This window comes from Mus caroli, unplaced genomic scaffold (assembly GCF_978045245.1).
Source record: "Mus caroli unplaced genomic scaffold, Mus_caroli_1 scaffold_7, whole genome shotgun sequence".
Taxonomy (NCBI): Eukaryota; Metazoa; Chordata; class Mammalia; order Rodentia; family Muridae; genus Mus; species Mus caroli.
The window spans coordinates 55,429,357-56,548,082 of record NW_028227262.1 but is presented as its reverse complement, the minus strand read 5'-3'; the positions used below and the strand labels follow the sequence as shown (position 1 = coordinate 56,548,082).

Sequence of the window (1,118,726 nt, the reverse complement as noted above, 5' to 3'; positions counted from 1 at the left end):
GTCTCTGATGAGATTCAAAAGCAGCCTGCCTTCTTTGCATCCTCATTGACCATTTTGTAGCTCAGATTTATACCCACACCCAACCCAGACCTACTTGGGCCCTAATTGGCTGGATGTAGACATGCAAATAGGATGGAGAAAAAAAAAAGGACCAACCACAGAAAAAACTTACAGGTGGTTGGGGAAGGAAGAAGAACTGTGGGCTCACCAGAAAATGCTAAAATCACAATCAAGCCACAGGTCTCTTGTGTCTGCAGAAGTAGAAAAACTTTTAAAAATTCAAGCCAGGTATAGCAGTGCCCACCTTTAATCCCAGCATTTGGGAAGCAGAGGCAGGTAGTTCTCTGTGAGTTTGGAGCCAGCCTGGTGTACATAGTAATTTCAGGACTCCAGGACTGCAAAGTGAGACAGTCTCTCTGTCTCTCTGTCTGTCTCTCTTTCTGTCTCTCTGTCTGTCTGTCTGTCTGTCTGTCTGTCTGTCTGTCTCTCTCTCTCTCTCTCTCTCTCAACAAAAACAATTCAATGACCTTCTTTGTTCATGCGCTGGGGGAGTATTTGCTTCAGCAAGGACTGGGAGAGTTGGGAAAGGTGGGCGTGTCTTTATGTTTCTTTGTCAGCAGCTGCTGCCCTATCAGCTGTCCCTAGTGAAAGCTTCACAAGGCTGGTTACACCTACCCCTGACATTTGAATATATCTAAGACACCAACGCCTCAAAATGGATGTTCACTTCCAATTGTCAATAAATATCGTTTATTCATCCACGTACTAAATGTGTGTGTGTGTGTGTGTGTGTGTGTGTGTATGTATGCATGTAGTGTGCTACTACAGGTTTTGTTTTTGAGAAGCGTCTGAGTGTGTAGCCCAGGCTGGTCTGAAACTCAGGCTCTTCCTTCCTCATTATCCTGAGTGCTATGATCACAAGCTGCCCCTCCCCCATACACAATTTCCAAATGCATATGTATTAAGTGCCTACTGTGTGCTTAGCCTGAACTAGAGTTATAAAGTGGGCATGAAAAATGCCTGTGTCACAGGCTAGTGTGAAGCCAGTGGCAACAAAAAACAGACTAGACACCAAGAACTTCTGAATCCGGTAGTTAGTGGAGGGAGGGAGGCTAAGGGAAGGCGTGCTCCTCCCACCAGGGGTGAAGATGGTATAGAGACCATCTGGCCTGCGGAGACACTTGCTATGGGTTTCGAGCAACAGTAGAATGGAACCAAGAGAAGAGAGAAGTTGTATTTTTCCAGATCATGCTTGGTGTGCTTAGCAAGAGCCCCATAAAATTTACAACGTGCCGATAAGCAGCAGTTTGATTCTCCAGCCCAGCAGGTTCCTGCCTGACAGAATTGGGACCACGAGAAGCTGATGAGAAATAGATGAGACAGGTGCCCAGACTTCTTCTTTGCCAATAAAAGGAAACAACACTTTGAAATTGGTGGTGGGCCTGCAGGGAGTAGGAGAAGAACCTGGGGTGAAGGTAATCGTTCTGCCTCAACCCCGTTAGCAGAAGGCAGGGCGGCCAGACACTAGGGCACTCACAGTACAGCAGAGTGCTGAGCCTACACTGACAGGTAATTTAATGGGGCCTTGCAAACTCAGAGCTAGCTTTCACAGGCCTGGACCTGCTTGGTGTTTCTCAACCTCTGGGGTCCACTTTTTCAATTACTTCCCTCTCCCACAGGGGGCCTGGGCACTGGTGTCTTGTGAGTGAGGGTCCAGAGGATGCTGGGTCAATCTGAGGGATATGCAGCTCTTCAATCAAACTTCAAGGGTCCTTCTGCCCCTAGATCACCCCAGCTCTAGCACGAAGGAAACTGAGAAGGTCCTGGTGCCATGGAGGAGATCAGGGAAGGCTTCCTGGAAAGGGAGGTGTCTATGATGATTGTGAACATGGGATTTTCCAAGAGAAACAGAAGAGTCCTGTGAGTCAGGGGAGCGAAGAGAGAGCAATGCATGGGTCTAGGTCTACGTGGCCTTCCTGAGGTGCTGAGAGTATAACTGGGGGGATGGTAGGGGGCAGCCTTGACTTTCAAAAGAAATCTCTTCCCCAAAACATGTTCATCCCCTGTACCACCACCCACTCTGGCCCAGGTCTCTCCCAAGCCTAGACCAGAAGTGGAGCCGTACCAAGTATGCAAGATCTTAGAGCAGTGCAAAACCCCAGCTGTCCCTCCTTGTTAGGACCACTTTGTATTTGGCAAAGAACTGGACCTGGACCTGGGGATCCCAGGGGTGGGGTGACACAGTGCTAGCCCCTGGGGGAAACTGTTCTTGAGCTGTTGTCTCTACTTGGCAGCTACAATGTTCCCTGGCTCCTTCTGGCTCTGCTTTCAAGGTTAATAGCATGAGGCCCATGGACAGCTTAGGAGGTCAAAGGACTCAGGCCTGGATGGAACAGTAAAAAGGTTGGAAATCAACTGTGCACGATGAGGACACTGCCATGCCACCCTCAGAACAGCATTGCTTCACACATGACCCACAGATGGGTGAATGTTGACTGTAGCATCCTCCACCAGTCAGAGACTCCAGCAGTTCTCATGACCCTCAAGCCATTACTCTTGACCTGGTTCTATATTCCTCTGACATTTTAACAGCTCAAAATCCTTGATCAGTAGAAGTTAAACACAAATTGACCACATTGGACAGTCACTTTCAATGACTTTTATATATCTGGCAACCAACTGACATCTAAGTGCCTGGCTCGATTAATCTTCTACAAGTCTTCTTCTGTCCCCAGTTTGCAAGTGGAAGGACGAAGGTTGCTCTCCTGCTGGCACAGTCCAGGGATGGGGGTCAGGGGCAAGGTGTGGACTGACATGCTTCTGGTTGGTCCTAACTGCAAATAAGGAGCTGGTAACACAGAGGTTGACCACCCCAGGGTGTGAGGGAAAACGCAGCCCAACATGACCTGAAACGTCAAACATTCTGTCAAGAAGCATGGTAGGGAGGCAGAGGTAGGAGGGCATCTGTGAGTTTGATCCCAGCCTGGTCTACATAGGGAGTTACAAGTCAGTCGGGGTGATATAGTGAGACCCTGACTTGGTTGAGACAAAGCACAGATGACTTGTTTGAAGTCACCCTGGTCGCTGTCACCTATTCAATCCATTGTGGACTGAAGTGCAAGTTAGAGACTTGCACTAAAGTAAAGTACTTTAGAATGGTGACCTACCCAGGGGATATAAAACACAAGCTCTTAAGACAGCTAAGGTTACAGCTTTCAGTCTTTCTGGCCTCAAGATTGTTACTTTCTTCAAAAATTATTGAAGGCCCAAAGAAAATTTTACTGCGTGGGTTATAGCTATTGTTCTTTCCCATATTAGAAATCAAAACTAGACCTTTACATGTATGTGTGTTCCAGTGGAGGCACTTATGTGCCACAGTGCGTGAGCGTGGTGAGCCGAGATGGTGGCTTGCAGGATGCAGTTCTCTTCTCTTCCATGTGTGCCCCGCGCACTGGACTAGGCCTTGGCAGCAAGTGCTTTTACCTGCTGAGTCTTCTCTCTGGCCCTTACAATTTTAAATTTGTTATCAAAAGTAAATCATGACCGTGGGGCTGGAAGGATGGCGCAGTGGTTATGAGGACCTGTATGTATTCAGTTTCCAGCATCCACGTGCCAGCTCACAACCCCACAGAACTCTAGTTCCGGGGCATCTAACACCTTCTTCTGACCTCCAAGGGTACCAGACTTACACATTGTACACATACATTTTATGCACAAACACTCAGGAGGATAAAATAAAAACAAATAAATATTTAAAACTAAAGAAATCATGACCTATTAACATAAATTATATATGTTCATGAAAATACTAGTATTTCTCAAAATTTGCTATCTTTTGGCACTGGTCTATATTTGTGTAGACTGTTAAAGATTTTGTACAAGGTGGGACTTCTTTGGGTGTTGTCAGTTTTCTCTTGTTGCTTTGAGTTCCCAATAAACAAGGAAAGTACAGACATGGAGGAGCCCCAAGGGTCCCGGGGCAAACTCTGGAATTGCTGTGTTCATGTAAAGCAAGAGATCCAGTTCTGCCGCTGTGTGCCTCAGTTTCCTGTGGTGTGCCTAAGGCTGAGTAAGCACAGGTGGTGTTAACTGTAGTCCTGGAGACTGTGTAGTGAGAATTCTGGAATTTTGGTTTCTTTAAACACACACACACACACACACACACACACACACACACACTTTAAGAACATGTTTTTGTTTTAATCCCAGGTGTGGAGATAGGAGGCTGCTTCACTGTCTGAAGCAGTTGACTATGATTTGCCTCGTGCTCTAGCAGAGGTATGGTTTTGCTAGCTGCAGATAGTTTCTGCGATTGGGTGATGTTTGGAATTCTGGGAACTTTTCAGAGGATATATAATGCTAGGGTCCTGAGAAGTGGGATCATTGGGCAGGGGCTGTGGTTTGTTAGTATTCATGCTCGAAGAAGAAACAAAGGGAAATAAATTAGATTCAAGGATCTTTCTTTCTCCCCATTCTATCTTCCTTTCTCCTATCTAGTGATAGAGGGTGAAATGGGGTGGGTGTGGAGAGGGATGGATAAAGAATGGGAAAAAGAAGAACCCACAAAGTATCAAAGACCTACACTATAACCTCAGGAATGCCTCACCGGAAGATTTGTTATTGTGAGACCATCATAGCAACTTTATATCTACGATGTCACCGCTAAGTGATGTAATCATTCTTTAAAGATTCTTCTTCTTAGAATTGGGAACAAAACACCCATGGAAGGAGTTACAGAGACAAAGTTTGGAGCAGAGACAAAAGGATGGACCATCTAGAGACTGCCAGATCCAGGGATCCATCCCATAATCAGCCTCCAAACGCTGACACCATTGCATACACTAGCAAGATTTTGCTGAAAGGACCCTGATATAGCTGTCTCTTGTGAGACTAGGCCGGGGCCTAGCAAACACAGAAGTGGATGCTCACAGTCAGCTATTGGATGGATCACAGGGCCCCCAATGGAGGCGCTAGAGAAAGTACCCAAGGAGCTAAAGGGGTTTACAACCCTATAGGTGGAACAACAATATGAACTAACCAGTACCCCCCGGAGCTCGTGTCTCTAGCTGCATATGTATCAGAAGATGGCCTAGTCGGCCATCATTGGAAAGAGAGGCCCATTGGTCTTGCAAACTTTATATGCCTCAGTACAGGGGAATGCCAGGGCCAAGAAGTGGGTGGGTAGGGAAGTGGGGGCGGGAGGGTATGGGGGGCTTTTGGGATAGCATTGGAAATGTAAATGAAGAAAATACCTAATAAATAAAAAATGATTCTTCTTTTGTTTTAATTATATATGAGTGAGTAGGTATGTGCATATGTGTGCAGCACCCTTCAAGGTCAGAAAAGGGTATCAGGTCCCTGCTGGAACTAGACTTACAGCAGGCAGTTGTAAGCAGCTTGACTCGGGAATCAGGAACCCGACTCAGGTCCTGTGCACGAGCAGCATTGCCAAGCGCTGAGCCAGCTCTCCAGTCATGATATAATCCTCTATATTTTTCTTTCCCCCTGAATTTAGTAATTCTAAAGACGGGACCCAGAACCTCATACTTGCTCTCCATCCTGTGGGTTACAAAATCTGAAGGGATAGCAGCAGACCTGCAGCTAATGGTTGATTGATCATCTGTTTACATGACACATGGCTGTTTTCAGCCCAGTGTCTAACACTGCCATACAGTTTTCTTCCCAGGCCAGCATCCACAGACAGCATCTGCAAACTTCCAGGAATGGTTCCATGGTTCCAAACCCTCTGGGGCATCCCCAACCCCTTGAGTTCCTCCCAAGGGTGCCCATCTGAGTCACAAGTGTGCCTTGTGTCACCTACCCTTAGGCCATAGGCTCAAAGCAGCAGTGTAAGTCCCATGCCAGACTCCAGCATGTCACATGGGGCGTACCTGCTAGTGTCTGGACACTCTTCTCCCCAGCATATGGCGATTAGGAAGTCACTCTCCATGTGGGACGAGATCTAATCAGCCTGCCGATAATCACCAGGCCCAGAACGTGGCCGCAATTCAGGAAAGACGATCCCTGAAGACAAGTGCCACTTAAATCCTGGCACTGACCACAGTCCCCTTGGTAACCTGTGCTTTTGAGCACGATTTAGCCAGTGAGCTAATTGATGTTCTCCCGGGCAGTCAGCTCGTGCCTGGCGATCGAAATGGACACTAATTGCTGACATCCTTCAGGTAAGAAGCCCTTCATGTTCTCAGGCCACCCAAGAGGCCCAGAGCAGGAACTGAGTCTCTCAGCAAATCAGTGCCATGATTGCAAATAATTAATCGAAACAAGGTTTGCAGAAAGAATTAATTATAGAACCTATCAGAAGAAATAGTGACTTCACTGGATGGGAGAGGCTGCCTCCTTATGGAAGCTCTAGCTGGCTTCTTACAGAAGCTCCAAACAAAGATGTAGGTAATACAAAAATAAGCATTTTTTAAAGGCCTTGCTGTACTTGAAGTTTTACAGAACTGCACTGTACCTTTACAATCTTATTTTTCTTTTCTTTTCTTTTCTTTTCCTTTTCCTTTTCCTTTTCCTTTTCCTTTTTCTTTCCTTTCTTTCTCTCTCTATCTCTCTCTCTCTCTTTTTTTCTTTCTTTCTCTCTTTCTTTCTTTCTTTCTTTCTTTCTTTCTTTCTTTCTTTTTTTTCTTTTTGGTGTTTTGAGACAGGGTTTCTCTGTGTAGCCCTGGCTGTCCTGGGACTCACTCTGTAGACCAGGCTGGCCTCGAACTCAGAAATCCGCCTGCCTCTGCCTCGCAAGTGCTGGGATCAAAGGCATGCGCCACCACTGCCCGGTGCCTTTACAATCTTTTAAAATTATTACAATTTAGTTGGTGTGTGTGTGAGTGTGCGTGTATGTGTGCTCGTGCAGTGCATGCTGGTCAAATAACAACGCCTGTTAGTCAGTTTTCTCCTTCTATCATGTGGGTCCTGAGGATCAAACCTAGGTCTTCAGGCTTGATAGCGAATTTTTTACACACTAAGCCATTTTGCTGGCATTTTGGCATTGACTGTGCCCTTTTAAAGTCATGTCACATCTCTGAGATAGACATTTGTCATTTTAAAAGGAGGGGTCAGCATTTGGTCACTGTGACAAAATCCCTGAGATGATCAATTTATAAAAGAAGAAGGTTGTTCAGCTTAGTATTGGAGATTCTGGTCCGAGATCCTTTGTCCCTGGTTGTTTTGCTCTTGTGGAGGCAGCCCCATGGCATGGAGCATCACAAAGCCCAAGAAGTAATAAGAGAGAGGAGGAAGCCCCTGGGGCCCATAATCCTCTTGAAGGACAGGCCCTCAAAGTCCCAAGAACCTGCTACTAGGCACAATTTTCTAACAGTTGCACCACTGTGAGGACCGTACCTTCACCATGTAGACTTTGGTACACTCAAGATCCAAGGAGCTTAGGAAGTGGCTCAGCAAGTAAAGGAGCTTGCTGCCAAACCTGACAACCTGAGTTTGATCCCCGAGCCCCACATGATGGAAGGAGAGAATCCACTCCTGAAAACTGTCTTCTGACATTTATAAGCATGCAGTGGTGTGTACAGTCCTTCCTCTACACACACACACACACACACACACACACACACACACACACACACACAGGATTTTAAACCCTCAAGATCAAAACTAGAGGGTATGTCTTAGGGTCTTACTGCTGTGAACAGACACCATGACCAAGGCAAGTCTTATAAAGGACAACTTTTAAGTGGGGTTGGCTTACAGGTTCAGAGGTTCAGTCCATTATCATCAAGGTGGGAACATGACAGCATCTAGGCAGGCAGGGTGCAGGCAGAGCTGAGAGTTCTACCTCTTCATTTGAAGGCTGCTAGTGGAAGACTGACTTTCAGGCAGCTAGAATGAGGGTCTTAAAGCCCATGCCCACAGTGACACACCTATCCCAACAAGGCCACACCTCCAAACAATGCCACTCCCTGGGCCAAACAAATTCAAACCATGACGGGGTATAAATATAAGCTGGAAAGAGACTTGCACAGGGGCCAGATCACTGTAGCTTCTTAGTGCCACAGGACACAGAAGAAAGCCAGTGCCCAGTGTAGGGCCATTTAATATCCTCTGAGGTGGTATGTGTGTATTTGTTTGTGTTATGTGTGTGTGTGTGTGCATGTGTGTTTGTGTTATGCATGGGTATGGGGGGTGTAATTGTGTATGTGTATATGTACACTCACTATGCTTAGCTACCCATGGGCCTTCTCAAAGCAGTTTCATGGGGTCAGCTGGCTGTGGCCAGAAGGGCATCCCCAGAGAAGAGCCCTCAGCCTCTGACTGGATAAAACTACAAAGCATATTCCCAATTTCCACAGTCTATCAATTCGGGCAACTCAGAGATACAGTTCACATCTCCCAAGGATCCCTAACAAGATGTAATCCCATTGCCAACCTGTTCACCAATAAAGCCTGTGTTCTTCCCTCCCCTTCCCTTCCCTCCTCTTTCATCCCATGTATTGTCTCCCTGCCCAGACTACTGCTTCCTGGGATTTTTGTCCATATATGTAAATTGTATTCAAATCTTGTCTCAGGGCTGGTGCTTGGGACACCCAGTCTCAGGCAGGTGTAATTATAGAATGCGAAGAAGGAAAGGACCTCAGCACTGCAGTGTCACATAGTGACAAAGTGATGACTGAGGTGACGGCTAAGGAAGAGCAAACAGATCTTTAGGACAACACACTGAAGCCTGGTAACCTGCAAGCAGGAAGTGGAGCCTAGCATGACAGTACTCAGCTTTCCCCACTGCTGAGCCTTACAAGTGCAAGGAGTCAGAAATTAAACATTCTGATTGGCCAGGACATGTGTGCTGATAGGCTAATGTCTGCTGAGTGATTTGAATATTGCTCTTGGAATTGGATGCTTATAATTTTTTTTCAGGGCCAGCAAGGGAAAGGAGGTGGTGCTGGCTGGCAGGTTGATGGAGCCAGGTTTTGAAGGCCACCATGGAAGTAGAGAGCAGGGGAGAGATTCGATGAGCCATTCCTGTACTCACGCTGCATGACTGACTGTCAGTGACTGTACTTAGTAAAGCCATTTTAAAAATTACTAAGGCTAGAGAACACAGCTCAGTGGTAAAGTCCACTTGCTGTTTTTGCAGAGGACCTGGGTTTCATTTCCAGCACCCACAAGTTCCGGGGGACCTGATGTCCTCTTCTATGGGAAACAGACAAGCACACGGTGCACATTCATATGTATAGGAAAAACATACACAGGTTCTTTTGGGCAGCTTAGGGAGACTGTCTTTAGGGACAAACGGATGAATGAATGAACGAACAGACTATACCTGAAGTAGGTCCAAGGATTGTGGGGGGTGGCATTTCAAGAATTTGGTCTGGTGCTTTGTTTTGTTTTTGTCTTTTTATGGACCCCACAGCTGCTCAGGCTGGCATCCTGTTCCTGGTCTTCTGAGAGCCGCCTCCTCCTTTACCCTCCCAGGAGCAGAGACTACAGTAATGCACCATTTCACGCCGAGGCTCTTGTTTAAGTGCTGCAGTGTATTGGAAACAGAGCTTCATGCAAGCCAGACAAGCTCCACCACTAAGCTGCATCCTTAGCTATAAAATAGATACACTTTATGTCGGAGTCCCCATCACTATAAGACAGTACTATTGAGCTACAAAGAAGGAAATACTGTTACTTCTATTATCTGAGTAGACTTTTAAAAGTTTCTGCTGGGCTGGGGTGTAGATCAGTAGTAGAGTACTTACTGAGTATGTGAAGGATCCTGAGTTCAATGCCCAGTACCAGAATCAATCACCCCTCCTATCACACACACTGTAGATGTGAAATTGGCCAGGAAGCTGCCATCAGCAGCTAACCTTAGATACAAGTTAGGGCTTGTACACTAGAAAGCTGCTTCAGACACACCCCGTATCATGACAGCTCTGTCTTTTACACCCAAAGTCTTCGTAAAACTTCAAAATCTCATTTTTAAAAGTCTCCCAGGGCTGGTGAGATGGCTCAGTGGGTAAGAGCACCTGACTGCTCTTCCGAAGGTCCAGAGTTCAAATCCCAGCAACCACATGGTGGCTCACAACCATCCGTAACGAGATCTGACTCCCTCTTCTGGAGTGTCTGAAGACAGCTACAGTGTACTTACACATAATAAATAAATATTTAAAAAAAAAGTCTCCCAACTGTGGGCTCCTGTAAAATAAAAAATAAATGAAATACTTTCTTATTTCAAGAGGGATGAACCAGGGCACAATCACACTTTGAACAATGTAAAATTAATTCCAGCAGTGTAAATAATTCAAAGTCCAGTATTTGGGATCAACTCACGATTCTCTGGGCTCCTCCAATGGGGCTTGGGTTACTTCTCTGGCTCTGCCCTCTGCAACACACACAGCTTGTCTTCTAAGCTTAGGCAGGTGACACTCCACTGCTGCTGCTGTTCTTGGTGGTCATCTCATGTACTGGCATCTCCAAAATGCTTCTTGGGTCTTTAGCTGCAACTGGGCTGCACCTTCACCAATTGCCTCCCTTGGACTTTCTTCATGACCCCTTCAATCCTGGGGCTTCAACTGCTCCTGAGACTGCCCCTTCACCAGTGACCTCTCCTAGCCTCTTACTGTGCCAAGCCTCTCCATGACCCCTTCAGGCCTTCAAAACCTTGAACATTACCAAGTCTACTTGGGAGACTCTTGCACATGACCAAGTTTGGCTGCCAGCACAAGGTACAGCCTAGGCCACCTCTAGAACACAGTTTCTGTGTGTTGTCTCTCAGGAAACACTTCCCAGAAGATTTCACCACAATGGTGCTAGTCCCTTTTTATTCACTGCCAATTTATCAGCTCTAGCTGAGCAGGATAATTATCCCAGCAAAGCAAATCTTACACTTTATGTTGTTCTGATCTCATGTTAACAATGGTTGATTCTTCAGCCCCAGCTGGCTAGACACCATGTTGTTCCCATAAATGACCTCGTAGACTCTGTGTTTCCTTCTGAAATATCACTACCCGGGCCTCCCTCATCTCCACTGTTCTCAACACTCATACTTTCCAAGCTCCTAAAGAACATTGCTCAGTGAGCTCTCAATACTCAATGGCTCCAAAGTACTAAAGTCCTTATACAATCCTCCCCAAACAACATAGTCAGGTCTGTCACAGGTATACCCATGACCTGTTTTATTTACTATTGATATGATGAACACTTTGCTCAAAAGCAACTTGTGGAAGAAAGGGTTAATTTGGCTTAGATCCCAAGTCATAGTCCATTGTGGGAGGGAAGCCAAGACAGGAGCTCAAACAGGGCAGGAACCTGGAAGCAGGAGACACAGAAACCATGGAGAAGTGGCTTGCTCAGCCTGGGTTCTTATCCACTAACACTCCACCCTCAATGGGCTGGACCTTCTTCTCCCACCAATTAAGAAAATTAAGAAAATATGCTACCAGCTTGCCTGCCTATAGCCTAACCTTTGGAGGCATTTTCAATTAAGGTTCCCTCCTCTCAGATGACTCTTGTGTCAAGTTGACATAAAACTAGCCAGCTCACTCACTGAGTCATCTTGCAGGCCCAAGGAATCAAAGCTTCTGTGTGGGAACTGGACTGAACCTGAAGAGGTTACCTGCCCCCCACTGCTGCTCAGGCTGGCATCCTGTTCCTGGTCTTCAGAGAGCCTCCTCCTAGGAGCAGAGACTACAGTAATGCACCACTTCACGTGGAGGCTCCTGTTTTAAGTGCTGCAGAAGGCTGGAAACAGAGCTTCATGCAAACCGGACAAGTGCTCCACCACTAAGCTGCATCCTTAGCTATAAAATAGATACATTTTATGTCGGAGTGCCCATCACTACAAGACAGTACTATTTAGCTACAAAGAAGGAAATACTGGACAGCAGAAGATGTGGGGCTTATTTCTTCAGGGACGGAAGAGACTGGAAGAGAGGAGAGAAGATCCCACACATTTCAGATTTCCCATGCTCTCCCAGGACACACGGTCTCCCCCACGGGTCTTTGCTGGTGTGCTACCGTTTTACCTGGGTGCTTTTTCTCTATTGCCTCTTGGGCGTAGAGAGTTCTTCTTGTAGGAAGGCCTCTCGCCAAGCTGACCTCTTTTGCTTTCTTGTCTGATTTTTCCACTGGTGGAAAGTCAGGTAGGGAAGCTAAAATAGCAGTGATTTGAAGCTTGTAACTTCCATGAGAGGAGTATTTATCATATCCCTACTCCAGGCCAAGCCCTGATCGAGGAGGCTTTGGTGGGAAACAAAAGTTGGAAAGGGTTTTTTTTTTTTTTGTTTTTTGTTTTTTTTTCTGTTAGGAAAAGGGAGGCTGTGCTTGTCATAAGTAGTTAAATTTGGTAACACTCTTTAGTGACTCTCAGTGACTTAATGTAAGTTTGTTATGCAGGAAAATCTGGCATGGTGACTCAAATATAACGTCTATCAGGTAAAACCAGGACCTCAAAGCCTTCTATCATGTCCCCTAGCAAATACACCCTCAGCCTCAACCACCACAATAGGGGGGGCGGGGGGGGGGGGGGAATTCTGGTACTGTCCTGCTCTAGCCACCTAGACCAGCTATGAAGCGTTCTAACAGCCCATTGGCCAGAGCTGTGCACGTGACTCTGCCCTACCCGCAAAGGAGGCTGGGAAACGTAGTTGCCAAATGTACAGCAGCTTGCCTCTAACACCCGCCTATACTGAGCAAAATGTGTGCGCCAGTCTCAGGCTGAAGGCAATGTCCATATATACCCACACAGAGAAGTAGGACTCAGTTGAAAGTAGCAAAGGGACAACTCCTTTAGTTGGATAATAATATCACTTATGAGGACTGTGAGGTATAACAGGTGAACTGAACATGTTCAGGACAGTGATCAGGGGACTCCTGTCAGTTTGTCCTCTCTTAAGCTTGCTTCCCAGGACACACTCCAGAAGCCTCCTACTTTTAGTATCTTGACGGTATCCTGATCCTTTGCCTGGTTCATGGTACTATCACAGGACCACCCCTCCTGCACACCCCTCCCCACCCCCAAATCTGGCAGACTCAAGGACCTACAGCTGTCTTCTCTAGCTCTTAATCTCTACCTACCACACCCAGACAATCAAAGACTGCAGAGTCAGACCCTTGGCCACAGTAACATTGTGTTCTGAGAATGGTAACAGGCAAGAGGGTCCTGATTTTCTCAGTTAAGAGGGAGCCCCTTTAATGCCCTCTGGGCAGAGCTTGTGGCTGGAGACACCCCTCCCCCCCAAAAAAAAAAAACAAAGAAAAAGCTTAATCTAGACAGAAGAGCAGAGCAACAAATGACCTGGATATATTTTATTGTCATTGAGATTAACAAGAGCGGGGTTATATACAAGATGTGACCCCCCCTACCCGACATATCTGAATATCCCCCAAACTGCTTAGGGCCCCCAACCTTGGAGGATGCGCTGAAGTTATACCAGGTCAGTCTTGCCATATGGGGCAGATGACAGAAGTTGGATTTTAACACCCAAACTTTTCAATCCTACCCTTTCTGAGGAGGTCCCTTAGGAGGTGTGGAAGAACCATCTTTGCCAGTGTGGAAGGGGTGAGAGACTGTGGGGCTGTCAGAGAAGAGGGGCCCCCCACATCCTTGCTTGAAGGGATAAATAGGGTTTTAACTTCCAGACTGGCTCTTTGAAGTTCCTGAAGTGGGTAAGGGAGGGGTTTGGGTGGATGCTATGTACAGAGGACCCAGGGTTAGCATCTAAGAAGAAAACCAGTGAAGGGAATGGGATAGGATACACAGGGCTTACATCATCCTAGACCTAAAGCCTGACTCTAACCTTACTCCTCCAGAGGTTCCCTGACCCAGGCTTCCAGTTGTGGGCTTTGCTTTGCCAGGGTCTCCTGGCCCTTGCTCAGGTCACCTAGAAGCTGGAGCAGGCCTGTTTGGCCACAAATCCCCTGGGGCCCACAAGGGCGACCCACTGCCCTTTTGCCAGGATGCTGGCGTTTCTCAGGCATTAAGACACCCTCCTCTCCCTCTGCTTCTTCCCAGCTTCTTTGGAGCTCAGGATCTATGAACCTCCGGCCTGGATGCTGCCTCTTGGTGACATCAGACTCCATCCAGGGGAAGGATCGCCTGCCAGGGTGCTGCCGCTTGACTTGGGGGGCATCTGAGAACCAGGAATCCAGAAAGAAATCTGGTAGCCAGGACGGGGGCAGCCAGTCACTGTCCCCCTCATCTGACCATGAATCCTTGTCCTGGTTGGCACGTCGGCCAGGGTGCTGTCGTTTGTGGGGTCTCCAGGCTCCCACTTCTCCCAAATCTCCCCTCTCTTCAGCTTCCTCCTCCTCCTCCTCCCTTTTGCCCGGATGCTGGCGTTTTGTGATCCAGGAATCTGGAGAAGTAAAAGGCAGTGTGGGAGAGCCTGGCCCTGTCATCAGGGACCCTTGCTTGCAGGCCATGGACCACTTCAGACTTCTACTTTGTCATAACTCTTAGAGCAGCTCCTCCCTCCCATTGTCTGCTCTGCTTCCCAGCTCTTACAGACACCCCTCATACCAATGGTGAAGGGCACTGCTGCTGGCTTCCAGCCCCCAGCTCTCTACTTTCTTGCTGGGTGACCATAAGCCACCTCTTACTTTTATTCTCTGAATCTCAGTTTCCAGGACAAAATGGCAACATGTCCTTATAGACAGGGCCTAAGCTGTTAGGGATAGGGACCATTGTGAAATTGTGACTACTGAAAACCTATCTTCTGATTATTTCTAACACTGAGAATTATTGTGGCCCCAAGGGCTGGTAACCTCCCTACCCTATGGAGAAAGTGGCTATAAGGCTATACGCTTCTTAAATCTGGAACAGGGGCACTGACTGGTGGCTCCCCCAACCCTCTCCAGTTGGCTCCCTTCCCCCTATACTCACCTAAGGCAGCACCGAGGTCCCCTCGCACGCGCTGGAGGTCTTTCCTCAAGAATCGACGTTCTGGCCGGACCTGGACTTTCTCCAGGCCTGGAAGGTCAGGAGTCAGAGCACCTTCCTCCTGGGCTGCTTCCGGCAAGGCGCAGGATTTGGGGATACCAGTTAGCACGAAGATCAAAGCCAGAGCCAGCAGCAGCCAAGGTCTCTGCATCTTGGATTCTAGGGTCAAAGGCAGTGGGTGTAAGGGTAAATGCACCGCCTGCTCTGAGGTTGTCCCCTTCCCTTCCCCAGAACAAGGTCATCTGCCACCTGTGCCAGGTGCATCTGAGCCTCTGGTAGCTTTCCTGGTCTCAGGGTGCCAAGGTGCCTATCCAAGCTAGGAGGCGATGGAAACCCCACTGTCACCGCCATCCCTAACTGTCTCCCGAAGTTGGGGGAGTCCGCGCTGCATCTGACACCCCTACCCCCGTGTACCCATTAAGGTTGCAGTGCTGACAGGAGAAGCTAAAGTTATAGTGGCCAAAACTGTCTCCAAGGCTCCATCTACATTCTAACCCCAGCCCTTCACTGCAATCTCTTTACTCCAGAGCTGAAATTCTTGCTCACATACACGAACTCCCCATGTAACCCTTTGCTCCCGTGTCTAGGCTAGAAGACTCTCACTGGACACCCACATCCTAATTCCAAAGTGAAGGTTCTATTTCTAACGTTAGTGTACAGATTCGAACTCTAGGGTGGGTCCGACCGTCCTGGTGTAGACCTGCTGGCCGACCTCTTCCACCCAGAACTCCCAGTGCCCTGGCCAGTGTGCTACAGGAAGGCGTCGAGGCAGGTGGAGGGGACACCTGTTTGGGATCCCAGGTCAGAGACATTACCTGCAAGGTGGAGACTCTGCGGAGCTTGGAGCTTTCCAAGATGCTGAGCTGAAGAGTGCAAACTGGTTGGGTAGAGTCTGCAAGCCTCCGGAATCCAGAGTCGACTGCGCGCTCCTCTGAGGGGCTGAGGCTTATATGCGCTCGAGAGAGCGGCGCCTGTGAGGTCAGCGGGGAGGGGGCGCAGGCCAAAGGCAGGGGTGCTGACGACAGAGCTGGGGGACCCGCCCGCTTTCCGGAAACCTGGTGGGGGCCGAGCGAGGAGGCGCGGCTGGCGCAGGTTGGCGCCCAGCTCCGGAGGTCTATTGACTAAGAGAACATCTGACTAGGGAACAAAGGGAGGGAGAGACGTCCCGGGAATAGTTCGCGATGGAAAGGAGACAAGAGTGGGGACCAAGAGACAAATGCTCGCAGACATCCAAAGACAAGACAGATGCAGGGTGTGGGCAGCAAAAGAAAGGACATAGCGTCTAGTGGCACCTGTGCTTGACTGTGTCACTGGCCGAATTCCCCTCCTCTAGTTTCCCTATCTGTGCAATGGGAGAGGGCAAGGCAGAAACCAGTTCCTCGATGATGGCTCTAAGGCTACAATGAATGATAGGGCTGTTTGGCTCAACTCCCACAAGGTCTTGAAAGTACATCTCTTTACATCTTCCTGTCACCAGCTGGAGAATCATGGCCCAAGGAGTGATAGTCCCACTTTACATATAGGAGTGAGAGCTCAGTCTCTTTCCCTCTGGAAAGCTGAAAGGCAGAGGCGGGAGGGAGGGAATATTTAGATTTCAGCTAGAGTCCTTGCCTTAGATGAAGATGCTAAGGGTCTGGGGACACGTCTAACTCAGCTTCCTGACACCGCGCCCCCCTCCCCCCAGGCACCTCTGTGTTTCTGGGTCATGAGTATCATCAGACAGATGTGAAATCTAGGACCCCAGTTTGACCCCTGCTTCCCAGCCAGACTCCAGGGTTTGAAGAATTTGTCACCCTGCCTGTTGCCTCCTGGTTGGATATGACCATGGCTATTCTGATTCTGAGCAGTTGTGACCACCCACAGAAGATCCTTGCCAGCTAAGGCCTGTTAACATGTCCTGACGAGGGGCAGGAGACGGCAGCTGTAAGTTGCCCCAGGGTACTTCCTAGTGACATAGCTGCCTTTGAGTCACCCATGTAACGCCAACAAACTCCTTGGTTCACCTAGCTAGACCTTTCTCTCTCCCCGCCTCCCCCCATTGGTACCCTCTATATCTGGGGTAAAAGAATGTTTCTCTCACCCCAGAAAAGCTCATGTGACACTTTCGGACCTGTTCCCTCATGCAAGTCACAATGGATCCTTAGCCACAGACAGGAGAGGTTACCAGGGTGTTTCTCCCCACAAAGACAAATTCCCCTGTACAGATTCTCAAGCCTGTGCTGAGGAAGCCACTCAAGGATATGCCAGGCAGTACGGCTTCTAGAAGCCACGATTGCAAGTGGTTAGGTGCCTGCCTATCAGGAAGGGGCTGCTTAAATCAAGTGGGGCCTATCCAAGATGACTCTGGGGTCTAATATAGTGTCTAAGAGATGGAGGCAGGTCTGGAGAGATGGCTCAGCAGTTAAGAGCACTGACTGCTCTTCCGGAGCAACCACATGGTGGCTCACAACCATCTGTAATGGGATCCGATGCCCTCTTCTGGTGTGTTTGAAGACAGCTACAGTGTACTCACATACATAAAATAAATAAATCTTAAAGAGAGAGAGAGAGAGAGAGAGAGAGAGAGAGAGACACTGCTGCCTCTCTCTCTCTCTCTCTCTCTCTCTCTCTCTCTCTGTGTGTGTGTGTGTGTGTGTTGTATGGTAAGCAGCTAAGTGATCAAAGCAGAAAGGAAGAAAGCGTGTGCACAGGACAGACTGCCAGTGGACCACTAAGTCTCTGACAAAGAGATGGACGGGAGGGAGGGTAGATTACATACCCTCAGCGGGATGCAGGAGGTTTGCTTTTGTTCACTGTTTCCACACACTGGGCCCTGCTGACCTTGGAGAGGCCACCCGTCTAAGCTTAGCCTAGGAGACCCTTTCATATGCAAAGTGACCCAGACCAAAGCTCTTTCCCATCTCTGGCTCCTAGCACCCAGGTTCAGGTGCTCTAAACCACTTTCATCTACCCTATCCCTTAAGGTGGGTACTAGAAGAAAACTATTGTAGAGTTTATGCCCCAGCTCTGAAGTGACCAAAACTAGCCCATTCTGTTGACCCTGCCTTGACTAATCTTTCCTGTATTAGAAGTAGGCTTCTAGCCTGCATTATGCTCCACGATCTTCACCTTCTAATTAATGCTGGTATTGCCCTGTACAGCATCTGAGGTGGGATGGGATGCTCCCACTCTGTTCTGCTCATTTCCTTCCTTCCTTCCTTCCTTCCGTCCAACTATCTATTTATCTATCTATCTATCTATCTATCTATCTATCTATCTATCTATCTATCTATCGATCTACCTACCTACCTATCTGTGTGTTTTACTTTGAGACAAGATCTGGCTAAAGCTACCCTGGTATTACGTGGTTCAGGGTGGTCTCCAATTTGAGATCCTTCTGCCTCACTCTCCTTTTGTGCTGGGATGACAGGACAGCGCCACCATGACTACTTATAAAATGTTTAGTCGTAGCCATGTCCTCCTGACCAACTGGCCTCACCTTATCTGAACATACCAAATAAGACAACCTATCTTGTTATGAGTCCTGACCCCACGGGTGTTCTCTCTCCCTCTCCCTTTCTCCTGAGGATCCAACCCAAGGACTCTCCCATTGAACTCTATGAAGGACATTGCTGGTTTCCTTGATTCTCAGATTGTTAATGATGCTGAACTTTTGAAAATAAATAGTGGGGTTATTTAGTAGTAAACATGCATCCCTCCAGGACCCTAACACACACCACTGCAGGTGTGCTAAGTCTGGGTGTCCTTAGGTGGGGGCCAGACAATCAACAAGCCTGGTGGTCATTAAAATGGCCCTTCCCCTTCACAATCAGCTTTGCGCCATACCTCCTGTTTTCCCACACTAGTTTTAAGAAAGGGGACAATGAGACAGTTACCCTTCTTAGAATTTTAAATACCCTGAGAAAAGAGAGAGGAAGAACCACAGTTGTCCCTCCCCCAGATTTCAAATAACACAAGAAAGGAGAGAGGGAGTTAGTGGGCTTTGTAGATGAGCATTAAGAAAAAGCCATTTCCTCCTGGGAAAACGTGGCTACTTTGTGGATTTAGTCTTTTATTTTCCTTTCATTCTCTTTAGTTTGCTCTGTTAAGTGATTTCTGACCAAAAGAAAAGAATCTGGGTCCTCCAGTGGCCCCCTGTGGAGACGTGACATTCTAAACCACCCAAATCTTTATCAGGTGACAAAGGCAAACTTTTGTCTTTTGTCGTAAGAGTTAACCCAACTGTACAGCACTACTCAGGAAGAGAGCTGGGCCCCTGAAGATGCTGAGAAAGAGGGAAGCAAGACTCTCTCCCTGGAGGACTGTTTATCGTTTATGCAGTCTGGAAGCCCCCCTTTGCAGTTGCCCACAGGTCCTCCAGGACCAGCTTGTCAGCTGTTCTGAGTTCTAGCTAAAGCCTCACTTTTCTCTTCCTAAGCACATATACCCAGACGCTCCTCTCTGACTGGCAGTGTTCTTTCTCCCCCTGTCTCTGTCTGTCTCTATTTGTCTCTGTCTCTCTCCTTACTTCCTCCCTCCCTTTCCCTCTCTTTTTCTTTCTCCCTCCTCGCCCCTCCATTCCCAATGTAAGTGCCTAAACTTACCTCTAGTCTCAGAGTGTGGCTTTCTCTCTTCCTCTGAGCCATCTCCTTCCTCGCAGAAATCTTCAGCCTGCCTTGGTTTTTCTCCCTAACTTTTTTTTTTTTTTTTTTTTGGTTTTTCGAGACAGGGTTTCTCTGTGTAGCCCTGGCTATCCTGGCACTCACTTTGTAGACCAGGCTGGCCTCGAACTCAGAAATCCGCCTGCCTCTGCCTCCCGAGTGCTGGGATTAAAGGCGTGCGCCACCACCACCCGGCACCTCCCTAACTTTAATAAGTGGTCTGTTTCCTTCTCAGTTGGCTTCATTGTTTTTTTAACCCTTTGAGCCCACACTAGCATGAGGAAGTTCCCAGTGACACCAGGGCAGTGCTGGCTTCCAGAACCCACCTCTGTTTCCCCAGCCTTCTCCCTTTTTCCTTGGTGTCTGGCAGACACCACAGCCCCTATCAACACTGAGCAGAAACCAGGACCCCTGGTGGCTCCATTCACTTACCTGTTCATTTTGTAAGTAATAGGATTGTTTAAAGATTTGTTTTATTGTAAGTTATGTACACGTGTGTGGAGATGTGCACATGTGTGTGTGGGTCTCTGCTGAGGCCAACCTGTAGCCTGACTTACAAGGAGATGTTGATCCTGACATGGGTGCTGGGAAGTGAACTCACCGATCTATAAGAGCAGTAAAAGCTCTTAATTGTTGAGCCATCTCTTTAGCCCCAGTGATAGGCTGTTTTGAGGGTTAGATTTGTTTTACAATGTTTATATTGTGTAGGAGAATTCCTGGAAAGACGCTGTGTCTACAAAGGCTTGCAGAACTAGAGTGATGTGGAAAGGTTGGAATGTTACAGGTCTTGAGGGTAATTACTATTCACCTTAGGCTAGCTTTAGCCCCCTAAATAGCCATTCTTGCCCACCTCTGAGCCAGACCTAACACGCAGTGAGTAACACATACGACTTCTTTGCAATGTACGAACAGACTCTTTTGTCTATGACCTAAAGCAGAGTTCTTCCCACTTTGCTATAACCACCAATGTATTCGCCTCTCTTTGTTCTGTAACTAGGAAAAGCTTTTATGAAACTGCCTCCATGTTAAAACATGGAATTTGAGATGGCCTGAATCTGTGTTCCTGGGCCACGGTCAAGCAAGTTCGGAATAAACTGTCTCTCATCCCTTTGAGGTGAGAGTTGTGTTTTCTCATGAACTATACCAATATCATCATAGAGTCATCATATGCTGTCATAAGAAGAAATACAAGGGTGGCTGCTGAGATGGCTCAGTGGGTAAACGTGCTTGCTGCTAAGCCCGGTGTCTTGAGTTCAATCCCTTGAACTCACATAGTGGAAGGAGAGAAATGACTCCAGCAAACTGTACTCCAATCTCCACATGTGGGCCACAACTCTTTTCATGCAAATAAATCAATAGTTAAAATTAAAGAAAAAAATTACAAAAAAAATCGTGGGTGGAATGTATGTATACATATGTGTGCATGTGTATATATGTATGTGTGTACAAAGGTGGTTAGTTCTATGTAACTTTACCATGTTTTTCAACCACAAAATGGGGTGGGGTCTAGGGAGATGGCTCTGTGGTGAAGAACACTGGTAGCTCTTCTAGAGGAACTGTGTTCAGTTCCTATTATCCACATGGTGAATTATAATCACCTATAACTCCAATTCTAGGGGATCCAGTGCCCTCTTCTGGCCTCTGAGGGCAGAACATGCTTGTGGGACATAGAAACTCACATAAGAAAACATACATGCACATAAATAAAGGGTTTATTTATTTTACACTTTTGAAACAGGGTCTTACTATATAGCTCAGGCTGCCCTCTATCACAGTGATCCTCCTGCCTCAGCCTCTCAAGTGCTGGGATGATAGGTATTCGCTATCACATCCAGCTCCGGAATGTCTTTTTTTTTTTCTTTTTTTTTTTAAATGAGTACTTTGCCTGCATGTATATAAGTTCACCGCATGCATACTTGGGGCCCTTGGAAGCCAGGAGAAGGTGTTAAATTCCCTGAAGCTGGAGTCCCAGACAAGACAGTTGTAAGCTACTGTGTGGATGCTGGGGATGGAACTTGGGGTCTCTGTAAGCGCATCCAGTTCTTTTAACCACTGAGCCACCTCTTTAGCCTTAAAGTGGGGAGGCAGAGGCAGGAGGATCTCAGTTGAGTTCAAGGCCAGCCTGTTCTCTACATAATGAGTTCCAGGACAACTAGAGCTACATAGTGAGACCTTGTCTCCAAAAAAATCAAAACAAATGAACACGACATAAAAATGTCGTGGACATATACTCAGTCCTTTTCTTTATAATTCCTTTTGCTATGAAAAATAATGAATATACTTTTTGCCCAAGATCATAAAAACCATCTTCGAAATCCTGGCAAAAGTGGTCAATTCCATAGAAACCCCACCCAGAAGCCTCGCTCTTCCAGGCCCCTCCCCTTCCGTGGGAGAGCGTGAGGGAGGTGATCTATGGCTCTCTGATGCTGAAGCCACTGGAAACATTTGTCAGTCTCATCTTGGTCACCACTTTACCCCTTTATTGAGCAAGTGTTCGTCTCACTGCACAGCCTCAGGCAAGGTTCTGCACCTAGGGTCCTAGTAGGACATCAGCAGGTTGAAGAAGAGGGAAAGAGGGGGGCCTAGCAGATCTCACTCCTCCTTGATGGCCTTGGAGATGTTTGGATTCAGACAACAAAACAGTTTAAACCAGGGAGAGATCCTGTCTGACTTATCTCTTCAGGCATGACGAGCTCTGAGGGCACAGCTGCCTCAGTTTCCCTCTTGTTCTGCTCTTCCTCCCCTCTTATGCTTACACTCTGCCCACTTCGGAGTTACTTATACTCTGCCTGGTCCAGACCACCTCTGCCCTCGCCCCATGCACATTCCCCAGGTGCCCTGAGAACCAATTTATCCACAGAAAACTCCAATCACAGGAAAGGAGCACCCTACCCTGAGATCCTCCGTCCAGCTGTAAGTCTCACTATGCAGCCCTGGCTGGCCTGGAATTCTCTAAGTAAACCAGCTGCCTTCAAACTCACAGAAATCCACCTGCTTCCACTTCCAGAAGGTTGAGATCAAAGGTATGCACCACCATGCCCAGCCCACAAAGAAACTTTTTAACAGAAAGTCGTGCAAAAGATTTCTCTAACCCAGAATCTGAGATTTTAGTTTGTGGTGGTGAGGAGGTGAGACTCTGTCTTCTGAAAGATACATTTGAAGCTGGCCTTCAGATAAGCTCCAGAAGGCTTATGCTAATTCTGATGAGGGCGGAAGCAGGGGGGGGGGGTGCGAGACATCTTGCTGCCAGGAAGTCACACTTGCTTGGCGGACCAGACACCCCATCATCCATCAAGCCTGCCAGAGATAACAAGCCCCCAACCCTTGCTGTAGCTTCTTATTACAAGAACAAAATAAAAACCAACTTGGCAATCACTTGGCTATTTGGGTGTATTTATCTTGCTGTCAGCCACAGTGGGCTCGATCCTGATGTTCCAAGCTAATTAGAGCTTGCCTTCACTTAAGTGGCATCTGCATCCTGAATATTGGAAACGGGGAACAGGGATGAGTGTGCTAATGCTGAGCCGCTGAACCATGAGTCAGGGTGACGGAGGTGGAGGAGGAAGGGCCCAGCTGATGCTGATGTGACCTTCAATGCAGTCTATATACCCCAGAGCCCCCAGAACCAACATACCTTTCTGTCATCCTGTGAGAGTCCATGGGTACATCTAGGGTGAATCTGTGCTGTTCCACCTGCTGGCATCTGGCTAATGATTTTGAAAGAACCTTCCCTCTTGAGCATATGCCTCAGCTTAGAGCCCGCTCTTCCTAGGTTCTCGAGGGCAAGATGTGCAGGGATAGCAATGGCAGTGGGACAAGACAGTCTAGGCCCTTGCTGCCCAGCTGGAATTCTGTGGGCCTTTCTAATTGGTATCAAGATTGATCCTTAGGTCTTCTCGCTAAGCAATACATCTATCTCTGTTTTTGTTTGAGGCAGGGTCTCACTATGTCTTCCTGACTAGCCTGGAATTCTCTGTGTAGACGTCACAGGGATCCTCCTGATTCTGTCTCCCAAGTGCTGGGAATAAAGGAATATGCTACCAGCCTGGCCAATAAATCCCTTCTTAAGGTGAGTCAGCGCTCTGGTTTGGTGGTAAAATATGCCCTGTTGGGTCAAGCCTTGGCTGCTTGTTCTCTTTGGTGAGTTGTGGATCCTTGGTGGGGCCCTAGAGGCAGGAAGATTATAGCTGGACCCTGACTCTTGCCTCCCCTCCCCAACCCCCACCATTCAATGTCTTCCCCTCTCCCTCTCTCCCTCCATCTCCTTTCAACTCTCTCTCCCTCTCCTCCCTCCCCCTCCCTTCTTCTCCCTCCCTCCCTCCCTCTCTCCCTGCCTCCCTCCCTCCCTCTCCTTTCTGGTTCACTGTGATGTGTCCATCAGGCTGAGAGGTACTCTTCCATTCCTTTACTACTATGACTAAAGCCCTCCGAAGCCTTGAGCCACAGCCATTCTTTCCTCCCTGAAGTTGCTTCTGGCGGGAATTGTGTTCACATAACTATCCGGAGTTGGGCTCTGTTTGCAGTCCTGGTTGATAGGCCTCTTCCTCTGCTCTGGGACCTTTGCACAGTCACAGACTCAGGCTGTGGGGAAAGGACCTGCCAAGGACTGAGACAGCTGTAGGGAAAGACCACCAGGGGCAACAGGAAGAAAGCAGTTTCCCTTACAGTGCCCAAGGTGCTGGAAATGTTCTGTTTATCCAGAAATAGTTCAGAGAAGCTTGAAACAAAGCTCTATCTCCCCTTGTCTCAGTGGCTATATGTTTATCTGGTTCCCCTCTGGCCCCTTCCTATAACAGAGCCCTGGTCAGAAAAGGAACACTGCTGTCTCCTGTGAGGCCTGTCTTGAGATGGGACTGTCCTGAGCATGGGAGAGGCCACATGACCAAGGTCTGAGCAGAGAGATTCAAACTTTCTGGCTATAAGGACTGGCTCAAGACCAGACCTATGGTCAAACTGGGCCAATGAGACTTTTACATTTAAGATTTAGGGGTTTTTTTGTTTGTTTTGATAAGATCTTTATAGATAGCCCTACGTGGCCTTTAACTCACTATGTAGACTAGACTGGCCTCAAACTTATAGATATCTGCTTGCCTTTGCCTCCTGAGTGCTGGGATGAGAGGTGTATGACACCACACCCAGAAAAAAAACATTTAAAAAATATGTTTATTTACACTTGTGCCATGATCTATGTATGAAGGTCAGAGGATTGCCCAAGGGAGTTGGTTTTCTCTGCACACCAAGTGGATAACTGAGTCAAAACCAGGTAGTCAGGCTTGGTCGCAAGCACCTTTATCTGCTGAACTGTCTCACTGGCCTCACACTTGAGATCTTGGCTGAAAGCATGTATCTTTACTCATTCTGGTTTTGTGGGGTTGCCTAGTAGGAGTTTCTGTTGCTGAGAGTAAGATGCTGTGACCAAAAACAACTTGGGGAGGGAAAGGTCTATTCGGCTTACCCAAATACAGGCCATCATTTAGAGGAACCAAGCTAGGAACTCCATCAGGCTAGGAAGCTAGAGGGAGAAACTGAAGCATGGACCATGAAGGAATGATGCTTACTGGCTTGTTCCCTATGCCTTGATCAGCCTACTTTTTTGGGGGGGGGGAGGGAGGTTGTTTTTGTTTTGTTTTTCTGAGACAGGGTTTCTCTGTGTAGCCCTGGCTATCCTGGAACTCATTCTGTAGACCAGGCTGGCCTTGAACTCAGAAATCCTCCTGCCTCTGCCTTCTAAGTGCTGGGATTAAAGGTGTGTGCCACAACTGTCCAGCTCTCAGGCTACCTTTTTATATCTCTCAAGATCACGTGTTGGCAGATAATGCCATCCTCACTGGGCCGAGCCCATCCACATTAATCACTATCTTAAGGTTTTATTGCTGTGAACAGACACCATGGTCATGGCAACTCTTATAAAGGAAAATATTAGTTGGGGATGGTTTACAGTTTGGAGGTCTAGTGCATTATCCACATGTGGGAAACATGGCATTGTGGAGGTAGGTATGGTGCTGGAGAAGGAGCTAAGACTGCTGCATCTTGATCTGTAGGCAGCAGAAGGAGACTGTGTGGGCATAGTTTGAGCATAAATGACCCCAAAGCCCTCCTTCGCAGTGACAAACTTCCTGTATCAAGGCCACACCTCCTAATAGTGCCACTCCCTATAACCAAGCATTCAAACATATAAGTCTATGGAGCCATACCTATTCAAACCACTACAACCACTAAGGAAGAAAATGCCCCACAGACCTGCCTATAGGACAGTCTAACAAAGTCATTTTCTTAATTGAGGTTCTCCCTTCCCAGATTACCCTGACTTGTGTTAAATTGACAATCAATCAATCAATCAATAAACTAACCAGAACATGGATACCAGCCCAAAACTCCTAGGGCTATTTTATATTTATTTTATTATTTATTTCCATCTCATGAGAAGATTCTAGGTCTAGCTGATATCCCTGTTAAGTTAATTGACTCAAGAAGTGTTTCTACAATATTGTGTGACTGTACTGTTACACTCTTAGGTTTTATGAAATAGTAAATTAACTCCTTATTGCTCAAGTCAATTTGAGCTGCCATTTCTGCTACTTGCAACCTGTAGTGATTTAAGTAAGAAATGTCCCCTTAGGCTCAGACATTGAACATCTTGTCCCAAGCAGGTGGCGCTGTTGGGAAGTTTTAAGTGGTACAGCTTTGTTAGAGAAAGTGCATTTCTGGGGATGGATTTTGAGAGTACCCAGTCCTGCTATATTTCCAGTTTGCTCTCTTTGCTTTGTACTTTTTTTTTTTTTTTTTTTTTTGTCTTTTTTGGAAGATGTGAGCTCTTAGCTCCCTTCTCCTTCCACTGAGCCTGATGCCTGCAGCCATGTTCCCCTATTGGAATGGACTCTTATCCCCCTGCAAATGTAAGCTGAAATAAAACACTTTCTCCTTTAAGTTGCCTCGGTCATGGTGTTTTATCACAGCAGTAAAGAAATAACTAATACACAACCCAATGACAAACAGGTGAAACTTAAAAAAATGAAGGAACCCCAGAGCCGAGCCATAGCAGGGAAGGCAGGGTAATAGCACATGTCAGCAAGGAATTCCCCAGGTCACTGAGGACCCACACTCAGCATCAGCTCTGCCGTAGTCCCTGGACCTCCTTCATCTCTTCACACCCTAGAGTTGTTTTATCTTCCATGACATAAGGATTTTGATAACACATATAGATAACAACACACTTTCCAAGCTACTAATCTGATGCTACATTATAAATCTTTTTTTTTTTTTTTTTTGAGGCTGACACTCTGGATTTTATTGTTATCCTGTGTTTGGCTTGGTGCAAAAATGCCCTCATCACTGCCAGGCCCCACCAGCCTCCCAAAAGGCATAGGCAGCAGGTGTTCTGGGTTACTCTTAGCTGCTGATTTGGGTCTCAGGCAGGGCTTGCAAAAGGAGCACAGTGGGGCTCACCCTCCAATATGAGGTCTATACACTTAAATCACAATCAGACTCGCACAGGAGGAAGAGCAGGTACATTCTAATTCTTTAAAACAGTTTTTAAATTACATTATTCATTTTGTGTCTCAGGGGAGGGAGGGCGGCGTGTAAGTGCCACTGCATGTGTCTGAAAGTCAGAGAACAATTTGAGGGCATCGATTCTTTCTTTCTACCATGTTGGTCCCAGAGATGGCGCTCAGTTTACCCTGCTTGGTGGCAAGTGCCTTTACCCACTGAGCCAGCTGGATGCCTACATTCTGGTTCTATGCGGCACTTCTATGCTTCTTCACAAAAGTTGAATAGTGTAAATATTACAGTTATTCCTATTTTACAGATGAGAGGTATGAAAACTAGAAGACAGATAACTGTTCAAGGTCATTGGGTGGAGATCAAGTCTTTGCTTCTTAACCATGTTGAAGGTTTTGTTTAACACCACTTCTTGAGTATTGAATAGTAGGCAATCAGGAGGCAGGCAGGGAGTCCGGAGTTCTGTCCTAGCTACAGGGGCCCCAAGACTGGCCACATTTGAGCTTTTTCTGCCGAGTCCTGATGGAGAAGAGTAGTCTGCTGGGTCTCTGGGACAGAAGTGAAGGTGACCGGAGTGTCTTGAGACTCAATCCACTTGAGGACAAAGTGTGACCTCAAAAGGTCTTCCCTAGCCTCATCTGCTGTCTGATGCGCTCAGAGGGAGGCTAGAAAGCCTCTTTAAGGATAACGCTTTTCTGGCTGAGTGAGCAGATGCGTTAACCAGGAGGAGGAAGGGAATAGTCCCTGCCCATAGGACACTTACAAGGCAGCAGTGAGGCAAGACAACACCAGCACAAACTAGGAACAATTCCATGCCAAGACACAGCACAGCTGATGACGTACTGTGTGGGCAGGTGTCTCCACGGACAGGAAACATCCAATCTAGCCTGAAGTATGAGGTGAAGCCGACTCCCGTACCTGAGGGGTGGCTGGAATTGAAAAGCTGGAGAAAAGCCCTGTCCCACCCCCTTGCGCAGGTGGGCAGAAGACTCATTCGCTCCCTGCAGATTGGCCTCGCCCTCACCTCACTATTTCTGGCACTTTCATCAGCACGTGGCCAAGAGTCACCTGTGATCTAGGGCATGGATACCAGGGGAGAAATCTGAAGTAAAAAAGAATGACTGCTTATAACTCTGACGCACAGCTGGACTAAGAAGCGAGGGCCAGAATGACCCAACCTGAGTATCTTGGCTCTGGCCATGCTAAAGGCCAAGGCTGGATACTTCGGGGGCTGCTCTAGGTGCCCATCTAGCCTCAGCAAATGGATTTTCCTTTATTGGGTTTGAAGCCAGAGATGAACTCAGGACAACCATGATGGAGGCTCAGACAAGCAAGAGTTCTGAGGAGGGGGCCGAGCTGTGGGAGAGAGCAGGATTCCATGGATTCAGTTTCCCTGGTCAGCCATTAGTTTAAGATTGTAGGGGAAGCAATTGCCCCTTGCTGGGTCTTGGATTCCTCTTGGATCCAAGAAGCATAGTAAATTACACCTTGTGTGGGTATGGGAGGGGGTGTTGACTGGCATGGCATGGCTTGGCATGGCGTGTGCCTTCCTAATTTACCCCCCACTGGACATGAGAAACAATTACAGTTGGAAATATTTATTTTTTTAATTAAAACAATGACAGTGTCGGTTTATAGTCTAGAGAGAATACATCTATTACCAGTCAGAATCCTTCCAGGAGCTAGAAAGTGCCCTCAAAATAGAGAGTTGAAGGATCATTTAGCAAAAAGGACAGCTTAGAAAATGACTAGGCTGGTGTGCATGTCAGAGACTGCTGTGTTAGTGTGAGACACATTTTTTTTTTTTTTACATATAAAACTAATTTTTAAATTACATCTTTTCCTCAATTACATTTCCAATGCTATCCCAAAAGTCCCCCATACCCTCCCCACTAGAGACACATTCTTAGTTCCATCCCAGCACAGAAAAATATGGACACAGCATGGGTTTGAGGAGAAGAGGAAGTGAGCCATTGCTGAAGCTCCAAGCCAACAAGGGTGAAGCAGTCTACAGTTTCCGGAACCAGAGAAGGCAGGGCTGCTTGAAAGGGTCTTGGCAGGAACTGTAGCCTCCAGTTGAGAGAACCTCACAAAGAATAAGTTAGGACATTAATCCTTTTCTCTCTTCTCCAGCCTTCCCTTGACAAAACCCACAGGGAAACCAGGGGCTGGGGATATAGTAAGTGGCAGTCTAGCACGCACAAGGCCCTGGATTTGACCCCAGCACTGCATAAACTGGGCATGGTAGTTCATGCCTGGAAACCAAGCACTTAAGAAGTGGAGATAGGAGGATGGGAAAGTGAAGGCCATCTTTAGCTATGGTGATAGTTGAGATTGCCAGTTTGAGCCTATGGTGTGGTAGTATACATCTTTAATCCTAGCACTTGAGAGGGAGAGGTGGGCAGATCTCCGTAAGTTTAAAGCCAGCCTAGTCTACATACTGATTTTTAGTCCAACCAGGGGTACATAGTGAGACTTGTTTCAAAAAGAAAAACATTTTTTCCCCCAATTTGACACGGTCTAGAATCACCTATGAGGCAAGCATTTGGATATGCCTTTGAGAAGTTATGTAGATTAGATAACCTACCCAGGTCATGGGTGTCACCATTCCACATAAATAAAAGAAGAAACCAGCTGAGCACGACACTCATCATTTTAGCTTCTTGTCTGCAAATGCTCCGTGACCCAATGCGACCCTCCATTTCTCACTCCATCACCACGATTTTCTGTCATGGTGGTACTGTACCCTGGGATTGTGAGCCAAGATAAATCCTTCTCTGAACTTGCCTTTGTCAGGAACTTTGTCACAGCAACAAAGTAACTAATACAGCTACATCGAAATCAACCAGGGATACATGAGAGCCTGGCTCAAAATACTAAAAACACTAAAACAACAAACCAAAAGGCAAGGTTGCCGGAGAGAAGGGAGAACTGATAAGATCAGCCTCCCCAGCTTAAGGAAGGTTAGAGAATGGATCTCTGAAGACGAAATGGACAAGCCAAGCCAAGCCAGAAGGTATTCTAGCTACCCTGCTGGCAATGAACTTGAAGACCCCTCTGGAGAAAAGTGCTCTGGACCTTCCTCTAGGGCTTTCAATAGCATCGAGGAGAAGGTAGTCCTGACAAGAAGGATGTGCTTGGCCTAATCACAGACACAGATGGAGGGTGGGGCTAGCATACAGGCTTTCTGGTAGGAACAGGAGTGGCCGGATGTTAAGCAGGCAGCGAGATGAGGACCCAGCGCACGCATGGATCGCCCGTGATTGATGAGCCTCTGGAGCCTAAGAGGTGGGGGAAATTAAAAGAAATTAAAAAACGAAAGTTTAATAAATCCTGGCTGGCCTCATGCAGACAGACCTGCCTTACCCACTCAATTACTAAGCGTCATTTTTTTTTTTTAGCTCCTATCCAGGTAAGTCACAAATAGATTCACCACCACAGTGGGGGTGATGCAATTAATGGAGACCTTCGCAAATGAGTCACATTTTTCCTCCAGGGCCTGGGGAGTGGGTCAAGTTCCAGTCATCAGCCTGTTCCATGCCAGAGACAAGGCTGGTGTCTCTATGGATGGAATGGATTGCTCAGAGAGGATTGGTGGAGTACAACGTATGATATTGCGGAGACTAACACACCATATTATCCTCCATGCTTCAACAAATACACCTTAAGAGGGGGCTTATTTTGCTTATAATGTAAGGATCACAGTTTGCAGTGGTGGTGGAAAGGCTTGTTATCCAGAGCATGAGGCCACTGGTCACATTGTGTCCCCAGGAAGTGGATCTACAACGAAGGTGGTCACATTGTGTCCACAGGAAGCAGAGTTACAATGAAGGTGCAGGGTTTGTCCTGCTTTCTAGTCAGCCTGGGACCTCAGCCCACTGTGGGTGCTGCTCCATGTCAGGGTAGGTCTTCCTACCTCAGTTAAGTCCTTCTGGAAACATCGTCATAGACACCCCCAGAGGGTGACTCTAAATCCTGTCTAGTTGACAATCAAGAGCACCTACATGTGGAAACAGACATTGAGGGTGCTGTGTAATAGGATTCTCCTAGGGAGACACAACACATATGTTTACTTACCCAGGAAAGGGAACCCACAGCAGATCAAGTGAGCCAATGACTCCGGTGAGACTCCTAACAGGAATATGCATGAGGGAGGGATTACTTAACAGGAACAGGGATGTCTCAAAAGCAGCTGCATTGGCCAAGAGCCCACTCCAGCACAGGTGACAACCCACAAGAGCTAGAACCCTGCTGTTCTCTGCACTCACAGGCAGCCCCAGAGGTCTGGGAACATCTCACAGTTGTGTTGCTCAGTCTCCTCCCCAAGGAGTTATATGGCTTGGGAGGGAACTTCTAGAAATTTCCTGCTTTCCCAGATGTGTGTTTTGTTTACCTTCCGGGTCTAGTGAGCCTTCCCCTCCCTCTTGAAAGGAATATTTTAATTAGAATATCAGGTATATTGTTCTTATCACTTTCCTTCATATGTATGGTGGAAATATAAACATAAAATATAAACATAAAACACCCATATGTCTATATGTATGCAGTATGGAGGTCAGAAGGTATCAGATCCTTTGAAACTGGAGTTATAGACAGTTGTGAGCTACCATGTAGGTGCTGGGATTTGAACCTGAGTCTTCTGGAAGAACAGCTAGTACTCTTAACCACTGAGCCATCTCTCCAGCCCCTGTGCCCAGTATCTATCTATCTATCTATCTATCTATCTATCTATCTATCTATCTAATCTATCTAAAGACCAGGGCAGTGAGAGTCCAGAGGAAATGGCCTGTTGTAAGTGCTCTGCAAATGTTAGTATCTGTGTGCAGGGAGAGAGGCCATCCTACTACAGGTGACCAAAGGATACCAGGAAGTAGAGTCAAAGAGTGAGGGCAGGGAGAGGAACACAGACAAGTATGTCTTACGGGTGTGGAGTCTGGAGCTGAGAGGGCCCAGGCCAAGCCATGAGTTTAAGTGCCTATCAGGGAAAGTTGAATTTTATCTCAGAGAGGCTATGGAACAGGCCAGGAGCAGGAGGTACTCCTGCATGGATCCCCTCCGAGAGTCATAATTCCAGTGCCTAGGACCAGCTGACAACCTTCCCACCTCCAGGATGGTGGAGGGATGAAATAGCCAAACTCTCCCCAGAAGGGTAACTTCTTCCTGTCCCACAAGGTGAGGCTGGATCAAACAGTCTGCTCATGGTGGCTGCTGGTTCATTTCTTGGTGTTGGCAGGAAGCAGCCAAGTGTGTAATGACTCTCACTGCTTTGGTAGCAACGCTATGTCTAATTTAGATAACTTCATTGCTTGGCAGAGGAGAAAGCTGAAGCCTTGCAGAGTGGAGGAGGGGACATACCTGGCTTTCTTCTGAGCCCAGCGAAGTTTCTTGCACCCCATACCCTGCATACCTCCACCCTGTCCTCAGCTCTATGTGGAGACTCTGATTCCCATCTGAGAGTTCTGGGGGAGACCTGAGTAACTGTACTGTAGGGGCCACAGGATTACCCCCAGAAGTCTGGCTAAGGCAGGCAGAGGACTGAGGTTAGGTTGAGGTTGTGAAGGTAGAGTTACAAGGTTAGTTTTCCTTCCCCCACATGTGGGGACACTTGGGATGGGCCTTGGGGTATAAATAGGAGTTTGCCAGGGTAAAGAAGGTAGAGTGGAGAAGGATGGGGCAGAAGAAGTAGATAGGTAGTCTAGACTCTCATTTCCACTGGGTTCTACTGGTCTGGTGTCCCTCCCCACAGACTTCTACAATGGCCTGGCTTCTCCCAGATTCCCAAGTCAACCCTACATCCACCCCAAGGTGAGCTGTTTTGAATCACTTGGCTGAGTGTCAATGTCAGAGTGACAGTCTTTTTTACTTTATAGACAGGGTCTCATGATGTAGCCAGGGTTGGTTTTTTTTTTTTTTTTTTTTTTGGTTGTTGTTTGTTTGTTTGGTTTTTGGTTTTTTGAGACAGGGTTTCTCTGTGGAGCCCTCGCTGTTCTGGAACTCACTCTGTAGACCAGGCTGGTCTCGAACTCAGAAATCTGCCTGCCTTTGCCTCCCAAGTGCCGGGATTAAAGGCATACGTCACCAATGCCTGGCTAGCCAGGGTTGTTCTATGTGACCAGTGGCTTAGAACTCAGAAATCTACCTGCATCTACCCCCTGGTGTGTGCATGCGTGTGTGTGTGTGGGGGGGGGGCGGAAGGGGGTACATAACTGAGTGTTGGGACCAAACTCAGGCCATCAGCAAGAGCAGCTCAGGTCATCTTCCCAGCGTGATGTGCAGCCTTTCTCATTGTCCTACAGTTAAAGCTTCCAGCCTCCCTCCTTGGAGGAAGTACTTTTCTTCCCTGGGCTTTATAACTGTATTTTCTTTGATTTCTGAGACTATTATTCTCACATTTAATTAATGTTCTAATTGAGTAAGAAGCTATTAACAGAAGCCTCTGACTTCTCCTGGAACTGGGCTAGATTAATTGCACATCATGGGAAGGAGGGGGGAGATACTGGGGGCTCCAGGCTTGGGGAGCTTCTGGCATGGAACAGGCTAAGTGAGTCACCTGGGCTCAGCTCTACCCTAGGGTCCTGGTCTCTTGGACCTTCCGGGGCGTCTTCCTTATCTCTTCATAGCTTACTTTCCCCCTGGGATCTTTACACTCAGGACACCCTGAGCCATGATTCTCAAAAGTAGGGGAGTATGTGAGTGTGTGAAACCTCAGGCTCCAGGCTCCACTCCAAGAACCAGGGACAGGGGACATCAGAGTCTAGGAACCAGCATTCCTGCATCGCTACAGGTGGAACCTGGGTAACCACAACTGAGACAAAGGGCTCCCTTCTCAACTGCAAAAGGGGTGTCATGACATCACTGTCACCTTGGTCCCCACAGCATAACAGGAAGCAACTGAGGGAACCCTGGGAATGTGGTGCTTAGCCTTGGAAACATACCTGCCATGGTCAAGGCCAGTGTTGATGCTGCAGGCATGATACCTGTCTACGCTCCTGCTGTCTTAAGCTCAAGGGGAGCAATTGGTAGACACAGAGAGTGGGTTCTGCTGATTTTTGAGACGGGGCCTCATTATGTGGTTCTGACTGGCCTGGAACTTGCTATGTAGATCAGGTTGGCCTCAAGATCACAGAGACCCATCCGCCTGCCGCTGCCTCTCAAGGTGAAGTTAAAGGTGTGTGCCTCCACACTTAGCTCTTTGTTTTGATGCCTGCTTTGTGCTGTGCTGGGGATTGAACTCAGAACCTCACACACACTAGGCAAGCACTTCTTTGGCCTCGGGCTCCTATGCTGGGATGGCAGATGGGTGCCAGCGAGCCTTGCTTTCTTTTCAGGTTTTTTGTTTTTGTTTCTTTTTAGATAGGGGGTCTTGCCATGTTGCACAGACTGTCTTAGAACTTCTGGGCTCAAACAATCCTCCTACCTTTATCTCCCTAGTAGCTAGGAGAGTGCCCAGAGAGAGTACTTTTCTCTGAGTAGCCCCAGGGGGTGGAGTGGGAGCAAGCGAGCGAGCAGCTGAAAATTATTAGAGTACTAAACACCACCCGCTCCTGAATGTCTTTAACAGGAACACATGTTATCTTTATCCTTTTAAAAAATTGTTCAATTTCCTATCAATTAGTTAAAGGACTAAAATATCTTTAAGCGTTTGGACCTGGTGAACTCTCTTTGCAAGTTTGTTAGTTAAGAACAGATTGGAAAGGCTGGAGTGTTGGTGGAGAGCCGGCCTGCCATGCTTGCAACCTGGGTCTTATCTCTGACCCCCAGTGACCCCCAGAGTGGAAACAGGAGACTCAGGAGCTCCTGGCAGCCTTGAGCAACAGGAGACCCTGTCTCTGAGGAAAAGGAGCCGAACAGAGAGCACACTGAATCCCATGCAGCTCACTGGTTATTCCCTAGGCTGCCCAGCTTGCTTCTTATCGTATGTTCACGTGTGCCTGTGTGTGTGTGTGTGCCTCTGGGTTTGCTCACAGAGTATGTAGGTCAGAGGTCAACTTTAGGCATCTTTCCTCAGGTGTCATCCACCTTTTAAAAACCAAAACAAAACCAAAACAAAAAACCCACAACTTTTATTTATGGGGGTGGGTAGGGTATGTGTGTTTGGATGCCCACAGAAGCCAGAAGAGGATGTCAGATCTCCTGAGTTAGAGACAGTTGTGACTCGCTACGTGAGGTTGGGAATTAAACCCAGGTCCTCTGGAAGAGCAGCCAGTGCTTTTTTTTTTTTTTAATTACATCTTTTCCTCAATTACATTTCCAATGCTATCCCAAAAGTCCCCCATACCCTCCCCCCTACTTCCCTACCCACCCATTCCCATTTTTTTGGCCCTGGCGTTCCCCTGTACTGGGGCATATAAAGTTTGCATGTCCAATGGGTCTCTCTTTCCAGTGATGGCCGACTAGGCCATCTTTTGATACATATGCAGCTAGAGACAAGAGCTCCGGGGTACTGGTTAGTTCATAATGTTGTTCCACCCATAGGGTTGCGGATCCCTTCAGCTCCTTCGGTACTTTCTCCAGCTCCTCCATTGGGGGCCCTGTGATCCATCCAATAGCTGACTGTGAGCATCCACTTCTGTGTTTGCCAGGCCCCGGCATAGTCTCACAAGAGACAGCTATATCTGGGTCCTTTCAGCAAAATCTTGCTAGTGAATGCAATGGTGTCAGTGTTTGGATGCTGATCATGGGATGGATCTCTGGATATGGCAGTCTCTAGATGGTCCATCCTTTCGTCACAGCTCCAAACTTTGTCTCTGTAACTCCTTCCATGGGTGTTCTGTTCCCAATTTTAAGGAGGGGCATAGTGTCCACACTTCAGTCTTCATTCTTCTTGAGTTTCATGTGTTTAGCAAACTGTATCTTATATCTTGGGTATCCTAAGTTTTGGGCTAATATCCACTTATCAGTGAGTACATATTGTGTGAGTTCCTTTGTGATTGTGTTACCTCACTCAGGATGATGCCCTCCAGGTCCATCCATTTGCCTAGGAATTTCATAAATTCATTCTTTTTAATAGCTGAGTAGTACTCCATTGTGTAAATGTACCACATTTTCTGTATCCATTCCTCTGTTGAGGGGCATCTTGGTTCTTTCCAGCTTCTGCCTATTATAAATAAGGCTGCTATGAACATAGTGGAGCATGTGTCCTTCTTACCGGTTGGCAGCCAGTGCTCTTACCATTGAGCCACCTCTGCAGCCCCAGGAAGTGCTTTTAATTGATATGCTATCATCCCTACCAACCCTTTTTAGTTTTGAGATAAAGCCTCTCGTTCATTGTGTGGCTAGACTGGTTGGCTGGAAGCCTCAGGGGATTACGAGTCTCTGCCTACCCAGTTCCGGGATTACAAGTGCCAGGTAGGGTTTTTTTTCCCCCCCTTTCTTGTTTTTTTTTTTTTTTTTTTTTTGATTTTTCGAGACAGGGTTTCTCTGTATAGCCCTGGCTGTCCTGGAACTCACTTTGTAGACCAGGCTGGCCTCGAACTCAGAAATCCGCCTGCCTCTGCCTCCCAAGTGCTGGGATTAAAGGCGTGCGCCACCACCGCCCGGCCCCTTTCTTGTTTTTGTTTTGTTTTATTTATATGGGCTCGGGGAATTGAACTCAGGCCACCCTGCTTGTACAGCCATTTTGCCATCTCCCATTTCTCTAGAGTGCTTCTTTAACACACAGGCTCTCTGGCCACCTTTGTGCTTTAGGTGGTAGGTGCCTACCAGCAATAAACAAAACACTGGTGGCAATGACCCTAGCCTCCTCTTCCTCGCTGCACCTGCCCCAGCCTTGTCTCCACTCTAGACATTTAGGAACAAAGAAAGACTCCCACATGCTGAAGCCCAGAGACAGCTAGTGACTCAAAGAGGCCACACAGCAGGCCAGTGGGGGCAGCAGAGGAGGGCGGACTGGACAGAGCTCCGTTGAAGTGCACTTTTCTAGCCTAGCATACCTGAGTCCTGAATTCTATCTTGACACTGCAAACAAACAAACAGACAAACACTCAGGCTTTGGAGTCAAGACTTCAGATTTCAAAGAACAAAATGGGGCTGGAGAGGTGGCTTAGTGTTTTACAGCTCTCGCCACTTTTTCAGTTTGGTTCACAACTCCCTTCCATGAGCAGTTCAAAACTACCCTCTGGCTTGTTCAAGCATGTGCACACATGGGGTGCACATGCAAGCATATGCTCCGGCATGCACAGGTATACATTAAAAAAAAAAACATAAGTTTAAGAGTTCTTGTTGTTTTCATGGTAGACCCAAGTTTAGCTTCTGGCGCCAGTATCAGGTGGTTCACAGGCATCTGTAACTCCAGTTCCAGAGGATCCAATCTCCTCTCTGGCCTCCTAAGGAACCTGCACATATATGTACAAACACACATGCACACACATGTACACATAAATTAGACAGATATGCTTCCTTGATAGGCTGAGTGGCCCTGAGCAGGCGTCTTCCATTGGTAGCATGGGCACAGCCCTGTGGCAGTGAACTGGAGGGAAACGAGGTACTGGTGTAGAGGCTGCCTCTCTCACGCCCACCCTCGAAACCCACAGGTGCACAGGACAGAGGGTGGTCAATGCCTGGGCTAGAGAGCCCCTGACCCCATTTACTACCTGAGCATACTTGGCTAAGGCTCTTCTTCCCTTAGTCTCTCTTGGCCTGCCTGGTGTGAGGGTGGTGGTATATGACACCCACCTCCCAGACCACTTGAGCTGGCATTTGTCATTGGGTCTGTGAGGGGATAGCATGAGGCACACAGGAAGTCCGAGCAAATGGTGGCCGTCATCGCTCGAGGCTGGCTGTACCAGGATGAATCGTGCTTCCCTCTGTGCCCCAGTCCTTCTGGAGGTCCAGACAGAAGCCGCCTCTCTAATGAATGTACCTCTCAGCCAAACACGGCTGCCACCACATGGCTCCCCTAGTCAAGGTTCTGGCTCTAGTACATCTCTCCAGTGAAGCAGTTCTGTATGCTAGGCAAGAGGATGGCAGCTACTGGCACTGATTTCCTGCTGGGACCACAGCCACAGCCCAGGGAGCTATGGGAGCTCTGCTGAGGTGGGAGATGCTGGGCAAGACTGGAGCCTCAGAAAGAGGCATGGCTGACACTTTGGTGCCCCAGAGCCTGGGCTAAACAGTCCCAGCTCCCCAGGATACCCACGTGTGTGCCCACATTTCATGATATTGGTACGACACAGGATTGACCACACAAGCATCCATAGAGCATCCTTAACATTTAAACACCTTCAGAGACAATTTTGTTTTTTGTTAGTTTTTGAGACAAGATTTCATGTTTCCTAGGCAAACCTTGGGCTCATGATTGTAGTCAAGGATGAGTTTAAACTCTTGATTCTCCTGCCTCCACCTCCTAAATCCTAGGATTTTCTTTTACTTACAAGTTATTTTCTTATTATTTTTGAAAAGGGCTCCATTATGTAGCTTTTTATTTATTTAATTTATGTACTTTTGAGGCAGGGTCTTACTTTGTAACCCTGGCTGTCCTGGATCTTGTTATAGAGATCTGGCTGGCTTCAAACTCATAGAGACGTATATACCTGCCTCTGCTTCCCAAGTGTTGGGGTTAAAAGCTAGGGCTAGTACAACTGTCTGGTATTTTATTTTTATACACGAGGGTCTCATGTGTCCCAGATTGTCCTCAAGTTACCTAAGACCTTGAACTTCTGATCCTCTGGGCTCTACCTCCTGAGTGATAGGATTACAAATATATGCCACCATGTCAAGTTTGCACAGTGCTGAGGAGTGAACCCAGCCCTTGTGTATGCTAGGCAAGCATCCTTTCCACTGAGCTACAACCCCATCCTAATATGAGAGTTATGTATGTGTACTGCCATCCCTGGTAGGGATCTCTTCACAGACGGAGGCTAATTCTCAGAGAAGTAGAGCTATCGACACAAAATCATTCAGAGTTCAAGTCCAGGTATGTCAGATTGCAAAATATTTGCCATAGTACCATTCTACCATTTCCCATTTAACGATTGAGTGATTTCCTTGCTGGACCCAACTGTGAGGTTGTCATGGGTGACTGGGCAAGATGGTGTGTGTGCGCTGTGTTTTTTTGTGTGTCTATTTGCAGGCAGTGTGTGGTGTGTTAATTCTTTTGGGTCTATTCACAGTCAATAAGGATGAGCAATCTGTGAGCTGGGTTGAATTCCAGTTGCTACTTCTCACAAGGCTTCTTAAATCCACTGTGGCCCAAATAGTAAGTAATTTGCCTGTGGCACATGCTAGCGATCTTAACACTCTGGAGGCCAGAGCAGGGGAGTCATGAGTTCAAGACTAGCCTGGACTACATAATTCAGAGTCCTTGTCTCAGAACTGTGTCTGGCCAACTGGGACTACCTCACTCCAGTTGCCCTTCCCACATGGGCAGTACTAGTATTTGGCAAAAAACAAAACAAAACAAAACACCTATGGTAGACAGGTGATGGTGCAGACTCCTTCCTGACTCTGAGGTACCACTACAGCCTAAGAGCCTACAGGAGTGAGTGAGTACTATTTTGAACCTGATGTCATATCCAGCTAAAGAAACTGAGGCACATTATGGCAGCCTGGTGCAGAATCAGTTAGGACAAGAGAGGACCAGGTTTCAGTGGCTCCTCCCTGACACCCACTGTCTCCCCTTCTGAGACCCTCTCATGTTTCCTTTGGAGACTGTTGCCCCTCCCACCCCCCATGTTCAGTTAGAGGGAGGAGACCATCTCTCACAGGCAGCGTGGACACAAAACAGGTCATCAAGAGCAGCAATGGTTTCTGGATGTTTGGGTAGCACAGCCCCAGCACATCAGAGTAACTCCCAGACATTTGGTAGAAGTCTTGAGAATGAGGCTATCTCCATGGTGGCTTCTCGGCAGTTTGGGCATCTGCTTGTAGCTGCTGATGGCTATGCTGCTGCAAGGAGCAGAGTCGAGAGGCCCTGTGACAGGACACAGTGACACAGTCGGAGGCCTTGGATATGGTTCTCCCTGAAGGTGTCTCCTGGAGTTTTTAACTATATGGGAGGGAGTTTTTTTTCTTAAGGCAGTTCGATGTGAAGTTCTAACACATGCTGAAATACTGGCTTGAGGACTGTGCCAGAATCTTAGGTCTTATTATATTGCCTCTGGAGCAAGCTTGCCTACCACCCCCCCACCCCCCACCCCCGCCGCATCTTTGTTCGATGTCTTTTTTCTTTTTCTTTTCTTTTCTTTTTTTTTTTTTTTAAAGATTTATTTATTTATTACATGTAAGTACACTGTAGCTGTCTTCAGACACACCAGAAGAGGGAGTCAGATCTCATTACGGGTGGTTGTGAGCCACCATGTGGTTGCTGGGATTTGAACTTCGGACCTTTGGAAAAGCAGTCGGGTGCTCTTACCCACTGAGCCATCTCACCAGCCCCCAATGTCTTTTTTCTAGAGGACATTTTCAGACTTCAAACCCTGTCTAAAGCATGACTCAACAACTCCTAGAAACCTTCCTTGATCCATGTATGGCTACTAATTCCTCTCATCACTTTTCTGGCACCTTGTGGCTCCCAAAGTCCTGTTCTGAATCCTCTGTGTCCCACAACCTGTAACAACACTCAGGACATTTATGTAGCTCTGCTGCCCTCTGGTGGCCAACAACAGAAACGCATGAAAACGCATCCTGAATCCCAGCTCCTCCCCATATAAAAGGAGCAGGTTCAGGCAATGGCCACACTGGATGCCCTGTGGTCTTCCTTGCTAACTCTGGAAATTCTGCTCCACCTCTAGAGGCATTCCTACAAACCTCGGTCTTGTTTGTTTTGTTTGTCTGGTTAGTTTGTATCGACCTTGGAACCCAGGAAGTCAAACATGATAAATGTGGTGTATAGTCTGAGCACACGTATGTATCCATGCCTGGAGCTTAGATTTTCAAGACAGACCGTTCAAGGGTCCCAACATATCTTTGTCATGAGGGAAAGGGCAGCTCCTTGCTCATAAAGGGAAAGAAGTCTAGCTGAAGTTTCTGAGTTCACATACAACTTCTAAACGAGATAGGATGTTGAAGAGGCAGTCGGCAGAGCAACAGAAGCCAGTATTGGAATTCTGGGACCGAGTCGTCTATTTTTTTCAGACCAACAAATCCAGAAGAGGAAATGGGCTGCATGGACCCAATGCCTAGTAAGTAGCATGCAGGTCTGAAAAAGACCACTCCTGGGTTCTGGCAGCTCCTTGTACTTACCCTTCCTTTGGGGTCTGGAAAGAAGAAGCCTAGCTTGGGCCCTGATTCCCTATTCTTGCCAATGCCGGGATTTGTGAGACGATGGGTTGGGGCTTAAGCCATGCAGTTTCTGGTCCTTTGTTTGGTGGTCTGAGCTGCAGAATTGCTGGAAGACCAGGCTGAGAGCCAGAACTGCTGGCCTCTTTAAGGCTCTCCATCAGAACGTGTGTAGGAAGAGCTCAAAGTGGCTTGCTACTCTCCCGCTTTCCTGGCCCACCCCTGGCCTATCCTATACTGCTGAGGGAAGGGCCTCCCATTCTCACCCAGCTCGCAGTTCCCTGACCCTACTTTGGATCAGGGAATCCAATCCTCAGAGAACACTCTGTCCTTATATCATGACCAGGACTGGGAAGAGGCCCAAATAGCACCAGAACGTTAGGTCAAAGAATTCTCTAGCACTGAGATTGGCTGTCTTGTGTAGAAAGGGGAGTGGCTAGGCAGTTTCACATCCATTACTGTGGGCCTATACCACAGGGTGTGGCTCAGATTTAGGGTGTATCTTTCCACTTCAAATGATCCAAGAAAATACCTCACATGCCATGCCCGGCTGGTGGGTTTTAGTTGAATCTAGATGTAGTCAAGATGGCAACCAAGGTCAGCCATCATGCATAGATGTGTTGCTATGCACATGTGGCTTCTCTCTGTCTGCTACTTACACTCATGTAGAACTATACACCACTGGGCTAGATCATTTTCTAGACTACACAAAGCCTGTCTTTAGTTGGGGTTTCTGTTGCTGAGATGAAACATAATGACCAAAGCAACTACAGAGGGAAGGTTTTGGCTTTTTAGCTTACATATTCAGAATCAGAGTCCACTGAGGGAAGCCAAAGCAGGAGCTCAAATCAGGCAGGAACCTGGAGGCAGGAGCTGATGCAGAGGCCACGGAGGGCTGCTGCTCATTCATAAGGCTTGTTGATCATGGCTTGTTCAGTCTGATTTCTTTCTTTCTTTCTTTCCTTCCTTCCTTCTTTTCTCTTTCTTTTCTTTTTTCTTTTCCTTCCTTCCTTCCTTCCTTCCTTCCTTCCTTCCTTCCTTCCTTCCTTCCTTCCTTTCTTTCTTTCTTTCTTTCTTTCTTTCTTTCTTTCTTTCTTTCTTCCTCTCTTTCTTTTCCTTCCTTCCCTCCTTCCTCCCTCCCTCCTCTCTCTCTCTCTTCCTTCCTTTCTTCCTTCCTTTCTTTCTTTCTTTCTTTCTTTCTTTCTTTCTTTCTTTCTTTTCTTTCTTTTCTTTCTTTTCTTTCTTTTCTTTCTTTTCTTTCCTTTCTTTCTTTCTTTCTTTCTTTCTTTCTTTCTTTCTTTCTTTCTTTCTTTCTTTCTTTCTTCATGTTTTTATTCTTTGTGCACAAAAACTAGCATGATTGGTTCCACTTGGTAGACAGTCGAATAATCCATTCAAGGTCTCTTAGTCCAACTTAATGAAGCCTATCTCCTTCACGTACTGACAGAAGCACTGACGGCACATGTTCAGCCCATATTTGCAGATCAGACCGTGGTGGTTAGAGCACACATGGCAAGAGCCAAACCTCCATGGGTGACTCCAGTAGAGCTGCTGGTGACCCATCTTGTCTTCAGACACCCAGCGAGGAAAAAGGTCAGTCTGCCTTCTTATAGAACCCAGAAACACCAGCCCAGGGGTGGTCACACCTGGGTTCTCCCACATTGATTACTAATTAAGATGTCCTATACCAGTGGTTCTCAACCTTCCTAATGCTGTGACCCTTTAATACAGTTCCTCATGCTGCAGTGATCCCCCCCAACCATAAAATTATTTTTGTTGCTACTTCATAACTGTAATTTTGCTAGTGTTATGAATCACAATGTAAAATCTGTTTTCTAATGTTCCTAGGTGACACCTGTGAGAGAGTCATTTGATCTCCCTCCCAAGGAGTCATAACCCACAGGTTTCGAACCACTGTCCAGTAGGCTTCCCTGCTTACAGCTTGGTCTTCTGAAGGCATTTTCCCAATTGAAGTTCCCTCCTCTTAGCAGACTAGAGCTTGGGTCAAGTTGACATGAAACTGCCCAGCACAAAGCCCACACAAACAAGATTTCTAACCCTCTTGGTTTCATACACTGTTTACCTGGGATCTTACAAAGCCCCATAGTTCAGCAGTTTATACACAAGTAAGATTAATGTATGACCCCATCCTCTGCATGTATATTGTTGGTATTCAACTTTCTCTTATGAAGGCCGTGCTGCCCAGCACTGTTTGCAGTCACACCTTCCATCTCACAACCTCAACCATGTTTGCTTCATCACAGCTGGGCTTCTTATTGGCTTTTTCTTCATAGAAAAGGAGGTGGGCGAGGTTGTTGTTGTAAATGCTATTAATTCTTACTATGACCTGGCCAATCCATCCCAGATAATCAGGACAGAGTCCTATGGGTTTATTTAATCTGTTTTAGCACAATTACTGGGTGATTACCCCTAAACTATTTTTCCCAGCTGCACTAAGTTACTTTCTCTCAGAGCCCCTCCAACCCCCTGCCACCCTCGTTATTTCTGCTCTGTTAGTCTGCCCTTGGGCCACATTTCACTTGGCCACATGATTTGGTCCATCTTGTCTAATGAGACTTCCTGATCTCCATCTTCTGCCCACTTCTCTCCTCCACCTCCTGGTCCCTACCTTCGGCTCTCAGCCTGGTAATGGAAACCCACTGATCTCTATTCTCCTTAGTAATTGACTGTAGCCATTTTCACTTAACCAGTCAGAGAAGATTGGTGAGCAAAGTTTATACAACATCATTTGATGTAAGTGAGAATGTGCTCGAGGGACTGCAACCAGATCTTGGGGGCCAGTATTTAGCATATGAATACATAGCAGCACCAGGCCAACCCCCAGCACAGGTGATTATGTCTTTGCTCAAGTCTCCAGTCGCTCATGCCAGCCAGTTTTATGTAATCCTGCTCTAACCTGATACAGTCCCATGGTCTTTGGGGAGGAATTAAGCTGTGGAGTTTGGGGATGAGCAGGATGAGGTGGGACTTACATGGGGAGTCGTCCAGGCTGGGGAAGACTTCTCAGGGCTGCTGCTTTCAGGGCACCGTGCTCTGTCTGGAAGGCCACTGAACTCATTGGTCCCACAGGGGGAACTTGGCTTGTCATTGGGACTTTATGTGGAGAGGTAGACACCAGATAGTATCTCCTGGGAGAAAATTCTCACAACAGATGACATACAATTGTTCATGTCATTAAAACAGGGGAGAACAAGAAGATGTTAAAAAGAATGTGAAAATGGAATTATTTTTAGGAAAGCAGGATTTGTATATGAAGATTAAAATGGCTAAATGTTTCTGGGTGGAAAGAAAACTAAAAAGCATATGTAAGTTATGATGGTATGAGTAAGTTATTTGAGGTATGTAAAAGGTGAGACTTAGAGATATAGACCAGGCTGGTCTCGAGCTCAGAAATCCACCTGCCTCTGCCTCCCAAGTGCTGGGATTAAAGGGATGCGCCACCACTGCCTGGCTGAAGGGACATTTCTTAAACTCTTGGACCTCTCCATGATGTTTCTTGTAGGGAACAATAGTGTCAAAAGCAATAACCAACTGACTCACTGACCACCATGACAAAGTCTGCCAAAGAATTCTTTGCATGGTTTTCTTGACCATTCTCCTTCTCTGATAAGACAGAATTGCTCCAACTGTCTTCCTAACTACACCATCAGTAGGAATACAGTTATCTGAATAGTCCCCCTTACCTATTTACAGATGTCACCTCACCCACACAGCGTGCATGCTCCAAGGATACATACTTTTGCCAAACACCCTGTCATATACTACTTTTTATCATGTCCTTTTAGAGATACTATTTCCCCTTCCTATCACTCCCTTAGTCAGCTTGAAGAGTCTGAGTGATCTGATCACCGAAGCCCCAACAGCAGTTAGAGTGACCTCTTAGAGGGGGCAGTGAGGGACTAGGAGGTATAAAGATCCCTAGGTGCAGAAGGATAGGGAATGTGCCACAGACAGATAACAAAAAATGGTGAACGACTTCTTCATAATCTGACTCAAGACAAAGTCCTGGCAGGCCTTCTCTCTCGCCAACAGGACCCTCCTCTTTGGATAACTATTCCTAGCTAGAAAGGTAGGTTCAAGCTAGTCCTGTCTAACTGTTTAACTGAATCTGTGAGCCTATCAGCTTCCCTTTCTTTGTCTAAGTTGACCAATCCAAGATTAGGAGAAGGAGCCCTGCCCTATACCACCATGAATACATACTTATCTGAAGCCATGGACTCTGCAGCTCCCTGTCCGTTATCTAAGCCAATCCAGAATTAAGGGAATAGGACTTATTCCAGGCCAACAACAACATTTAAAGTCCCCAGCCCTCCAAAGGAGAAAGTGGATAGCAGTCCTTTCTCTGCTCTGAAGGGAAACTTTCTCTCGTGTGCTTTGCATTCTCTCTGTCTCTGTCTCTCTGTCTCTCTGTCTCTCTGTCTCTGTCTCTGTCTCTGTCTCTGTCTCTGTCTCTGTCTCTCTCTCTCTCTGTATGTGTGTATGTGCACACGAGTGCAAGGATTTCCCTGGAGCCTGAGCTGTGGACTGAACAAATACCAGATTCTGTCCTTTCTGGTATGAGATTATCTGGACAGTATCTTGGAAGCTAACCTAAATCCCTTTAATACGGTATATATATCATATATAATATTAAATATATTTGAGATATAATATAAGACATATTAATATGAAATCAACAATTCAATGATTAAATTTAATTATAGATAATAAATAATAACATCATATATAATTATATGTATATTCATCCATTCTATTGGTTCTGTTCGCTTAGAGAACTCTGGCTGATATGGCAGAGAACTTGATCCATAAGTTACCACACTGCTCCATTATCTTACTGGTATTTTTCTAATTGGACCAAGAGAACAGCAGGAAGCAGCCAATCTGAACTTGTTGGTAAAGTCTATGTGCATGAGAGAATGAGAAATAAATCCAAACAAAATTCAGAGTTATTCCATATCGTAATATCTCTGGCAGTTTGGTGGTGTAGGGCATGCAGAGACATTCCTTCTAAGATAAAAGTTACGTTGTGCCTAGTGCCTCACACCCAGGCAGAAGCATAGTGTTCAGTGTGCATGCTCAGACAGAAGCGCAGTGTTCACTGGGTATGTCCAGATTTAGAGGCAGCACAAACCCTACCTGAGTGTCAGTGAGTCCAAGCTTCTATGCAGTGTGCTCTGTCACTTGGGCCATATAATCAAGGAAGCTTGATGGTGACTGTGGCATACTGGGACACTGTTTGGAGCTTTTGTAAGGCCTGCACAGGTTAGTCACAGAGGAGGCACTTGGGATTTTTGGATGAGACCCTGCAGTCATAGGCAGACTCTTTCTCCTTTGAGTGACAGCTCTTGGCCTGCCCTCTATTAAGCCTTAATGGAAAATGGATCACTTGACAATGGAAAACCAAGTTACTATGTGACCTGAGATGTCCATCATAAGTGTTACCTGACCCACTAAGCCATAAAGTCAGATGTGCACAACAAATAGAAGCGGTACATGTGTCATAGTGACTGAGCAAGTCCTGTAGGCAAAAGCAAGTTACACGAAGAATTTCCCCAAATGCCTATAGTTCCTATTATAGTTCCAACACCTTCTGATTCATAGTCGGAGCCCATGGCGACATGGGGTATGCTTTATGATTGGTTGATTGAGGAATAGAAGACTAGGGCCTGTTTTATAGGCAGTTCTTTATGCTATGCAGGCACTACCTAGAAGTGGATGGCAGCAGCATTACAATGTTGCTCACTCCTGTGTATTTGTTTAGGTCACATGAATGTGTGAGCACACATGTGCCAGTAATTAAATGGATCTCTTCACCTTAGTCTCAGAGAGACTCTCGACAAGGGCAAAGAGCAGCTACCATCTTCTCCAAAATATTACAATGCAGTCTCTAGGTCACATGCTAAAATATTTCTCCTATAAAACCTCTAGAGCCAGGCTCCCACAATTCAAATCTCCCTCAGCAACACTGTCTTCCATGTTTTTGCTAGTATGGCCCATTGACTCCCACATAAAGCATCCCACTGCTTTCCAAAGTCCCCAGATCCATCCTTCTCCAAACCAAACCATGGTCGGGTCTATCACAGCAATAACGTACTCCTGGTACCAACTTCTGTCTTAGTTAGGATTTTATGCTACGAAGATACACCATGACCATGGCAACCTTTACCTGTTCTTCTGTAATTCTTTAAGGGATTTTTGTGTTTTCTCTTTAAGGGCTTTTACCTGTTTAGCTGTGTTCTCCTATATTTTTTTAAAGGGAGTTATTAATATCCTTCTTAAAATCCTCTATTGGCATCATGAGATATGATTTTAAATCTGAATCTTACCTTTCCAGTGTGTTTGGGTATCCAGGACTCACTGTGGTGGGAGTACTGGGTTCTGATGATGCTAAGTAGTCTTGGTTTCGGTTGGTAAGATTCTTGTGTTTGCCTTTCACCTTCTGGTAATCTCTGGTGTTAGATGTTCTTGCTGTCTCTGGCTGGAGCTTGTTCCTCCTGTGAGTCTGTAAGCCTGTGTCAGCACTCCTGGGAGACCAGCTCTCTCCTGGCAAGACCAATGCAAAGAGGGCTGTGGAACAACCCCACCTCCTGGCTGCAGATGTAGGCCCGTAGGACCCTGTCTCAGCTGCTCTGTCACTTCTGCAGCCTGTGCACTCCTGAGTGGACCCACCTTAGAGAGACACAGGAGAGAAAATGGCGATCTCCCTTGAGTCCCAGGATCAGAGCACTCCCTGGAGGTAAGCTCTCCTCTGGCAGGGAAGGTGCACAGAGTGTCAGTATTCAAAATAGAGGCTGATGAGGAAGCCCAGTGCAAAGGCACTTGGTACCAAGTTTGACATCCCGAGTTGGATGTGTGTGTTCCACATGGTAAGAGGAGAAAACTCCCACAAACTGTCTACTGACCTGAACAGGTACACTGGGACATGTGTGTGAGCCAGGTTCAGAGGTGCAGTTCATTATCATCAAGACAGGAGCATGGCGGCATCCAGTCAGTCCTGGTGTAGGTAGAGCTATCAGTTCTGTATCTTCATCTGAAGGCTGTTAGCAGAATATTGACTTCCAGGAGCTAGGATGAGGGTCTTAGGGTCCACACCCACAGGAACACAACTACTTCAACAAGTCCATGGCAACTTTTATAAGAAAAACATTTAACTGGGGCTGGCTTAGAGTTCAGAGGTTCAGTCTATTATCAGCATGGTGGAAATATGGCTGAATGAAGGCAGATATGGTGCTGGAGAGGTAGCTGAGAGTTCTACATCATGATTCACAAGCAGCAGAATGAAGACACACTGGCCAGACTTGAGCTTATAAAGCCTCAAAGCCTACCTCCATAGTGACACACTTTCTCTTACAAGACCATACTCCTAATAATTCCACTTCTTATGGGTCAAACATTCACACAAACAAGTCTGTGGGAGCCTTTCTTTCTTTCTTTCTTTCTTTCTTTCTTTCTTTCTTTCTTTCTTTCTTTCTTTCTTTCTTTCTAATTAGGTATTTATTTCATTTGCATTTCCAATGTTATCCCAAAAGTCCCCCCCACTCCCACTTCTTGGCCCTGGCGTTCCTCTGTACTGAGGCAGATAAAGTTTGCACGACCAATGGGCCTCTCTTTCCACTGATGGCCCACTAGGCCATCTTCTGCTACATATGCAGCTAGAGACACGAGCTCGGGGGGTGGGGGGGTACTGGGTAGTTCATATTGTTGTTCCACCTATAGGGTTGCAGTGTGGGAGCTTTTCTAATTCAAACTACCATGCATGCACTCAACTACCACATATGTTTACACACTCATGCACATTAATGCTCATACACACTCTTGCTCACAGTCTTACACACTCACATATAATAACACACACACAGAGCCATAAGCTTACACACAGAACTCTCAAAAACATATCTACATTCACTTTCCCTCATATTTGCTATGTTTACCCATGCTAAAATAGCCACATTAACTCATACATTTATACACACATGTTGTCAAGATCACACACCTTCATACACTTTTGAGTACCTTGGACACTCATACATCTACACATTCATTTGTGCTAACACTCAGAGTAAAAAAGTCAGACTCCCCACCAGAAAGTAGTAGAAGGCTACACAGAGAAAGCCTGTCGCAAAAACAACCAACCAACCCTCCAAACAAAACCAAAAAACCAAAAATCAAGAAACAAAAACCAAATCAAACCAAAACCAAAACTCAGACTCCCATTCACACAGATTCACATCCATACACTCTTCCTTCCATTATACACTCATGCAAGCATACTCTTTACACACACATACACACACAAACACACACATTGACATCGACTCAGCCACACACAATCTCAATAACACACTCATGCAAACTCACAGTTCCTCACACAATCATCATTTTGCACACAATTATGCACTCTTGTACACTCACATGCACTTTCATATTCACACTTTGTACACTCATACGCAAGCAGACCTACAAACACTCACACATTAATACAAAGTAATACATGGATATGACACAGACAAACATACAGACTCAGTCACACAAGTTCATATATGTCCAAACACTCATGTACACTTACAAACATTAACATTAACCTAGCTCTAACACTAATCCTAACCAATAACAGACTAACCCAAACCCTAAAGTTAACTAAAAAATAGCACTAACTCTAAATCTAAACCTTGTTCTAACCGTATCCATAACAATATCTATATCTCTAAATGAAAACCTAAGCCAAGCATGTACCCAACTCTAACTCTAGATCTGTTTCCCACGTCTAACCATAACCTAATGCTAACTTTAAGCCTGTCCTTAACACCACTTTTATCCCTGACTCTAACAAAGACCTACAACTAAATTTAACTTTATCCATAGACATAACTGTTTTCCTCATCAAATCATAATCTTATGATTAAACTTAACCTCTTTATAAACATAACCCTAACAGTAACTCTAACCTTACAGCATAGCCCTAACCATAGCCTTGACCCTAACTAAATATTACACTGAGAAAGATACTAACTCCGTTCCTAATCATAACTCTAAACCTAAACCTAATCCTATTTCTAAGATTTTCCTTAACCATATTCCTAAAAATAATAGCTTGTTGCTAACTTTAACCCTTTCCCCAACCAAACCCTAAACATAATACAAGCACTAAACCTAATTCTAACGCTAACTCTAAATTTTCCAAACCTAATCATAACCCTAACTTTAAACCTAACTCCATTTCGAACCATAATTTTAATCTTAACTCTATCATAAACACCTGATAAACTAAACCCAAAGAGCCCCATCCTAACCCTAATCCTAAGCCTAACACTATCTTAATGCTAAAGTTAGCCCTAACTTAACTCCTAGCCATAGCCCTCACCCTGTCTGACCCTAACACTGCCATAGCCTTCACAGAAACCCTATTCCTAATACTGAACACACCCCTAGCCCTAAATTGAACTGCAATTCCAATCCTTACCACAGTCAACTACAACCATCAATCTAACCCAGCCCTAACAGTAGACTAGTGTGAACCTAAGCCCTGACCCTATTCCTAACAGAGTTTATGTGCGAGTGGCAATTAATTTGAAGTTCAAAGATTTTGAGATCAAGGCCCCATGCTCATTGTAAGGCAGGGCCATCGAACCCAAAGCTCCTGTGCACAGGAAGTGGGAGGGGAATGAGGTCCACTAGCAGAATGAAACCTCATAGATTTTGCTTTGCTCCTAGGGTTTGAGATGGGGCCAAGGACCAATCGTATGCTAGATAATAAACACTCTGTCCATGAGCTACACCCAAGAGCTTTGTGTGAGCATTTTCTAGTGAGCCATTTACCTTAGGGGAAGACGTTCAGCATTCCATTTTTAAAACACAGGTAGAGGAAGAGGGTGGATTGAATATGCTTGGCCCATGGGAACTGGCACTACTAGGAGATGTGGCCTTGTGGGAATAGGTGTGGCCTTGTTGGAGGAAGTGTGTCACTGTATAGGCAGGCTTTGAGGTCCTATGCCCAGGCTCTACCTAGTGCAGAAGAGACCCTCCTCATGCCTGCATGCAGAAGACAGTCTCCTTGCCTGTCTTCAGAACAAGATGCAGAACTCTCAGCTCCTTCTCCTGCACTGTGTCTGCCTGCATGCTGCAATGCTTCCTGCCAGGATGATAATGGACTGAACCTCTGAAACTGTATGCCAGCCCCAGTTAAATGTTGTCTTTTATAAGAGTTGCCTTGGTCATAGTTAGTGTTTCTTCATAGCAATGAAATCCAAATGGAGACACTGGCATTACTAATTTCTTACTGTACTGACCTGTGAATGGGAACACAAGGATCCTGGGCTGTGTGATGTAACTTGTTTATAGCACTGAACGAATGGAGAAGCCAAATGCCCTCAAATGAGGTGATGGTAAACTGGCATAACTCCAAGTGGAATGCTGTAGAGCAGTGTTTCTCAACCTGTGGGTCACGGCCCTTCGGAGCCAAATAACACTTTCACAGGGGTTGCATATCAGATAAACTGCATATCAGATATTTATACTACGATTCATAACAGCAGCAGAATTACAGTTATGAAGTTAACAATGAAAATAACTATGGTTGGGGGTCACCACAACATGAGGAGCTGTATTAAAGAGTTTCACATTAGGAAGGTTGAGAATGCTGCTGTAGAGGCATTGATTAGCCAAAGCAAGGGCCATATCCCCTGATATGCCCATCCCATCACCTCATTGGTACAGATTTGAGTATTTACTACACCCCAAAGACTATTCTAGGCTACGGGATGGGAGAAAGGTCAAATGCCAACATCCCTGAAGAATCTCTGTAAAACATGTTAATGAGTATACTTATGCAGATAAGCCCTTCAGATTGCACACAGAGGGGAATACCCAGGGACAGCAGAAAGCCAGTATAGCAAGGCTTGTTGTAGTCAAGAAAGAGCATAGAAGGACAGTGTGGCCTGAGTGGAGGAGAAATGAGTAAAGCTGGATGAGACAGGTCCTGTGGTGCTTTATGGCTCACATGGCATATACACATGGTCCATATGGTAGGCACTGTCCTTTACCACAGACTCCATCACTCACTGCCATGAGCTTCCCATGTAGGGTATGCAAATTGGCTCACACATGGAGACACCAGCCTTGGCATCTTAAATAAACTGGGACTCTAATTTTATATGTTGCTCACGGGAGGACAAATGAACAGGTGAGTGAGAGAGAAGGTGGAATCTGGGCACAGCCATAACCTGAACTAAGCTGTAAAAGTGATATTCTCAAGTGAGCCAGCAGAGGGCACGATTGGACTTTGGAACAAGCCTGGGCTGAAGTAGAAAGCAACCTGATATTTGTCCTCTGAAATTGACAAATACCCCTTTTCCTAAGATGAGGAAAACAGGGCATTGTAGAGGCATTGTAGAGGTGGGTTGGGATGGTAGGAACGAAGATTGTCTCACATGCATCAATGCTCTTAGACCTCTGCTATGTGCATCTAGCTAGCATCTAAGTGCGGACGGAGAAGTAGGCTGACCCATTCTCAGTGGGAACAAGGAGTAGATGTAGTCAGAGCTGAGAGGTAAGGGTGGAGGTCTTCAGGGACACCTGTATGCTTAGAAATGGGCCAAGAGTCTATAGCCAGAGCACCCTGAACCGTGTCTGACCTTAGAAGATAAGCAGAATCAGGCCTTGGATGGGAGAAAGTAGGAAGGGGAAGTCACACAAATGCAGAAGAGAGCTGCCACTGAGGAGGTCCCACCAAACACAGAACAGGACTTAGTGGGGGAAGATGGTGTAGGGTGACCACAGGTCAATGAGGGAAGTAACAGAGCCTTCAACGTGGACAAGATTGAGATCAGTAGCCCAGATGGGGCAGGCATATTGACACTTCCAGGGTCAGGGAGGATGAGTTTATGAAGGTAAGTGTTGGGATTTTTTTTTCCCCCAGGGAGTAGAAGAATAAGGTTGATGCATAGCATGCCAAGAGTCTGAGCTTCGAGACAAAGAGCCTCACTGCATTTTGGCATTCAGAAGGGTCTAGAGCCACACAGAGAGAAGACACTCAGGCTGGACATGGGGTGTCGAAGGACTGCTGCAGAGTCTAGGTGCTGGGAACTCCACATGGTGGAGAAGGGTGGACAGCAAAGATTAGAAATGGTGCTAAAAAAACCAAAAGTCCCATGGGTGTCCACTGTGATGGGGGATGAGGGATGGGGCTCATCTGAGGTAGCACTGTCAAGTGCGAGTGGATGGCTAAGGAGCAGGTTAGGGTGCTGGATAAAAAGTGAGTAAAAAGAGGTATGAGGAGTGGATGGATAGGGTTTAACCGACAACCACGATCTTCACTGAAAGCTGTCCAGACTTATTACAGCACCCGAGGAAGTCTACAGGCTGAGGAATATAACTTGACCCAGCAAAGACTCTCTGTTGGAAGTTCCCTTCAAAGAGAAGAGGAACATGGAACCCCTGCATGGAGCGAGCAGTGGTGCCTGAGATGGGTGTCCTTCAACGCACTCTTGACTTCTCTCCCATTGAGGTGGAACACACAGAAGTGGCTAGCTGGACATATTAGAGTTTGCTAGGTAAACAAGACATCCAGATTGCTGTAGTGGTCCTGAAGGTTAGGTTGGTGAGCAGGGAACAAGAAGCTGGGGAAGTATAGAAAGAAACTGGTCAATGATGGTTGCCTTAATCATAGTCCTACAATGGGCACCCAACCCACAGCCAAGAGTCCGACTCAGGTGTCACTCGATGAACTGATGAGGGCCTAAATCAAGGGTAGACTTTTCTGTGAGGAGACATGGGTTAGTGATGGGGATACCCTAAAAGGCAAGAATGGGGACAGAGATAGAGCGGGGAATCCGCTAAAGAGTCAGGCACCCCCACATTTTGAGAAGCTCCTTGGACAACAGAACTTTAGAAGTCATGAGAGTGAATGGCCTGTTTCTTTCTTTTGTTTTACAGCCTGTGAACAACTCAAGTGTTTCCCAGGTCTCATGCCCAGTCTGATCATAAATGTGCATATTCATAAAGACTGAACCCAGAGGCAGGGGAGGCTCTTCTTATCTCCCCTGGTATGGTGCTTGCAGCTCACGGTACATGGCACGGTAAGGCCCTTTCTGACCCTTGACCAGCAACAGGTCAGTATCTGTTCTGAGTAGGACACCATAGAGTAGGATTTGAATTCAAACACCTGGATCTAGGTTCCATGAGTCTAATCATGATGCCTTGTTTCCTGTTATCACACAATAACCACACACTCCTCCATAACGAACTTCCATCACTCCCCACCCCACCCCTGTGTTGTACTACCAACCCTCCTCCTCCTCCTCCTTCTCATCTGTGGTTTTTTTTTTTTTTTTTTTTTTTTTTTTTGAGTCAGGGTCTCTCTATGTAGTCCCGGCTGTCCTGGAACTTGCTCTGTAGACCACGCTGGTCTTGAACTCAGATCTGCCTGCCTCTGCCTCCCAAGTGCTGGGATTAAAGGTGTGCATCATTACCACTGGCTTATATTTACTTCTGAAGGAGTCTTTACTTCTTCTTCTGAATTGTTGGCTTTCTTTTTCTTTTTTTAAACAGAAAAATTACATCCTATTCTGCCTTTTATTGTTGTTGTTAATTCTCTTTGCTAATATCTTGAAATGACTATTTCTGTGACTTTTAATAGAAACTTAATTTAAATTGTGTTCAAGCTGTCTTTTAAAACCTAATCACTCAAGTTACAAAAACTGAGAACATCTATCACTCTCCCTACCCCCACCCTACCTCACCCCGTCCTCAAGGCGTGAGGATGTGCCAGGTCATGTGGTATCTTTCTAGATTCCTCTGGTGTGTTCCCTACATGCCTCCTAAATCTTTGTTTCCATTTTAATAGAAGCTGGAACACTCCTTACTCTAGCCAGAGCTTTTGAAAAACTACTTAATGGGTCTCAAGACCTCTATCCATCCCATTAAACTACCACTCTGGGGGTCTTGGATGGGGATGATCATCTGGGGGTACCACTGAGTTCATTTTGTGGGCTAGACAAAGAATTATACATCTTAGAAACAAGACTCATGCAGGGAAATAAAAGCCAATGGGAAGCTGGAGTGACAGGTGAAGAGAGGGAGTCACAGATGCTGACTGTGAAGGTGGCTACCATCCAAGAGTGGAGGTGACAGTCAGAGATCAAGGTGACTGCAGATGCTGAGAACAAAGTGCCAGCTGTGCATGCATGTGTGTGTGTGTGTGTGTGTGTGTGTGTGTGTGTGTGTGAGAGAGAGAGAGAGAGAGAGAGAGAGAGAGAGAGAGAGAGAGAGAATGATAAAAATGGCAAACCATTAGAATAGACAAACAGCTCCCATGAAGGGGAATGGGAGGGGCCCCAGAGGTAGAGTATATCCCAGAGCTCTGAATCGGATGTTGTGTGGGCTCCTTGGGCCCTCTTCCTTCTGGTCTCCCTTTGCCCTGTATTGTTTATGCCCTGTGGCTAATTGCAGCTTGTAATATTTGCAACCTGTAAAGCTTACAATGTTCTGAGGAGTGTGTGTGTGTGTAAACAATCCCAAGAGCAAGGAGAAGCTCCTCGTAAAGAGGCAAGTCTGTTTTCCACAGCAGCCTGCTTTCCCTTGACCATCCTCCATGCCCCTCTCAGAAAGCAGCACTGACTGTGGTCAGGGATAGAGGCAATGACTTCTGGATACTTACTGATGAGATAGATAGAGGAGGACCCTTAAGGGAAGGTCTCTAGGGATGATCCAGAGTGAGATGGTAGAGCTCAGTTGCCTGTGTCGATCTGGAGTGCAGGACAGTCATTTAATGACAGTGTGTTAAGTGGTTGGGGTAATATTCATGACATAAAGAATGAACCCATAAGAATAACCATAACCGCCTGCAAGATTTTGCTGAAGGGTTCCTGATATAGCTGTCTCCTATGAGGCTATATTTGCCAGTGCCTGGCAAATACAGAAGTGGATGCTCACAGTCATCTATAGGATGGAACACAGGGCCCCCAATGGAGGAGCTAGAGAAAGCACCCAAGGAGCTGAAGGGGTCTGCAACCCTATAGGTGGAACAACAATATGAACTAACCAGTACCCCCAGAGCTCGTGTCTCTAGCTGCATATGTAGCAGAGGATGGCCTAGTCGGCCATCATTGGGAAGAGAGGCCCCTAGGTATTGCAAACTTTATTTGCCCCAATACAGGGGACTGCCAGGGCCAAGAAGTGGGAGTGGGTGGGTAGGGGAGTTTGGTGGGGGGAGTGTATAGGGAACTTTCGGAATAGCATTTGAAATGGAAATAAAGAAAATATCTAATAAAAAATAATACAAAAGTAATCATGAAAAAAAAAAAGAATAACCATAACCCCTAGTGAGACTATGATTGACAGTCAGCTGGGGAAGATGTGCTCTTATTGGAGAATGGGCAATAAAACCGTGTAAACCCCCTCTGCAGGCCGCAAGGCTGGTGGTTTCTTTGCTGCTTTTGTCTGTGCAAGGTATGCACCATGGAGGAGGAAGGTTTGACTAAGAAGCCTCCCGCCAGTCAATTCAAGTTCAGAGGTCAGCAATTGTGCATCTTGGATCTCATGGGAAACATTAAGAGACAAGGCTAACGAAGAGAACTCTTCAAATGCCATAAATAATGTGTCTTGTTCAGCAAGGTGAACGGTGTTGTGCAACAGGCTGAACCATACACCAGAGCCTTGTAGTATAGAGGGAATGCTGACACATTTCCCAGCAGAGATCAGTGAGTGGGTGTGTCATTAGTCATTCTTTCCCAATACCAGACACGCTCTTTGATAGAAGTGAGCACCGGAGGCCATGCCTGGGTGAAAAGTCAGGGTTATATTCTCATGGGGGTGGGGAGTCAGAGGTGATAATCTGTTAGAGTCTAAGAGGGAAATATAATTCCACTGGGTTTGTTTTGTAGGATTGCACAGAGATAGCCCATGGATAAAAGACAGGTATTCAGGACAAATGAACTCTGTTTGAGTTTGATGACTGGGAACTTAATCTCACTCAATTGGGGGATATTGCCATAGAGTACAGCATGTCATCCTATAGTTATAAGAGGTTAGTTTACAAAAGTACAGTAGCTAGAAAGGATATTGTTAGAACTCACCTCCATGTTCAGGACAATTGTGGTCCTGTTTGAATTAAGATAGCTAGCAGACCTGTTGAACCTGCGTGTAAGCTCTTACTGCATGTAAGTAATGATGGAGGCATGTTCTTGGAAAAATCCATTCTGTATTCTGTATCCATTCTTCTAATCTTGAATTTTATTTCACTAAAACAGTTTAGCCTTTTCCCTCCTCCTAAAACAAACAACCCCACCAACTCTATGTTCTGCTCCAGAGATAAAGACATTTTCTAACAAACTCTCTCTCTCTCTCTCTCTCTCTCTCTCTCTCTCTCACTTTACTTTTATGTACATTGGTGGTTTGACTGCATATATGTATGTGTGAAGGTGTCAGATACCCTGGAGTAACAGGAGTTACAGAGTTAGGAGCTGCCATGTGGGTGCTGGGAATTGAACCCAGGACCTCTGGAAGAACAGCCAATTCTTGTTGAATGAATGGCTGAGCCATTTCTCCAGTCGCACAAATTTCTTTTCTGAAGTGGCTCATTCTATTTTCCCTGCAATCACTAGGCCTGAACTGATTCTATTATAAGGCTAAAACCACTGGGGATACTTGGCATTCCATTTCTCTGGGCCATGTCTGAGGTAGGCACCAGGGAAATGGTCTTCTAGAATATAATGGCTAGAGCATAGTCAGAGTAAATGATAGGCCCACAACCTGGAAGTACCCCACTGGAGTGTAAGGGTAGTAGGTATTACTCCAAGGCAAGCAAAAGTCTGGGTGTTCCTAAAAGGCTCCCAGTCTACAAAGTGAGATTAGTCCTAGAAGGCTTATGGATTTACTGGGTTTTGTGCAATCCAGCCAAAAAGGTAAATTAATTGTGAGAGGTGAGTTGGCCTACCAGGTTGTTCCAGGAATCATAACAGCTACCTTAAAGGCTGTTAGGCTGGATGGAATGGCAGGATAAGGAGACTTCCCAATGTAGACTCAGGAAGGGGCTCTCCCTGAGGACTTTAATCAGGATCAGATCTCAAGAACAGACTAGGAGAGGTCTCAGCACTCTTCCATCAGGGGCTCTTTCCAAACCAAGAGGATTTAGAACCTGGCCAGAGAGGCCAGGACATAGATGCTAGCTGGGTAGTCTTGAGGTCATGCATCAGGTCTCTCAAAAGGAAATGCCCGTCATACAAAGAACTCAGTGGCCCTGGGGTACTCCTTAATGGCACCCAAACTACTGGCAGTAACGTTATCTAGGCAGCTAGGGCCTCCTGAATCAGTTTAGTGAGTCTGTTTATTGTCTCTACCTCCCAGGAAGACTGGGGATGCTAGGCACAGGGGGAGGCTAAATTGTATTCCTAGGGCCAAAGAGACTCCTTGAGTGACTGCTGCTATGAAGGCTGCTCCACTGTCAGTCCACATGCTTCTTGTTATTCTGAATCTGGGAATGATTTGCTTCTTCTTTCTGATTGTCAAGGAAAGGCTTCAACCCACTGGGTAAAAGTATACACACACACACACACACTCCAGTTTGATAAGATCTACCTTCCAATCTTCCTCTGGAAGTCTGGTAGAGAGAATAAGTTAGAGGGGGCTAGATTCCATCAGAATTCAGGCTTCTTTAGTCTTTCTAATGACATTTCCAACTGTGGAAACCAAGGGTTACCTTATGCTAGTTACTTTTCTGTTGCTGTGATAGAATGCCATGAGCAGGCAAAACTTAGAGATGGAAGAATTTATTTGGGCTTATGGTTCTTGATGATAAGCATCCATCATGGGTGGGGGGTAGGCACAATGGCAGTGACTGACATGAGGGCAGGAACAGGAAGCTGAAAGGTCACATCCTCAAGGGCAAGCATGAAGTCAAGAGGGCAAACAGGAAGTAGGTGAGAAAGCCTGTCCCCAGAGATGCACTTCCTCTAGCAAGGCTGCACCACCTAAATCTCCAAGCAGCACCACCTACTGGGTACCAAGTGATCAAATAACCAAGTGCTCCTTCCTTCCTTCCTTCCTTCCTTCCTTCCTTCCTTCCTTCCTTCCTTCCTTCCTTCCTTCCTTCCTTCCTTCCTTCCTTCTTTCCTCTGTCTCTGTCTCCATGTCCCTGTGTCCCCGTCTCCCTGTCTCCCTCTCCCCTCCCCTCCCCCTCCTTCTCCACCTCCCCCTCTCCCATTTCTTTCTTTGGGACAAGGTCTTTCTATGTAGCCTTGGCTAACTTGGAACTATCTAGATCAGGCTGGCCTCAGACATACAGAGAGATATTCCTGACTCTGCCGTCCAAATGTTAGGATTAAAAGAGGGCACCACTATGCCCAGTTGTTTGCTTCCTTTTTACTCCATGGCTTTTTGTAATTTGTTTTCACCATTGCTGCTCCCAGATCTTTATGCCCTTTGTTTTTCTAGTTTGTGCAGCAGAGGCTAGTTTAGCCTTGCCATGCTCTTGGCTTTGAATGAGTGCAAATGGCAAAAAGAAGTGTAAGAAACAACACAATGTTCTCAAAGCTACATTTACAACCTTCCCCACAAATCAAGGAAGAAACACCTGTTAAAAAAAGCCATTGTTAATGAACTAACCTGTACCCCCTGAACTCGTGTCTCTAGCTGCATATGTAGCAGAGGATGGCCTAGTCAGCCATCATTGGGAGGAAAGATCCTTGGTCTTGCAAAGTTTATATGCCCCAGTACAGGGGAATGCCAGGGCCAGGAAGCGGGGGTGGGTGAGTTGGGGAGCAGGGCGAGGGGAGGGTATACGGGACTTTTGGGATAGCATTTGAAATGTAAATGAAGAAAATATCTAATAAAAAATTGTTAAAAAATCCCTTTGTTCTAGAGTTACTGATTGAGAGATTACCGTGTATCAAGTCCTCTGTTTCATCTGTGGATGGACATTTCATTATCTGCTTTTACTATGAACATCTTTGTGTCATGAGATGAACAATAGCAGCTTCTGTTGGAAGTAATTTTATCCTTTAGCTGTCATTAAGGGCACTATGACTTTATTCTTGTGCTGTTCTGTTGTCCTCGTTTTTTTCTTGTTAGAATGAGGGGGTCAGCTTGACCCAGGACAGGGGCTCTGAGTGACACTTTGAGACAAACATAAGTGGGTCTGAAGTGGGAGGACCATATTTTGTCGCCAGAACCAGCCACCCAGGAGATTAAACAGCACATGGCAATTCACCATAGTGTCTACAGCCAAATGACGCATGCTTCTCTATACACGGAGCTCAGTGTTTTACACTGTTCAGGGAACTTGCTTTTGAGTCCAGAGCCAGCTAGCTGAACACAAAGCATTCACCTTCCTTATGACTTTCCTAGAGTGTCCCAGGGACTCTTATCTGCTGGGCCATTATTAGAAACAACAACCGACAATTGACAGAAATCACTTTTTTCTCTTCTAGAGTGCTTCAGGAGACAATGCTTACCCTTAAGCAGGTCACCCTCTGATCTCTTCAAACTGTCTAAGGCTTTATGATGCATGGTGCTCGCTCCTATGTCCAATCTGGATGAAGTTGACAGAGGTAGATATCTTACCAGCATCTAACCTGAGAACACCCCTGCCTAGTCTTCAGATGAGCAATTGTTTAAAAACCTGTATCCACAATCTATTTGTGTGTATCTGCAAATGAAGGCAGACAACCTGAGAAAACTCAGTAAGTATTCTCTTGCTTACAAAGAGAATGAGCTGTAGGAGAAGTTTGCTTTCCCCATGCAGACTGGATATCCTAGTACCCCAGAAGGGAGGTTACAATCTGGTTGGTCCCTGTCTTAACTGGGTCTACTATTCCTATGATGAAACATCATGGCCAAAAGCAAGTTGGGGAGGAAAGGGTTTATTTGGCACACTGGCTGGTTTTGTGTGTCAACTTGACATAAGCTAGAGTCATCAGAGAGACAGGAGCTTCAGTTGAGGAAATGCCTTCATAAGATCAAACTATGAGGCATTTTCTCAATTGATGATCAATGTGGGAGGTCCCAGCCTATTGTGGGTGTTGCTATTCCTGGGCTGGTGTCCTGGGTTCTATAAGAAAGCAGGCTGAGAAAGCCATAGGGAACAAGCCAGTAAGCAGCAATCCTCCACAGCCTCTGCATCAGCTCCTGCCACCAGATTCCTGCCCTGCTTGAGTTTCTGTACAGACTTTCTTTTGGTGATAAACAGGAATGTATAAGCTAAATAAATCCTTTCCTGCTCAATTTGCTTTTTTTTTTTTTTTGGTCATGGTCTTTGGTTGCAGCAATAGAATAACTAAGACATTTGGTTTATGCTTCCACATCCATAGTCTATCATTGGAAGAAGTCAGGACAGGAACTCAAACAGAGCAGGAACCTGGAGGCAGAAACTGATGCACAGGCTATGGAGAGGTTCTACTTACTGACTCACTCATCCTGCTTTCTTATAGAACCCAGGACCACGTACATCAGGGAATAGCTAGTACAGGCTTGTCTGTCCCAGGGAAGAAGGGGACCCAGGAGTAAACCTTCCGTTCTTACCTATGGATCAGCCCCCAGAATCTCCCAATTCCCTTTCCTTTCTGCCCATTAGGCCTCTGCCTACAGTTCCCTGGTCCCCATCATTTCTCTTAAAGCGCAACTATGTGTGGTAGCACCACCTTCTGATAAAGTGAAAATGATAAAAGCCATTTGAATCTTGAAGGAGGGGTTTTATGAAGTAACAGAACCTGATTCAAACTAAGCTAATAGTTGTTAGCCTGAAGAGAGACTAAAACAAATCTCTCTGGCCCCTGAGGCATTTATTTAGGAAAAATACACATCCATATTCTCAAGGACCATCAGACACAAGATGTCCCCAGTGACCGTAGGATGCTGAGCTACTATAATAACATCATCCCTTAAGTCTCAATTCTTTTGGTCAAGTCGAAAAGAAGTAAGGCTTGGGAAGCACATAATGGCTGAGGTGAAAAAGGAGCATCAAGGAAAGGGGAGACTGGTAATGAGGAATGACCCAAGACAAAAGGACTGCAGACAGGACCCTTGGAGTCTGGATGATGCGATGATGCACTAGAAGACAATCAGAGAAGGAGTGCATCCTTCATGGACCTCGCTCTGGCTTTCATAAAGAAAGCTGCCTAAGTGTCATGTAGACAAAGAGATGAGCTAGGTATTTCAGAGCTGGGTTCAGAGCTTTCCCACCTGGCAACTATGGCCATTTCCTAGAGAAAAGTGGGTGGCAATGCTCATTATTTTAGAAGTGGTGATATAATCCCACCATGGTTTCCTGCTGTTACAGGTAGGGAATATCTGGTTAGATGTATAAAGCCCTTTGATATCCAAAGGATTAGGTCCCCTACTCCTCCTCGTATCTTCCCAAATAAAGGGGGCTCTGACTGGGAGAGTTGGCCATGCTAATGGTATCCAGTGGGTTCCTCAGCTGTACAAGGTTATGTGGACTACCAGAGGATCGATCACAGTCATCTCTGAGTCATCTATCATGATCTTTAGTCAAGTGGGGAGAGCTTTAAATCTTGGAATAGTCCCCACAAACAGTAGGGGTGTTCTTGGGTGAAGGATGGTTATTGGTACAACCAAATTTGTTCTGTGGGATGGACAAAGAATTGTATTTCCTGGAGAAAAAAGAAGGCCCACACAAAGAAAATGAAAGCCACAGGCAAATGTCAGATGAAGAGAGGAGGAGGGAAACCTGTAAAAATGACAGTTTGTAGAACAATGAAAGTAAAGTCTTAGAAAGTAAAGTAAGAAAAGTATTAGTCACTGTTCTATTGTTGTGACAAAACCAAGACCAAGGCAATTCCTATAAAAGAAAACATTTAGTGAGAGTTTAGCTTACAGTTCTAGAGGCTTAGTCCATTATCATCATGGGCAGGGAGCATGGCAGGAAGGAGTGGTGCTTGGGAAATATCTGAGAGCCATACCCTGACCTACAAGCAGAAAGAGAGAGAGAAAAAGAGAGAGAGAGAGAGAGAGAGAGAGAGAGAGAGAGAGAGAGAGAGAGAGAGAGAGAGGAAGGAGGAGGAGGAGGAGGAGGAGGAGGAGGAGGAGGAGGAGGAGGAGGAGGAGAGGTGGGGAATCAGGCCTGGCGTGGTGTTTTGAAACCTCAAAGCCCACACTCCCAGTGACACTCTTCCTCCAACAAGGCCATATTTTCTAATCCTTCTAATCTTTTCAAACAGTGCTACTATCTTGTGAGTGAGAATTTAAATATATGAGCCCATGGGAACCATTCTTATTCAAACCATCACAGACAAATAGCTCTCACTGGGACCGGCCTAGGAAGAAGAGTACACACTGGGGCTCTAGGTCAGGCTTCTTCTGAGGCCCTATCCCTTCCAGTTTTCCTCTACTTCTCCCTCATTGGTCCTAATCACTAGACATTAGTAATTTGTAAATGTTGCAATGTCCTTGGAAGGGGGAAGGTGAAACAAGCAAGGAGGAGAGAGGAACCCTTCTTAAAGGGACTGTTTCTTTACAGACTGGTCCAAGTTCCCTTGACCCTCCTAGAACACCACCAGACAAGACATCCTAGAACACTGCTCCAGACAGTATCATTTCTTGTATCAAACTGACTGCCTATAGAACTCAGTGAATCAATCAGGAATGTCTTTGACCAGGCTCCACCTCACCTTACTGGTTTACAGTTCACAGTAATAGTTCAGTGTATAGGTGAATTCATAGAGACAGAGTTGGATAGAGGTTCCCAGGAAGTCTGAGAAGTTAGCTCATAATCGTTCCTGGTGCCAGTGCTGAAGCAACTTAGAAATAGTAGTGATGTACACACAACATGGAAACTGATAACAGAATTGCAGACTTAGAGATGTTTAGCTAGGCATGGCAGTAACTTCTCCAGGAGCTAGTTGTATGATTTTTCTTAGGGAGAGTTGGGAAAATATCTATTCACCTCAAATATAGGGCTGATGATATACTAAAGAAACAATTCCACCCAAGTCTAGGTTATTGAACTAATGAGTTAGTGTGATGGTTTGTATATGCTTGGCCCAGGGAGTGGCATTATTAGGAGGTGTGGCCTTGTTGGAGCAGGTTATGTCGCTGTGGGTGTGGGCTTTAGGACCATCATCCTCACTGCCTGGAAGCGAGTCTTCCACTACCAGCCTTCAAATGAAGAGGTAGAACTCTCAGCTCTGCCTGCATCATGTTCCCACCTTGATGAGGATGGACTGAACCTCTGAACCTGTAAGCGAGGCCCAAATAAATGTTGTCCTTATAAGAGTTGTCTTGGTCATGGAGTCTGTTCATAGCAGTAAGACCCTAAGATGTGGGGATATAGGAACACAGGGAAGGCATTCCTTTCAGGATCATGGATAACTCAAAGCTGCATCACCAAGAAGCCAACTCTAACATGAGTGACAACACACAGAAGCTATATGCTAGATCCTTATCTGAGTTGCAGGAAATTTAGCTGCTTACAGAGTCTTTCTTCCAGCAATTGCTACTGAGCTTATACAACCATGGGGCGGGGCCTTTTGCACTTGTAAGTTTCAAGAACTTCAATGTCAATTTGTTTATTTCCCCACTCCCACAAGTTTCATTTACTTATTAGATATATTTTTGTTTGTTTGACAGGGTTTTTCTATTTCTATGTAGCTTTTTTTTTTTTTTTTTTTTTTTTTTTTTTTTTTTTTTTTTTTGGTTTTTCGAGACAGGGTTTCTCTGTGTAGCCTTGGCTATCCTGGAACTCACTTTGTAGACCAGGCTGGCCTCGAACTCAGAAATCCGCCTGCCTCTGCCTCCCAAGTGCTGGGATTAAAGGTGTGCACCACCACCGCCCGGCTCTATGTTGCTTTGACTGTTCTGGAACTCACTGTGTAGGCCAGAATGGCCTTGAATTCATAGAGCTCGGCCTGCCTCTGCCCCCGAGTGATGGAATTAAGAGGTGGTGGCTACTTACTGAATCTTAAGGAAGAAAAGGTTTAATTCAGAGAAAATAGCTATATAATCATTGAGGCAGGAGGATTGCTGGAGGCTGGAAACTGGAGACATAGTGAGACCTAAGGGGATAAAAATGGTTTTAAACACTACATTTTGTTACATATATTTCAACACAAAAAAGGTTCAGCAAAGTCTACTTTATTCCAGTCACATTCATATAAATTGTTTCATCTTTGACTACCCTCTCCTATTTATCTTCTTTTCAGTTTTCTACAAGGCAGGAAAAATATTTCCTCATATTGTTGACAATTATTTCTCAAACTTAGGAAGACTTTTTGCTTCTGAACAATCAATGAAATATTAGACTTTAAATCTTCAAATGCCTTGGGTGGCTTTTATGGCCTTCTTGTCACATTTATAGAAATATATTTTGTCTTCCTTCCTGCTAAGTACACACCTTTTGAAAGCACATAGAAATAGGCAGTCATGTCAATTTCACAGCTCCTGATTTTGTAAATCGGATAATCTCTCACGAAAAGGAATATTTCTCAGGGGACGGGTAACTGCTCAGTCTGCCATACCATACTGTACCCAGTAGCCTTATCAACTCCTTCTGAAAATAGACTGTGTACAAAGCCAAAATATAGCCTGAAAAATGAACATTCTTCTTTTTAAAAATGGAGACACTGGTATCTATACATCTAGTTGAATTTCAAGGGAAAATAACAGCAGTTAATCTGTTTCTTTCTTTTTTTCTTTTTAAAAAAGATTTATTTACTATTATATGTAAATACACTGTAGCTGGCTTCAGATGCACCAGAAGAGGGTGTCAGATCTCATTACGGATTGTTGTGAGGCACCATGTGGTTGCTGGGATTTGAACTCAGGACCTTTGCAAGAGCAGTCAGTGCTCTTACCCACTGACCCATCTCACAGTCAATCTGTTTGTTTCTTATTTTTTGAGACAGGCAGGGTTTTGTGTATCTCGTACTGGCCTTACACTCACTGTGTACTGAAAGGGGACCTTGAGTACCTGATCTTCCTGCCTCTATTACCTGAATGCTGGGATTACAGGCATTCACCAACATACTTAGTTCATAGTGTGCAGGAGATCTAGCTCAGAACTTAAGGCATGCTAAGCAAGCTGGCTACTAGCTGAGACACATCCCTAGCCTCATAATCTGTTGTAAATGGTGCTAAGTTTATTATAGAATGGACGCATCATCATGCAGATCTCCACATTTGAAGGGCTTATACCTCCAAGTCAAAATTCAATTTTTAAAAATATTTTCAACTGTTAATATTCAATAAGCAAAATAAATGTTTTAAGGTATATCTTGTTATTATGTCTTCCTTTTCATTTCTGACCTTATTAATTTGGATACCTTCTCTGTGACCTCTTGGTTAGTCTGGCTAAAGGTTTATCCATCTTGTTGTTTTTCTCAAAGAACCAGTTACTGGTTTTGTTGATTCTTTGTATAGTTCTTTTGGTTGATTTCAGCCCTGAGTTTGATTATTTCCTGCTGTCTACTCCTCCTGGGTGTATTTGCTTCTTTTTGTTCTAGAGCTTTCAGGTGTGCTGTCAAGCTGTTAGTGTAAGCTCTCTTCAGTTTCTTTTTGGAGGCACTTAGAGCTATAAGTTTTTCTCTTACCACTGCTTTCATTGTGTCCCATAAGTTTTGGTATGATGTGTCTTCATTTTTATTAAATTCTAAAAAGCCTTTAATTTTTTTCTTTATTTCTTCCTTGTCCAAGTTATCATTGACTAGAGTGTTGTTCAGCTTCCTTGTATATGTGTGCTTTCTGTTGCTTTTGTTGTTATTTAAGGCCAGCCTTAGTCCCTGGTGATCTGATATGATGCATGGGATTATTTCAATCTTCTTGCATGGGATTATTTCAATCTTCTTGTATCTGTTGAGGCCTGTTTTGTGACCAATTATATTGTCAGTTTTGGAGAAGGTACCATGAGGTGCTGAGAAGAAGGTATATTCTTTTGCTTTAGGATGAAATGTTCTATAAATATCTGTTAGATCTATTTGGTCCATAACTTCTGTTAGTTTCACTGTGTCTCTGTTTAATTTCTATTTCCATCATCTGTCCATTGCTGAGAGTGGGGTGTTGAAGTTTCCCACTATTATTGTGTGGGGTTCAATGTGTGCTTTGAGATCAAGTAAAGTTTCTTTTATGAATGTGGATGCCCTTGCATTTGGAGCATAGATGTTCAGAATTGAGAGTTCATTTTGGTAGATTTTTCCTTTGACCAGTATGAAGTGTCCTTCTTTATATTTTTTGATAACTTTTGTTGAAAGTTGATTTTATTCAATATCAGAATGGCTACTCCAGCTTGTTTCTTGGGACAAATTGCTTGGAAAATTGTTTTCCAAACTTTTATTCTGAGGTAATGTCTGTCTTTGTCACTGAGGTGCATTTCCTGTATGCAGCAAAATGGTGGGTCTTGTTTACATATCCAGTCTGTTAGTCTATGTCTGTTTTTTTTTTTTTTTTTTTTTTTTTTTTTTTTTTTTTTTGAGGAATTGAGTCCATTGATGTTAAGAGATATTAAGGAAAAGTGATTGTTACTTCCTGTTATTTTTGTTGTTAGAGGTGGAATCATGTTTGTGTAGCTATCTTCTTTTGGGTTTGTTAAAAGATTACTTTCTTGCTTTTTCTAGAGTGGAGTTTCCCTCTTTGGGTTGGTGTTTCCATCTATTATCCTTTGTAGGACTCGATTTATGGAAAAATATTGTGTAAATTTGATTTTGTCATAGAATATCTTGGTTTCTCCCTCTATGGTATTGAGAGTTTAGGTGGGTATAGTAGCCTGGGCTGGCATTTGTGTTCTCTTAGGGTCTGTATGAGATCTGCCCAGGGTCTTCTAGCTTTCATAGTCTCTGGTGAAAAGTCGGGTGTAATTCTGATAGGTCTTCCTTTATATGTTACTTGACCTTTTTCCCTTACTGCTTTTAATATTCTTTGTTTAGTACATTTGGTGTTTTGATTATTATGTGACAGGAGAAATTTCTTTTCTGGTACAGTCTATTTGAAGTTTTGTAGGCTTCTTGTATGTTCATGGGCATCTCTTTCTTCAGGTTCTGTGTTTTCTTCTATAATTTTGTTGAAGATATCTATCTACTGGACCTTTAAGTTGGGAATCTTTGTTCCCTTCTATACCTATTATCCTTAGGTTTTGTCTTCTCATTGTGTCCTGGATTTCCTGAATGCTTTGGATAAGGAGCTTTTTGCATTTTCTTTGACTGTTGTGTCAATGTTTTCTATGGTATATTCTGCACCTGAGATACTCTCTTCTAGCTCTTGTATTCTGTTGGTGATGCTTGCATCTATGTCTCCTGATCTCTTTCCTAGGTTTTCTAACTCCAGAGTTGTCTCCTTTTGTGATTTTTTTTTTTATTGTTTCTATTTCCATTCTTAGATCTTGGATGATTTTGTTCATTTCTTTTGTCTCTTTGATTGTGTTTTCCTGTAATTCTTTAAGGGGTTGTTGTGTTTCCCCTTTAAGGACTTCTAGCTGTTTACCTGTGTTCTCTTGTACTTCTTATGACCTTCTTAAAGTCTTCTATCATCATCATGAGATTTTAGATCTGACTCTTGCTTTTTCAGTGTGATGGTGTATCCAGGATTTGCTATGGTGAAGGAATTGGGTTCTGGTGATGCCAAGTAACCTTGGTTTCTGTTGCTTATGTTCTTATGCTTGCCTCCTGCCATCTGATTATTTCTAGTGCTACCTGCCCTTGTTATATCTCACTGGGCCCTGTCTTTCCTGTGATCCTGGTTGTGTCAGAATTCCTCAGAGTTCAGCTCTCTCTGTGATCCTGTGATTCTGTGATCCTGTGATCCCGAGATCCTGGGTGTGTTAGAGCACCTGGGAGTGGAGCTGCCTCTGGGAGTTATGGGACTGTCTGAGGAGTCTGCACTCAAGATCTGCTCAGGGCACCACCTCAGACCATAAGGAACCTGTGCCACAGATTGGGTGGAGTTCCTGATACTTGGGTTCCTCTGATCCAAGTTACTCCTGGTGTTGGGGTAGATGTTGTATCCTCCTCATCTCTGATCCTCCAAAGTAAAAATTCTAAGCAGTAAATTCTTACTAAATTCTTACTAAAAAGTTCTCTCCAAGGGAGGAATAGGAGACATTCTAGGAATATGGACATTACAAAGAAACTTCTGTCCCCTTGTTCACTCTGACTCAGTGTCTGGTATTGGCATTTTTCTGAAGCCTAGATACAAAGAAAATAGCAGTTAATCTGTTTAATTCTTATCTTTTGAGACAAGGTCCTCTGTATCGCATGCTGGTCCTGAACTTGTTATGTACTCCTGGCTATTAGAACCATTCAATCTCTTGCAGAGAAAACCAGTGGAAGAATTTTCCATTTACGAGCTGAAGAAAGTACCTAGAAACCTTGCTTTGGTTGTTGTTGGTAAGTACAAGGCTCGGAGAGAAGAGAAGGGCTCTGAGCCCCAGTTGCCTTGATTCTTAGAATGGAATGTGATAATTCTGCAGTCTCCTAGAACTGTATATGGTGATGACCTTTTTTGATGTGATCGTAACCACTCTCTTATTGAACACACACACACACACACACACACACACACACACACACACACGAAGATAAAGAGGAGGAAGGAGAAGAGTCATCGGCGTGACCTAAGACCTTTCATGTGCAATGCTAGCAGTCAAGATCTGATAGAAGCATGTAAAAGGATAATAATCTGAGAATCCTATGTTCAGATCAACAAAAGATGGGCAAATGTTAAAAAAGTATAATGCCCCTCTCAAAAGAGTAAGTAAGGTTCAAAACCAACCACAAATGAACAAAGACCTCATGATAGGAAAGGAAGAGGAGGGATGGAAAACACTCACAGGATACACATAGCCACGGTGTAATCACAAACCTGTATTTATTAAAGCAACAGGACAGATCCAGCCTTTGTACACAGATGACAGGAGCTAAGTGTATACAGGAAAAGTCATCACAAAACCAAGGAGGACTTTGTGAGATCATTGTTATAACCATGTCCTTGTAGATTACTGTTACAACCACACCCTTTTAGATCACTGTTACAACTGTGTCCCTGTAGATTACTGTTATAACCACACCCTTGTAGATTTTTGTTTTAACTGTGCCCTTGTTGATGTTTTATTAACTTATTTAGCAGAGAGATAAAAAGAATATAAAGGTATAAAAAATATGTTTGACAAATAGGATGTGATTTGTACTTAAAGAATCTTACATCCATCGAAAAAGTGAGAAACACACCCTTTCCAAAGGCTCAAGAATACCCATAAAAAGTGACCTTTAGAAAGTGGGATACGTTAGCAATTATAATCCAAAAATTTTCAATAAATAATCAAATAAAATTAAATATAAAAGATCTTAGGTGACCCAAATTCTACCTCCTTGGAAACAAAAAGGCAGCTGTTACTAACCTTTGGATAAAAGGGAAAAAATCAAAAGATAAACAACCAGTTTTCAAGGAGTAAAACACAAGAAATGTCAGCCCTGAGCAGAATTTATAGCTGTGAATGCCTTACTGCCAAATAGACCAAAAAATTGTTCAAGGATGTTTTTTAATATTTTTTTGAAAAAGACAAACAAAATAAACTCTCGAAAAACATCAAGAGGAGGGATGAAACAAACTCAGAAGTAATAAAGCAGTATGAGGGGAGGGAACCCTGTGTAGATCCAAACCCTGCTTCCCTGCAAGGACCGATGAAAACGACAGACCTCTCAAGGTTCTAATTAAGATGAACAAGAGCGATAAAGGGACTGTGAGCAAAGCCAAGCAAGATTGGGCTGATGGAAGAAGAGAGCTAAGATACAGGCCTGACTCAAAGAGCCTCAGAGTGTAGAAAGAAGCTCTGGTGACAGCTTTTAGTACTTAGGAGGATAACTTGCTAGAAGGAAAACCAGGAACATATTATCTAAGAGAAGCCGGGGACACTGATAAGAGACCTACCACATCTTTAAGACAGCCATTGATGTTTAAGAGACATTAGCAATATTTAGATAAAGATATATGGAAAATGATATTATAGGGTTGCCAATAATTCTTTTTTTTTCTGTGATGAGCTAAAACTTTCACACTAAAGTACTTAGGGATGAAATATGATGTTTACAGTTTTATATACCACAAGCTCCCTCCTTGTATGTTATTTTCATTATAAAATCACAGTAATCAAAACAATATGGTATTGGTGCAAAGATGGGTGAAGTGTTTAATAGAACAGACTACAGAGCCAAGACCCAAATCCATACACACAGAGACAACAGAAATTTGATAAAGGCACATAAGGTAGTTTTCACTGAATGATGATTAGATTTATTTATGCTAATAGCAAACCTGTATCTCTGCCTCTGTTTATTACAACCCAATGCTATAAACCCTATAGAAGAAAATAAAAGAGAAAGTCTTTATGATCTTAAGGTAGGCAAAGATTTATTAGATACAACACTATAATCTATAAAAGAATGATTTCTTCATTGATTTTTATCAAAGGCATAAATTTATATTTGTATAATAAACCATTCTGTGAAGAAATAAATAGGTCAAAACTCTCAATACACAGGTTATGACATCCTAAGAAGAATGGTGTTGAATTTAATGTCTTTGATGTTCCCACCTCACCTTTCAGCATCTGATTCTATTATAATCATCTCACTAACAAGTTCTCTGTAGATGTCAGTCACAGGAAAGGACTTTAGTTAATGTAAGAAAAAAAATAGAATGTATTCGGGGAAGAAGTGGGCATCTACTGGGCATGGAAAGCCTGTACCAATGCCCTTGTTAGGACTTTCCACGATACTTTTATAATCTGGTGAGCTGCTTCAGGAAGCCAAAGCTGGGATGACATAGTTCCAGAACTTGCCCTGCCTTCTAGCACCTTGCACTTGGAGTAAGTAAGAGTTATGCTTGTTTTTGTTAACTCAAACTCTGTCATTCATTCAGGAATATTCACTTAGCACATATAGGGGAGATGAAGTCTTCCAAAAGGCACCAGAGTTTGTTACAAGGAAAGGCAGGGTGATAGATACTGGGCAGGAACCACCTCAGCTTCTCTGTTGTGCTTGGACTTTCTCCAAAGTTGGAGAAACTTTCATGGGTGTGGCCTTCTTCAACCAATAGTCTATCCTACTGAGAACAACCACAGCATTAACTGTTAACTCTGTGAATTCATTATAGTATTCAGACCGTTGTAAGTAAGTCATATTTGGAGGTATTTGGAGAATGGAGCCTTGATGCATGAATTTGGAGGGCCCCCAATTTGTCCATATCACACAGAGATGAAAGGAAGAAATGCAACAAAAGAAACTGCTGTCCTTAATGGATTATCTTGGGTAACTTCTCAATTGTGTCAGAAGCAATACAAAGACTGTTCCTCTATCCTCATCTCTTGAATTCTGCTCTGTCTGTGTGTTTTTTGCATGAGTCAAGCTAGACTATTGATAAGACAGGTCTGATGTGGTCAATGCATGTGTGTTAGTTATGAATTTGAGGAAGGAAGAGTAGGGGAAACTGCAGTAAGATGCATTATTACCCAAGGCAGGCTTCAGGTTCTAAAGACTCACAGAAACACTGAGTGAATAGGGACTGAGTCTAATCCTGTTCTTTAGTCAGATAGAGCAAAGTACCTTTGCCTTACTTACCTGTCTCTTATGGTTATAATTTGTGGCAGAGTGTTAACACCATAGGTTTGGGGGCAGGCTATGTTTTAATCTTAAGCTTTGTGTTGTCTTGGGAACATCAGCTCTTCTGTGTCTTTGATATTCTACCTACAAAATGGGTACTTACCCACTCTATAGGGCTATTGTGCTAAGACCAAGTAATATATGAAATGCTTACAACAAGGCTAAATAAATACTAACTCTCCAGTAAATGCTATCATTTCTAATATTGTCACCAATGATGGAAAATTCTACTGGTATGGTGTAATATGGTGCTGGGATCAAACTCAAGGTCTTGTGCATACTAAGGAAGCACTCTAGCACAGAGCTACATTTCCAGTCAAATCTCTCCCTTAAAACTTCAGAACCTGCCATGTAAGAATGAAGATCTGAGTTTAGGTCCCCAACACTCATGGGAAAATCAAGACACAATGGCCTGCATCAGTGCTTGGAAGGAGTGACAGGCGGGTCTCAGGAACTTGCTGACCTGGCAGTCTAGATAAACCAGTGAGCTCAATGTTCAGTGAGAGTCATTACCTCAAGAGACTAAGATGAAGAACAACTGAAGATACTTGATATTGAGTTCTGACCTCCCTACATACATTCACATGTGTGCATATGCATATATATACATATGAACACGTACAAATACTACTAAAAATTAAATTCAGAGTAACTAAATAGCTAGGAAAAAACCCTATTTTAGCTTTAAATAGATAGCAACAAGAATCTCCACAGTTAGCTGAGTGCCATGACTTGAAAAGCCTAACCCATTTAAATATACAGTAGATAGTGCCAGCACAAAGCCCTGTTCTTTATAATAAGCAACATTTCCGGGACCAACCCATGTTTCCTGTAGACTTTTGCTTCATATTTATTCCTAACAACCTCATGTCTCCTGCTCCCTAGAAGCTGAAAATTAGAAAGTAAAGGGAGAAAGAAAGTTCTCAGAAGCAAGCACATTGACAGTAGCAAGAAGTCACAGCTGATACCTTGTCAGTTGAAGAGGAGGAAAGAAAATTTAAAAGGAGAGTCAAGAGTGCCATATGGCCTAATAGCTCCCAAAGGCTTCCCTGCCCATCTTAGTGATTGATGTTGAAAAAGACGACCCAGGAACCCTTACTTCCTATTGCTAATGGCTCCTCCATTGCCTTAGAAGCCCAGCTTTAGAAAGACAGTGACTTCTTCCTTTTCTCTTGCATGTCACTGATTCCCAAGTCTCATCGATTCACTAAGATACCCATCTAGAGGCTCTGATGCCTGGACACAGGGAATGGTTTCTTAATAGACAGTTTCTGATACTGCAGTTTAACCGCTTTATTGAATAGCTGTACAAAGGACATCTAACTGGTCTGTCTGCTGAGCACACATAGTAAGGTTGTTGGGTATCTACCATGTGTCAAATTATATAGAAGCATCATTCTTCTCAAATGAAATAAAAAAGGCACATCAATATCATTATAGACACAGAAGAACTTAATAAAAGTATGAACGTTTTCTATTTTACCTGAATGAGATAAGGAAGATAATTTGGGAAATGAACACGGAATTCAATGAAGAAATAGCAACATTGTACAGAACACGAGCTGGAATGGAGATGGAACAGAAAACTCAATATACCAATTAGAAAACTTAGGGAAAGCCTTACATGTAGAATGAATCAAGTAGAAGAGAGAATATCATGACACAAAGATCAAGTAGAGGGCTGCACAAAATCAGCAAAGAAAATTAAAAAAAAAAAAAGCAAAGGATAGGAATGTACTAGAAATGTATGATACCATCAAAAGCTAAATCTTCACATTAGCTTTTGATTGTAGCTTCAAAAAGTGGGAGATGAGCAGAGATCAGGTCAATGGCAGAGATCAGATCTTTAACAAGATAATAGAACAAAACTTCCCCAAACTAAGGGAAGGAATACCTATAATGATACAAGAAGCATAAATAAGAAAAAAAATGAAAGAAAGAAAAAAGAAACACCTTGTGGCATATCATAGACAAAAACTACAGAGGAATCTTCAAGAGAAAAAGCACAAGTCACATATTAAAGAAAACTCATTACAATAACACTTGATTTCTAGGAAAGCCAGAGGAGCCTGGAACAATGCACTCTGAAGTTCTAAAAGTCCATGACTGCAAACCCAGACTATTGTAACCAGCAAAACTACCCACCGGAGTTGAAGGAGGAAAAAAAAAAACCTGCCCATGATCCAAACAGCCTAAAAATTCATATGCAGCAACAAAAAAACAAAAACAATAAAACAAAACTGTTAAACAGAATAAAATCAATACTTGTAACTGAAGAGGTAAGCAACTCTAGAAAGAAAACAAAGCTATGACTTAATGAGAAACAAATCATAACTAAGGACACAAACCAGCAAAAACATCAGATGGCATCAAAACAACACACACACACACTTCTCAGTAATAACTCTAAATATTAGTAGCCTCAAATCTCAATCAAAAGACATAGGGTAGTTGAATGGATTAAGAAACAATATCCACCTCTCTGTTGTGTGTAAGAAACTTATTTCTGTTTTTTAAGACAGGCACTGCCTTAGAGTGAAAGGATAGAAAAAGTATCCCAAAGCAAATGGGATTAAGAAGCAAACAAGCATTGCCATCCTCACATCTGACACAATAGACTTTAAACTAATCAGAAGAGGCAAAGAAGGCATTTCATTCTAATAAGAAATCAATTAACTAGGAAAATATCCAAACAATAAATATATATATGCAACAAATTCCAGTGCACCCAATTTCATAAAAAGCATACTAATGGAATTGAAGATGCAGATTTAACAGAAACCCAATGATAGCAGGAGATTTTAATATCTATCTCTATCTAGTAGATCATTTGGACAAAAAAGTAAATGGTGAAACCGTTAGAATTAATGGCACCTTACATCAAAGGAACCTAACAGACATCTACAGAACATTCCACTCAAACTGCAGAGATTATGTATTCAGCTCAGCAGCACATGGAAGCTTCTCTAAAACAGACCACGTGCTGAGACACAAAGCAGAACTCAACATATAAAAAAAGTTGAAATAATATCATGTGTCCTATTTGAACATTTTGCGATAAAACTTAAAAGTGAGAACACATAAAACTCTAGAAAGTGTATAAACACACAGATATTAAACAACTTATTATTGAATTGTGAATAGGTCAAAAGAAATAAAAAAGAAAGCAAAAATATTTTTGGAATTAAATAAAAATGAAAACATGAGACAGAACAAAAAAACCTCTGAGACATATTAAAAGCAGTTCTAAGAGGGAAGTTTATAGCCATAAGTGCCTAAATTAAAGTCAGAAGATCACAAATAATGTAATGATACAATTCAAGAATTTGAAAACAAACAAACAAAAAAATAAGAACATACTAATTCCAGACACAGTACATGGCAAGAAAAAATAAAAATCATATCAAAAATTAATTAAGTAGAAATTAAGAAAACAATACAAAGGCTCAATGAGTCTAAGAGCTGGTTCTTTGAAAAGATAAGCAAGATGCACAGACCCTTGGCTCAAAAGAAAGAGATGACTCAAATGAACAGAATCACAAATGAGCAAGGACACATTACAACAGACAAAACAGAAATACAGTATATCATCAGTGAATACATAAAAAAAAAACTCATACTCCATTAAGTTGGAAAATCTAAAACAAATGGATGAATTTCTTGATTTATCCAAATTGCCAAAGTTAAATGAAGAAGAGGACAACAATCCAAACAGATCCAAGACTAAAGGTCTGTTTATAACATCATAAAGGCTGTAGATGACAAACCCACAGCCATCCAATATCAGGAGTGACACAAGGCTGCCCACTAGCCCTACTCTTTTTCAATATAGTGTTGGGAACACTAGCTGGGGCAATAAAACAAGGGAATTAACAAGATACGAATAGGAAAAGGAGTCTAATTATGTCTATTTGGAGATGACATGATATTATGCATAAGAGATCCTAAAATACCACCAGGAAGCTTCTAGAATCAATCAACAATCTCAGCAAAGTGGCAGGGTACTAACCCCAGTAGCTTCCCTATACCTAACAATAACACACCGAGACAGATATCATGGACACAGTCCCATTTACAATAGCATCAAAGCCAAGAATAAAGTATCTTGGAATAAGCTTAACCAAGAAGTGGAAGATCTCTACTATGAAAACTTCAAATCCCTGAAGAAAGAGATTAAGAAAGACACTAGAAAATGGAAAGGCATACCATGTTTCTTGATTGATAGAATTGATATGGTAAAAAATGACCGTTCTACCAAAGACATTTACAGGTTCACAATCACAATCAAAATACCCACAATGTTATACACAGAAATAGAAAAAAAAAAACGTAAAACTTATATGAACCAGAAGAGAACTTGGACAGCCAAAGCATTCTTGAGCAAAAAGAATACTAGAGGGATTTCTATCCCACACTTCAAGAAATGTTATAGTGCTATAAAAATAAAAGCAGTATGATATTGATTTCAAAAATAGATATGCAGACCAGTAGAAAAAAATAGAATATTATAAAAGGGGAATATGTAGGTTTTGCTACTTGATATTCAACAAAGAGGCCAAACCTATGCATTGGAGGAAAAAAAAAACCAACAACCCAGCATCTTCAACAAATGGTGCTGGGAAAACTGCATAGCTATGTGCAGAAGAATAAAATCAGACCCATATCTATCACCTTGAACAAAATTAGATCAATTTGAAACCTGAGACATTAAAACTGCTAGAAGAAAATGTAGGCAGTGCCCTACAGGATAGAGGTGTAGGAACGACTTTCTGAATAGGACTCCTTTAGCCAATGGACTAAGGCCAACAATTGAAAACTGGGACCTCATAAAAGCAAAAAGCTTTAGGACAAGCAAGGAAACAAGACAATTAAGTGAAGATGAAACCCACAGAACTGGGAAGAATTTTTGCAGCTATGATGGATAATCATGGTTGTCAATTTGACTATATCTGGAATTAACTAGAACTCCCCAAATGGAGGGGCACCTGTGGGATGTTTTTTTCCACTTAATTTGAAGTGGAAAGATCCACTTCTAATCTGGATCTTTAGGGTGGGAAGACACAACTTTAATCCAGATCTTTTGAGATGGGAGGATCCGCCTGTAATCTGGGCCACACCTTTTGCTGGAAGCCTATATGAAGACATGGAAGGACAAAACCTTTGCTCTTTACCTGATTTGCTCTTGCCTTGCTAGCAAGACCATTTCTTCACTGGCATTGGAGCCAATTTCTTTAGAGTTCCAGTGTATATTGAAGAGTAGCTGAGACATCTAGCCTTGTGGACTGAGCAACTATTCGATTCTTAGACCTTCTATTCATAGACAGCTGTTATTTGATTAGCTGGATCACAGCCTCTAAGTTATTCTAATAAATCACATAGATATGTATATATACACACATAAATATTCTATATATTTTATTACTCTAGAGAACACTAATACACTAGCTATACATCTGTCAGAGAATTAATATCTAAATTATAATAAGAACTCTAAAAAAATGAAGAGTAAAGAAAATGAATGACCCAATTTATGGTCATTTGAAAGAAATGGACCCCATAGGTTTATAGGGAGTGGTGCTATTAGGAGGTATGGCCTTGTTGTAGTAGGTGAGGCCTTGTTTAAGGAAGTGTGTTACTGGGGATGGGCTTTGAGGTTTCATATACTCCAGCCAGGCCCAGTGTCTTACAGTTTCTTCCCACTGCCCTCAGATATGAATGTAGAACTCTCAGCTACCTCTCCAGTTCCATTTATTTCTGCTTGCTACAATACTTCCCACCATGATGACAATGGATAAATCTCTGAACTATCAGCCAGACCTAATTGTTACCTTTACAACAGTTGTTGTGGTCATGGTGTCTTTTCACAGCAGTAGAAACCCTAACTTAGACACAACTAAAACATGAACAAGGTATCTAAACAGAGTTCTCAATAGAAGAAACAAAAATGGCTAATACCTCAAGAAGTGTTTATAATCCTTAGGAATTAGAGAAGTGTAAATTAAAACAATTTTGAGGTTTCATCTCCCTCCAGTAGGAATGACAAAGATCAACAAAACAACTGACAGCAAATGCTGGTGTCGTTATGGAAAATGAGGGATCCTCATGATGGAAATTGGTGCAGTCACTCTGGAAATTAGTACTAAGAATCCTTGAAAAACTAAAAACAAATCTACCATATATCTGAGCCATGCCACTCCTCGACATATGTCCAAATCTCATCTTGACATCTGTGGTAGATTGAGGATGGCCTATATAGGCTTATACATGGGATAAAAAGTCCATAGATGGCGGTACTGTTTGGGAAGGGTTAGGAAGCATAGTCTTTTGGAGGAGGTGTGTCACTAGGGGGTGGGTTTTGGGGTTCAGAAGACTTGTGCCATTCTCAATGTACTTTCCTTCTTCCTTCCTTTCTTAAAGATTTACTTATTTATATGTGTGTACACTGTAGCTGTACAGATGGTTGTGAGCCTTCATGTGGTTGTTGGGGATTGAATTTTACGACCTCTGCTTGCTCCAGTCAGCTCCACTCGCTCCAGTCAGTCCCTGCTTGCTCTGGCCCAAAGATTTATTATTATACAAAAGTACACTGTAGCTGACTTCAGATGCACCAGAAGAGGGCGTCAGATCTCATTAGGGGTGTTTGTAAGCCACTATGTGGTTGCTGGGATTTGAACTCAGGACCTTCGGAAGAGCAGTTAGTGCTCTTACCCACTGAGCCATCTCACCAGCCTCGTACTCTCTTTCTACCTTGTGCTTGTCAATTGAGATGTGAGCTCTTAGCCGTTCCTGTCACTATGCCTCTGCTCCATTATCATGAACTTTACTGCTCTGAAACTTAAGCCCAATTAAATGTTTTCTGTTATAGGTTGTCTTGGTCATGTTAGTGTGTCACAGCAATCAAAAACTAAGGCAGAAGTTGGTACCAGGAAGTGGGCCATTGTTGTGACAGACTTGTCCATGTAATTTTTTTTGTTTTTTTTTGTTTTTTGTTTTTTTTTGACAAACATGGAAGACTGGGACTTTGGCGTAGAAAAGTGGTTGAGTACTACAAGAAGAGCTGAGTGGGCTGTTCCAGGAGAAGCTTGATAGTACCAGTCGATTGCTATGTAGACTATGGGGGTCCAACTCAAGATGAGGGACATTCAGTTTGAGGGTGTTTTTTTTTTTTTTTTTTTGAGATGGTGCTCAGGAGGAGAACTTCCTTTTGGGGTGTTGGCTGAGGAGGAAGGTCAGTTGAATGCTTTTTCTGCCTCTCTGAGTTAGGAGGCTTTCACTCTAGCATCTGGCTCCTGAGTCTTTATTGGTAAAAATCCAACCATCGGGGTTTTGTTAAAAACAACAAAGATGAAGCCATGAAATTTGCAGGTAAGTGGATGGACCTAGAAAAGATTATACGAGTGAGGTAACCCAGATCTAGAGAGATGAACACTACATGTTCTTCCTTATCTGGGGCTCCTGACTCCAAATCCTCAGATGTGAGTATACAACATGAAGTCATTACAGAAAGCAGGAACACATAAAGTGACCATAGGTGGAGAGGCTTTGGGAGGGGGGTAACAGGGTACACGTGATATGCAGAGGGTAAGAGAGTAATGAGGAGGGGGCTCCAAATGGGGAGGAGGGAAAGAGGTCGATACAGAAGGAAAAAAGATGGATTAGGGACAAATGACAACAATGTTGTTTGGTAAAGCCATTACAAATCATAGTATTTTATATTTACTTATATATTATATGGTATGTAATGTATATTAATATATAGTATAAGAAGGTAAGCCACTGGGGTTGACAGGATCCCAGAAGAACCACAGACAACAAAAATCCCAGGAGCAGGCAGGAGAAATATCCTTTCAAAGAATTCTTCAGGGCAGTCTAAAAGATAAAACAATCTAGATTATAGAGGCTGCCCCTCAGCAGTTAAGAGTGGGCCCCTCTTGCAGAGGACACTGCACATAGAGGACATAGAACTTGGATGATATGAGATGGGTCTGATCTGAAAGCCTTTCTCCCAGCGGTCTAGCTTCTATGTTTCCAGAAAGTACTATGCTAGCTGTCAAGGGAGGGAAGTTATTTAATAGTCGTACCCAGCTGCAGTACCCATGAGCCACAATTGTCAGCATGGCCAGGTGCAATAAGAGGTCATCACTTGTCAGTGGTAACTAAGAGTTTTTAGTGTTACTTATATGTATGTACACACACACACACACACACACACACACTCACACAACCTGCCAAGTCTGTATTTGTAGGTGATGTGTATATAGTTTCAGGACTCACTACTCTGCATCCAGCAGACAAGACAGAGACTCATTCAGGTGAGAGGCTAACTCTCCTTCTCCCAGCAGTCATTAGCCACCCATAGTTCTTTGTGTAGGGATAGGGGCTACAACCAAGGGCTACATCTTTATTCTATACTCTCTTGTCCCTTGAACTACCCTGAACTCAATAGAGGAGATCATCCTTGGTACTAGAAATTTAGCAAACCTCCCAAAGCCAGGGAGGTTATGGACCTTAGAAAAGAATTTACTATTGCCGCCTTGCTAGACCACCATAATTCCTTACCATATTCTAAATCAACCTTCTACCCATAGGTGAATGCAGCTACCATCCCTCATTAACCAAGCCTGCCTTTTTAGCAAAAGGAGACCATCACGGAAAATCATGACTGGAGATCCACAGATCCTGGGACATCCAGCCCCAACAGAAACATCTGAAACACAGCTTCTGTGTCTATGGCTCAGGAAACATCATTGAAGAAGGAGTGGAAAGCCTCTGAGAGCCACAGTACCAGGAAGTATGATAGAATCAATCTTTCCTAGAATTGGCTGCATAAGCCAGACCAGAGCACCGCAGTATCAAGGGCATGCTAACATGTATCAGGGAAGTTTTTACAGGTTCCCATTCCTACAAAGATCTAAAGGCAGCAAATGACTCCTGGTAGAGGAATTAGCCTCTCGTGTGGATGAGTGTTCTTGTCCAATGCAGAGCAGTCATCCCTGAAATTATGTACACATCTACAAATATTGACTTGGCATATATATATATATATATATATATATATATATATGCATACATGTAACATAATAATAAAACAATAAAAGAGGCTATCAACTTGAGTGGGATGGGACTTGGGAGATGCTTGAGGAGGATAACTGGAGTGGGGTTGGAGAGAAAAGGGATGAGTAAAGGGTTTAATTCTATTTCAATTAAAACACATTAACAACAAATTACATTTATTTTGGGTTTTGCTTGTTTCACATGTATCAAATCTCCCCAGGGACCATCTTGTCTTCCTTTTCTCTTGATTTACAAATTCTTCCTAGAGCACTGGAGCTGTGAGGCAGGTGTATACTGTGTTCTATGCCAGGTGTGTGTGCAGATTTGCTGGCACCAATACCGCTCCACGACAGTCCCTGACTGCGGGAACCTCTGTGTTAGGGGGCAGGGCTCACCTTCCTATCTCAGTTGTTTTTCTCCTGCCCCTTATCTGAGGCTAAACTCCAGGAGAGCTATGAACAGAGACAGATGCCACCAAAGCCATCAGGCAATCCTTATGAGTTTCCCTTCTGCATACATCCAAATGGAATGCAAATAGGCTGTGTTATTAGTGCAGGCATTTCTCATAATCAGCAGCCTCCTGATCATTAGGTTGATAAAATATTTTCCAATTATGAACCTTAAATGGAACCTTTTGACTGCTTAGAAGCAAATTGCTATTTAGCTAAAAACCCTTTAAGTGAAAATATTAGTGTGTCCCATTTATGGTGCACTCTGGTTGTTTTAGGGAGCATCGTTTATTAACAACCCCAGGCCATTAGCAACATGATACCAACACTGCTTCCCCCTTGATCACTGAGACAACAACCTAGATTCATTCTCTTTGTGCCTTATGTATGCTGCATAATTCCTCATTCTTGTTCAAAATACTGCTGCTATCTGGTGTACCCTATGCTTAGATCAATAAAACTCAGTGTTTGCTTCTGATGAGTCACTCAGCTACCAAACACCACCTCGGCTGGTCATGGTCCATTGCCTTGCGACAGACTGTTCTTAGACAATGACATTTTACTTGCTATCTCTCACAGCTTTGAGGCACACAAATGCCACTGAACCAAACCAGAACACCAATTCCCTGTCAATTCTGAGTAGAGGTCCAGAGCCATAACACACACAATCTATACAACCAAGGAGGAAAGATTTTTAATATTTGTTCATATATCACCTTCACCCTTCTCTTAACTGCCCAGATAATGCCTGCTGAAATGCCAGTAGTGTTATCTGCTTCACTGTAGTCTAACCAAGATACAGAGGAAATAGGACAACTTCTCTTTTTCACCCCATCACTGTGGGACAATTTTACATTGATATGGAGTAGAAGTTCATTTCATAAACTACTTTAAATTGTCAGGGTTTTCTTGTGTTTGTTCGTAGTGCATGGCCTTTGACTACTTTTTGGTCAAGTAGTTATACAGACCAATTTAACACACCTTCAGGCTTTACATATTCTGATAATAACTTTTTTTATGTGTCCACACAGTTCCATTGTCTTTCCCCCTTTTTAATGTGGAATTTTCATTAACAATCTAGAACATGTGTGAGAAATGCCAGAAAAAATATTAACTTTCTCTGAAAATCCTGGAACACAAATAAGTCTCTTCTTGCTCCTTATTAAAGAAATATTTTAAAATATAATGTTTTGTTCTCTAGTTAGATCTCTTGCTGTTACCCAAGAGAAGAAATTAAAATAGCCTGTAATTCTTTCTCTAAGGTAATCACTATGACATACATGAAGAGCATTGTCTTAGTTAGGGTTTCTATTGTTGTGATAAACACCATGACCAAATGCAACTTGGGGAGGAAAGGGTTTATTTGGCTTGCCCTTCCTGGATCACAGTTTGTTGAAGAAAACCAAGGCAGGAATTCTAATCAGGAACCTAGAGGCAGGAACTGAAGCAGAGGCCATGGCAGAATGATGCTTCCTGGCTTGCTCTCTATGGATTGCTCAGTCTGTTTTCTTATACAATTCAGGACCACATCAGAGGGCTAGCTCCACCCCCCCATCAATCATTAATCAAGAAAATGCTTGACAGACTTGTCCATAGGCCAATCTTATAGAGGCATGTTTTCAATTGAGAGTTCCTCTTCCCAAAGTCCTTTAGTTTGTGTCAAGTTGACATAAAATTAACCAATCTAATTTCTTATAGTCAGAGAAGATTATAAGTGTTTTGCTTGTTTGCTTTTCAAGACAGGATTTCTCTGTGTAGCCCTGGCTGTCCCATTCTGTAGACCAGACTGGCCTCGAATTCAGACATCTACCTGCCAGAGCTACACATTGGGGCTGTCTTACAGTTTCAGAGGTATAGTCCATTATAGTCATGGCTTGAAGTATGGCAGTTTGTAGGCAGACATGATGCTGGAAGAGCTGAGAGTTCTACAGTTTGATTTGTAGGCAGCCCAGAGGAGACTGGATTCCACACTGGGCAGATCTTGAGCATATATAAGACCTCAAAGCCCACCTACACAGTGATGCACTTCCTCCAACAAGGCCAGACCTACTCTAACAAGGCCATACCTCCTATTAGAGCCACTCCCTATGGCCAAGCATTCAAACGCATGAATCCATGGTGGTCATACCTATTCAAACCACCACATGCACATACCTCCATCATGCTAGTTTGAATGAATTGTCCTCCATAAGTTTCCGGTGTTCGAACACTTGGTCCTTATTTGGTGGCTGTTAGGGAAGGATTAGGAACTGTGGCCTTGCTAGAGGAAGTATTTAAACTCTCAGCTGCTGTTCCAACAGAGTTACTGCTCAGCTTTTACTCTGCCATCACAGACTCCAACCGTCTGGAACCATGGGCATAATTAAACCCTTCCTTTATAAGTTGTCTTGGTCACTGTGTCTTATCACAGCAATAGAAAAGCAATTAATACATAGACACATACCACCCAGTGGAAAGGAATCTGTGCTTGGTACCATTAACTTTGCCAACTATCCATGACTTCTGAGGTAATAGACACTCTAAAGGAGACCCTCCTATGTGGGGATGCCTGACTCGCCAGCAAGAAAGATGCCACAGCAGGATCCTTCTGCAACACGTTTATTGGGAGAGCATTGACTGCGTAGGCAAAAGACCCCTGAGCCCCAGAACTGGTGCTGCTTATATAGGCCTAGGAGTGATGTGTCCACACCTGATTGGTTGTGCCCTCAGCACCTCATTCACGTGCCTCCGGTCAGGCAGTGACTCAGCAAAAAACTCTATGGCACATGCGCACATTGGTTGTTTACCCATATTCATGGGCGTTGGCTTATTGAAACCAGCGTCATTTTGTGATGGCGTTTGCAGCTTCCCACATCTCTTGTAATGGCGTTTGCGGCTTCCCACACTCCTACCTCCATTTTCCTTAATCAGCATAATCCTAACTGCACCCTAAATACTTATCTTGAAGCCACAGACAAATGTAGCTCTCACCCCTCATCAAAGAAGCTTCTTTTAGTAGTAGACAGAGATCATTTCAGAAATGCATACGTGTTCAAAATATAGAGAACAACTGACTACAAATGGTTCATCTACAACACAACCTTTGCATCTAAGGTTCAGGGAAAATTGCAGAAGAGGGGGTAGACATGACCCAAGAGACAGAGGCCCAGGACATCTGCTGTGAGCCAATGTCTTCTGTAGATGAGAGGGAAGCTGCATCCATGAGATCTCAACAGTTTGGTCACCCAAACAAGATCTGTACAATGGTACCACCAGCTTACATGTCAATATGGGTTGGAGGAAACTCACAACACCAGTCCTAGATGAAAAGCTACAGGCAGTGAATTGAAGAAGAATCAGTCCTCACCAGGGATGAGCCCCTGATAGGATATCCAATCTCAAGTGTTCAACCCTAAACATAAATGCATATGAACAACACTAAATGGACTCATCAGGGTGTGTGTGTGTGCATAAAAATAATAGTTAATGAGGGCATAGACTTGAGAGGGAGTGAGAGCCATGAAAGGAGCTAAAGTGTGGAGCGATAGAAGGGTGGAAATGATGGAAATACAGTATTAATTTATGGAATTCTAAAAAAATTTAATAAATTAACTTATAATGAATTTCATATTGAAAAGCTAAGGCCAATTCTGAGAATACTATAGATGATTACCCAAAGGACACAATTTCCTAATAACAGTATTTAAGCTAAGTGTTCTCTAGTAAACATGAAAAGTTTTTAATCTCTAAAGGGTAATAAGGTTAGAGACCTTCAAGATGACTGGGTTTGTGTGTCAAGAGGAGAAATTAGTAACCTGTAAGAAATGGTCCACCACTGAATTGTCTTTTATGATCCCTTTTCCCTGCATGTCATATCTTTTGGCTGATGTTGTCATTAAATGCAATTATAATTCCTGTGGGGAGGGGTGTATTTATATCCCTCTTTCTCAACAACTATTTCTTTCTCCAATAGGACAGTACTTGAAGATAAGAACATATGCCTAGAATTTGATAGGAATAGCTGATCTTTTTACATTTGTGAGAACCCAGAGGATGCTACATATTCCTCTAGATCCAGACTTTCCCAACCACAGCAGAGATTCCAATAGAGCTACATCAGTAAAAGATACATACCCTCAGGACCTTTGTGGTAAAAATCAGTAACCCAATCTATAGAATTCTGGTACTTCATATTAACATTATATTCCAAAGAACATTTACACCCTTGGTTTATAGAAAAAAAAAAAGAGACAAGGAACAGTATCGCTCTGCTCTTACTTCCAATTATTAATTTGCTCTTTGAGCCAATAATTGAGTAAAGAGTATGACTAAAGATGAGGAACCTAGCAGAAACATGTGTCTACACACATATGATACCTGAAGAGAACATGGATGATCTACAACTTCACTTATGTGGGAGTATTATATATGTGATGAGCTGAAAGACACTTAAATTTCCCTACAGGCCATGGCTTTTTGCATCCAGTCAGCCAGACACCCTGCATAGAATCACTGATGCACAACTAGGACTTCACATACTTACGGCTACAGGCACTGTCACATTGCTTTAAAGAAATACAGTTTGACAGCTGTCAACATCAAAAGACGATTAAATTCTTACACAAGGGAACATCAAATAAGAGAGAGCATTTTTCAGGCAAAGCAATTTTTCTCTACAAAATCTCTGTGGGTGAAACCACTCTGCTTCAAACCTTGCATGCTCTGACAGTGATTTTTACTTAAGCTATACCTGTGCTCCCTCAAAGCCTTGACAATGTATCTCAAGCCAAACTTCTTCCATGGTGACCTCGTCTTAATGCCCTGCCTTATTTTCTTGTTAGACAAACCAAGCACCCTCCCCCCACTTCTTCCTTGTTTCTTTATCCTAATATCAAGGTTATTTATAAATTTTACATTTTGATTTTTTGATTATACAGTTACATAAGTCCATTATTACAAGCATACAATATACCAGAGCATATCCCCTCTAGCCCATTTCCCTCCCTCTTTCTACCCTTTTTGTTTCCTATTTTGAATTTAATTTTTAATTAATGTATAAAATATGCATTAGTGGGGTATCATTATTGTTGTTTGATGTGTATATGTTCTGCAATCAGGTTAAAGATATCTAATCTCCTCAAACAGTTACAACAACAACAACAACAACAACAAACCCTCTCACAAAATTTTCTCTTCTAGTGTCTACAATATACAGTTCTTAACTACAGTCATTATTCTGTGAAATAACACAGTAGAATTTCTCAATTCCTTATAGAAGTATAACTTGGTGCTTAGCCAATTATTGACTATTTCATAGCCTTCCCTGTTTTTCACCCTTCCAGCCTCTGGTAACCACAATTCTACTCTGAACTATGAGAACAAGTTTTTAAAATTCTCTATATAGGCCAGTCTCTGTGATCACCTGACTTCATTTCTTCCTATGCCACATCCTACCTCCTAGCCCAGCTGAAACTCAGACATCTTGTGTTTGGGTCCAGGCAGGTGAGCTTGCCTGATTCTACCCTTCTGTGCATGCTCCCCAACACTCAGCTCTAGCCCCAGTCCCACATCCAGTGCCCAGTTTTATCTGGTGAGCCCCATTTGTGTTATTCCCAGTTTCCAAGCTTGGGCTGGGACCTACATTCTGTACGCCAAGCCTAGACCTTAGGATGGCTATCTGACTTTCTCCCTCCCACTCTAAATCCCATCTCCAGGCTCAGCTGGGTCCCAGATGCCTTTTGTTGACACTGCGACCAGACAAGTCTGCCTGATTCTATCTTCCATGCACTCTACCCCAATATTCAGATGTAGCCCCAGTCCCACATCTAATGTCCTGGTCTAGACTGGTATGCCCTCTTCTCATCTCCAATATTCAGGATTGGGCCAGGATGTGAATCCTGCATGCCAGCCCAGCCCTATGTCCACCTGGCTTCATCCCACCTGCACCATATCCAACATCCAGGCTTAGCCTAGTCTGTACTTCCTGTGCTCTGTCCAAATGTGCCATGTCCACATAAGACACAGAACCAAGAAAATAAGTCTACATGCCTATGTCTCATTCCAAAGATCGAGATAGTATGTGTCCACAGACCCACAAGTCCTACAGAAATGTTCCTCCATTAGAATTATCTAGATGAAACCTAAAGTAGAGAATTTAAAATGAAGAATCACAAACTTAGTCAAAGAATTCAAGGAATTTAGAGAAGGTGCAAAAAAGCAGCTCACTGACCTGTACAGAAATAATGTAAAAAGTTGAAGAAAGAGATTGAGGTAGACACTAGGAAATGGGAAGACCCCCCCCACCCCATGCATACTAATTGGTAGAGTTAATATTGTAAAAGTGACCATTGTACAAAAGCCATTTATAGAGTCAACAAAATTCCAAGCAAAAAAAAAAAAAACCCCACAACATTTCCCATAGAAATTGAAAATAAAATCATAAAAATTATATGGAACCACAAGAGACCTTGGAAAGCCAAATGCAATCCTGTGAAGACAAAAGGAAGAGAACAATCCTGGAGGGATTGCCTTTTCAGATTTCAAGTCATATCACAGAGCCACAGTAATAAAAATAGTGTGGTACTGGCACAAAACCAGACATGTAGATCAATGGAACAAAAGAAAAGAGCTCTCCCCCAAACGAGTACATGTAATTACAGTCACTGGCTATTTGACAAAGATGCTACAAGCATACACTGGAGAAAAGGGACCATCTTCAACAAATGATGTGGATGTCCACATGTAGAAGAATGAATTAAGACACATACCCACCTCCTAGCATGAAACTGATTCCAAATGGTTTGAAGCATCGAATATACTTAGAGCATCCAATGTCCAATATCTAATATCCAATATATAATATACTTAGAGCATAAAAGTATGAAACTCCAATGTGAGACTTGAAATGTTGGAAATGCTTAAAGAAAATATAGTCAGTGCTCAACATGATATAGATGTAGAAAAAGACTTTAAAAATAAGACTCCATTTGTCCAGGAATTAAGGCCAACAATTGACAAATGGGACTTCACAAAATTAAAAAGCTCGTGTGCAGATTAGTGGAGAGATTCTCCAGACTGGGAGAAAATCTTTGCCAGCTAGATATCTGACTGAGGATTAATATCCAGAATATATAAATATATGCCATATATTTATAATGTAATAATATATTATATATAGACACATATCCAGAATACATATTAAAAACAGTTAAGAAAACAGCTGACCCAACTTAAAATGGGCTTTGTATTTGAACAGAATGTTCTAAAAGAGGAAATAAAAGTAGCAAGTAAATAACACAAAATGTAGTCGTCATTCTTAGAGCCACAGACCATCTAACAAAACGCCGGCACCAGGCATGAGAATCACCATCTTGAGATATTGGTCAGAGGGCTCCAAGAGCCTCCCAAAGAGGAAACCATCAAAGATGGTGCTGCCTAAGTAGGCTGAGGAGATCTTCTAAAGGCGTTTTAAGGAGTGGTGAGTTTGGGTTCAGTACCATGCCCTCTACTTCCCCATTCACCCTAGCAGAGATCAACATTACAATATAAACATTTCAAAATTTAAAAGCCCCACAGTTTTAAAATCCAAAAACTTTGCGAAATCCCCAAATCTCTTTAAAAGTTCGAACTTTTTCCAACTGTGGGCTCTTGTAAAATAAAAAATAAGTCAATACTTTCTTACTTCAAGAGGGAAGTCATAATCCAACAAAACCACACTCCAAAAGCATAAATAACTCAATGTCCAATATCTGGGATCTACTCACAATTTTCTGGGCTCTTCCAAAGAGCTTGGGCAACGTCTCCAGCTTTGCCCTCTGCAGCACACAGGTAGTCTTCTAGGCTCCAGCTGGTTTCACTTCATGACTGCTGCTGGTTTTTGTGGTCACCCCCGTGGTACTGGCATCCCCCAAAATGCTGGCATCTTCTATGACAGCTGTGCTGCACTTTTACCAATAGCTGACTCCCTGGTGTCAAGCCTCAGCTTCTCTGTTTGACCCCTCTATTCCTGGACTTTCAACTGCTACAATAGCTACATCTACAACTGCTACAAAGGCTGCATCTTCACCAGTGCCTCTCCTGGCCTACCACAGTGCCAAGCCCCAGCTGTTCCCCATCACCCCTTTATACCTTCAAAACCAGTACCACCTGGTTGACTCTTATACTACCAAGTTCAGCTGCCAACACGAGATGTCATCCTGGTTGCCTCTGAAACTCAGCTTTTATTCATTGATCTTGAGGAAACGCTTCCCAAAAGATGTCACCTCAGAGGGGCTGGTTTCTTCTTAATCACTGCTAATTTCTCAGCTCCAGAACCAGCATCAACTGTCCTAGCAAAACAGACGTGTTACTCTAGTGGTTTTGGTCTCTTGTTAATCACAGCTGATTCGTCAGCCCCTAGCTATCCAGAGCCACACACTCTTCACACAAAATAGCAAACCGTCTTGAAACAGTCATTAAGGTGCTCAGACCTCCCTTTGAAGCTCCACAAGCCAGGCTTCCATCGTTTACACTGCTCTCAATATTATCTTGTAGCTCCTACAAAACAAGCTTTTACACTTCATGGCTTTTCCAACCCAACATGTATAAATGACTGTGGATATGCATAAATACTATGTCAAGGAATTAGGGGAGGCACCCAGAAGGAGATAAAATCTGAGTTATAACATGAAGTATATGAAAGGAAAAATGTTTTAGGCAGAAGGGATGAGATTTGCAGAAGTTCTGCTGAGCATGAGGAAGAAAAGAAAGAGATATCAAAAATCCCCCTTAAATATGTGGCAGGTGCTCACAGGGCAGGGAGAAGATGGCTGGTATGACGTCACTTGGCTGAGAACTGGTATGAACAAGAAGGAAAGGGGAACTTAAATGTATTGAATCTGGAAAACTTTCTTTTATGCGGAACAACCTGGACACAGTTATCATAATAGCAGCTACTTACACCGCATGTACTACGTGCTAAGTGGTGTTCCAAGGGATTCACAGTTGAGCCACCAATTCCAAATGCGCAAGACCTGATGGCTTTCAGACTTTTGCCAGATTAGGGAATGCTTGCATAGCAAGATACCTAGGGGAAGGGCCCCAATTTTTAAAAACTAATGTATTTATTTTAAACTTCAAAATTTATTCCCCTCCAGGTCCACCCTCTGACTGTTCCACATCCCGTACCTCTTCCCTGATACCCTGTCTCCACGAGGATGTCCCCACTCCCCACCCCTACCCCACCAGACCTCTAAACTCCCTGGGGCCTCCAGTCTCTTGAGGGTTAGGTGTATTTTCTCTGACTAAACCCAGACCTGGCAGTCTGCTGTATATGTGTTGGAGGCCTCATATCAGCTGATGTATGCTGTCTGTTTGGTGGTCCAGTGTTTGAGAGATCTCAGGGGTCCAGATTAATTGAGACTGCTGGTCCTTCTACAGGATCACCCTTCTCAGCTTCTTTCAGCTTTCCCTTAATTCAACCACCGGAGCCAGCAGCTTCTGCTCATTAATTGGGTACAAATATCTGCACCTGACTCTTTCAGCTGCTTGTTGGGTCTTTCAGAGGGCAGTCATGGTAGGTCCCTTTCTGTGAGTGTTCCATAGCCTCAGTAATAGTGTCAGATCTTGGGGCCTCCCCTTGAGCTGGATCCCACTTTGGGCCTGTCATTGGACCTTCTTTTCCTCGTCTCCATTTCCATCCCTGCAGTTCATGCATGCCCCTTTGGGGAAGGGCCCCAATTCTTGATATGAAATTCATGTTCATTTCAAAGACATTTCATAAATATAACTGAATTTAATGTCACACTATTTTAATGCGCCTATGTTTGTAACTGTGACCGATCACGTGAGGTCAGGCATGCAAATTTCCATGTGTGACTTCGGTCAGTGCTGGAAAAGTGTTGTATTTTAGGACATTTTGGACTTGGGATTTTGGTATTATGGATTCCTCAAAGGCAGAATGTATCTCTGGGAACGTGCAAGGAGAAGCCGGAGGGGCAGGAGGAGATGCTAACTCACTGTGCTGATTGGAACAATCCTCTCCATTAGACTCCCTTTATGGACACTTTGCTTTTGTGATTATTCTTTATGAATAAACATGTGTGCATTTATATTTATAATTATGTGTTATATGTAAATATGATTATACATGTTTATAAATATGTATACATTTAATCTTTCTGATAGCATTCTAATAATTGGTAGGTACATAATTCAAGGCACAATGATATTAGGTAACATATCCAAAATGCTACAGCCAGTGATTGTAGGCCCTGCAGTTTGGCTGCAGTGTCTGTGTTCTTACTCCTCTCTATGGTAAATTCTTGCCACTGGAAGACCGTGAATAAAGACTGGGTGATACTTCCCTGGACAGGCTTCTAATGGGCTTTCTGCATTGAATACTGCTGAACTATATCACTACTAATGCTCTTGTAAGTACATGCCTCAGTGGCTTTTTTATTGCTGTGACAAAACCTCATGACTGAAAGCATTTTGAGAGGAAAGGGTTTATTTCAGCTTACACTTCCAGGCAACAGTCTACTCTGAGAAAAGTCAGGGCAGGACATCAAGGCAGGAACTGGGGAAACACTGCTTACAGGTTTCTCCTCATCGCGTGCTCAGCCTGCTTTCTTACACTGTCTAGGACTTCCCAGGATTGGCACTCCCCCACCATGAGCTGGGCCCACCTACATCATTAATCAAGAAAATGCCCCACAGGCTTGGCATGGGACAATCTGATGGGGGCATTTTCTCAATTGTGTTTCTCTCTTTGAAATGACTCTAGCTTCTGTCACGCTGACAAAAACAAAACAAAACAAACCAGATCAATTGATACCTTGTCAACATGACATACAAATACATCACTATTAAACTACAGCCTTTCCCTTCTTTGGCTTATCCACAAGATCTCATATTTTTAAAACATGTTTTTGATGAAATAGAATTACATCAACTTTCCCTCTCCTGTTTCTTCCTCCAACCCCTGCCAGCTACTCTCTACACCCCTTAATGTCCAATTATTCTCTATTTGATAGACTCTTTTTTGATTATTGTTGTTATATACATACCTATGTGTATATGCATGTATCTGCACAAACACACACATGTTTAACCTGCTGAATCCATTTTTGTTGGTGTGTATATGGTTTCAAGGATGACCACTTTGCATTGGACAACCAATAAAGGGACTCATCTCTGAGAGGGTCTAATTCTCCCTGTAATCATTATTTGCCTATAAGTCTTTGTCTAGAGAAAAATTTCTCTTCCATGTCAACATGTCCATTGATATTTTCACTATTCTGATCTTGTTATGCAGCTGTCTCTAGGAGATATTGTTTCACAGCAGACTTCCTGATATTGTGACACTTCCAATCTTTTTACCCCATCTTCTGTGAGGTTCTCACAGGTGTAGATGTATCCATTTGGATGAGGATTCCCTGGATCTGTTGTGATCTCTGCATTATGTTCAGTTGTGGTTTTCTGTAGTGGTCACCATTTGCTGTAAAGACAGGAATCTTTGATGAGGGGTGGCAGCTACACTTAACTGTGGGTATAAGGGTAAGATTTAGCATGCAGGAAGGCATTATGCTGGTCTAGCAAAGTGGCAGCAGTAGATCCTTTTCTAAATTCATGACCTTGCTAATCCCAGGAGGTTGGCTATACTTCCAGTACCAGGGACGATTTCTGTCCTATTGAGTACAATAGACAGCTGTCAGTCACCCCTGACATGTGAGTGCCACTTATTTATTGCACCTTATGCACATTCTGCCATGTTGGTAATTGTTATGGTTCATAGGTATAGCAGCAGGTATAGACTAAGAGTGTTAATTACTTCCTTCCTTGGCAGTTGGCATAGTATTTTCTGGAACCATGGTAGCTAGACCACAGGGGAAAGGCTTAAAGATCAGACCCAGCTTGTATCATCCAAGTCCTATGTCCTAAGTATGCATATATGTATTATATATAATCTTTGCACACATATATGTACATATATAAAAACATACATATGTGTGTATATTTATACACATACGCTTATATGATAATAAACATAAAAATCCCCAAAGTTCTATCATGAAGATTCTGGAAATAATAAAAAATTCAACACAGTGGCCAGTTACAAAATCCATTTACAAAAATCAGTAGAATTTCTATACATCACCAACGTACAAACATACTGATAAAGAGATCATAGGAACACTCTTACAGCAGCATCATAAACAATAAAATATCTTGGAGTAAACCTAGTCAAGGAGATGAAAGACTCCTACACTGAATTTCAAATCTCTGAAGAAAACGGTTGATACATACACTTGTAGGGGGTCCCACAGGCTTTCTGGATGGCAGGGCAATGGTCTACCAAATGATAAGAATGAAACTGAGTTGAGCCTGACTTGAGTTCGAGGCCAAAACTTCTAGAGTCTGACTCCAGTTTATTTATTTTAGCCATATTTAAGCATAGCCCAGTTTTGGGAAAGAAAGTTTTCTGGTAACAGTTAACTCAGTCCAGTGAGTGCAAAAAAGCCTAAGACATCTTTACATGAAAGCTCTTTACACAGAAGTCCATATGACTTCTACAAAGACAGGTTCTGTTGACGTGGAAACAATGCACAAGATAAGGGTTTGGGAGAAGGACTGGGACAAACTTAATGTGTGTGGGAGTCAGGACTGGCCTGGCTCTAAGGTAACACAGAAGTAACTTAGGTTGTTATAAAGTATAAGTATGAAGAACATCTCTTACAAGGATGAATTTTATGGCCTAGAAGCAATGCTCAGGATTTTTTGGCTGGGGGGAGGGAAGTCCGGGATAAACAAACATAATATTCTGGGTGATATGGGTAGAGCCTGGCTCATCAGGTAGCAAAAGATTACCAGGGCTGTAAACTACATTTTCCCCAAACCTTCTGGGAGAAGAGCCAAATATCTTCTCTCTTTGGAGAGACAAGTTGTGTGTTTAACTTTTTCTGGCTTCTCCAGTATATTATCTATATGCACAAGGACCTTTTGCCTTCTATATACACTAAAAAAGGGAAAGGTGGATCATTGGGATTAATATTGTGAAAAGGACTATCCTATCAAAAACAATGTACAGATCAATGCAAGCCTAATAAAAACACAGCATTCTTTGCAGAAATAGAAAAAAGATCCGAAAATTCACATGGAACCAGAAAAGAGTCCATATAGCTGAGTAAATCCTGAGCAAAAAGAGTACTAGAGGAATTGCTGTTCCAGACTTCAAGATATATTATAGTGTGGTAGTAATAAAAACAGTGTGGTACTGATTAAAAAACAAAGATGCAGACCAATAGAATAAGATAGAAGACCTAAACATGAGTGCTGGTAACTACAGCTGCCTGATATTTGACAAAGAGACAAGAAACTTACACTGGAAAAACCAAACATCTTCAACAAATGGTTCTGGGAAAACTGAGTGTCCACATGCAGAAGAATGAAATCAGACCCATATCTATTACCCTGCACAAAAGAAAGAGCCACGTGGATCAAAGCCCTCAATTTGCAACCCAAGTCATTAAAACTTCTAGAAGAAAATATGGGCAGTACCATATAGAATATAGGTATAGGAAAGACTTTCTGAACAGGACTTTATTTGCCACCAACAATGGAAAGCTAGGATCTCATAAAACTAAACAGCTTCTGTATAGCCAAAGAAACAGTCAATCAAGGGCCCCCAATGGAGAAGCTAGAGAAAGCACCCAAGGAGCTGAAGGGGGGTCTGCAACCCTATAGGTGGAACAACAATATGAACTAACCAGTACCCCCCAGAGCTCGTGTCTCTAGCTGCATATGTAGCAGAAGATGGCCTAGTCGGCCATCACTGGAAAGAGAGGCCCCTTGGTATTGCAAACTTTATATGCCCCAGTACAGGGGAATGCTAGGGCCAAGAAGTGGGAGTGGGTGGGTAGGGGAGCAGGGCGGGGGGGTATAGGGAACTTTTGGGATAGCATTTGAAATGTATATAAAGAAAATATCTTAAAAAAAGAAAAGAAAACCACAGAATGAGAGAGCATCCGTGTCAGTTATACATCTGACCAAGGGTTAATATCTAGATTATACAAAGAATATCAATAAAAACAACCCTAAAAACCTAAAAATCAACCAACCAACCAACAAACAACAACGACAACAACAAAACCAAAGGAGTTAAGGAAACAGATGACACAATTAAAAATGAGGTAAGGATCTAAACTGAGATCTCAGTAGAAGAAACAAAACTAGCTAAGAAACACCATGAGAAGTTGCTCATCCAGAATGGCCAAGATCAACAAAGCAATGGCAACAGATACTGGTGAGGCTGCGGAGAAAGAGGAACCTCATTCACTGTTGGTGGGGATGCAACGTGGTCCAGTCACTCTGGAAATCAGTCTGGAGAATCCTCAGAAGACTAAAAAAACGAATCTAACTATCTGACTCAGCTATACCACTTACTGACATATACCCCAAAGCCTGGACATCCTTTCATAGATACTTAGCCAGCAATCTTCATTTTCTCCCTACTCTCGATAGCCACGATATGGAAACAACCCAAATGTTCTTCAGCAGATGAATGGATAATGAAGACTGTGATACATAGACACTATGGAAGATTATTCAGTTGTAAAGAAAAATGAAATTTGAAAAGGTCCATCTAGAACCTAGAAAAGATAAGCTGAGTGACTCAGGGAGACAAACTCCACAGGTTCTCTCTCATCTGTGGTTCCTAGGTCCAAATCCTCAGACATGAGTCTAGAACAGGGAGTAACCATAAAGTCCAGGAAAGTATAAAGAGATCTCAGGTGGGGATGGGGCTTGGGAGGAACATAGCAGGGAACAGGTGATATGAAAGGGTAACAGGATAATGAAGAGGGAGCTCCAGCTGGGCAGGAGGGATGCAGGTCAGTACAGGGGGAAAACAAGGGATGAGGACAAATAACACCACAGGTGTTTGATAAAGCCTCATGATAGCATGTTATTTTATATTTACCAAGGTCTTACATAATATAAATATCTCAATATAAAACACATTCCAACTCTTCAAAGTTCCACAGTCTTTAAAAATTCAAACACTTTTAAAGTTCAGTCTCTTTAAAACATCTAAAATGTTTTTCAAAGTTCAAAGCCTCTCTAGAATATCCATAGTCTCTCTAGAATACCCACAGCCTTTCTAAAATATCCACAGCCTCTCTCAACTTCCAGCATCTCTTTAAAATTCAAGGTCTCTCAATTGTGGACTCCTGTAAAGTAAAAACAAGGGAAGAACCAGGGCAGTTACATGGGAACAGGTGGGAGAGGGGAATGAAAGGAGAGAGTACCGGAAGATGCTTGGAATTAGGGAGCATTTCAGGAGTGAGGTAGAAACTTAGAGCACTGGAAACTCCCAGGAATCTACAAGGGTGACCGTGCTAAGTGAGGGATACTGAGCCTGACCCAGCTATCTTCTGTTACTAGGCAAGGCTTCCAGTGGAGGGACAGGGAAATCAACACAGACACAAACCTTTCAATCTACAATGTATCCTGCTTGCAAGATGCGCTGGGTAAAGGTGGCAAGGAACTTGCACGATTGGCCAACAAATGACTGGTCCAATTTGAGACCCATTCCAGAGAGGGGGTCCACATCTGGCACTGCCTGGAGGGTCAGGAAGCAGAGGCCGGATAGCCCAGAGAACTATGATAAAAGCAAACATTACTGGTTTTTAAAAAGTGAATGACTCCTAATTGTACCCAGCTATACTTGTTACCAGAACCCAGCATAATCACCACCAGAGAGGCTTCACCCAGCAACTGAAGGGAGCAGATGCAGAGACCCAAGCCAAACATTAGGCAGAACGTGGGGACATTCTGTGGAAGAGAGAGAGAGGAAGTATTGAAGGAGCCAGAGGGATTGAGAACACCACAAGAAAAATGGCCCACAGAATCAATTAACCAGGGTTCATAGGGGCTCAATCAGGGAGCCTTTCTGGGTCTGACCTAGGTCCTCTGCATATATGTTACGATTGTACAGCTGGAGTTCTTGTGGAACACACCCAACAGTGGGAGCAAGGGCTGTCTCTGACCCTTGTGCCTGCTTTTAGGACCCTTTCCCCCACCCCTGAGTTGCCTCTTCCAGCCTTGATACGAGAGGATGTGTGTAGTCTTATTACAACTTGATGTGCCATGCTTGATTGATATCCCTGAGAGGTCTGCCCTTTTCTGAAGGAGAACAGAGGAGGAAGTGACTCTGGGGAAGAGGGGAAGTTAAGGAGGAGGGGAGACTGCGCGGGGGGGGGGGGGAGAAACTGCAATCAGGATGTAATCTATGAGGGAGGAATAGAATAATTCAAGAGCTGTCAACTGTGGATTCCTGTAAAATAAAATGATCCAAGGCATTTGCTCTTCTATTCCAAGAGGAAAGAACCAAGGCACAGTCACCATCAGATTAAAGCAGAACCAATGTCCTATAGACTTTTAGGACCCATTCACAGCCCTCTTGGCTCCAGAGGGCTGAGACAGTTCCACTTGTCCATCTCTGCACACACAGCTCATCTCATAAGCTCGGGGCAGCTGTAGTCCATAGGCACTGTTGCTCTTGGTTGTCCCGTGGTACTGGCATCTCCCAATGATGAGTTCTCTGCTGCAGCTGGGATGCATCTTCACCAAAAGTGTCTCCTGGCCTTCTTCAGGGACTCTGATCCTGTCACATGGTTCCAAGTTTCAGCTTGGATCTCCATGATCCTCTCATAGTTTCAAAACTGGTACCACCTGAGATTCTCTTATACATTACTGAGTTTGGCTGATGGCACAAGGTACAGCCTTGCCCCGCTCTGGAACACAGATTCTGTGTGCTGACTGCAGAAATACTTCCCAGAAGATTTCACTTCCATGATACTGGCTTCTTATTAATCGCAGCTAATTCCTCAGTCACAGCTGACCAGTATTAAGTATCCCAACAAAACAAAGGTTTCACTTTTGGTGAAAGATTCTTAAATTAAAATATTACACGAATAGCCCTGATAGGGTCTTTGTTTTTCTCCAAAACTCAGTAAGCCAGGCCTTTATCATCTGCCCTGCTCTCTGCATTATCTCCTAAATTCTCACCATAATAGATTATTAACCTGTGAACACTCCATGGCTTTTCAGCCCTATGCCCCAAAATCTTTCCACAACCCTCCCCAACCAACCAAAGTTAGGTCTGTTACACCAGTACCCCATGACCGGGTATCAAATTCGGTTCCAGTTACTTTTCCTTTTTTGCTGTGATAAAGCACCATGACCAAAAATATCTTTGGAGGAAAAGGTTTCTTTCTGTTTATACTTCCAGGCAACAGTAGAGGAAAGTCAGGGCAGGAACCTGGAAGCAGGAGCGGATGCAGAGGTCATGGAGGAGCACTGCTTACTGGCTTGCTCCTCATGGCTTGCTCAGCCTGTTTTCTTATACCATCCAGGACCACCTTTCCAGGGGTGGCGCCATCCTCCTTGGCTGGGTCCCCCATGTCTATCATTAATCAAGAAAACACCCCACAGGCTTGCCTCAAGCCAATGTGGTGGGAGCATATTTTCTATTGATTTCTCTCTTCTCAAACGACTGTAGCTTGTATCCACTTGACAAAACCAACCAGGACAACCTGGAAGACTGGAAAGTTGTCTCCAATGAAATGACAACTTTCTCATAACTACATCCCCACCATTATTCTTTCTTCTTTCATCATTACCCAAGAACACAACCATGCTGAGAACATTTAGTGGGTCCGCTCCGCTTCACCTCGAGGTATTTTTTTTTAAAGCTCGTTGAGAATTCCATACGATGTATTTTGATCATAGTTACTCTCCTTCCAACCCTTCTCTTCTTTACTCCATTCCCGAACCATCAACTTTGTGTCCTCTTTGAAAAATAACATGAAGTCCACTTTTTTTCTGCCTGTACACTTTGGGGTATGTGGTCTTCCATTGGAGTGTGGTCCACTGATCAGTGGCTATATCCTTATAAGAACTGACTCTCCTTCTAACATCCATTATCTCCCAAAAGCCCCTTTAGGGGTAGGACTTCATGCCTATTGCCCTTTCCTATGCTGGGCTTTTTGTCTGGCTTGAGCTTTCCTGGATCTGTGCCTGTCGTTACAAATCCTGTGAGAACATATGTGTATCTGCTGTGCTCTGTCCAGAAGTTTCCTTGTAGTCATCCGAAACCCATGGCTTTTACAGTCTTTCTACCTTCTTCCCCAGGAAAGGTTTTCTCACACAACAACTGTGTAGGCAGGGTAACCCAGAGAATTTATAATATTCTGTAATGTTTGGGGTCTGTAGGACCTCATAGGCCAACAACTCTAAAAGAGGTAACCCATTCCTGGCAAAGAACTTTTTATTTGTCAGCCTACAGTGTTCAGTCAGGTAACTCCATTTAAGCTCTTTTAATATACATGTAAGTATATATTTTCCATATAACTTTTTCAAAGGTATAGTATTAGTTATCCCTTCCCAATTCTCTCCTCTATCCTAACATCCCCCTTCCAGTTTAATCCTTTATATTCCATTATCTAACTTCTTATACTAGTACGTTCAACCTCCCCTACCTTTAAAGCACCCCCACCTCATTGACAAAGGCCGACAGTACCAACTGGAGAAAAGCACAGCATCTTCAACAAAAGGTGTTGTTGGTCAAACAGGTTCGTAGCATGGAGAAGAATAAAACCAGGTCCTTATCTCTCACCCTGAACAAAACTCAACTGCACATGGATCAAGGACCTCAATATAAAACCTGCAACCCTGCTCTTCCGGTCTGACCAGCATCGGGATAGCTAGGGCACAGGGTCGGCTGACACCCGCCAGCTACCCATGACACCCGCCACAGGATTTTGAGACTTCTGGTGAGTGGAACACAGCTTCTGCTCCAGTCCAATCACGCGGGACCTGAGACTGCTTTGGTTGGGGAGGCAGAAATCCGGCCTGAGTAGGGCCACAAGCCTCTTCCGGTCTGACCAGCACCGGAGTAGCTAGGGCGCAGGGTCGGCTGACACTCGCCAGCTACCCACAACACCTGCCACAGGATCTTAAGACTTCTGGTGAGTGGAACACAGCTTCTGCTCCAATCCAATTGCGCGCGGGACCTGAGACTGCATTAGTTAGGGAAGCAGAAACCGGCCTGAGTAGGGCCACAAGCCTCTTCCGGTCAGACCAGCACGGGGGTAGCTAGGGCGCAGGGTCGGCTGACACCCGCCAGCTACCCACGACACCCGCCACAGGATCTTAAGACTTCTGGTGAGTGGAACACAGCGTCTGCTCCAATCTTTAAACAGTGACAACGATAACAACTACCCCAGAGATTACCAGATGGCGAAAGGTAAACGTAATAATCTTACTAACAGAAACCAAGACCACTCACCATCATCAGAACCCAGCACTCCCACTTCGCCCAGTCCAGGGCACCCCAACACACCGGAGAAGCTAGACCCGGATCTAAAAGCATATCTCATGATGATGGTAGAGGACATCAAGAAGGACTTTAATAACACACCTAAAGAAATACAGGAGAACACTGCTAAACAGGTAGAAGACATTAAAGAGGAAGCACAAAAATCCCTTAAAGAATTGCAGGAGAACACTGCTAAACAGGTAGAAGACATTAAAGAGGAAGCACAAAAAACCCTTAAAGAATTGCAGGAAAACCAGACCAAACAGGTGATGGAATTGAATAAAACCATCCAAGACCTAAAAAGGGAAGTAGAGACAATGAAGAAAACCCAAATTGAGGCCACGCTGGAGATAGAAACCCTAGGAAAGAAATCTGGAACCATAGATGCGAGCATCAGCAACAGAATACAAGAGATGGAAGAGAGAATCTCAGGTGCAGAAGATTCCATAGAGAACATCGGCACAACAATCAAAGAAAATACAAAATCCAAAAAGATCCTAACTCAAAATATCCAGGAAATCCAGGACAAAATGAGAAGACCAAACCTATGGATAATAGGAGTATATGAGAATGAAGATTTTCAACTCAAAGGACCAGCAAATATCTTCAACAAAATTATAGAAGAAAACTTCCCAAACCTAAAGAAAGAGATGCCCATGAACATACAAGAACTTACAGAAATCCAAATAGACTGGACCAGAAAAGAAATTCCTTCCGAAACATAATAATCAGAACAACAAATGCTCTAAATAAAGATAGAATACTAAAAGCAGTAAGGGAAAAAGGTCAAGTAACATATAAAGGCAAGCCTATCAGAATTACACCGGATTTTTCACCAGAGACTATGAAAGCCAGAAGGGCCTGGACAGATGTTATACAGAAACTAAGAGAACACAATTTCCAGCCCAGTCTACTATACCCAGCCAAACTCTCAATTACCATAGATGGAGAAACCAAAGTATTCCACGACAAAACCAAATTTACACATTATCTTTCCACGAATCCAGCCCTTCAAAGGATAATAACAGAAAAAAACCAATACAAGGACGGAAACCACGTCCTAGAAAAAGCAAGAAGGTAATCCCTCAACAAACCTAAAAGAAGACAGCCACAAGAACAGAACACCAACTCTAACAACAAAAATAAAAGGAAGCAACAATTACTTCTCCCTAATATCTCTTAATATCAATGGACTCAACTCCCCAATAAAAAGACATAGACTAACAGGCTGGCTACAGAAACAGGACCCAACATTTTGTTGCTTACAGGAAACTCATCTCAGAGAAAAAGATAGACACTACCTCAGAATGAAAGGCTGGAAAACAATTTTCCAGGCAAATGGTAGGAAGAAACAAGCTGGAGTAGCCATTATAATATCTGATAAGATTGACTTCCAACCCAAAGTCATTAAAAAAGACAAGGAAGGGCACTTCATTCTCATCAAAGGTAAAATCCTCCAAGAGGAACTATCAATTCTGAATATCTATGCTCCAAATACAAGGGCAGCCTCATTCACTAAAGATACTTTAGTAAAGCTCAAAGCACACATTGCACCTCACACAATAATAGTGGGAGACTTCAACACACCACTTTCACCAATGGACAGATCATGGAAGCAGAAACTAAACAGGGACACAGTGAAACTAACAGAGGTTATGAAACAAATGGATCTGACAGATATCTACATAACATTTTATCCTAAAACAAAAGGATATACCTTCTCAGCACCTCACAGTACCTTCTCCAAAATTGACCACATAATTGGTCACAAAACAAGCCTCAACATATACAAAAATATTGAAATTGTCCCATGCATCCTATCAGATCACCATGGACTAAGACTGATCTTCAATAACAAAATAAATAATAGAAAGTCAACACACACGTGGAAACTAAACAACACTCTTCTCAATGATACCTTGGTCAAGGAAGGAATAAAGAAAGAAATTTAGGACTTTCTGGAGTTTAATGAAAATGAAGCCACAACATACCCAAACTTATGGGACACATTGAAAGCATTTCTAAGAGGAAAACTCATAGCTCTGAGTGCCTCCAAAAAGAAACTAGAGAGAGCACACATTAGCAGCTTGACAACACACCTAAAAGCTCTAGAACGAAAGGAAGCAAATTCCCCCAAGAGGAGTAGACAGCAAGAAATAATCAAACTCAGGGGTGAAATCAACCAAGTGGAAACAAGAAGAACAATTCAAAGAATCAACCAATCGAGGAGCTGGTTCTTTGAGAAAATCAACAAGATAGATAAACCCTTAGCCAGACTCACTAGAGGGCATAGGGAAAGTATTCTAATTAACAAAATCAGAAATGAAAAGGGAGACATAACAACAGACCCTGAAGAAATCAAAAACACCATCAGATCCTTCTACAAAAGGCTATACTCAACAAAACTGGAGAACCTGGATGAAATGGACAAGTTTCTAGACAGATACCAGGTACCAAAGTTAAATCAAGATCAGATTAATGATCTAAACAATCCCATATCCCCTAAAGAAATAGAAGCAGTCATTAATAGTCTCCCAACCAAGAAAAGCCCAGGACCAGATGGGTTTAGTGCAGAGTTCTATAAAATCTTCAAAGAAGATCTAATCCCAGTTCTTCACAAACTATTCCACAAAATAGAATCAGAAGGTACTCTACCCAACTCATTCTATGAAGCCACAATTACTCTGATACCTAAACCACATAAAGACCCAACAAAAATAGAGAACTTCAGACCAATTTCCCTTATGAATATTGATGCAAAAATCCTCAATAAAGTTCTCGCTAACCGAATTCAAGAACACATCAAAACAATCATCCATCCTGACCAAGTAGGTTTCATCCCAGGGATGCAAGGATGGTTCAATATAGGAAAATCCATCAATGTAATCCATTATATAAACAAACCTAAAGACAAAAACCACATGATCATCTCGTTAGATGCTGAAAAAGCATTTGACAAAATCCAACACCCATTCATGATAAAAGTCTTGGAAAGATCAGGAATTCAAGGCCCATACCTAACCATGATAAAAGTAATATACAGCAAACCAGTAGCCAACATCAAAGTAAATGGTGAGAAGCTGGCCCACTCTCTCCCTACCTATTCAACATTGTACTTGAAGTCCTAGCCAGAGCAATTAGACAACAAAAGGAGATCAAGGGGATACAAATTGGAAAAGAAGAAGTAAAAATATCGCTTTTTGCAGATGATATGATAGTATACATAAGTGACCCTAAAAATTCCACCAGAGAACTCCTAAGCCTGATAAATAGCTTCGGTGAAGTAGCTGGATATAAAATTAACTCAAGCAAGTCAATGGCCTTTCTGTACACAAAGGATAAACAGGCAGAGAAAGAAATTAGGGAAACAACACCCTTCTCAATAGTCACAAACAATATAAAATACCTTGGTGTGACTCTAACTAAGGAAGTGAAAGATCTGTATGACAAGAACTTCAAGTCCCTGAAGAAAGAAATTAAAGAAGATCTCAGAAGATGGAAAGACCTCCCATGCTCATGGATTGGCAGGATCAACATTGTAAAAATGGTTATCTTACCAAAAGCAATCTACAGATTCAATGCAATCCCCATCAAAATTCCAACTCAATTCTTCAACGAATTAGAAAGGGCAATCTGCAAATTCATCTGGAACAACAAAAAACCTAGGATAGCAAAAACTCTTTTCAAGGATAAAAGAACCTCTGGTGGAATCACCATGCCTGACCTAAAGCTGTATTACAGAGCAATTGTGATAAAAACTGCATGGTACTGGTATAACGACAGACAAGTAGACCAATGGAACAGAATTGAAGACCCTGAGATCAACCCACATACCTATGGTCACTTGATCTTTGACAAGGGAGCAAAAACCATCCAGTGGAAAAAAGACAGCATTTTCAACAAATGGTGCTGGCCCAACTGGTGGTTATCATGTAGAAGAATGCGAATTGATCCATTCCTATCTCCTTGTACCAAGGTCAAATCTAAGTGGATTAAGGAACTCCACATAAAACCAGAGACACTGAAACTTATAGAGGAGAAAGTAGGGAAAAGCCTCGAAGATATGGGTACAGGGGAAAAATTCCTGAATAGAAGAGCAAAGGCTTGTGCTGTAAGATCGAGAATCGATAAATGGGACCTCATAAAGTTGCAAAGCTTCTGCAAGGCAAAAGACACCGTCAATAAGACAAAAAGACCACCAACAGATTAGGAAAGGATCTTTACCTATCCTAAATCAGATAGGGGACTAATATCCAATATATATAAAGAACTCAAGAAGGTGGACTCCAGAAAATTAAATAACCCTGTTAAAAAATGGGGCTCAGAACTGAACAAAGAATTCTCACCTGAGGAATACTGAATGGCAGAGAAACACCTGAAAAAATGTTCAACATTCTTAATCATCAGGGAAATGCAACTCAAAACAACCCTGAGATTCCACCTCACACCAGTCAGAATGGCTAAGATCAAAAACTCAGGTGACAGCAGATGCTGGCGAGGATGTGGAGAAAGAGGAACCACTCCTTCATTGTTGGTGGGATTGCAAGCTGGTACAACCACTCTGGAAATCAGTTTGGCGGTTCCTCAGAAAATTGGACATAATACTACCAGAGGATCCAGCAATACCTCTCCTGGGAATATATCCAGAAGATGTTCCAACCGGTAAGAAGGACACATGCTCCACTATGTTCATAGCAGCCTTATTTATAATAGCCAGAAGCTGGAAAGAACCCAGATGCCCCTCAACAGAGGAATGGATACAGAAAATGTGGTACATTTACACAATGGAGTACTACTCAGCTATTAAAAGGAATGAATTTATGAAATTCCTTGGCAAATGGATGGATCTGGAGGGCATCATCTTGAGTGAGGTAACATATTCACAAAAGAACTCACACAATATGTACTCACTGATAAGTGGATATTAGTCCCAAAACTTAGGATACCCAAGATATAAGATACAATTTGTTAAACGCATGAAACTCAAGAAGAACGAAGACCAAAGTGTGGACACTGTGCCCCTTCTTGGAATTGGGAACAAAACACCCATGGAAAGAGTTACAGAGATAAAGTTTGGAGTTGTGAAGAAAGGATGGACCATCTAAAGACTGCCATATCCAGGGATCCATCCCATAATCAGCTTCCAAACGCTGACGCCATTGCATACACTAGCAAGATTTTGCTGAAAGGGCCCAGATATAGCTGTCTCTTGTGAGACAATGCCGGGGCCTAGCAAACACAGAAGTGGATGCTCACAGTCAGCTATTGGATGGATCACAGGGCCCCCAATGGAGGAGCTAGAGAAAGTACCCAAGGAGCTAAAGGGAACTGCAACCCCATAGGTGGAACATTATTATGAACTAACCAGTATCCCAGAGCTCTTGACTCTAGCTGCATTTGTATCAAAAGATGGCCTAGTCGGCCATCACTGGAAAGAGAGGCCCATTGGACTTGCCAACTTTATATGCCCCAGTACAGGGGAATGCCAGGGCCAAGGGGTGGGGGTGGGTGGGTGGGTGGGGGACTTAGGGCGGTGTGTATTGGGGACTTTTTGGATAGCATTGGAAATGTAATTGAGGAAAATACCTAATTAAAAAAAAACCTGCAACCCTGATTCTTATAGCAGAGAAAGTTGGGGATATACTTGAGCTTGTTGCCCCATGAAAGGATTTTCTAAACAGGCAGTTAGACAAACAATTAATACACTAGGCCCCCTAAAACTACACGCAAAAGACATCAGCATTTGAGTCAAGGGGCAGACTACAGAATGGGAAGATTTTTACTAGCTACACAGCTGGTAGAGGACTAGTATCTAAAATATACAAAGAACTCAAAAAAAAAAGAAGAAAACAAAAACAAAAGCAAAAACAAAATGAGAGAGAGAGAGAGAGAGAGAGAGAGAGAGAGAGAGAGAGAGAGAGAGAGAGAGAGAGAAGAAGCATCATGAAAACAAACAACCCAGTTTAAAACTGGGGCATGGTACTAAACAGAAGTTTCTTAAAAGAAGAAACCTCTTTTTGATTTTGTTGTTTTTGTTTTTTTAATGTTCAATATGACCAGGAGTAGTTGCCCAACACAAGATGGATTCTGTGTGTGTGCACACATTTGGTTTGATTTTTTGTCTTTTTGTTTGTTTTAATTTTCTTGTTCTGTTGAGAGAGAGAGAGAGAGAGAGAGAGAGAGAGAGAGAGAGAGAGAGAGAGAGAGAGAGAGAGAGAGGAGAGCACAAAATTAGTGTTGTATAATAGGGAAGCTCCTTAAGCAGGAAGGCAAACTACTCAAAATAACTTCAGGAAGTTCCTGAAATTGACCAGATTCACTCAGCCCCTCCCTGCCCGATTAAGTAATAAAAACTGAGAGGTCCTCTAAGATTAGAACAGAGTTGCAAAGAAGACTATCAGACAAGCCAAGCTGCAAAGAAGATTCTGAAACCAGACCAGCTAGCTGCCTGGAAGAAGCAGAAGCTGTTGGAGTTGTCTGGAAGAGGTTCAGAATAACTGAAAGACACTTTCTCATCTGTTGAGCTGCCTGCAGGCTGTGCAATGTGCTCCTGGTTCCCAGCTTTGTGAACTGTTACCCATGCTGTGGTGGGATTTGATAATGCAGTTGTTTGTGCCATTCCTGTTTCTATAAGAAACCCTGTCACCATCCCATATGTAACCCCTCATCCATATTTCTGTAAGTAACTCAAATAAAAGTCTTAGTTCATCAAGTTTGACTTTGGTTGTAATTATACTTTGGTCTGTTGTGGGTGGCCTATCTGGGGTTAGCAGATATATATTATATCTCCCCAGAAAAAAATTGTCATGCAACAATTGGGTAGGTGGGGAGGCAGGTAGGATCTTGGAGGAATTGGGAGAGGTAAAAAAATATAATCAAAGTATACTACATGAAAATAAATTAAAACAAAGTTTTGTAGCCTTAGCTATCAGGGAAATACAAATTGAACTACTTTGAAGTTTCATCTTTACCACAGTCAGAATGGCTAAGATCCAAAACCAGATGATGACAGATGCTGGCATGCATAGGAAAACACTTCTTGACAGATGGTAGGAGTGCAAACTGGGGTAGCCAATACGAAAAAGCAGTGTGGACGTTCTTCAAAAAGCCACACATAAATCTACCATAGGGTTCTTGGCACATACCTGCATCCTTTAAAAATAAGAATCATTCTTTTATTTTTAATTGTGTGTGTGTGTGTGTGTGTGTGTGTGTGTGTGTGTGTGTGTGTGTACTTGTGAATGCAGTGTCACCACAAGCTAAAAGAGGACACTGGATCTACTGAAGCTGTAGGTACAGGCAGTTGTGAGCCTCCTGAAGTTGACGCTAGGACCAAACTGAGGTCCTCTGCAAGAGCAGAACATGCTCCTAAGCCTTGGTCCATCTTTCTAGCCCAGTACTTCCAAACCTTTTGTTCCTTCTTAAATATCAGTTACATAGGATGACCTGGTGTTTGCAACTCCCCACCTCACTGCCTGCCCTCCCCTGCTATAGCTTTCTTAGTTCATATTTGGTCCTTGTCTTTTCTATCATATCACCCAGGTATAGGAACTAGTCTGGCAAAGGTAGCTTTGCCCAGGATAGTGTGCAGAGATAAAGCATGGGGTGAGTAGAGAGGGGTGTGGTTGGCCATACACTAACTGTATTATCCTGTCCATGACAGGCTCTTCGGTGGACACTCGCTGGGCATTGAGAATGGAGCAAGAAGACAGACAAGAGGGGAGAAAATGAGCTGGGAATGCCAGGCATAAGGCTTCTTGGGATGAAGGGCTTTCACCTTGGTGTACACAGTGGGGGCCTTCTCCCATCTCTACAGGGCAGGAAGCATTTTTGCTTCTGATTGTCCTATGGAGAGCTGGTCCCTTCTGTGTGATTCAAATCAAGCATCCTCCTGGCTGCAGACTCTTGGGATTCTATTTTTAAATTACAAATTTTCCCAAAGTGTGAAGGCTATCTTCAGACACTTTATTCTCATATTCCATTTTGTGGTGCAGGCTAAATCTTCCAGAAACTACTCCAACCTGAAGCCTAACCCGGTCAAGAGTTATTGGTGAATCCAGCATGCCAACTGTCTGAACACAGCGCTGCAGACCAGACCTCTTGCTTTTTTAACCCTGTCATATTGGTGTTTCTCACCTTTTCTTCTGCCAATCCCTCCCCAAACTGATAAATGTCACGGAGAAAAGGAAACCGATCACATTTCCCTCTGGCAAACGAAGGGAGATTGCAGCTGCATTCTAGTTTAGAATTGATCCTGACACTGGGACCTGGGTGGGTTTTGTTCCACCCTTCGGAGCACTTTGTGAGAACTCAAGGCATTGCTTCGTCCCCTTCACTGAGACCAAAGCATGTTTTTTAAGGCAGATAATCGGATGACTAATTTGGAAAGGGAAAGTGGGAATAAAGGGAGGGTAATGACTATGATGCCTATTAGGGTTGTCACTAGGTATAACTTTATTTTTTCCCAAACATGCAGTGTTCCTTGAATTAATGACTGAGGTATGCGCTGATAAGCTAATTGGAAATTGCAAAAATCAGCAAGCCAAAAGGGGCACTTAATGCCCTAAACTCATAGAGCCTCTTAATTAATCCACACAGCACAGCACAGCACAGCACAGAGCATTGTTGATTTATTTCTCACAGTTTGACAGGTGGCTACATCTGAAGCTCGCCACTGCCCAGCATTGGGAACAATGAATGCATGTCACCATGGGCCCTGAAAGAAAGCCACAATGAAAAGACCTGAGCGAGGAATGATTTCTAATGTTGTTGTTGCATCATAAGATCCAAAAATCAAAAGCTGAGAATTCCCGTGTCTGACCTTTTTATGCTGGGGATCCTTCTGTCTACCTAAACCAAGCAGTTCCTATAGAGAGGAGGATTCTCTCCCACACTGCCCCTCACTGCCACAAACACTAAAACATTTAACAGGTAGAGTACTTTGTGAATGGGAGCAGAAATCAAAGCCAGAGGGATCCTTCTTACTTCTTACTAAGGGACTTTTAGACCTAATAAAAAAAGGTTTAAAATTAAATAATAGGCAGGGTCGGCTGACATTCGCCAGCTACCCACAACACCCGCCACAGGATCTTAAGACTTCTGGTGAGTGGAACACAGCTTCTGCTCCAATCCAATTGCGCGCAGGACCTGAGACTGCATTAGTTAGGGAAGCAGAAACCGGCCTGAGTAGGGCCACAGGCCTCTTCCAGCTGGACCAGCACCGGGGTACCGCCAGCCACCCACGACCCCCGCCACAGGATTTTGAGACTGCTGGTGAGTGGAACACAGCTTCTGCTCCAGTCCAATCACGCGGGACCTGAGACTGCTTTGGTTGGGGAGGCAGAAATCCGGCCTACGTAGGGCCACAAGCCTCTTCCGGTCAGAAAAGCACCAGGGTAGCTAGGGCGCAGGGTCGGCTGACACTCGCCAGCTACCCACAACACCCGCCACAGGATCTTAAGACTTCTGGAGAGTGGAACACAGCTTCTGCTCCAATCCAATTGCGCGCAGGACCAGAGACTGCATTAGTTAGGGAAGCAGAAAACCGGCCTGAGTAGGACCACAGGCCTCTTCCAGCTGGACCAGCACCGGGGTACCGCCAGCCACCCACGACCCCCGCCACAGGATTTTGAGACTGCTGGTGAGTGGAACACAGCTTCTGCTCCAATCTTTAAACAGTGACAACGACAACAACTAATCCCAGAGATTACGAGATGGCGAAAGGTAAACGTAATAATCTTACTAACAGAAACCAAGACCACTCACCATCATCAGAACCCAGCACTCCCACTTCGCCCAGTCCAGGGCACCCCAACACACCGGAAAAGCTAGACACGCATCTAAAAGCATATCTCATGATGATGGTAGAGGACTGCAAGAAGGACTTTAATAACACACTTGAAGAAATACAAAGGAACACTGGTAAACAGGTAGAAGACATTAAAGAGGAAGCACAAAAATCCCTTAAAGAATTGTTCTTGCTAACCGAATCCAAGAACACATCAAAACAATCATCCATCCTGACCAAGTAGGTTTCATCCCAGGGATGCAGGGATGGTTCAATATACGGAAATCCATCAACGTAATCCAGTATATAAACAAACTCAAAGACAAAAACCACATGGTCATCTCGTTAGATGCGGAAAAAGCATTTGACAAGATCCAACACCCATTCATGATAAAAGTCTTGGAAAGATCAGGAATTCAAGGCCCATGCCTAAACATGATAAAAGCAATCTACAGCAAACCAGTAGCCAACATCAAAGTAAATGGTGAGAAGCTTGAACCAATCCCTCTAAAATCAGGGACTAGACAAGGCTGTCCACTTTCTCCATACCTATTCAACATTGTACTTGAAGTCCTAGCCAGAGCAATTCGACAACAAAAGGAGATCAAGGGGATACAAATTGGAAAAGATGAAGTCAAAATATCACTTTTTGCAGATGATATGATAGTATATATAAGTGACCCTAAAAATTCCACCAGAGAACTCCTAAGCCTGATAAACAGCTTCAGTGAAGTAGCTGGATATAAAATTAACTCAAACAAATCAATGGCCTTTCTCTACACAAAGAATAAACAGGCTGAGAAAGAAATTAGGGAAACAACACCCTTCTCAATAGTCACAAATAATATAAAATATCTTGGCGTGACTCTAACTAAGGAAGTGAAAGATCTGTATAATAAAAACTTCAAGTCTCTGAAGAAAGAAATTATAGAAGATCTCAGAAGATGGAAAGATCTCCCATGCTCATGGATTGGCAGGATCAACATTGTAAAAATGGCTATCTTGCCAAAAGCAATCTACAGATTCAATGCAATCCCCATCAAAATTCCAAATCAATTCTTCAACGAATTAGAAAGTGCAATCTGCAAATTCATCTGGAATAACAAAAAACCTAGGATAGCAAAAGCTCTTCTCAAGGATAAAAGAACCTCTGGTGGAATCACCATGCCGGACCTAAAGCTCTACTACAGAGCAATTGTGATAAAAACTGCATGGTACTGGTATAGTGACAGACAAATAGACCAATGGAATAGAATTGAAGACCCAGAAATGAACCCACACACCTACGGTCACTTGATCTTTGACAAGGGAGCTAAAAACATCCAGTGGAAGAAAGACAGCATTTTCAACAAATGGTGCTGGCACAACTGGTTGTTAACATGTAGAAGAATGCGAATCGATCCATTCCTATCTCCTTGTACTAAGGTCAAGTCTAAGTGGATCAAGGAACTTCACATAAAACCAGAGACACTGAAACTTATAGAGGAGAAAGTGGGGAAAAGCCTTGAAGATATGGGCACAGGGGAAAAATTCCTGAATAGAACAGTAATGGCTTGTGCTGTAAGATCGAGAATTGACAAGTGGGACCTCATGAAACTACAAAGCTTCTGCAAGGCTAAAGACACCATCAATAAGACAAAAAAACCACCAACAGATTGGGAAAGGATCTTCACCTATCCTAAATCAGATAAGGGACTAATATCCAATATATATAAAGAACTCAAGAAGGTGGACTCCAGAAAGTCAAATAACCCCATTAAAAAATGGGGCTCAGAACTGAACAAAGAATTCTCACCTGAGGAATACCGAATGGCAGAGAAACACCTGAAAAAATGTTCAACATCCTTAATCATCAGGGAAATGCAAATCAAAACAACCCTGAGATTCCACCTCACACCAGTCAGAATGGCTAAGATCAAAAATTCAGGTGACAGCAGATGCTGGCGAGGATGTGGAGAAAGAGGAACACTCCTCCATTGTTGGTGGGATTGCAAGCTTGTACAACCACTCTGGAAATCAGTCTGGCGGTTCCTCAGAAAATTGGACATAGTACTACCGGAGGATCCAGCAATACCTCTCCTGGGCATATATCCAGAAGATGTCCCAACCGGTAAAAAGGACACATGCTCCACTATGTTCATAGCAGCCCTATTTATAATAGCCAGAAGCTGGAAAGAACCCAGATGTCCCTCAACAGAGGAATGGATACAGAAATTATGGTACATTTACACAATGGAGTACTACTCAGCTATTAAAAAGAATGAATTTATGAAATTCCTAGGCAAATGGATGGACCTGGAGGGCATCATCTTGAGTGAAGTAACACAATCACAAAAGAACTCTCACAATATGTATTCACTGATAAGTGGATATTAGCCCAAAACTTAGGATACCCAAGATATAAGATACAATTTGCTAAACACATGAAACTCAAGAAGAATGAAGACCAAAGTGTGGACACTGTGCCCCTTCTTAGAATTGGGAACAAAACACCCAGGGAAGGAGTTACAGAGACAAAGTTCGTAGCTGTGATGAAAGGATGGACCATTTAGAGACTGCCGTATCCAGGGATCCATCCCATAAGCAGCTTCTAAACGCTGACACCATTGCATACACTAGCAAGATTTTGCTGAAAGGACCCAAATATAGCTGTCTCTTGTGAGACGATGCCGGGGCCTAGCAAACACAGGAGTGGATGTTCACAGTCAGCTATTGGATGTATCACAGGGCTCCCAATGGAGAAGCTAGAGAAAGTACCCAAGGAGCTAAAGGGATCTGCAACCCTATTGTTGGAACAACATGATGTACTAACCAGAACCGCGGAGCTCTTGTCTCTAGCTGCATATGTATCGAAAGATGGCCTAGTCGGCCATCACTGGAAAGAGAGGCCCATTGGACTTGCAAACTTTATATGCCCCAATATAGGGGAATGCCAGGGCCAAAAGAATGGGAATGGGTGGGTAGGGAAGTGGGGGGCGCTATGGGGGACTTTTGGGATAGCATTGGAAATGTAATTGAGGAAAATATGTAATAAAAATATTAAAAATAAAAAAAAACCAAATAAGATCCAAAAAAAAAATAATAATAAAATAAAAAAAAGAGACAATTTGTAAAACACATGAAACTGAAGAAGAACGAAGACCAAAGTGTGGACACTTTGCCCCTTCTTAGAACTGGAAACAATCACCCACGGAAGGAGTTACAGAGACAAAGTTTGGAGCTGAGACAAAAGGATGGACTATCTAGAGACTGCCATATCCAGGGATCCATCCCATAATTAGCCTCCAAACGATGACACCATTGCATACACTAGCAAGCGTTTGCTGAAAGGACCCTGATATAGCTGTCTCTTGTGAGACTAGGCCAGGGCCTAGCAAACACACAAGTGGATGCTCACAGTCAGCTATTGGATGGATCACAGGGCCCCCAATGGAGGAGCTAGAGAAAGGATCCAAGGAGCTAAAGAGATCTGCAACCCTGTAGGTGCAACAACATTATGAACTAACCAGTACCCCGGAGCTCCTGACTCTAGCTGCATATGTATCAAAAGATGGCCTAGTCGGCCATCACTAGAAAGAGAGGCCCATTGGACATGCAAACTTTATATGCCCCAGTACAGGGGAACACCCAGGCCAAAAAATGGGAATGGGTGGGTAGGGGAAGTAGGGGGGAGGGTATGGGGGACTTTTGGGATAGCATTGGAAATGTAATTGAGGAAAATACGTAATAAAAATATTAAAAAAAATTAAATAATAATGCAAAAGTTGCAAATCTGAAACTATATGTATCTGTATATATATATATATATATATATATATATATATATTATTTTTTTCTTGTTAAAAAGAGAGAAAGAGATGCAAGCTGGAGAGTGAGCTCAGTCTATGAAGTGCTTGCCTCATTAGCATAAGGACTTGAATCAGATCCTCAGAACCCCCATTAAGCAGACACCAGGCATGGTGGTACGTGCACATAATCTCTATGCGGGGGAGGCTAAGCCAGCTATCCTCAGGCTCTCCAGCCATCCAGCCTAGCCTCCTTCATGCCTCCATTGTGGCGAGAGAAGCCTGTTCCAAAACTAAGATGGACGGTGCCTGAGGAATAACACTCCAAGCTGTTCTCTAGCACCCACAAGCACGAATAAACATATGCTCCTGCATACATATGAGCATGCACACACAAAACAAATAACGTTATTTTTTAAAAAGCTCCCATAACTCAGGGCACGAGGCTGTATGTATACCAGTGTCCTCATATTCATCCAAGCAGGGGGTGGTAAGGGGAGGATGGGAAGGAACAGCCTGGAAAGCCACGCCAGAATACAAAGCCAGCCTAGAAATAGTAAAAAGGGAGGAAGAGCTTCTTCAAAGGCCAGGGCTGCTGGCAACTCCACAGTAACAGGGCTGTGTGAATATAAATGGATATTCCCTTATGATAGGGATGTAGATGTTGACTGTAGTTGTATTCTGTCTTAACAATAACTAATCTCACCAGGTCTCACTCTGTGGACAGCGAATCTTGAATCACAAGGTTTAGGCAGGCTCAGGAAGTTCCCACAGCTTTTTATGAACTAAAGTCCAAAGGGCTCTCTAACAGACTGGAGCAGGGAAAACACAGTGCTGACAGATATTGCCCTTTCCCCCTTCCCCTCTCTCTTGTTAAAAACCACTAGAGTATATTCGTAAAGCCACCCCACGGCCTGTTCTTTTATTTGGCCACTGACTCACTCCTGAGACAAAATGTGAAGGTCCAACAATCAAAATTCATTATTTGGTTAACATGTCCAATCAGAATTTACCAACTCACCCTTCCACAGACTCTCCCTGTGGTGGACTGAATATGTTTGGCCCATGGGAGGTGGCACTATTAGTAGGTGTGGCCTTATTGGCATAGGTGTGGCCTTGTTGGAGGAAGTGCATCACTTTGGGGATGGACTTTGTAGCTCTGCCCAGTGCAGAAGAGCCAGTCTTCTCCTCTTTGCCTTCGGATCAAGATGTAGAACTCTCAGCTCCTCCAGGGCCCTGCCAGCCTGGATGCTGCCATGCTTCCTGCCATGATGATAATGGACTGAACTTCAGAACCAGCAAGCCAGCCCTGGTTAAATGTTGTTCTTTATAAGAGTTGCCTTGGTCATGGTGTCTCTTCACAGCAGTGGAAACCTTAACTAAGACAACACCTTTTCTTCCTTAAAAATCCACTCCTGCCAAAAACACCTGCTTGCTGCTGCTACTTGCTATCTGCCTGATCCAGAGGCAGCCCTACACTCCCCCAGCCCCCATTTCCCGTCCTGGGTAATAAATCTCCCTCATGCTGAGAATTTGGTGTCTGGGTGTGTCCTGTACAGATTCTGAGGGGCTACCCTTCCTTACAGTCTTCCTCTAAATCCACACCTATGTTGAAGATTCTTCAGTGTTGATTGGTTAGAACTCTGTGGCTGGGATGTTTCAGATCAAGAGATGAATTATTTCAGACTACCTTTAACTTCCTAAATATCCACTCATATCAGACATCTATGTCTGACCTACCTTCTTTTCAGCTATCACATAAAACCTTTGGAATATACCAGCCCCAAAGTTAATGATGTCGACAGGGGGCCAAAGAGATTGCTCAGTGGTTAAGAGCACTGGCTGCTCTTACAAAGGACTTGGTTGGGTTTAATTCCCAGCACCCACATAGCAGGTCATCATTGCCTGTAACTCTAGCCCCAGGAGATCTGACACTTTCACACAGACATGCATATAGAAAAAAAATCATTTTGTAAAAAAAAGACTGTCATCATCTGAAAAAGTAGATTTCACTATCTAGCTGAAACCCATCTACCTGTTGTCTCTGGCAATGTATTTGGTAAGTGCTTTGGTTTAGACTGTCTTTTTTTTTTTCCTCTTGTGAATACAAAGGAGAGCATAGCCATGCCCAAAGTTGGGCAGTTTAGGAAACTCTGACTTTGTTCCCAGGCCGTAGTCACTCAGATCTGGCTCAGATTAAGTTATCTCCTATATCAGAGCTGTGCTTTATGTTGACATTTTTTTTTCCCGAGTCAGAAAAGATTTTCAAGGATCCTGTGTGTCCACAAGTGATAAAGTTTATTGTGTGACATGGAGATGTCAGCCCTACCTTGGGTTGTCATGATGGCAAGCCTCTAACTTCTTAGTTTTCTAAATATGTCTGTGAAATGGAACAGCCCGCAGGTGCAGAGGAACAATGGGAAGCTGAGCACGCCTGTCTTCAGGAATAGTGAACACGGACTCAGAGAGTGGGAAGAGGGAAAAACGGGCCAAAGAGTTAGAGATCTAAAGAAAACTGGGACCTAGCATGGCCACAAAAGGCAGCAAGACAGATAAACATCACTGGCAGTGAGAGAAGCCGCTGTAAAGCAAAGACTCACCATAGTGAGGAACTTTCTTAGTATACTAACTGTCTTAAGTTGGGTCTCCATTGCTGTGAAGAGACACTATGACCAAGGCAACTCCTATAATGACGAACATTAAATTTTGCTGGCTTACAGTTTTCAGAGGTTTAGTCCATTATCATCATGGTAGCAAGTAGTGCAATGTGCAGAGATAGTGCTGGAGGAGTGGAGAGTTCAACATCTTGATCAGAAGGCAGCCAGGAGGAGACTCGCTTCCATACTAGGCAGAGCTTGAACATAGGAGACCTCAAAGCCCACCTCCACAGTGACACACTTCCTCCAACAAGGCCACACCTACTCCAATAAAGCCACACATCCTAAGAGTGCCATTCCCTATGGGCCAACCATTCAAACACGAGTCTGTGGGAGGAGCCACACCCACTCAAACCACCTCACTGACATATCATTCTTGATATTCTGTTATTGATTACATGATATCTTGAAATCCTGGGCCAAATCAATAGCCAAGGTTGATCACATGCATTATATTCCCTGAGCACATCAAAATCATGTTACAGAACCTATGACTAAAAACCCCAACATCAATTTCACTTCCTGTCCAAGGAGGAACATCCCCACACAAGCACCCTTTACTACTATAACTATCAAGACTTCTGTCCACGCCTTCTCTTAGTTCCTTCAACCCCTGCCTGGCATTGTGTTCTCCTCTTGGGAGCTGGGAGTAACAAACTCTTTTTTTTTTTTTTCAAAAGCAGTTGTCTCTGTGCCTGCCATTTTACCATATCTGACTAATATAAACCTTAAGTACATTTTAAAACAGCTGCATAAAATCCTTCTGGGTCCTCAGCAGTGTGGGCACCGCTAAATTGTGTTTGTAAGAGCAATGGTCTATGAGACACATTAATCATCCTAAATGATTTTAATTTTAAAAAGATATTCTATTTTTATGTATATGATGTTTTTCCTGCATGTGTGTCTCTGTACCACTTGCACCCCATGATTTTAAATTCATCACCCAGTCAATTAGGAGAACAGCTAATGTGATTTGATCACTTGCAAAGAGGAAGGAGCCCACATGATCCAACACATTTTATCTTCACTTCAGCTCTATGGGGCAGGCACAGTCACTATTCCCAAGGCTCTGAGATTGGTTAGAAGCTTAAGGTGACTCAGCTGGTAAGCAAAGAACCTCAGAGGCAGTGTCACCAAAGAGGCTAAGTGAATGTAACACTAACACTTAATTTTGCTGCATGGCCACTTGCTACAATTTCTTTCTGATTGTGACCCTTATAGACTCAGAAATATCAACCCACATTTACCCAGAGCCAGTACACAGATCACACTATCTTAGGCACAAAGGGCTCCTTCCAAGAAAGAAAGGAGCTCTTTATTTTAAGGAAGGGTTGTGGAAATAGAACAGATGTATGGCCAATACAACAGATGATTGTAAAGATGAAAGTGGAAAAGTCATAGGCTTTTGGACAGGTGGGTTGGGGAGGAGCTGATGTTAACAGAGGGCAGAATATGAACAGCTAAAATGAGAACATCTGTACAAGATTCAAAGGGGGAGAAGAAAGTCAGAAGAAGAGGGGAGAGGGCACACTTGCAGCTTTGCTGCAGTGAGACTTCTTTGGTTTGAGGAAGGTATGCCATTGAGATGGAAGAGGTGATGAAAAATCAACATGTGGGCTTTGTGTTGTGGGTAATGTACACATCATGGGAGTTGAAGGCAGCAGCAGAGGTGGGAGGTCAGAGTAGGATGATGGGGAACTCTTGAGTTTGCAGTTGTGGTTGATAAGCTACACAAGACACAAGAGAGAAGAAGGCGATGAGGTGAGACAATTACTCGTAAGCAAATGACAGGGCACAGATATGGTTATGTTATAACATCATATTTCTATGTCAATTTATAAATCTGTAAATACATGTAACTATCCAAGCAAGAAGATAACAGATAGCCGTTTGTTCTGAGTTGATCTTTCACCTAGATGTAGCTCAGATAGAAACAGGGAAGGAAGAGGGACTCAGCAGACACAGATCCACCCACTATATGAAGACAATAACAAAGGTAAATGCTAGAGACAATATCAAAAGATGAACAAACACAATGAATCTCAGAAACAAAGATACTAATTCGACCAGAGGGACAACTGTAAACTTTGGAATCACTAATTGTTTGTTCTGACTCCCCATAAAATAAACTAGCTGTCTCCCCATAAAATAAACTAACTATCCCAGGGGAAGGCAGATTTTAAAAGGATACTCCTCTAGTTTCCTGGATAACCATTTTGGAAGGTTCAATTCCTGTCTCACTTCATTGGCTTACATAGTGACAGTCCACACAAATCATTTCCCAGCCATCCAAGGGAACCTATGGTGGGTGGGTTTAATATGACTGGTCCCCGTGTGCTCATATGTTTGGATATTTGGTTCCCACTGGTAGAACTTTTTGGGAAGGTGTGACCTGGATGGAGGAGGTGTGTCTTGAAGGCAGACTTTGAGGCTTCAAAAGCCTCCTTCCATCCCCAGTCCCCCCCCACCCCCTCCTGCCCTGCACCACAGTATAGATGAAGATGTGCACTCTCAGCTGCCGTACCTTTGTTCTGCCATCATGAACTCTGAAACTATAAGCTCATCTAAATGCTTTCTTTTATATAGGTTGCCTTGGCTATAGTATTTTGTCACAGCAACTGAAAAGTAACTAAGACAGAAACTGGTACCAAGAAGTGGGTTATTGCTGTGACAGACCTGACTATGTTTTTCAGATGAATGTGGAAGACTTTGGATGAGAAGATCTGCTGAACCCTGTAAAGAAGCAGAGATCAAGGGGCCATCCTAAAGGGGCTTGGAAGACAGCAGTGCTGAGAGCAAAGTGGATCGTAGAGGCCCAGCTCATGAGGTTTCAGAGTAGTGCAACTTTGGTTAGCTGTTGGGGAAGAGACAATGCTTGTGTTATTTGGATGAAGAATGTGGCTGCCTTCTGTGCTGGTCTTGGGAATTTGCCTGAGGTTACATTGAAAAGTAATGGATTGATTTCTTTGGTGGAGGAGATTTGAAGACAGGCTAATATTGACTCTATAACTTGGTTATTAGTAATTAGTTTTAGGCAGGTCTAAAATGAAAAAGAGCAAGTAGGACAAAAAGAAATACAGAATATAAGGTTTGAAGAGAATTAAAAAAGCACCAGGAAGCTTAATGTTGGAGGCTTGTACTGAAAGACATAAGAAGATCTGATCTACCAGAGATAAAGGGAGGGGTACACCCAGAGCAAGATCCTATCCAGCTAATCCTGCAAACCATGAACGAAAAAGGCCTAGGGGGATTTTCTGTCCCTAGAAAGCAACAACAAACAAAAGCTACTGCAAATGTAATTCAAGGGGCTAGACTCTGTCCCAAAGCAGGCAGCTTCGCCCAGCAATGCCATCCGGATGTGGCTCATGATCATGAGGAATACTCCATGGGTGGTGGAGTTTTACTCTATGGTTAAGGAGAGCTACTTAGGCTAGGCAATGTGTGGCAGAGCATGAAGGTCCTAAGAAGACAAGAAGCTCCTAGAGACCATTGCATGAACTTGTGAAAGTGAAAGCTGCATTGTTGTGGAGACCCCAGGGTTTTAGCAGTGCCAGGGCCATAGGCTATATGCTAAGGAGGGCTGCACACAGGGAATGGAACTAGCTCCAGAGACTATATTGTAGTCTGCAAAGCTGGCACCTCCACCTTTGCTCTTCTGGGTTTCGATCTTGTCTTGGTCAAGTTTTCTCACTACACATCCATCCCTCCATTCTGGAATGGTAATGTATATTCTGGGCCATTTTATGTTGGGAATATGTAGTTTCTTTTTGATTTTATAGGATGTTGTAGTTAAGAGATTGCCTTGAGTTTCAGAGGAGACTCTGGAGTTTAAAATGGTATTGAGGAGTTGGAGATGGCTCAGTGGTTAAGGGAACTGGCTGCTCTTCCAGAGGTCATGAGTTTGATTCCCAGCAACCACATGGTGGCTTACAATAATCTATAATGTGATCTGATGCCTTCTTCTGGCATGCATGTGCATACATACAGATAACATAGACATAAAATTAAATAATTCTTTCAAATGGTGTTGAGACTGTAAAAGGTTGCAATTAGCTGAAAATTTTATTTTCATGGCCATTAGCAGAAGGTCTCAGTTCCTTATTGGCTGTTGGCAGAAGTTCATTCCCACACAGAAATTTCCACAAAACTGATCAGGTGTCTCTACAACATGGAAACTGGCTTTTTTGAGGTATAGTTATTCAAGAGAAAGAAAGGAGGAAGCCCCAGTACTTCTGATGACTTTATACCACAGTTCTGTCATTAAGTAAAACTTATGGCCATTGAAATAGGAATCTCCATACATAAAATGTAAAGGGAATGCCAGAGCATGTGGACATATTTAAAACCCATGCTGTACGGAGTTTCTCACCTAAAGAAGGAAAGAAGGAAAGAAGGAAAGAAGGAAAGAAGGAAAGAAGGAAAGAAGGAAAGAAGGAAAGAAGGAAAGAAGGAAAGAAGGAAAGAAGGAAAGAAGGAAAGAAGGAAAGAAGGAAAGAAGGAAAGAAGGAAAGAAGGAAAGAAGGAAAGAAGGAAAGAAGGAAAGAAGGAAAGAAGGAAATGAAGAAGCAAACAAAGAAACAAAGAAATAAAAAAAAGCATAAATGCTAGAAAGGAAATGGGAGAAGAAATAAAAAACAAACTACAGCAAATGTAATACCGCACAAACTAAACTACAGCAAATGTAATACCGCACAAACTATGTAGATAAATATCAGTTCTAATAATAGCTGTGTATCGATTGGAAACTATTTATAGCACTTTAGGTGAGCCCATTTCATGGAGGAATGGAGTAAAACCGTACACAATGTACAGGTTCACCCTCTTCTTGGTTCTCACAAGCTCTGGGAGAGTCCTGGCCTTGTTCTACAGAGAAAGGGGATAAGAAAAAGACCAAGAGGGATCGGAACAGGGCAGGAGGAAGGAGTATGAATATGGAGCATACTGGTTATCCCTGGCTGGTGACATCCCTAAATATATCAAAAACAGAGTTAGAGTAATTGCCGAATTAATATCCTCTTCCCCTCTTCCCCGTCTAAAATTGTTTCTCTCTAAAACTCTTCTCCTTAGCCATGGATGAGATCAAAAGACACACAAGCTCTGCTTCCATTCTTCTTTAGTACCAAGGGCCCCTTAAACAGGACTGATATTTATAGGAATCAAATAATCTATCATTTTTCACCTCTGGACTAGAGAGAGAATGGTAACATTTAACTCTGCTTCTAAAGGCAAAGGCAGAAGATCTAACGCACACATGCTATAAATAGCTTCCAATCGATACACAGCTATTATTAGAACTGATATTTATCTACATAGTTTGTATGGTATTACATTTGCTGTAGTTTGTTTTTTATTTCTTCTCCCATTTCCTTTCTAGCATTTATGCTTTTTTTTATTTCTTTGTTTCTTTGTTTGCTTCTTCATTTCCTTCTTTCCTTCTTTCCTTCTTTCCTTCTTTCCTTCTTTCCTTCTTTCCTTCTTTCCTTCTTTCCTTCTTTCCTTCTTTCCTTCCTTCCTTCCTTCCTTCCTTCCTTCCTTCCTTCCTTCCTTCCTTCCTTCCTTCCTTCCTTCTCTACCTCCCTTCCTTCCTTCTTTCCCTCCCTCCCTCCCTCCCTCCCTCCCTCCCTCCCTCCCTCCCTCCCTCCCTCCTTCCTTCTTTCCAGACAGGGTTTCTTTGTGTGGACCTGCTTGCCCTGGAACTCGCTCTGAAGACCAGGCTTTAGTCAGAAATTCACCTGACTCTGCCTATTGGGATTAAAGGCATGCACCAACACTACTAGCTGTTTTGTTTGTTTGTTTTTAAGCTTTTTATTGGTTCTTTGTGAATTTCACATCATGACCTGCAATCCCACTCTTCTTCCCCTCCCCTCATATCTGTCCTCCATCCTTGCAACCTTCCCTGACAACAGAGAGTGAGAGAGAGAGAGAGAGAGAGAGGGAAAAACCTCATTGTAGAAGCTGTAGTGTGTCACAGTGTGTTCTACAGTATTCCCTTTTGTCCTCACTTCTTTGCTTGCAAATGTTCATTGCATTGAACATTGGTCTGATATGAGGCCTCTGGCTTCTGCTATGCTATCAATACTGGATCTTCACTGGGACTCCTCTCAGATATCCTGTTGTTGCCAGTGTCATGGAGACCCTGTAGTTTTGGATTTTCAGGACCAGCCCCTTCACGTACTCCAGCACTTCATGGATGGGGTAGATATTGGGGTGGGCCAATTCAAAGCCCTGGATCTGGGCCCAAGAGCTATTAGAGCTAGTCAGCCCACCAACTCTCCTGCACTCTTACCACCAGGCCAAGCTCTCCTGCCCTGCCCCAGCTGGCCCATCCCATAGCACTGTCAGCAAGGGACAGAGCCAGCTTTCCCACTCTTATGCCCTCTGGGCTGTCTCATCTGCATCCCTGCCACCAGGGTTAGCTCTACTATGCTGGTGCAGGGTTCACTGCTGGGTGCTGTAACTGGTAAAGGTCAGGACTGGCTCTCTTGCTTTCATGAACCCAGGGCCAGGTCTCCTGCCTGCTGCAGGTAGCAAGAAGGAGGGTATCTCTCCCTTGTCTATGTCACCACTTGGGAGATGAGTGGCAGGACAAGCTCTCCCAAGCTCATATCCTTGGGGCTAGCTCACCTGCCACTCACACAACCAGAGCCAGCTCTACTGTACTTCCTGGATGATGTTTGGGGCCCATTGTTCTAAGTATTGCAGCTGGCTAGAGGTGGGATCAGCTCTCCTGTTCTCCTGCCCCCAGGACCAGATCTCCCACAATCCCCAGGTGAGGGTTGAGGTCAGTTCTGCACAGCCTTCAGACATCAATATGTCTCCAGGCAGCAGCCCAGACCAAGGACATCCACCTGGCCTTTGGTTGTAGAGACTCCTGCTCCTGCAGGCCTTGAACCCCACCTGGTCCGAGGAAGCATCACATCAGGCTGTTCCTTGCTACCCTCAAGTATCCAGTCCTGTCTCTCTTTGTTCTTCTGTTTCTGTTTCTCTTCCATTTCTCTGCCACTTACTTGCTCCTTTCAGTGGCACTTGGAGTTTCTGGGGTCATCTCAGGAAGGCTTTCAGGAGTTGCTATGGCAACAGGCAGGGGTCATCTTAGGCCTGGTCTGTCTCCCCAGGCTTGTACAATTCAGGACAAGCTCCCTGTACAACAGGCTAGCTCCCTGTCCTGGCTCCATGGTGCCATACTGGTGGTTATCTTGGGGCTTGGTTCTCACCTGGGCTGCCCTTGTGGACCCATGAGGGGGTGGTCTATCTCAGGCTCACTCCAGCCCAGGGCCTGGGGGGGGGTTGTCTATCTCCTGTTCATTCCTTGCTGGACTGGTCCTCTCAGGCTAGCTTCCTGTCCAACCTTCCTGGCACAGGTCTGGTGGTCATCTCAAGCTCACTTTTTTCAGGGAGCATTAGGCTGTTGATCATTCAGATATTCACAGGTCAGGTCTCTTCTCTACTGTCACACAAATGACATAGCAGCCACACCTGCAATGCCCTAGGGGCAGGGTCCCTTTTTTCCTTCTTCCTTAATGACAGCCATTTTGACTGGGTGAAATTGAATCACCTGATAGGTAAGGTGTTGAGCTTTTTTTTTTTTTTCATTTGTTTACTGGTCACTAGTATTTTATTCTCTGAGAACCATCTGTCCATTTTATTAGCTTGATTTTTTTTTTCATTTTTCTACTGGTCACTAGTATTTTATTCTTTGAGAACCATCTGTCCATTTCATTAGGTTGATTGATTGGTTTTTTTTAAAGTTGTTTATATATTCTATATATCAATTCTCTGCTAGATACATAGCAAGGGAAGATTTTTATCCCTTAGGATTTTTCTTCATTCCAAGCCTTCCTTTGCTATGCAGAAGCTTTCTAACTTCATGCAATACCATTTGTCAGCCTGGTTCTATTTCCCAAGCCACCAGCAACCTTTTCAGGAATTCCTTGCATAGGCCTACATGCTTAAATGTTTTCTCATAAGTGTCCATTTTTCAGGTTTTACATTAGGGTCAAGGATCCAACACAGACCTGTGGATCCATGGTGAACTGACTTGTGGACAGGGTGAGAGATAAGAACCTAGTTTCATTTTTCTGTACGTGGATAATACAGTTTACTCAATACTATTTGTTTTAGGGCCTGTCTCTTCTACCGTGTATGTTTTTGGCATTTTTGTAAAAACAACACCACCAGGAGACAGTTGCCATATAGCTTTCACTCTGGGTTGTCCATCCTGTTTCTCTGACTTACGTGTCTGTTTCTCCTCTGTCCCTTGGTAGTGTAGTTTGAAATGACAACGTTGTTCTTTTTGTTCCACCTAGACGCTAGGTAGAATCTTTTTTTTTTTTTTTGCTAGGTAGAATCTTATTCTAAGATGCTATGTCTTAGAATCTTTGTGATTTTATATAAATTTTTATATAAAGATATATAAATTATAATATATTATAAATATATATAAAATTGTGTTTTCCATTTTAATGAAGGGTGGAATTGAATTTGGCTGATAGTGTATGAGATTCTTGTGAACACTATCAACAGACATTGGTTTTTATTAGCTGTGGTAGAAGAGGCTAGCCAGATACTGCTCCTTTTAAACTTGCCACACCAACAGTGTTTTACTTGGGTACATTAGTGACTACTATCTTTTGATGTCTTAATGGCTTTTAGTGAGGAAATAATGTCCAGAAACAAAGGCACTGAATCTTAATTAATGTGCTAGAGACATGTTTGGTATCTTCTTGACCTCATGGACTCCCCCAAAGGTATGGACAGCCAGCTCCATTTTTGTGCCAGATTGCAGCAAATGTGAGCACTGAGAACCATGACTGCCCTCCTGGGTCTTTTAATTTGCCACTGAAAAGCCCAATTTAGACTTTGCATTTCAGAAAAGAAATCAAACTTTATTGCCAGTGAGAGCAGAGCTGATGTCAGCAGTCTTTTTCCAGGCAGGAAAGGAACGTGATATTTTCTCTGCCTCTTTTTTTCTCATGCCGATGAGTCTTGTATATAATCCTAGATGATGGATTTCCACTGTGCATGTTCAACTTTATGGCTGCACAGGTCAGATAATACTGCTCATAAAGGAAGGTCAGGTCAAACGATAACCTGGTGGACTACTGTCAAAGGTTTGATTTCCACCAATGCCCAACAATAGGCCAAGAGCTATCTCTCAAAAAGAAAATAATTGTCTATAGATGATGGGAAAGTTTTGCTTCTAACCCTAAGGGTCTCTGCTGTGACCTACTTATGCGGACCCACCAAAGCTCCAAACAGCATCTCTGTCTGCCATTGGCACTTCAAGTACCATCAGATCTGCTGGATCATAGGGTCCAATGGCAAAGCAGTCTGCACAGCAGTCTGGACCTGTTGAAGAGCTTTCTTCTTTTTCAGACAACATTCATAGCTAGTAGATTTCTGAGTCACTTTGAGAATATGGCTGGAGTAACACACCCATGTGAGGAATGTGCTGTCTCCAGAATCCAAATAGGTCCACTAAACATTGTGCTTCTCTTTTGATGGAGTGAGGGGTCAGGTGCAGTAAGTTATTTTTTACCTTAGAAGGATACATCTGCATGTCCCACATGACTGGGTTACTAAGGATTTCACTGAGGTAGAAGGCCTTTGGATTTTGGTTCGATTTATTTCCTATCAATATAGTGGGCTGGTGTAATATCTTGTGGAGGAGACAAGTGATCAAGGTCCCTTCAAACTACGTTATGATGCAGGACTGAAGATTTAACATACCCTTGAGGTAAGACCATAAGTTATACTGTTGGCATTGCCAGCTGAAAGAAAATTGTTTCTGATAATCCCTAGGGAAAAGTATAGGGAGGAACGCATTTGCCAGAACAATAATTACATACAAATACCAGGAGATGTATTAATCTGCTCAAGTAAGAATGCATTTGGCACAGCTGCTGCAACTGGAGTCACTACTTGGTTAATTGTGTAGAGAGTCAACTGTCTCTTTCCTTGACCCATCTGTCTTCTACACAGGGAAAATAGAGTTAAAGGGAAATGTGGCGGGAACCCCACCTCCCAGCCCCCACCCACAAGATCTTAATGGTGGTGCTAATTTCTCCAATTCCTCTAGGGATGAGATACTGGTTTTGGTTCACTCTTTTTCCCATTAAAGGAAACACCCAAAGCATCTCTTTGTCCTTTTCAAGAATAATAAACCTTCATTCCACAGCTCAGGGAACCATGTGGGGATTCTGTCAACTTCTAAGTGTATCTATCACAATTACACATTCTAGTACTGTCGAAATAACCACATGAGTTAAAGGTTCCATTGGCCCCCATTGTGGGTCAGATGCTAGGCTAGCCAAAATTCCATCAATGTCTTGAACTCCATAAGCCCTACTTTACCTGGAAGAGTTATAGTGTTTTCTGGGGTCTCTTTGGAATCACTGTCAGTTTAGAACCAGAATCCAATAGCTCCCAAATGTTACCCCCTTCCCCTAATGTGCAGTTTCCTTAGTAAAAGGCTATAGGTCCTTTCTAGGGAGAATAGGAGAAAGGCTGATGGTGCAATTTTTTTTTTTTATATTGTCACAGTCTTTCCTCAGGAGGACTTTCCCTTCATTCAAAGGGTTCTGATTGGCTAAATATGGAAATTGGTTGATGGGATGTGATTCCCTATTCATTCAACACAACACAGGCTTAAAAATTGTTCTAGTGGTTTCCTGTGTATGTAGATCAAACAGAAACCAGGTAGGCTTCTTATCCATTTTGTTCCAGGAAACACCATAATTGATCAGCCAGTTCCAAAGGTTCATATGAGTCATACTGTTTTAAACATCTCTGCCTGTGCAAATGCATCCTGTGCTCCCTTCAGTCCTCCTCAAGTTGATAGCCTGTTTTTACTATTGTTACACACATATAAATATAATCTACGGAGTCCATTTAGTGTGCTGTATGTGTTTGTGATTATACATTTTTTTGTACTGGATACAATCTCTCTACTCCTTCATCCACAATACTCCTTGAGCCTTAGGGCAGGAGTTGTACTGTAGATGTGTTTGTTTGGGTTGGGTTCTACATGATCCATGGATCTCCGCATTATGACATGGTATAGGTTTCTGTAATGGTCTCCATTTGCTGTAAAGAAAAGGGTTTTTGTTTTGTTGTTGTTATTGTTTTGCTGAGGGGTGAGAGCTGCACTAATTAGTGGGTATGAGTTTTAGAACGTAGTTATTTATTTATTGTGGTCTAGTAGAGTGACTATAGTAGTTTCTCTTCTAAAACTATGACCTCACTTGCCCCATGGAATTGCCTGGAATTATAGTAGCAGGTATGATTTTTCCTCCTGTTGAGTGGGCCTTAGGTCTAATTAGACATCTATCTGTTAGTAACCACCAAGACATGAATGCCACTGCTACACCTTTAGTGATGTCTTGCTCTTCTAGTCATTTTGGCCATAGTGACATCACAGCTACCTAGGACTGATTATTGCTTCTCTCCCTGGGCAGCAATTTCTGGTACTGTGAGATATACTGCAGGGAGAAGGCTTTTAGGTTAGATCCAATTTGAATCTTCTGAGTACATGTCTAGCGTGTGCTGTGCCATCACAAATAGGGGCTTCCTTCAATCTCTGGAAGGCAACCAAAGGCAACCACAAAAAGCTTATATTGTTTTGGAAGCCACTTGGACCACTCTGGCTAACAACTCTTGGTTGGGTTTTCAAGCCTGGTACTAGGGTTTTTGTTAGTCTATTTTTCTGTTAGCACAAGTGGCATAACTTCAATATACAGATCGAAGAATTAATATACCCTTGAGGTAACACTGTAAGGTATACTGCTGGACTGTTAACTTTGCATCGGTTTGGAACCCAAGGTAGAATATGATGAGACAAAGGAGAATGCCTGTGAGCAGCAGCCTTCTTTTTCAGTTTTCTGCGCACAGCAGAGTCAGTAGCCTTTGCCACATGCCACCATGATGTTCAGCCTCAGCAAGGGCCCAGAAGCCATGATGCCAACCAAGGACTGTGGACTGAAATAAGGTGCCAAAATAAATGCCCCCCTCATTATATTTATTTATCATGGGGACACAAAGTCTGTCTAATATACATATTTCCTGACATAGTTTCTGCTTTGTCTATTATTGCTTACAATTCATTCCCTAAAAAAATAATGAAAAAAAAATTAACTGTTTCTAAATTAGAGTACACTATACTCTCCAACTTAAATATCTGTAATGGTTTTCTTGCCATAGGAAAAGACTCCAAGACCTAAAAAATATACAAGCTGTTAGTGATTCGGCCACTCTTCTGTGTTTCTACAAGTCTTCTGTCCCCATGTTCTTAACCACTACCCACATCCCATCCTCACTGTATCCACACGGGTGCTCCCATCTTCACTGTATCCACACTGGTGATCACATTATTACTATTCCCTTGTCTTACTCCACCCATACTACCGTGCTATACCTTGCTCACACTGGAGTGCTCCTCTTTGTACCATACTGGTGCTCCTCAGCTCTCCCAGCACCACTCTCCTTGTTCTAGTCACCTGGTGTTCTCTTCCTGCTCTGTTCATATTGGTGCTGTTCTCCTGGGCGTTCCCTACATGGTGGGTCCCTAGGCTCTCCCCACACTATGCTATCCTTGCTCTACCCACACAGGCATGATATCCCCTACTTGGATGCTGTGAGTGTGCCTCCATGTACAGCTGATTCACTCTGAACTCTCCCTAACAGATTGATTTCTCTGTGTGTCAGCTGTCATATTACATACCCAGAGAGGCCTCACTTGACATCTCAACCTGAACCTTTCCAATTCCATCCCTCTTGGGCTCTTCATTCTTATTTCTGAGTTCCCAGAGGATAGAACACTATGTTGCTGTGTGTGTCCCAGAATTCCTGATGGCCAGTCTTCCCATATATACTTATAGGCAGGGCAGACACACTCTTTTTCTGCACTGGACAATCATCTTAATTCCAAGGAGATGGCAGGCACTCTAAGTTGTCATTGGCTGAGTCTCTAAATGGAATGCATTTGTTTGGCCCTAAGGGACTTGAACTTGAACAAGTCTAAAGGATGTGAGACTCACTCAATGTATATAATTCTCTCTCCCCAAATCTAGCACAAAGTCATGAACCTAGAATTATATTATGTCAGGCTCAGGCAGTCATTTAGCTATGCACAATGGCACACACTTCCCTTCCTCTTATATAGAATGGTCTCTCCAAGTCTTTCAAGCTCAGCTGTTCTGTGCTGGGAGAGAAATGTCAAGTGGCTGTTCCCTTGTCATTCAGTGAGTTAGGTTCATAAATCAAACATGAATAATGAAGCATTTATTGGCACAGGGGGAGAATAGCTCTTGTGTTGTAAAACAAAACCAAAGACAATCATAAAATATTGTCTTTTAACTTTCTGACTCAAAACAATGAAAATAGAAAGCTCCAACTCCTCTTTTCTGGGAAGAACTCAAATTTCAAGATGAGAAAGTCACTCTCAGGGTTGTAGTGTGTGGTCCTGAGGGTGCAGACTGAAGGTGAATGTGCTACATGCTTACCGACGGGCTGGAGCCGCGGGCAGAGGACACAGCAAGAGGCTTACTCAGTTCCTGAGCTTCTCCTTCCTGAGCTGTGTGCATGGCACAGTTCACGTTGGCTCTGATGTGTGCAGAGAGACGGAGAAGACTGGAGGATCCTCTCACTGCCGGTACTGCTGACATCTGCCTTTTTCCCTCCTAATCAGAGTGGGATCCTAGAGTTTAGGGGAACACACTGTCCTGATGAACTCTAGCAAGATGCTGGGGAATACGAAGGTCAGATGCAAGGACCTGATGGCAGATATCAACCCTAGGATGAACCAAGCATGGACATTATGCCTGTCCTTCCTGGGATACTCTGGACACAGCATTCTGTAGCCTTACACCAGAGGCTAATCAGTTTATATCCAGATGCACTGTAAAAATGTGTCATCAGTTGAAAGCCCTATTCTAATTACAACAAAGCTACTTTTCCCAGTGCAATACATAAAATGCACAAGCACAGGAATGGGTCTGTTATTGTTTGAATAAGATACTGTAGTTTTCTTCTTGAGCACAAAGTCCAGGCTGAACAACTATTGTGTGTGCTTGGAAGAAGTGGGGAAAAGCAGAGAGGATGGGATCAGCTTCATCTCGTCTTTCACGACATGTGCCACAAATGCTCTCTCTCTCTCTCTCTCTCTCTCTCCCTCCCTCCCTCCCTTCCTCCCTCTCTCTCTCCTCCTCCTTTCCTCTTTCCCCCCTCCTTCCTTTCTTCCTTTCTTTTTCTCTCCTCCTTTGGTTTTGCAAGACAGGATTTCTCTGTGTAATAGCCTTGTTTGTCCTGGAACTCACTTTGTAGACCAGGCTGGCCTCAAACTCACAGAGATCTGCTTGCCTTTGCCTCTCAAGTGCCAGGATTAAAGACGAGCATCACTGCTACCACCACCAGATGCTGTTTCTTAATGCTTTAAAAGTCACTTGCTGTACAGACCTCTAGATTCAAGCATGTGTGCATTCATTCTTGTTTGTTGAGAACTAGACATAATAACTATAATTATCACATGTTGAAGAATGCCCCAAATACTTTCTTAAGCTCTCAGCACAGAGCTTACTGTTTGTAATAAACACCCCAAATGCTGAAGGTCTGGTCATCATCCACCAATGCTATTGGGATGTGGTAGAAACTTGGGGGTGGGCAGGTGGCTTGTGAGAAGCAGTGAGGTCACTGGAACAGGGGACACTGGGACTCTAGCCTCATTCTGTCTCTCTTTGCTTCCCAGACACCATGAGGCACACAGACCTTCACCATGTGTTTCTGCCATGATCAATTGTGGTATTGCTGACTCAAAACAGCAGGCTCAAGCAATGACAGACAGAAATGTCAACCACAGGCTAAAATAAATATTTCCTCATTATATAACAAGTTGTTTATTTCAGGCATTCTGTCACAATGATAGAATGCTGACTAGCACCCATGCTGTGAAGCTCAGGAGCTCCTGTAAACTCAATGGCCTCTTCTAGCCTCTGAGAGCATCTGTACTATTCACATGCACCCTCCAACACACACACTACAAAGAAAAGATACCCTGAGATAGAATCAGTCAGCATGCACAAAATATAGATGATTCACTGAATTTTACTTTATTTAACGAAATCCATAGACAAATTAACAATGCTTACTGCTTTGGAGTTTAATCATTTATCACCTGAGGTTATCATATAATCTCCATCATTCTCAAGATGGGATTTTCTTTGCCACTGTCATCACTGTGGTCAAAAAATCCATCAGGGGAGAAGCAGAGGGGTGTGCCCTGCTCTGATTCTGGATTTGGAGAACCATAAGCTAGAAAGCTAGCCTGTGTGTGCCTTGGCTTCTCCCTGTACCTCAGGTCCAGAGTTACTGAGGTTCTGAGCCCAGACCTCAGCAGGGGAACTCTCTGGTCTTGGCAAAGCACAATGAAGGTCCCTTCTCTACCAGTTAACATTTTGGATGCAGTTCTCTCATTATTATGCTTGTTCTTGACTTGAAGCAAGAGGCTTCCAATAGTCACCATGGGTCATAGGCACATGTTCAAAGGAGGAGATGGGAGCAAGAAGCATGCAGGCGGCAGGGTTAAGACCCAGTGATCCCCGATGCTTCGGCTCCCCAGAGCCCTATTTCTTTCCATACTTCCTGTAGAGTGTGTACTGTCCAAAGCATTTTACGGCCAACTCTAAGGACTTTATGTACAGATGTCAGCCTGTGAGGTTGGAACCTCTTCCTGCTCTGAACTGTTGTGTCCCACACTTGGCCTCAATATTAAAAACAAGGCATTTATAAAATACTTTGCATGGCATCAGCTTCTTAAGACTAAAAGAGTCAGGAAGAAAAGAAAGGAGAGGGCTTCTCTGGTGAAGTCTGCTGTTACAAAAAAAAAAAAAAAAAAAAAAAAAAAAAAAAAAAAAACCCGTGGTTTGGAGGCATTCGTGTCTTGGGAAAGGCTGAGCGTTCTCAAAACACTCAGAGGCTGCTGGGAAGTCACCTTCCACCCCAGCTCTTGAAGGTAGCCAGCTTGTGTTCACAGCTGTGTAGTGACCCTGCAGTGAGGAGAAGAGAAGCTTCACGTATGTATGACAGCTCTGAGGAGCCTTGCTGCTCTGAGTGATCTCAAACAGTCCCATAAGGAGTGGCCTAGGGGCAGGGATAGGAGCCTTTCATTTTTCTAGAGTCTTTTGGCAGGTACAGTGAAACTTTCAGTTAGGTTGGCTGGAACATTTCTCTGGGGACGGAGACCCTCTTGCAAACACCCATTCTTTGAACTGGCTGGAGGTGTGACTACGGAAGCAGCGGGAAACAGACCCAGGCAGTGGTCAAGCAACCATAGAAGGAAGCACCCTTCTTTAGCATGAGGTTGGAGGTTCTCAAGATAAGGGAGGAAGCTAGGAGTCACAGACTCAATTCAAAGGGAACCTAGGGAGGAGAGGACTTCCAAGGAGACCCACACAATGAGGAAGCAAGACTGGTTAGTTAGGAGTCAAGGCTCCAGACAGGTGTGGTTTCTTAAGTGGGCTCATAGCTCTTCCATGGGTTATTTATTTATTTTTTAATAACTCAGATGATCAGATAAAGCCAATTCTACATTTGGATAAAGATATGAAAATGCAGAGCAGCCCCCAGTGAGACTGGTGATTAATCTGACTTACTGTTTTGTCCTATCTGTTACCTTAGAATAACGTCCACTGTGGGGACTCAATAATTGTCTGATCAGTGAATATGCCACCTAAGGAGCTCAACTCTGACATTTCCTTCCATAGCCTCTGCCATTCTATGGAGGGGGAAGTCTTCCTTCACCTTTCAAGAGGAGCCTATGGGTGACTTACAAACTCAATGCAATTTTTGTAATCTTTTGCATGGTCACTTCAATTGTTTAATTAGTTCTTTTAAACCCTGGATTCACTGAGCACTTGACTGTAAATTCAACAGTGAGTACTGTGAGTGAGCACCTCCTTGATGCTTATTTTCAGGTAACAAGATCTGTATTCCACTTGATAAAAGAGGTAAAAAGATTCTAGATGGCGGGACAAATGGACAGCCTTACTGTCTACAGAACTTTGGGTGGCAGCATTTTCCAGAACAACATTTGTTCTTTCTAGATCATTTTGTTATTGGGTAGAAAGCATCATTATTACACCCCCCCCACACACACACTGTGCATGTTTCTGCCATTGGGGCTTTATTAAACCATGTGTAGCACGCAGCTCATTTCTAATTCAGTACAGAGTCCTATTTCCCACTAAGTGCGCCCTGATTCTGTCCTTGCTTGCTTAGGCACATTTTCCAATAAACAATGACACTGTAATTAGCACTAGACCCATGAAGGAAGGATGTTAAAATATGATAATTTATTCCATTTGCTAATATAAATTTATTTCTCAGTAACATTTTCCCAATCCATATGGATTTGATTATTCTTAAATCTTCACTTCTTTAATGATGGTTCTTTCATTATATTATAAATCATCTGATTATAATTCAGGGCCATGAACTCTTGATTTTTGCTTTCTGCGTTTGCAGTTGATAGCACTTGAAACACCAATGACTTCATTATGGAGTCCAAGGCACTATTATTCCTTTAAATTGGAAAACGCTGTTGTCTAGCTAGACTTCCTACATACCAATAACAGATTGAAAAAGAAATTGGGAGAATAATACTATTCACAATAAACACACACACACACACACACAGGCACACATGCACAAAATAAAAGAAAAAACCCAATCAACTGCCCTACCAAACAAATACAAACAGAAGTCCAACTTATTTCTAATTCAGCATAGAGTCCTATTATTAAGTGTGCCCTGATTCTGTCTTTGCTTGCTTAAGCACATTTTCTAATAAACAAAGACACTGTAACTAGAACTAGGCTCTTCACCTTCACCCCCCACTCCAAAGGAATAAACTTAACCAAGGAAAAGTAAGACATGTACAATGAAAAATTTAAGACACTGAAGAAAGAAATTAAAGAGGAGACCAGAAGATGGAAAGACTTCCCATGTTCATGGACAGGAAGGGTGTAGGAGCAGTGAGTCAGCACATTCTGACTAGTGATCTGCAGTGGCCCAGGCATGCACAGCCGTCACTTCCGCATTTGCTAACCTCTGAACCTGCCTGACTCCCAGAGGCAATGATGATAGAGCATGTGACCAGGGCAGCCCATCAACTGGTGCTAATCATGCAGAATGAGCAATCATGAACCAACAGGGCGTGAGCAGAGAATATAAAGGCTCTCCCCAATTCTGTAATAGACTAATCTATTTTTGCTTCCTTGTTGTTGATTCTACTGCGCCTTGTTACTCCCTACCCCCAAGGATCTTCCCAAGGGGCTGACGGCTAGGGCAACAGAAGGGTTAATACTGTAATTATGACCATCCTTTCAAAAGCAATCTATAGACTGCTGGACAGGAAATTACTTGTATTGTTTATTTTCTAACATAGTTTCTACTATTGTTATTTTCAAGTTTCTGTGTGTAGCAATCTTATTACTTACTGCTTTACCCCTCTTGGTTACTGGAACTGTAAGTTTGTTTTGTTTTGTTTTGTTTTACAGACATAGGAAGAATAGTCTAAAAAATTGCATGGAGCCATCATAAGCAAAGGCAGTCCCAAAGACAAAGAAAAAGTTATAGTATGTGATATCATCATAACTGGTTTCAGATTATACCACAAAGCCATAGTTACAAAAACAGCATGGTACCAGTACAGAAACAGACATGCTCAATTGCAGAGGGTTGAGGATGCAGTTATAACTTCATGCAACTACAGTTACCTGATTTTTGAGAAAGGCACACAAAAGTTCATACTGGGAAAAATTGCATCTTTAAAAATTAGTGCAGCAGAAACTGGATTTTAACATACAGATAGATGAAGCTAGATCCTTATCAAACAACTCTAAATAGACCAGGGATGTGGGGAATTGCAGGCTTGTCTTCAGTTGAGCTGAGGTCTGAACCCTGAAGTCATAATTCAACTATATGACATGGCAGGCATTCCCTCATGCTCCTGGAACTCTGGCCCCTGCCTAAGTTACCGCCCGTCCCCCCACAGCCCCCACAAGAGAAGCATGGTCAGTAGTCACATAGGCAATGGCCCAAGCTTCTGACCTTCAGGCTAAACTCCTCCCCAGTTACCTAGCAACAGTAAAGGCCTACAAAAAGGGCTGTTCAGCCCCACCTTGCTCTCTTACTCTCTTACCTCTTACACTCTTACTTGTCTCCTTCTTATCCCTCACTCTCACCCCCTCTCTCCTCTCTGTCTTCTCCCCTCTCTCCTTTCTCTTTGTGTTCTCCTCTCCTCTATTCCTTTTACTCTCTTTCTCTCCAGCCTCTCCTCTCCTCTCCTCTCCTCTCCTCTCCTCTCCTCTCCTCTCCTCTCCTCTCCTCTCCTCTCCTCTCCTCTCCTCTCCTCTCCTCTCCTCTCCTCTCCTCCCCTCCCCTCCCCTCCCCTCCCCTCCCCTCCCCTCCCCTCCCCTCCCCTCCCCTCCCCTCCCCTCTCCTCTCCTCTCTCCTCCTCTCTCCTCCTCTCTCCTCCCCTCTCCCTCTCTCTCCCTCCCTTCTCTCTTCCCCCGGCATTTCTACAATAAAGCTCTTAAACTATAGAGAGTCTCTGCTCATCAAGATCCGCTGCACACTCTGGTCAGTGTTGGGAACCTCTTCCCTCATCCCTCTCTTCCATAATCCCGGTGGCTTTAGCAAGGTAGCGCCAGGGATCCCCAGGTAGGGTTGCCCCTTGGCCACCCCCTGAAGAGTGGGATAGAGGAATGCCCACCCAGGGATGAGTGGAAGGTATTTAGCAGCCCTCCCATGCCTGACTGACTAGAGATTAGGTGGAACTCTGGCAGGGCGTGGGTCTTTCCTCTTCCCCCTCTTCCCCTGGGCCTCCCTTTTTTGTTCCAAACGCAGGGACTCTGAAACCTTTAGAGCTAAAAACAGGTAGCACACTTCATTTTATAGGCACAGGTAAGGATTTCCCAAATAAGACTCTAGTAGCACAGGAAATAAAACTACAATGAGCAATGGGACTTCATGAAACCAAGAGGCTGCTGCACAGCCAAGGGAACTGTGAACAGGAAGCCAGTCCATACAATGGGAGGAAATCTTTATCAGCTTTCATTGGGATTAGTTTCTACAATATACAAAGAACACAAGACACTAAACATTAAAGAATAAAAAAAAAACAATTAAAAAGGGGTTAAAGTACTGAACAGGAAATTTTCAAAAGAAGAAATGAAAATGGCTAGGAAATATTTTTAAATGTGCCTAACATCCTTAGCCATCAGGCAAATAAAAATTAAAACTACTTTAAGATTCCATCTCAACCCCAGTCAGAATGGTCATCACCAGGAATACAAATGACAACAGATGCTGGTGTGGATGTGGCAAAGAGGGATTCTTATACACTCTCAAGTGGGAGCTCAAGCTAGAACTAGGCATCTATCTTGTCGGTTCATCACATTTGAACCAAAGAAATGTCTGCTAATAGCTACTAGTGTAGCCTTTGGGTATCAGTCTAGAAGTTTTCAAAAAACTAGAAATAGGCCTGCTATGCTATATACCACTATACCTCCTATACCACCCCATGGCATAGACCCAACAACTTTATTCTTACTGCAGAGACACTTGCACACTCGTGTTCACTGTCTGTCTATTCATAATAGCCAGAGAATGGGCTCAATCTAGATGTGCACCACAGATGAATGGATAAGAAACATGTGGGATATATGTGCAGTGGAATACTACTCATCTAAAGAAAAATGAAATCAGGACATTTGTAGATAAATAGATGGTGTTTGACAAATTATACTGAGTGATGTAACTCAGGCCCCAAACATCATATGTCTTCTCTAACCAATTTCTAATTGGATTTGAATCTCACAGGAAGGAACTTTATGCCTGGTACTGTATCATGGCCAAAAGTCCATGACTGGGGAAATCCCAGTCCCTAGGGTGGGACCTGCTATCGTTATTTTGATGGATGATCATTTTGTCAAATCAGGCTCAAGTTCTGCTGTAAATATCACTCTCTGACACACTTTTTCTTGGTCTTTTCCCAAAGGCCAAATCCACTCCCCAAATCTGGAACGAGAGCGAGGACAGAGAAGAATGACAACATTCCTTTTATTCAAATTTTTTTGGAAGTTTACAAATGTATTACAGAATCAGTAAAACATCATATCCACTTTACAGGGCACGGATCTCAAGCAAAGTGTTCAGAACAGTCTCTGGCAGAACCCACGCCAAAAGCCCGTGACAGGCCTTCCTAACAAACAGCTCGACACTTGACAGATAACACAGACTCCAGCCTGCTTCACCTTCTTGGGCCCTCTGAGGTTTTGTTTATGCATGTGGAATTAAATAGGATCTGAGCAAAGCAACTCTGCAGGAACGAACGAGTTTAGGGAGAATAAATGCTGGCCTACTTTGTTGAAGATTACAGAAGAGTCATTGGTCTTATGTTGTTAACTCGGGGTCAGGATTAAACCAGAATACTTTATTGAAAACTATGGAAACCAACTAGATAAACATAAGAGAAGGTCATATTGGCAAATAACCTCCTAAAATTTAGAAACATTTGTTTGGTGACCTATTGAACACCAATGACCAAATGCCTAGACCATGAAAGTTTTCTTAGAAAATGCTCAAGATAGAACTAGACATCTATCTTGAGTTTATCACATCTGAACCACGGAAATGTCTGTTAATAGCACATGACCTTTTCAGCCTCCATTTTATTCCTCTGAGGGAGGCTGGTTCTGGAAGCCAGAAATGAATTTATATAACAGCCATAGCTTCCAATAGTTGTGCTCTATAGGGGTCTTGTGTTGACTGGGCTTCTACTATGAGGAAACAGAAAAAGAAATCAATTCTTCCTCCATCCTGACCTTCATGGCTTCTAGATGGTCATACACACATACGCTGGAGTGAACCCTGACAAGAAGGCAAAGGTCTCATTCCTATTTGCCGTTTGCTCAAAGAAATGTACTTTCCAAAAGGTGTTAATGTGTAACTGTCTTCAAGATCAGTAATGGAAGCCTGTGGAACAGGATCTGCAGAGCCTAAAGGTGCCACGCAGGTGCCAGAACAACTCTGCTTGCATGTGACATTCAGGCCACTGGCTCAAATTTCTACTTTCCTGGTCATAGGTGGATCTTTGTGAAGCACAGCGTCTGGTCTCTGTTAGGAGTATGCAAAGTATGAATTCCACTCTGCTTTGGAATTTAAGTGTCCTATGTCCCTATAGTATGGGCTGGGATGAGAAAACAGACTCTTAGCTGACCTCTGTAAAGTGAGCAGGAACTGCCCACATAACTGGCAAAGACCCTGAGCATGAAAAAGGAGGCCAAAAAGAGCCTTATTTGGCCTAAGAGTTCAGCTTCCTGTAGCTTCCACAGTGTGGGAGGAAGAGGAAATGGAGTCTCCCAGTTCTTTGTGATGGATGCTCCTTAAATGTCTGGTGTACTGCTCCTTTCCCAGGGATCCGGGAAAGAATCAGTGTATGAATAAGATTTGTCATAAGACAGAGGAGACCGGCTCTAGTCCATTAGCCCTGGCTTGTTGCAGTATTGTAAAGATACCTGGGGTGAGAATCCACTCTCCTTGGAAAGTGCAGTAATCCACTGCTTATCATCCACTGAGGTGGCAGGTAGAGCATACATAGTAAGTGCTGCATTCATGCCACCATGGGCCATAAGAAGTAGGAACTCCTAGAAGATGTGCAAAGAACGCCATCTTCCTACAGCTCTGTAGGAGGAGCATTCTATAGGAAAAGATCATGACTTTTCCTTTTAGAAAACCCAAATCTGTTCAGACAGCTGCTTGGACAGTAAATGAAAGATTATAGGATGCAGAAAGAGGGTTTCAAACAACCGACACCAGCAATTCTGCTTTATGCATGTTAAAAACCAGGAAACGAGGTCTGATTTTCCTCACCTCATTTACCTGCGCACAGGGTAGAGAACCTACAACTATACAGGACAGAAGGGCGGGCCTCTGAATGCTGTGATGGATGCTCAAAGCTACCAATCATCAGCATGAGCCCTTTCCGCAGGACCAGAGGTGGAATGTGCTAGCCAGAGCACTTGGGAAACTTTCAATGGCTTTTATACACTCCTTGACCTGGAGAATGGGGCTGGCTTAGCTGGTGCTGGATGTAGCAGCAGTGTGACATGAACTGAACTCTAGAGCTGCAGTTCTAAACAAAGTCAGCCCAATCATAGGAGAGGTGGAAAAAGTCTGCCAGATCATCATCAAAGAGAAAAGGGCAGAAAGACGGCTCTTCTGAAAGCCGGTCTACAGAAGATAAAACCTAAGGGGACTGAGTACAGGCCCCACTCCCACCCAGGGAAACTTGGCCAATAGGAGGGAAGGGATACACTGGAGGAATCTGGGAGGGCCTTAAATTCTCACCTTAGGAAAGAATGTACTTGAATTTGGGGAATGAGATTCTGGGTGTTATATCTTGGTTGTGACTTCAAGGTAGAGAATTTCTAGTTTACTGTCACGCTGCCCACTACTGTGCAGTGGCTTTAAGGAACTACGACTATTGTGAGGAGCTGGCCTTCCTCAAATGACATTCTCTGTAGAGCACCTGGCTGCTTTTAGAATGAGAAGAAATCTTCACTGGTTCAATAGAAGGGGGATGATCTTGCTGGTGGACAGTTTGACTCTGAAGCCTGTATGTATCACATTATATTTTAAGTTTTGGTCAGAGAGATCTTGAATGTTTTCTGGACAGCTAGACTTGATGTTACGTAAGCAGCTTCTATATTGCTTTCTTCTTGGGGCTGAGGGCTAGTCAAACCAAATCTGGGAAATGTAAGAGGTACCCTGCCAAGGACAGAGTAAGAAAACAACTTTCAATGGGAAAATTTCATTCTTTTGATTTGGGACCAGAGAGGATACATGGTTTCAACCATTTGCTAAGTGATCTACTTTCCCTCTTTTTTCTCTTTTCTTTTCTTTTCTTTTTTCTTTTTTCTTTTTCCAATAATGCCTTTTAATTCTCACCAATCAACAAACTCAAAGCTCCAAATTGGACTCACCCAGTGTCTACCAGAAACCTGCCACTGGAGTGGCACAGTGCTGCATATTTATCTCTTAAACAGTTTGCTAAGCATTTTTATTAACTTACTATACAAACGTAATAGAGTTAATTCTCCAGAGGCTTGGATAATTAATGAAACATTTAGATATGAAGATAGCATGCGGAAAACAGCCACAATCAACATTTGCATTGCTCCTTTAAAAAAATCAGTGACAATGACAAATGTCGTATTAATACCTATAAAGCAAATCATTTTAATACATCCTGGATGGAGTGTCATCATCGCATCCTTTGCAGTCTCCCTTGACCCCAGACCCATAGAGGATGGTGTCTGAAAAGCCACGCTTTACATTCTCTCCATTTAAAAAAAAAAAAAAAAAAAAACAACCCTAGAAAATGTTAAGTACTCTACTGAGAAGAGACCATGCTCACCTTATCACGGCAAATGGCCACTGAGACACACTGTGCATATGGGGACAGCACATCTCACACAAGGTGGGTCCTCTGATGGATTTTTGCCACAATCCACTGAGGAGAGGGAGAAAATGGACCAAGAGCAAGCGCTTCACTTTTTTTTTTTTTTTTAAAAAAAAAGTTGAAGCAAGGCAAGAAGTTTTATTTCACTGTGTATTTATCTCACCTGCAGTGAAACGTCTTCTTGAAGCAAACTCACTCTTGAGCCTTCCCATTTGACCAACAGTCCTCAAAGTTCAAAATGGAAATCTCTCTTGCCACAAGGTCTGTTTTTCCACGTTGTTTCCTATCATCTCAGCAGCTTGACCCTCCAGGGTAAGAAGACAGCCCCTGTGGTGACTAAGCTTGTCAGATTGGATTCTCTCTAAAGCACTGGGGACTAGTCAAGGTGGCTGTCACCTCTCTTTCTTTCTACTAGTTCTTTCTCCCTGACTCCATTCATATTCCACCACTCCTTTCAACATCTATCTGCTTTCTGTTTTCAAATCTCCTTGTGTAGTGTGCACCACGCCAGTGCACCCAGAGCCCCTCCCCCCACTATCTTCTTGTCCCTCAGTGCTAAATGCTGAAGCTCATTTGCTGTGAGGACAAACAGTTGTCAGGCTAAAGGCAGCAGCTTCGTCTGCCTTGGAAGAAGAAAGCAGAAAATACAATCCAGGAAACATGAGCACCAGACAACTCCACACTCAAAACAACACCATGCTGACACACACACTGGCACCGCTCACAATCACTGTGACTCCCCCCCCGAGGGACAGAGCGACATTAAGCAACTTCAAGGTTCCAAACAAGGATGGCATTTCTCACAGAACTGGACTGACACTGGCTGTTATCTCTAATCAGCAAAAGCGATATTTGTAATTAAAAAAAAATCTACTTACTTTGTAGAGAATAAATTCTACGGAGGGTGGGAGTGGACTTAAAGATGGACCATTAGATGCCCTAGAGCATAGAATGCCTTGGGTAGAATAGTTAAAATTTTCTTTTTCAGCCACAAAAAGCCAAATTGAATATACTCCTTTGAAAATAGTCTCACTGACATGTAACAGATTTGTATAGAAAGAAAACCAAACCAAATCGAAACAAACAACAAAAGCCAGGTGGTCCTGGGCCACCGTTTACTACCACTCGAAGGGATTGGTGGCCATGCATGCAAGTCCCCACGGAATCCTATGATATAGAAATTCTGTTGTTATTACAAAATACAAAAATATTTTATCAGAACTCTCATTTACATAGCATTTACAATGAACATGTAAATAACTTAGTCTGGGGTCCTGGCTAATAAAGTATTTACTGGAAAAGGGGTCCTAAAAGGAAGAGAACCAGAAAGAAGATAAGTGGGCAGGTTACAGTGTGTCATCTGGTTAATGGCCACTCCACCTTGGAAGGACATGACCTTCCCTGGCCTCCACAGCCTGTGTTTCCAAAGTGAAATGTGCAAATCATATTTAACATGTCCCAAACTGTGACACCAAGTGTATCTACCAAGCCAACCTGCAGCCTTGCCTCCCTCAACTGAGAGCATTCTCCATCTCTCCTCCACGAACCATCCCCAAGAGCACTTGAGAATTCACAACAGTGCACGTTTCAGAGTTTACATTCTTAGCTCCCATCTCCCCCATTCCCCGACCACTATCACATTACGAAATGATACAGTTTTTGCTCTTCTGTCTTTTCCTGCTGTGCAACTGTCCTCTGCCACCTAAGGTGGAGGATTTGGGGACACCGTAAGAGCTGTACTTGTGCAGGAGCTCATCACTTGTGACATATCGTAGGCGGGCTGGCTGCGGGATAGGTTCTCCTAGGAAGTAGCCCTCGTTGTCGGACTCTGAAGAGGAGGAGCAGGTGGAGCACCAATCATACTCCGTGAAGTAGGGTCCCCATCGTTCCCCAAAGGCATTCTGCAAAGCCAGGTCCGACACAGTCCTGGGACACTGGCCGTACAGATCCCGCCGGGAACCCTGCCCCAGGCTCTCCTGGAAGCTGCGTTGGCGCATGAACTGATCATAGTCCTCCCTGGCTCTCAGAGGGGGCCTTTCCTTCAACCGAGCGATGACCTCTCGCTCGCTGGCTAGGTGCAGGGCGTTGTCTGAGCGAGAACGTCGGGACCTCCTGGACCGGTGAGGGCGGAAGCGGCGGTTGTCATCCCTGGAAGTAGCTCTCCTCCGGGTGCGCTCACTCATGGGCTGGATGTGCACACCTTCCTGTCCTGGTAGCTTGCTGCTCGCTATGCCACCATCAAAATCAAAGCTCTGGTGCATCCTTCCATGGGACTGCAGGTCCCTGTATCCTAGGGGGTTGCTGAGCTGGTGAAGGTTCCCCTCCATCTCCTGGTACTGTTGTGCGGACAGCAGGCTGCGGACAGACTCTGCGCTCCTGAACTGCATTGAGGAGTTGAGAGTACCCATGTTGCTCAGCTTTTCCGAGACATTCATTCCAGAGTCTTTGCTGAGGTCAGGCATGGAAAACCGTGATAGGTGCTCCTGGCGCTTGGCACCACCTTCAGCAGACAGACCTGTGGGTGGGACAGGGGATAAGAGAGAAGAGTACAACTGTAGTTAATACAAACGTACAGGAATTGGGGGAAGTGTCACTACTACTTTCAGCCCGGGGTCTCTTTTGGGTGAAATAATAGCTGTGAAATATTTCACAAAGGCTCTCATGATGTCTACTTGGTATGGGATTCTCTACACAGAGAAGGTATAAGCTTCAAACTGTCAATAGACATGAACCTTCCTAGTTGCTGATTTCTCCAAAGGCTTACTAAGGGCTCATTGAGCATCCTATGTGCATTTCCTCTGTTTAGAACTTCCCATCACCAAATGCTTCTGTTGGATCTTCAATTCTAACCATGCTCTATAAAGGATAGCTATCTAGCCAGTGACTGGCCAGGCCTAAGCTGTTTCTTACTAAAATAAGCCTAGACTCTCATTCTAAAGTACTGCACTAGTTTGCTTCTTTGCTGGCCTGAAGCACTTTCCTGCTTGGCTTGTTTCCTTACGTGGTAGGTAGCTGTCCATCTCAAATGGCTTGGACACTTTGCGACTCCCTAGATGGAAAATAAGAGATACTGATTCTCTTGGCTTGGTCAGCGATTGACTGCCCTAGGATTATAAATAACTCTCTAGCAGCCAGAAGATGTGAATTGTGCGTGAGACATTCCTCTGTCCCCCAAGGAGGTGCCTTTGAAAATAAAGAACTGACTTTAATCACTACTGGTACCCAAGAAATGGGTCTCCATTCCTGAAGTGCTTTCACATTGTTAAGGCTTGAGACAGAAACCATTCTGAAGATGGTGGGAGATGTACACTCTAGGATTTCGCTTTTGCATATCTTAAAATGGTGCTCTATGGAGATGTTCCTCATCACAAAGGAAACGTTTGGCTATGTTGTCATTTCTGGACATGGACTGCAATAAGCCACCATTATCCCACTGCTGATTACCTGGGCCTCTCAGTGGGATCCAATATGTCCTCCTCCAGACAGACCTAAATCAATGCTGCAAGCTCTTAAGAATATGCAGTAACATCTAAAGCCAAGTAAACATGTGCAAATATACATAAATTATTAATTAAACCATTCTGTGGGGGCCTCTGGTATCATCCCTCCTGTGCATAACAACCCCACGTGGAGAGGCCTTGATTTCCCACTGTCATTTCCATTCCATTTCTGGTCATATGCCCAATAAGTTAGTAAGTACCTTCCAAAAATATACAGGCACATTTAGATAGTGGAACTTTCTTATAACAGCCTGGAACTGGAAATAATTTAAGTATCAATCAATGCAAATATAGATAAATATATTGTGATTCTGGTTGTCATTACTTGCTAAACTTTCCCTGGGCTTGTTGGAGAAATGGGTTTCAGGACAGAGTAGGAAAGCAAAAACATGAGTCTAGAACATCTTGTATAAAAAAGTAAATGTTAAGGAAAAAATGTGATGAGAGTCTGTTGGAAGACCACTTGGTCCCAACAGCATGTTCTGGACAGTTTGAACATTAAAATATTTATGGAAAGAAGCTATTTACAAACCATTGAAACAAATAGAAATTTGTAACTTCATACTGATAACAGCCAAGAAAAACATCAATGTGTCGGTAAACTGGGGAATGAGTGGGGATCTTGTATACAGCAGGATGCTGCTCACTGTCAAGGGAGGAAGGCTAGCCAGCCAGAGCTGGAAAGCCAGTTTGCAACTAACAGTATTGAAGGTTCTTAACACAAGAGCCCACCCCTCCCCCAACTCCTCTCAGATCCTCTCAACATCTCTATCCACCCAACTCCATGTTCTTTCTCTTGAAAAAACAAGCAAAGAAAAAAAAACAAAACAACCAACAAAACTGACAAGACTCCCAAATCATAATCTTTCCTTCCTCCTTCCCCTACTCTTCTTCCTCCTCCTCTGCCTCTCTCTTACACACACACACACACACACACACACACACACACACACAGTGAAACTCAAATATACAAGCAAAAGGCCAGTAAGACAAAAAAAAATGCAGAAACAAAGGCTATTTGAAACAAAAAGTCTAAAAAGTACAGTTTAGCTTGTTCTGTGTCAGCACCTACTGCTGGGCGGGAAGCGAAGCCGATCTGAATGTGTTTCCCTACGTGGTGCTTATGAATTACAGCAGAATTAGCAACTCTATAATAGTGAACTCCAGTGACACTGACTTGAGATCACCAGCGAAGGATAACTGGACAGTATGCGTGCGCCTCCAGGGTCCTAAGGGCACACTATATGTGGTATCTTAGCCAAGAAGAAAATTCAGGTCCTAGGTACATTCAAGAGGAACTGTGAGATGAAGGACTCCATATTAAGAAAAACAAGGACAATACAGTACAGAAGAAAAAACTAAACACAGGCTGAGAGAATATTCTATATGGCTCACTTAAATGTTTACTAAAGGCTCCTGTGTCAAAGGCATAGGTCCCAGCTTGATGCTATTAGAATGTCATAGACTCTGTAAGAGGTGGGTACAGTAGAAGTGAGTCAAATCACTGAGGGAATACCCTAGCAGGAGATACTGGGACCCTGGGCTTTTTCTCTGACCCCTTCCTTCTCTGCTTCTATGAGAAAGCTGCTGGTTTTACCACATGCCTGCCCTGGTTGCTACAAAGGACTAAATGAAAGCAGAAGGGAACCTCAGAAACTGCGAGTCAAATACACAGTTTGTCCTTATAACTGACTATCCTTGGCATTTGCCACACCAGTGGAAAGCTGACTAACATAGGCATGAAGGAAACATGGGAATTACATACAGTACTTGACCCTGATCTGAACTTGTCTCTTTGGAAAAATCAAAAACCAAATGGAAAGGTGTTGGTCTCTTACAAAGTTTAAACACAGACAAAAGGAAAAATGTATTTTGGCCATATGTAATATGGTTATTTGATAGTTGCAATAGTGTTGGCATGGGTCCTTAGTTTTAGAAACTACACACAAGAAACTACATTTAAAGAGCTAAGGGTGAAGTTATGCTCAGGTGGTTCTGAATCTCCCTGACACTAAGTTAAATCCAAAGAAGGCAGCAAATGTTAGCACCGGGTGACTTCAGTTAGGAAGTATACTGCAGGTAGTGTTTCTTCTCTTCCGTAGCACGGTGGTGTTTGCATGACCCCCCTTTACATCATGTTTAAGGATAAGCTAAGGCTGCTTATGGTGAAGGAACTGAGGGAAGGATGCTCGAGAACACTGGGATTGCTAACTAGACCTGGATGGAGTCTATAAGAAAATCTACAGGTTCAAAAAATTCAGGTGGTATCCTTTGAAAATATGTTTGCTTCATTTTATGTAAAACATACCTCAATAAAGCAAAAAAAAAAAAAAAAACCAAAAATAAAAAACAAACAAACAAACAAAAAAAGGAACCTTCATGAAAAGTCAAATTTTAATCTTGGAAATACCTACAGAGAAACTTCAGAGGTCTCTCTATCCCCATGAGGGACTGGTTATAGGACCTCCTTACATATCACAGCTGCTCAAGTCTCTGTGTAATAGGATGTAGGATATACTTTAAAACACCTGTATGTTATGTACAATCCGAAATGCAATGTACATTCAATGTAAGTAGCTGCCACACTATTCTGGGTAAGGAACAAGATAAAAAGGCTATCCCTGGTTTCATACAGATGCAGCCATGAGGTCTAACTGGATTTCTCACTAGGGGATTGCTGGACACACAGGTATGGAACCCATATGGAGCACCAACTGGGTTCTGCATCATACTCTCCAGGAATTTTTCAAATGGTTTAATTACTAATAACTGTCAGTGCAAGAGGAGCTGGGCTCCAGTGCCTGCTTTTCTCACTGCTTCTCCCCAGCATATAAATCATAAAAATTGACCTACAACCATTTAGTCACTTTCAGAGCCTCGTCTCGCTGAAGATGGGGAGAAGAACCTGACATGCGAGCTGATGGATGACCTATCTGAGCAGATGTGGATGAAGTCTCCCAAGGAAGAAAAGGGAATCTTCCAAAAGTTACCCAGCGGGCACCATTATCTTTATAGGCCTCTCTATGTAAGTTATTTAGTGGAACGAAGGTCAGCTTCAACAGCCTAGAAAATACCACAAATTCTCATGAAGGCTTTCCCCCAGCCAGTCTGGCAGTAAAACACTTCTGTGATACACGTGGACTGGTTCTTAGTTCCATGCTGAGGTAAAAGTGAGAAAGGTGGCTTCTACTCTGTTCTAGGAAGAAATGGGGCAGGGGAGCCTCTTGGGCTGTACTCCTACAAGATCCTAGTCCAAGGTGATCTGTGGGGAGTGTGTGTCATCATCTCTGTGCCCCCACCATTCCCATGAGAAGTGTTCTGCCAGGAGAAGTAGTTATCCGTGTTCAGGCCCAGTGTCCACAGTAATCCTGTCAGACAGACGTTACAGTGCTGAGGGATGTGACGTGAGATCACTAGCTTAGCCCGCTGCTCTTGAGAGAGACTGCTCTTGTGACTCACCAGCTCACATTTTCCTTTAGGGTCTTCTTGCATGCAAGGGCAGCTCAAAGATGAGCAATGCCTGTGTACTTGTTTCCAAAGAGGGTGGTTCTGTGGTTAGTTTCTTTATTGGCAAATCCAGAGTTTTAATGCAAACTTCAAGGCCCAGCTTTACTTGGCTCCTAACCTCTCCATACACATCAAGTCCGTGCTTCCTCGCTTACTCTACCTCCACCATGACTGCAGACGGCTTCCTCCTTCTGCACACCGACGTGCTCATGCGTACCCTAGGGAATCTTTCCCCTTTGCATGGCTGACTTCTGCTTGTTCAAGTCTACACACAGATGGCAATTCCACAGCACTGGGGGCATCACTCTTTAAAAGGTAGTTTCACCCCACGAACAGCCAACTCCTTTTCCACTTGATTTTTATTTAAGCTGTCCATCCTCTATTGCAATTTTTAAGAATCTGTGTATAAGGTTATAGCTGAAATGGTTCTGTGAGGGAGCAGCAGTCCTGTTCTCTGTATTTTCACAGAACTAGTAGGATCAAGAACCCTGTGGGTACTCAGTGCATGCGTTTAGAATAAAGGCAAATAAATCTCTGTGCAGCCCACAGCTTGGGTAAAGTGATCACCTTTGGCCTGGTGTGGGCCAGGGATGCAATTCCAATGTGTAAGATTGCAAACACCAGGGACAAAGCACTACAATCAAGCTTATCGGTCTTGTGGTCTCTGGCAAAGCATTGTGCAGCTCGGCACTGGGGCGTTCCTGATTTGAAGCAGATATGATTTATAATTAGCTCCCTGAACTGTGAAAATGTTTTTGTCTTATTGATCACAGCTCTGAAGGTTGGTTTAAGTTAGCAGTTCTCAGGTCCCCAAGACAGAATAATATCCCCAGAGCTCATTCCCCATTGAGAAACATTTCCCCCTTTGCAAACAATGCATAGTAAGACAGCTACCTTCTGGCTGGGTAACGTTGACAACCCTGTGAGCTGTATAATTAAAATGGGCACAATGATAATATCTGGGTAAGAAAGTGGCAGTAATGCTCAAAAGGGGAAGAAGGAACTTTCTGTTTAAAATATATTGTAGACTATGAGTTTTTGTCCTGTCAATCCTTCTAGTGGGGCTAAGCCCCCAAGGTGGGAATATTATCCTTTTATCTGTCTCCCCTCACCTGGCATCTAAGATGGTATACAAGAGAGAAAGCAAGGCCTGAGAGTTCCCAAAGAAAGAAATCACGCCCCTAAAATTTTATACCCACAAAACCAACCAACCAACCAACCAAACAAAAACAAACACTGGCTAAAGGTGGTTTTGCGAGAATGAATGAATCTGTGAGCTACAACCCATGCTGTCTGACACATTGTAATGTTCACTAGACTATCAGAATAATTTGACTCTCCTGTGATAATCTGGGATTTCTTCCTGATATTGCTGACATTGGATTATTGACTGTGTGTAGAAAGACTCATTACTAAAATTTGGAAAATCAGTATGACGGAGTCAAATAATGAGTTCCCTCAAATGTCCCTCCACTTTCCTGAAACACATGCACTTTTCTTGCCACTAGAGCACTGGTGCATGTGTGTGTATGTATGTATGTATGTATGTGTGTGCACAAGTGTGTGCATGTATGTCTGTGTTTGCATATGTGTATATATGTGTTTCTATATATGCATGCATATCATATGTACCTATGTACCAGCACACATATGGAAGAGTGATACATTTTGTAGAAAATGCTGGCTACAGAGAAGTCTGGCCCCACATTTAAAACTGGCATGATTGAGTGTCCCCGTGCTAGAGGACCTGGTTAGAGAATCCCCTCATCACTCAGACAAAGCTGCCAGGCCTTTTCCTTCCAAGTGAAACTCTGTTTTATCAGTAGACAGGGTTTTCTTCTTCAAATCATATAGACTTTGTGAACAGTATCTGATGGGGATGGCTGGGTGAACGGATTTGATTTGTCTTTTCTGAGAGGCTGTGGCATACAGGGCCACAAGTGGGATCCTTTCAGCACCTCCAGGCCTCACTCCAGCAAAAGGGGGTCAGGATGGAATTTAGCTTGTGAGTCTCTGCGGTTCATTGGTATAGCCAGGATTCTGTAAGTGACATCAGCATTTTCATGTGGGCAACGTTCTTGTCCGCTACAGAGAGGAGACGTTCACAGAAACTGTCAGTGGTGAGAAAAGTCAATGCCTCAATGCACTGCCACGGTCCGATGGCAGAGAGATGCTGCCTTTGCTGTGTTCCCCTCCCCCACACGTAGAAGAAGATGCATGCTTAAGAAGAAAACAGACTTAAATTTAAAGGCAGCCTGTGGGCACAGTGTTCTGTTCCTTATTTATCACCCTGTCTTGTTCCACTCCCTGAAAAAGAAACCTAGCAGGAGAAGACAGAGAATTATGACTGCGCCAGCTTAAAAGACATGCTCACACTTCACATTGCCGTGCGGGAGAAGAAACGGAATCTGCTCGGCTTTGTCCTCTAGACATTTGCTTCTCAAAATGATGATTTAGCTCCCCTTCAACAAGGTTTCCCCCTACATTATTTTTGTCTCTGCTGATGAAGAAATAGGAATTATTTTAGATAAAAATTCACAGATTACATGTAAGAACCAGCAACATGAAAAAAATTAAAATACTTAGAATAAGAATTTGCAAACTTTGTCTGGGTCCCCAATTCATTTCTTCGCTTGTTTTTGTAAATAAAATTTTATTAGAATACAATCATACTTACTCATTTGCATATTATCTATGACTATTTCCCAGAATCCAATTGTTCGCTACAGTTGATAAAGAGTACATGACCTGAGAAGCCAAAATCATTTTCTCTTTGGTACTCTATAGAAATGACTGTGTTATAGCAATTTGCATGCATCAGTATGTCTCAGACCATGTGAGAAAGGTCTTAGAAGTTCAAGATTGTTTGGTGTGTGTGTGTGTCTTGTGGGCACGCGGTTTGATCAGGCCCCTTAGGATCCTTTTTTTCCTACTGAGTCCACTGATTTCATCAACATCCTGAACTTCAAACAGGCAGCAGCTGCTAAGGAACTGTCATCTAGGCAGTGGAGTTTAAATACCACCATATGTTTCTTGATGACAGGCCCTGGAATGGTTCAAAATGAGTGTGACAGGGCAGGCTGGAGGAAGGGATGGCAATAAAGGGAAATGGGGCGGGGCAGGGTATTCACACACACAGTCCCTGATCTTCAAGATGGGGTCTGTAGACAGGGGCATATCCTGGGGCCTCCCAGACCCTAACCAGAATTGCAGAATCCCAATCTATGTTCAAACAAGATAGATCCCATGGTGACAACTTAGTGCTTTCCAGACATGATTAACAAACAAGTAGACCATGCTGGAGGTTTGACTCAGGCAACAGCAGATACCAGGAGATGTGAGCTCAGTGGCTTCCAGTGATGGAGAGTGGAGAACCAAGGGCTTGGAGATCCATGTAGTTTTCTCAAAAATGTTAACCTAACCCTGACATTGACAGGCACGGTATGTATAGGTGTGAACAGGAGGCTTTGGGATGACACCATGCCAGAATATTACACTGTAGGGGAAAAGGGTCTAACCAAGACACCAGAGCAACACAAGCAGGGCAGGGGACAACCCTGGAAAGGAAACAGCAGGATCCTAAGGTAGATGACGGCATGCTGTATTAATCCTGACAGTGTGGGCCAAGAACTCCATGTTAGTGATAATTAGGGCGAGACCTGGAGGATGAGGAGAGAGCCAAGCCAAGGGTGAGGAAAGTATTCCAGGCAGAGGGAGCAAGAACATTTTGTGACAAAGAAACTTTTCTATGTTCTTGCATATGCCAGCAAGGTTTTGCTGAAAGAACCCTGATATAGCTGTCTCGTGTGAGGCTATGCCAGTCCCTGGCAAATACAGAAGTGGATGCTCACAGTCATCTATTGGATGGAACACAGGGCCCCCAATGGAAGAGTTAGAGAAAGTTACCCAAGGAGCTGAAGGGGTCTGCAACCCTATAGGTGGAACAACAATATGAACTAACCAGTACCCCCCGGAGCTTGTGTCTCTAGGTGCATATGTAGGAGAAGATGGCCTAGTCAGCCATCATTGGGAAGAGAGGCCCCTTAGTCTTGCAAACTTTATATTCCCCAGTACAGGGGAATGCCAGGGCCAAGAAGTGGGAGTGGGTAGGTAAGGGAGCAGGGCGGGGGGAGGGTTTAGGGAACTTTCGGGATAGCATTTGAAATGTAAATAAAGAAAATATCTAATAAAAAAGGCAAAAATTTAAATAAAATGTATATTGGTGAAAGTAAAAAAAAAAAAAAAAAAAAAAGAAGTACCAGACTTGGCATTAGATAATGCCATGTCCCTAAACCTTTGTCAACACCTTCTTTTAGAAATGTTCTTACCAGAACATAGGATACAACCTGGAGAGGAAGATTCATTTAATTGAATTGTTTTTCCAACCATGTCTTTGTTTCTGATGCAGTTATTCAGCTGTCACTAAGCTGAAAGACAGGGTAGTGGGTAAGGCCTCTCATGGATGCTAAGGGGTCATGCTAATATATTTCTAACCCCCCCCCCCACACACACATATACAGACACACAGAAGTGGCAGAAGGAAAATGTACCTGGAAGATTCTGTGTGAGGGAGAGAGAGGCAAGATGAGGCTGAAGACATAAACAAGAGCCCAAGGAAGTGTCCTTTGTCTGACTGCAGGTGGGGATAAGACTTCTGAGGGATAGCTCAGTGAAGGGCAGTGACTTTGGATTTTACCTATCAGCTCTCTGCCCCCTCAGTTAAGATTTGGGGCTCAATGAGAGATTGATTTCAAATGCTCTCTCTCAAGTGGAATTATGGCTGAGCCTGATCCCTGAGACCAACATGGTGGAAGGAGAGAACCAGCTCCCATGTCATCCTCTGACCTCCACACATGGGCTAAGGCACAGGCACACCATCAAATGCATATATGCACCCACATGCTCTCTCATACACATGGGAAGTGTAAGGAAAAACAGTACAGGCATGTTTTATAAAATGGTTATAACTATAATCTAGGGGTAAAGTCGCCAACTGGATTAATGCAGAGAACCCCAAATACCGCTGGTGCATTAAGATTATGTGCATGCTAAATCTTACTGGCCCTCACTCCATATTGGTGACTTGAGGGAATTCTTACACGTGTTGTCATATCTCCATATGAGATTTTCTTTTTTTTTTCAAATGAGTAATAAAGTGCTGGGATAGCCTGCTCAGGTCACACAGCAGCTACTCCACAGGTTGCCACATGCTTGCCTTTCAGTACTGGGACCACAAAAGAGAATGTGGCCTGGACACCTGTATTCAGTATGGAGAAGCGTAGATAGCAAAGAGAGAGGTTGACATTCGCCCATACCCTGTTAACTCAGAGGCAGCAGTGATGAAGTTGGTCCTTTGTACTAATATACAGTTTCATGTACAAATACAAATCATTTCTACCCATGACATGGGGGACTCACACAAATACAATAAAGTCACTGTGGCCAGATATAAAGAATACACAGAATGGCTCCATGTCTGTAGAACGAATTATAACATTGAATGTATCTGTGCTGTTAGGTGTTGGGAAGGGGCACAGTGGGGTGAGGCACAAAGCAACTTTTGGGTGCTGGGCGACTCTTACTGTGAACATGGCAGCATGAGTGTAATAATTCACGGAGCTTCAATATTTCTGTTTGTATAATATCTATGATTACTAAGTATCACTCTGCCTCCAAAAGGCAGGGACTTAATTATGACTATTTTACATGCAAACTGGAGAACTCTCCCCTCCCAACACATCCTTTTTCAATGGTGTCCTTCTGTTATGTGATGCAAATTGGAAGCCAATACACTTCTTGTGGTGCTGGGGATGAAAGCCAGGGTTTCATTAAAGCTAAGAAACTTCACATCCACTGAACTACAACCCCATTCTCTTTTTGCTCTAAGTTGGCATGTTCTGGGGATTTCACCATCAATGGTCAGATGTCTGGCCAAACTCATATTTATTATACTTGCCTGTCTACCCTATTGCCTTCCCCTTTAGGCATATGCATTTCTTTCTTATGTACTGCCATCTAGAAAAGGATAAAAGATGTCTGGATGAAAGTGGTTTACAGACTTAAGAGACAGTGCATAATGTTCCCTTGTTAGCTTTGGATCTTTGGTTCCATGATCCTACTTCACCAGAGCTAGAGACTGACAGAGCGTCACTCATGACTGTATTTATGATGAAGCCGGTTTTCTAGACTGCCTAAAAGATGGACTCAGGGATATAATAGACATGCCTGGGTGGCATGCTTTAAAAGAGATTGGTAGGTCAAAGAAAGGAGGTGGGCTAATTGAAAAAAAGGTGTGGATTAGTTAGGGGATGGGATTCCGAGGGGAGGCAGGAACAGGAGAGTCATGGCTCTGAGTTTTCTCAACTGTGTCAAACTTTTATAAAATACAAGCAGTAGAATATAGTTATAGGAAAAAAATAAGTTTTTAGAGAGCTCATCCTTTCGAGGGCACATAACAGATTGTTATGCAGGAGATGCCAGCAGTGGTACTTCCCCTTGACAGAGTAGGAACTAAAGATAGAAAAAGATGAGCATGGTACCCAAGGTCACGGGTGAGAGGGGAGTCAACGGTGGAAGCAGTGACTAAACTGGTCTTCCAATCTTCTGAGACAGCCCATTTTATAGCTTTATCAGGCATGCCAGTCATCCAGGGATGTCCTAAAAACATATCTAGGTCCACTGAGTCTAAGGTGGGATCCAATATTCTGAATTATCTAACAATCTCCTAGAAGATGCTAATAAGAGTTGTTATTAGCCACATAGTTGAAGATGCCACAGTGGTCTTTGTTTTTTAATTATTTTTTCATTCATGTATGTATATATGAATATAAATGTGTGCACATGCATGCGTGTGCATGTATGTGTGTATGCATGCACACATGAGTATGTGTGCGCATGCATGTATGAGTGTTTGTGTGTATTAGAATATGGAGGTCAGAAGACAATTTGCAAGAGCCGATCTCTCCTTCTACCATGTGGGCTCTAGAGATCAAATTCAGGTTATCAGCAGTCTCCTTTGCCAGCTGAGTCTTCTTGATAGCCCCTGTAGAATAATATATTTGAAAATTCAAGAGTATGAGACCAAAGCCAAGTACCATGTCTAAGACACTGTGTGTTCTGGTGACCAACCAAGATGCTTTTTTTCTGGGCATATAAAATCCCCCAAGGTTCTGGTTAGGGAACCATACAGGGACGGGCTCTAGAACTAGGACTTGCTCTGCCCTGTTTCCTTCTTTTTGTTGATGGCCATGAAGCTATCACCCACCTAGCCCCTACTTCTGCTGGGATGAGTAAAGCTAGGACTAGGTTCCTAGAACAGCATAAGGATGCCAAGCTGGGCCACAGGACCATCTTCCCCTGCTCACATTCTCCAGTTCCCAGCAGCCCTTGTACATATGCCTGGCTTCCTCAGTTAACTTGGCCTTGGCAGGGTTCAACAGCTGCATGGACAGAATAAACAGCTGTTTCCTGGTAGGAGCTATATCCCCACAGAGTTCCCAGGGCTCTCAAATCTTTCTTCTTCCTTCTTGAAAACCTTCCCATGAATGCAGCTTGTGAGTTAAGGAGGCTTCTGATGGTATCCCCTCTCCGGATTATGTTGAAAAGAGTTTTTGTAAAAGCAAGAAACTTGTGGAACTTTTATAGGACCTCTCAGACACGGGTGCTTTTTTTTTTTTTTTTTTTTTTTTAACTTTTCTTGTGTGTGACACAACACCTGACAAGGAGCAGCTTAAGGGGGAAAAGGTTCATTTCAGTTCACAGTTCAAGGGAGTACAATCCATCATGGAAGTGAAGGCACAGGGACGGGAGGAGGGGTGGAAAGAAGCGCAGGGTATGGCTGGTTCCAGTGTCTGCAGTCTCCACACGGGGAAAAATGGGAAGCAGGGCCTGCTACAAAACCTCATCACCTATTTTGTTTAATGGCGGATTTTTGTTTGTTTGTTTGTTTGTTTGTTGGTTGGTTGGTTACAAATTGTGTTTCTTAAATCAATGTTCCTTTTCAGGATTGCTGAGGGTTTTGCTTGTCTCTGTCATGTGGCCTCTTTGCAGTCCCACCCAGTCACTTGGCTATACTCTAGCTTTGTTAGATCTTTGCATTTGGGCAATTCCATGTGTTGTCTGTTTACTGTTTGCTAGGCTCCCCAGGGTACTGGAAAAGCACCTGGCTTTGAAAGCAGGCCACTCCACTGCCAAACAGCCATGGATTCGTCCCCACACAAATTCCTCCCCTGCCAAACCTGGCTTGCTCCCCTGGTTTTTTGTTTTTTTTGTTTTTTTTTTTTTAAATCAGAGTATCTCATGGCTTCTCCTCACTGATATAGCATGTGATTTCTATTAGGTGGTGTTTCTAGGCCGGCGACCCTACCCTCCTTCAGGCCAGTGTGGATTCCGCTGAAGGAGCTTTGTAAAGCACAAGACCCCAGCAAAAGGCAGTTGGCAGAGTCTGTCTTGACAAGAAAGGTGAGTATGGTAGACACCAGGGAGGGAAGACACAAAAGCATTTTGCAGGTGGTCAGATAGTTGGGAAATGTTTGGCTGAGTTGTTTGTATGTGGAGTGGGGAATGGATAAGAAAAGTTCATTGTTTTTCATCAGTTCAAACCTATCACTGCATTGCATGTGGACGTGGGGGCCTACCTACCCTTTGCTCCTCCAATGTGTCAATGTATAGCCCAGTTGGACAGCATCAGCAGCACAGGGGTGCACATCATATGGGCTCCAGGGCCCGGTCCGAAATCTACAGTCAGACTTTCTGGGAATGCCACTCAAGCATGTGCAGCTTCTGTAAGTTCTCCAGTTGACTCTTATGCCCGTAGCCATTCAAACTACCACTTCCATGCACTGTAGGTATGAAAAGATATCCAGGGTCTTTGAACCAGGCTCTGTACTTTGGGCAACCACTGATGACAGAGCTGGGAACACTGCCTGGCCTTGCTGGCACCAAGCAAGGTAGAGAGATTCTATAACTGGCAAACCCAAGGGCTGCAGTCAGAGGCAGGATTTCCAGGACAATTTGTGCCACCTCTCCTGCCAGATCCTGGCTGGTGAGGACTGATGACTTAATTTCCCTGCTCCTGTAACTAAATGTGGTCCTCACACCAATCTACCAAGAATGGACTCAGCAGAATAGATTGCAACCCGGTTCCCTGGAAACCATTCAGATGGCTGGTACCCGACTAGGGTTGCAGAGATCTGGCAGAGAGAGGGACTTGAGTTGATCCACCTCCAGCATGGGCTGTCTGGGCTCTTCTCTGCCTAGAGCCTGACTAGTCCACTCTACTAGCGCAGCTCCTACCCCGAAGCAAGTATCGGTTTCATATAGCATCTAATTCTGAGTTCCTACTTTTTCAGTGATGAGCAACTGACATGGTAGTGGTTATTATATTCAAATGAATTTATAATGCACATGTGTCTTAGCTCAGCAATCCCATGCCTAGGAATTTATAGCAAGGAAACATTTTTGTAAGCATGCAAATACAAGTCAGAAGTATATTTCAATACAAACCGAGGCATGAAGACTGAGGTGGGGGGAATAGAAAAGTCTAGCAATATTGGATGGGTTAAAAGAGCTAGGGCCAGGGCCTGGAGAGATGGCTCAGAGGCTCAGAGCACTGGCTGCTCTTGTAGAGGACCTAGGTTCTATTCCTAGCATCCACATGGTGGCTAACAACCTTCTATGACTCCAGTTCCAGGGGATCTGGTGCCCTCTTCTGGAACTTTAGCTTACTGCATGCACACTGTACACAGACATACATTCCAGCAAAACATTCATATGTAAAATAAAAATAAATAAATTTTAAGGAAAAGAGCTAGGCCAAACGAAATACTGAATAGTGTTAGATGACTTAGAGCCTGCACATCAACGGACAAAGATAAAGTACAGACTACTTAGGAGAAACCCCCAAATTATAAAATGTTAAGACCTTTTTTATTGTTTCTAGTTATGAATCTGTCAGCAAATGCCTAGAAACAAATGCCAATCAGAATAGCAGGTTGGGAGGGAGATTACGGGACAATCTCAATTTATAAAATATATACTTATCAACAACATTTTTGTTCTTAGGGAAAATAATAAAGTTGTATGTAAAATAGTCAGAGGCCTGTCTCTTTCTCCTTGGCCCACCCCATGAGAGAACAGGAAGCTCTTTCTCTGGTGTTGACTCTGAATAGAGGACAAGCAGATTTGTTTGGGACTAGGTCTGCCACTGCTAAGTTTGGCAAAAGTAAACACTCTCCCTGCTCATTTGCTCTCCGAGTCTTGGGGGATGCTATGTAGGATTGGTTTTTTTTTTTTTTTTTTTTTTTTATTACTGAACACATCTGGACTCTTGGGGAGGTTTGAGATGCCAGGTGGTTTCAGATCTTGCAGGAATCTCAAGCCATTCTAACTCCACCTTACACCTTACGGCTCTGAACTCTAATGTCTCTGCAACTAGTTTGCAGAGCCGAGGGGTCATTGCCACTGGTGAAACAGTGCAAGATGAAGTTTACTGTAGCTGCTAAAGGCACCTCCTTTTAGTCATGTGATCATGGGCAGAGTCTTAAGCCCCTCATGTCTCTGTGAAAGAGAGGATATTCATTTAACAAATAGTTTATGAATGCCAACGAGGGCCAATTTTATGAAATGCCCACTGTGTGTCATTGCTCAAGCTGCTGGGACAACAGAAGAAAACAAAACAAAAAGAAAAAAACCAAAAAAAACCTCAAAACCCAAAAGCTCAAAAACTAAAACAAGCAAGCAAGCAAGCAAGCAAGCAAGCAAATAAACAAAACCCCAAACAAACTAAACCAAAAACCCCTGTAATTCCTGTTCTCTTAGTCACTTTGTTATTTCTAGGACAAAATACAGACTAACTTAAGGGAGGAAGGGTATATTTTGCCTCACACCTTCAGGAGGATGCAGTGCATCATGGTGGAGAAGACATGGCAGCAGGAAAGGAAGGATGCAGAGGGAGGGGCAGGAGGCTGGTATCCACACTGTGAAGCAGAGAGAGAACAGGAGGTGGGCTGGCTACAAAGCTGTCTAGGAAGTCTCTGTCTCCTAAATGTTCAATTTTCCCACTCCTAACCTCATCTGAATTCAAGGGTAGCAGATACCGTAATTCTTACTTTCCAAAAGAGCAATCAGAGTCCAGGAGAGGCTGGGAGTGACCCAGGCAGAACAACCAGGGTATATTCAAGTCCTGGCTAAGGAGGATGAAGGCTTCGGTAACTAGCTACCTCCCAGGCATGAAGGTACCAAGCAGCCATCTTGGAGCCACTCACTTTTCCTGAGACCTCAGTGGGCAGCCCGTGGTACTCTCTGTCACTACTCTCTCTGCTTGGTAAGCTGCTCTAGAATACCATTCGGGACAATTTGTTTCCTCTCATGATCTTAGTTTATGATCTTAGCTCCCTACATCGAACACCTTCAGCTGATCCTCCTTCTCTTCCTTCTTTTACATCAAGACAGGCTCACCATATAGCCCAGGATAGCCTCAAACATACTCTTCCTATTTCAGCCTCCTGAGAGCTAGGACTGGAAGTTGTGCCCTTGCATTCCGCTCACCCTAGTCGAGTTCCCCTTCAGGCAGCAGGCAGGGATTTAACTGGAAAGAAAATGGGGGTTGATGGAGATGCTCCTCGTGGTTTAGAGGATTATAAAAGTTCATTTTTCTCCCTTTCACAGCAACAGGTCTGCTACCATAGGGAGAAGAGCCCACAGTCTGCTAACAGAGTGGAGGAAGAGAAAAGTTGCATTCGAGCTGCAGAAAGGGTTAGCCTGGTCTGAGGTCACCTATGATAGATTTAACAGGGGCAAGGGCACACATTTGCCTCATCCACACCCACAATTGCTGCTGCTGCAAAACAGACCTGAAACATCCGTGCTGGCAGAGAGACACTTCTGAAGGTAGGGTCTACCTGCTGCAATGATAATGTCAAATGTTGGGATTTACAAAAGGAGACATGAATGGCCAAGCTGTCCCCCACTAGAGGGGACATACTACATTATGTCAGCAAACTGTCCTGTGCTATTTAAGTTCACTGAGAGGTAGGGGTGATCTACTTCAGACCCAAATATGTTTAGAGTGTGTCCTCCAAGACCCCTGGTCCAGGATGTGCTGCCCCCAGCCCTATGAGAAGGAAAAGGAGGCCAGCAAAACAGTCCAAGAGTGAACCTACTGCAGACTTGAGAACAGGAGAGTGAACGGTTGGCTTGAAAGCCTTGTGTCCTTGAATGCAGCTGGGAGGTAAATCGTTCCTAGGCACCTTCCCTAAGCAAAAGACTCAGCTACTGTTTATCCCACAGCATACAAATGCCTGTGGTGGGGATGGCACATCAGACACATCACCTAGAAGAAGCCATTCTGCTCCAGCTGATACTTTTGGTCTCCCAGGTGTCCCCACTCAGTTCTGTGACAGAAAAAATACGTGTCTTATTGGAAGCTCTACCATCTTCCTGCTGCTTGCTGTTTTCTACCCACTTGATCTCAATAAACTTAGTCTTCAGAACCCAAAGGATGGCTACTGTGAATCATTCGCCATGTGAAACAAGAGAGGGAGGCGGGGTAGTCAGGGCTACTTTAAAAAGCCTACTCAGTATTATGATGCCATATTACCTTTTAAAGGAAAATTGACAATATAAATTTTCACAATACAACTTCCTCACAAAAGATAATTTTGTCGCAGGATTTTGCTTATGAGATTATATAGCCCTTGTTAGCCTGGAGCATGCCATGTAAACCAAGCTGGCATTACACACAGAGATCCACCTATCTCTGCCCCCTGAATGCTGGGATTAAAGGTATGCACTACCTCATCCAGCCTGCGGCAGGGTTCTGAACCTCATCTCTATTGACATTTGGGGCTGGACAATTCTGGTGGGACTGTTCTGTGTACATATACTGCCTGGCATTGCTACAAAAATTAACTGGGATAATTATACAGTAGGCGTTAACATGGTGTCCCACTTAGAAGGCTTGCCAGCTGTTAGCTCCACTTATGACAGTAGATCTTGGTTGCCTTGGGGATGTACAGAGGCGACACTGTGGACAAGGGAGTGGGAGTGGAAAGAGTCAGAAACTCAGGATGGGGATGTGAGAATCTCATGCTAAGTCGTTAAAAAAAGAGACTGTAAAGGTGGAGAAAGCAAGCTGAGAGCTCGCATGCACGCACCCACTGCTCTTTTCCTAATCGTGGATACAATGTAATCAGTGCCTCAAACCCTTGCTGGTTTGTCATTTCCACTATGACAGGCTATACCTTGAGGCCAAATAAAGACTTCCTCCCTTAAGTTGCTTTTGTAAGGGTATTTTTTTTTTAATCATAGAAAGAAGAAACTAAGACAAGTGGAAGGATGCAGAACTTTAAGAGATGGATGAAAGCCTGTAACTATGGCAACCCTCATATACAGGGAAAATGTCAACTATTTAATCTTTCTTCTTAAAGACAAATAGATAGGTCCAAAGTGCTTGGAGCTGGCTGTCCATAGCCAATACTGGCTTGTTTGTTCAAGAGAAGAAGATAAATAGTGGGACTGTGTGAATCACACTTCTGTTTAGCTTGCTTTTAAAGCTTACTGTTCATCTAAAGGGAAGCTTTTGCTCTAGTTAGATTTATAAATCAGTTGTTTGACTAAGGTGGTACCTGGGATAAAATGAGAATAAACTGTGTATGAAATCCAGATCTAACCAGGGCATAAGGCAGTCCTAAAAAAAAGGTAAACTCCATCAATACAAATACCCACAGAAGGAGTTCATAGATAGTTTTTTTTTTTTAAATTCTTGTTTCCACTTTAAATAGCAACTTCTCCCTCACCCAGCATAAGTGCTATTTTTGATCACTGCTTCCGTATGGTCTTAAATATGCTTTCTCAGCCTTCCCTGCAAGTCCTCTGACTTTCCACGGTACTGCACCTGACTAGAGAAAACAGGAGCAGGGTGGTGCTGCCAGAGGAGCAGAGCTGAGGTTCACAGTTCCAAAGGAAGCTATCTCCTCCAAGGTTCCCTCAGCCCTGGGCTCCGCTGAGCTCCCAGGACTAGGCAAGTGCTCTCTTTGCACGTGTTATCTGTGACCGTGTTCTCCTTTCCTCTTCCCTTGCATTTCAGAGTGCTTGCCTGACCATTCTCTATGTAGCTGAACATAAACATTTTCTTCTCTAATCTGGCTCATTTCTTTCTTTGTACTTACCATAAGCTGTTTCTCTCTCTGTTTGCACATCCCTCTTAGCTACCAAACCAATTCTCTGCTGCACTCTGCCTGAGAGCCACTCTGGCGGTTTCCTTTCTCTCTGGCTCCCAGGTAAGTTTGATCAATGGGAGAGGATGAGAGACAGAAGACCAGAGGCCAAGGTTTTACTGGTCTGGCTCCTTCCTACTAGGCTACAGGTACTTTTCTTCTTGAGACTAGATTTGCAGTCCAGAGGCTGCATCTAGCTTTCCTTAATTACCTCCTGAGTGCAGCAGCTGTTTCCTGCTGGGGCTCTGACCCGAACACGGAGTATATCAGACTTATTCATCAGTGTGTAGTTGGCAACTAGCAGGGTGCCTGACACATGGTAGGCACTCAATAAATATTTGTTGAATAAATGAAAATATAACAATTCAACACCACGATTCCATAAGATACATTTTCATTTTCTCTAATTTTTCTCCTTCCAAACACATCTTGGACCAGATTTTGGTTTGAAAAACAGATAAAGCAGAGTTGATAAGGCTGTAGGTTAGTGAGCAGACCTGCCAGCAAGGCACACCAGAAAGCTGGTGCCTTAGAATAGATTTGAGGAGGGAGGGAAGATGCTGTGTTAGAGAATGTGGCATCTTAGGCCATTCCTGCAAATGAGATATACAATATTAGGGACTGGACTGAGAGCAAAGACTGTCTACCAATGAATGTTCCTGAATGGCCCCTGAGCTTAGCGGTGGAAGACAATGGGGGTGGGTGGAGCTGAGATTCTTTGAGACCACAAAAGGGGTTAAAAATTCTTTCCCAGAAATTTTAGGGTTCAGAAGACAGCTGGAATAAAATATGCCCTCTTCCTTCACGTGCTCTATTGGATATAGCCAGATGGAAGTGTGTCACTCAGATGTCTAGCTACCAAATGATCCCTACAACAATTAGGTTCAGAGGACAGAAAAGATAGTGGAAGCCGTCTGCTTCTTGGGAAATCCTAACTTTCGTGAAGAGAAAGAACATCAGACTCAGTGAAGTCCTGTTTATCTCAGGAGCTGAGTGGCTCAGGGATAACGGGCGTTGTGTTACAGGGAGCTGGAGGGTGGCAGCAGCAGGACATGGTGCCCTTCTCTCCTTACAGATGGTGCAGCTATTGAAACAGACCCAATGCCTAGGGACACGATAGGTTCACTTCTATAGCTGAAAATGATCTCTAAGGGAAATGTCTATTGCTGTGTTGTCTCTATTGTCTTCCTGGTTTCCTACCCTTAAGCCAGGCCAGTTTATTATTCATGGATTTAAAGAACAAATTAATTTCTCTAAGCTGTATCAAATGAGAATTTTCTGCAAAGTTAATTAATACTGGTGGTGGCAATGGTGGCAGTGATAAGGAAACCAGAGCTCTGAGGCTACAGCCATTCTCACCGGGAGGCTGGCGGGGTCAAGATCAGGCCTGGGTTCTGGTAGCCTCTTCTAGCTCAGGAAAGATAGGAAAGCAGGTCCAGTGAAAAGGGCTCACCTCTTGAGCTAAAGAGAATCCTAAAACCTCCAAACAGTAGGGCTGCCTGGCGTGAGAGTTCACACAGGTCTGAGCCACTGACATCTTCAGATGGGCAAACCTCACATGCACTCACTGACTCTGGCACTTGCCTTCTAGCCTTTCCTGTTATAGTGGTTCCTAAGTGGCATTCAACTTCCGTTCTCTTGTTAAACATACAAAGCAAGGTGGCAGGAGGTGGGCACCCAGGGTGCCTAACAATAAAAGCCACAACAGCTCTTCAATATTGACATCGCCAGGTGCCACATGAGCAAGCAAAGGCTTCAGATGTATCACCTCCTGTGTCCCAGTGGCCGTGTGTGGCAGAATTGACATTTGGCCAGCAAGCAGAAGGCTTGCGGGCATAGAACATAGAGCTGGAGAGGAAGAGATGCGAAGGAGATGCCTTCTAAGCTCAAGCCAAGTGGAACAGATGAAGACTGAAATGGGGCTCTTGCCAGTGACCATCTGGGAGGATCCTTCACATAACATCATGCCATCTTCCAAGTTGGTCCAGAATGATTTAGGGGAAAGATGAAGATTTTCAGTGCAGTTCCTTATAGCTAGTCTAGTCTTTTTGTCTTGACATTTCTTATGGTGCCAGGAAATGCTTTGGGGCAGCAGATGTGGGGCTGGCTGCTGTTCTGCTTACTATACGACGTCTGGAAGCCTCTCTTGCCTCCACCTATTAAAAGCCAGTAGTACCCAATAGTGATACTCAAGGTGTCTCCAAGCTTACCCTCTCACTGACAGTCTCTGATCTAGGCCACATTGTTCCTACCAGGCCAGTGCTGGTGGAAGATGGTGCATCTCCCATAAAGAGAATTTACCCCACCATCTGGTGGGCAGTGTGGTCGTTTGGTGTGGTGCAGTGTGGCAGTGGCGGTGAGGTGTGTGCACATCAGGTATGCAGGTGTGCATTTCACACATGTGAACATTCATGTGGAGGTAAGAGAACAGTCTCAGGTATTAGTCTTCAGGTGCCATCTTTTGAGACAAGACCTTTTTCTGGTCTGGAGCTCACCAAGTAGCTATGTTAGATAGCCTGTGAGCCAAGGGCATCTCCCTGTTTCTACCTCTTCAGCCCTGTGATTGTAAGCACATGCAACCATGATTGGCCTCCCTTTTTACTATGGGTTTTGGGGATCAAGTTGGGCCCTTATTCTGTGAAGCACTTTATCAGCTAAGATCTCCCCCTACCCCATCCTTCCATAAGCCAATGTTAACCAGCTTTCAATGCTTGTGAGCCTCTCCTCTCAGATACTTTGAGTTTTTACTTCGATTCTAGAGCCAAAGAGGACCCGTTACAAGATCAGAGTGTGCTGTCCACACTTTCTGTTGCGTTCATTTGGTGATATTAAAGTTATCAAGTGTTCCTGGCATGCCACCACACTCTTTTATACTTAATCTATATATTGTATCTGAGAAACACATCACTCACATGTGATAGACAATGAATCTTTTCTTTATTCATTGAGAGGCTATTTATTATACCAGGAGTGATTTGAAGTTGAATCACTAGAAGGTTTTTATTTTGGTGTGCGTGCATGGACATCTGTGTGAAGGCACGGACATCTGTGTGGAGGTCAGTGTCCAGTGTTTTCACTCTAAGTTTAGGCAGTACCTCTCACTGAATCTGGAGTTAACTGGTTGGTTAGACTAATTGGCCAGTCTCCACTTTCCTACTGCTGGGATCACATCTATATGCCAACACACTCTGAAGTTCTGAGACATACTTTAATTTTTTTTTTTTTTTTGTCATAGAAGGATGCTGGACCATGGGCAAAGAGGGCATTATAGCAAAAATGGAAGTTCTAATTCCAGATGAACTAGTAAGCAGGGACATTTATCTGTACGGTGAATGCTGGTTTAGGTTTCTACAGCCTGGTGGTCCTTAAACTCAGTGGGTCTATGAGTTCTCTGGGACACATGCCAAGATGCTGTCTCCCCAATGGATCCACAAGAGATCCTGTTTGTGAATTTTAGATGATGCCCAGAATTTGCATGACAGACAAATACTCAGATATACATAAGGGGATACTTAGACTACTCTGAAGGCTAGAGTAAATGGTTGGTTATTTACATGGAGAAACACATTCTCCAAAGTGCTGGGGAAATGTTTAATCAATCAAATGCTTGTCATGCAGGCATGAGGATATGAATTCAGATCCCTAGCACCAACATAAGATCCAGGTGTGGCAGTGCACATCTGTAACCTCAGCCCTGGGAGGAAGAGGAAGAGGAGGAGGAAGAGAAGGAGAAGGGGGAGGGGGAAGGGGAGGAGGAGGACTGGTGGTGGTGGTGGTGGTGGTGGTGGTAGGTGGGTGGGTGGTACTAGTGTGGTGGCAAGTGGTGTTGGTAGGTGTCGGTGGGAGGTGGTGGTGGGTGGTAGTGGGTAGTGGTTTTGGTAGGTGGTGGGTGGTAGTGATACAGCATTAGAGGCAGGAGGCTCGTGGGAACTCATTAGTCAGCCAGTCTCACTGAATGGATGAGCTCCAGGTTTAATGAGCAACTTTGTCTTAAAACATGAGGTAGAGAGATGGAAGAAGACACCTGATGTCAGATGTCAGTCTCCAGCACATACCCACATAAATACGTACACAGATACCCCTCCACACATATAGAAAGAGAAATATACTCCTTGAAGCTGGATCTAGGTTTGAATTACATTATAATTCCATTGCTCTGGGAGAAACTTCCTGTAAGGTGAAGGAGGGGAGGACAGACAGGAGGCTTGGGACACACCCACTGGAAGGTCTTGTGCTAATACCAGAATGGATGCAAGGGATGCCACAGGTGACCATGAGCAGGTCAGGGCTGTGCAAGCTTTGGAACTGTTGATGGCTTGTCTTTACAGCTGGCTCACTTTACTAAGAAAAGGAAAGGGGCCAAAATACATTTTTGTTGGGTCAATTTTTCCAGTGTCACTCCTTTGGTGATCAAATGAATAAAAACAGCAACTCGTTCCTTCTCATCAGCATCCATGGTTACTTATTCTTGGCTGAGTTGACTGTACCCCAAAGAGGTTATATAAATGTGCCTCCCGAACAGTTAGCAAACACTGAGACAATCGACGGTCTTCCCCAGATCCAGAGAATGCTAGCCAGCAAGACCATGCATGACATGAGGCAGAGGTATACTGAGCACTCTCTGGACTGGACTCTATCTCCTCTGCCTAATGCTCTTTTCCTCTCTCACTTGTTCTGAGACTGTCTCCCCTGTATACCAGAAAAATGACCTGGAAAGGAGAGTCAAGAACAGATCTGCCCATGGCTTTTATTCTGTTAGTTGTTTCCTGCCCTGCTCTCTCTGTATGTGAGTAGGGGTGATTTCAGAGCCTAAAATGCCAACGAGATAACCCAGCTTCTTTGAGGGCTGACAAGAAGTTACCTCAGGTGAAGGTGTGCTCTCAGGCATCTCACTTCAGTGAATCTGAGTCTGGGCTCCACCCAACCCCCCTACCAAACATTCTGGAAGCCTATATTAAGATCTCTTTAGGATCATCTCTCTCAAACCAGTGGTTTTTCTTCCCCTCTAGAAAAAAAACCAAACTGTCATACAAAATAAAATACTTGATATCAAATTCAGATGATAGAGTTCCAAGAGGATAGGATCAGTTTAAAAGGACAAGTCACCAAGGGGAGGAACACAAACAGTAGATTAGAAGTCACTGGCTTCACCTTCCCTCTAACTTCATGGCCCGGTTTCCCTTTGAGAATGCTTGTAGTGAGACTAAGAAATGTCTCCCAGAGCATTTGAACACTCTATTCCCTGTTAGTGGTGTTATTTCAGGGGAGCTTATGGAACCTTTAGGGAGAAGAATAATGACTGGAGGCAGGCTTTGAGGGCTTAGCTTTGCCTCACTTCCTGTCTCCCCTATCCCACACTTCCAGTATCTGGTTAAGAATGTGCTCAGCCGGATCCCTGCTCCTGCTATGCTTTCCCTGTTGGTTAGCTCACCTTCTCACATGATGAGCTCTGGTCGCTCTGGAAACGTAAGCCAAGATAAACCCTTCCTGCCATAAAATGCTCTTGGTCATGGTGTTATATCACCCCAGCAGAGAAATAACTAGCATAACCCCTCATCTCCCACAGTAACAAAGGGTTGACTTCCCTGCTTAGTCCTGGGCTGTCATTCATTCCTTCTGTCCATGGAGGTCAATTTAAGAATTGTTAAGTCATCCAAGTCAGACCAATGAGATTTAATTCTGGACTTTGGGGCTGTACTACTAAAAAAAAAAAAAAAAAAAAAAAAAAAAGAAAGAAAACAGCAAGCCCTTATGGGATACTAAGGGAAAGGACTGCTGACAGCTATCTTCATCATCTTATTACGTAACTTAGCAACCTGATTTGGGCTATGCACACATCCCTCTCCAAACGAAACACCTAGCAACCTGTTGGCAACTTGGGTTCCCCACTTGCATATAGTCTCACACCTGCTTCAAACAATGGGGACAAGCTACTTCTATAGCAAATGCCTCGATCACACCCCGTTTCTATTCACACACATCCTAGAACACAAACTGTTCTAGGGCAAGGGACCCACCTAGTCTTTTCAAGTTTGGATGCATGACAATAAGGGCAATGGGGTCTTCAAGTCAAGGGTCCTTTAATTACCATTTTAGGCTTAGGCATAATGAGCACGCATTAAAATCAGATGCGTTATGGGAAAGGATATGAGGAGTGAGCAAAAATTATAAAATGGAATGCCTTGATCACATCCCGTTTCTATTTAAATACATCCTGGAACACAAACTGGGAACTATGGGCAAGGAACCCATCCAGTCTGTTACTCAAAATAGAGAACCACCCAAATTATGTCCCTAGAAACCTAATACCTCTATCTCCTGAACCCCATAAAGGGGAACCACAAACAATAATCAGGTACCTTGAGTACCCTTCCTCATGGGGCCTACTGTCAATCTTGACAATGTACTTCTTTCTTCTCTTTCTCTTCCTCTTCCTCCCCCCCCCCCATTTCTTTTGAAACAGGGTCTCTCTGTCTAACAGCCCTGTCTATTTTGGAACTTGCTGTGTAGACCTCAGAGAGATCCACTTTGCCTCTGTCTCCCTGCCTCCCTGCCTCCCTGCCTCCCTGCCTCCCTGCCTCCCTGCCTCCCTGCCTCCCTGCCTCTCTGCCTCCCTGCCTCTGCGTGCTGAGTACTGGGATTAAAGGTGTGCTCTACCACACCTGGGATATTTATTACTTTCTAATCTGTATTGTGGCTTTGCTTTTGAATAATTACCTTGCTACCTTATAATCTGTTTGGACTTTTATTTCACTCTAGAGTAAGGGCCCAAGACCTTGAAATCATACAGTGCAGAGCGAGATCACTGGTAATACAAACAAGAGTCTATATGCCAGCACACTGACAATCCTGAAGTATTTCCCAGGTTCATCCCAGGCTGGCCCTCCCTGGGGCCAATGGATAGTGCTCAAGTGGGTTCTAGGTTTTTAAATGCACAACTCTAAACACCATTTTCTGGGTTTGGGTCCTACCTAGACTGAATAAAAAGGAGAAAACAAACCAAGCCCCAGTATTCATCCGCTTCTGCTTCCCGACTATGGGTACAATGTGGTCAGCTATCATGAGTCAGGCCTCAGGTATCATGAGGTCCAGCTGTCACGATGTCCCTGCCATGTGGGATTATACTCTGGAACTGTGAGCTAAGATAAAGCCTCCCTCCTTTAAGTTGCTTTTGCCCCCAACAAGACTGGAAATTAATAAAAAAGAAAGGGCCAGACATTTCCTGAGCATGTCTGAGGTGTGGCCCCTCAAATGGTGCCAACCAGTTAAGGAGGCTTTGCTTAACTATTTAAATAAAGAAACTGAGCTGGCGAACAGACGACCCAGTTATACCGACCAGAGGAAATGTTCCACCTCAAGTGCACTGTGGAACCGTTCTGCATTCTAAGGATTAAAAAGCCTTTCAGACATTCCTGGGAGAGTAAGCTGTGCCCGTGGTTGCTTTGGACTCTGAAACTGTCCTTTGCAACTTCTCCAGTTTGTCAGCTACACTGAAAAAATTACCTTCAACCCACACACACCCCCCACCCCGGCCATCACACTGAACAACTGAGCTGCCCCTTCTCTGGGTAGGGAGATGAGCCTGTCCAAGGGTACGAATGACATAATGTGCCACGGGTGTGACAAGAAGCCCTTCAGGCCTCTCCTTGAAGCCAGGCCAACCACACAAGCACTCTTGGCTGATGCGGGCACAGGTCAGCAGTTAGGAAGCTGCAAATCTCACCTGGATTCTTACTAGTGCTTCACAAGTCAATCTTCCTCTGGCTCTAGGACCCATTCCCTGCGTCAATGCAAACCTTTGCCCATTTTTTATTCCCAGCACACTACCCTGGCCTTCCTCTTATTTTGAGCTTTACCCTGGTTATATCATGGACACTGGAGTCTGGGCTTCCTCCTAGACTTCCTCTGAGGTCACACTGGCTCATTGCTAGTTACATGCTCATAAAACTGCTATGGCCATCTTGTCAAGGTATAGAGCAGATGATGTCTCCTTGCTCCCTTCTTGGCATGGCATTTTAAGGGCTATCCATGCCCCTTGGAGGTCTATGACCTTAAATTAGCCCCGAATGGCTCAGACCAATTCTGTTCTTGCCCTCTTTACTAGGCTTATGACTGTGCTCCATCCAGCCACAAAACCTTTCTTTAGTTCATACTTTACATATACTTCTACCACAGGGCCTTTGCACATGCTATTCTTCACACTGCTTACAGCCCTTCCCTTATTCCCTTATCTTTTTTACAGGATGCCCTCCCTGATTACCCACCCACACCACTATTCCTCTTCTGCACACCTAGTAAGCCCCATGCTTACCACCTGCAACTTTATACTGCTCACTTGAATGGTTACTTTCAGTTTCACTAGATTATGGATACAGGCAGAGAAGGTCCAGGATTACCTTAGCTTAGTTTTACATCCTTAGCAATAAACACGAGCAGCTGTCCCTACTAATGCTAGAAGCCACTGATGTCCTATGCATACTTTCAGAGTGCTGGGCACTGTTCTAGATTTTTTTTTACAGGAATTAATTCAATTCCCATAGCAATTCTGACATTACAACTTAGAGATGAGGACACTGAAGCAAGACTAGGTAAGCCAGCCTGTGACTTCAGCAGACTGTTTATAGTCTGTGCTCTCATTCAGCCAGCTGTAATTCACAGAGCAGGCACTCAAGTCATATATGCTGAATGGATGAGAGGGGTAATGAAGAAGCTATTTTCTCTTTGCCCAACTCCATGCACCTAGATGGTCCCACTAGCTCGGGCTCTTGCTCCTCTAACCACCTCCTGTGGAAAATAGTTACTCCTTGAGGACCATTCTCAGCCATATACTTCTTCATCAGAATCCTTCAAAAGGAACCATTTCATAGACTATAGATGTCCAGTAGTAATGGCTTCTGACAGAGGTCTCCAGTCCCAGCTCCATCTCTGCCACACATTTGGGCCCAATGTAGAACTTAGCCCTTGACCCCTAACTTGTAGCAATGACCTTATTCCATTATCTCATTTGTGATTCTTGCCTGGGCACCAACTCCCTGGACCATTTGTCCTGATCTCCCTTGTCTTCCTAAGGCTGACCAATCTTGGCACATCATCGCTCACCCCTCTGCCTTGGCTTTATTGCATGCTTATGCTCCCGTGCTTCATTTCCAGAGTCAGACTGACAGACACAAAACAGCTTGAGGGAGCCTCGTTCCTTCAGATAAAATCTCTGTGCAAATCCTTTGGCTGTGATCACAGCCCTTCTTGTGAGGACTTGCATCAGCACTCTGCCACGCCTGGGTTCAAGTCTTTGCCACTTGTTAGAACTTAGACGAAAGAAAGAAAAACTTCTATTTGCCTATGCCTTGAGTGTCAGCAACTGACAACCTCTATGAACATTGGTGTCCGCATCTGTGAAATGGCTGTAGAGTGACTTTTTTCTGAGGGCTGAGAGCTTTCAGAAGTATGATGCATGTTGGCTGCTTCGATGACCATTACCATTGTGAGCAGCTTCACATGCTATTTGGGCAGAGCAGGGTTAAGGAGCTTCACAACACTCTCACGTTGCTGTTTGCACGGTGGTAACTGTGCTTTCCTGAGTCAGTCGGCGGTAGCAGACAGCTAGGGCTATGTTTTCCATGGAGAAGGGCGTGCACACTCCCAGTTCTAAACAATCCAGGCAGTGCCAGGGCCCAGATCAGACGCTGGCAAGTGGCTGAGCTGAGCTTTTATAAAGATCTGTTCTAAAGAACAATGTTGTCCACAAAGGATCATACCGTCTGCCAGATTAAACACTGAACTTGCTCCATAGCATGAGTTACCATCCTCAGAAGGAAAAATATATCCATTATCTTGAACCAAGCTTCAGAGGCATAACCAAAGGGGTTAGTGAATTATGCTTGTAACCCAGTCTATGACTCTAAGGCTTAAAACTACATGGATGGCTTAGATCATTGTCTCCTTAAAAGACTACTGAATGTTCTGGCAGACTTCAAATGCATGACTGGGGATTAGCAAAGAGAAGACCAGCTCTCTTCATCTTTCAAAGCTGTATCTTCAGTGTGGGACTGTGTAAGGTCGGATCTTAAGCTGTGCTACAGGGAGGACCAGAAGGTGTGCATGTAATAGAGCTACAGTTTTTCTACCTTGCTGTCATGTCTGATGGTCCCATGGAAAAATCAAGGGCACAAAACTACGCTCTTTAATCCCTGTTTTACATGTTGCCCTCTGCTTCTCGGAGAAAGACGAGGCCACAGGGACAATTCTACAACAAACCCACACACTGGTGGACACCAGGAGAGGGGTACAACTGTGTCATTGTACAATGTGTTTTGGAGGAAAAGGAGCAATACAAACTTTCCAGTAAACATTACAGAGGGTCATATGTGTTTCTTGAATTTAATTGTACCTATAATTTAATGGTCACAAAATGCCACAAAGGAAGTATTAATAGTTATTAAATTCCAATTTCTAGGGAAAAAAAGAGTCTTAGAGAGTTTAGTGACTTGTCTTAAAGCTGCAGGACTGCTCAGCAATGAAGTGGAGTTAGGTGTGGTTGCAGAATCCCAGCTGCTCAGGAGGCTGAGGCAGGAGGATTACAATCAAGACCTGCCTCAAATAATCAGTGACAAGAAACAATGGGCGGGGCACAGCTCAGTGGGAGAGCACTTGCTGTGCAGGTGTGAGGCCCTGGGCTCAATCCCTAGTCGCACATTTAAAAATAAGCAAAAAGAAGACCTGAACCTAGAGACCATCAGAGATGTAGCTCAGTGGGTAGAGCGTGTTCCCAAAGCCCTCGGTTCAGTGCCCAGCACCTCATAAACTAGATGTGGGAGCATACGTCTGTGATTCCAGCAACAGGAGGCAGGAGAGTCAGAAGCTGAAGGTCATTCGCAGCTATATAATGAGTTTAAGGTCAGCCTGGGATAAGGAGACCCTGTCTAAAATAAATAAATAAATAAATAAATAAATAAATAAATAAATAAATAAATAAATTTTAAGGAAAAATAACATCAGCACCATAAATTCCCAACCTACTAATTTAAACTAGTGGCTGAAAATCTAGACCCTGTCTAAAATAAATAAATAAATAAATAAATAAATAAATAAATAAATAAATTTTAAGGAAAAATAACATCAGCACCATAAATTCCCAACCTACTAATTTAAACTAGTGGCTGAAAAATCCATAAAACCAAGGCCTGTCTAAGAGCCCCCAGAGGCTGGCAGTGGGATTATCCCGCCCCTCCCACCTCTGCCCATCCCCCGCCACACACCACACTCCTTTCATCTAGCAGGACTGCCATGAGCCTAATGCAGCTAATGCAGTTTAAATTAATGAAGAGGAAATGTAAATGGCAGCCTGCTGCTGCTGCACTTGTGATGGTGCATCTTGGCTGTCAATTTGACTGAGTCTGGAATTAACTGCCCGGCACTCCCGTGAGAGATTTCTTCATCAGATTATTTGAAGTAGGAAGTCTCACTCTGAGTCCGGGTGGCGTGTTCTGGAGGATGCTCAGATGAAAGGATGTGGAAGAAGGGAGCTTTGCTATTTCCCTCCTTGCCTCACCTTCAGTTCATCTGTCCTGCCGCCGGGACATTCCTTTGCAAGTGCTACAACTGGTTTCTTTGGGAATGAGACATAGACTGAAGACCAGCAGCTGCCCAGGAATTCTCCAGGCCTTCAGCACTAGGTCAGGACTGCTCAGACATCCAGCCTTATGGACTGAACAGCTACTGGATTGTGCCTTTCCAGTGTGAGACAGTCATGGTTGGACTACCTGAACTACATCCTTTAAGCTAGTCTAATAATTCCATACACCCTCCCTCGTATGTATGCATGTGTGTGTGTGTGTGTATGTATGTGTGTGTGTATGTATGTATGCATGTCAGTTCTGTTCCTTAAGGGAACCCTGATTAATACAGCATTTATATCTTACTTGTAGACCAATGGCCTGTGATGTTACTAATTAATCTTAATCTAATTTGAACAGTTACACGTGACTACTCGCTACTATATTAGACAGTGCTGATATCTGGACACTTTGTTCTCAACCTCCTCACACATAGCTCAGTGCTTCCTTTCAGAAATCAGAGGCAGAGGGACACTGTCCACCGTGATCCTCTGAGAATCAAGGGAGTTAACACCCCATCACCCCTATCTTAGGAGTGGAGACTGTGTTCTTCCTTTTTTGACCTTTCCCAGATTCTCATTTTGACCCCTGATTTCCTCATAAGGTCCCCTAATGTGAGACAGTTTTTGTCACAACAGACGATCCCAGAACATTTGTTCTAAGATAAACAGCATACATCATAACAGCAAGGAGCTGGGAGAAACCCCAGATTTCTGGGCTCCACCTCTGCCGAGCTGTGCCACAGAGGGCCTGGGAGGAAGCTGAAGAACACACATCGTAATCACACGTCCCCGGTCTCAGAGGTGGAAGCACATATTTACCTATCGTCCTCTTGAATAATTACAGCACACGGATGCTTCCAGGCACTCCTCACTGTACTGACTGCTCATTTCTACAATGTCAGGGAAGATGCTTATTCACCAAAGTCCCTTTTTTTCTAGCTGAAATACAGGAGTGGGGCCGGGCTGGGGGGAAGAATAGCTGAGCTCTGTCTTATGGGACAAGTGGGAACACAGTAAAAGCCTTTGAGGAGAGATAAAAGGTAAAACTCCTTGTATAGACAGCCCATCACTCAGGCTTCGGTTTGTCTAGGAGGGAGTTTAAATGGATCCTGCATCTTTTAAAATCTGTTATTAATTGCTATGAAGGATCTAATCAAGTGGGGCTCATATGGTGGCAGCAGCAACTGGATTAAGAAAAAGCATGGTTCTGAAGTCAAGGGCAGCTCCTTGTCTCATCTCTAAAACACTTGGGTCAACATCTAGTCTTGGATGGATGGGAGGGATCATGCAGGCCCTACTTCTCCCTGCTCAATCATTGGCTACTGATGGGGATAGATGGATGGAGAATCATCTCTAGATATGTATCCTGTTATCTAGATGTGTAGCTATTAGACGTGGACCTGCCAGGCTCCACTGGATAATTCTATTCTCATGGTCACTCATGGTTATCCTGGTTAACACTCAGTGGGTCCCAAATTAAAACAAAAAGATGCAAACATGGAAAAGGGACCTATAGGGAGGAGGGAAGTTAGCAGGAGTGGGAGGGGGATGAGAAATTGGGGCATGAGAGTCATCAGAATACACTATACACATGTATGAAATTGTCAAAGGGCAAATTTAATTAATTTTAAAAAGCTGGATAATTCTCAAGCCCTCAGGCTCTGATTTTCCAACTCATAAATAAGAAAAATAATGTTTTCCTTGTAGTGTTGTGACAATTAAATTAATAGCTAATATTTGTGTTGTGCTCAGAACAATGGCTGGCATGTGGTATGGTTGGCTTGTGGTAAGAACTGTGTGTGTTAGCTAAAATGTTTATGTTTGTGACAACTGGTAGCTGCGGCGGAGCCCATCAGATGGCACTGACAGAGTTTACCACTTATATCCACAGTCTAAGTACGCCTAACCCACAGCCTACAAGACTTCATGAACCCCAGGATAGCTATGAATGGCTTTATACATTGATAGATGCCATTATGTTGCAAGGTCAAAACATTGTAGATTCCCCCCACATCTTTGAGTGTAGGACCAGCTGTGAAGGTACACCCATGACACTGGTTTTTTTGCTAGTAGAGGGGCAGGCATTCGGCACATCCTACAGCATTCTTATTGAGCTGCAGACTAACACGTGCCTCTGCTGCGCTTGACTGAAACACTCTAGACAAGTGACTCACCAGCTGAGTCTCAGACAGCACTCTGGCTGGTTTATACATCCTGATGAATAAGACAAGCACACAGAACAGGCACTTGGATAGTAAAACCATGGTCATCTCATGCAACGGTCTTAGCTCTACAGCCACCTGGAAAACTGTTGGAGACAGTATCCTGAGATGGTCTCCCTCCCTCCTGTCCATTTTAATCAGCCTGCTTCCTCATCTGTTTATATATGTTTTACATATTTACTTGAGATACTGGGGTTCAGAAAACTCTTGGAAACTGGGTTCCTCAAGCAACACCAGGCTGGGGCACTTACATTCCCAGTTGTGTGGTGAATACCACCACAACCTTTCCCACGAATGCTGCTGGCTGGCATGACTTCTTACCCATAGCCACACCTTATATATCCTCCACCCCCATACACAGACATTACTTCTCTCTAGTAGTCCAAAGGCAACGATGGTGGGCATGGTAGGATGACACATCGGACTGAATGTCACCAGAAGAAACGGACTAGCCACATGATCTCTAGAGTTCTATGAGGTAAGCTGAAGCCAGACCCCAGAGAAGATACCATTCCTCACTTGGCTCCTCCCCTTCTACTGGTAGTATCTGCCCACCTTTAAGCCTTGCCATATATCACAGGCATCCAGACTTTGGACTCGGACTTTCTCTAGATCCCATCAAAGACAGAAGCTATCTGACACTTCCTCAGCAGCCAGCTGGAGGAGGCCATTGTATAGGAAGATACTGATGTACTCAAGCCCAGCCTACCTGTTGCATTTGACAGGGCCAGTGATTCCATAGAGCCACGAGGAGTCTGTTCCGTGGGTGTCATGTCCTCTGTGTATTTCAGGGAACTGAGTGGACGACGGGGCCGGCACTGCTGAGTAGATATGCCACCTTCTTCCTCCTCCTCTTCTTCCTCATACTTGGGAACTGGGATGCTGCCTCGAGTTTCATTAAAGCTTTGGCTGGACATATCACTGTAGCTCTCCTGGGACATCAGCCTCCCCGGGTAATAGTCCTCACGGCATTCCTGGATAAAGCTGCCTCCATGCCCCTTCAGGGCCATTGATGAGCTTCTCTTAGGGTTGCTGAAGTGCTTGGCCCACATGTCAGGCTGGGCTCCTGCTCCCTGCCCTCCTGGACTGTAGGACGTTCTGATGTTGCACTGGCTGAGAAGCTGCAAAGGACTCTGGGATTGGTTCTGCTCCATCTTATTCCCATAATGGAAGGGCTCTTCCCGGCTCCTCCAAATGGGGTCCCGGTTGAGGCTGGGCGTCTGGCTGGACAGACTGAGGAGATCCATCTGCACTGACAGGGGGTCCACATCAGCTGAGAGCCGGTTAGAACTCACCTGCAGCTGGCTGTGCTGGTTCAGCATGGCTTCCTCTGTCTTGCCCTTGTTCTTGCCGATTTTGGCACTGCGGCGAGACTCCTTGGCTCTGGCGTTCTGGAAGGCAGAGTCAGATGAATCAGAGCCATTGGGGTCCTCCCCAGCACTACAGGCCCGTGAGCAGAATATCTGGCCTTGTTTTGGGAGGAATGGCCGCCCCAGAAGAGACTTCTTACAATGAGCACAGCAGAAACAGGTCTCTGTAGCATGCCAGTGTTGGCCGTCGTAGGTCATTTGACCTTGGTCAATTCCTGGGAAGCAAGAAACAGAAAGGAGGCTGAGGAGCTGGCTGAGCACCACAATACCACAAGAAACATCACACCACAAAAGACACTAGGCCAGTCGCTCCTCCATCAGGCCCAGTACAATCAGTGTCCACACTCTGTTACAACATAGTCTACTAGTCAGCAGACTTCCCAACTTCCCTTGCTAGCAGCATGGAGAATCTAGATCAGAAGAGCTTAGCCCTGAATTTTGCCAGAGATCTATTTTCCCCAAATAGCAACAGAAGTTGAACATCCCTAATCGAAAAATCCCAACTCAAAATGCTTCAAAAGCCAAAACTTTGGTGTCAACAAGACGCTGCAAGCAGAAAATTCTCTATAATAAAACTGCTTCGCACATAAAAAGTATTTAAGATGGCAATAAAAATATCTTGAGATTATATGCATAAGCTCTATAGGAAATATAAATGAGTTTCATGTTTAGACTCAGATCCTAACCCTCACGTGCCTCATTATAGAATGCACGGTTCTAAAAGCAGAACTAATTCTGCCTCCAAACACGTTAGCTAAGGGATAGTCCACTTATGAGAATACTAATCTGCTGAAACTCTTGGTTGTATGAGGTGAGTTCCTACCATTATTTCTGTTCTCCAGATGAGGGAATGGAGACACGGAAGGTTACTGACATGCCCAAGGTAATCCAATCAGGCATCAGAGACCAGAACTCTTCCTCTGAACAGCTATAACAGTCTTGTCTTCTTTACTCTACTCGGTAGCTCATGAGCTGTCTCAACAACCTTCTTGGCCACAAGATGATGGCAGCCTTGGCTGCTTCTCCACCTTTTCTTATAGTATTTATACTTCCTTACATTATGCCATCATATGTATTACTTAACTCTTTCACAGAAAGTGGTGTTCTATGGAGACAGGGTCAGAAGTTTCCATGGTATCTCCAGGACCAGTGTAATAGGGGTTTTTCTTACTAATAGTAGGTAGATAGATGAACTGTATCACCACTCATTGTCAATCAAAGGGCAGTTACTGAAGCAGGTTGTTGGATGCTGTAGTGGATCTGTTTCCTCCTCAAACTCTATGCTCAGTCCCTAACACCTACCATGCTTGCAAGAAGTAGGATCATTGGAGAGCTATTTAGATCATGAAGGGTCTGCCCATATGAGTGAAATAATATTCTAATGAAAGAGACCCAAGGGAGCTTGTTCATCCTCTCTGCCATTTGAAGACACAGCAAGTGATCAGCTCTGAGCCTGAAAGTGGATCTTCTCAGACACCAAATATGCCAGGTCCTTTATGGTGGCCTTCACATCCTCTAGAACTATAAGAAATGTTTCTACTGTCTAGAAACTGCCCAGTCTGTGGTCCTGAATAGACAAGATCAGTGGAAAGGAAACATAGTGGGCTTCAACTCTCAGTGGGGAAAATCCTGATGGCTCTCAGTAAGGAAAGACCATGGGTGTATAAGATGATGACATCCCCATGGGTGAACACTCTTCACCTACTGTCATCAGGAAAGGAAGAGACACAGTTCCTCCAGGGAAGGACTCTGCTGCACAGAATCCCCATGGTCCTATGTGCTAGGAACCTCCCACATTTCTTTTTTCTGCTCTTGTTTCTCACTATTTCCTCTGCCCTTTTTTTTGAAGGAAAGAGAATCCTGTCCCAGGGGATGCCATCCCTATGCCAAGCATCAGCTTAGGGCATTGAAACCACCTTTGTAACAAAACCTTGGCTAGTAGTCAACAGTATCTCCTAGTCCTGGGGTCTGATCTATATATAGATGGCTCATGACCAGGGCAATGAGAGGGTCACCTAGGGCTTCTGAGGGTGATATAATAGGCTATAAGCAGGCAGTCCCTGCTCCAGGGACAGCCTATTAGACTAGAAACCCATGGACAAGAACAGATCTCATAAGACTGTCAATGCATGATGATAAAGGTCTCTTCAGGAAGACAGCACAAAAATGAACATTCACTTTTAGTAGCCAGAAGGTTACGAGGGGTGAGCAAGAATTGATGGAGAAAGAATTTCTGGAACCAAAGTGCTGTTAGAAACAGCTTATCTCTAGCTGGCTCTGGCTTTGCCTCTGCCCAGGTATAGGCAAGAAAGAGGCAAATTCTTCTTTTACTAGATGTTCTCCAAAGTGGGGAAGGAAGTGTCTCTTCCCTTAGGCACCAATCCCTAGGACAGCAAGAGGGGGACTTTGTGAGGACAAGAGCTGTTTCAGAGCAACTCCAATTGAGAGGGCCACTGTGAGACTCAACTCTACCCTCATGACCATCAGCATTCTCAGGTATATTGAGGAAGGAAAGCTGGGGTGGGGCTGGAAATAGAAATCTCTAGGCTGGAGCTCCAGCTAATGCTCCTGCCTAGGCCTTTGGGAGAAGCAGTGGGCTGTACAGGGATGCAGAGATATGTACAGAGAGTGGGGCCAATTCAGCTCCACCACTTGTGTGTGTGTGTGTGTGTGTGTGTGTGTGTGTGTGTGTGCTGTAAAACTGCCAAAGCCCATATGTTGGGGTTGAATCTTAGTTCTGTGCTTTCTGTTGGTGTGGTGCCAGGCAAGGGGCTTCACTTCTAGGCTTTGCTTTCCTTGGGGGAGGCACAGGGACGAACCTATGCTGTTGTGAGTGACTATGTAGAGAGCTTAGTCCCAAGCTATTGAAATGGTCTTTCCTTCAGTTTGATTAGGTCTAAAAGCCTAGTTTCCTCTGTGCAGGAGGCCACTGTCTAGATGCTGTCCAAAAGCAACCCCTGAGACTGTATAGCCTTCTCTTTCCTCCTCTGCAGTTTTCCTTCTGTGTCAAGAGTCCTGAGAGCTCATTTTGGTATCTCCAGCTGCCTGGGATCGTTGACTACAGGCAGTTACTTAGTGTGGTATCCCCACAGCTGAATCCTTGCCCCTCTCCACCAGAGAACTTGGAAGGGTGGGTCCTTTGCCCTGTCCACCACTATGCTGCAAGGGAATGTGCTCAGAGGTATCAGAGGAAGGCCAGGCTTTCTGGGATAGGGCCTCACAGGACAGCATGGGGAGAGGCGGGAGTGAGGGGGAGGCAGATTACAAAGCAGCCCAGCAGGCAGCTGAACATTGCCTCTGATAAACATCATCAATGTGAGATGGCGCTCTGAACTACTCCTGAACTCCAAACATCTGGAAAAGGGCTCTGTGTTCAACATCTAAGCATGCCTTCTTAAAAAATCTCCCCTCTAAGCCCTTTAAGCACTTCTCTAAAGGAGCATGCATCTGCAGCCACCACAGCCTCATCTGTTTATAAGACTGTTTACTCTGCTAAGCACAAGCAAGAGTCCTGTTGCCTTGGTAACGGCTGCCTGATGTAGGATCTGCTCTGAGCAGCTGCATAAATATGGAATATTTGTACAGTATGGTCAGAAGTGTGACATCAAAGACTGGGGTATACATGATACACACAACAGGATCTTGCTGCCCTAGAGAAATTATGTTTTGCAGAAAAGTAGCCTTTAAAAACTCAGGGACAGCAACTTAACTATAGCAGCAGACGGACTGCAGGAGGGAAATGTGGATGGATGCCTTTTATGGATTCAGGAGGAAGGGGGGGGGATGCCAATAAAAGCTGTGGACAGCTGAACGAAGACAGAAGACAGAGAGAGGGGCCATTTGAGGTACACATGAGCTAGTCATAAACGAACTTTTCTCTTCTAAACTTCTGGGAGAAAACTGCAAGTAGCCATTTGTGGCAAGACTCATGGCCTCTGTGGAAGGGAAAGGATGCAGAAAAGCTATGGAAAAGGTGGCATCGATGCTGTGGGTCAAGCAGCACTGTGGGTAAGTCCTGACCAGCAGACTTAAAGCTACGCATTAATAACCTGGGACCGATACATGGCACTGCTGTTTCTGCTATGGTCCCACCCACTCCTCTGCCTTATATGTCCAGTCACAAGTCCTAATTCAAAGCACCAAAGAACATCAGCATGTCTGTCTGTGACAATCCTGTAAACAGAAGGGTTCCTGGGTACCTTGGTCAAGGGGCCGTATAGTGAGATGGAGGGAACGTGGGAGAAAGGGTCTTGCCATCACTTAAGTCCTGAAGGCAATGTTAGGACTGTCATTTCTGATGAATCCTTTGGGATTCTTATAAAAGATAATTGGAGGGGAAATGGAGTCGTACACGGAGGGCTCCCACATCTCCTCACTGAAGGTATGACATTGGCAGCTTCCAAATAGGCTCCTTGGAGTTTTATGACCAGAGAAAGGTCACACTATGACCACAGACATTTGTCCACAGACAAATTCTTAAAACATTTCTTAAACAGCATGGCATTCCCAAGATGCTAGAAAAGGCAAGGCAAAAGCCTGTCTGACGAACAGGCTGAAGGGTTGAACAAATTGGGATGATTCTTATGGCCTCCAGTCTGTCACAAACTGGAAGCACACAGCTTGTGAACTGTTTGCTTCTTCTCTGCCTTTGGCTTAGCTCACTGTTGTTTCGGTTTTTAGAAGGCACACTTGCTGGAAAGCCAGGGACCACCCTTCTTTACCAAAGGGCCCCACACCCCATTCTTCCCTTTGCCCATTCCCAGCCTTGTCCAGAAGATCATTGAGGGATGTGTTTTCTCCCCACGTTTCCTTTCAGGGCTTCACACTTTTCCCAGAGCATGGAAGAGTATACCACATAGTCCCACTTGAAAGTAGACCTATGGCTAAGCCAGGACTGATAAGATTCCACCCAGAGGAGCTGACTGGGAGATTGGTATAGCCAATTCCTTCCTCCTTTTGTGAATACAAGTGTTAAGGTATGTAAAATGTGAGCTGTAAGGCATAACTTGAGAAGCATCCCAATCACCACGTGATTGCTTGCTCCTGAAAGATGCCAAGAGAAGGCAAACTGAGCTGACACAGGAGAAAAACAAAACAGCAGGCATTGTTTAACCCTTCATCCACCTCTACCTGAAGTAAACACTCTGGCTTTTCTAGTAAAATGAGTGAAGAGATTCCTTTTCACTTAAGCTAGTAAGAGTTGGCTTTTTATTAATTGTAACCAAGGGGATTCGAACCGTGGCATATTGAGGCCACCTGGGAAGGATCAAGCTAAGCGCCAAGCACAGCCTTACCTATATGTTGGGCACAGGTATCACAATATTCTGCATACAGGGACTCAAAGCAGTGGCAGCAGTAGGGTCTTCCCTCCTTCATGATGTAGCGCTGGCCCCCCAGCACTGTCTCACACTCAAAGCAGCAGAAGTGTCTCATGTGCCAGTGTCGTCCCTCAGCCTCTGTGCACTCATCTGCAAAGATGATCTGGAGACAGGAAGCCATCAGGTCAGTGTGTAAGACACCATGAGCCCACCTTGGAGGAAGTTACGAAGCCCCAAACTAAAGAGGCAGAAAGCAGGGTGACCCACAAATTGTCAAACAACATCGCATCTATGTAAGCTTATTCATCATATGGTACAAGCTCCACAACTTCATCTTCCTGAAGCACAATTAATTTGGTTCCACATTTTAGTGGAGAGCTAATGGTGTACCATAGGGCAAAATGAAAAATAGCTCATATATTTGGCTGATGCATAGTGTTCTCTAAAGTGGGAAATGCCATATGAATCCTTGGAACTCTCTTCTCTTTCTTCTTGAAACCATAAAGCTGGGCAATGCTTGGAATGCATTTATTCATGACAGTAATCTTTAGCTAAGGAAAGTGACTGTTTCCTCCAGTGGCCAGTTGGGCAGCTGGTCATGGTCTTCACCACGCCCCAGTGCCTCGGAATCGGTCACCTTCATGTCTAACACTCTCCCCACCATGAGGCGTTTTAGGTTTTGACAGGTCAGAGTTGTTTTCAACTTCAAAGCATGTATGTCAAAATTTATTATGATCCTATAATCATCAGTTTAGTGGGGTACTGCCCTAAAAACTAACAAACAGATAAACTCTCTGAATTGAGAGATCAAGAATTGTGGGTGTGCATGTATATGTACATGTGTGCACATGAGTGCATACGCATGTGTGTATGTGTGTGTATGCATGGCACTTGGTTGTCAAAAGTTGTGTTCAGACTACACTATGGTAGAAGAATAGTGTTCAGCAAATACGGCTGCGATAATCAGAAGCCTTGTGTAATAGAATCCGTTGAATCCCTACCTCTCAACATTAACAAAAATTAACTGAAAGGAGATCAATGACCTAACAGGAAAAAAAAAAGGAATAAAATTCTTTTAAAAAGCTATAGTTATACATCTTCTTGATCTTGGACCAGGCAATTGTTTTGTAGATATGGAAACACAACTGCACATGACATATGTAAATAATAGGTCAGGTGGACTTCATCCAAATTAAAAATTTCTATGCTTCAAAAGATATTAATAAGAAAGTAGAAAATACAGACAGAGAACAAGGAGACCAGATTTGTGAACCAAATCTGGTTCTGTGTACCTGATAACAGACTTGTATCCAGATCCTATAAACACCCTCACAAGTAGTTAAAAAAAAATTAATCTAACTGCAAAAAATGATCAAAGGCTTTCAGATTTATAGTTTCCCATCCCAAAATGAATAAATGCATAGACAAAAATATTTAAAAGATACCAACATTATTAGTGATTAGAAATTTATAAATTCAGATAGCTTTGTGGTATCATTTTATATCTAGTAGAATGGCTATAATAAAAAAAGAATACAATTACAGAAACTAAAGAGAACATGTGGGAACTGGAATTGCCTTCTGATAGTGAGAGAGAGAGAGCAGGCAGCTGTTTTAGAAGATAATTTGACCTTCTCTCAAAAGCGAGGCTTAGAGTTGTCATGAAAAGCATTTGAAATGTAAAATTCATGTATACCTAGAAACTTACACATGAATGTTCCTAAGTAGCGTGCTTCATCACAGTTAAAAGCAAAAACAAATAACCCTCAGTTACTAAATGGCTATGCCAAATGCTACATAGTCATAAAACTGTTCATGTAGATTCATTTAATTACTCAGCCACAGGAAGGAATGAAGAGCTAATATTTGCTATAACATAAATTAACTATCAAAACACTGTGCTAGGTGGAAGCAGCCGGATACGAAAGGAAACATTACATAATACTATTCATTTGAGATGTCTAGCATTCTTGAATCCAGAGACAGGGACAAAGCTGGGAAAACGGGTTAAGAGGAAGAGAATGGTATCTAGTGGATACAGGTTACTGACTTTTTGGTTGCTGAACACGATTCAGGATCAGGCAGTAGAGATACTTGTTCAGCTTCATGAATGTGCACTTGTGTGTCTGAGTCAGAAGGCGAAAAGACTGCCTCAAGTCCCCAGAGTTTGGCTCATATCCAGTTTTCTAGCAAGGGCTGGAGAGTTGAGCACTTCAACCTTACCATCAGAATCTACATAAATAAAGGCTCGCCAAATCTCTAGAAAAGTGGACCCCTTCAGGCAGTTCATAAGAGACAAATACCTTGTCCTGGTGGATCTGACAGACACAGAGAGTGCTGCTTCCAGATCTCGGTTTATAAGCTCAGCCAGAAGCACAGAGCTACTCTGTGAATTGGAGTCCCCTGTCTAAGACCTTCCTCTAAATGGTTCCTAGAAGGGGTCAGGTTTAGAACACTCTTCTTTCTATTCCTAGCTTCTACAGTGAAGGCAAGCTTTCTACTCTGGGGTGCCATGGTTACTTGCTACTTGGGTATGCTTCTAGTGGGGAAAAATTGCCAAGCAGGAGCCTTGCATGCCATTCTGATTTCTTAGGACAAGGCTTTCAAACACCTGTAGCGGCAGGGGTGGAAGGATCCAGATAGGTATCCATCGACCTCTAAAGCTTTTGTGGGAGAAAACCCAAATACTACCACCCACTTTATTTCCCTCTCTAGACAGTTTTTTTTTTCTAGAGAATCTTCTAGAAGTGGAGCTCTATTTCAAATGTGGACTTTCCAGATTTTTAGCTGAAATCTAAAGTTGCTCAAAGGCTTCTGTATGTATGTATGTATGTATGTATTGTGTATATGAATGTGTGTATATGTCTATATGTTTAATTATAAGAGATCTTGTACCAGTTACATGCCATTTGAAAATTTCGGTGGCTGTACCATGTGTCCCCCCCTTACCCTATTCCTACACAAGAGTCTCTGAATCCATCATGATGAGTATGGTTAGCCAGATCCACTGTGACTGGGGCATGGGTGATGTTTCTTTCTGAAAAGGGTAACATAAGTGAGTAGAGTCACCTATGGCTGCCTCCCTGTGTAGGAAGTTAAAGGTCATGAGCATACATATGCTGTGGTGCAACATAGGGATGGTGGGGGAGGGGTGAAGACACAGGGAATGGTCTATGGGAGATGTAAATATGTGTATGAGAGAGAGAGAGACAGACAGACAGAGAGAGAGACACAGAGAGAGAGAGAGAGAGACAGAGAGAGGCAGAGATGACACTGAAGGTGTCACCCCTATCTTCCAGGAATATACTGGAACAGTTAAAATATTCACACGTGGGCAGGGCTCTAACCTCATCACAGGCTGCACAGCGTGGCTTCAGGCACTCCGCATGGTGCCTGCCACAGTAGATCTTCCCATCTTGGTAAAAGTAGATGAGGTCAACCAGAAGCTCATTGCAGACGGTGCATACGAAGCAGGGTGGATGCCAGCAGATGCCATGGCCAGCACGTGATGCAAACACAGCGATGTCGCCGCCCTTAATCTGCCCTCCGCACTGTGAGGGGAACAAAGGGCAGCAGCATCAGCGGGAGCTCTCACAATAGTGAAAGAATGACCCAACTAATACCAACGGCTAGCTACTAGGGAGGTATGTGGATACTAGTTAGTCCCTTGCTCTACATTCCTCTTGTTCTTTCCAGAGGCCCCTGCCCCAGGGCCTAAGTAAGACAACTTGAGTAACAGAGAGTGAGAAACTTAAGGTGTGAGAGATGGATTCTCAGGATGGTAGTGTACAAGGGGATCAGCAGACATCAAGCCAACTTACAGAGCATGAAGCATCTATTACATATCTCTTACAAAGCCTAAGCATCTCTTACATATCCCAAAGCATGTGCTGAGGCACAGCCAAGTTAACATCATTAGGAGACGCTACGGAGAGGGGGCTTGGCTGGGGCGAGGGACTGCATTGCTGAATGAGAGGGGACTGGGTACATAAACCCATTTACTCTTAAATAGCTTCTTCCTTTCAGGCATGCTTTTTTAGCTCTCTACTAGCATCTCTTCATCTAATCTTGATTGAACAGCACTACTCTTCAAGACCAGAGTATACAAAGCAGAAATGACAGATGACTCATGCTTACAGCTAGGGTTAGAATACAGTTATGTTCTGAGGGTCTTGGAGGAGAAGGAGGAGGGGTGGGCTTATAAAGATGCTCTCTGTTCATCATGGTGTTGGTCATGAGGTCATGGCACGTGTCTAGCAGGATGGCTCACATAGGTGGATGGGCTCTACAGACAATGACTGGAGAGTAAAAATGGTGCCTCCAAGTGCTTCTCCCAGTGTGGATTTTGTATGATTTAGTATGATCCATAGAATGAGGGCACAGACTTGAGGAATGGTTTCTAGTAGGTTGTGTATGTGATACTACAACACAGAAGGCAACAACCCTCTCTTCCATGATTATGAAAGAACGGCTAAAGTAGCCACACACATAATCATATATAATCCCCTCCCCCAATCATTTCAAAGGTTTTGTATGGAAGGCCTTTCTGCTTCAACACTCCTGACATTATTCTGCTCACATGTGGGCCTGATTTTTCTTCCCCTTTAAGTAAGCCCCAGTCATGAGGAGCCTGATCTGAGAGTGGATGAGGCACTGAATTGAGCACAGTAAGTCTGATATTCCTCATGAGCACCACCCATTTACATCTCGGGAATTAGTCTCAAGGACTCATTTCAAGGATAATGACCCATTGCCCCCTCACTGGTCAAGCAGTTTTGTGATTCATGACCAGATTTGTTCGGTTATTCCTGTGAAATCTCAAACTGGAGTTCTAAAGACTACCCTACTCCTCTCAGATCGTCTCCAGCTTTCTCTCAACAAGCAGCTAGCCTCTCACCCAGAGCTTGAGTTAGAAGGAGCTGCACAGAGACTGGGAAGATTGAGAGAAGGGTAGGCAATGGTGGGCTTCCCTGGAAAGCAGGAATGGGAGGGAGGAGGGGTGAGGTTAGTTGCCTAGGCATATGACATGCCTTTCCTCTACCACACCCTAAGCTTGCTACAGCAGAGTAGGCAAAAGGTACATCTAGATCCTTCAACTCAGTGATGTCCTAAGGAGATGGCATGGGGTTTCTTAGACCCTCAAACTCAGACTAAGGTTAGGTGCCACCCCTCATATGGTCCCTTTAAAGGTCATCCATCCATGCTGGGATGATCCTGAATGAGAAACTGACTCATGGTCCAGATAACTCTATTTTCAAAGGATGAAGCCATCACTCTGTGTGGTCCTTCCAGTTGTTTATATGGCTCTCCATGAACTCTGCCTCCATCTGCCACGCCTGCCCTTTATGCCTCTGGATCCAGCCACAGGCCAGCTCACTGTTTCTTAAGGCAAGGTCTGCATGCTTCTTCCTCTGTACATCTCTGCATGCCTTTGCTCAAGATACCACCTTCTCAGTGTGGTCTTTTCTGACCATCTTGTTCAAGGCTACAGCCACCCTGCCTTCCTAGCCCTTCCTACCCCATTCCCTGCTGAAGTTTTCCTATTATACTGATTTGGTGTTTGTCTGATGTCTTCCCCTGGTGCATACCTCTTTTCATGAGGAAAACTAAGCTTTCATGTCTTATGCTCACTGCTGTATCTTCAAGGCCTAAAAGAGGGCTGAGCAGATAACAGGCATTTGCTGCAGTCACTGTATAACGAACCTCTTCCCTGTCCCAGTCCATCCTCACCTGTTCACAAATAGCTCCTGTCATGGTGACGGGGAAAGGCCTGACATTGCCTCGGCCCAGGTTCTCACGTTTCCTCTGGTTGCTGAACAGCTTCAGTTCCCTCTTTTCTTCCTCATCCAGGGAGTTGCAATACCGAACCTGAACATACAGAGGACGACAGCACAGAGGAGGCTTCATTGCTCCAGGGAAGTACTGACATCCCCACCCAGGGCTCACAGAGACTCTGCTACTTGGTTTGACACTTGCTGAACATTACCAAGTCCAGGCTTGGAGCTAACCAAGGTGAGCCAGCACCAAGAAGGGTGATAAGCAAATGGGCTTTCTAAAGGCTGTGAACTCTGGAGTTCATGCTTCAGGCAGGCTAGGTGTTTGAGAACTGCTCCTCACCCTTTACACTCTTCCCACATGTAGATCTAAGTCACCAAGAGTGGCTCAGAGATGACAACTTCTGGGAACATCCTACTTTCCAAACTGTAAGGAGCAGAAGGTTTCCTGTGTCTACGGGAACGGCCCCCACAAAGAGGAATGGCTGCAACTTGGCTGTAGGCATGCATGCATATATCATCTGGCCTCCGTCTCCTTTGGGATGCAAGAATAGGTGGACTTTTGCCTGGATTTCTACTAGTGTGACAAATATGAGAGAGATTTCTTTCTTCTTTTTAAACCACAGAGTGTCAAAGAATTAGGGGAGGGACAGTGAGGGTATACATATCCAGAATCTGTCGTTCTGTGCCACTGTTTATGCCCTTTGGTGATTGTGTCATAATTCTGAAATATTGTTTATTGATGCTACTTTTACCTATGACTCACTTTTGGATGCGTTTATTTAAAAGGAAGGCAGATTGCAGCTACATACAGGAAAATCAGTCACCCACAAAGATGGGAAGGTAACTCTAAAAGCATAGAACGAAACCACAGTTTCCCCCAGGTGATCACGGCATCTTCAGCAGATGTTAAAACTGATGTGCTTGCTTAAAATGGGAGAACAGAACGGGCTGCAGGGGCACTAGGATGCCTGCTAGGACCAGGCCAAGTGCTCCTCCTTATCCGATTATGGCAACACAAAGAGGAAATGTGATTTAAAAGGAAGTAAAACTCTCATTACAGATTCAATGTCATATACTGCCATGCTCAACTCCTACCCCAAGTCATGCTTATGCCTTCCTTTGGGATATGTGGTCCTAAAGCTCTTCATGGTTTCTTCTGGAGTAATCTATATATTAGAAATGTTGGCTGAATTGTGCCAATAATCTTTCATAAAGAAAAATGACAGGAAGCACTTTCAATGAGAGGACTGTTGTGTGCTAATCTGAAAGTCAGGACAGCTATGTCTGTTCAAATCGTGTTGTCTACATGAAAAGAGAACCATTAAGTCTTTGCTTCAGAGTCCATCTCTGTCTTCAGAAGCGGCCATGCTACCATGCCAAATGAATCCTGTCTCCTGGCTTTCATCAATCACATTCTACCAACATGGAGTCGTGATCCAAGTGATGTCTATTTAATGAAAGTACTGTTAAGTATAAACAGAATGAACCACTACAAGCATGGGACAGATCATTGTCTTCTCTCAAGTGATAGTTAAAAAAAAAAAAAAAGAAAGTCTTCAGAGGAATGTTCCAGAAACCTAACAGCCCAGAAAACATGGTTTCACCAATGACATTTTATGGGCTTGCTTTTAAAAACAGGCACACCCCTCCTGCTTGTAAAAACTTGCATTTTCACCTCCAGATTAGTTAACTGGGCATCCGGTTACAATGTTTGCTTTCATCTTTAAAGGAGCCAACTTTTGTGTATGTTTTATGAACTATGAAATAAGCAGCAGGAGAGAGAGATGCAGCTTTCTAGGGAGTCGCCTGAGTTTTTGAGATGTTGTCTCACTTATTCAGATTCATATATTTATTTTTGCAGTGAGGAGGATTAAGCCCAGGGCTTTTCACATGCTAGGCAAGGGCTGTGCCATGATCTACAGTCTCAGTTCCTCAGTAGTAGTGGCTCAGACTGTCTCCTTTGGGGCCAGCAAGATGGCTCAGTGGGTGGAGGTGCTTGCTGCAAAGCATGATGTTCTGAACCTGAGTTTGATCCTTCCACATGGTGGAAGGAGAGAGCCGATTCTCACAGATTGTTGTCTGACCTTCACACGCATGCTGTATTATGTGTGTTTTACACACACACACACACACACACACACACACACACACACACACACACACACACACCATAAAAATACAAAAACAAATTCCTCCCTTTTATGTAAAAATGTCACCTGGGACTCAGGCCATGTATGTGATGAGCTGGTAGAAACTGGTATCCAGATCTCTACAGGGGTAATTTTTTTCTTTCAGTTTAAAATTAATTATACTTTTGTTTTAAATATAGACTAACTAGTGCAAATCTGTAAGATTCTTGATTCTTGAAACCAGATACCTACAAATTAATTTCTAGCTTAGAAGCCTGACTTCCTCCCACACAATCTTTTAAAAGCTTGCTTACAGACTTCTTCCTGAGGATCAATGTCATTTCAATAATAAGTGACGCTGGCCAGGCACGGTAGGTCATCTGTAGCCAGCTCTCAGAGAGGGGAGATCTGAGAGGTCACTGAGCTGCGGACAGCATTTTGAGTTATCCTGAGAAAAGTGAAAGCCAGCCTCAAAAAAAAAAAAAAATCAAACTAATCAAACTCAAATAAATACATGCCTGCTTACCGAGCTGTGTTTCTGGGACTAGAAAAAGGGAATGCCCATAATACTTCCAAGACAAAGATGGGTGACTCTAACAAGGTTGACTTTGGCTTGATAAAAATCCTAGTGAGAGCTGCCATTCTAGACCTGTAACTTCGGCTGCCCTTGACATGGAGAGCCTGCTCATTCGCCTCTTAGGAAACAATCCTGAAAATTGGAGAGACTCGCAGTGTTTCTTCTGGGCATGAAGTGGTCCTTAGTCATCTTCCCAACTCCCACAAGCAGCTGGCAGGACACAGTCGAGTCAGAGAGCATGGGCCTGGGCTCTCAATGTTAGTGCTTCCTGTTTCCTGAACTAGTCAGTTGTGCCAGGCTTGGAGGCGAACCCAGTCCAGGATGAGACTGGTTTTGGGGAGAGGGGTAGGAGGTGGGGTGAGGAGCGGTCCCCAGAAATATCTACTAGTTTCTTTAGATTCTAAGGAAGCCTAAATTTAATATCAATAGCCGGAAGTTTTTTGGCAGCAATCTTACTGATCACAATGATTAGGAAGAGGGACAATTCACAGAAGGTCCTGGAGACCAACAAAAGCCCCCTCCGAGCACCTTACCTCATTGTCATGGGGTGGCAGCTGGTGCAATAGCTGCTTGATTCGCAATTTCTCTCCGGGACTGTTGACATAGGGAACTTTCTCTTCTGGGAGGCAGCTATAATACTGGTGCACCTGAGGGACAGAACACACAGAGTGCTTGCCCATTATTCACACCACGTGCCACCACCCCTCACCACCCTGAGGAAGGCTCACAGTGGAACGCCGGCTGCTTCCGTTGCTCCTACCACCCCTCAAGACAGTCAACTGCTGTCTCTCCTACCGCACACACAGAAGAGCATCCTAAAAGACAGAGCCAAGTGAATTGCCCCTCACTTGGGGCTATCCCTCTCTGGAGAGGGAAAAGAAAATCAAAGAAATTCCTTGTCAAAGGAGAATTCACAAATGCACAGGTGAAGCCAGAGGGCAAGGCTTTCCCAGCCGACTCCCAGTATTGCTTTACCATTTTTCTGTGCTGCTGTCCCGCGGGAGGCACCTCTCTAGCCAAGGGATGTGTCAGCGCCTGCCTAAATACTGCTCTCAGACCTTTCTCTGGCACTCGGCAGGTTCCTGGGTGTCTCAGCCTCCACCTACGTCAAAAGCCCTCCAGGTCTGAGCTGTTTTTCAATGCAGGCAGCACTGAAAAGAGAGACTCAATGCCGGGTTGCAGAACACAGAACTGAACAGCAACAGCACAAGGACCTTTGGTCTCCTAAATGCTGCTCATTAGAATAGATACATCCCTGCAGCTTCTGATGTCTGCTCATTCTTAAACACTGGAGAAAGTATCAAGCATTCAGTTTTGGCTAAGAAAAGAAGGCAGATATTCTACTGAGGCTATGGACCCCTAGGATGTTGAAGGAGAAACATAACAGGCCCAGCTTAATTATTTTCTCCCAGCAGCAGGCAGTAAGTTTTTTTTTTTCACTTCTTTGTGAATTAATATATATTTAAATACATATGTGTGTGTATATATATATATATATATACACACACATACATATATATGTGTATATATATTACATATTGGAGGAAGGAAAGGGAAGACAAATGGTGTAACTTTATTTTTAATTTAAATATTGTTATATGTTTATGTTTATGTGTCAGTGCTTCCAGAGGGTAGAGGGAAGTCATGTGGGTGAAGCTTTATGGGTGTAGCTTCTGCTATCCTATTAGACTCAGTCTCACAGCAAACTCCCCGATCCTCTGGTCCTTAGATATGGCTGTGCTCCTGGACAGAGACAAAGACCATGACCTTCCTACAGAAGTGACACACAGACATTTTACAGTGGTAGAAACAGGAAAGAGGAGACTCTCTAGGTAGAATACCCTGAAGCCTTGTTGACCTGAGAAGTCTGTAATGCGTATTTGCCTATACACATCTATGCACTGTGATGTCTTCCTGTATTTTCATTTAACTGATGAAGAAAAGAACCCATTTTCTAACTAGTACCATCACCATCAGGTCACATGAAAAATAAACAGGACTAAAAACTGACAGGAAAGGGCCTGGAGTGTGGCTCAGTCGGTGACGAGAATAAGGACCTAAGTTTGGATCCCCTGTGTCAGTGTAGAAAGCAGTGGAATAGCATGCATCTCCATCCCAGAGTGGGGTTAGGGAGATAAGTAGATCTCTGGATCTCACTGGCTAGCTAGTCTAGAAATTAGTATGTTCCAGGCTCAGTGAGAGACCCTGTCTTCAAAAGCAAGTTGGAGTGTGACCAAAAAAAGAGATACCCATAGTTGACCCCTAGCTTCATATATGCACATATATGAATATACCCACATAAACAGATACATATATCCACCCCCAAAGACAGACACACAGATGTCAGCCAGACAGGGTGCTAATAATTCAAGGTATGTTATTTTATAGAAGAGGAAAGAAATCCCTAGAGGCTCAGACACCATGGAGGATGCTTCCAAGATCTCCCACAGAGCAACTCTTGTGAAACAACATGGATATCTCATGAGCTGGAGTCAGAGACCAGGCTCTAATAATATCAAATGCTCACACTCCACATTGCCCTCCTCAGGCTTCCTTTCAGTCCTTGGCATTAGGAGTGGTGGATATGAACCAATGTCCCAGGAATGCCAGGGTGAAGAGCTGTAAAAGCCCTGCCTACTTGGATCTCTAGAAACCAAGTTATGAGTGTCAGAGGGACAAGCAGATGACAAGGTTTGAGATGACAAAGCTTTAAGAAATGTGAAAGTCACATTTATTTGTAAAATAAGGGGAACCATTCACCATGATGTGCCTATAATCCTCTGAATCTAGCCCTGAAGGTAACCACAGACTTCATGTTGCTGACTAGCTGGTTTTTGGGAAGGAAGTCTGGGTTGCTGTAATCTCTCCTTAGAGGTGGCTGGCAGGGAGCCACGTCCTGAATGAATGGAATGGCTCTGGGTTTTGTAGGCAGGTCACAGATGGCTAGCACTCCTAAGAAGTGACAGCTCATATCACAAATTAGCTTGAGATTAGTGGCTGGCTATCTGGCCATCTGACGACCACACTATTCTGGGAATGTCTTCTGAGAGTCCTTGTACCATATGCCTCACTGGGCATCGGCCAGATGTAAGGAAGAGCGACCCAGTGTCTGTAGTTTGGCACTTGAGCTTCGCCCCTGAGTCAGAACACTATTTGAAGATCTTCCAAGACGCGCATAGTGCCACACACCTGTAACCCTTGAACTAGTGAGGCTGAGTGAGGAAGGAAAATTGGAAGCTTGAGGCTAGCTTCAGCTGTAGAGTGAAACCCTGTCTCAACAGTAATAGACGAACAAAGAGGAAGGGGGGAGGTAAAAATAAAGAAAAAAAATGCAACTTTGCTCTAGTCATTCCTAAAATTTTCACAATTGTAAGAGCTAACAGGAATCCCCTGCCATGGTCGGTAGTATAGACAGCTGGGGCTCCCTTGACCTTCCTGTCAATCACTGCTCATTATCTTCACATCAGCCATTCCCAGGGGCCGTTCTTTAGTGGTACATCAAACCAAGCCTGCGGTGAGGCTGCTCCTATTTTTCCAGGGCAGAATCCTCTCTGTACCCTGCACAGCTTGGTGGATAGGTGTGAACCTCTAGCCCTGGCTCTGTCATCTCCCTTCTACAAGGTTCCCAAGCACATTATGTAAGTGTTCAGGTTCATCGTAGGATCACGAGGACTAAATGAGAAGTGGATACATATGACATAAATGCATAGCGATGGACCTAATCAAGATGGAATACTCCGGATGTTTCACAGCCATAATGGCTGATCTTGACTGCCAGTTTGACTACATCTGAAATCAAGGAAAACTCAAGCAGCTGGGCATGGCCACGAGAGAGATTCCTGACTGCTCATTTGAGGCAGGAAGACCTATCCTAAATCTGGGTCACAGCCTCTGATAACGCATCCCATAGAAGGACACCGAAGAAGGAAGCTTTATGACTGCTTGATCTCTCTCTCACTGGCAAGTTCTCTCCTGTCACCGAGGCATTCCTTTGCTGGGCTGGTATTAGAATCTAGTTCTTTGGGATCCCCGTGTGGACTGGAAACCAGCAGCTCTCTAAGATTTCTCTGGAACTCCAGCACCAGATGGTGACTGCTGAGACATCCCATTTCATGGACTGCACAACTACTGGATTCTTGGCCCATCTAAGAGGAAACAACCATTGTTGGATTCTCCTGGGACCACGGCTTATAATCCTCTAATTCTAATAAATCTGGTCTACACACACACACACACACACACACACACACTCACACACACAATTTGCACCATTCATTCTATCAGTTCTTTTCATTTTGAGAGCCCTGACTAATACAATGGCCTTTCTTTCATGTTAGGACTTGTAGCAATACTGGTAGTGTAGAGTGAGACAGAATCTGGAAACCACCTGTCTAATAAGCCCAAGCAAGAAAACGCGGCTGCAAGAATATAGTCCTACTAAAATGAATTGAACTTCTAAGGAGAGAATGCCAAATTATAAAGGCATGTGTTTTCTCCTCAGCTTCTCAATCTCTCTCATCCCAGAATCCTCTGACCTCTGCTCTCTTCTCTTTGTAAAACTTCCATTGAGCTGAAGGTTCCCCCCAGCACTCCTTCAGTTCAACAGACTGTTCCAAATTGACTAGCTTTTCTTAATCATAAATTCCCTCAGAGAAGGGTCCTGGGTCTTGGGCTGGGTCTGCACTGGGAGATGGGATGCAAGGAGCTCCACACAGCAGAAGACTAGAGGACAAAGGGATTCCAAGGTGAGGTGGGCACTGACAGAGAACTCTGAAGATATTGAGTCTACAGAGGCAGTGATGGCTTTCTGGTAACATAGCTCTTTCTTTTCTGGACAATCACATCTGTTACAATTTTCTGTTACAACTCATACCTCATGATCACCACTGAAATCCATCCTTTCTCCTATTATCTCGATAAATCTTCATATACAGAATCGACTAAAATACTTTCTTCCAAGGCCACCAACACTTTGATGGAGGACTGAGTACTCTACCTAGCCAGCTGACTCTTCTTAAAACAAATTAAGTTCATGTCAATTAACAATCTACCAAGTTACTGCCTATCCTGAGGCAGGTGACCCAATGGGCTCTGAGGAGAAAGATGACTTAGCCTTTCATTGACTTCTAACCCTTTCTAAAGCCTGTTGAGGGCCTGCCATATTGGTTTCTCCATCTCTGGAGGGTTGGGTGCTAGAAGTTCTAGTGGGGATAGGTGTAATGATGGTCATTAGCTAGGGGAAGGGACAGTTCTTGTGAGTCCACAGTCAATAAAGGGTGCACACATTCTCTCCGGTCACCCCCTGCCATAAAGTCACAGGACAGCCCCAAACAAGCACCAACCAAAACAATGGAAATGAGAAACTATGGAGTCTACTTTTCTTTATATATATATATATATATATATATATATACACATATTTTATTACGTATTTTCCTCAATTACATTTGCAATGCTATCCCAAAAGTCCCCCATACCCTCCCCCCTCCACTCCCCTACCCACCCATTTCCCACTTTTTGGCCCTGGCGTTCCCCTGTACTGGGGCATATAAAGTTTGCGTGTCCAATGGGCCTCTCTTTCCAGTGATGGCCTACTAGTCCATCTTTTGATACATATGCAGCTAGAGTCAAGAGCTTCGGGGTACTGGTTAGTTCATAATGTTGTTGCACCTACAGGGTTGCAGATCTCTTTAGCTCCTTGGATCCTTTCTCTAGCTCCTCCATTGGGGGCCCTGTGATCCATCCAATAGCTGACTGTGAGCATCCACTTCTGTGTTTGCTAGGCCCCAGCCTAGTCTCACAAGAGACAGCTATATCAGGGTCCTTTCAGCATATGCTTGCTAGTGTATGCAATGGTGTCATCGTTTGGAGGCTAATTATGGGATGGATCCCTGGATATGGCAGTCTCTAGATGGTCCATCCTTTTGTCTCAGCTCTAAACTTTGTCTCTGTAACTCCTTCCATGGGTGATTGTTTCCAATTCTCAGAAGGGGCAAAGTGTCCACACTTTGGTCTTCGTTCTTCTTCAGTTTCATGTGTTTTACAAATTGTCTCTTATATCCCGGGTATACTAAGTTTCTGGGCTAATATCCACTTATCAGTGAGTACATATCATTTGAGTTCTTTTGTGATTGTGTTACCTCACTCAGGATGATGCCCTCCAGGTCCAACCATTTGCCTAGGAATTTCAAACAATGGAAATGAGAAACTATGGAGTCTACTTTTCAAAACTACAAAAATTCAATTAGACAGGACCACAAGAAAACCCCACACAAGGCTTATTTTAGCCCAAACATGTTCACATATTCATTTTATAAGTAAATACACAAACATAACAGTTTCATCAATAATGATCATTACCAGGCTATTAATCAATTGGCATGTTGATAGCACTGCTAATTGCATTGCCCTTCAAAAGTGACTATGCTGAATGTGCTAGAAGTTTTGCTCTACTTAGGTGTTCCTAGGTAAGGGTGTCTGGTGATTCTGCCTGGGTTACGTCATCCTGGGTTCAGTTTGCCTGCACAAAAGTGATGGGAACACAGTAAATTGGCTCAGGAATTAAGCTGCTGGAGACTTTTATCTAAGACATTACTTGAGGTCTAGGCAGCTTGGCAGCAGCTTCGGTCTGTCTTGGATGGATGGTAAGAGCTTTACCCAGTGTGCAAACTCATTCTACAAAGCAAGGCCTCACCCAGTTGTGAAGACTGGGCTTGTCTGATGGACTTGCACATTTGACAACATCTCTGTCTGGGTGGAGATGGGAGCTAGTGTTAATGACTGCGTTTGAGAGAAAATCGTCCACTGTTAAAAGAATGCAAAATAAAATAAAATAAAATAGCAGCTGCAACAGGAGCAGCAGCTGCCGCCTCTGCAGCTGTGAAACACCTGGTTTAGTGCAGCAGGTTGCATCCTGTAGCTTGCACTGGCCTCACCTGGGAGGCTTGTGAAGAGACTGATTTCTAACTTGGCAGGTGTGGGGCCTTGTGATGTGCATTTCTAACCATTGGGTCATCCTATTGGCCCACTCTCCACGGTCTCAGAGTTTTACAGCAATCCCACTGCTTCCTCTCAACAGCCACAACAGGAAACATCCTGTTTCCCCCAAGACATCCAGGAATTTCTAAAGAAGGGAGAATTTGTTGAGCTCCATCCAGCTATCCAGGAGCCTCCTGGGCATATGACTGGGCAGGGAGAGCCCACAGCCCTGGTAGGAACTCAAAGTGCTTATGTTTTGAGGTGGGAACACTTTTCTATCTAGATCTGCTTTTAGCGGGAACTCAACAAAAACAAGGCACATGCACTTGCCTGGCCCCAGAATCCATCCCTCTTCAGTGCCTACTTGAAGAAAGGGACCCATGACCTTTATTTACTGAGTGGCTCTTGGGCCTGAAGTGTTTGAATGTGTAGTATTCCATGAGCCCTCCAAGCACCAGGATGGGAGCGTTTCATATTCATCAGAGCATGCCATTAAAAAGAAAATGCTGGGGCTAGCAAGACCTGTATTGGACCCTCGGAACTCTCATAAAAAGTTGGGTATCATTTGATAACCCTAGGATGGGGGAGTCTGAGATAGGATGGTCCCTGGGGCTCACTGACCAGACAGTCTGCCAAGCCAGCAAATTCCAGGTAAAATGAGGAGAACTTGTTTTTGAAAAGAAAGTAGATGGAACCTGAAAATGACACTCAGGGTTGACCTCTAGCCATCTATAAGGACATGCACACATGTGCATGTGTACCTGCACGTAAATCTGCATGTATGCATGCATGTGTACACACACACACACAAACACACACATGCACATGCATGCAGGCATGCACACACCGAACATTGCTTGTGAACACCTGCTTCCTCATCCCCTTATTCTGGTCTTTAGGGATTCATCCATTGCAAAGATGGATGGGAAAAAGAACCAAAAGTCCTTCATGTAGCTCATTCTCATTATGTCTGTATTGTTGACTATAGAAATGAAGAATATATTTTCTTTTGGTGTTCTCCATAATATAGCAACATAGGACGTCTCAATAAATTCAAAGTGAACTGTGGTGAGCACAAATGTTCTCCGCATGAAACACTCGACCACAATACCACGGCTTGATGATGTCAGGATGTTGTAGCAGTCTCAGCTGCCACACTTGCTTATTTCCCTTTTTCTCAACAATTTTACTGAACATATCAGTGTACCTGCCCAGGAACACCATTTCTGTACACCCTTCCACTCGGAACTCCACACACCCATTTGGCTGTAGTCTGGCCAACAGATGGCATGGATATGACTTCTGTGGCTCGCTCTAGGATGCCGCTTGCCCCCTTTGTCTTGTATAAAAGATAAGTACACAGAATGGCTGGAGTTACAGCAGCCACAATGTACAATGAAGTAAAATTAAGAATGGAATTTGTGGCCTAAAAATAGTATAGAAAGCTAGAAGCCAGAGGCAGAGGCAAGGGCAGGTGGATCTCTGAGTTTGAGGCCAGCCTGGTCTATGTAGCAAGATCCAGGACAGCTAGGACTATGTAGCAAGCTCTAAGACCCCGTCTAAAAAAACTCAAATACTACTACTACTACTACTACTACTACTAGTACTATAGTACTGACCATGAACCAGTGAAAAATTAGCTTCCTTATTTATGGTATCTATTAATAGGAGTGACTACAATTCTTTCCTGAGATAGAGGTATTTTTTTCAACATTAGCATACTTCAGAGTCATCTGACACCTTTATTGACCATCATGGCCATTATCACACCTCTGTGTTAGAAAAGGAGCCTGTAAGTCTGACCAAATAACTCACATACTGGGAGACAGACAGGTTTAAGAATAAAGTAAAAATGACTCTGCAAGGCACAGGGAGAAACTCTTAAACTGTAATCTCTGAAATCACCGATGTGAGCCAGTGCTATGAAGGCTTAGGGAAAGCTCATCCTAACTCAGGACTCACCAGACAGAGCACAGGCCTCTTGCTTCCCATTCTCCAAGAAGCTTAGAGCCTTGGCTCATCCTCAACCTGGGGCGGTGAGATCTGCAGCCCACAGGAAAGTCTCAATAGGCAGGCAGACGCTGGGACGACATGGCCAGACTTTGGGGGACATGGTGAGATTTATGAAAAGTACACGCTGGTTCTCAGAAGAGGACCTAGGAAACAATTGGGTTCCATTGTAGCTATGGGGACACAGTGCTTCTGAAGGTCAGACTGCTTATTTTGCTCCTATTTGTCAGAGCTTCATCATCCAAGAAGTAGGAGAAAGTGTCATGAAGTGATGTCTAGGAGAAACTCACCTCCCCTGCATGTCTCTTCTCCCCTGGAGATGCACATTAGAACTTTAATTGGTTTGCTCAGAACACAACTGGGGAAACAGCGGTGGAATCCCCAAACATCTCCATCATGCTCAGACTCCTGCAGGACTGGAGTCGAATTTAGAAGCGCAAGCTCATTTCAGATGTTTTCAAAGATGAATCTCATTTCTTGCTCGTGCTAGTGCTAAAGTTCAACAACAAATCCTGACAGATGTAGGCTCTGAAGACTGAGAACATGTTTGCAGGATATTTACTCCCTCATGGCTAGCCACCCCTCTCAGACCAGCTTGGCTCCTCAGTTCTGGCTACGACTGCTTCTGGACTTACTGCTCTGATCTTTGATAGCCTATCTGCAATTCCTATGCAATGGGAAAACCATCTTGCCTGCATATAACTGAGATAGGTCCCCATGTTCCTGAGCCTTTCAGAAACACCTCTTCCTGCAAATACAAGGGCACAGTCCTCACTGTAACACTATAGTCCTTTCTCCAACACCGCTACTGGACTCTTCAGGTCCAAGTCTATTCAAGATGACACCTTTACTTCCAACCTGGGGCCTTCCTCTTCCTGGGACACAACCTTACTTTTACTTTTTGCTCAGGGGTCATGCTAAAAGTGACTTACCTCCACTATACTATTGGTCAGAATCAGGCTTTCTTATACTGTTTAGTCCACTGCTTCTAAACTGGGTGTTAATGACTCTCCCCTAACCCCCCCAAAAAATGTCTAGATATCTATAGACATGTTTTTTGGCTGTTAAGGATGTGTGCATGGAGGTGGGGTGGGGGAGCTGGTGGTGGCATCCAGTGGGTGGAGACGAAGGATGCTGCTAAATTTCCTACAATGCTGAGATCACACCTGCAGCAAGGACACTTCTATCAAAACATCAATACTGGGGTTTGGAGAGATGTCTCAGTGATTAAGATAACTTGCTGATCTGGCTTCAGTTCCCAGAACCCTCTGATGTCTTAGAACCACTTATAAATTCAGTTCAAGGAAATGCAGTGTCCTTTTTCTGGCTTCTGTAAGTGTTGTGTGTAAGTGGTGTACAGACATGCATGCACACAAAGCACACACACATGTACAATTAAATAAATCTAAGGAAGAAAAATCAACAATGGGGCTGAGAAGAGGCATCCATGGGTGAATTACTTGCTGCATAGGTATAAGAACTTGAGTTTGGATCTCTAGTAACCATGTAAAAACATGGGCATGTCTGTGTGTGCCTATACTCTTTGCCCTGGGAGACAGAGGCAGGAGCATCCGCACGACTCATTGGCCACCTAGGCTAGCCAGCCAATTCGTAAGCTTCAGTTCAGTGAGAGATCTTGTCTCAAAACATAGAACAGAGATGAATAGAGGAAGACATTTGAGTTTGTTCTCTGGCCTGCACACACATACAAAATGTACACTTATCCAGGTGCACACACTTGCAGAATCAGGCGTATACACTGGCACATACCACATTACAACAGTGATAACAAAAAACACCAATAATGACAGACCGAATAAGCTCTTGGCCTGTGTGCCTTTCAAGACTTTACTGCTGACTGTGAAGCTGACTCCTTGCCCATTGTGTCTTCTCCAGCACCTGAGATGGAGCCTCTAAGACTCTGTTTACTCCACACCCCTGGAAGAAGATTTGGCTGCCTTACATTGTTGAGTAAATGCATACTGTTTCCAAACCTCACATGCCTAGCTGTCTGATCAATGGTGATGAGAGGGTTTCAGGAGCACTGGGAGAAGAGCAGGAAGATTCCCTTCTGTTCATCCAAGCAGTTGTGGTTTTCTCCAGAGATTAATGGCTAAGGTGTGTGGATCCTAGATTAAGGATGTTTAGGGTAACCACTGACATGCCAAGAGAATGAGACAAAAACATTCATACTTGAAGCCAGATGTTTTTTAACATTAGCTTAATTTTTTTCATTTTATGTACATGAATGTTTTGCCTGCATGAATGCCTGTGCACCAAGTATGTATCAATGCCTACAGAGGCCAGAAAGAGGGTACTTGATTCCCTGAAACTAGAGTTATAGATTATGAACCACCACGTGGGCTCAGGGATTAGGACTTTGAGCCATCTCTACAGCCCCTAAATTAACATCTGAAGAAAAAATTATAAAGATTTATTATTATTTTTTATTTAGGTGTATATGTATAAGTTTATGCACACTGTGTATGTGTATATATAGATGCATTCAGAGGCCAGAAGAGGGAGTCAGAGTCCCTGGAGCCAAAATTATGAGCAGTTATAAGCTGACTGACATGGGTGCTAGGAACTGAGCTCTGGTCTTCTACAGGAGCAGTAAGCATTCTTAACTGCTGAGCCCCAGAATCTGAAGAAATTAAGAAAAATAACTGGGTTACTCTTTGGCAGGCACACATGACTCCAGTCACTCATGCTGTCCTGCTTTTCTAAGCTCTTATGTGCTTCCTCTCATCTCAACGCTTGCTACTTTAAAGTGTATAATATTAGACTAAATGTTTAGTTAGAAAATACTTTCCAGTTCACTAAGGACATTATCTACCAGCTATCTATTGTCCTAATGGAAAGGTCCATGGTAAAGTCGGTGAAACAGACCCATAATCTAAGTACTTCAGAGGCTTAGGCCAGAAGGTGTCAAGTTTGAGGTTTGCCTGGACTAAAGAGCTAGTTTAAGACTAACTTGGATCACTCAGTAAAACCCTATCATGAAAATACAAAATAGAAGGGTGAGGCTGGGCATGTGGGTCAATAGTTGGAGCCTGGCTAGTATGCATGAGACCTGTTCAAGTCCCAGGATGGAAAAGAGGAGAAATGAATTGGCTAAAGAACGGGAAGAACAGTTTAACTGCTTTCCAGATAAGCCACACCTATCACATCAGTCTTCACCCCAAAGTAAACAAAACACTGTCTAGTGAACGTTTACACAGTTGTGTGCATGTCCCCCGCTTTGACAAAAGTTTCCATACTGACAAAAGTCACATCCATGTACATAGGAGAATCCATATGGTGGCTTCCTACAACAGCTAAGTTTCTGGGCTCAAGTTTGTTTGTTTGTATGCAAATGATGTTTAACTTGCCGCCATCTGTATATAGCCAGGGAGTTACTTTATCTCATGGTTCAAAGACACCAGCAGCGGCAGCAGCAGCTTCTCTGTGCACTGTTTGCTTTGTTATTTTTTGTCATTGTTTAATTGATTTTTTAAAATCTGTTTTAGTTTCTACTCTTTTTTTTTTTCTTCTTCCTCTGGGTCTTTGTAATAGGGAGGAAGGAGGTCTATGAGGGAACATGAAGTAGGATGGGAAGGGAGGTGGAGAGGTTCTGGGAGAAATTCCTGGAGAGGAAGGAATATGACCAGAATATATTAGATAAAAAGTTTTAAATAAAAACTAAAAAGAAACTTCCAATGACCAGTTTCTTTGGCAAATATCTGAAAATAAAATTTAAAAAAATGGGTAAGTTAAGAATGAAGGGTCTGAACTGCTAAAGGGTCCTTCAGAGGCTATGCTAACAAGTGGCCTGTTATCTAACTGAATCCCGTGGTCCCCACAGATCCCATGGGCAGACAAGTTCATGCACTGAGCCCCATGTGACCTTCAGACTATACTCTTGTCTCTAGCTCTAAGTCTGTTTCACAGAACCTACGCTCCACCTCCCCAAAGTCTCCCTTTCTCTCTGGGGCCTTTTCCTTTTTCCTTGCCTGCTTCCTTCATAAAACCCTTAACGAAATATAGAGCAGAAGAACACTTAAAATTATTGTGTATTGCCAGCTGTTTGGTTCCCTAAAGTTAAGGAGGAAGTTGAACATTATATGCCTTCATGAATAAGAACAAGTCCCCAAACCTTAATGTAACTTCTGTTTCTAAGCCTCATATGATGATCAGTCTGTGTTAGGGTAGTCAGTGGCTCTCCCTTAAAAGGGGAAAATAGCCTCCACTTTGCAGATAGCTACTCAAGGATAATCAAAGTTGATGCTTGCCCAGAGTGTGAGAGAAGGGAATTGCATTGATGTTAAATGTTGAATCTTGGTTATGGCAGAGGCTAAGCCTTCAGCTTCAAGGCCATGCAGCCCGTGTTTCTGAATTTCTGTGCACTCCTCTAAAACCACAGTAAGTGAGTGTGATGACTAAAGGTTATCAGAGAATGAAAATGCACCAAGAACTATAAAGACTGCATAATTATCAAATCAACTATCATTATTATTGAAAGTGACAACCTTGGAGTTGGAAATTGTGCTGAGCTGTTACTGATAGCCTGAGAAGAGTGGTTTAGGGTGGCTCAGTACCTTGTAGAAAGGATCAAGGCATTGCATTCATCCTTGCTTTTCTGTACCCACTGTGATAATGTCATTTATTCTCAAAACTGCAAAACGGCTGCTAGAGGACCAGCAATAGGCATAGTCTAGGTAAGAATTCTAGGAACAGAAATACACAAACACACACAAGCATTCATTTTATCCACATATTCATCTGCTGAAGGAACTTGGGCTTTTTTTTAAAAACCTTTTAATTGCTCTAATTAATGCTTCAGTGCATTTTGTTGTGTAGCTATTTGAATGTGTGCTTCTAGCTGTTTGGTTATATACCTGGTGGTGGACTTGCTAGATTGCATGATGTTTCTTTAAATTTTCTAAAGAACAACCAAATTGTTAAATTTTCTAAGAAACTGTCCCACGGTGGCTACACTATTTTTCTTTTCCCAAAGGTCCCAATTCCTCCCCATCTATACCAACACTTGTTATATTCCACTTTCAAAAAAAAGATAACCATTTTAGTGTCTGCATAAAGTGGAATCATCCTGAGATTTTGACTTGTGTCACCCTATGACTAATGACTGATCATCTTTTCAGTTGTTTATGTGACATCTGTATCTCTTCTCTGGACAAGTATCTATTTCAATCTTTTCCCCACGCTTCCTTCAACGTTCTTTATGTTTGGTGGCTGAAGAGGGTCCTCATACATTCTGGGTATTAAAATACTATACACACCCCAATTTCATTCTCCACTCACAAAGCATCTTTTATGTGGGCAGGCAGAAGCTAGGTGAGGAAGAGGCTATAGTGACCTGTGCCTACCTGGTGTTGGTAGCAGAGAGGAGGGAGGGTTGAGACAGACACTTACACAGAAACACTTGCTTTTACCTGTCTGTGGAACAATGTGCATGGCTCCTTTCACATTTCGCTAGTTGTATTATGCCACATGTGCCTGTCTAGCTTTAATGGGACCATAATAAAATGCATTCCTCCCCTGTCTATGAAAAATAGGGGGCCAATCTTTAAGCATCTATGCACCCTGCCACAGCACAGACAGACAAGTGTGCTTGTAAGTAAGGTGGATTTTCTTCCTTCATAGAAGCTGAGCTCTAAAACACTGTAGCAAACACTGAATGAATGAGTGTCACTCTACTCTTCCCAGGGAGGAAAAGCTGGGAGCCCACAAGCTTCATCGGTGATTGTTCCATTACCTTGGTTCATGGGGATTTCTGTTTAAGAACACTTTTTAAAGTATATCATGGATTCACTAATCCACTGTATAAAGTGCATTGAGCTAAAGGCACACCTGACTAAAGAGTATCTAACATACATATTTTCTCCAAAAAACAAACAGCAGCCTTCTTGCCCTTGGGAAAATTAGATACCTCACAATTCTCCACAGCACTTTGAACAATAAAGCACCTGCAAAACCCCCAAGTAACCAACGCAACAAACAAGCCAAATAACCTCCCAAATGTGAAAACATAGTACCACTTAGACCACTGATATGATCTCAAGTATAAAGGCCGAATATTTGGCCTTGGCTTTGTCTGTTAATGACCATGAAAACACTATGCATGCTGATTTGGGGATTGCAAAGAAATGTTAATGAGGAGGTAAATTTGTGACTATGGGATCACAAACAATGGGGATCAACTAAATTATAAGCTATCTGCCATGCCCTAGAGTAAAGGTGGATCCAGGATTTAAATTTATAGCTGATGTCAAAGCTCATTCTTATCATCTCCAAGAATATGTCAGGATTATACTCTGCCCGGTGTATTGATGGATTATAAGCAAATGTGGTCACCTTGCATTCTTTGAGCTTACAAGTCTTGCTAAAACCACAAATAGGAAACAGGGCAGCTAGAGTTCTAATTGTGAAAATCTTGTAGATCATTTTGAATTCCAAAGGTGGATATCAAGTGTGTGGCCTGGCTATGCATATACTTTGGAAGTATGCAGATATATCTTGCTATGAACATCATGCAAATCGACTTGGACTTGACAAATGTTTTCCCCTGGAGTTACAGGGTGAGAAGTTGGTATATCTTGGTTCATCCCCAACACAGATCATGGGGCCTTTGAGGTGACCAAAGCAATTTTTCACAGTGATTTTATCCCTTGAGTTATTTCACTTCAATTTTGCATTTACTTATTTTGTGGTAAAATGCACATAAAAAGTTACTACTTTCTTAGTTAAAATGCACAGTCAGTGGTTTGAAGCATCCCAATACTGTTCATCCCCACCACCACCCATCTCCGGCATTGCTCATCTCTCCCCGCCCCCCCCCCCCCACACCGAATAACTAACTCTCCACTTCTCCCTCCCCCTATCCCCTGACAACCACTGTTCTTCACTGTATCTCAACAAGTCTGACAAGTTGAGAGTGATTTTCATTACATGTTGGGACCAAATGTTCTCCTTTGGTAACACTTCTCTGGAACTATGGTGAAATAGGAGTCAGATGATCCAGCCACAGTGACATTTAGGTTCTATAAGCAACTTCCTTTCTGTTTTCACTAAGACAAGGAAAGATCACAGGCATGAGAGCCCATAGCAATAGAAAGGATCTGAGGACTCAGTTGTTCCTGCTGTGTCTCCATGGAAACAAACCACTGGGGATAATGGGTCTGTTATCTCTTTTGAATATTCTAGTCTCATCTAGGCCATCAACTCTATACTGAATTCCCATTACAGAATTCCCATTACAGCTCATGAGCTCCTTCCTCTTGCTCAAGAAGTGCAGGAGAGGCAACCTGACGTGAAGTCGACAATCATATAGAAGGGCACCCTGGATGAACAAGAGTCTCTCGATAGAAAGGCAGTCTTGGGGAGAGGTCCTCTTCAGCAACCCAGCTTGCCCCACTTCTTATCTCAAACCTTGCTCCTCCTGTGACATACTAATAGGCCCTTGGTGGGACAAACTGCAGCAGCGCCCTCTAGTGTCAATTTACTGGGGCCCCTCCCCTCTCCTTTTCTTGCTTGCAGCACTGTGCCTTTTCAGGTATTTTACTGAAAGTTCTCCTAAACCCTGCTTGGACCTTGGTAGAAAATACTTAAGAAAGAAAAACAAAAAACTTCAGTCATTCCTTTTTCTTTTTCCCCCTCCTCTCTACCCTCCTCCACCTTCTCCTCCTCTCCCTCCTCTCTCTTCATTCTCCTCCTCCTCATCATCATGAAAGGGACCCAGGAAAGCCTGAAAATCAGTTCTTATCTGTGTCCAGTGAAGGGAGCAAAGGATTGGAAAGAGGGCTCAGTGGTCAAGAGCACTTGCTACTCTTCCAGAGGACCTGACTTTAGTTGCCAGTACCTATATTGGGAGGCTCAAAACCACCTACAGTTCTAGCTCCAGGGAATCTAATACCCTCTTCTGGCCTCTGCAGGCTCTCACACACATATGGAATAGGGAACATTCCATACTCTCTTGTTCTGTCTGTCCATCTGTCTGTCCATCTGTCTCTGTCTGTCTCTGTCTCTCTCACACACACACAACACACACACATACACACACACACTAAGAGAAACTAACACTGAGGTTGGTGGTGCACACCTATAATTTATTTATTTATTTATTCATTCATTTATTTATTTATATTTTATTTATTTATTTTTAATTTATTTTTTAATTAGGTATTTTCTTCATTTACATTTCAAGTGCTATCCCAAAAGTCCCCCAGACCTTTCCCCTGACTCCCCTACCCACCCACTCCCACTTCTTGACCCTGGCGTTCCCCCGTACTGAGGCATATAAAGTTTGCAAGACCAAGGGGCCTCTCTTCCCAATGATGGCCAACTAGGCCATCTTCTGCTACATATGCAGCTAGAGACACGAGCTCTGGGGGTACTGGTTAGTTCATATTGTTGTTCCACCTATAGGGTTGCAGATCCCCCCAGCTCCTTGGGTATTTTCTCTAGCTCCTCCATTGGGGGCCCTGTGTTCCATCCAATAGCTGACTGTGAGCATTCACTTCTGTGTTTGCCAGGCACCGGCATAGCCTCACAAGAGACAGCTATATCTGGGTCCTTTCAGCAAAATCTTGCTAGTGTGTGCAATGGTGTCAGTGTTTGGAGGCTGATTATGGGATGGATCCCTGCACACCTATAATTTTAACACTGAGGAAACAGAGGCAGGAGAATTGCAAGATTGAGTCCAGTCTGAACTGCGACTCAAAAACAGAGAGAGAGAGAGAGAGAGAGAGAGAGAGAGAGAGAGAGAGAGAGAGAGAGAAGGAGAGAAGAACTTGGCAAAATGGCATTAGGCACAGACTTGAGCAAATATAAATTCACAACCTAGTGAGGCTGTTCAGAAGTATGTTGAGGTTCAGGGTAATTAAGATGGGAGAAAGCATCTTCCATGGGCCTGCTATGTAATCACAGTCAAACATGTGTCTCATAAGGTCACCATCACTCTGGAAATAAATATTCTAAGTAACGGGATGATTGGTAAAATAAGTAAGGAAAGAAGTCATCCGTAAGCATCCCAAGTAAGCGACACTGGGGCTCAAGGGGACTTGGAGTTCTTCAAAAGTAACACCTTGCTACTCATAGTAAGTGTGGTCCCCAAATTGAGGCACCAAGGCAACAATGATGGGTGGTAGTGCTGGTGGGAGATGTTCAGGCCTGGATGAATAAATTAATGCTGATGTTTGAGGTGCCCAGAAGAGCGAGATCACTCTCTTCTGTTTTCCTGCCATTGGGACCACTGTGTTCATCCCTTGTCTTGCCCTTCTGTCATGTAAGGTGAGATACACACATACACACACACGTACACACACACACATATACACACACACATATACACATACACACACACACATATACACACACACACACACCTACACACACACACACACACACACACAATCCCACCAGCTGCCAGTCAGTGCCAAAATCCTTAAGTTGCCAGGCTCTGTGAAAATATATAAGAGTGTATATGGCCATAAGTATTTTTTAAAATTATGAAAATTATTTTTATGTTAAAATAAGTTAAGTGCCACCCCCCAAAAAAAAAATGAAAAAAGAAAGGCCATTGCTCAGTGGAAGAGAGTTTGTTTTGCATGCCCAAGGCCCTATGTTTGATCTTTACTACTGCCAAAAAAGAAGAAAAAAAAAAAAGTCGTTCCAAAATAAAAGTAACAATCTGTTTAATATCTAATGTAATCATGAGCTTTCAAGCATCTCAAAATAGCTTCAGGAAAAAAAAAGCTGAAATACAAAAAGAAACAAATCTATAACCACCATAAGATGACTCTTTGTGGCTTTAATAGATCAAAACGATAAACGTCACAGAGGTTATGGAACACGCCACAACAGTGGTAATTATTTTTCATGATCTCTTACCACCATTCTGCTCTGAACTGTGAACACTGTCTTGTTTATTCTTGTTTTACAACGAATAGGAAAAACCTATTTCATATCCTCTGAGTGCAAGTGGCCATTGGGAAACTGAAGACTTTCCCTTGACGTCACAAGAAGAGAGGCAATGTGAGCCATCTGTTCTTTACCTCTGACAGTCTGAACACGGGGCATGTTTTGTCCTTTCTTAGAGACTGCCCTGACTGTCGGATGGAAGGCTTGGGCTTCGTGGTTTCTCTTCTGTATCACTCTGCTTATGCCCTTGCAGTCTACTGTTCCTGCTCTGCCACCTCTGGACGAGATTTTAAGACTTTAATTTTCATTCTGCTTCCTTAGTTAGACCTTGCCTAGAAAAACATTTTCACATCAAACTGCTGACCATCTCCCAGCAATAATAATTCTAGAGGTCCCTGAAATGCCAGATATCAGTTGGTTATTCCATTAGGCAAGAGTCCTTGTTTCATTTTATAGATTTACAGCCGATTTGTTTCCGAAGGACTGCCCAATGGCTGTATCTCAGCAGAGCAGTTACTTACAGCCCATCCATCATCAAGACGTACTATTGACTGGTTACACTCAGTAATGGCCTCCAACAAAAGATGGAAATTTCAAAGCCGAGCCTCAAATTTATCTACATTGCTTGACCTCTTCTTAAAACACACACACACACACACACACACACAGAGAGAGAGACAGAGACAGAGACAGAGACAGAGAGAGTCAGACAGACAGACAGACAGACCAAATGGCTGCGGAAATTAGCTGGTAGACACTGAGGTCCTTCCTCTTATGCCTCTCTGTTCAGAGTGTGTGGTACCTACAACAATTTGCAGAAAGATGGAACATGCAACAGAGACTCTAGGTGTTCCATCTGGGTCATCGATTCTGAAGGAAATCATAACCCTCTCGAGAGATACGAGTAAGGATGGAGGTGTCATCTCTTTTTCGTAGGATTCTCTGAAAGTGCTGGAATTGAGTTTTCCAGGGACCCTGAGCTGGTAGGGAAGTCAATGTTCCAAGCTACTACTAGGCTTTCATGTAAGTTTGAGATATAGGGCATCCCAACTACAAGGGAGAAAATGGGAGTCGCAATGAAAGCAGGTGGAGCCCTGCATCAGTCAGGGAAGCTGTGTGGTGTCATATGTCAAGTGATGTACTTCTTCCTGAAGTCACCACAGCCCAAGTGAGAATCGGTTTCCCATAGCGCCTTCACCCAGGCACCTTTATGCAGCGCACAGGACTGCATACCTGTGTGTTAGACCTGGCTCCTTTCCAGCTCCCAGCCTATGGATTTATCCTTTTGCCAGTGAAAATTCTGGAATCCTCAGCTTTTCTGACCAAGATCTGACTGCCGAGTCTTAATCAATCTTCCTAACTTCCATCCCATAACAGCTAGAATCATTAGTTACCGAGTGCCAACTACATGTTACACACCCCCCTCAGGAATTTACAGATGATGAAATGAGCAAGTTTGTGGGGCTGAGGTTTTAGTACTGTCCATTTGGATACTGTTGAGTCCCTGCCTTCATTTCCTCTTTTTATTGTGCATAATTAATATTGAGCAGGTTTTTCTGACAGTAATTGGCCAGAAGTAATTGGCTCAATTACTTCCTGAGGCAAGTCATAGAAACTTAGGAGGATTTCACTGGCAGGCCTTCCTGTTTGCTGAAGAGCAATTTCACCTCACCTCACCAGGGTATTTGACACATAACAAACTAGTCATATTTAAAGTACATATTGAACTGATTAACATATGCATACTCTCATACTTGTATTAGCATATCTAAGACAGTGAACCCACCTATCACCTCCTGAAGTTTGCTCTTTTTTTTTCCCCTATCTACTTCCCATACCACCCGACCTCCAAGTGGCCACTGGCCTGCTGTCACTGCGTATTGGCACTTTCCAGAGTTTTATGTGAATGGAATCATAATGTTTATACCTTTTTGTCTCAGGGTGGTGTGTTTTTTTGCATAATGATATGAAATCCATCCACGTTGTTGTATATATCAAAAATTCGCTCCCTTTTATTGCAGATAGTAGTATCTCACAGAAATGGAACTCATTTGTTAATCCATTCACTTGCTGACAAACATCTGAGTGATTTCCTACTGTTGTAAACAGTAGTCATTTTGAAAGCATCAGTCCCTAAGACATTGTCCCTCTGGATCCTTGTAACTATGCTACAGTTAGGTGATGACATTCTTACTTGCAGAGGATGAGTTAAAAGTCTATGAAGGTAAATTCACATGGCCAACATCAGACAGTAGCACAGCCAGGATCTGAACTCAGTGCAAACAAGTCAAAGCTATGAGCCTAGAGGGATTCCAGTCCAGCCTGGAAGGACAGGCACTTGATGTTAGAAACCAAACATGATAAGCCCAGAAATTGAAGTCAGTGTGGGTCTTCCCTCTATAGCTCCCTGAGAGGTAGAAATTTAACATAAAGTAAAATCATAAGGCTGGGAGTGTCCTATTGCATCTGGAAAGGAGTCACCTAGACGAATGACATGTGCATAATGTGTACTTAATAAACAACAATTGGAGGAATGAATGGTTAAATGCTTGAGTGGATGGATAAGTGAATAGGGAGAGAGGTAGAAAGATGAGGAAGGAAGGTAGTTATCTGATGGTTTGATGGTGGATTCATCTAGCTATCCCATAGTTACTAAAAATATCTCCCGAGTCCTAAGATTGAGCAGGTCATCTTGAGAATAAGTCAGCTTTCTTCCCAGCTCAGTTAGCAGAGAGTGTGTGTACTGTGAAATCACATAGGGAAGTCCAAGTCCTGGGGCCCACACTCACTCCTTGGCATCTGAGGATGCATTCATGGAGAAGGCTAGAGTTATTTGTATTGAGAGCTGAGAACTCCAACAGCAGGCTCCATCCTGCCCTTGCAAATGCTCCTTGGCTTCCCCAGGCCTCACATTCTGTCCATGAGCTTTGACAAGTCCCTGCTGGTGGAAGCCACGTTGTTACTGACTTCATCTGGCAGAGGCCCTGAAGCCTGGGAACCCAGGTTCTAGCCTCATCTCTGAAAACTCTGTTGAAGACAAATTTATTAACAGGCTGTTGTGTTAAATGCTGCACATGCATGCATATTTCCCATCTTCATCCATTGACATCAGGGCCTCTCTGGAGCCAAGATAAACACACACTGCTCACATGACAAATTTCCTGAGAACTACAGAGGAGATTGCTTAGCAGCCTCCTCCTGTTTCTTTCTTGCCTCCCTTACCCCATACATCCCTGGAACCACACTGAGAACATCGGAGTGAGTGACAGCAAAGCTTAAGCAGGAACTACAGCTTTGGGGAGAACAGAATCTACCAGTTCAATTGCAGAATCACACAGCTCACTACAGCCATGGCATTTCATCTGGAGCTCAGCGTGTACTGCTGGAGTAATGAGATGAAAACACCATTCTAGAGGTGGTTGGCTAGTCTAATGATAATTTTTACAGAGGTTTAACACATCGGTATTCTCAAGTAGGCTGTCCCCTGCACAAGGGTAGACACACTGTGTCTTTATCCATGCCTTCCTTTAGTGAATAGGATAGTGCTAGGAAGATAGTTGTCAGAAAGCATGTATATCCCAGATGACTTCTAACAGACAAATACCCCTTTTATTGTCTGCTCTGGCTTCTAAAGTATGAACCTATTATACGGGGTTCTATGTTTTCTTCTTCACCACTATAGGCTCAAAGCCCAACATCAAATGCATGTTTACCATCATTAACCAGCTGTTGCATGAATAAACAATTGAATTTAATGGCCCCTCAGAAATGTTGAGATCCAAAGTCCCTGCTGATGTCCAGATATATGACTATACCAGGAACAGAAGAACATGATGAGGAGTAAGGATGCGATGAGAGATGGCGGAGAGCCAAAGAAGATAAGACATTGACAATGGGGACAGGTCTTGGAAGGGTGGACTGCGCTGCTTCCTGTAATGATGAGAGGGCTGAGCTGCTTCCTGTAGTGATGGGAACACTTCTTAGTCACCAAGGCCAATCTGAGCTTAGGGGAGATTTCCAGCCCACAGAGATGAAGCTGGTTGAAGGGACACTGTTCTACTCTTTCACTACACCTGATCTCCTGGGTGGAGCACCCAGGGAGAGGCAGAGTGGAGGATAAAAGCCCAGTGTCTTGGGATGAGGCAAGACAGATAGGAGATTGTAGATCTGGTTCTTGGCTTACCAGCTTCTTGATCTATTTGAATCTCAACATTTATGAGGGGGCATTAAATACAGTTGTTTGTTCATGCAACAGCTGATTATTGATGGTAAACATGAGCCTGATGTTGGGCTGTGAGCTTATAGTGGTGAAGAAGAAAACATAGAACCCCGTATAATAGGCTCACACTTTAGAAGGCAGAGCAGATGATAAAAGGGGTATTTGTCTGCTATAAGTTCACCCTGTGGCAGTTGCTGTTTAGGTCTTCCATAGCCCACTCTGAGTTAAGTGTTCTTAGCTGTTCTACTCCCATATACCATAGAAACATCCCGGCACTAGAGAGTAAACATACAAAGCAGTGAGGCCTCTTACTGATCTCTTTTCACTTCTCTCCAAATTATCCATCAACGTTCTCCTCAAATGCTTTTGTATAAAGTAAGTGCCAGTCTCATTTCATTTCTAAGCTTCACTCAAAGGAACACACAAACTAGGTTGGTGTTGCAAAGCAGACAGAAATGTCTTCATGTCATTCAGCAGCATCTCAACAGCTACTTCCTGAGAGATCAGGCCAAATGAGCCAACTTTTCAACACTCAGGACCATACTCAGGACACTGGAATCAGTTCCTAGTCTTATATAGATAGTTTGAATAAGGCTCAAGTGAAATGGCTGCTGTCTGACACTATTGTTCACTATTATGGATATTATCACACTTTCTTAAAGACTAACAAGCTGGACTTATTTTTATCATGTATTTGTTTCTTAATTTTCCACCATCATTCTTACAACTACAGTATAGTAGAAACTTTAATGATCTTTTTCAGTTGTTTTATCCCCAGTGCTCAAACAAAAGCTGAGGCATACTTAGTGTATAATAAATATCTGCTAAAGAAGTAAATTAATAAATAAAATGCCTGATAGCCATGTCTATTCTACATTATTTTGTAGGAAATGCTTCCATTTATTTATTTATTTTTTTACACATTTATTAGGGAGAAACATTGAGTAATATGGTCCCAGTGAGCTCACTGACCAGCCATTTAAGACAATGACTACACAGGGTAAAATGGGGAGCCAGACAGATGCTTCCTGCTGACCTATTGATTTTCCTTCCACCCAGAAAGGTATGTAAAACACTCTTCTTCGTGGGCAGACACCCTGGTAGCCTACTGAGAATGTTCCTGAGGGCTTCTAGGGTATGAAGCCAAGACCTCAAGATCACAAGCACCAAGGAAGGTGTACGGTGGCTTTCATTTCTTAAGTGGATGGTCCTGAAGCTTGCCTGCTGCACTGGATAATCCAGAACCACGTGGCTCTGCCTGGGCCCTTGTCAAGCAGCTCAGACCCAGCAGGGGTCAGGGAAAATGGTGAGCATTAAGTTGTGCAGTCCTAGGAGTCAGACATATCTCTGGCAAGCAGACAATCTGGGAAAAGAGGCTTTAGGTAGATTAATATACGCAAACATTTAATTTCACTTAAACATTTAAGATGACCAGCTTTCTGATTCTGCTCTCCCAAAACAAAGACTTGGTGGGCTTCCCATTCTGAAAGAAGAGACCTCATGCAGTTACCAAACATTAAAAACCCCTGATCCTCCAAGCAGATGCAGACAGCTCTGTCTCTTCACCGTGTGTGTGTGTGTGTGTGTGTGTGTGTGTGGTGTGCTGTGTGTGTAGTGTGTGCGGGTGTGTGTGCAGTGTATGTGTCTGTGCTGTGTGTATGTGTTTGTGCTGTGTGTATGTGTCTGTGCTGTGTGTATGTGTTTGTGCTGTGTGTCTGTGGTGTTGTGTGGTGTGTGTGTGTGTGTGTGTGTGTGTGTGTATTTACTTTTGCTTCTGATTTTAGTAAAATATGGCTGAGCTCTGAGACCTTGCTTTTCTTGCCTTATTATTCCTTAAATGAGTAGAGAGAAAGAATCCATTCTTGCAGCTCTAGGTGACTCACTCTGATGGCATCAATATCCCTCAGACACAGCAGCTGAAGAGTAGAGTCCTGTACTGGGAAGACTTGAAGTTTTTCTTTTAAGCCCTTCTGCATCAAGCTAGTGGCACACTCTAGAGGGATGCTGAGCTACACAACCTCGGAGAGAGCTGAGAAGAAACTGAAACCCAGGATTCCCATAAAATCCTATGCTTGTTCCCTCTCCTACATCCCACCTAACCTTGTTCTTTCCTGGACAGTCAAACATTACTCTTGCCTCTGTGAGTCAACTCCAAGCAGTAGTAATCATTTAGTGGATAGCATCTTCCAGGAAGGGTGGCAAAGAAACAACTATTTGATTGAGCAATGTCTTTGTGCTTCATAAGTCTTCATTTAGAGCCAGGCCAGTCCTGGAACTGACAAGTCTGAACATGTTGGTTTCAGGGTCTGGCTATCTGCAAGTTATTTAACTTCTCTAAGCCTTGTTAACTCATTTCTACAATGGAGACCAAATAAGGTTGTTAAAAATGGTGGTGACACGCAAAGGACTCTAAGTCAGCACACAACAGAAATCCTTGTACATTGATGATTATCATGGCACTGCTTATAACTGCTAAGTTATGGGGCCAACCTATTTATCCTACAGCAGAGGAACAGATAAAGAAAATAGAATATATTTTATATACCCAATGGATTTTGTTTTTAGCCATAAAAAAGAACAGTTAAGTCATTTGCAAGAAAATGGTTAGAACTGGAGATAATAAAATTAAACCAGTCTCCAAAAGAAAACTATTTTATGTTTTCTCTCATTTATGGATCCTAGGTTTTATATAGCTACATAAAATCATATGACATGAAAAGCAGAAGAAAAATAGCTTAGGAGAGGAAGAACTATCAAGATGAAGGAAAGGCAAGAAAAGAGAGGATGGCTGGAACTATGCTCAATATTTACTATATCCTTGCACAAAAACTTCAAAGGTAATACTTTTTTAAGTGGTGGTGAGGCTGGAGTGACAGCTCCATCTGCATAGTGCTTGTTTTGCAAGTGTGAGGACCTGACTTCGAGCCCCAGAACACACATGAAAAGGCCGATAGTGGTAGGTATGGTGGTAAGTGCTTAGAACTGAGCAATGGGAAAGCAGAGACAGGTGGATCCCTTGGGGTTGCTGACCAGACACTCTAGCCTACTTACCAAACTCCAGGTAGTGAGAGACTATGTGAAACAAAGCAAAATCAAACAAACAAACAACATAGTGGCTTACATCTGAGGACATCCAAGGTTGTCCTATAAGCTCCATACATGTGTACCTACTTACACGAACATGCATACATGCACACAGGCACATACACACACACACACACACACACACACACACACACACACACAAATGGTGGTAAACACACAAGTCTATACTGAGAGCCAAATAACACTGCCATCACCACCACCCTCTTCCTCAAGGGGGGACCTAGGCTCCTGGGAGCTGAATAACTTTCCTGAGGTCAGAAAGTGACAAGTCAGGCATCAAGATGTGTCTGACTGCAGAAGCTAGGCTCCCTCACTGGGATGGGCTGCTGCTTTTGCAGGCCACAGCTTTATAGAGCCAGAGACTTAGACTCAGACACAGATGATGCCTTAGTTGGGAAACAGTGATCATCTGCCAGCCCTCAGCTTCTCCCCCACTGCTCCAGACCCTGGTCTTGGAGCCAGCAGTGCTGATTCAGGTCTACACTAGAGCAGAGGCCTTACAGTAAGCATGTTACCCTCTCCCACCCTTATGCAGCCTAACAAAGTCTAATGTGACTAAGATGGCTTGGGAATCTGCCTAGAGTGCATATATTCAGAGGAAACACAGGGGATGAAAACAAGAGATAAGAAACAATCTTTCAGGGGAAAAATCATCTTTTTGATGTTATGTATCCATGAACACTTTTCCTTCTGTTGGGAACTCGTGTCTGCCTGACTCTTAACAGCATCTTGTTTGGTGCCTATAGGCAGTGTGCACTATAACCTGGTGTTGGTGTCATTTCCTAAAGAAAAAAGCAGGCAAGGTCTCCGCCTACCCAAGTGCTAAAGCCAAGCGAGGGGAGAGAAATATTAAGCAAGTCATGATACAAATAAATACCCAGCTGTGAGTTTGATACACATTAAGGGAAATTGCAAGATTTCATTACAAAGCTTATAACTGGGGACCAGACCTTGAAATCATAGCTGATCAAAAATGTCTCTGAGGACATTTACTCTGATGATTAATGCATAAGCAAAGATCATGAACATGGAAACAAAAAGGATTTATAATCTCTCAATAGAGGTAATTTTATAAAGACCAAAACCATCTAACTCACTTCATCTACGGGAAGTATTGGGTGTTTTATTTTTCATTGGAAGACTGCTTCAAAAGTCCAAAAGTGGGCAATTACCCCTGGCATCTGTTTTTCATTCTTGCTTGGATAGTCTGAAGAGAATGTGGAATGATCTGGAAAAAATAACTGACTTTCCACTTTATGCACTGGGACAAAGTTAAGGTCAGGGGAAGATTACTTACTAACGTTGGAGATTAAGGATTTGGCATATTTATATGTGAGACTCTGTTGTGAATACTTGGGCTATCCAAAATGTCAATGAAAAGGACATTCGGGAGATAGCAGGAAGCCATTCAGATTTTCAGGGGGCAGCCAAAGGGAGAAATAATACAAACAACATTGCCTTGTACACCCAAGGAAGACTACCTGGTAATGTGCAGTTACAACCTCACAGGATGGCAGTTTGTCGTAATGAACAAGAGCCTTTGGCTATCTCTCATGGGATGCTCCTCTTCCAGGACTGTTCTTAAGGGGAGGAGCAGGGATAGTTATAAGATCCACAGAGTTAGCTACTGCTATTGTACCGCATTCAGCCGTAAACTAACAACAAAGCGGTGGTCAGATCAAGCCTTGAGCTCCTTACATCAATAGTGGCCATTCTCCTTTGTCCTGGGTCGTCTGGTTATTTTTCAGGCTGTTTAATATCTCCAAGTTCCACTCATATCCTGTTAGAATCTGTCAGTCCTTTAGAGAATTGACACCTTCCAAACCCCTCCCCTGATATAGACTTCCAAATGTTTCAGTTTCCTCATGGTGGGTGACACTTAAGGTTAGACAATGGAAAACCCAATTTACTACAGAAGAGAGTTTGCTCTGAAGTAAACGGATACTGAAAAATGTTCACAATACAAGAAAAGAAAGAGCCACGCCAGGGAGGTAGAGTACATCACCACACACTTTCATCCAAATCCACACAAAAGATATTGGCTCTCTCTAGACAGATACTTGAACATACTAAAAAGTTTGGGATACAATTTTCTCCCTTTGGTGGAAAGGATCTTCATTTGCTGGTTTAGATGCTTCTTCTTTTCTTTTAGAAAATATTTGTTTTATTTCGTTTGTGTGTGTGTGTGTGTGTGTGTGTGTGTGTGTTGCACATGTCTGTGTGGTACAGGCACACACGTGCATGCAAGTGGTTGCAGAAGGCAGAAGATCGATTTGGATCCCTTGGGGCTGGAGTTATGGGTGCTTGTGAGCCACCAGACATGGGTGCTGCCATCCAAACTCTGGTACTTGTAATTGAGAAGCAAGTGTTCCCAACCACAGTGCCATCTCTCCAGCTCCCACTTTCTTTCTTTTTGACCACAACTCTCCCCTTTATAAAAGAGGAAGAAAGTTATTCCCAAGCTGGGGAAACACTCACAACAGGCTCCTTGTTTTGACTTAGTGGAGAAGTCGGGGCAGCCTCAAAAACAGTGAGTGGGTCACAACTCTAGTACTCTACTAAGCACTTGAGCATATTACAAGATAGCAATTGGTATGCAGGAGCCAAAGTATGATGAGTGTTGGATGATCATGTGCTAAGGACAGCCATCCTCTTTTGTCTTAATTGGAGCAGAATACTGCAAGCATCTCTCTGTCTAGAGATACGTTTATTTTATTTGGATGTATGAGTATTTTGCTTACATGTATGTATGGGAACTTTGTGTGTGCCTGGAGCCTGCAGGGGTCACAAGAGGGGATCAGACCCCATGGAACTGGGGTTATGAATGATTGTGAGCCACTACCAGATGCTGAGAACAGAATCTGGGTCCTCTGAAAGAGCAACAAATGCTGTTAGCCACTGAGCCATCTCTTTAGTCCCCACACTCTGTCTTTTAACATGACTTTCATCTAATTGCTATTTAGTTCTTTAGAAACATGTGGCAATGTTGAAGATGTAGTTGGCTGTCACAACTGAGAGATGCTCCTGGCATCTGGTAGGTGGAGGTGAGGGGTGCTGCTAACCATTCTATAATACAATGAACTTCTCCTAAAACAAGAATTATCCATCTAGACATGCTGACAGGGAGAAATCTTGCTTGCTAGTCACTTTATTTGACTTGTTTATGATTTTCTATTATAACCTTGTCAAAAAGCATTTATAGAAGATGGCTACAATTATTAACTGAGTCTGAATGAGAACCGGAGCCTTAAAACTGACTTCCAGTGGCCTGGTTAGGGTAGAGTGTAGTGGACTTTTCTCCTAATAAAGACAAGAAGCCAATCACTGGACAAGAAGGAGGCAGATCTTCCGGTTCTGAGAGAGGAAGTGGGAAGGCAGGAGGAGGGGACTTCCTTTTGGACAGTGGGAGCAAGGCAACCAAGATTTAGGCCCAGGCCTGTTAGTTCGGGTGGCAGAATCCACCAGGATCCTCCACCAGAAGATTTCTAACATAGAATAGTTGGTGAATTTGGGATTCTAGATTCCGCACCCAGCGATTGTGTTATCTGTTGAATATAAACTAAGATTGCCTGGTGCTTTCCATTTTGCTGCGATTAGACTAAGCTCCAGAGAATGGTAACTATGCAGAGGTTTTCAAGAGTGCGCCCCAGCTAGCGGCAGAAATTTGGGAGTGGTGAGTTGGGTTTGGCAAAAGCCAGCCACAGGTAGGAGTGGGCTAACTTGGAGTTCTGAAAAAGCCTTGGCAAGGGAAAACATGCTGTCTCGTTCGTACCAGGCTGAGAACAGAACAGACCAAAACCGCCCGCTAGGCCAGCAGCATTAGCATGGATTGTTTTTTCATATTACACGCAAGTAAAGATTGCAGCTCTCTGGCTGTCTATCTTAGGATTCTCCAAACGATATCAACCTCCTTAATACTGAGTGAGCTGATGCAGAGGATTTGAATAATCACCACCAATGAGTTTTTGAGTCATTTGGAATCACGAGGTGACCGCCTTTCCAACTTCATCTGTCCCATTTACTACTTCTACACTAGTGTGAGAAGGGTCCGTTTTGAAGCTCACAGATTTTTATGACACTAAATGCCTATAGTCAAGAACACTTCCCTGAATGTGAGATGAATTTCACATGCATTCCATAAAATTGAAGGAATTACTGAAGAGAATGAGTAATGAAGAATATCACCTGAAGGTATACCGTCAGCTCTACGATTGTGGAGTGAGAGGAAAGATTCCAACCCAAAATTAAAGAACATTACTCTCCACCCTAATTAGTCTTTAATATTTTGCCTCTAGTCAGAAGCATTTTCATATTCACCACAATTTCTTTTGATAGAAAAATGGTTCCCCTCAATTCATAGACAACTAATATGATATTAACAACAGAACTTTCATTAAGGGAAGGCAATTAGGGATTTTGTTTTTAAATCTAAGTGCATACCAGACATCTCTTAAAAAAAATCTTTAAACCTACAAACATCTTTGTAAATAATAAACTTTAAAAGATCTCAATATTTCAAACCTGAAGCCCATTTCTATCACACAACATGGCCTCTTCAAAGACTTTTAAATAGTAGGACTCACATTTTATTGAGCAAATACAGAAATGGCCAAGTATTCTGATAGTCTGTCTCTGGAGGGTGCTTTTCCTTTCTAGTTATGTGCATCAGAGAGGTCCCATGAGTGCTGGGAACAAAGAAGACCTCCTGAAGAATAACTGCCAGAGAGGGGCGCACCCTTTTACCTGGCAAACTTCCCACCATTTGTTTAACAGTGTTCATCATTTTCTTTCAAAATATACTTAAAAACTTCCATTTAACATTTTCCCAGGACAGCTGAATGAGTCAAGTGGTTGACAGTCATTTGTAATTAGAACTGGTGGGTTTAACCAAGATCCTAACTTCTCTAACTGCCTGCTTTCTTCAGTCAGCATGTGTAGAAAGTTTTCCTGCAATCTGAGCATCACTGAAGACAGTTTGCAGCCTTAGAGAATAAACTTAAGCAGAAACGTTGGAAGATTCAGGGCCTAATTCAGCAGGAAGCGACGCTGTCTAGGTGAAGAATAAGATGACACAGATGGACCCAAAAGAAGCTTCTAGAAATGAGGTCAGCAGGAAAATGACACAAGCTCCCAGATCTTCCCAGGTGCACAGACTCATCCCTGAGAGCAGCAACTTTGCCAGTGGCATTCCACCAGCAGCACCCTCTCTGAACACCTCGATAAATATCCCCCTCCTTTTAAGGTTAATTCCTCAAGAATGCAATCTTTAGAGAGAGTAAAAGAAGTAAGGAATCGCAATCCACAAGTGATGAGAAAGCGCTTTTTGTTGTTGTTGTTTTGCTACTATCCTAAGAAAGCACTGCCTCATGGAAAGGTTCTCTCTGATTGTTTCTCACTCAAGGTATTTTCTATGTGTGAAGAGAAAAAGAGATCACAAGGCTGAAGCACATATAGAAAAACAACGTGAGAAGCTTAGCAGTGACAGAGGATGCCAGCATCAGTGCATGAAGAAAACAGCTAGTGCTCGATCCCATGCAATTGTATCTCTGCAGGAATAAAACTTCTGGATCCTCAAATATTTCAGCTGGCAATCGAAACTGGTGGGCTGGGATTGTAACTCAGTGGTTGTACTGGTTAGTTTTGTGTCAACTTGACACAGCTGGAGCTATCACAGAGAAAGGACCTTCAGTTGAGGAAATGCCTCCATGAGATCCAACTGTAAGGCATTTTCTCAATTAGTGATCAAGGGGGAAAGGCCCCTTGTAGGTGGGACCATCTCTGGGCTGGTAGTCTTGGGTTCTATAAGAGAGCAGGTTGAGCAAGCCAGGGGAAGCAAGCCAGTAAAGAACATCCCTCCGTGGCCTCTGCTCAACTCTTGCTTCCTGACCTGCTTGAGTTCCAGTCCTGACTTCCTTTGGTGATGAACAGCAGCATGGAAGTGTAAGCCAAATAAACCCTTTCCTCCCCAAGTTGCTTCTTGGTCATGATGTTTGTGCAGGAATAGAAACCCTGACTAAGACAGTGGTATAACATTTAGCCAGAGCACATGGCGCTATTAGTTCATCCTCTAGCACTACAAAAAAGAAATATAAACGTACATATGAAAATTCCTACATTTATATGATATTTCTCTGGCTAGACAAACCATACCTATAAGACAGCAATTTGGTACAGCAAAATAGATGGGAGAGCATTAACAGTCAAGTTGACACAATTTAGAATCACCTGGGAAGAGTTATTATGAGGACTTGTCTGCATTGGGTTGGCCAGTGGGCATGCCTCAATTAAGTTAATTGGTGTGGAAGCACCCAGCCCACTGAGGGAGGCACTGTTTGCTAGGCAGAGTCCTGGAGAGCATAAGGGTGGAGAAACCGAGCTAAGCACACGCCTATTCATTCTCTCTCGGCTTTTGACTGTAGATGTGATGTGACTAGCTGTCTCAAGCCTCTGCCGCTGCAGAGTCTTCTCTGCCATCTGAGCTGAAATTGTGAGCTAAAATAAACCTTTCCTCTCCAGCCCTGCACCCCATCCCCTGCAGAGTATTTTATCACGGAAACTTGAAATGAAAGCAGGACAATAGACAGAGAAAATGGAAAATGGCTAATCAGGGACTCCATAGAAGAACCACTTCTCTAGTTATTAGTGGATTCTTGGGTCTTAATTACAAAGTACTTTTCCTGAAAGCATTATCACACTTAAAGTTTCTGACACATAAAGCCATGCCATTTGAGCTTCTTCTAAATACTTCACCACAGAACTCTCTCACGAATTTAGTGGTTCAGGGGAAGACAATAGTAGTTAACACTTTTAAGATCCTAGCTGTCTCTGAAAGTCATTATCAGGGAGATGGTAAGAGGCTCCAGCTTACAGATGTGCTGCTAGGCTGACTTGGAAGAGAAAACACCAAGTACCAAGGAATGAAAGACAATGCCTGTTATCACTGGGGAAAAATGCAAAACAGAAAGAAGCAAAGAGAAGAGATATTCTGATCAGGCCAGTAATGTTTACAGGCTGTGAGTGGTGCCAGGAATATCTTAGGGAAAGGCAATGCCTTTATAAAGGAAGGTCAAACTTAATATTTAAAGATAGCATACACTGTTGAGAGAAAGGCAAGTACTCATTTGCCTTTATAATAGCAATTCTCAACTTCCCTAATGCTGCAACCCATTTAATACAGTTCCCCAAGCATAAAGTTATCTTATTGCTACTTCATAACTGTAACTTTGCTACTGTTATAAATCGTTATGCAAATATCTGATATGTGACCCCTGAAGGAGTCATGGCCCCCAGGTTGAGAACCACTGCTTTATGAAGCCTGACTGTGATGACTCATGTTGGGGCTCTGGTGCTTTTTCCTCCCTGTGCTCCAAAACATAACGTTTAACATTCATCATTTCTAAGATGTTTCCAGACAGTCTACAAACAGTTGACATTGATAATTCAGAATGAATTAGTGATGGATTATTCTAGGCTTGACTCCATTTCCCATCGGGGCCTAGAATATCTTTAACTCATTTATTGCCACACAACCCTGAGTCAGCAGAGCCACCTTTCCCTTCTAAGCTGGGGTATGGAAACACTGGAAAGACACCATTTAAAATTAAAGGCATGGGAAGACTCCCGGGAAGATGGCTACCTGCTCAGGCTTCAGCCCTGGGGGAACCCAGGCATACTCTTCCAAAGCACAGCCCGAGTCATCATCTGAGGTTGAACTCCTCTGGAAGTCAAACATGAGCTTGCTGATGGTCTTCTCCATCTCCAGCGGCATCACTGTTACCATGTGCTCCTCCTGGGGACACTTGCAGTGCAGGCAGATCTTCCTGGAGAAAGCAAATACAACAGGTCAGAAGAAAGATAAAAAAAGCCACTTATTTGTCAAGAGGCTACCTGCCAGTCACTGTCCTGGATTCCAACCCATAAACACAGTCACCAGCTACAATCTAGAGAACACTGGTTTACAAAGGACATAATATGCGTGCCATATGAAAGCCACTTAGGTGATGATCAGGAACTACCAGGTGAGTGTGCTGACTCACAAACCCAACCTTCTTACACACACACACACACACACACACACACACACAATGTAGATCAACAGATATGAACCATGACCACAATTCCCCTCACTGTAATAACCACTCTAATAGCATTAAATATATAGAATCCACACACTAAATATCATCAGACTTAACAAACACTGCGATGTTTCTATTTTTAAAAGTTCTTAAATCATGCAAACAGAAAAAAAGCTTACAAAAAGGTTATAAAAAGAACCATGGGTATATTATTATTATTATTATTATTATTATTATTATTATTATTATTTAGGAGTAAGAACAAACATTTTCCCCCTAAAACAAATGTGGCCACAAGACCTTCATAGGAAGATAATTTCACCATTAAAGGTCCATGATTTAGAGTCTTAATTAGAAACTCAAAATGTAACATTGCTTGTAGTTATTTTATATGAGTTCACCCTTTTTTTTTTTTTTAGGGAGGGGGAGATGGGGGTGAGCTAGTAGTTTTTTGGAGCTATTTACTTTGTTTTGTGAGACAGGGTCTTTTGTTGGCCAGCCTAGAGTTCACCAAAAAGGGTAGACTGGAAGCTGGCAAGCCCCAGGGATCCACCTGTTGCAGCCTCCCTCTACCTCACCAGTGCTGGAATTACAAGTGGATGCTCCCATGCCTAGCTTTGTTCCTCCTGGCTGAGCACTTCTTCCAACCATGAGTTATTCCATAGCACCAGTCAAGAATGCAAATTCTTCAAACTGAGCATCTCCTTCAAGGTTTCCAGCCACTTCCTTATCCTTGTCCCTATCTAAATATTGTAGCAGAGAAAATGGCAAGGTCAAGCAACACACACACATCTTTCTCTCTCTGAACAATAAAATAAACAGAACGGAATGGAGGCAGCAGACTCTAACAAGCTATTCCGCGTGTGTGCTGATCTTTTTGTAGCACACTACAAAGGCAATGAAAGAGCCCAGAATTCTAAGCTCCATGTGTGTTTGAATTTTGTGACAACAGCTTTGTTAAGATAATTCACATAGCACAGAACTCACCCTTCCAAAGCATATAATTCACTAGCTCTTAATATAGTCAGAATTTCACAATCACCACTAATTTTAGACACCCCCACTAAACTCATGAGCACGAACAGTGACTTCTCATAGCCCAAGCTCACGTACCATGACAACCACTAATCTTTCTGTCTCTGTTGGTTTTGCCTATTTTGGACATTTCACATAAAGGAACCATGCAAAATATCATCTTTTGAAACTAGCTTCTTTCCCGTGAAATAATGGCATTTGTTTATCTATGCTGCAGCATACGTACATCAGTCTCTTGAATGTTTGTACTTATTGCTGAGGAATATTCCATGGTAGGGACATATCATATTTGTGCATTTATCAGCTGGTAGATATTTAGACTCTCTGTTCTTTTGAAGAATTCTAATTTCAATATTTAGATTCAAGATTATAATATAGATTTATGCTATCATTTCTCTTAGGCATATACCTAACAAAGGCATTATGGCGTCACACGAAAATTTTGTCATCTTGAAGAACTGGCAAACTGTATTCACAATTATCTGAGCAATTTTAAGTTCCCACCTTCAATGAAGGCTCGTTATACTTTCTCTAACTCTTGCCACAAGTGTTATGGTCTAACGTGTCAACAGTGGCCACCCTAGTGGATATGGCCTGGTATCTGATTGTGGTTTTTTGATTTGCATTTCCCTAAGTGCCAGGCCAGGAAAGGTGATCATCTTCTTAAGTGATTATTATATGCCTTCTTTAGAACTTGTTGGAAGGAATCCCTAAAGGGAGGGCAGATTGAGGAGCTAAAGGAAGGCCTGGTGAGCCCCAAACACAAATATTTCAGAGGGCACACTGGATTGCACATGAATAGCTGTTCACTCCAACAACAACAACAACAACAAATCACTCAGAAAAAGCAAAGTCAAGGAGAAAAAAAAAAGAATGAAAATAAGCCCAGTAAATCAAAACCACAAGGGCTTTCACTGTGTCTGCTAGCTGCCAGCCTTCCAATCCTCATTTATAATTAACTGGAGCTCCCCCAGCAAGGCATTTTTATTTGCAAAGAATCTGCAACCTTTGAGTGACTCCCTGACAACTGGAGAAGCTAATTTAATAATCTCCATTTACAAGTTGGAAACCCAAGTCTGAGGTGCTTTGAAAGGCGCAGTGAGACAGAGGTAAAGCCAGGAGGGATCTCTGGGCCCTCAGTCTCTCGCTTCCCTTTTGAAAAAATACAATGGCAGCAAACAGCTTTCTCTTTTAGCGCACTAATTAAATAATTTCACCCAAATGAAGCATAACCAGGTGTGTGTGTGTGTGCGCGTGCGAAAATAAGAGATTTGTTTTTAATGAAAAGATATACATTTGTGAACATAGAGCCTGATAGTAAAGCAGGATTTCATTAAACACATACACACACACACACACACACACACACACACATAGAAAGAGAGAGAGAGAGAGAGCATTGGTTTCATTCTGTCAGAGTTGACATTCTACCTGTACATAATTGGATTTGACAATGACAGGTTTCCAAGAAATCATCCCTGACTCAGAGAGTGGAAATGCCATGTTCACCTCCCCTCCCAGACTTCACCCAAATAACCTCTGCAAATGCCTCACCATAGCTGCAGTGATCAATTTGTGTGGTTCTGCAGCATGGAATCCACAATCTCTTCTTCTATAGGTTGTACAATATTGCCAGGTAAAGGCCATTTCCTCAACTATCTCAGCATAGACCAGTCATTTCCTCCAGTGAGTACAACATTTGCATGAAGACTAGTGATTTATGCCAATGAACTGACTTGCACGATGTGAAAGAACTCATTATAAATGGGTGACTTGTGAGAGCAGAGACTCCACCTCGCTTGATAACATTTCTGACCGGTGCAGAGCGACTATAAGCAGCACTAAGTCTTCCTTTTCTCCCTCCTTTAGCCAATTTTCTTTTAAGAATTTTTTTTTTTTTGGTAAAAGGAATTATGTGTGGGAAGGCTCATATATAAAATTGAGCTGTCTAAATTGATGCTATGAGAAGAGATGGCAAGCCAAACCTCTCTCATGTTCAAACTCTCCATGGCTCTCCCATGTTTGGGGTTTCAGAGACGAAAGCCTGAAGATCATCATATGTCCTGGATCCTCTAAGTAATTCTTAAGGTCTGCCACAATAAGAACTATGGGATTTATAATTTGAAAGACGAAAAGAAATAAAGCAAGGGTTTCTGATAGATAACACACACACACACACACACATTAACTCTGAATCATGAAAACCTTTATAAATGATACATCTGGCCATGGGAAACTATTCATTTGGTTGCCAAGACATTGTAACAAGAGAGACTCCGGGAGTAGAAGCCATATCCCTGTGATGGATTAGTCACATCTTAATCAAGTCACCTGACTAGGCATGTTCATAAGAATGTCAGTGGATCACCATGAAGTATTCTTTTGAATGCACTTGGAGGGATGCTGTTTTAGGTAGTCTCTTAGATGGAAAGAAGACTTTTAGATTACAGTCTGAAAACCAGTGTGAATTCTAACAACAAACATGGTGGTCCAAGGAATCCAGGCAATAATCATTTTTGAACTTTTTCAAGAGGATTTATGTTAACTCAAAATAATTGCCACGTTGAAAGCTCTTATAGCACTCAGCCTGCCTGCCACTCGTCTGGGTATCTCCTGTGTAGAAGCATTCCCATTGAGAGGCAGGACTACATAATCTACAAGAGCAACATCTCTGCTTGCAACTCTGCCGGCTATTCTGCCTCTCACCTTCCCTGGTGTATGGGTTCCTTGGTCTCAAACCCAAGGCTAGATCAGGCCCAGGCTGCCTGCATATGTTTAGGGTCAGGCAGGCTGCTTAAACCACCTTAGGTCCACTGTAAACCAAATGACACAGGAGGATCCAACAAGGCCATGTCTCAGGCAGCCAAGGGAATGGAGGGCAAGTATACCTCTGTTAAAGTCAAAAGGCTAACGTTACCCAGAGGTATCCATCCACAGCTTTTCCCCAACTGACAGATGTGTCCCTAGTATTTAAATTCTTCCATGACTATCATAACAAAGCCAAAAGAACCATCCCTTCTCTTCATAGTAACAAAGAAGGCATTTTTCTGCTTATTATACTTAGAATTTAAACTTACTGCATTCTTTTCCTTAACATACAATTAATGTAGAAAGAAGTCACAAATTACAGATAAATAAAAAGAAGGAAAAATTCTAAATACTCACAATCCCAAAGATAATCACTGCTAAACAGAAACAGCTGCTGGACCATTTTTCCTTTAATACTAAGAGGCTGGAAACCAGACTTCATCTATATGTACCCCATGAGCCAAGGGAGAAGACTCTGGCCTGGACAAGAAGAAAAGAGACACAGACACCAACACAGACACAGACCCACACGCACAGAACTAAACATAGACAGACAGACAGACAGACATACACACACAAACATCACACCCAATTCTCAGCAAATAGATGCACATTCTTCAGCACAGATACCAAAGTTTGTTCTAACCTAGTACCCTGATCCAGGATCCAGACTTTACTTAGTATGAAAGATAACTGCTAGTGTGGGAACTGTATGTATAAAAATGGGTACCACAGACTGAAGGCTTGGGTGTCTCAGATAAAACACATCTGAAAAACTGATTTCATTAATTGTCAACTTCCAATTTTCTAGGAAAGAAGAGACAGCTAAAACACAAACAATTTAAGACCAGTAAGATTTGCTCTGAATTGCGTATTTATCTATCAGCCACACACTCACCAGGGCTGTGGTGACTTAATCACTTAAAGCCACTAGTGGAGCTGCCTGGTGGGAAGGAGCCCGGCTTCCTTCACCAACTCCTCCACCCACCTTCCCTGCGTTCCCAGCCTCGGTATCAGCCTTCACGTGACCCATCCCGTCTGTCTTCAGCGAGCCAGACATTCATTCACATTTTCTGACCTTTGGCAATACCAGGTTCCAGGAGGTGATTCATTTGGGGTATTTTGGGTAAAAAGACGTTTCCGTGGGTATAGAATGCCCAGAAGTAAACAGATAAATCATGTGATGCAGAAGGACAGGCTTTCTTGTGCTTGACTGAGTCAGTTAAGAATGGAAGCAAAACCTGCTGGCCCTGAGGCAGTCATGTGATCTGGAAGTCAGATTCAAAAGTGTAGGCATAAGTGCACAAGTATCCTGTGTCTACTATACCTTAGAGCCTATGTCATCTAACTCCATGACCAATCTTTCCCATAATTCTGTTCTCAGTCAAGGCCCACACTTCCTGTCCTCCTCTTCATCCCTCCTTCATCCCGTCTACTCATTAATCAATCCATATATATCCACCAACTTACCTCCTCACCATTGATCTAACAATACAGAGTAATAATTGACCTGTGCTGTGCTAGGCATTGTTTTAAGTTTCTGGGTATTAGATAAAAGTCTGCCTTTATTATAAGGCGGAGATTCGCTATGCCCTTGTGGAGCATCAAGGTAAGAGAAGATAGATAACAGTGAAGTGAACGAGGAGAAACTTTCCTTTGTTAGATTGTGATAAATGTTATAGCAGAGAGGGGCTGGGGTAGGTGGGGAAAACCCTCTCCACTGAAGGGACATCTGAGCTGCCCTTAAAAGCCCACTGACTGCCAACATCTAAAAGATGACAACTGGGGTGGAGTTTTCCCAGCACAGAAAAAGCAGGCGCCTGAAGGCACTGAGGTGGAGGGTGGCTCCTGAAGTTGTTCACAGGAGCCTCCCTCTTCCCTCAGCAGCATTGTGGCAGTGGCCAAACTGGTTGGACAACAGCCTGTCCTAAAGCCCAGGCTCAAATGTAAGATTTGGGAGGCGTGCCACTTCAGTGGGCATCTGGAAGTCCTTTCTTCTAATGCACTTCTCCCTGGAATTCCTGGATTTCTGTCCTGATACCCAGACGTCAGCATATCCGGTTCTATGCAGCCTTTCTGGCTCCTTCGGCTCCCCCCTCCAGTCACAATACTTTGTTTATCTCTTGTTTGGCAAACGTTCAGACTGAATGAAGGACATGAACCCTGACACTTGCCATGTCTGGAAGAAAGATTTCTATCTCTGTGAGAAAGGAAAAAAAGATTTCCTAATGAATACAGAGCTGAAGGGTGGAGACCGTGACAAGGCCAGCTGGGTACTTGGCTGAATGCATGCTGAGTGCCAGAATCCTGCTGCCTGGTTCTGTTCCACTTCCCTTCCTTGCCTGGCTGGTGACTCCTGCCATCTGTACAGAGGTGCCCCTCTCTCCCAGCATAGCCGATGGCAGCACTGAGAAGTTCCCAGTGACAGGTGGCCCCTCTTAATATGCCAATTCATAACAGAGTCCTGCTGTAGACTACTCTGTAATTCGGGAGGCATGGAAGCATGCCACCACCTCTGAAAAACGGCCCATCCCGGTGACTTTGCTTAGAACTCACTCTTAAAGAGATTTCTTACTGCATCTAGATACAATGTCTCCGTGATGGATGAGCCATAGTTTAGAACGAGATCTTCAAAAGATCATTAAAATCCTTTGAAGATAAATAAAAAAAATAAGAAGAAATGTGGGAAAGGGCCCCATGATACAGTGGAGGGTGGGACAATGAACAAGGTAGATTGGTGCACCAGACAACCAAGGTCCTCTGTATTAAACTTTGGGAAGAGGATCTAATTTTAAGTCTTCCTTAGATAAGGCTGCTTGAAGGAGAGACAGGGCTGCTATCTCCCAATTCCTAGCAGTCTTTGGCAGAAGACCACATCTGGGCCCTTAGCACAGGAAAAGATAAGCAGCCAGGGGCAGAACAATGCATCTCCTGTAGCAGTGGGAACCATAGGCTAGAATCCACTGGAGTGGGAAGGCCAATGAATTCAGGCAGTGATAGAATGTTTGTGGCAAGGCAGCTCCACTGTGTGAAAGGTCACCCACAGAGCATCTCCTTTCTTTGTCCTGTGGGTCACAGTCAAGCTGCAAGGTGCTGTTGCAAAGGAATCTCTGTTGGGATACAAAAGGATCACACAGGGCCAGCCCAAAACTTTCAGGAAGGCAGTACATAAGTTATTTAAGAGATCATTCTTATTCTTAAAAGATACAGACTGTATAACTAGTCTAGGATGGTTCAGTGGAATTAAGATATGTGAGATAGGAGGGGGAGGGGAGGAGCAAGGGAAGAGGAAAAGGAGAGGGGGTTAGAGAAGGAGGGAGGAAGCAGGGCCTGTGGATAGGGCTAAGAGAGAGACAAGGGAAGGAGGGGCTGAGGAAGAAACTGAGAAGGGAGAAGGAAGGAGGGGGGAGAGAAAAGACAGGGAGAGGGAGAACAAGGGAGGAGAAAGCACGTCTAAAGAATATATCACAGATGTGACAAAATGTTAACAGGAAAATCTAGAACTGCATAAGCAAGCTAACCTATCCCATCCCTGTGACTTCCATATGTGGGATTTTAAAAGAAGAAATGTCCCCATAGACTCAGGTATATTTGACCACTCTGGTCCCCACTAGGTGGTCCTGCTTGGGGACTGTTATAAAACCTAAGGAGGTAGAGTCTTGCTGCGGCACCCAATGGAGGAGCTAGAGAAAGTACCCAAGGAGTAGAAGGGGTCTGCAACCCTATAGGTAGAACAACAATATGATCTAACCAGTACCCCCCGCCCCAGCTCGTGTCTCTAGCTGCATATGTATCAGAAGATGGCCTAGTCGGCCATCATTGGGAAGAGAGGCCCCTTGGTCTTGCAAACTTTATATGCCCCAGACAGGGGAATGCCAAGGCCAAGAAGTGGGAGTGGGTGGGTATAGGAACAGGGTTGGGGGAGGGTATAGGGGACTTTTGGGATAGCATTTGAAATGTAAATGAAGAAACTATCTAATATAAAATTAAAAAAAAATTAAGGCACTGGGGTTGGGCTTTGGATCACTGCATCCCTAATACAAGGCTGTCCTGCTTCCAGTTTGCTCTCTCTTTTTTGTGTCTGTAGTTGAAGATGTCATATCTCAGCTCCCTGCTCTGGCTGCCTGCTGTCACACCTCCACCACTGGTATGGATTGTCCTTCTCGAGACATGAGTCAGAATAAACAGTCCCTTCTCTAAGCTGCTTTGGTCATGGTGATTTATCACAGCAACAGAAAAGTGTCTGATAGACCATAAAACACTGCAATTTTTAAAAATGGAAAAATCTGAAACCAAGTGGAGAGTTCTATATCTTTGTCCATTAAGGGGTTCTCAATTAATGAGATGTCACAGAGGACTCCCTTGAGGAAGCAGCATAGAAAGTTTTAGGCAAAAGGAAAAGGAAAGAACATTCCTAACAGTTGGATAAAGGTAGAGGTGGGAGAGAACATGGTGCCACTAAGATACGGAGATGACAAGATGGCAGGTGGTGAGTGACACATACAATCTGTTAGGAGTTTTGGCTTTGTTAAAAAAGCATCCACAAGCCATTGTGGAATATGCCTACCAAGCTCACAGATAGCTAATTCAGCACCATTATGAGTAGACAGAGTGATCTCTCAGAGGACAAGAGCTTGGCCACGGATGGTGTCTCCATGGCAACACTGCTACTTGCATCACTGCATCCCTATGCAAGGCTGTGGGTATCCAGAGATGCTCTGATTTTGTTAGCTGTCAGACTTGCTGCTCTGCTAAGAATAAACTAGGACAGACAGTATAGGTTAGTCCTCTGGACAAATGCCTCCACTTCTCTTTATATATGTGCTAACTGGAATTTTATAGTATATACGTTTTGCTTCACTGGATATTGGAAATACTTTGGTGTGGGCAATGCAAGATATTGATCATGATCCTTGTTAAGGGATTATACATCTTTACCATAAATTTTTATTGTTTCCAGGGCCATTCAAATGATGTTCTTCATGTCTTAACACATAATAAAGAAGAAAAATTAGATATTACTAATCTCTTGGGCTCGTCAAGTGCTCTAGAGCTCTAGATCAAATGCAATCAATTTAAGTAATATGTAATTTCTCATACTCTCTTCTAGGCTAGTCAAAAGATCAAAGCTGTCATAGCTGAGTACAGTAAGGCCCAGAGATGCCCAACGTTGTATTTATTGGCCTTTAGGGTTAGATGTGTCTGAAGTGCCACATTACTTTTTTTTTCCCCCTGAGTCAAAGGAAGGGGAGTCAGTTTGGTTTCATGTCTGGGGACTTTATCTTGACTTTGCTTTTTAAGGAAACATTTGGTGAGTATGTGTTAAAAGAGTCTGCTAAGACCTCTCCTGTAGTCATTGCTTAATCCTCAAACCACACTATGAGATGGGAATTATTATCTTCACTTTATATATGGGACAACCAAGACTGAAAGAGTTTCTGGAACTTATCCAAGCCTTCACCCAAGACCTCAAGGGCTCTGTACGGCCCCTGCAGACAGACTACGTCGATCCCTTAATCCATGTAAAACAAGCAGTGTTTTTCTCTCTGCTCACACAGAGGCCCCCAAATCACTGGCAAGTCATAGGAAATTCTTAAGTGGCTGCTTATTAATAACATTTTCAGTTTATATTAGGCCGCCTTTCATCCAAGGGAACTTGGCCAGCTCCATGCACAGAGAACCGCAGAAAGTCAAACCATCTCTGGTGGGAATGGGGGCCAGCTGGCAGCCATATCCTTCAGGGGCTTGGCTTGTAGGGATTCTGGCACTGGTCACACCCTTCAGAACTTGACAGGGGCCCTTTAATATCTATACTGAAGAGCTCAAGGCAAAAACTTCCCAGAAATCCACGTTTCTTGGTGATGGAGGCCAAGGGCTCAAGATGACCCCAGTGGGTTTGCGAAACAAAAGTATCAAGAAATTGTGAGTTTATAAAAAATCCCAATGCTGGATGGAAAGCCCATCATTCATTCCGAGTTAGACACAACAGGGAAAGATGGTTTGTTTTCCCCAAGAGAGGCCTTAAACACAAACAAAACAACTCTCAGGGTTTCCCACAGGAGAGGGATAGGAGAAAAGGGAGATAAGAGGCTAACTTCCCTGCACCAAGCTGGGTTTTGTGGTTTTGTTCTTGGCCAGAACTCATTTCCTCTTTCTGCAGGAGAGAAAGGAAAGAGTGAAGTCCGTAGGATGAAAATAACATTTCCTGGTTTCGTGCTTTATTGGAAAGAAGCCTTCAGTGGATTGGATTCACATGGTCTGCAGCAGGAAAGTTTTGAAAATGTGTTACATTCAGAGGTGATGAGGCGCTCAGAGAAAAGATGGATGCTCCTGACTCCTCCTCCTTCAAGGCTGGGAGGAGGCTGGGAGGATGTGGTGATGCCCATACTCCGGAGCACAGCAGATGAGATGAACAGCTTGCTGGGGGTAAGGGATGGATCTCAGTACTTATCCTACCCTCCCCCACCTCAGGCCTGGGCTGCCCCAGCAGCTTGCTCTACTCTCTCCCGCTCCACCCCTTCTAAAAATCTCCTTTCCACCACCGTTCATACAACAACAGTGCTAGTGATAACTCAACTCTCTAGCTTGCATGATCTCAGCAGTAATAAAACAAAGGACAAGTTCCCTAACTGCTGTCATCAATCCTCATGGTCTCTGTCTCCATCCTCTCTGTCCAATTGTACTGCGCTCCACTCACAGTCTTGGTTAATGCTAAAGCCAGGTTAATGCTGCAGCCAGATTGGCCTGTATTTGTCGTTTGAACTTGCTGAGGCCAGCTCACCCTTGGACCTTTGCAGCTGCTATTCTGCCTAGAAAATCTTGTCAGCTGGTCTGCTCAACATCACTTGTGATGTCACTCAAATAGACAGACTTTCCTATATTTAAAAAAAAGAGTGTGCTCACCTCCTCATTCCCTAGTCTATTATTTTAATTTTTCCTCCGCAGTTGTCACTATTTGAAATTGTTATCTTTGTGGATATGTCTCTCAGATTCTTCTTGTGGAATGTAAATTCCCTAAGGTCAAGGATCACGTTAACTAGAACAATCAGCACCCAGCAAGTCCTTCATGGAACAACTTGAATCTCTAATTCGTGCCCAAATCTGGTTTGGTAGTTCTCAGTGAACCATATGCTCTTCATAGCTATGCAAACAAGATATTATTGGCATGTAAATGGTCTGTCTGGCCAGCCTTGGTGGGAGAAGATGGGCTTAATCCTCAAGAGACTTGAGGCCCCAGGAAAGAGAGAGGCCTGGTGGTGGTGGTGGCTCTCCAAGGCAAGTGGGAGAAGAAATGGGATGAGGAACTGTGGGAGGGGAAAGTAAGGGGGTGGGCAATGACTGGAATGTAAATAAGTAATTTAAATAAAATTGTTATATAGTTATATTTTTCAATAACTTAAAATGTGTCCTGTTAGGAGGCCACAGTTGTAGTGCAAGTCAAGCATGTGCCGAATAGTAGTGTATCACAAAGATCCTATCAAAGAAAGCTAGCTACCTCTGGCTTCTGCTAACGAAGTACACAAAAGAATAATGACAGCGACGACGGTCATTACTGTTGGGACAGTATGATGTCAGCATCCTTTGATCACGCTATATGTGCTATTGAATATTCAATATATAAAAGTTCAGAGACTAAAGTGTTCAGAGAGCGGATAAACTAAAAACCTCTGGCCTGCCCACTATAAATGTTTAAAAGCATTGTGAAGTTGTGAAGGAGCCAACAAAAGTATCTGAGAGAAGGAGAAAGCAAGGGCTGCCATGGCTATAGCATTGAGACCACAGCTCTTAACAGACCCATCTATAACATGGAAGGAAATCATGGATCTCCTTCTGGTCCAACAGGGTGGAGCATTAGATTCCACGGAGTCATGGGCACAGGAGGCACGTTCTTGACAGGCTGAACACTACATGGCGTTTAGTCTTCCATTAATCAAGGAGACTTCCCTGAACTAGACTTCAACCATGTATCCCTCAGTTGAGTAGCTCCTAAGTGGGAGTGACTGATGCCTTTAGGAATAGGAAGAAAGCTGAACACATACACATTCTAAATGTGTTTTTCTAAATGAACACATACACATTCATAGAAAATTTTGTACTTAACTTCAAAAAGGTCATCAAGTCCTCTCAGTATTATGGTGTACCTAAGAAAGCTTGGTTTCTTGAAGTGCGTAAGTGTGAAAAATCCCTTCTCTGAAAGAACATGAAGTTGGGCAAGTAAAGAGGTGGGGATCTGGGAGGAGTTGGGGGATGGAGAAAGAAGACGATAAAAATATCCTGTATAAAACTCTCAAAGAACATACTTATTTTTTAAATGTATTTCTTTTGAAATACCATATATATATCTTACATTCCCAATAATATTTCATATTCATTCCTGAATATCCCGATGGAAGAATATATTTTCAGCACTTTAATGGGTATACTGAAGTCATCTTTTAATTATTATTTTATATGCTTATGAATCAATTTTTAAAAATGGAATTCAGTAATAAAAGATATCTTTCCTTTCAAACTTGGCAATACTCTTCACAATATAGAACAGAGACAAGCACATATTTATTATTTGATACATACTGTTGGCCTCAGGACTTCCCAAACCTATGATATCACATAAGCAACAGCATGACCTGCGACCTGCAGACCCGTTGCCAAGACAACAGGCACCATATTCCCAGCACCCACTTGGCTCACCTCCCACCTTTATCTGTGTTATGTCACTTTCCATATAAATAAGGAGAACACCCCTCCCTCGCTCTCTCTCCCTCTCTTCTCTTTCTGCCACCACTTTCTCTCTCTCTCCCCAATAAAACCTCTTTCACGTGGAACTGCCTTGACCTACTGTGCTGTTGAGATGCTACCCGCCATTCTAACACATCACATATCAGTTTCCATTGTAGTCTTCATGAATTTTTAAATAGAAAAACACAGGCATACATTTTACAAACATTTTTTTGCACCTTAATTTTTTTTTTAAATTGTGGTAAAACATTTTAAAGACTTAGCTTCACAGGCATTTATCAGGGTGAAGTCCAGTAGTGTTGCATGTGTTCTCATTGTTGTCGAGTCAATCAGTAGTCCTTGCTTTGTTTTACAAAGCAAAACTTTAAATTCATTAAATTAGAAAAAAAGAAATAAAATACCTTCTCTACTAATTTAGACTTCCCACAAGGCCTCCAACCTTGTCTTGCACCCTGAAGATCCTGAAAAGCTACGGCTCACTCTCTGTAATGCTCTTCCAAAAACTTGAATTAACACATGATACGACAGTGACCAGCCAGGAACACTGCATGACCGCACTTCCTCAGTGAAGGATGTAAAACAGTTCTAAAGTGCTGTAAGGGCACTGTGGGGATAGCCTAGGCAACCATCTGACAGAGGAAAAGGAAGACAGCGTCGGTGCTTCCTGATTGGCTCTGCCCAGTAACCAGCTTTCCACCCCCTCACCTCCCAGAAGGCATTAGTTCCAACAATTGAAGAACCTGATGTTCAGACAGGAAAAGCACCTGAGTTGTTTGGGTGGTATTTTCTTTTATTGTGTATATATTTAGTGTGTCTATGTTCATGTGGGTGTCTACAGGTATTCTTATGAGTGTGCCCATCTGTGAAAGTGGAAAAACATGCTTCTGTTATGAGTGAGTGAAAGACACAGGTCAATACTTGACATCTTTTTCTATTATTTTCCACTTCAGTCTTTTTTTTTTTTTTTTTTTTTTTGATACAGGATCTCTTCGGGAAATCTGGAACTCATCTATCTATTTGGGGATAGAGTTATGTGCCTTGATTCCTGGTTGTCACATGGATGCTCAGGCTCCAAGCTCAGGTCCTCATGTTTATGTGGCAGGAACTATACTGACTGAGCCATCTCCCCACCATCTCCCTGGATCCAGCTGAGCAGTGAGTGCTTTCATACTGCTTCCCAGTGAGACAGGCATTTCACCTGGACCCAGCCTGAATAAGACACAGAGAGACAGAGCATCACTCCAACATGTGATCAGTATCTTGCACCTTCTGAGATAATGGAATGGAGGAAGCATGGAACTCTTTCACTGCTTTTATTACTCAGTGAGGTATAAGCCAAGTACTGAAGCAGCTAAATCAAATAAAGAATAAAACCCAGAGTCTTCTGAACTGAGTAGTTTTCCTTCCTGTGGAGTCCAGGGTATCTATGACAAAGGCAATTTAGTAGCAGCCCCAGGGAGCTTTACAGAACTGCAGAACCTGCATTCTTGCAATGCCTCAGGCACATGCAGGTAAATATGGAAGCCTGGTCCCCAGCATAGTATAGTCTCTAACATAGGAGTTCTAACATCCTTGTCATGAACATCCAGTAGTGAAAATGACAGCACTTCACTGACAAGATCAGATTTACTTAGAAAGCTCACATTCACGCAGGCCAGGGCTGGGAATGAATTTACTGATCAGCTGACTCAGGATCCCTTGTTTCAAGAGAAAAGAATGAAAGGAAACCCAGCCCTTGACATTAGACAAAAGGTCTTGAGCAACAGCCCTGGCCCCTCTCTCTCCAGAAGCCAAGGGGCATGCACATAGGCAAAGCATAGCTTGGCAGAATTTTCTCTGTTCCCCATCATCCGGTTACAAGTCCTCCTTGGCCTTCCTACTCTCCCACCCATTCTCCCACTCACATTCTATAAGCCAATTAAAAACAGTAGGTGTCAAATCAACTACTATAGTCTCCTTTGTGCCAATCTTTTGAATGCTTCCAATCCAATAGTTATAAAACAAGATTATTTTGAATTGAGGGGTCCATAGAGAACATTTATGTTTTCTTTTTTTTTATTAGATATTTTCTTTATTTACATTTCAAATGCTATACCAAAAGTTCCCTGTACCTTCCCCCCACCACACCCTGCTCCCCTACCTACCCACTCCTTCTTCTTGGCCCTGGCGTTCCCCTGTACTGGAGCATATAAAGTTTGCAAGACCAAAGGGCCTCTCTTACCAGTGATGGCCGACTAGGCCATCTTCTGCTACCTATGCAGCTAGAGACACGAGCTCTGGGGGTACTGGTTAGTTCATATTGTTGTTCCACCTATAGGGTTGCAGATCCCTTCAGCTCCTTGGGTACTTTCTCTAGCTCCTCTACTGGGGCCCCCGTGTTCCATCCAATAGATGACTGTGTGCACCCACTTCTGTATTTGCCAGGCACTGGCATAACCTCACAAGAGACAGCTATATCAGGGTCCTTTCAAAAAATCTTGCTGGCATATGCAATAGTGTCTGGTTTGGGTGGCTGATTATGAGATGGATCCCCAGGTGGGGTAGTCTCTGGATGGTCCATCCTTTCGTCTTAGCTCCAAACTTTGTCTCTGTAACTCCTTCCATAGGTATTTTGTTCCCTATTCTAAGGAGGAATGAAGTATTCACATGTTGGTCTTCCTTCTTCTTGATTTTCTTGTGTTTTGCAGATTGTATCTTGGATATTCTAAGTTTCTGGGCTAATATCCACTTATCAGTGAGTGCATATCAAGTGACTTCTTTTGTGACTGGGTTACCTCACTCAGGATGATATCCTCCAAATACTTTGCCCAAGAATTTCACAAATTCATTGTTTTTAATAGCTGAGTAGTACTCCATTGTGTAAATGTACCACATTTTCTGTATCTATTCCTCAGAGAACATTTAAAAGGAAAGAAATAGCTACCAGTCATGGAACCACATAGGTAGAAGGAGGCCTTTTAAAAAGGTGAACACAGCTCAGTGTTGGGACTATGGTTATGTTGGATTGGAGCCTCGTCTTTATTCTTCACTACTTATGAAACCTAGAGAAAGTTCCTTAGCCTCTGGGAATCTTACTTGTCCAGTTGTTTAGCATACCTTTCCCTCACTTTCTCTGGCTTCCCCTCAATTTTAGGATAACAAGTCTCAAGACTGCTCTGTTCTGAGCACAAAATATATTCAATGGAGAGGATTCGGTTCTTCCAGTGAAGGAGGAAGAACCAGAATGCTGACTACTCCTATGAGCCATCTCAGATAACCAAGTCAACATATATGTTCATCACATAATTAATAAATTAACTAGATACATGAGAGCTGTATGAATCAGGTAAATTATGTGACTCATAATTCATGTTGAGTAGCAAGTAGTAGGTCCTCATGTCATGATAGCTATTACTGTTTATATAACCCAAAGACTAGAATACAGACAAGCAAAAGCATTTATATCTATGTACATTATATTCTGAAACTGAAAATATATGTTTCTCAGTTGAGTAGTGGAACTTTCATGAATCGATATCACCAAGGACTCATAACTGATAAAGAGGCCCAGAAAAGAGTTGGGAAAATGGCATGCTGCCTAGGTGAAATGAAATGCTAAGTATCTTTGTCTTAGCTACTCTTAATCCTGAATTGGACTGGGCAATATTTATAAAGTTTGATTTTAAGGAGGAAAATTGAGGAGGAGTTGAGGCCAATGAAGTTCCCAGTGCAAGAGGAGAGGCAAGGAAAGCCAGGCATCTGTCATATGTGACAGGCTGGGTGATGGCCTGCTAAAGGTCCAGCAGAGAGTTCAGCTCTCACCACATCCTAAAACAGAAAGGGCTCCACTAGTGCCTGCACTGCTTACATACCAGTGTGGAAAGAAGGGAAGGAATAGAAATCTCTGGTACACCCTTAATATATGTGCCACTGCTCCGCCAGCGGGCACATCTTGCAGATGGCTTGCTATTTGTAACTTGTAGGGTTTATAGCCACACTCCAGAGCAGGCCCCTTTCTTAGGAGTAGTTGGCCAATACAAATCAGACTTCATAGCTTGCTTGCTTTTTCTTTCTTTTCTTTGATGGAGAGAGAGAGAGAGAGAGAGAATATTAAATGGCTAGGGAACTACAGGAGGATCTAGGAGGAGCTGGAGGAAAGGAAAGATTATGATGAAAATATATTGCATGAAATTCTCAAAAAAGAAGTTAAACATAAAAAAGTAAAAGAGAAAAACAATAACTGTCTAATATGCCTTCGTGCTATAGATTCCCACTATGACTCGAAGCAAGTGTGACTCTAATGACATGTTCCCAAATAGGTCACCCCTCTCTTTGCTCATGTCCACTGCCAAACAACAGCATCTTATGTTCTATACTTCCTTACAGAGTTACTTTTCATCTTCCGATTTGGCCTTCATATTTGTTTTTCTCGTCCAAATAATTTTTATTTTTGCAATATTTTTAAATTAAAATATAAATATATCATTACCTTCCCCCAATCCCTCCCCGGCTCCCTCTCAAATTCATGGTCTCTTTTTCTTAATTATTATAGGTATGTGTGTATGTGTGTGTGCATGCATAAATATATAAATACAATCTGATAAGCCATTTGGTGTTACCTGTATGTATATGTGTGTGTGTGTATATATATATATATATATATATATATATATATATATATATATATATAATTTCAGGGTAGCTCACTTGGCATTGGGTAACCAATTAGGGGGCACCACCCTGAGAACACCAAATTTCCCTCTCATCAGCTGCCTATATTCTTTGCCTTGGGGTGGGGCCAGGTCGATTCCTCCCTTGCACTTTAGCATGTCCTTTGGTGCTATTTGTGTTATCCAGGCAGCCATGTTGTTGAGGCACCATGAGTGTCAGCTCTCCTATTTGAAAGGAAGTGTTGAGCCAACTTGATTCTCACAGACTTCAGGACCAAACTTGTGCTGGAAGCTCATCCTGTCTTCTACCACACAAAGATAGGCTCAGAGCATTCTTGCCAACAAGGTCCTTCAAAAGGCGGATGGTGCTGTAGTGCAAAATATGTGCTGGGCCAGTGAAAGGAGTCAATATCTCAGAAGGCTTCCCTCTGGTTTCGGTGCACAGATGAGAAGAGAATCTTCTTTCCTATCCCTCCCCCACTTTTTCTTCCCACCCTTTCCCTTTGCAGTTGCCTTTGGTTTTATATCCCTTTGGCATTGGTGCTAGTGATGAAAGTAGGGCCTCATGAGTTCTGGACAAGAATGCTACCCCTGAGCCATATCCCTGCTCTGGTAGTCTGGCTCCTTCTTTCCTCTGAAATAACAAAACAAGCAAATGCTTGGTTTCCAGACCCTAATTAATCAAGCACTTAAATAATACACCAAGAGAACAGAAGACTCAGCCTCCAAACCCAAGTGACCAAGATTCTAATAAAGATGGTTTACTTTGCTTGATTCAACATGTAAGTGTGTACACACTCACACTCACTCTCACACATACACACAAGCATGCACACACACATGTAAGTGGGAGATTAGGGTGTTAAAACCAAAATGTTGTGAGTTTTTCTTTCTGTTGTTGTTGTTGCTTTTGTTTTATAAAACAGGGTTTCTCTGTCCTAGAACTCCATTTGTAGACCACACTGGTCTTGAACTCACAGATATCTGTCTGCCTCTACCTCCCCAGTGTTGGGATTAACAGTGTGTGCTATCACTGACTTAAAAGTTGTATTTGAGCCGGGCGTGGTGGTGCATGCCTTTAATCCCAGCACTCGGGAGGCAGAGGCAGGTGAATTTCTGAGTTCGAGGCCAGCCTGGTCTACAAAGTGAGTTCCAGGACAGCCAGGGCTACACAGAGATACCCTGTCTCAAAAAACCAAAAAAAAAAAAAAAAAAAAGTTGTATTTGAAAGTTGGGGCAAGAACAAAGTATCAAGAGCTTGATCAATCAAAATCAAAATCAAGCAAACAAAAAACAGATTTTTGCCATAGTTCTTATATAAGCCATTTCTTGGGCTACAGTTCATAGGCCCATCAGTTTATTGAGTAACAACATCACAGAGAGACTCAGGGAAGAAAGGTATCAGTGGCCACCACACACAAAAGAAAGCCATCGTCTAAATGCCATTCAGAATCCTATCTGAGACAGAGCATTCGACTCTGTGTACCTGATGACAGCAGTAAACAGAAAGTACAGGCTTAGAGGATGTCAGAATGAAGAGTCTGGCCTCAGGACAGACAAGTGAGTGGGTAGGCAAGAGCCTCTCTCACTCCTGTGGCACTTGGGTTTAGAAACCAGAGGTTGTCACTCTCTGTGTCACCCCTGCTAAGCTGTTTTCCCTCTTAGCAGTTCAGTATTTTAGATGAACAAGTCTTAAATCTACTGCCCCCTACTGTTCACTGTTTGAGATTGAATGAGAACTAATAAAGTCATGGTCACCAGGAGGAGATCAAGGCCAATATCCAGGACAGGGCGGAGGCTACAGTCATAGCATCTCAACATTTGGAGGGATTTATTTCCAGGGTTCCTATGACAAAATTTCACAGAGGTGTCAAGCAATTCTCCCAAGATCACATATGCTTTCAGAAGGCAATGGAGGCAGGCTACTACCAAAGCATTATACATTATACTAATATTACGTTCCAGGACAAGTATACTTTTTTCCATGCTTATACTAAAGATCACATCAACCAGGAGGTACAAACTCTCATTTCTGAGTTTCTGGAAAACGGATTTTATAGCAGACATCTCTCTGGATCTGTTGATTCCTACCCTACTCCACCACCATGTTTTTGTGATGACAGGGACCAACCAAATACCTGCTAGGCAAGTGCTCTGTCACTGACCAAATCACTAGCTCTAATTTTTTTTTAAGTATCAATTTTTTATTAGATTTTTTTAAATTTACATTTCAAACGTTATCCCCTTTCCTAGTTTCCCCTCCCCCCTCCCCCTGCTCCCCAACCCACCCACTACCATTCCTGGTCCTGGCATTTCCCTATACTGGGCACTAGCTCTAATTTAATAATTGTCTTATAAAAGCTGACATTGGGGTTATATTTCTGGAAGGAAGAAAAGGAAGAAGAAAGGGAAGGAGAAAAGAAAGAAAGGCCCTGAGAGGGCAGGGAGAAACAACAGGCCAACTATGTGTGGCTGCATCAAATCACTGGGAAAGAAGTATCAGGGCAATGGATGAATGGGGACACACACACACAGAGACACACACACACGGGGGGGGGGAAGCGGGGGGAGGGAGGAGAGGCCTAAACAGGCAAGCAGACCCATTATTTTCTGTTTTCCCATAGCTCAGAGGCAGAAACCACCCAGATGGTGGCACCAGTTCCACCCTGGAACTTCTGAGGAGTCATTCTGCAGGTGAAACACAGATCAGAGGCCCAGCCTGGGCAGAGAAGAGACCAAGCATCAGTGCAGGAAAGGAAGAAGGGAGAAGACCTGCCTTTCACTGGCACAGCTGGAGAAGAACAGAGACCCTAAAGGGCCTTGGTTCTAATGCAGACCCCATAGGTCCCTCAGAGTGACCCATCCAGCTTCCCAGACAGGGGACCTTTTGGAGGGGGCCTAGTCAAACTAGCACTGGCTGATTTTCCTTAAACTATCTTCTAGGTGCATACAGCACAGTAGTCCTAGTTGATATACTTCATTATATCAGCTCCATCAGGAGGAATGGAAGAGTTTGGCTTCAGCAGTGACTAGGACCACATCTTTTCTGCAGCCTTACCTCACACCAGTAAACACCTGACCTTTTCAGTGGTTTGATTTGTTTTCGGCAACAGTAGTTATGATGCTCATGCCAGTGAAGGAACAATACCAACAGCTAGCATTTGCTGGGCACTTACAGTGGCTGACACAGATCTGGGGGCTTTTTATATGTCACCTCACTAAAGCCTACCCACAGATCTCATGCCTCTTCTCCCTATTTCACAGAAATGGGTACTCCAAGAGATACCCAAGTCTCTCCAGCTCTCAGGGTCCAAGCCCTGCATAAGCATCTTCTCATATTCTTTTACCTCTGAGTTCTTTTCCCTCCCCTTCCACTTCTATAGAGCATTGTCTTTCCTGTATTGTTAACTCTCCCCACTACACCCCAACCCACACACATTGCATGGGGGAAATCTTTACAAAAATAACTGTACTGTTCAAAAATGCTCTCTTTTGCTGATTGCTCTGTAACATGTTAAAGAACACAATGTCTGTTGGAGCCAGTGTGTTTAAATTCCCACATTAGAAAAGTCCCAAGGGGAACGAGCATTTGGTGAAAGGAAAAAAACCTCTACAAGTACCCCACGAGGCACTAAAACCCCAATTTTCAGAACGTGGTGATTTTTATTGAAGTTGTAACTTACTCTTGAGCTCCACCTTGCTCATCTGTGGAAATCATCAGCTGTCTCCTAAGGGGCAGGATAAGAGCAGCCAATGTGGCCTCTAGCAAGAAAACAAGGCTGTTTCCTATATGAAAGCCTTACTGAGATAGGTTAAAACTGTCTTCAGGAAGACATAGAAAGCAAAGCAAAGAACACTGCAGGCCTCCGATATGTGGTACCCACATCTCTATATTCAAGGCATACTAAAGCCCTCCCTTACCCATGATTCCACACATGGTCACAGTGGAAGTAGACCTCTATCATTGGGGGGAACAATCTTTAAGTCTCGGTAATTCTCCACCCACTCTGGAGGATGTTGACATACCTGGCACATATGTTTCTAGTCCTATACATCTGGCACATGTATTTCTAGATCACAGCACAGTACCAGACCACACAGCAAACAACAGGGAGATTAAAAATCAGAACTTCATCTCCAAACCTCCATGGTGGATCAACAGTGCTATGATTGGTCCTGGGGAAATCAAAAGCCAGTGAGAGGCACTAACTGTGAAGACAGGCCCGTAAGGAACAAACACAGTCATGTGCCACAGCAGGTTATGCAGTCAGATTCGGGAGCTCTGTCACTGTTTTTGAAGCCAAAAGCACTAGCTAAAATTAAACCTCAATCATTTGAGAGCCTTTTTTTTTTTTTTTCTTTTTAAATCTGGAAGATTTAGTGAAGTGTGCGTCCCTCAGCATCTCTGGTGTTTCAGATATGTGCTGAAATGGGCGCATCGGTACATGAATGAATGCTACCAGTATTTGCTTTTTAACACCCCCTCCCACTGTTGTTGCTATTAAGAAAGGGTCACTGTTAGAGAAATACTGTTTCTTAAGCACTAAGACTTGAGGATGCCTATTGTATATCTGTGCCATATCACTTTGCAGTTGAACTTTCTAATAAGCAAAGGAAAGATAGAAGTGCCAGACCACCAAAGCCACCTCTTGGCCTTAGAGATAATAGCTTCCTCAGTCCAGAGACTACTAAACACATTCCTGCTTGCTTTGGGAATTAACAAAATTTCTTACCCACCTCCTAGAGGATGAGCCGCGAAGCTTTAGAGGAAGCCGCCACCGAGTCTTGATCTGGTCAGTTGCCCCAGTTCACTTTCCCCCTGGAGCTGGTATCAGAAAATGCAAGCAGGACTCCAGGCAGCCCAAACATCTCCTTTACTGAGTCTCTGCAAATCTGAGCCCTTCCGGAGGCAGGCAGCAGGCTCAAACCCAAACCCGTCTGCTTTTGCATTCCCTCCGAGAGAACGCCCTCCCTGGAAGTGGCCCCAGCTGGAGAGCCACACAAGCCGGAGAGTGCGACTTGTGCCCTTGTTCTAGGCCTGCCTGGGTCCTAGAATTGTCTTCTCAAGAACCCGTCTCCTCTAAACTCGCCGACTTCACGATTATCTGAAGGAAGTCACAGACCCCAATCTCTGCGTCATCAGCTGATCCTGAGCCAGACCTGAGAGACCAGTCAGCTGCTCACAAAGCCTGGGCCACTGAACCAGGAAATGTGCAGCTCATCCAAAAAATAATAATAACTGTCACGGAGCGCCTGGCAGAGCTGGAGAAGTCGCTGTTCGCAGTTCCAATGCTTGCATCCTCCGCATGCTAATGAGGCTGTGATGTCAGCAAGTCAGTCACAGCATCTGGACTTCCCAGTCTGGCCGCCCAGGGTTGAGATTTATTTACATGTAAATTAGCCTCGCCTACCAAATCAATAATCCCTAAACCAAAGTGTGTGTGTTTGTGTGTGTGTGTATATGTGTGTGTGTGTTTGTGTGTGTTGGGGGGGGGGTACCTTTGCTAATGCAAAGGCTCAGCTCAGTAGCTTCCAAAAAAAATCACATCTCAGAGAGGCTTGAAAGACACAAGGCTGTTCGCCCCCACCTTTTTTTTTTTTTTTTTTTTTTTTAAGCAACATACCAGAGATCTTAGCTGGGCACAGTTATAGTTTGGGTGCCTGGTTCAGATCAGAAACTGTACCAGCCCTACAGCCAGAACTAGATCAATCTCTCTCCTCCTCCCTCCCTTCTCCCCTCTCTTTCCTCCCTCTCTGTCTGTCTCTCTCCCCCTCACTCCCCTTCTCCTCCCTCTTTCTCTCCTCACTCTCCTTCTCTTCTCCTCTTTCTCCCTCTCTCCTTCCCTCTCACCCTTCCCACTCTTTCCTCTCTCTCTTGCTGTGCTCTCTCTATCTCTTCAAATGCTGCACTCCCCCCCCCAACCCCCTTTCAATGTTCATTTCATGGTGTCAGCTGTTAGCTGCTCCGGATCAAGTCGCCTTTGGGATGATCTGAACCCCAGAATAAAATGCATTCAGTTTTCCCTACTAGCTTGGGTTGTATGACTCCTTAACTCTAATTTCAAGTGAGCACAGGAGACAACATTGTCACAAACCTGGCAGGAGAGTCTGAGGACCCTGGGGCACTTAGACAGCATTGTCCCCTTGGCTTCTATTTCACAGGTCAGAAAACAGGCAGAGTGCAGACAGGCTTTTCCCCATGTCCCCCTGGGATTTCAGCAAGGGTGAACCAGGACTTCCACTGCTGGGCCTTAGAGGGAACATTTTTAAATACCTTGAGCTCTCTATCCTCCTGCACCACAAGAAGAAGCTGTTCAATTAATCAGAAGCAAAGAAGGAAAAACAAAACAAAACAAAACCAAAAAAAAAAAAAAAAAAGCCAGAGTTGAAACACTTAAGGTTTAGATTCTGCTTTTAGTTCCTGGTAGCTAAGTGATCTTAGACAAATAATTTTACTTGTGAGGTCTTCAGATCTAATGTGCGTACCATTCTCTCATCAGATAAACATTTATGTGTCTGTGTGTGCTTATGTGTGATTGTGAGGGGGTGAGTGCACATATGTATGCATGTGGAGATCAGAGAAGAACCTTTGGAACTGCTCCTCAGCTGTTTGTTTGTCTGCTTGTTTGTTTTTTGCCTGACACCAAGTCGACTAGCCTGGCTTGTTAGGGAGTCTTATGGTCCATCTGTCCCTGCTGTCCCAGTACAAGGATTGCAAGCTGGAGCCTCCAGGCCTGACTTTTTTCTGTTAGTCTGGATCTGGGGTTTAGGTCCTCACTCCTGAAGGCAAGCACTTCATCATCTGAGCCATCTCCTAAGCCCCACAGGTAAAGGGTTAATAGACATACACTTTATGCCACACAGGCTATAGGTGGTTGGGCATCTCCATAGCCTCTGTACTCACTGAGTTTATGTACCAACGTGCAATAATGCAAGTACAAACACAGACTAGTCAACTATGGCGACGGCGGACAAAATGCCATTCAGTCTAATAAATAATGAGATTTGCTGGGCTTTTCAAAGAACAAAGAAAAAATTACCTAGATGTGTAATCTACCAGGGTTGTCATGTTTTTCTGAATATTTTTCTCCATTGTCATCTCGTATTGCTTTAAAGTAATTTTCTTTTCATGTTCCCTGTTAGTCCTCAGGCCAAGTAAACAGTAGGTACAAAACAGTAGTCTGGACCCTGAGCCTCAGACAATGAAAAACTATGGCCAAGTGCTGTGTGTGTGTGTTTGTGTCTGTGTGTGTTTGTGTCTGTGTGTGTACATGTGAGAGGGAGGGGGCTGTCAGCTGCAGAGGCTGAGGGAGGCCCAGTCCATCATGCACAGAGGTCCCCCGAGGACAAAGCAGCCAGTGCAGCTCCTCGCCCCCAGCCCACCTCTGCCAGAGAGCCCACTGGGACAAGACCTGCCCTTTCAGCTGGAGCTCCTGAAGCTTCAAATGAATCTCTTTGTTGGATGTGGAGAAGGTAAATTATGTCTTTTGTTATACATAATTGTATTAATAATGCTTAATCATTTCTTCCAGAAGGCTTTTTTTTTTTTTCTGGTTCACAGAAGACCTTTATCATTAACAACATAGGACGTGGACAAACTTTTTACCCAGAGAAATGGCATATGAGACACATTCTGTTATAGGTCCCCACTGCACAGAACTCAAAGCATGTGGAGAGTCCTATGGCCATGCCCACCCTCATTATTCTTCAAGAGGTCACTTAATAAAATAATTTGGAGCCACCAATGGCCCAGTAGAAGTGGTGCCATCTAACTTCCGGGTGGCCAGGGACAAGTCTTTTCAACTTGCTTATGGCCCAGTTTGGTCAGATGAAGATGAGCTCGCCACACTCTGACCTTCTCAGCATTATTACACGAGGATCGTGAGATGTGATTGGCAAGTGACTGACAATGAGGAAGAAAACTGGAGTGAAAAAAGTGACTTGAGACTCATCTTCAGCTGGAACAGATCTGACACAAGGCTAAAGGCTACAGATTTCAGAAGAACTGATATTGTAGCATGGAATTTGTAATATGGTATAGAGCTGGTAGCATAGTGTGGAACAGCAGAATGGATGATCTGGGGTTTATTTTTCTGATTTGGAGCCTGAGGCTCTCTTGCTGCTAGTGATAAAACTCTGGGTGGGCCTTGCACATGCTAGGTAAGTCATGCATCACTGAATAATACTGATGGTCCCTAAGCCTGGGGTTAGGGACTATAAAATAGGATGCTAACAGTACCTATCTTCATAGAGCTGTTGGGGGAGTATCCATTTAGCTGGTTGATTTCAAGGGTTGAAAGGAAGACTTTAAAAGACAGTCCCACTCCTAAGGGTATACCCTCAAATTTCCACCTAATGTGGATAAGCTTCTGACATGCCCAGTTCTATATACTCTAACACAAACAGCTTTGACTCCTAAAAATCTAGGTAAGAAAGCATAAAACAAAACAAACAAATAAACAAACCCAAAGCAAAACAACAACAAAAATCTGCAAAACTGATCAATACCAAGAGGGAAACATTTCTGTTTCTGAAACTGTATATTGGGACAAACCAATCACACACAGTGAGGTGGGGCCTAATAAACCAGAGCTGAAATGTAAGTTTAAATGCATCTGAAATGCATGACCTGCCAAGCATCCTAACTATCCAAATGTGGCCCACTCCAAGTGGCCGTGTTTCTTCTTATGACCAAGAGGCTGCCCCAGAACTGAAGCTCACAGCCACAGCCAACATCACAAGAAAGTACCAAACACCCATCACTGTCTTTGGAAAAGATTGACATTCAAAATTCAAAGTCAAGGCTGTTTGGTTATTAGGAAGTTGAACAAACATCAACTCTCTCCTATGCCAGTGTCTACCTGTATATTTCTGAAATGTGTGCTTCATCTACCCATTCTCTGGTGGTGCTGAGAACCAAGCATTGCACAAGCCCCTTCTACTTGTCAATCGCTCGGGATTCTATGGTCACTAGGACAGAAATGGGTCCAGCCTTCAAGAGCTTTGTAATGAAAAGTGAAGACAATGAAATCAGCCATTAGAGTAGGATATGACCTGTGCTATGAGAAGACCTACGTGGCCCTTAGGAGATCTAGTTACTGTCCAAGGGACGTTCCAAGGCTCAGTGTTTGGAGGAAGCAGGATATCTATGAATCAGGAATGCACAGACTGTTAATGTAATGGTCTTCCTTATGAGATTGTTCTTCATTCGGGAGACAATTCTGTTGAGGAGTTTTTGAAAACAAAATTTTTTTTTATGTATTCAACAAGATCATGAAAAAAACTACTTGGGAAAGTTCGGAGGCCTGGTATACTGATGAGCTCGTCCTGTGTGGATTGTGCTCATAAACACAGAGGACAACTCTACACTGATGAGTAGATTCATGGGCAGGTTAGAGAAGAGCAGGCAATATGTATACAAGGCATGCAAACCCATCAAGGATCCATTACAGGCCGGTAAAATGGATGCAGATGCTGACATTTAGAGCTCTGTGTTTAGCCTGGGAGATGGAAAACTGCCGAAGTGACAGTGCCTTACAGGAAAGGGGACGGGAGAGTGAGACTATGTACAACCAGATAAAAAGGACCAGGGAAACTAACTTGAGCTATGCTTTGGGTCAAAGCAATTCTTGCTTTTTTGGAGACAATTTTCTATTTCTTAACATATCCCAAACATGATATGATATTTAGAAGCTATAAATAGAAGAAAAATCATGGTGAAATTGCCAAGGTCAAATTTTAGTAGCTAGGAAGGGTATCTAGGCGGGAGGGAAAGCAGTAGCAGGACAGACTGGCATTAATAACAAATAGAGAATTAAAAACCTTGGCAGCATGGGTGTGGAATACAGGACAGCACCAGGATAACAATGGCAGGTAATAAAGAGACCGCTCCATGACCAGGAAAGCAGATCACTGGACTCCAGTGGGCACTGGTTAGAACCACACTAGAAAATTACAAGGGAAGGCTATGTAAGTCTTTCTGGTTAGCTGGTTAGCACAGAGAAAGGAAGGTTAGTGGCAACAAGAACCATGGCAGCCTAAAAGGTCTGATAAGGAAGGGTGCAATGAGTAAGTTTTCATCTCCATCCCCATATGTATTGAATACCTAAGGGATGAATGGAATGAAGAATGAACTTCAAATGAACCTATGTAAGGCTTTTGAGCACTGAGATAAGAGCTGGCGTGGATCACTTAAATGATGGTACTTCCACTTTTTTGGAGAAATTAAAAAAGATAAAGACTATCATAGCTGGTTAAGGTCAGGACCTTCCATGAAATCCTAGTTACTACTAAAGACATTACAAAGGCTTTAAACCACTCGCTAATAAGAATCATTTAACTTTTTTTTTTACAAGTATGTACTGAGTATGTGTGTGTGTGTGTGTGTGCACATAGGCACTCATGTGAATATGTAATTTAAAATAGTCTGTTCTGGAGGTTTTCTGATAATCAGACATCATTGGGAGTGGGGAGCGTAACAAGTAACTGTCATATTAATAGGGACAGACCAGATGATAGCAGAATAGACAATGTCAGATTTCTGCAGTTTAACACAGGAAGCATTGATTTCTTAGCCAGGCAAGGCTGATGGCGGGGAAGAACGGGGGTGGGGATAAGGGTAGGGCAAGGAACATAGGCTTTGTAGATTGCTCCCCTCCAAGCTGTGACTCAAAGATTTATCCCAGTTTCCTGTTGTGTCTCTGATTTCAACCTGTAATTTCCAAGTTCCAACAACACAAGAAATGAGACATGAATAGGTTTCCATGTGATTCATCTTGAAGATGAATAATATCACTTTGATTGATCAAACCAGTTCTATGACGTCATCCAACTGCAAGGAGTCTGAGAAGCGTATGTACCAGAAGAAGAGGAAACACAGACAATAAAAACATCTGTAAGGCATATCACAGATCAACTTTAACTTTTGCTGTATAAAGACATTTAAAAAGCACAATCTATTAAACTAGGATGTTATAAAACAATGGGATGTTTAGCATGTGAAAACAGCCTGTATTTATTGGGTAGTTCCAAATCAATACTTGGGATCAAAGCAGCACGTGCTACAGGCCAACAGGGAGACAATGAAAATATATATTCTGACTTTTTATTATCACGCAAGCAGCAGTCTCCACACCAAGTTACCTTTCAGGAAATGCATGCTTGAAGTGTGTAGCATTTCTGCTGTGGAGGCAGAGGCAGAGGGCACCCACAGTGACACAGCTAGCTTCTCAAAAGGAACTGTTCAGGAGAGATTGTCCTCAATGGCTTCTGACCACTTTTCCAACTGAGATTCATAATGCTTTATGCAAGAGCCTAAAAACATGATCTAGATGTCATCTAGCTCTTTTGCCTCCAAGGTACAAGTCTGTGGTGATGACAGCCTATCCTAGCCGCAGCTTCTCCACTTACAATACAGAGACGGCTATCATCCAAGCTTAAGCCAAAAGGAGGTGGTACACACCTTTGATCCCAGCACTTGGGAGGCAGAGGCAGGAGGATCTCTGAGTTTGAGACCAGCCTGGTCTACAAAGAGAGTTCTAGGACAGCCAGGGCTACACAAGAGAAACACTGTCTCGAAAAGCCTCCTTCCCCCCACCCCCCAAAAAAAACGGAAAGAAAAAACTTATATAAATGCTTTGTAGATTAGTTTATGTGTCAAACTATAGCTTTCACTTGGTTTTCAAAGAAAGGCACAAATGGATTGTTGCTACAACACATGACACTGTTCATGATAGACACAAGGATAAACGCCCACCTTCTCAGGCCTTTACTTTGTCCATGTATGAAAAACCCCTATTCTGAATACTCCACAGATCACTGACATTTCTAGATCTTATGAAAAACCATCTGCCACGTTTTAAATTTAGAAAAACAATATCCTGTATTTTTCTTATCATCTTAGGAATTGCCACATTTCATATACTTTAATTAGCCTTGGTTCCAATAATGAAATGCATGCAATTCTAACATCAGCTTTTATCCAAATTTAATTATATTAATTAAAATATGAGATATAGACAAGGTATACTGTACATATCCAAATAAAAGGCTACTAAATCCTATGCTTACTCACACCAAAAAGTTAAAAAATTATGTCAATGGTTTAAACAGGCTTACTGCTGCATGCTTTCATTAACATATCATTAAATTGACATGATGTGCTAATAATTAAATAGGTTTTTAATTAAGGAAAAAAATGTAGCTGCATTTATTCTGGCAGCTTTTTGAATTACTGGTTCCATCAACCAGCTGAGTAGAAATTCAGGCTTCTACTGTAGAGAATAAGCCACTCACTATAGAGGATGCTTCTAACACCTTGCAATGGCATCTACACTTTGGGTACCAGCCTGGTGTTCCTGCTGAGGTCCAACTGTGGTTCCACATCTTCAGCTTTCTCCCTCTCAGGGTGTTCAGGTGTCCCTGCACAACAGGCTGGAAGGATGAAGCAGAGTCCAGAATGGGTGGGGGTCTGCACGACTCCAGTCCAGCTGGGAGTTAGTGTCAAAGGGCTTGGAGGGTAAGAGAGAAAAGGCCTTCTGATCTTAGTGTTATAGCTCTGTTAGACAAAGGCCTTCTCTGATGATCTTCAATGAAACAGCTCTCTTAGCCAGGCTTAGCCTCTACACATACCTTTATTCAGAGTGGGCTTGCACACACACACACACACACACACACACACACACACACACACACACTTTGTTCTGGGTGAACCAGGGTTATATATGGACCTTAGAGAGTGGGAAGGAGTTTTCAGGGTAAATGAGAATCATTGGTGAGAGTTTAAAATTCTGCAAATACGTTTTTTTGTATGGAGAGGTGTTCCAGGAATCCCAGGTAGCTGCTGGGTAGATTCTTATTGAGAAAAAAGGAAGTTTGTGGGTCTGCCAAGGACCGTTCAACCTTCTCCAAATAGAGAGGGTATGGGATTCAGGAGCCCCAGACAAGGTCAGAGAAGAGGAGACCCTGCTGTTAAAGGGACACTTCCATTTTGCGAAGAGCTTGGAGAAGCTATCCCATCATGGTAGACTTAGACCTTAATTAGCAGGGTTTCCCCACAGAAAGACTTCTCTTGAGAGAACTGTGATAAAATATAAAGTATCTTAGAAGAAAGACTATCTGCCTCACAAAGAAGTGAATAGACAGTAAAGATTTTCCCTGGAAAAATTATCCTGGGAGGGAAAACATCACAGATGGACAACCTGACATGGCTTTTCACAGGGAATGAGAAGGATCCAGTTGCCAGGTGCTCTATGCACAAGATGTCACTTAGTCCTCATCTAATAGCGTGACTTTTATCATCATGGACCATACAGACAGAGATGCTGAGTTTCAAAGAGGATATACTAATAGAACAAGGATCCATAACTGAGATCTACTCTTGGGTCATTGCAGCATCCATGGTCCTTCCTTCAATTCAAGCTTCACAGCATTTGAATCCCAGGTATTATCATACTCAGAGTATAAAATGTTGAAAATAATTTCTTAAGAAGAACATAGAGCACAGTCTGTTCTTCTAAATGGTGGGTTGCTTTACACAAAGAAAGAACACACAGGGTTTACCTCGGAGGCTCCTTCCTTTAGAGTTCTTATTCTATGGCACAGCCTTTCATTCTTAGTGGCGGTAATACTCCCTTAATAACAATGATAGTGGTTTGAAGGAGAATGGCTTCCATAGGCTTTGATATTTGAATACTTAGTCCCCAGCTGGTGGAACTGTTAGGGAGGATTAGGGAGGAGTGTCACTGAGGGTAGGCTTTCAGTTTTCAAAAGCCCATGCTATTCCCAGTTAGTTCCCTCTTTCTGGTCCTACTTATGAATGCATAGCTCGCTCTGTTACTGTCCCAGTGCCATGTCTCCTGCCTTGCTCGCCATCACAGACTCCAAGCCTCTGGAGCTGTAAGCCCCAATAAACTCTTCTGTAAGATGCCTTCTTCCTCATGGTATTTTTTTTTCACAACAATAGAAAAGTAACTAAGACAGCAACAATGATTTAACTAATGCTACTCTAACTAAACTCATGTTACTTGGAGCAGGTGCTATATCTTTGTTGCTCTTTAGCACTCTGTCCCAAACACCTGACACCCTGTGGTCTGACAACCAGTGATTACTTGCTGAGAAGTGTCTGACAATTTTTCCTGTCTAGAAACTGTAGGGCATTTGGGGTTACTTCTGTAATAACATCTCCCTGATTACTACCCTCTGACAAGTTTTGGGGAGTGAGAAAGAAAAAGGTGGGTGCCATAGTCTCCTGTGGCTCAAACTTTTGGTCTCTTTCCCAGGCTCATCCTTGCCTCACTGAGAGCTCCACGCAGAACTCCTAGTTGGCTCCAGTGTGGGGCTTCTACTTTTTCTATTCTCATTCATTACTTAGATCTGGTCTAAGGTTATAACTTGTGTCTTGATGCTAGTGAATTAAGCCCAAACTGTTTCCATCTACTCCAGGAGTACATATCTACTGCTACGTCATATCTAAATGTCGATGTCAACTACCATGTTTGTACTATATCCCACACAAACATGCTTTAGCTTCTGACATTGAAATATTAGCTAATGGAAACTCCATCATCACAATGGAAAAAGCAAATTCCTTTGAGATTGCATTTATATATTTCTTCCTCTTACCCATCAGCTTGTAAGTGGTATGAGTGAAAAATCTATATCTCATAGACCAAATACAATTTGTCTCATGTCTTCTCACAAATGCTAGAGTACAATCATACTATCCATATATCTACATATCATTTATGTATCTACATTAGGTATCTATAGCTATATTCATGCTACAACAAACTTGAATAGTTCCCAACAAATACTTGGCGGCTTGCCAAGATTAAGGCATTTACTAATCTTGTTTTGAACACTAAATATTTTCCAGCCCTTACATAATCCTATGGAGGTAGATGTTGGCTCTACCCAATGTCTTTCTTCTGCTTCTATTGTAGTCCGAGCCACTGCCATGTCTCTCTTGTATGCAGACCCAGGTTATCATCAACAGCCTTCCTCTTGGTGGATTGCTGCCTCTCTTTAGTGTATTCACACAATGGCACCTCTGTGTGGGTCTCTTTGGGAGTTTGGATTGTGTCAGACTTCTGCACAAAATCCACAAACTCTGCTTTTGTCTGATGGTGCCCTTGCAGATCTGGGCCACACACTTCCCTAATACCCTCTCCTGTGGCTCTCAGCCTTTTTATACCCCAAATACTGGGTCTTGAACATGCTAGCCTCATGCCTCCCTCTGAGCTTTTACATTTGTTCCACCTCTGAAATGGCCTGTCCTGTGGACAGTAGCATGGCTCATTGTCAACTTTTTAAATCCAGCATCACCCTGTGAGGCTTTTGCACTCTGTGAGAATAACCTCCTCCTCATTGTTAGCCTTTTGTCTAAGCTCCGCCCAACAGTTGCCTGGTAACAGTCAGGTGTGCCTGACTCACTATAAAAGGGGCTGCTTGCCCCCTCAGCTTGCTCTTGCCTTCTCCCTGCCCCACCAGCTCCACTCTGTCCTCTCACACCTACCTTCCCCTTTCTCGATCCCTAATCCCCTCCCCCTCTCTCCAAGTGCTCATGGTTGGCCTCTACTTCTGTACTCTTCTACCTCTCTACTCTCTCTCTCTGTTTCTACTACCCTCTCAACTCCCCTCCCCATGCCCTGAATAAACTCTATTGTATGCCATTCCTTTGTGTGGCTGGTCCCTCAGGGGGAAGGCATGCCTTATCATGGGCCCGTGAGGCACCCTCTCCCCCCACACCTGACTGCATATCCACCAAACATATTCCCTCTCTCCTTTATCATTTTAAAAACACAACACTCATTCCTAATACTACCAAAGCTTTTCTGACTTTTTTCCCTTTGACATTCTCTTAAAACCATTTTTTTTTTTAGACATGCTCTACACAGTATACAACTCACACATTTAAAGTGAACTAATACATAGTTCTAGCATATTCACAACCTTTACTATGGGCTAATTTTGGAATTTTAACTGACCTACAAAGCAACTCTCTAATAAGTTGCTCCCTGGTGGCCTCTCTATCCTGGATTTACACAAACATTAATCTATTTTGTATATGCAAATATTCCTATTCAGCACATTTCAGACAAATAAAATTTATCATATGCAAACTTTTGTGAATAATTATTTCTTTAGTATAATATTTTTTAAAGAAAAATTATTCCAGGTTGTAGCTTATATTAGAACTTCATTCTTATTGTCAAATTCAATGTTGTATAGTATAACGTCATGGTTTAGAGATGAAGTAGCCCTCAAAAGAGACATTGTTCCCCATCTGGTGGTACTACTGAGAGGATCATAGGAATTGGGAGGACACTCACTTCAACAATGAATGTTGTTATTAATTATACATTGATTATATATCCATATTAGTTATACATAATTGTTTAATAATGGGTTTATTATATTTATATATAAATTTTTGCTTTTATCTATTTTATGGTACGAACTGTGTGTGTTCTTGTGTATGGATGCATGCCTGTGGAGGCACATGTGTGTGCACATACGTGATGTTATGTCTTTCTCAATTGCTCTCTATCTAATACACTGAAGAGGGTCTCTCTGTGAACTCAGACCTCACCATGCATTTGGATAGCTTGGCTTGCTCTAGGGGTCCTGTCTCCGCCTCCCACCAGCTAGGATTACCGCTGGCTGTCAGGCCCACTCATCTTTCACACGTCTTCTGAGGATCTGAATTCTAGTCCTCACACTCGCATACTAAGTGTGTCATTCCCGAGGCACCCCAGAGACCTGACTATGACACTTTCCTGGCTGTACACAATGAGTTTCACTCATTTGCTTTCACTCTCACTTGTAGTTTCTCTTGTCCCTCTCACTTCTGCTGGTCTCCTCCTCTTCTCAACTTGCCCTTTTCTGTTTTTAGGGGTTTTTGTTTGTCTGTGACCTAATGATTTTCATCATAGCTATTTTCAGAATCATAGACTCTTACCAGTAACTACAACACTGGAAAAAAAATTACTTCCTTCCCTAGAAATCACCACTGCTTCTAGATCTGCAGGGCAAGGAGGTCTTGATGACCCCACCCCCACCCCCACCCTGTGGTACTCCATGGCATCTTACTCACAGGCCCACTCTCACACAGGTCTTGTTCAGGCCGTCACAGCTGCTGTGAGTGTAAGAGGGCCACAGCCCTCCTCCTGGAAGACAGCATTCTACAATGTTCCATCCCTTGTCTTCTTTCTGCTCCCTCTACTGCCAGGTTCTCTGGGTCTTTCAGGGGGTGATTCAGCGTCCCATTTGTGGCTTAGTATTAAACAGCTATTTCTTTGCAGCACTCTGACCAGTTATAAGCCTCTTCAGAATTAAATGGTGTAACAAATCGACCTAACAGACACCTAACAAGAGTCTTCCGCCCAAACCCCAAGAACGTATGTTCTGCTTCTCATATGACACCCTAGGACATAAAACAATTGTTAAGAAATTCAGAAAATTAAAATAAATCCATGTACCCTACCTGGCCACAATGCAATCAAACTTAAAATCAACAGTAAACAAGTCTTTAGAAAGTCTCAAGAAACAATCTAATTAAAAAGTGAGCCATGGGCTGGTGAGATGGCTCAGTGGGTAAGAGCACCTGACTGCTCTTCCGAAGGTCCGAAGTTCAAATCCCAGCAACCACATGGTGGCTCACAAACACCCGTAATGAGATCTGATGCCCTTTTCTGGTGTGTCTGAAGACAGCTACAGTGTACTTACATATAATAAATAAATAAATAAAATAAATAAATAAATCTTTAAAAAAAAAGTGAGCCATGTATCTAAGCAGAGATGTCTCAAAAGGAAAAATCAAGAAACAATCTAAATTGTCGTTTCTGATCTTACTCTGTTATTTATGTTAATATTCTGAATATTAACCTCTATCTAATGTATAGCTGACAAAGACTCTCATTCAGCAATGTCCCCCAAACTCAATAGCCTACTCCACAGATACTTGCTCAGCCATATTTATTATAGTTCAACTTACAGTAGCTATACAATATAAACAACTGAAATGTCCTTCAGCTGATGGAATGGATAATGGAAATGTGGTACATACAAAAACACACACACACACAGTGGAATTCAACTCACTAGTGAGAAAAATAAAATCAAGAGATTTCCAGGTAAATGGGTGGAACTAGAAAATATGATACTGAGTAAGGCAATCCAGGCCCAGAAAGACGAATGCCACACGTGCTGCCTTCTTTGCAGACCCTAGTGCTTTAGATGTGAATGTGGAATCAAACTGATGTCAGAAACCAGACAAATAAAAAGGGACTCAGTGTGTGTGTGTGTGTGTGTGTGTACATGCCCATGCACGTGCATGTCTATGTCTATTTATGTCTGTGTGTGTTGGAAAGAGTTCTAGATAAGGGGTTAGTAGGACGTAGGTGCTATGAAGGGGGAAATAGGAAAATGGGGGGACTTCAACTGAAAAGAGGCAAAAGAGTTCAATAGAGAGAGAAAGCAAGGGAGGAGGGATGAAGAACTCTATGGATGACTGAAAAAGCAATAGGAATCATAATATTTTATGTTTACTTAAAATACATGCAATATGTATATACATTTATCATATATATACACATTTATATACATATATACATACACATGCATATATATGTGTGTGTATATACACACACACACATACACACACACACACACACATATATATATATATATGTATGTATGAAGTGTACACTTGGGATAATAATGCTTTGGGGGAGGAAAGAGGGATAGAAGATGCTAAGGAAGTTTGAAGTCACATTATTTCATGTCTGCTTAAATTTCCACATATATAAAGTATATATATGTATATAGATAAATGGATAGATAGATAGTTTAAATAAAATTAGAGCACAGAGTGACAATATTTCTCTAAGAGTCATAGACTATCAACCAAAACTCCAGTGCCAGTCAGGGGAAACCACTCTTTGAGTCGCTTGTCAGGGAAGTTCAAGAAACCTCCAAAACAATACAGGCTGTCATTATAACCTTTGGTTGTCTTACAGTAGAGTAAGACACTACTGCTGAAGACATTATACAATTTGGACCCAGGATTTGGAGGAATCAAGCTAGAACTGACCTCTATGCCCTGTGGACTAGCTCTTATAGTATCCAAAGGTGGTAGGCTAGCTTCCATGGGAAGAGAGAATCAATAATCTCAGTTATCAGTGAAGCCCACAAAGTACAGTGATGACCAGCAGGGCAAGACATCCCCAAGGGTGCAAGAGTGCTACTTACATTATGGAGGGTAACCAATATAGTTGCCAAACAGACCTGTACAATGACAATACCAGTTGGCCTGCCAACATGAATGGGAGAAATCTCAAAAAGTGTCATCCCTAGAGGAAAAGCTATAGGGAATTAATGGCTGCTGAGTGAGGTGACTCAGTCCTCTCCAGGGGCAAGCCTCCAATGGATTATCCCATCCAAAGTGGTGAGCCTGACCCACACATATATAAGAGCAATGATAAGTGACTGTGTCTGTGTGTAAAACAATAATAATTAAAGAAGTCATAAATTTGAGAGGGAGTGGAGGGACATAGGAGGAGTTGTTGGGAGGAGACAGGTGGTGGGAATACTATAAAGACAGTACTTATGTTGGAAATTCTCAAAATTACAAATGGAAACTATTTAGTTGCAATGGACATTTTACATACTGTGATGGTTGTGACTGCCACTCCTCCTCCCCTTTATCCTTTGTTTGTCAGCTTATTTTTTCAGTGACTGGTTAGGGAAGTTAAATGGAGTTGTTTCTCCTGCAGTGGTGGTTGGCAGAGGGCCTGAGCACAGTCTGCTTGAGCAACTGCACTGGTCTGTATTTACTGGTTTCACAGTTAGCTGTTAGCTAGTATTCATGGCTAAGTGATTGTTCTATTGTTCTTGAAGGTTCCTTTTGCAATGAATTGCCTAAAAGTTTTCTCTGATGAAAGAGAGGTTTCTTTGCAAGGGCAGGGTGTTGTCCATCCTTAAAGCTGCCCCGCCCAAAATAAAACAATAGTTCTAGACTTCTGGTTCTTGGATGTATACTTGCAGAGTTCCCATTACACTAATCTGTGTTACAATGGGAAAAGCAAGGTGAGCAAATCACAGTTCAAATGCCACAGACTATCACCTTGCAAGGTTTAGTAGGTTTTCTTGGTTAGATGTTTTATTATCAGGCTTCATGCCTTTAGGAAATGTTCCAGAAGCCTTAAATGGTTGCTTTTAAAATATGTATTAATATGCTTTTCAGCAAATTATTTTGTCAATCAAAGGGTCTACCATGTTCTTCACGCTGCCACTTTGAAAGCTAAACCCAATGTTCATGAGGCATTAGCATAGTTTACTCACTCAGGCTGCCTGCTTTATGCCCTCACTGTGGAATTAGATGGCTTGTCAGTTCAATTCTGCCTTTTCTAAAAGGCAAGGCATGCAGGAGTCCTGGGGCAGGAGAACCGAACAGGAGGATGCTCCAGAGATGAACATATGAAAGGAGGGTGGAACTGGCAGCCAGGGGAAGATGCTGGGAAAAGCCTATGTTATACAAACTGGGGAGAGGCAAGTACTATGTTAATGCATAAAAGGCCACTGGAGACCTCATCTCAGCCTTTCTTGTCCTCTTGGAGCTAGGCCACAGGGGAGATATAGCACACTTCCAGGCCACTGTTTCTTCCCCTTAATGATCTATCTCCTTTCCTGTAACTATGGAGGAGTTTCTGTGAGAACCCATCCATTCCAGGGCCTGCTTACTAGGCTCACAGCTGCTCTTTTCACAGGCCTTTGATAATGATTGGCTAAATGAATGATAGGTTAAACGCTCAGGACCTGCTGCCTGGTTTATGGCTGGCCATAAGATCTAATAGCTGATGGTGTCTTCATGTGACAGAGTAGCAACAGAAAAAAAAAAGAATACATCAAGGTGAACAGATGAGGAAAGGCAGTTTGCAGCAGAAGCTGGGGAGCCTTCTGTATCCCAGCATCATCCAAGGAATGCAGGACAAGAAGCCCCAGATATCCAAGTGGGAAGGGGCAGGTATTAAAGATGCTATAGGGGTCTTTCTTCAGCTTAGGAGCCCACTTCTAGTCTTGGGGGCACTTCTTCCTTTCTTAACAGGCTGCCTCTATTTCTCCTCCATCCCTAACTTGAAGACATAACTTTTCTCCAGATCTTTTTCTGGCAGCAGCAGGAAATTTTCACCTACCAGTAAAAGAAAAGAGCTGCATTTCTTTCACACTCTAATAAGATGGTTCCGGACTTCTAAATCTATTTCTAAATCCTTTATTTAATGAGACTAAGAACTTCGCAATGGCACCCCTGGTTTCCCAGTGACACTCATAGGAATGAAAATGGCAAACCACCACATCCCTTTATTTCCATACAACTTAAAAACAAAACAAAGCAAGACAGCTTTAGGTTTTTATTGAACATATTAACAAAGAGGTTTAGTCAAAACCACCAAAACCCACGTCACAGACCCTTTAGATGCCTCCTTCCGGCTTCCACTTTTTTCTGTCCGCAGAGGGGGCAGAACTGCCTGTAGGCGAGGCTTCTGTGGCTGGACCAGGCCTATGTCCTCCACCCCAAGTGCAGATGAGACCTCCAATTTGGCACTGGCGAGAGCCTCTGCCAACAAGCCAGGCCACAAAGTTCCATGCTGACACCAGCTGCTTTAATGAGGGCACTGATCTTAGCCTCTGCAGCCATTATCTTGCATAGGCTGAGGGTGGAGGGATGCAGGGAGCTCAGAGGCTGAGGCCATGGTGCAGGCTGTCGGGGTAGTGCCAGTCACTGATGAGGTGAGCATCTTGTACCCCCCGAGGCTTTAGCTCCCTTGGAAGGGGGGAGGACCTTGGCAGAAGCTGGGGCTAGGGACCACATAACTTATTTGTGTTTTGATTACAGAACAGTGAGACTGTCACACCTGTGGTTGGTGACTGATGGAGACAAAGAAAACCAAGTACAGCTGTGGCATCTGCATCTTTGAACCTGCTGCCTCTTAACCTGGAGTCTGCCTTCTCTTCTTAACCTTAAATATTCCTCTACAGCTATTAATAGCTTGCTGCAGAAGGTAAATTATTTATTTTTGTTTGAAACAAAGTCCTGCTGTATGGAACTAGCTTTTAAAAAAAAGTTAAAATCAATAAATATATGTCTATTCCTGGCTTGCTTGCTTTCCCCTACCTCCCATTTTGCACACACGCACATGTTTGTGTGTGTGTGTGTGTGTGTGAAGTTAGACAAATTGGTTACTATTTTCTCTGAAGAATCCTTTTATTTAAACATATGGTAGATAAGCATACTATGCTTACAAAGCACCCTGCATAGTATCAGATAGATATACCAGAAGCTCACAGTGGATATTAACTAATTACCTGCAAAGTAGGTTCTGTATAGACCCCTCCACCAACTATGATAGGCCAAGTGCATCTTATAAGAGTAGCTGAGAAGGTAGACTTCTCATGATGTATTATGGAGTTGTCTTAGTTAGGATTTCCATAGCCATGAAGAGACACCATGACCAAGGCAACTCTTGTAAAGGAAAACATTTAATTGGGGCTGGTTTACAGTTTCAGAGGTTCAGTCCATTATCACTGTGGCAGGAGGCACGGCAGCATCTAGGCAGACATGATGCTGGAGGAACCTAAGAGTTCTACATCTTGATCTGAAGACAGCCAGGAGAAGACTGGCTTAAGGCAGACGGCCAGAAGAGGCTCTCTTCTGAACTGGGAGGAACTTGAGTATAGGAGGAGACCTCAAAACTCACCCCCACAAGCCTACACCTCCTCCAATAAGGCCACACCTCTCATGTCACTTGCCATGGGCCAAGGACATTCAAACCATCACAGTATACAAAAGTTGTCTTCTTAAAATTAAGAAACTAAGTACTCCCAGCCTATCTTTTATTGGTACATCTTTCCTGGTATATCTGTCTCCTCCTCTGGGTCTGTGTTTAACACTGTTCTATGCCATGCTAAATTGAGCTCTGCAGGAGATTCCTGGAATTCCATCTAATAATACACATCTTCCCTCCACACAGGAAGTTGCCGGTACAAGACATTATTTTGAAAAAGATCTTCTAGTTACCACTTTGATCGGTAAATGACCAGGTCAAAACGTAAAAGAGTAATGATAAAATGAAAGCAGCTGCCTGAAACAATTGAGATGAGTCCTAGGAGGGCTTATTAACATGTGCCACAAATATACTTCTGGGAAGCATTAGGACTAATGTATAGGATATTATGTATAAATTGCCAAGATAGCCACAGTCTAGAAATCTTAAAAGTATCCCCAGCTGCCAGGGACCTCTGTCACAAGCACTGTGTCAGATGGGAGGTAGACTAGGGCCATTTCTGGCTCTGCCCCTTACCCGTAGTGTGGAATGGGACACACCCTGTTTTTTCTGTGAGCCCATTCAATAGTTTCTGCCTTGCGGACCTGACAGGTTAAGATAAGTAAATTGTCAAGCACACAGTAGCTGCCTAATAAATGCTTGACTGTAACCACAGCATCTCGTGTCCTTAGATTGAAGAAGCCATCAGTACACAGTAATCATACTACCTACTCTGGCATCTGGAGAGTTCCAGACAACAGGGGCAAGCTCCATGCTGAACCCCACCCCTACCCCTGAGACCATAATACTGCTAATAGGAGCCTATGTATATACATCCTGGAGGTCATCAGGGGACAGGCTAGGACAGATGTAAGAGCAGGCTGTTTTGGTGAATTATTTAGCACCTTCTCTGAAGGGCCCTGGAGTGAACTTCACAGACAGTTCCACACACAGCAAGGTAACAGCCTGTGACTCATCACCAAGAGCCATGTCTGTCTTCCCTTAAAGGGTGCGCACAGCAAAACCCTCCTGGGGGGAGGGGCTTGGCTGATTTTTCTCCACTCAAGTCATCACAATGAAGAGACTGCAGTGGGATGTTAAATGTCTGGCCAAAAAAGGCTACAGAGAGGGAGCTCAGGGAGCTGAGCTAAGAGAAGGCATGAAGTAGCAATGGGATAGAAATAATGAGGGATAAAGTTTCCTCCAGGGAAAACAGGACAGTGTCCTGGACAGAACCACTGAGCTCAATCTTAGCCACCAAGTAGTATCCACAGACATCCCTAAACCCACAGTTCTTTAGGAATCTCCATGTAACTAAGATGATTGCTAGCAATTCAGGCCACAGGGAGAAGAGAGTTATAAGCCTGATTTGTAGGTGACATTTACTGCATATAAGGAAATAAAAGTGATGGTCATCTAAGTAGTTAGTGTAAGCATCTATCTAAATTTTAAATCGATTTCTTCTTATTTCCATTTATTCCTGTTCTTGAAATAGCCACTTAGTCTGTTAAATCTGAACTTCTCTTTCCTTATTAGGTTTGGGTTGATCTTGATGCAAGGGACACCTGGTATGGACCACCAAGACACACTCTTGAAGAACAAGTCCCAAAGAACTAATAATGGTCAAATTCACTGTGCTTATTGTGAATGAAGGATTAAGAGCTGTAACTCACACTCATAGCTACCATAATGGAAACCACTGAATACAGACAGCCATTTTGCAAGCCAAATGAAGTTAGGTTTGGAAGGAGCCCATGGAATACAATTAAAATTGAGGGAATAAAGGAACTTTGTGGAACACTGGGGACCCATGAATTCTTTGCCTAAAGTCCTATGTGAGCTGAAATGTCTCAATAAGTCTGTCCCAAGAGTTCTGCAGCATTTTTCATTTTCTCTGGCCAAGCCATCTGCTTTGATGGTTAGGTGCTGGGAGTTCTCCCCAACGGCATGGGACACCTGATCTTGTTCAGCACCACCACCAGGCCCCCTGCTGAAAATTCAGATTTGTGGGCTTCCCCTCCTTCAAGACCTTCTGAATCTGCCCTCTAGGTATGGAACTCAGCCACTGAAGTCTATGCATGTCCTCCAGGGATTCTGCATATAACTACCATTGGCCAAAACGAAGAAGAGAGCGAGCAAAGGTAGGAGGGTAGAGAAGCCTCTAACGGTTCTGTATGGTCAGCTGATGCCTTTCACATGAAATCTGACCCACACTTGAGTTGTACTGGGTTTACATTAGAGGTCAGGAAACAGTGTGATGTAAGTGCCAAGAAGCAGGTGTGTGTGAGGTTTTGGAGGTCATATGGTCTGGGCCATTCAGGTTGTCACAATGGCTCAGCTCTACTGCTATGGAGTGAAAGTTATCCTAGCCAAGAACAGTATACTGGTTACTTTTCTCATTGCTATAATAAACTGTCTCAGAGAAGCAATTTAAGGTAGGAAGGGTTTATTTTGGCTTGTAGTCTGAGGGGGATACAGTCCAGACCGGTGGGGCAGGAACAGTGGTAAGCATACGGGGCAGCTGCTCATATTCCTGTACTCGGGAAGCAGAGAGAGACAGATGCAGATGCTCAGCCTTCTCTCTCCTCCTAGTCAGGCTAGGGCCCACACCTAGGAAGTGGTTCTAATCACGTCTAGGTAAAATGTAAACCTTCCTAATAATATACTCACAAACAGAGATATAGTCCCATGGTGAATCCAGTCAAAGCGATAATGAGGACCCACCCACACAAATGGTATGGTAACTATATCCTGATAATATTTTATCAAAGCAGGCTGTGTGTGTGTGTGTGTGTGTGTGTGTATGTAGTTGGGGGAGGGAGTGAATTTGGCCTGGAACTATATAGATTGTAGACTTCATAGCCAAATAATTATATTTTAATTTTTACCGAAATTTAAGGGGAGGCATGCTACAGCTGGTGTGTGTGTGTGTATGTGTGTGTGCGCGTGTGCACACGCAGGCATGTGTAGCAGAAGACAACTTGCAGAAGTCATCTCTCTCTTAAACATACAGTCTACAGAGACCAAACTTGGGTCACTAGGCTTGGTGGTGAGAGCCTTTACCCATTAATCCATCTTGCCAGTCCCCTAAACAATGGCTTCTCTTAGGCCCCTTGGTCTTGCAAACTTTATATGCCCCAGTACAGGGGCAAGGGCCAAGAGGTGGCCATGGGTGGGTAGGGGAGCAGGGTGGGAGGAGGGTATAGGGGACTTTCAGGGTAGCATTTGAAATGTAAATGAAGAAAATATATAATAAAATATTGAAAAAAAAATGAAAAAAAAACCCCAATGGCTTCTCTTAAATATTTTTAAAGAGCAATAAATAAAATGACATCATAGCTTCTGACCCAGGGGTGCTCATGCCCAAGAGGCAGCTCTCATCTGGACTGAGTGGTCCTTTTTTAGCTGATGATACAGTTCCTGGTTTTCTATAGCTTCAACTTATTTGTCCCCAGTCACCAGAGATGACAGGAGTTGTGTGTGATTCTTCTTGCTCTTATGTGCTTACTTGAGACACATGGAGATGTGTACCTACAGAAGTGTTTTTGAGCATGTGTACTCGGTATGGTCACATCTAAGTATTTTCCATCTTCACCAGCTCATGACAGAAGCTCCTTCATCTCTAACTTATAACAGCTTAATTCCAGGAAGGAATCTGACAAATCTCCCTAGGACAGCTGCTGTGGTGTGCTGTTAGCTTCACACTGAGGGCATCTGGGAACTTAGAGATGCATTAAGGGCTGCCTCTGGGCTTCCCTTGACTAAGCCAGAATCTCCAGAGAAAGCCACTTGTCATAAAAACCATCCATGGCAATGTTTTCAAAACTCCATTCTCATGATAGGAACATTAACCCATCCCAGGAGAGGAGACCGGAAGTGACTCCTCAATCAGATAATTTATTATCTACCTTGCTGAGGACTCAGTCATTTGTTTTCCTTGAATTATTTACTTGCTCACCTCCAGCTTCCCTATGAAGAAGGTAAATAAACGTCCTGGGTACTCACTTTTCTTTCCCCTGTGCCGCTGAGTATGTAATAAATGTGTCTAGGTCACCTGCTAATCTATCAGCTGCATATTTATTTCTTAGACTAAAACACCGAGCCTGCAGATTGGCAAGAGGGTTTGGCCTGGTTTGAAATTCAGGGATGCAGCCTCCACCTCCTGATTTGTCCTTCTTGTTACTTGACCAAGATAGCTGATCCTCCAAGAAGCTGCTGCCTCTTGTATTCAACCGCAACAACCTTTCACCTCTCTTGTATGCCTTTCATGGGATTCTGATGAGATCAGGGTCATAGGAATAGTCTGGAAAAGGAGACATGTAGCATTGGCAAATCAGGGAGAAAGGGTTGTTTTTGTTTTCCCCTATAGTAGGTGTCTAACTGTAAATCTACACAGCCTACAAAAGAGAGGCCATGGAGAGAAATCCCTGTATGCGCGTACCTTGGGTCAGATCCCTGTATGTGTGTGCCTTGGGTAAGAATAGCTGAAGGTTCTTTGGAAAGCTTAGGTAAGTACCATGCCTAATACTCCAGGGTGAAAGGATTTGTCTTACACATCCTGATCCCAATCCACCACTGAGGGGAGCCAAGGCAGGAACTGGAGAAGGAAGTGAAGCAGGAGCCAGAGAGGAACACTACGTATTCGCTCGCTCCCCTGGGTCCCTTTCCGTTGCCTTTCTTCTACTTCCCAGGGCCACCTGCTCAGGGTGGCACAGCCCACAGTGGGATAGGTCCAACCTCACTAATCATCAATCAAGAAAAGGCCCCACAGACTGCTTATAGAACAATCTGATTGATAGGGGTACTTTCTTAGTTGAGAGTCCCTCTTCCTAGATGACTCTAGTCTGTGACAAATTGACACACTAAACAACTAACCAGCATACCTTCTAATCATCTTTTATTTCTGCAAACAGTGGCTATGATCAGTGGTCTTTCTTGTAGCTTTCCACCTTGATTCTGCTTGCTTTCCTTGTCTCCCCATTTCTAGATGCCCGACATAGATAAATAATGTGCACTGGATGATAATAACCGTGTCCTTAAGAAGAAAAAGGGCATATCTTATGTCATTCCCCCCCCCCTCTCTGTGTGTGTGTGTGTGAACCTTGGGTGTCATTTCTCATGATATTATCCTCTTTGGTCTTTGAGGCAGGGTCTCTCCCTAACCTGGAACTTGTCCATTCATCTAGGCTGTCTTGGCAGTGAGCCACCAAGGATTTAGCTATGTCTGTCTCCCTTGTCTCTTCCCAGAGCTGGGATTCCAGTTGTGTGCCACCATACTTGGCCTTTTTATATGGCTTCTGGGAGTTGCACTCAGGTTCCATTTAGGTATTGCAAATGCTTTAGCAACTGAGCTACTTCCCTAGCTCTATAGAGGCTTCACTTTGGGAAGATTCCACCAACTCCAACTTCTGCATTTTAAGCCATTAAGTAGAAGGTTGTACAAGACAATCTGCTGCCTACCAGCATTGATAACAGGGGGCATGCCAACCTTGTGGAAAAGAAGCATAGTTGGATGGATGGACTTACAAAAGGAAAAACAAAGACTAAGGAACAAAGGCTGTAATGATGAAGTGAGCATTTAGTATAGTTTCACTATCCCAAGCTCAGTAACGAGAACATTTTCATTGATAAGGCTTAGAAGTGTAAAAGATATTCCAAAAGAAAATAGAAAGTGATAAAGAACTTTGAATGCAGATCTGTCATGTATCAAAGTCTGTGATGCTTAATGTCATATCATAATATATGGAGATTAGACTTGAGCTTTAATGCAAAAATTCAAAAGCAGGGATTCCATTCCTAAGGGTGTCTTTATCATCTGTGAGCCATGGTGATATTGAGTTTCAGTGAGTTACCTAGATGGGGCCTAGAACCTTCCTACTTTTATATTATAAATTTGTTTTTGCTACTGGCACCTATGTTAAATACAAATATGACACAATGATGCTTTAGTCAATGATAGGTCACATATATGACAGTGATCCCATATTGTTTTACCATCTAGAGATACAAGACAATTTGTTTGAATAACTACCCTCTGGTATTTTCACAATAACAAAATCACCTAATGATGTGATAATTACTGAGCAGCACATGCAGGAGTTGCAGTGTCCAGGATCCTTTCTGGCCTCTATCCAACAAGGGCTACTAGTGAATCTTTCCCCAAGCCCAAAACCAATGATGCCTCTAGAAAGTGACAATGTCCTTTCAGGAACATAATTGTCCATGTTAAGAACCACTGGTCTAGAATCAGTTCAGAATCCTACTTTCAGGCCTTCATAAGCCTCTTTGCCGGCCACAGAAGGGGAAAGAAGAGTAGCAATTTCAGTGTGAAATGTATCAGAGTAGAAATCTCAGCTCAGTCCCTTATGAGTCTTTGGGGAAAAAAAGCTATTCAGCCTCTGTGAATATTTTAGTATAAAATGTGGGCAAATCTTCTCAAAAAACCAGAGGAGATATTTAGATGGTGCTCTGAACAAAGTACCTAACACACACAGTAAGTAGAGTAACAATAGTTCTTACCTATGGTATGACTATGAAAAGGGGATGTTGGTAGATATCAAATTTAATCATCTCATCTCACCCACAAGTAAACTAAGGCTCATAAGTGGAGTTATTGACCATGAACACAACTGTTTTAGCTAGGGTTTCTATTGCTGTGATATAATACCATGACCTAAAGCAACTTGGAGAGGAAAGACAACTTATGAAATAAAGAGTTTACTTGGGCTTACACTTTCAGGGGGTTAGAGTTGATAATGACAAAATAAAAGCCTGGTGGCAGGAGCAACATGGAGTTCACACTGGGAATGGCACCAGTCTTTTGAGGACTTGAAACTCATCCCCAGTGACACACTTTCTCCAACAAGGCCACACCTCCAAATCCCCTTCTCAAACAGTTCCACCAAGTAGGGAACCAAGCATTCAAATATATGAGCCTGTGGGACCTTTCTCATTTAAACCACCACACTCCTCCCATATCAAACATCAATCAGGAAGATGTACCAGAGGCTTGCATATAGGACAATCTGGTGTGAGCAGTTTTTCCAAGTTCCCTCTTCCCAAATATCTCTAGCTCTTGCCATGCTGACATAAAACTAGGCGGGGCACAATGGAACACACCATTCCTCTAAGAATTATGCATCATTTGCCTTTGCCTTCTGTAAGATGACTTCTATCCTTCTACCTAAAAGTGTCTCAGAGTGTCCTAAAGTGTTATTTCTACATCATCCATGTTCTTTCCCATCACAATTGGAATATTCCAACCTGTGCTGGCCACATTATGGAAAATGGCATCTTAAGTTGAAGTTATACTACCCGTCTAGTGGGAACAAAACCACAGACAAAGGGGACAGAGAATCCCATAGCATTAGTTTGCACAGCATTGTACTAGCAACTCTGAGCAATGCTCTTATCATTTCAAAAGTTGAACCACGTTGGCCTTGATGGCTGACCTTCATCAACTAAAGCCCTGCAGTATCTTTGTGTTTGATGGAAATAAAAGGCCTGCAGGCAAGAGGAAAATGCAGAATTCTGAACTAATTCAGTGAAAATATTTGTGCCATCACTAGTAATCAAAGCTAGAAACCATGGGATCTCAATCCCAGTGGGAAAACCCCATACCAAGAGGCTCTGATCTGTATTCCTTTGGCTTTTATCATTTTTTTCTGGGAACAGATGAGATGCCCTGGCTGGCAGAAGAGAGTCATGTAGTCACTGCTGCAGTAATTAGTTTTCCACTTGAAAATGTCAGGGTTAATTATCAAGTCACACGTAGAAGCAAGTGAACTCTCCCTAACTAGTGTTGACATTTAATCATGCTGGATTTAGTAGACGTGTGCTGGACGTTCTGATGTCTACTAATGTGCCTACTAGGTAGTGACAATAAAAGGAAAAATAATGATAAACCTAGAGGAGAAAGGGTGAATAGTATGTCACTCTGGTAGGCAATAGTTAGATCTGATCGATTTCTTGCCTTCAGCAAAGTAAAATTTAGCATAATCTGGGCTTTACTTGATTTTCAGGATATAGGAGAAACACGATAGAGTCCTTGGATCAAGTGAGTCATGGTTTAAAAAAGAAGAGATAACTGTGTAGATAATACTCATGGATGATGGATGGTACAGAGGTTGTGTGTAGGCTGATGACTCTAGGTCAGTGTGCTGCAGTATATAAGAACATATATGAATCCTTTAAACCTAAGCTGTTACATTTTGTGCTGATTGCTTAATATAAACTTTTAACACTGACATCTACCCTGGGTGAGGTAGCACTAGGTTATTTGGTCTCATCATTTCAATGGGGTGACTTATAGTACTAAGAGGCATGAAGCACAATCTAATTTCAAGCCAATTTTCTAAGAGAAAAGCTCCTCACCAGGCAGATCATGTTCTATCTCCCCTTCATGCTCTAAAGCATGCTTTTAAAGAGAAGTTCAATGCTGCTTCCTTAAAATATCCCACCCAGATGCCTAGTGTGTGACTGGGATCCACAAACAAAAGGTTGGATGCTAGGTGAGTACAGATGGAAAGCCATCTCTCCTGGTCTCCTGGGTTTCTCAAACTTGGACAAATAGACACTGGGTTCAAAGACATTTTGAGTCAGGGCAATGGAAGTGGGCTTCACCCCTACTACCTGCCTTCTATTTTTCCTTTTTTAAATTTTTCATTGTCTTGGAGACTACATCTAGGACCATATACAACAGGCAAGTATTCTATCACTTATCCGCATTCCCTGTCCTCTCTGTACTTCATTTATATTTTGAGATAGACTCTAGTAGGTTATCCTGGCTGGCCATGTGCTTGTGATCTTCCTGCATCAACACCTTCATGTAGTTTGGATAATGGACCCAAACCCTCAAGCTCTGCTTCATCCTACTTCAAGAAAGAATGTTCAGAAACTCATATTCTAGCTGTAGATGGCTTCTGTTAGGAGACTACCCCACTAACAGCAGGAAGTTTAAAGGAGAAGACCCTGGGAGAGGTAGTTTGTGTTTACACACACCAAGCAACAAGGCTGTGGGCTAGACGACAACACTAACACTATCCTGACCAATCATCCTCTTACAGAGAGATCTAGGAGTTTCCTTTTGTTATTAATGGATCATTTCCAAGAAAGATTTTAATTTGGGATAAATAGCAGCTAAACATTCTTTAGCTTTATTCTTTTATTTAGTTTGAAATATATACTTGTTCTTGGAGCAGCCAGTTGACGGGAAGGCAGGAATGAGAGGACCAGCTATCAGAAAAAGCCCAAGCTCTCAACTGCTGAGAACCCAGTTATTTCTGTAAATAAAGAGAGGACACGGGGTTCTCTCTTAGTAACCAATAGTTCATTAAAACAATTCTCATTGGTTGGGGTTTTTCTGAATATCGCAGAACAAAACCCTTTTGGTGTCTACTCTTGTTCTCTAGCGAACATCATCATCAAGTTGCCATTTCTAAATTGTTGCTTCAGAGATCTTGATGCCTCTATCAAGACAGCTTTAGAACCAGAAAATACATCAGGGACCCATTCAGAGAACCCTGACCCAACCGACAGCTCTCCTCACGCCTCTCATCCTACCATTAAAATAAGGAAAAAAATCTCTTTGGTCTTTTTTGATCTTGTAGTTTCTCTGTGAGCTGACATCTGTGATCTGGTTTCATTAGATCGGTGGTTCTAAAAATTTAAAGAGCAAGGGCTGGAGAGGTGACTCATTAGATAAAGTGCTCTCCTTGGGGGCACAAAGAGCCAAATCCAGTCTCCAGAACACTTGCAAAGTAAGCCGGGCAGGGTGGTCCATATCCTTGTAACCTTGGGGCAGGTGGAGACAGGCTGATGGATGGGGCTCCCTGGCCTGCAGCCTTGCCTACTGGTAACCTCTGGGCCAACAGTGGACTGTACTTGGGAAACATCTGAAGTTGTTCTCTGGCTTTCACATGAACACACATGTAAGTGCACACATGCATAAACACATTTTGATGTGCAACAGAGTCATCTGAACAGCTTATCACACACAGAAGGCTAGACCTAGGCCTGAGTGTTTTCTGGTTTGCAGGTAGGTAGAGCCTGAGAAGTTTTATCTCTACCTAGCGTGATGGTCTACTCTGAGGATGCTTGAGTTAGATGTTTAAGCCCGAGTGGTGAAGGCATTTCTTCACTGTTTGATTCATCTCACAGCCAAGTGTTTAGCTTTCCTGGGCTACTCCTGCTACCTGCCCCTCACCCCCCCCCCTTCATCACACTTGAGTTTCTGGTAGAAAGTTCCTTCATATATTCTATGGCTCCCCAAAGTTCCTGCTGACCATGAACCATGGAGGAGGAGGGCCCATGATCTACTCACTGGATCCAGTCAAAGGCTCAGTACTATGTTTACATAGGAAGCTTGAAACTACAGGCCCCATGAGTTGAAGTGACTCTGTAAAAATTACATATTGGGAGGCTGAGAAGATCTCGAAGTCAGTGAAGTGCTTGCCTTGTAAGCATTAGGGTCCGAGTTAGACCCCCCAGAACTTACATTTTAAAAGCTAGATGTAGCGCATTGCTTGTAATTTCATCAGGGGGAAGATGAAGATAGGCACTTTCCTGAAGCTCCCTGGTCAGTCAGCTTACCCTGTTTGGCAAGTTCCAGAAAAACGAGAAACATTTAAAAAAGGCGGGGGAGGGGGGCGGGGTGGTGTCTGAGTTAAATCTTCCAAGATTGCCCTCTGACCTGCACACACAGACATGCACAGGCACACACATGGCACCGACACACAGTATATGCATATCTAAGAATTACAAATTAAGTATCTTGTTTATGTAGATCCTGAAACCAAAATAAGTCATGTGACCCATGCACTAGCAGCTACTAACAGAACAGAGCGGTGTCCAGGATCTGTGACTCCTGATTGTTTAGCTTCTGTCACAGACCCTTCCTCTGTAATGCCAGGCTCCAATCACAGTTGGTAACTGCAGCTCTCACTATGCATGCATTTAATGTACACAAAAGATACAAGGAGTTGTCTTTAAGTGTCAGACAGTGACAGTGCTCTATTTTTACGTCCCTTCCATGTATTTATAGTCTGCAGATCACCTTTAAGCATTCTGATCTGAAAGGAGTAAGTGACACTCTGAAGTGACTATTATTCCCAGAGGCTCTGGATTTTGCAATCCCTTTGTCTTACAGCACACATAACCTCCTGTATCATCCTGAATCAGGCTGTAATTGTAGGTGGGTTTTTTTTTTTTAAATCCATTGTTTAACTATGCAAAATTTTGCAGCAATTAAGAGCAAGGCAGGAAGTTCTTTTGGTAATCAGATACCCTTTCAAAAGGAGTGAGAGGGTATGAGCAGTAGAGGTCAGAACTTAACCTGGGCTGTGATCAAGTTGAAAAAAAAAAAAAAAAAAACCCTCTTCTTCCTAGTCCTAGTTTCTTCAACAGTAGTTTGAGTTTTAAAAGACTTTGTGCAAAAAAACAAAAACAAAAACAAAAAAAACCCAACCAAACAAACAAAAAACCTCTGATGTAGAATACCATATGGCTGATAACTTAAAATGATTCTTACTGAAGAAAAGACATCTAAATAAAAATTTGAATAAGGAGTTTCATTCTTTAAGGGTCCTCCCAACACAAGGGGTTGTAAGTCATCCAAAGATCAAAGTGACTGTGGGGTCTGGACTCATTTTCACCAGCTTGTCACCAACTAGGAAATCAGTCACCCCTTCCTTAGATGTCTCAAGAAAATGCAGTCTTCCCAAGCTCACTCCGTGCCAGTCTGAAAAACTAACATCCAACTTTATCAAACCTTTGCAAGTGACTTTGCCCTCCCTGAGTCTTCTGCAGTGGAAGCTGAACACACATACCCTTCCCTAAAGAAGGCAGTCTGTCTCAGCAGAAGAAAACACACATATACATACATAATTCACTGAACAGTCAATTTTTGTAGGTCATTCCCATTAACTTCCTGCTAATGATCTACCTTAACAGATTAAATTTCATCTAACTCTTCTTTATCATCTTTATGTATTTCAAGGAAAATATTTAATGGTGGCAATTGCTTGGAAAAAACAAAACAATATATATATCATATAAATAAGGTATAGATATATACACACACATATATATTTGTTAGTCAAACTCTAAAGGAAAATTGCTTCCTTTCCCTCATAAGTTTCCAATCAGAAAGAACCAGGGAGTTAATTAGCAGGCAAACAGCCTGTGTACACAAGACATCATCCACTCCTTTATGAAATTGTAGGCTAATAATTAAAGTCCACCACAAACAGAAAAAGGCTAACCTCCTGAGCTGTCAAGAAAGAACCGTAGATCAATCACCATTCACATCAAAGGAGTAAAAGATGAAACCAGCAAGCCAAACACAGCTGGGGAACCCGGTCCCTTCATGTGCTGAGGTAGCACCTCTTTTGGAGAAGCGTTACCACCCTCTCTGATACCCCACCCATGAAGTGTGGCAAACCTTTCATCCTAATGGAATTCCTTTAGCAAACTAAGTCAAATCTCAATACTAGACGCTACACAAGTCAGGGTAATATATTACCTTGGCCAGCAGGATAACTTAAATGAAGCTGAAAACTGAGTAGAACTTATTTCTTAAGGGAAATTATTTTTATTCCCTATGGAAAGCCATAATTTAAAACTATGATTTACCGTAACCCCCTACAGTTTTTAAGTCTTTTCCACCATGATTTACTATCTCCAACATACTATCTTTGCTCTTTCCTGAAAATAAATATAGTAATAAACCATGGGAAAAATTATGTTAAGTAGTAGACCTTTAAGATAGAGTCTTCAGTTCACAGGTTTTCTAAGAGAAGTTCACTGTAAAGCAGCAATTCTCAAACTGTGGGTTGTGACCCCATGGGGGTGGGGGTCCCATTTCAGATATTTACATTGTGATTCATGGAACAGTAGCAAAATTACAGTTCTGAAGTAGCAAGAAATTAATTTTACAGTTAGGGGTTATCATAATATGATGAACCGTATTAAAGGGTCGCAGCTTTAGGAAGGTTGAGAATCACTGTTTTAAAAGATTATCTCTCTCTCTCTCTCACACACACACACACACACACACACACACACACACACACCACAGTTCCTCCCCACTGCATGCCTCAGTCCCCAACAGAGGACAATTATCTGGTAGCTACAACATGTTACAAGGTTCTATCAGGAAACCTGTATCTGCTCTATCACACAGCTACAGTGTTCTGTTGCCCAAGTCTGAGTCTCTTGCACCATTTTTTCATTTTCTTCTTCTCATGTGAATGTGTGTACACACACACATATATATTCTGTGTTCACCTGTGTGTGGGCCCAAACAGGATCTCAGGATCCTGTTTTTTCTACCTTCATCGAGAAGCAAGATCTCTTAATAAAATCCAAAACTGGACCATCTGTCTAGAGCCACTAGCCAGCTTGCTCTGCCTTTCAAGGGTGGAATTATGAATGAGTCACCCCATCTACTCAACATTTATGCAGATTCTGGGGACTCTAACTCTGGCCTGTTGCTTGCAGAAATGCTTAAATTTAGCCACTGGGAGCCCTTCTCTACCTTTCAGGAAACTTTCCTACTTGTCTTCAATCTTGGCATCCCATTATGCAGGAAACCCTCCGAGGCTGGAGACTGTTCTACAGAAAACATGGTGCCTTACCTAACACATCAGTTCCTTCAACACACCAGACTGTTCACTAGAAGGCATTACTTATGTCGTGTGCCACTTTATATACGGCGTCCACATGGAGCTTCTAATTAACTCTGGCGGGGACTTGGAAGAGGGTTCTAGAAGAGGGTTAACATTTTGCTCAAGAGCTCAAAATTGCCGAGCATCAGGAGTAACTGAACCTAGGATGGTTAACACCCTAGTGCTTTCCTTGCCTTACCAAGGCCTGATTTGGCTTTCTCCCATAGTGTCACTGGTTGGCAATGTTATGGAAACTGGGAGAGGAAAGTTCTCCTGCCTGGACGGACCAATGGTGCTTCTCACAGAGCGATAGATCACTCCCCCTGCAGAGTGGTATTAGAGTTTCTTAGCCTCAACACCACTGACAAAGTACAGGAGAGACTGCTCAGCAGAAAAGCTTGGGCATCGTAGGACATTCAGCAGAACCATTGGCTCCACCCACTTGATTCTAGGAGACCTCTTCCTTCTCCAAGCTAGAGCAATCAAAAACACTTTAGATATTCCAAGTTTTCCTGGGGACCGGGGAGAGTTATTAAATCACATAGAGGCCAAGTCTACCTCGCCTCAGATGGGCACATGGCAGAAACTGACAAACCAGAGCTTCCCTCACTGCTTCTTCCTCCTTTATTAGTCTGTTACTGTGAGTGATAACAATGTAAAGTTGGATAGTATACTTGGAAGAAAGGGGCTTGATATTGAACATTGGAAATAGGAGACCATTGCACTCAGTCAATCAGAGCTGCTGAGGGTCACTTAAGGGTAGGTGGTGAGAACTTGCCTAAAAAAGCATATCGCTGTTAAGTCAGGAGGTCCCTTTAAATGCTATATAAGAATGCTTATCCAGTAGTGTCAGAAACCAGGTCCACGGCACAGACTTGCTACTTGCATGTCCATACAGATTGTTTAGGCTGATCCTGGTTTTACTTGCAATCTAGAGACACCCAAGTGCTCTGCCCACAGCATCCCTGGAGCACAGCTAGGAAGGCCCACAAACTCCTAGTACAGAGTGAAACCGAGTGCCCCTTGAAGCAACCAGCCACCACCCCCAACCCAGAGTCTCCCTCTTCCCTCATCCACTTCCCTTGTTCTAGGTCCCAGGGTCTTTCATTCTGTTCTTGACACACTTGGGCACTTGCCATACATGCTGGCTCCAGGTAAGACACTCCACCCTTGCCAACATGCTGAGCTACCTCCAGATCTATACCCAGCATGGCCTTCATGATTGCCCCATGCTTAACAGCATTGAAGAAGTCATCACCTGACATGCCATGTTTACTTTCTGTGGCCTGTCCCTAGGAGTAGGGACTTCATATCTTCATTGTCCATATTAATAAGAAATACAATAAAGATCCTCCCATATGGCTGGAGAGACAGTTCAGCCAGCAAAGTGATTGCTGTACAAACAGGAGTAGCTGAATCTGATTCCTACAAGCCATGGGGGCTGGGCGGAGGGGGAGCTAGATGTGGTGGTTCATGCTTGAAATCCTAGGGCAGACAGACACAGGCAGATCCCTGGGGATTACTGGCCAGCCAGACTAGCCTAATCCACAAATTCCAGATTAAAGAGAGATCTTGTCTTAAAAACAAACAACAGCTACAAAAATAACCAACCATAAAACCAAATAAAACAAGATGGAGGTCTCCTGAGAAATAGTACCTAAGGTTCTCTGGCCTGTACCATAACCTGCGTGCACACATGCACACACACACACACACACACACACACACCTTTGAGGAAGGAATAAACAAAATATTTCAAGATGTGGAACCCAATCTGAAAGCAGCTGGCCCTCTCCACATCCTTACCTCTAAGACTTGCAGGTGATGGCAATTTCAAACATTTAAAATGAATTTAAACTAACTCTGCTAATAGAGTTCTTTGGAGGACCATGCTGAAGCAGGAGAGTCCACAGGAATTTCTAAGGCTTGTCAGTTCCTGTTCTGCCATCTTTTCCTTATCTTCTAACCAATTCAACGAGCACTGAACTGGTTCTTCATTAGCAGGAGGCAAGATCTCTGAGCTCCCACCACCCCTGTCACATTGAACCAGTGTGCACAAACGTTGAAACCTGATGCAAGGGGGACCAGACAGAAATGGGAAGATTTCTGTGTGTTAGAAAGAAGTTGCACTTTGGTCTTCATTCTTCTTGAGTTTCATGCGTTTAGCAAATTGTATCTTATATCTGGGGTATCCTAAGTTTTGGGCTAATATCCACTTATCAGTGAGTACATATTGTGTGAGTTCCTTTGTGATTGTGTTACCTCACTCAGGATGATGCCCTCCAGGTCCATCCATTTGCCTAGGAATTTCATAAATTCATTTTTTTAATAGCTGAGTAGTACTCCATTGTGTAAATGTACCACATTTTTGTATCCATTCCTCTGTTGAGGGGCATCTGGGTTCCTTCTTAGAATTGGGAACAAAACACCCATGGAAGGAGTTACAGAGACAAAGTTTGGAGCTGAGATGAAAGGATGGACCATCTAGAGACTGCCATATCCAGGGATCTATCCCATAATCAGCTTCCAAACGCTGACACCATTGCATACACTAGCAAGATTTTGCTGAAAGGACCCAGATATAGCTGTCTCTTGTGAGACTATGCCAGGGCCTAACAAACACAGAAGTGGATGCTCACAGTCAGCTATTGGATGGATCACAGGGCCCCCAATGGAGGAGCTAGAGAAAGGACCCAAGGAGCTAAAGGGATCTGCAACCCTATAGGTGGAACAACATTATGAACTAACCAGTAACCCGGAGCTCCTGACTCTAGCTGCATATGTATCAAAAGATGGCCTAGTCGGCCACCACTGGAAAGAGAGGCCCATTGGACTTGCGAACTTTATATGCCCCAGTACAGGGGAACGCCAGGACCAAAAAAATGGGAATGGGTGGGTAGGGAAGTGGGGGGGAGGGTATGGGGGACTTTTGGGATAGCATTAGAAATGTAATTGAGGAAAATACATAATAAAAAAATGTTAAAAAAAAAAAAAGACGTTGCAGTTGACACTTCCCTTGATGTCACTGATAGGAAGCAGAGCATCTACTCTACACACGAGATAGGAGGGAAGCGTGGATCGACACCACGGACAAGGACTTGCTTTTTCACCTGGGGGCAGGGAATCTTTTACTGGTGACCATTCATCCTGATGTGAAAGTCTCAAGTTTCCTATTTCTGATCTGCCTCAGGGATCTTTCTTTCCTTGGCTACATAGTAATCCAGCTAGCTATATGTGAATACATACTCAAGCCAAATCCGATTCACTTCTTAAATTCTAGGTCATCAAATCCTCAAGGAATGCTATGCTCCTAGAATGTGTCTCAATCTTTCCTAGGCACTGGAGACATGTGAGATTCATAGGCCTTAGGGGTGGGGTCTCTTGACACTTTGCACACAGTTTGTCTCATGAGATTTCTTTTTTTTTATGGATGAATTCACAGTTTAATAAAACACAATGGTTGTTTAATAGCAATATGTTTAAGGATGCATTTCAATCAACCCAAAATAGTCCAAAACAATTAACAAGCAGAAATAACCCATACCCTTAGTTTTCCACCTTACATCAGGCTGCCGGGGGAAATTAAATGAAGTGTTTCAAATAGGAAACAACAAAACGAAACGTTGAGACAATCAGCTTGACTAGTTGCTCTTAAGGAAGAAAGCCCTTTGCAAGCCACTTCCTAACATAACCTGCCTTAGAAAAATTTAAACTCAATCACCATCAAATACACCTATCACATGCCCGAGGGTCCATCTAAAAGTACAGGGCCTCCGAGTGTATTGGAGGCTAGGTTGGAAAACCTGGCCTCCGAGTGTATTGGAGGCTAGGTTGGAAAACCAGCAAGCATGAGGATGGAACTTCAGGTGATGCAGTAACAGGGATGGATGCTGCTTGCTCCAATATTGACCCTTCACATCTGTTGACTTGAAAGCACTGCTGCTATGGTTTCTTATATACCAGTGACTTGGGCTTTCCACTCTACTCCATAAAATACTTCCTAGGGGAACCAAGACACAGCAGGTATAAGAGTGGGAAGTCATCACAGTATGAGAGCATTTATGAAGGACACACTGGGCTTCTTGGCAAGTCATTTCCTTTTTCCATAGTCTTGTTTTGCTCAAAGGTATCTTACTGGATTACATCAAGGACCAACGGACTTTTTCTGAATGGGCCAGGTAGTGAAAATATTAGGCTTGGTGGGCTATGTGGTTTCTATCATGAATATTCGTTCTGCTCTTGAAGAAAAACAACCGAAGACAACCCAAATGTTCAAGGAATATGCTTCAACAAAACCTTATCTTTCAAGAAACCAGACAGGTTCCACCAGAGTGTCACTGTGGACAGCCTTTTGGGGCTCCTGGCATGTTATACCCTATTTCTGAATGCCCGTGACTTGATTATTCACCTTATCTCTAGCCACATGGAAACTCCTTTGGTTTGAAACTTAAAGTTTATAAAATAGCAGTAAGAGCGATCATTTATTAGATTGTAACTGTATACTAAATATTACACTGATGGCTATATGTATATTCTCTCATTTAATCCTTAGAGCATTAGGATAAATGATGCCATAATTAATGTATCTCATAGGTAATGAAGCTGAGATACCAGCAGTATAAATGATCCACTGAACATTACAGGTCGGCAGTGCTGGGAGCAACTGTTGGGTGAACTCTTGTTGGGAGCCCTTGTTTAAACTGTCACAGAGTTGTTCAGACATTTTACCCCACCTCTCCTAACTACCTCCCCCTCCTTTCTTGTTTCTCTCCCATGAACCTTCCAAAAGTTCACTTGAAAAGCCAGGTTCTGTGTACCACATAAATTAAAGGTTGGCTTAAAAATAACACAGGAGTTCATGACTCCAGATGAAGAACTGCTTTTTAGTACACAATAATTGATTTCTTGACCAGCTTGAGACCTCACAGCAGCTGGAATATGTATGGCATGCCTTATTTGGAGGTGACCATGGGACAACTGTTAGATTTGCTGATGCAATCGGCAGTCTCTGGGGAGGGCAAACACAGCTATTTGAAGAATTCTTTAAACTAAGAGAGGGAGAAAAAAAATCAAGGACTTGTATATCACCAGAGTTTTGTCATCATTAATCAAATCATAAACAAACCTCTCAAGACACAGTGGCCTTAGGAAAAATCAGAGCCACTTGGAATGTGCAGAGGATCCCTTGGTCTACCTCACAAGAGTCGTCTCAAGGTAAGAGGCCTGCGGGGTCTCTATAGGTGACTGTGAAGAGTCACACTCAAACCTCAACACACATTCCTATGCATACACACTCAGAAAGTACTTCGGCTGGCTGCAAGTTCAGGATCACACAAGGAAATGCCTTGCCTCAAAAATGACTCCCTCCCTCACTTGGTACTGGATAGCTGCATCCTCTGGAGAGCTCCAGTGTCTGCAGGGAGCACGGCAGAAATGTTAATGCAACGGTTTGATAAATATTTTATGGCTCTTTCTTTGGCCTGCTGGTGTGATTAAGCAAGAGACTCATTACCCAAACCTCCTTTTGCCCCCTCTTTTCTTTACGAGCTTTGTTCTCTCACACAAACACGTAGCCAGGCTTAGACAAACTGGAGTCATGAATGTGGCGGGAAGAAGCCCAGAAAATTCCACGGAAGGCCTTTAAAACTCCGTGCAAGTCATCTTCTGGCCAGAACTTTGCTTCTGCAACTTGGCATGACATAGAAGACAGCGCAGAGCTGACTGAGGAGAGGCCTCAAGACTGAACGGCAGTACTGATAGTGATGCAGAGGAAAGGGAGCAAAAAAACAAGGTCCTGGGAGCCATTTCACATCTCCTAACAGCCATGCCTACTTCCTGATGATTATGGTATATTAGAGGAAATTTTTGACTAGCCACAATTTATCTCAATGGACTTTTACTCTCCTTCCCACACCGCTCTTATCATTTTTTGAGTTGAGCTCAAAATGAGACTGAAATGAGGCTTTCAGCTCAAATGTCACTACCTCTTAGAAGTTTCCCCTGTCCTTCTTACCAAGCCAAAAATTAATCACCACAAATCCCATGTTTCTCTATAATAGTATTATAGCTTTTATCTCACAGGGTGACTTAAGCATTCTAGCCATGAACTGTACAGTTGAAAATGAAGACTTGGTTCCAACTGCCTGAGCTTGAGTCCAATTATGAGCTGTGTGGTCCTGGGCAAGTTTCGTAAGTTCTCAACAGAGCATATACTTATCCTCTGATGGAATGATGATGGTACCCCACAGGACTGCTGTGAGATGGTGCAAGATGAACCCAGTGCTACCTGGCAAGCACCTAATGTTCTCCTTCAGGGCCAGAAATACATGCAGACGCATACATGTAGAAAGAACAGGGACAGTCCTATCAGCTTTCCTCCAGCTTCCCATTTCAGATAAGATGTGCACTTTCCCAGACAAATTCTACGACATAGTAGTAAGTGGGGTCACTGGGAAAGGTCACATGTCTGGTCACTGTTTCCTTATTCTCAAGTCCTTCCTTCCATGAAGTTTGGTCTCTGGGCGTCTGCCAGCTTTCTCAGCTTGCATGCCCCAGCGTGCTGATATCTGCACTTGTCTCCTGATCCCTATGAATGCAAAAAGGTTTGATATGATCCAAGTACTTCTGTGTTTAGGTAAAATTGCCCCATTTCAGTGTTATTCTCAGCCAGCTCTCGCTGGACCCAGCTCTAGCTTTTCCAGGGCTCTCCACAGAAGGGTGATGGTTCCCAACCTCCCTCACAGGTTTCTTGGGAAATGTCTTTGAGGAGCAGGGCATGAACAAATCAAGCCAACACCTCATTTCTAATAATATGCATGGGTACCTGCCCATTATGCTTGAGGGCAGGAGAGGGAGAGAGGAGAGAAGACCGAGCTAGGGAGACTTTCATTAAGCAGTACTCTGTTAGCAGAAGACCTTGGGGAAGATGGTTATCTGGGGTTCATGTTCTAACTGAATTATTCATGGCTGAAAACTAGTTACAGTATTTCCTGCTATATGCTGGGCCTAAGCTCCAGAACCACTGATGAATGTCTGAAACCATAGATGGTATTGGCGCTGACTAGTTGTTGTTGTTGGGCTCCCCCCTCCACTTTTTGTCAACTTGACACAAATTAGAGCTACTTGGAGAGAGGACTCTCAATTGAAAAGATGCCTCTATAAGATTGGCCTGTGGGCAAGTCTGTCATGCATTTACTTGATTGGTGATTGATGTGAGAAGGCCCAGCCCATTATGGGTTGTGCCACCCCTGGGTTGTGGTTCTGGGGTATATATATAACAAGCTGAGCAAGCCAAGAGGATCACGCCAGTAAGCAACATTCCTTTGTAGCCTGTTCATCAGTGCCTGCCTCTAGGCTTCTGCCTTGAGTTCTTGCCCTAACTTCACTGGATGATGGACTACAAGCTGTAAGATGTGAATAAACCCTTTCCTCTCTAAATTGTTTCTTTTCATAGTGTTTTATCACAGCAATAGAAAACCTAAGACAGTACTGATTATGGTTTACTTGGTGTGTGTGTGTGTGTGTGTGTGTAGCCAGAGAACAACCTTGGGAGTCTTTCCTCAAACACTATCCACATTTCTCTGAGACAGGTTTTCTCAGTGGCTTGGAACAACCAAATAGGATAGGGTGACTGGCTGGGGAGCCTGAGGGTTATATCCATTTCCCTCCCCAGCACTGGGACTACATCAATCAGGCCTAGATACTCTTCTAGTTTAGTTTTTTTTTTTTTTTTTTTTTTCCCCAAGGGGATTCTGGAGACAAGCTCGGCTTTCATGCTAGCAAGGAAAGCACTTTACTGACTGGGCTATTTCCCTATTTTTGAAACCCATATATTTCTTAAATACAAATGCATCAACATGACAAACAGGTAACAAAATGGTGACTAAGTGAGCACCAGGCAGCTGTCACATATGGAATGGATGCACAGGACAAAGGAACAAGCCTCCTGCCTGGTAAGACAAAGTAGGTCATGAGTCAGCACAAAAGCTGTCAGAGCAGTCACAGTTCGAAACACATAAACTGTTTAGTTCTGGATTTGCCCTTGAATATTTTTAGATCACAGTTGGCCAAGGTAACTTAAATCATGGAAACTGAAACTACAGAGAGGAGTGGACTGCTTTCATTACCCCTGCATGTCCTCTTGTACTACAGTACAGGATTCTTATCCAAGCATAGTAACAGCTGTAACAAACAACTGTATCCTCAGCCTCATTTAACACATGATGGTCCTATGTCCACGTTCCAGCAAAGCAACGGCATTGCCAGTAGAATGGAACTTTGGGAAATCTCCTTCCAAGACATAAGCCAAGACAGATTTATCTCCCTCCATTTTGCTTCTTGTAGCCTGGACTGCAGATGTGGTGGCAGTGGTTGGTCAGACTATGCCTGTGGAGTGACTTTGAAGAAAGAGGCCATATGCTAAGTTGGCAGGGCAGGACAAAACAAATCTGGGTCTACAGGACAGTGAAGCAGTGAGACCAGACCTTTACAGCTGCTCTCAGGCAATAATGTAAATAAAACTAAGGTCTATGGGGGTGAAGCCAGCCCGCCACCTGCTTTTGTGACTCTTGAGCTTCGAGAGACTTTTATAGATGAGCATTTGCCATCTAGGAAATCTAGATGCCCTTTATCCTTTCCTCCTCACCTTCCCAAAAGAATATCACTTACCTCTTAGTATTTTTAATTTAATCAACCGAATTCTGTGGGAATTTGTTTTTTCTTTAAATAAGTACACCCTTGATTTTACCTCTCGATTTGAAAAAAAAAATCTTTTATTTTTTTCATGTGGATCTTAACAAAGCATCCACTGACCCATGGTGTAGAAAAGTCCCTATCACACTGCTGGTTATAAAGAAAAAGCTCAGTAAGTGACAACTGCTATTATAATCGTACCTCCAGAAGGCAGAATAACTTCATCATTGATTCTCTTTTGTGAGCTATTGCATTCCCACAGAAAAGCATAGCATAATTGTTTATTGATTTGAAGAGAAAACAAATTTCCCAGAGTCTCTTGCTTACCTGTCCTAACCATTTCTCTCCCCTTCCCCCAACCTCACTTCTTGGTTATTAGGTAAGAAAAACTGACACAAGAGCCTACCAGAGACATTTAAACTACATTTTTCCCAATGCCCCCTTCCTCACTCATCTATCACAGAGGCGTTTTAAAGGCCACCTAAGAAGAAAGTGACAAGTCAGTAAGGAGTGTGGGGCACTGAGCCTAATATTATTTACACTTCTTTGGAGTGTTTTGGTAACTGATCCCAACATGTAGCATTTTTTCCAACTAACACAACAATTGCCAAAGTGACACAAATGAATGGAATCCTAGGCCAAGTCACTCACATTTGTTATTACCCAGTTGGCACATCATCTCCATGCTTCATTTATGATTCTATGACCAAAATCAGCTTGAGGATCCAGGAAGTATGTTGATCCGACCATACTAGCCGAGGAAGCATAGGTTTTAGTTTGCTGGGCAAAAGAAGAATCATATGGCTGAGCTCGCCTGGCAGCTCCTAAGCCTTTTGGAAAGTGGCACCAGGTTTCTGGCTCATGTCCATAGCATTCTGGCAGCCTGTGCCAGCTCCTCCCACTAACTGCTGCCTCTGCCCCAACCTTCAGCTATCATCTGCACGACAGTCTGGGTTGCTCCAAATCCAGTCTTTGGAATTTGAAATGGGAAGGTAGGAGCTGTTCGTGATGGCCATCCTCTTTCTCCTCAAAAGAGTCAGAGGAAGAAGGGGTTGGCAAATGAGCAGTATCAAATGGGAATCCGGGAGGCTGAGCAGGTTCACACATCCTATCCCCATTCTACTACAAGGTAGGAGAGGGTGCATTTTGAAAAAGTGGTTGTTTAAAACATTTCAGCACATCAAGAACATGCAGAGGATGGCAATAATAGCTTGGGAGGGTGGTGGACAGGAAATCCATAGAAAGAGAACAGTCCCTTTCAATCACCCAATTCATTGTGTTGTCTATACTCCCCAATTCATTGTGTTGAAATCTTAACCTGAGGTGACAGTACTAGGAGGTAGAAGCTTTTAGATGGTAAACTAGGTCCTCGGGATAGAGCTCTCTAGGTTGAATGGGTACCCTATATGAAGGGATCCCCAGTGCCAAGCGCAGCGGTTCACATCTGTAATCTCAGCATTCCAGAGGCTGAAGCTGTAGGATCTGTTGAGTTCAAGGACAGATTGGGCTACACAGTCAACTCCAGGCAAGCATGTACTACAAAGAGAGACCCTGACTCACAAAGGAGAGGAGGAAGGAGGGGGGCAGAGAAGGGAAGAGAGGAGAGAGGGATTGAGGGAGGGAAGGAAAGAAAGAAAGAGTAAATGCTCTCTCAAAAAGCTAGCTCGCTCTTCTGTCCATCATATGAGACACAGGTAGCCAGAAGGTATCATGACAGCAGCCAGTGAATTTGCTAGATGCCCCCAGCTTCCAGAACTGTGAAGTTTCTGTTTTGTAAAAACTATTCAGCTAAGATTCTTTTGTTTTTAAAGTTCTCCATGTGATGCAGTAGCTGGAACAATTGATTATGGGGAAAGTTAATGGTTAGAAGAGCAAAGGGTTGTGTTTTGACATTATACATTCTCTTGAAAGCTAAGTTGCTAAAATGTCCATGATAGAATGCCCAGCTTAGAACACCAAGACAAAAAGCAACTTCGGGTAGGTTTACTTGGCTTGCAATTTCAGGTCACAGGCCACCCCTTCAGTAAAGCAAGCCAAGAACTTAAAGCATCTCCCCCCCAGCCATGTGTCCTTGCTCACAGGCTGCAGAATGTGCTTTCTTCGCTCTTACGTAGCTCAGGGTGTGGCTCGTAGACTGGAGCTGCCTACATTGGAGGGCAGTCTTTACCTCAATTAACAAGCAAGACAAGGCCAACTTGATCTAGATAATTCCTCCTTAAGAATTTCTTTCCAGATGATTCTATGTTGTATCAAATTGGCAGTTAAGATTACCTGGCACCAGCACTGTCTGTAGTGGCATCTAACTAGAAACCAACCGAAATCTTATGCATAACTAAATGTAAAATTGTGGTATCTTTTCTTTTCTTTTCTTTTCTTTTCTTTTCTTTTCTTTTCTTTTCTTTTCTATTCTTTTTTAACAAGTTTTTATTTTGAGAATTCTCATGCCTCCTGCCACACACTTGCTTTCAAATTCATAACCTCTTCATTAGTTATTATTGTTACACATACACAGAGATTTATAAATACAATCTGTTGATTCCCTTTAGTGGTATGTGTGTGTGTGTGTGTGTGTGTGTGTGTGTGTGTGTGTGTGTGTGTGTTAGGGATGACCATTTGGGAATGGATGGATAACCAGGGGTAAGCCTGACTATCCCTGTCTCAGCTCAGTTCCTCCTTCAAGTGTGTAGTCCAAAGTGTGTCATGATTTCAGCACCAGATATTACATTCATATGGGAGGCAACCACGGACAACGGCAATAACCTGTATTGTTCTGGGAGTCTCTTGAACTCCCCTGACCAATAGCTCAAAAGGAAGTTCCCCGTGCCTAGCGTTGGGGATTTTGCTAGACAGTCTATAGGTTTATTTTGGTGGTGGTTGTAGAATAGCGTTATCATTTCAAGTGGTGTAATTATCTCTATCATCTTATCTATCTATCTATCTATGTATCTATCTATCTATCTACCTAATGATCTGGATAGATACAGTTAGAGCATGGTATATTTTATAATAGCAATACATAGCAATTAAAATGAATAATTTGCAAGTATATATAACAAAATAATGAAAACTCACAAACAAAATACTGATCAAAATGGATAAAGAAGAGTACTTTTATAAAATACAAAACAGGCAAAATATGTGCTAGAAATAATAATGTGAAGGACATGGAGGAAGGTCAAAAGGGGACATCTGAGGCACTGAAACATTTTGTTTCTTGACTTGTATATGGGTCAAGAACCGCATATCTAGGAACATCTGGTGAGCTAAGAAACTATGATGTATATACTGCTTAATATTGACTGTCAACAGGATCTAAAAATCACTCAGACCATCAGCCTCCAGCTACATCTGTGAGGTATTACCTAGATTAGGTTAGCTTCTAGTCCTATCTGGAAAGGGTTATCTAGATTAGGAGGGATGGGAAGACACACCCTTAACGTAGGTGGTTCCGTCTCATGGGTGGGGTTCTGGAATTCATAATAAGAACAAATCATGGTAAGTACTAGCCTTCATCACGTTCTTTTTCCTGACAGAGGATGCAAAGTGACCAGCTTTTTTCCAGCACCTGCTGCCATAGTTCCTCCCCCCCCCCCATCAGGATGGACCAAGACCCTGGAACTCTCAACCAAAATGAACCGCTTTTCATTTGAGATGCAGCAGTATTTACTCAACTACCTGTCCTACATTTAGTATTTTAGCTCAGACATTATTTTTCTCAAAAGCACGAGGACCTGTCTTCAAGCTCCAAAACACATGTAAAAAAATCTAGATATGGTAGTGTTGGGGAGTCAGAGATAGGTGGATCCCTGTGGGTGCCTGGCCAGTCAACCTAGTCTGGGGAGCTCAAGTCTAGTAAGAAACCTTGACTCATTAAAGAAACAAAACAAAAGAAAAGGAAAATGAAAGCTGAATGGCGCCTGAGGAACAACACTGGAGGTTGTCCTCTGGCTTCCACACAGGCAGGAACCCATGCATGCATGCGTGTCTACGCACTCTCCACCACACACATCTGTGAACTACTGAAGCTTCTGTAATGAGATCTCACTTTTTAAATCTGGGGATACTGAGACTCCAAGGAGATACTGGAATGGGGCCTGACTTGTGACGTAGGTACACTGTGACCAGAGGAGTTCATGGCAAAGCGGGAACGTGATCCAGGTCTCCTGACTTGAAGCACTGTGGTAGACTGAAAATGTATCTTTCAAAGGTCTGTCTATGTCTTAATCCCTAGAACCTGCAAACAGAACCTTATTTGGGAAAAGGTCTTTGGAGATAATTAAATAAAGGAATTCTGATGAAGACGTGGCTGAGAATTATCCAAATGGGTCCTGTCACCACAAGCACTTTACATGAGGAAGGCAGAGGGAAGTCTGTCACAAGACAGAGAAGTCAGTGTGTATATTGAAGCAGTTATGGGAGTGGTCTGAGCACAAGCCAAGGACTGTCTGAAGTTACAGAGACAAGGAAAACGCCTCTCCCAAAACCTCTGAAAAGATGTACAGCTCTGCTAGCACCTTGACTTGCAAAGTCCTGCCCCCACCCCCCAACCATGGGAGAATACATATCTGTGAGTTTTCCTGATCGACCAGGCTGTGGCACTCTGGTAAAAACAGCCCGAGGAAAATCACATACTTCCCATTAACCACACCTCACCCAGCATCATCTAAAAACTCCCTGGGGTCCCAGAGGTTAGAGAAGCCACACAAAGTTGGTCTATTATGGTGGGCTTCTCAAGGCCTCTCTTCTTCCTTGAGAAGGGGATTGAATAATCTATCTATGTCTTCAGTGTTGAGTGACTCAGGACTGCCTGGTGAGGCTCCACGAGCCCTGTGAGAAAGTACTGCAGTAGACCATGCTATGCACACCACTAGGTGGAATGACCCCCACTGTCCCTCATAATACCCAAGAGGAACAACGGCCTATGAGGTCGAGGGCCTGGGGTTGGAGCTCATTAATAGAGCATGGGATTAGCATAAGCAAAGCCCCAGGTTTAATCCCCAGCAATCAAAAGAGAAAGATTAAGAGTTACCATCTGTCAAGTTTGCATTTTGTCTATAGCCTTCTTACTGCACAGCAGTTACATAGCAAGAGCCTGATTGGATGATGTCCACAGACCCTTCCAATTCTCACATTCCCTCTCTTTACATTTTTTAAAATTATATTATTTTATATGTATGTTTTGCCTGCATGTGTGTTTATGTACCATGTGTGTGCCTGGTGCTCATGAAGGTCAGAAGAGGGCTTTGGCTCCCTGGTACTAGAGTTACAGATGGTTGGGATGTGGGTGCTGGGAATCAAAGCTGGTCTTCAGCAAGTGCTCTTCACTGCTGAGCCAACTCTCCAGCCCTTTCACATCTCTTATATATGCACAATAGTGGTTTCTACTATTTCAGGCATTGCCAACTTTACAGCATTATGAAGGGGACCCCTCCTTTTCAAACCACAGCTCTAAACAGTAAAGCCGCTGGACCGTTCCTATCCCAGTAACATGAGGAGCAGTATAAACAACTAAAACAGGCTAGAGGGTTTCCAGAAACGCTGCCATGTTATTTTCCTCTTTCTTGGGGAAGGGTATACACACTAGTATCTGCTGGCTCTGACAGTTTTTCAGTTTTCAGACCTACAATCCTTTGCAAAGTGCTCCAACAGTGATAGTGGCTAAGAGGTGGGAGCGAACTCTGGTGGCAGTACAAACAGGAAGTTTGCAGTTCCATGCTTACAGTTCAACTTTTGTTCTTGGGGAAGCTCTTTGTCTAATAGACTCAAACATAAATATATGTTTATTGCAATCTTAACTTCCCTAGGCATTTGGGGGGGGGGTGGTTTGTAGTTGATGTTAAAAACTTTGGAATTCTGAGTAAATTCCCTAAACAGCTGCATCTGATGAAACCTCCTAGACAAGAAAGCTCCAAAGCTGAGGCTTCAAAGAAAGCCATTAGGCAGAGTGTACTTTTTCAAAGGTGAGGAAACATACACCCACAGCTAGGACACCTTCCTCCAGGGGCTACAGACCTCCACCCGAGGTGATGATCGCTGACCTCATTTTGCAATTAAAAAAAAAATGAAGCTCAGCAATGTTAAGTATAGAAACTTAACAGGGCCAGGAGACACATTAATTTTTCCATACCTCAGGAAGTGGAGAAAAGACACAAGAAAGAGAAGGGAGTAAATAATAAAATTTTTAATTAGCCAACAATTTTCTTGCAGTTGCTATGTCAGGCGCTAGGCAAGGGAACAGTCAAAATCTAGTTTGGGAGTTACTAATAATCGGCAAGTACTGTCAATGGTCACAGTACACACAAGACATGGCCACTGGATTTAAAGGACTAGTGTTTCAGACCCTGAGAAGTGCCTTGGAGGAAGGTTAATAAGAGAAAGCAGACAAGGAACAGGTGAGCTATGAGAGGTGGAAATGAACTAGCAGCAAGAAAGGGGCTCTCCTAACAGATTGGAATCTGAGGTCTCAGGGGTGATAAACTGCCAGCCAGGCAACAGCTATAAGATCTTTCCAAGCCCAGAATGGCCAGTGTGGGAAAGAGAGTGCTCCCAAGCCCATGTGGCTGGAGCCTAGGAGCTAGTGGCTTGAGAGAGAGATGTCCTCTAGGAGAGGCTGTGACAGAGTCTCAGAGTAAGAGCCATGGAAGAGGGTTTGGATTTTTGTCCTTATTGCAATGGGGAGCTGACTGAGGTGTAAACTGGGGAGTGTTATGATCTGAGTCAAACCTTGATGCCAGTTAGTGTGAAGGGATATAGTGAGTGATCAAGGTGAGATCTTATGAATAAGTGGCAGAAGGCTGGACATACAGATAAATACTGCTTCCTGGTTATAATCTGGTGTGGAGGTGGTGAGCAGAGTCCACTGGAACACATATCCCTTCTCTCCTCATGGGATCTACATGCAGCAAAATGCATGGCTCATATGTGTAGCATTTGATATATTTTGACAAATGCCCAAGTTCATGCAACTTGGACCTTGTTAAGACATAATATATTCTCAGCACCCCAGGGAGGAACTTCAAGCTCCTTTCTATCTAGTTTTCACCCTCTTCCTCTCACCCAGACTGTCCCAGTTTGGAGTGCATCTTAGGATAAGAAGTTCTTCAGCTGAGGCACCAAGGCAGCTGGAGGTGCCATAGGCTGACATAATGAAGCCCCGGAGATGGAGATAGGAGCAGATCCAGGATCACAGAGCACTAAATTTGAGAAGCCTAGTGAGTACTTAATGAAACTATCAAAAACAGACAAGAAGGTGTATAGTCAGCCTTCTGAATCCTTGAGTTCCATATCTATAGATTTAGCAAAGAAACAGATTCAAAGGATGTTTTTCAGTTATTACAAACAGGTGCATAGAATAGGCACATCCCCAGTTTCCTTTATTATCTAAACAGGACAGCATTTGAGCCAATTATTTGGTTTTTATACCACTTTCGATGTTTTAGAGCATCTAGAGATGAGCTAAAGCATCTCCTACATCAGTTCTCAACCTATTGGTTACTCCTTTGGGGGTCACATATCTGATACCCTGCCTTTTGGATAGTCATACCATAATTCATAACAGTCACAAAATTATAGTTATGAAGTATTAATGAACATAATCTTATGGTTGAGGGTCTTCCCAACATGAGGAACTGTATTAAAGGGTTGCAGCATGAGGAAGGTTGAGAACCACTCCTCTAGGTGGATGCATGTAGGCTTTATGCAAACACAGCACTTTAAGAGAAACGCTGATCCTGGCATCCATAGGAGTACCAGAGAGAGTCCCCTGCTAATATTATGAAACAATGGGACAAATATGGAGCTCAGGAGAGCGAGGTCCAGGCTGAAGATATATGGACCTGCTGGATATTACTGTATGACAACATGAAGCCCACAGAGGAAATGACATCAGTGACAGGGCATTAGAAACAGAACAGTCACCTCTTTTCAGAAGGAAAAGGGCAGGGCAGTCCAACTCCTGAAGGACTTGAAGAGGGGCAGGAGGAGCAGATACACTGGATTAAAAGGAGGTAAAGCAAGTGTGGGGCTCTGACATCTACAGAGAGGCAGGAAGGGGTGATGCCTCTGCTCAGGCACAGCTCTCAGGCAGAAGCCCATCTCTCTGTTCCTCAACTCATTTTAGCCTCTCCAAAGTCACTATTGTTTTCCACTACAGACAAGGAAACTGAGGCTCAACGATATGGCCTGTCACAATGCCACTTAGCTTGGTAGGCAGCTTCCCCTTCAGTGAGCTCTGCAGCTGGGAAGAGGAGACGGCAAATGGGGCAAGGGCCATCCTAGCCTACAACATGCAAAGCCAAGGCTAAAGAGATTTCTATCCTCCAAGGCTTCTCGGGTTTCTGCTGTTGGGATAAACAGCGAGGCCTCAAGAGAGACACAGGGGAGGCCACACTTGTCAAGAATCCACGAAGCCTTCTCTGTTTTCTGTTGTAGGAGCAATTCCTTAAGCAGATGCCTTCTAGATCACAGGGAGGAAACCACGGCCACAAGGCATCCCTGACAAACTGTGTTGGAACATACACTCTGTCACTCCTACCCCCAGGACAGAGGGTGACGTGGGCTTTTGATTTCACAGGTGGTGAAAGCAAATGCTCTCAAGGGGTTTTCATGGATGGACATCTTACAGCGACGAACCCTTGTGTGTCTGCAGGATTTTCCCCAGAATGGAAGAGCATACAGAGATAGAGGAAGAGCAAAGCCTACATTGGGACCCCATCATGTCATGCAAGTAAGTCAAGCAGGAGGGCTCTGCACGGCTGGGTGGATAAAAGGCCTTCAAGCAGTTGTTCTGTCCTGATGGAGAGGAGGTGACATTTGTGGAAAGGACTGTAGAAGGACAGAGAGTGCTAAGATTTCTAAAGTTGGAAGACTGAAAAACACACACATGGCCATCCATTCTGCCTTGAGCTGTTTCCATTCAGCCCTTGAAGACTTCAAGACAAGGTAGCTATGATCTGAAATATTACCAACTTCGCTTTGTATAGTCTCCCTAATTTCCATGTATCACAGCAGACTGTGAGATATGGGGCCCTCAAGGACTGCTGTCTAGGAAATGTGGGCATCTTAGAGAGTATCCCTCAGCAAAGGGAGGTGGGTATTAGATATAGTATCTGAGAATTAAACACCTGAGGTTTTGCTTGTGGGTTCAGACAGTCAGAGGGCCATGTGCTTTGGGAGGCAACTTAGTAGACTATTAACCTAGGGAAGTGATTGGGCCTCCCTGAGAAATGAGACTTTTAATAGCATGGACCTCTTGGAATTCTTGGTCTTGTGATGGTTTTAAAATGGTAATGAACAAAGTGTTTGTGAAGATGCAGTTTAAGGCTCTCCCCTGGACAGGTCTTAGAAAGCAGACTTCCAGGCCATACCATAGACTTGCAGAGGCAGAGAACTCAAAGGACATTCTCATGCACAGGAAAGTCAGGCAGCATGCTAAGGCATTTGCTCTGTGCTTGGGAAGTACACAGCTATCATCCTGTGTATTACTATTATCATTTATAACAGGCCCGGAGGAGGTCTGTTCTCCCAGACTGGATTTCCTAGTGTTCAAAATTAGGATTGATCTGAGATCCAACACAACCAATATTTGTTCATGCCTGGAAGCTTGAACGCAGCCTCAGATCTTAAACAAAGCAGTAGAGATAGGAGGAACAAGAGTTTGAGGTTACCCCGTGTATATAGCAACATCCCATTTCAAAACATAAAGTAAAAAAAAAAAAAAAATTAAGAGACTAAGGATGATAACCCTGGTGAATGCAGAATAATCTTGCACCAAGACTACTACAGATCTTCTTAAAAAGTAAAGTAGGTGGGCTAGAGAGATGGCTCAGCAGTTCAGAGCACTTGCTGCTCTTCCAGAGGTCCTGAGTTCAATTCCCAGCAACCACATGGTTACTCATAACCATCTGTAATGGGATCTGATGTCCTCTTCTGTCATGCAGGCATACATGCAAGTAGAGCACTCATACACATAAATATATATATATATATATATATAATATTTAAGTAATATATATTTAAGTAATATATATATATTGAATATATATATATATATATATATATATATATATATATATATTGAATATATATATATATTTAAGTAAAGGGAATAAGCTTTCAGGGTTATGATGAGCAGTGTCGTGTTTACCCTTGGATGGACTGGCAGTCCCGGCTGGGAAGGTGCTCTGTCAACAGGCTGAGCTGGTGAGAGGCACATCGATTCACACACACACAGATCTTCCTGCTTAAGGTCAAATGTAAAGTACTTCTCCAAGGCCTTCAGTCTCCGCTCGCAGAATCATTCATGACTTTTGCCTGACACTGATGTATCTGTCCCTTCTACTGCCCCTGTGCCTTTCAAGATCAAAGTCTTCTTTGCCCGTCCCACAGCAGGACATAAAACAGCAGTTCTCAACCCTCCTAGTGCTATGAGCCCTTAATATAGCTCCTCATGTTGTGACCACAACCATAAAATTATTTCATTGCTACTTCATAACTGTAATTTTTCTACTGTTATGAATCATAATATAAATTTCTGATGATGCTTTGGGGGTTGTGGCCCACAGGTTGAGAACAGTTGTTATAAAAGAACACACAAAAAAGCAAAAGCCTTGCATTTTAACCAAATATTAAATATCTTAGAAAAATTCTATCTATATTTTAAAGCAAGAAAATATATCAAAGAAACCCTTTTACATTACATTGAAATATGAACTTCCACAAAGTATCATCATATTTAACTAAGATTGCCAGTCTGTGATTTAGAAGCAAAATTCACTGTTCCCTCTGCTTCTGCCCACTGACATAAGAACACCACGCTGTGTTTATGATCTCCCAGTGTGTCTCATTTTATGACAGAGATAGGAAGGGCTTAATGTGCCTGGGTATTTTTCAAGAATGATTAAGAGAGATATCTTGGGGAATACAGAAACTCCGAGATTTGTTTTTCCAAATTAAAAAGCACAGATCTCTGCACATATAACCACACAGCCCTGAGCTGCACTTCTCCGGTATACCTGGGGGTGGTGGTGGTCTTTGAATTGCCAGTTCTTCTCATGGTTGATGCCCTTCTGGGTAAATCCAACACAGAAGCACTTTGCTGCTTTGCAAATAGTCATATAAAGACCATAAACACCACCACCGAGTTGCTGAGTCCCGGTCAAGCCTTTGCACGGTTCTCATTCCTGAAGATGCCTGTGTCCCCGTGGATAGCAAACACTGTATAAAGGAAATATGGCTAAAGGAAGCCAAGAGTCCTTCCTGCTGAAGATGGTGAGAGGAGGCCAGTGGGAAACAGACTCGATATTATGGCTTTAGAAATAAATTCTCCCTTACAAAGACCAGGCAGGAGCCATACAAGACAGCAAGGCATGGCATCCTATCACTTGAGAGGCTAGGGGTTAGGGATCTTGAGTTCAAAGTCAGCTTGAGCCAATAGGGGAGGCTGTGGATGGGGGAGGACTCAGGAAGAAAGTGTGAGAGGTGAGATGTATTTCAGTTTCTTAAATGAAAGTACAATTCCCAAAATTAACAATAAAGAAAATAAAATAAAAGGCTCATTGATGGAGAAGCTGGAAAGACTTCGTGAGGCTAAAGAGATCAACAAGGAAAGACTGCCTAGTAACAGGGCTTGCTTGTATTACGTGCAGAGCTTCGTACCATCTGAGGCTGACTTGGGAAAATGCTCAAGTCTCCTGGCAATTTCCTGCAGACAGGATGTCCATCGTCTCCAGATACACACACACACACACACACACACACACACACACACACACACACACACCACAAAAACCACATAAACCAAACTCAAAGCACACACACACACACACCACAAAAATCACACAAACCAAACCCACACCACACACACACCACAAAAATCACACAAACCAAACCCACACACCACACACGCACACACACACCACAAAAACCACACAAACCACACCCACATACCACACACCCACATACACACAGAGCCTTCATCAAATGATTTACACTCTAAAAGTCTATCTGCCTTCAGAACAAGAGGTTTTTTTTTTCCTCTTGAAAAGCAGCCATGATTTGTTACTCTAACATAGTGTTCCTTCCTTCAAACAGAAATAAGTCACTTAGGGAGGCCATCCTGATTTCTGCTCTGCATTTCTTGAAACTTTTGTCCAGTTAACAGTTTCCCCTGGCAGCTCCTGAGATGTCCGCTGAGAGCTGGGAAGCCGCCGACTAAGAGCACAGGCTTGTTTTTATATCCCAGAACCTCCTTCTAGGCCCCGTAGGAAGATGTTTTATGGTAGGATGAGCAGAATTAGCTACACATAAATTCTTTACTACTCAGGTCAGTGACACCTTTATCTGAATTGCTTAGTGGTTGGATGATTTGCCAATTGATTTGAAAGAAGAGAGGCACAGATCCTCCCCAAGTGGATTTTTTTTTTCTGTCTCTACAGACTGAGCCATGTCTATCTCTCTAATTACTCAACTAGCTGCCCAGATAAAAGCACGTGTGTGCTCAGAGCAGGGAACCCAAAGTATACAAATGATTCACACCACCTAACCAATTTCGAATACAAGCCAGCCTACCAAAAGAAGGCTGCTGAAGCCAAAAATAATGTAATATGGGAGGAAATGGAACTTGGCAATCCATGCATCAGACGTTACTCCAATTTTGGAAGGCATGTCTTCCAGCTGCTTCCTCTTTAAAAAAGAAAAATAACATAAATAAACTCTGACCCTTTGTATTACCTTCGGACATATTGCTCAGGTACAAACAAGAGAACAGATCGGAGGTGAGGAGCTGCCTGAACACATCTTTTAAATCTAATCTACCCAGAGAACCACCGTCTCTCACCATTAACTTGGCTTCAATTTTCCAGGGTGCAGTTGCCCAAGCCCTGGAGGCTGGAAGCACTGCAGGCTTTATTATTCCCTGCCTCTGAGTCAGCTAACAGGGTGTATGAGATGCTCTGGGCAAACAGGACTGAGCTCCCCATTTCTGCCAGCTGTCTCAAAAAGAGAATGCGTGCACACACACACACACACACACACACACACACACACACACACACACACCCCTTGCAGACAGCTAGGAAGGGCAGGAGGAGGGGGGACAGCCCCTTCTACCTGGATTCAGAGAGAATACATGTACAAATCTACAGTTGATTAATGCTGGACAGCCACACCAAGGTCCCAGGAGAAGAATTTTTAAGGTCCTAGCAATACTTTCACTTTTAGGGACTGTAAGCTCCAGGCATAAAGGTATGTGGAAAGGCATAAATAATACTGTAAAGGTGATTTAAGAATATGTCTGCCTGTTTAACGGAGCAAGTTGTAAGTTGTTAGCAGTACATACATTTGAAAGTATTTAAAAGAAAGGGAATTATGAGCAAATAAAATACTATTTAAAAATTAAATACCAAGATTAAGCCCCCTTCCCCCAACACACACCAAGTTCTAAAGTAATGCTAACCCTTTCTGGGGATCTTAGGAATCTCAGTGTTGGTTTACAGAGTGGCTATAGGAATGGTGGTGGAAGCGCAGTGGTCCCCAGGTTCTCTGGGCAGAGTACACCACTCAGCTTTTGGGTGGAGGACACTTCTCCTCTCCCCTCCCCTCTACTCTTTCGCCAAGTCACTTTCTTATTGCTAGGTTCCTTCTTGTCCAGGGGAAGACCCTGGGGCTAGAGCCTCTGCTTATGCATCCTGTCTTTATTATTCCCCTATGCCGGGGAGGATCCACTTACCAGGCTGTCTAGCTTGATCCGCTCGCTGGTCACCACTTCGTCTTCACCCCTGAGAAACTGCAGATAGGCAGAAGAACCACTAGGGACCAGCGACAGGGGCAGAGGCTAAGGGTCCCCACGGGATGTTGGCCGCCAAGGGTGCAGAGCCTGAGAGGGCTCTGCAGGGACTGCTAGCGAGAGTGAGGACATTCCCGGGACAGCAGCTGCTCAGGGAGCAGCCCTGGATTCTGAAAATTTCCAGCTCCTGGGAGAGAAGGTCTCCAGACTGCTTGTGGGCAGCTTAAAGGGACTCTGCCCCACCTCCTACAGACGCTCATTGGTGAAACTTCCCAGCTGCGGGCCAATCATAAACCTGTTCCCAAATTGAGATTTAAATCGAAGGGAACTACTGCTTTAAAATTAGAAAGAACCTATGAGCACTCAAACACCATAGTGAAGCAGGACAGAGGCATCAAGGGCCCAAGCGTGCTTAGGTAGCAGAAGAGGCCAGCTGGCTGGCAGAGCAAGTGAGAAGGAAAGAGGGCAGACATACTGGACCAAGTTCCCCACTCCTCCTGGCTACTACAATGTACAATGTACATGCCCTTCCTTTGGGGAAGGAAGCAGTGTGCTCCCAAGTATCTGCTCAATCTGCTTACTCGTTCTCTATACAATTTCACTTTTTTCGTGGCATTGCACCAAGGATGAAAGTTTTACATCCGTCAACCAGATGCCTCACTCTTTCTTTCCCTGTAACACAGTGAGCTACACGTCCCAAGGACATCAGTGGGTGCACAGAGAGACGACTCAAACCCCAGGAGCTGCCCTGACTACAGGCTTGAACTAGAGAATCTAAGTGAGGAGATTAGGTCTGAACACTGGTTTTACTTTCGAGAAAATGGACCCTGGTAAGATAAAAGGAAATAAGGATCGATTGCTGAAAGGACAGCTGTGCTAGGTCATGGAATGATCAATGAAAGATAAAGTCCTTGACCACGAGGAATTCACAGTAGAGTAGAATGATGCGGAATGGGGTGGAAAACAGAGAGATAAATAAGGAATCACATTAAAAGATGCTCAAGGCAAGGCATCTTTTATAGGGCTAGGTGGATTTGCTATAAAATGAAAGTAACTGAAAACCATTATTCCACAAGGGACCTTGGTACACAAATCATGCTATAACCATATATATAATGGGATGCTATATAGCTATGAGAAAAAAAGAAGCAGAGCTAAAACCAATAATGTTAAGTGAACTTCAAATGAACTGTGTTATATATATGCATATATACACAAACATATATATATATGTACATACATATTTCAGAGAGTGAAATGAATAGTTGTTGGCATAAATAAACCTTCAAGTTTTATGCATGTAGATGCATATTATATATGCATGAAACAATTCTAGAAATATGCTTAAGAAAATGGCAAAATTTCTAACAAAGTGTTTCAAAGGCTGAACAGATTCCAGATGGAAAGAAGATTAATATTTTAACACACACTCCTATGTTAAATGCCATGAAAGACAGCTAGAAAATTCTAACTTTTCAACTACCTAGACATGTTACAGGTATACCCAGCCTTTGCGACAGAACACGGCCACCTACAGAAGTCATGCTCAAGAACCTTGCCATCAAATGACAGAGAAAGTCCTCCCCACCCAAATTCTCATCTCTTGGATATGTTTATTTATGACTTTGGGTTAGTTCAATCATAGTTTTCCTGGGGTACATGCAGCCCCTGGGTCAGATGTTCCTGTCAATTAGATAGCAAAAGTTCTTTTAGATTCTCAGCTAATTTATAATAAGAACAGGAAAGCACTCGTGTGGTGAATTAACCTTGAAGAAGCACGTGAGAAACATCCCAACATGAGCAGCGGATATGAGGGAGATGGAGGATGACTCTCTGCTGGGATGAGGTTTGTCTTGGCTCACTGGGAACTGTGATGACCAATACCATCAACTTTACAGCATCTGGAACTGATTAGGAGACCAGAAGACCATCTTCTGGGCATATCTGTGAAGGGCTATCTAGATTATGTTAGAATTTGTCCTTGTCTTTGAGGGAGCTGCTTGATTAGGTTAACAGTGGTGAGAAGACAGGTGGGTCTATCCCTGGGCATAGATGCTAGACTACATTAAGAGGAGAAAGCCGGCTGAACATCAGTATTCACCAGTCCCTGCTTTCTGATTGAAGAAGTGATGTGACCAGCTTCTGACCCCATTCCAGGCCCTTTCCACCATCATGGACTGGGTCCTCAAACTATAAAGCCAAAACAAACCCTTTCCCCTGAAGTTGCTTTCTTCAGAGTACCTTATCATAGAAACAGGCAAAGCAACTAAGACAGGTCTGGATTTTAACGACCATGCAGGAGATCGACAAGGTCTTCCAGGAAGACTCACTAAGGGCTTCACCTGCAATGAAGACTATTAACCAGGCGAGTGAAATCCCTGTCTCCACATGGGTTCTTGGTGACAGATAAATTTTACTCCAAAAATTAGGAGCCTGGGGCCCAGGGCATTTAGGAATTTGGAGTGTGAAAACTAAAATGGCTGAATCAGGGATTTTTGAAGGAAAACTAACATCAGATCTAGTTTTGTTCATGAAATGCCAAGAAAACCCCACACAGCAATTTTTTAAAAGTGCCTTTAGGGATCTAACTCTCAAATCCGGGCTATGTGCAGATAAGGGAAGCATTGGTTCCTACTGAAAAGCCCTATAACATGCAGAGAACTAACAAAGCCACTAACAAAGTCAGCTCAGAGTATCAGAGACTCAAGAACCAGAGGTCACTCTAAGAAACTGGGGGAAAGGAAGCACTGAAGACGAATAGCTCCAAGAATTTTTATAAAAGGCATTTATAAAACTCACAAATCATCACAGTTCAAGAAGCAGGATGTATCCAAACAAGATAAACAAACAAAGAAAACATTCACATGTATTAATCATTCAAGTAACTATATAGTACATTAATAAAAAAGAAGTAGGGAAAAGTGAGACTGTTTCATAAGGAAGTGTCAGAGGTGAGTGAAGGGGCTCAACGGTTGGGAGGTGGGCAATGGCTGCTCTTCCATACGTGGAGCTGGAAGACATTTCCCTGCTCTTCCATCTGCAAACAAATGAAAATGAGCACCAAGTGACAGCAGGTGCTTATACCCGTACTTCATATAAGGTATCCAGATGGACACCAAAAGGATACAGAGAGCAGAGGGCCATGAAACCAGAGCTCCCTACCATTGGAAATGAAAGATATGCAGAGGAGGTCATCTTGCAAGCCTTATAAGGAAAGGCAGCTTAGTAAAGGCTCCTTAAAGAAAGTACCGAACAAAACACCCATGGAAGGAGTTACAGAGACAAAAGTTTGGAGCTGAGACGAAAGGATGGACCATCTAGAGACTACCATATCCGGGGATCCATCCCATAATCAGCTTCCAAACGCTGACACCATTGCATACACTAGCAAGATTTTGCTGAAAGGACCCAGATATAGCTGTCTCTTGTGAGACTATGCATTGGCTTAGCAAACACAGAAGTGGATGCTCACAGTCAGCTATTGGATGGATCACAGGGCCCCCAATGGAGGAGCTAGAGAAAGTACCCAAGGAGCTAAAGGGATCTGCAACCCTATAGGTGGAACAACAATATGAATTAGCCAGTACCCCCCGGGAGCTCGTGTCTCTAGCTGCATATGTATCAGAAGATGGCCTAGTCGGCTATTAGAGGAAAGAGAGGCCCATTGGTTGTGCAAACTTTATATGCCTCAGTACAGGGGAACACCAGGGCCAAGAAGTGGGAGTGGGTGGGGGAGCATGTGGGGGACTTTTGGGATAGTAAATGTAATGTAAATGAAATAAATACCCAATTAAAAAAATAACAAAAATCAATTTAAAAAAAAAGAAATAAACCCAGATACCAGGCCAAAAAAAAAAAAAAAAAAAAAAGTACCAAGCTGGTATCGCTAGGGAACACTTCATTGTTAGTTCTGGCTTGAGACCCCAGTATGGGCATTTATTATCTTCTGAGTTTTGCTGAGTCACATGACTTACTTCTCTAAGCTCCACTTACCTTAAAATGGCATCCATAGCACTACTCTTCAGGGTTGTTTGAAATTTAGGAGAACATACACAAAGCACTGAGCAGAGTATCTAGCCTGTACAACCTTCTTTTATTAAATGGACACATATTATTATTATTATTATTATTATTATTATTATTATTGTTGTTGTTGTTACATAAACCCCACTGACTGGGTAGGAAAGTAAGTGTTCTCTGTTTGCGAAGATCTATGTATTTTTTTCTAACTGCTCTAGAGGACAGAGGCTTCAGTCTATTTTCACAAAACTACTCCGAGAATTGGAAAATACTTACCAACTAGCAATCTTCTAAAAGCGAGGTTATCGTGGCATCAACACCCAGAGTCTTCCCTCTAAAGAACCATGAACTAACCCCCAAAGTAAGGGGCAAGGTCTGCTTATGTTTGATTTCAAGGAAGTGATTTTCTGCTCTGTCTAAAGCTGAGAACATAACATAATTCTATGTTCTAATTTCCAACTACTGATTTCTTCTAATTTCCAACTACTGATCACAGCGGCATCGTTCAGAATCAAGACAGGAAAGGATTTGATGCGTCCTCCACAGCACTGCCCTGGGAAGTTCCTGAGTGACGAGGACAAAGCGTAGAAAGGGAACTCAAGCGCAGCCAACAGTGCTGTGCTGCCTGTCGGGTAAGATCATAAAGCAGGGTCTCTGGCCAGTCTGGAGGAATGGACTGAACTAATAATGTTGATGACAGTCAAAGTAGAAAGTTGTGTGCCTGCTCTTTGCAAGATGCACCTAAGGCTGAAGTCTTACAGAGAGGGGGAAGATTAGCAAGAGGCATAGTCTTCCATTCATTCTTTCGTGTCACATCTAATGGATGTGCACAATATGTTACAAAGAGAAAGGATTTGCAGGAGAGGGTAGGTAAAAGCAAATGTGAATAAAGCATGGTGCCTGCCCTCAGAGGGTATGACATGTTGAAATCTACGATTGTCACCTTAATTTACCCACAGCCTCCTACACTTTCTGTATCAGCCAATGCCTCTCCAACTTTTATAAACCATTCCCACTTTATTTTAGGATGTAAACAATACTTGTTTCAGAATGGTAATCAGATTTCATCTCTTAGGTAACAATGCTGATCAGCAATGGCTTCCTGGAGTACTGACTTAACACGAAGTTGGAGTGTATATTCTGGTAGAAAAGGGTGCTATGATTGATTAGTGATGTCTGGCATGTTACTGGATAAGGAGTCACGACAGCCCCTCTAAAAACTCCTAAATAATCCAGTCATCTCACCCCTCAGATGAGAAAACAGAACTGATCTTCCTTCTTATAGCATTTTCAATGCAGCAACACTAACAGAGGCAAGCAAGAACATTCATATTTAAAATATGTGATAGATATCACACATATACATGTATGTATGTATGGTGAAAGAGTGAACTTGAAATTTTCTGATGGATTGTTAAGACATGAACTCAAGTCTGCATTCTGTGACAAACTGACTAAAAGTAAAACTACCAATTCTGATCCCTCCAAGAGCTACATAACATAACTCCAGTTCCTAAACATACACACACACACACACACACACACACACACACACACACACACAAACACACAGAGTGTGTGGGGGGGAGAGACACACTCCATTAATAATCTGAGGATGTTTGAGGATTTAAAGTACATGAAGGAGAAGGAATTAAGTGAATACATTTCAGAAACACAAAATGAATACACAAAACATCAAATGACATGGTATTTAAGAAAGGACAAAGGTTTTCATCCGGTTATTCCATTAAATGCTATAGATATTATCAGTCCAACAAGGGAAAGAAAAGCTATTATTTCTTTTCATTCAGACACTTTATATCCTCGGGGCTCTGTAATACTATCTAGAGCGATAGAGCCTGTCGCTGTCAAGCCATTCCACTCTCAGTCAACACTCACAACCATCACCCACCCAGCCACAAAGAAGCCAGGTTCACTGCTGCAAGGGACAGAGTGATACAAATGACAACCGATAAGCAGTGAGCCTGACCCACCCTGGACTGATTCAGATACAAAGGACAAATTGTAGCATTTGATTAATTTGCCAGCTCTTCTGTCATGCCAACTGCAAAATGAACTTCATGGAAAACTAGCTCCTTGAGAAACAGGTCTAATTAATTCAGTTACATAAACGCCAATGGAATATGGGGTGGGGGCTGGGGAGCAGAGAGAGCTGGGGAGCAAAAGCTTATACAGAGGAAAGTAAGGGTGAAGGGGAACAGAGAGGGAACGGATTAAAGGGAATAATGTGGAAAGGAGGCTTTCGAAAACCACCGAGTTCAACTTTACACTCCAAAAGCTGGGTTTTGGCATGAGATGACACGAGTGGGTCATGTTTATATTTTGATAGGATCCACTACTGGTGATGTAGATAAATTAAAAGATTACCTGTGGGGCCAATGAGATGGCTCAGTAGCTAAAGCCACACTTTCCTGACAACTTGAGTTTGATGCCCAGAGCTTATGTGCATAAGTACACGTGCACACACATACATGTGCGTGCACGCACACTCATGCATGTATGCACATGCACTCGGAAATGTTTTAAAGATGGTCTATGGCAAACAACTCTGCAGTTCCTACATTGGTGAAGACTTGACTCACTCTGACCATATGCATAATGCTGGAAAGATTTCTACCAAATATGATTTTACTAAATATCATTTTCATGATACATATGTTATACCTACCTTCAATCATTCACAATAAATGCTGACACATCTAGATACTAGACTACTTACTACCCAGTAATTCAGATGCAACCAAAAGGAGAATGTCAAGTACACCATGCAAAGCTAAAGCAGACAGACACAGAAAGCTACCTTCCAGATGTTTCTATCTTATGATAGCCCAGAAAGGGCAGAACCAACCAGAAAGCAGATCAGTAGTTCCTGAGAGCTAAGCAGGAAAGGTGATATAAAGTAACATGAAAAAAATTTGGGGGAAGAGATAGAACTGATTTATATGCTGATTGCAGGGACAGCTACGTTTGTCAAATTAAATGAAATTGTGAATCTGTGAGTGGATTTTGCCATATGAAATACAAATAAATCGAAACCTTCCCTCCAAACACAGGACAATTTCCATGTGTCATTTTGGTTTTCATTTTTCCTGTATTGAGTATTTTTTCCTTTATCTCATTCATTTTTTTACAAAGATCTTTAAAAATGACAAAGATGTAAAGAGCTGTTTTAGAAAACAACATAGTTAATTAGGACCCATGGAGTGACAAAGGCTGTTGAAGGTGCTCCCTCTGCATTCAGAGAGAGCTGAAGTTTTGGAATTCTAGCCTCCCGTTAAGTTCCTTGAGCACTGTATGATGATTTCAGCTAATGAATGGATTGGCACTGTAACACCTACCTCTACCACCTCCCAGCATGGGAAATCATACGACACAGTGAAACTTCTTGAGGGGGAAGAAGTAGAACTCATTGCATTCCTTTCACTTCACACAGCAGGCACTTCACAAACATCATCCCATAAGATGAACAGAAACTTTGTTAGTGTACTCGCACTTCATCCTCTAGGCCTAAAGTTCCTCAGGGTGCCCACTCAGTTCATCCCACAACAGCTGGGTCCTTCATTTAGCTCTGCCATGCTGGGAACTGGTAACCATCCCTCTCTTAGATACAGATCCCAGTGTGCACATCCCATCTCTATTCAGCCCTGTTCACTACCCAGCCTTGTCTTCTACCAATCTATGCCTAGTGACTGCTGCTTATGGGACACAGGTTCAGAACTTCTGACCAACCCAGGTGCTGCTAGGTGGGATGTAATTATGCTGGGAAGCATCCAAGCATTTCAAAGAAACATACGTAGATTCACAAGGCTAAAGTAACATGACACCTGAGACTTGCTTTGGCATACTTAGGAAAATGGACAAAGGTAAGGAGAGAAAGCATTGTTATACAACAGAACAGGGTCAGAAATGAAGCAAATGGAATTCTGATAATTCTTTATCATGGAATTAAAAAACTATTAATAAAGGACACATTTTAAAAAATCCACCATTTCTAGTATGAAGCTTTTAACTTAAGTCCCCCCCCCCAGGACTAAGCCTATTAGTGCTCCTGAATTTACTAGCCAGTCTATGTGCAGCAATTATCATGTGTCAATTAATATGACTCAGGTAATTATAATGTTGAGGGTTATATCTCAAACATTTATGTCAAAGGAAAAAAATGATTGTGGGCAACCCTGATAGGCTGGGCTTTACAAGCTATTGGGGGCGCGGGGTGGGGGGGAGCAATGTTCTTAGACAGCATGAAAATTATTAGGCTGTAAAAGGCCATCTTCATGCCCATGTGATTTATCTCCTTAGCAAATCATGCCAGGGAAACCAGCAGGAGGATCACAAGCTGTCCAGCAGAAGACCAGAGGCTCAGGAAGCAGAATTTACAACATTTAAAGAGTGTTTTCTCTCTCTCTCTCTCTCTCTCTCTCTCTGTGTGTGTGTGTGTGTGTGTGTGTGTGTGTGTATTTTTCTGGAGGATATGACTCAGACTAATTGATTCCCTTGAATAAAGTGGTGGCTGCCTGTCAGCTCTGACACAGTCCATGTCTAGGTCCGTAGCAAAGCACACTAACGATCACAGCACTCTCCAGCAGGCCCTGGAACAAGCCCTTGAAGGTTTCCCAGTGCACAGCTCTCTGGAAGGAAGCCCTGACCGATCCAACGGCTCAAAAAGAAAATCTTTTTGTTTCCTGCATAACTCAAAGGACTGAGTCATCTTTCTTCACCTACGCTTACAGCCAACTTGTCTTTGCATATGAAAAGTATTTTTAAGTGCAGAACATGAAAGAGAACAAAGAAGAGATGGAAGAAGTAAAAGAGGAAGGAGGGAGGAAGGGAGGCAAAGGGGAAGGAGGAAAAGAAGTACAGACTCAAATCTCTTATGCCTATCATTTTCAGAAACCAACCCATCTTCAGGCCTGTTCTGTCTGCATTCTTGGAAGTTCTAAATGCTAAACACCCTGCCATTCATGCACATGGTGGCTCCCTCCGATGATACCCTCAGAACAGAGAGGAGAGGTACCAGGGTCAGTTTTCTCTGTGGCAGACACCCAAGTCTATTCTTTCTCAAGTCTGTTTGGGGCCCCTTCTCTTCTTAACACCTCTACTTTGCAAAGTTGACTGTGTTTTCCCTCCTTTCCAAGACATAGCTCCCCTTCCTTCCCCCAGCCCCTAGTTCTGTCTGTCTGTCTCTGTCTTTTTAAAGACAGAATTTCTTTATGTAGCCCTGGATGTCCTGGAACTTGCTCTGTAGACCAGGCTGACCTCAAACTCATTGTTCTGCCTGCCTCTGCTTCCCAAGCGCTGGGATCGGAGATGTGCACCATCATGCTTGCTCCACAGCATCTCTTATGCTCTCTGCAGGCACTGTTCTAGGTGCGAGTCTTTTCTATAAACTAAACATATGGTTTCCTTGCCATGCTTGCCTTAGTTTCTACAATGGTACAAAAGGACAATAAGCACAATGAAGTAGCTGAGGAGGAGAAAAGGGTGAGGAGGACATGGCTGACTTCACAGCCTGGTTCCAGCCTAGATGGATTCCCTAAGTTTCATTATCATGTAAACAAACAAATGATCTGCTGGATATGCCCACTCTCAAATCATACAGACCCAATCTTAATCTTCCCACTCAAAGCTGGTATACCATCATCTTCCCTTAAGTTTCCTTCCTCTGTGGAGTAATTTACCCAGAATCCCCAGGCATGCAGACACCGGACACTACTTTCAATTCCTTTTATTCATTTTCACAATAGAATAGTTTCACAATGCCCTGAATACTGTTTATTTCTCCGTTTCTGATGTTGTGCCCTGTTCCAAGCACAGTCTCCTCTTTAGTAGACTTTGGTACCAGTCAGCCTAGCAGGATTCCCTCAGAAGTCTTGTCTCTTCTCTCTTCGGCCAATCCCGATCCATCTGTACAGACCGTGGCTATAGTGATTACATTTAGTGGCCCATGTGAAAATATCTACTCAACACTTTTTCTGGCTCCTCAATGTCCCCAGTTCCTAATCTTCATGCTTGTGCTAAGCTGTCGTCCTCTGTGCGGGTCTTCTGGGTTGTTTCTTTCCTCGCTATGACTACCTGAAACACAAAGCAGCCCCCCTAAGCAGTGCCTGCACACGCTCCAACTCTCACCTGGGCTGCCTAGAGAGTCTCCCTTCACTGTAGAGAGCCTGTTGAGCCCTATCTATGGAATAACATAATTGTCAGCATGCTGCCAGGCTCTCAGGCAGTATCCAATAAATATCTCTTGCATAGATGAGGGTCAATTTACAAAGTCAGTGAAAATATCTAATGAATGGAATCTATGCAACCAAATCAACTTGTGAAACTGTGGTCAATTTTTTTCTTTGAAGTCTCCGAATCCTGGTGCCATGCCTTTAGGGAGCTGAGGCTTTGAAGGAAGAACTTCTATGCCTGGGGCAGATCATTTCTCTCTAAGCCTCAGCTTCCTCGCTGATAAAAGGAAAATGATAAGTTCTGCTTCACGGTGTTGTTACGACATGAAACTAAGAGAGGATTGGAAGAGCCGGCAGAGTAAAATATACAAAGTGTCACAGCAGCTCTGCAAATGGTGACTTTGCAAGTTAGGGTGGGAAATGCTAAGAACGGGTGGCATTCTACAGAGGGCACAGCTCAGGGAGAAAATGGGGAAGCCAAAGCAATGTGAACCTCTGTACCCAACATCCTCCCTTCCGGTGGAGATCTGGCACTGTGGACTTGCCATCCCATTTTTATTCCGAGTTCATTTAGCTTTAAGATCACAGTCTTTATTTTAATACACACTGCATTTTAACAAGTAGGTCAAAGCCATTTTATACTTGCAATATGATTACCATAGTAATCGCTGTATTTTATAGCCTGCAAAGTGTTCCCAGGGAGACCAACAGGGACAGCTACAGTTTGTAACAAAAATAATAATTTCAGCTCTGCAGAATAAGCTCCTCTTAAAAACTCTCTTGTTGCAAGTATTAATTTTTGAGGCTCCCACAATATTTGGAAACAGCAACACTAATGACTAACCAAAGGCATACTCAAGAGCAGTTAATTTCAGGGGCTTTATGTTTAGAGCGATGATAACAATAATACTGACAATAACAATAGTGGCTAATGCTTATGTAGTGCTTGAAGGAGAAGGCCTGCAAACTGCTTTGCACAGGTCCCCTTCTTGCACTTAAGTTCCTCAGTGGTCCCCTCTCATGGTGACTGAATTTGACACTATGACTTGCTCTGACCAATGGAGTGTTGGCAAACGTGCCAGCAACAGAGGCTTGTAAGGACATTCTATATTTGAGCATTGTTGTCTAGGTACTGAGGCTAATGTTGTAACTACAGCCACATGTTTGGCCTGCCATCACATGACACAAAGGAGCAAAGCCACCCTCAACTATCAATCTCCAGCCAAAGTAGTCCAGGACAGTTTAATCAAAATCTCAACTAAATTTCAGGGTGTTTTGTTATGCAGCACTAGCTAACTGATCCATCTACTTACATGGAGTCTGATAGCCTTCAAAGAATTTTACATAAATTAACCAATTTATTCTTGTATAACATTTCTTTGGGAACAATGTTGTCATTTAGCACATAAATGGAGAAATTTAAATACACAGAGATCTGGTAATTTTTTGCCCAAAGTCAAATGGCTACAATATAACAGAACCAGACTTTGAGCCCAGGCAGTCCTTGTTCTAGAGTACTGATTTTAAACTAGACAATACTGTCTTTCTGCTGCACTTACTTTCGTCTTAGGAACACTTATTTTGAGGAGTGAGGAGATTGCTCAGTGGGTCAAATGCTTGTCATACAAGAATAAGAACCTTAGGTGGAATCCTGTAAACATACAAAGCTAGGTAAAGTCATGCAGGTGTCTTATGCACAGTGCTCCTGTGGCCAGATGGGAGGATTGACAAGAGAATCCCCAGAAGCTCATAGGTCAGCTAGCCTGCCACACGGAATGGTGGAGAACAAAGGGATCTTGCCTCAAACAAGGCAGAAAGTAAGGAACAGATACTCAAGGCTGCCCTATCACCTCTACATCCACATCACAGCATATTCAAGCCTGCACACCCTCATACCCTTCATTTTCCCATAAAGTTATGGAAACATTACATAGTATGAACAATTGTTTCAATTATCAAGACCACAAAATACTATTTCCCAAAAGAAATCTCATAAAAATAACACCCCCAAAGCACATCAAAATATTCCCAATCATCTATACACCAAATTCCATTTAAAGATTCTATTATAGATCACTTTTAGAATGAGCTTTGAAAATATAAGATGAAAAATAATCTTCAACTGTATTTCATTAAGTTAAAAAGTTTATGAAATTCATTTATTTATCATATATTTCTTTTTAATTAATTCACAGAAGCAATTCAAGCTTTTAAAATTCCAACTATATTGTATATCAAGTAGAAATCCTTCTCTCCTCCCTTCACCTTTACTTCAGGACTGTAACAAACTATCAATATCCTAAAGTGTATCTTTTTATGATTGCCCTTTAGTTATGCAAACATTATTAAAGGTCTATTTAAATGCCCTGCTTAAGAAAGGAATGTCAGAAAAATATCAGTTGACTAAATTTAACAGCATAGTTCAATATCCTTGTTATTAAAAAAATACTATATAAAAGCCTTTAAGTTCATTATAGTCAAATACCTATACTAATTGCATTGTAATTCTCAAAAGTGACAATTATTCCTTTATCTGTTCTCGATGAACAAAAATGTTAAGTTATGCAACACATTTATGGAAGCCAGTTTTATGGCTCTTTGGGGGCCTAAAATAGAATCCTCATTATTTGTTATTTATCTAATTCTTATCTATGGTAAAAGTTTTACAGTAGTTTTCAAAACAAAACCCAAATGCTTAAAATGGCCATGCTAGATGCAAACTAATATATATATTTTTTTAAACCACGAACAAACAAAACAAGAACAGAAAGGCCAGCACTTGCACAAGTACAATAGTGAGATGTCAGGTAGTGCAACTGCTTGAGACAAACTCTCTAAGAAGGACGGATGCTAAGAATCACACTACATAAAGACTATGTGACACCTGCTTCTATTCAAAGGGCAAGATCACAGCAAAACCACATATTTCTCACAAAAAGCAAAGGTGTCCAATTCTTGATTTTTCCTACTTCAAGTATCCTTACTGGAATCAAAAGATTTTTCCCCTATACCTAAAATTTGTACATACTATAAAAAAGGTAAACACCAGTACAAGAAACATTATTCTCTCATCTGCTGTCCCATCTCCCCCTTCTTATATGCTATTTTAGAGAGAGTCAGATTAAGGAATGTGATTGATGTAAATGCCAATACTGGAAGGGCAGGTGACCCTCCCTGACCATTGTGTGGATAAAATGGACATAAAGGAGGCACACTAAACTTTCCATTATAGATAACACTCTATATTTCCAAAAGGGCACTAAAGCCCTGTCACAACTCAGAGTATTGCAGCGAGCTATATGTGAACACACACATAGACATTTATACATGTATACACATATGATAGTCATGCACATACATGTCACAATACATCAAGAGTGTTCTTAAAGTTACCACCCACAGTCTCTAATTTGAATAAGTAAAGGATGTTGGCAAAAAGAACCATTGACATAGGAGTCAGCACTCGGCCTTTGAATTTTACAGTTCATGCAGGTAATGCATACTTACCATATTGCATACGTACTGCATACCAGACCAAGGAACAGGTCTTACAGATACAACGTGAACAAAAGATACAACAAAGTGAAGTCCAGAGAATAGACAAGTTAAAAACCATCGCATGGTTGCCAAGGCTTCCCCCTTCTGTCAAGTCTGATTAGAATTCATGCTATGAGATTTCACTGCTTTTGTTCATTCATTAAATGCTCCTGTGGTATAGTGCTAGAAGTCAGGAGGTGCTCTATGTTTGACAGGATATGCCTCTTTCTCCATAGGCTCGCCAATCAAAGGCACACGTGAGCAGCGACACAGTAGAATGATGTCTTAGGGAAGGAGGCCAGCCACAGGTACCATAATTCTAAGACTCAGGGAGGAGGCAAGCTAAGAGGGTCATGAGGTTTAAGGCTAGCCTGGGCTATCTAACAAAAATTCTGTATCAAACAATGACAACAACAAAAGCAAACACAAAGTGAAAAAAAAAAAACCTACCAATAATTCAAATGTTTCTTTTGTATAAAAAGTGATCATTCAAAATCTTGTTAAAATGTTTTAAGAAAGATGGGGTGAGGCCTGGGAGTCTGAATGCCTACCTAGATCTCAAATGATACTGAGGCTACTGCTCTGGGGACTTTTGGAACAGACTGGTCTAAGCCCACAGGATCCTTCTGGTTAACAGATAAGCTGTTTGGTTCATCTTATTCCCCAGAAATCTCTACCAGTTGCCAATTTTAAAAAACCAGGACAACACACACACACACACACCACACACACCAGACACACCACACATACACCACATACACCACACACACGGGGGACGGGGGAGGGAAACTTAGAGGTCTGTTGAGAAATTTAAAATCAGCCACTCTAGGTCCTAAATTCTATGTAGGTCCAGTCAGTCAGAAGCAGGCAGAAGCCTGTGATCTTCACCTGCAACCACTGATCCTGTGAGAAGTTCTTTTCCCTCTTCCACATCCTCCTCCATTCCAGGCACACATCTGTTACTGTGGACCTAGACAGACTGAAAGAGTCAAGAACTTAAGAACCCACTACCACCCAACATTTTCTCCAAGGGACCCTGCTCACCTGACAGCCATTGCTGCCGTTTGTTTACACAGGTAAATAGCTTTGGTGTCTGCTGCCAAGTTCCCTTGGTTAGTAAATACCCAAACAGCCAAGGGGGCATTCCAGTCTACCCCAATGAAGAGATGACAGGACACTCATGCTAGGATGTGCAATGCAGCAAGGACGTGTTTACACTCTCACAGGACATTCAATGCCAGTCTTGGTGCAGCCCAGGAAGCCCTTTCCCCCTGACAGACGTCAGCACCTGAAAGCATCTGGAATCAGTTCTCGAATGAGAATCTTGGCCAGAAGTGGGGGAGGGCTCCACCTGGACCAAATGTGTTCGTCAGCAAATGTGTGCGTGGGCACAGGCAGACAGAACGCACATCTTTTCATCGTGCAACATTACTGTGTGCACTGGCACACAGCTATTTTTACATTATTTTTGGATGATGTGTCTCTGTGTGGATGACATCGAAATGTTCGACTTCACTGCTCACGTTTCTAGAATTGCCAAAAGCCCTCACAATATATTCCTGCCACCGGCAGCTCAACACACAACAAAACAGACTGGTAAACATTTTAGTATCAATTGACAAAAAAATTTACTTACTTCTGTTTCTGTTGCCCAATTTGTCTGTCACTGCCTATATCAAGAAAGACCTAAAATTACTTTTGAGAATGACTGTCTGTAACCAGTTAATGATGTATAACTAGAACTATAGATCCTGAAGAAAAGAACAACTGGCTTGGTCCCTTCTATTTTTGACATCTCATTGGTCATTACTTTTTCTTTTCTTTTTAAAAATATGGTCATTCTTCTGAGCCTTTCTGAAATTTACATCTATCTTTGCCTGTCATTGATGAATTATGAGACTAGAACTTGGTACTCCTAGCCAGTGGTCTGAGGTAGAGTCAGAAAATTAAACACACACATGAAAGGGGGTGGTGAGTAAACACCTAACAACCCCGAGAAGAATGATGGAGCTTAGAAGATATGTGTGCTAATTGCATTCATATAAGCATATCAGAGAAAGACATGATATTTTTTGCAGTAATAACAGGAAAATCTATACCCCTAGACCCCTGACAGAAAGGTGAGAAGCATCAGACTAACATGCAGTTGTTATGTTCATTAACTTGATAGTATTTAAATCTCATTTTTTGTAATTTTTCAAAACTGAAATACTGATAAATGTATTTCAAGTGGAGATACTGGGATGAGACAAACCACAGCAGTTTTAACCCTAGCATGAACAGAGGTAAAGGCCCTCCCTCTTAATTTCTTTTGGGTATGACAATTACATTTAGTATCTATAATACCACTAACAGGTTTTATTTCTGGAAGTCCAAAGCATAAATGGCTAAAAACTTTCTTTCATCGTAAACCACAAAATAAATGATGTCCAGCAGAGAAATCCCTGTTGGTATGGGGTGCCTGACTCTGGATTCTACACAAAACCCTGATTCCTTGGTGGTAAGAGAGTAGATGTAAACAATGAGATGTTATTCTCTTGAAAATATTTAGCTCATGAAACTATGTATTAACCAAACGAGTTTATATACTAAGAAAACAAGTGTGGCTAGTGTGCACATGAACTTTAGTCTGATCCCAGACAGCATCTAAACCAGATACTCAAGGGAAGTATTTATCAAATGGTCCAAACTGAAGTGATACTATTTATACAAAAGTCTTTTAAATTAATTAAAGCAATAGAGTCCAAGACATGCTTATAGTTTTTAACTAATAAAATTCAGGCAAAAATATAAGTACCCAGTAACCTCCTTTCACAGCAATTATGAGAAACATCTATGAACAAGTTGAGTCTGAAAGATGAGGACTAAGGATAGCACTGAACAACCAAGAAGTGGTCAGCCACCACATCTAGCTCATAGTACTGCAAGTCTTGGGGGTTTCTCACTGAACCTGAACCATGATTCAGACTCTGATTCAGACAGTCTCAATCAACGGCAACTATATTGTTTCCCTTTATGACTGAGCTGGCCAAAGACTCTACATACACGACATTTAACTGTCATGGTAGCCTTTAGTTGCAAAGCAGTTAATGACCTGGGTTAACCTTACAGTCACAAAGTCTAAGCTATAAATGCATATCAATCAAGAGACCTAAAATGAACCTGGCATCATTTTAACCCTGTAAGAGTCATTGCCCAAGAAATAGGAATCTACCTTCCCTCCTTCCTCCTCTTTCCCCATCTCTTTCCTTCCCTTCCTATCTCCCTTCCTTCATATCTTGTTCTCTCCTCTCCCTCACAGACATGCTGCTTTTCCAATAACTGCAAAAGGTCAGTTACCAGGCAAGACATTTAGATGTCATAAAAAATTAACAAATTCAAATCCTGTGTAGTGAACACAGAGCAAGTGGGAGAATTATTGCAGGTTAATGTCTATGAAACCTAAGTGATAGGCTGCCCACTTTTAAATTTATGTTATCAATGGCATGCAAACCGTGAAGAGGGTTAGAACAACCCAAAAGCATGAAAGGAAACAATTTAGTCTGTGTCTCACATAGAGATTCTGAAATCACAAATGCTCAACTGGTTGCCAAGACACCTTCTGAAGGCGTTGGAATGGCAAGAATTTCCTTGCCAGGTCAGCACATTTCAACTTTGGTCAAGATTCGCAATGAAATATAGAGATCTTTAGAAGAAACAAACCCACAAAAACCCCTTTTACTGTTTGTGCTTTGAGACATGTAAATATTGGGTAAATTGTTTTAATGTTTAGGAAAACCCATCCTGTTTGAATAACACATTGTTCCTGTAATTCTAATTGAAACCATTTAACTAGTAGTTGCTACAGACTTATTTTTTATGAACCTTACATACAGTATTAAGATGCTTTAAATCAACAATTCTTACTTTAGCTATATACTTAATTCATTAAAAATACAAGAATTATTAAAGGTGCGTGTTGGTTTGAATATGTTTGGCCCATTAGAAGTGGCACTATAAGGAGGTGTGACCTTGTTACTGTTGGGGTGGGCTTTGTTTTGTTTGTTTGTTTGTTTTTAGATATTTTCTTCATTTACATTTCAAATGCTATCCCAAAAGTCCCCTATACCCTCCCCTGGCCCTGCTCCACTACCCACTCACTCCCACTTCTTGGCCCTGGCTTTCCCCTGTACTAGGGCACATAAAGTTTGCTCTACCAAGGGGCCTCTCTTCCCAATGATGAAGTCCTCTGCTCCAGCTCTGTCCAGTCCAAAAGAGAATGTCTTCCTGGCTGCCTTTGAGTCAAGATGTAGAACTTTCAATTTCTTCAATACCATGTCTGCCTGAATGCTGCCATGCTTCCCACCATGTTGATAATGGCCTGAACCTCTGAACCTGTAAGCCAGCCCCAATTCAATGTGTTATGTTTAAGAGCTGCATTGGTCATGGTGCCTCTTCACAGCAATAAAACCCAAACTAAGACAAAGGTGAAGGAAAAGGTAATTTCTTGGAAAAGGGAGAGAAAGCCCAGTGATGTCTTAGTTCTATCAGAACAATGGAAACCTAACTATGCTCAAAACCAGCGTGGGGGTAACGTCACCTTACAGTTTAGTCCACCATGAAGAGAAGTCAAGGGAGGAACTCAAGGCAAGAGTCGGAGGCAGGACTTGAAGCAGAGACAGTGATGAAATACCGCTTGCTGGTTTGTTCTTCCTAGAGCTTGCTTAGCCTGCTCTCTTAATCAGCCCAGGATCACCTGTCCAAGGGTGGGACCACCCACAGTGGGCTGGGCCCACCTACATCAATAATTAATTAAGAAAATTCCCGGCAGACTTGCCTACATGCCAATCTTACGAGGCATTCTTTCAACTGAGAGTTCTCTTCCCAGACAGCTCTAGCTTGTGTCACCAACCAGGAGAAAGGACCTTAGAAATACTTTGAACTCATAAATACATCTTAAAATATAAACTGTTTAGTAATTTCCATTTCTAAGTGAGGTCCAAAGATTTATAAACATGCCAGAATAGTAAGAACCTGACACTGAACTTGAGGAAGAAATGAGTGTTGGTGATAGGCTATCATGTCTCTTCTGGTCCATGGAATCCCATAGAGCCACAACTCACCAATTTCAGGTACTGCGGGGTTTATTTGCTATTATATGGTGTATGGTTGGGGTACTCTGCTTTAGGGTAGATCCATTAAAACTCTTTTTACATGTTGTTCTTCTAAGGTACTAGGCTTCCCTGTAACTTTCTCAATACACCTTTAGTGTTCATTATCCCTTCCATCCTCCTCCCTCAGCCTGCCCCCTGCCCCACTTCAGTTCATCCCTCTTTGTCCCCTTATTTTCCTTCAGCTTTATACCACTGTGTTCTGTCTCTTCTCCTTGAATCCACCCATTTATGGCCCCTTCCTAATCTCCAGGGCTCTATGGGTATAGGTTATATATCCATATATAGGCTATAGGCTGATCACCAAAGTAGCAGGATTCAAAATTAACACACAAAAGTCAGCAGCCTTCCTATATACCAATATAGTGTATATATTGTCCTATATATCAGACACGCTGACAAAGAAATCAGGAAACAGACGCCATTCACATTACTACAAAATTAGCCAAATTAACCCCATGTTGGAATGAACTGAATCAAGCAGGTGAAAGACCACTACGGTGAAAACTTTAAAATACTTAAGAATCTAAAAAAGATCTGAAAAGATGGGATCCCATATTCATGGATTAAAAGAATTGGTACTGTGAAATGATCATCCTACTGAAAGCAGTCTACGGATAGATATAATGCAATCAAGCTTCATCAGAATTCCAATGTAACTCATCATAGATATAGAAAAAAAATCCTAAAATTCAGATGGAAACACAGAAGACTCCCGATACCCAAAGTAACAACACTAGAAGTCTCCCCATAGCTGATTGTGAGTTCTACTGCAGAGCCACAGCAACAGTGTAATACTGGCATAGAAACGGACACACACACTGGCAGGACAGAACCAGCTCAGCTAAGGCCAGGACAAACATTGGAGAAAAGGCAGCCTCTTCACCCAATGGTGCTGGGAAAACGTGTAAGAAATTACATTTACATGTAAGAAATGAAACTAGGTCTGTGTCTCTTACACACACACACACACACACACACACACTTTTGTGTGTGTGTGTGTGTGTATAATATTAGAATATATAATATACATAAATGTACACTTTAGTATATCAATAAATCAGGATGGCTCAAAAGCTGAAGAATTCCTAGGCCAATTACTCCACAGTGATTAAACATGTTGGACAGCAGTTCTGGGAGGGAATGGCTTCTCCTCAGACGAGCCCAGGCTTGCCTAGGAAGCCCTCACTTATTGCTCAACTGTGAGGAAAGGCTGATTTCAAAATCTCTCTTTCCACCAGACATTACCACACAAATCTGAATGTGATGCTTAGAATAAACAGTTACTGTATTGTTTCCTCCTAGCTCCCTTTCCTGCAGCCAGGAAGGAAGAGGCCACCGAAACTTGGTCTGCTGACTTATGAACAGAGGTGGAGGACCTGATTCTGAGAAGATGCAAGAAAGAAAGAACTTGGGAAAACATGGATGAAGTGAAGAATGAAGGTATCCAGGCCCCACACGGGACATGTATTGAGTGGTTCTCAACCTTCCTCATGCTGTGATGACCCCATCATAAAATTATTTATTGTTGCTGCAATTACTTGTGGCTATAATTTTACTATTGTTATGTAACTATCTGACATGCAGGATATCTGATATGCAACCCCCATGAAGGGATTGTGACCAGGGGTTGAGAACCCCTGGATTAGCATAATGCATAAGATGCCGTGTAGTCAAGCCTACACAGGAATTCTCTCCCGCTTCATTTTGTCACAGGGTTGTGAAGAAAGCACCAAAATAAAATGAATTGAAGGTACCAAGAGTTCAAAGAACTGAGACTTAGATTTGAACTGGACTTCTGGACACGAGTCTGGCATACTGTATCCCTCAGCAGTTCATTAATGATATTCCCTAGTTCTCTCAGGATTGTGTGCTCTACCCATTGCCACTGCCACATTAGAGATGGCATCTGAACTGGGGGAAGAATTGACCAATGTCCTGTCAAACTACTTTCTGAAGACACCAAAGAGATCTTTTCAAAATCCAGGTCTATTCACCTCAATTTTTGTGTTGTTTATAGCCCCTCCACAGATTTGTGCTCTTTATAAAATAAGTCTTCTGTGATCTACAGAGTCCTCTGTGCTCTGCCCAACCCAAACTCTGAAGCCTCAGCCCGTTACTTGTGTCACTGCATGGAAAGTCCGTGGTGTCCTACCTGCCTCTGGTTTTAGCATATGCTCCTCTACTGTATGGAACATCACATGTCTCTCACCTTGCCTGTCTTCACTGTAGACCTAAGCCTATGTATTGTTTCTTCCTGGTCTGAAGCCGGTTCCTGCATGAAAGGTTGCAATAGAATCACGTTTAATTTCTCTCTTAACCCTCATAAACATGACCACTAATAACACAAAAGGGAAGCCTGCCACCCACTGTGTTCACTATTATAGCCCCAAGTCTGGCCAGTGCTGGCTGCTCCATGGATGCTTGATTAATATAGTTGAATAATCACTTGACTAAGAATGTCTGCTTCAAAGATACACAGGCTCTATGGATAGCAGACCTGGAGGGAAGGTGATTACACATACAAGTTTTGTGTATGCACGTGCATGTTTTTATGTGTGCTGATGCACTTGTGTATGCAGGCACCTGTGCATGTGACAAAGGACAACTGTGGGTAACTTTTCTCAAGTGCTCTCCACCTTGTTTTTTTGAGACAGGGTCTCTCACTAGCCTGGAGCTCACTGAGTAGGTTATACTGCCTAGTCAGGGAGCACCAAGGATCCATTTGTCTCTGTCTTCCTGGCACTGAGATTACAAGCACTTGCTACCACAACGTGATATTATTACATTTGTTGTATTGTTTTTTATTCCATGCATATCCACTGGTATCATTCACTCTTTCTCAAATCCATGACCTCTTTCTTCTATAATTAGTATTGTTTTACACACACACACACACACACACACACACACACACACACACCCCTGCCAAGTCCAGTTAGTGTTGCTCATATGTACATGCATTTAGGGATGAACACTTGGCACTGGATAACCTATCAGGGGGCTCATCCCTAACTAGGACTGATTTTTCCCTCTAAGTAGCCATTGATTGCCTGTAGCTCTTCATTTAGGGGTGTGGCCTTGTGAGATTTCCCTTAATCACATTGGAAAGTCAGGGTGTTAACTGGTATTGTCATTGTGCCAGCCTTGCTTAGGCAACCATGTTGTTAAGCTTTCACAAGTGCAGCTCCTAGTCATATACAGAAGACAGCTACCACCCAGCAGACATCTTACAATCTTCCATGATGCTCTCTGAGCCCGAGGTGTGGGTGTTGTGCTGTGTGGGGTTGGACACTCACAATCAGTTATCCTCTGTCTTTTGACTACTTGTGCATGCATGTAGTGATCTCTGCCTGCTGAAAAAATAAAGCTTCTTGAATGAGGGTGAGAGCTACACTTATCTGTGAGTACCATAGGTATTTGGAGTGTAGTTGGGAATTAGACTGGTTTAGGAAAGTGGCTGCAGCAGTTAGTTTCCTATAGAGCCTATGACCTTCCCAGCCATGGAGAGTGGCCTCAGGTTTACAGAAGAAGGCATGAATTCCTTTAGATTGAGTAGGCCTTAAGTCCAATTAGACAGCTGTCCGTTATCCCCGAGATCTAAGTGCCATGCTGCACCCTTGGGGATGCCTTGCCACACTGTGAGGTTTGTAGGCCTTACTGCTGGGTAGGATCGCTGGTTGTTTTTCTCCCCTGGCAGCTGGCACAGCACCTTTCAGATACCCTGAGAGCTGGTCCTCTGAGAAGGGGCTTCCAGATCACTTCCAGCTTGTTTCTCCAAGTCCTGTAGCCAAACTGTGTGGTGTCTTTCACAATAGCTTCCGATACTGGATGGCATCCAAGGGTGACCTCAGTGGCCTACATTGATTTGGGAGTCTCTTGGACTCTTTTGACCAGCAGTTCAAAGGGAGGTTTCTCATGCCTGGCATTAGGATTTGTGTGGGAAAGTCTATGGTTTTTAGGGAAGCAGTATCACTCCAAGTGGCATAGTGCTACTTAAATTATTTATATATGTATACACATATACTTTATATATTGCATACGTATTTTAAGTAGACATGATGTTTCTCTATGACTTTCCCAGTCACCTTTAGTGTTCTTTATCCCTGCTTCCCAGATAAAGTCCCTCTCCTCCTGTTTTTCCTTTTCATAGTACCTGTGTCCTGCTTTCTGCCTTTCTAGATCTCTTTCTACTCTGCCCCCGCTCCCCTGCCCTCAGCCTGGCCCCTTTCACTTTTCTTCTTTCTACAAGTAATCAAGGTTATAGGCTCACATCTAAAGAGTCAGAACCAAGGTCTATGGAAATGAGTGTGGAGGAATTCTCAAAAAGCTAAAATAGGTCTACCATATAACCTGGCTATACCACTGCTGGCATTTGTCCAAGGAATTCAACATCCAACTCAATGGATACTTGCTCATCCATATTTATTGCCAATCTAGCCACAACAGCTATGAAATGGAAACAACGAAAGTGTGGTATACAAGGGAATCTACTTGGGCATAAGGAAAAATGAAAGTATAAACTTTGCATGTAAGTGGGTGAAACTTGAACATATTATATGGAGTGATGTAATCCAGACCCAGGAAGACAAATGCCACAACACTCTCTTTCATTTGTGGACCTTTGATGTTTCAGTTCTACATGGGTTCTAGTGATTAAAATCAGGTCCTTATGCTTGGAAGGCAGCGCTGTACTGACTGAGCCATCTACCCATTCCACATGCATGATTTATGGAGTTAAATTGACTCAGTTCAAATTCTAACAGCGAAGCTTAATAGCTATGAGATTTTTAGATGGAATACCTGAATTCTCTTTAATTTTTCTCACTTTCAAAGTAAAAAAAAAGTACTCTCAGGGAATCTTTATCTATAAAGAATATGATTTACAGATCTAACTTGTTGCTAGGGCCACATTATAAACCCTTGTCTTTTCCATCACATGCTATATTTGCTGCCAGTGACCCTTAAGGATTTTCTGCTATCTATATCATCATCATCATCATCGTCATCGTCATCATTGTCACCACCATCATCATCATCATCATTATTATTATTATTATTATTACTGGTTGTGATGGTATTTTTATGTTTAAATAATAGCTGAGGGCCAGGCATTAGCTCCCTCCAAATCTCAACAGAGATGACCACGACAGCCACATTAGTAGCTGGAGAATACAATTCTTCATTCTTTAGATTCTTATGTAATCCCCAAGGCTTCTTTCAGAAAACTTCAGTTAGGTCTCACATGATCAACAGTTTTTGAAGTTCCTGGTGACAACACAGCTTCCTTCATCAACTATTCACCTCTAGAGCCAAAGGGAAACAGACCTACAACAGCCATCAGAACCCTGGCCAGCAGACTTGGGAAAGACTGGACTTGTTCGCACTGGTAATTAAAAGCTGCCTCTCTGGAAAGTCAAATTCACCTCGTGGATCTTTTCCATCTACAGTCTTAGGAAATATAAGTTGAAGTTTCATTTAATCTTTCCTTCACTCAGCAGACAGTTCCTGAAAGCAACTCAGGTGCCAGTGGCAGAGATTAGCAGTCGCCGTTTGTTCTAAGCGCTCCAGTGGCTGCTCATATTTCATTGAACAGCTTTTATTAATCTCCTGGATGTGTACAAGGACTCATCATGTTATTAGAGGGCTGCTCTGGTTCGCTGGTAGCATATTGCAGAGAAACACAAATGAGGCCTTTTCCTTTTCCCATTCATGCACAGAATCATTCCTGAAGCTCCATTCTGGTTCCAAGCATGACTGCAGGTCAAATTCCATTATGGAAAAGTCCTAATACTCACGCAGTCCTGGGAATTTATGACCTGTGATGAGCAGGCCATTGTTGGTTTGAGATCTCGAAGTCCAATTTTTACTCAAAGGTTTTGCTGTGTTGCTATTTGTTGTTGTAATGGGAGCTGACCTATAAGTTAGTTAACTGAGAACTACCAAAGGGTCAGTTTTCTTTCCTGAATCCTATTGCCAGAAGATACAGGCACAGGAACAGGCTTTCTCCTAATGAGGTAATTAGTGACTCAACATGGTCTGCCTAAGACACACTTTATGTGCTCCTTGTCAGAAGGCAGGGTGAATAATAAACTAAACATCAAGATAGGGGGGAGAAAAGCTGTCAAAAGAGGATAATTTTTGTCAACTTTTATGCAATGTAAAACCTAAAAGTTTTGTGTCTGTGTCTAAGTGTGTACATGTGCAGGGTGTGCATAAAGGTGTGCTTGTGTGGGCCAGAACTTTAAGTCTGATATCTTGCCACCCTATACCTTGTTTTTCCAGACAGGTTTTCTCATTGAATCTGATGCTCACCAATTTGGCAAGAATAGGTGGTCAGCAAGGCCTGGGAACCCTCCTGTCTCTATCTCCCAATACTGGGATTACAGAAACACTATGCAATGCCCTACTCTTTATATGTGTCGTAGAACTGAACTAGGATCCTCACACCTATACAGCAAGCACTCTATTGTTGGGCCAACCTGATCCTATTTATTGTTTTTTAAACTGTTTATTTTTTGGAAGGGCAGTCGTTAGGAATTGAACCCAAGGCCTCATGTTAAACATACTCTAAATGCATGTAAATGCATGATTGGACTGACTGAGCTCTACTTGTAGCCCTGTTGAGGGTGGCAGCTGTTGTAACAGGTTAGGTGTAATGGTCTAATAACACCAGTAATCTTAGTACTTAAAAACAGAAGCAGGGGATTATGAATTCCAGGCCAGCCTGGACTACATAGCAAGTAAGCAAGAACCTTATCTTTTAAAAGTGTCTTCCACAATAAGATACTTTTTTCTTTTGAAGGGGAAGTTGTAAGGGTAGAGAGTAGGTATGAAGGGACGAGGAGATGAGTGGGATTGGAGTGCGTGATATGAAACTCAAAAAGAATCAATAAAATGGTAAATAACAACAACAATAAGTAAAACGTGCTACAAACACTCTGTTCTACAACTGTCTAACTTTCATCGAATAGCCAGAAGAATGTGGGTGATAGAGGTCTAGTGGCTAAGTCCCTTGGGTAACACTTCTTTATAGAGTCTAACATCCTTCTAATGCTTATTTTAAGAAAGACCATAGTCACAAGAAATCCAGGCTTTCAGTTCAAAGAAAGTTTTGGCCATTTAGGCTGTTCACTGGTACAGATATATCATGTTTAAATAAAATAAAACATCTAGTCACTGATGTGCAACATGTCCAGAAACTATGCATGCCTTACAATTAGCCTCCAATGCTCTAAACATAAAGATATTTCAACTAAAAGGCTATCAAGAGAGGTGGAGAGATGGCTCAGTACTCAGTTTAGAGTACTTTCTGTTCTTTCTAAGTTCAGTTCCCAGCCCCTATACAGTGTAGCTTGTGGCTCCAGTTCTAAGGAATCTGATGCCCTCTTCTGGCCTCCTCTGGCACCTGCACATAGGTGGCATATTCATTCACACAGACATACAGACAAAAATAAATCTAAAAAAATATTTTAAAAGATGTCAAAAAAGGTAGAGAAAATTTTGTTTTAAAATTATGCTGTTTCTACTTCTCAAGACTCTCTATAAATAAAGGTTTTTTGAAAATAAAGAAGGATCAAGAATAAATTATAAAGGAAATTATCCCCAACTCTCACGTTACAAAGACACACAAAAAATGTTACCATAATTGTCCGGACACCTTAGCTATTGAGTTTGCTGAAACCTGACCTAGATATATGTCTAATAACCTACCTGGACCACAGTCAGTAGCCGTGAATGACACATGAACTCAATATTCCCCAGGAATAAATCACAAAGGATCGCTACAAAGGGAACTAAAAGAGGAATGGTTCTCTGTTCACGATGTGTGGAGAATTGGCTACAAATGTCCTCAAGTGATCTCAAATAAGCAGGAAAGAATAAATCAGTCCTTGAGTTATCGTGCACATATAACTTCCATCCTTGTAACCCCCTCCTCTCATTCTCAACTCACTCTCCAGAGGACTCATGATGAACTTACTAGCATGCAGGTTCAGAAATTAACTTTGCTTGGAGGAGCATTTCCAGAAATGACAGAGCCAATATTTCCAAACGCATCCACCAGAAAGGCACTGACAAAAACATCAACATACACTTCTTTTAAAATACAGAAACCAGATCAGAGCCGAGGATCACTTATTTCAGAAAAGCAGTGGGATCTCTGCAGGCATCGCAAGCATTGCAAGCGACATGCTTTGAGACAGGTGGATAAGGACTGTTATCACCTCCTTCTCAGCTCTGTGCAGCCTTGAAAACCTATAGTCTTTCCATAAAATAACTGGAGTTGGAGGTGGGGGTTGTTGACAAGGTCTAGGAAAAGACAGAATGAGGCAGAAAACTAAGAGAAATGCCCCTTCTCAACCAGGCTGAAGGGTTCCCTGGAAAAACACCATTAATGGGGCTTGACAGTTGTCCTGGATTAGAGCTAATTAATGGGAAAGCGTTATATCCATATGCCTGATTAAAAGCCATTATCAATAAATGTTTAACAATGAAGCTATTTGAAACAACAACAAAAAATCATTGAGAGGGAGGCAGGGCTGAGAGGGAAAAAGAGGCTGTAACAACAAGAGAAAAAAAAAATCACTCCACGTTCCAACAATCTCCTGCTGACCCAGAATCTACAAACATGGAGAGAGCTGTGCATGAGTCTGTGACAAAGCCCAGAATAATGCCCATTTCTCCTCAGTACTGATTCCAAGGTTCCTGACAAGTGAGAAACTTCGTATGTTATAAACTGCCTGACTATTAAAGGCTTGCATCTCTCCAGTACACTGGCAAAGGGGGAACTCTAACCCCACATATTTATTAAGCCCCTGTCTAATATTAGATAAACCTTAGGGTAATGGAATAGACATATCTTCATTTGATGTATATGACAAAGAAATTAGAAATATCATGAGACTACATCTAAGGGAGTCACAACACCAAACTTGAGGGTGGGACACATAGAATTTCCAGATGTAAAATCATATAATTTCAAATATCCAGAGTATACTCCATATTATAAGATATGAAAAATCTAGGAAACTGTGCCCAAGAAGGGGGGGGGGAGAGCATTCCACATAACCTGTATCCAAAAAGCTTAAATTTTGAGATGATGAGACAAATACTTTAACTTATCTCTATATTAAAAGAATGAAAGAAAAACTCTGCTTATTCCTGTTCCTAAGATAGCCACATATTCTTGCCGTACTAGCCTTGTAACTTAGACACAATGGTGAAGGTTGAAGTGAATGGATTTGGCTGTGTTGGGTGCTTGGTTACCAGGAATGCCTTCTTATCTGGCAAAGTAAATATTGTTGCTATCATGACCCCTCATTGACCTCAACTGGTCTACATGTTTTGGTATGATTCTACCCATGGGAAGTTCAACAGCACAGTCAATGCTGAGAACAGGAAGCTTGACATCAATGGGAAGGCCATCCCCATCTTCCAGAAGCGAGATCCTGCTGACATCAAATGAGGTGATGCTGGTGCTGAGTATGTTGTAGAATCTAGTAATATCTTCACCACCATGGAGAAGGCTGGTGGGGTTCACTTGAAGGGTGGGACCAAAAGGGTCATCATCTCCACCCTTTCAGCTGATGCCCTTATGATTGTGATCGGTGTGAACCATGAGAAGTATGACAACTCACTCAACATTGTCAGGAATGTTTCCTGAACCACCAACTGCTTAGTCCTCCTGGCCAAGGTCATCCATGACAACTTGGGCATTGTAGAAGGTCTCATGACCACATTCCATGCTATCACTACCACTCAAAAGACTGTGGATGGCCCCTTTGGAAAGCTGTGGTGTGATGGCCATAAGGCTGCCCAGAACCACTTTCAGTATCCACTGGTGATTCCAAGGTTGTTAGCAGGGTCATCCCAGAGCAGAAAGGGAAGCTCACTGGCATGGCCTTCCGTGTTCCTACCCACAATGTGTCCATCATGGTTCTAACATGACACCTGGAAAAAGTTGCCAAATGTGATAACATCAAGAAGGAGGGTAAGCAGGCATCTGAGGGCCCACTGAAGGGCATCCTGGGCTACACAAAGGACCAGGTTGTCTCTTGAGACTTTAACAGTGACTTTTACACTTCCACTTTTGATTCTGAGGCTGGTATTGCTCTCAGTGACAACTTTGTAAAGGTCATTGCCTTGTATGACAATGAAAACAGCTATAGCAACAGGGCAGTGAACCTCATGACCTACATGGCCTCCAAAGACACACCCCAGCATGAATGTGAGAATGAGAGAGAAGTCCCCCAGCTGCTGAGGAGATCCTATCCCAACTCAGCCCCTGACACTGAGCATCTCCTTCACAGTGTATATTACAGAACCTCAGAATAATGGGAGAGGCCTAGGGAGCCGCCCTACTCTCTTAAATACCATCAAGAAAGTTCACTGTATACATACACACTCACACACATACACACATATACATACACACAAAGAATGAAAGAAAATCACATACAAACAACTGGAGCAAAGTACACATATAAAAATTCAACATGAAAATGCTCGAATTGCAAAATATAGTAAGGGAGATTTAAAAAACAAAAAAACCTGTCATCAGGTTAAAGAACACATCTGGGCTGGCAGGAGAATGGATCATAACACTGAGATGTAAACCAGTTCCCCAGTCTTACATCTTAGCCCAATGAAGAAGAAAATTAAAATAAAATGTTGAGAAAAATGAACCACCTTAGTGAGACTTTCTCATGTGTATTATGCTCCAGAGTCATAACAGGAATCTCAGAAGAGACCAGGAAAGTACAAAAAAATAAAATAAAAATGTAAAGAGTGACATTAATTAGTCTATGTATCTGTGGGCCTGTGGACCAGAGGCTTTCCAAGGAGATCTCTGGTCTGGCTGGGTGCGAGGGTCCCGGCAAAGGGGAGAGAATGTGAGCAGGAAGCAGCCGACTAGCCAGTGAGGAGTGTAGGGAGCTTCAGGTGACACTTTGGGAGAGCAGACCTCTTCCCAAGTGTCAGTGTTACAGCTCTTATGACGGAAGTTCTCAGACGATGGAGTAGTTCTCACACACCTTTATTCCTTCTGGGTAAAATTTTATATACAGTTTTGGGATGGGTCAGGGTCTGACAGCAGGTACTTCTCATTGGCTTGGTCTGAGAGCTTGGAGATAGCTAATCTGCATGTGGGAGTGCTCCTGTGTGACTGATGGCCACAGACCTCTCTGTGGGGGGTTGTGGGAGACTGCAACTATATGACAGGAGACAGGAGCTGAAGGGGTATGTCCAAATGCCTACCATCCCTTGCAGGCAACAGTCACCTGCTGGGTCACCAGGGTTTTTAAGCCTGAGTTTGACTAGGGACCAGGCTGCCTATCACAGCTCACCACCCTACATGTATCCAATACTTTCAATAAGATCCGAGGATGATGGGTTAGAAGATCTGTGCACCTTGGCACAGCAGAACCACAGTAAGGGTGCAGAGAAGTTGAAAGTAGCAAGAACATAGCTGTGCCTAGATGCAGATGTTCTCAAGACACTGCCAGAGAGAGAAACAGAGAAAGGCTTTGCTGCCAGCATAGCTTCAGTGTAAGGTGTGCCAAGGGGGATTCCTGAGGGTAGGGTACACACACACAAGAATGAACTGGTGTGGCCTTCTTACAAAGCACAAAAATAAAGACTTACTAAGCACAGACAACAAAAGAAAACAAGGAATTAGAGTTCATAGAAATAAAAGCAAAACTCTGTGTGCTTCCAAAGATGCTATCAAGAAAGAGAACAGATAACCCATAGAATGAGACAAAATATTTATAAGTCATATACACAGTAATAACCTGCATTTTGAAGGCATAAAGAACTCATAAAAACAAAAAAGAATTAAAAATGGCAAAATAGATTTAAGTATGTATTTCTGTAAAGAGGACATACAAATGGCCAACAACACATGAAACAACTCGGCCTACGCAGAAAAGGTAGTGAGGTGGCTGGGGAGGGATATAGAGGAGGTACAATGATATCTATGTATGAAAAGGTCATAAAAATAACCCATAATTTTGTGATGTTGAATGTTATTTGTCATTAAAGAAATAACAACAATGAAGTATCACTGTATGGGATAGCTATGCTTAATAAGACAAATGTCATTGAGGTTGTAGAAGCAACTGGATCATTATATATTCATGATGAAATTAAAAATTCTATCATCTTTGCAAAGTGCTGGTCAGCTCCTCAAACTATTAAACACATGCACTCACTATGTGACTCAACAAAGCTCCATGTAAGTGTACAAACAACTAAGAGAAACAAAAACATATGCTCATTACACTTTTTACAAACGGACAACAGTATATAAAAAGGGAAAAAATAGAAGAAATCTAGTTGCCACCAGCTAACAAATAGATTAGTAAAATGGAGCAAAAGTGAACACTAAAAGAGGGATATAAAACTTTTTTATTTTGATCCAAGTTATAACATAAATGGACTCTGGTAACACATGAAAGAAGCCAGTTTTCAAGAAAATGCCACATTTTTGTATTATCCATTTACATTAAATATCCAGAAAAGGAGAATCCAGACTCATAGAGCTTGGTGGTTAGGAGAAGCTGGGGACAGAGAGGCACCGGGATGACTATTAACAGGAACAAGGCTTGTTTTTTTATGATGAAAACATTTTGAAATTAAATTTTGATAGTGGTTATACAGCCTTTGAACACACTAAAACCACCAAAATGCACATTTTAAATGGCAATTTTGTGAAGTGTGAGTTATAGTTCAACTTTTAATAACATTGAAAGGAACGCTGGAGGATGGGGCTCACCCGGATTTGGGAAGCAGACCACAGAGAGTGAATTTACCTCAGTTGTGAAACTTAAAACTGTCTGTGTCATAATACCTAAGAGAAAGAAGGGAACACAACAATGCTCCAGAACAGGAAGGTAAGAACGATGACCCCTTAGCCCGAGAAAGAAAAATCAATGAGGACATGTGCTAATAAACATGCTTATTTGATTTCATTTATTTCAACATTTTGTCCCTAAGCTCTTTATTTTCCCTTCCCAACCTTAGCCCTATTCTTCTAGGGAAACCATTTATAATAGCATTCAGAAGTAGAGGCCCAGGAACCATCACTCTATGTTAAGGCAAACTTATCCATAACAGACAAGCAACTAGAGGCCAAAAGAGGGAAGGCAGCTTTTTACAGTAGAGTAAGGGCAAGATCTCTATAGAGACTCTCTGTTTTGTTCCTTTGCATTCTGCCAGCTAAGTGGTTTTCCTCCAGCACAGCTCATGTGAACCTTTCTCTTCCACCCAACCACTAGACAAATGCTCTACAAAGGCCTGGTCCTTTATGACATCATGGCAAGCATATGTAACAGATTACCAAGAAATGTGGGGACACCGAGGACACATAAACATGAAAGAGAATAAAGTTTGCTAGTCTCAGGATGTCACTGACTGTGTCAGACTCCCCTTTCCAGTTGGGTAGATGGTTCTGTAAGTAAATATCTTAATCCAACTCTAAAATTTGTTAATAACCTTGAACTATAGGAAGCATCCCAACCTTGAACCATAGGGAGCATCCCAACTGTTCTATTTTCCATGACTACCCTCTAGACTTTGCTAAACTTTAGTTTTGTATTTGCAAAAGTCCTTCCCATCCCTTTATTACATGTAGTTCAAAAGCTTGAGGTAGAATGGTTTCCTTTACATAAACATCCTTCGTTGACTTACCTTACTACAACTGTGCACTTGGGATGAGGACAAGATAAGAAATGATATTCCTATTCCCAAAGAAGATGAGATAACTTCTCAAAAATATACTTTCTCCCATATAATATACCTCCTTAAGAGGAGCAACCAAAGCCTCATTGGTGTTGGCGTTGGTCATGTGACTTCCCCTTGCCTTTAGATTATAGCAGATATAACATATCGGTCTTAAGAGCATGCATAAACACTGTAGCTTGCTCTCTTCATTCAATGTCCTGTGGAAGTATTGCCTGAAGTAGTTGCTGCCCTTTCATTTTGGGTATAAGATTAAACGTTGCAATCTGGGAACCAGAGATGATCGATCACCAGACTTTGCCTTGGCTTCACAATACAGAGTCTGTGACTGGTAACTGAGGTATGTCCAGCCTTTGCAGCTCATTCTTAAAGTAAGAATAATCATCTCTTTTGCTTTCGGGAAATGAAATATTACTATGACTACCATATACTTGAACATATGTAAGCATATTCATGACTTCATGAATGTGCCAGTAGGTTAGTCTTTAAGGGTTGTGAGGTATTAACATACTAACAATACACAGATTCAGTGAGGTCAGTCAATACCACATTGGAAAGGACCATCGTATAAGATGGCTAATCTATGCACAAATCTCTCAACATAGCTTGGTCAACAACCAGCAGTTGTTAATTAGCATTAAGAAGGCTGTCTAGACAATTTTCTACTGCCATAGTTGAATAGTACAGATGGGCTAGTTAAAAAAAAAAAAAGTTGATTTGTCTCATGGTTCTGAAGGCTGGAAGGAATCTGAAGACTGGAGAAGATTTTATCTATTGAGGTTCTTATTGTTGGTGGGGTCCTTTGCAGAATCTCAAGTCAGCCTAGAACATCAGGTGAGACAGACCATCTAGCTCAAACCTCTCTTCTTCTTATATGGCCACAGTCCTATTAGATTAGGGTTTCATTTAATCCCACCCCTAAATGCACTGTAAAATTCTCTACACTCTTAATACCTCGCAATGAGGAGTAAATTTAGAATATTCACATCCCAGAAGACTCAAAACGAGTTCCTAATGTTAAAAGCACTGCTGTGTTAATCACTAACAAAGTGGCAGTTAGAAATATGTTCTCAATGGTGAAACTCAAGTTATTTAGGATGCGAGTAGTCACTTCAGGAGCCAAAAGATATTTCCCACTCTTCCAAGAGTGAGGTAAAAGAACCTATCTAGCCTGGTACCCCACACCCTGTATGATGATGCCTATCATTTCATCCCAAATGCAAGTCCCAGGCATTAATTTGTTAGCTTTTCAGACTAAAGAGATGTGAGCTGAGAAAATTGAGCCATCTCTCCATAATACTTGTGGGTTGGCCTGAAGTGAACCTTTTACAGAGGGTGTGGTTGGAGCATCTCAAAAATCTAGTTTTCAAACTTGGCTTAACATGAGTGTGGCAGGAAGAGCTTTTACATAAATAGCAGGCTTCAGCCAGAGGAAAACCATGTAGAACTGTCTGGAGGTAGGGCCAGCACTAATGTTTTCTGAAGGCTCCCTGATGGCTTCAGCACGTGGGCAGGGAAGAGCTGCACTGCCTGACAGACAGCAAAGCCAGGACTTCGCCGGGCATGTAGGGTGGATTTCTGAACTGTTCTGAGCTTGCTCTACTAATGCATATTCATTTAGTAAATGTCTGTATGTGTGGGTGAACTTGGTCTGAGGCCTGCTTTTATTAACATACAAGGGAGATTATAGAAGAACAGCTAACACTCCCTAACTTCATTAGCAGCTTCACCATGAATCGAAGAGAAATCAAAGTGGCCTTGGTCTGCCCACAACAAAAGAAAACTCTCAGCTGCTTTATAGGAGAAAAGTGGGGACTAATAGCTCTCCCTAATAAAAGCCTTTGTCTCTCCATGAACCCTACTTTATATCAGCTTCGATTTGGGGTAATGCTGGCAAGACCCATTCTTTTTCAGTTGGACTCTGTGACCATCCTTGAATGAAAGTGACTACTGAATTTAGAACTGAAGGGCATCTGTACCTTTTGTCTCTACTTTTGGGCTGAATCAAAAATTTGGAATAATAAAGAATAACCTGCAGCAGGGGTCCTAATCTCCAACCATCACAAAAGCATATGGGCCAGGTGAGCCGAGAGAAGAATTGAGGCCAAAAGAAGTTACCTGGGAAACGCCTCAGTGCATTCATATTCCATGTAAAATTAGGAAGAAAGTCTGGAGTCCCAGCCCTGGTCTTTTCTCCCCAGTGTCTGGATAAAGGCTTGATTGCTGAACACAATGCTAATCTTCACACTAAGCAAACCTCAGCACCCTGGGAAATCGCCTCTGTCATTATCACTTCAGGGCCTGATCCACTTTAATAACAGGCATCCATCAGAAAAAGGCCGAGGAATAAGCAGGCAGTTACAAATAGGACAGGCTGCATTCATAGCATGGGAGAGGGAGACGGAGAGATAAGATTAAAATTTTCAGTGCTTTTCATCTTGCATGCCGTTCTCACCGGCTGAAGCCGTTTACTGTGTCCTTTCTACACCCCCGACCTGCTAGCTGCATTCTCCTGAAGAAACTATAGTAGACAAGGGCACCACGTGGATAGGAAGCACAGAAAAGGCTTCCATCTTAGCTTTCTTGAGGGAAGAAAAAAAAACCCTTCTGATTATTATAGCACTGTGTTCCCTTATAATTCATATGTCAAAGCCCTAAGCTGCAGTGTGACTATATTTGGATATGGAGATGGTGTATATGAGAAAGTAATAAAGATCAAATTAGGTCATAATGGTAGAAGTTTAACCAGACCTCTGTCTTTGTAAGAGGAGAGAGATGGCAGCTATTTCTCTTTCTGTATGCATAGACCCACAAAGCTGGGGAGATAGTAAGCATGACACCCTAAGTTAGATCCTTATAGCCCACATAAAATACCAACTGTCACAGTCCATACTTGTAATCCCAGCAGTGGGGAGGTGGAGGCAGGAAAATCCTTGGGGGTCGATGGGCAGCCAGCCTACCCTACTTAGTGAGGTCCTGGCTAGTGAGAGACCCTGTTTCAAAAAACAAGATGACTGCATTCTGATAGGTGATGCTAGGGGCTGTCCTCTGACTTCAACAACACACACATATGCTCACACACATACACGCATACGCTCATACACATGCATGCACATGCACACACACTCATGCACACAATACACACGCTCATGTCAAGACCCAGAGAAGTTGTCATCACGCCAGGACAAGGGGCCTAAACCAACAACAAATGCTGCTGGTACCTTGATCTTGACCTTATCAGCAATGTGAAAAAATAAACATTTACTGCTGAAGCCACCATAGCTGTAGCACCTTGTTGTGGCAACACACACTGACTAACATTAAATATCGGGTGTTGGCTTCCTTAATAGAGATAAACAAGTCTTCATTTTACCAAGTAGTATTCTTTAACCACAGCAGGGAGATCTTGTTTTGTTTTTGTTTTTGTTTTTGTTTTTTCCTCTAATAGGATCCAAGTGTAAAGTACAGAAGCTTTTTTAAAAAAGTATTTAGGATTGGTATCAAAAGGTGAATTGTAAATAAGAAGTCCACATTGATCAGTCAGTTAGTTCTTTTTGAAGACCATGCAGAACTCCAAGTGAAAACGGAACGCAAGCCAGTGAGTGCACGTTATGCAGTTTCCAGCACTGAATGCAAAAACCTGGAGATAAAAGCTTCCAACTGGTTGTAGAAGAGCCAGTTCCCTCTGGTTTTTGCACTGGAGCAAGTGAGCATTACAGTGTCTTGACCAAGAAATTGATCTGTGAGTGTTTGGGTTGGAAAAGGGAGCCTCAAAGGAAACAACCACCCCCCACCCCTAACCCCAGCAATTCAAAATGAAATCTTCAAGGAAAGAATAATTCAGAGTGAGCTGTTTTTGACTCTTGGAACAAATGGAAAAATAACTGAATTCCCAAAGCCTGGGGAACAACTAAGTAGGCTTTACTAAGTATAAGCTACATTTCCCCTATTCTCTTTAAACAAACGCTTCACAGCACTTAATAACACTAGGTCACAACATAGGAAATGACTGAAAGATCCTTTTAAAAACCCGAAACAGACACCCTGTGCTGATAATAGCATCTCGGTTAGTTCCCGGGGTTTGGGTTTGTTTTTTAAACATTGCTTTTCTTGCAGTTTAGGTGCATCAATCACAAACTAGAGCTGGTGGTAGCTTGGCAGTGTGGGTACCGCTGACACTCATTAGCCACACACTTTGATACGGCCCTCCTAGTTAAAGCCACTGCTGCTGCTGCCACTACTGCCACCATTGCTATTGCTGCTGTCATCACTGCTGCAACCACTGCTGCCACCACAGCTACCACCACCACCACCATTGCCAACACCAACACCACCCATTTGTTTCTCATTCATCAGGGTGCAGCATCTGCTAGTTCCCTGGACAGCAGCTGTGTGTCTGAAGGCAATACTGAATGAAAGAGCTGGGGTGCTTAAGAACCATCTGGACAGGAAAACATTGACTAGAGGGTATATCTACAGGGTGGGGTGAGAGGAAGGAAGGGATCCAGCTTGGCGTGACTCAACCTCAGCATAGCATTCCTTGGAAAGAATCAAAACTTCTCCGAGCCATTGTGCAGAGCAGGCCAAGGCATATTGGTCACTGTGCTTTTAGGTCTCAGGTCCTTATCAGGGACGAAACAGTCGCTCAATAGGATAGCACTTGCCTAGAATCTGTGTGGCCCTGGGTTCAAGTACGCAGCCAAACACACATGCACTTGCACACAGATATACACGCACAGAGACACACATATACACAGATACACACATGCACCCATGCACATAAGCATGTAAGCATCCATGTGTACACAAAGAGTTGAGGAACAAAAAGAAAATACCCAAGGTTCTTACTACAAAGTGGATATAAAAATAGTTTTCTTTGGACCACTCGTGTCATTTAAGGAAAACCCAGCAGGTGAACTTTGACTGCTAACTTTAGTGCTTTTCTGACGCTCTCCTGGAGAAATCATTCTACCCTTGTCTCTTCTTTGCTCTGAACTCATCATAAAATTATCAGAAAAGGAATAAGTGGATTGTGCAGTGTGAAAACCCCTGTAGGTCCTCAAAATACCTCCCACAGTGCTATTTCCCAGACCAACGCCATAACAAACTAGACTCAACCCCACAGGGTTACTCCTCTGCCACCACTCACACTGATGGTTGTGCTGGGAAAGATGATGTGGAGAATTGTAAGTAACAAAAGTCTGATTGTCATATACAAAATAAATTAAACATTTTAAAACAGTGTAAATTATGCTAACTTTTAGTGAAACAAGAGACACTGAGAACACAAACTCTGAGGTTCTACAAAGTCTACAGACCCTGGAGATATAGCTTTAGATTTAGGTTCTGCTTCTTTCTAAGAGAACTGGCCCAAAGCTTTCTCTCTACTTTGTTCCCTTTCCGTAGACTGGGTATTGGTCTGACCCCTACTACTCCTCAGGAGATTGTCAGAATTAGATGAGCTAATATATGTAAAGATTTAAAAAAAATTATTCACAAGAAAAAATCCCAGTGCCTAACATATAAATCAAGTTGCTGAAACTGTTATAAGTGAAAAGTGTAGCACAGAAATGCTGCATGCAATTGTACAATTCTCCTATTATTTACTTTCGAGCAGTTCCCTTCAGCAGCTCAATTCTGAGTACTTACTAGCTGTAGCAGTTTATCTTTCACATCACTGGGACATCTGGCATAGACAAACTAGAAGAAGAGAGACTTATTTTGGGTCACAGTTTTGAAGATGCCAGTGCACCCTGGCGGAGAGGGCGGGCAGAACACTTCATATTATAGCAGCAGGAAGCAGAGCAAGGGAGAGAAGAGGCTAGCCCAAAATACAACCCCCTGGCAGACATCTCCCTCTGTACTACTTCCTCCGAGCAGGCACCAGCATCCTAGTTTTCACTACCTCTCAATAATGTCATCATGTTATAAATCCATCAAGGGATTAACCCGCTCATCATTAACTTAGAGTTCTCCTCAGGATCCAATTGTGCATGGGGATGCTCTCACAGACACACCCAGAGGTGTGTGCCACTAATTCCCTAGGTGGTTCTCAATCTAATCAAGTTGAAAATTAAGATTCCCCACCACATTCTCAGGAAAGTCTGTGCATTCACACATGAAAAGAATCTGGCTATGCCCGAAGGGAACTCTTAATAAGAAGAGATAGTCTTTGTACCAGGCAACGGTGCTTCACTTTCAACTCTGTCTACTGAGGGATACACTGCTGAACTGTGCATTCTGAATCCATAGTAACTTAAACAAATATTTAATAATTTGATCAAGGTCGTACAGTTATTTAGAGCAGTCCCAGCTGTAAGCCCAATATGCCGAACCATGAAGTTCTCGGTGTTTACTGGAACCCTGAAGAGTTTCCCCGTGTATTTCTACTTGCTGTGACCAAATACCTTGCAAGAAGCAATTTGGGGGGAGGGGGGAAGGTTTAGTCTGGCTTGCAGTTTGAGGAGATACTTCTATGGTGGCCTGGAGAGGAATGGCAGGCAACAAGAACAGGAAGCATGCATTTATAGTGCTGAAGCAGAGGGAGATGAAGTCTAATGCTCAGCTTACATTTCCCCTTTTGATTTAGTCCAGACTCCAGCCCATCTCAATCGATGTAACTTGTATAGCCCCTCACAGACAGACCCACAGGGTAATCTGATCTAGACAATTTCTGGTAGACAATCCCTAGGTTTTTTCAAGTTGAAAATCAATATTGACAGCCACACTATGACAATGGTTAAGTTCTGAAAACAAAAATTTGACTCTAAGATGACCTTCAAAAGACCATGTGCTTAGTCCTCATTCTCTGGAGGCCTGAACACACCCATGCATATTTGCATTTGTGGTTTCCCTCCCAGTCCTGAATGCTGGAGGAATATGAGGAATACAACCATCCCTGTTAGCCTGGGGTGGAGAACAGTACTGCAAAGTCAGGTTAATCTTTTCCTTAAAAATCACAGATAGAATCCACAGTATGCATCTTTACAATGGGACTCTTGTTTGGGGGTTACTACCTGCTTTCAAACAACGCCTGTGAAATGGCCAATAGTCTTCTTAGGCAATAATAGAGATAACCACCAAATAAGATACAGAAATGTCACACACAATTTGTAGCCCAAATTATAAGTTATTCTCCTTACACAGTCTTGCAGAGAAAATGAAATGTGCCCCAGGGGGATGAATAATCACCAGAGGTAGCCAAAAATATGGCCTTTAGGAACAGAGGCAATACAGCTTCAATTATTTTTAGCTATTTCCCATTGTTTTGTCTTGGAAGGGTACTGTATTCTCTGTTTTTATCCTTTCTTTTTCTCAAAAGATACATTTTCAGATTAGTCATAGAGGGCTGGCGGGAGGGATGCTGGGAAGTTGGAGGTATTTCAGAGTCAGCTTCTAGGGTGAAGCTGCAAAGCTTTTCAGGGACAAAGAGGCCATGTGAGCCTAGAAATCCGAATGAGTGGTGGTGCTTAAACCAAGCAGAGAGCAGACCTTGAGTAGCGACCTTGCCACCTGGCAGACTTTCTCTGTGCCAGAGGGAGTTTTCTTGCAAATGATGAAAAACCTGACAGGAGCTCTCTAGGCCATACGTGCACGTGGGAATGGAAAGGAAGAATGTGTTTTAAAGAAAAAAAATTGAGTATCTTCATTTGTTTCAGCAGAAAATACTTTTAAAAAAGTTCCTTATAAAGGTAGTCAGTGTAGTCTCTTCTATGGTGTTCTGGCCAGGCACAAAACACTTCCATTCTCTAATGCAGACCAGCTGGCATGGGATTTGCTATTAATAGTCCCTCAAAATATTAAAAACAGAATTAAGCTGCTCTAAAAGTTCCATTTCTGGATCAATATCTAGAAGAACTGAAAGCTGGGACTTTGACACCTATGTTCCTAGATGCATGATTCACAATAGCCCAAAGGTAGAAGTACTCCTTCTACATAGTGGTGAATGGAGATGGAGATGCATACATACTCTTCATCCTTAAAAAGGAAAGCCGAAGAGAAATAGCATGCTAGGTCTAGGCCACTCACAAATGTAAATCAATGGGGCTGAAGCGTTGGCTCAGTCTGGAAAATGCTTAATGCATAAACAAGGAGACTCAAGTTCTAGTCCTAGCACCTACGTGAAGAAGCAGCATGTGTCTGTGCACCCAGTAGGTGGAGATAAGAGCCTCCTTGGGGCCTGTCAGCCAGCCAGTCTAGCTGACTCTGCAAACTCTCAGTTCAAGTTCACCACTCTCAAAAAAAAAAAAAAAAAAAAAAAAAAACAGATGGAGAGGAACTGGAGAAGATTCCAGGTATCAATTTCCAGTTTCCACACTCACTCAAACACAGGTACTGAAAGTATAGCAAAGTAAAAACAAAATTCTAGGCCTTTAGGTCAAGGCTCAGGAATGTGACCTTTGTGACTCATTGCTCCAAGGTATGCTAATCATACCTTGATAGCAACATTCCTTCCTCCACCCACCTGCTTCCTGGGTTCAAAGAGTGTTCATTCAAAGAAAGTCACCCTGACCGAAGCCCCGGAACCCACTATGCAAATGTGCTTTTGTTAGGGGCTCTTAGAAACTGTGTTGAGAGTTAACCGAACAATTACCACTTGTGACTTTGCACTTCCTTGTGACTCTTAACTGGTACCTTTGGTATTTTCCAACAACGCCCTCCCCACTTCATTGAGTTGTGGTTTCTTCCTTTAAATACCCCCTTACTCAGCTACTCAGGGCCCGACAGTCCTCTACCCCTGCGTGGTGTATGACCATGGGCCCGAGAGCGCTCTTGAATAAAAATCCTCTTGCAATTTGCAGCAAGACCGTTTCTTGTGGGTGATTTCGGGGTGTCGCCTCTCCTGAGTCAGAACGTGGGGGAATCCTCATATTGTGGGTCTTTCAGTACAAAAGCCAACGTCTGCCTCACCTGAGTTGGCTTTGACCCATAGCATGTTCTGGAAGCAAAAGCTTTGGAATTCAGACGCTGGAGTTCTGAGAGGCCTTAGAGCCCCCACTTTCACTCTGGAACCTGAGCCACCAGGTGAAGGAGTCCAGATGATGTGGCTGGAGGGAGAGAGCACATGATGGACAGGCCCTGACAGGATGAGAGGCTGCCAAAGGCCAGCCTTGGCTTAGAGAGGGGTTCTGAGGAAGGGGTATCTAGGAGCAGTGAAACACACAACTTGAAGTCAAATTGTGAGCCCAAGATGAGGCCTATGTTGTACTCAAGAAAGCTTGTCAGACCTCTCTCTCTCTCTCTCTCTCTCTCTCTCTCTCTCTCTCTCTCTGTGTGTGTGTGTGTGTGTCTGTGTGTCTGTGTGTTTGTATGTTCTGCTCAAGACAGCTTTCTTTTGCTATTCTAAAAACACTGGATAGCATCTCTTGCAGATCAAAAGCCCAGTCTTTTATTTGCAAATCAATTCACCTATTACCCCAGGTTCCCTTTTGATTAGCCCATGAATCAGCAATCCTGGACTTCAGTCCCTTCATTCTTAGAAAGAGACTGACCACAAGCCCAAGCACTGACAATAAGATAGCTGGATGGGATCCCATTCTGAAATTATCATTCATACCAAGTCTAGGCCTGGACCTAAACTTTCTCTGTCCCAAGCTGATCTTGAACTCAGGAATCTACCTGCATTTTTAAGTATAAATTTAAAAAAAATTTAGCTGGACAGAAACTTGCCCTGTGATCACCATTCCCTAAATCTCTTTAATCTCCTTCCTTAGTATCTTTCTGATGAGCTGGTTCATAGTGCAGCTGTCTCTGTTCCTTTAGATCTCTGAAGTTCCTTATACAATTTATATTGCATACTTATAATTTGCATAGTTGAGAAATTATAAATTTGTGAATTCATGTTTTCAGAGTTCTTTCTCACAGCCTTAAGGGCTGTCCTAAAAGTCACAGCATTATATCATTTTGCTGAGACATTAGCCATACCCTCGCCTCCAGTACTTATGTTCTCTCTGATTCTCATTGGGTCATTAACCTTGGGAGAGAGGACATTTCCTCTGAAGGAGAAGGAACATGGAGGAATACACACACACACACACACACACACACACACACACACACACACACTCTTTATGCAGCCTTATGCCCTTAACCTCCAACTCCAACACTTGTGGAGTTCCATGATCTGCTGGCTCTGTTCCAGGGGCAGACAACCACGTCATACTGTCCCTTACATGGCTAAGCCAGACTTGGCAAGAGGCCACTGCAGACAGTTCATATGTGGTGAGACCAAAACACCTAAACCAATAGCTGGCACCAAGACATTACCCAGTTTTTATTCTCTGGAACCAACTAAGCCATCTCAATTAATGGTTCTTTATCATGGGAAAGAAAGATACTTTATCCATCTAAGAGAGGACCAAATCCATGACTCACAGAATAGGAAGGAAGGAAAATATGAAAGGGGAGGAAGGAAGACAACCTTTGAGGTTTTAAGTCACTCCACTTTAAACTCTGTTTCATAATAGCAGATTTCTGAAATATTTGTGCAAATATATGCCCTGGTCTTAGACAATTTTCTCCCATCTCATTCTATATCTGCCTAATACATCAATGAATAAATCCATAAGTGTCTATCACCCCCTATTATGTAACTCATCTCTTATCATTTGAGAATTACCAAAGCCTGAAAGAAAAAGTCAGCCCTGGGGTGGGTGGGAAGACAGCTCTGTGGGGAAAAATGCTAGATATGCAAGTATGGGGACCTGAGTTTGAATTTTCAAAACTATGTGAATCTGGGTATGGTGGAGTGCATCTGTATACCCCAGCACTCTCACAGCCAGTGAGGCACAGACACAAGAGACCGGATGCTCGTGGGATGGGCTAGCCTGGAACATACATTGGTAAAAAACAAGAATGAGACAATGTCCCAAACACAGCAAAAAGCAAGTACTGATGCCAGATGTTGTTCCTTGACCTTGTCATGTTGTTCTTTGACCTCTTCACATGTGCTATAGAATGTACACATGCACATGCAAACATATCATACACATGTGTATCACAAACAGAAAGGGTTTAAAAAAAAAAAAAAAAAACCAAAGGGCTATCTCCAAAGGAGCTCATGTTGTAAAGGATCAGATAAAGAGAAGTAGATACAATGAATAATGGGCTGGCCCAGAGTGTCAGTGACAACATACATTACAAAGGAGAAGGTAAACTGACCCCTGGGGCTCAGCTGTGCTAGGTGGGAACACCTGAGTTCTTCTTGGTAGGTCCCAGACTCTATTCTGTGAAAAGAGAATTCCTCTTTTCTATCCTGTTTTTGTTATCTGACCTTTTCTGATGATGTCTTAGCTTTAATTACATGTAATCACTATGCTAATGGGAATAAATAGAGGCAACTCAGTTTCATTATCTTGATTACAGGGGAAAAAAGTGGTATGATCTCTCACATTGCTACTGATACTTTAAAGAAACCTCATTTGCAAGGAAAACCTTGACCAAAGACCCAAAATCCAAAGTATTCCAGAATTTGCACACCAAATTAGAAAGGAAGGTGTGGGATACATACATACATATAATAAATATTATATATATATTATGTATATGGTATATATAATATATAATCTTCATGCTGAACTTGCACAAAACACTGACCTCTTGAGATGCTTAATGATAAAGAGCATGGCTTAATGATAAAGAAAAGAAAATAAAGATAAATAAACAAACAAATAGAAACAGAACCTCTAACTGCTCACACTCTATCAGCTTTATATCAACATGTGGATAAGACCACAGCTCTGGTATCAGGGTCAAGTTTTACCACCTGCAGCCTGGTGACCTGCTTCCCAAGTCTGTGTCTTCTGATTTATTACTTGGTGATAATTATACTAGGCTTGAGTTAAAGAATAAATAGGTGGTGTACAACAAAAAGCTTTTAGCCAGTGGTCACAAAACAAGCATTAGATAAATGTTGCCTATTATTACATGAATGTTTCTTTAAAGACACAAAACCACAAAGAACTATTGGCAACATTCACCTGTATAGCTCTAGACCCGTTTATTACCGTTTATAACATTTTACAGGTATCTGCAGATCTTATTAGGAAGCTGAAGATCATTTGGGAATCATATTAAAGCTCAGGCCTACGGGTAGATTCCTGGTCCAATCAAATTTTGCTAGTAGATATATAACATTAAGATCATTTCTAACTTCTGTATAGGATTCAAAAAGGAATCAGTCTGAAAGTCCGGATTTGGCAGAGGACAAGACTCCTTCCAGTCTATCTGAGTACTTAAGGCTCCATGGATCTGCTCTCCTACCTGAATCATTCTGAGACAATCCCACAGCCTCCTTTACCCTCCTCAAGCAGAGGGCTTCTGATCCAGAATTAGCAATCTAATGATGAACACGAGCAATTTTATGCTCTTAGGGGGAGGAGAGGTATATTGTCTGGTATCTACACTCATTCTTATATATGAAGAGCATGGAGGTGAAAGATGGAGCTGGACTTGTACCAGAGAAGCAGCAAGACAACTTGTCTGTCACCAGCCCTGCAGGTAAAAGCAGCATGGGTGTGAGCAAGGACATGGATTTGTCCAACATCTTGAGTATAGTTCCAGTGATACCTAATAAGCAGGAAGGGACAATGGCATCCACCTTTCAAATGGGCATAGCACGAGTTTCTGGGCTAACACTGCAGGGTGGTATTTTAGGTAGGTACATGAGCTAAGAAGCCCTTACAAGACCTCACATGGACCAGTCCTGGAACTTCAGTTAAGAGTCATGACAGCTTTTGAATTAGAATCTCCCTGTTGTACCTTCTCAAGTTCATGATTGCCTACTTCTGACAATTTAGAACCCAGATTGATATAAAAATTTGAAAAAAGAGACTAGAGAGATGACTAAGTAGTTCAGGGCACATCCTACACTTGCAAAGGACTCCCAGTTCCCAATACTTATTCCATATAGCTTACAACTATTTGTAACTTCAGCTTCAGGGGCTCTGTATGTAGCCCCTTTCTGACTTCTGTGGGCACCCTCACATGTGAGTGTTTGTGCACACACACACACACACACACACACACACACACACACACACACACACAAATGTTTTCAAACTTAAAAGCCATTCCCACTAGGTGAATGCTGATCGGAGCATCACTGGACTCTGTCTTACTTTATATTAACTACTTTTGCACTATTGTGATAAAATAGCCAGCAGAAGCAAACGGTTTCTTTTGGCTCACTGTTTTAGAGCTTTACAGCTCATGAGTGTGGGGAATGCAGGGCAGAGCAACTCAGTTTATAGTAGGAGGAGGAAATGAAGAGGCCAGCTCAACAGGAAGTAGAGAGTAAGGTTCAGTGGCAGAAGCCAAGCTTGTGCCTTCAAAGCCCTGCTACTGCTGACACACTTCCCTAGCTAAGCCCTGTCTGCTAAAGGTTTCTCAAAAATAGCATCACTAGTCAGAGAAAAAAAAAACATTCAAATGATGATTCAAACCATGATACAGGCATTCTACCTCAATGAATCCTCACAACCATGTTGTCAAAAATGTATTCTTGCCTCTGTATCTAAGATGAAGAGACTGTTAGGTAAAAGAACAAAATCGATTTCAGGACTTTTTATTTATTATGATAATACATTTCCCTAACTAGTAGGCTATTCTGTGCCAGTCTTCAGCTCAAGAGAGTCCATCAAGCATCTGCTCTATGATAGGCCAAACGCTCTTAGATCCATTGAGAAGTACAGACCGAACAAGCAGAATCCATGCCTTACCAGGATCCATAGTCTGGTGTTAGATTTGAATGATGCTGTTTTTCTGACTGATTTTTTTTTTCTTTCTTTCTTTCTTTTTTTTTTTTTTAAGTGATTAGTACTCTGGTGTGTATGTGTGTGTGTGTGTGTGTGTGTGTGTGTGTGTGTGTGAGAGAGAGAGAGAGAGAGAGAGAGAGAGAGACAGAGAGAGAGAGAGAGAGAGAAAGAGAGAGAGAGAGAGACAGACAGACAGAGAGAGAGAGAAAGACAGAGACAAAGAGTCAGAGAGACTCTGTGTGTATGTGTGTGCTTAGGAATGATTCTCTTTTGAATTACTCCCTATTTTAATCTACTAGAAAAGGGGCTGTTGCAATTGTTCAGTGGGCAAACATGTGTGGCACTTGCCATGCAAACCTAATGACCATGGCCTGATTTTCAGTTATATGTGTCTAACAGCAGAAATAGTCTCAAACAGCATGGGCCTATTAACTAGGGCAAACATGCAGTTACTTTTTCATGCTGCTTTCCCAACATGTAGCCTGCATGCCCGGAATTCTCTCTACAATGCTGCAGACATGCATTCCTGAATGGTCAGATTGACCCTGAGAGATCCACTCTATTTGCCTTCTGTACTGGGTTTCCATTTTTCTATAACAAATGGCCACATATTTAGTCCCCATAACATCACTCATTCATTATCTCATAGCTCAACAAGCCAGAATCCACAGGGCCTATTTAGGCTCTGCTCAGGGTCTCATAAGATAAAAAGCTAGTTTTGGCAGGCTGGATGCTTACTAGGAAGCCTCGAGGACCAAAATGTTTCTAACCTTCAGTGTATTGTTGGTAAAATGTACTTCTTTGGAGCTTTAAAGCCAAGTTTGCATTCACTCAAGTATCAGGAGTCAAGTCTCGGCTCCATTTGGCCTTTAGAGGTGATATGCAGCTCGCAAGAGTAGGCCAGCTTCTTCTGTATAAGCATGTTGTTAACTTTGTCATAGGATTGGCTCAGTCCAATCTAGACTCACTCCTTCTACTTTCTACCACATATTTAACACATCATGCAACTAATATCAGAGCCCAAAGTCATAAGAACAAGTTTACAACTCTTATCAGACCATGCTTTGCCTAAACCTGCTGCAAAATATTGATGTTACCAATATTATTTAGGTGGGCCAGACTCACTGAGAGGATTTTTCTAAATTTGCTTAAAAGGAGGGCTACTCTTAAGGTGACATAAGAGAAATGACCAAAACAAGAATGAAGGATACATGGAGGAAAACCATTGTAGGTAGAGGGCCCTGAAAGAACTGAGTTCTGGGGAGAGAGCCTCTGCTAATAGTACAGAGGTCAGACAGAAGGAACTAGGTAATGAGCAGGAGAACATGAAGTCTCTGTAGGTACAATTGGAGCTCTGGATCTTCCAGGCCCTGCACTGCAGGCTAGAGTTGGGACTCTGGCTTTAACAGCCAAAAGTAGGAGAGCCCTAGCAAGATGGTGCTCTGTGTCCACTTGAGAGCATCATTCTGGCTCCCATGGTAAACACAGACTGTAGATAGGAAGCCAAGGGTAGCAACAGAGACACATGGGTGGAGTGGTTACAGTAACCCAGACAGAAAACCACAATGGCTCAGGCGAAGACAAGTGACAGAAAAGCTGCCTTACAGATGGTGCTCAGAGGCCGAATGTACTTTGAAAGGGGAATTGAGGTTGAAACCTGATTTCTAGAGTCAGTAAGGCCAGTTGTTAATCCTGGCATTAGAGTCAGCAAGCTAGTGTCTTCAAGAAAACCATGGAACATATCCATGATTTGTCTGTTGAGTAGCAAAATAAAAAGGGGTTGTCACTTATACTTGCAATGACACTTACCTATGACTACCATTAAGGAGGAAGGAGAAATGTTCTGGAATCCTGTAGCACTAAAAACCAGGATTTCCTTCCTAGCTCTTCTGTTGTATACTCTTGCTGCTCAATCCCAGACCCCCCACCCCTCCCCCAGCTCCTTCTGGAATCTCTTCTCTCCCCTTTCCCTACCCCTAGTTCCAGCTACATATTTAAAACACAGCTCAAATTGGTGTCTCAATGATAAGAGACTTGGAGACAGAACAGAGTCACATGTTACATTTTAGTCAAGAGTTAAATAAATAAGGGTACAATAAACTCAACTAGATCCCCAAATAGAAACATTTTGTCTAATGTATATAAAAATTAAAACTAAAAAGTTGGTTTTCTTAGTGGGGTACTAAGTTGTTAAGGTAGATATGTTTTTGAGACACAACTCAATAAATAACTGTTCAGTGAAATTTGGGGAAGAAGAGGGTCTGCACTCGGGGGCCAAAATCAGAGCCTTGTGCATACTTAAAAATGCTTGATACCTCTGAATCCATTCCTAGGCCATTAAATGAATACTAAGACATACTCAAGCCCCTGCTCTGGGGCTTTCCCATGGGCTCCTCACCACAGCTTGCCTTGTTCCAACAGAAGCACTGTGTTCAGATAGCAGAAGGCATTGAGATCAGACACCTGACATTTAAGCAGCACTAATGTCACCATTACCATTATCCACTGCTCTTTAGTCCGTGAAGTGTAGCCCCTTGGAAGGTATGTCTGATCCAGTTTTCTCAGGTACATTTCTTCAGGCAGCAATTGAGCACAGACAATGAAAAACCCTGAACATGAAAAGAATGAGTACAGAGTCCAGTAACAAAGTCATTGAAGAATGGTCAACTGTTCTCATTCATATTGCTATTAATAAGTGTGGCTTCTGGGCATGGGAACCAGAACTTGCCTATTGAGCTGTGCTCAGACCAGAGCTGTCCATGCCTCACCCACCTATTCCTTCTCTCTCTTCTAATTCCCACTTTCTTATTTCTTCCCGGCCCCCTAATCTTCCTCCTTCTCCCTTATCAATTTTCCTACAGAAATCCAATAGAGAACTCGAGGCAGTTTTGCAGAAAGCCATTTCACAGCACTGTTGCCTGAAGTCTGACTTTCCTCCTTCTGGTTAAATATGCTCCTTCCTCTCCCCATACTACCTAATGAGCAGACTCTCTGCTGACCCCTCTGAGTGACTCACAGCTTTTCAGATGGCTGCCTTCTCCAAAGCCAATGAAGATATGTGTCATCAGCAAATTCCACCAGCTTGCCAGGGAGAGCATTGGCATTTACATGCCCACAGCTCCAGGCAGCAGTGACCAAGCTGATGAATTCCTAATGAGAAAGATATTGGCCTTTGGAGATAAATATTTGATGACTGAAAATTTCCAGAATATATCTAATCATTTTAGGCAATATTCAGCCATTTTTGTCTTTGTTTGCTCTTTCTTTTTAAAGTAATTTTTATATAATATACCTTGATCATCTTTCCTCTGTCCAGCTCCTCCAAGATCCACCCTACCTCCCTACCCATGCAAATTTATGAGCCCGTTTCCTTAAAATACAAGAAACATAAAACAAAACAAGAAACAAACAGACAAAGATCATAAATACACAAAATGAAAATCAACACAAACAGGCAAAAGACCAATAAGACAAAACCAAAGCAAAATGAAACAATACTTTTGCATTCTTTTTGTGTTGTCCAGCTACTCCTGAGCATGAGGCCAGCCCTCAAGTGTGGTTGATATACACAATGAGACTTCACTGAAGGAAACAGATTTTCTGTTTGCCAGTGGGTGTGTCAGCCAGTCACAGATAGCTGCTTGTATGGTTTGGGAGCCAGTGTCCACTTCCCAATCTCACTGCTGGGACCCCATCTGGTTTGAATCTGTGTAGGCCCTATGCACATTGCCACAGTCTCTGTGATTTAATATATGCATCATTTCTGTTGTACCTGGAAGACACTGTTTCTGTAAAGTCATTCATCACCTCCAAGTCTTATGATCTTTCTGTCTCCTCCTCCACACAGATATTTGAGCCCTGAGGAAAAGGCTTTGGTGAAGACATCCCATTTAGGACTGAAAGTTTCAGAGTCTCTAATTCTCTACACACTGTCCAGTGTTTGTTTCTGTGTTATTCCCAATATACTACAACAACAAGAAGTTTCTCTGATGCGGATTGAGAAAGGCACTGATCTATGGGCATAGTGGTGTGTCATTAAGGGTCATTTTATTGCTATGTTCCTTTAGCAGAATAATAGTAATAAGGGTTTCCTCCAGGCCCATGACCTATCTAATCTTAGAAGAACAAACAAAAGCAATCTTCAACTTCTTATGGAAAACACACACACACACACACACACACACACTCACACACACACACACACACACAGAGAGAGAGAGAGAGAGAGAGAGAGAGAGAGAGAGAGAGAGAGAGAGAGAGACACTCAGGATAGCTAAAACAATTATGAATAATAAAACTCTTGGAGGTATTGCTAACCTAGATTTCAAGTTGTATTACAGAACTATTGTAATAAAAACAGTATGGTATTGGCATATAAACAGACATTTGATTCAGACATAGTTCTATATACCAATGGCTACTTAATTTTTGACTGAGAAGCCAAAATTATACACTGGAGAAAAAAAAAACAGCATCTTCAACAAAGAATTCTGATCAAACTGGATAGATGCATGTAGAAGAATGAAAATAGATCCATATCTACTACCCTGCACAAAACCCAACTCCCAATGGGACAAGGACTTCAACATAAGACCAACAGTGAGTTGGAGATAGGTTTGAACTTGTTGACCAGGAAAGGACTTTGTAAACAGGACACCAATAGCACAGGCACTAAGACCAATAATTAATAAATGAGACCTCATAAAACTGAACATCTTTATATTGCAAAGGGCAGCATTATTTGTGTAAGGCAGCAAGCTAGAGAATAGGAAAAGATCTTTTCCAATTATGCATCTGATAGTGGGTAATGCCTATGGCAGGAAGTAGAAGCAGGGGTGTTGTGGGAAGGAAAGGGACCAAGAGAAGGTAGGCAAAGAGGATGGCTGCAACGCAGGGGATGAAGAAAAACAAGATAGTTATGGAAATACCATAATGAAACCAATTACTTTGTATGAAAATTAATTAATAAATCAACATACAAGATCTCTCAAATTACCAATAAAACTAATGATCCCATAGAGTAATGCACTAATATAAGCATGCCACATAAACTGAAAATCATAGTACACCACACGAGTACATACACAAAATTTATTTCCTATTGTTAATTACAAAAGAGAAAACCAGGAACCCATGATGGAAGCACATGTGAGCACTGATGGTGCAAGAGACACGTGGATTCCCTGAGTGCAGCTGCACATTCCTGCCTCCTGCATCACCCAGGCATATGCTTCATGAATGGGATGGTCAGAGTTGCTTACCGTCTCTTATGAATCAATTTTACTTGTGGAAGTGGGTTGATAAGGTCTTAATTAATGTAAAGTGGAAGGGTCTGCCATACTACCTATGACCTTAGAAAGTCATGGCTCTATCACAAGGACTTAGTTGTCCAAACTTGTCACCAGTTTGGACAGCACTTGGAAATGTCACAAAATGTTTAGAGTTAGATTTTCTCCGGGTCTTAAACACCAAATATGCAGCTTTTGCCTTCATTGACAAAAACAAATACAACCAAGTCCCTCACCCCCACCTGTGTACATACAGATGAGCAAGGCAGGAGCTGACAGTAAAGCAAACATGAGAGAATCTCATGGAAGGCTGCACTAGTAACTTTACTGTTGCTGTGATAAGACACTATGACCAAGGCAACTTATAGAAAGAAGGGTATATTTGACGCATGGTTCCAGAAAGGTGAGTCCACAATGGGGGAAGTGAGGTCGCAGGCTGCTGGTGGCAGGAGCAGCAGCTGAGAGCTGAGAACTGAGAACTCACATCTCAAACCATAACAAACAGAAAGCACAGAGATGTGGGACTGACTGGACGCTTTGAAACCTCAAAGTCACACTAAGTAATGCACTTCCTCCAGCAAGGGCCATACCTCCTAATCCTCCCCAAAGAATGCCAGTACACTTAGACCATGCAACCAAATGCCCCAAAATATGGGCATCTCATTCAAACGATCGCAAATGTTGTGGGGGTATTTCTGGTGCCATTATCTCACTTAAATAATTTAGATATTTCTTTATAATTATAAGGTTGAGGGGATGTGGCTGTTCTAGCCAGGATTTCTATTGCTGTGATGAAACACCATGACTGAAAAGCAAGTTGGGGAGGAAAGGGTTTGCTTGGCTTATACTTCCAGATCTATACTCCATCACTGGAGGAAATCTGGACAAGAACTCAAGCAGGGTTAGAACCTGGAGTCAGGAGCTGATACAGAGGCCATGGAGAGTTGCAGTTTATTGGTTTGCTTCCCATAGTTGCTCAGTTTGCCTTCTTATAGAACTCAGTATCACCAGCCAAGGGATGGTACCACCCACACTGGGCTGGGCCCTCCCCCATTTATCATTAGTTTAGAAAATGCCGTTCAGTTGGATCCCATGGAGGCTCTTTCCTCCCTGATGACTCTAGTTTGTGTCAACTTGACACACAAACCATCAAGTATAGTGGCTCAATTTGTAGAATGCTTTCTTAACATACTTAAAGTCTTGAGCTTGATCCACAGCACAGTATAAACCAGGTATCCTGATGCATACAATCCCAGCACTTAGGAGGTAGAAGTGAAAGGATCAGAAGTTTGAGTTTGCCAGGCAGTGGTGGCGCACACCTTTAATCCCAGCACTTGGGAAGCATAGGCAGGTGGATTTCTGAGTTCAAGGCCAGCCTGATCTACAGAGTGAGTTCCAGGACAGCCGGGGCTACACAGAGAAACCCTGTCTCAAAAAAACAAAACAAAACAAAACAAAACAAAACAAACAAAAAAGAAGTTTGCCTTTGTCCATACCTATAGAAGGTGTTTGAGGCCAGCCTCAGCTGCATAAGATCCTGCTTCAAATTTTAAAATAGAGGGAAAATACTGGGGAGAACAAAGTATAGACGGACCTTTCTTTACATGGCACCCAAATCATTGGCTCTATTTCCACTCAGTAGCCCTTTGCTTCCTGTCTTAGTTACAGTTTTACTGCTGTGAACAGACACCATGACCAAGGCAACTCTTATAATGATAACATTTAATTGGGGCTGGTTTACAGGTTCAAAGGTTCAGTCCATTATAATCAAGGCAGGAGCATGGCAGCATCCAGACAGGTGTGGAACAGAAGCTGAGAGTTCTATATCTTCATCTGAAGGCCACTAGAAGACTGCCTTCCAGGCAGCTAGGAGACAGGTCTCAAAGCTCACCCCCACAAAGGGACACATCGCTCCAACAAGACCATATCTCCTAATAGTGCCACTCCCTGGGCCAAGAATATTCAAACCACCACACTTCCCCTTAGGCTTGAAGGATAGTTTTCTTAACTTAGAAGTTGTTGTAAATCAAAACCTTACAGAACTCCAAGTACAGAAGTCAAAGAGCATTTGTTATCAGAACACGTAAAGTCCATATACAACTCAGTAATAAAAGTAGCCTAATTTAAAAATTGACAAAGGTGTTTCTCCTTTGGAGAAACAATAATAGCCAACAAGTATGTGAAAACCTTCGGTATGATTAGCCACAATCAAAACCACAAGCAATGCCACTTTTCATCAGTTGGAATATCTCTAATCAAAGGACAGAAGACAACAAGAGCTGATGAAAATATGAGAAAATCAGACCCTAACCATGGTGTTCAGAGAATGTGAAATGGTGCAGCTGACCTGAAAAGCAGCTGGACAGTACTACAAAGTTACCAAAGGGTTGTCATAGCACCCACTGGTTGCACCCTTAACTAAGTACTGTGGCAAGTGAAAACTCACAGCCACAGGAAACCTTGTAGGCCCATGTTCATGGTAGAGTTTATGCCGGTGGCAAAAGGTGTCCCACCTATACTACATGCATACAGGGGGGAATGATTTAATTTCAGCCACACAAAAATGATGTGTTAATCTGTGAAGTCACATCAGCTGGACATGCTGAGGGAAAGAAGCAGATCATGAGAGCTACAAGTTGTTCATGAACAACCTATGGAGACAGAAGTGAAGCGGCAGCCATGGGGCTTTAAGGGAAGAGGAAAGTGGGTAGCAGCAGCTGACAGGTGTGTAGTATCTCTGTAAGATGAGGAGAATGTTCTCAAATTAGGCTTTGGGGTTTCACAACCTTGTAAATATGTTTAAAACATCGGACTTAAACTGCATGGGTGGATTTTATGCTATGTGAATTAAAACTTAATAAAGATATCTTACACACACACACACACACACACACAGAGAGAGAGAGAGAGAGAGAGAGAGAGAGAGAGAGAGAGAGAGAGAACACAATTTGCCTACCCCCAGCATCAGTCAGCATCAAGACACTTTGAGTTCCTTCCTCCCACACAGGGAACATAAGTGTAAGGTTGTGACTAATCAGCCAGTGCCACGTTGTCTCTGGGCAATGATCACACTCACAGGAGCAGGCTGGAAGCTGCTCTCTGAGGAAGCTGGTTTCAGGAGCATCTGTTTCCCGAGATGAATTGGGAATTGTAAAATGAAGAGAGCATCCATATATTCAAAGGGACATACAATGCTTTGTGCACTGTAGAGGAGAAAGAGGGGGAAAGAAGCAAGGAAGTAAGGAGGCAGCAGGCAGGGAGGAGCAGAGGCATGTTGATGTTAGGTACTCCAGCTTGTCCAGCATCCTGTTATACTCTGAAAGCATCATAAATTTCTGATTCCCCAGCCACAAACACTCATTCTCTGGGCTTCTGTCCAATTGGTTTGGGTAGGGCTGACCTCTGCTCTAACAGAGCAGGCTTTGAGCAAATTGCATTGCCTTCCTCAGTGGGTAAGCCTTGTCTCAGCATCTGAATAGTTTGCTAGGAGAAGGACCTCCCTACAAAGGAGACAGTTCAACTGAAGGGCCACCGGGCTAACTGTAGATTTAGACTCGCCAGCTTCCACAGCTGCATTAGTTGTTTTCTTAAAATCCATGTTCCAGGAGGAATTCAGTCTATCAGAATCCCTTCAGCATTAAGGACTGAATCCTAGTCAAGGCAAAGAGACTAAAGGGTAGCACCTTGTCCAGACAGTGTCCCATGCTTGCCAATTGCTGTTCTAAGGATTGAGACTGGGAGGTTTTGTGTAAATTTTAGTGGACACTTGATGGTATATACTTTGGGGTCACAGCATAACATGTGTGTGTGTGTCTATAAGGATATCATATATCCTCAATACTTATTGATTGTATCCAGAACACTCAAATTCCAATTTGCTGTGGCCAAACGTAGTTCTAGTGAGCTATTGAGCATTTGTCTGCATAGCAAGAAACTCACAGATTTCCTTCATTGCCTTCCTATAACTTGTTCCTCCACTGAGAAGCTCTAACCTCCAATTTCTTTCTACATTCAAGACAGTATATAAGCATCAATCATCCGTCCTTTCTTTTCCTGTAGTTTGAAACTCTCATGCATATACATGTCCCACATTTGCATGCCTTTTCTTGTGTTCATCTATTTTCAGTTTATTCTAGACTCAACTTGTCAGACCTTAAACGAACAGTGAGAGTCTGTTGCCTCCCCCAGATCAACAGATCACCTTGAAGATCACAAATTGATCATAGGTTTAACTCACTTCTTGTTTTATGATAATATTCCACCTGAACAAGTATTATAGAGTGACTAAACATGAAAATCACTTCTACTAATTTTAAGTAGAAAATTAATGCATTTAAATGTTATTCAGTTTTACTTGACACCATCTTAAACATTACCACATTGGCACTCTTTTCTTTAAGAGACCTGTTAGGGGTTGGGAAGACAATTCAGTGATTTAGTGCTTACTGTGCAAGCAGGCAGACTTTCGTTTTGATCAGCTATGTAAAAGCTAGACTCAGCAGCGCACATTTATAACCCTGGTTTGGGGAGTAAGGGTGGGGTTGGAATGGGTAGAGATACACCCTGAAGACTCACTGGTCAGCCATGTCAACCAAAGTGTCAAGCTTCAGGATCAGCGAGACACTGTCTCAAAAAAAGTAAGATGAGACATGATGAAGAAATCACCAAATGTCAAGTTCTGTACTTCACATGCACACACATATACACTCTGCGCGCACACATACACCCATATCATAGACACACATAAATAAGTAAATAAATAAATACATTAATAAATAAATAACCTGTTAGCACTAGCTTGGACTTTCCTTTCCAGTTTGCCAAAGATCTAAAATATATTATTAATGTGTTTATTGTGTACTTTTTTTTTGCAGAATTTTATAACAGCTAAAACCATCTTCCTTTCCACCTAAAACATTCTCAATATCACATGAAATCCTTCACAAACTACTAACATAAATGCTCCACATGTTGAGAACACAGATGAACAGGAAAACTCTAAAATTTAATACCTGTGTTTGTTTCTTCTGTTACCAGCTGTATAGATTAAGAGAAATTACCCTTTCTGGATCTCTAGTTTTTCCATCTATAAAGTGAGCATAGTGATATTACTGTCAACTCAGATTGTTACTTTTGAATATGAAAAGAGCCCCTGAAGTCATTGGTTGAAGGCTGGGCCCTGAATGCAATGCTCAGACCTGGGGCTGAGGAAATGGATTGTGTTGTATGAGCATCAAACTTTAGAGTGGTGGTTCTCAACCTTCCTAATGCTGGGACCCTTTAATATAGTTCCTCATATTGTGGGGACCCCCCACCACAACATTGTTTTGCTGCTACTTCATAACTGTAATTTTGCTACTTTTATGAGTTGTCTGTCATGTAAATACTTTTGGAAACAGAGATTTGCCTAAGGGGTCATGACCCGAGGATGAGACCCACTGCTTTAAACTAATGGGCTGATACACTGATAGATCCATAACTTGATGGCATATTTGGAAGGTGGAAGAAAGAAGGAGATGGGAACCCATCAGAGGAAGTAGGGAAGCTGTGGGTGTGCCTTTCACAGTCTCTCTTGTGAGTGATTGGCTTCTGCCCCACCCCCTTTTCTAGTTGCCTTGATCTGAGAAGCTATCCTCAAGCTATATATCTGCCTTGCTATGAGCCCAAAAGTGATGAAGCCGAACGACTGTGGCCCCTCAAACCATGAGCCCAGTTAGACCTCCAACCCAAGAGAATTTTTGTCACAATGACAATAAAGAGATCCTGGCAACTAAAAGAGGATAAGGTGTGTTCCGGGCCCAGCTTATCACCTGCTTTGTAGCTGGCTCGTCAACATTGTCACTCTTTAATGGGTGAATGTGGAAACAGGTACTGATGCTGGTTCTGTGGATTCACATGAGAGATGATAGCCCCGTAGAGGAGGGAAGAGTATACTATCTATATAGAGACCTAGTGTTGCTTCCATCTCATGGAGGCAGCACTGGTTCTGATAACTGCAACTACATCAGCAGCACATAACCTCTGCTTGGCTTGTTGCTTTGTACGACTTTCATTTGAGCCTCACATTCTTACAAGGAGGCCCTATGGATCCTTGGCTATAAAAGAGCAGATGGAGCCACCGTGAGATGGTGCACACTGTGTAGTAAGGAACTGTGACAAAGCTCAAAGCCTGACCCAGGATTTGCTGTCATAGAAGACCAAGCCTCTGTAAACAATCAGGGTAGGAAGTGGGTGTCACACTGTAGGGAGCACTAGATTTATTTGAAAGCACTGGTTGATGAGACCAAGAATTTGCGTTCTTTCTACTTAAAAATGTTCTAGTCACCTCTCCTCATTCTGGTCCAGTGTGGAGAGGTTTTGACTGAACAACAAGAAGCCAGAAGCATAGTCTTTTGTATGATGCACTCTAGACTCACAGGCTGACTGCTAACTCACGATCTTTATCCTGCAATGCTTTTGTGCAATTCAAACAAAGAGGAGGCAAGTTAACAAGCTAAATTTATCCAGTGGGCATTCAGTTTGTGTTTTTTGCTTCATGGATCCAGGACACTTTTAACATATTTATGTAACTATGTTTATTGAGCACGATATGACCGGGCTCCCTTCTGGGAGCTGGGCATACAAAATGAGTTCAAGACATACAAGAAGGACTCTCACCATGGGTGTTACATTTGCAGTGAGAGAATGGGCAGGTGAAAAGACTCTGCGCTCTACTAAGGTCTCAAAAGGAGGCAACGGAGGAGAAGGTTTGAAGGTAGTAAGTAGGGTGTCAACTGCCCTGTAAGGAGGAGGGGCAAGTGTAATAGACCTTGCTCCTAGAGGAGAAGTACCCAGTAAAAGCAGAGTAGGGGAGAAAGGGCTGCAGAGATGGACCGGTTGGTAAAATACTTCCTATATGTCTTAGTTAGGGTTTTACCACTATAAACAGACACCATGATCAACACCACTCTTATAAGGACAACATTTAGTTGGGGTTGGCTTATAGGTTCAGAGATTCAGTCCATTATCATCAAGGTAATGGATGCATGGCAGCATCCAGGCAGGCATGGTACAGAAGGAGCTGAGAGCTCTACATCTTTATCTGGAGGCTGCTAGCAGAATATTGGCCTCCAGGCAGCTAGGATGAGGGTCTGAAGCTCACAGCCACAGTGACACACCTACTCCAAAAAGGCTACACTTACTCCAACAGGGCCACACCTTCTAACAGTGCCACTCCCTGGGCCAAGCACATATAAACCACCATACTATACAAGCATGAGGATCCATATTCATATCCCAGCACCCATATAGAAGTCAGATAATCTAACACCATACAGAGAGTAAGGTGAGAGAAAGATGGGCAGAGATACATGGAGATCACTGGCCAGCTAGTCCAGCTGAATTGGTGGTGAGTTTTGTGTTCAGTGAGAGATCCTGTCTCAAAATGATTAGGAGAATGATTGAGGGTGACCGCTGACATTGACCTTTAGTTTCCACACACATGCATGCATATGTATACACATCTGAACACATAAGAAGACATGCAAAAAGATGGGGAGTTGAGCTGAGTGCTGAATATAACACCCCTCAGGCCATGCAGGTCAGAAGGACAGCACTGGATTCCCTGCCCACCGATTCCATGACATCACCCTACCTCCCATGGGTTAGTTACCTCATCCCCAAGTGTGGAAGGCCAAACCACCAGTATTCTTCAGTCTGCCTCTGTGGGTGGAAATCTAGCTTTAATTGTCTAATTGCTACTCTGGCAACGGCTGCCACGGATTCATTTTAGAACTCGGCACAGGTGTGCTCCGTGGCTGATGTTCTATTTTCAAGGACGAAAGGAAGGAATTAGAGAGCCTGATGTCTTCTGCTTCAAGAGTTAAGATGAAGTTATTTTCTCCCCCCAATCAACTCATGTTATCGCATTTCAATTTTCCAGAGCGTCTTATCATAAATTAAACTGGGTTGCCAAATCCCACAGCAACCAAAATGAAAAGGTAGTTGGGAGGAGGAAAAGGGAAAGGGTTGGAGTTTATTAAAGAAAACTGTTCTCACGTCCTTGAAATAGTCATTACATTAAAAAAATCTGGATAATGATAATAAAGAAAATATGAGGATAAAGATAAATGCTTTTTGGTTTGATATTTTTCAAGAAAGGGTTTCTCTGTGTAGACTTGGCTGACCTGGAAACTCGTTCTGTAAAGCAGGCTAGCCTCGAACCTATAGAAAAATGTTTTTTGACAATGACAAGAAAAACAAAACTGAAGCTGGATGTGGTCCTAGCATTTGGAAGACTGAGGCAAGAGGATTGCCACAAGTTCAATACTAGCCTAAACTACAGAGTGAAAGTCCTTTTGCCACTACCCCAAAATATGAGTGATGGAAGAAGGAGGAGAAGGGAGGAGAAGGGAGGAGAAGGGAGGAGAAGGGAGGAGGAGGAAGAGGATGAGGAAGAGGAGGAGGAAAGATGGTGGTGGTGGCCATGACTGCACTTACATATATGCACTTACTGAAGCCACAGTATTTTAGTCTAAGGCAGGCAAGCAGCCTTAGGCCCGTTTTATGTTTTAAAAAACAGAAAAGCAAACTCTGTGCATCTCCTAAAATAGTTACTGATTTGAGCAGCTAATTAATTCAATTTCAATAAGAGACTTTTTTTTTCTTTTTAAATACTTAAGGAGATGGCTATGCTGACTTTACATGTATTTTAATTATGTTCAAGTCAATGCTAAAGAGTTGAGCTGTAGCCAGTGGTAGGTGCATCTGTAAACTTGGCATGTCGTGCAGTGAAAAGGCAAGGCAGAGAGTGCTCGCTCACAGAGAGTGCTAATGAGGTGGCTCCATTGCACTTCCTACAGTGTGGTCTATTTCAGACCTCAGCAAAGCCAAACCTGCTGCTTGGAAAGAGCACACAAAGGGGCTGAGTGTCTAGAAGCCAGCCACCAAAGCGCCAAGGTGTGCATCTGGACTTGTGTTCTGCTTCCTGGGTAAGAAGGGCAGCACTCCAAGAATTCTGGGTTTAAGTATTAGCTGTAGTGGTCAAGCTGAACACTCCCCGAATGGAGGATGGAGGTGAAGATGGGAGCCAGCTTGTCTGCCCCACCCCGCCCCATGCTCAGAAGATGAACAAGACCACCCGGGAAACTGAAGGTCATGATCAAACAAGGCAAAGTCGTTAGATGTTAGAATCCTCTCCCCAACCGGATGCGTGAGATACTTGTGCAAAATAAATAAATAAATAAATAGGGCAATCCCAGCTTGCATCTCCTCTTAATCTAATTCTACAAGGCTTTTTCCTTTGTGAGTTGCTAATTTGCAAAAACTTTGCTCTCCTATGAAAAAGTTTGTGTAAAATATTCTTTAGCCAACTCATATCACACATTAAAACATAATGTGCTCATTCAAGAAATAGAAAAATACAACTTAACCAGCAGAAAAGAATGCTGTTTCTTTGAGACTCTGGCAGTATTGTCCACAAGAAACTCTAAACAGTGTGCTCAAGTTTGAACAATTGATAAGAAGGAGAGGGAAGGTGGGGCTCTGATTCTGTGAATCTCAAAGCTCATCCACTTCCCCAGGGCCATGGAGCTATGAGGCTCACGAGAGTTTTAGAAACTATTGTTTCTAAATACCATCCTGGTTGTATTGAAAAAAAAAAAACATAGTGTCTTTTTATATATAAACAATGCATTATTTTTGTTTTATTTCAAAAGGGGGGTCTTACCATGTTGCTTGGGCTGTCCCAGAACTCATTCTGTAGACCCAGTTGGCCTTGAACTCACAGAGATGTGCCTGCCTCTGCCTTCCAAGTGCTAGGATTAAAGGTGTGTGCCATCACACGTGGCTACAAAAGTATTCTTATCAAAGACACTCAAGAAATGTTTTGGATCAGAATTCAAAATACATCCTTAGTCCTGTAAGAATGCCAGAGCCCCTCTGCATTCATTCTTCAAATTCCAGGCCTTGGTTGGGCAGGGATACGCAGGAGCAGAACGTTATTACAGAGACCACAACCATGATCACCCTGCATAAGCTTGTCTTACAGAATAGACACCAGGAACCTCCATGATGTTCTAAGGGTGCCCAGAAACATGACTTTTAATTACTTCTCTCATTATTCAGCTACAGGTGGAGCTCAAGAAAACACTACACTTACCAGGTCCTGGAGAACAGTTAAGGAATGGAGAACCAAGAATCTACTACTTTGGCACATATGTCACAAGTCAGAGTCAATTCCTCCAACTCTGCTGGATTTCCGTGTATGGAAAGAAACAGTCTTTCTTGGGTATCTCACTCCTCATCCCTTTGAGACTGACTGCACCTCCTTTATATTCAGAACATCTGGATGAACAAGACTAATGTGAGCTGTGGGGATACTGTGGCAGCTATCATACACCAAGACTGCCTTGGCAAGGCAGTAACTGTAGCACACTAACAGATAAACACTGCAAGGAGCCATAGGCCTGTTACAGGATTTAGAGAATCCAACTGAGATCACAAAGCATCCTTGGAGGATAGAGTCACTAGGGAATGGCCAGAGAGAGTTTAGTTTTCTTCCATGGCAAGTATATGTCTGTAAGAAGACAGTACAAAGAGCAGGCTGATCATCAGTGGAGCCTATGCATGCATGCTAGCTCTCTCTCTCTCTCTCTCTCTCTCTCTCTCTCTCTCTCTCTCTCTCTCTCTCTCACACACACACACACACACACACACACACACACACTCAATTTACAAATAAGGGTCCCCTGAAACTGGTGGCCAGGGGAGGATCATCTAGAGACTTGCCTTCTTTCCTTTGAGGCTACAGTTGCTAACATCATCTGTGTATTGGAAACAACTATATATAGACTTTAACAGACATATGGTCTTTCTTGGATTCTATACCTATTTAAAGGGACAAGGGTGGGACTCCCAGCACGAGTGCTTTTCAGAAGTTCCCTTAGGCAAATTCATGACAGAAGTGCAACGACTGTTGTATTTGTTTCTTTTCTTGCTGCTGTGACAAAATATCCAATAAAAGAATAGAAGGAAGGAAGGAAGGAAGGAAGGAAGGAAGGAAGGAAGGAAGGAAGGACAATTTTAGAATGGATACAGTCCACTATAGATGAGAGCGTATATGATGTGGCTGGTCACTTTACTTTTATATCCACAAAACAGAAAGTAGGGCGGGGATATAAAATCTTCAAAGGCCCGTGCCACTGGGACTTCCTCCAGCAAGGTTCCATATCCTGAAGATTCTATCGTCCTTTAATAATGACACCACCGAGGACAGGTGTATAGCACAGGAGCCCACAGGAGACATGCATATTCAAACCCTAACAGCTGTCCCCAGCATGAAGCTCACCATGCTGGCATTAGGAGGGTCAGAGTCTTCTCATTTTTACAGCCTCAGGACAACTTATGTATAACCCAATGTTTAGTCCTGCAGCAGCCAGAGAAAGTGACGATATTACAGTTCACCTTAAACGTTTACATAAAGTGTAAGAAATGAAACTTTGAAGCTACTTAATATTGGGGTCCTCATGTAATATTGCTGTCAGCTGATCATGGTCACACCTCCTGGGTAGCACTGACAGCCCCCAAAGAGAATACAAAATTGTCACAGTATGGAACATGTGACAATGGTGACATCCAAGATTAGGTTTTAATGCATTGTGACTGAATATTACTGAATTTATCAGGTTAAGGATATTTGGATTTGTAGATAATATCACTCAATTTTAACAAATGACCTACATAGATTGCTACAAAAAATCCATGGAATAAACTGTAATTATGCAAGCTACAAAAACAAGGAAAGGATTGGGCTGTTGCATGTCCTACTTCTGAGATAGGCTCTGGATAACAGTACTATAAAGAAAAAAACAGTAACAAGAAATAGTCATGATAATTTGACTTCAAAAATAAAAATTAATCAAGGTGACTGTTTAAAATATGGATTTTGCATAGCATGCTTTAGTGTAAAGGGTGGCAGTTTACATTCAATAGTTTGGGTCTGTACAAATTTCAGTTTCCATAAAGTTAACGGTGAACCATTAGCTTAAAGGACAAACCTCACTGCTTCAGGTCTCAAATCACTACTCTTGTAACCAATGCATGTGATAATCAATGGCCAACATGTCCATCTTCTAAATCTGCCAGTGATTGATCGCTTCATAGCTATTGCTCAGTTCACTCTGGGATAGCAAACTGGGGGCTGCGCTGCCTCTTCATTGGCCATGAGACAATATTTGACCTTTCCCAAGATTAAGTGACATGGCCACCAAAACTGGAAACGTAGTAGTCTCCAAACGGAAAGGCAATAACTCTGGGAGTGAAATTCAAATAGAATGTAAATGAAATTATACAAGAAAGAGCTGACCACAGAGTCAAGAAAACCTAGTTACACTGTCAGAGGAATTTAATACAGGTTACCTTGTCCAGATAGAAGATAAAATTGGTTTTGACAGAAAGGATGAATTTGTCCCAGCATAAGTGACTTTTTATAAAGCTCCCCATCAAACAAGCCTCAGCGGTATTTCAAGGTACTAAAGCCACAAGGGTAATGTATTAGAAGGTGCTTCCCTAACTCAAGAGGGGTATGACAAATGGCCAAATTCTAGAAAACATGCTTACTCGGTACTCTAGTCATATGACAGAAGAAAAAAGATTAGCTCAAATGAATCTTGATAAAAACCTATGAGAAAATACAATTTTAATTTTCTATGTTTCTTATTTTAATTTGAAGTGCACTAAACAAATATTAACTTTTCCATTTCTCTCATTTCTCTATGCAAGCATAGCCAACAATAAGATAATTTTTTAATGGCTTGTGTAATATTTTAAAGGTCACATTACAGCTGAAATTTTTTTCACTGCTTATTAAGATTGCTTTGCAAACTTCTGGTTTTTGTGGTTATGTTCATTGTCTCACCCTGCTGTGCAAAACAAGGGCTACTTGATTTAGATAATTATACGATATTTGCATAATCTATTGATAAGTAACTATGCATTGATTGGCAGTCTATATTCAAATATTTTCTCTTGAGAGGGTGCAATTACAAAGGTATTGGCTTAGTGGTTAAGGGCACTTATTATTCCTGCAGAGCTCCTGGGTTCTATTCACAGCACCCACATGGTGGCTCACAATCACCTGTAACTCCAGTTTCAGGGATCTGACATTCTCTTCTGATCTCTGTGGGCACCAGGCATTCACGTGGAGCACATACACATACGTATGCAAGACACTCCTGAACATGAAACAAATAAATCTTTGGCTGAATATCCCAGAGACCCAGGATAGAACCAAACATGAGTGGGGAAAAAAGTCAACAAAATGATTCCTAATGACACTCTGTCATACTCATAGGTCAGTGCCTAGCCCAGCTGTCCGCAGAGAGGTAGCATCCTATGGTTGTGCTGCTGGGTGTTCTCCTGGGATTCCTAACAGTGGCAGTGGAGGGCATCTCTGACTCTTTTGCCTGCTCTTGGGGCCCTTCCCTCCTACTGAGTTGCCTTATCCAGCCTTGATGTGAGGGTTTGTGCCTAGTCTTATTCTAACTTGTTAAGCCATGTTTGGCTTATATCCCTGGGAGGCCTGTTTGTTTGTTTGTTTGTTTGTTTGTTTTGTTGAGTGGATTTGGGAGAAGGTTGGAGAAGGAATAGGGGGTGGGAGGAGTAAGGGAAGAAGGAGGTGGGGAGAAGGGGAGGGATGGCTGTAGCTGGAAGGAGTGGAGGGAGGAAAGTGTGGTCAGAATATAACATGTAAAAGAAAAGAAAAAAGAAAAAATGTGTAGCTGGACTGGGGAGATAGCTTAGGGGCAAAGCATTACCAGGGGAAGATTCAGAGGCTGAGTTTAGCCAGATCCCTTGCCACATAAATCCAGATACAGTAGCAATCCTAATGTTCCTGTGGCAGGATGGGAGACAGAGACAAACTCTAGAAGCTTATGAGCCTGCTAGCCTAGTATATACAATATTGAACATCAAGAAACCTTGTAAGAATGCCTTCTGATTATGTGTGTGCACATGTGTGTGTGTGTGTGTGTGTGTGTGTGTGTGTGTGTGTATGGTCAGGTGGGTGCCCACCTCGGGGCAGTTGGTCTTCTGTTATATAAGAAAGCAAACACATCACTCACTGGACAAGAACATACCCTCACAGACATGCCTACAGGCAAAGCTGACGAAGGCAATTCCACAGTTGCGGCTACTCTTCCTAGGAAGCCCTAGTTCATCTCAAACTTACAAAGGCCAACTAGCACACATATGAATGCATCCTGAAAAGTATGCTAAACTCTGAACGAAGCTAGTCGAAGCTGACCGTTGATGACTTACTGTGTATAAAATCTGTACAACAGTCAAGACTGCGAAGGCAGCAGATAGACCAGGAGCTCGGGAAGATGGGCTGGAAAGCAACAGAGGAGGTGACTGTGTGGATGAAGGATCTCATTTCACTTTTCTACAGACCAAAAAAATAGATAAATAAAAAACAAAGCCAGCCCCCTCCCCAAGAGTGACAATGGTTGAATGATCCTGCTAAAAATCATAGAACTGTCCATTTTACAGCAATGACTTTTAAAGTGTGCGAATTCTGTCTCAAAGGTGTTGAAAAAAGCTACATGGGTGGGTGTTGAGGATAACTCCTATAATCTTCCCACTTTGAGGGCAGTTATGACGACTCAAGACGAAGTTTCGGGCTCTTTTTGGCCCAGTCCTGCCTCTCGTCTGTCTGCTGCTACAGAGTAAGACATGGCTTTTGCTTTGCTTTGGAGGAATGAGTGTGGTGAAGGGCAGCAAGGCAGGGAAGTCCCTCCAGGAAATGTGTGTGCAACAGAGCCACCAGCTCACACACCAGGTTCCCTTCATGTTTTGAAATTCTCTGTGGAGTAGTCCCTGTTTTGAGAGCCCTCTTTCGGTGGATGGGAATACTCACAAGGGGGACTATTTTGTGTCTTGGTCTTTAAAAAATAATTTAGTCAAAGGAAGATGGCAGAGAAGGAACTGGCTGTGGGTGTGGGACAGCGGCATCTCTGAATTGTTCCCCTTCTCTACAACTAATTAGAGTCTCCATTTAACTAGCTTGCCTCCATCTGCTGTTCCTTCTTAAATTCACATACTAACAGAACACAAGATTGCATCAGAATCCAAACTTACCGGATGGGTTCAAACGGCAAAGCATTCAGGGAAGTTTGACGGTGAGAGGGGCTTGTCCAATTAAAAATTCAATTAGCTGAGAGATGCTATGGGTAATTTACATCTTACTTATTATATCCCTCCTGCCTGAGTTAACCCAGGAGTCAAATGCTTTAGCAAGTGCTAAAAATAACATTTCCATGTACCCTGGAGAGTCTGAGGACATCACAATTCACCAGGGAAAGCCAGGCGGAAAGCTACATGTAGAACCCATATAGCTTTGGAGTGTGAAGCGAAGTTCTCGGGGGGGGGGGGTGGAATGCACACCTGTATTAGGTGTTTCAAATGAATGACTGACCTGCATGACTGTAGAGAGTTCAAATGTTAGAGACCAGAAACAAAATTGCCTTGAACTCTCTTTAGCCCTGTTGAAAGCCACTCCTTGTGACTATTAAACCCTTTAAAATGCATTTTAAAGTATATATATATGTGTGTGTGTGTGTGTGTGTGTGTGTGTATGTTTTGCCTGCATGTATGTGCACCACATTGGTGCCTAGTGCCCATGGATACCAAAAAGAATGCATTGGATTCCCTGGAACTAAAGCTACAGAAGGTTATGAGCTGCCGTTTGGGTGCTAGGAACTGAACCCAGGTCCTCTGGAAGAGCAGCAAGTGCTCTTAATCACTGAGCCATCTTTCTAGCCCTAAACTGCATTAATTCCAAAGCTAAGAATGTCAACATACGGCATATAGTCTCCACGAATGTAACTGGTGAATGCCTTGATTAATGAATTTCTTTGTTCTATAATTAATAAAGTCTCATATAAACACTTCCATAATGAACATGGTATTTGGGGTCGTCTGAATCTCTGTTTCAGGGGCGTGGCCACTCACATTTGGCTCCAGAATAAACTCTCTCTTAGTCCCTTTAAGGTGAGAGCTGTGTTTGCATTGAGAAGGGGGAAAGAAAGCGTTCAAATACCGAGTTTAACATAAATACATCTGTTCCCTGTGCACTTTCTAAACTTTAAATGTTGCAAGTTCTTTCCAAACTTCTAGTTAAAAGAAAAACATAAGGTTAATAGCTCCAACACTCACCACCTCCCTCAGGCAAAAGACCCAGGCAGACTAGTAAACGCATACACACATAAACAGACGCACTGAGCACCTTGCTCTAATTTCACTTGTATATAGATTTCTCCTCAAGTATCTACAAATGCGTTGCTTTGTTCTGTGGCCACTTCAGACCTGCAGCCATCCCTTCATGGTTACAGTTGGTTTGTGTTTTAGACTTACAAAGATCTCAATGACAGCTGACAATGTGTAAACAGCACAAGATCTGGAGGAGGTCATTCATTTGAACACCAGAGACACTGTCCATAAACTAGGAAATAAGAGGCCATAAAATTTTTATCATGCTAAAGTTTCATGGCTCTTGTGAGTTAAATGAAAATATTAGTGAAGGCTTTATAATGAGGCCTACTTGTGCTAGGGGTGGGGTGGGGTGGGGTGGGGTGGGGTGGGGGTGTAATTCTTCCTCCCACTTGGTGTTCCAAATGACTTCCTAATTCCTCTGCTTCTGGGCTAACCACCCCCACCCCGCTCTTTCTTCCTAAGAACCAAATGCATCTCAGCCTGTTCCCAGGGCTGTGGCAGAAGGGAGCCCTCCTGTGAGGCTGGGACCACCCACAAACAGTTGGCTCCCTATGGACAGGAAAACCCAGAGCACATAGGGAACATGCTGCCTGTTTCTGAAAATGGGCAGGTCACTTAAGTTGAGGCAGTCAGCTCTCCCAGCCACAGTGCACAGCCCTCTCTTACAATGGCCACCTCACATGGCCAGAGTTCATGCTACCTAGAATAGCTGTTCCCATGTTTGGCTTACCAGAGCACAACTGCTTGTATAGATTAATAAACTAAACAGACACCCTGGATATACCTCCACAGAAGTCTGGACACAGCAGGGCCTGCCTAGCCAGGTCACTGCAAATTTGCATTCAGAGAAGTTCCCCAGATAATGTGGATGACAGCCAGGACTGAGGACCACTAGTAAAGGAAGGAACTCCTGGAAGGGAGATGAGGTGGACATGTGAGGAGCAACATGTTGTTCAACACCAGCAGTATAGGATTCTTTCTGCGTACCTTTGGAAAGAGGATATGCATCCTAGGGAACATGAAGTTGGCCAGAATATAATTTTTTTTTTAATTTATTTTAAGCCAAGTCTTAGAAGTAAATAAGCTTGGCTTCTGGAACTGGCAGACCCAAATTCTAGTTCTTCCTCTGCTACAGGGAGCTGGGGAAGCTCAATCAAATCTGAGCTTCGGTTTCCTCCAGTGGCAGGTAAGGATGGTGAAGATGGAACAGGATGGTAACAAGGATAACCACTCTGGCACCAGCTGCTGTTCTAACAATACAGACATCGGTTTTCTGGGATGCTGTATGAAGTTGTACTTCATACACTTAGAACACTACTTTATGTCTTTTCTTTCGTCAAAAAGACAACTGTTCCTATTATCTCTTAAGCAGAATTGATAAGTTCTAAGTAGCTCTAACCAGTAGCATCCTGGCCACACAGCCTCACCCACCTTGCCCTAATTTGATGGTACCCTTGCAATGCAGGCCTTTAGGTCAGGCATGGACAGCCTGGTTCAAATAAAACTGTATGCACAGAACAAAACACTTTTATGACAGACCTGAGATTTAGTGCTTCAGATTGAATTCATTTTTCCAACCAATTACTTAACAGGTTGATACTAAGACATTTAGGATAAAGAAAGGAGGCAAGAGAAAGCTCAAGGCAAGAGTGTAAATGGGAGTAAAGTCTACATATCCTTTTAAGGGAACCATCTTCATCTTAGGATCACAGACATTCTGTAAGGACTGTTATAATCCATGATCCTCTCTAGAAACTCTCACTAAGACATGCACATCTACATACATGAATAGTCTACATGAAACTTCAGGAAACTCATATCACTAAAGGCCATTAATGGATGTTCCCAGAAAATGGTGGCAAGTTAAACATTATTCCTTTACACTAGTGGTTCTCAACCTTTCTAATGCTGTGACCCTTTAGTATAGCTCCTCATGTTGTGGTGATCCCCAATCATAGAATTATTTTTGTTGCTACTTCATAGCTGTAATTTTACTCCTGGTAGGAAATGCAATGTAAGTAGTTCTGGAGCAAGAGGGTTGCTAAAGGGTTCATGAGCCATGGACTGAGAACCACTGCTTTAGATCAAGGGTTGAGAAGTCTCAAAAAGGCCAGACAGGTCATATAGTGTTTGTCATAACTACTCAACTTTACTACTACAACATGTAAGCAGAAACAAACCATAAAGGAGGGGTGTTTCAATAGAGCTTTATTTAGAAGAAAAAATTAGCATTGAGAGACTTGGTAGATAGCTCAGTCAATGAAGTATTTGCATCGTTGTATACATGGGAACAGATGTTTGAGTACTGGAACCCATGTGAAAACAGAGGGTTTAATAGTCCATACTTTAAATCCCAGAGCTGGGGAGATAGAAACAGATACTAACTGGCCAACAAGCATAGCCTAAAACCAGGGCAGATGGCTCCTGAGAAACAACTTCTGAAGTTGACCTTTGGCCTCCACACACAAGTACACATACATATGTTATACACACACACAGACACACACACACACACACACAGACACACACACACACACACGTAGGTTGGAGGATTTGGCTCAATACTCATGGGTTGATGTTTCTTACTTTGCTTTAGAGTCATATCACATAGTAGTCTATGTAGGACCTGAATCTTTTATCCCTGAAAGTCCTCTTAGTTCTGTTTTAGCATCTTTATAGACCTAAGACACCCTATGAAAGCCTTACCCACATTATATCCAACTCTGTTTCCTACATCCTTAGAGTGTGACTGTTGTATGGAGACTGCCTCCATGCAAACACATCTAGCTACTAAAACAACATTTTTATCCCCAGAAGATATGGTGCTACCTTTATTTACACATCTACAGGACTACATTGAGAGGGATAGCTTGGTGTCATAGTTCATTCCCAGTAGGCTTGTTGGTGGTAGGGAGACAGTGTCTTGGTATGTAGCCCAGGCTGTCCTCAAATTCAAAGCATCCCGCTTGCCCTGGCTATTTGAATTCTGAGATCACACCATATATTATGATAGCACCAAGTAGAACTTGAAGGCAATGGAGAAAGAAAACATGAAAATCCAAAGCCAACCTGAGTTGCTCCTAGTAATTACATGAATTCCCTAAGGGAAGAAGTTGTTATAGGTTTAAAAATTGCCTTATTAGTTTTGACAATTTTTCTCAGAAAACATCACATCTTTCCATGTAACGTGATTAAAACAATCTGTAGACAGCAGGAGACCCGCCACTCCATTTCCTCCCTAGCTCATGTTTTGTTTTGTGTTGTTTTGTAAGCTACTTTAAAAGAACATACACGGCTGTAATCAAATGCTAGCCAGAGAAAGCTGTGACACTAACCATGGCAAAGTTTGCTTCTCATCTCTCATCTGCTAGAACTGCATCGCCAGTTGCCCAGGATGTACACCTGGGTTGGTAATGAGCCACATTTCATGCTCATGATGGCTTTCCTGCTGCCCTTGTTGCTGCTGGCTGCCTTACATGTCCTCAGCGTGGACTTCCTCTCAGCTTGAGTGGGACTGTGGGGGAAGTCACCTTGCCAACCAGACAGAAAGACAAAAATCACTTGACTCAAAAACCATTTGGAATTTTTCAACCGAACTCCACATTCTCTTCATTTCCTGAGGAATCTCTTTTTAATGTAAAATCTCTTCCTGTCGACATGACTTGGGGGAGGGAGAAGGCTGCTTTCCATCCAGAGAAAACTGTAATGTAAAGCAGAAGAGTCTGAAGCCAGCAGCCTCATGTGTGACAGGACAAGCTCTTCAGTTACTATTTTCTCTGTTAGTCCGTCCGATATCTTAGTTCCCAGGCAGGTATCCTCAAAGTCACAACCGTCAAACTGCAATACCCTGCCGTCATCTCCCAACTGTAAATTCTTGAGTTTATTCGATTAGAAACATTCCAAGGAACTGAATGTGGGGTTGTTTCTGTGGTACGACAAAGGAATGCAGCACACTGCAAGATACATTTGCCAGGACGACATGAATTGCAATTGTCAGAAACCTCCTCTCCTAAGCAGAACCCATGACTGTCCTATAAACACTTACATTGACTTGCTGACATTGTCCAAGGAACGGTAGGTGAAGGAAGCAAGCCTAAACTAAATCAGTGTTTGGTTTTACTATGAGAACTGGCCTTTTAATGAAAACAAACCCAAGTGTTGCTCACCATTTTTGGTTTTAGGGGTGAGTATAAGAGGTGTCCCCATGTCATTGCCCACCTTGGTACTGTGGGCTTCATTCAGCATTGGATACAAGGACAAGGAATAGTTCTGCCTTGTGTTCTGTGTACACAGTACAGCTCCTCCTGTACTGTAGAGTCATGTTTGGTTTGTTCTTTGAGATAAGCCAGAGTTTCCTAATTAGGAAACTGTCTGGAGAACATCAAGAAGTCAGATGTTCCTTTGCTGCAGAGAAGGGGCCAGGTTTATGAATCGCTTGCCCCAGGGGCTACCAGGATGGTCAGCTGCTGAGTGCATAAGTGACAATCTCAGGGCTCAGCATCTTCCTTGCCAAGCACCAGCACCTCTGACTCTACAGCCCATCTAGGGGTTCAGTGGGTGTGAGGGTTGCTTCTCTTCCATAGAGCTGATACAGACCACCAGTGGGCTTGTACAGGTTATCACCTGGAAGGATGCTAGGGATGTACAAGATGCATCATCAGCACTGCAATCTGGACCGGGCTTCCTTGGCTCCAGAATCTTATTGTATACTGCCTGCAATCTACTTACTTTCTATTCTCTCCACAACCTCTCTCTTTTCTTCCCACCCCACCCTTGTGTTTTTACCCGAACTTCTAAGTGCCTTTAAATAAAGCTATGCACTCTTTCTTGGTCCTTAATCTTTCACTAAGCAGCATCGGTATTTTCCAGTTACAAACAGTATGCCTGTGCAGTTCTAGAACATATGCTGACAAGTCATTTGGCAAACACTTTCCTTTGTTGCAACGAGCAGCACTGTGGAGGACTGTAGCATTGGCAACCAAATATGTGCACATTCTTAACGAAGAAACAGAGATAAGGAATCCATCTCAGCGCTGGCTATGGGCTCTGGGGATCCAGAGCCCTATTAGAAAGGGAAACAGTGATCTATTATATAGAAGGGATGTTGGTTAGAATGATTTCCAGATGGCTCTGGGAGGCTCGAGGACAGAGGTTACTGAAGAGCTGTGTAAGGGTCACACGGAGAGCACTGTTTCAGTCGCAAACGATTGACTTTGGAAGAACCAGCTCCAGTTTTATCAACGTAATGAACACCTTCAAGGACATTATTACAGAATATAATAATACAGAATATTATAAAACCAGACAGGACTGCAGGGTAAACGACAATAAGAAATGAAAGCTGTTCTCACTTGAGAAACCAGACTGCTTCATTCATTAATGCAACCAAGATAACGGAGAACAGTTCTGGGCCCAGAGGATAGGTCACTGCTTAAGACAAAGACTCTTCTGCTTCCATTTAGTGCAGGGGATGAAGGCTTGCACTTAGAATATATGTATATGTATCTGTCAGGCAGCAGAATGGGTGACTACTGATTATTTTGAAAATTATATGGTACTTCTAAAGGAAAAAAGATAATGGGAAAACCCAGCGTGACATCTAGAGCCCCACTATGCAGCCCAAACAAGCAAAATAACCAGTTACCAAAATTAAGTTCTTCTTAAATAATCTCAGCTGAAGGCATATTTCCTGTGCTGATGAGGAGTCTGGGTCTTGCTGGAGCTGTCTCCTACGTTTCTCCCCACTGGCTCCCTGGGGCTTCCAGAGCTTCCCAGGGAACTGCTCCCTCTGTGAGGTAGGAGGCACTCACAGGCTTTATACTTCAGGGGCTTCTCTTCACCTTTCCACATATTCATTGATTGACACTTTGCCGTGCTTTAGTGAGAACTTAAGGCAGCTATGAGGACATATGAAATATAAGATGGCATAAATTTAAAATAGGAACAAAAGAAGAAGAAAAATGAGGACAGGGATGTGAAACAGATCCAAGAACGAGGCTGCATTGCCTACCCAAAAGACGTATGGGCCACGAATTTGGCTCTAATTTTATAGCAGTCAATGTGGAAAAAAAAGTTATACAATTACAGAACTGTCTCTGAAAAGTAAAATCAGTCCAGTATTTCTGGAAAAATTAAAATACGTCTATGTCTGGCAATTATCACTCTGTTCCGGCTCCTCTTTGGGGCCTCTGCACTAGGTCCTGTCCACAGGAGTTATTTACCAAGTATCTGCGGAAAAGTGAGAAACAAACCCATCTCCCCATTCATGTGTCAGTCAAACCATGAGAATTTCCTAAGCATAAAAGATACAAAAAGCTCTGAAGCAGGAGCTATGGGCAGGCTGGTGAATGAACCCAAAAAAAAAAAAAAAAGGTTCGTCATGTGACAGTAAGAGAATGTGACAAAACACAAGGGAACAAAGAAATAAAGCAGTCATAAAATGTATCATGTTATGAATAAACATGACAAAGAATAAGAAAGATGCTTCATATGGGTGCCTACAGCTAAGGCCTCCTTGAAGAAGTGAAAACAGTAGAAGCCCAAAGTGAGAAGAACTAGATCCCAGGAGAGTCTGAAATTGGCACAAGAAATCTTCTGCAAAGGTTCTAAGGGATTAAAAATGTCCATCCCAGCGAGACCAGAAATCACTGCAACTCAACAGAGTAGGCAAGGCAGAAAAGTGGCATTGGGCAATGGCTGTCGTCATCTCACACAGAGCAGGGCTATGCACAGTGATGGCAAGGAATTTGTTTTATCCCAAGTGAAGAAAAAGGATATAAATCAAGGAAATGTCACAGCGTGCATATTTGAAGGCAACTCCAGCCACACCATGCACACCATGGAGGAAGGACGAAGAGTGGAGGAACAGAGAGCATCGAAGATGCTGTGGCTGGAATGAACTGGAAGGACCGAAGGAGAACAGGGACAAAGCCATTAGAAATAAAATTTTAAAATATTTGGAGCTATCCAGAATTAGTTAGTAGTTTGGAAATAGACTAAAAGGAAGAGCCCAGGGTTTCTAGGTCAGGTAGCAGAGAGGACAGTGGTCACAGTAGCAATGACAACAACTTATAAAACAGGTTGCATCCTTGCTGGGCACAAGGCTGGAAGGATCTCAGGCTATGTCACTGTCCTTGCCTTCCACTGGGGGGAGGTACCAGGAGAGAACACAGGGCTGGTTTCTGTATATTTGTTCTCTCTGTGTGTTTCTGTGTCTCTGTGTCTCTGTCTCTGTCTCTCTCTCTTTCTGTGTGTATGTGTGTGTGTGTGTGTGTGTGTGTGTGTGTGTGTGTGTGTCTGTGTAATACTGCTTACTGGGCACCTCTTCTAAGATCCTGGGTCAGCATTCACTATTTCTAGGAAGCTCCAAGTCTCCTCCTCCACACAATGGTTTTGCAGTGTGGCCGAGAAACAGAAGCCCCATGACCTGGGCTTGCTTTCTCTCTCCAGTAATGAAGTCACACTGAAAGCACACAATGTAAAAGCTGGCAAACTCGGCTGACTACTTCTCTTTTATTTTTTGCTTTTGCCAAGGTCTTGGTGATCAAAATTCCACAACTGCCCCTCCGATTCTTTCTTCAGGATATGCGGAGGAGGAGAAAGAGCCTCAGAGTCACAGGAGACAAAGGGTAAGATTCTCGGAATGTCCCAGGATCATTCATAGAAACACAGATCCAAAGTGAGGCTGGCAGATCATTCAAGGGTGAAAGCACAAGGTTTGGAAAGCTTCCCAAAGAAGTCTTACTCCAGACTGTTCCAGATCAGTGACTTTCTAGGCTTTGACTTCCCCAAGAAAGGCCTTCTATCCCTGAACTGGCAGTGAACTCCCACTGTTTGCTAGTTTTGCCTGAAACTTCCTCCTTTTATCTAACTGAAGTCCAAAGAGCTGTTATGTAAGCCCATCTCCTTCTCAACTGTTAGTAGGTTTTTCAAAAGATTTGGCCTTGATTGGCAGTGAAGTAATCCTTTACACTGTATAGGAGCATCAAAGGCCTGCCTGTAGAGGGGGAGAGAGATAATGAAGAAAATCCCAACACTCTCATTCTAAAGAGTTACCTTCCATAAAAATATAAATTGCTTTATCACAACCTATATGGATCAAAAACTAAGAATTCTAATTATGATTTGATTGGTTGAATTTGGGAGGATGAAGGAAAAGACTGGTTAAAAACATACAGAACACACACAGTATTGTCAGAGCTTGTTTTTGCTGTTGAGATACAGCACTGGCCAAAACATTTTGGTGAGGAAAAGGTTTATTTGATTTATAGGTGACAATCCACTATGGAGGGAAGCCAAAGTAGGTACTGAAGCAGAGGCCATGTAAGAACACTGCCTTGCTTCTCATGGCTTTCTCAGTCTGCTTTATTATACAACCCTGCCCAGAGATAGCACCACTCATGGAGAGTTAGGCCCTCCCATGTCAATCATTAATCAAGAAAATGTTCCGGTTAAGAGCACTGACTGCTCTTCCAGAGGTCCTGAGTTCAATTCCAGCAACCACATGGTGACTCACAACCATCTGTAATGGGATCTGATGCCCTCTTCTGGTGTGTCTGAAGACAGAAACAGTGTACTCATATGCATAAAATAAAGAAAGTGTTCCACACACTTGACCAATGTGATAGTGGACATTCCTTAGCTGAGGTTCCTTCTTCCTGGGTAACTCCAGTTCTTGTCACACACTAGCTAGGACATGTGTATCAAGCCCTGACAATGATGTCCTTTGCTTTTCTCACTCCATTCACTGAACCGCCACGGGGACAGGGATCCACTTTCCCTCTTAGATGCAGAGGAGAAAACTAAAGAAGCCTATGACAATGGCAGTGGCAGCCCAAGACATCACAGCAACACAATGGCCAATAGTGGTGGCTCTCAGCCAGGAGTGTTCCTCATCCCAAGGGACATTTGGGAACTGCAGAGATATTTTTGGCTATTGTACCAGGAAAGTGTGGCTAGGGTCAACTAATGACGCCGTGCAGCATTCTGTATCACTGAAGACAGGCCTCCAAATGTCCGAAGCACCCAAGCGGAGAAGGCTGGCCTAGAAAACTGTCTAGTGAATGGTTTCATTTTGCCACAGAGAAATAGAAGCAAAAAGCTTAAGTGAAGGAATGTATTCACAGTTCAATATCCTGTCTAATTATTACCTTCAACCTCCTGGAGAGTTTACATTTCCACAAAATATAGCTGATTCTTTTTGACCTGGCATTTCACAGAGTTAATGACACCTCAAACTAAAAAAAATTCAAAGTATAGGTGATTCATTTCTTCTGAGGCCAGACTGAGATACTCTCCTGCCCTCTAGTCCTTATAGGAACAATGGCAGATGGCAGAAGGGACATAGGTCTGTGATCCCAGCACTTGAGAGACTGGGATAGAGAGCATCCTGAGTTGGAGGTAAGCCTGGGCTACAGTGAGACCTTATCTCAAAGCAACAAGCAAGTAAACTGAAGAGAGGCAAGCTGGGTCCAACTGTGAAAATGTCTACAGAATTACTGCCCGTACAGTTCAGTCCATGGTGATAAAGCAGAGGTCTAAGTTCCAACTCTACCATGATAGTCTTGAGCAACTTAAACTTACTAGGGACTCTTTTTACTTCATCTATAAAATGAGTATAGGATTTTTAAATTCCATAGAGTTACCAAGATCAAATAAATCAACTGGCCCAGTTGGAATTAAGAAATTGCTGCTCCTCTTTGTTACTGTTCACTCTTGGTTGGTGTCTGGTTGCCTCTGTCTCCTTCACCCTGGGAACAAAAGCCTAGTGTAATTCATGATGAACAATGGTGAATTGGTTTCCCTCAGATGGGACACACACTGTTCTTTAATGTCTCTTGTTTGTGGGGACTTGTATTTTCCATCTAGTCTTTCCACCAAGTGCTATAGCTTGAGGAAACCTAAATAAAGCATGCATTTCTAAAGACACCTGTTGAGATGCCTTCTGGAGAATGTTTGGTGTGCTCAGTCCTGGAGAACAAAGGAGGGGTTGTGTTAACCTCACCATCTGAGAATCTCCACAAGAGTAGTGTCATGTAAAGGGCAGCTCTTGATGGCAAGGTGCTAGAGGTATCTCACTGCCAAGTCTGAGGTTGAATAAAGAGGCTGCTATCTGGAATTCTGTGTCCTAAACACCACCTCTGTCCCCTCAAAGAGAACTTCCGTCTTTTGATAACTCCATGCCATCAGCTTACTCTGCAAATCATCCAAGGACAGGCATTGAAGAGCCAAGGCAAAAGTGGCCGAGAGGGAGCAGCCGGCCTTCAAATCCCAGACATATGTTCTTAACAAGTCCAACTGGCCATGAGCAGTGTGACCAGGGAGACTTGTAAGTCAGCTGCTTCCCTGGGACATGCAGCTCTCACAGCTGGACGTTATGCGGGGCTTTCCAAAGCCACAAATCCTATCTGTAATCTCCAGAGTGCCCAGACGATGCCAGGTTTCATGGTCAATCCAAGAACAGCATGGAAAGGACAGATTGTCCCTGTATTTCCAGGTGGTACCCAAAGCAGTGGGAGAGGTTGCACGAGACACACTGGTACGGAAACATCTTTCTTTTCAGCACAACACTGGCCCTCAACATGGTTAGACTGAGTTGTTTCTGCTCCTGAGATTCTTATTGATGCTCTTAATATTTTATAGCTTAAAGTACCTTGTAAAACATGTGCTCAGTGTATAAAACTAAATATAAAAACATAAAAAACCCTAAAGGCACAGATTTATAACATAAAAAAAATCATTTTTAATTCCACTACCTGGCATCATCTTTCTTAAGATATTTAAACATGTGTGAGTATGTATATGCATAGTTTAAATATAAATCTCTGTATATATGTTACTCTCTCTCTCTCTCTCTCTATATATATATATATATATACTATTCTTTTTACTGGAAACACATATGCATATATCCATTCATACCACCATATATATTTCTCTCTTTATATTCATACATATATATTTTTCCATGTGTGTGTGTCTTTGTGTGTACATACAACAATTTTCCAGAAACATGGCAAAATGGTTTCAAACAGCAGTTTCTCTCACAGAAGGTATATTTATCCTTTTCCATATACAGCCCTACACATAGTTTCTTTTGGTCCCTAAAATAATCCTGTGACATATATAGAGGAGAAAATTGAGATCAAGGGGTAAAGTAGCCCAGCTAAGGAATAACTAGTTTGGTGGTAAAGGAGGAACAGACTCATGTTACTGTACCAAACCCTGTCTTTAATTTACTGAGAATCAGAGTCAGCAAGCTTTTCCAGGGAAGAGCCAGCAGGAAAGTATTTTAGGGTCTGTGGGCCTGACTATTTCTGTCTCTGGCTATCCAACTCCACTGATGTAGCGGGAGAGAAACAAAGAGGGATGGATGGATGGGTGCATGGGTGTGAGCAAAGCCTGAACTGAGGGTTTGCTGACACTGAAGTCTGAGTGTCACATTATTGCTCATGCCACCATGCACCAGATTGGCTTATTCTAACCACCACAAGTAGAAAACACGTTCTCTGTAGAGCTGACAAAGATGGCAGGATTTGGCCTTGGGCCAATGGGTCCTGAACCCTGACCCAGAAAATCTGCACATCTATCGTTTTCTAAACTGTATCTTTTGTTTGTTTAATTCTTGAACTTCAGGAACAAATCAGCTGATGTCAGTGGCATTTGCAGATCCTAGTATACGGACAGTTGAGGACTCCGGAGACTTGAAAGATATGAAAGAGAGGCTGTGCCTGTCAATTTTCACATCACAGCAGTCTCTGAAGACAAATCCTCTCCTCCATTTGACAGTTGTAAGAAACTAAGGCCCAGAGAGCTAAGAAACTTGCTGTGGTTGTGCAGTTAATTTTATCTATATCTATATGTCTTTATGTCTATATGTCTATGTATACCTATATATCTCTATCCATACAATGATGTGACTAAAGAGAGTCTAGCTTCAAACCCCTAGCTTCCTTTTTCTGTCCACATAAGACAGATAACACAGGCCAACACTGAAAGGTTGATGCTGACTTTCCATATACATGTTGATTTGCTTTGGCCCCAAAGAAACTAACTCTTCATTAGATGGTATATGCTCAAGGAATGGCTAAAATGCTTTTGAGGGAGGCCTTAGGATCTCAAGGCTCAAAGAGGTTAGTTTACTCAAGACACATCGCTAATGAGTAGCAGAGCCAAACCTCAACCAGATTTTTCTAAGTTCAGATTCTATCTCTCAAGTATCTTAGGAAGCAAGGTATGTGCATGCATGCAGCAAGCCACATTGCATGCATGCATGCAGTCAATCATCCTATACCACGGCAGCAGTGCTTCTGCAGATAACATTCCCTTTGGTCTGTGCAACAATCTGAGTTTGTGCAGAGCCAATGTGACTGCACAGTACCAAGGACTCAGACTCCTTCCCAGTGGCACCCCCTTCTGTTCAGCATCATCACAGGTCAGTATTTCACATACACTTTCTTAGTTACTTTTCTGTTGCTGTAATAAAGCATCATGACCAAGGCAGTCAATAGAAGAAAGAGTTTAATTTAGTTTACTGGCTCCAGAGGTTTAGTGTCCATGATAGGAGAATGAAGGCATGGTGGCAGAACACCTGAGAACTTACCGATTAACGCATGGGCAGAAGGCAGAGAAAAGCACACTTGAAATGATTCAAGTTTTCTAAAGCCTCAAAGCCCACCCTCAGTAGCACACCTCCTCCAATGAGCCACATCCTCCAATCCTTTCCAAACAGTTCCACCAAGTATTCACAACTATGAGCCTATGAGAGTCATTCTTATTCAAAACCACAGACTCATTCCATCTACTGGAGGGAAAGAAGTGGTGTGCAACCCTTGAGATCCACATAAAGGCTGGCCCTAAAGGAGGGGCCTGATCCACCCTGCTGCAAAGGACACTGCTCCCTGCAATGGTATCTCTTCATCCTCAGTTTCTGAATAGGAGACAGGCAGAAGGGATAGTGGAGGAAAATGGAGCAGATTGTGTGTGCCCAAGGGACTGGGGCATAAGTCTTCATGTCCTGCTTTGAGAAATCAGAAGAGCATCGGCATTGCTTCCTAGCCCCATGAGCACTCTTCCATCAGCAGCCAGACTCTTCACTCTCAGCAAAAGGGAAAGCAGAACAGAAAGTGGAAACGCCAACATAGAACTGTGGTGGTTTGAATATGCTTGGTCCAGGGAGTGGCACTATTAGGAGGTGTGACCTTGTTGCAGGAAGTGTGTCATTGTAGGGGTGGTCTTTGAGACCCTACTCCTAGCCACCTGGAAGACAATCTGCTTGAGGCTTCCTTTGGATGGCAATGTACAACTCTCAGCTCCTCCAGTGCCATGCCTGCCTGGATGCTGCCATGCTTCCTGCCTTGATGATAATGGACTGAACCTCTGAACCTGTAAGCCAGCCCCAATCAAATGTTGTTCTTTGTAAGAGTTGCCTTGGTCATGGTATCTCTTTGCAGCAGTGGAAACCTAATTAAGATGAGAATGAAGCCCCAGTGCCTTGCTGGTCATATCACTTGGCATCCACCCTGGTCTGACACAGAAGTAGGGTACAAGAGTTCCTGCGGTAACCATTCCAAAGTAGGTGCTCACTTCTGGACAATCTCTCTTAGAGCAGTCGATGCCCAGACAATAACCAAAGTCCACATCCATCCCCAAATGCAGGCTGCATGTTCAAACCACTCCCAGACTGTATGCTTTCCAAATACGATCACTAGGAAATGCTTGTAAACAATGCATTTTACTAAACATAGTGATCTCCTGTTCTTGCTTCCATCAGAAAGAACATGCTAACGCAGCAGGGCACTGGCCTCTCAGATGAAATGAAAATTTCCAAGGAATATTGGAAAGTAGTGAGGTCAGGAATGAGAGGAATTTCAACAAAAGTTTTTGGGGGATTACCATGCAGGGAAAAAGTATAGCTATAATAAGGGAGGTCACTCATTCCAACATGCCTGGCACCATGTTTAAGTTCTATATACAGAAATAGAATATTTGCTTAGTTTAAGTTCTATATACAGTAATAAGTTTGTGTATGCACACAGGCATGTTAATCCTCAAATAATTATCTTACAAAAAGTGAAACAGTTCCAAAGTATGAAGATATGTAAACATGCCTAAGTAGCCACCTAAGAGCCAATATCTGGGAGTCAACCACTCCATTACTCGATACTAGCAATGTATATATACACTGCTAAGGCAGGCAAGGCACCTCAAATAGCAAACCCCGAACACAGGGGGACAACTCGTTCTGTTATGCACGTCTAAGAAGCTGCACTATATCGTCTTTAGAAAAGGGCTGTGATGTGAGTGAGCTCGTCATTGTAGGGAATGTTCTGATGAAGCCTCCTGGAAACATGAGGCACAGTGTGTACCTGAGAGTGTTTTGTACATTTTCAGATGTGGCATTCAGTGGCTCTGGGAGGGAGAAGGGTGGAGGAGGGTGTTTACATTTGTAGTGCTTTCAAGTTTATTGTCTCTGTGCTTACAGCACAATCACTCAGGAACCGACTGTCCCATTTTTACAACACCGGAAAGATTAAATTCTTCTTTCCACTGGAGGACTAATGAGAGGAGAGCTGTGAAATAGCAAATCATACAGCAAAATCCCTTGTAGAAGGGCAGCAGGCATTAAAGCACCACCGGGCTCTCAGTGTTATATGCCTCCCCTGTCACTGTCCATTTAAAAGAACATTTGATTAGTACGTACCAATTGCACAAATCAACGGGCTTCATTGCATATAACTATACATGCGTACAATGTACTTTGACCACAGACACCCTCTATTGCACTTACTTCTCTTCTCCCCTTCTTCCTTTTATATTCCTAAAAATTACCCTTTTGATTTCTTTTTTTTTTTTTTATCAATTACATTCAGCACATGAGACAAAGCATACTTGTCTTTGTGAGACGGGTGCTTTTTTATGTAATATGTTAATCTCTGATACCATCCATTTTCTTGTATAGGGCATACTTTATTCTTTTCAATAGCTCAATAAAATTTCATTATGTGTTTCTAAGCGCGCGCGCGTGCACACACACACACACATACACACACACACACATACACACACACACACACACCAAACCCTAAAGCATTCTTTAATTTGACTATTGGGATAACACTGCAGTAACTGTAGCTGGGCAGGTACCTGTGCTTGCAGAGATTCTTGGGAACATATACCCAAGAGTGGTAGTTCTAGTTTTAATGCCTTGAAAAGCCTCTAAAATCATTTCCATACAAGATAGACTAATTTACACACCTACCATGAATGCACAATGGTTCTTTTACCCAATCCTCGACATCCTGGCCAACAGCTGTATTTTAATTTTCCTGATAATACTCAATCTGACTGAAGTAATGGAAACTTGATGTATTTTACTTTTTTTTTTTTTTTTTAAGTGCTTGTGTGTGAATGTGGGCCATGAGAGCCACTTCCAAGCCTGGAGGCCAGACAACCATTTTCAGGAGCCGGTTCTCTTCTGTCAGCTTGTTGATGCAGTCTCTCTCATTTTGGCTGTTTTGTATAATCCAAGCAAACTGGCTCAAGGGGCGATTTGGGTGATCCTTCCGCCTCTGCATCCATCTTCCATCAGGAGTGATGGGATTACAAATGTGTAGCACTAGAGTTGGAGAGATGCCTTTGTGATTGGTTAACAGCACTGGTTGCTCTTCTGGAGGACTCAGAGTCTATTCCCACACCCACACAATGGCTCATCACCAGTTGTGATTCCAGTCCTAGAGAATCTAATGCCCTCTTTAGCCTTCAAGGGCACTGCATGGACCTGGATCACAGACATACATGTAGGCATAACACACATACACATGAAAATAAAAAAAAAAAATTAGTGCACACCACTGCATCTGTCTCTTTCTCTCTTACCACATTGAAGGCAATGCACTCCTTGGAACAAAAGGATTAGCTAACCTCAATCATCCTAGTCTAGGGTTTTTGGATAAAGCTTGCCTCAACACACTTACAGTTCTCCCAGGTACAATCACATTGCCTTCAAGTCATGTCATTCCAACAATTTTTTCCACACCTACTATCCACTCTTCTACACGGTTGTTGGCTCCTCCTTTCAGTCCTTTACATGCTGTGGTACCTTCTGATGTGAGGGCGGGCCGGCAGCACAGTGAGTCTGAATCTCAGTACCTGCTGGTTTGGGCTTTGTTTCCTTGACGACATTCTTGTGAGCATTTTCTTACAAATTCTGCACTTTCAGCATCTATTACATATGGATTTCTTTGACATTTTCATAGCACCTTTAGCACCATTTCTGCTTGGTGGGGGAGGGTTAGGGTGTGAGTGCAGAAACCCCCTTAGGCCAGATGCCTCACATTACCTGGTTGCTGGAACCACAGGCAATTGTGAGCTTGGTGACATGGGTGCTTGAGTCTTTTTCAAGAGCTCTGGACTACTAAGCCATTTCTCTACCCCACCCCCCCACACATACACACCGTTTCTTAATGCCATATGCCAGTTTTCAAGTTAGTATTTATAAGACTGTGAAATACTAGCAAACGGAAAACAGATGAGAGGCTGACAGCACCTTCACCATGAGGACAACGCAAGAGGCCACACCATCAATGAAGGCTTAATCATCCGACAGTCACTTTCAGAGTTGTCACCCATTTACAGATACACAGAAACGAAGTTACCTCTACAACAAACACAGCTCTGATCAATCAGAGCTGATATGTAATCAGCACCTGATCAACATTAATTATTTAAAATAAATGCTGGAAAGAATTTAATGAAAGAAGCAGACACAGAAACTTTATTGACAGGGGGAGGAGCAGAATTGATAAGAAAATGTTCCACCCTGAAGCAATCATCATTAACATTTTGGCACATTTCTTCTTACATTAAAAAAAATATGTGGGAGAAAATTGTACAATACTCATCTTTAATATAGAATTAGCTTTCCTAGGGTGGCAAGATGGTTCATCAGGCAAAGGCACTTTTCCTCCCACCCAAGCCTGAAGGCCTGTGTTCCATTCCTGGAACTCACAGGATGGAAGGGGAGAGCCAACTCCTGCAAGTTGTCCTTTGACTTTCACACATTGGCTGTGCCACACAAATGCGGGCAAACAAGAGCACACATGCACACTCATTCTTGAGCATGCACGCACACACACACACAAACACATACACAGGTGAACACACACACTGAACAACTGAATGCAATTGAATAAGCTTTGCCTACATTGCAAAAGTTTGTGCAAGCATCACTCTAAAAGCTACATTATTTCAGCATCACGCCCCTGACTATCACAAGGGTGTTTCATACCCGAAGGCTATACATGGCTATATTATTTCTAATTTGCAATTATAAAAAAATAATATTAGCATAAACACTTCCTTTTCTCCCCTTTTCTGACGATTTCCTAAACAAGACTCCTGCAAATGACATCAATTATTGAATCAAAAGGTACACACATTTCCTGGCCTTCTGATAACAGTGGGTCAGATTTTGAATTAATGTGTGTCCCTCATACTATGGGAGTCAATCACCCAGCCTTTCATCAACACTGAGCATCAGAGACAAGCAACCAATCTCCTCCATACTCCCAAACACCTTCCCTATGGAACAGGCACAGTGACCCCCCCCCCTTATTTGAATTTGCACTGCTTGTGTTCCAGTGCACTGAACTTTTGAAATTCCCACTTGCCTTGTGAATCTGACTTCTCTGCAACTCCCTGCTTCCTGTGCTTCGCCCATTCAGAATGCATTTTCAAAGCAGTTATCATTTATGGAAGCCAATAATGGGTCCTGCTTCTGTCCTCTACTCTTTCTTGTTTTAAATTGTCTTCTCACTGGCAAGGGTCATAAAAATCAGCTAATCATTTCTGATAAGAGATTGTCCTATATGCCCCGGGGGCAGAGCAATGATTGTTGGCACCCTCGTCCTACACGTGTCATTCCCTGTATCATTTTTAACCCAGAGTTCACAAGCACCACTCAGAGAAGAAAGCTGCCAGCACCACAAGGGGAGGGCTTGAGCTCAGAGGGGGAGGGCATGGACTCTGATGGGGGAGGGGCACTAGTCCCTAGAGAGCCCTCATGAGGACTACCTCCAACAATAGCTTGCAATTAGAAGAAAAAGTAGAGATCCATCAAAGCCTCCACACTAGCCTTCATCTGCCTAAGATACATGGAGACTAGGTCACAGGATGGCTCTGCCATGCTCACAGGCCCACCATGCAGGATCCCCAGGGAGCTGTCATAGGACAGGGGGCAACCCAGTTCAGAAGAACTTGGTAGCTAAGTGAATGGCTCAGTAAACGTCCCCCTGTAGCAGAGTTAGGTATTCAAATCCTTCTGTACTGGGGAATTGAGAGCAGCATACACACAGTGCCTGGGCTCGACCAAGCTGCAGAAAGGTGAGTGTTCCAGAGACAAAGCAAAAAAGACTCCAGGACTAAACACAGAGTTTCAACTAGAGACCTGGAGTAGCATTTGTAAGAGCTGTCTAGTTACATCTCCTTGCAAGAAGTGGTCTCACTGTAAATGACATTTCCCACAGGATGGCCCATGGGGCCTACAGAAGCTCTGGGACAACTATGTCAAAGTCACCTTGACTAGAAGGACCTATTGTGACCAACCTCAGAGACAGTTAACAAGGGCCTGCCTGTTTGTTTGGCCTTTTAATTCATAAACCCAGCTTCCTAAAATAGGGGGCTACTGTATTTTTCAGCAATGCATCTTAAAGTGACAGACAACTACAAGATCAGGGCCACCAGTATCACCACCGGTGTTTCTATTGTCCCTCTCTACCAAGGTACTGCTAAGCACATTATTTTCTTTCCCTCCCTCCCTCCCTCCCTCCCTCCCTCCCTCCCTCCCTCCCTCCCTCCCTCCCTCCCTCCCTCCCTTCCTTCCTCCCTTCCTCCTTTTTTATTCGTCTCTCATACAGTATATCCCGATTGCAGTTTCCTCTCCTCACCTCTCCCCAGTCTCTCCCCTTCACCTTCCTTCTTCCCCAGATCCACCCCTACCCCTCTACCTCTTTTCAGAACAGAGAAGGCCTCTCAGAGACATCAACTGAACATAGTATGACAAGGTACAGTGAGACCAGACAGAGACCATCACATCAAGGCTGGGTAAGGCAACCCGGTAGGAGGAAAAGGGTTCCATAAGCAGTCAAAAGTCAGAAACAGCTCCCTCCTCCACTGTTAGGACTCTCACAAGAACACTCAGCTACTCAGCCATGACATATATGCAGAGGGCCTAGCTGAGACCCCTGGTCTCTGTGAGCCTGCATGAGTTCTAGTCCCCTGATTCTGTAGGCAGTGTTCTCATGGTGTGTCCCTGACACTTCTGGTTCCTCTGATCCTTCCCAAGCCTCCTCTGCAGGGCTCCCCAGTCTCCAGCTAGTGTTTGCCTGTGGGGCTCTGCATCTGTTCCCATCAGTTGGTGGATGAAGGCTTTCTGGTCTCTCTGATGGCGATTATGCTAGGTTCTGGTCCCAGAACACTCTGCAGACAGGACAAACTGTGGTTTAAAGGCTGTGTGACTGGGCTGGTGACCAAATTTCTCCATGTGAGACTTGCCTAGTTTCAGAAGATAGCTGGTCAGGCCTGCTAGGCACATTTCTATTGGAGCCTGACATGGGACAGAACCTTCACCTGGCTCTGACACATATGCAGAGCTGACTAAACACAATCTTTCAGCCAAAACAATTAACTGCAGCCTGGGCATATGGCCTTTACTTCCAACTGGCTTAAGTTTAATGCCCAGTTTTGTGTTCACAAGTTGTAAGTCAGTGGGAGAATGATAATATTTTCTCTGAGCAAATATATTAACAGAAAATGAGTTCAAATAAGATTATTTTGACGGTACCTGGAGCATGGTAAGAATTGAATAAATTGCTATTACCGCTGCATCTCTTCATCTCTAAAATCAATATTTATTTCAACCCAGGCTACTATTCAAAGGCTAAATCGTGAGAATTGAATAAAACATGTAAAAATTTTAATAGAACACTTGGCAAATAGTGACTATTCAATAAGAACAGCCATTGTTTGTAATTAATGAAGATTTGGAATTTATAAAGATGTGCACGTACTATTCAAATAACTCAGTTTTATTTCTGGCTTTATCTCTAACTCTGGGATGTAACTTCATTCTAACTTCCACTAAAGACTGTGGCATTTGTGAGCATGTATTTATGACGTCACATATAATTCAAACATGGCTTCACATGCATAAAAGCAAAGTCCAAAACAGATGTTAGTAAGAGAACAAAAAGCAACAGAAGCATTGGTCTCCAAGCCTGGAGTATGCTAAGAGAGTCACTGCAGGAGAGGCCAGCTCCCAGTGAAGAGACAAAGCTCAGATCCTTCCATGTTTCCTACCAAGCCCAGCACTGCAGAACCATTGCCACAGTGGCTCCACAGCTTCTAGAACTCAGCCCTAGAGAGAATTACCACAGCGGCTTCTCAACCTGACGGATCTTCTGCTAAATCAGATTATTGACTAATCCTCCAAAACCGCTACAAGAAAAAGCTATGTGGAAAGAGTATTTTCAAGATTTTTATTATTACATTATGCTCACCCATTTACTTCTTTGTGTATGCAGGCACAGTGGCATACACGAGGAAGTCAGAGAACAATCAGAAGGACCCGGTTGCCTCCTTCCACCGTGTGCACTTGGGGGATTGAATCGAGGTTGTCAGGCCTGGCAGCCAGTGCCTGTACCTGCTGGGCCAGCTCACTGGCTGAATTTCCATTTTTCAATCATGCATGAAGCTGGGGGCGGGGAAGCTAATCTATGTCTACACTTCATAGATGATAAGAGTCCAGGAATAAAACGTGCTTGTGCATCCTTCCCAGCATAGTGTGGTAAAATGGGTTGCATCTCCTATAGCCAGGTAAGTAGGACTGGATGTATTCTGGCTTTCAGATTTTAGAACAGTGATATAAACATGGAGATTTCCTGAGGATGACATAACAAAGAAATATACCCAGACTTCAGATATTCCTTAAGCATATGGGTTAAAAGGTAATTTTATGTGATACCTTTACTAATTTTGTACATGAAGCAAAGTACTACATTGTGGAATCCTCTACTTGTAAAATCATATTAGTGTCCAGAGTGTTCTTGGTTTAGAATATCCTGGATTTGAGATTTTCAGTTAAGGTTGTTGTTCATCTAGTACTATAAAGCAATCTTAGGATGTGACCATGTTGTGACCAACTCTGCGTGGGACTGCTTGTCTGATTAGGTCTATATTCTAGAGTCTACATGACAGAAATTGGCAGGAGTCTCCATGGCTACTAGGGAATAACAAGGCTGCAGAGCTGTAAGGTGAGAGCAGTTCCTGTGTCAGCATGAAGACCCGAATTCAAACCCCTAGGTATGTAAGGATGGGGCTACACACATGCCTATAACACTGGGGCTGTGGGAGATCCAGAGAAGAGAATCCCAGAGGCTTGCTGTGGCCAACAGCCTGGTGTCACATTCAGTGAGAAGTTCTAGTTAGAGGAATAAGGTGGAGCTTGGGAAAACATGTGACTGTTGGTTTTAACTGTTGTCTTGACACAATTTAGAATTGTACCTAGGAAGGGAGTCTCCTTGAGGAATTAGACAGGTTGGTCCATGAACATGTCTGGGGAGGGGAGGGGAGGGGCACATTATGACAACACAGGTGGGAAGATCACTGTGAGTGACATGGATCCCACGCTATGTAAGACTTGAGAAATGACTGACCATTGGGAAATATAGCACATTCCTCTCTGCTTGGCTGTGGATATAGGTGACTAGCTGCTTCCAATTCACGCTGACTTGACCTCCTTGCCACGATGAACTGCAATCTGAAACTTTAAGCTAAAACAAACCCTTTCTGCCCTAAGTTGTTTTTGTCAGAGTATTTTACCACAGCAATAGGAAATAAAATGAAGAATAGGGCAATTGGAAGCTCCTCGGCCTCTGTGTACATGGAGTCGTATGTACCCACACATGCCACCTACATAGACACAAAAGTTCAATAGTGAATATACATATTTTTCATGTACCAGGAAGCATTTGCTCTCATATCATAGAAGTCTCTAGGCCAGAGGTTTCACTCAGGGTCCTTTTAAGTGGCTATTTCTGAAATTATTTTTAAGATTAAAATATAACTACATTAATTCATCATTTCTTCTCTTTCTAGCCCTTCCCATGGTTCTTATAAAATTCTTTTCCTTTCATTTTTATTGTTACACACATACACACACAAGTGTGCATAAATATATAAATATAATTTGCTGAGTCTGTTTATGTTGTTTATTTTAGGGCTGACCAGTTGGTGTTGGATAACCAACCAATTAGGGGGCCCAATTCTGGGGAAGACTATTTTTCTTTTAGTAGTATTTAGTTTCCTACAGTTCTTGTCTAGTAGTGGAGCCCCACGAAATCTCTCCCTTCCATGTTATCATGTCTTTTGATATTGTCCTGGCCTAGGCCTTATTTACCAAACCATATTGTTGAGATGTCATGGATAAAGTTTCCCTGTCATGCTAGGAGACAACAGTCTTCCTGATTCTCTGACTCATATAATCTTTCTTCTCCTTTTCCCACGATGTTCCTAAGCCTTAGCAGTAGATGTATCCACTGAGGCTGGGTATGACACAATCAGTTGGTTCCTACATTTTGACCAGTTGTGGGCTTCTGTAATGGTCTCTGTCTACTGAAAAGAAACTTTCTGTGTAGAGGGGTGAGAGCTATACTTTCCTGTGGGTATAAGGATACACATTTAGAATGTAGTGAGGAATTATCTGGTGCCCTAGAATGGCAGTAGTAGTATCTTTGGAGGCATTTAAAAATTCTCCATGCCCATGTCACACCACCTGCTAGACTCAGGGCATTGGATCCAAAGACCAGAACTTTTAAACATCTTCAGTTTGGTGGCTGATTATGGGATGGATCCCCAGTTGGGGCAGTCTCTGGATGGTCCATCCTATAATCAGCCACCAAACCCAGATATTATTGCATATGCCAGAAAGATTTTGCTGAAAGGACCTTGATAATAGCTGTCTCCTGTGAGGCTATGCCAGTGCCTGGCAAATACAGAAGTGGATGCTCTCAGTCATCTATTGGATGGAACACAAGGCCCCCAATGGAGGAGCTAGAGAAATTACCCAAGGAGCTAAAGGGGTCTGCAACCCTATAGGTGGAACAACAGTATGAACTAACCAGTACCCTCAGAGCTCATATCTCTAGCTGCATATGTAGCAGAAGATGGCCTAGTTGGCCATCAGTGGGAAGAGAGGCCCCTTGATCTTGCAAACATTATATGCCCCAGTACAGGGGAATGCCAGGGCCAAGAAGTGGGAGTGGGTGGGTAGGGGAGCAGGGCGAGGGGGGGGTATAGGAGGCTTTTGGGATAGCATTTGAAATGTAAATAAAGAAAATATCTTAAAAACAAAACAAAAACACCTCTTCAGGTGACTGCTGTGTACTGACACCCTACATATAGAACAATGTTAAGCATTTATCTGAAGCATGTAGGCTATTATGTAGACTTGTAAAGTGGCACATAGGATTTTAGGGATAGTTCAGAGATTAAAGCACTTGTTTTGCAGAGAACTAGAGCTTGGTTCCCAGTACCTATATCAGGCAACTTACAACTGCTTGTGACTCCAACTTCAGGGAATCCAGTGCCCTTTTCTGGCATCCATGGCACACACATACACTCTCTCTCATATGAATAAATAAATAGGTAGGTAGATAGATAGATAGATACGTTTCTCTTTTGACTGGGACAATGAATCCTGGACACAAGAGGAAAAGCTTAGGATGTAGCATCATGTGACAAGAGTGTATGTAACCATGGCTCTATGAGGCAGCAGAAGAACGCTGTCTTTTCTGTGAGTCTTTTTTCACCCACGGAGCCCAAGTCTTCAGCCTGTTGATTCTGGCAGTGATGTGCCATGCTTCCAAAAGTCATTTGCATATTCTTTTAAAATAGAGTATTTGTAAAATTATTTGTGAGCCATTATTAGAAGTGAGTGAGTATATACACGATTTAAAGAAAATGGAAGTTATACTTGGTCTAAGACCACATGTATAGCATAGAGTTTGAGTAAGAGAATAGGTCTATCTTTAATTTTATCAAGGTTGTTACACAGAAGGCACAGTAATAATTATTGCAAACAAAAGTCACCACTGTTGGGTAAAATGAAGAAAGGAAGTATTTTGAAAAATGGGGTACTTACAGAAGTGTCTCCCTATAGTTGCATATAAATGGCATGACAGAAAACATACCTTTACTTTGGAGGACCCTGCACACAGCAATCTAAATAAGCAGTGGAAGCTTATATCACCAGCAATAAGCCCCAGGCACATCCCGTACCCTGGTCATTGCACTGAGGTCACAATGTGGCTTCTATGGCTTGGATTATCAACTGAATCCTTCAGTTCAATTTATCAAAATGCAAATCACAGACAACCCTGCACAATCACTGAGAGGTTGTCCTGACATGCTTCAATCATGAGAGAGACTAAGGAAGTATTAGTGATGGAGGAGGAGATGGAAAGTAGCTGGGACAAGCAATGCATGGCAGGAGATCTGGGTGGAATCCAGAACCAGAAAAGGGGACTTGGCTGGAAAAGCTGTGAACACACGCACAGGGTCTGTCTTGCAGTATTGTAGCAATGTGAATTTCCTAATTTTGCTTATTGCACAATGATTTCCTAAGATATTAACAAAAAGCAAGAAGGGGGACAAGAGCTCTCAGCTCCTACAGCATCCTATATAAATCTAAATTATTTCACAAGTTTTTAAGATTAATAACTGTGAAGAAAAGTTTTACTATTTTCTCCACTCCCATGGTGGGCCAATGTACAGTATGCTTCAGAGATGAACAAATGGGGTTGTGAATGCCTAAGGAGGGTGCCTGGCATCTCCCAGGAGAGATAGCTGGGCTGACCCTGCCCATGCACAGGTTTCTTTTAAGGCCTACACTGATGGTCTATGAAAAAGTGCAATGCTTCACCAATAGTCTAGAAGTCAGCTCATACATCTTGGTAGAAACACTGCTGGATTTTGAGTCAAAATGACGTGTACCAATGCTGAAGTGTTGGTTCTAATAAAATTTAGCTTTTTGGCCTTGACTCAAAATTTGTATAAATGGAGTTGAGCACACTTTATTAATTGTGTGTGTGTGTTTCATTGGTATATGAACCTGTGCACACTAATTCAGAGGTCAGAGAAGGACACCGGGTATTCAATTCTATAGCTCTCTGCCTTAATCCCTTGAGACATAGTCTTTCACTGAACATGACATCCATCACTTCAGTTGAGTTGGCTGATCAGTGAGCTCCTGGAATCTGCTCATCTCTGCACCCCTACACTGAAGTGAGAGGTGTCTGTAGCTAGGATCAACTTTTACATGGTGCTAGAGAGCTGAATTTAGTCCTCAAGCAAGCACTGACTCACACCCATACACACACACACACACACACACACACACACCCCACACATGTACTCCACACCCAGCTACATGTGGCTTTTGAGTTCTCTGAATACTCCTCCCTATGGTGCACAATTTTTTTATTCAGTTATTTATCCTTATAAAACACTCTCCACTTGTCCTTCATTCTCCACATAGTATCCTTTTCCTGTTATTCCCACTTGGTCTGTGATTTTCTGAAACTGGCTGAACTCCAGTCATGGGAGAGCTTGGTGCATGTAACATATCATACCTGTTCTTCTCCCATCATGAGTTCTTTAGGAGTCAGGACCACACCCATCCCGTTCAAGGTGAGCAGTGACCAACACATAGCAGGAATTACATAACTAGCTCGGATCTGTATGACTAACAAAGCATCCCCCTGTAGCCTGCCTGTCCCAGCTGCTGTGGGTTACCCAGGCTCTGAACCTCAGGTATGATGCTTTGCAGATAAGTGTGATCACACTAATTAGGTGGTCATTGGATCTTCTGCTAAAATTCCAGAGGAATGCATGGTTTCTTTAGAGGATAACAACCAACAGATGTACAACATAATCTGAGATAAATGGCAGGGCCCTACTGTAAAAACTTGCCAGATTTATCAAGATTAACTATAATATCTAGTTAACTATATCAAGATAACTTTGTGTCTCAGTTTCAAGTTAGAGCATCCTAGAATCTCATACTACCAAACTGTACTGCCTGATTTTATGTGTCAATTTGACACAGGCTGGAGTTACCACAGTGAAAGGAGCTCCCTTGAGAAAATGCCTCCATGAGATCCAGCTGTAAGGCATTTTCTCAATTAGTGATCAAGGGGGAAGGGCCCATTGTGGGTGGTGCCATCCCTGGGCTGGTAGTCTTGGGTTCCATAAGAAAGCAAGATGAGCAAACCAGGGGAAGCAAGCCAGTAAGTAACATCCCTCTATGGCCTCTGCATCAGCTCCTGCTTCCTGACCTGCTTGAGTTCCAGTTCTGACTTCCTTTGGTGATGAACAGTAGTGTGGAAAGTGTAAGCTGAATAAACCCTTTCCTCCCAAACTTGCCTCTTGGTCATGATGTTTGTGCAGGAATACAAACCCTGACTAAGACACAAACCTATATGGAAGCAAGTATGTGTTTGCCTGACCTTGAACCTGGGGACTGCCTGTCTTCACGTGTGGCCAGTATTAAGAGCTATCAGTCCCAATCTAGCAATCTTTTAAGTTTCAGTCTCACTGCTAAATCCTAAATAAATGCAAACTGGCAATCTATCCCTTTAGCTTTGACACTGGGTGAGTGGCACTCACCTTGTAGGTGTTTACCCTTCTATACTGTGAGATAAATACCTTCCCAGCATTTTTTATAGGCAATTAGATGCGATCGATTCTCTTTTTTCTTAAGATTTCTAAATAGATAGGAAAGGGGAGGGAACAGCAAGACTGGGCCTTGCTGCAAACCTGTCTTCCTGCTGCACAGCTATTCTCTATTCCCTTCTGCAAAGGGCTTTGACAGTCACTCTGATGCTGAGCTAACTTAGGTCATCTTGCTTACTCTGATCCATGTGATTGTATCACACTGAGAGGGAACTATGTGTTCCAGCATATTCTTATCCTTTAGTTGCTTCAAGATGCTTTCCCAAGTGCAATTTCAGCTCTTAAGTTTGTTTTCTGGGGGGGCCCACCTTTAGTCTCTGAGCTAGGCAAACTGGCATCTCTTGCTCTAATACAGAAAAAGCCATGATTGGTCTGAGAACTCAGGGACAGGCATATCCCCCCAACTTCAGTGCAGAGATATGCCATGATGCTTACAAGAGGAACCTGGAAGGAAGATTCTTTCTTTCACTGGGTACCATTTGAATAGAATATAATCCCAGGATATTGAGGGCCTCCTATCACAAGGAAAGGTCTGTCATTCAAGATCACACCAAGGAGCAAAAGAGGCAAAAGGGGAAAGAGATGACAGGAGCAAAAGAAAGCAAAGAGACAGATAGACAGACAGACAGACTGGGGCAGGTAGACCACTAAACAAACCATTACACTTGGGTTCCATAGCTGCAGCCACTGGCTATTTAGGGACATGGCCCAATTTATTTTGATTTCAGTTTGCAACTCACAGTCCAAAGGTGACCAGACAGAAACCCAGTAAATGGACACTACACTACCCTTTCTGAACAGAAGATGCTGCCTGTACTGGCTAATTTTGTGTCAACTTGACACAGCTGGCGTTATCACAGAGAAAGGAGCTTCAGTTGAGGAAATGCCTCCATGAGCTCCAACTGTAAGGCATTTTCTCAATTAGTGATCAAGGGGGAAAGGCCCCTTGTGGGTGGTGCCATCTCTGGGCTGGTAGTCTTGGGTTCTATAAGAGAGCAGGCTGAGCAAACCAGGAGAGGCAAGCCAGTAAAGAACATCCCTCCATGGCCTCTGCATCAGCTCCTGCTTTCTGACCTGCTTGAGTTCCAGTCCTGACTTCCTTTGGTGATGAACAGCAGTATGGAAGTGTAAGCCGAATAAACCCTTTCCTCCCCAACTTGCTTCTTGGTCATGATGTTTGTGCAGGAATAGAAACCCTGACTAAGACACTGCCAGTATAAATATGAAGTCTTTCTGGTGGTAGGAACTGTTGCAGGTTTTCCAGGGAGATCCAGAGATCTCACACCTCTGCCCTTGAGGTCAAGAGGTGCCACCTTCAAAGGTACAAACAGGTCTGAGGAGGCATCTGCATGCCAGGACAGAGGTTTTCCTTGTGGAGTAGCTCATACCACATGCAGCCCCAGATTGATTCTTGCGGCTGTCCACTCTTACCTTCCCTATTGTGGCCCCTACCTTGGCCTCTTGGCATCTCCTAATCCATCCATAGCAGGTGCTTCATGCTGCCACACTCTACACTGCTTTGTAACCACTAAGTTTCGACTCTAAGATCTCCTCTGTGGGTTTCCCAGGACATCTCCAGATCCACTTGGTAGCCTTTCCTGTGGCTTTCCATCATCCTGTGTGTGGGTACTATAGGACGAGGGCTAGGGAAAGGAGACCCCCAAACTGTGTTTCTTTGACTGGAGGAAAATTATCACCTTGGCAATGGGGACTTAGCTTCACCCATCTGCAACTGAGGTGAAAATCAAGCCATCTGTACACCAAGAGGCAAAAAGGCAGAAGCCACAAGTCCCAATTTTCCTAGCAGATCTGCACAAAGTTCTGCTTACCACCCCCATGCTATTTTATTAAGCTATAATAAGCCTCAGATGAAAACTGTTGCCATAGGTGAAGCTTGCTCTAACATATGGTTGATCTGACCAAAGGAAAACATGTTAAAAGCAGTTTTAAAATCCCACTTCACTGGTAGAATGTTTTTAAAAGAAATCATTTAGCATGTTTCTGGTTTGCTGATGCATTCCAAATGTTGAGGTATGGATGTGCACACATGCCTTCGGGTCACTTTGTAAGCCCATAAGGAACCGCTCTGCCCACCGCAGAATGGGGCTTGCAAGATTTGATTGGATACAATTTGCAAAAACATAAAGAAGTAACCTGTGGTTTTGTCAACATGGTTAAGGGCAGTGTGCTTGAAACTTGAAAGCTGGCTGGGACGTTTGAGCAGGAAAACACAGCTACTCAAATACCCTCAGCTGAGCAAAGCTTTTCTTTGCTTAGAAGTGAGTACTCTTATACACAAACCCTGCTTGGGAGGTGAGCACAAGGCCTGTAAGGAGGGGGCTGAGGGATGAAGCTAGGAGTGTAGTTCCATTGGCATTGTGCTTAGATAGCAAGCATGAAGCATGGTTTCAATTCATCACACTACACACACTCAGCATCCAGAGGTAATTCTAGCACTTGGTAGGTTGAGACAAGAGCATGGAAAGCAGTTCAAGATCATCTTCAGCTACATAGCGAGTCAAGGCCAGCTTGGGGTACATTAGACTTTGTCTCAAGAAAAACAAAACTCAAAGAGGATGGAAGATGGAGCAGATCTGAACATCCTCATGACTGTGGTTGAAAATGGCCAGTAATTTGGGCTGTGCTATCCCTCTGTCAATGACTTGTCCTTACTGAGATCACAACGGTATGAAGCTCTCGAGGCCCATTAGCAAATTGGAGTGCTGATGTACAATGTCACAGTTCCCTAGGGGCATTGGCTCCTGGGGGATGTGTGTACCTATAAATTCCACTCCAAAGATGGTGTATTCTTCTGGACCATTCTAGTCAACAGGAGAAGTATTATCAGCCACCTTTCCTAAAACAATGGCTCTTTCCATTTAGCGAGGTAGATGCCTCCTGTTCAGAGGACACCACAAAACTGTGGTGACCTCAACCTTGTCTGCCCACATCACTATTACTATTGCTATATAATGTTGAAGCTAACCAATGTTATTTCTATTAAAAGAAAACTTTACATTCCTGAGAAAAACCAATAAATTCTGAAGTAAGTGGAAAGTAGCCAGTGTTTTAAAAATATAGGAAATACTTTAAGTAGATAAAGCACTAGAGACAATGTATGTATATTAGTGGTTGCTTATGCATGGGTTAGGGAGAGGTATCTAAAGGATGATGGCTTAGGATTACAAGGTTTCCTCTTGAGGTAATAAAAGTATTTGAAAAATTTCATGACAAATGCACAATTCTCTGAATATTATCAAAAATCACCAAATGATACTATCGAAAGGGTGAATTGTGTGGGTTGTAAATTACATCTCACTAAAGCTGTTTTTAAAAAGTCAATATAATTACTTGACTACTAAAGATAAATTAAAGGAAGTTTTAAAAAAATTTTTCTTTTAACAAAACCACAATCAAAGTACTTAGATTTGTTCATTTCCAGCTAACAGCTCTCAGGGTTTACCTCCTCTGTAAACACAAAAAGTCAACAATGAGTTCCCATTTGTATGCACCAAGAAATCATTTTTAAGAGTCTGTAATCAAAAAATTAAAACGCAGACGCTAGTAAGTGTGAAGAAATGGTGACTCTTGAATGTGGTTAGTGGGAATGCACAGTCACTTTGGAAAAATTATTTCATGGATCTTCAAAAGCCTTAACCCCTGTCCCCAATGCCTGACCACACAAAAACATATGCATAAATACTGCAGTATGACTCATCATAGCCAGAAAAGGAAAAGAAACCAAGTGTCCATCAAAAGTTGAATCAAAAAACAAAAAACAAAAACAAAATATGGTATATTGAGACAAGGAATAGAGCAACATTGACACCTGCTGCAACAACAAGACCATCCTAATAATATAATGCTGATGTAACAGAGATCAGATTCAAAAGGATTCATATGTTATGGTTCCATTTGTAAAAATGATGAGAAAAATCAAGTTTACAAGACAAACTTGATTAGTAGGTATCTAGACTAGACTATGGTAGAAGATGTTCGGGTTATGGGAAGTGGCCCCTAGTGTGTTTACATTATAGGGGTGGTGAAGCTGCAACCTCTGAAGTTTACTGTTGAGTCAGTTGAGCAGTGATGGGATACCTTTAAACACGGGGCTTATACCATTTAAATGGGTCAATTATATATAAATATTACTGAAACAATCTATGACAGCATTGCTAAAATTTGACAACAGTAAATCCCCACAGTAACTTAGATGTAATTGTTATGGTTTAAAGACCACCCCTCAAAAAACCCTCCACATTTTGAAAGCTCTATCTTCAGTGCTGAAGAGTTGGGTGGGATGATAGAGGAGGTGTCAGGTTCTGAAGATGGAGAGAATGACTGTCATCGTCTCAGGAGTGTGTCTGTTATAAAATGCAGAGTTTAGGTTTCCTTTGTTCTTGCTTTTATACTTTTCTTTTCTTTCATCTTCTGTTACAGACAATAAAGGAAGTAGATATGAGACATCAGTCCCCCAATGACCGGATACCAGCCCCCGACCCCCATCCCAGAATTGGACTTCCTGACCTTCAGATCTATGAGCCAGCAAAGTTTTGTTCACTAGATTCAGTTTCAGGTATTATGATAAAGAGTTGCAAACAGACCGTGACAGTTTTCTTATAAATAAAACATCTCAAAATACAGTCAATAAGGTTTGTATAACAGAGAAAATATATTAGGCATGGCAGGGATGGCTTGTTGAATAATTTAAGGAGTTATCAATTCAAGAATACAGAGTTTCTTAGGAAAGCCAATCACTTGCCTTTTCTCTGGAAAGCACAGGACATCATGATTATCTCTACAAAATTAAGTCAATTTCTTCATCTATATATTATGAAGACATTATAACTCTTAGGATTCACCTTATTATTCCAGCCTTTCACTGGTTAATACTCTTAATACATATTTATGGATTCTTAGCATGGTGCAGACAGTATTCTAAACTGTAAGTACATAGAAGCTAATAACTTAGAAAATACCCCTGTCCTTTTGAGTCTACATTCTAGAAAACTAAGCTTCCTTACCACATAGATTATTAGACTTCATAATAGGATATTATGTTATGAAATTCTATAAGAAAAAGTCAACATGTAAACAGGATGGTTTGGTGTATGAAAGGTCATGGAGAGCAGGTGCAATTAAAACCAAGAAAACCAAGAAAGTAGAGTTCTCTCTGAGGAACCCAAGTTTGAAGAGACCAGTATGTAAGAACATCCCACAATAAGATCAGAGAGACTGTGTCTGAAGAGTTGACTCATCACTGAAGGATGGTGGCTGTTCTTCCAGAGGACCTAGATTCACTTTTCAGCACCCACATGGCAGCTCACAACCCTTTTTAACTACAGTCCTGGGGGATGTGACACCCTCTTTTGGCCTCTGAGGGTAACAGGCAAATATATGGAACATAGACATAAATGTAGGTAAAACTTCATAAGCACACACACACACACAAAGTGGTAGAAGGTATCAGAAAGAAAGAAATATTATTTATAATAGCATCAAAGCAACAGTAAATCAAAATCAAAACACAAACTTATGTGCACATTTAAACATGGAGGTTAAAGAACTGTACATTAAAACCACCCATAACAACTGGGAAAAAAAATATACAAGGCACCCAAATTAGACTAGAAGGAGTAAATTGCCTGTCTGGAAATACTATGACCTTATATGTAGAAAACTTTGATTCTATTAAAATCGAATAAGAATTAAGTAAAGTTGCATTTCTATATATTAATAGCAAACTATCTTAAAAAGGAACCAATACAATTCCATTTATCAAAATAAACAAAACTAACCAATTTCATAAAGAACCACGAAAGACCATGAATAGCCAAAATCATCTGAAGCAAAAACAGTAAGGCTGGGCGGGGGGCACAGTGCTGTCAATCAAGATCTATTACAAAGCACAATACACTGAGACGAAAGGATGGACCATCTAGAGACTGCCATATCTGGGGATCCATCCCATAATCAGTTTCCAAACGCTGACACCATTGCATACACTAGCAAGATTTTGCTGAAAGGTCCCAGATATAGCTGTCTCTTATGAGACTATGCCAGGGCCTAGCAAACACAGAAGAGAACTCTCACAATCAGCTATTGGATGGATCACACGGCCCCCAATGGAGGAGCTAGAGAAAGTACCCAAGGAGCTAAAGGGATCTGCAACCCTATAGGTGGAACAACAATATGAAATCACCAGTACCCCCCGGAGCTCGTGTCTCTAGCTGCATATGAATCAGAAGATGGCCTAGTCGACCATCAGTGGAAAGAGAGGCCCATTGGTCATGCAAACTTTATATGCCTAAGTACAGGGGAACGCCAGAGCCAAGAAGTGGGAGTGGGTGGGTGAGGGAGTGGATGGGGGAGCATGTGGGGTACTTTTAGGATAGCATTGGAAATGTAAGTGAAATAAATACCTAAAAACAAACAAACAAACAAACAAAACAAAGCACAATACTACCTGTGAAAACATATTGATCAATGAAATAGATTGACAGTCCAGAAATAAACCCATAAAATTGGTGGTCAACTGATTCTTGTGAGAGTTGCCACACACAAGCACATGTAGCTCTCACTGTACTTAAAGGGTTATTTTTTTCTAGAGATATGCAGTTAGGAGGTATATGTTTGAGAAAGTTTGGGTAGAGTTGGGGAGGTAACTAGGGGGATGAGTGATATTTCATCAAACTCATGTATAAAATTCTCAAAACCAAAAGAAATAATGTAAGATTCAAACATAAGACTAGAAACTGAAATACTTCTGGGGAAATCAACATGGTATTAATCTAGGGAGTAATTTCTTGATCATGCCTCTTAAATCATAGGCAATAAAAGCAAAAATAGATAAACAGCATCTGCAGCAAATGAAAAGGCACCGTGCAGGAAAGAACACAGTGAAAAGAATAGAGAGACAGCTGACAGGGCAAAACAAAGGGTTTGAAAATCACACATCCCACAAAGGGGCTAACACCTAAAATGAAGAAGAAACTCAAACTTTTCAACAACTGAAAAATAATCTCATTACAAAATACAAAAGGGCCTGACTAGACATTTCCCCAAAGAACAGCAGAATAGACTAGTGGTTATAAATGATCAAGACACACTCAGGAAAAAATGTTCATCATTAAAGCCACTGTACAAGATCAACTTACACTTATTAAGTGATATACAATATAAGTGTTGACAGGATGTAGAGAGAAAGAAATTCCTGTGCACTCCCGGTTAGACTGTGAATTAGAACCATTTTGGAAAATAGTGTTGAAGATCCTCAGAGGACTTGAATAGAATTACCACATAACCCAATGGTCCTGCAGACCCAAAGGAATGGAAACACTTTCCTCAAGAGGTGTCTCCACTCCATGTTCTGTGCACCATTATTCACAACTGCTGTGTAGAGAATGCAACTAGGCCACTTAAAATGGATTTTAAATGTGACATAAACACTCTTAACCTTTATAAAGGGCAGAAAAGGCTGTCATTTGTAACAATGTGGATAAGCCCACAGTACATTATCCTAAGTGAAACATGGCAGATGCAGAGATGCTAATGTCAGACTCATAGGATGGCACTTACATGTGCATAAGTTGAGCTCTGGGAAGAAGAGAATAGAATAGTGGATAGGGGCAAGGGGCAGGGGGCAGGGGGATGGGTCAGGAAGGAGAGAATAGAATGATGGAAAGTGGAGGTGGGAGGGAGCATGCATGAGAGGTGAGATGCTGCTCACAGGGGAGAGTGTCAGTTATACACACATGTTCTAGTGTTCTACAGCCAAGTACGCTGACTGTGCATGGCTAATAACAACAAATATTGTGTTTCCAAATAACTACAAAGAAAAAGAGCATCTTAAATATTCTCATGGGCACAGGGCACAGCTGAGGGTGCTTATAAATGCAGCATTGAGATGGGCAGATCCCTAGAGGCTTCTAAACAGCCAGTCTGGTTAGCAAGGTGAACTTCTAGTTTGGAGATAAACTGTCTCAAGGTAATAATGTGGGACATGATGGATGAAGGCACCTGATGTCCTACTCTGACTTCCATGTACATTCCATGCACATGACTTCTGCACACTCCTATACATGTGTGCCCCCTGTACACAAAGTGGGGAGGGGATGGGGAAGAGGAGGAGAAGGATGGGCAGGAAGAACAGAGAGAAAGCACACAAGGGTAACTCCTATACATGTGTGCCCCCCCTACACAAAGTGAGGGGAGAAGGAGGGGAAGAGGAGAGGGAGGAGGGGGAGGGGAGGGGAGAGGGAGGAGAGGAGGAGAAGAGAGAGGAGGAGGAGAGGAAGGAGAAGAGAAGAGGGAGGAAGAGGAGGAGAAGAGGAGGGAGGAGAGAGAGGAGAAGAGGAGGGAGGAGAGAGAGGAGGAGAAGGAGGAGAAGAGAAGAGAGAGGAGAAGGAGGAGTGAGAGAAGGGTGGGCAAGAAGAACAGAGAAAAACCACATAAAGGTGTAAGGAACCCCATCACAAAACAAGTATCTCCCATCATGAGATGTTACATAAATTGTGAAAACTACTTCATTTCTAACATACTCTTTGCCTACATCCCCAACATACTTATATGTTTATTGTAGTGTTTTCAGTCTCCACAAAGACCTTGTCTTCACAGATGTTCGTCTGTTCTATAAAGTATGACCACCTTCCAATTACAAATAGCCTAAAGGATCTCTCAGAACTTCTGGAATGTATGAAACATTCACAGCTTAACTGAGCATTTTAGGTCAACAAAATGTAAGCAACGCGCCTAACACTAGCGTTAGCCTACAGCTGCTATGTTCTATAAATGGAATCCCCTCAAAATATACTAACTGAAGATGCAAATCTCTAATCTCTGAGGGAATCTTACATTCAAAATATATCCATAATGCTTGCTCCTCAATTCCAGTTAGTTTTCTATCTGCTGACTGTTGAGGACTATTTATTTGGGATCAGGCCAGGAAAATCCACATAGGCACAGATGAATATGATGAGCATTAAGCAGGTAGACAGAAAGTTCAAAAGTCAGGTATATGAAAGAAGGTGCCGTGTTTCCTGATTCAACCCTTGATCAGTGGTTCTCAACCTTCCTAATGCTGTGAGCCTTTAGTACAGTTCCTCATGTGTGGTGACCCCCAACCATAAAATTACTTTCATTGCTACTTTGTTACTGCAGTTTTGCTACTGACCATTGGAAATACATTTTTTTTTTTTGATGTTTGAGACCCACGTGTTGAGAATGGCTGCCCAAGATGCTGAGTAAACCTATTTATCCCCACATGTGTTCTGATCACAACCTGTCTATTCTTGGGTATAGGTACCACTCCTTCTCCAAACTGCACTGCTATATAATATGACTGATCATGCAATGTGAACAAGATTCCAGACCAGGAAGACCCCAGAGCTAGGCTTGTAAGAGCAAGAAATCATTCTGCTCTTAGATAAGAATGAGAATGTCTACTCAGAGGGGTGGGGGGTGGGGGGCGGCAGAATTTGGAAAATCATCTCCTTTGGAGTTTAGAGACTAATTGCTCTTGGTAGCTGCTTGTGAGCTTTATTTAGTATTTTTTTCCTCTTTTCTTTCCTTCTCTCCTTCAAAGTAGAACACAAGTGGTAAATGTGAATGCTGTTTCTCCAAGTTTCTTGCTTTTCTTTCCTGGATTAGCTGTCAATACAGCTAATCATCTTGAAAAGGGAAGCAAATCCCTTCATCCAAGACCAAATCCACGGCAATATTTTGGAGATCTGGGCGTGCATGGAAAGGGAAGAGAAATGATGACTTTTATCCACTGAGCAAAACTCCTTATAATTAGGTTGGTGGTTTCTATGGTAACGAATAGCTGACTCTTTTATTTGAAATAAAAAATAGCAACACTCCAGCTGTCCTCGCTGTCCAGACCCTCCAAAGCAAACGAGAGGTTTGATTTCACATTCGCTATGACTGCTGACAACTTTAAACCACATTTTTTACTTGCTGCCAAGTTTTGTCGAGACACTGAGTTCCATTCCTTTGAGAATGCAGGTGTGAAAAACAAAAGCAAAAAAAAAAAAAAACAACCAAAACAAAATACCTTTCCCTCTCTGCAACCAATATGGTGTTTGCTTCTCTCTTCCTAATTATCATTGTTTTTAAAAATCAGCTCCTCCTAGAAGAAAATTATTGGTGGTGGTTCATCTTAGAAACAACATTGAAGGTCTCTGGAACATTCTTCTACACTTACATAACAACATCAATTGTCACCTGGAGCTTTTCTTGCATCATCTCACAAATCCACACAACCTTGGGACAAGCTCTATTATCATGTCCATTTGGCCATAAGGAGAACTATGAGGTGCCAGAGACAGTAGACTACACTAATCTATTTGTGCTGTCATTGCATAAGCTACATCAGAAAATGTCATTTACATATGGAAATCATGCTAGAAATTCTCCCCAGTTAGGACTGTCAATGTTCTGAGCTATTTATAAGAAGGGTCATCTTCCTCGTCTCATCCCTCCATCTCATAAGGCACCAGGATGCCAATAAATTCTAGAAGTTCTATATCCTCTGAGAAAGATCAACCTGTCACCCACATTTGACAGTCAGGAAGACAGAATAGTTGTCAACACTTACATCACCAAAGACTTAAAGAGCTCAGGGTAGCCTTCCCTGGATGCTAAGAGAACTTAGAAGAGTGACATCTTTCAGGAAGACCATCACAGACGATGACAAGTGAGCCAAGTTTGGAACCAAATCCAGGTATACCCTGGGTAACAGCAAAGACAGACTTGGAACAGAGTGAATACCATATGGAGAACTCAATGCAAGGGAGTAATAGCACCTCCAGGGAGTCTTGGCAATAGGATATGGTGGAGGTTGGCCAGCTACGTCTAGAGAATTCTGTGACATGAAGTGACTTGCAGGTCTCAATGGGCTAAGAATGTTAATGAAAGAAAGGAAGAAACAGCCAGTTCTGGAGTAGTTTTTATGTCTCTTCCATAACTCTTCTAGAGTTCTAAACTAGGTTTTACTGGTAGAAGAGTTTTCGAGTAGTCTGAATTAGTACAAACTGCCATTTGTATGCACACTACACACAACTCTGGGAATGAGCCACATGAGCCATGGATTATAGGCATAGCCTTGAGTTATCTGCTTACAAGATACTTCCATCAAGAAGCAAGGAAGCCCTTTAGAACCAAAATTGAGCATGAGGCCAAGTATCCTACAGACTGAGCGAAGGAACACATTCTTGTTTATAATCGTTAGTTACTTCATTCAGCTTATTAGCCTGCTGCTGTGCTAAGCACGCTATACACAGCATCTCATTGAATCCTAACTCTTGCTTAATATGGGAGGTCCCACACTAGACTCATTTTATAAACAAGAAAAGTAAGACCTAGAGGGCCTGGAAACTTACCAGAATCGACAGGACCAGTAAAGAAGAGAGACAGATTTGAAATCCATTTTCACTGTCTCAAGGCCTGACATGCAGTGTACATGATGACATATTAGGGTAATTATTTTTTTAATGTTGTGTTGAGGCCAGACAGGTAGCGCAGTCAGCAAAGTGCTTGTCATGCAAACACGAGGACACAAATTTGATCCTAGAACCCAAGTAAAAGGATGGATGTGGTGTCATGAGCTTATAATCATAGTGCTAAGGAAGGAGAGACAGAAAAATTCCTGGGACTACTGGTCAACCAACAGAGCCAAATTGGTGAGTTCCAAGTAAAATTGAGAGACTCTATCTCAAACAATAAGGTATCCTGAAGAAATATACCCAAGGCAGACCTCTGGCCTCTGTGCACACACATGTACAACAACAAGAAAACGGCAACATAAACCTGGTATGGGCTATGAACTAGTTTATATCCATGAGTTAATATAACTTGCTAATTGCTTCTTGACAGTGGGGAACTCACAGAGAAATGGCTTTGGAAGTGCAGAGGATAGGACCTAGTTGGAAGTAAACTATACCCTACAGTATGCAAAAGAAGGATAAAGAGAAACTGATTAGATAACTGGCAAATGCTTCCTACAAACAAACAAATAAACAAACAAAGAAACAAATGGATATTCCCAAGACAGTGAAGAAAACTCTAACATAGCAGAAATGTTCTCCCATTCTATGGGGTTCCCCACACTTGATTGTCCCTGCTGTTGTTAGGAACACTTTTACTTTCATAAAAACCCATTTGTTGTCTTTAGTTATTTTGAGCAATTATAGTTCTTTACAGAAAGATCTTGCCTATGCTTATATCTACAGCTGTCGCCATCGATATTAACCTATCTATACTTATCTATACCTTGGTTCAGGGAAGCCAGATTCGAAGTGGCAAGCCTGTTATCTTAGCACTTGGAGATAGTAGCGAAAGGGTCAGGAGTTCAAGGTTAGCCTCAGCTACACAGCAAGATCAAAGCTACCTGGGGTCATATGAGATTTTATCTCAAACAAAACAAAACAAAACAAAAACAAACAAACAAAAGACAGAAAGGAAGAGAAGGAAGAAAATACCCCACAGGTGAGAGAAAGTAGTAGAAGGGGTCTGCCACTTATAACTCAGGGGATATGCTTGACTTGGAGAAGCTAAGTCAGATGTTCCGTGCAAAGCCCCTAGAAATCTGCACCTTCATTGTGTGCCCACCCAAAAGTCATCTACCAACTTAAGTTTGGGAGCTACCAAGTTCTAAGAATTGATCCTCTCAAAAATCCATATGTTAAATACTATGTGAATGTCCTAAGAGGTAAGCTCTGTGAAGAAGTGACAAAGTCATGAGGACTCTTTTCTCACAAATGGGGCAAACAAGAACTGAAGGGAGACTGGCTGCCCTTTCTGCCATGTAACCTGGAGCAGGGCAAAGCCCCGTCTGAAGCAGAGAACAAGTCCTCACCAGACAAGGACTCTGTTGGATTCTGCTTCACTTAGATTTTACAGCTTGGAGAAATTTTCAATATAATTTTTCCTTAAGAAAATCTCATACACACACACACACACACACACACACACACACGTATATATATATCTACACACATACATATATATATTTGGATAGAAAATAAACTGCCAATAGATACATTATCAGTTGAAAAAAATACAACTATTAACACAGGGAAACACAGGAGTCATACACAGAGATAGGTAGGCATGGGACAAGCAAAAGAAGGGTGAAATGATTAGAATTTAAACTCCGTGATTACGTACAGAAAGAAAAAAGGGCTAGACAATGGAGACAACATAAATTATGACAAAGTAGGAAGAAATGCATGGATAAAGAGTTCCTGTTTTGAGACAAAGCTTGGAGCTAAGATGACAGGATGGACCATTCAGAGACTCCCCCACCCAGGGGTCCATCCCATAATAAGCCACCAAACGCAGACACTATTGCATATGCCAGCAAGATTTTACTGACATGACCCTGATATAGCTGTCTCCTGTGAGGCTTTGCCAGTGCCTGGCAAATACAGAAGTGGGTGCATACAGTCATCTATAGGATGGAACACTGGGCCCCCAATGGAGAAGTTAGAGAAAGTACCCAAGGAGCTGAAGGGGTCTGCAACCTTATAGGTGGAACAACAATATGAACTAATAAGTAATCCCAGAGCTCATGTCTCTAGCTGCATATGTACCAGAAGATGGCCTAGTTGGCCATCACTGGGAAGAGAGGCCCCTTGGTCTAGCAAACTTTTTATGCCCCAGTACAGGGGAATGCCAGGGCCAAGAAATGGGAGTGAGTGGGTTAGGGAGCAGGACGGGGTGGGGTGGGGGTATAGGGGACTTTGGGGATAGCATTTGAAATGTAAATATAAAATGTAATTTTTATATCTAATAAAAAATTTTAAAAAAGAGTTCCTGTTTTATAGATAAAATCTCCTGGATGATGGTCATTAAAACCCACCCATCTGGGCCATCTGTCTGAACTACCACTCCAATCTCTTTCCCTATGAAAAGTCCTCTCCTAAGCAGATAGGGAAATCACAGACATAAAGGCTGATATCTGTACATACTGTTTACCCATGAAGATGGATATAAATTTCTTTTTACAAAAAGAGTCAGCTTTTGAGACACATTCCTGGGTGTGTAGTTTCAATGAGTAACCCATTCAAAATATGCCAAAAATCCTGAAAAAAGAAAAAAAAGGAATGGTACTTCAGAGTTATACTACAGAGCCATAGTAACAGGTTCAGCGTGGCACTGAAAGAAAAACAGATGCATACCACTATAGAAAAGAGAACTCAGATATAAATCCTCGTAGCTACAGCTATTTGATCTTAAACATAGACAAACAGATAGACAGACAGACAGACAGACAGGAGTGATGGATGGATAGATGGATGGATGGACACACAGACAGATAGATAGATGCATAGAAAAATGGCAGTTTCTTCAACAAATGATGCTGAAAAAAATGGATATACAAAGATAGAGAAGGAAACTAGATCTTTCTCCCCCCACCCTGAGAAAAACTTAAACAAGTGTACCAACAGCCTTAATGTTAGACCCCAGACTGTTAGAGGAAAACATATATAGAACATATAAACATTGGCAAGGGCTTTCTTTTTAAAAAAAAAAATCTCCAGTTGTTCAGGAAATAAAGCCAGCAACTGATAGATGGGGTCTTACTAAATTTAAAGTCTTCTGGACAGCAGAGCAAAGCAGTCACATGAAGAGAACTTACAGAATGTAGAGATCTTTGCAGAAGCCCACAACTGATAGGGGAGTAATATTTGAACTACACAATCAATAAGTGGGCAAACAAAACAAACACACACTTCTCAAAAGATGAAGCACAAATATCTGATAAACACAGAAAAAAGAGTTCAGCACTTCTAACATCAGGGAAACTAAGGCTTTTATTATTATTATTATTATTATTATTATTATTATTATTATTATTATTATTTGTTTGGTCTTTCATATATTTTTCTATACTCCCTAAGCATTTCAAAGTGAAAATTCTAACATTTTCTCCTGCTGACTTCAGCTACCCACCTAGGTCTTCTGAAAACTAAGATATTGTGTAGGTGCTATATTATCAGACAACCTTGTTTATGTTTGGGGTTAGAAAACATCCTGAGAACTAAGCCACATCTGAAATGAGAAAGGTCCTGATGTGTAACAGGGAGCTATGACTGGGGTTCTAGGAACATTATAAACTCTTATAGCTGCATGCCCTGAGCAATCACACAGACGTTCTCAGCATTCCTTATGCTCTGACCCTATAGTACAGATCCTTGTGTCCTGGAAACCCTCAACCATAGAATTATTTCATTGTTACTTCATGACTATAATTCTGCTACTGTTCTGAATTGTAATATAAATATCAGATATGTAGAATATCTGATATGCAACCCCTATATGGGAACCAAAAGGTACCATGACCCACAGGTGGAGAACCACTGCTAGGATATATTGATTCTCAGAGACCCATGTAAATGCCCCTACTAAATCAGTGCCAATCATTCATTTTCTAAAAGGAGGCCCAACCTTGCCATAGTGGCTAGTCATAGGTCTATAATTTTTTGAGTAAGCTAATGGCAAACAATGTAACTTATTGTAGGATTATCGAGTGCTAATGTTGAATTAAACATAAGGTGATCTGTCAGACATTGTAGAAGCAAAACAAAAATCACTCAGTGAAGCACGTGAAAAAAAAGTTCTGTAAAAGAAACAAAAACCTATAATGAGGCTCTAGGGAGATGGCTCTGGGCAAAGCACTTGTATCTTCCAGACATAACAAAATGGATACGAGTGTAAACCTACAGAGACTGTGACAAGACCTGCACAGGTTCAAACAAGATACAAGATTCCAGCACTGAGAAGGTGAGCAGATGCAGTCCCGCCCCTCTCCCAGAATCGGTTTGTAATCGATACCTGCTGCAGAAGGGACACGTCGGTTTTTTCTACAGAAGTATTACTGGATGACAACCAGACTTCAGGACAGGTACTATGCCCAGGAGTAGGTGATCAACACAGAATAGATTCTATATTTTTATGTGTGTGCTTTTTTGTTTTTGTTTGTTTGTTTTGGGGGGTTTTCTGTCTTACCAATTTTCATTTTTTTATTTTTTTGTTTTGTTTTTTTTATACAAAAAATAATTTGACCATGAAGAAAATAGCAAAAATCTTAAGAAGAAATGGGGTTAATCTGCCAACCTTATTTCCCTTTTTTTCCTCTGAAGTCCTAGCTCTGCTCATGTCCGCCACTACTTAAGATTAGTTTGTCCAAGCACCGGATTTTTACTCTTTTGCAGGGGTTGGGAGTAGGGGGAAAGAGAGAACGAGATTCCCAACTCCAGATCTTCGCACTCATGGAAAACAGGCAGTCCTTGGTCACTCAGCACCTGATGTCACCCTGGGGCATGACAAAAGAGGCAAGAGTCCAAGAAAAGTACAGGAACAATTGAATGGAAGGCCAATGGGGAGGAGACAATGATGTTGTGTATTTCACATGATTACAACAGTCCTGAAGGAAGGCTCATCTATCCATCAGTCAGTCCTAGGACCAGGGAGAGACACCAACTCAGACAAAGCCTCTCTCCAACAACAGTCAACCAGCTCTTGGTCATGCTGAATTTCATATTCTCTCCCCTTCCCATGGGATGCTTACATACAATAGGCTGCTCTGAGGGGACCTGGCTCCCCTTCCCTTTTCCTTCATTAACAACAGCAGGGGTCAGAAGCTGCAGACAAGGGATCTGCTCCAGACAAAGATGATTTAAATAGCAAATAAATACAGTATGTGGGAGCAATCAAAATCAGCACCACGAAGGCCTCACTCTGGGCCCAGAGCATTTTAAAGCATGAGCAGAATTGTCAACGAAGTATAAAAGAGAAAAGTAAAAATAAAACCTACCACCATCGGGGCACTGCTGGGAAGGAAAATGTTTTATATTCTCCCTAACTGGAACCGCACCCTGGACCATCAGTGGGGCAGAAGCTGAGCTACAGTGGCCTTCTGCACTATCTGAAGTTCCAACAGAGGAATTAGGTTCATCTGGAGCTTTGGGGCTTCAGCATGGTCAAAGAGCTGCAGCATATGGATCCTCAAAGAAAAGATCATGTTCCCTGCAGAGCTGTTCCTCCTAACAGTCCACCTCCTACCACTTAACTGTATTCTCCCACTTGGTGTTCCAAAATACCTTCTTTCTACTGGTTCAATTTCTGATGCAACAAAGGAAAAGGAAAAGACAGATGGGGAGGGAGTAAGAGAGGAAGGGAGGAGAGGGAAGGAAGAAAACAATGATAAAGGGAGGAGATGGGGGACAAAGAAAGCAACAGAGGGAGGACAAACCCATACAGCAATTGAGGATGGGTTTCTGCCATATGCAGTCTTGCTCTATTGGGGGCCTTATTTAATGCATGATTTATTGGTCCAGGGAATTTTAGGGTGTCTGTTCTTCTTTAACTATACAAACAAGAGATTGGACTGATCTAGTGACTTGTCTTCTTGTTGCATTTCACTACAAACACTAAATCAGAAGAATAATAGCACATATCTTGGAAGGACTACACTCTGAAAAGGGATATCTCTCTCTCTCTCTCTCTCTCTTCTCTCTCTCTCTCTCTCTCTCTGTGTGTGTGTGTGTGTGTGTGTGTGTGTGTGTGTGTGTGTTTAGGTCAGAGGAATTTGTCAGGTGTTCTACTCTAACATTCTCCTGAGACAGGGCCTCTCACTGAACCTGGAGCTAGGCTGATTGATAGCTAGTAAGCACCAGGCATCCTCTTGTCTCTGCCTCCTCTGCCCCCGTGTTGGAGTTATAGGTATTGTGTGCGTGCCTGGCTTTTTATGCAGGTTCTGTCTGGGGATTTAAGTTTATGTCCTCATGCTAGCTCACATGCATCCTGTCCACTGAGCCATATCCCAGCTCTCACAAACTTAGGATCTTAACCCCAGCTGATTAAGAACTTTCCAGCCAATGATGGTAATACATCCGCTACTCTGTCTCAGGATTCAACCAACTCAATCAATTTTAAAAAAACTGTTTGTGGTGGTTTGAATATGTTTGGCCCAGGGAGTGGCACTATTAGGCAGTGTAGATCTTGTTGGAGTAGGTGTGGCCTTGTTGGAAAAAGTGTGTCACTGTGGGCATTGGCTTTGAGACCCTCCTCCTAACTCCCAGAAGCCAGTCTTCTGTTTGCCTTCAGAACAAGATATAGAACTTCCCAGCTCTTTCTCCAGCACCATGCCTGCCTGGAGGTTGCCATGCTTCCTGCTTTGATGATAATAGACTGAATCTCTGAACCTGTAAGTCAGCCCCAATGAAGTGCTGTCCTTTATAAAAGTTGCCTTCGTATGGTGTCTCTTCACAGCAATAGAATCCCTCCCAGAACAATGGTCTTCGCAGATTTCCAGGCACAAAGAAAACACCTTAGTTGTTACAGTTGCTTTAGAGAAAGGGTCTCTGGCTATGTGTATCTTGTTGGTCTCAAACTCATGGAGATCTGCCTGCCTCAGCCTCCTCAGGCAGGGAAGTGCTTTCCTTCCAACATGAGAATCTGAAGTCTATCCCCAAACCCACATTGAAAATACAAGTATGGCAGTATTATTGAAATCCCAGTGCTTGGAGATGGGGTGGGGTGGTATTTCCACATAAATAATAAGAAATTTGGGTGATGATATCTCTAAATATGAAATCATTATGTATAATTCTCAGACCTCATATACATAGACTGAAAGTCACTTTCTACAAAGCTGTCAATGTGCCCACATTTTGACTCGTCAAGAAGTCAGGTGTTGGAATTTTCCATCTGTAGCATCATGCTGGTGCTGAAGATAATTAAGATGCTGGAATATTGTGGATGCCAGATATTTGGATTAGCGATCTCCCTTTTACAACTTAACAATTGTTTGGGTTTCTCCCACAAGAAAATAAAGATCATAAGTTTCAGTCTCCTGCAGCTATGGGGCAATTGAATCAAAGCACTTAGCACGGCAAACAGTAGGGAGTCACACCACTAAGAGTGAGGGCCATTTCTACTATTTCTGGTTTGTAAATTTCTACCACATTTCATCATAATGTAGAAGTGTGTGCTGGGCTCCTTGTACACTCTACTTGGAGTGGGCTCCAGAGCTTCAGCCAGTCCATTTCCAACATTCTTTCCCATCCTCTCACTCAGTCCTTTCTTCTTCTCCATCCAGTATCATTGCCCTTGCACAAAGCCTCTGGTTGTCTGTACCTGCCATCTTTACACTCATCCTCGTGGGGGAGGGGGCTTTCAAAAGAGGGTTTGGGAACAGAAAGCAAACGATGGCATGAGACCACAAGAGGAAGAGGAAGGGAGAAACACAGGCCCTTCTGGTTCTTCAAGAAAAACAGACTAAGCCACATTAATCATCACAGAGACTGTTCCTCAGTGACAGCTTATATAGGGTGCTGATTTGTGACAAAACCATTATCTGCTTAAAGCTTATCCCTTGTTTCTGACTAGATTTAAGGTTACATCCATGGGAAAGAATGATGCTGTAAATCTGACAAAGAAACAACAGTTTTCTAAGCCCTGATGTTGGACCTACTACTGTTATTTTGATAAATGGGCACAGCCCCAAGCATCCCTTTAAATATGTATCTCTCTACCCATGGAGTAGTATGGTTTTCAGAGCTCATTAGAGAATGTTCTTTGTGTCATGGATGACAACTGACATGGAAACTCACATGGTCAGCCACAGAAGTACATCTATCTATATTGCATGCCTTCAGCTCAAGGCTTAGGGACCATTAGAAGGGCAGAAAGGTTGTAAGAATCAGAGATCAGGGAAAAGAGAGTGAAACAGAGCCTTCTGCACAGGACAGGTTCACTGCACTCGTGAGCTCACTGTGGCTGCGGATGCCTTCACAGGACTATACAAGATCAAACCAATCAACCTTCCCAGCATGGAGGGCACACAAGCCCTGGCCCCTAGATGAGATGGCTTCTGGGAGAGGGAGAGTCAGTTTTCTTAAAGAATATGGCCCCTAGTAAGTTATCAACCATGCTTCCGTGGATGTCCCAACACCCATGAGTATCCGAGCCATACCAACTGGAGTAGACAAATGCTCTAGTCTACTTTTATTTCTGTGGGGAACACCCTGACCACAAGCGTCTTGGGGATGAAAGGGTTTATCTGACCTTACAAATTAGAGTTCATCACGGAGTAAAGTCAGGGAAGGAAGTCAAGGCAGGAAATGATGCAGAGGCTGAGCAGAAATGCTGTTTACTGGCTTGCTTTTCAGGCTAATGCCTGGCTAACCTTTCTATACCTCCCAGGACTACCTGCTCAAGAATGGCATTGCTCACAGTGGGCTGTGTCATCTCACATGAATCATTAATCAAGAAAATGTTTCCATGGATGCTCCCAATGGCCAATCTGGAATAAGCACTTTCTGAATTGATGTTCCTTCTTCCCAGTCACCCTAGTCTATGGCAAGCCGACAAAAAACTAACAATTATACTAAGATATAAATTTATTTTTTAAAAAAGTGCATGGATTTTAGAAAGGGTAGGGTGTGAGGAGTATGATCAAAGGGTATTGTATAAATGTATGACATTCTCAAACAATTAATTAAAACATAATATTTTTAAAAGTTTGGACTGTCGAGATGGTTCAATGTTTAAGAGCATTTACTGTTCTTCCAGAAGACGCAGGTGTGATTGCCAGCATCCATGTGGTAGGTCTTTAACTCAAGTTCCCACCTCCTCTGGCCCCCATGAGCACCAAGCACACATAGAGTACTTGCATTCAGGCAAAATATCCGTGTACATAAAATAAAATTTAAAAACTTAACCATGGGCAAAGTTTCAATAGTACAGGCCAATATAGAAATGACTTCCTGAGGTTTTTTAAGTCCTCTCTGGAGACATAGATTTCTCTTTGGGAAGGCAAGTTGACAAATCAATTCTTTTCACCTAAATCTAAGGATAGTGATGCCTGACTCACAGCTTCAGGAATATTTGCTCAACAGTCTGATGTGAAGTTCTACCACCTCATACATATTATTCTTTCACATGCTAACTCCTGTCTCTGGGTTATAATTAGGATAAGTATCTCCTTTTCATGTTCTTATTTGGGATTTTGGTGATTATTAACTAGATTCAACAACACCCATTCTGCCCTGAAGTCCTAAAGAGCCTACTATAATATGCCAATTAACAGAAATCTAATACACATACAGATTTATAGTCGTCTTTGTACACACAGAAGGCACCAGGTAAAAATATTCCCACCAAGTTGGAATTAAAAATGGATATCAAACCAAAAACAGTGGTTCTCAACCCTTCTAATGCTGTGACCCTTTAATATATTTCCGCATGTTGTAGTGACCGCCCCTAATCATACAATTATTTTATTGCTACCTCATAAGTGTAATTTTGCTACTGTTATGAATCATAATGTAAATAATTTTGGACATAGAGCTTTGCCAAAGGGGTCACAACCTACAGTTTGAGAACCACTGAAATATAACATTAAACACATAAAATCTGAACAGACATCTGATGCTGCCAATATTCTCAGGACAGAGACTAGGATTACCAAAGAAAACCAATCTCCAAAGGTAGCAATTTGTAAAAGAAGAATGTCAGTTAACTTCAGAAAGTTCTGTTCAAGCTATCTATGTATATCACCACAAAATGTTACTCTGGATAAAAACCACTGAAGTTACAACACTAAGCTCAGATGCTGGGTGTAGATTCCCAGAGAACAGACTACATCATAAGGGTTTGAAGCAGAGTAGGGCCATGTGTAGAATGACAACCATCTAAGCTTATGTAGAACGAAGGCTGGAGAGATGGATAAGAGAATGCAAGCCTTTACTGCTCTTCCAGAGGACTCAAGTTCAGTCCCCAGAACCTATGTGAAGAAGAGACTCACAAAGACATGTGATTTCAGGAGATCTGACATCATCTTCTTCCCTCTGCAGGCACCCATTAATGCATAGCATGCATACATAGACATATACATAATTAAAAAAAAATCCTTTAAAAAATTACCAGAAAGCAAGAGGACTAGCTCTCATAGTATCAGAAGGTACTATGCAAACTTCCCAGGGATAAAAGCAAGCCACAGTCTTATCCCAATCATGCCCCCAAAACCATAGCAATGACCAACATGGTATGATATCCTCTGAGGGCACAAGAGTGGCACTTATATCTTGGGGACAACAGCAGCTGTCTAATTGGACTTAGAGTCTATTACATGGGAGGGAAATCATACTTGGTACTGTAAACTTTAACATCCAAACTATCCATAGCTGGTAATGTCACAGACCCTGGAGGAGAGCCAACTACTATTTCCTAACTCAGTATAGTTTCTAATTGCATTCTAAATAAATACTTACTCTTATACCTTTGGATACATACAGCTTTTACTCCTCGTCAAAGAAGCTGCTTCTCCTCTGTGCAGATGGTGACTGCTAGATAGATTTGCAACTGGTCAAAATGCAAAGAATGTATTACTGGGATGTCCAACAACTCCAATTGATAGGCATACAATGCTATTCCTCCAAGGCTTAGGGAGCATTGTAAAAGAGGGTGAGGAAAGATTATTAAGAGCTAGAGGACGAGTATATTTGCTGCTCTAAAAGCTTAACAACATGGTCACCTAAATAAGGCAAGCACAATGATACCAGTTGACATGGAAACATTGATGGGGAAAATCTCACAAGTCACTACCCCTAGATGAAAAGATATAGGCATTCAATGGCTGCCCAGAGGGGGAGAATCAATCTTCTTTAGGGATGAGCTCCCTGATAGATTATCTAATCAGCTCTAAATATGAGCAACACTAAATGGGATTATCATGTTTATATATATATACACCCACATATATGTATACATACACACATACATATACACACACATATATATGTATATATATGTATACACACATATACACACACACATATATATAAAGACAAGTATATATATATATATATACACACACATAATAATAAATCACAAATTTGAGAAAAAGAAGGGAGGTGGAAGGTGTTAGAGTAGGAAGAAGGAGGGATTGAAATGATGTAAACATAGTCCTCATGCATGAAATTCCCAAAGAAATAAAAGGGTGAGCAGAACTGTTTTACAATATGAGGAACATCACTGGCTTCAGAATGTTTTGCATTCCTGTTCATTGCCTATGATGTTTACCCTGAATAACTGGACACATCCACTATAATGTATGTGTATAATGAATTTGAGTGTCATTCAACAAGGAAACCTGGCTGCAGGGTGAAATGGCAAGCCACCCAAAGGCAAGAGAGATTTAGCACAGGACTTAGCACTTAGAGGCCTGGGAAACTTCCCCATGTGTGAAGAAGGAGGGTCACCAGGCTTGGCCCACAAGCATGACTTTTTGGTGGTCAGCATTCACATGCATACCTGTTGCAACACAGTGATAGGACTTGGTGGCAAACAGCAACCCATTTATACCTTCTGCAAGATATCCTCACCACACAAAATGTTTAACTTTGGGTCAGAAGGGTTCCTCCAAGACTCACTCTCAGGGCTATTGTCGACCCAGGTTGTCAGCACTGGGCATCTGTGCCAGCATTTATTAAACATTTTGAACATTTATACAACCATGAAATGACTACAAATAACTCCCTTTGTTTCTTATTGTATACAAACGTAAAAAGAATAAACCCATCCTCTGATATCCATAGGGATAGATGTTGCTTTGTGAAATCCCAGATAAATGAGATAAAGTTCCATTTCTAGAATGAAATAGGAAAATACAATGATTAATACTCATCATCAGAACCACCTTAGAGACAAATCTCAGGGCGTGCCTGTGAGGGAGATTCTACACTGGATTAACTAATTCTGTCAGTAGCACCAGACCTTGGGCTGGGCCCTGGGCTGGATTAGGAGAAAGCACGCTGAAAGCAGCATTGGCCTCTCTGTTCTTGACTTTGGGTCCAATGCCATCAGCTATCTCAAGCTCCAGTCGTCATAATGTCCCAACCTCAGTGGATTGCACCTTCAGACTGTGAGCCAAAGTGACTTTTTCCTTCCTTATACTTTGTCATATATTTTCTGACACCAACAAGAGAAATAACTACTAAAGAAGGTAATCAGAAGTTCTCTTCCAAGGTTTCTGTTGCCTAACACTCTATAGCAAAAGCATTAATACAACCTGAAGGGCCTATGAATGTGAGCCACTGAAAGGGAAGAGTATCACTCACTTTACAATCCAATATTAGCCCTTTCTTTCCTCCTAGGACCTCTCACACAAGTCCTTCTCCCATTCCACCATCCCCTTCTCCTTTGAGAAGGGGAAGTGCCCCTCTGAGTGTTACTCTACCACTAAACACCTCCCCCCCTTACATCAAGTCACTATAGGACTAGGCACATCCTCTCCCACTCCACTGACAGGCAGGCCACAGGCTCAGGGACAACCCCTGCCCCAGGTGTTGGGGAACTTGCATGAAGACCAAGCTGTTCTTTTGCTAGAGAAGTGCAGGGGCCTAGGTCCAGCCTCTGTGCTCACTCTTTGGTTCGTGATTCAGTCTCTGGGAGTCCCCCAAGGGTCCAGGTTAGTTGATTCTGTTGGTGTGAAGTTCCTGTCCTCTTCGGGTCCCTCAATCCTTTCCCAACTCTTCTGTAAGACCCCCCCCCACACACACACACACACTCTATCTAATGTTTGGGTGTGAGTCTCTGCATCTCTTTCCATTGGCTGCTGAGTCAGGCCTCTCAGAGGGCGATTATTCTAGGTTCCTACCTGCAAGCAAAACAGAATAGGGAAATAATTCCATACTGCTGGTGGAAGTGAAAACTTGTACAAACACTCTGGAAATTAATTTGTCAGTTTTTCAGAAGATTGAGAATAGCTCTACCTCAAGACCCAGCTATATCACTCCTGGGTATATACTCAAAAGATGTTCCACCATCCCACCAGGACACTTGCTCAACTATGTTCATAGATAGCAGCTTCATTTGGAATAACTAGAAACTGGAAACAACCTAAATGTCCTTCAACTGAAGAATGGAAAAAGAAAATGTGGTTCATTTACACAGTGGAATACTACTCAGCCATTAAAAACAAGGGCATCATGAATTTTGCAGGCAAATAGAAGGAACTAGAAAATATCATGCTGAGTGGGATAACCCAGACCCAAAAAGACATGCATGGTATGTCCTCACCTATAAGTGGATATTAGCCATAAAGTGCAGGATAACCATGCCATAATCAACAGACCCAAAGAAGCCAAGTAACAAGGAGGGCTCAAGGAAGGATGGTTGGATCTTTCTCACAAGAGGAAACAAAATAGATAGTGGCAGTTGATTGAAGGAGAGAACTGGGTGGAAGAGGGGATGGTGAGGGGAACAGGGCAGAGGCAGAAGATCATATGTTAGGAGAGCAAGGGAAAGAGAAGGGTGATTGGCCTGTGGGCATTGGGGGCATCTCTAGGACATGACAGAGACCTGGGATGTGGGGAGGCCCCATAGGGTATATGGGGGCAGCTCTAGCTGAGACTCCTAGCAGTGGGGGATATGGATCCTGAAGTGGCCACTTCCTATAGCAGGGCAGGACTTCCAGTGGAGGGATAAGGACACCAACCCACCTTCAAAACATTTGACCCAAAATGTGTCCTGTCTACAAGATGTGCAGAGACAATGATAGAACAGAGACTGAGGAAATGGCCAGCCAATGACTGATCCAAATTGAGACTTATCCCACTGTCAAGAACCAGTCCCTGACACGACTAATGATACTCTGTTATGTTTGCAGACAGCAACCTAGCATAACTGTCCTCTGAGAGGAAGAATACATCTTAATCCCAAACATGCTCCCAGCACCTGGTTGCCGTGGGGAAACTCACGAAATAGCTAAGGCCTTCTTGCCACCTGTGAATTTTAAGAACTGAGTGGCCAATGTTCAACTGTTGCTTTTCTTAAGTAGTCCTGTCCTTTGTAGTACAACACACACACACACACACACACACACACACACACGGAGAGAGAGATAGGAGAAAAGAGGGCAGGGGATTGATCAATAGTTCCTTGGCTAATCACAGGATTCTAAGAAGGACATATCTAGAAATGTTTAGAGGACTTTTTGGTATTTCTCCATGTAGCCTATGTGAGTACCAAGTCATATCCCCCAGGAAACCTACACAGATAAAGAGAGAAGGTGCTCTCTTCCAGAGAAAAGTCAGGCCACTTAGAACTTTTGGATCTAAACTGGTTGTCAAAGGGGACTCTTGTAGGGTGAAAAGGCTCCTCTTTACCTAGATGGTGGAAAGAATAAAAAAAGAGGAATACTTGCTCCTATCAACTCAGAACCCAGCCCAAATTTAATATTACCTTTTGTTGCCTTCCCAAGAACTTCCTCAAGTAGGAACTATTTTTCCATCTCATAGATGGAAAAAGAAAACAAGTTTTAAAAAAAAGCAAAAGTATGCTTTTGAATAAATAAGCAGGCAAACAAACAAAGAAGCAAGCAGCAGCATCTGAACCTAGCCCTCAAATCTCTCTAAACTCAGTCAGGATGTTTTATGGATTGATGGAAAGGACTGGTAGATACAGAAAAAGGAAGAAGAAGGACAAAGCAAAAGAAACAAGGACTGTTTTTTTTGAGCCGCATTCTATCTATTCAGACCTGGGAGTAAAATCACAGTGTTCAAGAAGCAAGACCAGGCTTTCCCTAACTACTCCCAAGGCAAACTACTCCCAAGGTAAGCTTCCCTTACCTAACTCTTCCAGGTCCCTTCCTAGTGGACCCGAACCTTCCCAAAATTCCATAAAGACCTAAAGTCTGTACCATCTAAGGTAGGCCTGACTGTCCTTCAATTGTCACCCACCTTAGGTCCTTCTCTGCCCAATCTGTGCTTCTGTGGCCCTCTCAGCCTGTCCTAAATGCAGTAGGATGCTCCAAGCAGCTAAGTCCTCCCCACGATTCCTGTTGGGACCGGTTTTCTCATGGTGTTGTTTATATCTAAGTAATCCCACGTGGATTCTCTTTGGGAAGAGTGTGTATCTTTAAGTATAGTGTATATTATCAAGCTATACATTCCATTGGCATCAGCAGAACCACCAATTTAGTGTCCGTTCTGTATATACTACTCCAGCTATTATACTAAGTCCCTTGGGGCTGATTAAACAATCCTCATTCCAATCCTATGAGACAGGGGCTAAGCCATATTGCTTCTTATGGAAAAATAAGATTGAATAGATTATGTAACATGTCTAGCTTTACACACACCTCTCTTTTGACAGTCTTCAAAGTACACACATACATGTAAGACAAAGCAGCAAGTTGTCAATATTTAATGAACCTTTTTCTTTACTTTCCTCCCTTCCTCCCTTCCTCCCTCCCTCCCTCCTGTGAGTTTCAAGTATCTTCTAAATGCTTCATAAGTAAAAGAACAAGTCCCATTTGCTGCCCACGGAGGAATCATAATCAAGTGGAAGATGCCCACACATCAGACAGACAGTAAATAGAAAATGAAATGTTCAACACACAGCTACAGGATCATGCATGCAGAAGATGGGAGACCCAGGGGTTCTCCAGCAGCACACTCAAAGCAAAGGTGACTTATCCCTCCTCACAATCCTGTACCCTTAGCAACGGAGTGCACTGCGAGTCTGCATTGGTACCAGAGAGATTCTGAGTGCGTCCAACAGATTATGCTTGGCAGCAATGTGAGGACCTAGGCTCTTACTGTCCTGAGCAATGATCAGTGGAATTCTGCAGAGAAATACACTCTCCTTCCTTATTTTCACAGATGATTGTTCATGACACTTACAAGCAGCGTCAAATGAGTACACAGGTTTTATTTCCCTACAGACTTTAAATAACGATGTCCTGCCACGGGCTGAGAATCGGGTTGGCACTGCTAAGGACATGTCAGCTTGAAGCTACAATACCTTTGAGGTATCAAACATATTTGGGAAATAAAAATTTTAAAAGGGGGGAAAAAAGCTATTTTCCCTGTGGAAATTTCGACTACTAGAATATACACTTTCCCCCAAGCCTGAGTGTATCAGTTACCTATTACAACGAGAATACTGGATGTAAGAGCTGTGAGTCATTGCTCTGAGTCTGTCTACAGGGCTTTCTTTAGCAGCTAGGTTGGCAGACCTGAAACACTGGGATCTATCCTGATCCCTTCGTGTCTGGGACCAGACAGCTAACAACCAGATACTTTTTTTTTTCTCATGGCAATGGCAAAGTAGAAGATGACAGCAAATCACATCTACATTCCTAGTCTTCATTTGCCTTAGGTTGACTGACATCTTACTGGCCCAGCAGGCCCATGGCCTGCTACCATGCTCCCTGACATGATAGCCATAGACCCACCCTCAGACCATAAGCAAGCCGGTAATTAAAGGTACTCTTTTATAAGTTGCGTTGGCCATGATGTCTTTTCACAGCAATAGAAAAGTAACTAAAACATTAGTTGGAACCAGGAGTTGGTGGCCTATGGGGGCCATTCTTATTTAAACCATCACAAGCTCCAGGGAGTAATGTAGAAAGAAAAATAGCCTGACATTTGGTGCCAGACAACCTTCTTTGCTTTTCCACAAAATGAAACAATTATCAGTTATATTCAAAATAATAAACGTAATGTACATTGATCTAAAAACATACCCTGAAAAGTTGAAGCACTTTTGTTGTTGTTCTTCTTCTCCATATAACACTTATCTATGCAGAAAAGCAAGCTGTTGACAAAATTGCTTGGTGATATCCACTTGACTGCATATTATGGATCAAGCCATTTCCCAAGCCATTTGTTGGTTTGGGGATCTGCTGGCATAACCTTCTGTTTGGTTAAGTTCTCGTTAGCAAATTATGTCCCTGTCTAAATGATGGCTGACATGGCAAACATATTCTGCTCTTTCAAAGACATTTCATCCCCAGTCACCAGGCCCCAGCCTCAGGCACTTTGTTGTACTGAGAACAAATCCAGATGCCATTGTGCATCTTGGCCAGTGAGCAGGTGTCAGCTCCTTCCACATGACCTAGAGGCAGAGACCCAACCTTGGCCTCAGTTAGCATTGTCACCTCCGACGCTTACTGTTTCTCTGAAGTCCCACCTGGCACTCTAGACTAGCCAATGCCATGCCTTATCTGTGTCCATATGGCTGTCACCTCACCTCTCAGACCTTTGTCACTACCTCACTGTCTCAGTATTGTCGGTCAGCACCTTAAATACAGCACAGCTGTGCTGGGGTCTCATGACTAAACTCCAACCCTGGGAAATACTTATTTTTATACCTTCCAGGGATTCCTGAGCTATTTAAATTAATTAATTCACCAGAAGCTGTCTTTCAAAACAAACAGCAAATATTTCTTAAAATAGGTTTTGGGGACACCTTTTAAAGCTACTGAATTGTACTTGGTAAAGCAAAGAAAGCAGAAACATGATTCATTTTCTCTTGCTTTCTGTTCATCAATTTTAAACAAACAAACAAACAACCCAACAACCTGCAAAGCATACTTGAAAAAGGAAAAATAAATTTTAAAAAGGGCGATTGTCAATCATATAACTACGATTAGGCAGAACCCAAGTAGTTATCAGGAGAGGGTCCAAAGCAGTGTTCCATAGTTAACATAGGCCTTATAAACGTTTATGAAGGGCAGCAACCCCAGCACAAAGGGCTGTGCTGTAGAGGATGTGACAGTACTAAGGCTTCCACCCGGTTGAGCATGTTTCAACAGAACAAATAGTGTAGCAGTCAGATCCTACCAGAGCCAAGGCCTCGGAAGCTCATGTAACAGAGAGACCCTAAAGTACTGTTAGTCAGGGTTCTCTTTGAAAGACAAACAGGAGATAAACACATGAGACATGTAAATCAGCAGACAGAGGAAGGAAGGCACAGGGACTAACGATAAGAGATCAGCTCCCACAACCACAGAGGCTGAGAAAGCCAAACCTTACAGTGTGTGCTAGTGTGCAAAAGACCCCAGTAAGTGCACTGTCCCCATTGAAAGGCTACCAGGCCAAAAGAGCCAGTGCTGAGCATGAGGTGGGGAGGCTGGTTAACTCCCTCACACTGTAGGGAGGGTCAGTCCAGCTTGCCGGGTAAAGCTCACCTCTATTTTGAAGAACAATCTGCTTTACTGAAGCCCAAATGACTTAAATGTTCATCTCATCCAAGAATACCATCACAGAAAAACCTAGAATATGGTAAGATTGACTATCGGCGGGTGCACCTTGTGGCACAGCCAAGTTGACACACAAAACAATCCATCACGATCAGCCCAGTGGATTTAAAAATTCTGGAGACCTTTACTCAGGCAGATTTTTCTAGATAGGATGTGACAATTTCACTAAGAGCAGGTATGTGCTAGGAGGAAGAGAGGGAAGCCAAGGGGAGAAACCATTAACAGACAATGAGTCATCAGATCAGCAGCCCCTGGTACTCCTTCATCTGCATCCCTAGATGAGGCTAACCAGCAGCAAGGAGGGTTACGTGGGAAAGCAATCAGAGAACAGGACTTCTAGCTTGTGCAAGTACACGCACATCTATGTACAATCGAGCTCATGACTAGGGTGGATGTTTTTCTCGGACATGTTTCTCTCGTTTATAATTCCTTTGGGGAGGGGGTTCTTCTGTGAATCCTCTGAAGGCTGCAGAGCCTCAGGCTGTAGCAGCAGGCTCTCAGTCCCAGCCCTACCTCCATTTTCTCCTTAAGTGATCTCATTCACAGATTTAAATACCATCAATATGCCTGTGCTTCCCAAATTTATGTTTCCCAGCCCAGATCTTCCCTAGCAAACAGCGATTTCATATGGTACAGCTTAATATAGCAACCAGCAGAAAAAAAATTCTCACTCCTACCATCAGCTAGCTAGCGCGCTCTCTCTCTCTCTCTCTCTCTCTCTCTCTCTCTTGCCTTCTGGTCACATGGTTTGTAAGCCCCAGAACACCCATTAACTCTGCACCCACTGCCATTTATAACCTCTGTGAACTAGCTGCAAGGTGACTGTTCTGCCTTTTTTTTTTCTTTCTGTTGCTGTGACAAAAAAAAAACATTCTGATGAAAAGCAACTTAGGGCAAGGAAAGATGCATCTGACTCATGCTTACAGGTCCCAGCCCATCATTAAGAGAAGCCAGCACAGAAACTCAAGCAGCAGCTTGAGACAGACACCATAGAGGGACAGACACTCCTTGCTGATTGGCTGCTTTGTACTTAGCTCTCTTTCCTGAACCACCTGTCTAGGGATGGTTCTGCCCACAGTGGTCTGGCTCTTCCTACACCAGTCAATCAAGACCATCTTTACAGAGTCTATGGGTCAGCCTGATCTAGGCAGTTCCTCCACTGCAGCTTTCCTCTCAGGTGACTTCAGAGGCTAACCAGGAGAGTGACCAAGCTGTGCCTGTATTTACTTCAGAGGCATTTAGACTGTGGCTTTTCACTCCAGCATCTGTCCAACTTCTATCAAATAGCTCCTGGGACCTGGTCCTGGATTTAGAGACCTGTGATCCAACACTGGCTAGAAATGCTCAGAACAAATCTGTTGGCTGATTGATGCCTCAGAGAATAAGACTCCCGTTTGGTAAAAATGCCCACCCAGGTTGGCATACCTGGCTGTTGCCAGGTAACTGTGGGGTGGAGTTTAGACAGAATGCTAACAAAGGTTGCTGTGTAAGCGTGAAGACAAGAGTTTGATCCCCCAAGCCCATGAAATAAAATACAAAAGCTGAGTGTGTAACACGTACTTGTGATTCCAGAGACAAAGACAGGCAGATCCTTGGGGCTCACTGCCAAGCAGTCTGGCCTTATTGGTAAGCCCCAGGTTCCCAAGAGACACACTCCAAAAAAACCAAGGTGGACCACTCCTGAGTTTGTGTTTTGTATTCTGGGGATGAGCAGAAGCGCATAGGAGCTGGCCAGGCTTGCAGAACCGGGACTGTAGCTACTATTGCAACATTCCTAGGGAGCAGAAGCAGGTTACTGCTAAAATTGGATCAGGCTCAGCACAGTCCTGATGGATATGCTGACCCAGCTTCAACCTTCTGAGGAGGCACAGGCTCAGCTGGGGGTGGGGGGCGGGGCACTAGAAAAAAGTAACAAAGCTCTTTGTCAACAACAGCACCTCCACCCCCAGACACACCCATTTTCCTAGGAAATCTGTCCTCCAAGCTTCTGTCTCCAATGGAGAGGAAATAGGGGTTTCAAGAGCAATTTACCTGATACTCCCTGTTTTAAAACACATGACCAACTTAAGGCCCAGAGAACCACACAGCAAACCTGTCAGTTTCAGGGTCTCCATCTCCCCATGTGTGAACTGGCAATAGTAAGCAAATCCACTTAATGGGGGATCTGTGCTCATTTAAAGAGTACATGAAACGGCCTTGGGAGAATGCCTGGCAGGAGACAGAGTGAAACACACATTTGGGATTCATACCCTTCTTCCAGGCTTGCTTCCTCAAGAGGGGACCGAGAAAATCTGACAGACGGAAACTGGCGGTGCCATGCGACAGTGTCCTTCCTATTCTGCATATAGAACAAAGCAAACAGGGGTTGCTTCTCTAAAATTAACCCCTTTCTATCTTTGAGCTAGAGAAACTAGACCTAACAGTTGTAGCAGGGGACAAGAAGGGAAGGCGGGCGCGGGGGACTCTTCACTTCAAGAACAAATGGCCTTCTTTAAACAAAAGATGGGCTGAGGGGCAGCTAGGGATTTGCCTCTCTTATGAAGCCAGGCTAATTACTTTTCTGTAGGTTTTTCAATTAAATAAGCTCAGGGCCAAGCACACCTCGCCATATGTGGGAGACTGCCCTCTGCTGTGGGTTTTCGTTACTGCAGGACGTTTGGGTGTTTGGATTTTTGAGGTCCAGGAATTCTAGGACTGTTGCCAGGAGAGGATGCTGGCCTATTCAACTCTGCCCTCTGCCCTCCAAAGAGGAAAAAAGAACCCCACAGTGCTTGTAACCAAAGGAAGAAATGTTTGGGGAGCATCCCAGACCAGAGGATGTCGTTAAGAACAGAACTACTCACACCCCTAATGACTCAGCCTTAAGGTCAGGGAAAGGCTCTCATGAACAAAGGCAGGGCAACTGTGGAACCATCCCTAAGGCTCATGCACACAGCAAGCTGTTACACAATACCAAGTGGTGACCCGGAGGAATCAGCAAAAGGAAGCTCAAGCGATCAGAGTACACATCCTCTGTCCCTGGAGCGAAGTCTGGGTAAGGCCTGACAGACAGGGAGAAAATTCATGACTCTGGCTTGTTGTGTATGGAAGATGGGGCACACACACAGAGCACAGCATTGTGTGGCGATCAGAGGACAGGTCTGTAGAGTAAGTTCTTGCCTGTGCCTACATGGATTCCAGTGACCCAACTCAGGTTTCCAAGCTTGTATAGCAAGCACCTTTCCTGCTCAGCCATCTTCCATTGCCACGTTGTTTATTACTTCTAACTGATTTTCTGTAATATTGTCATTTTCACTGGCAATTATTACAGATGTTCTACGGATATTCCCACATTCGTGAATAGCACGGATAGCCTACAGTTGCGAGAAACTTGGAGCTGCCAACATATCAGTTCCAACTTCTGCTGGGAGGAGCCTAAGCTGGTGAAATAAACCTTATCTCTACAGCTTAATAACTTTCTTTTGCTTGGGGATGAGGGTTTCAAGACAGGGTTTCTCTGTGTAGTCCTGTCTATCCTGGAACTCTCTCTTTCTCTGTAGATCAGGCTGGCTTTGAACTCAAGAGCTCTGCCTGCCTCTGCCTCCCATGTGTGGCACCATGCCTGGCTAACAAATTAATAACTTTAAAACTTGTGCAAGGCACAACTTTATGAGCCTGTTTTCTCATCTATAAAATGGGATTCCCACTTACCTTAGGGGGTTGTAGAGACTAGAACTCATATCTATATCAGTTAGCTCTGGAAGATAGTCATATTAGCCTGCGTTGACCTGTGGCTTGGAGTTCAGTCTAAATGGATTTTACATGAAGGTAGGAAGCTGAATGTTCTACAAGCTTTACTTGAGGAATGGGGATGCCTCGTGAGGCAGAGACAGGGGCTCACGTTTCACCTGGCTCTGTCATATCACAGCTCTGTTAGGCAAGCCTTTTCACCTCCTGGGCCTTCATCCTCCACAAAATAATAATTATAAAACAACAACAACAACACCCACAAACAACAACAACAAAACATACTTAGAGAATAGTAATAGGCAAAACATTTTTTCTAAAACATGCAAACAGAACACATAACCACAGTGATAAATATATTCAAGGGGCACTCCTGTCTAGTGGTGTGTAACAAAGAGAAGGTGAACTAACAGTACTTAATTATGGGTCCCCAGTCATAAACACTGATATTCTATAGGTTAGAAAAATATGAGTTCCAATGGGATCCATTTATTGAGAACTAACAATCAAATGAGATTTCCATTTAAAGGGGTTTTTCAAGAGAACAGGAAGCTTAATGTCCTATTATCCCTACTATTATGATTGATGCTGCTCTTAGTCTAAAGAGGCCATGTTCATGAAGTCATAGCCTAAGATCTGAGAGAGTGAATGCAAGATTCAAAAGTATCCTCAAATTATGTTAGGACAGGATGGGTAAACAGAGGCAGAAGGAATCTAGCTTCCAGAGAGAGAACACAGCTCAAAAAGAAAAAGAAAAAAATCAAAAAACCAAAACAACAAAAAACCCTGCTCTCTAAAAATGAAGAGCACAGTCTAACTGAAGTTATGAAATGGCTTATAATCAAGCCTGACTTCATTCCTGTACTGAAATGTATTAAACATACGGGTCAGCTTTCAAAAGAATGGCTCCGTTTGCTTTATTATTCTTGCATAGCTCTGGGCTGATACTGCAGGCTCTCCAACTGGGCATCAGCAGAGGTGGGATTCCAATAATCTCTACAGCATAGTCCTGGAATCTGTATGCAGGAATGGCTCCAGGATGTCACAATTAGTTCCATGTGTGAGAAAACGTGAGATATGATACATTTATGCATGGCCCTGAAAGATGTCTTGTTTTCTTTCCTATTGTTATGTAGTTTTAAAGAGAACCTTTATATCCCTGCTGTGGGGCTCAGATTCCCAAGGATAAATGAAAGGGTTAGAAACAAAATATGTAGATAAAAATGTGTCTATCAGGACTCTGGTCATGAATAGCCTTAAATCAGGGGATACATCTGAATATGGATATAGGAAACTTTTGAAAGGAAATCAGTTAACATTCATTTAACACATACCACCTTTTCTTACTTAACTGTTATTTGGTCAGGCTAAGGGAAATAGCAAAAAGGAAACAATCAGCTGTTAGAAAAACTTCTTCTCATTACAGGAAAGTTGGGTAAGGCCTCTTTGTTGACATGGACTCAAGTTCAAGAAATTAAGTACCAATCATAGCATCTAATAACAGCTTTTAGCCAGTGTTAGGATGTATGCTTAAGCCTCCATATGCAGTTAGCTTTCCATGTCTGAGAGTTCTATGCTTGAGATACTTAGTTCACAAGGCTACTATAGAGACTAAATAATGATGACTACCACAGTCTATGGTTGATATTCACAGGCTGCTGTTTCAAAGACCATGTGGATTGAAAATTCTGAGGAGATGGCAGTCCTTTCTGTAAATTAGCATAGCATTTGCATTTAACCTGTACAGATGCTCCTGGATACGTTCAGGCATGTCCCACTACAGCTTCAGCCCTAGATATGCTGCAGGGTAGCTAACCATATGGCCCAACGCAATATTGTAACATTAACATTATGGTTAATTTTTTAATGATTTTTATGATTTTATTTTGCATCTTAATTATGCAGTTCTCCTGCACGAACTTAGAAGACTGTCATGCCACAATGTCAAAAGACTAGGCACACGTACACCTTCCTCGCCTGTAAATCACTTTTACCAACTGGATCCAAGAGGTATGCCACATGCTGTCCTTAGTCTAAGATACTTCATGACAAAGAAAGGACAAGGAGTTTATGTTAAAGTAACGTTTTGAGTAAAAATCTTCTGTTTTTCAAGCATTGACCAACAGGGTATGTGAGGGCAGAAAGTCTTCCATGGAGGAATTTCTCAAACTACCAAGGGCAGATACACACTGAAAAAATAAATGAGCCCAATTACACTGTAAAGGTGCAGAGGTGGCTGTTATTTAAATGTTAATGACTTAAGAGAGGGACATTTTTCTCAAGGCCAACTTAAAGAAATTCCAAGTCTATGGTGCCAGCAAGGAGGCTGTGTGCAGCCCAGTGTGGAGGTGGGAGCTGGGGTGGGCTTCAGAGTTGCTACTGCCTGCTAGCCAGGCAAGCTGCCCTGTGTCACACTCTTGTGCCTGTGTCACACTCTTGTGCCTGTGTCACACTCTTGTGGACAGCTTTTGGGGGAAGGGTTACTTTCCAGCTAACTGTCTTTACTGAGAGCAGAAATTAAACCAATTCCTCTGACCATGAGCCACAGGCCTCCTGGAGACAAGCCGAGGGAGACCTCTTATCACAGCCACATCAAGAATGGTTCTCCCAGTCAGACCCCACTGCCTTCCCTCAAATCAACTTCACAAACATTTAACAGGATCCAGGAGCTGACATTTATCATGTTATGTTGCTTTACCACAGGTCCATCTTACTTAATTTTTATAAGCACACTCCCATCAAACACACAGATGTCAATCAAATTGAAAACAACAAGACAAAACACAACACTAGAAAGGAGAGGCCCAATTTTTAGTACAAATTTCTAACTACCAGCATGATGGTCTTGACTGATTGCCAGGTCCCAGAGGACCTTGCTTGAGAATATAAACCCAAACAAACAATGACAGAAGATAAGTCCAGCTCAACAATAGTTGCTCATTATTTTTATAAGGGAGTTCCGGAGGCAACAGGATACCACCATGTTGGCAAGAGGCTGCTGAGTAAAGAAAATCTTCCTCAATCTCTAGCACACACAGAGAGGAGGGAGAAGGAACCTGGCTATCTGGTGACCCAGAGAAGAGCTGAATACAAAACCTGCCCTCAGCTGGTTGAACTCAGGCAGTGCATACCCAATGTATTTTTCAAACATTTTGGAAATGAGAATGCTTCAGCTTCTTTTGAGATTCCTCTCTCAAGCTCTTCTCCCAAGTCTCCCCAAAGGCAAGCACTACTCCTGTCTATTAACTTCTACAGAAGCTTCTGATTCCATTCAGTCACGGCTGGGTTTCATGAGAATACAGTCATCAACAGGAAAGTTGGGTAAGGCCTCTTTGTTGACATGGACTCCCTGACAGGAAACTCTGGCCAGCTCAATTTTGTCTTGTACCCAGCCTCAGTAGAAGCACTGGACTAGAAACTGCACTTGAAGCCCTGATCGTGATGACATAAAATTTCCTAGTGGGGAATTACACGTTCCTGGTAGTATTTTGAGCGTCTCTTTAATTATACCTGATCCCAACCTGTGAACCATGGCCCACACACATCTTAGACACCTATGACTTTAGCCCAGAACGCATCTGTGGATGACAGTATCATGGCACACTGTCAAAAGGTTAGGCATGTCTATAAATCACCAAGAGACATCTCATTGCCAAGAGCATTCGAGAATGAAGTAGATGAGAAACTAATGAAAAGCTACTTTTAATGCCCCCTTTAAAAAAAAATCAATCTTCACATACTTCAAAATGTATGCTGTTCTTGAGTTGTCACACACCTTGATAAGTGACAAAGGTTTGGGAACCTGGGCTTGTATCCTCTCCAGGACTCTCCACTTGAGTTTCTCTAACTGTGAACAAAGGAAGGTATGTGTGCAGGACGTTTTCTTCTCCCCAAATCATGACGGGATGAAGGCAGAAGTCAAAGGCAGATGCTCATCTCCATGCGCTATGATGAAAAGAGCTGAACAGGAACCCTTGTTTCTCATTAACTGACTGAGAGCTAACAGGGCACTGTGGAGTACAGGGGTGGGAGTTAGTCTGGAGGTTTCCCATGGTTACAGCTACCATGGAAATCATTTTCTTCTCTGGGGCTTTCAAAGATCTGGAGCCTGGCTTCAATCACAGTTTAAAGGAGAACAAAGGTAGAACATGGACAGGAATTGCTTTTTTGTTGTTTTTTTTTTTCTTTTTTATTTGAAGATTTAAAAGATTCCCAACTGGGGTCCTTGGAGGATGGGCACGGGCACCAAAGGCAGCAGCAATGTCAAAAGGCTCCATATCCAAGTGGCCCAGCAGGGAACAAGATGAACCCTCATGGCCTTGGGGGAAACTCACACTCTCTGGACCCAGGCAGAAATAGATTGATCTTTTTAAAGTACCAATCGAAACATGTCACGTCACTCCTGTATAAAATTGTTCAGTGGCTCCCCACTGCTCTTAGGATAAAATCGTTACTCTCCATGACAGTCTGGCTTGGACAGTTCTGTTCTGGCTCATCTGTCTGAGTCTGCCTTGTTTCCTACATATTAAGTAGACTGGCCTGAAGTCCATTAAATGTGTGAAGCTGCTTTCTGTTTAGGGTTTTGGCATAAGGACCAGAGACACTCTTTCCTTCACTTGCCTTCTATGTATGTATCCTCCGCTTCTCAAATTCAATGACATCTTCTCTGGGCCTCCTAGCTCTGTCAAGCTGTGTCTTCCCCACAGGGCACCTTTTATTTGATGTTTCATACTTTGTGAGCACAAAGAAGCAACATCTAACCTTAGTGACAGCCTGTGCTTCATCCTACAGTTCTGAGGCCTTCTGGCACATGTGTTCAGTAAAAGCTCGGTCAATAAATGATTGAAGGGTGTGCTGTGAGGCAATCCATCCATCTCTACCTGTCTAGGATATCACATCCACGGCCAGTTTTGAGTAGTCTCATAATAAAAGCCTCATGTTAGGAAAGGCTCAGGTTTTAGAGTCAGTATACAAGGTCAGATCAAGGACAGCAGTAATTCTTGACTTGGGAAAATTTGCCCTACAGGTGACATGTAGCAATGCCTAGATATACTATTGATTGCTACAGTGATGTCTAAGAGACCCATGCTGCTACTAACTGTCCTATAATATCCAGGAAAGCCTCCAGCAAAGGAAAAATCTAGCTCAAAATATTAGTAGTGCTGAGGTTCAGAAACCCTGCTGCACAGGATCATGGTCCATTAGAAAAAGGTGTTGTGAAGATGAATGCCATCTTAGAGAATAAACACCTCTTCTAGTGTACACTAGCCACTTTCCTCCAATGATAATACAGACATTGATGCTTCTACTAAACACTACAGAGAGTCACTGGCTTGAACTGAAGGATTACAGTGCATTAAAAGACATATGTCCAAAAGTTCGGAATACCCAAGATACAATTCACAGACCACATTAAGCTCAAGAAGAAGGAAGACCAAAGTATGGATGCTTTGGTCCTTTCCTAGAAGGGGTAACAAAATACTCAAGGGAGCAAATAAGGAGACAAAGTGTGGAACAGAGACTGAAAGAAAGGCCATCCAAAAACTAACCTACCTGGGGATCCATATACAGTCATCATATGCAGTCACCAAACACAGACACTATTGTGGATGCCAAGAAGTGCATGCTGACAGGAGCCTGATATAGCTGTCTCCTGAGAGGCTCTGCCAGAGCCTGACATATACAGAGGTCAGATGCTCAAAGCCAACCATTGAACTGATTGATCATGGGGTCCCCAATGGAGGAATTAAAGAAAAGAATTAAAGGAGCTGAAGGAGTTTGCAACCCCATAGGAAGAACAACAATATCAACCAACCAGAGCTCCCAGGGTCTAAACTACCAACCAAGGAGTACACATGGAGGGACCCATGGCTCTAGCCATATATGTAGCAGAGGATAACCTTGTCGGGCATCAATGGGAGAATAGGCCCTCAGTCCCATGAAGGCTCGATACCCTAGTGTAGGGGAATGTGAGGGTGGAGAGGCAGGAGTGGATGGGTGGGTGGGAGTACACCCTCATAGAAGCAGGAGGAGTGGGGATGGAATGGGACTTTCTGGGGCAGGAAAGGGGATAACATTTAAAATGTAAATAAAATATCCAATTTAAAAAAAAAAAAAAGGCGTGTGTCCTTAGGTGCTTTATGCTTACATAGAGTGGTGAGCAGTCTACACTACCAGAGACTTTCAAAAACTAAGTCCAACAATAGTCAGAAGATCCTTTTCTCTCTGCTACGATGCAGATTTTAAGTGTCCCTAAGGCTCATGCGTTTATGGATTAGTCTACAATACAGCCATGTTCAAAGGTGAGATTTGGGGGAGGTGGCGGGATCATGAAGGTTCGGACCTCATCAATAGGTTACTTTTTTGAGAGGTAGTGAAAACTTTACAGTGTGAGGCCTAGGAAAGCCAATGAGGAAGCAAGTCATCGGAGGCATGCTCCTGAAGGGTACGGTTTGTCCCCAGCCTTTGCGTTTTCCTTTTGCTTCCAGCCACCATGAAGTGAGAGTATAGCTCCACCACACACTCCCCGCCATGATGAACCTTGTCCTAAGTACCAAAACAATGTAGCCAGACAACCATGAACACAACCTCTGACTATACAGGAGTCATAGTAGATCTTCCCTCCTTCATATTGATTTTCTCATGTGCTTGTCATGAGTGGTAGAAAGTGGACTAACAGGCTTGGCTGGTGGAATGCTTACCTCGCACACACAAAGCTCTGGGCTTCATCCCCAGCGTCACATAAAGCAGGTGTGATAGTGCATGCCAGTGATCCCAGCATGTGGGAGATAGAAGAAGGATAAGAAGACAAAGGTTGTCTTGAGCTGAGGCTAGTATGAGCAACATGAGACCTTGCCTCAAAATTAAAAGAAACAAAACAAAACAAAACAAAGCAAGCAAACTCACTCACTGAGTAAGACATCCCAGTTATGTTCACACCAGGGATAGATAGCCTAAGTAGAGGAGACATAATGCCTGTATTTCCATTACTACAGCTTTTCTCTGTCTTCCCAGAGAACCCCACCATGACATCATCAACAAGACCAATTTTCTCACAGTGAAACTCTCCTTCTTCCACTCCAAAAGCTTCCTACTTTCATTTATTAAAGATGTACAAATTCCTATATAAAATGAACCTGTTCACTTATAAAGCAAGAGACCACTGGGGTTTGAAGGAGAGGAAGAAGCAGTATCTGAGAGGGTGGAGTACATGCAAGCCTGTGTTTGAATGGTCAGTAGATAATAATATGTTCCCATTAACATTTGCAGCACCTGGTGAGCAACTTCATCTCCCTGAGCCTCATCTTTCCTGTATAAAGGCTATGACAGTGCCAGCCTGGAGTGGTGATGGGGAAGAGCAAACACAACACTGGAAGTTAAGCACTTATATTAGGTTGGGGGTGCCCAGGTTCCCATGCTCTTGTTCCATCAAGAGCTCTGTAATCATCATTTTCTGGAGCTGACTCCTCAGGCAGGACATTCAAACAGTAAAAGACAGCTGCCATGTTTCTCAACACAAGGCTTCCACAGTTCAACAGAGAAGGCCATTAGTCCAATTACCCAGGTCATTGAGGCTGACATATTTATCTATTCTGCTGTATGTTCCCATCGTGGGCTCTTCAGGTATTTGATGGTAGTTTTGACAGTATATTTGTGTAGGGACAATACTTGGGGAGCCACCCGATATTCCCTACCAAATGGAAACATTCATCAAACTATTGTTGAAGGATATAGATTTTCTATCTCCTAATTCTTGCTCACATTCCACTAGGATGAACTCAAAATTCCAAATGTTTACGAAAGGTCCAATGAGGTTGGCCACGCAGAGGACCATGAATAGTGCAGCTTCCAACAAGGCAATGACAAACGGCTTTCCATGACACAGTTAATGTTGCTCCCACGGCCATCTCTGGAAATACCAGCCAGCTTTTGGTACTAGACGTGCTCTTGGGAATAACACCAATCCATCTCTGCTGATCTCCTCTGTGATAACTTCATAACTATTTATGGGCAGTTTCAAAAGCTAAGAAATGCTAAACAACACGGAGACAATTTGGTGAAATGTTAAACATTTGTCCTGGCTGACCTGACATGAGTTTGCTTGGACAATTCTGTGGCCATGTAAATTATCAGTGGAAACCAGATTCTGTGATAACATCTCTTTTAAAAAGAGAATCATCCTGGGCTAGACTGAGGAAGCACAAAGCCAACACACGGCTATTTTTAGAAGGCTGGCACTTGAGAAGAGATAAAGATTTTTAAAAGAAGAAGAAGAATATGATTACAAGATGAGGAAAAATAAAACCTAGATCATCTTTCTTCTCAAACTCTTCTGACCTTTTCTGCCCTAACCTGAGAAATCTGGGGAATCAACAACAACAAAAAAATTGAATTACAAATCTCAGCTGACATTTCCGAGCCAATGAGGGTGCTATGCCCTTAAATTTCTCAAGCAGACCCATTTCATTTTTCCAGAGGTAATCTTTCATAATAGTTGAAAGTGGGTAGACTATCACAAAAATTTCCCCCTCTTCCTAAGCAGATGAGGTTGAAATGGTTTTCTAAGAGATCACATTCTTTTTTTCTTTTCATTATTCATAGTGAGGACTGATGTGAACACCAAGACAAGAAAAAAAATAATCCACACCCTTTAAGGAAGAGCAAAAGCAGACTTTTCTTCACAGAACCTGTGTCCACTGTGGCAGAAAACGGAAATTGAAATTGAATGCTTCGTTAGGGGAAAGAGCCAATGGATAAGAGAGGTTTCAGTCCCATCAGGCATCACCATTAAGTGGAATCTCTGTGTGATTAGATGCTCTAGTCCCAAGGACTACAGCATTACCTACTAACATTAAAGACACATGTTCAATAATGAGATTGAACAAACACTGCCGAGCACGCAGGCCTGACAACAGCAGAAGGTAACATTTACTAAATACCTCTATTGGGTCACTATAGTAATTCATAGTCGAGAAAGAATTTAATACATGCCAGGCACTTATCTAAACATTAATATATTAGCTCATTTAATCCTCACAAAACCATGAACTTCACAAAATTCCTCCCTCTGGGCTAAACCTTTTCAAAGTTATTTTAAGAATGGTTTCATGGTTTTCAAGTAGGAACCTAGTGAACAATTACCTTCTTCTTATATTATCTTTTTCTTATATGATCACGTTTATTGTTTTGCTTTGTGGGCAAATGTGGGGCACGTGTCATTGTTTCCATAAACTGCTGAGCACAGAGAAAGATGTGCACCCAGACCCAAGTCCAGCTAAAGTACCAAGATTGCGCCGTGGCTGTGCCACAAATTTATGCTCCCAAGAGCCTCCAAAAGATTCACACACACGCCAGTGATGAAAGCTGCACTTGTAGGCGAAGCCATGCTGTTTTTTTTTTTTTTTTTTTTTTTGGCATGGGCGCAAGTGTGCACAAGTGTGCATGCGTGTGTGGAGGACAGAGGCCAATCTCCAGTGTCATTCTGCAAGTATGTTCCCTTTTTTTTTTTTTTTTTTTTAGATAGGATTCACCACAGAGGCTAGGCTAGCTGGCCCATGGGCTCTGTAGATGTACCTGGTTTTGCCTCCTATCTCACCATTGCTGGTCTTACAAGCAAGCACTATTGTACCCTCTTCTTATGTAGGTTCTGGGGTGGGGGGGGCAGCCTTCCACACTTGTGTAGCAAGCACTTTACCAACAGACCAGCTAGCTCTCCAGCCCTCTCATGCTGTTTCTTATTATTGACACCTGCTGCTCACTTGGTGGGGGGGAGGGAGGGAGTTCACATCCTCTATGATTTGCATAAATCTGCACGTGCTCTGTTTCAACGTCGTGTTTTTAAACAGAATATCTGTGCTTCTACATCTCTGAAAAGATCGTCACGAGCCTTTGGATACCCACACTCTAATCCAAATACATTCCTTATTCCACAGGCCCCATCAGTTCCAGCCCCTACCCCTTTCAGCCTCCCATTGCTTGTGCCCTCATTTGTCAGGTTCCCTTCGTGTTCCATACTGCCCCTCCTTTGCCCTTCCATAGGCTCACATTTCCCACCATCCTTCATCCTAGCAATAGGCACCAGTTTGGATGCTGTACCACCCAACTCAGCCCCTTGCCCATCATCTCAAATCCAACTTGATGCAAACTCAGATGGGTAGTCAGATGCCCCAGATCAGCACTGCCAGCCTTCTGCTTTAGCCACTACCCGTCTTGCTACTCCATGCCTATGCTGTGCCCACTACCAGCCTTGCTACTCCAAGTCTACTCTGTATCCATCACCCTCATGCTCCCTGAAGCCTGTGCTGTGCCCACCACCCTATTGCTCCACCAAGCCCACTCAGTCTAATATTTCTACCTCCCCCACACACAATTTTTCCTCCATTACATACATTACCTTCTCCATTCATTTCCTGTCCAAGTTATGCCATTTTTGATAGCCAGTGCTTAAGTGATTGTTCGATGTCGAATGCTGCTCTCAGCACTACAGGTGTGACTCACTTTACCTTCACAGTAACCCCGAAGTAAGCACAATTCCAATCCAGATTTATAGACAAGGAAATGGTCGCCTATGATGCTTAACACAGGGTGGATAAGCACAGTCAGATGCATGCTCATATACCAGGGCTCTCAAACAGAACCACAGCATAGAAATATCTCTCAGCAAGGAAGAAAGGCTCTTAGATGTGACAAAAGTCATGGAGGAGGACAGAGGAAAATTCGGTCCCAGTACCTTGGAGGAAAAGCCAGGGCTGCCAGGCCTTGTCTCTTTGCCAGTGGATCTCAGCAAATCTAGTTCTGCCCTCTTTCCAAGCTCAGGCTGAGAGGAGGAAAGGGAAAGAGTCCAATGCCCATTGAAGATTTGAGGAAGACAGAGCAATGAGATGCTCTGTACCATGTCAGGGACTATAAAAAGCAGACTCACTCGGATGTAGAAAAACAGAGCCACCAAGGTCCTTCAAAAATTTCTGGTTCTTCTCTGAACATTCTCATTCTGTCTGTATCCTAAGAGACACAGAGGATGGACAGGATACCTCACGCAACAGCTGCATGCTGATGTTCCTCTTAGAACAAATTCTTCCTGCCCCTCCTATCAGGCTGAGGGGTCATAACTCTGTGTTTCATGCCCCAGCAGTCTGGGAACATTAATGCACCTCATATCAAAAAAATGAGCAAAACAAAATATTCAAAGTGTAAAGGGAAGGAATTACATTAAAACTGTGATTAAAATGTTTTTAAGCTTTGATGGCATAATTTACATTTCTCTCCTAAGTTAATATACAGTATGTATATATATACATACATATACATACATATAAGATTTATATACACACTTTGTAACAGTTTAAAGTATTTATTATGTAGACAGAACATATATCTGTCATATAGATGTATACATGGGATGAATACACACATATACAATATACTTTATACAACACCATACATATACAACACTATACATGTGTCTCATATGGCATTAATGTTTTTATTAAAATGATACACAAAGGCCTAGTAACAAGCCCAATGATTACAGCCATTTCCAAGCAGTAATGCCACAATTATTAGATGATTTGAAAACATCTGGAATTTTATTGGCAACAAAGCCACAGGTATTCCTAATGCAATGACCATGGTTCGTTCTTAATTGAGGGAAATGCCCAAGTTCAAATTGGGGTTAATAGGAGCAAAGACCAACTTCTCCTACCCTAGCTTACCCAAGCCTACCCAAGCCTAGGAGGAGTTCTGAACCCTATGAGTAGACTTGCAGTTGACGTATTCTGGAAAAATATGTCAAGAAATCTCAGGGCTGAAAAAGAAGAACTGGAGGCTTGCAGTAGGTGCCACTCTGAAGGACACATCACACTAGCCTGCCAGCTCTCATCACACTGTGACTGACAGAGGTACTGCCTCCCAGCTGCAGTCTTAGAAGAGGTCTGCACACATCACAAGCAAGGGCCATAGAGCATCCCCCAGGCCTCTCCCCTTCCTGCTCAGAGACAGCTGAGGGTCTGGAGTTCCTCATAACATCCTCTCACTTCTTGGTTCATTTTTAACAGATCTTCAAAGCCATTCATACTCTAGTCTATAATCCCCAATTGTCATTCTAATTCTTCCATTTTCATTTTTTAGTAACTAAGAATGTATTGGGACAAAGAGGTCTGTCTTTTCAAAATTTAATATCATATTACATATGATATTAGGTTTTGAAAATACGATATATATGATTAATATATGACACACAGACACACACAGTAGCCTAAATAATACCTTTTACATACCTTATGCAATTTACTCTGTCTTTTAAATGGCATTGAGGCTTTCCACTTTAATTTTGTATCCTGTTCATTTTGGAAACATCTGGCCATCATAGGACAATGTCTTAATACACAGGAACATTTCTTTGCTACAAAATTTTATGTTTACATACTTTTGACATTTCTCTCTCCTACTGAATAATTTCTTACTTTATTTCATTTTTAATACCATGAGGCATTGTATTACAAGCAAATAAAAGTAGCATCTTATTAAAAGATAGCTGAGTTCAAACCACACACATAGCTTAATGTAATAAAATAAAATGACCTGCATTTATACTGTAAAATTGTTAGGTTCTTAAGTTTCCAGAAAAATCCTATTGAAAACATAAGAGAATCAAAAGTTTTGTGTGTTTTCTGTACAATCAGAGAATGAGTATAAGAAGAGAGAAAGATGCTGCAGATAAATAGCAAAATATCATCAGTTGCTTTTGTTTACAACATCCAGCAGAGATCGTCTAAGGCTGTTAATGCTGAGAAGCTGGAGTTACTGATTAAGAATTTCTGGGCAGAGTCTTCTCCATGGATTTCATCAGCTGTTTCTACTATAGGCATCTTTATAATAGTGACATATCTCTGTTAGCAGCATACCCTTTAGCTGTTCTTTTTTTAAAAATATTTTTTATTATTTAAAACAATTTTTAAATTTAAATATATTTTGATCATATTCTTTCTTTCCCCCAAGTTTTTCCAGATCCCTCCAACTTGAAGTTCTTTCTATCCCAATACAACAAGAAAGCCAAGAAAACAAAATAAAACCACAACCACCCCCAAATAAACTCCATACTGTAACCAAATAAAAGCACACACAAAAACTGTTGTGTTCATTATAGGTTGGTCAACTACTCCTGAACATGAGGCCTGTGTAAAGATGCAATACCTGCACTTTTAGGCTGTTTTGTTGTTCTCCTTTCTCTCTGTCCAGAGTTAAGGCCAGACTGACTCCGGAGAGGTGATTTTGAAGGCCACGTTGAGAAGAACTCATGTTTGCATCTGAAGTAGGAAGGCCAAATCCCATCATCAGAGTGAGTGTCTGGGGAGCTCAAACAACATAAGACAGGCTATCAATCTAAGTAGACACAAAAGATGAGTGGTTCTCTGTAAAGCTGAGGAAGGTAGCAAATTACCTATAGATGATATTAAACTTTCAGAGGTCAAAGTTCAAGACACTAATGTTGCTGCCGGGACGAACACTCTCCTCAGACACAACTCGAGGTGTTAAAAGTCTATTTACTTTCACATCACTAAGGGAAGCCGAGGCAGGAGTTCGAGGCAGGAACCTGCAGGTAAGGAGTGAAGTAGAAGCCGAGGAGGAACGCTACTAACTGGCTTGCTCTCCATGCCTCACTCAGCCTGGTGTTTGTTTGTTTGTTTGTTTGTTTGTTTGTTTGTTTTATACAAGCCAGGACTACCTGCCCAGGGATGGCACCATGCACAGTGGTCTGGTTCTCTCTTATTAATTCATTGATCAAGAAAATGCCCCATAGATTTGCCCATGTGTCAATCTGAAGGAGACATTTTCTCAGTTGAGGGTCTCCCTTTTCAGATGGCTCTAGTTTGTGTCAAGTTGACAACAAAAAAACCAAAACAAAAACAAAAACAACAAAAAAGAGAACCACCAACTAACCAGTGCAAATGACCTTGATCCCTTGTCAACCTGACACACAAACACATCACAAACTATAATTCTTCCTTCCTGTTTATCCACATCTCATATTAATATCACAACATAAAATACAGTTCAACTTTTAAAAGTTTAAATCTTTTAAAATTTTTTGGTAACCTAAAATTCAAAATAACTATAACTATAGGCTCCTGGAAAAAAAAAATCACATAGTTCTTATTTCAAAGAAAAGACCCAAGACACAGTTGCAGTCACATCAAAGCCCGAGGATATAAATAGCTCAGAGTTCAACATCTGGAGACTCTCGCTCTCAAACTTCTGGGCTTCACATGGGGCATCCTACTTCTCTGGCTCTGCCATCTGCTGCATACCCAGCTTGTCTCATAGGCACAGGTCAGTTCAACTGCACACAGGCCGTTGTCTTTGGTGGTCTTCCCTAGTACTGGCGTCCCCAATATGCTAGGGTCTCCAATGCAACTAAAGCTGCATTTTCATCAATGGCTTCTCATAGTGCCAGGCTCCAGCTGCTCTGTCACACCACCTTTCATGCCTTTAAAACCAATCCCATGAGGGAGACCAAGTTCAAGTACCAGCTTGAGATACAATCTTACTCCCTTCTGGACCATAGCGTTGTGTGCTCACCCTGAGGAAATACTTCCCAGAAGATTCTGCCTCAAGGACTTTGGACTCTTAGTAATCGCTGATGATTTTTGAGCTCCAGGTAACCAGGATCAGTTGTCCCAATAAAACAAAGGTTTCCTTCCTGCGGTGCTGACATCTTGTTCACCTACCTCACTTAGGAAATGGGCTGAAACTGGGTAACAGACATAACCCATTTTTACCATGAAAATCTAGAGACCCAGTTTTAAAACCCTTCACTAAAAGGAGTTGTCTGAAGATCAGTCTTCATTTTGGAAGAGGCAATAAACCAGCATTCCCTCTGGCATTCCTGGCAGAGCCAAGGGAAGTTCTGGAGCTGCAGCTTTGGGGGCCCCTGCTCGCAGCTGCCTGCCTAGTTTCTGTCTCCTGTTCTCATCATCCCCAACTACCAAAGAAACTTCCATTTAGGGATTGGAGTGTTGATCTGTCAATGTTGAGATGAGTGGGGTTGACAGGTGCAGCAGCTAGGGTGCCTTTCCCTCCAGTGTTATTTATCTAGGGATGCCCAAAAGTATATCAAGAGTGTAATCTGTTTAACAGCCAGTTATGGAAGTCCCTGTCTGGTGCATGAAAATAGATTTGAGAGTAAAGGCAACACATTCTAGCATTACAAGCCCTAGGCAATATACATGGAACAAGTAGAACAAAGGACAATTTTTAAAAGGCTGAGTGAGTTAAAATCCATTAGATCTCTTCATAGGCCCATAAAAGCATCTATGTGTTGGGATCTTTTTCTGACTTTGTTGTTTAATTTTGTCTAAGGCTGGACTCAGGGTTCACTGAGGTTCACAAAAGATTGATAGCTTTTAAAAGGGCTAGACTCACAGTGAAAAGTTCTTCTTGGATGGCTTCTAGAGAGGGAAAGGGAAGAAATTTAATAATTGTATGATTTTCAAGTTAGAAAAATATTGGGCCTGTGCCTCTGTACTATAGGTACAATAGTAGTGGTAAAACTGAACCAAGATCACTTTCTTATAACTTGGCAATATTTTTATTAGTAAGAAAATCATTATAATAAATAGTTGTCTCAATAAAATCTCATATGAATTTTGGTGTAGGTCTGGAGAGTGTGATACACTGGAGTGTTTTCTAGAAAAGCATAACAATATTAATTAGCCTCTGATGGGTATACTTTCCTGTTGAATGTTTAAGGCCACCCATGCAGCCAAACTCATGATCTTTCCGTTTTATTGTCAGGACCAGTTGAAATTCTGCTTCTTTGGCATTGTGTGGGCATGGAGGGGGGGGGGTGGTCTTTCTGGTGAACTTTCTGGTGATTTCACATTTACTAACCCAGAGCTGGACAAAGTAGGAATTGTAGTTGCTTTAACTTTCTGCATCTCTGAAACCAGAAACTCTTAATGCTACTAAGTACGAAAAAGACAATCCGTTCCTTATCACTTAGCTCTGTCTAACTCTGGCTTTTATTGTTTGTAAATATAAGAGGAGAACTAAACTATATGTAAGTTAAAAAAAAAGTTAAAGCACATGTTTACACAGTTTAATTGAGAGAGGCTTGATGTGGTCAAGTTTTCTCAGTAGAAATTTATAGAAGATTATTAGATAAGCACTGGGCTCTGGGCACAGTCTCTTCAGCACATCCCCCTACTCCACCATATAGGACATGTGGATTACAATCCTAAAACAGAAAAAGTATCTGAGAACTTTCCACATGCTGAGTACTATGTACAGTGGTTACCGCTTCTATATCACTGTTCCCTGATGGGAAACTGTCCAGGTTTCATATTTCCATGTCACAGATGAAGATACCAAAGTGCATGCTAAGTGACTTGCCTGAGATTACAAGGCCAGACAATGAGCAAACGGAGCCTCCTATGATAGAGCCTCTTATAGAACTCGTGGGCAGTGCCCTTTCTGCTAGAAATATTAAGCACCCATCACTTTCCCCACTCCTTCAATTTGATGAAATGATGTGTGGAGAAGACTCTTCCAGCTGTAAGGGATTCATTTTAATAGGACCTACACCTTGCAGATAGCACCTTGCCTCTATCTTCCGAGGGACTATGTCATCTCAATCCTGGATGCCTGGCACTCGGCTGCACTGTACAGCTTGGCACACACAGCTCAGGCAATGTGCAGCTGTGAGCCTGAAAGATTCCAGTCCCCAGAAGCACACGTAATGGAACAACAGTGCCCATAAACAAATCTGAATGGTCACCAGCAGAGCCTTGACTCTGACAAAACCATTCCAGGCTGCCCATCTGGACTCACTTAACTTGATTTGTATTTTCAATGTAACGCTGGTCAGATCATAGGTGAACACACACCCAATGCCTCCCCACTAACCTCCTTTATCTTTAGAGACAAATAGGTACATAACTCTTGCATATTTATCATCTGGGTGCTTATTTACTTCATCTGGACATCCTTTGTAGTGTCCCTTATTAGAATGTTCTATTCTACCAGTATAGCTTAGCTTCTATGGCCCTTTGAAGAAGGTTTCACATAACATCATCATGAGATGGCACTGAAGCCAGAGGCCCCAGACGCAAGTCTCCATTAACCGTTTCACATCCTTATCCAATTCAGTAAACAGAGAACTGCTAATTAGAGAGGACTTCATTCAGAGCCACTTATTTATTTTGCCAGCTGGATTCTAAGCATCTACCATGTCTAGATGTGGTGCTGTACTTGGGGAATCCAAGGGACATGGGCATAGCCCTCCCTGGAGCTTAGTCTTGGGGCAAGGAGAATATAGCACAAGAAGGGTTCTCAGAAGGTGATAATTGAACACCAAACCTAGAAGGTTAACATGAGAAACTCTTAAGAGATACCATGATCACAGCAGCTCTTATAAAGGAAAACATCTAATTGGGGCTGGCGTATAGTTTCAGAGGTTTAGTCCCTTCTTGTCATGATGGAAAACATGTCAGAGTACAGGCAGACAGGGTGCTGAAGACAGAGCTAAGAGTTCTTCATCTTAATCTGAAGACAGCAGAAGGAGACTGTCCCACTGGCTATGGCTTGAGCACATAGGAGATCTCAAAGCTTACCTCCATAGAGACACACCTTCTCCAACAAGGCCATGCCTCCTAATAGCACCACTTCCTAGGGGCCAAGCATAAACACATGAGTTTATGGAGGTCATTCCTACTCAAACCACCTCACATGCTCACATAAAAAAAGGTAGGGAAGGACAACCCAGAAGGAGGAAACCATATGTAAAAAGAGGGCATAAAGGTGTGGCATGATTAGATACAGAGAAAGATAAGGAGCAAATAGAATCTTATCTGCTAATGGGAGCACAAATGGATAAATGTCCTTGGAAAAGAATGTATCTTTATCTAGCAAAACTACAGGCTCATATCCTATGACTTCACAGGCCTACTGCTGGCTATACATTCCAGAGATGCTCTTGTGTATGTGTCCCCAAAGAACACATGAAGAAACAAACTATCAAAGAAACATTTTCAACAAAAGCATTAATCAAAGCAGACATCGTGAAAACATAATTGAAGATAGTGGTACCTTGACGGCAGGATGATAATATAAGCAGACAATATAACAAGAAGGCTCATTTTCCTAATGTGAGTAGGAGGCTCACATGTCTCTGCTGTCTATTGTCTGCGTGTTATACATATTTTATCAATATTTTTGCATCCATTCAATATTTCATGGAACTACTTCTTTGTATTTGACTATCACGTGGAAAATGGATTAAAGTGGAGACAGCAGTTATGAGAAGAACAAAGGTTCACAGGAAATTATCCATGCTTGTTTGGGCTCTTACTGATGGATACAGTAGGGGCTGGAAAGGAAGCACCTTCAGGCTCGAGAACCTATGACTTGTTTTGTGTTTGGAATGGTTTTTGTTTAGTTTGGTTTGGTTGCTGTTTGCTGTTTGGGGGTTCTTTTTTTATGTGTTTGAGGTGGGTCCCACTATATAACCCTAGCTGACCTGCAACTCATGGTGTAGACCAGGATGGCCTCAAACCTTTCTCTACTGACAGGCAGGATTAAAGGTGTGCAATACCAGACCTGGTCTTAAACCTGTGACTTTGTTGTTGTTGTTTTGTTTTGTTTTGTTTTTTGAGATAGGGTTTCTCTGTGTAGTCCTGGCTGTCCTGGAGCTTACTCTGTAGACCAGGCTGGCCTAGAACTCAGAGATTCACCTGCTTCTGCCTCCCAAGTGCTGGGATTAAAGGCACATGCCACCACTGCCCAGCTAAACCTGTGACTTTTCAAGCTAGGTTCAAACTTCATTGTGAAGAGGTAGCTCTGGAAGGGCTCATGGAACGAATGAAGGACAGAGGTCTTATTTCCTAATTCATTTAACCCTTTGACTTCCACAAATGTCTAAATCCTGATTCAGTGATGGGAGGGATAAAAGGGGGAGGCAGAATAGACCAGTACCCAAATCCTAGTTGCCTGGCTCCTCCCAGCAAATGTTATGACCAAACAACTCATCCTCCGATCCACCTAAACCCCATAAGCACGTGTACTATCTACAGGTAACTGCCCACACACTGGCCCATGTCTATCTAAGTGTACTATCTACAGGTAACTGCCCACACACTGGCCCATGTCTATCTAAGTGTACTATCTACATGTAACTGCCCATTCATTGGCCCATGTCTATCTAAGTGTACTATCTATACGTAACTGCCCATTCATTGGCCCATGTCTATCTAAGTGTACTATCTACACGTAACTGCCCATTCATTGGCCCATGTCTATCTAAGTGTACTATCTACAGGTAACTGCCCACACACTGGTCCATGTCTATCTAAGTGTACTATCTACACGTAACTGCCCATACATTGGCCCATGTCTATCTAAGTGTACTATCTACAGGTAACTGCCCACACACTGGTCCATGTCTTCATTCAGACTCTAAGTTGTATTCTCACAGATACCAACAGGATAATATTCAGCAGAAGTTATTTTAATAAGCTTTTAATGGAATTTTAAAGTTCACTGAAGTTAGGTTCTTTTCAGACATTTAGAATTGGATAGAATTCTTCCTCATAGAACTCGACAGGGTTATCCATGTTTGAAATAACAGGGATTTTTTTTTCTCCTTTTACGAATAGCCACTCTTTGAAAATGTGCATACTCCTTGAACCAATCAGTTACTTGTAGGAATTTGTCCTATTGACATTTTTCACTCATCAGAGCAGTGGTGATACACAAAGCAAAATGATTGGAATATCATTTGGAACAAGTAGATGCTTAAAACATCCATAATGACCATTGCCAGAGAACTGGCAAAAATACAGTGTAGCTGTAATGACATACTACAGACTTTGGAAATTTTAATATTATTTATGTTTACAGATGCGAAAACAACTATAAGACCTACTGTTAAAGAGTCTAGGGTTTCACATTATTTGTAGCAAAAAACAAAGCATACACACACACACACACACACATATGTGTATATACATATATATACACATATATATGTGTATGTATATATACATACATAGACATAGACACAGACATAGACACATACATTCACATTGACCTTAGTCTTATTATACATGTATAACTCATGTACATTAAGGAAAAATATATAACTACATCCAAACATATAAACTTCTCTGTCATTTTTGTCATATTCCATGGCATATAAGGCTAGGGTAAGCACATAAAATTTTTCTTTAATTAATTCCAAGTTTCTAATAAGCTAATAGTCTAGGTTTAAAATTTTCATTTTTAAATTTTGTGTTTATGGGTGCTGTCTTAGTCAGGGTTTTAATTCCTGCACAAACATCATGACCAAGAAGCAGTTGGGGAGGAAAGGGTTTATTCACCTACACTTCCACGTTGTTGTTCATCACCAAAGGAAGTTAGGACTGGAACTCAAGCAGATCAGAAAGCAGGAGCTGATGTAGAAGCCATGGAGGGATGCTCTTTACTGGCTTGCTTCCCCTGGCTTGCTCAGCCTGCTCTCTTATAGAACCCAAGACTACCAGCCCAGAGATGGTCCCACCCACAAGGGGCCTTTCCCCCTTGATCACTAATTGAGAAAATGCCTTACAGTTGGATCTCATGGAGGCATTTCCTCAACTGAAGCTCCTTTCTCTGTGATAACTCCAGCCTGTGTCAAGTTGACACAAAATTAGCCAGTACAGATGCTTTGACTGCATGTATGTCTGTGGACTATGCATGTGCCTGATGCTATTGGAGGTCAGAAGAAGGTACAGACCCCCTGGAACTTGAGTGGGAAACAGTTTAAGCAGCCAAGTGGGTGATAGGAATCGAATCCTCTGGTAGAGGGTTTTACCCTGAGTCATCTTTCTAGTCCTGTTTTCTCAAGTTTTTATTACAAATTTGACACTCTTCTTGAAGAAAGCGGCTGATAATAACCACCAGAAAGAGAAACCTTAAAGATTTTCACACACACACACACATTATCTTGGGTCATAAGCAATAAGACTGACTTCCCAGCGAGGAGATTTTCTGGGTGATGATTATTGAATTAAGAGGTTAAAAGGCACATGCCCTGTTGCACACACACAAGGCGATGGGGTTTCACCCTCACACATGCTCATACAGTAGCTCTCAGGCATTCTTCTCTGCATACGTAACATGAACTTGATCCCTTTGCTTAGCTGGCTGGTAACTCAATAGGGGCTATCAGAGGGATTCATAGTGTTCCTTCGTTCTATACCCTTTAATCCTAAAATAAGCAGTCCCAAATGCATTCTAAGATGCCATATGCACTTCCTCAGATGATGGAAGTCTGTGATACAGGATGACATTCCTAAGATGGTTCAGGTTATTCTTTGATAGGTAAGGGCCCATATTCATGGGGAAACTGACTATGAAAATAAGTCATCTTCTAATACCCGATATATCCAAATTTATTAAATTTTCTCTAGCAACATATGAAAGCTAAGGGTTCTGATGACATCATTCTAACTCAAGCATTATGTGCAATAGCATATTTGTCCTCAGCCAAGGTTTCCAAATTATGTATTTGTGCATTCATATGTGTGTGTGAGTGTATGTGTTTGTGTGTATGCATACATGTGCGTGTTACAATAATAACAAAAAGAAAAGGTGCTATCAACTTGAGGGGTAGCGTGGAAGGGTAAGGTGATTGTCTCCAAGGGGGGCTGAAGAAGGGAAAAGAAAGGAGTATAATTCTATTTCAGTTAAAAATATTTTTTAATGTATGAAAAATATAAGAAAAAAGAAGGTTGATTTTAAATTTCCAAGCACTACAAACCCATAGCAGGCACAGCTAGAAAAGACAGTTCTGGGCTGCAGAGATAGCTCAGTGGATAGGAGCTATCAACTCCTTTTGAAAAGCTTTCAACTGCTTTTCCTGTGGGTCTGGGTTCAATTCTCAGCTAGCACACGGAAACTCACCACTCTCTGTCACACCAGTTTCTGGAAGATCTGATGCCTTCTTCTGACCTCTTCAGGCACTTCAAACATGTAGGACAGAAACATGTATGCAGGCAAAACACACAGAGAAAATAAAAGTAAATAAAAATGTTCTTAAAAGGAAAAGACAGTTATGGCCATTCTGTTGAAGCAATGGAATTTAGTTCTTAACCCTCAGGCAGTATCTGCTATGACGGAGTCTTTGTCTAGCATGATCAGCATCTGCAGTTGGTTTGTTAATTTCTAAGAATCCAGCTGGAATGAAATTTAGCTATAAACAAGTAAAACCAAAAATCATAGTGACTTCAACAAAATGGAAACTCATTCCTCCCCCAAGTAAATGTAGACTAGAGATTTGTAGTCTAAGGTTAATATGGCATCTTTCTGGTCCTCACAAACACGCTCCATGCTTTTCTGTTTCCAGCACTGGGCTTCTACTTCCTTGCAGCTACTTAAAGCTTCAACTATCTCACCCATGTTCTGGTGGGCGGGAGGAAGAAGGGAGAGAAAAGGGTAGCTTGCTTTTCCTGGAAGCCTTAACTGTAGCTTTCACTTCTACCCCTCTGGCTAGAACCTAACTAAAGGGCAAATCCTGGGAGAAATAAATGAGGGCTAGGAAATGTGGTCTTTGTTCTCAGGTCACACGCCAGGCAGCAACTGGAGGTCAGATTTCTTTGTTGGTTTTATTTTTTGTTTGTTTTTCTTTTGGAAAACAAACAAGGATATAACGGAAAGATATAATCCTAAGAATAGAATTATAGAAGCAGGGATAACTAGCAATAATTGTCACATTAAAGAAACACACACACACACACATCTTCAATCTCTACCTTTTTGTTGAAATACACAACTTATAGACTCAGTTTAATCAGGGAATGGATTTTATACATGGCTTTTACAGATTCAAATAGCGTCTATTTCTTGGATAAAACATACCTATAATGCAAATTCTTTAATTTTCAGTTCAGGGTTTGTTTTGTTCTTTTAAAAGAGCATTATCTGAATTTAAAGATACTGTGTTAAAAAAAAAAAAAACACTTTCAATCTTCATTGCTAATCTTTTACATTTCCAAAATGTTAATTTCACTCTTTTTAACATTCTCTTTTAGTTTTTCCCAAGAGCTCAGTTTCCACAGAAAGAGCAAGTTTTATTCTTCTCATGCCTGTGCTTCCTGGGTTTCCAGGGGTAGCTGGGGGCATAGCAGCAGGTGGCCGGCATGACAGTGTACTACAATTTTCAATGGGGGCTTTCAAAGAGAGCCCTGGAGAGAAACTTCTGAACTTGGTACTTTATGGTAGGTCCATGATTACAGGGCCCTGCCTGATTCTATCATCTCTTTCCAGTTATAGGTTTGGAAGACCATGGCCCAGAGAAGTTAGTCAGGTTTGCAAATCTCAGAAGTGTAGTATGTATTCTTGCAAAAGCACCTGCTTCTGTCAACTCTTTCCCACACTTCATCCTGGATAGAGGCTGCCATTATTCGGGAAGTACTTTCCACTGTGGAGGTGCTTTCACAGGGACTCCATGATGCTTAATGTTCCTGGGCCTGGCCTACTAAATGGCAGGTACCCCATTCCCAAACAGCATGGTTGGATGGATGGAAGGAAGGAAGGAAGGGAGGGAGGGAAGGAGGGAGGCAGGCAGCCTTGAATGCCCAAATCTATGGGTCTCTAAATGCAAAGGTGGTATTTCGGGACTAGGAATATAGTTCTGTTATTGCTTTCTTACCACTCCTTAGATCACAAAATCACAATTATCAATCTTGTTACACCTATGAACAATTCCAAATTCTTTAGTACCAGAAGTTGCTTTAAAATCTTGACAGAAATTAGTCAAGCATAACCCCAAACATAATATATGATGTATACTATTTTAACAATTTCTATGAAAAGAAATGTTATAGTTCACTAAAGACAAGAGTTCACCATGAGACATGAACACAGACATAGTAGTTCTTGACTGGATTTGCAAATTAACAGAAACAAGAACAACAGTCACATTCCCATTGAGAAAACAAGTAAGATTTTCTTACACATCCACCCGCTGAGACCTTTGCAAATTGCAGGATGAGGTGTCTCATGCTTATCTGTCATTAACAAGAAATGTTTCCTCATTTTAAAAAAGACTATGCCTCTGCATATTACAGGTGATCAGATAATTTGTTCAAATTTTCTCTTGACTTTCAATTTTCAAAAACGATTACTGTCAAAATAATCCATTTTCCTTTCTGACCTTTGAGTTCCATACCCTCCAGCAGTCAATGTATCTGCACGGAATGTTTGCTAGACCAGGTACTGCTCCAGGTATCAACGACTGAACAAAAAAAGCAGGCAACGAAACGACCATGTGATGCTGATATGCTTACATAAGTTAAACTATTCCTGGGGACAAACACAAAGCCCAGAATTCATTAACATATGGTTTCAGGTAAGGCACGAGCTATGAAAAGTCTGAAAGCTAAGAAAGAGAAGAGGGGGCTTAGGGACTGGAATCTTATTTTAGATCAGCGGGAAAACTGTTCTCCAGAAAGAACAAGCAAGCAGAGGTAGGAAAGGGCCAAGCTACACAAACATACCCAGGCAGTGCCATTATGTGTAAACATATAAGACAGAAGGTACCCACTGTCTTGGCAGTGCAGCTCCAGGGTAGGGAGGGAAAGAAGGAAGGAAGATACAATGTCTACATTAGATAAACCTTTTACTTCCAAGTTTGTAAGAGGTAATCCCCAATAAAAGTATGGCATTTTTTAAAGCTTTAGATTCATCTCTCTTTATGCCAAGCCAGAGGGAAAGCTGGGTGTTTTCCCTAGTAATGTTGATCAAATCAATTGGATCATTTCTCCACTATTTGGAAAAACTACCAACTTCTCCAATGGGTCTAGTTTTCTAGGTGTTCTGCTCTGTCACAGGCCTCTCTCTGCTCCTGTCCAGGTCTATAATATTTAGATTTCGAAAGATGTCCATTTTACTACCCAGTAGAAGGTCTCATTTATGTTTGATCATTGCCACAGAGATACCATACTTTGGTTTGTTCAAGTCTACATCTGACCCAAGATCCTAAAGACCACTGTGCTATACTCCATAAATCTTAAGTGAGAGGAAAGGAGATGGTGAGAAAAACCTCCTGCTCAAGAAAAACTCAAGGCCAGGTTTGGTACATGTCTGTCATCCCCTGAACTCAGGAGGCCAGATGAACTACATAGAGACCCTGAGGAAAGTGGTGGTGGTGAAGAAGGAAGGAAAGGAGAGAGGGAGGGAGGGAAGGTCTACTTCTAGGTTAATTTCTTTGACACCCCCATTCCATTTCTTGCCATCACCCCACACCTTTAACAGGTGGTTGAAGTCTACACACACACATACACACACACACACACACACACACACACACAAAAGACAAGCTATTGGGCAGCTGGACTAAACTGATGTTCATTTAAGCTGTGTGATTATTTGTGCAGGCTTTCGTGTGTGTGTGTGTGTGTGTGTCTGTGTGTGTGTGTGTGTCTGTGTATCTGTCTGTGTGTTCATTCTTATGTTTTTTCTGGTGTCCTTGGCATGGCTATCAAATCCTGGAAGGCTGGGCTAGATTTGAAATACATGAAGTTTCCAACCACACTTCCAGGCCATCAGCTCCTGAGAACTTGCCTATTCTAAGTCCCAAGAAAAACTAAATAAATGGACAGCAATGGGATTGATGGACAGCCCTAGGACATTCTAGTGGGTTAAAGTCTACATCCATCCCTCCAGAGCCTGAGGAGAACACATAGATTAAGGGTCCAGACTGTACTCAGAGCCAAAAGACATACATTACTGTTGGTGTCAACTTGCTCCATGGCCAAGACCTGTAGCATTTCAGTTTCTGCAGGAAACAATAGTATTTGGCCTGTAAGTGGTTTCAAGGATTATTAAGAGGTTGGGTTTGGTGGTGCACACCTGTAATCTCAGCACTTGAGAAGCTATTTGGAACCCTGAGTTCAATGCCAGCCTGGGCTACACTTATCACTGTATAAGACTTCAAGTAATGTGATTCCTATAATACTCCTGGCACATTGTAAATGATCAATTAATGATAGCCATATGATAATGATCACAATGAAGAAACTGCCACTTATTTTCATGTTACTTTAAACGAGCTGTTCTAGTAAGTCTAGATCCCTTCCTGGAGTTGAAATGAGACAACTGGGAAGGAGTATTAATGCTCCTCTTCCGTTTCTCTTTGTGGAGTGGGTTTTGTAGGGACTGACTTGGCTCCAGCAGGATTTGTAAGAACGGCATTCATTTCTAGGATTACTAAAAACTTAATTTTCTAAGACAAGACTATTTTCTCTCCCCTTTGAATGTGAATCCAGTATACGGCCTTAATTAAAAGGCCAAAAGGTCAAATGCTCTTTCCACAAATAACTCTCTCTCCACTACTAGTTCATTTCCTATGCATTTCCCTGGCAAAGCTATTAAAAAAAAAAAGCATTAAAAGAAGACAGATGGATTCATAGGGTGACCCAGGGTGGGTCAAATGATTCAGGCCTCACCAATATGGGCTGCAAATTCCATCGCAGAAGTCCGTCCACCAGTAGCAGCTTCAGCGATCCTTTTCTATTGTAAGCCCTCAATTGTGCCTTAAAAGAGGTCAAGTGGGTTCCTCATAAAGTTATCCTAAAGTCAAGACCCAGATATTCAATGCAGCCACACGGTTTTGCAAATAACACATTTAAAAAGCCATTTACTGGGGGCTGGAGGGATGTCTCAGTGCTTAAGAGCAATGGCTACTATTACTGAGGACCTGAGTTTGGTACACAGCACCCACATGGTGGCTAATAACTCTCTTTAACTACAGTTCTAGGGATCCAAGGCCATCGTTTGGTTCTATGGGCACTAGGCACATACATAGTCTGCATATATACATGTAAGTAAAAGACCCATATACTTAAATCAACTTCTTTTTTTTTTTTAAAGAAAGCCATTATTGAACAGGATGCTTAAGAAAGGAATCACATAATTTTTTCATGGCTTACTATAGTGGCATCAATACAGAGGCCCCTAAAAGATACATGAATTTGATGGGGGAGGGGTGCCCTTATTTAAAAAAAAAAAAAGGTTTTTGTAGATGTAATTACAAATCTTGAGATGAGATCATTCTGGATTAAGGTGGCTCCCAATCCAAAAATAAATCCTTAGATGACACATCAGGCAGGAAGAAAGCCATGTGATGATGGAGCCGAGAAGGGAGTGGTGAGTCCACAAGCCAGGAACACGAAGAGTGGTTAGGGGCCACCAGAATCTAGGAGAGGCAGCAGCCAGATCTTCCCACGAGTCTTCAGGGAGATCACACTCTACTCATACCGGATTCTGGACTTTTCTAACCACAGGAGTCTCCGGAGTTGCTGTTGCTTTAAGGCAGTCATTTAGGAATCTGTTCCTTTCAGCTCTAGGTAAGTCATGCAACTACATGAGACTACACACAAAGGAAACAGACTAGAAGAAAATCATACCTTACTGCTAGGACTACACATTTCTGGCTGATGGAATCACACTACTTCTCTTCTTATTCATAAATCACCTTTCCTGAATCTTCAAAATTGTCTAAACTACACACTAGCTACCTGGCATTTCAGCCCTAACTAAAGCAAGAGATGACTTCTACCATAAAATGCTGTTATCCATGACTATATTAAATAACAATTTAAATATCATACTGGTTACCTTTCTTGTCATTGTGACAACATCTGACCAAAGTCATTTAAAGGGAGAAGGGTTTGCTTTGCTCAGTTTACAGGGGGCAGTCCCTGCTGTCAGAGAAGGGTCTGTTCTATTTGTGGCAGTAGGGGCTTGTGGTGGTTCTTGTTCATGTCTTGACAGATTAAGAATAAGAGAGAACCAAATATAGGGCCAAGTTTTCTCAAGACTCATACCTAGACCCTAAGGGTTCTGCAACCTCCTCAAACAGCACACTAGAGAGGCTCATTTAAGTACCTGAGACTATAAGGAATAGTTTCACATTGAAACCATAAGTATAACCCCAAATCACAGGAAACATCAATTTTGTTCTTCCACTCCTAGAACCCACAAATCATCACCATGCCCTTTTCTAGGACTATTAATATTACAAGCCCAAGAGAAAGCAGGCATTTCCAAGTTCATTTACTGCCTCCAACGTTCAGATTCATAAAGATTAAAAGGAGCCTGGCATGGAGCTTTCTAAACAACTCAACAAGTTGTTGGAGGAGCTTCAAAAGCCAAGTCATCAAAGAAACAAATGAGAAGGAAAAGCCCTGGGTGTCTGATTGTAAAGCAAAAGGCTTTGAAAATTATGTCATCAAGGCAATGTTATAGGGCCACTGAAAGAGAGAAACTACTTGCATTCTTTTAATAAAACCCCCTGAGGCCTAACTCCTCAACATTTGAAGTTGGAGCATGCATTCCTATGCTATATGTACACATGACGAGTCATCTCCTAAGCATGGGCAAGTCAGTTCTGTAACATCTCACACTCTAAAAAACACAAAATCTCATAATGGCCACATTAAAGGCTTTCACTGTCCGCATGTGATTGCATTGGTTTTGCCATTGAGACACCTAGATTTCCAAAGTGTCAGGACACACATTAAAAATCCTGAATACAAAGACTTAAAATGGTTATATGGCACGTCGTCATGCTTGCTTCAATCTGGTCACAGAAAGCATACTATGAATTCTCTCCTTTCACTGGCCACTTTTGTGGATTCCTTCAGGAAACATGAAAATAGTTATGACCTTTCTTGATTCTTATGCATATGGTTTAGGTTGTGTGTGTGTGTGTGTGTGTGTGTGTGTGTGTGTGTGTGGTGTGAAGGTGGGTGCCCACGTGCCACGCATAACATACCTATGGTGGTCAAAGGACAACCTATGTTGTTGGTCCTTATCTTCCACCTGGTTTGGGGCAGGGACTCTTGTTCATAGCTCTGTGGAATCTAGCCCAGAAATTCTCCTGTCTGTCTGTCTGTCTGTCTGTCTCTCTCTCTCTCTCTCATCTCACCATAGGTGTGCTGGGATTACAGGTCCTAGCTGCTACTGCCAGCTTTTACATGGGTTCTCAGGATCTTCAGTTTTGTACAGCAAGACCTTTGTGCTCTGAGCCATCTCCCTAGGCCACGATGATCTTTCTAAAGACTTCCTTCTCAGACTTCCAGTCTGTCCAACTAAACCCCAAGCTATTAACAAACTGAATGAAGCCCCATCTTTAATACACACAGATCTGGTCAAGCTACCATTCCCCTTATACGAAGCTTGGAATCCTGGAGGCATCTTTCAGAGACCCTAACATACAATCACCATCTCCTCTGATCTGATAGGAGTTTCAAGTGAAAGGTCCCAGCCTCAAATACACCAGCTAATCCAGGGTTCTTCAGACAGGTTCATTTACAGACAGAAAGCAGATTCCATTCCCAAGATACTGAAAACAGAAGATGACATCACAGTACGGTTTCGTATTTAGACTCCCCCCCCCCCCAAACCAAAATGTTATAACAAGTCTTGGTTAAACAACTTGGTAGCTTGAGCCTGAAAGACCTGTGACCTGATGTCTGAGTGAACTAGACTTTGCTATCTAGTGCTACATCCCTTCCATGTTACCTTATGTTTGAAAAATGGAAGGTCAAAGATGCATCTCAGAAAACTGCTTTACGTATGACATGAAGTGTTGCATGTAAGTCACCAGGCACACAAAGTTTCCATAACATTGGTCCCTTCTCTATGTCATCTTTCAGACATGGAGGACTTTGTTGCCTGAATGTCTGTCGTGGTTTGAATGGCTGTCCCTGCCAAGGAGTGACTTAATATTCCTAGCATCCTTCTAGCCATCCGTGGTCATGGTCTCTATTAAATCTGTAGCCACAAACTCAGCTGTGTACTGACACTAGCCATCTGTTTGTGCAAGCAAGGCAGAGCAAGTGTGAGTGTAGAGGGGTCAGTAGGGACTGTGCCCGCCAGACACACATGCTCCATCTAAAAGGAAAGTTCTGTAGGAGACGAGCTGTCATATATTTTCGGTTATCCCAAGAAAACAAAAATTTATATTTTTGCCCATATCAAATGTCAACTAATTCAAGATTTAAATCCTGCATAATGTTTACAAGATATAAACACAGATCTTGCTTTAAGAGGTTTCAGTACCTGATCTCAGGTTCAGACACTTAATAAATGTTCTTCCTTTTTATGCCACTAACAGGGATCTTTGGATTAAGGACTAGTGCTCATATAAATGGAAGTGCTTAGAAAGGCCAGAAAGCCACCGAACTCATTGACTATTATTAACCAGGCCAGGGAAAACAGTCTGTGTATTGTACAGTTTAGTTCTCATCTTGAACCTGAGTTTTCACAGTGCAGCTGGTGAGACAGGATACTCACAAGGGGCCCCTAGAGGATGAGTTTGAAGGTTACCTTCCTCTTAGCCTTTGCAAACTGTTTTTATGAACACCTTGCACATACTTCACTTGGGTGGAGGTTATGAAGGTATAGGGTTCAGTTCTACCAAGACCAGCTCATGTCATGTGCAAATCCCCCTGTCCCCACTCCAAGGAGAGTCCACAGGCAATAAGGGTCTAAATCTGCCTTCCACAAGATCTCATTCTGTTAGTATCACTTAAGGTCCCTCCTAGGAGCTCTACACTGTCTCTCTGATCATAAGAGGAGAACCATCACTCCCACTGAGACTGATAGGCTTCCGCTCCCAAGGAAGTGGCTTTTGAAAAATCTATCTTATAACCTGCCATTTCTGGGGCCTTGAATCAAGAACATCTCTCTCTCTTCATACAGCCCTGTCTCCACTAAACCTTCTTGGGACCTGTGAATTCATGGAACACATACTCTATCGAAGACGTGTGTTTCAACCCATAAATCCTACAACCACCTCACCAGGTGAACCATATTACCTCCATTTCACTCAGAAAACCAAGCTTGGAAGGGTTACATCCCTTGATCAGTGCTGCTGTTCTACCAAGAAGCAGAACCAGGGCATTTTTTTAGGGGGTTGTTGGTGCTTTCTACAAAAGCATGAGCACCTGGGTTACATCCACAAAACCCAAGTAAAAAGATGGGTATGGTGGTATACACTTCGGCAGTCTGTGCTGGGGAGACAGAAGCAGGGGATCCCCGGGGACTCACTAGACAAACCAGCCTGGTGAAATCAGCAAGCCACAGGTCCCAGTGAAAGGCACTGTCTAGAAAACTCAAGTGATGGCTTTTGTGGAATGACATCTGAGTTAAGCCCTGGCCTACACACACATGCGCACATTCAGGCAGACAGCATCCCAACAATCAGCATTTAAAAATAGCCCCTTTAGCCACTCTACTGTAATATTCCCCAGTAAGTCTTGACGAGCCTCAAAGAAACAGTCATGACACTGGCTGCAAACAGTCTCTGGCTGCCCCCAGAGACTGTACCTATTGCTGTCCTATATGTAGGTAGATAGAAAACCTTTGATCTCAAGAAGCTGGGGGATCTGGGAATGATTCCCAGTAGGCGATGCTCCTTTTTCTCCACAGGGAAATCCCTCTGGGGTACTCATTAACGGCAAGGTTAAAGGGTAACCTTTGAGCCTGCAGAACCAAAAGACAATAAAATAGCAAATTTATTCGGTTCTCCTTCCTCCTGCTGACGGGAACTGAGGAAATATTGGAGTGAGTGGCGCTCGGCTCAACAGAGCCTGAGCATCACAGGCAGGATTAAAGGCAAATTAAAATATATGGTGGAAAACGGGTGACTGACACTGATGTTCTGTTGTCTCACTACTCGTCAGACACAAACTGTCACTTGGGGCAATTAAGCAAGGATTAATTACCAGGTTGCCATACAAGCTGAGATGTCTCAACATCACAGCCCAAGGAGTGTACATTCTGTTGGGTTTTTTTGTTTTTTAAGGAGTTGGGATGGAAATTGGCAGGACAATTTGACAACTGTGTTTGTTTGTTTTTTAATTTTCCAGGTCCATATCCTCTGACCTAGTAGTTCCAGTTATGTGACAGAAATATAGAACTATGCAAACACACGAGCATAGAACAGTGACAGTGTAAGAGCATTCAGTAAGAAACAGCAAAAAACAAACAAACAAGCAAAACAAAAAATTGCTTGCTGAAAGTTAAGAAAAGTATGCTCTACATAAACGAATGTGGAAGATAGCCACAGATCATTTCAAAGTATGGGAAAATGCAAGCTCTAAATGATACTATGAAGAATATATGTTAGTAAAATGACATGACTGAATCTGAGAAATACTTACTAAACCATAATTAACATATATCTCTGGTTTAGCAGTTGAGAGACTGGTTCTGACCGGCCTAAGGTCATAACCACTTTCAGCTCTGCAGGACATAAGGCCTGCCTTGTAACTCTGCCTCAGATGTCACCAAAAGAGTGGGTGGGCCTGGTTGCCAGTGAAACTTTATTTACAGGCTTCTAAAATGGAATTTTCATATAATTTTATGTGACCCAAAATGTTTTCTTTTTATCTCTTTCTGACCATTTGAAAACCATCTAAGCATGAAACAGGTAGCAAGCAGGCTTTGTTCCACAGCTGCACTTTCCTCCTCTCTGGAATGATGCGTGTGTGTGTGTGTGTGTATGTGTATGTGTGTGTGTGTGTGTGTGTGTGCATGAGTGAGATTACAATTCCTTTCATAATACCAATATCTATTTCCAAATAAGAGATGCCAAATATATTGAGATGGACTAGTTTTGTTTTTTGTTTTGTTTTGTTTGTTTTTTTCATAAGAAACCCCTATTAAAAGACTCAACTTCTATCATACATCTAAGCAAATCACATACAACCAGTACCTTTCTTAGTCCTGTCTGGAAGAAGATCCCAGGTATAAGTGTCTAAGCCTTTCTCTGTCTCTGTCTCTCTGTCTCTGTCATTCACACACACACACACACACACACACACACACACACACTTTCCCTTTTCTAGCAAATGTATTGATTGAGACAGCACAATAGGTGAGAAACTATTTCATAGTCAAATAACAATCCACTAAAAACCAAGCCAGCATCACCCCAAATTATGGCTGTAGTTAGAAGCCCAGGGTCGCCAAGGCAACTAAGGAAGGATGCTTTTCAAGGCACAGGCATGGCTGCCCCCTGAGGGCAATGCCTCTGGAGCAACCGTGGTCCAGCCAAAGCATGTGCCTGGAAAAGCCTCCTTATCCAGAGACTAACTGTTCTACATAATTACAATGGCCTCACCAAGTCTAGCCCTGCTGTGGACTGCCCCTGTCAGCTGCTCATGAAAATGGGACTCCAGGAGGCTGTTGTAAAAGTCTACCTCTTCCTGCTCCAATTGAACCTACACGTATACATAAAGTTGCAATGTTAAAGAGATTACAAGGGGGCTTAGAAGCCCCTGGAGGGTCATTGATCTGGCCTTGCAAACCCTGTTGACAGCCTTTAGAAAGAGCTTTGGTCTGTGCCCTGCTTCTCTGGCTGCTTTTATTTTTACCTCTGTTCTCAACTAGGTTGGCAGGAAATGTTTCCTTATGGCTGTGACTCCAGCGGTTCTCAGACTCCTCATTTCTAAACTAAGTATGCATGTACTCTAAATAGTAAGTAATCTAGTCTAGAGGCCAGCACCCATTTTCTATAGAGTTAGATACTAAACAGTTTAGGCTATGCAGTCTATGGTCTCTCATCTTCAACTACTCAACCCCACTGCTATCACAATAAATAAACAAACAAATAAGATGAAATGTCAACAAATGAGCTAGGCTTTGTTCAGTAATTTCTTATATAAGCATGGAAATTTGAATTTCAGACTACTTCCCTAAATTGTGAATTATCATTCTTTTAATTTTCTCCTTGCTCTTTTAAAATTATAAAATCCATTTTGATTTGCTACCATACAAAAGACCTGAAGCTTAGATGTGACCAAGAGGTCAGCATTTGTGAGCCATAGTCTTGATGTTTGCAGTGCACAGTGTGGTCCCTGGAGCAGCTCGAGCAGCACTTCAGAACCTCTCAGGAGGACAGAATCTTGGGTCCTCTCTAAAACCAAGAGAACCAGAACCCGAGTTTGAACAAAATCTCCAAGCAATTTATAAGCAGGTAAAATCTGAGAGGCCTTGGCCCACAGGAAAATGCTTATAGTCAGACAGATCTGGATGATCATTGACTAGCTTGGCTGTGAAAAGCCAGGCATCTGCTTGAGTTCTCTGGGACTCCCACTACAAAAACTGAACAGTCACGTCCACATCCAAGAGTGGCCACGCCTGAGAGATGGGACACAAAGCATTTGTTTGGTTGTCACCGTTTTCCATGGTATTAAAGCAGCTTAGTGTTTCCAAAACTTGATTGGCAGAGATGAAGCACTCACTTGGGATTTCTAGCACAGGACAGGTAACCTGGATACTCAAAGAGGTCCTGCACTAACCAGAATTCAGGGAACTGAGGTAGGTCAGACTCAATACCATGTAAATGGAAACTACTCAAGAGTCGCCAGGAAGAAAACTGGCCTGACAGTATCAAATAGTTTTGTTTTTCCCAGAAAAGCCAGAAGGTTGAATTTAATATAGGTGGTTTACTTGTCTAATATGCTAAGCTGAGGAAACAGACCCCACTAACAGTTGGAGGACTCAAGCCTTTGGTTGTTCTCTGTTTTATACTAAGTCACAAGAGACAGATGAATCTCCGGGGATGAGCATGACTCTCGGTGGCCCAGGGGCCTTAGCTAAGTGATATAGCAACTGGGAGCGTTGATTTCCTTATCAATAAAATAACCACACCTAGCTCAAAAGGTTTGGTAAGCTTATATATTACACGCGGGAGCCTGACACCCACCAGTCAGTTCTTTCTATCGTTGCATGTGTTCTGTTTTCTTATTGGTGTTTCATGATGGACATCTGACACTGCTGTCCTTAGTAACCGAACGAATGTGCAGAGATCAAACCATTGTGCAAATCTCCCTGCCCCTGCCCCAGACTAGATGCAAACCTGCAAGCATAATTGGCTCCCCAGTAGCCCTCTTGTCGCAGATGCACTAAGTACCAAGTCATAGCCCATGAAGCTGCCTTCATCTTCCTCCTTAATATCATCCTCTCAGCAGCCTGAAAACTCTAGGGTTTCCCACTAAGCTGCCATGAGATGACGATTTCCTTTCACTAGGTCACCTCTAGCAAGCAGAGGCCGCCAATGCTTCCAGTGACTCCACACAAAGTGCAAGAATTGTGGCTCCTGTTTTCCAAGACACATAACCCCTTATTTTTATTAGAAATCCCCCCCCAAATATCCACATTTGCTGCCTAAAGGAAAACAGAACAGTAAAGTGGAAGTGTAGCATTACTCAGCAAAGTCGTCCTTGTGATAAAATACAGTCATTTTAAGAAGAACTACACTTTTATAGATGTCTTTTATCCCTCATGGTAAGACCCAAAGTGAAGAGAATAATTTTGCCGTTCATTCTGCAAGGTATATTAACTCAGTGCCTCTTGATGCTAATGTACATGCAAGTCAAGCCAGGTGCCTCGCTCCAGTTTAAGACTCAGTGGGTCAAGGGACGGGATTCAGACCACCTTCCTGAGGAGCTTCCAGGGGCTGGAATGTTGGTTTCCTTATCAGCTCCAATCAGCAAGATTCTCCTCCCTTCATTTAGATCTCTACCCAAATGTCATATCCTCAGAGACTTCACATGAACCACTTTATCTAGGCTTTAATTATTTGTGGAATGGGGCCCGGAATCCTGATTGTCTGTCTCTTGCTGGGTCGCCACCACCAACAAAACACCTGGCATACAAACAGCCATTCAAATATTTGTGCTGTAGAGTCTTCCAGTGAGACAGGAAAGGGAGCCCAAGTCCTTTTTCCAAGGTCACAGAGCTAGTCAAAGAACAGATGCCAGCTAGATTTTTGGGTGTACTTCAAAGCCCCAGGTCTGAGCACTGTGCCAGAAGAAAGCAGTTTGTTTTCTCTGGGCTTCCTTCCTGGAACTCACAGCCCTTTGTGCTAGGAGGCAATACCTTACTTCTATCTTACTCTGAAGAGATGCCTGTGTGGGCTTTGGGATGGAGGAGGATCAGGCTGGATGCACGCAGACCAGTTAAATGGCTGGGGTCACAAGGGAAGCTCTTAGGGTTTTGTTGTTGTTGTTGTAATGGTTAATCTTCATGGTCAGGTCGCTCGGACTTAGAGTCACCTAGGAAATGTATCTCTAGGTTTGTCTATGAGACTGCCTCCAGAAGTATAACTGAGGAGGAAAGATCCACACTAAATATGGAAGACACCATCCCAAAGGCCAGAGGGCCAGCATTCATCTCTCTCTTGCTTCCTGGCTATGGCTACAATGTGACTAGCTGATTTGAGCTTCTGCCCTCATGTCTCTCCCATCATGACAGACTACTATCGTTGGAATGAATGTTTTAATAAGCCCATATAAAAGACAAACAATCCAGATGTTTTATTCATAAAACAAATGCCTAGCTTGGGCAGATCTAGGACTACTGTAACTTCTTCCCCAGTTATAAAATCCCTTGTGACTTGCTGTTTCTCCTGGCCACATGGTTCTGGTCTATGGTGGCTTCTTATTCCATCCATTCTCTTCTCTCTCCCCACACCTACAACCTCCTCTTGAACCTCCAGTCCCACTTTCCTCCCTCCATTGCCCAGTCACAGGTGCTAGCCTTCTATTGACCAGTTATACTGGGGAGAAGGTCCACATGGCATCACTTGAGTACATGAGCATCTGCTCACTGGGGACAACCACACCTTGAGGAACCAGTTTTAGCTATATAAGCAGCATCAGACTGAACCACTGCAGACTACCCTCAAACTACAATTAAAATAAACTATTCCTTCCTTAAGTTACTTGGGTCAAACAGCTTGCCACAGCATTGAGACTTGGCATCTTGGAAAAGATGTGTGTTCTTCGTGTGTCAGAACAAAAACAAGCTTCTGATGCCTGACACTCCAGCCCTTCTTTATCCCCAGGCACTGGTGTCTACCAAAGGGCTTAGGACTCCCCAGTAAAAGAAGGTAACAGGACCATTTAAAATAAGACTACAGAGATTACTAGAACCCCACAAATGATCAGGCAGAAGGTCACCCAAGCTGCTTCCTGTCCAGTGATGGGAGGAAACGCTATGAAAACCCTATTCATGGCACAAAAGGGAAGCCTTTTTGCTGGTGCTAGTGGGAAAATTACTTCCATGTGAAAAATCCCTCAGTTTGATGAAAAGGTCTCTTTTCCTTCATGGGCTGAAAATAAAACCCTTGTTTTCCCATCAAAAAATCAGCTGGGTTAAAATGATGTAAAGTTCTAAGAAGCTATGACCACAAAGGTCAAAACAACCCTGGTAATCAATCCAGCATCCTCAAATAAGTGAGTTATATCTCTTCCTTCGCAGCCCTTGGAAGGAAGCTGGGACCGACAAAATTAGTGCACATTTACTCTGGGCCTGGAAATAATTCTTTCAACACCGCACTTTAACCCAGGTAAGTGTCCTTGTCACTCCTGTATAACAGTAGAGAAATTAGGAACTGTAGACTCTTAGGGACTGAACGTTCAGTGGTCACACAGCTATATACCCTCACTGAGCCACTTGCCAACTGGCCTCTGGTCAGAAGGTGATCCATAGGCAAAGAAGACAGGGAGACTGCAAACCACCTGCCCTGCTCATCACTTCCATTACATTGCCAGATGGATCAAGAGAAGCCATGAGCTATTCTATCACACTGAATTTAGCTTACAAAAAGGTTTCAATATCCACGCCCATGTGTAAGCCACTTTCATACCTGAGACCCCCGAGGGCCTGCCCAGAGCATATCACCTTGAAGACAGCACTGACACTATTGACAGATGCTTATGTCCAATCACATATTTATAATGTTGCCTGCCTGGACTCTGTCACACTAGTCATTAAATGCTTGAAAGCCCCAAGTCTGTGCTCATTGCCCTGAAACAAAGGCAGAGAGCCTGCCAGGCTCATCTGAGGTGGGAACAAAAGCACTTCATCTCTGAAGAAACCAGCTGGGGGTTTCCTTATCATGGAATGCCCAGCATGTACCAGTGCTCTAGGAAACTAGAGATGTGCAGAGGTGGTGGTGGTTAGGGGGTAGGAGGTCACAAATAACTTTTCTCTGTTGTATCCAAAACAGTCTCCTTCAAAGGACCCTGGGAGTGGGAGGAAGGATGCTTTAATCCAAGAATGATGCTGGCCAACTGTCCACTGTACCCACTTTTTCCTTTTCATCAAGATGACAGGGAGAGAACTCACCTTTATATCAGCAAGTGGAGTCTGTAAACCCACACCCCAACTTCCCTCAATCACCGCCCTACCAGTCAGATGCAGTGGGAGGGTACCCGAATCCCTCCACTCCCAAACAAAATCATTGCAAGCCAGCTGAGGCTGCCTGAAAATCAACATTCGAGGCACATTAATAAGAAACATCTGGCCACGGGAAGAGGTTGACACAGCACAGGCAGGCAGTGGTGGATTTGTGGTTGGGACCCAGAGTTACAAGGACTGAACTGAAAGCACAATTGGAGAACACCAGTTCGTCTAGGCAATCCTCCACCCACTGCACCACGGAGCCTGGCAACAGCGCCATGCTCCGGGTTTGAATTGTTTGGGGCAGAGTTACCTAGAGACTTCCCACTTAAAGCTCTGGCATCAGGAAAATGCATCTCCTGCATCCTCCAGTGTCTGGCCACCACTTCCACCTTCAATATTTGTAGCAGATGTAGCTGGGCTCTTAAAGGAACAGTGTTTGCATTCTTTCCATGTGACTTACAGGATAGACTTAAAAGGGGGAAAGTGTATTTATTTTTCTTCCCTAGTGTTGTGTGTTTAAGACCATCCTACCTCCATTTGTGCAAGGCGAACCCGGGACACTGGTCACCACAGGCGTTACATGGCTGGCCTCTCTCAATCCGACCCAGTCCAGTCAACTTCAAAACAAAAAGACAACACAAGCGTGTCCACCACCAGGGCTCCCCTCAAAGCCCCACTTGTCTCCTAGGCAGGAAGGCCTGCCCCTCCCACCCCGCCTCTGTGATTGGACTCAACTGTTTTCTGATGTTGGGGACTTGGGACCAGATTCTCCCACCTGGAGAAGGGCATGTGATCCCAGGTGGGCTGTCTATATAGAGAGCATGGGCACCAAACCACCAAGAAATGGCTTGGCTGGGGCTTTGTCTCCCCCAGACACCTTGGTCACCGGTTTCTAAGAAACAAAAGCAAGACCTTTCCGTTCCCTGGAGTTGCGGGGACCACCTGGTGGCTGTCCTGGACTAAGCCAGGGTTCCCTAGAAGAGGGTAGCTGGGACGCCCAAAAGCCAGTCCCAGGTCCTGTTTCTCGGCTGGGGTTCCCATATTCCTTACGAGAAGAGGAAAAGAAAAAGGTTCACCCTCGGTGCCCCGAACTATGGCATTTAGGGTCCAGGTCCCTGGTGGCACTGTCGCCCGGCCTGGGGTAGGGCCCAGCCCCTCGCGCGCCCGCGGGGCCAGCTTACCTGGGGCCACAGGTGCGCGGCCGCGGGGCGGAGAGGGGCTGGGCCCGGGCGCTGGCTGCCGGCGGTGGGGACCGGGCGGGCGGTTCCACTCGGGTGGAGGACACTCACCGAGCGGCGGGACAGTCTTTTCCGCGAGCTCCGGCTGAACATGGCCGGGCGCTTCCCGCACGCAGCGCTGTCGGTTGAATGTGTCCGCGCTGCAGCCGCCGGGAGGGCGGGTGGACTGGGCTGGTGCGGTCGTCAGCCGGGCGGTCTCCGCCTAGCTGTCCCGCCTGGTTCGGGAGAGCACGTTTCCCCTCCTCCCTTCCCTCTGCAGCTCGTTCCCCGCCTGCTGGTCCCTCCCCTCTCCCCGCCCTCCCCCAGCCAGTCCCATCCTCTCTGGCACCAGCTGAGGCCACTTTCTCTTTTCTCCTGCTTCCTTGCCCTCTGGGGAGAACTCTTTGGCTGGCCCAGCCCCTAAAAGCTCTTCTGCTCACTCTGGTCCCTGAAGTTAGGAGGCAGGGGACATTTCACAGACGTCGGGCGGAGATGCAAAGATGAGAGATTTTCATATTAAATTTAAACATTTAAACTCTTCTTCCACTGTGTATTAATGATCTCTCAAAATTTGTTAAACTTCTGTGCTTATCAATATATGTGTCTAATATAAATGTATGCATACAAATGTATGTATCTATATGCAGACAGACAGATAGATAGATAGATAGATAGATAGATAGATAGATAGATAGATGGGTCGATAGATGGGTGTGGGAGTGTTTTACTATGTAGCCCTAGCTGGTCTATGTAGGACACACTGGCCTTTAACTCACAAATACTGGCCTGCCTCTGGCTTTTGAGTACTGGGATTAAAGTCATGTACCACCATTACCTGCCCTCTTATCAATCCCTTAAAAAAAAAAAAAAAAAAAAAGATGTAACAGAAGCCTTTATCTTATAGCATGGTTGAAGGATGATGAGTCGGGTCATGTGCAGTGGTTGTAACTGGCACAAACTCAGGGCTGATGCAAGATTAGGGATGGAAAACAAGGATGTTGTTCTAAGAGGCAAGACTATGGTGTCCACTAGTCATTGATACTTCTGCTCAAATAACACTTCCCCTGAACTCTCTCCACTACCCACTAAGCCATCCCTTACACATTCATGACATACAAACCATGTGTTGACATCTGTTCTCAACCAAACCCAAATGACAGAAGGGCCCTGTCTTCTTTGCTTAGGCACATACGTAGGCTTGCATACTCTGGATACTCCTGCAAGTCAAAAGAAGACAATTTGTCATCACTGAGAAGAAGATGGTCATCTTCTGGCTTAGCATTTTATATCTGGGCCATTGAAGTTGAATGAAGAGAAGGCATCTCCACCTGGAATAACCCAGCAAATGGGGGTGGGGGCAAGATACCTATATATCAAAGTCAAAGGAATAGCCAGATGCAACTCAGACACCCCCTTCTTCATCAGAACAAGCTGTCTACCTTCACCAATAAGACAACAACGTTTAGTTTGGTTCTAAGGAGAGGCATGTAAGGCCTTTGCCTCAGGAGCACAATTTACAGAGAATAAATTTAGTAATTAAGACAAATATTTATGTACCATGATCAAAGAATCAGAATGAATACCAGATATATCTGCTGAATCCTGCCTTATCCTGTCCTGCCTCACCCACGTCACCATCCTCCCTGCCCTTATAAAAATGCTCTGAGAGTCAGAGGGCTATGGTGAGAGATCAGCTTATGACATGCTTCTCCTTCAAGTATGAAGTCTGCCTTTGAGCCTCAGAACCCACGTTTCAAAACGGAAAGAAAACAAAAGCTAGGCATGGTGGAAAACACATGTAAACTCAGAGCTGGGGATGTGGAAACAGGAAGATCTTTGGGGTTCACTGTTCTGCTGGTCTAGCCTACTCAGTGAGCTCCAGAACAGTGAAAGGCCCCATCTCAAAACAAAACAAAACAAAACCCTAACAACGACGAAGTGGATAACCCCTGAGAGAGCAGAGCACCTGCACACACTTGAACATGTACACGCAAAATGTTCTGAAATTCAGACACTAAAGACTGATTGATTATCTTCTATTTCATTGAGGTAAGTGGTGACCACCCACTATCATCTTTGGTAGCAGTTGTAGAGAATAAGCCATGACGTATGGAGTGATGTTGTCTTCTGAACATAACAGAACCACTGTACTTACGAATGCACAGCAGCTGAAGTTGTCTGCACAAGATCAAGCTATCAATATTCCAACCAATGTGCAGAAGGGAGGGCTTCCTGATCTCCTCACCCTTAACTGGGGAGCTACTGACACTCGGTGGCATCCAGGGGGAGAGAGAGAACCAATTTTCTTTAAGGGTATGCCCTCTGGCAGATCTACCAGGATCCAGTGAGTGGCCTCATACCTATGAATGGTATATGGGGAATATGGAGTAGGAGAAGGTGGGAGCATGGGGTGATCAGGATTGAAATACAGGCATGCACATATTAAATCATAAAATTAATAAGGCAGTAGCTTCAGGTTTTTTTGGTTTTTGGTTTGTTTGTTTGTTTTTTGGCAGGGGGAGGGTCAGGATAGGATAGTAATGGAAACGTCTCAGGGCAGGATGCTCACTGGATCCTCTTGAAGAGTTACTGTACTCTCATGTCTGCCCTGTAGGAAAAGGTCATGAGGAACAGCATTGATGCTGTAATTATGAATGGTGTCTACATGTATTTTAACTGCAAAACTTTTTAGGGCAACACAGTAAGAGCATCAGTGCTGTGTAAGTTTCCAGGAGATGGACAGCAGATGTCCAGAGAAAATGAAACCTGCTATTTATTCCCCAAAAGTAGCTACAGGAGCTACTGGAAGGTGCCCTGTCCCAGGTTTTGCTCCTAGATAAATGTGGCTGATAAAGAATGAGCAATAATGACATCCTTGAGAATATGAGTCTATGAAACGTTTGTTGTTTAGACAAAGAGATGTAAGAGTGATGCGAATGAACCTCATGAGTTATTGGAATAAGCCACATTGTCACATAGTTTCCTCCAGATTAAAACCTTCCATCTTGGATGGAATTAACATTAAGATGTTAAAAAGGAGGTGAAACACAGGCTGGTCTAAATGAAGGTGATACAGTGCATCTTGCAGGGAAGCTAAAGAAGTAAATGCTGGGAAATGCTCTTAGTCAAGCTGAGCTGCCTGGAAGCAAATCACATCTAGAAAGGACACTCTCTAGCTTGTTGAAATGCCTGCAATCTATGCACTGTGATCCAGGTTTCCAGAACTCATGAGTTGTCACCCATTGTAGGGTGGGCTTTTGGTGATGGAGGTTTATTTGAGTCACTTCTGTTCCTGGACGTAACCCCTTACCCATAGTCCCTCTAAGTAAATCCAATAGAACTCACTTGTTCACCAAATTGGACTTTGTTGGTATCCATCCTTTGATCTGTGGTTAGCTTCCAATGACTCTGGTGAGTAGACATTTATTTGTGTCTCCCCAGGAATAGTATCACACAACACAGGCATGAGCCCTAGCACACCCCACAAATCAGGCTGCAGGAGTGCTTTCTCCGTGCATATTTTTATAAGAGCACATTTTCATGAACCTGGAACCTACTGATGCATTCCTGCCAGACAGGTGTAAATGTCCTGCAGCTTATAAGATCTTCTCTATATACTCATCAGTTACTTTCTCTTGATTAGGAAGATGAAGTTTAGGAAGGAAGGAAGACAAACTCTTGCCATCAGCTGTATGCAGACAGCAGGCAACTTTGTGGTGCTGTACCTTTGCATTTGTGGTCTTTGATCTATGTTCCCTCCTAGTCTCTCCAGGCAATGCGATTACTAACAGAGCGTGAAGAAATCTTCATACACATTTGTCAGCATGGGGGTCTCTGCTGAAACATGAAGTGGAAAGCCAAAACCTAGGCAGAGTAGCTTTGATTAGGAAAGACACACACCACACCCTAGGATGAACTGATGTAAGATTTAAATTTTTTCTCCTTTCTGCTCCTGAAATATAGTTCCTGTAATGAACATATGTTCATTCTATAAGCAGAAATCGAAAAGGATCTAAAATTGAGAAATATGCCCTTGTTGCTTGAGAGGATTTTATTTTTTTAACATCAAATCTGGACCAGGTATAGCAAACACTGTGCATCTCCCCTCACCTTAACCTATATAAAGTCCCTAAATTATTTAGTTTGACTTTTCTATTTTTTCTCTTATATAAATCTGTGGCTTTTTAAGTCAAGTGAAGCTTCTCTCCTGCTGTGCTGGCATACCTGCAGAAGACCTCAAAGATGTGTCCATAAAGAGCTTCCTATAACAGGAATGAAGAACAGAGTGTGTAAGTGCAGCCTCACCAGGGGTACATTTATTTGTGGAATGTGCTAGTGACAAATGTGGATGCTGTACAAAGGGTAAAAATCACCTGAACAGCAGTCAGCATGTACAAGTACCATCAGGATGTCCTTGGAATCAGGAGTCTACAAGTGGTATTTTGCAAAAGAGGTTTTCAGGCTTAGAGTGCTGGGGAAATTGAGGAGAGTGACCAGGGAGACTTAGAGAGAAATTTCTCTTAGTGATTGAATATACAGATTTTCCTCTTTCTTTCCAAGAAGCCTTTTTTGTACTCTACACATTTTCCCATCTGAGTATAGACCACACACACACACAGATTGTTTTATATATAATATATATATAGCATATATATATATATATATACACACATATAATTTATATTGTAGACATACACTCATATATACAATTTACATATATGTATATGGGATATATATATATATATACATATATATATATATATACACACACACACACTACACACACACACATGTGTATAATCAGAAAACAAATAGGAAAGAAAAGAAGAGAGTACTTAGGCTAAGTACTTCACAAAGCATTAAATAAATAATCTGGAATTTATAAATATACTCTAATGCATTTAGAAAAAGTAAAAAGAACTAAACAATGTACATACTTCGCATTGAGAAGCATTTTTAGAGACACAGCCCCAACTCATCCTAAATGTTAAATACCAAAAAAAAAAAAAAAAAAAAAAGTACAGATCTGTGGCTAAAGGAATAGTTCAGGGTTGTTTCTGAGACAAAAAAGCCACCATTTATCTGAATGTCTAAGCACAGAAGATTCCCTAAACAACAGGAAATACTAAATAATTAAGAATATGGTGTCTTATTCTTTGAATTTTATTCTTCTTTCATTGCAAATGTAGAATATGAGACACTTTACCTGAGTATTATTTCATTTGAAAAACAGTTTACAAAACAGTAATTAAAACATACATGGAAGATATGGGGTACCTACTATACTAGAAATAAAACACATGCATTTGTAAATAAAAATATAAATACATAGATAAATAAGAGAAAGACCAGAAATGACAATAAACAGTATTATTAGTTAAGATAATTAGTTTGACTTTCAAATGATGGGATAGTTTACTGTGTGACTAGTACTCTTCTCTGTCTACTTGACTCGATTTAGAATCACTGGAGAGAGCTGGAGAGACAGCGCAGACATTAAGGGCTAGGCTCACAACCAAAATTGTAGTCACTATAAAAACATACCTCTGACAGTTTCTTGGAGTCTGTTTTCAGAAAGGCTTACAGAGCAGAGAGGACCCACCCTGAATGTGAACGGAATCCCATGGGCTGGAGTCCTAGACTAAATAAAACAAAGGGTGAGCTGAGCACCAGCCTTCGTCTCTCCTGCTTCCTGACTGCAGATCATGTAAGCAGCTGCTGCCTGGTGCTCCTACCACTGTGACTTCCCCATCATGATGGACTGGACCACACGCTGAGCCAGAATAAATCCTCTGCCTTAAGTTGCCTTGCTTAGGTATTTTGTCAGTCATCAGAAACTTAACACAACTATCTAATTTTTCTAACATTAGTTTACATTTTTTTTAATGAATAAAGCTAAAGATAGTAAATTAGTTCTTAGTTTCTTTGATTTTTTTAAATTCTGTAGTAGCCAAGGTATCTTTGGTATAAAATAGAGAATTTTAAAAAAATTATGTGTGTATTTTCAACCAAATGATTTTATACCAAAATTTTATATCAAATTTTATTTTATAGCAAATTATATTTTATACCAACAATTATATTTTACACCAAAATTAAGATTCCCTTTTAAACTGAAAGTATGCATTTTAAATACACAAATACAGTTGTCTTATGAGACAAATATTAGGATTTTTGATGGAGATACTTCATATATTTTCTTTGCAATTTTCTATACTTTTTGGGTTACCATTCTTATAAATATTAAATGTTTTTTTAATAATAACAGAAAACTATGTCTTTGGTCTCCTCTTCTGGCTTTACAATGTATGCATGTTTGCTTAAAAAAATCTCTCTAAAAGCACATTGATCCAAAGCTAGCCTTTTAATCATATTTTCTTACTTATATCAGCCATCTGCAGTAGAGCGCATTCCTCAGTGGTAAGGTCAGAGGGGACTGCAAGAAAGATTGTGACTTGGCTGGTACCGGCTGTGGAGAGAGAGATGAGCTTAAGTGTATTGATCCCTTAGTATCTCAAGGTATAACTTCATATGAAAGTCTCTCAAGGATTGTTCAGCTCCCACACAGGATCTGATATGAGGTCTGGATGCATCCACGAAAGGACACTGCCTTCTAATTCACCCAGAAGTGTGCTTAAGGGACCAGCATGCACTAGGGAGGGCAGCATGCCAGGGCAGGGAGGAGAGGAGACCGGCACAGTCTCCCCATAACTACGTTTGCTTCCTGATGAGCCCTAACCCTTTTCTCCAGCTCTTCACCTGAGTTGTGCTGTTTCTCTACAGTGTCGAAGTTGTCATAACTGGATTGTTCACGTAACTGGGGGGGGGGGGGGGGGGGCGGGGGGGAGGAGCTAACTAAGGAAGAAGAAAACGTCCATGCACAGCATTGCCATGATCTTCCTTCATCCGTCCCTGAGAGGCATGAAGAAATGAAGATCAGTGTTCTGACACAGAAATCTGGTGTGTCTTCTCAATCCTAGTTAAGAATTAAATCTCCCCATCTCACACCCCTGCTCCCAGAACTCTGTCAAAACAAGGCTCAGAACTGGGGGCTGGAGAATGAGTCAATGGGTAAGAGCACTTGTTGCTCTTGCCTGGATGGACCCAGGTTTGGTTCTCAGTACCCATGAGGCAGCTAACAACCATTTGTGTGTGTGTGTGTGTGTGTGTGTGTGTGTGTGTGTGTAAATGCATATATATGCAAGCAAAAACAGTCACATACATCAAATAAAATAAATAAATCTTTAAAAACAAATTCAGAATTACAGCGTGGCTTTCCACCTTTCTGTGCTTCTGATGGTAAAATTGAAGGTTAAACTGAATTTCATCCCGGTTAGTGGATTAAAAGCTTCCAAACAAAACCCAAAGTAGGTCAACTACAAGGACATGACCATTACAACATAAACATCAACTGTCATTCTCCTTTCCCTTTGACAAGTATACCTAAGCAGCTTAGAAAGTATCTCCTAGGAAGAGCTTGGAGAAGTTAAAAAAAAAAAACCTCATAAGCGCAGTCCACATTCTGGATCAATTAAACCTGAATTTTGGGTGAGAGTCATGACCCAGGTGTCCCACACTTTAAGAATTTCCCAGGTAAGGGTTAGAGGGAAAAAAGAGAGGGGGGAAATAATAGGACAATAAGCAGGAAAAAAAACATTATTTAAAAAAATTCTCCCCAGCTGATTCCCTCAAACAAGCATTACGTGATAGCTTTGCCCATGTTATAACAAATCTTCCCCTGGTCAGTTGCTTTAGCTGAAATACCTGCCAGGGTCTTTTTTTCTTACCAGAAGCTCTATCCAGTTCTACTGTCATCAGAATGACCCGGTCAACACCCTGTGATGGTTACCATGGTATCTAAGGAGACAGAGTCTGGTCTCTATAAGACTTTGTACTTGACATACTTGGACTCTGGAACCAAGAAGCTGAAAGAAACAACTTAAGGGAGGGAGAGTTTGTTTGGTTCACAGTTCTTCTTGGACACAGAGGGTCTTGGTCCATCATAGTGAGAAAACATGGTCCATCCAGTCTGTGCCTGCAGGAACACATGGAAGAGGCTGGGCACTGGGAAAAAAAAAAAAAGACCAAGGAGCAGAGAAGCTAGGCATTTGGGTCTGTGATCTGTGTTTGCCAGCTAGGTTCCACTTCCTCCTAAAATACCATCAGTGTCTGAGAAAGACCCATAACCTCCTAAAATACCATCAGTGTCGGAGAAACAAGCATTCAAAACACGAGCCTATGGGGAACACTTCAAGTTTAAACCGGAAAGAGACAGGCAAGTGTGCATTGCTTAGAAGAGATGATGCTCTCACTGTCTCTTAAAGGAACAGAGGGGTGAGTGCTTTGGGGACCAAGAGAAAGAAGACTCAAATAATTGGCGGAGTTAGGGTTACTACTGATGCAATGAAACATTATGACCAAGGCAACTTGCAGGAGGAAGAGGTTTATTTCACTTAGTTTATCATCAAAAGCAGTGAAGTCAGGTCAGAAACCCAAAGGTAGGAGCTGATGTAAAGGTCCTGAAGGAGTTCTGCTTACTGGCTTGCTTCCAATGGCTTACTCAGCCTGCTTTTTTATAGAGCCCAGAACAAGCAGCTTTGGGATGGTCCTCCCACCACAGGCTGGGCCCACCCATCAATCACTAATTAAGAAAATGACTTACAGCTGAGGCATATGGAGGCATTTTCTTAATTGGGGTGCCCTCTTCACTGATATCTCTAGCTTATGTCAAGTTGACATAAAATCAGACAGCACACTGGCTATGTGATTCAAGGGAGATGTATCTAGTGGGAATTGTTAAGGTAAGTGTTGTTTGGTTCCTCAGTCAGCCTCATTCTGGTATATAGTCATAACATTTGCAGATGCTTGCCATGACATGATCTTAGAGCATCCTAGAAGGGGCCTGAGCTGTATATATGATCTGGGAAAGGGCACTGTTGAACTGTCATCTGCCAGCATGGAGGCAGTCTGTCCTTGGACTTCAAGAACATAAACCTAACTTGTACCAAAATCCATGAGGTTCCTGAGTTGAAATTTGTTGGATCGCCTGTGCTGAGCTGTCTGTCGCTCTGAAGCAGAGACCTAGTCTTTGATTCACTAGGCTTGGGAGAACATGATTCAAAACTCTCAGTTCCTAAGGTATGGACTCTAAAAAAAAAATCCTGCCTGAAGTATTCCTACATCCTTGATAGGTTCCCTATCAGAAGTAAAACGGAGAAAAGTGAATGCTTTTTCTCATGCTAGAGGGCATGTGACAGATCCAAGATCTTGATAAAGAGTTGTTTGATTCCAATGTTGATTTTCTTCACGAGAAATCAGAGGTTGGATCACTTTAACCAGAAGCAGGTCGGTACACACAGTAGGTAAGTAGCTAGTTTGATACCAACTTATCTTGCTTTGGACCAAGACTTGAAGAACTCTTTCTGAGTTACTGTGACAGGGAGAGAGAAAGCAGGGCCCCCAGAGGTCTTGCACCAATGACAAGTTAAATGCCTCTCTTTGGAAGTGACTGAGAGAAATGTTTTGCTAATGTTCACTACCCCTGTGGGAACTGCCCCCAAAGATTCCCAGAATAGAGCAGCTTATATATCCTAATTAAAATCATTCCCCAGTCTCAACAAGGACAGAGTATGACTAAATCCACAATCTAATGAAATAAGCAAGTCCAATTTTAATAAATATAAATTTCATTCTTTCTATTCACGCTTGGCTTCTCAACAGACAAATCAGTTTAAAGGTCTAGGGCTAAGTGTCTATGATTTCAGTTGAATTGGAGATTCAGTGGGTTCCCCCCCCAATAAAATTATCAAATTAATCTGATTGTTTGAGATTTCAATCAATTAGCTTCTCCTACCTGTAATTAACAAGCAGCCTCCCCAGCCTAGCCCTCACAAAACCTACTTTGACATAGTGTCTGGATTAGACCTTTCCCTGATTCTTTCCAGCTGGGGAAGTCGCCTCTTAAGCCCAGCAGTTCTCAGACCTGGCTGCGCACTAGAGTCAGCTGGGGAGCTGTTTTATTTAATATGTCACAGCTGGCCCCATCCCAATGAATTAATCCAGTATCCTGAGCTGGGACCAGACAATGATAGTTTTTAAAGTTCTCCAGGTGAGTTAGAGCCCAACCAAGGTTGAGAAATCTTTCTTTCCCCATGTTTTCTTGACTCACCAGCCCAGACACTGCTCCTGGGCACTACCCCACATCATCCTCTTACAATGCTTCTCAGCCCCACTCCCCACAGTAGACTGTGCTCCCCCCTTTATGTAGCTGAATAGAAGAGAGAAACAGACCAGAACGAGGCTTTTAATTCCTTACCCCTCAATTGTGATATCAGAGACCTAGCAGCCTTAAAGTCACCCACGTGTTCCCTGGTCTCGCTTAGTCTGATCACCCAGAATCTGTGTTTAACAGAAGACAGAAGCTTTGCAGTTTGAGCAGCACTATTCTAATGAAGGTTTAAACCCTCATCTGCAATGCAGGGACATCCAGAGGCGCTCTCTTCCTTCACAGGGTTTGGAACTACATGGTGTAAACCCTGTTTTCCTAAGGTATTATGGACTCTACAAAATCCTGCTTTAAATGTTTTTCTTTAGTATTCTCTCTCTCTCTCTCTCTCTCTCTCTCTCTCTCTCTCTCTGTCTGACACACACACACACACACCTGTATTTAAATTTTTTGAGACAGGATCTCACTGTGTATTATTGCTGTCCTGAAATTTGCTACATAACCCAGACTAGCCTCAAACAAACAGAGATCTGCCTGCCTCTGCCTCCCAAGTGCTGAGATTAAAGGTATGAACCACCTCTGTCAGCCTGCTTCAGTGTTCCTGTGTGCTTGATACCAATTTTTATGAGGCAGGCTTATTATTATTCTCCGTTGAAAGAAAGTAAGGCTGAGGAGAGTGAAGTGACTTGTCTGTGCTAGTTTACTTCAGGATGTGAGGGAGATCTGATGCACACAGTAGGCCAGCAGCTGGTGTGATAGCAATTCTTCTTGCTTTTGGACTGACACTTCAAGGACTTTTCTAAGTTACTGTGAGAGAGTATGGGAGGGAGGGTGAGGGGAATGAGAAGGGGTTCCCAGAGGTCTTGGTCCAGTGGAAAGCTAAACATCTCACTTTGGAAATGACCAAGAAAAATGTCATGCTAAATGTTCATGGCCCCTGTCGGAACGGCCCCCAGAGAGTGCTGTCTGGCTACTCAGTGGCTCCTGGACATGAACTCACTTCCTCTCCAGCACAGACTCTCATCCCCTGGGCATGAAACTTCTGGCTTTGTTTTCATGTGCTCTTCTTCCATACCATACGTAGATCATCAAACTAGATGCCCCCCTCTCTGTCATGTGTGGGGCACGTGCAGTTTAAAGGGGTTATTTAAAAAAAAATAGCAGAATTTGGTTTTGAAAAAAATCTAACCTTCATTTGTAGCTCACAATTGGGGTCAGTAGGCCAACTGCTCAGTGTCCACTTTGCCACTTAATTGAGATAATCAGTGTCATGGACTAAGTTGGAAATGAGACCCAAATGGTGGCTCCTGGCATTCCGTGGGCTTGTAAAACAGATGCATAATAGACTGGATTGTTATTTCTTCATAAAAGTGGTTGAAAGGATTTGGGCCTGTATAGTTAGGGCAGGCTTCTGGCTTTTCCAGGACAACTAAATTCTATAGAACTACCAAAAGAATGGGGTGGTTTTATGTCTGCAACAATGGAGCAGGTGGAGAAGGGGTCGGAGGTGGGGAGAGAGGGTGGGAGAAATTGAGAAGATGGGAGGTAGCACTTAGCCCTACCCAGACATTTGGGTCTGAGACTTACTAGTGGCTGTGTCTGCATCACCCAGGACTTCAGTTTCCAATACGGTAGTCACTGGTCACATGTGACTATTCAGTTACATGAACTAGAAGTAAAAGTGTACCTTCTCAATCGTATTAGCCACATGTAACCAAATGATACTAGACAATGCAGAATAGAGGCTTTCCATTATTCCAGAAAGTTCTGTTAGATGGCTGGCTCTGAATACTCCTCTCCACTGGATAGTATGAACCCAACAAGAAAGAGGCAAGAAAGAGGAGACGGTGAAAGGTTATCGAAGAATATCAAACTTATTTCACCGCTAATGCTATATTCAAAACTTGAGTCGTGGCTTGTGTGATGGGAGGAGAAGTAATACAGTCTGTGCTTAGGGAACGTAAGCATGGGCTGGGCATCTCTACCACAGTGACCTGAGCAGAAGTGCGGTGCTGTTTTAGACACCCCACCACCATCACCACCAACACATTCCTAATAGTACCAGCCAAATTTCTAAGGGACTTTAATTCATCCTAGTATGCAGTGTTGCAAGTATTGCTGGGAACTGACCACAACACTTTGTGTCTGTTATACAAGGACTGTGCCTCTGACCTACATCCCAAGTCCTCTTATATCATTCTTAATTGAGCCTCATGGATATTACCTATTACTAGAAAAACAAAGAATCTAAATATTAGTAGGGGTTGGCCATTAGGTACAGAGGAATGCCTAATTAGTGGTTGACAACTTTACTTGACAGGAAAAAAGCCAGGTTAGACTTCTCATCACTGAGGAAGGCAGGTGTCATATAGAAAAGCTATTTTGTTTGTATGTTCTAAGCCAAGCGATGACAAGACTTTTTTTTGTAAAGGGCCAGATTAAGAAATATTTTAGGTCATGTGGGTCATACAGCTGTTTATCAGTCTCAGCCATCACTGTAACGTGTGCCTGTGCTTCACTGAAGCTTTTCAGAACAGGTGGTGGGTTGAATTTGCTCCTGGGCACATCTGTTCTAAGCTGTTTCCCAGATCTCTTCTTTTCTACCCTGATTCAGCTTGGTCATCAAATTGACTGAAGTAAGAGCTCTCTAGGGGATTGGTAAAATTCGCTCCTGCCTGTGTCTGAGGGCTTTTCTGGAGAGGGCTGACATATGGAATAGCCACTGAGGGCATAAGACCTTCCTGGAATGTGGACAGCAGTGATCTGAATGGAGTAAAATGGATGGAGGGAAACCCAGCCAGCTGGATGTATTCTTCTATAGAACTGCTATAGCTTTTGCTTTTTTTGCATCCTTTCCCATGGGGATGCATTCCAGAAAGTCTCCATGGAGCATCCAGACTGTCAGTCTTGAGTTAGGACTCCATCACTGGACCTCTTTTTCTAATGCTTTTATCCTGGACTAAGAAATTGCTGGGCTCTGTCTCTCTGGTGTACACACTCCAGTGTATCAGGACTCTCTAATCTCCAGTCATGTAGTCCAATCCAGTAAATCCCCTATACATATGTATAAATAAATATTTATATACATATTATTGGTTATGTTCCTCTAGAGAACCCTAACAATTCACCTTCTTGGCAAAATTACACTTCTCTTCTTATTCCCTCCAGAAGAGTAGTAAGTGTAAAAATGGAAATATTGGGGGTGTATATATAGAATTAGCTTTTTCACTGGGCACAAAAACTCTACTTGAGTTAATTAAACTTAATTTTCATGACACTTTGAGTTTGATTTTATGGTTCTCGGCTTCCAGAAGGGGAAGCTGAGGTGATGTGGGGTGACGAGGTGTCACACAGCAGACAGAGCTGGGATCAAAGGCCAACTTTAGTTCATGAGCAGAACTGGATCCAGAGTGCAATGGTATATGTTTCACTCTGAGCCAGTGTTGCACAAAACACCACTGTTTAATATTCCCCAGCATGGTAATCAGGGAGGAACTCAGCCGGAGCTATTCCCAGAGGGTGGAAACAAGAGCAGGGGCTGAAAAAGAAATTACATAGACAGTAGCTGGATGTAGATGGGTTTTGTCTGAAACACCTGTGTGTTAAAATGGCTCGAGGAAGACGTACACTGTGTAGCAGCCCGTGGGCTCTGGGGGCATCCAGAGAAGTCAATATTAGGATGAGCAGGAAGGCTTATTAATTTGCCCGGCAGTCACTTTTAGCCCTGTCTTGTCGTATTCAATAAAGGGATATCTGTCTTTGACATCAACTTCACTTCTCTTTAGTTCCTGTCTCTTAAAAAAGAAAATCACAAAATCAGGAAGCTGCATATAGAAAAACAGGCCCCACTGGAATAGAAGAGCAGGGGCCAGATTTTGTTTGTTAAGCATTTTGTGGATTCTCCTTTGTTGTAGGAAGTGTGGGTGTTAAGGGTGGTGAAGAAGGAGCCAGAATGAAGAAGAAGCAGTGGGGGAAAAGATTGATCCGCTGTGTTGCTGAGAGCGAATGCAGGTGAGAGGGAATGAAGTAAACAGGCCTGTGGGTTGCTCTTAGAGAGAACTGGGGTGAGGCTAGTGGGTGAGATGCTCTGGGAGTCTGAGGAAGGAAAGGTAAAATGGCCCTGAGAAATTCTATGAAGGTCACAAGTTGGATGCTGCACACCATTCTGAAGCTGGATGTCAAGTTTCCATTGAAATCATTTCTGTTCTGCAAGAGACAACTCAACACAGACATCAGACCGTACTGGAAATGCACTAGTGAAGTGACCCCATGTATTCAATTCTGGGAATCTAATGCCTTCTGATTCCATGGGCTTTTGCACACATACATTAAGGCACCTTCAAATACACATTGATAAACTAAACAAATAAAACTTTAAGGTATCTCTGAGAACAAAAGAGAGAGGAGGCCAATAGGCACCATCCTCCCATGGCCTGAGCTTCAGTTTCAATTCCAGGTTCCTGCCTTGAGTTTCTGCCTTAGCTTCCCTCCTTAGTCGAGTGTAAGCTATAAGATGAAATACACTCTTTCCACCAAGAGTTGCTCTTGGTCACGGGGTTTATCACAGGAACATAACCCCAAACTAGAACAACACACATTCAGTAACTGCCTATTGGGATATTAAGGGGAGAGAACACAGACAGTGTAGAAATGTTTCTTCATGCTCAGGATTCCAACCCAGGTCCCTTCTAGTTCTGTGATGTCAAGGAGCTCTGACCTTTACAATAGCTCTACAGGGGATGCCGAGGTTTTATGAACTCAAGATGCCTAGAGCTGGAGACTGGAGTCCTGACAGCACACTCCTCATGAGTCTCTCCTTTGTAGAATAATACATTGTAGAGTCATTTAACCAATCAAAGCCTCCTCTGAAAAGAGTGTGTGCCTAAAGGATGCCTCAGATAAAGAGAAGGAGAAAAAATAAACTCACCATGAAGCAACATCTTGCCCCCTTTTTGGGTCATATTTCTTGGATGATATTTTGGACACACTAAACTAGTCCATTTGTTTATTTTTATCGCTCTTTTCCCAGACCTATTCAATAGTACCTGTTCTCCAAATTCACTCTCTAACCCCTTTAATGGGAACTGAGAACCACAGAAAAAGAAAAGAGAGAAGAGGGTCTTAGACCGCACACACACACACCTAGAACACAAGTAATAATGCTGAGAATTATATTGGGAAACTGTAAGTTAAAGTTTTTTAAAATTGTGTATTTGTGTGTATATGTGTATATGCAAATGCAAAGGTATGGGTGGTCAACCTAGTGTGTTGGTCTTGGTCTTTCACTTTGCTTGAGACAGAGTCTTGCCAATGTGTACACCAGGCTAGTTGGACAGGGATTGTCTTATCTTGGTGTTTTATCTCACCATAAAAGCACTAGCAGTGCCAGCATGTCCTATTGTGTCTGGCTTTACGTGATGTGGTGGTTTGAATGAGAATGGGCCCCATAAACTTATATATTTGAATGTTTGGTTCTTAGAAGGTAGACTCTTAGGAAAGGAGTCAGGGTGTAGCCTTGTTAGAGAAGGTATATCATTGTGGGTGGGCTTTGAGGTTTCAAAAACCCATGCCAGGTCCAGTCTTGCTTTCTCTGCTTCCAAATTGCAGACCAGGTGTAAGCTCTTAGCTACTCCTCTGATACCAATGCTTGCGCGCCTGTCATAATTATTATGGACTAAGCCTCTGAAACTATAAGCAAGTCCCTAATTAAATGCTTTCTTTTATAAAGTTGCCTTGGTTGTGGTGTCTCTTCACAGCAGTCAGACAGTAAAACACATGGGTTTCAGGGGTCTTCAAGCATAAGCATACAGTTTTCCCACTGAGGCCTCTCTCTAGCCCATTGCCATTCCAGTGAGAGTAAAGCCGTTCTTGTGACAGATACTAAAGTAAAGGACACTCTTTACAGATTTTTATGTCAATCTTCTCCTGATTGCAAGCATTTAAAACAAAGAAAAACAGAAGAAAAATTTAAAGTAAAGTATGTAATTTCACCAAGAAATCAGTAACTTAAAATATTTTGGAATACATTACTTAGATGACTACATAAGTATGAAGATAAACATACACATAATATGCTTCCTAAAAGCTTAGAACAAAACAATGCGTATTTCCTTGTAAAATGCTTTTGCTTTTCTTCATCCATCATGCATGTTTTCTTACAACATCAATATTTTTCTACAGCAATTTCCAAAGTGTGTATAAAATCCTATTATAACCAAACCTTTGAGATTATTTCCCGTGTCTGATGTGATGGGTAATGCCACTTGTTTACATGCGTATTATTTTAAGTCAAAGCAGGTGGATAGAAACAAGGATCCTAAATAAAACAGGGCCTTGCTAACTGTAAGCCCCCATGTCATGTGGTCTAACGTGTGAGTGTCGAGTGGGAAACCACTGCCTTCCTCAGCACATGCTGCTGTTACTGAAGGCTGGGTCAGCCTTTATGGGTGTCAGGAGATAAATACATGCCCTCAGGTTCTCCAACATCCTGTCCCATACTCTGTCTCCAGGATGCAAGAGACCTCTCTCAGCCACTCCGATACTAACAGCGATATTACAGTGAAATTAATAAAAAAGGAAATGGATGGCTTCTGTTGTGGATTGAATTGTGTCTCTCAATTCATATCTTAAAGTCCTAGTCCGTAGTATCTCAGGATGGTTTTTTTTTTTTTGAGCTATTTATTTATTTATTTATTTATTTTGTATCTCAGGATGTTATGGCTTGAGTGTGGAATGTCCTGAGTGGGCTCGTGTGCCTAAACATTCAGTCCCCACTTGTTTGCACTATTTTTGAGAAGCTGTGGAACCTGTAGAAAGTGGGGCCTCGTTAGAAGAAGTGGGGTGCTGGATGGTCATATGACTTTATAGGCTGGTGCTGTTTCCTGATGGAGATGGATCCTTCTTTATTTCCTGATCTGCAGTTGTAAACAACCATGTGCTCCTGTCACCAAAGCTACAAGCAGATCTAGCTGCCATGCCTGACCCACCATGATTTTAAATCATTTTGCCTTAAGTTGCCTCTGTTGAGTATTTTGTCATGACTGCATAACAAAGTAACTAATAAGTATTTATTTGATAATAAGATCTTTGAAGAGGTAAGCTATTATGAAGTCTCAGGGTGACCCTAATCTACTAGGATTGGTGTCCTTCCATGAAGAAGAGAGACACAGACACGGGGTATATTAATCCTCAGTTGGCATCCCCTGCAGAAAGGCCAGGGCTCCCCAGCATCACAGAACTAAAAGGGTTTGGATTCTGTGCATGAAGAACCCTTTCTGCACCGCTCATGCTTTCGTCCCTTAACGCCCCAATAGGCGGCTACTGACCACGTGTTGTCTTAGTTTGGTTTCCTGTTGCTGTGATAAGCACTGGTAATCAAAAGCAACTCTTGGTGGGCAGTATCTAATTCATCCTACCACTTATACTCCATCACTGTGGGAACCTAAGGAGCAACTCCAAGTAGGAGCCTGGAGCAGAGACCGAAGCACAGACTATGGAGGACTGCTACTATTGGCTTGCACTCTCTGCTTGCTTAAATACCTTTAAATTATTTTATTTTTATTTTTAAAGAAACTGGGTGTTCCTGTTAGACAAGCTTATGTCTATTTCTCATGAATCATCATTAACTATATAACTTCTTCACAAAATAGTTACACACACACACACACACGCATGCATGGGACAGGGACATGCCATATGTATGTGTTTCTTTTTAATTAGTCTATTTTTATGTGCATTGGTATTTTGCCTGTAGGTGTGTCTGTATGAGGTCTTGGAATTACACACAGTTATAAACTGCCATGTGGATGCTGGGACTAGAACTCGGGTCCTCTGGAAAAGCAGTGAGTGCTCTTAACCTCTGAAACATCTCTCCAGCCCCCTGTGTATGTTTCTTGAGTTACCTGTGGCATCATGATTTCAACATTGTTGCTTTTACAAAATTAACCTTAACCTTAGACACATACATACCTTTGTTGTCCTGTTCAACAAAATCAATATAAGCACCCTGGGGTCCCATAACGCCTAGAAATGAGAATAAAACTACAATCCTCTTATTGACTTCTAATTTTACATATGAGGTCATATAACCAATTTATGGCCCCAAATTTTAGCTTGGGAAAGTAACTCAGAGCCACCTAGTATAGGCCAGATGGGTAGTGTATGCCTTAAGCCCAACCCTCGGGAGACAGAAACAGCTGGATCTCTGTGAGTTCAAGCCCAGATGGTCTACATAGTGAATTCCCAGCCAGTCAGAGCTGTATAGTGGCACCCTGCCTCACTGTCTGACTCCCCTCAAAACACACACATACACACACACACATATACACACACCCTAGTTAGTCTTTTTAAAAGCCCTCACTGTTGTTAGACACCTAAGATTAACAAAACACTTTCATTATTGTATTTACTTTTGCTAAAGACAAAACAACAAAACTAACAACAACAACAAGAACCTTGAACATTTAATTATCAAGTTGATTTTCTTTCTTTCCCTTTTTTGTAGTCTCCAAGTATTATTAGACCACCCCGAGGCATTCCTGAAACAGGTTTACCTCCACCCAGCCCAGTGAACCTCAGCCTTGTCTTAGATCAGTTGCTAGGTAACTGAGGAAGATTTATGCACATCTATTGTTAATTTTGAAGACAGTTTTCAGCTCTGCCATAAACAGCACTGGAAGCAGACACCACACTTGCACTGAGACACTCCTCGATATTTCCCTGAGGTAGGGTATTCCAGGGCACCTCTCCAAAGGTCCAAAATATGCTGCTGGTAACAAAAGATTATGTGGGTGAATTTACAGCTGTCTGAAAAGGCAGTTCAGCACATTTGAGAGCATCCCCCTGCACTTGGCCTGCATGAAATTTAATATTGTGTTTTCTCTCCCTCGTTCTTCCATTAGAAACAAAATGCAGTCTTTTTTGTTTTTATTCCAGAAGCATTTTCAAAATTGTTTCTCAAGTCAGTGGCTTCATTACCATCTTAAAAGCATTTTTAGGGATAAACACCCTTAATATCATTGTAGACCACATGGGTGTTTTTTATTTTCACTGCCTAGGTAAAGTAATAAGAAGGCCAAGTACATCATTTTCTCCCTTTGCTCTCCTACCTTCAGTCCTTGTCCTCTATTCACCCCCACCTAATCTCTCTCAAATTAATCATGTCATCTATTTCTTTAATTGCATACATATATACACACATGCACACACACACACCTATTCAGTCTGAATAACATTACTTGTATGATGATTTCAGCACTGACCACTCAGTATTTTATAACCAGTTGGTGTGATGTTCCCTGGGGAAGACAATTTTTTTCCCACTGTAGCATCCCTTAGTTGCCTATAGATCTTTGTGTAGGGTCGGGGTCTCATAAGATTTCCCTTCCATGTTAGCATGTCCATTGGTGTCATCCTGTTCTGGTCTTGTTGAGGCAGCCTTGTTGGTGAGACTTCATGGGTAGAACTTCTCTGACATTTCTAGGAGATAAATTCTCACAACAAACTTACTGTTGTTCCTCAGGCATTTACACTCCTTCTGCCCCCTCTTCCACTATAACCTCTTAGGTGCAAGAATTATGTAGATGTATCAGTTAGGCCTAGGTACCACATAGTCACTTCTTTCTGTATTTGGATTGGTCTATGCTTATTTCAAGGAGATGTTTATTTGATGTGCAATTAAGACCGTTGCTTATCTGTGAGTATAACTATTTAGAATGTAGTTAGGAATTATGCTGGCTCAAGAAAGTGATAATAGTAGGTTCGTCAAGGTCCATGACTTCATGAGCCTTGGGGATTTGGCTGGGTTTCCAATACCAGGTCTGATTTCCCTCCTGTTGAGTGGGCCTTACATTGAATTGGAGAGCTGTTGGCTACCACAAAAGTGGGTGTGTCACTTTAGCATCCTTAGGCTAGCAGGCCTTGCTGGCACGAGTCAGCATGTGTTTTAGTTTGTAGGTGTAGCTGGGTATGAGTTCTGGTTGCTTCCCTCACTTTGGAAGCTTACCCGGCCCCTCTGACATCATGAAAGCTAATCTTCAAGGAAGCAGCATTTAGGTCAAATCTAGCTCAGATAGGAGGCAGAGTTTTTGTTTTTTGTTTTTGTTTTTTTTGTAATGGGCTCCCAAATTCAGCTTTTATAGAGTGGCCATAATTATACTGACCCTGTACATACAAAAGTGAGTCCTGCTGCTCTGGGCTTCCAGGAGCATCCGGTCACTAGATTGTTACTGCAATTCTGAACAAAGCTTTGTTCCTGGCATCTTTCCTTCTGGCTTAGATGGCTTCCTGACTTCAGTAGTCTGACAGCTGGTGGCCTGGCTTGGCCTCTTCCTAGTTCATCTTCCACAGTGACCTCTCTCCAGAGAGGTCATTCTGGACTGGAAACCTGTACCTGCCACTCCACTGCCTAAGCTCAGCCACTGGTGACGGTATTGGTGATGTGCTGATTTCGGGTTCACGTTCCGAGGCCTCTCCTGCCTCTCCAGCTCCATCCCAGGTCACTCTTGCCTCCCACTTTGTGACCCTGTGGAGCGATCTTTCCTATAACGTCCTGTGTTCTCTGTTTTGTCTTATATTTGGATCTTTGTTCACAGCCTCTTCTGCTTCAGATGCTTCTACTGTACAGTGAGTTCAGCAACAAGAAATAATCCTTTCCAATTTTACCTCTATCTTGTTAGATGCCCCTTCTCTGTGCTCCCAGAACAACCAATGGCTGTCTATCGGCATGCCTGAAAATTTGCGTTGTAATTATCTGTTTATTTTTCTGTCTCCTTCACTAAATGCTTGCATTTTTGCCAGATCAATGTCTATATATCTTTCCATTCCCATTAGTATCCCAGTCCCTAGCATGCTGCTTACCACCTCATGGGCACTCATTTGCTGGAGGAAGTAATAGACAAAGGAAACATGATCGTAAGAGGGGGATCAATAGCTCCATCAGCTTAATTCACAAATGAAGCAGCCCAGACCCCAAGAGAGTCAATAATCCTAGAACCCCTGTTTAGCCAGAAGGGAGACAGAACTTCAGCAGGGTAAGGAACCTGACCTTCTCCTTTCCTGGAGTGGAGAGGCTCGGCTTGCTCGCACACCTGCTGAGAAGGTATTCAGCGCGTCTGTTTCGACAGCCCTCCCTGTGGTTGCTCAGCCCTCCTGGTGTCCTGGGAGACTGTTCATTCCTTCTTGGGTGATTCTGAAACCAGTTTTCTGTGATTTACTTTTGTCTTCTGTTGTTAGACATTTCCTCTTGTCGGAGAAGAAACCTTAGACTTCCTACTCCCTGGATAAATCACCCTCAAATTGCCCCTGCCTCCTTCAATCACTAGTAAAAATGCAAAACTAACCAGATTCTTGGCTAGAATATAGTATTTTCCGTGCACTATCTAATCCAAACCTCCCAAGGCACAAGTTAAGAAACACACCCACGATTACACATGGAGGAATCCACAGATCAGCCTTAGATACCAAGGAGTCCCAACTCCAAGATCATGGCCTTAACCACCTCACGGTCTCCCTGCCTGTCTGAATCCTTCTGCTATTCTGCAGGGAAAAGCCAAGCTCATTAGAGGCTCATGGTCCCCCCACCCCCACCCCAGCCCCAATCTCTTCCTCCTGTAATACCAGCTTCGTGGAGACCTAGCAGATAGCATCCTCTGAGGATTATTTTTAAAAATGAATTCCTTTCTCAGCTCTCCTCCCTCCCAAGCCCCATATGATGAACAAAAGTTGCCAGGTTGCCGGCTCCACACATGGTATGTTATTCACGGGCTGCTCTGCTGCGATGAGCCAACTCATTAGTTTCAAAGCTGCAGATTAATCTTACATTTCTGTTTCCTGGAGGTGAAAGGTCATTTTTTATCTCCTTAGCTTTATCCACCACCCAGGAGGAAATTGGATCTTTAAGCACGAGGGACCTTTCTCCCCACGAAGCAGCTGTTCGAGCTTCTCTTCTATGTTTTGAGTGAAAAACGGATACAGAGAACTGGAATTGTGTGTTTTGTTTTGGTTTGTTTTGGTTTTGTTTTGGTTTTTGTTTTTTTTAAAAACCAAACCAAACCAAACCAAACCAAACCAAACCAAACCAAACCAAACAAACAAACAAACAAAAAAAAAAACAAAAAAAAAAAAAAAACGGAAGAGCATCTTTTAAAAGTAAGAGAAATCTTGTAAATTGTGGGGCAGGGAAAAAAAAAAACAAAAACGAGGAAGAGGCTAGTGCAAGTAGTGTTGAGAACGTTAGATACAAAACAAATGCTCCCAGAAAGATGAAGTTGGTATAAGATTTAGAAGGCGAAGGCCTCCCTCCCCTCCCCCAGCTCAGAGCTTTGCACTCACCCTCTGATGCCGCCTAGTGGTGAAATCTAATATGGCACCAGCCTTAGATTCACGCACCACCTCCCAAAACACGGGTAGATTTGGGCCTGAGAGACAGCAGCCGGATGGTTAGCTTTAGAAATCATACGTGTACGATTGCTAACAAAAGGTAGACTCTTGTAAGGGGGCTCTGCTGCTGTGGAAGTGGTTCATGTCCATGAAACACTTCAAGCTTGGTCTCCGTTGCTTTCCAGACCCGTTGAGGAGACGACCCTAGAGAACAGCACATGATTCCCAGGTTGTGCTGCCCCAGTTAGATCGCCGTTTCTCCTGCGTAGCCATGGCTGAATCAGAGTTGCATTGAGGAGGGAAGAAAGCTGCATTGACCTCTGCTTGCTTGGGCTCACTGCAGCTATTGTCTGGCACTTAAGGCTGTAATCAGAGTGAACACACTGACCACTGTTTATTTTCCCCACCGGGCTTTCTCCCAACATTTTCCCCCATCTCCACAGGGAGATTTGGCATTTAAAGAGAGCGTGGGGGAGGGGAGAGTGTGGCAGGAGGGTCGGGTTCTTCCAGAGAATAAACAAAGCAAAGCCTCTTTATAACTGTAGATGTTTCTATGTGGCGAATGCCCTAGAGGAAATACAAGATGCTTTGGAGCATTGAGATAGATACTGTCCCATGAGGCATAACGTAACCTTCCTGCAACACAGCATCCACCAAAAATGCCCCATAATGAGGCTGAGATGTCTCAGTCGGTAAATTGCTTCCTGCACAAGCATGAGGACTTGAGTTGAGATCCCCAACACCCATGTAGAAAGCCAGATATGACAGTGCATGCTTATAATCCCAACACCAGAGAGTCTGAGATAAGAGGATCCTGGGGCTTGCTGGCCCACCAGGCTAACTGGATTGATGAGCTCCAGATTCAATGAGAGACCCTGTCTCAAAAACTAAGATACTGATGGAGGAGGATACCAGAAGTCAACCTCCAGGCTTCAGAAGTGCACCCCACCCACCCCAACCCACACACAAATAAAATAATAATAATGCCCACCGTTATCTTAGAACTGAGTAGTGCCCCTTAAAGACACCAACTACTAAATAAAGCAAGGACAAAGACGGGGATAGGAAAGTGGGAGTTGGAGGAAGAAAGCAAGCTTGGCACCTGCAGCTTTGGATCACTTAGTTTAGCACTATATTCAGAAGGGACTTAATGATCACATGAAGCATGGGCACAGAGTCATGTTTATCACTTGTCATGCCCCCAATTCAGATCTGCTCTCCTTAAAGGACAATCATGGAGGGATATCAGTGTACTGGAGAGAGACCCCTGTGTCCATGCAAATCTTGGGGCTGGCAAATAAAGGACTGGGCTAATTGAGAGCCAACCATGGACTCAGCAGCTAGCCAATACTTTTCTCCTCTGGTTGAACTGTACTTCGAGGAAAGATGTTGCATTGCCAAGTGGAGCCCATTAGCGAGCCAAATCTACCTTGCAAGGGAGAGCAGTCAAGGTACAGACTTTCTGATTTTGATTACTGGAGTCAATACATGGTCTTGTGGTGATTAGCTCCTAGCTCTTATTTATACCCTCTCTAGCTACATGGAGATGAGAAACATCTGAGTCCTGGCTTAGTATAGACTTACTATGGATTTAATATTCTACAATCCATTCTGGGGATGGTGAAGGAGAATAAGTCATTTTGTCTGCTCAGCATCCTTTATATTTCTTTCACTGCCAACACCATGATTTCTTCTTCACATTCGGCCCTATGGTTTTCTACAGGGTCCTTTCCTTTATTTACTATCCGGGTGCTAGCGTCTGGTTCATATCTGCCCAACTGAAACTGGACTATCCACAGGAAAGTCTCTTTTGACCATAGTTGTTAGCAGATAGAATGTGTGTTTATCAACTGTGATCTAATAATGACACTTAACATATCTTCTCATACTTCAGTGTCATAGGACAGTATTTGTTATCACATTCACATGTCTCCAGGTATCCAGAGCACCACTGCTTCTGGATGTACCCTTGTGGTCATGAGGGGTAGCTCTCTTCTCACAGTCTTTGCTTCCTACTGAACTAGCTGGCTAGGTGTGGTGTTTGCTCATGACAATTGCTCACATACAAGCAAGCAACAGAAACAAAAGAAACCAGGAGATTTCTCTTAAGACCTAGGCTAAGAACTAGTGCCTTGTGATTTAGAACAATATTCCTTCAGTTTAACTAGATGATCGGGCTCCTTACAACATGGGTAAGAAGCCAAATGTACTCTCCTGTGAAAAGAAACTGCAAAGTCATAGGTAGCGAGCAAGGATTCAGGAAGGGTGACAGCTCAATTCAGTCATGCAGTCAACCAGCGCTAAGCTAGTTAGCTCTTTTACCACTGGATTAGGAAAGTACTCCAATAAAACCAACAGGAAAAACAAACAAACAAACAAACAAACAAACAACAACCAACCAACAAACAAACAGTAGAGGTAAGCAACATAGACAGAGACTGACCAATATTGTCTGGGTCTTTAAATTCTGCTGTGTCTTGACTTTGCAATTATAGTTGTTAAGGTGACCTCAATTGGGTTTCTACAAAAAGAAACCAGATCCACTTGTATCAGTCAGGAAGCAAGGTAAGTCTACAGTGTCAAGTGCACAGAATCCTGGCAGACTTCAAAGGGAAGGCAGGGCAGAAAAGTGGGTTCTGAGGCTGAGCCCTGCAAGGTTGCCAGGAGAACTAGCCAAGAGTGATGGAGTATAGAGTTTGAGCAGGCTGCCCTTAGAAAATCAAGTGGTATGGAGGGAATAATGACTCAACAGTGTGTCATCGGGATACTCCTGACCAAATATCTGACTGAAGAGAGTGAAAAAAATATTGGCGTGGTCCATGTGCATGGCAGCCACATTGTCAAGTCCCAATTCAAACCATACGTTCTGGGGAAATGCCAAGGGAGTTCTGGGATCATAGATAATGAGAGAAGCCCTTGATCTTATGATCTTGCAAAAAGAACAAAAGAATTAAGAGAGGCCTATGAGGAAGAGTGCCCAGGACTCTGCTATTGGAATAGCTTTAGCAGCAACATTCCTGACAGCCATTACCATGGACTAAGAGTACACTGTATTCTTAGCCATATGCCAAGCACCAGGCCAAGGCTTTGCCTTGTATTAAACCATTTAAATTCCTATCAATACACTAGATATTTTCATTTCCATTTTGCAAATAAATAAATGGAGTTGAAGAGAACCTATCCCTTTATTGTTCTTGGAATGAACTGCTGGTTGTCCTGCTTCCAATTCCTAGTAGTGAGCTGTAGGCTGTGATTCTCTCTCCAATGTACAATGCTTCGGTTTTTCTGACCATAGAACCCAGTAGGGATCTTTTAATTATCATGTCCTTCCTATGAACTTTTTATGGATAGCACCCTGTCTTTTGAAATCAGGGCCCAACTTCTGACTGCAGAGGAAAAAATACCCTCTGTGTTAAAAACAAAACAAAACAAACAAAAAGACCAGAAAATAAAACAACAACAACAACAAAAACAAAACAACCTTTCTATAGTCTCATCATGGAGGGAACTTGTATGGCACCCACACCCACTTCTCCAGAGAGGAACACTGTATTTCCCATAGGAAAAAACCTTCCATACCTTCAGTTTCTGTAACTGAAGTGCTACTAAGTTGAACAGAGCCTCTTCTTTATCCTGTTCCTCATCCCAGACATAGTCACAGCTGCAAACCATTACATTCCAAGTCCTTAGAGAGGCACAGGGCTTATGTAGAGTCTACTAGCTCTCTGTCCTGTGGTCACTTCTCCGATCATTCTCTGTCTTAGTATCTTTTCAGTTTTTGTAAAATGGGTGATGAGGATAGCCCTTAATTTTTAGAGCTGTTGAGAAGAATGAAGAATAACAAACGTCAAAAACCTTTGGCCACAATGCAATAAAACATAACCATCAGCAAATGAATCTCTAGTAAGAACATAGCTCATGGAGGTTAAACACATTATTAAATAATGAATGGGTCAAAAATTAATAAATAATAAATGAAATCAAGAATGAAATAAAAGACTTCCTGGAACTAAATAAAATGAAAATTCATTACAACAAAATCTTTGGGAGTACTTTAAAAGTAGTTCTACAAGGGAAACTTATAGCTCTAAATGCTTACACAAAAAAACCTCAGAAGAAGCATAAATAAGCAACTTAATGATGTCACTCTAGGATTTGGAAAAACAGGAACAAACCAAACCCCAATTCAGTAGATGGCAAGAAATATTTTAAAAATCAGAGTAGACATTCATAAAACAGATTCTAAGAAAACAGCACAAAGAATCAATGAGTCTCAGAAATGATTCTTTGAGAAGATAAACTAGATAACCAAAGAGAGAAAGAGAGGTTGCAAGTTAACAGAATCAACTAGGAAAAAAGTCAGAATATTAATAGGCAAAACTTTAAAAACCTACACTTCATTAAGTAAGAAAGTTTAAAGGGAATACATTTCTAGATTCATCCAAACCACTAAAGTTAAGCCAAGAAGAGATTGACAACTTAAACAGACCTATAACAATAAGGAGATCCAAACAGTGATTAAAAAAAACAAAACAACAAAATCCGGCCTGAGTAGGGCCACAAGCCTCTTCAGGTCTGACCAGCACCTGGGTAGCTAGAGCGCAGGGTCTGCTGACACCCGCCAGCTACCCACAACACCTGCCACAGGATTTTAAGACTTCTGGTGAGTGGAACACAGAGTCTGCTCCAATCTTTAAACAGTGACAACAATAACAACTAATCCCAGAGATTACCAGATGGCGAAAGGTAAACGTAAGAATCTTACTAACAGAAACCAAGACCACTCACCATCATCAGAACCCAGCACTCCGACTTCGCCCAGTCCAGGGCACCCCAACACACCAGAAAAGCTAGACCCGGTTCTAAAAGCATATCTCACGATGATGGTAGAGGACATCAAGAAGGACTTTAATAACACACTTAAAGAAATACAAAAGAACACTGGTAAACAGGTAGAAGACATTAAAGAGGAAGCACAAAAATCCCTTAAAGAATTACAGGAGAACACTGCTAAACAGGTAGAAGACATTAAAGAGGAAATACAAAAATCCCTTAAAGAATTGCAGGAGAACACTGCTAAACAGGTGGAAGACATTAAAGAGGAAGCACAAAAATCCATTAAAGAATTGCAGGAAAACCAGACCAAACAGGTGATGGAATTGAATAAAACCATCCAAGACCTAAAAAGGGAAGTAGAAACAATGAAGAAAACCCAAATTGAGGCAACACTGGAGATAGAAACACTAGGAAAGAAATCTGGAACCATAGATACGAGCATCAGCAACAGAATACAAGAGATGGAAGAGAGAATCTCAGGTGCAGAAGACTCCATAGAGAACATCGGCACGATAATCAAAGAAAATACAAAATCCAAAAAGATCCTAACTCAAAACATCCAGGAAATCCAGGAAAAAATGAGAAGACCAAACCTACGGATAATAGGAGTAGATGAGAATGAAGATTTTCAACTCAAAGGACCAGCAAATATATTCAACAAAATTATAGAAGAAAACTTCCCAAACCTAAAGAAAGAGATGCCCATGAACATACAAGAAGCTTACAGAACTCCAAATAGACTGGACCAGAAAAGAAATTCCTTCCGACACATAATAATCAGAACAACAAATGCACTAAATAAAGATAGAATACTAAAAGCAGTAAGGGAAAAAGATCAAGTAACATATAAAGGCAAACCTATCAGAATTACACCGGATTTTTCACCAGAGATTATGAAAGCCAGAAGGGCCTGGACAGATGTTATACAGAAACTAAGAGAACACAATTTCCAGCCCAGGCTACTATACCCAGCCAAACTCTCAATTACCATAGATGGAGAAACCAAAGTATTCCACGACAAAACCAAATTCACACATTATCTTTCCACGAATCCAGCATTTCAAAGGATAATAACAGAAAAAAACCAATACAAGGACGGAAACCACGGCCTAGAAAAAGCAAGAAGGTAATCCCTCAACAAACCTAAAAGAAGACAGCCACAAAAACAGAACACCAACTCTAACAACAAAAATAAAAGGAAGCAACAATTACTTCTCCCTAATATCTCTTAATATCAATGGACTCAACTCCCCAATAAAAAGACATAGACTAACAGGCTGGCTACAGAAACAGGACCCAACATTTTGCTGCTTACAGGAAACTCATCTCAGAGAAAAAGATAGACACTACCTCAGAATGAAAGGCTGGAAAACAATTTTCCAAGCAAATGGTAGGAAGAAACAAGCTGGAGTAGCCATTATAATATCTGATAAGATTGACTTCCAACCCAAAGTCATCAAAAAAGACAAGGAAGGGCACTTCATTCTCATCAAAGGTAAAATCCTCCAAGAGGAACTCTCAATTCTGAATATCTATGCTCCAAATACAAGGGCAGCCTCATTCATTAAAGATACTTTAGTAAAGCTCAAAGCACACATTGCACCTCACACAATAATAGTGGGAGACTTCAACACTCCACTTTCACCAATGGACAGATCATGGAAACAGAAACTAAACAGGGACACAGTGAAACTAACAGAGGTTATGAAACAAATGGATCTGACAGATATCTACAGAACATTTTATCCTAAAACGAAACGATATACCTTCTTCTCAGCACCTCACGGTACCTTCTCCAAAACTGACCACATAATTGGTCACAAAACAAGCCTCAATATATACAAAAATATTGAAATTGTCCCATGCACCCTATCAGATAACCATGGACTAAGATTGATCTTCAATAACAAAATAAATAATAGAAAGCCAACACACACGTGGAAACTAAACAACACTCTTCTCAATGATACCTTGGTCAAGGAAGGAATAAAGAAAGAAATTAAGGACTTTCTGGAGTTTAATGAAAATGAAGACACAACATACCCAAACTTATGGGACACACTGAAAGCATTTCTAAGAAGAAAACTCATAGCTCTGAGTGCCTCCAAAAAGAAACTAGAGAGAGCACACATTAGCAGCTTGACAACACACCTAAAAGCTCTAGAAAGAAAGGAAGCAAATTCACCCAAGAGGAGTAGACGGCAAGAAATAATCAAACTCAGGGGTAAAATCAACCAAGTGGAAACAAGAAGAACAATTCAAAGAATCAACCAATCGAGGAGCTGGTTCTTTGAGAAAATCAACAAGATAGATAAACCCTTAGCCAGACTCACTAGAGGGCATAGGGAAAGTACTCTAATTAACAAAATCAGAAATGAAAAGGGAGACATAACAACAGACCCTGAAGAAATCCAAAACACCATCAGATCCTTCTACAAAAGGCTATACTCAACAAAACTGGAGATCCTGGATGAAATGGACAAGTTTCTAGACAGATACCAGGTACCAAAGTTAAATCAAGATCAGGTTAATGATCTAAACAGTCCCATATCCCCTAAAGAAATAGAAGCAGTCATTAATAGTCTCCCAACCAAGAAAAGCCCAGGACCAGATGGGTTTAGTGCAGAGTTCTATCAAAACTTCAAAGAAGAACTAATCCCAGTTCTTCACAAACTATTCCACAAAATAGAATCAGAAGGTACTCTACCCAACTCATTCTATGAAGCCACAATTACTCTGATACCTAAACCACATAAAGACCCAACAAAAATAGAGAACTTCAGACCAATTTCCCTTATGAATATTGCTGCAAAAATCCTCAATAAAGTTCTCGCTAACCGAATTCAAGAACACATCAAAACAATCATCCATCCTGACCAAGTAGGATTCATCCCAGTGATGCAAGAATGGTTCAATATACGAAAATCCATCAATGTAATCCATTATATAAACAAACTCAAAGACAAAAACCACATGATCATCTCGTTAGATGCTGAAAAAGCATTTGACAAAATCCAACACCCATTCATGATAAAAGTCTTGGAAAGATCAGGAATTCAAGACCCATACCTAACCATGATAAAAGCAATATACAGCAAACCAGTAGCCAACATCAAAGTAAATGGTGAGAAGCTGGAAGCAATCCCACTAAAATCAGGGACTAGACAAGGCTGCCCACTCTCTCCCTACCTATTCAACATTGTACTTGAAGTCCTAGCCAGAGCAATTAGACAACAAAAGGAGATCAAGGGGATACAAATCGGAAAAGAGTTGGGATTATGCAAGGTAGTACATTGACATAAAGAATCTATTGTACAACATGGCATGTATAGTTAATAAAATCCTGTTATTTACTGTAAAAAAAAAAAGAAACTTACCATACATCTCTCTAAATGGGGCAATCGTTTATCCCTTCTTGTCCCTAGGAAGCATCCCAATTTTCAAGTCAAGAAAAGACTGCACAGAGACTCAGACCCAACCTTTTTTGTAGATTATCTACACAACAGATATTTTTCATTATGTACTTAATTATTTTCACACTTAAGGCCACTTAATTCTAGTATAGTAACAAGGGAATCCTGTGGGTTTTGACCTACCCCAGAGCTCTTGACTCTAGCTCCATATGTATCAAAAGATGGCCTAGTCAGCCATCACTGGAAAGAGAGGCCCATTGGACTTGCAAACTTTATATGCCTCAGTACAGGGGAACACCAGGGCCAAAAAGTGGGAGTGGGTGGGTAGGGGAGTGGAGGGGGGAGGGTATGGGGGGACTTTTGGGATAGCATTGGAAATGTAATTGAGGAAAATACCTAATAAAATATATTAAAAAACAAAACAAAACAAAACAAAGTCTGGGCACAAATGGATTCATTTGCATCAGAATTCTACAAGATTTTCAAAGAATACCTAGTGATCAATACTTTTTAAAATAGCCAAAAGAACAGATATGGAAAGATCTCTCGAAAACTCCTGAGAGAGGAGTAATATCCATAATATATAAAGAGCTCAAAACACAAAGAGTCACCAAGGCAACCCAATAAAAACATAGGTTATAGATCTGAACAGAGATTTCTCCAACTAGAGACAAAAATGACTAAGAAATATCTCAAAATTGCCCAACATCCTTAGTCATTAGGGAAATGCAAATTAAAGCAATTTTGAGATTTCATGTAACTGCAGAAAAAACACCTGAGAACAAATGCTAGCACCAATGTGGAAGGGGGAGGGTTCTAACTAAATGTTGGGGGGGGGTGTGGCAAGCAGCCACCATGGACATTAATGTGTAGAATTCCCAAAAGGCTAGAAATAAAGTTTTTCTTTTCTTTTTCCCCAGCAGAGTCATTACAAAAAAACCCAACCAACCAACCAAACAAACAAACAAAAAACCAGCAGAGATCAACTGACCATAAGGTGCTTGCCTCAATAAATACACTTGCAACACAGCTCCTACACTTAGGGCTTAGGGGGCACCATGGAAAGGGGTGTGAAAAGATCATAAGAGCCTGAGGACCAAGACAGTCTCTCTCTCTCTCTCTCTCTCTCTCTCTCTCTCTCAGATCAAAAGCCTAGTCTTTTATTTACATATCAATTCAGTCATTACCCCAGGTTCCCTTTTGATTAGCCCATGAATCAGCATCCCATTATCCTCCCCCTGGATTCTTAGATGAGACAGCAAGCATTTTTTTTTTTAACATTGCAAAAGAATTCAGAGATCTGCCTGCCTTTGTTGAACACAGACAATAAGATAACTGAGTGGGACATCACTCTGAAATTATCATTCCTACCATTCTCTCTGTCCTAGGATGACCTTGGACTCAGGAATCTTTCTGCCTTTGTAAGCACAAACAATAAATTTAGCTGGATGGGATCTTGCCCTGTGATCACCACTCCCTAAATCTCTTTATCTCTTTCCTTAGTATTTTTCTGTCAAGTGCTCATAGTACAGCTGCCTCTGTTCTTTTAGATTTGGAAGCTCCTTATACAATTCATATTGCATCCTTATATTTTACATAGTTGAGAAATTATATATTTTTGAACTCATGTTTTCAGAGTTCTTTCCCACAGCCTTAAGGGCTGTCCTGAAGGTCTCAGCATTTACCACACACCCTTGACTTCTGGACTCAAGCTGTTTCTAATTATCATGGAGTCATTAACCTTGGCATGTAGAACATTTCCTGAAGGAGAAATATGAAAGAATATATATATATATATATACACACACACAAATAAACCTTATACCCACAGTAACCACTGACACTCTTAGAAGCCCATTGCCCTGCTGGCTGTTTCTGGGGCAAGAATCATGTTATACCCTTATTCTTTTAATTTTTAATAAAATTATCAAATGCAAAAAATGGGAAGAATATTTGGTATATCCTCAGGGAGAGAAGGAAGGGAGGGTCCACCACTGCTCAGGCCTTGATACATGGTATGGTAGGCCAAATGGACTGCTTTGGAAACACCTCATATTCTATTCTCTCCGACCCTCCCTTCCCAGCAGTGTGGTTGGCCATGGGGTGTGGACCTACCAGTATTAACAGGTGGAAAGAAGATCTGGTACATCTACACTAAGATTTTTTTTTTTAAATCTCAGTACTGTTGAAGGGTCTGCCTGGGTGAATCTAGAGGTTTCAGATGGGGCTAGGGTGGGAGTGGGTAGCAGCATAAGAAGGCCATACAGAAGCTTTTCAGACCTTGTGTATTCTCACAGTTCTCTCATCTCTGAACCCACAAGTCACACAGACTGGTCAACAAGGGCAGGAGAAAGAAAAAAGGACCTTTGTGGTAATTACTTCTTGCCTCCCTCCTCTCCTCTCTTTTTTTCCCTCATCCATCAGAAGAACAGAACTTCAGTCCTCCATGGAAATGGGTAGGAATCTCAGTTCAGCTTCTCCCTAGTCATGAACTGGGACCAGTTTTGCAAGGCCTACATCCCCTATAGAAAAAAAAAATAATAACATTAGTTCCACTTTATGTAATTAACATTCTGTATAAAACTGTGATATATTGACAGTTTCACATCATTCAGTCTAACAGTGCTCATCCTGTGTACCTCTGCAGAGATTCAATGAGGAGGCATAGGTAGAGAGAGCCCTTGGTGCCACGTCTGACAGGGAGGTAACACCTCATGTACTTGAGCTTGAATTCAGTGTTAAGGAAGACAATGGGCAAGAAACAGAAGCACAAATGAAAGACAGCAATAAGACCTCATGTTTCTGATGACAGCCTTTGGACTGGACCTCCAAATCTGCTTATATTCCTTTAAACCTGGCCCGTCACTCCTTTAGGTGTTAGTGCCTCCACCAACAAGGTGAAGCCTGAAGCAGACCAGGGCATATCAGGACTCCCTGGTTTTTGCCTCTCGTGAGGTCCCTGAAGGTCTGAAGATCTGATCACTGGAGAAGGAACAGATCCGGGAAAAGCAGGAAGGGGCTATTTTAAACTTGCCACTCATATTTTTAAACATCTTGACGTCAATAAAATGCTTTCCAATTCAGTGACAACTGGGGCATTTGTTTTGATCGTGGGTTTCTCACCCACCAGCCAGTTATTTTGGTTCCAACAGGGGAGCATTTGTTTTCTGAAAAGGCGACAGTTTGGTGCATGATTTAGTCTCCTGGTTTCCTAAGCCTCCAGGATGTGTCTGTCCCCTGAGTTATCGGGTTCTTCCTGTTGACCAAGGCCCTGTGAGGGAGACACTTTTCCCTGGACCATCTTTCCTTTTCTCTACACGGTAGACTCATACAGAGTACTTAACTTCAGTGTGACTGTCTCTTTCCTGATACTCCGAACCCCCTGACCCTTTGTTATATGTCCTCATTGGTGCTGGTGATTTTTCTCATAGTATGGATCATACACAGTCTTATTGTTCTCTGTGCTCCTCTGTAGAGCATCTGTCATCCCCATGGGGCTAAGATGATATACACTGTCAACTATATTTTCTAGTGCCCTCCAGACCCAGTCTAATGCAATGACATGTGAAAGTCAATGCTAAAAAAAAATTCATCACTGTGTAAGTCATAACAATTAACTTTATAAACATTAGTTATGAACAGAAGTTTGGCTACAAAGAATGTGACCTGTAAAATATCCATTAATAAGAAATAAATGTTTGTCAAATGTCTATAATATACCATTATACCCTAGCACCTTTGAATCCAGGGCTGAGGACAAGGAAAGGGTTGTCTTTTGAGGATCTGAAAAGCATAAATGCTGACATAATTGGCCCTGCAGATTAGTAATACCTACTCCTCATTTATATTTCAGGAAGTGCCAAGTACTATTGCAGGTGTCTTGCCCAGGTCACTTTTCAGTTAGTCATTAGCAGGCATAGAGCTCCTGCTGCCTGAAGGGCAGTTTGCCAGCCCACCCAGTGTGTCTAATCTGCCTCTTCCCTTCCTAATTTCTTCTTGCTTGTTCTGAAAAGCTGCTGAATTCATGGTAGCACTGGGCAAGCTTTGGATAATAGTGGTGCTAATAGCTTATGGTGTCCTGTGGGGGTGGATGGGTGAAAGCACCCTATAATCCTTCTCAGTGCAACTTCCATCAGCATTGAGCAGTCAGCATGGGATGCCAAGAGATTCAAAGCAGGAAGTCCATGAATAGGGTTGAGCAGATGAGCTTTCTAAGAAGAATACAAGTGCAAAAGTTTGGCTAGGGAAGAGGGGTGTTAAATAAAACAGCCACTGAACACCTCCCCCCGCCCGGTCCCCAACGTTTCATTATACCAGCAAGAGGTAGTAAAATGATATACTTTTAAGGTGGGTTTTCAGAACTGGTAATGATTACACACACCTATAACCCAAGCACTGCGGGTTCAGGCAGAAGGATGAGGAGCTGACCTTCTGGGCTACACAGTGATCCCTTTCTTCAACAAAACAAAGAGCAAGCAGACATAAAGATACCAGTCATCAGTGCTATTGTAGCTCTTCCCCTTCTCCAGCCGTGGAGGGTTGCAGCTCATGGTAACCACCAAGGTTGCTGTGGCTGCAGAATTTGCTTTGGACACTGAAAAGTCCACGGAAGAGAGACATGGTGCTAAGGCCTGGCACCCCAGCAGAGGACTCGCCCATTGGTGCACCAAAGTAGGGATGTAAGAAACAGGAGGAAACTTCTAGTCAGGCTGCTTGAAACCCCCTGAGGAGGAGGTCTGACTGAGTGACCTTGAAGCAGCCCAGGACTCCCCAGCTCCTGCCACACACACATATATTAGGTAAGTAGCAAATGAAACAAACTTTGCTGAATTAGGGGATGGGAGAAAGAGAGCAGGAAGGAGGGAGGGGTGAGACAGGGATGCTGCCACTGTCTGTTTAAATGAAGGAGGTCCTGTCCTCTGGTCTTCTCAGCTGCAGTGTCTCCTCCTATGAATGTGCTTCTTGGGATGTAAAATGTATGTTTATGAAATCTTTCCAGTTTAAATTGTACTACATTCTTAGTGGGAAATTTCTTCTTAATGTTTTTATTAAGCATTGCTAGGATGGAAATAAAAGTAAAATAAATTTTTAGCCACATTACATTGTTTCCCTTTCTGACATATATGCATTATATATATTTACATGTCCATGCAAGGACACACATTGTATGGGGGCGTGCACAGGTTGACATTGAGTGTCTTTTTCACTCATTCTCCTCCACTTCACTCAACTTAGAGGTTACTGATTTGATTACCCTAACCAACTAGCCCACAAGCGCTGGGCTCCCCCTCTCTCTGCCTCTGCAGTTCTGGGATTATAAAGTCCCTTCAGTCCCTTGGCACTGGGAATTCAAGGTCAGAATCCTGTGCTTGCATAGAGACACTTCACTAAGCCATCTTATAGTCCCCACTTTATGTAATTCTTCAATTGTGTGTCATACAAAGAAATGGCTCTGACAACTTCCTACTCCCAAGGGAAAATAAACAACAAGATACTCAGCAGGTCTTTGGTCTTAGGGATCTTCCAGAACATGAAACCAAAGAACAAAACTATAGGAAACAGCCAGAAAAGCAGACTTGAAGAAAAACACTTGTGATTTACTTTGTGTGTGTGTAAATGCAAATTAAAAGGTCTGCAAAACTACATTCTAAATGTATAGTGTTTTCACCTCCAATTTAGGTAATCAACATTTAATATTAAATAGGGAAGCCTGTCTATGGCATGATTCTCTAGAAAGCTCCAAGAAGAAGGAGGGGGAGGAGGGAGAGAAAAAAGATTAGCTAGATGACTTTGTTGAGGGTTAGATCTAGGTTTAGATCCTAACTGTGATGTCCTGGAACTTAAGAGGTAAGGTCGTGAACTTTGTTATCAGCTGAACTGAAAGAGTGGCTTTCTGGAGCTTGGAGATTCATTTTTACATTGATATTAATATGAAGATATCAACATGACATCTTCTTCTTCTTCTTTTTTTTTTTTTTTTAAAGAAAGCATCTGGCTGTGTTTTCCCAACTGTTATTAAAGCAAAATTAGATGAGAAGACAAATGTGCACAGATTGCTATTTTAGGAAACTGTTGAGAAAATAAAAATATGAAAAAATATGAAATCAATGGAGCATCGGGAAAACGTGCTCAGCTGTGGGTGTTATTGTAACTGCATCTTTAACCCTTTGTCAGAGGTTTGTGTGAACACACACACACACAAACACACACACAAACACACACACACACACACACACCCTCCTTCCTGATACATTTCTTAAAATTCTCAGGTGCTTAGAAATAGCAAATTGTATTGCCAACCCTTCATAAAGCCATCACTGGTCACAGATCTTCCCAAATGTCCAAGGTAACTGCTGTAACTGGTGATGAAATCCAATGCAAAGCCATAAGCACTCAGTGTTCTCTTGTGCTGTTTCCTCTCTCCTAAGTCTGCTAGAACTTGGTATCAGAATCTCCCTCTTGCTCTGCCTAGTTTTGGTAAGAAGAGAGCTGCATGCATCTCCTTCTTAATGCTTCCCTCTGTGACACTGTGTATAGTTGGTATTTGACAGGAGATCCTAAAAGTAATAATGCAATTTAAAACTCCCTTCTGTTGTCCTCTACCAGTAAGTATGGGTGAAAGGCAAACTGAGGTATAAGAAGCAGGTGAGAGTTTGCTCTCTGGTTATATTGGGGATGGAAGGATTTCTTTGTGGATTAGAAGATAAAGGATTTCTTTAATGATCAGAACTCACAAGGTTGCTTCAGAACCATGGGTAATATGGATGGGCAGGGGTGGGAGGGGTGGGGACAGAGACCACATAGAAAGGCAAAGAAGTGAATCCTTGGCAACCTAGTTAAGACAATGGAAGGCGATAATGGCACCTTGAGTTCTTGCTTAATTGTTGTGACAACCTGAATCACTATCTCTATCTGCCAGACGTGAAAATTTAAGGTATACAAGGCTAGATCACAACACCAGTAGGAGATGACCTGGGACTTAAGCCAAGGCAGTTCAGCTCTGGGGTTTATATGTGTAACTGGCCAGCAGAAAGAGCAGAGGGGAAGACAGAAGGGAGGGCAGGATATGAGGAGAAAGCAGAAGGAGGATGAATACGTAAAAAGAACAGAACTGAGACACTCAGATGGTGGGAGATTTAGCAAACATCTCAACCCCAAACACGAAAGGAAAAATGGTGGTAGGAAGGTTCACGGAACAATCAAAACCAGCAAGAAAGCAAAGGCTGAATATATCAACATGCCAAAGCAAGATATACTAGTGAGGGACCTGAGAAAGCCAGATGAGCCACGCAAGCTAAGCTAACTAGAGGTAGATAAAATATGCACTTAGAGGGGTTACATGCCGGAGAAACTTACATACTGAGAGAAGCATGAATTCAAGGGTAGAGGCAGCAAAGGGGCCCGCATGCTCAAAGGATGAGGGGTAAGAGAAAGGAGCTGCCATCAGCACCTGTGAGACAAGTATGACAATTGCAGTCTGAAGCAGCAGAGACCTTAGTGTTGGGCCACTGCCTGGCTAAGTGGAATCTCAAAATATAAGGGTTGAGGAATCCATATCCACTTCTTGTTCTTCCCCGAGTCCCCTGACTCTGCATTGGCTGAGCCCATTCAACACCAAAGGGCTATGACCGATAATCAGTCACCATGGGCCGAGGAGGGGTCTGGAGTGAAATATTTTAAGATGCCAAAGCCAGAATATGAGGGTAGGACCTTTCTCCCTTCTCTTGAGACAAGGTTGAAGTAGTTCGTAAGGGCAAGAGAGGGGAGGCAGGGGACGAGGCTGCAGGATGATCCTGATGTTAACAAGCAATGATATAACATGAAAACCCAGCTCACCACCAGGTCGTTTTAAGGAGCCAGCTAAGCCTGGCAGAAGGTTGCTGTGTCCTGTAGAGCCTCAAACTGTGTCTCAGTGCTCTATGGCTGTGAAAAGACCCTGTGATCATGGCAACTCTTACAAAGGAACTCATTTAACTGAGGCTGACTTAAAAGTTCAGAGGTTTACTTCATTATTGTCATGGCAAGAAGCATGGTGGCATGCGGGCAGACATGGTACAGGAGAGGTAGCTTCGAGTTCTACACCCAGATCAGCAGGCAGTGGGAAGAGAGAGACTCTGAGCCTGGCTTGAGCATTTGAAACCTCAAAGTCCACCCCAAGTGACACACTTCCTCCAACGAAACCACGCCCCCTCCAACAAGGCCACACCTCCTAATAGTGCCACTCCCTGTGAGCCTAACGGGACCATTTTCATTCAAACCACCACAGACTCTGATGCTTAGTTCACTGACAGTGAGATATGAACAAAACCCACAACAATCTGGGGATGATGAGAACATTAAAGTGACTTCTTATTCGTCAGTCTGTAAATGTCTTTGCTTCTAGTACAAGGTGGAGTCAGAGAGGCAAGGTGCCCTTTATTTTTATCTGAACCCTATGTAGCCCGAAGGGACCTTAGTGGCACAATTGGCAAAGCACTGTGTCAAGAAAAAGAGTCTTAAAAGGCAGAAGGACATTTGGGCAGAGGGTTCTCTACCTTTCTGCAACGAGGAGAACAAAGCAACTGAAAGAAACCCAAACCTGGGGAAGCAAAACCAGCTCCTTTGCTTGAGCTGTTCACCATCAGCCATCAATCTTTCTCCAATTACCGTGATCAGGGCTACATGAGGTCAGTATCCAGGGCACCCACAGGGAATGCAAGTTTTGGGGAGGTGAGAAATGATGCAGGGGCGTAACTGGCCACCCAGAGAAGGACCTGGTGAGCCAGCGGCAAGAGTGTCTCTGGAAGACAGTAGCTGTGTAGTAATTGGGCCAGGGTCAGATGAAGGGCAAGGTAGCAGCTCAGGGTATCTGTCTGCAAGGAACGCGGCTCATGGTTTAGAATATTCTGGGAGTAATGTGCCTGCTAATTCAGGTTTCTTTATACAACTGGAGGCAAACTGAGCCTGAGAATGTCAGAGGACTGCCCCTCAGGGAGACATGAATAACAATGTCCCCAATGCAAACTGACCTTTGCAGGGTAGTTTTCTGCCAGTGGACTCTAGATCCCACCAATGGCCACCAATTAAAGGCAAAGTCCAAATACCTATAGAGACAGCTCTGAAACTGAGATTGACACAGTGGAATACTGTTTGAGGGGGCCAATTATTTTATTATTCACACTTGGAACCTTTAGGAATTTTCTGTGACACCGTCTGTCTATAAAATTGTAAGAGTAAATGGAAGTGTGAGAGGCTTCAAATGGTAGGCTTTCTTTAGGCAGCAAATAGGTGAAGGGGAATTTGTATGGAACACACACACACACACATTGTGGCTTTGTTCTGCCTTACAAATACAAGGTGAAGAAATGTTTAAAGAATTCTGCTTGAGGCAGTGTGTGTGGGGGGGGGGGGGCTGGGAGCAAATAAGACTGTCCATCACATCTAGTCCCTTCCATGTGCTGAGCTCTGCTGGGCAGGGGTGGGTGGGGGCATCCCTTAGGAAAGTCTAGCCCCGCCCTTAATTCACAAAACCTGCCAAGCACAAAACCTAACAATACTTATAGATTTTCCGTTCTCTTATGTTTCTTCCTTTCAAACTCAAATGCACCAAACCCTTGTTGTAAACCAGACTATAAATGGCGAGCACAGTCTATTTTAATTTAAACCCAAGGGGTTCCCGGGGATATGTAGATTTTTGAACTTAGATACATTACAGAGCTGCACTGCTAACAGCATGGCCAGTAGCCAAACATGCTTATTTAGATTTAAGTTCATTGTAACTGAAAATTTAAATTCAGTTCTTCAATTTCACAACCTAGGTACCAAGTGCTCTTAAAGTCACCCATAGCCAGGACTTGTCTACTGTACAGCACACAAAGAACATTCTGGAATGTTATGGATGATGCTTATAGAAAACACAGTGTTAGGATCCACAAATGGTATCTGCTTACTGTGAAGGCATTTAGCTCAGGAAAGTGGCTTTTCAGTGAGGCTGTCTTCTGAGCCAGACAAGGTTCCCCGTTAATTCTATAGGACTGTCTGACCACAGGCTCATTACCTCACATGTGACCTCATTTTAGATGTGTGGAAACTTCAGAGAGGCTAAATAACTCACTCACCATCACACAGCAAATGTGTGCTGTAAAGCCAGATTCCACAGCCTTTCCTTATATAAGCTGGTGATGCTACCTTCCACAGCCATCTCCCCAAGAGAAAGAAAATACTACCATGGGCAAGGAGCTACTGGGGAGCCAGCATTTGTTGCTGACACGTGTTTAGAGTCAGATAGACTGGAGCACAATTCCATTTGTGTCTCTGCCTGGGTGACACAGGCAGTGAGTGTCATTCTAACTCGGAGTGTGCGTAACACGGGGGCACCTAATGAGGATTAAATGAGAAAACATCTGATGCACTTGCGCAGAATCTAACGCGCAGAAGCTGCTCAGTAAAGTGCACGTGATTCTGATTTCCCTGCGAATTCTTTTCTACCTGGTAAACCCCAAACTGCAAGACTTGCCTTGCGCCTGGCAAAGCACATTTCTGAGTCTTGCTCGCCCCCTGATGGTCATTTCCCCCACTTGAGTCCTTTGCTAGCACAGAGGAGCTGTGAAAGAGCCAGGTAGAGGAAGGGAGACTGGGACTTTGAAACCTCAGGAGAAACTTAAATGTTCTAACCTCGTTACTGACGTCACAGCCTTTACTTCCAGGCAGAGGAAGGAAGTGAACTGGTTTGGTCTCTATTTTCTGTATGGCCTAATAGCTATGGTCCCAAGGTGTCTAGGGGCTGGCTTACCCACAAACGTGAGACAGCATTACTTAATCTCCCATCTGATGCTGATTGCAAGTGCCACTTCCTGCCCCCATCAACATAAAAGGCACGTTGAATTTTCCACCAGAATATGTTTACAGAGGTCCATGTACTTCCTGTTATCTGATACCATCTTTGTATAAGCTTCCATCACTGCTCCCTTATATAAGCTGGTGATGCTACCTTCCACAGCCATCTCCCCAAGAGAAAGAGATGGCTGTGGAAGGTAGCATCACCAGCTTATATAAGGCTGGGGCGTTGCCTACTTCCCTGGCCTGTTGTCTTCAGAAGGGAGTAGAGCAATGGTTCCAGCATCTGTAGCCCTGGGAATTGTCCAAGAACTAACAGAGCTAATCCTCAACTAAAGATGTCTTGAAGATGCCAAGCAGAGTCCTAATATTCATGGTTCCTTAAGCTTCTAGATGATTCTTCTGTACAGATGCTAGACAATCACTCAACTTCTAGACCAGACTAGAAGCTCTGGAACCCCCACAGACCCCTGAGGCTCACCTGTAGTTTCTGATTTAGTGATCATGAGAATTTCCATTCCTCACAACCCCCCAAGTGCTGCTGTTGGCCTGACAACAGCACTAAAAATCTGCAATGGTAGCCAAACCTGTGGTTCGGTGGTGTAGCACCTGCCTAGGACACACAAAGCCCTGGGTCCTATCCCCAATACCACAGTAAGTAAAAATAAAAAACAAAACCTTAAAATTTCACATCTTGTGACTCATGGTCTACCAGGCAGTATATGGTCCAGCTGGTCTTGTAGTTTTTCACTTCCTCTGCTCCAGCCCCACTCTTGTCTCCTGCCTGCTATTGTCCACCTAGAGATTTTGACACCAGCTACTCTCTTGGCCAGATGAATTCACCTATAGCTTTGCCAACTGGGTACCCCTTGGTTTGTGAGACTGATAAAAGGCCACATCCTTTGGGATGCCTTCCCTGACTTCCCTATTCAATATGTGCCTCCCCTTTCTCTTTCCCAATATTCTTTTCCTCACCAGCCTTATTTCTTTTACTGAAATTATTTTACAAATCTGTTCACATAGAACACATTTTCCAGTTGCTAGATTTCTAGTCTTCTGAGTGCAGGGACTTCATCTTGAGAACCCAATGGGTGCTCAAAACATGACTGCAGGAAGAAAGGGTTAGTAGAGACCCTGACCAGAAAGTGTGACATTTAGACACGAGGGCTTATTACTGTGCTGTCATCTTTTAATATTGTGTCCACAGGAGGACTTGGAAAGGGAGGTGATGGTATATCTTCAACAGAGATCAAGGAAAGGAAAGAAACTTGGCTGAGGCCACACTCCTTGAGAAGCAGAATTGGTCATGGACCCTAGCTAGCTGCTTCCACACTTGCCACCACACAGAGTAAGAAAGAAGAAAAACAAAAAGATGAGGACTTTTCCCTGTGGAGATTTTAAACTTTACATTCTTAACCAAAACAGAAATGGCAAATGGAGCCAAAACAACAACAAAAACAACAACAACAAAACCAAAACACCAACCAACCCACCAAACAAACAAACAAATAAAAAACCACTTGTCTTTCTCTCTGGACCTCTGGTTCTCCCAGAATCACCTCAGAAGAGATTGACGATTCAGTGACAGGTGGCTGAACACTTCACGTCTTTAAAAAGCTCACTCGGAGACTTTAGTAGCACAGCACAGACAGGAAGTGGTGAAGGCAGAACCAGAACACTTCCTGCCCAGTCTGTACTGGACTCATCGTATAGCATCAGCACACAGTGTTCTTTCTCAGCAAGCTCCTGGCATCCACAGGGGAATTAATCTAGACCCTTCTATAAAAACTAAAATCCAAGTGTGGAGTGTTTGCACATTCTTTCTGTATATCCTCCCAGATATTTTGACTTATCTCTGGACTACCGAGAGTACCCAGTTCAAAATCAGTGCTGTGCAAACAGCTCTTGCATTGTGCTCCATAGAAGATGATGCCATTAATAGAAAGTGTAATGTTCAGCACTCACACAAACATAAGCCTAACTCTGCTTTTGACTGATGGTTGATTGAGTACACAGGTAGGGGAACCTGTAGATACAGAAGACTGACTGTGTTTCATTCAGCTTTCTTTTGTGGCACCACCTCATTGCTGTAATAGCTGAGGTAACACTGGTTATGATATCAATGGTAAATATCTACCTACCCAAACTCAAAGCCTTAACAAAATAACAATTACATCCCACTTCAATAAATGATCTTCACACTAGGTTGTCTCTTTTGAGTATCATTTCAAAGACACAGGCCACTTTCTTTCTTGGGATTCCTCTCTTTGGAACAGGTGGCCTCTGGTAAGAGATGGGGAAAGGGAAAGATAGGAAAGTTGTAGTGGATCAAACCTAGAAACAGGGTACAGCTTCTCTCCAACATGCTGTGTCAGAGATACAACAGGTGGATACACTTAGCTGCAAGGGCAGCTGGGAAATGCAGTCTCATGGTCAAGGTTATTGAACATTCAGCAGTTTTTACCTTATTTCCTAAGTCTGTGATGATTTTTCCACCCTGATGCAGGCCCTCTTGCACTGCAATTTCCAAAATTATAGAGATGACTTCAAAGGCAACTGGTCATAGGAGAGGTGTCCTCGATCGATCTCCAGTTCATATTACAGAAAAGTTCAGTTGTCTGGGGTCCTCTGAGAAAAGGCTAGAGGAAGAAGAAGAGTAGGGGCAGAAGATGAGAATGAAAGTTTGTTTTCCCAAGTCCAATTCTAGCTAAGAAGAAGACAAGTGAAGTTCTCAATTTTTGAACTTGAGATAAATTCCAGGTCTTTCAAAATTTCATTGCCCAAGTGAACCCTTATTGAGCATCTTTTTTTGTTGTTGTTTTTCTTGGTTGGTTGGTTTGTTGGTTTTTTGAGACAGGGTTTCTCTGTATAGCCCTGGTTGTCCTGGAACTCACTTTGTAGACCAGGCTGGCCTCAAACTCAGAAATCCACCTGCCTCTGCCTCCCAAGTGCTGGGATTAAAGGTGTGTGCCACCACTGTCTGGCAGCATTCATTGTTTTATAGGAAGTGTCCTAGCTTACAGGAATGCTAGGTAAATGAACCAATCAATAAATGAATATAACATCAGCTCTACTCTTCCTTTGATTGAGACTTTGGAGACAATTGTAATGAAAGACTCACACAATTATATATTATAGATAACATAATAATCAATATTATAAATTATAAATATATAATACCCAGACTGGCTTTCAACACATAAATTTTCATTTAATATTCACAATAATCACATGACATTACTGGTGGCTCCATTTTACAGAGGCAGAAACTGAGACCTTAAAAGATGAAATGACTATTTTCCAACTCTTGTTTCCAAGAGACAGGCATGATTCTTAACTGCATAATGCTGTTCCTATTGTTAAGTTGCAGGGTTTTTGCTGTTTTGTTAGCTTGAAGCTTTGTTGCTGTTGTTTTATTTTCTAAAGTATCTGTTTATTTATTTGAGGCAGGGCTGCATGTATCCTGTGAACTCACTACAACTTGACCTTGAACTCCTAACCTTCCTGCCTCTACCTCGTAGGTGCTAGAATTATAGGAGTGCAACAAGCTAGGACTGAATCAGGGTTTTGTGTATACCAGACATCTAAGCTCATCCTCAGATTCTTTGAAGATTTTATTCAGAAGAGAAAAGGGGAAGCAGACACTTAGTGACCTTCAATGGCACCACTCCATAGTCCTACATGGTCCCCACTCCATAGTCCTACATGGTCCTCCACTCCCCAGCCCTCCATGGTCCTCACTACACAGCCCTCCATGGTCCCCCACTCCACACTTCCCTACTGCACAGGGAAAAGACTGAATTCTGCATGTCTCACAGGGCCTAGATTATTGTCTCATGCCCTCACTTCCCTTTGGGGTATTGGCTTCCTTTGGGTTTTTCAAATGCCACCCAAGGTGTTTTGTCCATCTGTCCCCTTGATGAGATACATTGGCTTCCAGTTTGTGACAGTGTCAGCTGCTCCTTCGGGCTCAGGTTACATATTTCCAAGTTAACATAATAATCCCCAACCTCACATCTAACAACTCTCTCCTCTTCCTTGTTTCTTGAGTCTCTTGTTTGCTTCCTTCATTATAGCATAAATGACAGTTGGAAGTTCCCTTCAGTGATCTGATAGAACAAATGCACCATGGGTGTGGAGTCTGGTACCTGCTAGCCTCTGTGCTTTGTGTCTCTTACTGGAAAAGAAACTCCATGCGGGCAGGGAGCAGGGGGTGGTTGGGCAGAAGACTTATGTTTCTGAGAAGATAATCTCGTCAGATGCCAGATGTTCGTGAGATAGCCCAGTGAGGAAGGACACTTGTCTTGTAAGCCTGGAAGCCTGAGTTCAATTCCTGGAACCCACGTAAAGGTGAAGGAAGAGAATTGATTCTTAAAAGCTGTCTTCTGACTTCCACATGTGCATTGCACATGCACACCCATACACATACATCATACACACACCACTACCACCACCACCACTACCACCATGGCAAACAACAATATTACAAGACTTCTCACAAGAGTGTCTCTTCATGCTGGGTGGTGGTGGTGGTGGCGCATGCCTTTGACCAGCACTTGGGAGGCAGAGGCAGGTGGATTTCTGAGTTCGAGGTCAGCCTGGTCTAAAAAGTGCTTTCCAGCACAGCCAGGGCTATACAGAGAAACCCTGTCTTGAAAAAAACAAAACCAAAACCAAAAGAGTGTCTCTTTACAAGTACTTACCATTCCTCCACTGTGTTGGGGAGGCTTAGTAAAACACAGTCAGATAAAAAAAATTGTTTGCTTTTGAGGTGCAGATTGTCTGATAGATGAATATTGAGGTTCAAGTACTGAGAGATGAAGGCTCATGAGCCCAGCAGAGGTGGGACACACTATTCACAATCTCACAGCAGATCTGCAGTAGCTAGAAATGTGATTGGGACCATTTTAAGTCTTATATCTGCTTCTATCCTATATCTCCACCTATGTATATGCTCTTTAGCTTTGCATGTGTGTATGTGTGAGAGAGAGGGGGAGGAGAGAGAGAGAGAGAGAGAGAGAGAGAGAGAGAGAGAGAGAGAGAGAGAGAGAGAGACTATGTGTGTCCATGTGTCTAAGGGACTATGTTCATGAGTGTGTGACTGTGTGTGTACATATGTATACTTATACACGTGGAGACTAGAGGACAACCTTGGGTGGTATTCCTCAGGAACACCCTTTGAAGACAGGCTTTCACTGAAACTGGCCTAGGCTAGTTTGGCTGACTAGTGAAGCTCACAGGTCCACCTGTGTCTGCCACCCTAGCACAGGAGTTGCGAACTTCTGCCACCACGCCTGGTTTTGGTGCCAGGGCTGGGGATCTAACTCAGTTTCTTGAGTTTGACTGGTAAGTACAGTACTGGCCCACTGAGCTAACCCCTCACTGTGGGTAATTGACACACACCTAGAGCTTTTTTGTTTTTCCTTGTTAACAGCTTCACAGTCTGTCTAGAAGAGGGTGAGGTATAAGTAACTAAACGAAGCCAAGATGACATATGATCCACTTGCCAGGAATAGAAACCCACTCCAAGCAGTGCCACATGTGTCTGAGCTGGAACCAAGGAAGTTTCCAAACGTCTGCAGCCTGCAGCCTTATCCTCTTGAGATATCTTAACTCTGGGCCTGTCCTGTGACTTGGAGCACTAGGAGATACGCTACTAGTATCTCTGACCTCTACCCATGACACCCCGCAGAGCAGAGCCCTAGCCTTAGCTGCTCAGGCCCAAATGTCTCCAAACATTGTCAACTGTCTCCAGGAGCTGAAGATCCCTGGGATAGAGCAAGGATTTACTTCCCTGATTCTGTAGCTCACATCTCACCTCTGCTATGCAACATTGTCCAAATTTCTCAATATCTTTGGGCCTACAGCACACTCAGCAAATAGAGAAAGCCACAGTCACTTCACTACACAGAATAAAGTAACGAATGTGGTTTGGTGTGGTTTTTTTTGGTTTGTTTTTTTGTTTGTTTGTTTGCTTGTTTTTGCATTCATCACAGTGTTGATTTCAGCCATAGGTTGGATCTTTTGCTCCATTTCTCTAAGGCACCATTCTCTTTCCTACCCTGAAGGTCCTCTGCTTGCAACCTCCAACAAAGCTACTTCAGGGGCCTTTTCAAAATAAAGACACAGCACATCCTTGACAGAGTGGCAATTTAAATGATTGAGACAGACAGACTTGCTCTGTTTGGTGGGTAGAATGTTCATTGCCAAGGGGACAAGTAAGTACTGTAACTCATCCCCAGATCTATTGTCCAGCCACAGACTACTTCAGAGCCTCTGTCTCCAAAGCTGTTTGCAGAGTGGTATTTCCTGAACAGGTATAGTACGCCTGCTTGCAAGGAAGACATTATATAGTCTAAGAGCAACTGTGTAGTTAGAGTACACAGTAGGGGGATAGTAGTAGGGACACCTTTGTGTGATGAACATCTCTTACCATGGCAGAGGTACAAAATTGACAAAGACAAGAGACCCATAACACTGCATGAGCGTGCTCCTGAATTTGCCTCCTTTGTACACTTAGGAAATGGATTATCCTTGCCCCCAGGTAGTGCAGTAGAACTGACTTTCAAGAAATGGTCCTTCACTTAGTGCATCCAGAAAGTGGACACATTTTAAATCCTGGAGTGACACAATTATCACTCCCCATAAATTAATTTATAATAAAGTGTATACCTAGAATTCAATATCTTCTAAAATGAACTATTCTTATTAACCTCATGCATCCATTTCATTGAAAAAAAAAAGTGAACCACGCCTAACCATAAGAACACATCCTAGCCAACGGAATTAGCACTGAGTGGCTATAACATTCCAGAGTCAGAAGGGGCCAGGGACTTCGGAGATATTTTACCTTTGCAACAGGAATCTAAGGCTCAGGTTGGAACAACCGTACAACCCATGTCACTCAGGGGTCAAGAACAGCATCTCTAAGAGGACTCAGGGGTTCTTGGGACCAGGCCAGAACTTTGGAAGCAAAACAAAAAGGGGGAAAAATGTTTTGCTTACTCTCTTACTTCTTACTGGGTTGTGAAGATAAACAAAGGTGACCTTTCCAAGCCCTGTTCTGCATACTGGCGTGCTTCTGCATGTGGGGACACTGCATTAACTCTGATTCTAATCAGTATGAGCAGTATTGGGTTTGGGATGTAATAGACTTTGAGGATATCACTTTCAGATACAATCTTAGTCCTCAGCTGCCGTGGCAAAGACATCTTTCTATTGTTCTCAGTTCTTTAGTAGGGTTGAGGCCTCTGGAGCTGCGGAATGTAAGCTAACCCAAGACCTGTATGTTTTCAGAATATAAAAATAAACAAGTATTTTACCTGAAGAATTGACATGAAGACTCTGGGAATATTTTTGCTGTGTTTAATTACATAGAAATTAACTTTAAAACTCTTTCCTATCAATTTGAGCTTTGGGCCAGAGAAGTCAGCTGTGCCTGACAAGAACACAGAGTGTCCTAGGGGACAGCAGAACTGATGGGGCCAGAGCAAGCTGTGCTGTGGCTCAGACAACTTGAGTTCCAACTCTGACCATATTACTACTGATTGCCACTTTGTCCAAGTTGCTTTATGTTGGTAGGTGGGAGCCTGGATAGTTACCACCCAGAACTAGGAGGACTAAATAGAATAATAGACATGGAAAACCATGCACACTTAAGAGGGCCCCATCTTTTTTATGCTGTTCTCTAAAGCTGGGAGATATGTTAACTTCTCAGCAATGATGTATGACTCGGTTTGTAGTAGTCAATATGGAGTCACCAATAATGTGTATGCCTAAGCAGTGGCTCTTTACTTCACAGCTAAGGGGATATGGAAATGGCAGTATCTTTTCTTATGTGTAAGCACCACAGGATATAATAGGCTCGATAGTGGAGCATCCTCCAAAAGATCTCATACACTCTGTCTCCCAGGACTTGTTAATATGGCTTTACTTAGAAAAGGGGTCTGTGGAGATACAATTAATTTAAAGATCTGGAGTTGCAACCATCCTGTGTCACTCAGGTGGGACCTAAATCCAATGAGAAGTATCCCTGTGAGAGAAAGAGTAGACTACAGGAAGAGAAAAAGGCTTGGGAACTTGGCAGTCAAAATTGAGATGCTGAAGCAGCAGAAATGCTGGCAGCCACTGCAATCCCTTTGAATCTCTCCAGCAGAGGGGCTCTGCTTGCATCTTGATTCTGGATTGTGGCCTCTGGGTCTAGGAGAGAAAGTGTTGGCACTTACTAAGCCTCCCCGAAAAAGAAGACATCAGCATGTGAGAAGCACCACCATGATGCCAGAAGTTGTCAGGTGGAAGGACTCACATCAGGATTCCATACTGAGTCCTTAGTCTGTCCCATGCTCAAAGCATGGGATCCAATAGGCTTAGACTGAGCTGGACATCTGGCACATGTTAACCTTTGAAATCCCACTACAGAAGTAGTTAAGCATTCTAAAACTCCATGCAGAAGGCACTGTCTATTTGTCTTAGTCGAATGGACCAGGTCCTTGCTCTAGGGCCCTTTCCCACCAGACACCCAAGGAAGACAATGCTCGTGGAGAGTCACTGCTTCCTGCTGCAGGTCACAGATGCCTCTTAGACACCCAGACGAGGCATCAAAGTACAGCTGGGCACCACCCTGAAACTCAGAGTGAATGGATGAGAGCTGATGCCGACTGTGGATTCTGCCTCCATCCCAGCTTCAGCTTCACATGTCTAAGTGTTCCATGGTGTCTCTCTCTTGAGTGCCTCCCACCTGACAAGTCTCAGGCTCAGAAACAACCCACTTCTTTCTTCCAGGTGTGATGGTTCTCTCAGTTCCCTCCACTCGCTAATCACCGTGTTGCTATGAAAACATGTCTAAGAGCTAGACACTGCACTGTCTCCATGGCAACCACAGACCACCTGCTTTCTGGACTGGCTTTTTCTAGGAAGATCATTCAAACTGTTTCTCCTTCTATCTTGGCCCTGGCCTCCTGTTCTCTAACAGGCAGAGAAGGGTTCTTACAGCTGAAGTCAAGTAAATGTCTTCTTGCTTACTTGGAAAAGACCTGATTGTTAAAACAATGCATAAATGGCCCTGTTTTAATTTCACCCCTCCTACTCTCCCCTCATGTGAGTCCCTCTTTATGTTCCTTCTAAAATGCCAAGCACAGTCTGCAACCTTGAACACTACTCTCTCAGGCAAGGATGTCCATGTGCCTGTATCCATCCATTTCAGTTAGTGATCCCATGGCTAACCCTGGCCACCTATAAAATGTCAACCTTCTCATTATCCACAATCCTCCTGTTCTCTGCCACCATTTATTTTATATATATACATATATATGTGTGTGTGTATGTGTTAAGATGGTCAAATTCATTGCAATATATGTTAATTATTTTATGTGAGAATATGTTTTATATGCTCATATTTAATAATTCTATTAAAATGTATAGGCGGGTCCAATAGAACCCACTCAAGCTGTGTAATTGAGCAATAACTGATCTTGACTCAAGATTTTAATTTGAAATCTAATTAAGCTGATATATTAGAGTATTCAAGACACTTTAAGGATCACTGTATCAATTAGCTTAATTTAGTAGATTTATAAAGATTAAACACCTAGGAAGGTTTATCAATAACACAAATGAGCGACTAAAAATGAAACCGAATAGAGGGTTTTAAAATGTGGCTTTAAAATGTCAGCTCGTTCTTCCAATTTGGTAAACGGTGAGGAATTTTTCCAAACCACAGTAATTAGTTTTCCAAAAGTAAATCCCAGGTCCCAGACACCCCGTAAACACACACACACACACACACACACACACACACACTCCATGTCTGGCCATAATAGATAAAGCCTGACTTCCTGGTCCTGCCCGAGAGGTTCCCATCAGTCACCTGGCATTCTCTCATTCACTGTTCTGTATTCCATTAACTTCTTTCTGCACCCCAAGACAGATGACAGGGGGAGATCTCTGATTCATCTTACCAGGTGCAGTAGAGGCCTGCACTGTCTGGAGTTTTTGAACCTGTTTCCTAGTGTTAGCATTAATGTTAAAAATGAAACCAAACATTATTCCAAAGAGTTTGAAAGACAGTAAGACTTACAGATAGATACATGAGTTGAAATCAAACCTTCTGCTTCTCTTTTCCTTTTTTTTTTTTTTCCTTTTTCTTTTAGGTTTTTCAAGACAGGGTTTTTCTGTGTAAAACTCACTTTGTAGACCAGGCTGACCTCAATGGGATTAAAGATACCACACCTAACTTAACCTTGTGTCTTAAAAAGGAGACATTAATAAATCAGCAATTAGTTTTAAAACAAGAAAACACACTTCGGTATTGTCTTTTCTGTACACCAAATCCATTGAGGACTCTACATGCTTTATCTCATGTATACTAGACTCCAAGCTCTCCCCAGCTCCTGACTCTGTGTGTGTGTGTGTGTGTGTTCTGACACACACATGTGTCTTTACATATGATAGCTGCTCAGGAAAATTCCGCCGAGTGAAGGCAGAAGGTTCGCCCTTGGCCCTCTCTGGTTCTCAGACTCAGCACCCAGAGCATCCTAAGTGGACTGAAGCAGAGCAGCAAGGCCTGGCATCTGTCTTAAACCCACATCCAAGGAGCACAGCACATCCTCTATGCTTTGAAAGAAAACACGGAGATCAACCTGCTTGCCTGATGAAGGGAGAAGCCGCCCATCCTCTCAGTGGAAACAAATCTGTTTGTTTACATGTCCCCAGAGAACAGAAGTGGACGGGGCAGACCTGCCAGGAAACATGATGAGCTCTAGTGTAGTTTACATGTCAATTTCAATGTTTGTAAATAGCACAAATCGGGAGGGAAGGAACTGGGCAGATACACATTAGATAAATATTTCAGGAGGCACCGAAGCTGCTTCCTGAGTTGGGCTCTGAAGCGAAACAATGGCAGTGGCTGGATCCAGGCTGGAGGGTGGAGGGGGAAGGAGAGAAGAGTTCGGAAGGGTTCAGATAATCTCTCCTCTGACTGGAAGATGCACTTGAAGGAAATGGAGTCATACTAGATGTCCATCAGCAGGTTGGTGGATAATGACACTGTGCCACATACACATAGTAGAATTTTATTCAGCTGTAAAAACAAAATTATTAAACTTTAGGAAAATTAATAGAACTAGGGGGAAAAAAACCTTTGAGGTAACCTAGACTCAAAAAGACAAATAATGCATGTTCTCTCTCTCTCTCTCTCTCTCTCTCTCTCTCTCTCTCTCTCTCTCTCTTTCTCTCTCATAGACCTTAGCTTTTATTTTCATATGTGTATCTTCAGGGACAATCAAATGTGGGCAAGGCCAGGAAACTAGAATGGGGCCTGGGAGTTGGGGAAAAAAAGAGGGTTAAAGGGAGGAGGAGGATTGGGCAATAAAACATGTGACAAAATTAAAAGTGTCATAATGAGGTTGAAGAGATACAGTGGCAGAGCTGAGTGGGGGTGAGGGCTAGTGAGTGAGAGGTGAGAGTGTGGGCCACAAGGAAATGGCGAAGTACACGGGTATAATTGACTTAAGCTAATGATGAATGAAAGTGCATGAAGATATGTATTGAAAGATGGCCTAGTCGGCCATCACTGGAAAGAGAGGCCCATTGGACTTGCAAACTTTATATGCCCCAATACAGGGGAATGCCAGGGCCAAAAGAATGGGAATGGGTGGGTAGGGAAGTGGGGGGGGGGGAGTATGGAGGACTTTTGGGATAGCATTGGAAATGTAATTGAGGAAAATACATAATAAAAAAAATTGTAAAAAAATAAATAAATAAATAAATAAATAAATAAATAAATAAATAAATAAAGTGCATGAAGAAATCCATTACTGTCTATGCTAATTTAAAACTAAGGTAAAAATTAAACAAATAGAAAGACCATAATATGCTATAATACAAATAAAAAGCATGTGCTCTCCCCTCCCCCCCGCGCGCGTGTACACACACACACACACACACACACACACACACACACTGAAACTTCTTCATCTTGATTGTGATAAATCTCAAAGGAACATAAAACAAGGTAATGGGTTAAAGGATGGTTTGGGAAGGAAAGTCCTTGGGAAACAGTGAAAAGTAGGCAGCCATACTAAGTTCTAGCTCCATTCTCAGTGTGAGGTGTACTGTACTCAGAGCTCATCAGAGAGTCACAGCTGAGAAGGGGGTCCAGGATCCCATCTCCCCTTGCTGGTGACGGCTGCCTGCATCTCTGAACTCTGAGAGATGAGAAGTTGCTGGCAGTTTGATCCCCATCAGAAGTCCCAGAACATTCATTAGAAAGAGTTTTCCTGGCTGTGGTGGCTCAGTATTTGATAGGGTGCTCTGTGCTATTGATCTCTGGGAGTTCAAAGGCCAGCCTTGTCTAGATAGTGAGTTCCGAGACAACCAGGGCTACACAGAGAAACCCCATCTCAAAAAAAAAAAGTTTGTATCCTGAGCCAATGGGATGGGGAAATTGGGGGGAAGGGGCTATGCTGGAAGATTGTAATTTTCTGGAGTACCAGCCTATAGGAAGAAGGTGGGACTTTACTGCAATCGAGGACTTCAAAGACCACTGTCCTGCACCAAATCCACATGCCAGCCATTTTGCTTTTTCTCTATGCTAGGGTCCCTTTTGTACAGAAGGGTGCATAGAGAACTGTTTTGCTTTCACGAGAGACTTCTGAATTTAGTGAGGACAGGTACCCTGTTCACACAGTACAATAAGCCGTCAGTTCAAAGGTGCTAAGCTGAGAAAGAACTTGACAGGTTCAAAGGACAATAACTGAGCATGCTTGAGGTTCAGTGACAAACGGCTAAAGTATTACCCCGAGGCTGGATTGGGGTGAGGGGCTTTGATTTTATTCAAAGTGGAGTAGGGATGTGTGTGTGTGTGTTGAACATGTGTATGTTAGGAGTGCAAATGTGTGTGTTGGGGGTGCACATATTTGCAGGATACAGGTACCTCTGTGTGTGAAGGCCAGAGGACAACTTCTGCTGTTTTCCTCAAATGTTGTCCACTTTGTTTTATGATACAGGGTCTCTCACTGGCCTGACACTCATCAGGTAGGCTGGCTTAGCTGGCCAGGGAGCCCCAGGGATCCACTTCCTCAGGCTGGAATTACAAACCAGATGGGAGTCAGGAGGATTTATAGGAACTACACAGTTTCTGTGGGATCAAACTTAGGTCTTCATACTCACTTCCCCCTGCACCCCCCTCCGTCCTCATACTTTCAAGGCACGAACTTTACCAATTGAGCTATCAACTCAGCCTGGGACTTGAGCATTTATAAAGATCATCTGGTCCATTTTAAAGCTTCAAGTAGTAATGAAAACAGTTATTCTGCATCTCCTAGAACTGGAGGAAAATGATAGCACTTAGGAAATAGCTCTGCCAAATGCTAAGATTCAGTATCAATATACTAAATACAGGAGTTAGAGGAACAAGTTTAAGAGTGTCTATGGAAGTGCTCAGACAAATCCACAAGATGTTGGCGCTACAGACTTCTTTCCAATACAGTCTTCTTTATATGTGGATTTCAGTTGGAACATGGATGTAACGAAACATCTCTAAGGTGAATTAATTTATAAAATCCTGAATGAAAGACACACACTCAGCTTTTCGATTTTAATATGCCTTATGTAGCACAGTAGCTGGGCCACTTCCTAACCTCCATGTGGTTAGTCCATCTCCCTTCAACAATCCTGAGCTATTAGTTACTAAACTCTCTATTCTATCTAGGCTGCTCTGGGCTGCACTCTTCCAGTTCCTTCACATGGAGGCCATGCCTCTCTGCCCTGCACTCTTCACTGGTATGGTGTCTCTCCTCTCCTCCACACTCCCCAGGCACAGATCTCCTTCTCCCCTCTGTCCTAAGCCCAGGAATTATAAAAGCCCCACCTCTGTCTTTCCTCCCCAGCTATTGGCTGTTGGCATCTTTATTTACCAATCAGAACCAACTGAGGGCAGGTTCCCAGAAGCTACCTTCAGACATTCTCCTGTGTAAGCAGTTTTGGGGACCCAAATTAACATCAGAATACAAGCAGCATTAGGCCAAACCCACTACAAAAAGATGTTTGGGGGACAAGCATTAAGATGAAAATGGGGTCTAAAGTGACAATAAGGGATTGCTTTAGTTACACCAGATGTCATGATTGTATTAATTACACTAGATGTCATGATTGCACTGTGGTTGATGAGGTCAAGGTTCTTCCTCTTCAAAGATGAATGCTGAATAGTTTGGAATTGAAAGCTCATGATGCTAGAGATTTCTAATGAGTTGCTTTTAACGTCGAGAATTCAGCAAGAAGCTGGGAGGTCACCTCCAAGATTAGTTTATTATACACACACACACACACACACACACAGAGAGAGAGAGAGAGAGAGAGAGAGAGAGAGAGAGAGAGAGAGAGAGAGAGTCAGACAGACAGACAGACAGACAGAGACAGAGAGATAGAGAGACAGAGACACACACAGAGAGACAGAGAGAGTTCTTTCCAGGACCTGCTCTGATATAGCAAAGTACCATGTCTGGCACCGCCCTCTGAGCCAATGAAGAGAGCAGTCAGATCCTTAGGACAAGGAGCCCAGAGAGTCAACTGTCTATAAGGAAACAAGTCATACCCAAGCCTGTGGGCATGTGCTTGGAAGTGGCCCCTCTCCAGCCAGCCCAGACATCACACCTACAAGTCCCATCACCATCTACCTTAGACTTAGCTGAGCCACGCCTGGTTGCCAATCCACAGATACTGTGAGAAAATAAATGTGTGTTGTTTGGGTTTCTTATGATTGCTTTAAACTGGTACATAATTGGGCAGACTGAAGCTGCTAAGTCTTGGCTGAATTTGTTAAGCAGCTATGAGCAACGGATACACCATTGTGTAGCTTACAGCACTTTATATAACTCATCCCCTGTTGAGAAACATCCAAGTTATTGTTCCATGTGAATAATGATGCTCTGTAATTCCTGTTTTTTTTTCTTTTTTTTTAATTAGGTATTTTCCTCAATTACATTTCCAATGCTATCCAAAAAGTCCCCAATACACTCCCCCCCCAGTCCCCCACCCACCCACCCCCACCCCTTGGCCCTGGCATTCCCCTGTACTGCGGCGTATAAAGTTGGCAAGTCCAATGGGCTTCTCTTTCCAGTGATGGCCGACTAGGCCATCTTTTGATACAAATGCAGCTAGAGTCAAGAGCTCTGGGGTACTGGTTAGTTCATAATAATGTTCCACCTATGGGGTTGCAGATCCCTTTAGCTCCTTGGGTACTTTCTCTAGCTCCTCCATTGGGGGACCCGTGATCCATCCAATAGCTGACTGTGAGCATCCACTTCTGTGTTTGCTAGGCCCCGGCATTGTCTCACAAGAGACAGCTATATCTGGGTCCTTTCAGCAAAATCTTGCTAGTGTATGCAATGGTGTCAGCGTTTGGAAGCTGATTATGGGATGGATCCCTGGATATGGCAGTCTTTAGATGGTCCATCCTTTCTTCACAGCTCCAAACTTTATCTCTATAACTCTTTCCATGGGTGTTTTGTTCCCAACTCCAAGAAGGGGCACAGTGTCCACACTTTGGCCTTCGTTCTTCTTGAGTTTCATGCGTTTAATAAATTGTATCTTATATCTTGGGTATCCTAAGTTTTTGGGCTAGTATCCACTTATCAGTGAGTACATATTGTGTGAGTTCCTTTGTGAATATGTTACCTCACTCAGGATGATGCCCTCCAGATCCATCCATTTGCCTAGGAATTTCATAAATCCATTCCTTTTAATAGCTGAGTAGTACTCCATTGTGTAAATGTACCACATTTTCTGTATCCATTCCTCTGTTGAGGGGCATCTGGGTCATTTCCAGCTTCTGGCTATTATAAATAAGGCTGCTATGAACATAGTGGAGCATGTGTCCTTCTTACCGGTTGGAACATCTTCTGGATATATGCCCAGGAGAGGTATTGCTGGATCCTCTGGTAGTATTATGTCCAATTTTCTGAGGAACCGCCAAACTGATTTCCAGAGTGGTTGTACCAGCTTGCAATCCCACCAACAATGAAGGAGTGTTCCTCTTTCTCCACATCCTCGCCAGCATCTGCTGTCACCTGAATTTTTGATCTTAGCCATTCTGACTGGTGTGAGGTGGAATCTCAGGGTTGTTTTGATTTGCATTTCCCTGATGATTAAGGATGTTGAACATCAATTACTTCTCTGCCATTCGGTATTCCTCAGGTGAGAATTCTTTGTTCAGTTCTGAGCCCCATTTTTTAACGGGGTTATTTGATTTTCTGGAGTCCACCTTCTTGAGTTCTCTATATATATTGGATATTAGTCCCCTATCTGATTTAGGATATGTAAAGATCCTTTCCCAATCTGTTGGTGGTCTTTTTGTCTTATTGACGGTGTCTTTTGCCTTGCAGAAGATTTGCAACTTTATGAGGTCCCATTTATCGATTCTCGATCTTACAGCACAAGCCTTTGCTGTTCTATTCAGGAATTTTCCCCCTGTACCCATATCTTCGAGGCTTTTCCCTACTTTCTCCTCTATAAGTTTCAGTGTCTCTGGTTTTATGTGGAGTTCCTTAATCCACTTAGATTTGACCTTGGTACAAGGAGATAGGAATGGATCAATTCGCATTCTTCTACATGATAACCGCCAGTTGTGCCAGCACCATTTGTTGAAATGCTGTCTTTTTTCCACTGGATGGTTTTTGCTCCCTTGTCAAAGATCAAGTGACCATAGGTATGTGGGTTGATCTCAGGGTCTTCAATTCTGTTCCATTGGTCTACTTGTCTGTCGTTATACCATTACCATGCAGTTTTTATCACAATTGCTCTGTAGTACAGCTTTAGGTCAGGCATGGTGATTCCACCAGAGGTTCTTTTATCCTTGAGAAGAGTTTTTGCTATCCTAGGTTTTTTGTTGTTCCAAGTGAATTTGCAGATTGCCCTTTCTAATTCGTTGAAAAATTGAGTTGGAATTTTGATGGGGATTGCATTGAATCTGTAGATTGCTTTTGGCAAGATAGCCATTTTTACAATGTTGATCCTGCCAATCCATGAGCATGGGAGGTTTTTCCATCTTCTGAGATCTTCTTTAATTTCTTTCTTCAGGGACTTGAAGTTCTTGTCATACAGATCTTTCACTTCCTTAGTTAGAGTCACGCCAAGGTATTTTATATTGTTTGTGACTATTGAGAAGGGTGTTGTTTCCCTTATTTCCTTCTCTGCCTGTTTATCCTTTGTATACAGAAAGGCCATTGACTTGTTTGAGTTAATTTTATATCCAGCTACTTCACCGAAGCTATTTATCAAGCTTAGGAGTTCTCTGGTGGAATTTTTAGGGTCACTTATGTATACTATCATATCATCTGCAAAAAGCGATATTTTGACTTCTTCTTTTCCGATTTGTATCCCCTTGATCTCCTTTTGCTGTCTAATTGCTCTGGCTAGGACTTCAAGTACAATGTTGAATAGGTAGGGAGAGAGTGGGCAGCCTTGTCTAGTCCCTGATTTTAGTGGGATTGCTTCCAGCTTCTCACCATTTACTTTGATGTTGGCTACTGGTTTGCTGTATATTGCTTTTATCATGGTTAGGTATGGGCCTTGAATTCCTGATCTTTCCAAGACTTTTATCATGAATGGGTGTTGGATTTTGTCAAATGCTTTTTCAGCATCTAACAAGATGATCATGTGGTTTTTGTCTTTGAGATTGTTTATATAATGGATTACATTGATGGACTTTCGTATATTGAACCATCCTTGCATCCCTGGGATGAATCCTACTTGGTCAGGATGGATAATTGTTTTGATGTGTTCTTGAATTCGGTTAGCGAGAACTTTATTGAGGATTTTTGCATCAATATTCATAAGGGAAATTGGTCTGAAGTTCTCTATTTTTGTTGGGTCTTTATGTGGTTTAGGTATCAGAGTAATTGTGGCTTCATAGAATGAGTTGGGTAGAGTACCTTCTGATTCTATTTTGTGGAATAGTTTGTGAAGAACTGGGATTAGATCTTCTTTGAAGGTTTGATAGAACTCTGCACTAAACCCATCTGGTCCTGGGCTTTTCTTGGTTGGGAGACTATTAATGACTGCTTCTATTTCTTTAGGGGATATGGGATTGTTTAGATCATTAACCTGATCTTGATTTAACTTTGGTACCTGGTATCTGTCTAGAAACTTGTCCATTTCATCCAGGTTCTCCAGTTTTGTTGAGTATAGCCTTTTGTAGAAGGATCTGATGGTGTTTTGGATTTCTTCAGGTTCTGTTGTTATGTCTCCCTTTTCATTTCTGATTTTTTTGATTAGAATACTTTCCCTATGCCCTCTAGTGAGTCTGGCTAAGGGTTTATCTATCTTGTTGATTTTCTCAAAGAACCAGCTCCTCGTTTGGTTGATTCTTTGATTTGTTCTTCTTGTTTCCACTTGGTTGATTTCACCCCTGAGTTTGATTATTTCTTGCCGTCTACTCCTCTTGGGTGAATTTGCTTCCTTTCGTTCTAGAGCTTTTAGGTGTGTTGTCAAGCTGCTAATGTGTGCTCTCTCTAGTTTCTTTTTGGAGGCACTCAGAGCTATGAGTTTTCCTCTTAGAAATGCTTTCAATGTGTCCCATAAGTTTGGGTATGTTGTGGCTTCATTTTCATTAAACTTCAGAAAGTCCTTAATTTCTTTCTTTATTCCTTCCTTGACCAAGGTATCATTGAGAAGAGTGTTGTTTAGTTTCCACGTGTGTGTTGGCTTTCTATTATTTATTTTGTTATTGAAGATCAATCTTAGTCCATGGTGATCTGATAGGCTGCATGGGACAATTTCAATATTCTTGTATATGTTGAGGCTTGTTTTGTGACCAATTATGTGGTCAATTTTGGAGAAGGTACCGTGAGGTGCTGAGAAGAAGGTATATCGTTTCGTTTTAGGATAAAATGTTCTGTAGATATCTGTCAGATCCATTTGTTTCATAACCTCTGTTAGTTTCACTGTGTCCCTGTTTAGTTTCTGTTTCCATGATCTGTCCATTGGTGAAAGTGGTGTGTTGAAGTCTCCCACTATTATTGTGTGAGGTGCAATGTGTGCTTTGAGCTTTATTAAAGTATCTTTAATGAATGAGGCTGCCCTTGTATTTGGAGCATAGATATTCAGAATTGATAGTTCCTCTTGGAGGATTTTACCTTTGATGAGAATGAAGTGCCCTTCCTTGTCTTTTTTGATGACTTTGGGTTGGAAGTCAATCTTATCAGATATTATAATGGCTACTCCAGCTTGTTTCTTCCTACCATTTGCTTGGAAAATTGTTTTCCAGCCTTTCATTCTGAGATAGTGTCTATCTTTTTCTCTGAGATGAGTTTCCTGTAAGCAGCAAAATGTTGGGTCCTGTTTCTGTAGCCAGCCTGTTAGTCTATGTCTTTTTATTTGGGAGTTGAGTCCATTGATATTAAGAGATATTAGGGAGAAGAATTGTTGTTTCCTTTTATTTTTGTTGTTAGAGTTGGTGTTCTGTTCTTGTGGCTGTCTTCTTTTAGGTTTGTTGAGGGATTACCTTCTTGCTTTTTCTAGGCCGTGGTTTCCGTCCTTGTATTGGTTTTTTTCTGTTATTATCCTTTGAAATGCTGGATTCGTGGAAAGATAATGTGTGAATTTGGTTTTATCGTGGAATACTTTGGTTTCTCCATCTATGGTAACTGAGAGTTTGGCTGGGTATAGTAGCCTGGGCTGGAAATTGTGTTCTCTTAGTTTCTGTATAACATCTGTCCAGGCCCTTCTGGCTTTCATAGTCTCTGGTGAAAAATCCGGTGTAATTCTGATAGGCTTGCCTTTATATGTTACTTGACCTTTTTCCCTTACTGTTTTTAGTATTCTATCTTTATTTAGTGCATTTGTTGTTCTGATTATTATGTGTCGGAAGGAATTTCTTTTCTGGTCCAGTCTATTTGGAGTTCTGTAAGCTTCTTGTATGTTCATGGGCATCTCTTTCTTTAGGTTTGGGAAGTTTTGTTCTATAATTTTGTTGAATATATTTGCTGGTCCTTTGAGTTGAAAATCTTCATTCTCATCTACTCCTATTATCCGTAGGTTTGGTCTTCTCTTTTTGTCCTGGATTTCCTGGATGTTTTGAGTTAGGATCTTTTTGGATTTTGTATTTTTTTTGATTGTCGTGCCGATGTTCTCTATGGAGTCTTCTGCACCTGAGATTCTCTCTTCCATCTCTTGTATTCTGTTGCTGATGCTCGCATCTATGGTTCCAGATTTCTTTCCTAGTGTTTCTATCTCCAGTGTTGCCTCAATTTGGGTTTTCTTCATTGTCTCTACTTCCCTTTTTAGGTCTTGGATGGTTTTATTCAATTCCATCACCTGTTTGGTCTGGTTTTCCTGCAATTCTTTAATGGATTTTTGTGCTTCCTCTTTAATGTCTTCTACCTGTTTAGCAGTGTTCTCCTGTATTTCTTTAAGTGTGTTATTAACGTCCTTCTTGATGTCCTCTACCATCATCATGAGATATGCTTTTAGATCCGGGTCTAGCTTCTCCGGTGTGTTGGGGTGCCCTGGACTGGGTGAAGTTGGAGTGCTGGGTTCTGATGATGGTGAGTGGTCTTGGTTTCTGTTAGTAAGATTATTACGTTTACCTTTCGCCATCTGGTAATCTCAGAAGTCTTAAGATCCTGTGGCGGGTGTTGTGGGTAGCTGGCGGGTGTCAGCCGACCCTGCGCCCTAGCTACCCTGGTGCTGGTCTGACCGGAAGAGGCTTGTGGCCCTACTCAGGCCGGTTTTCTGTCTCCCCAACCAAAGCAGTCTCAGGTCCCACGCAATTGGACTGGAGCAGAAGCTGTGTTCCACTCACCAGAAGTCTCAAATTCCTGTGGCCTGTAATTCCTGTTTTAAGGAAGTTTTTTTTTTTTTAAGTGTGCTTAAAACGTTGGTGTTCTAAGATTTCCTAAGCTAACTTCAAGCGATTCACCAATTTACACCTTCATCAATGCTGCTTTCTTCAAAGTGTTGCAATCAGCTATGAAAAGTAAAAGTAAAGGTGTTGCAGAGGACACTCTACCAACTACGGGGCAGTCATAACTTCTCCTTTGATTACTCATACTTTATCATATGAGAGATTTGAGTTCATGGGAGCAGCATCTTGGCCATGTCCAGAAGACACATTTCAAAGCAGTCACCCTGGCACTAACTGCAAAGGCTACAAAATGTAATGTTAGAGTCCCGTTTCTGCTCAGACCTCCTCTTACAGATATAAACAGGCTGCCTACTAGAACACTCTCTGTGGATGCCCAGCTAGCAGACTGGCACTGTAGCATCTCACCTGGGTAGGCCACCCCCACCCCCACCCATCCCTACCTTCAGCCAGAGAACCAGAGGGCCTTCCCTTGTCTGTTGCATGGGCTTGGATTCTCTTCAGGGACACTCACCATGTCTTCTGAGGTCCAAACTCTCCTTGGAGCCTTTCCCATACCATTGTCACCTTGTCTACCTGTCTGTCCATAGTGCTAGTTCACTGTCCTAATAAACATCATCAGTATCCTCTAAAATAGCCCATCCCATCCAAAACCTAACGTAGGTAAGACTAGCTCCAGTGAACCCCAGGGAATCTCCTATCTCCATCTCCCTAGCATCAAGCTGACAAGGATGTACCCACTGTGTCTGGCTTCTCTCCCCAGGTGTTCCAGAGGTTGAACTCATCCTCCAGCTTGTAAGGCAAACACTTCAGTGACCAAACTTTTTCCCCAGATCAACATTAAACTACAAACACAAAGACAAAGCTAGGTAGCTCTTCTCTGTCCATAGGAGTAATGCCTTGGATCTGGCAAAAGTGTGCAAAGCATTTTTTCCCCCTCCCTATCATCTATCTCTGGACTCAGTTCTCGATGGTTTCTTTCTCTTGTGTGTGATTTTAAGCTTTTTTTTTTTTTCCATGTTCTTAAACTGATTGCGTTTTCCACCGTTTCTAAAAAGGGGCCTTTCCTCAAAGACGAGGATGAAGATGACGGCAAATGCAAGTAAGGGAAAAGTGAAGTCAAGAGGAGAGGATTTATTCCCTGTCCCGGGTGTCACCTCTGTTCTAATGAAGTGTGTATTATTCTATTAATCCTTGAATCACTGTGGTCGACACTGGACTATTCTGACAAATAAGGAAACTGAGGCCTAAAGGGGAAAGATTTGCTCTGCTGTTCAAGGCTTCTACCCTTGAACACCACCTCTGCCTATCCACACCATACCTCTTCCTGAATACCCACCATGCCCACATCCATGCAATCCCTTCCCACACACCCATCCTCACACACCCAACCCCTCCCACCCATCCACACACACCCACCCCTCCTCACCTCCCCCCCACACCTCCTTACTCCCCTCCCCACTGACAAAGACTGTGCTTCACAATGGGTCCTCTGAGATTTCATGGCAACACAGAGCACCTTCATCTGGTGGCAACAAAGCCAATTCCATTTCTTGGGCACCAGGGGTGAGTGGTAATGTGTTTTCATTACCAAGGAAACTGTTGAGTCCACAGAAAAATGGAGCCTCGAAATGATTAGCACATACAAAAAGGCAGAAATGGAAATGCTTACCAGGAACTAGCCCCTCTTGGAGCCATGATTGAGTCAAGTCCAGAAGTGTGTCGTTTAGAAAGCCTCACATCCTGTACCAATTAAGTGTTTGGGGAAGCTGACAATGGCTTCCTGGTGTGGGAAATCACTTTGAAAGTGTTGGGTGGTAGTTAAAGCCATTAGTCCCACTTGGGCTTCAAGGACTACTACAAAGAAAATATTTTGTAAATTGTACAAGAAGCATGGATTTGCTAACCCCTGGGTTAGCCTAAACCAGCCATGCAATTGCTTTAACACTGTACTTCCTACGTTGAATAATATCTATGGGGAGTCAGAAAACAGCCCTCACCTCAGAAAGACAACGCGGGGCTAGTTAACAGCCACAGGGGTCTTCACAGCAGCCAGCTGCTGAGGGAAGAGCTGGGCTCTTTCCTTGGACAAGAAGTGTTTATTTCCCTCCCATCGCTGAGGGGTGCAAATGAGCCTGCACTTTTTGCTAGACCTTTCTGTACCAAAGAACAGTCTGGAAGGGCACCAGGAAGGCATTTCTAATGACTTCTGAACTGTATTAAAAGTGGAGCCAAAAGGAGCAAGTGAGTGGGCAGCCGAGCTAGCTACCTAACTAGAAAATTATTCGATCTTTAGTCTTCGAGGAGCCTGGAGTTTTTAACTGTTAGTTTCTACTGCAGAACAGTCTAGAGGTACAAGAAATGTTCTCTGAGGACCGATGGTCTCTTTCTCCATGGGATCACAGGAAGCACAAGGTTCTTCATTTAGCCTGTCAGGGCTCAGGGGCTCTGGCCACAGGCTTATGCTGAAGCTCAGCGTTGCTATAGGCACAGTGACTTTGGAGCTCACTTAACGCTGACTGATTTGGGTAGCAGGTTCAGGTCAGCTCAATTCCCATCTTTAAAGTGGGAATAAAGATAGCAGATCTAGTTGGGAGGCGTCGTAAGGATTTCATAAGAGGATAGGAGCCCGGGGTTCAGCACAGCTTTTAGAATTTGAGATTTGGTGGTGCATGGCATCCTCTGGGAGGAGAATAAACCCTGGTCTTTGATATGTGGTATGGGTCAGTGCCAGGATCTCCATAGAGGGAGGACCAACGATATTCAGATACGCAAACAATGTCATCCATAGCTAGAGCCATGTCTGTCTGTCTCCTGGAAAGGAACTGTATCCACAAATGCTGAAGAAGTCATTAGAGTGTCAGTGGCATAAAGGAGGGATGTTCAGGTCCAGAGCCCAAGTACAGTTTACCTTGGGCTCTCTTTAGGCCCTTAAATAGCCAGCTCTTGCCCACCTTGGTGTCTTTCCTGGCATCCTAGAACTAACAGATAAAAACCTCTTGGAATGGCTTAATAAAGCCATAGTTTATAGTTACAATAAACCAGAATACTGAGACTCATTGGGTAGCACCTGATGTCTACAGGTGAGATTTCTTAGATTTGTTGTAACTGCCTACCTAAGATATCCACCAATGCATTCGAGAAGCACATTGATTTGTGACTTTCTTTGTTTTGTTCCTATAAAAAGTTCATGAAACAGCTTCCGACTGGTGACATGGAATCCGGGGTAACCTAAATCTGTGTTCCTAAGCCACAGTCACTAATAATCAACTCGTGAATTAAACTATCTCTTATCTCCCTTTGAGGTGAAAGTTGTATTTGTTGTTGTTGTTGTTGATTATATGTACACACACACCATTATCATTTCTGTGTTGCTCTGTATAGCAATGGCCGACCAACGGGGTGGGAAGGAATCCCGTGACAGTTGGACCAGGCAGTTGGGAATCTGAATGGTGAGAGGATGTTCAGCTGGAGCAACAGTATGAAGGTGATGTCTGTAAGTGTTGCAGCTCTGAAGGGAAAGGCTTCCCCTACAGAAGTTGTGCTACCACTGGGAAAGGTTCCCCAGTGCAAGTGTTACAGCTCTGCTCTGGGGGGCGGGGGTGAAAGGGTGAGAGGGAATTTTTCCCAACCGCTCTGCTCTGGCAGGGTGAGGTTTCCCCAGGGAAAGTGTTACAGCTCTGTTTGGAGAGGTATTGAAGCAACCAAGAGCCAAGTAATACCACAAAATCACACCACACAACAAACCTCAAACAAGAGATTTATTGGGAGGGAAAACCCAGGAGGGTGGCTGCCTCTTCTCAGAGGAGAAACATTGGAAAACTGGGCAGAATGCAGGGTTTACATAGTGTTTCTTAATGGCGTGGGGGTAGGGGTTGGGACGGGGCTGGGGTCTTTCAGGGTGGCCTGATCTTTGGAGGAAGCTCAAGGATTGGTGGGATACCTTTTTTCTTGTAGGGTGGGGCCTGGCCACTCTCCAGCCTTGTTAGAAAATATTAGAAAAGGACCTTTGGGGCTGTTAGGGAAGGAAGTCTGGAGGGCACAGCCTGGCCACTGGTGCTCCTGAGGAGGGCTTTGACCTCTTTGTAAACCCTGCCTTTACTATGCCTACAAAGTTTACAAAGCCTTCCCTGCTGCTCCAGTTGGTGTGAATAGCCAACAGTGCTGAGTCTTGATTATGGAGGTTGACTTCGTAATTTTATGGTGAACTATGGTCTTTTTCTCTAAATGTCCTCAGCTGGTCAGATAAAGCCCAATGGAGGGTCACCAGCTTTACTCTGTTTTGATTTAAATGTTAATCACATATTCAAAAGTACAGGGGAACGCCAGGGCCAAAAAGTGGGAGTGGGTGGGTAGGGGAGTGGGGGGAGGGAGTGTATTGGGGACTTTTTGGGTAGCATTGGAAATGTAAATGAGGAAAATACCTAATAAAAAAAAGTACTTTCATTGCAACATTGAGACTGCTGTTTGACCCCCCAAACTGGATCCTATAGCCTATGCAAAATTAACACAAAAATTAACCACCATAAAATCTACTGTTGTGCTGGTTTTGTTGACTTGACATAAGCCAGAGTCACCTGGTGTCTTAGTCAGGGTTTCTATTCCTGCACAAACATGATGACCAAGAAGCAAGTTGGGGAGGAAAGGGTTTATTCAGCTTACTCTTCCACATTGCTGTTCATCACCAAAGGAAGTCAGGACTGGAACTCAAGCAGGTCAGGAAGCAGGAGCTGAGCAGAGGCCAAGGAGGGATGTTCTTTACTGGCTTGCTTCCCCTGGCTTGCTCAGCCTGCTCTCTTATAGAACCCAAGACTACCAGCCCAGAGATGGTCCCACCTACAAGGAGCCTTTCCCCCTTGATCACTAATTGAGGAAATGCCTTACAGTTGGATCTCATGGAGGCATTTCCTCAACTGAAGGTCCTTTCTCTGTGATAGCTCCAGCTGTGTCAAGTTGACACAAAACTAACCAGTACACCTGGGAAGAGGGAGTCTTAATTTTGGAAACTGCCTTTAATCAGACTAGCATTTTGGACATGTCTGTGGGCCATTTTCTTGATCAATGATGTGTGAGGAGCTGTAACTTCTGGGAAGGTGGTCCTGGATAGTCTAAAAATGAGAGCTGAGTGAGCCAGTGAACAACATACTTTCATAGTCTCTGTTTCAGTTCCTGCCTTGGCTTCCCTTCATGATGGAATGTAACCTACACGCCAAATAAATGCTCTCCTCCTCAAATTGATTTTGGTCAGTGACTTGCATAGCAACAGGGAGCAAAGGATAGCTCCTGCTCTTTTTCTTTTCTCTTTCTTTCTTTCTCTCTTTCTCTCTTTCTCTCTTTCTCTCTTTCTCTCTCTTTCTCTCTCTTTCTTTCTTTCTTCTTTCTTTCTTTCTTTCTTTCTTTCTTTCTTTCTTTCTTTCTTTCTTTCTTTTCCAATGACAAATACCATAATCAAAAACAACCCAAGAGAAGAAAGTTTCACTGCGTCCTACACTTTGGGTCACAGTCCATGACTGAGGGAAGCCATGGCAGGAACCATGGAGACACATGGTTGGCTTCCTCCCTGGCTCTCTCTCTAGTTCATACTTTGCTATTTTTTTTTTAAATACAGCCCAGGACCAGCTGCCTAAGGAATGGTGCTACTCACAGAGGGCGGCCTTCTATGCCAATTAATAATCAAGATAATTATTACAGACATGTCTACACAGCAACCTGATCTAGACAATCTCTGAAATGAGGTTTCTCTCAGGTAGCAAGGATGTGTCCAGTTGACAGTTAAGATTAACCAGGACAGCTGCAGTTGGTATGTTTGTGCTACTGCTGGCAAGTTTGTATATAGAGATCTTCACATCCAAAGAGATGCTACTAGCAGTTGGGATTCTTGGAAAATGATTATGTCGTGGGGGTACAGCCTTTATGAATAGTATCAATGATCCAGTAAAAGGGAAAGAGACTCCTCCCCATTCTGTTGTCTGGGAATGAAGAGAATCTTCTGGCATCTTAATCTCCAACTTTCTAGTCTGCAGAACTAAGGAATACATTTCTGTAATTTATAGCCACCAAGTCTATGGTGTTTGTTTTGCTACACTTCACACGGGGTGAGACATAATTCACAAACTCAGTTTTAATTATTTCTATGGTACAGTTACTATCTTCCTTGCTTTATATGTCACCTTTAGGATCTTTCTGGTCCTAAGGTCCTCTGATTTACAACCTTCATTCATATTCTTGGAAAACCTCCAGAAAGAACTCTACTATATTATGTATGAATGGAATCTTAGAGGTATATTCAGGAAAATCCAGGGTTTTTTTTTTCAACTCTGGGCCCCTGTGGTGAAGTTAAAATTAGAGTCAAGAGTGTCCACATGATAATCTTCTCACAATCAAATAAGGGGTGATATGTAGACATCATTTGTTAATTTATATCTTTTCTAATAATCAAGGATTTAAAGTCATACTGAGGAGTTACTACATGCCATGCTAGTTTCTAGATGCTTTAAATGTGTTAGTGTATTGATTCATGTGTAAGAGTCATAGTCCAGGCTCCACAGGTAAAGATTAGAGGAAATATCACAAGTTAATGTCATCTGCACATTCAATTATAAACAAAAACAAAAGAACAGAATGACAGGATGGAAGATCTCATACTGCACAGATCACTACACTGTGTGAATAAGGATGCCTTGAGAGGTGGTCCTCTGTAGTGTGCATAAGGCTTCTGGGGGAGTCTCTCAGTTAGGGTGATTCTTAGGCCCGCTTCCCAAATAAGGCTGGATATGTTCAGGAAACCCCAAAGATCATTTTGAGGTCTTGTGGTCTGCTTTGCTTATGATGGGACCTAGGAGACTCCAAGATGTGCAGCTGCTGTTATGAGGCTAAGAAGTAAGTGATGGCTGTCTTACAGGTCACCCAGAATGATGAAATCTCTGCTACTATATATACCTATGGGAGTTTCTGCACTTAATAACCGCCCATCTCCTAAAAGACTGACCTGTCACAAAGGGCTCTCCAAGCCTTGACATCAGGACAGATAGAACAACAAAAGGCATCTAGCATACACTGGATGACCCCTTAACACTCAAGAATTCTATGCCCTGGAAAGTATATTAAAGAATGTAGAATTTTATAAAGTTCAAAGGTCTCTGAACCCAGTACTATTTTAATTTTTCCATGTTCTGTATCCAAAGACTGTGGTGTCTCCAGCACTAGAACCTTACTATCAAGTTCTGGTGGGCAACCAAGATCAATGGCAATGGCCTGCATTAGCTTGGGGGAGGAGGGCAGCTCCAGCACAGCCAGGAGTCAAGGTGAAGCATCCTAACTGGGTTTGTTTGTTTGTTTGTTTGTTTGTCAGCCTATGGATGAAGGGAGAATTATTCTCAGTGTAAGTTAACTCTAATTAAATGTGTGTGTCCTATAAAATAGTATATTCTCATATAGCTTCCTTAAATATCTTTATTGCTAGTTATCTCTCACACCACTCCTCCTTTGCCCTAACCTTCCATCTTTCTCCTCACTTAAGCCCACCTCCCCATGATTCTACCTTCCTTTGCCTGTCTTCCTAATTGGCTAGATTTCACAGCACTAGAAAGGGCTATGTAGGTTTCCTATGGAGAAAAGTCATCAACAGTCGTATCCAGCTGTGACTATTGTGAACGACAATAACAACTGGCCTGGTAAGCTATGCCTGTGAGTGCATTAGTGGCATGGATGTTATTGGAGTAGCCAACCATTTGCTGATTATATTTAAGGCCTGCTTCATGGAGGAAATACATGTTTTATGGGTATTAGAGTCCATGAATTGCTGAAGAATGATGTAGCATGTAGTTTTGTCTTATACCACTTTGCATTCTTTAGTACATTGCTCATATACTAGCTGCTTCACCAAAGGCATAGCTGTATCAGGGTCTCCAAAAATTCTAGCGGCTGCTTCAACAAGGCGTGCTACAAAATCTGAAAATGGTTCTGTGGGACCCTGCAAGATTTTTGTAAGATTGCCTGAGACTGCGCCTTTGTTTGGCAATGCCTTCCAGGCTTTGGTAGCTACCTCATTTATTTGGGCATAGACTGCTTCAGGATAATTTGTTTGATCTAAAGCAAAATGTCCTAAACCCAGAAGCATATCTGCATCCCAATGTCTCTGAGGATCTTGTCCTGTGGCTAAATTTGCTGCTGCCTGACTGTTTGCATATTCATAGGACAAGGACTTCCAGTCTAAATACTGTCTGGATGACAAACAAGCCCGAGTAATATTATTCCAGTCCCCTGGGGTGAGGCAATATCTAGCAAGTGCCTCAACCTGTGCAACTACAAAAGCTGCACTCACCCCGTAGGTATGGACTGACTCAGCCAGTTGCTTAATAGTTTTAAAATCTATTGACTCATGATACCGTCATCCCTGGCCATCTAAGAAGACAGGGAAAGTCAGTCCAACTTCCTTCCAAACCTCTGGGCAAAATGAGGTATCTTGTTTACCAGCTTTTGTGGATTCCTTTTTCCCTGTATACTCAGGGTTAAAAGGTGGAGTGGTCGGCACTTTTGATTTTACTCTTTTGCCAGCCGCCCCCCACCCCTTTTTAAAGGATTGATTTTGTATGACCAATCTGGATCATACCTATCCCTCTCATACCGAGCTTCTTCTTCTTCTAGGTCAGCTTCCTCATCTTTATCAAGCTCTGAGTCACTGGAGTCAGAACTTGCTGAACTTATTGTTAAGTCTTTTAATGAGGGATATATTTTTGCTATTTCCTTTTCTTTCTCATTATTTCCTTTTCCTTTTGAATTTGCCTTTTCTCCCTTCTCCTTTTCTCTCTCTTTTTCGCCCCTTTTCTTTCTTTTGCTTATGCGTTTCCTATCTTCCTCTGACATACTTTCTTGTTGTTCCATAAGAATTTTCTGACTTGCCTTAACTGCTTCTATCAAACAAAAGCAGAGGCTAGAAATTACAAAAAACGAAACAACAAGGATAAGAGCTACCCACACTGGGTCCACGGGTGAGAAAAACATATCCCCCCTTTTAACAGGGGATCAATTTGGGAGACTTACTGGTACTGCCATTCCTCAGCTGAAGAGTTCTGAATCCACGAGATCCTTGGGTCCCCGGGCGAGCCACCAATTTGTTGCTCACCTTGTCTGGCAAGAAAAACACAACACGGTCGGATTCTTCTCAACAGCTTTATTGCAGGAACGCTTCGATGCTACAGGAACCCTGGGAACCCAGGGAGAACTCCTTATATACACCCCAGCACAGGGAAAAGCTTTGTGTCCTCCTGGGATTGGTCAGTCTGCCGGCACCTTAATTTGCATGTACCTGCTCGGGAGGGGTTTGCGCCAGATTCGGGCTAGCAGTGGTGGTGTTTACTGCGATGGTGTACCAGAGACCGGCTCCATCTTTTAGGCATCGGCTGCCTACAAACCAGGTCACACCTATTCCAATAAGGCCACACCTATTCCAATAAGGCCACACCTCCAGATGGTGCCACTCCCTGGTCCAAGGATATACAAACCATCACATTTGGCTATGTTCTATGAAAGGCCCCATGCTTACTCATATATGACAGAACAAGTTGGACACACTTCATGATATAGACTTAATGAATAAGACTCTAGTCACCCAAGAAATACGATAACCATCATTAAGCATAACTTCATAAAATTAAAAATTTTTCTTTACTGCAAAAGAAACTTTTGTTTTGTTTTGTTTTGTTTTGTTTGAGACAGGGTTTCTCTGTGTAGCCTTGGCTGTCCTGGAACTCACTCTGTAGACCAGGCTGGCCCCAAACTCAGAAATCGCCCTGCCTCTGCCTCCCAAGTGCTGGGATTAAAGACGTGCACCACCACTGCCCAGCTCAAAAGAAACTTTTAATCAACTTAAGATGCAGTCTGCAGAATGGGAAAAAAATCTGCTATGTATACATCTGATGGAGGATTAGTGTCTCTGATATACAAGAATCTAAAAAAAACCCAAACAACCCAATAAAACAGTGGACTATGGGGCTAGGTGTGGGGCACATGCCTTTAATCTCAGCACTCAGGTGGCAGAGGCAGGAGTATCTATATGAGTTTGAGGTCAGCCAGCCGGAGCTACAAATTGAGTTCAGGGGTATGTAATGAAGCCCATTTTTTAAAAAGTGGGATATATAACTGAACAGAAAATTCTCAGGAGAAAGACAAATGGCTAAGAAATACTGTTAAAGGTGTTCATCATCTTTAGCCATCAGGGAAATCCAAATTAAAACAACTTCAATATCCCATCTCTCCCCACCCACCACCAGAACAGCCGAGTTAAGAAAACAAAAGGCAACAGGAAGTACTGAGGAGGATGGGTAGTTATGGAGACCCCTCATGAGCTGACGGTAGCCGTGCAAATTGGTGCCGTTACCAATTGGTGGAAATCAGTGCGGTAGTTCCTCAGAAAACTAAAACTAGATCTACAGGTTGACACAATTCTACCTATCCTAAGCATATACCCAAGGGACTGTTTATCATGAAGATACCTGGCCATCCATATTCATAGGTGCTCTCTTCACAAGAGGTAGAACATAGAAATAACCCATATACCTATCACCTGATGAAATGTGATACAGTGGCATGTATTCAGCTGTCGAGCAAAACGAAATTATAAATGGAGGTAGACACTATTATACTGAGTGAAGCAACCCAGACCTAGAAGACAAATTACATTTTCTCTCATCAGAGGCTCCTAGCTCCAAAAATTCAGATGGAGTACATATCCTGTGGTAACAGCAGAAACCAGGAACATTAGAAAAAAGAGACCATTGCCAGGGTAAGATGGACAGGGGAGTGACAGAAGGAGAATAGCAGGTTACAATTGATCAGGGAAATGAGAAAAATGGGAGATTTAATAGGGGATGGGAGGAGGATAACTACAGACGAAGGAGGGTAAGATAGTAAGACTGTCTGAAAGGCCATATTATGGAGATCATAATTATTATCCATGTACCTAAATAACGACTATACTACACAAAAGCTTATGTATAAACATTTATATAGTTTTTGCAAGAAGCCCTCTTTCGTATCATTGATAAGGGCTGTCCAAGAGACTCCCCAAATATTACAAACTATTGCTATTGCCCATGGTTGCCCCATAGAAGTGGAAGATGATTCCCTATAGCTGAAGACACCACGCACAGGCATCTTCAGACATAAGGCTTGACCTGAAAGCCTCCTTCCTGAGGACTGGCTTTCATGGTACCAGAGGCCCTGCACAAGCTTCCAAAGGAGGGAAGCAATCAGCAGACTTATCCAGCTATGATGCCTGCAAATCATAACAACAGCCAGCATGGTGCACTAACCCTAAGGATGCAGTAGTGGTGTGCATACCTTAGTGTTTAGCAAGAGCTTTTATGGTGAGCTTGAGATCTGCTCAACAAGCGAGAACCATGCCTGGAACCCAGGGCTAGGGAAGTCTTGAATTTTGGAGGGGAACCTACAGCCATCACTTCACTAATTCAACATAATCCTTAATTATATTCTAAATATTTGGCCTTATACCCAAAGATAAGTGTAGTCCTCATTTGTCAAGGGAACTCCTCTTTGCAATAGATGGATGCCTTTGCAGATAACCACAAGCAACCAAAATGCACAGTTGTGGAGCCCATGCCCAGCGGACATGTCTACAAAACATTTCCCACATGTGAGGCTGAGGGGACATCATAGAAGAGGGATGGAAAGATTGTAAGAACCAGAGGATCAGAGAGCTGATATGGTCTCCTAGGAGTGTCAAAAGCTACGCCCATAAAAATCTCATTAGCCTGATGACCTAAACATGAGCTAAGGACAAGACAGACATGGCAAAATGGATGGGGGAGAGGCCACAGAACCTCAGTCTTAGCTGGTTATCCAGTGTCAAAAGACCATCCCTGAAAACGAACATGCAAGTAACATTCTACAGACTGAGCAAGTTATATGTATATATGTAACAACAATTAATAGTTTAAAAAAAGAGGCCATGAACTTAAGAGAGAACAAGGAGGAGTATATGGGAGGGCTTGAGGCTGGAAAGAGATGGTAAAAATGATGTAATTATATTATAACCTCACCATACATATATTATAAACATTGAGGTTATAATATATTTTATATACAAATATACATATATACATATTATAACATGTATGTAATACATGTATATTTATATTGAGGTTATGACATATAATATTATATATATATATATATATATATATATATATATATATATCCCTAGAGACGTTCGTATTTGAACTTTAATCAAGAGTCCAGAAGCCAAGAGAAGCATCTATGATCTATGGTTTGGATGTGGTCACAATATTTATTTATAATATGTTTCACATGTATTAACAATAGAAAAATGACACTTGTTCAAACACCAAGTGCTCTGGCATTTCTGTGGAGTTGGAGAATACTGTCAGGGTTTTCCTAATCTCTTTGGTCTTGGAAAGCTTGGTCAGGCTTTCTCAAGTAAAATGTCTTGTGACCACTGCCTCAGCACGTTCATTCCTGAAAGAAGTAACAAAAGGTGGATTCGTGGAAGATCAGAAAGACCTGGGCATCTTAGACACCAGTTTGTTTTTTCACACAAATGCTGAAGATCACAGGAAACCCGGCAGGGTATTAGGCTCCCAGCCTCAAGGGAAGTCATATCATTGGCCAAAGTTTTCAGGTAAAAGGTGGTCGATCTCCTGTCGTTCTCTGAGTATGCTGAGGGGTGTTAAGGCCATACTCCTGTGGTAGATCCTTTGTCTTGCTGCTCATAAACTTGGAGGATATCGTGACAAAACAGCAGAAGAGCCTCCTTTCCCAGTGTCACTCTGTAATGAAGCTTTTGGTGGACCCTCCCAATGATTGACAGGAGTCCAAGGCACCATGGAGTAGAGTAGAACATATTACCAACAACAACAGTAAGAAAAGAGTCCAGCTACTATTAAAAAAAAAAGACAGGTCTAAAAAGAAGAGTAAATAGTAGGTCTTACTCTAGCAAGTGATTTTATCCATTGGGGATAATCTATTTCTTGCTCCCTTTTGTTAAGTGTTTACAGTTTTGACTCTGACAATTACTTTAAAAACATAATATTAGCACCAAGGCAGCACAATTCTTCCCAGAGATCACATGAAACGGAATAAAGACTATGATGAACAGTTGGTACAACCTGTGATGTTGCTAACTTACTCATTGGCTAATGAAACGTCCCACAATTGCCAAAAATACCCTTATTCAACCCACATAGCACCTTGATGTCAGCTAGGTTGTTAAAAAAATAATTACAAAAATTTTCAAAATGTAACAGTAAAACACATTTCCAGGTAAAAAGTAAACAACAGTGTACCGTGATAACGAAGAGTCACTTTGTCATATACTACATATAATGTAGAGTACGTAAAATGCAGCGGTCTGACTGCAAGGGGGAGGATCATGCACAGGCAGTCATAATAAAATCATTTTACGTACAAAAATATTACATCACAATAAATAATTTCAAACATAAATATTAAACTTTACATCATTAGGGTGTTCCGCAGGTTGAGAATCCCTCATTGAAATGCTTGAGACCATCAGTGTGTATTTCAGACATTATGAAGACTTGGTGATATTTTCATATTTAAGATGAGATCTCTTTGGGATGGGGCTCATCTAAACACGCTATTAATTTATGCCTCTTCCTTTTGAACGGAGTTGTAGTTTACTAGGAGATTTTAGCGTAGGGTTTGAGCAGTAGGGAACTCAGGAAGAGAGCAAGCCGTGCCCAAGAATGTGGGTTGTGTGTTTCCTTTGTGTTTCTTAGGCACCTTTACATGTGTGGCAGAAATATAATTTTATATGGTACTTATAAAAATTTGTGTATGAAGCAAAATTTCATGGCATGAAATTTACCATTTGAGATCTCATGCTAGCACTCAAAAGTTTTCAGAATTTGGAGCATTTCAGAGTTTAAAATTTTAAATAAGGGATGCTCAACCTGTATATATATATAATATATATATATATTTATATATATGCATATGTACACACATATACACACACATTCACACACACACGCAGACAGATCCACACACACGCACACAGATGCACCCAAATTCAAGGTGGAGGTATTGAATTACTATCCTTCATCCATCTCCTATGGCTTCCTCTTCAGAGCCCCTGAAATAAACAAACCAGAAGTTATAAGTCTTCCATATCAAAAGCTGAGAGTCAAGAGTAGGTAAACTAGGCTCTTCCATGTGCAGAAGTGTCACTTAGGATATTCTCTAGGTTAGAAAGTGAACTCTTTTATCTATCTATCTATCTATCTATCTATCTATCTATCTATCTATCTATCTATCTATCTAATCATATATCTATCTACTATAAGCAACACAGAAGTGGGCTGGGGATGTAACTCAGTTGTGGAGTGCCTGTTTAGCAGTGTGAAGTCCTGGGTTTGAACTCCAGTACCAGAGAAAAGAGAGAACAGGCATGTGGAGATTGAGGAGAGACACCAGCAGGAAGGCAATAACTGACTGCAGTGAGTCGGTCTCAGATCCACGGCCCAGAACGCACACACATGAACACATGAATGTAATTTAAAAAGAATAATTATAAAAGAATGAAAGAGAAAAGAGTCCAGTGCCTAGAAATTTCATGTGGGATAACATTCGAATGTTAGAATATTTCTTTCTAGTCTTCTTACATATGTGTACACTCATGTTTTATGACACAACAGACACAAGAAAAGAAGACATAGAATGCATACGAAAATGGGGTCTTTAAGTATGTCTGCTGAGTTTTGCCTACTGCCGCCCCATCTTTTCTTTTTGGATCTCAAGTCTTTCTTCAACTATTGTGATTGTGTGTATGTGTGTGGTGTGGGTGTGTATGATGTGGTGTGTGTATGTATGATGTGGTGTGTATGTGGTATATGTATGTGTGTGGTGTATGCATGGTGTGTGTATGCATGGTGTGTGTGTGTACTGTGTATGTGGCATATGTGTGTGTGTGTGTGAGTGTGTGGTGTGTGTGTGTGTGTGTGTATGGTTTATGTTTTATTCTCTAGCCCAGGCTGTCTTGCAACTCACTCACAATTGCTTTGTTCATTGCTCTGGTTCTAAGGGGCAAACCCAGCCTTGTTCATGTTAGGAAAGTGCCTTACCACTGAATATTCCCAAGTCAAGCCTCTCCTTGTTCTGTTAGAAGTGACCCTCTTCCAAATGCAGCTGTCAGTCACCTGACTCTGGAGGCACAAGATCTCAGGCCACCAGACACTTATTGCTTCAGAACTGACCAAGTGATCCATCCAGAGGTAAGGAGAGGCTTTTGGCTGTATTTTGTGTATGTGTGCTTTGCCTGACTATTTGTGTGCCATATGTCTGCCTGGTGCCCTGGGTGGCCAGAGGGAAGTATCAAACCCTTGGAACTGGACTTATAGATGGTTCTGAGCTGCCATGTGGGTGGTGGGAATCGAACCTAGATCCTCTGGAAAAAGAGCCAGTGGCACATTTATCTACTGAGCCTTTTCTTTAGCCCAAGGGTTACTTTTCAGAATGGTTGCAGAAAGCATTTAGTTGAACCAGGAGCTATAATGATGATGTAATTGTAGGTATGGGGAAGATGACATGTTAAGGGAGAAGTGCCATGAGGGCTCGCAACTGATCAATGGAGCACAATACTATGGAGCTGTGCCTGAAGAAGGCCCAGCTTGTGCACATCCCAGTTATTAAACACATTGTCTTTGCCTTTTGCAGCACAACTAATACTAATTTAAGATGGCAATTTTGCCTATGCATGGTGGCATGTGACTGTGTGCAGATGAAATCCCAGCACTTGGGAGACAGAGACACGAGAGTTTCAAGTGTGAAGCTAGCTTGGGCTAATAAGCAAGAGCCTGTTTAAAAAAATACTTAAAAAGTACTTTTTAATACTGATGTTTACGTAAGCATTTGTCAAATAGTAACTCATGTGTCAGAGAATGAATGAGCTATTGGGGGAACTGAATGGGCCACTGGACAGTATAGGGTAGGTGTTAGAAGGTCACACAAGTTGGTTGAACTTTTGTGTCATGCAGCTGAAGGAACCAGGATGATGAAAAGTGACCGGTTTAATCTTTTGTCCAGCAGAGGGAGCACTTGCTAGCATACGAATGAGTCTCCTGTGGATTTTGATAGAATAAAGATTCTGGTTTCTCATGTGCATAGAGGGTCTAAGATCTGCATTTATAATAAGATCTCAGATGACACTGAGCTGCTGGCCCCGCCTGCTGTGAGTGGTACATAGGTGACACTACAGTGATTGAGAGCACAGTCCTTGGTGTAAGGTACCACTGGGGTCTGCAAGGGACTTCACTGTGACCTTAGAAAGCTTCTTAACGGTTGTGGCCTCAGCTTCCTCTACTGCAAAATACGGACAAGTGCTCTACCTCATGACCTCCTTGTGAGAATCACTGAAAATGGTTCCTATAAGTTATTCAGAGCAGTGGAAGCTCAACAAACCTCAGCACTACTGTAATTATTATATTCCTGGTATTATTATATATAACATACTATATATATTTTACTTTCATAAAAGTAAAAATATATGTATATATTATATGTATTCCAGAATATATATTATATCCAGAGATATTATATATCTCAGCCCCCTACTTCACAATTTCTAATATTTAAAACATGGATTTCTGGATCTTAGAAAGTAAGACTCTCAGAGATGAAACACAGAAAGCAGCATTTTCAGCAGGCAGTGAAGAGAAAATGTATGCGGCCTGAGGACCTTGGGTTCAGGGGTGAGGGACAGATGGCTTCAGACACAGAAAGACAGACAAACAAGAATATAAAGGGCAGAATATTATTGGGTCAGCTTCATGATGCTTGACAGTAGCTCTGTCTGGGGGAGAGGTGGTTTACCCACATCTGTTTATCACAAGGCTATAGATTAAAATGAAAAAGTTGATGGGAGAACTTACCTTAGTTATGAAACTCGCACCTCCAGGCCAGTGCCGGAGGATGGGGTACACTTTCCACAGTAACCGCCGCATTTCCCTACGACCCGGGTACCATCCTGCAAAAACATGAGTCGTCTTAGATGGCTTGTGAGGTTCCTGCTTTCAGGGAAAGTAATTCTTGCACCATTGTGTATTGAAATGAAACTCAACACACTCATAATGGTCTGACTGCATGGGTCAGCGGACAAGGCTCACAGGGTCAGACCCAGACCACCACCTGTTTCTGGATGACCTAAAAGCTAGAGTGGCATTTTTGTTTTCATTTCAACCAAGGGTCTTGCTATATATCCAGGCTTGCTTCAGTCTCCTGGGTATGGGATTAGAGGTATACATCTCCAGGCCTGGTTAGTCTATTATAGGTATACATCTCTATGCCTGGTTAGTTTACTATAGGTATACATCTCCATGCCTGGTTAGTTTACTATAGGTATACATCTCCATGCCTGGTTAGTTTACTATAGGTATACATTTCCAGGCCTGGTTAGTTTACTATAGGTATACATTTCCAGGCCTGGTTAGTTTATTATAGGTATACATTTCCATGCCTGGTTTGTTTATTATAGGTATACATCTCCATGCCTGGTTTGTTTTGCCTTTCTACAGAGGTGAGAAAAACTATGACGAGTGTATCTTGACACCTAAAAACTGTATAAGATTCAAATTTTGGCATAGCCAGCATCACTCATGTACTTAAAGCCTAAAGCTGCTTTCATGGTGCACTAAGAGGAATGAGTAGTTTCTAGCTTCAAGCTACTGCTCAATACACCATGAATCGCAGTGACGCACCTCTAACTCAGCTGTGTTGCGAGTGTGAGGTGCATTGCTAGATCATAATATTTTCATTATTTTCTTACTACAATTGTGATGGTAAATCTTCATTGTCACCTTGTCTGGATTTAGAATCACCTACAAATGCTCTCCTGGATGTGTCTCAGAGGAGGGAACACCCGCTCTAAACACAGGCTCAGAGCTCAGGCTGAGTCAGCTGGGGGGGGGGGGGGGGGCGGGGGGGCGGGGCGGGGGAAGAATGAGGAAAGCCTGTGTTTCCCTCATTCATCTTTTGGTTTCTGGCTGTGGATGCAATGGGATCGCTGCCTTGCCTCCTGCTCCTGTCACCACGTCTTCCTCCTCACGATGGACGGTGCACCCTCAGACAGCCAGAATAAACCCTTCTTCTTTTCAGTTGGTTTTATTGGGCATTTTGTCACCGCATTGGCACGAGTCACTAATCCACGAGCCCATCGGACTGTGATACATCAAGGAAAAGTGAGGACAGTGGGCTTTAAATGTCCTGCTCTTAAGATACAGGGGCATGTGGAGTGTTCTGGGATCAATTTTTGGCAACAAATTATTGTGTTTATCACACAACAGCATTACAAGTATGCTTAAGAAAATAACAACAACAGAGGGCATCCCCACATTGAGCACTTATCACAGTATTTCCGGCTTAGGAGAAAGCCACCATCAAAATATGGGAAATTTAAGATAGAATATCAACACAGCATATTTGGTTCACAAAAACAACAAGTGGGATTAGGTACATTCCATGTGCCTCAATTCTTAGCAAAATAAGAGAAAATTTACTCACCAAGCTAATTATATTTTATTTAACAGCAAAAACCGAAGGAGCAAGTGGAGGGGAAACAAATCCCAAAGATCTTGCTGTTTATTCAAGGAGACCCCACTCACTGTGCGATGACTAGAATAAATGCGTGTGCAATGTCTCTAAGGAGCAGACTGGGATGCAAAGCTGTGGAGAAGGAACCAGAGCGAAGGACCGAGAGACTCTCTGGTGATACTAGTTACTTTTCTCCTTGGCGACACAAAGTACCCAACAGAAACAACTCAAGAGAGGAGGAGGCAAGGATTTATTTAGGGTCCCAGTTTCAGAGTACTGCCTGTTATGTGTGAAACTGCGTGGCAGCAGGGAAGTGAGGCTGCAGGTCAGATAGTGTGGGGCCAGGGAGCCTAGGAGAAGGCCTGGAGTGGGGCTGAAGCATGCCCAAACCCAGGTCCTGAGATCGCTTCCCCACCCCCAGCCCTACACCACCCCCTCTCCCCTGCCTTGGGCCATCATGCCCTGATGCTCACATCCCTGTGCCTCCTACTCTTGCCTCATCAGAGGCAGTCACATAGCCAGTAGCCCGGTTAAACTTCCTTTCTCCCTTCTTTATAAACTCATGTCCAGCAGCACCTGGAATACTTCCTTATGCAAATGAGGCATCCCCAGCACCCTGGCCCCAGCCAATCACGTGCACTCATCCTGATAGCCCCTCTCCACCCCAAAAGTTTAGTCTTTGTTTCCCCCCCAATAAACTGAACCAGTTCTTTGAAGCTGCTCCTGTGTGTGTGTGTGTGTGTGTGTGTGTGTGTGTGTGTGTGTGTGTGTGTTCTTTACCTGTGCACTCACGGCCGACCAAGATCCTGTCTGCACCCAGCCATCCCAGCTAAGCTTCCCTCCCTTCAGTCCAGCCTAGTGTGCTTGCTGGCAGGCTACCCTGAAGGGCAGGCAGTATGGCCTTCACAGTCAGGAAGCAGAGTGAGGGAGGGAGGAGGAGGGGGAGGGGAGAGAGAGGAGGGGGGGCAGGGGGAGGGGCAAAGGGAGGGGCAAGAGGAGGGGCAGAACACTGGTCCTCAGCTCATTCTGTCCTTTTTCATCAGCCACCCAGTTTTAGGACTCGTTTTGGTGAGACCTAGAGTCTAAACACTTGACTTATTCTATTGTACGGGGTAAAAGCTGAACAGCAGCCAATATTTTGAATAAGCTTTTTTGAGGTCAGAGGTGAGAATAAAATCTGTTCCCGGTCACTACAAGTGAACCCTCAGTGGCTTTGAATGTTAGCTTTGCTACCAATAAGAAACTTAGCCTATAACGGAGGAAGGAGCTCCCGATAGGGAACACTTATACTATGTTTAAGTGATATTGCTTAAATGGCAAGCAGTGTTAAGCTTTTTAAATGCCCTTCCTGGGGCCATCGCAAGTTAAGACAAGGAGATGCATCTCTATTCTGTACACACTCACAGTGATTGTGTTTCCTGAGCACAAACTGCAGACCCAATCGTGTGACCTGGAATTTGATGTGTGGAGGACATAATTTTCATATTTCAAAATCCATTTAACCAGGCCATTTAACAGGATGCTCCCAGATAACTTTCAATTGCAAATGATTGATGGAAGAACGAGTATCAAGGTGCAGGAGAGATGGCTCAGCAGTTTAGAACGTTCACTGCTGTCTAGCACCCACACCAGGCTCACACTGGCCTGTAAGGGCAGCCTCAAGGAATCCAAGACGTTCTAGAGCACCTGCACACATCTGGTAAGTAAAGCCCATGCAGGCGGGGACACACTCATAAGCAAAACAGTAAACCTTGTAAACAAGGAAAGGCCAGAAGAAAACTCTAGGGCAGTTTTACAAATGCCTGACAGACTTGAGCATGCTTGATTAAAATTGTACAGTTGTGAAGAGATAGTAGTGTTTGGCAGTGGCTGTCTGTGTAAAAAGGCATTTAGCAACACGAACGAAAGATCTCCTTCCCATTAGCATTAACAGACAAATGTTTACTATAAATTTTGATAATAGAAAACACTAGTTAGACAAAATATTTTCCTTCTCCAAAATTCTATTATTCCCTTGGTAGATGTGTTAAAATGTTACCCAGTTATTTGTAATGTATCTTTAGAATTCAACTAGCAACATCCCCCCCCCTCCCACCTCACCATGTGTGTGTGTGTGTGTGTGTGTGTGTGTGTGTGTGTGTGTGTGCGCGCCCGCATGTGCATGCGGGCACACCCGCACGTGCATGCGGGCACACCCGCACACTTAAGCGCATGCCAGAAGAGGCATCAGGTCATCCCAGGACTGGATTTAGAGATGGTGGCACACCATCATGAGGATTCTAGGAATGAACCTGGAAGAGCACTTAAGTGCTTTTAACCACCGAGCCACCTCTCCAGCCCAAGTGATAATACTTTTGCGGATATCTGTACTCTCTTGATATGTATATACATATATTATCTATATATAACCAATCCTGCCATTTGGCAAAACACAAAACAAAACTAAACAGATAAACAAAACAAAAACCCCAAACCAAATCTTTTCTATCTATCCTGTTCACTGAAAAGTGAACTGATAGGGCTGATTCCTGCCCTGGTCTGTGCTGGGCTGCCCTGGCCTAAGCCCCACACAGTCGGTGGGTGCTGGGCTGCCCTGACAGATGTGTCTTCTGTCAGTCTTTTCTACACCTGCATTTCTTTGGATTGCATCTCCAACCTAACACGATCCTTGCTCCACAGAACCTTTGCATGCACCAGTCTCCAACGGCTGAAACGCTCTTTTGTTCTTTCCTGTATGCCCACCCCCAGACTAAATGTCTCATAACTCAGTTCAAGGTCAGCTTCCCCTGGGACTTAGATTTGGCTCAGTTATCTGATGCAAGCACCCCACAACTGGGTAGCGTTCTTTATCATTTCTTTTCATCCTAGAATGTAAGTCCCATGATTTACAAGTGAGATCTTGTCAAGTTGGAAGCACCTAGGACCAAGGACTGTGTAATGATCCAAATCCATTTATTAAATGGATGAGATGATTGATTGAAAAAAAAACAAAGCTGGATTTTTGTTGTTGTTGTTTTTCTTTCTTTTTTTTTTTTTTTTGTTTTTTTTGTTTTTTTTGTTTTTCGAGACAGGGTTTCTCTGCATAGTCCTGGCTGTCCTGGAATTCACTTTGTAGACCAGGCTGGCCTTGAACTCAGAAATCTGCCTGCCTCTGCCTCCCGAGTACTGGGATTTGGATTTTCTTTTGAACTGTAATGCTTTTTTCACACTTTGAAAATATCCCCTGCTGCAGTGCAGCACCAACTCTGCTCTCTTTATGGACCGTGCCACCTAAGCCCTGCCCCTCAGCCTCCTTGGACAAAACTCTACTTTCTCCACAACTAGGAATGATTTGAACACACTTACACCTCATATCTTTGGGCTACATCCCCAGAAAGCGTCAGGGGTCATGCAGATATGGTTCCTACAGCCCACTTGTCTCTTGCAAACAACGACAGTAGGTAATCTCAGGGGTTTTTTTTTCCACCCAGAGAGAATGAGAAAGAAAAGCCGTGCCAATCTAACAACAAAAGGAGATAACATCATGTTTTCTCCACTTTAAAACTTTTCATGCATTTGATTTCGGCTACGACTGACATGGGACTGAGTCCCATCACCACTGTCCTCCTGGCTCCCGAGTGCTGAGCTAGGTCTGGAGGTAGATGTTGGGACATCTGGTTCTCCGGTCAGGAACTGTAAGCAGAGGGCTGTCAGCTGTCAGGATGCTGATATAACTAGCACCATCTTCAGCATCATCAAAGTGAATCTAAGCCTAATCTCTCCTCATCTAGCAGGGCAGAGGCTCTGGCACACAGGTCTGCAGCCGACGCAGCCTCTCTACTGATGCTTTGGTTGCTGGCTTGGTTGCCAAGGTTGGAGTTGGCTTTAAAGAAGTCCAGGAGGCCTCGGGTTCCCGGAGCATCTGTAAAATGGGCAAACAAGTCTCCCCTCATACTTTGCTGTAGTGAAGGAACACACATTAGCCACCCGGCATAGGACTCAGCCTAACCTGTGTGCTTAACAACTATTAGCTGTCATCATCACAAAGGCATTCTTGCTGAAACAGGATCTTTTACTGACCTACCACTCACCAAATAGACCAGACTGGCTGGCCAGTGAGGCTGAGGGATCTGCCCATCTCAGCACTGGGATTGTAAGTGTGTGCTGCCGTGCCCAACCAGCCACTTTGTGTGGATTCTGGGAATTGAACTCAGTACTGTGGTGACTATATCTCTCTGTCCTTACAAAGCCATTGCCTCAGGACATCCGTAATAGCCTCTCTTCATCAACTGAGAAAAGGCCTAGGCAGTCATAAATTGAAAACAAAATAAAGTTGATAATGATTTTACAGTAGTTGCACTATTTCTTCCTCCGAAAACTCTGCTAATTTAGGCAAAACAGATAAAGTGGGGCTACCCTTTTACTCTCTGTGATGGTGCGATCCTCAAATGATGTTAAAGATGGTCCTAGCATGTCAGCAGCCTGGCAGCCACCAGACTGAGAAACAAAACAAGACTGAAAAGTAAGAAAAACATGGCTGCCGTGGGGACAGCTTCTTTCAGAAGCAATGAAACCCTGGCTTTTATTTCTTTATTACAGTTGAGTTCTCTTTTAAATAAATAGTTTGTTAATAATAGCTCCTACTATTGCATATAAGTGAAGTGAATGACGCACTGCCCTATTAGGCACAGTTTGTATTCCCAGTTTTCTATTAGTTTTCTCAGCGGACAGGATTCATGGGGCTGATGCCCGTGATTTAGGGAGGGGCCTAATTTTGGCAGAAGCATGGTCATTTGCCTGTCTTTAGTGGAAGGGCTAGGAGACAAGGGTGTGTTAAGAAAATCTATAGAGGCTGGGCAGTGGTGGCACATGCCTTTAATCTCAGCACTTGGGAGGCAGAGGCAGGCAGATTTCTGAGTTCAAGGCCAGCCTGATCTACAGAGTGAGTTCCAGGACAGCCAGGGCTACACAGAGAAACCCTGTCCCGGAAAAAAAAAAAAAAAAAAGAAAACGTAGTTTAGGACCTAAAGTAAAATGTTAGGGCTAAGATGACACGCAAAACTGACTTTTTCTGAACTTCATACAAAACATGTAACATATAATTTTCCCCAATACAATCCTCAGACAACTATATACATACATAAATGTATGTATAAACATACACAGATGTATAAACATTGTCCAATTTCCATAGAAACTGTCCATAGGGTTAAGATGACATGCAAAATTGACTTTTTCTAGATCTTTGTACAAAGCATGTAACATATAATCTTCCCCAGTACAGTCCTCTGACAACTATGTACATACATCTACATATATGTAAACATACTATCCAGTTTCCATAGAAAAGTGCAGACTAAAAGGTACACATGTAGAAAATGTGAACCTATGGAATTCCACGTTGTAGGTCTAGATACTTGCTGGGTTTTCACAAACTGGAAAGCAATCCACGTGCACACACATGAGATTCTACTGTACTGTGCACACACATGTGCATACTCATGAGATTCTACGATGCTGTGCACACACACATATGCACACTCATGAGATTCTACTGTACTGTGCATACACACATATGCACACTCATGAGATTCTACTGTACTGTGCATACACACATGTGCAAACGCATGAGATTCTACTGTACTGTGCACACACATGTGCACACTCATGAGATTCTACTGTACTGTGCACACACATGTGCACACTCATGAGATTTTACTGTGTACACACATGTGCAGACATGTACGTTCATTTCTTAACTCAGTTGTTGTAAAAGAATTCAGAGGTGGGAAAGGCCTGTTTGATTCATTATCTTATAAAGCAATTATTTTATTTACAATCCTCTGTATAGCACAAGGAATCCCTGGTAGAGAGAAGGCTCCCTGTGCCTTAAAATTCCCCAGGCACATCAGGAAAGCAGAAGGACCCATGAGCACCAGCCCCAACCAGCCACAAGTAGGCTTTCTTTGAGCTCCCTGGCCCTGGAGACCTATGCAAGATCTTTGCCCTGAAAGAGCACCAGGCAGGCAGTCCTGAGGACAGTGAACAGTGCCACTGCAGAACTCCGAACAGGCCTGAGGAGTCCTAAGCATGGATAGCATTGGAGGGACCAGAATGTTCCTGGCAACTGAGCTCAGAACTTGGAATTTTCCCTCATGCCTCGGCTCCTAGTCACAGCATCACTTCTGTCCATGTATGCAGAGCTCTGAGCTGAGACAGTAAGAATTCACCAGACCCTCCAAACAATCACTGACCCGCACCAGCTCTCCCAGGCTCAGTCTGGACAGCTCCCCCAGGTTCTGCCTCTAGCCTGCAGTGCCTTTACCCACAGCAGGCAGCCTCAGCTAGCTTCTGAGAGTTAGTTAGTAGTAAGCCACAAGGCTGCAAAGATGCCACATCACTGGCTGTTGCTTATGCTCCTGCTGTCTGCCTTGGTTTCACAAGACCCCAAGGTGACGATGTTGATGACCACCTGCACTGTGTGTGTGGAAACTTCCTGTACGGATGGAGAACGCCACTTCTCTCAGCAGCTATAGAGAGCCATCACCAAAGAGGAGGCGTTCTTCAGGGAGAGGACCATCTGAACTTTTCCCCAAGCTTAGCAGTTCTGGGGGTCTATTTTCATAGGGGATGCTATTCTGAGGCCCTGGCTCTGGTCTGCCAGGAGCTAGGAAGACTGCAGTCCTTGATTCTACCTACCTACACGTGAGCACTTGCACACACACATGCACACACACTGGGCGGCAGGGTGGAGAAGAAAGCCCAGCAGCTCAGGCAGAATTCTCAGAGGGTGGGGAACAGCGTTGCAGTACTCGACGTGGCCATAAGATGGCACTCCAGCCTTTAGTTATTTTTAGCCTCTGGCTGAAATTTCAATTATGATTGACATAGTCTAGCAAAACTATAACATATGTATGTATGTATGTATAAATGCAACATATATAGCTTACAAAGATGATTTCATTCAACCACATCTAAAGCAGTTCAAAATTTCAAATCTGGTCATTGAGGCATAATGATCCTTTCATGTTGAGACACGAACACAACAAAATATACTAACTTTATTTCCTATAAAATCTATAGGACTGGGGTTAAGGTGGGGAGTAGTAGAGTAAGATGTCTTGATGTCAGGGCTCAATCAAAGATTACAGTCATCTCTATTCTGTTTGGTGGGAAGGCAATACTTATGATTAAATCATAGCAATCCCTTGGCCTTTGAATGAGATTTGCGATCCCTGGTTAGCTTTGTGGTGAGACCAGGACTTGAGATACAGGTAGGATTCTGGATGTTTAAAAAGGAGTCAGGAAACACACTGTCCTGAGATGCCGTGTGGAACCTCCCCTATGCTGGGGCTTTGGATCAGTGCAGGATGAATTGCCGCTTATTCTCCTGCTTCTAACCCAAGACACCACATTTGGAGGGGGTTGCCGAACTCAGCAAGCGAAAGTCTAAATGCTCGTCAAATATGGATTTCAGATAAACAACCTATTACCATTACGTGGCATTATTCATAGTACTGGTCGTTAGGAGACAGGGTCTAGCTGTGTAGTCCACGTTTACCTTAAACCAAAGGCTCTCCTACCCTGCTTCCCCAGTGCTGAAGTTACAGCTGTGTACCCCATACTTGGGAACAGACTGTTTAAAAATAAGGCTACACAGAGAAACCCTGTCTTGAAAAACCAAAAAAAAAAAAAAAAAAAAAACCAAAAACAAAAAAACCAACCCCCCCCCAAAACCCGTAAATATCCCATACAAGCTCAAAGAAATAGTAAAAAACCACCTCGCAGTTGACCTGACATTCTACCCTGCAGTTCTAACCAGGTAGCTGCACTCATCCGACCATGTTATTCTGGACTCAGACCTCCTTTCTTCCCCCTCTCTCTTTTCTTCCCAGCTTACATACACAGTGCTTGAACAGGAACTGGGAAACGTCCCATATCTTCAGGAGACCAGTTGCTGCGGTGGCCTGAGAACTCAGTGGAAGGGCTTTAAGGAGGAGTTTCTGCCCCATCACCCTTCAGAAACACCATGGAGACACAGCCCCAGAGGTTTGGATCCCCTGAACTAGTCAGGGGGACTAGGGGTAGGTACATGTAAACTTCCCAGGTAGCTCCACAGGGTGCCTGATTCTTGGGCTGGGCTGTGTTTATCAACCACTTGGGGCTTGCTCAACTACAGAATTGGACCCAGAAGACCAGGATCCAAGCACCTGCCTTCCAACATGCTCTGCGGTTGCAGACATGCTAAATGCACTGGGTTCAGGGTGGCCAGGACAAAGTGGGTTATTGTATTCCTAACTTCCCAGAAAATATCACCCCATCACCTCTTCCTATTGGAATTGCAATTGTTTCTGGGCAGAACAAACCAAACCAAACCATCATTTGTCGAGGTTCACATAGGTGAGCTGAGTTTGGTTAGTTAAGATATTTGAGCTGTGTGTATCCTAGAGCCCTGCCCCCGCTTCCTCTTTTGATTCAGTAGGCTTTCCAAGTGCTTGGATGGCTTTGCATTTACTAGGTGGGACACGCTTCAACCAGGTGAAGTGAGTCTCTCCTGCTTCACCCACTTCTAAATCCCGTCCCGTATTTGTGTCCTAAATTTTCTCTCTGCCACTTTGGAAAAAAACAAAAGTTTGGTGAATGGGAAAGCACACCTGCTCTGCTCCTTCGGTACACAGCCACTCCCCCCAAGAGCCATCCCCCAAGCAATACGCAGCCTTACCGGAGACTTCTTGATGTCCGAAACAGCGTAATTCCCTTGTGACGTCCATCTGGCAGACTCCGTTAAAGACAGCCCAGTCCCATAAAGGTTGATGCTAAAGCGCCCCTGGAACACAAAGCCAACACAAAAGACTTTCAGCCCATGTGACATACCAACCAAGGCAGAGCTGACACACATTCAAAGGCACTTTGGTAAGCAGAAAGGTGTTAATTAATTTTGATGGCCGCTAATCGTTGAAGGTATTTTGTTGTTCCGTTGTCAGAGCTAGGCGCTTTACATTCATGATTTCTAGGTAGGGATTTTGTTTACAGGCGGTGAAACCCGGGATCACAGCCGATTAACTCCCTCCTGAACACAGAAAGCCCTCAGGTCATCTTTACTGACTTCTAAATCCTCTCTCAGCGCTTCCTCCAGCCGGCCTCCGTAGCACAGTAACCCTGATGTTGCTCACAATTATCAGATTCCTTCAGGACCAAAATGCCGCGGTGTAATTTTTCTAACAAGATCTAGCTGCCAAAGTTTTCCCCGCTTCCAGTTCCCTGGGGCGAAGTGCAAGCACACTTTGTACCAAGCACCACTGGAAGTGAGTTCAAAGCAGAGGCGCGTTTCCAAAAGCAGCCAGAAGAGGGCGCGCATCGCCTGCTGAAGATAGAGCCCACTCCCAGCACTTCTAAGGCCGTTCCCGTCCCCCTCCACCCCGCCAGTCTTAGTTCGGGAACAGAATTCCCAAAGGCCACAAGGGTGTGTGGTCTGGGCCTTTGATATTGATATTTATCTCTAAGGAGTCCCTGCAGTAGAGACATCCCGAACCGGTCTCTCCCCTCTTTCAAAACCAGATCCAACACTGGCGGTTTCTGAGCTGAGAACGTTCTGTGACCCTGAACATGCGTGCTCTCAGGATTACTTTCTCCAGAACTGAGAACCCACAACTTTGACAAAAGTTAAAACAAAGAGATAATGGAGAGCTGCCACTCAGAGCCAAATCCTAGTATGAAAGTGTTAACTCCTTCAACAATGATTAGGAGGAAGAGAGAGAGAGAGAGAGAGAGAGAGAGAAAGAGAGAGAGAGTTTTCAGCCTTTCAGAACCTCAGTTTGTCCATTTTTAAAATGCAAGGTAAAGTATTTACTTCCCTCACTTACTGTAGTAATGGGGAATAAATAAAATTAGACGTGAATAAATTGGGCGTGGTGGCCCCTGCCTACGATATCAATGCTCAGGAGACTGAGACAGGAGGATGACAGTCAGATCCAAGTCACCTGCATTACCTAGGGAAACACTGCCTTAAAACAACACTTAGAAGAAATAAATAAGTAAATAAAATCTCATGTTGTTGATACTTAGTAGAAATCCTGGTATCTGTAACAAAAAAATACAAGCATCGCTTCTGTGTTTTCTAAATATCTGGTTCTGCATTTTCTAATTGTTTCACAATAAATTCTTGTTTTCTTTGCCTAGGTTTACTGATAATTATTTAGGGGAGGGGCTCAGTATTACTTTATCTATGTATATTAGCTATTGGTAGTAACACGTCTCTGACATGTTGATAGGTTTTTCCCGTAAATAGCACATATTAGGTCTTCAGATGAAACTTCTAAGAGGAGATGAGGCTGGGGGTTTCTCCCTGCCAGTTTCATAAAGAGGAAATGACAAGATTCCCAAATCCTTCTGGAGCTAAGGCACCACAAACATGACATGAGAAAGAGGGTTTCTGCTCACAGAGTGACCAGTCAGTGGTCCTGGTGGGGGTGATGCATCTTCGGAAGAAATGTGGCAATGTCTACAGACCCCATCCAGTGGCAGGGGCATATGCAACAGGGAGACACTAAGAACTCCATGGGGCTGCCTGTAACAGGACAGCTCCCCTTCCCCCTCAGAGCTATCCAGCCCTGGTTCTCGAGGTCCAAACTGCTGCAAGTGAGACATGAATGTGTGTGTGTGTGTGTGTGTGTGTGTGTGTGTGTAAAGGATGGATCCATTCCACAACAGCCTTTCCTGCATCTGCTTCAGGGACAGTAGACAAGTGGCTTCCTTGCCTAGCCCACCCATAAAACGGCTAAGCAAGAATTTTTGAAAAGGAGGCTATGGGATGGAAGACCTCCTTATTCTGTACCTAGCTCTTTACCTGGCAGAGAATAAGAAGTATTATTAGATATTTTAAATGGCCATACTGTGTAGATGTTAGTGGTCCTTACACTGAGTGGCCTCAATACCAAGGTGTTTTGCATAGACTGGATTGGGATTTCCATACCAGCCTCCTTCAGAGTTCTCTGTTGCTAGCCTTTTCTTCCTTACTTTTTTTCCTATTAATTTATTTATCCATTCATTTTACATCCCGATTGCTGCTCCCCATTCTGGTTTTCCCCTGACACAACCCCCCTCACCCCCCCCCCCCAATCCCTTCCTCTCTCTTAACAACACAGTTTGGAGAGAAAGTCTCATTATGTGGCCCAGGCTGTCTGGAACTCCGTATCTTCCTGCTTTAGCCTCTGGAGTGTTGAGAGTGCAGGTGTGCACACGACCACGCCCAGATCCCACTGACCACGCCCCTAGCTCGTGGTCACTGTTACTAGGATGAGTAGGACCCTCTGTACAGAATGTTCCACCTCACAGCGCCACCCAGAGGTGCTTGCTTTCTCCCTCCCACCTGTCGTCCATTCCACATTGCTGCATGCCAGGGAACACACCTGTTCTGCTTTGGCATTGAAGTTCCCGGAAGGTAGATGCTGTGAAGAACTTTGGCATGGAAGTTCCAATCCAGTCACTCTAAAAACTAAGTATCTGAGAGGAAAAAACTGCTGATGCTCTCTCTCTCTCTCTCTCTCTCTCTCTCTCTCTCTCTCTCTCTCTCTCTCTCTCTCTCTCTCTCTCTCTCTCTCTCTCTCTCTCTCTCTCTCTCTCTCTGGAAATACCTGTACCATAGTCTCGTCTTTGGCGTTTAAGAGGATATGGCGTGTAACTACTGCCTCTTGGTTTGGGGGCAGAGGCGGAGAATGAGGATATATATACACTGAGGGTCTGCAGGAAAAGGTACTTAGGCCGATAGGGAGCCTATTCGTGTCCGACAGGAGTGAATGTGTCAGAACTCAGCCTGTTAACAGAGTGTAAAAGACATCTACCCTAGTGGAGATGGAGTCAGACATCTTGAAATCAACTCTAACCTGTCCTGAGACATCTGTGTGGTTTGGAAAAATTAGATTTTCATCTCAAGGGGATAGAAAAGTGAGATTCAGTGCTGATAGCTTAAGGGTGTTAAGCACAATGCCTGAAATACAGAAAAAAAAAAAAACCTCAATAAAGGCGAGTGATTAATTTCAGTTTCAATGGAAACACTACTGAGTTTACCACAATCAGAATAAAAAAACAAAACAAAACAAAACCATATTCTAGCCATGGATGATGGTTCAGGGAATTTACTTGTACTGAAAAATAAGCTTTTAAAATAAAGACAAAGGATGAAGAGGGAAAAAAAAAAGAGGCTCAAATGAGGCATCCTTCTGCTTTGATGTCAAAGCAACCATGAAGTTGCAGACTACTGCACACAATCAGGCTACCCATAAACCCTTCCCTGGAAAATCGAGTTGGGAAAAAACCCTCATGTTTTTCATAAGTACAGTTAGTGCCCAATAAATTTTTAAGGAGCCCAATAGAGTAGGAAGTATTGTCTGAGGGAAAAATATAAATCCTCTCCCTGGCATAGACTTTTCCTCCTTAGCAATTGCTTCTTATCAGAACTTAGTAAATGAGTTCTTGTCTCTGAGTTATTAAAATAAATAAAAACAAATTACCCTTCATTTACTGAAGAATTAACTTCCCGAAGGATATGCACATAGAAATGAGGAAATCCTGAGACAGTTGAAGAAGGCAGGACAGGGTCAGCCTCTTAGCCACTGAAATGCAAGCCACACTGACAGGATGCGTGGAGCTATCCACACTCCGAAAAACCTGCACCACAAACATTTAGGGTTCCTTGGTGATGGAGGAAACACCCCTTCCTTCAAGCGTTATGTCCTTTGCTGCTTTTCTCTCTTCCCATGGGGCACCCGTGCCATGACTCTGAGATGCTTACCCCTGATGTCCTAAAGTTCAAGGCACACAAAACACCTTGAGAATACTTCTTCCTTAGAAGAAAGTTCACAGGAGTTTGGATGAATCTGTGGTTGGGGACAAATCCATTCGTCCTTCAGAGACAGGGCCTGGGATTTTGAATGTTCCCTCCAATCCCAATGCCCACGCTTCTGGGTGCTCATAAGTGGAGAATTCCCACCACAGCCTAACAACAGTTTTGCAAAAAACCTCCTAGGAACCAAAGGAAGCAGTGGGTTGGGTTTCCTGTCTTGTAGAAGATTCCTCAGGTTTGTCCTTTGCTCCAAGTGCTGAAGCTTCTTGCAAAGACCACTGGTCATTTTGCATGATTAGCCCAGGTTTACTAACAGCATTTCCCCAAGGGTTGAACCTTGGAAGAGGCAAGAAAGCAAATTATTGTAATATGGGCATAAAGGGCTGAAGATGCCAAACTTGCATTGCTAGTATGCACATCACAAATTTTATACATCTGCAGTAGAGCTAGCAGTTGGAATCAAGACACTGACAGAGCCCCAAGACTCAGTCTAACGGGACTTCTAGAATATCATGGTTGTTTATGTTTTATTCTCCTCATGGGTGATGAGTTCCTTGGACTTGGACATTATGAATCTCCAGCAACAGAGATGCGACTTGGCTCTGAGTAAATGTAAACTTGCTGAAACTCTTCTAGTAGCCCAAAATTAACAGAGTCAAAGGAAACCCATAAGCATCTTACAAATTTGCAATGGACCAGTTCCAATATTAATTTATTTAAAACCATAAAATACCCATTGATATTAAAAAAAAACTCCTTCTGGACTTTTTATCTACCAATACACATTTTCAAAAGCACATCAGAGAGGGAGAGGTTAGAATAATGTAAATGCACTGTTCATATGAAATTCTCAAAAAAATACTTTAAGAAAAAGTTTAGCATGCATGAGGCCTTGGGTTCAATTCCAAGCACTATAACATCTCTCTCTCTCTCTCTCTCTCTCTCTCTCTCTCTCTCTCTCTCTCTCACACACACACACACACACACACACACACACACACACACACAAAACGTGAAAAGCAATCTAAAACACATGGATGGTATCATGGTACATGGTATACTTCTGATATTGGCTTCTCATTCATAACCCCATGAGTGTTTTTCTACGTTTTATAGTATTCAGAATTTGTAATGACAAACTGTTATGTTGAGGTTCACTTGTAGTATTTTTTCTCCTGTTTCTTTGTTTGTTTGGGTAGGTGTTGGGGATTGAGTCTGTGGTCTTGTGCATGAAGCTCTTTTGAGGTAAGGTCTAACTCACTAGGTTGCCAAGCTTGTTTGGAATTCCTTTTAACAGAGGTAGGCTTCAACCTTCCAATCCTTTTGCCTCATCCTCTCAAATACCTGAGACTTCCAGTCTATACCATCAGAGTTGGTTCTATATTGATTTTCTATTTTTATTTTTTTTAGAGTCAGTTCTATCCATTTCTTCTCATTTAGCGACATACTGTTGGTGACAGTTTAAATCAGTTATGGGGAAAATATTTATACCATAGAAATGAGAAAGGCTACAAAGCCTGAATTTTGTTGATGAAAAGCCCATTGTTAAGTATTATTCAACATTCTACTAACTGGACTATTCATTTATTGAGCCATAAGTTATTGAATCAAGTCATTGCCTACAACATCTGATTTGTTCTTAAGTCTTGAACATTATACCTGACACATCTTACTGAATACAGAGTTATGCTTGCAACTATGAGAATTTTCTTAGGTGTCAATTTTCTGGGTCACACTCCAAAGTGAGGGAGGCCCCAGATATAATTCAGACAAACTGTCCCGTGATCAACTGTTCTAATTCCAGGAACAATGGGCAGAGCGGCCTTGGAAGCAGGGTGAGGAGAGGATTCCTGGAAAGGGGTGTGGCTTGAGGACATACCTGTGGACATTTGGCAGCACTGTAGCAGTCCCCAGCGGTGGCAAAAGGAACAGGATGTCCTTCACTTGTCCTTGCAAACTCTAAGTCAGTGGCTGTGGGTTGGGGAAAGGGTTAAAGGGAGAGGAAAAAAGGAAGGGTGAGATATGTAGGAAGGGGCAGGGTATTAATAAAGAGATGGAGGAAAAGGAAGAGGAAAGAAGAAGGAGGAGAAGAAGGAGACAAAGAGGAAAGAAGAGAAGAAGGAAGAGGAGGAGGAGGAGGAGAAAAGAAGGAGGAGGAATGAGAGGGAAAGAAATAACTTGAATTATTAGTGAGCAAATGGATCCAGATGTGCTCTGGTGTTTTCCCTGTTACATTTGTAGTTCTGAGAGCTTACCCTGGGCTTTATCAGCACTGACTGTCTGTCTCCGCAGAGTATGTGAGCCAAAAAGAGGTTTAATGTGACCTTAGAATTGATTCCTACATAAATAGGAATCACTTAAGTGCAGTGTAATTGAGCACGGGTGAACCTCTTGTTACCCCACATCCCCAGCTTAAGGACAGGGCAAGAAGCCAGGGAAGTATTTCCAGCCACTTAGGGGCCATCCCCAAAGTTTCCTCTGTCCTCCTGTGGCCTAGAGCCTATTCTTGCCAGAATGTAGAACAATTAGAATACACATCTTGAAATTATTAATGGCAATTTCTCAAGTTCGGGGCTAGCTTATAGTTTAAAAGAAAAAAAAGAAAACCACAAAACAATGGCGACCCACAGTTGTTTTTAACCCCATTGCTGCTCCTCCTAGCTCCACACACGCACAGGAGGATCAACTGCAAGCTGCAGAAGGTCTGCAGAAGGTGGCTTGGGGGATGGGTAGGGCTCTTGTTTGTTAGTTTTTTCTGTTTTTATTTTTCTACCCTTTCAGGAACAGCTGTAGGCCATAGTTTTCACAGCAAACCCTGCTTTTGTGGGAAAAAGATCTGGGATTCTCTTCATGGGGTCTTTCTCTTTTTAAAGTTGTCATTCGTAAATATTAGCTATATCTAATGGTGGGTTATGGCATCTTCATGTGCACATATGCACACACATAATATTTTTTGAACATATTAACTCCGTTCCCGTCTTCCCTCCCACTCCTATGCCTACCCAACTTCTTTCCTTCCCAAGTGGACCTGATAAGTTTCATTACAGCCACTTATGGGGACATGGGTGAGGGGTTATTTAATGGGCAACTTATCCACGGCTACACCACTGAAGACAATGTGTCTCCCTCCCTTAGCAACTTCACTGCCTGGAGGTCCTCAGTTGGGTAGGGTTAAAGGCACTGTTTGCTAGGGGGACAGAGTCATGAGGCCCCTCCCCCGATGATCTAAAACTGCAGATCTACTCCGCACCTCGCCCTAATCTGTATAGCTGACAGCAAATTAAAACAACAACAACAACAACAACAAAACAAACCTCAGTATAAATCATGTTTAATCTAACTCAAGAGGGAACCAGAGTAACATTATGGGTGCAATGTTAATGAGAAAAAATTAATTCTTCATTATTTCTGTTCTTCCACTATTCAAGGGAATGTGTTTAGATATTTTAGCTATCTTTCCTGGCAGCAGTGATTAATGTGGCCAGCAGAACAGGAGTGCTGGCCAGAGTATGAAATCAGACCATGCGCAGGCTTGTTAGGAAAGGTAATTCTGGATCCATTTTTCTTCCATGAATCAACAATCAGATAAAATTAATTTTCTCTCTGTGTGTGTATGTGTGTGTGTGTGTGTGTGTGTGTGTGTGCTTTGTGCTGGTCAGAGCCATCTGGAGGCGAATGTGCCTTACAAATGACTTTGCTACAGTGTTTCCTAGCTGCTGTTTCTTCTGCTCTAGAAACGTCTTTCTGCTCTATTGCTTCCTCTGCATAGAAACCCAGTGTCTAACCCTTCTGTAACCTTAAGGTCCTGATCCCAAGGCCATGCTTACTAGGATGCCACCCTGGTTGGTGATACTTCCATGAGAAAATATTTATCTATTTGTTTGTTTGTTTGTTTTGTTTTTGTTTTTTTCCAAGACAGGGTTTCTCTGTATAGTCCTGGCTGTCCTGGAACTCACTTTGTAGACCAGACTGGCCTCAAACTCAGAAATCCACCTGCCTCTGCCTCCCAAGTGCTGGGATTAAAGGTGTGCACCACCATGCCCGGCTTATCTATTTCCTTTCACTATTCAATGCAAACCCGATGAAGACCTGAGATGTCTCAACTATAATATATATATAATAGTTGAGACATCTCAGGTCAGGTACTATAATATATATATATATATATATATATATATATATATATATATATATATATATATATTATAGTACCTGACCTATATACTATAGTATAGTAGCCATCCTATAGGCCCTGGAATTCCCCACTGAACACAAAAGACAAAGGCTTGGCTTGTTAAGCATATGGTGGGGTTGTCACTGATGAAATGTGTGACTTCCCTTCTGTACCTATGTTCTCAACGGACCCATGTTCCCTGAGTGATGAGGAGGTGTTCACAGCTGTGGGATACTTCCTGGAACTTACTTATAATCTGCATGCTGGTCAGGTCGAGTCGTATTTTCTGGAAACTGGAAAAGCCAGCAGCTGTGTAGTCCTTCCGGCAATGGCAGTCATCTCGCCGGCTCCCATTATAGGGACATTCTGTTGGGTTGTGCAATCTAAGCCGTGGAGACAGCATTCTGGTAAGAATGGGATGGTTTTCTCTAGGAAGCTCCAGGCATCTAAGGTCTTCAGGGACAAAGCCTCTTACCTGTGACCGTAAACTTCGGAGAAGTTCTCTGAGTCACCGTGAGCCAGTGTCACATACTCCTTGGGATAGTCAGAATTCATCCCTGCACAGAATACCTGTAAGAGACACAAGGAAGGATCCAAGAGAAGTACTCAGAAGGAGTGATGATATTACCACGAAAACATTCTGCGAACAATGACTCAACAACAACTCAACACTCACCTTTAGTGGCTTCCCTCTGACAGCCAGGAAATACTCCCCATCAACACTGGCGCTGTTGAGTTTTTTTACCTCCTTGCAGTTCTGGGGTAGCTCACCTAGGAAACACAAGTAGTAAAAATGGACTAACTAGTCTCAGATGTTCAGTATTTACCAACAGAATACTCACTAACCACCCAAGAGGTAGAATCAAGAGAGAAAGAGCATGGTGGGGAGAAGAGAGACAAGGAAAGGGAGACAGCTCAGTCAGTAATGTGTTTGCCAGACAAACATGAAGACTTGGGTTTGGACCCCAGGACCCACACAGAAAAGCTGGCTGTGGATGTGCATTGTGTGATGTCAGGGCTGGGGGTGGAGACAGAGGACATGAAGGTCCACTGGCAAGTCAGTTTGGTGAATCACTGAGTTCTAGGTGCAATGGGCAACTTTGTCTCAACAGGAAAGTGGAGAGTGATTGAGGAAGATACTGAAGATCAATCCTTGTCTTCTAAAACCTTGAGCATACAAGTGCGGGCATCCACCTCCCACATCACACAGACATCCAGAGAATTACTACATCTCTAAAAAGGATGGACCAACAGATGAACGGAAACGTTTGTCCTCCGTGACAGACAAAGAAGGCTTCAGTTGAGAGACTTACAGTTATAAACATTGCGGCAGGTTTTTCTTTCTTCTGGCTTTGTATCAGTGGGACATAAGTGGCTGGGCTGGTCTTCATTAGTTAAACACTGCACAGATCTATGCATGACTCCTATGCCGCAGGACACTGAGCACTGGAGGGAAGAGGAGAGTCAGCGGGTGGCTCTGGAGCCTGAGAGATAATGAGCATCTGGTGACATGAAGCTCAGAGTCCTGGGCTGTGTAACATATATTTACATATATACGAAACATACATATATACATCTCTCTATATAATACACATTTCTATATAAAACACTGATATACATGGGCCTTACTATAGTTATCTATACACTGTCCCTCATTTAAACTGCATAGTAACCCCATGAGATAGTACCACCATTACTCGTTTTACAAATGGAAGACTTGGGCTCTGATTAAGGAATGTGGTCAAGGTCCTCATGAACTTGGGGTTCGAATCCTAATGACTTTCATCACACCACACACTTTTGCCTGAGAGCTTCATAGCCCCGACCCAGAAGACTGTGGCAGCTGGTTTTCCAAACATACTCAATGTTGACTTCTGTTTTGTGTCCTGAGTAGACACAGTTCTCTCTACAGAAACTGACTAAAGCTCAGTGTCTTCAACAATGGAAGCAACCAAAATGCATCTCTTGTAAGATGTCAGATTCGAAAGGCTTGTCTGGGAAAAAAAAAGTGTAGTAAAAATGTAGGAAAAAATGGGAAAATGTAACATAAAACCAGCCGCAATAATCTAAATGCTTTTGATATATTTACTCATTTCATCTTCATTGCCGTCCAGTATATAAATGAAAAACTGGAGGACAAACCTTGGCAACTTGCAGTTTCCTTGGATGAAGCAAGATGAATTTTTAGCTATTTGGACTTAACCAGGTCTCTTTCTATCAGCTGTGCTAAGTTTTAAGCAGGCAGGAGGGTTCAGAGAAGGTTTGAGATTTCAGAGGTGACAACCCAACCCCCCTACTTACACTGCCCCAGTTGCCAACTCTCCAGGTGGCCGAGACAGGACAGTCCCTCAGGTAGCAGGGATGGACGCTGGGCGGCTGGGCGCCTGGGCAGTTCACTGTGGTTTGGTAGCTGTATTCATAATTCTCCTTGCCGGTATAGATCTCACTGCAGGAGACCAGCCTTTGCCTGTAGCCCTTTCCACAGGTCACTGAGCACTGAGAAGAGAGGAGTTGAGAGGGGATGTTTCAGAGATTTCCCATGGCGGTCAGAGAAGGCCGCCATTTTCCACACCAAGTTTGCTCTCCTGAGGAAGCTGCAGAATGCTCTCTCTTACCCATCTGCTCATCTCAGGCCACAGCAAGCTTCACAGGACACTTCCCAAACAATGGCTTCCCTGGGCAGGCATTTCAAAACCCTTCTTTCTCTGGGGCTCCCAGAGAAGGAAAAGATAGCCATCTGCCACCAACACCCACCTCCTTTCTAGACCTCTAAGACCACATCAGAAACCCATCAAATGTGGAAGGGAAAAGGAGCCTGCAGTCGACTTGTGAGTCACACTCTCAGAGGTCCCCTGCTCTCTGTGGGACTCTGTTTTGTACATCCATCTTCCCCCCAGTTTCTCCTCTCCCCCTAGCCACCAATTAGTATTTGGGCACTAAGCCACCTCTCTGCTTTCTTTTCTTCTAAAGCATGTCATTGCCTACTCTTATTTTAAGTATATGGCAAAAGACGAAACAAGAAGATAATGACAGGCCAATATCCCAGATGAAAACAGACACAAAAATTATTAGCTAAATACTTGCAAACTAAGTTCTTAATATATCAAAAATACCACTTATCATGATCAAGTTGGCTTCATTCCAGAGACACAGAGATGGTTTAACATATGTAAATCCACAAATGCAATTCATCACATAAATTAACTCAAAGACAGAAACCAGGTGATCCTCTCAGTAGATGTAGAAAAGGCCATTAACATAAATCCAAAATCCATTTGTGATAAAAGCCACAAAGCGTCTATGAGTTGAGGGAACACACTAACGCAATTGACCTATAGCCAAACTCATTCATTGGAGAAACTCCAAGTGTTTCTTCTAAAATGAGGAACAGGAGAAGGCTATGCAGTCTCTCTACTTGGTAGAATGCCTGACGCCTGAATTAGAGTGATAGATAAAAGAGAGAAATAGAAAAAGAAGTAAAGACATCCCTACCTATAGACAAGATGATTCTACACATTAAAAACTCCAAAGACCTCACCAGAAAACGCTGCAGGCTGATAAAATCATACAGCAAGATGGCAGGATACCAGATAAACAGAAAAATTAGTAGCCTTCCTGTATATCAGTGACAATCATGGAAAGGGAAACCAGGAAAACAATGCTGTGTACCTCATCCACTAGAAACAAACCAACCGTGAAAGAAAGCTAAGAAGGCAGGAGAAGATCTCCACAGTAGAACTTTAAAGCACTGACAGAACAAACAGAGGAGGATGTCAGAAGATGGGAAGACCTCTCATGGGTTGGATTAATATTAGGAAAATAGCCATCCTACCAAAAGCAATCTATAGATTCAGTGCAGTCCCCATCAAAATGCCAACGTCATTCCTTGAGGAAATAAAGATAAAAATTCATGAAAGCACCAATGAGCCAAAGAACTCCTTAGAGAAAAGAACAATGCTGGAGGAGTCGTCATGTCCAACTTCGAATCATACCAGGGAGCCACAGTCAACATGGTGCTGACACAGAGCCAGACAGGTAGATCAATGGACTAGAATAGAGCAGTGGTTCTCACCCTTCCTCATGCTGCTACCCTTTAACACATTTCCTCAGGTTGTGGTGACTCCCAACCATAAAATTACTTGTTGCTACTTCATAATTGTAATTTTGCTGCTGTTATTAATCTGATATGCAGGATACCTGATATGTGACCCCTAAGGGATGGCAACCCACAGCTTGAGAACTGCTGGGATAGAGTGTATACGTATACAACACACAGCTCTAGCCTCAAGATGTCAAAAGTACACATTAGTAAGATAGCAGCCTGTACAGAAGATGGTACTGAGAAAACAGCATTTTTATGGGTTAGGTGAATGAAACTAGACCCCCATCACTCCCTTTGCACAAAATCAAATCCAAATATTTCAATGACCTTAATGTAAGACTCTAAACTCTGCAACTAGTATAGGAAAAATTAGGGGAAAAAAACCACATTCCAAAATATAGACATAGGTAAAGACTTTCTGACCAGGAGACCAGTCACTCAGAAAATAAGTCAACAATCAGACCTCATAGAATTAAAACATTGTACAGCAAAGAAAACTGTTAATTGAGTTAAGGGGCAGTCTATAAGATGGGAGAAAATGTTTGTCAGCTATACATTTAACAAAGGATTACTATAAAAACATATAAAGAATTTAAAAAATTTTAAAAAACTCAAACAAATCAATTAAAAATGGCCTCTAGATCTGAACAAATAATTTTCAAAATAATAAGTATTGTCAGCAGAGTGGTGCCACATATCTTTAATCCCAGCAATCAAGAGGCAGAGGTGGGTGGATCTCTGAGTTTAAGACCAGCCTGGTCTACAAAGTGAGTTTCAGGAAAACCACTTTGCAGAGAAACCCTGTCTTGAAAAAACAACCAACCAACCAACCAACCAACCAACCAACCAAACAAACAAACAACCAACCAACCAACCAAACAAACAAACAACCAAACAAACAAATGTAACAGCCTGTAAACATTTAAAAAGTGTTCAGCATCACTTGCTATGAGGGAAATGCATATTAAAAGTTTGTGAGTTCATCTCTCCCTGTCAGAATCCCTACTATATGTAAACAAATACTGGCAAGGGTATAGAAATGGAAGCAGCTTACTCACTGTGGGAGGTAAACTGATGTTCCTACCATGGGAATCAATGCAGAAGTTTCCCCTAAAATTAAAATCTAGAACAACCAGATACTCTGTTCTGGAAATATAGCCCTAGAACTCTATATTCTACTACCCAGATATTTGCATATTTATTGCAGCTCTATGTACAATAAATAGGGATGGGATCAGCTTAAGTGTTCATCAACTGAAGAATGGATAATGAAGATGGGGAGCAAAGGCTGGAGAGATGGCTTCTCCTTTTTTTTTTTTAAGATTTGTTTATTTATTTTATGCATGTGAGTATACTGTTGCTCTTTTCAGACACACCAGAGGAGAGCATCAGATCCCATTACAGATGGTTGTAAGCTACCATGTGGTTGCTGGGAATTGAGCACAGGACCTTTGGAAGAGCAATCTGTGCTCTTAACCACTGAGCCATCTCTGAAGCCCTGAGAGATGGCTTCTTGATTAGACACATGCTCCCACAGAGGGCCTGAGTTTGATTCCCAACACCCACATCACAATCATCTCTTTAACTCCAGTTTTGTCATACCTGACATCCTCTTTTGGCCTCATTGAACACTGCACTGAGGTGCACAGCCTCGCACAGACGCATACATATATACATAATAAAGAATAAAATCTTTAAAAAATACAGTGCACATACACAATGAAACTTAATCCAGCCATTCTGAAACATGAAATTATTAAATCTGCAGGAAAATGGATGGAGTTGGAAAACTGTCTGTTCAGTGAGGTAACCCAGACTCAAAAAGTCAAACACTGCATGGTCTCTTTCATTTGCAGGTCCCAGCTGCTAATTTCTACATAGGTATGTTTATGTGGGAGTGAGTATGTGGGGAAGCCAGGAAACTAGAAAAGAGACCATGGTGGGGGTGGGGTAGGATGGTTGAGAGTGGAGCAGGGGAGAGTACTAGAACTCCTGAAAGCAGTTGGAGGGATACTGGGGGGCGTGGCTTAAGTGGAGAGGGTGGGCAGAGCAGGGAGAGGAGAGAGGATGGTTTGAGGGGTCAGTGAAAGCTAAGGACATATAGAAAAGTTGCAAGTGTGATAATTGGTAAGCCAACTAAAAAGTAAAGCTAAAAATACAAAGCCTAAAAACAGCTTTCTGAATAGGTGGGTAAAGTTGACCTCACAAACCACAGATTAAAAACTGAAATCTCAATGATGGGGTGGGCTACCTCCCTGTGACCTTTTGGTCAGGGAGATTTCCAAGACCCGCGCCCTCCTCTCCACCCGCAAAGTAAAACAATACAGGCAATCGTTGCTGTGGTCGGTTGCCACATAACTATGGACTAAAGACACCATACATTTTGGCTGCAGGGCCTAGGGAAACCACGCTGGCATTGGGCTGGAAGCTTCCTCCCCTTTCCACCGTGATGGAATGTGCTCTGCAGGTGAGGAGAATTGCCAGCAACAGTTTTACTCAGACACTGCCCGCTTGCCACTTGGGCATCAGTGGACGTGACGCGATGTCAATTGCCTTCTAAATAATTACATTTATGTCCCTGGCTTAGTGCAGCTGTCAGCTCTGGTGAGAGATGCTTCTTCTTGCAGTAATTACAGAGACTCATGACTGGGCAAAGCTGAAAATAAGACTGTTAAGACTGTTAGGTGTTCAGCCACAAATAAGACATCCTATGGCCCCTTCCACGGCTCAGGTAAGATTGTGGAAGACAGGGCAGAACGGAAGGAATGTAAGGGCAGAGGATGAGGGGAGTTTCTTGGAACCTTCTGGGCATGGTATGGCTGTGGCACTCTTGAGTGCACAGAAGCTCTGGTGACCTGTATTAGAGTTTCAGGAGATTGAGCCAACCAGCTTCTAGTGATGTAAAGGAGGAGGAGCTCACAAGCCCCGCCCCTCTGAGGAGCTGTACAAAATTAATGCTTGGTCGGAGAGAGAGAAACATTTTCTTCAGTGGTGTAGCCCAACATTTACTTCTGTAAACAACTTCTCACCCACACTCCTGTAAGCAATACTGAGGAAACTCTAACCGCACGCTCGCTCACGCTCGCTCACGCTCGCTCATGCACGCAGTAGAAGAGGGATTAGCAGAGAAGGGAATCGTGGGGATAGGAGAGGGCAAGAGAGGCTCATTGGATGAAATTTTCATAGTGATGCCCATTATGATGTATAATTAACATATGCTAATAGTAATAATAAATTAAAGCTAAGTTACAGCCCATGGCATTCAGATGACACTTCTAGGCAGTGGCATTGAATAAGTGCCATTCTTTGTAAAGGCGCTGTGCAAATGCAGAGTAGGCTCAGGCTTCTCTATACCTCTTCCCCAGACCTCGAGCTCTGCAGGACATGGAAGTAGCATGTCACATGCATGTTATGGTTTTCAGGGGAGAAGGACCAATATTCATTCATCCTTGAGGATATTTAAAAATCATCATGTCTGCCTGGCATCTCTTGCCCTGTTGCTTTAAGCCACTCCATTTTCTTTTTCTTTAGCCTTTCTGGGCGGGCCTTGAAGAAATCCTAGCAACAAGCTAGAAGAGAGTCAGCCAGAGGCATGCTGAGCATCCCCAGCCCTCCCTCCCTCCCAGCTGGCTGGAGACCTGGAAATGGGCCATCCTTATTTCTTCCTTCTTTGGCTGCTGCTGCTCACATGCTGGAAGACCCAGCTGACTCCTGGCCAGGGCACTTTAGGCTACTCCAGTGTGTCAGTGTAGAGCAATGTTGACAAGCTCTGCCTAACTGAGCTGTGGGTGTTCTAGAGGGTATGACCTCATGCCTTCCTGGTCTCAGTCTGTACTGACTTCCCTAGGGCTATATCCAGAGAAGGCAGATGCTGAGACCCCAGCCCCTAGAAAGCAAAAGCAAAAGTGGCGTGCCCGATAGCTGTACATCTCAAGGAGATACACATTTGCTGATGAACCTGATCCACAAACATGGTCAGAGGCCTTGAGACCCCTGAGAAGCACCCAGAACAACTCGACACTAAGGGCCAGTTGACAACAGTGATAGGAAAGAGTTGATGGCTTCCAGCTCCTCCCACGCTGCTAGGCCAGGGTTTTGAAGCTGTGTGGTCAAGTAGACTCCACATGCTGTGGCCTTATGTGTAAAGCTCACCATGGGTAACTTTTCATTTGTCTGACTTGACTGCAACAACAAAGGAAGACAAACACACGTGTGTTCACCAGGACTGTATTTCAGGCTTCCTATTGAACTCACACGTGTTCCTTACAACTCCCCTTCACGTATCTGTCCTAGGCCTGACACACTCAGGTAGGGCGAACGCTGAGCAAAACACAAAGAACTCTGCCAAAGCAAAGTTCTGAGTGGGGGAATGCCTTGCAGTGGCTCCTAGCATCTTCAAGCACAGTTTCTAGGAGCTGTTCTTGGGCCAGCCTCTCCCTTGCAGCCCCTGGCCCTGTGCTGTTGTCCTTGTGCTTGTCCCCAAATCTGTTTCCAATCATTTGCTATAAAAAATATGCAGGTTTAATTTCAATCTGTAGCATACTTGAAACCCCGTGGAACTGTGGGAAGCTATGTTCCAAAAGATGTTCTTCGGGGCCTGAGGAGACATCCCAGTGAGTAATGTGCTTGCTGTGTAATTAAAGGGAGTTAAGTTTGGTTCCCAGAACCCTGGCAGAAGAAGCCAGCAGTGGTGGCATGCACATGAAATCCCAGCACTCTGAAGGCAGAGATCTGTGGATCTATGAGGCTTTCTGTCCAGCCAGCCTAACCTACTTGGTGGCTTCTAGTGTAATAAGAGGCCTGGTGTCTAAAACTGGCATACATGCACACAAACACTAAGCCATGATCTCTCTCATCTGTTGATGATTGAGGTTTCATTAAGGTCACAGACAGGTATATCATGACTCTCAGAAAGAGACCAAAAGTCTCTCAGCATAATAAAGCCCCAGATGAGAGAATAACCAAGCGGAAGACGCCAGTCTTGACTGAGTGGGAGGTACAGCAACCTCAGCCAGAGGAACCAGAGCCAAGAAGAGGAGTCTGCTAGGAGGTAGAAGGCTGGAAAGACACAGAGACAAAGAGACCTGTGGATGGACAGAAGGAGGGTGGCAGGGAGCTCCCCATCTTGAGAGCCAGGGGAGGTGAGTCTCTTGAAATAGCTAGAAGCTGGAGCCCATGTCTGACAAGGAGCAGAAGAACATAGGGATGAGAAGAGAGGAAGTGTATCCAGGGACCCTTCCCACACTTCCCTTGCTGGGTCTGAGTGCTTAGAAGCCTTGCCTCAAGCCAGTCCATGAATTTTCTGGACACTCATCTGGACTCACCTGTTCCTGGCCAGCAACTGTATAAATGCATATTCTAATGTTTCATCTTCACTGTGTGTGTGTTTGTGTGTGTATGCATGCGTGTGCACACATGATCATGGGTATAGATGTAGCAGCTAAAGTTCAATGCTGGATGCTTTTTTCCATCACTGTCTCATAGTTTTTGAAAGGTTTCTCACTGAACTTTGAACTCACTGGCTAGGCTGGATGGCCAGTGGGATCCGGGGAGAACTCTCTGTTGCTGCCTATAAGCTCTGGAATTGCAGATATGTGTTGGCATGCCTGGCTTTTCATATGAGTCTTGGGGGGTTGAACTTAGGTTCTCATGTGTACACAGCAAGCATTGTATCTACTAAGCCATCTCCCTTCACTGTTTAAGGGCTCTTCTTGCTATCTGGAGACACGTGAATCATGGCAGAGCAGGGCCCTTTACTCTGGAACTCTAGACTTCAGACATATAAGTGTGTTCTGTGGTCAGGTCCAGTGCACTGTCCATCACTTTGTAATGACCCTGGACACCACCTACCAGATACCAGAAATATCCCTCTGTCATAGCTGTGACAACCAGACATGTCTCCTAACATTGACAAATGTCTTCCAGTAGGACAAAAATCAGCGCCGTAGAGTACAGAATGGTGGGGCATGGTTGGAAAAGACTCTTTGGACCGATTTAAGTACAGACACAGTTCAACACACATCAACTATATCATCTAGAGGCAAATGCTCATGTCATTTAGGGGAGAACTTTCTGGTCTGTATGGAGAGACCCTATGCAAACATGTATGTTACCTACCATCTCTGTCCCCTCTACTGTGAACCAAGGTGTTTCCACTTTGAATCTGGGTGGTCTTTTTGGGCAACTGTAATGCTTCTGAAGTTTAGATCTTTTAGTACTTTAGTGCTTTGAAAATACCAATAGCTGAAGATCAGATAATCGTGCTGTCATTGGTATTGTTTTATTAATAACTAAAGGTGTCTATGTAGGCATTGCCCTCAGGGGCCCATAGTGGAGAATAAAGGCTTGAGAGTCATTAGATATCACAGAACATTCTTTGGTTTTGCTGGAACCAAGGTGCTTAAATGGACAACCCATACTGGGCTTGCAGGAAACATTTGGGTTTGCTTATACAATGGTTTCAAATAAAAATGTTAGGCCTCCTTTCCAAGTGAAGAGACTACATACCAAAGCCCAGACTTCTGTCCTCTTTTTTGAGAATTCCAGGTGGGGAATGGTGGATTCATGTTTGTGTACAACTATTACTACCAGAAAAGAAGAGTGTCTGGTCATATGGACCAACTTATTACAGTCCCTACCTCTACCTAGGTAATACCTACCCTAAGGTATTATCTTTATTTTTTTTTGTGTGTATATGTGTATGTTTGTATACGATCTGTGTTTGTCTAGGTGTGCACAAAAGTTCATTTGTGTGACTGTGGTGTGCACATGCCACAGGGTATGTGTTGGTGTTGGTTCTCACCTTCCACCTTGTTTAGAGACCAGGTCTCTATCTTGTCCTTCCTCTGCATACAGCAGGCTCTGTGGACCACAGGGTTATAAGCATCCCCTTTCCTTCACTTCCCATCTCCCACTAGGGGTGCTGAGGTTACACATGCTCAAGTTATGATGTCGAACTTCTACAGGCTCTGGGGATTTGAACTCAGGTCCTCATGCTGGCACTGTAAACACTTTTATTCACTCAGCTTTTTCCCTAGCCTCAAGATACAACCTTCTGCTGTCAACTAAAGGCGTCTTATGAATTATCAGTCCCTGTTATAATTCCCTTTTTATCACTATTAAAAGAAAATCAAGGTGACTCACAGAATGCAGAACTCAGGGAACTTGGCATTGGGTGAGAACCCATGATTTTCAGAAGTAGATCTGGAAGGTAGGTTTCCTGTCCCATTATTCTGCTGCTCCTACACTGAAGGCACCACAGATTCCCCAGAACAGTACCTCAGACCATTCTCCTGTGATCCACACGTACTCGCAGGGCTGTAGGCTGCAGCTCTCACGGTCTGGAGGCCGCTGGTCTGAGTCACAGTGTGTGCTGTGCACCTCACTTTGGTCCTCTGCTACGCATAGCACCTGCCGGTACCGGGAGCCTTCACCACATGTCTTGGTACACTGCAAGAGACAAATGGGGTGGGGGTGAGACGAAGCCTCACACAGCTCCAAGTCCTTATTCTTTCAGTCAGTCTGATGGCTTAGCTAGACAGCTGTTAAAGTGCGAGCTCTCTAAGTGTTGACTGTTTCTATCTAGGCTCCTGACAACTTTATCCCTAGCATAGGGGCAGGTTTCCCATGCATATCTGTCTGAATGAGGAAATGAAAGGGTGAATGAATGAACACCAGGTTGGATGAGGCTTTTTTGTTTGTTTGTTTGTTTGTTTGTTTTACTTCAACAGTCGCTCAAACATTGAATCTGTGGCCAGGGATGCAGAGTAGCAGTGGAGCACTTGCTTAGCCAGTGTAAGACTCTGGGTACACTCTCTATTACTGACAAAAACAAAAACAAAAACAAAACATAGGAAGTAAAGGAGGAGGGGGAGAGAAAAATTGAGAAAGGGAGGAAGAGAAAGATATGAAGAATGGAAGGAGAAAGAGAGGGAGGAAAGAGAAGGAGAACAGGAGAAGGAAGGAAGTATGAGGGGAGACAGAGGGAAGGAAACACCAGGCATGGGGGCACACACCTTTAGTTCCAGTGCTTAGGAGGCAGAGATAGGCAGATTGCTGAGTTTGAAGCTAGCCTGGTTTATATATAGCAAGTTCCAGGACAGTCAGGGCTACACAGAGAAACCCTGTCTGAAAAAGAAAAAGGAGGAGGAGGAGGAGGAGGAGGAGGAGGAGGAGGAGGAGGAGGAGGAGGAGGAAAAGCAAGGAAGAAAAAGAGAAAGAGAGTGGAAGAGAGAGGAGGGGGAAGAAAGGGAAGGAGAGGAGAGGCAAGGCAAGGAGATGCGAGGAGCCTGAGGTCTGGCTGGTGACCTGCTCTCAGCTCTAGTTTCCCAGCAAATATTCATCCAGTTCCAATTGAAAGTAGGTCCTGATGGCCAAGGGTGGCCATAATCAGGATTTCCCTCATTCTCAGGAAGAAGCTATTTGAGCAGGAAGGATAGAGAGTAAAGGGTGACAGCTGGGCAGTGTGACAGAGCAGAGACGATCTTTTCCAAGTCTTAGTTGAAGAACTGGAACAGTTCGAGCCTAAGCCACTTGCCCTGCCACACCTGATTACTCCCATGACCCAGCAAAGGAAAACAGAACTGGTGGAATGTCTTTTTCCAACAGCAAACTCGACTTGGAAGGCAGACTTCTGTCATCTGCTTGGTCACCAAAGCCTGCCCAAAGCTTTGCTGTCACTTGGCATTCTAAGTCTGGACTACTCCAGAAAGCTGCAGGGGAGAGGCTGATGCCTCTGCCACGAGAGCTGCAGGGGAGAGGCTGATGCCTCTGCCATGAGAGCTGCAGGGGAGAGGCTGATGTCTCTGCCACGAGAGCTGCAGGGGAGAGGCTGATGTCTCTGCCACGAGAGCTGCAGGGGAGAGTCTTTTGCCTGGAGATTGGGTGCCTGTTGCCCTGGCTTTTAGAACATCAGCAAGCTTTGGGTGTGTTGTTAGCATTCTGCCCTTCCGAACTCCTCATTTTAAGCTCTGCAAGGAGAGTACAGAGCCCTCTTTTTTATGCGTAATGGCAGTGTCTTATTTATGCCTTCTACTGCTGTGAAGAAGCACCATTTCCAAAACTGCTTCCTTTCTTGCAGAGGAAAGGGTTTCTTTGGCTAACACTTCTACATCACTGCTCATCATTGAAGACAGTAAGGACAGGAACTCACTCAGGACAGGAACCGGGACACAGGAGCTGATGCAGAGGTCATGAAAGGGTGCTGCTTTTACTAGCTTACATCCCATGGCTTGCTCACTCTGCTTTCTTATAGAACTCAGGACCACCAGCAAAGGGTTGGCACCACCCATGATAGGCTGGGTAAGAAAATGCCCACAGCCTAATATAAACAGATGCACTTTCTCAACTGAGGTTCCTTGCTCTCAAATGACTCTAGCCATGTTAAGTTGAGATAAAACTAGTCAGCACAGGCAGGAATTCTCTTTTATTTGCTTTGCCTCAAAGGCAATTGAGTTTGAGACACAGCTTCACTCTGAAATGTCTTCCCCAATGTGCCCTCTATCTATTATATGTGTGCATGATTTAAAAATGGAGGGGGAGGGAGGCACAATACCAGGGCTAAGAAATGGCTCAGTGGTAAACACATTCTGCATGCAAGCATGAAGACCTGAATTTGAATTTTCAGAACCTATGGAAAAGCTGGAGGAATCGTGTGAGTATCTGTAATCCCAGCACCCCTGTGGGGTAAATGGGAAATGGGACAGGAAGATTCTGGGAGCTAGAGAGTCATCTAGCTGAGCATACACAACAGAGAACAACTCAGGGTTCTCTCAAAAAAGATAATGTTTGTCTTCTGACCACCTCATATGTGCATGTCTCCCAAATACTCTCATTCATACACAAGAATGCACATATGTATGCACACACATGCACATACATCAATAATGGAAAAAGAAAGAACCGTTTCTTAAACCTGCCATCTAACCATCTTACAATGTCAATTCGATGACCCTGAATGCAAGGTTGTGCAGCCCTTGCTATGATCCAGTTGACAGAACATTTTCATCACTTCAATCTGTCTCCATGACGCTGTCATTCATCTTGCCTCCCTCTCCCAGACCCTAGCAACTATGTCCATGCTTGCTGTACCCATGGATTTGCTGATTCTGGGGATTTTACATTCGAGACCCATCCAGTATGTGCCCTTTTCTGTTAGGATTGTCTCACTTAGCACAGTGTCTCCTAAGTTCTTCCAACTTGGAGCATGTCTTAGTACTTCACCGCTCTTCAAGGGTGATAGTCCAATGTGTGGATATGCCACACCTCATTCATTCACTCCTCTGTTAATGAGCATGTGGTGGTTGCCCTTCCAGCTACTGTGAATGAGTCTATTAGGGACATTCAGACAGCAATGCGAACACTCGATTTCAATTCAAGTAAGTCAGTTCCTAGCAATGAAGTTGTTAGAGCATCTGACAGCACCTCCATCTTTCATGAGTCATTGTTCTTTTAGGGAGCAAAAGATACATGCTTGGTCATCCCAGTAGCTTTATCATTGGATTCTTTAAAGTCTAGTTGCTTGGAGGCAAACTTTCATAGCTGGCTTGTAACCAATCCATTTCTAGAATCACCAATATGACCTGAATCCCCAATATGATGAGAAGACACTAAACCACTTTAAACTAGTGGGAAGCAGCCAGCCTGGTTCCCTGGTTCAAGCTTTAGGATTTAGGAGTTTTGGGCTTTCCTTGAAGTAAACTGGCAGCTAAGAGGGAGTTATAATGTTTTGCTGAACATTAAGAACCACACAGACCTCCGAAGAAGGAACCTTTACCCACAGGGGAAAAAAAATTCTTGGAAAATTAGGTCTTAGGAACATCAAAATCACAGCTAAATCTAAACGAAATCCTGCCACGTCCAAGTACATTCTCACTAATCCATAAGGCTCGAATCAGTGTCAGCAAGTAACAGCTCCCAGCAGAAATATCGGGGCTCTTCAACAGCTTCTGCTCATTAAGTATTTTCTTCCCATCTTGGAGAATAGTTAACTCTTATAAAAACTGTTTTGACAGGGGCAGGGAATTGCACTGAGAAAACTTACCCAGAATAAAACTTTCTGGGAAATTAAAATTTAAACCAGGTAAATAATTGACTTCTTTCATGTTCTGAAAAGCATGTGATGAAGGTTTTTTTTTTCTCCTGGAAACTTAAGTCTTAGCAAAGTCATGGGGAAAGTAAATCCAGCCCATGCTATTGGGGTGCTTCAGCTCTGGGGTGCTTCAGCTCCGGTGAATGCTACCTCCCTTCTTCTCAATAATCCACAGCACCTTTTATCCTGGAATATCATCAGACTGTTCTAAGAAAATGGAACTTTTGAGCCACTTCATTTAAATTTGCAGAAAGTTTTCTGGGTTTTCATTAAGGTTTCTGAGTTAATAAAGCAACAACCAAATAAATGGCCAGCTAACAGCACTAGCCTCTGTGTATCTCAGCATGACTTAGATGCAGAAAGGAAATAGTCACAGTGCCAGGTTAAACAGGCTAGCACATCCATTGTCCTGCAGGGTGCATGCCTTCCCGGGTGCTGAAACTAATTGGAAATAACTTTCAAAATTGGAGGTCAAGGAAGACCTAAAATAAATCCCTAAGGTTCTATTTTCCTTCAACAGGTTGATTGGCTTTAGGTTGATGGCCTAACTAGGATCACTCAATGCAACCCTTAAACATTATAATAAACACATATTTTGTCATGATTTCCTAACCATGGGAAAGAACACTGGACATTCACAGGTTCTGCCTTTAAAGGACGTTTCCCCAAGGATGACAGAATTTGTCATTTCTGGTATCAGATTACTGTTGTTGGGAAGCACATGGGCAGATGAGTCTCAGACCCAAATGGAGAAGTTAATAACACTGAGTTGCCTCTGCTGGGTTTCTATGTCCCAAGGAAAGGTAAGGACAAATGGATTCATTTACTGTTGTTGAAAAGAAAGAGCAGCCATTTGTGTGGAAAGGGGAGGCAGAGACACTCCTGTGGAGGTATTCTTTAACTCTCAAGTCTTTCACCTGACTCACATTTGCAATGGGCACAAACCTGTGTTGTGAATTAGAAGACAGCTTGACGGTTTCTAACTCTGTGTCTGTCCTTGCCTGACAGCCAGGGAGCCAGACACTCTCAGCTTGAGGCCTCACATGCTCCTTAGGTAACCACTGAGGCTTAATCCTAAGGGTCCCTTGAATAATCATGTAAGTCCGCATGGATTCCAGAAGAGATAATGTTACTGAGATAGAAGCCGTGTAGTAGGAAAGGGGAAGGAATTGGTTTCCTAATGATGCTGAAGGGTGAGTGTGGCAGCTGATGAAAAGGGATGAAGGAACAATGAGTTACCAGGGCCAGAGGAGGGACTATCTCAAGATTTAGTAAGGATGGAGGTGAGCAGCTACAGCCTGTGTCAGGGTGAGGATTACAGCAGGTAGGGCTTGCACTTCAGTTTTTCTCACCTTATCCTTTCTCAGGATTGCAGGGCCTGACACCAAGGTCCTCCTAGGGTAACCAAGTACTCTAGGCTCCACCACTGACTTATTACCCACTCAGCTCTTTTTGGGACAGGGTCTCCCTATATAGCTCTAGCTGGCTTTGCACTTGCCACCCTCCTGCCTTCTCATTGCTGGAATTGTGGACATATGCCATCAGGTATAGACTTTCAGATGATAGGATTTAAGGTTTGGGGATTTTAAAACAAAGCAAAGCAACAACAACAACAACCACCCCCCCCCCCCCCAACTCCAAAATGCTCCTAATGTCCAGCTCCTGGTACTTTTCAGGTGACTGAATGGGTAATAAAGGGTTAAGATCTAACTCTGAACACAACTAAGCCCTCTTCACTCCCTGCTGTAAAGACCATGAAAATCTTATCACTCAACTGACCAAGGAGTTGCTGCTCATTCCAATTGTTCTATTCTAAGGAGATGAACTTGGGAATCACCCTGCAGCTGAGTACAAGAAATGCTCTTAAACTTGAAATATGCTCAAAAGGGGCCCCGGATTCCTGTCCTGGGCCAAACAGCAACAGATCGGGCAGTTCTACAAAGTCACAGCATGTTCATGGCCCTGTGACAAGAAAACACAGCAGCTGCTCTTCCAGAAAGAACATTTGCTAACTGATCCAGAAGACGCTGGACTGCCTTTATTCTTCAGTTGAAGAAGCAGGCACTGCCCATACCCCCACCCCTGAACCCCCTACCATCTTTCGTCCCTCCATTCATAAATTCAACTATTCAAAAGTATCTTACATGCTGTAGGGACTGTGCTAGAGGCTGGAGAAACCCTGGAAAATGAAGTCCCTATCTTAAAAAGCTGACAGTCTTTCTCATTGGCACAGAGACAGACATCCTTCTGAGCAGACTGGCCTTCCTACCATCCTTATGTCAGAGTAACCCAAAGGCACAGAGAATCTTGGTTTTAAAAGCAGGTAGGAACTGCAACCCAGAAGAGTGTGTAATACATTGAAACCAACTCTCCAAGAGGAGGCTTGTGACACCACCACGATGGGACCAAGGACATACATAAACTCTCACAGTTTGTGTTCTTGAGTTCAGGACTCTGGGCCTCAAACTCCTTACATGCAAAAGCTCTGATGGGTTAGCCTATCTCAGCCTCTTGTTTATTCACAATAAGTGGGATAAAACAAGATTATATCAAAGAGTTAAGGAAGTCACTTCATGTAAAAGTACTCATCAAATGCCTTGTTCATGGCTTAGTAAATGCTATGTTCTCTTATGCTTGGTATCACCAGTGTGGAGCCTCTGACGTGGACAATTCCAAGAGAAGCTCCTCACTAGGTACCCCATAGGAAAAGCTCTCCCTGGGATTGTGCAGCTCACAATCTTTGCAACTGTGGGAAATATCCCCGATAATCATCTCAGGGAGAACACGTGAAAGTTGGGCTTCGGACAGATTCCCCGGTTGTTTCTTAATAGGAGAAGGGTGTCATTTGCTCCTGGGCCTAGTAGGAAATGCACCTTGATAACTGACACTTAAGTGTCACCAACCTTAAGTGATGTGCCCCTAGAACATAAGCCTGTGCAGGGATGAGGTCAGGTCAAATGGCAGCTGAGAGATTGTGAGAAGAGACCAGAGGTAGACAGGAAGAGAGAAGGTGATTCGGGGGAGGCTGGGGGATGCTGCATTATGCAGTGAGCACCCCTTACTGTTTGATGAGAACATCTTTGGTCTCAAAAGTAGTCCTGCCGAAGGCAAGTGTGACTGAGATGCAGGGCTCTGCTGTGGTTATTTAAGATGGCTGCCCAGTGGTTTTCTACCTCCTCTCTGAGCCTTGGTGCTATGAGAACATCTCCAGTAGGCTCCCACTGTGCCTTGTACGTGGAGAACACAAAGGGTTTGATGGGGCCTGTTTCTCCCTTGCTGCCTTGAACTTTACTCTCCCACACCAATCTGGTTCCTCTTCAAACTCTCCTCCTTGGGAGAAAGCACATTAGCAGAAGGGTAAATGCTAGAACCTGTTTTGTTTGTTTGTTTGTTTGTTTGTTTTTGTTTTTTAAAAATCACTTACAGAGCTCATTCTCTCCAAGACTATGGTTAAGCTCTGCTAAATTTACTATATATAAGCCCCATCAGGCCATCTCCTCAAGTCATTGTTTTCTTCCTCACCCTCTTCCTCCTCCTCCTTTGAGACAGGGTCTCATTATGTAGCCTTGGCTGGCCTGGAACCTATTCAGATCTATCTGCTTCTGCCTCCTGCATGCTGGGACTAAAGACATGCATCATCACGCTTAAGTCTTTCTATATGGAGCTTAATAGCAATATTTGAGGAAGGATTTCAAAAGGCCCACCTGCATAGCCCATGCAAAGCTAGAAGCATTGAGGCACATTTCTTGTGTGATTTTCTACCTTATGGGATTCAGAAGGAATTGGGAACGGAGCCTGTGGTGCTCGTGATTGGCTCCTGAACTCTCAAATGCTGGCTGCAGCATAAGCAGTTAGCTTTGCCTTGTCTATGAGTACTTTCTCACATATTGATCTTTGCGACAGAGACACAGAGTTCATTATGGAGTGAAGATCAAGGTGGAGAAAACAGACAGGGATGAGTCTGAAGTAGGAATCCCAAAGATAGTCGAAAGTCTCAGTGAGTCAGAGAGATGAGGTAACCTCTTCTTTGTCTGACCCAGCCAGTCCTGAGACAGCAATGGGTGACAGGTTAGTGTCCTTTCCAACTTCCTCAAAACAGCTCGACAAAGCTACTACCATTCCCATCCTACAGATGGCAAGCCAAGACTCAGAGAGATAAGAATTCTTGCTCTGAGTCACCGGGCTATTGATGGCACAGCTGAGATAGAGACCACAGTGATATTATTCTAAGCATACAAGTTCCTGATAACTTATCTGGCTCAAGTTCAAATAATCTTAAACTTAACTGTGTTAGGTATTGTCCCAGATACTATCTGACAGAAGCAAGAGAAGTCTAGAAGGAAAACAAGCAACATGACCAAGCAGATGGAGAAGGAAGTGTTCCTAAAGAGATGAACCACTGTAGTAAGGAATGGATCCATCACTAGGAAGGAACCAGGGAGAGCAGGGCTGGGAAACCAATCCCAGGGGTGCAGAATACAGCAGGAAATCATAAAGATGAGAGATATCAAACAGGGTCATGGGTGGCTTCCTCAAGCTGCTAGATGTGGGGCCCTTGGACACCTGGCAAAGTCTGTCTGAACCTTAGTTTTACCACCTAAAACTAAAACTTAACTCACCTCATCTAGGAGTCATCCAAAATACAAAGTGAGAGGATGGACAGAAAGCTCCCAGCACAGCCAAGTGCAGAACAATCATCCTCAAACCACGCTACCTTGGGTTGCGAGCCACGCTCAGTGCAGGCGGCTCCTCCATCTTCCCTCTCCAGCAGTGTGCATCTTTTATGTCATTCCGGGGTCAGCAGATCTGATTTGACTTTCTAATTCTGTCCTACTCTTTCTATAACCTAGCATTCTGTTCTGGAAATTGGGGTTACCTCCCCCTAATGTCTTATACCACCTCTACCCTCCTCCCTCCCCTCCCCCCAGCAATGGACTTTCCAGCACACACACTTAAATGTCTGCTAAAGTCAAGCATTAACTAGTGGAGTAGAAGAAAAATAAGTCCAGCATATTTCTGTATTAACTCAACAGTTCATGTGGATTCTACCATGGGTAGAATTCTACCCATGGAAATTCTACCCTGATTAATGAGTGTTTCACACGAGAGCCCATTTTCTCTCCCTGACGGTCAATGGCACACGAAAAGGGAAAAATACAGAGTCAGCTTTATCTCAAATACTTGCAGGTTACGGCTATTCAAATGAACACAGGCTAACCAAATCCAAACACACATTAAATGTTCTGCCCATCATCTCCCCTCCTGTGAAGTGAAAGTTGAATGCTTATACTCTTGGCCTGAGGCATGTCAAAGCTTTTTTTTTTTTTTTTTTTTCCTTTCCATTTCAGTGACCCCAGCCTCTGGGATACTCAAGACCACAGGGAGAAACGCAAACAGGAATTGCCTAGAGCCTGACAGCAAACGCTTTGGGAAGGAGCCAGCAATGCCACTCCATTCAATGGCTTTGCAGGCTCCATAGGGTGTGGAGCTGATGCTGACAAGGGGGTGGAGCGACATGCAGGCTGGTGTGCACTTACTTCATGGCTCTACTTACTTGTTGCCACTGCTCTGCCCTCCAAGTGTAGAGAGGACATGGTGAGGCTTGGCAGACACGCTCCGACTCTGGTCTGCTGTAGGAGCTGCACTCACTCTCTCTGGCTGCTTTGTGTGTCCCGATCTGACAGCCCACATGCCTCTGCTGCACGCCTTGGCCACAGGACACAGAGCACTGAGAAGACACAGGATGTAAGTAGGCACTTCGGCTCCCTTCTGGAGGGCGGGAAGGGGTGGGTCACAGAGGAGGGCAATGCTTTCTTAATCCAATGATTTTCACAGCAGTCAAAAATGCTTTCTCATTTCCAAGGAGGGGGACACTAAGGCAAGTTCTAAAAGCACTGGTCACTGCCAGTGCTGGGCAGGGTGCAGGAGCCACAAGTGGGGAGGAATCAAAACTCTTAGGGGATGACAGAGGGAGGAGAGATTGTGGGGAAACACCACCATCCAGAAGTAATGGTGCCACATTGAAACAGACAAACGAAACACTGTGCATGACTTCCATCCTGGAAGATGGATGGCTTGGGAAAATTGGAAGATGCAGTTCTATAACATAACCCACAGAGAGCCAACCATTGACAATTAAGGCCATATAAGCAGAAGGACTTTCTCCTGCCCTCTTATTTTTCTAGTTTCTATTCCTGGAGACAGAACATTGCCTCTCTTGTTGTTTGTTTGTTTGTTTAAATCATGGAATTCACTTAACTATCTCTGCCTCCTTATAATCTCAAATGAATAGATGAAGAATAAAAGCTAATAGGGAAAAATAATTTCCTCGGGCTTAATGTTTTCAGCCCTTGAAAAAAATCCCATTAATCACGATGAAACATTTTGTTGACCACGTTGCAAAACACCAATTAACTTTCCCCTAAATTAATTTTTTAATGGTTTCCTCATTGCTGGTTGCATAATCTCACTTATGGGCAAGCCAAGAATTATTGTCTTTATTAAGATTTTGGCAGTCAGAAACCAAAGGCAACCTTTGATTAGAGAGAACTGCATAACACTGCACTTGGTTATTAAAGGTTATTAGCAATTTGGGGGGTGGACATAAATCAGTCACTATTAATTTGCCTGGTGTTGAGAAACAAAGTTGTCTGACATTCATGCCATGTAGCCAAAAGGAGGTCTTCTTCTAAAACAGAACCAGACTCTACAACTGCACACTTGTCCAATTTGCTTGTAGGGAAATTCAAGGTGCTCCGTGAAAGACGGAAAGTTTGTTAAGACGTATGTATACCCAAGTGGATGCTGCTGCAGCTTAGGCTCTTTCTTAGAAGGCAGCTTGGGAAACCCTATTGTTTCAGAGAAATCTATGCTGGAGAAGAGGCTCATAGCTCACATCAAAGGGCGCAGAAGACAATGCTTCATCCCAACATCGCTGCCATTGTTTGGGTTTAATTGGATTAATTGAATTGAATGAGTTTGTGACCCACAAGAAACTAGACTTTAAAGTCATTATGTTCTGGGAAGGATAAGGGGAGGACTCTTAAATACCACGAATGGCTTTGTCTCCAAACAACAGCCACTTAATGCTCACAGGGGCTATGCGAGTTATAATACTGGCTGCACTGGAAAAGGACCGGAGTAGAGTTACCCAGCAGAATGACAGAAATATTCAAGTGTCATTACAACAATCAAAGAGTTCTGGCTATTTGGATTTGGGTTCTTAAATCCAAGAATATACTTCTAGAACAATGTACAACAGAAATACAAAGAGAATAATAATGTGAACACATTGGAATTTGACACAAAGCTGGTAAGTTAAAAAAATCACATAGCGTTTTCACAACAAAGAAAAATGGGAAAGACCTTTAGAGTGTCTAGTACTAATTAAGTTGTTAAGTAAATGAAACCCCTTTGTGTATGTAGTGAATGGTGGTGGAGTGCATATCTATAGGCATGCATATGGTGGTCAGTATTCAATGTTAGGTTTCTTCCCCAATCACTCTCTTTTTTGAGAAAGGCTCTCTCACTGAACAGAGAAGTCACAGATTCAGCTATATTGGCTGGCCAAGAACAGAGATCTTCCAGGTTTTGCCTCCCTCAGAAGTGGGACTACAAGGACGTGTTGTCAGATTATGAGTTGGGTGCCAGGAATCTAATCTCCATCCTCATGCTGGCAGAGCATGTAGTTTCCTGCTGAGCTATCTCCCTAGATCCCCAACCTCTTTTTGATGCTATCACTACTAAAAAGAAGTACCTAGTGGGCAGTGAGGGTAAGGAACTAAGAGTTGTAAGTGTCTACAATTTAAACAATCACTTCTTACAATGTTTCATAATTCTGCATAAGACAAATTAAAGACACAGGGAACTTTTATCATACAATATGTTGCTCAGGCTTCTGATTATCATAACATCAAAGGCAACTTTGAACTAAGGCTTTTATTAATTAAAAACAATTACCATGACTTAAGTGAAGAGTGAAGTGCAAAACCTGCCTTTTTGGATAGTGCATTTGTGGTAATCTCTGCTCAGAACAGGACACACTACACCTGAATTTCATTCTCCTGCACTGGTTCGTGGAAGACAACAATTTATGTGCAGAGCCAGCCAGCTTTGCTTGATGAATTCTGACAGACTTATCCAGAATCCCTTAGAAAAGTCCTGCATTAGAAAGTCCCCAGCACCATCCTGGATCTAGTTATGTTCAGTGAATTGTTTAGTTCCAAGGCGAGAACAGCTGCACTCCCTTTATTAACGCACCCCTTCTATCATGTTGGTAGGGCCAATCTGTTTGAAAGGGTGTGATAGGGGATGCTTTTCATGGTCAAATGCTGAGCTCTGAACTGGGGCTTCATCTCCTTTAGCTCCCTGCTGTGCAGTGCTAGAATGTAGAAGTCCACTGGCTTAAGTGGAACCTGACACTTGACTTACATAGATTAAAAAAATAAAATCGGTGAAATTTCTCATGTTCGGGGAATCAATATATACCTGAAAAATGAGAAAGGATTTTTGTCACACAAATTCTTCTAGAATTATGCTGAGCTTGTGGTGGCATCGTTATTTTAAAGTGGGAATTAACTTGAAAATAGACATTATTTAAATTATATTAATCTAAATTATATAGTCACTATATACCTTTTTATAAATAATAATATCAATAAAAGGTCTATAAATAATATCACCTGTTAGACTTTCACTAAGTGCTACTGCATGCTCTCTACAAAGGTCTCAGCCAAGTGCTTCTTTGTTGCAGGGATGTCCTGTGCACTGTAGAAGTTTGGACATGATTTTCCTTTGTCCTATTAAACCCAGTTATGGGTCCCTCAGTACAAGATATGACATCTCCATCTCCAGACATTGCTAATTGTCTCATGGGATACAAAATTACCTCCAGTTGAGTGATTAGCAGTATGCTAAGCATCTTCTATAAAATAAGTTTTTATTTCCTTATAAACCTTTCCAATTGACATTCCATAGCTACAGCGAAGAACAAAGACAATTACCTTAGCTAAGAACAAAATGTGAATCAAAATCAAAGTTGGCAAGGAGATACGGCAAAGTCATTATGGAGTAGATTAAAACCTGGCTCCCAGTTTTTAAATACCGAACTACCGTGAGACAATGTTTTATACTATGCCAGAAAAAGTTGGAGTAAGAAGTTTATATTCAAACCATGCACCATCAATATTCATGGCTCAAATAAAACCCAAATAACCAAGAGACCAGAAAGTACTAAAGCAACTCCTAGGACCATCCCCTTAATGGCTCTAAGCGCACAAGGTACATCTTTCCCACTTTCTCCAGAAAACACTTGAAAAGCCTCCTGCAGAAAGCACCACAATCAGTTTGCCTTCCTTCAACACCAAGGACAGCAGGTGGTTCAGAGGGTAAACAGCCAGTTCCATTTTTATGTTTGCGACAGAGATGACTTAAAAATGAAATCTTATGAATCTGAGACATCATGGCTTGTATGAATTCTATTATAGGTTACATCAGTAAGAAGTAAAGTCAATAGAGAGAGTTCCATGGTTTGTAAGGCCTGTCCTGACCCCACCCACAGGTGGTAAACCGAAAAAAAAAAAAAAAAAAAAGGGCAGTGCCTGAAGGAGCAAGGAATGAACCGATGGACAGAACTTAGGACCAATGAGTAAAGAAGTATTCCTTTCAACCCAATATGTTTTTCTTCTGATCATCTTGCGGGAGGGGATTTTCTAGAAGATCAGCATAATCCTAGCTAACTGTAGCTCACAAGGCTTTGGCCCCAGGGGACTACTGAGCCTTCATAGCATCAGGCTGAATTGAGAGCCCAGTGGTGATTTTTGTCTTAAAATTTCATCAGCATCCCTTAGCTCTTGATCAAAATCATCCAAACAGATTGCACATGAATGTTTGAGGGGAAAAGAAATCCTTTAAGACTTTTCTGAGGTGTTTTTGTTTTGTTTTGTTTTGTTTTGTTTTGTTTTTTTGTAAATTTCCTTTACAGCTTCGAGATTTCAAAGGATCTGGAAAGGAAACATCCACTTTACATCACAAAACACTCCATTTTGGGGAGAGATTGTTAAGGATGGTAAAGTCCTATGGTAACATTCAATGCATCCTAGAATCACCAGACATGTTGACAAGATGAAAAATCATACCAATTATTCTTTATATCTGGAAGAGGAGATGACTGGAATATAGCTACTACCGGACAACAGAATAGTCAAATATGAAATTTAAATATTATAGCAAGTGAGCATTCATTTCTTTTGCTCAATATCATGGCCTTAGGAATATTCTTATTTACCACCAGCTAATTAGTGAGTCAATAATCCTTAAGAATGCAGACACAGACTGTCTTTCTCCATCAACCAGGGGCCCAAGGGATTTTCATGTCTTGTCTCCTTTCCCAATTTATCCCTGCAAATCAATTCTGAGTGACTGTTTTGGAACAGGTGTGCTTTTATTCTACAGAGATGTTTTGATAATAATCTATGTTTGTAAAACAAAGAAAGAAAGAAACAAACAAACAAAACAGGTTTTAGACCTTACATCCTAGCTTTATAAGCAATTTTAGACTTCTCCTGGATACTGTAATAAAACTCAGCTCATGTCTCCCAGTAAAGAGCAAACGACTCTTTTATGCATCTCTTCAGTGAATAAATTGGTCTTTAAGATGTATGACGTTTACATGCTCTGACCTTACTATTCTGGGGGGAAGCACATTAGATAAATAGATAAGAAAAGGCCAAGGACCATAGCAAAGAGTAACAGAGCATGAAAGTCTACAAGAGGACAACCTAATTAGCGTGGCATCTTAAATAATGTTAGCTGCAGGCTTTGCATGAACTGAATAGCTTCAAAAACAAAAGGACTGGAAGTTAAGAGATGATAATGGTCACTTAGAAACCATTAGAGAAGATGACAAGTGTGACAGAGTGCCTTGAACACCATCCCCGACAGAAGCCAGGGGAAGGCAGAGCACACATTCTTTGATTGCCAAATTAAAGCCAACAAGCAAATCCCAGATGGTTCTTTATGATACAAGCCTCGAGAGGGACAGGCCACTGTGCTGGGGAATGATGTCCTGCTCTGTACAAAAACGTAGAACGTGGGTACTGAGAACATTGATGTCAGTTGAGGACGTTTAAGCAGCATTCAGATTCTAGAGGGATTTTCCTCTGGAATATTAAAGTGGAGAATACTCAGCTCTCCTGGTGTTAACATGGCTGCATCCAGAGCTGAAAGAATTCTTCTGGAGGCCATGAACCTTAAGCCTTGCTTTCACTGATCCTTGGGAGTCATTGACATGACTCGCACAGCCTGGGAGAATGAGAAGACAGGCTACCTCCTGCTGAATCTTATCAGCTCAGCTTAAAGAATAGAATGCTTTAAAAAGAAGTTGAACCTCTCTACTTTCAAGCAAGTGCCTTAAATCACAGTGAAGGAGTATACAAGCAGTGGGGTTCTAGGCAACCGACTCTAAGGACTTTAGTTTGTCAAGCTTTTGCAAGTTAAACAGGAGACTGTTATTAGAGTCCTGGGTTCCTCTTCCCTATCTAAAGCATACATCACCCACATCCAAACAAAATATTACTTGAGACTCTACTGAATTCAACTCCCTCCCACCAGCAAGGGGCTTGGCATTCATTATTACATTAAATCCCCCTAAGAACAGCATGACATAGGCCCAAGAAGGTGAAACAAACCACCCAGTGTTTCACAGCTATGAAAGAAACAGAGAGATCTCCTTCATGTTCCCCATCTCAGTTGTGAACAAGCAAGTAGGCAGAGAGATATTGGCCAGTATTTCATATTGACGATTGTTATTGCTCGAAGGTGAATTGTCCCACAGGTTCAAACTAGTTAGCAGATGTGGGGTGGGAGTTATAACTAGTGGAGATAGGTCATTGGGGGTTGCCTTTGAGGGTTGGTCCTGCTGGGTTTTAGCTCTGTCTCTCTCCTTCCTGACCTGCAAGATTTGAACAGCTGTGCCCCAAAACCCCTGACCCACAGACCATGCTGTACCAGGTGCCAAACCTTCCCTGCGGTGCCAAACCAGTATCCCCTGAAATGGAAATTCAAAATATACAACCTTTTCCCTAAGTCATCTCTGTTATGTACTCTATGTGATAGGAAAGAATCTCCAATGTAAACTTAGCTTCGGTTGCCATCAGGTAACAACAGCTCATCCCACGCACGCTAAGCTACGCCTTTGTAAGTGGTAAAGGATGACCATAGGGCCAGCAGCCAGATACAGAGGTTTACTCTGTATTAGATGTCTGCCGCCTATCACCATATGAGACTCAGCCTCACAACTGCACCAACACTGTGTTGACTAGGTCATTTGTCCAAGGCCACCCAGCCTGCCTGGTGAAGATTCCTCCCGGTTTGTAAAATGAGAACAGTGCAGAGACACAAGAGAATATGCTGGTGTCAGGCCCCGGGGCTGGACAGAAGGAAGCAGATGGGAGAGAAGCGTTGCTCACCTGACTCCATGCGCCAGCCTTCCATCTGGGGCACCGTCCTCCTCGGCACCTTCTGTGCCCATGTGGCTTAGGAAGGTGCTTACAGTTATCACTCTCTAAATGGCTTCCATCTTTTGCCAAGCAGTAAACATTTCGATGTTTATGCCCTCGACCACAAGAGACAGAACACTGCAATATAAAGCAATGGCAAGGTTGTTGTTGTTTTGTTTTGTTTTTTTTTAAATCACAGTGACTTTGATTTTTAAAAAAAGGAAGAAAGAAAATGTGTAATGTGACGATAAGATCAAGTCTAATGAGAGTTCAGAGTTACCATTACCCGCTTTTTGCCAGTGCCATTCTGGAGAATAGCTAAAAACCTCACAGGGAAGGAAGGTGGCAATAGAATAAAAAAGCCCATGCATTGAAGCACGATGGCAGCACCCTGTGTGGCGTGCTGCTTTATTGAGATGCACGGGAAGATCCTGACAATTTCATCTGAAAACTGCCTCTTGATTCTGAAATTACTATGGCCTTTTTACTGAGGGAAATCCTGCTGCAAACCAGTAAAAACACATCTTCAATGAACTATCTCCTTCCTGAAAGGGCATTTTCATATGACTGTGCTCAACTTTTTCAAGATCGTATTTAAGGAAACTCTCCATCTCTCTCTTTAAGGAAAAAAGTTCTCATTTTCCCAGCCCATTGGAAAGAGGTGAAAGAGGCAAGGAAAAAAAAACCCTGAAAAGGTTAGCTGGTAGGTGAGTCTGTGCCAACTTCAGGGGGGAGGCATTACCTTTCAACTTTGATCTGTGGGTTCACTGGACTGTTTTAAATGTGACCCTGTCTGACCACATCTAGGAAACTTGACTTTGATTTCAGATTAGGTTTCTCAGAAAGGTTTAGGAATCAAAGTGCCCACGGAGCCTGGACAAGAATTTGATGTGACAGCTTCTTGTAGAACAGGCAAGAGGCTGGCCCCAACGGACGCACTGAGACATTCAACATCCAAGGCTTCGTTAGCAATTATGAGTCTTTACTCAGCCATCATAAACTGATGGCTCAGATCTTTAAAGACATTTTATTTCCCAATATAAATTGTCTTGCTTTTTAGAGGGGGAGTAAATTTAAGAATGGAGAATAAAAGGCAAAGTCTTAATGAAAATAGATTTCACATTACATTTCTCTTGATTTCATGTTTCTTATCCCCACCCCCTCCAATAACTTTTGTTATTTTTTGGTTTAAATTACCAAAGTGCCCTTTTATGCCTAATAGACAAACAACTCCATGTAAAACAAGGAGCCTAATACTAGTGTTATCATTATTACCAGAAATCCTCAAAATTATGCCATTCATAAATGTGCCAAAATGTTTTTCTGTTAAAAAGCAAACCATTATAAAATTTTCAACCAGAGTTGGTAGAGAATTTAAAATATGGATGTTAGTACATTTGGCTTTAACTTTTTACTTTAAGATGTGAAATATTCATGAATATATGATTTGGAGTAGCCATTATGAAAATCTTAATATTTTACAATTTGGAAAGAGGAAGCCTAGTTGGAATGTCTGTTCTAAACAAAAACTGCAACAATTAACCTACAATGTTTGGGTATATGCAGAGTACTTAATATAATTTTCAAAGGCTTTTTGCAATAAAGTTCTTAGAATTCCAGTCTCTGAGAACAGCTAATGACTTGCACAAAGATAATCTCTATTGTAAGTGATTAATTAATCATTTTAAAAACGTTACTTCAGTAAGAAACTATGAAGTCATAATTACAATTTGGGATAAGTTCATTTGCTTAATGAACCGAACATCTATTGTGTACATGCCATGTGATAGGAATTATATGACACATGGGAGACACAGTGATAACAAAATTGACATAGTCCTTGACCTCAGGGGGCATAAAGACCAGTTATGGAAATTAATATTGCTCAAGTGATGACAAAAGTAAATATTGCATATGAGTATTCACTGAGTTGAATTCTAAGAAACAAATAGCTGGAGTGATTCAAAGAGGGCTCCCTGAAGTGTTCCACTCAGCCACACCAGGCAAGCTTGAAGGTCATAAATATGAGACTGAATTATATTTGGCACATTATGGGAAATCTTAGAGGAGACTTAATTTGGGACAAGGAATCGTCTAATTTTTGTTTTGAAAATTCTACTTTGACTACGGAGCCAAGTACCAGATATGAATACAGGGTCACTGGAAATGAAAGAAACCACAAAGAAAGCCACCATACTTGTGTTGGCAAGAGCCACTGTGGCGGCAGTGGCTTGGATGAATATATAGAACAGAGGTTCTTAACACGTAGGTTGTGATCTTTTTGTGGGTCGAGACCCTTTCACACATATCATACATTTACATTATGATTCATAGCAGTAGCAAAATTATAGTTATGAAGTAGCAACCAAAATGATTTTATGGTTGGGGTCATCACAACATGAGGACCTGTATGAAAGAGTCACAGCATTAGGAAGGTGGTGAACCACTGGGATAGACGGTTTGGGTGGAGAAAGTTGGTAGGTTAAGATTGTACCTTTTTGGAAAAAAATAAAAATGATAGTACCTTATGGGTTAGCTGTAGCATGAAGGGAAGAGGGCAAAAGATGAGAATCAGATTTCTGGTTTGGGCAGCTGAACAGATAATGATAATAATTATTTCAATTTTAAAGATGGTACCCATTGTCAGGAAAAATACCACTGGGAGTCAAGGGTGTTTTTATTTGTAGGAAATGGGTCTGACAGAAAGCATATGAATAGTAGGTGGTAACCTTTGCTTGACTAGAGTTTAAAAACAATCTCGTTTTTTAATGCTCATCAAATAAACATGGGTGAACTTAGTGCAAACACATCCTTAGAAATAGTCATTTCAGTGTGCACACTGTAAACAAGCTATGCCCCAATGTGAAGCGGGCAAAGAGAGTTCATGAGAGTTAATAATCTGCCAGGCTCATCAGAAGACAGGGTCTAAACGTTGGTAATGATCTATAGAGTCAGAATTAGGAAAGCCTCAATGTTCTCACATTCACTATGTGCCAGACACTTCCCTAAGAGGTTATCATCCTTAAAGCTTGTCTAGTTCAGCTATCGCAACCTCCCAATACACTTTGATACTAGAGATAGGTGCTGTTACTGGAGATAAGTCGTGCTATCTGTAAAACAGTGCAACCACAAAGCCTTGAACTGTGTTTCACACACGCTGCTCCAATACAAGCAAGATATACTTCTACTGGGAACAATGACAGTGCAGTGAAAAAAAAAAGTAATCAAGAATTTTGCTGTCAGTGACTCATGCGAGGTTTGCCACTAACGTCATTGCCAATGAGCCAGTGATGAACAAACTAAGTTCTAAATACGACGCCTTCAACATATAGATTAGCTGCCCCCCTTCATCTCCATGCGCATTTGCTTTGGATGGGATTTGAATAGAAGTGGTGAAAGAAAAAAAATTGCTACTTTAGCACGATTCACCACACATGTTAGTTGTCTGGGATTATTAAGATCTCAAAGTGATTTGGAAATCCTCACGAAATCTCATTTGACAGCAAAACACTCTTCATTCAATGTTTTCTAAATTACCATTGAAGAAAATTAGCTGTTGGTAAAAATACTCAAATCTACCAGGCTCACTAATGGGTCTAGTGTGACTTCGTAAAGGAGCTGTCACTGTGATAATCAAATAAACACAGGTTCCAGCTCTTACATTCTGAGGAAAAATTCTGTCTGATCATTTCGTCTTTTCTAGGGCAAAAAATGACATTTACATCAACCTGCGTCACCAACACACGGTGTTTATACTTAGTATGTCATCTCGTGCTTGTTATTTATTGGCTATGGATCTCAAAGTTCTTGCTCCTGGGAACATTTAATTCCTTACATTTGCAGCCGAAATAGCCTCCTAGTTTGCCAGGAATACTGACTTTTTTTCTCTTGGGAAATGACTCAACATAGTTAGGAGACTGATTTTTCCTTGCTCCAACCCCCACCCCAAATTTAAGCAAGCCTCCAAACAGCATTATCATTGCTTGATACTTAGAAACACCAAGGTCAGCCAGTCGGAATGCCTGAGATTTCAAGCTTTTGTTTCTGTGAGGCCATTCAAAGGGCATGCTAGAAGCTGGGCTGTGGTCAGAAGTGCTGACGCTTTCCACTCACTAATGTCTAAAAATGTGAAATCCCTGCATTTCAACTCAGCTGGTGGGAAGGAAACTCAAGATGAAGGCAGTGTGCTCTTAGTTTCTCCCCAAAGGCTTAAGCTCTCTGGAGAAGTAGCTCTAGACGTGAGGATGGATGTGGTCTGGTGGCCCTGGTCTTGGAGGATCCTGGCATTTGTCTTTTCACTTGTGCTAAGGGTCATGTTTCCTTAGCCATCAAGAAGTCTGCAAACAACCCTGGTTTATATGTCTGATGGAGAAGGATTCAATAGCGAGAGGGAATGAGTTCTCTGGGCTGTGGCACTGCTGAGGATATGGACATCTCTATGATGATGGAGTTCTGTATGGACTTAGCAAGTGCATCACATGGAACTCAGAAGGAAGAAGAGGGGAATACGGAGGTAAGAAGAGGAGGGGGCAGGTGTGCTCATGAAATACGGCTAGTAGGAAGCATCTTGGTGGGACTTGAAGCTTCTAGCTCTGGAAGAATGTGGGCCAGGACTGGTCGAACTGTACCAGATGTCTGAAAGATGTGTGTTAGTGGGTGGTCTAAGATGACAGCCCTTGTCCAGTGTCTGCCTAGATGATGTGTAATCTCGACAGATGAGGTTGTGTTTATGTGAAATGTGTAGTGAGGAATCCTGATCAACTAGCATACACTTCTAAGCCCAGGATTGATTACTTGCAGGTAGAAAATAACAAGGATTGAAAGTCCAAGAGAATGTCATGTACTGGGGCCTATTAGCAAAAAAGAGAGATTCTTCTAAATGAATCTGGCAGTCAGATGGCTAACATCATACTGAGGTAGGTGGATGGAGCTCTATTTAGACACTGTATTTATTACTTCTCAAAGTCTTTCTCTTTTGATTCTACAGAATTTGCAAATGATACCTAAATCATTAATTTCAAACAAGAAGCTTTTCTGGATTCTTCTTTCATTTTGCCTTTAACAAAATAAAGTTAAATGTCACCCGGAAAGTATGCCATCAGAGAGGATGCAAGGCCATTTGCAAGGCTCAGGCCTGTCTTTGCCAATACAGGGACACATGAAATGAACAGGGCACAAGTGTCACAACACTCGGGAAGGCAAAAGGACCATGAAAAACAATGTAAATACAAGGCTATAGACCTGGGGTTCCAGTTTAAAATACTGATGAATGGTAGGCCTAGAGAACCACGTGGATGATGGAAAAAGACAGTAGATGTAGCTCCAGTTAGCATATATTTATTTATTTCTCTGTACACTATAGCTAGTCAAAACATACGTATGAAACAAACACACATAAGCTACAGCCATCATAGAATAGCACCATAAACTACATACTATATAAAGAAAGAGCCCCTCAGAATCTCTCAGTTCTAGTGCTGAACTAATCTGACCAAAGTGAAGATTCAAAAGAGGCTACCCAAAGAGGAACTTTGACCATAATGACTAACCACTAGATTAGGCATCTCTTAATTAATTGTTAATATGAACCAGGCACTGGACTAAAATACATTAGCATTTCTCCTTTAATCCCAAAGAAACAGTGGCTCACGTATTATTAGGGGCCCTTTACATAAAGGAAAGAGCTGAGGGCCTAAGAGTGACATTACTTACCCAGGGTCACAAAACTGGGAAGCAGCAGAGTTAGGTTTTAAGTACATCTCCATGATCAGCATGTTAATCCTTAGACTAGATAAAGAGCTGGGTAAGCTGGGTAATATTCAGTCTACCTTCCTATGAGAATACCTAGAAGCAAGGGTCACAGAGAAATGCCTTCCAAGACTCTTTCAGAGTCCTCATCTCATTCAGCCTCCTAAAAGGAAGAGTGGCTGGGCAGTGCTAATAGTTCTGATATCAATGCCTTTTTACAGCCTCTTCTACACTTTGGAAAGGGAAGGCATTGTAAAGAATAGATACAATCACATAAATAAAAGCCCACATTGCTGAAAACATACCCTGCTTCTCTCTTTGTCATTTTTGAGGTATATTAACCCTTAGGTGCCTGCCTAATGCCCTGCAGTGAATTATCATTTCTGTTGACTGATGAATGGATCTTGGCACAGTTATGAATGGAAGGCTGCAGGCTATGAGTTATAGGTCAATTTCTCAAATAATTGAATTGTGAGCCATCACAAAGATTATCTAGTCCACCTATTAATTTCAGGCTCAAGGCTTGAGAAGACACTAGATGACACGGTTAAAGTCATGCAGAAAGAAAGGCACACATATAGTTTTGAGCACCAGAAGAGGAAATCATGTGGCGCCAGTCACACTGAAGGTTCTAAGGATTCTGCATGCTGTCCAGACCCATGGTTAACCAGGCATCCACTCTTGGCTTTACCAGTTGGACATGTTATCTACAGCTAGCCTAATGGGCAGAAAAGAGTGAATTCAAGCAGATATTATGCTCTTATGACTTTGAGGGACTTCCAGTAAGAGAGAGCCCATGAAGCCAGTAAAGAGAGTCCAAGAGGCAGCTGTTTATGGAAGGTAAAAAAAGGAACAGCTGTTTGTAAGTGATTCACCTTGCTCCAACATGCTACTGGGGGTTTGAATCATAACTGCTATCTTAACACTGAGCTGTTGGGGGACGCATAACTTCTCTTGGCTTAGATTTGTTCTCTGTTAAGATGAGACAATCGGAGCAATGCAGTTATGTGGCAACTAAAGGAGATATGCATACAAAACTTCATATTTTGGGCAGACAACATAAAAAATAACATGGATATTCTATCACCACAAGGGTTTTCTATCCAATGGCATCTTCTAGTATATCTCCAAATAGGCCAACAAAGAGGTAGCTTTTTTTTTTTTTTTTTTTTTTGTGGCTTTTTCGAGACAGGGATTCTCTGTATAGCTCTGGCTGTCCTGGAACTCACTCTGTAGACCTGGCTGGCCTCAAACTCAGAAATTTAAAAAAATATATATTTGTCAACTTAGAGACCCTACAATGAAAATTCTAGGAAATGCTGACTGGTGAAGATGGGACTTTGGCAAAGTTCCAGTTGGGTGACAGCACGTGCCAGTGAAGCACTTTCTTTTCTAAAGAGTGCAGAGAAATCTGCAGAGCAGACATGCTGAAGACACCTTTGCTAATACTCTTTGCTCTTCTCTATGCTATCCCCTATTTAATACGGACTCTTTTCACCAAAGTAAGAAAAGATGGGCACCATACTTGAGTGCCATGCGTCTTTTCTGCTCAACACTCTTGCTTATCCTTTCCACCTCTGTCAACACGTCTGTTCTTCCCTGGGCTCTCAGATGTGGCTACTTCAAGTTTCCTAGGTACATTAGCATCAGTAACAACTACCACTAAATACATATTCACCCCCTTCTGTGCTCTGCTCACATGCAAGTGGTCACTTCCCTTGGTCAAGAACCAAACTACGGAACAGGAAACGTGAGAATTTCAATAGGAAGTAAGGGCTGTGATTTCAGGGTGTAAAGTCAGTGTCAATGAGCTTGCTTGATGGCTATTTATGTCTAGGACCACCCTGGTATTTATTAGTATGAAAAGGATCCCAGAAAGCCTGAGGTTGCCAGGCAACCACACAGCAGAAAGCTGATATGGTGGTCACAATCATCCCAGCTGGATAGGGCACTGGGCCATATATCTGTTCTTAGCCTCATCCTACCCCATTGCTCTGAGCATGCTAAATGCTAAAAGATCTAAGGAAAAGAACTATGATTCATATGTCAACTATTGGGCTATACTTCAAAACATTTGTCAGTATTGAAATCAAGGGCTAGTGCCTTTGACTCAACAAGCTCCTCAAGAATTAGGAGGCACAGGGCTCTCTAGCTTCCCCTCTCTCACCTTCCCTCACAGTGTAAATCGTTCATAATTAGATAGAAACATGTATTTTAGCACTAATAACACCAGTACATGAACTCAGACAATCTGTGAAAATCCAAACTGCTATCCATTTGATTCTGCAAGAATGTGATTGTTACAGTTTTTCTCCTCATCAAGAGAGACACAAAACCCATGAAAATCTGCAAATTTGGTATCTGATGAATTCCATGCTGGCTAAATACTGCTTATGCAGTATGAGGCATATCTTATCACCAGGCCTGATTCTCCTTAATGTACCCTGTGACTGCCCAAGGCCACTGCCCAGGTCTGTAGCTTGTCTATCCTTCTAAAGGCTACCCAGTAGGCTATTTATAAACTGTTCGTGTTTTTCAGGAAAGGCATGAGAATGGTGTAAGGGCCTACGCTGCCTGCCATAAAAGTGTTTATGTAAGCAGCTGGAAGAAGAAGAGGGTTGTGGGTAAGACACAGGCTCCAAAATCCTTAATCTTCATGTTTCAAAGGTAAGTAAAGAAGCGTCTGAGAAATGGACTAGGGAAATGGCTCAGTAGTTAAAACACTTGTGTTACAAACGTGAGAATTGGTATTTGAATGTCTAGCAAGCATGTAAATGCTAGTTGGGTCTAGTGGCACACCTGCAATTCTAGAGCTCAGAAAGGGGAGACATAGGGTCCCTAGGGCAAGCTGGCTAGCCAATACTTGCTGTATTGGAAAATTCTGAGTTCAGCTGAGATACCCTCAACTCAGTAAAGCAGGTACAGGACAATGGTAGAAGACTGTGCAGGAACATGTGCCTTTACACATACCCACACATATTTAAATTTGCACACCCATGCTCCTGTGTGCCACACACACACACACATGCCTGGAAGGAGGAACAATAGGAACTGATGGGCAAGCTCTAAGGTTGGTGGGAGCGGTCACCAAAATTTCTTGAAACTCGAAAGTGGACTGTGATCAAAGGTCTGGGCTGGAGGCATCAAGGCAATCTGGAGATGTTTGTCAGTTAGCAGATGTCAAGTCCTGGCAGTCCAACTTGGAGTGACCTATGTTAGTATCCAAGGTCTGGGAAGCTTCAGTCACAACTAGGAATGCTTTTGTAGGAAAGCAATTCATCAATTTGTCTCTAGACTCTAGTGTGTGCCTGCTGAACTGCATCCCTCTCAGGCCAAGTACCAATGAGTCATCTAAAAGACATAGAAGCTGTGTGCCTTTCCTCTTCTCCTCCAATCCACACCGCTTTCTTGGTCTGTCTAGCCCTTTCTCCATAACCTTGGTGTAATGGGAGCATCTTTATTTATACAAAGCAGCTTCAAAATAGAGCTCACTGGTGACCCCCAATATCCCTGGACTCTGAGTCCACAAATGCAACGAACCTTGAATCAAAAATATATGGAGGGAAAAAAAATCACACATGCATATAACATATAGAGACTTTTTTCTTATTGTTCTCTAAACAACACAGAAATATTTGTAGAGCATTTACATTGATTTATAGTATTGAGGAAGACATGGATAGGTTGTATAAAAATGCTACACTATTTTTTAACCGAAAAGCTGAACTTCTCCATCTACAGAGTCTGAAGGTTCCAGCAAGGGGGGGGATGTCCTGGAACCCCCGCACAACCCCAAGATATTAAGGGAGAACTGAAAAATCCCCTACGCTGTAGGAAATAGTTTAGGTAAGCAAGTGGCATTTGGGTTCTAATACTAATCCAGTATGCATAAATATTTGAGCCTGTTTTCAGAGATCCATGTCTGAACAGATGCGCAAAAGGTCATTGAATCAGATGCTCACCCAAGTCCACATCACTCTGCTGAGAGATCTAACTGCCCTCCATCCCTCTCAACATGTTGCATTCAAATCCTTCATCTCTTTTTTTAAACTTCTCCTTCTGCCCACATTTCAGTTTTTAAAAAAAGATTAAAAATTGCCACCGAGAAGGGATGAGAGGAGAAGAAATGAAAACAGACATGTACACAGAATTAATGGTGTGACTAAGAGAAGGACTAGAATTATGTTTAATGGTTTTGTCATGTTTTACAAATTTAAATTATTCCTGTACTGCTCTAAGATTTACAGAAGAGGGTATCCAGAGACCAATGAAGAAGAATATGGTTTGGTAAGTGCCATGTTTCCCTCTGTTGTCTAACTAAAGACTGCCAAGATCTACTTGTATTTGTGATGTGAAATTACAGCCAGTGTGCATCTCAGATGACTAGGTTCCCAACAGAAGTTCTCCTTTCTCTCCACACATCTGTTCCTCCTATAGGCTGTTCTATTTTAAACAATAGGAATGCCATCCTTCCGTTTTCCTAGTCCATAAAACCTGGAGTCATTGGACTCCATTATTTCCGTTGTATCCTATATCCAATCTCAGCTAATCCTTTAGCTCTACCTCAAGAATTTCTCAGGAACCCTCTGGGCCTCATCGTCTTCCCTGTGAGCACAGTTCTCCAACCCACTGCTGCCCTCATTGTAATGATCACAATGTCTTCCTAGAAAAGGGGGTACCCCTGCTTCCTTCCCTGAATTCAGAAGTCAGAGTCACTCTTTCAAAATAAACTCTGTTCCTGTTCAACCCACCCCATCCCATCCTAGGGGCTTCTCTCTCTCTCTCTCTCTCTCTCTCTCTCTCTCTCTCTCTCTCTCTCTCTAATCTAGCCTCTCTGCCAACACTACAACTTGTCTCCATATCTCTCATTCCCTCTGTAATGCCTGTCTCCTGTCTCCTCCTCCTCTATTTCAGTTCCTCCTGCCTTTCAGGATCACTAAATGCAGCACGCTCCTGCCTCCAGAAACATCCTGTTTCTGGATGCTGTTTGGTTTTCTTTTGTATGTCCCTTATCTTTGTTCAAATGAAGATGGTTAGAGACTTCCTCAAATCTCCTTCAAACCCATGTTTCCATTCACTCTTCCGTGGGAAGCCCTATTTCTCCCCGTGAATCTAGTTTTATCTATACAGTTTTATCACCTTCTATCAAAATCTCTACTCCCTTCTTTATTTTGTTGTTATTGATAGCTTCCCTTACTCCCAAGAATACACAGTTCATATGCTTTGAGAAAGAGAGAGAGAGAGAGAGAGAGAGAGAGAGAGAGAGAGAGAGAGAGAGAGAGAGTCTCTACAAAGAATGGGCATGCATGTGTACTCTATTCAATCCCTATAGACTAAAAACACAACTGATGCATGGAAAACATACAAGTAATTATATAACACACCAATGAGTACATGCTATAGTACTGTTATACCCATTTATCCCACAAGAACAGTGAAGTAACAAGTCCACATTTTCCACAATGCTCATCTTATTTGAAGGACAAAGAAATAACAGTATTTCTCTCTAATCTCCTGTGTCCATTAACCCCAACTGACCCCCAATTAACCTTGTACTTTAATGCTAATTCACAATTATATAGCTGGATACTGTATAAGAGAACTATAAGGATGTTTATCTGAGGTTGAAACATCAAACAAATTGTAAAAGGCAGAAACTAGAAACCCAGAATGCTATGCTACCCCCAAATGCTAGGTAGACATGGAAAGGTCAGCTCTAGCTGGTTGTGGTGGCACATGCCTATGATCCCAGCATTCAGGAAGCCCAGACAAGATGAACATTGTGAATTCAAGGCCAGCCTGAGCTACATAATGAGACCCTGTATCAAACAATAACAATGATAATCAAGAAGAAAGACAGAAAGACAGAACGGAAGAAAGGAAGGAGAGAGAGAAAGAAGGAAGGAGGAAAAGAACTAAGAAAGAGTTCATCTCTAACTGCTGATGGCTGATCATCATGCATGCTCAGTGTTCCATAACTTCTACTCAGAAATGCCACTTTAGGTTGACTTTTGTTTTCCAGGTAGAAACGTATATAATGTAAAGATATGTAATAAGCAAGAGGCCGCGGGTGGAGTTTCTTTGGCAGAGAACTTTCCTAGTATGTATGAAATCCCATGCTTGATACACAGCATCACATAAAAGCATGCTGGTAACGAGACTTTTGGTATAGTGAGAACTCAAGGTTTGCCTGGGATATGTAAAACTGCCTCCATAAGGAGGAGGAGGGAAAGAAGGGAGAGGAGGTTGAGGAGGACGAGAAGGAAGGAAGCCAGCCTATCAGGCAAGAAAGTCTATCAGGGTCAGGTAATTTCTATTTCCATTCTGACTAAAATCCTATGTGAAAAAATCTGCAAACTCCCATACAGATCCCAAGACAGCATGTCCCTGTTTAACAATGACCTTTTAAAAAGCACCTTTTCATTATAAACAGAAATAGGCTTACAGAAGACTAGGAAGCCAATAGGGAGCCCAAGATTTTATAACTCAATTGTGTGGTGTGAATCTACGGTTTGTGTCTACCAGCTCCTGATAAGCCACCACTAGTGTGCCTATCTATTTGGCAAAGTCCTACCTCTCCAGATGTTAAGATTGGGCCAATTCCAGAAAGAACAGGCCTTCTTAGTTCACTGGACAGACATTGGAAACTCCACCCTACAGGTGCTGCCCACAGCCAGGGGAAAACCAAGCCATTTCACACTCAGTGCTCAAAGAGTGCTGAGTGAACAATTCAATTTCCAAGGTGCCTAGATAGCTTTATCAAACTGAGTGCAGTGTAAAAAAAAAAATCCAGTTCAGATGATGCAAATGTTCAGATCCTCCAACTCGTGATAAGTATGAAGAAATGTAGATCCTGGCTAAAACACTCTTGGGGAACAACCAGATTTCAAGGACCCAGCCTTAAGGAATTTTCAAAAACAGAGGAAGGGCAGAACCATTTCATCTGAGCAACTGGTGGTGTGCTAATGAAACTTTCAGAAGACTGGAGTCAGCTCTAAAGCTTGAAGCTTTGGACTCTATCGGATATGCATCCAAAGCTTTCTGACACATGAAATTGAAAAAAAAAAAACTCCTTAACTTTCTGATGCCTCAGTTTCCCTACCTGCACAATGGACATAACGAATGCATTCTGCAGGATTACATGAAGATTATCAGTAGTGTGTATAACACACATGATCTGGATCATGGCTCATAGCACAGGACAAAAAACTTGGGTGTCTTAGCTATTCTTTCTCCATCCCGGTCAAAAACACCTAGCCAACTATAGATGGGCACTTAGTGTGTCAAGTACAGAAGTGTAAGGCAGTCAATGACATACCAACTGAAGACTGTTCAGGACTGTACTGAGGCAAGCTTGTAGTTTTTAGGGAAAATCTGCACATGTTATATTTCTAACCTAGAATTATTGGCAAGGTTATATGTATTCAAAGGTCAAAATTCTAATGTTTAAAAAAATTATTGATTGATTGATTGATTGATTGATTGACTAATTGATTGATTTGAGACATGATCACATGAATTCATCCCCTAGACTGGCCTTTAACTTCCTACGTAGCTGAGGATAACCTTAAGCCCTTGACCCTCCTGTGTCTACTTCATGACTGTTGAGATTATAAGAATGTGCCACTCTGGCCAGTTCATGTATATTAGGATTGGAGCGCAGGGCTCTATACACGCTAAGCATTTTACCCACTGATCTGCCTTAGCTTTAATTTAAAGAGCTTTTGAAATAGTTAGTCCATTGATAACTTAAGATTCAATTTAATTATAGAAAACAGTACACATTATCTCATGGAGAGCCAAGTACGAATGTCACTTTCAGCAAGGTTTTCTGTAGTCTTCCATCATTGACTTTAAACTTGGGGGTTTGAGGGGGTGTATTGCTTCACTACATGCTAAATGCTAAGTCCCACTATGAGATTTTTTTGGCTAATGGCAGGCTCTTGGGTTTATTTCATTTGCTTTCCCTACCAACAGAGTATTCTAGCGTCACAGCTATGGCACCCTTGGGTAGGGTTTTCATACACAGACTTTGTGACCCATGTAGCTGAGAACAGAGGTGAATTGTGGCTCAGCACAAAAGTACAAACTAACTTAAACATAGGGGAATGTGTGTGTGTGTGTGTGTGTGTGTGTGTGAGAGAGAGAGAGAGAGAGAGAGAGAGAGAGAGAGAGAGAGAAATAAAAAGAGATATTATTTTCATGAAGATTTATTTTTAGATGTTTGCTTATGTGTATGTATGTTTATGTAAATGTGTGCCACCTGTTTGCAGGTGACCATGGAGATGAGATGGGAGTTGGATCTCCCAAGGCTGGAGTTACAGGAAGTTACATGATTTGGGTGCTGGGAACCAAACTCAGGTTCTCTGAAAACAGCAAGTGCTCTTAACCACAGAGCCATTGCTCCACCCCCTCCGATATTTTTGTAATGCGTTTGTACAATTATTAAGTATGAACTATGTAGTTAACAATCTGAGAGTCTAGAGTTTTGGTCATGCTTATGAGTTTATTAAAAGAGAAGAAATAAGATTGATTTTTTTCCCTTTTGAATCCAAGAAGTGTATCATCTACAAAGTTCTCTGCCTGTATGATCTCAGACCGTCCATTCTGAATATTTGTTAGTATCTGTGGTGTAGGGCCTGGGACTGGTAGATAGATATACAATTTGCCATCTGCTAATGCAGTGATGATTTGCAAAGAGAGAAAAAAAAATTGGTCTGGAGGAGTGGAACTCAGAAACTTTCTTTCCCAGAAATTTGTGTACAGGAGGGCCTAATCAATACATCTTGAAGGGCAGGTTCTATGAATAGTTTCCTCCAATGGGTTAAAAAAATTCAGCAGAGAAAGAACCAGCCTCCCAAGGTCACAAATTAGTGAAAAATATGCAAAACAACCCTTCTCTTCCCAGAAAAAAGAAAGAGAATAATTGTGTAACCTCAAAGACTTTCCTGACCTAAAAGTAAAGATTTGGTATCAAATATATTTCGGAAATGTTGAGGGTCACCGACCCTATGTTCATAAAAATACGAAAAGCCAAATTCTGCAGGGAGAAATCAATAAACTTAAAGGGCATCTTGTTTTGTCATCCTCACCCAGCCTGTTATTTGGTGATGTCTGAAGACATTTTCTATTATCACAGTGTATGGGTATGCTGTAGGCACGGGGTAGGTATTAGGTGAGGAAGCTGGGAAGCATTCTACAATGCCCAGAAGGATGCTAAGAAGAATGGTGTTCAATGGTCTCAAGTGTCACATTTCAGAAGGTGTGATTCATGCTTGTTTATGATATAGAGATTGTACTACAATCTTAGTTCCTAATCAGAATTGTGCTCCCCATTTCCCATACAAATGCTCACCAGAATTCATTTTACTTCTGAATGAATTTCTCAAACAGAACCAACCTATTCAAACGTGACACTAGGGCCCACCTGTTGCTAGGGGCTGTTGGACTCTTACACCGGGGGCAGAGTTCTACCATTGATGAAACATCTCATTAAGGAGAATCAAATAGGAACTCTATCCAATGTACTAAGATGTGGAGCACTATTCCTATCTACGACATCACTATTTTGTTTATAGAGGTCACCACTCAAGCCAGAATGTGCTTGGACATTTATCTCTCCATACCTGGTGGTGTCAGTACACATTTTCACTACCCCACCCCCACCAAGTGCTCCCCGCCTCTGGGGTAAGCGACACTCCTTGTTGGTTTGCGAATTCACAGTCTGGCTAGACAATCTACTTTCTGGAGCTGTCTGCTTTCAGCTTATCTTTGTAGACCTCGCTGGGAGTTGACAGATACGGAAGGCGTTCTAGGATCTCAGAATTGTATTTAACAGCATTGTCAACGGGAATGACTCTGCTTTAACTAGACCTTTCAACTTTAGCATCTTTTGGGGCACTGGGTGAGGTAAAATTCTGTTGGGCTATCCTGTCTTTGCTGGATGACTAATAGCGTTCCCCTTTTAACTGTCTGATGCCTGGAGAACGGCCACTCCCACCTCCACTCCAGGAAGTCACTACCGGAAGTATCTCCAGACTGATTAAAGGTTCATTAAGGGATTAAAAATCGCCCACAAATGAGAAACACTAATTTATCCTAAGGTTCCAGGAAAGTCCTTCAGGTTCCCAGAACTGGCTGGATTTGAATGGATGTTGAGGGGTCAGGGAACACAACCTTGTTGACAAATGGATGGGGTAGGCTTATGTGGATTTCACTTCAGCAAAGTTAGGGACTTGGGTTAATAAGTGTAGGAGCCCTGCTCTATGAAGAGTGTGCCATGTGGGACATGAAGTCCTTTACATCACATTTCACAGGATTTCAATCACAGCAACAAGCTCTAGGGGACAGTGCTCCTCCCTAACATCAGCTGGTCACTGGCCACCTAAGGGGTTCTTAGATAGGTCAGAGCTGATTCAGAGACAACCAGGAAGAAGGGAGCGTGGCTTCATCAGTGGCTTGCATACAGAACTGCAGAAATAGGTAAGCTGGCTGGGTGAGGGCTTTTAACTAAGTTCAAAGAAAACAAACAGCACACAGTTTTGGAAAAAAAGTCTTTTGTTTTCCAAGTTTAGACTTTGGGTAGGGATGGATTAAAGGCAGGGCAGTGTTATTGATTAGAATTTGCGAGCAGGGACTGAATTGAAAGAAAGCTGGGATTTCCTTGGGGAAGAGAGGCATAAAAGGCACAATTTTCAGATACCCAGAGTCCTTTTATTTCAATTACACAGGGCAGGGGGAACCATGCAGGCAGAGAGAGAATAGGAAAGAGAAAACTAAGTAAGATAGGTAGGTTCTATCTTGGGTGGGAGAGGGCAACACCCCCTATTGCTGTCATTACAGGGCCAAAGTAGGATTAGAAACAGCTCCCTAAAGCTTATCCAAAATTTCAGAGGCTTGAAATAAACCCAGATCTACTCTTTTTTCCCCTGTGAAGGAAAACGCAATCTGAACATGTTTATTTAAATAAAAATGACGTATTTTGTAAAATTTCAAATATACATAAAAATTGCATCATCCTGGTTACCTCCTCATCTAGAGTGCCTCAACCACCAATATTAACACTCCCTAGTCTTTTCATTTAGAGCCTCCCAACTTCCAGTGTCAGCTTCCCCTTGCCTAGACACAGGCTAGGATCATTTCGTCTTTTCCTGATCAATCAAGATATCAGGTCATTTGTGAATGACTGGGGGTTTTGACTCTTTTTGATTTGATTTACTTATTTAGGTCTGAGATGGTTTTGAAATGGCTTAGGGGGAAATTACTTAAATCTTGTTCTTAAGCTTAGGTTACCTGAGAAGGAGTGTAAGACTGGTAAGTACTTCGTGATCATAGTCTACCTTCAGAAAGAGAATGGGTAGCTTCATGGGTCAATTTGCAGGGAATACTTTTGCATGTATTTCAATCATGTGTGTGTGTGTGTGTGTGTGCGCACGCGCTCGTGCACATGTGGGTGGGGTGGGGTTGGGTGGCGGCAGAAGGGGAGGGGTGGTTCTTCAGTTTGAGGCAAGACTGAATGGACCCACCCAGGTTTTCTTAACTCTGCAGAGGATGATGGGGTTTGCAAAGGCCCGAGGACAAAAATGAAGGTGAAGAAGGAGAGGTCACCACAGCTCTGGAGTCTTCTGAAGTGTCTTTGAAATGGATTCCTGCAAAGCTAATCTGCTCAGTGTCGCCTACTGGGTTCAGTGACTATGAAAAGCTGTCTCCCTAAAGCTTTCCCTTCAGAGAGACAATGGTCTCTTGGAATTCCAGATTCTACAAGGTGGCTACCTGGTGCTCTCCATTTTCACCCTCTCCTTAAAGGCATGAATCCAGTCTTGGCCTTCCAACCCACAGCATATGTAAACATCTCTCTCCTTAAGTGAACTTACTGCCACTATGAACTTGAACTCTGAGACGAAGGAGAGGAGTTTGTTTTAACAGCTGCTTTTACAATGAAACGCTGGAGTTAGTCCCTCCCAGGACAGCTGGTTCTGATAGTCTGCTTTTATACTATCCTGCTTTTCTCTCATGCCCAGCTGTGGCCCGCTGACATTTTGTAAAACAAAGCACAAAACACTAGAAGGGCAAGAGAATGCTATTTGTTGGGGGATATTCTACACAGGGACCTCTCAGTGCTGACACAGGAGTTGTCTTCAAGTTTACTTTGTTAAATTTGGTTTTTGGCTAGTTTATAACTATGTTTGTTACTATAATGGTTAAATATATACTGCTGCCAGGTTGTCCATCTGGTAGTCACTGCTACAGAAAGTTGTGTAAAATTTAGGGTGACTATGGTTAATAGGTTTATAAATTAAGACCTTTAGAAATGTAACTTCTTACCCCTTATTTATATTTTTAGTGTTTAGGGTTTTGTTCTGAGTGGTATGGGGACAGAGTTTCAAGTCTGGTCCCTGCTAGTGATCCCTTACCACTGAGCTATATATACCGCTTACTGCTTTTTAACCTTTTGAAAAAAGCTTTTGGGGCAGGGTGTGGGAAAGCTGCCCAGGCTGATTTATTTGGTAGACCAGGCCAAGGCTTGGGATTCTACTTCCTCAAACGGCCTGGTTGCTGGGATTACAGGTCTGTGCCACCAGGTCCACTTTATGTGTTTAGTGTTGGTAACATGATACGAGTGACTTCCACATTGGAAAACAGGAGTACAGAATATTTCCTTCACTTCAGGATGTTGTCAGGCTTGGATCAAGGCATGAAGTCTTTCACAGAGGAGCTGTGGGATGCAGATCTAGACAGGAATGGTGGATGTGTGTTATCTTCTTCACTCCCAACGGCACATGTTTATTTTAGCTGCCAATTTCTATTTTATAAACATCTAGGAAGGGAAGTTTTGGTTTTAAAGCTGTTCACAACAATAATCCCACTTCAAGGGAACTGTAAGGCGCAGAGAAGACAGTGCTCGTTCCACACATTCCAGGTCTTTTTTATTGGCCTCTATTAAATAACAAGGGGAAATGTGCCCTCAGATCACAACTTCCCCAGGACGAGCCTCTGTGTCCCAGCAAGGAGGAGGCAGAGAGCCCAGTCCTCCATTGGCTGTGGGCCTCAGACCAATCAACCACATTTGGGATAAAATGCGTGTAGATTCTAGGACAGGGATTTAAAAATAAACAAATAAATGAACAAATAAAAACATTTTTAAAAAAAAGTTTCTGTTCCCACGTGTTGGGCGTCTATTTAAAAATGATTGGACAACTTCACATGTACTCAGATTGGTGACTTTTATTTATTGAGTGAACATCATCAGGACCAGTGAGGCTGTGGGTCTAGTAGCAGATCGTCCTTTTGAGTTTTAACTGGTGGAGCTGCCAGCAAAAGGTGTGCCTGGTCTTTGATTATGTGAGTTTGGCTTTCTCCATTTCCTGCTAAAATTTCCCTTTGTCATTTGCAGTGCACAGCTCTGATTTGCTCCTTGCTGTGTCTGTTGTACCTATAACAGGACCCAGCCCATAGTAGGCACCTTGGAAGTATTTGCTGGGAAATGGATGGCTTTTATTTGGAAGGAAACAAGGTCAAGTTTCTTACTCCTTTACATTCTCCTCTAAGACAAACCTTCCGGATAAGCCCTTGCTAATGTCCAGGACACCCCCCCCCCCCCCAGCCAATTACTCTTGGGTGCAACCCCTGCTGCCCTCTCCACATTCCAGGGTTTTCATCCCTTTCCTCAATAGAGGGACAACTCCTGAGTCAGGCAGAGGGAGTAGTCTCCCCTGGGACCTCAACCTCCCATCTTCAGTCCTACATACATAAAGCAGAAGTCTGTTAAGCCACTCTGAACCAGCTGACAAAAGATGTGATGAAATAGCTCGAAGAAGACATGATGTAGGCATACAGTCACCATAAACAAAACAAATTTAGCCGGTTGTCTTCTCTTCAATAAGTAGATGCAGACATGTACTCTGATGGCCCTAAACACCCCTGACAGGGATGTTTTATAAACAGTCTTAATCTATATTGGATTTAGTGAATATGTGATTTCATATGTCATGGTATTTTGATAAGAAAAAAAATGTAGCCATCTCAGATTGAGCAAGACAATCAGAAGTTCAAGGCCAACCTTGACAATAGCAAGATGTTGCCTCAAAACAAAATAGGTAGTGTGAATATTTCATTTTTAAAAGTGCTAAAGCAATATGCTTATTTTAGTAAACATATCTTATTTTTAAATTTTTATATTTAATTATACCTTTTTTTTCCAAACTTGAGATCTTATGTGATCACCCAATTCTGGCCAAACATGTTTCTTTAACATGACAGAGAGGGCTGTCTTGGCAATGCCTGCCTACCCTAAGGCAGTTACATGGCCTTTCTGTAACTGCTGGTTATGAGAAATTGCCAATAGCACCAATAATTTAGGATTTTCTCTTGTTGGGCTCAAATGTACAATGTCAGAGTCAGCTCAGTATTGTTCAGGTTGGATGATAATTTGAATTTTAGGAATTTCCTACCAAAAGTCTCATAATTCATTGAACATAACCTGCTTTATGCCTCTCAAAATGGGATTCATAGTGTAGGCACATGACAGGAGAGGTCTCGCCACTAAAGCAGATGATAGCAGCATGCAATGTGGTGTAACAGCGCTCCCCCTCACAGGATAGCAAAAGGGCTGCCATCAACAGACTGCTTAGTAAGGTGAGCTATGGTTATCATCACCTACTTTGCAATGCTATTTCATGGCCCATCTTTATAAACCTCTATCTCATACAAGGATCTCCTCTCTCTTATCTTGGATGTGTCGCGTGTAAGAACTACATACAGAAGGATGAAATGGGGGGGTGGGGTATGGCATTATCACCTGGATATACACTTTTGCAAAGGGAAGGCTGTCTTGGAACTTCCACCTTCATTGCTATTATATTTATCTTTCTTTAGTAATAAATACTTTCTGAAGCAGATTGAAGGTAAGCAAACAAAAGAAGTGCCAAAACGGAAGCCTTCTGCAGCTGTCTGGGCAGAGACCCAGATGTAATCCTGTGTGTACACATTAGTGGTTTGTCTCAGAGTCATCTCTTCTAGTCATTTTTTTTTTTTGTCTTCTGGGTATGTTATACCATTATTTTCAAATTCAGTAAACAGAGCATTCCAATTTCATAGTTGTAACTCAATAAATAAAGACAACATTGTTAGAAAAGAGAGAGCTACCGAACACAGTGTTAGGCCTCACAAATTTTTGTTTATCAAACTCATCATCACTTCTGATTCGGAATTCTCTTAAGGTAACTTTTCAAAATGCACACTTTAGCCTAGTCAACGACATGAAGTTTAATACACGGCTGCTCAGAATTTAGGAGTGGGCAACAGGACAGAGTTTACAAAATTAATATATATATGTATATTTTTAATCAAAAGAAACATACATTCATTTCTAATTCATGTAGCCTATTTGCCTCCATAGTCAGCTCACACATACTAGTTTTTAAACATTGCTTATGAAATTAAATAACATGAAAAAATAAATATACTTTATTATATAAACACATAGAAGTCTGTACCACTCAAAATATTCAGAAATATGTAGATGTGGCTGCTTAAAACTATTTTTAGCAATATGGTTGTGATATTTATAATCTCTTGTTTTTTCTAGTGATATAATGAGGTTGTGAAACACTGATGTCAAATATCTTCTCTTCCTACCTATAGGAACTGCACATTGTGATATGAAAATGAGGTAGACTTAAGTTTGCCAGGCTGAAAGAAGAGCATAGCTCCCTTGCAAGCTCATAAACTCTCATCCCTCAGGTCCGTAAGCACAGGCCTCGGAGGCTAAGAGACTGCTTATCGGGTTGTCATGGAAGCACCCAAACAAGCAGTTTCTGCAAAGAAAAACCATCTCCAGGATGATCAGCAAACAGAAATACGGGGCACTGCAAAAATTAAATGTCACCAAACGGTCCTGCGGATGTGGCATCGATATCGACAGCACTGTCTTCTTCTAAATGGATTAGCTCAGTCTAGAATGATCCTGACTTGTAAGACATTTCTGACTTCACCTTGACAACAAAGAGTTCTCTTTCCAGTTTGTCCCATTTGTCATGGGATAAGTACATTTGCTACCCAGCGTGCCCTAGGACTGGCTCAATAGTTCAACAGAGCTGAAGAACACTTTTTCCCAAATAAACACCAAGAATCCAAGGACATTATTTTTAAACCTCCAGAAAAGACATTTTTCAGGATATTTTTCTCAATCATTTTTTTTTCTTTTTGTTTTCGGTTTTTTTGAGACAAGGGTGTTACTTTGTAGCTCTGGCTGGCTGGGAACTTACTATGGTCTCAAATTAGAGGTGATACCCCTGACAGAGACATGGCAGCCAGTGTAATAAGCACGACTCATAGATCTGAGCCAGAACCTGTGGTCTTTCTGAAAGGGTCGTTTGAATCTTAAATTCAAAGAAGCTTCATTATAAAGACTCTGAAAGTTGTAGCAACAATGACCTGGGGTTTCTTTCTCAAATACTGCTCCTGCACAGGCAGCGCTGACGTCAGCTGTCTCCATTTGACCTTGGCTCTGTCACAGAGCAGTAGTTACTTTGTGATAAGGCAGTGTCTATGTGTGGGAGTCCCTGGGAGCAAAAGCAACCTGCTGAAGGAGTCATTACCACCCTGGCCTCTTGTCAATCTAAGTTGCTTTCTCTTGGAAGCAAGACCTTAGCACCTCAAAACCTCAAAAGCCTTTTTTTTTTCTTTTGCAGTCTTGTTAACTTCACTGTAGTTACAATGGTAAAGCACCATAAAAAAGGACTTTATGGCTAGAAACAGGATTCACTGAGGTATGCCAAAATGTAAATTCTTAAGACATTATACCAGAGCATCCAAGTAAATAAAAATAAAATCAGAATCCTACAGTAAGAGTCTGAATGATTGTGCTCTCACATGTACATAAAACTAATATATTTACATTATCTATCTACTTAAACAAAGGGCTTTTGATTTAATTCTTCAAAAAAAAAATCACAGTTTAAAAGCCTTGTAAAAGTGGCCTCTCTCTTAAGACAGTAGAATTGGAATCAAAGTCAAACAAACAGTTAGCTTTATGAGATTACATAGGCAGTGAAGCTAGCTTTAAAATCCATAATCTGTATAGGCCAAAGCAAAGAAATTTTAATCTCCTTTCTTCCTCTCATAGTTTAGTTGGCTGTATGCAGTCCCAAGAAGAACAGCAATATTAAATAGACTCTTCAGTTCAAACAATAAGCAGCTTATACTTAAAATTTTAAGCTATTAAATTATCAATAGGAGATATACTGGGAGAATGCAAAGAAGATAAGAGAAACCAGCATATATATGTATGTATGTATGTATGTATGTATGTATGTATGTATGTACATACACACAGACCCTCACACACATATATGTGTGTATTCATATATATGTATATGTGTATATATACATATATACACATATACAAAAAATATAACCCCAATGTTATATTTTATAACTCGCTATGAATATATTTTTCCACTTTCCTAAACAATTTATTTTAGAAAAATATGGGATAATCTAAGGATTAAAATCTAGAAAAGGGAAACACAGATTTCTTTTCTTCATCAAACCACAAGACTATGTAATAAGGAGGCTTGTAAGGTTCTCACAGGGGCCTAACCAGTGACATTAGAACTAGTGACATACTACCATCGAGAGTGTGAATGGACTTGGAAGAATTAGCTCTGGCTAAGCGAGCATGCCACAGGCTCGAGAAGTAACATGTCATGGACAGTAAGTAGTATGTGGCAGTGACAGAGAAGTTGGGGCTTTCAAAGGACAATCTGCCTGTCTTAAGTTTATCTCAAGCTCCTTCAAAGCATATACCTGGAAAAGGTTCCAGTGTTGTAGACAAAATATCCTTAGAGAACCATACATGGGACATTGTAACTTTTCTTAAACTCTGGAATAAAATCCCACAGCCCAGCTAAGGAGCACAGTCTAGCTCTTGCTCCCACTTCTAGCTCAGTCGAATACAGAGCCTTGCAACTAGGTTATAACCAATCCCCGCAGATGCAGCCACAGATGCTGAAAGCCCTGACTTGGAGAAGCATCAATGGGTGCCACTCACCCTACTTCAGTTAATCTGCTCTTTATCTGGCACTAGGAATGAGTAAGAGCTTCCCAGGACCCCACTGAATAAAAAGGGCTTCTGGAAATAACTTTATAGAATGGCTGATTTCATCTTCCCTGCAATTAATGTGCTTATAGAATATTTACTGTACTTAGACACATCAGACCTACCTGATCCATAATTTTTGCCGCCGCTTACCCAAGGTATTGTGCTGACATGGTTAATCCTTCTGTTTGCTTAGAACTGCCCCAGAAGTTTGTATAGTATTTACAGTGGCAAACCTGCCTCACCATGTCAGCTACTGGCTAGGAGCAAAGTTAAAAACTGGTTTCAGATGGACTTTCTGTCTAGGGGCAGGGAAGAGACTCCAGATACCTTGAAAGATATCGAGTCACTGATTATTACACTGAATAATAATAATAACAACAATAATAACAGCAACAACAACAACAACAAATCTCCTGTATTTCCAAACTGACTAGTCTATTGGTGGGTGTAGATTTCCTGTTGATTGTGCTAAGATATAGTCAAGTTTCACAAAAGCAAATGATAGTCACTGAAGAAAAAAAAATGCCTGGCCTTCAACTGAACCTTACTCCAGTAGTGAGAACTACCACAACTTAGAAAGCGAAGATTGGCTGCTACTAGCTGTTTCTATAAATCATTAGCAATATGCACACACACAGCTCTTCTAGGCACAGGAAGCTACTTCTTGGTGCCATGCCTGCATGAGGTATATGTTTTCTCTAAAGTCATTTTGACAGTGCCATCCAGTGTCAATTCTACTGTGCTATACTAGGGAGAATGTAATAGGATGCTCACAGCACAGTATCTACTGTGCCTTCATGGGCGTGACAGTTCTCCGCTATGAAGGCATGGCCCAGAATACTTCTAACAATCGTCTCAGAGTTTGGGGAACAAACGTGAAGCATTAGGTCCGTACCGAGCTCCATGGGCCAGTACTCCATGCAGCATCTTGTGGACAAGCATGTGTGTTGCACTGCTCACGGTCAGTAGGTTTGTCCAGGACTTCACAACTCAAATCTGGGAATCGGTCACCGTTGGCCCGCTGACAGACCACCAGTCTTGTCCGCATGCCTCCACCACACAGCTTGGTACACTGGAAGAGGGACAAAGAATGCTACAGTTATTTTGTGTGAACAGCACATGACAAATTCTATTTCCACATAGGAAACTTTTCTTGGCTATACTTTATTATAGCATTGGGGCAGCTTCAGTCTGACAGGCAGAGCCAAGGCAAATTGCCAGCGATGATACAGCCAATGGACCATGGTTCCTCCTGTGAACATTAGGTATTCCTCCGTGAAGGCTTCCTTCCCATCTATAATAAGGACTTTCATATAGTTTATCTTATCAGGTTGAGAGCACAGGTACTTGCTCATATATATAAACTGAAGGTTGGGAAGTTAATCTCAATCTATTAACCAGTAGCTAAGATAAAATTCTTTGAGGTATACAAAATTCACGTAAATAAATAGTAACTAGAAGCTACATATATCAAATAAAGCAATAATGGCTTGGCTTGGCCAGTTTTATTTTATCTGATGGCAGTTGATAATTTCTTTCTTTGGTTTTTATTTAGAGACAGAGTTTTACCATATAGTCCAGGCTGGTCTAGAACTCACTGTAATCCAGACTGACCCCTTGCCTCAGCCTCCTGTGTGTTGAGATTATAGAGATGAGCAACCAGGCCCAAGTTCTAATTTTATTTTTAAATGTTGCTGGGGATTTAATCCAAGGGCTGAGTTTTACATCATCCCACACGTTCCAGCAACTTCTATGAAACTGCCATGGACGAGCCTTTGCTGATTCTCTTATTCCAATTTTGATGCTCAACTGTTTAACTCTATTTCAAACCTCAGGACAGGTTCAGCATTTCCCCAGGATGAGCCATCAGCCTGGCAGCAGTGAATGCTAGCTGAAGTTCCCACTGCTGGCAGGTCTCACAGTTGTGAGACAGGAACAAGTTGTATTTCTTGGACAGCGCTGCTGTGCTCATATCCAGGAACACAGACATTCAGTTTCCCTGCTGCGTCAAGGCCAGCTCTCCCACAACATTTGGAAGGGCCAGCCCGTGATAATGAAAGCATTGCAGCGAAGGCATAGACTCACCTGGCTCGGATCCAACTACAGAAGCCTAATGATGGATCCCACAGGACAAAACTGCACAAAGAGCTGGGAAGACTCACATCAAACCTTCCTCCCTCCTCCCCCCTCCTGCCTCCCTCGCTCCCTTCCTCCCTCCCTCTCTCCCTCCTTCAGCAGTACTTCCCAGAATGTTATCAGTGAGAGGCAACAAAAATCCCCGGAACATTGCCTGTGACTTCTAGGTTATGTGTATGAGCTGATGAGACACAAGACTGTGGACAAGTGGCCCCATTATCCCCTTTGTCTTCTTCCTTTCTCCTCGTGCTGGGGTCTCCCAGGTGTTAATTGTTAGGCTTTAATTGGTAAACATTTATGACAGAATAACTCAATGAACTTTAAGTATGTGCTTTTCTTACAGATTCCACAATAGAGAAAGGTTTTGATTAACTTAAACATGTATATATAAGTCCTACTACACAATATAACAGGAGCTCAAAACTCCCAACAAACTACTACTAATACATATCATTCTTACTATTAATAAAGTAAGTTATTGTTGCATTATTATAGTATCACTTGATTGATTGAAGGCTACATGTTAAGCATTTAGTAGATGCTGTCTCATATAATAGTCATAAGTATTATGCAGGCGGTACTATTACTATTCCAGTTTATAGATAATGATGTGAAAATCGGGCAAAGTTATTACTTGTTACTATCACAAAACTATCATAGCTAGGTCCAGCCCAATTCTACACATCCCGAATCAGGGTCTATCAAACTGTCTGATCCTTTCCTCCTAGCATTCTCCTTAACTCCCCAGCTGTAAACAAAGGTCCACAACTCATGCTGGAAAAGTCTGGCACCCCAGCTGTGCGACCTTCAACCTGCAGGCATATAGGGAAAGAAATCATAGACACATTCCCATTCACAATCTCCTCAAAGAAAAGAAAATATCTAGGCATAACTTAATCAATGAAAACTCTAAGTCTCTGAAGGAGAAATGGAAACAACCCAAGTATCCTTCAACTGACGAGAGATGAAATGAAAACATGGCACATATACAACAGGAAACATCATTCATCCGGAGAGGAAAGTGAAATTGTGAAAATTTCAGGTGGATAGGACGGAACTAGAAAAGAACATACCGAATGAAGTAGCCCAGACCCAGACAGACAAATGTCACTTGTTCTCAGTCTAATCTGAGTTTCCTAGAAGAGAAGACAGTGGGGTGCAGAGGAGCAGTAGAGAGAGGTATAGCAGGGTACAACTGATTTGAAAGGAGAGATGGGGAAGAGGGGGCCTTTTAATTAGGGAGGGGAGAGGGAGATAGAGAAGTGGAGAGGAGGGTAAGATAGTAAAGATGTATGGAAAAATCATAGGAAGCATTATCTATCTACCTAACGTTACATATAATGTTGACAAGTCTGCATATACGTATACATATATAGTTACATAGAGTGTCTGGGGGGAGCAGCTTTTTTTTTTGTAAGGTGGGGAGGGACACACTTTCTCTGTGTAATAGTCCTGGCTGTCCTGGACTCACTTTGTAGATCAGGCTGGCCTCAAACTCACAGAGACCCACCTGTCTCTGTCTCCCAAGTGCTGGCCTGAGACGCTTTCTTTTGAATTGTTGGTCAGAGTTATCTAAGAGACTCCTAATCGTAGGTTATTGCTGGTTGCCTTTGCTGCCTCCCAGAGACGGAAGGTAAGTTCCCATTGCTGAAGACACTACATATTCCAGAAACAGGATCCAGAGTTGGTTCTGACCTCAAAGCCTCCTTTACGAACACTGCCTTTCATGGAATCAGAAGGTGCCATGCAAGCTTCCAAGTAACCAATAGTCATACCCAGCTATGATGTTTATGCATTAAAACAACATCCAGCATGACAATATCCCTAAGGGTATAGTAGTGGCATGCATACCTTGGTGGTAACCAACAGCTCTCTACTTGGACTCAACAAGAGGGAAATTGTTGATGGTACTGGAAACACAGTCAACTATCTGAGGCTAATGAATTTGTGGTCTTGGAGGAGAACCTACAGCCACCACTTTATTAAAACTGCATATTTCCCAATTCATTCTAATATTTATCCTTATACTCACCACCAAACAAATATCTCTTTGCAACCACTCCAGAAAACCACAGCCAACCTCAAAATGCAGAGAACAAGTGGCCATATAATGCCTAACCCCAAATGGGCTATAATACAACTCATGTGCACGTGCACATGCGCGCGCGCGCACACACACACACACACACACACACACACACACACACACGAGCGCAAAACAACCCAGATATTAACACACTTAACACACTTACGCACCTCAGGTTAAGGAATCAGAGTAGACAGCTATGAGAAGGTTGTAGCAGCTAGAACAGGATGTTTGCTGTAAGATTTCAGGTCTTAGAAATCCCAGAGAAGCTACACTTATGAAGTCTCATCAACATAGCTGCCTAAACAAGACCTTAAACAAGAATGGCATCAATAGATATGCTACCATGCCAGGGAAATCTCACCGGATTCCAACCCTAGCCAAAGAACTATAGGCAAATAATGAATATTGAAAATGGGAGAGGGCTGATGGTTCAGCGGGTAAGAGCAATGACTGCTCTTCCGAAGGTCCTGAGTTCAAATCCCAGCAACTGCATGGTGGCTCAGAATCACCTGTAATGAGACCTGATGCCCTCTTCTGTTGTGAAAGAGTCTTCCCCAGGGAAGGGCACCTAAATCAGTTATCCAATAGCAAGTGGTCATCCCTGGAATCATATCCATAGAAGTAACAATATATGGAACAAACAAGTTGTATGTACATATTTAGGATTACTATTATTACTGTTATTTGCTTGTTTTGTTTTTCAAGACAGGGTCTCTCTGGCTGCCTTAGATCTCACTCTGGCTTTGAATTCAGAGAGCCACCTACCTCCTGAGAGCTGGGGTAAAAGGCATGTGCCAGCACTGCTCCTACTCCTATTTAGGAATATATATATACATATATATATATATATATATATATATAAATATATATATATAGCAATTAAAGAAGCAAAGACTATGATTTTGAGATAGAACGAAGGAGTGCATGGGAAGGACTGGAGTAATGAGGAAAGGGAATTGGGAAAATGGTTTAATTATACCTTAGTTAGAAAAAGAGAGACTCACAGTCAGGAAGTGGACCTGTTTTTATGCACTCCAAACACTATGTTAGCCTTTATCAGGAAAAGTGGGCAGGTCTGCATCACTAACAGTCAAAGAAGTCTTTATTGGAGCACGGAGAATATACAGCTCATCATTCCCTCAGTGTCACCTGTGGTAAGAATAACACCCATTCTGTTTTTGTAAAGAATCTGAGACCTTGGAAGGCTACGGGAATGAGTGCACCCAAAACTACAAGAATACCGGCAAGACTCCCTCGGCTACTTTAACACATGATTTCCACCCCTTATAAGCATTCATTATATTTTTTAACTATTAGAGGTTAACTAATAAACAGCATAGATTGATGCCCAGTCTTTCTTCATTATCCACCCTTTATCTAGTCAAGCTTTCTCTCGTTAGTAGTTGCATCTAAACCGCAGGATGGAGCCAGCAGAGATCTCCCAGAGAATCCCAGATCCCGAAGCTTCTCCTAGATCTGGTTCTGAACAATGAAGTCTTAAACAATAGCAGCCAAGCGACAAAGGACAGAGAGAGACAAACAGATCGCTCTTACCTCTCCCCAGCTGCCGTAAGCCCATTGGGGACATGGGCCAGATTCACAGGCTCTCTGTTCATCAGGTTTGATTCTCTCTACACAGTCATTGGCCGTGTATCCGTTTTCATCCTGACACACCACCACTCGCCTCTGGGAGCCTCCAGCGCAGGTACTAGAACACTAAGCACACAGAGCAGCAGGTTTATCCTCAGTACCACCTGCCTCCGACCCACACATAAACCAGCTAGACAGATTCCATAGACAGTGGAGGAAGTTAGTAGAGAGACTGGGTACTTCCCCAAGGTGGGATTGTTCACTTTGTACACATAGTGAATGCCTGGGCTGTAGAAGGGGGCTTCCTTTCACATTCTCCAGGCTGTCAGCAGGGGTGGGCTGCAGTGAGTGATGATGTTTAGAGTTCTCTGTGCAGCCCTGTTCATTGTCCACCCGTGTCTGTTGTCCTCATTTCTGAGAGGGGCAGAACTATCACAGTTTGTGGACATTTTTCAAGTGTCAAGAGCTTCTAGAACCAATGTTTGAGTCTCTTTCAACACAGAGGTTCACTCATATTTAATCAATTGCCAATTATGGAAATTGAACTTGTTTGTGAACTCTTTCGGTGACTTGGTAGTGGTGCCACAAAATGACATTTAGACATTAGACAGCAGGTGACCTTTCCCCCTCGCCCCCACTCCTGCTTTTTCGCAAGAACGTATCTACTTGAGTGGCTGATGATAGTAAAGCATGCCTTATTTGCTTTTTGCTTCCTCAATGAACTCAATTGAATTCCATCTTGACAAATCTCTCAACCCACTTCACTGGAATGTTCTTGAATGGCTGTTGTTGTTTGCATTTCGGTGGTTTCCCACACACACTTCTCATAGCTCTCCTATGAACCTACAGTTGGAGTGTTTCTCTTTCCAGAAATTCCTTACCTGTTTAACCTAGTGTATTTTCTAGCACCCTCCACTATGATGACTGGGAAAGGCTGGAATGCTTACATTTAACAAGTCTTTGAAGCCACACAATTCTCTCCAACTACCAAACTGAGTGGTTTGGTTTTAGTTGCAGGTTCCAATTTTCGGAGAAAGTTTCTTACTGTGTAGTCTAGGCTAGTCTCAAGCCCGTGTGTGATTCTCCTGCATTGGCCTCTAGAGTGCTGGAATTGCAGGTATGGGGGCCACTAAATCCATCCCACCCCTTACCGACTCTCAAAGCCAGTGCCATTTAACTATTCTCTGACTGTGCTTCCACTAGCCTGCACCATATCAGGATGTGAAGGAAAAAAATGTTACTGAGTGCATTTGACTACTGGGAAGTGCTGGGAAATAACAGTGGCTCACCTATCTTGGTCAACTTATAAGTGATTTAAAAAGTTAAAAACCTTTCAAGCATCCCACAGCTATAAGACACAGTCATGGTTAAAGGCTTTGGCCTCTAAAGCTGGTGCCCTCAGTTTGATTCCTAGGACTCATTTGGTGGAAAGGGGAAATTGACTCTGGGAAGGTGTCCTTTGATCTCCTCTCATGTGTGCACAAAAGAAAAAAAAAGAAGAAGAAAAAAAAGGTAAAGATATACCTTATGCCGAACCACCAGTTTTTCAGTCATAGAGCGGGACAACAGATTGATTGGTAGTGTCTGAGAACTGTTTAAGTCTATTTTGTCTTACAAAATTTTACTTTTTTTCTCTCAAGGTTCTGGTTTACTTACTCTAGGCCTACTTGGTTTTTCATTTGTTTGTTTTAGTGTCAAGCTAATATATAATCAAGACACAGAGGACGATTATTTTAAATAGCTTTAAGGAGCAGAATGTAAAAACACTAGAAAAGGTCTGCATGTTGTAAATGGACTTGGAATATCCCTTGAGCTTTACCACCGGATACAGTTTTGTATCGTCCCTTTATGTTGTCACCTATGAGTCTGGTTACCCTACCACAAGGAACACACAGTGTTACAAGGCATGCTTACCCAGCACCATATTAAATGCAAAGATTCCCGAGCAAATTTCACTCCCCAGACAGAGATGAGACACAACAACATGAGGAAAAACAAATACAAAATAAAGATAAAAATTACACAGTCCAGCTGAAGCCTCTCTTTAAAAAAGAGAAAAAATAAAAATAAACACACGAGAAAACCAAAAGCATAATGAGGAAAATAATATTGTTTCCTGATCTAAGCCTTCTAGGCTGGGGACAACGCCCCAGGGCAGAAGCATGCAACTGGAAATGAACACATCTTCTCTATAAAGGGATTCAAATAAAAATAGTACTAAACGACAAAACGAACCCCTCCCCACACCAAACATCATCAACAGCAAAAAACAAACCACCACCACCATCAACAACCAAAAACCACCTCCACCACCAACAAAATCCCTTTCATAGCACCATCAAAAATACACGTGTGACTTCGGAATCTTTTTTTTTTTTTCAAGCGAGGAAAAACCATGATCACTCAGTAATCACTGGCTCTGATCACTGGTCAGTTTTTTTAGAATTGAAAACTTTCCTAAGTAGGGGAGGGAGACCTGCAGGAAATGTGAGAGGAGGAGGAAAAGAAGGAGAGGGGAGGAGGGGAAGGGGGAGGGTGGCAAGTGGAGCTGCTGGGTTAGATAGCCAACAGTCACACTCAGGAGTCTATACTCAGACTCCAATCAGCACCCACAGGCCAGCTTTCCATTGCATTTACACTCACCGTTGGGGAGTGGCAGACTTCTAATCCTTTCAGCCCAGAAATAATTTAACACAATTAGCAGTACTAGAGGGAACTAGACATTAAAAAAAAGCCAACAAGACCCACAGGGATCGGCACGCTCACTCTAATTACTTGGCCTGCAGAGGTTGTTGTCATCCTTCCCTTTGGAATGCCATGAAACGTTTCATCATTCTCCATCGTATTTTTGAAAAATTACCCAGCGTAACAGGTTAAAACCATCTGCATGCAATTTCTTTCCTTTTGACATTCAATATTTTTCAAGGCCTTGGTGGCTGGAACGCCAGTAATAACAAGCGTGATGAAGATAACTCCGCAGTTGCCAGGCTTCATCCCGAAGCAGGCGAGGCCCAAAGCCCTTTACATAAGCATCTCATTTAACCCAGGAAATGACAGAAAAGACTCAAGGTTGTCAACCTTTAGTAGACAAGGACATTGAGGTTTGCCTAGCAAAGGACACCTGCCTTCATGAAGAACTTCCAGTCAGCCTAGGGGATAGCTCCTCAGGCAACTGGCCTTGTCACCAAGCCTGGGAACCTGACCTCAATCCCTGAGCCCACACAGTGGAGGGAGAGAATCCACTGCAGCTATCCATGGTCTGAGTCTCTCAATCACGCAATGGCAGGCTCATACAAAGAATGCCTCTTCACAAAAGCCTCTCTGTTCTCTCTCCTCCAGGTAGACTCTGCCTGGCCCTCCTGGTCCAACCATGACATCTCATCATCCAGGGTTGAAACCCTCTCCTCCAAAGGGGCTCTTCCCTGGGACTGCAACGAAACCATTGGTATTCACACTTGACCGCAAATGTGTGCCCATAATCTTCTGAAGGAACCAATTCTAGTCTGCTTTCTGCTATACACTACTCAAGTAGGAGAGAAGTAGGCAGAGTGAGTACTCACTGCTCCCCAGGGCCCGGTTCTCCACTGGTTCCCTCCAAGCACATGGGTGCGGCTAGGGCTGTCACTCCTGGGACGGAAGTCTTCGTTTTGAAATGGGTGAGCCAAGCCAGTCCATTGAGGGCACGGTGACATGGAGCAGTCCTGGTCAGTCTCGGGGATGTAATCTGGGTCACACTCACTTCGATCAATCACATGGTCACTGTAGTTGACACACACTACTTGTCGGGTTGCCTTACCTTGCCCACAAGTCACGGAACACTATGTTGAATAGTTAGAAAGAAAGAGGGGACTGTCATTTGGGAGTCAGAGTTATATTTTGAGTATAAGTTTCTTCAGGTGGCTGAATATTTTCCCAGGTGCCCAGCTAAAAGTCTCAGAATCAGCCATGACTGCTTCCTTCTGTTTCCATCTGGTATCTCTCGCCAGGATTAATGTCATACTTATCAGCTGGGCTCTTCTGCTTAGGACCTGACACATCCCACATATGTGTTGTTTAGTGGTGACAAAAGGCCACCCATTACAACTTAACTCACGCACACATCTGGTGACTTCCCAGCTCAGTTAAAATAATATCCAAACTCCTTGCCGATTTTCGAGGCCTTTGATTACAGAGCCTCTGGCAACTGCTTCGGCTGCTCTTTCATTCTTGATATACCGTAATTACAGATTCTTTTCTCCTCACACTTGGCGCATTAAGGTGAGATTATTTGTCACTTGTTGAGTATTTATTTTCTGATAAGCATCTAATGTATATAATCTCAATCACACTAACAATGTCATCAACTAGGTGTTCATCCTGGTCATTTTTTAAAGTTAGTTTTATTTACTTATTCAATTGTGTGTGTGTGTGTGTGTGTGTGTGTATGTGTGTTCCTGCGCACAAGCGCACGCAGGCTTGTCATTTTATAATTCCTTGTCTCATTCCCTTGGGACAGTCTCACTAAACCAAAGACTCTTGGTTTCCAGCTAGGCTAGCTAGTCAGCAAGCTCTGGGTGTCCTTTGGAATCTGTTTATCTCTGTTCCCCAGCACTGAGTTACCAGCATGTCCTCCATGCCCTGTCTTTATGTTGGTGCCAGGAATGTAACCTCAGGTCCTGCTGGCACAGAGAGAGCTCTTACCCACTGAACCATATCCTAGGCCCATTCTTCTTTTTTTAAGAGCAGAAGAAAAAAATGGGGCCCCCAATAGTTTAAATTGCTCTGAATCAAGCAATCAATAAATGACTAGGTCTGAGTTTCTCTGTAGCTCTGAGTCTCTGTCTCACACATATATTTTGAAATGTCCTGCAATACTAATCTTATTTTTTCCACAGCCTCCCTGTTCACCTAACCTAAGCTACTTCCTGGATTGTGGGAGTGTCGAAGGACTGACGTCAGAAGTTGCCTGAAGAAAAGGGTCAGCTGCTTTTATAAAAGTCTACACAGATGGTGCTTGTGTCCCAGGGCCCCCATTCCTGTGAGAAGGTCCCATAGCACTCCTGGAAGGGAACCAAGGGACACACCTGCCTTTGAGAGATCACAGGATGCATGAGCAATCAGACTCAAAATCAGAGAACTCCCAGTCCGCTTCCTCATTTGCTGCTATTGGGGCTCTGTAAGTCAGTTATATAATGATATGCCTCTGCAGACTGAGCTTTGCAGTCAGTCCAGCAGGACAGGTACTGATTCACATACTCTTTTTAAATGTGTACTCCTTGGACATTTGACTAAGATTTCTTTCATACTTAGCTAGATACATATATGTGAAATAGGATATTTAAGTCTCATGTCTGACTCTGAAATATTATCTGTTCATAATATGGACCTTCCAATTCCTTATCCCTGCACCCATCTTCCAATCCCACCCAACCCCACAAAGCCACGCTTACAGAGCTCCAGTCTAGAGCCTTCCACTGTCCACAGGGTGTCACAGAACACTCTTCCTTGGCTACTGGTTTAGTCAAGGTAGCACAGGCACTCTCATCAGCCACAGAGCCGTCCTCGTCTCGGCAGCTGACGTATCTCATCCGGGTACCTTTTCCACAAGTGGCTGAGCACTGCAGGTGGGAGTGAAAGGACACAGACATATCATTTGAGATGGCTTCCTAATGTTTTTCACTTAGTCCAGTATCTTATCAGTTCTTAGCCCCCTTTCTATAGTCAGGTCAGAGAATATCTGTCTCCTCTGCACACCTCCCCACTTTCCCCTAGTCCGTTGCTTACTGGAGTCCAAGACCCAAATCGCCATTGGGTTCTGGATACACTCTGTGCATTTCTCCTTGGTTCCAGGGCCAGTATGGAAGGGTGGCAAGATGCTAATTCACAGTCCTAGACATGAAAGGAGAAAGCATTTACCGTCCAGGCAGCACATGTTCATAGAGACAATCATGGTAAAAGAGCATGCCACACCGAGAGGTCTAAATACTCTTATTTCTGCCCGTTTCTACAAGCCTTGCTTAGCCCCTGACTTCTCTTGGCCCCAGCTGCTTCCATTTGTTTCAAAGAGGGATAAGATCGGAATCCTTTTCTGGATGCCTTAACACAGGGCAGGGTCTCCTTAATAATCAGTAAAGCCCTGTTTAGTCACCTGTTTATAAGAAACGAGAGGAAACACTGTGAAGGGGTGTGTATGTCTGGAAAGAACAGGATAACATTTAATAAGTATTCACTGTTAATGTTTAAATATTCTCAAGGCTAAATTGTGTTCTCACACTTCAGGTAGTTTCCTAATCAAAATTTGCTAATCCTAAACTTGTTTTCCCAGGGGGCACCTAAAGATAACACCCGGGGCCCTGAAGGTCAACCTTTGATAAAAAAGGAATTTTCTGTAGGCCAAGGGCAGGAATTCGCCTAATGTCCCTCAGTCACTCAAGAGAACATTGCTGTAGTGAGCGTAGTCATCCGTGGGTGGATACAAGTCTCTTACCTCCCAGAGAGGAAAACAAAAGAGCACACCTGTTTATAATCACTCCCAGCCTCAGGAGCTGCCCACAATTCCTCCGTTTGATACATAGTTATCCAAGGCCCAGGAGTCAACTGACTCGGTGCAGAAGTGCTGGGGTCTGAGACTGAAGATCACTAATGCTTGGTCGCCTTCAAACTTTACATATACAGCGTGAAAATTCTGCTACCTGGCTCCATACCTGGCTTTTTACTTTGCCTGTGCTCCAAAGAGAGTCCCAGGGGACTTTTGCAAACAGTGAATAATTTGTCCATAGGCTTTGACTGTGGGAGCCTATGGATAAACGAACACTATAGAATGAGAAAGATTCCATTGAAATTGCTAATTTCCATTACTTCACCTGATGTAAAGACTGACATTTTCTTGGGACTAACTACTGTATGTATGTGTGTGAGTAAGTGAGTGAGTGTAGACCGGAAGGTCATATTGGGTGTCTTTCTTAATCATTTAGTACCTTAATTTTAGAGATTGGGTCTCTCACACAATGTGAAAATCAGCAATTGGCCAAGCTTACTGGCCCATGAGTTCCAGAATGATACACCTAATTCTCCCTCCTGTCTCAGCATTACAGACACACCCCTGTGCCCAGCTTTAACACAGGTACTAAGGAACTGAATTCAAGTTCTCATGTGTAGAAAAAAAAATTCCCAACTGAGAGAATTCCCTTTCCCCGAACCTGCCCCCATGTCATTTTGAACATTTTAATAAAATTAGAAAAAATAAAAAGTAAAAAAATAAAATTAGAAAAATAGAGTTTATTTAGGTATGCTACTTATTAGGTTAATTGATAAGCAGCAATAATATGATGGACATCATTACATTCATCCTTTGTGATTCTTTATCCGTAAATGACATGTAGTAAAGTGCACGCAACTGAGGATACCTAGCTTGAAGGCAGTCTAGTGGCTGCACAAGGCCTATTTTTAAACAAACAAACAAACAAACAAACAAACATGAATTCTAAGTACAGACTTGGCTTAACTCTATCTTTAGTAGTTATCAAATCTGTCATGCAATCCCAAACCTTCTCTTGATGTAAATGATAACAAGATAACTCACAAAACAGTGAAACACCATATTCTCATGAGGGGAAAAACTATGTGTGTGTGTGTGTGTACATGTATGTGTGTGTACGTGTGTATGTGTGTATATGTATGTTTGTGTATGTATGTGTGTATGTATGTGTGTGTATGTGGTTGTGTTTGTACATACAAGTAGACATTGCATACAGATATTTGTATTATTTCTGTGCACACTTAGACATTTTACTGAGTTACATGATATATAGCAAAAAACTTTACTAATGACATTAAAACCTACAGTGATCTCAGATTTCATATAGCCAATTGATTCTAATAACAGACTTCTATTGATTTTTTTTATGTTCAACTTTTGAACCTACTGCCAAAGGATGTCTATAATTGCTGAAAATGATAGTTGAAATGTGTCACTGAATTATATATAGTGTGTGGGTGTTTAGGAGGTAAAGTGTGGGTGGGAATGAAGCTGAGTGTGTAGGATCCTTGCTAGCACACATGAAACCCTAGGTTCAATACTCAGTACTGCTAAAACCAGGGTGACACATGTCAGGAAGCTTATGACTCCAGAAGTAGAAGGCAAGAGGATCAGAAATTCAAAATTGTTCTTAGCTACAAAACGCAAAGCCAGCCTGGACTGCCTGAGACCTTATGCTACTGAAGAAAATTCTTTACAGCATCAGATAATAATTTTCAATTATTCACCTTTGGGTGTTTGTTATTCATAGCGAAATGACTACAAATGGTTAAAGTCTCTCTGCCGCTTTCTGAAGTCAGAAACAATGGACAAACCAGTAAATGAAGCTGTAAGTTATAGCACCTGCTCCCATCTGTGTTACGTGCTCTCTCACCATGCCAGTTGCCAAGCTAAGCGCTTGACCTTGTTAACAGAGCCGCAGAGACACCACGGATGCATACAGGTATCAGTGACCTCGTGAGCACAGGGGACAGTAACTTTCTAAGTGGTGAGTGTCAAGGATTTACCAGCTGTCCTCTTCCCCAGGACTTAGCAGCTCACAGGGCCCTGTGAAGTCCACTGTTGGCTGCTAAGAGCTGCTCCCAAATAGCTTGAGCAGCACACACTTCTTGCACGTTAGCCTGAACTCCTGGAGTAATCTTCAAGTACAGTATGTAAGATTTCCAAGTTCAAGATAAAACCAACTAATATTTGCTATTCAAGAAGAATGAAATGCTCACCTACAGATACTTAAAACAACTTAAGACCCACACACGCACACGCCCACGTGCACACACACACACACACACACACAACCGGAAAAACAGAGGTTAGATCCTAATGGAGAAGAAAATAAGAAGTAATTCCCAGATAATTTAATATCCCAGCTATTCTGCCTTTGGATTTCTCTATGGAAATGTTTTGGTTTTGTCTGAACCAGTGAGATTTTGGCCCTTTACAGCCCAAAGCCAATACCTGAGTTGAAACAGGAGCCTCACCTGGGTGTCGGTTGGCCTAGTTGCTGCGTTACAGTCATTGTCATCGACCACTGACATATAAGTCCCCATGATGCACTTCACTGCCCTTAGCTGGTATCCCTGTCCACAAGTGACACTGCACTGGGGGAATGAAATAAAACATAATGTCACCAAACCCTTTCTTTCACATACGTACCCCATAATATTCTGCAAGAGAAAAGTCCTTTTGTCACACTGGACCTCAGGGCTGGTACCCAGAGATTAGGTAAAAAAGTATGTAATCCTGCTTCACACAATTTATCCTGGTCGATTATTATAATGACATTTAGAATTCTCTCTGTCTGCTACTGGAATGACACTTGTAAGTGTTCAGCTCCTTGATCATGACTCCAGAAGGAAGTGTTTCCTTAACTGTTTCCATAACGTGTTTCCATAACTGTCAGGCCTGTCACACTCTACCTGCTAGAATATCCTGGTTAACACAGGCATTTCGTTCATCTCTGTGATCTTTGACTTCTGGGAAATAATTCCCAGCAAATCCTTGAAAGTTGTATCACTATTTCTGCATAGGATGCTTTTTGCAGAGTTATCAGTAAGAAGGAGACAAGATATTGGAAAGCATCTACATATACAATAGCCAAAAGTTAGATATATATATCACAGCATACAAGTAGTACAGAGATCAATACTGCAGTGCTACAAGGCACTCTGTCAGAGTTACAGGCCAAGGAAAGGGATGGGGGTGGTGGTGTTATGGGTAAGACAGCAGAAGATGTTGAAAGAATCCATCCCTATAGTGTAAGAGTCACTAATCCAACAACAATGGATAAGAGTCAACTGTTAATTGGAGTTTTAATGATAATAACTTTAAAACCTGCAGCAAGTAGACAAGTACTTAATGAAGAAAGAAGCCAAAAAATTGGGTAACAAAGGATCATGACAGTTCTTACTCTTCCAACCACACTGTACATTCATCTCAATGTACATGAAACATTGTTTCAAGATAGGCCACCAGTGAGGTCACACAAGCATCAGTACATCGATAAGATAATGTGGGACATAGCTTCTCTGACCACAATGAAATGGGGCAGTATCAAAAGCAAACCTGGAAAGTTTACCAATGTGTGGGAACTGATAAATTCCCTGGATGAATTACACAAGCAGTATGTCAGAGAACAAATCGCCGAGATATTAGATTGACTCAATAATAAAAAAAAAAAACCAGTAAAGTCTAAGCGAATGTTGCCAAATATTTAAAGAAATATTAACATCAGTTCTTTTCAAACACTTCCAAAGTATTGAGGAAGGGTCATTTTCCACAAGGCCAGGACCTAAATATGCAAGAACCAAACGTCTTGTCTCTTATTAAAAATACTGTGAACAACATTCTAGGCAAGACTACTGAAACAACTTCCAGTTATTTCTTGAGATTTTTATTCCATAGGGCCAGTGATATCAATACCAAAACCGTGTGTATGTTGGGGTGATGCGGACAAATATCTCTTGTAAATAAAGATACAAAATCTTTCAAGAAAATACTAGCAATTAAACCCTATAACATAGTATGGGTTGTAGTCAGTGGGATCTAGCCCAGGATGCAAGAATGGCGTGCAATAAAAAAAAATTAATGAAATGTATCATATAAGTAGATAAAACAGAAAGAAAAAAATACTTAAAAAACCTATGATCATGTCAACTGAGAAAAAGTCACTTGGCAAAATTTAAAAAACCACCAAAACCCTTTTCATGCAAATGCACCCCAAAACAAGTGAGGGGCCCTTCCTTAATGTGGTAAAACACCCCTCCACTTGCTTCCTACCCAGTGGGGAAAGGCTTTCTCCTCTGAGGTCAGGTTAAAAGGATGTCTCCTGTAACCTTCGCTATTCTGAACACACTAGAGGTCTAGCTGGAGACAAAGCAGGGCGAGGTAAAAGTCAGATTGGAAAGAGAAGCCAAGCCTAGCCTATCTGCAGGCGTTAGCACAACAAACACAGACATCCCAAACAATCTGCAGAGAAACCGCCAGAGCTAACACTCAAATCCAGCAGTTTCTGGACACCAAATGAAATAAAAAAAGATGATGATGATGACGATAAAGATGTTAATGACAATGAATTAGATATGTTTCTACAAATCATCAAAAATAATCAAATTAAGAAAATAAATGCCTTTATAATGATATCTGAAAGAATAAAAACATCAGGAAAAAATGTAACCATAAATGTGAAAGACTCATATCCAATTATCAGTGAGTACATATTGTGTGAGTTCCTTTGTGATTGGGTTACCTCACTCAGGATGATGCCCTCCAGGTCCATCCATTTGCCTAGGAATTTCATAAATTCATTCTTTTTAATAGCTGAGTAGTACTCCTGATAATTGGATATTAGCCCAGAAACTTAGAATACCCAAGATATAAGATACAATTTGCTAAACACATGAAACTTAAGAAGAACGAAGACCAAAGTGTGGACACTTTGACCCTTAGAATTGGGAACAAAACGCCCATGGAAGAAGTTACAGAGACACAGTTTGGAGCTGAGACGAAAGGATGGACCATCTAATGACTGCCATACCCAGGGATCCATCCTATAATCAGCCTCCAAACGCTGACACCATTGCATACGTCAGCAAGATTTTGCTGAAAAGACCCTGATATAGCTGTCTCTTGTGAGGCTATGCCGGGGCCTAGCAAACACAGAAGTGGATGCTCACAGTCAGCTATTGGATGGAACACAGGGCCCCCAATGGAGGAGCTAGAGAAAGTACCCAAGGAGCTAAAGGGGTCTGCAACCCTATAGGTGGAACAACAATATGAACTAACCAGTACCCCCCCAGAGCTCGTGTCTCTAGCTACATATGTAGCAGAAGATGGCCTAGTGGGCCATCAGTGGAAAGAGAGGCTCATTGGTCGTACAAACTTTATATGCCTCAGTACAGGGGAATGCCAGGGCCAAGAAGTGGGAGTGGGTAGGTGGGAGAGTGGGTGGGGGAGCGGATGGGGGACTTTTGGGATAGCATTGGAAATGTAAATGAAATAAATACCTAATTTAAAAAATGTGAAAGACTTCTACGATTAAAATCTCTAAAGGAGTGAAGAAATTAAAAGTCTTAAATAAACTGAAAGATACTTATTTACTGTAAAATGAGGCTATAAAATATTCCCCAAACAGATCTAGAGTCCTTTGAAACCCAAGTGAAAAAATCATATGCCTTTGTGAAGCGTGAATACAAACTGGTTCATACAAAAGAAGGGTATGCAAAATGAGAAGAGACGCCAAGCACCAACAACTATAGAAAAAGAAGGATATAGCTGGAGGACTCATATTTTCCCATCTCCAAATTTTTGAAAGGAATTGAAGTGGTTTCATGCTGGCATCAGGACAGGTAGTCAGACTAGTGGGTCAGAGTTCTGAGTCCAGGAGCAGACTTCTACGTTTATGCTCTAGTGATTTTTGACATTTTTGACAGGTATGCCAATACTCTTAACGGAGAAAGAAAGTCTCTTCAACAAATAGTATAGGGACAGCTGTTTACCCACACGTGTGAAGCCAGACTCCCCCCTCATATATACACATAACAATGCATCAGTTGCCTAAAACCAATAGCTCCCAACTATTTTTAACTCTAAAAATAAACAGGGCATTTGTGCTATTGGCTTTGCCCATGATTTGTTCACTATGATACTGTAAGCAAAGACAACAAAAGATCAAATAAATTACACTCTGCCTGAATGAAACATCTGTCCATCAAAGGACATGATCAGCAGAGTTAAAAAAGCAACAAATGAGAGAGAAGAAAGTATTTGCAAATGCTATATCTGATTTTTAAGAATCAGTACTCAGGCCATGAACAGAGCTCAAATAACATCAACAGTCTTATGACCTTTAAACAACTGAGTGAGACTTGGTAAGGGAATGGCACTGGGTAGATCGTGGAAAAGTGAGAAAAGGTACGTTTAAAGTGGTTGATAGGTTTGTTTGACTTCTTTTCTTTTCTTTCTTTTCTTTTCTTTTCTTTTCTTTTCTTTTCTTTTCTTTTCTTTTCTTTCCTTTTTGTTTTTGGAAGGGGAGTGGGGCAGAGTTCCATGTAGCTCAGGCTGTCCTCATGCTGTCTATGTCATCAGAGTTGACTCTGAACTTGTGATCTTCCTGCCTCTATCTCCTGATGATTGAAGTGATAGGGATATGCCAGCATTCCTAGTGTATGCGCCATGGCCAGTCCTAGGAATGAACTCAGGAGTTGGTCCATACTAGAAGACCATTCTGCCTGCAGAGCCACAGAGAGGCTCCATTCTAAGCTTTTTAAATGGACAAGAAGTTTGACTAGACATTTCTTCAAAGAAAATATTCAAATGGTGACAAACACATGGCCGATTGGTTGACATCTTTTTCTATTAGGGAAATAGGAGCAGAAACCATAGTGAGACACTTTACCCTCAGTAGGAGGGCTACAATTTCAAATGGAAAATAGTAACTGTTGACAATGATAGGAAAGAAATTGTATATTGCTTATATATTGCTAGAAGGATGGAACATGGTACAGCCTCCAGGGAAAGCCACTTGGAAGTTAAAAATCTAAATACAGAGTTACTATAGGAGCCAGCAATTATATCCCTGGGTAACAGATTCCAAATAAGTGTCATTGAGCACTAAGATAAATGATTGTTCATTTACACCAAGAAAATTCATAGTTGTCAAAGTGTGGGGAGAACCCAAATATCTATTTTAGGCACTCATCCACACAGCGGGGTAGGATTCGGAAGTTGACAGCAAGCAGTATCAGACATGCTCCTCTGCAGATGAGTGAAGCTTTGTGTAGTGTGAATGAAGCCAGCCATAGAGGATGTGTGTTACATGCAACTGCCCATGCTTATGAAAAGTCCAGCTTGTGCAAATCCACAGACCCCAAATACAAACTGGGAGGTTGCCAGAGGCTAGCAAAGAGGGGGATGGCAAATAATTGCTGAATGCATATAGGGTTTCTTTTGGGGTGCTGGAAATGGTTTGGAAGTAGATGGAGGTCATAAAACATGAATACAGTGAATACTACCTATTTGTTTAAGATAGTCAATTTTATGTCCTGTGTTTCTATTCAATCAAAAATACAGGCAGAATACAATTCCAATGCAAGGCTTAAAAATGTTTTTTGGTTTTTCAGTTTTTTTTTTCTGTGCTCTGCAGGCAGTATGTTTGATTTTTTTTCTCTTTGCTAACACATATTTTGTAAGTTCTTTCTTATGAGTATTTTTGACTCTTTAATAATACCTTAGATATAAGTGTTTGCCTAAGTTGCATGATCGGTTAGAGAAAGGCCAGATCCCTTGTAAGAGAGATGTGCAAGGGATGGATGAGAAATTGGTTTGTCAGTTGTAGTAGATATGCAGTCACTTCCTCAGAGTGAGTCCAAGGTATGTCAACAGCCTCTCATTAGTCAGGCAATGCTATAGCTATTTGGACCAATAAGAAGCACTGTTTGAAAGGATAAAGGGACTTTCTTTGTTTAGACATGATTTGCCACTGGACTGGGGTATCTCTGGAGCAGAAGATTCTAACAGAAAAGTGTCAGTATAGGGGTCTGAAAATGGCTCAGTGGGTAAAGGTGCTTGCTTCCAAAATAAAGACTCAACTTGAGTCCTTAGGACCCAGATGGTGGAGGGAGGAACCAGCCTCTGTAAGCTGTCTTTTAACCCCCACATGTACCCGACAGACAGCTCTCTCTCTCTCTCTCTCTCTCTCTCTCTCTCTCTCTCTCTCTCTCTCTTTCTCTCTCCTCTCTAACACTCCCCCCATACACTAAGTGTTAAAAAATATAATAAGACAAATTTTAAAGACAGTATCAGTAAGGATGAGAAAGGCCGAGACACTGTTACAAAGCTGCCTGTGTATTGCGTGCAAGTTTAGAAATGGAGACAGAGGCTAAGGAACAGGAGTGGCCATGGCTGGTCAGGGCCAGGTGGGGGAGGGGTCGGAGGGAGTCATTCTTCAACAGATTGCATAAGTGACAGCAGACAGCTGTTCCACTTCTACTGGGAACTTGGAGTGCTGCTTAAATAGTACACAGCACTCTCTTGCTTCTATATTAGGAAAGACTAGATTCCAAGAGCAAACTGGGCCCAGGGGACGTGCACTCTCTCCTTTTGAAATGGTAGATGTGGAACCCATTACACACTAGAAGACTAGGAAAAGATACTCAACCCGATGATTAGGATGCTGGACCCCTTTGATCTGACTACATTTGAAGAATCTCACTTATTTATGAGAGGTGAGTTTTGGATTCCTCCCGAAATATCCCTTCCAAAGCACAGCCCAGACACTCTGGTCCAAATCAGCTGGCAGGCAGGATCACATACCCACACAGAGGCTCACCCCAGGGAGAATTACATCTGCCAGATGCCACGTCTGTTGTGAATTTGTTTAAATACTTGTGTGCAGTTTAAAACAGGGTGAAAACCTGCACGTGGAGTTGTAACTGGAGTAATCAGCTCCAGCAGGGCAAGGTAACTCTGGAAGGGATGCAGGACAGCAAGCCGCTGAGTCCCATGTGCTGGATCTGGAGCGGCTCAAGTACAGTGCAGGCCAAGTCACACACTGCGGCAGCGGCGGCGGTGGCAGCTGCGGCGGTAAAATCCCACCACTGGAATGCCCCTCTCCAGATAAGGGAGGAAAGAATGCAGTTAAGAATCTTATCATTCAAAATACCTGTCCCCAGGGACCCGCCTGCCAGGCTGCACACTCTGGCTGCTGACACGTCTGCATGGGCTCCGGCTTGGCCTCAGGGTCACACATTCTATCGCTTAATCGATCTTCGCCAAACTGACACCAGACCTGGCGGTGCTTATGCCCTTTCCCACAGGTGACCAAGCACTGGAATGAAAAGCAGAGGCCATCAGGGTTGCTTGTGATCAATGTGCTGGAGCCCGTGGGGGCTGTTCTCCAATGAGAGCAGGTGGCCTCTTCCCGCCCCCGGCCCCTCCCCACTGCTGAACAGCAATGAGCAAACACACCCATTGCTCTCCACTTCCTTTCATCCGGTTCTCCTTTCTCCTTTCCCTCTTTCTTTTTATCCTGGCACAGCCTCCTGAAGCCCAGGCTGGCCTCCAGTTCCCCATGTAGCTGAGGGTCACTGAAGATTCTGATCCTTTCGCCTCTACTTCCCACCTCCTGTCATTGTAGGTGTGTCCACTAAGTCTGGGCTATACGCTGTTGGGGTTCCAACCTAGGGCTTTGTGCATGTGAGGTAAATGCTCCTCCAACTGAGCGACATCCTCAACCCCTTTTCTGGGTTCTCACTCGTTTTCATTATGAAATTCTCATGCGTATTTATCACTATGCTTCTCATCCATATTTGCTCCCCTGCCCTGTTCCTTCCACTCTTTCCCCCATCTCCTTCTTTTCTTTTTCCAGAATCATTTTTCTTATTCCCTTTGTATTATGGCCAGATTCAAACACAGAAAAGCAGAGTACCATGCTCTGAGAAACAAATAGAAGTCAGGATTTTCCATTACAGAGGTTCAGTGTGAAGAATTAAAAGCTCGACCAACTTGACACCTCTATAACCAAGTCTCTGTGCCTCAATATTCACATCTATAAAATGGGGGTAACAATAATTCTGACTCAGAGAAACTAAAGTGTCTAGCACTACAGTATTCATGTATGACATTCTCAAAAAGAAAAGTATGTCAAATATAATTATCATTATTATTTGGGCTCACTTTGGAAAAATTAAAAAATGCCTAAAAAGCACAAAAGACAAAGTAAAATAATTGAATGTTTTCTTCAATTCTTTACTCTTTCCTTTCCAGTCTCTTTATCCAAGGTTACTGAGTGTTAACGAAGTGTTGGAACAGTTAGGCTGTATGTTCAGTATTTATTCAAACACATGTTTAGTCAGGGTTTGCTATAAAAGTTTCCTCTCCTTTATTTTTTATTTTTTAGACGAGGATCTCATGAGTCTCAGGCTAAGCCTTAAGTTCACTACAGTACACACAGCCAAGGGCGGTCTTGAATTCCTGATCTCCCAAGAGTAGGAATAAAGATATATACCACCACACCTGGCTTCATGAACAACTGGACACTAAAGTATTAGCTATCTAAGTATAATGTAAACCTGCTATCTTCAATCATATATATATATATATTTAAATCAAGGATTTAGTGCTTAATCTACTGGGAAAGCGCCAAGTTTGTTGATCACATGACCACAAATCAGACATAGGTAAGGACATGTGTCGATACTTGACCATTCCAGCAGCATTAGGGGTATTTTGTTCAAATCTGACACCTGAAATACACAGTTAACATTGCACTCACATGGGGGGAGATAAGGGTGTGTGTGTGTGTGTGTGTGTGTGTGTGTGTGTAGGAGCTGTGGTTGTAGCAACTTTGCTTCCCCACATTTCTGACCTGTCCAGTTAATAAGGGATGTCTATTCCCCAACCACTTGCATCCGCTGAAGGAGGTGAAGTGAGGAGCCCTCTTGCTGAGATTCTCACTGGGCTGTAACAATGTTGGGCTACATTAATAGACAAGATGCGTACTGTATCCCAAGATCCAGATACGGGGCACAGATGGCATTGCCTTGAGCTTCATAAAGCAAGGGATGAGAAGTTATTATTCTCAAACACTCAGCCTGGGCTTCCCCCTAACCAAGCGCTCCCATGTGACTGGATGTGTAAGCCAGGTGGTCTAATCTCTTATTTCAAAGACGAGGAAGATGGAAATCCTCTTTGTTGGATTCATGTCTAAACTATTTTAACCTCACACTTAATTAAGCCTCAATTTCCAGCCAACGATTTACAGCTCAAAGTGGGGGAAGGGGAGAACCACTCCGTTAAAGTCAGCAGCAGAAGCTACTGGGCTGTGAGATCCAGCCAAACCCCTAGTGACTCTGAGGTCCTAGGCAGACTAAAGGGTTTCAGTCGTAATGGAAATGGAGAATCAAATGGGAGTGAGATGGAAGAACCATACAGTAGTCTACACCTCGGCCCGACGCTGGGGAATCCAGAATCATCTGAGTTGAGCTAGGAACCAGGGCTTCCTTTTCTCACCTCTGACCAGTCTCCTGTCTTCCAATGGGGACAGGAGAACTCATTGCAACGCTGTAGTACGACTTTCTCCTGGTGTGTGCATTTGCTGTCATCCAGGACGTCATTGCGGGTGTTGACGCAGATTGCTCTTCTTCTCTGGGTACCACCATCACAGCTTTTAGAACACTATGATCATTAAAAATAAAAATTAAAAGAAAATAAGGCATTTCACAAAGACTGCTTAAAATCAAAGGTATGTTGTTTTTTCAGCCCTTAAGAAATAAATGTCCTACCATACCCAAGTCTAGTTTTTTCTTCATGTTATATTCAAGTCAGACATTACAAATTAACCTGGGGAGCCTTCCTTTCAGAGCTTGACTTAAAAGGCATTGTAAATCAATTGCAGATCTCTTCTCTATGCAGTTTAAATGGGTTTCTTAACACAGTCCCAGAAGGAGCTATGATCACTCATCAGACTTGGTATTCAGGACTCTCAGATGAGAACCAACTTACTTCAGTCCAGGCTGAATAGCGCCATCCACCTGTGCTGCACTCTCCTGAGCATTTCTCCTGGTTACTCGGTCTGGGTTGACTGCTACAGAAACTGTCATCCACCTTCTCCGTCTTCCCGTCCACCCTGCTGTATTTGGCACAGTGGATGTCTAAAGTACGGTAGCCCAAACCACACTGGGCACTGCATTCGCTCTTGCTGGCAACGTGCCACCTAGACGTAAATAATGGTGGAAAAACCAACATTTGTGTTAAACACAAGTGTCACATCCAACTAGTAAGAAAGCTGAGTTCGTTCTTTCTTCATTCAAATATAATGACAGCTCAAAGTCACAGCCAGTTACAATCCAAGTTCAAACCACAAGGTATCCGTGTGATTTTCATGACTGTCAATGTACATGGAAGTCACAGAACCACAGCCAGAGATGCTACCTCTGTGAAGAATCTCTTGATACAGCTAGTCTGAAATTCAAGCAGCAGAAAGAAAAACAAACAAACAAACAAACAAACAAACAAACAAACTGGAACTCAGCAAAGCAAGGACAGCAATTTTTATATGAAGTATTTCACTTGGCTCTTGGGAAACTCATCTGTGGAATGCTCCTTTTTGTCTGTCCGTGCTTGTAAGTACTCAGCGACTATTCTGATAATAATATTGCAGGAATGAATAGTATGGGGAATAATTAAAAAATTTCAAGTGTACGTGCTATACACTAGGAATGTTATTATTATTATTATTATTATTATTATTATTATTATTTTGTAATAAACACTAAATTTGGCGGGATTGGCCATCAGCTCAGCTTCAGGATCAATAAGAGACCCTGTCTCAAAGGAATAAAGCAGAGAGTGATGGAAGCAGGTGCACACCCTTGCACATGTGTGCATACACTACACACACACACACACACGACTGGAAATGTTTTTGTTTGTTTGTTTTTTAGTATAGAATAGAGTTTATTTAGGGCATGGGGAGGGGAGTTAAGAGAGTAGTAGAGGCAGAGAAAGGTATGAAGAGAGAGGCGAAGATGCAAAAGCTGGAAATTTCTTAAAGACAGCAGACATTGTGTGTGTGTGTGTGTCAGTGTGTATGTGACTGTGTGTCTGAACATGTGTGTCAGTGTGTTTGTGTTTATATGTATGAACCTGTGTATCTGTGTGTATGCATGTGTGTACATGTGCATGGGTACATGTGGAAGCCACTAAAGGTATTGTTTCTCTGGTTCCTTCTACTTATTGTTTTAATCACAGTGTGTGTGTGTGTGTGTGTGTGTGTATACCAGGTATAGAGACTACAGTACAATCCTTACCTTCCACCATGTAGTTCCAAGGATCGACTCAGGTCATGAAGTCTGGGGCATGTGCCTTTACCCTCTGAACTATTTTACTAGTCTTACCTTATTTTCTGAGACAGGCACTATCACTGAGACCTGTCCTGTCACTGGAAACTCAGACTTTGCTAGGCTGGTTGGCCAAGAACCTTCCTCTGCCCCGTGGGTTCCACTATATCCCCAGCTACACCATTGCACTTGACATTTTAGAAGTGGGCTCAGGGCCCCGTGCTTGCAGAAGCACTTTACAACTGAACTGTCTCCCACACCGTCATTATACACTTTAAAAATTAGATTGGAATCCATTAGGCTTTGCCACCTTTACATCCCTGATATTATTCATAACGAAGCCTTCTGACACACATCAGGTGCACAGTATATACTAATGACTCCTCTTATTTTCTATAACACAACAGGAACAGACTGCTTGAATTTAAAACATAAGCAAAAAATGTTTAATTCACATTTTTTTAGTCAGGATCTTGAAATGTATGTGGAAATCTAGAAAAAGATAATTTTTTTCTAACCTCCAGGAGATTTTTCTCTCCCATTATTAATTCCCTTCATCTCAGCCACTGGGGAGTGTGCCACTTCTCAATGTCCTAATGTTCACTCATACACACCTGTCTAGGGGAGGAGTTGGGAAAAAAGAGGAACTCCAGCCAACGCGCTTATCAAGGAATTTCTAAGTAATGTCCAAAAGTAGGTCAGAGTTGACCACTGGCAAGGAAAATGGGCTGTGATTTTCCATTACACTGAAATAGCGTCAGGGAGATTTTGTTCTAACACAGTAAACGAGGACTTATAAACTCATCCTTTATCTCATCCTGTCACAGGCCAGTTGGGGCAAACTGTCACTTCCTACAGGAAGTGAGGCACAAAAAAAAAGTGAACTCGTTCAACAGTGGCATCTGGAACTTTCATCTGCACTTTGATTTTTGGCTACCTTCTCAGGCCTCCGTGGCCACTTCCCTGGGGGAGGCTATTTACCATCTGGAGAAAGGAGGGAGATGTCTTGACAAGAAAGCACTTTGGAGTTCAGCTGCCCAAGTCACTTCCCTGGCATCCCATAACACCCAGGGGCCAAGCAGAGATCCCCAAGAAGAATCTATAAAAATAATCAAACTCTAAATGATATTTAGCTTGCTCTATATTCTTTCTGGGCAGTGATCTGTTCTTCAGTACAGTGTGTTCACAGTTCACTTTGTGGGAAATAAAATGCTATTATTATATTTCACTATCATATTTCGGTAAAGTATTTTCTAGTCAGGTGTATGTGTATATCTCAGTACTTGGGAGGAGGGAGCTGGAGAGATGAGGGTGCTTAAAGCCAGCTTGAGATACATAGAGAGCTCCTGCCTCAGAAATCTGAGGACTGGGGAAATACTTTAATGGTAGAGCCCTTGCCCAGTAGGCAAAAAGTGTTCAGCCACCAACACTGAAAAAGTAAAACAAAATCTGTGTTTTAATATGCTAATAAGTAAGAACAAGATAAATATGTTACATGTGTGTAGGAGTAGATAATGGGGGCTGGATTAAATGATTTTGAGAACTACCAGAAGAAATGGACTTCTATACTGTAGATCTTTGGAGCTTCACAACGTTTACCAGTATCATGAGCCTCCATATGAGGAAGACGATGTTTTGGAGGCTTCTCAGATACACAGGTTAAGAGTTGCCTCATCTGACTGGTGGTCCCATGAACATGCCTGGGAGAAACCACGCTGGAGTGTGACCAACCAGTAACCATTCTCTCTCTGTTCGCTCAGTTGTGCTCACAGCTGATTGGCCAGATTTCAGCATGAGTCTTGATTAGATGGACTGTCAGGTGGGCAAAAGGCACAGTGCATCTTCCATAGGCTTGGTTTGTGTCTCCGCATATTTTAGCAGGGACCTTTAATTTTCCCAACAGTCAGAAAAAAAAAAAGCCAGCAGTGAGCCAGTCGTGAGATCATCTGAGCACTGACTGAAAGCCACAGTTGTTCGCTGACTTTTAGGCACAAGCACAAGTCTGCCCCTTTGTGTGGTTCTAAAGCTAACCCTGAACTCTTTCTGCCCTCAGTGTTTGACTTCCTCCACACTCTGATCTGCTACCTCTATGAGGAGGCAGGGATGAAGAAGCCCCCTCTCCTTCTTATCTACAATCACAACTGCTTTGGTCATTCAGCTCTGTGCTTCCGGCTCTTGTCCCCACTTGGCCTCTGCAGAGTTTCCACACCAAAAAAAAAAAAAGTTTTTAAAAGTTGATTCTAAATGGGTAAATGGGGAATATAGAGAATAATAACACATTGACCTTGCTATTGATCAGAATAAAAAATTCAGGCTGAAGTTTTATCTGGTATTATGACAAGAATATAAACAAAAATCAGTCTGTACCATTTAATCAGCAAATGTTGGGTATGAATGGAAGCTCTCATGCTTATGAGCAGAGAGCCTGAGTCGATCACTAGGGGTGGGGGTGGGGGGGATCAAGTGGAACGAGGTGGGGAGAGTAGCGTTTAACACCTGTGGAGGATACACAATAAATTAGCCATTATTATTATTATGACTATGCCATCCTTGGCATTTGAGTCTCCAAGAAACTTCTATTTTTGCCTCCTTCTCTTAATTTTCTGCAGAGCTGAAGAGCAGACCCCAGGCCTCGTCCGTGCTTGTCCAGGCTGCAGCCTAGGCCTTTGGTTTTTGAAAGACAGGGTCTTACAGTTTAGCTTAGGCGAGTTTCAAACTCTCCATCTTCCTGCCCCGATTTCCCTACTTCCCTCACAGAGTTTCAGCTCACTTTAAAAATCAGCCAATGAGGAGGCAGCACCCTTGTGATAGTCTGTGCAGCCTAATGTAACACTCTTCCGAGCTGAGTCTACCTTCCTGCACTGACTTTTAAGATCTGTGTGAATATTACGCTCAATGGCGTCTACTGCAGGAGAAACCAGAGCCATCACATGCTGAGTTGTGACTCGTCTTGAGATTGCTTAAAGAGACAAGTATTTGGTTCTTGAAGTAACAGTGCAGACATTACCTCCTCTTTAAAAAGGCTATTTGCTGGATAAGCTTGGAATAGGATTATTGAATACCATTTGGTTGCTTTCACACATTCTGTTTCTTGAAATGCTTCGTACAGACTCACGTGCATTGCCACTGTAAGAGTAGGAGGTTTCATGTTCGAGGTAGCAGACCTACAGACACTGCATGTGCCATTCAGGATGTGACTAGCCCCAGTCTGAGTCAGACAATGGAGTCCCAGTGTGGATGAACAAATGAGGCAGGACACACACTGGGAGAGATTAATTCCTCATATATGGCATGGCAGAATGGGGTGCATGCCTATCATCCTACAGCATTAACAAAGTAGGAATGGAGGCAGCTTTGTTCCAGAACTGAAGTACACAGCCTCTCCCATTGGATGGGCCACATTTAAGCCTTGGCTGTTACACCAGCCAGTGTGATCTAAAGCAATCTGCATAGCAGCAGTCAGGGTTAATATTTTGATATATAAAACAATGATAAAATCTATGCTGTGGTTGTCGTGGTTTGAATAAGAATGAACCCCATCGGCTCATCTATTTGAATGTCATCAGGGAGCAGCATTATTTGAGAAGGATCAGGAGGTGTGGCCTTGTTGAGTGTGGCCTTTTTGGAAGAAGTGTGTCACTGAGATGCTCAAAAAGTCATGTCAGCCCCACCGCCACACACATACACCTAAGGATCAGAATATAGCTCTTAGCACTATGTCTACCTACCTACCTACAGCCATGCTTCCTGCTGGGATGATAATGGACTAAGCCTCTGAAACTGTAAGCTAGGGACAATTAAATGCTTTCTTTTATAAGAGTTGCCTTGGTCATGGTGTCTCTTCATAGCAATAGCACAATGACTAAGACAATAGAAGTAGTAGTAACTGAAAAATGTATAGGTTTATTAATTGTATTAATAGAATCATAAAACCCATCCTATTACTCTGGGGATATTATATATAGCTGTTAAAAATAGTTCTCAGCTTAGTGAGACCCTATCTTAAAATGTAGAAAGAAAGCTGGGGTTAACTCAAAGGCAGAACCCTTGCCTAACATGTTTAATTCTCTAGGCCCCGTGTCCACTTCTGTGAAAGCAGCAACAACAACAAACACAACAGACAAACACAAACCCAGATCTTAGAGATGGCCTATTCCACCATATTTACTTGCAGAAGGGTAGAAGATGTCACGATGGCTGGATTTAAGGCGATCCAAGAATACAATCTTACTCAGCTTGCTAACCTTGCATCTCAAGGAAGTTGTGCAAGAATTCAGTGACTCTTCAACTTAACTTCCCATGAAAGGACTCCTTAATTCTACCTTAACTAGTGTAACTCAATTGACTGAAGCAAATAGATTTATATGGACACTATCTAAAATAAAGTAGTACTGCCAAATATTTCCTTTCCTTTTCTTTTTTTTAAACTAACTTTTTAACATCTTACTTTGACAGTGACTTCTGTCCATATGTTTTGAGAAGCCACAGAGCAACCCCTTCAGTGATAACAGCCTCAGAAAATGTGTGGTAGAGTGGAAAGAGCCTGGTTTTGAAGTCAGAGCCTCAGGTCAGGACTGGAAGATCTATGATGCACATGTCACTGTTGGCCCTCTGACTCCTAGGATAGAACACTATTAATTGATCGTGGCACTTTCTTCTCTCGGACACACAAGAGGACCTTATAATCTGCACTCCTACACCAGGCAGCTAACACTATGAAGACCTGGCATGGTAATGTGGAACTTCAAAGTGCTTCTGTCTTTACTCCGCTCCTTGTGAATGGAGAGACCTTATCATACTCCTGTGCTAGTCTATGCCAATAGTCTCCCAAGGCAGTTGTACAATACAGCCCTCATGCTGTTGGATATTTACACACAGTCAACCTCTCAGGCAATAGAAACACTGTAGAATTTTCTGCCCTCTCAATATTTCTTCCATCAGATACCATACCTTTCTTAAACACAGAATTCCATGGATACCTAGCCAGTCATATTTAGATTTTCTTCTCATTCCCTCCATGCCTCTACATTAATGCATAGTATTCTCTCTCTATGGCTGTGTCTGTCTCTCTGCCTCTCTGTGTCTGTCTCTCTGCCTCTCTGAGTCTGTCTCTCTGTGTCTGTCTCTCTGCCTCTCTGCCTCTCTGTCTCTGTCTCTCTGTCTCTGCCTCTCTTCCTTTCTCTGTTTCTGCCTCTCTTTCTGCCTCCCTCTCTGCCCCTCTCTGTGTGTCTCCTTCTCTGTCTCTCTGCCTCTCTATCTCTGTCTTTCTCAGTCTGTCTGTCTCTCTGTCTGATTTGTGTATGTGTTTATGTGTTTGATATATGTAGACACTGAAACTTTCATGCACAAAAGAATTCTGCACAGTGTCTGCTCTGGATGGAAAGGGAATACCATGAGTATTCCCTTACATAAAGTCTGACTCGATGGTAAGGCCAAAACCTAATCACTGGGTTGTGAAGATCAAGTTATTTTTGTACCAGTGCTCTGCTCTGTTAACTATTTTTAATTCTTAGGAGAACAAGAAATCCAGAGTTATGGATCTCGGCTAAATGGTTTCAGAACTGGCTGGAGCTTGTGTGAGGAAAACACTGGGAAGGCCAGGAAAAGACTGGCAACTCTTGTCTCCATCGCATCCCCCTCAGAAACTCCCCTCAAGCCCACTGACTCCGGAAGAAAGATACAAGGAAAACAGAGGCCGCACCTCAAGTCACAGTCTGTGGCGCACGCTTCAGTGACAGGTCCTGGCTGGGGCAGCCGGTCACATCTTTGATCAGAAACGGTTAGCTGATCAGACTCCCTGGTGCAAACAAGTTTTCGTCTCCGCTCCCCTAAGCAAAGAGTAAGCACATTATTGCTGAGGAAATAACCTGCTCTAAATTACCAAGATCAAGGACTGACTCTCCCACACTTACTAGCAAAGGCTAGACAGTATTTTCAATCGAGTTGGCCATATGATCTCTGCCACACTTAACTCGACCAGGACAGGACAAAACCAGCTGGCCATAGACAGACTGCTAACAACTCGGACTATCCCGGCTTTAATAAAACAGTATTAATAAAAAGAGGGTGGGGGCTGAATTTGACCCTGCTGCTATAGTTTGCTGACGTTAATTTAACAAAAGGAAACAAAACTAATAAAAATTATGACCAGTAAAACCACATGATAGAAAATTAAAGTGGCAGTATTGATTCTGTGTGGCTTCACACATACACTCAAACTTCTTAGAAGAAAATGCAGTGTGACCTGACATGACCTGAATCTTATAAAATTCAACTTGACAACTGAAACAACCAGAAAGGTCTAGGTAAAAGAAGTGAGAAGATGCATGCAGCTAGAAAGGTTTGTGGATTGTATATACATAGCTGTTCTTAAAAAAAAAAAAATCAGTAAACCAGTAAATAAATGAAACAGAGCCCCTCATGCCTACGCCTCTCCCCTCCCCATCCTCAAACCCATAGAAGCTGGAAACCCTTGAGCAGATACCTTGGCAGGGCTTGCTGCATGCTTGCCACGGCCCGTGACTGTTCCAGTAAAATTGCTGAGGTTTGTCCTCAATGGGAATATTGAATGAGTACCGCACATCTGGGTTATACAGCTTTCCCACGGACAACACCTGCAATGTGTGGAAAGATTGGGAAGAAGTCTGCTGGCCTGCAGTGCCAAGAGGAGAGAGCCACTGGCCACCAGCCCAGTGTTTACCTGAAGGAGAAGTTCTTCTTCGATACGGTCCGTACAGTTCAGTCTTTCCACCACATTGTCAGATCCGCTGTACTCAATGACGGCGCTCCCCACTCGGACCTCCCTTTTGGACATGGAGACAACAAAGTCTCCATTTAGCAGGAATTCACCTTTACTGTTTGATAAAGCTGTAGATGGGAAAAGAGAATTGGGTGAGGTCCTGCCAGTGACCGGCTGTGTTGAAGATAAATAGATAGATAGATAGATAGATAGATAGATAGATAGATAGATAGATAAGAACAGCCTGATTGGCAGGGATTGGCAGAAGAGAAGACTTCAGGCTTGTCAGCCAGGCCATGATTCCACAGTCTTGGTTTCCATGTGCTAGCTATGTGACCTTGGACCATCAATCCTTCTTGGTCTCAGTTTCTTTATTTATAAATGGAGATAAAGAAAACCACCTACCTATGATGTTTTCTATGTAAACTAAGAGAAATATGATATAGAAGTCCTCAGTATTCTGAAGTTAATTATACAACAGCAACAGTCGCAGGATTATAGACAGAGGTTGAGGCATTAAAATCAATGTGTGTATCAGACAACAGCAACAGCAGAAATGCATTGTATTTTAGTGGTCTAAATTCACTGTTTCTCACCCTGGTCTCAAACTTGCAGCACTGCCCCAGCCTCTGCCTCCTGAGTGGTGGGGTTCAAAGCAGTAGCCACAATGCCTGGGATAACCAGAGATTCTCTCTAAAATGACTGCATTTCAATTTGCCATTGAACTGAATCCTAAGGACGCAATACCTCCAAGCACCTGATTTGACTGGACAATTTATGTCAACATATCTCTGTGGATCACTTTACTTTCCACTCCAACAGCCAGTGCATGATCTAAATTAAAATGTAATTTGGATAGGTATAACATAGGAGAGAGATACTTTCATGCTTTTTAGATTAACTTTCTAAAGATGAAAATCTCAGTGAGGGGTAGCAAGGTGACTCAGTAGGAAAAAGAGACTCGCTGCCAAGCCTTACAAAACTGAGTTCAGTCCCCAGGACCCACATGGAAGGAGAAAACTTGTTCCCTCAAGTTGTCCTCTGACCTTCATATACATACAGTGGCACGTGCATATCACTTAAATGAAATACATAAAATGTTAAAAACATATGTAGCTTTTTAAACCTGGTGAGATCACTTTTCTTTAGCACTTACCATACAATACCATGGCCTCATTTTAAGCCCATCTTCTACACCTGCAGCCCATTCGCACATGGCCAGCCACTCCACTCGTAAGAAGCAGCTTGCAGTGTACTGCTTATCACACCTCTGTGAGGCTGCTCTGTGAATGCATGCCACACATTTGTAGATATGGACGTACAAATGAGAAAGGCATAATTTACCAACCAGTAAGTTCATTGACCAAGGCCAGATAGCTTCTGTCTCCACAGCTTGTGAGACACTCAAATTGTCCAAAGCAGAGAGCCAGCACACATTTGTCAAGTAGGCAAATTCGCTCAGTCATTCTTCCTCTTGTTTACAAATAGAACCAAGATATGCTCAGGCTAAGCTCTTTAACAGCTTGGCGTGTTTTGCTAAACTGCAGGAACCTTTTCGTACAGTTAAAACCACTTCACAGCTCACCTCTTTAAACCCTAAGACCCCAACCCTTAGCAGGCCAGTGAAAGATGCTGTTAAGAGTGACTGAAGCTGACACCCCTGAGAGGAGGATAGAACACTTCAATCCTGAGACTTATTTCCCTAGCTGGTGTGAACCTCAGAAAACCACATCTCACTCACTCTTGGCCCCAGAAGCTGCAGACCTGCCAGCTGAGTGAGATGCAGGGTTTCCAGTGGGTCACAGAGAAATGTGGTTGTTCCCTTGGCGCCCTAGGGTGGTTCCAAATCAGGTCACTTGTACATGATAGCATGATGTACTGTCGATACCATCATAAGTCATACACTAGCTACTCCAAACGGGAGAATAAAGTGCCCCATGCCAGAGTTATAAATTGAACATCAATCTGGCTTTGTTTGCAAAGAACATGGTCTCTTCTGTGTTAATCCCCAAGTCTCTTCCTGTGGCTTCAGCTGCCTCTCTTGCTTCTAACAGAACTGGGGGAAGGCCGCTCCTCACTGCCTGTTTCTTATGCCGGTTAGTGGTGAGTGCACAACCAGACAAGATCTCAAATAATGTAAAACCCAAAACCCTTCTCAAGATTTGTTCCTATAAATGGTATGTCCACAGACTTACGCTAAGGTATCAGTGAACTGAAACCCTGGTTTTCTCTTGTACTGCATGGATGAGTGATTTCCCACAGCCAGAATTAATCCAGGGCTAAGCATCCCAGAGGCAAGTAAGTATCACAAAAATGGTTACATCTCCTGAAGAGAGAGGAACAAGGCAGGGGCAGTGCAACATGGTTTTAACCCAACAAGAGGGATCCGCTTGGAAGGTGACCTTTGACTGGCAGGCTTTCTGCTTCAGTACCTCAGAGAAACAAACTCTTTCCCCAAATCCAGAGTCCCCTGCTCCACTTCCTGCTAATGAGATTAGGGAAGCTAATTTCCTGAGTTGCTGCCCCTCCCGTCATCAGAACTAGTTGCTGCGGAGGTTCCACTAGAAAAGAATTCCTCCTCAAAACACCCAGGGAGAGTGGGAGACTTGACCAGTCTTCACACAGCTATTGGGAATCAGGATGAAGGTTGCTTAGTAACAGAACGCAATGACTGAATTCAGCAGAACAGGGTGGTTGGCTGTAAAGTATCTAAAGGGATCTGCTAACACATAGCACCTTGCTTCAAGCTAAGGGTAAATATGCACACACTCTAGCCTGGGTGACACCAGATCCCCCTTACGAACCAGAGCTTCTTAAAGAGCCATTGAGAGGCTCCCTCAGAGGTCTGTCTTCACACTCAGTGGGCTGTGACTTGCCATCAATGCTTGCACACTCCACATTTGCTTTCAGAGAGGCTTCCCTTGGGCGCAGCAGTGGCTTGCCCATACTGCCCGTTCCTGCTGACCCGTCCCCTTTAACTTTCTTCTCATTCTTTCACGGGGAGATTAAGAAATGTCCAGGAAAGAAGCAAAGATTGTCAGCAGACTCTGCTTGAGTTCAACCACCTCACACGTGCTGGTTGCAATCAACAGAACCGAGGCGGACAGTGCTTGGACAGAAGTTATTTTCCCAAGGGAAATAGAAGAGAACCTTCTTCCTTTGGAACAGAGGGACGAAAGGATTCAACATGGTTTTTGGCTCTCAAGAAATTAATTTATAAGGGACACTTCATGCCATGTTCTTTAACTTAATTAGGATGAACTCAGAACATAAAAACTACTAGAAGCTCAGATTTATAACTAAGTATGTGGAGGAGGGAAATGCCTGACATATTTCAAGCAGTTGTAGAATGGGAAATGTGGGATTCCCCAAAAGTAACTTGAAGGTGGTTTCCAGAAGCCTGTTAATTATCTTATTTTAATTCATGCATGTGTGAGTGTGTGTGTGTCCTTGTGCATATGCATGTTTATATGTCTGTCTGTGTCGCAGAACCTACGGCCAAATAAATGTTCAATTGTAAACACATGGTTCATAATTGAGCTACAACCCAGTCCTGTTCATTTTCTTGTAAAGCTACCACTCAATTTAATACGCGGTGTTGAAAAGCAGATGCAGCTGTTTAGCAATTAATTACAAATTAGGCTTTGTAGCCTTTTGAAGAAGGTGAACCTTTATCTCCAAGAGAATTCCATTTTCTATGAAGCACGAGCAATGGCTGTTTAGCAATCCAGCAAGTGTTTACTCAGGGTTTCTCATATGTGCATTGCATCAAGAGCTAAAGATGCACACAACAGCACTGACCTTAAACTACTGTGATTGTGTGGATGAATAGTAACAATTCCTATCTCCACGATAGTAACTGCCTCCCTCCCATTGCTTAGGTCCAAACCTGAGAATTTTTCTCTCCATTGACTCTAGCACAGCTCTGCCCTTTGTCCTTTTCCCTCTTCTTCCCTCCCTACTCCTCTTTTCCCTTTCTTTTTTTTTTCTGAGTGGGTCTCATGTAGCCTAGACTAGTCTTAAACTCACTATGTAACTGAAGCAACCTTGAACTTCTGATCCCCCTGACTGTATCTCCTGAGTGCTGGGATTACAGTGCCTGCCATCATGTTATACTCATAGATGGCAAGGACTAGACCCAGTGCTAAGAGCCCCTGACCCTTCTTTCCCCGTCCTATACCAGGATCAGTCCATCAGCAAATCAAGAAAGCTCCAAACTGAAGATCGACACAGACCCCTACCACTCAACATCACCTCCATGTTCCTCACTGAGGCCAAGCTACCAGCATTCCTCTTCATAGCATCTTTCTCTTTACTCTTTATTTGTCCTTTTTAATTTTTGAGACAACAGCTTCCTATGTAGCCCAAAATGGCCTCAAATTCATCACCATCCTGCCTCACCCTCCTCTGTGCTGGAGTTAAGATCCATACCACCATGTTAGACTTCTCTTGGATCCTTGATATAACTTCTTAACCAGAGATGCTCAAGATAACAGCCCGATATTCCTTTGAAAATGTCCAGCAGCAGGAGCAGCAGCAGCAGCTCAAAACCATCAGCAGCTTCCTGTGTCCCTCAGAGTTTACAACAAGATCCTTACAGTAGTTACATGGTTCAACATGATGTCTCTGTAAAGCCATTTAGCCCTAAGATGCTACCCTTTCATTCAGCAGCAAGCACACAGACTTGCTCTTTCTGTAGCTCAACTTTAAAGACTTTGCAAAGAGGGCCTGGGAATGATGAGTCAGAATGGTGGCTGCACAACCATTAAGGGCAGGAATACAACCACCTACACCCACCTAACCCCCATCTCCTACCCCCACCCAAATAAGTAGATGTGTGTGTGTGTGTCTAAAGGCTTGTAAGCCCAGATGGTATGGTTGTCAGATGCAGAGAGATCATTTGCTGGCCCTCAGGCTAGACACCATTTCACTGAGTCCTGATAAGAATCATAAGAGAGCAGAGTAGGTGATATGATCTGTGTGCAAGCACACACACACACACACACACGCACTCCACTGTCATCTTCGCATACACATACCCAAAGACTTTACGAAGACTCCCTTCACCTACAACAACTTTAATGGTCTTTTCCTATGCTGTAAATGTTTCATCTCCACCTTATCCTTGTAATCCACTTTCTGTGTGCTGCTTGGATTTTCTAATACCATTGATCACCTTCTTCCAGTATGGACCACCATGCTTACTAGGTTTCTGCTTCTTGTCTTTCTCGACCCATGAAAAGAAGGCTTCAAGAAGATAGAGTTTGGTGATTTGAGTCTGTTTTGTTGTGTTGAAAGTGATGCTGGTGCACAATAGCAAGTGACTACAGAACGGTGACACAGACTCCCACATAAGTTAGCATGGGTAAGATGCCAGGATGTGAATGCACGAGCTCCTACAGACATTTCAAAATACAGATGTAAGTTTTCGTTTGATTCAACCAATATTCATTAGCCAGTTCAACAAACATGTCTGAATATTTGAAGTAGACCTCTATAGGCTTCACTCAGATGGGCAAATAGAATTCCTTCCAGCACATTTTAGGAGAAACAGTAAATCAATTGCTTTTTTAAAACACGGACTACTCAGCAAGACAGCTTTGATTTCTTCTACAGCCAAGTACCAGCTATGGCCAAGCCCCAAAGCCCGAGGAGCCTAGTTATACAAGGCGACCTGGCAAATCCCTCTCTGTCACTCCACTCTTCCCCATACCACTCTTCCACAGGGCAGTGGGCAAATTACTTAAGGTGGTTTGAAGAGCAAGAAGTTGATGTTGGTCTAGGTTGGAAGGCTACTAAGAAATGAACAGAGGGCTTTGGTGTGTTGTGGTTTAAAAATGAGAAATATATATGAACTACTTATGCAGTTAAGTATAAGAAAAGATATGAAATAATTGTGTGGTTAGATGTAAGGAATATATGTGAAAGGTAAAAAGTTGAAATACCTATAACATAGGGAAATAGGCTGACTTCTGTAATGGTGGCTTAAAGAGCGGATGCCATGATAGACTCTTTTGGAAAGGAGAAATGGAGATACATACCAGGCATAATAAAAGATCAAATAGACCTAGAGAGAGTCTGCTCCTGGGTAGAGCTGATAACAAAATTTCAATCAAATAACGCTTCTAAGAAAACATTTGCAAGTCAGTTACCCAGCAGCCACATGTTTTTAAAGGTCTCCATGACATCTATACTAAAGTCAGAGGATATTTATAAGATCTGGAGCAAATCCTGTGCTATTGAATACCACAACAACATAACCCCTGAGTCAATATTCTGAGGGGATATTCAGGAGAAAAAAATAATAAAATGGTAGCTTTCAAGATCATCTTCTTTATGGAAGGAAGCTCGCTGTGTGAAACGGAGGAAGGAAGTAGCGGGTCCCCACTGCTCCAGAAGGAGACTCCGAATTCCTGTAAATGTCAAGACTGTGTTATTACCTAGGTAGTTGTCATCCTCAGACTTCCCTGAGAAGCTGTGCTGCCGCACGTCAATGCTGGTAGCACCAGCCGGAATTCGGACAACAGTATTGTAACCTGCAAAGAATTTGGCAGAAAATCAGTATTCTGCTGAGCATTACACATTCTCTAAGGATGGATAAAATAAAAGGCAGGCAACAAAGAAAGACAATTACCACTACAAGATGCCTTATAGCCAGATTAATAATATACCACAGCAAGGCTGATTTTGCCCTTCACAGTAATACTTTTCTATATTACCTGAAGTTAACAATTTATGTTTAAATGTTTCCTTTCCCCCAATTCTTTGGAGCAGATTCTTACCATAATGGACAGTGTTAAATGTTCCTGCCACTGTTTTGCATGAAGAATTATCTCCACCACAAATCCCACATTTATCTTTCCGGGCCTTTGAGTTTAAAATATGATCACATCCAGCTTGCTTTTGAAAAGAAAACAGTTGAAATACGTGGTAAGTACAATAGAGATCATAAAATGGCAAGTTGTACATTCCTGTCATTGATATGAATCCACAAATGACAAAGAAGCCATCAGCTTTAAAACTTGCAAAGGTTAGGAACTCAAATTGTCCACAGTTTGCAATTTAAAATGTGGTCATTGGACCCACAGTCACCTAACAGTCCGGATGCTGTAGACATAGTGAACCCCTAGACCAGTGCTTCTCAACTTGTGTGTCACAACCCCTTTAAGCTCTATAGACTTTTTCATAGAGATCACCTAAGATCATCAGGAAACAGAGATATTTACATTATGGTTCCTAACAGTAGTTAAACTACAGTTATGAAGTAGCAACAAAAATAAATTTATACTTGGGGGTCACCACAACATGAGGAATTATATTTAAAGGTCACGTCATTAGGAAGGGTGAAAAGCACTGCACTAGATTCTGCTCTCTAGTGAACCAGGACTATCGTTTTAATCAGTTTCCCAGGTGCTTCACACAGACTAAGGTCTGAGATGTGATGGTCTGTGCATAAGCAGAGCAAATGAGAAAAACTACCCAGCAACGAATGCTAAAGGACAGCAGTAATGCTGGTATCACACCAGAGAACTGCACAGCCTGAGGGACAAGTCCAGTCACTCCCAGCTGGCTACTGCTGATGTTTAGGATTCCAGCACTGAGATGTTCCGAATTGTCAGGAGAGATTGGGAGTCTGCTTTGCTGTGCAATCGCAAGGTTGAAACGTTTTCTCTACATACTTGGCAAAGTATGACAGGGCAACCTGTTTCCTTACCAAAGCAATGAAGAGGTGTGTGCTGAGCTCCAGGGAGGACCCTGGCAACAGCCAAGTCTGCAGAAGAAGAGAGCCTTCTCATCTCTTGTTCCTTAGTGCACACTTGTCTTTGAGAAGCTCAATGTGTTGCAATTGAGTGGGATGACAAGAGAGCCCACACTGTCAGTGTAAGCTGAGTGGTAGGTAAATCTCTTAGGTATGCTCTCTTTTTAAATATTTAATTTTATGTATGCAAATGTTTTGCCTGCATATGTATGTAAACCACATGCATGCCTATTGTCTTCAGAGGTCAGAAGAAAACATCAGATCCTCTTAGGACTGGATTTAGGGGATGGTTGTCAAGTGCCAAGGTGAGTGCTGGGAACCCTACCCAAGTCCTCTACAAGAGCAACTAGTGTTCTGGCTGTCTTGGAACTCACTTTGTAGACCAGGCTGGCCTCGAACTCAGAAATCTGCCTGCCTCGGCCTCCCAATCTTAACCATGGAACCATCCATCTCTCTGGCCCCTTAGGTGGTCTTTCAATCAAACCGGATCCACCAGTGCCTCTAGTTGGCTCGTGGGCCACCTACAGTGACCATTTTCATCACCTACAGTGACCTTTATCGTCAGTTTAGAGTTTGGCTGAGCTAGCTATGATTTTTGATTAGTGAAAACACAAAATAGTGTCACGGCCCTGAAAGGCCAGTCAGACTCTCTGCACATTGTCCGGGCGTTTCTCAGCTCACTTTCCAACACTAATGGACAGGCATGGTTTGGGTGAGGCAATTGTAGTTAAAATGACAGAGAAATCTGGGAGAGGCTAGCTCCTCCTCCTTCCATTTTTCTGGAATATGGGCAATTTAATCAAGAAATACCTCTGTTAGGAAGCTCTTGGGGTTTGAGCACTCAGATATGGTGTGTGTGTGTGTTTGTGTGTGTGTGTTAGTTCTTTGGTTTAGCCTTAAGCACTCAGTTATAGAAAAGGTATGCATATGTAAATTGGTATAATAAATATTCAGGAAGAACTTTTGCATAGATCCTCATAGAGAATGAAAACATCAAGAAAAATCTAGAATAGTGGTTCTCAAATTTTGGTATCTCGTGCATCAGAATCATATGATGAAGACAGAAATGCATCCATGGCCTATACCTTGAGATACACTGCCTAGGAGTTAGTCACAGATAAAAGCAGCTGTCATTCGATTAAGGAAGCCACAAATCAATTTGGTAATGGGATAGCTTGATGAAGAAAATGTCACATGGACTTACCCGGCAAAGGCCTTGGACACAGATGTCATTTGTGTCCTGGCCACAGGGGGTTCCGTCAATCACTCTGTCTCGGAGCTGGTAGTAGGCTGTGTTTCCTGCCACTCTGCAGAACAACTTGCACCGGTCCTTCATCAAAACTAGAGAGGAAGACGGTGATGCGATGTGACTGCCATGCCTGGACTGAATGCCAGCCTGTCAGCCACACGCTCCAGCCCCAGTACACTTACTTCCGCTGTACTTAGGGACCCAGCGTACGCTGGGCAGCAGACCATTGATGTTGAAGTGTTTGCCATCAAAGTGAGCGCACTGCTCCTCGCGGAAGTCTCGCTTCTGCTTCATGCAGGGCTCTGTGTTGCAGGATTTGAACTTCATTCTCCTCCCTACACAGTACTTCCCACCATTTTTTGGCCTGAGAAAAGGGAAAGCAACAGACACAATGTATTGGAAATGATGTCTATACTCGGGAAAGCAACATGTATTCGAAATGATGTCTGCACTCATCATGGCTTCACTTGTGATTTGCTGGGTCTTAAGGAAGCAACTTTGAGTTAGCAAAGGGCAAAAGAAGAAATCGCTTGAGCACTTCAAAGCAAGAACCTACCTGAAGCTGTTGGACCAGTAACTTTAGTTTGCAACATTTGTGTCCGTGTCCTTGCCCATGGAGCCACAAGGTTACCCTGCCCTTACATCCTATAGAAGGTTCCCTGCCCTCTCCATCCTGTTAGAGTCCCATCCTGCCCTTCTCAACACTGAACACTTATCTGTGGACTCAAAGTACTCTCTTGGATGGCTTCTAACTCAAGTCTCTGGGCTACCCCTGAAGAAGACCTCTGCATCCTTACTGTGTTGATGCTAGAGTCACCAGAGTGATCATCTCCAGAGACTTCTTAGTCAACCCTGAACCCCTCATCTACTCAGGGCTCAGAGTCCCCAAGACTTCCAGCTTGATCCAGTTCATTTTTAAAAAGATGCTGACCACCAATTTTGTGAAAACAATCCAGTGGTTTACCTCTGCAGAACAGCTGATTGTGACAACCCTGTTTGTCCCAGGCCCCTTATCCATGAGACCGATTGGTCTTTCCACCTCTGAATCTTGCAGAAAGTCCTCCTCCCCCAGTAAGGACGTGGCAGCAGATTCAGGTTTGCATTCCGTCGCCCTTCAATTCCTCTGGGTCTAGCTTTGCTTAGTTGTTAACGTAAGTCAATCAGTCAAACGTCGCCTTGGCACTTACAACTGTGAAATGGGATGTCGCTATTTTATGTTTGGGTTTTGTGGTTATTTTCTTTGAGACTAGGTTTCATGTATACCAGGCTGTTCTAAAACTCCGTATGGAGCTGAGGATGACCTTGAACTCCTAATCTGCCTACCCCACAGCTCCAGAATGGTGGAGTTAGAAGCATGCATCATCAGACCTAGATTTTGTAAACCTGCTTTGAGGATAGTATGTCAAGTATAAACAAAGAGCCTGATCATATGAAGTTGGTTTTCTTCCCTTCTCCCAAATGACTGTAGTCCTTCAACTGTAAGAATTTTGTAGGGAAAGGTAGCGATGCCACTAAGATTGTTTCCTGTCGGTCCTCTACACCTTGGCCCCCTCACAGGAGACCACAGGAACACACCCTTTTCCACTGCTTGTCATTTTGTCCTTCCCCTTCTTCTTTCCAACAACTCCTCTTTAGGGTTGGTTTATAAACTAGATCAGCAAACACACCATATGTTCACCTTTGACCCACTTCATAAGAGGAGGAGAAAGAACCCCGGCTTCCTTACCTCTGTGTCATTCAAGTAGGTACACTCTGGTGACACGCTGTAGTGCAAATTTACTCACAGCATGAAACTTTGCACATGTCTTTTCCAGATGTGACCCAGAGTATACCTTACACAACTCCCCCACCCCCAGATATCAGCCGCTGGCCAAGTTCATCAGAGAGGTAGTGGAGGCCTCAGAACTCAGCCACAAAGGCTTGAACAGCTCAGAACACACAATGATCTCAGAACAGCATGAAGCTCCAAGAGAAAGTTCACAGTTTTTCTGTCTCAGTGAATTTTTCAGAGTAATCTTAACTATAAGAAATGATTTTTGAAGGGAAAAAACAAACAGGTTTTGTTCTATTTTTCAAGCAGATGTTTTAGGGGCTGGGAGACATATCAATTATGACCATAATGAGGCAGGGGGAGACTGTAGGTAGTAAGGTTGGTTCTGGCTTCCAGTCTTCCCCTCTCCTTACTGTGCCCTGAGCTCCAGCTTCCTCTTTTTCCTCCTCCTCCTCCTCCTCCTCCTCCTCCCCCATCCCCCCTCCCCCTCCTCCTCCTCCTTCTTGGATATTTTCTTTATTTACATTTCAAATGTTTTCTCCTTTCCAGGTCTCCCCTTTGGAACCCCCCTATCCCATCCCCCTCCCCTGCCTCTGTGAGGGTGCTTCCCCCAACTCATGTCTTCTCACCCTGGCATCCCCTACACTGAGTTTTCCCCTTCTTTATGCATGCACATGGCAGGGTACAGTGACACATGTCTTCAATCCCAGCACTCTGCATATCAAACTCAGTCTGCGACTTTGTTTTTTTGTGTAAAAGCAGATTATAATTTCCTCCTTACCTCTACATATGGCTTTAATGAATGTAAATGTGCCCTTTTGAACTGTATGTCTCTTAGACAATGTGGTTCCTATCAGATTTGTGTGTACCGTATAATATGGAAATCTATAACCATAAACCTCTCAGAATAGAAAAAAATTAATCCCATAGTTAAAAAATTTGTTTGGCTACTACTATTTTTTTTCCAAGTAGGCAAATACTGAAACTATAGGAAACTCAGCTTTGAAAATATAGTTAGCTATATCTCCCAGTTAAAAAGGTCTTTTAAGGTTACTTTGTGCCAAATAGAAATTGAAAGGACTTCAGGAAGCTGGGAGATTAATTATCACTCTGTACAGGCAGCTTAGGTCACTCCTTCAATGTTACACAACCCAACCTGTTAAATTTGGGATCATACACGCTCAAGGTTAGGAAGGAGTTTCTGCAAACACTATTGCAGGTGCATCCTACTCTTAAAGACAGCCGAGTTTCTGTCTAAAAATTGGCTGGGACAGAAATATCAACTGCTTTGTATATTTACATGAATTAGGGCAATCACATTTGGGTTAGCCCAGAAAATTCTCTCCTGAAACAAGGAAGGTAGGTTGGTCCTATGCTTCCAGGCTATCAGCAGATGCTGATGGTTAAACAGGGAGAATTCCCATTCCAGAGTTAGATGGGGAGTTAGAGGTTTCAATTGACCTTTAACGGAGTATGCTACAGAACTGATGTCTCTATTGTTTCATTGGTTAATAGATCTTCCATAATAACCAGTTCTCAGCATTTTGAAAATAGTTCATTCTAATCAATGCTTTAAAACCCAGGGGGTGACAATTACTCAACTTTTTGGGTTCTTGCCACCAAGTCTGACAATCTGAATTTGATCCCCGATATAAGACTAGACCAGACTCCCTCAGGTCATTTCTGACACCCCCCTCTCCCCCCCACACACATATGTGTGTGAGCATGCACAAGCACAAACGAATACAAATGTAAGGGAATTTAAGCCTTTGTGTTGCATCTGTACTGACAAAAATAACATTTAAAATTAATTTTTTTAAATAAAACATACATGTCCTGATTTTTTGTTTTGTTTTGTTTTTCGAGACAGGGTTTCTCTGTATAGCTCTGGCTGTCCTAGAACTCACTTTGTAGACCAGGCTGGCCTCGAACTCATAAATCCACCTGCCTCTGCTGCCCGAGTGCTGGGATTAAAGGCATGCACCACCATGCCTGGCTAACATGCCTTGATTTTTAAAAGTAAGATTTTTATGAGGTTGCTATGGTAAAAGCCCGAGTGGGAAATATCAAGTACATGATCTTTTTTGCAAATTGACAAATATGAAATTTCATTGTAATTCTGAAATTTAACCTATTTTTTAATTTAAAAGCAAAATAGAAGTACCCAGAAAGAGTCATTTTCTGACTTTTAAAACTAGGTTTTTGTTCTGATTTGTTTCTCTTTCCTATTTTCCTATTTCCTATTTGTTTCCCTTTTTCTATTTCCTATTTTCCTGTTTCCTATCAACCGATTCTGGATAGGTTCTTTTTCCTGCCATCAGGAATCCCTGAGCCAAATGTGGGAAGAAAACAACAAGATAAGGATCCTCAAGTCGGATGGTGCCCTAGTTAGTGCTGGATGCGCCAACTTGTAATTTCTCTGCTCACTCTGAGCATGCTATCCCAAACTCTAGGGTTCAATGACATAGCCTGATCATTAAGAGCAGCCAAGGCAAAAGCATCAATTGTTTGTCAGACAAACTTAATGAATAACAGCAAATCTGGAATGGAAAAGAATTTCATGGAATTAAAGTGCCTTGGATACCTTGGGTCTCCCAGGCCTGAAGTCCACCAGCTCTCTCCACAGCCCCCAGCTGAAGAATTCCTTTTGAATACTTTCCCAACCCTCTGCAGGAGGAGGGATGACAGCAATCCCTTCTGGAACTTACTCTGGTCTGTTGCACTCTCTGATGGCTGTTTTGATGCCTCCTCCACACGTTCTTGAGCAGGTCCCAAAGTGGCTCCAACCTCCCCAGGATCCATCAATTGCAGGGCCCTCCATTTCTTTGGGAACACAAAATCCAAACTTGCAGTGCTGCATTTAATAAGGGGAAGAGTGAGGGAGAGCTTGATGCTGTGAGCCATCCTAGGACCAGCTGTCCACAGAAATACATCACACTTTTAAGTTTCATGTGCTGGTTTGAAACACTGCAAATTCGCTATTCCTATGAGTAATTGATACTGCAGGCATTTTAATATCATGCTCATTGATTTTTAGGTGGTGTTTGCATTTACAGCTTACTCTAAAAATTACAAGCCAGTGAGTGGCCGGCTCTATGGTGAATGGATAGCTCTAATGGCCAGCTTTAAACTGCTCAATTAGTCTGTGTATTTGGAAAAATAAGGAGTGGAAATGGGGCACGGACTGCAGAGAGAGGTCGATAATGAATTAAAGAATTTGCAGAATCTACTAGCAAGGCTTCGAGACTCCACAATCTCGCAAAAATTGAAAGTTTTACTAATAGCCCTGATTTTAAAACCCCAATTTTGATTACAGTGGAGGAGGGGGAGTTAGCTACTTAATTCTTCTAAACCCACTCCCACAAAAGCACTTAGGATCAGACTAAAGCAAAGGGGCAGATTACAGAGAGTCCTAAACTTTATTACAGTTTTTCCTCTTGTCCTGGTGGTTTCAGACTCTCCAGCTTGGAGCAGGAAGAGGCCTGTGATGCTAAAAATAATGATAATAATAAAAACACAATAAAACTCCCCGACAAGACAAGGAGTGGAGGAGCCCTCTTCAACTTCCAGCTTTTGTTCATGTGAGACATAAAACCCAGGCAACTGAGCTGGGGACAAAAGAAGTGGCAGTAGCCACAGCCACAGGAGGGTGATTCCTGTGGCTCTCTTGAACCTCTGAAGTGGAACACTAGACCTGAACTGTGTGATGTCTCTGTGGGGGAGGGGGAGGGAGGGGGAGGGGCAGAGGATGGAGGAGGCCTCTTTGATTTGCAGAGGCAAACAAGAGACAGGTAAAGGACACAGAGGGGTGATCCCTCTCAGGAAAGAAAGGCATGGTGGGGAATGGAAGAGTACAGAATTGGAGTATCCTGGCCTTTTCCTCTGTAACCATCTTCTCGAGGCATCTGAGGAAGGGCATCTGACAAGGTTCTGGAAACCTGGCTCAGATCTTCAGTAAGAACAATATATCCTCTATACCATTGAGCCATTTCTCCAGTCATAAGTTGATTTTTTTCTTCTGTTGTTTTGAAGACAGTCCTTACTTGCCTGAAACTCCCTATGTAGATCAGGCTGCCCTTGAACTCACAGAGATCCATTTGCCGCTGTCTCCTGAGTTCTAGTAGTAAAAATATACACTGTAATGTCCAGACTGTAAAAAATTTTTTGATCCTCTTTTTCCATAACTTGTCTGTAGATCCTGCTTTGCACATAAGTAGCATCACAGACCACAATGAGTCTTCAAACGCTCAGGAGGCCACATGTACTTGGTGGCTGTCCTGGGTTTCATGAGAAAGCATGTTAAGCAAGCTCTGGGGAGCAAGCCAATAAGCAGCATTCCTTCATGGCCTCTGCTTCAATTCCTGCCTCCAGCCTTCTTCCTTGGCTCCTCTCAGTGCAGAAATGTGACCTGAACCTGTGAGCCAAATAAATCCTTCCTTCCCCAAGTCACTTTGCCATGGTGTTTTATCATAACAACAGAAAACTAAGACAACAATCAAGCATTACATGGCTAGTGGATTGAGTTGAGATTAGATCAGACTTGGATGTATGTGTGTGCACACACATATGTGCTAGTACGTGTCTCTGTGTGAGCACAGAGTAGTGTGCATATGTGCCCATGTATGTATGTACAGAGGCCATTAGAGGAAGTGGGTGTCCTCTTGTTTCACTCTTTACCCTATTCTTTTTGAGACAGTGTCTCTCATTCAACCGGAAGCCAGGCTGATTCCCAGGAAGCCCCGCTGATTCTCCTGTCTTTTCCTGTAATGCTGGGGTTACAGGCCTGTGTAAGGCCATGCAGAGCTGTTTACATGAGTTCTGGTACTTGATCCCACGTTCTCAAGCTTGCACAGCAAGCACTGCTACCCACTGAGTCATCTTCTGCCCTAGCCTTTCTTAGATTCATACGCTGTTTTCCATACATGCACCTTTCTAAGAGGTCAGAGAAGGGGATGTCGAGGTCAAGTTTGTTCTAAGAGGTCTTGGAACAAGAGATTTTCAAACTTCAGTCTCACAAAGAGGATTGAAATGAACATGTTTGTGGGCTTAACAAGAGAACAGAGAAAATTAGGAGACATTAGTAGTGAGCCATTGATTAAAACAACATTGTAGTAGAAGTTTAGCTCAAAAATAGGCTGACTTAGCAGGGCAGAAAGAAAGGAAGGGAGCAGAAGAAGGGCCTTGGACAAAGAGAATGAGAATGAGCTGGAGAAAAGTAATACACTGTCAATTCGGAGCAATCAGCGTGTAACCCACAAAATAATCACAGCTTCTATGCCAATGTAAACATCTCCTTTGCAAACAGATTCTGAACAATAGGAAGATATGTCTATTTATCTCTATCCCTCTATCTCTATCTGTCTACCTTTATCTCTACCTCTACCTCTATCTCTCCTTAATAAGACCCATTAGACATGGCCAAAGTTTTAAAACACAACTAAGAGTATAACTTCTTTTCTCTGCACAGCCATTTTCTAAAACTAGTTGTCACTGGTCTTTGCCTGTTCTGTGGAAAGCTTGAACTCCATTTTCTAGTGGAATCCATTAACCATTGAAGACAGAGTCTTTTGGAAGGTTGTCCAAGGCTCCCTCCAACCCCTCTACTCTATCAGAAGCTATGAGAGTGTCCTGAACTGTTTTTTTTTTTTCTTTTGATTGGCTGCAAAAATAGAAGCTGAGCACCTGGCACAGCAGACCTCCTCTAAGGCTTTCTGTGGTCCAGAATTTGTGGGAAACCCTAAAACTGCATGGAGTTTCGGAGTCCCTTCATGATGGGACTACACTAACTAAACAACACGAAATACAAGTCAATTCATCATATTCTTGGAACTGCTCCCTTGTTGTGATTTTCTCAGCAGTAACAAGTGTCAAGAACAGACACAGTGGATGGGTGCATCACCTGAGTGGTGAAGAGCCACAATATAACAACCAGTGATTTTTCTGAGATCAGCCAATCTGAGTGATATGAGCTGACTCTATCCTAATCAAGTAAGCACGTTGTCAGTTAGGAGTTATGCTTATTGTTAGCTACTGTCAACTGGTAGCAGCCTATGGGCTACTGTGTTTAGAAGGACTTAGAAATCATGTCTTGATTGTGTAAGAATGAGTGTCATGTACAAATTTTAAGGAATGCTGTGGAAACCTCAGAAATACATTCCCACAAAACCTGTGATCCTGCACCCACTGACACATTAGCTTTTATTTTATTCACCTATTTATTTATATACAATGGTGATTTGTCTGCATATGTCTGTATACCACACACATAAGAGTTACAGCCAGTAGTGAGCTGCCATGTGGGTGCTTGGAATTCAACCTGGGTCTTCTGGAAGAGCAGTCAGTGCTCTCAACAACTAAGCCATCTCTTCAACTAAGCCATCTCTTCACTTAGATATACTAAGGTAAAAGCTCCACAAGAAATTCAGAATTGGTCCTGAGTAGTCTTTTATCCCCAGTGGACCTCAGTTCTCCCACTACCTCTCTGCCCACTTTCATGAGATTTGTGGATCTAGAACCATACAGTCAAAGGACACCCATCAGAGGCCTGCAACACCAGCCATCGAGGTTAACCCCCGTCTCAATTCCTACTACAACAGGAAACATTCATAACCAAAGCCATCCAGATGGCTAAAATCCCTTGAAAGAACACAGTCAACAATATGACACCATTAGAGCACAGCTACCCTACTACAGCAAGCCCAGGATATCATTATACAATGAAAGCACAAGCAAATGACCTTAAATCCAATCATATAAAGATGATAGAGGCCTTTAAAGAGGAAACTAATAAATCCCTTAAAAAATACAAGAAAATGCAATTAAATAGGTGAAGGAAATACATAAAACTGTTCAAGACCTGAAAATAGAAATAGAAGCAATAAAGAAGACATAAACTGAGAGAATCTTAGAGATGGAAAACCCAGAGAAGACAACAGGAACTAAAGACACAATCATCACCAACAGAGTATAAGAGATAGAAGAAAGAATCTCAGGCCTAGAAGATACAATAGAAGAAATTGGTATTTCAGTCCAAGAAAATGTTAAGCCTAAAAAATTCCTGGCACAAATCATCCAGGAAATCTGGGATACCATGAAAAGAAATAACCTAAGAATAATAGGAATGGAAGAAGAAGGTGAAGAGTCCCAGCTCCAAGGGCCAGAAAATATTTTCAACAAAATCAGAGAAGAAAACTTTCCCAATCTAATAAAGAGATGCCTATAAACATAAAAGTAGCTTGTAGAACATACATCAGACTGTACCAGAAAAAAAATCCTCCCGCCACATAATAATCAAAACACCAAATCTACAGAACAAAGAAAGAATATTAAAAGCTGTGAGAGAAAAAGACCAGGTAACATAGAAAGGCAGACCTATCAGAATTACAATTGATACTTCTCAACAGAGATTCTAGAAGCTAGAAGGGCCTGGACAGATATCTTGCAACCTCTAAAAAAATGAAACCGCCACCACCACCACCACCACCGCCAACAACAGCAACAACCAAAACCAACAAACAAACAAAAAAATAGACTACTTACTATACCCAACAAAACACTGAATCACCATAGATGAAAGAAAACAAGATATTTCAAGACAAATCTAAATGTGAAAATATCTATCCACAAATCCAGCCCTACAGAAAATACTAGAAGGAAAACTTCAACCCAAGGAAGACAGCTACATCCAAGAAACAAGTGCTACATACCAGCAAAACCAGGGGAATCTCCCCTCTCCCTCTCTCTCTCCCTCTCTCTCCCTCTCCCATTCCCCCCCCACACACACACACACACCAAACATAAAAATAACAGGAATTAACAATCACTGTCATTAATATCTCTCAACATCAATGGACTCAATTCCCCAATAAAAAGACACAGGCTAACAGAATGGATATGAAAACAGGATCCATCCTTCTGCTGTACACAAGAAACACTTTGGAAATCAATTTGGTGGTTTCTCGGAAAACTTGGAATAGTACTACCTCAAGACCCAGTAATACCGCTCCTAAGCATATAGCCAAACATGCTCCACCATCCCACAAAGACACTTGCTCAACTATGTTCATAGTAGCTTTATTGGTAATAGCCAGAAATTGGAATATACCTAGATGTCACTCAACTGAAAAAAGGATAAAGAAAATGTATTATAGCTACACAATGGAATACTATTACGCTATTAAAAGCAAAGACAGCATTAATTTTGCAGGCAAATAGATGGAACTTGAGAATATGTGAGTGAGGTAGCCCAGTCCCAAAAGGACATGCATGGTATGTACTCACTTATAAATGAACATTAGCTATAAAATACAGGATACCCATGCTATCTCCACATACCCAAAGAAGCTAAACAAGAAGGAAGGCCCAAGTGAGGATGCTTGAATCTCCTTCAGAAGGGGGAATAAAATAGTTGTAGGAGGGGTCTGGGGAGGGGAACAGGGGATGGGGTGGGTCTCATGATTAGGTGTCGGGAGGAACAAAAGAAATGGCCTGATGGTCATGAGAATGAATAGAAATCTGCAACTGACAGGGGTGGAGATGTGGGGGCATCTTGTGGATGTGACATAAGGGAGGCCCCAAGAATCAATGGGGGTGACTTTAGCTGTGACTCACAGCATTGGGGCTATGGAGCCTGAAGAGGCCACCTACTGTAGCCAGGCAGGAACTCAAGTAGAGTGATAGGGACAACAACCCATCCACAAAACTTTTGACCCAAAATTTATCCCATTCACAAGAAATGCAGGGACAGGGGATGAGACAGAGACCAAAGGAATGGCTAACCAATAACTAGTCCAACTTGAGACCCACCCCATTGTCAAACACCAATCCTGACACTATTAATGATATTCTGTTATGCTTGCAGACAGGAGTCTAGCATTGTTGGCCTCTGAGAGGCTACACCTAACAGTTAGTTGTCTCAGAAGGATTCAGAGACCCACAGCCACACAGTGGATGGAGCTTAGGATTCTTATCGAAGAGTTGGGGGAAGGATTGTGGGCCCCAAAAGAGATAGGACTTGACAGGAAGACCAAGAAAGTCAACTGAGCTGGAACCTTGGGGATCTTAGAGACTGAACCACCAACCAAAAAGCATACAAGGGTTGGACCTAGTCATGCCTCCCCTCATGTATATGTAGCAGATGTGCAGCTTGGTCTTCAGGTGGGTCCTAAACAGCTGGAGTGGGGGTTATCCCAAAAGCTGTTGCCTGCATGTGGAATATATTCTTTTAGCTGGGCTGCCTTGTCTGGTCTCAGTGGGAGGATGTGACTAGCCCTGAAGAAACTTGATGTGCCAGGTAGAGGTATATGGGGGAGGAAGGAGCTCCACCCTCTCAGAGGAGAAGGGAATGGGGTAGGGCAGAAGGATTGTGGGAGGGGGTCTCCAGGAGAAGGGGCAGTGAGTGAGATGTAAGTGAATAAATAAAATAAAAAATAAGAATAAATTAAAAAACAAATTAATTTTTGAACAAAAACTTCCTCCCTCCCTCCCTCCCTCCCTCCCTCCCTCCCTCCCTTCCTCCCTCCCTCCCTTCCTCCCTCCTTCCCTTCCTTCCTTCCTTCTTTCACCTCTGTCTGTCTGTCTGTCTGTCTGTCTGTCTGTCTTTTTATCTTTTTAAATGATTAAAGTTCCAGAAGCTAGTATGTCTATTATTTCTTGCTTAGCCCTTACTCTGGGAAGCTACACTTTGAATTAATGATTTAGGACCCAGCCTTGGGGAAGAGAGAGGATGAGCTAGCTGACTTTGTTCTCAACTTAATCCAAAACCATCTTCAGAAATACAGTTTGACCAGATACTTTGCACATCCTGTTTCCTTTTACCATAGCCACCTTTAGAGATGATTCATAAAAACAGAGACCTCACGTTTGGTTGGTGGAAAGTGAAGTCACTCAGATGACCAAGTTCAGGGTCTGTCAAGCAACCCACTGTCCCTCAGAAGCAAGGGTCAGAGCCGTGGGAGGGAGGGTTCATCCTTGAAGGGGTTGGGGGCAGTTCTTCCCCAGATGACTTGACTGATCTCAGGGGAAATTCTTGTTTTGTTTTGTTTTGTTTTGTTTTGTTTCGTTTCGTTTCGTTTCGTTTCGTTTCGTTTTGTTTTCAGTTCTCTGTGTACAAAATCAGTTAAGGAAGAATAAAATTCTCTCATTGATTTCTTAGTTCTTCTGCCAAGGAAACATCCTGGATATCATTAGGTATACAAGGTAAAGTAGAGGCACGGGAACTCAGATGTTCCAAACTGTTCAAAGGGAGCAGTAAAGTAAAATAAAATAAAAAGACAGAGAAAAGAAAAGAAATGCTAAGAAGGACAAGAATTTTGGGAACAGTTCCCACAGATTGCATCCAGGGTCAGAGACACAAGCCATGTGGACCTAGAACTAAGATTTTTTTTTCCTTCAGCAGATGATTGGGTGTGATGAGGAAATCGAGGAACCACCATTGTCCATAGGTAGACCCCAGGTGCAGAAGGTCAGATCAATCATACTCCTAACAGCATGGAACCCTGTTATCCCTGACCCTTACAAATAATACAATTTTATTTAGATATTAATGAATTGATGGGAATCATTAAAATCAAAACCAGCACATGAGAATCTTGGTTAAGATATGTCCCAGGTAACATCATGAAAACAACACACTCAGTAAGAAGCCTGGGAAAAGAACAATGCAGACACCTGGTTTGCAGGGGCATGGCATTTCTTTGATTCTAATATGCTCAACTGGAATAGCTTTCCAGTGCCATTCATAGACAAGGAAAAAAAATCACCATGTATTAAATGGTTTATATGTGAAAATTGTTTCACAGCACTCAACTGTAAGCTGTGCCCTCATCCTCCAAAGAATATGTATGCTGGAACACACCACGCTTATACTCTACGCCACCACACCACACGGACTCCTTCCAAGTCAGGAGCGCTTCTGTCTCAGGAGGAGAGGCCACACAGGGCGGTACTTGCCTTTCCAGGCTCACACTCGGTTCCATCTGCCCAGGGCGTGTGCTGAGTCCTGCAGCCTTTGTGTGCTCCATCCACATTATTGCACCAGAGCCGTCTGCACTGCATCTGCTCCATGCAGGGAAAGATGAGATATGGTGTAAGCGCTCAGGGCAAGAATCCCTTTCGATTATGCTTTGCTGGTGGTTAAAGTTGGCTTGCAAAGGGATTTTTTATTCTTTCTTGGTATAAAATACTTATCATTAATATACATTCCAAAATGCAGCCACCCAAGACACATTTCTGTTCCAGTAAGAGATATGGTCCTGTAAAAGAGGGACTGCCATAAGGGACCTCTGAGACTTACATGACATCACAGGATCCTTTGTCTGTCCCCTCCCCCATGTAAATGATGAAGAGACTGAGGGTCAGAGGGATGAGGGCTCACTGGGATACTGTAAGCGTCTGTGACTTGAATTTTGCTTTGTTTTAGTTCCAAAATTAGCGTGTTTCTGTGCATGCCCATATATGTACATGCACATTTGCTTGTGGGTTGTATGTATGCATATATAAATATGTTATACGTATGCATATAATACCATGATCGTGTAATGAGCCATTTTTAAGATCTGGAGGTTGTAGGAGGAAATACAGAAAAAAAATGCTAAAATATATTTCTCACACATAAAATAATATAATAGCTAATTATTTTCCCATCATTACCAAATTAAGGGAAAAGAACAATTCACAGGGAAGCTAAGGCCTTGTACATTCATCCCAAGTTCCAATTCCCACATTCATTTACCCCAGAGGTGACTCTCTTTAGCAGTGCACATGCCTTCAGGATACTCTATGCCACCAGTGAGACACAGCCTTTAAGGTTCCTATTGACTATCTAATAACAATTAGCCCATGAATATACTTTAAGTATATCTATACTTAAGGTTATATCCAAGGTATATTCTTTGTGTGTTGTTGTATGTTCAGGTGTGCTCACACATGCACTCGGGGAAGCCAGAGGACAGCCCTGGTGTCATCTTCAGTAGCAGCATCTCCATTCTTTGAGGCAGGGTCTCTCAGAGGCATGGAGCTTACCAGTTAGGCTGGACTGGCTGGTCAGCAAGACACGGATTTTTCCTGTCAGTGCCTCCCTAACGCTGGGTTTAAGCCAGGGCTGCCACACAGCATTTTCACACTGGTTCTGGGAATCAAACTTGGCTCTTCCTGCTTTCAAGGGAAGAGCTTTATCTACTGAGCCAAACCTCCAGGCTCTTGAGGTATACTTTAAAAGATGGTTCTAAATCCTTAACTTTATCCTAATTATTCAAGCAAACCATACTTATAGGAGAAATGTCTAAAAGTTACCAGGGACTCATGTTTTAAAAAACATGAAAAAGAAGCCTCTAGCCACCTGGATTTTTAGTACTTTTCATTCTCCTTCTGATGTTGAGGGCATATGCTCTCACACAGTCTGTTCTGGCGTATATTCCCAAGTACCGAGCATTGTCACTGCCGTCTAATAGTTTATTAAAAGGTGACACTAAAGTGTGCTTGATCTCTTTCCTATTGGCCTTCCCTCACCATAGGACATTCTGAGACAGAATTACTCCGCTCATGCTGGCCTCAGGATGGTTTTCTATCATTCTGCCTCAACACTATCATGCTCAACCCAGTGGCTTTATTTCTGTATGAGTGACAGAGAAGTAGACATCATTTTAGATGGAGTTACTTGAACTTTTAAATCATTTCTGCAGAATCCCTCTATTTCCCATCCCACCAACCATTACTGAAGGCCCTCTTCAGCAAAACTAACTCACATTCCCAAAGACACAGCCTGAGGCACTCGAGGACAAAGCATATGTCCTCTTATCTACACAGATCCTTATCTCATACATCAAAATACCACGCAGCCACTCAGCCAGCTAGATGATGATCAGAAGGGATCAGAAGTGACCCAGCTGGTCACAGAACACACCCCTGACAAGTTATGTCAGGAAGCCAGGATTGGCTCATGAATTCCTTGTACAGATCTAGAGGAGTCCCAAATTCGGGTTACTTTTACAAGCTGAAGGGCACACAAGGAAGGAGAGCCATGACCTGACCTCCTCAACCCCAGGTTCTTGTTCCCACTCGCTGCAAATGACAATGCCATCTCCCCTTTGCCATGTCTCAGGAATGCAGTGAGAATCTACTGAGCCCACCACAGCCTCAGACACAACCACTGAGAGCCAGTTCATTCTGAACCTTCACTTGGGTAACTGATTCAGAGTGAGAATCAAGTGGGAAAAGGTGACCATAAGCAAGTCCAGAATCACCAGTTGAGGGCAGAGACTACCCCGAACACTTACCATATAGGGGCACACTTGAGAGCCTGGCCCAAAAATCAGTTCACATTGTTTATTCACGTTGTAGAGAAGGCCGGGCAGTTGGGAAGGCAAAGGATAGGTCCTGGATGCAGGTTCATTCAACAAACACTCTCCGTACCCAGTGCTATGGGAATCAGAAACATACAGATGGTGAGACAGGCTCTTGAGGGTTGCAGAGACAAGCAAAGGCCACACATGTACCTAATGGCAGCAAGGACTGGTCCTTTTGGCCTTTATTCTTTTCATCCACAGTTAGGTCAAGAGTAAGTCTAGAATCAAAAGCTGTATTTCTGTAGAAAGATATTCTACACATACGATACAGTCAGGGGAAGAAGCACTAATCTCCTGTAGGAGTCATTTTTTTTTTTAATCCTTCCCAATAGACAGTAAGCATCTTAGGGCCACAACTATGATTATCTTTGTACTGGGCCTGGTCTGTAACATAAGGTATTCAGTGTTTGCTGAACAATGAGTAAGGGCTCAATGACTCATAGCAAGATAGCATCTCAAGCCACCTGCTTAGAAGGAAAACATCGGCCCTCCAGTTCATCCAGGTTTCTTTCCTGGAAAATCTGCACCAGCTAAGTTCTGATTAACAAAGCTCTCTCCATCTGTGGTTGCAGAAATATAAACCAGTGACCTGAGGCAATTGCCTAACCTTCTGCACTTCTGGGAAAGGAGACCACTGAGGCTGTGATGTGTGAGCATTGTATAACATAACTGGGTCTTTGAGGAACCTTTTAAAAAAAGGACATAAGGAGGGGGGCAGGGGAGAAAGAGAGACAGAGACAGAGAGACAGAGAATGCCCTTATTTCCATCACATACTCTCTCTGGCAACCTCTCATTATCCCATTTCTCCCCAAGCCACGATTACTAGGTTAGCAGTACATAAATATTTGGGCCCTTCATCATCAGAGCACTCTGCAAAGGCCTGAATAAATCTCAAAGCATTTACACAAACACAGAAATATTTGCATAGTTCCTTTACAAACCCTGCTCTGTGCTCAGATCAGTTTGTAATCTTCCAAACATTGGCAAGGCTATGAACTAACAGATGTTATAGAGTAAAAATTTTTTTTCTCCTCTAAGAAATGTTATCAAGAACAACAAGACAAAAAGAATGCCAGATTCGGTTTTCTTTCCCTTCATGGGTTACTTCAGATAGGCCAGGCACTAGAGCAGCAGTTCTCAGCCTTCCTAATGCTGTGACTCTCAAACACAGTTCTTCACATAGTGGTGACCACCAACCAGAGAATTATCTTGTGGATGCTTCTTAACTGTAATTTTGCTACTGTTAAGAATCATAATCTAAATGTCTGAGATGGAAGGTATCTGATATTCAACCCCCAAAGGGTTGCTATCCACAGGCTGAGAAGGGATGCACCAGTGGCTGCTACTAAGAGAGCGCTTAGGTCTTACTCTAGGAACTCCGTGATGTATTTCCGACTGCACTTTGACCACATCCAGGGGTTGGTGTAGAAGTTCAGTGTTGGGGCCATGACGTGCTGGGGACTCTTGACTCCTTCTTCTTTGCATTTATTGCTGTCATCGTGAGGCATATTAAACCTAAAGTCAACGAAGCCATGGTGAGAATGTCAGAACACACCAACGGTTCCTGCGTGCATCCTTGCTGAACAAATCTAAGAAGAAAGTATAACTGAGGACCTGTTGTCCTGTTGACGAGAATCTGAATGAGCAGAATCAATTATAAGACAATTCTAGACGGAGCATAGAACACCAGAGGATTTTTATCGAATTTGATGTAAATGCCTTTAGTGAATGAAAAGGGTTGCACAGGCCATTTGTTGAGTATAAATATACATATTGGAATTGCAGAGGCTCTGAATGTGCAGTAGTTGGTGCTAGACTACAGGAGTTGGAAATGCTAGTAGACAGCGAAAGGGCAATCCATAGAACAAGATTTTGGCAGGGTGTCATACTGTTGTCAATATAAAGAATAAATTGGTGTCATAAATGGAAGCTAAGCGCTTTGTAATAAGAGGATCACTGTGGGCCTCACATCTCCCATTTTTGGGGTCAGGTAATTAGTGATACACATGCGTTTATCAAGTAAAGTATCATTATGAAGGTATATAAAGTGTGCCCACAAACTCCTAGGGAGTGACACAGAGACCACAGGCACATATGCCCAGCCAGCTGAAAGTAGACATGGCACAGGGATTCACCTGCCAATGCCAGCTCACAGGAACTGGCTTCCTGAAAAGCCAGGCATAAAAAAGATTCTTAAACTCTTTCCCATTCTGCCTGAGGGGAGGCTGTGGAGCACAGCCAGTGTCCTCTTGGGCTGTGGCAGTGTCCTTCACACATACTTTCCATTCTTGGCTTCACCAGAGGAAGTGGGGGAAAAATGATAGCATTTCCTTAATGTGCACCCCCTCCATGACCCACATGGCCTTCCAGCCCAGGCAATTATCCACCAGTTGACAAGGTCAGAGGCAGTTGACAAGGTCAGAGGGTCATCTTGTCTCTCTGGGAAAGGCTGCTGTCAATCAGAACACGGAACATGTGGTTAAGTTAGCACCGAGAGAGGAATTCCCTTCCCCAGTTCATGCTGAACTCAGGAAGTATGAGTGAGATGGAGGGGTGTAGACCTGTTTCATATAAAAGAAAAATCTGGACTAAAGCCCGTGCGTCTGTTCCACTAATTCTTTTCTGTTCTGTTTCTTTTTTCTTAAAAAAAAATGTGGGTTCTTGAGTTGGCCAGCAGAGATGGAAAAATGTGATCTGTATTAGATGAGTTTACTAAAAGGCTTTAATATTGCAAAACCCCTTTTCTTCAAAGAAGCGACATAGCTCGCAGGTGCCAGCTATGTAGTCCCAACAACACTGGTTCTAGCACACCTCAAGTAAGGAAGGCACCCAACCCTACCATGCTCCTCTGTGGTGGGCAGGAGCTACCCTCTTACTCCCGACTCATCATAACCAGGTTAAATGGAATCTCTTTATGTCCTCATACAAATAAACAGAAGCTTGTTTTCATTTGGACAAGCACATTTGCTCACTGCTGGGAATATAATAACTATTTTTTGAATATTTACTGACCCGTACTAACTGAGACTGTTCACTACCATTCTATACTGGAACATGTATTCAGTGTTTTGGATGTTCCATTTCATCACTCATTTGATGCAGTGAACGGTACAATAACCCACTGCATCCGTGAATCACACACGCACAGGTTCCATTCATTGAGGATGGAACGTATTTAGAGGGGGAAATAAACTTGTTTCTGTACTGAATGGGCACGGACTTCCCCCTCCCCCAATCAATGTAATATAACAGCTATTTGTGCTGTATTAGGTATTATGAGTTATCTAAATATTGTTTAAAGTAAATAACAAAATATGCATAGGTGGTGCCAAAATTCAGTGCCTCTTCATCAAAAGGGCTTGAGTATCTGTGGAGTTTGGCATTTATGGCAGGCATGGAAAGCAGCCTCCTACAGACACCTAAGGATGACTGTACAATTCCTTAGTCTTTGTGGATGAGCAAGTAAGTGGGAGAGAGCTTTCACTACTTCATCAGCTCGGGTTCATATTGTTACTCACATGGGGTACGTGGAAATAGAAGCCATCTTGAGGATTCTTTGCATTTCATTATTGTCTTAGGAATCAGAAGGACCCGGGAGAGGCTGACTAAATCTGTGTGGCCTGATCACACTGAAAGCTTTGACTACATTCTAAACATTAAATCTCCAAGAGTGTTTCCTTGAGAGAAAACAGCAAAGATGTATTCTTACAAAAAGTTAAAAGGCCCTTGATAAATTAAACTTGTGAGTGCGTACATGTATGTGTGGATGTGTGAGCGTACATCTTGCTCCATCTACTGCACAACATGTACAAGAGGTGTGTGAAAAGCATTGGAACGGAAGAGCTTTCCTCACTGATAATGTTAGCTCTACACAAAGCTGGGATCTGACACAAAGGGGCATACAGCTAGACTACACTAGGGATTTGCTTGGAAAAAGCCATTTAAAAGATACCAATGATATCAATTATTTTAGAGATACACTAATGTGGTTCCAAATTAAAACAATTTCAGGTACATTTATACTGATCCCCCCCTCTTACACACACACACACACACACACACACACACACACACACACACACACAGGGAAAGTTATCTCATAATGGCCCCGCTCTGATCATAATCTGGAAATGAACCTTTCTGCTCCTTTGTTCATTTTCTTCTCTAAAGGAGCGGTGTTGCTGTTCCAGATAATGCCTGTCTTGTTATAGCCATGTATAACCAGCATAAGGAATGGTCTGGATTTGTCAAAAATACTGAGGCAACCTTATAGACATATATGTTGAGCCAAGAAAGTTCTCCAAGCTAATTTATTCTTTACTGTATTAGAAGTAATCAAAATCACCTTTCTTTGAGTCCCCAGTAGTAGGAGAAAAATTATTAAGTCTTTGCATCATCAGACATAAACAGTTCAACTCAAGGCACACAGAACTGGGCCTGAAGTGGGTGGATAGCTTTGACCCAATTTCTCACAAAGGTTCAGCTCTTTCAATCCTGCCAAATCTACTCTGAAGAATTGGCTCCGCTAAAGCTAAGAAAATACTTACTGGTAAAACAAAACAAAACAAAACAAAACAAAAAAAACAAAACCAACAAAGTTTTAGGAAACAGTAAAAAGAATGACTTACACATGGCCCAGCTCGTGAGCTATTGTGAAAGCTGTGCTCAGCCCACTGTCTTCACTAATGGAACAGCTTCGGTAGGGGTCGCAAATGGTTCCCAGTTCAGCAAGACCTGTTAGGAGGGAGGGGGAGAAATCAACACGGATTTACCTTTAAAAGCAATTATGATTCAGAAGAGAACCATGGAGGAAACCAGTTTAGCCACGGGGGCATGCAGGAGGACTCACCTAAGGTGTCACATTTGTCCTGAGCTCTGCAGATATCTTCCCTAGGAGCAAAACAGACTTAGGCTTGGACAACATCAGAGTGAAGATCAACAATAGAGAATCCCCCAGAGACTGCTAGTTCCTTTTAGGGAGGGGATTGGCAAAAGGCTAGCTAGCAAGTTCAGGGTTTTGCAACCCCCCAAACTTCGTGAAGCATGGACTTAAGGGTTAAAGGTTACATGGAGAAGTCTATTGCTGTCTCCAGGGTAGCCACAGCACAGTTAGATGTCCTCCACCTGGCCCCAGAAAGGTTCTCCTCAATACCCTAGAGCATGAGACTATAAAGTACCCACTGATTTGCATTTAAGTTCGTTTTAAGAGGAATGATAGGCTAGGAGTTGTGGCTCAGTTGTAAAGTCCACATACAAGGGCTGGGCAAAGCCCTGGGTTCAATTCCCAGTAAAGGGTTGTGGGACAATGGGAGTGTTTATAACTGTCAGAGGTGGTAAGAGAAACCATAATAAAAGAAACCAATAAGCCAGCATCATTCTGTTGCCTTGCACATTTCAAAAACACCCTTTGAGAGTAGCTTACCATATAAAAATTTAAGAGGGTTTTGTATTTTTAAAAATTCCTTCTTTCTGGCTTCTTGCAAAAAGAAAAATCATACCAGTTGGCAACACTAGCCTCAGGTCCTACACGGCAGCCACAAGCTGGGTGTTAATGGTAGCTTTCCCTGCTGTAGAAGGACATTTGCTTTTCAGCCTGCCTTATAGACTGAGTCCTCATGTGGCATGTACACTATAGAGCTTCTCGGCCAGAGAGGTAACCTCCCTCACCCCCAGGGCACATGCAGCAGTGTTTGATGAGAGAGTGCTACTTGTGTGTAGAGAACAGAGGCAAGGAATGCGTCCAAAAGCACCGCAGTGCTCAGGGCAGCAAGAGCAACAAAGAGTTGGCTGCTCTAAATAGTCATAGTGACTAGGCTAAGAACGTCCCCTGGCAGGACTGACTGGCTACCAGCAATGCAGGACCCCTCCCATTGCTAACACCAAGGATCCGAGGAACCAGCGATCGATCGATCCATTTACCTTGTGACCAGAACAGCTGTGTCGTGCTGAATCCCACCCAAGTAGTTCTTTGAATGCTGCCACTGGCAAAAGTTCTTTAAGGTTGTCTGGGCATTGAAATTTATGTAAGGTCCTTCCTAAACATAGAGAAGAAGTGCTCTTGGTCTATGCAACAACATCAATTAGATATGCCATTTCGGATACAGATAGAAAAAAAGAGAAAAATAAACTTTATTACCTGTTCATTATGAATCACAACTAAGTTCACAATAACAATATTAATTAAATTTCCAATACTTGAGTCTTTATAGATAGAAGCTACCTGCAACCGAGATAAATTTTTCAAAGTTAATGGCGGACTCTCTGTGTAAACAATAAGCAATTCACTTCTTAGGCTGGGCTCCATCACTTCCTACGTTTCGTGCAACACATGTGGTCTATGGTTCTGAACGTTCACTGTACAAGTATTGACTTACAGTCTTGTAAAATTCATAGATGGCAGGTTTGTTTGTTTTTTTTTAACATAAAAATGAACTCTAGCAAAATTCTGAGGTATTTTCCCTTGAAGCTGCATCATCATATGACTTAACAGTTATTTGTCCCAAAGCATTGCATATTAATATTCCATCAAGCACTTCGCTGCCACTTGAAATGCTGATACACTTTCCCCATGCTCATTGTCCATTTATATGTTCAACAGCACTGTAAACTGGTTTCTCACTGTTATTATTATTGCCATTATTATTATTAATTATTATTATTAACTATTTATGTCAGCTGTGTTAGCTGGTGCTTACCATAGAATAGATTCTGGCAGAAAACTGGATTTGCCCTTAGTTCCCACAGCAAAACTCTGGGCTAGGCCCTACAACCATCCCATGAAACAAGAGGTCACGGAGGCTCAGACAGATAAAGTAAGTAGCCTAAGGCTATCCAGCAGCAAGCAGCAGAGCCAGAAGTTACAATCTAGGTCATCTGATCCAAAAGCCAGTCCTATAGTCAAAACCCTCTGACAACCCAAAACAGTAGGATGGATGTGGAGCTGAGGCTTGCAAGATCTGACTGGGTTTTCTCTCTGTCTTCTGGGTATGAGAGGGCTGAGGCCTATGAGTCATGGAGGGATAGAGCTGGGGAAAGGCAGGAGGAGGGAAGATGGCCCACAGCAAAGAGCAGGAAGCAGAACAGGATGTGGGGAGGGAAGAGGACAACATGAAGGAATAGTCATTCCCAAGCATGGTAGCTTTTCACATGCACCTGGGACATTCCTTCTAAGAAGGCTGTTGTTGTTCAGGTAAAGAAGGGCTAATCCATCAAAGGAAAATGAGTGACATCAGATCTCTATGCACCACTGTGTAACATTAATTAAAAAAAATACCACGGTATAGGGAGTACATGAGTATGTTCCCTTTCTGCTTGAATGGAAGTTGTGAAGTAACGTCTCCATACCTCTGAGAGTCTGACTCCAGAATTGCTGAGGATGGAAGACATGCAAATTCCCATGCTGCCTCTGTAAAATGATGTATGACCCGTACAGAGCCTACAGATAACCATGGCCTGTCTGTCATCTCTGGGTTATTTACAAGAGCCAATACAATGTAAACAGCTGTTATATTTTCTTGATTATGGAATAAAAAGAAATGTTATGTGTGTTCAACATAGGTGCAAGATTTTTTTCTGATGGGCATATGCATGCGCACGCATGTGCATATATGTATGCATTTGAGTACACAGCTGTGTATGTGCATGTAGAGTTTTTTTTTCCTCAGGCGCTGTCTACCTTGTTGAGACAGAATTTCTCTCTGGCTGGGAGCTTGTCAAGTAGGCTAGGTTGGCTCGATAGCGAACTCTCTGCCTCCCTAGTGCTGGGATTACAATTGTACACAACATGTGTGCTTTTTTTACGAGTGCTCCGGATTGAATTCAGGTCTTTATGTTTGAGATGGAAGTGCTTTGCCCACTGAGCTATCACTCCAGCTTTTCCAAATATTTTGGATACATGGTTAGTTGAACCAGGAGAAACTGGATTTTGAAAGCTTACATAAACTCTTTCACCAGAATTATTGATATGATAGTATATAGACACAAAAATAGATTAAAACTAATTTTATCTGTTTTGTTTCTGTCTTTAAAATATACATACTACTAGAATCCTCAGAATTCAAAATGTCAATGGGATTCTATTCTTTTGGACCGTGCTGGCTAGAAGCAGCAAGAACTTTAACAATGTTTGCTCCTGGAAAGGTGCAGGGAACATGTGTGAACCAAAAAGAATGGTTAGTGTGAGGTTCTACTTGATTTTCTAATCATGTAGATCTATTGCATTTCCAATGTGATACAGGAGCAGAAAAATACAGAGATTCCTAAGCTTCTCCCCTGGCCTACCTAATTATCACCCCTACTGAGATGCTAGACTGGGCAGATGTGTTTTTAAAAAGCATCATGGATGACTGAGATTCCAAACCAGCATTGCATAGTACCACCAGGCTGTGCAAAGCTCCTTAAATAGACAGAAAGCATGAGGCTCCAGAAAACAAACAAACAAAAACAAGCTGAAGGTCACACACAGCCTCTAAGGCACTTGCTAGCTGAGCCTGACCATGGGCAAATGACGTCACTCCGTCCAGAGTCAGAGTTCGTATCTATAAAATGAGGATGATAAAGCCACCCAAGCCAAACAATGCTTTTCAAGTAATAAGTGCAATCTACTACCTTTATTATAAAAAGGCAGCCAGCGAGTAACCACATACTCTCTTTGGTCATTTACTCGAATGGCTGAAACGCTGGCCCCAATTGATGCTACAAGCAGAATGGAAAAGGAAACCCGTCCTCCAGCAGCACATCGAATCAGTTCACGAGTCACCTTCTCTTCTGTATACTTACAATTGACATTAAGGTTAAGATATAATGTTGAAGGTTTGCTCCGTGGTATAAAACCATCCTGTGGTCAGCCACCACCATCACCTCTACAAACCGTGGATAGGACAGAAAGCGTTTGGTTCTTTTGTGGTTCCATCTGTCCCTTGTGCTGTTTGTCCTGTTGCTATAGCCAGAGAACACCTTTGTTGCCAAACCGCTCTTTAGCAGTGCCACGTCGTCAGCCAGGCTATTCCTCTTTCTCCGTTTTCGCATTCTGATTTTCCGCTTGTCTTTACTGTGACTATTTTTGAGTTCTGTAAGAAATCAGATGTCATTCATTACATGTCAGTCTCTAATTACACTAAAAATTGTACATGGTTTGAAATGGAGCCTTTAGGTACTAGGGAGATGGCTCCGTTAGTAAACTGTTTGCTGTCCAAACATCAAGACATGACTTTGGATCTCTACCATCCATATAGAAAACCAGGTTGGTTTTGAGAACTGAAGTACCATGACTGGGAAGGCAGACAGGTTAAATCCCTGGAATTCACTGGTAAGCCAGTATAGCCGAATTGATGAGCTTCAGGTCCAATGAGAGACACTATCTCAAAAAATAATATATAGAACAACTATGGAAGATACCCAACATTGACCTCTAGCCTCCACAAGTATACACAAACACATACACACATGTGCACATACACCTGAATGCACATATACATGCACCCATGTGCACACACACACATACTAAACACACACACATACAAAAATAAGTAAACAATTGCCTTTATACTCAAATGACATACAAAATGGACTACAGACTATGAGTTGTATAAATAGATCCCAAGCCATACTGTCACTGAAATGAGTGTGCCTGACTGAAATGACTACATTGTAACTTCTTCCCTGGGAAGCTTCAATAGATGCATACCAAGCAGCCTAGAATATTAGGTCTGGGTTAAGTGAAATGGCAGCATTTGGCTCCTTCTATTGAGTAACAAAAGCCTTGTTATTCCTTTTAAGTGTTTTTTGTTTGTTTGTTCGTTTGTCTTTTTGAAATCCAATCATAGACAGTAGAGAGAGGTCTGAGAGGTAACAGGCTAACAGAGAATGTAAAAGGCACTAGAGAGCAGAATAAAATGTCCTATTTCTTCACCAGGTCTCCATCAGAGCAAAACAGAAGAGTCACGGCTATTTGATGTCTTTGAACCTGCAATTCATTTCTTTCAGTGATCAGTAAAGGAAGCAGATTCAGGGCAGAGTGAGGGCCAGGAGTTGGGACGACACGTTATGCCAGGGTAGCTTGATGCATCTTTAGGCCTCCTGGGTTCCAGATTTTCTACAAAGCATGATCCATGGTGCAGCAACCCTGTAAGGACCTGTAAGCTTTTTGTGAAAGGGACTTTTCTGTCCTACCCAGGCCTAGGTGTGTGCATGTGTGCCCATATACCCGTGGAAGCCAGGCTTAAACTGTTTCTGAAGAACTTCATAATAAGCTCAAATATTGAAATGCACCATTCAATTTTCATATCACCAACCACAGAACAAACAGAATACATACAAAAGAGCCTGCCAAAACACATTTTGAATAAAACTCGATTTAATCAGTTACCTTGCTTATCACTCATAAATGTGCATTCATGTTATAATAATGAAGAACTGTATGACTAAGAAATCTGCTTCTGTGCCTAGAACTTGAAAAATGATTCCTTTCATCAATACCAAAGATACAAATCGAAAGGATAAACTCTAAGTGGTCTCATATTTGATGGGCCCGAGAGCTTGACAATTATAACTGCTTGCTTAAAAAATTAAGCCTGGGGTGGGGGGAGGATATAGGGGACTTTTGGGATAACATTTGAAATGTAAATGAAGAAAATATCTAATAATAAAAAAAAGAAATTGGAAAAAATTAAGCCTGGGGCATGCATTGGGTCAAATTGAATATTTTGATTATTAAAATGGTGGAAAAAAAATTCAAACTGTCAAACAGGTCCTGTGTAATGCAACTACAGAGAACACAGCTAATTCGAAACCTGGGACATGAGAGACTGCACCATTAAAACTAGTGTCCTCCTAGTTTCTCTTTCAAGTATAATCTCAGCATACCAATGCCATATGGTCTAGGCTGTCATTCAAGCTTCATGTCACCAGATGAATACAGAACAGATACTAATTAGCATCTTATATAGGCCAGGCATTGCACTTTTGTGGTTCTTGGGGTCATAGGCCATCTCATATACCATACTACGTTTCACACTCAGAAAATGACCTCTCTTTTTATAGATAAAGAAATTAATATCAAGAAGCAGTGCAGCTGGCCAAAGTTACATAGCAGGGAACACTGGAAGAAGGACTCAGGCACATATCTGACCAGCACCCTAAACTGTGCTGGTCATTTGGCAACATTTTTCACCAGCTGGAGATTAACCATTACCAAAGAGAATCCGAACAGGTAACAAAGCAACAGTGAACATTTGTCAAGAAGGTTTGGTTTTCGCATTAGGTGAGTGAGACATGTTGAAATGTAAAATTACTCCATCCACTAAGACTATTGTTCATCTATTTTGTAGGAAATACTCCTTGTTTAATGCTGTGAATGTTCTTTTGAGGAGGGTGTAAGGATGGACAGACAGACACGTGAATATAAAAGACAGCAGAGAACTTCGTATATAGTTCCTAAGATCTTTCCACCCTAGTTTTGAAACATAGTCTTTCCCTGGTACCTGGTGCTCACCCAAAAGGCAGGATTGGCTGGCCTATGATCTGCCTGTCTCCATCTCTCCACTGCTGGGGTCACAAGTGTACACCCATACACACAGACTTTTCTTTGTTTTGTGTGTTCTAGGCATTGAGCTCAGGTCCCTGTGTTTATTGAAAAGGCCAGATTTCTAATTTGAACTTTCCTAACAATTTGACTTTTGGGTCATTAAAGGCACTGTGCTGAACTTTACTGTATCAGTAAAATGATAGACGTCAGTCACAAAAGACCACATGTTACATGGCTTCAGTCATATGAAATGCTCAGAATCTGAACACACGTAGAGCCAGAGGGCAGAGGAGCAGTTGCTCCAGGCTGAGGATGTAGTGAGGACAGGAAGAAGGAAGTGCCCGTGGAAGAAGGAGAGCATGTTAATCTCAGTGTGCTGGAGCAGACGGTAGGATTTACACCTCTGTGTGTCTTTACCCCAAGACATTGATGATGATCACACTCATTAATACATTAAGGTCAGAGAGCTGTAACTCAGTAGCATTGTTTCCAAAAGACAGTTGAAATAACCTATGTTTTCTTCTATGTTTCGGTGTTTCAGGTTTCACACTGGGGTCTTTGGTTAATTTAGAGTCGATTTTTGAGCCAGGTGATAGATACGGGTCTGATTTCATTCTTCCTCATGTGGAGATCCGGTTTTCCTAAAACCACTTGTTGGAGATGCTGTCTTTTCTACAGTGTATATTCTGGCATCTTTGTCTAATGTTAGATACCTATAGCTACATGCACTTATCCACAGGACTTCCATTTGGTTTCAATGATCTACAGTTTTTTTGCTAGTACCACACTATTTTTATTACTATAGCTCTGTGATATGTCTTGAAATCTGGAGCTATAATGCCTCCAACATTGTGCCTTTTTGCTCAAGATCGCTTTGACTGTCAGGGTTTTGAGGTACCATTTGAATTTGGATTTTTTTCTATTTCCATAAAGAATGTTGTGGGGATTTTTATAAAGATTGCATTACATTTGCAAATGGCTTTCAGTAGAATGGCCACTCTCACAGTTTTAATTCTGCCAATCCAGGAGCACGGGATCCCTTTTCCCCAGTACCTTCCTCAGTCTCTTTTCTGCAGAGACTTGGAGTCTTCCACCTCCTCGGCTAGGTTTATTTCACAGTTTTTGAAGCTGTTGTGAAGAGGACTGTATTCATAATTTCCTGTTCGGGGTGTTTCTTGCTGATGTATAGAAAGGCTACTGATTTTCTAAATTGACTTCACATCCTGCCACTTGGCTGAAACTTTTGGAAGGGCATTCAGAATAGGATTCATTTTCCCAGGAGCTAAGGCCAATCATTGGCAGATAGTTCCTTATAAACCTAAAAAGGTTCTGTACAGAAAAAAGCAACTGAGTGAAGAGAAAGGCCTAGTATGTTTATCCATTCTGCATCTAACAGATGATTAATATCCAGAATATAGAAAGAACTAAAAAAAAAAAAAAGAGTCAAGAAAACAAATGAGCCAATTAAAAAAGTGGGCTAGAGATCTGAACAGATTGTTCTCAAAAGAATAAATGGCAATGGCTGAGAAATATCTCAGAAAGCGTTAACATTCCTGCCAATTAGGAGACTGATATTAAAACTACTCTGAGACCCTTCATCCTTGATCGGGGAGAATGGCTAAACTCAACAAAATGACAACAACAAATGCTGGCAAGGCTGTGGGGACAGGGGGCATTCACAGTTGGAGGATTGCAAACTGTACAGTCGCTACGGACATCAGTGTAGACAATTCTCAAAAAGCTAAAGATAGATCTACGATATGGACCAGCTAGATCGCTGGTTGACAAATACCTAAAGGACTCCAGATTCTACTCCACAGATACTTGCTCAGTCAAGGTCATAGCTAGTCTACTCAAAATGATAGTTAGGAAATATAAACAGCCTAATGTCCTTTACCTGATGAATAGATAATCAAACTGTATAACATATTCAGCTGCAAAGAAAAATGAAATCATAAAATTTGCAGGTAAATAGAATTAGAAAATACTATACTGAATAAAAGCTGGGCATGGTGGCACACATTTTTATTCCGAGCGCTCAGGAGACAGAGGCAGGCAAATCTCTGAGTTCAAAGCCAGGCTGGTCTATAGAATGAGTTCCAAAATAGCCAGAAGTACACAGAGAAACTCTTTCTTCAAAACCAAAACCAACCAACCAACCAACCAACCAACAAAAAGAAATGTTATACTGAATGAGGCATCCCAGACCCAGAAAGACAAATGCCACATCTTTTTTTTTCCACATAGATCTCAGTTCCAAAGTTTTAGATGTAAATGTGTGCTTGGAGTAACTGCAGATGCCAGAAAAGTAAAAAGGATTCACCGGGAGTGGAGAAGCAGGGGGAGAAGGTGACACAGAGAAAGGAAGAGCTACATGGAGGTGTTATGAAGAGGAATAGGAAAACAGGGCAGGGAGTGAAAGTTACCTGGGAGCATGTGTGTGCCTGTGCCTGTGTGTGTGCGCCTGTGTGTGTGTCTGTGTGTATGTGCCTGTATGTATGTGCCTCTGTGTGTGTGTGTTCCTGTGTGTTCCTGTGCTGTGTGTTCGTGTGTAACAATTATAATTAAAGAATAAGGGGTCACAAATTTGAGGAGTGGGGGGGGGACTTGGAAGGAATTGGAGGAAGGAGAGAAAGCAGATCAATGTAAATACAGAGCACGTGAAATTGTCAAAGAATAAATAAGTAGCTGTATTTTAAAAAGAAAATGTAAAAAAAAAAAAAAAGCAAAAAAAACCCAAAAGAGCCGGGCGTGGTGGCGCACGCCTTTAATTCCAGCACTCAGGAGGCAGAGGCAGGCAGATTTCTGAGTTCGAGGCCAGCCTGGTCTACAGAGTGGGTTCCCGGACAGCCAGGGCTATACAGAGAAACCCTGTCTCAAAACAACAACAACAACAACAAAAAACAAAAACAAACAAAAAGAAAATGTGTCACTCAACTTTTTCATTTAGGTCACAGTTTTGTAGGCTGGAACACTATGTTTAGGCAGTCCAGTTTGTTTGTCTTCTGTTAAGGTCCTCAGAGTAGCATAACAGAAGAAGCAATTTCTAGAGACATAGGGGAATTAACAAGGACCTGAGAGAACTATCTATGTCTCTTCTAGGGAAGTGTCCCCAGCAGCCAGCCAACCTTCCCAGTAGGTCTCACCAAGTAAAGCCTTCACTTTTCACATTGCTTTGCTGAATCTACCCACCTTGGAGGGACAAACCACAACCAAACTGTAGCACACTACTTCAAGCATTAAGGGGAAAAAAACATTTGCTTTTGTCAGAAGGAACTTAGGAATGGGAATCCCTGATCTCCAGGCCCCTCATCGTAGGAGGGAAGAACTGACTTTGGAAATGCATGCTCTGATTCCACAGGCACACACTAGCTCTCTCCTCCCAGAGGCACACCAGCACACACTAGTGCACTCCTCTTAAATACAAATAAATAAGAAGTGAAATAAAAATTAAGCCCATTTGCAGAAACCAATCACTTCTTCATAAGGAAATGGACACATTCTCACACGTGATACTCCTCAGTCTTTCACCCACGTCACTTCTCCTCCTCCTGAGTTTGAACCTTATCTATTGATTTAATTAGCCCAACTAACTTCTAGCACACTGGGCATCTTAGCAAGCTATTTAAAATGTTGCATTAAAGCCAAGCATGATGGCGCATTGCTTTAATCCCAGAACTCAAGAGGTAGAGACAGGAGAATCTCTGTGAGTTCTCGTCCAACATGATCTAAATGGTGAGCTCCAGGAGAGTCAGGATTACATAGAGAGACCCCCACCTCAACAACAACAACCACAACCACAACAACTACAACAACAACAACAACAACAACAACACACACCCACACACACACACACACACCAAACTAGAAGGGTAGTTCTCAGCTAAGGAGAACCTTCTGTTAGGATTAAAAACAAGATTCACACACTGCTTTTCAGTGGTCTTCCAGTGTAATAGAATCAAGGGTTGTGTTTCAAGAATTTCAAGTGTTACTTGGCTTATGCTTTATAAACATGGACTAATTAATTTTATTCTTGTGCGAAGTGTGGTATAAATAGCCAAGTACTGGTGCAACTCCTTCCTTATACATAGCTTTATATTTATCGTTACTTTTCGATGACATTTTCATTTAGATTTACATACCATTAAACCCACCCCTTTGGAATGTGTAATCCCTCTCTGGGTGGGTATGTATGTGTGCTCTGGCAGGTGCCCATTACCTTATGCATACTGACTGTATAAATACTCTACCACTGAGTTTTCCCCTCCTTTAACCAAATTCATTGCACTTTAATCTATTCATAGAATTGAGTCATTAATGCCATTATCTACATTGAGAATAATTTCATTGTCTCCAAGAGGCACTCTATACCTATCAGCAGTTACTCCCCCATTCTTCCCTGTTCCTAGGCCCTACCAATTAAGAAGCTATGCTTTGACATCCATGGGTCTGCCTCTTCAGGCATAGCACATGAACTGATTCATACATTGTGTAGCGTCTTGTATCTAGATTCTTTTACCTCACTTAATGTTTTCATGTTGTAGCATATATCTGTATTCTGTTGCTTTTTATTGCCAAATGGCCCACTGTAAGGAATGTACCAACATACTTGTCTATTTGACATCTGGATGGATAGTCAGCAAATCAATTCCTCAGCTGGTATTTGGGCAGGTGTATTTTCATTTCGCATATAGATATATATGAATATACACATATACACATACACATACATAAGTATATATGCAGGAGTAGAATTTCTTAGTCACATGACAACTCTACATTTTACATTTTGAACAGCTATAAAATTGTTTTCAAAGTGCCTAGTATTCTCTAATCCTAAAATTTTTTTTAAATTGTATCATTGTTCTAAATATGGATATATATATATATATATATATATATATATACATACATACATACATACATCTATATACATATAGATATATGCAGGAGTAAAACTTCTAGGTCACATGATAAGTCTACACTTTACATTTTTAACAATTATAAAATTGTTTTCCGAGGGCCATGTTGCCTCCTGAGATTTAAATAAAAACCTCAGAAACAAGGAATCCTTTTACACGTCTCTTTTTCTTTAAGCCGTCTTGGGAAATTATGCTCATTTCCTTTGTCCAATAGCTCATAAGAAACATGACCCCATTCAAACCCTGCAATAGTGTGTTGATTCTTCTGAGAATCAAGGGCATGTCTGGGAAAATGTAATATTTAAGCAATATGAATCTCAGATGTGCATATGAACAGATTCTTTGTTGGGTGTGGCTCTGCATACCTGTAATCCCAATCCTTTGGAAGTTGAGAAAGGAGGATTTGAAGTTTGAAGCCAGCTTGGGCTACATGGGAGCATGTTTTATAAAATAAAATAAAATGAAATAAAATGAAATGTGTGTGTGTGTGTGTGTGTGCGCGCGCGCGCACGTGCATGTGCACATGTGACAGAGAGAGAGACAGAGACAGAGAGAGACAGAGAGAGAGAGACAGAGAGAGAGTCAGACAGACACAGAGAGACACAGAGGGTCAAAGACAGAGGCAGATTTTCTGCCAGCCTTTCCTGTGACTACAGCCTAGGGATTCCAGTTCCTAAGGGCAATTACTAAAGTTAAGTTAGTGTTGGCTTTGCAAGCATTTTGGCTTTGATGCCATCACAAGGAAAGTACTAATGCTTCTCTGACACCAAACACCCTGGGCTCTAAGAACTCACACAGTGCGAGGAGACGTCACGGAAGCCCCACTTGACCTTGGGCACATCCCTGTCTATCTCTCTGTTCTCCCACTTACAGACCAAGGGGAAACAGTGTCTGTTTACAGCTCCTTTGAGGGATAATGGGCGTTTATGAATGCAACATGCTAACTCCTGCCTGGTGCACAGGAAGGAGTAAATAAATCCTGTCATTATTCTTGTTTGCTATTTTTAAACCAGTCATAAAAGTATAATATGAGTTTTAGATTTTAAAAGGAACCATTTAAGGTAGAGTGACTAAGTGCACTTAAAAATAATGTTCTGGCTTGGGATAAGGATTTTAACGATGTTTGTCCTCACGGGCAGGGCAGATGAGCAGAGCACACCTCATTTCAGTCCTGACATCACTGTGTCTTGTTGTGGAAGGAGTTAGAGGGGTGTGACCAGAGGAACTGAGGGCGGCCTTCCATCTCCCAAAAGAGCAGGAAAAAGCAAAACAAAACTCCTGCATCCATTTCAAGGGTGTTTGAGAATTAAATAAGAAAGTACTTAGAAAAAATATTTCTTATAAATGGGAAGTTTAAGACATCATCTTGGGTACTTATTTCATGCCTAAATAAGTTGAAAAGGACAAAAGTAACCACAGAGAAATTTTAAAACTGAGTTCAAGTCTTAAAAATCTAGTATTGTAAACATTTAGGATGCATTGTTATAGGGAAAAAACACATTTTACAACCAAATTTTGGTGATATTTGCTCATACATGTGTTGAAGGCATTAGAAGTAAGTTTCATTTTACAGTGTGAGGAAATGCTCATGGTGTTACTAAAGAATGGGAGCTATTTTAGAGAAACACACACACACACACACAACCTCGTTACTTAGTGGCTACTCACCAAAGTGTTTCTGCCAGCTGGAGTTGAGTGGAGCCAATCCAAATGTTAATGTTAACAGTTGGGAGGTTAATTACTGCTGTGCACTTTCACAAGCTTATCAAAGTTTAACCCGGTGCTCTCAAGGCACACAGTGACCTTGTGACTTCATGGTCTTGGTGGGCTGAGGCATCACATGGCAAGGACCAAGGGGAGGCCCCACTCCTTTCTGTTCCACTAGAACTTGGCAGAGGGAAGGAAGGCTGGCAGCCATCGTTACTGTCCCCCACTTAGACACCAGGGTCAGGTCTCAGTTTCTGTTCCTGCTCTAGCTTACCGGCTGCCCTTCCTTGAACAATTTCTTGCCTCAGTTTCCTCATTAGTAAAATAAAGATAATAATAGTAAACCTATAAAAGGGGAATTGTGAATATTAAAGGAGATGGTATATGAAATTCATATAGAGCAGGGCCCTGGAAAGCATTAAATACCTCCACTTAACACTGTAACATAGTAGGTGCTATTATACTGATAGAGAAGGGACCTCTCTTTTTCGTTAATTAATTTATTTATTCATTTTACATCCCGACAGCAGCCTCCCCCTTCTCGAGGTGAGAAAAGCAACAAATGCACCGTCCTGAGTCACTGCAACAAACACCACCATGTCTTAACTGACCTGGGAGCTGAGGACATGGCACAGAGCTGACTAGCCTCTGCCATCTTAGTTCTAGTTGGAGCTAGGATCCCCACTATTGGGGTCATGTTTAGAGATACATAATGAAGCCTTCAGACAGAGACTAAAAAACACCAGAGATAAAGTTCTATTGGGTCAGAGGAATAAGAAGCTACAAACAACAGAGCAAGGCGGCAAGGGAAAAGGGGGAAGAAAACAACAAAACCTCAACCCCCATGGAGATTCCACTAAAGTGCTGTGCTTCTAGAATGAAGGTGCAGAAAGAGTTAATCGAGGGGCAGGATGTTACAGGGGCATAAAGCTCCAGTCTGCATGAGTGGGAACCAACATGGTTTAATCATTCTTCAAGGGCCCTCAGTGTGCTGACTTCAAAAATAATAATGGGTCCTGAGATACTCTCAGGATTATGTTCCCAGTCATTGTAACTAACTATAAGCTGTGTTAAAACAAAACAAAACAAAACAAAACAAAACAAAAACAACAAAAAAAGGAAAAAAAAACCAAAAAACCAGGAATGAGAACCAAAGCACCATGTTCCCCCACTGTCAAGCGACACATGCATGGTCCAGGCAACCTATGGGTGCAAAACACAAGGGCACGAGAGACTTTGGGGTGGAGTTTGTGGCAGAAGACCTATTTCGGCTGTCTGAACCTTTATGAAAGATGTTTCTGTGAGAGTAGTTTATGGACATTCATGCCATAAGATATTTCCAAAAACAAGTTAATTAGGTTAAACCTGGCATATGATATTCACATCTGGAATTTTCTCCACACATATAAGCAGTTCAAAGGCTCAGAGACATCTTTCATGCAAGAAAGCAATTTAATCTCTCTCTCTCCTCTCTCCCTCTCTCCCTCTCTCTCTCTTTCTTCCTGTGTCACTCCCATGGGGGGGCATGCACATGTGCATGTATGTGTGTGTCTGCACATGCGTTCTCTTAACTGTCTCTTCTCTCTGCTGTGTGCTCTTCTTTGCCGTGCAGAAATGTTTAAATTTCATGTGATTCCATTTGTCAGTTCTTGGGGTTATTTTCTGAACTATTGAACCTTCCTCAAAAAGTTCTTGCCTCTGCCTGTACTGGCAAGTATCTTCCCTATGTTTTCTAAGTAGATGTTCTGGAAATATCCTTTTGAATTATTTCAAGCATCCTTCAGTTTTCTACCTATGAACTGAAATTAATAGTCCCTATCATAAGTGGTCTCTGTGAGGAATAATAGAATTCATCTCTGTAAAGTGCCTAGGACAGTAACTCACACAGACAAAACCCACACAGAGCAGCCAGGAGCATCCTGGGGGAAGGGGAGAGAGGGGGGGAGGGAGGGAGGGAGGGAGAGAGAGAGAGAGAGAGAGAGAGAGAGAGAGAGAGAGAGAGAGAGAGAGAGAGAGAGAGAGAGAAAACTAGGTGTGATTATAAGACATGAAACTGGACCACAAGAGGGCTGCGTGGTGGTTTAAATGAACAATGTCTTTCATTCTCCACAAGCTGGGGTATTTGAATGCTTGGTCCCAGATGGTGGGGTGCATGCATCTCACCATGTATTCACACACATACCTATAACTAAATAGTTTAAAATTAAATCCATCTTAATAATATAGTCTACTTAACACACCACATCCCGAGCATAGCCAGAGTATTACCATTGTAACCTGCAGCCTTAGCCATGCCCAAGGTTAGTTGGGGATCCAAGAAAACAGAGACTTCTAGGCAGTTTGCAAAGTAAACACAGGGGGCAGTGGGATACGGGCGTTCAGATGTGGGCTCAGCATTCAAAGGCACCATGTTTGAAAGTCATCCTCTCCTCATCTGCTCTGTGCGATCTTGCACCCACACCACTTTCCCCTTACCTATGAAATGGAAACACCAGGCACTCTGTTGAGGGACGCTGGCCAGTCTCGGTGACTGCCGATGGACTGGATGTTGAAACAGGATCTGTACCTGACAAGTGCTCTAGAGGAATCCTGCCGCCACTTTCCATAGAAGAGGGCTGCCTCGGGGCTGCAGGAACCAGGCAGCTCCTGAGCTTGGTGCCTCCTGATACTTCAGTGTAGTTCGTGGGTGGCCTCGGATGCCTGTGGGGGAACCAGGTTTCCTTCCCAGAACTGAGATTAAAGAGCTTGTTGCACTGGAGCGCTTTAAAAACTCGGACTACTTCCCAGAGAGCATTCCTTGTGAATACGATTGGTACAGTAGGAGCCTCCCAAGGATGCCTTTGTATTACAGTGCTTGCAACAGAAACTCCGTCCCATTCCAAGGTGCCTGATCCACTGGGCATGGAAGCGAGTGGTTTGGAAGTAGCTTTCTGTATTTTGATGACAATCAGAACTGTATAGTCCTAGACCGCTTTCCCCAGTGTCTTGGCCTGGTGTAAAGAGTTCTGTTTTTTTCTCTTTTCTTTTTTTACTTTGTGTGTGTGTGTGTGTGTGTGTGTGATGTGTGTGTGTGTGTGTGATGTGTGTGTATTATGTGTGTTTGTGTGCATTCACTTGTGCATACAGCTGCACATATACATGTTTGTGTATGTGTTGAGAGCAGAGGGCAGCATCCCTCTTCTTGAATACTATCTTTAAGAGGTCATCTTCAATCTTGTTTCTCACTGAATTTGGATCCCACCAAATTGTCCCCATCTCCCAATTCTGGGGTTACAGATACAGGCTACTGAGTCTGGCTTTTTAGGGTGAGTGCTGCGGATTGGAGCTCATGTAGGCACACTTGTGTGGTGAGCACTGACCGACCAAGCCATCCCCCCAACACCCAGACCCTATGTTGTTATTCTTGAGTTATATTTCATATATATTCAGCTCTTGCTTGGACAATTTAATCTCTTAAATGAACTAAACGGTGGAAAAAGTTCCTCTGTGGGTTTGAAGCAGCTTTTTGAATAAGCTCACAAGTTTATTTTTAATTATCCTCACACTTACATTCAAACTTCAGTTGGCCCATGACTTTAAACATTCCCTTTCTGGGCACTACCCAGAGGCAGCTTTCCCTTGTGCTGCATCCCAGAAAGGGCACAGCCCTGAAAATGAGGCCTATCTTGAGCATCTAAAGCTGACATCATCTTGCCTATGGTATCCTGACCTTGACCCTCTCAGTACAGAAATGAGAAGTGGAACTCACATCTTTGTATTATATAAAAGTGGACAGAGGTAAATGAAGTCCTTAGCTTTAAAGTCAGTAAAATCCAAGGGTCTTTCTTGGCTACAGTCAATCAGAGACTGTGTTATGAGTTAAACGTAGTTTGACACCATGTGTCAGAGACTTGTCTAGTTTGACTGTAAGGTGGTCGGATCTTCAAAGTTCTTAGGCCACTCAACAGGAATTCCGATTTATTTATTTATTTATTTATTTATTTATTTATTTATTTATTTATTTATTTATTTTGGGTAAGACCTAAGCCAGTTCTCACAAGAGTGATTTTAAGCCCTGAATTACCCTACAGCTTCTGATCTAGTGATCTGATCTCTGTCTCCCACTTTCTCTTCTGTCGTGATGACAGTTTCTGTTGGTCCCTCACCACAGGCCTAACTAGTGGCTTCCCAAATTATAACCTATTTCCTGTACATGCTATCCACACGCAGCCATTTTTTTTATAGTCATGAAAACTAGACTCACAGAGAAAATGTGGAGGAAACCAACCATCAGCAGAGTAGGATGGAATAATTGCAAAGAAGAGACCAACATGAAAGAGATGATGTTTAGCTAATGTCAAATTATACTGAAGAAGATACAGTGATGTTTTATTTTGTTTTTGTTTTTGACCTTTTAACACATGTGATAATTTTTTTAAAAAAAATTACATCCATTTGTGTCTAATATGACATCAGATGTGAGGATGCGTTTGAATGAGAGAAAGTAGTACACATGGGAAGAATCTGCAGAACCCAGAGCAGGAGCTTTCAAGAGTGATGGGGTTATATGTTTGTTTTTCCTCCTCCCCAAACAGCCTAGTGCTTGGGTGGGGCTCACTTCCACTGCCAAGTCCTCTGCACAGGTCTGTCTCTTTGCTTCCCTGGCTCCTTTGATCTTCCCATGTGCACACCTGTTCAAAGGTACAGAACAGCATCCTTGGGTGTGCAGCTGATGTCACCCACATTCCTAGCACACAGCGCAGTGGATGAACACTGAAACCGTGCTGCTGGATGCCAACCCGAAATAAAGTCACCAGCACACCCATTCCATAGTGGAAACTGCTTTCCACTAACAAACCCTAAATACGCCTCTCCAGTTCCATTCCTTGCCACCTGTTCCTGACAAGCCCCTGCCTTTGGCTGCCATGGAGGTTCATGAGAAGGTGGACACTGAAGCAAGTGTATTGAACGCTGCCAGAGAAAGGGAGAAGCTGTCTGTGAAGCATGTGTCTGCAAACGACGGGACAAGCCTCAGCCCAGGAGACAACATTCACAGAGGCTGTGTCTGATAAGGGTCCCATATCCAGAATGTAGAACGAGCTCTTAACCTTTAATGGTGAGGGGGGAAAAAAGCATTCCTGTTTTTTAAAAAATGGACAAAATAGTTATTTCACCAAAGATACACAAATGTCAAACAACCCCAAGCACAGATGCTCAGTATCAGTAGTCATGAGGAAATGCAAATTAAAACTACAGAAAGACTGTTCCAGCCTATTAGATTAGCCAAAAAATAAAAGTAAAAATACACAAAATGGCAAGTCCTTGTTAAGGACCCAGAAAACAAACTTTCACACCCTACTGCAAAATGCCACAGAGCTTAGTAAATTGGTAGTTTCTTACAAATTATATACACATTGATCATATATAAGCCAGCCTCTCTAAGGCATTCATACAACTGAAATGAAATGAAAACCATATTCATACAGAGATCTGTATCCAAGTATTTAGAATGGCTTTATTTACAACAGACAAAAAAAAAACCAAACACAGTGTTCACCAATTGTATAATGGAGAAACGTTACATCCATTAAATGGAATGGTGTTCCATAGTAAAAAGAATGACTGTCTGGGTAGATGGCCAGTAAAGGCAGCAGTGTGGCTGAATCTCAGATGCAATGCACTTGCTGATCCTGTTTCTAGAGAATTAATGGGAAAAGAGAGCCTAATATTATGGTATCATAATAGTTGCCCAGACTCACATAACTGTATGCTGAGAAGATGACTCTTCCAGCAGGTAAGTTTTACCTTAAAATGAAACAGAAGCACTGACACTGGGAACACCAGAGGAAAATAAAAAGATCTTTAAGAGTCAGAACAGAAAGACATGCTAAGCCTATGTTGAAATCAGGTTGAACCTTCTCCAGACACAAGCTGTATTTTTCACCGTTCTCTTTTGATATCACAGAGAATAGGTAATGAAAAAGGAAGACACACCCCAACTCAGCTTTCACTTGGGTCTGTTCTCTCCTGAAATCCACCAGCCCCACTACGCACCCGACTCAGCATCTCCCTTACCTCCCTCTCTGTGGTACTTACTATTTATTAAGGATTTGCATTCAAGCAGAGCACTCACACAGACATCTGGCTCAAACATCATAAAAAGAGACAAGGGAAAATTTGCCTGGAAATGATTCACCCAGAATGACTACAATATCAACTCAGCAATGGTCTGATTATCTTAAAGAACCAAAACTTGGATGATACAAAGTTATGGAATTTAAATCTCCTCGGTAGGATAAATAGTCTTTCATTAGCCACTTGTCTAATCACCTCATATAAAGAAACCCAAGAGACACTCCAAGGTCTTCCTTTGGAAATAGCGCATCCTGGATAAGGGCTGAGGGAAGGATCCTCATGTTAACTCCCAGGAGCTCCTGCTCCCACCAGCAGAAGCCCTCTGACAATTCTCGGGTCCTTTTATAGAAAGATACGCATCCGCACCGACTCCCAGTGGCTTCTGGGAGCACGAACACGTTAGAAAGCAGCTGTATTACCAGGCCCTTAGCAGCAGAAAGTGATTTCTGAAGTACAGCAGGAACTCCCAAGATCCTGATGGACAGGAGACAGGAAATACCTGACCCTGGTGGCAGTAAGAGAATTGCACCTCCCAGCTCTCTCTGGGTTCAGAAACTCAAAATGCTCTAAGTAAGGCATAGAAGAGGAGAGTCCTTCTCACATCTGCAAGAAAAGACACCTCCTCCGGTCCAAGCCTATCTTGCCACTTTATATTTCCATCTTCAAACTAGTTCTGGGAAATCCCAGGTGAGGGGCCACCTGAGCAGCATAGAAGACAGTGGGAAGAAGTGCTGTGAATGCGGACTGTTTCTATCAGGAGGAAAACTCCAAGAAACAGCAAAATAAGCAAAGCATACACACACACACACACACACACACACACACACACACACACACACCACATTCTAAAACAAAGCAAAGCAAAACAAAACAACAATAACAACAACCACAAAAAGCCCAGCCCAATGCTAGGGAGATGGCTCTGTAGGTAAAAGTCTTACCATGCAAATGTGAAGATATAGTTCAGACCCCCAATACCCACGTAGATGCCGGATGGGCATGAAGGCATCTCTGTAATTCCAGCATTTGGGAGGTAGAGATCCCCAGGGCAAGCTTTAAAGTTAAATTAGATGAACAGAGTTGGTGAGCTCCAGCTAAGCAATCCTGCCTTTATAAATTAAGTGGAGAGTGATTGAGGAAGACACCTGACACAAACCTCTGGGTTGTCTACACAAGAGCACACACGCACACAGGCAGCCACATAGGTGAACACATACACATATATACATGCAAAACACACACACACACACACACACACACACACACACACCACCACCACCACCACCAACAACAACAACAACAACAATAACAAAAATGCCCAACCACACTGCCTTTTGTGCTTCACCAAATCGCTCCAAAACTATCAGAGGCTCTGTGTGATACCTGCTCTATGGTTGAGGGCTAGTTCTCTCTTCAAATTATTGTAGCAGCAAATTGACCAGGATGAAGCACAGAGTAGAACAAGTAGACAAAAAATAAACAGACAAACACACTTGGCCAGGCTGAGCAAATCTAAAACAACATGGCAGTTTTAACATCAGCACCAATAACAACACAAGTGCTTTTGAAGATGCAACCACCCCACACAGTGCACAGACTTTGTGGAGATCCCAGTCTAACCAGACAGAAAGGAATTGGGAAACAAGGAGGAACGGCTTAATGCAGGTGCTATTCATGTGCTTTGGGGGAATCAGTGCTGATTCTGCTTACCACAGGAAATGTATTTCAGCTACTTAAAATATTTCCTTTAGTTGTCCAGACAGAAAATTAGAGATGGAAAGTCATGAGTCTTCAGTTCACTTTAAAAAAATCCCAGGAAAAAGCAAACCAACAGGAAGTAGGTGGGAAATCCTTGGTCACTATTAAATATAGATGGTGTGTTCATTTTGCTATCACCTCTATTTTATGTACACTTGAATATGTTCATAATATAATGTGCTGGTCTTTTAAAACAAACAAATAAACAAACAACAAGAAGATGGTGTCAGATGTGTTGGGACACACCTATAATCTTAGCACTTTGGAAGCTAAGAGTGAAGCATCAAGCTGGAGTCCAGCCTAGGTGAGATAGTGATACCGTGAGAACAAACAAAAGAAGGCAGCATTCATTCCTACATCCTAAGTAAGTCCTCACTCTCAATCATTCCTTCCTACATCCTAAGTCCTCCCTCATTCATCAATCATTTATTCCTACATTCAAAGTCCCCACACTGGGACTTATGCTGAGTTCTACACAATGATCCGAGGGTGCCTCTGCATTGGAAGTTACCTGTTCTTATTTCACAAGGGGAGAGACAAGAGGGGCTGCAGGAAATGTGTACTAAAGGAGAGTAGGGTTAGCTTCAGCTCAAGAAACTGATTAGCCCACCATGGACCACCATTGACCAGGCACTGGCCAGCTGCCTTGGGGTTTCTCATGGAAAGTCCCCTGAGGGATTCTTGAACATCACTTTTCACTGCCCTGGGGATGCTAGTGTCATCAGTAGATTGATGCTAAATTATTACAGGGATCCCAGAAGTTAATCTGTAACAAGCACAAGCAGACACTCCAACAAGGGGCATGGTAGAGTTGCAAAGCCGCTGGGTGTCATTACAGTCTCGGTGAGAAGTAGGAGCATGGAACTCCTCATAATCAAACCAGACTCCAGGCAGGCCAGTTGACACTCTGTCCAGGAACTGTAATTCCTATGAATGCCATTGAATCCACAAAGGAGCAGGCCCAGAAAAGTCTCCTAACTTTCCTAAAAGTCTCCTAAAGCTTGGGGGGAAATGCTATACTTATGAGTTATTGTGACCTTGGATCTCTTTTCTTTATGAACTCCTGTGTTTCAGTTTTCTCACTAACAAACGGAAGGTGTTTGAATTATTAAAATACATAATCCAGAGGAGTAGCTCCCTAGGTCCCACCCCCACCTGGGGGTTGGTCCTCAGTTAATGGTTGGTAGAGCTGAGGGAGAAACATTTACTTCAATGGAGGACCCACTGATAAGATGTTCATTCTCCTGTAAGCCACCATTCACTTACCCTCTGTAAGCAACACTAATAAAACTCACTGGGTCACTACAAAACGGAGTTGGGGGCATGCAGGCAGAGGCTGGGAAATGGAAAGGGATCAGTGGAAGAGGGAGGGGCAACAGAGGGTAAGGGGGACATGGGGATCGTTGTATTACACACTATACCAATTCCTACTATATATAATTAACATATAGCAATCAAAAATAAATGACAAGGAAAACCTCGTATAATCTATATAAAGTCTTAGAACCATAGAGGATGCATGCTCAGCACAAGACATAGGAAATTTGCTTGAAAATTGGACATTAGATGCAAACCAAAAAAAAAAAAAAAACCAAAAAACAATGCTCTGACAATTTAAATCAGAAAGGATTTGCCACTCGGGTATGATGGCACCCATCTGCAATCTCAGCCATGCCAGACTGAGGAAGGAGGACCAGAAACTCAAGGTGAAGCTAGACTATGTAGGAACAACGTATCTCACTAAAGTGGGGACAAAAAAGAATTTTCAGGAAGGCAGCTTTTATGTGTGTTTTCAGTGAAGTCTGGCCCTTTGTACAGAACAAACTAAATTTGTTTGTTTAGGGTGGAGTCGTGCGCCCACTTCCTACCATCAGTGTGACACTGGTAAGCTGCTCAACTCCTCTGAGCTGTGTTTTTACCGTAGCTGTTGAATAAGGATGATATGACTTCCTATGATGGTGATGAGTGTATTGATATGATAATATGCGGCAGAACAATCTCTATACACAACGAGAACCCCATATGATGGCCTGCACTGCGTTGATCCCCAGTCTTTATGTTTTATATAAGCTTTTTGTTTTGGACAATGTACCCTGAAGTTCATGTGGCCAGTAGACTATAGGTTGGACATGCTTGCTAAATTCTGTGAAAAGTACTATAGAGTAATAGCAAAAGAATAAACAAAACAAAAAAAGTGTAAACTTAAAAAGCAAAGGTTGTCTATGTTCTTTGAAAGAAGAAATAATCACTTCCCATACATTTGTGTGTCTGCTAAAGATTTGTTTTACTTATACATACCATTATAATTATGTTATTATAAAATTATGTTAATTATAAATATACAGTTATTGGTAAACTACTATTAATATGGTCCATTGTCCTGTGCTCCAGGATATAGCACAAAAATAAATCATAAGCACAGATAAACTTTGTCCTTCTTAAAAGCTGGGACTTTTTTTGTGCATCTAGGTCATCACCTGCTTCTTTGCCCATGTACTTCCCAGGAGGTTAAATCTATATCCTCATTTGTAATGGTTGCGCAGGAATCCTTCTTGCGTTAGCACAGTATTGTATTCATCTGTTTTCCTCCTGGGGGTACTTGTTTCTAGTTCTTTCCTACAATAAGCAGCATTGAAACAGTTCAGAAATGCTGTCACCCTACTCTCCAACTGCTTCTTTAGGTGTGGCACTGATGAGCCATGAAGCACCTAACACTAAATGTTCTAAAGGTGGTGGGGGAGGCTAGCCTTGGTGCAATGGAGGCTAAAGGAGAAACTTTAGTAACAGAAAAGTGTATCTTGTAGGTTCAGTGAAATAGCCTCTCGATGTCACTCATCTACCCTCTCACCTACTGGCAAGTCTGATTGATTAGCTCATTGATGAGAGCTAATCCTCCTGTGAAAGGTTCAGGGTCAGACAGAAACAGAACTTGGGAATGGAGAATTGGCAAAATGTTAGCTGAGTTCTGTTCCTAAACCCACGATAGGAAGTCTGCTCCTTGTGCCAGCTTGTAATTCCAGCACTGGGAAGACAGAGATGCAGGATTCTGGAGGCTTCTTGTCAGCTAGTCTAGCCAAGTGAACAAACTCCAGGTTTACTGAGAGATCCCATGTCATAAGGAGAGCAGTGGAAGAAAGCACCTGATGCCAAACTCTAACCTTTCTCATACACTTGCACACAACTGCACACACCCCAAACATACACATAAACAGACAAAGAGAGAGGCAGAGAAATAGGACTTGTGTTTTTACCTAGAAGCAAGCAATGGAAAAAGCAATAGCCCTTCTGAGGGCTCCTCCAGCCTGCCACTGGGCTCCCTGAAAAGCAGGTGGATGGAGAGATCGGTGAGCCTGTCTCTGCTCTCTCAAAGACATGGCACCGGAAGATGACACCCTACTCTCCATTGTGAATCTCAGTGAATTCACAAACAGAATGAAAAGACAAAACATGTCGATACATAATGGCGGAGTCAGAAAGGGCAGACACTAGGCCAAGAGCTTTCCATCAACAAGATACTACACTGGATGAAGAGGCAATAAGAGACAGGACGTGCTCTCAGTCTCACCACTGGTGGGTATAACAGCTTTGGGCAAGTTCCATAACCCATTACCAATGTTCTTACAGAAAAACTACCCGTGATTACATCGGAGCTTGGTGTTTCCAGCTCCCCTTCTCTGACCACAATGTTACCTTCCCTATTTTCATGACCTTTCTTTTCCTCTTTTTTCTTTCTCATCTTCCTTCCTGTGGATATGTACTCTCTGCTAAACCCTGTCTTGGGCCCTTCATTATTTCATGCTCAGTCTGAACACAACTCAGCAAATTCATGTTATTTCTTTTTTTATTTGGTGTTCTATAATATGATTCAGGTCATATGAAATAGATGGTTTCTAGTTTTCTCATCAGGACCTGGAAGAGTTATTCAATAAGTACTTGATGGCTCAATAAATAAATGCATACAAGGCTATACCTTCCCTTGTAAGTCCATGGTCCCAGCACATTAGACTCCTTCACACATCTTTAATACACTATCTCAGACTCTGTTCTGAGAATGAAACCAACATCAAGAATCATAAATGAGCAAGGCTTACATCCTATCTGTGTGCAGCAGGACAAGAGGCAGAGAAGCCTGCCTTGCTGAGAATCCCATAATCCCACAGCTAAAGAGTGATGCCTGGCTCTGTCTATGGCTTCCAAAGGCCACTCCCAGACTTGGGCAAGAAAAAGTTCCATCAGGTATTGAATGTGCAGCGTTATCACTCCTTAAAATTTGCACCTAAGTTTACACCCCACACTCTGATTTCCTCTTCCATATACAACTAGAGTATTGAACTAGACTTCCCTACTGAAGATTCCAGTTCAAATAGTCTACTGCCCTACCAGAAAAGACCAGAAGGAATTGGCATGAGAAAATGAAGTACTGAAGGTACAAACTACATGTGTCAGAGAGTGACACATGCCTTCTATTCAGCTCTAGCAGTAACACTCAGATTTACCCGAATATCCCAGTTGCCTGGACATTAGTAAAACTGTCAATATGACTCCATCCCATTTGCCTGAAAGACATGGATTGGTTTCTCTGTTTTAAGGGAATCTGCATTCGTATTCCCCAGAGGGGAGGTGACCAATCCCTGCTCAGGACTGGAAGGAGAAATCACTGTAGTTGAGTGGACAGACATTACTAGGCATCTCCTTTCTTCCCTTCCAAGAGCTATTGCTTCCCACCAGCATACTATGTTCACTTTCTAGGCGAAGGCTACCTGTTGTCGAAGACCCACCTGTCAGTGTCGCTAAGGGTGCTGGTGAATTGTGCCACATTTCAAAGTTTGCTTTTTCAACTGTCCTGATGCTCCTGCATCTAAATTCAAAGAGATACAGAAGCAACTGGGACAGAAAAGCCTAAACAGCAAAGTCCAACAGCAAACCTTTGGCAGAGCCAATCAAAACTGCCAGGATCTCTAGGGATGTTGACATATACCCTTAATCACTGTGCTCTGCAGGTAGAGAGATAGGTGGATCTCTGTGAGTTCAAGGCCAGCCTGATCTACATAAGTGAATTCCAAGTTATCCAGGGCTATGCAGAAGCCCCTGTCTTAAAACAAAGAATCCCAAAGTACCAGCCTTCTGACTTATCACATAGGGTGAAGGAAGTGTTCAGCAGATCAGTCACTGGCAAATTAATACCAGAAAGTAAACCAACACTTGGTCTTGGTGATTTGGAAGGCTGCATCTTCTGACACCAATAACTCAACAACTAGAGCCTAAGTGAGCTTTTCTGGACCGATGAGCCATTTTCTATTGATCATCTTTAATTTCCTACAGCTAAGTTTTTTCTTTCTTCTCTCTCTTTTTAAACAAGACCTGAAAATGTGTCCTTTAGCCCAGAAGAAATCAAAAGTCTATTAACTTGTGTCATGTAATCCATTAAAACAAAACCGAACAAAAACTTGCCAATCTTCTTGAATGATACTGTTAAGACTTTCTCTCCTCTGCTTCACTGTCCCACAAGCACGTCTGCAGAGTTAAAATGGGTGTGAGAGGAGGCAAATCCTTGCAGGGCTGGACTCTGGACTGTCAGGGAGGTCTTGGGCAGGCTGCTTCCTCCATGTGAGCATCAGTTTCCTTCCCAGATAGGAGGCAGAAGAGAGTGTGTCTTGCCTTGCTGAGGCTATAGTAGAAGTGGAGGTGAAGAGTGTAGGCTCTGTGCTTTGGACAGTGACTATCCAGAAAAGGGCAAGGATGTCCTAGCTACCTTTTAAAAAGCTATTCTGCAGCCATGTTAGGGAAAAGAACATTAGTACATGGACCACTGTTCAGGGCATTAAACGAAAGTATCATGTCCATGTCTTTTTAACACATTAATTAGACAGAAGGAGAAAAATCATGTATTTTCCTTTTATCTTATGTGTAAAATAGGTTTATAACATATATAAACACATGTAAAACATGTTAATAACATAGATTAAACATGTATAAACATGTTTATAGCATATATAAGCATATATAACATATGTTTAAATATGTGCTTGCTAATACAGATTTGAGAAATCTAAATAAGGCTGGCTTACCATAGTCAAAAAATAAAAATAATGCATGTCTTAACTATTAAACTAGCTGGCAGCTGGCAGGCTTGTCACAACTCAAGTGTCTGAGACCATCAACTTTTGGCTTTTCTTTTTGCCTCTTTTGTTTTTAGACAACATCTCAGTATGTAGACCAGGTGGTCCTGGAAGTCACAAAGTAACCCAGGCTAGCCTTGAACTCATGATCCTCCAGGTGTGTGCCATATGGCTTCTTCTGTCCTTTAGAGAGACTAAGTAAAGTGATTTCAGTTATACCCCACCTTCCTGTCATGGTAAGACCGCAACATGGATGCAATGAGCCCAGAGACCTACAATTCTCCCATTGCCACTGACTACTTTCAGATGAGCAGCAGCTAGCATTATCTTCTAGGCTTCACTTTAGAAATAATGCCTGAGTGGGGATGAGGACATGAGGCAACATCACTCCGAGCAATCCTGCTACAGACAGAGAGGAAGCTGACAATTCCTTGGCAGAGCATTTCAAGACTCTCCAAGGTTGTCTTGGTCTTGTATGGAGAAACCAGAAAACTTTGAATAGCTGCTCACTGTGTTGAGGCAGTTCTTATGAAGAAACAAAGAAATGGTCCCATAAGCAAGAAGTCAATGGACTTTTAAAAACCATTGTAAGAAACGCCTTAATACATAAGAACAACCAACGGTAAGGATGCTACTCAGTGGTAAGCTGTAAGCAGGTGAAAAACAGCCAGACCTAGGAGTCGGTAAGAAATGCTGCAACACCGCAGACGCGCACCCATTTCCTCAGGTGCTCAGGAAAATACATTCCTAATGATGGACCTGCAGATCAGCCCCCACATCTGTGACAATCTGCCCAAAATGAAGTTCAGCCCTAGACTTATAGTGTAAGGGTGGGACTGAAACCTACTAAGAAGCTCACAGATCCATTCTGAGATTTCCTAAATATCACAGGGCATTAGTCAAACCGATAAATACACAGCAGGTTTTGTGAGCTCCATTATAAGATAAAAAAACAAATAAAGAAAACCCCCGTGCAGCTTGCATAAGTTATAAAACGTGGCATGAAACCAAAAGTGAAACCAAATGAATAGAAGCGATGAAGAAAACATACATGATTGCTCACTGGAGTCACAGGTTCAGACCCCAGCTTTGTTCTGCGCATCAACAAGTTCAACAGAACTGGCGGCTTTGCCCACAGATGGGCTGGAGTCACTGCTTCCTGAGCTGGAATCCTGGCGGTAAATTCTTAGCTGTGCAATGTTGAATAAGTCACTAAACCTCTCAGTAGTTTCCATCTATACAGAGGGCTATACCTTACCTTACTGGGGGAAGGGCTAAGCCATATTGTACAGGGTGGTGTCCTGCAAACATGGAGAAAGCCGCTGCATCCTTGCAGCGTGACAATAAACCCACGTCAGCACCGCATCTGTATTTAACCAAGAGGCAAATACCTGAGGTGGCACAGGCATGCTTTCCTGTGGAAGGTTCCCTCTGAGGGGTGCTGTGCCTATAAATAATGTGGGGTTTGTTTTGTTCCTCTTCATCCTCTTGCTCATCCACAGACTGCAGTGGTTCAATAAAATAATCCCCATCATGAGACCGGAACGTGCCCATCTGTGAAGAGAGAAGAGAGGCGGATTTACCACGACTCAGCCAACAGAAAGGACAAAAACAACCCCAAGAGTGATTCCAGGGAGGAGCAGGGCAGTTTGTTGGCTCCTCCTCTGCCCAAACTCTTCTGAGGTAGCCTGAGGCAGGTGGCTCCTCTCCACTCTCTGTCATAGTCGGAGCTAATACTCATCCTGACCTCACCTGCTTTTCATAGCTAGGTTTTTCTTGGTGCTTACGTTTCAAATCTCTTAATGCCACAGGTAGCTAAAAGAGATCCCGGGGAGTGTTCAGGCTACCTGGAAAGTTAGACATCAGGGCATAGCTAAGAGACAAGCCAAAACCCTCTCCTTCACCTTCACTAGGTACAGGTAGGTCATAATGACCTAAAGGTAGTGAGGCCTGTAGCCCTGACACGAGGCCCCTTCCTGTTCCCTAAGGCAGAGTGATATCCTGTAAACCAGTGCTGTCACAGGCCACTACTTGTACCCAGCACCACACCTTCTTGAACCGCTTCCTTCCTGGACAGTTGGAGGTGAGGTTCCTAAAGGGCAGCTGTGAGAGTTCAATGGGATATACCAGCCATTCCATCAGCCAAGTTCGAGAACTTTCTCAGGTTCTGAACTGACCATTGGGTTTTGTTGTAACTCACTGGTCTTGGGCCAATTTGCTCTTACCAAGCTCTATGAACGAACACCTTGCAAAAGGCCATTCTCCCGGTCCCCTCTTCGAATATCTACAAGGTTTGCAAATGATTCACAATGCCTCAAACTTGAACCATTTAATACTGTATGAACATTGAAAGTGCCAAGTGTCAGAGAGACACAAAACTGTTGTTTCTTCAGACACTGAAAATAACCAGAAGCCTTCTCTCATTTCCTGGACACGAGAAAAGACCACCCCTGAATACTAGTGTGGGTACGTGCACCAGCATCCCTGAGTCGACTAGAGAGCCAGGTCACTGGCCTGTGCCTCTATCTGCTGAACTGCACCAAAATCTCTGGGGCCAGCTGAAGAACCAGAATTTTAATGCACTTTCCTCCCAGGTGTCTAATACAAGCAAATGCGCACAAAATGCCAAGCTTTCCCAAAGCAAAGAGGATCAAAGCAGCCTGAGAGAAAAGAACTTTTTTTTCTGATGAGATTCCGAGTGACACGCTGTATTTCCAGACTCAGAATTTCCAGGCGTGATGTCTAGAACCTGACGTTTTAACACAACTCTCCTCATGACTCCAGAACATAGACTCAGGCAGAAGTCAGTTTTAGTATAGCTTGTGACACATTGACGGGTCACCAGAGAAGCAGCAGGTTAGCACATTCATGCTCGCCAAGGTACCTCTGTCAGCAGTCAGTATGCAACTCTGGTATCTCATAAGCACAGGGCATGCGAGGCCTATGGGGGACAGTAGAAGGAGCCTGGGAGGCACAGACAGGAAGTGATTTGCTTTTCAGTGGGACAGAGCAGGTTGGGGTTAGTGCTGACTCATGGACCCAGAATCCTGATTTTATTTCAGTGAGGAAAACAAATCCAGTCATTCTCTTAAGGAGTATAGTTCCAACTTGGTCACTTAGCATCTCGAGGCCTGGGAGAGGAAGGCCCAGATATTCTCACAAGCAAGATAGGTAGCTTTGAGGACTGGGCCATTGTATCACAGAGCCTCCAGCAAAAGCTCAATAAATGGTAACAACATGGAGACAAAATCAGTTTTGTTGTTGGTTCAGAAATAATCATTGAGACACCCAACTTGTTTTGTGCTGACTTAGGTGACCATCTTTTTAAAATACAAGTATTACATACGCACATATACTATGTATCCTCTAAACTATAGTATGGGAGAGGGAGAGATAGATTCTTGTGCAAATGTACACACACACACACACACACACACACACGAACACACACAGAGGAAGAGGAGGAAAGGATATATATATATATATATATATATATATATATATATATATATAAACACTGGAAATTAAGAGAGTTTAGAGAAAGTATAAAGCCAACTACTTGAAATACAGAATTTCGGAAGAGAGAACTAAGATGAAATTGGACATAGGCTATGTGTGAGAGGATGTAATGTCAGGCTCTGATTATCAGCTGTGTGTTTGATATTGTTCACTAGGATATAAGGAGGTGTGGAAGCTACGTGAACAAAGGGTGGCAATGAGACTTTGAAGCCTGCTTATTGACCTGATACTGGTGTGGGGCAGGGGTTGAGAAAGAAAACATAAACTGGGAGAGAAGCAGGGAGATGGAGGTCTTTCTCAGACCGTGGTCCTAAAGAAAGGAAGGAGAAAGAGGAGGAGGAGGAGGAGGAGGAGGAGGAGGAGAAGAAGAAGAAGAAGAAGAAGAAGAAGAAGAAGAAGAAGAAGAAGAAGAAGAAGAAGAAGAAACAAACAAAAAACAAAAACCTAAAACAAAACTGAGGCACAGGCATTCCCTCAGCAGAGGAGAGCAGTGTGTGAGATGGGATTCAGAAACACTGCAAATGGGAGCGGTGGGTTGGCGGTGTGGGTGTGGGGCGTACAGAGTCGGATCACTCTGTTGAGGGCAGATTTCCTGGAGGCCTTCCTGGGCAAAGTGAGGCATTATACAGAGAGGCTACAGAAATGATAAAGAGGAGTCTTGGCAGGAAATAATTCCAGGAGACAAAGAAGGCAGGAAGCTCTGAGCTAGATTAGTGGCTAAAGACATAAAAATCTGGTTCGCTTATTTTAAAAATATATGTAGCCCCTTCCTTAGCGACCCCCACCCCAGACATGCTGCAAGTTACATGCCGTGTTAACGGGGATAGTATACTCCAGAGAGTCTTTTTAGGAGCCCCGGTTTTCCGTTCTCAAGAAGACCACGTGCACTGTGTTACCATGTAAAACCACCAATGGAAATTAAGGACCTACGCAGAAAAATATTTATACAACTGCTGGGGCTACTCGGATTCCACCGGTGTGTAGGCGGGGAAAGAGGAGGAGTAAAGACTGTTTACCAACGAAATACACAAGCAGCCCTATCTAAGATCCAGGACTTGGGGGTCCCTAACTTTAAATAGTGGGGTGTGCTGATTGTTTGGGATCTGCCTCAAGACTTCAGCCAAGGTCTACCTAGGCGATACTTCTCAAAGACTGGAGCCATTCTTGTGTCTAGGCCCAGGTTTGAGGCCGCGATGACTCAACGCAGCATCCCCTCCCCTTGCTAAACCGCGGTCTCCGCCTACCCCCAATCAATTTCAAGGAAGCACTTTGGGCGCCAGGATTCCCAGCACTTAGCTGGTGGGCAAAGGGGCTCATCCCCTTCCCCACATCCCACCTTCCCTCCTCCCAGTCTTCGGGAGTGCGGAGCTCCTGCCGGGATCCAAGAGCAGGCTCTTGGAGGTCGAAGAAGGATATAACCTCCAGACCTGGAATTTAAGACGCAAGAACCAGCCAGCAAATGTGGCAGCAGAGCATGCGAGTGAGTACCCAAGACCCCATTTAGAAAGAGGAGGAGGAGGGTGTGTGTGTCAAGGGGAGAGAGTAAATGCGCCAGGGGCACAGACTTTTAATAGCCAATTGTGCGTAAGGCGCGGTGCAGTGAGCTGGGAGAGCAGCCGCGGGAAAGTTTCTGCGTCATACGCGCGTGGTAGAAACGCACGTCGCTTGGGGAAGTGAAGGACCACCCTAGTTGGGTTCAGAATTGTACATGACTCTCAACTGTCGTAGGAGCTGGGGACTGATACCTTATTAGCCCCAATGGAGGGTAATGGAGGGTAATGAAGGGGTCAGGAAGAAGAGGTGGAGGTACCAACTTGGATCTCATACTAAATGCCTACTTGACAGCGTTGGTTGGTATCCGTCCTCCCAACCTTCTTAGAGAAACATGAGCTATACATTTCTATTCCTACATTTTGAAACAGCCACAGGTTCTAGAATAGGGTTCTTCTTAAGGCTACCTCTCCAGGCTCTCTTCCATTACTCTAGCGCCTCCAGTCACCACGCCAGCAGGGTGCAGAGTCGGACTGCAGTGCACCACCCCTCCCCCGCCGCCACCTTCCAACCCTAAACACCGCCTTAGAGACAGGCTCCGCCTTCTCTCTCGGCTCTCAGAGTATTTGGCCCACCCTTCCTTTCCCGGGACAGGATCGGCTTCCCTGTCAATCTGGTTCACTTTCAAAATTCCTTGCACGTGATAAAAGGCTCCGAGAGGAAAGAACGCGGGGACACTGTTGTATAGCCGCGTCCACAACATGAGATATCCCAGCACTCCAGTAGGGGTGTCCAGGGATTGTCAGTTTACAATCCTGACTCAGGACGCGCCAATGAGGAGTTGAGTCCGCCCTGCGCTCAGCTGCACGGCCCCAGAGCGGCCAAGTTTGCTACAAGAAACCACAACCCCAGCAACTTTCTCTGAGTTTGTAAACCGACATGCAACCTACTCTGCAAAGTTGGGCTGCTTACAGCAAACCCAATCCATCTGATCTAAGACAGCTCCAAATGATACACGACCCTCTGGGGGACAGATGTGTACACTCTTCTCGAGTGTAAGAGCACGCACTATGCTGGTGGACCCCCAATTCCCGAGAACTAAGCCAGGGTTGATATTTAACGCCAGAGCATAGACTCGGTAGGTTCAGACTAGGGTGCAATTAAGTCTTAAAAAAGCAGACGAGGAGGCGGGGAGGAGGGAAGGGGCACGCGCCCACTTACCATTCCGGAGCACAGGCTGATGACCGCAGTGTGCTCGGACTTGGTATTGACATGGCCTTTGTAGAAACAGTGCCTAAGTTCCATTTCCTCCTCGGAATACAGCTTGGTCTGGTTCACCCCTGGCTCTCCAAGGAGGGTGACAGTGAACAGTGGAGCGATAAATCCGGTATGGGCGGTGAGATTAAATAGAAACTGCTGGCCGAAGGCTGAGAGGCGGTAGTGCTCCTGGGAAGAGGTAGAGGAAGACGAAGAGGAGGCGAAGGCAGGCCAGGGGTCAGAGGCAGAGTTAATGCTTCGCCGCCTTCTTTTGAAGTGCACGTTCGTGGGAAAGGGTTCCCCGAGGGGGTTCACTCGGATGGGAGACGCGATCTCATATTCGCTCAGACTTTCTAATAATTTCACTGCAGGGAGAAACAGAGGCAAGTGAGCTAATCATTCATTTCCCCCCGAAAGCTTTAATTTAAAAAGAAGATGGGGGGCTTTGTCCTAATTTATTTCGCAGCCACTTCGAGTCAATTCCTTCACGCTCCACCACTGGATAAATATTTGTTGAGCGCCTACTGTAATAGTAACAGCCGAGAACTAGGTGAGGGGCTGAGACTACAGCATTAGAAGACAGACAATGAACAAATCTAAAAACATAAAATAATTACAGATTCTGATAAATATCCTGAATAAAATAAAATGTGCGCTATCTGGTGATCGAAGTTATTAATTAGGACTGGTTTGGGTCAAGGGATAAGGAGGGTAAAAAAAAATCAGGTAAAAAGGACTGGGGGTGGGGGTGGCCCTAAAATTCTTGCAGTGCTTCCTTCCCTAATAGTTGACTAAGGATGACCCAGAGAAGGGAGAGGTTCCAAAAGGAGAGGTAATTCTTTCTAGGAAAAGGAGAGAGGCCTCTACTGCGGGGTGCCCGCCCCAGAGCGTGTTCAAGAAGGTGGCAATGGAGTGTGTGGGGGCGTGGGGGGGACTTCAGGGTTCAGAGCCATGTTACCTTGCCTCGGGTGCAGCCTGTCCTTGCGCACGGCCGCCGCGGAGTCAGGACTCCTCATCTCAACCAGGTCCGGCACCAGGAGCGTTAGCAGTGTGGCCCAGGATACTAACTGCATGGTGCTCCTCACCCCTCCCCCCGCTTCTCCCACCCCCTCCCTCCTGCCGGCTTTGGTGGCTGGCGGCGACGCGAGGCAGCAGCCTTGGAGAGCGCGCGGAACCCCGGCGCCCTGCCGCCAACTTTTTGACTTTAGGAGTCGCTGAGGTCCTGCAGAGAGGGTCCCGTCTGCGCTCCGCTGAGCAACGCTGCCGCCTGCCGTGAGCTGAGGCGCTCGGGCCGCAGGAGGAGGAGAAGGAGGCGGAGGACTAGGGCTCGGCGGCTCGGCCGCATAATGTCCAGCCTGCGGGCAGGAGAAGGCGCGGAACGTGCGCTCCGAGGCGCGCCGGGCGCCCTTTGCTGGCTGAGTTAGCCGAGCCGCTTCTTGAATGGGGGGCCAGGGGGCGGGGGCCCCCGCGGGCGCTCAAATACCCTAGGTGCACGCCTCCAGGAGGAGGAGAGGGGAGGAGAAAACGGGGCAGGCGGCCCGCCTCCTTGCAGATCCTGTCCCCTCCTCGGCCGCGGGTGCCAGGACTCACCGCTTTAGGCCCCTCCAGCTGCCGGAGGCGGAGGCCAGAGGCGCCGGCAGCGCCGGAGCAATCGGTGGCCGTCCGCGTCACCTCCCCGAGGTGGGGTTAGCAGAGATTCCCTGCAAAGGAAGGAGAGCAGAGAAAGTTCTCTCTCTGAGGTGGCGCTCAGCCACCCACTCCGATTCCCCTTTCCTACTTTGGTCTCGGGTTTGGAATCTCTCTCTCGCGCGCGCGCCAGGTCTTGGTGTAGGTCTCTTTGGGCCCCTGTCCCTTTTCTCTGATGGTCTCTTCCTTCTCCGTTTTCTACTGAGCCATCTCCACTTCCCCGTTTCTGCCTGTCCCCTTCATTCTGCCCCCGTCTCTTTCCATCATCCAACTTGGCATTCCTTACAAGAGGGAAAAAAAAAAAGTAGCCTTGAGCCGTCCTGATCGTACACTTGATCACAATGAATCAGATTTGTCACCTGAGCTCCACTCTACTTAATTGCCCCAAGTCAAGAGTTTTAAAGGCAGGGGTCTATCTCAGTCCAGTAGTTCCAGTTGTGTTTCTGATCCGCAGTTCTCTGAAAGTTTCGCAACTGTTTAAACCCGGGTCTTCCTGGGACCTCTGTCCCTGTGGCGAGAGCGTCTACAGGTTTCTGTAGGTCCCTTCCTCTCAAAAGGTTAAGACGCTTACTGTGCCGTAAGAGGGGGTGAGGACTTGGAAGCTCCCAACTCTGCCCGACATTTGAGGGGAAGGGAGCTGGGAAGGACTGTGAGGCCATAGGTTCCGGGGAAGGCACTCGAACCTCCAGGGATTTCCAGTCACTTCCGCTTGCTCTCAGAGTTAGAGAGGATGCAAGCAGGGAAGTGGCTCCAAGCAGATAGTTCAAGTTATCCATCATCTCCCTCGGGTTGAAGATAGACATTTGGAAGTCAGAACTCTAGAAAAGGAGAAAGGAACAGAGGGAGAAGGGGGAGGAAATAAAGAGGGAAGATTGTTAAATCATGGATAGTTAAAAAGCACCTTTCTTCCTTAGCTCTCGGGAGGAGAGGATGCGCTAATTCAAAGGGAAAGGAAAGGGCATTTTCAGTAACTGATATGACTAATAAATTTATAATCGCCCAAGTTTCCTAGAACCGGAGTTCTCTGCTGCTTGGCCAGCCACTCAGAACTGAGAATATCAAAGTGCCAGTAGAGACCAGCCAACAGTGTGCTGGGAGTGCCACCCATCCTGGAAACAATGATGTATACAGTTCTGATGATAGCGGAAAAATGACTTGGCAGGTCTGCCAGTTCCTAAAGATGTTGCTAATCCAATTGGTTAGGCACCACTGCCACGGCGAAGAGGCTGGGCATCCGGTATCCCTGTGCGGATGTACACTGGAGATCTTGGAAATCTCGCTATTGAGGAGGTTGGAGAAATCTAGAACAGTCTAAAGCATACAGGAGACGCTGTCTTAATGCAAAAATAAAATAGCAAACAAAAGAACTAGGGAATTTTAAAAAGGGCCCTTTCAACCTTGAATCTTCCAAATAACTCACAAAAGTGAGTTTCTTCTAGCATGCCACCTTCCTCTTCATTAGGTGCTAAAGATCCCTCTGAATTATTGTGCCTGGAAGTTGCTAGAAGCTGAGCATGGAAATCAGTCCACAAGAACTGACTTCAGTGGAGATGTAACATCACCTTTGCACAGTTACTCACCTGCCTAGCACTTCTGAAAGTACCAGGGAACTCCTCAATCTTAATTCAAACACCTCCTGATCAGGAGATGCTAACTGCACAGGCATTACCACAGGAGAGGCGGAAGAGATAGCTCCTTGGTAAGGAACACGTGCTGCCTTTACAGAGAGAGGTCCTGAGTTTGGTTTCTACTATCCACCTTTGGACGATCACAGCTGTTTGTAACTTGTTTCAGGAGATCCCACACTCTCTTCTAGCCACTCCCCCAAACCCCTGTACACATATGGACATACATACAATTAAAAATATCTTAAGAAATTACTACAGGGAGGGACACATGTTCTCCTGTGTAGCTTCACTCTTTTGCTTTACCTCTAAAACGTGAAGGTCAGATTCTGTTTGCAGCTGATGGGAAAAGAAGGACCAAAGCACCTGCCTGTGACCTCCTGAGCTCCTGAGGTGTTGGGGAGAAGAGGCTTACGGATTTCTCACCGTCATGAAAGTGCTTATCTGTGCATCAATGTTTCAGCCAGCCTCAGGATGTACGCCTATAAAGAAATGTTATAAGAGAGAAACATGTTTCAAATCGTAAGAAAAGCAGATAAATGAGCTTGCTTTTTCAGGTGTTAATCTTAAATAATATTTTTTTTGATAGAATAGAGTTTATTTAGGGCATGGGGAGGGGAGTTAAGAGAATAGTAGAGACAGAAAAAGGCAGAGAGAAGGAGAGAGTAGATAAGGGGAGGCTGGCCATGGCCACGTGGAAAGGGGGAGGGAGGGGATGGGGAGAGAGGGGGCACAAGGGGGAGAAGAGTCAAGAGAGAGGCTGGAGTGTAAGAGTTAAATAATAATTCTTTCATTGCAAATCTGCGGTGTACCAGACTTCATGCTAATACACTACATCTAGCTCAATTGTTCTAATAGCCATACAGGGCAGGTGGTGGTAACTATATAGCAGATTAAAATACCAAGGTGAAATTAAAAAAAAAACAAAGAAGTACTTTTACAAAAATACTTGGCTAGTAAGTGATCTGATTCAAATTGTTTTGGAAGCTTAGTTTAACTTCGTAATGTATGTAAGCTGATGTGGCAGTGTTTGTGCTTCAAATCCTACCTAGTACTGGGGAGGCAGAGGCAGGCAGATCTCTGAATTTGAGAGCATTTTGGTCTATATAGTGAGTTCCAGGGCAGTTAGAGCTATCTGTACAGTGAGACCTTATCTCAAAAAGTCAAACGATAAAACCACGATTTTTATATAACAAGTAAATAATCAGGAATGTAGCTAGGTGTGGAGAAGGTGACCAATACTGTCCAGAAAAATGTTTTCAATATCCTCTTCCTCCCTCTCCTCCCTCCCACCTTCCTCTTGTTTCCCCTCTGCTCTCTTCTCCCCAGTGCTGGAGCTATGCTATACCACTGACTTACATACCTGGTCCAGAAAGGCTCAGCTGAGTTCTTCAGGCTCATCCTGAACTCCCAGTGTATCCCAGGCAGGTCTCAGGTTTTGAACTTGCCATCCTCTCGTGTCTCCTGTAGCTGGAGTTAGAGGCATGAGCGGCCACTTTGGCTCTAACTTTTATCTAATGCTGAGTAGCAACCACCGTCTCATATTTTCATAGCTTCTCCATAGAATGTAGAGGAGTCCTCCACATAGCCTACTCAAAAGTACTGAATAACTGAACATACCCTTCACCTTCAACACACACATGCACACACTCGGGAAACAGTGTTGGAGGTTGATTATATAAAGTGGTATTAAAATTACCCAAGTTTGAGAGAGAAATGTAGATTTTTAAGCACTGCCCTCCCTACTACCCACTGTACACAAAAGTGTTCTCTGAGAGATTCAGTGCTTTCTGAAGTCATTTTGAGTTCACAGAGAGATTGTTGTTAGCTAGTTTCTCTCACGCGTCTTTACTGGAATTGAATATTACTGTGGGTTAAAGCGGAGGCCTTCTTTGGAGGATTCCGCAGGAAAATTTGGTCCCCGGGGAGTGCAGCTGGCAGTGGATAGCCTGGAAATATGAGAGATCATACCATAAATTATTCCATCTGCTGAAACAATACCAATGAAGGAACAGGAAAGAGAGAGGAAGCAAGGGAACTCAGAGAAAGAATGCCCACACCCAAAAGATACAAAGGAACCAGGAACTAGAAAGACGCATCTCCCGAAGGACAAACAGCAGGAGATGTGAGAAAGATAAACCCCAGGGAATTGGACTGCACAGTGAATTCTGGTGAATGAGGTTTCCAATGAGGAAAGGATGGTGGCTGAACTCTGTAATTCCATGAATTACCTGCTGGGAGCCAGAATTTTATTTTAAAATAAAATTCCCCTATTTTTATTTTTTTATGCATATAGATGCCTGTGTAGGTATGTCTGTGTACCAGCTGTATGCAATACTTGTGGTGGCCAGAAGAGGGCATTCGATCTCCGTGACTGGAGTTACAGAGGTTGTGAGCGGCCATGTTGGTGCTATGAATGGAGCCTGGGTCCTCTGCAAGAGCAGCTGGTGCTCTTAGGCAGTAAGCCATCTCTCTAGCCCTGGGAGCCACTTATTTGCAGGATGGAACTGGAAAGAAACTATATCATCTTTGCTTGCCGTGTGACTAAACGACCTGTGCATATCTTTTGGTGCCACAGCTGCTGACTTCAAGAAAACTGCCATGCTAAGAATGTATCTTCCTGTATAATGAACAGTAACAACATTAGATTCTGGGTAACTTAGAACTCACTCTGGAGATCATGCTGGCCTGGAAGATGAAGTTGACTCTGCCTCCTGAGTCCTGGGATTTATAGGTGGGCACCACTATGTTGGCTAAGGCTCAATTTCTTCCTTTGTGCTGCTTATTTGATCCTTAGGGCATCCTGACTATTGAGTTTTCATTATCCTCATCTTACTTATGAAGAGAATCAGACAGCAAAGGGCAGTGCTCTGCTGAGCATCACGAAACTAAGAGTACAGAGTAGGCGTGTACCCTGAGTTCAGCTCAAAAGCCTACGGTTTCCATGATTCGGTGCAACATAGTGACATGCAGACCTCTGTCTGATTATGCACCTTCATTCCGCCTTTATTTATTTATTTATTTATTTTATTTATTTTTGGATTTTCGAGACAGGGCTTCTCTGTGTAGCCCTGGCTTTCCTGGAACTCACTCTGTAGACCAGGCTGGCCTTGAATTCAGAATTCCGCCTGCCTCTGCCTCCCGAGTGCTGAGATTAAAGGCGTGCGCCACCACGCCCGGCTTCATTCAGCCTTGATATCTGACATGATAAACATAATGTGTAAGAACACGGTTTTTTTTTTTTTTTTTCTTCTTCTAATGCTGAAGTTAAAGTATTGAAAAACTTCTACTGAGACCGCCCCAAAAGTTATATGTCTGGTTTGTGAGGTGGCTTTTCAAAACACTCATCAAGTCTACGGCATAGCTTCCGCCTTTAACCTGCTCAATCCCATCACCAGGTGCTCCTTGTTTCCTGGTCATTCTAACCTCCGGTCGATAATCCCTTAGATGGTCTTATGGTCCTAACAGTGGTTTCCTTTTCACATTGCTCGCATTCTTCCTCTCCTTCCTCTGCTGTCTTGTGGAATGAGCCCACCAGGCCCAGGGTTGAACCACAAATGTCATTCAGAAATGCCAGACTTTAAGTGTCTGGGTGTATCTGTGCGTTCGTGTGCGCTCCAGTGCGTGCGCGAGATCGTGCATGAGTGCGCGGGCACACCCTCATCCCCTATAGGTCCCAGTGTATGCAGGGAGGTCAGAGTACTACTTGTTTTCTTTGTTGTTGTTATTTTTCTTTTATTGAAAACTGATTTGTTTCATATAATATATCCTGATTGCAGTTTCCACTCCTTTTTCCCAGTTCCTTCCCACTTTCCCTCTTTATCAGCATCCAGCCCCTTTCTGTTTCTCATTGTTTAAAAAAAAAACTAACCTAAGGGATTATAATATAATGTAATAATATAATATAGTAACAACCCCACCCCCTTTTTTTGTTTTTTTCGAGACAGGGTTTCTCTGTGTATCCCTGGCTGTCCTGGAACTCACTCTGTAGACCAGGCTGGCCTCGAACTCAGAAATCTGCCTGCCTCTGCCTGCCTCTGCCTCCCGAGTGCTGGGATTAAACATGTGTGCCACCAAGTAACAAAAACTCTAACAATGCAGAATAGGACCAAACAAATGGACAGAAGGAAACGTGCACAAAGAAACAGAGATAGATGCTGAACCCACTCATTTTCATGCATAAGAATCCTATAAAAACATAAAACTGAAAGCCATAGTATATATGCAAGGGACCTATAGGGAAGAGAGAGAGAGAGAGAGAGAGAGAGAGAGAGAGAGAGAGAGAGAGAATACTTTTTATAAATTTATATTTGCTCCCAAGAATAAAGCTTCAGGAAGAAGCTTTTTGTGATGTTGACTGAACAAGGCACTGATCTCTGAGTATAGCATAACGCCATTAGGAGTTATTTTTATTGTTACACTACTTTAGTAGAACAATAGATTTCCCATGGCTCCCTGGCCTGTCTAGGCTCATGTTCTTGGCCACCAAGCAGTGTTACCTGTGGGTTTCATGGTGTGGAATGAGCCTTAACACAAATCAGTGGTTGGTTACTCCCACAATGTTTGTGCCACTATTACACTAACTTATCTGGGAGGCAGGACACATTGTAGACTGAAGGGTTTGTAGCTGGCTTGGTGCTTACCTTTCTCCTCTGATAGCATGCAGTGTACCTTCCAGTACTGGGAACACTAGCCCATAGGCATGAAGGCTTTATGTAGGCACCAGCTCAACATCATCACATTCAATGAATTGTGTAGGTGTTGCCTTTGGTGGAGAGCAGCCTATAGGACCTTACCGGCCAACAACTCAACTAGATGTAACTGAAAGCTTCATTTAGTAATAAGAGATGTCCAGTTGGGCCTCTGTCTTTCCCTTTATTTGGCAATTAATTGAGGTTGCCTTTACATACATATATTTTTAGGAAGCATCTACTGTATGAGGGTTTCATACTACTCCATAATGGTCCTTAATTTTAGTTGTCTCTACCCATACATCCTCCTTCATATCCTTCTTCCCTCCCCCTCCCTGACTTACCCTCCCGTTTCCCCCCACACACTTCATCTATCTATAACTATTATAATTTCCTTTCCTAGGAAGATCCATCCATCTTCCTTAGTTCCTTACTCAATACCTGACTTCTGTGGTTCTATGGATTGTAGCTTGCTTATCATTAATTTAACAGCTAGCATCCACATATAAGTGAATACATATCATATTTGTTTCTCTAGGTCTGGGTTACTTCACTTTAAACTTTCTGTTTGTTTGTTTTTTAGTTCTATCGATTTACCTATGAATTTCATGATTTAATTGTTTTTAATGGCTGAGTAATAGCCCATTATGTAAATGCATCACATTTTCTTTATCGGTTCATCTGTTGAGGGACATCTAGATTGTTTTCAGTTTTTGGCTATTATAAAGTTCAACAATGAGCATGGTTGAACAAAAATCTCTGCTGTGGTAGGATGAAGTATCTTTTGGGTATATGCCCAAGAGTGGTATTGCTGGATCTCAAGGCAGATGGACTCCAGTCTTCCTTGAGAAACTGTCACAGACTTCCATACTGCACAAATTTGCTCCCACCAGCAAAGAATGAATGTGCCTCTTACTCAACATCTTTGCCAACATGAGTACAATTTGTCTTATTGATCTGACTGGTATAAGGTGGACTCTCAAGTAGTTTTGATTTGCATCTCCATGATGGCTAAGGATGTTGAACATTTCTTTAAGAGTGTCTTAGCGATTTGAGTTTACTCTTTTGATTTAGTGTGGTGGGAGTTGGTTCTTTCTTTTCACGTGGACTCTGGGGGTGGAACCCAGATTGATGGGCTTGATGGAAGGGCAGTTTACCAGAGATGCCATCTTGCTGGCCCCACAGTTCTTGAAACAGCCAAAATTTTATTTCCCTGTGAACACTGAAAGAAATTCCTGTTTTTATATGGCAAATCAAATTTTACACATGCACAAAGATCTGTGGTTTTGTTTTGTTTTGTTTTTTGTTTTGTTTTGTTTTGTTTTGTTGTGTTTCTTGTTTTTTACTAAGTAATGGTGTCAGATGATGTTTACCAGGTTTTTCTGTCTTAATTACATTTAGGATAAAGCTTACCTCCAGGACCAATGAATTATACCACATATGATCTTTCTGACAACCCAGGGAACTTAGCAGAGAAAGCAGTGAAGCCACGGAAAAGTTAGCCAACTTGCCTCAAATGCACAGCTAGTACAACTGAACGAGGATTCAAGGCCATGCAGTCTGATTTCAAGGCTTGAGTTCATCCACTAGTGCACCAAAGTGTCTCTCACATGTGTTTATATTTTATTGAGCTTAGTTCAGGATAAATTGCAAAGCTTAGGGATACTGTTCCAAAGAGTGGAAATGTGAATGTTAGCAGAATTCAGATTTAAGTCAGTGGGAATCAAGGGAACTACTGGGAATGCCTCAGGGAGTCAGTCAGGATTGGGTGATGCTGGGCATCAGGCATGGTATTGGGAATGTGGATGGGGGTGGTGAGTGGATGCGGGGGTGGTGGATGGACTGAGTTCCTAGAAAGTTAGGGTACTGGCTTTCTTGACTTTAGACCAGCCTTTGGGAGAACTGCTTTCTAGTGGTTTCACTGTCACAACCATTCCTATAAGCTCCAGTCATCTCCAGTTCTGTGTAGGGTCTCTGTACTGTCTAGGCTATGCTGTGGTTCTTCTGGATAAATAGCACCTGCCTGTGGCTGTAAAAGTGGGGCTGGATTTGTGTTCTTTGCAATAAATTAATCTGGGGGCCTCTCCAAAGAACCTTTCAAACAACTCTTCAAGTCATTTCATGATCATGGACAGTGGGAACTGGGTGGGGGGCGGTTGGAAGAATTTCCACAGGAATGTGCAGATATTTGAAATGTACAGAGCAGTGGGATGCATCACATGTTGCAACGAGACCTGGTAATGAGCTTAAGTGGCGTCGGATCAATGCCAGTTGTCCATGGTATATTCACCACGCATGGTCTCTGTATTAGCAGGTACCAATAACAGGATAAGTTGCTTCCTGAAATGTAAGCCTAGCAATTAGTGCCTTGTCAAGTCCCATCAGATACTGGGGGAAAAATAACTCGTTTTGCAGATTTTCCCCCTACTCAAAATGGGTGTGACTTGTGCACATCAGAGACGTGACATTCGCAGTAACATAACAGTACAAGCTGCAGCTGCTGTTGGGCTGTGAGCAAGAGGCACAGCAATGGATGCTCGGAGTCCGGGGGTGGTGGTGGTTTTCTTTAGGATACCCCACTGGGGCAGTGGGGTACTCCTGTATTTTGGTCACAGGACAGGACAGCAAGTTACCTATGTAATCAACATTTGAAGTCAGTATTTCCGAGATTATTTAACTTCTTATTCCTGAACATAAACCTGGACTTGGGTGCCAATAGTTCCACTGTGATACCATTTTGAACCAAGTGAAGGTTGTTTGGGAAACCCTCTCAACCCAGCATGGCTGTTCTGTAGTGAATGGCAAGGAGCTGCCAAGAGACAGTCAAGAAATGAAACATTAGGTAGTTGTTTAACGGACATGGAAAAGCCATCTGTTCAGAACTTAGACATGCCCAAAATGCTTGCCCAGCAACCGAGTCACAGTGGCATTTATTTAACTTAGACCTCCCATCATGAAACTGAGGAAGAATCATAACGAATTCCAGCTATGTTAGGTAGACTAAAACCCACATTTGAATGTCTCAAATTTTAAATACACATCCAAATGGAACCAGGTGTTCTTCCCAAGCAGACCTATAAAAATCTCATATAGTTTCTATTGTGTTCATTTCTGTATTATTCTGACAACAATAGTATTAAATTTTTTGTCATTCTGTTCAAGGGTGACCTCCTGTTTTCATCTCTGGAATGCTAGGATGATAGGCATGGACCACTATGTAAATTTATGTGGTGCTGGAGACAGAACCAATGTATACACACACCCCATACCCCACATACACGCATGTACATATCACACCCTCAAACTTATACACACATATACACACCCCACCTCTATCATACATATGTACACATATACACACATACATATACACAACACATATATACATATATGCATGTACACACACACACATACATACATATACACACACATACATACATGCACATTCATGCATACACATATGCACATACACACATTTTTCACAAAGCAGAAACTGTGTTTGATAGTTAAAATATATACTTCTTCTGCAACAAATGCACCAGAAATTAACAAAAAAAAAACATAAATCAACACTGCTCTAAAAAGAAACAGGAAGGAAAAAAAGGCCCTCTGGATTATGACTCAAAATCCAGAATTTGTAAAAGAAAACCATGAAATGCTCAACTTCATTAAGAATGAGACAAATGCAAACTGTGTCTCACAAAAGTCACCATGTCTTCGCCCACACCTCAGAGCAGGCAATGAATGAATGGAACAGAACACCTGACAGTTCCCAGAGACAGAAAGTCTATGTCAAGGTGTCAGCATAGCACCCGAGACATCTTACTGCATCATCAGTCATGAGGGGGAAGGGCGAGGCAAGGACAGATGGGGAAAGAGAAAAACCAAAGTCTCGATTCAGCAGGAATCTGTTCCAGCAATAATGGCATTAATTCATTTACTCTACACTTGAGACCTAATCACCTCTCCCTGGGTCCTACCTCCTAGAGGACTAAACTCCCAACAAATGCTTTTGGAGCAAACACATTCAAGTCCAATAACAAAATGTAAGAAGAAAGAAGGATTTCAGCTCATACTACAGGGAAGTTTTCTTCAACTTGCATGAAGATACTTGATTTTGCTCATACATTTTTTCAAGTTGAAAGTCTTCCAATTTCAGCCTTTTAGTTACTAGCATGTAAATCTTACATTTTGATAAGAATTGGGTATTCCTAGTCATCCTTGTTGGGTACAAGATTTGTCCTAATTCCTTAGAATGCAACTTGATAACAGCCATCAGAGCTGGAAAATCGTATACTCTTTAACCTAGCCTTTCCATTTCATGTGCATCATGTTTATGTGCAAGAAATGCTGTGTGCAAGTTCTTCAGAGCAGAATAATTTCTCCATAAAAAAGACTGGGGTGGGTTCAGCAGATCATTTCTAATGGCAAAAAAATCACAAAGAAAATATAAATTAATAGGAGACTGATTGAATAATTTAAGATGTATGAAGACAGCATGCTGGTCAATCTTTAGCATAAACTAGACCGAGTTATTTTATTTATCCACTCCTTTCTGTGCGTTTATGTGAATGTGACATATATGTGTGCATTATATGAGCACTACCTATGTGTGCCTGTGCGTGTGTATTTGTGTGTGTTTGTGCCTGTGTGTGCCAGTGTGTTTGTATGTGTGTGTGTGTCAGTGTGTGCCACTGTGTATCTGTGTGTATGTCTGTGAATGTGTGCCTGTGAGTGTATGCCTGTGAGTGCCTATGTGTGTGTCTGTGTGTCTGTGTGTCTGTGTGTCTGTGTGTGTGCTTGTGTGTGTGTGCCTGTGTGTATATGCCTGTATGTGTCTGTGCCTGTGAGTGTGTGCCTGTGTGTGTTTCTGTGTGTCTGTGCTTGTGAGTGTGTGCCTGTGTGTGTGTCTGTATGTGTGCCTGTGTGTGTGCCTGTGTGTGTCTGTGCCTGTGAGTGTGTGCCTGTGTGTCTGTGCCTGTGTGTGCCTCTGTGTGTGTGTGCTGGAGACAGATGTTGAGTGTTCTGCTTCTATCATTCTCCACCTCTTTCCTTTCAGACAGTGTCTCACTGAACTTGGAGCTAGGCTGGCAACCATCATGAGCCAGAGATCCTCTTGCATCTACCCTCTCCTGTATTTTCCTGTGAATTCTAGGTTTGCACACTACGTTCTTACACATTGGCAACACATACTCTACCCACTAAGCCATCTCTGCAGTCCCTCTATTCACTTCTGTAGAGATAACATGCTCACATGCAGACAGACTCATATCAAGGATGTGTGCAGCAACACTATTTAGAAGATAAACAGCAAGAGACTACATGTCCTCAGCTGAGAAACGACAAATTTCTATTAATCAGTGCTCAGATGGTGGGATACTATACTTTAGATCAAAAGAAGAAATTTTCAACTGGCCAGATATTACTGAAGGAAAAAATTGTGACAATTTATATAAAAAACAGGTCACTAGAAGCTTATTCACAAAGACACATAAAAAGGTCTAGAAGAAAATATTCCAAATTCTTATCTGGAAGAAGGGGGAAGAAGAAAGGCTGTAGGTGATGCTTTGTTTAAGGCACCTCAAATTTATTTGCAATGTCCTTAAGTTTTTAAGCATTTGGATAAATACATGTATTCTATAGTTTTAGTGCCGTGTTAATTAAAAATTGTAAAAATCCATTGAAAATGGCAACATTTCCTAATATGTACCCACACTAGAATTTCTGACTTGTGTGAGAGGCCCAAACAGGGAGATCCATAGTCTCTTCTCTTTCCTGGATTAGTTCATGCATGAAGCATATTTCCCAGTTGACCTTCTTAGCCAAGGAAAGATCAGATGCTGAATGAATGAATGAATGAATGAGAGGATGGATGGATGGAAGGATGGAGACAAGTCTTCCTTGGCCACTACGTTTCTTTAAAGCTTGTTTAAAGCAGAACTGCATAGATTCAGCTGCCTCTTGAGTCTTACCTGGTTGATATGTTAGAGGTATTCAGTGTTATGGTGGAATGCAACTCTAAAATGTAGCCAAGACTTTTATTTTGCAGATTTATGTTCTTATATAACAGCCAATGGTGTTGTGAGAGTCTTTGGGTCCAAATGTAGAAAATCACTTCAGCCCAACAATACCCTTGATTTTGTAAACAAGTGGACTCCGTTTAGTGACCTGTGTTGACAAACCTCTTTACACTCCCAGGAAAGAAATACATCTTAAATCCTCAGAGGTTCGTTTTTATGATTAGAAGAAAATAATCTTTCTGCGTGTGTGTTCTAGAAGAGTGGGGACCTTATCAGTAGGATTGCCATTGTGTTCCAGCACTAGCATCACGCCCAGCACAGAGCAACCGTAAATATTTGTGGAATGAGCAAAGCCACATAAAAGAAAGATAGAAGTAAAATCACAGATAAATTCTCCATCTTGTTGAGAAGCAGGACAGAGTCAGGCACATCACGCACCTCTATTTACTTAGGGATGAGTACAGGAAGTGGGAACTGATGGAGACGTGGGGGGCGTTGAGGGTTAGTGTGCAGAGGGAGGGATTCATCTGGGGTCTGGGATTCTGATCATATTTCATTCCTTGACCTGTGGAAACGTCCTAGATGCACTTGCTTTGTGAAAAATTCCTTAAGTGATACTCCTGGGACCAACGCCCTTGCTATCCGAGGCTTCTTCGGAAGCTTCCCTTTAAGTCAATGAAATCGATTTCTAACATCTAAATATGACGTCATGGTTAAGTAGGCGCTTTCATTCTGATGCTGAGAACAGGAAGTGTTAAGCGCTCCTGCGGGGCTTGCCCCTCAGCCCTTCCTGAATTCAGATACCTCTCTGGAAGGTGATTTGGTTCCTTGTAAGACAGCAGATGTGGGGTGGAAGGGACTCTGCTGCCTTTGGGGTTATAGCACTTAGTTCCTTTTTGCTGTTAATCCTCTGAAAATCTCAGAGCCTTAGATGGGCAAAACTGTGAAAGAGGGAGGGAGAAGAAAGGAAGAAGTTCCTGGTTAGGAACTTCCCAAGTGCACAACCTGGGGAAACTATAGCATTTCTTACTTTCTCACAACCATTACATTTATCAGCTTTTCTCCCTTCTTTAACCCCCTCAGTTGAAATAGTGTTCAAATCCTTAACATCGTAAGCCAGTTTTGAGTTAGACGCACATACTAGTCCTTGGACAAAGTGGTCTGTTTACAGGATGGCTCTCAGGGGAATCAAAGGTTAAAGGCAACTTGGACATTCATCCAAAAAGGATTGGTATGGTGCATTGACACCCAACAATGTAGAATACTCATTTGTATAGAAAGAGTAAACTGTGTATGTTCAAAGTACCAGATACAGAAAATGCGTTTGGATTACTAGTATTTATGAATGTACCTTTTTTTTTTTTTTTACAAGGAAATGCAGAAGGCTATGAAAATATTGGTCACTCACAAAGGAGCATACCACATGGGAGCAGAAGAGGGCCGTTTCCCTGTGTGCTCTATAATTCTTTGGATATTTAAACCATGTTACATATTGTCTAACTAAAAATAAGTTTAAAAAGGCAAAGTGATGCTTTGGCTATGGACTGCCATTTTGCCACAAATGCATGACAATGGCTTCACAAAGTCCAAAGGGTGTAAACCTACCAGGAATGAAATTTGCCTAGGTCAGAAACTTCTAGATTTCTTAATCCACAGACAAGCAGCACACGTGTCTAAGTTAAATTACCAGCTTACTACCGGGAAGGATTTACTATTTGTAAGGATGCGAATATCCGCTTAACAAAAAGAAACAGAGAGGGGCTGGAGAGATGGCTCAGCCGATAAGAGCACTGACTGCTCTTCCAGAGGTCCTGAGTTCAATTCCCAGCAACCACACTGTGACTCATAACCATCTGTAATGGGACCTCTTCTGGGTGTGTCTGAGGACAATGACAGTGTACTTATATAAAATACATCTTTGAGAAAAAAAAGAAAGAAACAGAGAAGTGAAAGAGAAACAGGAGGCAAAGCTTGGAAACTTAGTGTCAGAGCGAAGGAAAAATGCCATATCCCGGGGTAATGCATCATGGCCCCTCATGAAGGAACAGCAATAAGGAATATCACAGATATCTGGAAGAAGCTGGGCATAAGAAACAGACACATTTAGCGACAAAAGAGTCTATTCTTTGCACATATAGCAGGTTATTATTTGACACAAGTGTGTGCATGCAAGTCATCATACATGCATGCATTCCTAGATCCCAAATTTGAATAAGTTGATATGAAGTGATCGATTCATGTTACAATTTGTGTCTTCATGTGAATTTTTGGAAGAAGCTGAATCAAGCTTATGTGAGATACTAGAAAATGTTAGACAAAAAAATAGTTAATGAGAAGAAATTTTAAATGTACCACAATTTTGCCAACAAAATGTAAGCAGAATCCAGGAAACCCAAATATAATCTAGCCAAAGCTGCCCTATGCTGATCTTGAGGACAAGACAGATCTGAGATTTCTGAGCAGGGCAGCACCCAGCTGCGGAATGCTCAGATCCTAGGTGATCCCATGACATAGTGTGTTTTCATGGCACCATCTCTTGTTTATCAGTCACATCAATCATCATGAATTTCTCTCACATGGACTATCTAACTGTGAAAAAATAGAAACTAGTACATCTTTATCTGATGAAAAAAAGCACACATACATACATTAAATACATCACTTTAAAGTTACATCAAGAGGGCTGAAGAGATGGCTCAGCAGTTAAGAGCACTGGCTGCTCTTCCAGAGGACCTGGGTTCAATTCCCAGCACCTACATGGCAGCTCACAAGCGTCTTGAACTTCAGTTCCAGAGGATCTGACACCCCACACAGATAGAAATTCAGGCAGAACATCAATGCACATGACATGAAAAGAAATAAAACCTTTTAAAAATTACATCTAGAACTAGGGCATGGTGAATAGTCCCAGCCATTTGGGAGGCTGAAGCAAGGGAGTCACACTAACATTTGTCTTGTAAGCAGACATATTTATATACATTTAAAATAAAATTTGTTCTAATAAAATTATCCCAACAGTATCATATCTCCATCTTTATTTTGCTGTTGAGATGAATTTCACATACTATATTAACCATTTTAAAGTGAATGTTTCAGTAATCTTTAATAAATTTACAATGTACAATTATCACATCTAATTCCAGAATATTTTCATCACCCCAGAAATGATATTGTGTCCATTAAACAATTGTTTTCTCCAAGCCCCACCTCTTTCCTCAGGCCCTGGCAACTTCCAGTCTCCACTCTGTCTCTATAGCACTTATTCTAGACATTTTCCAGAAACGGATCCACATGTGATTACTGTGTCCATCTCCCTTGAGTGCATTGTGTTGTCAAGGTTCATCTAAACTGTAGCATGTATCAGTGTCATTCTTATGATGAGGAAGGACAGGATGTGTGGACACAAGGGCACAAGTGTGTGTAGGCACATGTGGATGTAGATGCTACAGGCTACTACCAGGCTGACTACCATTCTTGTCAAGATAGCCCCTTGCTGGGACTTAATACTTGACAATTCTGGCTGAGGCTGAGGCTGACTGGTCATGGGCTCCAGGGACCCTTTACGGCTCAGTGCTGGGTTACACATCCATGCTACCACACCCTGCTTTATGACTTGGTCCTAGGGACCAAACTGAGGTCTTCATTCTTATGCAGCAGGCACATTATTGAACCACAGCACTAGTCTCTCCATTCAGTTTTATTTTCATTGGTGTCTAGGAACTGGGCTGCTGGGTAATATGGTAATTCTGCTTGTAACTTTTAAGAAATTGCCAATGTATTAAATGTTTTCCATTCAAACAAGAAATATACAAAAGTTTCAAATTTTCTACATCTCCTTTAACACTTGCTCTTGTCTATTTTTTAAAAATTACGATCCCTGTGCGTGTGTGTGTTTGTGTATGTGAGTGTGTCTGCCTGCTAGTGCCTGCTCGCCTCTTGGCGCCTTTAGAGGAATATCTATCCAAGTTCCTATTTTAAAACACAATCGCTCTTCCGGTCAGAAAAGCACCTGGGCCGCTGGGGCGCAGGGTCTGCTGACACTCGCCAGCTACCCACAACACCCGCCACAGGATCTTAAGACTTCTGGTGAGTGGAGCACAGCTTCTGCTCCAATCCAATTGCGCAGGACCTGAGACTGCATTAGTTACGGAAGCAGAAACCGGCCTGAGTAGGACCACAGGCCTCATCTGGCTGGATCAGCGCCGGGGTAGCGGGAGCGCAGGGTTGCCTGACACCCACCAGCTACCCACGACCCCCGCCGCAGGATTTTGGGACTGCTGGTGAGTGGAACACAGCTTCTGCTCCAATCCAATTGCGCGGGACCTGAGACTGCATTAGTTAGGGAAGCAGAAACCGGCCTGAGTAGGGCCACAGGCCTCACCAGGCCGGATCAGCGCCAGGGTAGCGGGAGCGCAGGGTTGCCTGACACCCGCCAGCTACCCAAGACCCCCGCCGCAGGATTTTGGGACTGCTGGTGAGTGGAACACAGCTTCTGCTCCAGTCCAATCACGCGGGACCTGAGTCTGCTCTGGTTGGGGAGAGAGAAATCCGGCCTACATAGGGCCACAACCCTCTTCCGGTCAGAAAAGCACCTGTGCAGCTGGGGCGCAGGGTCAGCTGACACTCACCAGCTACCCACAACACCCACCACAGGATCTTAAGACTTCTGGAGAGTGGAACACAGCTTCTGCTCCAATCCAATTGCACGCGGGACCAGAGACTGCATTAGTTAGGGAAGCAGAAAAACGGCCTGAGTAGGACCACAGGCCTCTTCCGGCTGGACCAGCACCGGGGTACCGTCAGCTACCCACGACCCCCGCCGCAGGATTTAGAGACTGCTGGTGAGCGGAACACAGCTTCTGCTCCAATCTTTAAATAGTGACAACGATAACAACTAACCCCAGAGATTACCAGATGGCGAAAGGTAAACGTAATAATCTTACTAACAGGAACCAAGACCACTCACCATCATCAGAACCCAGCACCCCCACTTCGCCCAGTCCAGGGCACCCCAACACACCGGAAAAGCTAGACACGGATTTAAAAGCATATCTCCTGATGATGATAGAGGACTTCAAGAAGGACTTTAATAACACACTTAAAGAAATGCAGGAGAACACTGATAAAAAGGCAGAAGACAATAAAGAGGAAGCACAAAAATCCCTTAAAGAATTGCAGGAGAACACTGCTAAAGAGTTACAAATCCTTAAAGAAAAACATGATAACATAATCAAACAGGTAGAAGTCCTTACAGAAAAACAGGAAAACACATCCAAACAGATGATGGAAATGAACAAAACCATACTAGACCTAAAAAGGGAAGTAGACACAATAAAGAAAACCCAAAATGAGGCAACACTGGAGATAGAAACCCTAGGAAAGAAATCTGGAACCATAGATACGAGCATCAGCAACAGAATACAAGAGATGGAAGAGAGAATCTCAGGTGCAGAAGATTCCATAGAGAACATCGGCACAACAATCAAGGAAAATGTAAAATGCAAAAAGATCCTAACTCAAAACATCCAAGAAATACAGGACATAATGAGAAGACCAAACCTACGGATAATAGGAGTGGATGAGAATGAAGATTTTCAACTCAAAGGACCAGCAAACATCTTCAACAAAATTATAGAAGAAAACTTCCCAAATCTAAAGAAAGAGATGCCCATGAACATACAAGAAGCCTACAGAACTCCAAATAGACTGGACCAGAAAAGAAATACCTCCCGACACATAATAATCAGAGCAACAAATGCTCTAAATAAAGATAGAATACTAAAAGCAGTAAGAGAAAAAGGCCAAGTAACTTATAAAGGCAAGCCTATCAGAATTACACCAGACTTTTCACCAGAGACTATGAAAGCCAGAAGATCCTGGACGGATGTTATACAGACACTAAAAGAACACAAATTCCAGCCCAGGCTACTATACCCAGCCAAACTCTCAATTAACATAGATGGAGAAACCAAAGTATTCCACGACAAAACCAAATTCACACATTATCTCTCCACGAATCCAGCCCTTCAAAGGATAATAACAGAAAAAAACCAATACAAGGACAGGAACCACGCCCTAGAAACAACAAGAAGGTAATCCCTCAACAAACCTAAAAGAAGACAGCCACAAGAACAAAATGCCAACTTTAACATCAAAAATAACAGGAAACAACAATTACTTTTCCTTAATATCTCTTAATATCAATGGACTCAACTCCCCGATAAAAAGACATAGACTAACAAACTGGCTACACAAACAAGACCCAACATTTTGCTGCTTACAGGAAACTCATCTCAGAGAAAAGGATAGACACTACCTCAGAATGAAAGGCTGGAAAACAATTTTCCAAGCAAATGGCATGAAGAAACAAGCTGGAGTAGCCATTCTAATATCTGATAAGATTGACTTCCAACCCAAAGTCATTAAAAAAGACAGGGAGGGACACTTCATACTCATCAAAGGTAAAATCCTCCAAGAGGAACTATCAATCCTGAATATCTATGCTCCAAATACAAAGGCAGCCACATTCATTAAAGAAACTTTAGTAAAGCTCAAAGCACACATTGCACCTCATACAATAATAGTGGGAGACTTCAACACACCACTTTCACCAATGGACAGATCGTGGAAACAGAAACTAAACAGGGACACAGTGAAACTAACAGAAATTATGAATCAAATGGATCTGGCAGATATCTACAGAACATTCTATCCTAAAACAAAAGGATATACCTTCTTCTCAGCACCTCATGGTACCTTCTCCAAAATTGACCACATAATTGGTCACAAAACAGGCCTCAACAGATATAAAAATATTGAAATTGTCCCATGCATCCTATCAGATCACCATGGACTAAGGCTGATCTTCAATAACAAAATAAATAATAGAAAGCCAACCTTCACGTGGAAACTGAACAACACTCTTCTCAATGATACCTTGGTCAAGGAAGGAATAAAGAAAGAAATTAAGGACTTTTTAGAGTTCAATGAAAATGAAGCCACAACATACCCAAACTTATGGGACGCAATGAAAGCATTTTTAAGAGGAAAACTCATAGCTCTGAGTGCCTCCAAAAGGAAACTAGAGAGAGCACACATTAGCAGCTTGACAACACACCTAAAAGCACTAGAACAAAAGGAAGCAAATTCACCCAAGAGGAGTAGATGGCAGGAAATAATCAAACTCAGGGGTGAAATCAACCAAGTGGAAACAAGAAAAACTATTCAAAGAATCAACCAATCAAGGAGCTGTTTCTTTGAGAAAATCAACAAGATAGATAAACCCTTAGCCAGACTCACTAGAGGGCACAGGGAAAGCATCCTAATTAACAAAATCAAAATTAAAAAGGAGACATAACAACAGATCCTGAAGACATCCAAAACACCATCAGATCCTTCTACCAAAGGCTATACTCAACAAAACTGGAGAACCTGGATGAAATGGACAAGTTCCTAGACAGATACCAGGTACCAAAGCTGAATCAAGATCAGGTTAATGATCTAAACAGCCCTATATCCCCCAAAGAAATAGAAGCAGTCATTAACAGTCTCCCAACTAAAAAAAGCCCAGGACCAGATGGGTTTAGTGCAGAGTTCTATCAGACCTTCAAAGAAGATCTAATCCCAGTTCTTCACAAACTATTCCACAAAATAGAAACAGAAGGTACTCTACCCAACTCATTCTATGAAGCCACAATTACTCTGATACCTAAACCACAAAAAGACCCAACAAAGATAGAAAACTTCAGACCAATATCCCTTATGAATATTGATACAAAAATCCTCAATAAAGTTCTTGCTAACCGAATCCAAGAACACATCAAAACAATCATCCATCCTGACCAAGTAGGTTTCATCCCAGGGATGCAGGGATGGTTCAATATACGGAAATCCATCAACGTAATCCAGTATATAAACAAACTCAAAGACAAAAAACACATTGTCATCTCCTTAGATGCGGAAAAAGCATTTGACAAGATCCAACACCCATTCATGATAAAAGTCTTGGAAAGATCAGGAATTCAAGGCCCATACCTAAACATGATAAAAGCAATCTACAGCAAACCAGTAGCCAACATCAAAGTAAATGGTCAGAAGCTTGAAGCAATCCCTCTGAAATCAGGGACTAGACAAGGCTGTCCACTTTCTCCATACCTATTCAACATTGTACTTGAAGTCCTAGCCAGAGCAATTCGACAACAAAAGGAGATCAAAGGGATACAAATTGGAAAAGATGAAGTCAAAATATCACTTTTTGCAGATGATATGATAGTATATATAAGTGACCCTAAAAATTCCACCAGAGAACTCCTAAGCCTGATAAACAGCTTCGGTGAAGTAGCTGGATATAAAATTAACTCAAACAAATCAATGGCCTTTCTCTACACAAAGAATAAACAGGCTGAGAAAGAAATTAGGGAAACAACACCCTTCTCAATAGTCACAAATAATATAAAATATCTTGGCGTGACTCTAACTAAGGAAGTGAAAGATCTGTATAATAAAAACTTCAAGTCTCTGAAGAAAGAAATTATAGAAGATCTCAGAAGATGGAAAGATCTCCCATGCTCATGGATTGGCAGGATCAACATTGTAAAAATGGCTATCTTGCCAAAAGCAATCTACAGATTCAATGCAATCCCCATCAAAATTCCAAATCAATTCTTCAACGAATTAGAAAGTGCAATCTGCAAATTCATCTGGAATAACAAAAAACCTAGGATAGCAAAAACTCTCCTCAAGGATAAAAGAACCTCTGGTGGAATCACCATGCCGGACCTAAAGCTCTACTACAGAGCAATTGTGATAAAAACTGCATGGTACTGGTATAGTGACAGACAAATAGACCAATGGAATAGAATTGAAGACCCAGAAATGAATCCACACACCTATGGTCACTTGATCTTCGACAAGGGAGCTAAAAACATCCAGTGGAAGAAAGACAGCATTTTCAACAAATGGTGCTGGCACAACTGGTTGTTAACATGTAAAAGAATGCGAATCGATCCATTCCTATCTCCTTGTACTAAGGTCAAGTCTAAGTGGATCAAGGAACTTCACATAAAACCAGAGACACTGAAACTTATAGAGGAGAAAGTGGGGAAAAGCCTTGAAGATATGGGCACAGGGGAAAAATTCCTGAATCGAACAGTAATGGCTTGTGCTGTAAGATCGAGAATTGACAAGTGGGACCTCATGAAACTACAAAGCTTCTGCAAGGCTAAAGACACCATCAATAAGACAAAAAAACCACCAACAGATTGGGAAAGGATCTTCACCTATCCTAAATCAGATAAGGGACTAATATCCAATATATATAAGGAACTCAAGAAGGTGGACTCCAGAAAGTCAAATAACCCCATTAAAAAATGGGGCTCAGAACTGAACAAAGAATTCTCACCTGAGGAATACCGAATGGCAGAGAAGCACCTGAAAAAATGTTCAACATCCTTAATCATCAGGGAAATGCAAATCAAAACAACCCTGAGATTCCACCTCACACCAGTCAGAATGGCTAAGATCAAAAATTCAGGTGACAGCAGATGCTGGCGAGGATGTGGAGAAAGTGGAACACTCCTCCATTGTTGGTGGGATTGCAAGCTTGTACAACCACTCTGGAAATCAGTCTGGCGGTTCCTCAGAAAATTGGACATAGTACTACCAGAGGATCCAGCAATACCTCTCCTGGGCATATATCCAGAAGATGTCCCAACTGGTAAAAAGGACACATGCTCCACTATGTTCATAGCAGCCCTATTTATAATAGCCAGAAGCTGGAAAGAACCCAGATGTCCCTCAACAGAGGAATGGATACAGAAATTATGGTACATTTACACAATGGAGTACTACTCAGCTATTAAAAAGAATGAATTTATGAAATTCCTAGCCAAATGGATGGACCTGGAGGGCATCATCTTGAGTGAAGTAACACAATCACAAAAGATCTCACACAATATGTATTCATTGATAAGTGGATATTAGCCCAAAACTTAGGATACCCAAGATATAAGATACAATTTGATAAACGCATGAAACTCAAGAAGAATGAAGACCAAAGTGTGGACATTGTGCACCTTCTTAGAATTGGGAACAAAACACCCAGGGAAGGAGTTACAGAGACAAAGTTCGTAGCTGTGATGAAAGGATGGACCATTTAGAGACTGCTGTATCCAGGGATCCGTCCCATAATCAGCTTCTAAACGCTGACACCATTGCATACACTAGTAAGATCTTGCTGAAAGGACCCAAATATAGCTGTCTCTTGTGAGACGATGCCGGGGCCTAGCAAACACAGGAGTGGATGTTCACAGTCAGCTATTGGATGTATCACAGGGCTCCCAATGGAGAAGCTAGAGAAAGTACCCAAGGAGCTAAAGGGATCTGCAACCCTATTGTTGGAACAACATGATGTACTAACCAGAACCCTGGAGCTCTTGTCTCTAGCTGCATATGTATCGAAAGATGGCCTAGTCGGCCATCAATGGAAAGAGAGGCCCATTGGACTTGCAAACTTTATATGCCCCAATATAGGGGAATGCCAGGGCCAAAAGAATGGGAATGGGTGGGTAGGGAAGTGGGGGGCGCTATGGGGGACTTTTGGGATAGTATTGGAAATGTAATTGAGGAAAATATGTAATAAAAATATTAAAAAAAAAAAATTAAGGCAGAAAAAAAAAAAAAACCACAATCGTCATTTGATGTTGAATTGTAGAAACTCTACATATCCTCTGCATACTGGACTGGTTTGTAAATATTTTCTTTCTGTCTACTTGAAGTTTTTTGACAATGGTTCTTGGTGGAATGGCCATTTTGCTTACTCGTATTATATGAAAAAGTGCTGTTTTCTGTTCTAATTTCTCTAATTATATATTGGACTTGTTTTTCTGTTCATTCACATTGTTGTCCTTCTGTTCTCTCATATTAATAATAATTCATTGCCTATGATGGATTACTTACGGTTATTTTTGATTACTTAAGCTGGTTTAATCCAATTTACCACCCAGACATTCAGAGCAGAAAGGAGGGGCCCCCCAAGGGCTCTCCAGTGCAGGATTTGATCCCCCCCCATCATTCAAGAAATTCCAAAGGGTCCAGCTGCTGTGTACCAGGAACAGATGACAATGCCCAAATATATACATTTTACCAAATCTATGCAAGCATCTCATTTTCAAATCTCCATCTTGCCAAATATATAATAACGTTTCACTCATGCTATAGATCACACCACTCACATTAGCAAAGATGTTCTAGCTTCCTTCTCCATAGTTCTGTCTCCTCTTTCTTTCTAGACTCAATGTTTTCTGACCTCTGAACAAAGTAGATGTAAAAACCCCACTCTAAGGTGATACTCGGGTTTTCTTTTTATGGATTTTTATCTCAAGTCTGCAGACGGATGGATGTGAATATAGGGCCCAGTCCCTATCCTTGGTGCTGAGAGTCTTATGATGTGATAAATGGTTTAATAAATGTCGAGATAATGGTAATTGTGGATAATGAAATGCTACCTGGGAATCCATTACTGTCATCTCAGGTAATAGGGGAACTCCACAGTCATCCCAGTTTATTCGTATGTGACCCATCTTCAGGCTTTGAAAGAGATAGTCCTAAGTTTTTATTACTTAACATACAGGGTACTCACCCATAGATAGGATAATAAAAGAATCCCTTTATCCAGGAGGGCTCTGGTGAGGACTGGGTGGGATAAAGACCAGCGTGTGATGGTGAGGTCACACTGAGATGGTGTGAATGGTTCAATATGGTTTTCCTAAAGCTTTCCAGGGTTAACCCCTTAGCCCACCCTCCCAACCTATATCCCCACCTTGTGAGTTTTGGACAAGCCAGGATGGATGGTTATCCATGAGTCAGGAACTCAGAACACGCTCTCCAAACACAGTGGCTAATCCTTTTCTTTCTTTCTTTCTTTCTTTCTTTCTTTCTTTCTTTCTTTCTTTCTTTCTTTCTTTCTTTCTGTCTTTCTGTCTTTCCTGTCTTTCCTGTCTTTCCTGTCTTTCCTTTCTTTCTTTCCTTTCTTTCTTTCCTTTCTTTCTTTCCTTTCTTTCTTTCCTTTCTTTCTTTCCTTTCTTTCTTTCCTTTCTTTCTTTCCTTTCTTTCTTTCCTTTCTTTCTTTCCTTTCTTTCTTTCCTTTCTTTCCTTTCTTTCCTTTCTTTCCTTTCCTTCCTTCCTTCCTTCCTTCCTTCCTTCCTTCCTTCCTTCCTTTCTTTCTTTCTTTCTTTCTTTCTTTCTTTCTTTCTCTCTCTCTCTTTCTTTCTTCCTTTCTCTCTTTCTTTCTTTTGTTTTATTTATTTTTATTTATATGAGTACACTGTAGCTGTTTTCAGACACACACCAGAAGAGTGCATGGGACCCTATTACAGATGGTTGTGAGCCACCATGTGGTTGCTGGGAATTGAACTCAGGACCTCTGGAAGAACAGTCAGTTTTCTTAACTGCTGAGCCATCTCTCCAGCCCAGCTAATCTTATTTCAAAGATGAAAAATGGAGAATAAAATTCTTGACATGATATAAGGGGCACAGGCATCATTCAGAAAAAAAAACCTTCATGGTCATATAGTTAAGATATGAGATTTATACACAAGACCTAGGCAGCCACAGGCTGTATTTTAATTTCAGCCGTTCCTTCAAATCTTTAGTCAATCAATCCAGCCTCATAGAATTACATTCTAGAGGAGAACACAGGCCAGTCATACATTTCAGATTGTGAAAACTGGTCTTAGTGACTCACACTGTTAGGTCGATGAGTTGATTTTCTAGAGATTTCCATGACTTCATCCATTCAAAAGTGACAGTGATGTTTTCTTGAAGGTGCACACTGTGCGGTCAGTAGAGTACCAGCCATAGAGGAGGGATGGCTAAAATAACCAAGTCTGGTCTGACATAACAATCTTTCTTCTCTAACAATGAAGTAACCTGAAGATGAAAGTAATAAGGCATTGTTTCCTTTGCTCTGTCCCAAGGAATGGGCCACAACCGGCAGGCTCCTGACCAAGCAGGTGGCCTGCCCTGGGCAACAACACACGCAAAGACCCAGACTCGTCAATCTCTAGTAATCACCATCCGAAAGAAAGGTAAAAAGAAGGTCTTTCTGTGCTCCCATCAGGATATTGAGTTATCTTTTGTTTTCATTTTGGCACAGAAAGAAAATTCAGAATCAGTTACTTCATCTCAAATACAATAATCTTCTGGTATTGTATTTACCATTACATGTCATAGAGAAAGCGGATATTTCTGCTGGGAGCCTGGGCCCTTGCAGGGAGACAGACTTTTTTCCAGCAGCCCCATGTAATAAGCTCAAGAGAGCTCCATGCTGGGCTAAACGGCAGCCTTCCACCCCCACCTGCGCAGCAAACTGAACAGGAGGCAACCTTTAGGAAAACAGGATTAGATTTCACAAAAAGATATGGGGAGGGATACAAAACCTCTCCTCTGGGTCCCCAGAAAAATTCAAAGAACAAAGGAGCCAGCGGTGGCCATGTCTTCAAAGAAGAACCCTCGGAGAAGAGACGTCTCCGCTGGGCTTCGACTTCTTTCCTATGGAGAAGTTTTGGTGGCTCATTTTAAACAAGATCTTTACAGAGTTAGGTGCTTTATTTCATGTCATGTATTTATTTTCTCTTGAGGATACCTTTCAGGGCAGATCTCGAGCTGTTTAGGTTTAGTAAGAAAGGCTGTAATCAGGTACAAAGAAGAAAGAAGGGTTTATTTTTGGTCTGAGGCCCAAGTGGGACAGACCTGCCTGTGGCCAGCCCTGGACAATGTTCCCGAGGCTCAGGTGTCAGGAGGCTGGTTGACAAGAATGGCCTCAAGGCTATGCTAGAGCCGGTTTCCAGGAGCGTATTATTTTCATCCCACCCTCCCCTTTTGCTTCTTTCTTGACACTGCAGTATAAGCTAGGCTATTTCTTAAAGGAATGTAGTGCAAAAGTTATGGGTCTTGCTCTCCTAAAATGTTGCCCAAGATTTGAAAACCTGCCCAAAGCAGTAGTGATCTGATACTTCAAATGGGGAAAATAACCTCAATTGTTGTTCCCTTGGCATTGGAGGCGGGGAAGTGTCAGAGAGATGGCACATCTGTTTTCCTTTTCTTTCTTTTCCTTCTGAATGGGGAGTTTGCCTGCGAATCATCCTAGCAGGGGTGGGAAAGTAGAGGCACACATAGGGGTGCGTCTCCTCATTGAGAAGGTATGAAGGGCTTGATGTATCTGCTCAATATTCACATGCTGAATTAGGACTCCTGAGATCACATAGTGTGACAGTATTTGGAGACATAGCCTTCAAAGAAGAGATTAAGGTAAAATAAGGACATGAAAGCAGACCTCCTCCATGATCACCAAAGTTCACAGGAAGAGACCATTTAGAAACAAACTCGGTGAGGCCAGACTTGATGGATCACGAGGCAGCCGTCTACAAGCCCAAAACATCAAACTAACGCCCATGACACCTTGATTCTGGACTGGCAGCCTCCAGTACTGGGAGGGGAACAAACCTCTTTTGAATTAGACCATTCTTTTTGTTATAGCTGTCCTACCAAGGGTGTTTGCCAGGTTTGATGTCAATTTCCACCACAGATGTATGATCGCTGCAGATCAGAGGAGGGGAATTGTGTTTTGTTCTTTGAGTTTATTCCTTTTTCTTATTTAATTATCTTTTTGCCCTTCCCTGTCCATCTTCCAAACTCTTCCGTAAGTCCTTCCACTCCCCTTAAAGTTCATGCTCTCTTATTCAAATATATCAATATATGTAATATGTGTAAATATATGCATGCATATACATATATGAAATGCAACCTGTTGAGTTCTTTTACAGTTGCATGGTTTTCTTTTCTTTTTAATGATACTGACCATTTGGGATTGAGTAATCATTTAGGGGATTCATCTCAGGAAAAGACTAATTCTTTCCCTCTCAGTAGCTTTTAATTGCCTGTAGTTCTTCATCTGGTGATAGTGGGGAGGAGTGTCCCCATGTGATTTCCTTCATCCATGTTGGCATGTCAACATTGTTCTGGTTGAAGCAGCTAAATTGTGGAGATTTCATGGGCATAGTTTTCCTGTAAGACTCAACCTTGGAACAGACTTCCTGGTTCTCTGGTCCTCTGGTCCTCTGGCCCTATAATCTTTAACTCCTACTTTCACCATGTTTCCTAGCCTTATAAGAGTTGTCATACTGTGAATCTCCTAACAGTGGGAACAGGGACTGTCTCTGACTCTATTGCCAGCCTCTGGGACCCTTCCCCCCTACTGGACTGTCTCATCTAGACTCAGTGGGACAAGATGCAAGATGTGATGTGCCCAGTCTTACTGCAACTTGATATGCCAAGGCTGGTTGATATCAATGAAAGGCCTTCCCTTTTCTGAAGAGACAGGAAGGAGGAGTCGATGGAGGGCAAGGAAGAACTGGAAGGAGAAGAGGGAGGGGAAACTGAAGTCAGGATATAAAGTAAATACATAGGTTAACCAGTTAAAATTAAAAAAATATTCCATAGAACAGCTAGACTTGCTGGTGCATTTCTTTAATCTCAGAGCCCTGGATGCAGAGGCAGGTGGATCTCTGAACTTGAGGCCAGCCAGAGCTATAGCACAAGTTCCATTACAACCAGCGCCACTTGGAGAAACCCCATCCTGAAAAACTAAAAAACAAACAAAGAGTTAGTGTAGATGTATCAATTGGTCTGGCCACCCAAAGTTAGTTGTTCTCTGCACTTGCGGTTTCTATGATTTCTGTCTGCTCTGTAAGGAAACGTCCTTGATGAAGGCCACAGCTAGGTATTTAGAATGCAACTAGGGATTAGACTGCTTTAGGGAAGCGGTGTTAGTAGGTTCTCCTCTGTGATCTATGACCTCACTAAGCACAGCTTGTTGGTTAGGTTATCAGTATTGGGCATGATTTCCTTCCTGTTCAGTGAGCCTTAGGTCCAATTAGATAGCCGTTGGATACCGCCACAATGCCAATGCCACTATTGCACTTTAGGGAAATCTTTCCATACTGATCACTGTTATGGAGCATGGGTGTCGCAGCTGGGTAGAGGTGTTGATTGCTTTCCTCCCTCGGCAGCTTCTATAGCACCTTCTAGAATTATGAGAGCTCACCTTCAGAGAAGAGGCTAGATTTCTCCAAGTCCTTTATCCAAAATGAGTTGTGCCTTCAGTCATAGAGATTTATTTTCAACTTTTGCAATCAATAGCAACAGCAATAGTCTGTATTGGCTTTTTTTGGGGAGGGGATCTCTTGGACTCCCCTGACCAACCATACCAAAGGAGGATCAAAATAATAGCCGGCAGAAGTAAACAGTGAGTTTACTTTGGAGAAAGATGAAATACTGACAAATAATTAAAAATGTCCAACATCCTTAACCATCAAGGAAGTGAAAATTAGAACTCCTTTTATATTTCGTTTCCTCTAATTAGAATGGCTAAGGTGCAATAAAACAAATGGCCATAAATGCTAGCATGAATGTGAGGAGAGGGGGACACTCATTTACTGCTGGTGAGAAGGCCAACAGGCACAAGCGCTCTGCAAATCAGTGTGACAGTTGCTCAAAAACCTTCAAGCTGATCTACCGTACAATGAGGCTAGCCCACTCTCAAGCATTTGGGTAGGATACCCAAAGCATTTCATGTCCTACTCTAGAGAGACTCAGTCACCCATGATCATTACTGCTCTACTCACAATAGTCAGGTAGATGTCCATCAACTAAAAAAATGTGGTATGTTTACTTAGTAGAATATTACTTAGTTATTAAGAAAAACGAAACTTGGTGTGGTGGCGCACGCCTTTAATCCAGCACTCGGGAGGCAGAGGCAGGCAGATTTCTGAGTTCGAGGCCAGCCTGGTCTACAAAGTGAGTTCCAGGACAGCCAGGGCTACACAGAGAAACCCTGTCTCGAAAAAACCAAAACAAACAAACAAACCCCCCCCCAAAAAAAAAGAAAAAGAAAAGAAAAGAGAAAAGAAAAGAGAAAAGAAAGGAAAAGGAAAAGGAAAGAAAAGAAAAGAAAAGAAAAAGAAAAGAAAAGAAAAGAAAAGAAAAAGAAAAGAAAAATGAAGCTTGTAGGTAAATGTATGAATTTGGAAACAATCATCCTAAGTGAGGTAACCCAGACCAAAAAGAGAAAAATCACATTTTCTTTAATCTGTGGACAATGACCTTGAATGTTCAGTTATGTATGTTTCCTTTAAAATACTCAAGGGGGAGGAAGGAGCTGATGTTGGGATGTAAAGCGAATAATTTTTTTTTTAATTTTGCAAATCCATCTTTAATCAATGTAATTTTTGTTTGTTTAACTTGTTTTTAGTAGAGCTTTAAAATCTTGGCTCTTACTGTGGTACAAAAACAAAATAAGAACAATTTTTAGGCATTGGAATTCATTGTAATAAGGCTGTACTTCAATGCCCCTCACATCACCAAAGGATTTTACCTTCATAGTAGCTAAGCTAAGCGTTAACAGTTCTGCTGCACCAAGGATTGAATTGTACACATGATTATTTGGATACAGATTTCCTGCTATGGTCAAAGCTATTTGACTTGAGTGATTGGCACTATTCTCAGCCCACAGGTAACAGGTTACATTCATTTAAGAAATGGAGTGTGTATTAAGATGGTCTAACTGATTCATCAACTGTTTCAATGAAGAATGGTTCTACTTGAAGGGTGGCACAGACATTAGGTGAGGGTAAGATTCTGCTTCATTGGCTGTGATGATTTTGAAAAGCATTCATCTCAGAAATTATAAGAGTAACTTATAATTTACTTACTCTTAGAGTAACTTATAAGATCCTCTTCTTCAAAATTGATACAATAATTATAAATATTAAGCAAAACATTCAGTCTCACTCTTTGTTTTTCTCTAACAAACCACCTCCCAAATTAATTGTCTGTTTCTTTTGGCTGTATAAATAATTTTGAAATTTGTAAGCTGTTCTGAAAACCATAGTATAGTGAAAAAACATCAAATAAACAATCCTACTAATAGAGAGGCTGAAATAGGGGAAGCATGATTTCAAACCATTATGTGGTTCATAGCAAGATACTGTCACGTACAGACAAGCAGAAAGTGTATATGTATTGTACAATATTGGACCTATTTCTCTAATTACCAAATTAGAGAGACCACTGGATGACAGCCAACAAATCTGTAATTCCTCATATTTTTGAATTTCAATTGATAAGGATATGTTGGTAATATTAATTTTCATATTAAGAGATAGGAAGGAAAAGTGATTATTACTTCCTGCTATTTTTGTTGTTAGAGGTGGAGTTATGTTTGTATGGGTTTATTGAAAGATTACTTTCTTGATTTTTTTAAGGTGTAGTTTCAATCCTTGTGTTGGTGTTTTCCATCTATTATCCTTTGTAGGGCTGGATTTTTGGAAAAATATTGTATAAATTTGGTTTTATAATGGAATATCTTGTTTTATCCGTCTATGGTAATTGAGAGTTTTGCTGAGTATCATAGCTTGGGCTGTCATTTGTGTTCTCTTAGGGTCTGTATGACATCTGCCCAGGATCTTCTGGCTTTCATAGTCTCTGGTGAGAAGTCTGGTGTAATTCTGATAGGTCTGCCTTTCTATGTTACTTGACCTTTTTCCTTTATTGCTTTTAAAATTCTTTCTTTGTTTAATGCATTTGGTGTTTTAAATCCCCAGTAGAGATCTAAGCCCAATTTTAAACCCCCAGTAGAGATCTAAGCCCAATTTTTTTCATTAGACATGGATCATATTTTTTTCTATTGATCCAACAAGGTCCCAAAAACTGCCAATGATTTTGAATTGAAACAATTAGAGACACAAAGCAAGGAGACACAGAATCTTAAAATGTGGGCCCTGGACTAGGAGAAAGGTTAACATAGTAGAAGGTTTAATTATTTGTTTGTTAGCACATTATCAATTATATATTCAGTGGATATAGATGTCATGAAACTTTTCAAATTTCCTCCCAAACAAGAAATATTCTCTTCCAGATAGATAGATAGATAGATAGATAGATAGATAGATAGATAGATAGATAGACAAACAGACAGACAGAAAGATAAATAGAGGGATAGAGAGAGATTGAAAAGCAAGTTAGAAAAGTCAGGCCTTGAAATGTGTATTAAAAAGCATTTTGTCAACTTTAACAGCCTTTGGTTGAAAGAGTATTTGGGACAAATGAGGCAAAAAAAATGTCTTTTCCCTGCTCAAATTGCCCATGCAAGGTGGCAGACCCATGGGAGGGGGTATGTAGGTGTTTCACACTGCCCACCGCAAGCAGCTTTTCAGCTCTGACTGCTCCTGGGCTACCAGGAACAGCACTGAAGTCTTGCTTGCTACTCTACTCCCTGACCCCCCTCCTTCCCTGGAGGGAAAAAAAATCCTGAAGCCACTTTTAGAACAGCTAAGGAAATTGTGTAATGAGGGGCAGGAAAAGCTGTTGACTCTAAGGAAGGGATTTTCAATACAGTCTAGCCAACTGCAGAATTTAGAAATTCTTTTTTTTTTTTCTCTTTCTCTCTGAAGACACTAAAAGGCCTTGGACTTAACAAACAAAATATGCATTGCAGGACTCAGTCTGAGGCTGTATTTACTGCCTATGGTTGGATGAGCACTTTCTGTTGTGTTAAGGAAAGGCCTGGCTTGTCAGCGGTCTTTCTCACCTGGCACAATCCTACCGGGATCTTGGTAGAATGCTGGGGAGAATTAACTCAAGAGAACTCTCCCATAGACCATCCAAGCCTTGTTAGGACCAGGAGTGATTTGCATCCCTGGCCTGAGCTGAGCAGCCCCCTCCCTACCTGAACTAAATACTTGATTTTCTCTTTTACTGTGAGTTGACCTGAAACTCTGGGCTCAGGCCAAATTACAAATAGACCCTACCAAGAATTGGCTGTGTTGATGAATTCCTAACTGGAGTCCCATTTTCCTAAGGTCTAGCTGACTCTGAAAACCACAAGAGGACCCGAGCAGTGACAATATGAGCTTTCATAGTCACGCTATTTAAGATTCTACCCCCACCCCAGACCAAATAAGCAAAACTGTTCCCAGACATCCATCAAGAGCACTGAGGACTGACGTCTGTATCATATAACTGCGAACCTGGCTCTTGGCTTTCTCCAGAATCTCTGACTTGAGTTAGTGACCATCTGCTAATTTTAAAGACACTGTGTCATTTGGCTGAGAAAATAGAGGGCCAGATGGCTTTATACAAATATTAAATGGCAGAAGATTGATCCATTGTTTCTAGAAAGTGCACCATACGTTTCTTAGGTTGTGCTCTATTTGAGGCAAAGCCTTGCCATTATCCAAACTAGAGATGCGAAAGCAGGCAAATAATTTCAGGATGTTTCCAAAGTTGAAAACAATGAAAGCCATTTGAACAATAATAATTGAACAATAATAATACAATTTGGAAGATTTTTATGGCAGAGTGGTTAAGATGGCCACCTCACTGATACTGTGTGTTATTGGGAAACATGTGTTTACTGTTAGCTTCCAGGAGTGTTTTCTTACTTGAAAGGAAAGTTTTTTTTTTTTTTTTTTAATATTAGAATGAGATTCTTTGGTCCTAATGTGGAAACTTAACCACACATCAAAAGGATTCAATGAAAGGATATTGATGTTCTCTTGATAGAATTGATAAAAGTGATGTGGGAAAAAAATCCCCAGATGATGCCTACTACATTGTAGTTGCCCAATAGATATAATCAATGTTAACGACTATGCATGAGCTCTGGACTCTGAAAGATCTGCTCTCTCCCCTTGGCTCTCTTGCAGACAGCTCAAATTTGACATATTCAAAACTGAGTTGAGTTAATTCTGTATCGTTAATCTAGCATCTCTCAGTCTTCTCTGTCACAGGAAAGGGCAGCCCACCACTGTTTAAGTCAGAGAGCTACAAAGCTGTTGCCGAGAAAATGCCTCCATAAGATAAACCTATAGGACATATTCTTAATTGGTAATAGATGAGAGTGGACCCAACCTACTATGGGTGGTGCCACCTCTTGGATGGCTATCCTGGGTTCTATAAGAAAGCAAGCAGAGCATGTTATAAAGAGCAAGCCAGTAAGCAGCACTCATCCAGGAACTCTGCATCGGCTTCTGTGTCCAGGTTCTTGCCCTGATTTCCTTCAGTGATGGACTTCAATGTGGAAGCGTAAGTCAAATAAACCCCTTCCTCCTCAATTTGCTTATCGTGGTTTTTACTCACAGCAATACTACCCCTAAGACAGTCATGCTCAATACCTCCATCTCCCTAGTCACTCCACAAGCACTAAACACTTTTCCTCCTTAGATAAAATAAAATGACTGTAACTGTTTGTGTTTGTTCTTACCTCCAGTCTATAGCATGGGGTTTTCCAGCTGCACTAGTGACATTTGGCCAGATGGGTTCCTGTCATTGTTGTGGAGGTTTTCCTTGGCACTGTAGCACCATTAGTAGCTCCCTGTTCTCTCTGCTTTTGCTATCACTGGGGTCCCATAACCCAAACATCCCTTTAGACATCACCAGTATTGCTCTGGAGGGAATCTCATGGAGCTAGAAAACCTCCAATCCAATGCAAAGAATGATTCTCTCCTCCCCCTCCTACAGAGACTTCTTAAGAGTCTCTCTCCAGCAGCAGTAAGACCTTCTCCCTGCCTAGCGCAGTCAGGATGGTCTTCATAGTACAGTAGCCCACAGTCAGGGCCCAACCTAAATTCCTTACCTGCATCCCTTCACACACAGGATAAACATCTTGAAACTGGGTTCATCTTCACTAAGGCATAGTTGCCTCACATACCTAGGCTCATTCTTCTCTTACAAGGCTCCAGCCACAATGGGTTGCTGTGAGTGGATTCTAAGGACGGGTGCACATTCGCACCTATGAACGTCCTGTTCCTCACTCAGAGCACTGCTCACTTTAGCAGAATGATTGCCTGTTGGGCCTCCCACTTACTTCCACCTCAGGACCTAGGTTGTTGCTAGGGAAGGGCATCACCACAAAGAGGCGCTGAGAACTTTTAATCATTTGCTACAAGTCTCATATTGTGCAATACACCCCTTGAAGATAGAAGCAGCTCTGTTTCATTCTCTCTTCTGGATTGGCCTCTACCACAATATATTGCACAGAACAGTCAATCAAATTCAAGGGACAAATGATGACTAAGAGAAATGCAAAGGTAGTCTCAGCTGGAAATTGCTTTCTCTATTCTTCACACTAGGGGGTGCCAAGTGAAATCAACTATGTACATGTATATATATGTTTATGCCTGTACCTTAAAAAAAAACAGTATTTAGAGGTTTGGCTATTCTTTTCCTCTGATGCCATTCAAACATTGTAGCACAAGAAATCCGTTGCTTTGCTTCATAGAAGCTTTCCTATTCAGAGAGTTGTGATATGATGCATATGAGATATGATATATATCCAGGCTGTGCTTATCATAACCAGTGCTATGTGAATCAGAGTGAATTCCTTGGAGAATCTGGAGCAATACACTATCATCATCTTGACTATTTTTCCTTTGAGGGACTCTTTACCTCCTATTTGGCCTTAGTGAATGGACTCTTAACACTAGACACTAGGTCACCAGGTTATCACTCTGCCTGAGTTGCCCATTATGAGCTAGGTATATTGTCTGACCCACCAAGACATAAAATAGGACATACATAGCAGCAATCCAACATCAAATGGAAGTGGTTTATATGTGATTGCACTCAGAAGATCCTGAAGGCACAAGCAATTTACATGAAGAAGTTGCTCAGATGCCTATAGTTTCTGCTCCCATTACAATACCTTCTCTGAGCATGCACATCTAGCCTCATGGGGTATGCCCTATGATGAATTGACAAAGGAAGAGAAGACTAGGGCTGAGTTTACTGGTGGTTCTTCTCTTATGAAGGTAATTGTTCCATGATTTGTGGACTGGTAGTAATGGGTTAGCTGGATAGTCAGGGACTTGGAAAGAACTCAATTGGAAAATTGGTGAGAAAGAAATTTAGGGAAGTAGAATATGGATGGATCTCTGCAAATGTGTGAAGGATGCTAAGATACTTGTGCAAATGCTCATTGAAAGGTGACTTCAGCAGAGGAGGAATTCAGCAATTGAGTGGCTAAGATAGCTTGCTCTGTGGACAGTAAGCCCCTTTCCCCAGGCATCCCTGTCTTTGCCTAATGGGCCCATGAATAAAGTAGCCACAGTGGCAGAAATGGAGGTTATACATGGATTCAACAATACATGTACTTCTACTCACCAAAGGCTTACATAGTTACATCTGCAATGGCATGTCAGGTCTAGCAGCATCAGAGACCAACAATGAGCTCTGATATGCTCCCATTCCCCTGAGGACCAGCCAGCAACCTAGTGGCAGGTTGACCACTTCTTTCATGGGAAGGGCAATGCTTTGTCCTTATAGGAGTGTAGACTCATTCTGTTTTGGATCTGCTTTTCCTGCATCTAATGCTTCTACTAAAACTACCATCTGTGAATTTCCAGAATACTTTATCCACCATCATGGTATTCTATACAGTCCTGCTTCTGATCAAGGAACTTATTCATAGCCATAGAAGTGTACCAGCAGGCCCCCATGTATGCAATCCACTGGCTTTTTACCATGTTCCACACCATCTAGATGTGGCTGGCTTAATAGAACGTTTTCTTCTTTTGAAAGACACAGTGACAGTACAAAGTAGGTGGTGGTAGCCTGGAGGGGTGGAGCAGGTTTCCCTTTAAGGTGGTTTATGCTTTGTGTCAGCATCCAATACGGTTTCTCTCCTATGCAGGATTAATGGATCAAGGAATCAGGGCTGAAAATAGAAATGGTTTCTTTCACTATCACCCGCGGAAACAATTTTTGCTTCCTGTTCCTGGAGCCTTAAGTTCTGCTGGCCTAGAATACCAGCAGCTCTCTAGGAATCTTCTGGGATGCCTGCACCAGACTGGGACTGCTGAGATACCCTGTCTCATGGACTAAACAACCGCTGGATTCTTGGCCTTTCCATTGAAAGGCCCATTGTTGAACTACAAGAACCACAGCCTGCAAATTGCTCTAGTAAATCCTCTTTAATTGCATATGTATGTACACATAAATGCAATAGAAATGTAAAATACATGTATATGAATTCTATCAGTTCTGTTCTTTTAGAGAACCCAGATGAATACACTCACCTTTTCCTTAAATGACTTCCTGCATCCTCCAGGACCTTCATTATTCAGACTGAAACATTAACTTCCAACCCTTAGTGAAATGTGACCAGGTTCAAAACAAAACCACTAAGATAAGAGAGTTAAAGAGCTCAATTAAAAATATTGGGTGAATTTTACTTTATCAACCTTTAGCGTTCCAACTCCCAAAACAAGATATGTGCCTAAAAATTCAGGCTTGGTTCCATCTAAATTTATTAAGGGTTTTGAAAATGCTACAGCTAAGTATTGTGTGACACATTTCACCAGGTTGGAACAGCTACAGCTTGAGTGTGTGGCCTTGCCAAGGGAGAAGCCGACTCTCTTAGGCAGTAGTGTCAAATGCTAACATGTTGCTTCAGTTCTCAGTCTATTTCGAACTGTGCATTATTCAAAGCTTTCACTTCATTGAGTACACTGAAATTCTACCACCTAATGCCATTAAAAATCAAACTATGTAAAAAAAAATAGTGTTGTGAAAGTGTCTATTTCCCATGTATGGAGTAATGGATATTTTCTGCACTGTAAAGAAACTAGAGTTACAAAGGAAAGTAACTTACTATTTGCTATCTTAACTTTAGAATTTCAAATCGTCTTGACTGTTCACTATGGCGCTTGCATTTTGGGAGCTCATTAGATGGTCACAATGAAATGGAGTATTTATTCTTAATTCCCAGGAGTTGCTTTTCACCTTCTAAAGCTTTTGCTAAGAGAACCATCGCAATTCAAAGGAAACCATTTCAAATGAACATTCATGGGGAAGTTTTATAAAGGGCTAGAATAATGAAAATATTTCTTGCAGCCAGTTCTATAATGGAGCCAATGAAAATAACCCAGGGACTGTTTTGGGATTGTGTTCATTCTTCATATTGGACTAGTTAGCTTAGTTGGGTATGAGATGACATTGGTGAGGCCAAGGTCTTATCTCTGTCTGGGCCAGTTAGCTTTGTGAAAGCAAGTTAACCATCTCAGATGAATTAGTTTTGTTTCCTAGGATGGCCTGGCTTAGAAAATCTGGAGGAATAATTCCAAATTGTTTGGGTTTTAGGATTATTATATTTCAATATAATTTGATTGTGTGACATCACAGTTGAAGGTACGAGTTGGGTGTGAGAGAAACACACAATGAAAACATCAACCTCATACTCATCTGCATCCCATCTTAGATGCCTGCTGTTCTGTTGCTGTTCCATACCATCACTATCACCATTGGCATCACTGTCATTACTGTTATCCTGTTCATATTATAGGGCAGGTATTGGCTTTGTTATTGCATGAATCAGTTCAGTCTTCCCAACCATTTCTTGAAGAAAGCTTACTTTACCCTATCTTAGCGTTAACAAAACAGTGGATCTAAGAATGGATCTAAGATACTGTTGGCTCTCTTGTATCTAATTTCACTCACTCCACTTCCTGTTCCCTATGGTGTTGTGAGCAGCTTCTGCCGCATGCTCCCACCATCATAACTTGAGTGGCCTTGGTATTCCTTCTCCACATAGAGTAAATTGCTTTGTAATCATCGATCAAAAATATATCTCTTCTCGAGTTATTTCTCACATGCATTTTGTCATAGCTATAAAAAAATAGCCAGTGTCCAACGACGATTTAGGAAAGCCCAGGTTTCAAAGGTAGGTCTCTCTGACTCCCAAGCTCATGATCTCAGCAAAGACATGCAGATGTCAACATCAGCTTCTGCTCTCTGATAACCTGTCCGAAAGCTAGGTTATCTTTTTCTAACAGGAACTAAACTGTAGAAAACTGTACAGCTCACCTGAGGTAAAACTTTTGGTGATTCAGTTCTCTTAAAGTAGACTTTTTCAGGTAGCTGACAGCTGGCACCTACTATCTTAGTGATTAGTTAATAAAATATTCTTAATGCTTAAGTCTGCTAAAGAGCACACAGCATTCAATCTGTGCTCAGGTCCAAGTGAAATGAAGGCCATTTCTTAGACACCTAACATGTTACAAGAGTGTGGATAAATTTTGAACTCTTAAAAGAAAATAACAAAACAGGAAGGTTTTTTTTTACTGTAATATTTGATTTTAAATACGCTTTAAATTGAATAGATTCATCCCCTTCCCCCTTACCTCCCTCCAGTTCCTGCCAGCTACACTTCCTTGAATCTCCCCCCTCAACTCTCAAGATGATAGCTTCTTTTTCTTTGATTGTTACTGGTATGTATGCATGTGTGTATGTGTCTATGCAAATATATAAATACTACTTGCTGAATCTGTTTTTGTTGTTTTTTTGTTTGTTTTGTTTTGTTTTGTTTTGTTTTGTTTTGTTTTGTTTTGTTTTGTTTTGTTTTGTTTTGTTAGTATGTGGTGCTAAAGCTGACCACTTTGCACTGAAAGAACCAATAAGGAGGCTCATCACAAGAGGGGCTAATTCTTCTTCAAGCAGTTAATAGTTGCTTGCAGTTCTTTGTCTAGGGGTGGGGCCCCCTGATATTTTTCCCTTCTGAATTGACATGCCCATTGATCATAGTATTGTTCATATCTTGCTTATGTAGCCATTTCTGGGGTAAACTGTTTCATAGCAGACTTCCTGATGTTCTGACTCTTATAGTCTTTATACCTCATCTTCTGAGCTGTTCCCTGATCAATAGACGCAGGAGCTGTGATTCAGATGTTCCACAGGGAATGGTCTGCATGGTCTGCACATCTCAGCTGCTGTTTTCTCTGATTCTCTCAGTTTGCTGTAGAGACGCTTCTTATCTGTGGGGATAAGGACAAGATTTCAAGTGCAGTATGAAGTTATGCTGCTCTAGAAAAGCCGTGGTCGGGTTGTCCTTCTGTTCTGGTAATTGTCACACTTCACAGATGTCACAGCTGGATAGGAATTTTTAATTGATTCCCTCCCTTGGCAGATTACACAGTATTTTCTGGAACCATGGAAGCTAGACTGCAGGAAAAAGATTTAAAACAGAACATTTTAAAAGAGCTTGTGGTGTGTGTGTGTGTGTGTGTGTGTGTGTGTGTGTGTGTAGTCATGTATATGCCAGAGTACACATGTGGAAGTCAGCGGACCATTGGAAGGTGTCAGTTCTCTTCTTTTATCATGTGGGTCCAGGAATACAATTCATCTTGGCAGACTTGGTGGCAAGCACCTTTTCCCTTTGAGCCATCTCCTGAGCCTCTGTCTGTTTTTTACATATAAGATCTTGCGCTGTTTTTTTTTTTTTGTAATAATTTTTTTATTACATCTTTTCCTCAATTACATTTCCAATGCTATCCCAAAAGTCCCCCATACCCTCCCCCCTACTTCCCTACCCACCCATTCTCCGAGTCCACAGAGTCTTGCTCGATCACTTCATTGTCATGACAGTCACTCACAATAGTTAGGGAACAGAAACAATTTAAATGCCACTCACCCAGTGGATTCTAGTGAAAAGGGTTTCACATGCACACCTCAGCTGTAAAGAAAAATGAAGTTCGTAGGTAAGTGAGTGAACGAAGAAACTATAGCAAGTGCTCGGCCACCTCAGACTCGGCAAGGCAAACACCACTGTTCTCTCTTGTTCGTGGGTGCCACCTATGAGTCTCCTGATGTGAATGTATCACCCAGAGTAACAGCAGCATCCAGGAACATAAAAAGGGGACGTGGAGGAAGGGTATGGAAGCTCTAGACACGGAGCTGGAGCTGTGGAGCTTTAGTTGGGGAGGGTGTAGAGGAAAATACTGAGTGACAGGGAGGGAGGTGGGATTTAAAAAAACACTAAGGATTACTTTTAAAGCCATGAAAAATAGAATTTTATGTTTACTTGAAAATAATCTGTTAAATGTGTGTGTGTGTGTGTGTGTGTGTGTATAGTATGTATATATAATATGTAAGGAAGTCATACCACTTGGGTCATGATAGTCCCCTCAAAAGTCATAAACTACCCACAAAACTCAGTGCCAGAAACAGGAAACTTCTCTTTGATTTGTCCAAGAGATTCTCAAAACAAAACTAGCTGTGGATTTGTTCTTCGTTGTCCAAGTTGCTGAAGACACTACACACTTTGGACTCAGGTCTTGGAGGAATTGAGTTGGAAATGAACGGGAAGCCTCATCCCTAGAGTGTAGCTCTTATAGTATTGGAGATGGCTATGCAGGTTGCCAAAGTAGGAAAGCAATAAATAGTCACACTCAGCTCTAAAGCTTATGAACCACAACCATGAGCAGAATGGTTCATGAACAGAACAAAATATTCCAAAGGGTGTAAGAGTGTCACCTTCATCTTTGAGGAAATCAATAGCTATCTAGTTGCCTTTAAAGCCCTACACTAGGAGGGAATTTCGGCATAATACTATAAAGCTAAATAACTATTCATGGCTGGTAAGGTCATGATCCCATGAGGAGAACCCAATAACACCACTTTCCGAAACTAGTCTAATTTCTAATTCATTATAAATATTTATTCTTATACCCACAGATAAATGTAGTTATCACTGATCATCAAAGAAGTTTCTGTTTTCAGCAGAGACCATATAGAAATTTACAATTGGTCAACGTGCAGATAATAAATAATGTCAGATGCCCAACCCCAATTGATACATTTAGAACATAGCCCCTACCCCTAAGACAGAAAGAGTATAAGAGTCATAAGACCAGGAGATCTGCTTAGAATTAGTATCTTCTATGTATGTCAAACAATCTGCACCCATGAAATCTCAATAATATGGTTTATTAAAATTAAAGATGAAGAAGTTTTGGATTTGAAAGAAAGTGAAGGGCTCTTGGAAGGAGGTGGAAAGGAAAAGAGAGGCATGAGAATAATGTAAATACAGTGCTCATGTATAAAATTCTCAAAAAATTAAATTGTTAAAAAAGAAACATGAGTTTCACAGACATCTGCCCTGATTATTGTTGTGTCCACAGCATCTAGAACATTTCCAGGAATTATGGGAAAGGCTCATTAGTAAGCTGATTACAAACTTAATTTGTAATGTTTTACTGTGTCTTCTCCACTGTATTAGATGTATAAATATATGTAAATGTATTCAAGAATTTCATAGTTGCCTTTGATTGAGTGACTTGACTACTTGCTGCCCTTGCTGCCAGGATTTCTGGCAATGGGTGTGCTCTGAGTCTTCCATCCCACTTCACTCTATAAAGATGGTGCCCATGGAATGGAACCGGTCATTCTTAATACCTTACAGCTCCAATCAAAGGAACTGACCCCTTTAGGATCAAAACTGAGACCTCAACCTCTTTAGTGATTGCTATATGGTAATCTAAAAAGAGCCATCTTTTAATACAAGGTGTAGTTGAGGAGCAAGTGACTACCATCTGGCCAGAAAGTATTATTTAGATGCTGCATTCATTCCAAGCTTGCTTCTCAGCATCCCATTCGATTAAGTCATGTTTCCTAAAGGGAGGCTTGAGCTGCCATGTGCTGTGTTAGTCTAGAGAATTTGTGGCGCAAGTTTCTCTTAAAAACAAGCAAACACTTTATGTGAGTCTCGGAGGAAGAGATTTCCACATAGAATGACCTTCAAAAGCTGAGCAAATAATAAAAAGGATGGAAGCATGCCTACCGCATCCAGGAATGTTACTCTGTAGCCTAGTGTAATGGAACACCCAGAACCTACTGTCAGAAGACCCAGATGGAGGGCTAGCTTTGATTGGATGAGGAGTAGCCTCCCCCTAGGCTCAGCTGCCACCTGGCCAATCTTGTGGCATAAAATACTTGTGTCTTAAGGGTCATTTGACCCATTCCTTGTTCACAAAGAGCTCCAAATATAGGTGCCTGGCATACTTACTGTGTGATGTTTTGCTTAATGTACCTTAGATCATTGACAAAACAGAAAGGTTAATATATTGCTTTACGTTCTTACATTCTTGTTTTATCATTGGACCGTACTGTTCATAGTGTATTAAAAGGTAATAGGTTTTGTTGATTTGAGTTTGGGAGTTAAATTTTGTTCCCTTGCTTTGGTAGAAGAAAGTTATATTGCATTGTTTCTGATATAAAAAAATTGACCCAGTTAATGAATATATTTAGGAATGAAGCATACATTTTTGAACTAAAACATCTCTATAGTAATGAATCTAGAAGCATACAATGGAGAGCCAAGTCCAGAGCTCTCTTTGAGACAATATTTACATACAAATTCACTGTTGGTACATGTGATTTATTTGGAAGGACTTCCAAGAATACTTGGGCATCAGGTGTGCACAGAATGTACATACATGAAGTCAAGATACTCATACACATAAAAGAAGATAAATATTTTTTTTTTGTTTTCTGAGGCAGGGGAAAAATAAATGTTTTTAAAAGGCCTCTAGAGTAATCAGATTTGTGAGACATAAGATACTTTACCAGAGCTTGGGGAAAGAGCAATGAGAATTTGTAGCTTGATGGGCTTGATGGTTTATGCATGATAGGAATGACTGCACCAGACACCACTGAACTGTCCCTTAAGAATGGGTAAGGTAGTATATTCATGCTGTGTGTATTTTGTTACAAATAAAAGTTGCTTAAATCTAAAGATGATGATGATGAGATTTCATTTAAATAAAAATTGCAACATTAATGGAAATAACTTTGTGCCATTTTTAGTGAATTGACATTTCTTTCCTCTTGTCCACTTCTTCTCTTCTATAAAAATTAATTGAATTTATTCGCCAACACTAGTTGGAAGTCTTTGGAGGTGAGGTGAGAAAGAACAGAGTTCTGATGTTCATGGACTTTACTTTTTCCTCTGGGTAGGAGTGGATAATAAACAGAAAAACACAAACAGATAGATATAAATGCTGGACGTAACCAGGGCATCACAAAGAAATGTCAAAGAGCAATGGGTACCACTTACTGATTGCTGTGGTTTATAGCAATCTATTGATATAGGTTGATATAGCAATCTATTGATATGGACAATGGATAATATGTCTATTGTCCTCTGCACAACTCATGTTGAAATTAGATTCTCAATGTGAACTTGTTGAAAGCTTGAAGAGGCACTTGGGGTGATGAGGCTGGGATGATCTAGCTCTCAGCAGAGTGGGTCAGTTGTGCAGAGTGTGGTTTCCTTAAAGGCACACCCTGTGATTTGTCTCTTTGCCATCCAGTGATTGGCCTTCTGTCTTTTACAACAACTTATAGTGCAGGGGTCTATCAGAAGGTACCCAGATTCCAACCATGCTCTTGAACTTTCAAACTCATGAGCTACATTGATTTTTTTTTTCTTCACAAAGTGCCAAGACTCAGGTATTCTGTTATAGTAACAAAGAAACCAGGCTAAGAGGCTAACAGAAGTTACCTTTCAGAATGGCTGTTCAAGAAGAGGGTGAAAGAAGGAAGGAAGTGAGCTTGAAAACATCCAAAGGAGCAGCTGTTTCTGGGAAGTAGATTGTAAGTGTAAAGGCCTCAGATAGGAGAGTGTCGGATGCATCGAGAAGACGTGTAGGCCTCCCTGGAGGTACAGGAAGAACAAATGGAGGAAATAATGTCGACAGAGGAGAGGAGATGCAGCTGGAGGCCAGGGAAGTTAGAGACATTGGGTCATTTTACACTGATGCCCTGGGGGGGTCTAGAAATGTTCATTTAAGGGCATTGAAGTCATTCTGTGTTTCTTTTTTTTTTTTTTTTTTTTGGTTTTTCAAGACAAGGTTTCTTTCTCTGTGTAGCCTTGGCTGTCCTGGAACTCACTCTGTAGACCAAGCTGGCCTCGAACTCAGAAATCTGCCTGCCTCTGCCTCCCAAGTGCTGGGATTAAAGGCGTGTGCCACCACTGCCCTGCCATTCTGTCTGCCCAGCCATTCTGGCTTTCTAATCACATGAAATCTCTCTTGATCATATAGAGCCGAGAGTGAAACAAACCTGGCCCAATCTTATTTTGGCTTGTTCTGTTGAAACACCAAGTTGATGAAACATATTGTACTACATACTAAAGGGAACTTTCTTATCTCTCTCCCTACTTTGGAAATATTATCTGTAGACTCTGGAGAACGTCCAAAAAGAAATGTCAGTGGAAAATATCAGGATGATTAATCTTGTGTGTCAACTTCACTGGGCCAGTGGTTGCCCACAGTGTGGGTCAATTATTATTTTTGGATGCCTCTGTGTGGGTGTTTCTGTAAGAGATGAACTTTAACATTAACATCAACAGATTGAGTAAAGAACAATTTCACTGAATCAGATAGGGCTCCTGTAGTGCTCTGAGAGGCTGGAGTGGAGAGCTGAAGTAAGGGATTGAGTACAACTATGGAGAAATAGCCCCACTCATACCCCACCACCTGCCTCTTCAGGCCTTTAGCTTTGGATGAAAGCCCACGTTGCTTTAGCCTTCGCACTGAATAATGCCACTAGCTTACAATTCAGAGAATGTGTGTTCTGCAGGCAGTTCCAAATGCTTTCCTAAGCTAATCTTAGCACAGTCTGCTAAGAGTTGTAATCTGCACAATCAAGTAAGCCTAACATTCCACATTGAAATGTGTTTTTAAAGGTTATGTATATTAGAAGCAAAAGATGATAATATCTTCTGTGAAGTGTTTTTTGGGTATATATATATAATATGTTGTGTGTGTGGTGTGTATGTGTTCATGTAGGCGTGGGCATGCATACATGCAGATGGTGCTTCTGAAAGCCAGAGATAGATGCTGGTGTCTCTCCTTGATTATTTTTTCCATTGTGAAATTTAGGGACTTTCACTAAAAATCCCCCAGAATCTCTTTGATTCAGCTAGGCTGGCTATCCAATGAGATTCAGGGATTTACCAGTCTCTGTCTCTCCCAGTCCTGGGGCTGTAGGTAGTGTGACCAGTTGTTTGTGTGGGTTTTGGGAATTCGAATCCAGGCCCTGTGTTTACATGGCAGGCACTCTACTGTCTGAGCCACTTCCCCAGCCCTGTCGAGTGTTTTTAGTATTTTGCAGATCCTCAAGAGCAGCTCCCAGGTCTCCAGGCATGCTGTGCACCGCTTTGTGTGAATGACTTAGCCTCTTGGTTTTGAACCCAGTGCTTCTGGAGCATCGTCTGTCACTGATTCTTGCTTATGGGCATTGAGTAGTTGTTTTCCCCAGCATTTTATGCATTTTTTTTGGTCCTAGATACATCCATTAAATCCCAGTTTTCAGGGCTGGAGAGACAGCTCAGCAGTTAAGAGAACTTGCTATTCTTTCAGAGAACTTGGTTCTGTTCACAGCACCTACACACAGCTTAAAACCACCCTTAACACCAAATCCAGGGGATGCGGTGTTCTCTTCTGGCCTTTGTAGGCACCAGTCTTACACACAGTGTCTACACACCTACAGTCAGATAAGACATACACATAAAATAAAATAAAATAAATGAATCTTTGCAAAAGATTCCAATCTTAGTGTGGCTCAGCTAACACACCGTTACACTAACAGGAGACTGGGCAGTGGTTTTGTTACTAACACACAGTTACACTAACAGGAGACTGGGCAGTGGTCTTGTTACTAACACACAGTCACACTAACAGGAGACTGCACAGTGATCTTGTTACTAACACACAGTCACACTAACAGGAGACTGGGCAGTGGTCTTGTTACTGGGTGACGCTTTGTCCTCTATGAATGTGGGATAACTCTTGGTCCACCTCCCTGAATTGTTTGATGACTTGAAAGCAGTGATTTCAAGTGTAAGAGTCAGGATACTGCTGAGCATAGTCCTCCCTGGGCTGCATTCAGCCTGGAAAGTGTTCAGTTCTGTAGCCAGCAGAAGTGCCTGGGCCATGAGCTTGGCACACTGCCATACGCCAGTTCTCCCTCCCTTTGATTACCACACTACCATCAGGACAGTATTTTGAAGACAGATCTTGATCTTCTGTTCTGACATTTCTAAGAGACTCTTGGATACTTAACGGGAAAGCCAGCACAGGGAAAAGGACAGTTTTCATCCCTCAGCATGCACTGCCATGCTCACAATCCAGGGACGAAACCTTGCAGAACTCAGGTTTTCTATCAGGAGAGTTCTTGCTCCTTGGTCAGAATTTACCAAAGTCTAGTTCAGCATAGACAGCCTCTGCCTCAGGTTCCCGTTTCTGTCTCTTGTTACTCTTCCTCCTGATGATCCTGTCATGTTTAAAACTATATATTAGTAGAAAGAGCATGGTTGTCTCTGGGTATCCAAGACCTCTGTGGATACCAAAATCTGTATAAAATTTACAGCATTTAAGCACATTTTCTGAATTCTTAATTCAGGCCTACATTCTGCATAGCTAATGCAATATGTGTGCTATGTGCATAGCTTTTATGCTACATTATTTAAAGAATGATAAAGCAATCTGCCTCTGATCAGTACAGATTCAGCCATTGCAAAGCCAGCTACATCCCTTGCAGCAGCAACAATGCAACGTTTTCTTCTTTTTTTTTTTCAAGTATTTTCTATGTAGATGAGGATGCAGTGTGGCTCAGAAATTGGTGGTAAATAAACTCCAGTTTGATAGTAACATTTATTTGCTTGTTTAGTGCATGTTTGTGTGTGTGCCTAATGATATGTGTGCAGACAGACATGTGTGTGGATGTGTATGCATGCTGAGGACTATCTTGAAGTACCTTGGGTACCTCAGTTTCTGACACCTTGTCTTTGGAGATAGAGTCTCTCTTTAACTTGGAACTTGCCAAGCCTGCTAGGCTGGCTGGCGATAAATACCTAGACATCCTTTTGTCTCTGCTGGCCCAGCACTGGAACCACCACCACACTTCCCTTTTCTTTATGTAGATTCTGAGGGTTTAAATCCAAGCCTCCATGTTTGTAAAGGCAAGCACCTTACTGACTGAGTTATCACCCCAGACCACCAATATTATTTTACTGTGTGAGCATTCCAACCTGAGGGTCTTGGTTATCATTAATGTTCATGTAGGTACCACATGGTATCACATACCAAGGGGACTGGCAGGGATAAGTGCTAACCAGTAACTTCTTGGAGATGAAGACGTTCCGCTGGGTTACTGTCTACAGTCTGTTTCAGACACACAGCTAGAAAATGATGTGGGTCCTTTAAAAAATTTTTACTTTAAAAATAGAATATGGAAAATGTGACTGTTCTTTGGTCCTTCCATGTGTACTAATCACATCTGCAAAGCCCTGGGTTGGATGATCACTAACATTTAACTTATGCAGCCAAGGGTTTCCGAACCCTTGTCTTCCTGCCCAGCTCTTCTCTTTCTTGTTTGTCTGGTGGGGCTTGTGTTTATTTTGCATCTACAGGATGGTCTGAAGGGAACAGTGAGTGGACAGGGATAAAGCTATTTGCAAAGTGGCTGTTTCCATGCAACTAGGAGGTTTTAAATTTTAATTCGTTACTAGATATACTGTATCCTGCTACCTATCAATCGCTTGTAGGTTGTAATGGATCTTGCAATTGACTTGTGGTGAATTTCCTGCTGTGGTATGGGTCTTCAGAATCTCACCAAAGCCATTATGCTTAAGGCTTGTCACCAGCCTGACATAGCTTTAGGGGATGAAGTGTATTGGAAGGAAGTCAGGTTGCAGGAAGTGTGACCTTGAAAGAGCTATTGAAATTCTCCTGGTCTTTTTCTATACTTCCTGGCAAGAAGATGCGCAGCCTCCTGTACCTATTCCCTGTCATGATGTTCTGCTTCACACCAAACCCAAAGGAACAAGGAAGAGTAACCACTGGCCAAGAGAATTCTTTCCCGGTATGAGCATATATAGAACTGGAAATTCATAACCAGGGTGGTGAGAAATTCCCAGATACCACATATCAACTGACCAAGGTCATGCCGTTGAATTGTCAGTGAGCTTTAGACATAGCATATGTAAAATGAAAATAAAAAGGTTAATCTTTGCTGGGCAGTAGTGGTTCATGCCTTTAATCCCAGTACTCAGGAGGCAGAGGCAGGGGAATCTTTGAGTTCGAGGCCAGCCTGGTCTACAGAATGAGTTCCAGGATGGCCAGGACAATACAGAGAAACTCTGTCTCAAAAAATCCAAAATAACTAAATTAATAACAATAATAATAATAATAGTCTTCACTGTTGTACCAAGTGAGCTAAATAGAAAAAGTCAATAAACACCAAATGGAAAGGCAAATGTCTAAGTGCATGGGATCCATAAGGTATAGATAAGCAGCTAACACTTACTATAATCAGTACAGGTTCGGACATTTTCTGTGTAGTAAACTACAAATCTTTTTCATGATCTCTCACTTAACAATAAAAAAAAGCCCCACTGTTGCAAGAAAATAGTACTGTGCTTGGTCTGCATAGCCTTATTTCCGCCCAGTTTGTTATTTGTGACAGAAATGTTCATAGACACAAATGTTCTAAATAAGATTCATAGCATCTTTCTTTTATCAAGCCTCACTCTAGTGATGCGGATCCATCCAGACTGTGTTAGCTGAGTGCAGATGGATGGACCAATGTATTACGTGACATCTGAGAATTAGAACTCACTCTATGATAACAGGCGTGACTAGCTTTATTCTTTGGTGGAATCTGCAATCTGGAAATGTACCCTCCACCAATCATGATATTGCTGTCAAGAGCCTTGCATCCTTCTTGAATGGCTGTCTTAGGGTTACTATGACTGTGATGAAACACCATGATCAAAACCAAGTTGGGGATGGAAGGATTTATTTGGGCTTCCACATCACAGTTCATCATTGAAGGAAGTCAAGCCAGTAACCTGGAGGGAGGAGCTGATGCAGAGGCCATGGCAGGATGCTGCTTACTAGCTTGTTCCCCGTGGCTTGTTCAGCCCACTCTGGTATAGAACTCAGAAGTATCAGCTCAGAGGTGGCTCCATCATGGAAGTCTCCCAATCAGCAGCCAGGAACTGGAGAGATGGCTCCATAGGTAAAGTAGTTGTCATGGAAGTGAGAAGATCTGGGTTCAGGTTCTCCTACACGTGCGTAAACCCAAATGAAACACTGCACACCAGTAATGCCAGAGCTCCCATGACAATCTGGGAGGCAGAGAAGCTTGAAGGGTAGTTTGCCTGGTCAACCACAGGGACAAAAAACCCCCAATAGATTCTGTCTCAAACAAGGTGAGAGGCGAGAACAAAGACTTGAGATTGTCCCAGGATTTGGCACACATACCCAAACACACTCACACCTACACTCACATACATACATATTCGCATACTTACAAACATGTAACACACACACACACACGCACGCACGCACGCACGCAGAGTTGTTTTGTTTGTTTGTTTGCTTTAAGACGCCCGTGTCTGGTGTTACAGGTTGAGATTCCAGGCATGGAAAAAACAAAACAAAACAAAAACAAAACAAAGAATTCTATTTTCTGATAACTTAAAAATATTTATTATAACACTAATGAAGGCCAATATCCACTTTAAGAGTGACCAAGTCCCAGACATTGGGCCATATTTGTGTGAATTTTACCACTTAATCTTTAGAAGGCTTATGGAGTAGATTTTTGAATTGCTTGACGTGAGAAAAGCACCGTTCACAGTCCTGCCTTTAGGATATGGCGAGCCTCGTATCTGAACCCCATTCTTTTCTTTTCTCTTTTGAGCCCATGGAGCGCAGACTGTGCCTGCCTCACTGCACTGTTCCTTACGTTCTTTTTCTTAGGAACAGAAGAATCACGAGGTTCCTTTTAATCCCAGAATTCACCTGGCTTGAGTGCATGCTCTATGATAGGAATGTGAGGTGCCAGAAGGTGGGAGGAGCTTGCAGTGGGAACAGAGGAGAAACTGAGACCGTGAGAGGGTGTGACTAGGCGACTTAAAACCAGCTCGATCTATTCCTACCATACACATTCCCAGACTATCTAGAAACCCTCGCATGCAAGGATAAATTGCTAAGAATTTATGCCCCATGACCAGAAAGACTGTGGCACAAACCGTTTTAATTGTGTTGACCCAATGAGATACGAGAACGAAACTATTTTCCTCTGGAAAGAGAAATGTTAGTATTTCAACCAGGGCAGCCTTTCAAGCTTCTCCAAGTGCCACATGGCACTCTGTGAATTTCTAATAGGAAATGTCCCCGCCACTGACATCCTACTGCAGAACCAGAAGACGACACTACAAAAAAGGGGGTTTCCCCAATAGTGTCTCATGTAGCTGTTGAGATGTTCTTGGGTTCTAAAATAATCACATCCACTCAAAAGTCCTCCAAGTTAATTTCAGCTTTGTTGTTATTCCTGGCTTGGCCCCGATCCAGAGTACAGCTCTTAACATCTTAGGCTGCTTCACCTTGGGGCTGAGGGAGTCCTTCTACATGGATAGGGGAGTCTGTTGAGTCCCTGGAGCATACTGTGGTATCCAGTTTTTCCCTCAGAGACCCCTGAATGTTTTGAGGGTAAGTCATGACTAAGGAGAACTCTGGGGAACCTTTAAATAAGAACAGGAAAAGCCAAAGCACACAGAGTGTGCGTCCTGAGGAGGAAGCTTGTTTTAAAGTTGTTTTTTTTTTTTTTTTTTTAACCAGGCTGTATATTGTACTTATTGACTGTCACGGGGAGGGCAGGGTTCAGAGTGAACAGATTTCCCTATGACGGGAGAGAAGGCAAGCTTCCTCCCAAATGAAGTCATGCTCGCTCTACTCCGCTGCAGGGAAGTGATGCTTTTCTAATTGTCTGCCTCACTTCCTTGACACTTTTCCTCCTTCAGATCAGGGGCAGTTTCCTGGGGTCAAGCACGCAGCAGGCTCCAGCCCAGCGTGTTAACCAGGAACTCAGGAGCCATGGCGTCCTTCAGACGGGACTTGTGGCTCAGGATGGAGTCTTCTGATTTGGGACGTGACAGTTTGAGGGAGAGTGGACACAATAAATCCATCCGCTCCGTGGATCTGCATTTAATGGTATCTGCTGCCTTTTATTGGACAATAACCTGTGTCTTCAGGAAGAGCTTGACCGGTCACATGAACCCTATGTGTGCTTGCCCAACCATCAGAGATTTTTGTACAGAGGAAGTGGGTTAGCTCAAAGCATCATCATCACCAAGAGTAGTGCTGGGTATTAGATTAACATCATGTCAAATAAGTCGTCATATTTGACTTTCTATAAGTGGTCGCATAGCCTTGGCTTTACTGATAAGGAAGGTAGAATTAGAAAGATTGGGAAAATCTATTTAAGATTTTCAATATTTTGGTTTATATTCTTCCTTAAAGGGGTCTCAAGACGGGGATTCTAGGAAGGGTGTGATTACAAACCAGTGGGAGAACTGACAGTCTGTAGGGGGACTAGAAAACAGGAGGGGACATAGACCTCAGCGTTCTCTCTACTGCTATGTGTAATGCATTTTTATGCCACTTTCTGCCAGGCACTAGCTAAGAGTGGATGGGTGGGGAGGGTTTTATTTTAAAGCCTGGGTAGAGCTTTTTTAGAGCTTCAAAGCAACCTTCAGGGAGGTACAAAGGGAGGGGAAGAGATGGGAGGGAGAGAGTCTGAATGTTGAAACCCTAGGCTGCACTGAAGTGGAAGTTAAGCTCTGTGCTTTGCACATTTAGAAGTAGGGACAAGTCACAGACCTCCTGAGTTCCTCTTGCTGAAAGACACCCAGTTCTGAAATCTGATAACATATAAGCCGGTAAGACATGTAGAAGGCCTCTGAGACATAATATTTCTGGGGGTAACAACTTAGTTGGATACATGACCACCAAAGGCACCTTCTTTTCCCTATGATTTTTTTTGCCATCAAACTGTTCCTCACTCATTGAGAACTGTCATCCCTTACTGAGACCACGATATACCCCCTGTGGCCATGCTAGGACTGCTCTAACACAATCCTACTGAGGAACTGGCTTCAACAGTTATGTCTGTCTTCTCCTGAGTTCTCTCTGCTTGCCTTGTGGGTGGCCCTCTTTTCTCTTTCTGTATGTTTACTCTTGTATCTTTGGCCCTTCTTGTAAGGTTACTGCTCCCATTGGATTAGGGCTCTGTCCTTAATACCTCCTTTAATTGCATCTACATCCTTAAAGGTCTGTTCCAGTATATTCACATTGAGTTTCAGAGGACAGCATTAAGTTTACAACATCTGACCTTCCCCAGCCAAGTCTCCTCATTCTTCTCATTCTTCAGGCAGTGGAAAAGCTTAGCACTCCCGACGCCTTCTTGTCTGGAGGTAATGTTTTTTAAAAGCCCACCATTTTCCACATCTCCTTACACTTCCCAGGGTACCTTAAAGTAAATAGCCAGTTTTGGGAATTTTCTAGAAGGTAGGAGGTCCAGAAGAGGCTTGGCTCAGCTGATCTGTTGTTCTTGTTATTCTGCCTAGGGAACCGGGGCTAGGACTTATGCATTCATAATTCTCCAACATTCCTTGATACTACAAATGTAGTCTCCAAAAAGGTTGGTCCATTTTATACATGTACCTGGTTGCCAGCTAAGCACAAACCCCTCTGCTTCCTGTGTCAAAGCCATATAATTGCTAAGAAACCACTGTTTCCTTTACCAGATTAGTTTGTGAAAACAACAACCCCCGCCCCCAAATCAATACTTCTACATCCTTAACTACAGTGCACAGACCATTCTGAGAATACAGAATCATTTCTAATATCCTTATGTATATGTTTATATTAAGCCATAGGACTTCATATAATTTCTCTCTTGAACAATTTGGGGGAAATTTGAGCATTTTAAAGAATACTTCTTAGCCCTTCCTTTTGTTCTCCTTCTTCTTTGCTCGGGTGGAGCAGGTCTGTCCCACTGAAGCCTCCTCTGTAGCCTAGGCACACATTTATAAGATGAACCTGAAGTGTGTGTGGGCATATGTGTGTGTGTGTGCATGTATATATGTATGGATTTGTGTATGTGTGTGTATGGGTGTGTATGTGTACATGTATATGTGCTTTGTGTGTGTGTGTGCGTGTATGATGCAATCAAATTTGTCATAAACTGAATTCTTATTTTATGCCCTGCTTTGGAGATGTAACAGATCAAGTTTTGGGTTTCTGTTTTATTTTTGTTTTGTCTTTAGGCCTTCAGTGGCCAAAGGTTAGAATATTTCAAATTTGTTTTCAAGTGTTATTTCCTTGTGAGTTTTAACATAAGATTTAAGATATAAAGGATACAGAGAAATGATAAAAGCAATGAAAATTATTAATAAACATGAGAGAGAAAACCAAAGAAGGCAGTATTATTAAATCTAAATGACAAAGCTGAAGAAAAATGACACAATTACTGTCAACTCCCTGAGTGTTTTCTTAATAAGAGGCTGTATAAACTTGTATAAAGTGGGATTTGTGATCTTTGAGGGGGAACAAGGCCTATTGAACATTTTTCATGTTTCTCCCTCTTTGTGACAACCCGAGGAACCAGATTGGATGCTAATTTCTCACAATTGTCTGTCTCTTTTTTAGGATAATAAAAACTTTGATCTTTAGGGATTTTACCTCCTGGTTTTGAACCGCAGAGGAAGCACCACATTTTGTGGTTGTCAAAGGTTCCCTTCAGTACACGTGTGCTGAGCTATATGAATATTTCTCAAGCACAGTGGTAGGGATCTTAAGATTCTTAGTGCTTGAGATGCTCGTATGTGGCAGACACAAAGCGCTTTACTTTATCTTCACTTCATTTCATACTTTCAACTACCTATAGGTCAGCTAACAGAGAGGCTGATTATCTAAATGATATAACTCTCCTGTCCAAGAATGACAGTAGTATGCAGATTCAAACCCTGAATTTTCTTAGTCCCAACCCCACACATGAGCAGAACTGAGCTCTGGTTCCTTTGACTTTGCTTTCTTTAGATCTGCTTTGGTAGTCTTCTTTTAGAACTGTGTGGTCAGCCTAGAAGTATGATCAGCTTAAAAAAATCCTCCTAGGAGTTATATCAATAAACATGGCATTGAGAATTGGCCACCATAACCAAATAACAGCCAAATAAAAATTAACAACATACCATGCATTCCAACAACCCCAGCAAATGTTTTCAGGGCCTGAGGCTGGCTCTGCTTTGTCACTAGGAGTATGGACAGTGATGGGACTTACATTCTGGAGGCTTACTTCAAAGAAGCAAAACTGACCAAGACCAACCCCCAAATCATGGAGAATGGATTTGGCACCCAAGCTACCTGAATATAGATGTTTGATTATAGCTCTTCAAGTTGCATGAAAGTCAAAAGTTTCCCTCATCTATGAATACGTTTTGGACTTTTTACAGATTTATGCATAGTAATTAAAATAAAGAGGGCACAGAACATGTAAAAATATGTTACAAATAGCTAGACATTATTCTCTAGTCACAATATGATTTGTTCCTGGGAAGAGGATATTAGTTTCTATAGTTATTTGAGTAAGAATAATCCCCCATAGATATGGGCGCTTGAACACTTAGCCCATGTGTAGTAGCACTGTTTTGGCTAGTGCTTTAGTCTTGCTGGAGGAAGTATGTCATGGAAGATGGGCTTGGAGAGTTCACAGCCTGGACCCACTTCCAGTTTGATCTTCTTGCTTTATGCTTGCGGTTGAGAATATGATCTCTCAGCTTCCTGCTCTGACTGTCTGCTGCCATGCTTTACCCACAGTTCTGGACTCTCCCTCTGGAACCATAAGACAGAATAAACTCTTCTTTCCACTAGCTGATTTCAGCCACGGTGTGTCATCACAGGAACAGAAGAGTCACTAATGCAGTTCCCAAAGAGTGTCCGGAAAATGTGTCCCCATGCAAGTGGACACTGTTGAAAGAGAGAGAAAGAAGCTCAGAAGTACTGTTCAGAGGCTGATGGGAGACAGAGGTCAGCGAGTGGGATGGTGCTTTTAGTAACATCCCCAGTATATTGTGATTTCTTGATCCTGCCCCAAACCCAGAAGATTGGAATTTGTATGCTCATATTGGGAAGTGAGAGAAGATGTATCTTCTTGGATCAGGAGTTGGGTGGTCCTGTCTCTCCTTCCAGACATAGATTAACAATGACTTAATTCTAGAAATATTGTCAGCAAGTAAAATAAATAGACTAATGACTGTGGGCAAATTGTATGGTAATGTGTCTAAGCATTGTTTCCAGTCTGACCCTTAAGTATACATTAAATCAATCTAGATGGATGACTCATTCTGCTCTTAATTAATCTTTTCAGACATTTATAGAGCAAAAGGCAAAGTCTTTACCTAGGCCTTGTAAATGTGTTTAAGCTTAGAATGGAGTTTTATTTATGTGCACAGCACAAGCAGCAGTTACTTCTAAACGATGGCTTGTTTTGAATGTTCTCAGACCTTCAAAACGTTTTATTTCCACCCTTGTGGAGGGAACCAGGGTGAGCTGAAAGAAAACACATGAAGGCCATTTGCTATGGCACGAACCAGCCAGCCTTCTGGACCACTCATGTTTACAGTTTATGGTATCATAAGCAGAGAGGCAGGAGGACAAAATGGGTGAGGTACGCTCTCCTCAGGAGGTCTGCAGTAGGAAAGGGACTCTCAATTGGTGTGGCCCTGCTTCCAGGCTCCTTTGCCACCAAAACGATCAGTCTCACAAATGCACTTCTGTGAAACCTAAGGCTGGCTTTTTTATCCATTACCAAGCCTGTGCCCAAGTGCATGTGTTGTCTTGGGTTTTTGCTATCTCTGACATTACCGAGGAGGCACCATCTGCTGTTCAACTGAGAGTACAGATTGGGACCTGTTTGCTGTGGTCATGGTTGTAGATTAGAGTCAGTTCTTCTAGGATAGTAGGCTGTGGTGTGTGTGTGTGTGTGTGTGTGTGTGTGTTGTAGATAATGGCCTTGTTATTTAGTCTTTAAGCTCCTCTTGTTCATCAGACTTGTGTGCCTAAGAATGAATTGCTTTTACTACTTTTGTTTTTGTAGTCTAACTTTTACTTTTGTTCTCTCTCTCTCTCTCTCTCTCTCTCTCTCTCTCTCTCTCTCTCTCTCTCTCTGTCTCTTTCTCTCTTTCTGGGTGTGTGCACGCATGCATGTGCATGCATATATGTGGAGGTCAGAGGTTACTATTACTCGGGAGCCACCCACGGCCGTTTGTATTGCTTTTTGATGTGTTGTTTGTGTGTAATGATGACTCTTAGTAGGCCCAGGGCCTTGCTGATTAGGTGAGGCTGCCTGGCCATTGAGCTCTAGGGATCTGCCTGGAGAGTGGGATTGAACTCAGGTCTTCATGCATGCTTGCATAGCAAGTATTTTATCGATTGAGTTATCTCCTCAGCCTCCAAGCTTTTGGATTTTTATCACTCATTTGTACTGAATTCTTATTTTGTAGTGGCACCACTCTAGGTGTTGAGAGTGCTATGTCTCCAGAAACTTACACTCAATAAGTTTATTAGATAAGCAGTAAATACTCACGACAGTGAGCATCATACAAACTAAAGTGTACATGGTGAAGGGATGAGCACAGTGGGTTTAGAAGAAATAAATCCTCTTGTGGAAGCGTAAGTGTTGACACGGGTAATAAGAGGGATGTGGGACAGCTATGTGGCTAGGGCCAGGTTAGAGTGGATCTCACGAGAAGCTATTGGTGAGCTTGGAGCCAAGGATAGATGTGTTCTGGTTGAGAATTCCCGAGATCTGGTTGGCACTCTGTGGATACTTTGTCCTTAGATGGCCTGCATGTGAACTGGCAGCACACCACCATCACTGAACTCAAGAGGAGGGCAGGATGCCTGCTGATGAAAATGTACTTCCATGGAGCCATTACAGAAGACAGCATGGAGGTCCTTCCAATGTATTCCAGTTCTCTCACTTCTTACTGGACATTTAGGGGAGAGGATACGAGGCTACCAACGAGATGTATGCATCCAGTGTTTATTGCAACACTCCTAATATCTAACAGACCCAATCAGCAAATGAATGAAGAAAACATGGTGCAGATGTACCATGGATTATCATTTAGTCACTAAAACAGAGTAAAGCCCCATTGTTGGTAGCAAAAGTTACAGAACTGTAGACTGTTATAGGCAGTGGCACCAAATACTGCATGTTCTCAACCGTATGTAGAAGCAAAGAAAATCGATCTCAAAGGGGAGAAAGAAGAGGTCACTAAGAGATTTAAGAGGGATGAGAAGGAAGAGGGGCTGGATTGAGGAAGGTTAGACAGGGACTACTAAAATTCAATGAGATAGAAATAAATGAGATATTTCTATAGACAACAGGGTGAATATTATCTACAACTTATCACATAATTTCCAAAGACTGAGATTTCCCAGGCTGCAAAAAGAAAGAAGCAAATGCTTAAGGAAGTAGAAATGCCAGATGTTGTAACTGGCTCATTACCTATTGTATGTATACACTGAACTTTTACCCTCTCCCCTGTAGGTATATACAAGTAATAAGTGTCAATGCATGTTTTTAAAAGGCACTGTTTGGAGGTCTTCCCTGGGTGTGTGAAGCAGTGTCTACCTTTTCAGTGTGGCCAGGTAGAGAGATGTTTTAGTAGAGTAAATGCATTAACATGAAGAAGATAGAGGGTCATTCCATAAGCTCCCCATTCTTGCTCTTCACAGGCATAGAAGATAGAATTGGACTACCACATATTACAGTGCCAACTCAAATTTCTTTCCATACCCTACTTCTTGCTGGATTATTTAAGGAAATTTTTTGGGGGTATGAATTTGTATTTATTTATTTATTTATTTACAATCCATATTTTATTCCCCCTACCCCTCCTACACCCTCCGACTATTCCACATCCCATACCTCCTCCACACCACCCTATCTACATGTGGATGTCCCACATTCCCCACCCCACCTAGACTCTCTGGGACCTCCAGTCTCTTGAGGGTTAGATGTCATCTCTCAATGAACACAGACCCGGAAGTCCTCTACTCTATGTGTGCTGGGGGCCTCATATCAGCTAGTGTCTGTTTGGTAGTCCAGTGTTTGAGCGATCTCAGGGGTCCAGAGTAATTGAGACTGCTGGTCCTCCTACAGGATTGCACTTCTCCTCAGCTTCTTTCAGCCTTCCCTAATTCAACAACAGGGTCCAACTGCTTCTGTCCATTGGTTGGGTGTAAATATCTGCATCTGACTCTTTCAGCTGCTTGTTGGGTTTTTCAGAGGGCAATCATGATAGGTATCTCTTTGTGAGTGCTCCATAGCCTCAGTAACAGTGTCAGGCCTTGGGACCTCCCCTTGAGCTGGATCCCACTTTGGGCCTGTCACTGGTCCTTCTTTTTGTCAGGCTCTTCTCCATATCCATCCCTGTAATTCTTTCAGACAGGAACAATTATGGGTCAGAGATGTGACTATGGGATGGCAACCTCATCCCTCACTTGATGTCCTGTCTTCCTTTTAGAAGTGAGATCTATAAGTTCCCTCTCCCTACTGTAGGGCATTTAAAGTGCAGAATATCCAAGATACAGTTCACAGAATTCAAAAAGTTCAACAAGCTAAAGAGCCAAAGTGAGAATGCCTCCGTCCCACTTGGGAGATAGAAGAAAACAATCACAAGTGGGGGTCGGGGGGAGGGAGGGACCTAGGAGGGAAGTAGAAAGGGAGGGTAGTGTAGGGGTGGTGGTGGAGGTGAGAACCTGATCTGGTACTGGGTGAGGTAAAAGGACTGAAGCCCTGAGGGCCAGCAGAGAGAATGGAAACAGGCAACCTCAGGAAATAGGAGGTAGGGGGGACTCTCCAGAATGCACCAGAGACCAGGGAGGTGAGAGACTCTCAGTACTCAAAGGGAGGGATCTTAGATGGAATACTTTATTTTTATACTTAGTTTTCTTTAATAACCCAATAACTCCCATTTGTGCCTTGTGTGTATTTCTGGGTATGGAGCAATCCCCTGGAGTGTAGTTGACTACCAGAAGCCAGCCTTTAAAAAACCCCAAACAACAAAAATGGACTCTCCCTTCTAAGGAAGCTATCAATTGTTCCTAGCTGCTCAGTTAGGGCATCATGAACCTCTTCCCACTCCATGGTAGAATGTAACTGGATCCATCTTACGTGGGTGACCACAGCTGCTGAGAGTTCAGACGTGCAGTGGTTCTGTCATGTCCAGTAGTAAGTTTCACTCTTGGCCTCCTGACCTCTGGCTCTTACAATTTCAACCTCCATTCTTCCAAAGCAGTTCCTGAGCCTTGGGGAGTGGAATGTGGTATAGACATCTCATTTGCCTTAGCCCTCCACATTCGGTTATTTGAACTTCTACCATGTCTTAGTTAAGGTCACTATTGCTGGGATGAAACACCATGACCAAAGAGCAGGTTGACGAGGAAGGAATCTATTTGGCTTACACTTGTGCTAGTCATCACTGAAGGAAGTCAGTACAGAAACAGGCCAGGAATCTGGAGACAGGAGCTGGTGCAGAGGTTACAAAGGCGTGCTGCTTACTGGCTTGCTCCCCATGGCTTGCTCAGCTTGTTCTCTTATAGAACCCAGGACCACCAGCCCAGGGATGGCACCACCCACAATGGACCAGGTCTTCTTCCATCAATAACTAATTTTAAAAATGCCTTAAAAGCTGGATCTTTTGCAGGCGTTTTTTCAGTTGTTTCCATCCTTTCATATGACTCTAGTTTATGTGTCAAGTTGACATAAGTACAACACAGACCAGTTATGGATTTTTGTGTTCATTATTGTCTATTACACAAAGATACTTCACTACTCATGATATCTGACAGCTGTGCTGTATCAGTGGGTGGAGAGATGTTAATTTAGAGGGTAGTTTGATACTATGCTTATTTAGCAAAAATAATAATAGTAATAGGTTCACTCCTGGAGCCTGTAGGCACCCAACCATGATTTGCAATATCAGATACATGTTTCTTCCTGTGGAGGAGGCCTTAAGTTCAATTAGAAAGCGTTGGTTGCCACCTATAACTTTACACCATGGATATATCTTGTCATGCCAGTAATTATTGCAAGTGAGAGGATTCATATCTGGGTAAGACTACTGATGACTCCCCCCTGCTCTCAGAAGCATAATACCTTCTGGAACTATGAGAGATATATAGCAGAGAGGAAATTTTTGGTCAGTATCAACTTGCTTTCTCTATGTCTTGAGACTACTATGTATGGTGTCTTCAGGAATAGAATCTTATCATCAAGTTCTTGTGGGCAATCATTAGCAATGTCAATAGTCTGTATTTGTTTGGGGCGAGGTATCTAGGACACCTGTGACCAACAACTTGAGAGGAACATTCCTACATCTAGCAATGGGTCTTTTATTTGACAACCTATGGCTTTTGGGATGAACACAATCCCTTGTTTAGAAAAACGCCAAATCTTTTCTATGAAGCTTATAAAAGAATATGTGCAGCTTTTTCAAACATCCTTAGTGTTCGTAATCCTCCAACTCTCCTCTTTCCTACCCTTCTCTCGTTGTTTCTAGGTGGATAACTTTCTTACATTTTGCAGCTGAACTGTCCACTGTGTTATGTTTTGTGTGGGATCTGAGGGAGGTAGAGGTGTGTGTGTGTGTGTGTGTATGTGTGTATTCTACTTAATATTTTTCTAATTATTATAAGAGTCCTTAATTGTCAAGAAATAATCACTATTTGTATAGTATTTCCAGATTGAATATGCATAAATGACCCATATCTTAAAGGGACTCTATTTGGTCCCATTGTAAGGCTGGTCTAAGTTTGATATTCATATCTGTGGTCTAGGCATTACTGTTAGAGCTTACTGAATGCTATTAGCATGTTCATCTGTTACAAGGATGTCTGATTTGAACTAGTTATTAAACTTCTGACAATGGCTTATAAAATATATAACTTTTATTCTTCCCTCCTGCCCAAATCAGGGAATGACAAGACATCTAAACAGGTAAAGTACTTTCGACACAGGCTCAATGATTTGAGGCTGATCCTGGAACCCATGATGGAAGGACAGAAACAACTCCTAAAAGTCATTCTCTGACCTCCAGCTCTGTGTCATAGCACAGGAATGCACACACACACACACACACACACCACCACCACCACCACCACCACCACCACCACCATACCACACACCACACATCATCATCAACAACAACAACAACAACAACAACAACATCTAGATGTGGTCAGTTTAGAGCTGTGTATGCCTGCTCTAGTCTACAAGGACCTTGTGAACCCCAGTCTGTGTGTCTCCTTTCAGTGTATAGATTTTCATTCCCAAGGTCACCATGACTCAAGATGGCCACTTCACCATCAGCCACTACTTGGAAATTTCAAACATTAGAAATGAAGAGATAAAAACCACAGCATAAAGGAGCTGTGGTATTAGACATTCAAACCATGTGAACCTTTCACTTATAGGTTATTGGGAAGAACTTAGACACAGCCCCTACTATCTGCGTCCTCCCAATTCTGAGAGGTACAGTTTTTGTTTCTGTCCTGGTACCCACTTAAAACAGTATCTTCCTTCCTACCAAAGGGGAAAAACTAACAGTAGACACAACCAGCAGTTCCTAATACATTCAGGTCAAGGGAACATGATTTGATGCTCATCTCAATGGAATAATACCTCCCACCACATTTTATCTCAGCTGACTCATCTATACCATCATCCAGTCACAGTGTCTTGTAATTCTTTCCACTTTTCTTTTAAAAAAAAAACACCCAAACAAACAAGGGAGAGAGAGAGAGATATCTGATTTAGTGAGAATACATTTTTACATTCAAAATTGAATATGAGCAGATAAACCCTCTCCCACTTGAAATGGGGTAAAAGAAAATTCCCTACATAGAGAGAAATCTGCAAATAGTTATATTAATAGGTGCATCTTTTCCTAAGCTGGGATTTTAGTCAACAAAGGAATTGGAGGTAAGGCCCACTTCATTGAGTAGTGTTCCTTACTCTGCAGCCAGGTACTACGATTACTACCAAAGGGGTGGAGAAGGATATAGAGACCAGAGATTCAGAGAGCCTAGTCCTTATTTTCATAACTGAAATCTGGAGTTGGGATGTTTCACATATTCACTGGGGCCATAGGAGGACAATCTGGGGACCCAGCTGGGACACAGTTAAGATATGTCATTGCTACTTTCAATGCTAGTGACTTGGGGACACAGACTTTCTCCCTTCAGTCTATCTTAGAAAATAGAGAGGTTGATACTATATTATTAGCTGAGGCTTATTTGCAATTTAACAAACTGTCCCATATAAAGCTTTGGGCAGAGTTTGCTCCAATTGTGGGTCCTTTAAAATGTTTGAGATTATAGATTCTGCTCAGAATACAAAGAAAAAAAGAACTCTATGTCATGTATTTTAAAATGCTTTTTAGAAGATATTCTTGAACTATGTTTAGGATATCATTTATATAATCACCCATTTGTTTTTCATTGATTCAAAAGTGTTTCACATCTAGCATGTGCATGGATCTATTAAGTGGTAGTTGAGGAGACAGGAAAGTGCCCACTGACCTAGGGGAACTTACTGCATGTCAGAAAAGACTTGAACAGGTAATTGTATGCCAGTGAGAAAATAATGCAAAATATGAAGTTTTATTAACATAAGAGGGGATGTTGGGAGCATGGCTCAGTTAGTAAAGTGCTTGCCACAAAATCATGAAGGCCCAAGTTCAGATCGCCAGCACATAGAAGTGTGGTTGTGGTGATGAACATCTGTAATCCCAGCACTGTGGAGGAGACAGGAGGATACCTGGAACACACTGACCAGCCAAATTATCATCATCATCAGTAAATTCAAGCTTCAGAGAGACCCTGTCTTAAAGTGGAGAGAACTGAAGAGACAATCAACATCCAGTTCTGGTCTTCACACAGCAGACCCATGTATACTCACTGGCACACAGAAGTGTACATGCGTCGTGAATACACACATATGCACTATGCATACACACATGCGTGCGCATGTGTGTGCGCACACACAGAGACAGAGAGACAGAGAGACAGAGAGAGAGGCAGACAGACAGAGAGAGAGAGAGAGAGAGAGAGAGAGAACAAAAGATCAATGTAAAGAGACAGTTATCATCAAGAGTATCATGTCTGTCTGTGGTAGTTCCTTAACACATGAATTGTAAGATACAACTTTTAATTGCTATCACCTTGGAGGATAAAGAAAAAGAATTCTTATATTGAATGTACATTCTAATTCCTATTTTAGTGTCAGAAGCATACTTGTTTAAAGAACACTGGAAGCTTCTTCCAACAGAGGGAAATGGTCAACGCAAGAAGCAAAGCTCTTGGTTCCTGGCAGGTGACAGCACTGGACCAGCTGCAGCCTGTGACTGAGTACCAGAGGGAAGATGAGGAGTGTCAGAGTTTAGCTTGGGTCTCTGTCTGGGGGCTTTCTTTAAATGCAAGTATGTGGGTTCCCCTTTCTCCTTTCCCAAAGTGCCTGTCAGTGTGCAGAGTTCTCATGCCTGTTGTGGATACCCTATGGATTCTGCCAACACAACGGAAATGGTGTGACCCTCACACACCTTTGCATAGGCAGAGACCAATGAGGAGAGCAAGACATGTATCTGTCTTTCTCTAAAAATGAGTCATGCCACTCCAGTTCAATCTGTAGCTCTTGTGGCCCACAGAGTAAGGCCCACCATAGCCTAGCATGCCTGGGTGAGTCAGTTACTCTACAACTCAGGAGCAACAACCTCCTCCAGCCAGCGGGCCACATCTGCTGCTATTTGAGTACCTATGTTTCATGCTTTTTGTTTTTGTCCTTTATGTTCCAACCACTAGCCTTCTCCTCAGTTTATTAGATGTGTTATACTTCTATTTGCTGTTTGAGTTCTCTGTCATGCCTCAAAGGTTTCTTCCTTCCACTCCTTACCTTACTTCCATTCTACATGACAAGTGTCACAGCCTTCTGAGTCCTGGCCCAAGTGGTGGGAGTTATTTAAAAATAACACATTGAGGTCTCCACTGTTGAGTGTTCTACCACTGAACATATATGTAGTGATTTCTTGATTTGTTTCTTGTGTTGTTTTGAAAATTCTTGAATATGTCTATCTCTGGTCTCTTCAGCAAGTTCCTTCCTCTTCTCTTCTTTCCTTCCTTCCTTTCTTCCTCCCTTTAGCCTTATTCAGAAGTTCTTGTAAATAGCATACTGACTAAGACTTGAGACAAGATGCTGAAGGATGAAACGGATAATACTAGCACCTGATATTTATGGTGCTGTGAGCCAGCTTTGTCCAAAGTAAGCATTACCCATGGAAGTAAACTGTCTTACGTCTCCAATGCTGTTAACGGGAGCTTCATTCCAATCAGTGAAAATCTCAAGCTTGGACCACTCTGACCTCTTCAGTAAGGAAGTACCTGTTCTCACTGGCCAGCCTGGGTTTCCTGACCAGTCATTATGGTAAGGAAAAGAACTCTGGCCCACATGAAGTTCAGCTGCAGCCTATCTGTGAAATCAACATGGAACCAGTCCGACTCTTTGGCTACCACTTATATGAGATGGGGTGGGGGTGGGGCGGTGGCAGATCAAGATCAAGAACAAAGGAACCATGCCCACCTCAATCACATTTTCAGGCAATTAAATCCAGCAGCCATGTTTGCTCCTTGAGTAAACACATTAGTGCCTTTTACTTCCTTCTTGGCTTCAGTGCATACAGGGCAGAAATGCCTACATTGTACTAATTCCTAGTGCCTGTCCCTGATGCCACAGAGTGAATGAAAGTAGCAGTCAGTTGTTTGGTTGAACTAGACTTAGCATCCAAATCTAGAAGGACTTTCATATCAGGATGACTGACTGTTTAGCTTCATGTGCTCTTCAAGGGACCACGCCACTTCCAGGATGGAGACCTGGACCTTAGTTTGCTTTCTCTGACAGCTTCCTCCAAAGTAGCCAATCTCATCCCACGCTAATCCTGTAAGGATTAGAAAAGTGAGGCCCTGGATGTTTTTCTCTAACATGCATCACATTTACCCAGATGATGACTTAATGTGTACATATTGGGAGTGTCACCTCATAATTTTTAAATAGCAGGTCAGAAAGGGGGTCTAGGAATTTGCACTTCTGAGAAGCCCCTAGACACTGTTGCTGCTGGGACCAAATCTGAGAAGCTCTGAGCTGTCGTGGTCTTGTTGTGGTAACAAGATCAGTTTGTGATGGTTTACCTGTGAAATGTCCTCCACAGGTTCAATGTGTAAACACTTGATCCTCAGATGATTATTTTAATTGGGGAGGTTGTTAACCTTTAGGAAGTGGAATCTAGTTAGAGGAAATGGGCCATTAGGAGGTCAGAAGGATATACCTTAAGGCTAAAACCTGACCTTACTTCCTGCCTAAGCCTTTTCAGTTATTTTGTGACATATGTCTACTGCCATGAATAGGAGCTCATCTAACCAACATGCCTTCCTTGCCCACAATGGGCTATTCTCTCTGTAAGTTTGTAAACACCTGGTATCAATTCAACACAGGGGGAGTTTTCCCACTAGATTTAGTGTCTACAAACCTAAGAGATCCCTTCCTTATGTGTACTTGTATTACAGTATCAGTAAAGGCCTAGTAAGGAAAAATTATCATATTTCATTTTGGTCAAGACAATGGTATCTTTGGCCTGGGTGGAGACCTAAGAATCTAGTTAGGGTGGATAATCAGTTAGCTAGGGGACCACCCCTCAACAAGGCAGATCCACCTTAAGTCATGCTTAAGAGATAGGAGGAACAATTACCTGTTTTATGAGATAATGTACTTTCTTTCCCAAAATTCCCACCCGCCCCCCCCCCCCCCGTGCAGTCAAGTACAGTAACCATGAGATTGTAACTTTATAACCCTGAGTCTTAACCTTCCCACCTCTTCTCTTTTGTCTTTTGGATGCTGGCCAGAGTCTAAGTATGATTTTTCTGGCTCTTCCTCTACCCTCCCACCCCCAGCTTTATTACCAGTCATCTGCTTGTCCACCACATGGCTAACCACAGACCTAATTTAAATGGCATGGCTTTCTCTTGTCCTCTGTTAAATCTTATCTCCTTGGGCAGATGCCTACATTTATAGCTTGCCTGCTTTGAGATTTTTCTTTAGAATCAGAATAAAATGCCCTCCAGCTGCCTTTCAAATCTGCCTTAAATTCTTTTATCAATGAGACTAAGAATTCTACGATGGGGACGCCAATGCCCTTGGTAACAAGGGTATTAGTATCTGATAAGGCCTCATCCTTTGTTGAGTAGTTAGCCAGTTAACCAATGTCAAAGGTCATTTGGAAGCCTGACCAGAATCCCTGGAGAATTTAAGAACCATTCTGGCAACATTAGATAGAGTCTTCTGGCGAGATAATTTCTAATGGGATTAGGAAGATAGCTTAATTGGTAAAGCGCTTGCTTTATGAGCATAAAGACTCCAGTTCAAGTTCAGGAAGCAGTGGAAAGTCTAGCAGAGCCACACTCATTTGTGATCACAGTGGTGGAGAGGTAGAGACACCGGATTCCCGGAGTTCACTGGGTTTCCAGCCTCCCTACTTTGTGAGTTCCAGGCTAGCGAGAGAGAGCATCACAAGACACAAGCTGGATAGCACCTGAGCAACAATATCTGAATCTGATTGTTAGCTTTTACATGTGCACACACCCATACACACACACAGGAACACACACATAGACGCCACACACACACACACACACACAATTGCAAATGGTCCTTCCATCCTTATGGTAGACTCCCACAAGCCCTGAGAGATGGAAACTCATATTCCTTTATCCTAGAGGTGTGCTGAGAAGACCTGAGGTAGTAATAACTCAGTCTGTGCCAGTGTGGCCCTCCTCCAGCCTCCCAAAGACTAGTTGTACTACTAGAGGAAAACAAGTAGAAAGGAAATGAGAGCCACTCCTTCCACCAGGATTTGAAAAGCACTTCTTTTCACCCTTTTGGACTCTAAACTTTTGGACACCAAGATTGCTCTTAATCTAAAGAAAACAGCAAAAGGATTGCAAGGCCTGAATACCTATTAATCAGAGAAGAAAAAAAATTCCCAGCTCCATACATACATTATCAGGGAGGAGTTACACCATCCATTATTCTGATGGGTCCTAGAGGGAGGTTAAGGATGAGATCAGCCCCAAACACAGGCAGAGTTCATTGGCAAGTGCCACAGTGGGGGTGTGTGTTGCGATCTTTTTTTTTTAGCCTCACTAAGGATAAGAGCATATGTGACGAAGCAGCTATCTGTCTAAAAGTGTAACCCCAAACAGAACCTTACAAAGGAGACAGAAGGAAGAAAACCAGGAGTGGAGAGAAGAGACAATGAAAGATGAGTGTTGTGTTCCCCCCTCTGGGAAATCTGCCATCTCACTCCATTTCATATGCTGACAGCCTTGGAAGTCATGCCCAATTTTCTGACCCATCTTAGGCAGTAAAACACACACATACATACATACACACACACACACACACACACACACACACACACACACACACCCATTTGTCTGCTTACCTTGATAAGAGGTAAATTTTGTGTTTATTTCCAGATAACTAGAGAAAGCATTGCTTGAAAATGAGCTGAAACTGTAGTTTGCCTGGAAGTGTTTATAAAAAGCAGAGATGGGCTGACAGGAGTCCACTGGTTTGTAATCTTGTTTCTCCTTCAGTGTTTAGATTTTTTTCTGCAACCTGCCCGACAGTTTTGCATGGCTTTGGATTTGAGTCCATGTCTTTTGTATTTATTGTTTTAGAATCACTGGCCTCCATAAGTCTTCCTGTTACAATAGATTTCCAGTAAATGGCAAAGGCCCTTAAATCTGTCTTCAGTCTTAGGTCAGATTGGCCAAAAGCCTCACATGGGTGGGCATCCACAGAAGGTCTTGACTGTCATGTTTATTTGCTTACTTTGGAGGTAGGAGACTGCCCTTTGTCCCAAAGAGTGGATACAGACATTTATGATGATCAGCAGTTGAAAGCCAGTGCGAGCTAAGTGGCTGGGCTTGGCTGGAACCAAACCCCAGTCAAGGTCAGAGTGGAATGCTGTTATTGCCGCATTAGCATTATCATCATCAATATGATTCTCCAAATTATTTTTTAATGGGGCCAATTTACTTCCAAGTCTGTAACCAAGGCGCAGGTCACTTGTCTTCTCTTCAGCAGCCATTAGACATCAGTAAGGCGGACTCTGGCCCTTTTAGCTCTAAATCTGATCTTGAGCTTTCCCAACAGTTACTTTATCCCCCTCACCTCCCTTCCTCCATGCTGGAAATTGCCCATTAAACTCTGATTCAGAGTGCAAAGCTTCAATCGCTTCTAAGGCCCATGTTGCTCATAGCGCTCCTTTCCATGAGCCAAGGATTTCAAAGCTGTTCTCAGTGTTGTTGCTTATACAAGTGGTTCTAGCACACCTAGATAAAACATCAAATTCGAGATGCTGTGTTGGGGATAGGGGCATGGATTAGCAGGTGAGAAAGTGCCTGGGTTAGAAACCCCAGCATCCACGTAAACTGAAACTGGATGTGCACGCCTGTTATTCTGGCAGTGCTCCCTGGCCCCCCAGCCTAGAACAAAGGCAAGCTTCCGATTGATTTTATGAGAGCCTTGTAACAAGATAGAAAGCAACAGAGAAGACACTGGATGCTCTATCCTCTGCATTACACTCACAGAACACACCTCAACACACACACACACACACAACTGGTATACAAGAGTACCTTAAAACAGTTCTGGAAAATCTTCATACTTGCACAGCAAACCCTCAAGGAGCCATCTCCTCAGCAAACAGAGACTTCTAAAGTACCATCCAATACCTCAGAGCTCTAGAAGTCAAAAAATTTGGGCGGCCTTAATGAGCTTCTTTCCTTAGGGCTTTACAGGACTGAAGCAAGGTTCCAGCCTGCCTGGATATTCTGGAAAAGTCCACTTTAAGTTGGCTCTGATTGCTGACACATTTGTGTTCCTCGCAAGTCTGAAATAGAGCTTATTTTACTTTGCTGGATTTTTTTTTCTGACATGTTTTTAATGCTTTCCCTCACAAAGATATCTTGGTCTTTATCTATTTCTTGCTAGAAAAGACTGCTGCGAATGAGTTCAAGACGCTTTCCCACTTTCTCTTCTATTAGACTCAGTGTATCTGGTTTTATGTTGAGGTCCTTGATCCACATGGACTTGAGCTTTGTACAAGGTAACAAATAAGAGCCTATTTACATTCTTCTACATACAGACAGCCAGTTAGACCAGCACCTTATACTGAAGATGCTTTCTTTTATCCATTGTATATTTTTGGTGTCTTTGTCAAAGATCAGTGTGTGGTTTCATTTCCGGGTCTTCAATTCTATTCCATTGATCTTCCTGTCTGTCTCTGCACCAATACCATGCAGTTTTTATCACTATTGCTCTGTAGTACAGCTTGAGGTCAGGGATGGTGACTCCCCCAGCTCTTCTTTTATTATTAAGAGTTGTTTTCACTATTCTGGTGGGGTTTTTTGTTTGTTTTTTTGTTTTGTTGTTGTTTTATTTTTGTTTTTGTTTTTGCATTTCCAGATTTATTTGAGAATTGCTCTTTCCATGTCTTTGAAGAATTGTGTTGGGATTTTCACAGAGATTGCATTGAATCTGTAGATTGCCTTTGGTAGGATGGCCATTTTTACTGTGTTAATTCTGCCAATCCATGAGCATGAGAGATCTCTCCATTTTCTGAGATCTTCTTCAATTTCTTTCTTGAGAGACTTGAAGTTATTGTCATATAGGTCTTTCACTTATTTGGTTAGAGTTACCCCAAGATATTTTATATTATTTGTGGCTATTGTGAAGGGAGTTGTTTCCTAAATTTCTTTTTCAGTCTGCTTATCCTTTGTATAAAGGAAAGCTACTGATTTATTTGAGTTAATTTTATATCCAGCCACTTTGCTGAAGTTGTTTCTCAGCTGGAGAAGTTCTCTGCTAGAATGTTTGGGGTCACTTATGTATCCTATCATGTCATCTGGAAATAGTGATGCCATTGTATTTCTTCTTTACCAGTTTGTATTCCCTTGATCTCTTTTTGTTGTCTTATTGTTCTAGCCAACACTCATTGGCACAGGGGGAGATCTCTTAAACGGAACTCCAATGGCTCATGCTCTAAGATCAAGAATTGATAAATGGGACCTCATGAAACTGGAAAGCTTTTGTAAGGCAAAGGACATAGTCGATAAGACAAATCAGCAACCTACAGATTGGGAAAAACATCTTCACTAACCCCATATTCAAGAGAGGGCTAATATCCAAAATATATAAAGAACTCAAGAAGTTTATCACCAAAAACCAAACAACCCAATCAAAAAATGGGGCATAGAACTAAACCGGGAATTCACAACTGAGGAATCTAGAGTGGCTGAAAGCACCTAAAGAAATGTTCAAAATCCTTAGTGAACAGCAAAATACAAATCAAAATGACCCTGAGATTCCACCTTATACCACTCTGGAAATCAATCTGGAGGTTCCTCAGAAAATTGGAAGTAGATCTATCTACCTGAAGATCCATCTTTACCACTCTTGGGATATACCCACAAGATGCCCCACCATGCCACAGGGGCATGTGTTCCACTATGTTCATAGTGACCTTATTTGTGATAGCCAGAATCTGGAAACAACCTAGTTGTCTCACTACAGAAGAATGGATACAGAAAATTTACACAACGAAATACTACTCAGCTATTAAGAATGAAGACATCCTGAGTTTTGCAGGCAAATGGATGGAACTAGAAAATGTCACCCTGAGTGAGGTAACTCAGACCCAAAAGGACATGCATTGTATGTACTCACTAATTGGTGGATATTAGCCAAACAAACAAACACAAGTACAGAATACCCAAGATACAGTCCACAGAATTAAAAAAGGTCAACAAACTGAAGTGCCCAAGTGAGGACACCTCAGTCCCACTTGGGAGAGAGAAGAAAGCAATCACAAGTGGGGAGGGAGGGAAGAATCTAGGAGGGAAAGTGGAGGGGGCAGTAGTGGGGGGGAGGGGAACCTGATCTGGTATTGGGTGAGGGAAAAGGACTGAAGCCGAGGCCCAGCAGAAATAATGGAAACAGGCAACCTCGGGAAATAGGAGGTTGGGGGGGAGGGGCTCCAGAATGCACCAGAGATCTGGGAGGTGAGAGACTCTCAGGACTGAAAGGGAGGGACCTTAGATGAAATGCCCGACAGTAGGGAGAGGGAAATTATGGAGCCCATCTCCAACAGGAAGACAAGACATCAAGTGAGGGATGAGGTTGCCATCCCACAGTCACAACTCTGACCCATAATTGTTCCTCTATGAAAGAATTACAGAGATAGAAATGGAGAAGAGCCTGAGGAAAAGAAGGTCCAGTGACAGGCCCAAAGTAGGGTCCAGCTCAAGGGGGAGGTCCCAAGGCCTGACACTATTACTGAGGCTATGGCATACTCACAAAAGGGGACCTATCATGACTGCCCTCTGAAAGACCCAACAAGCAGCTGAAAGAGGCAGATGCAGATATTTGCACCCAGCTAATGGTCAGAAGCAGTTGATCCCTGTTGTTGAATTAGGGAAGGCTGAAAGAAGCTGAGGAGAAGGGCAATCCTGTAGGAGGACCAGCAGTCTCAATTACTCTGGATCCCCGAGATCACTCAAACATTGGACCACCAATCAGACAACATACACCAGCTGATATGAGGCCCCGAACACACATACAGTAGATGACTTCTGGGTCTGTGTTCATTTAGAGATGATGCACCTAACCCTCAAGAGACTGGAGGCCCCAGGGAGTTTAGAGGTCAGGTGGGGTGGGGGATGTAGGACATCCACGTGGAGACAGGGGGTGGGGAGGAGGTGTGGAATGTGGAACAATGGGAGGATGGCTGGGGGTGCGGGGGGGAATAAAATATGGAGTATAAAAAATAAATTATTTCAAAAAAAGAAAAGACTGCTGCTTATGTGCTTTCCAAGTGACTCCCTGCAATCTCACTCCAAAGTCAGCATTGGAACATCCCCTTTGCACTGAATCTCCTTGTACCTTTGTGGTGTCACAGGGGTCTGTCTTCATTCTCTGGTATGAGGCTGGTCTCACTTGTAGCATCCTCCTACCTCAGCCTCGAAGCTGGGCCCACCAACATGTGGCCTCCACCTCACACTGTAGTCTCTCAGATTTCCTCATCCTGTGCCATCTCCAGGATACACTTTACTTTCTCCCCAGTGCTGGTGGCTGAGCTGGGCCTGCAGATAGTTTGTTGTAAAGTCTACTCATTAGTGACCTTAATTTCACCTACAAAGTCTGATTTACCACAGACCCATTGATGTAACACTGAAAGGCACAGCCCAAGGGGCCATCTTAGAGTTTGTTTCTAGTACCCTGTTGCTCAGATTAAAGGGAAACAATGGTGAAATGATCAGTTGGCTTGAGCAGGTCCTGTGTTTGCAGAAGATGGGAAGGGCAGAGACAAGATTTAAGCCGCCGATGTGTGGACTGGACTCTTCCCATAGCCATGTGCGCTTTCTCGGCAGGCAAGCCAGCAGACCACACACACGACATCGTGTGTTACAGGAAGCCTTACAGGCTTGAGGGGCATCCAGATGGAATGGCATCCAGAAGTCTACTGAAGAGGCTGTGGTACAGATTGAGAAGATGCGGCCTCCTCTCTTCAACCACTCTTACTTCAACGCCAGTTTATTGTTTGCTGTCCTCTAAGAAGACTGCTGTTTGTCTGGAAAGATCAGCTTAGTTCTGGCAGAAGATCTGTTCCTTCTTTAACAAATCAGTAAGTCTGTAAACGTTCAGTAAGAGACAGTTTGACTTCAGGCCCTGAATTAGGCATAATCTATCATATCTGTCCTTTGAGAGCCTCTAACTAGCTGACAATATTCCTGTCCTACCAGATGGCACGAAAAGGAGGAGCAAAAATGAGGTGGGAATGACTAGTGGTGACATTCAGAAACCTGAGTGGTGGCTGTGGCGCAAGGAGAGACTTTCATTCCCAATGTGTGTTCTACAAGAATGTTCTATGATGACTCATGTAAATCCACACTGTCCAATACAGAAGCCAGGGACCACACGTAGCTATTGAATGGGACTGACCAGTGTAATGAATAATGGATTACATTTCATCTAATTTAAATGTTAAAGATTATCTGCCACATGTAACTCCTGTATTAAATATACAGCTAGGAAAGACATATTCCAAAACCATTCATTCTTTCTGTATGTGTGTGTATGTGTTCCTGCATGTGTGTTTACATGTGTGTGGAGGGCACAGGTCCACGTCAAGTGCCTGCATCATTCAGTCTCCATCTTGATTTTTTGAGACAGGGTCTCTCACTGAGCTTTGAGTTCATTAATTTGGCTAATGTGGCTTGTCAGAGGGCTCCAAGTGTTTCTGCCTTCCTTCCATCTCCCCAGGAAGGTGTGTGTGTGTGTGTGTGTGTGTGTGTGTGTGTGTGTGTGTGTGTTTGTGCAAACATGAGCATAAGTGTCTGTCGAGTTCAGAAGAAGGTGTTGGATCCCCTGGAGATAGAAAGTTGTGATCTCTCTGACATGGGCGTTAGGAACAAACTCTGATCCTCTGCATGAGCAATATAGGATCCTAAGCCCTGACCCACCTCTCCATCTCTGTAAACGATTTTAAAACAAGCTGAGTGAGTTTAGTGAGAAACTAAAGGAGCAGGAGAGAATTACTTGGATGATGTTGTTTTAATCCCGTGTCTGGGTGATCCAAGCAAACACATTTCTGCCGTTTGAGGAATGCTGCCAACACTAACCTTCCTCCCTTTGAGGAAACATGGCAAGTATACTTTAGCATCATCCTGTGTAGACGGTTGCTTTAATGCCCTTTTCTGATCTTATCCCCGAACTCATGATTAATGGATTTCTGCTATGATCCCAGTTGCAAAGAAAATTATTGTCTGTCACCCGAGTGTTCCCTCAGCCCTAACTCCATGTAACATGGCTTCTTAATAATATTCTAGAATAACTTAGAACTGTTCTGTCTGATCAATGACTCCAATTCTTTTGCCTTTTGTGAAAAATGTACCCATTTTGTTCCTAGCTTCCACCGAGCCTGCCATGGTACTCTTAATAACTATGGACGTCTTTCTTACAGGGTTTTCACCATTTACCCCTCTCGATAGCATTCAAAAGTTATTTTTTATTTTATATGCATGAGTTTATGTGCATCATGTCATACCTTGTTCCTACAGGAGTCAGAAGAAAATGTTAGCTTCCCTGAAATTGGAGTTATAGACATCACATAGGTACTGAGAACTGAACCCATGTCCTCTGGAAGAGCAATCTGTGATGTTAACCTCTGAGCCGTATCTCAAGCTCATCTCCATAGCGTTTTGATGCCAAAGACATCTATGGTAGTAGAGTCCCAGTTCCTTCAGCCTACACTTTCTTGGCTGGCTCTTTTGTTAAATAGGTTTACAGTGTTGGGAAATAGGCCTGAGATTTTTCTGGACAATAACACTGACTGTATATTAAGTCTGTTACTTTGGACACTAGCCATCATCTCAGCAAGAATGTGCCCTTGGGGCATGGCATCACAATCAGCTTAATAAACAGGTCAAATGAACAACAGTTGAACATAAAAAAGGATTCATAAAGACATGTGACTCACCAATGCCATTGAAATGTAACTTATCTTTTTTTTTTTAATTTTAAAGTGCACACCATAGAATCTTAGATAATATGAAATACAGGTATATAAAACAGAGATAAGGCCGGGCGTGGTGGCGCACGCCTTTAATCCCAGCACTCGGGAGGCAGAGGCAGGCGGATTTCTGAGTTCGAGGCCAGCCTGGTCTACAAAGTGAGTTCCAGGACAGACAGCCAGGGCTACACAGAGAAACCCTGTCTCGAGAAACCAAAAAAAAAAAAAAAAAAAAAAAAAGCAAGCAGATATGCCTTGAAGATATGGGCACAGGGGAAAAATTCCTGAATAGAACAGTAATGGCTTGTGCTGTAAGATCGAGAATTGACAAGTGGGACCTCATGAAACTACAAAGCTTCTGCAAGGCTAAAGACACCATCAATAAGACAAAAAAACCACCAACAGATTGGGAAAGGATCTTCACCTATCCTAAATCAGATAAGGGACTAATATCCAACATATATAAAGAACTCAAGAAGGTGGACTCCAGAAAGTCAAATAACCCCATTAAAAAATGGGGCTCAGAACTGAACAAAGAATTCTCGCCTGAGGAATACCGAATGGCAGAGAAACACCTGAAAAAATGTTCAACATCCTTAATCATCAGGGAAATGCAAATCAAAACAACCCTGAGATTCCACCTCACACCAGTCAGAATGGCTAAGATCAAAAATTCAGGTGACAGCAGTTGCTGGCGAGGATGTGGAGAAAGAGGAACACTCCTCCATTGTTGGTGGGATTGCAAGCTTGTACAACCACTCTGGAAATCAGTCTGGCGGTTCCTCAGAAAATTGGACATAGTACTACCGGAGGATCCAGCAATACCTCTCCTGGGCATATATCCAGAAGATGTCCCAACCGGTAAAAAGGACACATGTTCCACTATGTTCATAGCAGCCCTATTTATAATAGCCAGAAGCTGGAAAGAACCCAGATGTCCCTCAACAGAGGAATGGATACAGAAATTATGGTACATTTACACAATGGAGTACTACTCAGCTATTAAAAAGAATGAATTTATGAAATTCCTAGCCAAATGGATGGACCTGGAGGGCATCATCTTGAGTGAAGTAACACAATCACAAAAGAACTCACACAATATGTATTCACTGATAAGTGGATATTAGCCCAAAACTTAGGATACCCAAGATTTAAGATACAATTTGCTAAACGCATGAAACTCAAGAAGAATGAAGACCAAAGTGTGGACACTGTGCACCTTCTCAGAATTGGGAACAAAACACCCAGGGAAGGAGTTACAGAGACAAAGTTCGTAGCGGTGATGAAAGGATGGACCATTTAGAGACTGCCGTATCCAGGGATCCATCCCATAATCAACTTCTAAACGCTGACACCATTGCATACACTAGCAAGATTTTGCTGAAAGGACCCAAATATAGCTGTCTCTTGTGAGACGATGCTGGGGCCTAGCAAACACAGGAGTGGATGTTCACAGTCAGCTATTGGATGTATCACAGGGCTCCCAATGGAGAAGCTAGAGTAAGTACCCAAGGAGCTAAAGGGATCTGCAACCCTATTGTTGGAACAACATGATGTACTAACTAGAACCCCGGAGCTCTTGTCTCTAGCTGCATATGTATCGAAAGATGGCCTGGTCAGCCATCAATGGAAAGAGAGGCCCATTGGACTTGCAAACTTTATATGCCCCAATATAGGGGAATGCCAGGGCCAAAAGAATGGGAATGGGTGGATAGGGAAGTGGGGGGGCGCTATGGGGGACTTTTGGGATAGCATTGGAAACGTAATTGAGGAAAATATGTAATAAAAATATTAAAAAAAAAAAAGAACCAGGGGAATGCCAGGACCAAGAAGTGGGAGTGGGTGGGTAGGGGAGTGGGAGGGGGGTCTGGGGGACTTTGGGGATAGCATTTGAAATGTAAATGAAGAAAATACCTATTTAAAAAAAATAAATTGGAAAAAAAAAAAGAAAAAAAAATAAAACAGAGATAATCGTGCTTATGTCCTTTTTCCTTTCAAATCCAATTTCTATCATCTATGGTCTAGAATATTCGAAAATCTATTGAAGGAAAATAGTAATAGGGTTTGAGACTGGCAAATGTATTACAACCGGTTTGGCATCCTGATAGTGGAACCATCTACAACTGTATAAAGATGGCATGGATTTATTTATAAGCACTGGTCCTAAAATCCCCTCAAGATAAAACATAAAGAAGAACAAACTCTAGTTAGTGCAGTTAACTCGCTTTTATTTCTGTATTCAGGAGACTAATTTATACTAAGAAAAATCTCAGCTATCCTCAGATGTGCTTATGTGTGTTTTGGAAGGATCCTCAAGAAGTCATGAAAAGGCAGCTGTTTGAAGGACCTAGAGATGTCTTTAGTTTGTATTTTATTTGCACTGTGATTTTTTTTCAAATGGGGAGCACATTTTAATTTCTCTCGTAAAATTACTTTTAGAGAACAATAAATAGAGCAGCAGCAGTTTAGAGCCAGAGGCAAGAGAGTCATCACAAGTTCAAGGCAAACCTGCTGCACATCGTGAGCTGTGGACAGCTAAGGCAACCTGGGGCGATGCTTTCAAAACACAAATAGAACAGGAGACTCACAGAAACATGTAGACAACAACAAACGATCAAATGGAAATAACCTCTGGGCTCACTTCTCAGAATATTGAAAGACTGTATTGAAGTGTATACCCTTCTAGATTTTTTTTACTTACATATGTCACATAATATATAATGCTATATAATCACCATTTCATGACTTTTTTTAAACAACAAAAAAACCTCACACAAATAAGCACACTTTCATCATTTTACTTTGGTTGAATAAATTTTATTAGCCATAAATGTGTAGAGCAAATGAAATCTACCCATCTTTAGTAAAATAAGCTTTTTAAAGAAAAGGCACCTATTTCAGGCACACACTTTGATGCACCCTCCCTACTGGTTAGGGGCTGCACAGCACTCACCCTTTCTGAGCAGTGGTTTCTGACTTCCTAAGGATGGGTTTTCTGAGCTAAGTGAGCCCTAACCAAGCCATTCCTGGAATTCCATACACAATTGCCACTTCCAGCAGACAGATGTTTAGAATGTTGCCAACACTGAACTGGTACAAATAGTGCTGAAACAAGTGAAGATTTTAAAAAGCCAAGTCCACACATGCATCCTAATTGTAGCACTTTCTTACCACAAGAACCCAGAAATACAAATTCACAGTAGAAGGACGTAAGCAATTTACAGCAAAATTCTTTTCTGAGTAAAAGAGTATGCCAGGGCTGAGAAGATAGCTCAGTCGGCAAAGCATTGACTGCACAGTCTTGAGGATCCTAGGATCCCCTAAATGGTGCTTTACCACAGGGCAACACACATCTGTAATCCCGGATGGAGCTTTTGTGCTGAGGGAGGAAACAGAGACAAGAATCCCTGGAACCTTGCTAGCCAGCCAGCCTCCTATGTATGCATCCTAGTTTGTTTCCCTGTTTCTCTGATAAAACACTGACCAAAAGCCGCTTGGGGTTGGGGTAGGAAAGGATTTCTTTGGCTTACACTTCCACATCGCTGAGAGAAGTCAGGGCAGGAACTCAAGCAGGAGTAGAGGCAGGACATGGAGGAAGCTGCTTACTGGCTTGAAGCTAGCTTTCTTATACTAAGTAGGACCACCTGCCCAGGGATGACACTGCTCAGTGTTCGGGCCCCTCCCACATCAATCAGGAAGTAAGAAAGTGCCTAGCTGATATACCTAATGGCCAATCTGATCAATGCAGTTCCTCAGTTAGGGTTCTCTCTTCCCGAGTGACTCTAATTTGTGTCAAATTGAGAAAAACTAACCAGCATAATGCAGAAAAGCAGTAAGTCGAGGTGAAATCTGTACTGTTCTGTCTCCCTCCCTTCCTTCCTCCCTCCCTCCCTCCCTCCCTCCCTCCCTCCTCCTTCTCTTCTTCTTCTTCTTCTTCTTCTTCTTCTTCTTCTTCTTCTTCTTCTTCTTCTTCTTCTTCTTCTTCTTCTTCTTCTTTTCTTCTTCTTCTTCTTCTTTTCTTCTTCTTCTTCTTCTTTTCTTCTTCTTCTTCTTCTTCTTCTTCTTCTTCTTCTTCTTCTTCTTCTTCTTCTTCTTCTTCTTCTTCTTCTTCTTCTTCTTCTTCTTCTTCTTCTCCTCCTCCTCCTCCTCCTCCTCCTCCTCCTCCTCCCCCTTCTCCTTCTCCTTCTCCTTCTTCTCTCTCTCTCTCTCTCTCTCTCTCTCTCCCTCTCTCTCTCTGCCTCCAGTCAGTATTGAGGTATTATAAGACAAAGGCCCCCCTTTATTTCGAGGCAAAGCTCACCATATCTGGACCTTTCATGAAAGATTCCCAATTCCTGATGCTGACCCTAGTACCTACTGCAGGACATGCTAGGCTACTTAGCAAGGAGGCCAGAGTCACTTAAGCATGCCCACAAGTCTAGCGGATCCCTCAGCATTCCATATAGGCTGAGGCTGTTCCAGTTTGTTTCTCTGATAGTTCTCTCTGTAGGTAAATGCTAGACAACTCTAACTAGAAGCATTTTCTTTTCCTTTAGCTCTCTCCTCTTCTACTTCTGAAAATATTTAGCCTCTTGGAAGCAGGCCAATATAAACATCCAGAGTGATGGAGCATGGCCCTGGTGGCCTGGGGTTACCCATGTGACCTCATGCTGCCTCTGTGCCTCATTGGCCTGGCAGTGGAAGAGGGAAGTCTCTTCTAGGAGACTGACAAGGCTGAGTAACAGATTCTCTTCCATGTCTTTACCTGTGACCTCCTGCACTCAACTGTCCTCTGATACTGAGGTGTAGGCTGTCTGGCTTCCAGAGGTAGGAACGCCTCCTGCCTGCTTCTAGAGTCCAGTATGGGAGCTGGGAAGGGGGAGGCTCAGGAGGTGATCTCTCCACTTGGCACTTATAGCCCCCTCAGTCTCCAGATGAGAATTTGAGTGGCAGTAATTGGATAAACGGTTTAATTTATTAGTAACAGAAGAACTGAGTCTAGCACAAAGACTCATATGGCCCTTTTCTCAAAGTGACTTTCCTTTCTATGCATTCTGATGTAGTAAGGCCACTGGGGATGTAGCAGAATAGAAAGGATTGATTTTCGCCTGGAAAGAGGATCAGGCTGTCAGAAGAAATTTCAATAATCATGTTGTGAAAGGCACACGGAAAAGTATAGAGACATCAAATTGGAGAAGAAGGCATCAAGGGGAAGACAAAGGGAAGAGGGTCAGGTATGCTTTGATGCAGCTCTCCCATATCTTCCAATTAGGCTTAGAACATTCTTATATACATTCGGGGCTTGTCACCTAGTCTTTACTTAAAGGAACAAAACAATTTTGCGACAGGAATATTTTTGGTTTCTTTACTCATAAAATTACTGACTTGAAAAATTGCTAAAACTACATCCAAACTTAAAATTCATGAAAATCGATTCTTGGAGTCTTTCAATTTTCTCAGCTTCCTGGAGAGAAATCTTACAGGAGTTTCTAAGTTCACGCAGGTCATAGCAGCTAAGCTCCACTTGGTGCACATAGGTAAGCAGAACCTTCCTTGCACAGTCTGCTCTCTCCTGCTCTTTTAGGAAGGCCTTCTGATAAGCCATGGAAAATGTTCAGTAATAATTGAACTGTAGTGCAATATGGATTTGAACCCAAAAGACAGGAGACAGCTTGAATCCCAAGAAAATGGACACAAGGAATGGTGAGGGAAGGAAGTATTTTCCACTCTAGTCAAGTCTTCCCATAGCTACAAACTGGTGGACCGTCAAAGTCAAACTCTGGTACACATTAAACCTATATGCACAGCTCTAGTGGGAGAATCAGAGAATCAGCAGCTTGGAACGTGGAGAGAGGTAAGGAATTCCTAAACATTGCCCAACGATGCTTCTCTGACATCTGCAAGCAAGGGGAAGAACAACTATATACAGTAAAGCCCTTCAGAGATGACAGCGACCCATCCCTAGGCCCTCTTGCCTCCCTATGTAGACTTCGTGTGATAAAGCTGTGTTTCGTGCACTGTTTTCTCATTCAGGAGCTGGAAGTATAGCAAACAATTCAAGAAGTATAGCAAACCCGCCTGAGAAATCATATGCATATGTGGTGGCAGATTTAAGCTCAAACTCTACCCTTCCTGCCCCTTTCTTCTGGTTTTGTTATAGACCATCTACATCCTTTCAAAATTCATTTCTTGAAACCTAACCTCCAATGTGATAGTATAAGAATTGGGGCCTCTCAGGAAGCCAGTTTAGGGTGTTCCAGGATCCTCTAACCCTTCTGCCATGTAAGGATACATAGAAAGTAGTGTTAGGACCGCTTGTGAGATACTAGTGTTCCTACACACCAAACCTGCTGACACTTTGATTCCGATTTCCCAATGTCCACAGCTGTAAATGATAGCTTTCTAGCATTTACAAATTCACAAAGTTTGTGATATTTTTGTTACACTAGTCCAACCTTCCTTCTTTTGGTATTTTTCTATACCTCCTAGAGATCTGAGGTGTCTTGAAGGAGGTGTCTAGCCATACCTTGTTGTAGGGAACCTTGAAATAATGGCTTAATTGTTGAACAGGCTCCAAATCTGAGAGCTGAGGTGAACTGGGTGGGATTAAACTGTATCCTCCACATCCCATCTAGGACAGTGGTTCTCAACCTATGGCTTGTGACCCCTTTTGGGAGGTTGACTGACCCTTTCACAGGAGTTGCATACCACATATCCCTCACATCAGATATCTTCATTTTGATTCATAACAGTATCAAAATTACAGTTACAGAGTACCAACAAAAATAATTTGATGGTTGGGAGTCACTACAACATGAGGAACTGTATTAAAGGGTCACAGCAATAGGAAGGCTGAGAAGCACTGCTCTGGGTGAGCCTTGAACCAGTGACTTTCCTTCTCTGTTCTACTTCTGGCTTCTGTCTGCAATATCCTGAGAGTGAATGTTCCTAGCTTCACAGTGCCGTTCAGTTGAGTCAGTCAGATCGTCTCCAGAATGGGCTCAGCCTTATCACGCCTCAGGATTAGAACTCTATCCCACAAACCGTATATCTTGCACAAAATAACAATAACACTTAATCGTACAATTGAGGGAAGTAAGAGGCACACAGGAGCAGAGAGAGACCAAACCAAACCAAACCAAACCAAACCAAACCAAACCAAACCAAACCAAACAAGTAATTCATAGAATGAGATTGGAAAAAGAAATAGAGAAGTAGATTGTGGATGAGATTTTCTTCTTCTTCTTTTTTTTTTTTTTTTTAGCTTTAGTAAAGAGGAGACTTTATTTCCAGAAACATCCCCAAGACAAGGATATGTGTGCCTATCTGACACCAAAGCTTGGGAAACAGGGGACGAACCCAGAGGCTTACTTTTGTCGTCTTCTTTTTTTTTTTAAATATATTTTATTACGTATTTTCCTCAATTACATTTCCAATGCTATCCCAAAAGTCCCCCATACCCTTCCCCCTCTCCCCCATTTCCCTACCCACCCATTCCCTTTTTGTTTGTTTGGGTTTTTTTTTGGACCTGGCGTTCCCCTGTACTGGGGCATATAAAGTTTGTGTGTCCAATGGGCCTCTCTTTCCATTGATGGCCGACTAGGCCATCTTTTGACACATATGCAGCTAGAGTCAAAGCTCTGGGGTACTGGTTAGTTCATAATGTTGTACCACCTGTAGGGTTGCAGATCCCTTTAGCTCCTTGGGTAGTTTCTCCAGCTCCTCCATTGGGAGCCCTGTGATCCATCCACTAGCTGACTGTGAGCATCCACTTCTGTGTTTGCTAGGCCCCGGTATAGTCTCACAAGAGACAGCTATATCAGGGTCCTTTCAGCAAAATCTTGCTAGTGTATGCAATGGTGTCAGCGTTTGGAAGCTGATTATGGGATGGATCCCTGGGTATGGCAGTCTCTAGATGGCCCATACTTTAGTCACAGTTCCAATCTTTGTTTCTGTAACTCCTTCCATGGATGTTTTGTTCCCAATTCTAAGAAGGGGTACAGTGACCCCACTTTGGTCTTCATTCTTCTTGAGTTTTATGTGCTTAGCATGAATTGTATTATATATCTTGGGTATCCTAAGTTTTGGGCTAATATCCACTTATCAGTGAGTACATATTGTGTGAGTTCCTTTCTGATTGTGTTACCTCACTCAGAATGATTCCCTCCAGGTCCATCCATTTGCCTAGGAATTTCATAAATTCATTCTTTTTAATAGCTGAGTAGTACTCCATTGTGTAAATGTACCACATTTTCTGTATCCATTCCTCTGTTGAGGGGCATCTGGGTTCTTCCTAGCTTCTGGCTATTATAAATAAGGCTGCTATGAACATAGTGGAGTATGTGTCCTTCTTACCGGTTGGAACATCTTCTGGATATATGCCCAGGAGAGGTATTGCTGGATCCTCCAGTAGTACTATGTCCAATTTTCTGAGGAATCGCCAGACTGATTTCCAGAGTGGTTGTACAAGCTTGCAATCCCACCAACAATGGAGGAGTGTTCCTCTTTCTCCACATCCTCGCCAGCATCTGCTGTCACCTGAATTTTTGATCTTAGCCATTCTGACTGGTGTGAGGTGGAATCTCAGGGTTGTTTTGATTTGCATTTCCCTGATGATTAAGGATGTTGAACATTTTTTCAGGTGCTTCTCTGCCATTTGGTATTCCTCAGGTGAGAATTCTTTGTTCAGTTCTAAGCCCCATTTTTTAACGGGGTTATTTGATTTTCTGGAGTCCACCTTCTTGAGTTCCTTATATATATTGGATATTAGTCCCCTATCTGATTTAGGATAGGTAAAGATCCTTTCCCAATCTGTTGATGGTCTTTTTGTCTTATTGACAGTGTCTTTTGCCTTGCAGAAGCTTTGCAGTTTCATGAGGTTCCATTTGTCAATTCTTGATCTTTCCGTGCAAGCCATTGCTGTTCTGTTCAGGAATTTTTCCCCTGTGCCCATATCTTCATATTTTCCCCACTTTCTCCTCTATAAGTTTCAGTGTCTCTGGTTTTATGTGAAGTTCCTTGATCCACTTAGATTTGACCTTAGTACAAGGAGATAGGAATGGATCGATTCGCATTCTTCTACATGATAACAACCAGTTGTGCCAGCACTATTTGTTGAAAATGCTGTCTTTCTTCCACTGGATGGTTTTAGCTCCCTTGTCGAAGATCAAGTGACCGTAGCTGTGTAGGTTCATTTCTGGGTCTTCAATTCTATTCCATTGGTCTACTTGTCTGTCACTGTACCAGAACCATGCAGTTTTTATCACAATTGCTCTGTAGTAAAGCTTTAGGTCAGGCATGGTGATTCCACCAGAGGTTCTTTTATCCTTGAGAAGAGATTTTGCTATCCTAGGTTTTTTGTTATTCCAGATGAATTTGCAGATTGCTCTTTCTAATTTGTTGAAGAATTGAGTTGGAATTTTGATGGGGATTGCATTGAATCTGTAGATTGCTTTTGGCAAGATAGCCATTTTTACAATGTTGATCTTGCCAATCCATGAGCATGGGAGATCTTTCCATCTTCTGAGATCTTCTTTAATTTCTTTCTTCAGAGACTTGAAGATCTTACAGATCTTTCACTTCCTTAGTTAGATTCACACCAAGATATTTTATATTATTTGTGACTATTGAGAAGGGTGTTGTTTCCCTAATTTCTTTCTCGGCCTGTTTATTCTTTGTGTAGAGAAAGGCCATTGACTTGTTTGAGTTAATTTTATATCCAGCTACTTCACCGAAGCTGTTTATCAGGTTTAGGAGTTCTCTGGTGGAATTTTTAGGGTCACTTATATATACTATCATATCATCTGCAAAAAGTGATATTTTGACTTCATCTTTTCCAATTTGTATCCCCTTGATCTCCTTTTGTTGTCGAATTGCTCTGGCTAGGACTTCAAGTACAATGTTGAGTAAATGTTTGCGGAGTGTCAGTCATGTACCACGGGCACAATGGTAGTGAGTAAGGGACAATGGGAGATGCATATGTGACTAATACCCATAGGAACAAAACTCTTAGGGAGGAGACTGAGGAAAAGATGTTAAAGAAAAATAAAGCTAGGAAGTTGCAGGTAGAAGCATAGGGCATATACATAAAGTACAAATTGCCATTTCAGCCTTTGCTTTCCAAGTCCTACTGCAGGTGTGTATGTGCCCTTGGATGTACTCATGTCTAGTGAAATGCTACTCAGTGTCCATGGCCGACACTGAAGTCTTTGTCATCACTGAATATGCCTGAGATGAGTGCACATTCTCTTTTTAACCTCCCGTGTGTGTGTGTGTGTGTGTGTGTGTGTGAGAGAGAGAGAGAGAGAGAGAGAGAGGGAGAGGGAGAGGGAGAGGGAGAGGGAGAGGGAGAGGGAGAGGGAGAGGGAGAGGGAGAGGGAGAGGCAGAGGGAGAGGGAGAGGGAGAGGGAGAGGGGGGAGGGGATGGATGTGGGAGGAGCCATGCACACCACTGTGTGTGAGGTCAGTAGAGGACAGCAGTAGGTGTCAGTCCTTGCCTTCCTCCTGGTATGAGACAGGGGATGTTCGTTCTCTGTTGTATTTGCCAAGCTAACTGGCTAGCTGCCTCCAGGGATTCTCCTGTTGCTGCCTCCCATGTCTGTGTAAGAGGGCTGGTGTTACAGAAGCAGCCATTGTTGAGTGGGTTCTGGATACTTGAACTTTAAGTCCTCACATGGGTACAGCAAGCAGCTTACCTACTGAGTCATCCATCTTCCTAGGCCTCCAGATCGCTCTTTCCTAAGAATTACAGTATTGTCTGCCCATGCCAGAAACTGCTTTTATTATTTAGTTTGGATATGTGTGCTGATTAAATGTCATTTGCATTTTGTGTGGACAGGGCATTTCTTTAGCTCACAACTCAACCTCAGATAGCATTTGCTTACAAACACAGATGCAGAGAAATGATGAAACCAACAACTATTTACCTCTGCTTCCCAGCACATGACCGATACATGATTTTGATAAAGACCAAACAGAGGGATTTCAACAAAACACCAGGAGGTGCAGCTGTGTTTCCAAGAGCTGCACAGTGTTTGAATAATTCAGAGTTTACATTAGGTATCTCTTACTATTAACAAGGTACAGAATAAACTGTTTACCAATGATGCCTAAGTCTACACACAGGATAACCACATTTTAGCAACTCATGTTTTTGTTTTTTTGGTTTTTTGTTTGTTTGTTTGTTTTTTGCCAGCAGGGCAAGCAATCACAGCCAACATTCCTGGGATCTGTGACCTATTTATCTTTCTAAGGGGACAGGTACACATGAGCATCACAGTTTGGTCAGAATTTGGATCAGAAACAAGCTGACAGTATGGATGCCAGTAGAGAGCATATATTCTTCATCCCCAGTATACAAACACTAATGATATATTTTTCAACTTTTCTTTAGCAGGAAGATAAATGAAATTTTTTGTTTCCAGATGATCATTTTGTATGACTGATATATAATTTCTATATCAAATAGAAGCTTAGAAAATGGCTGGTGATAAAGAGTGGGCTCTGTGGCTTGGAAACATGCCCCTCCAGCCACACTCTAATACTGAAGGCATCAGTTAGAATTCCAGTTTCTAGTGTAGGAACAAAGTTGGGTCATCCACAGCTGGACATACTGGTTGAGAAATGATCTATTCTATGGATTCTTTCCATGTTCAGAAAAGGACAGTCTGTCATGATCTTCCTTGAACTTTGTCCTCCAGACTGGGGTGAGTCACTAACAAAGTTGTGGCTAGTAGACCACTCCTGGGTTTTTCCTTGTCTTTTTCCTCTTTTGATTGAGCAGGCTAGAGGTTCTAGGATATATGTCAGGTCTCATAATCTAGGGGTGGCATCTACTCATTACTGAAAACTGCCGTAAATCTGTCGGATTCTTCTTGCTGGTGAACTGCTAGAAAATGTTAGAGTGTTTGATTCTGGCCTGGCTCTAGCTTTATGGAAGATGCCAGCCTGGGCAGGGTTGAATTTGTTCATTTTTGTCCTAGGACAAAAATGGTCAGGAAGTTGTGTGAGGGAGGCCAGGGGTGGGGGAGGGGTGCCTAAGACAAGGGGTGTAGTAAGCATGGCCCCAGCAAAGCATGAACAAAAGGCAGTCTATATTTCGCCAAATATGGCTTTCAGGGAAAAATCTCTTCTGACCTGCAAGTTACAACAGAGGTAAGATGGCAAAGATAGAGGCGGGCTTGGCGTTTCAAAGCCAATGAACCTGGAGCATCTGATCTTACTGCAGAATTTGGAAAGGAAAAAGAAACACCACCTTTGCAGAATCAGGTTAACTGAAAGAACAAAAGAACCTGATGAGGATGGTTTCAGAGCTACATTGAAACAGCCCAGAGAAAACTGAGGTGAAATGTGTGCGTATCTACACATGCACACAAGTACACATCCATTTATGTATGGACGCATTTCTTTTTAAGACCTAGACTCAGATCTTCAGTCTGCTACCAGCAGGCTCTGTGACCTTGGCTAAGGTATATATCTCTCTTAACTTCAGTTCTGCATTGGTATCCGTCAGCTTCATAGGGCTACTGTGATAATACCACTAAGCACTGCCTGTACTCTGCCTGCTGCTGTGTACTAGGTGCCCTTCTTTAAGCAATAGCTTCCAAATCATACTAAATGTCTTATACTCACAGGTGGCGAAATGGGTTTTATATTCCCAGTGTCAAGTCAGTAATTGGTTGTAGCTGGAGTGTTGACAATGGCTGTTGAGACTGAGTGATCGAGATGAGAATGAGCAGCAGGATTGAATAGTGATGTTCACTGCTGACACAGAATAGGGAGCATGCCAAAAGAATTCAAGCAGAAAGGTCTCTTAGTTTGAGGTAACTAGATTTCCTTGCCGCCTGTGAGCTAGATACCTTGGGAGTGTTCCCTATTTGTTCTGTGCCTCATTTACCCCCAACATTAAATAATTAAGGAAAACTGTATGATTCCTAAAGTCTCATTAAATGTGGACACTTGAATTTTTATCTGAGAAGTCCTGCTCACTGCTTCGTAAGTTTGGGACATTAATACACTTACCAATGAAAACAGTGACTCCATCCACACATGGAAAACTGCCCTGTAGTTAACATACTCAAGAATATGGCAGATTGAATAGTATGGGACCAGTGAATGGCTCAGTGGTAAAGCTACTCACTGTGCAATCCTGGAGACCTGAGTTCAAGCCTCATATCTGACATAAAAGTGGGGGTAGAGAACCAACTTCACAAAGTTATTCTCTGGCTTCCCCATGTCTCACACACAATGATAACAAACGAAATAACCATAAGAATAGCTTGGGTAAATCACAAAAGAACACATATGATATGCAGTCACTGATAAGTGGATATTAGCCCAGAAACTTAGAATACCCAAGATACAATTTGCAAAACACATGAAACTCAAGAAGAAGGAAGACCAAAGTGTGGATAATTGGTTCCTTCTTAGAATGGGGAACAAAATACCCATGGAAGGAGTTACGGAGACAAAGCTCAGAGCTGAGACTGAAGGAACGACCATCCAGAGACTACCCTACCCTCAGACCCATCCCACAAACAACCACCAAACCCAGACACTATTGCATATGCCAACAAGATTTTGATGACAGAACCCTGATAGAGCTGTCTCTTGTGAGGCTATGCCAGTGCCTGGAAAATATAGAAGTGGATGCTCACAGTCATCTATTGGATGAAACACTATGAAGGAGCTAGAGAAAGTACTCAAGGAGCATAAGGGGTTTGCAGCCCTATAGGAGAAACAACAATATGAACTAACCAATATCTCCAGAGCTCATGTCTCTAGCTGCATATGTAGCAGAGGATGGCCTAGTTGGCCATCAATGGGAGAAGAGGCCCTTGGTCTTGTGAAGATTATATGCCCCAGTACAGGGAAATGCCAGGCCCAGGAAGCAGGAGTGGGTGGGTTGGGGAGCAGGGGGACGGGGAGGGTTTAGGGGATTTTCAGAGAGGAAACTAAGAAAGGGGATAGCATTTGAAATGTAAATGAATAAAATATCTAATAAAAAAAGAATAGCTTGGGTATAATAATAATAACAGTTTGGATAGCAGTAGTGAGAGCACAGCACTGGGTTGGGGTGGGGGCAGGATAAACTTGTATATAATCGGTCCTCCATGAGCCTGGGCTCCTTATCTTCATTTCCAACCAACTGCAGATCAAAAAGAGTCACAGGAGATAGTTGTACCTGGAGTGAACATGTTCAGGCATTTACCATTATTTCCTTGGTAATACATTTGCATAGAAATTATATTGTTCTCACTATTGTAAATAATGTACTGATCACTAGATGTATAGAAAAGAATGTGCATATGTCATATTCAGACTCTCTAGCATTTTATATAAGAAATTAGGCTATTTCATAAGAGTTTGTTGTCTGTTACGGTCCTGAAACCATTTCTCCTTGGATACCAAGGGATTAATATTCAGAGATGTTTTAGATAATGTTAGTAATAAACTGATCCATTAATCTTTTCTTTTTGTATCACAATGTAATCCAGGCTGGCCTTAGGCTCCCAATCTTCCTGTCCTCCCCTCTGATTACAGATGTAGCCAGAGTTGTTCTTGGCAGATTGCCTAGCATCCTTACTCCCACCCTCAAACCATAATTTGAGAGAATCAGAAGAGGGGAAATTACAGAGAGGGAGAGTGGGATTATATGGCCAGATCAGCAAATGGCAAAGGATGCTACTGTAGGGAAAGGGGCGGGTTCTCCCCTCTCACCTTAGGGTTAGCAAGTTCCAACCAATTTGGTTGAACTCTAGTTGACCGGTTGTTTTTGTGCTGTGAGATTGAAACAGTTTTACTATTTTAAGTGGTTCAGATAAGGACACGGGGAACCAAAAATATATTATATAATATGTGAGAAGTAACTCGGGTTCAAACTGCAATGCCCTTCTCTGCAATATTACTGACCACAGTGTTCACAAATTCTCTGTGCTTATACCAGATCTACAGAGGCACAGCATACAAGCTATGGTGGACACTGTGTGACTAAGAAAACCTGTAATTGTTATAATTTGGAGTTGAGTGAAGACATTTACTAACCCTAGTCTACCTACAAGGCTGGTGGAGAGGGCCATCATGGGCCCTCAGAGAACTTTGAAATATGTTCCTTATGTTTGGAAGGAGAGGAGTACTGGAGTCTGAGTGGCCCAAGACCCAAGAGTCTTCTCTTGTATAGGGACACATGGCTGCATTTCTAGAGTTCCTGGGCAACTGAATAGAAAAACTAAGACTTTGCAAGGATCTATATAGGATGGGGGCAGGAGAGGAAGCATGGGTTGGGGGGGTGTGCAGATTCAGTGGAGGCAGCTCAGCTGGAGGGAAGGAAGCTTGGGTGAGGGTAGCTGGAGTACAGCATCCTGGGGAGAAGCTGCAAATTATCTTTGCACACGTAAATTCTTTAAAATGCTGAGAAAAGGAGCCCTGTTCATCCAGTATAGCATACACACTCCTCGTTAAGTGGCTTTCCTTTCCAGAGAACACATCCTTATTATTAATTCTCTATCTCCACCCTTCTATGAGACTGCTGTGAATATTCCCATTTTGCAAGGAAACCAAACCAAACAAACCACATAGGCTGCTAATCAGAGGCCATAGTTTTAAGCAAGAGTACAGTTGACTCTATTTGCAAATACAGTTTGTAATTCTGTGTGTATCTTTGTGGCTGTTTCATCATGGGAGTGATATCGCGATACTGTATTTTTGTCTGAACCCCACACATCACATGGTGGTTGGTAGTGTTCGCCAGGTGTCATTCATCTACATGTGATCTTTGGAAATGAGGGTTTACAGGGGAAATACATACTGTCATGAAGTCAACCAGCAGGGCATTCAAACTATATCTGAAGTTGTAGGGATGGAGACATGGCTCAGTTGGTAAAGTACTGACGTGAGTTTAAGAGTAGGAGTCCTGATCTTTTGGGCCCATGTGAAAAGCCAGGTGTGGCAATTCACAGTTGTGATTCCGTTTCTGGGCAGCATGGACACTGATGAGTCCCTAGAACCTTCCAGCCACTCATCCCTGTCAAACTGGTAATCTCAGGCTTAGTGAGACATCCTGGGTGTAAAAAAAATAAATCTAAGACCTTTGGCCTCTACATGCTTTTTTATTGACATAGATACATGAGCATGCATGAAAATGTACACACATATGCTACACTCAGTGCATCCACACACATGTGCGCACACACATGTACACACACACACATGCACACATGCAGGCACTGTATTGTTAACCTGATATTATAGTAATGTCTTACAGTAGTAAGCAAGACAGAGCATTGGGGAAATTCGGAGTTATTCAAACAATTTTATGCACACTATACTATTTAACAGGATCCTTATAAACAGCTTCCAGAAACAGGAGAAAACACTATTGTTTCTGTCTTTCAGAAGAGTCCGTACATGCTGTGGATGATAAAAAGCAGCATTCAAAGAGTATTTGTTGAATGAACCACTGAGCCTCTACATAAAGAGTATAGGAAACTAATGATATGGCCTTCATTATGTGATGAGATTAACAGCCTTGGCACCTCCGTCTCAGCACTCATTATTTCCCAATATAATGTCTAATTCATTACCACAAGTACAATGGAGGTGTGTAGATATTAGCATATTTTTTTTTTGCTATTCTGTGACAGAAGAGTCACATTCTAAGCAAAAATTACACTTTAAGTAGCATTTTGAACTAAGTGTAGTTGAGAGTTTTTTCTTAATGTTGTGAACAGAATTTCAGTAAAAACATGGGGTTCAAAATCTACTGCTTCCCCTGGATTTCTGTGAAAACCATTCCCATTCCCTCTGTGGCTTTCGTTGGCCATGTGGCTTTGTATAAGGCATCGTCTTTGTTCTGAAATGGCCACGTAAAACCACCATCTAACTTCAAGCACTAACAAAAGCTTAAATGGATCCAAATTCCACACCTCACCTAGAAGAGGCATTTGAGAAATGGTCATCATTTTGTTTAAAGAGATCAACTGATGGTTTGATTTCTTCCCTTCACTGTGATTTCTTCAGATGACAGTTAGTAGGATGCTTAGTTTATAGGGAACGAACTGGGTTCCACTGTTCTGTTCAGATGAAACGATGACAGACTCAGGTTATATGCAGACCTCTTAAATAGTTGGGGAGCCATTGTCAAAAACAAGACAACTCATGAAATGACCCAAATCAGTAAAAACCTGGAAGCCTACAAGAGTTGCATGTTGATTTCTATTTTCAACCTAGAATTTGTAGATTTATTTTAAAAATTCCAACTGAAAAGACCCCCAAAACATTATAGGGTATTGCTATCCTTGGTTGCCTCCAAAGACTGAAGAATTTCCTATTGCTAAAGACACCACTGGCTTCAGACATCGGACTCTAAGGAATAGAGCTGTATCTGATCCAGAGCCTCCTCTCATCTGTGTCACTTATGGACTACACCAATGACTTGCATAGCACGGTAACTGTAAGGGTGCAATAGTGGCCCACATATATTGGTGCTGACCAGCAGCTCTCTAATTGGACTTAAGGCTGCTGAACAAGAGGGAAACTGTATCTGGAACTAAAAGGCCTGCCAAATACATGAGGCTAGTGAAGCCATGGACCATTCTTTAAAATGGCAACTATATTAAAGATGTAGGGCCTCCAATGGAGGAGCTAGAAAAAGTACCCAAGGAGCTAAAGGGGTCTGCAACCCTATAGATGGAACAACAATATGAACTAACCAGTACCCCCGGAGCTCGTGTCTCTAGCTGCATATGTATCAGAAGATGGCCTAGTTGGCCACCATTGGGAAGAGAGGCCCCTTGATCTGCAAACTTTATATGCCTCAGTACAGGGCAACACCAGGTCCAAGAAGTGGGAGTGGGTGGGTAGGGGAGTGTGTGTGTGGGGGGAAGGTATGGGGGACTTTTGCGATAGCATTTGAAATGTAAATGAAAAAAATACCTAATAAAAAAAGAAAATATACAATGCCATTCATAACACCCCCCAAAAATGTATAAATGAATGTTCATTTCTTCAAGTCCAAATTTAGGCAGCTTTTGCTATTCACACTTGAAAGTGCTGATTCCCCCTGCAGGGTGAAGGGTGGTTAGAAACTGAGATGGAGGAAGGCATTTTTAAAGGCTCTGTCATCACATTTGCTCCCAAATAAATTGAGTTCAGCGAATAAATTAGGTCTAAGTACAGCATGAAAAATTCCCCACATCAATTAATTAATCATGGATTCAATGTCTGAGGTGAAAGCAATTGGATAGAAATCTGCAGTTTAGTAGGTGGAAACACAGCTTTAAAAGGCTTCTCCCTGGGTGCCTTTCCCTCAACAAATAGGATTCTGTTTTAAATTCAACATTTCTTTGTGTCATCAGGTTCTTTGTAAATTCCCCATGAGAATAAATTGGCAGTCTGTGTCTTATTTTCTCTGGTTGCCCATCATTCTCAAAAGGACTGTGTGTGTCACTGGGTGATTGCACGCTTACCCCTGTGCAAGCATTTCCCTTCCTGTTAAGCTTCCTCACCACTCCACCCACCTTTCGGCAGAGAGTATACTTCTTGTTATTCTAGTCCTATTCTGCACCCTATTACCCTGCACAAAAGGTAGGCAAAGGATGTCTTTGAATTGAACCAAATTCTTACACATTCCCTGCTATGAAAGCCCAGCTTTGGTAGTGCTGGGGTTAAATGAAAATCAATGGGAAGAGAGAGAAGTTAGCAGTACCATTCCACGTGTGGATGGTCTGGGAGATAAACCTCCCACTACTTGCAAGTATTTGAACTTCTCTGAGTAGAAAGCCCAATTAGAATTCTCCACACTCGTATTATTTGGTCACAGATCCCTTTATTTCCTTTAATGTCACATTCCTCTTGGAGTGTTTCATGCCATAAAACACATGGTCCAGGAGCCTGTGGTGAACTGAATATCCTCCAGTCTCCCTTTGCTCTGACTTGTCCTCTCCTCTCCAGTTGTTTTGTGGTCACACATCTCTAGCATGAGCTGAAGCATCCCTCAGTTATGAAACACTTCTATCCCACAGACTGTAGGGGAAGACATTTGTCACTGGTCCAAACAGAGAGAGATCCCCTCATCTGTGCACACTCAGAACAGTCCAGCAGCTGCTCTGGGATGATCCCCATCACCAATATTTTAAAAACAGTCAGTATTTAAAATGGTACAAACCCTTTCCTAGGGAGCCTGAAGTTGCAAAAGACCTCACATGGCCCCTTCTGGATGTTTCTAGTTCTTCACTCCCATTCGTTGTGGGTCAAGAAATGCTATTCCTTTTCAAAAGCTGGCCTGGGAAATCACTTGGCTAGAATCCCGATGGCCCGATGCTGCATACTTGGCTGGCTTGGACTTCCTGCTCTGCTGATGATACCATGCAGCAGGAGCAGAAAATGAGACTGGGCATTTCAGTCACCCTGGTCTTGGGCAATTCTCATAATTCATTAAGAATGTAAAATAATATTGCTTCACATCTATCTTCCTCCCCACATCCCCATTTATTCATCTGTCCACATATGGATTAGTGCTTAAGTACACTGGAGCCGGCTGGCACACTGCAGTTGGGTTTGCAGCTGTGGAGCCGCGCAGTGAGCAGCTCATTCATAGCAACACGGATCATCAGACTCTAACGTTCACTGACCTTGTATTATATTCCACAAGTAATCACCCCGCAAATTTCATAACCAGTTTTATGAAACCTTACTGTGTGTTGTCTCTGCATGAAGGACTCGGGTTCAGAAACTATCATGGAGAAGTTAGATAATGTCTAACAAATGTCTAGAGAAAAGGAAGGTCTCTAGTAAATGAGGACCATTCGTATGGGTATCGTGGAGCCACATTCTCTCTCCGTTATAGGGAGTTATAAATGCATAGTTAATGTTTTGATTTAATTGGTGAAATAAAAATAACATTTAAAATTGCATACTTGGGACAAGCAAATTTTAACGACTCTTGCCAAGGAGCTATATGTGAAAATTGGATGCTTTATTAACTATTAATGGAGAAAGTAGAGAAGTTGGCTCTTCTAACATAAGAGATAGAAATTTCAAAAAGTCTGAGAGTTGGGGTGATGTGTGTAGGTTTATCAAAAGGCATGTGGATTGCCAAAGGCTATCTCTCTACTCTGCATCTACTCTTAATGAATGAGCTTGGTAATGGTGCAATTTTTGCTGCTTTAAAGATACATTGGCCCAGCAAAAGCTACAGATTGGACTTTTACTCCAGTTTCTTTTATGTAGATCATATTCACTGAACAATGACTTGGTGTTTTTGTTGTTGTTTAAATTTTCCTCATATGAGATTCTGGCTCAATAAAGCTGGGCTCTGCACAGAATATGGACACTCTCTGTGATGCCCATGGGAAACTAGAATATCTATGATCCTACAAGCACTATAATACCAAACACAAATTTAAAAAGAGACACGTACACTGAATCAGAATAAAATGCTTCTCTTTTCTTCCCCTGCTTGGCTATCAAGGAATCTGTATCCAAAACTTATGACTAAATATAGAAAATTAGAGCTACTTGCAAGGTGGGAGGGCATTGGGAACTATGATTGTAAATTGGGAACTATGTAACAATTATGACAATTGATATATTTATGAGTGAACATTTCGTCTCAAATGGGACATAGCCCAGGATATAAACAGAAACTATGGCTAAATAGCCACATTTTGTCTTTTTTCCTACACTACATGCTGTACACCAATCAAGTGGGCCTTGTCAATAGGCTGGATTGACTAAGAAAGCAATTTGTTCCTTTTGCCTATTATCTTTTGACCGGATGGTATCATCTGCCAGGTATACTTTAAGCCATGGCTTTAGTTGTACATGGAGTTGTGTAAAGCTTTTGATTAAGAGATTTTGCTTTTCAAATATATTTTCTGTTTTGGAAAATAACAGTGTCCAGTCATAGCACTCTGACCCCGACAATGTTGGCATGTGACTAATGCTAGTCCTATCAGAGACCTCACCTAAGGATTATTTGGCTGGAAGTCTTTCATTCAGATTGAGGTTTCAAAAGTATAAGAACAATGATAACTCTTGTGAGCTCCACTTTGTGAACACACACACACACACACACAAAGTAGGATAAATTAACATTCAGGGACTAAGAAGCAATGGTCAAAATTTGCTTTGCCTTTTTCTGTGTGATCCCAGGTTACCTAGTTTAGTTTACTCATTTAAAAAAAGGAATACAGGAATGAATAAGTTATATACTAAAAGTGGGTACAGGCTAGACCATACATTCTTTAAGAAGAGGAGAAGGGGCTAAAGCTAGGGCTGCAGCTCAGTGCTAGGTGGCTTACTTAGCACTCTAGGGGGCCCCAAAGTTTGACTTCCAGCAGCACAAAATTGCTTGATTACTTACTTAATTGATTAATTTAAAATGACTCAATGAGATTCTGGTAGTATTTGATTCCGTGTATTTTGAATAACTACCTTGCTCTGCATTTTGTTAGTGTAACTTTTGTCAAAGTAAATCCATATGTTCATAATGGCTTGTGCAGCAGCTGGGATGTGTGTACCACAATATGTCTCAACATTCTCAAAATGTATTTGTTGATGGGTTAACCCCCATTATGATGGTATTAAGATGCATTCTTGAAAACTAATTAGGTTTGGATGAGGTTGTAAAGGTAAGACATCACCATGGGAGCAATGCCCTTAAAAAAAGAGACATTAAGAGCTTGCCTGTATTTCTTATTCCTAACATATGAAAGCACGTTGAGAAGGAAAACCTCATGCAAACCAGGAACAGCTTAAGTGGACATTAAACCAGTCCTTGCTCTTGGATCTCCTTGAGTTCAGAACCGTGAGAAATCAATTCTTTTTTGAGTTGTCCCTACCCTTGCATTATATTTTTTTTTTCCTCCTCCAACAGAAGTCATGCACAACACCTTTTAAAAGTCAATGGTTAGTGTTCTTTTCTCTCTTTGCACATCTCTCATCCAGATGATAAAGAACTGGATATTAAGTACCTAGTTGTAAATAGCAGTGATAGTAAAACTGTTCAAAGATGGTTTAAAAAAATACCACTAAATCAATAAAACCACAGGAATTAGTGAATATCTTTCAAGAATAATTCTAAATGTTAACAGTTTTAATTACTCAATAAGAAACAGGCCTCAATAAGAAACATCATGCCTCCAAGATTGTGTTAGAAAATAGGAGCTATCGTGCCTTCAAGAAAACACACTTCATGACCAAAAGTAGATACCATTTTAGAGTAAAAGGATGGAAGAAAGTAATTCCCAGACAATGAAACTAAGAAATAAGCAGGCACACATATTTTGATAACCAGAAAAGTACACTCTAAGCCCCAAATAGGAGAAATAAAAAGAGCACTGCATTAATTACTTTTCTATCACTGTGAAGAGACAACATGACCAAGATGCAGCTAAGGTAGCCACTTCAAGGTCATCAATGTAATAAGTATAGGCACACTAAGTATAGGCACACTCAGTTTGATCAAAGAAGTATTACTAAATATAAACCTACATATTAATCCCAATGCAGTAACAGTGGGTGACTTCAATTGTCTACTCTGAAAAACAAAGCAGAAAAACACTGGAGTTAGAAGACATAGTAAATTAAATGGACTTTAGACACTTCTACAGAACATTCTATGTTCTATATTCTAACACTATGACTACACTTTTCTTCTCAGCATATCACAGAATTTTTTAAAAATCAATCTCATATTAGGATACAAAGTGAGTCTTAACAAATATAGTAGAATAAAAATAAAATACTATATTCTGTCTGACCACTAAAATAAAAGTAGATAACAATAGTAATAGAAACTGCAAAAAGTATACAAACCCATGTAGATTAAAATACAAATTACTGAGTGATATGTGGATCACAGAAGAAATCAGGTGGAAAATTATAAACCTCACAGAGTTGAATGACAATGAAGACGCAGCTTACCAAACTCCGTGGGACATGATGAAAGCAATCCAAAGAGAAAAGTTTATTTGACTGAATGACTACATCAAAAAACTTTAGAGGTTTCAAATAAATAAATCAATGATAAAGCTTAAGGCTTAGGGTATTAACTAAACAAGACCAAACACAACCTAAAAACAGTGGATGAGAAAAAATAAGCAAAATCAGCACAGAAATTAATGAAACAGAAACAAACCAACAAAATAATGTAAACAAATACTGAAATAAAGAGCCTGTCTTTGAAAAGATAAACAAGATTACCAATTGCTTAGCCAAATCAACCAAAAGTAAAAGAGAAAAGGCCCAGATCAATAAAATTAGAGGTGAAAAGGGAGACATTATAACAGATACCAATGACATTTAAAAAAAAAATCATGATCATATACCTTAAAATGAATACTTCATTAAATTGGAAAAGTTAAAAAAAATGGCTGATCTTTTTAGATATATATGACATGTCAGAATTAAACCAAGATGAAAGAAATAATTTAAACAGATCTATAACCAGCAATGAGATTGAGGCAATAACAAAAATCTCATGACTAAAAATACATCCAACACCAAATAGAATCATTGAAGAATTCTGCCATGCTTTTGAAGGACAATGAACATCAAATTATTCCATAAAACAAAAAATAGAAAACCTTTCACATTGTTTTCTTTTACCAATATTACCCTGATACCAAAACCAGCTCAAGACATCACAAAATTGGGAAATTTGCAGAATAGTCTTTCTGGTGGGGAAAAAGAAAAAAAAATAGGCGCAAAAATTCTTAATAAAATACTCACCAATTACATTACATAGCTCATTAACCACGATCAAGTTGACTTTATCAACAATGGCACAAAACACATAAATCAATAAATGTCACAGTCATCTCAATAGACAGAGAAAAAGCCATTGACAAAATCCAACATTTCTCCATGATAAAAGTCATAGGCTAGGGGAAAAGGGAACATACCTCAATATAACAAAAGCTATCTATGAACTATAAAAACTATATCTAACATAGTAATCAATGGAGAAGCTGTGAGAAAATTTCCACTGTAATAAGGAATAAGACAACTTTACCCACCCTCTGTACTTCCTTTTTATTCCGTGACTGAAATCTGTTCAGCGATAGTTCTTTGGGGGGTAAGTTTGACCTTCTTTGGCAGCAGTTCAGTACTGTAACAAACACCAAATATGACTCAGTAGTTTCAGATCAGTCCTCTAGGCAGACAGATACCACACCCAAACCAGGAGCTTCAGTCCAGTCTTCTAGGCTTGCAGACACCACATATGAACCAGCAGCTGTAGTTCAATCCTGAAGAAATCCCAATGAAGTGGCAAGCTTCTGCAGGAACCTCACTAGCAGTTCTTGGGAGAGGTTTTTTTTTTTTTTTTTCAGTGGCAGCATTACCACAAAATGAGCTCAACAATGCAATGCTGAACAGGTCCACTTCCTCCATATCCTAATAACTTTTCTCTTCTACTCTCTTTGGTGGGTGGCAGGCAAGAGGAATTGGTTGAATGTGTATTAAAAGAAAGTTGCAAAAAATGCATGCCTAAAAATGAGAAAGAAATTAGGGAAACAATTCCATTTATTACACACACATGCACACATTCACATATATGCATGTGTGAATAAACATAACCAAGGAAATGAAATACCTTTACATTGAGACTTTTAAGACACTAAAGAAAGAAACTTAGGAAGATGAAAGACATTTCATGGATTGGAAGACAGAGTATTGTAAAACAGCCATCTTATCAAAAGCAATCTATATAGATTAAATGCAATTTCAATCAGAATTCCAATGCCATCCTTCATGGACATAGAAAACACAGTCCAAAATTTTATATGAAAGCACAAAGACAAATGAGAGCCAAAGCAATCCTTAACAAAAAGAAGGTAGAAGGCATTACCAGCCTGATTTTAGATTATACTACAGAGCTATTGTAAGAAAAACAGCATGGCACTGGTACAAAAATAGACACAGATCAATTGAATAGAATTGAGAACTCAGATATAACTCCATGCAACTAAAATTACCTGATTTTGATGCTAGAAATTTATATTGGAGAAAAGACACCATCATCTTCAACAAATGATACTGGAAATGCTAGATTTCAACATTCAGAAAAAGGAAACTAGATCTTATGCCTCACCCTGCACAAAACCCAACTACAAATGGATTAAAGGCCTCAACATACGACATAGAAGGGAAAAGTGGGGGAGCATACTTCTATTTATAGACATAGCTAAGTGCTTTCTAAAATCAGACTCTGCTAGAAAATCACAGAAGACCAGCAATTGTCAAATGGGGTTTCTTGAAGTCTTTTGGACTTAGAAGGAAACTGTCAGGTGAGTGAAGAGACAACTCCTGAATGACGAACCACCTTTGCCTGTGTCTATCTAACAGGGTATACAAAGAACTAAAGCAACTAAACATCAAGAAAACAAACACCACAATTTAAAAATGGACTATAGGACTATCATAGGGTTATACTGCTGTGAACAGACAGCATGGCCAAGGCAACTCTTGTAAAGGACAACATTTAATTGGGTCTGGCTTACAGGTTCAGAGATTCAGTCCATTATCATCAAAGTGGCAGCATTTAGGCAGACATGGTGCACAGAGCGGAGAGTTCTGCATCTTCATCTGAAGGCTGCTAAGCGGAAGACTTGCTTCCAGGGAGCTAGAATGAGGGTTCACATCCACAGTGACACAATCCACTATATCTAGTACCATCTCTGGGCAGGTTGTCCTGGGGTATGTATACAAGAAAGCTACCTGAGAAAGCTAGAAAAACATTCCTCAATGGTTTCTCCTTCAGTTGCTGTCTCTGGGTTCCTGTCCTGAGTTACTGCCATGCTTCCCTCAATGGAATGTGACCCTGGATATGTAAACAAAAATGTACATTGTTTGTCTCAAGTTTGTTTTGATCAGTGTTTTTAATAACAGCAATGGAAAGAAAACTAAGACAATATCCTTTGCCATCAGAGAAATGCAAATTAAAATTACTTTAAGAATCTATCCTATTCTAGTCACAATGGCCCAAATCAAGAATACACGTAATGATAAATGCTAGTTTGAATGTGGCAGACTTGAGCACTGTTGGTTATTTGGAAAATGAATATAGCCATTTTGGTAATCAATCTGGAGGATTCTTAAAATAGAAACAGAACTGCTGTGTGATCCAGCTATATAACTCAAGGACATGTACCCAACAGGCTTTATATCCTACAAAGAGACACTTGCATACCCATGTTCATATCTGTTCTATTCATAATGTCTAGGAAACAGAATCAGTTTAAATACCCATCAATAGATAAATGAATAAGAAAAATGTTATACACATGCATAAAGGAGTATTAGGAATAAAAAAAAATGTAACCATGAAGTTTGCAGGTAAATGGATGGAACTGGTAAAAAATTATGCCAAGTGAAGTAATTCCAAGTCAGAAAGGCAAACCACAGATGTCACATGCTCTTTCATAAGCAGATATAACTTCAAATCTTTTCTTGGAACATAAGTGGAAGCAAGGAAAATAAAAAGGGTACTTTTTTTAGAGAAAGACAAGCAATGGGAGGGGGTTGTGTGGGTTTGTAGATTATAGGTAAAAGAAAAGTCAGGAGCAGAGGACTAGGCTAGAAAGGCTTAAGCAGGGAGAGGTGTACAAGTATATGAGAAGTTGGGGGTGGAGAGCAGAGCCATGGAGAAGTTGCGAAAAGCTCTAGTGAAGCATCTGTCTCACAGCCCAGTTAAAATAATAATTGGATGGACAATAAAAATAAAAATAAAAATAAAATAAAATAAAATGAAATGAAATAGGAGGGGGTTCTGGGGTTAAAGGATTAAGCAGGGATGAGGAGAGGAATATGGGAGAAAGGAGGAGTAGTTGGTGGCTTGACCAAAACCAAGTATCTATGAAAAAGGCCTATGAAACCCGTTGGTGGATAATGACTCTTAGAAGACACAGATCATTAAGTGAAACTTGCGCACAAAGCATGGGATATCTCCCTATAAATTACCAGTCAAGGAGGTCCCAGAGGTCTCAAAAATGATGCTGGCTATTGCCATTGCCCTTGATTTTCCACCACAGCTACATGGTAAGATATTGATCCATTAATCTCAGATCTACTAAGAATCTTCCTCCTTGCAGAAGCTTTGTAGTTTCATGAGGTCCCACTTGTCTATTCTCGATCTTACAGCACAAGCCATTACTGTTCTATTCAGGAATTTTTCCTCCTGTGCCCATATCTTCAAGGCTTTTCCCCACTTTCTCCTCTATAAGTTTCAGTGTCTCTGGTTTTATGTGAAGTTCCTTGATCCACTTAGACTTGACCTTAGTACAAGGAGATAGGAATGGATCGATTCGCATTCTTCTACATGTTAACAACCAGTTGTGCCAGCACCATTTGTTGAAAATGCTGTCTTTCTTCCACTGGATGTTTTTAGCTCCCTTGTCGAAGATCAAGTGACCGTAGGTGTGTGGGTTCATTTCTGGGTCTTCAATTCTATTCCATTGGTCTATTTGTCTGTCACTATACCAGTACCATGCAGTTTTTATCACAATTGCTCTGTAGTAGAGCTTTAGGTCCGGCATGGTGATTCCACCAGAGGTTCTTTTATCCTTGAGAAGAGTTTTTGCTATCCTAGGTTTTTTGTTATTCCAGATGAATTTGCAGATTGCACTTTCTAATTCGTTGAAGAATTGAGTTGGAATTTTGATGGGGATTGCATTGAATCTGTAGATTGCTTTTGGCAAGATAGCCATTTTTACAATGTTGATCCTGCCAATCCATGAGCATGGGAGATCTTTCCATCTTCTGAGATCTTCTATAATTTCTTTCTTCAGAGACTTGAAGTTTTTATTATACAGATCTTTCACTTCCTTAGTTAGAGTCACGCCAAGATATTTTATATTATTTGTGACTATTGAGAAGGGTGTTGTTTCCCTAATTTCTTTCTCAGCCTGTTTATTCTTTGTGTAGAGAAAGGCCATTGATTTGTTTGAGTTAATTTTATATCCAGCTACTTCACCGAAGCTGTTTATCAGGCTTAGGAGTTCTCTGGTGGAATTTTTAGGGTCACTTATATATACTATCATATCATCTGCAAAAAGTGATATTTTGACTTCATCTTTTCCAATTTGTATCCCTTTGATCTCCTTTTGTTGTCGAATTGCTCTGGCTAGGACTTCAAGTACAATGTTGAATAGGTATGGAGAAAGTGGACAGCCTTGTCTAGTCCCTGATTTTAGAGGGATTGCTTCAAGCTTCTCACCATTTACTTTGATGTTGGCTGCAAGGCTAAAGACACCATCAATAAGACAAAAAAACCACCAACAGATTGGGAAAGGATCTTCACCTATCCTAAATCAGATAAGGGACTAATATCCAATATATATAAAGAACTCAAGAAGGTGGACTCCAGAAAGTCAAATAACCCCATTAAAAAATGGGGCTCAGAACTGAACAAAGAATTCTCGCCTGAGGAATACCGAATGGCAGAGAAATACCTGAAAAAATGTTCAACATCCTTAATCATCAGGGAAATGCAAATCAAAACAACCCTGAGATTCCACCTCACACCAGTCAGAATGGCTAAGATCAAAAATTCAGGTGACAGCAGTTGCTGGCGAGGATGTGGAGAAAGAGGAACACTCCTCCATTGTTGGTGGGATTGCAAGCTTGTACAACTACTCTGGAAATCAGTCTGGCGGTTCCTCAGAAAATTGGACATAGTACTACCGGAGGATCCAGCAATACCTCTCCTGGGCATATATCCAGAAGATGTCCCAACCGGTAAAAAGGACACATGTTCCACTATGTTCATAGCAGCCCTATTTATAATAGCCAGAAGCTGGAAAGAACCCAGATGTCCCTCAACAGAGGAATGGATACAGAAATTATGGTACATTTACACAATGGAGTACTACTCAGCTATTAAAAAGAATGAATTTATGAAATTCCTAGCCAAATGGATGGACCTGGAGGGCATCATCTTGAGTGAAGTAACACAATCACAAAAGAACTCACACAATATGTATTCACTGATAAGTGGATATTAGCCCAAAACTTAGGATACCCAAGATTTAAGATACAATTTGCTAAACGCATGAAACTCAAGAAGAATGAAGACCAAAGTGTGGACACTGTGCACCTTCTCAGAATTGGGAACAAAACACCCAGGGAAGGAGTTACAGAGACAAAGTTCGTAGCGGTGATGAAAGGATGGACCATTTAGAGACTGCCGTACCCAGGGATCCATCCCATAATCAACTTCTAAACGCTGACACCATTGCATACACTAGCAAGATTTTGCTGAAAGGACCCAAATATAGCTGTCTCTTGTGAGACGATGCTGGGGCCTAGCAAACACAGGAGTGGATGTTCACAGTCAGCTATTGGATGTATCACAGGGCTCCCAATGGAGAAGCTAGAGTAAGTACCCAAGGAGCTAAAGGGATCTGCAACCCTATTGTTGGAACAACATGATGTACTAACTAGAACCCCGGAGCTCTTGTCTCTAGCTGCATATGTATCGAAAGATGGCCTAGTCGGCCATCAATGGAAAGAGAGGCCCATTGGACTTGCAAACTTTAAATGCCCCAATATAGGGGAATGCCAGGGCCAAAAGAATGGGAATGGGTGGATAGGGAAGTGGGGGGGCGCTATGGGGGACTTTTGGGATAGCATTGGAAACGTAATTGAGGAAAATATGTAATAAAAATATTAAAAAAAAAACTATTCTTATGCAGAAAAAAAAATATAAAAAAAGCAGCCAATGTTAAACTTCCTGCTTTCAAAACTTACTATAGAAGTACATTAATCACACTAGTCAAAACAGTGTGGCATTAGCATGGGTATTGACATCTAGGTCAATGGAATAGCGTCTAGGTAGAGTTGAGAAATAAGTCTGGAGCTAGCATTGAGAGAGATAGAGAGACAGAGAGAGACAGAGAGACAGATTAATTCTAGCCATTTGTAATTCTTCCTTTAAGAGCTGTCTGTACAGCTCATTAGACCATTAGTTGTATCAGTCACTTTTAACTGCTGTGATAAAATAAATATGTATGAAATTTTCTGATATTTTTGGTTGTGAACCTAGCCTTTAACAGCTGAACCATCTCTCCATCCCTGAATGAAATACATTTCCCACTTTGGGATCCATCCCATCTGCAAACACCAAACACTAAAAGAAATGCTTGCAGCAGGAACCTAATATTGCTCTCCTCTGAGAGGCTCTGCCATCATCTAACCAATACAGATGCAAATACTCACAGCCAACCATCAGTCTGAGCCTGGGGACCCCAATGAAAGAGTTAGGTAAAGGACTGAAGAAGCTAAAGGGAATTGCAACCCCATAGGAAGAACAACAATATCAACTAACCACACCCTTAGAGCTCCCAGAAACCAACCAAAGAGTACACATGCGCAGGTACATGGCTCCTGCTACATATGTAGCAGAGGATGGCCTTATCTGACTTCAGTGGGAGGAGAGGTCCTTGGTCCTGTGGAGGCTTGATGCCCCAGAGAAGGGGGATGCTAGAGGGTTGAGGCAGGAGTAGGGGGGAGCACCTTTTTAGAGGCAGAGGGAGGGGAAAGGGTAGGGGTTCATGAAGGGAAGACCTGGAAGGGGGACAACATTTGAAATGTAAACAATAGGGGGCAAGAGAGATGACTCAGTGGTTAAGAGCACTGGCTGCTCTTCCGAAGGTCATGAGTTCAATTTCCAGCAACCACATGGTGGCTCACAACCATCTGTATATTATTGGATCCTATGCCCTCTTCTGGTGTGTCAAGGACAGTGTGGTCATATACATAAAATAAATAAATCTTTAAAAAAGAAAAAAAAAAAAAAGAATCTTCCTCCTTGCTGGTTAATTTCCATAGTGTTGCAAAGTGTTAGGCAAGTTGCTAGGGGAGAAAAAGCATTAGCCATTTTGCCCAGCACTGGACTCTGTCCTTAAATAGTGACAGACTATCCAGTTATGTCCACTGGTGCAATAGTAGCATGATTGTTCTGAGGAATGGAGTAACTACTCTCTTATTGGATTTGAGACCAGCTCCACAGTGGAGAATGTCATACTTTGTATTGTAATCCTGGTTAAGAGCTTATCGACAAAGGGATAATAGGCCCTATGGTAGGAATTTGCTAAATGATTATTTTGCTAAATTCTCTACTAAATATTTATATTTATTCATAGAGACCTAGCTGGTTTGGTAATCCTGGTCCGGAGAAGCTCCCCAACCCCGACCCCCGCTTTTTAAAAAAGTGGGCAGAAGTCAATGTAGAGATGCATAACTGCCCAAAGCGCTAAGAATCAGAGACTGAGTAGTCTTTTATTCTTGTACACCTATATCATCCACTCATAACCTAGGTTCAGGGAACACCCTGAAAGAGAAGATAAGAAACATATGAGCTAAAGGATAGGGAGGAGTACTGTGGGATTCTGTCTTCTGGACCTGACAGGGCTTCTGTACATGAGCTCCTAGCAACAGGGATTGCCTGCACAAGATCTGTACAAGAGTAAGCAGACAAAATTCCTACCTAGATGTGGTAGATGACTTCCAATTCCTACACATTACTAAGGAGCCACTGGCAGTAGATAGATGTTGGGGCAGGTAAAGTCATTCCTTCTGATGATGTGGACATGAGTAGAACTCCTAGATTCTAGTGACTGGCTCTATACTCATGTACTTATGAGTAATACGAACTGGACTTAGTGAACTATTCAAAAACAGACCAGGGAGCATAAAGATAGAAATGTGATGTTGGGGTGGGGGGATTTGTTAGGATATATCTGGGAAGCTGAGACGATTCTGGAGAAGGGTAGATGTGTTCACATTTCATTGTATGATTGCACAAAACAATAAAGAATAAGGAAAATTTAAAAAAATTAAAGTAGAATGCCATATGACACATCTCTACACATGAAAGTTGTCTAAAAGAACATGCTATATTACTCATAATAGCCAAGATATGGAATCATCCTGGTTGTCCATCACTACATGAACAGATTAAAAAAATGTTATGCATCCACACTGGGATTTTGTTTTATCTTTAAAATGAATGGAATCAAAAGATATATGGAAAGTACATTAATAAGACACAGTGATATTAAGAGAAATAGATAATACTCTAAAAGGCACATGTGCCTGCTCTCATTCAGATATTTCAGATTTAATGGTTTATATTCATGATATATAATTAGAAAGGGACGTTTTCAGGAATCAACAGTACAAAGGAGCTGAGAGGGAAGACCCTGTGACTGTGACAGAGGGAAACACAGGATAACCCAGCATTTTCTCTCAGATGCATTATACCGAGATAAATATTTGAGATGAAATAAAAGGTAATATTTAAAAATATATTCTACTTTGCTGCTCTGTTGCTGTGATCAAACACAGGCCAAAACCAACTTTGGGAAGAAAGGATTTATTATATTCTATAAGTTAAAGTCAATTATCAAGGTAAGTCAGGACAGGGACTCAGAAAAATTCTGGATGCAGAAACTGAGCAGAAGCCATAGGGGAAATACCTCATATTAGCTCATATTAGCATACTTCATACAGTTTATTCCTTCTGTGTTCTTTCTTTCTTTCTTTCTTTCTTTCTTTCTTTCTTTCTTTCTTTCTTTCTTTCTTTCTTTCTTTCTTTCTTTCTCTTCTTCTTCTTCTTCTTCTTCTTCTTCTTCTTCTTCTTCTTCTTCTTCTTCTTCTTTTTCTTCTCCTCCTCCTCCTCCTCCTCTTCCTCCTCCTCCTCCTCCTCCTCCTCCTCCTCCTCCTCCTCCTCCTCCTCCTCCTCCTCCTCCTCCTCCTCCTCCTCCTCCTTCTTCTTCTTCTTCTTCTTCTTCTTCTTCTTCTTCTTCTTCTTCTTTGTCATCAATGAAGCCCTGGCTATCCAGGAACTTGTTATGTAAACCAGACTGGTCTTGAACTCACAGAGATCTGACTAGCTCAGCCTTCAAGTGTCTGAGTGTAAAGGTATGTGCCACCATTCCCAGCTCAGCCGGTTTTCTTATACCTCCCAGAACCACCATCTCCAAGGGTGGCACTGCCCAAAGTGGTCTGGGCCTTCCTTTACCAATCACCCCAATCAGTACATCACAGATTTGCCTACAAGTCAATCTGAGGGAGGCAACTCCTCAGCTGAGGTTCTGTCTTTTTTGGGCGATTCTAGTTTGTATCAACTTGACAAAAACTAACAAGCATAGGATGAAAAGGGGAATCAATGGGAGAAGGAGGTAGGGACAAACAAAGAAAGTGGAGGAGAAAATGAGTGAATTACAGTGTTATATACACATGAAAATGACATACTGAAAGTCATTAGGTTGTATATCAACTACAAATTAATAATGGTAATAAATTTGAGATACATACTAAATGGAAAAATCCCACAGCAGTAAAATTCATGGGAAACACTGGAAAGTGACTTGTATCCTTGCAGGAAGTGCAGACTAATAAAGAATATGAGGAGACCTTAAGGTTAGTCCTCAGCTGGTCCTAGGCATACAGCGAGCCTATAGTAAATGAAAGCTACAGAAAATATAGTAATAAAAGCCATCAAGCATCAAGGAGGAAGATAATCTGATTCCCACCAGCATCAGGTTTTTAGGCTCAAATGTCCAGTTTTCAGCAATAAATCAGAAAACATACAAACAAAACAAAACAAACAAAAAAAATCCAGAGATCTGATCCCCATGCACACAAAAACCTTAAAGTTGACCATGAATAAGATTTGACAGTTCAGTTTCTAGGTAGAGATGTTTAAAATGTCTTTAAGAGCTCAGAGATGTGAAGGAAATCAAGAAAAATAGAAATAAATAAACAAATCACATTAAGAGAAAAATCAGGTATGACTGAAATGAAAAATCCATTATAGAGTTTCAGAAGGAGATTTGGGCAGACGGAAGACTTCATCAGTCTATTTGAAGATAGAACAATGCCAGCAAACAGACCCAGTGGTGGAGGGAATTAAGAAAATGAGAATGAAATCCCAATATTCACTATGAGAAATCAACTAAAGCCTGAAAGTCAGGCAATGGAAGGGAAAAATCAATAAAGAACATAACAGCAAAATGAAAGCAGTCTCTCCCCAATATTGGTAATTATTTTAAATGCAAATGGACTGGGCTTCCTAATCAAAAGACAACAATTGATAGAATAAGAGGAATGTGTTACCTGTGAGAGACTTAATTTAGAGTTAAAGAAGTTACATGTATGAAGGATATATGAATGAAGATATATGTGTGAAGGATATAAATATGAAGGAAAAGATTCTATGCAAATAATTCCCCAAAAAGAAAATAGATATGCCAATATGCGAAAAAGTAGATTTTGAATTGGATGTTTCTGGATATATCAGGTGATGAAGACTCACATTGATGTTTTGCTAAGACACACTCATATGGTGTTTTTGCTAAGATAGACTCATGTGGTATTTCTCACGGGAAGACACAAGATGGTTGAAGAAAATATAAATAGGACTCAATGGACAGTGATGGTGTGCTTGCATAGCTACCTTTGCAACTCTTCATTAGTCTCAAGTCTTTTCTGATCTTCTCTTCATTGGGAGAGAGAGGCATGGCACCCCTGATGATCCTCATTGCTCCCACTGACTCCTGCTGATTAGGCGGAGGCCTGGCTGTTTCTGCTGGATTGTGCTACTGCTGCTGGTTTGTGTTTGCTATCTTGGTACTACTGACACAGTCTGCTTGTGTCCTGACAGAGATTGGAATTGCCCCAAGGAACTACTTCTAAACAGCTCCATATCCCTTTGTACTATTTAACGTCTTTTTTCCCCTACCTTTGGACGGTGGGCTAGAAGGGGGGATCGAAGCATTTGAGAGCCCTTATTAAAAGTAGGTTTTAAAAACCTAAGCTTACAAGATTTCAAACAAGACAGGAGAAAGATAGATACTTTATGTTAATGAAAATTTAGCATATGAGTATATGTAACCATTATAAACATTTATATATGTAGCTATAGGTTCTCAGACTATATGAAGGAAACTCAGTTAAGGGAGAAAGATGGCTATACAGTAGTAGTTGGGAACTTCAATGCCTCTTATTATAATAGATAACATATGATAAAAATGAACACAGACAGTAAACTAATGTGAGGTAGCAGATGTAAACAGTCAGTACACAAACAAACAAACAAAAGCAAAACAAAACCCCAAAACCAAAATCAAAACCAAAACAAAAAATCCACTAAGGGGAGTGGCATACACCTTTAATCCCAGAACTTGCGAGGCAGATGTAAGTAGATATCTATGCATTCAAGGCCAGCATGGTCTACATAGGGAGTTCCAGGCCAGCCAGGCCTACAAATAGAGACTTTGTCTCAAAACATTACAAAACAAAACAAAAAACTCAACAACACCACTGTTGCAGAAATGAATGAATATGAAAATTCAATATAGTATAGCTTTTTGGATGCAGTAGAAGCATCAAGGAAGAAATTTATAGTTATAAACACTTATATTAACAAATAAGAAAGATGTCAAATCAATGATCTAATTTAACAACTTAAGAAACTAGGAAAAGGTATTGCTGGATCCTCCGGAGGATCCAGCAATACTTCTCCTGGGCATATATCCAGAAGATGTCCCAACTGGTAAGAAGGACACATGCTCCACTATGTTCATAGCAGCCTTATTTATAAGAGCCAGAAGCTGGAAAGAACCCAGATGCCCCTCAACAGAGGAATGGATAAAGAAAATGTGGTACATTTACACAATGGAGTACTACTCAGCTATTTAAAAGAATGAATTTATGAAATTCCTAGGCAAATGGATGGACCTGGAGGGCATCATCCTGAGTGAGGTAACACGATCACAAAGGAACTCACACAATATGTACTCACTGATAAGTGGATATTAGCCCAAAACTTAGGATACCCAAGATATAAGATACAGTTTGCTAAACACATGAAACTCAAGAAGAATGAAGACTGAAGTGTGGACACTATGCCCCTCCTTAGAATTGGGAACAGAACACCCATGGAAGGAGTTACAGAGACAAATTTTGGAGCTGTGATGAAAGGATGGACCATCTAGAGACTGCCATATCCAGAGATCCATCCCATGATCAGCATCCAAACGCTGACACCATTGCATTCACTAGCAAGATTTTGCTGAAAGGACCCAGATATAGCTGTCTCTTTTGAGACTATGCCGGGGCCTGGCAAACACAGAAGTGGATGCTCACAGTCAGCTAGTGAATGGATCACAGGGCCCCCAATGGAGGAGCTGGAGAAAGTACCGAAGGAGCTGAAGGGATCCGCAACCCTATGGGTGGAACAACGTTATGAACTAACCAGTACCCCAGAGCTCTTGACTCTAGCTGCATATGTATCAAAAGATGGCCTAGTCGGCCATCATTGGAAAGAGAGGCCCATTGGACATGCAAACTTTATATGCCCCAGTACAGGGGAACGCCAGGGCCAAAAAAATGGGAACGGGTGGGTAGGGAAGTAGGGGGGAGGGTATGTGGGACTTTTGGGATAGCATTGGAAATGTAATTGAGGAAAAGATGTAATAAAAAAATCATAAAAAAAAGAAACTAGGAAAAGAACAGACTCAGAGCCATCAGAAGGAAGGAAATAATAAAGATTAGAGCAAAGATAGAACAGAGAACAAGAAAACAACAGAAAAAAAAATCATGGAAACCAAAGGTGACTGTTTGAGAAGATCAGCAAGCCTGGCAAGCATTTAGCTCCATGAACTAAGAGAAGACTCAAATGGCATTAGTTAGAAATAAAGCCAAGGATGGTGCTGGCGATTCCAAGAGAAAACAAAGGGCTACCAATAAACCAGATAACCCACATCAAAAGAAAAAAGTTTTAGAAATATAAAACCTACCAAATCACAAGGAGATATAAAGAACACAATCTACAATTGAAGAGATATTTTTACTAGCTAGGAGTTTAAATGAGTACTACAAAATGTCCCCCAAAATTCTGGATCAAAAGACTGTCTTTGTGAATGACACCAAACTCTGAAAGAAGAACCCATACCAATCCTCCTCAGTCTTAGCACAAACAAACAAAACTGAAAAGGAAGCAGTGTGTCTGTACATGCCCTGTGAGGCCATTACCTTGACATCAAAGCTAGAGAAAGATATCCCATGACAAGAGTGTAGTTCAATATTCCTTTAAAACACGAATCCAGAAATTCTTAGGAAAATACTAGCAAAGTGAGGTCAGCAACATGTTAAGTGTCCACACAATATGACCAAATAGGATTAATTCCTAGAGTGCAAAAATGTGTCAAGACGTGGATCATCACATTGGGAAAGGGAAGGAAAAGACATTGTAGTCATCTCAGTTAATAGAGAAAAGCATTTGGATCCTTTAAACTTAGCACCTGGTCATGATACCACTCGCCAAAGAGGATACAATGAATGGATGTTCCTACAATGAATGCTATGCATGAAAATCTCGTGGGCAATATCACATTCAGTGTCTAAAAATACATTTTTCTAAAATCAGGTAAGGGAAATACACATATCCCTAGTAAGAAGAAAGAAGTAAAATTATATCTGTTTGTAGATGACATGGTTTTCTAGAAACTCTTAAGGGGTCTATGAAAAATTAAGAACAACAAATTCACTAGAACTAATAAGTTAGTTCAATGAAGGAGCTGGATAAAGAATCATTAGAAGTACTATTCCACTGTGTAACTGTATCACATATTCTTTATCCATTCTTCAGTTCAGGGAAATCTGACTTGTTTCCAGTTTCTGGCTATTATGAGTAATGCTGTTATGAACATAGTTGAGCAAGTGTCCTTGTGGTATGGTGGAACATGTTTTGGGTATGTACCCACCAGGAGTGGAATAGCTGGGTCCTGAGGTAGAACTACTGCCAGTTTTATGAGAAAACACCTGATTGATTTCCAAAACTGTTTTGTCAAGTTTGTACTCGCACCAGCAATGGAAGAGTGTTCTCCTTGCCCCGCATCCTCACCAGCATGTACTGTCACTTGTTTTTGATCTTCACCTTTCTGATAGTGTAAGAAGGAATCTCAGAGTAGTTTTCATTTGCTTTTCCCTTATGACTAAGGGCATTGAACATTTCTTTAATTGCTTCTCGCCTATTAGAGATTCCTCTGTTGAGAATTTTCTGTACTCCATTTTTAAATTGAGTTATTTGGTTTGTTGATACTTAATTTCTTGAGTTCCTTTATGTATTTTATATATTTTGTATATTTCAGATATCAGCCTTGTATTGGATGTAGAGTTGGTGAAGACCTCTTCCCATTCTGTAGGCTGTCATTTTGTAAGTAAAATATTTATACTTAACTCAACCAAAGATATAAAGGAAAAATAATGAAAATTACAGAAACAAATAAATGAAGATTTAAAATTGAAATGCTTTTGTATTCCTGGATTAGAAAACTTAATAGTGTTAGAATGTCCACACTAACCAATATTTCTTTATTTATTTAGGTTTTTTTCGAGACATGGTTTCTCTGTGTAGCCCTGGCTGTCCTGGAACTCACTCTGTAGACCAGGCTGGCCTTGAACTCAGAAATCCACCTGCCTCTACCTCCCAAGTACTGGGATTAAAGGCATGTTCCACCATCACCTGACTAACCAATATTTATTAACAGTCTCTACAACTCTTACCAAAATCCCCTTGAGATTTCTAGTAAGAATAGGAAAATGGCCTTAAAACTCATATTGACCCTTAAAATGTTAACCATTGCTGAGTGGTCAACATGATCTTGAAAAATAACAAACCTGGAGGAAGTCTATCTTCTGATATCAAAACTTATGATTACTATAAAGTAACCAATATAGGCATAAAAATTCAATATAATATATACTAAATAGTTACAAACGGGGGATTCAGAAAGAACTTGTGCATGGACTAGAGAGATGGTTCAGTTTGGAACTGTTTGCCTTGGAAGCATGAAGAATTGAGTTCAGTTACCCACACCCCCCTGAACAAAGACTAAAAGTAATGTCCCGTGTTTGTAATCCCAGCACTGGACAGGTGGAGACAGGCATTTCTCTGAGGTTCATTAGCTAGTCAGCCAGCTACTTGGTAATCTCAAGGCCAGTGAGAAACACTGTCTAAAAAATAGAAAGAAGTGGATTATACCTGTGGAGTACACATAAAGTTGTCCTCTGACCTTCATATGTCTTCACACACATACACACACACACACACACACCACACATACACACACACTCAAACACACAAACACACACACACACATGCACCACACATACACACACACACACCACACTCACATACACACACACATACACCACACACACACTCATACACCACACACTCACATACACATACACACACACACACACACACACACCACACACTCACATATACACACACATACAGACCACACACACACACACACACACATGACCTCTTACAAATGATTTTGACAAATATACTGACTGTCTTTTTTAAAACGGTAGTAGAAAAAATGAATGTTGATATGAAGTTTGATATTTTTCAATACAAAAAATGATCTGAAAATGGATCAAATTTCTAAATACAGAATCAATGCAACTCTGAGAGAAAAAAAGAACCTCATGTGGTTAGATTTGTTTTCTAGATATGTTACAAAATGTAGAGGCAATGATAGAAAACTTTGAGAAACTACTACATTAAAAATTTTATTCATCAAAGGTACTACCCACTGAATAAACGTACCACCCACAGAATGTGAGAAAATATTTATATAAGTTATATATCTGAATAGGGTATTCCTAAAAAAGAGTATTCCTAAAATGCAGCAGCAACAACAGAAATCTTTTTTCAAAACTGCAAAATTAGGGTTGGCAAGTTGGCTCAATAGGGAGAGATACATACTGCCAAGCCTACTGTTCAATTCTCAAGTCTAACGTGACCAAAGGAGAGGACCAACTCCCATATGTTGTCCTATTACCTCCATGTGTATCCCTGTAGCATGCACCCCAGCACACTGACAAACTAAGAAAATGTAAAAATGGGCAAAAGACTCAAATAGACACTTCACCCCTAAGAAGAGATGCAGATGGCCCATATGCACATGTAATGATGTTCAGTGTTGTGAAGCATCAGGGAAACACAAATCTAAATCACCATGCTATTTCTCCTCATTAATCATTAGAACAGCCAATGCAAAAAAATAAATAAATAAAAATAAATAAAACCTAAATCAACAAGAAATAAGTGCATAAAATGTAACAATTAACACAGCAGGCAAAAGTGTTGAACTTGTGTATCATGAAAGACACCATCAAATAACCTGTGCATGACTGCTTAAGTCATTATCCTCACTAGCATTAATCAGCAGGCAGATGGATGTTAACAGTAGTCAGAACCCAGTCCACAGTGCCAGAACAGCTTATGCACAAGGACTGTGATAGGAGCACAAAGCCCATAGCCACTTCTGACATTCTTCCAACAGCAGCTATTAAAATAGGCATATACCTACCATAAGGCCCAGCTTTATACAGCACAAGTGTGCCTTCCATATTTGTGTGTCATATCAGAAACATCGCATGAAAGGAATACAGAAATAAATCCATGGATAAATTGCACATAGAATAAATTGAATATATGTATGCAACACATTTTATAGAAGCATTGCTTGCAATAGTAAAAATTTAAAGACACTGAAACATTCAGAAGCAAGGAGATGGATAAACTCTGACATAGGCACACAATAGAAAACCTCAAAGATTAAAAATAAATAGACTAGTATTTCCTATATCAGAACATTAAGTGCTAAAGAAGCTTACAAGAACACATGTGGTGCTATCATAAGCTCACTAATAAACAGTTTGGAAAGTCATAGTTACATAATAAAACTGTAAGATTAAGGAGAAGAATAAACCTAAATTCAGAAGAGAAATTTTAAAAGTAGTCTTTTTTTTTTTTTTTTTTTTGATGCTAGCGATTAGACCTAGAGTTCTGCACCACAAAGCAAGTGCTCTGTAACAGCCTTATATCCTGAGCTTACAAGCAGTTCTGTATCAAGAGAAGCTCCATAAATCTGCAATTTGTTTTTCTGTTCGTTATTCCAGGGTCAAGGACAGTGCCCAACACCTGGTTATCTGCAAAATATTTGAATAAATTAAGTGAAAGGAATAGGGGATTGATACAGGCAGTTGCAGTAGGGTTGTTGCTGTTTAGTTACCAGTCATGATATACACACATGATGTGTGTAATGCTTTCCCTTATGCTGTATATGTGAAATGTTATAGTCTAATGAATTACAGAATACAGGCCATTTACAGGTTTAAAGTTCACCATTTAACTTTCACAGTGAAAAACATGACCAAGTGAGGCAGGTGGATCTCTGAATTTAAAGTTAGCCTGGTCTATAAATTGAGTTCCAGGTCAGACAGGGCAGTTACACAGACAAACCCTGTCTTGTAAAAACAAACAAACAAACAAACAAACAAACAAAGAGATATGATATAGTCAGATCAGATATACAACAGCAACATCCAACAATATGGCTAACTCCCAACAAGAAGTTGCATGGGAATGTCCCCAATAGATTACACTAGCACAACAACCAAAGTAGGAGCAAGATTTTAGAAACAAAAAGATATTTAAGCCATTTAAAAAGGAAGAGAACGCTGGTCATTGTATGAATGTACTTTGTACAAAAATAACAGACTAGATAGATTACATGCATGGGTAGCTCTTCTGATGATGTTGTCTGTTTCATGGTTCTTTTGGTTTGGCTTTGTGGTGCCAGGAATTTGCCCAGGAAACCCAGGATTCAAGTATGCCCTCCACCACTGAGCTGCATCCCAACTATTGCTGTGAGATCCTAGCTTTCATTTTGCACAGATGATTTGAGGATACCAACTGAGAAATGATTCAATATAGCCCACTCAATAAGCAATCACAACCCTACTTGGGAGCAAAGACAATCCATCCAATTAATTCTAATTCTAAGACTAATCTGTAATTCTTACTAAAAGGAAATAAACTTTTTTTTTCATTAAACATGTATTACCATTTAAAAGCTTTATAGTTAGCATCTGTGCCCAGTTTCCTCTCAGCCTTTCAGACATGGAGGCTGTGTCTAGTGTGGAAACGCCTTCCCCTGCCTACAACAGAGAAAAGAGCCTATTCCTGCTCTCAGGAAATGGATAGCTATATAGGATAATCCTAAAGAAGAAAGCTGTTCTGGGGTAAGAGACAGGAAACTAGCCTGAGAGTAGAAAGAGAAAGCCACTGTCAGGATGCAAAACGTAGCTATGAACTTAAAAAGGGAGCGTATTTTACACATGTATAAGAGTCTGAGAGTGGGCCAGTGGAATTGTTGAAATTAGTTTTACTTGACTGAAGAAGAGGAAAGGGACATGGGGGCTCAGACAATTAACGAGGCCCCTCCTGCAGGGCCTGTTAGCAGTACAATGGACTTGGGGCTTTATCTGAAGAGCTACAGGAAGCCATTGAAGAGATTAAGCCAGAGAGTGATATGATTAGACTTTTCACTTAACAAGCAGTGGGGCTAAAGACAGAAAGGATCAGGTAACTCACGTAGAGGCTGATGCAATTGTTTAGGTGGGCCATGGTCCTGACTGGAAGTATGGGCAGTTGGGGTGGGACAGCAGACAGATTGCAGAGCTAGCAATCAAGTAGAATTAGTAACACTTGAAGGTTAATTGGGTAGAAGGACTGAAGGAACACAAATGCAGAGGATTTCCTGTGTAGGGAGGAGCTGGTGATGTCAGACACCAAGACTTGGGCTGATGGGACAAAGCACAGATGTATGTTCTTCTTTTTTCTCCCTTTAACTATTGGGGTTATAATACATCAATTAATTACATCAATTCCTCCTTTCCTCTATCAAGATCCTCCCCTATTCCCCTTCATGCTCGCTTGCAAATTCCTAGCCTCACTTTTCATTATTTGTTATATACATATATGTATGTATGTATGTATGTAAGTATATATATGTATATACATAAACATATAATCCTCAATATGTTTTACTCCTCAGTACAACCTGCTCAGTCTGTATGATGTTCCTTGTATGTATATTTGCAGAGATAACTATTTGGTATTGGATAACCAACTGTGTTCTCTTCCCAGGAGAAACCTATGTCTCCCACTCTCAGCAATCCTTAGTTGACTACAGTTCTTTTTGTAGGGTTGGAACCTCATGGGCTGCCCGGGCCCCAATCCACTTGGGTATGTCTATTGGGGTTGTCTTTGTTCAACTCATGTTTAGGCAGTTAGGCCATATTGGTGAGACTCAATGGCTATAGCTCCTGTCATTTCTAAATATGTGAGACACAATCTCACTGCAAAGCCCCTGATCCTCTGGCTTTTACCATCTATCCATTTCCTCTTCCACAATGTTCCCTGAGCCTTAGGAGTGGTAGCTGTTTTGTAGATGTATCCAGATGTATATTCTTATTCAGTATAACCCATTTGCTGAGACAGTGGTTTGCAGTTTTAGACCATTTTTCAGCTAAGTCTAGGCTCTCAAGCTTGGGAAATACCAGAGGTCCCTTTCTTGTTTACAAACACCAGACTAAATTGTTGAATGAGACTGAATACCCACTTCATGTGTGAGATGTATCTAAATGGAAGGTTCTAAACCCACATCCCAATAATAAAAGATGCTCTCAGGGCTGGAGAGACACCTGAGTTGGGAATGTGCTTGTCCCAATCCCCAGAGCTCATATGAAAGGCCTAGGTCATATGCATGTTTTATCCCATCTCTGGAAAGGCAGGGGCATGGGAACTCCCTGGGGGATTTCTGGTCAGCTAAGACAATGTCTATTGTCTCGCTTACACACACATGCATACACTACATACAGCTACCTAGCTTTATGTTATAAAAACCTTTCAGATTCCTTACACATATGTCAGAAAGCTTACGAGCAGCACTGCTAACATAACACACATTTTGCTCTGGGGACTCCTGATTAGAAAGTAAGCTCACAGTTCCTCCACAGTTTCAGTTAGTCCTCTATGTCAGATTCAACAAACTGATGGGAGGGTGGGGTGAAGAACTCGTGGAGAGGGGAACCAGGAAGGGAGCAGCATTTGTAATGTAAATAAATAAAACAATTAATAAAAAATCCTAAAACTGAATTGTTACTGCACTGAGTATGTGCTGACTTTTTCCACTTTCTTCACTCCGTATATAATAAAGTTAAAACAAAATTTATCTACTGTCTGAATTGCATAAAGTGTTGCTCTGAACATATACAGTGTTTGTATCAGTTATACAAACATTCCATTTTTACCAATGGACTCAAGTACCCTAGGATTTCGGTGTTCATACAGGTGAAACTAATTCCCCTAAAATATTGAGAGATGGCTGTGGCTTCTTATTTGTAAAGCAAGATAATTATTCAAGCATGGCTTCATAGTGCAGCAGCTGAATAATGCGATCTTTTGCATTTGATAAAACAGAGAAAAATGCATAATGCATATATTCTCTTCCTTCATACTGTGAGCCCTAAGCACGTGAAGGGAGTAACATTAATTTCCTGTAGACTGGCTGCCAAGAGACAATGTTCTGATTGTTGGGACAAAACAAAACACACAAACAAAATACAACAACAACAAAACAAAAGCTAGAGAAACAAAAATACAGAAAGAATTCATGAATCTACCTATTAGAGTTGTCTAAGACAACAAGCATTATGGTCATTTTATAGATAATCTCCCAGAAATGTAAAAACCAAATGGCCGTTTGAATGATCTATGCCAGGCTGCAAGGCATATTGACTCCTTACCTTCATCTCAGTGCCTGGCATTGTTACTAATACTCAGTCTTAGGGAGAAGAGAAAAAGGCCATGGTGGTGGTACTTTACGGACTTGAAGGGAGAGCGGAGAGGCTACAGGAAATGACTTATCACTTCACATGCGTGTGTTTTATTACACAGCACATGCTAAGGAGCATTAATAATATTTGCTGATTCTCATGCATGAGTTTGTGTGGATGGTAGTGTCACAAAAGATAGCAGAATGCAGTTTCATATTAGCAGTATTAAAGTCAGATCTTGTCTTTGCTACTTCAGAATCAAAGTGACGTTGAAATTTTTTCTAGACATTGTGAACCTCCCCTCCTTCAACAGAGCAATATAAATCGGTTATCATAAGCAGTCATCAAGAAAATATAGTGTCAGTAAAGGATTGTAGGTAAACTTTTAAGTTTGATACTAGGTCTGAATGCCCAATATTACCAAGATATTTTAACTTAGTCTTTTCATTTGTAATTGTTGGTTCTTAACATGATTTATAAGAAATGGCATAATACCACATTTCACTGATTCTAACATGTGTCTTTATTTATTTTATCTACTTTTTATGAAGCACGTGCACAAATACTGTATTTATACATTTTCCACCCTTCCTTTTCTCCTCTTTCTTCCTCTGTGACCCTCCAAGAACTCCCCATTAATTATCATCGTTTTACACACACACACACGTGTGTGTGTGTGTGTGTGTATGTGTGTGTGTGTCTTGTTTCTCATTTAAAAAAATGAGCAGGTATATAAGGAGTTCAAATCAAATCAAATCAGAATAGAACAGAACAAACAAGAAAAAAAAGCCAAAGAAAAAGCAGAAGAAATGTATAGATGCAGAGACCCACACTTGCACACACTCAGGGAATCCCATATGAACCTTAAACAGGAAGCTGTAATATATAGGCAAAGGACTCATAAGGTACGAAAAACAAAACAAAAACATTCCTGACTTAACATCATGTGAAAAAGCACTTCCAAAGATGCTGTTGAGTTAGTTTTGTGTTGAACATCTACTGCTGGGCATGGAAACTACTCTCAAGACTGACGATTTCCCAGTGAGACTGTCTGGGAGAAAACAGTTCTCATTTGCAAGTAGCTACCAGTTGGAGATAGCTTCTGAGTTAGGGATGTGGGACCGTGTCCAACTAGGTCTCTAGGGCCCTATATGGTACAGACCCGTGCAGGCCCTGTTCATGCTGTCTCAATCTCCGTGAGTTCATTTGTGTACCAGCACTGTTGTGTCTAGAAGGCCTTCATTATTTGGTATCTTCCATTCCCTCTGAGTCCTACTCTCTTTATGCCTCAGAGTTTCCTGAGCCCCAATGAGACATCCCTTTTAGGGCTGCATGTTCCAAGATCTCTCACTCTCTACCTATTGTCTAGGGGTGGGTTTCTGTATTTGTTCCTATCTGCTACAGGAGGAAGCTTCTCTGATGATGGCTGAGTAGAGCACAGATAATATGATTATAACAGGATGTCATCAGGATTCATCTTATTGTTATGTTCCTTTAGCAGATCAATAAGTATTTGGTTTTCCCTTAGGTCCTTGGCCTTTCTAGTCTCAGGTTCTTAGCTATCCAAGCAACATTGAGCATGGGTTTCATCTCATGGCCTGGGCCATAACTCCAATCAGATATTGGTTAGTTACTCCTGCACGCTTTGTGCCACAATTGTACCAGGATATCTTCCAAGCAGGTCACCATTGGAGACTGGAGGGTTGGTAACTGGCGTAGCATTTATCTTTGCCCTTTGGTAGCACATAGAGTGCCTTCTAGCGCTATGAATATTAGTCTGTAGTGGTGAAGGTTCTAGGTAGGCACTATCTAGACTTATCCGCATTTAATGAGTTATGTGGGTGTTGCCTTAAGTTATAGGGCCTTCCTGTCAGTTTGTGGAGAGCCACCATTAGCTTTGGCAATAGCCCGTGTTGTTTGGGGTTTCTCATTGGACTCCCTTGGCCAATAACTCAACTAGATGTAACTTATTCCTGGTACTGGAAGCTTAATTTGGTGACAAGAGACATCCAGTTGGGGCTTGGTCTCCCTCACTAGTTAAGATTTTATTTAGATGGCCTACATACATGCATATAATATAGGAAACTTCCACTGTATTAGATTTTCATAATATACCTCAAAAGTCCCTTGGTTTTAGCTGTCCTCACCATATTCCCTCCCTGGAGTACCTCTTCCCTCCCCACTTCTGGTTTGGTCCTCCCATTCCAGTCTGCCTGTCACCCATAACTATCTATTCTATTTCCCCAACCTAGGAAGATTCACTCTCCCCACTAGTTCTTGCTCTCTACCTAACCTCTGTGGGTTGTAGCTTGGTTATCAATGACTTAACAGCTGACATCTACTTATAAATGAACACATGATATTTGTCCTTTTGGGCCTGAGTTACCTCACTCAGTGTGATTTTCCCCCACCCCCCAGTTTCAGTCATTTACCTGCAAAGTTCATTGTTTTAATAGCTGAATAATATTCTCTTGTATAAGTGTCCCACTTTTTCTTTATCCATTCCCCTGTTGGCAAACATTTAGGATGTTTCCAATTTCTGGCTATTATGGATAGAGCAACACTGAACATATGTTGAGCAGACACCTCTGTAGTAGGGTGGGTGTCATTTGGGTATATACTCAGGAGTAATACAGTTTGATCTTGAGGTAGATCAATTTAGTCCTCCTGAGGCACTGCCATGCTGATTTCCAGAGTGGCTGTACAAGTTTGTGCTTCCACCAGCAATGGACATGTGTGTCCCTTACTCCATATCCTAGCCAGCACGATCTTTTATTTTATGGATCTTGGCCATTATGATTGGTATAAAATGAAATGTCAAAATAGTTTTGATTTGCAGCTCCCTGATAAATAAGAATGTTGAACATTTCTTTAAGTGTTTCTCAGCCATTAGAGTTTCCTCTTTTGAGAATTTTGTTTAGATCTGCACCCTGTATTTTAATTGGGTTGTTTTCTTGATGTTCAGTTTTTTGAGGTCTTTATATGTTTTGGATATTTAACCCTCTACTGAAAATGCAGTTGATAAAAACCTTTTTCCATTCTATAGGCTGCTGCTTTGTTTAAATGATGGTGTCCTTTGTCACACAGATGGTTTTCAGTTTCATAAGGCCCTATTTATTAATTGTTGTTCATAGTGTCTGTATTATCAGTGTTCTGGTTAGAAAGTCTTTTCCTGTGCCAATGAATTCAAGAACATTGCTCACTTTCTGCTCTATCAGATTCAGTGGATCTGACTTAGGTTGAGATCTTTGGTCTATTTGAAGTTGAGCTTTGTGCAAGGTGATGAGTACAGATCGATTTGGATTCTTCTACATCCAATTTGGCTAGCACCATTTGTTGAACATGCCATCTTTTCTCCATTGTGCATTTCTGGCTTTATAAAAAGAAGGTGTCCATAGGTGTGTCCATAGGACTTATTTATGGGTCTTCAGTTTGATCAATGTTTCTGGTTTTGTGGCAGTACCATGCTATTTTTATTACTATAGCTCTATGGGTGCAATTTGAAATTGGGTGTATTCTATTGTATTTGGATAAAATGTTCTATTTATATGAGTTAAAACCATTTGTCCTATAGATAAGCTTCAGCATGTCTCTGTTTAGATTTTATCCAACTGTCCTGTCTATTGGTGAGAGTTGAGTACTGAAGTCACCCACTATCAGTGGGTTAGGGTCAATATGTGGTTTAAGCTGTAGTGGCATTTCTATTATGAACTTGGGTGCCCTTACATTTGGTGAATAAATGTTAAGAATTTCATTATCATCTTGGTGGGTTTTTCCATTTGATAGTATGTAATCACTTTCCTTATATCTTTCTGTTAGTTTTGGTTTGAAATCCAAATATTTTGTCAGATATTTAAATGATCACTTTAAAATACCTTACTGGGTGGTAGTTGCACACACCTTTAATTCTAGCACTTGGGAGGCAGAAGCAGGCAAATCTCTGAGTTCAAGGCCACCCTTGTCTACAAAAAGAGTTCCAGGACAGCCAGTACTATACAGAGAAACCATGTCTTTAAAAAAAAAAAAAAGGTATACTGTCTGGGGTTTTATGTCCATTTACTTGGAATATCCTTTTACATTCTTTTATTCTGAAGTACTGTCTATACTTGATGTTAAGGTATGTTTCTTGGATGAAGCAGATTGTATTTATATATTTATGCATTTGCATATGTGTTTCTTTAATATCAATAATTATATGAAAAAAGTCTATGAATTTGAGTGTGGGTTATGAGAGGGCTTGGAGGGAGAAAAAGGTAGGGAGGAAATGATTAAATTTATTTTGATTAATAATTTGAGACTTATTTTTTTTAATATTTTTATTACATATTTTCAATTACATTTCCAATGCTATCCCAAAAGTCCCCCATACCCTCCCCCCCACTTCCCTACCCACCCATTCCCAATTTTTTTGGCTCTGGCGTTCCCCTGTACTGGGGCATATAAAGTTTGCGTGTCCAATGGGCCTCTCTTTCCAGTGATGGCCAACTAGGCCATCTTTTGATACATATGCAGCTAGAGTCAAGAGCTCCGGGGTACTGGTTAGTTCATAATGTTGTTGCACCTATAGGGTTGCAGATCCCTTTAGCTCCTTGGGTACTTTCTCTAGCTCTTCCATTGGGAGCCCTGTGATCCATCCACTAGCTGACTGTGAGCTTCCACTTCTGTGTTTGCTAGGCCCCGGCATAGTCTCACAAGAGACAGCTATATCTGGGACCTTTCAGCAAAATCTTGCTAGTGTATGCAATGGTGTCAGCGTTTGGAAGCTGATTATGGGGTAGATCCCTGGATATGGCAGCCTCTAGATGGTCCATCCTTTCATCACAGCTCCAAACTTTGTCTCTGTAACTCCTTCCATGGGTATTTTATTCCCAATTCTAAGAAGGGGCATAGTGTCCACACTTTGGTCTTCATTCTTCTTGAGTTTCATGCGTTTAGCAAATTGTATCTTATATCTTGGGTATCCTAAGTTTTGAGCTAATATCCACTTATCAGTGAGTACATATTGTGTGAGTTCATTTGTGATTGTGTTACCTCACTCAGGATGATGCCCTCCAGGTCCATCCATTTGGCTAGGAATTTCATAAATTCATTCTTTTTAATAGCTGAGTAGTACTCCATTGTGTAAATGTACCACATTTTCTATATCCATTCCTCTGTTGACGGATATCTGGGTTCTTTCCAGCTTCTGGCTATTATAAATAAGGCTGCTATGAACATAGTGGAGCATGTGTCCTTCTTACCGGTTGGGACATCTTCTGGATATATGCCCAGGAGAGGTATTGCTGGATCCTCCAGTAGTACTATGTCCAATTTTCTGAGGAACCACCAAACTGATTTCCAGAGTGGCTGTATCAGCTTGCAATCCCACCAACAATGGAGGTGTGTTCCTCTTTCTCCACATCCTCGCCAGCATCTGCTGTCACCTAAATTTTTGATCTTAGCCATTCTGACTGGTGTGAGGTGGAATCTCAGGGTTGTTTTGATTTGCATTTCCCTGATGATTAAGGATGTTGAACATTTTTTCAGGTGCTTCTCTGACATTCGGTATTCCTCGGGTGAGAATTCTTTGTTCAGATCTGAGCCCCATTTTTAATGGGGTTATTTGATTTTCTGAAGTCCACCTTCTTGAGTTCTTTATATATATTGGATACTAGTCCCCTATCTGATTTAGGATAGGTAAAAATCCTTTCCCAATCTGTTGGTGGTCTTTTTGTCTTATTGACGGTGTCTTTTGCCTTGCAGAAGCTTTGCTGTTTCATGATGTCTCATTTGTCAATTCTCGATCTTACAGTGCAAGCCATTGCTGTTCTATTCAGGAATTTTTCCCCTGTGCTTTTTAATTGAAAAAAAAAAATCCATGCATGTAAAATACCTAAGACATATATCAAGCATTTATATTGTTTTTGATTTGAAATATAAAAATTAGTTGTCACTGATTTAATACTGGTCTGACTTAAGAATAACTTAAGTGCCCCACTTAGAAATACATAGTGGGAAGCCCTGGCAAATAAAAGGGCAAATGAGCATCTTCTAGAAAAGCCTTGTAAACAATAAATCTCCATCAAAGAAATTAGACTATAATATTAACAATCACAGAAAACACCACTGCTACCAACAATGTAACAAACGTAACAGGAAGCATAAGGCTTACAAGCAATTATACTAGCCCCAAGACACACAATTGATGGCCTTGTATGCAGGGAGGCTAAGAGTTATCAACATAGTCATTTGTTTTAGATTCCCATGTCCTCCCTTTGGGTATCTGCTGCACAGTTATCATAATGCTTACATAGTACATCTTGTAGCTAAAACTGCTGATTTTAAGCTATTATCATGTACTGTTTTGCAATATGATTCTATTTTTAATCAAAAATTCAGAATATGCTTTATAAAGGTATTCAAGAAAGAACACAATATTTCCTAGATGTTTAATATTTAATACAAAGTTCTTTCTGTGAATAACAGTGGTTTAGAATAGTCCCTAGTTATTCAATAATAAGAGTTACAATATCTTCATAATATGTACTTACATACATACACAGAGAAACACATTTCACTCAATCTAAAACTTTTTTCATATTTTATATCATAAATCCTAGCATAAACCATAGTAACTAAATTTATTTTCATATTAATGAAGTAATTTTAATTATCACCTTTAATTCAATTATCAAATTAATAAAGTAAATTTACTTTTTCTCCCTCTTTTCTAAAATAGTTATTTAAGAATTTCATACAATGTGTTTTAATGGTCTACTCCTATCATATATTTATGTCTCTTCTCTATACATCCAGCTTTGTACCTAAACAAAACACACAAACACACACACACACACACACACACACACACACACTGCTATCATCATCAAATACAATTTTTACTGCTCATTTACTCTTGAATATGTGGTCTTTTTTCCCTTTGTCAACCCACCAGGAGCTAGAACTTTAAAAAAAAACCCTAACTCTCTCTCTCTCTCTCTCTCTCTCTCTCTCTCTCTCTCTCTCTCTCTATCTCAACAACTATAATTGTCAATAGCTCCTTGGCCAAGGAGACCCCATTACCACCTCTACTAACTCCATGCTGAGATTCTGTCTGGCTTAACCTTGTGCAGATTTTGTACATGCTGTCACAGCCACTGTGAGCTCTCATTGTGCAAATATACTAACTGTGTCTGGAAGCATTGTTCTTGTAGTTATTCAGCACCTCTGGGTCTCACAATCATTCAGCCCCCTTATTTATCAATGATTACTGAACCTTGGAGGAAAGAGGAGTGACATCTCATTTAGGGTTGATAATGCTTAAGTCTCTTACTCTCTGCACCCTGACCAATTGTGGTTATTCAAGTTAATTACCACATAGTGAAAAAAGATGCTTCTCCGATAAAGGTTATCCGATACACTACTCACTGTGGATATCAAGTCATCATGAGTCAGTAAAATACTATGTCTACTTAGCAGAGTGATAGTAGTGGGTTTTCCCTTAGAACCTTTGACCTATGTCGCCACATATTCTTGGTTCCAATAACTGCTAGCTATAGGTTCCTGGGCCTTAAATGCAATCAGGAAGTGGTTGTTTGCTCCAGTAATAGATGTGTCACTATTACACCAGTAGGGCTGTCTTGGCCAGCTGGTCATTTTGTAGTGTTTGGGAATCACAGCTGGATGAGATTATTAATTTTCTCTTCTGGTTACATGCATTACACCTCATGGCACTATGAAAGATTGTCAGTAGGAATAAAGCTTTCAGGTGAGTACCAGCTTGTTTTCTCTTGTTCCACGACTGAGTATGTGAAGTCTTACTGTCAAGTCCTGGAGGGCAACCAAGAGCACTGACAATATCTTGTAACCTTTGGAGGCACATGTGACCTCACTTGCTCACAACTCCAAAAGGTGCTTTTTGCACCTCTGATACTGGGCTTTTATTTGTTATTCTATGTTGTCTACTAGTGTGATTAGCTGATCCATTATAGGGAAAATCCATTTAAATTCTTTTTGTAAGCAGGGCTGGAGAGATGGCTCAGCAGTTAAGAGCTGACTGACTGCTCTTCCAAAAGTCCTGAGTTCAAATCCCAGCAATCACATGGTGGCTCACAACCATCTGTAATGAAATCTGATGTCCTCTTCTGGTGTGTCTGAAGACAGCTACAGTGTACTTAGATATAATAACAAATAAATCTTTAAGCCGGAGCAAGCAACCTTCATTTCCAGAAACCACACGCTGGCTCACAAGTATCTGTACAACATATACATAAAATAAATAAATAAATTTAAATTCGTTTTATAAACGTATAAGTATATATTTTAGGAAGTTTTTATAGGAGTAAGTTTCCATATAAATTTCTCAAAATGTCTTCTGGGTTCCTTACCCCTCCCTAGATTCTGTACTACATCTGCCCTCTCATCCCACTCTCCATTTAACCACTCATGTTCCATTAGTCTCCTTTCTACCTCTTTGTTCTATCTCTCTGCCCTTGAATCAACCCATATCCTTTTCCTAATTTCCTGAACTCTATGGGGATTCCAAATGAAACCCATATCTACAGAGTTAAAGCTAACATTCCCCAAATGAGAAGTCAACATGACACTTGTCTTTCAGGGTTATCTCAGAATTATTGATTCTAGTTCCATTCATTTATCTTATAACTTCATAACTTCATTTTTCTTAACATTAAATAATATTCTATTTTGTAAATATATCATATTTTCTTTTTTTAATATTTTTTATTACGTATTTTCCTCAATTACATTTCCAATGCTATCCCAAAAGTCCCCCCACCCTCCCCCCCACTTCCCTACCCACCAAGTCCTATTTTTTGGCCCTGGCGTTCCCCTGTACTGGGGCATATAAAGTTTGCGTGTCCAATGGGCCTCTCTTTCCAGTGATGGCCGACTAGGCCATCTTTTGATACATATGCAGCTAGAGTCAAGAGCTCCGGGGTACTGCTTAGTTCATAATGTTGCACCTACAGGGTTGCAGATCTCTTTAGCTCCTTGGATACTTTCTCTAGCTCCTCCATTGGGGGCCCTGTGATCCATCCTATAGCTGACTGTGAGCTTCCACTTATGTGTTTGCTAGGCCCCGGCATAGTCTCATATCAGGGTCCTTTTAGCAAACGCTTGCTAGTATATGCAATGGTGTGATCGTTTGGAGGCTAATTATGGGATGGATCCCTGGAAATGGCAGTCTCTAGATGGTCCATCCTTTTGTCTCAGCTCCAAACTTTGTCTCTGTAACTCCTTCCATGGGTGATTGTTTCCAATTCTAAGAAGGGGCAAAGTGTCCACACTTTGGTCTTCGTTCTTCTTCAGTTTTATGTGTTTTGCAAATTGTATCTTATATCTCGCTATACTAAGTTTCTGGGCTAATATCCACTTATCAGTGAGTACATATCATTTGAGTTCTTTTGTGATTGTGTTACCCACATTTTCATTATTCACTCAGTTGATGGACATTTAATCTGTTTTAAATTTCTGGCTGTTATGAATAGAGCATAAACATGGTTAGTTCCTGCAGTAAGACGTGGAGTTCTTTGGGTATATACCTAAGAGTGGTACAGCTAGATCTTGACATAGATTCATTCCCAGCTTCCTAAGGGAACTTCCACACTGATTTCCACAATTGTTATGCCAGTTTGCACTCCCACCAGCAACGAACAAATGCTTCCCTTTCTCTGAATACTTAGCCAGCACATGCTATCTGTCCTTTGTTTTATTGATGTTGGCCATTCTGACTGGTATAAAATGAAATCTCAAAGTAGTTTAAATTTGTATTTTTCTATGACTAGAGTTATTGAACATTTTTTAAAGTATGTTCTATCTCTTGGTGCATTTCCTCTTTTGAGAACTCTCTGCTTAGCTCCTTACATCATTTTGAATTGTTTTGTTTTCATGATGTTTAGTTGTTTTATTTCTTTATGTATTCCAGATAGTAATTATCAGATAATCTTGTTATTCTAAAGCTTTCAAGTATACCACTAAGTAATTAAGGTAAGGTTATTTATTTTTTATTTTTTTATTTAAATGGCGGTAATGTAGGTGCCTTAGAGATATAAATAGTCCTCATTGTGTTCCATAGATGTTAATTTCTTTCTTGATTTCTCCCGTGACCCAAGAGTGTGTTCTCTACTTCCCATGAGTTTGTGTATTTTCTGCCATTTCTATTGTTGCTATTCAGCTTTATTCCTTCAAAGTCAGACTGAATGCAGAGTGTCGTTTCAACTATTCCTCTGTGCGTCTTTGTCTCTTTTGAGTTGTGTACTTGTTACTTTTCTGTTGCTGTGATAAAACATCATGCTGAAAACCACTTATGCAAAGAAAAGTTTATTTGGACTTATGGTTTCAGACAGATAAGAATTCATTCCGGCAGGGAAGCATTAGTCATGGCAGTGGGAGTAGCAAGCTAGAGCTCATATCTTAAATCACAAGCACTGACCAGGGAGAGCAAGCTGAGAATAACATGGGTCTTTAAATGCTCAAAGCTGACCTCCAGTGACTTAATTCCTTCAAAACACCTTCTACATAGTCTTAAATATCACCAACAACTGGGGACTAAGATTTAAATACCTGATACTATGGGTGACATTTTCATTCAAACCATTCAAGTTGTTTGGCCATATTTCTAATTACTCCTTTGAATTATTTTCCTGTATATTCTCCCATGTTATTTTTATTATTGACCATGACTGTAGGGTTGGTATTTTTTGGAGATGTCATTTTATTTCTCTTAATGATGTTTTTATTTTTGTGCTGGGATTTGTATATCGGGAGTTAGTTTGTTCATTGACATTTTCTATTACTTGCAGTGTTCAGGATGAAGCTGACTCATAACAAGGTTGTGATCTTGGTATCCTCTGTTTGTCTGGTATTGGAAGATACAGCATCTATCCAGGTCTTCTGTTTCTTTCTTGGCTACAGACTGATGGCTTCATTAGGTTAGTCAAGGAACCTGGTACAAATTTCCTCCTACAGCGTGGGCTGATCTGGTGGGTTAAGACTGGGTGGAGCAACTAGAGGGTTCTAGTCAGACAGCTGGCAGGCTTCTGGAACTGTGAATCATGTATGATGGCTGAAGGTTACCTGGCTGGGTTCTGGCAAGTCCCAAAGGGAGGGAGAGGGGCTGAGAAGAGATGCCTGACCATGGTAAGCAGCCTTAGGATTCAGGCAACCCTGGACCCCTACCACATGTGGTGGCTACAGTGTCCTCAGAAGCAAGCCACAATTTACTTTTCATTGTAAGGAAACTTCCTATCATTTTTACTCACTACCATTTCTTCCAGAAGATTCTCCTATATTGATTCTCAAACTTGAAGTTCTTTAAAAGGAAAACTAACCGCACTCCTCCAGTGTTGACTTATTAAAGCAGCTTGTGGATGTCTCATGCAAAGTTACATAGGAATAATTCTACAAACCAAATGGAATCAGACACTAAGTAAAAGCAGAGAAAAACCAAAGATTTGAACCCCTCGTGTTTGTTAAATATAGATACCAAAATTCTTCTGCTTAAATACAAAAGCTGCTTGTTTAGTGAACACAGTCATGGCCAATACATTTTTTTAAAAAAAATTTTATTAGGTATTTTCCTCATTTACATTTCCAGTACTATCCCAAAAGTCCCCCATACCCTCCCTCCCCCCAACTCCCCTACCCACCCACTCCCACTTCTTGGCCCTGGCGTTCCCCTGTACTGAGGCAGATAAAGTCTGCACCACCAATGGGCCTCTCTTTTCACTGATGGATGACTAGGTCATCTTCTGATACATATGCAGCTAGAGACATGAGCTCGGGTGGGGGGGGTACTGGTTAGTTCATATTGTTGGTCCACCTATAGGGTTGCAGATCCCTTTAGCTCCTTGGGTACTTTCTCTAGCTTCTCCATTGGGGGCCCTGTGATCCATCCAATAGCTGACTGTGAGCATCCACTTCTGTGTTTGCTAGGCCCTGGCATAGTCTCACAAGAGACAGCTATATCAGGGTCCTTTCAGCAAAATCTTGCTTGTGTATGCAATGGTGTCAGCGTTTGGAGGCTGATTATGAGATGGATCCCTGGATGTGGCAGTCTCTAGATGGTCCATCCTTTCATCTCAGCTCCAAAATTTGTCTCTGTAACTCCTTCCATGGGTGTTTTGTTCCCAGTTCTAAGAAGGGGCAAAGTGTCCACACGTTGGTCTTCGTTCTTCTTGAGTTTCATGTGTTTCGCAAATTGTATCTTATCTCTTGGATAGTCTAAGTTTCTGGGCTAATATCCACTTATCAGTGAGTACATATCATGTGAGTTCTTTTGTGATTAGGTTACCTCACTCAGGATGACGCCCTCCAGGTCCGTCCATTTGCCTAGAAATTTCATAAATTCATTCTTTTTAATAGCTGAGTAGTACTCCATTGTGTAAATGTACCACATTTTCTGTATCCATTCCTCTGTTGAGGGGCATCTGGGTTCTTTCCAGCTTCTGGCTATTATAAATAAGGCTGCTATGAACATAGTGGAGCATGTGTCTTTCTTACCAGTTGGAACATCTTCTGGATATATGCCCAGGAGAGATATTGCTGGATCCTCTGGTAGTACTATGTCCAATTTGAAACCCCAAGTTTCCATTGATGATCCTCTCTATCTACTCATGTTTTGTTGTTGTTTGTTGCTGTTCTGAACTGCTTGGAAGATTGTATCTTAACTTGAAATGCATTTATGAAGTCAATTTCTAGTCTATGTTTCTAGCTTATAATAAACATTGTAGAGTTAGTTGTGAATCAGTCCCCCCCTATGATATCTGTTGCTTTGTAACAAATAGCCCATAACTCAGTGGCTTAAAATGGAAATGATCATTTGTTGTCTCCCCTTGTTTTGTTGGGTCAGAAATCTAGAGGTGCTTGGGATCTGATATCTGGATGGTAACTGAAGCTTCCATAACCTCAAGTCTTTGTCAGTCACATGTCTGATGAATAGGCTATCCAGATGTAAACAGCTGGGGCTCTTCTAGAAAATGCTTAGCAGTCTCTTCATTTGACTTTATATAAAGGTGATGACCTCAGGGAAGGCCTGCTTTCAAGAGAATTTAAGAGGGAATTTAAGATTCTTATTTTGAGGTAAAAGGCATGAGGCAATTTGGAATGTATTTTGAAGTCTCCATAACACCTAAAAATGATCACACTGAATTTTAGGATGTCCTCTGTATTATTCATTATAGACAATGCCTTAGGGTTTCTACTGTTGTGATAGAACACTGTAACCAAAAGCAACTTAGGAAAAGGGCTTCATCTTACACTTTGGGATAACAGTCCATCACTGAGAGAAGTCAAGGTAGGAACTTAAGCAGAGCAGGAATCTGGAGGCAATCATCCCAGCTCCATAATGTGTGGCATGGCTGGCTACTCCATAAAGAAAGTGGGAAGATGAGAGGGAAGACATATTTTGTGTCCCACAGACAATAGATGGCCTGACATCTTTCTCTCTGTGCTGAGGGTATCTTCTCGGAAAAAAAGATGAAACTACCTTCTTAGATAAGCCAAGGATCATGAACATTAAAGCTTGTTTTCTTCCCACCCGGCCCACATCGTCTTGGGCACAGTCTATTTCTTACCTTGGAATAACCAGTTTAACAACCAAGTTAGGATGTACAAATTCACCAGAATGTCCCCAGTATCTATGCTGGGTATCATGTTAATGAAGAGTTCCCATTAAAATACTTAAGTGAAAGTGCAGAAGCTTGACTCACAATGGTGGATGCTGGCTCCTGGGATGCAGAGGGATCCTGGAAGAGCACATAGTTTCTCTCTGATGTTTGAATGGTGGGATGATCTGTGTGACACTTGAGAAAAGAGGGAGGAGGTACTTTGAGGACAGTAATTGCTAAGTGTTTAGAGAGCTGCTTTAAAGAAATAGTTACTGTTGTGTCTATAGTGATGATTGCCCGCTAAACCAGTGGAAGTGTGGAGCAAGACGTGTATACCCCAAAGCGAGAGGTGTAAACTGGGAAACATGCTCAGAGCATGATTCTCTAACTTGATGGAAATCACCTTTCTCCCTCCACCCAAGATCTCCCATCAGGTTAACTGAGTCTTATTGAGACTAACTCCCAGATACAACCAGAATTGTCACAATTTTGAAGTTAATGAGAGATGCACAGTTTCAGACTTTGCTACCCAAAGGACAATGTTATATAGCCGTTGAAAGCCTGGCTCATGCTACTTGCTTGGAGTCCTGCTCAGGAATCGGGGATCAGATTTTCTAAACTTTCTGGGTGTATTCCTTGTATGGTAGAGCAGGAATGATAGCAGGACCTGCTACAAAACGTTGGGAAGGATGGTAGAAAGAAGACCCAGGAGAGCAGCGGTACTCCTTACATGCTACCTTCTCTAAGGTTAAGTGATGACTGTGTAGTAAGGCTATGCTTCTTCCTCCATTTCACACACCCTCAAGTTACAGTTATTTCTGAACCCAAGCTTCCCTCACTCTTGAGTTACATTCTTACCCTTAACTGGAGCATGGAGGGTTAGAAGGGGCAGCGGCATAGGGCCATGTCCTCATGAAGTGAGCCAGGTACTTCCCATGGCTATGTCACATGCAAGAGTCTTCTCAGCCACAAAAATTCCACAGTCATGGTGCTTGCAGTAGAGTGAGTGTTCAGTGATGGAGGTGTGATATGTGCCTTCTGTTGGAACTTGGTAGCAGCACTCACAGCACTCCGTATCATATGTCCATCTAGAGGTGCGACAGGGACCAAGAAAAGTGCATGAGGCTCTGGATAGAACCACTCTAATTCCAAGTTTCCTGTTAATTTCTAACCAGAATGACAGGGTTATCTGGAGTAACAACGTAGACTTAAATATAAAGGAGAAGAGTAGATATTTCTATTATAATGGGCAACTGAATTTCTGGAAATTTGATGGTCTCTTTCATAGAAGGATCCACCTTTCATAGAAGTGACTTCTGACTTGATCCCTTCTAATTGTTAAACCATTTCTACAAAAGCTGATCTTGTTAGTATACTACCTCACTTTTCTTCTGTTTTGCTTTTATTTTGAAAGAGTTACCCTAAATCCATACCCCAGCTGTAATGGAAACTAAGTCTACGTGTGTGTGTGTGTGTGTGTGTGTGTGTGTGTGTGTGTGTGTGTGTGTGTAAGCAGACTCAAGCTGATGTTAGGAATCTTGCTTAATCATTCTCCATTTTACTCATTAAGGCAGACCCTGTCCATTGTACCCAGAGCTTGCTCTTTCAGCTAGTCTAGCTAGACAGCTGACCCTGGGATTCCTTGTTTGTGTCTCCCAAGCAGTTGGATTACAGGCAGGCTAGCACAACTATCTAGTATTTATGTGGATGCTGGAGAGCTGGACTCCTGTCCTCATTCTTGAGGAGCAAGTGCTTTGCGCATGGAGCCATCTCCTAGCCCCTACATTAGCTTTACCATGTCACTGGCAGAAAGAACTCCATCCAGAGTTTCCAGGAGGGGATTTTCATGGGTCCAGCATGAATTATGTGTTGTTCTCTGAAGAATGGCTGGCCAAACACAATCCCCTCAGGTGAAATAGAAGTATTGAATTCAACCTTCACATTTTAAGAGGAGGGGAAAGGTTGGTGGCTTCAAAGTAAAATTGGAGCATTGTTCCCCAAAGAAGACAAAGGAAAAAGTCAAAGCTGACAGATCCCATTCCAAGCAAGGGTTCAGAGTGAAGGACATTAGCACACACATGCCTATAAAACTGTGAGCCAAGAAATGTTAATGCAGCAGCTGGGTAAACCTGATGTTGATGTGTGGGGGAACCCTCTCTCTCTCTCTCTCTCTCTGTCTCTCTCTCTCTCTCTCTCTCTCTCTCTCTCTCTGTGTGTGTGTGTGTGTGTTTTCTTAAAGACCTCAAGGTTCATTTACCTGCGAAGTCTCTCTCTGGTGAGTGTCCTTCCCTCTCTGTCTGGTGCGACACTGGAAGCTGAGGTCAAGACAGCAGCCAGACCTTCAAGACACCTGGGCCTGAAGTCATTCTAAAAACTGACCTGTGACAATACAGCCATGATCTAGCTCCCTCCAGTTGGGATTTTCATTCTATCATTCTCCTCCAATAAGACTGGGACCTGCTCACATCCTGCTGCATCCCGAGAGCATGCTCTCCCTTAGAAGGCGTGTTATGAAATGAGATGTATCATTGGAGATGCAAGGAAGAAATCTGAAGCAGATGACCTCATCTAACCCACATCAGCCTCCGTCCTGGGCTCTTGCCACCCTCCCCCAACAGGTGTAAGGACAAAAGGGCCATTGTCCTTAGAAGCCTATAGGATAAATGGAGAGGGAACGTGTCTTTGCTGGTTAATCTGCCTTGATAAAGAGTATTGTTTTATCTCTTGCCATCGCTGGGGTTTCAAGGGGTGAATTCAACTGGGGACAAAGTCTGCTTTGTCTTTTCCAACCCACTGAGACGATTAAATTGACCTTTCATATACTCTGTGGTTGTCACAACCCAAGGTGTTGGGATTCCTTGAAAATATTCTCCTTTCCTCCCACAAGGGGCACCACATCTATACAGATGCTGTGGGGCTGAGGGGCAGTGGGCTTCTCCCCGTTTCCCTTTTTAATTTTTAAAAGTAAGATTGTACTCTCTTGAGCAAATTCATGTTTACATGAAAGATGAAAAGCAAAGACAATGAGCTGTCTTCTTTTCCCCCAACAGCTTCTTCTGGTTTTCCCTGATGATATCATTTGCATTTATGGCGTATTTATTAAACCACTGATGAGGTGTCAATACTTTATCTTATTAGACCAATTATATTAGGTTATATCATGAGTTCACAGCTTACATATGGGTCATTCTGCATTGTACATGGAGTGGGTTTGGTCAGCTTTATGACATGTACCTACCACACAGAACACTGTTCTTGTGTGTTCTACCAGCTCATCCCTCACTCCTACCCACCACTCTCCCCGGGCAAGCACTTACCCTTTTACCCTCTCTCGAATGCCATAGGGTTGGCATCATCCGGACAGTCAGTCAGACAAGCATCTTTCACTGAGCATTGGGGCAAGTCTGCATTGGGATAAGTTTCTTCCCTGTTTTGTGCCTTGGTAGCTCATTTCCTTTTTTTTTTTTTTAACTACTTGAGAGTTTCTTGAGGTGCTGGGGATTGAACACAGCAGCTTTCTTACTTTGGCCAAGTGCTGCACCATGGAACAATATCCAGATCTTGTTGTCAACTAGTTTCTACCTTACTTTAAAAGCTTTTCATATAACAAGTAATATTCTTGGCCCTGTTCCCACGCTCCCTATGAGATATTTCCTATGAGATAACCTAAATTTTAGAAAGGGCCTTATTTTGTGTGTTATTTCGAAAGCTAAAATGACTAAAGAAACATTTCAAGTGATTCTTTTGTAAGGTAGAGAAGCAGAAAACTAACTGGAATTCGTCAACTGTGATCTGACTAGATTAAGTTGGCGTGGGCTGCAGGCAGCGTTGGTATTCATGACAATTGTATCCAGACAAATTTATAGTCATATAATTAGTGTTTCTCTTGAAATAAATGATCTCCTGGTTCCCGCCCCCCCTCCCCCAGCAACTTTGGAGGTCCCACTTACAGTTTAGTTATAACATTCACAAATTCACTATTAATACATGGATCAAATATTTTTCTCTTTATTTACATTTCTGGAACAGAACATACCTAATCTGTCCAGGAAAGTAATATGTAAGATGTGCTCTCATGTAGCTGGAGAAACATGGAGTCTGGGTGGGACCTTACTCTGTACAAGTCATAGAACACCAGGGTCTGATCTGAATGCCCTTGTCAAGCCCTGAAGAGAGAAGCCTTCTTAAACATCCTCAAGACTCATTGTAGTCATCCATAAACCACAACTAATGACAGTTTCCACCTTCTAAGACTGTTCTGGAGGACAAAGGAGGAATCCCTACAGAGTGTGCCAACTACAAAGCAACAACAAAAACTCCTTGCAAACAGTGATAAGCAATCCAGGGCCTTTGGCCCTGGAGAAAGCAAGGGCTGAGTCCATTTCGGTGCTCATTAAATTAGTCCTGACTGTCCACGGATGCAAAAGCGGGGTTAATCCAGTTACAGATGTATTCCTAGCTAAGTCTGTCCAAGAGGCCAGTTTCACTGAGAAGAAGGGAAATGGAGAGGTCAGGGGCCATGTGAAATGTTACAGAATTGAGCACACTACTCCTTTTTATTTGGCTCTACATCTGCTGTGACAGGGTCGGTGATAATAATTTTCAATCTCTACTCTGTGTGCCTTAAAAGTTCCATTTCCCAAGCAAGTATCTGCACTGGGAGATCATCAGTAGACAACATGATTCCCAAGTAGTTGCTTGTGGTGTGTGTGTGTGTGTGTGTGTTTGTGTGTGTGCATGTGATGATACCCATTTTTTTTATCAACAGTTAACTTGAGGTACAGCAGACGGATTCAGGATCACTCCTTGCCTCCTCCCATGCCTCTTTCTCCTATTATACAACTTTGTAAGATCCCAGTGATATGAGAAATCTACGTCTCGGATTCTGTATTATGGAAAGTGAGTGAGGAGTTGCTGCGTCTGTGTATCTGTCAGCAAGCTTCTGACCCTCTGGGTTTCAGTTCTGGATCATGTTCCTTGTGTTATTGCTCTCTGCTCTCTGCCTCTGCATCAGTGCTGTCCTGACCTTGGCAGCCCGTACAGAGTGCTGACCAGGAGGCAGCCAGACTCGTTAGTCTATGCTCTCATGTTAGAGCTCTACTTGTATTTCTGGATTATAGTTTTATACTTTTAAAAGATGGAGGAGGAGGAGGAAATCTAGATCTCGTCAAACCCAGGGTGCTCTGAATATCATTTTATCATGAATGTGATATGCTTTAATTTTGCAGAATAAGCTTCCTTTGCCAAAGGTAGACTACAAACCCTGCAACAGCCTGTTCCCTTACATTTTTGTGTATCCATCAAAAATATGGATGGGTATCCTAGAAAGTATGCTTGAAATGATTATGGAAGGAGAGGTCCAGGAAGATGGGAAAACAACAGTCTGATGTTGGGGAGATGTTATCTAGAGTGACACCAGGCAGGCATAAACCACCTGATCATGGACTCGATGAGAGCAGATTTGAATTCAATTTGCACTTTTAACTGTCCACTCCAACAAACCAGTCCAACTCTCAGCTGCTTGTTAGCAAATGAGATAATGCTTATCTCGACATTCTTGAAATTTTGTTTATTTAAAATAAACAAAACCTGTCTAAATCAGGAACAGTTTTATGAACTGTTCTCTTCTATTCAGTTGTTAAAGGTTCTGAATGAAGGGGCACAGGGCATGGAACACCATTGAAATTTATCACCCTAAAATCCCATGATCTGAAGAAACATGCATGAGATATGTGTTTGATAAATGAAAATTGAAACTGTGTGTTGAAACCTTCATTTAAGCAAGAATTTTGAAGTATGGCTTCTGACTCTCCAGGACTTTGGGCATTTGGATCAAAAGTGCATCATCATTAATGCGGTCTTCGTTGCTATTGAAAATGGATTCTGTTTACATCAGTCCTATTTACAGCATCATTCCCGGGACTCAAATAAAACAAGGCTCTCCCACCCACTAGTTTGCAAGTTGTGCAAAGTACAGCCTTCTATTGTGACATGTATCCTGGCAGTTCGCCACTGTCTAGCCTACCCTACTGCAGGGTCAGAATCCCCGCTGTATCCTATAAAATCGCTGAACTCTTGGGAAAGTACCGAGAGACTGGAAGAAGCATTCAGCATCTCTCTTGAGATGAGTAAATTACTTGGAAGGCTATGGGTATTTTATGATCTGTTATAGATGGAGAATTCAAGGTGCAGCTTGCCTTTTTTTTTCTTTCCTTAAAGCAAGAAAAGCTTAGCAGTGAAACTCATTTTCCATGACTCCCAAATGGTTTCACAATAAATCTGTGAACTTAATCAGCTTCTTCTGTTGAGGAAACCTCCTCTAATTGTGTTCTTGTGTGAAATAGACATGGTGACAAAAAAATACTCCAACTCTGCAAAGAAAGTGTGGAACACCATAATCTGGGGAATAACAGTCTCAGTGTCGGGTGAAGAGGAGCCAAGATCATGCTGTCTCTGGTAGTATTTCTCTTCTAGATAATTGTCAGGCTCTTCTTTCTTGGTCAACAGTACTACAACGAATATCCTGAATTAAGTGTCTCTGGGACATAATGGTGTAGTAACTAGGAGCACTGCCAACTAGATTTCTAGAAATTCCCACAAGACTCCTGCAGAGCCACAAGACACTATAACAGCAAATGAACACAGAGATGAAACACAGAACCTGAACGCCTTGCTTTCATCTCTTTTTCTGGTCTCTAGAAGCCAATGCCTGTCTTTCTTTCCCTTTCCTCCATGCCAAGTATGGCGGGTGCAGAGGGGACATGCCCGGAATGTTAGCACAGCTGATTACTGTCAGCTAGCAAAGCAATCTGGTGGAAAGAAGACAAGGACTCCGTGCGCTTGCTTCTTCCTGTTCCTCGGTTCTTGGGCAGTGACCTTCAGAGCTGCCGGGGGTTTGTGGGAGACGGTGGGTGTGGTCTGAGAGGGAGAGTCTACAATTGTAAGCTGACCTTTCGGAGTCTAGATTTTTTCCGTCTTGGAAAATAAGAACTAAGCATAGAAATTGAATTAGAAGTGGAAGGATTTCCCAAGGCTCTCATTTGTCCCAGCTGCATCCACAGAGCCCGCTTTTGCCTTGCTCCTGTCATTCCTAGCTAGGATTCCTGCCTGTCCCTCCTTACTCCTGGCTGGGTGCTGAGGTCAGCAGAAGCACCTTTGAGACAAACACACAAACTAAGCTGTCGTCAGCAGACCCAGCCTCAAAATTGGAAGAGGAATTGTGAAAACATCTTTTCCCTGCAAATCGGACACCCTCCTCACTCCCACAACAAAAGAACTAGTGTTTCTAAATGCTCTTGCCGCAGGCCCTCACCCGCCTGTGAATAGGGGCACGGAGGGGACAGAAACACCATAAAATCCTAGGTTCTCTCCACTCAGCCTCAAGCTGTGGTTTCCTATTTCCTCCCACTGGACAGCTTGAGTATTAATTGCTCCCAAAACCAACAGTAAAATTTCACTACCGCTCCTAGCAGGCAAAGAAACCCTCAGGTCTTCTGGGAATTTCGGAGCAGGGCTTGGTGACCCTGGCATCTCCCTCCTGTATACACACTAGCAGTGGGGGGTTCCAGACAGGTCTTTGGTTTGGGGCACAGGCTCTCAGCAAAGAGTAGTCCAAAGCTGCACATGAAAATTCACTAGAAATGCAAATTTTCAGCTCATCAGAAGCCCCAGGACTTGGCTGCCTCCTTAGTTTGTTGAAGGAAAAAAAAAACCTGTAAGTGATTTCAGTTCAGCTAAATCATTAGGATTAGCGATCGAGGCTAGGCATTTATTTTGTCAGAATACTGCAGACTTTTATTGTTGTCTGTGTGGTCTTTGGCGTACTTCCTTTAGTTTCTGTCTGGCAGGCTCTTAGTCAGTCTTTAAGTCCTTCTGAAAATACCCTCTATAAGTAAGTCTCCATCACCCTCCCAACCTGAGGAATAGAACGTCCTCTTAGTGTGTTAATGACATTTGGAGCATCTTACTAATATAATTTGCTAAAACTATCAAGTTCCTCCGTTCTGTTCCAGGTTTAGAAATAAGAACACGCTTACATCAGCAAATGCTTTGTGTAGACTATTGTGGGACTGTCGTTTTGGTTCTGGTGACGCCAAAATAAGATTTTTAAATTGATTAAAGAAATCAAAATTTAAGATCACTTCCCAGGCTCCAAACCTCACTTCTGACATGTGCTGGCCTTAGGCAGTGACTTGACCACTTTAATTATCATGTATAATGAGGATATGGGCACTTCTCGTGTTTACCCCAGCGTGACTGGATGGCTGAAGTAGTCCAGCTAGCACGGTAGCTGACCTGTGAAAGTTGGTTGCTACTGGTAATGTTATTCTTTTCGTCTTCATCCTCACTAGAACGTTGTTAGCAGTGTTCACTGTGCCTGGAATGGAGAACACAGGCAAAAGCATCTGTGAAAAAAATCTTTGGAAAGATCAAGGTCGTGGCCTTATCTCTTATAGTTCCTGAAATGGAGGCAGATTTGAAGAAGTAGGCACTCACTGTAGGCAAATTTGACTTTTCATAATGTGCTTCATAATGAGAAACACACTGAAAGGTGTTGATGACTTCCAAATTGCCTTTCTCAACTGCCCAGGACCCATCCCTGCCTCCGGGACATCATGTAAATTCGTCATTTAAAATGGCCATTAGAGCAAGGATCAGAGCTTTGACAATGAGTCAGAGTCACCTTCTTGTTGAAGTCATGAAGACTAAGGTGAAGCACAGAGGTGGTAGAAAGCATATTCAGTAGCAGACCCAATAATTTTTTTTTAAAATAACCCTTTTGTAGCCTAAGATCAAAAAACAGACAAATCTGAAATAGGTTTTCTGATTAAAAAATATCCCATTTAACCTTATAACCTTGGAAATGTAGTGAGATGGATAGCCACGCTCTCTATAAGTCATCTTTGCAGATCAGTTCCAGCTCAGACTCTTTGCCCTTTCTCTTCTCCTCCTGATCCTCTCTGATCTCCTTCTGCCACTTTTCATCAGCATTTGTTTTGTTTCTCTGGGTGTGTAAGCATGCCAGCCTGTGCACATTGTGTGGACTTAAGTCAACAATGGCTGTTTTCCTCAATCCCTGTTTTTATTTTCTGAGAGAGGGTCTCTCACTTAAGGTGGAACTCACTGATTTGGCTAGACTGGCTGGCCAACAAGCCCCAGTAATAACGTCTTCTGTCATTAAAGGTGTGCCCTGCCATTCCCGGTTCTGTATGTATATAGTTTTAGGGGTTGGACCAAGTCCTTAGTTATTATACTTACATAGCATAAGTATATAGAGTGTATACACATAGAACAAGAGAGAGAGAGAGAGAGAGAGAGAGAGAGAGAGAGAGAGAGAGAGAGAGAGAGAGAGAAGAGTGGAAATGATACAAAGATTCAAAGAATCAGTTGGGGCTGGGTAATGGCCATGTTGGTATAATGTCAGTCTTTGGAGTGGGATGGACCTGGAATTGCAGGTAGGAGGGTTGCTGCATGAGGGGATCAGAGTCGCCTACTGTTTCCTTCTAACCTTTTCTTCCTCACTTCCGTCCTTCACCTTTTCTCTCTCTTCTCCCTGGAGTCTTCTTGTCTCTCTCTACCAAATTGGTGAGGAAGAAGAGAAGCAAGAGTCTGTGCTTCGAACATAAAAGTTACCTCAGGACTTTGCTAAAAATATAAGCTTTCAACTTTGTAGGTTTGAAGTCAGGGCCGAAATCTGTATTTCAATGTGCCCTGGTGAGTTGCTGGTCCTAATCCACACACAGACCACACTTGAGTCACAAGTGCTAGAGGAAGTTCAGATAAAGTTATAATGAAGTAGAGCTATGTCGTGCCAAGCTAGTAAATTGGTTATTTCATTCATTCTTTCAATAAGTACTTATTGAAACCTGCTTTATGCTGGGCCCAGAGCCAGCACTGGGCATATAATAGGGAGCAAAAGAGACTCTATGTCTGTCTTCACTGAATTTGAGCCTAGTGGGTATGGTGAACTTTAATCACATGTATAACAAGATACGGCACTGCTGTTACTCTATGTCTAATGAAGAAAGGGTATAGGGATTAATGAGGTCGGAAATGGGCACCCTTCCCTGGATGGCCATAAAAGTGCCCCTGGAGGAGTGAGATTGAGCTGAGATAAGATCCTAATGAAAGGTCTTCTTTGTTATTTTTTATCATATTGATCGATTGATTTTGTGAATTCATGTGTGTGTGTGTGTTTATAGACACTCATGTCAAGACTCACGTGTGGGAGTTAGATGACAACTTTCAGGAACTGGTATTCTGCTTCTATGTGTGGGTCCCAGGGATTGAACTGAGGTCATCAGGCTTGGCAGCCAGTACCTTGACCCACTGAGTCCTATCATTCATTATAAGAACAGGCAGCTAGCCATTAGTTGAACACTTATTCGGGGCACATATGTTACTAAGCATATCGCTGTGTATTATCTCATTTAATTCTCATAACAACCTCCCAGGATGCTATTACTATTCAAGTCTGAAATTATACTAAGAGATCAGCCCCTAGAGAATTTGTACCTGGGCATACGGCTGGTCCATGGCACATTTAGAATCCATACACAGAGCATACACAGTCTTCACAACTTCTCTTGACTTCTGCCATAATCATCCAGCATGGTCACCAGTGAAATCCTCGGTCAACTAAAATGATCACCTCCTTTGCTCCTTGCTGCTGTTGTTGCCACACCGAAGTCTACTATACTTCATGATACGAAGCAGCGGAGCAAACCAGAATTGGTTTTTAATATTTGCACTGGCTTAGACATTATCATGAGTGATAGGTACCACTTTTCTGTGTGCCACATACTTTCCCAAGAATGTAACATATGAATGTATCAAGTTGGCATGATGATTTTGCAAAACTGGAGTGATATATCATATATCATAAATACACACACACAAACACACAGAGACACAGACACACACACACACACACAGACACACACACACTTATTTTATGGAGGGAAACTGCAGCCTAGAGAAGGTAAATGGCATAATTTGTGTACGGTAAGATTGTTTAGTACAGTGAATCTGTCCCCAGTGTATGCTCTGTGATGCCTGAGGCCTTTGCAAAGGGCAAGTGGTCAACAACTCCAACAACTCTCACAACAGCGCTGAGACGTTCTTTATCTTTTTTATTGTGTTGGCAGTTGCAGCCATGAGTCAGGAGCGAGGGTGAATAAAGCTGTCTGTACCTCAGCTACATGGTTAACATTTTTATTAGCGATGTTAATCATAGACTAGAAGTAGGTTTTTCCCTAGATAGATGAGGACTTTATATAAACACAGTCACACAAAGCAGCAGAAGATAAAAACAGGACTGCACCTGGAGCTAATGTCTAGAAATAATATCAATGACTGTAAAGGCCTTTGGGACAAATCCTCGGAAATGTGATTTGAATTGTCATATAAAAAAAATAGGATTTTTAGAAAATCTGTGACTCCAGCAATGATCTTGTCTGCTTTTCACCTCTTAAGGCAAAAGTAAGAGCTGAAGTGACATTAAAAGAGTGGCTTCTAAAAACAATTTTGAGAAGACTGGTGAGACTCAGTGAACCAGTGTCCTCCAAATGTCCATGGCAGAACATTAAAGGAGTCTCTATTCTCCGAATTGCTGGTGAACACGAAGGAAAGACACAGCTTCTATTGTAACAGACCATGAAAAGTTCACTGCTCCAGTTTCAGACTCCACATTGCAACTAACCTTTATGAAAATATCACTCGTCAGGTGCTGTGTGCTGTTAAAGCACGGCGACAATGACTTAGAAAGCTATTAAACTAACGGCCCTTTCCAATTATGCGTCTACAGAGTTGGATTTTCTTCATAGACTTCAGTCAAAACAACCCATCACAGCAGATTGAAGGCAGAAGCAGATAAGTCATCAAGCTGCTTTCTATTAAAGCAGATTTTCTAGGCAAATGGACACTCCTCATTTTACCAAGCACGCTAGTAGGCGTTCTGTAAAGGAACAGAACTGATAGGAAGAATATATGTAATTTATAAGAGTCGCTGACAGGCTGTGGTCTGAGTAGCCCCACTGTTTCCCATCCGAAAGGCCAAAGATCTGGTAGCTGGTTAGTCCATGAGACTGGCTGTCCCATCAGTCCTAATCTACCTCTGGAGTTCTGGGGAGTGCCTAGAGAGCTGCTGGTCTTCAATCTGTATTGGCATCCCGAAGAAGCAGGTTCTAACATGGATGAGGGAATGTCTCAGCAACAGGATAGGTAAACCTGGCAGAGTGAGAGCAGCCAGGCAAAAAGCCAAAGCTTCCCTATTCCATGTCACCTTAGGTGGGCTGCCACCAAAAGGTATGCTTCACAATTAGGTGGTTCTTCTGACTCCAAGTGATTCCAAATTAAGCTGGTGCTCAGCTGCTTGGGTTTTGATTGATCCAGATGTAGTCAAGTTGATAACCAGGTTTATCATCTATGATACCAATTTTTTTTTTAGTTTTTGGAAAAATATTATCTTTTTTTTCAAAATATGTTATGATAGTGGGCTTTTGATATTTAAAAGAATTTAATAAAGATATTCCACAAAAGCTCTCATTTTGAATACAATAATTATACCAATCATATGTTATACAGAAACAGAACGATTTGGGTCTACATTGATTTTTAGGTATGTAAGAGAATCCTGAGCCCAAGCATTTGAAGATCTTGATATGAGAACATGGACTGTGGAACCATGTCTTCCTGGGAGACCTACACAATGATCTGTTAGGAGGTTTTGGACACTGAGCAATGTTCCCACATTCTCTGTTGCCTTTCTATGAGAAGGGAACAGCAATAGTAGGCCTATCCTAATGATGCTTGTGGTAATGTGGACCCTTGTCCAATTCTTCAAGGAATGTTCTTTTCACTAGATTCACTCTCAGGAACTTCACGCTTCTTATTTCTGAGACTTTAAAGAGGACTTTTACCTTAGCCATTGCCCACTTCGGTAAATATCTTTCTGAGGATTAAAAAAAAAATCACAGAGCAGCATTCTGGCTAGACAAGACCAGGCTAGAAAGTGCCACTTATCTTTTTAGTGGAGGTCACTTGCACTGTAGGCAGAGGAAGGAATGACTGTGAAAGATAATATGCTGAGAAGAGGAAAGTGGGTATGTGACATGAATCCTAGCATGGCTGTGACATCCACCCACCCCATCCCCCCAAGAGAAAGGCAATGTTGAAGCAAAATCTGAGGGAGGAAAGATATGTGACCACCTGGACAAGGCAATTCCCGGCACGGGGAATCTCAAAGGCAAAAACCCAAGTAGAGATTGACTTTGGTGTTTTAGGAACAGGGAGGATGCCAGAGCGTGACAGAGAATGAAAGGCAGTAGAAAATGTAAGCAGTGACACACGGGGTAGCAGACCATCTAGGGTCTTATTGGCTCAGCAGGGTCTTCTGAGAAGGCAGCTCAAGTGATCTGCATCAGTGGAGTAACAACGGAGGGCATGATGTGTGGTTAGAGTCTGGGTCTATTTGCAGGTAAAGCTATTAGCGATTGACTATGAGTAAGATGTGTTGTTTAAAGAGTGGAGTCACAGAATGCTCTGCAGTTGGACTAAGAGGAGTCATTGAGTTCAGTAATTGAGACTGGAACACTGAGGAGTGGGCAGGCTTCGACAGGCACTTGGGAAGCAGGCCAGCCTTGGGCTTGGAAATGATGATTTGGGGATAATCTACTTACTAGGCATTCACATTTCTTTTGGATCTACTCAGTTAGAAGCCAATCAACAAATGTAGTTGATACGTTGTCAGATATAGCTGGGGAAAAAATAATAAAGATGGCTGCATTCTTAGAAGAACCAAAAAGAAAAAAAAAAACCCTGAAAATTTCCATTTCAGAATGTTTTTTATGTCATTCTGGTACAGTTCCAGAACTGAACGCCCCATGCCAGGTGCGGCCTTATTAAAGTTTCAGAAGAAAAGACTATCTGTTCTGAGACACAATGCCTGGGCTTGTGGAACTAAAAATAGCTCAGTTCTCATTCCCCAGGGTACTCGAACTTCTAATTGCTGTCCACTGTGTATCCATGTAGATATGAGAAGTTCTTAGGGCTCATCTGTCTGAGTTCTCTCTACTCACAGATTTATTTTCATTTTTCTTAGTTCCTATTCTCTTCCTTTTGAATATAACTTTCTTTATTTTGTTCTTCTCTCTCAGTGATGCTGTTGTATCTGGCAACCTTTATACAACATTATCCTTACGAATAAAAGCAACCTTTCCCAATTTAGTATCATCTGCAGATGTCATTAACGTGACATCCGTAACTTTATCTAGACATTGAAAAAAGGACATCGAATAATATGTGGATCATCTTACAATTCAAGCAAGGGAAAGGTCATTTTTTTTAAGGACATAAAAAAAAAATTCCTATTGTTTTATATGGTTTATCTGCTCAGCTGCAAAGGACCAAAGATAGGCTGGGTTTTTGTCTGTTTGTTTTGTTTTTTTATGGTGATGCCAATTCATTTGTGTGTTAGAGGGGATGATACTCCCTTGTACCACATAATTTTGAAACAACAGGCAGGAAATGTAGATTTCATAACCTGAAATCTGCTATCTTCCACAAATGCCAATGAGCAACAATAATGGGAGAAGAAAAAAAATCCACCAATGTGTTTTGACACAGTCACCATGCCGGCTTCTTCTTCCTGAGCCAAGCTGGGGAATTCCGACTCCTCTGTGGCCATGAAGACACAGGATTGTCAAACCACCTGCTGTGCTTGTACAGGACACTGGCTTCATTGATCATCTGAACGCTTATCTTCATGTCAGGGATGGTGCAAGCATGCTATCTCGACTTGGCAGTCTTTATGGTGTAAACACTGTTATGAAGTCATGGGATGGGACTTAGGAATAAATCACCCAGCTCAGCAGCAGGCTGAAGACTGAGAAGGAATTCATATTCTGCAGCTCTGTGAACCATGGAGCAGTCAATGCATGTTATCCTAGCTCTGCACAGGGCAGCTTGATTTTCCTCTTCTTGGTGCTGAGGGAAATGTCTTTGGTGGTTTGGGAAATGACCATTGACTTTGTCACCTGGGTAATTTCCCATCTTAAGAAAGTTTTGACTTTCTTAATGTATGAGGTTTTTGTCTAGGTGGGAGGGGGGAGGGTATCAGACATTTCCTTGGGTTTACACAATCCCTAGATGAAGAACTAACTACCTAGGTGTGTACATATTGTCCTAGTAACTTGGGTGATTAATTCAGGGTGGTCTAAGTCAGTTTGAGATCAGCGTGGGCAACATCAACATAAAATCATTACCTAGTGTAAAGACACAAGAATTCTGCTGTGTAATAGTGTGAAGAGAGCAGCAAGCACTCAGGAAAGACTAGAACTGGCCCCGGGAAGAGATGACTAGGCCTGAGACCATGGTATGCAGCTCTGCTATATTCATCTGCTGTTTTCTCTGCTTATTTCACATAATGAGGAGAGATGCCCACCCACATCTCCCAAGGCCACATGTGGGGATTCCATTCACATGGAATGACTAAGTTAACACTGTTCTTTATCTAGGAAACAGTGGCCTGGCTCACTTCAGACACTCTTCCCTGTTCCAATTGGTTGTGAAATCCACATGCGTAACCTCTGTTGGTCTTTTGCTATGGATTGGGTAAAGACTAGCAAATATTTCACTGTAGGCTGGCCACATAAACCAAGAAGTGTCATATACTCTAATTGGAAGAGAAATCCAAGAACAAACATGTTCACTTAAGAGTGACAAGACACTAGAAGGGAGAATCCCAATTGTATTATTCCTATGCAGTTAGTCTCTCAACCATCTTTATCCCACACACATCACAAACTGTCCATGGGGGAAGCTTAGCAGATGGTTTGGACACCATCAGCAGGTTTATCATCAGTTTTCAATGCCTTGCAAACACCAGGCGTGGCTCTGGCTGCCACATGCATTTCTTTAACCACACTGTATCTCCCTGCAGTTGTGTCATACACTGAAGGAGAACATAGAGTTCTGAGTCCTCAATAGACACATGTCAAGTGCTACCTTGGAAACTGGGAAGAAACAACTTGACTTTGATTTTAGGACCTTATCGTGTGGGCAGGTGAGTGTGAAAGAATTCTATTCAGTTCGCTACAGGAATGCTTTCTAAGGATTTTCAGTAGTCAGATACTCTTCTGGGTAGCTGGAGTTAGAAATGTTTTCTTGGAAGTATCTGAAAACTGAGATGTGCTAGTTCATGGGCTTGAAGAAGTAGAGGTACCACTGGCCAGTGCAAGAGATTTGGTCTTTTTCAAATCTTTTCACTTCAATTCTCTCTGCATCTGCTTCCCTTTTGTAAAACCTTTAGCTAGGTAGTGGCTCCAGAGTTTATATTGTACAGCCTACAGCATGTGAAAAAGCAAACTTTCATGCCCCAACTATTTATTTATTTACTTACTGACTGACTGACTTATTTTTCACTTTACATCTCAATATGAGCCTCCGCCAACTCCCTCCTTCCATATCCCCCTCCTCCTCTGAGAAGGGGTTGTTCCCCTGTGTATCCCCCCACTGTCACATCAAGTCACTGTAGGACTAGGTACATTCTTGTTTATTGCTGAGGCCAGACAAGCTGGCCCAGTTAGGGGAACTGGATCCACAGGCAGACAACAAATTCAGGAACAGCCACCACTCCATTTGTTGAGTGTCCCCCATGAAGACCAAACTGCATCTCTAGGGGGACAGGAGTTATGTCCAGCCCATGCTCACTCTTTGGTTAGTGGTTCAGTCTCTGGGAGCCCCCAAGGTTCTAGGTTAGTTGACTCTACCCTAACTACTACTATTGTACATCCTATTGCACATCCATCAGAAGTCCACAGATAATGCTTAGTGTTAACTGGATCACCAGCCTATCACTGAGCCTGCAATGAAGTTCACATTGGCCAGGCCTCTATCACATGACCAATCATGGAGTTGGAATAGACATAGCTGTAAGATAACCACAGTAATGGAATATGGAGGGGCAGCCTTCCCCAAAGAAATTCCAGATACTGACACCCAAATATGGAAGATTTGCTGATGGGAAGGCATTGGAGCTAGTGTTCTGATTGCTGTGACCAAATACCTGACAAAAAGCTATCTAAGGAAGAAAGGTTTTATTTTAGCTTACAGTTGGAGAGGACACAGTCTAGCATGACAGAAACGGCATGATAGTAGCAGGAACTTGCAGTAGCTAGTCATGATGAAGCCACGCTCAAAAAGTAGAGGGGAATGAATGCTAGTGTTTGGCTAGCATTTTCCTTTTTATGAAGTCTAAGACTCCAGTCCCTAATAATGGTACTCCCACATTTAGGGTCAACATTTTTACCTCAGTTAACCTAGTTTTGAAAGTCAAAGACTTACTGAGAGATTTGTCTTCTATGGTTTTATTTATAATATTTTTTATTCTCTACAATTATATCATCCCCCCTTTCGTTTCCTCACTCAGACACCTCCTGTCCATCTCTCTTGCCCTTTCTCATATTTATGACCTCTTTTTCTTTAGTTGTTGTTAATATATTCACGTATATTTGTGTATTCTTAGATAGACAAATACAACCTTCTCAGTCTGTGTGATGTTATCTGATCTTGGTATTAGATAAGCAATTGGGGGGACTTTGCCCTAGAGGAAGGCCATTTTCCCATTTTCAGCATTCCACAGTTGTCTGCAGTTCTCCCCCAACCCCAACATAATATTTTAATTGATTATTTGGGAATTTCACACCATACACCCTGGTCACACTCACTTCCCAGTCCTCCCAGGTCTGCTCCCTACCCTTGTGACCTTCCCTCCCAAAGAAGAAGAAGGGAAAGGGGGAGGGGAAGAGGGAGGGGGAAGTGGAAGCAGAAGAGGAGAAGGAGGAGGAGGAAGGGGAAGAAGGAGCAGAAGGAGAAGACAACAACAACAACAACAGCAGCAGCAACAAAGCAAGTCCTCCAATTTGCCCATACACTCACTGGAGTACGGTGAAACTCCCAGTGGCCAACCCCATAAAAAAAGCCTGAGTGCTTCCCCACCCACATCCCTGCCAGAATCAGTCAGTTGTGGAGAGTTACACTTTATCATCCTTACCACAACTTTAAAGACTTTTCTGTGATGGCTTTCTGTCTAGGCTCTTACCTTTTGGTAAGATATGCATTCCCTGATCCCAGGGATTAGTCTGGTTAAACTTTTGGGATTTTTCAGGCCACTATCATCTGTTGACTGACAGATGATGAACCTGAAGGCTGAACCTGAAGGACTCAAATGGAGAGAACCAGAGTCCAGTCCTTGCCATGCTACTATCAGCTCTCCCTGAGAAAATCAGCTCTAGTCTCACCCTCATATCTATAGCAAAGGTATTATGTTTTAAGGAAGTAGATTTTCACTTTGAAAATTACATAGGCATATTTGGAACAGATCAGCTTATCTTTCATTCTCTTAACAGTGTAGAGGAGCTCTGGTATCCAGTTTATACAAACTTTACAACACCCAGAAAATGACATATAATCAAACAGTCAGAATGGCCTTTGACTTGCAGCCTATGACCATCTAGGTAATTATGGTGGTTTGAATAGTTTTGGCCATCATAGATTCATGTGTTTGAATGTTTGGCCCGTAGGGAGTGGCACTACTAGGGGCTGTGACCTTCTTGAAGTAGGTCTGGCCTTGGAGAAAGTGTGTCACAGTGGAGGTGGGCTTTGAGCTCAAGCTACACCCAGTGAAGAAGATAGTCTTCTCCTGGTTGCATTCAGATCAAAATGTAGACTCTCAGATCTTCCAACAGCACCATATCTGTCTGTTTCCTGCAATGCTTCCAGCCATGATAACAATGGATGACCTCTGAAACTGTAAGCCATCCCCAATTAAATGTTTTCTTTTGTAAGAATTTCCTTGGCCATGCCTTAGTGTCTCTTCACAGCTATAAAACCCTAACCAAGACAATAATGTTCTTTTCTCTGAGTCAGAGACACACAGAAACCTTTTGACTACAGATTCTGCAATTCCAGGACTTGGTTTCATGAGACTCAGATCTTAGAAAATTGTATCTTCTGCTGTACATTGACAGATGGTCATTCTGGCTAAGAAGTCAGACACTGATGGTTTCTTCAGGCCTGACCACCACAAAGTAACTGGAGTACACAATTCTTCAGGTCTCCAAGTTTAAATTGCTTGGTAAAATTTCCCCTACAAGAGTCTGAATATATGCTCTGCACAGACACAGGACTAACTGTATACTTTACTCTCTTCACATACAGAGAGAGAGAGAGAGAGAGAGAGAGAGAGAGAGAAGAAACCCCCCTCCAAACTCACCAACCAACCAATTGAATACTGTAGGAAAGTGATTTACCACTGAGTTACCTCTAGCCCTTGAAACTATTTCTTCAATGAATATTTGGTTTGGTATCAGGTATGTGATTGATGCTGAGGATCCAAAGACTGACTTAAAGAAGAGCCTTATGTTGAGCAATCAATCAGTCAATATGATATTAACTCACTTGTACTGTCCGTATGCACTTCAGTCCCTTAGCACTGCATACACTGGGTGTGGTTATAGATACCTGTAATTCGTGCCCTTGGAAGGTGGAGGCAGAAAAATCAGACTTTAACTTTATTGCCTACTACATGAGAATGTGTCACACACACACACACACACACACACACACACACACACACAAGGAAGAAAAGAAAAGAAAAAAGAAGAGAGAACTATATTAAATTTATTCTAGCCAAGGGAGGACGGTAATGCTGTTAGAGTTGTTGCAAAGGCAAGAAAAATCACCTGAAGAGAAAGTACATGGAGAGTCCCAGAACACAGATGATGTAAACGTCTGGTGTCTGGCTTTAATCAGGGACAGTTGACACTGAAGACCAGCTGGTGACCATGGAAAGGCTGGGCTCCAGGTTTGCTTTTGCCATCACTGTTGAAGCTTCCTGTGCTGTCTTTCCAGAGGACAATCTTCAAGGGCTGAATTCTGTACCATCTCTATTTGTCCAGTGTTTAGTTTTACTGTCACCCTGGTGTTTCCACTGCATGGGAATTTTGCAAAGAGACATTGGACCATTCCTGGAGTCTAGAACACAGACTTGTCACTCTAGTCCATTAAGAGTTTGATTCCAGGCCCACTTCTGAAAGTACAGATTCAGGAACTTCCTGAAATGCACAAGAACCTTTAGCTACATTCAAAAAATGTCTATCATCATGAACCAAAGTGCAAAGCAATTTCCAGTCCTGTTCCCCCATTCTCCTCACCCCCTCCCAAAGTAGACTGCTATACTGTGCTTGTTACTGGCTAAGAAACCATTTCCCGTGAAGATAGTCTGAAATCATTGGATGGTGGAAATCTCTGCTTCTAATTTTTTTCAACTGGGCAATTTGTAAACAATAAACTACTTGTATATGATTTTTAAATTAAACTTCACACACTGTTAACCATGGCATTAGTAAACACAGCTATTTCCTCTTACGTTGATATAGTTACACTAAGAGTGAACTCACTTTTAAGTTTTCCTCCCCTAAAATTACAACAGTTTTTCATATGTAAACAATACTTTTATGTGGGAAAAGCCAATATTCATCATATATTTTATAGTTCCTGTACATAAACTCAGGCAAGAATGTTGGCTTTCCATCCACTTTAAATTTTGAAAATAAAGCTTGATTTTAAGTCATTTTCCTTCATTTGTATGCAATGAAACATAATGCAAATCATCCGTTAAAATCTAGACATTTTATTTTTTTATGTTTTTTATTGTTTGAATTAATGGCAAGATCATAAAAAGGATATTTTTTTTTCTTTTTGGAATGAGCAGTCAGTCTTGGGGAATACTTCCTCATGTTGCTAGCTAGCAGATGAGTTACCAAATCAGAGACACCATGGATTCATGTGCTCACTATCAGCCACTGACAGCAAGGACCGTGGCCCAGTAAGAGGCACATTTAGATGGCAACAGCATCTACATAGTGTTTGTACCAGGGGAGTGCGGTTTCATCTCAAATTACTGTTTTCCCATTGACTGCAGTAATAAGTCACAACGGAAGTTTCCCAAGACATTATTTCCATTCTGCAACGAACCCAGCCCTATTTTTTAAAATCCTAAGTAAATATTAGTAATCCCTGTCCTCTCTAAGTGATCAATCAAAGGGACAAGTCTTGTTCTCTGAAGGGCAAAACAGCTGCTTTGTTTCCATTTTGGGGAAAGTACTAGAAATGATAGGTCCTAAACAAATATATGTTACAAGGCACTGATAACAATTTGAGTATTTGCGGCAATTAGGGAAACAAATGTATACACATTGAATATTTCCCTAGAAGCTAAAAGCCAGCCATTGTAAATCTTTTCCAGGATAGCTATTTTTAATGGTCTCTACCGAGAAAGTTCCGTCTCTCTTTCTCTCTCTCTCTCTCTCTCTCTCTCTCTCTCTCTCTCTCTCTCTCTCTCTCTCTCTCTCTCTCTCTCTGTGTGTGTGTGTGTTCTTGTGGTGTTTGTGGGGGGCGGGGTGCACATGCCTTTGTATGAACATGAGAGTGACTGACATATGAGAGCTAGTCTCGGATGTCATTCTTTAGGCACTGCCCACATTTATGTTGAGGCAGGGCCTCTCATTGGCCCTGAACTCATCAGTTAGCCTGGGCTGAAGGGCAGGGAGCCTAAGGGATCCTTTCTCATCATCCCCGACATCAGGCTTACAGGTACATTTTCTTACGCTCAGCTTTTTGACATGTATCTTGGAGAGAGAACTCCCTCATGCTTGCAAGGCTCTACTGATTGAGGTCTCTTCTCAGTCTGGGTGTTTTGCATTTTTGTTTTCCCTGGCCCCAGAAGGGCATACAGGAGACATCTCCTTATGAAGGGACCACATCCAGCAAAAATACTTCCCCAAATGAGTACTGGGCTTCTTGCATTCCTGGTTTCAAAGCTGCGTGGGTGCAGGAGAGGATTCCAACTCCTTGGTAAGGAGTGATAAGGTACCACTATTTCGAAATGATGGGAAACCAAGGCGTGAACTAATGTGGCCTAAATTTAAGCAAAGGCTTGCTTGCATGACATTGGAGTCAATGCTGTCATGTGCATTGACATCTTTTCCTGTCTATATGCCTCATGGAGGAATATAAAATACATCTGGAAGACAGTGTTCTCACACTGAAGCAATGCTTAAGTGTCTGCAGTTACCTGGAACATGGGGAAAGTAAAACAAGGCTTTCTTTGGAAGACTGCCCAAACCCTGAATACTGTCTTCTATCTATTCTTTTGCAGTCTTTCAACATGTTACCTCCCCCCCCCATTCTCCTTCCCTCTCTGTCTCCCACACCATCCCTCTGTCCCTCTATCTCATTTTCCAGGTTCTAAACACTTCCAGGCTCCATTTGTCTTATATATTTGTGATTGGACTAAGCCATCCAGAGGTTAAAACTCCTTTTTATATTGTAAGGAAGGGGAAAAACGGCTGTGACGGGAGGAGGAGCTTGGCACGAGGGGAACATCAGTTCAAGCCGAGTCCATCTGTCTTGAATAATTTAGACCACAGTAGAGCAGAGAAGAGGAAAGTGCTGAGATCCCTGCCCACTTGGAGAGTCTCTGATCTTCCACATGGTCCTCCACACAAATAGCTCAAAAGCAATTGTGTGTGAGCATGTCCACTTCCCCAGCTGTGCTGCTCAAGTTGGCCACGCTAAGGCAGTTTCTCAATATTGAAGACCCAAGCGTGGCTGACTGATGCTTTTGAAAATCTAAATCCCGAATGTCTAACTTTCTGCTCACACAGCTAACATTCTGTAATCTCATTATTATATATATTATGTATAACAGATAATCTTGGGAATAACTGGGTACTAATTCAGACTACGAGAAATAAATAATTGTGAAATATATAAAGCTAGTATCCATTCTGACATTAGACCAATGGAGGGAAAATATTTTTTTGAAATATCCAATATGTTTTCTGTTGGCCACTTTTCAAAGCAGGAATGAGGACTTCCCTGAATGTGAACATATGGCTTTCTCATCATTCCTTGCCTCAGCTTGAAGGTGTTAATTCCAGGTATTGGAGCCTTGTCCTCTGGTCCTTGACCAACACTACAAAGTCAATTACGTCTTTGCTGCTACCCATTCATGCCAACTGGGTCAAGTTGTTAGAGTTATGCAGCCCTGACCACAAATCATGACTCATGGTTGCTTCTCAGTATAAGACCCAGAGCATCTTTCTAGAGAGATGCTCAAGCTTGAGCTAGCGTGAGATGCTGCCCATGGTGTTGAGATCATCTTATAGCATCTGGTCCTGAAGGGCCACAATATCACATGAAGTCTACAGAAGAGCCACCCAGTTCACCAAACACTGGAATGATGGATTAAAGCAGGTGATCAAAGCATTGGATACAGCAATAATCAAAAGTCCAATAGAAAGTATGCAAACCCAGAGACTCCTGGGTGACTATGTAATGTTCCTGTAGTTGCCTCCTCCTGCCTGAGGTTTAAAGACATGGATGGAGAGAGAAAGTAATGATACAGTCTGAAAGACACAGAGAGTCTCCTGCTTCACTTTGGTCTTTCTAGACACTGCATAGCTCTTCTTTGGAAGTTTATACTGGGCTAAGCGAGGTGCTGAGAAGAATAGGAAAAAGTAGGGAGATAAAACTCATTTGCACTACTTCCTCCAGAGGCTGCTTGAGAGATCAAATCTTTGGTCTGTATACTCACTTGACACCAAAGGATGGCTGGGAGAGAAAGCCTCCAGATCTTTGGGGTACACCCTTAAACACTATCACAGCAGCCTTCCTTATACTTGGTCTAACACTAACTGCTGTCCCAGAACAAACATCAAAGAGTGACTTTTGCAACAAGTTTCAGGCTATCAAATCCAGCTGGAGCACAAATGTAAACAGTTTTCCTTATGGAAGGCGAATCCTTTCCTCTGGATTTCAACTTTTATTTATTTGGATTTCTTTGTTTGTTTGTTTTGGTTTTTGTTTTTGGAGACAAGGTTTCTCTATGTGTCCTGGCTGTCTTAGAATTCAATCTGTTTATACAACAGGCTGGCCTTGAATGCAGAGATCCAACTGCCTCTGCCTCCTGAATGCTGGGATTAAAGGTGTGCGCCATCACCACCCATCTGGATTTCAAGTTTTAATGTGACATTTGCAGTGGTTTATGTTGTTTCTGGCTCCCCCCCCCTTTTGTTTGTTTTCATATAGGCTTGCTACATAGCTGGCCTGTTACACATGAGGCATTTTGCTCATACTTTGCAAATATGGGGACTACCATCATAGCCAGCCCTTTTTAAAAAAGTCACAAAAATATTACTTCAGCTCAAGTATGAATGCTCAGAAAAAAAAAAAGACAAACAGTTCCAATGTGGTTTCCAAGGTAAGTTAAGGAAAAATATGTAGGGGAGAGAGAGAGAGAGAGAGAGAGAGAGAGAGAGAGAGAGAGAGAGAGAGAGAGAGAGAGAGAGAGAGAGAGAGAGAGAGAGCATGAATCTGTCTTCATTCCCATTAACTGGTTCTGTATTCCTCCAAGAACAATGAGATTCCTCTCTTTCTTTTGGTCTACCCATTATGTGACAAAGGATGCTTCAGAATTAAAAAGCTACTATTTGTTAGGGTCAACAGCTATACAGCTGTCCCATTCAAAAGAGCATTCCTAAAAATCACGCAGATAGACAAACAGCCTGGATAAAGGACAGAGACAAGATTCCCAAGGGCTCCCTTGGCTGGCTGTGCAACTGAATGACAGCTGACAAGGTTTTCAATAATGTCCACTCCAGCTCAGCCACAATGCCTTGTGTCCCAGACATAATTAAAAGTGTTAATTTTGTATTCTTTATCAGAGCATATTCTCTTCACATGCCTTCAGTGACCTGGTCATAACTAAGAGAGATTAGGCAAATCTCACATGTCACTCTGTGTACTTAAATTACTGCACCCTGGGTAACTTCCCTGACTATATTCTCCCCAAACCTAGGAAAGTCCAACATCTACTCAGAGCTGTGTGTGGTCACTTTAGTAGCATCCCTTTCTTTTTTCAGGATGACAGTCAGTAAGCCTCTAAGCTATTTACAGACAGGACCTGTATATGGTTTTAATCACTTTCTGTCAGTTACGAAGGTTCAACCCATCTACTCATGAGAGAAATGAGATGTGGCTTGTGGAGTTGGAAAGGACTTAAGACATCAAGATGTGACTGTCAGTTTACACTCTGAGAATGGAGGGCTGGAATGTGGGATGGTTTCTGGGAATGATGGCTACTTCTTTTATCACGCATGGGATAAATATACAATTGTGAATCTGCAACTAGAGCTTGGATGAAGACTCCACAGATCAAACTTCAGGCATAAAGCCAGTTTCCAGGTACCCTGTTGGCACAATGCTCCATATTCTTAAAAATGCAAGAGTAACTGTTTATTAAATACCTACCTAACATCTTGCATAGATCTGGTACCTAGGAAATACTAGAAACTTGTTTTCTCTGGCCAACATGTTATTAAAGTTGTGTGGGTGACAGACAGGTGCATCATTTTTCTTATTAGACTGTGATCAAAAAGGAGTTTCTGCCCAGAAAGTAAGACAAGAACCTACTGTTTTACCCCATGATTCTTTATGGAACTTCAGAATTCTTCTAAATGCTTTACCTAAAGACTTTGCCTTTAACATCAGCTGTCAACGTGGCTCCAATGTAAAGTTAGCATTAAAATGTCTTCTCCATCTCTATGTCCCTGTCATGACTCTCACAGCACTATGTGTGTGTGTGTGTGTGTGTGTGTGTGTGTGTGTGTGTGTGTGTGTGAGTGTGATAGGCACTCAGTGGTTAAACTAACAGCATACAATCAGCTTCACACCAATCAGATAATTACAAGAGTTCAGAAGGAGAAAATTAGAGGCTAGAGATTGTTGTTTATTCTAAATTCTCAAGACTTCCTAAAACCTTTTGCAGGGTAGCTTTAAAAAAAACCACGATGAATCAAGACCCTGGATTAAGCCAGGTCAGAGAGACACCTTGGCTCCTTGGAGCACCTCTCCTGGAGAGCATACACGTTGGGCAGGGGGTCAAAGGCTACTTGGACTTGAGCTGAAATCATGTGGTTCTCCTCATGAGGCTTCCAAGTCAGAGGCGCCAGTAGAGCTGTCTGCAATTATTTCTGACCAGAGTCTCCCCCTGGGCCTTGGTCCTGGTTCTTTGTGGCTGGACACACACCAATCTTGGCTCCACATAAATAATCTAGGGAGGTGGCCCACAGCCAGTAGCTACCCCAGTGCCCCAGATCCCATCCTCAGTTCTTGGGAAGACAGGAAGAACTCAAACTTTATAATGACCCACCATACCATCCCTTAAGACAGGGAGGAAAAGAGCTCAAGGGAAGGGGATGAGCATGTGTCTGCTGCAAACCTCAGAAGGCTTAGAAGAATCATGAAAATATGTTCATTGGTACTAAATTGGAATCAAATCTAATTAGACCTGCCCAAGTCCGACAAAATGGTTAACTAAATTGAATTGGCCGTCTCCCCAGAGTGATTCTTATAGGCATTGCTCAACACAAATAGGCCTCCATTTCTCAATACCAAGTAGAACCAACATAGCTTAGTGTGGACAATTTGCTGGGGTCAGCCCAACTGATATGCAGGTTTCTACTAGGAGAAAGAGAGTATCGTGTGTGCAAAGAATGGAGAGGATGCTAATTTGAGCACCTTCGGTGGATGATCTGGGATTCTGAGTATCTGAGAGGGAGCTGTAGAAGAAGATACAGCGGTGGAGGAGCAACAGTCAACAAACTTTCCTTCCTCTTCCCTCCTCCCTCCTCCCTCCTCCCTCCTCCCTCCTCCCTCCTCCCTCCTCCCTCCTCCCTCCTCCCTCCTCCCTCCTCCCTCCTCCCTCCTCCCTCCTCCCTCCTCCCTCCTCCCTTTCTCCCATCTTTCCTTCTTTCTTTGGCTCAATCTTTGAGCTGAAAAAAATTTTGAGATGCTAAAGAGCCAACTCAGAACTTCATGCATGCTTACAAGTGAGCTACACTCCAGCACTGAATTAATATTTATATATACTCTTTAATACAAAAAGCATATATGCATATCAAATTTAGTCAATCCACAGGACCTTAAGCACTTAGAATATTTTAATAAATACCTGTGCGTGCGTGTGCGCGCTCGCACGCGCACACACACACAAGCTCAAACAGTAGTTAAACAATGTAACTAGCAAAAACAGGTTGTTTTCAAATGTGTCCTTTCCTTCTTATGCCACGAATAAGGGTGGGCTGCTCTAACATCAAGAGTTTAGCTGGAGGAGTGGCTCTCAACTTTCCTAATGCGGAACACTTTAATACAGGTTGCTCATGTTATTGTGACCCTGACCATAAAATTATTTTTGTCACTACTTCCTAACTATACTTTTCCTACTGTTATAATTTTTGGAGATCAAGGTCTGCTAGAGAGGTCTTGACCCACAGGTTGAGAACCACTGTCATAAAAGGAGCCTTCAGAATGTTTGAGAGACGGGTACTTGCCTACTGCATTTGAACTATTTAGTATCTTAATGGCTACTATGGCTTCATTAACTGAACACCCTGGAATGAGCTTCAAATTTTGAATTTCAACCAAGAACTTTCCTCATTAGACTTTCTTCTAGTTTTGAAGACTTGATTGCTCATTGTGGAACCCCTTAGTAACTGCTTTGGGGGTTGGATAGGGACCAGCTTCCCAGTAACTGCTGTGGGGGCTATAGAGGGACCATCTTGTTTACACAAGCTGCTCGCTCTCTACGGTTGGCCAGGGATCCTCATCTGCTTACTTGACAGGCGATAAACTAACAAAAATAGCACCAGAGATAGAGACCTACAAAGATGATGATCTTGCTTTCTGTCTCCACTGTTTACTTTAGACAAGTCCATGAATCAGCTGTATAGGACAGCTTATACTTTTAATTCCAGCAAATGCAAGGCTGAGGTGTATTGCTATGAGTTAGAGGCCAGCCTCGCCTCTACAAGATCCTTTGTCTCAAACAACATTAGCAAGATAAAAGAACAAGGCATGGGTCATTTAAATTATTTTCACCAGTACTGTAGTTAACAGGAAATTCAGAAAAGGCTGTGGAGTAAGCAAACACAAGGTTCTGGTCATATGTATTATAACTCTAATAGCCTAAAAATGAACACATGGTACAGTATGGTGCCTTAGAGAATTGTTTCTGAGGTTAGATGACTGCATGTGAATCCTAAAGCAACTTGATTGCTCTGGGTTGTTGAGCAAACTATCCAACTATAAACTGCACATGAGGATATCGTTTGTGCACAGGTATTGTAAATATGAAGTAGGATGATGCATCCATATGGTGGTGGTGTTAGTACAAAGCAAATACAGAACTTATGGTTCTGAGCTCCCATGTGGTCAACCTTTAGTATAAGCAGGATGCTGTCTGTGCAGTGTGTGCAGAAGGAACTCATTGGTGATGCTTCTTTTCCATAGATAACGTGCGTTGGGGCAGCGAGAATCTTAAAGGATAGCTTCAGGTTGGCTTGCAATGATATCAACATTGGGAGACAGTTAAATTGTATTGAGAGAATCTATCAGCACAAGTGTCCGTATCTGAGGCATCTTCAAAAACAGGCACCCGAAAGTCAGCTTGGATCTTGGGTCCTGGCATGTTGGACTGCTTGTGGTGCCCAGCTCTTGGCAGTCCTGTAGCTTGAAGCTTGGTTTCTGCCTGTGTTCTCTCTGCCCTCTCCAGGCCTGCCCTGGTGAGGCCTAGCTTACCTACTCTTGCCACTGTGTGCATGTGTGTGGGTTTACTTTTGAAAACCCCACCATAGCAGATTTCAGTCATGCTGAGTAGCTTGCCTGGCCTGGTCTTCATGGAAGCACTGTTTTTGTTAGTGACAAGTAGGAATGGTGGAGAGATCAGATCGTCACCTCTCCAGCTTGGCTATTGTTAGTGCATATTTGGGGACAGGAGGACTTGGTTTAGGAAAGTCTATGTCACATTACCAAGCTGCTATACCTGAGCACGGTAGAAGAGGGATTCAAGGAGAGCATGGCTATGGGTGGTACACACTTATGTGTGAGGGCATGAACACATATGGATACATGTATGGGGAGGCCAAAGGAAAATCTCCAGGAATATTTTCAGAAACATCTCATCATCTCATCTTCTGTTTTAAGTCAGGGTAGCTTATTGGCCTGGGCTTGCCAATTCAGTTAGGCTGGCTGGTCAGGAATCCTAGACAATCTCAGGAATTGTTCTGTGTCCTTCCCAGAAAAAGAATTACAAGCACATGCCATAGCGTCTGGCTTCAGGGAACTGGACCTGGGTTCAAGTGCTTGTGTGGCAAACCCTTGCTATAATGAGCTATCCCCATAGCCCCAGAATGTATATTTCCCATAGAATAGAGTCCAATGCTTCCCTCACAGTCTCCAGTAAGTTACACTTATAGAATAAACTTTTGCCCAGGAAAACTGTGCAGCAGTTCCCAATTCATCCTACTCAAATTAACCCTGGTGGCAGTGATGGTAGCACTCCTTGCTACCCACCCCCAACCTCTGCAGTGTTCTGGGTTCCTGAATGACACAAATAGTCTTTATGTTTTAATATGCCTTGAGCAGTTCAATGGTTGGGCCACTTCCTAACCTCCACATGGCTGGTGTACTTTCTAATAATCCCAACTCATTACTTACTAAAACCTATATTCCATCTTTACTGCCCCAGACCCATACCTGCATCCCTCTCCAGCTGAGTTCCCCAGCACTAACATGAAGGCTATGCTTTCTGTCCAGCACACACTCAGGCACAGACACACACACACACACACACACACACACACACACACACACATACACACTTCTACTCCATTCCCAGCATGGCAGCTATATCCTTCCTCTTCCTTCCTCGGTCCCTTGCTTGGGAATTCTAAAGTCCCCTCTCTGTCTCCCTGCCCAGTCATTTGGCTGCTGGCAACTTTACTTAACCAATCAAAACCAACTGGGGGCAGAGTCCTTCAGCATCTTACGTGTAGATGTGCAGATTCTCATGCAATTTGAGGCACCAAATTAACATAATATAAGCAGCATTAGACCAAACCCATAACAAAGCTGTGTGACACTGACTAAACCTTTGAGGTATTCCATAGGCATTTTTATATTAGTGGAGTCTCAACAACAGTAAAATGCCTTGGTTTCCCTTGTTTTGGTAGAGTACTATTTATTCAGCACCACTTCTTTGTGCTACTCACTAAATAAGACAAACTCTTTTTCTTTTTCTTTTTTTTTCTTTTTTTTTTTTTTTGTGAGGGTTTCTCTGTATAGCCCAGGCTGTCCTGGAACTCACTCTAGACCAGGCTGGCCTCAAACTCAGAAATCTGGCTGCCTCTGCCTCCCAAGTGATGGGATTAAAGGCATGTGCCACCACACCTGGCAACAGACTCTTTTAGACGTAAAATAACCCAATGAGCAACACCCTGAGCCTAATTTTTTCAGATGGGAAGACTAAAGTTGTCACAGACCAAGCTCTTTAAGCTAGACAGCACTCAAGGCCTGGGTTTTCCATTGCATATGCTCAGTGACCACAGAGTGTAGGATTTGCTTCTTAGCCCCCATTTCAAGCTCTAGAACAGCATCAACCACAGAAATGTGAGCCATGTGAGAGAGCCATATATGGACCTTTCAAATTGTAACAAAATGCATATAACATAAACTTTACCACTGCATCCATTTTTACTCAGTCCAATAACATTCAGTGTGTTCTTGTTGGGTGGCCCTCTCCACTCAACATTTCCGGAGCCCATTCATTTCTGTAGCCATTCAACAATAGCTTTCTGTTGCTCTTCCCTTTCCTCTCAGTCATCATTTTCTTTCTGTATGGATTAACCTGCAGTTGCTGCTGTATATAAGCAGAATCCAACAGTATTTATTCAGTTGTATTTGACTTGTTCTCTTTCCCGTGATGTGTTTTTAAAGGTCATTCATGCTGTAGTGGATGGAAGCCACTCTGCCTTGAGGCTTGTGTTCTGCTGTATGTGTCTTCATTTCAGTTACTCACCCATCTGTCAGGGAGCATTTGGCTGTGTCAAGGCTGGAGTGTTAAGTGTTTCAGTGGACACATTGGAAAAAGCCAGTTGAAAGGCAGTAGTTTGTTTTACTACTGTTCTTGTGCTATTGGCTAAACTTCGGATTTATGATAATACAAGATATGTTTAACCTGATATGTCCAAATTGCTGTGCTCTCGCTATGTAATCACAATACAGATGATTAATGATGCATTTTACATCTTTTATTTACTACCTCGTCTTTAAAATCCAGTGTGTATTTCATTCTGAAGCATTTTAGTGCATGGCCACATTTCACTTCTGCCTGACTGCCTTTCAGGGAATTCACAGTCACATGAAGCTGGGCGTTCCACACAGGATAATGCTGTTCTCCGTAAGAGTTAAATGATCTTGCTTTCATGATGCTGTTTTGATTCTCCAATCTTAGCCATATAACTTTTTCATTTGCTTCAAATGATATTTAAACCCTCCTTTTCAATCATTCACAATTACCTTGCTCTTTGAAACAAAGACTATTAGAAAGATTACTTAATCACAATTAGAAAACCACACCTGTGTAAATGAAACAAGGGATGATACAAGGTGCTACTCCCTCCTCAGCTCAGAATGAAGATGGCTCCATGGCTGCTGTAGAGAGCTGATACCCAATTCCAAGCAATTTCTCTTTTGATTTAATTATTGTTTCCTTCCTTCCTTCCTTCCTTCCTTCCTTCCTTCCTTCCTTCCTTCCTTCCTTCCTTCCTTCCTTCATTCCTCCCTCCCTCCCTCCCTCCCTTCCTCCTCTCTCTCTCTCTCTCTCTCTCTCTCTCTCTCTCTCTCTCTCTCTCTCTCTCCTTTAACAGACTTTTACTAAATATCCTGCCTCAGCCTCCTGAGTGCCAGAATTATAGGCATGTGCTCTCAAGTTCAGTTTGGTTTATTATGGTTTTTTATGTAACTTATATTGTGTTAAAATAATTTCTTTAAGCATTCAAGTAATTGCCTTTATAGAAAAGAGTTTTCTAACAGAAAACCAGAAACCTCGCTGAACCTCAGGGGTGATTGTGGAAGTATAGGCAGAATCAGAAAGGAAGGAAGGAAGGAAGGAAGGAAGGACTGATCCCTGCTCTCAGTGTTATGTACTACACTGAGCTGTGTAACATTATCAATCATAGAATGTTTTCCAAAAAAAAACCTGTCAATTTTATGGGTTTAGCATAGCATGCTCTTTCATTAGCATATCCAGAATTATCAAAGTCTTCATGAAAAGACAGATTCTATGGAGGGTCTTAAACTCTGCATATTACATTGGCACTTAGGAAGGTGAGACCAGTAGAAAGAAGGTGTCCCAACAGCAGCAGCAATGATTACAGATGCCAGTACTTCTTAAGTGTGTAGAATGTGACAGGAACTACATTCTGCATACATCCTCCCTTCATTCTTACTGCAACCTTGATGACATTGCTCTCCCAAAACTGGAATTAAAATGACCAGCTTGGGAGCAGTAAATCCAACAATGGAGATCACACAGTTCCAACCCTAAAGCACCCACTAACCATCCTGCTTTGTCAAGAACTGAGCTGTTTCTAGGGTACAGGGCTTGTGTTTTTCAAGCAGTAGCTGTGACCACATTCAGAGCAAGTTGAACAACCCTGAGCAAGAATTCTATGGCAACTGGCAGCCCTTCCCCATCAGCCTGAAGAGGTCTATTCTCTAAGCATAAAGCACACATGACAGGGCTGGTCACCTTCCAGTTTTTCAAGCCTTCTCCTTGCTGACCTGGCCAACAAGAATAATTGTTGGCCATGAACGGTCAGAACATACACAATTAAGTACAAGTGAAGGGGAGGATCACGTATATTTGACAAAAGGGTCTTCAGAGAACTCTTTAATGTCTACATCAGGGGTTTCTAACCTGAGATAGAGGGTGAGGGGCATCCATGAACTTGAAGGGGAAGATTGCATCTATCATGACTTATACCCATATTTACCCCAAATTACACTTCCTTCTATTGTCATGTAGAGGACAAGCCACAGCGGCATTAGCTTTACTTGTGGCTACTGTGCTGCGCATCCAACATTTATACGTTGTCGATGTTTATAGCATAGCACTGTTTGTTGAAGTACTTCAAACTGTCAATTAAAAGTGTCACCACTATAAAATTACTGCAACTATCAGACTAATGCTGGCCCTCAGTTGAATACATTAGTGACATACATGAGCTACTCACCTGTTTGGGGGAGAAAAGATTTTTGCTAATACGAATTTTAATGTAATTAGGGTTTTGTTTTTTTGTTTTTTGTTTTTTGTTTTTTTTTTTGCAATTTTGTGCTCCTTGTTTTATTATGCCAAAATACTATTTTTAAGAAGGAATCTATATCCTGTAAAAGATCACAATATCACACTTCAAATCAAGAAGAGGCACACATTCACCCTTTGATTCCCAGTGCCATTGTCTTGCACCTTGGCTCTCCACTCATCCAACATGTCTGCAGAGAGTGAACCTCCTCCATCCCCATTAAAGACTCCCACTGCGGTCACTGGGAGGTGTTGGGCCCCAGACAGCAGAACTGAGGAAAGACCCATTCAGTACCTAAGAGGGGAAGGACAAGGTTTCAAGAACTCTCCTGTAACTCAGTCCAGTCCAGCATTCCTTTCTGGGCATGTCTCCCCTTTGCTAACCAGTTGTGAGAGTCCTTTTGTGAATAACATATCTGGATTAGTTTGCTGAACAATTGCTTTGGCTCAGTTAGCCTCTGATTGTCCTTGCTTTTGTGAGTCAAAAAGCCTTAATCTTATTTGAATGCAATTTAATTCCCTAGAGATCTGAGTCTTTAGTCCTCCCGGTTCATAAAGTGAGGGCTTAGAGCATTTCCAGGGGAGGTGACAGGGTGCTCCTTTCAAGCTGGGTCAATCTACCAAGGAAATAATTAGATAAACGCAAACTCCAATCCAGAGAGGAGGAGGAAAAGAATTTCTCCACAAATTACTTTTAGGACATCTAAGTGGAATTGAATTAGGATGTCAAGGGCCAGAGAGCTCTCAGGAGGTCATGTGATCTAGTCCGCTGTTACTGGGCAAGAGCACAGATGGGCAAGTCACGCTTTCATTTAAAAGGCCTGAGAGTGAGAAGCAAACATTTTACCTAGGCACCAATGCCGGTCTTGCAAGATAGGCTAGGGGACTTTGTGGAATTCAAGGGATACTCAGTAAAAAATGCAATATAATTCATTAATCAGTCTTTAAAGATTTATTTATTTTTATTTTATATGCGTGTCTTGACTTTCTGTGTGCCTGTGAATGCCTGGTGCTCACTGATGCCAGAAGAGGGCATCATATCTCTGGAACTGGAATTAGAGATGGTTAGCTGTTATGGGTGCTGGGAATTGAACCTGGGTCCTCTGAAAGAATAGCCAGTGCTTATAACCTCTGAGCCATCTCTTCAATCTCAGTCATTAAACAGGTTTATAATTAAATGCTTGTTTATTAAAACCCTGCTATATGTCAAAGACTATCTTAGGCATTAAAGTCATATCTGTCAATTTATATTCCAGTGAGTAAAGGAAAGAATAACTAATAAGATAGTTGAAGGGTTTGTTAGACATCAGTGTATTCATTAAAAATGGAAAACATTGGATCAGGAATGAAATAATGGATTCCATGTGTTATATATGTATAAAGATAGATAGGTGGATGGATAGATAGATGGATGGATAGGTATGTAGGTAAATAGATAGATAGATTTCAAAAGAAGGATTTAAGTCAGAGAGGGCCAGAAGAAGGTAGAAAGTGTAGGGAAATGTGAACAACATAGATCATATATGTCTATGCAAAATTTAAAGAATAAGACATTACATTGTTCCATTTTAAAAGAATAGCAGTATGTGCCAAGTCAGGTGTTTCTATAAACGAATAAGCATGGGGGCTTCCTATATGCTAACAGCTTAAAATGGAACCTTCCATGATATTTTTCATAAATAATGTATGTAATATAGAGATATAATGCACATGACACTTTTGTTAGTCCCTTGTATATAGTGGGGTTGTTTGAGTAGAATAGATTCAGACAGACTTTGGGCAAAATAGGATTTAGGGGTAGTAGTGGTGACAGAGTTCTCTTTGAAGAGTCACATTCAGTTGAGAACACCTCTGCCCCCATCTTATCCATCTAGGTTTAGGCAGGGTGAGAGGAATAAAAGAAAACTTCAGCAAGAAAAATGGTAACATAACGCCCAGAGGGAAAAGCCCAGTGCATCTGAATTAACAGTCTGCGCTAGGTCAGCAGGATGGATTTGGTTTAGGAAGAAGATATTGGAGAAGGATTGTTATAGATCTCAGTGGCCAGCCATAACCCACTAGAATGACAGGGTTGACTGGGTGGACTCTGATTTAACATCTCATATGCACAGTTCTGAACCACACATGGTGTATGCTTCAGATGAATCACAAATATGAAGTTACACACTGTCTAGTGGGTATGTCATGAACTGTACCACACAGGGCTGTGTAAGCACATTAAATGGTGGCCACATAACACCACAACACCATCACCTATGCATCATCTCTCAGCATTTGTCCCTGTTACCAAGCAATTCATGACCATGTTGTGCTTTCTCTAACAAGTTACTAACTTATTTGAAAATGAACAGACTACACACACAAAAATGGTAAAATCTTTATAAGAAACATGTTCTTGGACAGTGTGTAATCTCTGAGTAGAAAATTTTTACCTTATGGAGATTCCCCCGATAGTAGGCAGAAAGCAAAGCATGAGCACAGACAGCTTCAGAGCCTTCTTCTTAAGCAGAACAAAAGCACAGCGCACTTGACGTTGGACTTATCACCCCCCGTGTTGCTTTGGTTAGGATTTGTCCATTCACCTATATAGTCTAGCTTTAACACAAGACCTTTTTAACCACAGAGCCAAACCTGGTCCCATTCAAGCTAAAAGCCATAATCTATTAAAATTTGCTGCAGTGAGCCTAAGAGCATGATTTCCAGTTCACTTCATTTCCAAAAACCTTCTCATGCGAGACCTAAGAATGAAGCACCTGGTCATTCTGCTTGAGCAGCTCGAACACTCGATTCATCCCCCTGGGCTTCTCCTAGTATGAAGGCTGCGTCTGTTAGCCACACGGACTCCTCTGTGCATTCTACTTCCAATCTCAGTACTGTGTTTCTCTTCTCATGGAGCTTCTTCTGGGGCAGAAATCCCCTGGGCTTCAAGGAATCGTGCTTGCTTTGGATGTCAACATGATGCAGGTGTGTTGAGATTTAAAGGCAGACTCTGAATATGAGATAAAAATGGATTCAAATATGATAGGCCAGAGAGACTTACTTTTTATAGCCAAGTGAATTAGTGATATATTTGGACATATGGGATTCACATTATGTCTAGTTTTCTTCAGTATTCTTGGTGGGAAAACTGTAGCAAGAGAAATGGTTTTCTATTCCCTTATGGTTTTGCTTATTCAGGGGAGAGTCACCAATCAACATTTGGTCCTCACATCAATGGCCTGTTTAGGTTAACTAGCTGCACGGCTACCAGTTACTCAGCAGGGACTTCTGTGGAGTGCTGGGATGCTTAGAGCCGCTCAAATATAGCCTCTTGCCTATTGTAGCTTTTACCATACTTAGGAGACAAAATTCTAACAATTTTATAGGAAGAAAAAAAATCCCAACAAGATACATCACCTGTCTGTTACAAAATTGGGACCCACATATCCTTAACTGACTGGTTAGAGACTTCAGGGACAAAATGGGATTCTGAGATGATACACTCTCCTGTTTGATAAAGTATGGTATAGTTCAGGGGTTCTCGACCTTCTTAATGCTGGAAACCTTCAATACAGCTCCTCATGTTGTTGTGACCCCAACCATAAAGTGATTTCCGTTGCTACTTCATAACTGTAATTTTACTACTGGTATGAATTGGAATGTAGATGTTTGTGTTTTCCAATGGTTTTGTGGGAACACCTGTAAAAGGATCATTCAACTCCTCCAAGGATTCACGACCCACAGGTTGAGAACAACTGATGTTGCTTATGCCAAATATTCTGACTGCTTCATGTATTAGCTCATCCAAAGATCTCATAACCATACTCAGATTAACAGCTTTCTCATCCTGATTTGTAGCTAGGAAGATGCAGGCACATAGTTGTTAAACACTCATTTCATCAGGAAACTAAAAGTACCATTTGGTTGCAAGCCGTCTAGCTTCAAGTTCTGTCTTTTCCCCTTCCATGTGTTTTATTGTCATGTGTTTGAAATGAAAAGATAATGAGACTAAAATTTTAAAATTTTAAGTACATTTCTAGCTTCCCTTTTCTTTTTCCAAATACCCCTGTATATCACTTTTTGTTCTCTTCACTTATGCCTCCCTTTTTGTTTTGTTTCTTTGTTTGTTTGTCTTAGAATTGAAATGAAAAATTTTAATAATATGTGCCATGGATCTCCTGAGTACTAGAGCCAAAGGCATGCATCACTACCGCCTGGCTTTTAGTACATGTATGTCCCATTTATTATTTTCACTGAGAACATATTATGCAAAATACAATCAAATAAGTGAAAGACTTTTCATTATGAAAAAATAAGATAACTAGACACCCTGGCTTCAGAGGTGCCTCAGGTGTGCAGAGTTTTTGATAACTCATTTGTTACAAACATGATGTCTATGGCTGGGTCTATCTTCCAGTTATGGATTCTTCTATAAACACACATTGCAAAGGTGGGTGGAGTGATCTTCTGTGTTCTCAAAGTCAGCTTGGTTAATTGGATATGGCAGTACTCACTTGTAATTCTAACTCTATAGATAGCAAGAAAAACTGCAACAAATCTAGGCCATCCTAGGTTACATAGTGAGTTTGGGGCCACCTTGGGTTATAGATATAGGAAGAACTTGTCTTAAAATAACAAAGTGAAACAAAACCCAAATGCCCACATCCTACATGTATCCAGGGACTTGACCTTATTGGTACAGAGGAAATAAAGGACAGCCACACACTTAGAACAACTGGGATTGGATGGACTGGGGTCTCTGATGGAGAAGCTGCACAATGTATTTATTATACACATGTGGACAGGGAAGTGGGGTTAGTGCATACAGCTAATTTAATAAGGCAGGGTTATGACGTACACCTCAACCAATGAGGCAGGCTCAGCAGCTAATACAGAAGGAGCAGCCTCTGTAGGGAAGCAGTCTTCAGGACATAAATATCTGTTGCAGGGATAAAGTTATGTTGGACGTTTTCTGCACACACTGTTAACATCCACATTTGAATCAGGAAGTAAGGCTTTGCCATTTCCTGGAGCCTAGCCCATTGAAGGCTTGGCAATTTAATGAGGCTGAGGCTTTGAGATCCTTGACATGGCTATGTCAACAGGACATATTCACTACAGATTTCAATCACTCGGGGCTTCTGATCCCTATATCAAATAGTCACTTCACCTACACAGAATGAAATATTGATTTTAAATTAATAGATTTACACAGATATACAGAGGGTGATTCCATTCTTTTTTAGAACTGTGTTATATTTTTCACAGAAATGACAAATAATTTGAAAGTCATAGAAAAATAATTACATTAGGAAACACTGATTGTACCCCAAAAACCTGTATTTTGCTAATATCATAGAGGCTGAGGCAGAAGAATTGTGAGTTCAAAGCTATCCCAGGCTTTATCACAAGACTCCAAGAAAGTGGATGGGAGTACATGAGAAGCAAGAGGGAGACTTGCATTTTACAACTGAAGTATTTAAAATTCAGGTTGCTTAAAGTGACCAGCTAAAGACAGCACAGCTAACAGTGAACAATGGCTTCTTTTTCTGACCTCTTAATACACAGTAGGCTTTATTCCAAGCACTGTCATAGGGCTCAGTCTAATGACAGCTTATAAGGTAAATATTGTTTCCTGCTTTTCAGAGAAGGAAACTGAGGTTTCAAGACAACACAATTTGTGCTAAGATCAAACATCTGCTGAGAAGTAGTTTTGAGACTCCAATGACAGTCTTCACAATTCCAAGTTTACTATAAACTAAGTCCAAGTCATGTAGGGTCAGCAGGTTAATAGGTTAGCAGGATAGTAGGTTAATCACAAAGTGGATCCATACCCACATTTCTTTCAAGATCACTCAGCTTCATGCTGTATTTGAATGTTAAGAATCTGTGAAACGTGGACAAGATAGAGAGTATTAAGGTTGAAATTTATGGCAGGAGAGCACGCAGACTGCAGAAGCAACAGAGCTTCTTGGACAGGGTCCCTTCGGGCCTTCATCATCAGTCAGGAGGTGGAGCTGACCCTCAGTCCTGTGTGCACCCTCCCTGCCAGAGGAGAGTTGACCACCAGGGAGTGTTCTGACCCATGGGACTCAGGAGAGAGCTGGTCTCCCAGGAGTGCTGACAGAGGCTAATAGATTCACAGGAGGAACAAGCTCCAACCAGAGACAGCTAGAACATCTAACACCAGAGATTACCACATGGTGAAAGGCAAACATAAGAATCTTACTAACAGAAACCAAGACCAATCAGCATCATCAGAACCTAGTACTCCCATCACAGCAAGTCCTGAATACCCCAACACACCTGAAAATCAAGATTCAGATTTAAAATAATATTTCATGTTGTTGGTAGAGGACTTAAAGAAGGATGTTAATAACTCCCTTATAGAAATAGAGGTGAGCACTGCTAAGCATGTAGAAATCCTTAAAGAGGAAACACAAAAATCCCTTAAAGAATTACAGGAAAACACAAACAAACAGGTGAAGGAATTTGACAAAAGCATCCAGGATCTAAAAATGGAAGTAGAAACTATAAAGAAAACCCAAAGGGAGACAAATCTGGAGATAGAAATCCTAGGAAAGAAATCAGGAGCCATAGATACAAGCATCACCAACAGTATACAAGAGATGGAGAAGAGAATCTCAGGTGCAGAAGATTCCACAGAAAACATGGACACAACAATCAATGAAAATGCAAAATGAAAAGATCCTAACTCAAAACATCCAGGAAATTCAGGGCAAAATGAGAAGACCAAACCTAAGGATAATAGGTATAGGTGAGAATGAAGACTTTCAACTTAAAAGGCTAGTAAATATTTTCAACAAAATTATAGAAGAAAACTTCCCTAACCTAAAGAGAGAGATGGCCATGAACATACAAGAAGCCTACAGAACTCCAAATAGACTGGACCAGAAAAGAAATTCCTCCTGACACATAATAATCAGAACAACAAATGCACTAAATAAAGATAGAATATTAAAACCAGTAAGGGAAAAAGGTAAAGTAACATATAAAGGCAGACCTATTAGAATTACACCAGACTTCTCACCAGAGACTGTGAAAGTCAGAAGATTCTGGACAGATGTTATACAGACCCTAAGATAACACAAATGCCAGCCCAGGCTACTATACCCAGCAAAACTCTCAATTACCATAGATGGAGAAACCAAATTCATACAATATCTTTCCACTAATCCAGCCCTTCAAAGGATAATAAAGGGAAAATCCCAACACAAAATGGAAATTATGCCCCAGAAAAAAAGCAAGAAAGTAATCTTTCAACAACCTAAAGAAGAGAGCCTCAAGAACAGTTAGAGCCCAACTCTAACAACAAAATAACAAGAAACAAGAATTACTTTTCCTTAATATCTCTTAAATCAATGGACTCAATTCCCCAATAAAAAGACATAGACTAACAGACTGGCTACATAAACAGGCCCCAACATTTTGATGCATACAGGAAACCTAAGTCAGGGACAAAGACAAGACACTACCTCAGAATAAAAGGCTGGAAAACAATTTTCCAAGCAAATGGTCCCAAGAAACAAGCTAGAGTAGCCATTCTAATATCAAATAAAATTGAGTTTCAACCCAAAGTTATCAAAAAAGACAAGGAGGGGCACTTCATACTCATCAAAGGTAAAATCTACCAAGATGAACTCTCAGTTTTGAACATCTATGCTCCAAATGCAAGAGCATCAACATTCATTAAAGAAACTTTAGTAAAACTCAAAGCACACATTAAACCACACACAATAATAGTGGGAGACTTCAACACCCCATTCTCATCAATGGACAGATCCTGGAAACTAAACACAGACAGAGTGAAACTAACAGAAGTTATGAAACAAATGGATGAAACAGATATCTATAAAACATTTCATCCTAAAACAACAACAAAAAAAATGCCTTCTTCTCAGCACCTCATGGAACCTTCTCCAAAATTGCCCATATAATTGGTCACAAAACAGGCTTCAATAGATACAAAAATATTGAGTATCCTATCAGATCACCATGAACTAAGGCTGCTCTTCAATAACAACATAAATAATAGAAAGCCAACATACATGTGGAAAATGAATAACACTCTACTCAATGATAACTTGGTCACAAAAGAAATGAAGAAAGAAATTAAAGACTTTTTAGAGTTTAATGAAAATGAAGCCACAACATACCCAAACTTATGGGACACAATGAAAGCATTCCTAGGAGAAAAACTCACAGCTATGAGTACCCCCCAAAAGAAACTAGAGCGAGAATACACTAGCAGCCTTACAGCACACCTAAAAGCTCTAGATCAAAAGGAAGCAAATACACCCAAGAGGAGTAGATGGCAGGAAACAATCAAACTCAGGACTAAAATCAACCAAGTGGAAACAAAAAGAACTATTCAAAGAATCAACCAAATCAGGAGCTGGTTCTTTGAGAAAATCAACAAGATAGATAAACCCTTAGCCGGACTCACTAGAGGGCACAGGGACAGCATCCTAATTAACAAAATCAGAAATGAAAAGGGAGACATAACAACAGAATCTGAAGAAATCAAAGAAATCATCAGATCCTACTACAAAAGCCTATACTAAACAAAACTGGAAAACCTGGATGAAGTGAACAAATTCCTAGACAGATACCAGGTCCAAAATTAAATCAGGATCAGATCAATGATCTAAACAGTCCCATGTCCCCTAAAGAAATAGAAGCAGTCATGAATAGTCTCCCAAAAAAAAAAAAAAAAAAAAAAAAAACCCAGAACCAGATGGGTTTAGTGCAGAGTTCTATCAGACCTTCAAAGAAAACCTAATTCCAACTCTTCTCAAACTATTACACAAAATAGAAACAGAAGGTACTTTGCCAAATTCATTCTATGAAGCCATAATTACTCTGATACCTAAACCACACAATGACCCAACAAAGAAAGAGAACTTCAGACCCATTTCCCTTATGAATATCGATGCAAAAATAGTTGATAAAATTCACAAACTGAATCCAAGAACACATCAAAACGATCACCCATCATGATCAAGTAGGCTTCATCCAAGGTATGCATGGATGGTTTAATATACAGAAATCCATCAACGTAATTCACTATATAAATAAATTTAAAGACAAAAACCACATGATCATCTCATTATATTGTGAGAAAGCATTTCATAAAATCCAATACCCATTCATGATAAAAGTCAGGAATTCAAGGCCCATACCTAAACATAATAAAAGCAATAAACTGCTAACCAGTAGCCAACATCAAACTAAATGGAGAGAAACTTGAAGCAAGCCCACTAAAAGCAGGGACTAGATAAGGCTGTCCACTTTCTTCCTACCTATTCAATATAGTACTTGAAGTCCTAGCCAGGACAACTAGACAACAAAAGGAGATCAAGGGTATACAACTTGGAAAGGAAGAAGTCAAAATATCACTATTTGCAGATGATATGATATTATATATATATATAAATTCTACCAGAGAACTCCTAAACTTGACATACAACTTCAGTGCAGTAGCTGGATATAAAATTAACTGAAACAAATCAGTGGCCTTTCTCTACACAAAGGGTCAAAAGGCTGAGAAAGAAATTAGGGAAACAACACCCTTCACAATACACACAGATCATCTACAATACCTTGGTGTGACTCTACTAAGGAAGTTAAAGATTTGTATGATAAGAACTTCAAGCCTCTGAAAAAAGAAACTGAAGAAGATCTCAGAAGATGGAAAGATCTCCCATGCTCATGGATTGGCAGGATTAATATAGTAAAAATGGCTATCTTGCCAAAAGCATTCTACAGATTCAATGCAATCTCCTTTAAAATTCCAACTCTATTCTTCAACGAATTAGAAAGGGCAATCTGCAAATTCATCTGGAATAACAAAAAATCTAGGATAATAAAAACTCTTCTCAACAATAAAAGAACCTCTTGTGGGATCACCATCCCTGACCTCAAGCTGTACTACAGAGCAATTGTGATAAAAACTGCAAGGTTCTGGTATAGCGACAGACAGGTAGCTCAATGGAATAAAATTGAAGTCCCAGAAATGAACCAACAAATCTATGGTCATGTGATCTTTGACAAAGGAGCTAAAACTATCAAGTAGAAAAAAGACAGCATTTTCAACAAATGGTGCTGGCTCAACTAGCCATTATCATGTAGAAGAATGAGAATTGATCCATTCTTATCTCCTTGTACAAAGCTCAAGTCTAAGTGGATCAAGGAACTCCACATAAAACCAGAGACACTGCAACTTATAGAAGAGAAAGTGGGGAAGAGTATGGAATATATGGGGACAGGGGAAAATTCCTGAATAGAACAGTAATGACTTGTGCTGTAAGATCGAGAATCGACAAATGGGACCTCATAAAATTGCAAAGCTTCTGTAAGGCAAAGGACACTGTCAAGAAGACAAAAAGTCCACCAACAGATATGGAAAAGATTTTTACCATCCTAAATCTAATAGGGGACTAATATCCAATATATATAAAGAACTCAAGAAGTCGGACTCCAGAAAACCATATAACCCTAGACAAAAATGGGGTACAAAGCTAAACAAAGAATTCTCAACTGAGGAATACCTATCGCTGAGAAGCACCTGAAAAAAATGTTCAACATCCTTAATCATCAGGCAAATACAAATCAAAGCAACCCTGCAATTTTGCCTCACACCAGTTAGCATGGCTAAGATAAAAAATTCAGGTGACAGCAGACACTGTCAAGGATGTGGTGAAAGAGTAGCACTCCTCCATTGCTGGTGGGATTGCAAGCTGGTACAACCACTCTGGAAATCAGTTTGGTGATTCCTCAGAAAATTGGACATAATACTACCAGAAGATCCAGCAATACCTCTCCTGGGCATATACCCAGAAGATGTTCCAGCTTATAATAAGGACACATGCTCCATTATGTTCACAGCAGCCTTATTTGTAATAGCCAGGAGCTGGAAAGAATCCAGATGTCCCTCAACAGAGGAATGGATACAGAAAATGTGGTACATTTACACAATGAAGTACTACTCAGCTATTAAAAATAATGAATTTATGAAATTCCTAGGCAAATGGTGGACCTGGAGGGCACCATCCTGAGTGAGGTAACCCAATCACAAAAGAACACACATGATATGCACTCACTGATAAGTGGATATTAGCCCAAAACTTTGATTACCCGATACAATTTGCAAAACATATGAAACTCAAGAAGAAGGAAGACCAAAATGTGGATACTTCATTCCTTTTTAGAATGGGGAACAAAATACCCATGAAAGGAGTTACAGAGACAAAGTTCAGAGCTAAGACAGAATGAAAGACCATCCAGAGACTGCCCCACCCGGGGATCCATCCCATACACAACCACCAAACGGAGACACTATTGCATATGCTAGAAAGATTTTGCTTACAGGACCCTGACATAGCTCTCTCTTGTGAGTCTATGCCAATGTCTGGCAAATATAGAAGTGGATGCTCACAGTCATCTATTGGATGGTACACAGGGATGAAGGATCTAGAGAAAGTGCCCAAGGAGCTGAAGATGTCTGCAGCCCTATAGAAGAAACAACAATATGAACTAACCAGTATCACCAGAGCTTGTGTTTCTAGCTGTTTATGTAGCAGAGGATGGCTTAGTCAGCCATTAATGGGAGGAGAGGTCCTTGGTCTTGTGAAGATCATATGCCCCAGTATAGGCAAATGCCAGAGCCAGGAAGTGGGAGTGGTTGTGTTGGGGAGCAGGGGGAGGTGGTAGAGTACAGGGGATTTTCGGAGAAGAAACTAGGAAAGGGGATAGCATGTGAAATGTAAATGAAGAAAATATCTAATAAAAAAGGTTGAAATTTATCCAAATAAATGAATATTTAAGTTTCCAGTTATTAATATACCTTTCATAGTAACAAGTATTCTTGATTTGAATGTGATAATGTCGTTGGACCACAAGATTAAATTTAATAGTACTATGATAATGTTTTCAAAACAGTGTGATGTAATGCGTTGGATGGGCCAAACATAAATTAACTTCTCTAAGAATTCTCCTTCTCAGTCTCCATGTGCTCAGCCCACATCTTGTTTTGTATTTTTAAGTTTCACTAGACTCCGACAGTACTTCAATAACAAACAATAGCCTTTAGGTAAGTCTTTCATCGTTGAGAGAACATCATGGTTTTCTTTATGCCATGCCTTGATTAACTGCCATCTTTTGGTGGTGGTAAATGAAACCAAGTTACCAGCAGCCTGCTCTGTCTTCCAGGGGACTGCTGAAGGCTTTTTATTTGGAAGCTATGAAACTTGAGGTTCTACTGAAAAGGAGAAGAGGCTGCTGGAGATGGGAAGTCAAGAAAACGTAAGTGACATTGCCCACCCAGTGTCCCCACATTTCTTCTATCAGCACAATGAAAGTTTAGAGACTTAACAGTGATATTGCAGCGTTTTGTCCCTGAGGCCATAGTAGGAAGCAGAACTCACAACTCACACCCACAACTATCTGCCTGTAAATTGCTGTGGGTGGGGCCATATGGGTGTGGGATCTGGAGGTCAGAGAATAATGCTAGGTTTTGGTCTTCCACTTGCACTTTATTTGCAGCAGGTACCGCTGCTGCATACAGTAGGCCATACTTCAAACTTTCCACCTCCCTGCTTCCCATAAGAGCACATGGATTACTGTGTTTAGCTTTGGTGTAGCGTCTAGGGATCTAAATGGAGGTCTACACAGCTGTGTGGCAAGTGATTTATACACCAAACGGTCTCCCTAGCTCCTTTCTATAAATTCTCACATTCCTTCCCAACTGGCACAGGAGATTTGGCAATGGCAGAACAGGTCCTTGGAGCATAGACAACCCCAAGGCTGATCTTCTGTTGATTACTTCAGTTTCCTAAACACTTTTCATAATTAAAGAATTGAGTTAATTGCTGATGAGGTACCTGGCACATAGTTCACACAGGTCCTACTTGTGTTGGCCGTGTTCCTCTGGCAAAGTGGAAAGTTGAGTGTGCTCTGAGGCACCATTTTGCTCTTCTTTCCAGAAAGAGTTTGGACTATTGGCAGCCCCTGGCAGCCCGGACACACCTAGCAGCCTAGACTTGGGGCATGAATACTCATTGCTCTAATGAATGCTCTTCTTACTCAGGCCATCTACTTTACTATCCCACCGAAAAGTATTATTGCAACAAAGGTTCCATCAGCTGGAGGTAGGAAGTAGGAATCTCATAATAAACAATTTTCTGCAATCACACAGATATGGCATAGCTCAAAGCAGATGGTTTATTTCAGCCTTTGGAATGGGTCTGCCAATGTCCAATCATGAAGGAAATGACTAACATATACATGTCTTCCCCAGGGCGGTCTCTAGCTGCCTCACTGTGGTTCAGAGGGTCCCCATAATGTGCTTTCCTGGGAATTCAGCTCTCCAAAACATCACCATCACCCCATCCCAAGGCCTTGGTCATGTGTAGGAATTACCTTGGTGGGGTCTTTATTGCTGCTGTTATAGCTAAAGTGTCACCTCCTCTCTGTAAAGAATGATCTGCTATGTAACCTTGTGGTTTCTCATGGAAGTGTGTGTGTGTGTGTGTGTCCACCATCTTGGTTTCTGGCAACAGAATTATAACCTCAATTAATAGGGATAAAAGACATGTAATGGTAAGGGTTAGTGGGGGCTTTATTATTAGCTGGATTGAGTCACAACTAAATTCTGAAATTTCCTTTAACTATCAGAGGCTCCCCTTTTTGGTCTCATACTCACTGGCATGGGCATGGTCCCACTTCCCCTACCACGCTCCTCCATCCCTTTCCCAGCAGCTTTCTTTGGTTCCCATTGTTTTTCACTAATCTTGCTCTAGTATTCCTCAGCACAAAGGAGGTGACAATTTGTCATATCCCCAGGGAAATACACCAATGTCCTCAGCGCAACCCTATCACAATTTATCACAATATTTAATGTCTTTATACCTATTCACATTGCTGGCCCCATCCTCCCTCCCCCCACCCCCACCCCCACTTTTTTTCTTAAACTTTCTTCTCTTGAACTTCGCTTCCTGGGATTGTCAGAAATTCTTGTTTCTGGGCCTTGACACCTGCTCCTTGTGTTTCCTCCCATTCCTCCCTAGCTGCCCTTGTTCTCCAAGTCACTGTACTAACATATATTTATTTCAGTTTTGAAGTGGTAATGCTTTCCTTCTGAAAACTTCCAAAAGAGGTATGGAGTCGTCCGACAGTCATCTGGGTTCCCACAATGCCCAACTTCTTAGTTGGCTTCTCCATGAAGTTTGCATTTGTCCTGAGCCATTTCATAGCTCTACTAGTGACTGCGGCGCTTTGTCTTCACTCCGGAGTATTGATTTTAACCCGTATGTGTGTGCCCCAGAAGCCTGAAGAACGTTCAGGATCCCCTGGAACTGGAGTTCCTGGTGGTTGTGAGCCACCTGATGTGGGTGCTGGGAAATGAATCCCAGTCCTCAGCCAGAGCAGCAAGTGATCTTAGCGACTGAGCCACCTGGATCTCTAGTTTCAGTCATTAGTGAATTTAAATAACCATGAAAGGATTAAAAAAGAAAGAAAGAAAGAAATGCTTGATTTGCATGGCTTTCAAAGACATTTGGAGGCAACTCACCAGCTAATTATTTACTGGGTTACCTCTACTCATCCATCACTCTGGCTTTCTCTTGTCACCAAGAAACAGCATAACCCACTGAGGAGTCTCCACTCACAGACCCTGCCATTCACAGTGTAAAGTTAGAAGGTGACTTTTAGAAGCCTGTGGTGGTACCTCTCAGCAGAGCAAAATCTCAAAAAAGGAAGGAGGTCCCAGCCAGTGCTCAAATTGCAAGATTCAGTGCTTTATATTTTTGGCATGGCCCTAGAGACAAATACATAATCACGAAGGTATGTAATCTGGTCTGGAAACTCGGGCCAGATAGGATGACATGGAGAGAAAAACACACACACGAACACACATAACCATGAGCGCTCTGATTTGTAAAAACCACATTAATGGATGGCAGCTTCCTACCTCTGAAGTGATTTATAAATTAAAATAATTGCTTCTTTGAACTGTTCTGATATTAATTGACCTATCACTAATGGAAGAACAGTCTCCAAACCATCCAAACATTACCTAAACATTCTTATTCCCTTTATTCTGGAAATTCAAAAAACCCACAAAAATAGACTCTCTGTTCTGATGCCAAGGGTCATAAAGGAAAAACCCATCATTTTTGATGACTTTGCAATTCTTATTCTATTTCTTCATCAAATTAACTCTAAGAGCAATGGCCAGTACTCTGAACCTGAAGTCTTCCCACCCAGCCTTCCCTTTAGAAGTCCCGCCTTGAGCACATGGATCCAGTTCTAGTTCAGATTTCAGTAATGAGAGCAGGGCAATTCATTATTTTTTATTAATTTAGCTTTGGATCCATACCCCCAAGTCACCTCAGATAGGAGGCTCTTGGCATTTCCTTTCAAGGTAAATGAGAGAGAATTGAACATGCTGTGGTCCAGATCTGCACAAGTGGAGAAGTACTTACTGGGGGACACTGAACAGTGGTGACCATGACTTAGCTTGAAAAGGCAAAAAGCATAGTGTTGGAGATAGGGACTCATAGCAGGAGTTCTAAACCAGGGACATCTGACCCCTCAAGGAACTAGTTGTCCAGAGATTTTTGATTGTTACAGCTTGGGGAGGAAGAAAAACTGCTTCTGCCATCAAATGGCCGCTGAACAATTTTGAAGGAACATGTCACAAGGAACACAAGGGACCACCCAGACTCCATGTCAATAGGACCCAAGCTGAGAATCCATCCCTGCAGTCTGGAAGTTTTTGTGTGGTTGTTTATATTTGTTTTTGATTTATTTATTTTATGTATGTGAATATACCTTGGCTCTCCTCAGACACACCAGAAGAGGGCATCAGATCCCACTACAGATGGTTGTGAACCACCATGTGGTTGCTGGGAATTGAACTCAGAACCTGTGGAAGAATAGTCAGTGCTCTTAACTGAGGAGACATCTCTCCATACCAGAAGTTGTGTTTTATAGTGCCTCTTTGTGGTTGTATGGCCATGGTATGTTTACTTTTATTTTGTTTTATGTGGATATGCACATTTGAGTGCTTAAGCATGCATGCATGTAGAGGCCAAGGAGCGGAGTGTCACATGCTATCTACTTTTTTTTTTCTTTTGAAGGACAGCCTCTCACTGGCATGGAGCACAGCAAGCAGGCTAGGCTGGCTGGCTAGTGATCTCCATCCCATCTATCTTTGCCTTCTCAGCACCGGGATTGCATACCCACCCAGAATTCTTGGCATGTTTCTTCATCCTCTCCATTTCAAGTTTTATTTTTATAAAAGGAAGATAACAGTAAGATATCTAATTTCATTAATGTTTAATCAAGAAAGTTGTAAAGGTTTAAATATATGTTCTATTTTGATTTATCTCCTAGTGTGTTTCAAGGAGAACTTTCCAAGATCTGAGGGTCAACTGTCAGCTTCACGTGTTTTAAATTGACATGTATTTGTCCAGATTTACAGAGTTCAGCATAGCAAGTTAACGCATGATATGTAATAAATGATGATCCAATTGGGGGTATTTAGTATTTCCATTTCTTCATTTATCACTCTATGCTCTGGGAAGCATCAAAGTCTTTTAGTTATTTTGAAGTATCTCATGAATGTTATAGGCAACAATTAGGTCATTTCAGCATGAACCATAGGGGGAAAAATCCTCCTGTTTATTGACTATTGGTATATTTCTGTGGATTGATGCCTATTACATAACCTCTTTGCAGCCACACACCCCTGTCTTTAATGACCTGTAGTCTACTCTATTTTATGAAGTCAATTGTATTAAATCTCCAAGATAATTGATAACATGCCATATTTATCTTTCTGTGCCTGGATAGTTCATTAAAGAAAGTCTCTTCCAATTTTATCCATTTTTGACACAGATGACAAAACTCCATTCTTATCTATGACTGACTATTACCTCAATGTGGTGTGCATGTGCACATGTGGGGGGCTGGCAGGGAGAGTCTCTTTATTCATCTATCAGTAGAACCCCTGGTAGGCATGTCTTGATTACTATGGATATTGCAAGTGCAGACATGTCAGAGGTATGCTGAGCACATTTTCTTTGGGTGTATGCTGAGCACATGGCTGTTCTGACCTTAGTTTGCGGAACCTCTGTAACATTTTCACATTGGCTATCCTAACCTACATTTCCACCAACAGTGTGTAAGCATCCCCTTTGTCCAGATCCTTAACCACATTTCTAAAGAAGTATCACACTAACAGGAATAAGATGTCTCAGCATTTATATTTTTGGTTCCAAAGCCCAAATTAACCTTTTCTTTTACTATATTTGTAGATAGTAACGATATTCAGTTCTGCCTATGAAATGGAAAGCATTTGCTAAAACTAGGTGTTTGTTTGGCATGACTAAGTAATAATAATTTCAAAATGCTAAAGATAATTCTGTGTTGTACTATGAAATGATCAATTATCAGTACAGACATCTTCCAGCATCTAGCAGACCCATGGTCAGATATCCAATAATACTTGGTTTAATTTAACAGCAAAAGAAAAATAAATTGGTGAGAACACCTTTCTCCAGAAATCCCAGGGTAAAACAGAATAGATCTATCCATCAAAGACCTAAAATTAATCTGCCTGTGTTTTCTATACACTCTGGATAATACTGTCAGTGATTTGATGAGGAAAAAAGTCAGGATCTCTGAACATGTCTTAGTGTCATACCACCTACATCCTTAGATCTGGATTGAAGAACAAGGTCTTTGGTCATTCTGCAAGTATTGTTAACATAATAAGTATGTGTCCCTAGTGCGATGCATGCTGGGGACATAGATATTCTAAATATTCTAAATATTCTAGAGATCAGAGCTTAGGGTGGACTTTGCACTTTCACAGAGGCAATACTTTACATCTGGCTGAGCCATGCCTCCTTGATAGTGTGTGTGTGTGTGTGTGTAAGACTTGACATCTGGCTGAGCCATTCCTCCTTGATAAGTAAATGTGTATGTGTATATGTGTATCTGTGTGTGTGTGTATGTGTATGTGTGTGTGTGTATGTGTGTGTGTGTATGTGTGTATGTGTGTGTGTATGTGTGTATGTGTGTGTGTAAGACTTGACATCTGGCTGAATCAGGCCTCCTTGATGAGATGAGTGTGTGTGTGTGTGTGTATGTAAGTGTGCTTATGTATGTGTGTGTTTATGAGTGTATGTTTGTGTGTATTTGTGCTGCGGAACATTCTTTGGCCATGTGCCCACCTTTCCTAGCACATTACTGCCTCAGGTAAGAATGGGCAGGCAGGATCATCCTTGAAAATTCATTAAGCAGATAAAATGCACTGACTGTGAGCTTGGTGTTTCTTGGGAGAGCTGTTCCACCCTTCTTAGTTATATTATTGTAGTGATGGCTATGTTATTTTTATAGGCAGAATGGGCTGATATTCTACATTCGCTGGGGAATTTAAAAAGCACTGCCACCCCCAGGCTAAATAAAACCATTTATTCCTCAGCATAGATCGCATAACCATATACAGCAAGCTGTTGCGAAAACATCTCAGGATTCCTGTTGTTTGGGGGGAAACAGAAAGAGATGAGACACAGGAATAACCGCAAAAAAAACCCTTCTCCTGGCCAGTTGGCCACTCACTCCCAAAGCTAGCGAGGCTTTATCTGCACTACATTGTTTACATATTTTCCTTTGACTCAGGGTGGGGGCGGGAGAGCGTTAGGAAACAAATTCCTCAGAATACACCCCCTCCCACTCCAAGCTGCTTTGTACATAGCCAGCTCATTACAAAATCCTTAATGGTGGTGAAGAAAACACTCAAGGAACATGGTAAAATCTCAAAAGGATGATTTTTTTTATTAAAAACCCCACAATAATTATTCAGGTTCTTACTATAAAAGCAATGCATCTTGCTTGTAGAAACTACAGAGCAAAAAAAAAAAAAAAGTGAAATGCAAATTATGCCTCTGTCTTCAACATGCAGAGATGAGAACTTTCCTTGCTACCTACACAGAGAAAGTTGTTTGTCTCCTGAGTGTGCTCACCGCACTGAACATTCTCTTAGAAAGGCCTGCTGTCATTATAGGTTGGACTCATCAAACTTCTTATGTGACAAGACAAACTGCACATTAGACTTGGTAGGCTGTGTAATGTCTGTTATAACTAGTTTGTTCTGATTCATTCTTTCATGGAACCATGAGAACAGCCACGAACAATGAGTGATCTAACCTGGTTCTCCCGTTAGTGGTCTCCTTTTCTTCCTGTACCTCTAGTTTGCTGAGGTCTACTAAAAGAGCACTATTGTAATAAAGGGAGGCTTTCTCTGTCTCCAGGCTCCTGAAATAATGACTCTGAGACTCAGATTATATTTACAAATACCTCGGCCCCAAGCTTTGGCTGTTCTCTGATTAGCTCATATCTATAGTCGTCCCGTTATTCTATGCTAAGTTCTGCCACATGGCTGGTTACCTCTGTTCAGCTTCTGTGCTTCTGAACTCCTGAACTCCTCCACATTCTGGTGTCTATCCCAGAATAGTTTCTGCTTACCAGGTGACCCAGCTTCTATTCTACCCTTTCCTATAGGCCATAGTGTTTGTTTGTTTGTTTGTTTTGTTTTGTTTTGTTTTGTATTGACAAGTGATTCAACCATACAGGACACAAGAAATTCTCCCCATATACTATTGCTAAAATATTGGGTTTTTTAAAGGCTTACTTATTTCTATGAGTACACTGTAGGTGTTTTCAGACATACCAGAAGAGGGCATCGGATCCCATTACAGATTGTTTTTAGCCATCTTCTGGTTGCTAGGAATTGAACTCAGAACTTCTAGAAGAACAGTCAGTGCTCTTAACTGCTGAGCCATCCCTCCAGCCCCTAAAACATTGTTATTAAATGCCTTTACATTAGTGTCTTAGTTAGGGTTTTACTGCTGTGAACAGACACCAGGACCAAGGCAAGTCTTATAAAAAGCAACATTTAATTGGGGCTGGCTTACAGATTCAGAGGTTCAGTCCATTATCATCAAGGTGGGAGCATGGCAGTATCCAGGCAGGCATGGTGCAGGAGGAGCTGAGAGTTCTAAGTCTTCATCCAAATGCTGCTAGTGGAAGACTGACTTCTAGGCAACGAGGGTGAGGATCTTATACCCACACCCACAGTGACACACCCATTCCAACCAGGTCACACCTATTCCAACAAGGCCATACCTTCAGATGGTGCCACTCCCTGGTCCAAGGATATACAAACCATCACAATTAGCGTCACCAATAGTGTGTTACATGTGTTTATAAGTAGTCATGTGTATACGTGTGTGTGTGTGTGTGTGTGTGTGTGTGTGTGTGCATGTCCAAAGGTGAGAGATCAATCAGGTGTCCTCTATCAGTGCAGAAAAGAGGCCTGAGCACCTGGGAAGTAGAATTTGGAGGATCAGAAGTTTGGTGTCATCTTCAGCTACATTGTGAGTTCAAAGCTAGTATGTGATACATGAGACTCAAAACAATCCTGTCCCCACCCCAATAAATAAAAATGAGGCTGAGAGTAGGAGGCAGGATTGGTTTTTGCCCTGCTGGTGATCAAAACCATAGCCTCCTTCATGGTAGGCAAATTCTTCACCTCTGAGCTGTATCATTTTATTTTTAAGCCTTTGTTTTATTCTTGAGTCATTTCCCTTTTTTAATAAATGGCATTGCTGACAAGCATGGATCAGTTTCTGATGCACTGAAGCCTGGGGTCAGAAACAGAGGTCCCTGATAGGAGGACCTCGAGAATGTCACCATAGCCAAGTGGACATGTAGTTATCTGAAGCTGCTAATCCAGCTCTCGGCACCACAACCCAGACCTTTCCTCTGGATGTCACATTTTCCTCCCCTGATTATTGCATTTCATTCACTATCATACTATAATACTTCAGCTGTCATTCAAGAGGTCCCACTGGAGAAAATGCTATATTGAAAGTGCATTCTGTCTCCCAAAGGAGTGCAGCTTTTAGCTCATTCTCCCTGCAGATCAAAAGTGAGGTCTCTGTAAGCTTAAAAAGTCAAAACAGGATGTCAGCATGTCACCTGGAGGGTGAAGTTCAAGATTCTGAAAAGTACTTCTGGGAATTCAAATGAAGGGAAAAAGGTTTTCATTTGGAATAATATAATATCAAAATAATTGGGGCTCTGACATATGAAGGAATTTATATCCATATGGAATTTTGCAGTTTTTAGGAGATATTGTTTGCCAAATATAGCTTACCATAGTAGATAACTCTGTGTTAATGACCAATGCTTTCTTTCATTCCTCCATTCATTTATTCATTTATTTACCCAATAACGAGCCATTGTGCTTTATGTTTCTAATCAATGCCATTAGGAGTACTTTCTAAGTTCCCCAGGAACCCCGGAGATGGAAAGAGCACAGTCCATGCAACCATATCCACTAGGCCTAAATCAATACCATTTAAATTTATTCACTAATGGTGTCAGTACTGACCACACCTCAGTGCTGTGCATTAAAGCCCAGAGTCAGAAACAGAAGGTCATTGTCTGGCAAAACAACAGAGGTCCACAAAATCGCCAAGATTCCATGTCCACAGACAGTACTAAACAGATATCATGGTGTCTCTCTTGAAGTCAGACAGAAGAATCAGTAGCAACAACAACAAAGTACATGAAGAGATTGGAGTGTGGAATTCTAGCAGGGGAACTGTTGTTCTAAGCAGACAGGGGAGGAACTCTCAAGATGCAGCATTCAGCCTGTGGCCTGAAGAATAAGTATGTTTATGAATGGGACATCCAGCACAGAAGAGAAGTGTTCAAAACATAATGTAACCCAAGTCACAAAGGAATGCAAGTAAGAAGGAAGAAACCAAGTAAGAAACCATGGTACAGAAATGGAAGGAAACCTGGAGGCATAGGGATGCAAAGACAGAAGGGCTCAGACTTTCCAGTGCACTGCAAATTTGTCTCTCACCCTAAAACAAAGGCTGACACTGGATGTCCTATATAAGAGAGTCATGGCTTTCTAGCAAGGTTTCACAACTTGTATTGTGAAAGCAGCTTCTGAATAGACTACAATATATGGGGCTGACATATGGGGGGCGGTGTGCACAGTGCAAGTGACAGGCATTGATGACTTGCTATTGGGCATGTCCACATGCTGAAGAGCTGACCAGATCAAAGTGATCCTCAAGTGAAATGGCCTAACCTAATCTCACATTGCTATTTTGCAGTCAGCACCTCTGAGCTATTTCTACCTTTGAATGCTCTCAGACAATACTAATTGCCATCTATTGTGAGGGGCTCCATGAGAGGCAAAATTATTTGATGTTAACATCAAAGGCTATTGCAATCAAATCTTAGACTTGCCTATTAAGACACCGGGTAGCCAATAAAATAGTCATTGCTCTTTTATATACCAAAAGCCCACTTGACAACCTCAATTAATTCCTCCTTTGCCTTCTGTAACATGCAGTCCCCCTCCCCCCACAATGGGATAATAACAATGCATGTGATCTACCCTGGACAATGCCTGCTAGGTCACAGTTATTTTAGCTACTTCTTATTATTGCTATTACCCATACCTCTATTATGTTGGGATCATAGAACGAGAATTAATTACATCCTTGCTCCTCAATATTGGGTACCACAATTTGAGAAAATAGACACACTATCCAAAGCAATAGAGATGAAAATTTCTACTCCTCTTATAAAAATGGCTGAACTTATTGACATCACTTAGCTTTTGTACTCACATCTGTGATTGGTACACATAGCACAGCAACCCTGGGTATCTACAGATGTCAATTTTTCCAATGCCTTTGTCAGAGACAGTGAAGCTTTGAATGGGGCCTGAGTACTGACTATGAGTTGGGTGTGTTCTTCTTTAGTCGAATATTCTCATTCCTCATGGAAGTTATGGACCAGCTTCATGGAGCGCACAAATTCAAAGGCTGGTTATGAGGGAAGACTTGGCTGGGCAAATCTCTCTGTATTGCTGTGACTTGGTTTTCCCATGTACAAAATGGAGGTGATAATGGCATTACCTAATAGATTAGATATGAGAATTGGGTAAATGTGACTGATTTGTGACTGATGCATAGACACTGATGCGTATCTATGTCTGCCATTATCATTATTTGGAAAATCCTGTCTCCCTAGGAGACTGTTCTAGTGAAGCTTCTCCCCAAAGAGGACAAGCATGAGGGATGGACCTGGCAGCTCTCTGGTGCTTATGCTTCCTGGGATAGAGTTTGCACCAAATGTCAGGCAGAGAAGAAGGAAGCTTTGTCCCACCTGTTGTGTCATCTATTGCCAACTACCTCAGCTCCATCTCTCCCCTCAGTCTCTGTCTCCCGGCCAGAGGGAATGGGTCACACTATCACAGACCCTTCCGTGACAGGAGCCCGCTCACTGTACTCTACATCCAGTTGGCATTCAGTGGCTGCTTGCTGAGATGGAAGAACAGTGCGCTTATAATAGATATCATTCCCAGCTGGATTAATGGCAGGAACTGGTGCGTGGCAGCAGTATCCAAACTCTACCTGGGAAGTGGGAGGTCACGTGTATCTGTTTTTCTTGTTTTCCTCAACTTCCACCCCTTGGGATCTGTTTTTCAGCGTCCCCTGAAGCTGCAGGAAAGTAGGAGAAACTAACACTAACTCCCCAGTCAACACTTTCTGCACACACTCTTTCTTCCTTTTCTTTTTGAATCAGAATTTCTGGGTTTCTCTGTCCAAAGCAGACAAAGAATAGAGAATGAATAGATGACAAGATGAATATGCTAATACCCTTGCTTTCTCATTTATATTTCCATATGTTAGGTTTAAGTAAGTTTATTAGGTACTGAGTGAGATCTGGGATAGCATTTAGGCAGCCTGTTAGAAGACAGGAAGCAATGATGGCTGAATAGGTGTAGAGAAAACACTCACAAAGTACCCGAGTAAAACATCACACTGAACTTTAATTGAATTCATTTAATATGAGAAATTTAATTCCATATGCTGCCCTCTTTTTTTTATTGATTATCCACTCCCTCCATTTGAAATATCCACTGGGGTGTGTGTGTGTGTGTGTGTATAGTCTCGTTGTCTGTCACAGCAGACTGACGCATAATTCTTATGAATAAAGTTTTATTAGAACATCGCCAGCCCCTTTGCTCATGTGTTATCTACAGAAGCCTTGCATGCCAAGGCTGAGTGGTCAGACACCATGGGGCCCTCAAAACCTAATACCACATGGCCTGTGATGAATGTGTTTACTGACATTGGCCCAAACATAAGCTTACACACATGAAGTGCTTTACAAACAGAATAAATGCATGAACACACAAAGATAAAGAGTGGAGGACATAATGTATTAAAGGGATGAGACTGTACTAGGAATGCCTTGCCTAAATCCTTGTCAATTTTTCTTACATTGTTTTTAGGGCCAGGGATCTGGGTCAGTGGGCAAAGTACTTGCCAATCTATGAGGAACTGAATTGAAATTCCCACCACCCAGGTGAAAGCTAGATGTGAAGGTGTTTATGACCCCAGTACTGGTGAATCAAAGACAAGAGGATGCCAGGGGCTTCTAGCCTAGCCAAACAGGGGAACATCAGGTTCAGTGTGAGACTGTTTCTCAAAAAATAATATGGAGAGTGATAGAAAAAAACACCAGATGCTGAACTCTGGCCTCCATATGCCCGTGTAGGGACATGTGTAACTATGAGCAAACAAACATACACCTCAAATGCTCCACATGTGCACACATGTGCATAACACAGATACACACACACATACACTAGCACACCCACATGCATGCATGCACACACATTATATTTTAAAAGCAGAAGCAAATTAGAAAAACAATATTAGTTCTGTCTCTGTACATCATCGAGAATATACTTTTGAAGTTTTTCAGGCAAAAAAAAGTTACAATTCTAGATTACTGAATGATGAGCTCATGTTTTCATTTTTAGTTCAAAGTAAAGCTCACTCATTACCAATCATCTCCCTAATTGTGAAGTAACGATGGGGAGAGGTGGCCTGTGGGAATTAATGTGAGAAATGATTGCACAGACGACATCACGGGTCGCTCAAACAGGAATGGAGCAGCAGCAACTGCAGTAATGTAAATAATATTTACCAAACTGGTCGTTCATCAAAATTAAATTGTATGGGGCCCCATGAGACTTGGTTATCAAAGACTCTACGCCAGACACAACATAAATCTGATAACTCATACAATTTCCAGGCCAGCAACGTCCCCGGCAGAGCTCTTCTGACGCTAACTTTCAAAATGAGATTTCTTTGTTTAAAACTCAGTCGATTAGCCAAGCAAAGAGCGAGCAAGCCTGTATGCTTTTAGAAGATCAAAAGAAAACAGGAGAGATGCTTCATTTGTTTCACGTGAAGGTGAAATATCTCACTCGCCAGTTCCACTACCTCCATGTTTCTGTGAAGGCCGTTGGATCCTTGGACCTTCTCTACCTGCCTTCTGCTCACCTGCTCCTGGTTCCCTCCCAGCTAGTTGCCCAAGACAGAGGAGAGAAGCAATCTAATCTCCCAAAAGGTTGCGTTTTTCAAAGACATCTTGCATACTTCACTACACAAACAACAGTTCTAAGAGGTCTGGGACATTCATTTTTCACAGGCAAGATATTCGTCTTTAATGCACATAACCATAGGTTAAAACGTGGTGTTCAGCTTGTGTACCTTGGCCAGAGCAATGTTATTCAAGACTTCCTCCTAGTTCCTGGCTGCAAAGGACCTTTCCCCTACTGTGTTCTATATTTCTCTTTGCATTTCAAAGCTCCGGAGTCAAATGCAATTAAGGGTTTTCATTCGAGTTGGAGGATGTGTTTGTGATTTATATACAGTTGTATCCTTAATGAATAGTGGTGCCATTTTTCTAAAACAGCCCCCAAAGTGGTTCTTCTCCTCCTCTTCCTCCTCTTCCTCTTCCTTCTGCTTTTCCTCCTTGTCTTCCTCCTCTTCCTCCCCCTCTTCTTTCTCTTCCTCTTTCTCCTCCTCTTCTTTCTCTTCCTCTTCCTCCTCTTCTCCCTCCTCCTCATTCCCCTCCTCCACCTTTTCTTTTGCCAGAAACTGATTTAAAAGAAGTAGAAGATAAAAGGAGAGGAGAGAGAGAGAGAATGTGTGTGAGCAAAGAATGAGGGAGGAGGGAGAAAGAAGTTGGGGAAGAAGGGAGAGGGGAAAGCCTGGCTGTATTCCTGTGAATGAGCTCCTTAAATATGGCTGCCTCATTTTCTGATTAGCAATTAGTCTTAACTAATTAACATGGCTAAATTCAGTAGCCTCGAGTTGTGATAATGGAACTGGCCTTTTGGATTTAGAAGAGAAAACAGAACGGGTTCTGAAGCCTAGGTTTATTGTACTGCTCTGTGTAAAGATGCACTCGGTAACCAGCCTATCCTGAGTACAGAGGTGAAACGCCTTGGACTGAAGAAGATGAGATGACAGCCCCAATAAGAACATGCCGATGTTTACAAGCACACACACAACAAAAGGACCATGAGAGCCAGAATACCAAAAGACACCAAATGTTCTGCCCCAGAAATGGAGCAGGGATGCTATTTGTGAGTTCACTTCATTAAAGACATATTTCCTCATGCCTACAACATTATCTGTCTACATGACTGCAAATGTAGGATACCGCTTAAGCCCCTTTTCTCCATATCTACAGCTACAGGAAGTCCAGCAGCCATACACTGTGCTTTTATTAGGCTGAGTATATCCAGATGATTTTAATAAAGTTTTAAAAGGACATTAGTTTCCTGCTATTTCAATGAAAACCACTTGCAAGAAGAATTTAAAGCAGTAGATCTCTGTCTTGTCAAAACATGCCCTCTTTATGCAAATATACCGCTCTTTATAATAGCCAAGGATGCACAGATATAGCCTTTTGGCTCCATGTGATATGGGAAAATACACCACCATTCTAACAATATAAGAACGAAGAGACAGGCCTGGGGAGATGGCTCAGTGGGTAAGAACACGAATGTGCAAGCATGAGGATCTGGGTTAGGACTCCCAGTACTCACATAAAGAGGCCAGGCGGGGCTGTTTGTGCCCATCATTCTACTACTTGCGGGTAGTGGGACAGAGACAATAGTTCTGGAGCTCACTGACTGCCAAAAACATGAGCTCCAGATTCTTAGACAGACCCTCTCTGAAGGAAACAAAGCAGAAAGTAATAGAAGAAGGTATTTAATGTTGTCCCTCTGGCCTCTGTGTGCACACAAGCACACATGCATGTGAATATAACACACACATCAGAGAGAGAGAGAGAGAGAGAGAGAGAGAGAGAGAGAGAGAGAGGAAATGCTGAGTAAACTGGATGCCATGGGAGTTGCCCAGTTTCTTCTTTGGGGTCTAAGGTTCTCGAGAGCCCTGATGCTGAAAGTTCAGGCTCCATGTTAGAAGAGTCACTTTGTGGGGCTTATCCTCAGCCAGCTTGCCTTGTCCTAGGCCATGTCCCATGGGAAGTTGGCCAGCATATGTATGTGAGTGGGAGTGGAGAGAAAAAGCGCACAAGAACTGTGTCCCTAATGCCGGCTCCAAAGCTCTCATTGTAAAGAGCTGTGGTCCTTCCTGTGACTGTGTCATAGGTTAACATCACTTTCTGCTTATTTGTACTTCTTGTAACCTCCTCAAGAGACTACTGAGCCAGCTCCCATGCACATCTCTACCTCAGAGCCAATTCCCCAAGAAATCCAATCTAAGATGTCAAGCGTATTCCTTCTTACTCTATCTCACGATTTTACTTTTGACATTTTTTTTTCATCGTGGATATACACAAACCATACAAAAGGCAAGGAAAGAACTCATTGGACTTATTGGCATGTTGGCATTTTAATTTTTATCTATTTCTTAAAATATATTTCTTTTAATGCAATTTCACCAGTAGATATTGCAGTTTATCTAGCAAAGATCTGGAGGTCAGGTTGTTGTCACAAATACACGAGGACTAAAGGCTGGATTCCAACCATCCAAGTAAATGCTGGGTGGTCATCACAGCCCCCAGCTCTCAGAAGTCAGAAAGGGCATTTCTGGAACAAGCTCACTAGCTAGAATAGCTAAGTTGGTGATCTCTGGGTTCAAGTGAGAGCCTGTATTACAGGTAGAAATTGACCAAGGAAGACACCTTCTCACATTTCATGTATTTGCATGCATACATACACTTAGCCATATGTGAACCTGCACACACACACATGCAAGTACATACTCATGCAAAAAAAAAAAAAAACGAACCCAATAACAATAGTAATAGAATAACATAAAATTTTCTATAGTTTATTTTTTTTTTGAAAACCTAATGTGTGTCTAATATTCTTCAACTACCTTACAGGTGTAATATTTTATAGCTGATTTTAGAATTATCATTTCAATTTTGAGAGTCCTGTTGCGGTCACTGTTACTTCCCACCAAGCTTCTTACAAGGCTCGTGCAATGGGACTTTACTGAGATTCCTCTTTTGAGTCTGAGGTTCCTATTAACCCCGCTGCTGAGAGATTGGGGTCTTGATGAACTTCTTGCTTCCTCTCTCTCTCTCTTTTTTTTTTTTTTGTTCTTAAGATCCCTTTCCACAGCCATGTTGTTAGATGAGTTCCTTGGGGTTCTCTCTGTAGCTTACCATCCCAACCACAGTCCTGTCACACAGCTCAGCATGAAGTCCCAGGTTTGATCCTCAGCACTGCGCACACAGGGTATGCTGTAGTCACACCTGCTTGCAAACCTAGCACTTGGCAGGCATTGGCATGAGAATCAGAAGCCCAGTGGCATCCTAATTCATAGAGAGCCTGAAGCTAGCCTAGATTACATGAGACCCTGTCTCAAGGAAAACAAAATCCGTGTAAAAGATAACCACCATAAAGATGTTCAGTCTCTAGACATAGGGTTACTACTCCTCAAGACTTAGATTATAGAACACTACCTGACTTCTTTCTTTTAAAAAATTAAAATAAAATAAAAATGTAATGCCTTTCTTTGATGTGCATAGTGCACATCTTGAGAATGGGGATCTAGACCTAATAGGAGAAATCAACAAGTGCTTAGGTCACTGGCAGCTCTGTGCACACGTGTACAGAGAAGTAGATAGTAGAGACAGGACACTTCATTGAGAGCTAAAGATAGGGGAGTTGAATGGTAATCGTATATCAACAAGCTTTGTTTGAAGGCATTTATCCAAAGGTAACAAGGACCTGTTGGAAAGTGTGGATGCATGCACACACATGCATGCGTGTGTGTGTGTGTGTGTATGTGTGTGTGTGTGTGTGTGTGTGTGTGTGTTCGTTCATGAGTATGTGAGATTGTGCAAGTATTCACACATGTATGGGTCAGGAGGCCAGAAATTAACATTGGCTATCTTTGTCTATTGCTCGCTACTACACCTTTTTTGAGATAGGGTTTTGTACTGAACCTGGAGTTCACAGATTTAACCTAGAGAGCTGTCTGCCTCTGTCTGCCCAGTGCTGCAACTGCAGGCATGTAGCAGAGCACCCAGCTGTTTGCATGAATCCAAACTTAGACCTTCATGCTTCTGTAACAAGCACTTTACTGGGTGATCTTGTCCCCTTGTCCCCATGGAAGGGTATGAAGTAGTTAAAAACAAGATCCATTCTGCAAGGAGAAAATGTCACTCCAGAGGGAGAGAGAATAGAATGGTTTGGCTGCAGAGCAAAGACTGTGACTATGTGAGACTACGGCTTATGCCAGTGAGTGCTGCTGGTGCTAAAAGTTGTTGTAAAGATTATAATTTTTAAAAAATTTCTCAGACTGGGCCATGAAGTCAACATAAAGGATCATGACCAGCATGTGAGCAAACAGGAAGGCAGGAAAAGAAGAGAATAAGAACTTTAATATACACTTCCCATAGGCAAGTAAAGAGTCATGAAGCACTTATAAACTCAAGTGTCTGTGCAGCTGTGTCTGCTGTGTAGCACTGTAACATATATTTATACCTGCTGAAGTAAAAAACAAAACAAAACAAATCAAAAAACAAAACACTTGACCACTATGACTCCAAGCCTGAGGAAGCCTGGCAAATACCGGCTGCATGTTACCATGGGACCCAGGTAGTAGACATAACCAAGGTAACAAGCATGTAGACCCCTTTCTCTTCCTAAGAAATAAGACTCAAGTGAGCAGGCCCCATTGCTCTGATGTAAAAACCTACAATGCACATTAGAAGAAGTCATAGCTACAGAGGAGCCAGTGACAGACTGCTTCAGAGCGACGCTTGGGTTCCATGTATTTCCAGTTGGTCAGTGACATTCCAGGGCCCTTGCTGTGATGTTAGGTATTTGTGGTCTCCTCAGCTTCCTGTGGTTCAGTCACATTTTATGCTTAGCATTTACCATGGGAGAGTTGGGACAAGCCATCTGTGTGGGGAACTTCAAAGATGTGTTTTTCTTTACATTCTGTTACAATGAAGTCAATGCAAATTGTTTCGTGTGTGTTCAAAACTATTTTGCTTGGTTACAGAAGGGGATAATAAGGAGGGTGGGTGAGGACTAGCTGCGGCTCATAATATGATGTTGGTGTGGCTTGTGAAAAAACAAATCCAACAGATGTTAGTGTTGATTCACTGTTGTGTTGTGGGAAGAATCTACACTTTGTTATTTTTCAAACTTTATTTGGATACAGATTTCTCATAGTAGAGAAAACACTACATTTCCATTTAGACATAATTTAACATTGGCAACTCCTATTTTCTTCTTCTTCTTCTTCTTCTTCTTCTTCTTCTTCTTCTTCTTCTTCTTCTTCTTCTTCTTCTTCTTCTTCTTCTTCTTCTTCTTCTTCTTCTTCTTCCTCCTCCTCCTCCTCTTTGTTTTTTCATTTTTTTAGGAGCAGCATAAATACTTTCTTGAACTTGAGGCTGACCTGATCTCTATTTAATGTTCTTTCAGGGATGAACTGAAAGGCATCATTCCTCGTGGAGAAGGCTCTCAGCCAGAGTTCAGATTGAACAAGAGTTCAGGGTTCAGCAGGAGCCTTAGAGCGAATGGAAAGGAACAGAGCTTAAGGGTGGCAGGTTGAGCCTGTGCCTGAACTCCATGGAGGAGCTTTCACTACTAGGCAGTACCACCTCCTCAGCAGCTTGGCAATAAAGTTGCCAAGATGGCATGGCAGCTGTACCAGTGACCACACTGAGCACACCAATTATATCCACCAGGACACATTTTGTTACTTGAAAGAAAACTTTAAAATATGATGGCATAAAATTAGATGCTTTCTTTGTCAATTGAGTTTATTACAATACGGATATCCGTCCAAACTGGTCATTATTATGGCTTCCACATGACTATAGTAAAAAGGAGAAAGCATCTCCTAACCTGAATCATGTAAAAACTTCCCGTAGAGTTATAATTACTAAAAGTACGTCAATTATATTGAGAGGAGAGATTTCCCCCACCAAAAGCACACTCTACTTGGAATCTACAATACCACTGAAATTTAGAACCAGACAATTGTCTGTTTGGAATTGTCTGAATGGGTTTAATTATGATTATAGATTTTTATCAATTTCCTTGACTTCTCTCTACCAGATGCCAGCAATGACCCCAGGTTTGGTAACCAAAATAGTGCCTAGAATTTTAATTGTAGCTCAGTTGGCTGATAGTATATTTCTTATAGCATAAAACCCTAGGATCAATTATAAAGACTGAATAAATTGGGCATGGTTGCTCATGCATGTGATTCCAGCAGTTGGGAGGCAGAGGCAGGCATATCTCTGAGTCAAGGTCAGTCTAGTCTATAGGGTGAGTTCCAGGACAGCCATCTCTTAAACAACAACAACAAAGAACAACACAGAATTCAAAGTCAACCTGGGCAATATTTTGGAACATTGGCTATGGATCAGTGTGTATTGTGCTTACATACTATGCATAATGCTTTGGGTTTCTAGCATGTATAAAGTTTAGTTTCTATCTCCAGTACCACAGAAATCAAGCATAAAGAATACACCTCTCTCAGCTCTCAGGAAGTGGTGACAGGGTAGTCACTAATTCAAGGCCATCCTGACCTACATGAGATCCTGTCTCAAAAATAACAAGAACAGAACCTGGAGAGATGACTTAGAGATTAGGAGCATTGGCTGCTCTCGCAGAGGACTCAGGTAAGGTTCTCAGCACCCAAGTTAGAAGACTCACAACCACGTGTAACTCAAATTCCAGGGGACCCAACACCTTCTTCTGGCCTCTACAGATGTCTGCGTGTACACGATACACATATATACACTTGGGCACACATATATACATAAAATAAACAAATCCATCATTAAAAACAATAACAAATAAATGATAGCTAGATTTTTGTCAAAGATCTTTTGGTGAGGGTGGTAAAGCAGGCTCCAGTTGAAAAACACTAATTTGGACAAGCCTGGATGTTTAAATTTTAAGGAGCTAGTAGCTTTATTAAAGGATGAAGTAGAGGCTAGTCATTCTTGCATTGATAAAATATGGGAACATGCTACTTAGGGAATACTATATCTCCTCCGAGTTAGTGTCTGAATGTTGTTTCAGTAAACAAAAGCAGAGTTCTGACATCCTCAAATCACTAAATATACACTTTGCATTCTTCTAAACTCTCCTCTAGGAGAGGTAAGGATAGGAATCACTGATAAGCTCTTCTGTGCCTTCATTAGAGTCTCTCCTCACGAGAGTTGCTAGTGCTCCTTTCTGCTTTCATCTCCAATCTTGATCCTAGTCACTGACCTCTACTGACTTCCCAGCTTCCTCTTCTTAACCAAACCCTCGTATCCACAGACTTGGTTCTTTCCCACGTGGCTCTCTGGTCTTTCTAGTTTGTATCCAGCTAACTTCTTCCCCTTGAGAAAGCTTGCCCATCACCTAGCCCACACAGCAACAGGCACGGAGCCCAAGTAAATAGGAGATCTTCTTGGAATGTTTAGAGATGAGGGAAGTTATCAACCCTTAGGAAAGACTATTCTTTTGTTCAGTCGTTGTGTGTGCATGTATGCATACGTGTGTGCATGCTGTGTTTTACAAAGGAGCAAAGGCAATTCGAACACTTATAAGATCTGCGGTTTTTTAGGTAGGTTCTCATGACACAAGGCATTGTACAGAGATTCGTGGTGAAAAGTCAGGTTTTTCTTTCCCAGGGATAGAGGAAACAAGTTGACCTAACTTTGGCTTTCACATCCTCTTTCCCTATTGACTCATGAGATGACTTCTAGCTACTTACTTTTAATGACATCATCATCACTTTTGTGCCACGGTGTCAGTATCTTATGAGAATGTGACATTTGCTCTCACTACAGATAGGTGAGAGCTTGACTAATTGGGGGAAATTGAATCTCTAGGAAGTTATGTAAGTTGTGAACATCATATAGATGATACTTTCCTATTTGCAATGGCAAGAAAATTTCCTCTGTTCAAGAATCCCCGGCCCCACCTCCTCATTTGCTGCCTGGTGTGGCCTGATAAGGGAACATCTGGTTGCCATTCCCACTCATCTTTCAACAAATGTGTGTGGAAAACTGGAGGATATCTTGTCCAATGGACCACTGGAAATATTTTGCCTGCGATTTTTTATTACAAGAACCTGTCTAAATAGTCTTCCTTATCCACACCAGCCATGCCTTTCTAGTCTATAAATGTTTAAAGGTCCCAGTAGTCCATGTATACTCTTAGTATAAGTATTAGGAACTGGTACTCGGGTACCATAATGAATCTCAGGTCATACCCACATCTACAAGGTGGTTTCCCAGATGATTTAAGCATGATGACCCCAAGATATTGGAAGGTGGCCCTCACCTAAGAATTTCATATTCCAGTGGTTCTTTTTACTTTTTCTACTGTTTTTTTTACATTTATTTATTTGCAGTTTATGAGTATGAACATTTTGCTTTCATGTATGCCTACATAGTACCCATATGTCTGGTGCCACAGAAGTCAGAAAAGAATGTTGGCTCCCCTGGAACTGGGGTTACAATTACAGATAGCTGTGAACCACAATGTAAATGCGAGGAACTGAACCCAGGTTCCCTGCAAGAACAACTGTTCTTAACCACTGAGCCATCGTTCTAGCCCCTGCATCTCTTCTTAGAACTAAGCACACACCTAAATCTCCATGAGAACTAATGAAATGTAGACTGCAAGGCTTATCCTCCCCTCTATGGTTTTGAATTCTGTAAGTTGGGGTTAGGACTCAATACTTTGCATTTCTAACAAGTTATCTTGTGGCCTGTGGCCCTCAGTCTGTGAACCACTGCTACAGCCAAATAAATTGAGGAACTAGCCAATTAAATGAATCAGGATGATTTTTTGATATGTTTTCTCCATCTTGTTAATGCATTATTAATGAATTATTAATTGTTAATGCTAATGTAATTGGCTATTCAAGCTCTTTGATCAACACAAACCATGCTTTAGAAAAGTTTTATTATAGATACATGTTCCACAAAATGAACTTTGGGAACCAGTAGCCTTTAAATTGTAATTTTGAATTAGAAAAAGGAAGAGGAGGAGGAAGAGGAGGAGAAGGAAGGAGGGAGAAGGAAGAGGAGGAAGAGGAGGAAGAAGGAGAAGAAGGAGAAAAAGGAGGAGGAGGAGAAGGAGGAGGAGGAGAAGGAGGAGGAGAAGGAGGAGGAGGAGGGCAAGGAGGAGGAGGAGGAGGGAGAGGGAGAGGAAGAGGAAAAGGAAGAGGAAGAGGAAAAGGAAGAAGCTGAGTACAACCAAATGACATAGTTGGTGGGGAGAGGTATGCCAACTTCAAGTGTCTGACATGTCAGTGCAGCTGTTCAGTCCTTTGGCAAATGAATAGCATATTTCTCCAAGGGATTAGTATGGGCTGAAAATAAATTCTGTGTTGTTGAGATTCATATACATATACCAGGAAAAGGTGTAAAAAACGTTTTCCTGCAACATCTGAATTACCATTTCATCCCCCTTATTGAAATACAAGGCAAGACTCAAACTCTGATGAAACAGAGATCTGACATTTTACTCTGGGATGCTGGGCATCAGCCTAGACAAAGAGCCTGTTAACTGTGAGACACAAAGAGTCCTTTTATAAGGTAATACATTCATCTGGGAGAAATATTAAGTAAAGTTTCAAAGGATGGAGTTCTCCAGCATTTTTACCTACAACACTCACTGAGTGATGGTGGGTTAAACCACACTCAGAAACACATGAAGGGAGGTGAGAGGCACTCCTTAAGATGTGGTTGGTATCCACATTAAAAACTCAGCTTTTGCTTCCAGTGACAGGAATTTATACCAGGAAATGAAAACCAAAATGGCTGCTGAAATGTGGGCAAGTATCTTCTACTCCACAAGCTAAACATAAGATGCCTATTTTGTCACACTCCTTGTGGGTTGGAGATAGGAAAGGGCAGGATGGATATATTCTTTGCTATTAAAGATCGTTATAATAAGAACATTATAATAAGAAGCTGGAAAAGAATGAAAAAAATTTACCCAATAACCCACTGTTACTACTGTCAATTAAAAGAAATGTAGACTCGATGTTGGAATAGATGGCTTTAGAAATAGTTCCCAGAGTGACTGTTTATGACTTTATCTAACAGGGGAAGAGGAGAAAGAGGTGGGGGCATGTGAATGTTTGAATGAAGAGGCTTGTAGAAATCCAAAACAGTATGTGAAAACAACAGGGGGTGGGTAGATTGGGTGCTGTCAGATGAGGAGGAGGACAGATCTACTGCACAGAAGTGTGCAAGAATCCACACTAAGTGACATGTGAGTGTGCAAATGTGTACGTACACCTAGTGGGAACAGGAGCCACAGTATCCTAGGATTAGTTAGACTTGTTCTTCTGGTTTGGACCATCTCACTGCCCATGAACCATCCCTTATCCCCAGTGCAGCCCAGCACTTCCTGCCTTGTTTACACAGACAGGTTAATCACTTGGTTGAGTCTAGGATTACATGCAGCAGCATCAGCCAGCATGCTGATAACTTGTTTTTCCCTAGGGCTTCCTTTATCTGTCTGTCCTCCCTGTGGTTAGGAGCTCTGCCTTGATGTTCCTGCTAAGTCCAACTATGCACAAACATCTTCAACAATGTGCTGTTGCTCAATCTTTCTACTCCTTGAGAAGGCTGATCAACTCTCTACAGAGAGAGCAAAAGAACCAGAGACTAACCTTGGGGAACACAGAGCTACGATGGTCTGAATTCTCCTTGTTGCGAACTATATGAAGAGATCATTTTTTTTATCAGTGACTCTTTGGGGTAGTTATTAAACATAAAAATATTACTAGATAAATTATTCATTAAGGTAAAATGATTTGCTTATCTGGGGTGAAAAAGGAGGAATGGGCCATAGGATATAGATGTCTAAAGATGACTTGGGGGAGATACTTTAGAAAGTAAGTGTTAAGAAGTTTATTTTCATGTTATTTTCTACTGCTAAAGCATAAAAATCATTCAGAGGAACTCCACAATACTGGGATTAATTATCAAATTCGCTGGAGTGACTCGGGAAAGCCCACGGAGGGTTGGCAGGGGGTTTCAGGGGATACAGGACAGTGCACATGGGAGAAAGAGCAGACTGTCCACATTCTGAGCAACTTTTCTCCTATACTTTCCAGTACCACAGCTCAGGATGCTCCCTCTAAGATGTCCACATTCCTGCACCAGGAACTCCCCTCTGTCATAGTGATGGTTTAACCATGGGAGTGTGTGTGTGTGTGTGTGTGTGTGTGTGTGTGTGTGTGTGTGTGTGGTGGGGTGGCTCCCAAACACCCTCCTCTGTACTTTGTGCTTTTAAGTAGCATGGAGTTAATCAAGGCAGGCTGAACTCCTTGCAAGCAGAGGGAGGCTCAAACCTGCTTTTCTTTACCCTTTTTTGAAGACAGCCTGATTGTGTAATCGTACCCACACGAGTCTGGCTTGTGTTGTTAGAGGAATTATCTCCTCATTAAAAATAAATCTTAATAGGCCTAATTTGAAGGCTGCTTTTGTCTGTAACTTGATCAAGAGGGTAATGAATGTGAGCCAGGTTTTTAAGCTGAGGGACAGTAGAAAAAGTCAGAAATGTTCAACAGGACAGATTACAGCCACAGTAGGGGCTTTGATATGCTAATGAGCACTGGGACAATCAAATACAAATAGGATGGTCTTGTGCATGGGGCGTTACTTAACCCTGCCCTTGGGTATCAGGAAAACCTCAGTCTCAGAGAGGGTTCATTTTCAGAGGACAGCTGTTCTCTATGGGCCTCAGCTTCCCCCAGCTGTTAAATGGGATAATAGTTTCTATACCAATTATAGACATTAGCTGCTCTAATTGTCATAGTGCTGTGGTGGTAGGTGTTAAGTGAGTCAGTCAGGATTAAGCACTCCTAACAGCTTTTGGGTGTCTGGTCTAGTGGAGGGTTAATGACAGCACTTACTATAAGGTGTAGCTATTATTATTCTTTAGATTATTTTTGTCTTTTCCACTCTATTGAACAAGAAAACACTCATATATCCATAGACTGTGGAAGTTGGGGAAACATTTACAGGTTTGCTTCTAGTCTGTTTCCATGTGTGTCTACATTATTTAAGATATTGATTGTGCCCCCATCATGGTGGTGCATACCTTTCTTTAATCCCAGCACTCTGGAGGACAGAGGCAGGGGGATCTCTGAGTTCAAGGCCAGCCCAGTCTACGGAGTGGGTCCCAGGACAACCAGGGCTATACAGAGAAACCCTGTCTTAAAAAAAACAAGACAAAACAAAAACCAAGGCAACAAACAGACGAGCAAACAAGCAAACAAAAACAAAGCAAAATAAAAAACTCAAGATATTGGTTATACTAGAAAAGGGTTCCTTTACTTCTAGGTTTGGAGAAATGTTAAATTAAATAAAATCAATCTTTTAGTGTGGCACTGGCTACATTTGTCTCAAATGGGGCATATTCTAGTCTCTCTGTGATGGTTGGATCCAAATACTTTCCCACATGTTCTTATTTTTTTGTTGTTGTTTTGTTTTGTTGTTGTTGTTGTTTTGTTTTGATTTTTGAGACAGGTCTCACACCCTGGCTTAAAGCTTCATCTGGGCATCATTTTGAAGGCCTTGAATTAAAAAGCAAGCCAGGCCTGAATGGCAGAAATAGGTATGTGATGGTGGATATAAAGGTGATATTCTCTTCTGACTGCTCTCCTGCTTTCTGGTCCATAGCCGGGATGTGAACAAGGCTCGCCCACCACCACAGAGCTGAGCCATGCCTTCTCCCACCAGGGTGGATTATACTTTGACATTTCGTGCCAAAATAAAACTTTCTTCCTGTAAGATGTTGCTGTCAGGGATTTTGGTCAGACATGCAAACATAACAACTCTAATAAACAATCTATAAATGATTTATCATTGTTCCTAGCTCATAATAGCAGCTCACAATTTGGTGGTGATCCCAGACAGTACACACTCCCAAGTGATCTGACCACAGCATTGATCTGTTGTAGGATGTCTCCTGATCTCCAGGGAGCACTGGTTTTTGAAAACTGGCTGAGAACTCATTGATGTTCATAGAGGAAAGTGAAGCTTGATTTGCCTTAATTAGTCAGGCCAGAGCCCTACCTGTGGTCTGAGTCTCCCAGTGCCTTCCCAGGAGGCTTTGTATAAAGCCCACAGCTTGCCCTGGCCTGGGTTTCTGAAGGAAAAGACCTGGAGTAACACAAGGATGGGTGAAATACAGTTTTGAGGACACAGGCATACAAGCCCACCAGGGCGCCTGCCTTCTCTGAATGGTCTCATGCATTCAAGCTGCAAGATGTCTGAGAACCACAGGGAACTCACTTCTAGCGTCTCACCTTCCTCTTCTATGCTGAGGATGGTCGTACTTGCCCTGTGAGCTCCTCAGACTGTAAGTGAAGAGTGTAGGTGAAGAACATCCATCAGTTATCAACAACACAACATCCCCGGCACATAGCAAGGGTTCAGAAAACTCTGCCAGTCATTGACAGTGTTTCAAGGGATGGCCTATGTCATAGACGATAAATGAGATTCCATGATAGTGGCGTGTTTGCTAGGGCCTTCCTCGTAAAGGACTTAAAAACTTTTCTGTAACAAACAAAACAAAAACAAACAAACAACCCCCCCCAAAAAAAAAAAAACCTGGCTAGAAATGGAGCCATAGGCCTTAACAGGTACTTTTCAAAAGACTATCAAATGGCCAACAGTACAGGAAAAGAGGCTCCTTTTAAAAAAAAATCAACTGGGTAATGCAAATCAAACTCACCCTGGCATGGGACCTGAACTCACTCTTACAAGGATGATTACTATCAAATAGGACAAGTACTGTGGGATATAGGGAAAATAGAACCCCATCCACTGCCGGTGAGAGGGTAAATCAGTGACAGTGGAAAAGAATATGGCGGGTCTCGAAACAAAACAAAAATACAGAACTAACCCAGAAACCCCACTCTGCATATGCAGCCAAAGAAAATGAAGGCAGTGTAGTGACACAGCGGCCCCTCCATGCTCAGTGCTGCACTAGACACAGAAGCCAAGAAAGGCAGAGAAACTCATAGACAAAGAGGGATACTATTCATCCATAAAAAGAAAGAAATTGTGCCATTTGTGCCATAGCTGTAACTGGAGATGATTGTATTAAATGAAATACTCCAGGCACAGAAAGACATATAGCATGTGATCTCCTCACTCACATAAAATTCAGAAAGTTTTGATCTCACAGACATCCAGAGCAGAATGATAGCTTCTAGAGACTCGGGGACTGTGGTCTGATGACTGAGCACTGAGTCACGTCTCAGCAGTAGTATGAAGTTCTGATACCGCTGCTGCATAGTGCTGACTGCAGATTACAGCTCATTGCACACAGCACGAGCTATGAGAAAAGGATCTGAAAGTGTGAGCCATGACGTTTTCAATTGAGGAATGATTGAAGACGTGATTAAGCATTGGGTAAGGTACACCTGAATCAAACATCTTGATATTTCATGAATATGTATATGTTTATGCTTAAATTTTTAAAAAGTGTCAGTGAAAAGTTTGTCAGCAGAAACATCTTGAGAATGCTGTACAGTGAGCAACACTATGAAGCTTTTTGTTAATATTGCATCGGCCCGAAAGTAAGTCACCACATTCCTCTTTAACAGTGAGAGTATGAAAAACCAATCTGGTCACAGTGCTGAGGGCAAGTGACTGCTGGGCATCCAACCATAAATGGGACATCTCCATCATGCCTCTAAGGCCCATAGGAAGAGGGTAGAAAGTCTGTAAGAAGAGGAGGGTGGAGAGGCGGGCCAATGAATCCTGCCATCCACCTGTGCCATTGCAACCACAAATAGTAGTGGACATGGACAAAGACTGGGCCTCAGCACTGCCTCTTGGACAGAGGGCACTCAAAGGACTCACCCCTTCCTGAGGAGCTATTGACTGTTAAACTGTTGATGGTTGCTACAGGAGGGAGTGCTATTTTCTTGGATGGTATAGCCACTGAGAAGAAGAAGAAGAGGGAAATGGGTGTGGGGTGATAACAGGATGATGGGGGTATCGAATATAGTCACACACATTGTGTGTGAGTGACAGTGTCAGAATGGTTTTTTAAAGAGAGCTGTTAGTTTTTTTGCTGCCAGCATGGAGGAATTATGGTTTAGGTTTGGGGACTTTGGATATCACTCCAGAAATTTCTGAGGCAATTAATCATAGCAGGGATGTCTAAACAGTGCTCACCCATCAGGCAGGGAGCCATGGTAGACCCAGAGCCAAGGCCCAACAGAAGAAGAAATGAGATACTTTATGGAAATTTTTACAGTAATTTGAACAGTAAATGTTGCTTGTGGGATCCAGATTGTCAATGGAGTTTATCGACATAAATCTCTTTCATTTCACTTTCCAGCAGCTTATTTTTATTGTACTTTATAGAAACAGTCCAGAACGAATAAGTTTTAAGACAAATAAAATACAAACTCATTTTAAATAACTTCTAAAAGCATGATCCTCAGAAGTTTGTTCCTAGACACTAGTGTTCTTTTTTATTTTCTTTAAGATTTAGTTAGTTAGTTAGTTAGTTAATGTATATGGGTACTCTGTCTTCATGCACACCAGAAGAATGCATTCCATTACAGATAGTAGTGAGTCACCATGTGGTTGCTGGGAATTGAACTCCAGACCTGTAGAAGACCAGCCAGTGCTTCTAACCACTGAGCCATCTCTCCAGCCCCAGGCTGTTCTTAAGAATATTAAAATTTCAGAAGCATTGCCATGGTCTCCAGGATAGTGTTTCAACCTCCAAATTGAGTAAGCACCACACTCCAGTCCTGGAACTACCTCATTTCTAAAATTAAGTCTGCTCAGCAGGTACCCGTCCCAATCTTTGTAAGATCAGGTTCAGCTGTGTCCAATTACAGAGGGCTGGCACCTAGGCAGACTTGAGAAAGCAGAAGCTGAAGGGTGTCCTGGTCAAATCTCTCTTCCTTTCCTTTATAGGGTTGAAACACAACCCTATAAAGAAAGAGAATACAAAGGTGGGTCAAGGAGTCCAAAGCCAGATCTCAATGCATGAGCCAATGACAGCCATCCATGGCCATAAGCCTAGAGCTGGACCATGGTTAATAATATTGCTTGTCATCTTGACAGAATCTTTAATCAACGAGGAGAGGAGCTTCTAGGCAGCTCCTTGAGGAATGCTTTTGGATTGGGTTAACAGAGGTTAGAAGACCCACCCCAAATGTGGGTGGCACCATTACATGAGCTGGGGTATCAGAGTGGGTGAGAGGGACACAGTGATCTGAGCATCAGCATCCATCTCTGCACTTCCTGACTGAGGATGCGGTGTGACCCAGTGGCTGAAGCTCTACTTTCTAGTGGACTGTAACTCCTGGAAGACTTCATGAGACAAATCCTTCCTCACTTCGTTTTACTTTGTCAGATACCTTGTCACAGAAATCGAAAGAATAACTAATACACAGCCATTGCTCTCGACCTACTCTGAGAACCTTGGCACGGTGGTTATGTGCATATTATTTTTTTATTTTTTTTTATTTATTTTTTTTTTAATATTTTTATTACATATTTTCCTCAATTACGTTTCCAATGCTATCCCAAAAGTCCCCCATAGCGCCCCCCCCACTTCCCTATCCACCCTTTCCCATTCTTTTGGCCCTGGCATTCCCCTATATTGGGGCATATAAAGTTTGCAAGTCCAATGGGCCTCTCTTTCCATTGATGGCTGACTAGGCCATCTTTCGATACATATGCAGCTAGAGACAAGAGCTCCGGGGTTCTAGTTAGTACATCATGTTGTTCCAACAATAGGGTTGCAGATCCCTTTAGCTCCTTGGTTACTTACTCTAGCTTCTCCATTGGGAGCCCTGTGATACATCCAATAGCTGACTGTGAACATCCACTCCTGTGTTTGCTAGGCCCCAGCATCGTCTCACAAGAGACAGCTATAATTGGGTCCTTTCAGCAAAATCTTGCTAGTGTATGCAATGGTGTCAGCGTTTAGAAGTTGATTATGGGATGGATCCCTGGGTACGGCAGTCTCTAAATGGTCCATCCTTTCATCACCGCTACGAACTTTGTCTCTGTAACTCCTTCCCTGGGTGTTTTGTTCCCAATTCTGAGAAGGTGCACAGTGTCCACACTTTGGTCTTCATTCTTCTTGAGTTTCATGCGTTTAGCAAATTGTATCTTAAATCTTGGGTATCCTAAGTTTTGGGCTAATATCCACTTATAAGTGAATACATATTGTGTGAGTTCTTTTGTGATTGTGTTACTTCACTCAAGATGATGCCCTCCAGGTCCATCCATTTGGCTAGGAATTTCATAAATTCATTCTTTTTAATAGCTGAGTAGTACTCCATTGTGTAAATGTACCATAATTTCTGTATCCATTCCTCTGTTGAGGGACATCTGGGTTCTTTCCAGCTTCTGGCTATTATAAATAGGGCTGCTATGAACATAGTGGAACATGTGTCCTTTTTACCGGTTGGGACATCTTCTGGATATATACCCAGGAGAGGTATTGCTGGATCCTCCGGTAGTACTATGTCCAATTTTCTGAGGAACCGCCAGACTGATTTCCAGAGTGGTTGTACAAGCTTGCAATCCCACCAACAATGGAGGAGTGTTCCTCTCTCTCCACATCCTCGCCAGCAACTGCTGTCACCTGAATTTTTGATCTTAGCCATTCTGACTGGTGTGAGGTGGAATCTCAGGGTTGTTTTGATTTGCATTTCCCTGATGATTAAGGATGTTGAACATTTTTTCAGGTGTTTCTCTGCCATTCGGTATTCCTCAGGCGAGAATTCTTTGTTCAGTTCTGAGCCCCATTTTTTAATGGGGTTATTTGACTTTCTGGAGTCCACCTTCTTGAGTTCTTTATATATATTGGATATTAGTCCCTTATCTGATTTAGGATAGGTGAAGATCCTTTCCCAATCCGTTGGTGGTTTTTTTGTCTTATTGATGGTGTCTTTAGCCTTGCAGAAGCTTTGTAGTTTCATGAGGTCCCACTTGTCAATTCTCGATCTTACAGCACAAGCCATTACTGTTCTATTCAGGAATTTTTCCCCTGTGCCCATATCTTCAAGGCTTTTCCCCACTTTCTCCTCTATAAGTTTCAGTGTCTCTGGTTTTATGTGAAGTTCCTTGATCCACTTAGACTTGACCTTAGTACAAGGAGATAGGAATGGATCGATTCGCATTCTTCTACATGTTAACAACCAGTTGTGCCAGCACCATTTGTTGAAAATGCTGTCTTTCTTCCACTGGATGTTTTTAGCTCCCTTGTCGAAGATCAAGTGACCGTAGGTGTGTGGGTTCATTTCTGGGTCTTCAATTCTATTCCATTGGTCTATTTGTCTGTCACTATACCAGTACCATGCAGTTTTTATCACAATTGCTCTGTAGTAGAGCTTTAGGTCCGGCATGGTGATTCCACCAGAGGTTCTTTTATCCTTGAGAAGAGTTTTTGCTATCCTAGGTTTTTTGTTATTCCAGATGAATTTGCAGATTGCACTTTCTAATTCGTTGAAGAATTGAGTTGGAATTTTGATGGGGATTGCATTGAATCTGTAGATTGCTTTTGGCAAGATAGCCATTTTTACAATGTTGATCCTGCCAATCCATGAGCATGGGAGATCTTTCCATCTTCTGAGATCTTCTATAATTTCTTTCTTCAGAGACTTGAAGTTTTTATCATACAGATCTTTCACTTCCTTAGTTAGAGTCACGCCAAGATATTTTATATTATTTGTGACTATTGAGAAGGGTGTTGTTTCCCTAATTTCTTTCTCAGCCTGTTTATTCTTTGTGTAGAGAAAGGCCATTGATTTGTTTGAGTTAATTTTATATCCAGCTACTTCACCGAAGCTGTTTATCAGGCTTAGGAGTTCTCTGGTGGAATTTTTAGGGTCACTTATATATACTATCATATCATCTGCAAAAAGTGATATTTTGACTTCATCTTTTCCAATTTGTATCCCTTTGATCTCCTTTTGTTGTCGAATTGCTCTGGCTAGGACTTCAAGTACAATGTTGAATAGGTATGGAGAAAGTGGACAGCCTTGTCTAGTCCCTGATTTTAGAGGGATTGCTTCAAGCTTCTCACCATTTACTTTGATGTTGGCTACTGGTTTGCTGTAGATTGCTTTTATCATGTTTAGGTATGGGCCTTGAATTCCTGATCTTTCCAAGACTTTTATCATGAATGGGTGTTGGATCTTGTCAAATGCTTTTTCCGCATCTAACGAGATGACCATGTGGTTTTTGTCTTTGAGCTTGTTTATATACTGGATTACGTTGATGGATTTCCGTATATTGAACCATCCCTGCATCCCTGGGATGAAACCTACTTGGTCAGGATGGATGATTGTTTTGATATGTTCTTGGATTCGGTTAGCAAGAATTTTATTGAGGATTTTTGCATCAATATTCATAAGGGATATTGGTCTGAAGTTTTCTATCTTTGTTGGGTCTTTTTGTGGTTTAGGTATCAGAGTAATTGTGGCTTCATAGAATGAGTTGGGTAGAGTACCTTCTGTTTCTATTTTGTGGAATAGTTTGTGAAGAACTGGGATTAGATCTTCTTTGAAGGTCTGATAGAACTCTGCACTAAACCCATCTGGTCCTGGGCTTTTTTTGGTTGGGAGACTATTAATGACTGCTTCTATTTCTTTGGGGGATATAGGGCTGTTTAGATCATTAACCTGATCTTGATTCAACTTTGGTACCTGGTATCTGTCTAGGAACTTCTCCATTTCATCCAGGTTCTCCAGTTTTGTTGAGTATAGCCTTTGGTAGAAGGATCTGATGGTGTTTTGGATGTCTTCAGGATCTGTTGTTATGTCTCCTTTTTCATTTCTGATTTTGTTAATTAGGATGCTTTCCCTGTGCCCTCTAGTGAGTCTGGCTAAGGGTTTATCTATCTTGTTGATTTTCTCAAAGAACCAGCTCCTTGATTGGTTGATTCTTTGAATAGTTTTTCTTGTTTCCACTTGGTTGATTTCACCCCTGAGTTTGATTATTTCCTGTTGTCTACTCCTCTTGGGTGAATTTGCTTCCTTTTGTTCTAGTGCTTTTAGGTGTGTTGTCAAGCTGCTAATGTGTGCTCTTTCTAGTTTCCTTTTGGAGGCACTCAGAGCTATGAGTTTTCCTCTTAGAAATGCTTTCATTGCGTCCCATAAGTTTGGGTATGTTGTGGCTTCATTTTCATTGAACTCTAAAAAGTCCTTAATTTCTTTCTTTATTCCTTCCTTGACCAAGGTATCATTGAGAAGAGTGTTGTTCAGTTTCCACGTGAAGGTTGGCTTTCTATTATTTATTTTGTTATTGAAGATCAGCCTTAGTCCATGGTGATCTGATAGGATGCATGGGACAATTTCAATGTTTTTGTATCTGTTGAGTCCTGTTTTGTGCCCAATTACGTGGTCAATTTTGGAGAAGGTACCATGAGGTGCTGAGAAGAAGGTGTATCCTTTTGTTTTAGGGTAAAATGTTCTGTAGATATCTGCCAGATCCATTTGATCCATAACTTCTGTTAGTTTCACTGTGTCCCTGTTTAGTTTATGTTTCCATGATCTGTCCATTGGTGAAAGTGGTGTGTTGAAGTCTCCCACTATTATTGTATGAGGTGCAATGTGTGCTTTGAGATTTACTAAAGTTTCTTTAATGAATGAGGCTGCCTTTGTATTTGGAGCATAGATATTCAGGATTGATAGTTCCTCTTGGAGGATTTTACCTTTGATGAGTATGAAGTGCCCCTCCCTGTCTTTTTTGATGACTTTGGGTTGGAAGTCAATCTTATCTGATATTAGAATGGCTACTCCAGCTTGTTTCTTCAGACCATTTGCTTGGAAAATTGTTTTCCAGCCTTTCATTCTGAGGTAGTGTCTATCTTTTTCTCTGAGATGAGTTTCTTGTAAGCAGCAAAATGTTGGGTCTTGTTTATGTAGCCAGTTTGTTAGTCTATGTCTTTTTATCGGGGAGTTGAGTCCATTGATATTAAGAGATATTAAGGAAAAGTAATTGTTGTTTCCTGTTATTTTTGTTGTTAAAGTTGGCATTCTGTTCTTGTGGCTGTCTTCTTTTAGGTTTGTTGAGGGATTACCTTCTTGTTGTTTCTAGGGCGTGGTTCCTGTCCTTGTATTGGTTTTTTTCTGTTATTATCCTTTGAAGGGCTGGATTCGTGGAGAGATAATGTGTGAATTTGGCTTTGTCGTGGAATACTTTGGTTTCTCCATCTATGTTAATTGAGAGTTTGGCTGGGTATAGTAGCTTGGGCTGGAATTTGTGTTCTTTTAGTGTCTGTATAACATCTGTCCAGGATCTTCTAGCTTTCATAGTCTCTGGTGAAAAATCTGGTGTAATTCTGATAGGCTTGCCTTTATATGTTACTTGGCCTTTTTCTCTTACTGCTTTTAGTATTCTATCTTTATTTAGTGCGTTTGTTGTTCTGATTATTATGTGTCGGGAGGTATTTCTTTTCTGGTCAAGCCTATTTGGAGTTCTGTAGGCTTCTTGTATGTTCATGGGCATCTCTTTCTTTAGATTTGGGAAGTTTTCTTCTATAATTTTGTTGAAGATGTTTGCTGGTCCTTTGAGTTGAAAATCTTCATTCTCATCCACTCCTATTATCCGTAGGTTTGGTCTTCTCATTGTGTCCTGTATTTCCTGGATGTTTTGAGTTAGGATCTTTTTGCATTTTCCATTTTCCTTGATTGTTGTGCCCATGTTCTCTATGGAATCTTCTGCACCTGAGATTCTCTCTTCCATCTCTTGTATTCTGTTGCTGATGCTTGCATCTATGGTTCCAGATTTCTTTCCTAGGGTTTCTATCTCCAGTGTTGCCTCATTTTGGGTTTTCTTTATTGTGTCTACTTCCCTTTTTAGGTCTAGTATGGTTTTGTTCATTTCCATCATCTGATTGGATGTGTTTTCCTGTTTCTCTTTAAGGACTTCTACCAGTTTCGTTGTGTTTTCCTGTTTTTCTTTAAGGACTTGTAACTCTTTAGCCATGTTCTCCTGTAGTTCTTTAAAGTCCTTCTTGATGTCCTCTACCATCATCATGAGATATGCTTTTAAATCCAGGTCTAGTTTTTCAGGTGTGTTGGGGTGCCCTGGACTGGGCAAAGTGGGAGTGCTGGGTCCTGATGATGGTGAGTGGTCATGGTTTCTGTTAGTAAGATTCTTACCTTTACCTCTCGCCATCTGGTAATCTCTGGAGTTGTTATAGTTGTCTCTGTTCAAAGGTTGTTCTTCTGGGGATTCTGAGTATCCTCTGTCAGCAGACCTGTACAGACTAAGTTCGGCGGAGTCCCGGAGCCAAGATGGCGCTCCCTGCAGGGCAGGTCACTGTCCTCCGGCTGGGAGGGTGCCGGATGTCTGCGGCCCCAAAAGGGTGCTGCCTCAGCGGCTCTGTGGCTCCCGCCTGTCCCAGAAGCTGTCTGCCTCTGTGGTCCTCACTCTAACCTGTAGACTAAGTTCGGCGGAGTCCCGGAGCCAAGATGGCACTCTCTGCAGGGCAGGTCTCTGTCCTCCGGCTGGGAGGGTGCCGGAAGTCTGCGGCCCCAAAAGGGTGCTGCCTCAGCGGCTCTGTGGCTCCTGCCTGTCCCAGAAGCCGTCTGCCCCCGTGGTCCCCACTCTGACCTGTAGAGACTAAGCTCGGCGGAGTCCCGGAGCCAAGATGGCGCTCCCTGCAGGGCAGGTCACTGTCCTCCGGTTATGTGCATATTAAGTAGTCACCCATCACCTAATCCCAGATTTTTCCTTCTGGTACCTTTCAAATTCCATTCATACGTTTAGGATTGTTTCTTCCTTATCTCCATGGAGGAATCAATACGTCTTTCATATGTCCTAAGTTTTGTTTTCTTTGTGTTAGGAAACACCTTTTACGAATTAATTCTGATACTGTTAGCACGGAATTGAATCTTTGAGAAATTAGTCTCCAAGGGGCACTAATTGGGCTTGAGATAAATGCTTGTGCATAACTGAGTCTGTCCTTATCTGCTGTATTTCTGTAGGTGTCATTGTGATTATCTCCTTCATTGGCTAAGGGCTTTTCTTGCTGTACTGATAGCACCATGTAACTTTAAACTGTAAGTGCTGATACATGCAACTTAAATAAATTATAATATGTTCTCTAATACCCACTACAGTAGTTAATGAATCCTGCCACATTTGGGGGGGGGTGCAGTGCAGCAAACTTTTATTGATGGTATTCAAGAGAGTAGGGGGGGCTCCCTAGGCCCCTCCTATTATTATGGGGGTCTGGGGTGGAAATTGTGAGGGAGATGCTCAGTGTTGGGGGCCGAGTTTCGATAGGGACTCCTCAGCAACTGAGGGCCTCTCTCTTGCTCTTAGTGTCCTTGCTGGGGTGGCTGGTCCAGGGTTTATTAATCCTTGTAGGCCATGTAGGCCATGAGGTCCACCACCCTGTTGCTGTAGACGTATTCATTGTCATACCAGGAAATGAGCTTCACAAAGTTGTCATTGAGAGCAATGCCAGCCCCGGCATCAAAGGTGGAAGAGTGGGAGTTGCTATCGCAAGAGACAACCTGGTCCTCAGTGTAGCCCAGGATGCCCTTTGGTGGCCCCTCAGATGCCTGCTTCACCACCTTCTTTTCTCCAGGTTGCTCCAGAACCACGATGGACACACTGGGGGTAGGAACACTGAAGGCCATGCCAGTGAGCTTCCCTTTCAGCTCTGGGATGACTTTGCCCACAGCCTTGGCAGCACCAGTGGATGCAAGGATGATGTTCTGGGTAGCCCCATGGCCATCACACCACAGCTTTCCAGAGGGGCCGTCCACAGTCTTCTGAGTGGCAGTGATGGCATGGACCATGGCCATGAGCCCTTCCACGATGCCAAAGTTGTCATGGATGACCTTGGTCAGAGGGACTAAGCAGTTGGTGGTGCAGGATGCATTGCTGACAATCTTGAGGGAGTTGTCATATTTCTTGTGGTTCACACCCATCACAAACATGGGGGCATCAGCAGAAGGAGCAGAGATGATGACCCTTTTGGCTCCACCCTTTAAGTGGGCCCCGGCATTCTCCATGGTGGTTTTGCCAGTAGACTCCACGACATACTCAGCACCAGCATCACCCCATTTGATGTTAGAGGGGTCTCGCTCCTGGAAGATGGTGATGGGCTTCCCATTGATGACAAGCTTCCCATTCTCAGCCTTGACTGTGCCATTGAATTTGCCATGGGTGGAGTCATACTGGAACACGTAGACCATGTAGTTGAGGTCAATGAAGGGGTCGTTGATGGCAACAATCTCCACTTTGCTATGTGGAGAGTAGATGGCAGTCCTGGTAACCAGGCACCCAATACGGCCAAATCTATTCACACCGACCTTCACCATTTTGTCTATGGGACAAGGCTGGCACTGCACAAGAAGATGTGACTGTGTCTGGAACAGGGAGGAGCAGAGAACCCACTTTGGTTTTTGTTTTGTTTTGTTTTGTTTTGTTTTGTTTTGTTTTAGTGACTGAGCTATGTATTTATTTTACTACATATTTATTTAACTGTGGCATTTTCAAAGTGCTCATGCTAAGGGATCAAGATGGATCAATACCATTCATGTTCTCTCTATCAGTGTGGCCCATGAATTTAAACCTTTGCTTTAGAATCAAAAATCCTGGGGAGCAGGAGAGCTGGCTCAGCTGTTAAGAGCACTTGCTGCTCTTGCTGAGGACCAAGATTTAGTTCCCAGCACCTGCATAGCAACTCACAACAGCCTCTAGCTCTGGTTCTAGATGAGATTTGAAGCCTTCTTCTGACCTCTGTAGGCTGCTGCACACACATGGTGCACATACAAAACACTCAGACACACACACATAGACAAACAAACAAACAAATCTCCTTTTTAATACTAGGAAGATATATTTCCAAGTAAGGATATATCCCTATTTACTTCTCAACAAATATTTCCAAAAAGTAGGAAATGAGAAATTTTATTACATCAGATATTATGCCACATTTGCTTTGTAGGAATAATACGCTATATAATTTGAATATGGAATCCATTCTTCACTCCCCTTCACTATTTCAAGTTCAACTTTCCCCTCACATTAGGTCTTAGTTTTAAGGAGAACCACGAGGTATCCACTTATGAATCTTTTAGTTCAATTTCTTTTAATATCAAAAGGGTACTGTTTGAAACACATGCTCCTGATGATATATTCACATGTATTTTTACTTATATTCACATGATTGCTTTCTCCAATTTGTGAATTAATGCACACTTATTAAAAATTCAACAGAATGAGTAAAGGGAAAAGTTGGCCATGCTTTGTTGGCAGACCTTTGGACCTAATTTATTGTTCAAAGATCAATTAGATTGGCTTCTGCAACCAGAAGCTATGGTTGGTGGGTTTTTCCTCCAATTACTGGCACAACTGTTACTCTCCAAGAGCTTTTGTTTGAGTTTCCTTGAACCCTTAAAAGAGGAACTCTAGTTAGTAGTCAGAAACTAGCATTGTTTTACAGTTTCTTCTAATAAATAATGCCCAAACTTCTTTTGGCTCTGAAAGAGTTAAATGCAAGAAGGTGGACTTGTTAATTGAGCATGAACTTTAAATATTTGTGTCTTATGTGTGTGGATTTATTGTATATGAGGTGTGTGCACATACGCTTACTTTTGTGGACACACATATGTTCATGGGTGTGCTTTTCACATGGTGTGGACACATAAGAGGCCAGACTTGGATGTCAGCTGTCTTTTTGGCCTCTTTGCCTTATGTTTTGAGGCAGGATCTCTCACTTGAATGCAGAGTCCTTGAATTGGTCTAATCTAGTTGGCCATCTTGCTCTGGAGGTCTCCTGTCTCTCCGCATTCTGTGTGTTGGGATTATAGCCTGAATGGGAATCTGAATTCTGGTCTCTAGGCTTGTGTGGCTAATGCTTTGACTCTCAGGCCATCTCCTTCTGCCATATTATCTCAACTATTTTTGAGACAGAGATTCATATAGCCCAGCCTGATCTTCAGCTTCTGATCCTCCTGCCACTATCTCCTACATGCTAGGAGAGTGGGCATGGTCCCCAACACCTGATCAAAAGTATGTGTTTTAATGTTCTATTTAACAGCATATGCCATGAAACTTACAAAAGCAAGCAAACAAACAAAACCACAAACCTTTGGGGGGTATAAAGTGGGAGTGAGTGTACTGAGAGGAGCTGCAGCTATGAAGGCAGAGAGTTTTATTGTGATTGGACCCGAATAGCCACTCATTTCAGAAACTGAGAACAAAGGGTTAAAAATCAAACTCAAAACCCAAACTGACAGGTGAGAGGTAGGCAGGAACAGCTGTGCCATTTATGCTTAGCACATGAACACAGATAAATGCACAGCACACAGGATCGTACCTTTTCCCTCCCCTAAGAGACACTGCCTGGAAGGTCACCGTTCCCACTGTACCTGGTTATGGCTTTCTCATCTTTTTGGATACAGCTCACTGGAGGACTACTACCAGTCTATCAAGCCTGACTCATTAGACTGATTTTCTGTTTGTAGTATTATTCACTTATTTATCATTTATTGAACATGAAACTGTGCCGGCCATGGTAAAGTCATTCAGGAGGAAAATATGAAATTTGCACTCTAATAAAATGGCTCTTTTGGCCCTGTACATAGTAAATGCTCAACTTATTATATATATTTAGTCATACTATATGGAACTATTTGGTGAAGAGCATTCTGATGTCAGTTACCATGGCCAAGCTGTTCAGGGCAGCTGTGGTTCTTCCTCAAATAATGAGGACATTTGTTCCACCTCAGTTCACTTCCTGCTCAGGGTCTATTAAAAACACACTCACTGTGGAGAGACTCCCTCTCAATGTGTTACGAGGGTGGGGGTGAGTACCGAGGACTCAGTGTGTTCAGAGGGATACTGAGAGAAGAGTCTCTGTCTAGAGAATACCACCTCATTCCAGGAAATCGGAGTGCCTTTCAGATATGCTGATTAGATCCTGGCTAGAACACAGTATCAGAGTGTGTTCTCAGAGGAACTGAATGAAGCTGCACCACATGAGGAGAATTGGCTGAGTCCATCACTTGCTCACATCTTGTGTGCAGCTGTGAACAGCTGTGCTGATGCCAGTTTAGCTGTGACCACATCACCAAGAGAGAGATAAAGGGTCTTTCATTCACAAAGCCCTGGTCAGAGGGGATCACGGGTATATTCCAAGGAAGAGGTTTCCATTTTCCTTCTTTCTAAAGTTGATGCTGATGTAGGCAAATGGTCTTATGATTATTTTGTAATTAAAGACTTTCTCTGCCCAGGAACTGTGCCATAGGGATATATTCATGAGTGTGCTTCCAAACAGACATAAAACAGGCAAAGGCATTCTGCAGCTGCCAAAGAGGATGAGTCTCTGGATGACTCTATGACCCGCCATTCATTTCCTAATGAATAAGCCTCAGTAGTTCCCTCTGCAGAGAGGAGGACACAGACTGTATCAAAGAGAGGAACTACCTTAGCAGCTTGTTTTAACATCCTTACTTGCATACTTACTGGGGGGAAAAAGGTCATTTCTCTACCCATTGACAATGTAGAATTCCATCAGGAGACCAGGAGAGGAGTCTATATTCCTGACTGGGACAAAAGAAACAGCTGAAGTGTCACTTGGATGTTGGTTTTTAAACAGACTTCAATTTGCTGTCTGAAGAGAAAATTGTATGTATGGGACATCCCCCCCCCCTTGAAAACTGAATGAGAAGATACCAGCACAGGCCAGCTATAGAGGCTGCCTCCTCAAAGCTTCAGAGTGGGGCTGGGGTGATGAGTTAGTGGGTAAAATACTTGTTGCACAGACCTGAGAAACTGAGCTTGAATCTACAGAACCTACCTAAGAATGGACACACAATGTGTCTATAAAGACAGCATGCCTGAGGGAAGATGGGATGCACAGACAGTAAAATCCCAGAAGCTCACTCACCAACTAGCCTAGAGTTTTATGTCTTCTGCAGCAGAGTGGCCTCATGGAAGTGGGACCCCATGAGTCAATCAGTATTCCAGTAAAGAAGATGGGGGATGCTCTCTGCTTACTACGTCTTGTTTGGAAGGGAACTAAATGCCAGTTTTAACATACTTTACCATTAGTGAGCAGCAACAAGCTCACCTGTGTTCTAAAAACAGGGACATACCTCTCTTTCAATGGAAAGGCACCTAAGAATGTGTAGCCCAGTTTTAAAATCATCATATATGGTTGGCATTTATAAAATGCTTTCTATGTGCTGGGTACTGTAATTCCTAAGGGAAAATACTCAAATTGTTTTCCAAGAGCACAATGTGTAGTCTGTTATCACCTCAATTAGATCAGAAATGAAAGGTTTATGAAGGTGTGTAACTTGTCCAAAATAACCAGGAAGTAACCAAGCTGGGAAGTAAAATCAGATTTGTAAGATTTATAACCTTAAACTAAAGCCACATCACCTTGGTATTCTTAATTTCACCCTGACCCCCTGACCCCAGTCCAATAGGAATAGTAGAATCATTATAAATGCTAAATGCTTCTAAAAAGGCTATCTCAGCAACTATATATCCAAACGTCCTCAAGCAAGGGCTTTGCTGAACATCATTAAGCTGAGTACCCATTGCATTCTCTTTCCAGGAATAGAATTCTCTGAACTTATGTCTAAGTGGGCTTTAGACCTGACGTTTGCAGGCTTCATATAACTGCTTGAATAACTTTCCATTTAAGTGACTCATACTTAGAGGACTTATCCCTGGATCTTGAAGTTGAGACAGTTATGATTAAAAAAAAAAAAAAAAAAAAAAAAACTTCTTCTAAATCAAACTTATCTCAGATCTAGGGAGAAATAGCACTTGGGAATATTCATTCCTAGAATGTGGAAAATTATCTCTTGGCAGTGGTTTATAACTTACATCAGTAAAAAAAGGAACTGGCAGTGTTTCAGTGCAAGTCAATTTGCTTTGCATTTATTCCTTCATTCAAACAATGCTCAATAAACACATACTGTGCATAGTGTACCATGCTGGTTTATGAAGATGCCCCGATGAAGAGCTTAGCACTGTCTCCTGCTTCAGGTACATTATGGCAAAAGTTAGACACAGAGACACTAGGCACTAACAATACAAACATGCCATAATGATTACAGAAGTTTATGAAGATGACTTGGAAAAAAATAAGGCAGGTCAGTGGGAAGAGAAGCTTGGTTTACATAGATGCTGGTTGGAATGTTACATACATGCTCGTTGGAATGGTACATAAATGATGGTTGGAATGGACTTTTCTAGATAGTTGACAAGGGATATGAAGTGCAGATGAAAAGGGGGGAAGAAAGACCATATATCTCTCTTCTGACTCATTCATCAATCCTGTGCTCTTTTCTTTGAGTTTAGACACCGTTCCAGTGGGAACTCAACTCAAAGATCCCTCGAACATAAATGCAAAGAGAATCTAACTAATCTCATTTCAATATTAACTTTTCAAGGCTTTTCATCAACTGACTCCTTTCTCTGACACACAGACACCTTGAGATCGAAAGACTGAGTCAACTCCCCAGCATTGGGGAGGTCTGAATCCTGCCCCCCAGCAACAGCCTCAAAGAGTCATCATTAGAGAGCCTGCATAGTCCCCTGGGCCCACGCAAGGTCCTAAAGGGTCACTTCTCTTGTCTTCCAGAACTGCTGTGAAGCTACAGAAGTGGAGTAGCTCTCCAGGGCACTGAAAAGCATCAAAAGATGCTCTTCCCCAGTGTGCACATTGGATCTCACTTGTGATATCAACAGTACTGATGTTTAAGAAAAGCCTGCGGTTGATGGTGGGAGTAAGGAGCCTTGCTCACACTTACAGCCTGATGTATCTGTTCCCGTTTTGTTTTTCATGGCTCTAGAGAAGTGGGTCCCCCTTATTTGGGGTCCTGGTATGTATGGCAGCTGCAAGAGGTGACACGAGGGATTAAACAGAATAATTAGGTACTTAATCATTTATTCATCTGTGAAAGTTCTAAGCTTATAGTTATTATGTAAAACCATTCTTTTGGAAATAGCTTCAGTGATGTGTGTGCACATGATAAACATATGCAAACATTTAGCCATATTCCCATACAGGTTGGACATCTCTAATCTGAACATCTAACATTAAGAGAAAAAAAAGCTTCAACACCCGAAAGGTTTTGAATGGCATCAAAATTAGACAAGTGGAAGATTTAATAACTGACCTCATATGGGTCAATGAAACTTTGCTTCATGTACAAAATTATTAAAATACTGCACAAAATTACCTACAAATAATGTGTGTATATCTATATATTCATATAAACACAAATTATGGATTTTGAGTTAAAACTCATATTCCATACATAAGCTATTTCATTATAAGTAGTCCAAAAATCTGAAAAAAGTTCAAAATCCAAAAACTGTCATCCCCTCCTCCTCCTCCTCCTCCTCCTCCTCCTCCTCTTTGTCTTCTTCTTCTTCTTCTTCTTCTTCTTCTTCTTCTTCTTCTTCTTCTTCTTCTTCTTCTTCTTCTTCTTCTTCTTCTTCTTCTTCTTTTTGGTTTTTGTTTGTTGTTTGTTTGTTTGTTTTTCGAGACAGGGTTTCTCTGTATAGCCCTGGCTGTCCTGGAACTCACTTTGTAGACCAGGCTGGCCTTGAACTCAGAAATCTGCCTGCCTCTGCCTCCCGAGTGCTGGGATTAAAGGCGTGCACCACCACGCCCGGCAAAAGGCAAAACTGTCTCTTCTTAAGCTTTTGGATAAAGAGAGTCTTAAACTGTATAGATTTCTAGATTTTAACACAGTAACTACTAGCCAATTCCACACGTATTTCTTGTATTCAGCTCTTATCCTAACTCTGTGAAAGTATTACTATCATGGTATGTAGCAAACGTGGAAGGACTGACTAGTATACAAGAAAGACCCAAAGTGTCTGATGAATGACCACTGGACACTTTATAGTATTTATGAATGGATGGAACCAACTTTCAGTTCATCTCAACCACACCAGTTAGCACTTCAAGTCATTTGTGGGACATATCCATCATTCTGTTGGTCAGCACTGGAAACCCTAGGTCAAGTTAGTTCACCAGTGATACTATGTGTCCTCTTATGTACAGAGTGGTATTCCTCTGCTCAAGAGAATGCTGAGCAGACAGCAGTCACTGGTCACGGTAGCAATCAGAAACATTTCCAGACAATGCCCAATGATTGTTGGGAAAGGAAAAAGAATTTCCCCTAGTTGAGAATGAATGCTCTGTTCTCAACCTAGTGGTTGTAATCTGACAGAGGACTCATGTAAGTAGCTTTAAATACTTTGAACTGAAATTTCCTCACTGAAAAAATATAACACATAATTTCTTGGTGTTTTGTGACTGTTAAAAACTCTAGGCAGGTAATTTTCCAGAGAGGGAAAGCACAGTAAAGATTAGAACACAGCCCTTTGTCACTAGCTGAAAAACTCTGCTTTGGCTAATATGGCAGGTGGAAGCTTTGAGACAACAAGCTCTGTTGTCTCCTCACTTGCTCTGTGACTTTAGGCCTCCATGTTTAAATAACTCAAGGACCAAGAAAATGACAAGTTTCATTAATTGTATGAAAAAAGTCACATAGAAATCTAGTGCTAGAAAAGCTTCCTAAAAATACACACACACACACACACACACACACACACACACATATATACATATGACCTGCAAATCTGGAACTAGCTGTTTGCCACCCCAGGGCACACTTACTATATGTGTATAGTATGGGACACTTAGCTGCTGCCTGAGAGCCTCCTCCATTCTAGTCATCAGCCCAGTCATGAATGTTTCATTCTGCACACTAATCTACATAGATTTTTTTAAAAATAGAAGGCAATTAACCAAAAGTTTCTAGACAAACATCATTTTTCTAGATTTCTTGTTCATCAAAAAAAAAAATCTTAATTATTTTGAAAAAGGAAGCTGCCATTATGAATCAATCGAACCATCCTAACACCAATAAGCCCAAGCTAAGAATGATGTCAAAAATGGTCTCAAAGGAAGAACTCTCTAAATTAGTGCTACTAGAGGGAAATACAATTGGAAATTAATAAAATACTTTAATTCAAATATGAGTTAAAAACTGAAAGTCATTATCTTTTTGATATTTGATGCATTAATTAATCAGACTCCAATGTGGGAAAGATATAATGACATCAGCTGGGCACAAACAGAACCACACAATGGAGTCACTGGCTCTGGTCTGGCAAATAGACAAGGCCATTGATTATCCATTTACATGTGGATCAAGGTGTCACTTTACTCTGGAAAAAAAATGTTGCTGTGAACTGGCTAACACTTCTTGGAAATCTCCTCATGCTGTATATTTGGGGCTTAGTCTTTATAAATAGCACAGAGATGATGAACACCTTAATATCTGCTTACAACTACTGAATTATTGGGATTAGAAGGTATGAAGTCGTGTTAGATAGTTGCTTTAGTTTAGACGTGTTAGGGGACTTGTCCCCAGTGTGTCAGGACTGAAGCAATGAAATACCTAATACAGGGTAATGTATAGTGTGAGGTAGATTACTAGGGGCTGTATCCTTGGGAAGGTTGAATGCTAATTTTGAAGAGTTAGTTCTCAACAGAGTGAGCTCTTACAAAGCAACTGCATGTCTGGCCTCTTCTGTTCCTCAGTCATATTGTGGTAGCCCAGTGGACTCTCTTTAGAAGTTGAACATGTGGGGCCACCTAATCTTGGACTGTCAACTCCCAAAATCTTTGAGCAAAATAAACCTTGTTCCTTATGAAATAGCCAGGATCATATATTTGTTGGTGCAGTATAAATGGACTAATGTAGTAGTCAAAAGCATGGTCAGTAACTAAACGAAGATCAACTGAGTACGGCTACTTCTATTCAAGCAAATTACATTTGTCTAGACACATTTATATCTCAACTCAAGCTCATACCTCAAAATATGGGAAACTAAAATAATTATAATTTGATATGTGGTATTTACTTATTTGGGGTTTAATAAAACACTTAGTGTTGTGTCCAATATGTTTCTAAATCAATCAAAACAACATCTGTCAAGCAAAGGCTTTCACAAACTGTAAATAATCTTGTAGAAAGGAAAAGTAAGAACTTCAAGTCCCTGAAGAAAGAAATTATAGAAGATCTCAGGAGATGGAAAGACCTCCCATGCTCATGGATTGGCAGGATCAACATTGTAAAAATGGCTATCTTACCAAAAGCAATCTACAGATTCAATGCAATCCCTATCAAAATTCCAACTCAATTCTTCAACGAATTAGAAAGGGCAATCTGCAAATTCATCTGGAACAACAAAAAACCTAGGATAGCAAAAACTCTTCTCAAGGATAAAAGAACCTCTGGTGAAATCACCATGCCTGACCTAAAGCTGTACTACAGAGCAATTGTGATAAAAACTGCATGGTACTGATATAACGACAGACAAGTAGACCAATGGAACAGAATTAAAGACCCTGAGATCAACCCACAAACCCAAAGATAACTTGATCCTTGACAAGGGAGCAAAAACCATCCACTGGAAAAAAGACAGCATTTTCAACAAATGGTGCTGGCACAACTGGCGGTTATCATGTAGAAGAATGTGAATTGATCCATTCCTATCTCCTTGTACCAAGGTCAAATCTAAGTGGATTAAGGAACTCCACATAAAACCAGAGACACTGAAACTTATAGAGGAGAAAGTAGGGAAAAGCCTCGAAGATATGGGTACAGGGGAAAAATTCCTGAATAGAACAGCAATGGCTTGTGCTGTAAGATCGAGAATCGATAAATGGGACCTCATAAAGTTGCAAAGCTTCTGCAAGCAAAAGACACCGTCAATAAGACAAAAAGACCACCAACAGATTGGGAAAGGATCTTTACATATCCTAAATCAGATAGGGGACTAATATCCAATATATATAAAAAACTCAAGAAGGTGGACTCCAGAAAATCAAATAACCCCATTAAAAATGGGGCTCAGAACTGAACAAAGAATTCTCACCTGAGGAATACCGAATGGCAGAGAAGCACCTGAAAAAATGTTCAACATCCTTAATCATCAGGGAAATGCAAATCAAAACAACCCTGAGATTCCACCTCACACCAGTCAGAATGGCTAAGATCAAAAATTCAGGTGACAGCAGATGCTGTCGAGGATGTGGAGAAAGAGGAATACTCCTTCATTGTTGGTGGGATTGCAAGCTGGTACAACCACTCTGGAAATCAGTCTGGCAGTTCCTCAGAAAATTGGACATAATACTACCAGAGGATCCAGCAATACCTCTCCTGGGCATATATCCAGAAGATGTTCCAACCGGTAAGAAGGACACATGCCCCACTATGTTCATAGCAGCCTTATTTATAATAGCCAGAAGCTGGAAAGAACCCCGATGCCCCTCAACAGAGGAATGGATACAGAAAATGTGGTACATTTACACAATGGAGTACTACTCAGCTATTAAAAGGAATGAATTTATGAAATTCCTAGGCAAATGGATGGATCTGGAGGGCATCATCCTGAGTGAGGTAACATATTCACAAAGGAACTCACACAATATGTACTCACTGTTAAGTGGATATTAGCCCAAAAACTTAGGATACCCAAGATATAAGATACAATTTGTTAAACGCATGAAACTCAAGAAGAATGAAGACCAAAGTGTGGACACTGTGCTCATTCTTGGAATTGGGAACAAAACACCCATGGAAAGAGTTACAGAGATAAAGTTTGGAGCTGTGAAGAAAGGATGGACCATCTAAAGACTGCCATACCCAGGGATCCATCCCATAATCAGCTTCCAAACACTGACACCATTGCATACACTAGCAAGATTTTGCTGAAAGGACCCAGATATAGTTGTCTCTTGTGAGACAATGCTGGGGCCTAGCAAACACAGAAGTGGATGCTCACAGTCAGCTATTGGATGGATCACAGGGCCCCCAATGGAGGAGCTAGAGAAAATACCCAAGGAGCTAAAGGGAACTGCAACCCCATAGGTGGAACATTATTATGAACTAACCAGTACCCCAGAGCTCTTGACTCTAGCTGCATTTGTATCAAAAGATGGCCTAGTCGGCCAACACTGGAAAGAGAGGCCCATTGGACTTGCCAACTTTACATGCCCCAGTACAGGGGAATGCCAGGGCCAAGGGGTGGGGGTGGGTAGGTGGGGGACTGGGGGGGGTGTATTGGGGACTTTTTGGATAGCATTGGAAATGTAATTGAGGAAAATACCTAATAAAAAAAATCCAGCTTAAAAAAAAAAGAAAGAAATTCAAGTGTATCATATATCTATTCCCTATTGCAACTTCTCGTACTCATTTTACATACCAAGCACAGATTACATTGTATATGCAGATGTATAAACGTCATATCAAAATCTCACTGAGGTTAAGGGAGTGGGGAGGAATGGCTTCACAAGTCTCTTGTGAGTTGTTAAAAACTGATGTAGAAGCAAACAAGGAGAGAATGCTCAGTCAAGGGAGGGGCAAGGGCTGTCACTCAGCCTGGGATGGGAAGGAAGCATGGCAGTTGGTAACTGCAAATGAATCTTCTCAACACTTGCTGGGCTGGAGTTTTACCTTAGCCCAATGCTAGTTTTTAACTTTCTTTTCTACTTTCTGGAGTTTCCTCACAAGGAATTGGCTAGTGGAAAGCTCCTTTCTGGATTTTCACATTGGAGCTGCTAGGCGAGGCTGAAGCTTGTGTTAAGTTGACCACCCAGAAGTGAAGTGTTCATGTAGACACAGATCGTCCTTCCTACTCCCTTTGAAAAGAGGTACAGCCTGAGCAGAAGACAAAGGAACTAGAAAAACAGTGGGAGATATGTGCATCCGGTAAGGCTAAGCACAGAAGCCCAGACACTTACACCCTAAGGTGCCATGTGTGGGGACTGACTGGCCATGATGCTCACTCTGGTGATTTGAGTGAAAAGGGCTCCCACAGGCTCATAGGGAGGGACACTATTAGGAAGTGTCTTCTCATTGGAGGAAGTGTGTAGCCTTGTTGGAGGAAATGTGTCACTGCAGATGGGCTTTGAGCTTTCAGATGTTCAAACCAGTCTCTCTCTCTCTCTCTCTCTCTCTCTCTCTCTCTCTCTCTCTCTCTCTCTCTCTCTCTCTCTCTCTCTCTCTCCCTGATGTCTCTCAATCCAGAGATAGAACTCTTAGCTCCAGCATCATGTCTGCCTGCATACTACCATGATGATAAGGAAATATACCTCTGAACCTGTAAGCCAGCCTCAATGAAATGTTTTCTCATATAAGAGTTGCTTATGATCATGATGTCTCTTCACAGCAATGAAACCCTAAGTAAGACATTTACAGTTTGTTGTGGCTTCCTTTTAATTTTAATTTTTATTTTCTTTTAGTTTTTGAGTCTGGTTCTCCTTTAGCTCGGGCTAGCTTCTAACTCAGTATATGGCTAAGAATGACTTCTGACCCCCCTGACTTCAGAATGCTGGGATTTCAGCATGTGCCATTGACCTAACTTATTCATTACAGGGAACTGAACTCACGGTCTTGTGCATGCTAGGCTAGCACTCTACCAACTGAGCTATAGCCCCAGCCCTCATTTTCTTACTTTCAAAATAAATTATTGGTAGAGGGCCACAAGCCTCTTCTGGTCAGAACAGCACCTGGGTAGCTAGGGTGCAGGGTCGGCTGACATTCGCCAGCTACCCACAACACCCGCCACAGGATCTTAAGACTTCTGGTGAGTGGAACACAGCTTCTGCTCCAATCCAATTGCGCGCGGGACCTGAGACTGCATTAGTTAGGGAAGCAGAAAACCGGCCTGAATAGGGCCACAGGCCTCTTCCGGCCGGACCAGCACCGGGGTAGCTAGGGCACAGGGTCGGCTGACACTCGCCAGCTACCCACGACACCCGCCACAGGATTTTGAGACTTCGGGTGAGTGGAACACAGAGTCTGCTCCAATCCAATTGTGCGCGCGGGACCTGAGACTGCATTAGTTAGGGAAGCAGAAAACCGGCCTGAGTAGGGCCACAGACCTCTTCCAGCCGGACCAGCACCAGGGCAGCTAGAGCGCAGGGTCGGCTGAAACCCACCAGCTACCCACGACACCCGCCACAGGATTTTGAGACTTCGGGTGAGTGGAACACAGAGTCTGCTCCAATCTTTAAACAGTGACAACAATAACAACTAACCCCAGAGATTACCAGATGGCGAAAGGTAAACGTAATAATCTTACTAACAGAAACCAAGACCACTCACCATCATCAGAACCCAGCACTCCCACTTCGCCCAGTCCAGGGCACCCCAACACACTGGAAAAGCTAGACACGGATCTAAAAGCATATCTCATGATGATGGTAGAGGACATCAAGAAGGACTTTAATAACACGCTTAAAGAAATACAAAGGAACACTGGTAAAAAGGTAGAAGACATTAAAGAGGAAGCACAAAAATCCCTTGAAGAATTGCAGGAGAACACTGCTAAAGAGTTACAAATCCTTAAAGAAAAACAGAATAACACGATCAAACAGGTAGAAGTCCTTAAAGAAAAACAGGAAAACACATCCAAACAGATGATGGAAATGAACAAAACCATACTAGACCTAAAAAGGGAAGTAGACACAATAAAAAAAAACCAAAATGAGGCAACACTGGAGTTAGAAAACCTAGGAAAGAAATCTGGAACCATAGATACGAGCATCAGCAACAGAATACAAGAGATGGAAGAGAGAATCTCAGGTGCAGAAGATTCCATAGAGAACATCGGCACAACAATCAAGGAAAATGTAAAATGCAAAAAGATCCTAACTCAAAACATCCAAGAAATACAGGACAAAATGAGAAGACCAAACCTACGGATAATAGGAGTGGATGAGAATGAAGATTTTCAACTCAAAGGACCAGCAAACATCTTCAACAAAATTATAGAAGAAAACTTCCCAAATCTAAAGAAAGAGATGCCCATGAACATACAAGAAGCCTACAGAACTCCAAATAGACTGGACCAGAAAAGAAATACCTCCCGACACATAATAATCAGAACAACAAATGCTCTAAATAAAGATAGAATACTAAAAGCAGTAAGAGAAAAAGGCCAAGTAACATATAAAGGCAAGCCTATCAGAATTACACCAGATTTTTCACCAGAGACTATGAAAGCCAGAAGATCCTGGACAGATGTTATACAGACACTAAAAGAACACAAATTCCAGCCCAGGCTACTATACCCAGCCAAAGTCTCAATTAACATAGATGGAGAAACCAAAGTATTCCACTACAAAACCAAATTCACACATTGTCTCTCCATGAATCCAGCCCTTCAAAGGATAATAACAGGAAAAAACCAATACAAGGACAGGAACCACGCCCTAGAAACGACAAGAAGGTAATCCCTCAACAAACCTAAAAGAAGACAGCCACAAGAACAGAATGCCAAATTTAACAACAAAAATAACAGGAAACAACAATTACTTTTCCTTAATATCTCTTAATATCAATGGACTCAACTCCCCGATAAAAAGACATAGACTAACAAACTGGCTACACAAACAAGACCCAACATTTTGCTGCTTACAGGAAACTCATCTCAGAGAAAAAGATAGACACTACCTCAGAATGAAAGGCTGGAAAACAATTTTCCAAGCAAATGGTCTGAAGAAACAAGCTGGAGTAGCCATTCTAATATCTGATAAGATTTACTTCCAACCCAAAGTCATCAAAAAAAGACATGGAGGGGCACTTCATACTCATCAAAGGTAAAATCCTCCAAGAGGAACTATCAATCCTGAATATCTATGCTCCAAATACAAAGGCAGCCACATTCATTAAAGAAACTTTAGTAAATCTCAAAGCACACATTGCACCTCATGCAATAATAGTGGGAGACTTCAACACACCACTTTTACCAATGGACAGATCATGGAAAGAGAAACTAAACAGGGACACAGTGAAACTAACAGAAGTTATGAATCAAATGGATCTGGCAGATATCTACAGAACATTCTATCCTAAAACAAAAGGATATACCTTCTTCTCAGCACCTCATGGCACCTTCTCCAAAATTGACCACATAATTGGTCACAAAACAGGCCTCAACAGATACAAAAATATTGAAATTGTCCCATGCATCCTATCAGATCACCATGGACTAAGGCTGATCTTCAATAACAAAATAAATAATAGAAAGCCAACCTTCACGTGGAAACTGAACAACACTCTTCTCAATGATACCTTGGTCAAGGAAGGAATAAAGAAAGAAATTAAGGACTCTTTAGAGTTCAATGAAAATGAAACCACAACATACCCAAACTTATGGGATGCAATGAAAGCATTTCTAAGAGGAAAACTCATAGCTCTGAGTGCCTCCAAAAAGAAACTAGAGAGACCACACATTAGCAACTTGACAACACACCTAAAAGCACTAGAACAAAAGGAAGAAAACTCACCTAAGAGGAGTAGACAGCAGGAAATAATCAAACTCAGGGGCGAAATCAACCAAGTGGAAACAAAAAGAACTATTCAAAGAATCAACCAATCAAGGAGCTGGTTCTTTGAGAAAATCAACAAGATAGATAAACCCTTAGCCAGACTCACTAGAGGGCACAGGGAAAGCATCCTAATTAACAAAATCAGAAATGAAAAAGGAGACATAACAACAGATCCTGAAGACATCCAAAACACCATCAGATCCTTCTACCAAAGGCTATACTCAACAAAACTGGAGAACCTGGATGAAATGGAGAAGTTCCTAGACTGATACCAGGTACCAAAGTTGAATCAAGATCAGGTTAATGGTCTAAACAGCCCTATATCCCCCAAAGAAATAGAAGCAGTCATTAATAGTCTCCCAACTAAAAAAAGCCCAGGACCAGATGGGTTTAGTGCAGAGTTCTATCAGACCTTCAAAGAAGATCTAATCCCAGTTCTTCACAAACTATTCCACAAAATAGAAACAGAAGGTACTCTACCCAACTCATTCTATGAAGCCACAATTACTCTGATACCTAAACCACAAAAAGACCCAACAAAGATAGAAAACTTCAGACCAATATCCCTTATGAATATTGATGCAAAAATCCTCAATAAAGTTCTTGCTAACCGAATCCAAGAACACATCAAAACAATCATCCATCCTGACCAAGTAGGTTTCATCCCAGGGATGCAGGGATGGTTCAATATACGGAAATCCATCAACGTAATCCAGTATATAAACAAACTCAAAGACAAAAACCACATGGTCATCTCGTTAGATGCGGAAAAAGCATTTGACAAGATCCAACACCCATTCATGATAAAAGTCTTGGAAAGATCAGGAATTCAAGGCCCATACCTAAACACGATAAAAGCAATCTACAGCAAACCAGTAGCCAACATCAAAGTAAATGGTCAGAAGCTTGAAGCAATCCCTCTAAAATCAGGGACTAGACAAGGCTGTCCACTTTCTCCATACCTATTCAACATTGTACTTGAAGTCCTAGCCAGAGCAATTCGACAACAAAAGGAGATCAAAGGGATACAAATTGGAAAAGATGAAGTCAAAATATCACTTTTTGCAGATGATATGATAGTATATATAAGTGACCCTAAAAATTCCACCAGAGAACTCCTAAACCTGATAAACAGCTTCGGTGAAGTAGCTGGATATAAAATTAACTCAAACAAATCAATGGCCTTTCTCTACACAAAGAATAAACAGGCCGAGAAAGAAATTAGGGAAACAACACCCTTCTCAATAGTCACAAATAATATAAAATATCTTGGCGTGACTCTAACTTAGGAAGTGAAAGATCTGTATAATAAAAACTTCAAGTCTCTGAAGAAAGAAATTATAGAGGATCTCAGAAGATGGAAAGATCTCCCATGCTCATGGATTGGCAGGATCAACATTGTAAAGATGGCTATCTTGCCAAAAGCAATCTACAGATTCAATGCAATCCCCATCAAAATTCCAAATCAATTCTTCAACGAATTAGAAAGTGCAATCTGCAAATTCATCTGGAATAACAAAAAATCTAGGATAGCAAAAATTCTTCTCAAGGATAAAAGAACCTCTGGTGGAATCACCATGCCGGACCTAAAGCTTTACTACAGAGCAATTGTGATAAAAAAACTGTATGGTACTGGTATAGTGACAGACAAATAGACCAATGGAATAGAATTGAAGACCCAGAAATGAACCCACACACCTACGGTCACTTGATCTTCCACAAGGGAGCTAAAAACATCCAGTGGAAGAAAGACAGCATTTTCCACAAATGGTGCTGGCACAACTGGTTGTTAACATGTAGAAGAATGCGAATCGATCCATTCCTATCTCCTTGTACTAAGGTCAAGTCTAAGTGGATCAAGGAACTTCACATAAAACCAGAGACACTGAAACTTATAGAGGAGAAAGTGGGGAAAAGCCTTGAAGATATGGGCACAGGGGAAAAATTCCTGAATAGAACAGCAATGGCTTGTGCTGTAAGGTCGAGAATTGACAAGTGGGACCTCATGAAACTGCAAAGCTTCTGCAAGGCAAAAGACACCATCAATAAGACAAAAAGACCACCAACAGATTGGGAAAGGATCTTTACCTATCCTAAATCAGATAAGGGACTAATATCCAATATATATAAAGAACTCAAGAAGGTGGACTCCAGAAAGTCAAATAACCCCATTAAAAAATGGGGCTCAGAACTGAACAAAGAATTCTCACCTGAAGAATACCGAATGGCAGAGAAGCACCTGAAAAAATGTTCAACATCCTTAATCATCAGGGAAATGCAAATCAAAACAACCCTGAGATTCCACCTCACACCAGTCAGAATGGCTAAGATCAAAAATTCAGGTGACAGCAGATGCTGGCGAGGATGTGGAGAAAGAGGAACACTCCTCCATTGTTGGTGGGATTGCAAGCTTGTACAACCACTCTGGAAAACAGTCTGGTGGTTCCTCAGAAAATTGGACATAGTACTACCGGAGGATCCAGCAATACCTCTCCTGGGCATATATCCAGAAGATGTCCCAACCGGTAAGAAGGACACATGCTCCACTTTGTTCATAGCAGACCTATTTATAATAGCCAGAAGCTGGAAAGAACCCAGATGTCCCTCAACAGAGGAATGGATACAGAAATTATGGTACATTTACACAATGGAGTACTACTCAGCTATTAAAAAGAATGAATTTATGAAATTCCTAGCCAAATGGATGGACCTGGAGGGTATCATCTTGAGTGAGGTAACACAATCACAAAGGAACTCACACAATATGTATTCATTGATAAGTGGATATTAGCCCAAAACTTAGGATACCCAGGATATAAGATACAATTTGCTAAACGCATGAAACTCAAGAAGAATGAAGACCAAAATGTGGACACTGTGCCCCTTCTTAGAATTGGGAACAAAACACCCATGGAAGGAGTTACAGAGACAAAGTTTGGAGCTGTGATGAAAGGATGGACCATCTAGAGACTGCCGTATCCAGGGATCCATCCCATAATCAGCTTCTAAACGCGGACACCATTGCATACACTAGCAAGATTTTGCTGAAAGGACCCAAATATAGCTGTCTCTTGTGAGACTATGCAGGGGCCTAGCAAACACAGGAGTGGATTCTCACAGTCAGCTATTGGATGTATCACAGGGCTCCCAATGGAGAAGTTAGAGAAAGTACCCAGGGAGCTAAAGGGATCTGCAACCCTATAGTTGGAACAACATGATGAACTAACCAGTACCCCGGAGCTCTTGTCTCTAGCTGCATATGTATCAAAAGACGGCCTAGTCGGCCATCAATGGAAAGAGAGGCCCATTGGACTTGCAAACTTTATATGCCCCAATATAGGGGAATGCCAGGGCCAAAAGAATGGGAATGGGTGGGTAGGGAAGTGGGGGGTGCTATGGGAGACTTTTGGGATAGCATTGGAAATGTAATTGAGCTAAATATGTAATAAAAAATATTAAAAATTTAAAAAAATAATAAAGAAATCTAAGCTAAAAATAAATAAATAAATAAATAAATAAATAAATAAATAAATAAATTATTGGTAAAAAGGAATACTGTAGGCTGATCCCATCCTAAACAATATGGCATACCGTCTCTAACCCACCATCCCCATCCTCATCAAGTACATCACATACATCTGTTAGAATTTCATAGTTTTGATCAAGGCTTTGAATCTCCTGATGTATTCTAATCTGCACTATATTGGTAAGAGTTGAGCTATTGACCTGTGCTTGGCACCTTACGTGAGCTATATCATCAGATTATCAGGAAAGAAGACTCAACCCCTAGGGCTTCTAAAGGATTGGCAATAAGAGTGAGGGATGAAGCCATTGTGCATTCTCCACGACTAGAAACTATAGACATACTTAGTCCAAAGCAAAATTTTACATTAAGTCAGTCCATTAGGTGGAACCACATGAAAGTCTGATTTTTGTAGGTCAAAATGGTGGACTGGTGGCAACATTACAAGATTGATACTAACATTTAGCTAGCAAGTCAGCTGCCTTTAATGGAAAGGCAGTATCTTTATTTACTTGTTACCTTTATTAAATGATTGGCATTGATGATTTTTTTACCATACTTTTCCCATTTGAAGCATAAACAAATTTTAAACTGTAAACAAAACCATGTACTTCTATTTTGTTTGACGACCTCAAAACAACAGAAGCATTTTGTTGTTTTTCAAAGGAAAGTTGGAGCACTGAGATGTGTCTAACACAATTTTCAAGACTTTGCTTAATTTTAATTTTACCTTTTTTTTTTTAGTTCCCTGTAGATTTTACAACAATTCCTGGTAGAATTGGCCCACGGTGAGCTGAATGTCCATTTCTTTTTTTTTTTTAATTAGATATTTTCTTCATTTACATTTCAAATGCTATCCCCTTTCCTAGTTTCCCCTCTGAAAATCTCCTATCCCCTGCCCCCTCCCCCTGCTCCCCAACCCATTCCCTCATCCTGGCCCTGGCATTCCTTTGTACTGGGGCATAGAACCTTCACAGGACCAAGGGCCTCTCCTCCCATTGATTCGGCCGACTTGGCCATGCTCTGCTACTAGAGCACCAGCTAGCTAGAGCCACGAGTCCCTCTGTGTGTTTTCTTTGATTGGTGATTTAGTCCCAGGAAGCTCTGGGGGGTACTGGTTAGTTCATATTGTTGTTCCTCCTAGAGGACTACAAACCCCTTCAGCTCCTTAGGTACTTTCTCTAGCTCCTTCATTGGGGACCCTGTGCTCCATCCAATGGATGTCTGTGAACATCCACTTCTGTATTTGTCAGGCACTGGCAGAGCCTCTCAGGAGACAGCTATATCAGGCTCCTATCAGCAAAATCTTTTTGCAATAGTGTCTGGGTTTGGTGGTTGTTTATGGGATGGATCCCCAGGTATTCATCTTAGTGGTCAAAAAGACATTGCAGGGGCAGGAGTGGGAGGAGTGGGCTCCATCCCTTTTCCACGGCTAACACAGTGCACTGAATCTGGGCTAGGATTCCAAGGAAAACTCCAAACCCAATTCCTATGTTAGAAAGTGAGTAAGTGAGTAAACTAGATATGGAAGCTGTCTTGATGAGAAAGAGAGGAGAGGGAGAGGGAGAGAAGAAGGAGGAGGAGGAGGAAGAGAAGGGGAGGAGGAAGATTAGAAGTGGGTGGAATAGAAAAGAGAAGATAAAGAGTACTTGAAGGACTGAGAAGGGGAAGAGCTGAGCAAGCCAAGGGAGGGGACCAGAGAGAAGTCACAAGGAAAGTTAGGGGAAAGGAGAGAGCTTAGCTTCCAGGCAGGATTCACACACAGGTCACCTAGAGAGGAGGAGAAGAGTAGATGCTTCTTGCTTTTAAGTTATGACTTATTCCTTATATCCTTCCAGAAGAACTTAGAGTGTCTAGGAAAGAAAGGGGCAGGAACATTCTCTCAGAAATGCTTTCAGAGAGAAAATGTTTAATTTCTACTTCTTATTCTGTTCCCAGTGCCATATAACAACTCAGATAAAATTAAATTAGGCAACAGATTAATAACAAAATGGAAGGAAGGAAGGCAGGAGGGAAGGAGAGAAGGAGGGAAGGAAGGAAGGACAGAAGAATGGAAGGAGGGAAGGCAGGCAGGCAGGCAGGCCAGCTAGCCATGCTTTTTTCCCTAACAGCCTCACCAGTCATTTTGGGGACTAATGCATCTGTTAATTCTAATCCTTCTGGAAAGGAACACAAACAGGACGTGTCCTGGAAATGTTGTTTGACATGTGGATTAGGCAATGTTGACAAACAGAACAGTCTGTCAGATACCTCCTCAAACCCCTAACACCTGGAGAAATGGGCCCCACACTCATCTCACGCCCTGCCCCCACCCCCAGATCGGTGTCTCATCTCCTGGCATATGTAGACCTGTCACACTTTTTTGAAAGGACAACAAAAAAAGAGGACTCCCGTGTCACTTCTCAGGCCACTTTCTTCTTTACATGCCACTGCAGTAAACAATTCCCAGGACAACCAGCTATCAGCTATTGTAATGACTCCAGTAAACAATTACAATAAATAGTAAACAATCCATCTCCTCTGGATCCTGTTCTCAGGCCCCTTCTCCTAGAACCACTTTCCTCTCTCCAGAAGCAACTTTGAGGGCCAAAGATAAGGATATTATTTGCGTACATGCCAGATCACTGGCAGCGTGTGTTTTCAAACTGCCAAAAAAAAAATGTGAAAAGGAAGTGTGTTGAATTCAGCTTCCTCTGAATTGGCTTCAACTGGATGTCAGACACATTCTCCCTGGCATCTGCAGTCAGAGCAGAGAGACAGCTGTGAAAAGCATCCTCCAGCCAAAACGTGATTTCAAAAAGGTCATTTGATCACATGATTTATTTATATTGTTTCTCCATGGTACAACGTGTTCTGATTCATATGCAGGACCCAGATAGGGAGGATTAAAAAGAAAAAGAAAAAAGAAAAAGAAACCCTAAGGCCCATGACTCAGGGGCCCTGCAGAGGTCAAGGGGATGGCTTGGCTGCATTTTGAAGACCTTTTGAAGCCTTCCACCCAAACCATGTTCTTCCGCATCAATCAAATAAAAAAAAAAAAGATGCCGTATCATGATAAGATTGATCTCTTTCCATACCCTCTGAAGCTTCATCAGTAAGAAACATAATTAGAGGCGGGCCTTGCTGTTAGTCAGCAAGAACAATCAACATAGTCTTCTTCATTCAGAAGAGAAAACCAGGGGTCAACTTAACCACATTTCTAATGCCTTATCTTCTCCACATGGTGTGCGCCAACTTGAAGAGTTTGAGTTTTCTCTCCAGTCTTTTCTCTCCCAATGAGGCCTTGTCAATCCCATTCTAAGAAGACCTAGAGGATTTCCTAGGAAGGTTGGAACAGATGGTTTGTTTATATTCCCTTGGCTCTATCATTGCTTCCTAGATACAGGACTGGGACTTTTAACCCCATGTTTATAATGTTGACAGGTAGAATTTATTGGATGAACATTTCTTTGACCATATGTATTATTTAACCTCTCTCTGATATGAAGTCCAAGCTAAATATTCTGAGGTTGTTTGGTTGGGTTTGTTTGTTTGTTTGTTTATCTTTCTGCTAAATCCCTATTCCAGATCATTTTCTCTTAGCTGGCCTTAGAGATGGAAGTCAGGAGTTTGAAAACGTCTTCTGAGCATTACCAATACTCAAAGAAAAGAAGAGTCAGATCTATTGAGAACGAAAAGAATGTAACATTGGTCACTCCATACAACCAGTGCTAAGCACCTTTTCTTCTTCCTCTTCTTCTTCTTCTTCTTCTTCTTCTTCTTCTTCTTCTTCTTCTTCTTCTTCTTCTTCTTCTTCTTCTTCTTCTTCTTCCTCTTCCTCTTCCTCTTCCTCTTCCTCTTCCTCTTCCTCTTCCTCTTCTTCTTCTTCTTCTTCTTCTTCTTCTCCTTCTTCAGAAGTGGCTCACTAGGAAAGGCATGAAGCACAGAGTATATTCAGTGATAATATCTGTGGATATGGTTGACTGATTTGTCTCTTGATTGCCGGAATCTGACATTTCCACAAAATTTGACTTGAAAATGACTTAAGACTTAAAGCTCCTGAATCTACAGCAGTGTCACCCAGTCGGTTTCCAGGGACTCAGTAATTTCTCTGCAGTTTCCCTTAAAGAAGCATTATTTAAACTAAGACAGCCTTTTCTCCTGAGGTTGGAAAAAATTAAAAGTCAAGTATCAATACTATGTGAAACAATTCTCTAATGTGCTGAGTTTTATGTCTCTCCAAAACTGTGTCATTTCTGACAGGGGTGGTTTTGAGAGGGTATGTCTCTGATCAAAGGCATACGACAGTGGCCTTTCTGGACAAACCCTGGACTTTGATGTTGAAATTCAGTCCATTTTGCTTTTCTTTGCTCTGGGTCAGAAAAGAGAGTCCTAAGTTGTGAGAAGTCACATTCAGAATTAGGAAGACCATCTGAATCATTAGAATAGAAATGAGTGTAGGACCAGAAAAGTAGAAAAATTACCTGAAACTTAAAATAAGGCATTGGGGCTCTTCAAATGTATGTCAAGAGTTCTAACCGAGACCCTAAACATGTAGAAAACAAACAGTGCAATAGTCTCTTATTTGGACTCCTGTGTATTTGCATACTTTGTAAAATAAATGAGTGTCAAAACACGGGGCAGAACCAGAGAACTGTGAGCTGGCTACTTCATTAGCCAGACCAGCTTTCATTGAGCTGCTCACTGTCATTCAGTAACTAAGTCATGCTGGATCAAGTCCAAAGCCAATGTCTTCCTTTTATGGATAGTGAGGCTTCTCTGCTACAGTCAGAGCATTCTTTGTCAATTAATTAGAATCCTATTAATACGGCATGCCACTAACTAATGGATTCATAAAATAATAAGATGGTACATATGCCCATCGTTTTAGTCTAGGAATAAATTCCCACTAGTCTCAACTCCTTAACCTCAAAGACAGAATATTATCATCTTCATTTTACAAACAAATTCTTCACTCTCTAAAACTCAAAGCTTAGATAGGAACTTAAGTCTTTGTTGAGGTGGACAGTGGGGTTCAACACACCTAGAGTTTAGTCTGTGGGTAGTTCTTGTACTTCCTAGATGAGTGATCTTGGGTGAATCATTTAAACTTTTCTCAGGGGAACACAGGACTGGCGCTGTGTAATGAGCATCAAAGAGAGCTTTTGTTGACAGCTCTAACACGTTGGCTGGGTCACGGTAATTACACAATAAACTGTTTATTATAACTCAGGAACCACGCTCATGAACAAAAGCAATAAACTCATTGTTTGGTTCCATTGTCTCGGTTGTGCGGGAACGATAGTCAGTCTGGTTTTATGGTATAGTTGACACATGTCTCCAGAAGCCTTTTTTAAAAAGTGAGTGGATCTTAAAATACTGAAGAGAAAAAAGTCCTCAAGGCTGTTTGAAAGCAGTCAGAACTCCTGCTTTAACTTTCTTTCCTTCTCTGGGACCTCTTATGACTTCCACAGACGTTTTCTTAACCTTCCAGGGAAGTCATCAACATATGAGAGCCATGTGAAAGAGGATTATAGAAACCAGCCTCACAGGCTGCCAGGCCTGGAAAATGGATTCCAAACTCTGAATCCGTGGGCTTTAGGTCCCATTCGGAGACAGCAAATCTGGGGCAGAACAATAAGCAGGTAAGCTTCGAGCAAAGCCAAGGCAAACTTAATCGTTGGGATCCCATGCTGAAGATGTGTTGAAAAGAGACAAGGTCAGCTCTGTGCAAGGAGAGTAGAGGAGGCTGGGAAGCCAGCAAGGAGGAGCACTGCAAAGGCCCTGAAAGAGCTGGGAACACAGACCAGGGACACATTCCTAAAACACAGTTACCTGATCTACTCTAAATGAGATGTGCTGGGTCCTCTAGAAGGCATGCTTTTTTCTACCACCCCACTCTTCTCCTCTTCTCTTTTTGAAACAACCCTACTACATAAATAGTGCTGTCCCACCCACAACCCCTCTACCACAAAGAATATATACTTTTCTTCTTGCCTTCTTTTTGTATTATGAGCCGATTCCCTGTATAAAGAGCCTTTTAGGAATTTTGCTGGTAAACTATGAAATCCAGTGACCTCCTAGGATTGCCTTAGCTGAAACCCATCCCGAGCATGAATAACACTGAAAGTCCAGCCTTGGAGAACAGCTAATCTCCTAATGTCCTGGATGGAGGACGGGGATGAGAACCTTTTCCAGGGGCTTTCTCCTGACATTTACTCCTCACCTCCTGGGCACAGCATGTCAGTTCCCTCTGTCCCCAGCTGGGCCTACATCCACCCTGACTGCAGTGGTGTCCCAGGACTGCATCTTCTTTCCCTGGAGAGACTTCAGTGGGATCTGAAAGCTGGAAGCAAGCCCCCATGGGCAGCCATTTATAAACAGACCAGTCTCTTTCCACTTTTTTTTTTAATCAAAGAAAAAATATGTAGATTGACAGAAGGAAATATAGGAGGAAAAAATAAGCCTTTAAAAAAAATACCTCTGTCCACCTCTGTTTCCCTGCTGTGGTTATGAAACATTGACTGTAGCCAACTTGGGGAAGAAAGGGTTTGTCTGGCTTATAGCTTAGAGTCTATCATCCGAGGAAGCCATAGAAGGAACCTGGAGGTAGGAATTGAAGCAGAGATCATGGGCAAATGTTGCTTTCTGGTTTGCTTTCCTTGACTCATGTTCAGCCCACATTCTCATACACCCCAGGCCTGTTTGCCCATGGGTGGCAAGGGCCCACACTGGGCTGGGTCCTCCTACATCAATTAGCAATCAAGAAAATCCTCCACAGACAGGCCCATAGGCCTGTCCTGTGGGGGAAGTTCCCCATCTACGTTCCCTCTTCCCAGATGTGTTTAGGTTTGTGTCAAGTTGACAAAACTAATTATGACAATCCCCAAGCTTGGAAATAAAGCAAACATATTACTCTGAGCCCTTTCAAAGTCACGCTAACTGTTCTAGCTAGTTCACGTGAAGGTCATTTGATGTTCAGTCGAAGCTTTGACTATACGATGAAGTGGTCACTAGTCCCATGTGGCTCTTCAGAATTAAACACTAATCAAACAAAATTAAATGAAAGTAAAACTTTAGTTCCCTGCTCACTCATACACAAAGCTCAGGGAATGTATGAAGCCAGCCAGTGGCTAGCATAATAGCCAGATGAGGCAGAATATTTTTCCTTCATCGCATACAATTTGTTCAGACAATTTCTCTAAGGGGAAAGAAAAGTTGCCCTAATTTTGACTATTAATCAGAGCCCAGACTCCATAAAGTTGGACAGTTGCCCGATCTTAGCCTTGAAAATAATTTTTATTCAGGAAAAGGACAAGCCTATAGGATGGAGTTAGTTGTTCTGAAATCAATCAATTTTGGATCAAAATTCACAGTTTTGTTCTGAAATTTAAAAAAGTTTCATTTATTCACTCTGATAATTTCAAATATATAAAATTTTATTTATATATACATATGAGGTTCAGAATACATATATATATATATATATATATATATATATATATATATATATATGTGTGTGTGTGTGTGTGTGTGTGTGTGTGTGTGTGTGTGTGTGTGTGTATCCATCTGCGTCTCTTTTTTCCCAACAAGTTCCCCTTTATTTATTTTTCAGTAGCCTATTGGGTTTAATTAGGGTTGTGTAGAGTACATGGGTGTAGAGTTATGTTTACTAGGGAATGGACAACATACCAATAGATACATCACTGAAGAAAAGTGATTCTCTTTCCTGCAAAACCAATCAACAGCTAATAACTTCTCAGCTAGGGGTGGGGTTTTATGAGCCCCTCCCTTACCAATGTCTAGCATTTTTAACAGACTAAATATGTATAATCTATCCATTGGATTTTCTTTAAACTGTGTTGGTCATCCTCCTGTGTCCCTTGCTATGGAGTTAAATACTAGATGTGTGTTTACTATATATTGGAGGGTATTATGTTTCTCACACTTTACAAAGTTTACTCTGACAAAAAAAGATTAGTTATACTCAGTAGAGACTTGATTTAAACAGTGTTAACATTAAATACTGGACAGATTATCCTACAAGCAAAACACTCAGCTTTTCTAACAAGTCAGCATTAGCAATAGACCTTGAAGACTGGGTCAGAGTCCATGAAGCTATAGCCAGGACAATGCAAGAAGTTAGAGATGACACAGAAAATAGTAATGAGAGTGATGGAAACTTTTTCTCTTTTTATTTACATAATATTTATGGCTTGGATTTTTTTAAGTCATGAAGAACTACATAACTAAAACTAAAACCAAAGCTGCATATTTAGATAGGCAATTTTGTATTATTAGTTTGTAGGCTTTGGTAACATACAGGTGGAAGTTCAAGTCAATACTCTATCACCTAGGAGCTGTGCTATTTTAGGCTGTCTATTCAATATCATTGAGCATCAGTTTTCTCATCTACATAATGGTAATGAGAACAATTGTTGCAATGATGATACTAGACCATGCCAGTAGATGCTAACTGTGTCACTTGTCACACTAGAGAGCCACCAAGACCATGAAAAAAAGGCGATATTTATTGCCTCCAATCTGATCATGCAAGCCTATATTTTTTCTTGTTGGGTTATCTTATTCTGATTTGAATCCACTTTCTTTTTGATTCTTCTTACAAAGAAGTGACACCTTTGTCCTGACTTTGCTTGTTCTTGATAAGCTCAGTGTGTCATCAGAAATGCTCATTGTCTGTGACAGATGTCACACCAAGAGCTAGTGCCCCTGAAAACTAACAGAACATAAAAAGTTTTTCAAACTTGATTGGCCTAGGACAGAAGTAGATCAGAGAAGATCCATGTAACACAGGAAGCATATGCAAACCACTGCTCCAGCACAAGGACTGCAAACATGTTCCAACCACTACCTGCCCCACCCCCCAAGCTTGCTTTGTAAAGGTCAGAGAAAAAACACAGGTTCCAAGAGAAAATGCAAGATTCTGGGTACACATAAACAAGAATGTCAAAACCTGAAGCAGCCTGGTGAGAGCCCCTAGGAGCCCGAACCTCTCTTTCACCAGCCCCCAGGGACACTGGCCCCCAGGAATGACCCTATTTCTGTTGAGCAGCACATAGCAGGAAGTTATATGAGGAGACAGATATGTATGTTTCTGGGCCCTAAGCAAAGAATTAGAAGAGGAGGAGACCATGACTCTTTTGAAAGAAGTGTGAACTTAGTTGTCTAATGAAAGCCAAGAGGATACAGGCACTCAAATAATTCTAGCTGTGCATCTCTCCATCATTTGATAGTTTCTCCCTATTGGGGAAAACTCTCATATCTATGTGATAAGCTTTCTCTTGGCAAATCACATCTTCCGTGTATGTCTGGGTAGTCATATTAGTCTAGCAAAGGACACTGGCTTACCTTGAATGACCCTTAATGAATGAATTGCTAACCATACCCAGGAATACAAAATTCTTTCAATACTTAGTTTTGATCAAATGGCCATCCTTGGCATTAATCAAACACATGAGACACAAAGACTTATCATGAGAATGAAGAAGGTACTAGGTATATAGTCAAAAGCATATAGTCCCAAGAGGATATGCATGCCCACATAGAATCTTAGGCCCAAATGTTGACAGTAATATTAAACACCTTATCCCAAAGGTGCACAAAATCTGAATCTATCACCCAGAGAAAAGTAAACAAATTGAAATCATACTTTAACACAAATACATACCAAAGATAACATGCTATATGAAAGAAGCCAGTTATGAAAGTTGCATAATCCCACTTACATGAAATTCTAAACTAGACAAATCCATAGGACTAGAAGTTAGTAGTTTCCAGGGGTTGGGATGGGAAGGCTCTAGTGGTTATGGGCTTTCAATTAGGAGTGATGACAGCAATCTGGAATTTCATAGTCGCAACGGTTGCTCAATTTCAAACATCCTAAAATCCATAGAATTTGTAACAAACAGGGTGAAGTTTGTGGCATGTTATATGTCTCAGTAAAAGGAAAACTCATCATTACTTCAACACTAACATGTGTGCAGGGCCAAATGGTACTTGGCTGTCACTGCCACTAGAAACAATAGGAGTTAATGACAAACTCATAGCTACCAGTAAACAAAGAAAGTATCCACATTTACCCGCTGTCCTTAATAGAAAATATTCTATAAAGGTAGAGTAATAAGCAAGGTGAATAGGCCCATATGAAATTATCATACAGAAGCCCATCATTTTGAATAGTTAATACACACTATTTAAAAAAAAAACCTATGAAAGTAGCGTTTAATATTTCTATTTAAGAATTCTTCCTTTGGAGATTCCCAAACTTTGGCTTAAAGTACTCACTCCGTGGTTCCTGTCTCATAGTCCATAACTTTAGTACATTTGTTCAGTCTCCAGTTCTGAGATTGTATCTTACAAGGCTTAGCATAGGACCTCAGAAAACAGAAAAAGTTAAGTCCATGGGGATTGTGATGGATCCATCCACTCTAGAGCCAGCATGAGGAGACCATTCCTAGAACTCGTAAGGCTTTCTTGGGAAAAGCCAGCAGAGTCGCTTTTCAGAATCCTGGCAGTCAACCAATTATATTGAAAGTTGTTCAGCAAGGGAGGTATGGGAGTGGCTTAGGACACTGGAGCATTAGGAAGATGCCCAGAGACTGACAAGCTCAATGTTCCTGAAGATCTCTTGGGCTGGAGATACAGGGACAGGTATATTGGTAAAGGTTTTCAGAATTTGTGGACGCAGAAAAGCCTGCAATGATTCCTGGCTTTCTGGCTAATGTCTGGCTCTAGTAAACCCAACCTGAAGTTAGTTAATCCCAGAGCATCAAAAATGCATTTTACAAGGGTGGGTCCCCTAGGGCAGAGAGGTTTCCAGAGAAAGAAGGATAAGAAAGAATTGAATTTTTAAAATACAGAATCATAAATATGAGACTATTTGTGGCCTCTTTGCTGTTGATGGTTGAAATCCTCATAGCCTTCTGTCCTTAGATTCAGCAACCTCTTTCCTCTCAATAGCAAATGCTGCTAGTGGCTAATGCTACAGCCTAAACAAGTCAGAGGACATGCAAAGACAGCGTGTGCTACTTAAGTTCAAAGAAGCAACTCTTTGAACAGTGTTAAAATCTGTTTCTCATAGAAGGCAAACTAGTTCATTTCAAATGTGCTCTGTGAATATCAACAGACCACCCAAATGTTTACTTATTTTAAGCCGTCCTCCTAGTGGGTTTTAGGAGTGGGGAATGGGGGGGGGGATTCAGTTGCTTTGAGGAAGGAGGAGGGTGGTTTCATGCATATAAATTGTCAACATAAGGCCCAGCTCCCTATTAAAATATTAATGACTCATTTAGTAAAGGAGGAAAAATGTAGCTACCATAGAAAACCCCCAGGGAAACATTTGTTTCCACAAACCTACAACTAAAGCCAATCAAATGCCCAGAGCACCACTCAACCTTTCTTCCTGCATATAACAGAATGCTGTGGGAAGAAAAGCAAACAGCAGCTCCATTGTTGAACTGTATCTCATGGCTCACAGGTCAGCACACATAAGAGCTGCTGGACCAGAAATTCAGATGCACAATTGTAGAGCAGAAGAGAAAACATCCTCTAGCTCTTTAATGAAGTGCAAACACTGGGAAGAGCCTGGGGGTTAAAGGTCTATGGAGCAGGAGCCCCGGAGGTGGTATCTCACTGTGGCTGGATTTCTGAGGCCTCCTTCTTCTATCCCCAGTGACTTTCTGGAAGTAGAACAATCATTGTCCAAAGTCAACTCACAGTGGTCTACCAGAAGTAAAGTCTATTGTTCTGCCAACTGGAATGTTTTGGATTGTAAAGAGCAGAGAGAGAGAGAGACATATCCTGGGGACCCAAGGGGATGAATATTCAAAGAACGTGTTTTTATTTGCTAGAAAACCACCACCTGGTCCATCTGATACAAGCCACACCAGGGATCTGAACTGCTCTATTTATAAAACTGTCCTCACACTTTCTCAGAGTCTATGGATTTAGTGCAGCGGCCTTAAAGTGTTGTAGCTTTGGTTTGAATAAACTGGAGAATTTCTGTGTAGCTGTTTTGAGAGAGTGTGGCTCTGCTAAGACATCGAGTAGTCACAAGAGTCCTTGGGAAGACTCCTTCACTAAAGCTGAGCAGGCCAGCTCTTCTCTGCCTGCTTCCCAAGCTCTGAGATTCAGCAACAGGTTCATGAGGTTGATCCCTCAGCTCCTTGGTTCTCTAATTCTGAACTATGAAGTATAAATGTCTTTGAGGAAAGATAATCTTGCAATTTTTGAGACCTTTAGCAGCTCACGAGACAGTATAGCTTGTAAACAGCATATTGTAAACTGGTTCAGACTCTATGAGAATCAGTACAGCAGTTCCACAAAAAAAAACCTAAAAATGCAGCTACCATATGATCCAACTCTTTTGTTCAAGGGCATATACACAAAGAAATCTAATAGTGTGCCACAGAGATGCTTGAACAGAAATGTTTAGTGCAGCCATAGATAATCACAACAGCCAAGATGTAGAACCAGTCTAGAAGCCTATAAGCATATGAGTAGATTTAAAAAAAAAAAATGTAATACACACACTGGTAGAAAGAGGACTTGGGATGTATGGGAGGGTGATCAAGAGAGAACACTGATTATAGAAAGAAAAGCAATATTACATGATCTCTCATATGCAGAATCCTGAGATATACTGCCTATTTTCATATATGTGTTTAAGTGTGTGTGTGTGTGAGGGGGAGAGAGAGAGAGAGAGAGAGAGAGAGAGAGAGAGAGAGAGAGAGATGGAAGCAGTGGGGGCACTATTTGAAGGGAGGAAAGGGACTGGGGGGAAGGGGAAAGGTAGTGCAAAGTGCACTAAACAGAGCAAAATGTACAGATACACACACAAGGGAGTGCCATCAAAAAAACACACGACTTCATGCACTTAAAAATGCATTATTGGAAGGATGCCAACATAGGTAGCAGATGTGCAACTTGGTCTTCATGTGGGTCCCAAACATGGATTTGAGACCCACAAACAACTGGAGGGAGGGCTGTCCCAAAAGCTGTTACCTGTGCCTAGGATATGTCCTTCTAGCTGGGTTGCAAGGTGGGGGTGGCTACCCAAGGGGGTCCTCCACCCTCTCATAGAATAAGGGGAAAGAGAATGGGGGATGGATTGTGGGAGGAGGAGATGACTGGGAGGAAAGGCAGTGAGAGGGATGTGAAGGGAAAGGAAAGGAAAGGAAAGGAAAGGAAAGGAAAGGAAAGGAAAGGAAAGGAAAGGAAAGGAAAGGAAAGGAAAGGAAAGGAAAGGAAAGGAAAGGAAAGGAAAGGAAAGGAAAGAGGTAGAGGGGAGGGAGGGAGGGAGGGAGGAAGGGAGGAAGGAAGGAAGGAAGGAAGGAAGGAAGGAAGGAAGGAAGGAAGGAAGGAAGGAAGAGTGCCCAAGGGGAAAAAAAATAGTGCCCAAGACAGGTTTCAATTCCTGGAAACCCCACTTAAGCTCTGTGGCTAATGGCAAGGTCCATCCTCAGTTCTAACATCAGGTCAAATGAGACTTATTATTTCATTAGCTTCGCTGAGTTTTATCTTAAGTAATATGTATATGTATGTGTATGTGTATATGCATATGTGTGTACATGTATATGTATATACATATATAAATATATTTGTGCATATTTATTTGTAATATTTACAAGCTTAAGATGTAGTAGGTGTCCAGTAAGAGGAGCATAATGATGATAAGAACAACTCTAACTTCTTGCAGACAGATAAACAAGAAAGACCATCTGAATGTGTGCAAAGGAGGGAAAGATGAGGAAGAGGCAGATGGTGGACCGTTTCAATGACAGCCAGAATCTCTTTCACTACTTGTGTCCCATGCTGAGAAGAAGGAGGCTGGATAGAGAGAGCTTCAGTGTTTTGGGTAGAGCTGGTTGACTAGGGAAGAGGTGAGAGATGCATGGGGAACTCTAATCAGATGCAGCTGACCCGGTTTCTCAGGTCTGCCCTGAGAGAATACTGACTCAGCTCTAAGGAAAGCATTCTGTTTGGCAGATTATGACTTTACATTTTCATGCATCTGAATGTTGACACTTCCTTTCTCCAGCTCACTGCTTTGTAACTAATAACACAGCCTTATAGACAGTACTGGTTGGGGCTTCTCACATGACTGAAATTTAACCTGTGCAGGGCTTGTTTCACACAATGCTACATCACATAGTGTAATGATGAGATGAAACAATAGGGATGGAAGAGAGTTTGAGAAGGAACAAAAAAAGTAGTGAACTAGAGGGGGGAATGGGTGTGAGTTTTCATACAATGACATTCCTTGGTTTGTAGAGAAAGAAATGCGATGTGGGTTTTTTTATTTTATTTTTTTATGTTATTAAATTCATCTCAGAGGAACAATGTGTTTAGATCCACCTCATGACCTGATTTTCTGTAGTGGTTTCTTTCCTGAAGCCATCTCTGATGATCAAATCTACCCTGAGGACAAGGAGAGAAGAGGACTAGGTATAGAATTGTGGTTGCCAGCAGCTGTTAGAAACAACGATCTTTCAAGCTCAGAGAAGACCATGTTCCCTGGGCTCCAACTCAGCACTCTGTGGCTGCCTCCTCCAGTTGGAGTTTGTCTGTAAAGGAGTTTAGAAATAGCTCAGTCAGCAAAATGCTTACATTTGGGATGTAAATAAATAAAATAATTAATTGACTAAAAAGAATTTTAGTCCTTTATTCCAGATTCATTAACAACAACACCCAGACACCCTTAAGGTTGTTGCAAATTTAGTGATAAACTTTGGGATTAAGATTTATGTTGCTTTAACAAAAAGACCTTAGAATTCAGTAGCTTTGCATATGGAAAGACTTCAGTATCTTTTGTTTTTGTTATGAGACAGGTTCCCATCTCTCTCAATATTTAGCTAAAGATGCCTCGGAACATGAGATCGTCCCACTTCTGCCTCTCAGTGCTGGGATTACAGGGACATCCCACCACTCCTGGTTTATGTGGTGCTGAGGGTCAAATATAGAGCGTCCTTTATGATAGGTGAGCACTCCATGAACTAAGCTACATTCCACTGTCCAAATTTCTGTCATTGCTACTAAACAAAATTCTTCCATCTCATTATTCCTCCATCTCTTTGGATGACTGGATTCATCTACGTGGCGTTTGTGTTTTCTTTTGCGGTTTGGGGGTGGGTCAGACCTGGTTACTTAAATATGCTGGGCATGTTCACATACACTCTCAAAGTCTCTTGTCAGTAGCCCAGTTTATAGTTTTGTTTAGCTCAAGTAAGCAGGGAAAGAAGTTTTGGGGAAGAGCTTGCTATGAGGTGAGGACCTTTATCAGCCCCCATTTCTGTTGCCAAGCCTACTACAGAGACATACCTCATGTCTTCCTCCAAGTCCCTCAAAGCAGGGCATAGGCTGTTGTTTTATTGTGGATGTAGCACCAAGAGGCAGAAGTAAGTAAAAGTAAGTATGACTGAGAAATGAGCAGGCGTGATTGGTTATATAATTGAGGGGGCCGACTCTTGGTATTGAACATGAGCAGTTCCTATGCGTTGGCCTTTGAGATGAAAGTATCAGGGAGAATTCTACTGCTGATTTTCAATTTCTAATGATAAAATGTCCACAGGCACTACGTCTAAGCTCTTTTGGGTGGTTTATCTTGTTTTCTTTCTTCTTCATCCCCAACCATGGTGATGGAGGATATAGTCCTCTAAGTTTGGACCACTGTGTACCATTGTACAACCGCTACAGCGATCAAAGGATGAACAGGTCATCCTTTCCAAGTGTCCCTTCTGCTTATTTGTAGTAAACTTTGACCTCTATTTGTTTCAACCTTTGGTAATGTGCTTATGAGTTTTCAGAATACCATAATCATACTTTTAATTCTAGTTACTAGATGGCTGGGAGTTTAAAAAGTCCACAAAGACCTATGTGAAAAGCACCTGAGTGATTTCTCCCACACCTGATACGTTTAGCCTGATGGGGACATTTCAGATTCAAACCATAGCACCTCCCGACCGACTGGAACATTCTCGTGACTACAGCAGGCACTCACTAAACATATCATCGCTGGAGAGCACAGCGTGCATGAGGGCAGAACGCCTGTTCTTCTTTAGTCCCTCCGTGCTACCACCCCCCCCCCCTTCGGGAGCAGGAAAAATTATGAAGCTGCCTTCATGGAGGTCTTTTTTGGAACCTTAACATGATTTTTTTTTCATGATCAGATGATCTCCTGAGCCCCGGGAATCAAGGGACTTTACCACTAATGAGCCCCATCGGATAAGCAGTCTTTGGCCTCTGAGCTGCCAAAGTGTAGACAGGCCAGAGAAGTCAAACTTTTAAGTCAGCTTTATCTCTCTCGGTATTTTGCCAGCTCTGTGGAGGTCCTGGATTGTGTCCCTTGCCTGGAGTCACCAGCATAGGTTTTCTCTAAAGAAAGCTTAAGTTCATGAGGCCTCAGGTCCCAGGGGAGAAAGAAGGAAAAGATGAGCAATTGTTCAAGAGGCACCTTAGGAAACTGGACTGAGGTGGCACCCTAGGAGGTTAAAACATGGTGAAGTACCCCCTGTCCTCTGCCTCTGCTTTCCACCAAAGTTGTACTTGCCACGACAGAGAATTTGAAAATACCATGAGTCAGAAGAAGAGTCTAAAATTATCCTATCCTGTCATTAAAAGAGTAGCAGTTAGCATATCAGACCTAAGGTTTTGTGTTTGGGGGGGGTATAAAGAAAGCATGTACACATGCATGCACGTGCGTGTGCGCACACACACACACACACACACACACACACACACACGATCCTTGTGATCAGCCTAGCCACATAATTAATCACTAGGACCATTTTTGCATGTTAGTTGGTTGATTGCTTGCTAATTCATTTCAAACACCTGCATTTGGTTAGGAAAGTTGTCAGAACTGGGAACAGTGGTGGCACATGCCTTTAATTCCAGCACTCAGGAGGCAGAGGCAGGTGGATCTCTGTGAGTTCAAGGCCAGCCTAGTCTACAAAGTGAGTCCAGGACAGCCAGAGTTGGTTATATTGAGAAACCCTGTATCAACAAAACAAAACAAAAATGACAACAAAAAGCAAACAACAACAACAAAGTTGTCAGAATACATTTATGTTTAATTTGTCTTATTTTTATTTTGTTTGTTTATTTATTTATTGTGGAAAAAAGAATTGTCCCCAGTGCTTATGAGCATGGACTTTAGTGTGAGATCGAAGTTCAAGTCCGACTTCTGTCATTGTTCTGGCAATATAAGCCCGGTCAAGTGACTTTATAAAGTTGCATCATCAAATAAGAACAGTAGCTAATTCACGGGTCTTTTGAAAGGATGCCTTAGGGTGAGCCATGTGGCACCTTGTGCACAGGAAACTCTCGTACATGTTATAGATAAGCCCGGGGGGGGGGGGGGGAGGCTAACTAAAGAAAAGTATAAAACTTCAGACCTACCTCCTAGAGATTACAGATGTTAATTTTAAGGACACGTTTGTGTTTCTGTAACCAATAGATGGCAGGTACTTTCTCGTGACAAATAATGTATATTTCTCAATAGTATGTCAAATATGCTAATGACCACAGAATGTTCCAGTGATACAAATATGCCAGGATGCAGTTCTGACAGAGAAGAAACTCACACAAGGCACGGCGGAAGACAAAGCCTGGGGCTTCTGCCCAGTCAAATCCTCCCTGTGCACATTGGATGACACCAGTGTGGAATAATCTCGCCACAAGCTTGGGCTCTACAATGTCAGGAAGGATCTGAGAACCAAGTCGCTATTGATTTCCAAGCTGGAGCTGACCTTGATTGTCCCAGGCTGTCACCCTTCACCTGAGCACTCTGCTCTTGGCATGGAGAAGAAACAAAATTGGAAACAGTTGAATTCCTTTGGTGGCTCCTGCTGACTAAGCAGGCAGGCGAGGGACCCCACTGCAGAGTTCATGGTGGTTTTGGCAGAGCAGGATTCCCGAGGTTCCAGCCTCCTGGGGGCCAGATGAGGGGCGAGCTTGTTTACACAGCATCTCAGACCAAACAGCTGGGGGAACTGCAACCATTTAATTTTGCCCTGCTGACTTGAAGAGGAATTTGGTTATACCACACAAGGGAGAGGCTTCCTCAGCTCATTCCTTGCTTTGTGTTTCTTCCTTTTCCCTTTTTCGTGTTTTAAAATTTTCCTTTCTCTTCCCCCTGCCTCTTTATTACCCCTCCTCTCTTCCTTTTCCAACTTTTCCCTCTTTTCTTCACTGCTAAAGCAAAGAACTATGGGAGAATGCTTAAGACAGAAAGAAGTCCTTTATTTTTAGAGCCAGGGGGATTTTTTATTCCAAAAGATCTGTTAGTTAAAAAAAACGGGATTAATCTTTCTTATTCAGGCAAAACATGAACCTCATACTGGCCTTCAAGATGCTGTTTTTGGAAAAAAAGGATTGGAGTTCCTAAGGGAGTCTGACCCAGCTACACCCGTTATAAAGTCTACCCATGTCCAAGCAAAGGAGAGGAAGTGGAACCCAGCAAGGGTGGTTAATTCTGAGGAGACTTTATCCACATTCTGCCTGGGACAAAACACCACAGCCTTAATTAAAGTCTTCATTTCAATCCTTATTAGGAAGGCAGTAGAGAGCCCATGGGGTCAAAATACAACCCCCCCAACTCAGGCATTAAGATGCTGTGTGTCTTCAAGAATATGACTACACCTCCAGAAGCCCCCAAAGTTCTTCCTTTGGAAGTGAGATTTTCTGGGGTGGGTAGACATTTGTTTGGGTTGTGTGTCCCAGGTATTTAGCATAGAGAAGTGACCAGGGGAGGCAGTCTGGAGCCTTTGATAGTAATTATTCATAGCTCAGCTAGCTGGGGAACCAGTCACTGGATCACCATCTCAGCCTTGCTTTCAGAAGGGAAAAACACACATCTGTGTATCAAATGAGCTCGCTAGAATAAAAGTGCACACTGTCTGGAATATTTTATTGATCTATCATTGAATGAGGAAGCAGCTTAGAGCTGAGGAGCAACTGGAGCCCTGCAGGCTCCTGGCCATTTCTGCCAAACCTCTTTCCTAAAGTCTCCTTAAATATGAGCGAATAATTGGATGCTGTATCCTACGATCATCCCCTCCTAGTCTTTAGAATCCACATTTTTCTCATTTTTGAGAGCTAGAGTAGCATATTCTTGTCTCCAATAGCCTGGCCTCCAGCCCAGTCTCTGATTTCTTTAAGCACATTGACAGTGGTTTTGTAATCACATCTGCAAGTCTTTTCTGGATGCTAGAATTTAATCCAACTTGAACTCATTAAGTATCTAGTTCCTCGGCTATTATCTCTTGTGCAATTTTTGTCTATAATTCCCCTTTCTAAAAAATGCTTCTTAAACAAACAAAAAAAAGACCCACCAGTATATATGCAATGTACGTTCATATAAAAACTATAGTTAGATAAAATAAAGTTGCTTTAAAAAACTGTTCTTCTTGCTTCTTGGTTTGAGATAATGTCTTTGATTTTTTTTTTAAACGTGAAGGCAGATACATGTGTCGATAGGTGAATGAAGCATGAGGACAGCTGGTGATGTCACACTGTGCAGGGCTTGTCTAGCATGCATAAGACCTTGGGTTTGATCTCCAGCATCACAAATAACTGGGGGTAGGGGCTTACTTCTATAATCCCAGCACTTAGGAGGTAGAGGAAAGGGGACCAATAGTTCCAGGTCATCCTCAGCTACATGGTAAGTTCAAGTCCAGCCTGGGTTGCATGCAATCCTGTCTCAACAAACAAACAACAAGGCTTTTTGTTGTTGTTTGTTTTGTTTTTTGCTTGGTTTGTTTATTTAAAAAAAAAAAAAAAAGACCAGCAAACTGGCTCAGTATCTTAAAAGTACTTGCCATGTCAACCTGGTTACCTGGATATGGAAAGAGAGAACCAGACCTTGACAATTGCCCTTTGACCTCCATTTGAATGCTATGTTATGCACACAACCTCACTGGCATGGTCACCACATATAGATACACTAATAATAAATAATAAAAATGTATGAGCAGATTTCTACATAATTAGTTCCCATTCTGTTGTCTTATTTGTAACAGTAGCATACAGTTTCTTTATAGTCCTATGAGATGGTTTTGTCTCCCTTGGCTTCGTTGGGTAATAACTCCTGATTCTTCTGAATTATGAATGATATGTACTACCTTGGGAGAGTTCACAGTAATTTAAGAAGTAGCTGCTTGTATACTTAAGGGGAGAGGTTCCAGGAGCAGAAAAGGTAGTTTACGGCCCTGGCCTGATGCCTCCTTTTTTTAGGTAGAGGGTAGACATCAAGCAGATTGCTCCATTTTCAGGGCCTCCATTTTCTTTCTTAGAGATTTTGTCCATTAAAGACCCGGGGGTGAGGAGTGATGGATAGCGACTCCCAGAAGCAGCTCTTGGGAAGGTCATGATGGGTATAGCATAGTGAGTTGGCTCAGTAAATGGTAGCATTGCTGCCAGCATTGTTTTCATTATAAAACTTGGTGTTGTGTTTTATAAAAATAGAGACAGAATATGTTTGATAGAGGTGCCGTAAGGGGTGTGGAAGAAGGGGGTGCCTCTGTGGACCCATGGTGAGGCCTCCCTTACCCCTGAGGGACCAGCCACATGATGGTATAGTATAGAATAGAGATTGTTCAGGGCATGTGGAAGGGAGTTGAGAGTGTAGTAGAGACAGTGAGAGAGAGAGAGAGAGAGAGAGAGAGAGAGAGAGAGAGAGAGAGAGTAGAAGAGTAGTGTGTCCGTCCAAGAGCATGTGGAGAGAGAAGAGGGAGAGATATGGGGAGAGAGGGGGAGCAGGAGCAATAGGACAGAGCAAGAGAGCAAGGGAGAGAGGAGGGGGCAGGCAGCCCCTTTTATAGTGAGTCAGGCATACCTGGCTGTTGCCAGGTAACTGTGCGGCAGAGCTTAGACTAAATGCCAACATTTGGTATGGTTCAAGGTCTACAGACTTTGAAAATAAGGATCTTGTTATCCATCAATGATCTTAATTGTGAATCTGCATTTCAAGCTCTATGTACAGCTGGTAGACTACTGTAGCACACCATAAATTCTGTTAGCTTGAGGACCTATGTCAAGGTACTTGTGTAATATTTAGAATCAGCTCTGCTATAGTGCACACATATTCCTAAAACTCATCATATTATGCAGAGCAATGTGATAAACATCACAGAGATTATGGGAAGCAGAATTAGGGCAACCATTCCCAGCCACATAGAAAAATCGTAGGTGGTTTTGACCCTTATCCCTAGAGGATTTTTACAATATCTATAATCATCTTTTGGTTGCTAAGGTGTGGTGGGGGAGATCAGAGTTTGGCATTCCTGGTCGATAAAGGCCAAGACAGACTGATACTAAATGTCCTATGGTACACAGGCTTCCCACTGAGCCCCAGCAAAGATTTATCCCACCAGCATCTCAGGAGAGCTAAGGCTGAGAAACCCGGGATTTATGAACAACACTCAAAAATTTGTTAGAGATACATTACAGGACGGAAAACAAAGTGATACAAATCTGATTAAATACTAGCACAGTTTATTCACTTTAAATGTTTGGGGGATCTGTAAGTACAGTAGCACACACTGCAGTCAGCTCTGCAAATGACCTGGCATTTGCCCGTGGAAGTGAGTGTTCGTAGGATGCTGCTTGTAAGCTACTGAGAAGTGATAGAAGGGACTTCCCTGAAGCCCAGGTGTGGTACAGGGTGCATGGGTGTGGTCTACTATACCTGGTGAGCTGCAGTGGATGGATGGATGGATGGATGGATGGATGGGTGGGTGGATTGATGGTGGGTGTCCCAGTAAGTGCTGAGCATGTTCCCATGAAGTCCAGGTCTTTGGGCACTGCTTTGTGCATCCATCTGAGCCTCTCAAGGGTGAAAGTATATGTGGAATTCAGTTTATGTTCAAAGGCTGCCTTCCCATCCTGACAGTGCTGGAGCACACACGTGTTTACAGAACAAGCTGGATAACAGAACTGAGCTTGTACAGCTAATTCCACAGAACTGACTCAAACGATAGTTCACACAATCCGAGAAACTTCATCTAACGCAATCAAACAAAGAAATGTTTCAGAGAAAAGCCTTAGAGCTGCTCCAATCCACCTGCCCCATGTAGTATTGTATAGCATCAAACTTTTCTATGACCTGGCAAGTGCCCTGGGCTATTTATATATATCAAAGTCTATTTAAAATCCTGAACAATGCTGAAATGTTTAAAGGCAAAATCGTATGATGTATACCATTTGTTACAAAACAATCTGTGTAGAGGCTGTAGAAGAAAGGGGCTAAGAGGAAACCAGGCTGGCCATGAGTTGTTCAAAGATAGGACGGGGTGAGGAGGTAAGGTTTGCTTATCGCTTTCGCCATACCATTGCACAATGGAGAGAGAAAGAAAGATGGTTGGTATAATAATTGTGTAGCAGCAGAGAACTTGCAAGCAGGCTCAGTTTTTGAAGGGCAGTGCTATCTTTGAACATCGCTTTATATCTTTCTAGTGCTCTGCTGTAATCTTGAGATGCGCTGAAGGCCTGCACAGCCAGCACACTTTCTGCAAGTTCCAGTGACTCTTGAGGACAGCATATGGGTAACAGGGCCAAGAGTCAAAGGGAAAAAATGTGCATACAAGTCATGGTCAGTGACCGGGAGAAATACCCAACTAGTGTTTTACTGAACTTCGATGATAAAGTCCTGATGGGGGAGGCAATGCTCTGAGCCAAGGAGGGCATGGAAACCATGTGAAACCCCAGGAAGCACAGAGCTTGGCAAAGAGCTCTGGTGGGCGTTAAACCTTGACCTCACTGAGAGGCCTGATTTTGCTGAGTGTCCTTGGGCAAGTTAATCTAATCATTCTGAGAAATTTGGGTTTTTTTTCCAGATTGTGAAAATTGGATTCTTTTTGTAAGGAAAGGAGAAAAAAATCAAATATCTAAAGAAACAAAATAGGAGGCTGGGATAACGAAACCAAAGGCCCCGAAAAACTCCTGAGCAATTTTGGAGGTTGTGGAAAAAAAGTAGAAATGTTCACTATCCCCCACCCCTAGTGGACATAAGAATTCACAAAAATTCACTGATACCCAAACAGCAAGCCAGAGCACAGAGTTGAGTGCTTAGGGTAGAAGCTGTTCCCACCATCTGCATCTGACTCGCTGCAAGGAATGGAGGCAGGGTCTGTAGTTCTGTCTTCCCAGCTCTGCTCATCCTCTGTTTCTTCTCATCTGCTCCTCCAGCCTGAAGTATTGTTTACTCTGCTCTCCAGATTCCACCTCATTCCTCATGGTCTCCAGCTTCCAGGATGCCTTTCACAGTCTGGGGCTTCTATGGGAGCTCCCCGTCTGAGCTCATACTAACTCTTATCAGTGTTGCTATTCTGGTCCTTAAGTGTGCCCTCTCTTTGAATGCTTATCTCTGATGCCTGTACACTTTTCCTTCTGTGTCTGCAGGGGATCTACTCTAGCGACCCCCATGGATATGACACTTAGCAGATGCTCAAGCATATAGCCTGTGCACATCTTCCCACCCACTCTCAACCATCTCTAGAGTACTTCTCATACCCAACAGAATATCAATGGGCATAGTTACACCGTTTCGGTGAGGGGAAATAACAACTCAACGATAACAAAGACCCCGTGTGTTCGGTACAGATGTAACTTTCTTGATTCGCTGAATCTTAAGGCTGTGAGCCCACACATAGTGAGCACTGTATCCACTGTGTGTGTGTGTGTGTGTGTGTGTGTGTGTGTGTGTGTGTGTGTGAGAGAGAGAGAGAGAGAGAGAGAGAGAGAGAGAGAGAGAGAGAGATCTAAGCAGAATGTAAACTGCCTGCTGACAGGGACTATTTATCAGATTTCCTAGTACAAGGTCCCAGCCTCAGAGGGAAAACTGATAGACCCATGACTTTAAAGTTGGCACTCATGAACTGGTGAGTGGTTAAATATCCTGTTCGTACTCCCCCCTCTACTGTTTTAAAGCTAGAAGTCTGTGTTCCTCTTGTTTGGAGCACCTTTCCGACTGGGAATCTCTAGCCATCTCCTGTTCATGTTGTGACTCTCAGTTTAAGGCTCTTAGGGAGGTCTGCTACATCTCTGCCCTTCCCCCTCCTCCCTGGACCTACTGCCTCAGCCTCTGTGAGACATCTGCTATATAACTTCATAAGGCACATGGTGTGAGCAAGCTCTCCCATGGGCAACACACACCATGGGGAAGATGGAAAGGATACTAGGTATATGGTACACAGGCGAACAGGTCTTTATATTAGTTTGTATGTGTTTTACTGGGTGTGTCTTTTAATGTGTACATGTAATAGTGAAGTCATGTAGCTACCTACAATTTTCCAGTGCATTTTGGTTAGTATCAAACTAAATAAGGAAAGGATAGCCTGAAGAAAACTGATGAGCCTGGGAAGGAAGGGTACAATCAGTCAGCCAGCATGGGAGAAGGTGGATATGATGTAATGCAGACATCCTCAAATCCGTTCCCCATGGATGACAGTTCTCAGAGAATAAGGATGGGGCCAAAGTAAGCCCTGTAGATCTCAGCAATGTCCCATGTTCAGGGACAGTTGACTGAACTGGAATCGATGACAAACCATAAAAACCTGTCCCAGAGTTAGCCTTGCCTTCCTCAAAGCACTCCAGTGTCTTGTCTTAGGACAAAAGGAAAGCCAGGGGATAGGAAGGAATTACCCAGATATCCTTGTACGAAGGACATCCCCAAGAAGTTGCATAGGATACCAGAGGAACTTGTCCTCAGGTAATTCTCAGATACTTACATCTTCTGCCTGGGTGCTCTAGTCATCAGGAATGCCTGCTGAAAGATGTGCAAGGCTTCCCATGCCCTTAACATAGTTAACCAGCGACCCTCAATGTCTCATCAATGAAGACTAACTAGTCTCATGCCCCAAGTGTTTGCTAACTCTCTTGAGCAATGGTGAGTGCCTGACTCATGGAGGTTACTGAACAAGAGGAAAACCAGAGTACCACAGCTGTGCCGAGGGAAAACTTAGTCAACCAGCACCTGTGAGGAAAGACTAGAGGGTAGTGCAGGGAGTGGGCGGTTCACCTGCTTCTTCCCTGGGGAGCCATGGAAATTTCAGAATTGCAAAGGTCTTTGTGTGAAAGGTGAAGGGTGTCCTGGAGGGAGGGAGCCCTGACTGGGAGGGGAACAAAGAGAGGAAAAGGGAAAGGCAGGGTGCTTCCACTTTTCAAGGTAACTTAGCTGAATGAATCCAAAATTGAATTTGGCTCTAATCGCTAGTGATTCATTTGGAGGCAAATCACAAAGGACCTCTTTCCCCCCCAGTTTCCGCTTTACAGAGTTCCCAGGCTAAAAGGGCAACCCAGTTTTGAGTCACTGATTTTAGGAAACCCAGAAATGATAACATGGACCAGATCTGACTGTGCTCCGGTGGGAGATTAACCCTGTGTTTACAAGAATTTCTTAAAAGTCATTTATCTGCAATCAAAGCTGGATTCCTGTAAATGCACTGCTGACCCCAGTGTCTTGCTTTGCACTTCTGCACGTGACTTCCTACATTGAACACCCACCTGAATCAAGCAACAAGTCAAAACCATGTTCAATTTGGTTTCCCACTGATGACCAGGTACACCAAAGATAAGCTCACCTTCTTTAGGAGGTATGTTAGGTATCTTTTTTTCCTCCTCTCTCTCTCTGTTTGTGTGTGTGCTCACTCTTACACAGTTGTTTTATGTGGGTCTGTACTTATGAAAACCCAGGGCAATATATGGATTCTTACTTGATTTCTCTCTCATTTTATTTATTAAGGTATTGACAGTTTGAATGAGAATGTCCCCCATAGTCTCAAATATTTGTCCCTATTTGGTGGCTCTTTGGAAAGAGTTTTGGGAGTTTAAACCCCCCCCATGCCATATCTAGTTCTCTCTCTCTATTTTGTACTTGAGGTTCAGCATGTGAGCTCCCAGCCTCCAAGCTTGCTGCCAGGCCTGTGCTCCACCATCATGAACTCTTATTCCTCTAAAACCATAAACTCAAACTCTTCCATCTGTAAGATCCTGGTCATGATCTTTTATCACAGCAACAGGAGAGTAATCTATTACAAGCAGGTTTCTCGGTCAAACCCACAGCTAGCTGAAGAGTAAGTCTCGCTAGACATCTTACTCTAGGGATCCAGTCTCTGCCTTTTGAGGCTGGACTGCAGACAGGCCACTACACCTATCCCATATGTAGATATGTTCTGTGGGGCCTGCTCCATGGGCCTTCTACTCATACAGGAAGCATTTTAATCATGAACCATCTCTCCAGCTCAAGTATCTCCCATACACATAGTTCACTGGAGTATCAAAATCATTTCATTTCCATTTGACTGGAAAATAAGTTGCTACTTTTAAGTGCCCTATATACTCTAGCACCTCGCGTGCATCATTTCCCTCATTTGTCCCATGAAGCCCGTTGAGATAAGTAAAATCTCCTCACTGGAAGATTAAGAAAATTGAATCCTAGAAAGGTGAGCCTGTGGGTCCACAAGCACCAAGTTAATCAAGGGTGAAGCCAAGACAAGAACTAGGGTTTTCTCTCTACTCCAAGTATGTCTTTTCACTCTATCCTCTTTCTAGAAAGAAATACAGTAGAAAGCAGACTTAAGGAAAGCAAAAAGGAGCATCTGGCACAAGTAAATTAGAACTTGCCACAACATCCATCATATAGGACATCGCTCTTACTATGAAATAACTGAACAAACTCATGTGGCTCAGCCATTTATGAGTTAGGCAATCACTGTGACTCTCCCTGGGGAATGTGCCTAAAGTTCCCTACTTAGCACCCTACCTACTGGTGTCTTCCGGCTTTCACCCGCACTCACACGGCACTATTTCTTGTTCCTTTGTTAATGCTGGGGATAGAAATCAGTGACCTCAGATTCTTCCTTTCATTATTTTTTCCTTACTCTTTAATTCCTGATGTTTGTGAGCAGCAAGCCAGGAGCACTCAGCAATTGCTCATTCCCAAGAGATTCGGAGACCCAGAAAAGAAGGTTTGGCCATGATTGGAGCTTCTCTTTTGTCATTTCCAATTCCAAGAGCATCTCTCCTCTCTCTGTGAAATAATTGAACTGCCAGAGTCGTATAGATGGAAAGAGAACAAAGGAGCTGATGTCACCAAAAGGAGCAAAAGATGAAAGGCATCGAGGATCGCCTAGCCTCTTGTGGCTGGGGGCTTCTAGACTCTCCACAATACCCAGATGCTGCAGCCAGGAAGTGCCACGTGAAAGACTCCTGCTATTCTGTTGCTTTTATTTCCTGAGTACTGCTTTCAGAGCTTCATGAGAATCCATGGGGCATCGTGTTTCCAGAAACAGCCTCTTTATTCACAAACGGTCTCAAATGGATCGCTCAGCTTAGACATGATAAAAATGAAGCACGCGGGGCTTCACGTTTCCTCATTAACAGACAGGAAAGTGACTAGTTGTTCTGAGAGCAGTGGCTCTGATGGTACCCCGAAGGCATTTTGATCATGGTCATCCTTAAGGCGAATCTAGGACCTATTCACTTCCTAATGAGCTGCCACTCCTGTACTTTTGGCTCGTTTTTATCCCCTGGCCATGCATCAGAGCAAATGACTGTCCTTTGGTGATGTTGTCCAGACCTCCTTAAGCCCACACTCTGCAGCATTCTTCTAGGTGCTGGAGAAACAAGCTGGGTTGGCTTATAAAAAAAATTGCCTCCTCCTGCAAGATCCCATCACCTCCGCATATTCTCCATGGGAGGTTTTGCATTCCTGGGATCCCCCCAACTCTCCAGGCACAGTCTTGAGCCTATGGCTTGTGTCTGAGTGGAGCTGACTGAATTAAGCATTGTTCCCATTCCAGAAGGTGAAACCAAGACGTGTAGATTAAAATCACTGGCCTAATGTCACAAAGGTAATTCACTGTAAGTGGTCAGGCTGTCATCAGATGGAATGCAGGGTTTTAATAAGGAGTATTTTAGTGGTCATTGTAGATACATTGTGTGCTGGTCAGCATTCTAGGACAGTTGCCTAGTACATCAGCAGTAGAAAAAAGGGGGATGAGGAGCCAAGCAAGGAAATGGTGCGGGGGGGGGGGGGGGGGGAGCAGGACCTTATGGAGTCATAGGCTGTGCACGGCTGCTGAAGTCCTTTGCCTTGAGTAGCTGTGCTTGAATTCTTATGAATTATGTTCATACTGTTACTCTATATGAGGTGCCTTAAGGCAACAGGATTAAGTCTCATAGCCCAACTGTTTTTGTTTTGCTTTTTAAATGTCTCAAATGTACAAATACACTTCATTGTACACCTTCACAGTATGGCAGAAATCAGACAAATTCTTGTCACTGGCACTTGGGACACCTGGCACTGTCCTGTCCTGTAGGTACCAGCAGCATCGCTGGCTTCTGCCACTAGGTCTTCATGCTCAGTGCCATGCCCAGTCACAGCAATTTGAATGACTCCTTGATGAATGTCCCTCAGGTAGTAAACCCATTCTCATGAGAACTGCAAACCTAGATCAAAGCGTTTACTATGGCAGTGAAAACAGCAAGTGCTTAATAAGTCTATTATTGGTTCACCCACTTTCTTGTCTTCCTTTCCATATATCTTCTTTTGTCCCTTTCAAAATAACCCAGTAGCCTCTGTTTCATCATTTCCTTTGAACATCATCCTGGTCAGATGCAGATGTGTACCTGTAGATCAAGACATTTGGCAGACTGAGGCAGAATAATCACATGAGCCCAGGAATTGGAGACCTTCTCCAGACACAGAACAAGAATCATCACAAACAAACCAAAACAAGGAAGCATTAAAACAAAGCCAGTAGTACCTCTGACGAGAAAACTAGACAAAGGAATTTATACCGAGGGTATTTTCATTTTAATTTGAGTTCATTATCTCAGTCATGGACATCACCTCTAGTGGGCACAGTTAAAGGGCAGTTCTTGAAAGCTGCCTATTAAGGCATGAAAGATAGTTTCTAAAGTATATTCTCTGGAATATAAAGAATGTAATTGCAGTTCTAAAGAATGTCAATATCTCATAATAGAGTTGTGTGGTTAAATAAATTTTAAAAATTAAGGTTGTTCAAAATTAAATCAATTGTTTTTTTTCTTTTTCTTTCTTTCTTTCTTTTTTTTTATTTCTTGTGCCTTCTTAGAATCTTTACAATGTTAATATATACCATCAATATTCATGAAGACATATGGTTTGAAACTTTTGTAATCTTATTTTTGTAACATGGGTTTTTATAGTTTAAGGTCAGCAAACTATCATCTACAGGCCAGATCTGGTTTACCACCTACTTTGCAAACAAAATGTTATTGGAACACTACCAGTTCACCCATTTACACACTGTCTATGGCTTTAAGTTTGAGTTGTAATAGAGACAAGACAACCTTGAAAATCTAAATTCTCTGCTGTTTAGCTTTCCAAAGGTTAAGATAGTTGATCCTATTTCTGGATGAGTAGTTTATGGCATGTACACTAGGGAACATTAGCTTGCAGAACTTCGATGTTGAAAAAAATTTTATAGCTTATCTATGCACTTGAGATTCTGTGATGTCAGGAACTTAAGAACTCCACTGAGGGTTTGTTACACTTGCAGATGTGTCTGGAATCTGGTTCTGACCTGTTGAATCAGAATAGCCATCAGAATCTATCCCCAGAAGGACTGGGGTAGTTCAGTGGTAAAGTACATCTCTAGTATGTGCAAGGCCTGTGACTTGATTCTTAGGACGGTAAGAATAGTCAGTGAGAAAGCCAAGGCGCTCAGATTGGTGGAAGCACCTGCTCTGTTATGTGTACAGCTAATGTAATGCAAAGGATAAAGTTACCACAAAAACTGGATATGTTTCAGTTTTCTTTGTCCTAGAATTCTTCAAAAAGCCTTCTTTGGGTAAAGATACATGCATCTTACCCAAGGCTCTTACAGTGCCTTGGAGGTCCCTTTTTCTATGCATTCTTCATGTTGCTATAGTTTAGTGTTATGTATGGACAGTTTACCAAGTCAGATAAGTCTGAGGCTCTCTTTCATCCAGGCTGAGCAAATTACCCTAAATAATGAACTCTTAGGTGCCTCCCCGAGTACTTACAGGAAGTTAGTTCACCTCAGGCTTCCATTTTCTCAATTAAAGCAAGTGGTAAGATCATCAACGTGGGCATAATAAACTATCACAAATAAGGTATCAAAAGCCTGGGTCTCAGATGTGCTCGGTCAGGTTAGTAAGGAACCAGACATGGTAGGTAATGCAAACCTAGAATCCTAGGACCTGGGAGGACGAGCAAAGAAAATTGCCTTCCAGTTCAAGGCTGATTTGGGATACATAGTGAATTCCAGGCCAGCTTGGGGTATGAATAATATTTTGCTTAAACAAATTAAAATTAATTAATTAGTTAGTTAATTAATTAAAAGGGACAAAAAAGAAAACAGGAAAGATGTCAGCAAGGAAATTAGCGAATCTATAACCCACAGGGTGGTCAACTTGTCCAGGGAAAGAGCCTTGTAAGTTATCATCCTTTGATTTCCCTGGTGACCATTATACAATAAAGCCCTGAAAATAAAAGATTTATGGAAGGAACGATGAGAGACCAAAGGGGAAGATAAAACGGTGGTGAGGGGCGGTGAGACAGAAAGATCATCTGCATCTCTCTGAATTCTTTTACCACCTGTTGCTTCCTGTGTGGTCTCCAGGAAAGGGTCGGCTTCCTTCTGCTGCAGTTTTTACCCTGGTCATACAGAGCCCTTCCTAGGATGGTTGTAGATATTACATAAGACACTGTAGGCAAAGCACTCGACACTTCAAAAAAGAAGTTCAAGCAAGGCTATTTCTCCACTACTCACACCGTGGTCCCATCCGTTGCTGGAATAAGGCTCCTGAGGAAAAGACTTCTCTTTGTTTATAGAGAAGTCTGATTTCTGTTTTTGCTCCTACTTAGAATTAGATCCCTTAGGAAACACAAAGCCAAGGGAACAGCTCAAAATCTGGGATTAGACTAACAGCACAGGCAGATCCACCGTGGAGCTATGCACACAGTAAATCCCTCAGCCTCCACTGAACTGTGCACAACTATCATATCTCCCCAGTGCAGCTCTCTCTCAATCTCTCTCTCTCTCCCTCTCTCTCTCTCTCTCCCTCTCTCTCTCTCTCTCTCTCTCTCTCTCTCTCTCTCTCTCTCTCTCTCTCTCTCTCTCTCCCCACCCCCACTGGCTGTTTGTAGCATGTTAGGAGCAGACTTAATTAAATCCCTAAACAAGGAAATGGCAGACTCCAAAGGAGATAGAGGAATGCCTGTGTCCAAACCAAACAAAGGAGAAACCATAAATACCAAGGCTTTGAGACATCAACACTGATACTGAAAAGGTTCTTCCTGCCCCTAAACCTGGCTCTTTAATCCCTTGGTGATTTGCCTTTGGCTGTTCCCCACTGAGTTGAGATTCCAGGCTGAATGTGAGCACCTGGTTCACACACCTGCTTCTAAAGAGGTCCAGAAGGCTGAGTGTGAAATGTCAATGTCCTGCTCCATACTCTGAACTGAGCACAGTTCTAGGACCTGGGGCAAAAGTACACGCACACGCACACACACACACACACTATCCTCACTGTACTAGAGCTCACAGTCCAAAGAGGGAGACAGACATTAATCAAATTAACGGGTACAATACTATGAAGCAAAGCCCCAGGGTGTTCTGAGATTGCATTGTGAGTCACCTGCCTAGAAGGACAGGGATCACTTCTAATGGAGTCAATAAAGCTAATGGTGACAGGAGAAAGCACAGCCTTGTCACAATCCTGTGACAAGAAGGAACAAGGAGCATCATGGGGAATGAAAGAAGTTCTGAGGAAATAGTATAATACAACTCTGACCTTCCATAATGACAGCTGACAGCTACAAGGAGATGTCTGTCAGATTTTAAGATGTAGGCCCTGGAAATGGGCCCACACTCTGGTGGAAGGACACACATCCACAAATATATAGATGGCACAAATTGCATTGGGTAGGTCTAAAAAAGTAAAGAGAGAGAAGATGATAAGGCCGGTAGGGAAGAGGGGGTAGGTATGGAAGGGGTTGGGAGAAAGGGATCAATAAGATCAAAATGCATTGTTTGAAATTATCAAAGATCTAATAAAATAAAAGAGAAAAGGAACATTAACGTAATGAAACTCATTTCTTTGTCAACCAAAAAGTTTAATTTTAAACTGTAAAAACCCTAAAAACCTTTATGGTACTCATTAGGAATTTTTGCTACAATGATGGCCCAAAGTGACAGAACAAATATATAGTTATGCATGAAAAAGATAAAATGGAGAAGAAGAAGGTGGTTAGACCATGGTGACATGAAGCAGCCATATTACAGACTGTCTTTATGTACCAGCAAAGAGAAACACAGGAACACAGAGGTGATGCAGCTTGCATTTGAGAAAGACCAGAAGAGACTAGACTGTCGAGAGAACATGAAAAGCCAGTGGAGGCTATCTGGCAAGATGTGGGGCTGGGATGTTCCAGTGTGATCAGCTGTGAAAGTGACCACATCCTGCTGAGGATCCTTTGTAGATCCCAGACAAGGGAGCAAAATCTTGATCTGCACCCTGGAAATGCAAAACTCTGTTCTTCTGAAATAGGAGTTGACAGAGCTCCAAAGAGAAATCAAGCTGTCCAGGCTGACGGGGCAACACTAATAGCATTTACATATCTGTGGGTCACGTTTTGAACTTGGCTCAGCAAGGATTTGTGATAGCACTTGGCACTTTTCACTAGCATCAAGAGCAGAAGCGAGACAGTGGCCACCCGTAATTCCAGCACTAAGGAACCAGAGACAAGGGCCCCTGGGGCAAGCTGAAGCTAATCTAACTGCAGTCAATGAGTACACCAAGAGACCAGGCCTCAATAAACAAAGCGAAAGTAACCAAGAAAAACAGCTCTTGATAACCTCAGGCCTCCACATGCACATGCATATACATGCAAAACACTTACACATACATGCACCATCCCTCATCATATCACACATACCATATATACACATGAACACTACACACATGCATATATATATAGATGCACATCACACACTGTACACACTACACACATGTTCATAAGAAGAAGAGAAGGTTCAAATCTCATTCTAACCAACTTCCCAGAAAGTGGCTATCAATGATGACATCAAGGGTGACCCATATTCTTCACATGGATGTGGAGGGGAGCCAATTGGCTTATAGGAGTAGCTATCAGTTTAGAAGACAATGGGGGTAGTTTAAATGGGAATTGTGCCTATAAATTGCCTAGAATTAAGAGGATGCATGTGTTAGCTCTTATCTTCATTACCAAAATATTCTGCAATTGTTCCTTCTCTGTAGGAAAAGACAGGAGGAAGGAGAAAGGTATTTTGTGATGAGAAAATTGCGCTGTAGTTCCTGTTACCAGCATTAGAAAAGATCATTGTCAGGAGGGTGTGGTGAATTTAGACTAGGGAGTAGCAACCTCCCAGGAATCAGAAAACAGAGCAATGCATTTTCAACTTTTGGATTACAGCTTCACAGATAGATAAACTTTATGGTGTGAAACAGTAATATATATCTTATTTTACATTCTACTTGATTAAGCTTTATGCTAAAGCATATTTCTGGTCATGATTCATAAAAATGATCTCCTGACCCCAAAAATCATAACCTACAGTTTGAAAAACACAAGGTTCAATAGTTCTCATGCGAGTCCTTGGGGGAGCCCGGGAGCACCTTCATGTCTGGAGGCTGTTCCCACACTTCAGTTTACCCTGGCTCCTGATGAGTTCAGGCCCTGCCTCGCTCCTCCCCTTTCCTCCTTAGACACCTTTACTGGTGAAGCCTGCTTCCTTCTCAGTGTCCAAGCTTCATTTATTGTTTCACTTTCTAGGGACCTGATTTAAGAAGCGGATATATTTTTATATTTGCTATGGCATGGGGGTAGAGGCAGGTGGAGATGAAAATTAGCATCTTTCTAAATTAATGAATGTTAGTTGAGTGGCAGTTTTGTGCCTTGAACTCCACAAAGCTCGAAGTAAAGAGACCATTTGCAGACTCTCAAAGCCATGGAGGCTTAGATCAGAGTGCATGGGCATTGCACCCGTTCCTCAGGTGGAGTCTCCACACATCTGAATTGTGATTTAACTGGACCTAGCCTTTGTCCTCATCAAAAGAAACTTTCTTAGCGATAGAATGAGACCATTTACTCAAAGATGGGCAGAAGCAGATCTCCTCACTCACCTCTCTGAAGCAGCATACCTGACTCAAAGCTTACTCCGGCATGTGACATGTGTGTGTATAGATCTCAGTGGCAACGTGGGGACTTAATTCTGGCAGACATCTATCCCGTTTCTGCTAGGCTGTTTGGGGTCCCCAAGGGGTACTGAGGACTGCAATAGCAGAGAAACCAACCCACTGTTTGAGAGCTCAGTGAGGCAGCTTGTTAGAGCCATACTCAGATGAGACCCTATTGCTGGGTAGCTGATGGACTATGGATTTGTCTCTTCATTGCTCTGAGCTTTTCTTCCGATACTAGAAAAGGAAATTATTAATGCCTACAGACCAGGACTTCCTGACAGTATGAATGAAAGAACACCCAGTACAGTCCCAGGAACATTATAAGCTGTTAAATAAATATGAGCTAAGTATATTATTTTTAACATTTAATGCACATAGTAGGGAGGTGGGGTGGGGAGGCAGATACCTAAAACAGCTTTTTCCGCCAACAAGCTAAAGAACGGCTTCTAGATGGGAAAAAATTAGATAATTGGGGCCTGACAACTCTAGACCAGTCTCAGATTTTTATCCCCCTCCCCCCCGCCCCGGCTTTGTGTTATGCTAATGAATAGACACTCTTTAGCTGTGGGGGGTCACCTAATAGCTCTGCAAACTTTGTAAGCTGCCTTCTGGCTTTGAAGAGCAAGATCTCTTACATCAGCAGTCAAACCCATAGGGACCTTCCAGCCCTTTTTATTTACTCTTAGTCCCAAATGTTGGCAACAGAGGCATTAGGAATTCATACACCTTTCCTCTATCTAAGGCATTGTTTTTATCAACCGGCAGTGGCAGTTCTCATATCAAGTATTAACATTACAATTGATAATAATAGCAACATTATAGTTATGAAGTAGCAATGAAGTAATGTTATGGTTGGGAGTCACCACGACATGGAGACTGTGTTAAAGGCTCACAGCATCAGGAATGTTGAGAACCATTGCTTTAGGGTTTCCCAGGTCAGCTCCAACCTGCTCAATGGAAAGCAGCTCCTCCCAGACCACTAAGAATCCCAGCTGTACCCTGCTCTCAAGGATCTGTGGCACTCAGCGACATTGACCCTCAGGGCCTGCATCAAGTTCTCCCTAAAGGTCTTACAGTGAAATACTGACTTCTGTAACAGTGCAATAATGTCAGAGGATTAGAAGTGACTAGAACTCATTGGACATCTCAGGAAAAGTGATCAGTGGCTCTGACTTTGAAAAACGTATTTCAACTCGCGTTTTAAAATCTAGCGTGGATTTTATCTTAAGAGCAAATCTCAATTTTGCCTTGCCACGTTGTGTAAGGTCAAAGGTCACAGAGCTAGAGTATCAGTGGCCTTAGTTTACACACAGACCCATACACAGATATAGACACACATACATACATACATACACACACACACACATACACACATATGCATCCGTAGGGATATACACAAAAGTATATATATATATATATGTGTGTGTGTGTGTGTGTGTGTGTTTAAATTGGTTATATCAAAGTAATATTTTGTTATTGGAATATATTTTAGGTACAATGGATTACATAAAGTATCTTATCTCTACTAGATGTTTTTTGATGGACAGGAACCATGTCCTGGTTCTTTTACTAGAAAGCAAAGGCCTCTACTCACAGCTGGAGATGCTGCCAGAGCAACAAGCAAATACATAGAGGGATAAAAAGAAAAGTCTCCAGGAACCTTCCCTTTCTCCTCTCTCCAGAGCCCACTTGCTCAGCCCAGACAACAGATGCTCTTCCTGCTGCATTTTTGGATGCCTGACTGAACACCACTGTGCTTGCCACTGTCTGGGATTATAACTTCTGGACGACAATGTGAAAAGAAGAAAAAGAACGCGTATCACATCCCACTATTGTCTCTGTCTCTTAGAGCTCCCTTCTTCCCATAGCTTGGACTGGAAAAATATCTGCTGGGCTGGCTGCCTCTGTGCTCCATGCGCTAGTTAGGACTCATGTTGCTGCTGGATCCAGATTAGTAGATCCACGGAAACTCCATGTCTAGATTATACATGGCATACTGCTTTCTTCTGCATGCTACCTATCTTCTGTCTGGGGTTTTCAGTTACATTCAGTGGGAAAAATGAAGTCTCACTTGTGGTGTGTGTGTGTGTGTGTGTGTGTGTGTGTAGTACATGTGTGTGCATGTGTATGTTCAGGTGTGTGCAACCCTAACTTCTGTATGTACATGTTGGTGTGTGCATATAGTATTTGTACATAATGTGTATTTGCATGTAAGTATATTTATTCACATAGTAGACTTGGTTGTGTATGTGTTTAATTAGGTAGTGTACATTGTCTATATTTTCCAATTACATGAAAGAACTGAATAGATACAGAGAACTCTATACGGAGGGTTCATAGATGGATGGCCTAATGATTACTTTTCTTCTTTGGTAGCATTCCTACTACCATCCAGCACTATGAACCAGCAAGAGTGAACCTCCCAGTTGAGTGCCAATTATGTTTCTCCATGTCCTCTGCCACAAACATGTGGTGTCTTTAGCAATAAGATCTTCTTGTCAAGGTTGGGAAGGTAACCAATAGCACTGGCAACAACCTGTGATACTTGGTGGCAGGGGGTCTTTGGAATCCCATTGGTCAACAAGTTAAAAAGATGTAAGCCATTCCTGGAACTAAGGATTTTAATGGTAGCATATAGTATTTAGTTGGGGTGTTGTCTTCCCATTATGTATTCTATTTAAACTTCTTTTGTATATGTATGGATTTTAGGGCGTTTCTACAACAGTAGTTTTTCCTATGTCTTTTTAAGAAGGCTTTCAGTGTTCATTTTTCCTCCCCACATTCTATTCCTGCCGTGCCCGCCCCATCCCATTCTCCTGTTCTAATTTATCTTCTCTCTTTAGAACACTAGATTCTATTTCCTCTTCCTTAGGAGATCCCCCCTCCCCCCTGGCTCTTCATTAGCTAAATACTATGAATATTCTAAATGAAACATAAAAAAAGCATAAAACCTAGCATCCACACATGAAACAATTGCAGCATTTGTCTTTCTGAGTCTGGATTGCTTCACACAGGATGGTTGATTCCAGCTCCATCCATTTATATGAAAATTCCATAATTTCATTTTTCTTAATAGTTGAATAGTATTCTATCGTGTAAATATACCACATTTTCATTATCCTTCATCAGTTAATGAAAATCTATTCTATTTCCAATTTATGCCTATTACAAATCGATCAGCAGTGAACATGGATGAGCAGATATATTGTAGTAAGATGTAAATTCTTTGTGTTGGGGTACCTACCCAGGAATACTATAGATGAAACATGGATGGATAGATGAATGGTATAGATAAACCTATTTTCAGTCTTTTTTTTTTTGGTTTTATAAACAACTTGAGAAGGCATTTGAAGTCAGTTTTTACATAGAAACTCTTATGATCACACAATATCCCAAGTTTCCTTTTATGACACACAAATGCTTTTAAATTAAGCAATGAAGAGTGTACCACAGAGAAGTATGTCTATTCCCAGTGGTAAGCTAATTTCCTAATTAAGTTCCTATTGTCCACTTTACCAAAAGGAAATGATATACACTTCTAAATTACAGTGCCAGTCATGATTTAGGAAACAGTATGCTCACAAACATAGAGCTGACAGTGTCCTGATAAGGATGGAGTAAATTCCCAAAACAGTTGTGTCATAATTTAATGGCTAAAAAAAAATCTAAATGTGAGATTTGCTGGCACTGGTAAAGTGAACATTTGCCTTGTAGGATGTGCTCCCTGAAGGATTTCGGTGAGCTGATTGTTGGTTTTTATAGCCATGACTTGCAAGTGACTGTGTGTGAGCATTTTGCTAGATATCCACATGTTAGGAATAGGTAAGTCATCTTAGGTATGCGCTCAGACAATCAAATTTCAGTTAGGAAAATCTGAATGAACTGAACAAATATAATGAAGCTGCACAAACACAATTGTGAGCCCTTAAAACAACAAACTTTAAGAATTTGGAGGTTGTAGAAATGTTACAACTATACATGCACCTTGTGGAGTATACAAGCGTGGAGCATGGGCTTTAGAATCAGAAGCACTGAAATTTTGAATCTTTTAATTTAATGTAACCCTGACTTCATGGTCAGTAATTTGTGGTGTGTGTGTGTGTGTGTGTGTGTGTGTGTGTGTGTGTGTGTAGTGCGTAGTGTGTATAGGGGTTGTGGGTGTGCATGTGTATGCCTATGGATGTAGAGGGAGGACTAGAAGGCAGAGGCAAACCTCAGGTGCTCTTCGATAGTCACAGCCCATTTTGTTGAGATAGCATGTCTCATTGACTTAGAGCTCAATGAGTAAGACAGGCTGCTGGTTGCGAATCTGCTTGTTTTACTTACTTAGTGCTGGGATTACAAGTACCATGTGTGACCACACATGAGAGATTGGACTCATGTCCTTGGGCTTAGGTGACAAGCACTTCACAGACTCAGCTATCATATTTAACTTTTAAATATAACAGCTGTCATATTTAACTTTTAGAAAACAATAAAAGTATGTTTAAGAATTGTATCCAAGTGTCTAAGATTTAATAATCTCAAACCTTGCTAGAATCAAGCATGAGGCAAGGGCTCAGAATCTATATGTGACAAATACTCTTGGTTTTCAAACAGATTACAGCCTCCAGTAAGCCCATCAGAAGCTGCATATTCCATATAGGGAAAATTCATTTACTACTTCCAAATTACTTAACATCAGTGATTAATCTACTGTGTCTTAAATAAGTTGTGTCCTGGGCATTTCCATTTGCCAACATCACTTATTACAAAACCTACTTAATAATAAATAGTTCACTTACATGCAGGTGGGCATCTCAGAAATTATGGAACACAAAACCACAAAACACAACATCCAAAATCTCAGTTGTGTCATGTGGCTGCCTGGGAGCCGTGACTCACTCTCACTGTCCAGAATAAAGAAAAGGACTACAGTCCTGTCCATGATCAAAATGAGTACATCAAAGTGAGGTTTGAACTGAGAGTGTGAAGCCTTGACACCATCATAAAGCTGAAAAAGAGTCACTCAGCTCATCCTAAGTTGGGAGCTATTTGTACAGCTATGTAACACAAGGCTATCTGCTTGACACAGAAAATGAATAACTTCTAACTGATTGATATGTATGCCAAATGAATGAGTTGGTTCTCTTACGTATTATCTTTAAGAGGAATGGTCAGGCTACAGAAAGTTTATTAGCAACAAGCCAGTGTTAGATATTTGAAGTTTGGCTTTTCATGACTCTTATAACCTCAATGAAATAATTGTAACACTCTTACTATGGGCAATTCTTCTCATGTATTTTGCATAGTTGTATCTTTATGTAATGGTTTCTGTCTGCTACATCTCTTTGATGCTGCACTATACTTATACCCTCTGGATATAAATATTTAGAATAGAATTATGTTATAGTTTCTTTTCTTTCTTTCTTTCTTTCTTTCTTTCTTTCTTTCTTTCTTTCTTTCTTTCTTTCTTTCTTTCTTTTCTTCTTCTTCTTCTTCTTCTTCTTCTTCTTCTTCTTCTTCTTCTTCTTCTTCTTCTTCTTCTTCTTCTTCTCCTCCTCCTCCTCCTCCTCCTCCCCCCCCTCCTCCCCCTCCTCCTCCTCCTCCTCCTCCTCCTCCTCCTCCTTCTCCTCCTCTTTCTTCTTCTCCTTTTGAAGACAGTGTTTCTCTGTATAGCCCTGGCTGTCCTGGAACTCACTCTGTAGACCAGGCTAGCCTCGAACTCAGAAATCCGCCTGCCTCTGCCTCCCAAGTGCTGGGATTAAAGGTGTGCACCACCACATAGTTTCTTAGAAAGAGGTAGTAGTGGTTCTCCTCCAGGGTTCACATCCTCACCAGCCAAGGGTAGTGGCTAGATTTATAGTGCTAGATAGGGATTCCATCCTACTGAGCAGTCATTAAACAATGCTCTCCAAGGAGGATATAAGTGACACTATTACACCTTTTGGGGTATCTTGTCATTCTGGTCATTAGGTTTGGTGGAAGTCACAGCTGAGTAAGACTTTTCTCCCTTGGTAGCTTATGTGACTCCTTCTGCTTCTATGTGTGCTAATCCTTAGTGGAGCAAATCCAGGTCACTTCCATCTTCAAGTTCTCCTTCCAATGTGTGTGGTGTCTTCAGCAATAGTGTCTTCCATTTCTGGGACACAGCTGAGGACCATGACAGAAGAGGGAGCTGTGGTTTTGATGAGATAAAAGTTGAGCCCTTTCCTGAATTTCAAATAGGGTTGAGTCTTTGATTCAAGTAAGCAGAAAATAAATGGCAACATCATGATTCCAAAGTGGTTTAGGAAGCCCTAGATCACCATAGCAATGATTCATTAATATCATTTGTTAAGCCCCTTGTGAGATCCAAGGCCATTGGAAAGTATTTGCATGTAATTCACACAATAGTCATCTCTGTGTCACCTTGGTGACCAATGAGGTTCAGAAATACTTAGTAACTTGTACAAAGCAAAGGCAGCAAGGGACGAGCATGATGACGCACTTCTGGATCTCCAGTTAATCAGAAGGCTGATGCAGGAGAATTTTCTTGAGCCCCATGAGTTCAAGTTGTGTATGGATGACATAGCTGAGCCTACCTAGCTCTACTTAGCTGGCTCAATCAAGGAAATAAACAAGCAATCAAACAAATCTTGGATAGCTTTTCATATGATCCCTGTTGAAGTAAGTTCAAATGTAAACAAGGCCTGAAGACTGTTTGAGTAGACAAAGCATGTTACGTTCAAACTTGCTTAACTTTGTTGTTGGCTCTATTGTTGTTTTTGTTGGATTGATCCTAGAGCTTTGAACATTCTAAGCAGGAGCTCTACCATGGAGTTACACTCCTGGCAACAACCTTGCTTACTTGCGAAACAATAAGTAAAACTTAACTTGATCTATTTCTTACAAATGCTTATAAGAAAAACAGAAACAAAGCTTAGGCTCAACCAATCAGAAGTGACAAACTCAAAATTATATAAGTAGGGACTTCCCAAAGGGGTAGACCAATTACAACAGCTACATGACTATAACCAAAGATTTTCTATTTTACTTCTGTGTCGTACAGAAGGCTCACTTGTTTTTCCCTTCTAGGAATTTCTGAGCCACTTCTGGTTTGGAGCTGTCCAATTCAAGAATCACTGCTCCAGTGAACTTCATTGTGCCTTACTTTATCTCTTTACCATTCTTTGATTCACCCCATGAATATGAACTAGCATAGGGTGGAAATGCCCACTCCTCTAGGATGTCTTTCCTGTTTTCCCTTTCTTAATAGATATGAGCATGGTACTAGACCCTTTAAGTTTCCTGACTTTTATATCCAGCAGAAATTATTAAAGATCACAGCTCTCTTCTTAACAGCATGCCAAAGCAGCCAGTCTCAACATAATTAACAAAATATGTTTGACATGTTGTTTATGGCTCTATAAATGGCACATGGATAGCATATTTTAATTACTTGCCTCTGCTTTGGTTTTCAAGATATTTTGAGACTTCAAATAAGTAGACCATGTATCATCTTAAGTTGAGCTTCCTGTGCATAGCACAGTATACAACTGTGGTGGTTTGAATATGCTTGGACTAGGGAGTGGCACTATTAGGAGATATGGCCTTGTTGGAGTAAATGTGGCCTTATTGTATCACTGTGGAGGTGGGCTTGGAGACCCCCTCCTTTCTGCCTAGAAGCTAGTCTTTTCTTGTCTCTGTCTACCTTTAGATGAAGATATAGAAGTCTCAGCTTCTTCAGTGCTATGTCTGCCAGGATGCTGCCACACTCTCTTCTTAATGATAATGGACTGAACCTCTGAACCTGTAAGTCACTCCCAATTAAATGTGTCCCTTATAAGAGTTGCCTTGGTCATGGTGTCTGTTCACAGAGATAAAACCCTAACTAAGACACCAACACAATGAGCACCAGTGAGTTTTGTTGAGTTGAACAAAACTATGTATTTTCATTTAAAACCCAAATGAAACACAGGTTATTGCTTGATAATAAAAATAGGTAATATTAACTGAGAACTAACTCTGTGTGATGTGCTAAGCTAGGCAGTTTGCTTATGATGATTTAGCCAAAATAATAAATTCCATGAGATAATGATATTCCCAATTTTCAGTGATGCTGAAACTCTGGAGCAGCTCAAATTATGTGTACAAGGTCACAGGACGCAACCCAACTATTCTGACCCACAAAACTACACTTGGAACCACTATAATGGTTGTTCATAAAAATGCATGTAAGAGGCTGGCAAGATGACTCAGTGAGTAAAAGAGCCTTGAAGCCAAGCAATTTTTCTCCCAGGAGAAAATGTAGTCCAAGCTTTCCCCTGACTTCCTCGTTCATGGACATATACATGTGCTCATAATAATGAATAAATAGAAAATATGAATGAATTCATAAATAGAAAAAATTGAAGAAGAAGATTCATAAAATATACTTGTAATTTCATACTACACCTATATTAATATTACTATACCACTTCCCAAAAGTGAGTTTTAAGAGTTATGCCAGGTGATGTTTGAATTTTACTTTAAAACATTCTCAGGTAATTATTAACTATATCTCGTTGCTATTCTTTGAGAACATGACACACACACATACACACATACATATATACACCCATACACACAAGCTCACGAATGAATGAGAACATTAGTTTCTTAGACAAGTCTCCTTCGTTTTCCAATTCATTTTCCACTGCAGCTGCTTCAGGCACTATCCAGTGTCACAGTACAGAGATGATTAACACTAACAGAGTACTCACAGCCTAGTGAAAGACAGCTACATGATCACATGATCACAATGGGACGTTCATGTAGAGAATCAAATGACATCCTGCCTATGTGAATGAGATTTGCCTGAAACAATATTGAATAGGGAAAGAGAATCCCCTGGAAAGAAATGAAGAAGGTGGTGTCTTGAGAGGAGCACAGGAAAGATGATTCTTTTGAGTAAAAACTGGGTCTAAGAGACATGATCTCTGATGTTAAAGTCCTCAGCAGGCACCTTCCATCTCCCTCTCCTCTGTCAAGACTGCCTCTTCCAAATAGAATACCAGCAAGTCTGGGAATATCAGCACTCCAGGCTGAGCCAGAGCACTGTGCTGTCCATTGTAAATATGCTTCTACACCAACACATGGAAATATTCTTCTATTTATTTATTGTTTTAATGCAGTGATTGATTGTGGCTGTTGTAGGGAATCATGAGGTTTCTAAGGATTTCAGCACACCTTTTAGATACCCTGAGGGTCCACCCTCTGAAATCAATGAAATGCCTCATGAGCGTATTCTTTCAGAAATAAGACCTTCAAAACCAGGCACATAACCCCCTCCAATTTCCTATGGAAGGCATTATTCAAATATCCTGGAGTGACGGATGGTCTAATAATTTGCAAAAACGTGCTCCTTACACTCTGAGGTCAGCCCTGTTTTACTTAAAATTTTATACTCACACAAGTACCATCTGGAGCCCACATCCTCTGTCTTAAGCTTCAAATAAATCCTGATTTACCTCGGAAATGTTTGCCAAAAGTCTGCCTGCTAGAGAAGTGGCTAATTTCTCCTCTCTGAACATGCCTTTGCAGTATATGAAACATAGTAGACGTGTAATAAATGACTGTCCCCTGAGATGCTCTAGGATGCTACAAAAAGGACCTATTGGGAAACAAAGGCTGGGCAACCTCAATTGTCTGAGAAGAGAGGGAGGACTGAATCTGGCAAAAGGCAGGTTTGTTTTGTTTTGTTTTGTTTTGTTTTCCTTTTGCTTTCTTCTTTCTGGCTGGAGCCTAATCCACATAAAAGCTCCCTGTGCAGCATCAGCACTATGACTCAATGCCACAGCAGTTTCTTCACCAAACACTCTCCAGCTCATGGAATGTATCAGTCTGGGACACGTTGTGATCTGATGAAATATCTGTAGAGTAAAAAACAAACAGAACAAAACAAACAAACAAACAAACAAATCAAAGAGAGAAGAGTTCGAGGCCAGCCTGGTCTACAAAGTGAGTGCCAGGACAGCCAGGGCTACACAGAGAAACCCTGTCTCGAAAAAACCAAAAAAAAAAAAAAAAAAAAAAAAAAAAAAGAAATGGGTAGGGGTCATGATACTGCTCGGTGGATACAGCACTTGCTAGGCAAACATAAGGAACTGAATTCAGGTCCCTAGAATGCATGTAAAGCTGGACATATCCACACATGACTGCAATCCCAGGATACTTATGATGAGTTGGGAGGCTAAAACAGCAGAAACCCGTGGACCAGCTAGGCCAGCCTAGATGATGGCAATGATGCTCTATCTCAAACAAGGTGGAAGGTGAGGACCCACATCTGAGGTTCTACGATTTCCCTTCATATGTACGTACACACACAAACACAAACATCCTGAAAGGCTCATGTAACCATTTGGTTCTTCATGAAGCCTGAGCCATGTTTTTGGTACCCCACAGCCAGTCATTTGTTTATGGCTACCGCCTTGCAAAAAGACCTTAGTGAAAATGCCTTCTCTCTGGGTCAAAAACAAATGTACATAAATGATTTCCCCGATAATTCTAAAGTGTTACCTAAGTCCAGCTCTGATTCTAATGTATACAGAAAAATGCCTTAAGCCTTTGAGTCTAAGAAATGAAACTTGTGTACCTGCTGCTGCTGCTGTGTGTGTGTGTATTTGTGTGTGTGTGTGTGTGTGTGTGTGTGTGTGAGTGTTTGCACATGCGTGCGCACGCACACGCATATATGCACTGAGGCTGTGTGACTGCTCTCTTGTACACATACACACACTCTGAGCAGTGAGGAGCTTGCCAGGACCGGACGTGGACCACTCCTATACTTCATATTGAGTTCCCTTAAAAGCAGGAAGTACCCCTTCCTTTTTAAAGGGGAGTGTCAACACTGGCAGGACTCTTTCTTGAGTTTGATTCATAGTCTTTTAAGTCAATTCCTGGTAGGACGTGAGTCCTACATACACACATGGTTTTCTTTTCCAGAACCGGGGAAATGAGTAACTCCTAAGGATTGGACCAGGAAGAACACCTAGAGTTTTAGCAGGTTTTTACCTTTGTGGGTAATAGTTAAAAATATGACATTAAGTCACCTAGAATTTTGTTATGTAGCAATAACATTTTTACCACTTTTATGTAAAAAAAACCCTACCTATTAAAAAATCATCATAATGATAAGTAAAATTCTATAGAATGCATTTTTTACTGAAAAATATTGTAACCACTTTTCTTACATGTGTAATTCTAGATATTTTCAAAAATCATTATATACAGAGACCACTTAAAAATTCATTGAATCCATATGAGAGACAGTCAGTAAGGTCAACTTGGATCATACATCAGCACTGTTAATAACAAAGGACCCACCAGAAAGACCCAACTTGATTTTCCCCTGAATAAAGTGAACTGGCTCCTGAGCAAAATTGAAGTGCCAACATTTACCAAGAACCTGCTTCATAGCAAGATATTTGTGAAGTACTTTACAGACGCTAATTTTGAGTAATCTTTTCAAACGCCATGCAGCTGTTCCTGCTCCTTCCCCTTATAGACCAGGATCAATCTGGGAGCTGAGTCCACAAAGAAAGTGTATGACCTTGATGTGGTGGCTTAAACCCATCCTCACCACTGCATGCTTCTTTCCTCCAGACATTTAAAACTGGTCCCCCAAAGTCTTGTTTCTTCCTACACTCAGGCTTGGGGCTTCCTACAGACAGTCACCCCTCCTCACCTTCCACATCTCCATGAAACAGCTCTGCTTCATGGCTAGTGCTCCTGACATGTGCTCTCTTGACAAAGTACACTTTTGTTTCTTGCTTCTCAGAGTGGAGATTGATGACTTTTGCAGTTCACTTTTACATTTGCCTCTCTGTCCTTGGCTAAGACTCCATGAGTCCCTGCATCTATCCATCTCACAATCCATAGTGTAAAGGGTTGGCTGGCGAGTGCCACACCATTCTCAGTGTTTTAAACAGCCATATGCCAGCTGCTATCAGCTCATTTCTAATCCTGTGGTGTTAAGTTCTGCAAAGATAAAGAACAAAGGATGAGAGCAGCCGTTCAACACACTTGTTTGGAAAAGAGGTGGACTCTGGAAGATTCTTCCATCTTAAGTTACTTCTGGACCAAAAGCTTTAGCCTACCCAAGTTCACTTTTGCCAAGAGAATATGCAGACTGCGTCTGCATTCCAATTTCAACACCATGGAACTTCAAGCTCAGAGGGCTGACACCAAATAAAGGAGGTAGGAATGGGATAAGAGGTTGGTTTTATTATTATTTTTATTGTCGTTATCATTATTTTATTATAATGCTATCTCATTATTAGTTCAAGCTGGCCTTGAGTTCAAGATCCTCTTGCAACAGCCTTCTGAGTTCTAAGATTCCAGCTATGTAATTCTGAATTTCCTTGGCGAGGATTAGTAATTGCTAAATGTCTTGTTCTAAGGTACAGCAATTACACATACTTCCTTTAGAAAGGGTCATATCCCTTCAGATTCCACAGTTAAAGGAAATGCTGCCCCAAGCCCTGCCTTGGAATTTCACAATGCATATTAGCCCATCTGAGAAGCTGAAGGTTGGAGAAGGGAGGGTCTGAGGGGATGGGCTCAGCACATCTATCTAAGTTTATTTTGCATGTTTAGCTGTAGAGTGCTGTCTTAGATTAGATTTCACCAAAAGCAGACCTGGAGATAAGGATTCAATGCAAACAGTTTTATTTAGAAGGTGAATGTATAAGAAGTATTAGCAGGGGAGACGGGAAACTAGGCTGGAAATAGAAACCAACTCAACTTGCATTAAGGAACTAATTTAAATTTTTTGGACGACCAGTCCTCTGGACAGCTTTGAAGAATGTGCTTCACAGATGTCTTAAGGATCGAGGAGTTGCTTACTTAAAATGCTCAACAGCCATAGTAAATGGAATTCCTTCTTCTGGGGAAAGGAACACACTCTATGTACAGTATTTCCAACTTACCTAGCACAGCACAGAGAGAGAACATGACCTTAGTGATGATGGTGACAGCAGGTGCTTGCCATGGTACCCTTGAGTCATTGTGCAGTACAGGCAATGTTGATTGACAGGCCTGCAATATAACGATGTGGGAAGCATGCTCTCCCCTCTGTCCTTTTTCTATTTCAAGCAGGAATCACAGGAAGGCCTAGTAGGAGTAGTATTTGAGAAACAGAAATAGGAAAACAGAATGCCCAATGCATTTGAGTAGTCCAGTGAATTCTAAAAAGCTCTGATTTAGTTTGACACACAGAGACAACATTATTCTATAGCTGGTAAAACTCCAAAAGGAATTCCCAAAAATGCTACCAAATACCAAGTACATAAATTTCAGGCTCAGCAGAAATAGCCTTGGAAAATCATAATGGGTAGGATGCTGCCACACACAAGAGCTTCAAAATTCCAAACATCATCAGGTTCTAACTTTATCTGTCTGTAAAACAGCAAAGTTATCTTTCCTCAGCAATGGGCAGAGGATGACATCCTACCTGGGCACTGGAGATGATGGTCACAGGCTGTTACATAGAAAGGAAGATAGATGTAGGCATAAAGGCTATGAGGACCCTTTCTTAATGAGGCTACATCTGCTAAAGTCAGATCATATCATCCTGGTAGAGAAAAACAACTGAACATCGTGGTAAATATCACAAAGACAATAGAAAGGATAATGAGGAGAGAGAACCTGGGGGAGAACAAAATGAGGCTGAGTGATCCAGAATGACATCTCAAAGGAAGGAAAATATTAGCTGACTTGGCTTTAATAGGATGGAACAGGAGAAATGGCATGTTGGGAGCAGGAGACTGAGTGTGCAAATACCCCATGATGAGAACATAACTGGAGTAGTTCAGGAACACAAGAGAGGTAGCAAATATCATAAAAGGCAGGCTGTGATTAGAAAAGTTAGGCAAGAAAGGCTGCCGTCAGAATTCTGTGTGTGTGTGTGTTGCATGTACACATATATGTAGATGCATGTGCATATGTGTGTATGTGCATGTGCACATGTGTTCAGGTGCATGTACATGTAGAAGCCAAAGTCAGATGTCATTCCTCAGGTACCATTCACGGTCTATTTCAGGCAGAGTCTCTTAGTCCCCAGGCCAGCTGGATAGGGATCCCTAGGGGATGGATGATGGGGCTCCGTCACCATGATCTGCTTCTTTAATAGAAATGTAAATTTAACATAACCTTTTCACTTTTCTTTTGTTCTAAAGAAGCAGCTTCCCAAACCAGCAAATCACACATGCTGAGAAACTTATGCTGTTCCATGCACTGTCGAACAACCTCCAGAAGGAAATTCCCTCAAGTGTTTCTGGGAGACCAGGCCAGGAAGGCTTATCCTGTTCTTTGACTTTTCTTCCCAAGATCTAGAGCCATCTCACAAATTGAAACCAGTCCTTTAAAAACCACATGTCAACCTTCTCTTCAAAGACTCTCTAGTCCTAGGTTCAGAAGGCAATAGCTTCAGGAAACAGAACACATCCTTAATATGACCTTTTCCTGTTGAAAGGAGCTGGGCTCAGAGTCTCTACAGAGACACTGATGTACAGTCTTAACCCTGGCAAGACAAACACTCCATGTACTGTCAGTGCCTGGAGCCAGGATTCCCATGATACAGCTACAAAATTTTGCTTTGTGCCATTTCGCTGTGGTGGATCAGCTTTAAGAATGCATCATCCGTGAGTGTCAAAAAGTGTTGATTATATAGTGCCTAGCAAGGTCAGGTTCAGGAGCAGAGAAGGAAGAGCCCCACGCTTGGGCTGAAATCATGGCAGAGGTATCTATTCTCCATGGAAGCGTTACTCGGGTGGGAATCAATCTCAATTCTCTGTCGATGGCTATTGCACACCTGATCTATGCTCCTTAGGAAGGAATAATTCACAGGTCTCGGGTGCCAGTTATACTGACTTCTTAAAGGGAAAAGACATTTTTGACCACCTAATAATTCCAGGCACAATGAAATCAGTGTCAGAAGATACATTCATGTTGAGAACTTCAGGAGCATGGAAAGAGAGGTAAATCATGCTCACAGCCTCCTTTGACTTGACGGCACCTAACTGGCTATGCAGATGCATATAGTCCTCTGCTTCCTTCGTCTCACGAATTAATAGACCCACACACGTTCCTCACAGGAAGTATGTGAGGGACTTGCAGCATAGCATGGCAAAGTTGGCAAAGGACTGTCTGTTTCCTCATCTGCACAAGTGAGTGTCAATTGGGCCTGTCTGAGCTATTTTTACTTTAAGAGTAGTTATCTATGGCAACACCAGATGTAGCCAGAGTAGCCACTGTTGATGTCATGAGCTGCCAGCCATCTACTTAGAAGGCAGATTGTAGGCATTCAAGTGTAGGACCCTGAAGGTACTAGACTCTTCCCTACTTCAAAATATCTTTCAAAATAAAACCTTAAGATCTTAACACAAAATAATACAGGATGGTTACGTTATTCTGAAAAATAAGTCTAGAAAAAAGGAAGGTTAAAGATTCAGTGTAGAGTCTATGGTTTGGCTTGGATTACATCCCTTATTTGAGAACGCCAGTTCTCTAGTCTGTTCTGTAATCCCACTCGATCTACTCGGACTGGATGGAGCTGACTCTAACTTAGGGTGGGACAGTGAATCTGAAAACCCTGGGGAACAAATCCTTTGCATGGGGAGGGGCTTCTGTTGAAGTTACTGAAAGATGCTCTCCTTTCCTGGGCTCCAGAGGGCAGGATTAGTAAGTGTGGAGAACAGAGAAGGGAGCAAATGCCAATTTTCTAGGAGTAGGGTAGGATGTGAGCAGGCCAGGAGGCACTTTAAAGCCCCAATGCTTGCCCCATCTGGAGTTATTAACAGTCCCTTCTGTACATAATCCAATGGGACCCTTCTAGTTTTCACTTACACTGAGTTCGGCTGAGATTCTGTGCTTACCAGTGGAATCATTTTGACTAGCCACTTAAAAAGAAGCATTGCAATTTGTGTATTCTATCCTGTCAGTATTCCTCCTCTTTTTCTTTTTTTTTTCCTCCTCTTTTTCTCCTCCTCCTCCTCCTTCATCCTCCTCCTTCTTCCTCCTCCCTCCCTCCCTTCCTTAATCTTTCCTTTTCCTGCTCCTTCCTCCTTTTCCTCCTCTTCCTTCTTCCTTTTCCTCTTCCTCCTCCTCTTCTTCCTCTTCCTCTTCTTCTTTTCCTTCTTCCTCCCTCACTCCCTCCTTTCTTTTCCTCTTTCTCCTTCTTCCTCCTCGTTTTCTCCTCCTCTCCCCACTTTTGTCACTCTCTTTGATTATTTTTTGAATGAATAATTGTATTGATCTACACATGTAAATGCTTTCTTTCCTTGCTGATCTTCTATGTCCTGTGGGAGCTGAGCCTCCAGTCCTTCTGCAGAGGCATGAGGCTGCTGCCTCTCACTAATCCCCCTGCCTCCAGGCTTCTTCCTCAGTAGCAGGTACTCAGAAGGATGGAAATTCTCATGACACCCACCCATTGTCAGTTTCTCCCACACTGTCCTGTACCAGTGGGCTGGAGACCATCAGCTTTCATAAAGACTTTGGCCTGAGGTCAGCTTGGATGCCTGCCTGGTCTTTCAAAGCACTTTCCGTCTACTGTCTCCAAAAGCAGCATTTTCCATAAACATCTCTTGTTTCTTTTGTCTTTCTTTCTTTTTCTTTTTCTTTTTTTTTTTTTAGTAGAAAGATAGTCAAAGATGGGCAGATGGTCTACTAGTGATAATCCAGAGACACACAGCACAAGGATTCAATTGGCTTCCAAATGACCATTTGGGGTGTGACTGAAGTTTTAAATTATTGTAATAGCATGAGGGCAATGGTAGCTCTGAGTCTTAAAGACTTCGGAGGTGCAGTGGCCTTTGCATTACTGTTAGCATGGTGAAATAGAACAGGCTACAGAACATTTGCTACCAATTATGGCACTAGCTCACTGTACTTATAGTGAAAAAATAACAATGAGACTTGTTTTTCTGATCTCTCCCCAGGATTTGTAGACTATTTGTTTTAATTATCTTATAGATAAATATGGATGAAAAAAATCCAACATAGATGGGATTTTCTATAACAAAGAACACCCCAGTTGTCTTTGGATGTGAATGCTGATCTTAATTTAATAAAAACTAAATCAGGCCATGCTGGAAGTTCTAATGCAAGGATATATTTACAAGGAAGGAAGTGCCATGGGTCAGAAGATAAAAATGGGCTTTAACTATGGATCCAAGCTTGTGGGTCATACCCACTCCTCTTTGTTGTGCAAGGTGACTTGGACTAAGTGGCCTCATCTTCCTGGATTCTAAATTCCTCCCTCTGCCAAGGATACAAAGATGCCATCCCTGCCCCCTCAGAAGCTGAGGAGAAGAATGAAGGAGATCATATGTTTGGAAATATTTGGGTGTTCTTATCAATATAATGAACTTCAGGTAATGATCCCCTAATTTATGGACTACTACTAATAGACCTGTTAAGTGTCATGTTTTAACCATTTCTCCCTCTCAATAGTGTCACAGGTCTCAGCTACTCATGGTTAGACTATTTTTGAATTGTTATTTAAAAAGACCTGGGTCCAGGTGATGTCTAAGAATGGCAGTTTATAATGGTTCAGCTTCCTGGAGCCTGGGAAACTAGGCATGGTTCTGGCATCTTCTCAGCGTCTACTGGGGGGCTATTTGCTCCATCAGAAAAATCATGTAAGGTGTCCCCTGCTGAGACAGAGGAATCAGGCCAGCTCTGGTGTCTCTCTCTTCTTTAATTTGTCTTTTGGAGAAGGGTGTGTCATCCAAGTGGATGAAGGTCACAAGGCAACTTGAAGGAGTTGGTTCTTCCCTTCTAGGACATGGGTCCCAGGGATTAAACTCAGATTACACATCAGGCTTCAACACAGACTATTTTACCCATGTCTCTCTCTTGAGAACTCTTTCTCTTCCTATAAAACAATTAATGTCACCATTCTTGACTTGATTGTATTCTAATTACTTCCCAAATGCCTCATCTCCAAATATCATTAATAGATGAATTTGGGACAGAGTATCCAACACTAGGACTTCTGGGGCCACACTAAACCACAGAAGTAAGGCTTGATCTTCAGAAAAATTACAAAAATAAAAACTTACTATAAAACTCTTTCACTGATTATCTGAAACTGAAAATTAAACTGAACCAAGCCTCCCACATTTTATATGATAGCCTTTTCTTTGGTGGTTAAATAGGAATAACTAGAGCAGCTGTTTTCAACCTGTGGACTCTCAACCCCTCTGAGGTCAAATGACCCTTTCACAGAGGTCATGTAAGACCATCAGAAAACACAGATATTTACGTTATGATTCATAAGAATAGCGGAATTACCGTTATGAAGTGCAACGAAAATAATTTTAGGGTTAGAGGGGTCATCACAACATAGAAAACAGTATCAAAGGGTCACAGATTAGGAAGGTTAAGAATCACTGCATCACACTAGTTAAGTCTCTCTCACTGACAGACACTTAAGCTGTGAGGTATGGTACTATGGCCATTGAATGTCCTTTTTGTAAATGTTTGTTAATCACTTCAGAATTTCATACATTATATTTTGATCATATTTACCCCCTGTTCTCCCATCAAGTCCAATTTGTGCTGTATGTTATATGTCTTGGGCATGTAGTCAACCTACCAGAGGCTGTACTACTAAAGAAAACTAACTCCCCCCACCCCCCTGGCAGCAGCTCCCCAGCTAGGTCAGGACTCCATATCCACATTCCCATCCATGCTGGGCTTGTTTCCTCTTCTGGAGGCTGCCTCTTCACTCACATATTGCTGTACTTTGTCGAATGGAGGCTTTTTTAGTTTCATGAGGTCCCATTCATTGTTGCTCTTAATGCCTGTGTATCAGGGTCTTTGTTCCAAAAGTCCTTTCCTGGGCCCGGGGTTGAAGTATATTTCCTCCATTCTCCTCTGCCAGCTTCAGAGTATCAGGTCTTATGTTGAGGTCCTTGAATGTGGAGTTGGGCTTTGTGCAGAATGAGAGATAAAGACCAGGCCTCTCCTCTCATGGTGCTCTCCAGTTTAAACAGCACTGTTTGTTGCAGATGACATCTTCTCTACACTGTGTGTTGTCGGTTTCTTTGTCAAAAATCAGGTTGCTTGAGAAGCGTGGCCTTCTATGTGTGTCCTCAGTTATATTCCACTGCTCAGGAAGTATGCTTTTATCCCAGTACCATGCTGATTTTACTACTATATCTCTGAACTACAATTGGAAATCTAAGGTAATGATCCCTCCAACAATTTATTTGCTAAGGAGAGTTTTGGATACCTGTTTGGTTTCAGACCCTGAGACAAAGGGCTGAGTTGCATATTTTACATGTCAAAGTAGACCTGGCCTCCAGGTTTTCCCAGCATCTCTCAGTCCCTACCTGGCATACCCTGCCCCAACCCAGTACTTTTCAGACCAGCGCTTGGCTTCCCCCAGAGCCTCTTCCAGATATAATCCAGACATTATGCTTTCCTCTCTCTTTCCTGCTCCCCTTTCCTCTCTCCTTCTCTTCTTTCTCTGCACCCACTTTTCCCTCTTTCCCCTCCCCTTTCTCTCCCTCCCCATGGCTACATCCCTGGCCACAGTCCTTGGGGCCAGTCTCCCGCATCCCTCTCCCTATGGTGACTTTCCTGGCATCTGTCCTTGAGGCCAGTGAACTCACTGGAGAGCAAATTTCCAATCAACCCACATTTAATATAATATAATCTGGCTTGGATTGGCCCATTTCATCCACAGAGAAATAGCTTATTACTACCCTTGGTATTTTGTGTTTCCATTTGAAATTTATGGTAAGTTTTTCAATTTCTGTGAAGATATACATTTAAATTTTGATGATAATTGCATTAAATCTATAAATCTTTTGGAGTAAGATGATCATTTTCACAATAGTCTATAAATCCAGAAGTCTTTCTATCATTTGGCCTCTTAAGTTTTCTTTTTACTCACTGTCTAAAAGCTTTTATTATGTTTTCCACTTACTTGATGAAATTTACCTCCATATATATGTAGGAATATATATTTGTGTATACTACCTTTATATGTTTTTATATATTTATTTTTATATATTATATAAACATGTATATTTACTATTTATTTTATTTATATATTTATCATATATTTTATAGTATATAATATTATATACCATTGTAATATGTATATTTATATTTTTTCATTCAATTCTAGGAATTTTTAAACTTCCTTCTTGATTTCTTTCTTTACTCTATTAGCATTTGGTGCATGTTGCTTAGTTTCCATGAGTTTGTGTACTCTCTGCAGCTGCTATTGTTGTTGATGTCTAGCTTTATGCCATTGTTCAGACAGAATGCAGGATATGATTTCAATTTTCCTATATTTGTTTAGACTCACTTTATATCCTAATATGTGGTTAATTTTGGAAAAAGTTCCAGGGGCTCCTGCCGAGAATATCCTGTATTCTTTAGTGCTTGGTTGGAAATTTCTGTAGATATCTGTTAGATCTATTTGATTTATGGTATAATTTAATTCCAGAGTTTCTCTGCTTAGTTTTTTCCACATGACCTTTTCATTGGTAAGAATAAAGTAGTTAGGTCACTCACTATCACTGTGTTGTGTTTAACTTTCAGTTTTAGATATAATAGCATTTCTTTTATAAATCTGGGTGCATTTGTGTTTGGAGCATACATGCTTAGGATTGAAACATACTGTTGGTAGATTTCTCTTTACTGAGCATGAAGTGACCCTCTATATCTCTTGACTAGTTGTTATTTGAAATATATTTTGTTGGATGTTGGAATAGCTGTGCCTGCTTTTTTTCTTAGTTTCATGCACCACCTTTCTCTCTCTTTTTAATCATGAGGCAATATCAGTTTTTGATGGTGAGATGTGTTTGTCGGAGGCAACAAAAAGATGGGTACTGGTTTCTAATCAATCTGTTAGTCGGTATCTCTTTATTGGGGAAATGATACAGTTGACATTAGAGGATTATTGTCGAATAATGTTATTAAATCTTGTCATTTTGTTGTGATGAGTTTTTAGATCTCATTTTATAGTGAATTCATTGTGGAAATAAAAAATATTTATTTGCATTTATTTTATGTATCTCTTTACTCCAGTTCTGGGATGGGGAGAGTGGAGACAGGGAGATCCCTGGAGCTTCCTGGCTAGACAGTCTAGTGGGACTCCAATTTTAGTTCAGCACTGTTTCAAAAATTAGGGAGGAGAGCAATTGAAGAAGAAGACACTGGTGTGCTGGATAGTTTGATATCAACCTGACACAAGCTAAAGTCATCCAAGAGGAGGGAATTCCGATTAATAAAATACCTCCACATGATCCACTTGTAGGCAAGCCTTTAAGGAATTCTTATCAGCGATTGATGGAGGACCCAGCCCATTGTGGATGATATAAATCTCTGGTAGTCCCAGGTTCTATAACAAAACAGGCTGAATAGGTCAGGATGAACAACCCAGGAAGTGGCAGTCCTCCATGGGCCTCTGCATCAGTTCCTCCCTCCAGGTTCTTTCCTTGTGTGCATTCCTATCCTCATTGCTTTTGATAGTGAACTGTTATATGGAAATGTGTGATTCTCTCTCTCTCTCTGTCTCTCTCTCTGTCTCTGTCTCTCTCTCTTTCTGTGTGTATGTGTGTGTGTGTGTGTGTGTGTGTGTGTGTGTGTGCGTGTGTGTGTGAGATGTGCCTACCTGGTATCCTTGAAATTCAGTAGAGAGCATCAGAACCAGGGAACTGGAGTTATAGACATTTGTAGGCTGCCATGTAGGTGCTAGAAACTATTAACATCTTCATAGTGAAGTATTTTTTCCAGTAGCCACTGTAGACTTCACTTAGTGATCATAAATTCCTCAAATCCATTTTTATGGGGGAAAGATTTCCTTTCTCTTTCTTTTATGACATAGTTTTGCATAGAGAAGTGTAGGCTGGCATTTGTGGTCTTTTGTAACTTGTAGAACATCAATGTAAGCCCTCTGGCGTTCTAGTCTCTATTGAAAAATCAGTTGTTATTCTGATGGACCTTTATACGTGACTCGTGACTCGCTCTTTCTTGAAGCTTTCAATATTCTTTCTTTGTTCTATATATTTAGGGTTTAGGTTTTTGTATGATGAGAGGATTTTCACTGTTGATCCTATTTGTTGTTCTATATGCCTCATGCACATGTTTATTTAATGAAAGAGAAAACTGAACCTCATAGCCATTAAATTATTTTCCCAAAGACAGAACAAAAACAATCAAGCAGAGTATCCCACTTTAGTCTCTAGTAATATAACAGCCATATTATTTCAAATGAAGGCTTTGGTGTGTATGTGTAGTATGTGCATGTGCCATGTGTGCATGTGTAAGTGTGTAAGTGTGCACCTATGTGTGTGTGTGTGTGTACATGAAGGGGTCAGAGGTCAATGTCAGGTGTTTTTTTTTTTTTTCCAGTTTCCTTCTATCTTAGATTTTGACAGAAGGTTTCTCTCTGATCTTGCAGTTCATCAATTGCATTAATCTAATCTCAGTAGTCAATGAGCTCCAGGATCCATCTCTCCCTTACCCATCTCCAACACTAGAACTACACTATTATGTCTGGCTTTTGTAATTCAGGTTTTAAAATTAAGGAAACAATGCTGGAGGGATTGTGTAGCAGATCAAAACACTTGTTGCTCTTCCAGAGGGCCTGGGTTTGATTCCTGGAACCCACACAACAGCTCGAAACTGCTTATAATTGCAATCCTAGGGAATCTGATGCCTTCTTTGGGCCACTGAAAGCAACAGGCATGCATGTGGAGCACAGACACATTTTCAGGCAAAAACTCATACACATAAAGTATTATTTTAAAATTAGTAAAATGAAGATAGTATAGAACCTAATAACAAGACAGCCATACACTAGAGCGTATGGCACTTACTAGTCAGCATGAAAAGAAAAGGCAGAAGGAGAAATGGACTTCAAACTCAATAATATACTTAAAATATTAAAAATCGTACATATCTGCCTTATTCATTGGCTTGGGTGATAGATCCCTAGTAATAGTTTTCACTCATTTGCCTAGACAGTTTAAACTTGCCAATTTTTATTTTTATTTTAGATATCTTAGTAAGAATCCATCATTGCAAAAAAAAAAATAGTCAAAGAGAAAGTGTGGAAAAACTGAGTCTATAGAAGTAAGTCAGTAATATAAGGTTCTCATTTCAGCTAACAAGGAACAGAGCTGAGCCCAGTCTTAAAAGGAATCCCTAACTTGTCCTTATGACACTTACTGCAACATGATGTTTCAGACATCAACAAGTCAAACTTAGAGGTGTTTCCCTTTGGTTCTGGGAATAACTGTAGAGAACCGGCAGTAGCCCCCTTACCTTCTGAATCATGTCTATTTTCTCCTCCAGTGTCAACTCCTCCTGCTTAGTAAGCCTGTTTTAAAGTCTTCTATAAAACATTGCATAGTTACCATAACAACACTGCATGGTTACCTGTGCACGATGTGTGATTAATGTTACTTTATGAAGACTGCTTGCTAAGTTCCAGAAACAGAGTTCATCAGAGACTTGGCACTTCACAAGCTACAGAGAAATCTGTTCTGTAAAAAGCCCCAGAGTTCTCTGCCACCAAGCCAGTTGAGAAGCCACCAAGTCCTCAAATTGTGATGGCCTTTTGCATCCCAGAAAAGGAAAACTGCATACTACTCCTACCAAGAACAAAGCAAGAAGCCTACCTTCTATCTGAGGGCTTAGGTCTATTCTCAGAAAAAGTGCTTTTCCCTGCATAATTACTGTGTCATATGTGGGAGTGGACTGGGTTGTGACACAGTGTAGATTTAGAGACTCATGCTGGCTTCCTAGTTTGTAAACCAAGAGCAGTAGTCTCATCTCTTTATGCTCCTAAATTTCCTCCCATCCCCCTTCCTAATTCCAGGACACAGAGCAAGTAGGTTCTCTTCTTTCTCAAGAACAAAACTTAAAGCCATGGGAACAAACCCAAAGCATTGCTGGGAGCATTCATCAGAGACCATGAATGAACTGAGACAGACATGAGTAGTGTAAATCAGAGTAAGAAAGAAAAAGAAGGAACCATTGCCCTTCAGGTGTTTTTATTTCTAAGAGATATAAGGTCCAGCAAAATTTATAAATAAGACTCCCAAACTACCTTCTGACCATTTAAGAGGTCAAAACATACCTTGAGAGAAAGGACTCAAAGGCCATAGTATAGCAAAACCGTAACCAGCAAAGGTAGGTGGTTGAACTGTGCTGAGCAGAATACCCATTAGATCAACAGTGCCGACTTACCTGGACCTCTGGGAGCTCCAGGAGCCTAACCCACCAACAAAAGAGCATGCACTGGCTTGTCCAAGGCCCCCTGCACATATCTAACAGAGGACTGACTGCCTTGACTGGCTCCAGTAGGAGAGTATGTGCCTATAAAGATTTGCTGCCCCAGAGAAGGGGCCTGGCGGGGGACACCCTCTTAGAAGGAAGGGGTTGGGAACTCTGGGAGGGGAGACTGGAAGAGAGGGCAACATTTGGGATCTAAATATATAAAATAATTAATTTTTAAAAAGAGTACCCATTTTAGGGCAGAAAAGTATGAGTGTAGCAAAAGTCAGAGGGAATTGGGAATGGCTCCAAAGAGACCCAGTTCTGGAGAGTAAGAGGGATGGCAGATGAGTTCTGCTGTACAGCTTCTGAAGACTGAAACCCAACTCAGCTTTTACTACTTATATGGCACCAGACCAGACACTTGACTTCTCCAAGACCCCACCATTATCTTTAAAGCAGAAGCACTAACAGCAGTCTTCACACAGCACTGTTTCTGAGAACTGGGGAAGATAATCTTGCATCTGAATATCTCAGTAATAGAAGTTACTGCTGTTAAGTAAATATCTTTATATTACTGAGATCTTTTAAGTTACAGAATGCTATTAAATGATCTTGTTTATACAAACAAAATTTTCCTTATGAATATATGTTTACTTATACAAAGAAAACACAAGCATAAAAACTTTGAAAGATATAGAGTCAAAACTATTCATCACAGAAGTGACTTTTATCTGCCTTATATACTTGTGTGTCATTTGAGATTTATTATCTTTATAATGATATTTTATTTTTAATAAAGGAAATGGAAAAGTATAAAAAGAACAAATCAAACCACTCCGACCTTGAAGTGTAGGGTATAATATGCAGTCTAACCCAGGCTTGTGATTGCAAAGGATCAGACGACCCCAACCAAAGTCAACCTAAATGAAAAAAACAAACAACAACAACAAAAATCAACAACACAAAACAACTTGTCAAAATAGAAAATGGAAACCAAAAGAGGGACAAGTGTTCTGTGACAGGAGATGAGGTCATGAGAAGCAGCAACACACACACACACACACACACACACATGCATACACACACACACACACACACACACACACACACACACGTTCTTTATGCCAAGAGCAGGTAAGAAGAAGGAGAGAAGACTAATACTAAGTATGTTGAAATAATCCGCATGGAGACCAGAAATTTCATAAGCTTCATAATACACATTACAATTTAATTGAAGTTCTCCTATACAGAGGGCTAATGCTCCCAGAATCCATTGCTTATAAAGCAAAAAGCCGAGTTGCAGGTGTGGGATACAAAGGCACCATTGACTGAAATATTCTGGGAACTAGAAATTAATTATGAAAAATATAAAGACCAGCTTGCTGGTGAGATTGAGGTTACTGAGACTATTGTTTGACCCCCCAAACTGATTTTAATTGAAAAGAATTCATTGCATTAGTTAAGTTGTGAAGAGCATTCAAAGTTTGAGTTTTCAATCAATATTACACAAATGAAAATAAACTTCTATCTTTGTTAGCATTATTATTGTTCATACCACCCAAGGGCTGGGGTAGACTCCAAAGCCTCGAACCTGCTGGGTAATCATTTGCCCACTGAGCTAATTTCTCAGTTCCCACAAAATGCCTCCCCATTTTTCCTGCTCCTGAGTACGGGACTCAAGGCCTTAAACTTGCTAGCCAAGTGCTGTCCCATTAAGGCACATTTCCATGTTTGTTTTCTGAAGAGGCTATTGACTTAACATATTGACATATTGAAAATTATATCCAACATAATATTTTGATTTCTTCCTGAAACCATGAGCTTGAGGTTTTGAAGCTACTTTTAGGGGCTGGAGGAACCTGTCCCTACCTAGTAGTGAAGACCTCAGCGTCTCTCTACATGGAACTCTCCATAGAACCAGTTATTTTGTGCTGTCAACTTGAAAGGCTCTAGAATCATCTAGAAGAGTGTTTCTCCACCTATGGTCACGATTCCTAGTCCCATTGGAAGACATGGATATTTATGTTACTATTCCCAAGAGTAGTAAAATTATAGTTATGAAGTAGCAACAAAAATAACTTCATGGTCGGAGGTCACCAAAACATGAGGAACTATATTAAAGGGTCATGGTATTAGGAAGGTTGAGAACCACTAATCTAGGAGATAAAGTACTAGGCAAGCCTGTGGTGAGTTGTTTAAATTAGGTTGTACAAGGTAGGAAGCCTCTCTCACTCCGGATGACACCATTCCATGGACTGGGATGATGGACTAAGTAAAAGGGTGAAGGGAACTAAGCTTTCATCACTTTTTGCTTCCTAACAGTGTAACACAGTGTGACCAGCTACCTCAGGCTCAGGCTACAATGACCTCATGGTAAAAGAGGACAGTACCCTCCAACTGAGAGTCAAAAAAAAAAATCTCTTTATTGAGTTGTTTGGTTGGGTAGGTTGTCATAGCAGCGAGATAAAAGGACAGCTCCAATACCTCCTATATTTTCCAGCATGACAGCCAGATTGGGCCAAAACATATTCTCAAAATGGGACTTCCTAAACATTTCTGCTTATCACCCCTTTATACATGAGGACTTTCTATATTATCCTTTGTGTGTGTGTGTGTGTGTGTGTGTGTGCTATCTTTAAACTAAACATTTGATGATTATAACTATACATTTAAAGACAATTGTTTTATATACATATAATTTCCATGAATGTTTGGTAGTACATGGTGTAGAGCCTCAGCAGTTTTCAGAGTTGAACAATGTTGAATCGGTGATTATTTACACTGAGCAGGTTTCTCAGAATAGCAGAGGCATATTTAAGACCACTTCAGAAATTGTTGAAAATTCTATCTTAATCCCAAGACAAAATTCATTGAATGTTTTTGTTTGTTTGTTTGTTTTGAATGATACTCAAGTCAGCAACTTGACCAGTGTTATTCAAAAGCAAAATTTCTAATTTAACTTAATCCAAGGATAGATTCATTTGCTACTTACATGCTGGGAATGACAGTGGGAACAGGTTAAAAAAATCTTTGTTTTCCAAAATTAAACCATTATATTTCCATAAGGGCAGTTCAGAGTAACTTAAGAAAGAAAAGATTCATTTTGTCCCACAGTTTTAGAGATTTCATATGAAGAGGCAGAGAGAGAGAGAGAGGCAGACAGAGACAGACACAGCAAGAGAGACAGACAGACAGACACATACCCATAGAGAGAGAAAAGAGAAACAGACAGACTGACAGAGGGACAGGACAGAGACAGAGACAAACAGCGATACACAGAGACAGAGTCACAGGAGAGAGACAGAGATAGAGACAAAGATTGAATGATTATATGCTTGCATGATTTGGATGTCTCTGTCTCTCTGTCTCTCTCTGTCTCTGTTTCTCTCTCTCTCTCTCTCTCTCTCTCTCTCTCTCTCTCTCTCTTTCTCTCTCTCTCTTCTGTGTTTAGTTTTTAATATCCCTAAATGTTGCAATGGAACTACTCACACAACTACAGTTCCCCACATTCATGGCAAATAGTTTCCCCTTAATTTTCTCTGAACACCCTCCGACACACCCCAGAAACACACTCCACTAATCTCCCAGGCATCCATGAATCTGATCCGATTGATAATCAAGATTAACCAATGAAATCGCCTAACCTTGAAACCAAATAGAAATCTAGGAAGTGAGCAGAGATCATTCCTAACTCAGCACTCATGGTGGGAGGCAAACACACAGAGAGCGACTCAGAGGAGGGTCATGGGGCCATCACGAACACCTAGGTATAATGACAGTTTCCTGAGTCTGTATTAGAAACAGTGTTGAAGCAGCAAGGTATACTTACAGAGGTTATCAACATGCATAATGGGAGGGAAGCTTGACCGTCCAGTGATAGCCCTGGTCTGGAGACAAAGGTTGGACTCTTTAACTTCTAAGGTTTATGGAGGTTCTAAGTGGGAATTATCTTCCACTTCTGACCTGCACCAAGGTGAAACAGAATATCAGTTCCGTGAGTTCATTCATATCAACAGAGTCTTTGCTTAGTGTGAGCTCGTGATGCTGGCTGCAGCCACACTTACTCCATAGTAACTCCCCAACACAGATCAGATCTAATGAATTACAATGTTTTTGTAAGAAAAATGAGAGTACGTCATGAGAACTAAACAGACCAGGCGGTATCTAGGACGTGATAGTAAACTGAGAAGTGATGAGGGGCATCATCAGAGGAAGGGAGTGGGCAGGGAGGTGTCGGCCATGGAACAGCGTGTCCAAAGGCTGGGAGTAGTAAAGGCAGAGGACTCTGAATCCTGAATTTCTTGCCAAATATTTTGGAATTTACTAATAATCTGGTCTACTTGGCTTGGTGCTTAATTATGGAGATAAAAGTATTAGTCATTTAATGCTGAATTATTTCCTCTTTTTCACCTCAGGATAAAAACCAAATTACTTGATTGCTGGATACTCAAATCACCAAGGCAACATTGTGGGACACATGGTAGAAAAGTACTCATATATCACAGAATAAGAAAAATACCAGAATTACAACAGAAAAAAAAGTAACTTAGGGTTTTACCTCTAAAAGCTCTAGGTGATTTTAATGCCTAAAATTAAACAGAGTTGGATATTCTGATCTCATAGCTACTGATGTTTTGCCTAGGCAAATAATTACAAGCCCACATAGGTTACCTGCATGAATAATTAACTTGATTTTTTTCTCTACTCTGAATAACTTCAAGCATAAAAATCATAAATGCATACAAACAAAGCTATGGAATGTCCCTTTAAAACAAACCTGGCAATGTTTTAGCTAGAAGTTACTGACTGTTCCAAAAAGTATACTCTGTGCTCTGCGAAAAAGAAGAAGCCCTCCCTGGGTGTTTTCTTCCCTCCCTCGGCTACAACAATGAATCACCATTACCTGCAAAGCTAGACATGTAGGTTGGTGTCTGGGCCAGAAAGACAAGGCCCCAGTTGGCTGGGATTTAAATAAGAAGGAGAAAAAAATGTTGAATCCACAGATTTAATTAAACATGAAAGCTTTCAGGAAGGAAAATATGTTTCCCCAACTACCACTCATCCTTTGAGGAACATCTCTATAGATCTCTCTCCATTCCCAAGACACTGCATATATTAGAGAAGTAACTTCCAGTGATTTGTAGAAAGTATCAGTGTGACCCACATCAGAAAAACTTCATCCTGTATCATGAGGATTAATGTAAAGAGAAGTCCCAAGTTTTCTCGGATATTAGCCACACTACTGAAGAAGAGCCTAAACATACTGATGCAATGTCAGCTTCCTCTGCCTTTGCAATGTCAGCCTCCTCTGCCTGCCCACCTGGCTGCAACTTCCGTGAAGCACAGTGAGGGAGAGGTACTGGAAATGTCAGCTCAAGGGCATCCTGGAACATGATAACTGGGTGCAGTACACACTAGCCATGTAAGCAATTCTTCTTCCCTGCCCTTTTCTCCACATGAGAGCTTCCCAGGCAACAAACTGTCTCTTATTTTCCTGTTGCTTCAGACATGTAGAGCAAAGCCCCACTGCTTCTGCCCCTGTGGCTTATACAGGACTCCAGTATCCTGGGTGAAAAGTCTCATCTCTTTGTGCTGATGGAACTGGGTATCCAGAAAGAAAACAAGACAGTAAAAGCCCATGATTTATCTATCTTTCCTGAAATAAAGGATGGTCACACACATGATTCAAAACATTCCTTTATAAAGTGAATACAAATACATACATGAGTTTCAACGTGTGCACTGGGCTTCCAGGGCACCGGTGGGATTATCCATCACACCAAGATCTATTCAGGGTCTGCAGTTTCACCTGCTCCTAAAGCCCAATACTCTCCATCCTAATGAACTGTGTCCAAATATGGCTCCTGTGGGAAAGAGTCTATGTGTTCATGGATGCTGGCAGTAGTGGCAGGAAGGTGAAGGAGACAGCTTTAAAACATGAGGCTGGAAATGGGGAATTCAACGCCAAACGAAGAGGAAACATAATTCCTGTGTAGGAACAGAAATATTTCTCTTTTCTTTTCTTTTCTTTCCATTTCTTTTCTTCTCTTCTCTTTTCTTTTCTTTTCTTTTCTTTTCTTTTCTTTTCTTTTCTTTTCTTTCATCCTTTCTTCTTTGAGTGAGGGGGGAGAAGGAGAGTTAGAAGGGGGGGGAGAATTTTGACAGTGAGTGGGAAAGCTCTCTATTTCTCTGTAGGGCATGTTCAGATAATATTAGTGAGATGTGGCTGTTTGTCTGGTAGACCAGAACTGGTTTTAATTCTATGTTCTGCATTGTTAGCAATGCAGATAAATTGTTAGCAGCGATATTCCAGAGGTTGACATCATTATAACTTGGATACAAATTTTCCCAACAGTCTCATGTTGTGAGGTATTGTGAGGCACTACTAGACAGTAGTGCCGTTTTGGGAGGCTCTGGAACCCTCAGGAGGTGGGGCCTGGCTGTCAGGAGAGGATCAGGGAGGTGGGTTTGTGCAGGTTGTTGTCCAGCCCCTAGTTCACACTCTGTTTCCTGCTCTATTGTGTGACAAGCCTCTGGCACACATCCTACAGCCATGCCTTTCCCATCACAGTGACCTGAGACCCTCTGAAGTAGTCACTGAGAGCAAACTCTTCCCCTGCCAAGTTGTTTTTGTCTGGCATTTGAGTGACGGCTATGCAAAAGGAAGTGGTGCAGAGGTCAATCACACTCGATGTTGAAACATCTGCATGTGCAGGTTGCTCTCCTGAAAAGACATAATGGATAAAAAACAATGTGTTTAATTAAAGCTGTGGTTCTCAATGTTGACCTTTAAAACAGTTTCTCATGTTGTGATGATCCCCAATCAAAAAATTAGTTTTTTTGCTACTTCATAACTGTAATTTTGTTTCTGTTATGAATTATAATGCCTTTGCTTTATGATGGTCTTAGTCGACCCCTGTGAAAGGGTTGTTTGACCCCCACCCCAATCCAAGGGATCACAACCCACAGGTTGAGAACTGCTGTTTAAAAGAAAGTTTTATGTCTGAGGTTCATTTACTCTCATACAACACACACACACACACACACATACACACACACAGCAAAGAAACAACACCAAGATTTTCCTGCAGGTTAGAAGCATTAATGCCAGTGTCACAGTCTTTACTTTCAGCCAAGATGCCCATAATTTCTGTTCCCCTGGGGGAAAGAAAGTAAGCAGCATGAACCTCCTCTCTGTCTGCTAAGCATTTCTCCTTTAATTCAAAAATAGTCCCTTTGCTTGGGAAGTGCCTGTTCCCTGCCTTTAATTATTTGTTTTAATGTGGGTTCATCATTGATTTAACTAACCTTTTGTTTACATGATGGAGCACAGAACACCACCTCGATCAATCACTATATCCCACCTGTGACTGGTACCAGGAATCCCTCAGCATCAACACAAGCCAATGAGTAAGAGTGCTGTTTGGAATTCATACTCAAGACATCTCTGTAATCTGCCTTCAATCTTACCTTTAGCTATGTTCACAGGAGGAAAGGGATAAGAAAAAGTAGAACCAACACTCACATAGAGGAAGAACTGAGAGAGGAAGGGTAAGACTTTGGAGCCTCATCTCTGACATTCATTCAGCCCTCCCTTCAAATGTATGAATGATATCACAATTCTTCCAAGTACCCAGACTTTTTTATGGGGTAGCTTGTGTTAGGATTCTGGTCCTTCCTGATTTACTTAGGTTGTATATCTGCGGTAAGAAGCGTCTTGCATAGTGGTTTGTGTAGAGTAGCTACCTGATGAACGTGGAAAGTTAAAGTGAAAGTAGTTCCATTTTTAAAGAAATGAACTTTTGAAACCAGTAGAAGAGATTCTAAATTATTGGTTCCAGTAGTATCCAAAGAGACGCTACGTCAAGTCTACTGGCATTTCACTTCTTACTAGTACAGTGATGAAAGGGACAATTCAGCACTGCCCCCCAGGAAATACAACTGAAATCTTCTAATAGCTATATTTTTTAGAGGAAGAAGAAGCTGCCAAAATTAATTACAATATTCTACTTTATTTAATCTAGTGCATGAAATTATCATTATACTGCGATCAATGGAAAGAACACTAGTGGCACAGTTTAACAACCTCATCCTCATTGTCACACAGGTGGACCATGCCTAATGAAAACCTGGGAATCTGAAATGTTCCAACACCAAAAAATTTTGAGGATCATGTTAGTTCTGAGGATGTTCAGCTGTTCAGATTAAGTGTGCTTAATTGGTGAAGTCTGTGCAAATGTACCTGAACCTGAAAAACCTGGGAATCTGAGCACCTCTGGTCCCGAGCATTTCGTGCGCGGGATACCCAACTGGGATCAAGCCTTTCAACTCTAGTATGTATTTTGTAGTTATAGAATATTTCAATTTGACTAACCACAGTTCAAGTGCTCAGTAGCAATGCATGACTAACATACTGGAGAGCATAGCTATATTTTTAAAATTCCAGTCCTGATGCCTCTACTAACTAGTGCTTTGATCCTGAATGTAGACACAATCATGTTGTATTAAGAAGAAAATGTAACAGGTTACTGAAGAGCAGTAAGTAATAATTATTAGGAGGCTGGGGAGGAGTGGCCATATGGCTTATCAGGAGGGGCCTCTTTGAGGAGGTGATGAGCTATTTACCCAGGAGCTAAAAAACAAGGTGGTAAAACCACAGTACAACCTGAGGCTAGAAGAGCCCTGTTGTTTTCCAGAATGAGAACAAAGAAGCCAGGAATCTGGTGATAGGAGACCCTGGTACGCAACCCATCACGTCATCTTCTGAGATCAATGCTGGGAAGAACCGTCAACAGCTGTTCAGTGTACTGCATATTTTCTCAAATGGTCCCTGCATCTGTTTCTTCTGCCTTGAGAGAAGTCAAGGAGAGAAAACAAACTTTATTGAGAGAAGGTGACAACTTATAAAAAAAAAAAACAAAAACAAACAAACAAACAAAAAAAAAACAAAAAAAAAAACCAAGGTGATTTCAGGCAGCTCTGGCCTTAGAATATGTAGGCACAGGTAACCCAACTGAACTTGCTCATGAACGTACAGGTAGGTGGGGGTTCAGGACAGTATTGAGCTTGTGAGGTCCTTTAGAGATGCACGCTGAGCAGTGTGCATTTTGCTGCTGCCAAATTTTCCAGACTTAAGGCTGGGCCCACTGCTGGCTGCCTCCCTGCACTCCCTTGCCTGTTTCTCTTTGAAAGCAAATTGCTCTGCAGGCTATTTATGGCAGGTCTCAGGCAGCTGCTGGCTTGGCAGCTTCTAGAAGAGTGTAGGGTTTGCCTGGCAGGTAAGAAACCACAAAGGTTAGCTCCTTTATTGCTTTAGAGGAAGAAGTTCTGGCCATTTGGGAGTTTGTGCTCAACCCAACCTCTTCAAACCAGTTCCACAGAACAGTTGATACATATATCCTTGAGCCCACGCAGCACTGAAGCAGCACTGCCTTATCCCTTGATAGTTCTGTTCTGAGCTGAATGGGAACAGTTTAGTCTAGAGAGCATGGCCAGTGACAACCCATGACCAGTGACAACCCACGATCCTCTGACAGGCAACAAACTCAAGCAAGGAAAGAATTTGACTCTACAGCGGTGAAGACCCTGACTTCACACTCCTATACAGATTTTCTACACCATTTCCAAGTCGGCTCAAGGAGCGACAGATAATAATGAAGAAAAAAGACAAGAGTTTATAGAGTGCACCACTGGGTTCAGAATGTAGAGACAGGGAAAGAAGAGTTTGGAGGGGCCCCTGCAGAGCCAGCTGCTAAATTCATTAATAAACATATTTAGGAGAGCATTTAGAAATGCAGAATCATAAAATCCAAACAAGAATTTGAGCACAACACAGAAGGCAAAACCAGATCCTATTGTTAATCCTCAGAAAGTCACACTTCTGCCTGAAGCAGTAACTGGAGGTTAACTTCAAGAGCATCTCCCACAGGGGCCCTGACACCCTTTTTTCCCCAACCCCTCCCAGCATGTGCTGGTGATTTCTTTGTGAATCACAGCACCAGCTAACTTATCAAGCTTTCTCCTGTATTACCATCTTGGCTATTTCTGCTCTCCTGGCCATATATGTGAGTACTTGCCATTCACTCCTTCTCTTGGTGACTGACATCCTATGAGAGTATCTTGACTGTAGGTGTTGTGTAACACACTAGTCACTTATGATCTTAGCAGCTTAAAATAAGACAATTTCTGGTCTAATATTTCCCAAGGGTCAGGAAGCCAGGCACAGCTTACCTGAGTCATTTGTACTGGGATGTCAGTCAAGCTACAAGGAGGCTCTGCCTCTAGCTATGATTCTTCCAGCTAAGGCTGAGGCAGTTTCCTGAGGGTGGTTGGATGGCTCAGTTCCTTATCCTGAGGACCTCTCTACAGAGAGCAACATTAGAGTGAGCATGGAGAAGTAGGGGGTGTTAGCACGTTGAGGACAGGGAAGCAGCGTCTGCAGGATGGTCATTTCAGTCTTCAGTAGCACAGTCAGGGAAGACTCATCACTTTAGCCATATTCTTTTTGTTACAGTACTTATTCAGTACAGCCCACCTTCACAAGGAGAGGGTTATTCAAGGGGATGGACACCAGGATGTGAAGTCCATTGACCACAGTCTTGGAAATTACTCCCCACATAAATTATGTCTGATGTCTAGTGAGCACCATTTCTACTACCTCTAAATGCCTCAGCAAGGACTGGCCATGCTGAATTTCATATTTTCCTATACTCTCACCTCTTACACTCACTCAAAGAAGGGACACTTATTACAACAACTGATAGAAGAAACTGACAGTCTCTCGTATAATCTGTATCCTCACATGTTTTCAGAGCAAAGCAGCCAGGGTGGGTCCTGAAACTCAGACCTGATCATGACACCCGATTTTCCTGTGGCTCATGCTGTGTTTCACCTGTCTTATCCCGGTACGGAAGTCATGTGTACCAACCTAGCTTCCCCTGTCAAGTCTCATTGTTTTCACATTGCTTATTGTTGACTATGTGTTGTTGGCCATCAGTATTCTCTGGGTGTTCTTCAAGCAAGCCATTTTCTCTTCCCATCTTCCTCTCAAATACTGTCCTCTTCAAGCCTCATCACGCCCAGAAAAATGGACACTCCTCTCATCTACAGAGCTCATGGGGAATAGAAAATGTTAACAGTTTATCACTGTTCCAGTTAGGGTTATCATTGTTGCGATGAAACACCAGGACAAAAGCAAGTTTGGGAGAAATGGGTTTATTTGGCTTAATCTTTCACATCACTGTTCATCACTGAAAGAAGTCGGGACAGGAACTTAAGTAGGGCAGGAATCTGGAGGCAGGAGTTGATGCAGAGGCCATGGTGGGATGCTGCTTACTGGCTCACTCCCTCTGGCTTTGCTTAGCCTGCTTTCTTATAGAATCCAGGACCACTAGCCTAGGGATGGCACCGCCTACAATGGACTGGTCCCTTTCCCCATCAATCACTAATTAAAAAATATCTTAGAGTCCTGCTTACAGTCCGATATTATGGAGGCATTTTCTCTTCTTCCTTCCTTCCTTCCTTCCTTCCTTCCTTCCTTCCTTCCTTCCTTCCTCCCTCCTTCTCCCTCTCCCTCCCCCTCTCCCTCTCTCCCTCTCTCTTTCTTTCTTTCTTCCTTTTTTTTTTTTTTGAGACATATAAAAAACTGTATAACCTCGGTTATCCTAGAACTTGATCTGTAGACAAAGCTGGCCTCAAATTCAGAGAGCTCCATCAGCCTCTGCCTCCCCAGTGCTGGTAATAAAGGCAATCGCCACGACTACTCGGCTTTGGAGGCATTTTCTTAAGGTTCCTTCCTCTTAGGTGACGATAACTTCTGTCAAGTTGACATAAAATCACCAACACACTCATTCTGCCCTGTGTTACTTGCACTGGGTCTGGTGTCAGCCAACGTGATGGTTGATAATAGCATTTTGGGAAATGTTCTCTAGGTAAAAGGGCTCTAGAACTTACGAGGTAACACATATGCTTTCTAGCACTTGGCTCTTGGCCTCTTCCTCACCTAAGAGATGCCCTCCCTGAGAACAGAAAGTGGTGACATCACACCTTTGGGTTATTTTGTTTCCAGGGCTCCAAAATGGATTGAGATGTACTTATACAAAGGAATGGATGGTGTGGTTTTTGAATGAAGGAGCTCTGTAAAAAAGATAGCGCATCATTTCTGCAAAGAACTCGTCAGCACTGATAAACAGGCAGGATGCTCAGTGTTTTACATGGAACCATCAGTCATGACACATTGACAACATTGTGAATATATAGAATTATTCCTTTTTCACAGATGAGGGGACATAAACTAAGGGAAGCACTGGTACTTAGTCACAAGAAGACTCATGATGAGTAAACCTAATTGGAACAAACTAAAGATAAAAAAAATGCTACTACTTCTTAAGCTTTTAGTATGTACCAAACTCTTGACCTTGGTTTTCTCCTTTCACCTTCCTAGTAATCATCAAATCAGATACAATTATCTTTGAATCAGAATGAAAAAAAAATCCACAAACTGATATGTAAGGAATCGAAGAATATTGCCCTGGATTATGTAACTAGAAAGAGGCAAGCATTCATATTCTCTTCCAGTACATATCTTCATGTGGTGACATTTTAATAGAGAATTCAATTTTCAAGTACGAACTATTTTAGGATATATGTTAGAACCCCAGACCAATAATAGTAGTGAAGGCTAACCTTTTCTTTTTTATTATTTTCCTAAATAATGACAGTGGCATAAATATTTAGAAGGCTTGAAATCATCACATTAAGGCAAGCAATGAAACATCTTACCGAGAACTTTAACTCTACTTGACAGAGAAATCAAGGCTAATTTAAAGTCAGCCATGAAAATGTTGCTTATGTGCATGCTCGTCCACTAAGGGAAAGATGCCAATCTACAAGAACTTGGGAGCAGTTTTATTTCCTGTTGTCTTGAAGGCAATTTCTAAATCATAGCTGGGAACTTTATTTCTCCTGCCTGGCTTTTCACTGGCATTATGTAGCTGATGGCAGCAACAATAAATATTTTGCATATCATGGCCTTCTAGGGTGGACACACGACCCCCATACTCCATAGTTTTCCTCTCCCATCTATTTTATTTCCCTCCTTCATTCCACATGGTGATCTGAACCCAGGCCTAGTTAGTATACATGTCTGTGCAGTGTCATTACCCAAGGCCTCTCACAGTCTTCTATTTTCCAATGCAAGCTACTGTATTGAACAGGAAGCATGGCAAAATAAATAAATAAATTGTTATTCAGAGGCCAGAGTGTTTGAATGTTGTGTACTTGCACAAGGGAAGACCACAGTAAATAATAAACAAAAATGATACTCCCCCCAAAACCCAACCAAGAATAATAACCAAAAATGGGCCAAAAGATAATTCTACCAGTTCCTCTGAGTCATTGAGGGAAAAATTAATAGAAAGGCTTTCCACATCTTCATCAGTCCAGACGTTGGTAGGTTTTGTTTATTTCTTTATTTAGTTTGTTTTTTGTTGTTGTTGTTTATTTTTTAAGGGTTTTCATTTTTGTTTTTTGTTTGTTTTTTGTTTTTTGTTTTGTTTTGTTTTGTCTGACAGGCTCTTACACTGCAGCCCTAGATAGTCTTGAACTTACTCTGTGGACTAGCCTTGAACTCATAGAGGCTCACATGCTTCTGCCTCTGTTCTTGTCTCTGCTTCCAAAGTACTGGGGTTTAAGGGTTGTGCTGCCGTGTCCAGTCCAGTCCAGTGGCCTCAAAAGCAGGCTGATGGTGAGAATCAGTTGGAAGTTCCCAAATGCCTGTGTTTCCTAGGAATCATCACAGACAAGTGGGTTCGGGCACTTCAAGGCCAGAGCTTAGAAAGCGGTGTAAACAAGCCCCTGAAGGATTACGATGGCAAGGTAGGCAGAAGTCACCAGCTCCTCTGGCTCTACCAACCATCTGCTGTAAAGCAGAAACTAACCCCATGAAGTCTCATGCCCAAAATGATACTGCATGTCTGGTAGCTGATAGCAGGATTGGCCCAAAGAATGGCAACAAGCTTTTCCATCTCTCTCAAGAGGTTTATCATTTACCTAGCCTCTTGGATGCCTAAACCTACTATTTCACTTGATTCAACCAAAACCCTTCTATGAACTGCCTTTCCAAGTATTAAATTCACGACAACGACAACTCAACGATGACGGTGTTGATGATACAAGGGGCAGAAGTGATGGTATCTATAGCTATTTTTGGAACATATAGCATTTGTATTATCTCTAAGCTTGGCAACTCTGTAAGGTATGTCTCCATTTTTCACATGTGAAAACCGAGTCATAGCTTGAGGTGTCAGCAGGAGCAAATCCGGATCCTAGAACCCCCTACCCAAGTACTTCATTCCCCACTAGCTGAGGCTTTCAACCAGTTGCTGAGTCCCTTTGGGCCTTTACTTCTGCAAAGGGGGGTGCGGTTAAAACCAATTCACAAGGCTACTGTTTAAACTGATTTATGTTTGAAACCAAAACCCAGGGCTATATGAAGTATCATAGTCATTTCATAAGTCAGTTTCCCAAAATATATCTTGGAAAATGTTTGACCAGTCTCAGTAAACAGGTTGCCAGCAATTTGAGGATTAGTGATTCTCGGTGTTCATTAGCATAGTAAAGACTGCCAGTCAGCCTACAGTTAAGCACTGCTCTCCTCTACCCGGAGCTAGAGGATGGTATTAGCTAGAATTATTTTTTAAATCACTTAGTTTTTACTTTGCATCCAGCCAAGAAGGAAAGGGGGCCTTTCCGCCTGATTTGGGGTGGAATTACTTGGGTAATCACCCTCCACCCCTTGTGCTTGGAAAGGGCTCTTACTGCAAGAATATACCATTAAGTTCTTGCTTTGATTCTGGCTGTTAATCCCATGGCCCAGCTTGACATTGTCTCTTAGCAACCTCCTGTCCTTTTCCCCCCTTTCATTCCAGTGTCTCTAACAACACTTCCTCTCCCTGGTTTTTCTTCAGCTGGCCTGCGGCTTTCAAGGCCCCTTAAGCCTAGTGTACACAGAAAGCAGGAGCTGAAGGCCCGTGCACATATTTATGTTAATAATGCTGAGGGGAGGAACAGACTGTTCTGGAAGCTGCCTTCCAACTGTCACATAAATCAGTCAGGGGAAAGAGGGGGGTTACTATTTTCACAAAGACACTGCTGAGTAGAGCAGCAGGTCTTGGCAATGCGTCAGCCCCCAGCCCCAGTCATCCCCGCCCCTCCCCCGCAGCTGAGCTTTCTGTAAGGTCCCTTGCATCCTCCACTGTCCCATAATGTCTCCGGGTCACAAGGGTTAGCTGATTTCATAGATGCAGAAGATTTCCAAGTCAGAAGGGACCTTTGAGATCATCTACCATTCAGTCAAATGGAAACTTCCAGTAAGTGCCGATTCCTGGGCCCTTCCTCTGGAGATTCAAGGTCAGTTGTCCAGACTGGAGATATAAGCATCATTTAATGAGGGTTGACAAATACCAATGTAGTCCTAGCTTCACAGAGACCCCAAGGTCCACAACGCCGAGGCTGCTAGTGACAGGGGGAGCTTTGATTTACAGTAGTATTTGCTTCTGCCATGAAGTGCTCTAACTGATTCCTGGAGCAGAGAGCATCAGAAAGACCCAGAACATGTTCTCATCAGCGCTGTGCATCCAGTCACTTGAGGAGCCCACACAAATGCGCCCTCCCTTTCCTTAGTCCACTGGACCAGCTGAACCAGAGCCTCTTCAGAAGCCCAGCACACACTTCATAGACTTAGAGAAAATCTTTTGAGCAACACCAAAATATATTTTTTATTAGAATACAAATACATCAAATACAGCAGGCCAGAAAGAATGCCAGGTCTAGAGTTAGAACTGGAGCCATAAAATCTGGATCTCGTGAAGTACAGTATGTTAGGCTTCAGAAATCATTTGTTCCCTTAGAGTTTAACGGCCCCCCCAAGTGGAAAGTGTTGCAACATTTAAGAGATGGAGGCATGAGAGGTGGTTAGATTATGGGGGCTCAGTTCTTTTTGGTGAGTGTCAGTGTGTGCTTGTGTGTATGTGTGTGTGTGTGTTCATGTATATGTATAATTTTCTGTATGTGTGCCCATGCACACATGCATGTAGGTGTGTTAATGATGGTAAGAGGTCAACGTTGGCTATTTTTTTCTATTGACATCTCTCTACCTTATCTTTTGGGATAAGGTCTCTAACTGGCCCTGGACATCACTAATTTAACTATACCAGGTGACCAGAAAGACTCAGGGATGCTCTGGTCTGTGTCCCCAGTGCTAGGGTTACATGCATAGCTTTTTATGTCAATGTTGGGGATATGGACTAGACTCTCGTGTTTGTGTGTAAGTGATTTCCCAGCTGAGCCTTCTCCCCAGGCGTAGGTCCATTCCTGAAGGCATGGGTGTTCATTTGTAGTGAGGCTAAGTACCAAGGAGCTGGGCTGGCTTCTACAAACACACCAGGCTCCTGAGGTTGCCCAGCTGCTTCCTTTCTTGCCATGCTTCCCTCTTTCCTCCATGAGTGTCACTCAGCTCTTTTATTTGTTCTCCCATGTGATGCCATATGCCATCGAATGACAACGTACGGTACCCTCATCAGACATGTCCCCCATCTTGAACTTTCTACTTCTAGAACTTCAATCTGTTCTATACAAAACATGCAGCTGTGGGTTCATTTTGGTTTGTTTGCTTGCTTGCTTTTGTTGCTGTTGCTGTTTTGTTTCAAACCTCAACTCTTTAAATAAGTCATACAACTGTTTCGAGTTCCTATTTCTTCATCTGCAAAGTAAGACTACACATATAAATTTCACCTAACTTTAAACATCATAATTCAAATGTTATTTCTTCTTAGAAGTCTTTGCTAAGTTTTCAGAGTAGAACATTACTTACCTACATGGGAAAGAGAAATACCCTGTATACCCGCTTTATACTATTGATCACAATTCGTCAATCAAGCAACTGAGGATTACCAAATCCTTATGAATGAACTGACAACTAATTATGACTTGATTCTATAGATTCAAGGCAAATGATTGCATCTTTACCTCCATCATCAATACTGAAGCTTCATGATATATGTTACACAGATGTCCTGGTTAACATTGAATCCACAGTGCCTGGCATACGGTTGGCACTCAACGAACGCAGGTTAAACAAGCACATGGCTGAGTAAATGACTAATATAGAAAGTACCTGACACACACACAAAAGTGAGTTCTAATTATTCTTAGAAAGGTTAAGCTTCTTCCCCAAAGACTTGAGGTGGCTTCAGGCTTCATTTTTATCTTTTTTTAAAAATATTTATTTACTTTAAATTTCATGTGCATTAGTGTTTTGCCTGACTGTATGTCTGTATAAGGATGTTGGATTCCCTAGAACTGGAGTTACAGACAGTTGTGAACTGCCATGTGGGTGGTGGGAATTGAAACCAGATTCTCTAGAAGAGCATCTGGTGCTCTTAACTGCTGAGTCATCTCCCCACATCTCCAGACTTCATTTTTAATGCATCCCAATAATCTATCTTAAAGTTTTCATATGAGTGGAAGGAACAGAGAAATGTGACGGCTGCCTTCTTCATTAAACAGAATATCGTTCTTGCACACCCCCAGCCTCGGGGATACAATAGTGCATGAGTGCGCTCACATGAGAGAGAGAGTGCACACACACACACACACACACACATAGATGATGATGCCTGCTGGCAGGAAAAGCTTTGGTCTATATTTGAGAAACTGTGGGATTATCAGATTCTAAGCCAGTGACAATGATTCTCATTTCCATCACAAGGCAGACTCATAGGAACATGACAGGTCTGTGGCCAGTCACACTGACACAATCCTGGCACCACTTAAACTGTCGGCCAAAGCTATGACAGCCTCTGGACTTCTCACTGGCCACCAAATGACAGGCTAGAGAAGTCTGGAAGGCTTATTTGTGCATATTCCAGCTTAGAAATCAAGAAACTGTTCAGCATGTGTTTTGATTGCTCTGGTTAGTAGTTCTCCTGCCCCAGAGATCTGGCCCAGTGTTCTACAGGGATTAGCTCCCTTCAGTCTCTGATTGGTGGGAATCATCGCCATCTCTACTTGCTGCTATATAGTTTTCTTCGAGTGGAAAAATAATTTGCCCACCATTTAGTCTCAGACCTCATGGAACTGCTTTTTGGTAATAACCCTGAGATACTGAAGGGCACAGCCCTGCTCAGGGCCCTGCGCTGGGCCATGGTAATGATGTTGCTCATCTTTATATCCCTGAAGCAGGGGAAAGGTACACAGGCACATTCTAATGTTGCCTCCTGAAACAGTTGTCCCTGTGGTTACAGTGGTGATGATCTTGAAAACTGGCAACGCCCCTGCCTCTTCATATTGGTTACCATACCAGACTGCAGACATTTGCAGGAATATTTCTTGTCAATATATGTGTCTTCACTGTCTCTCTGGGGATCACGAAGCCTACACTTATGTTCCTGTGGCATGGATGGAGATTCTTCTTGATGTTTTTTCCCCAATCCTTTTCTCATTTACAAAGACAGTAAGATGCCATTGGTAAGCATGCTTGGTCTGTGGTGCTCTATGTCTAGCCTGAAAAAAAGAGCATCATTAATAACTTATGGAGGAGAAAGCAAGCTGATGGGGATTTCCCAAATATTACATTCATAATGTCAGGAAACACCAGCCTTGGACCCATACTCAACTGCTTACTTCAGTCTTCTTTAGTTCAACCAATAGATATTGATTAGCATGTGCTATGAGTAATGTTTCCAAGTAATGTGTTACCGGCGATAGTCCATGTCACAATGAGACAGAATGGACATAAGAATCTAAGTCGACTGTGTGACCCACTAGACATAAACGTCCCATGGGATAGAAGCAAAGTAGCATACGAGGGAGGAGAGTGGCTTACAGTCTGAATAGGGCAATTGGGACAATAGTCAATGATAAAGTCCCCTTTGAGGAAAGAAGAAATTTTAAGAGATCTAAACTATCCAGTGGTCACAATGGCTTCTCAAATGGATGGATGAAAAACAAACCAAAAAACCCTATTACAGATTAAGTACCTACTATATGTCAGGAGCTATGGTGAGTACTTTCTCAGTAATTTGACTTACAATTATCATTACAGTAGCTCTATAACAATATCCATTTCTCAGATGAGCAAGTTGGGTCTCAACAAGGATAACAGACTGTTCAAGATTACAGTTACTAAGTGATATATATCTGGGTTGTATACTCAGATCCAACTCAGCTCTGTTCTTCAGACTTCCACCATTCTGCCTTTCCTTCCACCAATCTGCCTTTCCTCACATCCGGCTGCCTGTTTACCAAGCTGACCTTCTACCTCACTGCCTTGTTCATCCTTCTTTCTAGGATTGATGAGGTCCGTAAAGAGAAGAAGAACTGTGGGGCAATCATCCCTGACTCAAGTAAGAGTCACCTTCTCACTCCCTGAGAGACCGGATGATCCAAATCAGGATGCTTACCTCTTTCTCTGCTCTTGGCCATCCTCTCTTAAAACATGGTGGTTGATGATGGTTTGATCTTGAGCAGGACAGATAACAGATCTGGAGAAACCATTCCCAAGGGCAATAACTGAGAGAACACTAAAAAGGAGGAGATACATTTTGGCTTATAGTTTCAGGTGTTACAGCCTACATTCAGCTGGCTCCGTTATTTATGGGCTGTGGTAAGATGGAAGGTCACAATGGAAGAGCATTTGAGGGCACAGCTGTTCACCTCCTGGGTGCCCAAAGCACTCATCAACCCAGCAAAGCCACCAAGGACACACTCCAGTGACAGTGACTTGCTTCCTTCAAGATGGCCCCACCTTCTAGGTTTCCAGCATTCCCAATGATATCACATTACAAATCCATAAATAGATGGATCCATTGATGAATGTGGAGTTTCTGTGGTTCAATCAACTCTCAGTAGCACCAGAAGCCAGAGAGGGAAAGTTTTACAACAAGCCTTTCGGGGGTGAGGAGGAAGGAGGGGGGGGGTCACCTGAAATCTAAAGTGGAGCAGTTCCTAAAAGTTCATTGTTCTCCATTTCCCAAGAGGAATTCTTTCCTGATAACGAACTGTAGAATAAGATAATCCAGCACAGAAGATAGGAAGCTTGTCATCCTTCTAGGTACTCAAGAAGAGCTAACTGTTCCCAAACTTGATGGAGTATTGCTTTTGATTTGGCAAATACGGTTTTCATCAATGGGCTCCCCTAAGTCTGACCTCCTCTACTCATGCTGCAATCCTTTTTCTCCATGGGCTTTCAGAGCAACATGGTCTAGGAAAACTTTGCTTGCCAAGTGTAAGTATACTCGGACAACAAGGATGCCCTATATCCCTATAGTCTCATGAGGACATTAATTAACAGAGGCCAAAGAACATACATGATGACTCCTGCAAGATTGAATATGGTCACTAGATAGCATAGATACACAGGAATATGTGAGGGGGGATGGGGAGAGGAGGGGAGAGGGGAAAGGAGAGAGAGAGAGAGAGAGAGAGAGAGAGAGAGAGAGAGAGAGAGAGAGAGAGAGAAACCAGCACAGATGGGAAATGACTGATGTGAGCAAGCCTGGAGACATTAGGAACACCACAGACACACACTGGAGATGGTAAAAAACAAATTGCAGAGGAAAACCTGCACATTCCCTCTCTCTGCGTACCAGAGAGTTCCACAGCCTTGTTTGCCTTTCAACTCCAGCAAGTTCAAGGCAGAAAGTCCTTTCCATGCACTGGACACACGTTCATTTACATGAGGAGCTTTGAAGAGGAGTGTTTCAAAGCATTCCTACACACTGAAAGCACGGCTGCTGGGCATTAACTTGCTTATCTTATTCCAGTGCTGAAACAGCCCAGTCTTTGGAGTACAAATGAAGACACAGAGGCAGCATGTCCAAAGCCAGAGTTTGTGTGTGCTGGGAGCATGATGTGTGACTCATGTCCAGGTGTCTGGAGTCAAGTTTTATGTATGTTTTCTCCCAGACAAGGAAGAATGTCTGCCAATAGGATTACTTGAAAGTTCAGCACTCTCTCTCTCTCTCTCTCTCTCTCTCTCTCTCTCTCTCTCTCTCTCTCTCCCCCCACATCTCTATTGTTGATTCTCCTCTATTCTTGTCTCTCTCTGCCTGCCTGTTTCCCTTCCTCTATATTCTTGTCTTAATTTGGATTTAAGTTTACCCCAAGGTGTAATGTGAGCCTCATTAGAAGGTGCCCACCTTAGGACCTGTTACTACAGCCGGGAGACATAATAATGAGACCTTACTGTGCTCCAGTGTCTGCCAGTATGTATTATCCTCACTAGGAGAAGTGCACCGGAAAGTATCTGATGAGATGACCCAGGTTCCCAGTCCTTTGGAACCTTTCTTGCTAAGATTCTACACTTATCATACTTAGATATATCTGCCAGCATAGTGTCTGTGTCCTAGCAAATGGGGCTCTGTAGGGAAGGGACTATGTGTACCCTCTTAAAAGCTGTCCACTTGGTCCAGTGCCCAGTGCCAGGCTTGAGATAAGGCCTACAAATGGGAAGGTAAACTGCAGGAAGGTTAAAGTAATGATGCTATAGCAATAACTTAAATGCCATCTGTGACAGTCAATAATGCCAATTTGATCGGATCTGGAATCAGAGGAGATGGACTTCTGGGCATGCCCATTAGGAAGCTTCTAGATTAGGTTAGAGTGTGGGGAGACCCAACCATATGAAAAGGGAACCTGAGTGAGAAGCAGCATCCATTGCTCTCTTCTTCCTGGCTGAGGGTGCCTCAGGCTCCTGCCACGATACCTTCCACACCACGTGAGCTTGTTGCATCCTCAAACTGTGAGCCAAAATAATGCCATCGTCCCTTAAGCTGTTTCTCGTGTATCTTATCACACCAACTAGAAAAATAACGCACCATCCTCATGACGGTTACTTGTGGTTTGAAAGGAGATTCCTGTAAGGGCCACATTGAAACGTCATCAGTCTTTCCACGGAAGGGACAGCCTACTTTGGAGTCAGTAGTGATGAGAAGAATTCATCTGTCCAGTATTTCTCAAGTGACATCGAGGCAGAGCTCTTGGCAGGAATACAGCCCCATTGCCACAATCAAGAGTGTCTTGACCTCAAGAACAAGGACTGTGGGAAAGGTGAAAGGAACAGCAATCAGGGAGGGGCTTTCTGGGAATCTCCAGTTATTCCATCCCAAATGTGACCCGGGCAAAGAGCAGACACCAGAGCTTATAAAGTGAGGCTTTTAGGAGGCAATAAAAATATGAACCAAATGGTATTTCTGCTCACTTTTTCTTTAATCTTAGACGTAAATGGGAGAGGGACATAGCAAAGGCCTGTCCTGTCTGCAGTGTGTGTAGTACCTCTTGCCTGGTCACATTCCATTCCAGCAGTGAGGAAAAACAGAGGGGAATCCTGGAGACATTTGTCAATAGATTGTGTAGAAGATTTCCAAGCTATATGTGTCCCCCCACCCCCTTCAGAGGTATTTGTTATAAATTAAACAGAATCAATGAACATGCACAATTCTGTCTTTGGGGAAAATGCCTGTAGCTAATTCTTTCCCAGAGTACTTATGGGGTAAATGAGGCTCTGCCAAACGCTGCACTTGCCAAGCATCCTCTCACCATGCCAATCTTAACAGCCTGTGATTGGAGAAGCAACAGTGCTGGACACTGGGCCATTCCTGGTAGGAAGGAGGTAACCGCTGCCTGTGCTCACAGCCAACAGCGGCTGTTTGAATAGGCACTTCCTCTCTGAGGGGAGTTGGTTCGTAATTTTCCTTTTGCCGCTACTGGAAGTCCTTGAATGGCAATATCACAGCTTGTACCCATTCAGAACAGGAAAGTTTGACATCTGCACACGATCTCAACACGAGCGGAAGACAAGTACAATCCTGTATGTCAGCTTCTATATAAGAACCAGGAAAACATTTCTATGATGTAGCTCATGATGTAATCATTGTACTAGAGATTGGTCTTTAGCCAGGGAGCCTTTCCCTTGTTATTTTTGAGCTTCACTGACATTTTCAAGGCAAGGACCCCAAGGGAAAGCAAGACTTTAAGTCCCTGTAGAGACATGCTGTTTTAACTTCATTTAAACCCTAAGAAATGGCTTTGTAGAAAGTATGACAGCTTCCTGCAAGGAAGCCTGATGTAGGGGTGCAATCCTGACTGCTTGGGAGATCTCGGTCCCCTGTGAGGGACTGATCGATCTCACAGGAAGGCTCTTTTAGCAACTGAGAATAGACAGGCACAAATTCTGATAGGGTCTCAGATCATAGGCCCGAGTTCTCTTTAACTGATCCTCAGGACCAGTTCTGTTGTTGAATTTCACTGGGCTTGGATTGTTCTTTCTGAACTTTTCATTAGCATTTTTTTTTTAAATCTGTAAAAGTAAATGGCTAAAGGGGGAGTAGGGAGACAGCAGAATGTGAGCTCCTACTGTGTTTGTTATGATTAGGTCAAGTGCTCTCAATTTCTGGATTCTTTCCCTCAGTCTAGGTGTTGGTTAAACAGATAAGGTTTGTAGGAATGTATTGAGCTGCAACTAATGTTTGCATGTCCCTAGATAATCCAGTGGTAGTCTGGAGAAGCATTCAGTGGCAACGGCCTCACTCTCACATAAACAAATGTTTTGAAGTATAAAGAGAATGAAAGCAATGACCAAAATAGAGACAAGGAGCAAAGGATGGATATTGTAATGACAGAGAGCAAGATGAAAGAGTAGATCAGGAGGAAGAGAAAGAGCCTCAGAAATCTATATTTCACTGAGAAAGCAATTGTATGTATGTGTGTAATATTATGTCAATTAGTAAGAATGGATAATAATGATACTCATTAAGGGTAATAAGTAATTAAACTGATTAATTTTTGTATAAAATGGGACACAGAAAGCTTTGTTAATTGTACCTAAGGGATCAACAAGCCTATAATATACCAGAGATAAAGGTTCTCATATAGGTCAACCTGGGGACAGTGGGCAAATAAAGTATCATCCCTCCCACTACACCTCCCTACACACATACACCAACACACACACACACATACACCAACACACACATACACATACACCAACACACACATACACCAACACACACACACACACATACCAACACACACATACATCAACACACACACACATACACCAACACACACATAGATACACATACACCAACACACATACACCAACACACACACATACACAATCCCACACACCTTCATACACACACATATATACCCACCCATACACATACACACATACACGCACACATACATACACATGTATACACTCCACACACACATACACACACACACACACACACACACACACACACACACACACGTCCTCTCTCCAAACTGCAGATTGGAAAACAAACTTTTATAAAAATCTATTTTTCTTTTTCACTAAATAGTAAAGCTCATACCCATAAGACATCACAGTTAATGATTCTTGAAAGCAAATTTGGAATTAAATTTGACAATTACAGACTAAATTAGACAATTATACTAAAACATTAGGTAAGTTGTGAAATGGTTTCTTTAAAGCTATAGGATTCAGTTCTCAGCAAAGGGAGCCAAACATTCCTTTATTAATGTAGTGTTTTGGAAAGGAGACAAATTGTTGGGTAGGTAAGACAAAAGACTGGAAATCTACAGGCATTTCAGTTTCCAGTCCAAGACAGCTGTTGGGTGATATCACCCAGTGTGCAAATAGCTGTGCATGGAGGGAATTAGCAGATGAAAAGGTAGAACACTTGATATGGGTGTGTAAACGTGCTTTCTCTGTCTCTTTGCATTCTCCTTATAGATCGGCACACCTAAAAGTAAAGTTACATAGGATGGCATTTATAAATTGTAAAGACACAGGAAAGGGTTCAAGACAGCAAGGCTGGTGGGGGAAGATAAACATTTCAAGATTCAGATCGTGTTGATGGCCAAATTCAGTCACTAAGGAAACAGCTAGAAGGGCTATTCAACTCTCAGCTTCCTTCCAAGGAATAAAGAGCTGGCTATGGGCAAAGGAAATGCCAAGAAAATGCCAATTTGTGTCATACTAACATCTCTCTCAAGGCTGAGCCTGGACTTGGAGAATATGAACCACTGGCTATGGGGAACAGTTGGCCCTGAGGCTTTGTGATTTGGGCTTTTAGAATAGCTGAGGGAAATCTGAGCAGAGACCAACAGAGACGCCCACTCATTAGACAATGTACTAACATCAGAGAGTCAGCTGCAGTGAGCGGCAGAGTCAACCTTTGCCTGGCTTCCAATGGTGAACTCGGAGAAATGGAACACCTAAAAACATGTTTGGAAATGATTTTGTTAGAGACAGACAGCAACTGCTAGGGGGAAGGAAGAAAGGAAATGCAAGAAGCGCTTTAAAGTGAGATGCTGTAAGTGAGAAGTCCTGTGTGTGTGTGTGGGGGGGGGAAATAGAGAGGTGGGGGGGTCAGGAATGAAGGAGGGATGGTCTGTAACATAGTAGCTGTCCTTTTTCAGACCAAATAACCGTCAGAGGCTACCTTCCTCCCAGGTGGCAGGGCAGTGTGGTTTAGGATAACCACTAATGTCTCCTACAGCCTTCATATGCTCCTTTCTGCATTTATAATTTTCACAGAGGCAGCTTCCTCCAAAGTAAGTAATGAGTGTAAGACGATGCTCTTTTGGGAGTTGTAAAGACAATCTAAGAACAAGTCATCTCAGAGTAGCAGACTTCCCAGCCGGAGATCATTTCCATTGCATAATGTACATAGCCTGGGGCTTTCTCTCTTTTTCTCCCCCACATCTACCCAGTTGTGTCATTCTTTTACTTACCTCATCGGGGAAATCATTGTTTAAAAACTGAATATAAATGATGAAATATTCCTTGATTTTATCTCTTGCAGAAGAATATCTTTCTTCCTTCACTTCCCGTCATAGAAGAGTTTGGCCCAAATGGGCGATGAATTGCTCTGAGTCTTCTGACAGTCCCAGAGGGAGGACTGAGAGTAAAAATAACTAGCTGATTACCAATAGGGAGCAAATTGGCCACTTGAGACCTCAGTGGCTGGAATGACAAATGAGAAGAAACGAAAATCCTCATCAGGGGACCAGACTTTCTGATTAGTCCAAAGGCTTACGCTGCTTCCCTGGCCTATCTCTCTCCCTGCTGTGGGATGATTTACATCTGATTGGACATCATTTTGTATTGGGGCAGTCATTTCTAAAAGGGTGTGTGGAAGACTTTGAAGTACTTAATTACAACCAGGAGGCTTTTAGGGCTGAGCAGCGAGATGGAAGATACTCTCTGTCTTAGGCTCCTGGGATGTGCATTTACACAAAGAGCCTGGCTGGTTTGGTCTGTACTACACTCCTATCTCTCTGAAAGGCACTTGTCTAATGCTTTCTCTACAGTGGAAGAAAAGGCAGACTCCATGTTTTCAGCATGTGTGGGGGCTTACTGTTAATAGTCAATTACTAAAACGTCCAGTAATTTGGGCTCTTTTGAAGAATGGTATTTTCTTTTCTTTTTCTCTTTCTCTCTTTTTTTTTTTTTTCTTTTTAACCAGTCTTCATTTAAACTGGCTCACCCAGAGGTGGGACAGAGTCAATAACGCACCAGGAACCTGTTTGGAAGTACTAAGTGGTGGTTGCATGAAAAGGGAAGGAGGATCAACCACTAACACCTACATGGACATAGCCCCACCAGCTTTAAGAATCAGGAAGAAACTGGGTGTGGTGGCACACGCCTTTAATCCCAGCACTCGGGAGGCAGAGGCAGACAGATTTCTGAGTTCAGGCCAACCTGGTCTACAAAATGAGTTCCAGGACAGCCAGGGCTATACAGAGAAACCCTGTCTTGAAAAACAAACAAACAAACAAACAAAAAAAAAGAATCGGGAAGAAAAGTGGATGGGGAGTTTAATGTAAGCAATCAAAAGAGAATCCAGGGAGAAGTGATCTCTGCTTCGAAAAATGGATAAAACTATGGTAATTTCTGAAGGGAAACCACTTGATTGAGTAGCGGTACTAAGAGTTTTTAGTTTTATAGTGGGGGGAGGGGCACACTGGTGCACAGGATGCTATATATGTGCAGAGGGCGGAGGAGGCTATCACTCCCTATCTTACTACTTCAAGACAGGGTTTCTCATCAAACCTGGAGCTAGGCTGGTAGCTAGCAAACCCCAGAGATCCTCTTGTCGTGGCTTCCCCCAGGCCTGGGGTTGCAGTCGTAGGTAGCTATATTCTAACTTTTATGTGAATTCCAGAGATTTGGCCTCAGGTTCTCATTCTTATAAAAAGAATCATTATTACCCATTGGTCCATCTTCCCCTCCCAATAGAACTGACATAAAAACAATAAATAGTGTGGAGTAGAAATATCTGTCTTGAGGAAAGCCATGTGGAGATCACAACGGTCAAAATGAAAATGGATTTAAATGTTGTGTGTATACATGAGTTTTCAGTACTGAGAAGGGAAATGGGCTTGATCATAAAAACGCCAGAGAAATATTGTGTATTCCGGGTACGGCTAGGACCACTTGAAAGTTAGCCACTTCACAGAAGGCACCAGCAAAACAATATTCCGTGAGACTTTCCCAATGGTAAAACCAATGGGGAAGATTTCTTCTGGGTGAGGAAAGATGAACCAACCACAGCAGAACCTGAATGTGATTTCTTCAGGTAGCTGTGGGACACCTACCACTTCTTGTAAAAGGCAGCAGTGAAGAATTTGACGAGCAACCAAGGTCAGAGTTACAGGAATATGGGCAGGCAACTTCATGGTCTTGGGTCTGTTCCCACTCACCTGAACAGGCAAAAGTAGGTTTATGGACAGGAATAATTAATGGAAGTTTTTTATTTTTGTGTATTTTTTAGGGACGAGAAACTACAGCATTACTTCTGTAGATTCACAAAGGAGTCCACGTTCCAAGATGAGAGAAATACCTGTGAGTTATGTTCCTTTCCGTTTAGAAGAGATAATACTGAGATTCCAAGGATGCCTTTCAAACCAGGAATGATGACCAGAATATTTGATGCTATTGGGCTTTTTACTAATGTTGCTGCCTTGCAGGAAGCTGATGGCTATTCTATTTGACTGAATGAAAAGAAAAGGAAGTCACTTCCTGTTAATCCTGCTTTGGATTCCTCCACAGTTTAAGAAGCACCATTGATCTGATCATTGGCACTGAGAAGGAAATGCCCATCCGCAGAAGACACTCAGGGCTCATCCCAGCTTGACATGGGCAGTGAGTGGTTCCTGATGTAGCCCTTTCTGTAAGCTACCCCCTCACACACATGTAAACCCCTGCTTCCTCCTTTAAGTAGCCACATTGGTGGTGCCTCTGTTGTAAGGTTACACAGGGAAGAATGACTAGATAGTGGTGAGGAAAGCATTTGGGAAAGTGATTTGTTTCTGTTTTACTGGTACTCTCCTAAAACAGGAGATACTCTTGTTGCATAGATGCAGTCAGTGGTTTCTTGCAGTCAGTGGTTTCTTGGATTTGGGGAGTTAAAGGTCATGTGACACAGGCCTATTGACACATCGATGTGAGTAGTTTAAGGTAATGCTGCTGTGATTGAGAAGAATCGCCACAGTAAAGCTTTAGCATGAAGCCAAGCAGCTTATAATGATACAGGATTCTCAATGAATGAAGTTTTAAGGGATAAAATCTTTACAATGAAATAAAAACAATCTTAAGAAAATGATTAGGCTCTAGTAAAAATAAGCTGTGTTTTAAGAGTGGTTTCTATATTCAGCGTTATTATCCTTCACTTATACTCAGATAAATGTGTTACACTCAAGCTGGCTCATAGTCTTTAGAAATAAGAATGGATGTTATACTTTGATGTAATATCAATATGTTGCATATACAAAGTAAACACTTTTGGTGATAAAAATATTGACTATAAATGTCAACAATTTTTGTTTTCAGTTTTAAAAAAATTAATTGTATTTTGTGTACTTGGGTATTTGCCTCAATGTGTGTGTGTGAGGGTGTCAGAAGACCTGAGTTATAGACAGTTGTGAGTTGCCATTGGGGACCGAGAGTTGAAACCAGGTCTTCTGGAAGAGCAACCAAATGTTCTTAGCCACTGAGCCATCTATCTAGCTCAAATTTTCTCTTTCTTAATAGCACCATCTATGTTTAATTAAAAAACTAAAGATGGGTCTTTCGCCTCTGCAATCAAGCTCTCCCAATAAACGCGTGTAGAAGGATCCTGTTGCAGCGTCGTTCTTGCTGGTCGAGTCGGACGCGCGCAAGAAGTGGTGCCGAGAACCCGGGACGAAACATCTTCAGGCACGAGCGAAGACCCCCTGCTACAGGGAGGATTCAGAACTGCATCGCGGGGAAGGAGCGGTTAATAAAGGTTCCCGTAAAACAGGCTGCTGAGAAGGATCCGGCGTGGGTTCAGAACTCTTCAGCTGGGGAGCGGTGTTAATAAAGTGTTCCTGCAAAACAGGCTGCTGAGAAGGATTCGACCGCACGGATTCAGAACTCTTCAGCTGAGGAACGGTGGTACCGGTAAGTATAAAGAAATTAAGGTAAGTCTCTGAGAGGTATGCTTTCTTACGCAGTAGGTGTAGGAGTACCAGGAAGGCATATCAGAAACAGAGAGAAAGGAAAAAGAAGACGCGCGTAGAAAAATAAGTAACTTAAAAAAAAAAAAAAAAAAAAGAAAAAGAAAGGAAGCTAAAAATAAAGATACAAAGGATAATATAAAATATAAAGATACAAAGGATAATATAAAGATACAAAGGATAATATAAAGGATAATATAAAAAATGAAGAACAAAAAATTAAGTCAATTTACCCTCCTCTCGAGGACTTTGACTAAAGAGGCAGCCTTCATCAAAGGCTTAATGATAGCTCTCAGGGAAAGAGGAGTAACTATTAGAAGCAGCCACTGTGCAGAATTCCCAGAAGAAAGAGAAAAAATGAAAATAAGCTATTTCAGAGCCCTCCTAGGGACAGAAGGAAAACGGGAGACGTCCTGCTTCCTCTCTGACTCCTATGGAGAGATTCTTAGCTCTGGTTAGGATATCTGTGTCCCTTTAAGCTGTCTATTGTCTGTTTTTGGTGCACCAAATTGTCTATATGTTTGTCAATTCATGCTTGGATGATTGAATGATTATTGTTCTGTGTTTCATGTTGAAAAAAAAAAAAAAAAAGCAGTCTCAGTCTGCACAGCAAAAATTGACAAGTTAGCTGCAAGGTGGCTGGGAGTCAAGTACAGCTGAAAAAGCCCTGTTGAGGGCCGATTGCAAATGGAGCTTTTAAAGGGGCAGGCAGCCTTTTGCTTGTAACAGAAAGTTAGCTTAAAATTGGAAATTCAAGTTTAGAGTTATTCTAAACAACATAAGAAAACAGGTGATATGCAAAAGTAGTGTACAAAGGGTGGAAAGAGTAGGTTTGAAAAGAGAGTACACATCTTTACAAATAGAAGGAAAAAACCTTTCAAGGTATAATGGATACAGGAGCAGATAAAAGCATTATATCTAGTAATTGGTGGCCTGCTTCTTGGCCTGTTAATCAATCATCACATAGCTTACAAGGATTAGGATATGAGGCTACCCCAACTATAAGTGCAAAATCCTTACAATGGAAAGATAAAGAAGGAAGGACAGGGCTTTTTCAACCTTATGTACTCCCTTTACCTGTAAACCTATGGGGAAGAGATGTGATGTCAGCCATGAACTTTATACTGACTAATGATTATTCTCAGAAAAGCAAGGAAATGATGAAAGGAATGGGATATATACCTGGACTAGGTCTAGGAAAAAGTTTACAAGGTAGAATTTCACCAGTTAAAGCCACAGTAAAAGCAGATAAGAAAGGGCTGGGTTTTTTCTAGGGGCCGCTGAGGAGCCTTTGCCCATTCCGTGGTGTACAGAGGACACGGTGTGGGTGCCTCAGTGGTCTTTATCCTCTGAGAAATTAAAAGCAGCTAAAGAATTAGTACAAGAACAATTGGACTTGGGACATGTAGAACTCACACAATCACCCTGGAACACCCCTATTTTTGTTGTAAAGAAAAAGTCAGGTAAATGGAGATTGTTACATGACCTCAGAGCCATTAATGCACAAATGCAAGTTATGGGTCCTGTACAAAGAGGACTCCCCCTACTTTCAGCTCTACCTAAGGATTGGAAAATTATAGTAGTAGATATTAAGGATTGTTTCTTTTCCATTCCGTTAAACGAGAAAGATAAACCTAGATTTGCATTTACCCTACCTTCTGTTAATCATATGGAGCCTGATAAAAGGTATCAATGGCGAGTGTTACCCCAAGGAATGGCAAATAGCCCTACCATATGTCAATTATATGTAGGAAAAGCTTTACAACCAGTCAGAGATGGTTTCCCCTCCTTAAAAATTTGTCATTATATGGACGACATTGTGATTTGTGGACCTGAAGAAGAAAGTATACAGCGAGCTTATGGCTTTCTTAATGAAACTTTAAAAAATAATGGCTTGATTATTGCACCAGAAAAGGTGCAGCAGTCTAATGTTAGTCAATTTTTAGGAGCCACTATTACTTTACAGTGTGTTACCCCACAAAAGATTAGTATAAGAAAAGATCATCTAAAGACATTAAATGATTTTCAAAAATTATTAGGAGATATAAATTGGATTCGACCTTATTTAAGGATCCCTACTTCGGAATTAAAACCTCTATTTCAAATTTTAGAAGGTGAATCACATATTACCTCATTGAGACAATTAACACCTGAGGCTTCTGATGTTCTTAGGAAGGTAGAAGAAGCAATCCAAACAGCACAGCTAAATCGTATAAATGAGCAAAAACCTTTTTGCCTATGCATATTACGAACCATAAACTTGCCAACTGCTGTATTATGGCAAGATGGTCCTCTAGTATGGATACATCCACACATATCCCCTAATAAGACTATAGAGCATTATCCCACCATGGTGGCAAATATGGCCCATAAAGGCATAAAAAGTTCAATTACTCACTTTGGAAAAATGCCGGATAGCATAATTGTCCCCTATACTGCTGCACAAATGCAGACGTTGTGTGCGACTATAGATGAATGGGCTATTCTTAGATGCAGTTATTCTGGTTTAATTGATAATCATTATCCTAAACATCCTTTATTACATTTTCTGTTATTACATCCAGTGATACTTCCAAAGGTAACGGCTAACACTCCTATAAAGGGAGCCATTGATATTTATACAGATGGATCCAAAACAGGAATTGGAAGTTATGTGATTAATGAAAAGGCTGTAAGGTTGCAATTTACACCAGGAGCCCCTCAATTGGTAGAATGTTTGGTGGTTTTAGAAGTCTTTAAAAGATTTCTTATGCCCATAAATATTATCTCTGATTCTGTTTATGTGGTTAATGCTGTACTAATGTTAGAGACTGTTGGAAATTTTAAGCAGTCTAGTCCAGTAACTGAAACTTTGAGGAAAATACAAAATTGTATTTTGATGCGTGAGCATCCCTTTTATATTCAACATATTAGAGCACATACATCATTACCTGGACCTATGGTTAAGGGTAATGCAATTGCTGATTCAGCCACCAGAGATACGGTTTTCCTATCACACAATTCTATAGAAAGTGCAAAAAATTTTCATCAACTTTATCATGTCCCTGCTTCTACATTACGACAAAAGTTTAAGCTCACACGAACAGAAGCTCGAGATATTGTCCTCCAGTGTGGTAGGTGTGTAGCCAAGGCATCATTGAGAGAGCTCATCGTACTTTGAAACAATATTTGCAAAAACAGAAAGGGGGAATAGAGGCTATGACGCCAAAGATGGCTCTATCCCTTACAATATTTACTCTTAATTTTTTAAAATTGGATGATGCTGGAAGATCACCAGCCGAAAGGCACGGACAATGGCCTCAATCGCCCAATGAAATGGTCAAATGGAAAAATATCCTTGATAATAAATGGTATGGCCCGGATCCTATCTTAATCAGATCCCGGGGAGCTATTTGTGTTTTTCCACAGGGTGAAGAAAATCCACTTTGGGTCCCGACGCGACTGACAAGGACCGTAAAAGAGCAAGATGAATCCCAAGATGATCCTGCTATTCCTGCTCCTGATGATTGAGACCGGGATAAGTATACCTTTGTGGGCCATAGTAAGATCATGGCCAGTACCTTTACCGGTACATTCCAATTCTTCCACCTTGCCTTTGTTTTATGCAACAGAATGTTTTCTGGATGCGCCTTGTGCACGACAAACACCTCAAGAGCCACGGGTGTATAATAGTACGAGTTTTCATTTAAATTATACACTATGCTTTGTGCATGATGTGGATAGACCTTTTACACCCTGTATATTTTTAAAGAAAAAGGTTATCTCTAATTGGGCAGACCCCATTATCCAAAAGTGAGCTCTGAAGTGTTACTTAATGCTTTAACGCAAGTCGTCCAAGGAGAGCAATTAGGCTCAGGTGATGTTGGAAATAATATAACTTCACCTATAAACATCACCACTATTATGATAAAGGGAAAGGTGACTATTCCCAAAAGATCACGATGGCCTGTTGGCAATGCTACTGCTAAACGCAGCGTGCCCTGGTGTCATCCGGACCTCACATTTCCTATAGTTTTTTCACCTTGTCAATCAAAAATTTTTCCTCGAAAAGAAATAGCAAAGGGTTTTGCTTTGTCACCTCCTTTAGATTTTTCTGTAATGAATGATAAGGAAGATGCTACAGGAAAAGAAAATATTTGGCCATATTACCAATGGATTTTAAGTAATGAGGCAGGTGCTAGTACCAGTCTGTCAGCCTTTGCACTGCTGACTGGCACCTTTCATGAGATACTGAATGTTTCTGCCACACTTTCCAATACCTCTGCTCATTTAGATAATATGACAACTAATAGAATTATCAGAAATATGACTACCTCTCCAGTAGAAGTTTGTGTTAGTCCTCCATTTTTCTTTATATTGGCTGAATTTCAAAATGATACAGAATGGTTAGATTGTACAAATATCACTTGTTTTTTGTCGCAATGCTGGAATGGAACCAAATCCTTAGCCTTAGTGGTACAGCTACCAATCTTGGTCCTTGTACCTGTTGAGGCAGATCCAGAGAAGTTCCCAATAATGAGTCTAATTAGACAGAAGAGAGATTTTGGAATCACAGCTGCCATTGTCACTGCCATTGTAGTGTCTGCAGCATCAGCGGTTACCGCAGGAATTGCTATGGCCAATCAAGTTAATAGTGCTGATACCATAAGTCAGATAGCAGAAAAAACATCTGAGGCATTGCTCACTCTGCAAAGGGTGGATTCCCATCTCGCCTCAGGATTAATGTTAGTGAATCAGAGAGTGGATATTTTACAGCATAACATGGAACAGATGATGGATGTCATTCAAATGAGTTGTGTAGCATCCACTCTGCATGTATGCATTACTCCCAATAGGTATATTAATAATTCTTTTATTAAAAGTACAGACCTATCGAATTATCTGAAGGGAAACTGGTCGCAGGAGCTGGACAGGCTGCAGAAGAGGCTGCAGATACAGATCCTGAACCTTAATGGAACCAGAGTGGAACCTGTGACCTTTGGAGACTTTACCTCTTGGCTTTCCTCTGCTTTCTCTTACTTTAAGGAATGGGTGGGAGTGATTTTGTTTGGTGCTGCCATATGCTGTGGACTGGCGCTCATGCTCTGGTTGGTATGCAAATTTAGAACACAACAAAAACGTGACAAGGTGATTATATCTCAGGCACTATTGGCTATTGAAAACGGCGCCTCCCCCAAAGTTTGGTTATCTATACTCAAGAATTAGTCGGCATCTGAGTTCTCTGCTCTTGCGCATGAGAGAGACTCAACAATCATTGATCAGCCCTTGCACATTGATGCATACGACAGGGTGATCATGATTTCCCCACTAATTCATTTTTTGGCTGGCCTCTTTTGCAGAGTTCGCCCTAGGTCATTTAGCAGTTACTGTCACACAGCTCTGGGGTATCCAGAGACGGGCAACTTTCCTCATGCACAGGCCAACCTAAGGCACGGGGCCCGGTGGCGATAGGGTTACCCTACGACGGGAAAAGACTGTGACATTGGAGGAACGACCTAAAACAGGAGCCACAGCAGATGGACATAATTGCACAGGCCTAGTCCAGCCTCATTTTATTAAAACAGAAAGGGGGAGATGTGGGAAGCCACATGTGCTGTTGCAAAGTGGCACAGGCTTCTGCTGGCCACCACGCATACATAGGCAGAAAAGTTTTTTGCCAAGATGAGGTTTTGAGAATTGACCAAAATTGACCAATCAGAAGAGAGAGAAAGTAACCAATCAGAAGAGAGAGAAAGTAACCAATCAGAAGAGAGAGAAAGTAACCAATCAGAAGAGAGAGAAAGTAACCAATCAGATAAGAGAGAAAGTAACCAATCAGATGTAAGAATGCAAATGAGGTTGTAAGTATCAACCAAACACAACACAATCCGGGTGTGAGACACGCCTCTCCTAGGCCTATATAAAGCAGCACCAGGGCTGGGCAAAAGGTCTTTCGCCTCTGCAATCAAGCTCTCCCAATAAACGCGTGTAGAAGGAAAAAAAAAAAAAAAAAAAAAAAACTAAAGATGTTTTTGAACTATGTAAAGATTGATGGATTATAACAGTGAGAGTTTAGAGTTTCCCCTTCCCTCTAGTCTCCCTCCACCTTTATAATTGCTTCTGAGAAGTCACGATGCTCCTTGCTTTCCATATCATAAACACCAAACTCATAGAGGATAACGGGGATGGGGAATGTTTAGTTGGCAAAGTATTTGTAGCATAAGCATGAGGCCCTGAGTTCAATTCCCAGAACCTACCTAAAAATGTCAAGAATGGTGGTGGCACGTATTTGTAATCCCAGTGTTGAATAGGGACAGACAGCTGGCTCTTGCTGGCCATCCAGTCTCATTTATTAGGTGCATCAATGGTCCAAGGGTCATGTCTCAAATCAAGGTGATTGGTTTCTGAAGACTTATACCTATCAATGATCTCTGGCTTCCACACATGTACAGGTACCTATACATTCATGTGAACCCACATAAACATACATGTGTGGGAGCATAGACTCACTCCGTGTGCTTTAATAGTCTAATTTAGTTCATTTAACGTCCTACAAAGAGCATTGTTGATAGTGACTCAGTCTTTTTCATGAGCACCAAACTATCTGAATGCTCTCTATATCAAATCAGCAGAATAGCAGGGCATATCATCTGTAATCTTTCTTCTATTGACAGTAAAAAAAAAAAAAAAAAAAGAATAGCCAACAACCCTCAGGGTCCCCTTCAGCTGAACATCAGAATTCTTACTGTGCCCAAATACTAAGAACTGAAAACGAAAATGAGACGTGTGACATGAAACTCGAGGTCAGTTCAACAGCATAACATGTTGGAGTTTACATATAACAAAATGTGTAGCTCACCCTCCCATACTTGCATGACCGTGGGCAGGGACCGATAAATCTCCTTACACTGTCCCATGTTCCCTTCACTCTTCATTTGCAAATTGCATGAGACATTCTACGCTAACCCACGGCAGGCTTTCCAAGCTGTCTAATCTTTTTTCTTATCATTGCTTATGTTCCAAGAAGATCTGGCTCTGGTTGTATTTACTGAGATAATGATTTACTATTCTAAACAATTACTTTTTACCATTACTAGAGACAATTCTGTATATAAGAGCCTTTTTATTCCCTCCTCCTCTTCTTCCTCCTCCTTAAATAAAGGAATTTGCCTCTACTGTGGTAGACTAGCACTGGGGTCAGATTCTTACTGCAGATAATGCCCGTGAGGAAGCATGGAAACCATTATGAAGGATATAAACCATAAACTCAGCTTATCTCTATTGAATTCTCATGGACCTCTGAGAATGAAAGGATCTGTTTGTTAATGGCTTTTCCAAATAAAAGCCACCCAAGGGCACTGATGTCATGCATCAACAGCAGCACTTGGAATGTCCAGGCAGTCAGGAATCATTGGCATTTCCATAGCAAGAGAGTGCCTGTGCATTTGCTTTCCCACAAACATTAGTGGGTCCTAACATCTGAAGTCACTATTAGGTTTAGAGTGGGTCTTCTTTAGCATCTAACACACAATGTACTAGAGGCTTTGTACTCTCCCTAATTGCTTCTCTCTACCTATGGAGCAAGTTCTTACTGAAGGGGCATTACTTTTAAAAAGTCCTTAGGATCTCCTTGGGGCTTTAAGTCCCTGATAGACTGCCTGTGGTCTTCAATACAATGTATAAACTCCTGAAAGTAGGGTGCTTTTCTCATTCATTCCTTAGAAGTTACATCTTCCCTACGAGTGTGACTTCTCTTTTGAAAGATAAGGAAATTAAAATCTAGGAAAGCTATCCAGTCATCCACAAAGGAATAGATAAATGAAGAACATCTGGAGTTCTTCCACTGATTCAGAATCTTAATGTTCCACCAGGGTCTCAGGCAGCTTGTGCCTCTACCATCTCAAGGTCTTGAAAATAGTGGTATGTACTGTGATGGCTATTCTTGTTTGTCAACTTGACTACAACTGGAATTAACTCAGACTTCCAAGTGGGGAACACCTGTTTTTGAAGTGGGAAGATCCACTTCTAATCTTGATCTTTGAGGTGGGAAGACTTACCTTTAATCCAGATCTTTCGAGGTGGGAAGATCCACCTCTAACCACATGGAAGAAAGGAGCTTTTTTGCTTTGTCTGCTTGCTCTTGCCTCAGTAGCAAGTTCATTCCTTCACAGGCATTAGAGTCTGCTTCTTCAGGATTCCAGCATACACGGAAGAGCAGCTGAAGCATTCAGCCTCGTGCACTGAGCAACTCCTGGATTCTTGGACCTTTCCTTCACAGGCAGCCCTTGTTGGACTTGCTGGAGCACAGCCTGGAAGCTGGTCTAAGAAATCCCATTTCAATACATAGTGAGATTCATTCGGTAAGTTGTTATTTTTAGAGAACCTTAACCAATACAAAGACCTATAAGGATGATGGGAACTAGGAGGAGAGGTAGGAACAGGGGACAGAGGGGAGTGGAGAGTTGGGGGGGGCAGTGAGGAGGTGGAGGGGAAGACGAGACAGAAAGAGACAGAGAAAGAAAGAAGGGTTTAGATTCACCTCTGCTCTATTATTCCGCTGGCTTGGGAAGTCACTGTTACTGTCTATCATTTCATCCTTTGTCAAACAGCATGGTCAGTAAGGAGCAGATGGTTCCCTGCCTGCACTCTTGTGTCTTGGTCTAAAGGGTTCTAATGTGTGCATTTTCTACCATGGCCTAGAAAAATGCTCTAGTATTTTTTTTTTCCTTCCAAAAACCTTTCTTTCCTCTCTGTCCTACTTAACATGAGAATTTCCAGAGTCTCACCCCACACTTTCTGCTCCCTGATACCCCAGTCTTCTTCCTGGGTGGTCTTCCCTTCTCCTGCTCCTATTTCAAAGTCCCTTTTGTCTGATATTAATGCAGCCTCTCAGGGTTGCTGTTTGCGTGGCTCCTCTTTTCCCTTCTTCCTGCTTTCAGCCTACAAGAATCTTTGTTTCTAAAGTGTGTTTTCTTTATGCAGCATATAGTTGGGTCTTGTTTCATGTTTTAATACAGTCTGATAATTCCTGCCATTTGACTAGATCAGGTAATTATTCATAATTAAGGTTCAATTTACTTCTGCCTTTTTGCTTTTGACTTTCCATGCCTCAAATGTTGTTCATAGATTTTTATCCTTCTTTTGCTGCCTCCCTTTATAAGAACTAGATGTTTTATAGTATAGCATTTTCATTTCTTTGATTTTAAAAGTACATTTTTATTACTTCTTTGAGTATGTTATACATAAATACAATATTTTTAAAATCATATTTACTCCTGCTTCTTCCTCTAACCCTTCCTGAATCTATTCTCACTCTCTATCCCCTCTCAACTTTAAGTCTTTCTTTTTTAAAATACCAGAGAGTCCAGTTTATACTGCCTATATACTCATAGGTGTAGAGTCCTGCATTAATGCATGGTTAATATAGTTGGGGCCACACCCTTAAAGAATATGGACTCCTCCTTTCCCAGAAGCCACCAACTGTCAATAGCTGCTCCTGGAGGGGTGGGAACTTATGACACCCTTCCTCTCGTGCTGGAATGCTGATTGGCTTGATCTTGTGCTGGTCTTGTGCAGACAAGCACAGCTGCTGAGAGTTTGTGCGCTGGTCTTGTCATATCCAGAAGACTTGCTTCCCTCCAGTCCTCCCCAGCCTCTTGCCCTCACAATCCTTCTGCTCCCTCTTTCAAAATGCTCCCGAGCTTTGGAGGGATGGGTGTGATACGGTGTCCCACTTAATGACTGAACATGCCACGGATTCTTGTTCTCTACACTTTTACTGATCGTGAGTTTCTGTATTAATTGATATTTACTGCATAAAGAAACTTCGCCTATGGGATGTAGTAGCTGCACTAATCTAGGGGTATAGAAATATAAGTTCACTACAGAGTCCATTTAGAAAAATGATAAGTTCACCCATGGAGCTTGTGAGATCCTCAAACATAGGCTCTGGTCAGATGTGTAATATCAGACATGAATTTCCTCTTTTAAGGAAGTCCTTAAATCCAATCAGAAAGCAGCTGGTTGATGCCATGATATTTGTGTCACTATTGTACCCATCAACATAGCTTGTCACACTGCTGTTACTATAGTAGTTTACCGTTGAGTAAGACTATTGTCCCAGCAGCCTGCAGTGTATAGCTCCTTCCAGGAGAGATCTCCACAGCAGAGAGAAAGCTTCCTGGTTAATACCAACTTTATTTCTCCATGTCCTGTGACCAAATAACATTGTTTCTTCAGCAATAGGGTCTTAATATCAAGTTCCAGTAGGCAACAAAGAGGAATGCCAATGACCTATTATGTTTGGGGATTTCCCCCAAGACACCCCTGACATCACCTGGCACTCTCTCCATATTTTGTAATCTTAAACCTTTATATATTGCCATTTATATGTTACAAACCTCACATGAATTCTAGTTATTACTTTACATATTGTACATATTATATAGGATCTAGACTCACATAAGTTCATGTTTACAAGGTATTAGATTGACCTTCCCATTCACCAAGTGTGATTTGCTCCAGTCCCTCCTGAAGGTTTCAGTTGCTGTCTGGTATCTTTACTTAACCTGAGAGTTGTGCCATTTTTATTTGTGTTCTTTATGCTCCTCTTTTCAAATGTATGACATTTCAGCATCCTGTAAACCCAATAGCGTATGTACATATGCATTCTTTTATTATGCTGTTCTTATCAGAAATACATACCCAATACTGTTGTCTTTATCATGTTTTAATTGAGGTGAAATTCCTATAATGCTAAACTTATTAAAGTGGAGAATTCCATGGCTTTTATTGTACTCATCATGTTGTATAACCCTCACATTCTTTAGTTTCTTTGGTTTGAATTTCTTATGGCCTCAGGGATATTCCACACACCCTCTCCCTCTACACTTTGCAAACACAGTCTTTCAGCCTCAATGATGTATCTATTCTAGATGATTTAAATAAAAATTCATGCAGTATGTGATTTATGTCTGTTTTTCACTAGAGTATTTTCAAGTTTCATCCATAAGTACTCCATCCCTTTTTGTGGATATATAATATTTCACTTTGTGTTCATAGCAAAACTTGCTTATCTGTTTACTTGTTGATAGATGCAAGCATTGGTCTTTTTGCCTCTGAGCTATGATTAGTAAATAATGTTATAAACGTTCTTGTATAAATTTCTATGCAAGCAAATGCTTTCATTTCCCTTGGATATCGAAATAGGAGGGAAAATGCTGGGTCATATTCTGGTTTTGATGTTTAAAATTTTTTTTTTATTCTTTGAAAGCTTCATATATTGATACAATGTATATAAACTACATCCATCCACCACTACCTCCCTGCAACTATCCCCAGCTCTTTCCATCCCATTTCTCTCCCAACTTCATGTCCTTTTCAAACTTTTTTTTCTTTAATTAATAATCCCCTAAGTCTAGTCAGTGTCTGCATGAATGTGTGTGTTTATTCACCAAGGCACAAACAACCTGCCAGCAGCCATATATTCAAAGAAGAGTGACTCTACTTCCTACAGTAGCTATAGAGTGCCAATACCTCTTCTGATATGGGTGGGGCCTCAGGAGCCCCTCCCCCAACCATGCTGGAAGTTGAACTGGCTTGATCATGTTCAGGTTTTATGCAAGCATTCACAGCTGCTTTGACTTGATGGTCATATCAAAAGAGAGCATTTAATAGTTCTATCTGCTTAGTTCTCTCCTCCTCCTCCTCCTCTCCTTCCTCCTCTTCTCCCTCCTCCTCCTCCTCTCTCTCCTTCTTCTCCTTCTCCTTCTGTGAAGTTCCTAGAGCTTTGGGTGATTTATGATTGATCCATTTGTAACTGAGTGCTGAGAGGTATTTATAACAGCCATTTTGACTAGTTATGAGTCTCTGTGCTAACCACTACTCACTGCAAACAGAAGGTTTTATGATCAAAATTGAGAGCAGCACAAATCTACACATAGTAACACAAATACTTTGAAGGCAGTTTCACAGCATGATCATTTAACAAAACAACAGTGTGTTCCCTCCAGGGTCTATGATCTTCCCATCCATGGCTCAGGCTGACCTAAAACTTATGTAGTCTACGATTGCCTCAGATACATGACTAGTCCTCTGTCTAAGCCTCCTGAACACTACAATTCCAATCATGTTCTCCATGCTTGCCTTAATATACAATTATCAATTTGCTTAATGATTGGGTTTATGCAGTTCTCCCTGGGTGATAAACAGGGCAGCAGGAGCCACTGTGGTTTTCAATATTACTCTGTAATAAACATCAACAAGTGATAAGACATTCTGCCTTCAGTGAATCCATTCAGAAACTGTGCTAAGGCTCATATGAATATCTATGTGTATACACACATGAATGCATAAAATATATTCACATGAATATATTCATAAACATGTAAATATGTAAACAGGCACATTAGACAAACACATCCATTTAATCTGTAACAACTCCCTAGACTGCATAAATTTCTCCTGATTTAAGAGCTGATAAGAGTAAATTCCAGAGTGGATAAGTGGTTTGCCCATGGTCATGCTGTGATTGCCAGGACTGCTCTGCTGGAGAGCTTATGCTGTGAAAACCTCCTCTGTGCAGTGCCAAGAACAAAGACACTGGTCAGTTAATGCTTCTAGAATCAAAAACAGAGGAGCAGTGCTGTCCCAGATATGTTCTGAGAACTCAGAAATGCTCTCCTTGGGCTGCTCTTCTGCACTGTCTCTAGTGCCCAGTGGCTACTAAGTACTTGACATGTGGCACTTAGTAGATCCTACAGACTAGATTTTTCATTTCATCTCATTTTACTTAATAAGTTTAAATAATATCTGGCTACTGACTGTCATAGTAGACAGGGAAGTCCAAGCCATTTGAAATCCTATTGTTTTTGATTGCTTGATGGTCACATACAACTTCAATGAGCTCAGTGCCAAAGATAGAGCTACACATCTATTTCCATCCTCCACACCCCACTTTTTATCTCATATTCTCTACCCCCAGTTTTCTAAACAGTCTTCCTCCTGGCACTATTGTAGCAGGTAAGATCAAGTTTTCTCTCCTTTATATGGCTCTAGCAAAGCCAACCCTTTTACCCTTCAACAGTGCCCTAAATAGTCCTCTATAGGGGTTTACATGGTCAATGAATATCCTATGTTTCTTTGGGAGAGAGTGCTTGTTAAAGTCCTTAGAGCAGAAGAGACACAAAGGCAGGTGATCAATATCCCTGTCTAATGAAGAAATGAAGATGTTAGCATGTAACCTAACTCAAAGAAGGTCCTTGGTCAAGGGGTTGGTGTGATGGGAAGACAGAGGACCTGTGTCTGAAGCTGCATGGCTTCAAACTAGGCTGCAGGAGGATCTGGTTAGCCAAATGCAATCTCACATGCACCTAAACCAGAAGATAGACAAAAACAAGCCTTAGATAAATTGACATAAAGTTACATTGTCTAGATGAAGAACACTATTTCTTCATAGAAGAGCAATCACATTGTGCTGTGATGTGGCACAGGAGCTTAGGATTTGGCACAGCTGGTAAAATGCTTGCCACCCAAGTATGAGAACCTGAGTTTCTGTCTTCCAAATGCTGGGCTTCTAAGTGCTGTCTTCTAATGTCTTCTAAAATGCTGGGCTTGGTGGTTTGGGGCTGGGTTTGGAATCCCAGCTCTGAGGATGTGGAGACAGACGGATGCCTGGGGCTTTCTGGCAGGCTGGTCTAGCCAATTGGTGAGCTCCAGATTCAATGAGATACTCTTAAAAAATAAAGCGGAGAAGCAATTGAAGAAGAAAATTGATGTTGATGTCTAGCCTCCACATGAACGTGCACCCACCCATTCACCCACACATGTACACACATAAAATAAGAGCAATGAAGATATAGAAGATAAAAATCAGACAGGTGAGGAGCCTGAGTAGATGACTCAGTGCATAAAGCACTTGCTGAGCAAGCATGGGGACTGACATGTGTTAGCACCCACATAAGTGTTGGGTGGGTGTGGAACCATGCTTAGAAGTTCAGCACTCAGAAGGAGATCCTTGGAGCAAGCTAGCTAGCAAGAGTAGCCTTATCATGAGCCTCAAGTTCAATTGAGAGACCCTGCCTCAGTGAATAAAGTGGAGAGCAATAAAGCTTCAGACCACTGAATGCACACATCGGCATAGGCACCTCCACAAATGTGCACTCACACATATATGGACACTGGACACTGCCATGCTTCTCACCTTGATAATGGACTGAACCTCTGAACCTGTAATCCAGCCCCAATGAAATAAGAGTTGCCTTGGTCATGGGTGTTTCTTCATAGCAACAAAAAGCCTAGTTAAGACAGAAGTTGGTACCAGGGACTAGAGTATTGGTTGCTATGACAGGCCTGACCATGTTTTTGTTTGGAATATGTGGATTGTGGGTCTTTGGATTTGGGAATCAGTGGAATGCTTTAAGTGGGAATTAATGGGCTCTCCTAGTTGGAATATGGAAGAAATTGGTGCTGAGGGTGATTTGAATTGTGCAGACATAGCTCAAGCGGTTTCAATGGAGAAGAACTTCAGTATGTGGCCTAGACACTGTTTTCATAGTATTTTGGTGAAGAATGTGGCTGCTTTTTGCCCTTGTCTGAAGAATCTACATGAGCCCAAGGTAAAGAGATTTATATTAATTGCATTGACAAAGGAAGTCTCAAAAAAAAAAAAAAAAAAACCCAACAGAGACTTTGTTCTCTGGTTTAGTCTCACTATGAACATTTTGATCAAGTATAGTAAGCTTAGAAAGGAAAAATACAAAATGTATAGTTCAAAGAATAAAAGAGTACCAGGAAGTGCAATAGAGCTAAATCCTGTGTTTGAAAAGATAAACATATTAAGAGAATGAATGGGGACTTAGGGCAAGATCCCACCCAGCTAAGCTAATTGCTTATGCATTTGCCATTGAACAAGGAATAGTTATATCTATTTATTATTATGACTTGGTTGTTGTTTTCTTTTCTTTTTCCTTTTTTTTTTTTTTTCTCTTTTTAGTCTGGAATGAACTACAGTACAGAAATGGAGGGCACACTTGCGATCCAGGTCTTGAGACTAGAAGGCATAGGGTTTTGTTCTGGATCGTGAGGCTTAGGAGCCATGAAAACGTTAGGCCCAGGCATGGTGGTATACACCTTTAATCCCAGGAGCGTAAGGTCAGGCAGATTTCTGAGTTCAAGACCAGCCTGGGACAGAGCAAATTCTAGGTGAAGAAATACTTAAGTCTAGGCATGGTGAGAGGCGCTTTTAATCCCAGCATTCAGGATACAGAGCCATGTAGACCGCTGAGTTCAAGGTCAATCTACAGAGCAAGTTTTAGAACAGTCAAACATAGGCAGTGAAAGAGTTGGAAAATAGAAAGCTGGTGATAATCTAATAGAACAAGGGGACCATGATCCAACCCCAGCTAGCAGAAAAACTCAGCAGCTTCAGCCATGTGGCCCCGGCTTTAAAGTCAAGAATAGAAGGAACTTCTGGGACAATTTTTTAGCTGGAGCTAAGAAAATTAGTGGTGATTAAGAAGAGACCAGCATCACTGAAGTGAAATCTTATGCAAAGAGTTTTCTGAATGCACAAAGAAGCTATGTTCCAGAGATAGCCAAGGTTGTACCTCATACTGCAGATGAACTTGGTAATGTGTAAGAATCACCCAGGTGGTACTGAGTTTGAAGGTATGAAGGGGTCAAGGAGAGCAGCTGAGGCTTGGCACCATAAAAGGCCATGGAAGGCCATTGGTGAAGGTACAGCCTCAGTTGTAGTTGATGGTCCAGGACTGAAGGGGCCACGCAAAAAGTTGAGGCTTGCTACAATGAAGGGAGCCTATGAGAGACTATTAGTAAGGCTTAGTTGCAGTGGAAGACCCAAGCAAATTGGAGATGTCAGTACTATGGGATGACCATCAAGAACATTAGCAGCAGTGTAGTGGAATCAACCAGAGCCTAGAGTACTACAGAGGGCAGACCTGGAGAAGTGACCCAAGCCCTTTGGAGGAGTCCAGAAGATCATGTGGGAATCTCAGAAATTGTAGCAAGAAGCTGTAACATTGAAGTTGCTTTAGAGACTCCAAAATGTTTATTATGCCAGAGCCCTGGGATACCTGCTGAGTTAAGCTGCTAACAGCCAAAGAGAATTGTGCTGCAGTCAGCAAAGGAGAAAGGAATTGGACAATAGACATGGATATACAGAGTTTGGAGTTTGTCCCATTGAATTTTGGTCTTGTTTGGTCCAGTATTACCTTACTATGATGTTTCAGAATGGTCATATATATCTTTTGATGTTAGAGGTATATGATCTGCTTTTCAATTTTGATTTTTAGGGGATTACAGTTAAGTGATTAGATGAATCTCATAAGAGATTTTGAACATTGGACTTTTAACATTGTTGGGACTGTTATAGACTTTTGAAGTTGGATTAATGTATTTTGTAGATATGGCTCCCATAAACTTACATGTTTGAACAAGTCTATGAGGGTCAGGGAGTGGAATGTGGTGGTGTGAATATGCTTGGCCCAGGGAGTAGCACAATTAGGAGGGGTGACCTTGTTGGAGTGGGTGTGGTCTTGGAAATAGTATGCCACTGTGAGGGTGGGTTTTGAGACCTTCTTCCTAGCTGCCTGGAAGATAGTCTTCTCCTGTTTGCCTTTGGAACTCTCAGGTCCTCTAATACAATTCCTGCCTGTCTACTACTATGCTTCTCATGATGATGATAATAAACTGAACCTCAGAACCCACAAACTAGCCCCAATTAAATGTTTTCCTTTATAAGAGTTGCCTTGGTCATGGTGTCTATTCACAGCAATGAAAACCCTAAGACACCACATACAGCAAACACCAAGAAAAGCTCAGACTGAGGGGATGAGTGTTTGCCTACCACAAGTACAGCCCTAGGCTCAACATCCCCACCCCAAGCAACATAGCAATAGCAGCAACAGCAGACATGGACTGAAGTCCAAATCCCAGAGGCCAGGAAGATGCAGCAATGGATGTGGCTCAGTCCTTCTGAGTTCAGTGCTCGTATTGTGGACAGTGGCCACTGACTGGGGCAGTAAGAAAGCCTTTGTTTCCTCCCACCATTTGCATAGTTGGAATCTCACTTGCATTGTATGTAGGCTAGAGAAAAATGATGCTGTTTGTTTGGATTTTGCTTTTTCTGTGGAATATCTACTAGGAAGCAATGTGCTTTTGTGTGTCAAACATTAGAAAGGACCCACTTCCTCTTCTCCAGTGGATCTGGGCAGGAATCAACCACTCCATTGATTCCCAGCTGCTCTCCCTTCCCAGCTGGGTACTAAGTGTGTGAATGCTACAGTGTTTTCCCCACAAAGAACTTTCTTTCCCAACATATGTCTTACAGCACCAAGCCTCTAAAAGTGAGGTTTCCCCTGGGTCATTCATATGACAGGAAGCCATGGAAGAGCACAGAAGCACCCAGCTGATGCCCAAGAGCCCAGTGATTCAACACATCACCATTACCTGTAAAGAGGTGGAATAATTCCCCCCCCCCCAAACTTCATCAAATTCACTCACAAATTTCAATATATCAGGTCATTAGAAACAAAATTAAATAAGATTTCATTGTGATAGCTAAGATGTTCCTTACAGATTAAATAATAAATCAGAAAGAAAGAAAGTATTCCAAATTAAAAAAAAAAAAGAAAGAAAGAAAGGAAGGAAGGAAGAAAGAAAAACTAAACAAATGATCCCCATGCATCCTAGACAAATGGAAATCTTTCTTCAAGTAATTAACTCCCTGCATGTGAGTTATCTTCTCTGCCTCCTAAAGCATATTCTAAGATTGACAGTTCTGTGATGAGAGCCTTCAGCCTACTTGGCCAAACAATGTAGTTATTTTCATAAATATTTTTTTTTCTTCAGACAGGGCTCCTCATGATTCAAGCTTGTTTCTAGATAAGAAGTCCCGGTGCAAGCAATTCTAAGATCAAAGCTTTTCCTCGTGCACATTCATATCTTAGCAGATAAACACAAATGTGACAAGCTGGGAGAGCCCCACTCGGTGTTCAGAACCTTACCTAACCTCTCATAAAATGTTCACCTTGCCTACGACTGGCTTGGGGAGGGCAGCCGAGTACACAACTGCTTTCAAGAAGTATAGGAGCTTCATCTTAAACCTCAGGAGACATAAGGTGGCTGCGTTTTCCCAGTCACACAGTGTGTTCATGGAAGGGAAAACAGGCATCATGAATCACTATGTTTCACTATTTTTTTAAAAAAAGGCATTTATAATTTCCCTTTTGCAAATTAGCCAAGCCTATGTTAACCATTACCACGGTGACATCAAAAACGTCTGAGAAAAGACATCAGAGGACCTCTTGGCCACCATATGGTAGCTCCGAGGAGCTGATTCTACCTCCATCACCTCTCCACAGTAATCTTCCACCCTCCCACATCTAGGTTCCAGCAGCAAAACAAAAGCCCTCTATCAGTCTTGGAACCGGGCCATTGCACATGGCTGTGTGCTAGCCACAGAGCACTTCTCTCGAAGACTTGAAACTCTTGATCATCCCTATTGAGGAGCCCCACCATTTACTTTTTCTGTGAGATTCACCAACTGCAGTGAGATTTCCGTAGCTTGTAAGTCATAACTAAGATGAAGCTTTGAAAGTTAATTCAGGCCAACAGCTGACTAGTTTAAAGAAAACTCCTGGAAGTGAGCAGTAGAATATGTTATCCAGTCCCATATTATAATTTTTAAATCACATCTTATTCTAACTCTTGTGGGAGTTAGATGTCAGCCCTCCAGATTTCAACCTATTAACATCCTTGGTTCGAGTTTCAAGCCTGAGTGATAAGCATGCTCTGCTCAGTCTTCTACTTGTTTCCTGCTTCTACATGATTAACAACACAAAACTAGCTGGGTCCATGGCATTGAGCAGGTGGTCCCTGTTCTCTTACAGTTACATTAGTTATGTGGTTGAAGATTCTTCCAACATGTCACACTGCTATACTCGGTAGCAGAAACTAGTGGTTGGCTAAGGCAGCCATTGTGTCTCCCTGCTCAGCTCTCCCAGTGAAGCTAAGAAGAAGCTAGGCACTCATTTCCTTCCCCTCCTTCTTTGAAGGTTTGCGTCATGGTGGGACAAGGTGATGTGAAGTCTTCTAGGAAAGTTTGGATAAAATTGTTTCCTTCACTGATAGAAAGAGAGTACCGTCATAAGGAAGATTGCTTTTTTTACCAGCATTCTGTTGCCTACTTTCTACCTTGACGTCATTTGGAGTAACAGCCGCCATGTTGTGATAATGGAGACAATGAGTGCATGGGAGATTATCAACTAACAAACACAGTACACAGAAAGGAGCTCTGGAGACCAGGGAGCACCCAAGCCAATCCTGGAAACCGGATTGGGCACAGTTTCTGTATCTGTTAGGTGACAATCGTTGAAAATTTGCAATTGAAGTTGCTCTCAAAGAAATAAATGGTCTTATAAATATCATATTCCTTTGGTGTAGCACATGCCTTCCTTAAGCAGCTGCTGGAAGATCCCTTTACTGGCTAGCATGAGTGCATCTGACAACCCCATCTCCACGGTGGTTCCACCTTCCCTCGACCTCAGAAGCCCTGGATCTTCTTTACATGCATGTTGCCAGAGTATGCCAGAGTATGCCAGAGTATGTGTATGCAATCACAATGAATGCCTGCCTGCATCTTACATCCAGCACAGACCTGCTGGGAAAGACGTGGGATGGAGGAGAAACACAGCACAGCCACTGTCCTCAGAAACACATATCTTTCTCCAGTTCTTTTCCCTTTTGCAGCTGAATTTTACTATGAAACACCATCCTGGGACGTTTGAATAGGACTTAGAAAACAGAACTTCAAAATAAGGTGTGACGATCCACAAGTGTACATCTCGTTTGTCAGGAGGCAGAGGCAGGAGGAACAAAAGTCAGAGCCTAGGCTGGGGAAAGCAGGAAATAATATTGTTTGCTTACTAATCCCTGGTAGATTAGGAGCTAGAGAAGTGGCTCAGTTAGTTCTTATTTAATAAACATGAGGATCTGAGTTCAGATCCCCACATACCACATGAAAAAGCATGGTAGGTGGCACACACTTGTAATGTCAGTGCCAGGGAGGTAGGGACAGACGATCCCTGGCGCTCTGGCTAGCTAGCCTACTTAAATTGAAGAATTGCAGGCCACTGAGATACTCTGCCCCTGACCCTGAAAAGTTGGCTGGCATCTGAGGAGTAACACCTGAGGCTGACCTCTGTCCTCTATAACCATGCTCACATGCATGCACATGCACATTTATACATGAAACTAACATGCACGCATATGCACACAATCTAACATGCATGCACATGTACACATATACACACAATCTAACATGCATGCACATGCACATGCACACATATGCACATAAACTAACATGCATGCACATGCATATTTATACACAAAACTAACATGCATGTATATTCACACAAACTAATATGCATGCACATGCACACATATATACAAAAACTAACATGCACGCACATGCACACATATGCACACAAACTAACATGCATGCATATATACACATATATACACAAGCTAACATACATGCACATGCATGCATATATACACAAACTAATTGGATCCCAAGAGGGTGTGATTGAACTCAGCTAGAAGATGACAGGATCTGGTTGGTTGTCATAACACAAGACATCAAAGGCAAAGGTTGTAGCTTGGTGGGTTCAATTCACAGCTCCACCACTGGCTTTATAGATTCTCATGAGTAAGTAACCTCTATGAACCTTGTCCCTTACTCTAAAGTAGGGGTAGTTTCTAACTCAGGAAGCTGTGCGTGGGTCAGAGAATGGAACCTCTAAACACTTCATAAACGACATATCAGAAAGCATCCACAGGTTTTAGGTATCGTTGCTTTTCATCTCTATTTGGTACTATCTGGAAGTTGTTTTTCAAAAATTTTCAGTGTATCACACACATCTAATTTCTGGCACTGCAAAGGTCTTCAATACTTAATGAAAAAAATTAAAAAATAGCTACTAGGTAGCAAAAAATCCCTCATATTTCTAGTGTGTTAGAACCCTGGGTGCAGACATCAATACCCTGAAGGTTCTGTGCAGTGTTGTTCTTACAAAGAAGTGGAAATAATAATAGTATTTTTCCTTCCAAGAATTAGAGTTAGTGAGTGGGTTCTATTTGCTCTCTGACAGATAGCAAGTGATGCAGAGTTTTTGGCACTTTTCAAAAAGCTTCCACCAGGTAATGGTGATATGTGCCTTTTAATTGCAGAACTTGAGGCAGAGGCGGAGGCGGAGGCGGAGGCGGAGGAGGAGGCGGAGGCGGAGGCAGAGGCAGGTGGATCTCTGTGAGTTCAAGGCCAGGTTGGTCTATAGAATGGGGAAAAAAAGCTTTCATTTTATTTATTACTATTTTTAATATATATATATATATATATATATATATATATATATATATATATATGTCTCTATGTGCATATGTACAAGTGTATGGGTGCCTGCAGAGGCCAAAATTGGACATCAGATCACATGGCACTGAAGTTACAGTTTTCTGAGCTGCCTGGGTGCTGGGAATTGAACTTGAGTCTCTTACAAGGGCAGAAAATGCTTTACATTTCCGAGTCATCTGTTCAGCCTCCAAAGTTGTTTCTTTACAGCCAGCCCTCCAGGAGGGCTAATTCACTGTATTAAATAAACATGTACATTGTATTGAAGTGTTCCTGGTTTGTCTCCTAGACCCTTTCAAAATCGTCAGATCCTCAGGTAAATACTGGACAAATGGAGTTCTTCCTTTTGCCGTCCCATGAACATTAATATGCTAAGGTGTTTTATGTTTTAAAAATCACATACCATGTCAATCCAAATAAAGTAAACTGTTCCACATAAGGACAATGAGTCTCATTTGAAAATGCCTAAGTAATTAGTTCTCTAAATGCACTTTACAGATTCGCCATGGGTAGATCATTCTGGGAACTCTGGCTAAGATAAGCTGTGCACCCATTCTGTCGCTGATGATGCTATGTAGATGACACACAGAAGCAGGCGTCTCCTAGGAAACCCCAGAAGCAGCACTGCCCGGCAGCCCACAACTGCAAGCATCATCCTTCTTTCTCCAACTGTGAAGGGACTGCAGGAGTTTTCTGACAGACCTTCATGGGGACTAAGGGGACAAAAGGAAGCCCATGTGTTGGGAAGAAAATCTCCAGGAACATTCGCTCACATGGAGAAAGTCAGCAGCCAGAACACAGACCTCTCAGGGTTTCAGATCTCCAGACAGATAGCTGCCAGAGGCATATCATCAGTGGGCAAGAGGCAAATCTCTTGAGGATAGATCACTGTGGAGTGGGAGGGAATTTTACCCTAGGAAAACAAGCCATAGAGAGGCAATGGGAAATTCTGACTCCTAAGGAAGAGGGAAGAGGAGACTTCCTGTTGCCCTTCCCAGTGACCATGCCGTCCTCTCTGGGTGTTTTATTTTCTCTTTACTGTGACAGAGCACCCAGCTCAAGCAACTTAAAGAAGGAGGAATTTATTTTGTCTCATGACCTCAGTGGGTTTAACTATCCAAGCAGTGAGGGGCAGTGGGGAGACTTGTAGCTTTGTTTGTTTCCATCTTGGCAAATCAGGAAGCAGAGATGGCACTGAAAGCAAGAAATGGCCTCTAACTTTCAAAGCTCGACCTTACTTGCCCATATTTGCCTCATATGTCCTAGGCTGTAACAGTTCGACAACTACCCAGGACAATGGCACCTGCTGGAAACAAGTATTCAAACTCACGAGCCTGTAAGGTGCACTTCACCTTCAAATCATAACACATCCAAAGCTCAGCATCTCTGATGGTGGGAAGTGGGATGTGGCTTCCAGCTCACATGGTTCTCACAGTTCTTTGACTGATGAAAAAGTACAAGGAATAATCCAGGCTGAGCCAGAGATTTTGATGAAATTGATTAATAAATGACTTCTTTCCTGTATGGAGGCTAAACTAGTAGGATATGCCAAGGTCTGCTGGGGACATTTCAAAGATGAGTCAACCCAAGAGAGTAAGACTCACACACTGTGCAGGAGGCAAGAAGGAAAGCAGAGGGGGCATAACCAGGTCATTGTTTGAGAATCTGCAGCCTGCCAGCGTGCCATGAATCCTCAGGACTTTTCAGTTACAAATCTGGTAAATTCCCTTCTGTGTAAGCTGGTTTGAATCAGTTTCTATCACTTACAACTAAAAACCAAAACAAAACTCAACTCTGACTCATAACTGAGGAACAGAGGAAGTCATGCCAACGTATAATATGTACTACGTTTGCCTGAGCACACCAAGACTCTTTAATGTGATATCTGTGTTGGTCTAAGCTCCTCATGCTTCCTCAAGTACTTCCCCACAAGCTCAACATATCTGGTTAGACAAACAGAATTTTACTCGCACAACAAGGGATCGAGTGTTTGAAAATCACGACTATCCCCAGAAACCTGGAACACTTGAGAAAACACACTTCCTGGTAGTAATGATCACACAAACTTGGCTACCCTAGAGAACTCTTGAAGCATGCCTTTCAAAGTCACATTCTTCCCTTTAGTAATCAGGCTAAAAATAACCTGCCTACAACGTCTGGCTGATGATTGAAGCACATTGCCCCAGAAACCCTTGTACCAATTATCTGCAGCACAGTCTAAGCTGGACTGCCAATATTTGGACCTTGCAGAAAGACACCCAAGGAGAATTCAGCTTACACCTCCTACTCTTTGCCACCCCTTGACTGTCTCTATATGTAACCCATCCAGCAACTCCATTCCTTAGTATCTCCATAAACTTATGGTCTTACAGTGGTGGCATCATATACCTTATAGAAAAGTTTATCTGGAAGCTGTGCAGAACCAAGTTTGTCCACTCCTTTCCTGTTACATAAACCTAGGACACAAGAGGTTCCAAGCTAATCCACTTGCAACCCTTAAAAGGGACTCCCAATGTGGGCTGAACTCACAGACAATCATTTGTCTCGAGTTTGCCATCGACAGGGCTTCTACGTCTCCTGGCATCTCATGTTTTGGTGTCTCAAATTCATTCATGAGAAAACTGAAACTCAAAGCTATTAAGCAAAATTATTTAGATTTTTGCCTGAATAAATGGGGAGTCAGCACCAGATTCCAATTAATTTCCTCCACTATCCACAGGCCACCGTTGTTAATGCCTACTGCATTTCTACTCTTTGTGTGTGGGTGTGTATGCACGTATGTTTGTGTGCATGTGTACATGTATGTACGTACATATGTATGGAGAGGCCAGAGGACAATGTCAGATGTCAACTTTTTCCAGCCATCCTCCTCTCTCACCAACCTGGAATTTGTAAAGTTGAGCGAACTGATTAGCTAGCAAGCCCAGGGTCCATCTGTTTCCACCTTCCTGGTACTGGGATTACAAGCATACACTACCAGACTGAGCTTGAGTTACAAGTATCCTAAGGATCAAATGCAGATCCTTATGCTTACAAGACAAGCCCTTCACCAAACTGAGCCATTCCCCAGCCCTTCTTAGGCTCCCAGAGAACTCTGACACTTCTGGGCTATCTGTGTTCCTTTCTCTAACTTGATAGTATTAATAAGAAGCTTATGAATAATTGTTTAAGCACAGACTCAGCATACAGATGAAACAGTCCTGTTTCCCTAATACTTGACCAGTACCAGACATTGTGCTAGGCCTTGGCAGTACAGCAGAAGGCCACAGGGACAGAGAGTCTCTGATCCCAGACACAGAAGCATGGACAAGGAAGTCTGTGGTGTCCCAGGAGAAATTAGAGTGTGGCAAGTCAAGTGAGGGGAATTTGGCACAATTGTCCATGCACTGGGACCTTAGCTATCTCACCAGGAGAAGGAAATTTGGGCTTATTGTCAGCATGTTCTTCAGCTGCCCTGGAGTTTTTTTTAATTGTCTTCCTGATTTCTTTTTTTAAAAAAATTGAGAATGTTGTGTTTTGTTTTATTTTGTTTTGTTTCTTAAGCTTACAATATTAAATCATTTCCCCATTCCAGTTCTTCCCTCTGACACTCTCACTCCTTAGACACACACATATCCCTCCTTACTCCTTTTCAAACGTATGGCCTATTTTTCATTACTTCTTCTTAGATACACATATGTATACATATTCCTAAATGCATGTGCATAGTCTGTTCAGTCTATACAATGCTACTTGTATGTATGTTTTCAGGACTGACCATTGGAATTGGATAATCAATTAGTATGCTTGTCCTTAGGGAATATTATTTCTCCGATTCTCTGAATTCCTTGAGTACCTGTAGTTCTTGGTGCAGTGTTGAGGACTCCCGAGCTATCCCTCCCACCTCCACCTTCATACACGTTAACATGTTTAATAGTTGTTGTACGTGTTTAGCTCCTGTTAGGCAGTCGTGTTAATGAGACTTTATGGGTGTAGCTTCTGACATTCCTAAGAGACAGGAACTCACAGCAGACTTGCTATTCTTCTGGTTCTTAAACACTCTTTCTAACCTCTCTTTCACAATGATCCCTGAGCCTTAGGTGCAGGAATTGCTTTGCTGGTGGATCCACTGGGATTGAGCTTCATAACTTCAAAGTTTTGTTGGTTGTTGTTTTCTGTAATGGTTTCTATCTGTTTCAAAAGGAAGCTTCCTTGATGGAGGGTGACGACTACACTGATCTGTGTGTGTAAGGACAAAAATCAGCTCTGTCCAAGAGACTCCCAAAACATTACAGACTTACTATTGCCCTTGCTCTTGCTTGGTCCCTAAAGGTAGAAGGTAAGTCCCTGTCTTAGTTACTTTACTAGTAACTAAGTAACCATAACCAAAACACCATAAAAGAAAGCATTCTGTTTGGAGGCTCAGAGATCCAAAGCTTAGAGCCCATGGCCATTGTGGTAGGGAGGCATGGCAACAGGCAGACAGGCGTGGGGCTGGGACAGTTACTGAGAGTTTGCTTATTTTCCACAAGAAGGAAGCAAAGAGGGTATGGACCTTTGCAACCTCGAAATCCATCCCCAGCCACACACCTCCTCCAACAAAGCCACACTTCTTCAACCTTCTCACACAGTTCCAGCACTGTGACCAAGAACTCAGATCTATGAGCCTACGGAGATCATTTTACTTAAATTTCCACATTCCACCACCTGACCCACATATGTCATGGCCACATCATAATGCAAAAATACATTTAGTCCAACTTCAAAAGTCCCAATAGTTTTTCACAGTCTCAACAGAGTGTAAAAGTTCAAAGTCTCTTCTGAGACTTCAAGACTCTTAATTGTAACCACCTGTAAATACTTCCACCCTATAATGACACAAAATATATGTTACCATTTCATAAAGGAGGAAAGGGGGAATGGTGAGGAAATACTGGTCCAAAGCAAGAGTGAAGTCCAGCAGGAAAAACTCTAAATCCTGTAGCTCTGTGTTGGATGCTAAAGACTTGGATGGGTCTTTTCTTACAGCTTTGCTGACTATGACACACTTCTTTCTCTTAGGCTGGTTCCACTCCCTGTCTGTAGCGATCCTCAGAGCCACTATGGCATCTACAACATCAACACAATCTAGGCTTTACTTTGACAATCAAAGCTTCATGCAATAGTTCCTCTGGACCTATTTGCAGGGACTCCTCTGCCACAATGGCTTTCCTTGACCCCAGTGGAGGACTCCAAAGCTCCTTTTCTCACTGTCCTTCCTGACATTAAACCAGAGGCCAACTATTATGTTCCAAGGCCTGTTTGGGCCCCTCCTTGGATTATATTTGCATAAGATTTGGTTTGTTGTTGCTTTAGTAAGAGATCTCCTTAGGCATTTTCTTTTGACAAGTTGGGAGTTCAGCCAGATGGGGCATTGCCCTAAGGGTACCACTCCCTTTATTTCACTTCATGTCAAGCTTCTCGTTGCCTTCAGCATAAGCCTTCTTGCCAACATTGAATATCCCTGTGCCCCATTTTCCTCTTAAACTGTACACTTACATTTGCTCTTGCCCTGCTTGCTCTTTTTTGTTGTAGATCTTCATAAGAGTGATTACTAATAACCAAATGACAAAGTTATTATTAGGATATCTTGAAATCTCCTCTGCCAGTGAAATCAATCCAAAACTCTCCAATTTAGCTTCAGGCAGATTCTTTAGATGAGGAAAAAAGCAGGCACATCTGTTGTCAAAGTATCACAGTGATCTCTAGCTCCCATTATTAATATCATTTCCTTCTGAAACCTCTTAGGCTGGACATCCATAGCCCGTATTGCTCTTAGTACAATCATCTTCCAAGCTCCTATCATGATGACCAATTAAGCCGTGATTAGAGTCAACTGCTTTCCCAGCCCCAAGGCCTTCCACATTCCTCCCAAATACCACAGTGTAAGGCCTGTCACAGGAATAGGCTACTCCTTGGTACAAACTTCTGTCTCAGTTACTTTTCTGTGTCTGTGACAAAGCACTGTGACCAGGGCAGTTGATAGAAGAAAGAGTTTATGGGGATGTGTAGTCTCAGAGAGTGAGTTCATGACCACCATAGGTGGGCAACCTGGCAGTAGTAAGGCAGGCGAGGTGCTAGAGCAATAGCTGAAAGCTACATCTTGATCCATAGGAAGAAGGCAGGAATGAAAGATAAATGGAAGTGACATAGGCCTTTGAAATCTCAAAGCAGCCACCTCCCAACTCCCATGATGGCCACAACCCAGTGGAGGCCAGGAAATGGAATGTGGTGGTCAGAATGAGAAGGACTTTCATAGGTTCAAGTGTTTAAATGCTTAGTCTCCAACTGGTAGAACTTTCTGGGAAGGATTAGGAGGCATGGCCTTGGTGGAGGAGGTATGTCACTGGGAGTGGGCTTTGAGGTTTTAAAATGCAGAGTCATTCCCAATTTGATTTTTTCCTCTTCCTCTTTGTTTGTTGTCTCAATATGCGAGCCTAAACGGTGGCTGCCCTTGACAGACAGAGAGAAATGCAGATCTGGAAGCATATCTCAGATCCTCCCAAGGGAGATCAGCATGGTATCAAGGCTTCAGATGATGCTTCTGCACACTGAAATGCCTTCAGAAGGGATCCAGTCCAGCGTCACAGGCAACGATGAGACAAAAAAAAAAAAAAAAAGCAGACTCCTGCCGTGTCTGTCACTCATTAGCTCCAAGTTTCCTCTAACAGGTTTTCTTAGCTAGGCGAGATCTGTCACCACCCTGAAAATGGAGTATCCAGGATAATGCTTTCCAAAGCACTAGGCTTCAGTCCTCCAGGGCCTCCAGGGGATAGGGATTGTGTAAGGCTACCTGACAGAGCTGAGCCTCCGGGCTACAAACCCACTTCAAACAGAGCTCCTATGCTTTGATCAGTTTTAGAAATTGGGATTACAGTTAGATTCCCTTCGAAGCGAAGATTTCTCTGCTTTGCTTTTTCTTCTCAGCCAACCTCTGTTGTTCTGCATTGTCCATCAGCATTGTTAGTGTGGCCGTCAAAGCATTCAGATCATGAGCTTAAGGAAGGAACCTGCTTCTATTTTCTATACACCTCCCTTGGGGTACAGATGCGACCTTTAAAATGGCAAAACTTTCTGTTCCCAAGAGGACTGCTAAGTTACTTTCCTATCCTATTTTAACAAGTAATATCCAAGAAAGACACTAATGTGGAAAATTCTGAATTTGGCTTATATACTACCCCTGGTTTGCCTTTCAGTGAAAGCTCTGTGTCCTTTTCCCTTACAAAACAAAACAGTCCCACCAAGCAATGGGAATTTGATGCCTAAGATCAACATTATCAGTCCAGTTATACACCTAGACTAAGAATTCAGGGGGCATCTTTAGTGATTAGCATTGCCTTGTTAGTCCATTGTTATAGTCTCTTAGAATGTGCTTCATAAGGAAGCTACATGAGAATCAGGAAAAGATGCATCCAGTTTTAGGAACAGGCAGTGATGTCTCTGAACTGGGATGAACCGGAGTACATCAGCAGGGGAGCTTCTGGGGTGCCGTTGACTGGACACCTATGTACTACCCCATTTCCAGGAATTAGAGTTTTTCTAAAGTCATGACTTTATAGAGGCAACAGTAGGACAGTTTTTTAAAAAGCATTAGAGACAAATAGATGCTTTTAAAAATGGAAGTCAAGTGTGACTGCTGTATGCAGACACAGCCGTTTTGAGAAGATGATAGTTCTCTTTTAGGTTCATTCTTGAGTTTGAGCCAGAGGCATCTGGGAAAGTTTGTGGGAAGATCAAAAGCAAATGTTGGCCTGGAGTGATGGCTCATGGGGTAAGATGAACACTATGAAAAATATAAGGACTAGAGTGCATATCCCCAGCACCTATGTAAAAGCTGGGTAGGTGTGGTAGCCCACCTGTAACCCAGAACTTAGGAGGCTGAGGGGGGAAAACTAGATAGCTAGAATTGGTGAGCTCTGGGTTGAACTGAGGACAACTGTCTCAATATACAAGATGGATAGTGAGTGAAGAAGACATTGAATACCAGTGTCTGACCTTTGCAGCATGTATGTGTGCATTGGTATAAATATACCACATACTTTGTACACATGAACATGCATACATGAATACATCATCATTCTCTCTTTCTTTTTCTCTCTCTCCCCAAAAATAAAGAAGTAAGAGGAAAGAAGGAGGGAAACTTGTGTATTCAAAACCTCATGATAGCTAGAGAAAAGTGAAGCAGAGACATCATGGAAACAAATGAGGCCCTGGCAAGAGTCAGGGACCATATTGGGTCAGTCTTTATAAGTCATGAAAAAAAGATATGGTAAGATATAACTTTTCAAATAAGCTTTACCCTGGGAAAACATCTGACAAAAGACCATGGCATTCCCATAATTAGTGGCCCATATTTGAAAACAGTGCTTTCCAATTTTATATCTCACTTGAGTTTTATAGAGGGAGGCAGAATTGATAGTTTTCCTTGGGGACACATAAGAATTGCCTTGGGAAGGGGTGGAGTTGTATGGGGTGTATCATCCACACTTACCTTCAGCTCGTATCTCAAGCATCTCTGTTCTACGAATATTAACACCTCAAGTACAATACAACCAAAATCCAGCTTGCCTATGTCCATAAACAAGTTAGATTCTTCTTGTGCATGCTCTGTGTCAGCAGATATCAATTGGCACCAAATTGGTATAGGCTACCTGTCCAGTCAGTAACCATTATATGTCTGAATAGACAGGTGATAAATGAATAAAGTTCTGGAACCAAATGAAAAGGGAAAGAAGAAAGTGGGTGAGGGTGGGAAGTTATATGCTAGCAAAACAGAATCAGCCCTTAAGCTCACCCATATATTGGAATCACCTGGGGGTTGTACAAGAAAGTACTGAATCCCCCAGCAATCCTGATGTGATTTTTTGGGACACATTCCAGGTGTCCAGATTAGTTAAAGATTTCCCTGATTGTTTTAACCATCATAGTTGAAAGTGAATATTCAGGAGTTACTGAAACCAAAGACATCATTTCGTGCAGTTTCTTCAGGTGTGTGCATGTGTGCATTTGTATGTGTGTGTATGTGCATTGTGGCAGTCAAAGAACAAACTCTTGTATTATTTCTCAGGTATTGTCCATGTTTTTAAGAAGTGGTCTCTCACTGACCTGAAACTTGCCAATAAGGCTAGTCTGGCTTGTCAGAGAGTAGCAGAGATCCTCTTGTCTGAGCCTTATCTCCACACCCTCAATCCCTACCTGCGGTAAATTTCTTTATTCAAGGAATCCAGTCAAATTCTAGAGCCACTAGCCAATGCTTGTCACAAAAAAAGTCCCCCAAATATCTGATCTAAAGAGAGCTGATTGCTGATGCTTATCTTAAGGATCAAATTCCATAGACTATGGAAAGATTAAAGTCTTCAGCAAAACATACAGGGAACACAGGAGACTAGTGTGGCCCAAGAACCTTCCCTCCTGCATCCTGAACCTCTGAATGGGCAAAGACCTTCCTTGCCCTCTCTGGACAAAATTTCAGATTAGACATGAATTAGTTTTGTTCAACCAACCAACTTCATTCACAGACACCCAGAAATTCATTTCTACTGTTTCTATTTATTAGGCTGAAAGAGTCCAATGATAACAGAACATAGGAATTTCATTCTAAGAAAAAAAGATCAGCACATGTACACTGACCTGAGCACATGAGGTAGTGAAGTCTTGGAGGCAGCTTTCTACTCTGCTCTACTTTTCTACCTCAGACTTGAGCAAACATTCGACCTCTCTTTCTTGATCTGTCAAATAAGCAAGCACAGTGGTAGTCTCTGCCTCCAAGAGATTTAGTCAAAATTAAATAAAATGGAACCTTATTTTGCCTCCTGTTAAGTCTGCCTATAGTTGCTTAAGGAAGACCTTTATTAAGAGCTTGCTCAGTGATTTCGAGACCAGGAAGGATCATTGGTATTTGAGGCTTTCCCAGGACTTAGTCAGATGGCAGTAAAGTCCATCTGAGGGCTTCTCTACGAGAATGCCTGGTCCCTAGGCTGGGCTGGCTCATAGTGAATGGTGGTTAGTTAGGTCTTTCTATTCTTTGCAGCTAATGTGGGTTTTCCCAAAGCATGGGATACTCTGAGTTGTTGAACTTCCCACTTAAAAGCTAGTCTCACCCTAAGAGAGAGGAAATAGAAATTTAAGTCTATTAAGGCTTAATACATTCAACATCACTTTCTGTTCATCTTTCTGTTCGAAGCAGTTCCAGTGCTCTGCTGACAAGAGTATCTTAGTTAGGGTTTCTATTGCTGCAATAAAACCATGACCAAAAACTAAGTTGGGAAGGAAAGGGTTTATTTAGATTACACTTCCATATCACAGTTGACCATTGTGGTGGTTTGAACAGAAATGGCCCCCATAGGCTCCTATATTTGAATGCTTGGTCATTAAGAAGTGGCACTACTGACAGTGGCCTTGTTAGAGGAGGTGTGGCCTTGTTGTAAGAAACACATCCCTAGAGGTGGTCTTGATGCTACCTCTCCAGCACTATATCTGCCTGTACACCACCAAGCTTGCTGACATGTTAACAATAAAACATGTAAGTAAGCCCGAGTGAAATTCTTTCCTGTAGAAGAGTTCCTGTAGACATGGTGTCTTTGCACAGCAAAAGAACACTCACTAAGACAATCATCAAAGGACACCAGGGCAGAAACTCAGAGTAGGATCCTAGAGGCAGGAATGGATGCAGAGGCCTTGGCGGAGTGCTGCTTACTAAATTGTTCCTCATGGCTTGCTCAGGCTGCTTTCTTGCTTTCTTATAGAATCCAGGACCACCAGCCCAGGGATGGCACCATCCACAAAGTGCTGGGCCCTCTTCCAGTCAATCACTAATTTAAAAAAACAAAAAACAAAACAAAAAAACCTACAGGCTTGCCTACAACCTGATCTTCTGGAAGCATTTTTTTTTTTTTAAATTGAGATTCCCTCCTCTCAGATGACTTTATTTTGTGTCAAGTTGACGTAAACCTGTCCAGAACAGAGTTAGTCACCTTGCAAATGGAGTAATGATGCTCCAGCTTTGTGAGCATCTAGTCCACCGTCACATGCAAAGCACAGTGTTCAGCATATGTTAAATTATAATATCTTAAATAGCATCTATTGTGGCAATAACCAAATGGTATCCTAATCACCTCATGATGGCATTCTGATCTTTTCATGAAATTAATAGAAGTCATGATCAGCAAATAACTGAGTGAAAGAAAAGAGAGAGACCACAGGACTCACTGAAAAGGAACATCCCCTTCCCTGTGGGAGGCACTGAGTCACTCTGTGTTTGTTGAGCCGCATAAGGAAGTTGCTGTCACCATCCTTCCAGTGAAGCTATTATGATGTTGTATGGAAGAGGGGGCTTTCTGGAACATTCATTTCATTGGCAGTGATGGGTGTGACGAATGCTTTTGTGTGAAGGTGGCACCATCCACAAGGAACAGGATGACTCACGGAGTGAAATCATAGAGTTCACAGTGCTGCCAGGCTGAGAGCACTAGCTCAATGGGACTGAAAGAAAGATCAAGGAATTCCAGTCTTCGGATGCACATCTGGTGGGGAGAGAATGTAGTGCATCAGCTACGAGCATATATGGGTGATACTGAATTCTTTTCAAGGCAAAAGTACCTCACCATTCAAAAAAAAATGGATTACAGAAGGAAAATTACAAATAAGCCAATAAAAAAATGAGACTTACAAAGAATTCATTATGACGTGGGCATAACAAAGTTAGGAAAGTGCTTGTTGCTTATACATGAAGATCTGTGTTTGATCCTCAGAAACTGTACAAAGATGTAGGCTGTGGCGGTGCACACTTGTAGCTCCAGGGTTGGGGAGACAGAGACAGGCATTCCCCCGGGGCTCACTGAGCAACAGGCAATCTTGACAGTTTCTACATGCACGTGCATAACATGTGCATTCACACAAACACACACTCACACAAACACACCACCCACACAGATGGTGATTCCTCATGACAAAGTCGAGTTTATTGCAGTTATTGTAGGAACAGATGGTTATTTGCGGATAAAACTGTTTATAATATATTTTCTATTAGCCACATTAATACATGATGATTCATGTATAAATGCTTCAAAGATAAAAATCCAGCATCATAATTTTTTTTTTACTTGACACCCTCTCTACTGACTCTGGGCTGGCCTACTGACTTACTTTAATTAATTAAATATGGTAAAATAGGTGTGCCCACTCCAATACCATTTCCAAAGTCCCAATCAGTGAAATAATCAATGTGCAGGATAGTTTTGTCTACTTGATAAAAGTAGAATAATCTTTGAAGAGAGAATCTCAATTGAGAATATATTTCCAACAGATTTCCTGTAGGCAAGTCTGTGAGGATATTTTCTTATTAATTATTGATGTGGGAGGGATCACTGGAGACAGTACCACCCCTGAGAAGGTGTATACAAAAAACAAACTGAGCAAGACACCAAGCATCATTCTTCCATGGTCTCTGCTTCAGTTCCTACTTCCAAGTTCCCGCCCCACGTGAGTTCCTACCTTGGCTTTCCTCAATGGTGGACTGTTATCTGGAAGAGGAAGCCAAATAACCCTTTCCTCCCCAAGTTGTTTTTGTTCATGCTGTTTATCACAGTTATAGGAAGAAAAACAAAGAGTACCATGTATGAAATGACCAAAAATAAAGGGCATAAACATTAGAAAGGGGAAAAAAGAATCTCCATTTTAAGATGATGACTTTATGTTCATAAATCTAAAATATTTCTATTTTATTTTGATTTTCCTACTTACATAAACTTGCTGGGTATAAAATCAGTCTATAAATCCTACAGTTCTGTGATAAACTAGAGATCAAAAATGAAAATTTAAGAAGATAGCATGAAAAATATGTAAGGATAAATCAACATAAGAGATAAAGATGTATGAATAACTTACAAAAATCTAATTAACAGTTATTAAGATTACTAAAATGCTCATGGATTAGAGGCCATCATAATGTTTAAAATACAACTTCTCTTCCAATGAAATCCCACCCTCTAATTTTTAGTTAGCTAGTTCCAATGTATGTAGAGATTTACAAAGGGCAAATAAGACACTGAGGCGAGAAGACATGCCTTACCAGATAGCAACACTAAGGTAGAGCTAACTGTGGGGCCGAAGTAGGCCAATGGGCCAGTGGAATGAATTCAACACAGAGGCTGTATTACTTTACATCATCTATTACCTTATATGTTGTATATATCACCCTGTAGAGTTATGGATGCTTACTGTTTGACTGAGGTAATGACAGCTGGATAGGAAAAGCACAGACGATGTGAATACAATAATGGGGCATCCTTACACACACAGAGCATCCAAAATCTGCAAATCCAAAGTCTGTTTGCCAAGTGTCAAAACCCAAAGCTTTCTGGAAGTTCTATAGCTCGCCACACAAGACTGACCATATTCCAGACAGAAGCAAAGCACTGGCACACAAGACAGTGTGTGTGCACTTTGACCATGGCCTGTCATGTGAGATGAGGTGTGTTAAAATGCACATGAAACATAAGGTATGCTAAATTGACCATGTACTATCACTGGGTCTTGTGTGTTGCATCACTGGGATCTACAGTACTTGACAAGTTTGGAAGGAAGGTTAAATCTGGCCTGTTGGTTCAAGAGGGTCTTAGTCCAACATAGCAGGAAATGTACGGCAGAGTTCACAGCAGCAGGATTGTTTGTCAGATACTACTGACACTATGGTCAAGCTGGAAAGTTCCAGAACTTTGAAGGCCCACTCCTAGTAACCTGCTTCAACAAGTCAGCCCCTGCTGAAGGAACCACATACCTCTAACTTGCTGCTTACTAAGGAAGACACGTTTAAAACAGCAGCCCGTGGGAGACACATCAGAGTCAAACGATAACATTCCATGTTTTCGATTTTTAAAGGAAATAAAAACACAGAACAAACCTGGGGGTGTGAGTGTAAAGATTTTGTTATAGGGATATTAACTATAACCTTGTCTTGTTGTGGGAGGAAAACCCAAGGCAATAGACCACTGCCTGCCATGTTACCAGAGTGTGAGTCAACTATATCACAACACACAGAGCCACAGAGCAGAACCCAGATTCTTGATTTGATGGAACCAAAGAGCATTCCTCTGCCTCTAAAGAGAGTCAAGATGCATAAGCAAGTGGGGGATGTTTACAATACATTATGCACAGATGTTTCTGTGCTTTAAAGTAACTAAGGAACACTTACGCATGGTGGATTCTATTTACGTGATGGTGTTATTGGTGGCTCTGGGTTTTGTTTTGTTTTGATCGTTTGTAGATTAATTCAGAGCAATGGGTATGGATAACTTTTGAAGGAAATGGAAAGAAGACAAACTATTTAATTGGAAACAATAGTGACAAAAGTGCCTAGAGATGTAAAAGTGGGACACGAGGCAGAGTTTAAAAAAGTAAATTTGGAAAACACCTGGAGTCCTCCCAATACCCACAAGTTCATCTGAGGATGGCTTTTCCCTGCCAGTGGCCACCCACCTGGCTGTGTTTGTCTCCAGCATTTGCAGCTCTGGCATTGAAAAATCAGATCCAGCTGTGGGCTTGGAGGTACACAAGGTGTGACACAGGGGCAAATGTGAGGGGCTCGCCTCAAAACAAAGTGTCCTTCACACTGTAGGTCAGACTAACCTGCTTGGAAAGTTACTAGGCAGTGAGAAACCTTGTCTCAAACAAACAAAAGAAAAAAAAATCAAGGTGAACAACTGAACAGCGTCTGAGGAACAGTGAGTGATTGACACGATTGCCTTCTTACTCCCACAAAAGTATGCCTGCACACACATGCCTGGGTGCTGTACACACAAACACACACGAGCACACACAGAGACAGACAGACAGAGACAGACAGATAAACAATCTTGACTCTAGCTGGTGAAAAAATCCTCCAGCTATCCCAGAGAATAGACTGTTCCTCCCTCCAACCCCCTCTCTCTGGTTTTCTGTCTCTAACAGAGACCAAGAGAGGAAAAATGAAATGTACTTGACATGCGTTAGCAAAGAGGTGGGCATTCTGGTGACAAAGCATTGATCCTCTGCAAACAGTTTCAGGTGAAGTGGGCAGAAGATAGCAGCCCCAGGGCTTGAGCCTCCCTTCACAGTGGGCACCTGGCACAGGCAGACAACAAGCAGTGAGCCAGCAGAAGGAACCGCTTGGTCAGCACAGGTGCTTTCATCAGATGAAGTGGGGTCACCTTTTACACTCCTGTTAACTCCTTGGGTGGAATTACCCAACGGGTAAGCTATGTATGAGGGTTTTCACCATGTGATGGATCCTCTTGACCCTAGAGAGAGTGGCTTCACCTCTAGGCCAGCACTTCTAAAGGCAAAGCATGTCACAAATGTACAGAATTAACAGTGTACTTTATGGCACATAAGGAATGTAAGGCAATACAAAATAAAGGCAAAAAGTGGGAAGGGGTGTTTTCAGTAACTCTTCCCGTGTGTGAAGCAGGTAGGGGCTTCTTATACCTTCTATGTCTGGGATGATTTGCAGAGTATTGGCATTTTGGGGGACTACCACAGTTAATCCTCAGGATAAACAAAGCCTGAAGAGAGGACAGGATAGCTGGGTGGGAAAGGAGCTGGTGAGTCAACACAGGAAGTTTCAGTGGAGGCTTGTAATTAGAAAGAGAGACACTGGAAAGCAGGTGGGCTGACTCATAGTAGTCCCTGAATTTGGAGAGAGCTAATTTAAATAGAATATGTGTTGTTTCAGAACTGAGCAATACATATTGTGCCTTCCATAGAATGAAAATAGGATGGAGTTATGGTGGGACACTCTTACTGAACTCTGAAAACATCCTGCAGCAAATTGCTTCTGTGAAATCTTCCTGCTGTTTGGGATGTATGTTTTCCCTGATAACCTTCTTTGAAGATGTGATACCAAAAAAAAAAGCCAAAAAATCCCTCCTCCCATCCATCAGATAGTATGGGAAAGCCACGGCCACTTTGTCTTACTAGTGGCAAGCCTGATAAAGCTGAAACAAAAAGAGTATGGGGGCTCTCATCAAACTGGCTGAATTCCCTGCCCCTGCAAAAATGACCTTACAGAAATCTGGGGCAGTCTGAAGTTCCAGCTGTTAGCATTCGGCCAGGGAATAAAATGTTCCTTCCTTTTCTGTATATTTTCTTTACCAGATGAAAGAAAATAAAGGGTTCAAAGAAATGCACAGAAATCTGTAGAAAACCTTAAACGTGGCATCTCCACGACTTTGCAAAATCAAGACTGGAGATGTTTTTATGTGCACTTTCCCATGCTTATTGATTTGGACCTGGGAGTCTATGGTACTGCGCTGATTTTCAGTATGCAAAATGAAAAATAACTGTTCTGTCTAAGGGGCACTCCTGTTGATTAAACTGCAGTGAGGACTAAGCTGATTAAAGGCACAGGGTAAAGCACTGCTGAGCCTCTCTCACTTTTGTCCCAGGTATCCTTCTATAGCACAGAAACGGAAACTTCAGCCAGAAGAGAGGAATTCAGTGACTCCATGCCAACAGAAACAGAGCTCTGCATTTGTTTCCTGAGCCTACTTGCACTTGGAAGGTTTCTTTCCTCACAAGAAACATGTGTTACAGGATATAAAAGTGGCTTTCAGTTTGGGGTTAGAACCCGAGACAGAAAGACAACGGAGAAAAATTTCAGCTCAGCCTTTCTAGATTGGAAATGATGCATGAAGTTTGCTGTTTCTCCAAGATTTCAGAACAGGTATGACATGGTGCTTAATTTAATCACCCAGTGAATCACCTTTTCTCTGTGAGATGTTAACACTGATGTAAGATGTTTCCATGTGAGGAACAAGAAAGACTTTAGACACAGAAAAGCTTCAAGGATTGGTAAATAGAATAGTGTGGTCTGCACCCCACTAATTTTTCTTGCCATCCCTGAGAGGTCCTATGGGCTGTAGCAATGCATCATTTAGATAGCCCCTTCAGCTGGTTCATGGAAAAACTAACAAAAATTGATGCTGTTATCTGAGGTTTTCTTGTGTGATTCGTCTAGCTCTTTACATTCATTATGGGTTTTGCCCTTCTTTAATAAAATGGCCTGATATTGCCTTCAGATGTTGCAGAAAACTTTTTGGCTGGCTGGAAAAAATATTAGAAATAAATAAGTTCATTGCAAGGACATCCAGACTGTCCATTTGAATGAACGTACTGTGCCAGGCAGGTTGTGTAGGCTTTCTCTCCCCAAGCTGAACAGCACTAATGACTTTCTAAAAAGTACGTCCTAACTTGTATCCACAAAGGTTATATGCGAGGCTCATCTTCCAAAGCCCGGGAATAAGGATAGGAGTGGGCAACTAGATCCCACCCCTTACCGGAATTTAGCCTCTAGCAGGAAGACAGACATCAAGTTAGAAATCAGCAAGGAGGCTTGAGGAGCATATGGAGAGAATTGACCATGCTAACCTAGGCATTTAGAAACTCCAGTCCATGAAGAAGCAGAGACTGCTAAAAGAAGCTCGAGACACTCCCAAGCCAAGAAGAGGCACACTCTATAGATCACCAGAAATGGCAGAGAAAGGCAATTTCACTGTGTTGTTCAGATTTCAGTCTCTGTGCATGCTGCCTTGGTTTCTAGGCCTGCTCTCTGCACATTTAAAACTGTCTTCATTTCCTCTGTGATGCTTTTGGGAAAACAATATAAAAATGAGAACTACTCTTTGTTGAACATGGTGTGCCAAATCCACCAGACCTTTACAGAACCCTAACTTCTGTCCGTCCTTGAAGACAAAAGGTTCGGATCACTTACTCGGATGATCAGTGAGCTAACATTGGATTCAGAACAAGACAGGAGATGCTCAAATGGCAGATTCCCAGTGCTTCACGGAGGTTTCTCCCCTCATGATCTATAAAATATTTCATCAAGATGACCAGTAGAGGGATATTTCAATTAAAAGCACTGCCAAAAAGTAATGAAACAATTATGAATTAATTAATAATTGGCCCAGGCCCTTCCAGCTGTTTTAAGTTGGACTCTCAGAGGATATAGAGCTGGGAACTTGAATTTTAACAAGTAACCCAAGTGCATCCCATGTATGAGACTTTCTAAACTTCAGCTAACTTCCAGGCACTGGTGAGAAAAAATGGAGCGGCCAGAAACGAAGCCTGCTGCTCATGCAGTCTCAGTGTCTCAGCCACACTCTCAGGCTGTTCATCTCACCTTCGGATGAAACACTACATGGCAAAGTGCTCATGATTTCCAAACTGCAGATCATTTAGCCTCCCACTCAGGCAAACGCTCTAGGCAGGGCTCAGGAGAGTTGCTGGCTCAAGCTTCAGCCAAGCTGTGAAAAGTGAGGCTTTTCCAGAGGAAGTAAGATAAGGCAGAACTTAGAAAAACAAACATCCTGAGGCCGGTGTGCCAAGGGCCACTGGCAAAATCTATAGTCCAACGCTAAGTGAGTTAAACAAACATATTACCGGGCCATCCAGGAAACTTGAAGCAGATGCTGGAAGTAGGGTGTGTGTTTTCAACCCGGGGAGAAATATCCTGAGGAGTGATGATGATACGGAACGAGGCACAGAGTGTGCAGAGTCAGGACAAAGTGAATCGCCAGCAGGCAGTGTACCTGCGGTGGGCAGGCAGTGTTCCAGTCCTGTGGTTCAGAGCCAATTTAGGCCAGGAAGGCGAATTGTGTCCTACTGTTGGAGCTGTTAGGGTCTGGGCTAAGGCAGCCTTAACAAGCTAGGCTTAGGCTAACACTTGGGAGCTTTGGAATGCTAAATTGGTGGGGTACTGCCTGCTCACCCATTACTTCATGTGAAATAACTGTTCTGATTCAAAATAGGGATGAGAGCAGTGTTCTACAAACATCCTCAGCAATGCCCCAGATCCTCTTCTGATACGAATTTGTGTTTTGGAGGAAACTCGAAATACCAATGTCTGGTAAAAAAATAAATAAATAAATGATGAGCTGTGTTGGCGCTCTACACAACTTCACCTGGTGAAGTAGTGTCCAGTAGTGTGCTTAGCAATTCCTCAGCACGGAAGACACAGTGGCCCAGCAGTTTGCTGGTTTTTGAATAATAACAGCATAGATTCCCATTCGTTATTTTGGTTTCCAGAAGATGCTAAGACTGAGCATGGTGGCACATACCTATAATTCAGCAATTGGACGTAGGTACATCATGAATTCCAGGCCAACCTGGCCTACAGAGTGAGATCTTGTCTCACTAGGGAAATACTGAGGGAGGTAGAAATGGATGGATGGATGGATGGATGGATGGATGGATGGATACTTTAGGCCTTTCCCCTGGGAACTCAGTTTTTGGTAATATTCTAGCATTGCTGGATCTGGCTTTACAGCAGTTGGGGCAGGTTTCTCCCAGTTGTCTGTGTGGGCTCGTGTCAGAGTTGGAGGCATTCTCTGACATGGTCTCCCCTGGAGCTCTCTCTTTCTCCTACTCATTCCCTTTCACATGATGACATTTAATTAGCCATCTTTTTTTGCTTGCTTTTAATTAAGGAAACACTGTTTGCACTCTTCTTAGAATCATTCACTGAATGCCATCTAGACTCTTGACATTTATTTAGGAAATAGCATTTTTGTAGAGTTTTTATAGCATGAATATTAGATGATGAGGATAATTCAAAACCCTCCATAGAAACAGGCCCCTACTCCCTTCTGCATTTTATAGAGCAGTGAGGTCAGCCTTGAAATCTCAGCTGCACTTCGGATTTATAGTAGCAGCAATGAGTTGGAAAATGTTGGTGTATTTTAAGCTAGCCACCCAAACTTTGGCTATGTCTTGAGAAATGGTATATAGCTTCTCAGCCAAAATAGCTGCAGGGGAGGGGCTGGGGTGTTGTTCCATGTACAACACTAGTTTAGCATAGGCCAGGTCCTGGATTTGATTCCTAGTGCCACCAAAAATAACTGTCCTTAGGAAGCGATTGCCTTTACTACCAGTGCTTTCTAAACATTATAGTTATCAAGGAATACCCAATTATTCTCTTAAGTAAGAAATTTGAGATCTCTTTGTGGGTTCCTGAAGGGTATTCTCTATGGGCTTGCGGGTGGGAGAAGAAAAATGAGGGGAAAGGAGGTGGATAAAGGAAGACAAAAGGCAGGAAGGATGGAAGGAAGAGAAGGAAGGAGGAGGGAGGGAGGTAGGGAGGGAGGGAGGGAGGGAGGGAAGGAGGGAGGGAGGGAGGGAGGGAGGGAGGGAGAGTGGTGGCAACCTCTTTTCTTTTTTTCTTTTTTGGGTTTTTCGAGACAGGGTTTCTCTGTGTAGCCCTGGCTGTCCTGGAACTCACTCTGTAGACCAGGCTGGCCTCGAATTCAGAAATCCGCCTGCCTTTGCCTCCCAAGTGCTGGGATTAAAGGCCTGCACCATCACTGCCCGGTGGCAACCTCTTTTCTTATTTCTTTTATTCCATTCAGATAATTTATTCTTTCTAGTCTACACACCCAGCCTCTTGGTTTTAATAAAAAGGATTTTTTTTTTCTGTAGGAAAACCCTCCTATTCCCCATAATACTGAGAGAGATGTGTTTGCTAGAGAGCTCTCACAACAAAACTTACCTGATTCATTCTTTCCAGGGCATCTCTTAAGATCAGCACAAGTCAAGGACATAGGCTCTAGAGCCTGTTGTTTGGCTCTAAGTTGTCCTGCCCCCATTTTCTGTAATCTTTGGGCAACTGTAACGCTCTTAAAGTGGTAAGCGCACCGTGTGTATGCAAAGACACATGGGCTCACATGGCTCCCAGGTCTCCAGAGTCGAGGGCAAAATTAACCTCAAGAAGGGAGAAAGTACAGCACTGGGCACAGGGAACAGTGACTGGAATGACTGCAGGAAGACTTAAACCTTCTAAAATTACATAGGCATATTCTCATCTAGATGTATCACATGCATTTAATGAGTATTAATGTAACATAATTGACATCTGATCTAATCTTAGCACGACCTCACATTTCTGGTCTCAGAAGCACCTACTGGGAGGAAGCTGCTCCTCCCAGCACACACCCATTCTTGTCACCTGAGTTCTTCCCTCTTGCATCTAGTATCTAGGGGCTAGTTTTTCAGCACTCTTCAGTTAAGTACTATTTTAAAGCAAACCTATAAATGCCGCACACCTACACTATATTCTAAACCCTGGAGCCTCTATTGCCTGAGCTCTCTGATGATATCAAACAAATTAATATTAAAGTGTTGGGAGAGTATTATATTGATAAAATAAGATGAATCTGCAACTCAGAAAATTTAAAAGTTTATCTTTGACCAGGGAGCTCTTGGGCTCCTTGGAATGGGACTTATACTAAGATTCTGGCTTTAAATTGGGTTGGAATCCCAACTCTACTCTAGACAGGGCATGAATAAGTCATTCCACCTTATGGAGTTTCAATGTTTCCCTTTTATGTTGAGATAATGGGTACTTCTCCACAATTACTTTCATGAAGCATAAAGTAATATTCTCCTAAGGTCTGGGCTAAAGACTGGAAATGTGATGACTATATGTGTACATGTAGGGATCAGGTGATGGAGTAGACATAGTGCCCAGCCACACCCACCCACTTCCAGAATTGTAAGATGGTGACAATGCTTGTGTCCGTGTGCATGTGGCCTGCATGCCTGGTCCTCAGAGCCCTAGCCATGACTCTCAGCCACCTTATCCTGTTCAGTGTGAACAGAACTAGACTCATAGAATTTTCCAGAAATCTTGCCTTTGTCAGTTTGAATCTAGTCATTGCCAGAGGGATGGTAAAAAAGTTCTCAGGGATGGTGGTCTGACAGTCAGAAATATGTGTGAGCTAAATGGAGTTTCCTGACATGGGGTTGGGAGGATATACTGGCACACAGTATTCCAGAAGATAATGCCAACATGGACAGACTTTACAGTAACCTGTATGCACCCATGAAAATCCTGGCTTCTCTAGATATAGTCGTTGCTGCAGCTGTTAGAGCCAATCAATATTGGCAGAGTAACCTTGCAGAGAGCTGTATCCAAAAACTATGCTGAGCTCTAGTCCTATGTAAACTGGAGGACTGTGGCAGTGCCTGCAGTAATGCAGAGTTCTGATAGCAAGGGCACCTTCTCAGGAACCAGATGCCACAGTCTCACATGATAAAACATTTCAGATTACTTCAGGAAACAGTACAGCAAAGGAATCCTCATCAGACTTTGATTCTTCTGTATGCACTGAAGTCAAAGATCCCCATTGTGGTTCTCAATGGTGCCCCAGGATTCATCAACAAGTGTGGTGCTTGGAATGCCAGGACATTGGTAAAGGAACTTGGGAGAAGTGTTAGACATTGAGCTGTGGTTTCTTTCCAGCAAATTAGCCTGGCAGGTGCTACTGGTGGAATCCCATTCGGAGAAGTCTACATGGCATAAGACCTCTACCCAACCCTAGGGTCTATATCTTCTGTATATTCAAGAGCAAGAGGGGCCATAGGATGTCTTCATTTGACTATTTTTGTTATATTACCTGAAATTTGCTATGAGCCAACTGCAAAAATCATTTGTTGAGAGTGTTGGTCTTGTTGCCCTAGGATATGAAAAAATACTTGAAAATATTAAAAAAGAAAAGAACCAGGCATTGGTGGCGCATGCCTTTAATCCCAGCACTTGGGAAGCAGAGACAGGAGGATTTCTGAGTTCGAGGCCAGCCTGGTCTACAGAGTGAGTTCCAGGATCAGCCAGGGCTACACAGAGAAACCCTGTCTTAAAAAAAAAAAAAACAAAAAAAAAAAACAAAAAAAAAACAACCTTAAAAAAGAAAAGAAAAGAAAAGGAAGGAAGGAAGGAAGGAAGACAGACAGACAGGAAGGAAGGAAGGAAGGAAGGAAGGAAGGAAGGAAGGAAGGAAGGAAGGAAGGAAGGAAGGAAGCAAACAAGCAAGCCAAGACAAATAGCCCAGTGGTTAAGAGCTGACTGCTCTTTGAGAACTCCCGAGTTCAATTCCCAGCAACCACATGATGGCTCACAGCCATCTATAGTGAGATCTGATGCCCTCTTCTGGTGTGTCTGAAGACAGTGGCAGTGCCAATGTACTCACATATGTAAAATAAACAAATCTTTCGAAAAAAGAAAGAAAAAGAACGAAAGAAAGAAAAAAATGAAAACTATTTTGTTCTTCAGATAGTCTACTCTTACAGACCAAATGGAAAAGAGGTTAGAACATTCTTTGGCCTTCATCAAAGCCAGAAGAGAAATAATGTTGCCAACAGGTCATTATTTAGCAAAGTTGTTGTACAGAATGAAGATTTGGTGAGGTGTGCCCTCAGAGGCCTCACTGCTTTTAAGTATGCTCAGTCTAACTCTGTGTTCTTGCCAAGTCAGGCAGGTTATTTGCTTAGAACAGGGATGGTAATGAAGATGATGTATATGTCTTGCAATCGGTGACCCTGACACCATCCAAGAGTATTTTCCACAGAGTTTAAAGCGAGAACAAAGAAAGCAGAAGTCTTCAACGCCATTGATCAATATGTGATTGGCAGGCACCATTGGTGAGGCTGAGGTAGTCAAAGCAAAAAGAAGTTGTTCCCTACATTGCAGCTCCTTCTTGTTCTACTATTGTGTGATTGAGGTTTGCAGTTGTGATTGAGGTTTGCAGTTAACTGGGGATCGTCTCGGCCTATGAGAATTGTCAGTACATCCATGATCTTCACTTAGGAAGCTTCAGATTTTGTAGTGAATCTCACATGTGGCATTTTGAAAGCACCTTTGAAAACGTATATCATTTGTGTCATTTTTTAAAAATGGAAGTAGATACATATGTATTCATCTCAGTTCTGCCCCCTCCTAGCTGTGCAAGCTTGGGTTAGCTGATGCTGCCTGGGAATAATGATCTACAAGAGTGTTTTGAATCCTTAAGGCAAATTAGTTAATGTGCAAATCTAAAATGATTACTTAATGTAAGCTATCTAAAATGATTAGCATGGTATACAGCATGTAATCAATAAGTTACACAATGCTTATTTTTCTAGTTTAAGCATTTTAAAAATAATATTTTTGTTCTATTCTGGTTACTTTAAATATTTCCCTGTGATAAACTATATGTAACAAAGCCTCTCAGGCATCTTTTTGCAGTGCACACTCAGTGACATAAGGTCAAGGTTGTAGAGCCCTCGCTACCACTCATGTGCATAACACTCTAATTATCTCAACCCCAAATTCTTTAACCATCACAAACAACTCTGTGCTCTCCAGCTCGCTCCTCCAGAGCTTCTAACCCTAGGAATTCATCCGTTCTAGGCCCTCTTGTAAAAGCAGAGTCACGCAATGACTGTCCTTTGTGCCTAGCTTCTGCCATGTGGAAAGATTTTTTTCTGGGTGTTTCTTTTGGGGTTGTTGACATTGCTTTGGGGTCTGCAGTGTGGCAGGACATCATGGTATAAGTGCTTGGTGAGGATGCTGCTCACCTGAGGAAATCTTGGAAGCAAGAAGAGAGAGGAAGAGGCATGGGTCCAAGAACTCCCTTGAAAGGGTAAAGGCTTTCCCCTAGTGACCTAATTTCTTCACATCAGATTCTACTTAACAGTTCTAGGGCCTTCTAATAGCATTACAGACTGGCAAACAAGCCTTCCACACAGGGCTCTGTGGTGGAAACATTCAAAGAGCTAGTGATATTTTGGATCCGATAACTTTTTGTTGGGTGGGGGCTGTCACACGCACTTTGGAAAATTTAGCCACATCTCTGGTCTCTATCTCCATTTCTTTCCCTTTTTCAACAATCAAAAGATGTCTAGACATTGCAGTCACACTCTGAAAGTCCCAGTGCCTCAGACAAGGAACACTGTCCCCTAGAGCACGCATGCCTTCACCGATTGTAAAAGAAGCATGGGGGACAGAGAGTTCTAGGTGATATCTTTTCATGTTGCTTCTTCCTTACTGTGGGAAGACATTTTCATTATTCTCCTGGGAGGGCTGGAGAGACAACCAAAAGTTCAGATAGAGCAGCGTGTGTTCTGCTGCTGGTGTCTAGATTAGTCATGCTTGACTAAATCAGCATGGAGCATGATGTCAATGCTAAGAGCTAGAAAGGGACAAAAGCAGACACAAATAACAGTGGGCTTCAATACCATTGCTATGAATACGCAATAATTTTGTCAAAATTTGCATAATATTATACATGACACCCACATCCACAAAAATGGTAGGATTTTTTTGCTTCTCAGTGAGACAGCAGAAAGTTGCAACACATAAACCTGCTGAACAGCAATTTATTTTGTTGTTATCTCTAGGGAACAGAAATCAAGAGAGAGAGAGAGAGAGAGAGAGAGAGAGAGAGAGAGAGAGAGACAGTGCTCAGAGCACAGTGTCTGATGAGGACTGTATCAAAGTTATTTGATGTTGTTGCTCATTAAATAGGATGCCTAGATCTAGACCAGTGAGATGGTCCAATGACCTGAGCCAGACCAGAAGCCTCTAGGACCCAATGGAAAGACTGACTCATGAAAACTGTTCTCTGATCTATACACACTTAGGGGGAGGGGGCTGAGAGGGGAGGGAAGTTAGGAGGGAATAGAGAAGGAGGAGGGAGAAGGGAGAGATGCAATTTAGAAGATTAAAGATGTTCAAATCCTTAGGAGTTACTCATTTCAGTGATCTGCGGAATATGGACTCTGCCATAAGCAGTACTTTGATCACACCCTTCCCTAAGAGGCTGCCAAGAAAGCTGATGCTTAATTAAACCTTCAAATTGCATTTGTTTTGAGGCAGATCTCACTATGAAGCCATGGCTGGCCTGGAGCTCTGCTATGTAGACCAGGCTGATTTCAAACTTACAGAGATCTGCCTGTTCCCCCCCCCCCTGCTGTGTGCTGTGGCAAAAGGGATGAACCATGACACCCAATTAAGCATTTGGATTTGAAGAAGGCAGCGCAAACATGGAGCAAAGTGTTTGCTGCATGTCACAGAGACCAGAAAGGATGAGGAGGTAAAAAGCCAGGAATTTGGAAATTCCTAAGCTTGTGCTATTTCCATCTGTCTTCTGAGTTCTAGCTGCTATCTCTCCTACCCCCATTCTACTTCCCTTACCTTAATGCTGGGGGTTCAGTCCACACAGCATTAAGCTTATGACAGATGCTCAGTCAATGATTTATGCTAAACACAAGACCCAAGCCACAACTAAGGGAAATATATTAGACAAACTTATTTTGTGTGTGTATGTATGTGTGTGCAAGTACATGTGTGGGTGCACATACACATGTGTGCATATGCATGTGGAGACCAGAGGACAGCTTTGTGTGTTGTTTCTCTATCATTAATCATTTTCACCACCTTGTTTCATTCTCTGGGAAAGGATTTATCATTGGCTTGGAGCTAACTTAACTGTCCAGTGATCAGTCTGTCTTTTCCTCTCTACTGCTGGAATTATCAGGCTACCATATATGGATTCTGGAATTTCTCTAAATGAGTTATTTCTTCAGCTCTAAACAAACTTATTATTGAAGATATTATTTACCTCCCAAACAAATAATATTGTGGCTTTTTAATTTTCCATTTGTTTTGAGAATTTCTTTTTTTTAAAGATTTATGTATTTGTGTTATGTATGTAAGTTCACTGTAGCTGCCTTTAGACACACCAGAAGAGGAGGACAGATCCCATTACAGATGGTTGTGAGCTACCATGTGGTTGCTAGGAATTGAACTCATGACCTTTGGAAGAGCAGTCAGTGTTCTTAACCACTAAGTCATATCTCTAGCTAGAGAATTTTTTTTTTTTTTTTTTGTTTTTGGTTTTTTGGTTTTTTTTTTTTTCGAGACAGGGTTTCTCTGTGTAGCCCTGGCTGTCCTGGCACTCACTTTGTAGACCAGGCTGGCCTCGAACTCAGAAATCCGCCTGCCTCTGCCTCCCGAGTGCTGGGATTAAAGGCGTGCGCCACCACGCCCGGCATAGCTAGAGAATTTCTTACATGAGTGCTGGATGGTGTGACTTTTCCCCTGTCTGTGTTAGCATGTCATTATGTGGTAGTGTCATTATACAGCTCTTGTTTAGGCAGCCATGTTGTTGAAACTTCATGGATTAAGTGCCCCTGTCCTGTCTAGAAGACACTGTCTCCCAAGGGGCATCCTGGTCCTTTAGCTCTTACATTTATGCTTCCTCCTCTTCCACAAATTTCCTTGAAACTTGGATTGTAGATATGTCAGTTGGTGTTGGGCACCCATAGTCACTTATTAGCTACATTTAGACCAGTTGTATGCAACTCTGTAGTCATCTCTCTTGCAAAAGGAAAGCTTCTTTGATAAGAGTTGAGAGCCACACTTATTTAGGTAAGTATTTAGAATACAGTTAGAAATTATACTGATCTAGGAAAAGGGCAATAGTACGTTCTCCTCTAGGGTCTATGACCTCTCTAGTCATGGGTAGATGGTTATGTTTACAGTGTCAGGCATCAATTCTCTCCTGTTAGATGGACCTTAAATACAATTAGACAGTAGTTAGTATGCATACATATCCATGTACATGTATCCATGAGCTTGTGTGCATGACATGGGTATTTTAATGTAAGCTTATAAAATAATATGTTTCCTTATGAAATATTCTGTGTGTTATTTATCCCTCTTCCCCTCCCCATTTTCCCCATATTTCTTCATGGTATCTGTGTTCCACAATCCTTCTCTGGAGCGCTCTCTTCCCAGTTCAGACCACAGTCCCTCTCTCCTTTCTTGTCTTTGAGGATTATTTCTAGTTCAATACCCAGATCCAAAGATTTGGGGTCAGGATCCACAAATAAGAACTGACAAGTGTTGTTTTCTTTCTGGGTCTGGGACACTTTAATGTTTTAAAGAAGCAACTGGCTTCTCCTGACATTTACAGACACAGATCTCAAATTAGTGTTGGTAGCACTTGTCAAGACCACAAACCATTTTGAGACTTCCAGTGTTCCACTCTCTCCAAAACAGCTAATCCATGGGTAAACCTAGGCAATCTCAACAATTTCTATGGTGGACAGTGAAGTACTTATAAGAAAAATCATCTCAACTGTCTTAGTTAGGGTTTTACTGCTGTGAAGAGACACCATGACCAAGGCAACTCTTATAAGGACAACGTTTAATTGGAACTGTCTTACAGGTTCAGAGCTTCAGTCCATTATCATCAAAATGGGAGCATGGCAGCATCCAGGCAGGCATGGTCCAGGAGGAGCTAAGAGTTCTACTTTGTCATCTAGAGGCTACTAGAAGACTGGCTCCCATGTACTTAGGATGAGGGACTCATTGTACAATGGCATGCTTCCTCCAACAAGTCCACACCTACTCCAACAAGGCCAAAGCTCATAATAGTGCCACTCCCTGGGCCAAGCATATTCAAACCACCACACCAACAAAGCTTCTGCCAATGTTTCCATGTGGTGCATGATACCTACAAGCAGTGCAACACATGAGAACTGATCAAAAATATCCAACAAAACCTTTCCATGAATGTTTAACCCTTTCAACAGACCAAGCAACAGATATCATGCCTCCTGCCCCCTTTCATATATTCTATGAACATAAGCACAGAACAACCAGAAGCATATCACCCACGATACTACCTACCTTCTCCATTGAACAGTAACTGGTCCAAGGCCAAGAGCATCTCCTAACACCTGTCAGAGGATCTCATTATCATGATGACCTTCAGCATCACATGCAAACCCTGGCCAAACCCCAGATATTCAAATATTTTGCACACTGGTAATAATCACAGGCAGAGATGCTTTGGATTCTTGTGGCCTTGAACAATTCACAAACTTTTAAAAATTTCCTTCCAGTCTGCCTGTAATTTTACCAAGTATACTTAATGGAACCCATGCTATATGGATCTAAACAATACACATTCATGTCAGTTCGGACAGAGTTCCAAGAGAGTTCAGCCAATGATAAAAGGAGAGATGAATAAATATATTCTGCTTTTGTTTCATGGTCTTCTTGCTTTTTAAAGAATGCATATCCTCTGCTTTCTCTTCACTCTTCCTCTTTCATGTCTTCTTCTAAATGGAGCACATGCATTATAGTTAGAATAAGGTTTCTGAATAGTCAATCAGACCTCATTGCCTCCTTGCTTAAATCTCTCCAGTGACATTCCATTGTATGGGACCATCTAGTCCATGTTACCCTCAGTAATATCATGAATGAGTTTTGTAGGATGCTCTAGACATAAACTTCAAGAGACCACAGCCCTTCTTTGTCTCTGTTTCTCATAAGAAGTCATGAGGGGAGTCTATGCCCCTTCACATGTATGGTCTTGGAGAGCCTTGTTGGCACAGGACACCTCTTTCACTCACAATTGGTACAGTCTACTTACTACCTTATTTACAGTGGTCTCAGTTTATAGACTTATTTATGAATTGAGCTCACAAGTGCATTTCAAAATCTCCCTATCTCACTACAGAGCAAATGTCTAACACGTTCACAAAGTCAACATAATAGCTGTTACTTTAATGAATAAATACACATCATTTCCAAAAGAGGATAACAGCTTGGATCCCTGACATAAAATTTCAGTCCACCGACTAACAGTGATGGCCATTTTATACCTTCCTTTTTCTTCTGTGCCCTGTTGCCCCCATAGCAAGCTTGAAACGAGAATTCAGAACTTTCTGAACTAACAAAGCAAAGGCAACCCCAAAAAAGTTTGCCTATGTTTCATTCCCATGTGTATTTATTCCTGTATATGTTAACAAAACTAATCTTAATTCACTTAGGGTTGGTAAAAACTATTTCACCAAATTATCCTCATTTAACAAGAAAATCAAAACCTTCTTTCACTGTCATAGGAAGTCATAGTTTGTCAAGATAATATGAACTTGTTTTCAGAGAGGTTTGAATTCTCCTGCAACCTCAAAAACCACAAAAATGGGAGAAATTTGAGAAGTCAAATATGTTCTTGCGCCTCATATATCAGCCTAAGAATTTTTTTTTGTGTTGTATGTTACCCATCAAATCCTCATCATAGTTCTTGGAACAGACACATGGCCTAGCACGGAGGTTTCGAGGGCAGCTTTCACAGCAACCTTTTTTGGCCTTTTGCATTTCTAGTGTAACCTTTGAAAACAGCTGGGCTAAATTCCATTTTGTCTGAGACCCATACAGCCCTTCTCTGTATGATGTTCGATGTGAAGGAGGACAAAGGAAGCTCGGGGAGAAACACTGAGCATGAAGTGATGTGGGCAGGTGATGGCAGCTTCTTTGACCATAGATTCCCAGACGCATATTTTATCGGTGGTTGTGTTTTAGTCATTGTTGAAAAACTTTTAAACAATTTATAGATCTCTATGATTTTATATATTTTTCAAAGCTAGGAGAAAAGACTCAGTTTTTCTGCATGTGTTTCTACCCATGGAAATAGAGCGTGGACATTCATAAGAAATTTATATTCATGATCATGTTAGACCCATAAAAGAGGTACAGTATAATTCGATTAGTAATCTATCCGACAGCCCTGGATTCTGACTATGTTATTCATTAGCACTATAGCTTAACGAATAAGAGAGCTAGCCTTAAGCCTCAGTACATAACTTAGCTATTTTACCTATACATTACATTGATTTGACCTCTGCTTATTCATCTGGAAAACAAAGCTAAACAATAGACTGTGACATAGCAGAAGGCTCAAATTAGTTCACATAGGTAAAGGGCTTGGCACTGTACTTTGCATATGTAATGTGTGTAAAATACAAGAGAGAGGTGTTCTACTACACTGCTAGAGAAAATACAAGTTGGTATAATTCCTTTAGAAAACTGTACAAAAATACATATTGAATTTCAAAGTTGGTACATCTCAAGACCCAGCAGTTTCACTTCTCTGAATTTACATAGAGTATTCATATAGAGAATATACATAAAGAATATGCACTAGAGAATATAATAATATAGTGCTAAAACACTGTAACCAAAAAAATATTCAGGAAAGTGTGATTTGTAATAACCTGGGAGAAATGAGTTGTTTAACTTTTAAGGGGAAAGTAGAAGTTGCCTAGAATATGCAACTCAGAAACAAATAAGTAAATAAGGCTAATTTCTATAAGAAATAACCTTACATAATCCAAGAGAGTCAGAATCTGTCCTGGTTATTCAGTGGTCCATCTTTCTTTCATCTTCTACCTCTGTTATTGCCCAGACTTTGAAAACTTCATCTCCTGAATCCTTTCAGTGAAATTGCTGAACATAGCAAAAAAAAAAAAAAAAAGGAAAAAACGGATGCTAGAGCCTTCATTAGTATTTAATTGACCAAGCCAGAAAGTGTCACCCATCTCTTTTCTCCACTGTCCACTGAACAGAACTTGGTAACTTGTCCACAACCAATCATAATGTAGTCAATATACAGGCTCAGGGAGAAAGAAAAACAGAAAACCACCAAAGTCTGACATAAATATTCCAATATTGAAAAGATACCCGTGTTGTTAGTAAATAGACCTTTAAAGGGGCTTACTGGGTGACCCAAAGGGTAGACCTCTTACAAAGCGGACTATAATTTCAAATTGCTCAGATTATTTATTGGGAATATTCTTTTTTTTATTGGGTATTTATTTCATTTACATTTCCAATGCTATCCCAAAAGTCCCCCACACGCTCCCCCACCCACTCCCCCACCCACCCACTCCCACTTCTTGGCCCTGTCGTTCCCCTGTACTGAGGCATATTCTTAAAGTCAGCATCTGAAGAGGCAGGATTAGACAAAGGGACAAGAGCTGTGATACAGAGTCAACAGTAACTCAGTCACTGCACAGGGTGCTGCACTGGAGCTAAGAAGGTCCTTTTGAGTTGTGATTCTTTGCAACATCCCAGCAAGGTATGCATAAGATGGTAATGAACTTGAACAGCTTGTGCATGGGATCAAGGGAAACTGGGTCAGCCCTTGGATGTACTTGACTCCAGGAGAGGGCGGCAACTTTGGGTGTCTCGCTGCACAACCGAAAACATCTGTTGGCAACACTTCCAGCTAAGGCAATGAGTTGGTCACTGTGGTTGGATCTGTGTACTGCTGGGCTTCATAAGAAGTCAATTACTACTGTACACAAAAAGAACACAGTCATTTTCTCAGACTAAATTTCCTATGCAAACATAAAAACTGCATCAAAACTCGACATTTTGGTGTAATAAGCAGGGTTTGAGACAGCCGAGTTCCTGTTGGACAAAACACTGCTCTAAATTTTAGAATAAAGATCAAAGAAAATGTCAACCATATCTATATTTTTAAATGTTTTTAAAACAAAACTGTATTTCTTTTTCTCACACACACACACACACACACACACATACATAGTGTGTTGATAAATTGTATCTAAGACATTTGTTGGACATGCATGTATGATCAGAATACTAATCTACAAAGAATATGTCCAGTTCCACTTTACACACATAAAAATAACTTGCATTTTTTTTCAAGGTTTTGGCTAACTTTTCTTTCTTCTTCTTCCTCCTACGGTTTTGGCTACTTCATGGCTTCCTAAATTCTCCATCAAAGGGTGAAGGTGGCTGGCTGAGGGATACTGGGCGTGGGGAGGAGAGGAAGGAAACTAGAGCCAGCAAGTCTCAGTCGTGCAGCAACTCTGCTGAATAAGTTTAGCCGAGGGAAATGTTGAAAACGAGTTACCAGGATTAGCTTCCCTTGTTAGCCATGTGCACTAAAGCCTCCTCCTATTAGGCAGACTCACGGGAATTGGACATAATTGCATTTGCAGTGAGAGTGACTAAAACATGCCTGTCTTCCATGACTATGTGCCTCCTCTAATTAGACTTTTTTTTATTTCAAATAGTAATCTTAACAGGAGATTTTGATTAAAGAGACATTTACTCGAGTATTTTCACCTGCTGCCTCTCTACACATTTTTCTCGATGTCATAGTTAATCTGCACAGACCAAAACACTCTCCTTGAGTTTGAAAGAGAATTTTATCATTTGTTTTTATGTGGTTTACTTGGAAGAACTGGGTGGCCAAGAGGTAGAGCAACGCCTTTAATCCCAGCACTCGGGAGGCAGAGGCAGGCGGATTTCTGAGTTCGAGGCCAGCCTGGTCTACAAAGTGAGTGCCAGGACAGCCAGGGCTACACAGAGAAACCCTGTCTCGAAAAACCAAAAAATAATAATAATAATAATAATAATTTAATATTGAAATAGATATTTGTTAACTAAAATTAAATTAAGTGTCCCTGTAATGCTACTGTTGGCACTCTTAGATATTCTTTGAAATGGTTGGTCCTCTAAGCTTAAACTGAGCAATCTTATCTGACCCAATGATGAATGGTGTGTGTGTGTGTGTGTGTGTGTGTGTGTGTGTGTTTTCAGGCTAAAGTTATGGTGAATTACAGAATGAATGGGATATAGTGAATCCACAGTAAAAAGGAGTTAACCTTGTCTCATTTACTCTCTAACAAGACCCACTCTGTTTTTCCCCTTCTCTAAGAAAATACACACATTGTAAAATAAGAATACTTCAAAAATAACTTGAAGCCATCTGGAGATTCTAAAGGCTGAGAATCCCATGAGTTCATAGTAGTCCTCACTAATTCCACTGACTGTAAGTCAAAAAGGAGAACCAAGTGTATGCCCAAACAGGCTTTTGAGGATTTCTTCCATCCTTCCTTGCAGCCACTCTGGGGGTGGCTATGCCTGTGAAAAACATTAAAAATCTCAGAAAGAGAGTCACCTTTCAGGACTGGGATGTCAGAAGAGTCTTTTCCTTATACAAGAAGGGCTTAAGTGGGAAGAGTTTCTAGATCTGTATGAAATCGAGTAGAGATGGAGGCATTAATAACTGATATAGATGATAGACCCTGACTTTGGGCAAGTAATCTATTAAGAGATTTAATTTTTTTTTAAAAAAAACCAGTCAAGAAGTGAAGTAAAGCTCAATGGAAGACATACCCATCCAATAGGTACTCTCTACCAATAATAGCTTTGTATTATAGAAAGATTGTGTAGTGTGGGGTTGCAATGGATTATGGGTACTGTGCTGTAAAAAAAATGATTTCTTCCTTCACACATTACAACTGCTGCTTAAAAGCATAAGAAGTGGTCTCAGTAGGAAGTTGAAAGTAAATTGGGATTTTTCTGGTGGGTTAGACCAAGATGGTTATGAAATTATTTGTAGAGAACTCTTTACTCTTATGGGTATGTAGGGACAATGTGTAAGTAGGTAACCAGGAGCTATATTTGGTGGTCATTGGGCCATGAGATAAATAAAACTGGACCCAGGGTCAAAGAAATAGGTTCTATTCACCTCTAAAATACAAACTTCAAGAAATCAAGGATTTGTGCATGTGTGTTTGTGTGTGTATTATTTGCTGTTTCAATATTAGCTCTGAAGAAATGCCCAGCACTTAGTGACCCTTGATGAGAATCCTGCCTGGGCATTCTCTACGGCCATGCTAGGTGAAATGTTGCTGGCTCTCGAAGTGCAGATAGAAAGCAACTGCTCCATTTTGCATCATTCATCTCCATTCTTCATTCAGTGTGTATGAGGGCTCTTCCAGCATGACTGAGTATACAAAGACAGTCCCAGGGTGCAAAAGAATACACCATTTGTCCAAACAGACCTATTTCTTTGTAAAGAGTCCCTTGTTGATGTTAATGTTTGCTGAAAAACCAGAATTACTTTTTTGATTCCAATTAGGAGAACATTGAAGAATGTACTTTTCAAATAAGTTTTCTCATGCATCAGTGAACTAAGATATTTCAATTAGAACTCAAATGGAACACACACATATTAATATATCATCAACAAAAAGCATTTGCTTTTTTGAGGAACAGTCATCCCCATTAGTATTTCTCCAGCCTGATTGTGCCTAGTACTTTCCAAGGTGCTAGCTTAGCTCTGAAGTGGCATATCATTTAACTGGAGGCCCTTTTAGCACCATCTATCACCCTTCGTGCTTTCAAAAAACAACTTGTCCTGTTTATGACCATAGACACAAACTCATATTGAAAAAAACTCACCTATGATAAACAATTTAAAAATGCACAGAAAGCATGCAACCGCAATTTGATATCACAGAAAGTCAATCCCGGATGGAACAAAAATGGCAAAATGTGTTCTTTCCAATCACTGATGCTATAAAAATGAAGCTTGAGTCTTACCTCTTACCATACACAACACACACTACAAACAAACCATAAAACCCCAAACTATAAAACTTTATGGACTTGAGCACGAAAGACATCTGAGGACCCATACTAGTAAAAATAGATTTACTGGCTGGTTAAAGTGCATTCATGATAAACACAAGGACAGGAGTTCAGAAGCCAAGAACCCATGTATCTGGAGAGATGGCTCAGAGGTGAAGACCAGTGACCAGAGGGCCTGGGTTCAGTTCTCAGCACCCACATGGTGACTCCCAAGAACCCATGTAAATGTTAGGTACATGTAGCAGCCACCTATAATTCCAGCCTCAGACAGCTGAGAAGGGAATCCCCAGACAAAGCTGGTGAGGGAAACTAGCCATATGAGGCAGGCTTGGAGTTTCATTGAGAGACCCTAAAGTTCAATATCATTAGCTACGAAAGAACACAACTTAAAACTGCCTGAATTGTTTCCATTTTTTCCTTCATATATTTGATGCTGTTACATAGGCAATCTACTGATTGTTTTGTGCTAACTTTGTATCCTAATATTTTGCTGAGTGTGTTTATCAGCTGAAGGAGTTTCCTGATGAAGTCTTCAGGGTTTTATATTTATAATTAAAATAATTTTTAATTATTTATTTACTTATTAATTTATATAGAGGATATAGATCCACATCCTCTGCAAATAAGAATATTTTGATTTCTTTTTAACATATATCTCTCTGTCTCCTTCAGTTCTCATCTTTCTGTAGTTATGACAGCAAACTCTGTATGGAACAGAAGGGAAACGATTGGATATCCTTTTCTTGTTTCTGATTTTAATGGCAGTGCTTTGAGGTTTTACTCCAGTTTAGCATGATGTTGATGGTGGGATCTTTGTATATTGCCTTTATTATGTCGAGATATATCCTCTAGATCTCCATTATATCCAGGACTTTTATCAAGAAGAGGTTGTGAACTGTGTCAAAGGCTTTTTCTGCATCTAATGAGGTGATCATGTGGTTTCTGCCCATCAGTCTCTGTGTGATGAATCACATTTGCTGATTTAAGCATGTTGAATCAGTCCTATGTCTCTGGGAGGAAGCCAGCTTGTTCATGTACATGACTTTTTTCTTTGTCTTTTGTCTCTTTCCTTCCTTCCTTCCTTCCTTCCTTCCTTCCTTCCTTCCTTCCTTCCCTTCCCTTTCCTTCCTTCCTTCCTTCCTTCCTTCCTTCCTTCCTTCCTTCCTTCCTTCCTTCCTTCCTTTCTTTTGCTCTTTCTTTTGCTCTTTCTTTCTTTCTTTCTTTCTTTCTTTCTTTCTTTCTTTCTTTCTTTCTTTCTTTCTTGCTGATAGGGGCTCTTTATCTGGTTTTGGTATCAGGGCAATGCTAGTTTTATAAAAATAGTATTTAAGCATTCCTATTTTACAGAAAATGTTGAGAAGTATTAGTGTTAATGTTTTGAAGGTCCAGGAGAATTCTGTACTGAATCTATTTGGTCTTAGGCTCATTTTAGTAGTGGGAGTTTTAAACACTGCCATTATATCATTGCTTGCAGTGGTTTGTTCAAATTATTAACTTTGTATTGACTTAATTTTGATAAGTACATTTGTGTGAAAATTTCTCTACTTCTTTTAGATATTCCAGTTTAGTTGAGTATGGATTTTCAAAGCATGTCCTTCTGATTCTCTTAACTTCCACAGTCTCCCTTCTCATTTCTGATTTTATTTATTTCAATCTTCTTTCTCCCTTTTCAAATTTTGGATAGAAGTCTGCCAATATTCTTAATCTTTTCAAAAAACATTTTTTTTCTTGATTTTTTTTGTATTGTTTTCCCACTTCTACTTCATTAATTTCAGTCCTGGTTTTAATTATTTCTCTTCAAATTATATATATATATATATATATATATATATATATATATATATTCTGATTTTGTCTTTTCCAGAGCTTCCAGGTTAGCTCTGTTGCACTTGTCAGTCAGTAGTGTCCCTTAGACTTACAAACATTGCAGCCTATTACCAGTTTTTTGGTTACCTTTCTGACTGTAAGACCCTAGTGCTGAAGACACCACATACCTGAGTCACAGACCAGAGAGAAATCAAGTTGGCTTCAGCCTGGAAGCCTTCTCCTTACTCGCTTGCTTTTACAGTGCTGGAAGTTGATAGACAAGCCCCCAGAGGACAAAAGTCCTCATCAGTCTTATCTCACTGTGAATCCTGTGAGCTACAAAGAAAGGCTGGCCTGGCATGCCCAATGGTTCAGTGATGATGTAAGTGTCATGAGAGCAACCAAACACTTTCTAATTGCATTTAAGGCCCCTCCTAAAGAGAGATCTCATGCCTGACTCCATTAATGGGGCCAAGAATTCAAGGCTAGGTAGATCATATTCTCTAGGGAAGGGCCTAAGGGCCTACTACTATTACTCTGCTAAATGGACATAGAATTAAAATGACTCCTAATGTCTAGTCATTATACTGACAGATTAGCACTAATCGAAGGAGCTTCTTTGGCAGGAAATAGTTATTAACAGAGATCCACAACTAGTTAGCATGAAGAGAATAAGAGATTTCAGAGTAGTCAGCACTAAGCATGAACTTCTAAATTAGACCTACTTCTCCGTTCATCATAGAAGAGGAGACAGAAAAATTATGAGTCAGAGGCACTATATGACTAGAGTTATACAGTGTTTTCTGAACACAACAGGGCAATGTATTGTGAACTGACAGTAGCTACGAGTGTATGCATAAGATCTACACAAGGGCAAGCCACACAAAATCCTGGCATTGGTGTGAGGAGGTGGCAAAAAATCCCACCCGTATCTGAGGAGATATGGGCAAATGATGGCTGCTAGGTGACAATTTTCTTCAGGGATGGGCCCCCAAGAAACTCCTCATTTTCCAGCAGATGCCCCTACACAGATGCATATATTACCAGTGGTAAGTAGACTCTGTGGGGTTTTTTTTCTTGTTTTGAGAAAACACATGAAATTGAAAGAGAATAACGGTGATGGAAATAATGAAGGAATTGGAGGGAAGAAATGTGTGTGTGTGGAGGGGACTTGATGAAAACATTATATGCATGTGTGAAATTCTCAATCCATAAAAAGACAAACACACAAGCACACACACACACACACACACACACACACACACACACACAATGGAAACTGAAGTTAGACACCTAGGAGGAGAAAGGGGGCCAGTAAGGAGATGTGCAAAGTATGATATCAATGTATTAAAACATTCATAATGGAATCCATTGTTTTGAACGCTATCTTAAAAAATAATAAAAACCTCATTGAGCTATGCCTTAAGATAAATACATTGTGTCCTATGTAAATTTAGGTTCTAATGAAATTGGTTTTATACATATGTATATTTATATACATCTAGGGGAAAGTTTTAATTGCTTTCTGACTGTATAGCTTTGCTATTATATCTCTTTAGTTAGTTAGTTAAGTTTGAGGCAGGATCTCACTATGTCACCTTGACTGGCCCAGAACTCTCTATAGCCAGAACAGCTTCAAATTCACAGAGCTCCATCTGCCTCTGCCTCCTGTGTACTGGGATTAAAGGCCTGTACCACCATGCTGGTATCCTACCTCTCTTTAAAGTTTCTTTTGTTGATATTCTACTGCCTCCTTTTCAAGTCCTTGTAAGCTTAAAGTTTATATACTATATGACAAACACAGATCAAGATGACAACCTCTAAATGTACCAGGGGTAAACCTCTAACTGTACAAGAGGTAAACTACATACATTTCATGAGTCAATGCTACAGCTGAGAAAAGTATTTGCCATCCCAGGGAAGACCTCAGAGATCTGCAGTCTTCCAGTTCATATTAATACCACAATGTATACATTAACCACTTGTCACATACACAGACCTTTAACACTTCTCCTATTCTGAACCCAAGCCTGCTCCTGCATGTAGATATCACTGAAGAGAGGCAGGAAGATGTTTGGAGTGAAACTCAGTAAATCTCTCTGATTTTGATTCTATGAAAGCAGTTTGTATTGAAGACTAAGACTGCTTAAATCTTGACTTACGATTCAGAAGCCAAAGGTCTGTTAATTTAGCAATAGTCTCCAGGAAGGGTTTAAGTCTTTGTAGAATGTAAAACGGATGCCGACACATTAAACAGCCTGAAACCAAACACTCATCGTAAACCACCAATACTAAGGAATAGGAGAATTGTGCCAGATGCCGTTTACATTATCACTGGAGACAAAGTTAGTAACCTTTAGCAAGGAGACTCTGAATCAATAGCTGCCTGAGAGTTTGCTGCTGCACAGACTTAAGTGGAAATTGACCAGGAAGTCATGTATGAGAGGTATAGACAGAATATTTAAATCAAACTGAGGGGAAAAAATTAAGATTCATTATAAAACTTCCCCAAAGTAGAATTAGAGTAATAACTTCTTCGATTTTCTTAGAAAAGTTAACCAATATTTATGAAAGTAGCACCAATTTAAAGAATTGTGCATTGACAAACACAAGGGCAGGGCATTTGGACATTTAAACTATGGCTTTGAAAGAGCAGAAAGAAAGTACATCTTAGAAATTCAATGCCGCCTCTTGCATTCATCAACGCTCCATCTATTTCTCCACTCAGATGTTACAGGGTTATTGTTGTCGTACTTATCACATGTATAGCCTCCTCAATTGGACCATGGTATATCGATGTACAAAGTTAATCAACAGACTAGATAAGTAATAGGACCTCAGGGAGGAAGCCCATTAGAGCTCCACTTCAGTACAATGAGCCATTAACACCCTTGGGAGTATACAGCGGATAAAAGAAACAAGGCAAGCTCATTGCTCAGTGAATTCAATACGACCTAAGGGGAATCTTAGGGTAAATTTATGTTTTAAATGTGTAAGAAGCTTAATCATTAGGAGAATGCCTTTTCTATTCCAAAGAGAATCATCTCAGCCCATTTCTTCAGGCAATACTGTTCAGTTTGCTAAAAAAAAAAAAAAAAAAAAAGGCTCCTGATAATTCAAGTGATATCTTTTCTTCTCTATAAGTTCTGTGTTTAGAACTCCATTCATAGCTTTCTCTAGATCTGTACTGGCGCCCCTGTCTCAGCTTAAGAGTCCATCTTTGCTTTTAGGACTTCTTAATTATTTAGATTGTTCATGTCTTATACTTGTTTCACATGCTGAAAATAAGCAACAGGGTCACCAAACACAGAAGACACTATTAAAGTAAGAATGCAATCAAGTTTAAAGCAACTTGGTGCACAGTTCTGAAGAGAATACTATGTCTACCCACACCAATATTTCATCCTACTGCTTCAACATATGTATTTAAAACCTGTTGGTAAAGAAATACTGAGTTTTTGCAACCATTTTCTGTTTATTCCCCTTCCCTAGCCTTGCAAATATATCAACCTGAAGTCAGAGAATACAGCTTGTAAATTTTCAAGCTAGTTGACTATTTATTTTAGACTCAAGGTCCAACACCCACTGAACCTTCCTGTAGGAATAATCCAACGACATCACCATGAAGAATTTCTCACTTTTTATTGTCTTGTTCAGAAGCCACAAATAAAAACCACTATTTTCAACAAAATCCAACACATGTATGACTTTTATAAAGATAACACCATGTTCAATAGTGACTTTTGTGACTCAACAAGACTTGAGTGTTATGGTGCATCTCTCCCAGTGATAATAAGAACCACAACTACAGCCAACTCTTTATGGCTCTTTCTCTGTTCAAATCACACTCAACTCACTGAATAATACTGTTCGTTGTCTTCACTCAGCATGGAAAAACTGAGGCAGGAAAAATGATGAACTTTGGACTTTAAAAAACAAACAACAGCAACAAAATCTCACAGCTTCCATACACTTTGGAGTGAGCCAAAGGAGGAGGAGGAGGAGGAGGAGGAGGAGGAGGAGGAGGAAAAGAAGAGACCAAAGTCCCTAAAGCATGACTTTGTGGATATCTTTCAGCTATAAAGACCCATTAGATTGAAAGCAAAGACTACATCAACAAACAGCTGTATAGAAAGAAAAAAAAATCAGTATTTTTCAATGTCCAACCACAGGACTGAAAGAAATCTTTCTGATGGTTAGTCTACAGGAGTCTGTGGCACAGGAGAAAAGATGGTTCCTAAAGAGGATGGTGCACCATAAGAGAGATGACAGAGTTTTAGAATCACTTCATGGTGTCATCTCACACTGCTGAAAGGTGTTCTTCACCAAAGAGCAACTTGAAACAGACTCAGCCTTCTGAATGGTGAGCAAACCTAAGGTGATGGATTTTTCTAGTGACGTGCACTTTCTTTATCAGCTACTAAGCCTGGCACTGTAGATGTGGCATGGCATGGGATTAGGGTTAGGACCAAGTCGTTCTCACAGGCCTGGAACCTGAGTCTCCCATTGGGTCCCACATCACATGGTCCCAAAAGGTGAAGCTAAGATTCACACCCCTGGCTTGTCAGACTACAAAGTTCTTGGTATTTTTTTCACTGTTCAAGTACCACCACAGAAGTCCCCAACACAAACAAGGGCAGAGACAATTGTCCAAGATGAGTTTCCATTCTCACTCTTCTGATATAGACATTCGGCCTTAGGAAACTACTCTTTAATAGTTTACCTTCTCTCTTCACCTTCATCTTTTAACATTTTAGCTATTCCAAGCAAACTGGAATCTAGGAACAGCAGCTTAACTCAGTTTTCCCAGCAAACTATGTGTGTGTATTGGGGCAGGGGTGGTAAAAAACTTGACCTTGTTTTTGGGACCAGAGCTGCTTACACCCCTGAAGGGAAATACTATTTAAAAAAAAAAATTCAGCTCAGGTTCTACCGCCTAATTGTTTTCTTATCGCCGAATATTGCATATTTACACAGGTGCTCCTCTGCTTTAATTGTTTGGAAGCAGCCAGTCCCTAGAAACAAAGTGAAGTGACTCACGCCTGCCCGAGATGCAGTCCAGCTGGGGTCTGACAGGTAAAGAATTACCACTAATGAAAGCCCAAATGAAGTCAGGTTCTTCAAAGTCAGCCGGGGGAGACGGGAACAAGGGTTATTAATGAACTGTTAGGAATAACGGGAGAAATGAGAGCTGTGCACTTGAGTCTTACATGAAAACAAGAAAGTCAGGAGTCAACAGGACTCAGTGTAGCTCAGCTGCCATATGTATCACAGCACAAAGCCCCTGCCTGGGGTCCCTTACGCTCCCTGCAGGCTGATTAGCTGGGACATCTGAGGGTCTCCCTGGATCTATACATCTCAGCTGGGCTGTGAGTTATATCCTCTCTGGTTCTCTGAGGCTACAATTGCTAGATTTCAATTTCCAGTATTCAGACAGACATGAAGAGATAGCACTATTTACATTGACTCTTTATTAGTAAAACATGGTTGGAATTATAAAGGGTGCATACGTTTACACATGGAAAGGGAATTATATGCCCAGAATACTTCTGAAGCAAGCACACTTAGCTGGGAATCTATCCGTCCCATAGGAGCCAGTAGATTTTACTAGAAATTCCCATGGGGTTATTATGAATGATAACTTCCCGCAGGCTTGTGACCCACCATGATGGACTAAAGAGCTCAAGACACATCTGTTTAAGAGTCAGCCTGTGCCAGCGACAGAACTCCTTGTGGCCTCTCTCTCTCTCTCTTTCTTTTTTTTTTTTTTGTAGGTCATTTTTCAATTTCCTGGTAATGAACAAAACAGGTCTGATAATTTTCAATAATATACTCAGGACATGGGGTGAAAGGCTATAATTTTCAAGCTCTTGACACAGATATCTCGTTCAGCCAGCAAAGAAAGCAATGCCTGCAGATACCTTCTGTGCTTCGGGACCAGTCAGGGGAGGTGTATCAGCCACAACAAGGCCATATTTTGACTGGATTTCATCAGTTTGACTCACATAGTCTCTCTCTCTCTCTCTCTCTCTCTCCTTTGCTTCTTTTAAAAACATTTGGCTCCAGGAAGAAAAAAAAAAGAAAGAAAGAAAGAAAGAAAGAATTATTTCATTGTAATTCAAAGTATTTTCTTATTGTCTCCCATAAAATATGAATTAGAGGGTTTACCTTATAGTTTGACTTCTGGCTAAACTAAGTGAACAGCCCAAGGGATCAGGGAAAATATTAAATGACTGGCTGGATCCTTACCCCTTTGTTCTCTTCATTAGACTAAAAGGATGTGGCAACCCTTTCTTCTGTCCTGAGCAGAAGTGCCATGGGGGTCTGGGAGAAACATCCACTCTTTATGGCTGGTGTGATTCCCTAACTATCAATCCAGAAGAAACCTGTCCACGTGAGAAAGAGGCGGCCCTGGCTGGCTGAGGTCTTTTAAGATCAGTCCATGTGCTGACTCAGGGAAATGTGGGCAACACACTGAAAACATTTGCAGGCCTGGAAAAGAGCTGGTTTAATAATTCAAGATGCTTTTAAGTTACACAAAATGGATAAAAACAAATAAAACTCCATTTCTCCTAGTGATATTACACAGTAAGAGACTTGAAATGGAAGAAACAGAGAGCCCAGTCTCATGCACCGCCAGCATAGGGAAGCTCTTTAACATCGGACAAAGAACAAACTCCAGCAGAGGGATAGAAACATAGTTTCCATGACTTCAAAATATTTAGGTGAGAAGTGAAATTGCCACGAACCCATATTTCTTTTTTATCTCCGTGCCTGTACTTCCAAGGAGAGGTTCAGGTGTTTCTGAGATACACCCCATGCTTTCTTGATCCTGACTGACGCCTTGCCTTGATAATTCTTCCCTGAGAAGCTCACCCTATGCATCCTGGGAGGCTTGGCAGCACAGCTGGTCTCTACTAACTGGATACCAGTTAGGCCTCCTACGGTGAGAAAATGTCCCCTCACACTGTTTAAATGCAGTGTTGTCAACAGTTAAGGTCCCAGTTTACTTTGATTTTTCTAATTCCAAATACACCCTCTGAGCTACATGTGAGCATTATCTTGTTTCTTCCTACTTTGTGTATATATAATGGGTATGTGGAGGCTGGAGGTTTAGCTCAGTGGGAGGGCCCTTGCTCAAGTTGATATTCTCAGCTCTACAGGAAAGAAGGAGGGAGAAAGAAGGAAAGAGGGAGATGGGGAGACTGGGAGACAGAAAGAAGCTTTTGAACACATTGATACCTGAAGACATGTCATGGCCTGCTAAATGGCTGAGGTTGCAAAGTACACTTTGTGTGTCTTCACAAACACCAGTGCCCCTGAGTTTGGTGTGGACAGTGCTAGTTTTACAAGCTCCAAAACTACAGAAATCAAAGCTCCGATTGGAGGAGTTACAAAATTACCCTTTTCCATTTTCCTCTCAGTTAAAAGACATTTCTTGGAAGGCAGCTTGAAGTTGTTGGCCACATGCAGCTGCTTTCAAGTGCTTCTAACTGTTGCTTATTCCAGCTATAAGGGTGTTGAGCTAGGCCCAAAGACCCAGCCAGACCCACCATAAAGCAGTGTGCCCTAACCCTGACTAACTCACTGTTTCACTCAGAGTGGAAGAGAATCTGAGGAAGAGACACAGAGTTCACTGCTTGTCGGGCCTAGATATTTTTGGAAATTAACTTACTTGAACTTTTGATTCCTTACTTCAAAGGATAACCAAAGCCATCTTGCAAGGTGGTTCTAAGGAAAAGATAGCACGCACGATGCCCATGACCTAGAACTTGCTGGGTAATACACTCTCTATGCATTCCTTATCTAGTGGGTATTATCATTTAGTAGTGTTAAATATATCACAGGATGAGAGTGAAATTCACAAGCCAAGATATTCATTGAAGATCAGGGGCAGCTTGTGATGATCAGCATCAACACGGGCGAGCAGCAGGGCAGAAGATTAGCTGGGGTCAGTCCTAAAGGTTTTGTCTCTGAGTTGAAGGTGTCAGTGTGGACTCCGAGCCAGCGCTCTGCTGAAGGATTGTTGATGACAGTAGGTATGTAAGGAGAACATTCCCTTACCACCAGGAACACTGCAACACTCTCATGGCACACAGGTAGGATGGAGCTCTCCATGCCATAGTTTTATTTTAAGCAGTGAACTCTGTGTCTCTTCCTCAGATTCTCTTCCACTCTGAGTGAAACTGTGAGTTAGTCAGGGTTAGGGCACACTGCTTTATGGTGGGTCTGACTGGGTCTCTTGGGCCTAGACAGCAGCACAGATTTTTTTTTTCAACAGGAAACTTTTACTTTTCCAGTTAATAAATCCCTTTATGCCCCACCACACTCTATCTGAGATGCATCATTGCTTCTTCTTTTCTGGGGCCACCATTAAGTAAAGGTTACTTGAACCCAAGTACTGCAGCTGTCAATCAGATAACCCAGATGGTGGCTGGGTGGACAAAGCTGATGGCTGAGCAAGATGCTTAGCATTTCATTAGCAAGTCAGGGTGGTGGACTAACTCTTACAAGTTATCTATGGAATTTTCCACTTGACATCCATGAACACCAGTGGACCATAACTGGAATCATAGAAAGTAAATTCATGGATATAGGAAAACTGCTACTGGTTTAGTTTATATCCTTTAGCATTAAACACAGACCTTGTCCTCTAGACCACAAAGCATAACTGGGGACACATGTATAAAAATAATTTCAGTGGACCTGAAAAGAGTTATATTCAGTAGAAGATGAGAACCTAGAGATGTTAATAATCCATGTTTGGGAGATCGGAGAAAAATCCAGGGAAGGGAGGGTGGAACCTCGTGTCTAAGCTTGAAAGGGAAGAGATTCCCTGGGGAAAGTGATGAGGAGACAATGCCTGTCCTGGCTTGTCAGAGGCAGGAATCCCATTTATTTGGTGTCCCACACACAGCTAAGGCTATCTGGAAAGTGGGGTGCAAAGCTGGTAGAGGAGAGGGGAGGAACAGAGGGAGGGAGAGGAGAATCTATTATAAATGGGGGTCTCTTTGAACCCTACTCTAAAGACTAGGAAATCCCAAACTGAATACTTTTTCCCTCTAAAACACAGGCATGGGAAAAAAAAAAAACAACAAAAAAACAAAAACAAATCCAAACCCTGTTATCTGTCCAGACAAAGGGATTGTCAACTACAGTGTAGTAGGATGAATACCGACATCTGAGAGACATGAAGACAGGAAACTATGGTCCTGTCTGTGCGCTGCCCACCACTGTGCTGCTTCCTTGTGCCTTGCTGACCCATCTGTCAAGAGATGAGGCTCGACTGGCTCTAGGATCTTCCAAGTCTCTTTCTATTTCTCAGAGTCTCAGTCTCTCACAGATCATCCTCCGGAGGCTAAAAGCTGAAAGAGAACTGAAATATGGGTCTTGTAGGTCAAAGGTGTAGACAAGTGTGGTTCTCAGACAAAACACAAAGAAGCCAGCTTAGAGAAGAGCAAAAGCTTCTGTTTACAAGAGAGCCTTGGGCATGACCTCTCCTTCGGGAGCTGGCCGGAGTACAGCTAAACAGAGGCGCTCTGAGCACTCAATCAAACCATCCCAACACAGAAGCCAAATTAGAATAGATTATCTTGTGGAATCAAAGTGGACAGAACGTCACCCTGTACTGCTGTGTGCCAGAAATTTGTATTCCTTGGCTCCTTGGATGGTCACATCAGTTGTTTGGACCAGGTGCATGTACAATTTTAGCATCAGAGGACATAACACCTTTACAACATATGTAGAGCAAGGAGTATACATCGCCAATAATGTGAGACTCTGGGCACCTTCTCTAGCTTCCTGTCCTCTGGTCATTGATCTTCGTACTGAACAGGTTTTCCCTCCACACCGGTGAAACTTCTCCAGCATTGTGTCATTTGAATGGGGGAAAAAAAAAAGTCTTAGCAATACATTGCTGTACCATACAACTAAAAATACCCTACATTTTGATAATGTGCCCAAGAGAAACAATTTCCTGTCTCCCTTTTACCTTTCAGATATCACATGAAGCATGGAAAACTTTGCAGGAAATAACCCTTTAAAATTTGAGGAAGTGGCTCCTTAAAACCTTGCCAGTAAAACCATGACTGACGCTTGACTGCTAAGGATGCTCAAACAATGTAGTCAATGTAAGCTGGTGCACAGAACTTTGAAGCATCATCTGCCATCCATTTCATCTCCAGTGCAGTGCATTTCCTTTGGTCAAAGGGTTTCCAGTGGAAACATATTCAGCAATGTCCACTAAGAAAAACTTGCGCTGCCAGCGTAGTTCCCATGGAGAAAGCTTGAGTCTCAATGTAACAATACAGACTACCTGGGGGGAAATAAATTTTCCTAAACTGTTATTCCTACACTCTACCTAGCTGTGTGTATTTGGCAAGCCGAGATATTTTCAGAGCCTTTGTGTCTTCGTTAGGAAGGGGAAAGATGAGTGGGACTTAGAATGTATACCATATGAATGAGAGAACCTGTGCTACTGGACCAGGACGTGAGTTTATCAAGAGGACGAATTCCACAGGGAGAGATCACAGTTATTAAGGGACACTCGGGTGAATGGGTTTCCTTCAGTTCATTCACAACCACTATCATTCAGAGAGCTATTAAAAAGTGAAATTCTGAACTAGCTTTTCCATGGATCTCTTCAATACTCAGCCCCAAATCAGCTCTCTCTTTTTTTTAACAACCTCCCCTGCAATGTAATTTAGTAATAACAATTGTTTTAATGCAGAAAGTTTCAAGATTATTTCTGCTAATAATTCTACGAAGCAATGCTTTGATAATCATGTATGTAGAGGATAACAAATAAGCTACGTTCTTATTCTTTCCACTGTGGGCATAAATAATTGTGAAGTTTGGGCATGACATCCTCCATTCATTAATCAGTATTGATGTCATGTTTCATGCTGGGAACACAAAGCCAGCCTGGGCTTAGTTGCTGCTCACAGTATAACAGGGAAGCCAGGCAAATCATAAGACTGACAAGGAGATGTATGGGCCAAGGAAAGGCGAGTACAGAGTGCTAGAGGACCATGGGAAGATGCCTTGGCTATGTATGACCTACAGAGCTGGGAAAAGCAACAGTCACAGACCTGAGTGGCAAACTGCAGGAAAAAAACACAAAAGAAGGTTTTGGACAAAGAGAGCACATGGCCCAGGCTTCAAGGCAAGAGAACATAGTGAATTCCATGAAGGCCAAACTTTCGGTATGGTTAGAACTTGACCTTTCCAATATCGTTAACCCTGTGATGCTTCGTTAGTAAAGGATTTGCTTCAGTTAGGGTTAACTACTGCAAGTACCACCTAAGACACTGTCATCTTACAAACCCCTAAGGATTTGTAGCATCCCAACTTAACTAAAAAAGGGTTAGACAAATCTGGAGCTAAATTACCAAAACATATTTCTGAGATGCAATCCACTTCTACAAAGGGAAAAGCAATTGGAGCCATGGAACATGTCAATGACGATGCTAACCAGCAGAGTGACTCAGGACAGACACTTCCTAAACCACAGGCACTAGTCATTTCAGAGCTGGACTTTGTAAACTACCTGGAAACACTGACCTAATTGCCCTTTTTAAAATATAGATGTATGGATGCTCCAGACTTATATATTTATAACTCTTTCTACTTTATTTGGTGATTATGGGCCAGACAGAAAAGGCACTTGCTTAAATTTGTACTTAACCTTTATAATCGCCATGGATAGGAATTTGCATTATATAAAATTCTGCTTCCATTTTCTACAAAAGAAAAGAAAAAAAAAAAAGGTTCTTGACCTCCAATACATTTTGACATTTTGATGTCAAAGAAGTTAAAGTTTTATTTTCTGTTAAGTTTTATTTTCTGTCCAAGTCTGACAAGAAGATACATGAAAATTATCTGAAGTTCTTTCCAAATGTATTTGGCCATTAATCCCTTTTTTGTTGTGTTCAGACAAAACTCTCATTCAAACACTATCTAATAATAAAGGAAAAACTATTAATTTCATTTTATAGCCAAGAAGAGTGGAGCTCTTTTTTTTTTCTAAAGATACTTGATATCTTGATACTTGATACTTTGATATCGCCCAACTTACAAACAGGAAGGATAGTTGTTTGAAACTGGATATGTCTAACTTCCAAATTGTTACCGGCCTGGCAGAAATGAATACATTCTAGAAGACACTTTGTGTCTCTCAAATTGTTGAAACAATGGACCAAAGAAATGGGGATTTCCCCAGGAAACTCATGCTGGGGAAAGGTGCCAGTCAGAGGGGGAGCTCAGTTCTAAGGACTTGTTAGGCCACCTTCACTAAAATCCAGATAATGATGGGGCAATGGTGGGCGGGGTCACACTTTCACTGGGACTGCTAAGATGTGCATATCCTTGGCCCTTTGATTCAAACTTTGATCTCTCCTCAGGAGACCAAAGACAAACTTGTGAAGTTTCTCCAAATCTCTTTATACCACTTCTCCATAGGGCCACACTGACTAAATCTCCTTTTCCTGCTTTCAACTTTTAGTTTGGCTCTTTTAATTGGCTTATTGAGGACAGGTGGCCAGAACTGGCTTGATGCATAGGTTTCTACCCCCACGTTCAATAACACCACCAGAGAATGATTGTTTTCAATATCCTTCAATACTTTTAGGAAATATTCAGGTTTCAACTGTACAGGATAGGACCAGAGATTGCTCACCAGATAAAGGCGCTGGCTAAGTAGGGCCAGTGACTTTAGGCTCAGTCCCTTGACCCCATATAGAGACAAGAGAACCGACCCCACATATGCCATGTGGCATGCGCACACCCTTTCTTCAAAGACATCATGGACACAGAGAGTTATAAATAAATATGAATAAATACTCATATAAATGAACAAAAGCTGTGGGCTGCTAGGTTAAAAAGCCTCCTCACTTAAAATCCCAAGAAAAGCGTGAATGATTGTAACATGACTACAAGTCTTAAAACACCAGCAGTCACCCTACTGCCTGAAAAAGGAAAAAGCCACTGTGGCACCTCAGCTCCCTGCTACCTGTGGCATCCAATTCACGTCCTAAGCCTGAGACACAGCTTGGGGTCTTCTTGTGACTTCTTATGTCCTGGATCAGTTCTTTTATGGCTCAGAGCTTAAGTTCTTGCTGTTGTGTCCCAAGTTTTCCCGTCTCTTCTATTTTAGTAGTTACTAACGCCTGGATGTGCCTTCAAAAAAGGTAACAGCAGCCTGCCACTATGGAGAAGACGAAAGTAAATAACCCATTGAGCCCAAATCTAATCATCCCTCCACAAAACTCAGAGAATATGAAAGCACTCCCCATTCTGTTCCTTGGGCATTATGGGAACAGGTGAGACTTTGATTGCTTCAGCAGCCCATATGTTTGAAGGTCAAACAGCACCTGGGTAGTCCTTTGAAATAAAGTAATTGAGCCGATTTCAAGGCAGTCTTGCTGAAAGACTTTCTGGATCCCCCTGGTAAGGTAAGCCCCGGTTTGGAAAGCTCTGGATCCCCCCAACTTCACCTTCACGAAACAGTGATGAATATTTGATGATATTTTTTAAAAAATTATAACATGTAGCAAACTAAGAAAAAAGGATTGCTTTGAAACTGCTATGAAAAGGATCTTTGGCTCCAGGTGTTCACAGTGGTAAAGAAATCAGGCAGAGAAAAAAAAATTAAAAAAAAAATCATTTTCAGCTCCTATGCATGCATAGGAGTCAGTCGGGGAGGTGATAGGCTAGCAATGTGAGACTAGTTCCTAGCTGACCTTACACTTTTGTTCTCTTGTGAGCTGGTTTGCATGAAAAACTCTGCTTATAGGAAAACCCAGAATCACCCAGCTCACTCAGAGGTTAATTTTGTTTAAATTGAGAGACAAACCTCAACAGTTTGGTTTCTATCGCACACCACCACATACCCTAGTTGGTTGGCTTGGTATGAGCTGAACCCTGCTGGCTTTTAATCTGACTGCCAGTGTGGGCTTTGGGATGGTAAAATACTATTGCTTCTACTTTGAGCTTTCTGTTTCTCAGACATAGCATTCATACTTCTCTGTGTTATTTGCCAGCATACAAGTGCTGCCCCAAGGGACCTGTAAGTATCTTGTTCTCCACTTGATTGTCAACACCAAGAGGACCCATGCTTGAATGCTCCAGGGTTTGTATGCTCAGAGCGTAGCACAGTATGACCATGTGCCCCTAATTACTGAATAAATGAGTGAGTGGCAGCAGTAAAGAATGACAAGACTGAAACTAATTCTCCGAAGTAGGTGCATTAGAAATTTTTAATGGGTAAATTACATAAATATTTCCGCCTTATACTTTTAAAATGCATACTCTTGTTGCATTGGTTCCAACTCAACCTTTCTGATTATGTGAATCTATGCAAAGTAGAATAATTAGGGATAATAACCATGGAATCTTAATAAAGATGAAAATCAGGGATCATGTTTATAAAGGACACATGTGCCTGGCTCTATGCTAAGCTTAGCCCATAAATCACCTGAAATAATAATCATCTCAACTAGTCTAATACTGGGAACTGACTACAAGGACTCAGATATTAGTTTCCCCTCATAGTATCTGCATACTGGTGGGTTCATTCATCCAACATATATATGTCTATGTGCTACCTAGCAGCAGATGCTGAAGAAATGACAAGACATCATAGAAGTATCTAATCTGATATGGTTTGGATATATAATCAATTTAAGTGGAGGAGTCATTGATTTGGGCTCATGGTTTCAGAGGGTTTAGTCCCTTGTGGGCTTTATAATAGAAGCTAACTGCACAGATCTGTTCATGTCACAGCAGCCAGGAAGCAGAGGAAAGATACGCAGGTAGTACACAGGAAGGTATACCCCCATGTACAGTCCCTTAAGTTGCCTACTTTCTCCAATTAGAACTAAGCTATATTTCACCACCTCCTAATAACACCATCATATTATGAATTCATCAGACAGCCCACACATCAAGTCAAAGACCTAATAGAAACACACACATACATACACCTACACTCATGTACACTTTGCTAATCTCCTATGTGACTCTCAATCCACTCATAATAAGAATAATAAAGCATAAGAGGAGAAAGTGGGGGAAAGCCTCGAAGATATGGGCACAGGGGGAAAATTCCTGAGCAGAACAGCAATGGCTTGTGATGTAAGATCAAGAATCGACAAATGGGACCTCATAAAATTGCAAAGCTTCTGTAAGGCAAAAGACACTGTCAATAAGACAAAAAGGACACAAACAGATTGGGAAAGGATATTTACCTATCCTAAATCAGATAGGGGACTAATATCCAATATATATAAAGAACTCAAGAAGGTGGACTCCAGAAAATCAAATAACCCCATTAAAAATGGGGCTCAGAGCTAAACAAAGAATTCTCACCTGAAGAATACCGAATGGCTGAGAAGCACCTGAAAAAATGTTCAACATCCTTAATCGTTATGGAAAAGCAAATCAAAACAACCCTGAGATTCCACCTCACACCAGTCAGAATGGCTGAGATCAAAAATTCAGGTGACAACAAATGCTGGTGAGAATATGGGGAAAGAGGAACACTCCTCCATTGCTGGTGGGATTGCAAGCTGGTACAACCACTCTGGAAATCAGTTTGGCACCTCAGAACATTGGACATAGTACTACCGGAAGATCCAGCAATACCTCTCCTGGGCATATATCCAGAAGATGTTCTAACTGCTAATGAAGACACATGCTCCACTATGTTCATAGCAGCCTTTTTTTTTATAATAGCCAGAAGCTGGAAAGAACCCAGATATCCCTCAACAGAGGAATGGATATAGAAAATGTGGTACATTTACACAATGGAGTACTACTGAGCTATTAAAAACAATGAATTTATGAAATTCTTAGGCAAATAGATGGAACTAGAAAATATCATCCTGAGTGAGGTAACCCAATCACAAAAGAACACATCTGATATGCACTCACTGATAAGTGGATATTAGCCCAGAAATTTAGAATACCCAAGAAACAATTTGCAAAACACATGAAACTTGTGTGGAAGTTTGGAAGGAGTTACAGAGACAAAGTTCAGAGATGAGACAGAAGGAAGGACCATTTAGAGACTGCCCCACCTGGGGATCCATCCCCAACAAACCCAGACACTATTGCATATGCCAACAGGATTTTGCTGACAGGACCCTGATATAAAAGTTTTCATTTCAAAAAATACTGCTGGGTGATACTGATGGAATCCACAGCTATTCTTTTAAGAACCACTGTGTAAAGTAATTGAAGAATTATAAGGATGAGGGTGATATGACCAGTTTCTATTATCATAGAAGATTGTGCCTTACAGAGTGAAGAGAAAACTGTGGGGAGGTGAGCATGGATGCAGTAGACAGTCAGAGGTGACCTTCATTCTTCAGGAAAGATCAGTTGGTGACTGGGACTATGGTGATAGCAATAAAGGTAGGGATGGATTCCAGAGAGATTTAGAGGATCAATTCTATAGGAGCTGGTCATGAATATGGGGCTAAGGGGATGGGAGTTACCTGGCTTCTTCTTAAGCAAGTAAAGAAATTAATGTTGCTATTCACCAAGAGAACCTGAAAGAGGGTCAGACCTGAAGGAGTAGGTCATGAGCTCACACTTGGATCATCTCAGCATCAACTACATGAAAAGCATTCAAAAGATGGTATAAGGGTAATTGCTCTGTGGCCAGGAATTAGGAGGCAAGATAAAAGTCAAGTAAGATTATAAGTGATAGGAAGCCATAGGAGGTAGATGAGATCACCAGGGAGACAGCTTAGAATAAGAGGAGAGCAAGGCAAAGGACCTCCAAAAGGAAATGGCTAGGCTGGTGAAGATGAGCCTATAAAGGACAAGCTTGGATTAGACAGAAAATAGACAGCACACTTCCAGAAGCCAAGGGAAGGGAAGAGACAGTGGCCATGTGCATGTACTGTTCAAAGTATAATTGAGTACTGGAGAGGTTGGGAGTAAGAGAGAGCTAAAGTTTGTGCAGAGGGGTGCTTCATCACCAGCTTTTATTAGTGTTATTGTGTGCCTGCTCCCTCTCCAGCTATGACCCCAAACACACCATTTCCCCTCCTCAGTCACTTCCAAATCAATCTAGGACTCACACACACTCTCTCTCTCTCTTTTTCCTGTTATCTCCCACTTAATCTTTCTACTATTTCAAATTGACTTCTCGCTCCATTTCATTCTTATTAAATATCGTGTCTATTTTATTTGTTGAATCAATCAACAAAATGGTTGCAAAATTAATCTTCTTGTCACAGAAAGATCATATTTCTCTTTTCATTGTAATGAGCTAAAAAATGCAAGACCCTAGTTCTTACTCTCGTTCTTCTCTTTCTGATTGATGGATTACCCTCAAGGAATGGAAAATCATGGGAACCTTTGCTCATGAGGTCAATGGAAAGCAAAGGCAGTTTTCAGTTCAACATCCACAACTTTCACTTACATGAGAATTCTGTCTGCATATGTGCATAGAGAAAGAAAGTCATGCTCAAATTTCTTTCTACTTGATAGCAACTCAGAGCTTAAGACTCGGAGCTCCTTGGATTTGCATACAAAGCCTTGTTTCTCAACTTTCCACCTGTACAACTTAAGACAAAACCCTCAATTTCTCTGAGACTAATTTTTTTTTCTTTTTAATGGTTGAAGTAAGAATAAAGGTACATTCTCTCAGGCTGGAGAAATGGCTTAGTTAAGAGTACTCGCTGCTCCATAAGACCTGGGCTCACTTTCCAGAACCACATGGCAGCTCACAACTGTCTGTGACTCTAGTTCCTCATAGAGACATACATGCAGGCAAAACACCAATGCACATACAATAAAATTAAATAAACCATAAAAGATACATTCTCAGAATATAGTCATAAAGTATTACCTGTTCAACATAGTGCCTGGGTGATGCTAATTGGTTTAATTTTAATAATCTCTGTAGCCAAACACAAAAGAGAAGGTTTGGGCCTGGGAGTAGAGCTTAGTGGTAGTTTGTGGAGCATGAATAAGGTTCCAGGCTCAATCCAGTGAGGGGGTGGGGGAAATGAATAAGAAGAGGGAAGGAGGCAGAGAGGGAGAAGAAGAGGAAGGGAGAAACAGAGAAAGAGAGAGACAGAGACTAGGAGACAGAGGCAGAGGGGCAGAGGCAAGGAGAATTTATATCAGAATACCAGAAATAATTTCTCAAAAGTTATCCTTAAATCTAAAGCACTTATCTGGATATCTCTACACTTGCCACTCTAAAGACCATATCAACCCATTTTACTTTTAAATATATTCAACTTTGTGGTGGTCTGAATATGCTTGGCCCAGGGAGTGGCAATATTAAGAGGTGTGAGCTTGTTGGAGGAAGTGTGGTACTGAGGGGTTGGGCCTTGAGAGACCTTCCTCCTCACTGCCTGGAAGCCAGTCTTATGTTTGCCTTTTAAACAAGATGTAGAACTTTCAACTCCTCCAGTGTCTTACCTGCCTGGGGCTGCCATGCTTCCCACCATGATGATAATGGATTGAACCTCTGAATGTAAGCAAGCCCCAGTTAAATGTTCACTTATTTATTTATTTATTTATTTATTTATTTATTTATTTATTCTACATTTCAATTATTATCCCCTTACCAGGTTCCCCCCCCCAAAAAAAAAACCCTCCTAATCCATTCCCCTTCCCCCTGCTTCTATGTGGGTGTTCTTCCACCCACCCACCCACCCACCCACTCCCACCTCCTTGCCCTCCATTTTCCCACACTGGGGCATCTATTGAGCCTTCATAGGACCAAGGACCTCTCTTCCCATTGGTGCCTGACAAGGCTATCCTCTGGTACATATGCAGCTGGAGCCATGTGTATTCCTTGGCTTAGTCCCTGGGAGCTCTGGGGGTTCTGGTTGGTTGATATTGTGGTTCTTTCTATGGGGTTGCAAACCCCTTCAGCTCCTTCAGTCCTTTTTCTAACTCCTCCATTGGGGACCCTACACTCAGTTGGCTGTGAGCATCCACCTCTGTATTTGTAAGGCTCTGGCAGAGCCTCTTGGGAGATGGCAGTAACAGGCTCCTTTCAGCAAGCATTTCTTAGCATCCACAATAGTGTCAGAGTTTGGTGACTGTATCTGGGATGAATCCCCAGGTGGGACAGTCTCTGGATGGCCTTTCCTTCAGTCTCTGCTCTACACTTTGTCTCCAAATTTGCTCCCCTGAGTATTTTGTTCCCCTTTCTAAGAAGAACTGAAGCACCTAGACTTTGATCTTCCTTCTTGAGCTTCATGTGGTAAAGCTGTGAATTGTATCTTGGGTATTTGGAGCTTTGGGAATAATATCTACTTATCAGTGAGTGCATAACATGTGTGTTCTTTTGTGATTAGGTTACCTCACTCAGAATGATATTTTCTAGTTTCATCCATTTGCCTAAGAATTTAATGAATTCATCATTTTTAGTAGCTGAGTAGTACTCCATTGTGTAAATGTACCACATTTTCTATATCCATTCCTCTGTTGAAGGACATCTGGGTTCTTACCAGCTTCTGGCTATTATATATAAGGCTGCTATGAACATAGTGGAACATGTGTCCTTGTTATATGTTGGACAATCTTTTGGGTATATGCCCAGCAGTGGTATAGCTGTGTCCTGAGATAGTACTATGTCCAATTTTCTGAGAGACTCCCAGACTGATTTTCAGAGTGGTTGTACCAGCTTGCAATCCCACCAACAATGGAGGAGTATTCCTCTTTTTCCACATCCTCACCAGCATTTGTTGTCACCTGAGTTTTTGGTCTTAGCCATTCTGACTGGTGTGAGGTGGAATCTCAGGGTTGTTTTGATTTGCATTTCTCTAATGACTAAGGATGTTGAACATTTCTGCAAGTACTTCTCCGCCCTTCGAGTTTCTTCAGTTGTGAATTCTCTGTTTAGCTCTGTTCCCCATTTTTATTAGGGTTTGACTCTGGAGTCTAACTTCTTCAGTTCTTTGTACATATTGGATATTAGCCCTCTATAGGATGTAGGGTTGGTAAAGATCTTTTCCCAATGAAAGCAGTGCTAAGAGGAAAACTCATAGCTCTGAGTACCTCCAAAAAGAAACTGGAAAGAGCATACACTAGCAGCTTGACAGCATACCTGCTCTAGAGCAAAAAGAAACAAATACACCCAAGAGGAGTAGACAGCAGGAAATAATCAAACTCGGGGCTGAAATCAAACTAGTAGATACAAAAAGAACTATACAAAGAATCAACCAAACCAGGAGCTGGTTCTTTGAGAAAATCAACAAGATAGATAAACCCTTAGCCAGACTAACCAGAGGGCACAGAGACAGTATCCAAATTAACAAAATCAGTAATGAAAAGACAGATACAACAACAGAAACTGAGGAAATTCAAAAAATCACCAAATCCCACTACAAAAGCCTGTAC

At 42.3% G+C, this 1,118,726-nt stretch overlaps 3 protein-coding genes, 3 long non-coding RNA genes and 1 pseudogene across 20 annotated transcripts; 2 read left to right on the top strand and 5 right to left on the bottom strand.

Moving 5' to 3' along the window:
• Positions 1-13,278: 13,278 nt before the first annotated feature.
• Positions 13,279-15,859, bottom strand: Trh (thyrotropin releasing hormone). Its single transcript, XM_021165819.2, has 3 exons — positions 15,709-15,859; positions 14,837-15,052; positions 13,279-14,309 (listed from the first exon to the last, which is right to left on the bottom strand). The coding sequence occupies exons 2-3, from the start codon at positions 15,042-15,044 to the stop codon at positions 13,753-13,755; spliced, it is 765 nt and encodes a 254-aa protein (XP_021021478.2). The 5' UTR covers positions 15,045-15,052; positions 15,709-15,859; the 3' UTR covers positions 13,279-13,752.
• Positions 15,860-42,654: 26,795 nt separating this feature from the next.
• Positions 42,655-42,813, bottom strand: LOC147003882 (small ribosomal subunit protein uS14 pseudogene; annotated as a pseudogene).
• A 99,743-nt stretch (positions 42,814-142,556) lies between these two features.
• On the bottom strand, positions 142,557-471,366 carry Prickle2 (prickle planar cell polarity protein 2). 5 transcript variants are annotated; one of them, XM_029478412.2, is made up of 9 exons: positions 471,091-471,366; positions 470,441-470,526; positions 226,542-226,725; positions 193,209-193,322; positions 189,923-190,060; positions 187,540-187,743; positions 184,169-184,355; positions 178,214-179,089; positions 142,557-144,960 (listed from the first exon to the last, which is right to left on the bottom strand). In XM_029478412.2, the coding sequence occupies exons 1-9, from the start codon at positions 471,238-471,240 to the stop codon at positions 144,086-144,088; spliced, it is 2,814 nt and encodes a 937-aa protein (XP_029334272.2). In that variant the 5' UTR covers positions 471,241-471,366; the 3' UTR covers positions 142,557-144,085. The 5 variants fall into 5 exon arrangements, with proteins under 5 accessions (XP_029334272.2, XP_021020511.2, XP_021020513.2 ...); XM_021164852.3 differs by having other exon boundaries at positions 471,199-471,366; XM_021164854.3 differs by lacking the exons at positions 470,441-470,526; positions 471,091-471,366 and adding an exon at positions 303,116-303,393.
• A 74,566-nt stretch (positions 471,367-545,932) lies between these two features.
• Adamts9 (ADAM metallopeptidase with thrombospondin type 1 motif 9) lies at positions 545,933-717,135 on the bottom strand. Of its 4 annotated transcripts, XM_085840276.1 has the most exons (40): positions 716,666-717,135; positions 715,672-716,072; positions 710,832-710,994; positions 686,075-686,364; positions 683,433-683,516; positions 683,216-683,331; positions 682,146-682,186; positions 681,925-682,030; positions 678,665-678,811; positions 677,227-677,368; positions 674,903-675,007; positions 666,661-666,806; positions 662,364-662,545; positions 662,137-662,273; positions 659,956-660,073; positions 659,614-659,709; positions 653,135-653,301; positions 652,919-653,048; positions 652,136-652,262; positions 645,098-645,308; positions 644,606-644,770; positions 642,258-642,422; positions 635,578-635,697; positions 632,347-632,451; positions 632,013-632,180; positions 630,144-630,401; positions 626,548-626,709; positions 621,664-621,840; positions 596,888-597,055; positions 589,975-590,148; positions 580,610-580,780; positions 571,531-571,725; positions 570,543-570,675; positions 569,906-570,000; positions 569,705-569,799; positions 569,479-569,612; positions 566,935-567,026; positions 560,937-561,041; positions 550,579-550,673; positions 545,933-547,784 (listed from the first exon to the last, which is right to left on the bottom strand). In XM_085840276.1, exons 1-39 carry the CDS (start codon positions 716,778-716,780, stop codon positions 550,584-550,586), a joined length of 5,796 nt encoding a protein of 1,931 aa, XP_085696402.1. In that variant the 5' UTR covers positions 716,781-717,135; the 3' UTR covers positions 545,933-547,784; positions 550,579-550,583. The 4 variants fall into 4 exon arrangements, with proteins under 4 accessions (XP_085696402.1, XP_085696405.1, XP_085696404.1 ...); XM_085840279.1 differs by lacking the exon at positions 589,975-590,148; XM_085840278.1 differs by lacking the exon at positions 596,888-597,055.
• Positions 590,080-618,849, top strand: LOC115031310 (uncharacterized). Of its 3 annotated transcripts, XR_015047590.1 has the most exons (5): positions 590,080-590,165; positions 605,205-605,332; positions 606,905-606,952; positions 614,213-614,429; positions 618,308-618,849. It is a non-coding gene; the product is annotated as an uncharacterized LOC115031310 (long non-coding RNA). The 3 variants fall into 3 exon arrangements; XR_015047589.1 differs by lacking the exon at positions 618,308-618,849 and having other exon boundaries at positions 614,213-615,785; XR_003836930.2 differs by lacking the exons at positions 590,080-590,165; positions 618,308-618,849 and adding an exon at positions 601,717-601,833 and having other exon boundaries at positions 614,213-615,785.
• Positions 713,953-1,108,974, top strand: LOC115031311 (uncharacterized). Of its 6 annotated transcripts, none has more exons than XR_015047587.1 (11): positions 713,953-714,439; positions 830,296-830,360; positions 895,931-896,023; positions 993,980-994,074; positions 1,038,369-1,038,439; positions 1,038,647-1,038,767; positions 1,047,924-1,048,412; positions 1,077,916-1,078,193; positions 1,102,554-1,102,716; positions 1,103,331-1,103,429; positions 1,108,352-1,108,974. It is a non-coding gene; the product is annotated as an uncharacterized LOC115031311 (long non-coding RNA). The 6 variants fall into 6 exon arrangements; XR_015047585.1 differs by having other exon boundaries at positions 1,038,565-1,038,767; XR_015047588.1 differs by lacking the exon at positions 993,980-994,074.
• Positions 1,028,199-1,036,417, bottom strand: LOC147003881 (uncharacterized). The gene is made up of 3 exons (XR_015047583.1): positions 1,036,327-1,036,417; positions 1,030,005-1,030,124; positions 1,028,199-1,029,105 (listed from the first exon to the last, which is right to left on the bottom strand). It is a non-coding gene; the product is annotated as an uncharacterized LOC147003881 (long non-coding RNA).
• Positions 1,108,975-1,118,726: the final 9,752 nt, after the last annotated feature.

Excerpts from the sequence above, each read along its gene's own strand:
- Trh (XM_021165819.2), bottom strand. The coding sequence starts at position 15,044 with ATGCAGAGACCTTGGCTGCTGCTGGCTCTGGCTTTGATCTTCGTGCTA. Across the intron at positions 14,310-14,836 it reads GGACCTCGGTGCTGCCTTAG|ATTCCTGGATCACAAAACGC; the intron begins GTGAGTATAGGG and ends TTACTTCTCCAG.
- Prickle2 (XM_029478412.2), bottom strand. The coding sequence starts at position 471,240 with ATGTTCAGCCGGAGCTCGCGGAAAAGACTGTCCCGCCGCTCGGTGAGT. Across the intron at positions 226,726-470,440 it reads TTCGCCTTGCACAAATGGAG|GAAGATCTGCCTGCACTGCA; the intron begins GTAGGATGGTCT and ends TGCTTTCTCCAG. Across the intron at positions 179,090-184,168 it reads TACCTGTGCCCAACATATAG|GAATTGACCAAGGTCAAATG; the intron begins GTAAGGCTGTGC and ends CTTGCTTCCCAG.
- Adamts9 (XM_085840276.1), bottom strand. The coding sequence starts at position 716,780 with ATGCAGTTAGTATCCTGGGCCACACTGCTAACGCTCCTGGTGCCGGAC. Across the intron at positions 678,812-681,924 it reads GCTCACGAGCTGGGCCATGT|GTTTAATATGCCTCACGATG; the intron begins GTAAGTCATTCT and ends CGTTGACTTTAG. Across the intron at positions 561,042-566,934 it reads GTGCTGCCAAATGTCCACAG|GGGCGCTTTAGCATCAACCT; the intron begins GTATGTCCTCAA and ends TTTGTGTTCCAG.